The sequence below is a fragment of the Eublepharis macularius genome, chromosome 3 (genome assembly GCF_028583425.1).
Source record: "Eublepharis macularius isolate TG4126 chromosome 3, MPM_Emac_v1.0, whole genome shotgun sequence".
Taxonomy (NCBI): domain Eukaryota; kingdom Metazoa; phylum Chordata; class Lepidosauria; order Squamata; family Eublepharidae; genus Eublepharis; species Eublepharis macularius.
Window position 1 is genome coordinate 129267517 of NC_072792.1, and position 1153433 is coordinate 130420949.

The 1153433-nt window shown below is 42.9% G+C and overlaps 2 protein-coding genes across 4 annotated transcripts; both read right to left on the reverse strand.

Annotated features, from left to right (window-relative positions):
* Positions 1-38476: 38476 nt before the first annotated feature.
* On the reverse strand, positions 38477-56989 carry ARL6 (ADP ribosylation factor like GTPase 6). Of its 2 annotated transcripts, none has more exons than XM_054974030.1 (8): positions 56908-56989; positions 54775-54946; positions 51351-51412; positions 50796-50864; positions 47405-47499; positions 44587-44716; positions 40066-40121; positions 38477-39065 (listed from the first exon to the last, which is right to left on the reverse strand). In XM_054974030.1, the coding sequence occupies exons 2-8, from the start codon at positions 54895-54897 to the stop codon at positions 39040-39042; spliced, it is 561 nt and encodes a 186-aa protein (XP_054830005.1). In that variant the 5' UTR covers positions 54898-54946; positions 56908-56989; the 3' UTR covers positions 38477-39039. The 2 variants fall into 2 exon arrangements, with proteins under 2 accessions (XP_054830005.1, XP_054830006.1); XM_054974031.1 differs by lacking the exon at positions 56908-56989 and adding an exon at positions 56605-56777.
* Positions 56990-77657: 20668 nt separating this feature from the next.
* On the reverse strand, positions 77658-862713 carry EPHA6 (EPH receptor A6). 2 transcript variants are annotated; one of them, XM_054973550.1, is made up of 18 exons: positions 862611-862713; positions 829984-830048; positions 691047-691710; positions 513699-513854; positions 507370-507705; positions 349417-349541; positions 327464-327626; positions 304336-304444; positions 299932-300002; positions 297675-297800; positions 277201-277386; positions 238900-239025; positions 212057-212118; positions 182878-183087; positions 93208-93357; positions 83739-83932; positions 82144-82293; positions 77658-77772 (listed from the first exon to the last, which is right to left on the reverse strand). In XM_054973550.1, exons 1-18 carry the CDS (start codon positions 862711-862713, stop codon positions 77658-77660), a joined length of 3111 nt encoding a protein of 1036 aa, XP_054829525.1. The 2 variants fall into 2 exon arrangements, with proteins under 2 accessions (XP_054829525.1, XP_054829526.1); XM_054973551.1 differs by lacking the exon at positions 238900-239025 and adding an exon at positions 328001-328048.
* Between the last annotated feature and the right edge of the window lie 290720 nt (positions 862714-1153433).

The following is a 1153433-nucleotide window of genomic DNA, read 5'->3' on the forward strand; positions in this document are numbered from 1 at the left end:
CAATACTAATTATATACTTCCTAAACCACCTACCCACCCCCTCCCTAACCCTCACTACCCCTTTGCATAAAAGTAAACCTTGCATCTTGATTGATAATTAAAGTATATAATCTTAATATATTAATATCTATTAGCTATATGTATAGTTCTATTGAATTAGTGTGTTACTTAACACACCAATTTTGGGTACACTACCTAACCCCACCCCCCAAACAGGTAGAGCTATAAAACAGGGGGAGCTATGCTGAGAGGACTGTAACCTCCCTTCCCCCAAACCTTCATTTGTTTTAAGGCAATCAATGGGTATTACAACGAACTATATATATATAAAAATATGCTTAAATTTCTTCCTAAAGTTCATGCAGGCATAAACAAGAACATCAAATATGCCTGATAGAAATCTTGCTTCCTTTCTGTGGTGAAAGCAGGTCAACTGATTTCCTTTTCTGATTGGATTTCTTCATTTCTCTTTCCATAGGAATTTCCAGCTCAATAGAATTTAAAAGATCCATTCCTGTGTCTGTGTCTGTAGCAACATAATGCTTTCCACGATATATCACCAAAAGCTTAGTGTAGTTTAGCCATTTATAGCGAGTATTGGTCTTTCGTAACACTTCAGTTATAGGCTTTAATTCTTTTCTTTTAACAAGAGCTTCTTTTGGGAGATCCACAAATACGTAGACTGGCATGCCTTCATATGGTATTGATCCTTTTAATCTTGCTTCTTCCAATATTTTCCTTCTTATGCTTTGATTTGGTATTTCAATAATAATGTCTCTTGGAGTCATTTTACTTTTAGCTTGTAATACTCTGCCAACTTGGTAAGCATTAGTTATGAGCGAGGCTGTTTCATTTTCCAGCTTAAAATATTTTGCAAGCCACTTTGAAAGGAGCATTGTGAGATCTTCATTATGGGTACTTGATACATCAAGCCCCCTTAGCTTAAGGCAATTTTTCCTGGCTGCAACCTCAAGCGTAAGGATTCTGTCCTGTTGAATTTCAATTGTTTTTTGCATAACAATTACATCCTTCTGAGACTGCAAACTAGAGTCTAAAGCTTTCTTGGCTTTTTGCTTAACAGTTTGCAAGTCAAGCTTTATTTCGGTAAGCTGTTTAGTCATCGGGTTGATTAGATTAGTCATATGCAGAATAATGTCCTGTCTCAGTTTTGCTAGCTGCAGGCTTAAAGCTATGTTGTTTTGATTTACCTTTTCTGTGGCATCGTTAAAAAGATTGTCCGCCATTTTGGATGTTTCTTCCCCGCTGCCGTCTGCTAGCACCGGCTCTTTAACAGTCGAAAAAAACATCTGTAGGTTCCTTGTCACTTTGGAGTTGTTTTTCCTCTTTTTTGTGACGGCTTATGCATATTTTTTTGTCAATCTTGTTTCGTTGTGTGCTATTTAATGAAGGTTTGGGAGTCGGGAGGGACAGCGCTCTCTCAGCACGCATCTGGCCCCAAAAGTACCCTCTCCATGCCCCCCTATCCCTCTTTTTAAATCAGATCTGCAGAGGCAAAGGTATCTCCAAGTTTTTTTACATTGTAAATAGTGCTGATCTTTCTTTCAAATATGAGTTTCTTGCAGACAAGTAATATCTGCATTCACAATTTTAAATTGCCTAAAGGTTTTCCCTTTTTTCTGGTGAATTTAACCCATTAATGTTCATTGAGAAGATTTTTATTGGTTTCCTCTCCATTATATTTTCCCTTTATTAATATCTTCCTTATTCCTTCTGGTCATTCTCATCTGTTTCGGTTCCTGACTTTGGGTTATGATCCTTGGGGGTCCTTCTTCTTCTGATGCTGTTGAGTAGTCCTGTGTCGAAGTTCCTTCATCTTTTTCTGCGCCTTCTTTTCTGGCTCTTTTTCTTAACGTCCGTTTGTTTTGGCCTCTTCCCGTATCTTTCCATAAAATTCTCCATCTTGTGTATAGAATCGATCTTGAATCTTTCCCCTTCATATTGAAAATTAACTCCTTCTGGAATTAGCCATCGGAAAGGAATTAAGTCCTCCTTTAATTGAGTTATTAGTGGTGCATATTCCTTCTGCCTCTGTCTCACTTTCCAGGGAGTCTCTTTCAGGACCCTTATCTCTCTCTCAAATTTTCAGTGGTTTATCCCTCAACATTCTCAGAATACGATCTCTGATTACCCATTGTGTAAATTTAATGTGTACCTCTCTTGGTACCTTATTTTTCTTTGCATATAGTGAGTTAACTCTGTATATTAAATCAATCTATTTGATCATCTCCCCTGGATGATCATCCAAAAATTCTGCTAGAGCTTCAGCAAATTCAGTCCTCAAGTCTTCATCTTTATCCTCTATTACATCCTGGCATCGAATAATAAAGGCCACTTGTTCCATCTCCAGTCCCATTAGTGAATTCTAAGCAATATCCTGTTTAGCGGCCAGTTCTTCTGTTCTCTGACGAGTTTCTTCACCTTTTGCATCTATTGTATGGATTTGGTTTGCCATATCTTGAGCCATACATTTATTTTCTGTCAATTGTACCTGAAAACCATCCATTTCCCCTTTAAGATCTGTTATCTCTGTATTTAGATTTTTCATTTGCTCCACCACCTGGTATAATGTGGTATTTATCCATCCCCGTCTGAAATAAGTCGCTCAACTCATTTTGCATCTCTGCTCCTGTTTCTTGTATGGTCAACATGGTAGATTTAGCTTGAGCTGGTGAGGAGGGATGCAGGGGTGTAGGTCCTAAAGCTTTCCCTTGCTTACTCATTTTTCCTTTGAAGTAAAGAATTAATTATTTTCTCCCTAATTTCCACTGATTAATATTCAATATAAACCCTTAAATCCCTCCTTTACAACTCAATTTATCAGCAATATTTAACAGAAATAATTACCAATTCATAAACTGTCCAGTAGATGACAATATTCCATTCAGTTCAGCTCCAGTACTCTCCTAAAGTGAATTTTTTCCTGCATCACAACTTGTAGTCCAGTAAGGGAAAAGTTAATGTTCAATAAAAGTACTCAAAAGTCCAAAAGAAGACGAGAAAAAAAGGAAAACTTCCCTGATCCTACCAGTCTATTAGTAATTCTGCCTCTTAATAATCCACAAAAAGTGATACATCCATTAAAAAAGTAAATGAAGAAGCTTCACTGTTCCCATGTTTCCAGCCAATAGTTTAAGTATTAGAAGCAAGTTGCTTAAGAGACAAAACAAAAGTCACAGCTTCTAATTCTCTTGCTAAATCTTCTGTTTCCAACCAGATGAATCCATTCATGAAGACAGCCGCAAGAGCAAAACAAACACAGATAAACAATACGTGACTCTAAACAATCCAAAGCCATTCCACAGAAGAGGGAATGTCTTCCCTCTCCTTTTTTAGTCCTTTCTCGAGCAGAAAAGTTAAAAGTCTCTTATCATTCTGGCAATTCTTGGCTTTAAACTCACAGTTCACAAAAGGCTGTAAATTGCATCTCAGACAGCAAGCAGCAGAAAGATAAAAGCTTCACTCCTCCTCCCGGTGTTCCAAGTTTCAACTTCAATGAAGTCTTCTGCCAGACGCTTGGCTATAGGACTTTCCCCTTATCAGATCTGTCAGGTGCTACTGACCAGAACAATCAAGAGGCTTGTCCCCAGCTGTTTGACACCCTCCAGATGTCTATTAGGGGTATATAACCCCCCCTCATGTGGCAGTTTCAGTTCCATCTAGAGAGGAGCCCTAGAGTTTGCTGCTTCACTCTGATGCTGCTGGCCACTTCCCCGTTTTTCTTCATTACCCCACCATCATGTATCATTCTATTGAACTTTCAGTCAAGAGGTGTTCCCCTCCTGAAGAACCCTTAACATCTGTAGTGTGGTCCTAAGCCATCTCTAGACAAAACTGATGTGGCCAATTATTGTCCAGTCTCTAATCTGCCCTTTCTGGGTTGAGAGTGCAGTAGTCGACCAACTCCGGATCTTCTTGGAAAACTATAGCGCTCTAGACCCTTTCCAGTCTGGATTCACACCAGGGCATGGTACAGAGATGGAGCTAGTAGCGTTAGTGGATGATTTCTGTCTAAATATAGACAAAGGCCATGCCTCCTTATTGCTCCTCCTGGATCTGTCTGTAGCCTTTGACACAGTAGACCATGCCATCCTGTTGAGGCGTTTAGAAACAGAAGTGGGCATCAAAGGATGTGCCTTGGACTGGTTTAAATCGTTTTTCATGGAACGGACTCAAAGGGTTGCCATCAGAGACTGGCTATCTCCAGAATGGGAATTATCTTGTGGGGTCCCGCAGGGTGCAATCTTATCTCTCATGTTATTCAACCTCTACATAAAACCTTTAGGAGAACTCATTTGCAGTTTTGGAGTTGGATGTCATCAATATGCAGATGATACCCAACTCTATATCTCGCTATCCAGGTCCCCGCAGGATGCAATAGAAATCTTAGATTGCTGCCTGACAGCCGTAGTAAAAAGGCTGAAAAATAACAAATTAAAATTGAACCCATACAAGACTGAAGTGATGCTTGTTGGAAAGGCAGAGATCTTGAAAAACTCCCCACCTTCGATGGAGTTCATTTGGCCCTTGCAGACTCGGTTAAGAGCCTAGGGGTTATACTGGATCCAGCACTACTACTAGAAAAACAAGTTAAGGCAGCTGCAAAAAACACTTACTACAATCTCACTCTAGCCTGGAAAATGGCTTCTTATCTCGACATGGCCCACTTGGCCTCCTGGATTCATGCTATGGTAACATCAAAACTTGACTATTGTAAGGCATTATACATTGGTCTCCCATTTAAGTTAACTAGGAAGCTCCAATTAGTGCAAAATGCTGTGGCTCAACTATTATCAGGAGCGAGCAGGAGCTTGAACATCACTCCCATCCTACAGTCACTCCACTGGCTACCTATCAGTTACAGTGCTCAGTTCAAGGTTATGGTTATTACATACAAAGCCCTTCATGGCCTTGGTCTAGCATACCTATGGGAACGCCTCTCTCCCTATGTCCCTCCACGGCAGCTTCGCTCATCTGAACAGGGTCTTTGCAGGTGCTAGCCTGTACATGGGTGAAATCAACAGCAACCAGTACACAGGCTTTCTCTGTGGTGGCCCCTAACCTATGGAACGGTATGCCTGAGGAGGTCAGGAGAGCTCCCACCCTCCTGGCTTTCTGCAAACAATGCAAAACTGAATTATTCAAAAAGGCATTTTTTTCTCAGCTAAGAGGGTGGTATTGTAGGAAAGGGATCCCAAATGTTTCACTAACGAGTTAGAAACCATAGATTTCACCATTATGTTGCTTCACATATTATCTGTTGCTTTAAATATCCTACCTGTGCTTTATGTTGTTCAATGTAAGTCCTAGAATTGATTATGTTATGTTTCAGCAATTCCTCAACCCATACTGGATCCTTGCTAATAATATATCTTTGTAAACTTATATTCTTTTGCCCCATGACACTGGGGTAAGAACATTATGGAAATGTTTTTGAAACTGTATTCATTTACCCTATGACATTGTTTATGGAAATGTTCTTGACACTGTATGGAAATGCCTGCCCTTGTTCTTGTCACTAATTGTACTAATCTCACACTATGTAATCCACCTTGAGTCTCAGTGAGAGAGGTGGAATATAAATAACATAAATAAACAAACAAATAAATTTAGGACTGTATTTTTAAACTATTTATTTGCCATCACATAAAAAGAAAGCATGATAAGTAGTTAAAACCAACACAACCATGCTGGTTGTTACCTGGATTGCTGTATTCACACTAAAATCCACATTTAATTATACCACATTTATAAATACAGAACTGTACATAAGACAAACTTCAATTGGTACAAAATATAGTATTCGACTTTTGGTGAGAGCACATTGATTTGGACATATAACACCTAACTGTCAAACCTAGTTCCATATATGTGGATTAGAATTTTAATTAAACTTGTAATTAGTTTTCAAAAGAAATGGGTGGTGCTTGTTTTGTTTTAAAAAAGACAATCTATGCCACTCTGAGACCTTTGACATACACCAGAGGTCCCTAACCTTTTTGAGCCTCTGGGCACCTTTGAAATTCTGACACAGTGGTGGGCACAGCCACAAAATGGCTGCCAAAAGAGGTGGAGCCAACCACAAAATGTCAGGGAGTAATATGCATAGCTCTAATAGTAATTCTTCAACATGCCTTTTAAAATGAAAATATTGTTTAAAAATATTTTCTTGCATATACATAGTTAATCTTCAGTCATGTGGTAAAGATCTGTGTGCTATAGTAGCAGCTGTTGCTGACACTATTTTTTTGACAATTTAAAAAAAACTGCATTATAAAAACTGCAAGGGCCAAACAAATTGCATTTGTCAATGTTCCTCCTGGCCCTGCTCACTTTTTAAAACCACTTGGCAGGTGCTGGGAAAAGTTGGTGGAACCATAATGGATACCCCTGGTTGACACACAAAACAGAATGTGAGAAAGATGGTAGAATGAATTATACCGTTTCAGATTGTAGGTAGGGACAGCCACATTTTAAATTCTCTCCACTAAAATGAAAACAATTAGCACATAAGAGAAAGAGGGGCTAGCCTAGTTATCCGTCCACTTAGAGAAATCTATTAATGTAAGCCAAATGTGAGCAATGTAATCTCTACCCTGTAGTCTGAAATGGAACGGCCTGCTCTGCTCCTTCATTACCTTTTCATTTAGCTGCATGTCTAAAGCAGCAGGACAGAGTGTATGTTGTTAAGGAATAAACTGGTTGTCTTGAGTGATTTTGAGTGTGTGCCAGTCTTGTAGATTGAATGACCTTGAAAGTCCTGTTTACAGGCCATCCACTACTCCTAAATTGACAGCCTAGACCTGCAGTTAAGCACACCTAAGCCTACTGAAAACAATGGACTTCAGTACACATAAGTCTACATAGGACTAACCAGAGTGGTCCTTCATGGTTTATCAGATGTTCATAAATTATGTCCACAGTGTGAATGTATACAAAGTGGATTTTCTCTAAAATATAAAGAAACAGGGTCAGGAAATGAAATTGTTTCATTAGGAATAATATGTACATGCCAACATAGTCTGCATTTAAAGGAGGAAGGTGTGTTTTTCAGAAGCTAGATACCAGGAATACATGAAAAACAAGTTACTATGATAGCCTAAAGCCCTCCCCCCCATCTAGTATAAAATTATCTTCTTTCTTAGAGTCAGGCAATCTAATCATGCTGATCCATGCTACTGTAACCTCTAGGCACACATTGTAAAGCACTGCTCATGGAACTGCCCTTAAAAACAATCCAAAACTGCCATTCTTGCAAAATGCAGCACCAGCTTTTGATTGGAGCTAGCCACGCACACACACATGCGTGCGCGCGCACACAGCGCACACCTATACTGAAATTTCTTAGTTGGCTCCCTGCTTGGTTCTGAGTTCAATTTAAAATGCTGTTTATTACCTGAGGACCACATAACTGAAGGACCATTTCTTCTTTTATCGACCTATGAAACTACTCCTCCCAGGAGCTCTTGTTAGTGGTAACATCATGTAGGCTGCTGATAATGCTGCAGCCTTCAAGCTTTCACCACAGTGGCCTGTCCTCTGGAATGACCTTCCAGAAATGGCTTTCAAGAAAATGTGCAAGGCCTTTGTTGAGGATAACAGACAGCATGATGGGCTTTTCTACAATGTTATTATGACACTTATTTTGATGTTTTGAACTTTGTTGTATGTGTGTGTTTTTATTGGATACAGTTTTATAAGTCCCCTTGAGTCCATCAATGAGAGAAAAGCTACAGTATGTAAATCTTTTAATAAATGTAATCAAAATAGGAGTAGGTTGGAAAGTGCAGTGGATGCTTTTCAGAGCTTCATTATGCTTGAAACTTCTCTGAGTCTCCCTCAATAAAACAATGCCATCCCTGGATTGTTCAATGATGCCAAGTGAATGTATGTAGTAGTGACATGAGCAATAGGTGATTTACAGTAATCAAGGAAGTCAAATGCTTAAAATATTCTTCTTCAGCTCTAACAGCAATACAAACAAACATAACTGCAAACCCATAAAATAATATAGAAGATATTCAGAACGGCCTTCGGTCCAAAGAATGACACATGTGCCCAAGGGAGGTTTTAACTGCTGTTTCATGGACAACAGATCCCATTCCACATGAGAAAGTTTTTTGAAATTAGGGTCTAATAAGGCACTGAGAGTTCCAAGTACAGCACTCCCAAACATTTGGGTTTTTAAACAGCAGGTACATGGGATCCTTTTGATGGCAAATTTTGTGGTCTCTCACCAGCAGTATGTGGTGAGAGAGGTTCCCGTCTTTCCCCTTGCACCATTTGCCCAATCTGAAATGACCCCTTGGAACTACTAGTGGCCCAAGTGGGAGCAAACATATAGTTCCTGATACCTCTCCTGAGGGTAGTTTTATAAGAAATCAAAGGAGGATTTTTTAAAAAATCAACATATCAAGACTTTGGGTACTGCTTAAATAGCTGTAAATTCTGCTCAATATGAGTATTTACCACTTTGGGTATGATCCAGCAACAATTAAGTACTGTCAGTCAGTCAGCAACCTTTTATTGGCATTCAATAAAACAGTTTACATCGAGCAGGGCAGAAACCAAAAAAACAGCAAAATCAGTTGACAGAATTGACTATGTAATCCCTAATCCACATAGCGATTGAGAAATACAATGCAACTGTATGTGCAGTGTGAGGACAATGATCTGATAGTAAGAAAGAAACTAACCCTCTGTCAGATTGACCCTGATGATTGATCAGCAAAGGGCTAGTCAAGGAGTCCCGCACGTGAACATAAAAGTCGCAATAAAATAACAGTTACAGATTTGTGTTGCATCCTTCCACAAGGACATAGTCTATTGGGGTAGGGTGTATTTGTAAATCTCCCAAACAGAATTTCAGAGGGTAAAACATCAAAACATGCGAGCATAAAAGCTCGGCGTAGGCAGGGGAAAGACAGCGATGAGAAATAAGCGGCAGGGCTTTTATACTTAAGGATGATTCCCAACTCCAATGGGGTTTCATTTTAATACTTCATTTTAAGTATTAAATCCCATTGACTCTAATGGGAAAAAGTTACAGAAGTTGTCTCAACCACAGAGGTTTAAAATTGCCTAGATTTGTCTGATTTGGATCTTTTGTTTTCAGCTGCCTCTTTTTGTTTTTTTAAATCCTGGTTTTTTTTCTTAACAGAGAGTCCAAAATGACTTGTAATAACAGTTAAAAGCACAATTCCAACAACACAACAACAACATTCGATTTATATACCTTCCTTCAGGACAACTTAATGCCCACTCAGAACAATTTACAAAGTATGCTTTTATTATCCCCACAACAATTACCCTGTGAGGTGGGTGTGGCTGAAAGAGATCTGGAAGAGCTGTGACTGACCCAAGGTCACCCAGCTGGCTTCAAATGGAAGAGTGGGGAATCAAACCCAGCTCTCCAGATTGGAGTCCTGCCACTTCTAACTACTACACCAAACACCCAAAAGCAAAACAAACTATTCTCACTATAATTTTAAACACCCTCAAACGCCTTCTTAAACAAGTTTTCCACCTATTTTGCACCATAAGGGAGAATGTCTTACTAATAGCCTCCAGGAAAATATTAGGAGCTGGCATAGTAAAAGCCAGAGACTGGGCATAGATCCAGAAGAACAACAAAACACTACTGGCTGTCACCTACAGTTCCCAGCTCAAACCCATCCAATGTATCATCAGTGACCTAACAACCCATCCTGGAAAATGATGCCTTACTCTCACAAGCCCTGGGTGGAAGACCTCTCCTTGCCTACAGACAGCACCCCAACATTAAACGGCTTCTAACTTACAACCATGAATCAGCTAGCAGAGTCACCAACACAGGGACCAGACCCTGCAACAGACCCAGATGCCAGCTCTGCCCTCATATCTACCCAGGAAATACAATTACAGGACCCAATGGCATCAACTACACTATCTCTGGCTCTTACAGCTGCTCATCCTCCAACGTGATATATGCCCTTGTGTGCCAACGTCCATCTGCCCTGTATATTGGACAAACCAGCCAACCTCTGCGCAAAAGAATAAATGGACACAAATCCGACATGAAAAATGGCAACATCCAGAAACCAATGGGAGAACACTTCAATCTATCAGGACATTCCATCAAGGACTTAAAGGTTACTGTAGTTCAACAGAAACCTTTCAAAACCAGAATCCAATGGGAAGCTGCTGAACTGTAATTCATATGTAAATTTGACTCAGTCAGGCTTGGATTGAATAGGGACTATGAATGGTTCTCATTATCAGAAGTAACTGATTTCATTATCAGAAGCAAACTGATCCCATTATCAGAAGCTACTGATTGCATCTACTCCCCCTCCCCTCTCCACCTATATATTTGACCAGTTTCTTTTTATCCTCCATGCATCTGACAAAGAGAACTGTGATTCTTGAAAGCTTATGCTACAGTAAAGTCGGTTAGTCTTAAAGGTGCTACTGGACTCTTTTCTATTTAGAGACTGGGCAGTGGCAGTTCTTACAGATCTGTAGTTAGGGACTGACAGTCCAGGTATGTGGATCACATATTGTGAAGGGCTTTAAAGGAAAATGCACTATATATACTTTCCTGTACTTAAAAGTTCCTGGTGAGGGGCTTAGGAATAATCCTGTATCTTGGTCATATCTCTAAAGGCACATGTGGTTGTATCTCCTTGCTGAGCAAGAACCTGACTAGGAATGTCTGCCCCTGGAGATTAGTGAATCCAGTTGGTTTTCAAAACACTCTATGGACTTTTGAGAACCTTACTGGTGATTCTGTAGAGGCCCTAGTGAGCATATGGAACAATCAGCTCAGAAGTGCAGTTGACAGGGTCATTTGCCTGCATCCTATCCGTACCTCAGCTCCCTAGTTTACTGAGGAAATGGGGAACTGATGAGAGTTAGAATATGACTTAAGTGCTGATGGCAGAAGACATAGAATATGACAGAGTATGCCATGTAGTTAATTTGAAAGTCTGTGGGGTTGTGGTGACAGCAGGCAAAGTTTTCCCCCTCTGCTACCATTGCATGTTTAAAGTTGTGCATTGCTTATTGGCTCCCAGGATGGAATCTGTGGAAGGCAAGATTCTTTGTGGATAGAATCTCTCTGATCTGATCCAACTTGGTTGGAATGCAGATCATTGTTAGCTGTTCCTGTGATACCATATGAGCAGGTTATTAAAGATTCAAAATGATCTTTAAAATAGATGTTAACAGAGTGAAGTTGTGAAGCCCACCGTCTGTAGACCCAATCCATTGCTCCTTTGACTTACAGTCTTGCAGAAGGAAAGTTATGGATCCTCTTATCAAAATTATAAATTGTATAAATTAGACGGGGGAATACTTTCTCAGGCCTTTGAATGGTATAATCAATAGAATGGTGGTACTCATTCTGTGGTTTGCAGAGAGCAACATTTACAATTACCTTCAACCAAAACAGCCGCATTTAGTTCCACTCCTGGTTTGCATCTCAGGGAGGCTTGCAGCTTACCTGTTCCTCTAGTGGCAAGTGTTTCAGGGTGGTAACTAATTTCCAACTCCCAGCCCCACTAAGCAAGGGCCTTGCCTCCTTTCCTGAAACATGGGGCAGGTACCAAATTGAGAGACAGTGCTCAGAAGAACTACAGGTAACATGTCATAGAGAAACGTAGGTCTCAAGCCACTGAGTATTACTGCTTCTGCCCTCTCTCACAAATGAAACAAACACAGGTCAGTTTCAAATCTGCCTTTAGGGAAAGTGAGTGGATGGTGACAAAGCAACTTCAGGTTTCCTTGGGTGAGACAATTGGGAAAGACGCAACATTTGTTGCTCTGGTGGATGATCTCGGTTTTCAGAGGGGTCAAGACAACACCCCTCTACTGATTCTGGTGTATTTAACAGTGGCAATTAAAACAGAATACTTCATCCTATTCAGATATTTGGAATTCGTGTGAATGCACTGGCTCTCCAGTGGCATTTACTTATGAACCATGCCAGGCCTACTCTGTGGGGAGGGAGGGAGGGAGGGAGGGGAAGAGAAAGAGAGAACCAGCAATATAAATTGATCTCTAAAATAAGCAACCACTGTAAAGCCTGCAAATCAATGTGATATGTACAAAGTGTCTAAACCTGTAAGTGTCTAAACTTGTAAGAAAACCTGTAAGTAATCATTTTGGAACAACTAACATTTCTGAATTGTCTCCAAGGGCAGCCCCACAAACAGAGTATTACAATAGACTAGCCTTGAGGGTGCTGTAGCATAAATGAGAAGCAAATTGGCTAAATTTTCAATTTCCACCAATTCCCCCTTCCTGCTGCAGAACCCCCCTCAAGTCATTCCTTTGAGTCCACTATCCCCCAGGAGTAGCATTTCATAGAGATCAGTGAGCTGTAGAGCAGGGGCAGGGGGAGAGTTCCATTTTTCCGTTGGAAAATTTAGTCTGTATCCAACACAATTCCATGCCTGATAATAGTTGAAAAAAAATCCTTGTCATCATAACCAACCCGTTTCTCCAGTAACAGTACTGGATCAAGATACTGCCCCCAGGCTCTTAACCAAGTCAACTCAATCAAAAATAGGTAGTACAATCTCCTCCAGAATATCAGCATTACCATCCAGTATCACCCAAATCTCCCTCAGCCATGTAACTTGCTTTAAGCCATGATCTTGCTTTATGGTACCCTGTAACACCTGCAATTATTTAAATAACCCAATATCTACAACATTTTAGGAAATGTCAGAAACCCAGCTAAGAAACATGTTACAAGCCATTATTGAATCTTATCATAAACAAGTAGACATTAGTACATGCAGTCATATTGCTGCATCCATACTCTGTTCAGTCTACTGCTGCATTACTTAGAAAGGTCATTGTGAAGCAACATGAGCCAATAGTCTTGTTGCTGTCCCAGGAACAAAGTAACAAAGTAATTGGACTCTGAGCTCTCATATGGAAACATTTTGTGCATATACCCAATTTTTTGCTGGACATGGTTTTTCCTTTTACCAATATTGGGTTAAAGAAAACAAAAACCATGAAGCATTGTTGACATAAATGCTACAACCATTGTTCTTTTCAGGTACATGAATCACAGTTCTATTCAAGACTGTAGTAGTATTCAAGGCTGGACTATAGTGTAGTCCATCTAATGCAGCTCATACTGCAAAAAAATGCAAAAAATGCAGGAGCACAACAGTGGTCCAAACAAAATGGGGAGTATTGGTTCCCTATCCATCCCTGACCCCAATCCAGCAAGCTGGATACATTTCAAAAGGCAAAACATTTCCATCACCAGTCAAACTATGTTTCACCATCCCTTACCTAGACTTGGCAGGCTCACCATATTCAGTGACCTCTTCACTTAATCAGCCAGTGTGGTATAGTGGTTAATATCTCAGAGTAGGATCTGGGAGACCCAAGTTTGAATCCTTACTCTTGCTATGGAATCTTATTGGGTGACCTTGGGCCAGTCAGACACTCTCAGCCTAAGCTACCTGTCATGCCTCAAATAGGGTGAGCCACCTTATGCTGCCACCACTCTGGGATTTAGGGTCCCTTGGGAAGGCCCAGAGTACCCTCCCAACCCTTCTGACCTCTGTAGCTTGGCCAATAAACAGGTGTGAGGACCCGGCAGAGTAACAACAAACAAAATAGTTTATTAACAAGGAGGTCAGTTAATCAAACAACAAACAAACAAGCAAACAAACAAGAAGAAAGGTGCATTAGCAACAATAGATGGCTGAAAGCAAAATAAACAAAAGGCCCTAGCGCAACTGAACTCACTGTCTGCCAGGCCTGTCTTCTCACTCTACCTGGATGAGGGCCTCTCCCCCTAGCAAAAACCTCCTCTAGCCGGCTCCCTGCGAGAAAGAACACAGGTGTTTTTCCTCCCAGACTTATATAGCACTAGCACCTTGTGTTCTGATTGGCCAAAAAGGGTGCCAAAATGGCCCAGAAGCTTCTGGGAAGTGTAGGCAGGCCTACTCCCACTGCTAACAGGCTTCTGAGGCCTTGCTAGGCCTTCCTGGCACAGCCAGATCATGACACTACCTCTAGGGTTGCCAGCTCCAAGTTGGGAAATTCCTGGAGATCTGGAAGGTGAAACCTGGAGAAAGTGGGGTTTGGGGAGGGAAAGGACCTTGGCATAGCATAATTCAATAGAGTCCACCCCCAAAAGTAGCCATTTTCTCCAGGTGAACTGATCTCTGTGGCCTGGAGACCAATTGTAATTCCGGGAGATCTCCAGCCACTACCTGGAGGCTGGCAACCCTAACTACCTCACAGGGCTGTGAGGATAAAATGGAGAAGGGAGACTGTTGTAAGCTACTTTGGGTTCCTGCTGGGTAGAAGAGGAGGCATAAGTGAAGTAATGAACACAAGACTTTTATAAACTAGAGACTTATTCATTATACCACCTGGAAACCTAGGCTCCTTGACTTCCGGTTTGGGATTCATGGAGGTCTGAAGCAGCTCCAGTTGCGGAGCTGACCGGACTGCCGTTTTAAGCGGCCGGCGGGGTGAAAATAGCCCGCGGCCGACTGCTCTCAGGCGGAGAGCAGGCAAAGAACGCTCAAGACTAGGGATGTGCGTTTCGGCATTCAGAATGCCGAAAGAATGCCGAAACAAAAGTGTTTCGGCATTCTTCAAGAATCCCGAAACGTTTCGGGGAATGCCGAAACGTTTCGGGATTGCCGAAAGAAAAACCCGAAACGTTTCGGGATTCTTTCGGCATTCTTTCGGCATTCGAGAATCGCCATTTTGATTTTGCTAGCCGTTTGCCTTAGCAAGCGGCTAGCAAAATCCTGCTGGAAGCAAAGGCTTCCTGCAGGCTCTTAGCAGAGGGGAGGGGGGGAGAAGGAGTGAATCACTCACTCCTTCTGTCACCCCCCACCCCTCTTGCAAAGGAGGATAGGGAATCCTGCTTTGCCTTGCAAATGCAAGGTGCAAGCATTGCATTGCACTTTGCATTTGCAAAGCAGCAGAGATTCCCGCCAAAACTAACAGGTAGGGGAGGGGGAGCAGGAGGAGGGTGGCTCTTGGAGTGTGGGTGGGGAAAGGCAGGGGACTGGGGACTTTAGGAGTCACCAATCCCACTGCTGCATTCTCATGCCAGCCAATAGATTTAAATCTTTGGCTGAGGCTGCAGCAGGGGATTTAAATTTGGAGCAAGACTGTCTGGAACACTTCTGTTGCTGCTGCTGCTGAGCTGTGACCGAGAGAGGAGAAGAAGAGAGACTGCACCTGGAGCCTGGAGGACATCTGCCTGGAGGATCAACTGTGCTGGACATCCTGAGAGGACACCTGGTAGGCCTTTTTAAAATTTTTGTAAATTTTTTTGATGCTGGGCAATGTGCTGCTGTGGCCTGCCTCTGCAAAAAGGTGTTGCAGTTTATTCTTGGCATGGCCTGGGGGACAGGTTGGGCAGACAATGTTTGATGGTGGGGGGGGGGGGTTCAGCATTGGTTGTTGTGCTTGCCTTCTTTAAGCTCGATCCACTGTTTTAAGATTAAAACAAGAGTGTGCCAGCTTTGGGCCTACACAGGCCAGAAGCCTTTCTTCTGGCTGGCTCTCACAGTTGTGCTTCACAATCTGGAATGGTGTGGCTTGCTTTTCTGTGTCTGGTCCCCTGCTTGCAAGGATTCCCAACAGGCTCCGTCCTGATCAACTGTGCCAGCCTGTGGGCCACACACAGGTATGGCCTGGGGGACAGGTTGGGCAGACAATGTTTGATGGTGGGGGGGGGGGGTTCAGCATTGGTTGTTGTGCTTGCCTTCTTTAAGCTCGATCCACTGTTTTAAGATTAAAACAAGAGTGTGCCAGCTTTGGGCCTACACAGGCCAGAAGCCTTTCTTCTGGCTGGCTCTCACAGTTGTGCTTCACAATCTGGAATGGTGTGGCTTGCTTTTCTGTGTCTGGTCCCCTGCTTGCAAGGATTCCCAACAGGCTCCGTCCTGATCAACTGTGCCAGCCTGTGGGCCACACACAGGTATGGCCTGGGGGACAGGTTGGGCAGACAATGTTTGATGGTGGGGGGGGGGGGTTCAGCATTGGTTGTTGTGCTTGCCTTCTTTAAGCTCGATCCACTGTTTTAAGATTAAAACAAGAGTGTGCCAGCTTTGGGCCTACACAGGCCAGAAGCCTTTCTTCTGGCTGGCTCTCACAGTTGTGCTTCACAATCTGGAATGGTGTGGCTTGCTTTTCTGTGTCTGGTCCCCTGCTTGCAAGGATTCCCAACAGGCTCCGTCCTGATCAACTGTGCCAGCCTGTGGGCCACACACAGGTATGGCCTGGGGGACAGGTTGGGCAGACAATGTTTGATGGTGGGGGGGGGGGGTTCAGCATTGGTTGTTGTGCTTGCCTTCTTTAAGCTCGATCCACTGTTTTAAGATTAAAACAAGAGTGTGCCAGCTTTGGGCCTACACAGGCCAGAAGCCTTTCTTCTGGCTGGCTCTCACAGTTTTGCTTCACGATCTGGAATGGTGTGGCTTGCCTTTCTGTGTCTGGTCCCCTGCTTGCAAGGATTCCCAACAGGCTCCGTCCTGATCAACTGTGCCAGCCTGTGGGCCACACACAGGTATGCTGCTTTGGCCAAGGTAACCCTTTTTGGTTGCTGGCCTGGCACTCACAGTTGTGCTTCACAATCTGGAATGGTGTGGCTTGCTTTTCTGTGTCTGGTCCCCTGCTTGCAAGGATTCCCAACAGGCTCCGTCCTGATCAACTGTGCCAGCCTGTGGGCCACACACAGGTATGCTGCTTTGGCCAAGGTAACCCTTTTTGGTTGCTGGCCTGGCACTCACAGTTGTGCTTCACAATCTGGAATGGTGTGGCTTGCTTTTCTGTGTCTGGTCCCCTGCTTGCAAGGATTCCCAACAGGCTCCGTCCTGATCAACTGTGCCAGCCTTCGGCCCACACACAGGCCTGCTGCTCCGGCTTTGGTAACCCTTCCCGTTTGCTGGCCTGGCACTCACTGTTTTGCTTCACATTCAGGTTGTTTATCGTTGGTGGACCTCTTCTGGACTGGACTGCACTTGGTGGACATCGGCCTGCAGATCTCTGCGTGGAGGATCAACATTGCTGGACATCTGCACTGGTGGACTGGTAGGGTTGTTGTTAAATTTGGTTTTTGAGCTTATGTCTGCTGCTGTGCCTACCTGCGAGCATATGCTTTGGCTCTGTCTTTATGGCTTGGGCCGGGGGGGGGGGCATTTTCTGGTTGGGCAAGAGGATATTGTTTGGGGGTTAGGGGGGCCAGCATTGATCGCAGTGCCTGCTTTCTTTCATGTTTCATTTTTCAAGTTTGAGTGTGGGGTGGGCATGAACTGCTGTTTCACAGGACTAAAAAATGAGTGTGCCAGCTTCTGGCCTGCACAGGCCAGAAGCTCTGCTGGGTGGATGTGTTTTGTTTTGCTGCTGGTTGGCCCTAGCCTTTAAGGGGGGGGGGCTGACTTGGCTTGTGCAACGGGGCCTTGAATTTTGGGGTTGCGTGTGCGGCGTGTGGTGTTGACTCTGCTAACATTTCCAATTTTCTTGACAGCATCGTGGAGGAGAGGAGGACCAGCTGCAAGACCGCCTGAACATCGCTGGACTGCAGGACTGGTGTTACTGTGAGCGAGTCCGGGTTCACATTTGGGTGGCCTTGGGGGTGGGTTCTTGCTAGCTTGGGAGGGGGGAGGCTCATCTTCAAAACACCACATCCACACCCCACACCGACATACCACAGATACATCGGTCCCGCTAAATAGTGTCTCTTAGGTAGGTAGGCCAGTTGGTAGGTGATCAGTGGATAATTGCCCTCAACATAATTATTAGGGAAACCGAGCCTAGTTTTTTTTAAAAAACTAAATAGGGACTCAGCAGGGAAAGCATTAGTGAGTGAGTGTTAGGTTTGAATTCCATATATATATATATATATATAAAAATTTGTAATAGCTGTCAATAGGCTTCCCATTAGTGCCCCCATAACTAGGGTTCCACCGCCCATCTCTGGCACCCGTGGTGGTGCCAGGCCGGCCCGGGCATACTAGTGTGTGAGTGTTTAAGGCTTTGTCACCTGTTATTGGGGTTTAGGGCCAGCTCAATTCCAGAGGAATTCAGCTGATTGGCAGGCTCAGGTTCCCTGACATAAATAGGGTTGCTTAAAAAGGCACTTGATTGTTCATCTCCAAGTCACAGAGCCACTAGAAGCACAGATTTAGAGCAGGTTAGTTAGGTCTTGAAAACAAAGTTGACCTTTGTTTTCTAAATCTTTTCTGATTAGTTAGGGTTGAATTTGGGAGGGGAAAGTATGTCGGAGAGGAAAGCAGAGAGGGGCCCCGGGGGAAAGGCTAGGGAGAAATCTAGAGGGGAGGAGGGGAGGGGGACTGCTGCGGCAGCCCCTCCATCTGAGCGGAGGAGGCCCTCCCCTGCGCTGCTGCCGTTCACCAGCCTGGCTTCTGGTGACAGGAAGAGGGTTCGCAAGACTCTCTTTCCTGAGGCAGCTGCTGGAGGGCCACCCCCAACCCGGGTGCGTGAGGCAGGGGCTGGCACTGGGCAGGGGCCTGCTGCTGAGGCTCCTCCTCCTCCAGTGGTTGCGAGCCAGCTGCTGGAGGAGGGGCAGCATGTGGTGTCTCCTGGGATGGGCGCGGAGCACATGACTTTCCCTGCGCTCCCGCTCACCCCAGGAACCCAGAGGATGTTGGAGGAACTGCCCGTGAGACCCCCCCTGGGGCGGTCCACCCCAGTTTCCTCTGAGGCCAGCAGCAGGCCTCTCGCGGCTGTGCAGGAGGAGAGGACGCGGGAGGAAGAGGCAGAGACTGTGGTGGAAGAGCCCACATCTCTGCCCCTTCAGCCTCGTCCATCCCCACCTGCCCGGCCGAGAGTGGGACACGGTGTGTCCGGCCAGAGCACCTCACAGGAGGTGCCGCAGGGTGGTCCCGAAAGCGCTTCTCCTGGGAAGCGTGGGATGCCCTTTTCCTCCGAAATCTGGAAGCACTTCCAGGCAACGGAGGATCCCCGAGCAGCCCTGTGCCTGCATTGTAGGCAGCGCGTCAGCCGTGGCAAAGATGTGTGGCATCTCTCCACGTCTGGGATGAGGTACCATATGAAGAGGCACCACCAGGCGGTGCTTCTTCGGGAGGAGGGTTCGAGTGGCGCCGCACGGCCGCCAGCTAGCCAGAAGGAGGCAGGCTCCTCTGGTGCTCTCCCCCCAAGGGTACCTGCAGGAAAGGGACGCCAAGCCTCTCTCCCGGAGATGCTTGGTATGCAGGGCGCTAGTGTGCCCAGAGAGGGGATCCGGAGGGCGAGCAGGCGCATCACGCGCCACATCGTCAACATGATAGCAGTGGATGGGCAACCGTATTCCGTAGTTGAAGACTTCGGCTTCTCAGGGCTGCTCCAAGATTGCTTTCCCTGGTACGCCGTCCCTGCTCGCACGTCGTTGAGCAGATCGGTGGTGCCCTCGTTTTACAGGGCTGCCAGGGATCATGTGAAGGCACAGCTGTCCCGGGTTGCCGGGAGAACTGTGCACTTCACATCGGACATCTGGACCTGCCCAAGTGTGCAGCAAGCGTACCTCTCGCTTACTGCTCACTGGTGGGAACCCGAGTCGGTTCTGGGTGGGGGCCGGGGGGAGGTGCCTAGCACAGCTAGACAGGGAAGGATGCGAGACCGCCAGGCCGGCTACTGCAAGGCCTTGCTTCACGCCGAGGTGCTCGACGTGTCCCACACGGCGGAGAACATCGCTGCCACCTTAAGGAGACAGTTGGACGAGTGGATAGGCCAGGGACCCGCCACCGTGGGATGCATGGTGACGGACGGTGGCAAGAACATGAGGGCAGCGGCGCATCTAGTGAGCCGAGAGAGCGTCTACTGTGCCGCTCACAAGCTTCACCTAGTGGTGAGAGATGCGCTGGGGTTGGGCTCCTCGAAGGAACCCGTGGATACCCGGACCCGTGAACTCCAGTTACTTGTCCAGAAATGTCGGAGGCTCACGGGTCACTTCTCGCGCAGCGTGAAGGCCACGCACGAACTGCGCCAGACACAGGTCAGGACAGGTGTGCCAGAGCACGCTCTGATCACTGACGTCAGCACTCGCTGGAACTCCACCTGCGCCATGCTTGAGCGCTTGGTGGAGCAGCAGGCCGCACTCCACGCGTGGCTCTCCGAGCACCGCGGTGCGAGTCAGGTGGGTGAGTTCAACCGGGAGGATTGGCTCACCATCACCCAGACAGTGGAGGTCCTGAAGCCCTTCAAGGACTTCACTGTGGCGGTCTCGTCAGACACGGCGACCCTCGGTCTGGTCATTCCCCTGGTGCACACGCTCCAGAGGAATCTGGCCACCCTTGCAGACCGGGTCGCGCCCCGTGCTGACCTTGTTCCAGCGGTGCGCGCATTAGTGAGAAGGCTGCAGCAGGGCATAGCTGCCAGGCTAACTCCTCTCACTAAGGAAGAGTCATACATGTTGGCGACCATGTGTGACCCGCGCATAAAGGGCACTTTCGCCGAGCGGGACGGGAACCTCACCCAAGCCAGAGACGGGCTCTGCTCTTGGGTGAGGCGCAGGCAGGCCAAGAGGGGACGCCTGTCGACAGGGGGGACGCAAGAGGGGCCCTGCCGTGCGGGTCCCTCTGACGCCCCCTCTGCGCAGGCCCCCCCCGAGGCCACCACCGGAGTGCCGATGGAGATGGAGATGCTCCGGTGGGCCCTCGTCCCCTCTGGGGTCGTGAGGACCGTGAGAGAGGATCCGGCGGAGGCGATGGTCAGGGACTACCTCGCGGAGCCCTGCGAGTCGCTCTCCACCGATCCGCTCAGCTACTGGGCCAGGAAGGAGTCGGTCTGGCCGGACCTCTCCCTCGAGGCGCAGCGGCTGCTCTCATGCCCTCCGACGAGCGTGGAGAGCGAGCGCGTCTTTTCACATGCGGGCGACATTGTCGGCCCACATCGCACTCGCCTTCTCCCATGGAGAGTCGAGCAGTTGACCTTCCTGAAGGTCAACTCTCGCCTCTTCGATTTCTCAGGACTGGACTTCCAGAGTGACTGAGGTGAGCCCAACTTGTGGCCTGCATCCTCTATGAGTCCAATCCTTTGGAATCGCGCTCTCCCCTGTATAAAACCCTGTATATACAGTTAAAACCGGCCAGTAGAGGGAGGGTGGTTAGGAACCAGTGGCAAAGGGAAAACACCCAGCAATTTGAAAGCCCCCCCCCCAGGGTATTCAAAACATCTCCCATCACTGAGACATACCCTGTGGGACCAAATTTATTATGAGAAATAATGCCCCAGAAACATGGATTGCTACTGGAGGGAGAAACAGGTTAGATAGGGATTGCTTAGGTGTTTTTATCAGATGAACTCCTTGTAAAAAAAAATTGTAGAAGAATTGTTGTACTGTTTTTTGCAAGTTGATGTTCCGTTCATGTAAAAAAAAGGAAAAAAAACCAAAAAAAAATGTTGTGATTATGTTTTTTAAAAGTTGATTGAATGTTCATAAAAAAAAAAAACCCAAAAAAATGTTGTGATTATGTTTTTTAAAAGTTGATGTTCCGTTCATGTAAAAAAAAGGAAAAAAAACCAAAAAAAAATGTTGTGATTATGTTTTTTAAAAGTTGATTGAATGTTCATGTTTAAAAAAAAAAAAATTTGATGTTAATGTTGGGTTTGCATGGTTGGGGGATGCGGGTAGAGTGGTGGATGGGCACCGGCCAATGATGATCTCTCACAGATGTTCCCAGGTAAATTCTGAGGCTGGTGTGGGGGTGGGGGGAGACCTCTGCAGAACTGCTCCAGAAATACCATTGTCCAGTGCCTTGGAAGTGCCCAGTTCAGCTTTGTGTGTCTGAACTGAAAGCACAGCCACAGGAAATGACATAGGTTCTGCTGGACCCTGTTGCAGTGGTTCCCCCCCCATTTAGTCATGTTATGGAGGGAGAGTTGTATTAGGCTGGTAGTTATTATGATCATCTTCTGTTTCCATGCCCTGTTGTGCCCGCTCACTATGTAACCTGCTGTAATGTTCAAAACTTTACTGTTTGTCCATTTCAAAAGAAAAATTGTGTTTAAGATTCTCTGATGTGTAGTTAATTGTGTTGTGTTGTGCTATGAGGGACAATAAGTGTAATATGTTGTGATTTGTTGACCACTTGTAATTTGAAAATGAGAAAATAAAGGTTTTTTAAACTTAATGATTGTGTGTCTGTGTTCCCTTCTTTGATGGGAGGTTGGTTCCCAGCATAGGGAACAATGGGGCAGGCTGGCCAGCCTGTTCCTGGGGTACTGGGTGTGGGGCAGCTGAGGGTGGTTTTGGTTCTGAGACGGGCTGAGTGGAGGATTTGGGTCTGTGTGTGGCAGCTGGGGTGGGGGAACTGGGTTTGTGTGGGGCTGTAAGGAGTGGACTATGGGGGATGAGAGCACTGGTTGTCCCTTGTGCCCAAGTAGGCCCCTGCTACTGTCCTGGTGTGGGCTTCCATGCCTCCATCAGTTGCTGGCCCTCCTTTGCCATCTTTTTCTGAAATTTTCCTAGGGCTGCCAAACTCCTGGTTGGGCTTGAGTTCAGGTTAGAGAGAGTAGTTCCCTACAGAGAAACTGGCTGCTTCCAAGGGCAATCTCTTTAGAGGGCAAATGCGGACCATGGATTCTGGGGGAGATCCCTACTCAGATTTTCCTTTCCACAAGTCCCACCCCCAAATTGCCAGTAACTTCCAAGGCCAGAGTTTGCCACCCCAGAGAGATCCCGTTCCCACCCTCTTAGCCTTGGCATGAAAGTTGTAGCCCCCATGGAACGCTTCCAGGTTCCTGATTCCAAGCCCAATGACACCAATGTAAGACAATCCAGACCTCCATCAAAAATGGATTTTAAGTAGCAGTGGGATTGGGCTGCATTTCAGTCATTCACATATCTGGTTGTGTTCCCAAACATTTAGCTTATGTTTTTTTAAATCAGCGTATGGCACTGAAGGACACTTTTAAATGGTTCTAAAAACATTTTTTTATTATGAAGTATTTAATGTGGCATTGATCAAGGGCAGGCCTTTTGGCCAAATGAGCAGTATCAGTACAGTAAAATTTAGACTAAGCTCATAGGAGGAAAAAGCATTCACACTGTGAAGTGGGAAGAAAGTTTCAATTTACATGTACCATGGACTCCGAAAAAGACATGTAAGTGGGATCCAGACCAAATCAGGCCTGCTTTCTCCCTTGAAGATATCAATTGATGATAGTGCTTATGTCACATCATGAGAAGACAAGGTTCACTAGAAAAGACAATAATGCTAAGAAAAATTGAAGGCAGTAGGGAAAAGAAGAATACCCTAGATGTGGTAGATTGACTGCGGTTTGCAATACATGGACAAGGTTTTTGGGATACTGTGGAGCTCAATATAATTCTAAAGTACACCACAAGTGATTTGAATGCATAAAACATACAGACACATACACATAAAATGTATATACCCCCTCCCCACCAAATTAAAGGTTTATCTTATGCCCCGGTTTTCTCCCCCATGGGAACCTAGAGTGGTTTACACATTGCTGTTCTCCCTTGATTTGTTTCACCCTCATCACAACCAGGCTAACAATAGACAGCTGCTCCATGCCTCACATTGGAGTGACTCCACCGATGGCCTTCTTAGTTGTTGGAGGGGGTGGAGGGGGGGGAGGAAGGAAACAACGCACTCCTGCCCACTCTATCTGGGGCCTAGGTGACCAAATTGCTTGGCCTTGGCAAGGAGCCAGTGGTGGGGCGGCACTGGTTCTGGGGCCCCGTCCAGAACATTTGTCCAGGGCCCCAAAATCACGTAGACTGCCTCTGGAAAACACAACACAATTGTTTACTTAGGCTGAGCCAAGAACATCCATCAAGCCTACAAGGCACAGAATCAGAGTCTGCCAGATTCTAGACCAACTCTCTAGCCATTGCACTACAGTGGATATCTAAAAACTGTTCATACCCCCACCAGCAACTTGAACATTTTTCTCCAAAAGGCACAACTTGGCTGGGTCTCAAAAAGGACTATGATGCATGGGCCTGTCAATGCATACTGGTACTAAGGCTCTGGCCGGGGGGAGGGGGGCATTGTGCCAATGCCACCCTGGCTTTGGAAGGGGACAGTAAAATAGAAGAAATAATCTAGCTTCAGTGCCTCCCCCCCTTCTCTGTCTCTCTCTCTCTCTATAATGTGAGTGAAAACATTACTATACCATCACTGAAGCCTACAGGATACTTAGGGTCTGTTCACACACGCATGATCATTTAATGGCAATGCTCTGGCATGATGATGTTTGTTCTAGGAGGTGATGTGATCATCACACAAGGCTGGGGAGCACGCACAATTCACAGCAGGCAGATTTGGGCCACAAGGGATCCTGCTTTGGCCTGTAGGGCCCAAATCAGCCCACTGCAAAGCACAGGCATACTCTCAGGGCAGCCAGATGACATCAGTGACATCACGGCAGCAGCCCCTGGAGCGTACCTTGAAGGCTCATTCACTGACTTTCCCCCTTCGGGGTGATAGGTGAGAGTGGGGGATCCCCCACCAAGGGGAAACGGATCCCTAATTGTGTCTGAGGTTGTGGAAATCAAATGGGTCATTACCTCCATATTGCTTCTGTCTTTGAGGGACTTACATGCACATTATATTTAACTCCAGATTTCTTGATTGTCAAGGAATGCATGTGGTGGGGGGTAGGGGGGAAGGGTGGGAGAAGGGCGGCATTTGGCATGCAAAATGCCACCCCTGGCAAGACAAGCCTCTCCCAGCTGTCGGTGGTAGAGATGAGAGCAGAGCACCCACTTGGGGAGGCCATGAAATGGCCCCCCCAAGTGGGAGCAGGCTGAGCCTTGGTGGGGGGATGGGAGGAAGGGTGGGAGAAGGGCCCCAGAGGGTTGGGGGGGGGATTTTGTTGCTGTGGTTCCCCCCCATTAAGTCATGTTATGGAGGGAGAGTTGTATTAGGCTGGTAGTTATTATGATCATCTTCTGTTTCCATGCCCTGTTGTGCCCGCTCACTATGTGACCTGTTGTAATGTTCAAAACTTTACTGTTTGTCCATTTCAAAAAAAAAATTGTGTTTAAGATTCTCTGATGTGTAGTTAATTGTGTTGTGTTGTGCTATGAGGGACAATAAGTGTAATATGTTGTGATTTGTTGACCACTTGTAATTTGAAAATGAGAAAATAAAGGTTTTTTAAACTTAATGATTGTGTGTCTGTGTTCCCTTCTTTGATGGGAGGTTGGTTCCCAGCATAGGGAACAATGGGGCAGGCTGGCCAGCCTTCTCTGCGGGTGGTGGGGGGGTCAGGGGGGTGGTTGTCTGTGTGCCAGGGCAGGTGCTCTTTCCCAGGGACGATTTGGCACTGCCACCATTGTGGCACCCCTTGTCTGTGCAGAACTGCCCTGGGAAAGAGAGTTTAGGGGTTCCCAAAAGGGGAGGGCAGGCCAGCCTGTTCCTGGGGTTATGGTGGGTGTGGGGCAGGTGGGGGTGGATTTGGGTCTGTGAGGGGCTACTGGGGGGATTTGGGTCTGTGTGTGGCAGCTGGGGTGGGGGAACTGGGTTTGTGTGGGGCTGTGAGGGGTGGACTTTAGGGGCTGAGAGCACCTACTTGGGGAGGCCATGAAATGGCCCCCCCAAGTGGGAGCAGGCTGAGCCTTGGTGGGGGGTGGGAGGAGGGGTGGGAGAAGGGCCCCAGAGGGTTGGGGGGCATTTTGCATGCAAAATGCCACCCCTGGCAACACAAGCCTCCCCCAGCTGTCAGTGGTAGAGATTAGAGCACCTACTTGGGGAGGCCATGAAATGGCCCCCCCAAGTGGGAGCAGGCTGAGCCTTGGTGGGGGGTGGGAGGAGGGGTGGGAGAAGGGCCCCTGAGGGCTGGGGGGCATTTTGCATGCAAAATGCCACCCCTGGCAAAGGAAGCCTGCCTCTTCATTTTTTCCCCATAGGAAATAATGAAGAGAGATCAGCAGCAGCATGCTAACAATATGCTGCTCCTTTGCTTTCTTATGGGGAGGATGGGGGGACCTGCTTTGGGGGGCCATAACATGGCCCCCCAAAGTCCAATCTGTCTGAAACTTGGGTAGTTGTTAGAGAAGGGTTAGAGGAAGGTCCCCACCAATTTTGGGCTTATTTGGTGGGAAAATGCCTCCTCCAGGCGTCCTGAAAGACGGAGGCATTTTCCCAGCAAAAAAACCCGAAAGAATCCCGAAAGAATGCCGAAATAATGCCGAATCCCGAATCCCGAAAGAGATTCTTGTTTCGGCTTTCGGCTAATGCCGGTAGAGAATCTTGTTTCGGGTAATCCCGAAACAAGAAAGCCGAAAGTTTTTTCCTTGCACACCCCTACTCAAGACCCTAGGGTGAGTTAGATCTCGGACGAGGGGGGGCTCTGCGCAACGGGTCCCCTCTCGATCCTTGAGGTCCCACCCTGCGACGGGTCGGCTACAATCTCTGCGGCAGTTTTGGGGCCAATTCGGCTGGCATAAGACCTACATACCCAAGCTTCGATTGGGGGAAGAAGTGGAGAGGAGAAGTTAAAATCGAAACAGTGATTACAACCCGAGAAAAGTGAAGGAGAAGGTAAAGATCACTATCTTCCGATACGGGACAGATTGATAAAAACAGAGAGGAAAAAAAGTAGATTTTTAAACTGCAACAGATTAATGAAAAGGAGGGGAAGATTCGGCAAGAGTTGTATTTGAAAAGAGACTAAGTTTAAAGAAGTTATTAAAGAAATTGGACTATTGTTTTGAATACTTGCGGTTATGGAGCTGTGAGAAAAAGACACCATTGCGAGATCTGCTGTGGGAAGACGGGAGACAGGAAGTGCGTAACAACAATAGAGTGGCTGGAGAGAAGCGGCCCTTGCTGGAGGGCAGGAAGAAGGGAATCGCCATTTTTGAAAGGGGAAGGGTCGCGGCTTCAGCGGAAAAGGAAGTAGGCCATTTTGGATTACAAAATCATAGAGAGACCATAGAGAAAAGACGCCCGACATTTTGGACTCTTTAAAAATTAATTTATGCAAGAAGACCGGGACATTTGAAATAAAAAAGGTACTAAACTCAACGCCACGGAGTTAAGGAAGAGAGCGGACTCGTGGGAGCGAGCTAAAGCAAGCCCCACGATGTCGAAAAAAGAGTGGCAATCAGCAATAGAAAACCTGGATAAAAAACTTTTAGAGGTGATAAAAGAATTTAAAGACATGAAATTGGAGCTGATCAAAGAGGTTAAACAGACAGTAAAATCGGAGCTGTCAGAAGTAAAATCGGAGCTGTCAGAAGTGAAGAAAGGTATGGAAACAATACAAAATGAATTACAAGGAACGCAGCAGAGAGTTAAAACAGTAGAAGGAGCGATGGAGAACTTAGCAGACACGCAACAAACAGAGATGAGACTGATGAGGGGAAGGATGGCGGTTGCGGAAAGTAAACACATGGAGAAGCAGCTCAGATTTCGCGGTCTGCCGGAGATAGAAGGAAAGACAGCGCAAGAACAGATGACTGAGGTGTTAGCTGAATACCTGGGGAAGGAGGAGGAGGAAGTTGTGGCTATCCTTGATGTGGCATATCGCGTGAATTCGAGAATTGCAACCCAGAGGAAAGTACCAAGAGATGTGATTGTGCAATTTACAACACGAAACATGAAAGAGAAGATTGTGACTAAACAGTTTCAAGATCCATTGGAGATTGATGGCAAGACAATTATCATAATGAAGGAATTACCCAGATCAGTGTTACTAGATCGGAAAAAATATAAAGCGCTAATCCAGATGTTGAAGGACATGAAAATCAGGTACAGATGGGAGCTTCCAGAAGGTTTGTCCTTTGAATTTGGAGGTGCCAAAAAGCGCATTAGATCTGAGCGGGAGATGGAGCGATTTATAAGGGACAATGAAAAAGACTTACCAACAAGATTATGAGTATGGAGTGTAAAGTATTATCTTGGAATGTAAATGGACTAAACTCACCGAATAAGAGGAAAAATATCTTCCACTGGCCATTAAAACAAAAATGTGACATTGTTTGCTTGCAAGAGACTCATATTCGAAAGCAGGATGTAAAATATTTAAAACTGGGAAAATTGGGCAAGGAATTTGTAGCGGCCTCAAGCAAGAAAAAAAGAGGAGTGGTGTTGTATGTAAAAGAGGAGCTACAGCCAAAATTTGTAATGAAAGATGTGGAAGCCAGATTTGTAGCAGTGGAATGTACTTGGAATTTAAAGAGAGTGTTGGTAGTCGGAGTTTATGCACCTAACGGTGCAAAAGAAAGCTTCTTTGAGGATTTGAGGAAGCATTTAGACGATCTTTCATATGACCAGATAATTCTTGCTGGAGACTTCAATGGAGTGACAGACTTGGAACTAGATAAAAAGACAATAACGGCACAAAAGAAAAGAGGATTATTACCAAAGCTCTTTTTTGAGTTGATTCAACAAGAGACTCTCGAAGATGTATGGAGGAGAGAATATCCCAAAAGCAGACAGTTTACTTTTTATTCTGCAAGGCACTCTACATTATCAAGAATTGACATGATCTGGGCCTCAAAAGACTTAGCGTTATGGACTAAGGAGGTAGAAATAATGCCGATGATAGGCTCAGATCACAACCCAATTATGTGGAAATTAGGGAAAAGGAGAAAAAGGAAAGCATGGAGAATAAATGAGGACTTGCTACAAGAAGGCGAGAACATGGAGATATTGAGAAGAGAGACAAAGTTCTTCATACAATACAACGTGAATAAAGAAGTACCAACTGACAAAGTTTGGGATGCTTATAAGGCGGTTATAAGGGGCATACTAATGGACTTAAATGGTAGAGCAAGAAAGAAGAAAGAGGAGAAAAGACAAGAGATTGAGGAGAAAATAAAAGCCAAAGAAATACAGTTAAAAAAGAGACCAGGGAAAAAGAAATTATACCAGGAAATTAAAATACTTCAAGAACAGCTAACAGCAATGAGTAATAAAGAATTGGAGTGGAACCTTAAAAGATTGAATCAGAAAGCATTTGAAGGTGCAAATAAACCTGGGAAGTACCTGGCATGGCAATTGAAGAAGAGAAGGGAAAAGAAAATAATAAATAAAATTTGTGAAGACAATAAAACGTATTTGGAACAGACTACCATCAGTAGAGCCTTTTATAAATTCTACGCTAAGCTGTACAGTAAGAAAGAAGTTAATAAAGAATCAATAGCGTCATATTTGGAGAAAACGAAACTTCCAGAAATCTCGGAAGCTTGGAGAAATAAATTGAACAGTGAAGTAACGGACGAGGAAATAAGTAAGGCAATACAATCTGCAAATCTAGGAAAGGCGCCAGGGCCAGATGGACTTACGGCTAAATTTTATAAGACAATGGCCAATGAACTGGCACCATTCCTAAAAGAGGTGATCAATGGAGTTTTAAGGGATCAAAGGATTCCAGACACCTGGAGTGAAGCGAACATATCATTGATCCCAAAAGAGGGCCAAGACTTGACTAATGTGAAAAATTACAGACCTATATCGTTACTTAATAATGACTATAAAATTTTTGCGAAGATATTGGCGGAGAGACTGAAGGGGTGGCTCTCGGAGGTTATAGAGGAGGAACAAGCAGGTTTTTTGCCAGACAGACAAATAAGAGACAATTTAAGGACAGTGATTAATGCTATTGAATATTATGATAAGCGTTGTGACAAAGAGGTTGGTTTCTTCTTTGTTGACGCTGAAAAGGCGTTTGACAATTTAAACTGGGACTTTATGTTTGCCACTATGGAAAAGCTACAATTGGGAGAAAGATTCATCAGAGCAATTAAGGAAATCTACAGAGACCAGACTGCAGCAATTGTGGTGAATGATGAAGTGACCAAGAAATTGACTATAAGTAAAGGAACAAGACAAGGTTGCCCGTTGTCTCCACTGTTGTTCATTTTAGTATTGGAGATCCTGATGATACAAATACGACAAGATGAAGAAATTCGAGGAATGAAAATAAAGGACTATTCATACAAGGTCAGAGCATTTGCGGATGATATAATGTTAATTGTAGAGGACCCATTGGAGAACATGCCAAAAGTGATAGATAAGATTAAGGAGTTTGGAGATTTGGCAGGTTTCTATATTAATAAAAAGAAGTCAAAGATACTATGCAAAAATATGACTAAGCAGAAACAACAATTGTTAATGGAAATAACGGACTGTGAAGTAACAAGTAAGGTGAAATATTTGGGAATTGAACTGACTGCAAAGAATATAGATTTATTTAAGAATAATTATGAGAAATTATGGACTCAGATAGAGAGAGACCTGATTAAATGGAACAGGTTGAATCTGTCATGGTTGGGTAGGATTGCAGCAGTTAAGATGAATGTGTTACCAAGAGTAATGTTTTTGCTACAGACAATACCAATCATCAGAGACTCTAAACAATTTGAAAAATGGCAGAGGAAAATATCAGATTTTGTATGGGCAGGCAAGAAGCCTCGAGTGAAAATGAAAGTTTTACAAGACGCAAAAGAAAGAGGCGGAATGCAACTGCCCAACCTGAGACTTTACCACGATGCAATCTGCCTAGTGTGGTTGAAAGAGTGGATGACGCTAAAGAACAAGAAATTACTAGCCCTAGAGGGATATAAAAAAATATTTGGATGGCATGCATACCTATGGCATGATAAAGTAAAGGTGAACTCGATGTTCCTGCATCATTATATACGGAGAAGTTTATATACAATCTGGAAGAAGTACAGAATTTATCTACAAGAAGGAACTCCTTTGTGGGTAGTTCCATATGAGGTGATAGATCCGAGAGCTGTTGATAATGAGCAACAATGTTTAACCTACAAAGAAATAACTAGAACTGAAGTATCTAAACTCAGAATGAAGACGCAGGAGGAACTATCACCTTATTATGACTGGTTCCAGTACAGACAGATCAGAGATTTATATAACTCGGACTCTGTAAAGGGAGGTATACGAATAGAGAACTCGGAACTAGAGCAGACCCTTTTTAAAGAGGACAAGAAAAGAATATCTAAGGTATACCAAGTACTGTTGAAATGGTATACTGAGGATGAGACAGTAAAAACACAAATGGTGAAATGGGCTATAAATTTTAATAAAGAAATAACAATGGAGGCATGGGAATACTTGTGGAAGACTACAATGAAGACAACGACATGTATTAGCATTAAAGAGAACATTTACAAAATGATCTATCGTTGGTACATGACACCAAAGAAGATTGCGCTAGGGAATTTGAATACTTCTAATAAATGCTGGAAATGTAGGAAACATGAGGGCTCCCTCTATCATATGTGGTGGTCGTGTGAGGTAGCTAGGCAGTACTGGGGGGAAATAATAAGGGAAATGAGTGAAATTTTACAATTTCAAATTAATAAGAACCCAGAACTCCTGCTACTAAACCTGGGAATGGAGGGAATCCCAGCCCATCATAGGACGTTGATATTTTACATGACAGCAGCAGCCAGACTTTTGTACGCGCAAAAATGGAAAGTACAAGAAGTGCCAACTATTGAAGATTGGATCTACAAATTGCTGTACATGGCAGAAATGGACAAGATGACAAGAAAACTGAGAAATCTGGACTCAGGGCAGTTTAACACAGACTGGGAGAAGCTGAAACAATACTTGGAGAAGAAATGGGAGGTGGGAGGAGAACTGTGGCAGTTTAAGAACTACTGAAGTATAATAAAATGCAGAGGGGGGTGACTTTACCGGGGGGGAGAAGAGACAAACGTGAATCTCTAAGCAGTTAGATTAATAGATTGATATATATATGGATACATACTGATTAATAAACAGAATACCGATAGAAAATAACTAACCACAAGGGCTAATTATAAGGATTGATTAACTAATAATATTTTCTTTTTGGTAAGACTGGTATAATGCACCAAACTGAATATGTTTATTTGAAGATATATATGAGTCAAATTGATTGATTATGTGATGATAGTTATATAGAATTATTATTGAAGGGAAATAGAAATATTAAAGTAATTAAATATAACTAAAATAGAAAGAAGAAGATAGAATGAGTAATATATAGAGCATAAGTCAAATTGTTTGATTTAAATGAATGTATGATTTATATGGTATATGATTTATAGAAATATTTGAAATCGGAATTATGGAAAATGGGATAAATTGTTTATCCAATATGGAAATAATGACTCATAGTTTGGGTATAGAGTATTAAAAATAGTTAAGAACGTATTGCTTAGAATAAATGGGAGATTATATATTTGTTAGATAGAGGAATTTAAAAAGAGTAAGGGAAAAGGGACAGAGGGTTGGAAAACTGTTGGAAGTCAACAAAAAGGGGGGGAAAGGGAGGGGGTTAGAAATGGAAAATGGGAGAATTGATTGTAATGTATAAATAATTGATCCTAACCCAATAAAATTTTTTCTAAAAAAAAAAAAAGGAAACCTAGGCTCCTTCAGTGTCCAGAATTTGGAAGTTTTCGCTGTTCTTTGTGCATATAGATGAGAGACAGCTGAAGTAGATTTAAGAATTAGGGATAGGACAAACTGCAGCCTATTTGAGCTGTCCCCCTTCTGTTCCATAATGTCATCCAGTACTCTGCAAAAGGCAGACAGGGCAAATACAAAGGCAGACATGGGAATATAGTTTTGCATACGTTCCAAAGAAGAGGGTATTTATCATGTGGCAGGTGGCAATGGCCTCTGGACGCAGCTGTTAACACTGAGGGCTGTGGAAATGCATGCAGAAAAAGAAGCAGATGGGACTGAGACCTCAAGTTGCCACATGCAGAAAATATGATGTAATAACTTATGTCCCAAAGTAGCCAGAGTCTTTACAGCAGAACGAGCATAGCGACGTATCTTACCCTTTTTTGGTATCTTTTTTTCCATATTGCAAAGTTTTCACTGGACTCACTTTCCCGAATGACATTGAACTCACATGACAAGCTGTTATTTTTCTGCTGCCATTCAGGCTAGAATGGCTTGCACACATGGGAAGCCCCTGGCTGATTGCTGTTTTAGTGTGAACAGATGGTAGAATTAAATAATTCCGTTTTTTAAAAAAAATTTCATCTCACATGGGACTCTTGAAATGTTTTATTAAGTTCTTTATCCAAAGCTGAATATGAAAACATTTTTTCTCATCTATTCTGCTTTCTTACAAAATGAATTTTGATATTCCCATAACCTAATTTTAAGTAAAATATTTAGAGGTACACCTTAAGAGGAATTTTATCCACAGAATTAATAAAACACAGTTTTTATAAGCTCCAATCTTATATGTGGAAGAAAGTCCTACTGATTTCCGTCACTTCAATCTGGCTAGAGGCAATATATCCACAGAATGAAACTTCCATGAACATATCCCTAGCCAAAGAGGTAGAGTCTGCATGCTTCACTACTAGCCCTGTTTTTAAAGCTAAAACCATATCAATACACTGTTCAAGACAGGGAAATATATTTTGTCCCTCTGCTCTTCCTTGCACATTTGGATCTGGGCAAGAGAGTTTTACTTGTAAATAGATGTGTGTATGTTCAAAAGTGCATGTGAATATTTAAGCAGGCTAATTTTGCTGTATAACAACAAAGCATAGGATCAAATAGTTGGTTGAATTTAAAGGGGAAAGAATAAAATACTTTACGAGACTCATATGAGAGAAACCCTTACTGATTATTTACCTTATTCAACATCAGGAGCTTTTCTTCAGAGAGTTAGACAGAAGAAGAAAAATCTTTAGATTTGGAAGAGCAGCATTGTGCTTTGGGATACAGGATAGGAAAACTGAGGCACCTCACATTACATCCTAATATTGTTACAGGATCCAGAATAAACCAGAAAGAATACTAGCACATTTACACCAGAACTTGAAATTACAAATTTAAATTTGCTGATTTGAGGATGGTAGTTTAGGATGAAACTGAGAATGTATTAGAACATCTGTTATCTTCAAAGACCATTTTCGTGGTATTGAGCCATGACAAATTAAGCCACGAAGCCAATTTAAACTTGTGGGCACAGACATACCTATTACTTTTGTGGTAAAAGTCTCTGTTTATGCTACAACAGGATGAGGCTGGGCAAATAGTTTCATTTTATCTAAGCATGCACACTTAAGCTTGTACCTTGGTTTTTTGATAACTAGCTAAACATGGATAACTTTGTTAAATCATAGAATTATATTTCAACAAACAGAAAGATAAGGAAAATATAAAGGGTTGTACCCATCCTTCTGCATAGCTTTTTGACATTACAGGTCAAAAGGGGCTGCTGGAAAAAGGCAGGGGATGAGCCACTTCCCCCAGCAAAAAGATGGTAAAATTCATCCCAATATTAAATACTTCTAAAATTTTTTGAAAGATATTGCAAATTGAATTATTTCTACGTTTTCTTCAAATCACAACACAACATCTGTCAGTTTTTGAGACAATTACTTTTAAATATCACACAAAATACCAGTAGCAGCCTCAGAGTGCAGTCTCCTGAGGGAGTAAAGCAGTTAAGGACTACATTTCTTGAGATAACCTTAGAATAAATTAAAGTTCATATTCAGGGGAGGTGGAGGTTGGCAACTGGCAGAAAATGTTCAACTTTCAACAGAGCTGGGCATGTGAAATGGACTTAAAATGAAGATTGAACTGATTTTTTATGCTATTTAAAAATAAAATGAAATTTAATTGGCTCATTGTTACTGATGGTACTGTGAGGATCTCCTATACTGGCTGTGAGAAGGAAGATATCACTTTTTAGGTTAGGTAAAGAGATTAATGAACTGTTTTTAAATGGTACTTCAAAGAGGCCTTTAGTACAACCTATTATGAGCGAACTTTTTACAGCAACCATAGCAACGAAGGTATAGAAATAGAATCAGATGAGAATTTCCATTCCTTATTTGAGGTTCATAAGTAATTGCTCACTGGTATTCTGAACCAACATCTGTGATCTGATATTCCTTGTGTTTTTAAAGGCAAATGGCAGCTGTGTGAGGCCCCAATTTGGACTGGGTCTTCAGTGTGCATGGGGAATTTTTTTGATTGGCAAAGCGTGCAGAAATTGAAGGACTAAGCCTTCTTGACTCCTGAGTTGCAGACCAGAATGCAAATTAGGGCTCCAGGTAGCTCTTTATGTTTAAAACAACAACAACACTGGGAAGATCTAATCATGGATCTACCCATGATCTAATTATACCATCAGTGTCTGGAAAAGACAGATAGAAATGACTAAATGACTCTCATTAATAAACCAGTTTTTCCATGCAACTAAGTGGAAAACATGATCATTTTTAACAAGACTAATTGCATAAAGAACAAGAAACAACACACTTGTTAGCACTAAACTAACACCCAGTCTTTTTCTTTTCTGAAAGCAATGCAACTAGGACAGGATCAGGGGGTCAGGAAAGCTCCCACTCTCTTGCCTTTCTGTAAACTATGCAAAACTAAATTTTCCAGGAGACCTTTTTTACACAGGCAATAGAGCTTTGCAGTAAGGAAATGGTTCAAAGAGACGATCTGGTAAAGACACAGGTACTAATTGCTTACCAAAGAGCCAGTTTGGTAAGGGCCAGTTTGGTGTAGTGGTTAAGAGCGCCAGACTCTAATCTGGAGAGCCCGGTTTGATTCCCCACTCTTCCACTTGAAGCCTGCTGGGTGACCTTGGGCTAGTCACAGCTCTCTGGAACTCTCTCAGCTCTATCCACCTCACCGGGTGTTTTGTTGTAGGGATAATAATGGCATACTTTGTAAACCGCTCTGTGGGCATTAAGTTGTCCTGAAGGGTGGTATATAAATCGAATGTTTTATTATTATTATTATTATTATTATTATTATTATTATTATTATTATTTGTTTCAGCATTGTTGTTCTGTATCTGATTTCTGCTTGTTTTCAAATTTCTGCAATCCATACCCTATTGAATTGTTTATTGAATGTCCCAGCAATCGATTGTATATGACTTACACTGTGAGTCTCTCCACATGAGATGCCTCAGTGCATGTTCAAGTGTAGGGGACACCATGTTAGCTAAAAAGCATAGTTTAAAAAGGCAGAGCCAGTGGCGATCACTCCTCAGAGAGTTTGTTAATTTCATCTTCGCCTCCCCACAGGCTCTGTCAATTTCACCTCTCTAGTCTAAAACTGCCTGGGATTGCAACCAGAGGGCAGCAAGGAATGGAAAGGGGCTGGAGCTGCCTTCCAGAGCCAGGGTTGGACCAGGAGAGGTTATAACGGGCTGAAGTTTCCCTTTTGGCATTTCATAACCCCTTCACACAGCTCCAGACCCTGCTGCCAGCTCTATCTTTTAAAACTACCCTTCCCAGCAACCATTGCATCTCCTGACATGTGTTCTTAACGAGTCAGATGTCTTGTGTAGAGAGAGTCTCTGTAATCCTCCTTTCATCTCAGTGAGAAGGGCAGACTACAAAGTAAATAAAATAATCTGTGACCAGGCTTGCAAGCCAATCGTTATTTTCTGCTATTCATCTGTAAAGTCTGGTCCTGATATTACCATTACCTGTAACTTTAAGATAATGCTTAGACAGGATATATATTAATAAAAACCCCACAATTTTTACATTGAATTTTTATTTTTTGTAAACAAGATGTTATATTCCTTATTATATACATTAACAAACAATAAGTCATATCAGACTAATTGTCTCTCTCTTTTAAAGAAAGTTACTACCTTACTGGATCGGGGGAATGCTGAAGACATAGTTTAGCTCAATTTCAGTAAGGCTTTTGATAAGGTTCCACATAATATCCTTGTTGACAAGTTGGTAAAATATGGTTTGAATTCTATTACTGTTAGGTGGAACTGTAACTGGTTGATAGATTACACCCAAAGAGTGCTTGTTAATGGTTCCTCATCCTCTTGAAGAACAGTGACAAGTGGAATGTCTCAGGTATCAGTCCTGGGACCTGTTCCAGTCAACATTTTTATAAATGATTTGGGTGATGGAATAGAGGGAATGCTTATTAAATTTGCAGATGATACTAAATTGGGAGAAGTAACAAATATGGTACAAGACAGTCAGGGTACAGGGTGATCTTGACAGGCTGGAAAACTGGGCTAAAACAAGTACAATGAATTTCAACAGAGATAAATGTAAAATTCTGCATTTAGGTAGGAAAAATCAAATACCTTATTATAGGATAGGGGAGACTTGTCTTGGCAGTACTAGTATGTGTGAAAAGGATCTAGGGGTATTAGTAGACCATACACTGAACATGAGTCAGTAGTATGATGTAGTAGCTAAAAAAGAAAATACAATTTTGGGCTGTATCAATAGAAGTATAATGTCCAGATCACGCAAAGTGATGGTATCCCTCTACTCTGCTTTGGTTAGAATTCACCTAGAATATTGTGTTCAGTTTTGGGCACCACAATTTAAGAAGGATATAGACAAACTAGAATGTGTCCAGAGGAAGGCAATGAAGATGATGAGGGGTCTGGAGACCAAGTCCTATGAGGAAAGGTTGAAGATAGGTTTAGCTTGAAGAGGAGATGACTGAGAGGTGATATGATAACCATCTTCAAGTACCTGAAGGGCTGTCATATAGAGAATGGCGTGGAGTTGTTTTCTGTTGCCTCAGGTCGGACCAGAATCAAGAGGTTGAAATTAAATCAAAAGAATTTTTGGATAAACATTAGGAAGAACTTCTTGACAGAGTGGTCCCTCAGAGGAACAGGTTTCCTTGGGAGGAGGTGGACTCTCCTTCTTTGGAGGTTTTAAAGCAGAGGCTAGATGGCCATCTGACACAGCAATGCTGATTCTGTGAACCTAGGCAGATCATGAGAGGGAGAGCAGGAAGGGTTACATCTGTACTTAGTTCTCATGGCCCCTTCTTACACGCCCAGGGTAATGCTGATTTGGGTAAGGAATCAATTTCCCCCAAGCCAGTTTGGCTGGGGATCCTGATGGTGTTTTGCCATCTTCTGGGCATGGACAAGGGTCGCTGGGTGTGTGTAGTTATGAATTTCCTGCACTGCGCAGTGGGTTGGACTAGATGACCCTGGAGGTACCTTCCAACTCTGATTCACAGGGTTGTTCTGAGGATAAAGCAGGATGGGAGAATGGGGTAGGATATAATATCAGTAATAGAAACTTCATTTACAGAAAACTGGTTTAAAATATGCATTTAGCTGCACAATAGAGCATCAACTGGCCCCAGGGAATTTACTTGCCAGAATGGAAAGCACTGTTGCTGTTAGCATTCAGATAAGTGCTTTTGCAGAAGCCTGGATATGTTTGCAACCAAGTCCCCAGGCCTTAGTGCAATGAAGCCAGCTGTTATATTGCAGTTCTTCAATTTAACCAGAAGTTTTGTTGCATCAATACAAAATACTTACATCATATAGTTGTGCTGTACAGAAGACCATTTGAGCTCTTCTTTTTTTAAGTAGCTTCAGGAAGCACATTAAAAAGACTGCATGCCCATGCAGAACACTAATGTAAGGAGAGGGCCTAAGTGTGGAACACTTGACTGCTGTATTTCCTACATACCATTTTATCTCTCATTTTAACACACGAACAAGCCAGTAAGTCAATCAAACACCATATTTTATTTATCAAAATATTTTTTTAGCTGCTACAGGATGCAATATAATTCACCACATACAAGCAGAATGGTACTCATAAATATCAATTACTTATAAAAACACAATTCACATGTAATTGGTATATCTTAAAAGATACTGTGAACAAATTAATTGGTATAAGCTGGTTTCTGTACAAAACAAAACTTACATTCTGGTAAAGATACATTTCAATACAGACTTCTGAACAGAAGACACTATATAGAGACCTCATAAGAACCAAATTATTGAGGTTCAAAGATGTCTCTTACTGGGTACCAACGCCAAAACACCAGCATGTATGTATACAATGATATGAATGTTCTGTTTAACCATACTAAAATGGTTGGTTAATATCATGAATGTCCATATATAACACATTGTTTAAAAAAAGTTTGGCTTTTGTTAAGCCCAAGAAATAATCAATAAAATGCATTGCTGTAAACAACCTAAAAAAGTCTTTATCTTCAAGGCTTGTCATATACATCCACAAATGTTCTTTTAATGACATTTTCAGAGTTCATCGGCTTTTCATGTCTTCGTTGCTTGAATCTGACCTTGATAAAATAAATAAAACTCACATTAAAATGCTGTTCTTATCATGTTATTTCATCTAAAGACAAATTATTGGTATTATTGAAGCTTCTGAACAATTAAATAGAACCAAGTAGAACCATGGTTGCACACACATATATGGTGTATGTGCATACTGGAATCAAATCTACAGATTTTCTGTAAGCAGTTTTGAACAATTTATTAATTTTTGTTTTCTCTGAGGTGAGTATTCACCCTATATCACAGTAGTGCTGGCTTCTGATCTCTCAAAGTTGAGTCTCTGCTGCCATCTTGTGGTGTCTTTTAGATAAAATACTGAAGAGACACCCAACATTTCAGAATCACAACTATTGTAGATGGCATACATTATTTATAGATTTTTACTACACCCTGCCCCAAGTTTCAAAGTTGATAACAACTGTTGATTATTTGTTTATATTCTATTTCTACAGTGAAACTCATTTACTTAATGATACAAATTCCCCGCATGTGAATTTTAAAATGTTTTTGTTTCCACTGATTAAACAAAAACCATTTGTAATAGTTTTCTGGTGTATCCCTGTCATATTTAATAAAGCTATTGTATTTAATAAAGACTATGACATATTACTTAGCCCTTTTTCCATTAGTAACATATGATACGAAATGAAATAATATAGAAGACCTGAGCAAACTTGCAACGAAGTTTTATATTCTGTAATATCAAACATTATACCACATCTGCAATCTCGAAAAGTGTATTTTAATTAATATATGTCGTTAATAAGTGGCAAACTATCTTTATATTAATTTAAATATAACTATTAAAGTCAGCTACGCTTGTTGTAGCAATAAAATAGAAGGAAAAAGAGTCCAAATGTTGAGTTTGACATGGATACTCACTGTGTAATTTGATCTGATAGCAGAAATAGGTAGAAATAAGGCAAAATGAAATGGTGAAAAAGATTATTTAAAAATATTAAAGAAAAGAGAAGCAGCTAAGTCAAAATGTGCCGAACCTACCCTGAAGCCAGTCTACACCTTCCTGTAATCCTTCTCCTTTAAGAGCATTACTAGCACTAAAAAAAAGTTTAAAAGTACATGAAAACACACTCAGGACATTTTAAACAGCAAATTTCAAGTTTTATATGCAGTAAAGACTATAAATATACATTCAGACTGGAAGCTAGATTATATGAGAGAAGCATGGCTGCCCCCACACAAAACAGCCACCCTGCACACCCCCTTCCTCTTATACCAACAACAAAACATGCAACATTATGTAATCATGCTGAGCTTCTCTTTCCAAATTCTGTTTGTTGTTTTCAAAATCTCAATGATACAAATAACTTTTACAAAGATAGATATCTGACACTCCTCTCCCCAAACATCCATTGCAGTGAGGCAGGGCAGGGAAACTGAAGTGTCTTGGTTCTGATCTTAGAATAATATCCAAAAAGCATTAAGAAATGAGTGAAATGCCCCCACCCCCAAAGGGGGTAAGTGTGAGGAAACTGAACCATAAACAATGGCTGCAGCAGTTGACCGGGACAGCAGAGAAGGGAGAATTTCCCTTCCATTTGTCATCCTGATTTTCTCTTTCTTCTCCTTGGCAATTACTTCTTCCATTCCTCAGTTCACTTTCCTCCATCTGCTGCCTCATCTGCTCACTATCACTTTCCACAAGCCTCTCCTGCCTTTCTTTCCACTTCATTGCTGTTTCCTGCACCTATCAGGGAGTTTTCTGTCATTTCTAAGTTACCACTTTTTTTATTCTGGCTAAATGAGAACATATACTTCCTGAAAGAACAATGAGCATATGACTATGACTTTTTTAAGGGGAGGACAAAAGCCGTTTCTGATCTTGCCACAAGACTGTGAATGTCACTGGATTCAAAATCTTGTACAGTCGTAAGCTAATTTTTCTTACAGTATTAAAAATGGTTCATATATACTGGATAGTAGTTTATCTTTGTATCTAATTCTGAACATGGCTCCAGGCCATGGATCAAAAAATCTGCACAAAGTGGCTATGTATGGATTGGGGGGTGGGGGGTGGAGTTTCCTACACACCTAGGGGAGCCTCCATGTTACAAAAACAAAAAAAAATCCCCTGAAATTTTGAAAAGGAGAGAATTACATAAAAGTTTTAAAATTCTGAAATCTCATTACCACGTAAGATTTTAGCAGTCATTTTAGCTAGATAATCCAAAATGGCTTCTGGAGTTTCATTTGAAAAAACAAGTGTTGCTTACCTGTAACTGTTGTTCATCTAGGTCTTCCGTGCAGGCACACATGGGACTGCGCATGCTCAGGCCTGCCGACTTAGGAGATTTTTAAAGCTCATAACCACTAGGGGGTGCCCTCGCCTCTCAGTGCACCTGCACAGCTGTCTTTCCTGCCAAAAACGGCTTCTAAGAGGTGGGGCACCCCTGACATACCCTTAGTCCTCTTTCGCCGCCGCACTACAAGGTAAGTACCAAGAGCATTAGCAGGGAAGGAGGGAGGGTATGTGTGCCTGCACGGAAGACCTAGATGAACAACAGTTACAGGTAAGCAACATTGTTTTTCTAAACATGCCATGGCGGGAAGTCCAGGCCGGGAGCAGGATGGGAGAAGGTGGCAATGCCTGCCTCCTGCCTTCACCTAGCTGATATTAGTAAAGCAAGTGGCAATGCCCACCCCCTGCCTTCACCCAGCGGGTATTAGGAGTGAGGCAGGTGGCAATGCCCACCCCCACCTTAACACAGCTAGTATTAGGAGCAGAGCAGGTTGCAATGCCCTCTCCCTGCCTTCCCAGCTGGTATCAGCAGCAGACCCGGTGGCAATGCCCACCCCCCCTTTGAACCAGTTGGGATCAGGAGTGGAGCAGCTGGCAATGCCCACCCCCCATACCTTAACCCAGCTGGTATTAGAAGCAGAGCAGATGGCAATGCCCACACCCATCTTAACCCACCTGGTGTTAGGAGCGGAGCAGGTGGCAATGCCTACCTCCACCTTAACTCTGCTGGTATTAGGAGTGGAGTAGGTGGCAATGCCCCCCCCCTTCAGCCAGCTGGGATCAAGAGTGGAGAAGGTGGCAATGCCTGTCCCCTGCCTTAACCCAGCTCATATTGGGAGCGGAGCAGATGGCAATGCCCACCCTCAACTTAACCCAGCTGGTATTAGGAGCGAAGTAGGTGGAATTTCCCCTCCCACCTTAACACAGCTGTTATTAGGAGCAGAGCAGGTGGCAATGCCACCCCTGACCTTAACCCAGTTGGTATTAAAAGCAGAGCATTTGGCAATGCCCACCCACCCCCTTCACCCAGCTGGGATCAGAAGCAGAGCAGGTGGCTTTGCCCACCCACTGTCTTAACCCAGCAGGTATTAGGAAAGGAGTAAGTAGCAATGCCCCCCCCACTTATCCCAGCTGGGATCAGGAGCAGAGCAGGTGACAATACCCACCCCCCTTCACCCAGCTGGAATCAGGAGCAGATCAGATAGCAATGCCCGCCCTCCTTCACCCGACTGGGATCAGGAGTGGAGCAGGTGACAATGCACCCCGCCTTAACCCAGCTGGTATTAGGAGCGGAGTAGGTGACAATGCCCATCCTCCACCTTAACCCAGCTGGTAAGGAGTGGAGCAGGGGGCAATGCCCTCCCCTGCCTTAACCAAGCTGGTATTAGTGGTGGAGAAGGTGGCAATGCCCACCCCCCGCCATCACCCATTTGGGAGCAGGAGTGGAGCAGGTGGCAATGCCCACCTCGCACCTTCACCTGGCTGGGATCAGATGCAGAACGGGAGGCAATGCCCTTCTTCCCTTCACCCAGCCAGGATAAAGAGCAGAGCTGGTGACAATGCCTGCCCTCTTCAACCTACTGGAATTAGTCACTGAGCAGGCAGCAATGCCCACCCTTTCTTCACCCTGTCAGAGTCAGGAGCCAAGCATGTAGCAAAGCCTGCCCCCCTCTTCAACCTGCTGGAATCAGGAGCAGAGTAGGTAGTAAAGCCTGCCGTTTGCCTTCACCGGTCAGGATCAGGCACAGAGCAGGAGGTAATGCCTGTTCCTCCCTCCACCCAGCGGGGAGAAGGTGGCAATGCCCACCCCTTTTCCCCCAGCTGGGATCAGGCTCAGAGCAGGCAGCAATGCCTGCCCCCCTTCACCCAGCCGTAGTCACAGAACAGGAGGCAACCCCCCCCCCCTTTACCCGGCATGTATCAGGCACGGAGCAGGTAGCAAAGCCCACCACCCCTTCACATGGCCAAGATGAGGCAGATCAGGCATGGAGCAGATAACAATGCCCACCCACCCTCCTTCACCAGCTGGAATCGGCGATGGAGGAGGAGCAAATGCCTGCCTGCCTTCCCCTTTCTAGAGCCAGTTGTATTTTCTCCCACAACAGGCTTTGTTGCTAGTTAAAATATAATCTCTTAGGCACTAACTCACTGGATGGGACTTAATTATATAACTGCTTCAGTTTTAGCCCATCTGCAACTTAAGGGATAATAAGTGACCAACTTATACGGTTATTGATTGAGATAAAATATAAAAAATGGTCTTGAAAATGTAATGGTTGTAGTTAATCAAGTGGTTCATGGCTTTTCTACCTTCTTCTTTGGAAATACTGGTAAAAGAAAGATATAGGGGCAATTTTGCCTGATTTTTCCTTCTTAGTATTGTTTCTCGTGCCCCATGACATTTTGTTCACAAGGCAGCTTTAAGGGGTGGGGTGGGGAGTAGCACTCACAAATGCTACTGAGGGAAGACAGGAAACTGTTTTCAAGAGCACACTTGTATTAATAGTTTGTAGGATCAAACTATTTGTTGTGGGAGGGTTTAGTCTTTTCTCTCTGCAAGATATGCATCAAAACATGTTGCTTTTCTGCACAAATTCTTAAAATTAGTAAGCTTTTATTCAGTCCTTTGCCTCAAGGCCTTAAATACCACAAGTGTAAATGTTATACCACTTTTATTTAAAGTGATTAAAAAACCCTCCCTTTAACTGATTTTATCCACAAGATGCTGATAGGTTTTGATGCATTTTGCTATCTTGGTATTTAGGGTATGTAAAAGAGAAAAAAAATGCTGAAGACCTACAGCTCTCAAAATGCAGAAGGATATTATTGTACTAAAGATTTATGGATTGATCCAAACAACAGCAAACTGACTGAAGCTCACAGACTTTAGAGCTTTCCCCCTGCAGGCCCTGAGCCACTGGTAATCCTGCTGCTAGGTATCAGAAGACCCTCATACAGGAGACAAAGTGGGGGTTTCCAGTGAGAGGGAGGGCAAAAATTGTCCTTTTTTATTTTACAGAATGAAAAATGACTATTAAGGAATTGGTTTGCAAAAGTAAGTGAGGCTGACTACAGCTTGCTTTCAGCATCAGTATTTGTAGGTTTTCTACAACAGATTCCCCTCAGTTTAAAAAAGTATGATTACAAATGATCATCAGTTACCTTTCTTTGTGACAAACAGAATAATTAATACTACAATTAGTAATTTCAAACATTTAAGATCTGTGTAAATACAACATAAAGGTATATGTACACAACTTTACCAGATATGCCATGGCTTGTCTTTGATACTCTCTAAGGACAATAACTGACAAACTTTCACAGATGATACAGCATCTCTGAGGTCCATCTTATTTGCAAAGAACAAAACTGGTATTCGCCGATGTTTAATATCTAGGAGGGAAAAAAATCAGGAGTAACTTTTTGTTATCCTTGTCACTTTTTATGTATAACAAATTTTGAGAAGGAAAAGTGATACATACATTGCTCACCTGTCATTGTTATTCTCTGAAGTTAGTATTCTACCAAGATGCACACTTGGGTCATCGAGCCTCGAGTGCATATTTCAGTAGAGCATTCAAAGTAACCCTCATAAACTCATGTATGCATTTAATGCTGTTGTGTAAACTGTTTACAATAAAAGCACTGCCATGCATTGCAAAATACCTTACAAAAGACATTCCAATATGTATAATTCAAAAGTTGGTAAAAAGGTAAAGGTGCAAGCACCCAGTCATTACTGACCCATGGGGGGACGTCGCATCATGACGTTTTCTTGGCAGACTTTTTACGGGGTGGTTTGCTGTTGCCTTCCCCAAAAACTTTACCAAAAGTTGCTAAAACCATTAAAATATTACATTCACATTTTGGACGGGAAAAAGCTATAATCAGTAATAGGAATTTGCAGTTAAGATCTAAGGTAAATACTTTATCCTACATATAAAGGAGTAGAAATGAACAACTATGTTATTAACATTCTGTGCACTCAATAAAATTTCAACACTAGCACTAGTAGCTGTGATACATATGTTGTAATTTCAGCAGAGTTGTGATGGTGATGACAGCAAACAAACTACATCATGGAACGTATATATGACTAGCAATAACAGAATTCAACAGGGGCTATTATGCTGTTCAGGAAATTAGTAACTGTTGAAAGCATATGTAATCTTTTGAAAAATGTTATAAAATCACCACAATCCTTTTAATGTAGTATCTGAAAAATATAAATCTCTTGCTATTTCTGCATGATACAGTTATTTGGAAGTTATTTTTTTAACCCATATCTCCATGCAATCAAATCAAAGTGGAGCTTCAGCTATAAGCATCTTCCTCAGTCCCTTCCATGTTTCTGCCTTTCTCTCTCACCGTGCATAGAAAGGAATGCAAATCAATTAAATTGCATGTTTACTGGCCCTGAACAATAAACTATCTTTTCAAACTGAATTTATGTATGTTGGAAAGACAGGCAATGAGTTGTCTGAGTACAAGGCCTGATTTCAATTTCATCATATGTAAAAGTTCCCATAATTCATGAAGGAAATATGAGCCAACCTTTAAAATATGAATTGAACAATCCTTTCCAGGTTTACTCAGAATCTTGATAGAATCTATTCATTTGTTTTAGGATCTCACTATCAGAACTTTTTTTTGGCCAAATACTACTTACAGAAAATATTACAGCAAGAAGTTAGCATAGTCTATTATTCAAATATATAAAATCTTAAGATCAAGGTACATCATGTGTATCAGAATCTGTAACCCAAGAGCGGATACCTATATAAGAACAATATACTCTCATTATTTAAAAGGCAAATATTTATCAGGATAGCTTAATTTCTGCCTAATTGGTTTTCTTCAGTAATTTTTAAAATAAACAAAAGTTATTAATTTCGAATACTCACACAACAAAAATAAAATGCAATACTAAAGTGATTTCACTTGCTTCTTTTGTCTAAGTATTCCTTCTGAATTTCAGGTAGTAGGCTTACAAGAAGACCAATATAACTTTTATTCTATGTTCCAAGTTACTCTATAAATAGCAGCAGGACAAGCAAACTTTAAATTTCTAAAACTAATGTTTATTTAAATCAAAGATTTCTTAAGTATATTATTTTTTGTCACAGTAAGATGATAAAACACTTTAGTAAAATTTTATTACATGGTCTTTGGCCCAACTTTCTATCTTCAGCACATATTCATCCAACAGCAACAATGAAACAAACCATTTATTATTCTTTACAGATTTTTATAGCTTGTCCAAAAGATAGAATTGTGCTGTTCCACAGAGCAATTAGCATTTCTGCATGAAGTAATTTTCTGACTGAAACACATGTCAACATGTATTCTCTGGTGCTCATTCACAAATCATGAAGTAAGTTGCATTTATTATGGGAATGTTCTCAATTTCCTTGTATGTTCATTTATTGAAACATTTTCATCATGTTTTTAATACAACTGCTCCAAAAGCAGCACCTGATTTTTAAAATTTTTATTTAAATCAACAGTTTGCCAATTCCCCAGTGCTTTGCATTTGAACATGAAGGGGTAGACAAAGGAGAAAAATATGCCTTAACTCAGTAGTCCTCATCAAAATTTGTATGAATTATATCCTTAGGAAGCTAAGCCACACAATAACAGGTTGCAAGTATACTGGACATTGCTATTTTAGTTATTTTATGGTTGACAGTGCCAAAATTGGAGCAACAGCTATTTATCATACTAAGTTTCTGACAGAATGGCAAGTCAAGCAGAAAATAGTCCACAAATTAAAAAGTGTAGTACAGTAATTTGATAGTTTTAGGTTTGTAAAATTCAAAAAATATGCATGCTCAATTAACTCTTTACTTTTAAAAAAAATTGTTCCAGAATTATGGATTAATGTTCGTGGCAATCACTACTATAAATTAATACTAAACAGCAGTACTCCAATAAATAGAAAAGTATTGTGATAAAATAGGGAGATTCTATTTTTTAAAAGTAAACAGGATTGAATATACAAATATAGAATTACTACAAAATAGATGCTTTTACACCAAAGATAAGAAATTGGGTTCCGTGAAAGATAAAGGATCTCCTCACCTGGATGATTGAGAAGGGTGTCAAGTTCTTCTCTGGCCACAACCATTCTGAGTTTATCACTGCTATCAATGACAAAAATAATTGCCTGGCCTTCTCTGTACAATATAGAAAGAAGGAAATTATAGGTTCTCTAAAATGTTGAACAACAAATCATCAGAATCCTACTTCAGTGTTAGTGTACTAGCTAGAGGCATCCAATTCCTTCTAGACTCTAACAAAATAATTGCCTCTCTCCCTGAAACTGGGGTTACTTTCAAAATAGGTGTAGATTTTTAAAAAGATATATACAATCATATTCCTTCTAGTTTATTACAACATATTAGTTTTCATTTTGTAGTTTTGGAGACTGCATACTTCTCCAATATACAATTTAGAAATTTGGGGATTTGTGCTGTAGCCAAACAGGGCTCGTCAGAAGATGTGGCTCACACCCAGACTCTTAAAAAAAAAGTTATATACTCATTTCTTCCATAAGTTCCTTAAGGTACAACTTTTTGGAAATAGTCATGAACTGCGTTATCTACCCTCATCAGAACAGGGTCACATTCCAAATCACAAAGAGTCAGTAGGCTTGATACGTCCTGACCTGTATACCCCAGACAAGTCTGATCTTGTCAAGTCTTGGAAGCTAAGCAGGGTCAGCCTTGGGAGACCTCCAAAGAAGGCCAGAGTTGCAGAGGCAGGCAATGGCAAACCTCCTCTGTTAGTCTCCTGCCTTAAAACTCCCACCAGAGGTCGCCATAAGTCAGCTATGACTTGATAGCACTTTCCACCACCACCAGGCTCATTGTACTTTATCAACTCATCTAACAATACAATCCTAAGCAGAGTTATACCCTTCTATGCTCACTGAAGTTAGCCTTAGAAGGGCTAACTCTGCTTAGGTTTGCCCTGTAACTCTACTATTATCAAAAGCTGTAAAACTTTAAAAAAAAATCAAAGGAAACCTTACTACTACAAGGGAAGCCTTAAAATTACTGTATCCTTAAAGAGAAATGCAGACATTTTCAAATTTCAAAAGATATGGTTAGATTCAACCGCCCCCTCCCTTTAGTCCCCATACCACATCCCTGCTATACATGAGAGTTTCCCAGTTCTCAAAAGTGGTTTAGGGAGCACAAGGTACTGCAGTATAAAAGAGGAGGTAGTAAGGATCTTTTCTGAAAACTGAGCAGTTCCCAGTCCTTTGCAGGAAACCATATTTTCAATTATGAAAGCAGATGCTTAAATTTATTTTGGTAAAATAAAAGGTACAATTGAATGGCACATCACAAGAAAACTCATCATCGCATTTGGATAACTTCAGAAAGTCTGTTTATTTGATCTCAGTTGAGACTATGACAGATTTTATTTTATTTATTTAAACATTTGTATGCTGCTTTTTATCCAAAATAGGGTCCCCAAGGTGGCAAACTTTAAGATGCTAATAAACAACGTAAAATAACATTTTAAAACTATTTAAATTTAAAACCTTTAAAATAGTATTAAAAACAATTCAATAAACACACAACAACAAACACCACAAAGAACAGGAGAAAGGCCAATAACAATTATTGGGAGTATGCCAAACAAAACAAAAAAGTCTTCATCCTCTGGTGGAAGACAGCAATAGTGGGGGACAAATGAGTCTCTGGAGAGGGAATTCCAAAATGTTGGTGCTATGACTGTTTCTCGGGTTGCCACCCATCTAGTTTCACATGGCAGGGGCACCTGACACAGAGCCTACAAAGATGACTGAAGTGAATAGGCAAGTTCATATGAGAGAAGGCAGTCCTTAAGATATGCTGGTCCCAAGCTATATAGGGTTTTAAAGGTCAATGCCAGCACCTTGAATTGTGCCTGGAAGGAAATTGGAAGCCAGTGCAGAGAGAACAACACTGGAGCAATGTGGTCCCTACAACTCACTCCAGTCAGCATCCTGGCCATAGCATTCTGTACCAACTGAAGTTTTCAGACAGACAAGAGCAGCCTTGCATCCAGCACACTGCAGTAGTCTAATCTAGATGTTAGCAGGGCATGTACTACAGTGGCAACATCATTCCTATCCAGGAAGGGCTGAAGCTGGTAAAAGGCACCCCAGCAACCTCTGCCCCGTGTTTATCTAACAAGAGGACTGGTCCTGCAGCACCCCCAAGCTAAGGGTAGCGCAACCCCATCTAGAACAGGAGAAAATGCATTTCTTGAGTTAGGCATTCCCCCCACCAGTAGCACCTCCATCTTGTTTGGATTAAATTTCAGTTTAAGTTTCAGGTGCCCATGCATGCTCTGGTGCACATCAATTACCAACCTTTTTAGAGTGGGTAAATGCTACTTACGTACCATACATGTCACAATATGTTGCAGTATAGTACAACTGATCTGTATATTGTCAAATACTGAGAAATTTAATCATCAGGAACTCTTTGCCAAGTCATTATATAAAGGGATCATCTCAAAAGAAACAATTGCCTAAAGCTGTGACCTGCACGCACAAAAATTTTGCCAGGTCTTCTTTTATATCTTCAACTATTTTGATGTTGGTTTTTATTGTGAGCTTTTTAAAAATTAAGCAATGTTTGTATTAACAAAGCTGAAAAAAATATTTTAGTAACGTATATATGGCTATTTTGCCCTGACCCAGTGCTAAGCAGACCTCTAACGAAGACCAGGGTTGCAGAGGAAGGAAATGGCAAAACACCTCTGTTAGTCTCTATTAGTCAGGGGTCACCATATGTCATCTCTGACTTGATCACACTCTCTTCCATCACCATATTTTAGGACTGACATTTTCATAAAAGAAAACTTACCTTCACAAAATAAACACCAGATAACTCCAATACAATTACTCAAAAGTGTTAAATTTTCAATTCAATCTTAGGCTTTAAGGTTAGTATTCTAATAGCATTATCATCACGTTATTTATTTATTTCACTTATTTATTTACTTCACTTATATCCTGCCTTTATCCCCTGAAGAAGGAAGCTCTGACTCTTAAAAGCTTACACTCTGAAAATCCTGTTGGTCTCTAAAGGTGCCACTGGACTCAAATCCTGCAGTTCTACTGCAGACCAACACAGCTACCCTCCTAATTTATTTCCAGTGGGGAGGACCTAAAGTAGCTTATATCATTCTTCTCTCTTACATTTTATTCTCATAACAACCTTATGAGGGTTAGACTAAGAGTGTGTGACTGGCCCACGGTCACCCAGCAAGTTTCCACGGTTGAGTGGGATTTCGAACCTGAGCCTCCTCGATCCTAGTCCAGCACTCCATCACACTGGCTTTCACATTATTTTGCAATTTGTCTAATCTCCTTAGAATCTTTATACAGTATCATGAAGTACCAGAACAGTTTTGTTTCAAAAAGTGACAGTAGAGCAAACAGAAGAGTTTTTTCTTTAAAGCTACTTACTTGTAGTAGTGTTCCCAGAGATTTCTGTATCTACCTTGACCAGACATATCAAACACAGTAAATGACAAACTATAAAGAGATAATAAAATATAAAATTGGAATTTAAATTAATTCAATGCTGTAATCCCATTAACACATACTTGGGGTTGTTTCTGAATACATGTGCATTAGCTTAAAATGCAAGTTTGTATTTTTTTTTAAAATAGCACACCAGTCAATAAGAAGTTCTGAATCTCTTAAGTATCATACTCAAGCAGAGGTCAAAATAATTAAGGCTACTTAATAAGTAAAGGAAATACAGAAACAATTTTTTAAAGAAATTTTTTTCCTAAAACGTTGACTATGAAGGTTTTATTTACGCAACTCCCATATGTTTTAGAACCCTGCCTAGATTTATTTCCAGCACCAGTAAGTAAAGCAATGAGAAAACATCAAACAGCACAGTATGGTGATATGACATCTTGCGATAATAAAATATTACAACTAATACATCCCTAGAAAAGATTATATGCTTCTCCAAATGCGTAATTGTGTTATGCAAATAAAACAGCTTACCTGGATGTCTTGAATTTCTCAATACTGAATCCTATTGTGGGAACAATATCTTGAGTTTGAGCCTTCAAAGAAAAAACATTTATCTTAAAAAACAGATCTGTGCAAAATTTTATTACCTTGGTGTTTTGTATTCACTTATATTTACTTACTCAGATTACTATCCATACAATGTTATTAAAATAAAATCAAAGCTGGCAGTAGCCAGATGACACCCCTCCTCAAATGTTTACAAAGGGGGGAAATTGTGGTTTTAAATTTACTCTGACAGATTCTTAATCTGCACAATGATAGCTCTGCCATCTTATTTATTTATTTTGATGATCCAAATCAATAACCTATATCCACAAAGACTTGTTTAGTTCATCTGCCATTTTAAAGTCTTATAATAGAACCTTAGTTCTGTGTAAGAGCATGCAGTTTTGCTACTTTGTTATGGGAGAAAATGGACATCATAACTCTATGCTGCAATTCTGATCCAAGAAAATCATATTTCGTCAGACAGTGTCCAAACTGCATATTGTTATTACTAGGAAATCACAATTTTTCCTCCAGAGAGTGCAATCATGGTTAAAGTGACAACGGAGTGTAATGTAGTTATGTGACTGTCACAGGTACTTATAGGACATCACTGGCATCATATTGATGAGCAACTCCATGCCCAGATAATTTTTGATACAGTTTTTTTAAAAGCTATAGTTTATTTTATTTCTTTTGCTGAAGGATGAGTGCTTCCCTCACAGCAACACAAGAGCAAAACATTCACACGACCCTTGTAAAAGAAAATGTCAAGCATCAGCAAGACTGTTGCTTTTCTGAACTATTTTTGTTTTATTCATTTATCTGTCCTTTGAAGGGTACCTTTTTAAAGGATGCAAATTGCCTTTTACAGTAAAGAATATGTCCTTGTTCCCATAACACTGTAACATTAGTGATATCACATTTCTATTGCTCACAAAGTAACATCCTTAAATGTTATTAGAAATTCTATATTGTACTGTTTTTATCAAACAAATCAATACTGCGAATTATTTAAATTCTCAGATTTCTGATGCATCTTCACTTAACAAACAAGAGCACAGATTGTGAATACTAAATTAACAATAATAACATCTTATTTATATAGCATCCTTCAGTACTACTTAACACCCACTCAGACCAGTTTACAAAGTATGTATGTTATTATTATCCCCACAACAATCACCCTGTGAGGTTGGTGGGCTGAGAGAACTTCGGAGAGCTGTGATTGATCCAAGGTCACCCAGCCGGCTCCAAGTGGAGGAGTAGGGAATCAAACCCGGTTCTCCAGTTTAGAGTCCCGCTGCTCTTAACCACTACACTAAACTGGCTCTCATTACATTTTCCACCATCTTTATATCTGCAGCCTATTATTCCTGAAGTTAATCTATGAATCATTAAACACATACTAAGGTCCTTGTTATACTAAAAATCTTGAAAACCTCTTTGAGATATATGCTTGGAAAATTCTAGTGTACAAATTTTCTACATGGAAAGCACTCACACTATACTTTCTGCCCCTTAGATACAGATTATTTCTGTATAGAAACATTGTCATGTGTGCAACAGCTTCTAGATTAAGCTGCTACAAAGAGTTAGTGTAGTGCAATGACTAAGAGATTTGCAGTACAATCATAAAATTTTTTTCCTGGGAGTAAGCAGCGTTGCATACAGCAGAGGAGGTTTCCAAGTAGACCTGCTTCTCTTGGTTGTAAAACAGGAGGTCCCCAACTCAAATATTTGCTCCAATAGAAACTCATCTGACAGCCCAATAGAAACTCATCTGACAGAAGATTCCCCCAAAATGCTCTACTGGGATCATTGAACCTGAATGGACAAACGCCATGGAGGTCTGGAACTGTAATAGGAAGGGAATAGGCAACGACTGAATGAAAAAACCTGGGTGGATCTAACCCTCTATCCTCAGCCCCCTCTCCACATTTGTAACAGGGGAATATTGCTACTGACCTAATTTACAGAACTATATTGAATGCTGTAAATGCGAAGTATAGTGTTCTGAATGTATACTGATATATATTCCCTGTGTTGGTCCCAACAAATAAAGAGAATACATACTACATATTTTGGAAAACTGGTGATGTTGCAACATTTGAAAAACACATAGAATGAAAGTATACCCACTTACTGGACAGGCACAAGTACCTGGTAATTCTTAATGTTTTATTCACCTCTCTCTGGAAGCTGAGTCCAGAAACACTGAACCATTTAATACCCAATGCAACATGTTTTCTAGTGTTTATGGAACAAATCCTTCAATAAATTAATCTCTATTTGGAAATGGGAAATATTATCACCTTCTAGTAAATCTTATGAGCTGATGCAGCATATTTGATGTCCTCAAAAAGTTATTAATAAATACTGTGATCAATAAGTTTCTTAAGCAAGCACCAGCATTTTCATGCTTTCTCTTCCTAAATGTATTTTTACATTCACATGCCAATCTTGAAGTTCTCTCAGATTTCAGAAAAAGTTTATTGTGAGGCATACAGTCCTTTTAATGACTAACAAACAAGATTCTTTCAGTGTGATCCGAAACAGAGTTACGTCTTTCTAAACCCATGGACTTTGGTAGCTTTAGAAGGGCATAATTCTGCTTAAGATGGCACTGTTGGTTATTTTGCCTTCAGGTAGTTTTACACAGATACCTCTCTAGAATTTGTTTTTATAGTTTATTTGTATTTTGATTACTGATACTGATTTTCTTAGAACTTTTCATTATTAACGTAGTGACTATTTTTATAAGCCAAATAGTAATTGGTTTACAAATACTCAGCTATATTTAAAGCCAAAGGAGTAATAGAATATATGATTAAGCTTTTCATTAAAAAGTATATGAATCTATTCTCTTTTTTACAATTTAGCTAAAAAATCAAACTAAAATCTGTTGACAGAAAACTAAAATGAGCAGCAATCATTATGCTGTTTCAAACGACATTGGACATATGAAACTACCTTATACTGAATCAGACCATTGGGCCATCAAAATCAGTACTGTTTAGTTTGACTAGAAGCAGCTCTCCAAGGTTTTAGATCACCTCCTTCCTGAGCTTTAAAAAAAAACAGGAGACAATAAAAATTGAACCTGGGACTTTCTGCATGCCAAGCAGATTGCTCTGCCACTGAACCACAGCCCCTCCTCAAATTAAACCCTTAGATTTCAGTCACCTTTAATTTCTGCTACTTTACTTTATCCTGAGAAAATTATTGGCATACTACCACCACTACCACTTTGCTGCGATTGTCTACGTTCTTCTATACTAATCTGATAAGGAAACTTCTTTTTACTTAATTGCAAGGTTAAATCACATTCAAGAGCTACTTCCCATTAGCATTGGCCTTTCAGGATTAACAATAACTAAGCCATCAGCATGTTAAAAAGGCTACTTACATTAGATGGTTTCAGCTTATTGATGATAGTAGTTTTACCACTGTTGTCCAATCCAAGGCATAAAACATTAACTTCTTTCTTCTTTAGGCCAAGCCAGCCTGCTAGTTTGTCAAATAATCCCATAATTGTGATTGAAAAGCACAGTCAGTTACAGTGTTTCTGAAGAATATGCCTATTTAAAACATGACAGGAAAGGTACTCAGTCATTTCAGACAAAGAAGCCTGAGAAAAGATTGTTTCAAACACTGTCTCAACAGGTTGCTTTACATAAGTATCTAGCAAGTAAGCTGATTATTTGACAAGAGCCTTAATGCTAAAAGCAGATAGGCTAGTTAAAACCCAGTCCAAAGCACAATGTCCTGGGTTCAGTGAGTTTTAGGTAGGCAGCAATGTTGGTCTGCAGTAGAACAGCAGGATTTGAATCCAGTGGCACCTTAAAATAATAGGATCATAGAGTTGGAAGCGGCCTCCAGGGTCAGATAGTCCAACTCCCCACTCCACCCACCCCCAGTGACCCCTGCTCCATGCCCAGAAGATAGTAAAACACCTCCAGGATCCCTAGCCAAACTGGCCAGAAGAAAATTACTTCCTTAGCCCCAAGTGGCAATTGGCATTACCCTGAGCGTGTAAGAAGGGGCCACAAAAATTAAGCCCTGATGTAATCCTTCCTTTCCTCCCTCTCATCATCTGCCTAGTTCATAGAATCACCATTGCTGTCAGATGGCCATCTAGCCTCTGCTTAAAAACCTCCAAAGGAGAGCCCACCACCTCCTGAAGTAGCCTGTGCTGTTCTGTCAAGAAGTTCTTCCTAATATTTAGCTGAAAACTCTTTTGATTTAATTTCAACCCATTGGTTCTGGTCCAACATACTGGAGCAATGGAAGGCTGTCTTCTATATGACAGCCCTTTAAGTACTTGAAGATGGTTATCATAACACCTCTCAGTCATCTCCTCTCCAGGCTAAACATACCAACCTTTCCCCATAGGTCTCTAGACCCCTCATTATCTTCGTTGCCCTCCTCTGGACACATTCCAGCTTGTCTACATCCTTCTTAAATTGTGGTGCTCCAAACTGAACACAATACTTTAGATGAGGTCTAACAGAGCAGAGTAGAACAGTACCATCACTTTGTGTGATCTGGACACTATACTTCTGTTGATACAGCCCAAAATCATATTTGCCTTTTTAGCTATCACATCACACTGCTGACTCATGTTCAGTGTATGATTTACTAAGACCCCAAGATTCTTTTTGCACCTACTACTCCAAGACAAATCTCCCCCATCCTATAATTATGCATTTGATTTGTCCTACCTAAATGCCAAACTTTACTGAGAGTCCATTTGGTGTAGTGGTTAAGAGTGGCAGGACTCTAATCTGGGGAACCGGGTTTGATTCCTCACTCCTCCACTTGAAGCCAGTTGGGTGACCTTGGGTCAGACACAGCTTCTCAGAGCTCTCTCAACCCCATCCACCTCACAGGGTGATTGTTGTGGGGAAAATAATATCATACTTTGTAAGCCACTGAGTGGGTGTTAAGTTGTCCTGAAAGACAGTACATAAATCAAATGCTATATTATATATTTATCCCGGTTGAAATTCATTTTATTTGTTTTAGCCCAGTTTTCCAGCCTGTCACGATGATCCTGTATCCTGTCTTCTACCATATTTGCTACCCCTCCCAATTTAGTACCATCTGTAAATTTAATAAGCATTCCCTCTATTCCTTTATCCAAATCATCTGTAAAAATGTTGACCCTCCCTCCATCTATCAGCATGCCTGAAGGCTGGTCATTTTAGGTCCGCTTGAAGAAAGAGCCAAAAAATACCTCGGTGCGATTTTCATTTAAATCATGCCCCTGCCATCCATGCTTTGCGTGGATCTCAATATGGTTTAAAGCGAGGAGAAGTTGAGCCCGCGCCAAGCCACCTGGGGAGGTGACTTGTTTTTGCCTGAGGAGGGGGTCACGTCAGCTCCAGGCTCACTAGCAGCCACCCCCATCCCGAGAGTGGATGCGGGCCCGCCCCTGAAAAGCCATTCCAATCCCCCGCCCGCCCAGACTTTCGCCTTCCCTTCCTTCCCCGCCGTCCCCTCAAAGGAAAAGAGCGGGACGATCCCGGCTGCTACTCACAAAAGAGCCGAAAAGAGACGGAAGTCCTTGGGCAGGCCTTGAAAGGGCAAGCCGCGTTCGTTCCGAAACGCCTGCGTCGTTGCCTTGGAGACCGAACGGCCGTCAGCGCGGTCGGGTAGGAGGACCAGCTCATTCTTTGGGTGGCGCTTCGGAGTGTTGCTTTGGAGCCGTATGTAAAGGGCGACAGAGACTCCTCGTGTTCTTATCTCTTCGGCTCATAATAAAAATGTCCTTTCCGCAATTTGTTTATTGCCTGTGACCGCAAAGAGGAGTACAAAAAAAGCAACAGCGTTCCCCTGAGAGGTCATTTCCGGCGCCTATAAAAGCTTCCATTTGAGGGGCAAGCAGAGTGGGATCGTATGGGAGTCGAGACGTTCAATAACACAGAGCTATACTAAACGGAGTCCTATTTGGGTTTATTCACTGCAACTGGGGCTTATTCTTCGGAAGGAGTTTCTAGGGTTGCTCTCATAGGCAAGACTGGAGGCGCTTCTTGGTTGTTGTCGTTTTGAAATAACCATGCATAAACTTCCAAACAAGCTCTTTTTATTCTCTGGAGGATCGTGTTTCCTTATTGTTTATACTTAGGCTGTTAATAAAGTGGTAGAAGGTAGGCAGAGGAGCGATTAAAAGCCATAAATTAGCCCAGAAGTATAATTTGTTCTTTATATTTTTAAAGGGTTACATTAAGCCTGATGACATTTCAGAGCTCCCCTCTCTAAAGGGAAAGAAGGAGCAGAAAGGGCATTTCTCCCCAAATGTTTCCTACTGCTCCAACTTTTAGCCTCCTTATATATACTTTCTGTAATAAGAACTAAAATTGCATTTCCTTTCATCTCATAAAATGTGTTTTTAATATTTGCAGCATAATCTTTCCTCACCTTAGCAGCTGATGGGGCACCAAGCTTGATGAGCCTTAAGTGGAAGTTCAGTTGAACTCATCCCAAAAAGTATATTGAAGAGCTGGGAAAACTAGAAAAGGACAAACAAAAACATGGGGCTGAAGGATCTTCCCTGTAAAGCAAGACTAATTCGGTTTTTTTTAAAGTTTGTTGGAAGAAACAGGAGGTGAGATAACAAGTCTACAAAATTACAAAAGTGTAGAGAAAGTGGATAGAAATTGTTACCTTTGCTTCCATAATACTAGAAGTCAGGGCAGTAGGTTCAAGATGAAATGTTACTTCACACACTGGGTAGATGACTTATGGAACTCAGTGCCATAGGATATAGTGATGGCTGTTGGGTTAAATAAATATAAAAGAGGGCTGGGCAAATGTATGGAAAAAATTATCATTGGCTATTATTCATGATATCCAAATGAGGCCTCCATCTTCAGAAGCAGAATGCCTCTGACTGTAAGATGCTGGGCAGCTGTCAACTGTGCGGTCTGCTGATCTTGCTTGTGGACTTCCCTGAAGTGTCTGATTGGCCACTATTGGGAGCAGGATTGGACTAGTTGGGCCATTGGTCTGATCGGGCATGGCCATTCTTAGATGCTAGGTGAAAGCCAATATGTTTTCCTCTGCCCTTTTTTTTACCCCCCCCCAAAACATTCTGTTACCCATGTTGCCTTTAAATAACAATCCTATTTTTATTTTTTTTAATTGATGGTAGAAATGCAAAAGAAAAACTCTTCTAATTGCTATATCTTCATTTGCTGGTTTGTTTTGCTTGTTATGAATCATTTAGAAATATAGAAGCCCTGTCAGAAAAATGTTTTTGGTGTGTTTTTATGGGTAGAAGGCACTGCAATGAAAGAGGTTCTCTAATCCTTGCTGCCTTGAGTTTTTATATTTGTGTGTCTATGTATTTTGCTCGCTTTTGATTTGTATGTGTAGAATTACTGGACATATTCTATTCGGTAGGAAACTAGAAACCTTGCTAGATAACAAATATGTCTATGAAAATCTGTCACCCCCTGCCCATCCCCACCCCCAATCCCTAGAGTGTGAAAGTGTGGCAGACAGGAGAAGATTCCAACCTCTCTCCTCCCTGGTTAGAGCTGACCAGTCACATTCATGAAGAATGGAACTCTGGAGGGGCAATCACTAAAAGAAGAAACAGACAGAGTTTTGGAGGGAACAAGGTTAGGTTTCCTGGTCTAGGTAGGAGGTATCCACTAGGGGTAATTATTTATTTTGACAGGCAGGTGGTTGGCTGCTGTTTTCCATTAACAAGTGCCAAACTGTCGGGTTACTGTGATTACATTACAAGCTGCTGATTGATGTAACAGAGTACTTTGTAAGTATAAAGCACATCCCAGACCCTGCATTGTGTCATCTACCTTGGTGAATTGGAAAGAAGTTGCAATTCACTTTATCACTGAAAGTATCATGTGTTTATTATTTAGTTGTGTTCATCAAGCCTGCTGTGTGGTACCTTCAGGCCTATATCCCCTCGTAATAGACCACATGAATGCAGCATGGCACCCTAAGTCCAGGCGTTATGATTGTAAAGGATTAGACGACTAAACAATCCCAAAGGCCTCAATTATAAAAATAAAAGGAAAAAGATAATTATAACAAGATAAAGGCCTGGATCAGGGGTTGTGACCGAAAGCATCACGCTTTTGTAGCGTTAAAGGAGGGCCATATTTCAATAACACAGCACATGCTTTGTATATAGATGGTCCCAGGTTCCGTCTCAGATAGCTCCATCTTTTAGGAGAAAAAGTATGAAGTAACAAGGTAGGAGGGACTTTTGCCTGTGATCTTGGACAGCTTGTAGCAAATGGACAAAACGGACAGACCAATACCTGAATAGAACGTCCCACTCACACCAAAACAGAACTGTAGTTTCAGTACCAGGCCATCTAGTGTATAATTTTTTAAAACATTAGTTTTGTCTGTTTGTGGCTTTATGATATATACCTAAAATATCGCTCCCAGTATTAGTTTCCAGTGTAAATCTTTGGAACCTTTCTATTACAGCTAAGGATAAACAGTGACAATATTGCAGTTAACAGTTCTATTTTAAGAGATTTGTTAAAAGTACCTTACAAATATTTCCTTGGGGAAATATTTTGATACTATTGTCTATTTTTAATGTGTGTGTTAATATGTATATGTGGAGAGCTGTGTGCATGTAAAGCTGTCTGTGTGATTGCATGTAAATGGAAACACATTCACATGTAGACAGGATATCTGTATATGTTGGTGGTCTGTGCATATGGCTGAGCATATTTATGGATGCATATGTGTGTGATTTCCTTTTCTCTTCATAGCAAAAGTGGTGCACAGTTAGGCTTACTACTTACTAGACTACTGTAATGCACTCTACATAGTTCTCCCCCCAAAGTCAACTTGGAGATTCCCTTGGGCCCAAATCTTGCCCTTCTACTACAGACTAACATGGTTACCCACCTGAAACTGTCAGGAGCTATGTGAAGCATGCATATTACTCCCATTCTATAGTCACTCCATTGACTACCCATCAGTTACTGATCTTAATTCAAGGTTTTGGCTAACATGTACAAAGCTATTCATAGCGGGACTTCCAGTTTGGGATCCATGAAGGTCTAACGCAGCTCTAAGTGCTGAGCTGACTGGACTGCCATTTCAACGGCCGGCGGGGCAAAAAGACCCCCGCGGCCAACTGTTCTCAGGCGGAGAACAGGCATAGAACTCTCAAGTACCTCAGGGCGTGTTGATCTCGGGCGAGGGGGGGTCCTACGCAACGGACTCTCTCCCGACCCTTGAGGTCCCACCCGAAGACAGGGCGGCTAAAATCTCTGCGGCAGTTCTGGAGCCAATGCGGTTGGCATAGGACCTACATGCCCAAGCTTCAACAGGGACAAGAAGAATTGATGGGAATCTGAGATTGAAACAGCGATTACAACCCGCGAAAAGCACTGGAGGAGGTAAAGATCACTATCTCTTGAAACGGGACAGATTACTTAAAGCAATGAAACATTAAAGCAGACTTTTAAACTGCAACAGATTGATTAGAAGGAGGGGAGGATCCGGCAAGAACTATATTAGAAAAAGGACTAAGTTAAACGGAGTTATTAAAGAAATTGGACTATTGTTTTACATACCTGTGGTCACAAGGAGATATCAGGCTGTGAGAAAGCTTTACCATCGCGAGAACTGCTGTGGGAAGTCGGGAAACAGGAAGTACATAATAGTGATAGAGTTGCTGGAGAGGAGCGGCCCTTGCCGGATGACAGGAAGAAGGGAATCACCATTTTTGAAAGGGGAACAGCTGCGGCTTCAGCGGAAGAGGAAGTAAGCCATATCGGATTACAAAAACCATAGAGGAACCATAGAGAAAAGACGCCCGACATTTTGGACTCTTTAAACGACTTTTTTGCAAAAAGACCGGGACATTTAAAACAAAAGAACACTAAGCCAAGCGCCACGGAGTTAAGGAAGCGAGCGGACACGTGGGAGCGAGGTAAAGCAAGCCCCACGATGTCGAAAAAAGAGTGGCAAACGGCTATAGAGAACTTGGATAAAAAACTTTCAGAAGCGATTAAAGAACTTAAGGACATGAAACCTGAGCTGGTGAAAGAGGTTAAAGAGACAGTAAAGAATGAACTGGCAGAAGTGAAGAAGGGAATGGAAACAATACAAAATGACCTGCAGGCGACACAGCAAAGAGTCAATGTAGTGGAAAATGCGGTGGAGAACCTTGCAGACACGCAATGAACAGAGATGAGGGTGATGAGGGGAAGAATGGCGGTTGCGGAGAGCAAGCATATGGAGAAGCAGCTGAGGTTTCGCGGCTTGCCGGAGGTAGAAGGAAAGACGGCCCAAAAACAGATTACTGAGGTGTTAGCTGAATACCTGGGAAAGGAGGAGGAGGAAACTGTGGCTATTCTAGATGTGGTGTATCGAATAAATTCAAGAATTGCGACCCAAAGGAAATTACCAAGAGACGTGATTGTGCAATTTACGACTAGAAATATAAGAGAAATGATTGTGAGTAAACAATTTCAAGAACCATTGGAGGTTGATGGCAAGACGGTTATTATTATGAAGGAGTTACCCAGATCGGTGTTGCTAGACCGGAAAAAATACAAAGCCTTAGTCCAGACTCTGAAGGACATGAAAATAAGGTACAGATGGGAATTACCAGAAGGAGTGTCCTTTGAATTTGGAGGAGTGAAAAAGCGCATCAGATCTGAACTAGAAATGGAAAAGTTTATGAGGGACAATGAAAAGGACTTACCAACAACAAGGTTATGAATATGGAGTGTAAAGTGTTATCTTGGAATGTAAATAGACTTAACTCACCGAATAAGAGAAAAAGTATTTTCCACTGGCTATTAAAACAAAAATGTGATATTGTGTGTTTGCAAGAGACTCATATCAGAAAGCAGGATGTAAAATATCTTAAATTGAACAAATTGGGCAATGACTTTGTAGCGGCCTCAAAAAAGAAAAAAAGGGGAGTGGCATTGTATATAAAAGAGGAGCTACAGCCAAAATTAGTGATGAGAGATGTGGAAGCCAGATTTTTAGCAGTGGAATGTACATGGAATTTAAAGAGAGTGTTGGTGATTGGAATTTATGCACCTAATGGAGCAAAAGAAAGCTTCTTTGAGGATTTAAGGAAGCAATTAGATGAACTTTCTTACGACCAGATAATTCTTGCAGGAGACTTCAATGGAGTTACAAACTTGGAACAGGACAAAAAATCATCAACTGTACAAAAGAAAAGAGGATTACTACCAAAGACTTTTTTTGTATTAATGCAACAGGAAATTTTGGAAGATGTATGGAGAAGACAGAATCCTAAAGGCAGACAATGTACATTTTATTCTGCGAGACGCTCTACGTTATCACGAATTGATATGATCTGGGCCTCAAAAGACTTAGCGCTTTGGACTAAGGACGTAGAAATAATGCCCATGGTAGGCTCTGATCATAATCCAATTATGTGGAAGTTTGGAAAAAGAACCAAAAGGAAAGGATGGAGAATAAATGAGGACTTGTTACAAGAGGGAGAAAATATGGAGATGTTGAGAAGGGAAACTAAGTTCTTCATACAACATAACATTAATAGAGAAGTACCAACTAATAAGGTATGGGATACCTATAAGGCAGTAATTAGAGGTATACTAATGGACTTAAATGGAAGAGCTAGGGAAAAAAAAGAGGAGAAGAGACAGGAGATTATGGAGAAAATAAAAGCCAAAGAAATACAATTAAAGAAAAGGCCAGGGAAAAAGAAAATATACCAGGATATCAAAATCCTACAAGAGCAGTTGACGGCAATGAATAATAAAGAACTGGAATGGAATCTTAAGAGAATGAACCAAAAGTCGTTTGAAGGTGCAAATAAACCTGGGAAATATTTGGCGTGGCAATTGAAGAAGAGAAAGGAGAAGAAGACAATAAATAAAATATGTGAGGACAATAAAGTATATCTGGAACAGACGGCTATTAGCAGAGCCTTTTACAAATTTTATGCTAAACTGTACAACAAAAAAGAAGTGAATAAAGACTCAATAGCGACGTACTTGGGGAAAATGAAGCTCCCAGTAATTTCGGAAAGATGGAGAGATAAACTGAACAGTGAAGTAACGGAGGAAGAGATAAGGAAGGCAATACAGTCAACAAATCTGGGAAAGGCGCCAGGACCTGATGGACTTACAGCCAAATTTTACAAGGTAATGGTCAATGAACTGGTGCCATTCCTAAAAGAAGTCATCAATGGTGTCTTGAGGGATCAAAGGATTCCTGACACTTGGAGTGAAGCTAATATATCATTGATCCCCAAAGAAGGACAAGATTTGACTAATGTTAAAAATTACAGACCTATTTCACTACTTAATAATGACTAAAATCTTTGCGAAGATATTGGCGGAAAGAGTAAAGGGATGGCTTTCCGAAGTTATTGAGGAGGAACAAGCTGGTTTTTTACCAAACAGACAAATTAAAGACAATTTAAGGACAGTTATAAATGCTATTGAATACTATGACAAGCGTTGTGATAAGGAGGTTGGTTTCTTCTTTGTGGACGCTGAAAAAGCATTTGACAATTTGAACTGGGATTTTATGTTTGCCACTATGGAACAGCTACAAATGGGGGAAAGATTCATAAGAGCAGTGAAAGAAATCTACTGAGACCAGAGTGCAGCAATTGTGGTGAATGATGAGGTTACTAAGAAACTGACTATAGGTAAAGGTACAAGACAAGGTTGCCCGTTGTCTCCACTGTTGTTTATTTTGGTTTTGGAAATATTGATGATACAGATTCGAGAAGATAATGCAATCCGTGGAATAAAAATAAAAGACTTCTCCTACAAGGTCAGAGCATTTGTGGACGACATAATGTTAATTGTGGAAGATCCAATTGAGAATATGCCAAAGGTAATAGAGAAAATCAAGGAATTTGGAGATTTGGCAGGATTCTATGTAAATAAAAAGAAGTCCAAGATATTATGCAAAAATATGACCAAACAAAAACAACAGTTATTAACGGAAATAACAGATTGTGAAGTAACAAGTAAGGTGAAATATTTGGGAATTGAACTGACTGCAAAGAATATAGATCTATTCAAGAATAATTATGAGAAACTGTGGACTCAGATAGAGAAAGATTTGATTAAATGGAATAGATTGAATTTGTCATGGTTGGGAAGAATTGCAGTAGTTAAGATGAATGTGCTGCCAAGAGTGATGTTTCTGTTACAAACAATACCAATTATTCGGGACTCTAAGCAGTTTGAAAAATGGCAGAGGAAAATATCGGACTTTGTTTGGGCAGGCAGGAAGCCTCGAGTGAAAATGAAAGTATTACAAGACGCAAAAGAGAGAGGGGGAATGCAACTGCCCAATCTAAGACAATAATACGATGCAATCTGTTTGGTGTGGCTGAAAGACTGGATGACGCTTAAAAACCGCAAACTACTGGCCTTAGAAGGATATAAAAAAATATTTGGATGGCATGCATATCTGTGGTATGACAAAGTAAAAGCAGACTCTATGTTTCTACACCATTACATTCGGAGAAGCCTCTTCACAATTTGGAAGAAGTATAGAGATTACCTACAGGAAGGAATTCCCTCCTGGGTGGTTCCTTATGAAGTAATAGACCCGAGAACTGTCGATAATGAACAACAGTGTTTAACATATAAGGAGATAACACGAATAGAATTTTCCAAACTAAGAATAAAGACGCAAGACGAGCTGTCTCCAAGCTATGATTGGTTTCAATATAGACAGATTAGAGATCTCTATAACTCGGACTGTGTGAAAGGAGGGGTAAGAATGGAGAATTCGGAATTAGAGGAGGTAATTTTACAAGAGGATAAAAAGGAAATCTCTAAGACTTATAAAGTGTTGCTAAAATGGTACACAGAAGATGAGACAGTTAAAGTGCAAATGGTGAAGTGGGCTATAAACTTTAATAAAGAAATAACAATGGAGGCATGGGAATACTTGTGGAAGAATACATTGAAGATTACGACATGCACTAACATTAAAGAGAACGTTTATAAAATGATTTATCGTTGGTATTTGACACCAAAGAAAATTGCGTTAGGGAATTTGAACATGTCTAATAAATGCTGGAAATGTAAAAAGCATGAAGGATCTTTGTACCACATGTGGTGGACTTGTGAGGTAGCTAGGCAGTACTGGGGGGAAATAATAAGAGTGATAAGTGAGATTTTACAATTTCAAGTTAATAAGAACCCAGAACTCCTGCTACTGAACTTGGGAATGGAGGATATTCCGGCACAATACAGGACATTGTTAGTTTACATGACAGCAGCGGCTAGACTGTTGTATGCGCAAAAGTGGAAAGTACAAGAAGTGCCAACTATCGAGGACTGGATTTACAAATTGCTGTACATGGCAGAAATGGACAAAATGACAAGGAAATTGAGAGACCTTGATCCAGGACAGTTCAACATGGATTGGGAAAAGTTGAAGCAATATTTGGTGAAAAAATGGGAGGTGGGAGGAGAACCGTGGCAGTTTGAAAATTACTGAAATACAACAAAAGAAGAGGGAAGTGACTTTACCGAGGGGAGGAGAGTTAAATGAGAAATTCTAAGCAAATATTTTATTTGACTACTATATATAGTACTAAGTAATAGAGGTGTTACTATAAGAATTATAAGGATAGAAATTAACTAATTTTATTTCTGGCAGATAATTGTATAATGGAGAAATTATATAACTAAGATAGAATGAATATAAGATAGAAGGAAGTAAAGAGCAACATATAGAGTATGAGTTAAATTGATTGACTTACAGTGAATGTATACAATGCTTATAGAAGTACTTAAAGTTATGCAGAATAAGGGACAAATTGTTTGCCCTATATTGACGAGACAAGAAATAAGATAGAATATGGAGTACAAAAGTAGATAAATGACTGTTACTATTTAAGAATATATGCCAGGAATGTAACATTTAGTCGATAAGTTAAGTGGGAAAGGGAATAGAGATAGCACTGTGTTATAATAGAAGCTAAGAAGAGAGTGAAAGTATATGTTTAATAGAATAAAATAAGTTTGAAATGAGTAGGGGGAAAAACAGATAAGGGGTTGGAAAACTGTTGGAAGTCAACAAAAGGGGGGGAAAGGGAGGGGGTTAGAACTGGAATATTTAAAGGAAATTGATTGTAATAGATATTATAGAGATTTCTAATCCAATAAAAAATTTTTTTTTAAAAAAACAAAGCTATTCATAGCTTTGGCCTCTCATATCTGTGCCTATGCACCATTATGGCAGCTTCTCTCATCTGAACAGGGCTTCTGCAGGTACCATCCTATAAATGGGCAAACTCAACAGCTGCTAGCACAAGTGTGTTCTCTTTGGTGCCCCCTAAGGAATGTCCTGCCTGAATTGTTCAGGGAAGCTCCCACTATCTTGGTTTTCTGCAAACTATGCAAAACTGAATTATTCAGGAAGGCATTTTTACTCAGGCAATAGGTCTGTACTGTAAGGAAACGATTGCTTTGGTAAAGGGACAGGAACTGTAGTATATACTACTGTGTACTCTTTGTTGATGTAGATACGCTCCTGCTGGGCAATTTCTGCTTCATTTAATTGTCACGTCAAATTACATTTTGTTTCAGCAATGTTTTATCTCTGTATTCCTGTATTTGAATTTTATACTTCTTTTTCAGATTTCTTCAATGAATATCCTATTATGTTGTTTATTGAATGTCCCAGTTGTTGATCATATTGCCTTACACTGTGTAATCTGCCTTGCATATTATTGAGAAAGGCAGACTATAAACTGACTGACTGATTCCTGATCACAGAAAGCTAATGCAAACTGAACTTATTTGCATTCCACCTCTGAAGCCAGTTACTCTGCATGCTAGTTGTCATCATACCAGTGTAGCACAGTTATAAGTAGCCAATAAAATAAACTGGCAGCACAGATTTATTTGTAAGGGGAATCCTACTTGCTTTGTGATGAGAATACTTAGGTTTGCAGCCTAGGTCTCTAGTACAATTATGGTCTCTCTTAATTTTTCTTTAAAGGTGCTAGAGAAAAGTAGCAGTTTTTATCTCTGTCTCTCTCTCTCTCATGAGATAAAAGATGAAAAAGAACTCAGAGAAACCTTGTAACCATTCCAGCCTAGACCCTTCTTGTTTGCCTTGAACAGCAAAAGATAGATAGAGTTAGTGACCTAACTTTTCAAATCCTCTCACCTATGATGGGGTGAGACAGAAAAGATCACAGAGGTCCCTGCAGCTGCTCCCTACAAGAAGACCTTTAGCTCTGTTTTGCCTTGGTGGCACCAATGAGAAAAAAATCTGGCTATTACAAGATATAATGATAATATCTAGGAATTTGCTTTGACATCTATCTAGCCCTGGGATGCTGCAGGGTTATCTTTGTTCTCATTGGCTTGTGGATGTGATAAAATATTTGGTTCCTTTGTGGTCGTTTATGAACTTTTATTACTGTATGCATACCCCGTTCTGCATTTATAGTGGAATGAATCAAAACACTTCGACTCAAAAATAACCACCAGTACTGTACTTTTATTTGCTAATAAATATCTTAGTAAACAGGCTTACTCCATTTGTAAGACCTGATAATGCCTCTTAGGAAATCATAGAAAAATAAAATACAATAATCATCAGTAACTTGTACTTTGTACAAATATCTTATTATGTTGCTCAGCATGTAGCTTTGCCAAACCCCATATTCTTTCTGCGAATAGATGGCATATGAATGCAATTCACCTTAAAACGCCCTAGTTATGAACGCTGAGCATTTTATTACACTACTAACTTATAGGCATGCCAGCACATGAAAATTTACATGGAACATTGTATTATCATAGTAGTAGATTTCAAATAAGGAAAATGTCACCTCTCAAGTAAATGCAGATTATTATTTTACTAATTTAAAGTAGGAAAATTACTATCTCTCCCTTTGGGAATGCAGATCAATATGTTAAACTGCCTTTTAAATAATTATTCGTGTTTCATAATTTAAGAATACAAGATGGAAAAGTGGAAATGGAGCATGAATGGAAATAACAATAGACAACTGTGGCAATCCTAAGAGGAAAACAATCATGTTAGATTTTTTTAAATAAATGGACTAAGCCCTTCTCTTCAACTATGGTAGCTCTTGCTTGCTATTTACACAAACACATAGATATTCATAACCAGTGATTATGAAGTCAAAGAGTACAAACGCTGCGGTCTAGGACACAAGTGGCTTAGATGTGTTTATAAAGGGTAAAGTGAGGTACCCTGATTTTCACATCAGTGGAGGGAGATGATCCACATGCACAAAAATGTGTGCATTGATTGCTTCCTTATTTGAAATGAATTCCAGGAGAGGAGCTCCATGCCTGCATTGCCGCTCCTGTGCCTGGAGGAAGTAGCTTGATCAGAGTTCAACTTTCCTTTGCCTGTTTTGAATGCTGCACTAAAGGGAGTTCATCTTTACAGATAAGGAAGTAATAGAAGAGAAACAAAGGTGGCTTTCAAGATGATACAGACAAAATTGATACTCTCCAAGGCTATCAACGGCTTTCAAGCTTTTAAAAAGTGTATAATGCTGCAGTTTCAGAAGCCAGAAGTTGTATTTGGACACAACTGTTTTAAGTATTGCTTAAAACTGTGTCCTGTATAGAATCATTTGACAAATTCAGTATATTTCATGGCTTATGCTAGCAGAGCAAATGTTAAAAACAATCATATTACAGAAAAGGTATGGATTGTTGACCTCTTTGAATCTTTCTATGTTTTGATTAATGACAGAGGCTAAACCAAAAACAAACACCCCCCTCCCCATACAACTAAAAAGAGAACTATTGCTGTGCTGACATTTGGATCCAGTCTTTTGAGAAAAAACAATCACATTCTCTGTATACATCTTCTAAATACAAAGTTTCAAAAACAGATTCAGGTAAAGTATTGGACTAAACATAAGGTGCTTTGCTAATTCATACCTGTGGTGTCAAGCTATGTTTTAAGAGATGAATATTTTTAAAGTTCACTAGGACACTGGACATTTATTTGGATGATCCTGAGAGCTGTGGAGGGTTTGCTTCTCTCTGTAGGAACTGCAGTTACAAATTCTAATTTTTATTTTTTGGGGGAACGATAGCTGTGATATGCTTCAAAACAAAAAGGATCTGCTATTTATAATAACAGTTGCCTATTTTGACAGTCTGAATGTGAATTTTTGCTTTTATGAAAAAAGCTATACAAAATAACAAAACAGCAAGCTATTACAGCCAATTTTGCTAAATTAATTGAGTTTTAAGATTATAGATCACAGAAATATTGAGTTTAATTCCAGATGGACTACTGATTTACATTTGGAAAATCACTCTCAGCATTATTTCTTCCACCTGTAAAGTAGGGAAATTAAAGATCAGCCTCATAGGCTGTGTTATAGATTAATTATTGTAGTTTATATACTAGAAGAACTTTAAAATGATTAAGAATGCAGTAACTGGTAACAGTACTTTAAACATATTTGGGGCCAAAAGATTCTCCCGTTTAGAGTTAGTTCTATAAGCTACAGAATTTCAGGTTCAGAGATTCCTATTATATATAAATTTTATAAGTATGAATAATTTATTAAAGGTTTGTATTTTTAAAAAAGTTTTAATATTAGCTTATATTCCAGTCCCAGTTATGTTACATGAAAATAAGCTCCATTGAATCTAAGGGCCTTCAGAGTTCAGGTGTGTATAGTCTTGTCGTTTTGAGGCTATCATTTTAATCCACTTAGTTCCAAATAAGGTATTCTTAAATCACTAGAATTTCTATAATATAAGTCAGGGTGTGAATGCAAATACATTTATTTGAGTACATGTGCTAATTAACTTTTGAGTGTCTCTTATAAATTATTTATTTGCTATGTTTATATCTCACTTTTCTGTCCAATGAGGACCAAAAGCAGCTTACATCATTCTCTTTGATGACACAGTGGAAATATTGATAATTTGTCTATTTTGAAAAGAACAGGTAAAGTAGAGCAAAGCTCCAAAATGACTCCACAGATTATGGCTTGGATTCAGCTATGTACGTGGAAATATAAAAAGACAGTGCAGTTCTGCTTGTGTAAGATCTTGTGCAATAAGATCGTTTCTCCCTAGAATTTATGATGCCCAGAAATTGGTGCACAACATCTTGCATAAGCAGAAAAGCAGCTCCTGATGCCTTGCCACCCAATCATTATCTTTTGCTCAGTCCAACCTCCTGTATACCAGTTCCTGAATCCACTTCTGAGACTGAAGGCACCTTCCATTGTCGGTAATTACATATTGAAATAGTGATGACTTTGAAAGCATGAGTGACTTAGCAGCCCTTGCTTGGAACCTGCCCTGTAGCAGTATGATCAGGGAACGTAATGTATGTCATCGCCATACATGAGCTCCTCCCTTTGGACAGGAAATGTAAGCAGAACACCCAAATCATATGTCTTGTTATAAACATAATTAGAGATGGGCACAAACAGAAAAAAAATGAATATGATGTTTGTTGTTCGTTGCCATCCACGAGCAGGGACACATGAACAACCACAAACATGGCCCTGTTCACGAACATGTTCGTGGTTGGCTGTTCATGGGGGCCAGCAGGCTCTCCTCCAGCCATCATCCAAGTCAAGATCCCTACTGCACCACTCCCAGAAACCTGACCTGAGCAGGCACCAGGAAAAGTACCAATAATAAATAATAGCTTGGCCCAGAGCCTGGCAGCAGCCCTGGAACTTGAAGGGGTAGATCCCTATCCCACCACACACAAAGAAAATTCAAGCTCCAATGCACTCTATCAAAATATAGGACCTATAAAGCCCTAAACGGACTGGGACCAGCATACCTGAGGGACCGCCTCTCCCCATATGTACCTCAGAGAGCTCTTAGATTTGCAAGTAAACACCTGCTGGTGGTCCCTGGCCCCAGGGAGGCTCGGCTGGCCTTGATCAGGGCCAGGGCATTTTCTGTCCTGGCCCCAACCTGGTGGAACTTGGGCCTGCCAAGATCTTGTATCTTTTCGGCGGGCCTGTAAGACAGAGATGTTCTGCCAGGCATATGGTTGAGGCCAGCACTGGATCCATCTAATTAGCCTCCCTGCCGGTCTCCTGTCAATGCGGGGGGGAGCATATGGTCCATCTGCCTCCCCGTGCTTGAAGAGTTAGAGGTTCACCAACCCACACCTCCACCCTTCCCTTGTGTATGGTGGGCAGGTAAACGGGGAAGGGTGTCCCATTTGGAATGTAGATATCCATGAGATGTTATTTTATTGGTTTTACTTATTGTATCTTGTTTATGATTGTGACCTGCCCTGAGCCTGCTTGCGGGGAGGGCAGGCTAAAAATCCAATAAATAAATAAATAAAAGCTTGGCCCCAGAGCCTGGCAGCAGCCCTGGAACTTGAAGGGGTAGATCCCTACCGCACCACTCCCAGAAACCTTACCTGAGCAGGCACCAGGAAAGGTACCAATAATAAATAATAGCTTGGCCCAGAGCCTGGCAGCAGCTCTGGAACTTGAAGGGGTAGATCCCTATCCCACCACACACAAAGAAAATTCAAGCGCCAATGCACTCTATCAAAATGCCGACAGCAACTGTCTCTCTCCCTCTCCACTGTCGGTGGACCCCCCCTCTCCCTGCTCTTTGATACCTTGTTGTTACAAATTTGGAGCTCCACACTTGAAAGGAAGACCTGCCGATCAAGCTAAATTGGGCTTAGATTGGGGTTTCCAGGGCAACAGCAGGAGTTCAGACAATCCCCGCCTAAGTTGCCAAGGGAATTGATTGCAGGTGCCAGACTGTCTGGCTTGACGAACAGCAAGACTAACAGCAATGAACGAGACTTGCAATGACCACCTGTTCGTTTAGAATGGGGCCTCATGAACAGCTTGTTCGCGTTTTTGGTTCATATTGCTGTTTGTGCCCATCTCTAAACATAATTCAATGGTAAGTGTTAGGGACACAACAAAAAAAAAGTAAGAGTAGGACATGGTTATGGATTGACGTTTTATTATAAAACTTTCAACACCCTGAGTCTTAATTCAATTAAAAATAACTCCATACATGTATAAAAAGTGGGATGATATGCTAGTTAAAACAAGAGAAACTGAACTTTGAAGGGCTCAGAGTAGATGGTGGGGCGTTTTGAAAATTTAAAGGAAGTACTATTCTTATGAGTCATTTCTGATATTTAAGGAAGCTTCTAAAAATTTCCTGTTACTTGGTAGAATTTATTCAAATGTATGCCTGTGTTACCGGTTTTTTTTGGGAACACAATGCTAACATTAAACACAACATATTTTCCCTCATTTAATAATGTCCATTGTGAAGGAGAAAGGGCTTGTTCCTGTCAGATAGCAATGTACCATACTGTAAATCGAACAGTTGTATTTGTCTGCTTTTTCTGCTGCTGATTTCATAGTTTCTTATATGGGTATTTAACATCTTAGTGTCATTTGAATAAAATACTGAAATGAAATTATAGTATTAAGAATCTATGAAATTTTAATGTAGGTAGTTTCATACATCAGCTTGAATTTAAGGGGAGTCTGTCATATGTCTATTTAGTAACCAGTTAGCATTTTTTTAAACATTTGGGCATCATGTTTCAAGATAACAAGGCATGATGTTAGTATTAATAAAAAATGTAGTTAATGATCTTAATATATAATCTACTCTGAAATCTTAATGAAATATATAAAATATTCCAGACCTTTTCCAAAGTAAGTGTATTGGATCAGCTACAAATCAGTTGTACAAGAATTATTTGGATTAATTGATAGATACACCACTTCTTAGCCCATTCAAGTCAATCCAACAGGAAGTTTAATGTACTGATCATCTTTCTGGATCTGTTTCATTTTCAGAAAACATAGCCATGGAAAATTAAGGATGATGGAAAACCCGGGGAGAAGGAGCAAAAGATAGCTCCATTAAAATGTTCTTTTCTTGTAGGTGAATGTGAAATTCTACTACTCTTGAAAAAAATCGGATGCTGATTTCTTTGAACAGAATGTAATTAATGGATTAGACACTGCTGCTAAAACAGTTATATATGATCTATGATTGCAAATCATAGCCACTTTGTTTTTTTAATTGCTGAGAAGGCCTAAATGGGTGCTTATTATAGGTGGGCATGGACCGGGAAAATATCATGGGCCAACGGTCTGTGGTCTGTGAAGCTTCATGAACCATGGACCACAAACTTTTCATGACCCCGCAAACAGGTTCATGGGTTCGTGGTTCATTGGTCTGTGGTACTGCTTCTGGGGCTTGGAGCAAGGTTTTTTTTTAAAGCGCTCCTGGCACTGCTTGCAAGCAGCACCAGCAGCGCTTTAACCCCCCCTTGCTCCAGCTGACCAGCAGGGACTTCCCCGCCAGTCAGCTGGGTTTTTTTTTTAAAGTTTAAAGCGCTCTCATTTTATAATGCATATTTTTAAGACAGTAAAAGGTATTGACTAGCTAGTCTTCTGAGTCTTTTCTGAACACCTTTGCTTATCAGTTTCATTTAGATCTAAATATGTGCTAAATCTTTAATAGCTTTCAGATGGAGAAATAGTGTACTAGTTTGTGTGGAAGTTGAAAGCATTTTTTACCTATGTTTAAGATGCACATATAATGTTTTGTGGAAATGTACACATCACTGAGGAGTGGGGGGGGGGCATCTTCATTATGCCTTGAAGTTATGGATTTCCCCCACTATAGAATAAACATATACCTCCCCCCACCCATGCATGCTTCTAAAATTTGGAAACTGGAAATTAAGAATATTACTAAGAAAAAGTTATGTAAAACAGAGTGAGAAACCAAAACAAGTCCAAAACTTCATTTAAAGACAGCAGCAAAATTCAGGATATTTTTTAAAAAGATGTTTTACTAAGATAATTATTAAAAGAATTCCCACAATTTCTTTTCTCTCTCTCTTGTTATTATTATAAAAATATAATAAATGTTTATACTGTGATATTTTTTCTACCCTTTTCTATTGAAAATATATATTCCACAGAGTGATAAATCTAGAAACAAAGTTGTCCATATACTGTAACTAGATTGATGTATATGCTACATGCATTTTTTTCAGACACACTAATGGGAAAGCACGTGTACACTTATGAGAAAAGGCATATCCAAACAGTTCTGATAAAAACTTATTTGATATGTAATTTATAGTCTCTTATTATATGCATATCAGTCCCAAATACTTTTACTTGAAAGTAAGGCCCAGTTCACAGAACACCATCAGATATTGCCAGATAGCAGCTGCCATCAGCCAAATTCATAGTCGCTTTTGTATTAAGCTGGTGGAGGTTCTTGTAATGTTTAAAGTAGAATTTGCATATATTAGAGCAGTAGAACATTTATTTATTTCATTTATATAGCACCTTTCTCCCCAATGGGGACCCAAAGCGACTTACATCATTCTCCTATCTTCAATTTTATCCTCACAACAACCCTGTGAGGTAGCTACGGCTGTGAATTATGTGACTGGCCCAAGGTCACCCAGCAGGCTTCCAGGGCAGAGTGGAGATTCAAACTGATTCTCCAAGATCCTAGTCCAACATTTCAACCACTATACCACACCGGTGGTACCACGATGTCCCACCAGTCAAGTACTTACTTGAATGTCAGGTAAGTACCGTTAGCTTGAATGCATATTTTGCAAGGTGTCATTTCAGATATATTTAACTGCAGAGAAGGGGTGCTTTTAAGCAGATGTGGTTGAGTTAATAGGTTACATTTTATAAACCTAAATAACACTAATAATGTTACCAACTTGGGTTAAAAAATCACATTTTTGTCCATGAAGAGATTTCGTGCCTCTGTAATTTATTCTGGCATTTGAACTACTAGTGCTTCGGTAATATGTAGCAACAACCTCCCAAACAAGCAGCCACTTGGTAACCACCTAAAAAGCAGCCCCATTTGGTAAGCCATCCATGTTCCAGTGGTTGCTTTGCATATCCAGTGATGGCACACGTTGCCATAAATCATAAAAAGCACTACTTTAAAAGTGGCTAACGTATGGCTTTTTGTTAGTATGAACTAGTTTTCAGTCCTAGAATTTCAATGGATGGCCAAAAGATTACTGGCAAAGCTATCAAATCGGCATAAGGCAGACATCAAAGCTCTGGAAAAGTGGAAAAGCTAAACCAAAAAAGAAACATTTCTTTTACACATGAGGCCAAACTCTTAGAAATTAGAACTTGTATGGCTGCTTTCCCATATGAGATAGAGAGCAAACCCCCCCACACAGATACTGAAACAAGCATTTGTCATAAGCAATTTTAAACTACATGAAGCAAAGCATGTTTCTTCTGGTCCTGCAGATAAGAGATAATATGCTGAATGGGGGTGTTAGAATGCACAAAATTAACATGGGTGTTGAAATTTATTCCAAACTCTAAAACATTAGGATCCATTAAATGTTTGAGTGAAGTCGAGGTGCTAAAAGAGCATTAAGAAATTAAATGGAAGTGTTGTCTGACACACCCATTTACAATGAAATCATAGCTATATGAGGAAAAATTTTTCACAGATCAGTGTAGCAAGCCAACTGTTACTGTTTACTGAAACTAAACAAGAGCCTTTCAAGACCTTCTTGCTCCGTCTGAAAAAGATGCCTTTTTCAGAATCTCAAGGTAAATTAAACAAGAAATTATTGCATGGTTCCTCTTAAATCACCCGTTTTAGCAATCATCCACATCTACCTTAAAGTGTAAATGAGAAATGCTCAAGAATAGTGTTACTTCACTTCAGCTATTAATGCACTATGCTGTCTGTCCCTACATGTGACATATGTGTAACTGAGCATGGCTTTCAGAGCATGCAGATGTGCTCAGTTCTAGTACACAGTAGCACATATCCCATGCAGAGTTTGGAAGATATAGCCCAATCAATCTATGAAAGTTTTGTAGAAGTACAGATATTTTTAGAGCATTTTCTTTATTATATGGCTATTAAAGATTATAACTGGAAGGACTAACTTATCTAAGATGGCTGAGATAATGAGCACCACCAAACTGACTACTCTGATTTTCGTATATCTGTTTTATTTTCTCTAATGGTCAACATTTTTGTATACTGCTATTTTATCTTTCTTGTAGAACCTAGTACATTGTACTGATCAAGTTATATTAATGTAATTGGCCTGGAATGGATAGTAACATGATTCTATGCAAATAGAGAGTGACGTCATCAGTAAAAATCTCTTCCATTTGTACTGATTGGAAATCCTGATGAACAAAGCAAGGGAAAACCCTACAAAACCGAAAAGATATTGGAATAAAACTGACATTTGGAAAAATGTCTGATGATTTGTTTTCAAATAACAAACAGAATGGCTGGCCTACAGAAACATGCCATAATAAAACTACTACATTCAATGAAGAATTTCCTTGTTCACAAGTAGCAAATGCTTGTGGTTTTGCAGCATAAGTATCAAATGCATAGCTGCATTGTACAGAATAGCTGACAACTATCATGTATATTGCATGTTTCTTAAAACAACTTTCCAGGGATAATTCAGTATACAGTAGAGGCATATAGTGATGTTTAAAACAGAGAAATAAAACGAGCCAATATTATATTAATTTTGCAAGTAATTCTAAACCATAAAAGGTTTTTAAAAAGACTCTTAGATGTCCAAGCAAATAAATCTAAACACATAGTATCACAAAAAATGTGATAACCCATCATTCTCTCTAATCATCCGGTTCAGTCTGTGCACACGAACCAAGTATTCACTATAAATAGTCATCGGTCATTTTGGCCAAGAATTCTAAAACCTTCCATACCAGCAATTCAACTAGTACAAAGTAAATGTAACAATACAACCCAAACATTTGTTATTTAGTTAACAATAAAATAAAGATTTATGTCAAACTCTTTTTCTTGATTGCACGCTTTATATTGGAAGCTAAATGGTCACCAAACATGAAATGACATTTTTTTAAAAAACTCTACCATCAAACTCTACTATATCAAGAAGGTAGCCACTCCAAGCCGAGAAGGCTTTTTTACAGAAGTCAGGAAAAAATTTCCAGAGACTTTACTGTTATATAGAGCTGTACATCCATGCTGAGCTATTCACTAGTGTGCAGCGACAGTCTTGCAGTGAACCAGGATGTTCTTGGTAGCAATTAACTGAGGGAGAAACTGTGGAGTGAGATTAAAAATTCCAAGCTGGAAGTATTAACGTAAACATTATGTGTTTCCTGTATGATTAAGAGGTTGCAGTTCTTGAAGCTGGGAAGAGCAGAAAGAAAGTATGAGAGTGTTTCCCATTTTAGTAATGCTGAGGCACAAAACACAGTCGTTTCTAGAACTTTCATACATGAAATCCTTTTTCTTGTATGTGCATCATGTGTAATCGCAAAGTCTGTAAACTGCTCACTATTCGTCTCTGGTGTCCAATAAGTACAACACCAATTCTTCTAATGTCACTATAAAACAAAAAAGAAGTTTAAGAATTACTCTGGCAGGCAATAGGTACAGTACATCATAAACATAGAAACTAAATTATTCCATGTTTGTTAGCCATATCTTGAAAAGCTAACAAATATTTTGGAAGGTTGTTTAAAATTGTTAAGGAAAGAGGTGCATTACCAACTGTGAAAATGAAAACACCAAGGAAAAAATAAAGAATCCAACTGAACAACCACCTGGTTTGACTAAGCACATTTGACTAAGCACATTTTTGTGGATTGTGCCTGCAGTTTAACGTGGAACAAACGAACAGATGAACGAACAAAGGAACAAACAAACAAACGGTAAAGAAAATGGCTTTTCTGTTCAAACCATCTTAAAATCTTTTATTCAGGAGAAAGGTCTACGTTTACAGAGCTTGCTAGCAGACCAGTACACAATGACAGAGATAAGAGCTCATTAGCAGAGCTTCCATGGCACAACTTTGTACCAATTAACATTCCTGAGCACTAAGCGTTATCTCAAACCTGTGGGAAAGGGGATGACCCAAGTCTGCAGATTGGTTTAGTTTCTGCCCACTCATGTGTTCACAGGGCCGGCGCGTCCATTGAGGCCAGGTAGGCAGTGGCCTCAGGGTGCGAGGTGCTAGAGGGGGCACTGGAGGGGGCGCGGGGGGTGGGAGCACGCACCACGGAGCTGCAGCCTCCTAGCCCTCCCTCCCCGCACCACCGCCGCCAGCATACGCCCCCGGCTGGGTGTAGCAGCGGCGCAGGGCAACCGAGTGGGAGAGCTGGGAGGCCACCCGCATGCCATCCCAGGTGCCCGCTGCAGCAATTGTGTCAGTGCTGCGCATGTGCCCGTGATGACATCACACATGACATCATCACGCAGGCCGGTGCATGTGCATGTGCATGTGTGTGCGCATGCGCATGCAGGTGCCTGGCCTGCTGGCCCGCTGTGACCGCCAAAAACCCTGGCGCCACTGCTGCATGTTCATACTAGCAGGCAACAGTGACAATTCTTGGGGTTCTGATTGGCTAAACATGCCTGGGCTGACTGCAAGAGGCTAGAGGCTAAGAGAGAGAAACTAGTCTCCCTTTGAAAGATGGTTGTTCCCTGGCAACCATCCTTTTGTCTGCTGTAATGGATCTAAAACTTAAGGTCCTGCTTGTCTCTATGAAGGAGAATCTGAGGTAATTTGCACCTAAACCTCAAGAGGCTGTAGCCAGTGTCTTGACCCTGAACCACCAACCAGGTAAAACTTTGCTGAGAAACTCTTCTTGCAAGTTACCCTTGCAAGGTAAACCTTCTGATTAATTCCCTGATAGGCTGGGAGATTTGTCCTTTTACTCCTGTGCTTTGAGATAGACAAAAAGGACTGGTGCCATTTAACCACAGCTAATGTGACAGCAGTCTCTCATTGGCACTTTTGTAAATTCTGTTGAATAAAGATGCAGGAGGCAGGCGTGCATTCACCTTGGTCTAAGGTTAAGGCAAGCAGTGCCCCTGCCATCTTTGACATAAAGAAACAAACAAACAAACAGACAGACAGACAAACAGAACAGAGTAAAGGAATTTTAGAGCAGTCAAGTAATTAAATATGTGCTATATGTGAACTTATGGCTCTCTTTCTCTTCTTCTGTCTCCAAGCAGAATGAGTGGGAAAACAGGGTGAGAAAACATAGTGCTACATTTCTATCCAAGTGCTGGCTCTCCCCATTTTCCAGGCAATAACCAGTCCGGGTGGTATTATTTTTTAAGAAAATCCATCTGTGGCTTTGTGAAGAGATTAGGAAGATAGATATTTACTGTTGATTGTAGATGTTTACCTTTACCATAGAGTTTTGAGGAAATCCTAGAGCATCCTGCAATGCAGTGATGTCACTTCTGGTTACAACCGGATATGATGTCACAGCATTGTGGGATGCCATTTCAGTGATTCTCTGCTGCCCTACGAGTCAGAGAAGAACTATCTAGATTTTCAGCTACAGGAACATTAAAACATGAGCAAATATACGGAGGACCCCATTCAGAGACACAGTCCTAAGAAACCACTGTATATAAAGTATACATTTAATATATCAGTGAAAGTGCAAAGTGCAAGAAAATCCCAATCAATATCATAGTTCTTGATAATTGTTCAAAGCTCACTAACCACAATATAACCAATGCCTAATAACAGTGTTCACAATCAGACAATGTCCCAATTACTGTAAATAAATTGTCGCTGAAGAAACAACGCTGGTGAGTTTCACAGTTCCTTCAACATAACCATTCGATGATCCGTTTTTTTCTTTCCTTTTCTCTGCAGGCAAACTCCCGTCGGCATTTGATGGTGGGAGGACACGCTCTGGGAGAGCTAAAGATGGGAAAACCCTCTCCCGGGCTGTTGGCAATGTGTGCGGCAGCCTTATCACTGCCCATTTTGCATTGCTTTTTCAAGCCTCATCATGACTGCATCATCAATGACAAGATCCTCTTAACAGGCAAAGGTATTCATTCAAAGGTTAATTTCCCAATGTCAGGGAAGGGAAGTGGGGAAAGTGAGGCGTTGAGGCCACAGAGGATTGGTATGAATCCCATCATAAGTCTTTCAGGTGTGAAACAGATTAGTTTGTGGATGATCAGAAAGGTCAGAGGTTCCAGAAGCTTTTGGGACTGAACCATAACAAATTTATATTTTTCAAGAGCCAATCCACGGACAAGCCAAAATTGCTTTTTGAGAGCCTAACTACATGTGACACTATCCTCAAATATGGTTGCAGGAAATTGGAAAAGCCAAGTCCTTATGACAACTCATGTGGATGTATTGATGCAGGTGTAAGCAACACTTTTCCTCCAACAGGAAGAAAAAAAGAAAGCAATGATTCGGGAGGGAGGAAGGAAGGAAGGAAGGAAGGAAGGAAGGAAGGAAGGAAGGAAGGAAGTTGTCAAACATGTCCCCCTCCCTCACAAAAGCATCATATAACGGGGGCAGGGGAAAAGGGAAGAACACTTGGAGAGGGAACAACAGTGGTGGTGTTTTCCATGAATACATCCTGTCTTACTCCACCACTAGAGAATTCCTCACCTCTTATCTTCCCCCTCCCCCTTTCCTCCTGCCATTCAGTGAAATGCTTTTCTGGGAGGAAATAGCCTGCATACTGATGATTTTCATCTCTTTCTTTCCTGTCTCATCTTGTACATAGTTTCAAAGCTGCCTACTTCCTTGTTTTCAAGTGCCAGGATCACGGCCTCCTTTTTTGTCCCTGCCAAAGGAAAATGGCTCTTCCTTCAGTTTGCCATCCACATTAGCCATGGACATGGCTTTTCTGAGTTTCCTGCAACTATATGCAATGACTGTGTCACATGTTCTTAGGCTCCCAGTTCAGCACTCGTGCAGAGTAAAAAGCTTTGGAAGCCTACTCAATTCACTGTGGGCTATTTCATAAGTATAATGTAGCAGTGAACCTGGATTTCAAATCTAGATTTGCTACTGCATGCACACTCAATAGGGAGCTGGAGCCAACTCTGATCCTTTGAAGAATGTACCTATTTTATGTACCAGTTTGTCACATTCACACTTTTCATCTATAGATATTCACTTTAAAAGGTAATGTGTGAAGAGCCCACAATATGATTTACTGCAACTTTTCAAACACAAAGGTCACTTTTGCATATTACAAATGAACAAAGAGATATGCAGAAATTATTCACATTTAAAAAAATTTATTCTAGTGTAATATTAAGTTGTTGATTTTTCTGAGTACGAGAGGTACGAATATCCTGTAGCTTATCTGTCTCACCATAAGATTTCTTTCCGGTATTAAAGTAAAACCATGAAACGACATGCCCAATTCACACATGTATTTCTTCTTTTTGCTTCATTGTAATAGCCACAAGTTTCTAAAGTGAAGCTGCTGCTGCTGCTCAGTTGCTTTAACCAAGACAGGACAACGATGACAAACCATAAATGAGCATTAATGGAAAAAACAGATTCTCACCTCTGTCTGAATTCTGACTCCAGTTTGTGGAATCATAGAGCTGCTTTGCAACTGGATAAGGATCGCCCCGCCCCCCCAAATCAACACGCAGCTCATTTTGTGCAATTTGCTATTACTCCATCCCAATACATTTCAGTGTTATTATAATGAAAACTATGTTTCAAAAACAACAATAAACCTAATTCTGCTTCTATTGCAATCTATGTCTTATTTTGATGGAATGGGGTTAAGGAGCAGCTGCCAGCGGCAGAAGTATAGGGTTTGCTTACAGAACAAAAATGTTTGCCTTATTGGATTTCCATAGGCCTAAGGAAGTGAAGGCTGAAGAAGTGTCTCTTATTTCAAAGGGGAGGGGAGGGATGCCAACAGGTCTTTTTCAATCAGATGATATAAATATTTACTTACTCAATATTCATTCTTGAAACAAGATCCATAGATGTATACCCTGCTGCCATGAAGTTATTTTTGTATTGGCCCATTTTTATTGAGTCCAGCCAATCACTGACTGATACAAAGAAAGGGTATTCAGGGACTTCACCAGGTGAATCTGGCATTCTTCAGGGGGGAAAATGAAAATGTAAAACATGTAAATTTAGAGACATATTTGTGGTGTATAATAAAAAATGAATCAGATAAATCAAGCAATAAAGGTCACATTTATGAACTGCAAGCTCCAGGCCTTAATGGAAGCAGATCTTAACAACATTCCTAAAACAGCCTTCTATGATGCCCCAAAAGATCAGGTGACCCTCATGAAAAAAGTCATGCAACATGGCTGGCTGCAGTAAGGAGGGAGAAATGACAAAATACCCTTTCTGCCAGTGTCCCTTCTGTTAAACCAAACCAACAGTGGAAAACCACACCTAAGGGACACTAATGAACATGTAGAGATGTAATGAATTATAGAAATTTTAAATATTTTTATAAGTATTTTTGTGATAGAAATTTTAAAGTGACTTTGTGCATATAATATTAATAAATACATATAAATACGTAAGTTACTGTCTTATACAAAATACAATTCATTACAAACTTTGCTATGAAATGCAAGGATATACAATGAAACATTTAAAAGGCAACCGGCCAAGTAACAAAGCTCATCATGTCAATACCACAGCTTAGGTGTGGTTTTCCACTGTTGGTTTGGTTGCTAGTTCTAAGGGAGCTTCTGTTTGTTTCTTCGCAGCATCCCTTCTCCTGGCAAAAGGGCTTCTGATGGTGGAATAGGGAGTGAGAGAGTTATTTCTGTCCAATTCATTCTTTTGGTCTCTGTACCACATGCCATTTTGTCCACAAGTGTCCAAAAGTGACAATGGCACTTTGAGAATCACATGGGAAGGAAAAGGACCATTTACATATCACAGAACCAGACACTAGTCATATTTTCAACAAGTATTTGGTTTTTTAAAAAAATAAATCAACCATTATTTCATATATAGAATTATTTTCAGCTTCAGTTTTTTTAAAAATAAAGATCTAACTAGAATAAAATGAAAACTTTCCACTTGTAAATAATTCAGAGATGAGTCTCTCTGGAGTTGTAATCCTTCATACAACTTTGTATATGTAACACCAAAAGAAATAAATAAAATATGAATATGCATGCCTGTGATTGATTGATTGCTATTAGTATCATAGTTCTACTACAGGTTTTTTTAGGATAAAAAGAATGACACAGGATGATACATTTTCTTTGGCTAACAGATGACAAAGAAGAGAAATATTAATTCTGAGTATCCATGGCTGTTTTGCTTCTTCTTTTCTGTAGTTTCTTATTACTTGTATTGTGCAGCTGGATGTCCTCTTCTTTTTTTATTATGAAAGGTATAAAGTGAAAAGGTAACTTCTTGCCAATGTTTTAGCCAAATCTGGTGTTTTTGCTGCTGGAAATCCATGATGGCTATTTCCATAATCACATCAGCACAATATCCACCTGCCATGATAACATTTTGCTATTTGCTGGGATGATGGTTAAAAAAATACATTAAGGTAAGACTTACACAAGTATATCCTCCACAAGAGTATGAAGAGAGCTGGGGTTGCGTATCAGTTTGTCTAGGAAGCTGACAATGTCTGTGAACTTTGGCCGGTGGTTTCTTTCTTTTTGCCAGCAATGAAGCATGAGTTGATGAAGAGAAGCGGGGCAGCCCATGGGAGCCGGAAGCCTGTAACCTTCCTCTATGGACAGTATGACCTATAGAAATTTTTTAAAAAACCCTCAGAATGAGGAAAGATGATGTGGTTCATTTCTGTATGGAAAATAAAGCTAGGAATACAGACTCAATGGCTAATGTCCTGGATTTAGCCCTGAACTGACATGGAACCCATTAAGACTTAGTAACTGGTCTACAACAGGACTTGAGGTCACAGTTTTCCTTGGATAAAACAATTGCCATGTATAAAAATACAGCTGAGTGATGATATGAGAACTGTATAGTGCCCTGAATGCTGCTGCTGACCATACTGTGGAAAACAGAATTATAATACAGATGATTCATAAACAATTATCCTGATCTCAATTGACTGTATTTCTAAATAGGCCTAATTAGTTCTATAACCTAAGCCTGAAACCTTAGAACAATGTGATTTCAATGCAAATCACTCCAGAGCTATTCCAATGATATGTCTGAATCCACCAGTATAACATCAAGCAGAATCCATCAGTCTCCTGCTGCACTGGGATGAATATCAAACAATATATGTGATTGTTATGTCACAATAAGTCACAATTCCCTGTGAAGTCTGTACTTAGGACTAAGTTTAAGTCCTTGTCTTCAAGCTATGTCTAATAATTAAAGAATATTGGATATGGAATTTTTAAAAAATCAAGGAGGTTTTTTTTTAGTGATTAATGTTACGGCTGTCTTATCTTTGCTTCCAAATAAGAAAAATCAGTATTTAGTTCCACCTGTTGGTTATACTCCATTCAATATTCCTTTTGTTTCCTATAATAATGTATCCATGTTCTGTGATGGAGAACACCCTTTTGTTTGCATTTTAATAAATTTACAGTCTATAATGTAAAATTGATCTAAAAATGCTACAGGCTCTTGCATACTTTATCACATTCCAGAAGAGAGTACAGTGCCTCAGGGAAACTGCCCTGCATACGCTGTCTCTTGAAAACCCCAATACATTTCTCCACAGGCTAAGACAGGCTAAATGTTAAAGCAAGTGGTGATAGTTGTGTCATAGGTTTCTTTTCCTGAACTCATCTGTTTTTGACAACACACTTGGAAAGCCAACTTCAAAGGATGCTTGTCCATTGGCTGGTTTGAATTTGTAAACTCCAGCTTTAAATAATCCACAAGGAAAATTATACCCATAAATAGCAATAATTTGAAAAGTAAGCTTTTCCTAAATAGGGATTAACACCCTGTTTCCACTGTATTTCCTATAGAGACCGGTCTTTCATTTAAGAATAAAACACCAATGCTGTGAAAACCTTTTATTTTCCTTTATGAGTTGCCTGTTTTGTTGGTGTCTTCTGTCTCTGTATTTTGCCAGTCAGATCACACTACCCCCCCCCTTTTTTTTGGGTTAAATGTACTAGCTTGGTATAACACCACAGCGCAAAAACATATCTTATGCTGCTGTTGGGAGGTTGAAGGTTGGGAGGAAAACAATATGATGCGTTCAGACTAGGATTAGGGCTGTGCGCTTCGGCGGGGCCCTTTAAACATCATCCCACCCCCACCTACCTTGTTGGTGGCAGCCGCCACCTGAGCCTGTGGGGCATTGGGGAACACCGGAGCTGCCTCCTCCTGCCCTTCCTGCTCCTCAAATGGCCGCGGCGTGCCGGCACCGTAGCGGCCATTTGAGGGGCAGGAAGGGCCGGAGAAGGCAGCTCCAGCCTTCCCCAATGCCCCGGAGGCTCAGGCGGTGGCAGCAGCATGAGGCTGCTGCGACGGCCTGAAGCCTTCAGGCCATTGCAGCCTCGTGCCACTGCCATGGCGGTGGCGGCAGCCCGCAGCATAGCTGACCCTCCCACCAGGTAACGTAAGTGGATGGGGGTGGAGGGGTTCCCCAGGAGGGTGGGGGGTGGAAAGGTTGCCCCAGGGGTGGGGGGTTAGGGGTGGGGGAGTTGCCCCCCTTGCTTCAGTATGCTCTGAATATTTACGGAGCATACTGAAGCGAGTAAAGTACCTTAATTCCGAAGCAGCTTGCCGCTTTGGAATTAAAGTATTTCCAAAATTTTTTCCTGCTTTGGGTAAACCCGAAGTGGGAAACCCGAATCAACCCCCTCCTGCACACCCCTATCTAGGACTGGGGAGACTCTACTTGGCCACCAAGCTCATTGGCAGATCTTGGACCAGTTATTCTCTCTGTTTTACCTGATTTAAAAAGATATTTTGAAAGATGACAAAATTATGTATGCTGCCCTAAATTTCTCAGAGGATGGCTCTTGGGTATGTTCTTCCAGGTTTGTTATCTCTGGGCAAATATCTGCTGTAAAATCTAGAGGAGAGAATTTGTAGTCAAAACTTGCACAACCTTATATAAAAATGGATAATTAAGATTCCTCTGGTGAATGATAGTGACAGTGTTTCTGCAGAATTCCTTCATACTTGTCGTTGAATTATGCATTCTTCACCAAACTACTTTACTTTTACCACTTTTATCTCTTCATCAGCATCGTAGTTTCCACAGAAAGTTCAACAGCCTAGCTAATGTTTATTAATTAAGCAATAAGACATAAAAGGCAATGCAACAGTCACAATTAATGGACATGTATAGTGCCTGCCAAACAAGTGTGCATTAATTGGCACTAGCACAAATTTGAATGAGTACAATAATAAAACAGTTATCTACTTGATTGAGTAACATTTCTTATACTAGAGTAATAAAATGAATATTAAAAAATCAATCAGCATCCTAATGACTAAAAGGTACGCTCCATATTTTCAAGACACAGTGAGTTAAATGTAATATGAAATCCTCGTTCACATGGGCTTGGCCCAAGAAGAATGTAAACAGCTTAGTTATTGAATTATTTGGAAAAAGGCTTTATTTTAAGATTTCATTTCTTGTGAACTGCAATGCTAAATTTTGACATGTTAACCATTTATAATGATGTAATCATAAGAACATAAGAGTAGCCATAATGGTCAAACTAATGATCCACATAATTCATACGTTTGCCATTTACTCTGTCCTTGGCTTCAATTCCATTCTTGAAAAATTTTGAAGCGTGTGTCTGGGGGAAGGGAATGGTCTGAAAATGGCCTCCATAGTGTTGCTCTAGGAATGTCTATATGTCTATGGTGTTTACTATAGAGATATGAGGAAATTCCTGACACCACTTTCCCAGACACTGCCTTCAAAATCTTCTAGCATTTGCTGAGGCAGTGCTGGCAACCTTACTAATCTAGTATTCTGTTTCCAATGGTAGCTAGTCAGGATCTAATTATACCTTACATTTTCCCCAGGTCAGTATTATGAGTTCTGTTCTAGGAATTTAAGCCTAGGCATGTGTGAGCCTGATTCTGATTGGGACTATGGCTCATGAGGAGAGGGGCCTCCAGCCCTTTCCAGACCTGAAATGGCCTCAGGGGACATGTACTGATAGAGTACACCTAATATTCTCTAATGGGTCTGTCATACCTCAGGTGGGGTGAGCCACCTTACGCTGCCACCACTCTGGGATTTAGGATCCCTTGGGAAGGCCCAGAGTACCCTCCCAACCCTTCTGACCTCCGTAGCTTGGCTAATAAACAGGTGTGAGGACCCAGCAGAGTAACAACAAACAAAAGGATTTATTTACAAGGAGGTCAGTTAATATCAAACAAACAAACAAACAAACAAGCAAACAAGGTGCCTTAGCAACAATAGATGGATGAAAGTAAAATAAACAAAAGGCCCTAGCGCGGCTGAACTCACTGTCCCTCTGTCTGCCAGGCCTGTCTTCTCACCCTACCTGGACAAGGGCCTCTCCCCCTAGCAGAAACCTCCTCTGGCCTGCTCCCTGGGAGAAAGAACACAGGCTTTTTTCCTCTCAGACTTATTCAGCACTAGCTTCCTGTGTTCTGATTGGCCAAAAAGGGCGCCAAAATGGCCCAGGAGTTCCTGGGCAGTGTAGGCAGGCCTACTCCCACTGCTAACAGGCTTCTGAGGCCTTGCTAGGCCTTCCCGGTACAGCCAGATCATGACACACACACCCCACCAGACCAAATCATGGGGTCCAGCCATCTGGATCCCCACTGATGCAGTCTGAAACCAGGCATCTGGGCTGTGCTCTGCCAACCTTTAAATCAACATTAATATTTTACAAATCAACACTAACATTTTCCATCAATCAGTGATAATAATGGAACCACATCCAATTACTCATTCTGGCAGGCCCTCCTGGACAAGGCATCTGCAACCCTTGTTCCCAGAACCTGCAATGTGCTTCACCCGGAAGTCAAAGTCTTGCATGGCCAGGCTCCACCACAGGAGTTTTGGATTGGTTAATTTGGCAGTCTGAAGCCACTGTAAGGGAGAGTGATCTGTTTGAAGCAAGAAATATCGGCCCCATAAGGATGTCCTGAACTTCCCCAAGGCATAAACAACAGCATAACACTCTCTCTCAGGGATTCCCTAGCCAGCTTCCCACTCAGTGAGCTTTTTACTCAGGAAAGCAACTGGATGTTGCTCCTGATCCGGCCCCTCCTGCAACAAAATGGCCCCCACCCCACGGTCAGAAGCATCAGTGATGAGGACAAAGGGTTTGTCAAAGTCTGGAACCCTCAAAACTGGTCCTGTCACCAGTGAGTTCTTCAGACTGTCAAAGGCGTGTTGGCATGCCTCTGTCCATTGCAGTTTCTCCGGCTTCTTCTTGCCTAGGAGATCAGTTAGTGGCAAGGCCAGTTTGCTGTAGTGAGGGACAAACTTTTGGTAGTAGCCAAGGAAAGACTGGAACTGAGCCTTGGTCTTGGGAACTGACCAATCCCAGATAGCCTCAACCTTGGCTTGCCCAGGAGAGACGGTACCCACCCCTAAATTGTGTCCCAAATAAGCTACTTGGTTCAAACCTATCTGGCACTTTTTGGCCTTTAAGGTAAATCCAACTTCTGTGATTCTCTCCAGCACCTGGGGAAGATGCTCCAAATGCTGCTCCCAGGTTTGAGAAAACACAGCCAGGTTGTCCAAATAGGCTGCAGCAAACCCTTCCAGCCCTCTCAAAAGTTAATTAGTACTCCCCTGGACGGTTGCTGGGGCATTTCTGAGCCCAAATGGAAGTACATTAAATTCATACAGCCCTTTGTGAGTCACAAAGGCAGACCATTCCTTGGCCTGCTCATCAAGCTCGAGCTGCCAGTAATCTCGAGTGAGGTCCAAGGTGGAGATGTACCTTGCTGGAGCCAACTAGTCAAGCAGGTTGTCAATGCAAGGCATATAGATCAGGGCTTGTTATCTTGTTTAGTTTCTGGTAGTCAACACAAAACTGGATCTCTCCATTCAGTTTACTCACAAGCACCACCAGCAATGCCCAGGCGCTTTTGGAAGGCCTGATGATTCCTGCTGTCAGCATCTCTTCTAGTTCCCTCTCGATGGTTTGCTGCTGGGTTTGGGGAACTCTGCGAGCTCTTTCAGCCACGGGTGGCTCATCTCCTGTGAAGATGGAATGTTTTGCAATCGCAGAGCGACCTGGTCGAGAGAATTGATCTGCAAACTCACCACACAGTCACCTAGCCTCTTCCCGCTGGTCCTTAGACAGTAAGGGAGAATAGGTAAGCTCTTCAACCCCACCATCACTGGCAAGTCCCACACACATGTCCTCAGAACTTCCAAATTCCTCTGTCAGCTCTGGGATAAGATGGCAAGCAATAACTTCCCGAGAATTTGCTTCAAGGAATTTGCATGATAAACCCGGGGAGGAAGGTCTATGTCTGGTGACTGAACTACATATTTCACCTCCCCCATGCAGTCCTTGATCTGGCAAGGTCCCTCCCAGGAAGCTTCCATTTTATTGCTCTTTATAGGCTTCAGCACCATAACTAAGTCACCAGCTTGGTAAACCTGCTCTCTGGCCTTTTTATCATACCAGGTTTTCTGTTTACCTTGGGTTTCTTGCAGCTGATTATGAGCTAGTGTTAAAGCTTCCTTTAGGTAGTTCTGAAGCTTGTCCACAAAGTCCAAAACATTAGTCTCTGGGGAAGGTAGGGAACCCTCCCAGTGGTGTTTCACCAGTTCCAAAAGTCCACGGACTTCCCTTCTATAGACCAGTTCAAACGGGGAGAATCCCAAGCTGGGGTGTGGAACTGCCCAGTAGCAAAAAGAAGGGGGTTGCCAGTCACAGGTAGAGGCTGAAGTGGGGCTTTACCCTTATCCAGGGCCCTCCCCACAGTCTGGCATACCTCGCAGGACTGGACAAACCTAGCCAAACATTCCAACCTTCATAGGTAATTGGTACCTGGGCGACAGGCATCACAATACCTTCTGTTTCATGCAGGAACCTTACCCTCCTTTCTTCTCCCGGGAGGAGGTACTTGGGATTGATAAGAAAGTGATGCACAGTAGTCAGGAGAGAAACAGTATCTCGCCAAGCAGCAACTTCACAGCCATCCGCCATGACCTTCTTCTGGTGGTGCTGGGGGATATACTCTGGATCAAATGCAGGAGAAGTAATCTGAGGCCTCTCTGGGATCATGTGGTGCCTGTCAGTCCTGGCTTTGGGGCACTTATTCTGAAAGTGGCCCAACTGGTTGCACGTAAAACACTGTGGCACCTTCTTCTCCACCGTGGGCGACTTCCCACCAGCACTTGGGAAAACAGGTTGCTGTTGCTGGGACGGCTGTCCTTTTTCCTCTGGCTGCTTTCTGGACCGGGGTGGGGACTTAGGAGACTCCCTCTTGTGCCAGTCCCGATGAATGCTGTACCTCTGCCCTCTGTAGGCTTCAGCCAGTCACTCTGCTCAGTGGCCTGCTTCTTGAAGGGTAGAAGGACTCTTGTCCACAAGTGGGCACCAAATGTGCTCAGGAAGAAGATTCAGGAACTGGTCAATGCACATCAGGGCCTTGACATCAGCCAGTGTCTTGGCTTCTGCAACTTCCACCCACAAGTCATAGGCTTTTCCCAGTCTGTGTATTAACTGTGGGTAGGACTCTTTACCTTCAAGCCTGATCTCTCTGAAGCGCTTTTGGGCCCCTTCCTTGGTGAATCCCACTCTCTATCTCTCACTCTTTGCTTGAACAGCTTGAAATCTGTTCTCTCTTTGCCTTCCATCTGGCCGGACACTGAAGCCAGGATGCCACTCAAGTGTGGTCTCAGCTTTTCCATGTACTGCTCTGGGGGACCTTGTAGTCAACACAGACTTGTTCAAAATTCTGCAGGAAGTCCCGATGTCCTCTCCTTCCTTGTACAAGGGGTACTTCCGACGGTCCTCTTTCACCGGGGCATCTGGAGGAGGCAGACCCTTTGCGAGCTCAGCCATCTCAAGCTCATGCCTCATTCTCTCTGTTTCTAGCTTCACTTTCTCTTTTTCCAGCTCTAAGTGAGCTTGGTTCTCAAGCTTCATTTTCTCTTTCTCACTCTCAAGCTTCATTTTCTCTAGCTCAAGGTCTGCCTGCTTAAGTTGTAGCTGAAGATGCAAGACCTCTTCACTCTGGGAATCCATTGTTCTAGCTGTCTCTTCCTTCTCAGACATGGGCCCAGCAGCCCTTGCTTGGGTCTTGCTTCTAGGAACAGGCGCGTCCTCTGATTTTGTCTTCCCAGTTTGGAGGAGCATGCACTACCTATTCTAGCCTCACTATCCAGTTGACCCAACAGCTAAAACATAAACAAAACCCCCTTTTACCACACCTTTACCAGACCTTTACTTGGCTGTGCAAGCACTTTCAGCAAATGTGGCTTCCTTAAGCCAAAAGCAAAAACAATATTTTTTTTCAAAGCCAAATGTCACTCTGCCTTACCAGGGTCCAAAATTAGTCCATCCCACTGCTACAGCCACCATGTCATGCCTCAGGTGGGGTGAGCCACCTTACGCTGCCACTACTCTGGGATTTAGGGTCCCTTAGGAAGGCCCAGAGTACCCTCCCAACCCTTCTGACCTCCGTAGCTTGGCCAATAAACAGGCGTGAGGACCCAGCACAACAAACAAAAGGATTTATTTACAAGTTAATATCAAACAAACAAACAAGCAAACAAGGTGCCTTAGCAACAATAGATGGATGAAAGTAGAATAAACAAAAGGCCCTAGCGCGGCTGAACTCACTGTCCCTCTGTCTGCCAGGCCTGTCTTCTCACTCTACCTGGATGAGGACCTCTCCCCCTAGCAGAAACCTCCTCTGGCCTGCTCCCTGGGAGAAAGAACATATGTTTTTTTCCTCCCAGACTTATATAGCACTAGCTTCCTGTGTTCTGATTGGCCAAAAAGGGTGCCAAAACAGCCCAGGGGCTCCTGCGCAGTGTAGGCAGGCCTACTCCCACTGCTAACAGGCTTCTGAGACCTTGCTAGGCCTTCCTGGCACAGCCAGATCATGACAGGGTCGAATAGTGCACCCACACATTTAAGGTGAGGAAAATGGCATGGGGTGAATGCTTAAGCCCCCTCTCCCCGCACACTGTTATCTCAATGCAGATTTGGCACATATGTGCCTGGGATTAAGCTCCTAGTATAGAACTCACAGCATATGTTAGATTATATGGACTCAGGGAGGACCCAGAGAAAGTATAAGGTGTAGCTAGATCCTAACTAGCTACTGTTAGAATACTGGAGATACTTGTATAAAAGTGCTCCTATAACAGGCTGTCTAAGAACATGCAATGCATTGTGGGTGTATTATCCCCACTTCCAAGCACTTCCATATTGTTTTTCTAACTAAATGGCAGATCATAAAGCTGTCACCAAACGATGGGTAGTAAGTGTTGAAGACAATGGAACATGAGAGCACTGATCTCATGCGTCATAACAAAAAGATAGTTTCATTAGTGGATCCCCCTTCATGCAATTAATTCCTTATTATATGCAAGTATGTATCTATCAACATAGAGTCATACTGGGTGAAGCAATGGATCTGGTGCAGCATGCACAAATCCTGTCATCCCTCTTTATCTTCAGAGCCATCATGTAAAGTAACTTTCACTCTCATGAACAAGGTATAGGATGATGTTTCCTCCAATGCCTTTTTCTGCTTTATGCCTTCCCAGTTAAATTACCCACTTTTCCATTCTTCTGGAATAAAGAGTACAGAGAATACTTGCACATTATCAGTTCAATTCTATGCATAGAACCATCTTAGACTGGAGTAACTCTTCATAGGATTGCACAGTTTACCTAATGTGGTTGCACAGAATTAAATATGTCCAATAATAACTGCAATGATTATGAATCTGATAACCCAGCTGAAAACGGTACGGCTATTCTAGTGTAAGAAATGCTAAAACAGCTCCCATTAATGTACAGATAATTAAGCAAGGAGAAACATAGAAAGAACAACCATTTTAAAGAACATTTATATAAACAGGTCCTGGGCTGGAAATACTTACATCTTGGTTAGACATCTCCCAATATGGCCTTTCCCCATAGGACATAACTTCCCACATGACAATCCCATAACTCCACGTATCGCTTGCTGAAGAGAACTTCCTGTAGGCTATAGCTTCAGGAGCTGTCCATCTTATGGGGATTTTTCCACCCTGGAAAACATTTGAGAAAATCCTGTTTATTGATCTCATTTTTAATCTAGGATTCTTCTGTTCCATGGGATAGATTTTAAAAATGTGATAAAATAAAATGGAGCATATCCATGGGCAGAAATATCAGCTTTCTCCTGTGATCTCATTTACTAATATGATGACACTGGAAGACTGAGATCATAACTGAGATCCAAAAGCATCTCAGTCATCTGAGGAATAAGTTTTTTACCATTCATATAGTTAATGAGACCACATTTTGTGAAATCTTTAATAACTTTCAAGTCACATCTGAATACTCTTCAAACCCAAACAGTAAGTGTACTAACTAAAGAAACAGAGCACATTGAACGGAGTGGAAATTATTAGCTTTAATAGTTACTGTTTTTAAGCTTTTCTTTTAAATATTTTCCTAAATCCTTTAATAAGTCTATCTTGTCACATAAACAAGCTGTGGTTTTGTACAGATATGTGAAATCACGTTGAAATTGAGGTGCATATAACAGGTTTGTTCAAAACACTGGCACTTTTTTTTGTATGTCTTAGAAAGTTAATATAGAAAAGAGAACATGTAAAAAGATAGCCATTTGGTCACTGTGCATAGCAGTGCCCTTTTCCAGAGATATAAGGAAAGACATACAAGCAGTTTATTGTGCCTGATTGTCTCACGTATGAGAGAGGAGAATGTTCAAGATGGCTTGGTGGTGGGGGGGCAACAAATGGGCAAAGGCCTTCAGTTGTAGATACTGAGCATGCCATGTTGTAAGTGAATGTGCCAGGTGGCATTTTGCAGCAATCTCTCTCAAGTGCAATCTGTTGACTAGTGCCTTGGATAAAATTTTGTGTCAGTATTTATTACAACAAATGTCACACCAACTTCTCCACAAAAATCAAGTGGGCTTTGTAAGGCATAGTTCAGATAGGGGGGGGGGCTGTTAGTGAATAAATATAATGGCAACAATTGAAAAACATTCTCTTCCAGTGGGAGCACTTCCTGTGGGAAGGCTTCTGATATGGTTAATTGATTTTATTTATTATACAACCATGAAATACCTAATATACTTCCTTGACTGGAGTACTACTTTCTATAGTTCTCAAACTTTACTAACACAGGAACCCCCAAGTCTTCTCCTTCTTTATCAAACACTCCTGACACTGGAAGCCCCATTTGGAAGAGTGTGTGGCAAACTACATATACCTAGGGAGACAATTTGCCAGCTCACAGTGGGAGACCTGGTGGTTGGGCCCTCCCTCCTGCCCTTGTTCCCACTGGCTGGCAACCCTAGGCATTTACAGTACTGTGACATAAGACAATCTCTTGTTACCCCTAATTGCTAAAGGAAATTGCATTGTAAATATCCACACAGACAATTCATCTCTGGTATAAGCCATTATATTTAAGGGAATGGGAAATTCTATTACTTAATTACTTCTGTAAAATAAAATTTTCTACAAAAAAATCTTTTACACTTCCTATAGAGCTATGTGAAAGACCTGAGTCTAATATCTGCTCATGAATAATAGAAGGATACATTTTCTTCAGCAGAACTCAAATATTTCCAGTTCTTGATGAAAGTAATAAGAAACTCTAGCTCTGCCAGGCACTTCATTCTGATAATATCGATAGTATGAAAATATTTATTCAACTCTATTGTATACAGAGTGCTCTATCACCACTTTAAAATAAATGTCCGTTAGATCACTATGTAGTGTCTAAAACTATTCAATCAAAATTGAACTCTAAAAGCAAGACTTGCATAAAGAAACTTTATTCCTCATACAAAGCTGTGCTGCATTTTATCTCATTTCTTAAATTTATAATGAGCTCAGGGAAATGCTAATTTTACCTTTCTCTTGCAATGCAGCAGTAATGATGCCATTCACATGCTTATGATATAGCCTGTTTTCATCAGCTGCCTCCAGAATTATTCTAGATTGCAGCTTAGAGACAAGATGTCACAGCATGCTGTCAGAATCCCCTTATCTAGTGAGAGCTGATTTGTTCAGAGCAACATATACTTTCAACAGGACCATCTATTGAGATGGAGCTAAAACACATACATGCTGGTCTGATAGGTTGGATACAGGGCTCACTGTCCTATAGATAAATGACAGCAATAAACCACAGATCATGCAAACTTCTAGAAAGTTCAAGAGGTCAGTTCCCAAAGTACAGTTCTAACATTTGCTGCACTGATGAAAACAATAATGGAAATATTCCTAGGACACAGAAGTTTCTCTATCCCACTGTTGGGTTCTCCCTTTTCAATTCAAGGGAAAAGGAATATTTTGTTTTCTTTCATGTGTCTAGCTCTATAATAGAAGCTAGAATCTGTCCCTAAATTGTACTCATGCTCTACTTTGTTGTATATTCTGAGTGTGTTAGCAGAAGGAAGGTTTGTATCCTGAAATTCATGCTACCCTAGTGTGAATTTGGGCTGAATTGGAAAGTGGGGTCTCATTCATATGGACACATAAATGGATCTATGAACACACATGATTGATGACACCTAGTTAAAATGTTATAATCCACCTGTAATATTAAACTGTAGAGTTTATTTTACCACTTCTGAATTCTACCACTGTATTCTCGCCTTATTTTGCTGCCAGATGTGGCCTTGATTAGCTATTCAAATGAAAATTACGTGTCACCAAAGATGCGTCGGTGAGCTCGCAGGACTACAGAGCTTATAGGGATCAGAGCAGTAGTGACAGGGATAAAGCAAGTATTAATTATGTTCAGATGATGAAACATATATATTTAGACACAGGAAGGAGGTAGAGCACTATGCATATTGACTTAATACACCTTACTTACATTCTACAGTTTCTTCAACTGTAATCCACTATTACAGTGAAGCTATAGTTTTCTCATACTTCCCCCTCATTAAAAGTTTTGGCTTACATTAGTGCATCATGATGAGAATATTACTGAAAAATAAATGTATATTATCAGTAGAGAGCTGGGGTTGGATTCCAATCTGCGAATGAAAGGAAGGCAAGTGATTTTTGCCAATTCCACCTCCCATTGCAGATGTCCAGTTTGAGTCTTTTGCTGTTCTTGAGCTTCCTCAGAATCTGTGTTTCAGGAAATGCTGCAGCAGGAAGAGGTAGGGAAGTTCTAGCCCATTAATGCTAGTGCCTTCAGTTAACAGAAATTATCATTGAGATTCAGCCCAGAGACTTTCAAATTGCCAATTTTGAGAAAGGATTAGCAGCATTTACTGTTTGAATCTCTTTTCAGAGTTGTCATAGAAAAAGTGTGTCTAGGTGTCACAGTAGAAAAGAGCAAGAGTCCAGTAGCACCTATAAGACTAACAAAATTTGTGGTAGAGTATGAGTTTTCGTGAGCTACAGCTCACTTCTTCAGATACAGCTAGAATGTGAGTCCATCTGTCCTTATATCTTGGAGAGTGAATTGATTACAGAAGCCGAATGATAATAGCCGGTGAATGACAAAGGCAGGCGTGATTGAATAGGGTGGGGTATACAGAGGGGTAGTGGATGTGGAGAAATTAACATTGGTAATGAGACAGGAAGCCTATGTCATGATTTAGTCCAGGTGGATGCATTGTCTTGAGCTTTGTTATCAGTTGCAGTTCAGCAGAGGAGCTTACTACAGCTCTGCTTACCTGGGAGAGTCATTCTCCTGGCTCAGTGATAGAAATGTGACCACATTTTAAATCTCTACTCTATTATCATTCTTACGTTATTACTATATTGGATTATGTTCTCTGCTACTGTAAATCATTGTATTCTGCAGAAGTCAGTAAAGACTGGTTTGATTTACGCCATCTGAAGAGCTAGGTAATATACTACCCTTTGCTACAATTCTGCATAGGTCTCACTTTTTTCAGTGCCTCGGGATGCCATAAATACAAACACATATACTAGATCTAGGATCAAGGTGTCTTTTCTCCTAAAAATCAGTCTCCCTGCAGCTTTCTATAGATGTATTATTCTTTGAGTAACACATTATTGGATCATCATGCCCTGACTATACATCAAATTAAATCATCATCTGTGGTGGTGATAACATGATGACAATGACATATTAGTATAATATGTCATCAGCATATCTTGCTCAGGAGACATTTAGTGTATTCTGTAATGTATTAGGTGCTACTTTAATGATGTATTGTGGAAAGTTCTAATCAGAAAATGAAGTTTAAGCAGTCTGCAGCATTACTTCATGCTATCCAGAGATAAGCAGACCTCAGGGATGCATTCATCTTACAATGCTTATGGTTTTCTGTCTGAAGGAATTGTCTTCTAGAATCTGGTAGTTGATGGGGATCATCACCTTTCTGGCAATCAGCAGTGTTAAAAATTCTTGAAGCAAGTTCATCTGGGCATGGCAAATTGCAGCCTAGGGGTTGCTTCCAGTTTAGAAAATAGCCCTTCTTTCCAGTATCCTTGTAACACAAAAGGGCGTGTTTCTGTTGAAACCAATGGTATTTAGGTGTCCAGCTTTGGTTGGCCCAGTGTATTTTATTTATTTGAATGTAGCGTTTATTGCTAGTAAATCCTGCATATTGGTGTTTTGCACAGAATGATAGTTTCATTATTCCTCAAATGTATCTATACAAAAAAGCAGAAAAGAGATGGAAATGCTTCTGCCTAAAACACAGAAAAGTTTTCCTCCTTTTCCTTTTGATTCAAAATGTTCCAAAGTATGTCAATAACTTCTTTCTTTTTGTATGTTAAGTGAACATCAGGTTAGATTACCACAAGTATTCCATTACAGACTCACAGGGAGGAACCTATAATGGATTTTAGTAAGGAATACTGCTCCTAGCATTCAGGCTACATGTAAATAAAATGTGTCCATCTGGCTAAATTATATCCAAATTGGTTTGACTGTTGTCGTGGGGTAAAGGCAATTGTCAATGATGAGATTATATGGACATTTTGCCTAATAGTCCAAGTGCAGTTTCTGTGGGGAAGACCTTCTGTGAGCTATAAAAGAAGCACATGTTTCTCCCTTTCTCCTCATTTCAGTAATCTCTGTTAATGTGTTGCCTACATTAAAAAGAATTGAATTTAAAGAATCTTTGGGATGCCAAGAAGTTGTATGAATATCTGCATGCAATTTCAGGTAGACAAATAGAGAGAAATATAATTTATTGATGTTCCTTACAGAATTCTTGCCTGCTCACACACAGATGGAATGTTAGATGTGGCTGTCAGATAAGAAAACTTGATGATTTGTAGGCTGAGGTCTCAAGTAAATTAAAATGAAATATCGTTGCCTAGTAAAGGCAATTCTATGATGAACAATGCAGTCCGAAGCAGAGTTACCGCAGCCTAAGGCCATTGATTTCAATGGCCTTAGACTAGAGTAACTCTTCTTAAGATTGCACTGCAAGTGTGAAAAGACTGGTTAATGTTGAGTGACATGCATAGCCTCATGTAGTTTCTTCTTCTTCATCTCTTCTAAAGCACTTTTAGGGTAGGATGTGATGGATATAGATTTGGAGGTTTTTTATATACTTATTTTTATATACTAAACCTATGCTTTTTCAGTATTACATGCTTTGCACTTTTTCTATGCTCAAGAGCCAAAGTAGTACTTGTAATGTAACCTGTAAGAATTTGACACTTGAAACAAGAAGACTTGAAACTCTGTAAGAACTGATATACTGCTTTTAGGGCTGCACTTATATTATATGTTATATTATTCTATAGATTCCAATAGAAATCAGTACCAGAGAGCCTTTTGTAGAAAACTGATTTGATGCAGCAAGCTGGTTTTGGCCACCTGTGGTATTATCTTCCTTAAAGCTGAGAAGAAACTCTGGAAAAGGGCACAAATAGGAAAACATCCCTTCCTATCCACAGATTTCAGTTATCAGAAGATACCAAGGCACCAGATTGAGACTCATTGGCGTCCTTGAAAGTATTATGCCAAGAAGAAAGTAGGTAAAAGGTTAGACAGTGTCCTTCCAAAATGAGGGCAGAGGAAAAAAAACTGTGAAGACTGGAATTCCCCCAAATAGAGGGGCCAGCCCAGAATTGCATCTTCAAATCAGAACTGACCCTAGATATGTTACGAGCCAGTAAGATATCAAATATTAGAATATTGTAATATTGTTATGATTATCTGAAAGTATTAATTGCCTGTGTTTCTATTGTAATTTTGATGAGCTCTGGACACAAGGAGACCACCTACTCCAGTGAAAATGGGCTCCTCCATTGTTTAAATTAAACAATCATATATTGCTTCATTCTACAGGACTCCGTGGTGTGTGTGTGTCTCTCTTATTGTGATTGGTGAGAGGGACACCTAAGGCACAAGTTTGTGCATAACAGATGCAAAGAGTGCATTAGGTGGTTCCCCATGTTACCCTCAATGATGGCTTCCAGTCCTGCATCAGATCCAGTGTCCAAAGCTGAATGAACTTTTGGAAGCCACTCTTCAGGCAGCACAGAAGGCTGCTTTTAGAAGGTGGGAAGGCTCAGAAGGTCTACTGCGCATGCAAAACTGGGACACCAGGTTTAAGGTTAAAATTTCCTATGCCCTGTAGTTTAATATTATTGCAGCAAGAACATTAATATTTCCTTTTTACAGTTGGGGAACTGGAGCTGATAATAGTGATTTGTCTATATTTAAGGCTGAGCTGGATTTTGAACTCAGGTTCTCCACACTTAATACCTCTTCTCACTGGACTGTCATATTTGTGACTATGTAGCAATTGAGATTGCTGATTATTTTTATCCCAAAGACAGGTATATCAACTATTTTACATACTATCTTTCATAAATATTTCTAATTGCATGCAATAACTTGTGGAAACTTATTGAATAGAACAATTACTTTTTTCCAATTAAGGCCTTTGGCACTTCAGTGTGATTTATAGATCAGCTAACAATAATTGTCACTTTTTTCTTTTCTGCCTGCCTTTCTTCTAATTCAAATGTTAACATTTCAATATAGACCACCACATTTCTATTTTTTCCTTGTTTCTATTTCAGACTGTACTCTTCCACCATGCCCTTCATATTGTCCGCCCAGGGCAGGCATCCCATTGGTTTCCACTTTCTTTCATGGGAAAGTGGTTGGGACCCCATACAGTTCTATGCTCTGGGCTGGCTCAAACAATGCTAGGATGGAGGTACACAGCTGGAGAGGGACTACAGCAACAAGGAACTATGATGTGAAGGGCTGGCTCCATAGCCAGTGGTTGGAAAGAAGTTGTGATTACAGAGATCTCCCAGAGCCACCACACTTGTGGCAGAGGAGAAACCCATTTATGCGGGAGCCCATTTACTAACTGGGGCCAGCCATCTGGCACAAATTACATCTAAGGATGCTGAGGATTTTAGCAGTTGAACATACCTTATTCAACAGTCACAATCAGACCATGTGCATTAAAATCTTATGTGCTGTGTGCAGATATCCCACCCTTTAGTAGTGTACTGGTTTACTACTGTACAAATCAGCAGATCTGTGAGCCCAGTATTTACATACAATTCAATTAATTCATTCTTTTCACCCCACCAAAAGTGTGTTAGGATGATGAATATATGCCATACTGAGAATACATTTATACGTTTGTGTTGGTGATGACTCTTGTATTCAGAACTCAGGTCCATAGACCTGAACCAAACTGCAGCTATTTTCCCTCTCCCAAATGTCTCTCTGGTGTCAGTTAAGAGACAGCTAAGGAGAGCAGGAAAGAAATTGGAAGGTGGGCGTATGGGGTATTTATCAATAGTCCAAGGTCACAGCTGCCTGTGAGAATTAAGGCCCAGAAACCTTAGCACAGGTTTCAGTTATCAGGACCAGGAAGTCTGCAAGAAACCTAGAGACAAATGGAAGAACAAAGGGGCCTTGCCTTGCTTATCAGTGTGTCAAAAGCAACACTGTGCTTAGTACCTAGTATGACTCCTCCCCAGAAACAGAGGAAGCTCCGAGCCCCCAAGCAACACAAGCCGATCTGAGGGAAGAACAGCAGGAAGGGGAGTATAGGAGTAGGTACACCCCTTTTTTCAGGGACTCCCACCTTCCCTTGGGGCACCAAACTCAAGGTGTCATGGATCTATATCACAACAAACAGGCTGGCCCTAAGTATGTCTCTCTGTGTGTGCACGTGCACCTAAGCACAATTAATTGATTGATTGATTGATTGATTGATTGATTGATTGATTGATTGATTGTCCATCTTTCTCACTGAGACCCAAGGCAGATTACACAGTGCAAGTTAATATGATCAACAGCCAGGGCATGCAATGAACAAATACAATAGACTATGGGTTGCAGGTATTTGAAAACAAGCATAAATCTGAGCACAGAGATGAGAACATTGCTGAAACATGGCATAAGTAATTAAACATGATATCATTAATGGCACGGATCCTACACAATAGGAGCATATAAGCATCAACAGACAGTACCCAGTCGAGTAGGGTTGCCATCTCCAGTTTGGGAAAGTCCTGGAGATTTGGGGGTAGAACCTGGAGAGAGTGGGGTTTGGCGAGGGGCGGGACGTCAGCAGAGTATAATGCCATAGACATAGATGCAGTTAGCCGTGTTAATCTGTAGTAGCAAAATCAAAAAGAGTCCAGTAGCACCTTTAAGACTAACCAACTTTATTGTAGCATATGCTTATTGTACAATAACGTTGGTTAGTCTTAAAGGTGATACTGGACTCTTTTTGATAATGCCATAGAGTCCATCCTCAAAAGCCACTATTTTCTCCAGTGAACTGATTTCTGTGCCCTGGAGATCAGTTGTAATTCCAGGAGATCTTCAGCCACCACCTGGAGGTTGGCAACCCTACAGTAGAGCAGCCTACAGTCCCCATCCCTCTGCCAAGGCATCTCTATGAACCATTTCTTATAGTACAGCCCCATCACATGTGAAAAAGCCTGCCTGTGAATAATTAGGTGTTTTCTACTTGTCTTCTTCTTTGTAGCATAATAACCCTACCTGCATATCTGTGTATGTGATATCTCTCACTTGCTCCGGCTTTGAACAGGGAGTTGGACAGCTCAGGTTTAACCGAATGCTCTTTTTGGACATGACACTTGAATGCTTGGCTCATACATTATGTCATTCATTTGGTGGCAAAGCCTGGTCTCCAAAGCCTGTTAGATATTTAGCTTGGCAGTATGGTCCTACATATTGTAATATATAAATATTGGTGCCAGTCTTTAGGGATTCCAATATTGTCAAGAGACTGAGAAGTAGGGTTGCCAGACCCCCGGCGGGGGTGGGGGATCCGCCGCCCCTGCTCCCCACACCCCGCCCCCACTTACCTAACCAGTGGTGGCACCTTCCATGCAGCCTCTCCTGCGGTGCTCTGCAGCGCCTCAAAACAGGCCTGATCTGCAGCAAAACGGGCCCATTTTTGGCCGCTGCAGAGCACAGGAGCGCCTCAAAAGGGGCCCGATCTGGGCAAAACGGGCTCGTTTCAGCTCTGGAGCGCTCCTGTGCTGTGCAGTGCCTCAAACTGGGCCTGTTTCAACACAGATTGGGCCCCTTTTGAGCCTGGGCGCGCTCCCAGGGGCCGCGTGATGATGTCACTCCCGAAGTGCCATCATTGCACTTGTGGGGATGCGCATGCGCTTTGCACGCGTGCATGCCCCTCTCCCCCAAGGTAAGTGCCAGGCCCCCATTCCCTGCTGGGAGGTAAGGGGCCTGGCAACCCTACTGAGAAGCAATCCTGGCCAACATCCAATTTTAGCTAATCTTAAGTGGAGGTCAATGTAAACAAACATAGCATTGCAAAGCAAAAACAAATGACAACTTTGTAGCCTTGCACTTTTGAAGACCTTTCAAATAATAAATAATTCAGTGCTTTTATCAGGATGTGATATTTTTGAGTACTCACTGAAACAGAAGAAGCATGGCTGTCTCTTAGTATAACAAAAACAGACAGTGGGTTTTCCATCAACAAACTGTGGGTTTAAGGTGCATTTTTAGATTTATAGCATTCAGATCAAATGTACCATGAGAAATCCTTAGTCAGAAAAGCTAGCCTATTTTCAAATTGTTCTAAAAATATGTCTGCAATGGTAACACTGGTATACTGATTATTTTTATCCCACGAAACAGATACATCAACTATTTTTACATTTCATAAATGTTTCTAATTGCATGCAATAACTTGTGGAAACTTATTGAATAGAACAACTACTTTTTTCCCAGTTAAGGCCTTTGGCACTTCAGTGTCATTTATAAATCTTTAAATACGTTTTCATGCTTTCCACATATAGTAACTTATTTCTTGTTAGGATGCACTCTGTAATACTTGCTGTTTTCCATTCAGTTTCTTCTTTATTGCCCAGAACAAGTCTTGCATGTTTTCTGTATATACATACACCCTCAGCTTAGACGCATGGAACTGAATTTTGAATTTAAAAACAAATATCGACTTTGCTTGATGGGACCACTGCACTCCTGTGTTCCCTGATAATTTGGATGCATAATTTGATTCCATTTACTGAAGGGGGAAAAGATGAAGTAAACTTATATTAGGATATCCACGTTATGCTTCTGCTTAAAGCAGAGGTACTCATTTTGCAACTTGTGAAAAATGACATTTGCAGTTACCATCAACCAAAAGAGCTACATGACTACTATATGCCCTAGACACCCCCCCCCCAGCATACAATGTTAATAATATAGGGTATAACTATTAATATTAAATTAATATTAATATTAAATATAGAACTGTAACCTTTTAAATTACCAAGTTACTTTGGACTACTTAGGGTTGTCACTCTATCTTGAACTTTGGGTAGCTGAGTGAGGGGAAAGGCAGGATTATCCCTCTTTGCCTGGAGAAAATGACTGCATTGGCAGATGGACCCTGCTGAGGTCCCTCCCCTCCCCAAAATTTCCAACACACATGGCAGCCATCCAGGCTTTTCTGAAATATTTCCCAAGCATAGCAGGTTTGGGAAAGATTGGGGGAAAACTGTGGAAAACATGGAGGTGCACAAATACATCACAATGAGCGAAGAAGAGTGAGAAAACCTGCTCCAACAGCATTAAACCCTGGGCAAATAGCTGATGCAGAAAAGACCATATAGAGATAAGTTCTCAATTTAAGGGAAGAGAATTTTGTAAATCACTCTTTTACCTTTTCTTTTGCCCAGTAACAGCAAAAGTATTGTTTGCTTGCTGTATATTTTATCTTTTCTGAAATCACTGATATTATTTACAAGAAAAGTTGAATCTTTTTATGAACTAGGTGTTTTTCTGGCAGCAATTCAGCCCCATAACAATCTCATTGGCTCTTCTTATCAAGGTACCTGGAGAAGGAAAAGTCATGTCTGGATTTGAACTCCTTCAATAGACGAAACTCTTAAGAGTAAATTGGAATAGGTTGTTGGGGTGATCATCTGTGATCAGTAAATCAATCAAAGTCGATGATTGAATCAAGGTTTTTGATTAGCAGGACTGAAAACTCTACACTGGCAGTAGTAAAAGGTTCTTAGTCAGGGTTGCCAGCTCCAAGTTGGAAAATTCCTGGAGATCTGGGGAGAGAAACCTGGAGAAAGTGGGGTTTGGGGATGGTGGAATAGGACTCGGATCCAATGACTTGGTACCTGAGCCTTCTGAGTAAGCACTACATTCTTTTGGTAGAAAAGATTTGTGTAGGGAATCAGTTTTCCACATAGACACTTAAGGAAACATCAACTCCAAAGTATAAAGATAACATCCTCTATGCTGCATTCAAATGAACTGCCTACAAAAACATATTCTACCTCTTGCATGAAGAAGGAGAGCACAAGAAATGACCAGGACACAATGTTGTAGATCAATATTAAATGAAAAACAACCAGAAAATTGTTGCCTGCCTGCCTGCCTTCTCTCTCTCTCTCTCTGCTGCCTGCCTTGTTTCTCCTTTCTACAGCTACCCACTACACATTTTTGCCAGCACATGTACTTAAAAATGCCTCCCTCTGATTGTCATGCCATATCTTTTCTCCTTTAAATCTACATCACAGTCTACAAAGCCTTTCCTGGATCAGTACAGATTCACCTGCTTTATGCTCTCTGTGATAGTTAACCTCCTTCAGCTGCCATTCTTCCTGCTCCATCAAATTCTTTCCACTGAGCTTTGTTTTCTAACAATCTTATTTATATTGTAAGCCTACCGGGTAAAAATCTTTTCTGATCTGTTTTATGTTCCCAGCACAGTACTGTTATTATATAAATGTTTCACAACATTATTATTAATAATAGTAGTATAATAATAACACCCACTTAGAAAAAATGCTGGTGAGACACACTGGGGGGGAAAAGTCAAAGATCTGTGTTTGATTTTCAGATGACATTCATAGGCACTGAACACCTCCTGCCCCTCTTAAATGGCTTACAGAAGCTAAACAAGTGAAACAAAATAATGTCAGAGGTAGGAACAGAATGCTTGAAATTCTCTCTCAAGCCAACACTCTCACACAATGAAGAAAGCTTTCCAGTGAATAGTGTATAATCATTATAATCACCATCATAACCACAATCTCTTCAGGTAATTCCTAACTTCATTTCCCCCCTCTAGTCTAGTTTCATTTCATATGAGGAAAGAGCTATAACAGAGCCTGTACTCAAAAGGCAAAGTTCAAAGCTTTGATCAAGGTAATCGTGTCCTAATAATTATTCATTATAGGAACTGATTGTTTAAAAAGGAAGCAGAAAAACTGAAAGAAGTTTCATTAAAAATGCCACCTGGAAATAGCTCTGCTCACATTAAGGTCAAAGTAGATGCAATATATTTTCTCAGATGTTTAAAAAGTAAATATAGCCTTAGGGAGTTGCAAGTTTGAGCAAAGGAGTTGTGGGAGTGGGGGAGGTGTAGAGAAAGAGGATGTTTAACCCTTTCCCTCCACTTCTTTTTCCATTCAAAATTGTTCACCATAGTTTCCTTGCCTTAGGGAAAAAGTATTTGTTAAATCTTTGCTATTTTGGACAAAATCTGATTATATTATCAATCTTTTCTATTCTTTGCCACATAGAAAATAGAATAGGCACCCTAGAGTATTTTAAAGAAAAACAGAAATAATTTTTATGAGTAATAATCTTTCTGGTTAAACAGCTGTAGGAATACTTTCTGAGAAATTCTAGTTTTTAAAATACAAGAAAAATAACTTAGCAACTTCCTTTGACTAACATTTGCTGAAGGCTTTAAAACATGTGGAAGAGCAATTAACATGACTTTAAATGAATAGCATAAGAACTGTTTAAACTCCAAGTCTTTACTCAATAGGGTTGCCAGGTCCCCTCAACCTCCCAGCAGGAGACTAGGGGCCTGGCACTTACCTTATGTGATCCTGTTTGTGCGTGCACACAGCAGGCTTATGGAAGCAACGTCATTGCGCAGGCCATGTGCTGCTCTGGGAGCACTCCCACACTCCGCAGGGGGCTGAATCGGCCCAAATCCAGCCACTGTGGAGCCAGGAAATTACATCACCGCGCAGGCCATGTGTTGCCCTGGGAGCACTCCCACGCTCCACAGGGGACCAAATTGGCCTGTATCTGGCCACTGTGGAGCCAGGAAGTGACATTATCACTCAGGCCACGTGCTGCCCTGGGAGCACTCCCAAGCTCCACAGGGAGCTGAATTGGGCTCAATTCAATGGTTGTTGTGGGTTTTCCGGGCTATATTGCCGTGGTCTTGGCATTGTAGTTCCTGACGTTTCGCCAGCGCCTGTGGCTGGCATCTTCATAGGTGTAGCACCAAAAGACAGAGATCTCTCAGTGTCACACAACAACCCACAACAACCATCGTTCTCCGGCCGTTAAAGCCTTCGACAATACATTGGGCTCAATTCAGCCCAAATCCAGTGTAGCGTTGTGGGAGTGTGCCGTGCTGCCTGAATTTGCGCCCCAGGAGGCACATTCCCCCCTGCTGGTGGGGGACTGGCAACCCCATTACTCAGTCAGCCTCTCTAAATAGAAATTACTGGGATAATTCTGGACACCTTCAGAAATGTGACGCTCACAATAAGAAGAAAAGCAGCATCTTCCTAAGCAGAGTTACACCTTTTTGAGCCCATTGAAGTCAATAGGCTTAGAATGATGTAATTCTGTTTAGAATGCTACTGGAAATAAAGTAAGTAAAGAAGCTTATATTACAAAAGTACCACAAGGCTCTAGATCACTCTCTCAGCATGGCTGTTCTGGACCTTCCTCCCTCATAGAGATGAAGGAGGACAGGGTGGGAAGGGAAAGCTACAGGTGGTACAGATGGTAGGAATGGACAGCTGCCCAGCCTAAAGCTGCCTTCCTGTATATGTAGAGTTTGGGGAGTGGGGTAAGGTGGAGGAAGTCCATATATGGGCCAGCATCCTCCCTACCCATCTTTTCTTTTGGCCATCAGTTTCGGATGACACTAGAAAAAAGGTAACTAAGGGTCTTGTTACATGATAGTTTTCTCCATGGGCATGCACAGGTTTTAATGTGCTCCCTGCAAACACATCAGCTGAAGGGAACTGCTTCTTTTAAAAAAGGAGAGCTCAAAAAAGCTCAGAATGGCACCCCAAGGGAGGGGAGGGTTTCTGTCTTCCCCCAAGCCATTTTCCTGTGTGAAAATAGCACAGAGAGGGGAGTTATTTTGCTGACTTTGCTGCTCCATGGGGAGAATCTACACAGATTCTCTATGTGGAGCTGTAAAAGCAGTGAGCAACTCCCTTTGCACGTTATTTTTCATGCAAGAAAATGTCATTGGGGGAATGGCAGGAATCTTTCCTCCCCCTATGGTGCAGTTCTGAGCTCATTTAAGCTCTCTTTTTTAAAAAAGAAGCAGTTCTCCTCAGCTGAGGTGTATCTCCAGTGACCATGTTAAAACCAGTGCATGCCCATGCAGAAACATATTGTGTAGAAAGACCCTAAAGAAACTAATATTATGAAAGCACCATAAGTTGTCACAGTGCTCTCTCTCCAAAAGCATTCTGGGAATTTTCCACTACTCAAAGAAGAAGAGGAAGGAAAAGATTTTGAAAGCATACTATAAATCTAAGTGGTTTTGATATGCATTTAATAACTCTAACAGCCAAACATGCTGTCTGGCTTTTGTATGTAAGCACTGCACTTAGAAATGTGACTCAAAGCTAAAAACTTCTCTAAACTGAAAAATCTTTAAGCTATGTGCGAGGGTTCTCCAGGGCTGGGGCCATTGGCCATTTGGCCGCTGTGGCGCTGCTGCCTCCCTTGGGTTCTGTGGCCTAGGTCCTCCTGGCCCCTTGAGCTGTCTTGTCAGCTCCTGCTCTGCTGTGAATGTTCCTCCCTAGAGGGCTCCTCCTGATAGCCTCAGAAACAGTGCAAGAGGTGCTGGGGCAGCAGCCTCTAGCAACTCATTCTCCTACGCTTGAGGCCACCCATTTACAGGCAAGGACGGACCTTCACTCTCCTCCCTGGCCAGGAGTGTCTGCCTTCCTTAAATCCCTCCCTCATAATTGAATCCCTGCCCTGCACCCCAGGCGTCTGCCCCAGGGCAAGGCCTAACACCTGGACCATGGGCTGCCATACGGCCCTCTCCCATGACCACCCTTATCACCCAATGGGGCCTGCCTCCTGTCTGTGCCCTTGCTGCTCAAAACTGGCTGTAGATTGGAAGTACTTGTGGCCTTCCCTCTGGAGCTGAAGCTGGGGGAACTGCAGCCATGGCTGGGCGGCGTCAGCCACGCTGGGCTTGGCTGGGGGCAGGTGGTGGCTCAGGCGGTATCTGCCTGGTGCTGTCGGGTGCAGGACCTGGCAGAGCTCCTGGTGGGGCTTTCCCCCAGGGTGCTGGGCCCGGATTCCACAGGGTCCGCCTGCCTTTCCCATAGGCGTCCTCCTTCCATCCTCCTTCGCTGCTTGTCGGGCAGGCTTTCTGGGCCACAAGGATCCCAGCAGGCTCCATTATTGCCCTGGTTATGGGGTGCACCAGGCTCCATGTGGGTGCTACTGAGGCATGGGGGATGGGGTGGCAGTGGATAGTCCAGGCCATGCCGTGGGGGCAGTTCCAGATACTATGTTAAATATCGTGACCACAGAATATACTTGTACTGCACACTCTCTTTTTTACTGATGCGTAAACCATACCACTTGCCCCATAATTATTTTATACTTTTCATCAGCTATTTAGTGAAACTGTAACATCTGCTCTGCTGCTTTCTCCCCATATCTCAAAATTATGCAGATTTTTAGCAAATAAGTATTTTTAATTGCTGTTCCCAGAGATTAACAAAACATCTGATTCAACTTAATTAAACTCCCAATGCTTAAACCATACATTTCAAAACCTTTGTTCTCTTTGAGTATTTTCTGACTCTGGGATATCATTAAATTATACTGCTTAAGTGTTTGCCCCAAAGTAATCCTAGTGGTCCAATCCTGCTAAAACCCTCTATGCACTCATGATATCAAAGTTATGTCAATTTCTGATCTTGATGAGCCCATGACCTTGATAGAATTGCCTGGTATAACTGCCTTTTTATTTTATCTTGCTTTTTCTTCTACATTATCAATTGTTTTCTGAATTCAGCTAATGTACACTTTAAGTCTCTCCCCTGCTGTCTCTTCATTCATAAACCTTTCAAAGTCATGAAAATAAATTTGATTAATTAATTCACCATTTATATGCACTGTATCCAGATAATTTCTAATGTAATCAAACTCATATTCTTCAGGTATATGCTTTGTAGACACTAATTCCTACAGCATTAAAGAGACATTTGTAGCTTTGGATCACGTGTTCTGTAGCATACAGAAGAGAATCTATCTCATTACCTATGTTTGGAGAGGACTCTGATCACAAAATATTTTATTTTTAATCTGAAGACTTTCAGTATTTAAAGTTTCTCTTCACAACAGAGGTAGGAACTGCAAGCATCTGGGTACCTCTGAAATACATTTGCATAATTCCCATTACACAGAAAAAAAATTCAGTTCAATACTTGTTATTCACCTTGAGAATCTTCTCTCTGTGGTCGTTAAAGTATAATCTTATGGATTAATATTTATATAATCCTTCTCTCCAGGGATCACCCTGGACTCCAAGCAGCCCCCCCCCCTTGCCTCATGGAGCAGTGAAGGCAGCATTTCGGGATGCCCCAGTGAGGCCCACTTACTTGCTGATAATCTTACCAAGGACAAGGAGTAAGCCAGGCAGTTACAGAGCACTGGGAAGGAAGAATGGCCAATTCAAGCAAGCCAGAAGTGTCCCCAAGAAGCAGGGACTGGCATGCCAACCAATGAGTTGCCTCAATTTCAGAGCAGCTGCCCCCACACCCCACTGTTCACGGAGCAGCAACAGCCACAGCAGTGGGCAAGGACCCCCAAGAGGGGCCCTCTCACCTGCTGATGACCCTACTGAGGATGAGGAATGAGCCAGGTAGTCGCAGAGCATCAGGGAGAAAGAACAGCTATGGCGAGCAAGCCTGCAATATCCCCTGGCAGCAGGGAATGGCATGCCAGCTGATGATGTCATTGGCTAGTGCCTCACTCATCCTTGCTCTGTTGGGTCCAGCCCAACTCAGCAACAGGCGCTAAGCCTCAGCACTGCCCAGTGACAGCTGGAACATGCCAAGGAAGCTTAGGAAGGGTGGGGAAGTGCCTGGGTGAGCAGGCAATGCCTGGAGGGAGGAGGGGCTGGGGGGCCTAGTCCTAATTGCAGCATGGCTCAATCTAGAGGCAGCACAGGCCTGGGGAGAAGCCTACAAGGGTGGGGCCATGCTCTGGGCCAGGTAATGCTCCACCTCCTCATCCTGGTAGTGGCACATGTCCTAGGGGCAGAGCCAGGGAGGTGGGGCTTTGGATACTCAGGGTGGAGGGTGCAGTATAAAAGGGGTCCTGGGCTTCTGGGAAGAAGGCCATAAGGGGACAAGGGTGGTGGAATGTCACCAGTGCCCTTCCTATTGCAGGCCTGGGGAGCCTGGGTGACAGTAGGGTTGCCAGGCCCCCTCAACCTGGCACTTACCTTGGGGGAGAGGGGGTGTGCATGTGCGAAGTGCACGCGCACGTGACCCCACAGACGTGATGACGTCACTTCAGAAGTGACGTCATCGTGCAGCCCCTGGGAGCACGTCCAGGCTCTGCAGCGCCTCAAAACAGGCCTGATTCGCGCCCAAATGGTCCTGTTTTGCTGTGGATCGGGCCCATTTTCAGGAGCTGCGGAGTGCAGGAGCACTCCTGTGCTCTGCAGCGGCCCCAATCTGGGCCAAAATGGGCCCGATCCTGGTGGCTGCTGCATTCAGGAGTGCGCAGTGCTGCAGGGGAGCCCACAGGGAAGGTGCATGCCCCCCCCCCGCTGGTTAGGTAAGTGGGGGCGGTGGCAGGGGATCTGGGATCCCTAGGTAACAGGGCAACAAAGATGGGAGCCTGCTGTCACCCCCCCCCCCACACACACACTGAGGAGCTATCTCATGCCTTCAATGTTTCTTCTAATGTACTCTAGACTGAATTTAATATTTTTCCTATATAAAAAATCAAATCTTTGGGCGGGTGGGTCAGGGGGAAGAAGAGAGTCCCACAGTTCCCAGGGAACATGTTATAGAGAATGAAGTTCACTAATAAATAGGACACCCCCCACAAGAGTGGAGGTTTTTTTTCCCTGCTATGTAGTCAATGAGTTGGATCAAGAAGGGACACAAGAAACTAGGGTTACCAGTTGCATGGACAAAAAATGTTCTGTCCCTTTAGCGGGGGCTTAATTTGTGGGCATGGGCAGCTGGAGCATTTAATGCATGGAGGTAAATGACAATGCTGGTAATCGCATGGAGGTAAATATTATACCACTAAGCTTCTGTTAGGTAAAGGTAAAGGTAGTCCCCTGTGCAAGCACCAAGTCATTACTGACCCATGGGGGATATCACATCACGACATTTTTAAAGGGTATTTTATCACCAGCTTGTTGGCAACTGTACAAGTGACTGCAGTGGGATAGTAAAGCTATTAAAAAAATGAGCTACAATTAGTCGGACGCCCCAAGTTCAAGTCTCACTGAATGGCCTTGGACAAGCCAATATGTCTTGGGCTGTATAGGATTTGGAGGCAGTAATGAAAAGCCATCTATTTGCTGTCAGACATTATTGGTATGATGGTTGTTTTGGATTTTCCGGGCTGTATAGCCGTGGTCTTGGCATTGTAGTTCCTGACGTTTCGCCAGCAGCTGTGGCTGGCATCTTCAGAAGTGTAGCACCAAAAGACAGAGATCTCTCAGTGTCACAGTGTGGAAAAGATGTTGGCAGGTCATTTATATCTACTCAGGAGGGGTGGGGTTGGGCTGAGTCATTCTGTAAGAGTTTCCCAGGGTGTGGAATGCTAATGGAGGGAGGCTTCACTGTATCCTGAGGAGGTTCTTTTGCATCTGGATTGGTGCTTGATGTGCTAATCTTCTCTGCAGTGCCTTTCATGTTCTTTTATTCTTGTCTGGATGCTACGCTTTGTGGTCCCGATGTAAATTTGTCCACAGCTGCAGACTTGGCCATCCTGAAAAATCAGCAGTGGCTGAACATAGCCTAACTCAAACAGGACACAGTATCCTATTCCAGGACACTAAAATACTTGACAACACTTCCAACTACTTTGTCAGACTGCACAGGGAAGCCATTGAAATTCATAAGCATAAGCACAATTTCAACAGGAAAGAAGAGACTTTAAGAATGAATAGAGCATGGTTTCCAGTCCTGAAAAACACCAGGCTAACAAAACACTCTATACCCGACAATAGCCCTGCAGAGAAGTTTAGCACATCAAGCACCAATCCAGATGCAAAAGAACCTCCTCAGGATACACTGAAGCCTCCCTCCATTAGCATTCCATGCTCTGGGAAACTCTTACAGGATGACTCAGCCCAACCCCACCCTTCCTGAGTAGATATAAATGGCCTGCCAACATCTTTTCCACACTGTGACACTGAAAGATCTCTGTCTTTTGGTGCTACACCTCTGAAGATGCCAGCCACAGCTGCTGGCGAAACGTCAGGAACTACAATGCCAAGACCATGGCTATACAGCCCGGAAAATCCACAACAACCATCGTTCTCTGGCCGTGAAAGCCTTCGACAATATATTATTGGTATCAATTCAAAATATATCTAATCAAAAAATAAGCTGAACATGACCTGTTTGTTAGCTTCAGAAAAGTAATTAATCCAAATGATATTTCCTCTGACTTTTGGGCCAGAACAGACTAGACCAGCTCTTGCTGTTTTCTTGAGGCACCACAAGGTCTGTGGCTTCTTTCAGCTTTCAGTGCCATCTACTCATATTACTTCAGTTTAGCCTGGGACAGTAAGAGTTAGAGGCAGGTTGGTGAGAGACATCTTGCCAGCAGTCCTCTTTCCCTGTCACTACTTGGTGGGTCAGGAGTGAAGGCAAATGGGAGGAGGTTTGCCGTTGCTGGTGACACAGTGACATCACTGCAAAGGGGCAACGTTCTAGCATTTGCCCAAAATTCTGGTTAAACCTCTTTGATCATGTCTGAATTGATGGTACCGTGTTGCCAGCAATATCACAACTTTATCAAAGATGCCCTCCCATACCACGTCTACTGCATGTTGCTAGCCCAAAGCAAAGGGAGAGAGTAAATCAGCAGATATGATCCAAAAAGGTACATCAGCCAATCAGAACATTTACCCCATGTATGCACCAAACAGTATTTGTTTAAATTTATGTTTCTGTGCACAATACTTCTCACAACCACACTGTCTCACTGGCTCACACTAATGTCTCACTGATTCTATATAGGCAGGGCTGCTCTTTGCATGAACTGTCACCTGTTGGGCATGGGCATTTCGGTAGGAATGGGAAAACATCTTACTTGCAGCAGATGGTTGAATGACAGATGGTGGGATGGACAGGATGGGGCACAGGTTTTTTTTAGTTTCAGGTAGGTATCCAAGAAAGCCTAACTCATGCCAGGTATCTTCACAAAAAAAACAAAGTCAGAGATGGATCAGATCTCTCCCTTGTCTATAAACAGCCATTCAGACGTGATTATTCTTGAGATTATCAATTTATGTGTAGAAGTAGGTGATGGCTATATACTTTTTAAAAATGCCACATGCAGGTGGTGCCTCCAGTGCTATATGAAAGTTTAAATTTTCTCCAGGCAAACTATCTGCTTTTAAACTGATAATAGAAAGTAAGTTATAAGGCAGGGGCTGAAAGAAACATGCTGAAAATGAATGAACAGCACAAGATTTATATACTTCTTTCTGTGGGAGAGAACAGAATTTAGCATCTCTTGCCATTTCTGTTTACATTTTAAAAGCTGAACCTGCATCAGGATCAAATGACATTGTTTATGGAAATGTTCTTGACACTGTATGGAAATGCCTGCGCTTGTCCTTGCCATCAATTGTACTAATCTCACACTATGTAATCCACCTTGAGACTCAGTGAGAAAGGCGGAATATAAATTACATACATACATACATACATACATACATACCTAAATTCCCCACAATCTTTGTCTGCACGAAAGTTGCCAAGTCCAGGTTGGGAAATTCCTAGAGATTTGGGGGTGGAGGATGGGGACAGTAAGGTTTGGGGAGGGGAGGGACCTCAGTGAGATATAATGCTATAGAATCCACCCTCCTTTCCTTTTATTCCCTTAAAATCTCATTGATTCATAAATCTTGAGCAGCAGAAAACTTATTCCTTATTTTTTGGATGCAAAGGCTAAAAGGACTGAGACATATTTTGCAATTGCTAAGGTAAATTTAAGAACCTTATCACTAAGCAAAAGAGCCAGGGTTTCTGGAGTATAAAGGGATGATTAGTTAATTAAAGGCTTAATATAGTAATCCCTTATATTTTCAAAGAAACTACATTTGAGCAGGGTATGAAAGGATGTATTGATCCTAATAAGGCTATAAGGACAAATTCTATTAGAATAGGGCCTATTCAAAAAACTTCCCTGTAAAACCGTTATGGGTATAACATTCAGTCTTGGAAACAAGAAAGATCTGTTGTATCATGGAATGGTAAGATAGTACACATACGGGGGTATTGATTTCAGGAAAGAAAGGCTAATAGATTGGGGTGAACAAACTCTGCAAGCTCTCAAAATCAAGCTGCTATAATCTATTTCTAGGACATGGTTTTTAATCAGAGAAAATGCTTTGGATTTGCCCATCTCAAAAATATCATCAATCAAGAATCCCAACTATCACCAGTTTCTCATCCAAGGCTTTCATCCAAGTCGATTTGTGTGTATCCTAATTTACAACGTCCAACAAACCCTCTTCAACACAGAGCAATTTTAATCTCAGTTTAAATGCATATAGCCATGCTCTTGCTTCCAAGGATAGCTGTACAAATTCTGCCAGCAATACAACATTAGAAACACAACAAGGGATATTCAAAATTTTGCTAAAAAATTGTGCTAAGGGTTGGTTGATATTATCACAGATGGCTTTAATTCAAACAGCTGATCCAAAAAGAATAATGGGAGCCACTTTCAGATTAAAAGCTTGCACTGCTCCAGGAGTATACTTGGTCTTTATTGTGGAAAAACCTATTTATAGCATTTGAGCATGGTTTTGCTTTATTAAGTGCTGTTCTAACTTGGGGAGTCCAGGAGAGATCTGCCAAAAACAGAATCCCCAAATAGGAGAAGGTCTTGACTTATTCAATATTGGACCTGTTGATTGACCATTGAGATGGGTTCGATTTCTAAGTCATGGTGGAAACTAAGATCTTAGATTTTGAGTAGTTGATCACCAAGCTTTCTTGAAGGCAATAGTTGGAGAAAGATTGCAGGGCTCTTTGCAGCCCAACCCTAATTTGAGACAGGATCATGGCATCATCCGCATAAAACAGTATAGTACACCAATCTCAGCTAATATTAGTGGATGGCAGCAGTAATCAAAAATTGATGCTGCATCATTTAAATATAAGTTGAACAAAAGAGGCACCAGCAAACATCCCTGACATTCCCCCTTTTCCAAATTAAACGGATTTGTTAAATTCCCCTCATACTCACATCGTACTTGGGCAGTCAAACCGAAATATAATCACTGAATAAGTCCTAGAAGTCTTTTATCTATATTAGTTTGATTGAGTTTGTTCCATGATCTGGGACAATTTATGGAATTGAAGGCCCCCTTTGGGTCAATAAAAGCTGCATATATTCTTGCTCCCTTAAAAGATGAATATTTCTCAGCCAAGTGATAAGAACTAGGCAATGGTCATTTGTTGAAGAACCCCACCTAACTTCTATCTCTTCATGTCCCAATAAGGTTTCTGATTCCATCCAATCCAAAAGCTTCTTCAATACGTATGTAGAATATAACTTTCCTAGATGGTCACTTCCCATAAAGTTGCTAACTTTTAGAAACTCAAAGTGGCAGAGGTAATCAGGTGGGGCCAAGGTATAATCTATTACACTATAATAGATCTATAATAGATCTATAATCTATTCAGTTCCATTGACTTAATTCACCCTCCAAAGTATCAATTTTCTCCAGGGGAACTGTAGTGTGGACATCAGTTGTAATTCCAGGAGATTTCCAGCAGTTGGCAAGCCTAGTTGTGATGGACTGCACTTAATAGCACGTTTCCAAAGTGGAGCAAAATCAGAGAGTTGGGAAAGGTTAATTATTTCCTAGAATACAGAGCTTGATTAATCATGTCCAACTTGTGTCAAAAGGATATTAAACAATTCAATAGAAGGAACGGGCTGAGGTCAAATAAAGTTCCTTTGCATGCCCCAGCAGACATAGAGCGGAGCTAAGGCAGGTTTGGATGGGACTGAGGGAGCGAACAATCAAGAATTAGGCCTTTATTTTCATAAAGTGACAGCATATTCTGGGAACATCATTACTTTCTTTGTAAGATGACTGGCAGAAAGAAGTGTTAGAACTGCCTTCTAAGAACCATTTTCCTTTTCTTATGTGACCTAATTTATGACAGTATGCCAGGGATGGCTGAGTGACTCACCATTAGAGCTGGGGATTAAAAGATACATCCTAGTCTCTAATCAGATTCCAACAACAAATGATGACCTATATATATACTGGTCATGGGTGCAGTCACTTGCTATTTTATAATGAGTACTTTCATTTCTGTGATTCGTCACAGAGAAAGCTTGGAAATAACGCTGATAATCCTGTTATTAAGAATATTATATAAAGAAAAAGGTTACTCAGTTGAGTCCTTCCATGTTTGGAAAACTCATTATTTCCTTAGCATCTTCTAGCATCTTGTAATTGATTCCAAATAAGAATACACCTGTACACCTGTATTGTAGTTATTGTATTTGCATTTATTGGTAGATTTGGTGGGGGGTAATTTTTCTTTTTGTTAACATGCAGGAACTGCCTCTCAGGCTGGGTCAATAACTTAGCATATTTACCTAATAGACTGACTTAAAACTTTGAAACCAATTTTCACAACTGTCAAATAGTTTGGAAATTTCATTAGGACTACCACATGGTCTTTTCAGGCCATGACAGCTATAGCTCTTGCTCATCAGTTTATATGCTGATCTTTAATCCTGCTTCCATGGTCTAAGATGGTAGTTATGATGATTAGTAGAGATGGGCATGAACAGAAAAAAAATGAACATGATGTTCATTGTTCATTGCCATCCACGAACAGGGATTCATGAACAACCACGAACACAGCCCTGTTCACGAACATGTTCATGGTTGGCTGTTCATGGGGACAAGCAGGCTCTCCTCCAGCCATCATCCAAGTCAAGATCCCTACTGCACCACTCACAGAAATCTGACCTGAGCAGGCACCAGAAAAGGTACCAATAATAAATAATAGCTTGGCCCCAGAGCCTGGAAGCAGCCCTGGAACTTGAAGAGGTAGATCCCTACTGCACCACTCCCAGAAACCTTACCTGAGCAGGCAGCAGGAAAGGTACCAATAATAAATAATAGCCTGGCAGCAGCCCTGGAACTTGAAGGGGTAGATCCATATCCCACCACACAAAGAAAATTCAAGCTCCAATGTACTCTCTCTATGAAAATGCTAACAGCAACTGTCTCTCCCTCTCCACTGTCTGCAAAAACCAGAACTGGGAGCCCCCCTCCCCCCTGCTCTTTGGTCTCTTGTAACAAATTTGGAGCGCTACACTTGAAAGGAAGACCTGCCTATCAAGCTAAATTGGGCTTAGATTGGGGTTTCCAGGGCAACAGAAGGAGTTCAGACAGAGTTCAGACAATCCCTGCCTACGTTGCCAAGGGAATTGATTGCAGGTGCTAGACTGTCTGGCTTGACAAACAACAATAAACAACGACCACCTGTTCGTTTAGAATAGGGCCTCGCGAACAGTTTGTTCACAAACAGCAGATTGGGCTGTTCGTGGCTTTTTTTTTGTTCGTATCACTGTTCGTGCCCATCTCTAATGATTAGAGGAGGACAATTGACTTTTGTATTTTTAATAGTTTGATGTCAGAGTAACCTGAGCAGCTGTAGATACACTTCTTCATGATAAGCTTTTTCTGCCAACATTTCCTGGTCTGTACAACTGTTAGGTATAAGAATTCAGGGATCCTTTTCCTCTGGTCCCCTTAGTGGGTTTGTGACTGCCAGCTGGCATGCTGTGAAGTCTGTGTGATTGGACAGCTGTGGTTGTGATAAAAAACAAAATCCAATCAGTAGTCTTTGATTACATGTATGCTGGCAGTTTCACACACTGAAGAAAGGTGTGTGAAAGAAGAAGTCTGAAGAAAGGTGATGCTTCAAACTAGTGCTCAAGGGTAATCATTTTTGTAAACATTATCCAATGTTAGGATGATAGCCCAGTAATGTGTAAAGTGCTGTCAACTCACAGGCAACTTACGGCAACTCCTCATGGGGCTTCCAAGGCAAGAGACAAGCCGAGGTGGTTTGCCATTGCCTGCCTGAGTAGGGAGGGACCCAGGACTTACTTGGTGGTCTCTCATCCAAGTACTAACTAGGGCCAACCTTGCTTATTTTCCAAGAACTGCTGAGATCAATCTACTCTGGGCTATTCAGATTATGGAACAGAATAATTACTGCAACATAAAAAAAGGACACCTCTTGCAGAACTCGTGAGATTAGGCTAGCCAGTAAGCCCTCCCTAAAAGTCCTCTTTTTCTCTGCAACTGAACAGGGTCAAACTAGACATTGCAGTTTTTCATGGGCTGAATCTGGGTTCCCATTCCAACTTGCAGGATGTCAGTCACATACCATACTGTGGAGAACTCATTTTCCCAGTGCATGGAGCCCTATAGTTTGCTGAGATGCTCCTCTCCCATACAGATGGGCTGTATATGTAGCGCCCCCCCCCCCCAACAAATGTTATTATTTCAGGTCAGAAAAATGGAGGAAGGCCAGCTTTAAGCATTTTCTCCAAAAATTAGGCTTAAAAAACATGTTACTTTGTTTGTAAACTCCTTCATTTTAAAAATGGAAATGTCACACTCAGCAACTCAGTAATGGCTATTAAAGTTACCAGCACATTATCCCACGTAAGCAAAGCTTGGATAACATCCTAATATTAGAAACACACTGACTCTAATGAAAGTTTTCTAGAAAACTAAATAAGTAAACAAACGTTGGGCAAGACAAGACAATCAGATGTGGAATATTAAAATAGATTTATTTTTCTATAATGAAGATGCAATTATATTCTTACCATTGGAGATATATAGGAAATTATTCCACTTTTCAAAATACAAACAAAACAGCCAGTTTTCTGTTTAGAGCATGAGAAATATGTTAATTTCCCCCTCTAACAATAGCAGAATGTGCAATCAGCAGGAAAGTAATCTACTTTTTTTTAAAAAAAGGCAAACCTATGTATTAACTTAATGGATTCCAAATATTTATTTCAAGGAGCAAGCTGCAAGCCTTTTAAATACTTTATGAGAAGGATTCTTCCTTGAGCCATTACTTTTGGTAGTACCCATTTAGAAAAGGCTTTAAAAAGCAGCTTTGTATGCATGGCATCCATTACTTTTATTTAATAATTTACAATGAACAGTAGGATAAGATTTCACTCTTTTCCTATTAAGTTGGCTATTTTTATTTTTTTTTGGTAATGGTATTACTTTTCTACTTCTTAGTCACTGCCATGAGCATAATTTATTTTGTTTTCCTACCCTCATTCACTACAGGTGCTCTGAATCTGAACATATCAAAGACTAAGCTTGCCTTAATTAGCAGAGGACAGATGGACACTCTCAGCATTTACTGAATTTAGAATTTATTTTATTTTAAATATTTTTAAGTAGCCTTTCCACCCAGCTTACAGTCCCCGAGGCAGTGAAGAATCAAAAATATTAAAACAAGGAAAACAAGAACTAACACACACATAAAAGGGAAGAAAGGTCGTTTTCAGAAGGTGGGGCACCTAAAGCAGGGCCTAGAGATGACTGTAGTGATTGAGTAGGTTCATATGGAAGAAGGTTGTCCTTAAGGTATGCTAGTACCAAGTTGCATAAGTCTTTAAGGTTCAGTACCAGTACCCTGAATGGCTTGAAAACCAATTGGAAGCCAGCATAGATTTTAAAAATCTATGCTGGGCAGACATGGGCACGAACAGCATTACGAACGGAAAAAAACAACAAACAGGCTGCTTGGCTGCTTGCGAACGGGCTGTTCGGGAGGCGCCATTCCAGCCGAACAGGTGGTTGGCACAAAGCCTCGTTCATTGTGCTTGGCCGCCGTTCGGGAAGCCAGACACTCAGGTACCTTCAATTAATTGCCTCAGCAACGGAGGGGGGGGGGGGAGTGCCTGAACTCTGTTTGCACTCCCTCTGTCTCCCTGGACACCCCAATCAAAGCCCAACTTAGCTTGATGGGCAGGTCTTCCTTTCAAGCGTGGAGCTGCAAATTGGTAACAATTGGTAACGTGGGAGCAGACACCAGGGAGGGAGGGAGGAGGGGGTGTTCTGTGACCATGGGAACTCCAATCTCATCCCTCCCAGTTCTGGTTTCACTTTCAGCAAGCAGTGGAGTGGGAGAGAGCTGTTATAGCCTTTTGGGAGAGAGACAGGGAGAGTGCATTGAAGCTGGGCTTTTTTCTGTGTGTGGTGGGTGGGATAGGGAGCTATGCCCTTTGGTTCCAGGGCTGCTGCCAGGCCTTGGGGCCAAGCTTGGTGGGCACCTTGGCTGAGAGCTCACTATTATTAGTACTAGTGCCTGATCTGGTCAGGTCTCTGGGAGTGCTAGGCTAGGGCTCTAGCCCCAGCCTCTGGTTCCAGGGCTGCTGTCAGACCCTGGGGCCAAGCTCAGTGGGCACCATGGCTGAGGGCTCACCCTGACTATTATTATTATTATCAGTATCAGTGCCTGATCTGCTCAGGCTTCTAGGTGTGCTGGGCTATGGCTCTAGCCTCAGCCTCTGGTTCCAGGGCTGCTGCCAGGCCCTGAGGCCAAGCTCAGTGGGCACCTTGGCTGAGGGCTTACAGTGTTCTCTCCTTTTCTGTCCTCCTTAATTCTCGTTTGGTGGCACAATGAGTCTTCCTGTTGTGTTGGCTGCCAAGGGTGGCTGTGGGGGTGAAGTGCAAATGCACTCCTCCTGGTTTACTTGTGGAAAGCAGTACTTGGTGTGGCTCGGGGGCAGCAGAGAGTACTCCTGCTTCCCCAGATTCACCTGTGGGGGCTGTGGAGGAGGCCAAAGAGGTCTTTCCACTGGGGAGAGAGGATCTCTCTCAACATTTTGCAGAGGGGGTGGATGACGGATCTCTGGAGGAATGGTTTGTGTTTTATGAAACATCCCTCCTGTCCCCATCCCAAACTCTCGGTGGTGTCTCTGCCTGCAGTCCACCCCTCACTCTGTAATCTGTGGCCAGCTCCGCAGCGCAGCCTGTAACCGTTCGTCTGGCAGGAATGTGGCTGATGTCAGCTGCTGCTGCTGTCCCGTTTCTGTCTCTCCCTCTCTGGAACCACTCTGACCGGTCCAAGCAACATCTCTGGTCCCGTCCATCCCCTCCTTTCTGCGAAGGCAGGAAGGTGGTTGGTGTCTGCCGGTGCCGCCCAAACTGTTATGAGTAGTGCCCATACTGCTTGCACAGGTGAGGTGTCTCAGAGCGGTGTGGAACTGCTCTGGCCCCCCTCATCTCGATGCTGCTGGTCCCTCTTTCTACCTCTCCCTCTGTGGAACCACTCCAACCCTTACAAACGACCTCTTCTGTCCTGCCCATCCCCTTCTTTCCACGAAGGCAGGACGGCGGGTCATGTCAGCCGCTGCTTCACGAGGTACTATCCTGTTACTGCTCCCTCCTTGGTCATGAGGGACAGCTTGGCTGCGATCGCGCAGCCGATTGTATCGTATAGGGATACATCCCAACCCACCCTTCCCCTCCCCTCCCTTCTGACCCCCAACAGCACTTATACCCTTTAATTCACATAATATTCCCTGTAATTCTATTATTTCTCATACTCTTCTAAGGTAAAGTTACAGTCAATATAAAATCCAACAGATTACATAATACTCGTTAAAAGTTATCCATGGACCACAGTTGGTCCTTTACATCCCAATTCTTTTCCAAATAATCTTTAATTTTTTTCCAATCCATCAAAAATCGTTTAAGCTTTGTTCTTTTAACTTTCTAGTTAATTTGTCCATTTTCACCACGTGCAGAAGTTCTTGTATCCATTCATCAACTTCTGGTATCTTGTCCTGCTTCCAATATTGCGCATACAACAGTCTTGCAGTTATAATCATATACCATAATAGTGTTCTATCTTTCATATTTACAGTTTCCATGTTAAGACCTAACAAAAACATTTCAGGATTTTTTTGCAAATTACACTTCAAAATTTTTAATATTTCAGCATGAATAGAAGACCAAAATTGTTTTGCCTTGTCACCTTGTCAATGGGACTGACTGGACCCCTTTGAGCCAGGTGGGAATATGTCCCGCGACTCCCATACTTTCTTCAAAGGCAGGAAGGTGGATGATGGCAGCTGCTGCCACTGCCCTATTTCTTCCTCTCCCTCTCTGGGACCACTCCGCCCCCTCCCAACTACCTCTCGCTTGGAAGCTTTCCTGTTCCCAGTCCATAACTCTCCCTCTCAGGTACTGCCATGAGTCCCTTCCCCACCACTTGCCCTGCCCTGTCCCCTCCTTTCCATGATGGCAGGGAGGTGGGTGATGCCTGCAGCCGCTGATTCAGGGTCTTCCATGCCCTGTCGCAGGATCTTCCAGGTGCGGCTTGTCACCATGCCCAGAACCCCTTGGTCCCCCTCTCCCACCCTGACCACTTCATGTTCTCTCTTTCCTCCTCTCCCTCTCAGGTACTACCACGAGTCCCTTCCCCAACACTTGCACCACCCCAACCCCTCCTTTCCATGATGGCAGGGAGGTTGGTGATGCCTGCAGCCGCCAATTCGGGGTCTTCCCATCCCCCTCGCAGGATCTTCCAGGTGCAGCTTGTCACTGCGCCTGGAATGCCTTGGTCCCCCTCTCCCACCATGACCACTCCATGCTCCCTCTTTCCTCCTTTCCCTTTCGGGTACTGCCATGAGTCCCTTCCCCAACACTTGCACTGCCCTGTTCCCTCCTTTCTGTGATGGCAGGGAGGTGGTTGATGCCAGCCACTGCCATTTCGGGGTCTTCTAGGCCCCCTTGCAGGATCTTCCAGGTGTGGCTTGTCACCACACCCTGAACCCCTTGGTCTCCTTCCACCTTACCACTCAGCAGCCGCAGTCCTCACCCACCTTGCTGCGTAAGCGGATAACAGGTCCTCCTTCGACCTGGAGGCCTGGTGTGCAGGCAGATGGGGGTGTTGCCAGTGAGTGGCCAGACCCCCCACCCCCTGAGGGGAGGTGGCCCACTGCCACCTCCCCAAGCGCGCCAGGCCTGGTGGCTGCAGTCCTCACCCACCTTGTTGCATAAACGGATAACCGGTCTGCCTCCGACCCAGAGGCCTACTGGGCAGGCACATGGGGTGTGCTGCCAGTGAGTGGCCATTCCCCTTGCCCCCTGAGGGGAGGCGGCCCGCCACCACCTCCCCGATCCCGCCAGGCCCAGCAGCCGCAATCATCAACCACCTTGCTACGTAAGCGGATAATTTTCCTCCTACCGCAGGCCTGGTGGGTGGGCACATGGGGGTGCCACTGGCCAGTGCCCATACCCCCCATCCCTGAGAGGGGAGGCAGCCCACTTTCAGGACCACCGCAGGGAGTTTGATTGGGAGTTTCCTGGGGGCATCAAATTTGGGAATGTATAACTCCGAGATCCGTACTGCAATCTTGACCAAACTTGGGTGATGGCTGGAGAAGAGCCTGCTGCACATTCCCTGTGAATATGGGCTCTTTAAGTGCTAATGGTGGTGCTCTGGCGCCAATGAACACTGAACACCGAATATGTTCATTAACGTGACATATTCGGTTCCGGTTGGCTGTTTGTGTTCGTCGTCGGGAACGAACACCAAACAGCCTGTTCGGGTTTTTTTTCCCGTTTGTGCCCATGTCTAGTTATAAGATCATAACCTAATCCTTCATTTGATGTTTCCTATCATGCACAGTTATACGCAGTTCACTTTCCTCCAACAAATTAGAAAAATAATCTGCGGAAAAAATGCTGTATTTAAGTGATGTATTCCTACAACCAGTCATAACATTGATCAAATCACATGTGGTAGTATAACTGATCTACAAAATACACTCTTGGGGTTACCACTATTAACCACGGTCATGGCACTGGAGAAGGGAACTCTTCTCTCTGTGAACCAGTTCCTGGAAATATCGATCCCAGCTGCTTTAAAATTCAAAAGTAGAAAAAGACAGGAACAGTACAGGTATTTGTCTTTTCCTACTCCTGGCTCTTACAGCAACCTGGAAAAGCTGTATCAGTGAAGTGGCAACTATTCTGTCCAACTCAAGCCTTAAGGGTGGGAATATAAAAATAGACTTCATTAATATAAGAACTTCCTAGAGGGCTTGAAAGGGCAATTTCCATTGAAGAAATAGCAGTTTGAGTCTGCAATGCAGTTTACCCGCCATTCGTCAGCACTATAGCTGTATTCCTTATTTAGCCTCCTGAATGTTGGTTTTTGCTGTTCGGTTACATGGAGATCTGTAGATGGCTCCCCACATCACATATAATTTAATTCACAGTTGTCTGAAAGTGGTTGCTATTGACAGAATTGTGATTTCCATGTGATTTCTAGACAAATTTAACTAGCGGAAGACATTGGGACAAAACTATGGTTGCTAAGTGACTGACTATGAAAAACAACATCATTTTTTTAAAAAATTGTTTTTTGGCTTTTTGCAACAAGATCAAGTAACAACACTTTAGATGATCAGACAGGGTTTCTGTTGAGCTCAACCCCTGGACCTGCCACAAAGTCATGGAGTCTGTCACTTATTCTATCACTTACCCCATTCAATTATCACAGATGGAAGCTATCATAAATCTGCCCAACTCCTTTTAAAATGCATCTAAACCAACAGCCATCAACACATTTCATTGGAGTGAGTTCTACAAGCCAACTACCCACTTCTAGTTGAGGCAATGACTGAAAGATGAGAAGAGGGCACAATATTTGCAAGGTTTTGATCACATGAATTACCTAAGTTGAGAAAAGTATATGCCTCAAATACTGGTTTCTGCTGCCAGTAGTGTGAGCAGGGATATGTAATCCTGCCCCTCCATTTTCTTTATATTTTCTATTTAAGAAGTATTATTCATTATCTTTTTTTTTTTTACACAAATTGTTATTTGGAAACAAGAAGTTAGATCCAGTGATGCACAAATTGAAAAAAGAAATCTATTTAACATAGTGCTGCTTGTGGAAGGATCTCTTGCAGTGTTTCCCATTCCATCCTAGTTTGCTGATATATACAATATGCACATAATAATAATAACAACATTAGATTTATATACCACCTTTCAGGACAACTTAACACCCACTCAGAGTGGTTTATAAAGTACGTCATTATTATCTCCACAACAAAACACCCTGTGAGGTGGGTGGGGCTGAGAGAGCTCCTAGAAGCTGTGACTGATCCAAGGTCACCCAGCTGGCTTCAAATGGAAGAGTGGGGAATCAATATGGGGGGAGTGGGGAATCAAACCCGGCTCTCCCACACTCTTAACCACTACACCAAACATACAGGAGCTCATGTAGTAATCGTCTCCCTCTTCCATATTGTACCTCAGGGAGTCATTTTGAGAATTAAGAAGCTATTGGGTTCACTTCCTGAAACCCCAAGATTGGTTGCACATCATCTTGCACCAGCAGGAAGTCAAATGGGGATACAATAAATTGGACTTAGGTCAAGCAGCTACTGTGGTCTTTTTCTTGCATTTATACTTGTGTTGAGAGTTCTACCAAAAGTGGAAATTGTGTGCTGGACCCAACCTATTTGTGGTCTGCACAACAGGAAGCCAATGCAGGGTATAATTAATTTGAAAAGTAATTTTTTTTCTTTTCCTCCCCCCACCCCCCAAATACTTACAAATGAAGTGAAACTTTGGTTTACAGAAGAACTTTATGCTGGGTCAGGAGAGGGTTTTTAAAATTCTGAAAATTATCAACATGATTATCTACAGTTCTTTAATTCAACTGAATTAAGTACTTGAATGAAAAAGTGCTCATTTAATGCAATCTGGCAAGAAAGCTATAGGATTACCTGCACTATAACTAAGCAACATTTTCTCTTTTATTTCAGGCTTTCAGCATTAATCGTGTCCCAGAAGAAAGATGCTTAAAGGAGATGGTATGGATCAGATTACTCCAAATACAATAGCCAATCAACTAACCAAATATATGGGGAAGAAATTTACTTCTCCTCCACAAAAAAGAACAAAAGAAGAGTGCTGATTTCAAAATGTGCAAGTTTGTCTTCTATTTTTAAAGCTAAAACACACAATAGCACAATAATGGACAATTAAGCTTGATCGCTGAAATGTATTGTATTTTCTGATCGCTTCTTTTATAAGAATTCTATCTGTATACCAAATCTGCTTAGTAGGAGATAGGTTTTCTATTTTGCAGAGGCTGGGGCGGGCGGGCAGGAGATATTAAGGATGCTGTTTGCTGTTGTTCTCAACAATGGCAACAGAGCCAAATATTATTACATGTTTTAATACAACTCCTCTGTGGCCACAGTGGGGCAGTCAAAGGCTATAAACGGTATCAGTTCCTATATACCTTGTCAATACAAAGATATAAAGTTCCATGGCAAAATATTTAGCATTCAGACAAGCAGATTTCCAGATGGAATGAGTGTAAATGTTGTTTCATTATATACATATCTGTGATAAATGGGTCAGGCTTATCTGAAGAAAATTAATCTTAAAACTACAGACCACAATTCAGTACAATGATAAAAACACTTAGACTGATTTCTATTATGTTTTTATCCTAACCTTCCTCCAAGAAGCTCAAGGATACACCTTTCTCTATGTTATCCTCTCAACATGTCTGTTAGATATATTAAAATGTATGAATGTATGTATTTAAATGTATGTATACATATGTATGTATACCCCAGTTTTCTTCCAATGAGGACCCAAAGTGGCTTGCAATATTCCCCCCTTCTCCATTTTACCCTCAAAACAACTCTGTAAGGTAAGTTACATTAAGAGTGTGTGGCTAGCCCAAGGTGTCAGGCTGTCTGCTGTGATGAACCCAAATACAAACCAAATGAACCGGGCTAAAATTCATCACGGTTCGTGAGAAATGAGCTCCCATGAACTACTGGTTCACGAATCGTGAACCAGCCTGGTTCATGATGAACTTTGGTCATAATTTGGTTTGTGCCCATCTCTAGTATCCATACTTCCAGATGGCATACAAATATGCTTGGACTGTGTTGTTCACAAAAAGGTTGGAGCAAAGCAGGGGGAAAGAGTGTGTCAAAACCAGAGAAAACTTTGATACAGGGTACACTGTCATATGGAAGCTCAAACTGCCCCCCCCCCACCATTCTAGTTTGGAAGCCAGGGCAGGGTAAAGCTTTCTTGTGAAAGCTGGCCCAATGAGCTTCATGGCTTACTGGGATTTTGAATCAGAGTTGCCAATTCTCTGAGAACAGAAATCTGTTCAAGTGAGGAAACTTCCCAGGGGTGGAGCCTGGCCCACAGCCCACCCCTTCCCAACCAGACTTGGGCTTTGTGGTTCAAGGGATGAAGACAGAGCTAGAACTGAGGAATCATAATAGGAAGCATTTAAGGAGGCTTGTTGACTTAATGGCAAGCTACATTGCAGTCAAGAGGTGAGGCTGAGGAAAAGGGCAGGCTGCATTGCAGTGGAAGTATATTGTTGGTGGGGGGACGAGCAGGGAGGAGCAGAGGAGGGGCCTGGCAATGAACCAGTCACCCCTTGTGGTCCTCACCTTCAACATTTTTTTAGAATGGACTGCTAATGTTCTCCTTGGCTCATCCCACATCAGAAATCTGGATGATATCTTGTTTGCTGGACCAGTTGGGGCTCAGTATATATTGACTGCCTTTGGGCTTTTCAGGGGCTAGCTGCAGAGTTGGATGTACCTTTGGCACCTGAGAGGACTGAAAGGTCCCTTAGAGTGGCTGGTGTACTTGGACTATCTCAATCAAATGGCAAGGTCCTAGGGAGAAAGAAATGCATTGTGAGGAAGATCCAGTCCTTGCTGAAGCACTTGAATTTTGCATGCGGAGTGATATCTCTTGAGCTTTCCCCCATACTGGTTGTGGTTGACACCTGGTAGGATCTGTTCCAGAACACCAAGTTTTTGATACAAAAATCAGGCAGTGGTGTGAGTGGTTAACTCGCAGTCCTCATGCTCTTAGTGGGTGATGCACCTGATGTGCAAATTTGTCTTGGTTTGCCTGCATACTAACATTTCCTTCTCAATAGTAAAGAGTTCAGTAGCAACTTTAAGACTAACCAATTTTATTGTAATATAAGCTTTTGAGAGCCACAGCACTCTTTGTCAGATGCATCTGACGAAGAGAGCTGTGGCTCTCGAAAGCTTGTGCTACAATAAAGTTGGTTAGTCTTAAAAGTGCTACTGGACTCTTTACTATTTTGCCACTACAGAGTAACATGGCTAACTCCTCTTGATCTATTTCCTTCTCAAGTCGCTATGTTGCAGGTATGGATAACGAAATTGTGCACACGTTATCTTGCTTTCAGGAGGAAAGATTCAGGGCCTTGATAACTGGTGCAAGAACTTGGCTTGATCCCCTCCCAGAGGAGCTTTAGGCACCTGGGAACACCTCATAAGGCAGGGAGTATTGAGTTTGGTGGTGCCATCCACCAGGTATGCTCAAGAGTATACAGCTGAATTTTGGAATTTTCATGGAAGTCTGGGATGTGTGGTGGCTCACTGGTGTCAGAGGTTGCTGTGTTGTACTACCTGGATCACTGCACCCCTGGGTGGTGCCCTAAGATCATGTCCCTTCACCTAGTGGCCATTTCCTTCTTCTGCAGAACTCTCGGTCTGCCAGATCTGGCCAGCAGCTTTCTAGCCAGGAAGGCTGTGGCAGGCCCGTCCCATATGGCTTCACCCATCATCTTGCCTGTCCTTCAAAGACTCCTGTGTCAGCTACTGAGCTTGTGTGAGTCTTGGTGATGCCACTCTATTCTGGTGGCTTTCACTCTCACATTCTATGGGGGCCACCAGGGTGGGGGAAGTGGTGGCAGCCTCCGCCAAGGATCACTTGGGTGTAGCATTGGGTTTTGATGATGTATCTATTGGAAGGGAAGGTGCTCCATGCTTGGTTTCAACAGTCTCAGGGGACAGGGACCAATGGTGCTCTTGCACAGAGTGGCACAAAAAGTGTCCTGCTGGTCCAGGCATTAGCAGCCTTCCTTTCAGCACAGCCATGTAGCCCAGATCCTATGCTTGTGCATGCTGGTGGATCTTTTCTCACCAGATTTCAGTACATCACTGTTGTGTGGGTTGGGCTGGCTACTGCCAGGCTTTCCCATGGGGAATTTGGGGCCTCGTTCTGTCAGGATTGGAGCCGCCACCATTGCAGCAGAAGCTGGGTCAACCCCAGCCTGCATTCATTCCATCAGGTGCTAAGTTTCTGGGGCACAAAGGGTACACATGTGGCCAGGCAGGGTCTGATGCTTCTGTATTCTAGTGGCAAGTTCTGCAATGGCTCAGGGGGTCAGATGTTCTGGTGAGTGGCAGAGACAGAGGATGACAGTGGTTGCAGACTGGCACTTGGGGGCCACTATATGCCTTCCGAGTGGTCTGTGCCTGGTCACCCAGGGTTTTTTCATACCAGTTGTCCCTTGGTGGGACAGGAAGGAATTTTTCCCTACAGGGTCAGATTGACTGTGGGACAGGTTTTTTTTTCTTTCCTTCCTCTGTGCACTGGGCTGGGATCATCTGGATGCAGGGAGTTGGGGCTCCAACTCTGTTACAGCAATTGATGTGTTGGTGGGAGGCGGGCAGCATGCTTGCCTCTTTTTTATTTTTTATTTTTTTAAACATTGTATTTAAAGAAATGAAAATAAGACAAAAACAGAGTAAAGTAAGTGCATAATATAAAAGTTATGCAAAAGTTAGACAGTAAATTGAAAGTTATACAATCTTATACCACCAATAAGTATATAAACAGTGTAGTTATAAAAATCTTAGGAATAAAACAAGCAGAACATTTAAGTTTCTTTAAACTAAAAAGGTAATTATTAAGTATTTAGCTTCCTTGAACCTAGCTTCATGACAGTTCTTCTTATCTCTTCTTCCCTCTCTCCCTCTAAGCTACTATCTCAATTAGTTTAACCTAAATAATCAAAGAAATCCTTCCATTTTTTCCAGAAGTCAGTTATCAACCTATTTTGTAAGTAGGTAGTCAGTTTGGCCATTGAAACATATTCGTGAACCTTATCTCTCCACTCTGGAAGACTAGGACAAGCATCAGTTTTCCATTTGCCTGCAAATAATACTCTTGCAAATAATACTCTTCCTGCAAATAATACTCTCTTCAGTTCAGTCACCATATAACAGAAGAGATCTCCTTGTTCTTTTCTCAGATTTGTTGGTAAAATATTTAAGAGCATGCTTTTCAGATTTAATTCAAATCTATGTTTGAGGATCTTTTGCATCTCGTCATGTATTTTTATCCAATATTTTCATGCTCCCTTACAAGTCCACCACATATGGTAAAATGTTGCATCCATATTCTGACATTTCCAGCAATGTCCACTGTAACTGTTACTAATCCTTGCAATATCTTTGGGAGTAATGTACCATCTAAAAAACATTTTATACCAGTTTTCTCTCAGTACCTGGCAGCCTGTAAATTTTATGTCTTTAGTCCATAAATTTTCCCATAAATCCATTGGAATAGATTCCACGAAATTTTGCATCCATTTTATCATACAAGTTTTGACTTGTTCCGTCTCTGTGTGGTGTTGCAGTAATATTTTGTAAATTTTCCCCAAGAGATGCGACAAGTCTCCAGATATTACTAGTTCATATTTTGTTTTTTCTCTCAGCCTTCCGCCTTCTTTGATAATTTGATCCTTTAATCTTGATAAGTCAGCCACGGAATATTTTTGCCATGGGCCTGGATTTCTTGCCAAGTTTTTATGTTTCCTTCTTTATCTATCAGTGATTCATAGCTTGGTTGATGAATTTTGTTCCAGACTGCTACATCATAATAGGCATTAATGGGTGATATCAATGGGGAAATTGTTGGGCTCAGTCTATTTCTGCATTGAAACCATATTTTAAGCAGTGCATCTCTTACAATGTGAGTCCCATCTTGTTTGCGAATAGATTTCCATGATTTCTTAATCCATAAATAATTATGGATTAGCATCCTTAGCATCCGCTGTTTCCAATTTAATCAGTCTGTTGCTAGGATTCATAATCCAATCTGTTATCCAAACCAGTGCTGCTGCTTGATGATACAATTTGATATTCAGTACGGCCAGTCCTCCCCTATTTTTATCATCTTGTAATACTTTAAATCTTATCCTTGGCTGCTTCCCTTTCCATATAAAGTCATTTATAGCTTTCTGCCATCTGTTGAGAATCTTTTGTTCAATGTAAATTGGAATAATTTGAAAAAGGAAATTTAATTTAGGTAAAATATTCATTTTGATAGCCTCAATTCTTCCTAACCATGAGATATTTAAATTTTGCCATTTCTGCAAGTCTTCAGTAATTCCCATCCAAACTTTTTGATAATTATCTTTATAGAGGTCCTCATTTTGTGAAGATACATTTATCCCTAAATATCTTATTGGCTTTGTAGTAATGCCACAGTCGGTTATGCTTCCGATCTTTTCAGATTCCCTTTTCATTGTTGAGAGTAACATTATCTTTGTTTTCTTCTTACTCAGTTTATATCCAGAATGCTGCCCGAATCTTGATATTTGCTCTATTACATAAACCAGGGAGGTATGAGGATTTGTCACTGATATAACCACATCATCTGCATAACTTTTTATTTTATACATCTCTTTCTCCTCCTTTATTCCAACAATTCTACTATCTTCTCTGCTTCTCACTGCCAAAACTTCAAGAGCAAGTATAAACAATAGTGGTGAAATTGGACAACCTTGCCGTGTTCCTTTTGTTATTTCAATCTTCATAAACGAACCGTTAACTAAGATTGCAAGCTTGCTGTTTGGTGTAAATACTTTGAATCCAGTTCAAAAACTCAATCCCACAATTCATTTTATGCAATGTCTTCATAAGAAACTTCCAAGAGATGTTGTCAAAGGCTTTCTTTGCATCAACAAACATAAATGCAGTTTTTTCACCTTTTCGTCTTGAATGTTCATTTGCACTAAGGAGCTATCTGATACTATCTTTCATATAAATTTTTGGGATAAAGCCTGTTTGATCTTCATGTATCACCTCAGATATGCATCTTTTCAATCTTTGAGCCGTTATTATTGTAAATATCTTGTAATCCACATTCAACAAAGATGATTGCCTGTATGATTGCGGTGTAAATGGATCATTCCCCTCTTTATGTATCAAAGTTATATTTGCTTCTTGCCACGTTGGAGGTAAGATTTTTAGTTTGTATCTCATTCATCACCTTTTGCAATGGTATAGCCAATATATCCTCAAAAGATTTGTAATAAGCAGCCGTGAATCCATCTGGACCTGGAGCTTTTGCAATCTTCAAAGTTTTAATTGCAGAATTTATCTCTTGTATCATTATTGCTTGATTTAAAACAATTCTATGCTCATTAGTAAATTCTTTAATTGGTGTCTCCAATAAATATTTCTCCATTTCTTCTTCATTTATTGATTCTTCTTTGTAGAGATTTGAGAAAAAAGCTCTAATTTGTTCTTTCATTTTCTGATCTCTTTAAATTAGCTGGTTGCCTTCCCTAATTCCTGGTATCCTTCTCTTCTCTGACTCCTTCTTCAGACAATACGCTAAGTACTTTCCACGCTTGTTTGCAGCATCAAAATGTCTGTGCTTTAAATACTTCAACTTTTTCTGAATTTCTTCTGTCTCCAGTAGATCCAATTTGTTCTTCAGCTGCTTAATTTTGTCCCATATTCTCCTATCCCTTGTTCTTTTATGATCATGTTCCAGTTTTTTCAATTTTAGGGTTAGATTATTTCTTTCTTCAAACTTAATTTTCTTCTTTTTGGATGCTATTGCCATCAATATTCCTCTGAGATAGGCTTTACTTGCTTCCCAAATTGTTATAGGGTTGGCATCATTTGTCGTCTTTATTCTAAAATAATCAGTTAATTCTTGCTTGCATTTTTGCAATACATCCTCATTTGAAAATAAAGTATCGTCCAATTTCCATCTTCTTTCTCTCTCACACACACAACCTTTATTGGCATGTCAGAGCGAAAAAAGGTACATTAAAATTAGTTGATAGCTTCTCTGATACAGATTGCAGATTGAAGAAAACTAGCTACATTAGAGGTTATAGAAAAGTTGTGACCAGATAGTAATCGCTGGACCTTGACAATATCAGAATGGCCGCACCATGAATAAAGAAGTGAGTTTAAAAGTTTGTCTCGCATCTTAGAATAAAATAAACAGTATAATAGAACATGGGAAACAGATTCAATGACACCCAGGCTACAAGGGCATTTTCTGAGTTCATAAGGGGTCCCTTGGCATCTGCTAACGAATATGGCCGAAGGCAGTATGTTGAATCTGGCCAGCATTAGTGCCATTCTTTGATGGGGATCAGTTAGAGAGCAGAAATAGGTGGCTAACTGGCCAGATGACAGAGGCAGTTCCAAGTGAATTGGGGAACAGGTTTTCCTAGCTGCCTCGGTCAGGCTCTGAAACTGAATATCTAAGTGCCTCCGTTTAATTGTCTGAAATGCTGTTGGAGCAGATGCAAGGTAAAGTGATTCTAAAGATATACCCACATACCTAACTTTTTTGTGGATTAGTTCCAACCACTTGAATTCGTGGAAATCTGAGAGCATTAGAAAAGTAAAGGAATTTGAGTCGGAATTAAATAGAAGGTGAAGCCAAAATTTGATTGTTAGAAGCCAGGCCCGAGTTTCCAACAACATCTGTCCAGTTTCAAGACAGATTGCGGTGTATGGGACACAGTTAGGAAGACCCAGAGTTTTCTGTAGGAAATAAGATTGTACCCCCTCTATTGAGTGATTGACTGCACTAATCCATATGGGCACTCCATAAAGGAGTTGAGAGCTCAATTTGGCATTAAAGGCTTTTAAAGCCATGGGAACGTACCTATTGCCTCTCAGATAGAAAAATCGGGTGATAGCAGCTGCACTATTTCTTGCTACATCGATAACACCTTTACAGTGTGTAGCCCATCCCCCCTTGTAGAAAAAGTTAATCCCCAGATATTTAAAGTTTTTTACCTGCTCAATAGGATTTCCTTGAATTGACCATGCAAACTATTTCCAGGCTTTAGCAAAGACTATGATCTATGTTTTCTTATAATTCAAAGTTAGCCTGTTATTATTAAAATAGGTCAGACATTGGTGTAGAAGTCGCTTCAGTCCAATTCGAGAGCATGATAATACCATGGCATCATCCACATATAGGATAATTGGAATCTGGCAGTGGCCAATTTTGGGAAAATGACCGTCAATTTCGGACAGGGTAGGGGCCAGATCGTTTAGAAACAGATTAAACAATGAGGGGGCAAGAATGCAGCGCTGTTTGACCCCTTTGCAAATTGGAATTTTAGGGGTTAATTTCCTAAAAGGTTGAATTTAACCTGACAGCTAATGTCTGTGTAAAGTTTTTTAACTAAAAGAATAGTCGGGGTTCCATGTTCATTCTGGCCAACTTATCCCACAGATCTCTTGGGATTGAGTCAAACGCTGCTTTGAGATCTAGAAAGGCAGTGAAGAGCTTGTTACCAGGTTTCCCACTGTATTTAGCAATTAGATGGGACAATACTATACCGTGCTCCAAGGTAGATTTTCCTCAACGAAACCCTGTTTGTTCTGGGCCTGGAATGTTATGGTCCCACATCCAGCCTTCTAGTTTGGTTAAAAGATATTTAGCATAAAGTTTACCAACTACTGACAGTAGGCTGATTGGCCTATAGTTATCGGGTGAAGATGGATCACCCTTTTTAAAAATGGATACGATGATTGCGTTTGTCCATGACTTTGGCATTATTCCAGTGTTATTTATCATGGAAAACAGAGCTGCCAAGGGGTGAGCCCACCATTCAGGGTTAGATTTCAATAGTTCTGGGGTGACTGCGTCGGGGCTCGGGGCCTTTTATAGTTTGACGTGTGAAATCAAAGTAATGACATCCTCCAGAGACACGGGAGGCCATTCAGGCATCATAGAGGTGTTAGGCTCGATAACATTAGGGAATCTAGCGCCATCAGAGGAAAATGCCTGCCTGGTTAATATGAGAGTCTTTGGAAGTCCCGGAGAGGCTAAAAAAATTGGAAGGGAATCATTTGGATCAAAATTCAGAGCAGCCAGGAGATTGTAATCATTTTTGCCATTTCTGGCGTTAAAATCTTTCTGTCTTATTGCCTGTTTGACATACTATCTCTATTGGATTGTGATCCGCTATGATCCTTGGGTGGATTTCTGCATATTCTACCTGATTCAAAAGACTCTTAGATATCCAACACACACACACACACACACACACACACACACACACACACACACACATTTAAGATTTTTTATTTTTTTTATTAGCTACATTGATTAACAATACAGAGGGAAAGAAAGGGGGAAGGGGAAGGAAAAAAAAACAGCAACATATAACAACACTACACTACACATAATGCTTTCCCTTCATACTGCCATTATTCAAGAATTAAAACTTTGTATGATATAGATGGAGTGGTTGACCTTGCAAAATACAAATTATAATTCAAATTAAGTCTTCCTCCCCCCCTGGGCCTCGGACGCAATTCTCTCTGAGCAACTGCAGCCGCAGTGCTCGTTCCCTCTCCCCCCCTTCAGACTTCGCCTTTTCTTCTTGCTTGGTGTCTTGCTGAAATTCTTGATTTTTGTCCTCAAAATCCCTTAGTTGATCTTCTGATGTTATCTTGTAAGCTTGATCTTTGTAACTGAACCAGATACCTTCCGGAAATAGCCATTTGTACTTTATTCCACGTTCCCTCAGAAGAGCTGCGAGCTTTTTATACTTAAATCTTCTTTTCCGAACTAAAAATGGGACGTCCTTCAGTATCTTGACTTTATTACCCAGAAAGTCCAGATCCGCATTGTATGAGTTGTATAGGATAGTGTCTCGGATCCTTTTAGATGAAAAATCGATGATGATTTCGCGAGGCAGCTGACGCTTCGTTGCATATTTTGAAGAAGCCCAACGGACTTCCAAAATGGCGCTTTTTACCTCTTCTTTAGTTGCCTTCGCGGGTGTCGCCAATAGTTCCGAGGCCAGACCCCATAAATCCTCATTTTCCTCCTCTTTCACATTCTGGAGGCGCAAAATTGTCTGTGTTCGTTCCACTTGTAGCCCGATCAGCTGGTTCTCCACCAGCTTTAACTCTTTATTCGTTGCCCTCACGAGTGACGCATTTTCCCGGGCAGACTTCTCTGCCCCCCCCCGCTGCTTCCTTAATGGTTTTCACTTCGCTCTCAATTAAGCCCACCCTTTGATCTGTTTCATTCAGCTTGTCAACAAAGGGCTTTATGGCTTCGATAACCGACCTCTTCACCAAGTCCTCGAGCGACTCTCCTTTCCCCTGCAGGGCAGCCGAGATTGACTTGCCCAAAGCGGGACTCTGCTTTTTCGCTGCCATTTTAGGGGAGGGGGACCGCCAACCAAATTCTGAAACTCAGCGAGGGGGAAGAACGAGCCTTCTTAGCTTCAGATCCCACCACTCCTTCGCATGCGCTTGTAATAACAGAAGGGATTCGCTTACTTACAGGCTTCTGCCTAGTTCTGCTCTTTGCCGTTTTCCATGGCCCGGCAGCACTCAAGGTGCCACGCACGTCTGCCGGCCTCCATAGGGACAAACGGGCAATTTGCCCCCCGCATCGATTTCAGGGGGCTCTTCCCACCGCGTCCCGGACCCTGCCTCCCTCACTGGGAGTCCTGGGGGCTAATCTTCGCAGATCAGCCACCCGGTCAGGCTGCTCGGGCGCTTCCTCCCGGACCTGCGGAGAGGAGCGTCCGACATGGCCGAGAAAACGAAAACGAATCCAACACATATCTATATTTTGATGTCTGAGAAGAATGTATAATCTCTATCCTTTTTATGCAGCGATCTCCAGGCGTCCTCTATTTCCAAAATTGACATATAATTGAATACACATTTAGGCAGATTTTGTCCGGTCCTTGTAGATCTATCAATTTTACAGTTCAAGACACCATTCATGTCTCCACAAATTAGAGTCTCTCCTTCTTGAAAATCTAAAAATTTCTTGAAAAATCTCTCATAAAATTTCTTCTGGCCAACATTTGGTGCGTATAAAGATACCAAATTCCATGTTTGTCCATGAGACAATCTTATTTTCAAGGCCACGTATCTCCCATCATCATCTTTTAATTCTTGTAAAATTTTGAAGTTTGAATTATTGATATATATGGCCACACCATTTTCCTTCAATTGCAGTGAAGATGAGTAAACCTTATCTAATTTTTTACAATTTAGTAAATACTCTTGATCTTTTTTAATGTTGGTTTCTTGAATGCATATAATATCTGCCTTTAATTTCATCAACTGATAAAACATTCTTGATCTTTTAGTGGGAGAATTCAGTCCATTTACATTAACTGAAATTATCTTTATCTCATTCATTTTTCTTCTTTTTCTTCTGCTTTAGTTTACTTATTGCTCCTTTCTCTTTATCTGAGGAGTTTGTGATATCTGTACCTGATAATTGGTCTGTTTTTCCTAACTGCAGTTCTTGTAATAGTTCCTCGGCTTCCATAACTGATGCTGCTGTTTTCTTGCTTTGACTTAAACATATTTCCAATTCAGTGGGAATTTTCCAGTGGTACCTTGTTTTGTGCTGCTGCAGAAATTTCGTCAGGTTCCCAAATTCTTTACATTTTTAAATTGTCATTGATGGTAGATCTTGAAATATCTGTATCTCTTTCCCTTCTACTTCCAGAGGTTCTCTCCTGTGCTGCTGAAGAATAGTATCCTTTGTTTTCTTATGTGAAAAGGTAACTAATATATCTCTTGGAAGATTATGACGAGTCGCATACTTTGAGTTGATCCTGAAAATTTATTCAATTTCTGGGAACTCTCCTTGGACTTTTACATAATTCTGGATCAACTTTCGAAATTCGTTCTCAAGATTTTGAAGCCCAATTGATTCTGGAATGTCATGAAATCTGAGATTCTTACTCCTGAGTTGAGTTTTGAATGACTCTATTCTTTGTTCTGCTTCTTTTATTGCCACTGCATGCTGTATTTGCAATGTTTCCATATGATCATAAGAGTCCTTCAATTTCTTATGTTGTCCTTTTATCTCTTGAATGCTTTGTTTATTTTCTTCAATTTTTTTATTCCTTGTAATGCAGTTGAAACTGCAGGCTTTAAGTTTTGAATATCCTGTCTAATTCCAGAGAATGATTCCTCAGTCTTTTTAATTTGGTTTGACGGATCTTGTACCTCTTTATGGATCTCTCCTACTACCTCTTTGGTATTTTGGGTCAACTCTGATGTTAGAGGTTTAAATTGCTGTGAGACAGAGTTCAAGTTTGCCTTTTTAAGTGCCTAAAAAGGCACTAAAGGCACTAAAAAGGCAGCATGCTTGCCTCTTGTAACTGTTTTGGGGCATTGGGACAGAGCCACTAGGGTGAGCTGTGCTGGTGGAGCAATTCAGCTTCCTCTTCTCAGTGTCCTCTTAAGAGATCTAAGGGAAGCTGAAGGGTTCACACCTGGGCTGGCCATTGCAGGCTTCACCCTGGGTGGCAGGGACCCCCAGGATCATGCCTGGTTGGATGCTACACTTTCTGCCATTCCTGAGTGTCCAGCAGCCTGGCTGGGGAATTTATTTATTTGTCATTTATAGTTCACCTTTCTCACTGAGACTCAAGGTGGATTACATAGTGTAAGATCAGTACAATCAGCAGCAAAGACAAGGGCAGGCATTTCCATACAATGTCAAGGACATTTCCATAAACAACATCATAGTGTAAATAAATACAAGTTTACAAAGACATAGCATTAACAAGGATTCACTATAGGGTTGAAGAATTGCTGAAACAGAACATAATCAGTTCTAAGACTGACATTAAACAACATGAAGCACAGGTATTATATAGGGGTACATATTTAAAACAACAGATAATATGTAAGGCAATATAGTGGTGGAGTCTATGGTTCCTAACTCATTAGTGAAACATCTGAGAACCCTCCCTACAATACCACCCTCCTATCTGAGTAAAAAAGCCTTTTTGAATAATTCAGTTTTGCATTGTTTGCATACCATTGAGTGGCAGGGGGCTGTTTAATACAGTGGGTCCATTGCCCTATGCTGCAGCAATGCTCCAATGGCTGTAATCAATAAAGTTGTGGCTTATTTCCACCCAAGAATGGTGTGTTGTGTGTTCTTTGCCTAGTCATCAGCCTCAACCAAGCAACAAGCTCACAGAGCACCGTGATTGACTAAGACCACAAAAAATCAAACAGGTAAACCCAGTCTCATATCATAATTGTATACACTGAATATACAAATTACAATTACTCTACAATGGGACTTTCCTTGCAATGAAAATTGAATTTGATGGACATCTCGTTTGATTGTTTCATAAATGTTTTGCTGCTCTAGGCACAGTCACTTTAAATATTAGTAAATTTTTTGTATAACGGTTATTTATTGTCATTCATTACCTTCTGCAATTTGCACTTTACGGTGTTTTTCAGAACTCCTTTCTTGTTGACCCTTGTGCCTGGGAGCACTAATTGGCAGCAACTGTTGTACTGGAGCATTGAATTGCCTTGTATATGATCAGTGTATTATTCAGACCATTGAATTGTAATTTGTATATTCAGTGTATACAATTATGATATGAGACTGGGTTTACTTGTTTGATTTTTTGTGGTCTTAGTTGATCACGGTGCTCTGTGAGCTTGTTGCTTGGTTGTTCTTCTGTGATTCTCTCCTTTGGTGCCTAGTCATCAGCCTCACGCATAGTCTATACAGATGCAAGGTACAAAGCTATTCTATGTGTTTAAAGTGATACCAAGCATGTTTGATTTCACACTGATCTTTTTTTTTGTTTCAGCATCTCTAGCTGTGCACCTTTTGTTTTCCACAAGGCATCATCCTTCATTCTTGTACAAATAATGAACAGCCCAGTTTTTCTGCTAAAAACTATGCTTAGTTTTAAACCTGAACAGTAAAATCTGTCCCAGCATGGCATTGTTGAGATTATCTTTTTCATCTCCTTTGGGATCTCCTTTCATCTTTAAGGACAGATAACTCAAACAGATGAGAGCACAGGTCATTTTGTAGAAAAAGAGCTGGAGGAACTCATTAGCATAACTCATTAGCATATGCCACACCCCTTGACTTCACCAGAAGTGTTCTATTAGCATAATTGATCTGCATATGCCACACCCCCTGACATTGCCTATCCTGGCTGTTTTGGACCCAATCCTGGCCATTCAGGGCCGAAATTGGGCCCAAAATGGCAAAAAGGGGCTGAAAACAGCCAAAAAGGGGCCCAAAATGGGTTAGGATTGGGCCACTGCTGAGCAGGAGAGTGATCCACCACCTGTCGGAGGCCCAATCTGGGCCATTTTGGCCTCAAACCAGGATGAAACAGGCCCAAAATGGCTGAGTCAGGTAGGTGGGGCCACCTGTCATGTGACCTCTTTGGGGAACTGCCGGAACTGCGTTCCTGTGCGTTCCCCCTCGAAATTAGTTTACATATTTACTCTCATACATAACACACAAGCATGCAGCATATTAAGAATTTAGCATTTAGAGAACATTCTGGAAACCAGTTAATCCATTTTACAACTGGAAACATTGAAGCTAAGAATCTCTAGTTCAAAAGATAATCAATAAATTCATATAAGACAATTCAAAACAGAACAGATGTCTCAAGGAACTACTAAATGCATATCCAAGTCACGATCACTAGGGCAAACATGTGAGAGTTTTTTCTCTCTACACTATTGCCCTTAATAACACCAGGAAGAAAAAAAATCACTGTGCTCACAGTGTGTGCACAGCCTAAACGTCTAAAATGGGTGGAAAAAACTGGGTGAATAAAACTGGGTGGTAAACTGGTCATCTATATGTTGTTCTAAGTGGTGAGGAACCTCTTTCCACTTTCCTATTTTTGCGACATTTACCACTTAACATGATTATATAGATGACCCTGCACATATATATGCACTATTATAAGATGAACTCTTTGAATCCGGGATGGTTTTGTGGTCTGCAGTATTCTGTCAAATGGTAAAGAAAATTTTGCCATTAGCATCGTGGTTAATCTATTGGCTTACAAAGGGCTTCTAAACTGCAGGAAATCACAATTTAGTAAGTACATGAGTCCAGATTTAGTAGTATGTGGAACAAGAAAATGGGCTGGATTTTTCACAGGGCAGAGTCTATGTGATGCTTGATTCCAGTAAATTCATGGCAAAATGTTGAATGTCAATTACAGTAGAATCAAGGCTACTTTTAAAAAATCAACCAACCAATGCACTATAGATTATACTATAATGGAAACTCAGTGATATTTAGCATCTATCACAGATTTACTAAATTTTATCAAACAAAAGACCACAGAGGAGCCAAATAATGTAATTCTTAGTCCAAAGAACTATTATCATAGCACATTTTCATTAACAGATCCCTGTGTCCTCTCATATGAAATGTGATATTATTTGTCAAATTTATATATTTTTAAAACATGGCATTTAGACAAAAAGTGACTTGATGATAATTGTAGGCATAAAAGTAATGCACTCTTTCAAGTCCATGGGATGCCTAAAAATTCAGGAAGAGGCTAATAGGCCATTTAATTCTTGTAATTTCATCTCAAGAGTAAACAGCAAAGTACACATTCACAGTTCAGCTAACTTCAGGCAATTCCCAAGAGAAGTAATAGGAAATGTCATTCATATCTTCTTTATAGCTTACAAAAGAATGCATGTGCTGAAAATTCAAGAAAACTTCAAAACATGAACATATAAAAATAAGAATAAAATATTCTATATAAACATATTACAACCCTAACTATCCAGAGTTACTCCAGTCTAAGCCTATTGATTTCAATCAGCTTATATTTTTGTATCTCTGCATAAGATTGCCCTGCAATTGTCTCACTCCAGATCTTTAATTTTTTAGTAAATTAAACAAGCCATTTTTCTTAGTGTTTTATGAAACAGGGCATTGCCATACGTGTTATATCATCTGGGTATATTAACATTCAAGTCAGTTGTGAGATAACGTCCCATAGGTGACAGAATGCTTAATATATTTTAATGTAGAGTAATAAGTAGCAGATTTATAAGTAATAACTGTTTTTGCATGATAATATTAACAACATTTCCATGCATTTCCATGTGCAGGAATTATGTTTTCCTCCTTTTATCTTAAATTGATCCAGTGAGTAAAATTTTGTTCAATTAATTGTCATCAGCAAACACATCACCATCTATCTTCTTGTTAAGTTAGTTGCAATTTTAAAACAATAATTAAACATTTTTCAATTTTAAAACAGTAATTAAACATTTTTCAATTGGGTAGTAGTGACAACATTCAATAAGCTGATCTCTGCAGATATCTTGGCCCTTGGCACAGAATTTGGCAAAGGAAACAGCTAAAATAATAGACTTCTTCCACATTGTTAAAAGTCAGAACCACTCCCAATAATATTAGAAGGCTTATGGTTATGGTTGTGTCACGAACCCCTTCTCTGAATGTGCTTCCAGCACTAAACTTACTGCCCAATCAGGCAGAAAACACGGAAGCCGCTGCCCAAACCGGCAGAAAATATGAAAGCTGCTGTCCAAGCAGGCAAGCCAGATCCTGCCCGGGAGATGGAATGTGCAAACATGGGGAGAAACAGGCGAGGCCAGTTTGACCCCCCCGCCCCTTGTCCCGGAGGCGCACTAAGGATAGCAACTTCCCAGAGTTTCTGAATTAATCAATGCCTCCCACCCTAGTGATCTCACCTTAACCACATTCCTGTTAAATGGTTCAGAGAACTGATAGCTTCACCCATCCACCTCGTGGGTCATCATCAATCATAATTTGATAACTTTAGTTCCACCCAGGAAGACTTAATCAAACCTTCCTAATTCTTTGTTAAACCCTGGAGATGATTTACTGGCTCATTGTCCCACTTTGGGAACACTTTGCCAGCTCTTTGTCTTGCCCAAAAACAACTTCACAATCCTTTGTCCCACCCTGGGACTCACCTTTCAAACCTTTGTTTCTTGGGTAGAAGATGCAATCTTACCCCAAGAAAGGATCCAGGGTATAAAATAGACTGCCCCTCAGCCCCAAATTGTGTGCATGCTTGGATCCAGCATTCCACCTTTGAACTATGTTTGAGTCCTTCTGCCTTGAAGCGCCGGCCACTTAATGTTCCTCTTCTCTTTTGGACGTCTGGATGGTAACTATCCCTTCAATTTTTACTCTCTTTCCTGGTTAGTCTTGAATGTATGTTGCATGTTGTGTGAATGTGTTGTGTGCTACTGATTTTTGTTATTTTTAAGAATAATAATATTTGATTTATATACCACCCTTCAGGACAACTTAACATCCACTCAGAGCGGTTTACAAAGTATGTTATTATTATCCCCACAAGAAACACCCTGTGAGATGGGTGGGGCTGAGAAAGCTCCTAAGAAGCTGTGACTGACCCAAGGTCACTCACCTGGCTTCAAGTGGAGGAGTGGGGAATCCAACCCAGTTCTCCAGATTAGGGTCCCACACTCTTCAATAAAGATTCCCTTTTGTTTGAAATATCTGTCTCCTTATTGGAAGGAGTTATGTAGTTGGGGCAGTCCCCATATACGTAGACTAAAAGATCTCCAAGTTACCCGTCCTCTCGTTAATTTTCCTTGCTGCTAATTCTCCTCAACTCGCAGAGACCCCTTTGGGTAACAACATTATGCCCTGCTATATCAATGCCTTATGACTCAGTTCCATATAAAAATATAGATTCTAGCTTTGCTCAATACACTGTATTAGCAGGTGGAATTGCTTTGCTGCTGTTTTTCCTGTTAGAGGATAAATTTCTTGTATAGCCTGTTTGCTTTCATTTTAATTTAATAGCATGCTTATCCTATTTCTAATTTTCTGATTTCACTATTTTGATCATGTGGATTTAATATGCTGCATACAATTGTTTTTAAATATCCCTAAACCTTATTCTATATTTGGTTGTAATTACTTTTAGAATCTTTTATTTGTAGTAGAGATTAATGTAAAACAACTCTTTTGGAGTTGTAAAAATCAGTCTGATTATTAGTTTATAATAAAAGAGAAAGTTTCTAATTCCTAATTTGGGAGTTAACATGGTCACAAACAAAAACATCACATTTTGCATGCATACGCAAAAGGGGAAAATGCAGTAGGGAAGCAATATAGAAAAAAATAAGTTAGGAATTTACTTGAAAGGGTCAAAGAGATTCCCCAAATAGAAAAACACCCCATTTATTTATTTATTTTTATTTATTTTGAACATTTATATCCTGGCTCATAGTCAGATATTTTTGTGGTAGTTTACAATAAAAATGAAAATCTCAATAACTATCAGTGAAATAAAGCAAACAATATCAACAAAACCAAAAATTAGCAGTATCAGGGGAAAAAAATCTACAAAAGCAGCAAAACGTTTAAAAATTAGAAAACCATTACAATAAATAAAGCACACCCAGATTATACGTATGTGCAATTTCCTGGAAATTCCCCTTGTTTGCCACCAGTGCTTCAGAGGCCTGCAAGGGAAAATGGAAGAAAATGGGCAGGGGGCACTACTACAGTGGCTGGCAACCTGCTGGAAGGATTTGGGAGTGGTAATAAGAGATCAATGTCTCACTGGCATGTGACATCACTTCCATCAAAAAAACAGAAGTGTTGTCACAATGTCAGGACAATGCTCTAGGATTTGCCCAAAGCTCTATGGTTAAACAGTAGAGTTATGGGTGAATCATAGAATATCACCCCTGATGTCATGAGGTTACTTTCAGACTTCAGCATCAATGTGCCTGTCCCTACCTCCCATATCCTCCCTGCAAGTTGCCGGCTGTGGCTGGCAATCCTATCTCTCACTTATGGGCACCTATAATTAACTGCAAGATATATAGTGAAGCACTCAAACCATAAAATCAGTGGGTTACCCAACCAGAATAAAAAAGAGCAAGAGAAAAAAGAAAAAAAGAAAAAAATCTCTCATAGCTCTAGGTAAACAAGTATGTTTTACTTGGAACTGGAAAATCAAAAGGCTTGGCATCAGGCAAATAGTTGGATAAGTTATCCAAATCTGAGGTGCTACAACTAAGAAAGCCCTTCCCCTGATACTGACTCTTCTGAAAATGAAGGAATAGGCTCTCAAAATATTAGTAGCATGGACTAGATCAGCAGATCTATTCACAGAAATAGGCTTCTATGCATTTATCACCTGGATATAAATCCATGAGTTTCACATACAAAAGCAGAGCCATATTGTATGTTTCAACAGATTGTGTATTTGGATAAGCATCTTCTGGTACCCATATTTCAGTGCAACTAGTCTTAAATAATTATACACAACTACAGCTGGACTGGAAAGATCTCTTGGAAGACTAAATTGCTTTCCAACTGCTTTCTGTATGTTTCTATTATTAATATTACATGTGACCTGTGTTATATAAATAAGGAGATTTTACTTACTTCATACAATCATGTTTTATAAAATGTGTCCATGTGGAAAAACTGCATTTTGAATTGTCTCTTTTCATGTGTTCAGTTCACAGCCATTTCAAGCATTGGTTTGAAACACATTCAAGCAAGCCTTTATTGGCATATATAAAAATATTTTTAAATACAGAAATGAGCCCTTACAGAATAAGAGCAGAACCACAAGTGACAAAAGGCACAGATTGGACACTTGTCTGCTTCCCTCAAGTTTTGATGGGAAATGTAGGCATCCTGGTCTTGCAGCTTTGCTCTCTGACTGCTGTCCAATGGACTTTTCAACTGTCACTTGTCCAACATTCCGCCAAGCTGCCTACATTTCCCATCAAAACTTGAGGGAAGCAGACAAGTGTCCAATCTGTGCCTTTTGTCACTTGTGGTTCTGCTCTTGAGATTAAAATTACAGATAGGAACAGGGCAGCAGTACAGCAAAATCCGTATAGAATATTATTTGTCAGGGCGTATAGCCATGCATTGGTTTGAAAGTAGAGGTCCCATTCCCCCAGTCTCCACTTCCCTGCCTCCAGTTCTGCTGCCTGCCTCTGCTCAGAGAAATTTTTTTAAAACCCTGCAGCATCATATGAAGTGTCCCATCACTTCCAGTTACTGGAAGTGACACAGAGCATCTCTAGGAACCCCATAGATCTATCAAAGTCAGTATTGCCTACTCATAGTGGCTTTCCGCTACTGGCAGTGGCTTTCCAAGATCTTGGGTAGAGGTTTTGATGGACCAATAGGTAAAACCATAGAGTTTCTGACAATCCCTAGAGCTATTTATTTATTTATTTATTTACTTTCAATTTCTATTCTGTCCTCCCAGAACTGGCAGGCCCAGGACGGATTACACTCTGCAAAACAACGCACTAAAAATTTACATTTTACAATTTTAAAACAGCCATATAAAACAGTGCAATATAAATATTTAAAAGGTTCACGAAAGCAGCGCAGGAGTAGTCAGTTAATCAATCAGTCCACCACCTCCTCCACCATATTAAAATTTCTTGCATGGTTGGTTATCCTAAAGACTGATACTCTTATACCTTTTGGCATAAAGCTGTCAAGGCAACTTTCAAAGAATTTCACAGGTAGAGCCATGTTAGCCTGTTAAAGCAAAAAACAAAAAACAAAAACAAAAACCAGGACTTGTGTGGCATCTTAAAAACTAATAAAATTTTATTCCAGCATAAGCTTTAATGAAAAAAAAGAAAGAAACAAAGTCTAAACACTAGAAAATTTCTACAGTTTCTGGTCTTCTGTCTCATATTGAAGCTCCAAATGCCTACCTAAATGTTGCTCCTGGATGACATGTGACCTTCTCAAGAACAGCATGAAGAGGAAACTGTAGCTCTACCACGAGGAGGGAATGAGCAAAACTCCTTCCCTTCCTGTCTCTGGAAATGCTTTGTAGGATCTAGCCTGTAAAATTCAAAGCAACTAAAGTATAAAGACTATTATTAGCTTTGTTACACTTGTTAACACTTGTAATGGGTAATGAGTCCTGAGAATTGCTAGGAACATTAATGATAATAGTGAAATAAAACCCTGAATCCTGATTGGCCTTCAAATCCCGAGTACCAACTAGCCTTTGGGGAGGAAGGGTTGTGGCTCAGTAGGTACAGCATCTGCTTGGAATGCTGAAGATCCCAAATTCAGTCTGGGGCATCTTCAATTAAAAGTTTCAGGTACGGAATGTGAAAACCTCTACCTAACACTAGACATGGGCACAAACGGAAAAAAACCCCCGAACAAGCTGTTCGTTGTTCATTGCCATCCAAGAATAATGAAGAATGAACAGTAACGAACATGACCCTGTTCACAAACATGTTCGTTGTTCATTGTTTGTGGCCCTTTAAAGATCCCTTTAAACTATCAGCTGGCAGGAGGGAATTCCCGTCTGCTGCCTGCCAGTTGATAGTTTAAAGGGCCTTTTCCTGCCAAGTGCAAGGGGCAGGGCCCTTTAAACACCCCACAAACTGACCTTCCCAATGTCCAATACCCACCAAATTTGCAGGGGACATAGTCCTCAGTGTCCTCGAAGACCACCCCAAGTTTCAAAGAGATTTCACCCCGGGAAAGGCATGATGCATAGGTCCCCTCCTTTGTTGTCAATTTCTCTTCACAGTGGCAAAAATGGGACTCTCTGATGGAAGCTACTTTGAGGGGTTACAAACTAACCTTCCCAATGTCCAATACCCACCAAAGTTGCAGGGGACATAGTCCTCACTGTCCTCCGAAGATCCCCTAAGTTTCAGGGAGATTGCACCCTGGAAAAGGCATGATCCATGGGTCCCCCCCTTAGCTGTCATTTTCTCTTCACAGTGGCAAAAACGGGACTCTCTGCTGGAAGTACTTTGAAGGGTTAAAGACAGAAGGAAAGCCAGAGGGAGTTCAGACAGAGTTCAGTCCCTGCCTCCTTTGCCAGGGGAATTGATTGAAAGGAGCCAGACTGTCTGGCTTGACGAATGGCTGACGAAGGCAATGAACAAGGCTTGCAATGACCACTTGTTCATTTAGAATGGGGCCTCACGAACGGCTTGTTCATGAACAGACAAATGGGCTGTTCGTGGGTTTTTTCCGTTTGTAATGCTGTTCGTGCCCATGTCTACCTAACACCCAAGAGAGCCACTGGCAGTCTAAGTAGGCAAAATGGACTTTTATGGACCATTAGTCTAATTCAGTATAGGGCAGCTTCATGTGTTCAAAGTGGATAACAGCAATCAAAATCATAAATGACAATTAACATTACATGTGGTATGCTGGAGTCTTAATGTGGAATCTGGGTGTCCCAGGTTCAAATCCCAGGTCTTCCACAAAGATTGTTGGGTGACCTTGGGTCAGTCAATGTCAGCCTGTCCGACCTCAGTGGGTGGTTGTAAGTATAAAATGGAAGACAGGAAAGCCATATACACTACCTTGACATAGTGGATGAAGGGCAGGATAAAGATATATTAAATAAATCATACATCCTTTCATTGTTGAAAGGGTTCTCTGCTAAACTGGATTCAAAATAAGGAAAGACCTCTGTTTAGTTAGGTAAGATTAAGTGGAAGTTGATTACATGTAAGGGAACAGAGTGGTAGCTTAGAGCCGAACTACACTTTACTAATTTCACGCGAATGACATGCGAACCAACTTACACGGGTCTCCCCTGTACACTCGCCAGTCTTGCAGCACCGTGATCAAACTTGTGTTTGCCTTTGCACGGGTTCTCTTGGCGGTCCTCCAAAACAGGCGAACGGTATCCCATCATGCATCTGTATTTGACACATGTCTAATCCATTCCCTTTTACCATTTTCTGTTTCCTCATAAATTGAATCAGTATTAGGAATTGTTCCTCAAGTGGTCACCAGGGGGAGCAACGAAAAATTTTATGTTTGTCATTGTGTTTGCTTATCAATTGCTTTGTAGTCGGCTGTAATTTATATCCAACACTTGCAGTATAACTCAATAATTGATGATTGTTGTGGATTTTCCAGGCTGTATAGCCGTGGTCTTGGCATTGTAGTTCCTGACGTTTAGCCAGCAGCTGTGGCTGGCATCTTCAGAGGTGTAGCACCAAAAGACAGAGATCTCTCAGTGTCACAGTGTGGAGAAGATTTTGGCAGGTAATTTATATCTACTCAGGAAAGTGGGTTTGGGCTGAGTCATCCTGTAAGAGTTTCCCAGGGTGTGGAATGCTAATGGAGGGAGGATTCACAGTATCCTTCACCACAGACCATGCATTCAACTGAAAGCATGCACAGGTGCTTTGGCTAAGGACAAATATACCAATTAAACAGACCAAAGTTAAATGAATAAGTGCTAGCTGGCTGACTAGACATAAAGCATTTCCAGTTCTGTGAATATGTGGTTTAGAATTCATCTTCTTTGTGAATGGATCAAACAAGATGACAGAAAATGTTAATCTACTTCCTAGAATGTAGGAATTTTGATAAACCAAGAAGGGTTCAAGAGCTCATATTCTCTTCATACTGATAAGATTACCTTCCAGCTCATAAAATAGAGATGTCACTGTGTGTGCACCTGTTGTCCTGGCAACATTCAGTATATACTAAAGCAGAGTTTTGATGAAAAAAAAGGCTCTTCTGTTATCTTGAATGTTTCCTTTATCCCTTCCTGACAAACAAATGCCACAGGTAAAATGTTACTAGCTTGTAAATCTTCCTTAGGTTTTTTTAAAAAAATAGATGGCTACAAGCCTTGCCTTCAGTGACATCAGGCACAGAATTATCTCTTAGTTCCACAAAACTCAGTATCAGCCAAATAAACACTTCCTGGTTTCTAAAGAAACAAGAGAAACAGACAGAAATGCAAAGTTCTTTTTATAAGTAATAAATGGAAGTGAAACCTTTCAAGTGGTATAGTAATGTTTCAGAAATAACACAGACACTCTGCCTGGTTAAAAAAAAATCAAACTCCGTAAATACACCTAAGAACCAGTATATAATGTGTCAGTTCTAAACACAAATAGTTTTACGAATTCTGAAAGATGTAATTATCCAGTGGACTCCAAGGCTGACCTGAGGACTTTCCACAGGGAGGCAGGAAAGGCAAGAGCATGCACTCGTCCTCCTTTGGCTGGCACACTCCTTCTTCACCCCTCCCCCAACCTGCCTGGAGGGAGGAAGCAGGTTCCCAGGAGCTGGGGCCCAGTGCAGCTCCGCAATGCTGTGGCTGGCTAGGGAGCTGGGGGGGGGGGGGCGCGCTGGCACCCCTTCATGGCTGTCACCCTAGGTAATTGCCCAGGGCTGCCTAGTGGATAGGCAACCCTTGGTGGAGTAAAATGGTGCGAAAACATTGCATAATTTAAAAAAAATTAAGTCTAATTACTGTGGAAATCTTCACATGACTTGGTCCACAGTGAACAAATCCTTTCATATTTTAACTGAAATTGCTTTCTGAGACTTCATTCAGTAAGATGTAGGGAACACATATATCCTCAGTGCTGTGTTATGTCTTTTTAATGGAACAGATGGTATCATCTGTTGATACAACTTTTTGGCAGGTTATTGATGACTGGAATCATCAGGGTTAAGCAGTTTAATTGTACAATGATAAGACCTACATCACAGGTTGAAGGATTTTTGAAGTGAACATGCATTTAAGAATTGTATGCTTCTCTAGAAAGCAATGCTTTTGAAAATGGGTTCCAATTAGATAGGTGGAGGATAGTTCTATACTGAAACTTCATGTATTTCCTACCCCAGAAAAGTGTTCATAGCTGTTAAGTGATATTGACACTGTAGTTATTTTATTTTATTTTTAGTTCACCTTTCTTGCTGAGACTTAGGGTAGATTGTAGGGTAAAAACTGCAGTCAGAGAGCATAAAACAACCAATGAACAGTGCCTTAGGACTAGTATCACAGAATTAAGGAACAAAGCAAATGACAGACTACCTAAGGCAAGTATACTACAAACAAAATAGAAAGAGGGTTACAAGGTAAGGACAATGCAGAACAGCAGGTGATACCTACAATAATAATTGCAGCAGCCAACTATAATCCTGTTTTTACTTGTTTTATTTTACTTCACTTATACCCCACCTTATATCCCAATGGGGACCCAAAGTAGTGTACATCATTCTCTTCTACTCCATTTTATCCTCACAAGAACCCTGTGAGAGAGGCTGAGAGAGTGTGACTGGCCTAATGTCACCCAGCAAGCTTCCATGGCAGAGCAGGGATTTGAACCTGGGTCTCCCAGATCCTAGTCTGACACTCTAACCACTACACACCACTGGCTCTTCATTATAAAAGTGCATTCCTGGGCTGTTCATTCCACTTTAAAAAAACACCCTCTTGAACATTACAGTTTTGCACATCTTGTGAAGTGAAAGAATTGTAGAAACCTTTCTGACCTTCTCAGGCAGGTCATTCCACACGGTAGGAGCCACCATTGAGAATGCACTGATAATCCGCCCTGAGCCTTCTGGAAATGTGGGGAGGGCGGAATAAAATCGAAAATAAATAAATAAAAAAAAATAAAAATGAGCAGTTGTTGACCTTATACATTTGCAGATAGCACCTTTAGGAGCTTAACTCAATTGAGCAAAGCTGTCACAGAGAAGCATAATGGGAGATGCAGTCCTGGAGGTATGTTAGGTCTAAGGCCATTCAGTTCTTTGTAGAACCAGAACGCTGAACTGAATTTGGTTATTGATTGATAGGTAAACAATGGCATCTCTGCAGAATGGGTGTGACATACGCATCCAGTATGGTGTCCAATAGTAACCAGGCGTTGGTGTTCTGCAATAACTAGAGGTTCTAAATTGTCTTTAACAGCAGACATTTATGCTACTGCTGCCTAGGACCCAGCCAGGCTGGACACTGTGAACAAGCCAGTGCCACAGCAGCCACCAGCATAGGCACCACTGCCTGGTCCAGAGAACTTGCAGGTCTTATCTTCTCTGCCAAAGATTGTAGCCTACTCGGCAGAGGTGCTACCCAGGTGGAAGAGACCAGGGTTTCCAGCAGTGCCTTCCTGCATGAGTTCCAAAGAACTAGGACCTGGGGAGTGTGAGACTGGCTATGAGAAAAACCCGATAACCTGGCCAGAGGCAGATTCTGTGACAGACAGGAAAGCCTAAGCCAGCCCAAAAGGGCCATGTGGAAAGAGGAAGCCTCCACAACTGTGTCAGGCAGAAGGGCGGGGCCAGGAAGGCCAGAATCCAGCTGAGTTAAGGCCTGATACTTGACACCTGGGAATGGCCATATCCTAGTAAGGGCCATTGCCCAGAGGGCTTTGGCAGGGAGAGGCAACAGGCAAACAAGGGGGTAGGGTCTTGGAGAAAGACAGCTACTTTCAAGCAGAGGCAGGTGCATTTGAGAGGATGAGGCTGGAGGGTGTGGTTTAGGAGGGGAAATAAAAGAGGCTTCTGGGAATTGACAAGGAGGAAGGACTGGACTCAGTTTGGGGTGTGGGTGTGCACATGTGTGCAAGAGGCGAGCACTGTTATCTAGGTAGTGACTGATCTGGTCAGGTGGATCTATACTATGGTTAAATCAAGGCTAGATAACTCTAATATATTGTGAGGCTCCACCCTATCCAAGTCAGCAGAGTGGCCCTTAACCACTGAGTGCAAGATCTCAAAGAGAATGGGAGAGAAAGGGGGTTGAGTCACCCTATTCCTTCTCCACTACCTAGATAACGGTGCTCACCTCTTGGACTCATGTGTACACCCACGCCATCCACACCCCAAACTGGTCCACAGTGTCAAACACTGTTGGTTGATCCAGTTATATGTAACAGAGAGGTATGGCCTTTGTCCACATTCAAACAAAGATCATTGACTAAAGTCACGAATGCTGTCTCCATCCCATAGAGCTTTGCCTGAAGCCAGACTGAAAGGGTCTAAAACCAATGAGTCATCCAGGAAGACCTGGAGTTGTTCTGCCACGGCTATTTCTTGTCTTGCCAAAGAAGGGAAAATTAGAGACTGGGCAATAGGTAGCTACATAATTTTTCTCTAGAGAAGGTTTTTAAAGTAGTAGATGAATGACAGCATATGGAAAAGTATTCTGAGTCAGTGAATGATTTCTGATAGTCATCAGGGCCCCATAGATGTGATCCTATTATTTCAGTAACCAGTAAACATTATTTCAGTAAACATTATTTCAGTAACCAGGAAGAAAAGAAGGTTGCCTTAATTGATCCCAAGATCTTTTTGTGGTTATAGAGGTGCCAGTCCCCTGCTGGGGGTGGTGGATCACCTGCTCCTACCCTTCACCTACCACCCCCTGCTTACCTGGCTGGTGAGGGAAAAGGCAGGGGAACACGCTTCCTAGGGCATGTTCCTGGGCAGCACAAAACACTCCCAGGTGGCATAGCACACTCCTGTGCTCTGCAGTGGGCCAATTGGGCCCCAAACAGGCTGAAATGGGCCCGTTTGAAACCTAAATCAGCCTGCTGCAAAGCGTGGGACCACTTCAGGACCCATCACGCCACCCCGGCAGCACCCCCGAGCTCCACAGCAGTCCAATTCCTGCCCCAAATGGGGCTGATTTGGCCCACTGCGGAATACAGGAGCACTGCCAGGAGGGCCCTGGACAGCTCTTGCACTGCACATTGGGCCAATTTAGGCCTCAAATGGGCCTGATTTGGCACCAAAGGGGCCTAAATTGGCCCACTGCGGAGTGCGGGAGTGCTCCTGAGGCCCTGCATGATGACATCATTTCCTAGAAGTGATGTCATTGTGCGGCGGGGAGTGTGCATGCACTTTGCGCGCACACAAAGACATCAACCAAAGTGAGTGCCACATCTCTCGCCTCCCGCCTGGAGGGTGAGAGGACCTGGCAACCCTAGGTAGTAACTGGATTTAAATGATCCCTATCAGACCAGGCAGTGTACCGTATCTTTGTAGTATCTGAGTTGTATCAAAGGGGCCATAGCATTGAAATCGCAGGAGGTCATAGCCCCTCTCTATACTGCCTTGGTCAGGCCGCACCTGGAGTATCGTGTGCAGTTCTCGAGGCCTCACTTCAAAAAGGATGTGGACAAAACCGAGAGGGTGCAGAGGAGAGCGATGAGGATGATCAGGGGTCTGGAGACTGAGCACTACGAGGAAAGGCTGAGGGCCTTGGGAATGTTTAGTTTGGAGAAGAGGAGATTGAGGGGGGACATGATTGCTCTCTTTAAATATTTGAAAGGCTGTCATTTGGAGGAGGGCAAGGAGCTGTTCCAGTTGGCAGCAGAGGATAGGACCTGAAACAATGGGCTTAAATTACATCCACAAAGGTACCGGCTGGATATTAGGAAGAAGTTTTTCATGGTCAGAGTAGTTCAAAAGTGGAATCAGCTGCCTAGGGAGGTGGTGAGCTCCCCTTCACTGACAGTTTTCAAAGAGAGGCTGGATGAATATTTGTCAGAGATGCTTTAGGCTGATCCTGCACTGGGCAGGGGGTTGGACTAGATGGTCTGTATGGCCCCTTCCAACTCTATGATTCTATCTCAGCTATATTACAAACAGCATCCAAATCAGAACATATTTGGTGACTTTATTAGCAATTTCCCCCCCAAAGTATCAAAACTAATTGCATGATCCTGAGAATTTAAACATTCAGACTTTGGATTTGATAGTAGTCAAAATACTTTAAACAACTGAGCTGGATGTGAACTAGCTGGTTCAATTTGGCTACTTGGCCTATATAAGATATATCTGAGTGCGTGTGTATCACCATATGCTATTGTGCACATGGCTCAGGAAGGGCTGAATCACAAAGTACATGTTTTACATACAATTTGAAGAGAAATCCAAGTGTATATATACAGAAAATTTGAATTGGAATGTACATGTTGCCACAGTTAAAGCCTCTACATCAAGGATTGCAGGCTCTATTTTGAGGTTCTTTTTCTCCAAGGGTGGAACACTTATTGACCCTGCTTTAAAACTATTTAAGAGTAAGGTTATTCCCCATCTTTTGTATGGTGCCGAGGTGTGGGGATGGAAAGAGGATATTCTTATTAATCTAGAAACAATTCAAAATCAGTTCCTACGATGAATTCTGGCACTTCCTAAAGGAGCGCCTGCTGCCCTGATGAGAGCAGAAACAGGTCTGCCCTCCTTACGGGCACGGGCGCACCTTGTTGTATTAAAATTCTGGAAAAAAAACAAAGTAGCCAGATCTGATATATTCAGTTATCTGGCATTCAGTCAAATGATATCCAAGGACCTGATACGCCAGTGTTTTCTTCATAACATATTAGACAGATATTCCATCCCCGACGATCTTCTCAGCCCTTCAGCAAGTAACTTATATCTTCGAAACTGGGTCTATAAGGGTGATGCCCTGATAGACGTCATTTCCTTGAACTGCTATTCAGCCTCCTGATTTAAACTTTTTAAGTGTAACCACTCCAGAGCTTCTTACCTAGTCAGTATCACAAATTACAATCTTAGAGCAGCTTTTACATCCCCATGCTTTGAAACAATGCCAACTGCAGTTTTAGACGGTCGCTACAGTAAAACACTTAAAGACCAGCGCTTTTGTCCTTGTGGAATCTCCACAATTGAGGACTTACCTCATTACATTCTTAGTTGCCCGCTGTACACTCAACCCAGGACTAAATTCCTGTCTGAGATGTTGTCTGATCTCTGTACCCACTCAGACATTGAGAAGATTGTAGCCTTACTAGCTGATTCTGATGACAATATTTCCCATAAAATGGCCTTATTTGCCTTGGCTGCAAAAAAAATACAGGCTAATGTGGTTCTTAAGGGACTCAATTAATATTTGTAGGATTTTCACTGTTTTACCCATTTCACTTTTTTACTGCTTTATCTGAAATTGTTAACTGAAAACCGTTCATCAGTTTTATCAGTTTCAATCTATATTGTTCTGACTTTATGTTAAGTTTAATCATTCATGTTCCTGTTTATACTCTCTGTTATTTGTGATTTGTAATAGCCTATGGCTAAATACAATAAATTTACTTTAGTTTACTTACATGTTTTACATGTCGACAGTCTCAAGTTCAATAACTAGCATCTCCTACTGAAGGGTATTAAGTAGCAGGTATTACGAGTGGAAAAGATCTTTCTTTGCCTAAGACCCTGGAAAGCCACTGCCAGTCAGAATAGTCAATGCTGAGCCTGAGGACTATGGCATGTGGGGAGATGACACTTCAGCCTTCCCCACAAGTGATTCAGCCAGGCAGTGACTTTAGCTCATAGTATAGTTTATTGTACAAGAGAAGAACAACTGGCCCCGAGGGGGCCACAATATATACACTCTCAACTCCACCCCATATCCATAACAACCCAATAAGAACGTGGGCTTTAGGATCCTTCATTTGCATGCACTAAACAAAAGGCATCCTGTTTACTTGATTGCAATTGGCTCATGTCCAAGGAATAATGATTGGTTGCTGACATCCCAATTCCATGATAGGATTGGTTACCTTAGGAGCCTAGTTCTCCCCGAAGCTAGCTCAATACATAACACCCCTCCCCCCTAAGCTTGGGGCACCCCACTCCAAACATAGTCCCCCAGAAAGGCCGGTGGCTGGCGCACCCGTTGGGACCTGCGCAACCCCTCTGTGTTCTGGCTCCCCGCGGTCAGTCCCTTGCTATTGGTTGCAGGCTCCCCGGCAGGGGTGGAGGGGGTTGTCTCAGTGGCGCCTGTGGCGCCGGGCACCATTGGTAGCTGGTCGTGGCTTTCCCACGGCCCGTCTGGGAGGCCCCCGGTTGCCGCGCCAGCTACCTCTCTAGTCTCTGTGACACAAGGGGGCAAGTTACCGTCCCATTCCGGCTCTCGCGGTGGCCATCGTTTCCGCAGCTAGTCGATGTGCTGGCGGTAGATATTGCCCTTGGAGTCAGCTACTTCGTAGGAGACGGGTCCGGTAGTCCTGGCGATGGTTGCCGGTATCCAGACTGGCCCGGCCCCGTAGTTCCGGGCATACACTAGGTCGCCCGGCTGGAATGCTCGGAGCGGGTCCGGCGCCTCCGTCTCTCCCTTGGCGTCAGGTGCGAAGTCTGGGTGCAGCCGATCCAGTAGTGTGGTCAACCTCCGCCCCATTAGCAGTTCCGCTGGGCTCCGGCCCTTCGTGGCATGGGGGGTGATGTGTTGACACAGCAAGAGGTCCGCCAGGCGCTGGCTAAAATCCCCCCGGCCGAGCTTGCGCAGTGACTCCTTCGCTGACCTCACCATGCGCTCTGCTTGCCCATTCGTGGAAGGATGAAACGGCGCCGATGTGACGTGCCGGATAGCATTGTTCTCCAGGAATGTTTGAAATTCCCGCGACATGAACTGGGCGGCACTGTCTGACACGATGGTGTCCGGCAGCCCGTGTGTTGCGATTAGGCGCCGTAGGGCGCGGATGACAACTCCTGACGTCATGGCTGATACCGGGACTACCTCCAGCCACTTGGAGTATGAGTCCACAATGACTAGGAAAGTGTGTCCTTGGAAGGGGCCCGCAAAGTCTATGTGGAGCCGCAACCATGGCGTTCGCGTTGTCTCCCAGGCTTGCACCGGAGCTTGTGGCATTTCGGGCCGGGCTTCTTGGCAAGGCTGGCAAGCCTGGACCCATCCTTCCACCTCCCTGTCTATTCCCGGTCACCACACATAGCTGCGGGCCAGCGCCTTCATCTTCACTATCCCTGGGTGCCCCACGTGCAGCGCCTCTAGCACCTGCTGTCGCAGCTTGGGGACGACGACCACCCTGCTCCCCCAGAGTAGACACCCTTTGTGCACTGATAGTTCATGTTGGCGGGAGTGAAATGGTTGGAGCTCAGGTTCAGCTCCCCCCGCTGGCCACCCCCTCCACACCCAGTTGAGGACCCGGGAGATGGTGGGGTCCTTGGCAGAGTGTGCCGCTATGTCCGAAGCCACAAGGGGGGGCTGTGGCAAGTTCTCGATCTGCATGACCTCGTGGGCCGGTGAGGGGTTGTCAGCAGGCTTTGGCAACGGCAGGCGGCTGAGGGCATCAGCATGGCCAATGGCCTTCCCAGGCCTGTAGGACAGCTGGTAGTCATAGGCGGACAGGAACACCAGCACAGCATCCGGGGCGACATTACTTGCGGCGTTTGCCGGTCCGCTGCTAAGAGGCCGAGTAGAGGCTTGTGGTCCGTGGTTATCTCGAACAGCCGCCCGTAGACGTAGTCATGGAACTTCTTGACTCCCGCTACCAGTGCCAGGGCCTCCTTGTCAATCTGCGCGTAGTTCCGCTCAGCTCGTGACAGGGATCTTGAGAAGTAGGCGATCGGAGCCTCTCGGCCGTCTGGCATCTGGTGGCTCAGCACAGCGCCAATCCTGTACGGAGAAGCATCGCTGGCAAGGATGAGCGGCTTGCTTTCGTCGAAATGCGTCAGCACGGCCTTGGATGACAGGAGCTCCTTGACCACTGCGAATGCACGGGCGTGCCTGCGGTCCCACGTCCACTTGGCATTTTTTTCCAGGAGGCGGTGCAAGGGTTCCGCCAGCGACGCCTTGTGCAGTAGGAAGGCATGGTAAAAGTTCAGTAGCCCCAAGAAGGCTTGGAGCTCCTTCTTGGAGCGAGGTGGTGGAGCTTTGGAGATGGCTTGCACCTTGCTATCCGTTGGGTGGATTCCGTCTGCATCGATAAGGAATCCTGGGAACTCTACTCTGGGCACGCCGAACTGGCACTTCTCCTTCTTTACCTTGAGTCCCGTGTCTTGAAGGCGGCGCAGCACTTCCCGGAGCCTGTCGGAGAGATCGGAGGGGGCGGATCCCGCGATCAGGACGTCATCAAAGTACGGAATGACGCCCGGGATTCCCCGCAGCAACCCCTCCATGAGTCCATGGAAGATGCCTGGGGCTACGCTCACCCCAAATTGGAGTCTCTTGACCTTGAATGCTCCGTGGTGGGTCATGATGGTTTGCGCCTCCACGGGAGCTTCATCCACCGGCAGTTGCTGGTATGCTTGTGCCAGGTCGATCTTTGCGAATATGCGTCCCCCGCTAAGGATGCCAGAAGGTGGCTGACCACCGGCACGGGGTACGCGTGTTGTTGCAGCGCTTTGTTGATAGTGCACTTGTAGTCTGCACAGATTCGCACGTCCCCGTTGGCCTTGATGGGCGTGACGATCGGTGTTCCCCAGCAGGCATGCAACACGGGCTCGAGAACTCCCTGTGCGATCAGGCATCCAACTCCTCATCTATGTGCGGCTTGAGGGCGAAGGGAACCCGGCGTGCCTTGAGGCGGACTGGCGCTGCAGCTGGAATCAGGTTGAATGAGATGGGTGGACCCTTGGAGCAGCCGAGGGACCCATCGAACACACCGGGAAATTCTTCGCAGATTGCACGGATGCCTGATTGGCTGATTTGTTGGACCCCGGTGACATGGATGCCCAATGCCTCGAACCAATCAAGCCCTAGCAAACTGGTGAGGCGCCCCTTGACTACAACCACACGGAGGGGGCCCTGGAACTGCTTGTAGCTGACTTCGACTAGGCCAACTCCTGCCACTGGAACCCGTCGTCCCTGGAAGTCCGTCAGGATCAGGTCGCTTGGCTCTAGGCGCTTGCTTCTCCCACCGGTGCACACTCGGTCAAAGAGGTCATTTGAGATGGACTTCCGGTTTGGGATTCATGGAGGTCTAACGCAGCTCCATTTGCGGAGCTGACCGGACTGCCGTTTTAACCGGCCGGAGGGGTGAAATAACCCGCGGCCGACTGCTCTCAGGCGGGGAGCAGGCAAAGAACGCTCAAGACCCTAGGGTGAGCTAGATCTCGGACGAGGGGGGGCTCTACTCAAGGAGTCTCCCCCCCGATCCTTGAGGTCCCACCTTGCGACGGGTCGGCTATAATCTCTGCGGCAGTTTTGGGGCCAATTCGGCTGGCATAAGACCTACATACCCAAGCTTCGATCGGGGAGGGAAGTCGAGAGGAGAATTTAAGATCGAAACAGCGATTACAACCCGAGAAAGTTGAAGAGAAGGTAAAGATCGCTATCTCTTGAAACGGGACAGATTGATAAAAACAGAGAGGAAAGAAAGTAGATTTTTAAACTGCAACAGACTAGTGAAAAGGAGGTGAAGACTCGGCAGGAGTTGTATTTTAAAAGAGACTAAATTTAAAGAAGTTATTGCAAAAATCGGACTATTGTTTTGAATACCTGTGGTTTTGGAGCTGTGGGAAAAAGACATCATCGCGAGACCTGCTGTGGGAAGACGGGAGACAGGAAGTGCGTAACAACAATAGAGTGGCTGGAGGGAAGCGGCCCTTGCCGACGGACAGGAAGTAGGGAATCGCCATTTTTGAAAAGGGAAGGGTCGCGGCTTCAGCGGAAGAGGAAGTAGGCCATCTTGGATTATAATAACATAGAGAAACCATAGAGAAAAGACGCCCGACATTTTGGATACAAAAAAATTAATTTTGGCAAAGATTGGGACATTTGAAAAAAAGGAAAACGTTTAAATATACGCCACGGAGCTAAGGAAGAGAGCAGATTCGTGGGAGCGAGCTAAAGCAAGCCCCACGATGTCGAAAAAAGAGTGGCAATCGGCAATAGAAAATTTGGACAAAAAACTTATAGACATGATGAAAGAACTTAAGGACACGAAATTGGAGCTTATTAAAGAGGTCAAAGAAGTTACACAGACAGTAAAGTCGGAGCTGTCAGAAGTGAAAAAAGGCGTGGAAACGATTAGTAGTGAATTACAAGGAACGCAGCAGAGAGTTAAAACAGTAGAAGACGCGATGGAGAATTTAATAGATACGCAACAAACAGAGATGAGACTGGTGAAGGGGAGGATGTCAGTTGCAGAAACTAAACACATGGAGAAGCAGCTTCGTTTTCGTGGTCTGCCAGAAGTGGAAGGGAAGTCAGCGCAAGAACAGATGACTGAGGTGTTGGCTGATTACCTGGGGAAGGAGGAGGAGGAAATTGCGGCTATCCTAGATGTGGCGTACCGTGTGAACTCGAGAATTGCAACCCAGAGGAAACTACCAAGGGATGTGATTGTGCAGTTTACAACTAGAAACATGAAAGAGAGGATTGTGACAAAACAATTTCAAGATCCATTGGAGATTGATGGCAAGACGATTATCATAATGAAGGAACTGCCCAGATCAGTGTTACTGGACAGGAAAAAATATAGAGTGCTAATTCAGACTTTGAAGGACATGAATATCAGATACAGATGGGAGTTACCGGAAGGAGTGTCCTTTGAGTTTGGAGGGGCAAAAAAACGCATCAGATCTGAGCGGGAGATGGAGAGATTTATCAAGGACAATGAAAAAGACTTACCAACAAAACCATGAATATGGAGTGTAAAGTATTATCTTGGAATGTAAATGGACTAAACTCACCGAATAAGAGGAAAAATATTTTTCATTGGCTATTAAAACAAAAATGTGATATTGTTTGTTTGCAGGAGACCCATATTAGAAAACAGGATGTAAAATATTTAAAATCTGGAAAATTGGGCAAAGAATTTGTAGCGGCCTCTAACAAGAAAAAAAGAGGAGTGGTGTTGTACATAAAAGAGGAGCTGCAGCCAAAATTTGTTATGAGAGATGTGGAAGCTAGATTTGTAGCAGTGGAATGTAATTGGAATTTAAAGAGAGTGTTGGTAGTCGGACTTTATGCACCTAACGGTGCAAAGGAAAGCTTCTTTGAGGATTTAAGGAAGCATTTAGACGATTTTGTATACGACCAGATAATTCTTGCTGGAGATTTCAATGGAGTGACAGATTTGGAACTAGACAAAAAGACTACAACAGCACAAAAGAAAAGAGGACTATTGCCAAAGCTTTTTTTTGAGTTGATTCAACAAGAGACTCTCGAAGACGTATGGAGGAGAGAATATCCTAAAACCAAACAGTTTACTTTTTATTCTGCAAGGCATCTTACATTATCAAGAATTGATATGATCTGGGCCTCAAAGGACTTAGCGTTATGGACTAAGGAGGTAGAAATAATGCCGATGGTAGGCTCAGATCACAATCCAATTATGTGGAAATTTGGAAAAAGGAGAAAAAGGAAAGCCTGGAGAATAAATGAGGACTTGTTACAGGAAAGTGAGAATATGGAAATATTGAGAAGAGAGACAAAGTTTTTTATACAATATAACGTGAATAAAGAAGTACCAACCAGTAAAGTTTGGGACGCGTACAAGGCGGTTGTAAGGGGCATACTAATGGACTTAAATGGCAGAGCAAGGAAAAAGAAAGAGGAGAAAAGACAAGAGATTGAGGAGAAAATAAAGGCCAAAGAAGTACAGTTAAAAAAGAGACCAGGGAAAAAGAAAATACATCAGGAAATCAAAATTCTTCAAGAACAGTTAACAGCAATGAGTAATAAAGAATTGGAGTGGAACCTTAAAAGACTGAATCAAAAAGCTTTTGAGGGTGCTAATAAACCTGGGGAATATTTGGCATGGCAATTGAAGAAGAAAAGGGAAAAGAAAATAATAAATAAAATCTGTGAAGAAAATAAAACGTACCTGGAGCAAACTACCATTAGTAGAGCCTTTTATAAATTTTATGCTAAGCTGTATAACAAAAAAGAAGTAACCAAAGAATCAATAGCATCATATTTGGAGAAAACCAAACTTCCAGAGATCTCGGAAGCTTGGAGAAATAAGTTGAACAGTGAAGTAACTGATGAGGAAATAAGTAAGGCAATACAATCCGCAAATCTAGGAAAGGCGCCAGGGCCAGATGGACTTACGGCTAAATTTTATAAGACAATGGCCAACGAACTGGCACCATTCCTAAAAGAGGTGATGAACGGAGTTTTTAGGGATCAAAGAATTCCAGACACTTGGAGCGAAGCGAATATATCATTGATCCCAAAAGAGGGCCAAGATCTGACTAACGTGAAAAATTACAGGCCTATATCATTACTTAACAATGATTATAAAATTTTTGCGAAGATATTGGCGGAGAGACTGAAGGGGTGGCTCTCGGAAGCCATAGAGGAAGAACAAGCAGGCTTTTTGCCGGACAGACAAATAAGAGACAATTTAAGGACAGTGATTAATGCTATCGAATACTATGACAAGCGTTGCGATAAAGAGGTTGGTTTCTTCTTTGTAGACGCTGAAAAAGCGTTTGACAATTTAAACTGGGATTTTTTGTTTGCCACTATGGAAAAGCTACAATTGGGAGAAAGATTCATCAGAGCAATTAAAGAAATTTATAGAGACCAGACTGCAGCAATTGTAGTGAATGATGAACTGACCAAGAAATTGACGATTAGTAAAGGAACAAGACAAGGTTGCCCGTTATCTCCATTGTTGTTCATTTTAGTATTGGAGATTCTGATGATACAAATACGACAAGATGAGGAAATACGAGGAATAAAAATAAAGGACTATTCATACAAGGTTAGAGCATTTGCAGATGACATAATGTTAATTGTAGAAGATCCATTGGAGAACATGCCAAAAGTGATAGATAAGATCAAGGAGTTTGGTGACTTGGCAGGTTTCTTCATTAACAAAAAGAAGTCAAAGATATTATGCAAAAACATGACTAAGCAGAAACAACAATTGTTAACGGAAATAACGGACTGTGAAGTAACTAGTAAGGTGAAATATTTGGGAGTTGAGCTGACTGCAAAAAATATAGATTTGTTCAAGAATAATTATGAAAAATTATGGACTCAGATAGAGAGAGACTTGATCAAATGGAATAGACTGAATTTGTCATGGTTGGGCAGGATTGCAGCAGTTAAGATGAATGTGTTACCAAGAGTAATGTTTTTGCTACAGACAATACCAATCATCAGAGACTCTAAACAATTTGAAAAATGGCAGAGGAAAATATCAGATTTTGTTTGGGCAGGCAAGAAGCCTCGAGTGAAAGTAAAAGTTCTACAAGATGCAAAGGAAAGAGGCGGAATGCAACTGCCCAACCTGAGACTTTATCATGATGCAATCTGCCTAGTTTGGTTAAAAGAGTGGATGACATTAAAGAATAAGAAACTATTAGCCCTAGAGGGATATAAAAAAATTTTTGGATGGCACGCATACCTATGGCATGACAAAGTAAAGGTCAACTCGATGTTCCTGCATCATTTTGTAAGGAGAAGTTTATATACAATCTGGAAGAAGTACAGAATTTACCTACAAGAAGGAACCCCCTTGTGGGTGGTTCCATACGAGGTGATAGATCCGAGAGCTGTTGATAATGAACAACAATGTTTAACGTACAAAGAAATAACTAAAACTGAAGTATCTAAACTTAGAATAAAGACGCAAGAGGAACTATCACCTAACTATGATTGGTTCCAGTACAGACAGATTAGAGACTTATATAATTCGGACTCTGCAAAAGGGGGCATACGAACAGAGAACTCGGAACTAGAGCAGACCCTTCTTAAAGAAGACAAGAAAAGAATATCCAAGGTATACCAAGTACTGTTGAAATGGTACACTGAGGATGAGGTAGTTAAAACACAGATGGTGAAATGGGCTATAAATTTCAATAAAGAAATAACAATGGAGGCATGGGAATACTTGTGGAAAACTACAATGAAGACAACGACATGTATTAGTATTAAAGAGAACATTTTCAAAATGATCTATCGTTGGTACATGACACCAAAGAAGATTGCGCTAGGGAACTTGAACACTTCTAATAAATGCTGGAAATGTAGGAAGCATGAGGGCTCCCTCTATCACATGTGGTGGTCGTGTGAGGTAGCTAGGCAGTTCTGGGGGGAAATAATAAGAGAAATGAGTGAAATTTTACAGTTTCAAATAAATAAGAACCCAGAACTCCTGCTGCTAAACTTGGGAATGGAGGGAATACCAGCCCATCTTAGGACGTTGATATTTTATATGACTGCAGCAGCTAGACTTTTGTATGCGCAGAAGTGGAAAGTACAAGAAGTGCCAACTATTGAAGATTGGATCTACAAATTGCTGTATATGGCTGAAATGGACAAGATGACAAGAAAACTGAGAGATCTGGACTCAGGGCAGTTTAACACAGACTGGGAGAAGCTGAAACAATATCTGGAGAAGAAGTGGGAGGTGGGAGGAAAACTGTGGCAGTTTGAGAACTACTGAAGTACAATAAAAGTATAAAAGAGAGGGGTGACTTTACCGGGGGAGGAAGAGAAATGTGAATTTATAAGCAGTTAGATTAATTAATTGATTGAGATATATATATAGATATGTAAAGGTTAATTGATAGAATATTGATAGAGAATAATTAACGGTTTAAACATGAGGATTGAGTAATTAACAATATTTTTTTTTTTTACTTGATAAGACTTATATACACCAAACTGAATGTATAGAAGAGTTAAAACGACTGACTATGTGATGAGTTATATAGAAATACTATAAAAAGAAGAAATGATTAATATATAGAGAACAAATCAAATTGTTTGATTTAAATGTGGGAAACTTTTATGGTTTATGATATATAGAAATATTCAAAACTGGATAATGGGATAAATTGTTTATCTAAAGAAGTATAGTTTGGATGTATAATAAGTAAAAGAGTTAAAGAGGTACTGCTTAATATAATGGAGAATATATATTTGTTTTAGACAGAGGAAATTAATAGAAGTAAGGGAAAAGGGACAGAGGGTGGGAAAGCTGTTGGAAGTCAACAAAAGGGGGGGAAAGGGAGGGGGTTAGAAACGAAAAATTAGGGGAAAATTGAATGTAATGTAATGTAAAAATATTAATGTTCTAACCCAATAAAAATTTAAAAAAAAAAAAAAAAAAGAGGTCATTTGAGATGATGGATAGTGCTGACCCGGAGTCCACTTCCATCTCGCATGGCGTTCCCTCGATCTGCACTGTGACGCAGATCTTTGGCTGTACTGTCGCCTTCGTGCTCAGGACAAGAGTCCTGACTGCATGCTCCTCTATGGAATTGCACTCGTTGGACCGGCGCAGCCCCTTGTCTGCTAGCCGCCTCGGGGCGGGGAGCTTCCCTTCCTGGCTGTCCTGCAGGCGCGCGCGATGTGGCCCTTCCTCCTGCATGCTCGGCATTCTGCATCTCTGAATGCGCAGTACCACCTCTCATGGGTCCCCCCACAACTGGCACATGGGGGCCCCCTGTACTGCTGCTGCTCGGAGCGCCGGGATCTGGTGGCTTGCGTCCAGTTGACTTCGTCAACCTCCTCGGTGTCGCTCGTGAGGCCCTCGTGGTGAACGGGTTCTGCTCGTTTGGCCAAGGTCGGGCTGCGCGACTGCCGCACCTCCTTGGTGGACCGCTCGGCCATCTCCGCCGCAAGGGCTTCCTCCAGGGCCTCTTTAAACGTGAGCATCTTCTTTGCAAACAGGCGCCACTGCAGCTTCTCATCCCGCAGACCGCACACCAGTCTGTCTCGCAGAGTGTTCTCGAGGTCTGGGAAGTTGCATTTCCTGGCTGCTTTTCGCAAGGCAGTAACAAAATTGCTAACGGACTCGCCATGTGCTTGGTCTCGCTTGTGGAAGACGTGACGGCTGGCAACTTCCGATGGCTGCGGTGAGAAGTGGTCTCGGAGCTTGTCTTTGATCTCGCTGAACGCCAACACCTGGAGCTGTGCCGGCGCTACCAGCGCCCGGGCGATCTCGAATGTGGTTTTCCCACAGACACTGAAGAACATGGCCCTTTGCAGCTCAGCGTCTTTCAGCTTATTTGCTTCGAGGTAGAATTCGAACCTCGCAATGTAGGACTCCCTGTCCTCAGAGGCTGAGTCAAAAGGCCCAAAGTGGCCCGCGGTAGCCATTGTCCCCTTGCGCTGGTGGAGGGGCGAGCGAGTGCGGACTGGACAAGGTGACAATTCCTTGCCGGGCATGATTTAGCTCTGTGGCGCGGGGCTGCTTACCCGCATGTCGTGATTTCGCTCAGCGCAGGGCTGCCTACCCGCATGTAGTGATTTCGCTCTTGGCACTCCTCTTGCGGGGCTGCATACCCGTGCTGGATCCCACCTTCGTCGCCAGTATTATGTACTGGGGTAGGCCCCGCAAGTGATTCAGCCAGGTAGTGACTTCAGCTCATAGTATAGTTTATTGTACAAGAGAAGAACAACTGGCCCCGAGGGGGCCACAATATATACACTCCCAACTCCACCCCATATCCATAACAACCCAATAAGAACGTGGGCTTTAGGATCCTTCATTTGCATGCACTAAACAAAGGCATCCAGTTTACTTGATTGCAATTGGCTCATGTCCAAGGAATAACGATTGGTTGCTGACATCCCAATTCCATGATAGGATTGGTTACCTTAGGAGCCTAGTTCTCCCCGAAGCTAGCTCAATACATAACAATTTTCCTCATCTGAAATGATCCTGAAGGGTGCTATGTGCCCAAATGAGGAAACACACATATACCCTGAGTGGACCATAATATGAATTGGCTCTGATTCAATTAACCTGTTACTCTTTAAAGTGCTTCAAGACTATTTTCTACTTTTGCTGCAGTAATCTTGCTGGAATTGATAAAACAGAGGAAACAAAGAAATAAACAATTATCCAAATACAGGCTTTGATGCGGATATGCAGTTAAAGTGGTTGCATAGACTAATGGCTGAAATTAACATGTATTGAATATTGGCAAGATGCCCACCAAATGCTTGAAATCTGTATGGAAGAGTGCCTATAAAAATGTGCTCTAGCTGAGTGATGAGTGAAAGCCCCAGCTGTGTCTCACCTGTTATTGCCCACAAACATGCACACTCCATGGTTGTTTTGCAGAATTTTTGTAGCTGTAAAACCACACTGGTAGGCAGAATTGTAATGTATGCAAATAATTTTATGTACATTATGTAAATGGGACACTTGCAGCTTGAGAATTAAATAAAAAACAGATCTATGTCGAATAAAGGAGTTAACAGTTTCATATTGTTTTCTGCATACAATTTGTTAATGCTGCTTGGAGAAGATGTGGCTGACTTTTTTAAAAAAAGTGTGTGGTATCATGTATCAATAGTCTTTCTTAAAAATTGGTGAATGTGTTTCTAAATGGCTATTGACAACCAGAAAAGAATAACAAATTATAATATTCATTTCTCCATGTAAAGGGCACTAACATGAATAATTATTCTTTCCCCCCACCCAGTAATAATCCAATTACTTTATATGAATTTCCTACTACAGTAAGAAACTTCTAAAATTAAAATGCTTTTTGGAAACTGAAATGTTTTACTGCCATGCAAGTATAATGTCACTGGGTATAATCCCCCATCCATTGATAGAGGGTTTCTATCTTTTGAAGACCCACTTTCACAACCCTAACAAAGCTGCATAAAAGACTCTTGTGAAGCCTACCATTCACAGACTTGATACATAGTATCTGATATTCTGGGTCATGGTCACTTGTCAGGCCTGCCCCCGGACTCCTTGCCAGTGCACTAACAGCCCCTGTAACTCCACCCAGCAGAAAATGGCTGGCAGACCCCGTGGGAGTTCCAGACCTGTACTCACCATGGATGGCCAAGGTATGGCAGGGACTCCAGAAGTTTGGCCCAGCAGAGGGGAGGGTGTCAACAACCATGATAGCACCACACCACCCGGAGAATTGGACAGCCAGCAGAAAGAAAGGATAGTCAGCAGTATCAGCAGTTTCAAGGAAAGGGCAGGGCCTGCAGTGGGGAGCCAATATGGAGGCCTAATCCAGCAGACCAATCAGAAGCTGGCAAGAGATCAAAGGGAGGGACTATCATGGAGATGGAGGCTGCTCTTTCCTTCTCTGATAAGCCAGACCAGTGTGAGGACAGAAAGTTAGTGGAGGCTAGAAAAAAGGTGGGGCCAAATCCATATTACAGCATCCAGAGTTGTAAGAGAAGGAGTCCAGGGGAGAGAGCAGAAACATGCTGAGGCCTGGAGATCATAGGGCAGACCCCTCACAATGGTGGATGGACAGGTAGCAGACCGGGACTGGGGGGAGAGTCACAGCTTTATCATATGTAGCACTGTGGATATTAACAGGGTCTACAACTATCTGAACTTTTCTTTTCACTTCAAATTCTAAATCAAATAGAAAATTAAATACGACAACTGAATGAAAAAAATCACTATCATAATTATAAAGATTTCAAACAACAGGATTATGTCATTCATTATTTTTCAAAGATCTCCTTATCTCAGTTTCGTAATTATTTATATTTCTTATGTCAGATACGTAATAGATTATTTTATAATAGCTTTTAAATTCTAAATTGGGTGGCTTGGGTAAATTCAGATGGTGCATGGTGGACATACATTTCTAGGAGTCACTTTGCATGTTTTAATAAGTTCTCTATGTGTCACATTTTATATGGATTTTTTTGTGGGGGTTACATTTTCTGTTATGTTTGAAGAGAGAGCTAGCACAGCTATCCATTGAGATTACTTACTTCTCTGCACAGGCTTCTTTTTCAAACAGAGAAGGAGCACAAGAATAGGAAATGTGGCTCATTTAGGCTTCTCTGAGTCTTGAAACGCCTGGCAGCACTCTATATAAGATGACCTGTAAATGCAGGTTCCAGTGAAAAATGAAAAACATAAAGGTTGTATTTTTATCTCAAAATGTTTATTGCCATACAGAGTTGTCAGCCAGTGGCTGGCTCCTGGCAGGAGACTGAGTGGGCAAGGACAAAGGATGCGCCATTGGGGTGATGGTGTGATGTCACTTCTAGGGCAAATCCAGAAGTGGTCATTGAGGCAATGCAACACTCTAGGATTCACTGGAAAATCACCAAGCTGAAGTTGGTTCCCAGTTCCCAGTTCCTTATTCGCAGTTCCTTATTCCTTATTCATTATTCGCAAAGCCAAAGGAAAATATTGTGGGAAAACTGAAAAGCTATAACTCCAAAATGAAGTTTGCAGGGGCACATATTATACACCTCGATATTCAGAAGACTCAGCACTCTAAGTGGACCTATACTGGGTCATCCTCCAAAACCCAGATTTTGAGTAAATAGCTTCAAAATAGGATGCCCCCAGAATGGAGAAAGTTCCAATGCAGCACAGAACATTGTTATTTTACATGACAGCAGCGGCAAGACTTTTGTATGCGCAGAAATGGAAGACACAAGAAATACCAACTGTAGAAGACTGGATTTACAAATTGCTGTACATGGCAGAAATGGACAAAATGACAAGGAAACTCAAAGATCTTGACCTAGGACAATATATTGTTGATTGGGGGAAACTGAAACAATTTTTGGAAAAAAAGTGGGATGTAAAAGGAGAACTGTGGCAGTTTGAAAATTTTTAAAGAATAGTGTTGCAATGAGAAGAGAGAAGGGATCTTACCATTTAGGGGGAATGTAATCATAATCTAAGCTAATATAATATTTAAGGGGATTTTATATTGAGTATATGGGATAATGAGAAGGGGTAAACAGATATCTCAATGAGGTATATACTATATATGATATATGATATAAAACAATGGGTTAGTGGATCAGACTCTACATTATAACATAATATGTGGTTGTGTTGTGTGGTGTTGTGTGCTATGCTACATTGGTGGCATAGCATACAACATATATATAATATATTATTGTGATATATACTATATTGATAGTGTATTTGATGGAGTATATGCTTAAAAGAAAAGAAATAGAATAAGTTTAAAGTAAGAGATAGGGCGATCCTTGCTATATATTATATTATATTAGTATGTTATAAGATATGTTTAATGATATTTATGATCTCATATTGCCTATCCAAAGCCATACCATACTGCTGTTATTCAAAGAACAATATACACGAATTGCTAGCATCTTTTTCACCTTAATAATTACTTCAACTGGTCCACTTTGTTGGGGAAAAAGGTTAAAAAATAGCTTTTCTTCAGAGGTGCAATGGATCTTGAATCAATAGAGAGTCAGCACACGAGTTTAGCTTTTAAAATCATTTACTTCTAAAGGAAAAAAGGTTAACAGGATTGCCTACAAAATAACAAATGCCTGGAGCTACATTCTCACTACTGGTTACAAACAAAGAGCTGGGATAACTGAATGGAGAATCTTCTTCTTCCTCTGTCTTCTTGACCCTGAAAGAAAATCACCTGACCTGTTGACCAATAACAGTTTACAAACACTCTCAAGTTTCCTGGGCTTGCAGATTATTGGCTTTGAGCCAGGTTCCCCTTCCAGGTCAATCTAAACAATAGCATGGTAGGTAAACACATTAACCCCATAATGACTGAATCTCAGACATCTCAGACATATATATATATATATGTGAGTTGAGACATATATCTCAACACACATATATTCCAACACATTTATGGTACAGGTTTCTCATACTTGTTTTACATATTGGTAAATGTCTCATTCGAGAGTCTTTCTCCATCAGGCTGCTCCCCTTGCCAAAGACTGCTGGCATTGATTGTGTGGGCCTGGTGTGGGATGCCGAGGAGAGTATAGCCATCTGTCTGGTGTACCGATCGCCCAGTGCACCAGCAGATGCTGTGCCTGGCCTGTTAGAGGCGGTGGCTGGCTGGGCCTTGGAGTACCCCAGGCTTCTGGTCTTAGGGGACATCAATGTCCATGCCAATGATGCTACCTCCTCACAGGCCATGGACATGATAGCCTCCATGGCAGCATTAGGACTCTCTCAGTTTGTATCAATGCCCACACATTGAGCAGGACACACACTGGATTTGATCTTTGGGTTTGGGATACAGGTGGATCTGGATGAAGCTATAGCTGTGCCATGGTCAGACCAGCTCATCCTGAGGGCTTGTCTGGGCACCATGACCCCCTCCTGCTTGGGCGACGAGCTGATTTATGCTCGCCCGTGGAGTCAAATGGATCCAATTGAATTGCAGAACGCTCTGCAGGATCCGACGCCCCCTGGTGGCTCATTGGATGAGCTGATAGAGGACTGGAATGCCCGTTTCTCTGAAGCTATTGATGAGATCGCTCCCTGTTGCTCTCTCCGCCCCCGAACTAGAGTCGCTCCTTGGTATACTGATGAGCTACGACAAATCAAATGGGAGCTGAGACGGCTAGAGCGGGTGTGGTGGTGACTCCATGATGAAGTGACAAGAACATCTTATAGGACGTTTGTGAAGGCCTATGAGATGGCACTGAAAGCTGCAAAGAGAGACTACTATGCAGCTTCCACTGCGTCCACTAGTTCTCGCCCAGCACAACTTTCCAGAGTGATTTGGTCTTTAACGTCCCTCACACATGGGACAAATAAAAATGTAAATTTGGTAATAAGCTGTAAGGCTTTTGGAGACTATTTTGCGGATCAGATCTTGTCACTCCGCCGGGATCTGTCCACCACAGTTGATGCAGTATGTGTACTGGAGGCCCCTTGGTTGTCCTCAGGGTTGATATTAGATCAATTCAGGCCACTCTCCCAGGAGGAGGTGAGCAGGGTCCTGCATGCTGTGAAACCTACCACGTGCCCACTGGACCCATGCCCATCATGGCTGGTGAAAAGTGGTGGTGATGGGATTTGGGCACCATTAGCTGACATCATTAATTTTTCTCTGAGTTCTGGTTTTTTTCCAGACTCACTGAAAGAGGCAGTGGTGCGGTCCTTATTAAAGAAACCATCACTGGATCCTGCTGATCCAGCCAATTATCGCCCAGTTTTGAATATTCCGTTCCTGGGTAAGGTAATTGAGAGGGTGGTAGCGGAACAGCTGCAGGTATACCTGGGTGATGCCTCTATCCTGGATCTATTCCAGTCCAGCTTCAGGCCTGGCCATGGTACAGAGACGGCTCTGGTTGCCCTCACAGATGATCTGCAGCGACACCTGGACCAGAGTGGGTCGGCACTGCTGATACTTTTAGATCTTACAGCAGCATTTGACATGGTCAGTCATAATCTTCTGACCCACTGCCTTGCCGATGTAGAGATTCGTGGAACAGCCCTGCAATGGCTGAACTCCTTCCTTCACAATCTAGGACAGAGGGTGGCACTCGGGGAACAGATGTCTGCTTACCATTCTTTGGTATGTGGCATCCCTCAGGGGGCGATTCTTTCCCCGATGCTATTTAACATCTATATGTGCCCCCTTGCCCGGTTAGCCAGCAGCTTTGGGCTAGGTTGTCACCGGTATGCGGATGACACTCAGCTCTATCTGCTGATGGATGGTGTTATGACCTTTACTTTCTCTAGAGGAGATTTTTCTTTTAATCTATCCCTTAACCCTCTGGGTAGTCTGCTGGCACCAGGAATATTTTATTCCAAGATATTTTATTTAAATTTTCCCTTTGGTAACGTTCCTAAGCGTCAGGCTCCTTCGTGGTTCTATGTGGCCCTGAAGATAGGAATGAGATATAGCAATGACAGCTACACTGGGATATAACAAAACAAAAATAAACTTTTATTTAGCCAAGAAGCGTATCGGTTTCATAAACATAGTTCTCGGTTCTTAAAGTTACTTCATTGACTCTCATTCACACAGCTGGCCTCTCTTTCCCTGACTGAGTGTCCTTTCACAAACATGCTCAGTTCAGGTTCCACACAGGTTATATTTCTCTCATAAACACTTCAACATATTCAGGCAGCACACAGCTAGCCTACTTTCTTCTGACTAAAAATTTTCTCTCTACTCTCAGTCTCAAACTGCATTTACTCCGCCCACCCTCTCAGTCCTCAACCAATCATATCACTCACTCATCCATCTCCTTCACCCCCCACTCTTCACCTATCTCATCAAGCATTTAAAGATACATGCACACATTTACTTGGAATCATTACAGATGGCCAGTCCGATCTTGCTTTGGATTCCTTGGTCAAGGGTCTTGAGGCTGTGACGGTATGGTTACATCAGAGTCGCCTGAAATTGAATCCTCTGAAGACAGAGGTTCTGTGTCTGGATCATGGGGCAATCGAGCTGGGAACTGGCTCCCAGCCCTCGATGGGGTACAATTGAAACCTTCACTGATGGTGAGGAGTCTGGGTGTGACCTTGGATGCCACACTTTCAATGGAGGCCCAGGTCACGACTGTTGCCAGGTCTGCCTTTTTTCATCTTCGACAGGGCAGGCAACTGGCGCCCTATCTTTCACCCCAGGACCTGGCCACAGTAATCCATGCAACGGTCACCTCCAGGCTAAACTACTGCAACTCACTCTATCCTGGACTGCCCTTGGGCCTGACCCGGAAGTTACAGCTGATCCAGAATGCAGCGGCACGCGTCCTGACCGGAACGCCCATCCAAGCGCACATTCATCATGTGCTGTGCCAGCTGCACTGGCTTCCAGTGGAGTTCCAGATCCGGTTCAAGGTGTTAACCTTGGTATTTAAAGCCCTTCATGGACTGGGACCTCCATACCTGTGGGACTGCCTCTTCCATTATGTCCCCTGCAGGGTGTTGCCCTCTGCAGACAAGCAACTCCTGGTGGTCCCTGGCCCAAAGGACATCCATCTGGCCTCAACCAGGGCGAGGGCTTTTTCTGCCCTGGCCCTGGCCTGGTGGAATGCTCTCCCCACTGGAGATCTGGGCCCTGTGGGACCTGTTACAGTTTTGCAGGGCTTGTAAAATGGAGATGTTCTGCTGGGCCTTTGGCTGAGTGCCAGCGAGTGTCCTTCTTCCATCTAAGACCACCATTTCTTCCGGAGCTGCCCTCAGCCATCTGCCATGCCTGTATACGGACTCCCAATATTTGTTTAAATAGCCTGCTCCTGGAGTATTTTAATCATTTTTTAAAAAAATATTATTCATTGTATGTTTCTGTGATTTTAATGTATTTTTTAATGTTGTTAGCCACCCTTATCCCATCTGTGGGGAGGGCAGGGTATAAATCAAATAAATAAATAAATAAATGTTACGGTGAGCTTTTGAGCTGCTTGATGTCTGTGGACAGGACCATTTAGGGGGTGCTCAATAGGTTTTCTTAGTTGCATTTTTTCAAGAAAGTAATCTGTATAAAACTATGCCCCTCTTGAGGTCTGTGCCCAAGGCGGCTGCCTAGTTGGTCTAATGGTAGCACTGGCCCTGTCTATAGTTATGGCAAACAGAAATGGGGAAAGGGGACAGCCTTGTCTAGTTCCCCTTGCTATATGGATATCTATCGAATGTACATTGTTAGTCCTAACTGTAGCTTTTGGAGAAAGATAAAGAGCATTAATGGCATTTTAGAATTGGTCACCAAAACCCATTTTTTGAAGTAAAAGTTTTAGATATGGTATTTCCACTTAATCAAATGCCTTCTCTATATCAAAGACCAGAAGTAATGCAGGGGTTTTGTATGCTTCACAGAAATTAATTATAGTTAAAGTGTTACGTGTATTGTCAAAAAGATTCCTTATTGGCATAAAGCCAGTCTGGTCAAGGTGAATGTAGTTGGTTATTTAAATTTAGAAAATCTTTTGGCAAATATGCTTGTAAAGATCTTTTGGTCTTGATTCAGTAAGGGTATTGGTTGAGAAGATTTAGTATTTGTAATATCGTTGTCCTTTTTTGGAGTAACTACTATTTCAGCCTCTGACCAAGATAGAGGGATGCTACCTCCTATCATAACAGAGTTGCATGTGGCATTTAGTGGAGTTGAAAGTAGGTGAATGTATTTTTTTGTAAAAATTTGGCAGGGAATCCATCCCTGTCTGAAGCTTTATTATTTTTTTCAAGGATTTGATAGTGACTGTAACATCTTCTGTTGTGATTGGTTGGTCCAGATATTGTTTATGTTCTTGTGAGTTTTTTTCCAAATAATTTCCTGTGATGATAAATAATTTAAAATATGATTAGTGTCAGGATTGTCTGATGTACAAATGGTTTGGTAGTATTCAGCAAATACATCGGCTAATTTTACAGAATTAGTTTGAATTTTTCCTGGGTGCCTTTAATAGCTTGTATAGAATGTGAGGAGGTTTTTTCCTTTAATTTTCAAGCAAGAAAGTTTATAGATTGGGTGGCCTTTTTTGTGTTCATCTTCTAATTTTCTTATTCTAGATATCATTTCATTTCTAATGTTTTCTTTTTGCTCTTCATGACAGAAGGCAATGGAGATTAATTTCCCTCTAAGTACCACTTCCATAGCATCCTACACGTGGATTTGAGGAATGCCACATAGTTTATTTGTTTCTATTGTTTAATTTCTAAAGAGACTTCAGAAGAAATTTATTTGTTAAATAAAAGTGATTTATTTAGTTTCCAATTTGTTTGATGTCATTTATTCTCAGTGTACATTCTGTCCAAGCATAGTCTGTCCACAACTTGTCACCAATCCTTGATGTAAAGAGTTTGACTAATTAATTTAGGAGATAAGAATATGTCATTTAAATAAGTAATTTAGAAGATAAGAATATGTAACCAATCCTTGTGTATATATTGTGGATAGAAGAGAAGTATGTATAGTCTGTTACCAGTGGGTTTTGAAGATGTCACTAGATCAATAGATAAAGCCTAAGAGCCATTAATTGATCTTAGCAGCTTAGTAACTGTATTGTTAATTTTAACTGCTTTGACACGATAGGCAGTAAAATTTAAAAGGTCATTCAGAGAGGAGTGATACAAATGTTTACTGCTGACACGTTGATTTACCAATGCTGAACTAAAGCAGAATTGAAAGCCAAGAGAATCAAGTGCACTCTGCATGAAGACAGCTCGCCAGGTTGTTTTGATCTGCAAGCAGCTCTCCACACTGAAAGCAGTGAAAGCAGCTTTCTCAGTAATCATGCTTTGCGGTATTATCCAATACAATTTTTAAAGTTTGTATATGTACACTCACACATTATGCAATGCATTTATATTTTGTATCACTTTCATATTTATCAAAATACTTAATTTCACAGGTCAAGGGATGGCGTCATGGAAATATAAATAATAATAATAACTGTGCTTATATACCGCTCTTCTACACATATTAGTGCCTCACCCAGAGCAGTGAACAAGTTAGTGTTATTCTTATCCCCACAATGGAGCTGGGGCTGAGAGGAGTGGCTGACCCAAGGCCACCTACTGAGCTCATGTCAGTAGTGGGATTCAAACCAGTAGACTGCTGATTATGGATTAGAACACATACTTAGTGAAACATATGCATTCTAAATAACGCTGTATGAACTTCACTGTAGTTCTTTTTCTAGTATGGTGTATAACTGGTGCTTCTTTATCTTTGACAGCCAATTAAAAATAGTGAACAGTATCAGATAACTGTTCTGTAATTGTTAGCAGAGACCAAGGATGATCTAGTCATGTAACTTTTCCTGTCATTTTTACTATCCATCTCTCTTATCTTGCAGCTGGGCATAATGGTACTTCTGGGTAGGTAGAATGACACATGATTGGAAATAGTAAAAAAGAATTAAATTATGATTGGTTTGATATTTATCTATGTTATCATATGAAAAGATCTTAGATTTCTGCATAAGATAATATATAAAAATGGTAATCCAAATAGCAGATCAGGGTTTTGGCCAAAAGAAATCTCATGAAGATCTAAGCAGGAAAGTTACCCTTGTAATATGTGCTACGGCAACTTGAATGCATTTCATCGTTAATCTGACTGAGTTAGATTTCATTAAGAAATGTTAGGAAACTTAATTGTTGTGTTCATCTGTTCTATTTTTCTATGTTTTATTTAAATAAACATTTATATTTTGATACCTCAGTTAATGAAAGACTAGCGTTTTTTAATGAAAGAAGCCATTAAACTCTTAGGAGGAGTCTGTCTCCTGGTTGGGAGAGTGCAACAAAAACATCCATCCCGTTTATTTTGTATTGACAAACAGTTTCTCTAAAACAGAGAAACGTGTTTTCAGTTCTCACCTGAAGGTTTCAAGCTGCTCAGGATTTAAGATAAAATCTTCAACCCATCTCTACCGAATATTTAATACTTTTTACTTAATGTTTAAAAGTTATGTTTAATATGTATGCCTAATATGATTATAGAAGCTCTACTGTTTGAATTATCTATACACTTATTTGAGTTGGATTGTTAGTAAAATTACAATTTTATGAAATTTTTACCATTTTATAACATTACAACTTTGTACCACAAAAGTTTTAAGTTATGCATGTAGAAGAGGTTGCCAAAAATAAATTTCCCCACCCCCCTGACGAAGACGAAGACAAAGACCCCCGGCCCGCCGCGCTAAAATTAAAACAAATGGTGTTGTCTCAGACTGAATTAAACTGTACAGAGGTACGCAGCAGGGCTGCCCACTGTCACCAGTACTTTTTGTTATAGCAATGGAACCCCTCGCAGATGCAATTTGAAGAAACAAGTATATTAAAGGCATACAAATTAATCAAGAAACCCATAAGATAAGCTTATTTGCCGACGATTTCTTATTGTATATTACACAACCTATTAGCTCTTTAAAACATCTGGATGTTGAACTATTTAAATTTAAAAAAATATCAGGTTTAGTAGTAAATCAAGTCAAATCTAACATTCTCCCAATCAATTTGACAGAAATGCAAAGAGTGCTAATTGGGCAATACCATAAATATCAATGGGCTCATCCATATTTAACATATCTTGGAGTAAAAATTACAGTAAATCTGAACCTGTTAATACAGTATAACCATATAAGTAAAATTTAAAAAATTAAAAGAGACATAAATACTTGGGAAAAGCAAAACCTTAGTTGGTTTGAACGATACAACCTGATAAAGTCATTTATCTTGCCTAAATTGCTATTTTTGTTTAGATTGCTTCCCATTTATATACCCAGAAGGCTGCTAAAGCAATGGCAATCAATCCTTAATCAATTTCTTTGGCAACGTTAGACTCCAAGGATAGTTTTCAAAACATTAAGAAGAAAAAGAACATGGGGGGGATTTAACTACCCAGACTTGGAAATCTACAATACCACTGCAAGACTAGTTAATCCAATACAAATAATCCAAGACAAAGGACAAACAGACTGGATTAAAACTGTTAACAAACATCCCACAACAGGAAAGTACAATTCAAGACATGATATGGAAAAGAGCAAATCAAAGGTCTGCAGATATTTGTCACAACCCTTTTTTTTAAACAATTCTCGAAACCTGGGACAAGTACAGAATTAAACTAGTACCAACTGTTTCACGCTTTGCTACTATTTTTTCACAAGAGGGACCTCCAAGTTTCTGTTTGATTAACAAATCAGGAAACAGATATCAATTTAATAAGAGACCTAATTTTCACATTGCTTCAAGCAGCGAAAACCTCATTAGCCCTATACTAAAGGAAATCCCTATGATCAACACCCGGTTTAACAAAATTTGGGATCTACTTTTAATGGAAAAAATCACAGAAAAATTTTATCTCCAAATTAACCCCACGGGTATCTCAGACTTCTATACTAAATGGGAACCTTTTTTAGAATTCCTTTCAAAAAATGAGCTTTTGTTAACAAAATTGCCCTATCAAGATATCCTAGATAGGGAAATGTGGGGTTTGTGGTAGTCTTACCCAGATAAAGTTCTATTTAATATTGCTTTTGCTATAATAACAATTTACTTGTTAATTTAATGTAAGTTAATAACTCATAATATGGTTACAACGAACTGTTTTAAATATCTGTCGAAGTTTGTTAATGTTATGTTTTGTGAGTTATTTGTTGTAAACTAATTCAAAATTAATAAAAAATTAAAAAGAAAAAGAAAATGTCTTGGAAAACTAGACTGTCTGATCCATCTTTTGAGGTCAGAATCATTGGTGTGTTCATAGAATATCATCCTTATCTACAGAAAGGAGATTATCGAAAGCCCACATCCATTTGGGGACAATTTGCAATTAAGCTATATGCCACATAGCTCCAAAACTAGAGACTGGATCAGAACCAGCACATGAGCTGTGGTGGAGGACAGTCTCTGGAGTTCAGGGGTGTGTGATTTGGGGTGATCCAAAGATTATTTGGGGTTGCAGGGTGCTTATATTTTCACCACTTCCTTATTCAAAGCCATGTCTAATACAGGGTGCTTGGAGGCAGGCCACATTCGAGGCCTTAGGTCCAGAACCAGAGACTGGATCAACACCAGCACATGTCGTCTTGTAGGGGACAGTCTCTGGAGTTCAGGGGTGTGTGATTTGGAGTGATCCAAAGATTGTTTTGGGTTTCAGAGGGCTTATATTTTCACCACTTCCTTACTCAAAGCCATGTCTAATACTGGGTGCTTGGAGACAGGCCACATTCGAGGCCTTAGGTCCAGAACCAGAGACTGGATCAGCACCAGCACGTCCTCTTGTAGGGGACAGTCTCTGGAGTTCAGGGGTGTGTGATTTGGGGTGATCCAAAGTATTTTTCTGCTGCAGCTGCCGCCCCTTTCTTCTTATTGAAATATTCTGGGGGCATCCTATTTTGAAGCTGTTTACTCAAGATCTGGGTTTTGTAGGATGACCCAGCATAGGTCCACTTACAGTGCTGAGTCTTCTGAATATCGAGGTGTATAATATGTGCCCCTGCAAACTTCATTTTGGAGTTATACCTTTTAAGTTTTCCCACAATATTTTTCTTTTGCTTTGCGAATAAGGAATAAGGAACTGTGAATAAGGAACTGGGAACTGGGAACCAACTTCAGCTTCGTTGGAAAATCGATTTACCATTCAGTTTTTAGGGGATCCTAGAGCACCACATTAATACAATGTTGTCAACTTCTGGGTTCAGTTGCTCTGATTTTCATCTTATTTTATCCCCACTACCTAACTGAGTAGCATCAGGGATTATGGGTTGCTGCCTTATATTTGTAAGAAAACTGACAAAAAAGGAAAACACAACCATACCTTATGCATAAAATACAGTTAAGATTTGGATTTTAAAGTCTCAAATATGACTCTCCCCTGAAGACAAAATTATTTAGGACTGTAGCACTGACTAATTAAACTGCAATTTCAAAAAAAATCTGCTAGGGAGTCTGATGTTCATTAAGAACATCCCACATCTCCAATCCTGATGCAGAGATCTATGTCCACACAGGTTTCCTGGGCCTCAGTTCTCCCAATCATTGTATTGGAGGCAGAAGATTTTCTTTCTCTGTACATGTGCCTCCTCCACTGAAATGAACAGAAAAGCTCTTGCTGGTGAGAAAATTGTGTGCAAGCACTAGAGCAAAGGGGTCCATAAGAAATTCCTAGTTGCATTCCTGAATTTTGCTACATATGAATCAGCATCATTGAAATCAGTTATATTTGTGCATGTATACTACAGGATTACAGAGATACTTCAAAATATATCAGCTATCTAAGGACTTTGTGGAGCAGAACTTCCCCATTTCTTCCTGCTGCAACTCACTGAGCCCTCTGAAATTGTATTCCTGCAGGACCACAGAACCTTAGCAATGGCATATGGGCATATGGGAGTCAGCAGCAGGATATGGGAAATTGGTAGAGTTCATGACCTGCTCTTCTGCAATTGAAAATGCTTTTCATTGGAGGTATTGTGAGGATGGATACATGCCACTCTCATGAACCTTGGCCATTTTCTACACTATAGTTGTAATGAAAAAAAAAGGAAGCTTTATACTCAGCCTGGTTTTGAAATTGTTTTTGTTATAAGCCAAGCTGCAAGGCTGTAGGCAATGCCAATGCATTTCCCTAATATTTTTTTGCCTATGTGTCCAAGATCAATTTTCCTCAGAACTGTGTGCCTTCTTATACAACATGAATAAAAATGTAATTACTTAGGTTATTGGGTAATATTCAAACAAACAGAACCAAAGTGAATTGAAGTAAAGGTTTAAGTTAGCAGACACATGCATGAATAGCATTATGCTCAGGTCATTCCATATTTCCAGATTTAAAATATCTTTGAAATAAAACTATTCATGCCTAAAGAATGGAAATGCAAGAGTTTCACTATTTTGTGATTATACTGACCGTGGAACATGAAGTAATAATATCAAGACAATAGGCTTATTCAAATTTACAAATAAAATGAGGTGACTGGGCAACTGTGACCCAAAATAATGAAAACAGAAAACACTTCTTAGATTAAAAAGTAGTTGCTCTGAATATAACTAATGATAAATAAAGAAGGCATTTGAAACATCCAATTTTGTGATTGGCCAGCCAATCTGAACATTATCCCAGCTGCAGCAAAAGAAAAGAATTATCCCAAATGTATAAAATCTTCATGTTATTTTTTTAAAAAACTTACACTTGTCGTATAAGCTGCTTCAGGGTCATCTTCTAACACACGGGATAATCCAAAATCAGACACCTTACACATGAGGTTACTGTTGACCAAAATATTCCGAGCTGCCAAATCTCGATGTACATAGCCCATGTCTGAGAGATATTTCATGCCAGAAGCAATCCCACGTAGCATGCCTACCAGTTGGATGACTGTAAAATGGCCATCATGTTTCTGCAAGAAAGATAGAGGGTAAGGTTAAAGTATATTTACATTTTTAAGCTTTGCTGGTTCAAATCCATTTTGAAAAGCATGAGGCTCTCTGCCTCATGCTTTTCAGTTCCAGTAGACAGAGGGAGAGGGAGGACCTGTTGCTGGGATTGAAGTGAGAGATAATGGAATTGAGCGTTTGGCTGATGCAGCTTTAAAAGAGACTGAAAAGCCTCTTATTTTCAGCTGTTGGCCTTGCTGGGAAGGTCTTTGAGTGAGGGTGCTTCCCCGCCCAGTCTCAGGCCTTTGCCTGGCTCTGGGCCCTAACTTGACTGAGACCTCCCTTATTTTTTCTTTGCTTGTTTTTGTTTCTTCTTAATTCTTTCTCTGCTTTTTTGAGGATTCACACTCTTGTTGTTTCTTTAGGTTTTATTTTGTGCCCCTCTTCTGCCTAGGCAGGTGTCTGTGTGGTGGTTTGGGGGACCTTCCCCCAAGCCCAGTCTCTCCGGTATGAAGGGGGCCATTGAAGTGCCCCCAGTTCTGACGAACCATGAAACTAATGAATCGTATTGCAAAACAGGAAAATTTCATGGAAGTTCATGTTTCGTGATTCATGGAATGTGATGAAACATGAAACTCTCATTTTGTTTTTCCCCATTTTGTGCCCATCTCTACTCCTCAGACTCCCATCGTTTGCCTGCTCTATCTAAATTGTGGCCCTAAGTTAAGATGCACATTCTGAGGGCATTGGATATAAATATTTCATTATGGTAATAGTGGAGTTCTCCGCTTATGTAAAGCTCTTTCCACCAGTCCAAGAAACCTTTCTCTGGTGGAAGATAATATGTTTTGCTAGTGGCAGGCATCAGTCAAAAGCTGTATTGATAGCAGAGTGAAACTTTTTTATTCAACCTAGCATCATTAATAATATACATTCTTGATATAAATTTGCAAATGAAAAATTTACAAATAGGTAAAAACAAGAGAGAGAGAGAGAGAGAGAGAGAGAGAGAATATGAAATGTTCAGATGGGTTTTTTGTGATACACAGAGCAGCTGTAACAACTTCCCCTTCCTAATTTAAGTTCAGTTGGCAAGCAAGATTAAAGTAGCATACAGTATGAAGGCTCAGGAGCACAGACAGTTTAAATAGCAATTTCAACACAGTAGGCACTTTCCATTTGCTGGAACAAGACAAAACCTCAGGTCTTAATGCTGGCCTTCTAACTACAGTTTCAAACATGCCAACAACAGGCAGTTCAAATTAATTGCTTAGCATGGATGAAAATAGCATTATGTTTTCATTCATCCAGTTAATGGGGCTGCTCTGTGTAATGTTTAAGTAAATTCACTTTTTGTGATTTTTCTCGGTTCTCTCCAGGAATTATGACCAAAATATATCCAGATGTCAGTGGGTTTCCAATTATTTTTTTATGCTAGAAAGCTGGCAAAGAGGTAAAGCTTACATCTTTTTTTAAAAAAGCACACAAAAAAAGCACATTCATTTTACATATTGGCCACTTCCACACGTCCTTAATGGGATGGCCTGGCAACGGAACTCTGGCAGGTTATCTTACTCATTACACACGTCATCATTTCTCATGCATGAGTGGGTCATGATGATCCTGGTTTTTAAGTGTTTTTTTTGTGAGACCTGTTTTGATCCGTGTTTATTTTTGATGCAGGTTTCCATCTTATGAAGACCTTCCAAGAGTAGTCGTATATCTTTATATTGGACTTTTTTCCGGAGGCGAGGAGGGTGTCGATTATCTCTGGTGAACAACCTATCCTCTGAAAGGATTTCCACTCAATCTCCATGTGGTTAGTGACAGTCGTTCTGGGTGCGGGTGCCATATAGGTCCTTGATGTAGTATGTCCAGCTGTTGAGGCTGTTGTAGAGGAGGTTCTCTGGATATCTGTTGTATTGCAGAGAACCAATGTTGTCTTGGCCACCATGGAATTACCAGTATTACTTCCGCTTGTTGTTCCACTATCTTCTGCAGTAGTTTGGGTATAACTGGTAGTGGTGGAAAGGCGTATACCAGACCCTTGGGCCATGTGGAGGTCAGGGCATCTGTACCTTTCGTTCTCAGATGGAAGTACCTTGAGAAGAACCTTGGTACTTGGTGGTTGGTATGTGAGGCAAACAGGTCCAAAGATGGTGTCCCATTCCCCTGGGTGTAGGGATTCTTGGCTCAACCAGTCCACCTGAATATCGATCGTGCCCTGTATATGCTTGGCTTGAATTGGTAGTAGGAGAGTCTCTGTCCTGGTGATGATTTTGTTCATCTCTTGTTGTAAGCGGGGAGATCTGGATCCACTCTGCTTGTTGATGTATGTTTTGGCTGCTATATTGTTCATGAGAATCAATCATGTTTGTGACGTATTTGATTGCTGAAATACAGGAGGGCCAGGTGTATGGCTCTCATTTCCAGGACACTGATAGGCAACAATATTTCTTCCTTAGACTACAGTCTTTGAATTGGGGCTACATTCAGGGCTGCTTCCCATCCCTTCAGGCTGGTGTCTGTAAAGATTTGTTGGAACTGGGGGGATAGGAAGCTCCTGCTCTGTTGTAAGTTGTGGTCGTGTGTCCACCTCTGCAGGCTTTCTTTGACCTTTGAGGGGACCTGCACTGTCATGACTTGCTTTTGAGCAATCTGATACTGCAGTGGTCTCAGTAGCACTTGGAGGGGTTGTAGGAGGAAGCATCTCTAATACATGGCCTCTGTGTTGGCTACTAGCAGGCCCAGCAGCTTGGTCAGTTCTATCACCTGTGACCTTGGACTTCTGAGCCTGTCAGGGTAAGGTTTTTGGTTTTCTCTCATTTCTCTTTGGGTAAATAGATTTTCCCGACATGTGTTCAACTATGGTCCCAGGTGTTCTAGGCTTTACAAAGGCTGAAGGGAGCATTTGGAGAGGTTTATCAGGAAACCATGATTCCTGAGGAACTGGATTGTGAATGCTGTATCCTTGATGGATGATTCCTTTGAGTTGGAACGTATCGAAATGTCATCCAAATATGGGTGGAGATGTATCCCTATCTCTCTGAGTTTGACTACTGGTACTATCAGCAGCTTGGAGAAGACTCTTAAAGCCGTAGATAGCCCAAAGGGCATTGCCCTGAACTGGAGATGTTGATTGTCCACACAGCATCTCAAGAACTTTTGATTGGGGAACTGCTTGTTCAGGGCAGGCATGGCCCACTCAACTTTGAGATGGCATTCAAAGTATTCTGTGAAGGAGAAGACTTTAGTCTTGTCCTCAGATCTAGGGGAAAATTTTCCTGTTCCCTTTAGGGCATGTCTTAGGTTCCTTTGGGTTTTGTTCCTCCTTCCCCTGAGGGGTTTACAAGTCTAGTGCAGATAAGGCCTTTGATATGAGGTACTGATAATTCTCTGCTTGGAAAAGTCTGGAAGACTGTTTTGGGACTGTGATCTCCTCCTCTTCCTCCCCCTCTTCTGAGACAAACTCCCCTTCTTCCATGTCCTCACTGTCTGAGGACTCTCCTCTGCCCATCTAGGGGTTTTCTCAGTGCCCTGTGGCCTTTTTCTGGCCGCCTTCGTGGGCCAGATACTGCCATGTGGTTATTTCTGAGGCAGTATTGAAGGGGGTGGGAGTAGGCGTGGTCTGGGCAAATGGGAGTCTGTCTGGCACAAAGACAGCATTTCCTCCCTCATTATCTGTCTTAAAAGACTCATGAAGTCTGGAGGCATTGCAGCCAGTGGGGCACTTGTTTCCTGGGCGTTGCTGGTGTTCTGCAGTGCTGCTTTCCCTCTGATTCAAGTTTGCTGCTGCTCCTCCTGCTGGGAGATTGGCAAGCATGTCCTTAGGTTTTGGCACGAAATCGGGCATTTTTCCAAAGTCGGACATTGCAGACATTCTCTACTGGGTGGCACTGCTTTTCTCTGGTTGGATGAGGTACACAGCTGAAGCAGGCTCCCACCGAGAGAGATGGGGTCGCTTTGAGGCCTGTGTCTGCTCCAAGGCCAGATCATTGCTGGGAACCCATGCAAGCCCGGGGGGCAAGCAGGTGCTGGATAGGCCAGTTCCTACCATCAGAAGGATGGCTGCTGGAGGACTGCCTGGGCCTTCTTCCTTAAAGCTGCCCTCAGAATTGGAGGGCTCTGCAGAGGCCATGATGAACTTCTTTTGGTTCTTTTCCTTAGAAGGGATTGTGAAATAGAGGGAGAAGGCAGAAGAGGGCTCTGAGAAGGAGCAGGAAAGGATGCTGCTAGAGCAGTGAGTCTTTTTCTGTTGCCTTCCTTAACTGCTGGGGGAATTTGCTGAGGTTACTGTGTGGGAGGACAGTGTTTGGGGCTGTGTGAGTGTATAGAGCCTGCTGTACGGTAGTGCCAGTTGGAGTGTTTCTGTTTGTCTTTTTTGCCTGAGTTGGAGCTGATTGCAGAGGGGGATTGTTACTAATTTGAGAGTGTCTGTTTTGCCTGGGGCTAACTGCTGGCCCCATCCTCTACTGAGTGAGCCTTGATTGAATTAGGCTCCTCCTCACCAGAGGCATGTCACAGCCATCTGGGCTCTGAGAAGGAAAGGGACCTGCAGCTAGAAGAGTACTCTTGGGATATACTTGGAAGGTGATGATGTCAACAGGAGGCCCCTTTCCAGTCACCTGCATCGATTGTGCCATGTTTGTTTTCCTCCTGGAAGAGAAGATGGTCTTCACTTGTCAGAAGTGTAAACTGGTCAGGCTTTTGGAGGAGAAGATTCAAAGCCTGGAGGAGAGGATCACCACCCTTCAGGAAATAAGAAAAGGGAGGATTTTATTGAGAAGAGCTTGGGGGCTCTGCACAAGCATGAAGAAATAAGTCCAAGAGAAGAAGGAAGAGTTGATCTCCCTTCTGAGCCTCCTCTCAGTTCTGCAGTACAAACTGGAAGACGAGGACTAAGGTGATGCTCTGGTCCACTGGAGCTCAAGAATTGTTTTAAGGTGCTTGAGATGGTGATGGAGACTAGAGCGGAAGGAGAACCACAAAGACCTGGAGGAGGGAGTGAAGAGGGCATGGGGCCACATGTAAGTGGAAGAAAACGGAAAGTGGTGGTCATTGGAGACTCTCTGCTCAGGGAAACGGAACGTCATGTGTCCAGGCCAGATCACCTACTCCAAGAGATGTGTTGCTTGCCGGGAGCCAGAATTCGGGATATTACAGACCGACTGCCAAAACTGATCAGACCGACTGATCAGTACATGTTTGTGCTGGTTCATGTGGGAACGAATGACACGGCTGCAAGTACCATTGCAAGAATTAAAGAGGACTATGAAGCTCTTGGAAGGCAGTTGAAGACAGTGGGGGCACAGGTGGTATTCTCTTCTATCCTTCATGTCAAAGGAAGAGGAGTGCGAAGGGAGTAGACCATACTTGAGGTGAATTGTTGGCTGAGGTGGTGGTGCCAGCAGGAGTGCTTTGGGTTCTGGGACCATGGGATAAGTTTTCTTAGAGAAAGCCTTATAGCACATGATGGACTTCACCTCTCAAGATCAGGGAAGAAAATGTTTGGAAAGAACCTGGAGAGCTTCATCAGGAGAGCTTTAAACTGATGCTGCAAGGGGAAGGGGATGATCAACATGGGGATTTCAATGAAGAAGTAATAACAGTGGGGGCCTACCTGGGTAGGACAGATCAAACAAAGGTACAAGGCTACAAGTGCCTATATACCAATGCCCGAAGTCTGGGTAATAAGAAGGACGAGCTTGAGCTTCTCTTGCAAACAGAGGGCTACGATATAGTAGGAATTACTGAGACTTGGTGGGATGATTCCCATGACTGGAATGTGGTAGTGTATGGGTAAGAGTTGTTCAAGAAAAACTGGAAGGGTAGAAGAGGAGGCAGAGTGGCATTGTATGTGAGGAGAGGGCTTGATTGTCAGGAAGTTCTGGAGAATGTGATTGACAGCCCAGTGGAAAGTATATGGGTGGAAATAAGGGGAGGAAGACAAAGTGTATTGTTATTGGAGTCTGCTACAGACCGCCTGACCAGAGAGAGGAAATGGATGCTGCCCTCCTTGAACAGATTCATAGAGTATCCAGGCATCAGAACCTTATAATTATGGGTGACTTCAACTTCCCCAATGTGTGCTGGGAGACAAGCTCAGCAAAGCGAAAAGAATCATGCAACTTCCTGACCTGTCTGGCTGATAACTTCCATTTTCAAATGCTGGAGGAAGCTACAAGGGGCTTGGCCTTACTAGACTTAATATTAACCAACAGGGAAGAATTTATAGATGGGGTGAAGGTGGTGGGGATCTTAGGGGGAAGTTACCATGTCCTCCTTGAATTCCAGTTGCTGTGGGGGGCCAAGGAAGTTCGTAGCCAGACTCGTAGGTTAGATTTTCATGGGGCCAACTTCAATGAACTCAGAGGCTTGATGAGAGTCATTCCATGGGGGAGTGTGCTAGAAAGGAAAGGAGTGAGTGAAGGGTGGGCTATTCTCAAACATTAGCTTTTGCAAGCTCAAACCCTCACTATTCCAGCAAGATGGAAACATGGTAAGGGCTCCAAGAAACCAATGTGGATGAACAGAGCTCCAGAATAAGCTAAGGGAGAAAAAGGAAATGTTCAGGAAATGGAGAGAAGGACAGACTTCCAAAGAGGAATATATGAGGATTACTAGGTACTGCAGATCAGCCATCAGAGAAGCCAAAGCTCAGAATGAGTTGGGTCTGGCCAGGGGGGCTCGCTACAATAAGAAAAACTTCTACATACATGTGAGAAGCAAACACAAGGTAAAAGAGGAAATTGGACCACTGTTGAGAGTGGAAAGAGAAACTCTGATGGAGGACAAAGAAAAAGAAGACAGGCTTAATGACTTTTTTGCTTCTGTTTTCTCCCTGAAGAACTTGAGCCCATCTAGAGACAGTAGTAAACATGCCAGGACACCTGGGAGGCTACTTGACATTGACAGTGAGGATGTGGAGAGGCACTGGCTGCACTGGACTATTACAAATCCCCTGGGCCGGATGGTGTGCACCCAAGAGTGCTCAAAGAACTTTCTAGAGAACTTGCAGAGCCTCTGTCCATCATCTTCAAGGCCTTCTGGAGGACTGGGGATGTGCCACAAGATTAGAGAAGAGCAAATGTTATCCCAATCTTTAAGAAAGGGGAGAAGGATGACCCAGGAAACTACAGGCTGGTCAGTCTGACTTCTGTTGTTGGGAAAATATTAGAGCAGATTTTAAAGGGATTGATCTGTAAGTGTCATAGTAGGACAGTAAGCATCTGAAGGACCACTTAGTGATCCGGGGAAGTCAACATGGTTTTGTTCCCAACAGATCTTGTCAGACTAACCTGGTTTCCTTCTTTGATCAAGTCTCAAGCTTACTGGATCGTGGAAACTCTGTCGATGTGATTTACCTGGATTTCAGTAAAGCTTTTGATAAGGTTCCCCATGACATTCTAATGGGTATGTCAGGTTCTGACTGTGTTCAAACCAAAGAAACTCCATTTTGATCCTGTCCGTATATTAAGTGTTTTCTTTGCAGGTGGCAAGCCTTCCACTGGAAGCTCACAGAGAGAAGAGGAATGTTATGTCTACATATATCTGCCTTTCCGACGCCCTTGGGAAACTTTCGCTTTCTCACCCTCGGGCCGATTGTTTTGAGAACTAAGGGGGAGGATGGGGCCCACAGGGAATTTCTATTCTGTACCTTTGCTTTTGCCTGTCATTCGTAACAATTTCTAAGCTCAGCCCTGATCTTTGGATCTGGGAATGTGGACTTATATTAGTTGTTTATTTTCAGTAAAGCCTTTTGGAATCAATGAACTCTTGTCTCATTGCAAGGGGTAGTCTGGATTGCAACTTTTATTCAAGCCTCAGTCTGACAGGGTAAACTGGAAGACTGCGGACTGGACTATAGGACACTTCAGTGGATAGGGAACTGGTTAGAGGACCGCACCCAAAGAGTGGTGGTCAATGGCGTTTTATCAGATTGGAGGGAGGTGTCCAGTGGGGTGCCACAGGGCTCGGTTTTGGGCCTGGTACTTTTCAATATTTTTATCAATGATCTGGATAAAGGAGTAAATGGGCTACTCATTAAATTTGCTGATGATACCAAATTGGGAGGAGTGGCAAATACCCCAGAAGATAGAGTTAAAATTCAACAAGACCTGAATACTCTGGAGAAGTGGGTGGTTGTGAACAGGATGCAATTCAACATAGATAAGTTCACAGTATTCCATCTGGGCCACAAAAATGTGAAGCACAAATACAGGATGGGGGATACATTTCTGGGTAGTAGTGTATGTGAAAGAGATCTTGGAGTAAGAGTGGACTGTAAACTAAATATGAGCAGTCAGTGTGATGTGGTGGCAAGAAAGGCAAACTCAGTCTTGGGTTGTATCAAAAGGGCCATTGCATGAAATTGCAGTAGGTCATAGTCCCTTTCTATACTACCTTGGTCAGGCCACACCTGGAGTAGTGTGTGCAGTTCTGGAGGCCTCACTTCTAAAAGGATGTGGACAAAATCGAGCGGGTGCAGAAGAGAGCAACGAGAATGATCAGAGGTCAAGAGACTGAGCCCTACAAGGAAAGGCTGAGGGCCTTGGGAATGTTTAGTTTGAAGAAGAGGAGATTGAGGGGGTACATGAGTGCTCTCTTTAAATATTTGAAAGGCTGTCATTTGGAGGAGGGCAAGGAGCTGTTCCAATTGGAAGCAAAGGACAGGAACCACAGCAGCTGGCTTAAATTACATGCAGAAAGGAACCGGCTGGATATTAGGAAAAACTTTTTCAGTCAGAGTAGTTCAAAGGTGGAATCAGCTGCCTAGGGAGGTGGTGAGCTTCCCCTCACTGGCAGTTTTCAAGAAGAAGCTGGATGAATATTTGTCAGAGATGCTTTAGGCTCATCCTGCATTGGGCAGGGGGTTGTACTAGGTTTGTATAGCCCCTTCCAACTCTGTGATTCTGTGAGTAGGTAAGAATTGGAACAGAAAAAATGCTAGAGAAAAAGAGGGTATAGAAAGAAGTATGAAAAAGAAGAAAGCAGCAAAGCAATCTGCTGATGAACTGCTCTCCCTGGAGGCAGGAAAGAACTGAGGAAGGGTGGTCCTACACTCCAAAGGAAAGAGGAAGAATTCAACTTCCTACCTTCCTGATTGGACGGTGGGAAACACCCACAGATATCCTCCACCTTAGAGGGAGAATGGCTTGGAACAATCTCCCCATCTCCATTTTATCTTCACACCAAACTCTGTGAATTATGTTGGGATGAGAATTTGTCTCTGTCCCAAAGTCACTCAGAAAGTTTCCATAGCAGAATTGGGATTTGAACTTGGGTCTCCAAGATACTAGTCTGACTGTTTGGGGTTGTAGCCCCCTCCCTTGCTCTCACTGTGGCTCCTAAGGACTACAAAGACAATGACCACTTAGGGATGTGCGTTTCGGCATTCAGAATGCCGAAAGAATGCCGAAACAAAAGTGTTTCGGCTTCTTTCGGGGAATGCCGAAACGTTTCGGGGAATGCCGAAACGTTTCGGGTAGCCGAAAGAAAAAAGCCGAAACGTTTCGGGATTCTTTCGGCTTTCTTTCGGCTTTTCAATGGGAAAATGCCTCCGTCTTCCCGGACATCTGGGGGAGGCATTTTCCCACCGAATAAGCCCAAAATTGGTGGGGACCTTCCTCTAACCCTTCTCTAACAACCACCCAAGTTTCAGACAGATTGAACTTTGGGGGGCCATGTTATGGCCCCCCAAAGCAGGTCACCCCATCCTCCCATAAGAAAGCGAAGGAGCAGCATATTGTTAGCATGCTGCTACTCATCTTCTTCATTATTTCCTATGGGGAAAAAATGAAGAAGCAGGCTTCCTTTGCCAGGGGTGGCATTTTGCATGCAAAATGCCCCCTCACCCTCAGGGGCCCTTCTCCCACCCCTCCTCCCACCCCCCACCAAGGCTCAGCCTGCTCCCACTTGGGGGGGCCATTTCATGGCCTCCCCAAGTAGGTGCTCTAATCTCTACCACTGACAGCTGGGGGAGGCTTGTGTTGCCAGGGGTGGCATTTTGCATGCAAAATGACCCAAGCCCTCAGGGGCCCTTCTCCCACCCTTCCCCCCACCCCCCACCCAGGCTCAGACTGCTCCCAATTGGGGGGGCCATTTCATGGCCTCCCCAAGTAGGTGCTCTTTTCTCTACCACTGACAGCTGGGGAAGGCTTGTCTTGCCAGGGGTGGCATTTTGCATGCAAAATGCCCCCCAGCCCTCTGGGGCCCTTCTCCCACCCTTCCTCCCACCCCCCAACAAGGCTCAGACTGCTCCCACTTGGGGGGGGCATTTCATGGCCTCCCCAAGTAGGTCCTCTCAGCCCCTAAAGTCCACCCCTTACAGCCCCACACAAACCCAATTCCCCCCCAGCTGCCACACACAGACCCAAATCCCCACATTAGCCCCTCACAGACCCAAATCCACCCCCACCTGCCCCACACCCATAACCCCAGGAACAGGCTGGCAAAGGCCAGCCCTCTCCCTTTGTTCCCTATGCTGGGAACTTCTAAACTCTCTTTCCCTGGGCAATTCTGCACAGCCCAGGGGTGCCACAATGGTGGGCACACTTCTGAGTGCCAGCTGGTCCCTGTGAAAGAGCACCTGAACCACAGACACCCTCCTTCAAATTCCCCCACCACCTACAGAGATGGCTGGCCAGCCAGCCCCATTGTTCCCTATGATGGGAACCAACTGCACAACAAAGAATAAAACAAGAACAACACAAAATAAAGTTTTAAATTTTTTTTCTCCCTTCCAAAGTACAAGTAGGCAAAGCATTATGACACATTACACCAGCAGTCCCCCACACAGAAAAATAAAAACAAAACTCACTTAACATCAGAGAATCACAAAGCATGATTCCTGTCAAAAACACTTTATTTCTTGAACAGCTTTAGGTTACACAGCAGGGGGGAACACCAAAGGGCATGGCAGCACTATCTTACACAAAAATAACACAACTCACTTAACATCAGAGAATCACAAAGCACAATTCCTGTCAAAAACACTTTATTTCTTGAACAGCTTTAGGTTACACAGCAGGGGGGAACACCAAAGGGCATGGCAGCACTATCTTACACAAAAATAACACAACTCACTTAACATCAGAGAATCACAAAAACACAATTCCTGGCAAAAACACTTTATTTCTTGAACAGCTTTAGGTTACACAGTAGGAGGGCACAACAGGGCATGATAGCAATGTACTACAAAAAATAATACAACCTACTTCACCGTTTTTGACAGCAATTGTGTTTGTGTGATTCTCTGATGTGAAGTGAGTTGTGTTATTTTTGTGTAGTACACTGCTTTCCTGCTCTGTGGTGCCTTCCTACTGTGTAACCTAAAGCAGTTACAGAAATAAAGTGCTTTTGACAGCAATTTTTTGGGGTGATTCTTTAATGTGAAGTGAGTTGTGTTATTTTTGTGTAAGATACTGCTTCCATGCCCTTTGGTGTTCCCCCCCCTGCTGTGTAGCCTAAAGCTGTTCAAGAAATAAAGTGTTTTTGACAGGAATTGTGCTTTTGTGATTCTCTGATGTTAAGTGAGTTGTGTTATTTTTGTGTAAGATAGTGCTGCCATGCCCTTTGGTGTTCCCCCCTGCTGTGTAACCTAAAGCTGTTCAAGAAATAAAGTGTTTTTGACAGGAATCGTGTTTTGTGATTCTCTGATGTTAAGTGAGTTTTGTTTTAATTTTTCTGTGTGGGGGACTGCTGGTGTAATGTGTCATAATGCTTTGCCTACTTGTACTTTGGAAGGGAGAAAATAATTTTTTTAAAACTTTATTTTGTGTTGTTCTTGTTTTATTCTTTGTTGTGCAGTTGGTTCCCATCATAGGGAACAATGGGGCTGGCTGGCCAGCCATCTCTGTAGGTGGTGGGGGAATTTGAGGGAGGGTGTCTGTGGTTCAGGTGCTCTTTCACAGGGACCAGCTGGCACTCAGAAGTGTGCCCACCATTGTGGCACCCCTGGGCTGTGCAGAATTGCCCAGGGAAAGAGAGTTTAGAAGTTCCCAGCATAGGGAACAAAGGGAGAGGGCTGGCCTTTGCCAGCCTGTTCCTGGGGTTATGGGTGTGGGGCAGGTGGGGGTGGATTTGGGTCTGTGAGGGGCTAATGTGGGGATTTGGGTCTGTGTGTGGCAGCTGGGGGGGAATTGGGTTTGTGTGGGGCTGTAAGGGGTGGACTTTAGGGGCTGAGAGGACCTACTTGGGGAGGCCATGAAATGCCCCCCCAAGTGGGAGCAGGCTGAGCCTTGGTGGGGGGTGGGAGGAGGGGTGGGAGAAGGGCCCCAGAGGGTTGGGGGGCATTTTGCATGCAAAATGCCACCCCTGGCAACACAAGCCTCCCCCAGCTGTCAGTGGTAGAGATTAGAGTACCTACTTGGGGAGGCCATGAAATGCCCCCCCCCAAGTGGGAGCAGGCTGAGCCTTGGTGGGGGGTGGGAGGAGGGGTGGGAGAAGGGCCCCTGAGGGCTGGGGGGCATTTTGCATGCAAAATGCCACCCCTGGCAAAGGAAGCCTGCCTCTTCATTTTTTCCCCATAGGAAATAATGAAGAAAGATGAACAGCAGCATGCTAACAATATGCTGCTCCTTCGCTTTCTTATGGGAGGATGGGGGGACCTGCTTTGGGGGGCCATAACATGGCCCCCCAAATTTCAATCTGTCTGAAACTTGGGTGGTTGTTAGAGAAGGGTTAGAGGAAGGTCCCCACCAATTTTGGGCTTATTCGGTAGGAAAATGCCTCCTCCAGGCGTCCTGGAAGACGGAGGCATTTTCCCATAGAAAAAAGCCGAAAGAATGCCGAAATAATGCCGAAAGAATCCCGAAAGCCGAAAGCCGAAAGAGATTCTTGTTTCGGCTTTCGGCTTTAACGATAGAGAATCTTCTTTCGGCTTTCTACTTTCGGCTATAGCCGAAAATTTTTGGCTTGCACACCCCTATGACCACTGCATTGGGACCCCCTTCGGGGGGAGGATGGCCGCCCAGCTGGAATGCAATGCCGAGTTTCCTGCCACCGCAGCAGCCAAGCCACATGGCGCCAGTCCCTCCCAGCCTGCTGGTGGTGGGGCAGTGAAGGCAGGAGTGCGAGGAGAAATATTGAAGCCGGTCTTAGCCTGGCAGAAGCAGATGCCACAGCAGTCAATGCCAGCAGTGGCCTTGAGGGAGTGAGGAGCTGTGCCCAACGAACAGGCCTGTAGAGAGATGGGCTGTAATCAGCAGGGATGACCAGAAGAGACTGAATCTCAGAAGCAGCAGCTGTTGGGCCTTGGGCAGGTCTAGAGAATCAGAGGAAGGCCCTTGGGCAGTCTGGATTGGTTTTCACCATCCCCAGAGGGGGACAGAGGAGGGGGTTGGGGTTGACCCACTTTTGGAGGTGGCCTCAAAAGAGGAAGCCAGGAGGAGCCAGGGAAGAAAAGCAAAGGTACTCCTGAGGCAAGCCTGAGAGTGCTGTCTAAGGGTGGGAGAGAGAGACCAGGGTGTTCTTTAACACCCCTCTTCTTTCTGTTCTGAGGCTCTTCTCATTGACACAACACTGGACAAGGCTTCCCTGGATGGAGTCATGGACTCCACCCCTGCCGAGGAGGATAACAGGGTTCTACATACCTGTAACTATTGTTCATTGAGTTCTGTGCAGGCACACATTTGGACTGCACATGCACAGGCCTGCTGCTCAGAGAAGATTCTTATAGCTTCTTAAAAGCTCCATTAGAGGCCGCTTCTCCCAAGTGACATAGATGCCCATTTTCTTACCTAAACAGCGACCCCTCCCCTCAGTTCTCATGAGCTGCCCTGACCCAAATGGATGATTCAGAGAGTTCACAGAGGGGCAGGAGGGAGGGATGTGTGCCTGCACAGAACTCGATAAACAATATTTACAGGTTATGTACAATTCTGTTTTCATCATTCTTCTGTGCAGACCTATATTGGCAGATTACCAAGCTACAAACACAAAGGAAGTGGAGTGAATATCTCAAAAATATTAAAAAACAAACTGTTTGCATTCATTTTCCTACTCTTAAGGCGACTGACTGACACTTTTTTAAAACCTGTCTACTGAAAACTTTGTGTTTGCCATCCCTCCTTGCTGTGGTCTGTTTGTTTCCCTTCACAAAGTGAGGAATGAGGGAGGAAGGGAAGAAGTGCTCTCTGCCATTATTCCCTATGGAGGACTTGGGGCAGATGGAGTGGCTGTTTTTCAACCAAATGATACCAAAATTACAGGGGAATAGTGCTGTCTGTCCACTAAAAACCACCCAAGTTTAAACCGACTTGGACCAAGATGCCCCAGCCATCCTACTTGAAAAGGAAAAAGTGGCCCTGCCTCAAAAAAGGAGAGAAGGAAAGAGGAGTAAGCTAGAACCTCTGCTTTATTGGGCCTTGTTTGTGGTTTGTGCCAGCAAGGAGATATCTTTCCCAAGTCATTTCCTGGGAAATTCAAAGAATCAAAGAAAAACAACCTACTTTCTGCTGCTGCTGCTAAGCATCTGAACATGAAAAACTACACAGATCTTTTTTAGGGGGGCGGGTACTTTTTGTAATGCCTAAGAATCCTGGACTTGTGTAACTGTTCCAGAAAATCATGGTAATGACCCCAAACAGTAATTTTCATATATAGTTTTGGCTCAGGAATTCTGGAATGCATACCCCTAATCAGACACTTCAGAACTCTAACTTCAGCACTCTAATTTCATAATTTGAATATTTTCTGTGGGAAATCACAATACATACACCTACCTTACCAGGCCTCACAAAAGCAAAAAGATTCTTTGACTCTGTGATGTGCTTGCATAAGTATTTTCTATATTGATTAAATCAAGGGATTTGTGATTGAAGCTCCAAACATGTTGTTTGATTTAAAAAGCAACCATGTTTGTGTTGTGCATGTTATATTGAAGCTACAGTGCTAGGAAAGGGAAGGTGTTAATTTCCCCCACTGCTGCCCCAAATTGGAAATATTTTCCTGCAGGTCTGTTTTATACCCAGGTGGAGTAAAAACAGTTACCAGTATCATGGCTATGCTTTTGCCCCACTGGGGCTTAAAACAACTGATGGAAGGTGTAGTTTTCACAGGAGAGATGGCATAAACTCCCTCTTCATTAGCACCATGGTCCCCAGTTCAGCTTCCCCAACTGTTTTTTAGGTCTAAATTACACATTGGGAGTTCCAGCCTTTGAATTTATTTATGTTCTGACCTTGTAACAGTTCATTCTGGGCAATGTTTACATTTTTCATCAATAGACTTGAATTTCTATGCAAACGTAATCTGAATAGACACATATTTTGACATTCCTATATACAGCGGTCCTCTAGCAATTTATCTTGTTCTTTTTATTTTCTGCAAGATAATACAAAATTGACTCTATTGAGCATCTAAGTAATGTCAGTTTTTTTAAAATCTAAGGCTCTCAGGGGTTAATGTAAGACGTACTTTTGATACAATTCCCAGTGGCTGCTAAGGGTGTTTATCAGCCTCGGCAACAATTCATACTGCAGTGAATTTATCCAGAGCACTGTTCCATCAAATTCTAAACAGCCTTTAATAGCTTTGCCAAATAAACTATCCTTGACAGCCAAAGGTATATCTAATGCCTGGCTGATTGCACATTTATGCTGCCCGTCCAATGCACATGAAAGAAATTGTTCTATATTCAACATCTGATGGCTTCTGCAAAAATCTTACTCAAGAAATGCCAGTTACAGAACATTGTATAAAGTACTGTGGGCAACAAATCAAACCTCTCCAGTGGAAGCTTTTCCTTCTGCATCAGAGTTTTGTTCTTAAAGTATTCCAAAGATGTGATCAGTTTACACACACAAACAAACTTTGAGTGAAACATGAGAGTTCCAAACTCTAATTGCAGGGGATCAGAGGTGCATAGCATTCACATTTCTTGAGGTTATATAGTACTTTGGTTATACACAGCCTCTCTCTGTGACAGCACACAGTGAAAGAGGGAGTGGGTTCTTGAAAATGAATTTATTATGATATAAAGGTATGAAATCTTTGAAAATGTCAAAAATTCTTAACTTGCTCAGAGCTCTTTTTGGCACAAAAGTAAGTAGGCTTTGCTTGAGATAATTTAGAAAGGTTAATAAATGGTATGTTTATGAACACATCTTTGCAAACCTTGAAAGGATGCAGGTATAAATTAAGAATTATTTTACATATTTTATATATATATATATATATATATATATATATATATATATATATATATATATATATATATATATATATATATATTATTGATAATGTAATGAAAACATTAGTGGATCGTGCAAGACGGATATGTGAGCCGCACTTTCTCAATGAGGAAATTAATCATCTAAACCACGCACTTCAGGCAAATGGCTACTCCAGAAATGAAATCCAAAGAGCAATCAAACCCAGGATGAATCAAACAACCAAGGAAAAACAGTCTCCTACAGGAAAAGTGTTTTTGCCATATATCAAAGGAATTACTGATCAGATGGGAAAGCTTATGAAAAAGCATAACCTTTAAGCAGTATTCAGACCCACCCGAAAAATACAACAGATGCTACGATCAGCAAAAGACAGTAGAGACCCCCTCACCTCTGCAGGAGTATACCGTATACCCTGCAGCTGTGGACAAGTTTACATCGGGACCACAAAGCGTAGCATCCAGACAAGAATAAAAGAACATGAAAGACACTGCAGACTTGGACAACCTGAAAAATCAGCAGTGGCTGAACATAGCCTAACGCAAACAGGGCACAGTATCTTATTCCAGGACACCAAAATACTGGACAACACTTCCAACTACTTTGTCAGACTGCACAGGGAAGCCATTGAAATTCACAAGCATAAGCAAAATTTCAACAGGAAAGAAGAAACCTTAAGAATGAACAGAGCATGGTTTCCAGTTCTGAAAAACACGAGGCTAACAAAACATTCTATCCCCGACAATAGCCCTGCAGAGAAGATTAGCACATCAAGTACCAATCCATATGCAAAAGAACCTCCTCAGGATACAGTGAAGCCTCCCGCCATTAGCATTCCACACCCTGGGAAACTCTTACAGGATGACTCAGCTCAACCCCACCCCTCCTGAGTAGATACAAATGATCTACATCTTTTCCACACTGTGACACTGAGAGATCTCTGTCTTTTGGTGCTACACCTCTGAAGATGCCAGCCACAGCTGCTGGCAAAACGTCAGGAACTACAATGCCAAGACCACGGCAATACAGCCCGGAAAACCCACAACAACCATCAATATCCAATTCCATAGTTATGCATATTTCTTCTAAAGCCTTATCTATAGAGGTTGAATAACACGGAGGATAAGATTGCATCTTGTGGAGCCTGCAAGATCATTCCCATAATGAAGATAGCTGGTCACCAACAGATACCCTTTGAGTCCGTTCCATAAGGAATTATTTAAACTGCTCCAAGGTACATCCCCTTGATAACTACTTCTGCCCCAAACACCTCAACAGGATGACGTGGTTTACTGTATCAAAGGTTGCAATATATCAGGAGGGAAAACAAAGATGCATGGCCTTTGTCTATATTCTGATGGTGGTCATCAACTAAAACCATCAGAGCCATCTCTGTCCCATAGCCTAGCCTGAAACCAGATTGAAGAGGATTATCTAAGAAGAGTTATCTAAGAAGACCTGGCCTGCTACTGCTGCCTCTATCACTTTTTGTAGGGTTTTTTTTTAATATAGTGAGAGAATGACCACCTGTTTTAGTGGCTGAGGGAAGATGACCTAAGTTAGTGACTAGTTTGTGTGGTTTTTACAAGGTTCATTGCAGAAAATTAAGCCCTTTATTTATGGGGCCTGTCACTATTTGAGAGAGGCCCAGAGCTTCCAAGGAAGCTATGAAATCCTGGGCTGGCACTGACATAGAACACAAAGTGTGGATGTTGAAATCATCTAGAACCACCAGTCTTGGTATCTCCAAGACCATATCTAAGAGCACCTCTGCCAACTCAGAAAGGGTGCTTACTGGGGAACTAGGTGGCCGGTAAGCAAGTAAAATACCTCATTTGTCTTTAGCTCCCAATGTAAGGAACATACAGTCAATACCAGCTATAGTTTGTACTGGGAATCTGTGGAAACTGAAAAACTTATGAAGCATCCTCACCTCTACAATCATGTACAGAGCTATAGTGCAGCCTCACTTTGAATACTGTACAGTTCTGATCACTGCATCACAAAAGAATATTGGAGAACTGGAAAAAGTACAAAAGAGGGCAATCAAGATGATTAAGGGGTTTGAGCACATTTCCTATGGGGCATAGCTGGAGGTTCAGAGACTTTTCAGCCTTGAAAAAAGCTAAGAGGGAACATGATAGATGTTTACAAAATTATGCATGGTGGTGAAAGTGGATGAAAGGAACTTTTTCGCCTTCTTCCACAATACTTGAATGAGGTAGCACCCAATGAAATTGTTGAGAAATAGGTTCAGCACAGACAAAAGGAAATTCACTGCCAGGGGAGGTGGCCACGAGTATAAATAGCTTTCATAGGGTTAGACAGATTCATGGAGGAGAAATCCATCAATGGCTACTAGCCAAGGTGACTGAAGGGATCCTCCCTATCCAAAAGCAGCAAACTTCTGAATATCAGTGCTGAGGCAGCATCAGAGGATAGCCTTGGGCTCTATGCCTTTTTTTGTTTCTCCACAGCAACTGTGTGAAACAGTATGGTGGACTAGATGGACCATTGATCTGATCTAGCAAGTTTTACTTATGTTCTTCTGAGGTTTCCAAATTACAATGGCAACTGAAGGCATAGCTTTGATACTCCTCCCTACACTGTCAGAGTGGCTTGAGAAGCCCTGTGTCCATTTCCAAAAGGAGCAACATAGAGAGTAGAGAGAAGCAACACATGGCCATGGAGTTCTTCCATTGACATAGGAAATAGATATGGGCACGAACCACATTACAAATGCAAAAAACCCACGAATCGCCCGATCATCCGTTCGCAATCCGGCATTTCGTGAGGGTCCATGGCCAACGAACCATTGTTCATAAGAGGCCCGGTTTGTTGTGTTCTTCCGCAGTTCATGAAGCCAGACAATCAGGCACCATCAATCAATTCCCTTGGAAAGGGAGCCGGGGGAATGCCTGAACTCTGCACTCCTGTTGCCCTGGAAATCCGAATCGAAGCCCAGCTTACCTTGATCGGCAGGTCTTGCTTCCAACCATAGAGCTGCAAAGTGGTTACAACTTAAGAAAAGACACCCGGGGGAGGGAGGGTGGTGTTCTGTAGCCATGGGCACTCCAATCTCATCCCTGCAAACCCTGATAGGCAGCTCTGATGGCCAACCACAGACCTCCTGTGTTGCTCTATGGGACCTCAGCTTATAAAAACCACTGGGCTCCCAGGCTGGCTTTCACTTTCAGCGAGCAGTGGAGTGTGACAGAGCTGTTGTTTGCTACTTGCTAGCCTTTGGGGAGAGAGACAGAGAGAGTATAATTTAGCATGGATTTTGAGGATGGGGATCTATCTCCTCTGGTTCCAGGGCTGCTGCCAGGCCCTGGGGCCAAGCTCAGTGGGCACCTCGGCTGAGGGCTCACACAGTATTTTCAGTTCCTGATCTGGTCAGGTCTGTGGGAGTGGTGGGCTAGGGCTCTGCCCCCTCCTCCCTCTGGTTCCAGGGCTGCTGCCAGGCCCTGGGGCCAAGCTCAATGGGCACCTTGGCTGAGGGCTCACACAGTATTATTAGTGCCTGATCGGGTCAGGTCTGTGGGAGTGGTGGGCTAGGACTCTAGTCCCTCCCTCTCTCTGGTTCCAGGGATGCTGCCAGGTCCTGGGGCCAAGCTTGGTGGGCACCTCGGCTGAGGGCTCACACAGTATTATTAGTGCCAGATCTGGTCAGGTCTGGTGGGCTAGGGCTCTGCCCCCTCCCTCCCTCTGGTTCCAGGATTGCTGCCAGGCTCTGGGGCCAAGCTCAGTGGGCACCACGGCTGAGGGCTCACAGTGGCATCTTCTTTTCTGTCCTCCTTAATTCTAGTTTGGTGGCACAATGAGTCTTCCTGTTGTGTTGCCCGCCAAGGGTGGTCGTGGGGTGAAGTGTGATGGCAGTCCTCCTGGTTTACTTGTGGAAAGCAGTAGTGGGTGTGCTCGGGGACAGCAGAGAGTCCTCCTTCTCCCCCAAATTCACCTGTGGGGGCTGTGGAGGAGGCCAAAGAGGTCTTTCCATTGCAGGGAGAGGATCTCTCTCAACATTTTGCGGAGGGGGTGGGTGACAGATCTCTGGAGGAATGGTTTGCGTTTTATGAAACATCCCTCCCGTCCCCATCCCAAACTCTTGGTGGTGTCCCCGCCTGCAGTCCACCCCTCACCCCGTCACCCATGGCCATCTCCACAGTGCAGCCTGTAACCATTCATCCTCCTTTCCCTGGGATAGTTAGCAGTCCACGTTTCAATGCCTCCATATGGAGGCACTTTTTGGCCCTTCCTAATGACCCCCGTGTGGTGCAGTGCCATGACTGTAATGTCCTGGAGCTCAGGGGCAAAAACCCGAAGCACCTGTCTTCGATGGTCCTGACTCGGCACCTGAAGACACACCACCTGAGCCTGTCTCCTTCCTCGCCCAGTGAAACATCCGTTGGGGGGAGAATGGGGGCAACCAGCTCTTCTGAGCGGGGATCAGTGGGAGGGTCACTTTGCCCTGAGGGTGATGCTGGTGGGAGCAGTGCTCCAGCAGGCCATGCTCACAGAGGTTGTCCCCTCGGGGTCTGGGACAGAGCCGCTTAGAACCTCAAGGTTGAGGGCTCAGGAGGCGGACCTTTGTGTCTTGGCAGAGACAATTGCCTGACATGGCTTGCCCATATCCATCATGGAGTGCGTGGGGTTCTACTAAAACATTTTGCCCCTTGGTTCTCCATGCCGTTGCCGTGCACCCTTGTCTGTCGAGTCCTGTGGGTATCTCGAATGTGGGCTGGTATGTTTGGGTCAGGTTTAGCCAGGACCACTCCCACTGCTAACAGGCTTCTGAGACCTTGATAGGCCTTCCTGGCACAGTCAGATCATCATGACACCTCCTTTCTGCAAAGGCAAAAAAGTGGGTGATGCTGGCAGCAGCCTCCTTTGGGCACTTGCACAACAACTCAGGAGCTATTGCACATATAGTTGAGCCACACAGTGCCCCTATCCATTGCAAACGCTGTGCCCTCTGAGAAGGGGGGAATGGGTCCCTCAACTCATGTCCTTCCCACAAAGGCAGGAAGGTGGCCAATGTCAGCTGCTGCTGCTGCTGTCCCATTTCTGTCTCTCCCTCTCTGGAACCACTCTGACCCATCCAAGCAATATCTCCTGTCCTGCCCATCCCCCTCTTTCTGCAAAGGCAGGACAGCGGGTCACAAACAGAACGAACAGAACACGACACATCCATAGATAAAAGGATTGAAAATCAAAAAAGAGAAAGATACAAACATTAGAGAATATATAAGTATAATGAACATACACTAGCATGTATGTACATACATTAGAGAATGTATGTTAACATTTACAGAATGGTATACAGTTATAGAATTGTATGTACAAAACGATAGAGATAGAAATAGAAAGAGAGGGGACATCACCTGCGCTCTGGCCCTCGCTGGGAAATGTGCGCGTGGGAAGGCACATGGGGAGTGCTGCCAGCGAGTGGCCATAACCCCCACCCCCTAAAGGGAAGGTGGCTCGTTGCTGCCTCCCTGTGCCCACCAGGCCTGGTGGCTGCCATCATATACCACATTCCAGCCTGCGCCGGGAATAAATGTGCATGCTCCTCTGAGGCCTGGTGGGCGGGCACATGGGGGGTGCTGCCAGTGAGCAGCCAGACCCCCCGCCCTCTGAGGGGAGGAGGCATGCCGCCACCTCCCCATGCCCGCCAGGCCTGGCGGCTGCCATCATATACCACATTCCAGCCTGCGCCGGGAATAAATGTGCACGTTCCTCTGAGACCTGGCAGGCAGGCACATGGGGGGTGCTGCCAGTGAGTGGCCATACCCCCGCCTCCTAAAGGGGAGGTGGCTCATCGCCGCCTCCCCGTGCCCGCCAGGCCCGGTGGCCGCTGTCATCACCCACCTTCCAGCCTGTGCTTGGAAAAACGCACACCCCCTGAGGCCTGGCGGGCGAGCACATGGGGACTGCTGCCAGCAAGTGGCCAGACCCCCTGCCCCCTGAGGGGAGGTGGCATGCCCCCACCTCCCTGTACCCATCTGGCCTGGTGGCCGTCGTCGTCAACCACCTTCTTGCCTGCACTGGGAATAAACGCGCACTCCCCTGAGGCCTAGCGAGCGGGCACATGGGGGGTGCTGCCAGCAAGTGGCTATACCCCCCGCCCCCTAGAGGGGAGGCAGCCCACCTTCGAGTACACCCCTGGTACACTGGGCCAATGTCAACTGGTGGCTCTAATTGTATCGAGTGGGAGTTTCCTGGGGGCCTCAGATTGGAGAGAATATAACTCCAAGATCCCTATTGCAATCTTGACCAAACTTGGGTGTTGGATAGAGGAGAGCCTGGTAAACACTCCCTGTGAATATGGGCTCTCTAATTCCAACGGGGGCCATTCTGAGCCCCATGAACCACAAACCATGAACAGGTTCATCAGCGGGAAAGTTCATTTCAGTTTGTTAGTTCGGGTTCGGTGGCGGCACCGAACCATGAACCGCGGGTTCATAAATTTTTTTTGGTTCATGCTCATGTCTAATAGGAAGGCCAATTCTAGCAATATAATTTGAGAAGGGGCCTTTGCACAACCTCTTGCTCTTGAAGGAGTTCAGTATCTTCCACAAGTGAAGAAGCTACTGCCCTGTCATGCCATGCCATGCCTATCAACAGCATTGTTTTTGCACAAGAAAACCCAAAGAAGAGCTCAGCTAATGGTCTAAGATGTTTCTTACAGTAAATTTGAATAAGAACTTAGTAATGGCATAACAGAGCATGTAGTAATTAATCTCACAGTCTATCAACGTAGAACAGTGGAACCCCCCCAGGGGATACAGATTAATTTCAGTAGCCTACTCTCATTTAACTTTAGTTCTTTAGATATTCATATATTTGTTACATTTTCAGGATGGCATGCAGCTTTTATTTAATTTGATCCCTACTAGAAACAAATTCTATTTATAAAGAAATAGGAAAGAACAACAGAAGAAATAGGAAAGAACAACAGAACAACAGAAATAGGAAAGAACAGCAGAATCAGTACCCTGATTCTAAAAGTGCACAACAGACTGTTAGACTGGAATTAAATAAAGATTGATGGAACATTGGTAGAACAAATGCAGAGCCGTGTGACAGAAGTGAAAACGGCAAACTCAGTGCTGGGGATTGTTAGGGAAATCTGTTGTGTGTTGTCTTGCTTAAGAAAATGTTATTCGCTATTCCAACATTTAGGGATAGTAAATAAAAGTAAAATAATTGAAGATTCTTTCCAAAATAAAAGCAAGGTTTTTATTTAATCACCTGAAAGCAAAAAAAGTTTTGAATAGTATTCTGTTATTTTGCTGCAAAGGCTGTTTATAATACAAAGGAAAGGATGACATTCCTGCCTGCTGCTCATGAGAACAAGAGAAAAAGTTCAATTTCAGCATTTGCTGCAGCAAAAACATAAAGATGGAGACTATTAAACTTTCCAATGGCAGGTGAGCTCCCTTCCACCGAAAATGAACTCTGACTATGGAACTACATTAGATGGATTTATAGTATGCATTTTATGGCTTCATTTTATGGAACTCTGTTCTTGTTTTCCACCATTATTTAACAGGGGCTTCTATTGCAGCATCTAACCTCTAGGTTAGAAAGATGAGGTTAACGGTAAGGCCCTACTGGGAATGATATAATAGCTGCTTCATCACAGAGCAATATATACTGATATTTCTTCCCCTCAGAAAAAATACTTTTTACTTCCCTTTCTTGGTTTACCTTTAGAAAATTGTTTGGTGATAATATGTGGTGTTTTGCTGTACTGTGTAAAGCTTCATGAACATATGTAGAGTGCATTTCTGCAATAAAATAAGCCCAATCTATGTACATTTCAGGTTAACATGAGTTTTATTTTGAGAACCATCTGCTTTTGTCAAAAGGAAAGCAGCGTTCATTTTGATACGATTTGCAATCTGGCTGATTCTGATACAATTTGTAACAGAGACCGATAGAACTTGAAAAAGCACCTTTAAATATTTTTATTATTATTTAGTACATTTTTATGCTTTCTACGGTTGCTGGTAGGCCTGGTGCGAAATGTTTAACAGAATCATAATGTAGGGAAATAGTAGCTGAAGCTTTTCATGGCACAGAGGTAAATAATATCACCTGGTAAATCTTATATACTAATAGCCAAGTAGCCCTGATACTTAAGTCCGAAGATTGGAGCCATGAACGAACAAGATAGATCTTCCTGAAAAATGCCCCAAGCTTGCAGAAAAAAGCTGAAATCTAAAAAAACAAAACAAAACATTGAGGGGTTAACCCCCCCCCATGATAAAAGTGGTGCCTGTAGCTTTAACCAGATGTCCTCAGTGGCTGTTGCTAGGCAACCATAGCAGTTTAGTCAGTATTCCAGACTTGGTTTCTGTTGGGGCTCTTTCCAGGGCTCTTTTGGCCTTCGACTCACCGGCAATATGACATGACTTGCATGATTCATCCAGGCCTGGCTGTTCCTACTGTTCAAAAGCAATCTCCCCTCTCAAAAAGAAGCTGTGTAGGTTTGAATCACTATTCTTCTGTGGAAGCTCACTAGATGATTTTGAAACAGTCACATACTCTTAGTCTAACTTAACTCTCAGGATTGTTATGAGGATAATATGGAAGCAAGATGTGCCCTGACCTGGATAGTCCAAGTGAGCCTGATATCATCAGATTTCAGAAGTTAAGCAGGGTCGGCCTTGGTTAGTAATTGGATGGAAGACCTCCAATGAAGACCAGGGCTGCAGAGGCAGGCAAGGGCAAACCACCTCTGCTAGTGTCTTGCCATGAAAACCCCACTAGGGATCACCATAAGTCAGCTGTGACTTGAGGGCACTCTCCATCACCAAGGAGAAAGATGTAAGCTGCTTTGAGTCTCCATTGTGGAGAAAGGCAGTATATAAATGAAATAAATTAGTAAATATAGATGAAAATGCGGGGCTGTAAAAGTAGGTTTTAAGTGGGTTTGAAGGAGAGAAGAATGCAGGGAAAGGTGAGCATATGGAGGCTGTCAGGAGAAGGGAAAGAAGAAATAGTGTGGGGAAGGGGATACAGGGAAAAAATTCAGCCAAGCCATTTACTTATAAACAGTTACATGGGAAAGAAGGAAGAAACGGACAGATGAACTGGAAGCAAAATGAAAACTGGAAGAGGCAAAAACCTCAGCCATTGTGAAGTATTACCATAACCAAACTGAGATACATAAGACTTAGAAGCATATAACTCTTGCACTATTAAAGTTACAGCATTGATGTTTCTGTTTGGGAAAGCTTACACCTCAGTATTTATTTTGCTCTTTATCTTTCCTTCAGTATTCTTTCACTATCTATGCACAGCAATCCTTAGGACCACCCCATAACAGTATCATTTCTTCAATATTAAAAGTAATGGGGGGTAAAGTAGCAAAAGCATTACCAATCTCTAATACCAATCTCCAATATCCTTTAAGTAGTAAGAGGCAGAATATTTTTCAGATCTAATGGTATGAGATTACCTCCAAATATACTTTTCTGTAATAAAAGATGATCCATCAATATCTGTGAACATATCACAGAAGTATTTGTCTGACATTTTGAAAAGATGGAACATAATCTTGAAATTACAAAACATATTCTTTACTTTTGGGATTTTTATCTAGAAAAGTGCTTGAAATACATTGTGAAGTCAAACACCTTGTACATGTAAAATTTTATTATCATTTAGAGATCAACTCACAGAGTGTTTTTTTTGGGTGGTCTGACAAAAGCACTTCAAAGTTTAGTTTTCAAGTACTGGCAAGAAATAACTGTTTTGAAAAAGAAGTAAACCGGTTTCTTTTTAAATCTACTATTTTCACTCTCTTGCTTTTTTAATTATTAAGAGTTATTGAAATACCTCAATCCTTTTAGATTTTAAATGTAATGTGAAAACTACATCAAAAGATATTTTAACTGATAAATCACAACTGAGGCAAGAAAATGGTAGTTATATTATTATATAACTGAGTATGAATATTCTCAAAAGCATAATTTTGTTCTGAATACCTGTCATGCCTCAGGTGGGGTGAGCCACCTTACGTTGCCACCACTCTGGGATTTAGGGTCCCTTGGGAAGGCCAAGAGCACCCTCCCAACCCTTCTGACCTCCGTAGCTTGGCCAATAAACAGGTGTGAGGACCCAGCCGAGTAACAACAAACAAAAGGATTTATTTACAAGGAGGTCAGTTAATATCAAACAAACAAACAAGCAAGGTGCATTAGCAACAACAGATGGGTGAAAACAAAATAAACAAAAGGCCCTAGTGCGACTGAACTCACTGTTCCTTTGTCTGCCAGGCCTGTCTTCTCACCCTACCTGGATGAAGGCCTCTCTCCCTAGCACAAACCTCCTCTGGCCTGCTCCCTGGGAGAAAGAACACAGGCTTTTTGCCTCCCAGACTTATATAGCACTAGCCCCCTGTGTTCTGATTGGCCCAAAAGGGCACCAAAATGGCCCAGGGGATCCTGGGAAGTGTAGGCAGGCCTACTCCCACTGCTAACAGGCTTCTGAGGTCTTGCTAGGCCTTCCCGGCACAGCCAGATCATGACAATACCGCTACTCTTTTATGACCCCCACCGTTTTGCTTATAAAGATAGATTTGTTTAGGAACAATTGATAGGAAGAACCAAGATATAACAACAATGATGCTCAGTATTGACTATCTCAATGAGAAAGATGCCCTTTTGTTATAAAAACAGTGAGGAATGTATACCAGAATTGTTCCCTTAGAAAATGCTCAAATAAATAAGCACATGTTCTACAGGAAAGGTTTCTTTTATTAACATAGAAATAAAAGGCAAACATACAGAAAATCACACACAGCATACACCGAGCCAACTAAGAAAACAGTGAGGAAATGAGAAAGCAGTTTCAGGGAGGACTATAGTTACCAGTCTTGAAGAAGAAGGTCCATGGAGGAACAGCAAAATGGCAGGGGCCTGGCACTTACCTTTTGGGAGAAGAGGGTGCACGCGCGCAGAGCATGCGCAGAGCGCCCCCCCCACAGGCGCAATGACGTCACTTCAGGGTGACATCGCGCAGTGGGGCACTGCAGAATGCGCCCGAAATGGGCCGTTCTGCCGCGGATCGGGCCCGGTTTTGAGGCACTGCGGAATGCAGGAGTGTTCCTGCGCTTTGCAGCACCTCAAAACGGGCCCGATTCATGGCAGAACGATCCCGTTTTGGGTGCTGCAGAATGCAGAAGCGCTCCTGCGCTCCGCAGCTGCTGAAAACAGGCCTGATTTGCCGCGGATCGGGCCCGTTTTGAGCGCTGCGGAGCTGTGCTTTGCAGCAGCCCTGATCCAGGCCAAAATGGGCCCGGTCCTGGCGGCTGTGGTGCACAGGAGCGCACCGCTTGGCAGGGGAGCACACAAGGAAGGTGCGCCCCCCCCGCTGCTGAGGTAAGTGTGGGTGGGGTGTGGGGAGCGGGGGCGGGAGATCCCCTGCCCCCACCGGCGGTCTGGGATCCCTAGCTCAGACGTAATTTGAAGGTACATGGATGGATCCCAGGACACACACACTGCAGTTGGTTGAGGGCAGCCCAATTATAGTGCAAAATATACCCTGGGGCAGACTGACATCTTGCCCCAAAGACAATGGCTTGATGGAGGTTTGGACAATAAATTAGGAGAGGCTTAATGGCTCTATGTGAGGTATACAAAAGGTGTGAATGGGGCTCGATGACCCAGCAATAGCTGGATGGGGAGAGCTATCAGGTCCCTGAAAATAGGTGGGTGAGGGAAGGTGCAGAAGGACATTGATGAGATAAAGCATGTGCTTCTGGCACATGAGGAGGCGGTTATGATATTTCATATCCATAAACTTCCCTTTTCCAGAGGGACTCTGACTGCTAACACCTACAACTCCAAACTTCTTCCTATGTCCCAGTCTTGCAAGATACAGGGAGAAGCTGAGGTGGGGTGGGAGTGAGTAGGTTTACAGTGAGAAACTGAGGGTAAGGTCCTGTTCTTATCCTCAAGTCCCTGCAAGGCTGGGATGGCAGCAACACATTTTCTGATCATGCCAAACATGTATGAAGAGCTGAACAGTTTGTTGAATAATCAGCTTCCTGGCTTAGAGACCAGAGCTTAAGGGAAGTTGACAGATTTTTGATCACCCCTAGTTATGAAGCGAAGTGGGATCCACTGGAAATTTAACAGGACAAACTTGTCATACCCACCTCTTATGTGATGCCTCTCTATCAGTTGCAGTTATGCATACAGAAAAGATTGAGGAATTTGTTATTGGAAATGAAGAGGCTATACATCAGATATTAATATCAAAGTCTGTTGCCCTCCAGTAGCTATGCTTTTGGCTTTTATTCACAGTGATTCAACAGCTGACCTTAAATGAATTTCGGTCATTCTCAAGTCACTTCACACTTTTTCCTAATTAAATTTGTTAAATGCATGTAACCATAAATAATTATGAATCAATTATCCAACTTAAGCAATACTTCTCTAAGCCTCCCCGCTGCCACAAGAAAAAAAAATTCAAAGAATGACTAAGTAAAATAAGCAGATTTCATGTGGCAAAGCATTTGCATTTCAATTTGTCATTTTATTCACAATAACAGCATTTCAAATACACTTTGCTAAATATGGAAACTGAACTTGTAGAAAAAATCAATTACATTGTTAAGTTTAAATCTTTTTTTCTGGTTATGCTCTAATGTATCTCTGTACCTAAGAAATGCACCCTGGGGAAAATGCTTCTCTTCAGCTAAAAATCCATGAATAACATTATGCAAAAATTAATTTATGATAAATGATTTAGAATCTTTACTTAGAATGGCTTCTTATTCAAATGTCCTGAGAAAATGACACCTCACCCGTAGAAAGGAGTCAAGGGATCCATTTTCCATGTATTCAACCACAATCATTACTGGTCTGCCTGCAAAGACAGCAAAGGAATATGTTACAATTATGGGTATATTAAGGGTTTGTTGTATCTCCAGCTGTTAGGAAAAGATTATTTGCATTAGTAAAGTATGTTGCTCATTTTACACTCCTCTCCTGCAAAAATGTATCTCATTGTTCTATTATTTTTGAGCTGTATTGCCTTTGATGTTGGCAGATTAAACAAAGGTATTTATTTCATTTTGTTTTTTAATTAAATGGCTTAAATCAGAATCTAATATGTATAGCTATGGTCCCCTACACAGTCATGTGCACTCAAAAGGGTTTCTTAGGGTGTTGGTTCTGCATGCTTGTGCATGTGTGGTTGCATGTTGAATTTGCCCGCACTTTGTGTTCTATAGATGAAAGGTATTTATTCTAGGCTGTCCTTTCTCCCACACAGGTACCACATCTTTTGCCTGTATTCTCATTATAGTCAAGGATCTATGGTCTGTAACCAATAATATTACTGTACTTATTTTGATATGGAAAACCATTTATATGTGACGTAGTCCCCGTTTGGAAATGCTAAAGTAACCATCTACTAGCATCATAAGTTCTGTAGCCTGTAAAAGAACATTTATTCATTTTGGACACAAAGCAGTACCTGTATCCAAGGAACAGCACACAAGGATGTACTCAGCTGCTTCAATACCAATACACTTTGAATTCAATGCAATTGTATGCAAATTTAAGATGAAGCACATATCCTAATTATATACTGGCTATAAACTGATTCAGACTTGAATACTCATCACTTTTTGAATGTAGTATCAAATGATTATTCTCAGCCATCACAGGTTAATCAGCAGACAGAGCTTTCATACCTCCCAAAACCAGTGCAAGCACAAGACAATTTAAACAAATATTTTACATATATGGATGAACTATAGAAAGTTTGTTTAGATAATAGGTCAGGCCAGTGCCTGGTGGAGAGTGGGAGAAAGGGGGAAGTATGTTTTATCTCCTTCCCTACTTGTTGTACTAGGTAGACCTTCAATAGTTGTGAGATTCTTATATTTTATGTCATACAATTTCGTGTATATTGGCTACAAAGGCACAGTTGAAATTTGGTTTTTAATCTAGGATGGAATTACACATAGAGACGACAGATGTGTTTAGAGTTGTCAGGTCTGCCTGGCAACCAGCAGGAGGGCAGGGTGGGGGGCACAGGCATTTACTGGAACTCTGTTTGCATGTGTGCAGTCCTATAGCTGGTATGTTGATGTCACTTCTGGTGCAAACAGAAGTGATATCATTACACAAGGGACAAATCAGCCCCAAACATAGCATTTTCACTATGATTTGGACCAATTGCTCTGCTGTATTGCTGTTGCTTCTGGTTAGACTGGAAGCAACATCATTGAATGAATACGCAGTACTTGCCAGGGGTGTCTGCCAATGGCAAGAGATTTGTGGCAGCTTGCCTCCTCCCACTGATCACCAGTGATCAGTGGGTAGAGACACAAATTGCCAGGAGTTTTCCCATTGCTACTGGGCACCTGGCAAGCCTAGATGTGCTGGAGGCAGATTGTACTTGGTAGGTGGGTGAGAGAAGCATGCTACTTCTATATATGCTTCTGTCTTGCTCCCCAAAATGCACAGGGCTGGTGTTTTCGCCTAACCAGCCCATAATGATAGCATAAAGTGATATACATGTACAAATTGGCCTTGTATGGTATAAAGATTTCTAGCGAGATGTACAGTTATTCTAAGCATTATTTTGCTTGACTATTTAAATCTTCCCAGTTCTTGCTTTGCAACATGATATACATTATACTTATAATTAATATACCATGTTTGTGATAAATATATCTAAGTCATTTTGGTACACTTTGTGTTCAGGAGTAAACCATCACTCCAGCTACCTAGGAGTACTTAGGGTGGCTACGCCTCCGTAGGGCTCAGTTGACTTTGAGAGTTCAGCCTGAGTATACTTGGAAATGCAAGGCTAGAGAGATGGAGACAAAGGGCCTCTTTCTTGTGTCTGTTACAGAGAGTTAGGCCAATACACAGGTATATTAAAGCTAAATTCTCCTATATTCTCCTTCTTTCTAATCTATATTCACTCTATATCTACTGTTGCATATATGTCTCTCAGGTGTCCTGAGAGGCTACACTTTGGGGCAGGTTTGAGTGCATCCTACACCCGCCATTTACACTTACTTGGGAGGGAGTATTTCCAGCACCAATAGCTGGGCCTAAGGCCTTCAGGCAGCAGGGGCCATTTTGTGGGAGGGCTTGGCAGTTTATTCAGTTGGGTGCAGCCATTTTGAGAGTGGCACCCAGTGGCCTGCTTAGCCTCCTGGCAGTGCGGCCATGTTGTGACGACATCTACAGTATGCACACCTCCCAGGGTGGCCATTTTGAGTGTGGGCTTTGTGTGATCTGATTTGCCTCCTGTTTCCTGGCAGTAGTGGCCATTTCGGTGGTGCTTTTACAGCTTATCCTGTGCTGGGGTGGCCATTTTGACTGTGTCACCCTGTATCCTGCTTAGCCTCCTGGCACTGCCAGCCATTTTATAGAGGCCTCTGCAGCCAACACAGTGTTTGGGCTGCCACTCTAAAAGCAGTCATTTTACAGTACATTACATTACTCCACATTTCCATCATGCCACCTAAAAAGCGTAGTAGCCCTGCTGAGGGCAAACAGCCAGTGAATAGGCCTCCTGCAAAGCAGCCCTACCTGCAGACTAGGGATCCCAGACCCCCGGTGGGGGTGGGGGATCCCTCATCCCCGCTCCCCCACCCTGCCCCCACTTACCTAACTGGCAGGGGTGCACACCTTCCCTGAGTGCTCCCCCATGGCGCTGCGTGTTCCCGTGCACAGCAGCCACCAGGATAGGGCTGCAGAGTATTGGGGTGCTCCTGTGCTCCGCAGCACCTGAAAACAGGCCCGATCCATGCTGAAACAGGCCTGTTTTGAGGTGCTGCAGAACGCAGGAGCGCTCCTGTGCTCCGCAGCGCCTCAAAATGGGCCCAATCTGCGGCAGAACAGGCCCGTTTTCAGGTGCTGCAGAGCGCAGGAGCACTCCTTGCACGGCAGCGCCTCAAAATGGGCCCATTTCAGTGAGGATTTGGCCCATTTTTAGCCCCTGCGGAGCCTGGATGTGTTCCCAGGGGCTGCGCGATGATGTCACTCCTGAAGTGACATCATCGTGCCTGTGGGGGTGCGTGCGTGCGCTTTGCGTGCATGCACCCCCTCTCCCCCAGGGTAAGTGCCAGGCCCCTATCTCCTGCCCGGAGGTTGAAGGAGCCTGGCAATCCTATTGAAGACTCATCTTTGAGGATGATGAAGAGGCCAAAGGAATGAAGGAAATACTTGGCTATTAGTGTCTATCAGTCAGGAGGACTGAAGTAGAGTTAGGCCCAGCCCTTGCAGGCCTCCAGCCTATCTAGGCCTCCCCCCCATTGTTTTCATTTTATTTGGAGAGAGTACTTACAACTGCAGTGAAGGCCTGGCTGAGGCCAGGGGGAGCTTGCAGTCATTTAAAGGGTGGATTTCTTCCCAGATTATTGCAACTGGCTTAGCAAGGATCTACAGTCCCAGGGTAGTGGCTGGTTAAACACCTCCCCTTCCCCTGCTCAATTTAGCCTTTGTAGGCTTAAAGAGCTGTTTTTTTGTCACTCACACCACCTAATGGCATACTGTGTTATTGCATCTGCTGAAACCAGCAAAGCTGTCACGCAGGGTACAGAAGTCTAAGACGTGATCTAATTTCCCTACCAAATTAGCACAGTTGACAGTGGATCTGAAACTAGGCTGTTGTAATCTGGTCATGTTGAGGTGACAGTGGACCTGATTGATGGTAGATAGGTCCACTGGCCCCTAGTGCATGGCTGTGGGGGCTCCGGGGGTCAGGCAACAGTCTCCATGCTCCCATATTTAGACATCTGGGTTGTATCATCTTAGGTCTTGTCTTTTGGTTTTGCAGTTTGGCCATTGGGTTATTACTTGACTCAGTCCCAAAGGGACAGTCATAAAGGGAGCAGCATGTTGGGAGTTAACCTTCCTCTTCAGGAAGTGGAGGAGAAGGATGAGATGGACCTGAGTAGGGAGACAAGTAAATGAGACTTAATATGGTTTACCACACCTGAGCCGGGAGACAGCTAGCCAACCTCCTTTATGGAAGCTCTAGAAGCTGGCAGGGCACCAAGCTTTGTCTCCAGGGTGTTTGCGCCTAGAAGTAGAGTTTCCTTGAAGTTTCTGCTGCCTTGGGGCCCAATGGCTTCTGGATTTAATTCAGGGGCACTGGTGGGCTGAGCAGTGGCCTATTGACCAGTCAGAATAGGGGTCTTACTATAGACCATATATGTTTGGAATTTTCCAATCCTCATGGCAATTGGATTGTGGGGGAGGAAACTTAGATAACCCTTCAGCCCACTTCACGTGGATGATTAGGCAGTGATGCCTGTACCTAACCTTTTTTCATCCAAATGGCATAGGCTTTTGAGATGAGTCTTGGAGTCTGGTCCTTGCATTTATGTTTCAAGGCAACACCTGATCTTGCCTGCAGATGGAATGGTGCAGCTTGTTCCTCAGATTTCTTCTGAACTATGCCTGCAGGGCAGGCTGTGGTTGCTTGGCAACCAGGTGACATCACCCCCAGCATGTGGTGAACCTATGATCAAGTGGCTGGCAGTCTCTAGGCTGGGGCACAGGTTGGTCTGTAGGAGTTATGGCTGAGTTTGTAGATCTCTCTCATAATTGTGGGGGAGTGGAAAGTTAAGGGGCTTGCCTCGTGGGGAGTGGAAAGTTAAGGAGCTTGCCTCATATCCATTGGCACCCATCAGGTGGCATAGACACCTTCAGGTTTGCCAGTAAACCTCCTAGTTTGATGTAAGTCTGGGCGATTTCTGGGGTCATACCATTAATGAGAGTTAGATCCTGAGCATTAGCACAGTGATGATCCAAGCCTTTAAGAAAGGGTCTGGTTGACTCTGCTCTTAGCCATGGGGAAGGTGATGGCCAAACTGCTACTTCTGTCTGATGGAACATGGGGTCCCTTGCCTCACTCCTGGTTATTCACCTGGGGGTAATGAGCTGGACTTCCCAAGGGCATGGCCCTTCCATTACAGGCCCCACAGACGTGTATGAATAGGCAAGGTGGCCCAGTGTGCTTGAGGGGAGGAGCAGTCCTCCCTTACACATACTAGTCATTCACCTGGGCAGTAATGACCTCAGCTGCAGGGCATGGCCATTCCAATATAGGCTCACGTAGACTTGCACGCATAGGAAAGGTAGCTTCGTGAGCTGGAGGGGAGGAGCAACCTCCATTTCACGTTTGGGTCATTTACCTGGGTGGTATGACCTCAGCTCACAGGGCATGGCTCTTTCCTTACAGGCTCCTGCAGGCTTGCAGCACCCAAGCAAGAAGTGGCCTGATGGTTTGAGGGGAGGTGCAGTCCTCTGCCTCATGTCCTGGTCATTCACTGCATGGTAATGACTTTGGCTCACAGGACATGTCCCTTTCCTTATAGGCTCACACAGGCTTGCAACACCCAGGCAAGTAGTGGCTTGGGGCTTGAGGAGAGGTGTGGTCCTCTGCCTCATGTTCCAGTTATTCACCTGGGTGGGTCTACAATGCTTCCCCGTCATGGTGGCGGGAAGGATCATTCACCTGGGTGGTGATGACTTTGGTCTACAGTGCTTCTCTGTCATGGTGGCGGGAAAGTTGAGATCCACTAAATGAGGGGCTAGGCATATGGCCAACAGCCTTGGGAGGGCTAGGCATATGGCCAACAGAGCCTTAGAGAAAGCTGTGGGGAGGGGCTGAGCATCTACTTGCCACACCCCTGCATAAAGGCTGCATTTGCTGACCTCTACAGAGGTGATGAGAGGGCATGGCATAAGGCCAATAAGGCCCTTTAAGAGGCTTTGGGAGCAGGAGGGGTATGCAATAATCTGTGGTAACCTATGGCAAGGGCAGCGGTTGGCACTGGGCCAGCTCTGGGGTGCAAGGGCCTAAGCAGAGGCTTGGCCCTAGCTGTGGCAGTTTAGATTTGGGTAGACAGAGTGGGCTGGTGAGCACCCAATGGCACCTCCCCATTGGTGGGGAATAGAGGTCTGTCAGGAATTGGCTGATGGGCTTTATGGCTGCCAGCTAAGAAGGCAGACTGTCTGTGGGACCCCCTGTACAAATCCTTCCTTCATGCTCCACAGCTTGGGGTGCTTGGAGCTTTAAGGGGGGAACCATTCACCTGGCTGAGTGGGCTACAGCCACGTGCATGGATGGCTCGCACCAGGGTCAGGGGTGCCTCTCCCAGACAGGTCGAGGAGGACATCCAGGGTGATCATTTGGCCTGTCCTGTGCCGCTAGTGATGCCCTTGCCATTATTAAGTTTAATGTTGGTCAACAAATGGCCCAGATTTATAGCCAACCCTTGTGTCTGTCTCTTCATTTTGAATTGCGGTGTGGGGGGGATATATCTAAGTCATTTTGGTACACTGTTTGTGTTCAGGAGTAAACCATCACTCCAGCTACCTAGGAGAGAAAGTCCAATTTACATGCTAATCAGGGCGTCCCATCAGATATTATTTAGGTAAAGCTAACAGTACAAAGGAGTATATAATATATGCAGAACTATTGTAATGAATCATCTTGCATGCAAGCCTGGAAAGAATAAACTAGCAAACACATTTTGTGGGAATGCCTATATTAGTTATCTGGAATGAATGTCAGATAAAAGGATAAAAGAATAAAGAAACTGGCTATTTTTAAAGAAACTTGTCTATATTTTGCCTATTATAGCTGTTTTTTTAATATTCCTGTCAACAGATATATAGATACAGCATAATTGGAATTTCACACAGTATTTCTGATATAACTCTGTCATAATCTTACAATATGGCATTACTGTTTTATTATTAGATTCCCAGCAGCTTTTCTTGACTAAATATTCTTCCATTTTGCTTGAGAACAATCCAAAGGTTTTGATTCTTTGTCCAAACAAAAACCAAAGGCTTTTTTGCTGCCTGCTTCTCAATGATCTGGTAATCTATTTATTTATTTCTATCATACCTATCAGCCCTCATAAGGGCCACCAAGGTGGCTAATGAAAAATCCTACTGAGCAGGGTCACTTTTGTTATCCTAGGCAAAGTATAATTTTGGGAACCCTCTCCTCATTAGTTCCTGTAAAGTACAACACGAGTTCAAGGAAAATAACCTACAGTTACTGGGATGGTATTTTATTTTAAATTTCTTGTAATATTAAATTCATAATGGTTATTAATTATTTTAACAGAATTGAAGTGCAATGGCAGAATACATTTTAATGAGTATTACAATTACTCTCCATTCTTATAAACAAAAATGAGTTTTATAGAACCCAAAGACCGACAAATTTACTGTAGCATAAATAATTGTTGAATAAATAACTGCTGAATGTTAGAAGAATATGCCTGCCAGCTGTTTGAAATCTATCCTGAACCACTATTTCCCTCCTGTTGCAGGTACTCAAAGCAAGGCTTTTATTAAGAAATCAAAGCATGTGAAGGTTGGTAAAAGCCCCTTCCTTACCCAAACTCTACCCCATCCCTCAAATCTTCTATAGTGGACTCTCGCTAGCTTCTTCATTCTGAGTGAGCTGGGGACTATGGTTGCCAATAGTAAATGCATCAGATTTGCATTCAACAGTGAAGCTTCTGGGAAGAAAATTCAGACTTGTAGGGAATCAGCAACTTCATTTAAAATATTTTTTCATGTCAGTTTCTCGGCATGCTTCAGTAATAAAGGTGATCAACAATTATAAGGGAAGTGAAAGGTATTTTTGTCACAATAACCCTTAAGCTTTCAAATTAGAGCCTCACAAGTAGAGAAACTGCAAGGACTTATGAGGTCGCTTAATTTCCCCCTGTATCCCATTCCCTGCGCCATTTCTTCTGCCTCTCCACTGGGCAGTCACCATATCTCTCCACCTTTGGCTTTATTTATTATGTATTTACTTCATTTATATGTTAACTTTTTCCCCGAACGGGAACCCGAACTGCTTAACGTTCCCTTCTCCTCCATTTTATTATAACTTGTGAGGTAGATTAGGCTGAGGTAGAGTGACTGCTCCAAGATAACGCAACAAGCTTGCATGGCAGTGGGGATTTGAACCTGAATCTCCAAAATCTTAGTCTAACACTCTAACCACCACACCACACTGGGTTTCAACTTTCCCTCATCCGCACCAGCAGCATCTCCCTAGGAAAGGTCTGGCCAAATGGCAGAATTTGTGCAGTAGCAAGCCACTCAGGTGAGTTATATGGGAGCCACTGCTGGGCATGGCCAAGTTGTGCAAATTGTGTAGAGGCTGCTGCTAGGCCCAGGCACATTGTGGGGTATCAAGTTAGGATTGCTATCTCCACTGCCCCTACTTGTTGCCACCCAGCTCTGCTCATCTGGCTGGTGGGGGGGGGGGAGACATGGGGGAAGGGGGAGAAGCGTGTTTACATGCTCCACAGCTTTAATATACTTGTGTATTGGCCTAACACATGCTTCACTCTGTGGCTTCTCCATCATGCCCATTTTTCAGCATGACAGAGGAGAGTTCAGCTACAGACTGCACTGAAGCTGACCTCAGTAGAAATCACCTCCCAACATAGGATTTCTACTGTGCTTGGCTTCAGCACACAGCAGCTCCTCCTTTTCTGACATGGCAGGGGAGCACGGGAGTGTGTGCACACCTTGCATGCATGAGGAAGGCAAGTGCCCCACTGTCTCCATGCTATTCAGCACCCTCACTTTGGCCCCTGGGGCCCCTGGCAACCCTATATCAAGTTGTAGCCACTGTTGCAACTGGGTGGGTTGTTCAAATTACATGGTAGCAAGTTGTCCAGTGGTTGCTGCTGGTCCTATTCATGATGAGTCCTCCCTTCAGGGCATGAGGGAGGGGAGCAGGAGTGGATTGGGAGGCCAAAATAGCCCCCTATTCCTTCCTCTGCCTTTATTGACACAAGCCAAGGATTGAAGGCTGGCAATATTGTTGTCATTGCTCCACAATGGCTACAGAAATCTCAGAAGCACTCATTTCTTATAGTACAGGTACTCCTATTATTTGGGGGGCATTTTAACCCCCCTTTTAAGATTTTGGGTTTTTTTCTGCATACCTGGAGCTTTTCCTAGTTTATAGAAAAATCAGTCTTATTCATGGCTCCAATCACTTGTATTTAAGTGTTCACAACCACAACAAAAGAGCACGCAGGCTCGAGGAAGTCACAGCAACATGCACTTTATGTAAATCAATTAAGCTAAATCATACAGTCCCAAGTTAGCAGAACCGTAGTGCCCAACCAATGGAATGGTGTGCTATAATTTTATGCAATATAAGTTCTGCTATTGCAGCAATGTACAAGGTATAATGTCCTCGTTTTACAATTCCGGCAGCCAAAAAAAACTGTCCACGGCAAAAATATATCCACAGCGGCGACGAGCTGCACCGGTCTTTTTCTCTTTTTTCGCTCGTTTCAAGCACCTTTCTTCTTCAGGCCGTTAATTCTATAATAGACCATAATGAAATAAGCCGTAAACAAGTTAAACTATAACAACCTAAGCTGCTAATCAAACATGTCAATTTCAAATATATAGCTGAATCATATACTTACATCACCATCTACTAGCCACAAATTTAAACTCCGAACAGACAGCAGTCAATAATACAATGCAACAGGTACTCATGCGTTCACAGTAACAGCTGTTATACTGTCCAACTCAATTACTCAATCAGTGCTTAAAGAGACCTACGCACTTCATACAAGACATCAGTAACTCAGAAACAGTGCCCTTGTTATTACTTTTAAACAAGTGCTACCGTACATTCCATATTTCCCAAATACAATTCATACAATAAATACTCCATTCGATTAATACTTCTTTCAAAAATATTCAATAAATACGCAATTTATATAATAAATACTAAATAGATACTTCATTCAGTTAATAAATATTCAATAAATACATATTCCATAAATAATCAATTGCAACACATCCCTATGACCTAGGAATCCCTGACTTATGGTAAAAATTACAAAAATTACAAAAAGTGGGCCGGCTAAAATTTACAAAAATACCGAGTAATCCAATTCGTTGTTCAGACCTACTGGTGTCAATGTACTGAGTCTGAAAATCCAGCGTGCTTCGGACTGCAATAAGAACCTATTCGCATAGCCCGGGGTGCTGACAACCTCTAAAACCGTAAACTTAAATTCTCTTTCATTCCTATGATGCGTTTTAAAATGATCAGATAGGGGCGCTTCCTGGTTTTGAGTTCTAATTTTTGAAATGTGTTCCTGAATCCTTAACCTGATTGGTCGCGAAGTGCTTCCTACATATAATAAAGTGCAAGTGCATTGAATAAGATAAACCATGTTCTTGGTAGCACACGTTGAAAACTGTTTTGCAAACATCGGGCGACCGGTCTTGGGGTGCATTATACTTTTAAGATCAGTACTGAGTGCACAAACATTACAATGGCCGCAGGGGTAATGACCCTGCGGAAGGTTAGAGGCAACCTCCTGTGTCTTTAAGTCCGAATGAACCAACATGTCTCGGAGGCTTTTTGTGCGTCTGAACCCAATTCTCGGAGGAGAATTGCAACCCGGAATGTCTTGCAAAATGTGCCAATTTCTTTTTACAATGCCTGCTATTCTTCCTGCCAAAGGGGAAAAGTCCATAGCCCAAGTGATCTGGCTATCAGGCGATCGATTACGGACTTTATACTGTAATAGAGTATTGGGTTCAGACGCACAAAAAGCCTCCGAGACATGTTGGTTCATTCGGACTTAAAGACACAGGAGGTTGCCTCTAACCTTCCGCAGGGTCATTACCCCTGCGGCCATTGTAATGTTAGTGCACTCAGTACTGATCTTAAAAGTATAATGCACCCCAAGACCGGTCGCCCGATGTTTGCAAAACCAGGAAGCGCCCCTATCTGATCATTTTAAAACACATCATAGGAATGAAAGAGAATTTAAGTTTACGGTTTTAGAGGTTGTCAGCACCCCGGGCTATGCGAATAGGTTCTTATTGCAGTCCGAAGCATGCTGGATTTTCAGACTCAGTACATTGACACCAGCGGGTCTGAACAACGAATTGGATTACTCGGTATTTTTGTAAATTTTAGCCAGCCCACTTTTTGTAATTTTTGTAATTTTTACCATAAGTCAGGGATTCCTAGGTCATAGGGATGTGTTGCAACTGATTATTTATGGAATATGTATTTATTGAATATTTATTAACTGAATGAAGTATCTATTTAGTATTTATTATATAAATTGCGTATTTATTGAATATTTTTGAAAGAAGTATTAATCGAATGGAGTATTTATTGTATGAATTGTATTTGGGAAATATGGAATGTACGGTAGCACTTGTTTAAAAGTAATAACAAGGGCACTGTTTCTGAGTTACTGATGTCTTGTATGAAGTGCGTAGGTCTCTTTAAGCACTGATTGGGTAATTGAGTTGGACAGTATAACAGCTGTTACTGTGAACGCATGAGTACCTGTTGCATTGTATTATTGACTGCTGTCTGTTCGGAGTTTAAATTTGTGGCTAGTAGATGGTGATGTAAGTATATGATTCAGCTATATATTTGAAATTGACATGTTTGATTAGCAGCTTAGGTTGTTATAGTTTAACTTGTTTACGGCTTATTTCATTATGGTCTATTATAGAATTAACGGCCTGAAGAAGAAAGGTGCTTGAAACGAGCGAAAAAAGAGAAAAAGACCGGTGCAGCTCGTCGCCGCTGTGGATATATTTTTGCCGTGGACAGTTTTTTTTGGCTGCCGGAATTGTAAAACGAGGACATTATACCTTGTACATTGCTGCAATAGCAGAACTTATATTGCATAAAATTATAGCACACCATTCCATTGGTTGGGCACTACGGTTCTGCTAACTTGGGACTGTATGATTTAGCTTAATTGATTTACATAAAGTGCATGTTGCTGTGACTTCCTTGAGCCTGCGTGCTCTTTTGTTGTGGTTGAAGATTATTGGGAAGTCGTTCCCTTTTGTTGGTTGATTTAAGTGTTCACAGACAAGGCCAAGTTGAGAATAGGATATATTGACAGGGCTGGATCTACGGTTGCCAGCGCCCAGGGCAACCGTAGTCAGGTGCTACGCGTGCGCATAGCTCGCACGCAGTCCTGGCACTGTGTGATGACGTCACTCCCGTGACATCATCACGCTGGGGCGCCCCCTGCCCGAACGGCAAGCAGGCTGTCCCGGCGCACCACGGAGCTGGTGGCAGCGCGAGTGGCTTGGAGACTGCCCGTGCTGTTCACCAGCCCCGCAGGACAAGGGGCGGCCGGTTTGCCGCGCGTCCCTTGTCCTGGGGAAAGGCGAACGGCACGGGCGGCCTCCCAGCCACCCGCACTGCCTTTTGCCTTTCCCCAGGACAAGGGGTGGCTGGCTTGCTGCACGCCCCTTGTCCTGGGGAAAGGCGAACAGCGCGGGCGGCCTTCCAGCCACCCGCGCTGCCTTTTGCCTTTCCCCAGGACAAGGGGTGTGCAGCAAGCCGGCCGCCCCTTGTCCTGGGGAAAGGCGAATGGCACGGGGGCCTCCCAGCCATCCGCACTGCCTTTGCCTTTCCCAGGACAAGGGGTAGCCGGCTTGCTGCGCGCCCCTTGTCCTGGGGAAAGGCGAATGGCACGGGTGGCCTCCCAGCCACCCACGCTGCCTTTTGCCTTTCCCCAGGACAAGGGGCGGCTGGCTTGCCACACGCCCCTTGTCCTGGGGAAAGGCGAACAGCGCGGGTGGCCTCCCAGCCACCTGCGCTGCCTTTTGCCTTTCCCACAAGCCGGCTGCCCCTTGTCCTGCAAGAAAGGCAAAAGGCAGTGCGGGTGGCTGGGAGGCCACCCACACCGTTCGCCTTTCCCCAGGCGAGCTCCCAGGGCTGCCAACTGTGCCCGGCACCCCCTCTTTGGTGGCACCGGGGGCAAACTACCCCCCCTGTCCCCCCGTCAATCTGGCCCTGTATATTGATGTATACCACTTGGTAAGCTAGCTTTCTTATTAAACTCTTACCTTCAGTTTCGGTTGTCCTACAGTGCAAAATGAAGAGCAAGAAGTATTTTTGGAGGATAACTTTTCTCAGGATTGTTGGAAAGTAAGCACAGGGATGACCTCAGGCATGGGCTAGACAAGCATTTCCTAATGTGAGGTGGGGAGGAAGCAATTGTCCCCCTGTTTAGCCACCCCAAGTGCTACGTATGTAACTCATGCACTGAACTACTGAACTCATGCACCAGGCTAACAAAATACTCTATACCCGACAATAGCCCTGCAGAGAAGATTAGCATATCAAGCACCAATCCATATGCAAAAGAACCTCCTCAGGATACAGTGAAGCCTCCCTCCATTAGCATTCCACACCCTGGGAAACTCTTACAGGATGACTCAGCCCAACCCTACCTTCCTGAGTAGATATAAATTACCTGCCAACTTCTTTTCCACACTGTGACACTGAAAGATCTCTGTCTTTTGGTGCTACACCTCTGAAGATGCCAGTCACAGCTGCTGGCGAAACGTCAGGAACTACAATGCCAAGACCATGGCTATACAGCCCGGAAAATCCACAACAACCATCGTTCTCTGGCCGTGAAAGCCTTCGACAATACAGTGATCATATTAATTATTGATTCCCTTTCTTACGGCCTGCTTTATGCTACTTGATTGTGTAATTCAGATTAGAGATTGGATATATTGCCAAAATTGCCTTGATACATGCTACGTAAACATGATTTGCCTGATCTGGAGAGTCCAGTCAAGCCAGATCTCGTCAGATCTTGGAAGCTTAAGCAGGGTCAACCCTGGGAGATCTTCAGAGAAGACCAGGGTTACTGTGCAAAGGCAGGCAATGCAAATCACCTATGTTAGTCTTGCCTTGAAAACTCCAACAGGGGGTCACTCTAAGTAGGCTATGACTTGATGGCAGTTTCCACCACCACCACCAAACTTTATTTACATATCATTTTAGCATTTATACAGAGTGAGCATTCTTTTTTGCATGTTGCATTTGCAATTGAGTACCATCCAGCCAAAGTGAAGCATTTTGAATCCAGAGGATTTCAGTGCATGTGTGAAATATGTCCTTTTTTATCTTGTGGAAGTCAACAGAACATCAAATTGACTGGTTCATATCTTTAGCATTTTAAAAACAAGAATGTTAAACTATCAAATGCTATTCAGAATCATGCAATTTTAAAAAGCTCTTTTATTTACCTTTCATATAATATTTATTTTTAATTTTACCTCTAATTTTTACCACAGCCAAGGATTTTGACAGTGTGTACTTTAATTGAATAGCAGAATGATGAATAAAGTTGAGAGTATAGGTCTATATCAATGAGAAAATATTCAGAATGTTGTCTCCTGTCATTATTTTAAAATACTTAAACAAAACCTGTGCTAATGAAAGTTCAAAGAATAAAATTAATGTTTCCAAAAATAATATATTTAACACACAGTGATTTTTGTGCAGTTTTTATTCATAATGAAATGTTCAGTCTTTGCTAAGGCAATGCATGAGTTGGAGCACATTTATTACTTTCCTACACAATAAAAACAAAATGTGAAGGCTAGAACATTATCCAGTTTAAATGAAAGTATTTTGCCATGTAACCCTAAAAAGCGTTGGAAGTAGCCATGTCTGGTGTACAAAGAATGAAGAGATGAAGACCCTGCCATACAGGGGGCAGCAAGGGTCAGTCAGATAGGAAAGTGAGGGGCAGCACCTCTCTTCTCTGTTAGGTGGCATTTCCTTGTCTTGTCTCCTATTGGGCATAACAGGGGCAATATCCTCCTTCTCTCCCCACTCTCAGAGCACACTCTCTCTACTATGTAGCTAGATAGCCAGCAGCTCTCTCTCTCTCTCCTCTTTACTATCTGAAATGTAGTTCCTAAGTAAACTTCTTTTACACCTTTGAACCAGTACCACACAACTATTGCTGTTTATTTGGCACTCTGCCAACAAAAGTGTTATACCTTTCTAAGTCCATTGAAGTCTATTGAAGTCATAGAGCTAAAACTCTGTTTAGGACTGCACTTTAAACAAAAGTCTACATTGGCTTGAGGCTTAAAATGCCTGAAGGATCCAGCTAGATACTTCATATTCAAGGCCTGCAAATGCCTTTCCTGTCCTTGGGCCCCTGCATATTGATGGAGGTAGTATTTGCTTATTTATTTTCCTCCCATCCTATCCTCCCAATGGCTCAAGGCAACTAGCAACAGGACTCTAAAAACAAATAATGTAAGATAAAATGTACACATACAAGTTAAAACTCAGTGCAAATATTGCAATAACTTGCCAACTGCCAATATCTTCAAAAATCCTAGTCAAAGAAAATAACAAAAAATTCAGCTATTTATCATTAGATCTTAACAAAAAGCATTCTACAATAACCAAGTTTTACAATTCTTAGAAACAGCATGCTGGGAGAGGGCCTGACACACAGTCTCAGGTAGACTGTAAATGGACAGCATTTGTATGTACATAACAGATTTCTCTGGGAGATAGCATTGTAACATGGATTGACAGGCAGATCTAAACAGGCATATGGATTTATACCAAGACAAGTGAACCTTCAAGGATGCATGCCCCAGCCTTCAGGTGGTGGCTGGAGATCTCCTGAAATTACACCCAATCTCCAGACAACAGAGATCAATTCCCCTGGAGAAAAGGTGATTTTGGAAGGTGAACTCTACGGCATTATGCTCTGCTGAGGCTCCTCCCCAAATCTAACTGTCTCCAGGCTTCCCCCCACCCCCAAAATCTCCAGGAATCTCTCAACCCAGAGTGTGCAACCCTATTTATAACTGATCATCAGAACCCTGAATTAATTCTGGAAGTGAATTGGTGGTAGCTAGTGACCCACAAGAGTGATGCGGGCCAGTGAAAGAGTCCCTTCATGCATTTTTGGTGAAGTATTGATATCAGACATAATTATGATACCATGTGTTGCCAGGGAGAAACATGTCTGTAGGAATGTGCCAACATTCTAATTTGGTGCCTTTCTTACATACTGCAGAGAAGATGGATGCTGACATAATGAATCTTAGCTAGCTCCAGAGACTCCCAAGTGCTATGTAGCTGTGCCTTCCAGTAGGGAGTGAACACTCACCCAAAGAAGTAGCTCTGAGTTCAGCCTTTCTGCAGACTTATCCCTTTTGATTTCAACCCTTTTCTTGGTCCCTCTGTCTTGCTTTTGAGTTCCTATGAACTGGAGCAGTGGTGTTGCTTCACACATCACTTCTGAATAGAGAAACCAGGTTTCCCATTCACTGACTCTGCTGTATGCTACTGCCCAGTGTAGCAGTGGGAGGAATTGTGCATGAATTGTGGAAGATGCTGTGATGTCACATCCAATTGAGTAACAAGAAATGAAGTCATGCTTTACCGTGATGCTCTACCAATCCTCTGAAACTATATGGTTTACTTGACTGGAGGTGACACTGCATAATGTCTTGCCCGATGCCCGCAAAGCTCTCAGCTCTGGCAACCCAACTTCTGGCCTACAATATTTCAGTCTAGCCAGGTTGAGAGAGATGTAGGACTGATGTCTGACACTCACAAGTTTTCATTTGGCTCACCTCCTCATCCCACTTCCTCTCACACTTATGCTAAAGGAACTGATGGTGTAGGTTTTATACCTGGCTTAAGATAATGTGTTCAGTCTAGGCAATGATTATCTGTATGCAGGGCTTTTTTCTGGAGAAAGAGGTGGTGGAACTCAGTGGGTTGCCAGCATAGGGGGTAACTCTTGGCAGGAGGTGGTGCCCCTGGTACCACGTGTGCGTGCGCAAAGTGCACGCATGCTCCCAGGGCCAATGACATCACTTTGGGTCAGCTGGAACAAGGGGGGAGTTTTAAAAGTTTAAATTGCCCTGGGCAAAAATGGTCACATGGCTGGCGGCCCTGCCCCCTGATCTCCAGACAGAGGGGAGTTTAGATTGCCCTCTGCGCCACTCCAGTGGCACGGAGGGCAATCTAAACTCCCATCTCTCTGGAGATCAGGGGGCGGGGCCACCAGCCATGTGACCATTTTCAAGAGGTTCCGGAACTCCATTCCACCACGTTCCAGCTGAAAAAAAGCCCTGTCTGTATGGCAATGAAAGAATCTGCTGATGAAGGGGTGAAGCTTAACAATATTAACAAACTCATAGTCCCCATAACATTAAGCACACAAAAATAAGACTACTAATATGTCCATGCTAAGAAAAAATATTCCAGATACCTATACACTTTGTGTCCTATATCCTCAAATGAAAGAGGAAACAGGCAAGCCAAGACGGAAGTTCGGTGGAAATCATCTTTTCTCTCTTCTGTTTTTGCTGTGAATATGTACAAACCCCTCCAGCACCTGTCTCATTTGAATCTGGTAGAACTTCAGAACTAAGATTGGCTCCCAGCTGTTTTCTAGTTTAATATTTATCTTTTATTTATTTTTTTTATTTTTATTTTATTTTTATTTCTTATTTATCTTTTATTTATTTTTATTTATCTCCAGAATCTGAGGCAGCTTACAACAAAACAGTACTAATAAGCAAATAAAAATTAAAAACAAGTCAAACCAATAAAACATTAACAGAAGTGAAGGCCCCCCCCCCAAATTCAGGTCAATAAAAACTTGCTTCAGATAGAAAATCACTGTGATCTGAGGCAAGTCATTATTTCTGCAATATGGGCATAAGAATACTAACTTATAGAATTGTTGTAATCAGATAATATATGGTCGGCATAAAAAAAATGGCATTTTTCAGATCTGGATATTGGAAAGGCCATAAATATCAGTATTCCCTTATGTTTGGGTCTTCCCATACTGGTTTCATGTTCAGATCTTTAATTTTGTGGGGTGGGGGGCGGGATTCCAAAATTAACCAGGTCCATTGTTCCCTATGGGGGAATCATTCCAAGGAACCAGAGTGGCTCATGTAAATTACACCAAAAATAATAAATAATAATAACAGTGTGCTTATACACCACTCTTCTAGACAGATAGGTGCTCACTCTGAGTGGTGAACATAGTCAGTGTTATTATCCCCATAATACAGTAAGGGAGCAGTGGAGCAGATTCTGCTTGCCACTAAAGACCCCCCCCCAAAGTTTCAAGTAGTTTGGGTTATGTCTAATTCTATGGGCTCCTGAACAAGGTGCCCCCAGCTACTCTCTATTTTTTCCTGAGGAGAAAAATCTAATAGTTTCTCCAGGGTAGAAGAAGCATTAGCCAAACACAGGAGCAACCACTGCCCCAGCAACATTCCTGCACTCCTCAGTGGGCCGATTTCGGTCTCAAATGGGTCAAAATCAGGCTGGTGTGGAGCACAGGAGCACTCCAGGGCCTGTCATGCTGCCCTGGCAGCGTTCCTGCACACTGCACTGGCCCGATTCAGCCTCAAGCTGGTGGAAATCGAGCTGGTGTGGAGCGCAGCAGCATTCCACAGCCCACCATGACATCCCGGTCTGCTCGGGGCATGCTGAGGGCCAAGTTAGCATGGCGAGCCTCCCCAGTGTTTCGGTGGCTGTGGCAGCACAACCTTCTGGAGACCCCAAGGACACTGCTGCAGTGATGGAGAAGGCCAGTGCGGGAGCATGGCCCTCCCTGCTGGTAGGCCAGGCAGTAGTGCCGGCCCACACTAGGCCTTCCCACTGCCACTGTGGAGCCTCTGAGAGGCACACCAGTCCTCCCCATCCCCTCCTAAGCAAGCCATATTGGCGACAACTCTTTATTTGAGAACCAGTTTGGTGTAGTGGTTAAGAGCACGGGACTCTAATCTGGAGAGTTGGGTTTGATTCCCCACTCCTCTACTTGAAGCCAGCTGGGTGACCTTGGGCTAGTCACAGTTCTCTGGAGCTCTCTCAGCCCCACCCACCTCACAGGGTGTTTTGTTGTGGGGATAATAATGACATACTTTGTAAATCGCTCTGAGTGGGTGTTAAGTCATCTTGAAGGGCGGTATATAATTCTAATGTTGTTGTTGTTGTTATTATCCTTGAAACGACTCTTTATCCTTGTGCAGGCCAGAGTGCACCTGCATGGGGATAAAAAATGAGTTGTCACTAATATGGCTTGCCTTTTCTATAGTAGGACTAGAACTATTGAAGCTCACATCCCTATGGGCTCTCCATACATAAAGGCTGTTTCCACACGGCCAAAGCCTCCGGAAGATCGCATGAAACTCATGGAATGAAGTCAAAAAGAGTCCAGTAGCACCTTTAAGACTAACCAATTTTATTGTAGCATAAGCTTCCGAGAATCAAGTTCTCTTCATCAGATGCCTGATCAAAACTGGGCAGAATGCCTGATCAAAACTGGGCAGAATGCCTGATCAAAACTGGGCAGATACAGAAGAGGAGTTTCCTGTAACTCCCCTCCTCTTCTGTATCTGCCCAGTTTTGATCAGGCATCTGATGAAGAGAACTTGATTCTCGAAAGCTTATGCTACAATAAAATTGGTTAGTCTTAAAGGTGCTACTGGACTCTTTTTGATTTTGCTACTACAGACTAACACGGCTAACTCCTCTGATCTATGGAATGAAGTGTCTTCCTAGCATGACTTCCTGGCACAATCTCATTTAATGGCGCAATTTCTGATGCCATTGCACCATTAAAGGGGATCATGCTGGGAAATCGCGCTAGGAAGATGCTTCATTCCATAAGTTTCACGCAATCTTACAGGTGCATATGAAAATGGCCAAAATATGATAAATAAAAGCTATGAATTCTTATTCTTATTGAGGTGGATGCTAAGCACAACATCCAAAGCAGTACTTGTGTAAGATCTTTCCTGTAACTCCCTTTCCAATGTGCTGTGCCGTTTCAAATCCCATTCCTGCTGATTTTCAGAAATAGCATGGGATGCCTAGTGAGGAAAGAGTCTTCAGGGGAAGGAATGAAAGCTCAAAAAACACTGTATTACTAGCACAAGTGGAAAAGAACCTTAGGACTGAACCCATTGACCCAATGAGCTTTCATTCAGTGCTTGTCTATTATTTGCAATTCAGGGCCAAACCGATCCAACTCATGGGTCCAAATTGTGGCCACTCATGCCATTTTAAAGAAAAAAATAACCATTTAAAAATGCCATGAGAGGCTGACCCTGATTGGGCTTGCATCATAGTGGAAATAGGGGCTCTTGTTCCCCCCTGTGCCTTTTCAAGTGCCCAAACAGCACTGTTGGGGCACTTGAAAAGGCTGAGGGAGGGACAATATTGCTTACTCCTGCTGCGCCATGGGCCTGGTCAGGGCTAGGCTCTCATGGCATTTTTAAAATGGCTAAATTCTTTTTTAGAATGGTGTTGGTAGCCATTGGTTGGACCAGTGGATGCCCTAACATCTAGATTGGCCCTCAAACACAAGCTTACTGTTTTATTGTTAGGGCTATGCTGCTGGAAATGTAAAGCTTTATGGGAGCTGAGCATGAATATTCTTGTAGTGGAGCTGTAGTTCAGTGGTAGAGCATCCTCTTGGCATGCAGACAGTCCCAGGTTCAATCCCCCTCATCTCCTGTTAGAAGGATTAGGTAGTAGGCTTGCCTGAGACCTTGGAGAACTGCTCTCAGTCTTAATAGACTGAACTCAGTGGACAAGTGGCCTGACTCAGTATAAGGCAACTTCATGTGTTCTTGTATATTCTTCCTTGGTCTTAGGGCCAAGCTACACATGACGAATGACACTTGAACGGCAAGTGGATTGAGTGGAGGGCAAGTGAACAGGGAGAAATACACTTGCTGTTCAAGTGTCATTCATCATGTGTAGCTTGGCCCTGAATCTTGCAGATTGTGTGTCTTCTACTATGCAGTGTGTGATTGGCCACTTGTTCTACATTGACCTATATAACTCCTGGTTTCTACCTGCTGTTCTGTGTTTACCTGCTGGGTTTGGCATATCATTTCAAAACTTGCATATGCTTCCTGTCCTGTTACTTCACTCTTCTATGTAGCTTGCCTATTTTCTCTTTTGAATGGTCTGTCTGGGAACTGGTTCCCTATTTATTGAATTACGCATATACTCCCAGACCCTTGCAAGTTAATAATCATGAGCATTGTTGTAGAAACCCAGTAATTATAACAAACAGGGTCTACAGTAAAGCTTTGTTATCTGGCACTCCATTATCCAGAATGCTCAGTTAACCTGCATCACCCTGCAGCCCAGCTCTTTCCACTCAGCCCTGTGCCTTTGGGTGTGCATGTCCTATTTCTGCTTCTCCAGCTGCCCAGCGTGATGCTTCCATCTGTTATAGGGCTTCTGACAACCAGTGCTACAAGCTGATGTCATCCTTGAATGCCTCCTTTCCTCTCAGCCTGCCTTGAACTGTCAGGAGCTAGTTCTGCTGGAAGATTCTCAGACAGCTGGCCTACTTGTCTGCCTGCTATGTAGGAGGGCACTGTTGCTTGGGTGGGGGCTTTTATTGTACTTTAAAGCATACATGACTTGCTCAGTAATTATATCCTTTCAACTATAAATCATCTCATGTTAAATCACAGATCCACATCCAAACAGAAAGTGAAAATAGAGGACTAATGTAACACAGCCATGATATCCAATTTAGCTTTTGCAGAACTATAAGAATATCTATTGAAGTTATCTTCATTCACTGCAGAAACACAGGCAATTGTCTAGTCTATATTTTCAGAGTACTTTCAAGCAGCAACAGGCATTTGACCAATATATTCCATTCTTTCTACTGATGTTTGCTGAATTATACACATTACTCAAGTATGAGAGCTGAACACTTAAAGCAAACATAGGCTTTGAAATGTAATTGACCAAATATTGAGAGAAATAGGAAAATGACTCTTATTGAGTATTGTCTAACCACATATAATGCTGGCACAGCTTCATTTCTGAATGTTCCTGGCTTATTCTTCATTCTCTCTGTAGGCTCACTGTTGTAATAGAGTTTTAGATCTTGTATTTCTTTTTGTTCTCTACTGAATCTTTTTGTTTAATTTTATTCTCTTATGATGTCTATTTATTTGTTTCTCCATAACTGAGAACAGGGTTAAATAACCCACACAACTTCTGACATTTCAAGTTTGGCTCATAAGAATATGTTACAGCATTACAGAAATTCTGTTTTTACAAATGTTACATGTGCATATACAATAATTAAAACAGAAATTTGTAGCTGCATTCATGCCTGGCTTTATTTATGCTAAAGTCAATTATAAATTGGTGACATTATTTTCCTATAAAAGTTTGATTTGTCCCCTCCCCACAACCAATAAAAGTTTGAATTGTTCTTCATTTCATAAAGAAAGCTCTATTTCCCCCTCCATATTTCAGAGAAGCTGGTGACATTCCTCATCCGCTTTGTCTGGCTTTTCCAACTACTGACTTTTAATGTCAGTCAAGACTCCTTCACACCAGAATCCTAAACAGAATTACACCTTTTTAAGTCCACTGAAGTCAATGTTTAGGAATGTACTATGAATCCCCAGGTAGCCTGTTGTTTTGCTTCTGTTTTCTGATACCTACTCTGATGAATGGCCTTAACTGAGAAAACAATTATCAGCTGCAGCTCCTTCTCTGTCTCACAAACCCCATACTTTTACACTGTAAACTACTACTCTTCTCCTTTTGTTCAGTTTTTGGAGCAGCATTTAAGCTTCCCCTCTTACTGTATATCACAATCCGCTTCATTTTATATTCTAAAAAGCATGTGGCAAGGCCTTTGCATTACTGTTTCCTGAAAGCAATTTTTGTGCATTGTTCTATATTGCTGTCAGTCCAAATACATTCTCTTGACAAGACAGAAATGGTACATTAGTTCTCCAAGTAATTTGTTGAGTCATGGAAAACAGAAATATCTGAAATTTTCTTTTTCAAGCAGTTGTAAAATTTTGTGATATATAATTTAAACAAAATTATTGATGTCTATAAATACCATATTTGACAATGCATTTACATAGGTCTGGGACACATTATGTTTGCCATGTGGATACCAAAACTAGCCTCTCTGTTGACCTGAATCTTTGTGGCAGACTTTCCTTTGAATGTACATAGTTATAATACTTGAAATTACTTGTTATATGATACTAGAAATAAAGCCCATTGTGCAAAGAAATACAACAGGCTCTAGAAAGCTGGGGCTGGGGAGCACTGGTGGGGGGGTGGGAAGTGCTGACAAACAGGCGGCAGGGGGTCTGGGAAGGGCTGGCTGGTAGGCAAGGGGGTCTGGGAAGGGCTAGCAGGCAGGCGGGATCTGGGAAGGGCTGGCAGGCAGCTGGGGGAGGGTCTGGGAAGGGCTAGCAGGCAGGAGTGGTCTGGGAAAGGCTGAGAGGCTGGAGGGGTCTGGGAAGGGCTGGCAGGTAGGGGGGCAAGGGGGTCTGGGGAGGGCTGACAGACAGGAGGGGTCTGGGGACAGCTGAAAGGCAGAAGGAATCTGGGGAAGGCTGGCAGGTAGGAGGGCAAGGCAACAGCAAAAGGTGCTATTCGTTGGTACATGACACCAAAGAAGATTGCGCTAGGGAATTTGAACACTTCTAATAAATGCTGGAAATGTAAGAAGCATGAGGGCTCCCTCTATCATATGTGGTGGTCATGTGAGGTAGCCAGGCAGTACTGGGGGGAAATAATAAGAGAAATGAGTGAAATTTTACAGTTTCAAATAAATAAGAACCCAGAACTCCTGCTACTAAACTTGGGAATGGAGGGAATTCCAGCCCATCATAGGACGTTAACATTTTATATGACAGCAGCAGCTAGACTTTTGTATGCGCAAAAATGGAAAGTACGAGAAGTGCCAACTATTGAAGATTGGATCTACAAATTGCTGTACATGGCAGAGATGGACAAGATGACAAGAAAACTGAGAAATCTGGACTCAGGGCAGTTTAACACAGATTGGGAGAAGCTGAAACAATATTTGGAGAAGAAATGGGAGGTGGGAGGAAAACTGTGGCAGTTTGAGAACTACTGAAGTATAATAAAAGTATAATAGAGGGGGGTGACTTTACCGGGAGAGGAAGAGATAAATGTGAATTTATAAGCAGTTAGATTAACAGATTGATATATATATAGATATATATAGGTTAATAGATAGAATATTGATAGAAAATAATTAATGATAAGGTTTAAATATAAGGATTGAGTAACCAACAATATTTTCTTTCTTTGATAAGATTTATATAATGCACCAAACTGAATGTACAGAAGAGTCAAATTGATTGACTATGTGATGAGCTATATAGAATTACCATAAAAAGATAGAATGAGTAATATATAGAGAATAAGTCAAATTGTTTGATTTAAGTGTAAGATTTTTATGGTTTATGATATATAGGTTTATGATATATAGAAATATTTAAAACTGGAAAATGGGATAAATTGTTTAACAAAGACTTACAGTTTGGGTATATAACAAGAAAAGTAGTTAAGGATGTACTGCTTAATATAATGGAGAATGTATATCTGTTTTAGATAGAGGAATTTAATAGAAGTAAGGGAAAAGGGACAAAGGGTGGGAAAGCTGTTGGAAGTCAACAAAAGGGGGGGAAAGGGAGGGGGTTAGAAATGAAAAATTTGGGGAAAATTGGATGTAAATGTAAAAATAACGGATTCTAACCCAATAAAAATTTTTTCAAAAAAAAAAAAAAAAAGCAAAAGGTGCTATAAAATCCTAATATATCTATTTTTGCTGTAAGGATAAAATGGAGCGGAGGGGAGAACAATGTTGTGAGCACTGCAGACCCCCATATCTAAATAAATATCTAAATAAATAAAATAGAGGTGTATACATGCACAGAGCAGCTTAAGGGATTATTTGGGTCATAGCATGAATGTTATAATCACTTGATTGCATGAAAAAGTGTGATGCTGACCTCAGGAGACATTCATATATTGGTAAAATCCATTAAGAGGATATACCTCTCTACTTTAGTGGGTTAAGGATAATATTCAAAGATGTGTAATTAGAATTCTCATTTTAATTCCTGTAGAGAGCTCTGGAAGTAAAAGAATGTAAGAATTGTTTATAAACTGCATGAAGTTGCGGTATATGTTTTATTTGAAATGCCAGGATTATCAATGGATGCAATTGGGGGGGGGGCATCCAGCGTGGTGAAGTTGTTAGACTGTTGGACTAGGATCAAGGAGATGCAGACTGAAATCCCTGCTCTGCCATGAAAGCTTGCTGGATGACCTTGGGCCAGTCACATATACCCAGCCTAACCTACCTCACAGGTTTGTTGTAAGGATAAAAATGGAGAATGGAGCAATGATGTAAGCCACTTTGGGTCCCCATTAGGGGAAAAGTTGAGGTATAAATTAAGTACATAAATAAAGGAGAGGGAGAAAGAAAATAATGCTGCTAACATGTTTGATACCAGACACCCTTGTAGAACTCTTTCAGTGTGATTGGCATTATAAATAAATATAATGACCACAGACCAAAGATCTATAGACGCATTATGTGACAATTTCTACTCACTATTGCAATAACATTCTCCTCAACAGATGACCAGCACTGTCTACAATGAAAGTATTCATCTCCTCCTCAGAATCAAGAAGAAATGGGAGCATCACCATTCAGAAGATAACCCCAAACTAGAGGTCAGTTCTATCTGAACCATCTTTTCCAGGGAGCACGCTGCAGTTTAAGAGCAGGCACCCTTCTAACTTATTGTGCTATACAAAATCAGACTGAAATGTCCATGCATGGATTGCTCCTTGCTGAATTAGCATGCAGGTGTTAGAGTTCATTCCACAGTCCTACAAATTAAACAACTAAAAGTAGTATTTCATCTGGATTTCCCAGGCAATGTGTATTTATTATTAAGAATAAATGATACTGTATTTTGCATTTTTATTATGTAAACATTACCAGTGGGGGAAAAATTAATGATGTTTCAGTTTAAAAATGCATATTAGAGTATTGTAAACTGAGGGTAAACAGATTTGATAAAAACACTTTTAGGCTAATGTTTTTTTGTCTTGCAATTTTTGCAAATTGTACTTGAATTTCAGAATGAATAATTGTTCCCTTATGGTAGTCACCAAGTACTTTCTCCAGCAAGTATTTGTTAATTCAGTCTGCTCTTAATTGTCAATTTATACTGTATAAGAACAATCTATTATGCGAAAGAAGAATAATGGGCACTTAGGTGCATATGGAAACCTGGCTTCTTTTTGTTACAATTTTATTAAAATATTAAAGCAACACTTTTCTTGATGTAAATGTATATATCAAAGGGTTCAACTTCTAACTAAATTTCTCAAGTTTGTTACTCTGGTGTATACTATTTCTGTATCATGAAAAATGCCAGACACCGAGCTTTACATGGCCATTTGGAATACTTTCTGAGAGATAGCAATTTTAGTCTATAGTAGCAAAATAAATGGTATTAAAATAAAACAGGAGTTCTGTATGAACTTTTGTGAGTCACAGCTCACTTCTTCAGATGACTCACAAAAGCTAATTTTGGGATAAAATTTGTTAGTCTTTAAGATGCCACTAGACTTCCATTTGGAATAGCCCAGTATAAATGCACTCATAACCTGTAACAGATATGCTAGTTGGACATGATACCTGAATTAACTGCCCAGTATACCATTTTTGTTCCTTCAAATTCACCATTTTTAAAAAAGAAGTTTCTTTTATTAAACTTTTTTGGGGGGTTTAATTCTTCCTAACAAATTATTTTGACCATCATGAAATTTTTGCCTGATAACAAGAATGAAACAGTAAATTTCTATGGAATAAAAAGGAAACATAAATGCACAGTGGGCCCAAAAGCTAAAGCTTCCTGACAATTGGTGCTTTGAAGAGTCACATGGAATACCTACCGGAGAATATCCTGGGGGGCAAAGATCCTCTCCCTGATAAAGGATGTGGGGCTGGAATGTTATTTAAAAATCCTTCCCTCAGGAATCTTGGGCAAAGAGACTTCACCCCAATGGTTGGGAAGGCTCCTTATAAAAGATAAAAAGTGTCATTAATTAAACAGGAAGTAATTTTAGTTGCTGAAAAGAAGCTGCTGGTTTGAAAGACAGCCAGAATATATTGCTAATTATAAAGTGGTAATCAATTGTGGTCATGTGAGACAGCTGGTAAGCTCATGCAGCCAAATAACAATAAAAAGGTTTACACAGGCTAAACATAGAAATATTATTTCAGGGATTAAGTTTATGATGGCACAATGGCACATACTGAAAGTTACCACTGCAATCAGTACATGCACTAGTGTATTCAGGATAAAGAACAGTTCTGGCATGATTAGTACTGAAGATGCAAGGAATGTATTTGAACCAAATTCTCACTGATGATGTTACATCTTCAATGTTTAGCATTCTCAAGGCTGAAAAAATATTGAATGACTATGTGAGGAAATATCTAAAATCCTGAATGGAAAATTATCAAATATATGTGTAAAGAGTGGAAATAATAGTTCTGTATTAAAATGGTAATTAAGAAATTGTAGTTATGAGGTGATTTTACTTTTGTGGAGAAATTAAAAGTTACAAACTATTCAGGACTGGGCAGCCTGCCTAGTGGTGCAGCTCACGTTCACTGTGGTTTTCATTTATATGGGACAGAATGATTCTAAATACATCACCTTGTCAGTCAGTTAGTTTAACTATCTGTATTGAACTTTAGCTTAGAACAAACAAGATGAGGGCCTGATACAAAAAGGACTAAAGAATAAGAGAGCAGAAGAAGAGAAGAGTTGTCTAAAGGGAGAAACGTGATCTACCAGGAGGAACTGAGAGAAAGATGGAGTCTGAAGAAAGAATAGTCTGAGAGGGTCAGGGGAGGAAGAGAGAGATTCTTTCAGATGCAGCACTTGATGTCCTTATTCCAGCATCCTAATGAGCAGTTCTGATTGAGGGAAATCACTAGCATCATACATGCATGAGTGTATTCAAGATACAGAATAAGCCAAGGAAGTAATGCTCTGTGAGTCCTAGCATTGGATGGAAAATAGAGAAAGGAGAATTGACTATTTGAATTTATTAATGAGAAAAACTAACATAGGGATTGCCAGCAGCCTTATAGTAACACTAAATAAAAGTATCCAAGAATGTATCTGGATAACATATATCTAGATAAATATTCGTATAATCCTTTTAGAACATTCAGGTTTTTTCATAAATATTTTATATTTGTTTCTTGTTATACATTTGTATCGGGTATCTTACTATCTAATGCCTACTAGCAGTACTCTTTAGCAAGATACTAAGTAGGGTTGCCAGTCCCCTGCTGTGGGCAGGGGATCCCCTGCTCCCACCCTCCACCCCCACCCTGCTTACCTGGATGGTGGGGGGAAAGGTGGGGGAACGCATCTCCCGGGATGCACTCCTGGACGGCGCAGCATGCTCCCGTGCTCTGCAGTGACCTGCTTGGGCTTAAATTGGCCCACTATGAAACGCAGGAGCTCTCCAAGGCCCTCCTGGCAGCACTCCCATGCTCTGCAGTGGGCCGACGTAGACTGCGAACAGGCCTAATTTGCCCTGCTGCAGAGTGTGGGAGCACTGCCAGGACAACCCTGAAAGGTTCCTGTGCTTCACAGTGGGCCAATTTAGGCCCCACGCAGGTCTGATTCAGCCACAAATGGGCTGAAATTGGCCTGCTGCAGAGCATGGGAGCACTCCCAAGGGCGGCATGAGACCCTGCCTGAAGACATCATTTCTGGGAAGTGATGTCATCATGCAGCCATGAGTGTGTGCACACTTTGTGCATGTGCAAAGACATCTGCAAAAATGATTGCCAGATCTTTTGCCTTCCGCCCAGAGGGTGAGAAGACTTGGCAACTCTAATACTAAGGTATGAGTAAAAATTTTGCAGATGTTGATCTGTGCTTCTGTAACATTGAGGCTAGTTTGCTGTAACATGCATGCTCTACATGGTGCTCCCCTTGAAGATGACATGGGAACAGTGGCTGATACAAAATGCGGCAGCCTGTTTATCTGTGCTAGTTGGCAGGATCATACCATTCCTATCCTGAGATCCCTTCACTGGCTGCTGATTAGTTTCCTGGTCCAATTCAAGGAGCTAGCAACCCTCAAAATGGCCATTGAGATTTCAAAGTGAAATCTCATGAGATATAAGTGGGCAGTCATCTATCTTAAAGCTACAGATATTCCTTCTATTGTTTTGTGGGGTTTTTACCCTTTTAGATTCTGATTTTTATGCCAATCTGCAGTTTCCCTGCAGTTGTAGAAAAATCCTGCCTGTCATTGGCCCTATTGTGTGGACCTGGTTCATAATTAGATATAACAAGCGAGAGACTTGCAAGGTCTTGCGGGGGACATCTCATTTCTCCCTTCCTACTATTTCCTCTTTCCCTTTCCTGAAAGCTCCCACAGTGCCTCCATTTTCCTGGTTTCCTTCTCCCCTTCCCTCCAGCATCCCTACCTTTATCTGCTCGCTGTCTTCAATTTTCCTTCTTTCCCTCTCCCTGATAGCCTCTCCCTGGGAAAATTCACAGCAGTTCTGGCCTTGGGGCTGGACAAGGCCCAATTGCATAACAAAGAACCTTCAAGGATTTGTGGGGGACACCTCACTTTCCCTACACCCCACTCCTCACACTGGTTCCCCCCTCCCAATAGCCCCTATATCCTCTCTCTTTCCCTGTTTCCTTCTCTTTTTCTAACACATCAGCCAACCTATCTTTTATCTACCCCCCAACATTGTTTATTTCCTTTATACCCTTTCTCTACAATGGGGACTCATAGGAGCTTATATCTTTCTCCTGCATTTTATCTTCAGAATGACTCTGTATAGTAGGTTAGGCTGAGAATGTGTGGCTGGCCCAAGCTGCCATGGCAGCAAGGGGGTTTGAACCTGCATTTTAAAACCATTAAAATACAAACAGAAAATGAGCTGGGTATACCTTTTGTTAATTTATCTACCAAGGCATACTTTGTACAGCTTTAGAAACTACTTTAGTGCTATATGTGCAGAACTTCAATAAATAATAATAAAAAGTAATTTTAGTGAATACGATACATTTAAAAACGTGCTTTATTCTGAAGTGTGCCCCAGGTTGACATGTATACGCAGACCTTCAGTTGTTTGGGAAAAAAATCAATATATGGGTAAATGTATACATATGTCATACGTTTTTCAAAGAAATTATAAAATTCACTTGACATTACTGTATATAATTACTTTAGGAACCACTAGTTTCAAAGGTATACTTTGAGCCAAGATATATTTGAGCTTCTATGGGAGAGAACAGTCACAAACAGAAAGAAATGCTTTGCTGGTAAATAACAATGTGTTTTACTAACTGACTCGCGCACACTTCCATTATTTTGAAAATGAAATGCATGCTTTTTCCTTGGAGACATACAACACCTGACTCTCATTATAATCAGGAAATAAAAAGATTTCTTAGTCTTCATGGAATATAATTTTGTAGTGATTACCAGAAATGCAGAAAAATTCCAGGAACAAAATTCAGATAGAAATAATTCACATATTATACTTTTCTAAATTTTCTTTATAATGTCCCACTATAAAGCAGTCATTGTGGAAATCTGTTTATTTATGCTGTATCTATGAAAAGTCTGCCAAATGTAGAACATTTGCTATTAAGGAGGGTTACTAGAGAAATTATGCCACAGATTTTATAAAGATTTGCAGATTATTATCAATTCCTCAAATTATGAAGAGTGATTATTAGACATGGGCACGAACCACAAAAAAACCAAACCATGCGGTTTGTGGTTCGTGGGTTTCCACAAACCAGGAACCACGAACTCCCATGAACTGGGGTAAATTCCTGAACCAGTTTGTGGTTTGTGGTTCATGGGCTTTAAATGCCTCTTTCCAGCTGCTTAGCAGCAGGGAAAGGGGCATTTAATCATTTAAAGGGCCCTTTCCTGCAGCTTGCAAGCAGCAAGCCCCTTTAAACTATCAGCTGGCAGGTGGGGGGGAATCCCCCCACCACCTGCCAGCTGATAGTTTAAAGCGACCTGCTGCTTGCAAGCAGCAGGGACCTTTAAATGGCCCAAACCCCACAAACCCCAGCCCCAGCCCCAGCCCCAGCCCCCCAGCCCCCAGCCCCAGACTTACTTTGTCTTCTCCATGGCTGCGGCCTTCTCCCCCTCCTCCCATGAGGGGCGGGAAGGCCATTTTCGGCCTCCTCTGCCACTGTGTGGGCCCACAGAGCAGCAGAGGAGGCCGAAAATGGCCTCCCCTCCCCTCCCCTCAAATGGCTGCTGCAGTGGCTGGGGTTTGTGGGATTTGGGCATTTAAAGGACCCTGCTGCTTGCAAGTGGCAAGTCCCTTTAAACTATCACCTGGCAGGGGGTGGGGGGGAATCCCCCCTGCCAGCTGATATTTTAAAGGGACCTGCCGCTTATAAGCGGCAGGAAAAGTTTAAATGGCCATTTAAACTTCCCTTTAAACTTCCCGAGGAAATGGCCATTTAAACTTCCCTTTAATACAAACCAAACAAACCAGTTCATGGACATTAGGGTAGTAGACCAGCTCATGGACATTAGGGTTTTTTTTGGTTCGTGGGTTTTTTTGTTTCGTATTCAGGTTCATGCCCATCTCTAGTGATTATATTCAACAAATATATTGCCAATATTTACTACTTTATAGGCAGTTTCTTCCCTCCCCCCTGAAAATTCCAGTGTACTTTACTAATTTAATGAATTATGAACACAGAAAGGCCTTCATCAAGACATGCCTAGATATTTTACCCCTTGCAGTCTTGGAAGGCCACTACAATGGGATTCCATATAGTAAAAAAGTATGTTCCTGTGATTATAGCTCCATTGAGGATTTGTTTCATGTCACATTCCAGTGTCCGAGATTTGAGGCTGAGCACAGCAGATTTTTGAGTACCGCAATATCTCAATGCCCAGGAAGGTCAGACCACAAGAAATTAGTTTTACTAGGAGGAGGAGAGCATCGCAACAGCAGTTGCACAGAGAGAATTGCGTCCGGGACCTAGAAGGGGGAGGAAAGTTTAATCAGAATTTGAAATGTTTATTTTCTGTATGATTAACCACTCCATCATTATTCTATGGAGCTATTTTTGTATTATGACAGTATGAAGGGAAACATTGAAGTGTAGTGTTTAGTGTTTGTAGTTCATTCCCCCCCCTCTTTCTTTTTCCACCCCCCTTTGTCCCTTCCCTCTCCCCTTTCCTTGTGATAGTCTGGTGTAGTGTTTTGTAGTTATGAAAAATAAAAAAAATTTATATATAAAAAAAAAAAAAGAAATTAGTTTTACTATTGGATGATAGGAACAAATCCAAATGGCAAAGTTTGCCGCCACCATCATAAAGGCTAAAAAGATGATGAGGCATCCTGACCCATGGCTGACCTGTAATTGTTCTACTGTCGGTCATTACTAGCCTTTGGATTGTATAGTGTTTTATTATCAGATATTTATATGTTCATTCTGTATTTTAATACTTTCTGTGAAAATGTCCAGAAATTTTTAGTGTATTTTTAAATTTTATCTTGATGAACATTTAATTTTGAATTTTTGCTATTGCTTTTTACTAATGAAGTAAGTATTGATGATGATTGAACATTCTATCCACTTTACGAAATCTTTACAAGAGTGACCTAACCTTCAACATGTTTTTTTAAAAAATGAATATATTCTAAATATATAGATTATATGGCTTTTATATTTTTAGCCACTGGAAACTGAAGCTATTCTACCTTGTATTGTAACTTTACATAAACTAGTCAGATTTTTAGAATATATCCTTAATAGCTACTCTGAATTGCCTTGATAACTAATCAAAACACAGATAAAAGCTGTCTTTTACTCCACAAGGTTAGATCCAGACTAGATTTTATAATGACAGAATGGAATTTTCCTTTCTCACCTTCATACTGTAGCCCATGCTGATCTCCATAAAATGCTAGTCGTGGGGGAGAGGGAATCCTGAGGAATGACATCATGGACTCTGCAGTGGGAAGGGAAAATCAGTGGAAACTACTAATTTAGTTTTAATCCAACCCATAATCCGGCATATGTATAGGGCATTTTTATTGCCCTTGGCAGCTTGTAAGATTTGTTGTGTATTTACTCACTTTATCTCTGGTGCCTGCCAATGCTGATCACATAACATAATTTTCATTTTAGATTTCAGTTGCAATCAGTTTAATATGATTTATTTTGCCATCTGCATTTCTTGTCTATTTCTATATTATTAGATATTCAGCATTTTTATGATGACCTTTGTTTGAACAAAAATATGACTGATGGCTGATAAAACATATAAATATGACTGGTAGAAATGAAAAAAAGATTATCCAAATAGGATACAGATTTTTTTTTTAAAAAAATCATCTGTTCTCTGTGTAATTCAGAGGAGGCCAGAATACTGACATGAGGATTATTACTTTTCTAAGCAAAATGAAGCTTTGAACAGCAAGCAGCACCTAGCTGTCCTAAAGTTGTACTTCAGTAAATGCTGCTGTGTGAAACTTTGCTGTGGTTATCATGTTTTAACTATGAGCAAAATCAGTCAGGGCTAATATTCACAACTACCACAACAATGATTTCAGGTTGATACTGTTGCACAAGTAGTTGTATGCAGACTAGAGATGGGCACGAACCGAACTATGAACCAAAGTTCGTGAGAAACCAGGCTGGTTCGTGGTTTGCGAACTGGCGGTTCGTCATAGCCCATTTCTGACGAACTGCCATGAACTTTAGGCTGGTTCGTTTGGTTCATTTTTTGGTTTGTCACTGCAGACAGCCTGGTGCCGATCAAACAGTTTCCTAGGCAACAGGGGATGGACTTCCTGCAGACCTTCTGCTGACCTGGAAGTGGCCTTCTGCTGGCCCGGAAGTGACCTTCTGTTGACCCAGAAGTGAAGATTTGCTGACCCGAATGTGACGTTTTCATGAACCAAATGAACTGGTTCACGAACTGGGGCAGGTTCGTGAAAGTTCTTGGTTCGTGGTTCATGAAATGTGATGAACTACGAACCACACAGTTCTTTTTTTCCTGGTTCGTGCCCATGTATAATGCAGACCATTAGTGCAGCCTTAGCTTATCTTGATCAAAGGAGTATGATAAAACCTAGCAGGTTGAGTTCCATTCATACCATATATAACAAAACAGGTTGAAGCTAACATAAATATTGATTGCCACTCAGGATCCAGTCCACAGAATATACCCTTAAATTCTGCACACACACTTTTTCACAGGTTGTTCTTACAAATCACTTTTATGTCCTCATTTTCTGTAAAAATGCCAGTTTATTTCTATTTCCTAGCTCAGCATTGATCCAAAGGTGCATGTACTTTAGAAGTCTGCATAGGTAAAAAAGGTAAAGGTAGTCCCCTGTGCAAGCACTGAGCCATTACTGACCCATGGGGGGATGTCACATCATGATGTTTTCTTGGCAGACTTTTTATGGGGTGCTTTGGTATTGCCCTTCCTAGTCGCCTATACTTTACCCCCAGGAAACAAGGAACTCATTTTACTGACTTAGGAAGGATGGAAGGCTAAGTCAACCTTGAGCTGGCTACCTGAACTTGGCTTCCGCCAGGATTGAACTCGGGTCATGAGCAGAGCTTGAGCTGCAGTACTGCAGCTTACCACTCTGCGCCACGGGGCTCTAAGAAGTCTGCACAGAAAATATGAAAAAGCATGAAAAATCATTATAATGGGGAATTGACACTGACATAAGAAATATTTATATGCTAGTGGTTATGATAGCTGATAGCAATGAAATTCTGGAGTAGCTAATGGAGGCAGAGCTTATCCTTCTTTTCCAAACATTGCCAAACATTGTCTACAGGCACCCTGCTTTTATTTTTGCATGTGCTTTTTCAAATAAACTAATTATGTATAACAGAAACCATGGACTCTGTCCAGGGAAACTGTAACACTAGGAAAGAAAGCAGGACTTACACAAATAATGCTTTTTCAATGGACTTATCAAACAATACTAACTTGGAGCACCCTGAGAATCTAGAGTATATTGAAACATTCTTCTTAAATATTCCAATTTCTGTTCAAAGATTTGTCTTGTCATCAGTTATGTGGCAATCACAGTTCCTTTTGTGGAATTTGCACAACTATGTTTTAGAGTTCAGTGAAGAGGGGCAACATTTACTCGCTTTCTGTGCTCCTTAGGTTGCAGGAAGGCTTCACATCCATGCATAAATAGTAGATCCTAATGCTAATCATTGTTGTATATTGCCTGTGTGACAGTTATAAAATCACAGGATTATAGGCAAAGTGAGACTAAAGCATGACCACGCTTTACAAATTGTGGGGTGAATCCAACCATCCTCCAGGTAGCCTTCCTCCAGCTTACAGAGCCTTCCTGCAACTTCAAGAAGAGCCACTTAATTCAGAGGAAGTCTCCTTAGACTGTAGAAGGCTTCAGATTCGAGCCAAAAGGAAAGGTAGGGAATATAAATATTTAAATGCAGAGAAGTTAGCCGTGTTAGTCTGTGGTAGCAAAATCAAAAAGAGTCCAGTAGCACCTTTAAGACTAACCAATTTTATTTTAGCATAAGCTTTCGAGAATCAAGTTCTCTTCGTCAGATGCTACTGGACTCTTTTTGATAAATATTTAAATAAGTAAAATTTGCTCAGTGCAGTGGTAGGATAGAGATAGATCCACCTGCTGACTAAAAAAGTTGCCAGCAATGAGTGAGAAGTAATCATTGGGTTTCAGTCCAGAGGCAGGGATTGACCAATAAGAGCTACCACAACTGGTAAAACCAACTTGTTAATCTAATCAGAGACTGAGAGGAAGGAAGCAGCACCAAGAGCATGAAGATCTCATGCATTTTTGTTGTCCAGTAAATTACATAGATTTTGTCTTATCATTAAATATAGTTGAGATATGGTAACAGGCCTAAACTCAACAAATGAACTATTTGTTGGGTTTAGGCCTGTATGAACTATTATATGAATGGCTTTCAAGCCTATTGTAGAATCTGAATTTGAATCCATTTTGGATGTATGTTGGTAATTCACCTCGTCACTAAATTTTTTTTGCAGCATGTGTGAGGAGGTCTAGCTATAATTAATTTTTTAATGCAATTTTTTTAGCATCATGCATTAAGAACACTAAAGAGAATGAACCTATCCTCAATATCTGTTTATGTATTATCCTGGGTGCATCTAATGATGCAGCTTAGATAAATCTTGATCTGCCTTGCCAGTCCATAATGAGAAGAGCGGGTAGGAAACAGGCATATTCAATTCTACATAATGCTGTTAAAAAGATTCATGACTTTCATTTAGATACTTTTTGGCAGTGGTATGCATTGTTGATAATGACCTCATTAATGGATTCCTCAGAGAAAATCACCAATATGAATTTCTGGTACAAAAACAATTATTGTACAAGTGCACCTGGCTGCTGCTTCTGTATGGTGGTATATCATGTTTAGTCTATGAAGTATGATCAAGCCAACACATCCTTCATGGTATTGGTGTGAACTTGCTAACTATTGTAATAACAATACTAGACACTTGACAGGTTGCACACTGTTTTTGTATCTTTTTGGTTGGTCCTAATTCTTTGGCTTTTGTTTTTGGATTTTGCTGTGGACAAATTTAACTACTTGCCATCTTCTACTTTGAGAACACCTGAATTCAGCTGATTAAGAGAGAGTTTCATCAACTGGAGTGAAAAGAACCTGGTAAAAGCCTCTGCTTAGGGGTATTCCTTCCAATACAAGGTCATTCTTTTCACTTTGGCTTCCATTACCTCTTTATTTTGTGTGCCAATGAGAGATGGGCACAAACTGGGAAAATTCTGAACCATGCAGTTCGTGGTTTGTCACGTTTCACAAACTATTAACTTTCACAGATTTGCCTTGGTTCGCGAACTAGTTTGTTTGGTACATGAAAATATCACTTCCGGGTCAGCAGAATGTCTGCAGAAAGCCCATGCCCCATTGCCTAGGAAACTGATTGATCGTCGCCAGGCTGTCTGCAGTGACGAACCCAAATATGAACCAAATGAACCGGACTAAAATTCATCATAGTTCGTGAGAAATGAGCTCCCATGAACCGCTGGTTCATGAATTGTAAACCACTGGTTTGCGAACCATGAACTGACCCGGTTCATGAACCACAAATGGGCCTGGTTCGCAAATCACGAACCAACCCAGTTTGTGATGAACTTTGGTTCGTATTTTGGTTCATGCCTGCCTCTAGTACTAACTGAAATTAACCTCTAATATTATTAACACTGTGATTACTTTTTATTTTTATTTTATTTACTTCAGATTTCTATTCCACCCTCCCCGCGAGCGGGCTCAAGGTGGATAACAACATATTAAAAATACAATTAAAAATTCATGTACATTAAAAACAACACATTTAAAACAGGATGGTGGACAGCCTTCACAGGGAGGGTTAAGATTTTCTACACGCCTTTTTTCAGGCCAGCGGAGGCCCAGCCTCAGCCATATGTCTGGCGGAACAACTCTGTCCTGCAGGCCTGGCGAAAACATAGTAGGTCCTCTGGGGATAGCCTTATAAGGTATCTTTGTGTCCCTTCTGGTGTTAGAGAGACATTTGATCAACTACAGGGTTTTGTATGTCCAATAGGATGCTTCCAATTTTTGCTGCTTCTTCCCAGAAAACCAAGGGTGCAAACTGATCCCAGTTCCAATTTAAATTGGCATACCTGCTCAGCAGTTTACAGTGGAATTTTACAAGACAAGGCTTTAACATTATAGCTTAAAACATCTCTCTCCCCCAACTTTTAAACATTAAGCTGCATGAAGAGATCTTGAGAACTAAAAATTTGTGCATTTTTGGTGTTATTTTGATTGGTTCTAATAAAAGGTATTACATTGATTTTGTTGTTTGATTTTGAATTGACTCAAACCGTGTGTGTATTTGTGTAGAGAAACCAGGAATGAGTCTTTCTAGGCAGTTGAAGAAATAGCTATAAATGATGTTGGGGTCAAAGAGTCCACAGGCACAGGGGTGGCCCGTCCATTGAGGCCAGTGAGGTGGCCACCTCAGAGAGCTAAGGTGCTGGAGGGGCGCTGACCCGAGGGCAGGGGCACATGCCATGGAGCTGCCGCTGCCGCTGGCCAGGAGCGCGTGCTGGCGGCTGCAGCATTGGGCAGCTGAGCAGGCAGCCTCCTGTTCAGTTGCTCTGCGGGCCAGGTGCTGCCGGCGGCCAGGGTGGCCGGCAGCGCCTGGCCCACAGAGCAACTGAATGGGAGGGCTGGAAGGCTCCCCATGTGCATGCACACATCTGCACACACATACACACACACAGGCAGCATTAAGCTGCCTCGGGTCCCAGTGATGCTGGAGCCGGCCCTGCACAGGCACATCAACCAGAAAAGATGGGGGGAAATGTTGCAAAATGGGGCAGCTAGAGCTTGGACATTGTCTAACTGCAGAAAGAGCAGTGGTGCAACCTCCATTTAGCCACATCATAGAAGCATTTACCCATGTCAGTTGATGGATCACCTTGAAGAATATTTATGACTTCTATGATATGGAGATTTATAAGGAACAATCAAGCCACTTGTAGGAAGGTACAGGATAAAACATTAATGCCAGGGCTATAATGATCCCCATATTCTCCCCCTGGCCACAACAAGAGCCAAACAAGTGAAGGCCTGGTAGTAGGAAGACTTTTCTCCAGATCCAGTGTACTAGAAAGGAAGACTGAGAAGGCTAACTTCATGAGACTTTTTCTCTTGAATTCAAAATCATATATATTATATTTCTACTGTTTTTCTAGAACACATAGGGACTAGTCTGGCAATCAGAGCAGGGTTGTCAGGTAGTCTCATGTGGGGGCAAATTAAACACAGACTATAACAGAGATAGACAACACTGTCTTTCTAAAAGTTGTAATGTGATGTACTGATGCTAAGTTTCAGGCCCTCATAGATTTCTGCAGCCTACCATCTTTCTGAGCTAAACTGGCATTGCACATTCCATTAGCTGGTTCATATAGGTTTAACATTAATATTAGAATTAAGAGTCTGAGAAGCATAAATTGCTTTGGACAATACAGGTTAACAATCTGCAATCTTGGCTGCACTAGTTAATGTTAATTTAATGTAACTATCAAAATCACAGAATGCTGACAAAAGATTAGATTCACTGGACAATAGAACAGAAGTCATATATTATTTACATCATATTAATTACAAACAGCAAATGGCACAATCCCAAGATTTGTTGGGTGAGCAAAAAGTACTTACTGTGGCTGCATTGTTAGCTGTGCAAGCACCACATTTTGAACTATGACCGTATGCTTGTGTTGCAGTTCTGTTATGCCAGCACTGCAGCCAGATACATTCATGTGGATTTAAATGTTTACGAAGAAGCAGTACGTACATGCTATGCATACTCAAAAATGCTAATGTCAGAAAAAATCTATTCTGATGCTCTATTCTATTGATGCTGAATCTGCAAATATAAGAAAGCATCTGGAGAAATTAATAGATAACTGAAGCTGCAGTTCTAAAAACAAGGCATGTGTGCATTTTGTAAACTTGACGGAAAATATTAAGAAGTTCAAAAATAATAACCACTAGGGGTGTGCAAGCCAAAAATTTTCGGCTAAAGCCGAAAGCAGAAAGCCGAAAGAGGATTCTCTTTCATATAAGCCGAAAGCCGAAACGGCCAGCCGTTTCGGCTTTCGGCTTTCGGCTTACTTTCGGCTTTCGGCTTTCGGCTTTTTCAATGGGAAAATGCCTCCGGTGTCTTCCCGGACGTCTGGGGGAGGCATTTTCCCACCGAATCAGCCCAAAATTGGTGGGAATCTTCCTCTAACCCTTCTCTAACGACCACCCAAGTTTCAGACCGATTGGACTTTGGGGAGCCATGTTATGGCCCCCCAAAGCAGATCCCCCTATCCTCCCATAAGAAAGCGAAGGAGCAGCATATTGTTAGCATGCTGCTGCTCATCTTCTTCATTCTTTCCTATGGGGAAAAATGAAGACGCAGGCTTCCTTTGCCAGGGGTGGCATTTTGCATGCAAAATGCCCCCTCACCCTCAGGGGCCCTCAAAGGGGAACCTCAGGGGAACACCAAAGGGCATGGCAGCACTATCTTACACAAAAATAACACAACTCACTTAACATCAGAGAATCACAAAAACACAATTCCTGGCAAAAACACTTTATTTCTTCTACAGCTTTAGGTTACAAAGTAGGAGGGCACAACAGGGCATGATAGCAATGTACTACAAAAAATAATACAACCCACTTCACCGTTTTTGACAGCAATTGTGTTTGTGTGATTCTCTGATGTGAAGTGAGTTGTGTTATTTTTGTGTAGTACACTGCTTTCCTGTTCTGTGGTGCCTTCCTACTGTGTAACCTAAAGCAGTTACAGAAATAAAGTGCTTTTGACAGCAATTTTTGGGGTGATTCTTTAATGTGAAGTGAGTTGTGTTATTTTTGTGTAAGATACTGCTTCCATGCCCTGGATGTTCAAGAAATAAAGTGTTTTTGACAGGAATTGTGCTTTGTGATTCTCTGATGTTAAGTGAGTTGTGTTATTTTTGTGTAAGATAGTGCTGCCATGCCCTTTGGTGTTCCCCCCTGCTGTGTAACCTAAAGCTGTTCAAGAAATAAAGTGTTTTTGACAGGAATCGTGCTTTGTGATTCTCTGATGTTAAGTGAGTTGTGTTATTTTTCTGTGTGGGGGACTGCTGGTGTAATGTGTCATTATGCTTTGCCTACTTGTACTTTGGAAGGGAGAAAATAATTTTTTAAAAACTTTATTTTGTGTTGTTCTTGTTTTATTCTTTGTTGTGCAGTTGGTTCCCATCATAGGGAACAATGGGGCTGGCTGGCCAGCCATCTCTGTAGGTGGTGGGGGAATTTGAGGGAGGGTGTCTGTGGTTTAGGTGCTCTTTCACAGGGACCAGCTGGCACTCAGAAGTGTGCCCACCATTGTGGCACCCCTGGGCTGTGCAGAATTGCCCAGGGAAAGAGAGTTTAGAAGTTCCCAGCATAGGGAACAAAGGGAGAGGGCTGGCCTTTGCCAGCCTGTTCCTGGGGTTATGGGTGTGGGGCAGGTGGGGGTGGATTTGGGTCTGTGAGGGGCTAATGTGGGGATTTGGGTCTGTGTGTGGCAGCTGGGGGGGAATTGGGTTTGTGTGGGGCTGTAGGGGGTGGACTTTGGGGGCTGAGAGCACCTACTTGGGGAGGCCATGAAATGCCCCCCCCCAAGTGGGAGCAGTCTGAGCCTTGGTGGGGGGTGGGAGGAAGGGTGGGAGAAGGGCCCCAGAGGGCTGGGGGGCATTTTGCATGCAAAATGCCACCCCTGGCAAGACAAGCCTCCCCCAGCTGTCAGTGGTAGAGATGAGAGCACCTACTTGGGGAGGCCATGAAATGGCCCCCCCCAAGTGGGAGCAGTCTGAGCCTTGGTGGGGGGTGGGAGAAGGGCCCCAGAGGGTTGGGGGGCATTTTGCATGCAAAATGCCACCCCTGGCAAGACAAGCCTCCCCCAGCTGTCAGTGGTAGAGAATGAGATTAGAGCACCTACTTGGGGAGGCCATGAAATGCCCCCCCCAAGTGGGAGCAGGCTGAGCCTTGGTGGGGGGTGGGAGGAGGGGTGGGAGAAGGGCCCCTGAGGGTGAGGGGGCATTTTGCATGCAAAATGCCACCCCTGGCAAAGGAAGCCTGCTTCTTCATTTTTCCCCATAGGAAATAATGAAGAAGATGAGCAGCAGCATGCTAACAATATGCTGCTCCTTCGCTTTCTTATGGGAGGATAGGGGGACCTGCTTTGGGGGGCCATAACATGGCTCCCCAAAGTCCAATCGGTCTGAAACTTAGGGGGTTTGTAGAGAGGGGTTAGAGGAAGGTCCCCACCAATTGTGGGCTGATTCGGTGGGAAAATGCCTCCCCCAGACGTCCGGGAAGACGCCGGAGGCATTTTCCCATTGAAAAAGCCTAAAGCCGAAACGTTTCGGCTTTTTTTCTTTCGGCTAGCCGAAACGTTTCGGCTTAGCCCGAAACGTTTCGGCTAACCTGAAAGAAGCCGAAACACTTTTGTTTCGGCTTTCTTTCGGCTTTCAGAAAGCCAAAATGCACATCCCTAATAACCACTATTACTTGCTTACAGACTTCCAAAGTTTATTTATCAGCACCTCCCAGTTGGGATCCCTCACCCCCAGCACCAATTTCCCCCCAAGTGGTGTCAGTCCTCTGTCAGATTCACTGGAAATTCTATGGCTATCACAGAGTTTCTGATGATTCCTAGAGAAGTATGATGTCACCTCCAGGTTTTTGCCTGAAGAGATGTCATGTATTGCTGATGGCTGCCCCTCATGTCCCCCTGGCCTCCCACTGGTTGCCCTATCTCTCTGAGTCATAACCATATTCAGGAAGCTGATGTTATCAATTAACTTTGCTAAAAATTATATTGGAATATCAAAAACACTTTCCCTTTGCCCCTCCTAATAATAAACCAGCTTCACAGACTAGTCCACATAATCAGAGGGGAGCATGTTTAAGAAGAATGCTCTGTGAATTTTCATCACCTAATTATGAAGTTCTTTTGCATCACCAGAGAATTATATAATGACAATTTGGAAGCAGAAGTATCATATGGCCAAAAAGAGAAGAATCTGGCATTCATTCCTCATGAATTGTAATCTGATCAAGAACAAATTGCAATGGCTCCCAGACTGTTTCTAAATTATTCATTTAAACTAGACTTTGTATACTGGACTGAAAGGTTAACTGTAAAATAATGAGAAAATAGTCAAGAAGACTACAAAGAAGACTTTAATAGAGTATAACAGGAAAGTCAAATATCATAGCCTATGGCTTTTCTGTATTGAGGTTTTTTGTTGGTTGTGTCCCCACTGCTTTGGTTTATCCCCTCATTTCCACACACATTTTTGAGGTTTTAGTTTCCAGTTCTTTTGCGACCCTGATTTTTTTTTCTGGAAGAAGATTTTGAGTTGTCTTTTCTCTTGTGCATAATGTTTCTTCTGGTTTTCTTTGTCCCACCCACTCCCACCTACCTCCAAATCTCTTTATGATGATTGGACTGTTGTCATAGTCAAACCACTCCCTCTCCTTCTTCCCTCCTCTGCCCTGAAGATGTGTTTTCATTTTTGATCTTCTTTAAAAAAATCAAATCCAACAGCGCAATAGTGATATAAACATGCAGATTCTCTGAATTCCCACCTTTTATTTTTTAAAAAAGTAAAAATGTGACCAAAGTATGATAGTCTCAGTTTTGTCAATTTAGCTTCCAGGGAGAATTCAGGCTTGATTTGATCTAGTGCCCAGTTATTTGTATTTTTGGCTGTTCATGGTATCCGTAAAACTCTCCTCCAGCACCACGTTCCAAATGAATCACTTTTCTTTCTGTCAGCTTTTTTCACTGTCCAACTTTCACATCCATACATCATAATTGTTTCAATTATCTTGATCTTGGTTCCCAGGGAGACATCTTTATCTTCAAGGATCTTATCTAGCTCTTACAAGTTCCAATCTCCTTCTGATTTCCTCGTTGCAGTCTCCATGTTGACTGATGATTGAGCCAAGGACTAGGAAATCTTGGATAATTTTAATTTCCTCATTGTCAACTTTAAAATTGTGTATCTGAATTGATGTTCAGATGTAATCTTGCTTTGGCACTTTCTCTTTTAACCTTCATCAGTAGTTGTTTCAAGTCTTCACTATTTTCTGCCAGTAACACGTTGTCATCTGCATATCTCAAATTGTTAACTTTCCTTCCACCAATTTTTACTTCAGCTTCTTCTAGATCTAACCCAGCTTTCTTTATGATATGCTCTACATAGAGGTTGAACAGGTAGGGAGATAATATGCATCCTTGTCTGACACCTTTGCCAATTGGAAAGTATTCTGTTTCCCCATATTCTGTCCTAACAGTAGCCTCTTGTCCAGCGCACGTAAAAACAATCAGATGTTGTGGCACCCCCATTTCTTTTAACACTATCCATAGCTTTTCATGATCCACACAATCAAAAGCTTTGCTATAATCTATAAAACACATGCTGATTTTCTTCTGAAATTCCCTGGTGCGTTTCATTAGTCATCGTAAATTTGTGATGTGATCTCTAGTGCCTCTTCCGTTCTTGGATCCAGCTTGAATATCTGGCATTTCTTGTTCCATAAATAGTAAGAGTCTATGCTGTAGAATCTTGGGCATCACTTTGCTTGCATGGGAAATTAATGCAATAGTCTGATAGCTGCTGTACTCTTTGGCATCTCCCTTTTTTGGAATTGGAATGTAGACTGAGCGTTTCCAGTCTGTGGGCCATTGTTTTGTTCTCCATGTTTGTTGACACATTTTTGTTAAGATTTTGATGGAATTCATTTCTGTAGTTTGAAATAGCTCTGTTGGTATTCCATCTACTCCAAGTGCTTTGTTTCTTCCAATTGAGTGCAGCTTTTACTTCACTTTCTAAGATTTCTGGTTCTTCATCAAAGGACTCTTCTTCAAAAATATCTGTCATACTTTCATCTCTTCTGTATAGTTCTTCAGTGTATTATTTCCATTGTTCCTTTATTTTGTCCTGACCAGATACTGTATTTCCGTGTTGATCTTTCAGCATCCCAAGCTGTGGCTTGAATTTCTCTTTGATTTCCCGGATCTTGTGGAACAGATCTTTTGTTCTTCCTTTTTTGTTGTTCTCTTCTATTTCTTTGCACTGGTTATTATAATAGATTTCTTTGTCTCTGCATGTAGAACGCTGAAAAGCTCTGACTCTATTTCTTTTGCTTTTGCTTCCCGTCTGTCTTTAGCAATTTAAAAAGTTTCCTCAGTCATCCATTTAAGCTTCTTCTTTCTTTTGGTTACAGGAATAGTCTTTGCACATTCTTCCTTGATAATATCTCTGGTTTCAGCCCATAGTTATTTTGGTTTGTTATCAATTAAACTTAGTATTGCAAATCTATTCCTTACCTGGACTTTGAATTCTTCAGGAATAACCTTTAGATTGTATTTTGGCACTATGATTCTTTTAGTGTTTCTCTTCAGATATATTCTAATTTTTGATATTAGCAACTTATGATCTGTACCACATTCAGCTCCTGGTCTTGCTTTAGCAAATGGAATGGAACTTCTCCATCTTCTGCTTCCAATTATGTAATCTATTTGGTCCCTATATTGGTTACCTGATGATTTCCACATGTATAATTGTCTTTTTGGTTGCCAGAAGCATGTGTTAGCAATGAACAGGTTATTGGCTTCATAAAATTCTATGAGTCACTCTCCTGCTTTATTTTGTGATCCTAGTCCAAATGTTCCCATATTGTTTGATTCTGCTTTGTCTCCTACTTTTGCATTCCAATCATCTATGATTATCAGCATATCTTGTTTAGGTGTGTGATCAAATTCATCTTGGACACTTGTGTAAAAGTTTTTGAGTTCTTCCTTCTCAGCATCTGTAGTTGGGGCATAATCTTGAATGATAGTTATGTTAATAGGCCTTCCCTGAAGTCTGATTGATATTACAGTCAGACTTTGCATTGTAACTCTTGACTGCTTGTGCTATGTCTCTCCTCAGTATTAGGGCAACACCATTTCTTTTGAGTTTGTTATTTCCGCAGTAAAACACTTTGTGGTTTTCTGACAGAGTCAGTCCACATTAGTTCACTTACATCCAGGATTGCAATATTTAAATGTTCCATTTCTTGTTTTACTATTTCTAGCTTACCTGGCTGCATACTTCTGACATTCCATGTTCCTATTGAGTGTGTTGCACAACTTTGAATGTTCCTTTTGCATCTATTCAATTGGATATGTTTGGCTTTAATTCAGTCCCATAATTAAGAATAGCGCTATTTGTACTTGTCCTTGGCTCTTCCCCAGTAGCCAATTGAGTGCCATCTGACCTGGAGGCCCTTTCAGCACTATATCTTTTTTCATTCTGGATTGTCTCATCATAGGGTTTTCAAGGTAAGAGATTAGCAGAAGTGGTTTACCATTGCCTTCTTCTGTTTCGCAGTACTAACTAGGGTTAGTTGAAGTGACCCTGCCATTGTCTGTGAAAGATCCTCTGCCAGTGTCACCTGATGGAAATATGAAAATATGCATCCTTGAGGTCCAAGACAGCAAACTAACTATCAGCCTTCAAGATGATAGGATGACCATTTTAAAATTTGACACTTTGAGGTATAGATTTAGATCTCTAAGATATAGAATAGGGCGGAGACCATTTTTTTAGGGACTAAGAAAAATCTGGAAAAGAAAACCAAATTTGATGTCAGCACCCTGGATTTCCTGAATGGCCCCCTTTTCCAGGAGGGACTGAATCTCCTCCTCTAATTCACACAGGGAATTATTTGCAGCTGTATCAGGTAGTGTGCACTCAGGTAATTCAATGAACTCTAACTCATAGCCATTTTCCCCTGTGGCTGAGACCCAAGAGTCAGATGTTATTGACTCTTGATGTTATTCAGAGAAGGATGGTGTTAAGTGTCTCTGTACCAACAATTATGGTTAGAGAGGACATGGTCTAGTCAGAACTGCTTAGCAGGATCATGGAGATACTTGTGTTGCTGTGTATGCTGTGAGAGCTTGGGTATGTAAGGAGCCCATCTTCTTGACTGGAACTGAGGCGAGGAGTTGAGAGGGCACTGAGGTGCTGATGGGGTCTGTTTGAACTGTCAATGAGGCCTTCCATACTGTTGTTAGGAATAATGGTGATGCAGGAAGTGTTCTGCTCGACTGGTGTCATGCCTAAGGATTTAGCCATTTGTCTATTCTTTTTCTTTTGAGACAGCGCTTTATCCGTCTTCGAAGAAACAAGAGATGTGCCCTTAAATGGTAGTTCCTCGACTCTGGTTTCCAGGGGAAGAGCCATGGATCTGAACATGGACTGGTGTTGTATCAACACTGCACCTGCCATGCCTCTGACTGAAGTGTGTCTACAGTATGTCTGCCCATGCTCATCAGTTGCTTTGACAGTCTGATGACCTTTGTCTGTAGCAGGTTGACAATAGTCCTTTGTCTTCTGAGAGATCTTCCAAAGGTATAATTGGTAGCCCAAAGGTATAATTGGATTCCCATCTCCAACCCTTTTCCTCGGGTTGTTCTGAGTGCGGAACACCCAAGTCACAGAGTTTGGTCTCGCCCATGGAAAGAGAGCTGTTTGGAGAATTCACGTGAAGTGAAGGGTTCCTAGGTGTGATCAAGACAATCTCCTCAACCTCAGTCTCTGTAGTAGATCAGCTCTGATGAGGTCTAGACTTGGAATGAGATCTTTTCTTTGTTTTCTTTGGCCTCTTGGGTGGTGGTTCTGACGAGTGCCTTGGATCCGAGGGAGGTCTCGGAGAACATGATTTCCTGCCTATTGGATCCAACCTCGATGCTAACCTTGAGAAAGACATGGATCCAACCTCAGATGTGCGCTCCTTCGCAGCAGATTACTTAACTGCAGGTGGATTGGAGCTCAGTGGATGCTGCTTTGTGGCAGGTGCCTTAGCTGCTGGAGTCTCAGAGCCAGATGGCACTTTCTCCCACAGTGTGGCCTTGGAGGTGAATTGCCAGCAAACTGTACAGGCTGCAACATTATGGCCTTCTCTCACACAGAGCAGACAAAGATCATGCTAATCAGTGTGGGTTATCTTAGTGCCGCATCTAGTACACTTCTTCAAAAGTGCCCTCTGAGACATTTTGAAGGACTACACAAAGATCATAAGACGAAGTCAAGCAAGCTGCATCAAAAACTGTCCTAAAAGTAATCAAGCCGAATCACAAACCATAAGAATAGTCAAAGACAGTCTGTAAATATCAAGCCAAACAACAGTAGATAAGATTTAGAAATGACAGAGCTCACAAGCGAAGTTCTTCTCCTCCTGGTGGCTAAGAGAGAACTGAGGGGAAAGCATCACCCTCCAGGGTAGTCACCTGCTTATTTAGGCAGGAAAACAAGTGGGACCATGACTGGGAGAAGTAGTCCATTAATGGAGCTAGAGAAACAGTAGAAACTCCTCTGGTCGGCAGGCCAGATGATGAACAACTCAGTTTTAGAGTTACTGTTGCCTTAGGACCCATGCCCACAGAGCTCAGTTTGCCCCACTGGTGCCGGCCTCCACCTCCTTGCTCTAGATAAGCAGGCTTGGGTGGGGCACTCCAATCTGAAGTATAGTTGGGGAAGAAATTAGGGATGGCTGGTGGATCTGTTTCCCTTTTAGCTTTTCCCCTGCAAAGACAGGAAGTGTGTTCATGCCCCTAAATTTAAAAAGGGTGTGTGTGCAGAGATGCCACCAGTGATGACAGCATCCCCACTTGAAAATCCTGATTATTTAAGGCACATGAGAAAGAAAATAAACTGACTCCAAAACTGTAAAAAGCAGAGGGAGACAGTGATGCAGAAGACCTGTGACCAATCCTATTCCAGAGCTTGTGGATAGACTGCGTAGAAAATCAGGAAGAAGTTGAGCATGTGGAAAAGCCCCTCATTGACTGTAGAAGTAATTGTTAGATGCTTTTAAAGTTACTATTAGCTAATCATTTGTTATTCTTTATTGTGTTTTATGCTAATATTAAACACTTGGTGTTTATGAGGATGTTATCAAGCTTGAGAGTCACAAGAAGTAATGTTTTAAAAACCCTTTAGATCTGTCTTGTATGACATCTCATGTTATACATCTAAAGAAAAATCTTACAAGAAAAATCTCATAAGATCCTTATAGCAAAATTATACATATTCAGAAACATTTATACGCTCTACAAATTACAGAGTGACAAATCTGCACATAGAATGCTTTGTCCTTTGAAAGGCCAGAGTGAGAATATGTCAGCATTCTCCATTTTGCATACATTGCATAATTAAAGATAATTTCATGCAAAATGAACAATAAAGCTCTACCATGTATACAGGAAATAGATCAAGATGGATAGCTGTGTTAGTCTGTCTGTAGCAGTGTATTTGTATATCTGAAGAAGTGAGCTGTGGCTCATGAAAGCTCATACCCTAACAATTTTTGTTAGTCTTATAGGTACTACTGGACTCTTACTCTTTTCTAATGTAAACAGGAATAGTTAGTATTTTACAGCCCAAACAAAACCAAAGAGATCAAGAATAAGTATTTTCTGGTGCTACACTCTGAAATTCTAATACGCGTGTACGGATTCTATACTCAAAAAATCAAGATTTTGAAATATGAAAGAATTTTTATATAACAACCTTTTGTTCACTTTCACTTGGCAATGTCAATAAGACCTTATCTTTCCTCTCTGGCAGGAAAATACTAATAGTCTTGAAAAGTGTAAAAACTCAACAAGCCATTAAATACACAGAATGTAGTTCAGTCTCAAGAGGGACTGATGGATGGTACTGAAGGACTGGTAAAGCATTCTCACTGAAATATGCACAAATTATCGAAGTGCTTAGAGTATTTGAATACACTGCAGTGATTCACTTGCAATTACATTTACCACACTCCTTTTCTCTGCAACAATAGTCAATCACCATTTGACCCGTTCACTTCACTTTGCTATATTTTTAGCAAATGTGCTTTATGGAACTGTGGCAAGTGCCTACTAAAACTGCAGCTTGGAAGGGTCTGGCTACACACATATTTTTAATTGCAAGTAGCTTCTTGAAAGTTTAGATTTTATTAAGATCAGCATTTTCAGGGTATTATTATACAATAGGTTGAATCTAAAGCTGAACAGAGTTTGTTCTAAGCATCATCTTGCTGGAGCAACTAGTCTCAGGACAGTAAGATCAACCTTGATTTTGAAGGATCTGGGATGATTAGTGACCACTAGGGGTGTGCAAGGCCTGCCTGTTTCATTAAACCTGATTCGGGTTTAACTGAATCAGGAAATCGTTTCGGTATTCAGGGAATACCAAAACAGCAAGCTGATTCAGTATTCGCCATTTTATGGCCTCCCAAAGATGCTGCTCTTAGCCCCCCCCCTTTCTCCATTATTTCCTATGTGGGAAATAAGACAGGCTTGTCTGGCTAGGGGTGGCATTTTGCATGCAAAATGCCCCCAAACTTCAGGGGCCCATCTCCCACCTGTCCTCCTACCCTCTACCAAGGCCCAAGCTGATCTCACTTTGTGGGGCATTTTATGGCCTCCCAAAGATGCTGCTCTTAGCCTCCCCTTTCTCCATTATTTCCTATGGGGGAAATAAGAGAGGCTTGTCTGGCTAGGGGTGGCATTTTGAATGCAAAATGCCCCCAACCTTCAGGGGCCCATCTCCTACCTGTCCTCCCACCCTCCACCAAGGCCCAAGCTGATCCCACTTTGGGGTGCCATTTTATGCCCCCCCAAAGGTGGTTCTCCTGCCACACCACTTTGTCTTTCTACTGTGGGGAAGACTTCCACACCGCAGAAACATATGGGATTGGGGCTGCCAGTGGCCACAGCCACAGTCCACCTGCACCCAAACTGCCAAATACCACACACCCCTCCCCAAAACCTAACCTCCCCTGTCCTGTGGCCAGCCACTTTCTATTGATTCCTGTTATGGGAAAATCTCCCACAGCAGGAACCCACGGAATGTGGCATCTATGGCCACAGGCACAGTCCCCCTTTTAAATCCACCCCCCACAGCCCCACACTGACCCAAAGACACCCTCCCCAACTTTCCCACACTGGCCACTACCCCAGGAGCAGGCTGGCCAGCCATCCCCCATTGTTCCCTGTGATGGGAACTTTTAAACTCTCTTTCCTCGGGCAGTTATGCACAGCCCAAGGGTGCCACAATGGTGGGCACACTCCTGAGTGTAAGCTTGTCCCTGTGAAAGAGCATCTGAACCACAGACACCCTCCCCCAAATTCCCCCACGAGGCGCAGACTGAGAGTACTGAAGGGGGCGAAGCTGCCTTACAAGGCATCTGGCTCTGCCCCTCTCACAATGCCTGGATGCCCAGGAAGGAGAGGCTGCCTCTTCTCCTTCCAGAGTGGTGAAGGATGGCACCTGGCCGTAGCAGCCGATGGCTGTGGCCGGGGTTGTGCATTCTGACATCACTATAATGGTCTCATGCTGTCAACAAGCTGTAGGAAAGATGCAGTATCCTAGGGGCTCAAAACTGAATGTCTTCTCTCAAGTAAAAAAAAAGGAATGAGGATATATTGAGGTCAGCCACTGACACAGTTGTAATGAGGAAAGAGATGTACAGTTAAAAGTTAGATACTACACATTGCAAGGTATTAAACTCATGCTCTTCCTTTGCGTTCAACCTATGCTAGCAGGCTTGTACTGACCTCTTGACCTCTTGACATTTTAACATTTAAGGTCACATATGGGTACTTCTTGTTTTGGTTCGACAGTCTTATGTGGCCTATACATAAGTCATATAATATGACAATAATATTCCTTAGAATATGTTGGTAATATTCCTCAGTTTCCATGTCAGGGTAAATGGATTTTGAATCTTGTGCCATCTTTGAACCATGTGCGACCTTAAACGCTAATACAATTTTATTCAGCATAAGCTTCTTCAGATGCAATGAGCGGATCCCCACTGTGCATACATTTTATGTAGAGGTATGAAAAAAACAAACAGTGAGGCCAAATGGACATAAAATGAAGGAAGTGTAATGGAATCATGTAAAATTAAAATCCAATCAAGAAAAAAAACATAGACCATACCTGCAATAGGTGAACAGTTAAGAGGACTGAAATGCAAGAAGCCCAATGTGAAATGCAATTAGGTATGTACTAGCAACCAAGCCCATTTTAATAAAAAAACTGGCTCTAGAAAATGGAGCACCTTCCAGAGGGACAGGCTGCCTCGCCTGGCTTTCCCGCTGTGGCATCGCCCTCTGGAGGCACACCAGGATAAAAGGTGAGTCATCACCAATATGGCTTCCCTTTTAAATAATAAAATATATTATGTATGTATTTAATTATTTATTTGGGAAATTTCTATGCCACTTCTCCAGGGAATCTGCCCAAGACAGATCACAAAATAAACCTCATAAAAACATAAAACAAATTAATAAAACCCAGCATTCTAAAACATAGCCAAATCATAAAACAACACAAAATATTTAGCATCTTAAAATGGCTCTTAAACATTTCTCAAGCTGAAAGCTAGGGTTTCCAACCTCTAGGTGAGGCCCAGCGATCTCCTGGAATTACAACTGATTTCCAGGCTGCAAAGATCAGTTTCCCTGGATAAACTGGCAGCTTTGGAGGATGGATTATATGGCATTATATTCTGCTTAGGTCCCTTCCTTCCACAATCTCCATCCCTCACCCCCCCCCCCCGAACTCAAGTTAGTTCCCAACCTGAAGTTGAAAACCTTCCTAAAAAAACAGAAAGAAACTCATGTAGGCTTCAAGCAAGTCTCAAGGGGAAGGACATTATTCAGGTAAGGTTGCCACCACTGAAAAGTCCTGTCTCTGTTGCCACCTACCTCACTTCTGAAGGTGGGGCTACAGAGATCAGGGTTTATGAGCAGAATCTTAGGGCCAAGCTACACATGACGAATGACACTTGAACGGCAAGTGTATTTCTCCCTGTTCACTTGCCCTCCACTCAATCCACTTGCCGTTCAAGTGTCATTCGTCATGTGTAGCTTGGCCCTTAGTTGACTAGCTGGACATTAGGGGAGGAGGTGATCTCTTTTAAAAAAAAACTCTTACACAAAATATCAACGTATGTCCACTCATAGCAGCTGAAGAAGTTGCTCTACTTAGTCTTATTTAGTCTTCAAGGTATTTTTGTTTGTACAGACTAACATGGTTCTCCTCTGGAATTATAATTTATGAAGATTGTTACTTATTCATTTATAATGAAAGAACACTTTTTCAAGCACAAACCTATGCTCCAACTCAGCTTTACGTTTTGCTACCACCGACTCAAGAACTTTTTCTGTTGTTGCCTCTACTCCCTGGAATGGGATTCCAAACTCTAACTGGAAAGCCCCATCCCACCCAGATTTTTAGTAAGGGCATAGTAAATGAAAGAGAGAGCTGGAATTTAATGTATGTGGAACTGACTTGTTTCATTGAGAGCTCTATATTATGCTGTGGGCTAAAATTTTGCCTTTGATACTTTAGTTTTTCTACTTTTATGCTAATTTGAATTTTAAGAAGTATTTCATTGTACATTGTTGTTAGCACTATGTACTTGGAAGGATTTTTCAATCAATAAATAAACAAAAAAGTTAATTTTCCAAAGAACTTACATAGTTGAATTTGAATAACCTTTTAATTTTGAAAGTACTGAGTACTTTGCAAATGCATTGTAATGAGTTGAAGTCTTTTTTTGAGCAAAAAGAAAGTCAGCTGCACAGAATAGATCGAATGAGGGTTTTCTTGGGCTCATGTAATGCTAGCATCTCATGCAATTTGGAAATTAATCCCTTATCCCCAAGGAGAATTTCTTTATATGCTAGCTGTGTCAATATCTGATCAAGATGCGTGTTCTTGAACATTCATTTTAGAAAGGTTGTTGTTACAGATAGTTTTAAAATTCAGCCAAACAAGATCAGTGTGAAATCCAAAATAGGCACTTAAAGATACACTTCCAAAGTCAGGATGAAAACAATCACTAAAGCAGACTGCCCTTAACAAAACAAAACAAAAAACAAAAAACAGGAGCTGTGGCACAAAATTGTAGGGCACAGACTTGGTGTATATGACACATTCAAGGAGGCCACAATACGCGGACTTCCAGTTTGGGATCCATGGAGGTCTAACGCAGCTCTAAGTGCTGAGTTGACCGGGCAGCCGTTTTAACGGCCGGCGGGGCAAATCAAGCTCGCAGCCAACTGTTCTCAGGCAGAGAACAGGCACAGAATGCTCAAGAACCTCAGGGCGCATTGATCTTGGGTGAGGGGGGTCCTGCACAACGGACTCTCTCCCGTCCCTTGAGGTCCCACCCGAAGACAGGTCGGCTAAAATCTCTGCGGCAGTCCTGGAGCCAATGCGGTTGGCATAAGACCCCCATGCCCAAGCTTCAACAGGGGCAAGAAGAGCTGATGGGATTTTGAGATTGAAACAGCGATTACAACCCGCGAAAAGTGCTGGAGAAGGTAAAGATCACTATCTCTTGAAACGGGACAGATTACTTAAAACAAGGAAGCATTAAAGTAGACTTTTAAACTGCAACATATTGATTATAAGGAGGGGAGAATCCGGCAAGAACTATATCAGAAAAAGGATTAAATTAAAAGGAGTTATAGAAGAAATTGGACTATTGTTTTGCATACCTGTGGTTGCAAGGAGATATCAGGCTGTGAGAAAGCTTTAACATCGCGAGAACTGTTTGTGGGAAGTCGGGAAACAGGAAGTGCGTAACAGTGATAGAGTTGCTGGAGAGGAGCGGCCCTTGCCGGAAGACAGGAAGAAGGGAATCGCCATCTTTGAAAGGGGAAGAGCTGCTGCTTCAGCGGAAGAGGAAGTAAGCCATATTGGATTACAAAAACCATAGAGGAACCATAGAGAAAAGACACCCAACATTTTGGACTCTTTAAACGCTTTTTTTTTTTTTGCAAAAAGCCCGGGACATTTAAAATAAAAGGACACTAAGCCAAGCGCCACGGAGTTAAGGAAGCGAGCGGATTCGTGGGAGCGAGGTAAAGCGAGCCCCACGATGTCGAAAAAAGAGTGGCAATCGGCCATAGAGAACTTGGATAAAAAGCTCTTAGAAGTGATTAAAGAACTCAGGGATATGAAACCTGAGCTGATGAAAGAGGTTAAAGAGGTTAAAGAGACAGTAAAGAATGAGCTGGCAGAAGTGAAGAAGGGAATGGAAACAATACAAAATGACCTGCAGGCGACACAGCAAAGAGTCAATGTAGTGGAAAATGCGGTGGAGAACCTTGCAGACACGCAACGAACAGAGATGAGGGTGATGAGGGGAAGAATGGCAGTTGCGGAGAGCAAGCATATGGAGAAGCAGCTGAGGTTTCGCGGCTTGCCGGAGGTAGAAGGAAAGACGGCCCAAGAACAGATTATCGAGGTGTTAGCTGAATACCTGGGAAAGGAGGAGGAGGAAACTGTGGCTATCCTAGATGTGGTGTATCGAATAAATTCAAGATTTGCGACCCAGAGGAAATTACCAAGAGACGTGATTGTGCAATTTACGACTAGAAATATAAGAGAAATGATTGTGAGTAAACAATTTCAAGAACCATTGGAGGTTGATGGCAAGACGGTTATTATTATGAAGGAGGTACCCAGATCGGTGTTGCTAGATCGGAAAAAATATAAAGCTTTAGTTCAGATTTTGAAGGACATGAAAATAAGGTATAGATGGGAACTACCAGAAGGAATATCCTTTGAATTTGGAGGAGTGAAAAAGCGCATCAGATCTGAATTAGAAATGGAAAAGTTTTTGAGGGACAATGAAAAGGACTTACCAGCAACAAGGTTATGAATATGGAGTGTAAAGTTTTATCTTGGAATGTAAATGGACTTAATTCACCGAATAAGAGAAAAAGTATTTTCCACTGGCTATTAAAACAGAAATGTGATATTGTGTGTTTGCAAGAGACTCATATTAGAAACCAGGATGTAAAATATCTTAAATTGAATAAATTGGGCAATGACTATGTAGCGGCCTCAAAGAAGAAAAAAAGGGGAGTGGTACTGTATATAAAAGAGGAGCTACAGCCAAAATTAGTGATGAGAGATGCGGAAGCCAGATTTATAGCAGTGGAATGTACATGGAATTTAAAGAGAGTGTTGGTGATTGGAATTTATGCACCTAATGGAGCAAAAGAAAGCTTCTTTGAGGACTTGAGGAAGCAATTAGACGAACTTTCTTATGACCAGATAATTCTTGCAGGAGACTTCAATGGAGTTACAAATTTGGAATTGGATAAAAAATCAGCAATTGTACAAAAGAAAAGAGGACTATTACCAAAGACTTTTTTTGCACTAACGCAACAGGAAACCTTGGAAGATGTATGGAGAAGACAGAATCCAAAAGGTAGACAATATACGTTTTTCTCCGCGAGACATTCTACGTTATCATGAATTGATATGATCTGGGCCTCAAAAGACTTAGCGCTTTGGACTAAGGATGTGGAAATAATGCCTATGGTAGGCTCAGATCACAATCCAATTATGTGGAAGTTTGGAAAAAGAACTAAAAGGAAAGGATGGAGAATAAATGAGGACTTGTTACAAGAGGGAGAAAATATGGAGATGTTGAGAAAGGAAATTACGTTCTTCATACAACATAATATGAACAGAGAAGTACCAACCAATAAGGTTTGGGATACCTACAAAGCAGTAATTAGAGGCATACTAATGGACTTAAACGGAAGAGCCAGGAAAAAAAGAGAGGAGAAGAGACAGGAGATTTTGGAGAAAATAAAAGCCAAAGAAATACAACTAAAGAAAAGACCAGGGAAAAAGAAAATATACCAGGATATTAAAATCCTTCAAGAACAGCTGACGGCAATGAATAATAAAGAACTGGAATGGAATCTTAAGAGAATGAACCAAAAGTCGTTTGAAGGTGCAAATAAACCTGAGAAATACCTGGCGTGGCAACTGAAGAAGAGAAAGGAGAAGAAGACAATAAATAAAATATGTGAAGACAATAAAGTATATCTGGAACAGACGGCTATTAGTAGAGCCTTTTACAAATTTTACGCTAAATTGTATAACAAAAAAGAAGTGAACAAAGACTCAATAGCGACATATCTGGGGAAAATGAAGCTCCCAGTAATTTCGGAAGGATGGAGAGACAAACTGAATAGCGAAGTAATGGAGGAAGAGATAAAGAAAGCAATACAGTCAACAAATTTGGGAAAGGCGCCAGGACCTGATGGACTTACAGCTAAATTTTACAAGGTACTGGCCAATGAACTGGTGCCAATCCTAAAAGAAGTGATCAATGGTGTTTTGAAGGATCAAAGGATTCCAGATACTTGGAGTGAAGCCAATATATCATTGATCCCTAAAGAAGGACAGGATTTGACTAATGTTAAAAACTACAGACCTATTTCGTTACTTAATAATGATTATAAAATCTTTGCGAAGATATTGGCGGAAAGAGTAAAGGGATGGCTTTCCGAAGTTATTGAGGAGGAACAAGCAGGTTTTTTACCAAACAGACAAATCAAAGATAATTTAAGGACAGTTATAAATGCTATTGAATACTATGACAAGCGTTGCGACAAGGAGGTTGGTTTCTTCTTTGTGGATGCTGAAAAGGCATTTGACAATTTGAACTGGGACTTTATGTTTGCCACCATGGAACAGCTACAAATGGGGGAAAGATTCATAAGAGCAGTGAAAGAAATTTATAGAGACCAGAGTGCAGCAATTGTGGTGAATGACGAGGTGACTAAGAAATTGACTATAGGTAAAGGTACAAGACAAGGTTGCCCGTTGTCTCCACTGTTGTTTATTTTGGTTTTGGAAATATTGATGATACAGATTCGAGAAGATAATGCAATCCGTGGAATAAAAATAAAAGACTTTTCCTATAAGGTCAGAGCATTTGCGGATGACATAATGTTAATTGTGGAAGATCCAATTGAGAATATGCCAAAGGTAATAGAGAAAATTAAGGAATTTGGAGATTTGGCAGGATTCTATGTAAACAAAAAGAAGTCAAAGATATTATGTAAGAATATGACCAAACAAAAACAACAGTTATTAATGGAAATAACAGACTGTGAAGTAACAAGTAAGGTGAAATATCTGGGAATTGAACTGACTGCAAAGAATATAGATCTATTCAAGAATAACTATGAAAAATTGTGGACTCAGATAGAGCGAGATTTGATTAAATGGAATAGATTGAATTTGTCATGGTTGGGAAGAATTGCAGTAGTTAAGATGAATGTGTTGCCAAGAGTGATGTTTCTGTTACAAACAATACCAATCATCTGGGACTCTAAGCAGTTTGAAAAATGGCAGAGGAAAATTTCGGACTTTGTCTGGGCAGGCAAGAAGCCTCCAGTAAAAATGAAAGTATTACAGGATGCAAAAGAGAGAGGTGGAATGCAACTGCCCAATCTAAGACTCTACTATGAGGCAATCTGTTTGGTGTGGCTGAAAGACTGGATGACGCTGAAAAACTGCAAATTACTGGCCTTAGAGGGATATAAAAAAATATTTGGATGGCATGCATATCTGTGGTATGACAAAGTAAAAGCAGACTCTATGTTTTTACACCATTATATTCGGAGAAGCCTCTTCACAATTTGGAAGAAGTACGGAGATTACCTACAGGAAGGTATTCCCTCCTGGGTGGTTCCTTATGAAGTAATAGATCCGAGAACTGTCGATAATGAACAACAGCGCTTAACGTACAAGGAGATAATACGAATAGAATTTTCTAAATTAAGAATAAAGACGCAAGATGAGCTGTCTCCAAGTTACGATTGGTTTCAATATAGACAGATTAGAGATCTCTACAATTCGGACTGTGCGAAGGGAGGGGTAAGAATGGAGAATTCGGAACTAGAGGAGGTAATTCTACAAGAGGATGAAAAGGAAATTTCTAAGACTTATAAAGTGTTGTTAAAATGGTACACAGAAGATGAGATAGTCAAAGTGCAAATGGTGAAGTGGGCTATAAATTTTAATAAAGAAATAACAATGGAGGCGTGGGAATACTTGTGGAAAAACACATTGAAGATCACGACATGCACCAATATTAAAGAGAATGTCTACAAAATGATTTATCGTTGGTACTTGACACCAAAGAAAATTGCGTTAGGGAATTTGAACATGTCTAATAAATGCTGGAAATGTAAAAAGCATGAAGGATCGTTGTACCACATGTGGTGGACTTGTGAGGTAGCTAGGCAGTACTGGGGGGAAATAATAAGAGTGATAAGTGAGATTTTACAATTTCAAGTTAATAAGAACCCAGAACTCCTGCTACTGAACTTGGGAATGGAGGATATTCCGGCACAACACAGGGCATTGTTATTTTACATGACAGCAGCGGCTAGACTTTTGTATGCGCAAAAGTGGAAAGTACAAGAAGTGCCAACTATCGAGGACTGGATTTACAAATTGCTGTACATGGCGGAAATGGATAAAATGACAAGGAAACTGAGGGACCTTGATCCGGGACAGTTTAATATGGATTGGGAGAAGTTGAAACAATATTTGGTGAAAAAATGGGAGGTGGGAGGAGAACTGTGGCAGTTTGAAAATTACTGAAATACAACAAAAGAAGAGGGAAGTGACTTTACCGGGGGGAGGAAAGTTAAAGGAGAAATTCTAAGCAATTATATTATCTGAGTATTAAATATAGTATTAAGTAATAGAGGTGTTATTATAATAATTATAAAGAATTATAAGGATAGAAATTAATTAGTTTTATTTCTGGCAGATAACTGTTTAACGGAGAAATTATATAATCAAAACAGAATGAATATAAGAAAGGTGGAAAGAAATATATAGTAATATACAGAATATGAGTTAAATTGTTTAACCTGTGCCGAATGTATATTGTGTTCATAGAAGTACTCAGAAATATGCAGTGTATGGGTCAAATTGATTGATCATTGCCGGCAGATAATTGTATAATGGAGAAATTATATAATTAAAATATAATGAACATAAGTTAGGTAGAAGGAAGTAAAGAGTAACATATAGAGTATAGGTTAAATTGATTGACTTATGTTGAATGTATATTATGTTTATAGAAGTACTTAAAGTCATGTAGAATGTGAGACAAATTGTTTGTCCCATATTGATGAGACTAGAATGTGTAAGATAGAGTATAGAATACAAAAAATAGATAAATTATTATTATTATTAAAGGGTATATGCCAGGAATGTAATGTTTAGTTGATAAGTTAAGTGGGAAAGGGAACAGAGATAGCACGGTGTTATAATAGATAAGCTTAGAAGAGAGTGAAAGTATATGTTTATTAGAATAAAATAAGTATGAAATGAGTAGGGGGAAAATGGATAAGGGGTTGGAAAACTGTTGGAAGTCAACAAAAGGGGGGGGGAAGGGAGGGGGTTAGAACTGGAATATTTAAAGGAAATGGATTGTAATGAGCATAATACTGACTGATTTCTAATCCAATAAAAACTTTTCAAAAAAAAAAAGGAGGCCACAATACGCAATGTCATGTTAAAGTTGTATTCCTAAAATTTTATAGATTTATGGCTCAAATAGATGGAAATATTTCAGAAACTATGTTTTCAGCATATTGGGCTGACTGTTGTCATTGAGACAATATGGTTAAAACTGTCTCTGTCTGAGCAGAGTATAAGTGAATGGAAAATTAGAATCTACTTGGTGTTTCTTTCTAAGGAAGAAGGAATGCTGAAGTTTGGGAAAATAATTCTGAAAGATTTCAGGTTAGGATCTTTAGAAGATCACATACACTGCAATTGTATGCTAATTGTAATGCTAATGTTTATTTGTGTTGTATTGTAAACATCTCTTATTTTTGTAGTGTATGGGATCATTTAGTTGTTTTGTTCATCAGTAATTAACAACATGATAGACTCTTAAAGTTATTGCAATCCAGTAATTTGGGATTTTTCAGGTCAATGGATAAAACCATTGCAATGGATCACATTGCCTACTAACTGAAGCGATATATACAGGTTATGGTTACAACTTAATAATGAATGGTTAACAGAGGGGGAAAGTGTGTGTCTAAGCACTACAGAGTTGGTTTTTCACTGTCAGGGAGTGATTAATTAACCACTTATTGTGGTATATGTCTCAGTAAGTTCAGTGTCAGATTCTATCTGTAATTACCCCATAGAGTGTGATACTGTGTTTCAGCTCAGAAACATAGAACAGAATTGAACTTTTTTAGTGTAAACAGTTTTTAAAATGAAACCATACATTTTAAGTTCATCAGTTAGTCAAGAATCATTTGCTTTTTAATTGATTAATCTATTCAATTCAAATAAATTTGATTTAACCAAAATCTCACCAAAATTGCATTTTCAAGATAATGAAGTATGAGAATATGCACTAAACAAAAGCTACCATTCAGATGGAAAGGTATTTGAGCCAGCACATTCAAGAATACTGCTCCATGCTGTATTTTGGTTTCAGACAGTAAGTGAATTTTTAGAGAAATAAGGAAACACAAATAACTATACTATGTCCAGATTAAAACTAAGCTGTAATGTTTAGTTCTTAACACCCATAGTCACTGATCTGAATGTTCTGGGAAATATATAGATTTGGAAAATAAATTCCTGATCAAATTCCTGATCAAATGTTTGATAGCCAGTGATCCTATATTTCTATATCAAGATCTTCTTCTATCAGTATTCTCAAATAATCCAAAATTGAAGTCAAATACAAATTAGCTAATAGAAAATACTCATAAGCTCATCTCCTCAGGTATTTTAAACACAGAAATGCTGCCTAGCAAGACAGGAAATGGCTGCAAGACAGAAAATTACTGACATGTGAGTCACCAGGTGAGACTAACTTTCGCCCCCCCCCCCCCGGAGATGAGCAAAGATCCTACGATAGTAGGGTCTTGCAGGAGTTCCTGAATTAATCACCTCCAAACCCTGCCGTTCTTCTCCTTATCCGGTCTCCCATTCTGGGCTATTCAGGGCTCTCACAGCTGCTCCTATACAGCCATTGATCATCATTGATAACTTAAGTTTCATCCAGGAAAGCTTAATCAAGCCTTTCCCAGTTCTTTGTCCCACCCCGGAGACAGCCATTAAGTTACTGTTTTTGGGAAGAAGATGCACTCCTGTCCCGGGATATGCTCCCCAGTATAATTGGGCTACCCTTCTGCCATAATTGTGTGCATGCCTTTGGATCCAGCATCCATCATCAGACTCTTGTCTGAGATTCTCATTTTCCTGCCACGAAGCGCTGGTTGCTCAATGCTACTCTCTTATGGATGCTCCTTTGCTTCTGGATGGGTAATTATCACTCAGCCCTTCAACTCTCTCCACTTTTTCTCCCTGATTTTCTAGTTAGCTGTGTGTGTGCTGTGTGATTTGTGTACACTTGACCTTTATTATTTTATAAATAAAAACTTTTTGATTGAACATCTGCTTGTTTATTAAAAGAGTTCTATAGAGGACCATCCCCATATACACGGTGGAGATCTCACTTGTTACCCCCACTCACTGCTTTTCCTTGCAAGCTAATTACCCCCAACTTGCAATGAGACCCCCATTTGGGTAACAATGCAATTAAAAATAATAATAATAACCCAAGTTATGACTGGGCTACAAATTTTAAACCTAAACATTTTCTTGATGTATATTTTCAAAAGATATAAAGAAATAGTTCTGCTTTTATTGGACAAATATTTGATGGACAAAAGAAAACAGGAATAAAATTTCACTAGTAATGTAAGTCTTATTGTAGAACCTGTTCCTTTTACACATGTCATGTCAAGTATTGTTATGCTCAGCTCTAATGCAAAAGGCATGGAAGCAAATTTCTCTTAAAAGCCTAAGTATTTGAGAAGCTGCTATGCATTATTTCATCAATGTTATGGAGCCTATTTTGCAAACTAGAATATTAGGATATGAAATTTTTCATAGAAACAACAATCAGGGCTCTAAGTAGAGGCCTGGGGAAAATATAAAATCTGGTTCTCTAGAGTCCTAGAAGCAGAGGCTAGGAGAAAAAGCCTGAGGGTGGAGGGCGGTTCTTTGGGGCTGGACTCTACAGTGATTTTTGCCTTAAGGTTAGCATTGCTTATGCTGATGGGAGCTTACCATTTATAACTTGCAAATGTCTAAACTGAATTTCCCAAGAGACCAATGGTCAGTTCTGCATTTCCTCTCTCTCTAAAGGAGCAAAAGGCTCTATTGAAGTTTACTAGAGTATAGAAAGTTTGAACAAGGTCTTTTGCTGATCAGGTTATGAATCAAGAGAGGAATCCTAAATGAGTCTACTCACAATCCTACTTTGGTCTATTCAATAGGGTTTAGGAAAGGACTGTACAAATGAAACTTTGAGGTATTTATTTGGAACAACTCAAAATAACTAGTATATAAAGTCACCACCACCACTGTCTGAGTGCTAGTATCAGAAAACACTGGTCCCATCAGATTGTAGATGTCCAGTTTTCATGTCAAAAATGTCCTTCAATGATCTCATAGTTGTGCTTTTTTGATATTAGTAAAAAGTATAGGACAAACAGCAGCAAAACTTAAACACTATTTTCTTACAGCAATTTGCACCACTTACGACTTTAGTCAAACACCAATTATTCACACAATATTTATGCAATGAAAGGATTTCTAGTTAACACTAAAGATGGGCACGAACAGCAATACAAACTTTAAAAAGCCACAAACAGCCCAATCAGCTGTTCACAAACAAGCTGTTCACCCCCATTCTAAATGAACAGGTGGTTGTTGCAAGCCTCTTTGTTGCTGTTCATTGCTGTTGGTCAAGCTAGACAATCTGGCACCTGCAATCAATTCCCTTGGCAACCAGAAGCAGGGACTGCCTGGACTCTGTCTGAACTCCTGCTGTTGCCCTGGAAACCCCAATCTAAGCCCAATTTAGCTTGATAGGCAGGTCTTCCTTTCAAGCGTGGAGCTCCACATTTATTACAAGGAAGCAAAGAGCAGGGGGAGGGGGGCTTCCAGCTCTGGTTTTGCAGACAGTGAGGTAGAGACAGTTGCTGTTGGCATTTTGAGAGAGACAGGGAGAGTGCATTGGAGCTTGAATTTTCTTTGTGTGTGGTGGGATAGGGATCTACCTCTTCAAGTTCCAGGGCTGCTGCCAGGCTCTGGGACAAGCTATTATTTATTACTGGTACCTTTCCTGCTGCCTGCTCAGGTAAGGTTTCTGGGAGTGGTGCGGTAGGGATCTTGATGGCTGGAGGAGAGCCTGCTGGCCCCCATGATCAACGAACATGTTTGTGAACAGGTCATGTTCGTCAGTGTTCATTGTTCGTTGTTCGTGGATGGCAACAAACAACGAACACCATGTTCGGGGTTTTTTTCTGTTCGTGCCCATGTCTAGTTAACACTGCTTAGATTTGGTGTAAGGCAGAAACAGACTTCTTGTACATAGTTGCTATCAATTCATAGTGCAGTGTGAAAATCACAGTAGATTTCCATAATTTGTTGTCAGATTCCATACAAGCCAAATTGCTAAGCATACAAATACTACAAAAATATTTGTAGTAAATGTTTAAGTTTTAAAAATTGTAGTAAATGTTTAAGTTTTAAAAATTTAATGTTTGTTAAATACCTTTAGTCTTTGGCTGTGTTTTCTGTATTTCTGATTTTATCATTTTATTTTGTGTTATACTATTGCTCCTTTTATTCAAGAATAAAAATAACTATTTTTTAAAAGCTCGGTCATGCTGCAATCATGTAAGGAACATTTTCTCATGCTGTCAACTGATTAGTTACCAGAAGCTTTAAACAGACTTTTAAATGAATAGTGAACATAAGGAAGCATTGCAAACCAGCATTTCTGAGGAGGTGATGATAGCGAGACTTTTGTTGTGAAACTATGAAGTCTTGCTTTTAAGCTTTGGAATTAAATATAGTAACCTGTCTTTAAGAGATTTAAAAGAATATTAGGTAGCAGACCCCTGCTGGTTCCCACCGATAAGCTATTTAGTCTGGCATTTTGTATTCTACTGTGGTCAACCAGATATTCCTAGAAGAACTGTAAATACAGTAGGGAAGTCCCACGTAGGACAACAACTGGTATTCATTTCCTCTGGCTGTCTATGTAACCATTATGGATAATAATAATTGATTGATTGATCCTCCATGAATTTCTATAATATACAAAGTCATCCCTTCTTATTTTTTGTTTTATGTACCCATGATTATGCAAAATCCTGCTGTCATGTTCAAGACACTTATCTTCAACTATGAATATGATTTTAAAATTTTTTTTGCACCTAAATAAAACAATCACAGATATTTCTTGCATCTCTTAAGCAACCTAGGTAATAGCTGTTTATTTTCTGTTACTGAAGGTATTATGGAGAGTTTCATGAAAGACACTGAACTTTTTTTTGAGTAAGATATTAGGATTGTTCCGTTAAGTAAAGGAAACTAGTTCCAACTCAGAGGTCTAATTTGCTGTGCGTGTATTTCCAAAAGTGTATGCACTTCCCACACATTTGTTACCTATGTACAGTTCAACACTGTGCTTGTATTTTCAATGCAGTAACTAAAACTACATGCAGAATCCTTTTGAACTCATCATACTTATTAAACATATGGAAACTTGTATCCCTGCATGGATTGCTCTAGCTGGATTGTAAAGACAGCAAAGATGCAAGAATTTAATAAACAACAAAGAACTCTAAACAACTTACTTTTTGTAACTACTCCTTCAAGGCGGATGATATTTGGGTGGTCAAACTGTCCCATGATACTAGCTTCTCGTAGGAAATCTCGTCTCTGTCTGTCCACATAACCCCCTTTCAATGTTTTTATGGCAACAGGAATCTCCCTTTTCCCAGGAGTCTTCAGGCGACCGCTGCACACTTCTCCAAATTCACCTTAAGTGAAAAGCAGCAATTGTTAGAGTCACAGAAATTTGTATTGTTTTAGGTTTTTATTACACATGTAATTATTTGTATATAATGCATTAAAACACACAGAGAGACAGAATTACTTCTGGTCTTTGGACTCTCACCAACACATGGATTATGTGCAAAAAGAACAAACAAAATTCTACGCAGTATAAATATATTTATTTAAAATTATATCATAACAACAACATTCAATTTATATACTGCCCTTCTGGACAACTTAACAGCCACTCAGAATGGTTTACACACTATGTTATTATTATCCTCACAACAATCACCCTGTGAGGTGGATGGGGCTGGGAGAGCTCTAGAAGAGCTGTGATTGACCCAAAGTCACCCAGCTGGCTTCAAGTGGAGGAATGGAGAATCAATCCCATTCCCAGGTAATCTTACACTTTCCCCTCACTGAAGGACTCAAGGTGCCTTAGAAAACACAGTCAATAAATAAAATTAAAAACAACATCCAAACAAGTATCATAAATGTTTCAGAAGGTCCATGATGGAGTCAGATGATATTGGGTAACTCTCTTAAAGGTCTACCTAAAAGCTCTATCTTGTAGAATTTCTTGAAGGCCAACAGAGAATAAGACTTTTTAACTTACTCTGAAAAGCCATTTTAGAAGTTACTTTGTACAGAGGAAGCCCACAACTGGACTGAGGCACTTCTCACCCACCTATGTCATGGTACCACAAACAGAAGCTGCTTGGAGGAATACACTCATCATATGGGTTGATACAGGGAGACTGTCCTTCAAACATATGGACTCCAGGCCATGAAAGGCTTTAAAATTAATACCTTAAATTGAACTCATAAAGTAGGGAGCTAATAAAGGTATTCTAAGAGGAGATGTTATTTGTTCAAATCAGCTAACTACAGTAAAAATTTATCTGCCACATTTTGCACCAATTGCAGGTTTGGGGTTCTTTTTAAGGAGAAGTTTACTGTTGACTTCAAACATCCCTTTTAGGGAGGGGTTTTTCTCTAACTGGGTGACCAGTCACATAAAGACCAAAATTTGGGACAACTTCAAGACCAAAGCTGGCAGAACAGGCAGAGAGAGGACAAGACTGGGCATCATTGGTGTTTGATTTCATCATGGTCAATGGGAATAATGGCTGTCTCAAAGAGAAACCATCCTGTCCCTTTACTTAGCCCTCAGATCATTAATCGGGATGTATCAGTAATTCGCTAAGAGTCCTTTAGTACAAAGAATCCAGCCACTGTAGCACTTAGGCCTAAGAAAGGGCTGAAGTCTACGTTAGCATATTTCTACTAAAAGCTCCACAGAGAGCAGTCTAATCTGGACTATGTCATTTATCACAAATCTCAGCTCAGTGAATGGTAACAAAGATGTGAGATCATTGTGTTAGATTGACTATAAATAATATAATAATAACTGTGCTTATGTACTGCTCTTCTAGACAGATTAGTGCCCCACTCAGAGCAGTGAACAAGGTCAGTGTTATCTCCACAGTATAGCTGGAGAACTGGTGCTGAGAGGAGCGGTTTACCCAAGGCAACTTGCTGAGCTCACGGCAGTAGTGGGAAGAATACTGTAAGAAAAAGAAAAAAAGCCTACATCACATTTTCACTACCCAATTGAACTTCTGTAGTCACAATTTGTCAATGTAATTTACATAATTAAAGTTTTGGTTTGCTGTTGTGGGGTGTTAAGGGTAAATTCACCATGGCAAGATGTCATTGGAGTAGATTGGGGTTCATTTCAGTCTATTTTCAGAAGTCTTTGAGAAGGTATTATAAACCTACATAGTATGAGAAGTCATTAGACTGGGAAAAAGAAAGCTGAATCTGCATATGTAATGAAGCAATCACCGAACATTTCACAAAAATCTGAAGTAGGCTGGATGCATTCAGTCTATGCCCTGTGGTGAGATGTGGTTCTTAGCTTTGCTGAATACCAAGAGAGCTACATTCCATGCAATGCAGTTTGTTGCAACAATGACAAAAGTTTTTTAATGGTTCAGGGATTTATCAGTTCCAAAGTAGTAGTACTACATTCTAGCCAAAAAATTAAAAGAGTTGAATAAAATAGCCCTAACTCCCCAGGATCATGTTCTGAAGCTATACGCAACCATTTCCCCCCAAGAAACAAAATATGAAAATAAGAATCTAATAAGAATGAGCTTATGCTTCTGAATCAAAGTCTGAAGAAAATAGGGGGAAAGGCTTAGCGTGCCAAAGTTCTCAGGTTCAATCCCTGGGTAGAAGGTGATGTGAAAGACCTTTGCCCAAGACTCTGGAGATCCAAACTACTAGTCAGGATAGATTATGTTAACCTTGCCAGACCTTATACTAGTCAGACTTAGTATAAGGCAGCTTCATTCGTTCCCACTCCCACAATATTAACAACAGGGTGTTTGCAAGTGCAGGGTTAACTGCAGGTTGATGGTAGGGCTTTCCCTCTCTACAAGTTGTTTGTGAGAGAAGCTACATAATCAGGATGCAAGGGAGGGGCAAAGACCCACTTTCCTCTAGAGGGTACTGGTTTTGCTGGAAAGGGTGGAAGAGTTCCTATGTTCTCTTACCCTTTACAACCATTAACCTAAGGCAGCAAGTCCAAGGTGAAAACTGGACCAGGTTTTGTAGTTTGTAGGTTGCAAAAATAATAAGAATCATGATAGGTTTTAGAAGTAGGACAAGTAGCACAACCCCTGCAATACTATTATATGGGGAAAGTGTATCTTATTTCACCCACAGCCACTGGTGAACAGGACTTCCAACTCCAGGTTGGGAAATTCCTAGGGTTGGGGGGGGGGGACCTGGGAAGGGAAGAGTTTGTGGAAGAGAGGGACCTCAGAAGAGATGACCCTCCAAAGCAGCCGTTTCCTCCAGATCTACATAGACTGGAGAATGGGAGCTCTCCAGGTCCCGTCTGGAGGTTGGTAAACCTATTGTTTACTAAGAATTACTAAGTGTTACTTTTGTTTTGGATCAGTTAAAGAATATCATGTGTAATCCTGACATTTATCTGCATGACTCATCAGCATTCGTTTTTTGTTATGAGATTTCTCTGTTCTTCTGCTTCTTTAATCAGTCCTCACAGTCCAAAGGTTTCACATTTTCAGCAGTATATTTAGCTGATACAGCTACAAAATAGGATTATATTAATTCCTGGGGTCAATAATATCTCTTGTGTTGAATGCTTGTCCTGAAGTGTAATTATTAATTCCCTTTGCTAAAAGTTAGAAATATATATATATGAATAAAAGTTCACAGTAGAAATGTATCTTGTGGCACATACATCCAAAGGGATACAGAAGGAAAATAGTACTTTGTTGAGCCCTTAAGCAAGAGTTCCTTCTTCTGGGATAATCTCTTTGAGTCCTGTAGAGGAAGGCAATAATGATGAATTGCCTGGTGCTATACAGCATGTATTTATTTCAAGAAATAGTGATAGCATAACAGCAGAAATATTTACCACCATTGATCCTTGCCTTATTCTTACATTTTGTCCTCATAATTACTTGTTTTGTTTCTTTTATCTGAGCTTAATGCCTAATCCCTCTCACTCCAGAATCAAGGAGCGTGGATAATTATATTATGGACTGGGGGAAATTATTTGTTTTATTTAAGTGTTGTGGCAAATAAGTCATTCACTTTCTTTATGCTCTATGAATGTGGAGATCTTTTTTTAAAATTAAAATTGGTTTTACAAGCAAACATTATAAAACTTATGTGAAGAAAATGCATTACTTCCATGGTAAAGAATTAACATCCCATGTCAAAAGTGATTATGGATCAGGAGTCTGCAATCTATGTCTCTAGAGCAAACTGTAAACAAAGAAGAGCCCTGGCAAATGCAAAGGATCCCATATTCTGATATACTTTGCAACCATACACTAGACTGATAGAAACTTTGGAGCATTGTTTACTGGAATGCAATATATTTGTACTATTAAGGATTTGTAGATTATTCCTATTCTTTATGATGATGAGGGGTTGTCAATATCAGACAAGGTTAAAAACTTTTGGAAGGCATGGACTTAGGAGTAGAGATGGGCACAAAACAAACCACGGAACAAAATTCCGTACGGAATGGCTGGTTCATTTGCACTGAAACACGCGTTCCATGGGAACGCGTGTTTACGGAACAAACACATTTTCCCAGCCATTCTGTGGCCGGGGTTCAGAGTTTCACAAACTCCGTGCCAGTTTCAGCCCATTGGCTGAACCCAGCACAGGGACTGTGAAACTGACAGCTCCTTTCTCCTGCTGCCCAGGCTGTCTGTTTTACAGACCCATGGCGCTGTTGACATAATGAGCCAAGAAGCATGTGTGCATCTTGCTGTTTAGGTTTGTCTGTCATAACTGATGTAATAGATCTATTTGACAGGTCCTTGGATGATGCAAGAGTGAAGAAACAGCTTAGTCACCTCACCTGATGTGCTGGGATTGGACACTGGGGGGTGCTGTAGATGTATATAAGCCAGCTGTGTCTGGTGTAAGTGTGGAGCTTGTTCCAGTAAATGTGTGGCGAAGCACTTTGACACTGAGAACAAAGTCTTGTATATAAGTCACTGTAAAATAAACAGTACACACACTTCTACTATAAATGTGTGGAAGCCTTATTTATAGCTCAGCTACAGTTCAAACCACGCTGTGCCAACAGGGTTATGGGCCCAGAACCGCGTGGGGAGCATTGAAGGTTCGAGGAACTGTGAGCGGTGAAGTCCTGAGAGGCTTGGAGCTGAAGGCTGTGGACGGTGAAGTCCAGGAGTGACTGTTCTGCGCTGGTGAGGAAAAACAGCAGCTGGCAAGCTGTCCTCGCAGGGAAGCAGTGTGGAGGAGGAGGAGAAGGAAGACGTTCTCCCGGGGCCAGTCCAGATACCAGAGATGGCTCAAATCCAAACAGCCCTGCCGGTGGAGAAACTCACGAATGAGAACTACAAGGTATGGTCCCTCCGTATGCAGCATTATTTGAAGAGAGAAGGTCTGTGGGTCTGTGTTGATAACCCTCCAGACGACCCCACGCCGGCAGAGGAAGCGAGAGATGAAAGAGCACTGGCTGTAATTGTGTTAAGCATAGCCGACAGCCAGCTAAACTATGTAGCTAACGAAAACACAGCTCAGGTGGCTTAGAAGGCACTCAAGGCCGTGCACCTGCATGAGTCAGCAGGAGTCTTGATAGCCTTATCGAGAGCCCTGTACCGAAGGGTTCAGAAGCCTGGAGAACCAGTGCAAGACCACATAGCCACATTGACGCAGAGCTTCAGGGACCTGGAGCTGAGAGGAAAGACATACTCAGAGCCGGACCGGGTGTATATCTTGCTCTCCAGTCTAGCACCTGAGTATGAAATTCTCCTGACAACATTGGAAATGGTGCAAGCAGACGAGTTAACGTGGAGCTATGTCGTAGCTAAACTGCTGGATTATGAAAGGAGACAAAAAGACAAGCTGTTATCTGAGTCTGGGCATGCAGCCAAGTCTGGGCATGCAGCCAAGTCTGGGAACGTAGCCAAGTCTACAGCGTGTTCTGAAGGGACCGGCAGCAAACTACAGAGAGACAACAGGCAAGAAGTTCCGATGTCTCCAGTTTTGCTGGCAACCAGAAAGTGCTGGACCTGCGGAAGCACATCCCATGTTCGTAGAGAGTGCCCACATCGAAGGAACGGAAGGAGGCCGGAGTCCAAAAACAGCCGAGGTGATTCCAGGAGCAGAGAAGCAAGGCTAGTGGTGTCAGCTGGCGCTGGGAGCTCTTGGATCATCGATTTGGGCGCTTCGAGAATAATTTGCCGGGAGGAGTCCATGCTGGAGGACGTCCACGAGTCAACACTGCCTCACGTCAGGCTAGCTGACGGGAGGTGTGCAAAGGTGACTTGCCAGGGCAAATTAACTTTTCCTTCCTTAGGACACACCTTCAGGGATGTATTATGTGTACCCTCGGTAGAAAGCAACCTGTTAAGTGTGTGTGCTCTAACCAGAGTAGGGTTTAACGTATCTTTTTCCCAGAGTGGGTGCACGATCTCTAAAGAGGGAAAGCCTCTGATGCAAGGTGAATTGCGTAATGATGTCTATTCCATTGAGGATGTGAAAGTAAGGGCACAGGCTGTGTCCAACAGGTGTGACCATGAAGGGTGTGTTCATATTTTACACCGCAGGCTTGGTCATATTGGGTATGAAGCACTAAGGAAAACATTGGCTCTGCTACCAGGGGAAAGTGTAAAACCATGTAAGCATTTTCTAGACTGCCAGGTCTGCAAGCAGGTAAAGAGTCATGCTTATCCTGTGGCTAAGTTCAGTAGCCATGTGTCAAATAAGCCCTTGGAGCTGGTCCACATGGATCTGATAGGGCCGTACCCTCAAAGCCATTCAGGGAAACGATATTCTTTAATTATCTGTGATGATAAGAGTCGTTATCTGTGGGCGTATGTACTGACACACAAGTCAGAAACGTTTCAAGCAGTGAAGTACTGGCACAAAAGAGCTGAGCTGCAGCTGGGTGAAAAGCTTCGTGCCATTCAAACAGACATGGGTGGAGAGTTCCAGACAAATGAATTCTCCAAATGGTTGAATAAAAAGGGAATTGTTCATAGACTGGCAAACCCAGGGGTTCCAAGTGAAAATGGCGTGGTAGAACGCAGTGGTGGTAAAATCCAAACAATGATGAAAGCCATGCTGACAGATGCAGACTTGCTGGTATCTTATTGTGCTGAGGCATTGGGAGCAGCCTGTTATGTCAGCAACAGGGTTTGGAGTAGGGCAATAAATGATATTCCCTACAGAGTGTTGTATAAAAAGGACCCAAAGCTTGGGTATCTCAGAGTGTTTGGGGTTAAAGCATGGGTGAATGTGCCTCTGAAACAGAGAAGAAAGGGGTCTGTCAGGGCAATTCAACATGTGTTTGTAGGATATCAAACTGGCATGAAATCCTACAGGTTTGTCACAGCAGACAGAAAGGTTTGCTTTAGCAGATCCGCAAGCTTTAATGAACACAGTAGCTGGGAAAGACTCCATGGTAAGGAGGAGAAATCACGGGTGTTTCTGCCGTTAACAGAGCACAAAGAAGCTCAGAGTGGCAAAAGTCAGCCACAGAGTGTGATACATGAGCAGGAGGTTAAAAGGGAAGAGAAATCTCCTACACAGTCTCAGAGTCCTGGTATGAAACTTCCAAGAGTGTCACAATGCTCCACAAAAGGAGTGCCTCCTGTGAGATATGGCTTTGAGCCAGATCTGCTGCAAGTAAATTTTGTCTGGGTGCCAGAACCGGCTGACTATCAAGAGGTTTTGTGGCTAGATGGGTCTGAAAGAGAGGCTTGGTTCGCTGCTATGCGACAGGAATATGAGTCCCTCATAGATCACAAAGTGTTCTCTCTGTCTGAAATGCCAGAAGGGAAAAGCCCAGTGGGCTGTAAGTGGTTGTATAAAATGAAATATGACCCTAACGGAGGTTTTAAGCGCAAGGCTTGCCTTGTGGCAAAGGGATACTCCCAAATACAGGGGCAGGATTATGATTTAGTGTTTTCACCTACTATGAGGGGGGAAACCTTCAGAGCTGCTCTGTGCAAAGCAAGTGCACAGGGCTTAGCTGTTTATCACTTTGATGTTGAAACTGCCTTTCTGAATGCAAACTTGGAAGAAGAGGTATATATGGAACAGATTCCAGGTTTTGAATCTGAACAAAAAGGTTGTGTATTAAAACTGCACAAGTCCATCTATGGGTTGAAACAGGCAGCACGGTGCTGGAATTTGTGTTTATCAAAAGCACTAGCAAGCCTTGGGTTTAGACAAGCAGAGGCTGATCCATGTTTATACACAAAGAAGAGTGGTAAGAAGCAATGTTACCTAATTTGCTATGTGGATGATCTCTGTTTTCTATGTAAGTCAACCGAGGAATTGGATGAATTCCGACAAGCAATAACTGGTGTGTTTAAAACAAGGTTTTTGGGACCTATATCCAACTACTTAGGTATGCAAATCACCAGAAACAGCTCAGGGTGTTTTGAGCTGAGTCAAAGCAATAAAATAAAACAGTTGCTGAAGCAGCATGGAATGTCAGAGGCAAAAGAAGTGCAAACTCCCATGACTGCTGGGTGTCTTAAGGAGCCAAGGAATACTCCTTTAGAAAATAAAACAAAATACCAATCATTAGTTGGGTCACTGCTACATTTGTCCTGCTGGAGCCGCCCTGATCTAGGTTATGTGGTGCAGTGGCTGTGTAGGCAGTGTGCAGATCCCGGTGACGGGGACTGGCAAGCAGCAAAAAGGGTACTGCATTATTTGAAGGGAACTTCTGAACACAGGCTTGTATTAAACACTACAAAAAGTACTGAAGTGGTAGCCTTTAGCGATGCATCATGGGGTAATGATGAAGGAAGGTCTACTTCTGGGTATCTTATACAAGTTCTGGGAGCACTAGTATGTTGGAAATCACAAAGACAAACATTAGTGGCGACTAGCTCGTGTGAGGCGGAATTTGCTTCATTAAGTGATTGTATTCTGCAACTGAAATGGGTAATAAAGTTATTGGGGGATCTGAATATCCAATGTCCATTGCCAGTGAAAATAAAGTGTGACAGTTCTGCTGCAGAGCAATTGGCACAACACCAAACAATACGTGCCAGAAGTAAACAAACAACACCAAACAACACCAAACAATACGTGCCAGAAGTAAACATATTATAATCCGTTGCCAAAATGTACGTGATGCCATTCACAGAGGTATAGTATGTTTGAGTCATTGTAGGTCAAATGAAAATTGTGCAGATCTGTTGACAAAGGGACAAAACCAGGAAATGTTGGCCAAATGCAATGAAATGCTGGGTATCATGCCTCTTGTCTCAAGGAGGAGTGTTGACATAATGACCCAAGAAGCATGTGTGCATCTTGCTGTTTAGGTCTGTCTGTCATAACTGATGTATGTCATAACTGATGTAATAGATCTATTTGACAGGTCCTTGGATGATGCAAGAGTGAAGAAACAGCTTAGTCACCTCACCTGATGTGCTGGGATTGGACACTGGGGGGGGGTGCTATAGATGTATATAAGCCAGCTGTGTCTGGTGTAAGTGTGGAGCTTGTTCCAGTAAGAGCGTGGCGAAGCACTTTGACACTGAGAACAAAGTCTTGTATATAAGTCACTGTAAAATAAACTGTACATGCACTTTTACTACTATAAGTGTGTGGAAACCTTATTTATAGCTCAGCTACAGTTCAAACCACGCTGTGCCAACAGGCACAGGGTCTGTGAAACGGACAGCCTGGGCAGCAGGAGAAATGGGCTGTCTGTTTCACACACCCTGTGCTGGAACTGGCATGGGGTCTGTGAAATGACAGCTTCTTTCTCCCGCTGCCCAGGCTGTCAGTTTGTCAGTTTCACAGACCCCGTGCTGGAACAGTGCGGGTCTGTAAAACTGACAGCCCTGGCAGCAGAAAAAAGAAGCTGTCATTTCACAGACTCCCCACCGGTTCCAGCGCGGGGTCTGTGAAATGACAGCTTCTTTCTTCTGCTGCCAGGCAGCAGAAGAAAGGGTCTGTCTGTTTCAAACGCCCCACACCGGCTTCAGTAGCCGGTGCAGGGCGATTGAAATGCCACAGAACAACGAACCATGAACTGGGAAAAGGTTGGAAGTTTGTGGTTCGATGTTCCGTGGAATGCTACAAACCACGAATCATGTGGTTCGGGTTTTTTTTGTTCTGTGCCCATCTCTACTCAGGAGTTACATTGACTGTTACCATTTTTTTTGCCTATGTAATTAAATATAAAGAAGTTTAAAGTGTGATAAGTGTTAGGTCATTTAAAAATTGTTTCCTATTGTATTTAGTATGGCATTGCTCAAGGATGGACAAATTAGCAGTATTATTAAAGTAGCCCTGCTGTATCTGGTCCATCTAGTCCTACATCCTATCTTACATAGTAGCCAACCAGTTACAAGGGAGAGCCAACAGCAGGGCACAGCAGGCAAGACTTTCCCCTGCTGTTGCCTCTTACAATTGGTATTCAAATGGTTTTTTGCCTCTGAACATAGAATTTCCCTTTAGTCACCATGGTTAGTAACCCCTGATGGAGTTATTCTACATGAATTCATCCAATCCCTTTTAAAGCCCTTGATGTTTGTGGCCACCATTACATACTCTGGTAGTAAAGTCCACATTTTAATCACTTACTATGTAAATAAATACTTCCTTTTGTTTGTTTTAAATCTGTTGCCCAACAACTTCATTGGGTGCACCCAAGTTCTAGTATTTGGGGAGATGCAGAAGCAGCTCTCTCCCTGTACTTTCTCTGCCCCATGATTATTTTATAAACTTTTATCATATCCCCCCACCTCAATCATATTTTTTCCAGACTGAAACATTCCTTTCTCTTTAGCCTTTCCTCATAGGAAAGGTGCTCCAACCCCTTAATCATCTTGGTTGCCCTCTTCTGTACTTTTTCTAGGTCTTCAATGTCCTTTGAGATATGGTGACTAAAATGGCAATCAGTTTTCCAAATGACGCCACAACATAGATCTCTGGTTTGATAGAAAGAAAGAAAGAAAGAAAGAAAGAAAGAAAGAAAGAAAGAAAGAAAGAAAGAAAGAAAGAAAGAAAGAAAGAAAGATATCTTAAGTTAGAATATATCAGAAGGATAGGTGGGATGGTAGAATAGTATGTGAAGGAAATGGTAGGTCCTTCTAATAAAGGACTCATCAACTCATAGGTATACTGAGAATTTTGTCAGAAACGTGTTTGATAGATGAACTATGTTTGAAGCTGGAAATCAGATGCAAGCTAATCACTAGGTCTGTTCAGTTCCTGCCGAGCATCTACAAATGCCAGCCTAACACCAGCACGAGGAAAGGCTGAGGGCCTTGGGAATGTTTAGTTTGGAGAAGAGGAGGTTGAGGGGGGACATGATTGCTCTCTTTAAATATTTGAAAGGCTGTCATTTGGAGGAGGGCAGGGAGCTGTTCCAGTTGGCAGCAGAGGGTAGGACGTGAAGCAATGGGCTAAAACTACATGCACAAAGGTACCGACTGGATATTAGGAAAAACTTTTTCACCGTCAGAGTAGTTCAAAAGTGGAATCAGCTGCCTAGGGAGGTGGTGAGCTCCCCCTCACTGGCAGTTTTCAAGAAGAGGCTGGATGAATACTTGTCAGAGATGCTTTAGGCTGATCCTGCACTGGGCAAGGGGTTGGACTAGATGGTCTGTATGGCCCCTTCCAACTCTATGATTCTATGATTCTATGAATGCCTACATCAGATTTTTGCACATGTGCAAATATGCTACTGTTTCAAATTGATTGGCAGCTATTCACTAAGGACTGCTTATACAAACATTGAAGGGTATGATTTTATTGGAACAGAGCATTTATTTATGCCTGTTTTACATGATTTGTGAGAGATCTAATTGCATATTTAAACAATTCCCTGCTGAGCAGAGCAGTTACACAGCAACAACAGGGTGTAGTAAATTCAATCAGGCTTCCTTATGATATGTTCTGCATATAAATGGAATGGCTAGGGAGATAGTATGCATCCGTGTCTAACAACTGGAAACCATTCTGTTTCTCCATATTCTGACCTAACAGTAGCCACTTGTCCTGAGTACAGGTTGCACATCAAAACAATCAAATGTTGTAACATACCCGTTTTTAAAAACCATCCATAGCTTCTTGTGACCCACACAGTCAAAAGTTTTGCAGTAATGTATTAAAAAACTGTTTTTCTTCTGAAATTTTCTGGTATGCATAAATTTGCAGTATGATCTCTACTGTCTCTTCCTATTTTGAATCCAGCTTGAACATCTGATATTTCTCTTTCCATATATGGTTAACAGTCTTTGTTGTAAAATTTTGAGCATCACTTTGCATGAAATGGTGCAATAGTTGCTGCAATATTTGATGTATCCTTTTTTTAATTGAATGTTTGCAGTCTGTGGGCCATTGTTTTGATTTCAGTACATTTGGTTGATGTCAGTACATAGTTTTATACTATTCAGTTATGTATTTCTAATCATATATTTTCCTCATCCAAGATAATAATTCAAAAGATAGGTAGGCCAAGTGATCCAGATTCTATTATATAGAATCCAGTGATCCAGATTCTATATATATTGTGCAAAGTAATGCACATTGGAACCAAAAATCCAAAATATAAATACAAGTTGATGGGGTCTGAACTGGCGGAGACTGACCAAGAGAGAGATCTTGGAGTCATGATAGATAACTCACTAAAAACGTCAGCACAGTGTGCGACTGCCATAAAAAAAGCTAATGCTATGCTAGGGGTTATTAGGAAAGGGATTGAAAACAAATCAGCCGGTATCATAATGCCTCTGTATAAATCGATGGTGAGGCCACATTTGGAGTACTGTGTACAGTTCTGGTCGCCACACCTTAAAAAAGATATCATAGCACTGGAAAAAGTACAGAGAAGGGCAACTAAAATGATTAAAGGGTTGGAACACTTTCCCTATGAGGAAAGATTGAGGCGCTTGGGGCTCTTTAGCCTGGAGAAAAGACGACTGAGGGGAGACATGATAGAGGTTTACAAGATAATGCACGGGTTAGAGAAGGTAGAGAAAGATGTGTTTTTCTCCCTTTCTCACAATACAAGAACTCGTGGGCACTCTATGAAATTATTGAGCAGTCGGGTTAGAACAGATAGAAGAAAATACTACTTTACACAAAGGGTGATAAACACATGGAATTCGTTGCCACAGGAGGTGGTGGCAGCTACAAGCATTGCCAGCTTCAAGAGGGGACTGGACAAATATATGGAGCAGAGGTCCATCAGTGGCTATTAGCCACAGGAGATAGATGGTATTCTCTTTGTGGGGAGGTGGTGCTCTGTTGTCTTGGTGCTGGAAGGAAGGCAGTGGGAGGGCTTCTGGTGTCCTGGCCTCACTGACAGTCCTTTAGATGGCACTGGATTTCTAGCCACTGTGTGTGACAGAATGTTGGACTGGATGGGCCACTGGCCTGATCCAACATGGCTTTGCTTATGTTCTTATGTTCTTATGCTTATAACACTTTTGGATAATACATCCAAACAGAGCAGCCAAGAGCCAGCAAGGGCCTCTGGACAAAGATTGCATTTCTCCCACCCATATGACTCTGATCCAACTGAATGTCATAATAAAATGAATCCCTTCACTTGCTGTAACCATGAATAGAATAATACATATTCATTAGGTAAAGACTATTAAAGGAAAAGTCCTAGGGTTATTAAATACCATGATATTTTGCATAACTTACAATTTATGCAGTGCACATTGCAATAGGATATGGTGCAAAATAAAAGCCACTTTCAAATAACAACCAACTAGTACAGATCAACACTGACACTCTATTTTTTGTTTAAAAACTGCAAGTCATGGAAGAAAATAGGAGTGTTGGAGCCAAATGAGTCCATGCACCATTTGGAAAGATTAGATCCTGCCCTCGTGATTTTTGTGTCTGTCTTTGACTAACTTAAGTGAGACTAGCATGTAGCTCTTACAAATCCATCCTGCCCCCAGGTTCAAATGAGTGAGGAAGGCCACAAGTGCATGGACACCAAGTTACATGCAACTCTGGATCAAAGTGGACATAAAGTATGCTGTTAAAACAAAAGCACTGGAAACATGGGTAGTCAAATAAAATTGTATTTGGATTGCCTATTTGGGTCCTTGTCATATTCAAATAGTTGTTATACACAAAGCGTAGATAAAAGTGTGCCAGTTATGGACAGGTACAACCCTGAGTACCAGTGATACATTAGTTTTCTGGAAAAAATGAACATATTCTTGAAAGAAAAGAAGTTTAGTTAAGTTCTTCCTCTGGGCTTCATTCAGTCCTTTTTCATACACAGCTTATCTGAAAAAGTGAGCTGTGACTCACAAAAGCTCATACCCTACCACAATTTTTTTTAGTCTTATAGGTGCTATTGGACTCTTGCTCTTTTCTAAGATTACAAATGCAGATAATGGCAAATCTGTTTCTCTTTTCGTTCTCTTTTCCAACCAATGTTCTCATACCATCTCTTAAGGACAATATTGGCCTGTTTCTCTAAATTAAAACAGGATGAGCTGTCTGAATTTATATATACTTTCCCAGAGGTAAATCCTATTGAATTCAGTGGAATTTACTTCCTAACACGGAAGTAAATTCCATGCTTAAATACGGACAAATTGCTTACTGAAGCTCTAAACCAACACACAAACATATTTAGGAATAAATCTCGTAAAATTAAGAGAAGCAATAGGCTTGAGCCGAGCCACACATACTATGGCATAAGCCCCATTGAACAACAAACGGTCCAGTTTTATTAGTATTTACTTATCATGAAGATAAGTTGTGCTGTTTTCAGTGGGATTTAATTCCAGGACAGCATTCTGTATAATATTGCTGTCTTAGTGAATCTTTTTTATTTCTTAGAAACTGGGGAACAAACTATCCTTAGATCAGTGCCCTTCACCTTCTCCCTCTTTCTGTCTCTTTCTCTCTCTCTTCCTCCCCACCACTCAAAGAAGTGATTAGGGCTACTTTTTTTGCAGGTAGGACAGCTATCTTGTGTTGAATGAAGTGGTCAGGCAAGCAGGGCCGGCACGCCCATTGAGGCAGGTCCAGCCTCCGCCTTGAGCGCTGAGGTGCCGAAGGGGGCACTGGAGGGGGTGCCAGGGGCAGGGGCTGTGGAGCTGGAGGTGGCAGCACTGGCGGCTGAGCGGGCGGGATGGGAAGCCACCCACGCACCACCCTGGCCACCTGGCGAGCCTTGTCCACAGCTGCTGCAGCCTGCCAGCCCTCCCACCCCGTGCTGCTGCCGCTGCTGCCACCACATGCCCCCAGCCAGGTGCAGCAGCCACGGGCCAGGCGCGGCAGACGTCCGGGGCAGTGTTTGGAACAATGGAGTGGGAGGGCTGGGGAAGGACGCATGTGCATCTCCCCAGCCACCCACCGTGCCTGGCTGGGAGTGTGCACCAGTGGGGGCAGCCTCCGCGTGCCATCCCAGCTGCCCACCACACCAATGGGGCTGGCTTGCAGTGGCATGCTGCATGATGATGTCATGTGCAATGACGTCATCATGCAGTCTGGGGCGCATGTGCACACACTCTGTGCACACGCAGGGGTAGCAATAGACCTGACACTGCCCCCAGCCTCAGGCGCCAGAAACCCTGGAGCTGCCCCTGCAGGCAAGCTAGGAGGAACCAGGCAGTACTTGCCTTGCAGGAGCACAAAGAAGAGTTGTACTTGCCACTGCACCTGCTTGTAGTAGTAGTAGTAGTAGTAGTAACATGGGCATATGTGCAGTAACTCCTGCCTTTGCCTGAGCAGCAATGTTGTGCGCTTGTGCAGGGTAGCATATGAGAAGCAAAATTACTGCAGGTTGACAGGCACTCAGTCAAGCATATGCAGATGGCTTCTGGTGGATGTGTATGCTAGCAGCCTAGTTGAAAGCCACAGCCCGCTATGTTTACTGGTGAGGAATCCCACTGAATCTTGCCATCCACTCCTCCCCAAAAGGGTTGCCTTTCCATTCAACTCTAGGCTTTTATTCTCACTTCTGAGCTTCTCCTCAGCAATCTCTCCTGTCTTGCAAATACTGCATTCCCAAACTCTAAGCATTCTGTGCTCCACCTACCCAGCAGCCCCTCTGCTCTGAAAGTCCAGGTTCTAAAGAGCCCTGTGCTCTGACCAGACAGCCAGGGCCAGCACCCCAACCCTCTGTCCTCTTTCAAGCTCTGAAGGAGCCAAGAGAAAAGAAGGGGGAGGGGGGACATCAATGAGAGAAGCATGATTTTCACCACACTTTAAAATAATCCAAGGGGGATTCATACAGTATTCATACAGGTTGTTCATTCATTCAGTCATCTCTAGACAAGATTCTGCCTTTTATTTTGTTGCATATACTACTCTTGCCACCATCACCATATACTTAAAAAGTTCATTGTGTGTACTTTTGCAATATTACTAGGTAAAATATTTAATAACATATTTTTAGGATTCAACAAAAAGCAAAAATGTAATATCTTTTGCATCTCTTCATGTATTTTTATCCAATATCTTCTTGCCTTCAGTTCTTATATGTCCACCACATATGATAGAATGTTGCATCTGTACATTAATATTTCCAGCTCTGTCTGCTATAGTCCTTATTAGTTCTTGCAATGTCTTTAGGAGAGATATACCATCTAAAAACAATTTGTACAGTTTCTGTCTGAACATTTGACAGTCTCTGAATTTAATTCCTTTGGTACATAAGTTTTCCCATTGGTTCATAGAGACATCTGAAATTTTGCATCCATTTTATCATACAATTTTTAACTTGTTCTGTTTCTGTGGCATATTGTAATAGAATTTTGTATACTTTTCCTAATAAATGCTTTGAATCTTCACTAATTAATTGTTCAAATACACTGTTTTCTCTCTTAATCTACTACCTTCTTTGTTGTTCTTTGAGTTTGGACACCATTTGATAATACATCAACCGTGAGACTTTTTTCCTTGAGTTTGAATTTCTTGCCATATTTTTATATTTCCTTGCTTATCCATCATGTATTCATAGTTTATATGATCTGTTTTTATTTCTTGTAATAGCAACATAATAGGCCTCTATTGGTGATGTCAATGATGAAGTTGGCAGACTTATAGTACAATCCTAAGGAGACTTATAGTGAAATCCAAGTCTAAACCTATTGAAAGCCTACTTGGCTTAGACCAGAGTAACTCTCTTTAGGATTGCACTGTTAATCTGTTTCTGCATTGAAACCATATTTTTAATAGTCCATCCCTCAAAATATGAGTACCATCTTGCTTTTGTATAGTTTTTAATGATTTCTTAATCCAAATCCAAATCCAATTTATTACAGCAAAAGCCAGCGATATAAAACAATACGATTACAAGCAATAAATCAATATTATCAATACAGGAAAACCACAGGCATAAAAGGATAAGAGTGAAAATGGAATAACAATAATGAAAATAGAAAAAAATTTATGATGTTTTTTCCACTAAGAGAAGTTTACGTTTTCTGATAGCTAAAGAGCAGAATTTGGCCACAGCATAGGTTACTGAGCTCTGAGAATCTTCTAAAAGAAATTTGCGCAGAACGTCTGGTCTAAATTCCAAATAGGATTGCAAAGGGAGATTTCTTAATCCATAAACAATTATGAATTACTTCCTTAGTGTCTATTGTTTCCAGATTTATATGTCTTCTGTTCAGATTTATAATCCAGTCTGATAGCCAAACTAAAACAGCCACTTGGTGGAAAAGTTTTATGGTTGGTACTGTACTGTTCCAGCAGCAAGCTGACTATATTAATCAATATCTACCAGACTAGAATGTATGCCTATAGTTTTAAGAGAAGTGCATTTTGGGAGTTGTAGTGCCTTACCCTACAGGTTCAGTTCCTGGGGCATTCAAAGCCCGCCAAAACTTGTTAAGGCCATTTCCTCTTTTGTTCATTCACACCTCAGCAGGGAGAGGAGCAAGTCATCTCTCTTTTTTCACCACATTCATTGGGTCTACAAAGCTCCATCAAGTGCCTTTATGCATAAAAGATGCACTCTCTCCTTTCGTTATTTAGAAGAATTGTGAGTAGAGATTCCTTATGTGTATGAAGAAGTTAAATAAAACCATTTAAGTTTGTAACCAGTGTGTGTGCGTTGACACTTGACGACAAAGTGTTGGGATTCCCTCCTTGTGTCGGAATAGGTACCATCAACGTACCTCGTCTTTTTTCATCTTGTAATATTTTAAATCTTACTCTTGGTTTCTTCCCATTCCATACAAAGTCATTTATCATTCTTTAAGATCTTTTCATCTATATAGATTGACAAAATCAGGCCAACAATTCTATTGTCCTGCCTGATTTTCACTGCCAAAATTTCCAGTGCGAAAAAAGCAGATGTAATGATATTGGACATCCCTGTTGAGTTCCTTTTGTTATTTCAATTTCTCCATTAGAGAATGTACTTGCAAACAAGCTAAAAGTGTTAATATGCTGCTTTTTAGCATGCCGTAAAGTAAATGGACAAAATGAAAGAAAGCAATTCTGCATTTGAATACATTTGGTTCTAATTCTGCATTTGAACTAATCACCATCTTCAAACATGCACAGATATCATTCAATACTGGTCTTAATAATCAGTATGTATGTCAAATATTTAAAGAGAGCAATCATGTCCCCCTTCAATCTCCTCTTCTCCAAACTAAACATTCCAAAGGCCCTCAGCCTTTCCTCGTAGGGCTTAGTCTCCAGACCCTGCCATGACCATCCCCGTTGCTCTTATTTATTTATTTATTTATTTATTTTATTCAATTTATACCCCACCCTCCCCACAGATGGGCTCAGGGCAGCTTTCTGCTCTCTTCTGTACCCTCTCAATTTTGTCCACATCCTTTTTGAAGTGAGGCCTCCAGAACTGCACACAGTCCTCCAGGTGCGGCCTGACCAAGGCAGTATAGAGAGGGATTATGATCTCCTGCAATTTCGATGCAATGGCCCTTTTGATACAACCTAAGACTGAGTTTGCCTTTTTTGCCACTGCATCACACTGACTGCTCATATTTAGTTTACAGTCCACTCTTACCCCAAGATCTCTTTCGCATACGTTACTGCACAGAAGTGTATCCCCCATCCTGTATTTGTGTTTCACATTTTTGTGGCCCAGATGTAATACTGTGCATTTATCTATGTTGAATTGCATCCTGTTCATAACTGCCCACTTCTCCAGAATATTCAGGTCTTGTTGAATTTTAACTCTATCTTCTTGGGTGTTGGCCACTCCTCCCAATTTGGTATCATCAGCAAATTTAATGAGTAGTCCATTTACCCCTTCATCCAGATCATTGATAAAAATATTGAAAAGTACCAGGCCCAAAACCAAGCCCTGCGTCACCCCACTGGGTACCTCCCTCCAATCTGATGAAACACCATTGACCACCACTCTTTGGATGCAGTCCTCTAACCAGTTCCCTATCCACCGAACTGTCCTATAGTCCAGTTCTCAGCCTTCCAGTTTACCCATTAGAATGTCATGGGGAACATTATCAAAAGCTTTACTGAAATCCAGGTAAATAACATCATTAGAGTTTCCATGATCCAGTAAGCTTGTCACTCGATCAAAGAAGGAAACCAGGTTGGTCTGACAAGATCTGTTGGGGACAAAACCATGTTGACTTCTTTGGATCACTAAATGGTCCTTCAGATGCTTACAGATTGATCCCTTTAAAATCTGTTCTAATATCTTCCCAGCAACTGAAGTCAGACTGACCGGCCTGTAGTTTCCCGGGCTATCCTTCTTCCCTTTCTTAAAGATTGGGATAAAATTTGCTCTTCTCCAATCTTGTGGCACATCCCCAGTCCTCCAGGAGGCCTTGAAGATGATGGATAGAGGCTCTGCAGGTTCTTTAGAAAGTTCTTTGAGCACTCTTGGCTGCACATCATCTGGCCCAGGGGATTTGTATTCGTCCAGTGCAGCCAGGTGCCTCTGCATAACCTCTCTGTCAATGTCAACTAGCCACCCAGGTGCCCTGTTTTGTCTTCTACCATCCCAAATGGGCTCAAGATTAATAATAACACTTTTCACCCCTCCCCAAACCCCCCAACAACACCGGGATTCCTGAAATCCCAGGTTTATTTGGCCAGTATTCCCTATGGGAAAAATTATCTGGAGGCTATCCATGGGGGGATGGGGGGCATTTTTCAAGAAAACTCCACTAAATTTACAGGGGACCTATTCCTGACTTTCCTTGAAGGAGATCCCAAGTTTTAGGAATATTGGACCCTGGGATCCAATTCTATGGCCCCCTGAAAAAAGTATCCCCAGCCACTCTGCGTTGTTTTCTATGGGGGAAACATAGTCTCACCGGTGTTGTTGTTAAGTATCTCTCATATATGCTTTGAATAGCTGGTTACATTGTTTCTGAACTCAAGGTTAAAATTTGTTTTGTATCAAGCTTATAAATTGTAAATATATTTTCTTGCACTTCTGCACTTTAGATTAAACTAAAATTTCTATATAAGGAACCTAACCATTTTTGTTTCTTCCAAGAGGCTGCATCCTCTTTATCTTTGTGTTTGTAGTGGGAGGAACCCCCTTTTGTCTCTAGGAAATCTTGTTGGTCTTCAGGTTGCTCCTGGACTTGAATCTTGCTGTTCTACTGCAGACCAACACAGCTACTCACCTGAAACGATTATGCAATCTGATTGCATGGTTTTATATCAAGTAATCCACTTTGACTTTCAGCAAGAAAGGCATGCTATAAATAAAGGGAATAAATAACATAAGGTACTGAACAGTACTTGAAAGTGTGATTATTTTTACCTGCCCCAATAACTCTCTCAATACGAATTCGTGAAGGATCTATCTCCTTTGCAAACTCATGGACAGCGAGTGATGGGTCTTCATACGTGTCTGGATCAATATATGTTTTGGTTCCTGGAAATCGCACTGCAGAAGCAGAAGATATTAAAAATGATCTCGTTTACATGTATACACACAATAGAAACATTTAGGGAGCAATCCTAAGCAGGTCTACTAGAAAGCACACTCTATTTCATTCAGTGAGCTTTACTCTTAGGAAAGTGTTCTTAGAATTGCAGCCTTAAAGTATCAAATTATAGTGAGTCAGCCTATGGGAAATTTAACCTTTAATAAACAGTACCACTGTGATTGTAATATATGTTGTAAGATTCAGCTATTCTAAACACAGTTGCTGAAAAGTTAATCCCAAGTAATGTCAATGGTACTATTTCCCAAGAAATCATGATTAAAACTATACCACAGTTATTCTGTAACATAAATATTTGTGGAATAGTAATTTGCAGGGCTAGCTTAAAGGCAAGGGTTACAGCGCAGGAGAACAAATACACAAACAACTTTGTTGGAGAAAAAACAGGCCACAACTTTATTGGTTACAGAATGAAAAGGAGTATTGGCTGTGTAGGGCACGGATCCCAGCATCGGGTGGCCCACCTGCCAGCTGATGACCCACTCATCTCCTCAGCACACCTGCTGAAGGGGGACACCGTGGGATGATGGTTGAAGGATCCACACTGGGCGGAAGCCTCTGTGTGGGTCCCCCATCACCTGGAAGCAGGCATGCCCTGGCAGCCCCTGAGCTGGGCTTGCCACTGCCATGCCTGGTCCAAGATCCCTTATGGGGATCCCCATCTATGGGAAACAGTGCCCATAGGCCCAGTTTCCCCCCAAGGGATTGGTGCCCAACGCCCAAACCTCCAACCCCAAGTTGTGACAGTTAAACCTTAGAAAAAGAGATTTTTCCAAGGAGTCTCATTTAGAACGAAAGGTAGACACTCATATGCTGGCAACTAACAATGTCTGCTAACCCTATACTAATACAGAAATTGATCCTGACTGGAAATAGGACACTACCGATGAACCAGAAAACTGAAAAAAGCAGATGGTGGGTGGGGGTCGCTGCTCCGGAGCCAACTGAAGGCTCGCGTGCCCAGCCCCAGCAATATAGCTAGTGGGAGGACCTGACGGAAAACCTCTTCCCTCAGATACAGCAACGGCTTCCCACTTTGAAACACCCAGCCAGCCACTGATTGGTTGGCTGGGTGCTGTATTTTGTGTGTCTCGATTCAGCCGCGTGAAGTAAGCCGGGGCCGGAAAGGGAAAGGAGATGCTCCTGCTTGTCCCTTCCCTTGTGAGTATTGCAAACACTGGGCCCGGTAAGTCAGGGCCAAGAGCATTTATCAAGGACATAAAATGGCCCAATTACTTCCTCTCTCTTTATATCCATTCATCCATAAATCAACCTATATATCAAAATCTCTTTGCAGACAACAGTAATATTTTTATCAAATAATTGATGTAATTAAGGCTATAATTCTAAGCACATTTACGGGGAAGTAAATTCCACTGAACTCTATGAAACTTACTTCTGAGTAAACATTAATAGAATTGGACTACAAAGAAGTGAAAACACAACACTAAGTTATACTTTTGGCTCCTCATGTTTGTTCTTTATGGGAAAAGAATGACAATATGTAAATGTTAGCATTGAGACAGAAATTGCAAGTCAAATGATAAACATTAATTTTTACCAAACAAGCATGATATAGTTCCCAGAGGCAGAAGTTGGAAAGTTCAGAGAAAATCACATAATGAGGAGCAGGTGGAAATTCATAAACACATCTTCAGTGTTGATGAGATGAATTTATTTTGAAGTTCTAAAAGAAGACCTTTTCTTCAGGCAAGCTCTCTGGAAATAATGCGGGTTTTAAAACTAACAAAAGTTCTTTGATAAACTTTGGAGGCTCTGATATGTGTACCTCTGTGTTAGCAGGAATTGCCTAAATCACTTCAGTAGTGGTAAAATGTTAAGCACAGAGTGGAGATTATGGAGGCTCCCTCAACATTGAGCAGTTAGCCCCTCAGCTCTGTGTTCCCACTGGAAGTGGTTTGAATCAAGGATTTTTAAAAAAATCTTGCACTCTCTAATCACTGAAATCCTGAGGGTCTGCTTGTACATACCAGCAATGAAGCAAACTACATAAAAACAAATGGGCTGTTCTTGTTTTGGATAAGAAACACCACAGATATCTTTGCTTACAATGTCCATTTTGCAAATGAGCTCTTCGTTTTTCTTCAGACTTCATTTTTGCTTTTATATACCACTGGCACCTTGAAGAAAAAAGAACAGTACTTCACCTTTTCAAATGCTGGAGAATTTTATTTATTTTTAATTTTATTTTACTTCATTTATATCCCACATTTCTCCTTAGCAGGTACCCAAAGCAGATTACATCATTCTCCTCTTGTCCATTTCCCCCTCACAACAACCCTGTGAGGTATGTTAGGCTTGGCATGTGTGACTGGACCAAGGTCACCCAGCAAGCTTTCACAGCAGAGCAGGGAATCGCCCAGATCCTAACCAGTACACCACACTAGCTCATTAAAAAAAAATAAAATTCTTATTCTTAGTTTCATTTCAAGATCTAAACTTAAAAAAAATTACATTTAATTAAAACTGGCAACTAAAACAACCACAAAAAATGTAACTACATAGAAAATTAAAACTGGATTCTGTAGACTCCTCTAATTTAATAAAACACATCTATAATAGCACATTAAAGACTACTGAACTTTCCATATAAGCATGAAAAAGCTGATTGCCTGGAGCCTGTCAGTCTAGGACTTTATTCTATGATGTCCAAGAAAGAGAACCCAGGGTGGGGCCAGGCTTCAGTCTGAGATATAGCTGAGAGAAGCTAAATCTGTCCTGTATACATGGGACTCAGGTCACCAGGAGATGATTGGGCCCACTTCAAGTGTTCTCTGAATTTTCTCTACCATAAGGCTCCATCTACACATTACATAATCCTTGTATTTATCAGGAAACAACACAAAGACTTTGTGCTGGGAGTTTTGGAAAGGAAGTTTTGTGCCTCAAAGGTGCATTGGTTCTTTTCTGTTTGCAACAGCAGTGCTCAGGGAATTTAGGCCCCCCCACCCATGGTTTCATATCCTCTAATTCCTCCATGGAGCCACTATTGGCTCAGTTGTGAAACTTACCTGTCGCCATGTAAATGATTTTTACAATAGAGCCAATAGTGGCTCCATAGGGCAATGCTATGCTTGGGGACAAGGCTGTTATGGGGGTGAAACATGCCCATAATCCTGGTAGTTCTGTTACTGAAAGGGACCTCAATGGCTGTTTGTGCCACCTCTACCTGTACCTTCCAGTCGATACAAACTTTACTGAGGTATATTTGTTTGGAACAAACAGCATGTTGGGTCAGGATCCAAAAAACCATGGAATTCATTCTGTGCACATTTTGACTTGTCTTTCTCAAGCAGCAATCCTTCCATGTCTGTTGTCAAGCTACTTTTGAAAACAAGAGAATTTAAAAGCAGTCTGTGATATGCTATGAACCTTGGCAACTCTTTTGTGTGGCAAGATGGCAACCCAAGAAAGGGCCTTTTTGGTTGTGGCATTGAAACCAGAATTCCCTCCCTGGGGAGATTTGCTTGTCTTCCTCTATTCTTGTTTTCTGCCAGGGGGTGAAGCCTTTTTTGTTGGTTTGTTTGATGTTCTCCCAGCTACTGTTATTGGCCCTCTTCCCTTGTTGTGTTGTGATGTGTCTTTGTTATATTGAATTGTTTTACAAAATTGTTTAAATACCTTCTATAAGCTTGTATTTTAAATGCTGTTTTAATGTCTTGATGTTTTACTGTTGGAATGTTTTAATGTTGCTGCCTTGGCAACCCTGTTTGGGTGGAAAGGCTGCATAAAAATGTTTTATGTAAATAGAACTTGACCCAGACTTAGAAGCTTGCAGCCAAAAAATGATGAGTGGTTGAAATCATTATGTGAAATTGAGACCTATTCTCACCAATGTCTCTTTGGATCAGACTAGACAATACTACATCCCTGAGTCCACCATGGGGACATGGCACCATTTTAGATTCTATGTTTTTCTTTAAAGAATGCTGCAGGAGCTTGATCCTCCTGGGAAACACAGTGCAGGCAGATAAAGAGTTCTAGTCATCCCTGCTCTTTTCAAGAGCCCCACGGGTGGCTATTTCAGCTCTTGAAAACACTGATAGAGAAGACACAGTAGCCCCTCATCTCCCACATTGTGGTCCCCAGCAGAATTGGGTCCCCATGACACTTTTAAAAGGAAAAAATAGGATCTAAAATGGCGCCATGCCCTTGTGATGGACTTGGGGATGCAGTATTATATAGTTTGGCCCTTTGTCTCATGGGTTCACTAGGAAAGCCAGAAAAAGTGCTCCAGTGCAATTCAGGAATCCACATCTGACAAAATTCTTCCTTATATGAACATTGTAAAAATTCAGAAACTCTGTTATGAGTCTAGACTTAGCAATGCTATGCTGTCCTGAACCTTTGGCCCTCATGGCCCTATTACTTGTCCAGTCCACTGAAGCCACTGGAACAATTGTCCCTAAATGGTCTTATCTACATATGTATCCCCCCCATTAATTAAAAGAATGAAAACCCACTATTTTTCAAGGCAGTTCACAATAGCAACCCAAAGAATGAATTCATGTATTGTACAAATAAATATTCACATAATAAAACAAATATTAAACCTGTAAGCATTAAAACTTAAACTAGCTATAGTCCAAACTGTGGCTGAGCTTTTACAAAAATAAGAAATTAAAGTTCAGGAAGTTCTTTATGGCACACATGGTTTATGAGACTGGGGGAAGGAGAGAAGGAGAATTAGCTGCTATGAGTCCTTAGTGAAGATGGGAGGCAAAGGAGATTATTGTGGAGGAAATGGATGGGAGTCCTGGTGATGGGTAAACAGGATGATGCCACCATCACCCTAAAATCTTCTGCTGAGGTAATCACTTCAATTGGTCTCATCTGTCCCTAAGAGCGGGACCACAAGTGACGCCTGACACAGGTTGGACACTAGTCAGCTTCCCTCAAGTTTTGATGGGAAATGTAGGAGTCCTGGTCTCGCAGCTTCGCTCTCCGACTGCTGCCCAATGGACTTTTCAACTGTCACTTGTCCAACATTCCGCCAAGCTGCCTACATTTCCCATCAAAACTTGAGGGAAGCTGGCAAGTGTCCAACCTGTGTCAGGCGTCACTTGTGGTCCCGCTCTGAGGGCCAAGCTACACATGACGAATGACACTTGAACGGCAAGTGGATTGAGTGGAGGGCAAGTGAACAGGGAGAAATACACTTGCTGTTCAAGTGTCATTCGTCATGTGTAGCTTGGCCCTAAGTCTCTCCAAGCCACCAAAGTTCTAATTCATTGAGAGCAGCTGGACTGCTACAAACGTTCTGATGCTGAGACTTTTGTTACTCCAGTAGCTGGAGTGTTCATGAACGTTGTATACCATCACAGAAGCTGTTGTTGCTGGACTTCATTCATCTTAGTAAATCCCATAGCATATCATAGAAATCTATGGATTACATTAGATATAAATGTTTAATTCCTTGGAATAATACTAAAACCCCCATCATTGTATTCTTTTGTGAGTGTTCAACATTATATTTTATGATTTTAAGATCTAAAACTTGAGGGAAAATGCTTTCTGTTTGCTGTTAACAGATAATAACTCAGCTATTTTGGCAAGTGCTTATCTGCTCATGACTCTTCAGTATTAATAGAATCATCAGCCGCCTGGTGATTCAACAGTATATCAAATTGCTAATACTAAATAGTGAGCCAGAACACCTCTGTAGGATTCCAGTCCAATCTTGCACTCTGAGATTTAAATCAAATCTTATGATCAATTGACTATTTCTTCTGAAATGTCTTTCCTGACTCCAAAAATAATTTAGAAAAGATACTAGCATACCATAGTGTTTGACCTCAGAAAGTGAATCCATATCTTTGTTATCGTTATGTAATTGAAAAAGTCCATTCAATATGTTAAAAAGTGGAAAATAGTTTACAATGTTCTTAATGTTACCCAATAAATCAAATGAAATAGGGGGAATCCAGGGATATTTCTGTTTTTATCTTATTCCATTATTGAATTCCTTCAGAATATTATTTCCTTACTGCAAACTCTCCTTTTTTGATGGTTAAATTTATTATACCTGTCTGATCTACAGTGGAAAAACCTGGGAATGGGGTGGAGGTAAGGTGAAAAATATTAGAGGAACACCTGGGAAGATGAGTAGAAAGAACTGAAAATGGGGAGAAGAGAAAGTGTAGAAAAGCCTGGGGAAGAGCAAATGCATGGAAAATGGAGAAGAGAGCAAGTGCAGAGAAGGCTGTGGAGAGGGAAGGGGGAAGGCAGAAGTGGGAAAGAAAATGGAGATTGGGGTGGAGAGAAGGAAGGTGGGGCCAGTGTGAGGGCATTGAAGTCCCCTCCTCCATTAATCTTGCAGCTCCCCCTCCTTATATCTCTCTTTTAACATTGTGCTGGATTATAAACTTCCTTGGGTTTAGGAAAATGCAGCATAGACAAAACAAACAAACAAACATGGATTATTTTGTGCAGCACAACATCATTGTTAATTACCTTCCAGTGATGAGGAAGAACAGAGTGAGGATGACTAGAAGAGTGAATCCACCAACAGCAGCAGTGGCGATGACCAGAATCTGCCCCTGTTCTGCTGCTATATCTGAGGCTGAAATAAAAACATACAGAAGTAAATGTGTAAGCAACTGTTTCATAGAGAAGAAACTATATCACTTTACCAACCAAAAATATCAATTATTAGTAATGGACTTTGCTATTATTTGACTGGCATATTGCTTCTGGAGAGAAATAATGGTGGTGTGACATCAAGGGCAAGAGAACATTTCTGGGGTTTTGTTGTTTGTACCTAAGAGAAACGTAGAAATAATTAGCTACACATTTCTTTAACTTCTATTGCATTTTGGCACAGTTTTTTATTTTTGTAACACAATTATGTGAGATTGATTGCACTGAGAGTTTCGATGCGCTTCCTGGCTGAGCAAAGATTTGTACCTGGGTCTTGTGTTTCCAAACGTTCACTAGACTTTGGTGAAGGGAGAGAGAAGCCAAGGCATTAGAAATTATACATTTTTTTCCATTTTAAAAATATCTAAATATATACTAATCAATACATATGCACAGTTTGTGGGAAGAGGTTGATACAACTGAGGAATAGCTAACTTGCACAAGATACTTCAAAATGGGTAGCTGTGTTAGTTTGTCTGTAGCAGTAGAAAAGAGCAAGAGTCCAGCAGCACCTTTAAAATTAACAAAAGTTGTGGTACGATATGAGCTTTCGTGAGTCACAGCTCTCTTCTTCAGATGCAGCCAGAAGGTGAGCCCATCTGTCATATCTTGGAGAGTGGAGTGATTTCAGATGCCGAATGATAATAGCTGGTAAATGACTGCTGAATTGCAGCTGACAATTAAGCTCTAGACAATGCATTCACCTGGATTGAATCGAGACCTAGACTTCCAGCCTTATTACCAATGCTGATTTCTCCACACCCACTACCCCTCTGCATACCCCACCCTATCCTGCTATTGTGATTCACTGGCTATTGTCATTTGGCATCTGAAATCACTCCACTCTTCAAGACGTAAGGACTAGAGATGGGCATGTACAGCAATACGAACAAAAAAAAGCCACGAACAGCCCAATCTGCTGTTCGTGAGCAAGCTGTTCATGAGGCCCCATTCCCCACAAATATGTGTTCATTCCAAGCCCTGTTTGTGGCGTTTGTCAGCCATTCGTAAAGCCAGACAGGCTGGGACCTTCAATCAATTCCCTTGGCAACGTAAGCAGGGACTGTCTGAACTCTGTCTGAACTCCTTCTGTTGCCCTGGAAACCCCAATCTAAGCCCAACTTACCTTGATAGGTAGGTCTCCCTTCCAAGCATGGAGCACACATTTTGTTACATGGGAGCAAAGAGCAGGGGGGAGGGGGGGTCTTCTGTAGCCATGGTGACACCAATCTCATCCCTCCAAACCCTGTTAGGCAGTTCTGACTGCCAACCACAAACCTCCTGTATTTCTGTATGGGACCTCTGGTTATAAAAGGCACTGTGCTCCCAGCTCTGGCTTTCAATTTTAGCAGACAGTGGAGTGGGAGAGAGCTGTTGCTGGCATTTGAGAGTGAGAGTGCATTGGAGCTTGATTTTTTTCTGTGTGTGGTGGGGTGGGGCTCTACTCCCTCAGGTTCCAGTGCTGCTGCCAAGCTCTGGGGCCAAACTATTCTTTATTATTATTACCTTTCCTGCTGCCTACTCAGGTCAGGTTTCTTGATCAAACTTGAATGATGGCTGGAGGAGAGCCTTCTGAACACTCCCTGCGAATATGGGCTCTCTAAGTCCCAAGGGGGCCATTCCGGCCCCAATGAACATCCAACCACAAACATGTTTGTGAACAGGTTATGTTCGTTGATGTTCGTGAATCACTGTTTGTGGATGGCAACAAACAATGAACATTGTGGTTTTTTTTTCCTGTTCGTGCCCATCTCTAATAAGGACAGATGAAGTCATATTCTCGCTGTATCCGAAGAAGTGAGCTGTAACTCATGAAAGCTTATACTTTACCACAAATGTTGTTAGTCTTATAAATGCTACTGGTCTTTTGCTCTTTTCTACTTGCATAAGATACTGTTTTAGTAGTTTAAATAGAGACCCAGTGTTGTATAGTGGTTTGAGTGTTAGACTAGTATTTGGAAGACACAGGTTTGAATCCCAATCTACCAAAGAAGCTTGCTGGGTGACCTTGAGTCAGTCACATACTCTCTGCCTAGTATTCCTCATGGGGCTGTTGTGAAGATTATATGGATGAGACAAGAATCATGTAAGCCATTTTGAGTCTCCACTTAGGATGAAGGCAGGTTATAAATGATGTAAATAAATAGAGTGAAAAATTATTACAAAGCCATAACCGAGCAGGGATTCGAACTTGGGTCTTTCAGATCCTAGCCTGACATGACTCTTCATCACACTCTTATTCATATACAATGAATTCAGCAGGATCAAATTATAATTTTAGAAGTGAAGAATACAGATTGAACTTGGAAAAACTGTAAAAGCTAATAAAAGCAGCAATAATTCATGTCCAATTAGTAACACAAACTATTAGTACTTATCTGGCATTAGTTCTTAGTGTGTGATTACAATAAATGACAACCAAGCATTTCATGTCCATCATAAACTGTTCACAGGGAAGTCAAGCAGGTAGAGTGGCTGTACAATTAGTGAGGTAGTGAAACCTTTTATGTAATACTCAGAACTTAAATTGTAAATCATGAAAGCTGCTGTAGCATTGTGGTCAAGTGGATGGGTTGAAAATCAGCCGTCTGTTGGCCCACTACTGCCATGAGCTCAGTAGGTGACCTTGGGTGAGCTCCTCATTTCAGCCCCAGGTCTCCAGCTGTATTGTGTGTGTGTGTGTAATAATAACACTGACTTTGTTTGCCACTCTGAGTGGGCACTAATCTGTCCAGGAAGACGATATAAAAGCACGTTGTTGTTGTTAAATCAAATATGGAAGCAATGAAGTTCATGCTTAGCATCTGCTCTGGGGTTGCCAGAATCCAGATGGTGGCTGGAATTTCCCAGAATTTTCCAGTTCTCCTGGAGAAAATGGCTGCTTTGGCAGGTGGATTCTATGGCATTAATAACCTCTGAGGCCTTGGACAAAATATGATACATCACTAGTAATTATGCATAAAATAATATTCTCAGGAATGCAATATTGTCCAAATATTCTGCATATCCTGTCCAGATATTAAGCAGAACCACCAACAGCTTCTTCGGACATTTAAAAGTGATAAAAAGAAAAGGAAGTAACAAATAACTGAATGCACTACAGATCAGAAGCTGCAACCCTCTCTAAGTTAAGGTGCACCCACACCTGTTTTTTCCACGTAAACTTGATTTCTAATGCACATACATGTGGCAGTAGAAACTTACAGACCTTCTTGCCTGACAGTATTACATAGGAATATGACTTTTGCCTTGCACAAATCAGTAGGGTTTTTTGGCTTTGGTTCCTATACTGGACAGCAAAATAAGGGGACTGTTAAGCACTTTATACACAATGCTTATTCAGTGGCCTGGAGCCAATGAGGCAGTCTTGCAAAGCAGCAGGGGTGGATGCTTCAAAATCAGACCAGGAGACAGACCAGTCAGAAGTAGAGTTGGGCACAAACAGCAATGCGAACAAAAAAAAGCCACGAACAACCCACTCTGCTGTTTGCGAATAAGCTGTTTGTGAGGCCCCAATCTAAATGAACAACTGGTCATTGCAAGCCTCGTTTGTTGGGTTTGTCAGCCCTTTGTCAAGCCAGACAGTCTGGCACCTTTCAATCAATTCCCCTGGCAACATAGACATGGACTGTCTGAACTCTGTCTGAACTCTTTCTGGCTTTCCTTCTGGCTTATAAGTTGTAACCTCTCAAAGTAGCTTCCAGCAGAAAGTCCAGTTTTTTTCACTGAGAAAAGAAAATGACAGGAAAGGGAGGGACCCATGGATCCCATGGAGATTCTCCCTGCCCATCTTGCATCTGGCAGCAGCAGTCTGGCACCGCTGGCACTCCTGGTGCGAGAGGGACGGGGAGGATCTCCCCGCACATCTTACACTGGGCAGCAGCAGCCCGGCACCTCTGGCTCTCCTGCTGCAAAAGGGATGGAGAGAATCTCCCCATCCCACTCACACCAGGAAGCAGCAGCCCAATACCACTGGCTCTCCCGGTGCAAGAGGGACAGGGAGAATCTCCCCGCCCCACTCATACCTGGCAGCAGCAGCAAGGCGTGCTGGCTCTCACGGTGTGAGAGAGGCAGGGAGAATCTCCCCACCCGTCTCGCACAGGTGTGAAAGGGATGAGGAGATTCTCCCTGCCCCTCTGGCACTGGGTGCAGCAGCCTGGAGGCGCCCACTGTCCCGGTGCGAGAGGGACGGGGAGATTCTCCCCACCCCTCTGGCACCAGGTGCAGCAGCCCGGCGGTGCCACAGCTGTCCCAATGCAAGAGGGATGGGGAGATTTTCCCCGGCCCTCTGGCACTGGGTGCAGCATCCCGGCGGCACTAGGGTGGGGCAGGGGGGCTGAGGGCTGGGGGTTGTGGGGTGTTTAAAGGGCCCTGCCACTTGCAAGTGGCAGGACAGGACCCTTTAAACTATCAGCTGGCAGGTGGCAGGGGAGAATCCTCCTCTGCCACCTGTCATCTGATAGTTTAAAGGGATCTTTAAAGGTCCACGAACAACGAACAACAAATATGTTAGTTAAACAGGTCAGGTTCGTCAATGTTCATTGTTCGTTGTTCATGGATGGCAACGAACAACGAACAGCGTGTTTGTTGTTTTTTTCCAGTTGTGCCCATGTCTAGTCAGAAGCTTTATAGAATCAGTCAGAATCCTACCATTCCCTTCTTTTGCCTACTAGCTTTGTAGCTGCAGTACCCCCCTCTTGCTGTTAGCAGAAATGATGTTAAGCACAGCAGTGGTGGACCAGCTTTGCTTTCTGCTGTAAACTGCCACGGGGAAGCAGAGAAGGAACACCTGACACACTTCATGGTGGTGAAGTGAGGCAAGTTAGATGGCAAGATAGATGCAGCAGTTGGATTAAGGCATGGACAGGGAGCAGGCTCCTCAGCTGCCCTATTTATTTTATTTATACCACATCTCTTTCCCCAAGGGGGACTCAAAGCAGCTCACATCATTCTTCTATCTTCTATTTTTTCTTCACAACAGCCCTGTGAAGTAGGTTAGGCTTAGAAGGTATGACCAGCTCAAGGTCACTCAGAAGTCTTTCAGGGCAGAGTGAGGATTCAAACCTGGGCCTCCCAGATCCCAGTCCTACAATCTAAACACTACACCATGTCAACACCAGAGATTGAGGGTTGAGAGCTGTTAGTCCTGCTCACAAAGGATGCATCAGCTATACTCCCATATAGGGGTGTACATAATGAAAAAATGAAATGAAAATACAAACAGAAATTGCTCGTTCAGCTCATTTTAGGGACGTCTGGAACCATGAAACAAAATCAGGAAATGAGGCTGTAACACTCCAAAAAGGTTGTGTGTTTCATTTCAGTTCTTACCATGCTCAGGCCGCGCAGGCAGGCCAGGCAGTGGGGAGCTGTCCGGCAGCATCTTGTTTTCCTTAATAGAAAGTCTGTCTGCACTCATCAATGATACAACCAATAGGATCCAGAGAGGAGAGACTGAGCCTTTAGCATTAAATCTGTTGATGAGAAGGGGATGCTCGTGGCATGCATGAGTGCATTTTTTCTTCAGTGCTTCCTGGGCAATGGCATTGAACGGCTTGTAGCATCTAATCATAAAACGTTTGCTTTGAGACAGGGAGGGGAGCAGCAGACAGCACGGTGCTGTTGTGCCACTGTCACCATTGTACCTTTTTATACACAATGCAAGGAAAGGTTAGCAACATCTAAGCGGGTATGCACACATGGGTTTGAGGAAGGAGTGGTCTCCTTCATCCTGTGATTCCTTGCCTCATGTTATGCAGATTAGGGTGAAAACTGGAAAGAAAAAGCAATTATTAAAGGACAGCTGCACTGAAAAGGTCCAAGGTATGTGGAGCTGATTCATGCCCATTCAGTGACCTTTCTCCCTGGGCGCCCTGCTCCCGGGGAGCTGCTCTGGAGAAAGCCGCCGTGTCGGTGAAGCTCCAGCCCAGGGAGAAAGTAGCAGCTGCCCACCCCCACTGAGAGCCCTCTTGTCCAGCAGGCTTGTGACTGGAGGAATGATTTGCAAAAGCTGCTGCCGGCTTTCTCTGGCTTTTCAGGCAACAATTCTAACAGAGAGGGAAAAGACACTTGGACTTCAGTTCCCAGGAAAACTTGCGAAAACAATCAAGTGTTCTCCATGTGAAAAAAGTCACTTGTAGCTTGACTCTCAGTGGGTTGATGGTTTAGAGGGAGGACTGTGGTCTATATGATTTTGGTGCTGCTGCATGCAAAAAAAGCTTTCCCAGAGCCTTGTTTCCCTGCTCCTGAAAAGAACAGCATACATCTGTGCATGTGCAGTCAACATGCGTGTAACAGGCCAAATCTCATTAAAACAAACAACCCCCCTCAACATGAATCAGTTCTGATCCAGCACTACTCCAGCCAGAAAACAGTAATGGAAAGGAATAATTTTATAAACCCCCTGAATTGAAACTGAATTTTTCTTGGTCCATACTCATACTCCCAGGAACATTTTGGAAGCATCCCCATTTACAGCCACAGCCTGCAGCTGATGGGTGTGTTCAGTTTAATGGGTTAGAGTTTTGAGGCACTGATCCATCAGTGCTCCAAAAATTGGCTTTTTCATCATTTTAGTAACATTAGGACATCAGGACTATGGCTAGATTTCATTGCATGCTGGATCTCAAAGTAGTATTTTATAGGCTTTTTATAGATTTCCTGTACATTTTCAGCCATGAAAAAACGAGGCATTAGAACTGGGTCTGCTACCATGTTAATCAATCCATATACAACCAGGAGGCACAATTCTTTTGCCTTTTTACAAACTTTGGATGTCACTTGTTTTTACTGTGTGGCCCATAAAAGTGACTTGAACTTATTTTTAAAAGTGCAAGGATTTTTTTTCTTTAACAGGTTCAACATTCAACTCTCTGTGAGTTGCTACCCTATTACCCACTCAGTTTTGTCTGTTAGCAACATACTTTAGTTATTGCAATTTGACATGTAGCAGCCAGCAGACCCTCCAGCAGACTGAAAGATAGGAAAGTGACAAAAAGACAGCTGGACAGATAAAAAAGAGCAGCTATAAGACAGATAGCTACTAACGGCAGGGACCAGAGCGCTAATGGAGAGGAATTAACTGTCAGTGGTTTAGATAGATGCAAAGGGTATTAAAAACAACAGCAACAGAAATGATTTTTTAAAAGTATGTGTCAAAGTCTCCTTTGATACTCTGGGAATATTTTAGATATAGTATTGCAGTAAATAGATGGGCAGTCTCTAATATAATGTGAAGCACAAATAACAAAATCATAAAAATCATTTGCATGGTGAACAAAATGCTAACCTAGTGAACAATGAATGCCCTATAACAATTAACTATGTTCCAAATGTTTCATACAAATATCTTTCATACCCCTACATAGTGGCAGAGCACACTGCAGTTTTGGAGGGAGGAGGAGGAGCAGAGAGTAAAGGAATCTATTGACATAATTCTGCTAAATGAAGAATACCATTTTAAGTATTTAATGAAAACAGACTGGTATCTAGCCAGGTTAGGATTAGACTAATTATTTCCAGTTTAGACTTGAGAACACTATACCAGTCTGGGGACAATTAAAGCTAAGAATCTGAATCTAGCATCGGGCCTTGGAACTTGGAATTCCACAGTTCGTTCTCTGAATTTGTTTCTGTTTATCTTGTACCTGAAAATGTCTTGGAGTAGGACTTTTAACACGGTGACAGGAGCTCACCCTCTCCAAAAGAATGATTGTAGCTAGATGCCATTTATTTTTACGAAAAGGCAGGGATTGTAAATCAGAGTGGGCATGGCTTCACACAGTCTTCTGTTCCAGTATCATTCTATAAATTAAACAACAGGATAACAATTGCTTTTAATAGACTGTGATTATACTGGGTACATGTGCACATAGAGCCCTCTTCAAAAAACAATAACCCCACACTGATCAGCTGTTGGGACAGGGAGAAGGACGCACGGGGAGTTAAACCTAGGCTTCAGATTTGCTCTGAATTATTTTTCCTGCTAGTGGTACACTGAAGAAGCCTCTTTCTAACTATGAGTGGACAATAGCTGAACTGTTTAAGCAAACAAATATTGATTTAAATAAACAAATAGAACAAATGTTCCTGTACAGGAAAGGAAATATAAACCCTTGCCATTGAATGCATATAAACCTTATATTATGTAGTCATCAAAATTTCTTTTCTGGTAGATCCTCCATATTTTCTGCTCAGTGATATGCTTTTCCCTAATTTTTTTGCTGAATGGAGGAGGGGAGAATAATGTAAGCTGCTTTGGGTCCTCTTTGGGGAGAAAGGCAGGGTATAAATGAAGTAAACAAATAAATTTTGTGTCTGACAATTAACAACTCATGCTTCTTGTTCCAAGTGAATGAAATTATGTTATTAAGATTCTCAAAGACAGTTTATTTACTAACATTTTCAATATTTACTAATATTTTCAATAAAATATCGAATAGCTAATAAGTGAAGATTGTATTATATGGGGCTTACTTTCCAACAGATGCATCGGATTGGCAGTTAATCAAAGTTCTCATTACTGAAAAATAGATTATTTACCAATAATTAATGCAGGATTGAAAGAATATAATTTTACCATATTTATATCCCAATATTAAGGTCCCTTGCAATCCCCAATGATATTTTAGTGCCTTACACTTCAAATTTTGGTCCTTCCTGCCTCCAGCCCAATTAATGTTCCATTTACAAAACACACTTTCCTACTGACTCCTTCAGACCCTTATACAAATTAACTAAGGTATCATTCACATGTGATCTGTTGTGCCATAAAATGCTAAGGGTATCACTACAACTCAACTTATATAACTACACTAATTTCACACTTTGATTTATAAGAAAGTGTTAGTCTGCCTTTTGTGATGTGACTGAAGCTTGGATTTTTGGTAGTGAATTCTTTGTGACACTCCATTGTCCTCTTCCAAGAACCGCTCGTATGTTATCTCAAAGACTACATTAATAACAGGAAAAGTGGCAGATAAGAATTGATATGAAAAAGATGAGAGTATGAGCAATAAGAAAAGGATTTCAGTGAGAAAGTATGAAAAGAGTTAGGCTAGCAAAAGAGAAAACTCTGGTCTGTTGAGTTCATGGTACTATATCCATGTAAGCAAATGAGACAGCTGGTGGCTTCTATAATAAAATACCAAACAATGGCAAGTCTGCTTGTTTTCCTTCTTGTCTTTAACTGAATTGCTGGTGTAGACCTCAAGACCTAGTTGGTTTAGCCCAGTAGAAGCACAGTCAGTGAATGGAAGTGTCGCAGGAAAGAGTGGTCCTGGGAGGGCTTTCCTACTATGGACATCCCTACCCAAGGGTTCTTTAGCTCTCACCTCCTGCTCCCTTCAACCATGGAACAGGCAACGGCATTACTGGTTGCCACCACTCTGGCCTGGCAATTCAACTAGAGATGGCCAAGCGCACCCTTCCCTTCCCTTCCCTTCCCTTCCCTTCCCCTTCCTGTAATAATATAATTATATTGTTACAAGAGGAGGGGATCCATAAAGACTTGTAGGGTGGATCTTATTTTCCCCAACCCCCACAATTTCCTCTTTCCCCCTCCTGAAAGTCCCCACAGCCTGTCCTACTTTTCTGCTTTCTTCTCACTACCCAGCCAGCCTACTGTTATCTGCCCCTGTTCATTGTTCCCCCTCCCAGTAGCTTCTCCCCAGGAAATCTCTGGGTGAGTTGCTTAGTGAGAGCCACCAGGCTGAGCCCAGTTGGGTGATGGGGAACCTACAACGACTTGTGGGGGTATTTCATTTCCACCTGTATCCCTTCCCACAATATTTCCTCTTTTCCTCCTCCTGACACTCCCCATATCCTCTCCCCTTTCCCTGCACCCTTTTCTCTCTCCCATCCACCCACCAATCTACCTTTTATTTTACCCCCATCTTCAGCTATATTTATTTTTTAAATTTATACCCTACCTTTCTCCACAATAAGAACCTCGAGCAGCTTACATGCATTTTATCTTCATAACAGCCCTGTGAGGTAAGTTAGGTTGAGAGTTTGTGACTAGCTCAAGGATATCTTGCACAGTCCTATGGCAGTGTGGAGGTTTGGACCTGGCTTGACTCCTAGATCCTAGTCTGAAACTCTAACCACTTTTCATGTGGTGGCTGTTGTTCAATTGTAGTGAGCAGACAGGCTTTGGTGAGTCATGCAAGTTGTGTGATATCTTTACCCAGTGGTTGCTGCTGGGTCTGGCCCCAATGAGTCCTCTGTCAAAAGTCAAAACAGTTCTGGAAAGGACTCTGTTGCCTCTACCTGCCTTTTACTGACAGAAGCCAAGTCTTGAAGCCTGGCAATATTGTAGTTGCCTAGCAACCACGTCAATGGCCACTGCAGAGGGCATTCATTTCCTAAAGATACAGGTGCTGCTTCTATCTTTGGAGGGTTTGAACCCCTTTCCAAATTTCTCAGTTGGTAATTGTTCTGAAGTTGAAGTTTTTCTGAGGTTTATAGAAAAATTTGTATTCTTGTGTTCATGACTTCAGTTTCCAGGTTTAAATATCCACAGATGGGGACATGTTGAAAATTAGGTATATTAGGTGGGATCCAATCAGGTTTCGTATTGTGGAACATGGGAAATTTATCAACAAAGGCCATGTGGGGTACAGGCTGTAATAAAATGGCACTTAGGTGAGAGTTGGCAGAATCCAACCCAATGTTTTTCAAGGGCAGATTTCTGGTTACTGTGTTGTCCAGTTTGTTGGAACTGAATAGTGAATTAGTGAATTAAAGAATCCAGCACCTTCACTGACTTGTGAAGAAGCTGGAGTTGACTCACAACACGTTTTTTCAAGCAAGAACTAATTGAACTCTGAGAAAGTATCTGTTGCTAGTTTTTGTTCACTGTTACATTGTTATAGAAATCTTTGTTGTGTTGTTCTATTTGAGAGGGACTTGAGTGTAACAAATTTCATTTTAAATTAATTTGTCTTGCAAGTTCTGTTCCTGATTTAGCCCACAGGCAGAGGTTACACTAGCAGACGTGGAAAAGGTACAGTCAGAAGGCAAAGGCAGGAGGGCTGTGTGTAGGGATTCTGCAATTTTTCATTAGGTAGAGAATCCCTCTCAATATACTTTTCCTCCAGGAATTGCATAGGAAATGCTTTAGGGGACTGTCAATATGTTTGCGATACCAGCAACCATTATTCCCTCCATCATTTTCTTTATTGCCATACCTAGCAACCAACTCAGCTTCCACTGAACGAGGACAAAATCTGCCATGCTTAACAGAGCTAGAAGATCTATACATGTTTATAGAGGTGAGTAACAAACCAGTACAGCTACTATCAAGAAATTCAACTAAATGGCAGTGGAGGAATTGAGGAAACAGATGAAACAAGCCAAGAACATGAGTACAGCTTGCTGGTTATATCTTACTGGGGCCTAGAGGTCCATGGGTCTCAGCCCAGGGGGCAAATCCTTTACCATGTTATAGGCTATTTCACAAAATTTGTGAGATGCGATTGTGGGTGCATTTGTAGGACTATGTTACAAGTCTGTACTAAAACCAAAGAAATGATGCCTGGGCCTGGAACTGGGATTCCAAACAATGGAAACCAGAAATGAAGAAGGTAAAGAAATGTGGTCCAAAACTGGCTGTGACAGGAAATTTAGGCTCACACTTAGACCTCATTTTTCTGGCCATATTTCCATATAAATGCCCACTTTGGCTAGCATCTTGCTAGGAAGGTATAAGACGTTTTGGGGGGATACTTCCAAACCAGTTGTTCAAGTATGTTATCAATCAGAGGCAATTGAAAAAAATACTTTATCCACTACTACATCTCTGAGTAGTCACATCATATTAAAAAACTACATCCTATTTGATTAATTAACTATTTTTTATTGCTCCTGCAGGGCCAGACAGTCTGCTTTCTGCATCATGCACCACCATTAATAACCATTCCAAAATCTGCGGCTGTTCCTCGTAATGAGGTATCTAATTTCATCTAAATAACTGAAGCAGCACAGATTGCATATCGTCCAGCAAACTGGAGAAAGCATCTCACTAAAGTCACCCACTAAGAGTCAAGGAGTCTTTAGAAAATAGTAAAGCACGCTTTTCTGCAACTTTAGAAAATAGTAAAGCATGCTTTTCCTTTGTGTTTTTTATGACTTCCTCCCACAAGTTAATTGACTGCTGCAGTAGTTCAAGGTATTAATTTTTCCTTGCTGTCTGTGGTGCACCTGCATGGTTTAATGTTTTTTAAATGTTACCATAAGACTTTTAAAACTCTAAACTGAAAAAAACCTCAGTTGACTCTTCTAATTTTGCAGAATTATTATAAAGTAATGTGTTTCAGCTGAGGGAAAGAAAATGATTTTCTAGAAAAGCAAATGAATAAACATGTGTTTATGTTCTTGGTCCACCAAGTGGATTCTGTGTTGAGATTAGTTTACATAATCTTGCCAACATTTGAAGCTTGTGTTGCTAGAGTGAATCATAATCATAGACTTGATAACATGAAAACCCTTCCAAGTATTCAAATCTCACACTGATATTTCATCCATGCTCATGATTTTTCTGTAGGAATCTTCTGTAATCATGTCTGGACATTCGTATTAAACCACAGCAGGCAATGCAAGGCTATGACCAGAAAACCTGAAAATTATAACGTATAGATTACTGAACTGAGGTGAGATATGTTTGAACTGATTTGGATTTGGGTTCCTTTACACAAGTTAAATCTGCTGATTAGCAAAACTTCATGATTACCCCCACATATGCCTCTTCTGCCATGTACATGGAATCACAGAATCCTAGAAATAAAAAGTGGAAGGGGCTTAAAGACTATTCAGTCCAACCCCCTGCCCAATGGAGGATAACCTAAATCATCCCTGATGTATTATTGTCCAACCTCCACTTAAACAGCATCAAGGAGGGAGAATACACCACGTCCCTGGCCCATCAGTTCCACCACTGATCCACCCTTATTGTTAGAAAGATTTTCCTAAAATCCCACCTGTATTTTCCCACCATAATCTAAACCCATTATTATGAGTCCTATCATCTACCATCAACAACTCCCTGTCCTTCTCAAGATGACAACCCTTCAAACAAAGGGTAATCATGGTTGTTGTGGGTTTTCCGGGCTGTATTGCCGTGGTCTTGGCATTGTAGTTCCTGACGTTTCGCCAGCAGCTGTGGCTGGCATCTTCAGAGGTGTAGCACCAAAAGACGGAGATCTCTCAGAGATCTCCGTCTTTTGGTGCTACACCTCTGAAGATGCCAGCCACAGCTGCTGGCGAAACGTCAGGAACTACAATGCCAAGACCACGGCAATACAGCCCGGAAAACCCACAACAACCATCGTTCTCCGGCCGTGAAAGCCTTCGACAATACAAAGAGTAATCATATTTCCCCTCAACTTCCTCTTCTCCAGACTGAACATTTCTAGTTCCCTCAGCCTCTCTTCATACTTGAACCCATAATAAGTCATAAAGAAACGTACATGTAAGCATTTATCTTTGTTTACAGTACACATGAGATTCTCCTAAAAAAAACAACCCAACCTGATTGACAAATTGTGGGAATTTGATGAGATTATTAGGGCCACACTAGAGATTTTTGGGGTCAGACAAAATGGAGAAATGTGAGATCCCTGAGTATGAACGAGTCTGTGGTTCAGTGGTAGATTATCTGTTTTGCATAGGGAAATGTCCCAGGATTAATTCATATCTCCAGTTAAAAGGATCAAGTAATAGGTGATGTGAAGGACATCTGCCTGAAAAGACAATGCCAATTAACAATAGACGATACTGAGACAATACTGTAGACTTTCATATGTTTAATATCAGCTCTTTTTAGTACTTCATATAATGGCTATGGAGAGACTTTAGTTTGGATAGGGGCTGTGGCCCAGGGAAAGAACAATTAATCCTGTCTCCACATCTTTTTTACAAGGGCTATTTGTTCCATGAGAAAAAGGAAGCATACAAACATTTTATGACTGCCTATGATTCCTCCTTCTGTGCAAAGAAAAGAGCAACCGTGGGGGGGGGGGGCTTAACCCTTTCCTCCTCACTTCAGTTCAAATCCAAATTGGGCATACTGCAGTTGCTATTTATAGTTCTTAAAAGCATGGGAAATCCATTTAGAAATTTCCCATTGTTATGCTTTCTTCACTCCTAAGAAGCATCTGGGTAGTTGCTGATGAAAATATCTAGTTAATTTGCAGTCTGAAAAAGAAAGGTGATAGTTTTTGTTCTTGTGACCACTATAAATATTCCTGCAAATTTGCAACCCAATAGGAGCAGTCCTGGGTATCCTACCCAGCAGTGGGAGCGATGAATCCCTGGTGTTAACTTTATCTTCCATGTTTTTAAACCCTAAAGTTATTTTTTTGTTGTTCTACTGTACATTTGTACTAAAACTCTTAATGAATATAATGAAAGCTAAAACTTTCCACTGTCACTGCAGGGTAAAACACATTCAGTTACATCTCTTGGTTATGCTTATGCCTTGCATAAATGCACCATCAGCTCATTGTTCACTAAGGAAACTCACACGCACCTCATATACCCTTTAACTGGCCAGTATTGTTTTTCTGGCTTTACTTTGTAGGTCTATTATTCTCTTATTATATCTTTACTAAAACACAAATGTGTTTTAAGCAAATTTCTCTACTGCACAGTTTGTTTTGTATTGTGCTGGAAAGCAGGCGGGGAGTCTGCCTCAAGCTTCTCTAAGAGTCCGGAGTACAACCAAGCTGACCGGGGAGCAAGCGGGGAGCGTAGTCCAGGGAGCTGAATTCAAAGGTCAGAGCCAAGAGAGTAGTCAGAGCAGAGCTGGGTCGCAGTAGAACCGGGCAGGTCTGTGCGCAGGTGCGTCTGAAATGAGGGGAAGGGCGTCCCGGCATAAGAGCAATCACCTCCAGGGCAGTGCTGCATCCTGCTAAGACTCAAGGTCACTATGCCGCTGTTTGAGTGCCTGAAGCCTTGCACTTCGTCTCCTTTCCTGTGCAGCAAGACGCTGCTGCACCCTACGCTGCCTTTCAGGCTTAGGGGAGCTTGGTGGGGATGTTGCCCTGGCCTCAACTGCTGGTGCAGGTAGGGGAACAGCCTCTGTCTCTGAGTCTGCCCTGGATTCCTCAGCCTGCTCTGGCAAGGGTTCCTGCTGTTCCCCTCCCTGCTGGTCTTCCAAGCGGCTGACTCTGGAGGGGCTTGGCATACTCTCTCCCCTGTCATCCTCCCTGAGGTCTTCATCCTCTGAGGACTCAGAGCCCACAACATGTATCCATTTTGGATAGCTTGTTGTCTGATGAATTTTCTTTATAATGTTAAAGGAATCAACAAACATAAAATAATATTTTTGCAAGGCATTTAAACTGTTTTCAGATATATACTAATAGCAGCAGCCATCTAAACCTTTAACATACTGTATTTATTTTGAATTCTGGACTATTTCGGCTCACCCGGCTGCAGCGTAGCTGCATAAGCCAGGAGCCAGCCTTTACAGCCTCGCCCGGAGGGAGAGACAGGCTCGCTTCCCAGGCATGTGAGGCTTTGGCCAGGGGCGGAGCAAGGAGCCTTTTACAGGCAGCTCCACTTTCCCTGGCTGCAGTTGCTTCGCACGCTTGGCCTGAGCAGAGCACATCTCAAGCTCTCTCAGCCGAGCTCCTCTGAGGCTGGTTTTACTGAAGGCCCTCAGGGCTAGGCAGTAGTAGCTGCCTTGGAGAAGCAGTGATATTCCCCTGCTTGCTATCTTCAAACTTCAAGAGGAGAGCCAGGGCCCAGCGCCAGGCTCACTAGTTTGACAGAAATTTTTTCATATTTACATTTGGGGCCTGTTGTCTATCAGTCAGGAGGGCTAAAGCAGGGTTATACTCAGCCCTTGCAGGCCTCTGGCCTACTTAGGTTCCTCTCCCCCAACACTGTTTTACTTTGTTGGGAGAGAGTACTTCCAGCAGCAGCAGTAATAGGCTTCGCTGTAGGCCACAGGGGTGAGTTGCAGCCATCTGAGGGGTGGATTAATTCATACTTTATTGCTACTGGCCTAGCAGGCTGGATGCTTGTAGCCCCTCTCCCCCCCGTCTAGGCTTTCCCCTCCCCTGCCATTTACACTTACTTAAGAGGGAGTATTTCTAGCAGTAATAGCTCAGCCTCAGCCTTCAGCCAGCAGGGGCCATTTTGCAGGAGGGCATGGCGGTTTATTCAGTTGGGTACAGCCATTTTGAGAGTGCACCCAGTGACTTTAGCCTCCTGGCAGTACAGCCATGTAGTGAAGGCATCTACAATATGGACCGCTCCAAGAGCGGCCATTTTGAGTGTGGCATTTGTGTGGCCTGATTTGCCTCCTACTTACTGGAAGTAGCAGTAATTTTGGTGGGGCTTGTGCTGCTACCTGCAGACTCATCCTTTGAGGACAATAAAGAGGCCAAAGGGATGAAGGAAATATTGGCCTATCTGTTTCTATCAGTCGGGAGGGCTGAAGCAGGGTTAGCCCCAGCCCCTGCAGGCCTCCAGCCTATCTAGGCTGCAGGCCTCCAGCCTGTCTGAGGCCAGGGGTGGGGGCTTGTAGTCATCTGAAGGGTGGCTTGCTTCACAGGTTATTGCTACTGTCTTAGCAAGGATCTACAGTCCCAGGGTCATGGCTGGTTAAACCACCTGTCCCCCCTCCCTTGCTCAATTTTGCAGCATTTGTAGGCTGAAAGGGTTGTTTTTAGTTTTTGTCACTCACATCATCTAATGGCATGCAGTGTTATTGCATCTGCTGAAACCTGCAATGCTGTCACACAGGGCATAGTAGTCTAAGATGTGATCTGATCTTTCTACCAGATTCGCACAATTGATGGCCAGTAGCGGATCTAGCCTAGGCTGCTGTAATCCAGTCATGTTGAGGTGACGTGGGGTGATGACGGCAGCAGCCATACGCCAATGCATCGACTGGGAGAGTTGTGGATGTCGAGCAGGAGTGACCAACGGACAGTGGGCTGGTGGCTATAGCAGTTGAACCAGCAGTATCTCAGGGTAAGTCAGCTCTGCTGCAGCCAGCTTGCAACTGGCCTTGAGGTCACCTAGCTGCCGCGGGGTCTACATTCTTATCTCCCATGCAGTGTTGGCCTTCGGCAGGTCTACCTGCTTTGCCGAGTTTCACCACTGGGTCACTGAGTCACCAACATGCCCAGGTCACACTTGCTCAAGGGGGTTGTACTAGCGGGGATAGCCAGGCCTACCCTTTTTCTGCAGTAGGGTGGCCTTATGGTTACGGCCCTCAGTGGGACCCAATTCCTTATGGTTCCCCCATGTATGGTATGGTTCCATATATAGGGCATTGGCATTTGGGGACACGGTGTTGCCTCTGAGGGATCAATTAACACAGGCAACCCATGACAAGATTATAAAAGGGGAATATGTGGATGTCTTCACCCTTCTCTTAAGGGAGCTGGAGAAGAAGAATAAAGATGATCTGGATGAGAGGGACAAGGAAAAGATTAGGCAGAGACTGAATGACCAGACTTGGTTCCATTGGTTGCCCGGCTTTCTTATTTACACAGGGGTATTGGTGAGGGCGCAGCCCTGGAGGGCTCTCCCCCTCTTCCAGTACATGAACATCATTTACATGGGATACACTGATTTTGAAGGAACGGCTTGGCTGTGGTATGACAAAGAATTTTGCATGCGGGTGGCCTTGAACCCAAGCCTTCCATGAGACCAAATCCCCCAGCAGCTGTGGCTACAGGTGATGGCTCCTGCTAAATCTAATCTAGGTGATAGGTCGGACAGTGGTCACCTGATTTTCTGGGCTTCACAAGTGTGTCTGGTACCCACACTCCTGTGGGGCAGCAGGTTCAATTCCGGCTGCTTTGTTGGGACTTTACGTTCAAGGTGATGTGCAACAGGAAGGCCTGTAAATACAAGCATGAGAGCCTTTCCTGTGCTGGTGCGCACCCTTATGCAGTTTGCCCCAAGGGCAAGCAGGGCAGTAGACGCTCCGGCGGCAGGGGTGGTCAGCAGTCAGCTGGAAAAGGTGCCCAGCCCAGTACAGCTGAAGCTACTTGAGTACTTGCTGTAAGCTTACCCAAGACGCCGCGACACCATGTATTAACTTTTTGGGTTTAAGTTTGGCTTCTGTATCCTCTTTCAGGGACCTAGGACACTTTTCATGGCAGCCAACCTTCGATCGGTAGCTGACATGGAAGAGGTGGTCCAGATTAAAATCCTGAAGGAATGCACTGAGGGTAGGGTTTGGGGGCCTTTTGATGCCCCTCCGGTCCCTTCCTTGAGGGTTTCTCCTTTGGGGGTGGTTCCTAAAGGTGCCTGGTGAATTCTGTCTTATTCACCACTTGTCTTTTCCTTGAGGAAGCTCAGTGAATGACGGCATTCCAGAAGGTCTCTGTTGGCTGAGGAACTGAGGGTTCCTTTACGGCATGAGAAAATGGAAGATCTTTCCATGGTATTAACATTTTTGGGCATTGAATTGGACATGGGGCAGCAAACCTTATGGTTGCCCCTTGAAAAGATGAAGGACTTAGGAACCCGGTTAGAGGACTGTAGGAGTAAGGGTAAAGTCTCCCTTCTGGAACTGCAGCAATTAGTTGGCCATTTAAGTTTTGCCTGTAAGGCGATTGCCCTGGGTAGGGCCTTCCTCAGATGGCTATGTGATGCCAGGGGGACCTTGTGGTTGCCCCATCATTGTTTGAGGATCAGTAGGGGCATGCGGGAAGATCTAGAGGTCTGGCATGCTTGGTCACTTCTGATGCCTCAGGGGCTATGGGATTTGGAGTTTACTTTCAGGGCCACTGGTGTACTGACCAATGGCCTGTGGATTGGATGGCATGGGGATTGTCCAAAGACCTTCCGTTATTGGAAGTTCCCCCCTTATTGGTGGCTGTGTGGCTTTGGGGAACGGAGTTGGCTAACCACTTGGTCCACTTCTGGTGTGGAAACTTAGCAGTGGTGCATGCGGTCAATTCTTTATCATCTAAATCCCCTAGGGTGATGAGGCTGGTGCATGCCTTCACTCTAAAATGCCTCCAATTAAACAATTTATTTAGGGCCGGACACATTCTGGGAGTTAACAATGGTGTGGCAGATGTTTTATCTCACCAATAGATGGAACGATTCTGGCAGCTTGCCCCTTGGGCTGATTGGCAGCCAACATGAATGCCGCAAGAGCTTTTGCAGTTTGATGGCAGAAGTGAACAGGGTGATCCAACTGTCCATAGCCCCCAGCACGCGCAGGGCCTATGACTGTGCGGTGGGGCAGCTTAATGGGTTTGGAAAGGCGGCCGGGATTCAACAGTTATGGCCTATTCCACCTGAACACCTTATGCCCCTTTGTTTGGTAGGGTTCTTTGGTTAGGTCCATTAGGGGACAGGTGGCCGCCTTGGCCTTTGCGAGCAAAGTGCATGGCCTACCAGAAGACATGGGTGATTTTAGGGTCCATAAAATGTTAGAATGATGAGCCCAGGAGGCTGGGGCGCATGGTGATCTTAGGCACCCCCCATCTCCCCATTGGTTTTAAGGGCTTGGGGGCTGCCTGGGGGGAAGTTTGTTCCTCTAAGTACGTGAGGAAGCTTTTTCTGCTGCTTCTTTAACGGCATTCTTTGGTTCAATGAGTTGGTATCCCAATCATGTAGGGTTGCGTCTGGCTGGGCCTTGGCAGCCCAAGATATCAAATTTGTGGGGATTAGGTTTCCATAAGGATTTGACAGTCCAAAACTGATCAGCGGCAGTAGGAAACTACTTTTTCATAAGCCCCTGTGAGGATTGGGAGCCTTGCCCCCCATTAGGGCCCTTAAGGAATATGTGGGGCTTCGTGGGGAAGGCCACAGCGTGTTGTTCCACCATGAAGATCACACCCCATTAATTAAGTATTAGTTTTGGGCTGTTACAGAGAGGGCCCTTAAGAGAATTGGTTTGACTGGGGTCAAATTCGGCACTTAATCCTTTAGGATTGGGGCTGCCTCTATGGCAGCAGCCATGAGGTTTCCTCACTGGGTGATTCAGCATGTGGGCAAGTGGAGGTGGGGTGCATTTAGGACTTACATTCACCCCCTGCCTCCGTTTTAAGTGGTCATACTACTCGCTCTTTCCTTAGGTGCTGTGTCAGGCCAAGGAAAGAAGAGAATCCTGATTTGTGGACACAGCATGGCATTCTGGGTGGCCTACCAAGCCAGGAGAATGCTGCTTGGATCCCAGCTGGGCTTGAGGGCTGTGGCTGGGGTTGCAATTACAGGGAAACAATGCAACTTGCATCCTGATCTTAAAAACACATTCACTTTCTTTTATTACTTTGTAATGTTACATGCACCTTGATGGCTGTATATGCTTAGTAGTAATAATAGTAATAGCAGCAACAACAACATCAAGTCAGTAAAGTATCAAAAAATACCAGCTCAGGCATATGGTGGATTGTGATAATATCATATGATAGTAGTGGTGGTGGTGGTAATGATAATAGTAATAATAATGACCTACATACACATGACAAAAGAAAGCCTTGAAAATATAGTGAATGTTTATAGCAATAATTTACGTTTTGCACGTTGTAACCATCATGGAAGGAGTGGCTTGCCACACAATTTGCTCCATTACAACATAGATTGCATCCATGTTGAGAAGAATGTAAATTCTACATTTTTCCAAGTGGCCTGGAAACTCTCCACATCTCCTCAATAAATGAGCAGACTAGCTGTTCTATAAATTATGGGTGTACATTTGTTTTTATATCTATTTTATATCTATGAAAATATATTGAAATTAGCTGTTTTGGGTCATATCCAAAATGACTCCAAACCCTTACAAAATTCTGGGAGTTTTGAAGTTATCTTCTGGAATTTCAGGAGTGTTTCATGTTTGGGGGAGGCACAGGAGCATGGGCAGGGAGAGAGAGGAAGAGTCTGGCAAACACCTGTTTGGCAGTGCATTTAAATATTAAAGAGCCATTATTTTCTATAGGAAGGCTTGGTGCCTGTTGTTCTCATAGAAAACAATGCTCCTTTAAAATTTAGAGGGATGAAAGATACTAACATATGTTGGTTGAGTAGACCTGGCCTTAGGATGCCAGAGGACAGGTTTACCTCCCTTTCCCCTGGCCCCTTACATTTTAAAAGAGAAAGAATCAAATTGGCTGCAGGCTTACCTTGCTGGCATTGTCCCTCCCTACTGGTGGCACTCTGGAGTAGACATGGGCACGATCGGAATTACGGTCTGCGTTTGCGCCATCGGGACTGGGCTGATCGGTTCCGTCCATGGCTCCCGGTTCAGCGCTCAGGTGGGGCGCTCTATCGGGTCTCGATCGGATCGATTGGTTTACGTTCGGGATTGCAGTCTGCAGACAGTCTTGCGCCAGCCATCTGTTCCCGAGGGAACAGAGCCCCGTGGAAACGGAGCCTGGGGAATGCCGGAGCTGTTTGCCCTCCTTTTGTCGCCCTGGAAACGCGAATGGAAGCCCAGCTTTCCTTGATCAGCAGGGCTTCCTTCCAACCACGGAGCAGCCAGAAAAGCACGCACCCGTCTTGTCCATTTGGGAGAAGAGAGGGGAGGGCGGGGAAAGGGGGTGTTCTTCTGTAGCCATGGGCACTTGAATCTCCTCGAATCTCCTCACCCACCTCCCTTCCTTGGCGGGGAATACGCCCCACTCCACTTTGGCCCGGCGGCTGGGCACATGGGGGGTGCCGCCAGCGAGCGGCCAGACCCCCCGCCCCCGCAGGGGAGGCGGCTCACCGCCGCCTCCCCGGGCCTGCCGGGCCCGGCGGCCGCCGTCACCCACCATTCCTTTAGTACTGGAAACCGCGGGGCGCCCTCCCGTGTTGGCCTTCCCGATTCCCGATTCTGCATCGGAAACAGAACTTGATCGGTGAGGTTCAGGAACCAGGGTTCGGCGGTGCCGCAGAATCATGGTCAGCTAAATCAGGATTATATTTTGGATCGTGCCCATGTCTACTCTGGAGTCACATTTAGGCCTTTTGTCAGGTATAGGCCCTAATGCTGGCATCAAAAATGGCAGAGCTCACCCCAACAGTCAGAGAATGGCAAGCAGGCTTCTGCGATTCTGAGTTTGGCTGCCCAGGAACTCATTTTCTGGCTGTTAGGATGGGCTCTGCTTTTGAGTTGGAGCTTATAACCAAAAGAAGGGCAACATGACCTGGGAGCCATCAGTAGGGATACTGCTGCCCAGGTAAGTCTGGGTCTGGTTTGGTCCTTTTGCTTTTAAAATCTATCTCCAGTTGCTTCCTGAAACTCAGTCTTCCTGACAATCAGCAGTTAGCCAACATCTTTTGTTAATTTAAATTTTAAAGGAACATTATGTTATATGGGAATAGAAATGACCTGTCAAGTTCAGAGGACAAACCTCATAGAAAATTACATAAAATGGGAGGGGGAAACGCACCCAAAAACTTGTTTAATTTTTAGAGTTTTCTTTAAAGAGCTTGATTTTGGGATACTGGAATTCTGCAATGTGAAAAATGTGATCGAATCTATTTACAAAAATGAAACCTATTGATCCAGCACACTTTTGTCCCTGGATTGGCCCAATTAAAGCTTCTGTTTTTGAACAAAATATCCCTCAGACCCTGACTCTGTGTCGTTTGCAATCAGAAATTATGACTTTTGCTGAGACTGCAGTGATACTTTACACACACGCACATGCACATGCGCTCGTGCACACACACACACACACAGTCAGTTTCAGCTTTTGCCAAGGCTGCAGTGATATTTTATTTCTTAATTTAGGTTATTTGTAGTTCGCCTTTCTTACAGTCTATTTCAAAGACATTTCAATGAACTATGTAATGGGTTATATAAATGCAAATGAAATCAAGATTTATTATTAAGCAATGCATATTTACAATGCATTTTAAAAAGTGCAGATTTTGTACTGATAATGTGATGTAAATTTAACTCGTTGATACTCTTAATGTGTAATATTTAGAAGCTACTTCTACCATACACATCATCACCATCTTTCAAGAGACTTACTTTCATCTCCAGTTTCAAATTCAAACTTCTGGGTATAACCACTGTATCCTGTTGCGGTCCTGACTCTGATATGAAATATATACTTGGTTGCTGGTTTGAGGCCTGTGACAATAACACTTGGAGCTTTTGACCTTGTGGAGGAATAGCTGAGCTGCTCATGCTCCTGGAGGACAAAAGAAGAGGCATAAATATAGTCAAATTGCATTATGAAAGGTGTGCAAAAACAGTCTGTATCTCTAAGGAATGTCAAAGTACATTCATTAAAAGGGTGAAAAATATCACCATAATATATGACACAACCTTAGCTTTTAGAATGAATGTTATCTTTCATATGGTGAGAACCATATCTTTGTGAATTGGGTTAGTAATTATAATATATAAATCAACATAATATGAATTTAATAAAAAACTACGGCTAAAGAAAATGGCAGATAAATGGCAGCTATACATTTTGCATAATGATGAAATTAGAGTTTCAGTAAGAATTAATAAAGTATAATGCATAGATGTGGGAGTATTCAAATGCCCGCTACTCACTTCTACCCGCAGGTAGTGCCAAAATGCCGGCGCTATCCGTGGGTAGACCTGTGGGTAAAAGAAAATGAAAATTAACTTCATTTTTTTGTTTACAAACCTGAAACAGAGGAATTCTGTCTCATTGGCTTGGAAATTGATATCCTTTAATATACTCAATGCAGTTGCACAGAATATTTCACATTAATTAAACTGAGAAAAGCTACTCTTTGCCAGATCCAGGCTACACACAGGATCTGAGAGCTCCTTCACACATAAAACTTTTTTGTTTAGTTGTTCACTATCACAGGGGAAAAAGCATATTCCTTAGTATAGTATCATTCCTCAATGTCTGTAAGGTTTTACTTTGTCACGTATATGCGCATTAGAAACCATGTTTACTTGGAAAAATAGATGTGTGTATGACCTTTGTTATCAAGGACCCCCTTCTTAGGTGTATACTATCAGCCCTCGTTCCATCTTGGCTAAATTTGCCTTGGCAGCAATTTTAGAAGCTAGCTTTGCCTTGATTTGGGAAAGTGAGGGCAAGACTCTCCTTAGTCAGGCTATGCTAATGAAAGTCCAAAACCTTGGGCTGGAGACTGATTCGCTGATGGGATATCTGCATACCTAACCATTACCATGGGGGCTTGCAAAGTCAGGCACCCTCCTTGGCCTATATAGGGTTGCCAGGTCCCTATACCCTACTGGCAAGAAGGGGGGACCCAGTACTCACGGAGATGATGATCCTGCAGTGTCAACGCAATGATGTTACTTCCGGAAGTGAAGTCATTGCGCTGGCCATGGGAATACTCCTGCTCGATTGTTTGATAATCAGCCCCTTAGGGGCCAAAATTGACCCCAAGCAAAGTGTGGAAGCACTCCTGCAGATGTTGTTGTGTCTACCGGGACTGCATGTGCAGCGCTTGTACCCAGGATGACTGCCAGTGGTGGGCAAGTGTCAGGTGGCTTGGAACCTCCCAGCTCAGCATGCTGGACTTACCTTTTAATGCTTTTTGTTTTAAAAATTCTCCTAACCCCTTATTTAAAACTTTTTTCCCACACTCCTCCTTGGGGTGCAGAATTCTCACTCGGCTAGAAGCTTGGCTCTCTTTCACTTACTCTTTCTCTCGTGTGACTCTTCATACACACATCCAGGGCTCATTTTGAGGGGAACGCACCGGAACAGAGTTCTGGCAGTTCACCCAAGAGGTCACGTGTCAGGTGGCCCCGCCCACCTGATTTTTGGCCAGTTTGGGCCTGTTTTGGCCCAGATCAGGGCCGAAATGGCTCAGATCAGGTCAGTGCCGGGTGGGGGAACCCTCCCCCAACTGGCACCAACACAGTCCCAGCTGTTTTGTCCCTGATCTGGGCCCAAAAGGGCCCCAAATGGCAATTTCCGGCCATTTGGGGCCCATTTTGGCCTGGATTGGGGCTGAAATGGCCTGTATCAGGGCCTTAATGGCCTGAATTACGTCAGTGCTGGGTGGGGGAACCCTCCCCTGCCTGGCACCAACATGATCCCGGCTGTTTTGGCCCCAATCTGGGCCCAAACCGGCCCCAATTGGTTATTTTTGGCCCATTTCTGCTGGGATTGGGGCCAAAATGGCCGAAATCAGGTTGGTGCCAGGTGGTGAAAACCTCCCCTGCCCAGCAGCAACCTAGTCCAGGCCATTTTGGCCCTGATCCGGGCCCAAACAGACTCCTAATGGCCATTTTTGGCCATTTGGGGCCCATTTTGGCTGGGATCAGGGCCAAAACTGCCAGGATTGGATCGGTGCCTGGTGGGGGACCCCTCCCCTGCTTGGTACTGACCTGATTTGGGCCATTTTTGGCCCGATCCAAGCCAAAACATGGCCAAAATTGCCATTTTGGGCCCATTTTGGCCTGGATTGGGCTGTTTCATCCCGAATTGGGGCTAAAATGGCGCTGATCAGGCCACTGCCAGGTGGGGGAACACTCCTCCACCTGGCAGCAGCTGAATCCAGGCTGTTTTGGGCCCAATCCTGGCCATTTTGGGCCCCTTTCAGCCTATTTGGGCCCAAAATGGCCAGGATTGGGCCCAAAACAGCCAGGACTGATCTTGAAATGGCCAGGATTGGGCCTCTGATGGGTGGTGGATCACTCTGCCACTCAGCAGCGGCCAAATCCTGACCATTTTGGGCCCCTTTTTGGCCATTTTCAGCCCCCTTTTGCTATTTTGGGCCCAATTTCAGCCCTGAATGGCCAGGATTGGGTCCAACACAGGCAGGATAGGTGATGTCAGAGGGTGTGGCATATGCAAATCAATTATGCTAATGACACTTTTGGTGATGTCAAGGGGCATGGCATATGCTAATGAATTATGCTAACGAGTTCCTGCAGCTCTTTTTCTACGAAATGACCCCTGCACACATCCTTCTGAAAACAACAATTTCACTATTCTTATGCTTGAGTACTTTTTCAATTCCTGTACCTCGGTAAATTCTAAACCTTGTTTTGGAAAATATCTGGTTGTTTTGTGGTTACTGGTAGCTTATTGGAGGCACTTTGAGCTTGCCTGCCCATTATCCAAGTACAGATTTCTAAACCACATATTCTGCTCCTCCTAATTTGTAAGTGTGTCAGCCTTCCAAGCTAGCCAGGCTGCAGAAGCTGGAAGAGGTTTTCCCCTGATGTTGAGATTAATTCCTTCAAATTTGTTGTGGTTCTGAGTGACTGTCATTAAACCTAAGTTAGAGAGCTCACACATGTCCTCACATAAAAGGGAGCACATATGTTAACACCGTCACACATGAGTTTCCCCTTGAAAAAGGATGAGAAAACTATAATTATGTAAAGTGGCTCTAAGAGGTACTCCACATCCTCCTTTACTAGCCAGTAGTAAAGGAGCAGGTATCACATACGCTTGGAAACTCTTAGGACAAGCAGTTCTTTTGAAGGAGAAGGTCAAATTAATCAAATTCTCCTGTAGATATTCTTTTATACCCAGTAGACAGTGTTTCTTTTACTGTTATTTTAATTTTTTTATTTGTTTAAGATATTTGTACGCCACCTTTTCACCCAAATAGGCAATGTCATCGTGCAGAGCCTGGAGTGTGCCCCGGGAGGCCTTTCCCCCTGCCTCCCCCCCCCCCAGTAAAGGACAAAAGTAACACTGCACTATGATGAGATGTTATATGAAATGAGAATAAAGCCAATTAAATTAAATTATGTATTGTATTTTGTGAATGAATCCACTAAATATTAATTATTTATAAATACAATAGAGCATTACTGATATTACAACTCTGTTCATAACAAAAAGAATGTTAACTCAATTAAACCAGTGCAGATGTCCATTGAGGAGCACTCATTCATGATCTACATAATTCAATGACAATGATACAAAAATCCCACTGATCGGGGCTATGCTAAATACAATAGCCTCCATCCTCACAGACTGTTCACTAAAGTCCATTATCCAGTAAGCTGAGTCGTGAGTAGGGTTCCTCTGCTTGCCTGCTGCTCTCCATATCTTATCCCTCATCCAAGCAAATCTACTTCAAGGTCCTTCCACTGCTGCCTGCCAGCTTTAAGTCCTGGATTGTGGCCAGAGTGTCTTTTGAGTTTCATATGGTGTGTCTACCTTTTGTAAGGCTCTCAAAGCAAAGCAGTTCACATGCTTAATAACAAAGGAACATGTTCCTAGTTCATTAGTTTACTGTTATCTCTAAACTCATAGTCCTTTCACATTTTCCCACTTCATTGTCTTTTCACAGCTTTCTCAAGGTTACCAGCAGTACGATAACAAAATCTCTTGTCCACGATTCAGATTAGAACAGAATTGTCAAATCTATATAACATATAAGTGGTATCCACAAGGCACCACATGAATCTGTAATATGATAAAACAATGTTAAAAACATGGTGTATTAAGTTATCAGAAGGCATTGTCAGCCTGCAAGCTTGGAGAAAATAAGATTCACTGAAGAGGCTTTATAGAGAAAAAGACAACATAGGAATTGTATTGTGTTAGCTGAGTTGAAGTTTTGGATAGTATATCTTCACCATGAAGCAGTGTCTTATAAATATAGTTGGTCTAACTCTATCGTCATAGGATGCAATATTCCTGAAGTAAAATGATTCATAATAAGGAAAAGATTTTAACACTGAAACATAGTACATCAGCACAGTCTCAACAACATAAAATGTACATAATTGCTATGTGATTAAGTTGTGATATTTAAGGAAAATGAATCACTGGGGGAAAATGTAAATGATCAGTGATAGCCATAATTCAAAATAGGATCAACAGTTTGAAAAACTGTACTGTAGGGTGTCTTCAGGTTGCTATTACTTTTTAATGAAGTCTCCAGCATATTATGCCATTTTGCTGTAGCAATACACTTGTAAACTGAACAAGGAATACATAAAATATTTATGTACATATAAATGGAGTATACAAAAAGGATACAAAGAGAATATTGTTGGATGATATTCCCTAAAAACCAATTAAATTTTGCCTGCTCAACAAGTGTAATGATTGTATGGCATTACTAAAAAGACAGTCAGATTCTGCTAACTTTCACACAAGTCTGAAATAGGAAATTATGTGGCCCAAAATTCAATTTCCCCATGACATGGAGATATCTATCCCCACCTTCAATTTTTTCCCTCCTACCAGCAATACTTTCTAAGCCTAGAAAAGTTTATTCCCTGGGTGGTGGGACCCACATTAACAGACTATCCTGCACAGGAAACTGCAGTGGAGAGGGGGAAGGAGATGAAACTATACCTTTCTTTCTCTTCCATCAGTGCCATTAAGGCCAGTTCTCTATGATGCCCAATTTCCAGTCTCCATGATAAAGGGTTGTAGGTGGAGAAATAACAATCTGCCTCTTTGAGACCCAAAGTTGGAAAAGGCAGACATAAACAGAAACTTCCCAATAAGGCTTTGTTTGGAGGGAAAGGGAGGAATGGCCTTAAGGATCCACAGTATGAATTGCTGCAGAATCTCACAATCCCACTCCAAACAAAAACTCCATTGCTGGTGATGACAGAGAGAGGGGACCATCTTTCTGCATAAGAAGATACAGACAATGGTGACTCATGCTCATTGTCCTTGCAAGAGTTGGCAGTCTGTTATGGGGTATGAGGGGAACAAGTGGAAGACGGAGAAATTGGCTTGCTTGAGCTGTTAATAAATTGTTTGGTTCTTTAGCTCAGGTGGTAAAGGACTACACATGTTTTCCTATGCACCCAAACAAAGATATGGAAAACTCATAAACAGATTGAATGTGAATATGACTTTGATGGAATGGAAGAGAATCCAGGCATAAATCTTACTCTGTCTGTTGATGCAAGCATGAATGGAAGTAAATGACTTGTTTGTTTCTCTTCAGCTATGAGGGTTACTTTTTTCATTGTTACTGAGGGGCGGGAAAGAAGATAAGGAGCAGACTGCTTATTTCCACCCTCCCATCATCAAAAGAGGCACAAGTTTCTCTACAGCATCACACAGTCCAACATTGGAACTTTCAAAGGGTATATCCCATTTCTGAATGTTGTGCTCTCTTGAGAATTTTTCACCTACTGCTGTTATTAAACAGGTGGTAGCAGGGAAATGATGAGCAGGCTGCTTACCTCCTCCCCACCTAAGAGCTCTATAAATAAACTGCCACATAGTATTTCCCATCTAAAGATAAGTCTTTAATTTTATTTACTAGCAACGAAGTCCGTTGTGGGAAAAAAATACAACTGGCTCTAGAAAGGGGAGGGCAGGCAGGCATTTGCTCCTCCTCCATCACCGATTCCAGCTGGTGAAGGAGGGGGGTGGGCATTGTCATCTGCTCCATGTCTGATCTGCCTCATCTTGGTGATGTGAAGGGGTGGTGGGCTTTGCTTCCTGCTCCATGCCTGATACACGCTGGGCAAAGGGGGGGGCATTGCCTCCTGTTCTCTGCCTGACTACGGCTGGGTGAAAGGGGACAGGCACTGCCGCCTGCTCCGAGCCTGATCCCAGCTGGATGAACGGGGGTGAGCATTGCCACCTACTCCCCGCTGGGTAAAGGGAGGAACAGGCATTACCTCCTGCTCGGCGCCTGATCCTGATAGGTGAAGGTGGGTAATGTGCTTTACTATCTACTCTGCTCCTGATCCCAGCTGGGTGAAGGGGGTGCAGGCATTGCCACCAGCTCTGCTCTTGATTCTGGCAGGTTGAAGGGGGGGGGGGCAGGCATTGCTGCATGCTTGGCTCCTGACTAGGGGTGTGCAAGCCAAAAATTTTCGGCTATAGCCGAAAGTAGAAAGCCGAAAGAAGATTCTCTATCGTTAAAGCCGAAAGCCGAAACAAGAATCTCTTTCGGCTTTCGGCTTTCGGGATTCTTTCGGCATTATTTCGGCATTCTTTCGGCTTTTTTCTATGGGAAAATGCCTCCGTCTTCCAGGACGCCTGGAGGAGGCATTTTCCCACCGAATAAGCCCAAAATTGGTGGGGACCTTCCTCTAACCCTTCTCTAACAACCACCCAAGTTTCAGACAGATTGAACTTTGGGGGGCCATGTTATGGCCCCCCAAAGCAGGTCCCCCATCCTCCCATAAGAAAGCGAAGGAGCAGCATATTGTTAGCATGCTGCTGCTCATCTTTCTTCATTATTTCCTATGGGGAAAAAATGAAGAGGCAGGCTTCCTTTGCCAGGGGTGGCATTTTGCATGCAAAATGCCCCCTTACCCTCAGGGGCCCTTCTCCCACCCCTCCTCCCACCCCCCACCAAGGCTCAGCCTGCTCCCACTTGGGGGGGGCATTTCATGGCCTCCCCAAGTAGGTGCTCTAATCTCTACCACTGACAGCTGGGGGAGGCTTGTGTTGCCAGGGGTGGCATTTTGCATGCAAAATGCCCCCCAACCCTCTGGGGCCCTTCTCCCACCCCTCCTCCCACCCCCCACCAAGGCTCAGACTGCTCCCACTTGGGGGGGGGGCATTTCATGGCCTCCCCAAGTAGGTGCTCTGCTCTCATCTCTACCACTGACAGCTGGGGGAGGCTTGTCTTGCCAGGGGTGGCATTTTGCATGCAAAATGCCCCCCAGCCCTCTGGGGCCCTTCTCCCACCCTTCCTCCCACCCCCCACCAAGGCTCAGACTGCTCCCACTTGGGGGGGCATTTCATGGCCTCCCCAAGTAGGTGCTCTAATCTCTACCACTGACAGCTGGGGGAGGCTTGTGTTGCCAGGGGTGGCATTTTGCATGCAAAATGCCCCCTTACCCTCAGGGGCCCTTCTCCCACCCCTCCTCCCACCCCCCACCAAGGCTCAGCCTGCTCCCACTTGGGGGGGGCATTTCATGGCCTCCCCAAGTAGGTGCTCTAATCTCTACCACTGACAGCTGGGGGAGGCTTGTGTTGCCAGGGGTGGCATTTTGCATGCAAAATGCCCCCCAACCCTCTGGGGCCCTTCTCCCACCCCTCCTCCCACCCCCCACCAAGGCTCAGACTGCTCCCACTTGGGGGGGGCATTTCATGGCCTCCCCAAGTAGGTGCTCTGCTCTCATCTCTACCACTGACAGCTGGGGGAGGCTTGTCTTGCCAGGGGTGGCATTTTGCATGCAAAATGCCCCCCAGCCCTCTGGGGCCCTTCTCCCACCCTTCCTCCCACCCCCCACCAAGGCTCAGACTGCTCCCACTTGGGGGGGCATTTCATGGCCTCCCCAAGTAGGTCCTCTCAGCCCCTAAAGTCCACCCCTTACAGCCCCACACAAACCCAATTCCCCCCCAGCTGCCACACACAGACCCAAATCCCCACATTAGCCCCTCACAGACCCAAATCCACCCCCACCTGCCCCACACCCATAACCCCAGGAACAGGCTGGCAAAGGCCAGCCCTCTCCCTTTGTTCCCTATGCTGGGAACTTCTAAACTCTCTTTCCCTGGGCAATTCTGCACAGCCCAGGGGTGCCACAATGGTGGGCACACTTCTGAGTGCCAGCTGGTCCCTGTGAAAGAGCACCTGAACCACAGACACCCTCCCTCAAATTCCCCCACCACCTACAGAGATGGCTGGCCAGCCAGCCCCATTGTTCCCTATGATGGGAACCAACTGCACAACAAAGAATAAAACAAGAACAACACAAAATAAAGTTTTTAAAAAATTATTTTCTCCCTTCCAAAGTACAAGTAGGCAAAGCATTATGACACATTACACCAGCAGTCCCCCACACAGAAAAATTAAAACAAAACTCACTTAACACCAGAGAATCACAAAACACGATTCCTGTCAAAAACACTTTATTTCTTGAACAGCTTTAGGTTACACAGCAGGGGGGAACACCAAAGGGCATGGCAGCACTATCTTACACAAAAATAACACAACTCACTTAACATCAGAGAATCACAAAAGCACAATTCCTGTCAAAAACACTTTATTTCTTGAACAGCTTTAGGCTACACAGCAGGGGGGGGGGGGAACACCAAAGGGCATGGAAGCAGTATCTTACACAAAAATAACACAACTCACTTCACATTAAAGAATCACCCCAAAAAATTGCTGTCAAAAGCACTTTATTTCTGTAACTGCTTTAGGTTACACAGTAGGAAGGCACCACAGAGCAGGAAAGCAGTGTACTACACAAAAATAACACAACTCACTTCACATCAGAGAATCACACAAACACAATTGCTGTCAAAAACGGTGAAGTGGGTTGTATTATTTTTTGTAGTACATTGCTATCATGCCCTGTTGTGCCCTCCTACTGTGTAACCTAAAGCTGTTCAAGAAATAAAGTGTTTTTGCCAGGAATTGTGTTTTTGTGATTCTCTGATGTTAAGTGAGTTGTGTTATTTTTGTGTAAGATAGTGCTGCCATGCCCTTTGGTGTTCCCCCCTGCTGTGGAACCTAAAGCTGTTCAAGAAATAAAGTGTTTTTGACAGGAATCGTGCTTTGTGATTCTCTGATGTTAAGTGAGTTGTGTTATTTTTCTGTGTGGGGGACTGCTGGTGTAATGTGTCATAATGCTTTGCCTACTTGTACTTCGGAAGGGAGAAAAAAAATTAAAACTTTATTTTGTGTTGTTCTTGTTTTATTCTTTGTTGTGCAGTTGGTTCCCATCATAGGGAACAATGGGGCTGGCTGGCCAGCCATCTCTGTAGGTGGTGGGGGAATTTGAGGGAGGGTGTCTGTGGTTCAGGTGCTCTTTCACAGGGACCAGCTGGCACTCAGAAGTGTGCCCACCATTGTGGCACCCCTGGGCTGTGCAGAATTGCCCAGGGAAAGAGAGTTTAGAAGTTCCCAGCATAGGGAACAAAGGGAGAGGGCTGGCCTTTGCCAGCCAGTTCCTGGGGTTATGGGTGTGGGGCAGGTGGGGGTGGATTTGGGTCTGTGAGGGGCTAATGTGGGGATTTGGGTCTGTGTGTGGCAGCTGGGGGGGAATTGGGTTTGTGTGGGGCTGTAAGGGGTGGACTTTAGGGGCTGAGAGGACCTACTTGGGGAGGCCATGAAATGCCCCCCCAAGTGGGAGCAGTCTGAGCCTTGGTGGGGGGTGGGAGGAAGGGTGGGAGAAGGGCCCCAGAAGGCTGGGGGGCATTTTGCATGCAAAATGCCACCCCTGGCAAGACAAGCCTTCCCCAGCTGTCAGTGGTAGAGAAAAGAGCACCTACTTGGGGAGGCCATGAAATGGCCCCCCCAAGTGGGAGCAGTCTGAGCCTGGGTGGGGGGTGGGGGGAAGGGTGGGAGAAGGGCCCCTGAGGGCTTGGGGGCATTTTGCATGCAAAATGCCACCCCTGGCAACACAAGCCTCCCCCAGCTGTCAGTGGTAGAGATTAGAGCACCTACTTGGGGAGGCCATGAAATGGCCCCCCCAAGTGGGAGCAGGCTGAGCCTTGGTGGGGGGTGGGAGGAGGGGTGGGAGAAGGGCCCCTGAGGGTGAGGGGGCATTTTGCATGCAAAATGCCACCCCTGGCAGAGGAAGCCTGCTTCTTCATTTTTTCCCCATAGGAAATAATGAAGAAGATGAGTAGCAGCATGCTAACAATATGCTGCTCCTTCGCTTTCTTATGGGAGGATGGGGGGACCTGCTTTGGGGGGCCATAACATGGCCCCCCAAAGTCCAATCTGTCTGAAACTTGGGTGGTTGTTAGAGAAGGGTTAGAGGAAGGTCCCCACCAATTGTGGGCTTATTCGGTGGGAAAATGCCTCCCCCAGACGTCCTGGAAGACGGAGGCATTTTCCCATTGAAAAGCCGAAAGAAAGCCGAAAGAATCCCGAAACGTTTCGGCTTTTTTCTTTCGGCTACCCGAAACGTTTCGGCATTCCCCGAAACGTTTCTGCATTCCCCGAAAGAAGCCGAAACACGTTTGTTTCAGCATTCTTTCGGCATTCTGAATGCCGAAACGCACATCCCTACTCCTGACTCCAGCAGGGTGAAGACAGGGTGGGCATTGCTACCTGCTCAGTGGCTAATTCTGATAGGTTTCCACCTGCTCTGATCCTTATCCCGGCTGGGTGAAGGGAAGAAGGGCATTGCCTCCTGCTCTGTGCCTGATCCCAGCCATGTGAAGGCATGAGGTGGGCATTGCCATCTGCTCCACTCCTGATCCCAAATGGGTGATGGCGGGGTGGGTGGGTGGGCATTGCCACCTGCTCTACCACTAATACCGGATGGGTTAATGCAGGGGAGGGCATTGCCACCCGCTCCACTCCTAATGCCAGCTGGGTTAAGGTGGAGGATGGGCATTGCCACCTACTCCGCTCCTAATACCAGCTGGGTTAAAGCAGGGGGGGGCATTGTCACCTGCTCCACTCCTGATCCCAGTCGGGTGAAGGAGGGCGGGCATTGCCATCTGATCTGCTCCTGATCTCAGCTGGGTTAAGGTGGGGGTGGGCATTGCCAGTTGCTTTGATCCTAATACCTGCTGGGTTAAGGCAGTGGGTGGGCAAAGCCACCTGCTCTGCTTCTGATCCCAGCTGGGTGAAGGGGGTGGGTGGGCATTGCCAAGTGCTCTGCTCCTAATACCAGCTGGGTTAAGGTAGGGGGAGGGCATTGCCACCAACGCTGCTCATAATACCAGCTGGGTTAATGAGGGCTGTGGGCACCCTTAGAAACAGAACGCGAACTGTCAGAGTGGAAATCCACAGCTAAGGGGAAAAAACGACAGAATATTGCAAATTATATAAAGTGATTGTTAAGCATATATAGTGGCTCAGTGCGTAAATTAACAATATTCAATAAATTACAAGTGTAATATAACAAATTTCATACACATTATTGCACTACAATCTGGCCAACTGTAGAATTAACACTAAATCCAACGTATGTGGAAGCACAGCGGAGATAACAAAGTCAGTTCATTGAAGAACGTGGAACAGAACTCTTTACAGGCGGAACAAGGAGATGATATACTTCCAGGACTGAAGACCCAACAAGAAACCGGTCATTGATAACGCTTGTTTCCAAACTGCATCAGGGGTCAACAGACCTTCTCCCCATGTATCTCCAAATGCTACACTGCCACTTACAGTCTTTCAGGTGGCAGGATGACGCACCCCTATCTTTTTGGCCATGTGCATTGCCATCTGCTCCACTCTAATAAGAGCTGGGTTAAGGCAGGGGGCAGGCATTGCTGCCTGCTCTGCTCCTGATTCCAGCTGGCTGAAGGGGGGGTGGGCATTGCCACCTGCTCTGCTCCTAATGCCAGCTAGGTTAAGGCAGGGGGTGGGCATTGCCACCTACTCTGCTCCTAACACCAGCTGGGTTAAGATGGATGTGGGCATTGCCATCTGCTCTACTCCTATTACCAGCTGGGCTAAGGTGGGGGTGGGTGGGCATTGCCACCTGCTCCACTCCTAATACCAGCTGGGTTAAGGCAGGAGAGTGAGCATTGCCAACTGCTCTGCTCCTAATACCAGCTGGGTTAAGATGGGGGGGCGGGCTTTGCCAACTGCTCCGCTCCTGATCCCAACTGGTTCAAAGGGGGGAGGGCATTGTCACCTGCTCTGCTGCTGAAGATACCAGCTGGGTTACGCCGGGGTTAGGCATTGCCACTTGCTCTGCTTCTAATATCAGCTGGGTTAAGTTGGGTTGTGGGCATTGCCATCTGCTTCACTCCTAATACCAGCTGGGTTAAGGAGGGGAGATGGCATTGCCACCTGCTCCCATCCTGCTCCCGGCCTGGGCCTCTCACCATGGCATGTTTTCTGGAGGGATATGGTGCCTTGCCTAGGCTTCCCTCCATGACAGCACCCTCTGGTGGTAAACCAGGGTATAATGTGAGTTGTCTGAAATACGCTTACTCAATTATATAGTAAGATTTATTTTAAACATTTATTAGCTGCCTTTCTACTTTGCAGGAACTTGAAGCTGCTTACGATATAAATAAAATGATAATTAAAAAAAGAACAGAACATAGTTTTGAAACACAGTTTAGGACTAATAAAACCAAAGTTAATTAAGTCCTTATGGAGGTTAACTGAAAGCAGGGACCTGAAAGCAGGAATTCTAGGATATATACATGGGGACAAAACACCAACAGGACCTGTAGCTTCTAAGAAGCCAGCATCACTTGGCAAAAATAGAAAATGGGTGCAAATGCCTCTTGAAGTGACATTTTGGGAACAGAGATTAATTAAAAAATATTAATATCAATTGTTGTTGTGGGTTTTCCGGGCTGTATTGCCGTGGTCTTGGCATTGTAGTTCCTGACGTTTCGCCTGCAGCTGTGGCTGGCATCTTCAGAGGTGTAGCACCAAAAGACAGAGATCTCTCAGTGTCACAGTCTGACAGAGATCTCTGTCTTTTGGTGCTACACCTCTGAAGATGCCAGCCACAGCTGCAGGCGAAACGTCAGGAACTACAATGCCAAGACCACGGCAATACAGCCCGGAAAACCCACAACAACCATCGTTCTCCGACCGTGAAAGCCTTCGACAATTAATATCAATTGCTGTGCAGTTACAAAGGATTGTCAGGATACATTAGATAATTTCATATAGCCCAGAGAAACAGAAAAGAAAAAAATACAGCAGTTGAGAAACAGAGGAAAATACCATTTAACTTTGGAAAGCAATGTCTGTTGAAACTCTTGTAATTGGCAGTTCCTGCTGTTGTCACTGTCTGATAAAATCAAAGTAATATGAGTGGAGTAATTACAAGGAAGAGTGTAAAAAATGGAACTACATAAATGGAACACTGAAATATCGTGCAGTATGGTACAATGGCAAACTGGTCAAGGGAACAGAGAACATTGATTGGAAGACAAAGACATGAAATTGTCTATTCAGCATTAGAATTAGACTGACACATTTTAAATGATAATGAAATAAATAGCATCCTGAGCATCCACTGACAACCCCCCCTCCCTGAACAAAATTTCAGGGGGCTAATTAGGCTGCACTGGGAGGGAGGAATCTGTGAAATTTGCCACCTCCTTTTAAGGAAACTTAGGGGCACTTAAGTTTTCTAGGTCAGTGTCTACATGAGAAATTATTTAACCTCACAGATAACATAATAGTTAGTGGGTTATCCCAGTCCAAAAATGCCTTTTATAGGTAAGGTAATTTTCCTAATGTAACTTTATGGCTGCCTATCAGGGTTGCTAGGTCTTCTACTACATCAGGAGGAAAAATGAAGAAAAAAGCAGTCACACACACTGATGGTATGATATCAGTTCTGGCGTGTAACATCATGCTTTTGTGTCGACAGTGCCCCTCCCTCCCTCCATTCCCTGGTCTCTCACTCAGTGCCAGTCATCAGCAGGCAATCCAGTTATGAAGTGCTGAGCTCCTTAAGCAAAACCGCTGCAGTATTTTTCAATAGCAAAGGTGATTGAAATGTGTTGGGATGGTCAACAGTTTATCTCCTCACAGCAGGAACTCCTAGCAGTCCACTTGCTCTCAATGACATGGCCAGAGGTGGCCTGGGCCTGCACCTTTTTTGTTGCTGCTCCATTATCATAGAACAGTCTCTCAGAATGAGTGAGGCAGGCACCTACATTGAGAACTTTCCAACAAAGCTGTTGAGACAGAGCAATTTAAAAGAACTTATGGGGCATCTTGAAGGTTATAGAAGGAGTTATTTTGGGTTGCCAACCTCCAGGTGGTAGCTGGAAATCCCATGGAATTTCAAATGCTCTTCAAGAGACAAAGATCAGTTTCCCTGGAGAAAATGGCTGCCTTGGAAGGCAGACTCAATGGCATTATATCCCACTGAGGCTCCTCCCCTCCGCAAACCCCATCTTCTCCAGACTCCACCTCCAAATTCTCCAGGGATTTTCCTACCCAGAGTTGGCAACCCAAAGTTAGAAGAGTTTAACTCTGCTTAGGAGTGCATTATTAATAACGTATTTAAATAATAATTTTAATGTATTTATTTATTGTTGCCTGCCTTGTGTCCTGACTATGTTAGATAAATATAGTAAATAAATAAATAAATAGCTGCTACACTTTTATTTTCCATCATTTAACTTCAATCTGCAAATAATTTTGATTGCTTGAAATAACTTGGAAATACTGGTTATTCATGTTGCCTATAGAAGTTCTAATTTTCAGCCAGTTCCTTAGTAAATCTCCCAACAGTATGAGGGATAACAGTATATGTAAAGAACTTGAAAGGGAGTCAAACTCAGTGAAATATCAATTGAATTGGACTATCAATTGAATCTAGGAAGAAAATAGACAAAAGAACAAAAACAAAGCTGACGTACATGAAAATATAACCTGAAGAATAAGTCTGAAGAGAAGACAGAACAGAACCAAGTAGATTGCAGATGGTGTTTATAGGTGCTTCATTATGTCCCACAGAATGATGATATGTGATGACCATGGCATACAAATTATGTAATATTTGCATATTAGTACTAAAAGGCCATGGAAACAGAGCTTCAGACATCTGACAAAGATACAATAGATCTCACTTACCAAGTTCAATAATATCAAAAGATTTAGCTCACGTCTTACTTAAATCAGCCTTAGATCGACTACAATCTGAGTTTGTTATGGTGGAAAATGTATGCAAGAAAACACTGAAATGGCTCAAATATTGATTGCTACTTTTCCAGCTGCCATACTAATGCCTCACTAATGCCTGTTGTCCTAGATGAAAGCTTCAGAATCAATATGTCAAATGTTATGTGTATATGTTTATAAAACTGGCACAAAATAATACAAGTGATGCCATTAATTCCAATTCCCAGTGTGCCAAAGCCCCAAATTGAACAAAAGGAGATAGAGCAATGCTGAAGATAATGACAATCTCATTCTACACTGGGCTTGAACTACCTCTAATATTGATTTTAGAGCATTTACCTTCATTATCAGTATAATCTCTTAAAGCTTTGAAATTTGGACTATATTTCTTCACTGAATTTCTCCACCTAGCTGTCTGGATGGCCCTTCTATAAACATTTATTTATATGACAATGTCATGCAATTCTAGCTGAGAACCTGAATAAAGACTGGCATTTTCATCAATTACTCCTCTTACCTGTTTGCCAAATGTGAAGTCAGTCAAACCACAACATAACTGCCACTAGTCGATTTGAATGAAGGAAAACGGTGTTTCATCAGCCCAAATATACCATCTTCAGAAACACCAAAAGGAAGGAACGTAAGGGACTTCTCCCCTCCCTTCTTGTTCTTAATTTGTTACGTTAGAAGTGGGGTATTGTGTATCCCCCCTGTGGGCAGATCTTTATAGACATTTAATTATTCATATTTTACCATGGGAGAGGTGTGAGTTTCCTCTAAAAATATATGGAGGATGCAGGAAAAGGAAAAGAAAGGGATATTTACACTTCCTCTCTGCTCAAATCTATTTGATGCCTGACATGACCTCAGGCCTGTCCACCAAGTCTTCCCAAGGTAAATTTTTGAGGGGCGCATAGGGGTGTGCACTTGAAAAAGATTTAGGTAAACCCCAAATTGGAAAACAATTTGGGATAACCCAAATCTCGAAGCGGCAAGCTGGGTGCTTTACGCTTCAAACACCGTGCCGCTTGCTTCACCTGATGGGAGGGGGCATCGGATGAAGCAAGTGGTGTGGCATTTGAAAGTGCCCCTTTTCCTGCCCTGCCACTTCCATCCCCCCAATGGGAGGGAGAGGAGTTCCCTCCTCACCCTCTCATGGGGGAAAAAAGTGGTGGGGTGGGAAGTTTTTCTTGCTGTTTGCATACAGCTAGAAAAGTGCTGCAGGAACGACTGCTGCCACTTTGCCTGAAGCTTCCTGAAGTAATACATATTGGTTCAGAAAGCTTTGCTTTGGGATTCCCGAATCAGCTCAGCAATGCTGGGGACAATTCAGGAATCCTGAATCTTTATGAATCAGAAACCCAAACTGCACATCCCTAGTGACACAGCTCCATGATGTGGACTTTTTGATGTTGCACAGCTCCATGATGTCTGAATCTAGCTTGGGATTAATCCATGGCTGATTATTTCTATTACAAGGTTTTAGGAATGCTGAGTGGGCTCATGCTTCAACTTGCCAAAGTCTGTTGCTTTGTTTAATTTTTCTAGGTTTAAATTTTCCATCACATAAGGACTACCTAGACAATGGTCATTCTACATTGCTGACTGACTACTCTTTTGCAACTAGAAACAGTTCCACAATACTAGATTTCCATTCATACTCCATACGTCTCCACCCATAAACTACAATGAATCCTAAGCTTGTCTACTAGCATTGGTGCAAAAAGACTGAATTCTTCTCATCTGTCTCCACAATCCCCTTCTCCCTTGCAGCTGCCTCCCATCTCCCTCACACAAGATTAATCTGATAAGATTAATCATGTTCCAATGGCATTAGTCCTTGCACTCACCTAACAGAGGCATGAAAACACACAAAGTCATTGCTTTCTGCTGCTGTCTTCTCTCCCTCCCTTGCCCATGGAAGTTAAGCTCCTGATTAATCATTTCCCATTCTCTTTATCCTTGGAGTTTTGCTTTTAAATATTTTCCAACAGTACTATTTTATTGTAAGGCCTTCAACAAAACAAAATCATGAGCTTGTGTTCTCCTCTTCCTGATCTTCTTAACTGAACACTTTCTTGTTTTGCTTTCTTCCCATACACACATGCAAATGCTGCTTTCTGCTAACTTCCTCTCCACATCAGAACAAGTACCAGGCTTGAGACCTCAGGATCAGAACACACTTTGGACTCCATGATCCCTTCTCTACAAAAAAGCTGAGATCTTTAGTTTACTTAAAGACTGCCTTTCAACAAAAAAGTCTCCAAGGAGGTTCACAACATAATAAAATACAATAAAAGTGACTTAAAATATATCACTAAGTTTCCTGATCTCTTTGGAAACCAAGGCTCTTCAATCTACCCTACACCCCGCTTTGGTGGCCCTGATGAGGGTGGGAAAGCAGAGTATACATTTTGTAATTATATAAATAAAAATATTACTCCTTGTTCAGCTCAGATTCTTTCATTAACCAATCATGTCCATATTGATGATCCTAACATTTTCTCTTTCTTTTTAAAAAAAACTTTTGTTGGAATTGCCGTTTCACATTTATACTCTTTAGTTTTAAAAACAAAAAGAACCAATGAGTTCCTGCTCCCCCCTTACTCTCTGAGTAATCTCTGGGCTTTGGGGGAGCAGTCTACATGCAGACCATATTAGATGCCTCAAGCTGTTTTAGTTGTGGAGAGGTAGGTAGGTAGGTAGGTAGGTAAAGGTAGTCCCCTGTGCAAGCACTGAGTCATGATGTTTTCTTGGCAGACTTTTTGTTACAGGGTGGTTTGCCATTGCCTTCCCAAGTCATCGACACTTTACCCCCAGGAAACTGGGTACTCATTTTACCGACCTCAGAAGGATGGAAGGCTGAGTCAACCTTGAGCCGGCTACCTGAACCCAGCTTCTGCCAGGATTGAACTCAGGTTGTGAGCAGAGCTTGGGCTGCAGTACTGCAGCTTACCACTCTGCTCCATGGGGCTCTTTGTGGAACGGTGGTGTATATATTTTCTAAATAAATGAATGCCATTTTAAAATGTCAGTTAAACCAGAAAATGGCAAGGCACTTTCAGAGGGTCACCAGTTTCTCCACTGCTCCAGCTGGGTATATCAGTAGTTCATTGGTATTCCACACTAGACAGACTAGCACAGGAATTCCTTTCAAAGTAAAAAAAAAAATTGCAACAAACCAGTTCTAAAAAGAAATGAAAGGACGATACACAAAATATGGATTGCTCATGCTATCCTCTGAATTTCCTGGAGTAAATACATGATGGCTATAGTGGAGAAAAGAGTTACTCTGGATGTATGTGAGAACATACATTGGGTTGTATTAAGATTGGGAGGTGGGCGTCTCACTCCATCTCAGGCTAGGTTCCTCTGGTAGGCTGTCACCCGCCCCCAACTGAAACAGGCTTGACCCTTCACCAGCTGTTGGGGAGCTGGTTAGTCTATGTCTAGCATGTGGCTGAGCAGAAGGCTGGCAGGTGAAGTGTGACACAGCTTGTCTTAACCAAAGAAATACCATTTTGTACTACAGAAAACTATAAAATATATAGATCATAAGAATATATACAGAAGGAGCAGTGCACAAGGCTACAGCTAATATGAGAAACAGAAGTAAACCAAAAAGTTTAAGATTCTAATGAAAAAAGTGAGATATTTAGTGAAAAAGTGGCTGGATCTAACCCAAGAGCACATCTGTGAGGGAATAGTTTCCAACAATATATGTTTACTAGAGAATAGTTCTATGCATATTCACCTCTAGAGAGCTGCTTCAGCATAGTGGTTAAGTGGTTGGGTGGTGAACCAGCATTCTGCTGGTTTGAATCCCACTACTGCCATGAACTCAGCAGGTGGCCTTAGGCAATCCACTCCTTTCAGCCCCAGCTCCCCAGCTGTATTATGGGAACAATAATGACACTGACTTTGTTCCCTACTCTGAGGGACACTAATCTGTCTAGAAAAGTGATATATAAGCTCAGTTATTATTAACGTACATTGAGGTAAAACAGCAACTTGTGGTTCTAGAACTGTGATGTGTAGATCTATTTTTATATGGTTATGAAATTGAGTATTTTCATCAAAGGGTTGCAATTATAAGTGCAATCTCTTAATTTGATATAAAATGTTCAAACTTCAACCCGCATATGAAGGAAGACATGGCAATTTTATTCTGAAATCCTTTAAACTCAGGCTTGTTATTAAGATCTGTATAATTTATACAAGGTCACTGCAAATACAGGATGTATCAACTGAGTCAAATATCTACTACAACATAAATGTTTTTATGAGCAGCAGGTGTATTCCTGCAAAAGACTATAAAGCTATTAACTGCTCAGTAAGGAAACATAATAATGGGTTGTTAACTCAACCACTCTGACAAGAACAGTGAGAAAGGACACTTTAAAATCATTAGTAAGGCCTGCAGAAAGTATCTGCTATATTTTTCAGTCAAAAAGATACAGTATCAGTTTTCATTGTTCTACAGCCTGTGACTCTTTTCCTTGTGTTTAGATTTAAACTAAGCCAGTTCATACATTACAAAGTCTTCATGCACATGATGACCAGATGTGGTTTGGGAGTTCTCTGTTTGGAATTTAATTCCTAGGCACATATGGGACCAATTTGTATCAGGAGTGCAGCACTTTGGGAAAGGGAGCTTAATTCTTCCTCCCTACACTGTTTTCCAGAATGAAATGGACCTTGGTTTCTCCACTAGTGTTGTCCAATTAAACAGGTTTGCATGTTTTTGAAGTAATACACAATCATGCAAAACTTGTTTACAGGAGGTGATTGTGGGAAGACTACACATACCCTGCGCAAAAGCTCCTCTCTCACAGTCCCTTCAATACCACTGAAAAATCTGCAGTCTTAATTTGAACCAACGGAGAGTGCTGGAAGCAACTGTGGAATGAACGGTTGTGTGACTGTTCACATGACCCTTCACTTCACAGTCGCTACCAGCAAATACACAGAATGTACTCACTTCCAGCCCAAACAGTAAGTATTGGGAGGGGAGGACTGTTCATTGACTGGTTTGTTTGTAAAAAAACTTAACATTTTAACATAATCACATAAAAATAAGTGAATATTGTACATTTGAGCCATTTTTGATCTATTTTTTCAATTTTTTTCAGTGAGGTTATAATCTGAGAATGGTAATTTGTTTATAGGAATTACATCATATTTAAATGGGGATGTGCTCATTTCAGGAAATGCACTAGTATGCAGACTGACCTCCATGAAAGCAAGGCATGGTTTATTTAAATTCAGTGTTCTGTCCTTCTATAAACATACAATATCCTCTCTGGAGCGTTACAGCCCCTGGTTCACAAGGAATCATTTCTCTGTAGCATTAATATAACTGAATACATACAAATTTCCTAATCCAGTTTAGTCCATTTTAAGTGTACCTGATATATTCTTAATAGTCTGCATACATCACTACGTTATGCCAAAGGTCCAGGTACATTTAACAATGTTCATTACCACCAATATGCTTGACAATACCTTTTATTATTGTACCCATGTCACAGAATTTATAGCAATTAATGTTTACATAAATGGTACAGATAAGGGGGGAAAGATACTTTGAAGACGAATTATGACTCGTACACATTCTCTTTTTTCTTGGGCTCTCAGAGACAAACTAGACATGATGCCACGAGTTCTCTGTCACTATTTTAAATTGGCATTTAAAATGCAATGGTCAAACCCTGATTGGGTCCATGGTGTGAAGCTCTTGTTTCTCCCCATGTACCTTTCCAAGTGCCAAAAGAGTCACGGGAGGCCCACACACCCTATGCCTATTTTGGCACTTGAAAAGGTGTGTGGGGTGGAACAAGAGCTCTGCACTGCGGGCCTGATCAGGATTGGGTCCTCATGGCATTTTAAAATTCCATTCAAATCACATTCACTTTGGCACTTAGAAGTCATTTATTTATTTATTTGTTTATTTTAATCTAGATCATTTTTGATATGGTGAAATAGTCATGTGAAGTCCCACCACACATTCTTATCACATCCGATCATTATCTGCATTATGAATTGAACAGTGAAACCACAGTATGAATCTTTGGCAGAAACTTCAACCTATCTCTTCACTATGTGCAAAATCCTGGTTGAAAACATAATTGCCAATAGCTGACATAGGGTTGATGGCTCTGGGTAAGGAAATTCCTGGAGATTTGGGGGATGGACCCTGGGGAGGGTGGGATTGGGGAGGGAAGGGACCTCTGCTGGGTGTACCACAAAGTCCACCTTCTAAGACAGTCATTTTCTGTCAGGGAACTTATCTCTGACACGTAGAGATCAGTTGTAATTCCAGGAGATCTCTAGCCACCACCTGGAGAATGGCAACCCTAAGTTGGCACAACAGTCAAATAAATGTATGCTAATTCATTAAAAGACCAGTTATTCTATGTTGGATAAGCAAAAAAAACCCCACCCCCACCCTACATGATACTTTTAAGTAATCTATAAAAATAAAAATAAACATGTTTCTGGAAGGTCTGATTTCCTTTTTTCAAGACCTACTTTCTCATAGTACTTGATCTCGTAGTCCAGAATGGCTCCATTAGGAAAATCGGGCTCTTGCCATGAGAGGGCAATGCTGTTTTGGGAAGCCCAGTCCTTTCTGACCATACCTATCAAGGATGGTGCTGAAAAGAAAAAGGATTATGGGTTAAAGACAATGCAACATATTTAAAATGCTGTACAGAGTTAAATTTGGTTGATGTCTAAAAAACATGGTCAACTGATCACACAGCAATTTCTAAAGAAACTGTTAAACAGATTTGGTACTGCACATTTCTGAGCCCATCAGAAGAGAGGAAGGCATTGGCTATGCATCCTCCTGCTTCCTGCTCCAACTATGAATTCATTTCCCTGATGAACTTTTTATATTGAACTGCGGAAGCCAATTTTTTTTGATGAAAAGTAGCATAAAAATGAAACAAAACACACATTTTGTGATTAAAATTGGATCCACTCCTGAAAACTTTCTATATGTATTTGTACACTTTCTATGTTTGAAGGTTTCCATAACAAAAGCAAGTTTATTACATTTCCTTTTACTACAAAACTATCTCAGTTAACAATAATAGATACTCTTCATTCTGGAAGCTGGTTGACGTTTGCAGCAACTTCTGTTCCTACATGTTTTACCTATAAAATAGTCTAGAAGATGTGAAAAAGCACCCTGATTCATACAAAGTCAATAAAGACACAAGTGTCTTCATCAAGACAGTCACACACATGTGTTGCACACTTAAACTGCTTACTATATCCCATTGGAGGAAGTAAGGACATGTCTATAAAGGAATACACACTAACTTCCCCCAGTAGAATAAGGAAAACAGGAGCGCTGGGAGTACATAGATAAAATGATTAAAAAGTTAGGTGACCCCCATTTTTTTTTAACCTTCAGAAAGTTGTATTATTTTACCTCGAGGTTTGTTAAGATGGAAATGTTACTTAACAACAATTTGACCTATAATATATTCATTGTGGAAAAAAAATATAATGACAATAATGCCACTTTCACTTGTGTAGTAACTGTTGACTGTTCAAAGCATATATCTCAATAATAAAACAGGATGTTTGTTTATAACTATTTGTGAATTGCGTACCAGGTATGAATTGTATGCCATGCATGTTTCCGTTAATGACAGCCTATTTATTTAAATATAGCAAAATGACCATTTAATACTACTACCAAAGCATAGTCTTCCTTTCCGGCAAATAAGGCAGGGCAAAGGCCTGTCTGGAAAAGTAAAATTTTCAACACTTAGTGTGGTCAAAACTTTACACGCTTGTTTAGAATGTATATATTTTAAGCAATAAAATCACATCAGTCCGTAAGAAAAGAAAAACTTCATGTGTCCTCCAATCTTATTGGTCTGCCCACCGCACACAGACTGAAATACTATAAGTAGACATCATAAGCTTTTAAAGGAGGTTGGTCTAAATTACTAATTATGCCTACGATGTAGAATTTTACTTTACTTTCCCTGTTCATCAGCAACAATGGTCTATCAAAGAATATTGGGACTAGGCCTGGTGATTCCATAGTTGTAGATCCCATGGAAGACAAAACCATGACATACCCTGAGGTCCCTGGGTCCTCTGATGCCCAGGGAACTTATAGTCAGCTGGAGCTGCCAGACCAGAAGCCCAGGAGGCTTGGGAACAGGAGCCAGAACCAAAACTTGGGATTGCTGAGGGACCCATGAAGGAGACTGGCTGATAGCTAAAGACACAGCAGACACCCCCAGTACCCCCAAAGCAGAGCAGGAAGTGTGGGCAGAAGCACAGCTCAGACAGTAGAATGCATGACTAGCTGCCTGAGGCCTCTCTGCTGACCATGAGGTATCTGGAGACCTATATCCACTATAAGGCTTTGCAGGTTTCTGGACACGGTCCAACTGTAAGTGTCTTCAGACTCCAGGCCATAGCTGCAGACATTCATTCTCATAAACTGCCTAAGTTAAGGTTGCCAGGTCCCCTTACCCGCCCAGTGGGAGGGGTCCCAACACTCACCTTGTCTTTGCTGCTTGACTTGCACATTTCACAGTGGGCCAAATTGGGCCCCAAATGACCCAGATTCAGCCGGTTAGGGCCCAAATCATTCTGCTGCAAACCCAGATTACAACTTTTGTGTTGCCCTTATCTATTATTATAACATTTGATGATAATTGGCCATCAGGGCTCCAGTGTTATATACGCCACCTCTACAAAGACAGAACATTAGCTGCCCTGTAAGAGAATAAACGGGTGCAAACTCAACATAAAAATGCAGCATTCAGAAACTAGTCGAAGAACATTTGCTCTCAGGTCCCCTGATGTTGATCCTGTTACCATTAGAAAGGGTTCAAAGGGTTTGCTGAAGTAGAATTTATCAATATATTCAAAATTACTCATTTTAGACCTAATCAGGTCCTCCTGGGTTCCTTGTCAACTGTTTTAAATTAACATATCTAGAAAGAAAATTTTATCAAATTTTTGTTAGTCACTGCTCTTATATTGTGTACTCTGTTCATTTGGTCTCTGCATAGAAATATCACAGATCCATAGTTACCCCTTTGCTGGAGACAGGCCCGTGTCTCACTGTCCCACCCCAGACAGAGCTCAGCCAGCAGAAGAGTGGCATGCAGAGATTGTGGGAATTCCAGCCTCATGTTTACCAAAAAACAAACACCCAAACCTTGAGGATTTAAGAGAGAGTGAAAGATGGTTACACTTGGCTTCCCCAGAGTTAATATGGACCCAAATAGAAAACATGCATGCTGATGTAGTCTTTTCAAGAACAGCATATTTATTGTCAACTAAACTTCATTCATCTAAAGAAGTGGGCTGTACACAACAGTTCATGCCACAAAACCTCATTAGCTTTTAAGGTGCCACAAGACTCTTAGTTGTTTTTTAGTGCAACAGACTAACATGACTACCCCTCTGGAATCTGTTACCTTGCATAGCATCTGCCAACCCATACTTCTACAATTACTTTTCAGAATGCCATCTGGAATTGTCAAAGGCCTTGCCAAAGTCACATTATATATGCTGCATTCCCCTTATCCATCAAACCAATTACCCTGTCAGGGAAGTGAAAGAGAGATGACTAGTAATTTTTCCTACTGTACCTTTCCCAAGTGGTGAGAGTTCAGCAGCCTTTAAAGAAGAAAACAATAGAAACAAAATGTCTACGGGCTTTTTTTTCCATGAATGTACAGGTTGGGCAAGCATTACCAGCATGCAAAGTAAATTCAGACAGTGCTACTATTCAAACAAAATTGTTCTCCCCCATCACCACAGCGTCTTTCTGTACAGGAAATTCAAATCCCCCCCCCAAATCAAACATTTTCATCTCATCCTTCAAATTGCATTTGAAGCAGATTGAGGCTAAGAGGTCTATGGGAGAAACAGGTCATTTACTACATATATATTTCAGTTAGAAGTCTTCTATGAAAGAGCAGTCTTTTAAAAATTATAGCACAATGCATAATTATTTTAGATGCTTCATAAATAAAGGATTATGACGACGACGACGACGATGATTCTGACAGCCCCCATATCCTTCAGGATTAGGCTGTATTATGTGAGCCTTTATGACATAATATGATTTATTCTGAACTGGTCCTTGCTGGTTTCTAATTATTATAGTTATTTTAGATGTTTTCAAACTTCTTGGCATGTATTCCCAAGGAAAGGAATTGAGGGTGTTCCAAGGTGGTCCTTCTATAGTTTGCTAGACTCTACATACAGCAGGATTTGAGTCCAGTGGCACCTTAGAGACCAACAAAATGTCTGGGCATAAGCTTTCAAGAATCAAAGCCTCCTTCTTCAGAGCATTCTTCAGATGGTATTTGAAGAAGGGAGCTCTAACTTTTGAAAGCTTATACCCTGAAAATTGTGTTGGTCCCTAAGGTGCCTTTGGAATCAAATCCTGTTGTTCTTCTCCTGACTAACATGGCTACCTACCTGAAACTAGACACTACACACATATTCACCATCAAGTTGCAACCAACTTATAAAAACCCAGCAAGGGACTTTCAAGGCAAGTGTGAAGCAGAGATGGTTTGCCATTTCCTTCCTCTGTGCAAGTCTTCCTTGTTGGTCCACAATCTAGGTACTGACACTGCTTAGCTTTTGAGATCTGACAAAATCAGGCTATACAATACCATTTCACATTCCTGCTAAACTCTTAACTTGTTCTGAGTATTTTTATAGTGGCTTGGTTCAGGCAGAATTTGAAACTATGAAACTATAATCATGACAGCATGTTTAGCTAACCTGTTTTTTAAAAGTACATAACAAAGAGTAGTAGACATTATATCTGGAATGAGAATGGGAATGGGAAGTAAGTAAATACCATTTAGATCTGGACATCGTATTTTAAATCTACATGCCGTTCCCTACAGCCATTAGGTATGTGGTGACATGTGAGTAGACATGGGCATGAACGGAAAAAACCCCCCGAATACCCTGTTCGACGTTCGGTGCCATCCACAAACAACGAACAACAAACATGGATGAACATGAACTGTTCCTGGACATGTTCGTTGTTCGTGGGGGCCAGAACCCCCCCAACCCCCCACTTAGCCCCCCTCCCCTCAAACCCACTTACCTGGCCCTTTAAAGATCCCTTTAAACTATCCCTTTAAAGATCCCTTTAAACTATCAGCTGGCAGGGGGGGAATTCCACCAAATGTGCAGGGGAAATAGTTGTCACTGTCCTCTAAAGACCCCCCCCCCAGTTTCAGAGAGATTGCACCCCAGAAAAGCATGATCCATGGCTCTCTCCCTTTAGTCCTCACTGTCCTCTGAAGACCCCCCCCCCAGATTCAGAGAGATTCCCGCCCCCCAAGAAAGGCATGATCCATGGCTCTCCCCCTTTAGTCCTCACCATCCTCTGAAGACCCCCCCCCAGATTCAGAGAGATTCTTCCCTGAGAAAGGCATGATCCATGGCTCTCCCCCTTTAGTCCTCACTATCCTCTGAAGACCCCCCAGTTTCAGAGAGATTGCACCCTGAGAAAGGCATGATCCATGGCTCTCCCCCTTTAGTCCTCACTGTCCTCTAAAGACCCCCCCCCCCAGTTTAAGAGAGATTACACCCTGAGAAAGGCATGATCCATGGCTCTCCCCCTTTAGTCCCCACTGTTCCTTGAAGACCCCCCCCCCAAGTTTCAGAGAGATTGCTGTCATTTTCTGTTCACAGTGGCAAAAATGGAACTGCTCATTGGAAGGCAGCTACTTTGAGGAGTTACAAAGTGACCTTCCCAATGTCCAATACCCACCAAATTTGCAGGGGACATAGTCCTCACTCTCCTCTGAAGATCCCCAAGTTTCAGAGAGATTGCACCCCGGAAAGGCATGATCCATGGGTCCTTCCCTTTGTTGTCATTTTCTGTTCACAGTGGCAGAAATGGGACTCTGGTGGAAGCTACTTTGAGGGGTTACAAACTGACCTTCCCAATATCCAATACCCACCAAATTTGCAGGGGACATAGTCCTCACTGTCCTCTGAAGATCTCCCAAGTTTCAGAGAGATTGTACCCTGGGAAAGGCATGATGCATGGGTCCTTCCCTTTGTTGTCATTTTCTCTTCGCAGTGGCAAAAATGGGACTCTCTGCTGGAAGTACTTTGAAGGGTGAAAGCCAGAAGGCAAGCCAGAAGGAGTTCAGACTGAGTTCAGTCTCTCCCTCCGGTTGCCAAGGGGATTGATTGCAGCAGGCGCCAGACTGTCTGGCTTGCCGAAGGGCTGCCGAAGGCAACGAACAAGGCTTTTAACAACCACCTGTTTGTTTAGGATGGGGCCTCACAAACAGCTTGCTTGCGAACAGCAGATTGGGCTATTTGTGGGTTTTTTCTGTTCGTAATGCTGTTCATGCCCATGTCTACATATGAGTAGGTCATAAACATGTTCAGTCAAGTAGCATAGACACTGAAGGAGAGCTGTTATCTATGGTATCTTCATGTTAAAGCTTTAACAAATTTGCAATCACTACAGGATGAGATAGGAATAGAACTAAGTTTCCTGAAGGATGACAAACAACAGTAAGTTGCATGTCCACAACTTGGATTTTTGATTTGCTGTCTGAAATCCTTGAGAACTGGATATGTTCTATCTAGCTGGCAAGTTTAAAAATGGACTTTACTCCCATAGAACATTCTTAACTATTTTCTTCCTTTTAAGATCAGTTTCCTAAACCACTATAGTAAGAGTAAAGACTTTATTTCTAGTCAACACTATGGTTTTAAGTATATCTAGCCTTCCAAAAGCTTTGATAAAAATCAGCAGGGAAACATTGAACAAGTTCTGCTTTTTCTAGTGATTTTCCTTCTTATATGAAGACAATGATGTTCTATTTCTGTTTTCAGATGATCTTGTCTAAAGCACTGATAATGAAAGACTGAAAGGTGCATATATAAAAAAAACCCCTTCACTTAGTGAAATGAACATGCATATTTTGTTTCCTTGGCAGGCACATTTGAACAGTTTAAAATGCAAAGGTAAATTGCTGGCATAAATGAATGTTGCCAAAAAGCGTTAATTACAACATGTGTTGTCCGACTTTGTGCACTCCAGCTTTGCAATTGAGGTTATCAGCAGAAATGTGTACTTTCATTCTGCTAGAAAATGTTATTATTCTTATATGAAATGCCTCAACCTTGATTTCTATAACTGGATTACAATGTCTATAAAGTTTGACAGTAAGTATAACGTTATCTCTTATATAGCAATAAATGGAGTCTAAGGTCATTCACAGTCTTGTGGTAAGGAAAAAATGCTATTTCAGTGCAGTGCAGAAAAACTATTTATTTCTTTTGTTATTTTGAAAAGTCTGTAAGGAAAAGTAATAACATTTCCCTCCTTTAAATACCTCACTGGGTTGAATCCAGTGAAGTATAAATGGAATAAGTTCAGGGATGGGCCTTTTACCTTATGCAGCCCTACCCCAAAATCTGCTTCTGAGAGCTAAGTGATCCACAAGAATGGAATACTCTAAGGGGGCTGCAGTTCAAAATGAAATCAGCAAAAACATCCCCTAATTCATCCTGCATGAGTTCTTCCCACACATGGTAAAAAAGCAAGGGGAAGGGGATTTCTGTTGATTCCCTGTTCTTATTGTAGCCCTTTGAGTGGCCTTCCACTCTGTACTTTAAAATATTCATCCATCAAGAACAGCTGTATGGAGTCACAATGTTACAAGTTAAAGGGACAGAGATGTTCTGTGAATTTGTTTTTTTGGAGTTCACTGGATCTTATCTAACTCATTATGATTTTTGCAAGGGAATTCTAACTTCTGAAATAGTGTTACATATGCATGTCCAGCTCCAATGATAGGATACATGTATATTAGCTTTGATGCCCACATGACATTGGATCATGTGATAATTTTCTCCAACAGAAAGCATTTCTGTTAGTGGAACAGAACGTTCTTGTCTCTCTCCTGCTATAGCACACTGACCTTTCTCAAATGTTCTCCTGGAGAACAAAGAGCCATCAGGATAATTATAAGAGGCTAACTGCTTTAGGAGGGGTAAATCAGCGAATTGTTTCTTAGCTGTCCCAACTGGTGTGTGTGTGTGTGTGTGTGTGTGTGTGTGTGTGTGTGTGAAGGAAGTGGTGGCCATGGGGAATCGGACTGAGGTAAGAAAGATGGTGCTGATGTGGGTGGGTACAGGGCCATTTTAAGGTCCCTTGTAGGCCCTAGGAGCTCTAACTTTTGAAAGCTCCACCCCAAAACATATTAAAATGCACCCACACCACTCATTCAGGGCCAGCGCCACCATTGAGGTGGTGAGGCAGGTGCCGCGGGTGCCGCGGGGCCAGAGGGGGTGCCGGAGGGGATGCTGGGGGTGCAGGCACACACCACGGAGCTGGCATGCCTGGCCTGCAGCTGCTGCTGCAGCCAGCCAGCCCCACGCGCCGCTGCTGCCGCCACTGCCACCACACGCCCCTGGCTGGGTGCAGCAGCCATGGGCCAGGCACGGCAGGCGGCCGGGGCAGCATGCGGAGCACGGACAGCCTCCTCACACTGCTCCAGCCACCCACCGGCCAATGACCCCGGCTTTGCTGCATGATGACATCATCACTTGATGACATCATCATGGAGTCCGGGGGCGCGTGCACAGGAGGGTGGCCGCAGGTGCCAGAAACCCTGGTGCTGGCGGTGCCCTCATTAAATATACTTTTTTGCTGAAAAAAGCTGAATGGATTTTTAATAATTTTCTTCCCCTGTACTACTTTCAATTGAAAGTGATGTTATGTGAGGAATGACATTTGAAGAAGTTATATGAGATTTTCCTAATTTTAATAAGTCACAAAGTTAAAATAACTTCTTACAATTTTTAATTTGTAGTTTTGTTAAAAATAAATTATTCATTGTGTTCTTTTGATTTAAACTTTATTATATTTATATATAGTAAGCTGACTTGCAGTTGGCTAGTTGACATAATGTTACATTTTGTAGACATTTATTTAAATATTTATTAATTTTGATTTTGCAGTTTTCTTTTTGCATTTTGGTGCCAATGATTTTTTCCCCAGGTCTCCAACATTTTTGTAGGCTTGTAGCCCGTAGGCACTATGTCTATAGTGCCTAATGGATAAAACAGCCCTGGCAGGGTATGAAAAAATGCACCCCTTTTGGTCCATCCATGGCATCCAAAGGTGCTTTGACTACCGTCTTTCCAAAAGCTAGTACTGAATCATGGCTGGGAAAGATTGCTGCAAAGGCAAAAACACAGCATGGCAAATACAGGACTATGAGGATGCTTCTGAAAATAGCACTGCTGTAACAAAGCCAAAGTGGACCAAAATACCCATCTGGAAATACTGGTTAAAGGGTGATCTGACAAGATTTGCAGATCACAAAAATGGCAGGGATAGCATCCTTTTAGAGGCCAGTAATAAAATGCAGAATGATTGTGATAGATTGGAAACCTAGGATAAACCTAAGAAAAGAAAATTCAACAGAGAAAACACAAAGTCCTGTATTTAAGTAATTAAAAAAATCAAATGCAAAGGTATGAGGTGTGGTATATGTGACTAATGTGATTTTGGGTTGTATTAATAAAAGCATAGTATTGAAATCATGAGAAGTAATACTGCCTGTCTATTCTGCAATAGTCTGATCTGATGGAATACTGTTTTCAGTTCTGGCACTAAACTTTAAAAAGAGGTAGATAAATTGAACCTGGTTCAAAGTACGGCAATGAAGATTGTCAGGGATCTGGAAAACAAGTCCTACATAGAAACATGGAAGAAACTAGTGATGTATTCCTAAGCAGAGTTAAATCCTTCTAAATACATTCAAGTCATTCTTACTTGCCATGAAATTACTGGGTGCCCAGCCCAGAACCAGATATTCTATCTCAGCCTGACCTTCTACACAAGACTGTTGTGATGATAAAATGCACGAGACCAATGCAAGCATGTTGGAGGAAGGATTGGATAAAAATGTAATACATAATTTTTTTTTTATAAATTATGAATTACAAACAATTAAGATACATCATTGCAAATTAAAGCTTTACAACTGTATTTTCTGTTTATATGAATTAAAATCATCCTGTTTACAGTTATTTATATTTTTCATTTTTTAAAATTCCCTAATGTCTATGTAATTTTAATTACATTCCTATGAACAATCCACAGCTAGATAAAAAAGACATAATTTAAGAATGTTTCATTATCACATCAGCTCTCAAATCACATGCCAGAGATTAACTATCAGAAATGAAAGCACTCCTAAATTCTCAGGATTGCTGAAACATTTGTTTTTAAAAAAAATTATGTTGTATACTCCTTATGATGACTTATTTTTTAATGAGCTCAATGGCATTTGAAGTATCATCAATAGCAAAGAAGCTCCCATTTTACTGTATTAAAAATGGCCCACAAGTCACTGTGTTCATATGAAGAGACTTATTACTAAATAAATCTTGCACTGTGAGCTCAGGCAGCAAGTAAATCACAAAATCTTGATCCACCACTTACATTCTGTAGCACATAAAACAAGGATTACCTAGAAGCAAAGCAAAGATAAATGTAGAGAGATCTTTGCATATTGTGTTCATACCATCTACTACTGCATGCAATAATTTCAGGTGAGTATCCATGTTGGCCTGCACTGGAACGATTTCATGGCCTCCATGATGGTTATGGGCCTGTCCCGGGTAATAACCCGCTCCACACATTTAGCAGGGCACATGCTGTATCTGGTCTGTTATACTGATGGGAAGGGTGATCTGGAGGTGATCTGGTAAAGCTTACTCCATTGTCATGGACAGATCACTACTTGATACAGTTAGGCTCACTGCTCCCTCTTTCCTGTGCAGGGATGGTGGACCCATTACAATATTCTGTTCCAGAAACCTGTTGGATCCTGATAGTTTCCTGTTGGTGCTTGAGGATTGCCTCACCATGACTATTGCTGATTCTGTCAAGGCTCTCTGGAATAGGAAGATGACCTGGGTTGTTGATACAATCACTGCTAAGCACGCTCTCTCACTTGACGGAGCCAAGCAATCTTCCTGGTTTACCAGAGAATTGATGGCAATGAAATGAGAGGGACAACAACTAGAGGTGTGCTGACAGAAAACTCAAAGTGAGGATGATTGAACGCAGCATATTAGAGTCTATTCTATGGCAGTAAAGAAAGGTAAAGGTAGTCCCCTGTGCAAGCACTGAGTCATTACTGACCCATGGGGGGACGTCACATCACAATATTTTCTTGGCAGACTTTTTCTATGGCAGTGATGGTGGCAAAAAAGCAGTATTTCTCCACCATCATTGTATCTGCTTCTACTTGTCCCGCTAAGCTGTTCCATATGGTTCAAGGATGTTTGCATCATAGCCCCATGTGTCTGAAATCTGTGAAAAAACCCACCAGCATTCAGTAAGAAGCCTGTCACTTTAACAGCATGTGGAAACAGCCACTGGGAGAGGTTATCAGGAGGTTTGGGCAGTGGTGTTACGGATATGTAGATAATATACAGCTCTAAATTTCTTTCTCACCTAATTCCAAGGATGTTATTGATGTTCTGAAATGGTGCTTGGAGTCAGTAATGGGCTGGATGAGGGTGAACATGCTGTTAAGAAACTGACTTTGCCCAGTCTTGTTCTTGGTTTTCTAAACCTTTGATTCAGAACTTTGTCCCTGGTTAAGCTTAGAAGTCTGTATATGGAAAAATGCAGTCATCATGACTGCTTTTTTCAGAGGTGGAACTGAAGCAGGCAGGTGCAAAATGACATCATAGCTTCAAAGCCAAGATGGAAGGGGATTTTGCACCTATATTGTATCATTTAGATCAAGGAATCTTGGATGGGAGTACTTGCAATGCTCCTGATTGGTTAATTAGAATCAGGTCAGCTGCAAGAAGCCTGGAATAAAGCTAGGGTCTTCATTCTAGCTCCCCCTCCCCCTTGTTCTGTGTGGTTGCTGGTGGTTACCTGTGCTACATGTTGTTAGGATCTGGTTACCAGGACTATTGCTATTGGAGTTTGGAGCTCTGTCTGAACTTTGTGCTTTTAGCCTGACAAGGTAACAACTGTGTCAGAGGACCTAAGCATGTACTTTAGGATAGTTATTTAGCATTGTTAATTTTCCTTTCTTATCTGCATACCTCTATGTTTGTAATCTTTGCATTCTTTTTAATAAACACTATTGAGTATACGTATGTGATGTTATTTTGAGTTTGAGTGCTTTAATCTGAGTCCAGTACTTTGGCTTATCTGTCATAGCTACCAAAGTAATTGTTTTGTGGATGTTAGTCTGCAAAGTAGTCTGCCTTGCAGGACTGACTTCTTGTTGTTTAACTCCTAGTAGGGCTTGATAGGCACGAATGGAAAAAAAAGAACAAGCTATTCGTTGCCATCCATGAACAACAAACAGTAACGAACATGACCCTGTTCACAAACATGTTCATTGTTCATTGTTTGTGGCCCCTTAAAGATCCCTTTAAACTATCAGCTGGAAGGGGGGATTCCCACCTGCCAGCTGATAGTTTAAAGGGCCCTTTCCTGCCACTTGCAAGGGGCAGGGCCCTTTAAACACCCCACAAATTGACCTTCCCAATATCCAATACCCACCAAATTTGCAGGGGACATAGTCCTCACTGTCCTCCAAAGACCCCCCCAAGTTTCAGAGTGATTGTACCCCAGAAAAGGCATGATCCATGGGTCCCCTCTTTTGCTGTCATTTTCTCTTCACGGGGCAAAAAGGGGACTGCCTGTTGGAAGGCAGCTACTTTGAGGGGTTACAAACTGACCTTCCCAATATCCAATACCCGCCAAATTTGCAGGGGACATAGTCCTCACTGTCCCCCAAAGACCCCTCAAGTTTCAGAGAGATTGCACCCCAGGAAAGGCATGATGCATGGGTCTCCCCCTTTGTTGTCATTTTCTCTTCACAGTGGTAAAAATGGGACTCTCTGCTAGTAGTACTTTGAAGGGTTAAAGCTAGAAGGAGTTCAATCCCTGCGCTGCCAGGGGAATTGATTGAAAGGCCCCAGACTGTCTGGCTTGACAAACGGCTGACGAAGGCAATGAACGAGGCTTGCAACAACCACTTGCTTGTTTAGAATGGAGCCTCATGAACGGCTTGTTCGCGAACAGATGAATGGGCTGTTCATGGGTTTTTTCCATTTGTAATGCTGTTTGTGCCCATGTCTAGTCTCAAGTTGAGATAACTCTTGGCTTGAGAGAGACTGGTAGTGGCAACTGTTACCCTGGGAAATGAGAATTCACTCCCCAGTTTTGAGTACTTTGCTCTTGCCTTTCCATTAAGGCCTACTTATGGATACAATGGGTTTTGACACATGCTAAAACTGAATCCTGACAAGACAGAAGCTCTCTGGGTTAGTAGAAAGGCATACCAGGAACTTAAGATCTCCCTGTCTTGGAAAGGATTGTAGTCTTCCATTGAAATGTCTGGTTTCCAGCTTGGAGGTGCTGCTTGACACAGTAATCACCTTGGAAAACTAGGTGGCTGTGATGGTTCAGTGTTTTTGCCCAGTTTCAGCTGATGCATCAGTTGTGCCTGCTCCTGGCTCAGTCAGATCTAGCCACAGTGATCCATACTTGTGTTACATCTAGACTGGGCTATTGCAATGCAGCCTAATTGGGGCTCCCCTTGAAGAGTATTTGGAAGTTGCAGCTAGTGCAGAATGCTGCAGTAAGACTGCTATCTTCAGATTAGGACCTGACCTGGGAAACCTAGGTTGTATCTCCACTCTGCTGTAGAAGATAACTTAACGACCTTGGGCCAGCTGCATGCTCTCAGTGGAACTTACCTCACAAGGTTGTTATATTATTAAATGGAGAAGAGGAGAATAATATAAGCTGCTTTGGGTCCTCATCGTGGGGAAAGGTGGAGTATAAAGGAAATAATAGCTATAGCTGAAGATAGGAATGCAAATAAAAGGAAGGTTGATTTGTGATTGGGAAGGAGAGAAGGAACCAGTGAAAGGTAAGGATATGGGGGTTCCCCAGAGGAGGGAAAGAGAAATTGTGTGGGAAAGGGAATACAGGGGGAAAATGAGGTGCCCCTATCAGTCCTTGAGAGTTCACCACCACGCAAGAGGGCCCAGCCTGATGGTCTGCACCATGCAGTGGGGCCATAGTTTTCCTGGGTACATGTTGCCAGGGGGAGGGAATGAGGGAACATTGAAGACACGGGAGAGATAGGGGGTTGGTGGGTGGGTGGGATGGAGAGAAAGAAGCAAGAAAGGGGGATAGGATACAGGAGCTTTCAGGAAAGGGAAAGAGGAAATAGTGGGGGGAGGGGAAAATGAGATAACACCAGAAATCCTTGTGGGTACCCCAGTTATCTCTCTCTCTCTCTCTCTCTCTCTCTTTCTCTCTCTCTGTTTCCTGTTCTTTCCCCCTCCTGGCTCTTGTGTCCAGCCCAAGTGCCTCGTACCAACTGTCTGCAAATATCATCCCACACAGTATGCATCTGACAAAGAGAGCTATGATTCTTGAAAGCTTATGCCTCTATAAAATTGGTTAGTCTTAAGGGTGCTACTGGACTTTTTACTATTTTGCAACTACAGACTAACATGGCTAACTCCTCTGGATTTAAAGCCATTTGAAAACCAGCATGATCCATCAGCCTATGGGTTTGGATGTTTTAATTGGTCCACTACTCCTGCACAGTTTTGGTACTTCTGTAAGTCTAAACCCCAGCAAGCAGAAACCTGTCCATGACGAGGGGACCATCTTTAATGGTCATTGCTGAGTTGTAGGAGTTCCTGAAGAAAGGAAGAGTTGTAGGGCTCCCATTGTGAGACAGAAGGAGGGAAGCTGAAACAAGGGGACCATCTTTAATGTCCCCACCTTCAGATCACCTTCTTCCTGCCCAGAGCAGAACATCAGAGCAAGAGTTACAGTGTGTGGGGCCTGCCATTACCTTAGACAGGCTCATGCTTGTCATAGAAGCCGTGAAATCCTGACCTGCTGCTGTCAAGGTAGCCTCAGCATGCAGCCCTTTTGTTGTTAGATGGTGTAATGAAATGGTTACCAAAGGTGAGATGAGTGCTGGTTGCAGTTAATCTGTCTTAAAGAAAAAAAATGTTCCCCATGAGGTTTGATGGGCTGTGGGGCCGGGGGGGGGGGGGGCTGCAGGAGTCTTGGTGCGGGACACCCTTCTTCCTGGGCTACAACTCCCAGCTGCCCCGGGCCAAGAAAGTACAGGAAAAATAAGGGGCAGAGCAGCCTCCACAGAAATACCCAGGCCATCCTGAGGGGAAGGAGAATTGCCTTCTTGGTTGAAGAAGGAGAGGCTCCTGCTGGTGAGTGAAACCCAGGTGCCTAGGCCCTAAATGTGGAGGGCCTGGGAGGCAGCAGAAAGGAAAGAAAGGGGGAACCTTCCCTGAGACCACCACCCCTTAAGGTAGAGTAGGGAACAGTGTGGTAGGGAAAGCAGATGGCGGTTCTCTTCAGTTTAATTTTCTGCCCTATGAGTTCTGAAAAGGGGGGTCTACCCCTATGTGTGGTGCCTTTACCTGCTTTGTATATAGTGCTCTGTATATAGTTATTAAATTACACTTTTTGAATATAAAGAACCTTGTGGTGCTCTGACTACATAACCTCCCCCACTTGGCACAATACAAGAAGGGAGGGAGCCTGGGAGAAACTGATATGGCTAGACCTTGGTGGGTTGCCAATTCTCCAGGGCCCAACCAAAGATTGGGTAATTCATTTCCCAGTAAGGAAATTCAGCCAGAGGGGTCTCACTGCCCCTCAGTCAGGTGGTGTACAAATCAGTGAGTGGTGGCAGTGATGGAGAGTGTGAGCCATGCCCACCAGGGACGGTAGGAGGCGGATAGCCGGGCTAGCAGGCCATTGATGGCGGCTCAGTTGCCCAGACTGAGAGCCAGCGCCTGTTCCACCACAGATGGAGTGGGGGTTTTGAGGAGAATATGTACATGTTAGTAGAGATAAGGATGTTGCGACAAATGTTTTAGAGGGAGAAGGCAAAAGGCCAAGCAATACAAGCAATTGCTATATGGAGCAGAGATGAAAACATGATCTATTCAGAGAATGAGAGAATCTAGTCTGAGTGTATATGGTTACAAGTTTCTATTGATTTTTCAGTGCCACCAGGATCATTTTATTTTTATTGTGATTAATAGTAGGCTGTTGTTGATTTATGGTAGCTGCTAGACAAGGGAAGCCTACTGCTTAAGCCTTAGTTCAGTATTTCTGGATTTGAGATTTATATTCAATATAAAATACAAATTACAAAATTCTGCTGTTAATAATAAATATGCATTTTTACAGAAGCAATGCCAACATTTTCTACAACCGCTGGCATGAAAAAAGCACAGATGCACAAAGAAAGAAAAAAATTGTAGCAAAGTAAAAGTGAAAACAATATAAGTAAAAATGAAAATAAAATCTTTGGGTCGACAGAACTATCTATTGCCTTTGAAGTCAGCATGATAACACATGTATTTTTATATAGTGTTAAGGGGCTGACAATTGCCTGCAGTGAAGGAGACTGCTAGTTCTTCACACAATGCATAGCCAGGTGGCATTCTAGCAGCGTTGACTCAAGCACACTTTCTAAGCTCTAATTATTTTCTGTGAACTACTGTGGCATATCAAGCGAGCCATGCCATCCCTTTTCAACTATATCAGCATGCATTCTTCAATCAACAAATTGCACTTTGGCACAAGCAGAAGGTTTTGAATGGACTTCTGCCACCTCACAGTCCTAGGCTAAATGGTTATGAACATATGCAGAAAGTGTGCTGTTCATTTTAAGGGTCTTTTGATGGCACGGTTAATTGTACTAAAAGTGCAATTGATGGAAAGTGAGATACAGATTGGATAGGCAGTGCAACAGATGTAGGAGGTCATTCAACAAGGACTACTCATTACTTCAAATTACTACCCTCGAGGAGAAGTTCTGGTGCACGCCAGGTTGGAGCTCTTTCAGTGACATCTCATCTTTCAGTTTCATCCCAGAGGCCAATTCATCATCTTGCTGTTAACGTAGTCCAATTAAAACTGGTTGCCTAAATTTACAAGAAATCTATGGCCATTTTAAATAGGATTTAGCTAGCCAAATTGTACTAACACTAGGTGAAATCATATTAATTGAGGAGTTGGTTCCCAAAAAGGTTAAAAAGGATTTTTACATGGATCCAGGTCAACTTTTCTATCTGTAAAAAAAAAAAAAAAGTTTAAATATTTGTTAACATAGGGAATGTTAAGCTTAGGCATTGTCAACCAGAACGAATTTTTTAAAGCTTTCATATCTATTCGTTTTATAATATTTAATTTTTCATAGTTTTTTTAAAAAATAAAAGCTCCCTTATATCCTTTAGACCTTTTGCAGGGTAAAAATCTTATGAAATGTAAAAAGGAGGGGGAAGCCCCAGGAGGCAGTTTAGCAATTGTATAGTGGCTGAAGTTTTTAAAGTACCCTCAATAACTTTAACAATGTTGAAAATCTTACACAAATCAGGACCTGGGGCTTAGAGAGAAATCTAGTGATTTGATCAAGGTCAGACAATTCTGAAAACAATGTGCTTCCAGGATATCCTTCATTTCTGAATTATGGTTCTCAAATCGAGAACATCAGAAATCTGTAAAGGGACGCATGCCCACCACCATGCTTGTTATTCAATTACTGTCATAACGTGTCAGAATAGTAAGATCTGGATTCAATAGCACTATAAAGATCAACTAAGTTTCCAAGGTATGTGACATGTTTATTGGCAAACAGAGCCAAGTGAATTGGGCGTTTCTCTGAGATGAAGTGACAGCTGGTTTCTACAAATCTGATGCAGTATAGAAGCTAATTAGGTACTTCCTATCATAACTACACACAATAACATAAATGATGATCAACTGCATTACTCACAGTTTAACTATGTTCTCATATACCAACAGGCCAATCCAAATCAGTTACAACCTAAAGCAGACTTACAACCTTCAATGGAAAACAGTTGCTGCAATGAAAAATAGTTTCTACTCATCAGGTCTCATAGACAACCTGTTAAAGACTGTAGGGGGCTGAAATCTCCAGCGTTTGTGTTGTTTCAATTGGTAAGTCACTTAGACCTCCAAAGTGGTGGGGGTGGCCAAAAAATGTTATGAATAAACACATAAAACTTAAACTTGCTTGCCTGAGCAGCGCCTCAAAAACATGGAAAGACTGCATGAAGCTACAATAGTACATGTTCTTTCCCCAAGCCAGAGATAGCATTGGGAAACTATTGGGAATGCCATAGATCCCAAAGCGTTAGCCGTGTTAATCCGTAGTTGCATCTGATGAAGAGAGCTGTGGTTCTCGAAAGCTTATGCCTCAATAAAGTTGGTTAGTCTTAAAGGTGCTACTGGACTTTTTACTATTGGGAATGCATCTCCCGTTGTGAGATTCGTATTGTGAATCTCACTATTGTGAATGCATATTTAAGACTGAGTGACATGCCTTTAATAAGGCACAATGCTCTGTTTTGCTTATGTAGCAGACTTGAGGATAATAGAAAGATAATGGGGAAATCATTAAATTTATTGATCAGCTGGAAACCTGTAAAGTACCTTATGGTACCATAAAAATGGGAACTATTCTGAAGGGATTGGTTTTGAGAAAGGTCACCTTTGTATGGAAGATCTATTCATAGATTTCAATGTAAACAAAGAAAAAAATACCAAAGTAATGTATGATGGCTCAGTATGGAAGTTCATTGAGTTTGATACAGGAGGCTGCTCTGTTGCCACTGTTACTTTGTTGTGCATTTGCTACAGCTGCAGTCCCTATAAGAGGATATGCTGTAGAAGAGAAGCAGCAGTGATGATCAGCCATTTGGTCCATAAATCTTTGTTATGAAATGCATGAAGGCTGGTGATGCAGTTAAACAAAGAAACAAGAACAGATTAGCACTAGAATTGGGTGAGCAGTTAATGGTATGTATTCTATACTCCAGTTTCACTAGCTTGCATTGCAATCTACTATGTTGGCTAACCTGTTTGTTTTAAAAGTTGCAGTATGCATCACTGGTTCCAAACAGCTATTTCTGCTTGCTGAATGCAAAGCACAAGCACTAGAATGTTATTCTTCATTTAAAAAAAAAACTTTAAAAAAAATTAATAATGCAGTTAAAGAATGGTATTTTCATGTGGGAAATGGTAAGTGCTCATGATTGAGCAAATATGGGCAAAATTTACTATTCAAGTGCAGTTGGGAGCTGGTAGATATGGGAGCATGGCTTATGAAAGGCTCCTAGCATCAAGCAGTAATGCTCGCTGCTTATCCAACCTCTCTAGTATTCTACCTGCTGCTCCCACCCCCCTGCTACACTAATCCTATGCAATACAAGATCAATTAGGAACAAGGTTGCATGCATTGCTGGGATATTACAGGAAGAGAAAATCGATGTGGCTTGGCTAACAGAGACATGGCTGCAGGAAAATGACAAGGTGTGCCTGTCTCAACTAACTCCCCCTGGCTACGTGGTCCTACACCAACCTCACTATAGTAGCCAAGGAAGAGGGGTTGCTATTATTCTCCATGAGTCCTTCAATTTCCGTAGATCTCCAGTACAAGCTATAGCTGGTATTGACTGCTTGTACCTGTCTCTGCAAATTAAAGATAGATTGGATATCCTTCTTGTGTAAAGACCTCCTAGCTCCCCCATAAGCACCCTTTCTGAGTTGGCAGAGCTGCTTGCAGACATGGTGCTGGAGACACCTAGACTTATTGTTCTGGGGGACTTCAACATCTATGCTGAGTGTTCAAAGTTAGGCCCAGCTCAGGAATTTATAGCTTCTCTGACAACCCTGGGCCTCTCGCAAATTGTGACAAGCCCTACACATGAAAGAGGCCACACCTTAGACTTAATATTATGCACTGAGCCTTTAAGAGGAAACCTTGTTTCAGCATTGGAGGTTCAGCCTGAACCATGGTCTGTTGAAGGCAAAAGTGAATCTAGCCCCAACTCCCCACAAAATTGGGGGTCCAGTTAAAATAATTTGCCCACAAAGGGTCATGGATCCATCTAGATTCCAAAATGCCTTGGGGGATTTTAGAATCCCAGACTCATGCCCAATGGTAGCTGCTATAGGAGTGTGGAACACAAAGCTCCTTGAAGCTATTGACACCATTGCTCCTTTTTTTTTTTTTTTGAAAAATTTTTATTGGGTTAGAATCCATTATTTCCACATTTACATTCAATTTTCCCCAATTTTTTCATCTCTAACCCCCTCCCTTTCCCCCCCCTTTTTGTTGACTTCCAACAGCTTTCCAACCCTTTGTCCCCTTTCCCTTACTTTTATTAGCTTCCTCTATCTAAAACAAATATATATTCTCCATTATTCTAAGCAGTACATCCTTAACTATTTTTAACATTATATGCCCAAACTGTAAGCCTTTGTTTCCATCTTAGATAAACAATTTATCCCAATTTTTCAATTTCAGGTATTTCTATATATCATAAACCATATAGATCATACATTCGTTTATATCAAACAATTTGACTTATTCTCTATATATATTACTCATTCTATCTTTTTATAATAGTTCTATATATCTCTCCTCACGTAGTCAATCAATTTGACCCATCTATATCTTCAGACATTCAGTTTGGTACAAAACTTGTCAGAAAAAAAAGAAAATATTGTTAGTTAATCGCTCCTTATATTTAGTCCTTATAATTAATTATTTTCTCTATGTTCTGTTTGTTAACCTATATATATCTATATATATGTCAATCTATTAATCTGACTGCTTATTAATTCACATTTATCTCTTCTCCCCCCGGTAAAGTCTCCCCCCTCTACTTCAATACTTCAGTAGTTCTCAAACTGCCACAGTTTTCCTCCCACCTCCCATTTCTTCTCCAGGTATTGTTTCAGCTTCTCCCAGTCTGTGTTGAACTGCCCTGAGTCCAGATCTCTCAATTTTCTTGTCATCTTGTCCATTTCAGCCATATACAGCAATTTGTAAGTCCAATCTTCAATAGTTGGCACTTCTTGTACTTTCCATTTTTGCGCATACAAAAGTCTAGCTGCTGCTGTCATATAAAATATCAACGTCCTGTGTTGGGCTGGAATTCCCTCCATTCCCAAGTTCAGTAGCAGGAGTTCTGGGTTCTTATTAATTTGAAATTGTAAAATTTCACTCATTTCTCTTATTATTTCCCCCCAGTACTGCCTGGCTACCTCACACGACCACCACATATGATAGAGGGAGCCCTCATGCTTCTTACATTTCCAGCATTTATTAGAAGTATTCAAATTCCCTAGCGCAATCTTCTTTGGTGTCATGTACCAACGATAGATCATTTTATAAATGTTCTCTTTGATATTAATACATGTCGTTGTCTTCATTGTAGTTTTCCACAAGTATTCCCATGCCTCCATTGTTATTTCTTTATTAAAGTTTATAGCCCATTTCACCATTTGTGTTTTAACTATCTCATCCTCGGTATACCACTTCAACAGTACTTGGTATACCTTGGATATTCTTTTCTTATCTTCTTTAAGAAGGGTCTGCTCTAGTTCCGAATTCTCTATTCGTATACCTCCCTTTACAGAGTCCGAATTATATAAGTCTCTGATCTGTCCATACTGGAACCAATCGTAGTTAGGTGATAGTTCCTCTTGTGTCTTTATTCTAAGTTTGGATGCTTCAGTTTTAGTTATTTCTTTATACGTTAAACATTGTTGTTCATTATCAACAGCTCTCGGGTCTATCACCTCATATGGAACCACCCACAAAGGGGTTCCTTCTTGTAGATAAATTCTGTACTTCTTCCAGATTATGTATAGACTTCTCCGAACAAAGTGATGCAGGAACATCGAGTTGACCTTTACTTTGTCATGCCATAAATATGCGTGCCATCCAAATATTTTTTTATATCCCTCTAGGGCTAATAGTTTCTTGTTCTTTAATGTCATCCATTCTTTCAACCAAACTAGGCAGATTGCATCATGATAAAGTCTCAGATTGGGCAGTTGCATTCCGCCTCTTTCCTTTGCATCTTGTAAAACTTTCACTTTCACTCGAGGCTTCTTGCCTGCCCAAACAAAATCTGATATTTTCCTCTGCCATTTTTCAAATTGTTTGGAGTCTCTGATGATTGGTATTGTCTGTAGCAAAAACATTACTCTTGGTAACACATTCATCTTAACTGCTGCAATCCTGCCCAACCATGACAAATTCAATCTATTCCATTTAATCAAGTCTCTCTCTATCTGAGTCCATAGTTTTTCATAATTGTTTTTGAATAGATCTATGTTCTTTGCAGTTAATTCGACTCCCAAATATTTCACTTTACTTGTTACTTCACAATCCGTTGTTTCCATTAACAATTGTTGTTTCTGCTTAGTCATATTTTTGCATAATATCTTTGACTTCTTTTTGTTAATGAAGAAACCTGCCAAGTCTCCAAACTCCTTGATCTTATCTATCACTCTTGGCATGTTCTCCAATGGGTCCTCTACAATTAACATTATGTCATCCGCAAATGCTCTGACCTTGTATGAATAGTCCTTTATTTTTATTCCACGAATTTCATCATCTTGACGTATTTGTATCATCAGAATCTCCAATACTAAAAAGAACAACAATGGAGATAACGGGCAACCTTGTCTTGTTCCTTTACTTATCGTCAATTTCTTGGTCAATTCATCATTCACCACAATTGCTGCAGTCTGGTCTCTATAAATTTCCTTAATTGCTCTGATGAATCTTTCTCCCAATTGTAGCTTTTCCATAGTGGCAAACATAAAGTCCCAGTTTAAATTGTCAAACGCTTTTTCAGCGTCAACAAAGAAGAAACCAACCTCTTTGTCACAACGCTTGTCATAATATTCAATAGCATTGATCACTGTCCTTAAGTTGTCTCTTATTTGTCTGTCTGGCAAAAAGCCTGCTTGTTCCTCCTCTATGACTTCCGAGAGCCACCCCTTCAATCTCTCCGCCAATATCTTCGCAAAAATTTTATAGTCATTGTTGAGTAGCGATATAGGTCTATAATTTTTCACATTAGTCAGGTCTTGGCCCTCTTTTGGGATCAATGATATATTCGCTTCACTCCAAGTTTCTGGAATCCTTTGATCCCTTAAAACCCCATTCATCACCTCTTTTAGGAATGGTGCCAGTTCATTAGCCATTGTCTTATAGAATTTAGCCGTAAGTCCATCTGGCCCTGGCGCCTTTCCTAGATTTGCAGATTGTATTGCCTTACTTATTTCCTCGTCAGTTACTTCACTATTCAACTTATTTCTCCAAGCTTCCGAGATTTCTGGAAGTTTGGTTTTCTCCAAATATGACGCTATTGATTCTTTGTTTACTTCTTTTTTATTATACAGTTTAGCGTAAAATTTATAAAAGGCTCTACTAATGGTAGCCTGCTCCAAATACGTTTTGTTATCTTCGCAAATTTTATTTATTATCTTCTTTTCCCTTTTCTTCTTCAATTGCCATGCCAGGTACTTCCCAGGTTTATTAGCACCCTCAAACGCTTTTTGATTCAGTCTTTTGAGATTCCACTCCAATTCTTTATTGCTCATTGCTGTTAGCTGTTCTTGAAGTATTTTAATTTCCTGGTATACCTTCTTTTTCCCTGGTCTCTTTTTTAGCTGTATTTCTTTGGCTTTTATTTTCTCCTCAATCTCTTGTCTTTTCTCCTCTTTCTTCTTTCTTGCTCTACCATTTAAGTCCATTAGTATGCCCCTTACAACCGCCTTGTAAGCATCCCAAACTTTATTGGTTGGTACTTCTTTATTCACGTTGTATTGTATAAAAAACTTTGTCTCTCTTCTCAGTATTTCCATATTCTCTCTTTCCTGTAACAAGTCCTCATTTATTCTCCATGCTTTCCTTTTTCTCTTTTTTCCAAATTTCCACATAATTGGGTTGTGATCTGAGCCTACCATAGGCATTATTTCTACCTCCTTAGTCCATAATGCTAAGTCTTTTGAGGCCCAGATCATATCAATTCTTGATAATGTAGAATGCCTTGCAGAATAAAAAGTAAACTGTCTGCTTTTAGGATATTCTCTCCTCCATACATCTTCAAGAGTCTCTTGTTGAATCAACTCAAAAAAAAGCTTTGGTAATAGTCCTCTTTTCTTTTGTGCCGTTGTAGTCTTTTTGTCTAGTTCCAAGTCTGTCACTCCATTGAAGTCTCCAGCAAGAATTATCTGGTCGTATGCAAGATCGTCTAAATGCTTCCTTAAATCCTCAAAGAAGCTTTCTTTTGCACCGTTAGGTGCATAAAGTCCGACTACCAACACTCTCTTTAAATTCCAAATACATTCCACTGCTACAAATCTAGCTTCCACATCTCTCATAACAAATTTTGGCTGTAGCTCCTCTTTTATGTACAACACCACTCCTCTTTTTTTCTTGTTGGAGGCCGCTACATATTCTTTGCCCAATTTTCCAGATTTTAAATATTTTGCATCCTGCTTTCTGATATGGGTCTCTTGCAAACAAACAATGTCACATTTTTGTTTTAGTAGCCAGTGAAAAGTATTTTTCCTCTTATTCGGTGAGTTTAGTCCATTTACATTCCAAGATAATACTTTACACTCCATACTCATGATCTTGTTGGTAAGTCTTTTTCATTGTCCTTAATAAATCGCTCCATCTCTCGCTCAGATCTGATGCGTTTTTTGGCCCCTCCAAACTCAAAGGACACTCCTTCCGGTAACTCCCATCTGTACCTGATTTTCATGTCCTTCAAAATCTGAATTAGCACTTTATATTTTTTCCGGTCCAGTAACACTGATCTGGGCAGTTCCTTCATTATAATAATCGTCTTGCCATCAATCTCCAATGGATCTTGAAACTGTTTTGTCACAATCCTCTCTTTCATATTTCGTGTTGTAAACTGCACAATCACATCTCTTGGTAGTTTCCTCTGGGTTGCTATTCTCGAATTCACACGGTATGCCACATCTAGGATAGCCACAACTTCCTCCTCCTCCTTCCCCAGGTACTCAGCCAACACCTCAGTCATCTGTTCTTGCGCTGACTTTCCTTCCACTTCTGGCAAGCCACGAAAACGTAGCTGCTTCTCCATATGTTTAGTTTCTGCAACTGACATTCTCCCCTTCACCAATCTCATCTCTGTTTGTTGCGTGTCTGCTAAATTCTCCATCGCGTCTTCTACTGTTTTAACTCTCTGCTGCGTTCCTTGTAATTCACTTCGTATTGTTTCCATACCTTTTTTCACTTCTGACAGCTCCGATTTTACTGTCTGTGTAACCTCTTTAACCTCTTTTATCAGCTCCAATTTCGTGTCCTTAAGTTCTTTAATCATATCTAAAAGTTTTTTGTCCAGGTTTTTATCCAGGTTTTCTATTGCCGATTGCCACTCTTTTTTTGACATCGTGGGGCTTGCTTTAGCTCGCTCCCACGAATCCGCTCTCTTCCTTAACTCCGTGGCGTAAAATTTAACGTTTTTCTATTTTAAATGTCCCGGTCTTCTTATAGAAATTAAATTTTAAAGAGTCCAAAATGTCGGGCGTCTTTTCTCTATGGTTTCTCTATGATTTTGTAATCCAAGATGGCCTACTTCCTCTTCCGCTGAAGCCGCGACCCTTCCCCTTTCAAAAATGGCGATTCCCTACTTCCTGCCCTCCAGCAAGGGCCGCTTCTCTCCAGCCACTCTATTGTTATTACGCACTTCCTGTCTCCCGTCTTCCCACAGCAGATCTCGCGATGGTGTCTTTTTCTCACAGCTCCAAAGCCACAGGTATTCAAAACAATAGTCCCATTTCTTTAATAACTTCTTTAAACTTAGTCTCTTTTTAAATTCGATTCCTGCCGAGTCTTCCCCTCCTTTTCACTAGTCTGTTGCAGTTTAAAAATCTACTTTTTTTCCTCTCTGTTTTTATCAATCTGTCCCGTCTCAGAAGATAATGATCTTTACCTTCTCTTCACTTTTCTCGGGTTGTAATCGCTGTTTCGATTTTAAGTTCCCCTCTCAGCTTCTTCCCCCAATCGATGCTTGGGTATGTAGGTCTTATGCCAGCCGAATTGGCCCCAAAACTGCCGCAGAGATTATAGCCGACCCGTCGCAAGGTGGGACCTCAAGGATCGGGGGGAGACTCGTTGTATAGAGCCCCCCCTCGTCCGAGATCTAGCTCACCCTAGGGTCTTGAGCGTTCTTTGCCTGCTCCCCGCCTGAGAGCAGTCGGCCGCGGGCTATTTTCACCCCGCCGGCCGGTTAAAACGGCAGTCCGGTCAGCTCCGCAAGTGGAGCTGCGTTAGACCTCCATGGATCCCAAACAGGAAGTCGACACCATTGCTCCTTATTGACCGCTCCGGCCTTTGGGACAGATGCCAGCCCATGGTTTACCACGGAGCTGGCTGACTTAAAGAGGGTTGGAAGACGTCTAGAAAGGCACTGGTGAAAAACTCACTCAGAAGCAGATAGAACATGCTACAGAACCCATTGGAGGACCTATGAAGCAGAAATGAAAGTGGCAAAGAAACGTTATTTTTTGGCAGCTATTGTGTTGACTAGTTCACAACCATCCCGATTGTTTAAGATAGCCAGAAGCCTCCTAACCCCTAAATCCCAAGAACAGACCATTAGCTGCAAGGCCTTTGTTAAGTTTTTCGCTGATAAAATAGCATGAATACGCTCTGATCTAGATGCTAGCTGCAACGCAAGCAAGATAGAAGAAATGCTAAATGCACCATCCAGCTTACCTTTGGATTGCTTTGAACCAATCATAATGACAGATCTTAACAGGATCTTGATGTCTATGAAAACCACTACTTGTGCGCTCGATCCTTGCCCATCCTGGCTGTTAAAATCAAGTACGGACCACATAAGTGAACCACTGAGGTCTATTGTAAATAAATCGATAACTCAGGGCAGCTTTCCCCAGCAGCTCAAGCAGGCAGTTATCCATCTGCTACTTAAAAAACCATACCTAGACAAAAATGATGTGGCCAATTATCGCCCAGTCTCTAATCTGCCCTTTCTGGGCAAAATGTTTGAAAGAGCAGTAGCTGACCAACTCCAGACCTTCTTGGATAACTCTAATACACTGGACCCTTTCCATTCAGGTTTCAGACTGGAGCATGGGACAGAGACAGCACTAGTAGCATTAGTGGATTATCTCGGTCTAAATATAGACAAAGGCCATGTCTCCTTATTGCTTCTATTGGATCTATCTGCAGCCTTTGACACAGTAGACCATGCCATCCTGTTGAGGCATTTAGAAACAGAAGTGGGCATCAAAGAATGTGCCCTGGACTGGTTTAAATTGTTTCTCTTGGAGCGGACTCAAAGGGTGGCTGTTGGAGATCAACTATCTCCAGAATGGGAATTAGCTTGCAGGGTTCTGCAGGTTGCAATCTTATCTCCCATGTTATTCAACCTCTACATAAAACCTTTAGGAGAACTCATTCACAGCTATGGAGTTCAATGTCATAAATATGCAAATGGCACCCAACTCTATATCTCGCTATCTAGGTCCCTGTAGGATGCAGTGGAAATCTTAGATCGCTGCCTGACAGCCATAGTGAAATGGTTGAAAAACAACAAATTGAAATTGAACCCAGACAAGACTGAAGTGATGCTTGTTGGGAAAGCAGAGATCTTGAAGTACATTGTACTCCCCACTTTTGATGGAGTTTGTCTGACTCTTGTTAAGAGTCTAGGGGGTTATACTGGATCCAGCATTATTACTAGAAAAACAAGTTAAGGCAGCGACAAAAAAATGCTTATTACAACCTCACCCTAGCCTGGAAGATGGCTTCTTATCTTGACACAGCTGACCTGGCCACTTGGATCCATGGTATGGTAACATCAAGGCTTGACTATTGTAATGCTTTATACATTGGCCTCCCATCTAAGTTAACTAGGAGGCTCCAATTAGTGCAAAATGCTGCAGCTTGACTGTTATCAGGAGCGAGCGGGAGCATGAACATCACTCCTATCCTACAGTTGCTCCATTGGCTACCCATCAGTTACCATGCTCAGTTCAAGGTATTAGTTATTACATACAAAGTTCTTCATGGCTTTGGTCCAGCATACCTACAGGACCACCTCCCTCCTTATGTTCCTCAATGGCAGCTTCCTGCCATTGCAGGAAGCTGGACCAGGCTGGACACAGGTGAAGTCAACAGTAGCCCATACACAGGCTTTCTCTGTGGTGGCCCCTATTCTGTGGAATGACCTGCCTGACGAAGTCAGAAAAGTCCCCACTCACCTGGCTTTTTGTAAACAACGCAAAACTGAACTATGCAAAAATGCTTTTTACTCAAATGGGAGGGCTGTATCGTAGGGAAGGGGTCTCAGATGCTTCGCTAATGAGTTAGGGACCATAGGCTTCATCATTATATTGCCTTACATATTATCTGCTGCTTTAAATGTGTACTCCTATGTACCACCAGTGCTCCATGTTGTCTAGTGTTAATCCTAGAATTGATTATGTTCTGCTGCAGTATTTTTTCTACTCTGTATTAGATTCTTGCTAATACTATGTCTTTAAACTTGTATCTATTTACTTCATGGTATAGTTTATGACATGTCCTTGTTACTGTATTGAAATGTACTTGATACTGATTGTACTAAACTCATACTGTGTAATCCATCTTGAGTCTCAGTAAGAAAGGCGGACTATAAATGACATAAATAAAATAAATAAAAATAAAATTAAAAACCAGTGGTGCAAGAAAGAGAATATTTATTGGCTAATAATATATATTTTTTAAAAAATTATATGTTCCAATATTGAAAACAGGAACTTTTAAAATGTGCTCTCTTCTTTTCTTGCACCATTGGCTTTCTGCTCATATTTGTTGGATTATTGTGGAGCCCTTGTTGTATTTTTTAAGTGCTCATAATTGCACAAGGATCATTCCATGTGCAATACTACATCTTGTGCAAAGATTCTTGTATTTATGAAACACCTCTTAGTGGAGATGAACTCCATTGGCATTTCACTGAATACATGCCAATACCACCATTCTAGTTAAAGGGGGTATTGAATAATGGTCCTGATGGAAAAATTATTAGTCCTATCAATTTCAAATCAGATGGCTTTGAAGAGTACAGCACTGATTTGATTAACTGTACATTTGCACTTAAAACATGATACAGGAATACAAGATTTCCTAAATAACAGTGAGTTAAACAGTTTGCAAAGCATACAGAACTGGAATAGTCTGAAAGTTTAACTACCTTTCCTATGTATGGTTACTCTCATCCCTATACTGGTATTCTTGTTTAGTGGCAACAATTGTGTATGAAGAAACTGACATGTAGTCACATTTGGAATTCACAGAATCTAAAAAGGATATTCTGGATTACACATGGAGTGGATAAAGTGGATAAGGAGAAATTTTTCTCTCATTCCCATAATATTAAAACTCGGGAGGACACAATGAAGTTGATATGCAATAGATTCAAGATGGACAAAAGGAAGTTCTTCTTTACGTACCAAGTAATTAAATAGTTGAATTCATTGCAAATGGCCATGGCAGTAGCCTCTAGCACAGATGACTTTAACAGATTAATGGAGAAGTTACCTCAGTGGGGACTAATGATGCTGTCTGAGGAGAAACTTTATATTCAGAGAAGTCAAACTCTAAACACTAGTGCCAGGTCTTCAGGTCTTGGCTTCCAAAGGTCAGATGTAAGTGGGCATGTGTCTACATGTAGCAGTGTCTGGAGTAGAGATGGGCATGAACCACATTATGAACTTCAAAAACCCACAAAATTGGTGATCGCGATCCGGCGGTTCGTGATTGTCCTCGTCCAACGAACCTGCGTTCAGAAGAAGCCTGGTTCGGTGTGTTTGGCCACGGTTCAGGAAGCCAGACAGTCAGGCGCCAACAATCAATTCCCCTGGCAATGGAGCCGGGGGAATGCCTGAACTCTGTCTGTGCTCCTTCTGTCGCCCTGGAAACCCAAATGGAAGCCCAGCTTACCTTGATCGGCAGGTCTTCCTTCCAACCACGGAGCTGCAAAGTGGTTACAAGTTGGGAGAAGACACCCAGGGGAGGGAAGGGCAAGGGGGTGTTCTGTAGCCATGGGGAGTCCAATCTCATCCCTGCAAACCCTGATAGGCAGCTCTGACGGTCAAACACAGACCTCCTGTGTTGCTCAATGGGACACGTGCTCATAAATAGTCGTGGGCTCCCAGGCTGGGTTTCACTTTCAGTGAGTAGTGGAGTGGGACAGAGCTCTTGCTTGCCACTTGCTAGCCTTTGGGGAGAGAGACTGAGAGTATAATTGAGCTTGGATTTTTGTGGGAGTTTCCTGGGGGCCTTGGATTGGAGAGGGTATAACTCCAAGATCCCTTTTGCAACCTTGTCCAAACTTGGAGGATGGATGTAAAAGAGCCTGCAAAACACTCACCAGGAATATGGGCTCTCCAAGTGCAACGGGGGCTGTTCTGTGCCCCACGAACTGTGAACTGTGAACTGGTTCGGCAACGGAAAATGTTCATTGTGGTTCGCGACCTCGGGATCAGCGGCAGCACCGAACCATGAACCGTGGATTTGTTAAAAATTTTTGATTCGTGCCCATGTCTAGTCTGGAGGTAATAAAAGTAGACCTCGGAATCCTTGTAGTGCTCTGATTGTTGGTATAAGACAGTCTGATGTGCAATTGCATTTTAAACAGAAACATTTTTTCCTCAACAATACTTAAATAAAATGTTAAAAGCAGCACAGAAATGTCAGAATCCAATCAGTTGTTCCTGAGGTAAAAACAGAGCAAAAAATTAATTGCTGTTGCAGGTTAAACAGCTATTGTACAGCCATCCAAAAAGTACTGCTGAAATGTTCTCCTGCTGTTTTGTGGTCCTTTTTAGCCCTATCTTATTTCACATGTGTATCAAGTATATAATGGCCCAATACATGTTTAAAGAGCATCGTCTTATTCAAATTGGCCTTTCCCAAATCCACTCCTTCTGCCCTGATGAGCGCTGAAGCGGGCCTCCCATCAATTAGGGTGCTGGTACACCTGCCAATTCTAAAGCATTCTAAATTGTCTATTTCTGATTCCCTAAGCCATCAATCTGTAAATTACCTTTTAGCCAAAGATCTTACATGCTCTGGCTTTCTCTGCTCCATCCGCCAAAGGTATACTATTCCTGACGACCTGTTAGGGTCTTCAGCTGACAACTCCCAGCTCAGGGACTGGATCAACAATTTGGATGCAGCAATTGATTGGGTACCAATATCTAAATTTAGAGCAGCCCCCTGGTATAAATTATTAAAATCTGACCATTCAAGATCCGTGTACCTAGTCAGCATTTCTAACTACCATGTTAGAGCCCCTTTTACTGTCCTGTGCTTTCAGTCTATGCAATCAACCTTCTTAGCTGACCACTACTCTCAGACACATGAGGAAAACTGTGTTTGTATTTGCAGACTATCTGCAGTGGAGAACCTTCATCATTATTTATTATACTGCCCGCTATATAATGCACCCAGAATTAAATTTCTAGCCGTAATTTTATCCACAGCCACATATTCAGAAACTGAGAAAATTATGTTCCTGTTAGCAAACAGTGACAGCCATGTATTCTATAGAGTTTCACAGTTTGTATTCGCAACCAGGAAGATCTGATCCAAAACTTCTCCGAATGGGGTGTCCTTATGACCAATATGATTTTGTACAATTTATTTTGATTTTTCTAACTATGATGCTGGATGTATCTGTTTTTAGATGAAACATGTTTTTCTTATCTTGTCATGACCTATGGCTAATGACAATAAATCTACTACTACTTAAAGCACATTATCTTATTCTTCTGAATCAGGATTTCGGAACAGTGGCAACATAGTTGCATCTAAAAATGTGGAAATAAGGTTCAACTCATGAGTCAGCTGTCTAGGCAGCCTTGAGCAAATCACAATCTCCCAGCTGAATCTATCATTGATAAAATATTACTTCAGTTTGTGGTGCTTTCAAAAGCTTGACCAAAATCTGCAACTGAGCTGTGAAAATAGAAGTTCAGATCCATTGAAGCTCTCATTGACTTCTTACATAATTCACACCCGCTAGCTTGCTCACAATCTCTGCTAAAAATGTGATGTGGGATAAAGGATTATCGTAGAAAGTTGTTTAGTTGATTGAATACATTGAGATGCAGAAAATCTATTTGGGATGTTATTGATAGTTCCAGAATAGAGTCAATTAACTTTTCTGTTTGAAAAAAGGACATATTGGAGAACTCTAAGAAAGAAAAAACAATTTATTGACTCAGTGCTAAGCCAATCCACCTGATGCATCCTGCCTACTGTTTCAAAAAGATAAGTAAATTATTTCAAACATTATTCTAGCCAAACAATGAAAACCAGTCCTTAAACTTGACATTTCCAGCATGATGAATCTTTAAATTAAATCATGTGAAATGTCAAAATGAAGGGCGTCAAAATCAATACCTGCAGACAAAGCTTTGTGAGTTCAGTCATCTTGTGCTACAAGTGACAGCCCCATGTCTTTTTAATGGAAGTAGTTTTTAAATGTACAAAAGGTGCTTCAAAAATCATTTTTGAGATTGAACACAAATTATTGGCAGAAGTTATTTATTTATTAAGCATTATTTTTGAGAAAGCTACAGAACTGTCAGGCTAAAGCTAGTTTCAAAGAGATGTAAAGTTTATTTATAAATAGTTCATAATCAATATATCAAATTCTCAACAGGTCCCATTTGTGAAGAGTTAAATCCAGAGACTGGAGCCATGGACAGACAAGACAAATCTTTCTACAAACCTGAGAAAGGCCCCTGGTTTGCAGAAGGGAGTTGACCCCCCTCCAAACTATAAAAGGAGTTCCTGTAGCTTTAAGAAATACATGCCTTCAGTGGCCGTTGCTAGGCAAACACAACAGAATTGACAGCCTTTAAGCCTTACTTTCTGTCAGGCAGGAAGTGGGTTTTTGGCTTTTGAGGGAAGATTTATCAGGGCCAGGCTTGGCAACATCTATCGGGTGGTTTGATACTATACAATTTGTATGATTCACCCAATAATGGCTGCTTGCTACTGTTCAACAGCAGCTACCCTATAAAAGCCAGTGTAGGATAGTGGTTAGAATTTCAGTCTAGGATGTGGGAGATCTCCTCTGCTGTAGAAGTTCATTGGGTGACTTTGGCCCAGGCCCATACTGTCAGCTTATACTACCTTACAGGGTTGTTGTGAAGATAAAATGGAGGACAGGAGAATGATATAAATTGCTTTGGGTCCCCATTATGGAGAAAGGTGCCAGAGAGGGAGGGAGGGAGGGAGAAAAGCAAACCCCAGCCTGCCTGTGAGAGAGAAGCCAGCCTCCCAGCCCCACCCTTCTCTGTGCCTGAGGTACTTAAGAATGCTGCCTCCAGGAGCCTGAGATGCCAAAGAGGGAGGGAGGGAGGGAGGGAGGGAGAGAGAGAGAGAGAGAGAGAGAGAAAGAAAGAAAGAAAGAAAGAAAGAAAGAAAGAAAGAAAGAAAGAAAGAAAGAAAGAAAGAAAGAAAGAAAAGCAAACAAACACCTTCCTGCCTGTGAGAGAGAAGCCAGCTTCTCAGCCCCACCCTTCTCTGTGCCTGAGGTACTTAAGAACATTGCCCCCAGGAGCCTGAGCTGCCAGAGAGGGAGGAAGGGAGAAAAGCAAACACCTGCCTGCCTGCCTGCCTGTGAGAGAGAAGCCAGCCTCTCAGCCCTACCCTTCACTGTGCCTGAGGTACTTTAAGAACATTGCCTCTAGGAACTTGAGCTGCCAGAGAGGGAAGGAGGGTGAAGAGCAAACACTTGCCTTGTCTGTGAGAGTGAAGCCAGCCTCTCAGCCCTGCTCTTCTCTATGCCTGAGGTACTTTAAGAACGTTGCCTCCAGGAGCCTGAGCTGCCAGAGAGGGAGGAAGGGAGAAGAGCAAACACCTGCCTTGCCTGTGAGAGTGAAGTCTGCCTCTCAGCCCCGCCTTTCTCTGTGCCTGAGATACTTCAACAACATCTTGAAGTGCCTCAGTTGCTTGAATTAATGTTGCACTCACCTGTTGTTGTGGGGAATGGAGAGTAAGTTGGATGATGGTGGACATAGGGAAGAGGGCTGGCATGGGGTCAGAGATCCCAGTCCTCTGGGGACATGGGAGGTATGATGGTGGGAACTGGTCTCAGTTGAGAAGGGCACGGAGATATAGAATGGCTTGGTGCCCTTCTGACCTGTGTCCCATCCTGAGAAACGTTGGTGATGGAGCTAGGAAAAAGAACCTTCCTTCAACACTGATGTTGTGCAATGCCAGGTCCATAAACAATAAGACCACAATGCTGCAAGATCTCTTTGTGGTGAGTGATGTGGACCTGGTATGCGTGACCAAAACCTGAGGGAGGGAGGGTAAAACAGTTGCCCTGGGAGAACTGCCCCCCCCCAGATATTCAGTCCTCCATCAGTCCCAAATAGGAGGTCGGGAGAGTCTTTCTCTTTCAGGCTGCTCCCCGCCCCTGAGATCTCTGGCATTGAATGTGTAGGCCTGGTGTGGGGTGCCGAGGAGAGTTTGGCTATCTGTCTAGTGTACCGACTGCCTAGTGCACCAGCAGATACCCTGTCACACCTGCTAGAGGTGATAGCAGGGTGGAGCCTTGAAGTACTCCAGACTGATGGTGCTGGGGGACTTCAACATCCATGTCAATGATGCCTCCTCTGTGCAGGCTGTGGACCTGGTGTCTTCCATGGCAGCACTAGGACTCTCCCAATTTGTGTCGACCCCAACACATCAAGCAGGCCACATGCTAGATTTGATCTTTGGAATGGGGTTAAATGTAGATCTGGAAGTGCTAGAACCGGTGCCATGGTCAGACCACTTGGTCCTGAAGGCTTGTCTGGGGATACCACTCCCCCTCACAAGGGTGGTGAGCTGATTTATGCTCGCCTGAAGAGACTTATGGACCTGATTGGGTTCCAGAATGCTTTGTGGGATCCAGTGCTCCATGGTGGTTCGTTTAATGAGCTGGTGGAGGACTGGCAGTGCCGGCTCTCTGAAGCCATTGACGAAATTGCCCCCCATTGCCCTCTTTGCCCCCATGCAAGATGGGCTCCCTGGTATACAGAGGAGCTCTGACAGAAGAAGTGGGAGCTAAGACGGCTTGAGCGAGTGTGGCAAAGATCTCAGAACAAAGAGGCAAGATCATCTTATAGGACGTTTATGAAAGCCTATGAGGTGGCAGTGAAGGCTGTAAAGAAAGTTTTATGCAGCCTCCATCTCGTCAGCTAGCTCACGCCCGGCAAAATTGTTTAACGTGGTTCGGTCATTGGTCTCCTTGCCAGAGGGAGGCTGTCAAATTTCGAATTCGGATACTAGCTGTGAGGCTTTTGAGAACTTTTTTGCTGAAAAAATCTTGTCTCTCCGCTGTGACTTGCCAGCCACAGTTGATTCAGTGAATGAGCTAGAAACCCCTTGGCCATCTTCGGGGCTGATATTTGATCAGTTCATCCCACTCTCTGGGGAGGAAATTGACAGGACCCTGTGATCAGTTAAGCCCACCACATGTCCCTTGGACCCAGGCCCATCGTGGCTGGTAAAGGTCAGTGCCGAGGGGCTGCGGTCCTTGCTGGAGGCCATTGTTAACCTATCCTTAGGCTAAGGGGGTTTTCCTGGGCCATTAAAGGAAACTGTGGTGAGGCCTCTTTTAAAGAAACCATCGCTGGACCCCACTGACCTGGTCAATTACCACCCGGTTTCGAACCTCCCGTTTCTGGGAAAGGTGAATGAGCAGGCAGTGGTGGAACAGCTGCAGGGCTTCCTGAAGGATGTCTCAGCCCTAGACCCCTTCCAGTCCGGGTTCCATCCAGGACATGGGACGGAGATGTTGCTGGTTGCCCTCACAGTCGATCTTCGTAGACATCTGGATCGAGGCGGCTCAGCGCTGCTGATATTATTGGATCTGTTGGCAGCATTTGATACAGTCAATTATGATCTTCTTACTCACCACCTCACCAATGTGGGGATATGAGAGACTGTCTTACAGTAGCTTGTCTCTTTTCTCCATGGTCGGGGACAGAGGGTGGTGCTTGGGGAGAAATTGTCATCCCACCACCCTTTGGTGTGCAGGGTCCCACAGGGAGCAATACTCTCCCCATTATTATTTAACAACTATATGCGCACCCTTGCCCAGTTGGTGCAAAGTTTCGGACTTTGGTGTCATCAATACGCAGATGGCACCCAGTTGTATCTGATGATGGACGGCCAGCCCGGCTCAGCCCCAGATGTCCTGGAACATGCTTTTGCAGCCGTGACTGGTTGGTTGAAGCAGAGTTGGCTGAAATGGAACCCGACAAAGACAGAGGTCCTGTACTTGAGCCACGGGGAATTAGGTTTGGGACTCCAGCTCCCTGCCCTCAATGGGGCACCGTTAGTGCCAGTTCCAAGGTTTAAGAGCCTGGGGGTGATCTTGGATGCCTCCCTGAAAATGGAGGCACAGGTCATAGTAGTTGTCAGGTCCTCTTTTTTCTATCTCCGGCAGACTAGGCAACTTGTCCCTTACCTGTCAACCTGTAACTTAACTACAGTGATCCAAGCAATGGTAATCTCTAGGCTAGATTACTGTAACTCGCTCTACGCAGGGATGCCCTTGAGCCTGACCCGGAGATTACAGCTGGTACAAAATGCAGCAGCGCGTGTTATTACGAGAGTGCCAACTAAGGCACATATAACACCGTTCTTACGTGAGCTGCATTGGTTGCCAGTGTAGTACCAGATCATATTCAAGGTTCTGGTATTGGTATTGACCTATAAGGCCCTATGTGGACTGGGACCAGCATATCTACGGGACTGTCTCTCCCCATATATTCCCCAGAGGACACTCCGATCAGTGGACAAACAGCTGTTGGTGGTTCCTGGCCCCAAGGAGGCCCACCTAGCCTTGACTAGAGCCAGGGCCTTTTCGGTCCTGTGCAAAGAAGACAAAAGTGCCTTCAGATGTGCAAAAAAACTTCTGGACAAGGAGTATATGCCTATATCTCCACCACCTATCCCACTCTTAGCTTAGCTTCAACCAGTGATTAGTCGCTCCCTGACAAAGATTGCCACCACTTCTATCATCCAAGTAAAATGCAATCCTGCTGGACAGGAAACACATCACTTCTATATATATTATATATAGGCTGATCCTATTAAAACTAGCTTGGCATCATTATAACTCTATGCACTCTCAGCAAGAATAACTTTAGAATTAAAAATAAAACAGTAGCTCTGTCAGATGTCCCTAAAACATCCCTAACTTTGCTACCATCCACTAGTTATGGCATTACTCACCACCCAATGCACAAAGTGCTGGCATGGTGGTATGACCCCACCCAAGATGATATTGTACTAATATCCTTACATGATGCAGAACCATGCTTCCAGAAAGCATTAACAATGTCACTTTTGCCAGAGCCCTCCATGGCTTATCAGGTACAAGTACAGCAACTGACATTGACAGCTATGAGCTAACCTAGCCTCTTTTCAGACAGTAGCTTAAATCCTATTGCAGTCTTAAATCACCAGCATCAGAAAAGCAAATGTCAAGAGAAGCTTCGGAATAACATTTTGGCTAGGGAGAAAGCCAAGAAAGGAAGAATTAACAATCATACCAGTCAGTCAATTGCATAGCCCAGTTTGCTAGGTAGAGTCCGACACATAGACACGGGCTTTGAGTGTTCCACATACTGAGGGAGGGGGGTGGATGGTAGCATTGAAGAAATACAGGATAAAATGAAAGGAGAGAAAAAAGCCCACAGTAAGTCAAACAAAAATCTGACAAATACCTGGGTAAGTAAAACCTTAAAAAACTTATTTTAGAGTGAAATGGTTCTGGTACAAGGCGGATAGGTGAGGGGAACGTTCTTTACATACCCTGCTCACAAACCATCCAGGTCTTTAAAATTTCTAATTGCTCTGGAAACCAATAAGCAATTAGTGTAGCTTTTTAAACACTGCAGATATGTGTTCTTGATAGTTTGTACCTCTCAGGAGGCTAGTTGCTTCATACTGATCTGATTGAAGCATTCAATAGGTTTCAAAGGCAATCCAGTGTACAGTGCATTAAAAGTTCAATCTATATGTGATCAAAGCATAGGTAGAAAGCAGTGAGATGAACCGATATAACATAGTGCCATATAATAACTTTAGCCAGTAGGAAATAGCAATTAACAATTTATAACAATGAACAATATAACAGAAAGGCAAATAACACGATGGTGTGATGACTTATAGGAGTATTAAGGATTGAAAAAGCTTAGAGGTGGAGTGAAGGTTTTTCTTTTCTATGAATTCCAAAAAGGGAAACCATTTTTCTAAGAAGTTGGTTTCTTTGGAAAGTGTTCAGATTGATACATTTTATCACATAGTTTTTCCAGAATAAAGTGGTCCCAAATTTTAGCAAACCAGTTTTCTGCAGATGGAGGGTTTTTTTTTATTTCCAAAATATAGCAATCCAAAAAGATTATTTCGGGAGAAAAAGGGATTACATAACCTGTTATCTCCTTAACTGTACTTAATGTTTCTTTCCAAAATTTATCAATTGAGTAGCATTTCCACCAACAGTGGGCAAAAGTGCCCACTTCTCCGCAACCTTTCCAGCACAATGGTGACAATTTCGATGAAATTTGTGATATCTTTAGTAGAGTCATGTACCATCTATTAACAATTTTAAAGGTTTGTAACTTAGCGGCTATTATATTTGAATTAAAAGCGCTGGAAGACCAGATCTTTTTCCGAATATCTACTGACTGATCTATGTTACAGTCTTGTGACTAGACATGGGTATGAACAGGAAAAAAACCCGAACATGGTGTTCATTGTTCATTGCCATCCACGAACAACGAACACTGACTAACATGATCCTGTCATGAACATGTTCGTTGTTTGTTGTTCATGGGGGCCAGCAGGCTCTCCTCCAGCCATCAAGATCCCTACTGCACCACTCCCAGAAACCCTACCTGAGCAGGCAGCAGGAAAGGTACCAATAATAAATAACAGCCTGGCCCCAGAGCCTGGAAGCAGCCCTGGAACCTGAAGAGGTAGATCCCTATCCCACCACACACAAAGAAAATTCAAGCTCCAATGCACTCACCCTATCTCTCTAACAGCAGCTGTCTCTCCCTGAAAGCCAGAGCTGGGAGCCCCCCTGGTCTTTTCCTCTTGTAACAAATTTGGAGCTCCAGTCCACACTTGGAAGGAAGACCTGCCTATCAAGCTAAATTGGGCTTAGATTGGGGTTTCCAGGGCAACAGCAGGAGTTCAGACAGAGTTCAGACAATCCCTGCCTGAGTTGCCAAGGGAATTGATTGCAGGTGCCAGACTGTCTGGCTTGACGAATAGCAATGAACAAGGCTTGCAATGACCACCTGTTCGTTTAGAATGGGGCCTCGCAAACAGCTTGTTCTCGAACAGCAGCTGTTTGTGGGTTTTTTTAAAATTCGTATTGCTGTTTGTGCCCATCTCTACTTGTGACCATTTGGTTTGGTACATTAGAGTTTTGGTTGGATTCTTTGGTTGGATACATTAGATTTTTGGTAGGATTCTTTGATGAGTCAGAAAGTGTCCAATATGCCAATTGGAAGTGCCAAATTCTCCCTTTAAGCCAAATAGAAAGGTGCAGTCCCTGATTTTGGACATCTGTGTAAGAATCAGCTTTGTAGAACTTTGGGCTGCAATTATAATCAGGTAAAATTGACTGTAGAAGAAATTGGTCTCAGGGAGACACTCGCTGTACATTATTCTCTTTCAATCTGCAAAACTTATAAAAGATAAGATTGTAAGGTTTATCAGATAATGCTGAAGAACAGCATTAAAAATTCTCTGACTTATTTTCTCTTAAATTTGGTTTATTCTTGATTACTTTTTTTTAGTACTGTATCATCTAGGTATTTTACTAATATACCTAAAAGATTAGGTGTATATTCATAGGTATATTAATAGGTCATGTCTTTCACTGCAAATATGTAAATGTGTTTTGAAGAAAATGATCTTTGAAGCTGGTGTAAGATTTTCAGACCATGTTCTAGCATAAGTAAAGCTAAAGGTGCAAGCACCGAGTCATTACTGACCCATGGGGGGAAGTTGCATCACAACGTTTTCTTGGCAGACTTTTTAAGAAGGGTGGGTTGCCATTGCCTTCTCCAGTCGATCTATACTTTACCCCCAGGAAACTGGGTACTCATTTTACCGACCTTGGAAGGATAGAAAGCTGAGTCAAACTTGAGTCAGCTATCTGAACCTGGCTTCCACTAGGATTGAACTCAGTACTTCCACTTAACATTCTGCGCCACGGGGCTCTTCTAGCATATGAGGCCACAAAGTCCATGTCTTGACAGTTCTATTTCACATCACGTGAAGACTCAACTCATGGAATGTTCCTCTTTAAAAAAAATCCTACATGTTGAAAGCTAGCATGCTAGCAATCCTTTACCCTACATCAAAACTGCAGATTAAATGGACTTCCGGTTTGGGATTCATGGAGGTCTAATGCAGTTCAAAGAGCTGGGCAGTCCATGCCATTGTTTGTGGAGGCTGGAGGGGTGCAAACTGCCCGCAGCCCTGTTCCCAGGTGGGGAACAGGCAAGCATGCTCAAGAACATGAGGGCGCGTTGATCTCGGGTGTGAGGGGGGTTCTACACAACGAGCCCCCTTCCACCCTTGAGGTCCCACCTGAAGAAAGGTTTGCTAGAATCTCTGCAGCGGCTCTGGAGTCAGTTTCTGACATAAGACCTACATGCCCAAGCTTCAGTAAACCAAGAAGGGAATTGGAATTGATCGGATGATTGAAGCAGTGATTACAACCTGATAGAAATGTCTAAGAAGGTAAAGACTGCTATCTCTCAATATGGGACAGATTATAAAAAAGAGTAAAGAGATAAAGACGATTTAAAAACTGCAAGGGACTTGTTACATATAGGAGAGAACTCCGGCAAGTTAAATTTTTTAAGAAGTGACACTATAAAGAGAAATAAACGCGGAAAACTGATTACTGTTTACATACCTGAGGCTAAGAGGAGATAACGAACTGTGAGAAAGTTTTAACATCGCGAGAGCTGCCGTGAAGAAAGGAGGAACAGGAAGTGCGTCAAAATCATAGAGAGACCGTCGAGAAGCGGTTTGTGAAAAGCAGAAGTAGAAAGTCACCATCTTGAAGAAGGACAAAGCTGTGGCTTCAAAGAAAACGGAAGTAGGCCATCTTTGATGAGGGTAAGGGCGGTTACTTCAATATAAAACCATAGAGAAAAGATGCCTGACATTTTGGACCATGCAAGCATTAACTTTTAAAAAATAAGCTGAATTGGGACATTTAAAATTAACAGAAAGGAGCAAATTAGCGCCACGGAGTTGAGGAAAAGAGCGGACTCGTGGGAGCGAAGTAGATCTAGCCCCACGATGTCAAAGGAGTGGCAAACCGCACTGGAGAACTTGGATAAAAAAGTTTCAGAAGGAAATAAAGAGCTTAAAGAAATGATGCAAGAGAACTTCAAAGATTTTAAAGAGGCACTCAAATCAGAGATGGCAGAACTCACAAAGAAAATTGATCAAGTACAGAACGAACTGCAAGCTACACAGCAGAGAGTAAATGTAGTAGAGAATACAGTTAACACCTTAGTAGATGTGCAGAGAACAGAAATGAGAGGAATGAAGGGAAGAATGGCCGTAAATGAATGTAAACAAATGGAAAAACAACTTAGAATTCGCGGAATTCCGGAGATTACAGAAAAAACAGATTTCAAGAACAGATTTCAGAAATTTTGGCAGGTTACCTGGGAAGAGAGGAAGAGGAGATTGCAGCTCTCCTGGACGTGGCATACAGAATTAATTCAAAATTTGCAGCACAGAGGTAGTTACCAAGAGATATGATTGTGCAATTTACGACCAGAAATATAAGAGAGACAATTGTAAGCAAACAATTCCAAGAACCACTAGAAGTCAAAGGGAAGGTGGTGAGAATCATGAAAGAATTGCCCAGATCGGTGTTGGTGGAGCGGAAAAAATACAGAGAGCTGGTCCAAATGTTAAAGGACTTGAAAATTAGATATAGATGGGAAATACCAGAAGGACTGGCATTCGAATTTGGTGGAACAAGGAGGAACATTAGATCTGGCCATGAGATGGACGTTTTTATTAGGGACAATGAAAAGGACTTACCAAAAAGTACAAGAATGTGACTATGGAGTGTAAAATTATATCTTGGAATGTAAATGGACTAAATTCACCTTGTAAACGTAAGGCTATTTTCCATTGGTTTCTAAAACAAAAATATAATATAGTATGCTTGCAAAAGACACATATTAGAAAACAGGATTTAAAGTATTTAAAATTGGCAAAACTGGGAAGTGAATTTGCAGCTGCCTCCAAAAAGAAGAAGAGAGGAGTTGCACTGTACATAAAGGAGGAGCTACAGCCAAAATTAGTTGTAAGCGATGTAGAAGCCAGATATTTAGCGGTGGAAATAATCTGGAACTCAAAAAAGATTTTGGTGATTGGAATCTATGCACCGAATGGCGCAAAGGAAAATTTTTTCAAGGATTTGCAAGGACAATTAGACGAGTTGACTTATGACCAAATAATTTTGGTGGGCAACTTTAACGGAGTTACAAGCTTGGAAGAAGACAAGAAATCTAAAATTGCACCAAAAAAAAGAGGACTCTTGCCAAAGTCATTTTTTGCGATCAAGGAGCAGGAATGTCTGGAAGATGTATGGAGGAGACAAAATCCTAAAAATAGACAATATACTTTTTATTCTGCAAGACATTTCACACTATCAAGAATTGATATGATCTGGGCTTCCAAAGAACTGACGTTGTGGACTAGAGATGTGGAGATTATGCCTAAGGTAAGCTCAGATCATAACCCAATTATGTGGAGATTCGGAAAATATATAAAAAAAAGAGGACGGAGGATAAATGAAGACTTGCTGCAGATAGAAGACAATATGGCATTGCTGCGAAAGGAGACCAAGTTATACGATACAACATAAATAAGGATGTGTCAACTCATAAGGTATGGGACACTTATAAAGCGGTAATTAGAGGAATACTGATGGATCTAAACGGAAGAGATAGAAGGAGAAAAGAAGAAAAAAGAAAGGAAATAATGGAAAAAATTAAAGCCAAAGAGATGCAACTTAAGAAAAGACCAGGGAAGAAGCGAATTTATCAGGATATAAAAATATTGCAGGAGCAATTGACGGCAATGAACAACAAAGAATTGGAGTGGAATTTGAAAAAAATGAACCAAAGAACATTTGAAGGTGCAAATAAACCTGGCAAATACTTAGCTTGGCAATTGAAAAAGAAAAAAGAGAAGAAAACTATAAATAAAATCCGAGAGGAAGACAGAATATTATTGGACCAAACAGCCATCAGTAAAGCCTTCTATACATTTTATGCAAAACTGTACCAGAAAAAAGACGTGAACAGGGTTTCAATATAGGAATACTTGGAGAAAATGAAACTACCAATGATGTCGGAGGAATGGAAAGAAAAATTAAACAGGGAAGTGACAGAGGAAGAAATAAAAGAGGCCATCCAATCAACGAAATTGGAAAAAGCACCGGGACCGGATGGACTAACAGCAAAGTTCTATAAAGTGATGGCTAACGAATTGGCACCTTTTCTGAGAGAGGTAATGAATGAAGCTATGCAAGGCCAAAAAATTCCTGATTCATGGAACAAAGCTAACATATCACTGATTCCGAAAGATGGACTGGACTTGACTAATGTCAAAAATTATAGGCCAATTTTGTTATTGAACAATGACTATAAAATATTTGCAAAAGTTTTGGCAGAAAGAATAAAAGGATGGCTGATGGAATTCAGTGCAGAGGAACAGGCAGGATTTTTACCTAACAGACAAATCAAAGACAATTTAAGGACAGTAATAAACGCTATTGAATATTATGACAAGCATTGTGATAGGGAAGTTGGTTTCTTTTTCGTGGACGCAGAAAAAGCATTTGACAATTTGAACTGGGACTTTATGTTTGCAACTATGGAAAAGCTGCAAATGGGAGAAAGGTTCATACAAGCGGTTAGAGAAATTTACAGAGACCAAAGTGCAGCGATTGTAGTGAATGAGGACTTAACTAAAAAATTGAAAATAAGCAAAGGAACAAGACAGGGTTGCCCTCTGTCTCCATTGTTGTTTATTCTGGTTTTGGAAATATTGGTGGTTCAAATACGGGAGGATGATACAATCCGAGGTATAAAAATAAAGGAATTTTCCTACAAGGTCAGAGCATTTGCGGATGATATAATGTTAATAGTAGAAGATCCAATTGAAAACATGCCAAAGGTAATAGAGAAAATGAAGCAGTTTGGAGATCTAGCTGGATTTTATGTGAATAAAAAGAAGTCAAAAATACTATGCAAGAATATGACCAAACAGAAGCAACAAGAACTAATGGTGATAACGGACTGTGAGGTAACTAACAAAGTAAAATATCTGGGTATTGAACTGACTGCGAAAAATATAGGTTTATTTAAAAACAACTATGAGAAACTGTGGATACAAATAGAGAGAGACTTGATAAAATGGAATAAATTGAATTTATCATGGTTGGGAAGAATAGCAGCAGTAAAGATGAATGTTTTACCACGAGTGATGTTCTTGTTGCAAACAATTCCAATTATTTGAGACTCAAAACAGTTTGATAAATGGCAAAGGAAAATATCAGACTTTGTGTGGGCAGGCAAGAAACCATGCGTGAAAATGAAAGTATTACAGGATGCGAAGGAAAGAGGTGGCTTGCAACTGCCCAATATAAGACTATATTATGAAGCAATATGCCTGGTATGGTTAAAAGATTGGATAACGTTAAAAAATCGTAAATTGCTGGCCTTGGAGGGACATTAAAAAATATTTGGATGGCATGCATACATGTGGTATGATAAAGTAAAAGCGGACTCGATGTTCTTGCACCATTATATTCGGAGAAGCCTCTTCACAGTCTGGAAAAAATATAAGGTTTACATGGAAGATGGAATTCCTTCATGGGTGGTTCCGTACGAAGTAATAGATCCGAGAACTGTCGACAATGAGCATCAACGTCTAACCTACAAGGAGATAACACAAGTACAACATTCAATGCTAAGAATAAAAACAGAAGAAGAGTTGTCTCCTTGTTATGGATGGTTTCAATAGAGACAGATCAAAGATCTTTATAACTCGGACTGCTTAAAAGGAGGTATAAGAATGGAAAATTCTGAACTAGAAGAAGTGATGCTACAAGAAGGCAAGGAAGAAATATCTAAGATTTACAAATTACTTCTGAAATGGCATACGGAGGATGAAACAGTTAAAATCCAGATGGTGAAGTGGGCAATAAACTTTCATAAAGAGATAACAATGGAGGCGTGGGAACACCTGTGGAAAAATACATTGAAGATTTCAGCTTGTACGAATATTAAAGAGAATGCATACAAAATGATCTACAGATGGTACTTAACACCAAAGAAAATTGCGCTAGGGAATACGAACATGTCAGATAAATGCTGGAAATGCAAAAAGCATGAAGGATCATTGTATCATATGTGGTGGACTTGTGAAGTAGCTAAGCAATATTGGGGAGATATAACTGAAGTAATTAATGAGATTTTACAAATTCAAATAAATAAGAACCCAGAATTGTTGCTACTGAACTTGGGGATGGAAGTTGTTCCAATGCAGTATAGAACATTGCTATTTTATATGACTACAGCGGCAAGACTTTTGTATGCGCAGAAGTGAAAAGTACAAGAAATACCAACCATAGAAGACTGGATTTACAAATTGCTGTACATGGCAGAAATGGACAAAATGACAAGGATGCTTAAAGATCTTGACCTAGGACAATATATTGCTGATTGGGGGAAATTGAAACAATATTTAGAGAAAAAATGGGATGTGAAAGGCGAACTGTGGCAGTTTGAGAATTTCTAAAGGGCGGTGTTGTAATTGGAGGAGAGAAGTGACTTTACCATTAAGGGGGAAATTTAATTATAACAATCTAAGCTAATTTTATGATTAAGAAAATTTGATTTAGAATATATAGTTTAACAAAGGAAAAGTAAAACGGACACATTAGAAAATTTATACTATACACTATATATAATATATTATGATGTATGGTGTTAGTATATCACACTGCATACTATATTGGGATGTTATGATATGTTATATTATAATGCATGCTATGCTATATTGTATGGAACAGTATATAACAAATACTATATTGATAGTATATTTGATAGAGAATATGCATAAAAGAACTAGAATATGTTTAGAGTAAGAGATATTATGATCTATGTGCTGCAGATAAATATAGGTTATGTTATATTATAATGCATGCTATGCTATATTGTATGGTATAGTATATAACAAATACTATATTGATAGTATATTTGATAGAGTATATGCATAAAAGAATTAGAATATGCTTAGAGTAAGAGATATTATGATCTATGTGTTGCAGAAAAATATAAGTGAAATAGAATTAAGCAATAAAAGGGGGTAAGGATTGGAAAGCTGTTGGAAGTCAATAGGGAGGGGGGAGGAAAAGAGTGGGGAACAGAACTAATTAGATATGAAGGGAACGTATGTATCAAATTTGAAAATTCAAACTCACCAATAAAATTAAAAAAACCTGCAGATTAAATGACCATTTTATTAAAAGCCAAAATGACTAACTCCTAAACCTGTTTACCCAGAAAGCAATCATAAAATGGTAGCCACACCTCAAAGACGAATAAAATTCATTCCAGTTTATGAAACCTCATACCAGAATGAATGTTGTTAGTCTTTAAGGTACCACTGGACTCTTCTTTAATCACTGATTTCTGACTTATAAGTAAGCAAAGCAGCTGGAAACTAAGAAAATGTGTGAAACTGGCCTGGAATAGAAGATATGGATTACTGTGTATGCAGCATATATATATATATTTCTTCTTTAGGACATGCATCATGCTTAACATTCATATACTTTTTAGGGCTCATTTTATCAGGAAATGGGGGGTCACACTATGAAGAATAGGTGATCTTCACACCAAGAGCTGTCTTCATCTGGGGCATTACTTACAGCTTGCAAAAAAATTATCCAGCTTTCAGAATGAAACTTTTCATCCAGCCACCCACTCTAGCTTGAGCACAATCATAGTGTCAAGCCATCCCGGTCTGTGTCAATTCTCTCATTAATGATTGAGCAAACTAGGGCACTTGCAATATGACAGACTACAGCTTTCCAGAGCCTGCTGGGATTTTTATTCAATGTGGTCAATAAAATTCAGAATGAGGTAACATTTATTATCTTTGAAGAGCTCAGACTTCAATACTTGCTTTACAAATACCTCGGCTTTTGCTGAGGCAATTGATTCACAAACATGAATTTCAATATACCATTAGCAAATAAATAGAGATGTGAATGTGAATTGATTTCCTCAAACAATTGTAATGCAGGAATTAGGCTCCAGGATAAAAAGCAAATAAATAACGAAGGAAGGAAGGAAGGAAACCATGGAAGTTACACAGTGTGGTAACCAGTCATCATTCTAGTCTTTATATTAATATCAGAGTTAAGGTAATTATAACAAAAAAGGAGATGCTTTATATGTACTCATTAAAACCTATGAGAGTCACAAAATTTAGCCCAGGAGGAGGAGGACCGTCTGTTCTTTCAAGCGTATTTCTCACAGGCGCCGTCCAACAGAACATGCAATTTGCAAACACAAATAAAATGCTTTCAGCAGATTCCAGTAGTAGCAAAATGAGAGGATCTCTGTAATAGAGTACAACATGATGTTGTCCCCAAAAATTCTTGTAAAAGGATAATTCTGTTATAGGTCCTCAAATGCTAAGAATGTATTCTTTTAAATGCTTGAACCATTAACCTACCTATACTTACAGGTTGGTCATTTGCAAGTTAGTTTAATATTTTTGGCAATGTCCATCAGTTAGTATGGGCTTATTTCGAGATAACTGTTCCCAAAAATATCACAGGAAGTTCTGCTTACAATTGTTTTGAGTGGTTTCAGTGTAATATCTCATAGCAAATTTGTTCAGGATTGTATTGATTCTTTAGCACAACATTAAAGATTGCCTGCCTAGATGCAGTCACTTATTTTTTGAAAACAAATACCCCAAACCCATGTATTAGATTTGCCTAAGACATTACTGATTACTTTCTCTTCAGTAGCATTGGGTATCAGTTTTAGCAGTGATAATTCTCATTATAAAAACATTAGTAATATTTAGCATTTACATAGCATGGTGAAGTGTTCCAAGCGATCTTTACAACAGCCCTGTAAAGTGGATCATCCCTATATTCTGGAGGCTGATCTAATGTGTTCATGGCAGTGGTGAGTTTCAGAACACAGAACTAGGTTTCTTAGCCACATATATTTATGAGTATCTTGGTGATTCACTTTTCTAAAGTGTTCCTTTCAGCTCAGATAAATATGGACCCAGGAGAGAATCTGACAATGGGTTTTATTGAAAAATGTAAAATTACATTGAATGGACATTTGTGTATTTCTTATATAAACAATGAGTACAATGTGCTAGTAAAGTTCCAATTTTCACTGAGATAATTGGTTTTCTTTGTTGAAAAAAATTATCCCCGAACCATATCTATAAATACATTCACTCAGATTAGAATAAACAGTTGAATAAAACATTGGCTCCCTCCTAAGATTATGCTTACTAAAGGAAATATACCTATAACTGTATATGTAGAAACACTGGTTAGATTGGGCAGGACAAAATTTCCTTGGATTCATGGAAATCCAAGATATAAACACACAACACAAAGAACGGGGGGAGGGTCAATAAAAGTTATTGGCTTGTAAAATTATGTATGGGATATTGACAAAGAACAGAACTTTTTCCCTATTTCTGTAAACCTAGAACTTGCAGGCATGTGATGGAGAAAAGTAGTAGACATAACAAACAAAAGGAAGCAATTAATTATGGAGGATAAATTCATTCGTTATGATAACTAAATGAAACTCTATGTTAGAAACAGTAACTCTCTTAGCACGGGAGGGCAATAAAAGGGCAAGACTTTGGCTTCTGGGTCTTGCTTATAGGCCTTCTGGGGGCATCTGGTTGGCCAGTGTATGAAAAAGGATGCTTATCTAGAAGGATCACTGATCTGAGCACAGCTGCTCTTACATTCTTAATAACAGCTGAACGACTTCATTCCTTGTAAAGCTTTTGTGACATGGCTGGAGACAGGGGAGGGAAAACTGCAGATAATATTTTAAAATTAAGAATTTAATTTTATTTCTATGTGATTAGCCAGAGGCTCCTCATAAAATGGAAACCTGTGTGTTACTGATTGCTCAGTAGTTGTTTTCACACAGAGAATGGCTTTTGGAAGCTTAATGATGTGCTTGCTTCCAAAATAAAGAGCCATTATTGCAGTATTGACTAAAGTCATATCAAAATAAACAGCTGAAACCTGAAGCTTTACTTGGAACTTCTGAGAGTGACTTAAAGCAAACCACCCCGCTCACTATATAGATCTATGTTGCTAAAATGTTTAAGTAATTTAACAAGCGGAGTGGCCTGTGAAAATCACAGGGGGTGATTGCAGGTAGCTGTGCTGGGCTTTTCTCCTCCCTCACAAACACCATTACCTTTCCCCCCATCCTCACAACCAGTATTTCCCAAGTACTGTTCTCCTTCCCTCCCTCCCTTCCCCTTTTGACCCCCACCCTAGCAAGTACCATTCCCTTGCCCCTCAGACACTTTCCCTGTGCTTCCTCCCTCCCAAACATCCTTTCCTTCCCTCCCTCCCTCCAAAAACCCACTCTCCTTTCTCCCGATCCTTACTTTTTGCAGCAGCAGCTAGGGCCAACCTGGGCTGCCATATTGTGGTGCTCCCTAGGAGCAGTTTATGCTGCCGTGGTGAGGCATTTCCCAGGGGGCAGCCTGAGAGTGACTCTGTGATGTGGTGCTCCCGAGGTTTGGCCAGGGTCACCTTAGTGTGGCACTCTCTGGGAGTAGCCTAGGATCCTGCAGTGTGGTGCTCCCTGGGGCTGGCTGGTGTGATCTATCTTGTTTTTGTTTTTTTTAAATCCCTCATGTACTTTCTTGACATGTAAGATTTTTCTGCAAGCCTGGGGTTCCCCACTGGCCCTGATCTGTTGGTGTAAGGATCTGCATGTGATGGTGGTGGGGACTTCCAAATTAGATATATGATAATGTGGTAATAGAAGAATACCACATAATGTGGTGTAGAAGAAGAAGCATCAGCCACTGGACTTACCTAGTGGCCGGTTTGCAGCTGATGGGTGGGGAAGAGGGATGAGGCATGGTGGCTGCCATTGCTGCAGCTTGCCCAGTATTCCCCTGGGCAAGTTGGCAGCCAATCAGTTTGAAATCCCCAGCAGCCAATCGGTTTGAATTCCCCAGCATCCAATCAGTTTGAAATCCCTGGCCAACCAATCAGCAGCAGCTGGGGACATGCTGTGTGGGGGGTGGGGCCTGGCACTGGACCTCAGGGAGGCAGTTCTCCCTCTGGTCTGGCAGATAGGTATTTATTTAGCTGCTGCCCTGCTTCCCCTGCGTTCTGCTCTCAGGCAGCGAAGAGAGCGGAGCTCCAAATGATGATGATGAAGCCGCCGCCGCCGCCGCCAGCCCCCCCCCACCGCTTCTTGAGATTGAGGAGAGGTTGGAGCTGAGCCTCAACCCCACTTGAGATTGAGGAGAGGTTGGAGCTGAGCCTCAACCCCACTTGACTCAGCTGCTTTGCCAGATCACAGCCAGAGAAGGGGCTGAAGAAGTGGCAGAAGAGCGGCATTACAGTGCAGGGTGGAGCTGAGCCTTTCCCCCGCCTGACTGCCTGGCTGTGCCGTGAAGATCGCTGAGGGCGCTGCTGGATTTAGCTGGTGACGGTCAAGGAGCACGTGGTTTTGGAGGCACACAGGCCCAATAAAGTAGTTGGGCGGTTCTGTTGGGGAGGCGGGGTCCAGCAGGCAGCATGGCTCCCACCAGACATTCGGGGCTTGGGGTTGCTGGGGTGGGCACCCAGAGGGGGTGAAAGGCAGCTGGACCTCCCCCTAGTGCTGGGCACACCAGCTCTTTGGCTGCCCCAGTAAGGGGGTCTATGGCCAAGAAGCCAACTCGGCCACTGTGGGCCAGTCCCAGCGCCTCCTCTTCAGTGGACCCTCCTAGGCAAAAGAAAGCTAGTAGTGGGCCAGGCAAGGCCATGGAGGCCAGGGGAGGAAGTAGGCATCAGCAGCGCTTAGCAAGGCCTGGTGGGTTCCCCTCCTCTCCTGTTTCCTCCAAGGGAAGAGTAACAAGCAAGTCAAGCACAAGCCCTTTGCTAGGGATGGAGCATGCAAAAAGAAAGCGGCACTTACTAATGCTGACCCTTCTGCTAGCTCCTTGCAGGACATTAGTCGGGCTCTGGAATTGCTTACAGCCTGGGTTGAACACATGGGGAACTCTGCACTCGGGATGGCCTCGCCTTCCCTTGACCCTGTTGAGGTCTCCCAACGAAAGACAGCAAGAAGGGGCAGGCCAGCTAAGGGACACCGGACCGGACAGTCGCCCAGTTCCTCCTCTGACAGTTCTGGTACCAGGGAATGCAGACATGTTTCCAAGAGGAGGATGATCTCTTGAAAGAAGGCCCATTGGCACAGATGGCATGAGGACTCAAAAAGTGAGGGATCCTCAGGTGAGTTGTCTTCCTTGGATGAGGGGGCCTACTGGGAGGACTACTGGGGCACTGGCAGCCATGGTTCCTGGTCTCCTGGGGTGGGTCCAGCGATGCAGGGGAGGTCAGAGTGGGAAGGGTGACCCTTGGGAGGTTTGGGGGGCCGAGCAGGCCAACGGCACCCCCCCCCCGTTTTGTCCTTCATGGATGATGAGGACCCCCCGGCATTCACCTAACCCGCAAGGTGCAAGAAAGGATTTTGGATGGTATTACATAGACATTTTTTCCCTACTCAAACCTGAGGCAGAGGACGGGAGGTGTGCTCCCTCCTTCAGGCAGAATAGGAAAAAGGGGAAGAAGGAGGTGTGTGAACGTAATTTAAGCAACTGGTTAGAGGGCTTCACGGTCTACATGGGGGTGGTACAGGTGGCCTACTCTGAAAGGGGCTGGCACATCACCAACCATCTTGGGAATGTTCTCCGTGCCCGGGCCTTAGCTGGGGATAATGCAGCCATGGAGTATGATGAGGCTTTCCGTAAGAGGGCTTCTCATAGTCCTAGGGCCAGGTGGGATCTCATCAACCAGAAACTATGGCTCTGGTTGGTGGGGCCACACATGAAAGGGAAAGCCGAGGGCTCACATCCTGGGAAATGGTTTGCCCAGCGAGACAGACCCTGGGGAACATGTTGGAAGTTTAAGCAGGGCAGGTGCCAGTGGCCTAAATGCCGTTTCCAGCACTACTGCGATAATTGTTCAGGCCCTCATTCCCTCATGTCCTGCCCCATGGTTCCCTCTCCCCTTTGCCCTTTCAGGGTGGCTGGCTGTCCAGCAGTGGTTCCCAAAAGGATGGGGGGTCCAGAGCGTCTGCTGCTCAGGGAGCCAGTGGTAGCAAGTAGCTCTACCCAGGACGTGCTGGGCCTCGCCCACACTCCCATTAAGGTCCAAGCTCTCTTGCCTCTCCTATCACAGTACCCTAACAAACAGGACGCCAGCTTCCTCAGGGAATGTTTCACAGTGGGGTTTTGTATTCCGTTCATCAGGCCTCGTGTGGCCACCACCTCTGGCAACCTGAAATCAGCCAGGGAAATGCCAGAGGTTGTGGCAGCAAAAATAGCCAAGGAAGTGGCTGCTGGGCACATCACTGGGCCATTCTCCTCCCCCCCCCTTTGCTCAATCTAAGGGTCTCCCCTCTGGGAGTGATCCCTAAGAAAACCCCAGGTGAATTTAGGCTAATCCACCATTATCCTATCTCCAGGGCTTATCTGTCAATGAATCCATTTCCCCTGAATCATGCTCGGTTAGGTATGCCTCCTTTGATTACGCTGTTTGCCTGGTTCGATCTTGTGAACCTGGGGACCTCATGGCCAAATATGATGTTAAGTCTGCCTTCAGGCTTTTGCCTATCCACCCCCTAGACCACTGTTTGCTGGGCTTCAAATTTCAGGACAATTGGTATGTGGACAAGGCTATGCCCATGGGTTGCTTGGCTGCCTGTGCCGCCTTTGAAAAGTTCAGCACTTTCATCGAGTGGGCCACCAAGGATCACATGGGTTCCCTCCACATTACTTATTATATAGATGACTTTATGATAATGGCTCCCCCTGGGAGCTCTGCTTGTGCAGACCGCCTATGCATTTTCCAGGCCTTGGCTGAGGAACTTGGCGTCCCCCTTGCAAGGGAAAAGACAGAGGGCCCTGCATCCTGCCTTACATATCTGGGTATTGAAATAGATTCCATGGCAGGTCTTTCTCGTCTCCCTAGGGACAAGCTGGGTCACTTGTGGGACCTCGTCAACCTGACCTTACCCCGCAGGAAGTGTACCTTAAAAGAACTTCAGTCAATTATTGGACACCTTAATTTTGCCTGCAGAGTGGTTTCCCCAGGGTGGGCTTTTTGTTCTCATCTGTCCAGGGCCTGCAAGGGGGCATCATCTCCCCACCATCACATTTGGCTCACTAGGGACATCAAAGAGGACCTCCAAGTCTGGCTTGAGTTCTTTTCCAGCTAAAATGGGATCTCATTATGGCAGGAGTCCTTGGACTTGGGCACAGATTTACAGGTCCAATTGGATGCTGCTGGCAGCCTGGGGTTCGGGGTGTATTTTAATGGCAGATGGTGCACCCAGCGATGGCTTGCCTCCTTGGTGGAAGCCGGAATCCTTAAGGATCTCACCTTCCTGGAGCTATTCCCCATACTAGTGTCCATCACAGTGTGGCGGGATCTATTCCAGGATAAGCGGGTTCTCTTTTGGTGCGACAATCAAGCTTCAGTCAGGGTGATTAACAAGCAATCCTCTTGCTCTGAGCAGGTCATGCATCTGGTTCACCGTTTTGTGTTGGTTTGCCTTGCTTCTAACATCACTTTCTCAGCCCGTCATGTAGCAGGTGTGGATAACAGCATCGTGGATGCCTTGTCTCGGTGACAGATGGAGAGGTTCTTCACACTGGTACCAGATGCTCATCGCTCACCAGACCCGTTCCCTGAGGACTTGTGGCAGATTGGCAGGTTGCCATAATGCATGGAATGCTCTGTTCAGTGGCTCCAGCAACCCTGCATGCTTACTCATCAGTGGTAGCTCACTTCATGGCCTGTTTCTCTCATGACTCTCTCCTTTGCTGCACCATTTTGAATTTTGGCAGATGTCCATGGGAATTAAATCCCACAATTTAATAGCAAGCAGCATGATCTGAGTGAGTCATGCAAGGCACATAGGTCATTTTCACAAGTCTTGGCATAGCGCTAAACTCACGGAAAAAGGGTGTCTTCATGGTGTGATTTCTGACATCATCGCACCACGAAAACGGAATCGTGGTGCGATGATGTCAGAAATCACACCATGAAGAGGCCCTCATTCCGTGAGTTTGGCGCTATGCTGAGATGTGTGAAAACGACCATGGTAGCAAGTTGCTCACTGGTTGCTGCTTGGTCTGGTCCTGATGTGGTCTCCCTTAAAGGCCAAAACAGCCCTGTAAATGTCCCTTCCTCCTGCCTTTTACTGAAAGAAACCAAGCCTGGAATGCTGACAACTGTTGTGGTTGCCTAGCATAGCAATGGCCACTAAGGGCATCCATTTCTTAAAGCTACATGTGCTTCTTTTATTATTTTATTTTTTAACCCCTTAATTTTTTTTTTTAAGATTTCAGATTATTTTGTAAACCTGGGGCATTTTTTAGGTTGTAAAAAGATCTGTCTTGTCTCATCACAGCTCCAATCACTGCATTTAAGTATCCTCAGATTTGGTTGGGATGAGAATTAGATATAGACTTTTTATCAGCCTTCTGTTTGTAAATTGTGCCCTTCGTGATTTAGAACATACCTTTTATTTCAACAGGTGAAACTACAGTTGCCAAGTCTGGTTTGGAAAACTACTGGAGATTTGGCGGTGGAGCCTGGAGTGGGTGGAGTTTGGGGAAACAGGGAAGCTCAATGGGACTGAGATGCCAGTTATTTTCTCTGGAAGAACTGATATCTGCAGTCTGGAGATCAGTTGTAATTCTGGGAGAACTTCAAGAATCACCTGGAGGTTGTCAGCCTTAGCTGAAATGACTTTAAATAAGCATACAAGACTGAGCCTCTGACATCCTACATGCTGATATTATGTTTGAAATAGTAGAAAATTAAATTCTATGACTGGAATAATTGTACTTTTTAAGATGAACTTCACATACATAAAGAATACAAAGGAGGGGAGCAAATTAGCAATATCTGAGCCAGATGGATAAGACCTGTGACTGAGCAATTGACAGACTCCTTTTTGTAAGTAACATAAGCCAGGGCTTGTCTGTTAGCTTTTAATCCTGTGTGAGCTATGCTGCCAGAACCAACTGGGTGAATCTAATCATCCTTCACTTCCTCCACTATGGCTCTTTCTCCAATGGAAGGTAGTTGGAGAAACATTCCTTTGAACAGAGGAAGGCTTCAAACTTGAACCAAAAGAAATGATGCAGTACAAATATTTGAATAAATAAATTTCCATCCGTGCATCCATGCATCCATGCATGCATGCATGCATCCATTAGCCACTTTTTTTTATCTTGCAGCACTCAAGGCAGCTTACAATATGAATAAAACAACAACCATAAAACATTTTAAAACCACAATTTAGGGCTGCCAATAAATAGAAAAAATTAAATTAGTCAAATGCTAATAATGCTTAATAAAGCTGTCTTCAACTGCCTCCTACAGATCAACAGTGAGGGGGCCAGGTGCACCTCACTGGGAGGTTGTTCCATAATTTTGGAGCCACCACTGAAAAAGTCCTCTCTCATGCACCCACTAGGGCCGATTCCAGATGGCCAGAAATTGCGGTTTTTCTGCGGAAATAATTGCTCACCAGTCACGCGTTCACTTTCGTCTCCATCCGCTTTGTCTCGCAGCATGCCGTGCCGTCCCGCTTCCGGATGTTCGCACGGCCAACTGAGGTACCCGGGATTGGTTGTTTCCTCCCTGTCACAGTTGACGTCGAGGGCCTTCATTGGTTCGCATTTCGGTTTAAAAAAAAAATTGTTTTTTAACGTGTTTTGCACAAATGCGCAAACGTGCAGGTTTGTGAATATGCAGTGTCGACTTTTGTGTGCTTTTGTGCATTTGTGCAAACGTGCGACTGCGCAAATGGCGCCCGGTTTAAAAAAAAAAAACAAGGAAATATTGTTGCCAGCCGGCCGGCAAAGGAAGGAGGGAAAGGGGAGGGCCTCTCCACAGCGACGAAGCATCCAGAAGTGTGCAAACCCGCAATACCGCGTTCACACCGTCCGCGTATAGAGTGCAACTGAGCGCCATGGACCGCAGGTAAGCCGGGACAGGAAATTGCGGGTTTTTACGAGTGAGGTCGCTGAAAAAGCGAAAGCACTCACTCTATTTGTGCCCATCTGGAATCGGCCAAGATAAGCTTCTATAGTTGATGAGATAATCAAGAGGGCTCTCTCTGTGATCTTTATTCCTGTGCAGGAATGTAAGGGAGAAGATGGCCCTTCAGATATTGGGTCCACCCCAATATCAGCCTGGGATAATTTTTATAACCTGATCACATTTTCGAAGAGTGTCAGTATTGTATCTCTCTGAATCATAGCTTTTGTATATTTTGTAGATAAGCTGCTTTGAGTCTGCCTAGTGAGAGGAAAGCAATTTTTAAATAAATAAATACATAATGGAAACAATCCTATCAACTATATGAAAATCCAACCAAAGTAAAAACAAAGTTGAATGATAAGACCCTTTGCAGCATTGTGTAATGAAAGGCAGCTCTTTGACTGACACCTCAAAAGATTCTAGCTGAGATTCACATCTCCCCTTCTTAATGCTTGAAAATGGCTATTTCAGCAGAACAAGCACAAATGCTGCAGCCAGTCAACTTCCATCTCCTGTTTGTAGCTGATCAATTTGCTTCATTAACTGGATTAATCCATAATCCACAGGATTGCATTAGAAGTAAGACAAACACATTTCCTGAAAGCAACTTTAAGCAAATATGTCTAATATAATTTGTCAGTGTCCATTCTTAATTGTTTCCATGTGGATTCCTAAGTGCCTTGATATTATTAATGTTGATATTTACACAATTTTGGTGTCCTATTGAAATCATCTGTAAAGAATATAAAGGGGATGGAATATCTAAATATTACAGAGTGTGTGTGCATGCTTGTGACAGCATTACATTAAATTATAAGGAGAACAGCATTCTAATTAATCTACAAACAAATTTACAGTACAATCATAAGAATTATTCCAGTCCAGGTCAACTGATCTCAAGGTCTTAGACTGAAATAACTCTGCATAGGATTTTACCATAACAGCATTATCCTATGAGCAGTTCTCTGGAAGTAGGCTCCATTGGATAGACATTATTAGTATTATGAATAGACCTGCTTAGGGGTGTTTGGTTAGAGAACAATTGTAAGACATTGTCGAAGGCTTTCACGCCCGGAGAACGATGGTTGTTGTGGGTTTTCCGGGCTGTATTGCCAGAGATCAGGTGACACTGAGAGATCTCTGTCTTTTGGTGCTACACCTCTGAAGATGCTAGCCACAGCTACTGGCAAAACGTCAGGAACTACAATGCCAAGACCACGGCAATACAGCCCGGAAAACCCACAACAACCAACAATTGTAAGACAGACTACTAAGAAGTCCTATGTAGGGTTATGCCCTGGAAAGTCTTTTTAGAATTGCAAATTTAGATTACCATGAATACTTTATTCCCTTAGCACAATTCAGTGCTATTTTATCTATATTAATCAGAAATACCAATCTGTCCAAATACCAGGATTATTCAATTTAGAAGTATTTTGCAGTCGTGGAACACAGATAGTAGTATTGCAATGTGACCAGAAACAAATATGGATTAGAACTGGAGTAACAGTATAAAACTGGCCCACTAGGGTAGGGCAACATTTCCGTCTTACCCATAAATGTTTGAAATATAAAGATAGAATAATGTATACCAAAAAAATTGTTCAATATTATCCCAATTATGTTTATAAAATATTGCATGGAGCTATGTACTTTGTTTTGTATTTAGATTTGATTATTTATATGCTGCTTTTTTGTTGGATCAAAGGACTCAAAGTGGCTTGTAAACTTTAATGTGCTAAACAATTAAAAATTGCAGTATAATCATGCAAATCAAAATACCTTTAATATATTCATTACTCAAGCCCCTATTATTACAAAGTTCAAACTGGCACCCAGTCTTGTTTTTGCATCACTTTGACCTCCAAGGCTTGTGCCAACATCTGCAAAACAGTTCTAGAAGGATACCTGTGTAGCAAGCAAAACAAAAGACTAGCACAATTTATACCAGCATGAACTTCCATGAGTCAGAGCTCATTTTGTCAGATGTTTATAGGAAAGATATCAAAAGAACTCTGTCTGAGACTTTGGAAAGTCACTTCTAATTAGACCAGATAATACAAGCATTGATTGACCAATGGTGTGAGTCAATATAAGGCAACGGTTGTTGGGGGTTTTCCGGGCTGTATTGCCGTGGTCTTGGCATTGTAGTTCCTGACGTTTCGCCAGCAGCTGTGGCTGGCATCTTCAGAGGTGTAGCACCAAAAGACAGAGATCTCTCAGTGTCACAGTGTGGAAAAGATGTAGGTCATTTGTATCTACTCAGGAGGGGTGGGGTTGAGCTGAGTCATTCTGTAAGAGTTTCCCAGGGTGTGGAATGCTAATGGCGGGAGGCTTCACTGTATCCTGAGGAGGTTCTTTTGCATATGGATTGGTGCTTGATGTGCTAATCTTCTCTGCAGGGCTATTGTCGGGTGTGGAGTGTTTTGTTGGCCTGGTGTTTTTCAGAACTGGAGCCCATGCTCTGTTCATTCTTAAGGTTTCTTCTTTCCTGTTGAAGTTTTGCTTATGTTTGTGAATTTCAATGGCTTCCCTGTGCAGTCTGACAAAGTAGTTGGAAGTGTTGTCCAGTATTTTGGTGTCCTGGAATAAGATACTGTGCCCTGTTTGAGTTAGGCTATGTTCAGCCACTGCTGATTTTTCAGGCTGTCCAAGTCTGCAGTGTCTTTCATGTTCTTTTATTCTTGTCTGGATGCTACGCTTTGTGGTCCCGATGTAAACTTGTCCACAGCTGCAGGGTATACGGTATACTCCTGCAGAGGTGAGGGGGTCTCTGCTGTCTTTTGCTGATCGTAGCATCTGTTGTATTTTTCGGGTGGGTCTGAATACTGCTTGAAGGTTATGCTTTTTCATAAGCTTTCCCATCTGATCAGTAATTCCTTTGATATATGGCAAAAACACTTTTCCTGTAGGTGACTGTTTTTCCTTGGTTGTTTGATTCATCCTGGGTTTGATTGCTCTTCGGATTTCATTTCTGGAGTAGCCATTTGCCTGAAGTGCGTGGTTTAGATGATTAATTTCCTCATTGAGAAAGCGCGGCTCACATATCCGTCTTGCACGATCCACTAATGTTTTCATTATGCCTCTTTTCTGTCAGGGGTGGTGATTGGAGTTTTTGTGTAAGTACCGATCAGTGTGAGTTGGTTTCCTGTAGACCTTGTGACCTAACTGAAAGTTTGCTTTGCGGATGACCAAGGTATCCAGGAATTAGAGTTTTCCCTCACTTTCTTTCTCCATTGTGAATTGTATGTTCAGGTGGATGTTGTTGAGATGATTCAAAAACTCCATCAATTCTTCCTCCCCATGGCTCCAAATGATGAATGTATCATCCACAAACCGGAACCATACACTGGGTTTGTGGGGTGCTGATTCTAGAGCTGTTTTTTCAAAATGTTCCATGTAGAAGTTTGCTATAACTGGGCTGAGTGGGCTCCCCATGGCCACCCCATCCATCTGTTCATAGAATTCGTTGTCCCATTGGAAGTAACTGGTTGTCAGACAATGATGGAATAAGGCTGTTACATCCTCTGGGAAAATCTGATTAATCAGTGCAATAGTGTCTTTTACTGGAACCTTGGTAAACAGGGATACAACATCAAAACTGACAAGTATGTCTTGTGGATTGAGTTTCAGAGAACTGATTGGGTTTCAGAGAACTGATTGGGACAAGGTCGATAATCTCACCTACAGGAAGATGGAACAAGTGTTTACCAACCACACATCCAGACAGAAGCAGAAGTTTAACAAACTACAGGAAAAAAGACAGACAAGCCCAATGCTCGACAATGCACGCATTGTCATCAATCTGACAGACCGTCAACTCTCACCAGAAGAAACCTCCATCTTGGCAAAGGGAGGAAACTTTGCAGTCACCCCCACCAGAATTCCTGTGGAAGACATCATTGCAAATGTAGAAGCTGCCATCCGTCATCTACCTGAAGAGGAAGCTGAGGAAATAAGAGGAGAGACAGCCAGGATTCTACGAAAGGCAAAGCTTCCCACCAGCAATATAACACGCAAGGAGAGAAATGCCATCAAGACCCTCAATGCAGATCCAGACATCATCATTCTACCAGCTGATAAAGGCAATGCTACAGTGATCTTGAAAACGGAGGAATACAAAAAGAAGATTAAGGAACTCCTGGACCCCTCCACCTACAAAAAACTAAAACGAGATCCCACTTGCAAAATCACTAGGCTAACAAATGCGCTGATCAAGAATTCCTCACTACATCCCGACACGCACAGCAAACTATGCAAGACTGAAGCACAGCCACCTAGACTATATGGACTCCCCAAAATACATAAAGATTCAGTCCCACTCCGACCCATTGTGAGTGCCATTGGTTCACCGACATATGAATTAGCTAGACATCTGGCAGATCTCCTGCAGGACCACATCGGGAAAACCTCGTCTTACATCAAAGATTCAGCAGATTTCATCAACAAAATCAGTTCTCTGAAACTCAATCCACAAGACATACTTGTCAGTTTTGATGTTGTATCCCTGTTTACCAAGGTTCCAGTAAAAGACACTATTGCACTGATTAATCAGATTTTCCCAGAGGATGTAACAGCCTTATTCCATCATTGTCTGACAACCAGTTACTTCCAATGGGACAACGAATTCTATGAACAGATGGATGGGGTAGCCATGGGGAGCCCACTCAGCCCAGTTATAGCAAACTTCTACATGGAACATTTTGAAAAAACAGCTCTAGAATCAGCACCCCACAAACCCAGTGTATGGTTCCGGTTTGTGGATGATACATTCATCATTTGGAGCCATGGGGAGGAAGAATTGATGGAGTTTTTGAATCATCTCAACAACATCCACCTGAACATACAATTCACAATGGAGAAAGAAAGTGAGGGAAAACTCTAATTCCTGGATACCTTGGTCATCCGCAAAGCAAACTTTCAGTTAGGTCACAAGGTCTACAGGAAACCAACTCACACTGATCGGTACTTACACAAAAACTCCAATCACCACCCCCGACAGAAAAGAGGCATAATGAAAACATTAGTGGATCGTGCAAGACGGATATGTGAGCCGCGCTTTCTCAATGAGGAAATTAATCATCTAAACCACGCACTTCAGGCAAATGGCTACTCCAGAAATGAAATCCGAAGAGCAATCAAACCCAGGATGAATCAAACAACCAAGGAAAAACAGTCACCTACAGGAAAAGTGTTTTTGCCATATATCAAAGGAATTACTGATCAGATGGGAAAGCTTATGAAAAAGCATAACCTTCAAGCAGTATTCAGACCCACCCGAAAAATACAACAGATGCTACGATCAGCAAAAGACAGCAGAGACCCCCTCACCTCTGCAGGAGTATACCGTATACCCTGCAGCTGTGGACAAGTTTACATCGGGACCACAAAGCGTAGCATCCAGACAAGAATAAAAGAACATGAAAGACACTGCAGACTTGGACAGCCTGAAAAATCAGCAGTGGCTGAACATAGCCTAACTCAAACAGGGCACAGTATCTTATTCCAGGACACCAAAATACTGGACAACACTTCCAACTACTTTGTCAGACTGCACAGGGAAGCCATTGAAATTCACAAGCATAAGCAAAACTTCAACAGGAAAGAAGAAACCTTAAGAATGAACAGAGCATGGGCTCCAGTTCTGAAAAACACCAGGCCAACAAAACACTCCACACCCGACAATAGCCCTGCAGAGAAGATTAGCACATCAAGCACCAATCCATATGCAAAAGAACCTCCTCAGGATACAGTGAAGCCTCCCGCCATTAGCATTCCACACCCTGGGAAACTCTTACAGAATGACTCAGCTCAACCCCACCCCTCCTGAGTAGATACAAATGACCTACATCTTTTCCACACTGTGACACTGAGAGATCTCTGTCTTTTGGTGCTACACCTCTGAAGATGCCAGCCACAGCTGCTGGCGAAACGTCAGGAACTACAATGCCAAGACCACGGCAATACAGCCCGGAAAACCCCCAACAACCATCGTTCTCCGGCCGTGAAAGCCTTCGACAATATAAGGCAACCTTGTGTGTTCATGTGGTTTAAGGCCTTTGTACACACTATGCAATCCTTCTGCAGCAACTCTTCCATTTTTGCCACCCTGCTTTTCTTTTGCTCAAGATCTATTTGTGTATCTCTTAGGTAGGAGCTGACAACTGGGGGTACTTCCAGGGGGGTTCGTAGCTGGTGATGTTGTGACATTGTGTTGATGCATTTTGAGGTAGATATCCATGTTGGTCTGTAGTAAAAGAGTAGGGATATGTGCTTTTGGTATCCGATTTGGGAAAAAACCCCGAATCGGGCCTGATTCAGAAAGATGCGGTATTTCCGAATCTGGTCCCGATTCGGAAATACCAAAGCAAAGCTTTCTGAAACAATTTGGAAAGATTCAGGGCAGCCAGCAGCAGCCCTTTACTGGCTGTTTGCAAATGCAAATGCAAACAGCCAGCAAATATCTGCAGGAAGTTAAAGCTTCCCGCACTTTCTTAGAAGAGGGGAGGGGGGAGAAGGAGTGAGTGACTCACTAATTCCTTCTAACCCCTCCCATCTTGCAAAAAAAGGCAGGAAGCTTTGCTTTGCTGGCTGTTCGCATTGCAATGCAAATAGCCAGCAAAGTCAGAGATTCCTGCCTAATTTACAAGTTGGGAGGGGTGAGGAGTGGTGAATGACTAGACTAGGAGTACAAGAGGGAAGAGGGAGGGGGATCAGGGAAGGGAGGGGGGAGTTAGGAGTGTCCAATCCCACTGCTGCATTCTCCTTCCAGCCAATGTAATCTCTCGAAAGAGATGCAGCAGGGGATTTAAATTAGAGGCTTGCCTTTGGGCCAGCTTCCATTGTGTTCCTGCTGGCCTAGGGAGAGACTTTGAGAGAGTGCCTGATGCTCTCTGTCTCTATGTTGTGGCCTGCCCTGGACTTCTGCAAGGATCTGACTGACTCAGCGCTGGACTTCAGGAGACTGGTAGGAGAGTCAGTCAGTGACTCACTGCCTTTTCTGTTTAGTGGGGAGATGGTGGGACTTTGCTTTTCTAGGTGTGGGGGTGGGGGGAAGGGAAAGGAATTTAATTTGAAGCTTTTTACTTTTAATTACTCTTTATTTTTGTGGGGATGGATTCTTGTGTGTGTGTGTGTGTGTGTGTGTGTGTGTGTGTGTGTGTGTGTGTTTGTGGTGGCCTTTTTTTGCTTTGAGTGGCTGCTGGCTGGGGCATTTGTTTGGAGGGGGAGGCTGGTCTTATTTTAAGGGTTTATAGTTTATTTGGGGATTTTATTTTCAAGTTGTTGTTGGGGGGGGGCTTAAAGATTTAAAGGGTTAGGGGCTTGATTTTTTCCAGTTGTTGGGAGAGGAGTTAAAAGTTAATAGTATTTGGATTAAATGTTAATAGTTAATAATTATTCAAATTAACTAGCTTCCATTTTGTTCCTGGTCTAGAGAGACTAGAGAGACTCCCGCTGCTGTTGGTAGAGGCTCTCTGTCTCCAGTTTGGCTGCAGCCTGCCACTGAGGAGGAGAGGACTTCACCTGGAGGATTCCTGCCTGCCTGCCTGCCTGACCATCGCTAGACTGCAGGACTGGTGAGAGAGTCAGTCAGTGACTCACTGGGTTTTCTACTTGGGATTGAGGTGATGGGTTTTTGCTTGTCTGGGTGGGAGCAAAAAATTTAAAGTTACTGTTGGGGCTTGATTCCAATTGTTGTGGGGGGGAGTTAAAATGTTTAAGTGTTAGTGTTGTTTGTAGTTTTAACTGTGTTTGGTTCTACTTTAGGTTTCCCAGAATAGTTTTACTTTTAAATAGCGTTTTTAGAAGGTAGGCTAGTTGTAGGCATTCATATTCATATAAACAGGCTATCCATTAGTTCTCCCCTAACTAGGGTTTCACTGCCCAGCCATCCTTGGAGCCAGGCCAGGCATTTATTGTGGCAATAGGCTTCAATTTATATTGGGGTTTAGGGCCAGCTTGATCCCTGAAGAGGAATTCAGCTGTTTGGTGTGTAGGTTTAGGTTCCCAAAAATAAATAGGGCCTTTAAAAAGATATTTAACTGGCCATCTCCAGTAGTAAACGAGCCACAAGAAACATAGATTTAGAAACAGGTAGATAGGTTTTGAAACTAAATTGTAAATGGGGGGGGTAATAAAAACTACAACAGGTAGATAGTGTAGGTTCAAGGAGGGTAAAGAATAGCTGATAGAAAAGCTGAAAGGGGCCCCAGGAGAAAGGCCAGAGGTAAGTCTAGAGGGGAGGGGGAGGGGGAGTGCTGTGACTATCTCCCCAGCTGAGCAGAGGAGGCCCTCCCCTGCACTGCTGCCATTCACCAGCCTGGCTTCTGGTGACAGGAAGAGGGTTCACAAGGCCCTCTTTCTGAGGCAGCTGCTGGAGGGCCACCCCCAACCCAGGTGTCTGAGGCAGGGGCTGGCTCTGGGTGGGGTCCTGCTGCTGAGGCTCCCCCTCTTCCAGTGGTTGAGACTCAGCTGCTGGAGGAGGGGGAGCATGTGGTGTCTCCTGGGATGAACGTGGGGCACATGACTTTTCCATCCTTCACGCTCACCCCAGGGGCCTGCAGGATGTTGGAGGAACTGCAGGAGGAACCCCCTGCTGGGCAGTCCTCCCCTGTTTTCTCTGAGGCCATCAGCAGGCCTCTCACAGCTGTGCAGGAGGAGAGGGTGCTGGAGGAAGAGGAAGAGGAAGAGACTGTGGTGGAAGAGACCACATCTCTTCCCCTTCATCCTCATCCATCTCGAACTGCCTAGCTAAGGGTGAGACATGGTGTGTCTGGCCCAAGCACCTCACAGGAAGTGTCTCCAGGGGGGGCATAAGCACCTTCCCTGTGTGGCGTAGGCCCCCCATTACCTCCAATATCTGGAATCACTTCCAGAGAATGGAGGACCCCCGGTTTGCCCAGTGCTGGCATTGCAGGCAATGGATCAGTCATGGCAGGGATGTGAACCATCTCTCCACATCTGGAATGTGGACCCACCTGAAGAGGCAACACCAGGCAGTGATTCTTCGGGGGGAGAGTTCCTCTGGTGCTCTCCTGCCATGGGTTCCTGTAGGGCAGGGATGCCAAGCCGCTCTGATGGAGATGCATGGTACACAGGGTGCTAGTGTGCCCAGAGGGGGGATCCAGAAGGTGAGCCAGTGTGTCATGTGCCACATCGTCACTATGATAGCTGTAGATGATCAGCCGTTCTCCTTAGTTGACCACTTCAACTTCCAAGGGCTGCCCCGTGATGCCTATCTCTGGAACACGATCCCTGCTCGCACAATGGTGAGGAGGACCATGGTGTCCTCGTTTTTCAGGGCTGCCAGGGACCATGTGAAGGCACAATCGTCCTGCGCTGCTGGGAGACCTGTGCATTTCACGTCTGACATCTGGACCTGCTCTAGTGTGCCGCATGCATACCTCTCGCTTACTGCTTACTGGTGGCAACCTGAAGACCTTCAGGGTGAGGTGACGGGAGGGATGGATGGGAGACCGTTGGGCTGGCTACCACAAGGCATTGCTCCATGCCAAGGTTCTCAACGTGTTGCACACAGTGGAGAATATCATGATCACCTTGAGGAAGGAGTTGGACGGTTGGATAGGTGAGGGTACTGTCACCATGGGATGCATGGTGATGGATAGTGGCTAGAACATGAGGGCAGTGGCATCGCAGGTAAGCCACGAGCGCATTTACTGTGCAGCTCACAAACTTCACCTAGTGCTGAAAGCTGCACTTGAGTTGGGCTCCTCCCCAGAACCCCAGGACCCCGCAGCTTGTGACCTCCAGTATCTCCTGCAGATATGTCGGAGGCTCATGGGTCACTTCTTGCACAGTGTGAAGTCCTCTCATGAACTGTGCCAGAAGCAGGCCAGGGCAGGCGTGCTGGAGCATCGTCTGATCTCTGACATAGTCACTCACTGGAACTCCACCTGTGCTATGCTGGAGCGCTTGGTGGAGCAGCAGACCGCCCTCAAGGCATGGCTCTCAGAAAGTGATGCTTGGAGGCAGGAGGGTGAGTTCAGTCAGGAGCATGGGCTTACAATCTCCCAGACAGTGGAGGTCCTGAAGCCCTTCAAGGACTTCACTGTAGCGGTCTCGTCTGACATGGCGACCCTGGGTCTGGTCATTCCTCTGGTGAACACGCTTCAGAATTCATTGGCCTCTTTTGTGGACCCAGACGCACCATGTGCAAACATAGTTCCGGCGGTGCACACACTCGTGAGAAGGCTGCAGCAGGGCATAGCTGCCAGGCTAACGCCTCTCACACAGGAGTCATACATGTTGGCAACCATGTGTGACCCACGCACTAAGGGCACTTTCACCGAGTGGGACAGGAACCTCACCCAAGCCAGAGAAGCCCTCTGTGCATGAGTGAGGCACAGGCAGGCCAAGAGGGGATGCCTGTCATCAGAGGGGACAGGTGAGGGGCCCTGCCCTGTGGGTCCTTCTCATGCCCTTTCTGAGCAGGCTCCCCCTGTGGCCACGGCTGGGATGTCCATGGAGATGCTCCAGCAGCCCATCGGCCCCCTGGGATCATGAGTCATGTGAGACAGGATTCGGCAGAGGTAGTGGTCAGGGACTACCTTGTGGAGCCCTGCGAGTTGGTGTCCACTGATCTTCTGAGCTACTGGGCCAAGAAGGAGGTGGTCTGGCCAGACCTCTCCCTTGAGGTGCAGTGGCTCCTCTCATGCCCTCCATCAAGCGTGGAGAGCGAGCATGTGTTTGTCAGCCCACATCGCTCTTGCCTTGTCCTATGGAAAGTTGAGCAGTTGGTCTTCCTGAAGGTCAACTCTAAGTTCTTCAGTTTCTCAGGACTGGACTTCCAGAGTGAATGAGGTGAGCCCTCCTTGTGGCCTGCATCCTCTGTGAGTCTAGGACCTGGGGAATCGTGCTCTTCCCTACATTAAACTTTTAGAAGTAGAAAGAAATCCAGCAGGAGGAGGGTGGAAGTCAGTGGCAAAGGGAATCCACCCTGAAATTTGCCCCCCCCAACAGGAAAAAAAGTACCTAAAACTATCACAGACCCTGTGGGCACAAATTTATACTGATAATTGATAACAGGCCCCAAAAATGTTGATTGCCACTGGAGGGAGAGACAGGTTAGATAGGGACTGGTTAGGTTAGGGACTCACAGCAAGGAACTCAGAGTAGCAGCCAAACTTAGCTATGCTGCAAGACTGTTGTTTTTAATGTTGTTTAATGTTTTTAATGTTTTAATGTTGTAAAATGTTGTTTTAGTTAAAGTTGAAATGTTCCTGTTGAAACAGTTGAAATGTTCCATGCTGTGTAACTTAAAGCTAAGGAATAAAATGTTTTTGCAAGTGATTGTGTGTGTGTTTTTTGATTCTCTGATGTGAGGATAGTTGTGGTATTACTGTCTAGGAGACTGTTCTGATGTGACACTAGAGTCATGTGCCTTTAATGCTGTAACTGAAAGCCAAAAAATATTTTTTTTGAACTTGATTCAATGTGTGTTTGTGTTTTATTCTCTGGAGTGAAGGTTAGTTCCCATCATAGGGAACAATGGGGAGTGGCTGGCCAGCCTGCTTTGGGGGTGATGGGAAACTTGGGGGTGTGTGTATGTGGTTCAGGTGTGCTTTCCCAGGAATGAGCTTGCACTTAGGAGTGTGCCCTCCACTGTGGCACCCCTGGCCTGTGCATAATTGCCCTGGGAAAGACAGTTTAAAGGGGCGTGGCTGGCCAGCCTGCACTGGGGGTGATGGGGAACTTGGGAGTGCATGTCTTTGGGTCTGTGGGGCTGCTGGGGAGGTAGATTGAAAGGGGATTATGCCTGTGGCCATGGATGTCACATTCCATGGGTTCCTGCTGTGGGAGTCTGGATATTCCCATAACAGGAACCAATGGAGAGTGGCTGGGCAGTGACTGCAGGGATGATTAGTTTTTGCGTGTGTGTGTGTGGGGGGGGGAGTTGGTTCTGAGGGGTGTGTGTAGTGTGTAGTGTAGCCATACAGTGGCTGTGGCTGTTGGCAGCCACAATCCATGTGTTTATGCTATGTGGGCATCTTCCCCACAGTAGAAATAAAATGGTGTGGTGGGAGAACCACCTTTGGGGGGCCATAACATGGCCCTCCAGAGTGTTATCTTCCTGAAACTTGGGAAGGGCATGGTAGGACAGGTAGGAGCAGGTTCCCTGAAAATTGGGTACATTTTGCTTGCAAAATGTCACGTCAAGCCACCTAGAAATGTTGCTTCTTTTTCCCCATAGGGAAAAATGGAGAGTGGAGGAGGATAGGGGCACCTTATTTGGGGGGCCATAACATGCCCCTCCCCAAGTCCAATCATTAGAGGAGAGTTAGGAGAAGGTCTCCACCAAGTTTGGTTTGCTTCATAAAGAAAATGCCCCTCCCCGGCTCCCGGAAACCTGGGAGCATGTTCCCCATTGAAAACAACAGCCGAATCTTTACAAAGCAAACCTGAATCTTTCCGAATCAGGTATTCTGAAGCGGCCTGCCACTTTGGAATTCCCTTTATTCTGAATCTTTTTCCCGATTCGGATAAATCGAATCAGGAAACCTGAATCAACCTGGCCCTGCACACTCCTATAGAAGAGCAAGATTCTGGTCCAGTAGCACCATAAAGACCAACTAGATTTCCAGGGTATGAGCATTTGACAGTCAAAGCTCCTTTCATCAGATGTTGGTGATGCAGTGACATCCCTTTTGGTGGAAGAAAATAACATCACACAAGAGGATGACGCTGTAGCATCCACACAAAACTCTATAGTTTAACCATAGAATTTTGGGCAAATACTAGAGCATTACCCGATGTGATGTCATAATTTCTTGGTCATATTTGAAGTGATATCATGACATTGCCAGCAATGCTGATTGTCCCACCATTTCTCCCAGATTTCCCCCCTGCTGCTGATTAACAGTGGGAAGAGCTGCCAGCGGAGAGAACTTTTCTATTATTAGGGTAACCAAGCAACTGGAACCTGCAGTGGAGAGGTATTTGTGAGAATGACCAAGGGAAAGAAATTGCAGAAAAAAAATGTCAGGCAGGAAAAGGTTTAATTACTTCAGCCTTGGCACTCAAAATATCCCCTACTGAAGCTGCTTTTCTTACAAAATCTGTCAATTAAGATCAAAACTGCTCTATCCAGCTATGTTCTGATATTAGTGGTGATTATTTTTCTTTATTCTACATGGCAAATCTTACAATTCAGCTAGCATCACGATTTGGCAATAGTCCATACTGTACATTGCTGTTTCATGTACCTCATTGTCCACTAAATCCAGCCAAAGTGTGACTATATAAACTGCTATGAACTCACTGAAAAACTCTTAAAATATTGGGTTAGGCCAAGACTAAATTTTTCAATTTAGAATGGAAGTATCTTGCCTCCCCCTCCCACTGCAGCCCACTGAACTCCATGAAATGCTGATTCTGGGGAACAGAGGACCCTGAGGAATGACATGATGGGACCTGCAATTGGAAGGCGGAATTGGTGAATTCAGCTCATTTTCCCCATACGTAAACAAAGAAATATATGTTCCTACAACTGAAATTAATGCCAAATCTCTCATTAATGTTCACAGTTACGGGTTAAAAAGTATGTCTACTTTTCTTTAATGTCAGGGGTCTTTCATATTGGCTCCTTATAAAGGATATATTGCAAGTTCTATGTGTGGCTTACCCACTACTTAACATGAACTTAACCTTGCAAAATGTTGCATAGATCCAAGCCCACAGAACTAAAAATTCCTCAGAAAGTCTCTATAAATCAGGGAACTTATTTTCTTTTTTAAAAGTTGTTCCACAAGCTATCTTTATAGCTTTTCAAAGACCTATATAAAACATACTGTTATAACTTGTATTATACAGGTATAGAGAGATTCTAAATTATTTAATAATAATTTAACTTTTATCTAAATGAGAAGAAATAACAACAACAACAACAACATTTGTTTTATATACCGCCCTTCAGGACAACTTAATGTCCACTCAGAGCGGTTTACAAAGTATGTCATTATTATCCTCACAACAAAACACCCTGTGAGGTGGGTGGGGCTGAGAGAGCTCCAGAGAACCGTGACTAGCCCAAGTTCACCCAGCTGGCATCAAGTGGAGGAGTGGGGAATCAAACCCGGTTCTCCAGATTAGAGTCCCACGCTCTTAACCACTATACCAAACTGGCCCTCTACACCAAACCACGTTATCTCAGGAAAATCTGCTAACTTCAAAGAAATAAAAATAGATTACTATTAAATAAAGAGGTTGAACTTCAATGTTTTTTTTCCTTTCTTGCTTCTTTCTGTATGCTGCACTATTCTTTAACTTTACCTCTCTGATTGTTATTGTTATTAAGAAAAGATACCTCAAAGGTTCAAAATGCCAAATGCTACTCTCAAGACAGCATCTTAATATGCGTCTGTATTGGAATGCAGGAACAGGTGGCTAATAAATTAACCAAAGGTATGCAATCTATTATGGACTGGCACTATTCCAACCACATAGTTCTCATATGACAGCTTGTTTCATGTAAATTTTATTGTATTGAAGGTTTCATTTGTCACCAAGGGATTGGCTTGTTAATGGGAAGAAAATGCAAATGAAATTTTATCCTTTAAGAAGAGTCCACTAAACAAAATCTGATGTACAATATTTTACTTACCATGTTACCTTTTATGATGTAAATTAAGGAAGTTCGATATGGCCAAAATATTTAGTTCAAAATATTTTATTCAAAATACAAAAGTCAAGTGAATTCACTGTGGTATTTGTTAAAGTACCAAGCTTATATCAAATGAATCTTTTATTTTTGTCAGTGCAGACACACATGTTAACTACAAGCTCTTCTCTGTTGTTGTGGGCCTTGGAAGACTTCTACTTTTTACATAGGAACGATTCTGAACATTTCCCAACAAACCATTTTTCCTCTTACAAAATTGTACAAAATAATAATCTGTAGTTTCTTCCATTCCCTACAATCCATGATTAAACCATGTTTTAATATCCTGATTTATAAATAAAATACCAAATCACAGCTTGCTATTTTCTCCTTTTTGGAGGTTATAAAAATGGTAATAAAGAAGATTTCAAAGACTGAGCTGTATAGGGACAGGAAGGAAAAGGAGAGGAATGGGGAAAGTTCCTGGAGACTCAGAATAAAAATGTTATAAATAAATTGTGAATAAATAAGTCAGTGGGCTTAGAGCCAAGTTACAAGTGATGCCTTACACAGGTTGGACACTTGTCAGCTTCCCTCAAGTTTTGATGGGAAATGTAGGCGTCCTGGTTTTACAGCTTGGCTCTCCATTACAGCTGCAAGACCAGGATGCCTACATTTCCCATCAAAACTTGAGGGAAGCTGACAAGTGTCCAACCTGTGTAAGGCGTCACTTGTAGCTTGGCTCTTAGAAGGGTGTAACTCTCTTTAAGATTACACTGTTGTTGACAAATGGCAGCTTAAGTGTGGTGTAAAAGTTAGTGAGCCAGAAAGTTTGTTACTGAAGATACCTGCATTCAAATTCCTGTTTAGCCATGAAGCTCATTCAGTGACCAGTCACAACCACTCAATCACATCTACTTCATGGAATGCTTTGAGGATCAAATGGAGAAGTGTAAAACTATGTATGCTATTCTGAGCTTCGTGGAGGAAGGGCAGGATAAAAATGTGATAGTATGGTTTATTGTTGTGTGTGAAGAAATCTGCAGAACCTGCTAAGTTTTACAAAATTTGCAGAACCTACTAGATTTCTCAAACCTGCTAGGTTTGACAAAATGTTTTCTGTGGTTTAGTGTACCATTTTTATGATAATATGGATCAAGCACTGAAGTACTGATTCTACCACCAGTATAACTCATGGCTAGAGATGCTGTGACTAGACATGGGCACGAACCACAAAGAAACCGAACCATGTGGTTTGTTGTTCATGGGGTTTCCATGAAACAGGAACCACGAACTCCCATGAAGTGGGACAAGTTCCCGAACCAGTTTGTGGTTCGTGGGGTTTAAATGCCCCTTTCCGGCTGCTTAGCAGAAGGGAAAGGGGCATTTGATCATTTAAAGGGCCCTTTCCTGCTGCTTCCAAGTGGCAGGTCCCTTTAAACTATTAGCGGGCAGGGGGGGAATACCCCTCTCGCTGCCTGCCAGCTGATAGTTTAAAGGGACCTGCCACTTGCAAGCCATAGGGCCCTTTAAATGGCCCAAACCCAGCCCCCACTCCACCAGCCCCAGCCACACACTTACCTTGAATCTGCTGCCCAGCCACCCCGCAGGCCCGCGGACTCCTCCCCCTCCTCCTGCGAGGGGCAGAAAGTCTATTTTTGGCCTCTTTCACTGCTGCACAGGCCTGTAGAGCAGTGGAGGAGGCTGAAAAATGGCTGCTGCAGCCATTTGAGGAGCAAATATAGGGTTGGGCTAGATATAGCTTCTTTAGCTTCCAATCTCGCAATTGCTGCTTAACGCAACTGAAGATGTAGTCCTCATAACAGACATAACATCCATGGCTAACCCAATATACTTAAATTTACTCACCATGCCCACTAACCATGCACAAGAATATTGATCCCTTTTCAGATAAGTTAGTAAACTAACAGGCTCGGCTCTAAAATATATTTTGAGCCAGAATTTGAGCCAGAAAGTAGCAATCCATGCCTTTGTCTCAATCAAAGATTGACTCAGGGCCAAGCTACACATGACGAATGACACTTGAACGGCAAGTGGATTGAGTGGAGGGCAAGTGAACAGGGAGAAATACACTTGCCGTTCAAGTGTCATTTGTCATGTGTAGCTTGGCCCTCAGTGCTGAACAGTTTTCACTGGTCTTTTGCAAAACTGTGCAGGCACAAAAACACTGTCAATTCAAACTGATCAGCAGCCATTATCTAAGGACTGCTTAGATAAACATCAAAGAGTAGGATTTTATTGAAATACAGCATTTATTTATGACTGATGCATATGATTTGTGAGTGATCTCATTGACTAGTTAAACAATTGGCTTGCTGAGCATAGCAGTTATGAAGCAACCATGGGTATATATTAGAACTTGTTTCTTTGGGTGATAACATGCATTTGTGGAAAGCCAATTGCACTGTACTGCATGGTTAGGAAGGAATACAGTGAAGGAATATATTGAAGCAACGTGACAATCAGGGCCTTGTTCACAACTGGCAAACAGGACACGAGCCAAATGGGAAAATGTTTTGAAATCCATATTCATGGCTACCTCATGCATTGTGGTAATTGGAACTGAATATATTGTTTGTCAAATATATTGTTTGTCAAATATATTATTTGTCTGTATCCAAACAGTTCCATGAGTATGAAAAAAAAAATGTCAAAGCATGCACAATTATATATTGCTTTGTTAAAGGTGCCTCCCAACTACTATGCCCAATGTATCACAAGTGTTAAATGGCACATTGTTAAAAGCAATAAAATTATAATCATATTTTTATCGGATATTTGCTTTCTAGTTCTGGGTCTCTTATGACAGCATCACTTTTGCCCCCCTGGGAGGAATGAAGAGACAGATGCAGGTGTTGGGTACTAAGGGCCGTTTATTAGGCAACAACATAACATTAACATAATACAGCAAGGGCCTAACTAGTGGTACAGGTCAGACCCTGGTGTCCTTTTTTTAAATATTTTTTTATTTTCATAACTACAAGACACTACACCAGACTATCACAAGGAAAGGGGAGAGGGAAGGGACAAAGGGGGGTGGAGAAAGAAAAGGGGGGGGGAATGAACTACAAACACTAAACACTACACTTCAATGTTTCCCTTCATACTGTCATAATACAAAAATAGCTCCATAGAGTAATGATGGAGTGGTTAATCATACAGAGAATAAACATTTCAAATTCTGATTAAACTTTCCTCCCCCTTCTAGGTCCCGGACGCAATTCTCTCTGTGCAACTGCTGTTGCGATGCTCTCCTCCTCCCCCCCCCTCCGGCTCCTCCTTTTCTTCGTTCTTGGTGCAGCAGAGTTCTGGGTTTTTATTCTCAAAATCCTTTAGTTGATCTTCTGATAATATCTTATAGGCCTGATCTTTATATCTGAACCATATTCCTTCCGGGAATAACCATTTGTACTTTATTCCATGGTCCCTCAGAAGAGCTGCAAACTTTTTATATTTAAAACGCCGTTTCCGGACTAGAAATGGAACGTCCTTCAAAATCTTGACTTTCAAACCCATAAAGTCCAAATCCGCATTGTATGAGTTATATAGGATGGTGTCCCGAATCTTTTTAGATGAAAAGTCAATAATGATCTCACGAGGCAACTGTCGCTTTGTTGCATATTTTGAAGAAGCCCGACGGACCTCCAAAATGGCGCTTTTAACCTCTTCTTTAGTCGTCCTCGCGGGTGTCGCCAGTAGTTCCGAGACCAAATCCCACAGATCCTCATTTTCCTCCTCTTTCACGTTTTGGAGATGCAAAATTGTCTGCGTTCGTTCCACCTGTAGCCCGATCAGCTGGTTCTCCACCAACTTCAGCTCCTTTTTTGTAGCCTTCACAAGTGACGCACTTTCCAGAGCAGACTTTTCTGCCCCCCCCGCTGCTGCCTTAATGGTTTTCACCTCGCTTTCAATTAAGCCCACCCTTTGATCAGTTTCGTTCAGCTTGTCAACAAAGGGTTTTATGGCTTCCACCACCGCCCTGCGCACCAACTCTTCGAGTGACTCCCCCTTCAAAGTAGCCGAGATTGACTTACCGAGAGTGGGACTTTGCTTCTTTGCTGCCATTTTGGGGGGGGGCGCCAACAAAATTCTGGAACTCAACGAAGGGGAAGAGCGAGTCTTCTTCAGATCAACCTCTCCTTCACAAACGCTTGTAAAACAGAAGGGATTCGCTTGTTTACAGGCTTCCGCCTGTTTCTTTTACTTGCCGTTTCTCGTTGCCCGGCGGCACCCGAGGCGCCGCGCACATCTGCCGGCCTCCATGGGGACAAACGGGCAATTCCCCCCCCGCATTGATTTCGGGGAGTTCTTCCCGCCGCGTCCCGGACCCTGGCTCCCTCCCTGGGAGTCCTGGGGGCTAATCCTTGCGGATCAGCCGCCCGGTCAGGGTGCCCGGTCGTTTCCTCCCGGACCAGCCGAGAGGAGCGTCCGGCATGGCTGAGAAAACGAAACCGAATCAGGCCCTGGTGTCCTCATGGACCACCACCCTGACCTGTCGGGGCGAGCCCCTCACTGCCCCGGGTACGAGCCATGCATTTGTATGCCTGGGGCCTGGCTGGCCAGGCATATGGGACCTCCACCAAGCCTAGTAACCCCCCTGCCGTCAAACATGAGGGGCCGTACTTGTACAGGAGGTCCCACGCGGCAGTCTGCCCTCTCCACTGGCAGCCATCAAACATTACCAGTGATCCTGACAGACCCCGATTCCCCCTCAAATGGGGATGTGCCAAGGGTGCTCACCGGCCCGCTGATTTCTCCCAAGCCCTATCCTGCCAAGGAGAACCTATACAGCACCACCATAAGCCAATTACCACAACCTTTGCAAGTAGTGTAAGGTAGGCGAAAAACTCCCTTTCAACAGCCAATTAGAGAGGGAGAAAAAATTCCTACCTGGTCCTGAGAACCAGCAACCAGCATAGCCTACACTACCACTGGGCGGGTAGGTGGGCTGATCTTGCTGCGACTGCTGGAGTGTGCAGGGCGGAGCAGGCTTATATGCCCTTAGCTCCGCCCCATCCAGCGTCCCCGTATGCAGAGAGTGTGCTGCGTTTCTTCCTCCCATGGGGCAGCAAAAATAGCCCCCGGCTTAAAGCAGCTCTGCTGCTAGCCGGGAGGGCCACATTGTGACAGTAACTGCTGGGCTATACAAATCTGGACAAATATGTGCATGCTTATGATTGCACTGTGTCATGTAAATTAGAGTTTCTTCTACCCTTTATCCCTGCAAAATTTTTTTTTCAAACTTTCTGACTAATAGAGCCCAAACTGTCCTGATCAAATTTTTTTACGTGCATTCTCACAGGCAATCTATCCACTTTAGGTCATTTAAATGATGCATCTGAAGAGTGCAGGTACAAAAACTGTTTATGTGCTTTACAAGTAGGAAAGTGTAATGCTTTGCAGGGTATATGCCTTCAACATTGATCAAGAAGGTTCTTGTACATCAGTTGTACAGAGGTGAAAGTGTCCATAAGCTGTAACAAATATGGTTACCAGCCTTGAGATGGGGTCTGGAGTTCTCCAAGAATTACAATTAATCTGCAAACTACAGATATCAGTTTCCCTGGAGGAAATGGCAGCTTTGGAGAGCAGCTGTGAGGGGCAACTTGTGTTTATGAGTTGAATCATGATAAATTCATCTGGTGATGGTAAGGATGTCAAAATTCTCAGTATTGCCAATCAAGGTCTATAATGTTGGGTTTTCTGTTTCCAAATAGGGTGAGAAAGATTCTTAAAACAATGTTCTGTACAATACATATCACAACAGTGGCACTTGGTGGCACTTTCAGTGACACTTGGTGGAACTGTCTTCATAATTTGTTTGCATAGTCTCTCCAATGAATTAAGGATACAATGGATACATCCTCTCAAGCTTCATAAAAGGTGTTTTAATTGGGAAATCAGAATTGTTAGTAGCTTGTCATTTACCTTCAGTTAACTGCTGAGTGTGCACGTTTTGTACTACCAACATGGAAACTTTGCTTTAGAATCCATCTTCATTACCTTTGATGCTTGGCTTTGTTTTAGTCTACGCTTGACAGCTCTCCCCAAAAGCATAACACCAAATGTTAGCAAATACCCAGAATTCAGTTTTCTTGGACAGGGAAAGAAGCAGGGAAGAAAGAAAGATGTAAAGGCAGCAAAAATATTCCATTCTCCTCAAGGATGCATCCATTTTTTTTGTTCTCTTCACTTAGGGCTGCATCAAATCACTTCTGAATATCAAAGCAGGTTTATTGGCACAGAAGACAAAAATGGAGATCAGATAATTCCTGGGGAAAGGAAGACGTTTTGATAAGATTATGGTGCGCCCAACAATTTATTGGATGCATCATGGGTCTCCAAGCAGGCCAAATGTATGTCATCAGCATGATCTATTTCTAATTTTGTGACTAAAGAACTCAGATTGTTCAATCTTTGAATCTAGGACAACAGAGGAGAGTTTACCCGTCTCTAACTGGCATTGAGCGATTCTTTTCCCAACAGTACGCTAATTTCCTAAACTTATCTTTCAGTAATTTTGACTGGACTGAAGCCAAGTAATGTATGTACTTGGTCCTTAGGCTTCTACCCCTCACAATAACAACATATAATAACCAGACTGGTATATTTCTAACAATTACTCTTCTTTTTCTTTCTTCTAGTCCAAAATGAAACATGAAATTTTGGAAATTATTTTGGATTGGAAATATCTGAATGTACATCTCAGGATTATTCTTGCCATTTTGTGGAGTCCTTGGACAGGTCTCCTTCACTATGAGGAGCTGGCATTTCAAAAACAATGTGACCTCTACAATACAAAAACTGACCTCTCACACAGATCAATGGTTTTTTTAAAAGCAAAAAGCCAATTCAATGGAATGTATAAATGCACACATTAGGAAGAGGAGGGAAAATGATACTGTAGAAGTTCTATTTGGGTCTTTACAGACTATCCAAGAGACACTAGGATTTTTTTTTTTTTACATCTTCAGTTTGTACACACTATGTCTAAAACACAAAGTTTCATCAATAGGTTCTTGCTCTAGGGGCTAAGAAGGAATTTAAATAAGTTACCAATATCACAACTTTAGGAATAACTCAGTTCTAAAGCCAAAAGCCAACTGTCACTTACATATTCACTGTTCAGTTGAGCTCATGTGGATTCTCAAAATGAGGCCTGAATGAGTAATTAACGAGGAATTTTACATCCCAGATCAAGTTCAGAGCAGAAGATATTTCTAGGCAAGTGGTCCTCAAGGCCATTTATGACATTAAGATGCCCCCGAGCGCGACATGGGGTTTGAAAGGTAGTGAATGCCTCTCTGGGCATTGAATGCCTTGAATCAGGCAGTCCACTCCTTAAAAAACCTAATCCGGACAGAGTAGAATTGAATAATTATTGTCCAGGCTCAAATGTACTATTCTTGAGCAAGGTGATTAAATGAGTTGTGGCTGGGCAACTTTGGGGACTCCTGAATGTAGGAATCACCTTGTTTGGATCCATTCTAATTTAGTTTCAGGCCTGGAAATAGGAATGAAATGTCATTGGTTGCCCTGGTGGATGACGTGCTGGGAGATGGATAGAGAGAACCTGTTAATTCTCCTGAACCTCTTTTGATATCATCGATCATGGCATCCTTCTGGGCTGCCTTTAAGGGGTTGGGCCTAGAGGCATGTTCTGCAGTGATTCCAGTTCTACTTCAAAGGTAAGTTTCAGAGTGTGGTGCTGGGGAACTGCTGTGCTATCCCTTGGTCTCTGGCCAAGTTTCATGTTGTCCCCCATGCTTTCCAACATCTATGTAAATCTGCTGGGGGAGATCATATGGCAATTAGAACTTGAGTTGCCACCAATGTGCAGGTGACACTCAGCGCCAGCAGATCCAAGGAGGTTGCTGAAACCATGAACAGCTGCCTGGAGTCAGTTTTGGAATTGATAAGGGCTGACAAACTGGAACCTACTCTCAACAAAACAAAGGTGCTAGTGGTGAGGGGAATGTTTAACTTAGGAAATGGGAATATCTCGGGTTCTAAATGAGGTTGCACTTCCCATATAGGAGCAGGCTTGTAGGTAGGAGATGCTGCTGGAAATCTAGAAAATCTAGAAAAAAGATGGCCAAGGGGAGACATGTAGAGGTTGATAAAATTATGCAGAAGGTGGAGAAAGTCATAGAGGGAGCTTTTCTTCCTCTCCCATAATTTGAGGACTCAGTGAAACTAATGGGGGGCGGGGTTCAGAATAGACAATGGAAATACTTCTTTACTCAATGAATTCAACTATGGAGTTCACTGCCAGTGGACGTTGTGATGGCTATGAACATAGACAGCTTTAAACAGAAGTTAGTCAGATTTATGGAGGAGAGGTCCATCAGTGGCTACTAGCCATACCAACTGAAGGGAAACAGCAAACTTGGATATCTGTGCTGGGACATAACAGCAGGGGAGGTCCTTGGCCTCTATGCCCTGTTTGTTTGGCCCTCCAGGGCAACTGGTGGGCAGCTACTATGAAACAATGTGCTGGATGGCTAGACTAGATGGACCACTAGTCTGATCCAGCAGGCTCTTCTTATGTTCTTAAATGGTCCAGTAGCAGAACGTGCCCAGAAGCTGCTGAGCTGGAATTCACATGCAGATTTGTACTATCAGACTTGGACTCAATAGGGACTTCAAAAAGCAAATGTTCCTCCTCCAAATTTATGTATAACATTCAGATCCACTTTCCTTTGCTAATTCATCAGTATCTGGAAGTGGGCCATGCCCAATCTGAATGAATTGTTTATTCTCCATCTGTGCTATGCACTGTAATGTCACATAACTTGCCTTGGGAAATGGAGCTTTCTAACTTCTCTTCTATATAAATCTCTGTGCCAAATGAAAGAAACATGCATCTGATGAAGTGAACTCTGATTTACAAAAGCTTATGCTGCAATAGATTGGTTAATCTTTAAGGTTCCAAGAGACTGTTTGTTATTTTTTGTTTTATGGCTTGCCTCTCTATTTAATATTAATAAAGTATTTTATTTTTTGTGACAACAGTGGGCATTTTCAGTAATTATTTAGTAAGACAATCTGTGATGAACTAATCAGTTGACTCCATATGTTAACATGATCTGGAGCACTGGGTTTTCTTGTGTTAAAAATTCAGAACACTTTCTAATATAACTCTTTGTATGTTCACTAGCTTCATGGCCGATTTCTCATACTGAAACCATTTAACTAAAATATAGCTTTAGACCCTCATGATACATTAAATGCTGGTTTGTTTACACAATCAAAGGTTTAAAGGTTAATATCTTGGGGGTGGAGTATTATGGCTATGTTTCCCACATTCTAGATTTTTCATTTCATTTGCAATACATTAGAGCTCTCTTTAACAGCATGTGACTGACTTTATGACCTTATCAGATACATTAATTTGAGAAACAGTCTCACTCCCCCTTTTTTCCCCTTCTCACTAAGTCGTAACATGAAAACTATATATGCTGAACATGATTACAGGACACTGATTTTGGAATTTTCCACTTCATGAACAAGATTATCTCTGCTTTCTGAATAAAAAATGTGCCATAATGTCTGAAACAGTATAGGATCTACCACATAATATAGTACAGAATAGTGAGGTTAGGCAGAGGCTAGTCTGATGATTGCTGGATTGACTTGCTGGTGTTAAAATGTATACATAGGGTTGAGACTCATAGGGCAGGACGAGGGGATGTCACATTGATTAACAATACTGATATCCATATTAATATACTTATCATATGCACTCTAGTATCATATATATACTCTAGTTTACCACATAATATCTGTGAATGTGTATAATCATAATCATGTGGCTGTGAAGAGAAGGACTAGTCAGTACATAATCTACAAATTTTTTAGCAAACTTGTTCTGTAGACAAAATTCCTTCTTTGACAACTCACAATCTAACTGAGCTAATATGGGATAATTTTGGATTGTCTGTCAAACACTAAATTCATAGATGCCTGTTGGACAGAACCTGACTCATTGCTAAAAAGTAAAGTTGCCAAAGGGAGAAGAGAAACAACTTATTTCTCTTTCTTTCAAGCTGAGTATAGTCAAAAGCAATGCTTTTCACCTTTGCGTTGCAAAAAGAAGAGGAAGAGCTCCTATCTCTTCCTTCCTTTCCAAGCTGCCACAAGCAATGCTTTTGATCTCTGCATTCCAAAAAAGGAAGGCAGAAAGAATTCATTTTACTTCTGTCCCATTCAAGACAGTGGGGAGGGGGAAGAAGCAATGTTTTAAACATCTGCTTTGCAAAAAGAAGAGGAAAAAGAACTGGTTTCTTTCCATTTCTCTCCTGCCCAAGTCAAAAACTTGGGGTGGAAAGAAGAGTAAGGAAATGAGCCCCCCCCCCATTTTTTACATCTCAGCAAGTTTGCAAAGCAGCTAATTTCCCGGATGTGAAATCCCCTCCAATCTTTGCTGATTTCAGAGCAACATTTACCCAGAAGACTATCCCTCATCAGCTGGGAGTTGGCTTCTGATGGCTGAAAGTGGCTGGTTTCTGTGAACACACATGAACAGGCTTTCTGATCACTACAGGTGAATGGGAAGCAAGAACTGGCAACAAGTATTCAAGCATCCTTTGCAACCCTAACCGGAATGAAGAGGCAGACACAGGCTTGGATTAAAGGGCCATTTATTAACATGACCATAACTTAACAAGGCAAGGGCCAACTACATGGTACAGGTCAAGCCCTGGGGTCAACTCCGGACCTCCACCTTGACCTGTCTGGGTGAGCCCCAATGCCCCAGGTGTAGGCCATCCCATGAATGGCTGCAACCCAGCCAACCAGGCAATGGATCCCCTCATCAAGCACCTAATGCCGCAGCTGTATGGCATGAAGGGAGGCCTTGTGTTTGGGGATCCCCGCAGGCTTCTGCCAGTGCTATGGTAGCTGTCAACAAGCATACCGCAATAAATGGCAGACCTTGTTCCCCACCCTTGGGGAAGCGCCACTGGGTGCTCACCATCCCGCACCCTATTCCCAAAATCTCCTGCCAATGCCAGGGCCAAGCCTTGGCTTAGACTCTCATGCCCCACAGGTGGCCTAAAGCCAACCGAAGCCCTTGCCGCAGGTCGTCTATGAATAATTCATTGCCCTCTGGTGACATATGTACACCATCGCCTCTGTAGAGGTGGGCAAATTTGGCCCTAATCTTGTGGTATGGCAAATAAATGCCCAAGCCTTGCCCCAAAGACCTCTTAATGGCATGATTAGCCTTACAGCGGGACCTCTCAATTGCCCTGGAATCTAAGGCTTCCCGCCAAACCCATCTCTGTAGTGTCTCTGACCACATTATAAGCATGCCCGGCCATCGGCTGCCTATAAATCTCAGGTCCTCAGCTACCTGCAATGACAGGGCTTTGCCCCACATAAGCCCAAGGTCATTATCACCCAGGTGAATGACCAAAATGTGTGGGGGAGGACCCTTTCATCCCTGAAACAAGAGGGGCAGCAGGCCGGGCCATTTGAGGCCACGTCGGCCCTGCTACTCCACCGTGGCCACAGCACTCAAACCCAGTTGAGATCCAATCAACGTTCTCCTGGCCTGGTGGGCTGCCCAGAACACCATGCTGTGGCCACAAATCAGGGTCCTCTTCCTCGCATGGCCTGACACGGCACCCGAGGAACGAGCAATTAGTTTGCCATTTAAAATTGAGGCAGGGGGCGGATATAGGACTGAAATGCACTTGACCGCCACCTGCCCACTCTCTGTATTGCCTGCTGAGGGTACCCCATGGCTGCTGCCATAGAGGCTGCCCCAATCCGGAAGGAATGAGTGCCGAATTTGACCCCCGACAAGCCAATTTTCTTAAGTGCCCTCTCTGTCACAGCCCAAAACTGAAACTTAGTTAATGAGGCCTGATCTTCATGGCAGAATAAGACCCCCTGGTCGTCCCCACGAAGCGTGACATACTCCCTGAGGGCCTTAACAGGGCACAGCTCCTGCTCAGCGCAGGGGCCCAAGAGCAAGGTGTTCCCCCGCTGCCGCTGGTCTGTTTTGGACCTTCTAATCCCAATGGAGACTTTGTCCCCGACAAATTTAATGTCCTGGGCAGTCAACGCCCGGCCAGATGCATCCGTACGTGATGAGGCCAACAGCTCACTGATTTGCAGGGCCCCAAAGAATGCCGTTAAGGAAGCAGCATGAAAAAGCTTCCGCTCAAACAATGATGAGCAAACTTCCACCCACACAGTCCCCAACCCCTTCAACACTGATGGGGAGATGGGCTGCCTAGGGTCACTTGGAGTAATCTCATCACCCTGGCCCAACCTTCCAGCATCTTTCGAATCCTGAAAACACCCATGAATTCAGGTAAGCCACGTGCTTTGCTGGCAAAGGCCAAAGCAGCCAGCTGTCCCCTAATAGACTTCGCTGCCAGGCCCTGCCCCCTCTGCACTACACAAAAGTGCATCAGGTGCTCTGGCGGGATGGGCCACAACTGCTGGAGCCCCGCCGATGCCCTAAACTGATAAAGCTGCCCTACCACATGGTCGTAGGCCCGGTGTGTACTGGGGGCAATGGACAGCTGGATCGCTCTATTTACTTCCGCTGTCCAAGCTCCCATAGCTCCTGGGGCATCCTCACTGGCTGCCTGTTGGCCCAGGGGACAAGCTGCCAGACCCTACATGCTTCCCGGTCCCGGGCCACACTTGTCCACGCGCTCAGGAGGAGAGGAGACTAATTGTGTCCTGCTTCCTCTGAGCGCGTCTTCAACTGCCCGGGAAGGAAGGGAGCCTGCCTCCTTTCCTCCGGCAGGGCTGCAAAGAGTGACTCCCTGCTTGAGCTGCAAGCAGCAGCAGGGTGAGTCACATTCTCTCTCTCTCTCTCGTGTGCCTGCACGCCCCTGCACGCCCACACATCTGCTCACACATCTGCCCACACACACCCTGCACATGATAAACATGATAAATGATGTGGGGGACTTCCGGCTTGGGGATCATGGCGGTCTGAAGCAGCTCAGGGAGCTTGGCTGTCCAAGTTGCTGTTTGTCCAGGCTGGTGGGGTGCAAGATAGCCCGCGGCCCCCTGCTTTCAGGTGGAGAGCAGGCTAGAACGCTTGAGACCCCGAGAGTGAGTAGATCTCGGCTGAGGGGGGGGGGGTTCTGAATAAAGGACTCCCACCCAGCCTTGAGGTCTCCCTCTAAGAAGGGGGCCTGAAACCTCTGCAGCAGCTTTGGAGTCATTAAATTGGCATAGGACCTCCGTACCCAAGCTTCAGTAACATAAATGGACTAATTTGAACAGCAGAAACAGTGATTACAACCCAGAAAAAAGCGGAAAAGGTAAAGGTCGATATCTCTTCTATGACGCTAGATTTGGACTGGAAAAATAAAGTAAAAGCAGAAATTGGACTTTGAAATTGAGTAAAGAACTAATTAAGCGCACTCCGGAAAGGAATTTATGTGAAAATAAATTTTTTTAAAGCTGTTAGAGAAGAAAAGAGACTATTGTTTATATACTTGCAGTTTGGAGAGATAACGAACTGTGGGAAAGGAGGAAGCATCGCGAGAAGGTAGCTGTGGGACGGGAGAAGGAACAGGAAGTGCATCAGAAACCATCGAGTGGAGGCGACAGCGGGACCACTGAGGGAAGAAGGAAGTAGAAGAGCGCCATTTTGGAAGAGGGAAAGGGCATGACTTCAGTGTAAAGGGAAGTGCTCCATTTTGAAGAAGGGAAAGGGCAAGACTTCAACTTTAAAACCATAGAGAAAAGACGCCTGACATTTTGGATGACATAAAGTGCCAATTACAGAAAAAACAACTTGACTTTAACAGATTAAGATAGTGGAGATAAAACGTTTAAATCATGGATTTGAGGAAGAGAGCAGACTCATGGGAGCGGACTAAATCAAGCCCCACGATGTCGAAAAAGGACTGGCAATCGGCATTTGTTAATCTGGACAAAAAGATGGTGGAAGGTAATAAAGAGTTAAAAGACACCATGCAAGAGATGCTGAAAGATCTTAAGGAAACAATTAAATCTGAAGTGGCTGAACTGGCAAAGAATATGGAGGATGTATTGTCGAAGGCTTTCACGGCCGGAGAACGATGGTTGTTGGGGGTTTTCCGGGCTGTATTGCCGTGGTCTTGGCATTGTAGTTCCTGACGTTTCGCCAGCAGCTGTGGCTGGCATCTTCAGAGGTGTAGCACCAAAAGACCAAAAGTCTTTTGGTGCTACACCTCTGAAGATGCCAGCCACAGCTGCTGGCGAAACGTCAGAAACTACAATGCCAAGACCACGGCAATACAGCCCGGAAAACCCCCAACAACCAATATGGAGGATGTTAAGAAGGAACTGCAAACGACGCAGCAAAAAGTTAAAGAAGTTGAAGAAAAGACAGAAAAATTAGCTACCTCTCTCAAAGTGGAAACCTCAGTGTTAAGCGACAGAATGGCTGTGATGGAGTGCAAATACATGGATAGGCAACTCAGATTTAGGGGTGTCGTGGAGGAGGAAGGAAAAACTGCCCAAGAACAGATTTTGGAGATTTTAACAGGATTTCTGAATAAAACATTGAAGGAGATTACAAGTAACTTGGATGTGGCATATAAAATTAATTCAAGACACGCAGCTCAAAAAAATTTGCCTAGAGATATGATTGTACAGTTTATTACAAAAAGAATGAAAGAAGAAATTGTTAGCAGACATTTCCAAAATCCACTGATAATCGAGGGGAAAAAGGTGAGAATAATGAAAGAGCTACCCAAGAGAATTTTGATGGAAAGGAAAAAATATAGAGAACTTACCCAGATCCTGAAGGAGCTAAATATAAGATACAGATGAGAGATACCAGAAGATTTGAGTTTTGAATTCAAATCAACTAGAAGAACCATCAGATCACGACATGAGATGGAGATGTTCTTTCTTGACAATGAAAAAGACTTACCTAAGAGACCCAGAATATAATTATGGAGTGTAAAGTAATATCTTGGAATGTAAATGGACTAAATTCACCTTCCAAACGCAAGGCTGTTTTTCATTGACTATTTAAACAACAATGCAGTGTAATTTGTTTACAAGAGACCCATGTTAAAAAACAAGATCTAAAATATTTAAAATATAGGAAATTGGGTAGAGAATTTGTGACTGCAACTAAACAAAAGAAAAGAGGAGTTGTTTTGTATATTAAAGAAGAGCTACAACCTAAAATGATATTTAACGATTTGGAAGGAAGATATGTGGCGGTGGAATTTATTTAGAATTCGCAAAAGATTTTGATAGTGGGAATTCATGCACCAAATGGAGTGAAGGATAATTTTTTTAAAGAATTGATGAATCAACTAAATCAAGTGACATATGCTCAAATAATTTTGGCGGGCGATTTTAATGGAGTGGCAAATTTGCAAGCAGACAAAAGAACAAAGGGAATACAAAAGAAAACGGGACTATTACCAAAATCGTTTTTTGAAATACAAAATCAGGAGAATTTAGAAGATGTTTGGAGAAGAAGTAATCCTAAGACTAAGCAATATACTTTTTATTCTGCGAGATACTCATCTTTATTGAGAATTGATATGATCTGGGCTTCAAAGGACTTAACAATATGGACTAAGGATGTTGAAATAATGCCTAAAGTGAGCTCAGATCACAACCCAATCATGTGGAAATTTGGAAAATGTGTGAAAAAGTATAGATAGAGAATTAATGAAGACTTATTACAACACCAAAGCAACCTAGATATGTTACAGAAAGAAACCAGATTTTTTATACAATACAACTTAGACAAATCAGTGCCGATGCATAAGATATGGGACACTTATAAAGCTGTTATGAGAGGCATCTTAATGGACTTAAATGCAAGAGACAAGAAAAGAAAAGAGGAAAAATGGAAAGAAATTCAGGAAAAAATTAAAGCTAAAGAGATGCAATTAAAGAAAAGACCAGGGAAAAAGAAATTACATCAAGAGATATGGATGTTACAAGAACAAATAAGAGTTATGGAGAATAAGGAATTGGAGTGGGAATTGAAAAAGTTAAAACAAAAGACATTTGAAGGGGCCAACAAACCGGGGAAATATTTAGCTTGGCAATTTAAAAAAAGAAGAGAAAAGAGAATGATAACTAAGATTGTGGAGAATGACAAAATGTTAACGGACCAATCAGCTATATAAGTAGAGCGTTTTACAAGTTTTATGCTAAATTATATCAGAGTAAAAGGGTGGATGTGAACGCTATTGACCAATATTTGGACAAAATTAACTTACCGGTAATACCAGAAAAGTTGAGAGAAAAACTAAATGCAGAAATAACTGAGAATGAGATTTCAGAGGCAATACAATCGACAAAGCTGGGGAAGGCATCAGGACCTGATGGGATAACGGCTAAATTTTATAAGGTAATGGCTAAAAAAAGTGGGGCCTTTCCTGAAAAAAGTGATGGATGGAATATTAAAGGGACAGGACAGGACATACCAGAAATGTGGAATGAGGCAAATAAAACACTGATTCCGAAAGAGGAGCAGGATTTGGCTAATGTGAGGAACTATCGACCTATATCTTTACTCAACAATGACTACAATATTTTTGCTAAAATATTGGCGGAAAGACTGAAAGAGTCGTTGATCGAATTTATACCAGAAGAGCAAGCAGGATTTTTGCCAAACAGACAAATTAAAGACAACTTAAGGACAGTGTTAAATGCAATAGAATACTATGCCAGACATTGTGAAAAAGAAGTTGGTTTCTTTTTTGTGGATGCTGAGAAGGCGTTTGACAATTTAAATTGGGATTTTATGCTTGCCACAATGGAGAAATTACAGACGGGGAAAGGCTTTATTCAAGCAGTAAGAACAATATACAAAGACCAACGTGCAGCAATTGTGATAAATGATGAATTAACTAAGAGATTAGAAATACAGAAAGGTACAAGACAGGGGTGCCCATTGTCTCCATTGTTGTTTATTATGGTTTTGGAAATTTTGTTAATGCAGATACGATAGGATGACAAAATAAAAGGCATGAAGATCAAGGGATTTACATACAAACTAAGAGCTTTTGCAGACGACATATTGGTTATAGTAGAAGATCCGATTCAAAATATGCCTAAATTGTTGTCTAAGATAGAAGAGTTCAGAGATTTAGCAGGATTTTATGTCAATAAAAGAAAATCAAAGATTTTCTGTAAGAACATGACCAAGCAAAAACAACAAGAATTAATGGACATTACCAGCTGTGAGGTAACACATAAAGTGAAATATCTGGGGATAGAATTAACTGCAAAGAATATTGAGTTATTCAAGAACAATTACAAGAAGCTGTGGCAGCAAATAGATAGAGATATGATTAAATGGAATAAGTTAAGTCTGTCATGGTTAGGAAGAATAGCAGTAATTAAAATGAATGTGTTACCAAGAATTATGTTTTTATTGCAAACGATACCAATAATAAGAGACAACAAACAATTTGATAAATGGCAAAGAAAAATATCGGATTTTGTATGGGGTGGGAAGAAACCACGAGTGAAAATGAAAGTGTTATGCGACGCTAAAGAAAGAGGGGGACTACAACTACCAAATATATGATTATATCATGAAGCAATATGTCTTGTCTGGATTAGAGAATGGATGTTATTAAAAAAACCTTAAGCTCTTAACACTTGAAGGTTATAAAAAGCTCTTTGGTTGGCATGCCTATTTGTGGTATGATAAAATTAAAGCTGACTCTATGTTTTTGCATCATTATGTAAGGAGAAGCCTCTTCACTGTTTGGTTAAAATATAAAAAATATTTGGATGAAGGTATTCCGATGTGGGTGGTGCCACTGGAAGCTATTGACCCAAGAATAATTTATAAAAGAGAGGAATGCTTGACCTACAAGGAAGTGCTGAAAGTGGAACAAAATATGATCAAGATTAAAACAAATGAGGAGTTATCCTCCCACTACGGATGGTTTAAGTATAGACAGATTAAAGACTTGTATGACTCAGATTGTCGGAAATTTGGATTTAAAATGAAAAACTCTGAATTGGAGGAATGTATATTGCAAGATGGCAAAAATTGACATCTAAAGTTTATAAGATTTTGTTAAAATGGCACACAGAGGATGAGACTGTTAAAGTACAGATGGTGAAGTGGGCTATAAACTGTAACAGAGATATAACAATGGAGGCATGGGAATACTGGTGGAAAAATACTTTGAAGATATCTACGTGTACCAATCTTAAAGAAAATATCTATAAGATGATGTACAGATGGTATTTAACGCCAAAGAAGATAGCAAATGGGAATAATCAAATGTCAGATAAATGCTGGAAATGTAAGAAACATGAAGGATCATTTTATCACATGTGGTGGACTTGTGAAATGGCAAAGCAGTTCTGGGGGAATATTATAGAAGCTATGTCAGAAATTTTACAAAGGCAAATAAGTAAAAACCGAGAATTGCTATTGCTAAATTTGGATTTAGAAAGGGTTCCCATACAAGACAGAACACTAGTATTTTATATGACAATGGCGGCAAGGATTTTATATGCTCAGCTGTGGAAGACGCAAGAAATACCGTCCATAGAAAATTGGATACAAAAATTGCTGTACATGGCAGAAATGGACAAACTAACGAGGAAGCTAAGAGAACAGAATTCAGAAGAATTTTTTAATGACTGGGGAAAATTGAAACAGTATTTAGAGAAGAAATGGGACGTGAAGGGGGAGTTATGGGGGCTAGATAATTATTAACTGAATAACTAGAGAGGAGATGTTGATCTTTACAAGAAATATAGATAAGTTAGAAATGTAATTTATGGTTTAGAAATGTATTTTAATACGGAAAGCATTTAAAGAAGGTAATTAAGGCTATAAGAATTAATTATAGAAGTTAAATAGAGATATTAGATGTAGAGGTGGACAGCGGGTTGAAAAACTGTTGGAAGTCTAAGATAAGGGGGGGAGAAAGGGGGGAATAAGAAAACAAGGGGATTAATAGAAAATCTGTATTTTTTTCTGTCTTTTATTACTCACCCAATAAATTTTTTAAAAAAAAACACATGATAAATGATGTAAAATGGTATAAAATTAACGTGAGCTGTCAGCGCCAGATATTGTTTCCCATATCCAAATTACACAGGTACAATCAGGTGAGCACAGAAGTCTTTCAGGATGTCGTCAAGAATGTGAAGGTTGATAAGACTGTGGAATATGGATGGTTTAGAGAACCTGAGAATTGACTCCCAAACTTCACCAAATCCAGAGATGTGGCAACCTTAATGAGATGCCTAAATTATGATCAAGCCTTATCTCCCCACTTAGCTTCTAATTTACTTCATAGTGCAGAATGCATGGCAGTTTTTTAATATTAGAGAAAACAATCAAACAAAAATAAAATAGTTTTATACTGAAATGTACATATAAATGAAGTGGGATGTTACATATTATTCAAGAAACCAAGAAGCCTTTTATATTTTTTCCTGTTATTTTAATTTAAAAAAACTATTCTGTTTCCAAACTAAGCCTTTAAAAAGGCTTTCTGTTTTTGGATTAGTCAATTTGTGTTGCTATAAAGATCAATCATTAAGTGTCAACCTTTGTTTAGCTAATGACTGACACTAAAAGGCTACATAATTGTTGTAAATGTCAAGCCTTCATTTTGCCATAATGTGAAATCCCATGAACAGATAGAAGCCCACATAGATAGGGTCTAAATAGCGTTACTGTCTTCCATGATCTTTAAATAGCAGATCTGTTGAGTAATTTCTTTGACACACAGTGATTTTAAATGTTCTGATTTATCATCATAAGGGTTTGTTGACAGAAATTACTTGCCGAAATGGTAGGAAACAGACTTTCACCAGCATTACCGAATGAAAGCAATTTTGAATAACTCCTCTGTTAAATATAGCGCAAAACTACCTCCTTTAAATACCTTCCATTTGAAACATCCAGTTAAAAAATGAGTGTCTGATCAGATGGATTTGTTCTGGTCATCCCGTCTCAAAATGTTGCAGAGCTGAAAAAGGTACAGAAAAGGGCAACTAAAATGACCAAGGGGTTGGATCACTTCCTAAAAGGAAAGACTAAAGTGTTCAGGGCTTATTACTAGTTTATTTAAAAAGACAGGTGTAATATAAATAAAGTATGCAATTTACAGAAACAGTATGTTCGCTGTTAAATTTAACAGGAGTCAAATTCATGGAACATAGGTCCATAAGCAACTATTAGGTATTTTAGTATAATGTCTAGAAGCAGTACTCTCAGAATAATAGTTGCATAGTTGGCAACAATGCAGGAGCCTTCATACCCTGACTGTGGTCTTGCCAGAAGTATCTGGTTGATACAAACCAGGCTAAGGGAGATGGATCTTTGGTGTAAAAAGACTCTTATATTTACTTAAGTTCAACATTTAACTTGTGAGTTTGGAAGGGAGGCCAGAAAAAGGGAAAGTAGAAGAGAAACAAAACACTTCTAAATGACAAGAAAAGGATAAAGGAAATTCTTCAACTTGAAAATTTTGGGGTGGGGGAAGCCCCCACCATGGATTTTCACAAGAATGTAAGAACATGACAAACTATAAGTGGCAGGTGCCTGCTTAGAAGAGTTATACTTCTTCTCACACAGGAGGGAATATATCTTCTGAAATGATGATTACTGCTGTGACATTAGCAAGTATAAACTATGATCAAAGAAAGAATGTCTTTTGGTTCAGAACTAGAGGACGGCACAAACAGGAAAAAAATCTGAACACAATGTTCATAGTTCACTGCCATCTATGAACAGGGATTCATGAACATCAACGGACATGACATGTTCACGAACATGTTCATAGTCGGAGGTTTGTGGGAGCCAGAACAGCCCTCTTGAGACTTAGCTGAACTTGAGCTGGGAAAGGCATGATCCAAGTGTCACCCCCTTTAATGTCACCTTCTCTTCACAGTGGCAAAAACTGGAGTGTCTGCTGGAAGCTACTTTGAGGGGTTACAAACTGACCTTCCCAATGTCCAATACTCACCAAAGTTGCAGGAGACATCATCCTCACTGTCCTCTGAAGACCCCCCAAGTTTCAGAGAGATTTGATGCTGGGAAAGCCGTGATCCATGGGTACTTCCCTTTCCTGTCATTTTCTCTTCACAGTGGCAAAAACTGGACTGTCTGATGGAAGCTACTTTGAGGGGTTACAAGCCAGAAGGAAAGCCAGAAGGAGTTCAGATAGAGTTCATGCAGTCCATGCCTATGTTGCCAGGGGCATTAATTGAAAGGTGCTAGACTGTTTGGCTTTATGAAGGGCTGACGAACACCACGAAGAGGGCTTGGAACGAACACATATTTGCTGGGAATGGGGTGTCACGAACACCTTGCTTGCGAAAAGCTGAAAAGTTTGTGGCTTTTTTTGGTTCATATTGCTGTTCGTGCCCACCTCTATTCAGAACCACTGTTATATTGATATGTAGAAACATGGAGATTTAATTAATTAATTCATCTATTACAATTAAACAATTAACTTTTTAAATCTAGTAAAAGCTATAATGATAAAAGCTTACAAGAGCATCAAGGATCTATGATGGGCAGTGCTACATATGCTTGTTTCATGCAGATACATGTATTTATTGATAATTGCCAAGTATGCAATGAGGGTCCCAGCTTCAGAACATTTATGATTCATCATCAAGGTAAGAGTGAATATAAATCGAAAATAAACACCAGTGTGTTATGTATAAATAAAATAAAATGTATTTATTATGTCTGTTTTAGGTACAAGATCAATGTTTTAGGTACAAGATCAATGAACTTAGACTGGAGTAACCTCTGCTTAGAATTGCATTGATAATGTGTTAGGGTTTCACCACACGAGACAAAATATACTCGAATTACACGGGTAATTCCAAAGTATTTTCTAATTCTAGTGTATTTGAGTGTAATTCAAGTGTAATTCAAGTGTATTTTGTCTCGTGTGCTTTGACCCTTAGTGCAAGAAGTTGAATTAGATTTTTGAACACCCCAAAGATATATGAGGGTATTCATATATATATGTAACAGTTCATTAGTTTGAAGAAATTATTGATAGAAGATGCTGAAGTTAAGTTCTGTCTATTGATTCTGGTCTTAATATGGTGATACCTCTGCCTTCACCTATATTTCCAAATTTAAGGAAAGTGAATCCCTGAAAATATCAGTGTCTTAAGAAGACATCCTAGAAAATATTACATGGCAGTAAATTTACAGTATGTGAACATTGCTACTACCACAATACCACACCAGTAAGACTTTTAACTTAGATTTAGCTGCATGCTGTTAAATGTGGATCATGTAATGAAACATGACTACAAAGGTGAGTGAAACAAAAGTCAGTTTCTTTTCCTGAACTGCATCAAAAGATTTATGACAATGGACACAGAAAATTTAATTTGCTTGGGAGTGAACCATGCCTGTCAAGAAAAAAAATAATGCAGCAGATTTGGAGAAAATTCTGGAGGGAAGGGCATAGTTGATGGTGCAGAAAAATGGAACATATTTTTAGTCAGTGCTCTATTCCATTTTTCAGAGCCAGAGTCCAGTAAACTGGGCTATGAAAAAAAAAGGTAAGGGTGACCACAGAAAAGTAAGACAAAAGAAGAGAAACTTTCAGCTCTAACTTTCAAGTTGAAATTGAAAGTGATTTCACACATGGCATATTTTTCTGGTATTCATTTCCCAGACTTCTCCTTTCTCTTCCAAACGACGTCCAAAGAGGGACAACCAATAAATAAGCAGAATACAATTTCCATAAGAACAACCATTGAGACAAATTAAAAATTAATCTTTACCTAAACATTATCTACTAAAAGCAGCAAACACACTAAAGATTCAATGTACTGTAATGATTACAACATATGACTAGAACCTGGGAACCACAGGTTTGACTCCTTGCTCTGCCAGTGGAAGCTTGCTGGGTGTCCTTGGACCATTCACATACCTCGAAGCTAACCTATCTCAAATGGTTGTCATTGTGATGGAAAAATGAAAGAAGGGAGAATGATGGTGTAAGTAGACATGGGCATGAACAGCATTACGAACAGAAAAAAAACCCACAAACAGCCCAATCTGCTGTTCGCGAAAAAGCTGTTCGTGATGCCCCATCCTAAACGAATAGGTGGTCGTTGCAAGCCTCGTTAATTGCCTTCGGCAGCTGCTCATCAAGCCAGACAGTCAGGCACCTGCAATCAATCCCCTTGGCAACTGGAGGCAGGGACTGAACTTTGTCTGAACTTCTTCTGCCTTTCCTTCTGGCTTTAACCCTTCAAAGTACTTCCAGCAGACAGTCCCGTTTTTGCCACTGTGAAGAGAAAATAACAGCCAATGAGGAGACCCGTGGATCATGGCTTCCTCAGAGTGCAGTCTCTCTGAAACTTGGGGGGGCCTTCAGAGGACAGTGAAAACTATGTCCCCTGCAAATTTGGTGGGTATTGGACATTGGGAAGGTCAGTTGGTAACCCCTCAAAGTACTTCCAGCAGTCACTGCTGTTTTTGCCGGGACAGGGCCCTTTAAACTATCAGCTGGCAGGCGTCATGGGGGAATCCCCCACGAACAATGAACAATGAACATGTCCAGGAACAGTTCATGTTCATCCATGTTCGTTGTTCGTGGATGGCAACGAACGACGAACAGGGTGTTTGGGGTTTTTTTTTTCCGTTCGTGCCCATGTCTAGTTGTAAGTCATTTGGGGTTTTTATTGGAGAGAAAAGTAAATTATAAATATCTAAATAAATAAAATACTGAAATTCAAATATGTTGAAAATGAATAAGGAACCACAGTTTAGTGGAATCTCCTACTAGAATTGTGGAGTAAAAGGCCTATGAATATATACAAATAGACCTTACTATAGTACAATATTGCTAGTGATAACAAAGGAAAAGAATATATTACTGAAAAGACTTTTTTAAAAAAAATTCTTCCTTGTACATTCAATGAATGACAATGCTAGTTATTGGGTAGATGGTGAAATATTTGTTTATTATTTCTTTTTAAGGTTGCTGAGTTGGTTCCTTTAAAATGAGCACTAAGTACAAAGATAATTGAAATTTCACAAAGACAGATTAAGCAGAACTAATTTTGTTGAGCAACATGATGCTTTTCATTATTTAGACCATAGTTGTGTTACCTGCTTCATAACATTCAATGTTAAAATTCAACCCTTTCCAACATATGATAAATTAAAGTGGCATAATGATCAGAATCAGTAGTGTTCCATTAGCTTTGTTCAGATACATGAAATTACACAACACACTGAAAGATTGATCTGGATAAAGTCTTTTAGCTTGAAAGTGTGTCATTACAGTCACAGTAAGGAATTCATTGAAAATCCCTAAAGAAGTTCTGCAATAGCTCCCTTTCTGAATTCAAGTTTAACTAAATATGTCACTTCCTATTCCATAAAATAATATCCATCTGATTAGTATCAAAGGGATTTGGAACTTGCTCATACTCTAAGGTCTCTTTCATACAATGTCTTTAATCTTGCTTTGACTTCTGAAGGCAAACAGACTCAGAGCAGAACCACAAGTGACAAAAGGCACAGATTGGACACTTGTCAGCTTCCCTCAAGTTTTGATGGGAAATGTAGGCAGCTTGGCGGAATGTTGGACAAGTGACAGTTGAAAAGTCCATTGGACAGCAGTCGGAGAGCGAAGCTGCGAGACCAGGATGCCTACATTTCCCATCAAAACTTGAGGGAAGCAGACAAGTGTCCAATCTGTGCCTTTTGTCACTTGTGGTTCTGCTCTTATTTTTAAGCTTTCACAAAGTGCAACAACAATAACAACAAAGAGATAAAAATGGGATTTGCAAAACCTGGATTAAAGCTTCATTAACTGTGGGAGGGCAATTTAAAGGTTGTGAAACCTTTAAAAAAATCTGTTTGCCTTCAGAAGCCAGAAGGGTTAAAGAGTTCACATAAACTGTACATTGGTGATTTGTTAGCTTCATTGTTCCTCAAAAGATCTGGGGAGTATAACCCAGAGAGGGTGAGAACCCTTTGTATTAGCTGAAACTCATAATGGCATCCCCACAATCAAATTGTTCCCAAGGAAAGATGGTTGGAAGAGACAATTCCATCTGCTAGTAGCTCATTTTTCTTGGTGTAATTCTTTATGTGAATTGCTCTCTGTAAGACAGTTTTCCTGACAAAAAACAAACAAATCTTCTTTTTTGGACCTGCTTGAGGTCTGAAGTTGTAATATCACTGCTTTTAAATATAATGCCATTTTAAATACCTTTTTAATGTGGTAGTAATGAAGAAGTCTTATAGTGCTGTGTCAACACCTCCTTCAAGACAGTATCAAATACAGCCATTTTTTATGACGACAAGGCAAAACAAGAAATATTTTCAGTAACCAGAAGAAAAACTTGTGGAGCATATGGACCCACAGAGAAGAAAAGGAACAAAAGGTCATGTAGTTGAACTCTCAGCTGTGAGGCAGGAGCAGTTCTGACCAGCCTCCATAGATCAATCTATGTAATCCAACCAAAATGTGGTTCAAGCTGAAAGAAAGTAAACTGCAAAATTGTTCTTCTAGACAGAACAGCTCAAAATTATCAAGGCCAAAACTACATTAAAAAGATATACAGTATACTTTCCATTTAAATGTGAATGCACCTGTAGTAAATGTCTTCCTTGCAACAGTAGCTACATTCAGACATCTGACTTAACCAAGCTTAAGTATACATAAGCAGAGACCCACAAGGAACTATGGAGGTTATTTCATTTTCCCTTGTACCTTATTTTCCTCTATTTTCTCTTTCTCTTCCCTAGCAGCACCCATAGCTTCTCCCCTTTTTCTGCTTCCTTCTCTTCTTCCCACCCATCAGCTAAGATTGCCATCTCTGAATTGCAAAATTTCTGGATATTTGGAGGTGGTGCCTGGGGAGGGCAGAATTTGAGAAATTGAGGGAACTTGGCGGGGATGTAATGCCCTATAATCAACTCTGACACTGCCATTTCCACCAGGCAAACCAATCTCTGAAGTCTGGGGGTTTCAGGCCTGCCTGAAAGTTGGAAACCCAGTTGTGCGGTGGCCACTACAGCACAGGGTGGTGTGGTGGTTGTGTGGTGGTTACTGGGCTGGGTCCAGTTGCTGCTAGGCCAAGACATGCCCAGTTGTGCAGTAGCTACTGAGCTGAGCCAAGTGTTGTAGATAGTGCATCTGTGATGGTCACTGTTGGGCCTGTCTCCAGTAAATCTTCCTCCAACAAGGGACATAAAAAGGGAGAGAGACAGGACCCTCTCCATGGCTGTTTTGCCCTTCATGTCCTCAACATCCTGTCATGGCTTTACTTTATAGAAGCTAAGCCTTGGAAGGTTCAGAAATATTGTAGTGGTTGCCTAGCAACATCCAAAATAGCCACTGAAAGCTCAGTAGGCATTCTTGTCTTAAAAATGCAGGTTTTGTTTCTCTTTAAGGAAGTTTTAATCCCCTCAATTTTTAATTTTTAGATTGCAGATTTTTCTGCAAAATGATTTCCTTCAGGTTTATAGAGAAATGCCCTCCCATTTGTCCCTAGCTCTAGGTAAATTAATCCACACTCTACAGTCTGGCTTGAAGTTAGATATATGATGTACACAAACCTGGCTTGTTGTGAGGCTGATACATGTACCTCCCTTCTCTTCCTCCTTTCTTCCATAGAGAATTGTGGTTTAAAATTAACATCAGTTAACATCATGCAGCTACACAGATCAATCAGAGCAGATTTCCCCCCACTAAGCAGGTTCTTGAACCAAGGTTAAATCCAGGTTTAGGATCCTGGCTGTGAGAATGGCTGTGAGAATGCTTCTAATGGTGAAACCCATTGTGGCGTGTTAGAGTATATCATATTCTCATGTTGTTATAAGGAATTTTCTTATCAGATGGTTCTTAAAATACTTGTGACTTTCCATACCATACAAATGCATGCCATCCTAGCTGTAAATCATGTCCTTCTAGGGCCAAAAGTCTTTGATTTTCTAAAAGAATCCACTCTCTCATCCAGACTAAGCAACATGCTTTGTGATATGTTTTCAAGTCTGGTAAGGCAAAGCTGGCATTTTCTTTCAAATCTTGGAGTATTTTCAATTTATTTCTTGTTTTTTTCCTTTGCCAAATAAATTTAGATACTGATTTATTCAATTCTTCGAAGAAGGATTTATTAATGCAGATAGGAATGGTTTGATATAGAAATATAATCTGTGCTAGACTAGTATACTCATTTTGATGGTTGCAATCCTTTCCCATCAATGAAAAATGTAAGCCTCTCCATCTCTCTAAATCTTTTCTTGGTCTCTTGAAGCAATTTCCTATAGTTATCTTTCATTAGTGAGCTACATTTTGAGGTTAAGTATACCCATAAGCATTTTACTTTCTTTTCTAACTGAAATCCTGTCAGTCTAATTAATTCCATTGGGGGGGGGGTTGTCATATTTTTAGTTATCACTTTTGTTTTCTGGTAGTTAATCTTCATTCCAGCCACTGAGCCATATTCCTTAAGGTAGTGTATTAATTATGCTATTGAGTCCAAAGGCTCCTCTAAAATAAATAACAGGTCATCGGCAAATGCTTGTAGTTTGTATTTATGACCTTCAACAGATGCTCCTTTAATTGCTGGATCCTTCCTTACAGTTCTCATCAAAATTTCCAGCATCAGAATAAATATTAATGGTGAAAGGAAGCAACCCTGTCTTGTTGCTTTTTCGATCCATATTGCTTCGGTCAAATCATCATTGATAACTATTTTTGCTTTCTGCTTCTTATATATGGCTTCAATAGCTTTTATGAATCCCATTCCAAATTTCATCTCTTTCATCTGCTCAATAAAAAATTGCCATTTAACGTTATCAAAAGCTTTTTCAGCGTTCAAGAACACCATGGCCATCTTCTTCTCAGGATGCGCTTCATAATATTCCAGTAGGTTTAAAGCAATTCTAATATTGTTTCTTAATTGTCTTTTAGGGAGAAATCCTGTCTGGTCTTGATATATTATATCAGGTAATACTTTTTAAAATCTTGTAGCGAGTATGGTAGCAAATATTTTATAATCAAGGTTAAGTAGAGAGATAGGTCGGTAGTTCTTAATTTCCTTCATGTCCATTCCTTCTTTATGAATTGGTGAAATCGTTGCCTACATCCATAATTCGGGCAGGGATGTTTCCTCTAGTTCTATGGTAATCATATTTTTGTAAGGCAAAAGGATAACATCTTCTAGTGCTTTATAATATTCTGCTGGAAATCCATCTGGTCCAGGAGCTTTCCTATTATTTTGTTTCTGTATGGCGTCTACTATTTCCATCAACATGAATGGATCATTCGGCCATTTCCTTTTTTCCTCTGATAGCTTAGGTAACTCTTGTTTTTGTAGGTACCATTTTTGCTTTTCTACTGGTATTTCAACTAGGAGAAAGGCATGTAAATGTGCCTAATAACAAGGCAGGCACATGTACATTTTTACAACCACAGTTAAATAAGATGCATGACTACAACAGGTGTGTAACTGAGCTATGTTCTTGAAATTTCTAACCTATACACTTCTTGACTTTTTTATTTCAAATCAATTATCTGATTTATCTGAAAACTCTTGATTGATAAAATGAATAATATAATTGATTGAAAACCTGATTATTACCTCTAAAGAAAGAAGATTCCATTGGAGGAAAATCAACAGAGAAACTGTAAGGGACTATGAAATCAGAGTTAATCTAAATCAGTGGTTCTCAACCTGGGGCCATATGGCCCCCTAGGGGGTCCCAGGATATTCCAAGGGGGCCCCAGGTAAAAATTGCATAAATGGGGGGGCACGGCATGAGACTAGGGGGTCACAGAGGGAAGTGAGAAGTGACAGAAAAGAAAACAGAAAAGACAGTGTGTGGGGTGCTGTTTCTTCATGCAAGTGTAAACCTGAGCCCACTAGGGGGAGCTAAAGAGCAGGGGTATTCCATATAAGGAAGAAAAAGCACAATTTATTGGCATATAAAATAGCTACCTTTATTCCGGTAGGACGGGGGGGGGGGCACAGGAAGAAAACAAAGTTGGAAGGGGGCCATGGTCGGAAAAAGGTTGAGAAACACTGATCTAAATCATTGTGTGTTGCAATACAGTGCTACCAGGCCAAAAGTTAGAAATAATCCTGTCATCTACTATTAGATACATGGGGCCACCCATATACAAATTGTAGGTATTTACTTACTGTCCCTACTTCGTTAATTTGCAAAGTCATATATATATATATATATATATATATATATATATGACTTTGCAAATTAACAAAAAAGGGAGGGGATGCAACTTGATGATGGATAAAGGGCAGAAAGTTTTGTCAGTCAAAGCAGTGAAACTCACAAACTCTATTTCTCAATTATTCCAAAATTTAGCCATTCTCTGAAGCTCTGTACTGTACAAAATTATTCATCAATAATTCGTTTCTTTAAATACATTGATTCCTTTTTCTTCCCTTAAGGTTCCCAAGGTGGAAAGAATACTTTTCATTGTGGAACATGATCCATTATTTGAATAGAATACATTCCAGTATATAAAAGTAGGGAGGTATTTATCTGCAACAACCTCTTTCTCCTGTTATTCTCACTTGGCTTGTGGTAGGTGGGGTCCAGAAAAGGAAACATCTATCTCAAAGGTAGGCTCACCCAACAATGACTTGCACATAAAACGGATATCAAAAATGAGATACAGGATAGAGTTCATAGGACCTCAGTGATACGCAATTGATTATTCAGTTCATTAACCATATTCCCCTTGGCCAGTAAAATCTCTTCACCAGTTGTTTATCTCTTCACACTGTGACAAAATAATGTTCATGAGGGCCTCATTTTTTTCTAGGCTGGATCCTATCTTCCAAACACTCCCTTAATTCTGGGATGAAATTTTCATGTATTTGTTCATTGCTTTCATTCCCTGTGCTAGATCTTCACAAAGCAAAGAGAGTATTTCCTTATAGAGCACAAATTCTACCCTTCTTTGACCAGAGGATTTCCTATTCAAATAGACTGATTCCAATACTCCATCCTCTGTGTGTACATTTTAATTGGACATCCCACCCAACTCTCACCTGGTTTGTCCGTTGCTGGAATTCAAGAATGTGCACCACTCCCCTTGGGGTTCTTTTGGAACCTCACAGATAGAATGGAAGTTTCATAGCAATTACTGAGGTACTTTTTACTTGGCTGGAAAATTTCCTTAGTCAGTGTGTTTAGTAGATGCTGATGGCTGGGACTTAGCATGTGGCAAAGAAATGCTGATTGATAGGAGGTAGTACCTGACCATACTAAATATTTGGGGTGTGTGTGGCAGGGAGATGAGCATGCAGGCAACCCAGTGGCCGAAGAGAGTCAACAGAAGTAGATCAGGGGAAAAAATGAACAAAGCAAAACTGCACTGGAGCCCAGACTGCCCTTCTCCTTAGGCTCACAGAAGCTGCTTCTACACAGTAGTTTTTCTGCATCCTGTTTTCTAAACTAAGAAATTTTGGGGGAGTAGCCACAAATCATGCTCTGTTCCTTTTGGGGTTTCCTAGGTTTCCCTGATTTTCAATTCACTCTCTCCCAAATCTGCTGTATTCCAATCTTTTGGGAAAGAATAAGTTAGCTTGTCATGCAGTATGCACTTACCCCCCCCCCCCAGCCACACTGGAGAACTTTTTCTACTGTCAGAAGCTCGTGGGTGCTATTTTTCTAATATGTGGGATTTTGATTTAACTGGTAATTGCTATTGCCCTATAGTGCTATACTGATCTATCACCATCAGGCAATATGTTTCCATTTCAAATTTTAGTTCCTCTGGATTCCCAGAGGAATTTCATTTTTTTAAAAATGAAGTCTCCAGCTCTTTTGATGTGGAAATATAAAAGGAAAAGCCTGGGCAGATTTATCCCAATTGCCTGTAAAGGAATAGGGAAGGGAAACTGCAAGATGGCTGAAGAGATGCTAGTTGTACGTTGATTTTGTGCTATTATGCTTTTGTGAAGGGGGGAGGGTGGCTAATCATCACAGTAGCCATAATAACCATACCACGGAGAGGCAATGCAAAGTTGCTGCAGAGCACATGTGGAAAGGAAAAGTGGGGGGGGGGACATGGAGGACAGTGCACAAAAACTCTCCATGTGGAAGCTCCAGTACCAAAACATATACTCCCATATTTGCAGAAGCAATGAAGACAACCCAGGGAAAGACAATGAAGAATCAACTCTGCCAGTAACAATCTTGTAGTGATGAGACCAATAAACAATCTTAAAGATCCTCTGTATTAGTGAAACTGAAATATATCCTTCCCATGACTTATTATGTATGTATGTGTTTGTGTTTTCTCCACAAACAGCAGTCTGACAAGGTTTTATGAAAACATTCCTCCACAGTTTGGATTTTTCAACGTTAAAGGACTTCCAAAGGCAGTAGACATTTATTAATCAAGTTTCTATTTGAGGGAGGAGGGGAAAAGCCATGCACTATCCTTGTTCTAGTTCCACCTAGAGCTTCCCTCTTTCCAGCTTCATACTGCCCTTGACGAAGCAATGAGAAGAAACATGGTAAGCAGCCATGTCTGAATTCAGTTTAGCTGAGAATCTCCTCCACAACAAATATTTGTATCAAATTCAAATTGTCATTTGAATAATTTTTTAAAAACCTGTGAGCTGCTCTGAATTCCCATATTGGCTGAAAAGTGGACAAAAATATAATCAATAAATAAAATGGAAGAGCAGGAACTTCTCATATACTGGAAATCTAGTTGGTCTTTAAGGTGCTACTGGACTTGAATCCCATCAATCCACCCAGTTTTTCCTCAATTACAGTACACACACCACCACCACAACAACCAACCTTGAATATGGTGAGTGTTGGTGGCCAGGTGCACTCTATGGCAAGAAAAGGGGTGGCCATGGAGTAGCAGCTGCGGAGCAGAGGTGACATTAAAAACAACACTGCTTTATATTCACTTTTTTCTTTTTCTATCGTGCCAATAAATTATTACCTTTGCATCCTGTTGTTGCCTGTTGGTTTCATGATTCCTTGTGCTTACTCCCAGAGAAGTGTCTTTAGAATTGCAGCCTATGGTTGAAGTTTGCACATTCCCCCTTCCAAATGTTTCGAAAGCTGATAGGTGGGAAGGAGTCTCCCCTTGCAAGGACCTGATTGGCAAAGAGACAATGCCATAGCCTACGTAGCAATGGAAAAAAAGATGCACTCATACGCATTGCTCACATTCCCCCTTCCTGCCAAAAACGTTAATTAATAACTTAAGGGCTCTCTCCCCTTGGGATCCAACTGGTAGTGAATGCTGTTAGGGAAAACAAGATGCTGCCCTGTGAGGCAAGCCCAGTGCTGCCTGCCTGCTGTTGGTGGTGCTGCTGCAAGGTACTAACTGAAATAAAACACACACACTTTTTAGTGGGAGGGACCCATTACTATTTAGTTTCCTGGATTTGGTTCAGCATTCCATAAGCTACTTTGACAAAATGAATTCTGGTTGTATGTATTTCTGTCTCATTTGTATTGTTACCACAATAAGTATTTTTAACTGCTCCAAAAAATTATCATTGGATGTCTACACTCATTTATGCTAGAAAGTTTTCTATAGTTCTTGAATGACAACATAAGGATAAGCAATTTGACTGGCATAAAACCAACTTCTGATTTGACGCATGCTGTTGGCATCCCCATTGAGGCTTCAAGCAGAAATCTCTAAAAATATTTTTGCAGATCTTCAGGTTGCTCTATCTCTACATGTCTGCAAATCTGTGCCTCATATGCTCATAGTACAGGCACTTTTGCTGCAACAGCAGGAAACTTTCATCCTTGTAAGGTTTTTCCAACTTTGCTGTAGCAAGCTGACAATCTAATTTCCCCTTTTCTGAGAACCTTCTGTCCAGTAATTGAAATTAGGGACCTGCTCAATCACCTGCAGTGCAATTTTAAACAGAGTTACATCCTTCAAAGTCCATTGACTTCAATAGACTTATAAGGGTGTAATTCTGCTTAGGATTGCACTTACTTAGAAGCCATGTGACAAGTGGGTAGTTACTGAAACCCTTAGCATGATTGATCATTAACTGATCTCTTCCGTAAACCATTCCAAAACCCACAGCAACCTTCTCCAACCTAATTTTGCAATTTACAACAAAAATCATGTCCAGAACAGAACATCAAGTGAGGATACCATTCCAAACCATCTGAGTGTAATCTACCACCTGCACAGCCCTATGTATGTATAAACTGTTCATACATAGCCTATAAACTTGAATGGCACCTTTGCAAAATACCTTACATATGTGCAAATGGTGCCTAGTAGAGGAGGGCAAGGACCAGGAAAAACCCACGGACTGTGGGTCCATGATCCGTGGCATTTCACAGACCATGGACCACAAACTTTTTACAGTCCGGCACCGGTTTGCGAACTGACCGGTTTGTTGGTCCAGGATGGCTCCGGGAGCACTTTAATCCCCCTTGCTCCAGCTGACTGGTGGCCTACCAGTCAGCTGGAGCACGGGGGGATTTAAACGTTAAAGCACTCTCAGCACCGCTTGTAAACAGTGCTGGAAGAGCTCTACCCCCTGGTCCCCCCCCCCGGGCCAGCCTGCCAGCTGGAGCAAAGGGGGATTTAAATGTTAAAGTGCTCTTGGCACTGCTTGCCAGCAGCGCTGGGAGTGCTCGAACCCCCCCTTGCTCCAGCTGACTGGCAGCCCACCAGTCAAGTAGAACAAGGGGGGATTTAAATAAAGTGCTCCCAGCTCTGCTTGCCAGTGGGATGGGGAGGTTTTAATGGACCACAGACCAATGAACCAGCAAAAACTCCATGGGGTCCATGGACAATGGGCGTCTTATGACCCACTAGTTTGCAAATGCTGAACTGGCCTGGTCCGTGTTAAATTTTTGTCCCTTTTCCAGTCCATGCCAACCTCCAGTACCTAGATACCAGTAGACTGGATATCTCTGGGGTTTGCTTCCATTTTCCTTCTTCTTCTGCTACACATATGTTGATTGTGATTTACATAAAACAACAGAAAAACAACTGCTCATGTTATATCTGTGAAGTTGAACTGAGAAATAAACTGGTTCTTTGCTTGGTGATAAAACCTGTCAAATACAACAGATTTTAAAATGTGTATGCCTAAAAAGAGAAGCCATTTGTTAAGTATGTAACTATCAGTTACAATGTCTAATTTGGTTACTCCAGTGCCAAGTGTTAACTGAAGTATAATAAATTCAGGAATGGGTTTACCGTGATCCATATTTTCTCCAGTAATGTTGAATTCTGCAATAAAAATAGTAGTAATAAATACATTCGTTTCATTTTAATGGTGCATAAAGTGATAGTAGTGGAACAACTCAATTTTTAGGGACATCACACACACTTATCTTTGGCAGAGGGCTCTCATGTAGGATATCAGCTGCAGGATTTCAGTGCCTATACAAGATTCTATTGTCCTCAGCCCCCCAATCCCCCAATGTTCACCCTGACTCCTACATGTGCACTGGGAGTTCTGTGCTCAGAACACAATTCTCAGGTGACTATGGGATCCCCTTTCAGACCAGAACCACACAGTGTGTAGGAAGGGAGGTTTAGTCCTGCCTCCTGTGCCTTTTTTACAACCTGAAGCAAGCCAAAGGAACTCCTGCTTGCCCTTGGGGATTCTTGAGTGTACATGCCCACCCCACTAGTACACACAAAGGTTCACGTCAGAAAAATGGCTTAAGTACCTTTTCCCACAAGCTATAATCCTGATATCAATCAGGACCCCACACACCTGAAAATTAAGTTCTGAGAATGAAACTCCAGTGCATGTCTGGTATACAGCATCCACAGTGGACATGGGAACACTCATGGACACACAAATGTCGCAGCTCCTAGTATCCACAAGAAGGCAAGAGTGGAGGTCAAGAACAAAACACACTACTGGGAGATGAATCCTTACTTCCAGAGTAACAGGAGCCATCACCAGTCCCTCTTAACTAACCTTCAGCGGAGAGACTGACAAACCATGACTCCAGCCCTACTGGCTGTTAATCAAGCTCAGCCCTGCAAAGTAGGACTCCTGCAGGTTGAGTTCCATAAAAACATTTACTTGGTAGCTGTAGCCAAATAGGCCAAGGTTCTGGATTTAGATTGAAGCCCCAACACCCAAATAACACCACAGAAGGATAATTAATAAAGTTTATGAAGAAGTGTGCAAAAAATTACAAATGTAGAAACTATGCAAATAATAAAACTGAACAACTACTCTAAAATACTGTACAAATATTAGTCTCTGTCAGATCTGTTGCCTTCTCAGACTAGAAGCACAAAAGTCCAAGTAAAGCTCCAAACTCCAAAATCCAGAGACAAGAGTCCTGGACTGACACCAAACCTGGTAGTCAAGGGCAGAACACAGAACAGCATATAAGAGGCAGGTACACCACCAGCAGCAACAACAGTGCTAGACTAGAATGAAGAACCTTGCTTTATACCAGACTGCTTGCATCCAGCAGCGGCGCCAGGGTTTTCGGCGCTTGCAGCTGGCTGGCGGTTTGGGCGCCCCTGAGTGCGCGCACGCACACACGCACCGGCCTGTGTGATGACGTCACGTGTGGTGTCATCATGGGAGCGCGTGCACCACTGGCCTGATCGCTGTGGCAGGCGGCTGGGACGGTGCTTGGGTGGCCTCCCAGCTCTCTCGCTCAGTTGCCCTGTGCTGCTGCAGATGTCTGCCTGCGGCTGCTGTGCCTGGCCGGGGCGTGTGCTGGTGGCGGCGGCGGCGCGGGGCAGGAGGGCTAGGAGGCTGCAGCTCCATGCTGCACGCTCCTGCCCCCCATGCCTCCTCCGGCGTCCCCTCCAGCACCTTGTGCCCTGAGGCCACCGCCTACCTGGCCTCAATGGGCTCGCCGGCCCTGCTTGCATTATGGCCTGATCTTGCTTGACCAGTCAATGGGTGTTGCTAGGACATGTGACCTCTGCAGCTGGAGTGTATTCACAATCAGAGTAATTTATCCTCACTCAGGGTTCCTTATGCTAATGAGATGGAATGAGAGTGCAAAACTCCCTCCCGGTCTCTTGCCTTGAAGCTCTCTGTGACGGACAGGCCCTGTTTGAGTGACAGGTCCTGAATAGAATGTTGAGAGAGAGAGGCAGTAAAGAGCAGCTAAGACCGTTCAGAATAGTTAGTTGGGAGTTTTGGCAGTTAAGGGAGACTCTGAAGAAGACAGTGGAGGGCTAGCAACCAGAGAAGGCAGATGTGTTTAGAGAGTTCTCTGAGGAGGACTAGTTAATGAGGTATCTGGAACGTTTAACCGTTTAAGGCTGTGCAGGAGGAAGATAAAATGTGCTTCAGTAAAGTTAATTTGTTCTGTTAACCAGCTGAGTCCGGTTTGATAATTCCTGCCTATCTTATATGCCCTGAGGGGAACCAGCTCTCAGCCTGTCAGACTAAGTGGCAGAGTTTGAGGAGGTGCTGGTGCAACGAAGTGACATTCTAGTTCCAGTTTGTGTCTGTGAGAGCTGAGGAGGATTCCATTCTGTCCAGAGAGGGAACCCGCTTCCAGCCTGAGTTCTAGCCTCATGAGGAGAGGTCTACAACACACCTACTGAGCTGGAGTGTAAGTGGTCCCTATTTCTATTCCCTGTCAGAAGGGTCCCTCGACCAGTGAATACTTCACAAGTGGTGACAGGAGCTGTGAGATCCCAAGTCAGAACCGTCCTAAGCTAGCAGAATCATTCACAAGGGGTGGCATCGAAGGGTGTCAGCCAGATAAGGCTGGGGGATCTGTCACACTCTCTGATCCCATAAGCTCATCCATCTCATCACTTATCTCTCTGTGAATAATCACCCTGTGAGGTGGTTGGGGCTGAGAGAGCTCCAAGAAACTGTGACTGACCCAAGGTCACCCAGCTGGCTTCAAGCGGAGGAGCCGGGAATCAAACCCACTTCTCCAGATTAGAGTCCTGCGCTCTTAACCACTACACCAAACTGGCTTTCAAGAGAACTGAAACAGACTAAGAGAGGCCAGTTTCTTGACAAGTACCTCTTAATTTCTCTAAATCTTCCCTCTTGCTATGGATAACTATTTGAGGCAGAGCAGAGCACAGTAGTGATAGCTGAACCATTCTGCACCTCTACGGAAAATTCTTCCTATTTTCTGTATAGGCTTCCAGGACATCATTGTTAACTGACAGGCTGCTGACTGCTAAAACCAACTGCCAAACCTCAACAAAAGCCACCATCCAGTGGACTGTTTAAAAGCTTAGGAATGGTCTGAGCGGTAGATGTTACACCACCTCTTTGAAGTCTCATGTGCAATCAGTGCACACACATGCTGTGGCTTTGAAGGCAAGAAGAGTATGTCTAATACTCCAGGACAGTACATAAAATCCATGGAAAGATATGACATCTCTAAAATGTGAAGCAAAGAGAAATTTAATAAAATAAATATGAACCAGAAGCAAAAATATTCAGTATATTTAATTATTATTCACCATATTTATGTCCAGGTCCTAACAGGTCCAGGTCCAGTACTAGTACATTACATAAAATACACATATCACAGTTAGAGAGACAAACCATTGAGAGATAGGGTTGCCAGCCTTCAGAGCATAAAACTTTAAAGCAATGCTACAAAAACCTTCTAGTGGAGAAAAAAACAAAGATCACAAAGAAACTCCTGGACCTGGATGATCCAAGCTTCGAAATCAAATAACTCAACAACCTTTTGACACTTAATCAGGGCTGAGCTTCACACTGAGCCCCCAAGGATAAGCTGCAACATCTCCCCTGCTCTGGGACTCTCACTGCCATACACTCGATTTGTCTTAAACAGACCTACTACATACTTCCTTGGAAATCCAACTATAAAATCTTCCAGCATAGCCACCAGTAATGGTTAATGAAGTTTAAAAAATTAATAAGCCAATTGAAATCTGGCAAGACTCCAGGAAATGATATGATATCTTCAGAGATGATAAAAGGTAACATTGATTGGTGGGTCCAAATGCTTGCTGCACTTTTTACTCACTTTCATCTGTCGGCCCGCGCCCCTTCAGATTGGGGCCTTGCAATTATTGCTCCAATATACGAGAAAGGAGAAAAATCAAACCCGTGTTGTGTATTGCTGGAGCTTGAGACTGAATGAAGGCTCCTGAGGCCTACAAGGCTATTGGGTGTTTTTGCACAGGTAACAGCCAATCATAACTGTTGCCTTATAATCCAATCTCTGTGCTATAAATAGTTACTTTGTATATAGTTCAAGCAAATGAAGGATTCTAACTACTTGCTTTGTATTGGTTGTTGCTTAAAAGGGGTGCAATTTTCTTAAGTATAAATTGGCTCCTGTTGAGCCTGGTTTCAGTCTGTCTGCTTCCAGTCTTCAATAAAGTTGCTGTTATGAGCTGTTAATCACAATACTTAATACCCACCAACTACCAACCAATTAGCATTCTTAGCGTTATTAGTAAATGATAGTCAAGATACTTATGCTGGAAACTCCTTGACTGGTTAGATCAAGAAAGCATACTAATGGACAAGCAAGCAGGCCTCAGAGCTGGCCACTCCACCATAGACCAGCATCTAATTTTGCACCATTTCATGGAGAAGAATAGCTCTAAACCAAATGGAGCACTCTTTGCTGCCTTTAGAAAGCCTGTTATACAAATAAGGGGAAACAATTTCTTTTAACTCACAGCCTAGCCATTTTTTGATCAGACACTCACCATCTTGACCAATTCTAGCATTGAAATAACCAGCAATAAGGATTGGGTAATTAGGAAACCGATTCATCAAATTATCATAGGTTTTTGAAAAGAAGGACCAGTAAGAAGTCAGTGTATGTGGATTTTGAGCTGGAGGGATATAAGCTGATATTACTATAAAAGTAACTATGCTGCCTTTGTGGACTTTAAGGCAACATTTGAAAGCATCTCCAGGAACAGGCTGTGGGCAAAACTTGAGAACTCCTCAATAGACCAAAGAATCTATATACTTATTCGCTCACTGCATGAATGAAACTTCCTAAAAGTAAGTGCAGTCCTCAAGGCCATTTTTCCAATAAGATCCCACTTGATAAAGGAGTTAAGCAGGATTGTATCCTGATCCCTCTACTTTTTAAACTACTATATTAACTCCTTGGCACAACATCTAAGAAATCCAAGCTTCCATTTGCCAAAGCTTGCTGACAAAATGATGCCTGATTTATTATACACAGATGATACTGTCATCTTATCTCATTCACAACTGAGCCTCATGATTAGAGGTGGGCATGAACAGGAAAAAAACCCCAAACACGATGTTAGTTGTTTGTTGTAATCCACGAACAAGGAATCATGAACAACCACGAACATGACTCTGTTCACGAACATGTTCGTGGTTGGCTGTTTGTGGGAGGGAGGGGGGAGACTTGGAAGGGAAGAAAGTTCCCTGCGCCATTTGCAAACGGTGTGGGAAACCTCCTTCCCTTCAAAGTCTCCCTCCTTCCAGCTGGCTAGAGGGAGGGGGGCGGAGAGACTCTGAAGGGAAGAAGGTTCCCCATGCCAATGGTTGTTGTGGGTTTTCCGGGCTGTATTGCCGTGGCCTTGGCATTGTAGTTCCTGACGTTTCGCCAGCAGCTGTGGCTGGTATCTTCAGAGGTGTAGCACCAAAAGACAGAGATCTCTCAGTGTCACAGTGTGGAAAAGATGTTGGCAGGTCATTTATATCTACTCAGGAGGAGTGGGGTTGAGCTGAGTCATCCTGTAAGAGTTTCCCAGGGTGTGGAATGCTAATGGTGGGAGGCTTCACTGTATCCTGAGGAGGTTCTTTTGCATATGGATTGGTGCTTGATGTGCTAATCTTCTCTGCAGGGCTATTGTCTGGTATAGAGTGTTTTGTTAGCCTGGTGTTTTTCAGAACTGGAAACCATGCTCTGTTCATTCTTAAGGTTTCTTCTTTCCTGTTGAAGTTTTGCTTATGCTTGTGAATTTCAATGGCTTCCCTGTGCAGTCTGACAAAGTAGTTGGAAGTGTTGTCCAGTATTTTGGTGTCCTGGAATAAGATACTGTGCCCTGTTTGAGTTAGGCTATGTTCAGCCACTGCTGATGTTTCATGTTGTCCAAGTCCACAGTGTCTTTCATGTTCTTTTATTCTTGTCTGGATGCTACGCTTTGTGGTCCCGATGTAAACTTGTCCACAGCTGCAGGGTATACGTTATACTCCTGCAGAGGTGAGGGGGTCTCTACTGTCTTTTGCTGATCGTAGCATCTGTTGTATTTTTCAGGTGGGTCTGAATACTGCTTGAGGGTTATGCTTTTTCATAAGCTTTCCCATCTGATCAGTAATTCCTTTGATATATGGCAAAAACACTTTTCCTGTAGGAGACTGTTTTTCCTTGGTTGTTTGATTCATCCTGGGTTTGATAGCTCTTCGGATTTCATTTCTGGAGTAGCCATTTGCCTGGAGTGCGTGGTTTAGATGATTAATTTCCTCATTGAGAAAGTGCGGCTCACATATCCGTCTTGCACAATCCACTAATGTTTTCATTATGCCTCTTTTCTGTCGGGGGTGGTGATTGGAGTTTTTGTGTAAGTACCGATCAGTGTGAGTTGGTTTCCTGTATACCTTGTGACCTAACTGAAAGTTTGCTTTGCGGATGACCAAGGTATCCAGAAATGGGAGTTTTCCCTCGATTTCTTTCTCCATTGTGAATTGTATGTTTAGGTGGATGTTGTTGAGATGATTCAAAAACCCCATCAAGCATAAGCAAAACTTCAACAGGAAAGAAGAAACCTTAAGAATGAACAGAGCATGGTTTCCAGTTCTGAAAAACACCAGGCTAACAAAACACACTATACCCGACAATAGCCCTACAGAGAAGATTAGCACATCAAGCACCAATCCATATGCAAAAGAACCTCCTCAGGATACAGGGAAGCCTCCTGCAAAAGAACCTCCTCAGGATACAGGGAAGCCTCCCACCATTAGCACTCCACACCCTGGGAAACTCTTACAGGATGACTCAGCTCAACCCCACCCCTCCTGAGTAGATATAAATGACCTGCCAACATCTTTTCCACACTGTGACACTGAGAGATCTCTGTCTTTTGGTGCTACACCTCTGAAGATGCCAGCCACAGCTGCTGGCGAAACGTCAGGAACTACAATGCCAAGACCATGGCAATACAGCCCGGAAAACCCACAACAACCATCGTTCTCCGGCCGTGAAAGCCTTTGACAATACATCGTTCCCCATGCCATTTGCAAATGCCATGGGGAACCTCCTTCCCTTCAAAGTCTCCCTCCTTTCAGCCAGCCTGAGGGAGGGAAGGGAAACTCTGAAGGGAAGAAGATTCCCCACACTGTCTGCAAACAGTGTGGGGAACCTCCTTCCCTTCAAAGTCTCCCTCCTTCCAGCTGGCTAGAGGGAGGGAGGGGAGACTCTGAAGGGAAGAAGTTTCCCTGCCAAGCAGCTGAGTGGGGGATTTATATGTCCCTCTTCCTGCGCTGTGCAGCAGCAGGGAAAGGGAAATTTAAATCCCGGCTGGGTGCAATCAACCCTTGTCAGGGAAACCCCTGACAAGCAGCTGAGTGGGAATTTAAATGTCCCTCTTCCTGTGCTGCACAGCAGCAGGGAGAAGGAAATTTAAACCACGGCAGGCTGCACTCAGCCATTTGCAGTGGTTTCCCTGACAAGCAGTGGGGGATTTCAATGTCCCTCTTCCTGCGCTGCGCAGCAGCAGGTAGAGAGAAATTTAAATTCCAGCAGGCTGCAATCAACTCTTGTCAGGGTTTTCCCTGACAAGCAGCTGAGTCGGTGTGTGTGTGTGTGGGGGGGGGGGTGAATTGCCCTTGGGCTTAGATTTTGGTTTCCAGGGCAACATGAGTTCAGACAGTTGTTGCTTACTGTTGCCAAGGGAATTGATTGAAATGTGCCAGACTGTCTGGCGTGATGAACGGTTGATGAACACCACAAACAGGGCTTGGAATAAATACATGTTCATCTGGGGAAAGAGGTGGTCTGCAACTGCCCAACATAAGGTTATACCACGAAGCAATATGTCTGGTATGGCTGAAAGACTGGATAATGATAAAAAAACCATAAACTTCTGGCCTTGGAAGGACACAAAAAAATATTCGGATGGCATGCATACATGTGGTATGATAAAGTAAAAGCGGACTCTATGTTTTTGCACCATTACATTCGAAGAAGCCTCTTCACGGTCTGGAAGAAATACAAGGCATATATGGAGGATGGAATTCCTTCATGGGTGGTTCCGTATGAAGTAATAGATCCGAGAACTGTTGATAATGAACAGCAATGTTTAACGTACAAGGAGATTACACAAATACAACATTCAAAGCTGAGAATAAAGACAGAAGAAGAATTGTCTCCTTGTTATGGATGGTTTCAGTACAGACAGATCAGAGATCTCTATAATGCGGACTGCCTGAGAGGAGGTATAAGATTGGAAAAATCGGAGCTGGAGGAAGTGTTATTACAAGAAGGCAAGAAAGAAATATCTAAAATCTATAAACTACTTCTGAAATGGCATACAGAGGATGAAATAGTAAAAGTCCAGATGGTGAAGTGGGCAATAAACTTTCATAAAGAGATAACGATGGAGGCGTGGGAGCATCTATGGAAAAACACATTGAAGATTTCAACTTGTACGAACATTAAAGAGAATGTGTACAAAATGATCTACAGATGGTATCTAACACCAAAGAAAATTGCACTAGGAAACACTAATATGTCGGACAAATGCTGGAAATGCAGAAAGCATGAAGGATCATTATATCATATGTGGTGGACTTGTGAAGTAGCTAAGCAGTACTGGGGAGAAATAATTGAAGCAATTAATGAGATTTTGCAAATCCAAATTAATAAGAACCCAGAACTGTTGCTACTGAACCTTGGAATGGAGACTGTTCCAGTGCAGTATAGAACATTGTTATTTTACATGACTGCAGCGGCAAGACTTTTGTATGCGCAGAAATGGAAGTTACAAGAAATACCAACTGTGGAAGATTGGATTTATAAATTGCTGTACACGGCAGAAATGGACAAAATGACAAGGAACCTTAAAGATCTTGACCTAGGGCAATATATTACTGATTGGGGGAAATTGAAACAATTTTTGGAAAAAAAATGGGATGTAAAAGGAGAACTGTGGCAGTTTGGGAATTTTTAAAGAAAAATAAGGATAAGAGAGAGAGAGGGGATCTTACCATATAGGGGAAATGTAACTATAATCTAAGCTAGTATAAGGGTTAGGGGAATTTTATTCAGAGTATATGAATAAGAGTATAGTTAAATAAATATACTAACGGGGTATACTATATATAATATATTACGTTAGTGGATCAGATTGTATATTATATAATGTGCAATATTGTGTTGTGTGCTGTGCCACATTGGTGGCATGACACACAGTAGGGGTTTTATAATACATATTATATTGACAGTGGTATATTTGATAGAATATATGTTTAAAAGAAATAGAATATGTTCAAACTAAGATTCTTGTTATATATTATACTATATTATACTGGTCTGCGATATTGAGGGGTATAAGATGTATACTATACTATATTGATAGTATAACCGATAGATGTATACTATATTGATAGTATATTTGATATATATGATAGAATATCTGAAAAAAATTAGAATCTGCTTAGAGTAAGGGATACCAATAAGTAATAAGAGGGGTTAAGGGTTGGAAAGCTGTTGGAAGTCGATAGGGAGGGGGGAGGAAAAGGGTGGGGGATAGGGTCAGTTAGATATTAAGGGAATGTATATATTAAATTTGAAAGGTATACTCACCAATATATATATATATATTTTTAAAATACATGTTCATCTGGAATGGGGCCTCATGAACAGCTTACTTGAGAACAGCTGATCGGGCTGTTCGTGGCTTTTTTTTGTTTGTATTGCTGTTCGTGCCCACCTCTACTCATGATAGCACTCCATGCCTTCACCATATACTGTAAAGAGGAGCAGCTTGTGATAAACTATATTTAAAAAGTCCTTATTTTACCAAAAAAACATCAAATTAGACTAGAGACTGGACAAATCACCTTGGATACTCATATGTGGCTAAACGCTTCTACCTATTGCTCAAAACTCATCTTCATTCAGTGAGTTTAGTACCCTTGATCTTTGATGATAGCCACCGTTCAACCTAGCAAAAAGAAATCAAGGGGATTATAGCCTTCCCCCTCAAGTTTTATTGCATCTTGGGTACTAAAAAGCAAAAGCAAACAGATGCTCTGGGATGAGACTTTACAATCAGATAGGGCACAGATACAGAAATATCCAATTATTTTGCAGTATGTCAAATGCTTCCAACCAGCAGATTATATTAGATCCTTTGGAATTCCCAAGTATCAGAGAATTTTTATGCTTGCACGCTTCAATGTTTTAACTTCTGCCCTCCTAGAAAGCAGATATCGTGTTCCACTTCCTCAACAGCTCTGCCCATTTCATACAGGGAAAGTAGAGTCTATTGAACATGTTCTGCTGTGCTGCTTATTCTATAATGCCATCCGATAATATATAGCTCCAATTTTGTCAACTTTACCAGGAGTATCTGAATAGCTTTACGCCTACCTCTTTCTTGCAGACTCTTCCCAGAAGATAACCAATAGAGCTGCTAAATTTTGCCTTTGAGTATGTGGGATACACAAGCAGCTGACTGAACCTCAATAACTTTATTTCTTTGTTGGAGGAAGGTATTATATCTCCATCCTGCCCCCCAATCTGTGTCCACTGCTCTATGCTTGTAACCCTGCATGTGCCTTCTCTATTTTTTATTTTATTTTTACTTCATTTTTATTCTTATTTCCATTATTGCAGACTTTCTGGAGTGGATTGATTGATTGATTGGAAGTGGAGTTCATCTGGAAACACAATGGATCTCCAGACTCCCTAGATAAGTTGGAGCCAGTTTGGTGTAGTGGTTAAGAGCATGGGGCTCTAATCTGGAGAACTGAGTTTGATTCCTCACTCTTCCACTTGAAGCCAGCTGGGTGACCTTGGGTCAGTCACAGCTTCTAGGAACTCTCTCAACCCCATCCTCCTCACAGGGTGTTTGCTATTGTGGGGATAATAATGACATACTTTCTAAACTGCTCTGAGTGGGTGTTAAGTCATCCTGAAGGGTAGTATATAAAGTGAATGTTATTATTATCAATTCCTTTGGATAATTCATTATCATAAAAAGTAGTTGAACCATAAAGGTTAGAGAAGAAGATACAATGATCAGAAAGTACCACCAATGTTGCTACAGAGCCTAGTGAATGTAAAGCAAAATGAATGAGAATACAGCCCTTTTGGCTGGTGGGATGAGCTGCTATGGCTGGGGGCTACCCTTTGCCTCCCCAGAGAAGGAGGAGGCAGCCATGTTTTCCCAGCCATCTGAGAATGCATGTGAGGTTGAGGCTTTTTAAGACCGCTCCACCTCTTGGTGCGTCAGTTGTGCCTCATGCTTTGCCCACCCGCTGTATGGCAGTGCAAGTTTAGCTGGTCGCTGATTTACAGGGCCAGGTAGGAATTTTTCTCCTTTTCCCACAATTGGCAAAGGGGTGAGGAGTTTTTTTGCCTACCTTGCACTGCTTGCATGGGTTGCAGTAATTGGCTTGGGGTGGAGCTGTAATTAATTCACTTATGGCAGGTTAAAAGTTGGGTGAAGTGAGCAGCTGGTGAGCACCGTTGGCATATACTCCTTGCTTTGGGGAATTGGGTCTGTCAGGATCAACTGGCACGCTTTATGGCTGCCAGTTGTGAGGGCAGACTGCCTGTTGGGGAACCCCTGTACAAGCTGGTCCTCCCCCCAGGCTCCATGGCTTGGGGCAGTTGGAGCTTTAAGTGGGGGGAACCACTTTACATGGCCAGCTGGGTCCCAACCATGCACATGGCTTGCACCCGGGGCAGTGGGGCTTGTCCAGACAGGTCAAGGCGAAGGTCCAGGGGTGAACCCAAGGCTTGACTGCTATTTCTAGTTAGGCCCATGCTGTGCTGACAGTTAGTGTTGTTGTTCAATAAAGTGGCCCTTTAGTTCCCAATCCTTGTATCTGCCTCTTTATTCCGAATGGAGAAGCAAACTGCTCAAGGAGTCATGTAACTTACAGCTTCTTTTCATATCACAATTCATTTCACAATCACTTCAAGAGCAATTGTTCATTTTGGCATTTGCTACTACAGGGTAAGTTGTTCGTAATTTTAATATTTCTAGTCTGTAATAATGATGCGCCGATGCACAGGCACGTGCAAACACACACGCATACACACACCCCTTCTCTAAATAACTTTAGCCATATTTGGAGACAGTATAGACGTGTAGTATCAGTAAATATCCAGGGTATTAGTTATAATCCTTTTTATTAGTGATTTCCTTTTTTCCAATATGTCAGACTCTTTTATTTGTTCAAAGGTAAACAGTAGCATTATGATGCCTTCTCCTATCAGTAGCATGGTATTTATTCCAAGGCAACAATTAACATCCAAACTAATGTGTCACATTTAATGTGAAATAAAGCATGCACTGATGGTTAGAGTACTAGACATGACATTTGTCTGATGTTGCCAGTAACAGTCTCAATTTATCAGTTGTCATTTAAAACTCTCATGCCAATTTTAGTTTTTAAGGATTTTAAGCTATGGCAGTTATAGATTTTTTAAAAATCAAAGAGAAAATAAACTAGAGTTAAGAATTCTACAGTTCAGATCAATAAAACACTGTTTTTATAACTGGAAGTGCTATAGTTAAATCCCAGTGGTCCAAAAGAAAGAAAGTAGACTTCTAAACAGTATCTTTCCCTACAGAATAAATTTTTATTACAGCAATAACCCACTTTGGCATGAGCATAGGTAGGACATTAAAGTCTGCCCTGAGTGTATGTTGAAACAAGAAGCCCAAGGCAAACTGATTAATCAAAAGAACCAATTTTTTACTAACAGATTTCTGTGGAAGAACTTATTTCTCTGATTCATATGACTCATATTTTGATTCATATTTAGCATTTGCCTCCCAAAATAGAAACAGATTATATGTGCAAGTCATACTTAACAGAAAACTAAGAAGTCACAAGAAAAGTATGACTTTTTTCTAATGACAACAAAGGAAGATAAATATTAGTTCAATTCCTTGAGTCATCTACTTGCTGGTTGTTGCGGCTGGGCTTAAATAGGTGACATCTGTGTCTTAGGGCTGGTGACTTGAGCAGCTTAGTTTGAGGGTGAAAAACACCTTTCTCAGACTGGGAAGCTAGCCCACAGCTTTAAACATTAAAGGAAAGGAAACTCCACGGGGGTTATAGTCAGTACTATATACAGTACAGCATGTAAACTCTCAAAAATAATTTAATCACTGTTAAACTTTTACAAATAACCAAAGTTACAATGTTCAATGTATATTTACACAGTTTCACTATCACAGTATTCAGAACAACATTCAAAGTATCTAGAATGAACCTGCAAAGTAAATTAACCAGTGTCCCAGTGACGTATCTTCTTGAAAGTCACACAAGAACCAATGTCCTCTTTGTAGTCAGTTGAAATGTGATGACTGCGGGGATAAATTATTCCTCCAAACTTGTTCCAACGCAAGCTACTTGTCCTAAATGGAAAAAAGAAAGAGACACGCCCAATCTGGGGCCGGCTGAAGCTCAGATTTCATCAATGCCTCATCAGGAGCGTCAGTCTCCGTGGTGTTCTATTCTTACAACATGCATTTAAACATCTGTAAACACAAATACCTTTATGTAGCCAAACCTTCTACTCACATTCCATGACTTCAGTATGAAAATAAACTTACTCACTCATGCGTGCACCTCTTAGTGTTCCCAATCGCAGTGAATCTTACACTTCCCACTGGTAACGTATGGCGGCCGTATCTTCTCAGGCGCGCCCAGTGTGAATCCAACCCAATGCTCTTAAAGACCACCCACTTAGCTCATACCCTAAGCTTTAAAGTAACTGCCGCTTCCTGCTGCTAAACAAAAACTAAAGAAAGCAATTTAACACCAGCTCATTGTTTAACCCCTGAGGTTTCACAGTGTGCAAGCGAATGATCCAAAAAGCCTCCCTGCGTAAAAGAGCTACCTGGTCCCTTTGTACTACTTCCAAAACGGCAACCCGAAGAGAGTTGCTCTCAGTACTGTATATAGTACTGACTATAACCCCCGTGGAGTTTCCTTTCCTTTAATTTGCAAATTACGGTGGGGGCAGCCTTTTTTGCATTGTTAATTGTTTTGGCACAGCTTTAAACAGTCAGATGGGACGATTCGGTTTCGTTTTCTCGGCCATGTCGGACGCTCCTCTCCGCAGGTCCGAGAGGAAGCACCCGAGCAGCCTGACCGGGCGGCTGATCTGTGAAGATTAGCCCCCAGGACTCCCAGTGAGGGAGGCAGGGTCCGGGACGCGGCGGGAAGAGCCCCCTGAAATCGATGCGGGGGGTAAATTGCCCGTTTGTCCCTATGGAGGCCGGCAGACGTGCGCGGCACCTCGAGTGCTGCCGGGCCATGGAAAACGGCAAAGAGCAGAACTAGGCATAAGCCTGTAAGTAAGCGAATCCCTTCTGTTATTACAAGCGCACGTGAAGGAGTGGTGGGATCTGAAGCTAAGAAGGCTCGTTCTTCCCCCTCGCTGAGTTTCAGAATTTGGTCGGCGGTCCCCCCCCCTAAAATGGCAGAGAAAAAGCAGAGTCCCACTTTGGGCAAGTCAATCTCGGCTGCCCTGCAGGGGAAAGGAGAGTCACTCGAGGACTTGGTGAAGAGGTCGGTGATCGAAGCCATAAAGCCCTTTGTTGACAAGCTGAATGAAACAGATCAAAGGGTGGGCTTAATTGAGAGCGAAGTGAAAACCATTAAGGAAGCAGCGGGGGGGGGCAGAGAAGGCTGCTCGGGAAAATGCGTCACTCGTGAGGGCAACGAATAAAGAGTTAAAGCTGGTGGAGAACCAGCTGATCGGGCTACAAGTGGAACGAACACAGACAATTTTGCGCCTCCAGAATGTGAAAGAGGAGGAAAATGAGGATTTATGGGGTCTGGCCTCGGAACTATTGGCGACACCCGCGAGGGCAACTAAAGAAGAGGTTAAAAGCGCCATTTTGGAAGTCCGTCGGGCTTCTTCAAAATATGCAACGAAGCGTCAGCTGCCTCGCGAGATCATCATCGATTTTTCATCTAAGAGGATCCGAGACACTATCCTATACAACTCATACAATGCGGATCTGGACTTTCTGGGTAATAAAGTTAAGATACTGAAGGACGTCCCATTTTTAGTTCGGAAAAGAAGATTTAAGTATAAAAAGCTCGCAGCTCTTCTGAGGGAACGTGGAATAAAGTATAAATGGCTATTTCCGGAAGGTATCTGGTTTAGTTACAAAGATCAAGCTTACAAGATAATATCAGAAGATCAAGTAAGGGATTTTGAGGACAAAAATCAAGAATTTCAGCAAGACACCAAGCAAGAAGAAAAGGATTTGAAGTCTGAAGGGGGGGGGGGAGGGAACGAGCACTGCGGTTGCAGTTGCTCAGAGAGAACTGCGTCCGAGGCCCGGGGGGGGGGAGGAAGACTTAATTTGGATTGTAATCTGTATTTTGCAAGGTCAACCACTCCATCAATATCTTACAAAGTTTTAATTTTTTAATAATGGCAGTATGAAGGGAAAGCATTATTTGTAGTGTAGTGTTGTTATATGTTGCTGTTTTTTTTCTTTCCTTTCCCTGCCCCCCTTCTTTCCCTCTGTATTGTTAGTTAATGTAGGTAATAAAAAAACAAAATAAAAAAAACCAGTCAGATGGGACTAGGCTTGCCATTCCCCACTCCTGGGCGGCGCAGTGCGCTCCTGCAGTGGGCCAGTTTCAGGCCAAATGGGGCTCCACAGGGGGCATTTCAGTCCTTTGGCAAGTGCGGGAGCACTCCTGGCTGCCCTTTGAACTGCGTGATGACATCACTTCCCAGAAATGACATCATCACACCAACCGGGAATGCACACATGCTACACGCATAAAGAAGTTGAGGGGTGGGGGCGGGGAGGTAAGAGCCAGCATCCCAATCTCCCGCCAGAAGGGTGAAGGGACCTGGCAACCAGTGTTCCCGCTAATGTGAGCACGTGAGCAATCGCTCACAGATTCTGACTCCTCCGCTCACAGCTTCTCAGATGTAGCTCGCAGATACTAACCCTCAGGTGGCCCCGCCCTCCCAGTCAGCCAGCATCTGCAGGTGGGCCCTATAGGGATGGAGCAGGGATGGAGCTTAATCCCACTTCTCTCCTCCCTTCCTGGCTGTGGCTGGTTTGGCCCCCAGGGTGGTGCCAGAGAGCGCCTCCAGCCACTGCTGGCTCTCTAGCTGGTGAACAGAGCAGAGTGATCGGGTCTGGCCTGACCCATGCAGCCTGAAATCGCTAGGATCCCCTCAGCCCCAGAGAGCTGTGGAGAGGAGGTAGCGCCTCAGTGGCCACCATGGTGAAGGCATCATTTAACTTGGCCTTGGCACAGAAGGAGGCTGAAGAAGTAAGCACTGACTCACAAAAGTTCATCTTGAAATAAATGTGCTGGTCTTTAAGGTGCCATTGCATGTCTGCTTTATTTTGTAGCAACAGACTAATACAACTACCCCTTTGTAATCAGCATGGACATATCCATTTTTATACAGAAGTATACTCTGATTTTTGTGGCCCTTTCACCTAATGGCTTTTATTGTTAAATTGTTTTGATTGTAATCAAAACAATTTGATTGTAATTTTTTTTTAAAGGAGGTGCACTCAAAACTTTAATGAAAGTTGTTGTTTCGGCTCACAGAGTAGATTTTTAGCTCACAACATTGCAAAGCTTAGAGGGAACATTGCTGGCAACCCTAGAGCACATTTTTGTGTTTTGATTCCTAAAGAGCTTACAGTGGCGTTACCACTCTCTGGACATCTACAGACCAGTGATTTCCTTCACTTTCTCACAATTGTGATGCTGCTGGTAGTAATAAGAACTTAGAGCCCAGCATCCTTGACACTGATTTGAGAATTCTGTTTCCTTATATTACCAAAGTGTATTTGTTTTGTAAGAACTTGGATTTTTGGCAAGAGTTCTACTTTGTAAAGCCTTCTTTCTGTTTTATGGCATCCTTCATATTTAATCATATCCTACAGATCCTTTCTATTCTGCGATATACATTTCATCTGAGCCTTAGTTTAGCTTTTAGGGCCAGGGGCCATAATTACTACACAGTGTAAGTTTGGATTTAACACTTCACTCATACTGTTCCTCCAATCATCCTTACATTTCATGCGTTCTTATCTCATGGATTTTTATGGGATCCCTTTTCCATTTATTATCAATCATTTGTTTCTAGAGTTAAGATAAGATTTAGCTTAATGCCCAAATATTTTTGTGCATTAACCTTAAGAAATTTTCAAATAGATTTTCACTCTAATTTTGAGAAGCTGACTCCAATCAAGTTAGACAATTCTTATTGGAAGGTTAGAATCATTAAATGTGCATGATATGCACTTATTATAATACTTTGACAGCGCTCATTACAGCATAATGCCACTCATATCACAGAATTGACATATGTGCAACAAAAAGTCATAATTCAAAATAAGCAGTCCATTCAACATTACTTCTACATAGCAATTTTTAATGGCTTCTATCCATTCGCAAGAAGATATGCTGTAAACATAGCAACATACATGAAAAGATAAGAATAACAAGACTAGTGAACAACTGCTGGACCAGTGGGAAACAAAAGTACTCGATCATATAATTAAGCCTATCATTATGATTCATGAATAAAGATGCACATGGGGCAGAATTAAAGTTCTTGTAATAGTGCTAGATTACTCCAGGGAATGAATTACTACATAACTGGCATGCCTCTCTTTTGCATAAGCACATTTTGCTTTGAGCTTAATGCAGCATAATATAACTTGCAAGTGTTTGATTTTAACATTTAACTAAAGATTCAATTTTACATAGCCATATTTGAAAATAATATCTACCGTATTAAATGTCTAAAAATCCATATGGCTTGTATGGAGTTATCTTTATTTATACAAATATCCACCATACTCTATACCTCTTTGGGTTCTGGGATACCTGGGGGAAAAGTGGGTGTGTCACAGCTGGCTGAGGCTCAAGGAAGCTCTCTATAGACTGCCACCACTCTGGTACAAGTTTCCTCGGAAGGGCCCAGAGCACCCAACTGACCCCTTCTGTTTACTTTTTCCCAGTGGGATTGATTTATTATGTAACTGAATGAGGTGTGAAGATCCAGGCAGAATAATAAAGAACTTTATTTAAAAGGTTTATTAGCAACTGGCATTCAAAACTTTGTAAAGAGAACAGTAAATGGTGAACAAACAAAACTATAACACCCTAATGCATCTGACTGTTCTTAACTGTCTCCTGGTGACTGGCTTTCACTGTGGTGAGGCCTTTTATCCCTTCTCTCAGGCACCATCTCCCTACTTTCTTATTGGTGCAATTTTCCCCTTAAAATCCCCTCTTACCCAATCACTAGGGTTGCCGGGTCCCTCTGTCCTCTCAGCGGGAGGATAGGGATCTGGAACTCACCCTCTTCCGGAAGTCACGTCACCACATCAAGTGCATAGCAACGTCACTTCTGTAAGTGATGTTGTTGCGCCAGCCACGGTTGTGCTCCCACGCTCCGATTTGGCTGGTTTGGGGCCAAATCGGAGCACAGGGATACTCCCGTGGCCAGTGTGAGGGGTGGGAGCGTGTGCACGGTGCACGCTCCTGAGGTGTGTGCCAGTGGCGGGCATTCTCTGGGAGTTTGCCCCCTCCTGCTAATCACTCAGCAATTGGCGGATAAGGGAGTAAATCCCCGGGAATTTGCAAGCCACCAGCAGGTATCTGGCAACCCTACCAATCACAGGGGCTAAAGGGAACCTGAGAAATATAGGCTCTGCAGTCACTTTAGTGCAGGCTTCCCCAAAGCTACTAGGCCAAAGTAGGCCCAGGCTCATAACAGGATGTACGAATATTTTGAACATGTAAATAAGTAAACAAACACAGGGAGCAATCCAGTGCAGGTCCTCTCAGAAAAAAGCTCCAGGTTATTCAGTGAGGTTTACTCATAGGAAAATGTCTTTGGGATTACAGCCAGTCACTAAAATTCAGGCCAATTAAAGAGGTCCATAAAAGAATCAAGTGTGTTTTGAAGGGGAAAGGAGTTCAGCTTGAATACAGCAACCATGCCCTTGGTAGAAATAATGGATGCTAAATACTGACAGAGTACTCGTTTTATGTTTCATAATATATAGAATTCATGTTTAAATAATTTTTTTAAATGCATAAACCTGTACTATCTTTTTAAATTATGATGAATCAATATTGCGATTTTCATTTTTTCTTCCTAGCTCACGTTGAAGGGAGTGGATCTCTTTGCATTTTTTTTCTTGTGTTGGTTTGTTCCACAATCTTAAGGGGAAAAAATCTGTATTTTGATTTATACACAATTTATTTTTATTTTTTTTATTTTCTAATTACTAATTACTAACATCAAAACTACAAACAGAAAAAGGAAAAAGGAAACAAGGGGAGAGGGAAAAAACAACATAAGAACACAGACTACAACTACAAGTATTGAATTCCCTTCATAATACAATTATTTAAAAAACTTTCTAATATGCTATTAGGTTGGTAGATCTTATAAAATACAAACTACAGTCAGGAACAGGTCTTCTCCCCCCCCCCCCCCCGCGTCTCGGTCTCAGTTCTCTTTGAACAGCTACAATAGCTGCGCTCACTCCCTCCTCCCCACTCCCCCCTTCAGATTCTGGATCTTCTTCTTGCTCAAACTCTTGATGATTAAGCACAAAATCCTTCAGCTGTACTTCTCATATTATCTTGTAGGCTTGGTCTTTATATCTAAACCAGATGCCTTCCGGAAATAACCATTTGTATTTTCTATCACGCTTTCTCAGAAGAGCTGCAAACCTTTTGTATTTGAATCTTCTTTTCTGAGCTAAAAATGGAACGTCCTTCAATATCTTAACCTTGTTGCCAAAAAAGTCCAAGTCCACGTTGGTCGAATTGTATAAAATGGTGTCCCGAGTCTTCTTAGATGAAAAATCAATAATAATCTCGCGAGGCAGCTGATGCGTCATTGCATATTTTGAAGATGTCCAACGGACTTCCAGAATATCGCTTTTTAACTCTTCTTTAGTTGCCTTTGCGAATGACGCCAAAAGTTCCGACACCAAGTCCTTTAAATTTTACACAATTTATTGAGTTCCATAAACAGAAGTGAAAACTTCTTAGGTAACACACCACAACAAAATGTTGACTGGATGGCTCAACTCACTTAACCTCTCCTCAAGCACTTCCAGCTCCTGTGGTTTCTTCCTGATATGTTATATAGCTACCATGGCTAATCACTGCTGACAAACCTGTCCTTCGTGAATGTATTTATTGCCTAGTTATCTAAGCTAGAGGCCATTAATCCATTTTGTGGTAAAGAATTTTATAAATTAATTATGCACTGAATGACATCTAGTTTTATTTTTCTGTGTCTCTGTATGTGTAAAAGAAAGAAATCTATGTTCTCAGTTCACGCCATTCACAATTTTTAAAAAAATCTATCATGTCACTTCCACCCTAGCTAATTATCTTGTTTTTTAATTATTATTCATAGGGAAGATACTCTGACCTTTTGAGCAGGGATGCATGTGCAGTGGCCAGAAAGATGGTTGGTTTTAATAATATAACTGCTTGTTGAGGGACAGAAAAAAGCAGCAGTTATTATTAGATCTAACCATTGCCACAAATAGGTCTTTCAAAGACTTTAACCTCCAAGGTTAACCACAAGTACATCTATGGGTACCATATACAGGCTTTTTAAAAATGCATGGCTGTTACTGTTAAGGCCTCATCTTTAGTTGCCTTTTATCTCCTTCTTAACTCTGAAAACAGCCATTCTCTGGCAACCATTTGGGGCCCAGAAAATGTCGCTTGTGTCCAATTCCACAACAAAGGTTATGAGATAGCAGAGCACAATGCAGGACTGGATACTCACACACTTTGATCACATCAGAGCTTAGTGGAAAACAGTGACAGCCTCAGAGGGATCCAGACTCATTCATGCCAGCTGTTCTTTCATAACATTAATCAGAACATCTCAGAGAAGGAGGCATGAAAGGCTGCTTCTGTACACAGACCACCCTCTTCAATAGCTCTCCATCAGAGTTGCTAGCACCTTGCCTAAAAAATAATGCTGTGTTTGTACACTTGTTTGACTGTGTACAGTATCACTACAGCAGTTGGACTGGAGAAGCCACATTTCCTGAATGCCATATTACCTCACAGCTATTAAAGAGATGGGGATTACAATTCTGTAGTGACACTGATTTAGATCAATCATACTCAGTCTTACAATAGTGAGTATTTGTACCATCATGAAGCAAAATAACATGGACTGCGTATAGACAACCTGTTAAGAAGAGAAAGTTCTAAACATGAATAATGTTTTCTGATCAAAATAATGCTGAAATCCTAGACCACTATTAGCTTATGTTTTAGTACAGTATTAACTCACCCTCTTATTGATCTCCAGCTTCAGCAGAAAGTCAGCATTAATTAATGTAAGTGAAACACTCTGATTTTGAAAAATGAGGGAATCGTTGTAAGTAGGCATGAACCAGTCATCTGAATAACTCCATTCTTTTTCCTGAATGACTTGAATTAATAAAAGGAAATGGTTCTTTATTCCCAAACTGTAAAATATGTAATTAGAAACTGGCAACGCAGGTTGTTAGTAGGGGTGTTTGATACAGTATATCTAGTCCAAAAATATATCTGAAAAATACCTTATCATTATTTTTGGGTATATTTGGGAATCCCAATCATATCCAGGATTCTCAGATACTGGTGGTCTCACAACAGCTTATTTTTCTCTTTTTGAAGGTTTCCTGGGCAAAAGGAGGGAGGGGAGAGGGAGAAGGATCTCGCAGGCTAATAGTATTGCATGTTAGGGGAATCTCAACCATCTGTCCAACCACAGCAACCAAGAACTGGTCTTTGGGCTGCAGCTTCAGGACAATATGTTTTTGGGTATATGCTTTTGGTTGCTTTGGTCTGTCTGTGCCTTACTTCTGTTTTGCTGCCTTCTGCCAGGTTGTTCTGCTGGGATTCTCTTGCTCAGCACTGAGTCTGCTGGGAATCTCTGATTTGATGTTGGTTCTGTTCAGCTTTGTTGATTCTTTTGCATTGGGAGGCTTTTGGTCAGTGGTTGCTCTTGTTTGTTTGGCTAAGGCTTCTGTGCTCTAGAGAAAGCAGTGGATATTTTCCCACATAGGAAACAGTGAAGAGTAGCTAGGGGAACCTTGTTTAGGGGCCCATAGAATTGGACCCCTTGACTTACTCTTCTTGAAACTTTGGGCGTCATTAGATGTCAGGCATCTCCCTAGTTGTTAGTGTGCATGTGATCACATTTAGGCGCCATGAATTGTGTAACTCATAATTTATTAATCAAACAATAAATGTATAGTATCAGCAATTGTACTGATAATGCCACATGACCAATTGAACAAGGAAGTGTGATTCAATTGGACCTCAAAAAATGATGGAGTATAAGTAGTCTATTTGTAGCAGCAAATACAATAATCACAATAAAATGGAATGCTAAGGCAGCACCAAATATAGACCAATGGCTTAGTAAGGTGTGGGACCAAATGATTATGGAAAAAATTACAGAAAGAATTCAACAATCCTCAGAAAAAGAAAAGACAACAGAATTTTACAGTAAGTGGAAGCCATTTCTTGACTACATTACAACAAGCAACATACAGTCTACGAACACAATCTACCAGTCATTAATAGAAATATAAGTAATTGAAGAACAACAAAACTTTCATGGATCTATATGAGGAAAACCATTTAAAGAAAAAAAAACTTTAAATGTTAATAGTAAACTTGTAAATAAGTTATTGTTATGTGAATGTAAAAGTAAGACTTGAATTGGACTATGTGCTTGATAACCTTTAATAAAATTTAATTAAAAAAAATGATGGAGTATGCATTACAAATACATGCATATATCATGAACTTTACTCAGTAGTATCAGATGGCTGAGGGAGACACACCTACTAGTACCTATTACATTTTGTGAAGAGTCAAAGAGAAATTCTAAACCCAGCTTTCACTCTTACCCTAACCACTCTATGATTAGTAGGGTTACTCTTCTGCTATTACCTTTCTTTCAATCTTTTGCAATTGAGATTACGAGTGTAAGTAAGTTTGGTATCTTTTACGTACAAAGTTTGGTCTCCTTTATGTAGAAATGATGGATTTTGACATTCCTTCCTTCCAAACTGAAATCAGGGCAAAATATCTAGCTCAAGATTTTTCTTTTACTTAGGATCTATTTCTGTAGTAACATAATAGCATTTGCACACAAAACATAGTTAACCAATCACACAATTAGTGTATTTATTGATGGTTGTTGTGGATTTTCCGGGCTGTATAGCTGTGGTGTTGGCATTGTAGTTCCTGAAGTTTCGCCAGCAGCTGTGACTGGCATCTTCAGAGGTGTAGCACCAAAAGACAGAGATCTCTCAGTGTCACAGTGTGGAGATGTTGGCAGGTAATTTATATCTACTCAGGAAGGTGGGCTTGGGTTGAGTCATCCTGTAAGAGTTTCCCAGGGTGTGGAATGCTAATGGACATACTGGACAACACTTCCAACTATGTCAGATTGCACAGGGAAGCCATTGAAATTCATAAGCATAAGCACAATTTCAACAGGAAAGAAGAGACTTTAAGAATGAATAGAGCATGGTTTCCAGTCCTGAAAAACACCAGGCTAACAAAATACTCTACATCCTACAATAGCCCTGCAGAGAAGATTAGCATATCAAGCACTAATCCATATGCAAAAGAACCTCCTCAGGATACAGTGAAGCCTCCCTCCATTAGCATTCCACACCCTGGGAAACTCTTACAGGATGACTCAGCCCAAACCCACCTTCCTGAGTAATATAAATTACCTGCCAACATCTTCTCCACACTGTGACACTGAGAGATCTCTGTCTTTTGGTGCTACACCTCTGAAGATGCCAGTCACAGCTGCTGGCAAAACTTCAGGAACTACAATTCCAAAACCACAGCTATACAGCCCAGAAAATTCACAACCATCGTTCTCCGGTCGTGAAAGCCTTCGACAATATAGTGTATTTATTAATTACTTCTTTTGACATTTAAAGATAAAACCATTTCCTAATGCAGAATCTGTTTATCTTAAGTCTTTGTATGTTCTTTTGTTTTTCTAAACACCCTGATTGCTTTCTCTTCTTTCAATCAGCATCATAACGTAGTTCTGATATGCAACTTTGTCCTGCTGTTCAAATTTATCCCCTTAACCATGAGTTGACATCTAGTGTAGTCTTTCAATTTCAAAATTTTTGGTTCCCCAAACCTCTAGAATAGTTTCTCTATAATTCCAGCAATTTTTGTATTCAAAACAAAACAAGCAATTAACACTGACAACTGAGAACCCTGGCAATATGTTTAGTGGGGTATATATGGACATTCTTTTATGCAAAAGTGTGCATGTAGTCCATTGCTCTGTGAAAGGATATTTTTATTAGAAGCATGATTTGATGACAATACCTTAAAGTTTTATTTGAGAATGATGATTTTATGAATATAAAAATATTCTCACCTAGAAAACTTTTGTTAAAAAGCGTTCTGGGGAATTATAGCAAGAATGTATCCATAACAGTGTCTCCTGCAGGTACCAGGCTGCAAACAGGTGGAATCAGCAGCAGCCCGTATACGGGCTTTCTCTGTGGTGGCTCCTATCCTGTGGAATGACCTGCCTAAGAAAGTCAGAAGAGCCCCCACTCTCCTGGCTTTCCGTAAACGATGCAAAACTGAACTATTCAAAAAGGCTTTGTACTCAAATAGGAGGGCTACATTGTAGGGATGGGATCTCAGGTGCTTCACTAACAAGTTGGGGATCATAGACTTCATCATCATTTTTGCCTCATGTATTATCTGCTGCTTTAAATATTTACTCCTATGTACAACCAGCGCTCCATGTTGTCTAATGTTAGTCCTAGAATTAATTATGTTTTGCTTCAGTATTTTCTACTATGCCTTGGATCCTTGCTGATGCTATGTCTTTAAACTTTTATATGTTTACCTTATGGTATTGTATGGAAACGTACTTACTTGATACTGATTGTATTAACCTCATACTGTGTAATCCTCCTTGAGTCTCAGGGCCAAGCTACACATGACGAATGACACTTGAACGGCAAGTGGATTGAGTGGAGGGCAAGTGAACAGGGAGAAATACACTTGCCGTTCAAGTGTCATTCGTCATGTGTAGCTTGGCCCTCAATGAGAAAGGTGGACTATAAATGACATAAATAAAAAATAAAGTGCTAGCTCACAGTGTTAGCAGTCAGACTCCTTTCTCAAGCTGCCATAAGTTTTAGGCACTGCCTAGGCGCAGGCAGAGAGGATGCCAGCCAGCCTGGAGACAGGAAAGTTATCGAGCCATGAATCATAGGGGAAATGACTGACCGATGGCCCTTACCCTGGAGAGCAGCAGAGATAACAAGGCTTCCTGTGCCACCTCCTTGCCTAGTCTCATAAATGCAATTACAAACTGCAGAAAGCTGCTTTCTTCTCTCTATGCCCTGTGGGGATTTTCCTTCCTTACGTTGTTAAACAGACCACAATAAGGAAGCATAGCAAATACAGTTTTCAGTGGAAAGGTAAAAGTTTTTTTGTTGTCAGTCAGTCACTGTGAGATTAGAAACATGAAACGAATGCAGATTTTTTTAAAAAATGTTGATGACCATCTAGAGCTCTCCTGCTAGGCTGTAGGAATCAGTAGAGAAAGAAGTGTGGCTGAGCAGAGAGGGATCTTATGATTGACTCCCCTTTAAAAAAAGCCTGGAAGTGCTGTACAAATAACTGAAGGACTGTTAAGGGTTAATACCTCATAGACACAGAGTGCTTTGAGTGACAAGCTACTCCAAAGAATCTGATTGAGTAGCATGGGCTGGTAAGAGGAGGGTCTGTTTTCAGCATTAGCTAAGAAAACTCCAGTGTGAACACTTGGGAAATGGAATCCTAAGGAAGAGCAGTTTAACACCAACAAGAGAACTGGGGGAAAGTTGGCAAGGAATTTTGGGACATAGATGCAGACTCCCATTTGGCCAAAGAAAGAGGATAGATATTCTAAGGAGAAGAAACTTTCCCTACCTAGTCAAACAGGGAGGTAGCTCTACAAAGAGATCCTTAGTTGGGTGTGGTTAGAAACTGCCCTTTGAAGATGTTAAGATTTAGTCAAAAATGAAGGAAAACACTGGTGTTTGAAGAGAAGGGGTGTAGGGTACTACAAAATGGGAACCAGCATTCCTAAACCAAAAAGAGAAAGAGAATCTTAAAAGAAAGTGTTATTAGAATGTTTGGGGAAAGCACAGGAACAAAAGCCTTTAAACATAAGAATTTACGTATCTGTGAAGAGCACAAGAACTAAAGTCTGTGCATGTACTTCAGAGTATTTACTTCAGAGATATCTATGTTGAATTACCACTGAAATTTTCAACCCCTAATTTCACCTGACCATTCCCCTCTAACATAAATAAAATAGTTATTTTTGGATTTTTTAAAAAAGCCTCTGGTGGAATTTCTGCTATTTAAGAACAAGAAGAGGGAAAGAGAAGGAGGTATCTGTTTTGGAGGTCTGTAAAATCAACCCCTGTTGTTTGATCTGCTTGAAATTTAGGAGGTCTTTATATTAGAGCATTATTCTGTACAAATTTGGTGCCAACATTTTGATAAACTGCTGCCCTGCCCAGAACCTTGAATATATTCCCCATTGAAAATAATGGTACGGAAGAAAAACCATACAGATTTGACTCCCAAACCAGTAATATCTTACTCAGAAATAAACAATTATTGTAACCTCCCCCACCCACAGTCCAGAACAGAAATTATAACAAAATTTTTCTTGATGCATACCCCTATAATTTACCATAAGATTCTTGTAATTAGGGATGATCAGAATGGATTTCAGGGGCCTTCCTGTTAAGGTTGGCCCATAATTAGGAGAATGATTCTGAGCTGTTTGTTACAAATTCCAATACATATATATGGTTTCCCTATGATTTTATAGAATATATTCATACTGTGCAAAGAACACAGCACTCAACTATAAACTGAACAGATAGGATTTTTGTTGTTCCAGTATACAATTAATAGCTTTGAAACACCCTCCAACCTAGTTATTTTTACATTTATAAATACCCTGCTTTTCTCTCTAATGGGAACTCAAAGCTGCTTACAACATCATCCCCTTCCTCAATTTTATTCTCATAGCAACCTCCTTGTGAGGTAGGTTATGCAAGAGTATCTGAAAGGTCCAAGATCACTCAGCAAATTTCCATGGCAGAGTGGCAATTCAACATTCAATCACTACACCACTCTGGCTAGGCCATGGAAAGGGAATAAAAATAGTTAAGTGACTCATCTGCCCATGATCTTTCCTCATCTGGTTTCAAGTGTATATTTGGCATGAAAACCACTTTGTTTGTTCTAGTAGGCAGGGGCAATAATTCCTTGTTATTCCTGCTGAACTTTAAACCATGCAATTCGTCTGAGATGTATGAAATATGGTGTTGTATAAGAAGTGTGACATTTAAATGGTTTCAGTTGGTTTTTATCTGACTCTCTGAAGCAAGTGGTTATTGCTATATCTGGAGCAGTGGTGTTCTTTTGTGGAGTTCTTCATGGCTCAGTATGGTCACCTGTGTTAATATTTTTGTTAGATCATTGACTAAGAACTGGAGTGGAGTAGAGACCCAGTTTGGTGTAGTGGTTAAGAGCAGCAGGACTGTAATCTGGAGAACTGGGTTTGATTCCCCATTCTTCCACTTGAAGCCAGTTGGGTGACCCTGAGTCAGTTACAGTTCTTCCAGAGCTCTCTCAGCCCCATCCAGTTCACAGGATGACTGTTGTGAGGATAATAATAACACACTTTAAACCGCTCTGAGTGGGTGTTGAGTTGTCCTGAATGGCGATATATAAATTGAATGTTGTTGTTGTTGTTATGCTGATGACACCCATCTATACATGGACAGTGTTAGGAATATGTGGCTTATGAAGCTTAAACCTTTCAAGATGGTGGTGATCCTGGTAGGGAGAACTGAGATTCTGGAGGCAGTTCAGTTACTCTCTTTGGATGGGTGGCTTTTCATTTGCACACTCTGTTATTAGATTTGGGAATTATATTCTGCTGGAAAAGCAGATAAACCATGTGGCAAAAGTGCTCCTTTTCAACTATATATGACATGGAAATTGCCTCTCTTTTTGGTCACAGTTGGCCTAGTCTTCTCCTCCATGCTATGATAACTTCAATGCTGAACTACTATAATATGCTGTATGAAGAACTGTCTGTGAAGCTACACTTGGTGCAGAATAAGGCAACTAGACCATTGACAGGGATTAAATGTTTTTTACATAGTACCTTCATTTAAAAATTGCTAGTTTGTCTCCCAGTTTGCTTCCATTATCAATTCAAAGTACTGGTGTTAATCCTCAACAGCCCCTTGTGACCTGAGATCCTCTTATCTGCAGACTGCCTCCACCTATATGTGCCGCCAAGGCAAATGATCAGATGAGAGATTATTAGTAGATTCTCTGTTCAGGTCAGTGAAAGCTCTTTCTGCTTTGGCTTGAGCTTTTTTGGTGGCTGCTTGTGTTTTGTGGAACAAGCTTTCTGAGGACATGAGGAAGACCCTAACCTCACAAATATTGCAAAGACTATTTAAAGGGAAATCTTTCTGATATGTAGTTGGTAGTGTATTGGTGGAAATCATCTAATATGATAGGTACTCTCTTTTAAAATCTATATGTCTAGGTTTGAACATGGTCCCAGAGTATAGATTAAAAAATACATACAGAGGCCCATGTACACATATAGATGAATTTTCTAGAAACCTGGACAGCCCACCAGCTCTCACAAACATTTAAATATTTTTTAAAATCACCCAAACTGTTGAACTTAGGGGGGGTGGACATCTCAATGATGCTACATTATAAAATCAGAGCAGCCATTTTCAGTGTTGCCTCGCAACTCCATAAGCACAGCAGTGTCAGGGGAAAGGAGATGGTGGCAAGGAATAGGAAGAAGCCAGTGGTGTGGCAAGAAAGGAGGAAGCAGTAGTGGCAGGAGAAGGAGGAAGTGAAAGAGGCAGCAGTGATGGAAGGGTGAGGGGAGAAAGGTGGTGAAAGGAAGCAGTGGTAACAGGAGGGCAAGGGAGAGAAGAAAAGCCGCATCAAGAAGGAGGAAGCAAGACCAGCTGTGGGGGATGACATTTATCTTCCTGTGACGGAATGAGCTTTTAAATGAAAGGTTTACTAAGCGCAGCACCCAGTGAGTGAAGGGGAAAGGGAGAATGATTGACAGGTTTCTCCATTCTCTTTGTGATTGGCCAGTGAGAAGGTAACAATTGGTGCTGACAGAATTGTTGGAGGAGTTGAAGTTTGGAGTCTGACAAGGAGGGTCAGTCTAGTAATCCTCTGTGTGAGGAAAAAGGAAAAGTTTGCCCTAACTGGGACAGCTTTAGGTTTAAAGAAGACTTTAGTTAAAGTACTTAAATATGAAAGCCAGCACTGATTTACACAGACAAGTTAGAATTGAGGGTGTGTTGTTGGCAGAGGAAGTGGGTAGTGAAAGGAGACTCCCCTTCAGCCAGGTGATCAGGGTTATGTCTTTGGAGAAGAATAATTCCTGCCCAGTGTCTAAAAAGGGGGGGGGGGGTTGGTTCCGTGGAGAACCCTAGGTCTGGTGTAAAGGGAAAAGAGTGCTGTATTGAAGTCAGAACACCAAAGATGTAAAGTGAAATCTATGAAGGAACCTTGGTAAAGTAACCTAAGTCTGAAACTACCAACCTCTTACTTTAAGAGCTGTAACTACCGAAACTAAGCTTTAAGAAGAGTATTGTGCCCAATGCTCGTGAAATATTCTGTTCTACTATCAAAAGTTACCTCAGCTCTTCTTTCTCTGCCTACTTATTTACCAGTCCTTCCTGTTTAATAAACCTGTTGTTTCCTTTTGAACTTTACTCAGCCTCTAGTGCCATTTCATTTAAAGAAGGCGTGGGCTCCTTTTTTTTCCCCTACCAAATATTTAGGTTGAGATATAAGCCAGAAATATGTATGTGTTACAGTGTAGGACAAAAAGTACCTTTAGATTATACCCAGAGACACACTACCAGTGGCTGCCGAGCCTCAGCAAGCAACCTTGACTATTTTGGAGGGAAAATCTGCCTCACAATGGAGGAGTGAGTGGGGCTTACATCATACCTCCTTTGAATGTTCTTCTTGGATCTCTGCTTGTTTGAACTGCATTTCTATGAACTGGAGTTTTAGTGCTAACATAAGCCACTTTGAGTCCTATTGATAGGAATAAAACTGGGATATAAATACTTTAAATAAAAAAGATAAATATGGTAAAATAATTAACTATAGTGATTGCTGTAGGGGCTAAGAGAACAGAAGGTATGGTCAGATTCCACCTCAGACAACCAGAAGATTTAGGCAACCCTTGAAGCTAGCTTAGGTATTTTATTGCCTAATCATAATGATACAGATGTTGTTATCATGCAATGATAAAGTTAAAGTTTGGTGTAGTGGATAAGAGCATGGTACTCTAATCTGGAGAACCAGGTTTGATTCCCCACTCCTCCACTTGAAGCCAGCTGGGTGATCTTGGGTCAGTCACAACTTCTGGGAGCTTTCTCAGCCCCATCCACCTCACAGGGCATTTGATATGGGGATAATAATAACATACTTTGTAAACCACTCTGAGTGGGCATTTTGTTCTGAAGGGCAGTATTTCAATTGAATGTTGTTGTTATAATGCTTAACTCTCAATGGGAAGTTCAGTTCAGCGATCCTTGAATGGGACTTCCTGTATCCAGGGCAAGCAGACATTTATTCTTTCCTTATATTTTCCAAACCTTTCCTAGCCTTAGTAAAATTCTGTCATCTCATAACTTTTTGGGTATTCTACCTGCTTGCACTAAACAAAATAATCAAGGCATACTTCTGCTTGAGGCTATGGGAAGCATTTCAAAATGGAATATTCACTGAGCATTCCCCAAGTGAAGTTAATCTTTTCACATAAACTATCTCTGCTACTATTTCCTAGGAGGCAAGCTTGAGTATTACTTAGGGGTGAAAGCATATTCAAAAAATGTAATCTAGAATTGGAGCTGGAAGACAAGGCTTCTTCATTATAAAACCTGATCAGGAGTAGGTGAGCGTATGTTATTAGAAATATTATTTTGAAACTAACTCAGCCGTAAAACAAACAGATAAAGCCTGCAAAAATAAGAAAACTTCAGGTAATTTTAAATCTGCTTTCAACACAGTCCCAACTTAATGCCATCAGCGTATATAAATGGAAACTGTCATTGGACTGAAAGCCTTGGGCAAATCCATATGGAAAAGACACACACTCATAGAAAGGGGTTACAGAGTATAATGAAGAAACTACATTTTAAGAAGCAAATGAATTGAAGCAACCTGTTACGGGCATAATTGCTTTAAAGACCCCACAGCAAACATCAGCAGAATTGGTTTGTAATTTACCATGTCCTTCACTTTCAACATGCTCCCTAAAGGTTTGTGTGAAAGTCATGACACCTACAAGCACAATTTTTATCCTCAGACTGACTAGCCATGATTAATGTCTTCCTTTACTGCTTTTGACCAAACTAATTCCTCTTGCTGGAAAAGGAAAAGAAGCATTCAGTTTGCTTGTCATGAAGTTGGAACACCAGAGATTGTGTTTTAATTGAAATCCTTTTCAGAAATATTTAGGTAAACTTTGAAAGCAGAAGGCTGCTAATGTGACTGAAGAATTTCAGCAGTCAGTCAATTAAGTATTGTGGCAAAGGTTTCTAATTACAGTATTGAAGTCACAATCTTATCTTGGGAATATCTTGTACTGACTTGAAGCTAGATTATTCAGTAATGACTCGTCTAACTATATCAGTCAGTGATAAAGATTCCAAGTCAATGAAATGAGCCTGATTATTTTAATTTGGTTCTTTGCACTGGTGGGAATATACAGCTCAAGACAGCACATATTTGATGGGAGAAAGCATTCAAGATGCTCAACAGTTTCAAGGGCTTCTTGATGCACTCAAGTTGCCATTGCTGTACAATGCTGTACAAAAGTACGAGGACCTTAAAACCAGAAAAATGTCTTCTCTTCATTTCTATGATACATCAATTATGCATATTGCTTTGGTCCATATGTAATCCTAACATATTAGTTTTTATATCAATGCACAACACACTTTATTCAATACAACATACAACACTTTATGATATTGGATAATATGAAAAAGAGTTGTGTGTGTAACATCTTGCTTATTTTTTAACCCACCTTGTAATGATTTGCTTGTTCATTTTTATTACTTTTTAAACAGTGTACCTTTGGCTTTGGATCTTAAATTCAGCTACTCCTTACATTACCTTCAACTTATACTTCAGGAGGGCCTTTGTCCCAATAAACACTCTTTGTATTTCTACTCGCATAGGGCTTAGGTGTTACCTACTTTACCCAAGCTGTCACTTCAAGAGCACCTTCCATTTGTGTTTGTGTGACCTGTATATTGCTGCCTCTTTGACTCCTACAAAAGGTTTTCACTGCCACCAAAGGCTTTTGATTTAGATCTCCGTGTTGTAACTTGTAATACAGAGAGGCTTGTTATAAATGGTAGTTTGACAGATGGTCAGCACATGTGGGTGGTTGTGAGGTTAAAAAAGGGATCTTTTTTACTAAACAAAAGTAGAATGTATTTATAGGTACATAAGCATGATGGCTGCAGAGTTTTGATAAGCGTATCAGTTTCAGAATAGTTCTTAAACTAGATGATTCCACGGGAAGTTATGATTCACAAACTCAGTCACACCAACTAGTTTTCCACACAGGTTTTCACTAAGAGAAGAGAAGCTCACTGACTCACCAGTGGGCTGTACTGGCACTGAGGACAGGATGCAGTGGAGATGTGGTCAGCCCGCAAGAGGAGGAGCATCTATCCTTCAGTTCAGCTGCATGTCCAGCACAATTCCTTTTGGAGCCCTGGCAGGAGCAACATGTTCAGCTCTGTTGTCCTGATCTGTGGTTGAGGTAAAGGGGGGGGCTCCTGCCAGGGGATTCCCAGGAGGGATAAACAGGCTCCTCTCCAGGGGGCCTGGGGATCCGGTCCTGCCCTCTTCCACCCCGCCCCACAGGAGAGCCAAAAATTAAATAGGAGTGGGGTGAGTGCCCCTCCGGCCTGCACCAGGGGGCTTCTGCCACACCCCCATTGCCCCCAGGAACCTCCGTGGGTGGCCTCTCCCCTTAGCATGGACTGCATGTTCAGGGGTTGAGGGGTGGTGGGGTTGTGGTGGGGGCTGGGCTAGACAGTGGGCTCCTTTGCTGCCGCAGCCTGGCCTGGAGCCAGGAGGGCACCACTGGGGCACAACAAGTAACAAGGCGAAGGGAGGTGACAGAAATCGAACAGGTCAAGGTGGTGGCCAAGGTAGCTCCACCACTGGAGGAAAGAAATGAATGCACACAGGGGGAATGGTGGTCTCTTGCCCTGATGCCAGTTTCTCCGTCGGCCCTGCGACCTTTGCTGCAGTGCTACAACAACCAGGTGGCTGCCTCTATGTTTTCAGAGGAGTTCACCAATGGGTTCAGAATACCTTATGTAGGGCCGCACATACCCATGGATGCAGCCAACCTGAAGTCAGCATGGGACATCCTGCAGGTGGTGGCAGCCAAAATCTGAAAATAACTGAGTGCAGGATGGGTAGCAGGCCCCTTCTACTCTCCTCCCATCTCAAACTTGAGAGTGTCCCCCATCAGCGTAGTCCTGAAGAAGGCGCCCAGCAAATATTGCTTGATCCATCACTTGTCCTACCCGAAAGGGGCCTCCGTGAATGATGCAATCCTGCTGGAGCTCTTTTCTGCACATTATGCCTCATTTGACTACACGGTGAATCTGGTGTGTGCCTGTGGCCGCGTGGTACTCATAACTAAGTGTGACATCCAGTCAGCCTTCTGGCTTCTGCCAGTCTACCCTGAGGATTGATGCCTGCTGGGGTTCAAATTCCAGGGGAAATGGTATGTGGACAAGGCTATGCCTATGGGTTGCATGGTGGCGTGCTTGGCCTTTGATTCGTTTTCGTTTTCTCTGCCATGTCGGACGCTCCTCTTCGCTGGCTCGAGAGGAAGCGGCCGAGCACCCTGTCCGGGCGGCTGATCTGCGAAGATTAGCCCCCAAAACTCCCAGTGAGGGAAGCTGGGTCCGGGACGCTGCGGGAAGAGCCCCCTGGAATCAATGCGGGGGGTTAATTGCCCGTTTGTCCCTACGGAGGCCGGCGGACGTGCGCGGCGCCTCGAGTGCTGCCGGGCCATGAGAAACGGCAAAGAGCAGAACTAGGCGAGAGCCTACAAGTAAGCGAATTCCTTCTGTTATTACAAGCGTACGTGAAGGAGAGGTGAGATCTGAAGCTAAGAAGGCTCACTCTTCCCCTTTGCTGAGTCTCAAAATTTGGTTGGCGCCCCCCCCCCCAAATGGCAACAAAAAAACAAAGTCCTGCCCTTGGCAAGTCAGTTTCGGCTGCCTTAAAGGGAGAATCGCTGGAGGAAATAATACGGAGGGCGGTTGGTGAAGCTATAAAACCCTTTGTTGACAAGCTGAATGAAACAGATCAAAGGGTGGGCTTAATTGAGAGCGAAGTGAAAACCATCAAGGAAGCAGCGGGGGGGGGCAGAGAAGTCTGCTCGGGAAAGTGCGTCACTCGTGAAGGCTACGAACAAAGAGCTTAAACTGGTGGAGAATCAGTTGATCGGGCTACAGGTGGAACGGACACAGACAATTCTGCGCCTCCAGAATGTGAAAGAGGAGGAAAACGAGGACTTACGGGGTCTTGTCTCGGAACTATTGGCGACACCCGCGAGGGCAACTAAAGAAGAAGTTAAAAGCGCCATTTTGGAAGCCCGTCGGGCTACTTCAAAGTATGCAATGAAGCGTCAGTTGCCGCGCGAGATCATCATCGATTTTTCATCTAAGAGGATCCGGGACACTATCCTATACAATTCATACAATGCGGATTTGGACTTCTTGGGCAACAAAATTAAGATATTGAAAGACGTCCCATTTCTAGTCCGGAAAAGACGTTTTAAGTATAAAAAGTTCGCAGCTCTTCTGAGAGAACGTGGAATAAAGTACAAATGGTTATTTCCAGAAGGAATCTGGTTCACCCATAAAGATCAAGCCTTTAAGATATTATCAGAAGATCAACTAAGGGATTTTGAGGACAGGAACCCAGAATTCCAGTGCACCAAGCAAGACGAAAAGGAGAAGTCTGAGGGGGAGGGGGAGGAAACGAGCACTGCGGCTGCAGTTGCGCAGAGAGAACTCCGTCCGGGACCCAGGAGGGGAAGAAAAATTTAACTTGAAATTAAATTGTAATTTGCATTTAGTAAGGTCAACCACTCCATCAATATAATATAAAGCTTTAACTTTTGAATAATGGCAGTATGAAGGGAAAACAGAAATGTAGTGTTTAGTGTTTAGTGTTTGTAGGGTACCTTCCCCTTTTTTCCACCCCTCCCTCCCTCTCTCTTTTTTCTCTCCTCTTTCCTATCCCTTGTGTTATTGTAGTCTTTTGTAGTTACTGTTCTGTAGGGTATGTATGTATGTAGTAGTTGTATGTTAGATATTGAAAATAAAAAATTATATATATATATATATATATAAAAAAGAGACCTTCAGCACCTTCCTAGAATGGGCTGTGAAAGATCAAGTGGGCCCCCCCTTCATTACTCACTACCTGGATGATTTTTCATGGTGGGCCCAGCGGGCAGCACCAACTGTCAGAAGCTTCTCCACCGGTTCCAGAAGGTGGCCACAGAGCTGGGTGTCTCATTAGCCCATGAGAAGACCAAGGGGCCCTCCAACAGGATAGCATACCTGGAGTTTCTAATAGACACTGTGCAGGGTTCCTGCAGCCTACTTCAGGACAAGCTAAGCGCTCTCAGCGAGAAAGTAAATAATGTGCTAGGGTCGAAGAAGAAGACACTTTGAGAAGTCCAATCCCTTTTGAGTAGTCTGAACTTCACCTGCATGGTGGTGGCACCTGGGAGGCCATTTTGCACTTGCCTTGCCAAGGCAACTGCGGGAGTGACGCCCCCCCATCACCACATTCAGATCATAGAGTGGATCTGCAGATATGGCGAACCTTCTTGAAGGCCTACAACAGTATATCTTGTTGGCGCGAGCTGATGGAGATGGAGGCAACTTTCCAAGTGCACTCTGATGCCACAAGGGGTGTGAGTTTCGGGTTGTAATGAGAAGGATGATGGTGTGCACAGAGATGGCTGCAGTGGAATTCTCAGAGATCTTACATTCCTGGAGCTGTTCCCAATTCTGGTCGCTGTGATCCTTTGAACCAGCCGGTTCCATAACAGGAAGGTCCTTTTTTGGTGTGACAACCAGACGGTGGTGCGAGTGGTGAACAGGCACACATCATGCTCAGAACAAGTCATGTGATTGGTATGCAGACTGGTACTCCTGTGCTTTCAGCACAACATCATGTTTGGGGCTCACCACAAAGTTAGGGTGAAGAATTACATAACAGACACCCTTTCTCGCTTTCAGTAAGATAGATTTCAGGACATGGCACCAAACGCTGAACAATACCCAGACCCCTTCGTGGAGGAGCTGTGGGAACTTTGGAGCATTGGACCATTCAGGGAGTTCTGAATTCACTAGTGCCATCCACCAGGCGGGCGTACGGGGCAGCTGTTTCTGCACTCATGGCCTTCCTTTCTGAACTGCTTAGCCAGGCGGAGGGCGAGGTACCAGAGGAGGCATTCCTGGAATACTTGGCATGGATGAACGAGTCCGGGTACGCGCCCAAGATCATCAGGATGCACATGGTGGCCATCTCATTTTTGTACAGGGCGATGGGTCAGGCGGACCCAACAGTAACTTCCTGGCCTGGCAGGCCATGGCAGACTGGGCTCACTGGGACTCTCGCAAGGACTCCTGGTGGCCAATCACAGTGAACATCTTGCTGAGTATCCTGGGGTGCCTCCCCAGAATATGTCGCTCATCCTTTGAAACCATGCCTTTTGCCTAGTGTTCTACAGGGTCTTTTGGGTAGGAGAGCTCGTAGCTGCTTCAGCAGGGGATCCATCAGGCAGGGCATTGGCAGTGGGTGACATCTCGCTCAAGGGTGGCAGCTTACAGGTCAAAGTCTGGCACTCTAAGACAGACCATCAGGGGCAAAGATCAGTGTTATGGCTCCAAGCAGCGGAGAATGGGGCCTCCTGCCCTGGCTGGGCCATCAGGGAGTATCTGGACAGGTGCCCCTTGGCAGCTGGCCAACTCTTGGTCCATGCCAACAGGAGCCTGCTCATGAGGTTACAGGTCACAGCCATTCCGAAATCCACCTTCCATTCTTCAGGTCTTCCGCTGGCGGACTACGGCTCTCAGTCATTCCAAATTGGGGCAGCCACCACAGCAGCTGAGGCCAGGCTGTCTGCAGACCACATTAAGGCAATTGGCAGGTTGGCTTCCAGAGCGTACTTGGGTTACGTTAGAAAAGAATGTACTAACATTGTTTGATCAAGTTGCAAGCACGGCATCCCCCTGGGAGCAATGGCGAGTGGCTGGTGGCAACATCTGGACAAGTGAAGAAATATGAGTAGTGGTTGAGGGGGATGTGGTTGGGCCCCCTGGAGGTCCCAGCAGAGATCCCCAGGGCCAGTTGTGCCAGTTGCCTACTGAGGCCAGGAAGAAATTTTTCTCACAAGGGGCCAGATTGGCTGGGACTCCCTTGGGATTTTTCACCTTCCTCTGGTCATCAAAGTCACGAACTCTGGGGGAGGGGGTGGCTCCAACTTTCTTGGCTACTGCAGTTGGAACACTGGTGGGAGTTGGGCCTTTGGCCTTCCTCCTGTGGTGGGTTTGAGGCATTGGGCCAGATCCCAATAGGGTGAGTGGGGTATTTGGGCAGATCATCCCGACGGAGCAGGAGGCAGTGGCCATCCAGCATTGCTGGCGGTGGAATGCTTGCTGTGGTCTACCAGCATGGGGCTGGCATGATATACATCAGATGGCAGGCGGGCATTCTGATGCCAACAGGGATCCGATGGAATTAACAGGCATGATTCAAGGACTGAGTTCAGCATATCATCCCAAGACTGATGGGCAATCCGAAAGGGTTAATCAAGTCCTGAAGCCATTTTTAAGGTGTTACATTGATTATCAACAAGATAATTGGACTGATTTTCTAGCGTTTGCAGAATATTGTTACAACAATAGCATTCATAGCTCTATGGGAGCATCATCATTCAAGATCACACAGGGCTTTGAAGGCAAACCCTTGCTGTTTGTGAAAGACCCCCGCCCGGGAGTGGGGGGGATCTCAGTACTTGATGGAACTCTATTGTGGAACAGTGGGATATAATAACAAAAACCATGGAAAAAGCCAAACAGGATTACAAAAAACATGCAGACCGTAAACGCCCCCCCCCCCTTGGGATCTGAAACCTGGAGATGAGATTTACGTGTCCACAAAAAATCTCAAGGGAGAACAGCTGAGCAAAAAGTTTGGATGGAAATACATAAGACCCTATAAAATCCTTGAAATAATAAATGGGGTGGCTGAGAAACCAGACCTCCCAACAAATTTAAGACACATCAGTATTCCACTGCAGCTTGTTGAAGAAAGCCCTGGAGGCAAACACCTGGCACCCTAAATCTGGAGTCCCCCACCACCACCGCCATGGTGGATGGACAACCTCATCATGAAGGGGAAGATATGTTGGACTCAAAATGGAGAAGAGGAAAATTATTTTACCTTATAAAATCGAAGTACTTTGACCAGGGTCAAAATGAGTGGGTTCAAGCTAAAAGATGTAAAAGCTAAAAGACTCATCAAAGCTTTTCACTAACGTTATCTGGAGAAACCAAGGGAGGGGTGATCCTATTATAGATGTAGTTTTTTCGGGGGGATAATGTCAGGCAGGCAAGCCAGCCTGCCTGCCATCACTGTGAATGCATATCTACTGGGGGGTGGGCTTTGTTCCTGTAGTGTAGCTTTCTTCCTTCACCATATCTTGGTTACACTTTGCTGAGAGGAGTTATCAGGACAGCTGGGAATGTCTGAGAACCAACCTTGGTAAATTCTGCTTTGCATCTTTTCCAGGACTTTTGCTGACTTCAACTGACTTGTTCGAACTGCGGGGAGGTGGCTGGGGGTATAACCTCTTGGGGAAGACTCTGCTTCAGCATTCCAGGCAATTACTATGTATCAGCGCGCTTCTAGGGAGTTTTATCTAAATAAAGACCTTTAACTCATACAACCATGTTGGATGAAGTGAAGAGTCTGAGAGAATCCCCTAGCCAGGCCTGACACTGAAGAAGTATGCAAATACCATGCTCTTTGTAAGAATTTATATAGCTTGTAATTGCTTGTTTATATTATGAATCGGGAAGCCTTACCATCAAATTCTTATTCTGTTCATAATTATTAGAGAGTATTTCTAGTAGATTTTTCACATCTGAGCGTGTGCAGCTATTGATTAAACCAATTATCTGAGGCAAGCAGTCATACTGCCACATAGTCAAAATATTTGATTACTTTAACCCTTTATTTGGTTTCAGGTATTAGAGGAGAAATTGTCCTTCCTTCCTTCCTTCCTTCCTCCCTCCCTCCCTCCCTTCCTTCCTTCCTTCCTTCCAGCGTACATTAACATTTAAAAAAATCATTGTAATTTACTCTGGATGCTCTGGATTAATACCCAGTCCAGTAATGTAATGTGCCCCAAGGGTATGCTTCTTGGGTTGCCAGGTCTCCTGTGATAGTGGGACATAACCTGTTGGCAACCTGTGTGTCCTACCTCTGCTCCATGAAGCAGTGGGAGAAAAAATTTAAAAATCACTGTCATCCTATGAGATGTGACATGACTTCCAGGGAAAACTCAGTTTACCATAGAGTTTCCAGCAATTCCAAGAGGGATGTAATGCCACTTCTGATTTTTTCTGGAAGCGATGTCACACACAATGATGCTTCCATGTCCCTACCTCCATCTTCTGTCTGATACCTGCCATTAACTGGCAACACTACATGCTTTATCTAAATGTGACCTTTACAAAAATAAATGCACAAATTTCAAAGGCATTCCTTAGCCAATCAGTCAACTTAAAATCTGGCAACACACATACACAAAACATTTAGAGAATTTTGTGATCCCTTCTGAAACTACATATTGTGAGGATAAAATGGAGGAGAGATAAATCATATAAACTGCTTTGGACTTCCATTGTGGAGAATGTAAGGGATATAAATAAATGAAATAGTAATAAGCAAAACTGAAGATAGGAGGGGGCAGGTAAAAGGTTTTTTTTAAAAAAATTATTTTTTAATATCTAACATAAAAAACTACAGAAGACTACAAAAGTATAAAGGGGAGAGGAGAGGGAAAAAAAGGGGAAGAGAGAACTGGGGAAAGGGAAAATCAACATACAAACAACAAACACTACACTACATGTCTTGTATTCCCTTCATACTGCAATTTTTCTTAAAAATTAACTTTCTAATATGCTGTCAGATTGGTAGGTCTTATACAATACAGATTATATTCAGGATCAGAACTTCTTCCCCCCCCCCCCTTGTGTCTCGGTCTTAATTCTCTCTGCGCAGCTGGAGCAGCTGTGCCCGCTCTTTCCTCCCCCCCACTTTCCCCTTCAGACTTCGAACTTTCTTCCTGCTGAAACTCCTGATGGTTGAACAAAAAGTCTGTCAGCTGCGCATCCGATGTAATCTTGTAAGTTTGATCTTTATATCTGAACCAGACGCCTTCTGGAAACAGCCACTTATATTTTATATCACATTTCCTCAAGAAAGCCGCAAGTCCTTTATATTTGAGTCTTCTTTTACGAGCCAAAAATGGAACATCCTTCAATATTTTAACCTTATTGCCCAAATAGTCCAAGTCCACATTATACGAATTGTCTAAGATGGTGTCCCGAATCTTCTTAGATGAAAAGTCAATAATAATCTCGTGAGGCAGCTGCTGCTTCATTGCATACTTTGAAGATGTCCGCCGGACTTCCAAAATATTGTTTTTTATCTCTTCTTTAGTTGCCTTTGCGAATGGCGCCAAAAGTCCAGACACCAAATCTTTTAAATTTTCACTTTGCTCTTCTTTTACATTTTGAAGACGCAATACCGTTTGGGCACGGTCCACTTGTAATCCTATTATTTGATTCTCCAAAAGCTTCACTTCCTTACTTGTTGCTTTCATGAGTACTGCGTTCTCGTGCGCAGACTGCTCTGCTCCGGTCGCTGTTTCTTTAATGGCTTTCACCTCGCTCTCCACTGAATCAACCTTTTGCCCCATTTCATTCAATTTCGCTACAAAGGGCTGCACAGCATCGAAAACTGCTCGTCTCACCAGCTCTTCCAACGTTTCCCCCTTCCCCTGTAACGTCGCCATCACCGATTTACTCATTGCTGGGCTCTGCTTTCTCGTCACCATCTTGGGGGGGGGGGGTGCCAACTAAGTTCCAAAACTTGGTGCAGGGGAAGAAGTCTGCACCTTTTTTGCTTCAATTCCCACCGATCCTTCGCATACGCTTAAAAATCAGAAGGGATTCGCTTACTTACAGGTCTTCACCTTAAATCTGCTTATTGCCGTTCTCCATGGCCCGGCAGCACACGTGGTGCTGCGCAAGTCTGCCAGCCTCCGTTGGAGCAAGCGGGCAATTTACCCCCTACATTACTTCCAGAGGGTTCTTCCCGCAGCGCCCCGGATCCAGGCTCCCTCCCTGGGAGTCCTGGAGGTTAACCCTCGCGGGTCAACCACCCAGTCAGCCTGCTCAGACAGTTCCCCCCGGACCTGCGGAGAGGAACGTCCGACATGGCCGGGAAAACGAAACCGAATCCGGGGCAGGTAAAAGGTTGATTGATGGGTGAGTGAGTGAGGGGGAGGAAAGAAAGCATGGAAAAGAGAGGATATGGCAAGAGGAGGAAAATAGTAAGGAAACAGTGAGTGGAGGGGGCTATGGTGAGAGGAAGAAGTAGGGGGGGAGAAGATACAGGGGAAAGTGAGCTGCCCCCTTAAGCCCCACCAGACAACTGGGCCTGGACAGGCCCTGCAGCTGAAACTGCTCAGAATTTTTCCAGGAACAGGCTGCAGGGTGAGGGAAGGAGGAATGCAGATGATGGCTGGTGGGTGAGGAGGAGAAAAGGAAGTGGGAAAAGAGGAGATGCTATGTGAGGAAATAGTAGGGGAGGGGGAAATGAGATACCCCTTACAGGACTCATACTTGTCCCCTTCGAAAACTTACTCACTTTGCTGGGGGAAGACAGTGTAAGAGACCCTCCTGCCTAGAGATGTGACAGCCTGGGACAAGGCCAAAAAAAACTTGGGGGGAAATATTTTTTTTAAAAAACCTTTTCCCTCCAATTTTTCCAACAGAGAAACTGGAAATTGGGGGAGTACACAAAAATATATCTCTTGTGAAACATTTTCTCTTTTGGAAGAGTGAAAGACTTTTTAAGACATTTTTTTTTCACTCAAAATGAGCAATGTAAATATTTTTATGTAAGATCAGGGCTTTGCCCCCAGGGGTATGCACTAGTACGGAGTACTGTCAGCTCTTTATGGAGTACCAGCACCTCTTAGGCATTTGGGACTTCATCTGAGAGGGGAGAACTGGCATGAGTACTGGTACCTGTTTTGTTTTTTACAAAAGAAGTCATTCTACAGTGTTAGAGAATAATATATGGTCATACTGTAGACTTTCAATAATGTATTTATAGTTTACTGTTTAAATGACTAATGATACAATACACATATTATAATTTGTATGATTATAATATGATACTTAAGAGTTCAATGCTTGTCATATTTTAAAGTTTAACATGATATCCAGATGTGCTGCTAATCCTTTTGTGACTGTAATTATATATTTCATATTTCCCCAAATATTCCTTCTCCTCCCTCCCAAAAATTAGAAAAAAAAATCTGTCCACTTTCCATATCTTCAAAATTTCAGGAAATTTTATCTTACTAGCAAAGTCATCAGGCATAAGATCTTGATCTTCCTTTTTTGGAAATGGAATATGCATGTTTCCTAACCCAATCCCAACACAATGCTTGGATGCATTTGGGACCAAATTGCCCAGGAATCCTAGAATTTTTTTTTTTTTTGCCTTTCTCCAAGCAGGGACCATTGGCAGAGTGGGAGGGGTAGCTGTAAATTTCTCGCATTATGCGAGAGGAAGGTTTGGACTAGATGACCCTTGAGATCCTTTGAGGTCCCTTTCAGCTCTATGATTCTATGAACCTGAGTTTCTCAGCAATGAAAGAAACTGCTAAACATGCTTATTAATTTTGTGGATAGTTGGAAAATGAAGAGTCCAACTGTCAAGGATAGGACTGGCTCCAGCTCTGCCTCTCTTGAGAGACAGTCATTGGGAGCAGGTGGAATGTTGGGCCAATCAGAGTAAGAGTCAGTTGGAGGGAAAAGCAGGTTTTGGAGAGACTGGAGAGAAGGGTTTGAGATGCTGCAAAGGGAGGCAGCAGAAAGATAGCTGGCTGTAAATCTGTTCTGTTACATTGAAATCTTCCCTGTTTAACCCCAGTATGGTTTTTAGTTTAAAAGCTGTTCACCCCTATGCAGGGCTGGATTGAGGGGGGTAGGGGGGTAGTCTGCCCCTGGTGCCACCAAAGAGGGGGTGCTGGGCACAGCTGCCAGCCGCCAGGAGCGTGCTGGCGGAAGCGCGGGCGGCTGAGTGGCCACCCGCACCATTCGCCTGCCCAGGAGGACAGGGAGTGCATGGTAAGCTGGCTGCCCCCTCAGCCAGGCAGGTGAATGACACGGAGAGCTGGGAGGCCGCCCACGCCACTTGCCTGTCCCACTGAGGGGGCAGCCGGCTTGCCACGTGCTCCCTGTCCTGCTGGGCAGGCAAATGGTACGGGTGGCCTCCCAGCTCTCCATGCCATTCACCTGCCCGGCTGAGGGGGCGGCCAGCTTGCCGCACGCTCCCTGTTCTGTGGGGCAAGTGAGTGGCATGGAGGGCTGGGAGGCTGCCCGTGCCATTTGCCTGCCCTGCAGGACAGGGAGTATGCAGCAAGCTGGCTGCCCCCTCAGCCAGGCTGGCGAGTGGCGCAGGCAGCCTCTCAGCCGCCGGTGCTGCCGCTGCCCCGCTGGCGGCACACCGCCCGCATGATGATGTCATGAAGTGACAGCATCACGCAGCGCTGGGAGCGTGCATGTGCTGCATGCACACACAAGGTCAGCTGGAATTGGGTTGTCCTGGGCTCCAAGAACCCAAGATCCGGCCCTGCCCCTATATTCCATCTTGTAAATTAAGTTTATTTTTGTTTTTGTTTAACCATGGCTAGCTTAGAATCATTGGCTGATGGAAAATATCTGACATACACACACTGGTCAGAGTAAATAGGCCTAGTATTTTAAATGGTGGCAGTGTACCTCTGCATTTCCTTTTACCCAATAGCACTAGGCTGTAGCTGGGTGAGGGGAGGTACATAAAGGGAACAGTCTGGTGAAGCCTCTAAAAGAGGGGTGAGGGGACTGTGTGAGGATTTGCGTCAGGGCTCTCTGCCTGCTGTAGTGGAGGCTAGACGGGTGGCGATGGACTCCCAGCCTTTACCTGCCTGGGTGGCAAGGAGGGTGAAAGTCTTGTGTGTGTGAGAGGGAATCTAGCTGCCCCCGCCATATCAACTCTCTTCTGCTCAATGAATCTGTCCAAGAAGAACTGAGAAGAGCCTATATCAGATTGCAATAAGTGAGCGTCTAGTCCGTCTGAAAAAGTTATTTACCATTCTGAGCAAGAGAAAAATTTCAGGTGGGATAGTAATTATCTAACGTACTAAATAAGTATTAAGCTAGTAAAATTTGTTTACAGACTGTACAATTATGATCTATATGGTAATTTTATTATATATCTCCAAATTACTGATGCCTGAAATAATAATTTATTACTCTTCTAAAGTGCACAATTTTAAATTGGGAGAGAGATTGCATTAATAACTGAAATGAGGAGAATTAATTGAACTTATATTACTGTCCCTCCACTACTGTTTTCTATTTTGCTTCCTCTGCTATAGCAGCTATCTTTTATGTTCTACATACATTTATTTTTTCTTTTTTAAAAATTGTTTTTTTTATTTTTACTAGAATTTACTAGTATTTCTAAAATACAAAAAGACCTTATTTCAGCCTCATCTACATTTACTTGTCATCTAATAATCTACCTTGCGATTTTGCAGATTGATAGGAAAAATACTTTTGTACTGTCATTGTTAAAACATTTTAATATTTAGTCCATGATTTTAGAAATTCTAGTGTCCTTGCTATGCAGATTTTTCATCAGCCAGAAAAATCCATTAATTTTCTTCATAAAGATCCTGACATTATCATTAATTTTGATATTGTGCCCCCCCACACACACCCCAGTCGGAAGAAGGAGACTGACACAAGGTTTGGAACTAAGGGCAGCTTTATTTAACACAACATCAACCATTAATTTTGGCAAAGGCCAGCTAGTAGTACAGGTCAAGTCATGGGGTCAACCCTAGATATCCGCTTTGACCTGTTTGGGCGAGCCCCACTGCCCCGGGTGTGGTCCATTCTTGGAATGGCTTCGACCCAGCTGACCAGGCAAATGGTTCCCCCCCTTCAAATTCCTAAAGCCTCAGCTGTATAGCATGAAAGAAGGCCTTGCCCTGGAGTTTCCTGGAGGCAGTCTGTACAGGTAGTGGTAGCTGTGAAGCATACCATCTACTCTTGTCAGACCCCATTTCTCCACCAATGGGGAATTGCCAAGGGAGTGCTCACCAACCTGCTCTCTATTCCTAAACTCTCTCTTGCCCATGGCCTCCTATCCAGCACCACCCAGGCCAATTACCTGGGTGAAAAACCTCCTCTCCTCCTTGGCCAATGTTGGGAAAAGGGGGGAAAATCCTACCTGGCTCTGGAACAGCAGCCAGCTAATCCTGCACTGCAACAGGGTGAGGTGGGTGGACTGATTGCGTGGAGCAACTGCCAGATGGGAGGGCGGAGCTGCCTTTTAAGGCATCTTGGCCCCTGGCTCAATCCCCATATGCCTGGGATGGTGTACTGCCTCCTCCTCTTTTTGAGGAGGCAAATCCCAGCCTCCGGCTCAAACTATGCACGGCTGCCGGGAGGGGGTGACATAAATGTTCAATGATTACTCACTTGTGTATCCATACAATTTCTAAGCCAACAACATTGGGGAGCTATGTTCGTAAATCAAAAAGAGTCCAGTAGCACCTTTAAGACTAACCAATTTTATTGTAGCATAAGCTTTCGAGATTCAAGTTCTCTTCGTCAGATGCATGATACAGAGACTGGTCAAATATAGAAGAGGAGGGAGGAGAAGGGGAGGAGAGAGAAGAGGCAATTAGGGGGGGAGGGGGAGGGTGCAACCAAAACATTCCTTTGCTAGTATATGTAAACATCTCCTTTTGGTGTATGGATCAGTTGGCTTCAAAGGAGTTTGCCCTGTTAGTTTGTAGCAGCCAAACAGCTAGACCATCTGCCCCTATATCTACCCAAGGAATACAATTACAGGACCCAATGGCATCAACTACACTGTCTCTGGCTCTTACAGCTGCTCATCCTCCAATCTGATATATGCCCTCATGTGCCAACAATGTCCTTCTGCTCTGTACATTGGACAAACCAGCCAACCTCTATGCAAAAGAATAAATGGACACAAATCTGACATTAGAAATGGAAACGTCCAGAAACCAGTGGGAGAACACTTCAATCTACCAGGACATTCCATCAAAGACTTAAAGGTCACTGTAATTCAACAGAAACCTTTCAAAAACAAAATCCAACGGGAGGCTGCTGAACTGGAATTCATATGCAAATTTGACTCTGTCAAGCTGGGACTGAATAGGGACTATGAATGGTTATCACATTATCACAGGTAACAGATTTCCTTTACAGAGGCGGGGTCTGGGGGAGCTCAGTGGCACCTGGCGTGGGCTTTCGGGGACCACAGTTCTCTTTGTCAGATGCATCTGGCAAGGAGAGCTGTGCCTATCGAAGGCTCATACTGCATTGGAATTGGATGGTCTAGCTGTTTGGCTGCTACAAACTAACAGGGCAAACTCCTTTGAAGCCAACTGATCCACACACCAAAAGGAGATGTTTACATATACTAGCAAAGGAATGTTTTGGTTGCACCCTCCCCCCCCTCCTAATTGCCTCTTCTCTCTCCTCCCCTTCTTCTCCCTCCTCTTCTATATTTGACCAGTCTCTGTATCATGCATCTGACGAAGAGAACTTGATTCTTGAAAGCTTATGCTACAATAAAATTGGTTAGTCTTAAAGGTGCTACTGGACTCTTTTTCATTTTGCTACCACAGACTAACACGGCTAACTCCTCTGCATCTATGTTCGTAAATGTATTTTATGGAGGCTAGGCATTCAATTTATCATCATGTCCTTTTCTGCAAAACTCTTATGTCAAAATAAACTGAATGAAACTTTGAAAAGTAATCCTTAAATTCTCTGAAGCTTTACTAGTAGCATTTTTAGTAATGTAAAATTTATTGTGGGGGATACAAGGAATGGACACACTCAGCTTTTACTGTCAGACAATCATAGATTACAAAGCATAGTTGGCTTTTCTATGGATAAGCTGCAGTTAAAACAAGCATGGCTATCCACAAAAGTTTGTTATACATTAAGTGTTTATATATTTGTTTGCGGGTGGTTGGGTAGATGAGTGACATGGAACAGAAGAAAGGTAATTAAATAATGAAGGGATACTGGTACTTCAGTTAAAGTAAGGACGTGGTCAAGAACATACATCTGTTACAAATTCAAACAGAAGTTTTCATTGAAATGGTTAATTAACAACAAAACCTTCATTTAAACCTCACTTTTGTCTTCAGTGGAAATTATAGCAGTTTACATTGTTTTCCTCTCTTCTCTTTCTGTTTTCATACCTTCAGTTTTTACACAAATGCAAGACTAGTAATGTGGATTCGACCTAGGTTTTTTCAGAGTTATGCCTCTGGGGTCATTTTATATTCCACTAAATACAGTACCCTGATGTTAGGTTGAGTGTGTGTGACTGGTCTAAGGAACCTAGCAGGCTACTATGTCAGAGTGGGGATTCAAACTTTTGATTCCAGATCCTAGTTTGACACTCCAATCAATACATCACACTGGTTTTAACCAGAATGGTTAATCAGGGGGCCTAGTCAAAAATGAATTGGAACCTTATGAATCTCAAGCCAGTTTGCTGTACATAACCAGATTCAAGGCCACTGTCAAAGCCCTCATGAGACTGATCTGTCTGTTGCTTGTAAGTGTTTTCCAACTGCTAAATAAAACATTAAGAAACAAGGGCCATGAGGGATTGTTTCATAATTAATTAAAAATGATTTGCATATACAGCAGGGGTGGGTTTTACAAATATGCATTGTAAATAATATAATAAATTCTACTAAAATAACCCATTTGATATCTTAGGCAAATAATATATTGATTATATTCACTTGTCTGTATAATTGTCCATTGACTTTAAAATAAGTGGGGACTGATAATAAATCAAATGTTGAATAGATGGGAGTTCAAGATAAAGGCATCTTCCAGACAACTTTAAGGTGCCTGTTTCATTGCCTTGCATGTCTTTTTTAAATTGTTTCTACACAACTTTGTTAACAATCCTTGCTGTCCCAACTGTTCTCTTTCACCCCCTGCTTTCTCAAACTTGTTTTCCCCAGTCTTTCCTCTCCCCAGAAACTTCTTGATATCAGGGTTGGTTTTTTCCCTACCTGTAATGGCTGTGCCATTTCGCCTTGCTCCGGTCATCTCACCATTTTTATAAAATTTATTTATTTATAGTCCGCCTTTCTCACTGAGACTTAAGGTGGATTACACAGTGTGAGATTAGTACAGTCAGTTTCAAGGATATTTCCATAAACAATGCCATAGGGTAAATCAACACATTTTTACAAAGACAAAGCATTAGTAAGAATCCAATAGAGAGTTGAAGAAATGTTGAAACAGAACATAAGCAATTCTAGGGCTGACATTAGACCACATGAAGCACAAGTAGCTCATAGGAGCACAGATTTAAGACAACAGGTAGTATGTAAGGCAACATAGTCGTGAAGTCTATGGTCCTTAACTCATTAGCGAAGCATCTGAGTGCCCCTCCCTACAATACAAAAGCCTTTTTGAATAATTTGGTTTTGCATCATTTGCAGAAAGCTAAGAGAGTGGGGGGCTCTCCTGACCTTCTCAGGTAGGCCATTCCACAGGGTAGGGGACACCACAGAGAAAGCCTGTGTACGAGCTGCTGTTGATTTTGCCCATATGCAGGGTGGCACCTGCAGGAGACCCTGTTCAGATGAGTGAAGCTGCTGTGGAGGAACATAGGGAGAAAGGCAGTCCTGTAGGTATGCTGGGCCAAGGCCATGAAGACCTTTGTAAGTGATAACCAATACCTTGAACTGAGCACGGTAGCTGATAGGTAGCCAATGGAGTGACTGCAGAATGGGGGTGATGTTTATGCTCCTGCTCGCTCCTGATAGCAGTTGTGCCACAGCGTTTTGCACCAACGGATGTCTCCTAGTTAATTTGGATGGGAGACCTATATATAGTGCATTACAATACTGGAGTGGATGGTTAAATTTGTTTTTAAAACTGCATGCCATCAATATACAAGATACCAAATGAACCAGCATGACTAATCAGAACACTGGAAACAAGCAGCCAACTTTCTCATAGCCACAAGGAATACTCCTTTCCAGAGCTCCATGCCTAGGTGTCATTTTCAGGCTCTGGGAGCATTGCATGCTGAGTTCCTTTTCAATGACTGATCTAAAGAGAAAGGCAAGCCAGTATGTGGGGTATCCTGGAGAGAAATTTATGACTAATGATTTACACAGTACTTCTTTTATAAAAAAAAAGCACCGGTGCCAGTAGTCATTATGTTTGCTGCCCTGGGGACCCTGTTTGGGTGGAAAGGCAGCACAGAAATGTTTTAAATAAATAAGAACATCTCCTTAAAAAGCTGACTTGATTTTTTAAAAAGAAGGCATAGTCACCACCAAGAGAAGCACTCAATTCCCAGTGATTTCAGTAGAAGAGACATAGGAGAACAGATAGCCCGACTAGTCCCTTGTAGTGGCTGAGCTGAGACTACAGCCCCAATCTTCAATGGCCAAAAAAGGTGCTGGTATCACATATTAATAACAATTCACGGGTGGTTTGGTGATTCTGAAGCAGCAGTTGCCTCTGTATTAGCCATTACCCACCTCTCCACACACAATTTTTGCATGGTAATAATGAATGGAATATAAACATTCTTTTTTGATAAACGGAGTAAGACAACAACCTCAGCAACAAGCTTCCAAAGCAACATAAGCTTAGTCCTGTGATAAACCATCCTGTGATAAACCATGATCATAGGTATGCTGAATTATTTATCTGCTGTCCCTGATTCATAACGGGAAGGTAGTACAGCACAGCCATTCCAAACTGTTCAAATGTGGGAAAACAGCTAACCAATCAAGCTCACATATGTACACAAGCCATAATTCATTGATTGGCTTTGGAGATGGTAAGTGCATAAGCCAGTGGGGGCCAATTGGGGCATAAAATAGCCCAATTGTTTCATTGAAGAGCACAACAGCACAAGTGCAAACAATTCCAGGAAAAAAACACCATAAACTGAGCAGTCTCTAAACAAAAGAATATACACATAGGGAAGTCTCACATAAAACCCTGCAGTGAACTGAGGTGCCCCAGAGGCAAGGGAAACCCAGCTTTTAGGCTGCAGTCTGGAAGATGCCTGGGTGTGTTGTCCTTGGCAAATCCACGTCCCCTGTCTCTCCATAGTGATTGTACATGGTGTCATGTTTTCAGGTTTCACATTTCCATAGTCATTACTAAGCCTAATAATAAGCACAGCAAGCCTTAAGATAAAATTGTCTATTTATTATAGTATACAATTCAGGAATAGTATGATGACTTGAGATCTTCTCTTGGGAAATGTTTTAAGGATATTTTGAAAAGGAAATTGAAAACACTATGTTTTGGAATCTTGTTTAACCGTACAATCTTAAACAATGTTACACTCTCCTTGGGAGTACTTGAATTCTGCTTAGGATTTCACTGTAAATCCTACTGAAGTCAGTGAACAACAGCTGGTACCCTGATTTACTTATGTTTACTCTGATTTATTTGTGAGCAACTGATCACAAATAACAACTGATAGATAAAGGTAATAAAACACACCTCTATCTGTATTAAGACAGCTTAATAGAATCTGATTGGGAATCACGGAATAAATGGAGGTGCAAATTCAGACGTGCATTAGGGTCTACATGTGCTGAAACATTCTTTTACATGAAGATCTGTCTTGTTGAGCTGCGGCAGTACTGATGCAGACAAAAAATGAAATGACTGATCACAATTATACATGGCTACATATCTAAAAATTACTTAGCATTTTAGATGTGAGGAATATGGATTTGAAGAAAGGGATTTTATATACTTTGCTCAGGAGCCAATGTAGTATTTGTAATGCAACCTGTAAGAATATGACACTTGAAACAAGAAGACCAAAGAAGAATGTACGCTGAAACTCTGTAAGAACTGAGGACTAAACAATATACTGCTTATAGAGATGCACCTATAAAAATATTACACATATGTTATATTATCCTATATTCCATCAATACAATGAGAGCCTTTTGTAGAAACTGATTTATGCAGCAAGCTGGGTCAGCCACCTGTGGCATTATCTCCCTCAAGGCTACAAAAAAAGGGAGAGAGTGCAGAAGTGGGGGAACATTCCTTTCTGCCCATGGACCTCAGTTATCTGAAGGCCCCAAGGCTGCCAAGATGAGACTCCATGGCGCCGTCGAAGGTAACAGTAGCAAAAGGGAAGTGGGCAAAGTGGAGGCAGAAGATGTCCTTCCAAGGGGAACAAGCACAAGGACGAGATAAGGGGCTGCAAAATTTGGAATTCCCCCAAGTAGGTAGCCGACCCAGAATTGCATCTTCCAATCAAACTAACCCTAGACATCTGTGTCAAAGACTATGAGCCAATAAGATAACAAATATTAGAATATTGTCCTAACCCTAACCAATACAAAAATTAAGATGTACCTACACATAAATGGCTGACCTGTACAGGTAGGAGTAAGTGTAACAGAATATTTAGCATATATTTGAGTGACATTACTATTTAGCATATATTTGAGTGACATTACTAATAACATCATTTGGTGAATATATTATCATGTATTCTCATAAGGCTTTATGGTTGCACTTAATACATTATAAATGCAAGAAAATGCATCCTACCTCCACACATCTCTTGTAAAACAAACCCATAGAGCTAAGAAGAAACCAGTGCACCCTGATGGCAAAATTAGATGAGAACACTCTGTCTCTTCAGAATCCCAAAGCAGATTACGTAGTACACCACCTTGTCCTTTTGTTGTGATGAGAGAGTTAAACAAAGTCCAATGCCTATTGGTCTGTCATCAACACAGAGGTGCTTTGAAGGGTGCTTTTTTCATTTTTTCCCTCCAAAATAAGAACATGCACTGGCAGAAATTTTATTCATTCCCCACTGAAGTTAAAAACAACATTATCTCCAAGTACATAGTATTCACAGTTCTAGAAGTTAACGTAAGTAAATCAGAGGGCACCAAAGGGGAAGGAATGACAATGTATTGGCAGAGTTGCCACAGTCAGGCAGAATAGTAATGCCAGGTAAACAGAAAGATGGACCAGATAGACCACTAGTCATATCCAGCATGGCTCCTTTAATGTTTTTGTTTTGTCTAATTGGCTGTTTGTGAAGATAAAGTGCAGGATGAGAGAAAAAAGTTTGGTGCCCTGCTCTCCATGGAAGATGGAAGGGACAGAAATATGCTAAACAAACAAACAAATAAATAATAGAAGTACATTTCCTAAATACATCACGTGTGGATTGATTCTGGATAATGAAGCCAACAGAATTATTATCATTGTCATCAATTGGTTGACAACTACATACTTTGGACAAAATTCACACTGAGCATTACTCTTCCACAAGTATTATGAAAATGAACGTAATAATTCTTGGGGGGTTTTACCATTAGTCAATGTTGTGAGGTTCTGCTTTTTTTGGAAAAAAGCAAAAGAAGTACAAAACCTGAGGTATGCCTAAAGAATAATTAAGAATATATCAATATTATGTTATTTTCAGTGAATGGTATTTTTGCACCGAAATTCCATTATTATTTCTGGAAAACTTTGTGTTATCCTGATAAAGTGATTTTCTTTTTAGTTAGTACCACTGAACTGTCTGAGATAATTCACAAAATGTAGTATTTACATTCTTTGTTATAGAATACAAAGCTACAGATAAGCTATAGATAAGAAACAGCACAAACTTACCATCTTGATCTGTGGTAACTGTGATAGCTGTGAACTGTTTGGGTGAAAAACTTAATTCTGAGACTCCATTCATGGCTTCTATTTCAAAAGTGTAGTTCACATGGGAAACAAAATCAAGCACAGTCACTGAGGAATTAATTAAACCAGTGTGTCTTGGAATGAAGCGGATCCCTCCTCCACAAATTTCACACTGGCTGGTGTCAGATCCACATTTCTTACAAATAACACTGTAAGTGAGGTCTTTTCTCCCTCCAGTGTCACTTGGTGGGCTCCATTCCAACATCAGAGCTGTTTCATTTATGTTAAAAATAACATTCCTTGGAGCAGAAGGGGGTCCTAAGACAAAGGAAAACAGGTTGTTTTTACTACAGCTCGTTTATAATATTTTTTAAAAAACATACAATACTGTTCAGTGATGGAGACATATATACAATTTAGACATTGTTGTGAGATACACAAGGGGAAAATGTATTTCTTTTTTGGAGATAATTCAGAAGTATAGCAAGAGGAAGCCAACTTCTTCATACTACTTCTTTCACTGCTTCCATAGAAAATGCAAAAGGGCTCCTAGTAAGTCAGGACAGGTTCAAAACGGAACTTATCACAAACAAAGAAAGTCAAGCTCAAGGTAAGGAATTTCGATAGATTAAGGAGTTCATTTGGATGACCTGTATACCAGATGAAGCAAGATAATTAATGTTTATAAACAAAAAGCCCTATTTGTAGCACCAAGGACATGAATTTTGATTAAGATCTCTGAAGAGCTATCATGAATAAATTGAGGACTTCAGTGAAATACTATGGGATGCTTTGCTTCTATTTGCCATAGAAGCCATCAAAACCTACATAGCATTTTCACTAATGATGCTGGCAAAGTATGAATGGAAGAATGAGTGGTTGGGAATGCAAACCTGTCTTCCTAATTCAAAAACCGCATTCCATTTCAAACAGGGTCAAACCCTCTTCAAGAGAGTGTGGCTCACACCCATTCCTATTAATCACCATTCCCCCTCCTTCAAAAAACCACAAAACCTTACATTGGCAAGGAATAAAATAGAGAATTAAACACAGCAGTTACAATCCCAGTCTTCCAAAACCATCATTTATTGCTGGGGATGATGGTGGGAAATGTAACTTTCTTGGCCTTCTAATTTAATGTTGAAAGGTAATAAAACTACAAAATGTTTGATAGGGAGAAAAAACAAGTATTGTGCCATTCAGTCCTGTAATGTGTGTTCATCTATTGTTAATTAGCACCATGTTTAATGAAATTGGTGATGAACATTTGAGATTATCTTCCTCACTGGAATGGAGATTATTATTTTAAACCCCCCATACAACTACCTGCAGGTGTATCTTATGCACCAATAGCTAAGTGGCCCTAATGTGAGGATACTTAAATCTGGAGACTGACACCATGGACAAGACAGATCTTATACATCTGAAAAATGCCCCATGTTTGCAGAAAAATCTGAAATCTAAAAAAAATACGTGGAAGTCTCCCACATGTAACATATATTTCCCTTCTTAGAAATCATCCAGGGGCCAAGTTACATAACATAATGCTCATCCATTCCAACACGATCACAGAGATTATTGCTGACTATATCCGTGGTTTTTTAATTAACACTTTGTCTCCAGTCTCAGTATTTGCAAAGCAGATAGATCATACATGCAGTCTCCTCCCCTTCAGTCAGCTTTTTGGCACAGAAGGGCAGGATGCATAGGATTGGCATTCCCCTGGTGGGGGTGGGAGAGCCCTTGCTCCAAGCTTCCTCCCCTTGCTGCCACTCACCTGGCTGGTACAGGGAAAAGGCTCAAGAATGGGTCTCCTGGGGCATGTTCCCAGAAGGGTGTGACAATGTCATACCCGATAGTGATGTTGTTATGCTGTGCTGGGAGCTAATGTGCAAGCTTCGCGTGTTTGAGAAGACATCAAAAAGGTAAGAGTTGGATCTCTCCCTTCTGCTGGGAGGGTAAGGGAACCTGGCAACTCTTTGCAGTTAGCAGCCTGAATTCAGTTCTTCATTTTATCTTCTGAAAAATCAAATTCCAATATTTTAACTTTTTAAAACGGGAATATTGCACATGACCCCAGCTGCTGGATTAGAGAGGGGGAACCTAGAACAGAAATAGTTTTGTACCAGTTTCCCTATCCAACTAGGAATATGCATGCAGAAGCTTGGCTCTGCACACATAGTACTCCTTAGTCTAATCAGAGCAATAATGGGAGAAACCCTAAGCAGCTCTTCTTTGAAGTAAGTACCATTTTATTCAAAGGAGCTGACCTCTTGGAAACTGACTTTAGGATTATTGTCAATGTGTGCAGATAGAATTAGGCTATTTGTCTGGATAAGAAATGCATTGCTGAAATCAACCTTTAGTTTAAAAGCATTACATGGCTTAAAGGAAGACGTTATGGAGGACACAACTTTATGCTACCTTTATTTTCATTTGTATATGTATGATTCTGTACAGATTACATCTGATGAGAACAACTACACAATAATTCTTTTTTTCTGTTGGCATATTTTATGATTGCTAATAATTTTGTGCAAAAAACCATGCACGCAAGATTTGGGACTTTATTTATAACAAAGATATGATTTTTTTATCAATGATATTGCTATGAATAGGAAAATTGCTATCAATTGAGGTAGGAGTGTTTAAAAGTTTATAACTGTCCGCCTGCAGATACTGAAGAAATAGACACCCTTCATACTCAAGGGCTCTTATGCCAATTTGCATGACGATTAAATAGGGTTTTAATTGCCATTAAATTATGCCATCTAAACTGTGATTTCATGCAAATATTAAGCTGTAATGACATGCAGTGAATCATTTACTAAGATTTAGAACTTGGAACAAAGGGAGACAATTAATTCTAATCCTCGGATTCTGCTAAATTAGGTGTCATTGGGATTTTTATGAATGTGGCCTGATTGCTTTGTTATCACTTATAAATTATGCATAGATTATATGTCACATTGAGAAAAAGAAACCTTGCAACCATAACCTCCCCCCCTCCCCAGACATCTGTGTGTAATATACTTGAGGATTTCTTGTGCCATATATTTTATTTAGGAAAGGAAGAGCACTGATGACTGTAAATTATTAATGTATTTCAACTACAGATGGAGAATATTGTAACTATTCCAGTTTTGTGCAATAGGAATCTAATAAGGCAGTCACAAAATACACTGCGGCTAGTGGCCAGGACCAGGAGGATGAAAAGGAGAAGATAGTTAAGGCAAGGAGGTAGGAAGTAGGGAGGGGAAGTGAGCTATCTGCTAGGGAAAAGTAAAGTTGGAGCTGGAGCCAGCAGCTACAGGGAATGGTAAAATTAGATTTCCCTTTCCTTTGAAGTTCTCATGAGCCGCCCCTTTTATACCAGTAAGATATCCTGTAAAGTGGAATATAGTTGTGTAGTACAGGTAGGCAAGTATCATATTCCTTGCATAACTTGCTTTATGGAAAAGCATGCACTGTCAATATGCCAGAGAGATACACTGAACACTCCTCAAAACTTTGGTGTAAGTATGGGATTTCTGATATTTTTCATTGAGCAGCATAGTCTATTCTGTATTGGAAGCTCAAATCTCCTTGACTTCAAAATGGTGTGCTATGTTTGCCTTTTAACAAACAAAAGTCGGAAGGCCAATTGGGCCCCTGATTAGTCAAAAGCAGTAAGTATGGCTGCTTATGGCTGGGTGACAAGATTGGGTCTCCCCAGTAAGGAAGCTATTGGAAGACTAGGAATCCAGTGGTCCACACCAACATTGGAGAAGAGGTTGAATATGTAATTGGGCACTCACTTTAAATCAGCAAACGTATGAAGTCGTGGGATTATTTAAACCTAAGCCATATCTTCTAGCGTCAATGTAACAATTTGTATACTATTCTGAGTCAGAACTAGAGGTGGACACAAATCACACTACAAAGCAAAAAAACTGCACGAACCAGGCCGATTCGTGGTTCATGAAAATGCGGTTTGTGGGACCGTGTTTTCCACAAACGCCACAATTTTTTGACCCAGTTTGTGCGAGTCATCAGCAGTTTGTAAAGCCAAACAGGCTGGCACCGCTGATCGTGTGTGAAACTGTCAGCCCTGTTCTCCTGCTGCTTAGGCAGCAGAAGAACAGGACTGTCAGTTTCACAGACCCCGTGCTGGGTTCAGCCGATGGGCTGAAGCCAGTGCGGGGTGAGTGAAGCTGACAGCCCCTTTTCTCCTGCCACCCAAGTGGCAGCATAACAGGGCTGTCAGTTTCACAGACCCTGTGCTGGGTTCAGCCGATGAGCTGAAGCTGGTGTGGGGTGAGTGAAGCTGACAGCCCCCTTCTCCTGCCCAGGATGGCAGGAGAAAGGGGCTGTCAGTTTCACAGACCCCACGCTGGGTTCAGCCGATGGGCTGAAGCCAGTGCAGGGTGAGTGAAGCTGACAGCCCTGTTCTCCTGCTGCTCGGGCAAAAGGGAACGGGGCTGTCAGTTTCACACAACCTGCGCTGGTTTCAGCCAATGGGCTGAAGCTGGTGTGGGTTGAGTGAAGCTGACAGCCTCGTTCTCCTGCCACCCAGGCAGCAGGAGAACCAGGCTGTCAGTTTCACACAACCCATGCTGGGTTCAGCCCATGAGCTGAAGCCAGTGCAGGGTGAGTGAAACTGACAGGTCCCATTCTCCTGCTCAGGGTGGCAGGAGAATGGGAGCTGTCAGCTCCTCCTTTCCAGCTGGCTCTCTCCCCCTTTCCAGCTGGCTGGAGGAATGGGGGAAGACTTTGAAGGAAGGAACATTCCCTGCCATTTGCAAGTGGTGTGGGGAACTTTCTTCCCTTCAAACTTTGCCCCTTTCCAGCCGGCTGGAGAAAGGGGGGGAGACTTTGAAGGGATGAACGGTCCCCACGCCGCTTGCAGGAGAACAGGGCTGTCAGTTTCACTCACCCCACGCCGGGTTCAGCCGATGGGCTGAAGCCAGTGCGGGGTGGGTGATACTGACAGCCCCATTCTCCTGCCACTCAGGGGACTGGAGAACAGGGCTGTCAGTTTCAAACACCCCATACCGATTCAGAAGCCAGCACCAGGTGTTTGAATTCCACGAACTATGAACCACAAACCGATTCATGAACTGGTAAACATTTGTGGAAGTTCGTGGGTCCCGGTTTGTGGACTAGCAATGAATCACGAATCAGGTGGTTCGGGTTTTTTCGGTTCGTGCCCATGTCTAATCAGAACAGGTATCTGAGTTATAGACTGGTGTAACTCATCCATTATTCCACTATACTAAAAATGTTACTGAAAACATGATTTTACTAGACTGAATGACATCTCCCTATAGGGTGAGATGCCTTCAAGGTATGGGGGTGGGGGACATGGTTCCTAGCCAGGTTTTGATCCAGATTTCCAAGTGACTTCCCATGCTGAGTATTAAAATAGTTGTCTTTGTGTTTATTAACTTTATCTTTTTGGTACTGGTCTTTTTGTTCTGTAACTGCTTGGATGTTGCCCAGACTTTATTGACCCTTGTATTGGGTTCTATAGAAGAAATTTTGGATGACTTTTTAAACAATTGGACTAGTCAGGCAGGACTGCTGTAAGGGATAGTTGATGGGAATTGGAATGGCTTAATTTTGTTTTAATTGGCCATTTATGCCAGATGCCCCATTCTAAAGTCTATGCCTCGTGTTTATATTTGTATCAGTGAAAGGGGTTGAGAATTCTCTGGGGTGTTTTCAAGAGAATTAGTACAGTTAATTTATTTCATGTAAGCATTTGGTATGGATCTATTCATTTTCATAACTTTTATGTTATAACTAAGAAAAACGGAATTAAGATACAAATGCTAAAAGTTTCAAATATACCTGAGTATGACAATATGATTCTTCTTTCCCCCTCTTTGGGATAGTAAAATTTTATGCCAATATGTCAGGATATTTTGGATAGTAATATGCCTGAAGATAGCACAGAAATTTAATATCTATTTTTGTCAGAAATGGTATATTCGTTATCATCTTAATATATGTTTTGTGCAATGTTTATATAAAATGTTTATTGGCCTCCAAATTTGAAATTTGGTCCGTGAATGAACAACTGAGAGGTTATTAATGCTTCATCCAATACTATTTTAAAGGCACTTCAGATTAAGGAATATTTTTTACTTATATAAAGGAGCACAGGGAATATGCGAAAATCTGATTTGCATTCTTGATTAATGAAAACATGCTCTCATGGTTTAGTTTTGTGAGTGGAATATAAAATAGGTGCTATTTTTATCTGCTGAAATAATGAGAGCATGAGCACCAAGGGAAGAATTTCAAACACCAGTATGGATCAAACTTACGGGTACATGCCATAGTTGGTGGATCCTTCTCAGCCCGAAAGTAACCTTTTTCACACTGACATACAGATGTTGCTTCTATGAAAGTCTGACTGTGTGGAGGGCACTTGGAGCATTTTATATTTCCAGCAAATGCTTTATAGAATCCTGACCTGCAAGCTGTAAAAACAAGAAAACAAATAGATATTTAAAATATCTATCTACATGGAAACAAATTGTTCTCAAAATTCCATTTTACTCTCCCAACATTCCATCATGCTCAAATATGGTGAAGGAATGGAATAATAAAAGGGATATACAGACAAGAACTGGCTTGATTTTCAGTGGGTGTGAAAGAAAAAAAAGGACAGGCTCTCCTGTTCCCAATGCCCCTGAGTATAACTGTTTTATTTTTTTGTACGGGATGTATACATTCAGGATGTGACAGAAAGGCTGGAAAGACTAATCAAACCCACAGATTATTATCCCTCCTTGCTCATCAATGTAGGGACAAATGATATTGGCTGGCACAGTCCAGAATGCAGTAAAAGAGACTATGAGCCTTTGGGTAAAAAGCTGAAGGACCTGGAGCACAAGTTGTGATTTCATCACTTCTTCCTATTGATGGCCATGGTATAGGAAGAGAGAGCAAAATACTGGAAATAAATAACTGACTCACAGATGGTGTTTGCAGGAAAGGTTTGGTTTCCTGGATCATGGACTACACTTTAGCGATGAAGTACTTCTGCCAGAAGATGGTTTGCACTTAATGGGGATAGTACAAAATGTGTATCAGGAGGAGACATGCAAATCTGATAAGGAGGGTTTTAAACTAAATCCTGTGGGGGAGGGAGACAAACCCCCCAAAACTAGTATGACGACAATTATTAGTGATAAGACCACTAATAATGAGTGGGGAGAAGCATATGTGCAAGGACCCATTAATGTACAGGTAAGGACAAATATGAAGCACTCTAGGCACATAAACCACAGATTCCGATGTCTCTATGCTAACATGCAGAATATGGGAAACAAACAAAAGGAACTTGAAGTCTTAATACAGGAAAGGAACTATGACCTAATAGGCATTACTGAAACTTGGTAGAATGAGACGCACAATTGGAATATTAGGATCGATGTTTTAAAGGAATAAGGAAGGAAGAGTAGCATTATATGTTAAAGATGTATATACTTGTGAGGAAATACGTGAATCTGAATATGGAAGGTCAATTGAGACCCTCTGGGTAAAAATAAAAGGAGAAAGAAATAATAGTGATATTATGGTGGAGGCCAATAGACCATAAGGCCAGACAGGTGACTTGGATGATACACTCCTATACCAGATTACAACATTTTCAAAGAGATGAGAGATAGTGGTTATGGGAGATTTCAATTGCCCTGAGATCTGTTAGAAGTCAAACTCTTCAAAAAAATGTGAAGTCTAATAAATTCCTGACTTGTCTTGCTGACAACTTCATCTTCCAGAAAGTGGAGAGAGAAACAAGAGGGTCTTCTATCTTGGACTTCATTCTCACAACAGGGAAGATGGTTGATGAAGGAAAAATAATGGGCACCATGGGTAGCAGTGACTATGTAATTTTGGAGTATAAGATCTTGGATAAGGGAAATGCTGAACATAGACATATAGGTTGGATTGTAATTTTTAGCAAGTTCAAAGCTATGTTGAGTAGAATCCCATGGTCAGAAATATTCAAGGAGAAGCAAGTTCAAGATTGGTGAGAGTTTCTTAAAAGTGAGACATTGAAGGCACAATAACAAATGATTCCTATGAGAAGGAAAAATGGGAGGAACCATTTTTCCTAAACGGTTTCCTTAAAAAGTCAGCATGACTCCATAAACAGCTTTCTAAAGATCTAAAAATTAAAAAAAAGACACATTTAAGAAATGGAAGGGGGGCCGTATAATGAACGATGAATATAAACAAATTGCCAATGCTTGTAGAAAGAGCATTAAAAAGGTTAAATATGCTAAACACAACAAAAAAGGGTTCTTTGAGCAAGAAAAAGAATAAGGAAGTAATATGCCTACTACAGGGAGAGGAAAGCAAACAAGTAATAAAGAGAGGGCAGAACTACTCAATTCGTACTTTGCCTCAGTCTTCAAGGGGAACTGTGCTCAACATGGCAAAAAGAGAACACATGATGAAGGAAGGGAATTGCAGCCTAGGATAGACATAGGAGTGGTACGTAAGCACCTAGCTTCTTTAAATGAAATCAAGACCTCAGGGCAAGATGAATTGCATCCTAGGTACTAAGGAACTTGCTGATGTAATTGTGGAGCCTCTGTTTATCATCTCTGAAAAGTCTTGGAGAACAGGTGAGGTGCTAGAGGCAGACAAATGTTGTTCCCCTCTTCTGGGCAGGAGAAAAAAGAAGGATCCAGGTAACTATTGACCCATCAGTTTGATGTCCATACGTGGAAAGGTTTTGGAACAAATCAAATTGACAGTCCTTGAACATTTAGAAAAGACAACTGTGATTACTAAGAGCCAGCAGAGGTGCCTCAAAAACAAGTCGTGTCAGACTAACCCTATCCCCTATTAAGAGAGCTACTAATTTGGTGGATCGGGGGAATGCGGTAGACATAGTTTATCTTGATTTCAGTAAAGCTTTTTATAAGGTTCTACATGATATTCTTATTGACAAGTTGGTAAAATATGGTTTGGATCCTGTTACTCTTACATGGATTTGTAACTGGTTGACAGATTGCACCTAACGAGTACTTGTTAATGGTTCCTCATCCTCTTGGAGAGGAGTGACAAGTGGAGTGCCTCAGGGATCTATCCTGGACCCCGTGCTGTTTAACATCTTTATAAATGACTTGGATGAAGGAATAGAGGGAATGCTCATTAAATTGGCAGATGATACTAAACTAGGAGAGGTTACAAATACAGTAGAAGACAGAATGAAGATCTATGGTGATCTTGATAGGCTTGAAAACTGGGTTAAAAGTAACAAAATGATTTTCAGTAAAAATAAAAGTAAAGTTCTGCATTTAGGTAGGAAAAATCAAAGGCATAATTATAGGATGGGGGAGACCTGTCTTTGCAGTAGTACATGTGAAAAGCATCTAGGGGTCTTAGTAGATTATACACTGCTGACTCATGTCAGAATCTCAATCTTCCCTCCCAGCATCACCACTGTCTTGAAAGGTTTAAGCTTTATAAACCATGTATTTCCAACACTGTCCAGGTGTAGATGGGTGCCATCAGAACAACAACAACAACATTCAATTTATATATCACCCTTCAGGACAACTCAATGACCACTCAGAGTGGTTTACAAAGTGTGTTGTTATTATCCTCATGACAATCATCCTGTGAGGTGGGTGGGGCTGAGAGAGCTCTGAAAGAGCTGAGACTGACCCAAGGTCACCCAGATGACTTCAAGTGGAGGAGTGGGGAATCACACTTGGTTCTCCAGATTAGAGGCCTGCTGCTCTTAACCACTATACTAAACTGTCTCTCAGGATATCAGTCATCTTCTGCCCTTTCTTAAGTTAATCACACCACTACCCAGTCATTGTTCAACAGGCCTTTTTAAAACTTGAAAATCTGTTTCTGATTTCCCTTTCCTCCTGAATCTCATTCCTCACAGCTACTCACAGTCACCTCATTAGGTAAAGATCCCTGTTCCTACTCCCTGTATAAACAAATAAGCTAATTTCCCATACCAGTCTGAATATGAAACTTCATATGTTTGCAGGGTGTGATGTGATCCCCACTCACTCCCCCACTGTGAGGCAGATTTTCCCTCCAAAATGGTTAAGATTGCTTGCAGTAGCTGGGCAACCTCACAAACATTAGGGACAATAATCTTCTTAAAGCTTAGTTTCAATAGTTACAGATCTTAAAAGTGAGAGTTTGATAGTTTCAGACTTAGGTTATTTGAACAAGGCTCCTTCATACATTTCACTTTACAGCTTAAGTTATCTGACTTCAGCACAGTATTATTTGCTTTTTACACCAGACCTAGGGTCTTTTAGACACTGGGCAGGGATTATTCTTCTCCAAAGACATACCCTGATCACTTGGCTGAAGGGAAGTCTCCTTTCATTGCCCACTTTGTCTGCTAGCAACACACTCCCAGTTCTAACTTGTCTGTGTAAATCAGTGCTGGCTTTCACACTTTAGTTCCTTAACTAAAAGTTTTCCAGAAACCAAAAGCTATCCCAGTTTAGACAAACTTCCTTTTTCTTCACATAGAGCATTGTCAGACTCCAAACTTCAACTCCTCCAATAATTCTCTCAGAACCAATTGTTACCTTCTCACTGGCCAATCACAGAGAGGGGATGCCTATTAATCATTCTCTGTTCAGGAAGCATTTTAACGCTTTCTCTTCTACTCTCTGGGTTCTGCACTTGGTAAACTTTTCATTTAAAAGCTCATTCTGTCATACAGGGCAACATATATAATTCTCTTTGGTTCCATTAATCTTCCTAACAATCCTGTGAGGTAGGTTAGGTTAGGACCCTGCATCTTAGGCTATGCTGAGCTGTCTCTGGGGGATTAAACAAGAGAGAAAATCACAACAGAAGATATCCCGATGTATTGTCGAAGGCTTTCACGGCCGGAGAGCGATGGTTGTTGTGGGTCACTCAGTGTCACTGAGAGATCTCTGTCTTTTGGTGCTACACCTCTGAAGATGCCAGCCACAGCTGCTGGCGAAACGTCAGGAACTACAATGCCAAGACCACGGCAATACAGCCCGGAAAACCCACAACAACCAGAAGATATCCCATTATAGCGTAGGAAATTTAGCAAAATCCAATGCTTGCTTACCTGCTGCATTCAGTGGAACATATACTTATGGAGCCCTAAGCTTTAAAAGTACTATTCCTTATAGGCATTCATTAGTTACTTGTATAGGAAGGACTAGGTCTTTCTATAGAGATGTTGTTTGGGCAGTGAACACACTTCTAAAATTATAGTGACCCGTGTGATAACGTCACTTCCAGGAAGTGATGTCATTGCACAAGCCAGGAGCGTGCATGCACTGTACTGCACACGCGTGCAGAAAGGAAAAGGTCAAGGTAGGAGCTGGGCCCCAGATCTCCCACCAGGTGGTCAGGGGACCTGGCAACCCTAGTAACATGATTATATTGCAGGGTCTGGTCAGGCTTTGGGCTAACACTACTTGATGTTTACCACTGCATCTTCTTGATCTATACATTTGAAATCAGAGTTTTATAAAACATTTTTAGCCACCATGATGAAAGTCATGAATATGCAAATACAGTGTGTAATTCCATTTCTGAATCCAACATTTGGTGTTGATTATATATAGCTGATATCCCACCAATTGGTTGTCCTGGAAAAGGAAGGAATCTCTCTACCAAATCTCTACCAAACAACTGATTGCCAGGAGTTATTTTTTTTTCAAAAAGGTAGTGTTCATGCAGCCGCAGCAGTGATTCCTGTGCTGTGTAACTTCAAAGCCCATTAGACTTCTCATACAGAGAAAAATAACCTTGGGAAAGGTGGGCAGGTGGGAGGAGGAAAAATATGTTGTTGTTTCCGGTCAGGGAAATATATCTGTAAATGATTCTGATATCTAGATAGTTACTAAAATGTAACATTTGTAAATATTTCCTTCTTCTTTGTGAACCGTGTATTTCATAAATATCTGTGGCATATGTTCTCTAATATATTTCCCCAGCTTATTAGAATCAAATGTGCAATTGATACCCTGATGGGAAGATATAGCACCAGAAAAGCATTCTGAGGTTTAAGATGATTTCATGCCGCAAAAAACGCCAGTCCAAGTAAATATATCTAATAGGCCAGCTATGCCCTCATAGCAGGCAGATACTGCTGAAGCTTTATGGCTAATTTTACAAACCTACTGAAAACCCATAAGGCCAGGCATAGAGTGAGACCATTGTGGTTACTGGATACATTAAATCAGAGTTTTATAGATATAATATGATAACATGCTGAGAACGTTCAAACAATCACAAGCTTGGAATAATTAAACTGCACAAAATGCTGATTGCCAGATTCCAGATGAAAAGAAATAAGCAAGTTCTTTTTTTAAACAGACCAATGCATATGTAATCAGAATCTGAAATAAGCATCTCAGTGTCCATTAAAATGTGGCAATATGAAACCATCTTTAGTAGCAAAACTTCACACTGAGATGAACCATATGCAGCAAACAAGGATTTTCTCTGAGGTATCACCAGAATTACTACTGAACACTTTAAAACATATTAATGAGTTCCTAAACAGCAGAAAACAATTAATTTAAAAGTACAAGAGTAAAGGCAAATTCAGACTGAAATGAATATCCCAAATGAATGCATTTCCAGAATTGGTTGTAAAGTTAAAGTGAATGACATAGAATTATGTAGGAAAACAAACATTGTTTCAGGCTCCCAGTTCTTGAGCAATAGAAAATTGGATCCAGAATTGTTTTTATCTGGAAGAGAGAATATCAGAGACTCTGCAATAGTCTATTTACCAAAAAAAAAAAAGTAGTTGAGCAAGAATTACAAGAGAAAAGAAGAAGGCCTACTTGTAGACAGAACATGTAGAATATTATGTCTAGTCTCCCAAATGCCCAACAGATGTCTGTCCAGAAGCATTAGTAATTTTGCCAGCCAACTTCTTCCTCCCTTCTCCTATGCCCTACATCTTTTTTAGTCCTCTTTGTAGCACACATCCAGAGCAAAATAAGTTTTAGCCTCATCAACTTCTGAGAGGGGCATAAGACAACAATTCAAATGACCAAGAACACAAATTGTGTATTAATTTAATGTGTAGACTAACTCACGCGAGTTTAAAGAGATGTTTTGCTTTGCAAAAGAGTAACACGATATTTAACTATTTTTATTGATGTGGTACTTACTCAGTGCAATCACATAACTCGATGGGATTGTACCAATTTAAGGTCTGATCTACATTTGCATATATGAATGAATGGGGAAATTCTGAGGTAGTAGAATGAGTGGTTCCATTTAAGAATGGGACCAGCCATATTTTTAATAATCCTCTTGTAAAAATGTTCTCTAAATTAAAAATTAGCATTTCAAGGAGAAAGGGTGTAGCCTTGCCTAACATGCTATGCTAATGATCGATTTTAGGGTTGCCAGATCCCTTGACTCACTTGGTGGGCGATTGGGAGCCTGGCATCTACCTTGCTGTGCCCCTGGTTCCTGGTTCCAGGAAGTGACATCATCATGTGAGGTCAAAAGGCACCTTGGAGCGCTCCTGTGGGCTGGATTGGCTTGCTACGGGCCATGATTTGGCTTGAAATGGGCCTGCTACGGGGCGTGTTTTGGCCTGAATTGGGCCACTGTGGGCATGGGAGCATGCTGCACCACCCGGGGGCATGCCATGCCACCCGGGGGCCACCCCAGGAAGTGTGCCCCCCACCGGCCAAGTAAGTGGGCGTGGGGGGAAGGGTGGGAGCAGGGGATCCCTGCCCCAGGTGGGAGGAATGGCACTCCCTAATCCATTTACAGGGAATTATTAGAATACAAGAACATTGAACAATACATTCACCAATGTGTGATATGTCTCCTTTATTTAAAAGGCACAGGCTGCAATAGTAAGAGCACTTTCTTGGGAGTAAGTCCTATTGAATGACATGGGGTTTATTTTTATTATGATTGCTCCCAAAATCTTATAAATATGAGGGGATTAGGCTTGCTGGTCCCCCAGTGGAGGTGGGAGATTTCCGCACCCAGCCTCCACCCCCTTCCACATCTCACCTGGCTGGAGGGGAGAAAATTGAAGAATGGGCCTTCTGGGGTGTGCTCCTGGTGCAATGCAACAACATCACTCCTGGTGGGAAGGGGGACCTAGCACTCACTTTCTAATGTCCTTGCACAGGGAGGCTCCTGCACTCCTCTGACCTGTGCAATTTATAAGATTTTGGGAGTCATTTGGGCCCCAAACAGGCTGATTCTTTAAGTATCAGCCTGATGCCAAGTGCGGGAGCATTCCCATGGCCTGTGTGATGATGTCACTCCTGAAAGTGATGTCATCTTGAGTGCTGGGTTCCCCTTCCTCTGCCAGGAGGGTAAGGGGACATGGCGACCCTAGAGTGCACCCCCCCCCAAACCTTTTAATTATAATGACAGATCATGATGCTAGTCCTGTAAAGGAGATAGTAATTAGACAGTAATTGCAGCTTTTACATCCAAGAGTAGACCCAGATCAGAAAAAAATTGTGATATAAATAAGATAAGTAACATGTAAGCCACATGTACCACAAATGTTATTTTGTATAATCTTTTACAGTAAATGTATAATTTTCATGACTACAGAAAAGTGTATGAGCATGATGGAAAAGAAAATGATTGGTATCAATGAATGATATGAAACACTTTGATATGAAAACACTTTTTTTGTTAGGAAAAAATTGTAAATCAACATCCCTTCTCTGTAGGGCTTAAAGGTGGCTAACTAACTAATTGTGAGTCATAATCATGTGAACAATCATCTGAAGGATTCAGTAGTGAGTTAGCAAAGGTTGGCAGAGCAGACTTTATCGTAGCATGGAATTAGAAGTTTTAAAAATTGTTATTTTATCTGCCATGCTCTCTGTGAGGATCCTGGAAGTCTCCAGTAGCTAGCTAGTCTGAATGAAAATCTTAGCAAAGACTTAATTCACTACGGCTGTGATGGTGCAAGTTTACATATGTTGAGGCTGGAAAGTCTATTTTCCCCGTGAGCCTCTTTTGAGCTCATCTCATGGCATGCATCATTTTCCATACCTTATTTTATGGAATATCTTAGGTCACTTTCAAACGGGATTTTGCCTTGGTTTGCTGCCAAAGTGTAGCAATGGCTTCCATGGCTGAGTGGGGGATTCCAACCTGGTCATTGCAGGTTCTATTCTGACATTTCAACCACAATGCACACCAGCCCTCAACATCTATGATTTTTAATGTGATAGATGGCATTGCCTATGAAAACCTGAGCTCTCTTTCCAGAACTTGTCTCCTAGCAACAAATTAGCTGAGTGAAGGGGCTGCTTTGCCTCTGAATGCTAAACTGGGACTTTAACAGTGCATTTCTTTAGAGGGCTGACTCCCTCTTTCCATTCTCCTTTTTTAAAATGCTGTCTGAAATCTCCATTTCCACTTCACTTCAGAGAAAAATGAGACAGCAATGGAATAAAAGGGTAAGGTAGCAGTGATGGTTTCCACATCAGGATGGGCTTGTGTGGCCTCTAGAACAGGTATAACTAGTTCACTGAATTCCTACCTTTCATTTAAAAAGAATGTCTCTAGCCTTTCCATTCTGAAGAAATGCCTTTCTTCTTATATCTCCATAACAGAAAGCTGGGAATTCAGATAACCTGTTCCACTTATTGTTAGAAAGGTATGTCATTATAACAATATTATAGTGCTTAATTTTTTAAAAAAATAAAATGCTCTAGAAGCAGGAAAGAAATAGTTGCTTGTAGTGACATTGTGAGGGCAAATGGCTGCCACATGGATAGGAAAAGCCAAATTTCCCCACCCACACAGCAGCCACTGAACCCTTACTGTGATCTTTCCCCAAACCTCATAGGTTTGAAAAAGATTGGAGAAAAGCTGGGGAAACCGAGAATGCACCATGATGCCTTGAGGAAGCAGAAAAAAAATCCTCTTCCTGACAGCACTGAACCTAAGGACAGACCAGTTTCTCTTTTTGCCCTCCATGCATCTGACGAAGAGAACTGTGATTCTCTCTCTCTCTCTTTTTTTTAAATAAAATTTTATTGGTGAGTGGAAACAAAAGAAAATTTTCCAAATTTAACACATATAATCCCATTTCCCCCCCTTACTCTGTCTCCCACCCTTTTCCTCCCCCCTCCCTATTGACTTCCAACAGCTTTCCAACCCTTAACCCTTCTTATTACTTAAATCTATTTCATTTATATTTTCCTACCAACTTTAAATCATAATATCTCTTACTCTAAGCCCATTCTTATTCTTTTACATAAGCTCTATCAAACATACTATCAATATAGTATATCTCATATCAATATAACATAACAATATAGTATAATATATAGCAGGGATCTCTTACTTTAAACTTATTCTATTTCTTTTCTTTTAAGCATATACTCCATCAAATACACTATCAATATAGTATATATTATAGTAATATATTATATATATATTGTATGCTATGCCACCAATGTAGCACAGCACACAACACCATATAGCATAACCACATAATATGTTATAATGTAAAGTCTGATCCACTAACCCGTTATTTTATGTTATATATCATATATAGTATACCTCTCTCATATATTCAATGTAAAATTCCCTTAAATATTATATTAGCTTAGATTATAATTACATTCCCCCTAAATGGTAAGATCCCTTCTCTCTTCTCATTGCAACATTGTTTTTTTTAAAAAAATTTCAAACTGCCACAGTTCTCCTTTTACATCCCACTTTTTTTCCAAAAATTGTTTCAATTTCCCCCAATCAACAATATATTGTCCTAGGTCAAGATCTTTAAGTTTCCTTGTCATTTTGTCCATTTCTGCCATGTACAGCAATTTGTAAATCCAATCTTCTACAGTTGGTATTTCTTGCGTCTTCCATTTCTGCGCATACAAAAGTCTTGCTGCTGCTGTCATATAAAATAACAATGTTCTATGCTGCATTGGAACTGTCTCCATTCCCAAGTTCAGTAGCAACAATTCCGGGTTCTTGTTTACTTGTATCTGTAAAATCTCATTTATTGCTTCAATTATTTCTCCCCAGTACTGTTTAGCTACCTCACATGTCCACCACATATGATAAAATGATCCTTCATGCTTTTTACATTTCCAGCATTTGTCTGACATATTAGTATTTCCTAGCGCAATTTTCTTTGGTGTTAAATACCATCTGTAAATCATTTTGTACACATTCTCTTTAATGTTCGTACAAGTTGAGAACTTCACTGTATTTTTCCATAGGTACTCCCATGCCTCCATTGTTATTTCTTTATGAAAGTTTATTGCCCACTTCACCATCTGGACTTTTACTGTTTCGTCCACCGTGAACCATTTTAAAAATAATTTGTAAATCTTGGATATTTCTTTCTTGCCTTCTTGTAGTATCACTTCCTCTAGCTCCGAATTTTCCAATCTTATTCCTCCTCTCTGGCAGTCCGCATTATAAAGGTCTCTGATCTGTCTGCACTGGAACCATCCATAACAAGGAGACAATTCTTCTTCTGTCTTTATTTTCAGCTTTGAATGTTGTATTTGTGTAATCTCCTTGTAGGTTAGACATTGCTGTTCGTTATCGACAGTTCTCGGATCTATTACTTCATACGGAACCACCCATGAAGGAATTCCATCTTCCATATACAACTTGTATTTCTTCCAGACCGTGAAGAGGCTTCTCCGAATATAGTGATGCAAAAACATAGAGTCTGCTTTTACTTTGTCATACCACATGTATGCATGCCATCCAAATATTCTTTTATGTCCCTCCAGGGCCAGCAACTTACGTTTTTTTAACGTTATCCAGTCTTTCAACCATACAAGACATACTGCCTCATGGTACAGTCTTATGTTGGGCAGTTGCAAGCCACCTCTTTCCTTCGCATCTTGTAAAACCTTCATTTTCACTCGTGGTTTCTTGCCTGCCCACACAAAATCTGAGATTTTCCTTTGCCATTTATCAAATTGTTTGGAGTCTCGGATAATTGGTATAGTTTGCAACAAGAACATCACACGTGGTAAGATGTTCATTTTTACTGCTGCAATTCTTCCCAGCCATGATAAATTCAGTTTGTTCCGTTTTATTAAGTCTCTCTCTATTTGTATCCACAGTTTCTCATAATTGTTTTTGAACAAATCTATATTTTTCACAGTCAACTCAATGCCAAGATATTTTACTTTATTAGTTACCTCGCAGTCTGTTATCTCTGTTAGCTCTTGCTGCTTCTGTTTAGTCATATTCTTACATAAAATCTTTGACTTCTTTTTGTTCACGTAAAATCCAGGCAAATCTCCAAACTCTTTTCAATTGGATCCTCTACTATTAACATTATGTCATCCGCAAAAGCTCTGACCTTGTAAGAAAACTCTTTTATTTTCATACCTCGGATTGTGTCATCTTCTCATATTTGAATCATCAATTTCCAAAATCAAAATAAACAACAATGGAGACAGCGGGCATCCCTGTCTAGTTCCTTTGCTGATTTTCAATTTTTTTGTCAAATCCTCATTCACTATAATTACTGCACTCTGGTCTCTATAAATTTCCTTGACCGCTTGTATGAACTTTTCTCCCATTTGCAGCTTTTCCATGGTAGCAAACATAAAATCCCAGTTCAGATTGTCAAATGCTTTTTCCGCGTCTACGAAGAAAAAACCAACCTCTCGGTCGCTTGCCATAGTATTCAATAGCGTTTATTACTGTCCTCAAATTGTCTTTAATTTGTCTGTTGAGTAAAAATCCTGCCTGTTCTTCAACAATGAATTCCGACATCCATCCTTTCAACCTCTCTGCCAACACCTTTGCAAATATTTTATAGTCATTATTCAACAACGAAATTGGTCTGTAATTTTTAACACTGGTCAAATCCTGGCCTTCCTTCGGTATCAGCGATATATTGGCTTCGTTCCATGAGTCAGGAATCCTTTGATCTTGCATTGCTCCATTCATTGCCTCTTTCAAGAATGGCACCAGGTCATTAGCCATCACTTTATAAAACTTTGCCGTTAGTCCATCTGGTCCTGGCGCCTTTCCTATCTTCCTTGATTGTATAGCTTCTTTTATTTCTTCTTCCGTCACTTCCTTATTTAATTTCTCTTTCCATTTTTCAGGAATTGTCGGAATTTTCATCTTCTCTAGGTATTCCGCTATTAAATCTTTACTCACTTCTTTTTTTTGGTACAATTTTGCATAAAACTTAAAAAAGGCTCTACTAATAGCCGCTTGATCCATAAGCACCTTATCATCTTCTAGAATTTTACTTATGATTTTCTTCTCCTTCCTTTTTTTTAGTTGCCACGCCAAATATTTCCCAGGTTTATTTGCACCTTCAAACGACCTCTGATTCATCCTCTTTAAATTCCACTCTAATTCTTTATTGTCCATTGCTGTCAATTGTTCCTGCAGAATTTTAATATCCTGATATGTCTTCCCCCCCCCCCGGTCTTTTCTTAAGTTGTATCTCTTTGGCTTTTATTTCATCCAAAATTTTATCCAAAATCTCTTTTCCTCCTTTTTCCTCCTAGCTCTTGCATTTAGGTCTATTAGTATGCCTCTTATCACCGCTTTATATGTGTCCCATACTTTATTGGTCGGCACTTCTTTGTTCAGGTTATATTGTATGAAACATTTGGTCTCCGTTCGCAGCAACGCAATATTTTCTTCTATTTGTAACAAGTCCTCATTTATTCTCCATCCTTTTCTTTTATTATTTTTCCCAAATCTCCACATAATTGGGTTATGATCTGAGCCTACCTTTGGCATTATCTCCACCTCTCTAGTCCATAATGTCAGTTCTTTAGAGGCCCAGATCATATCTATTCTTGATAATGTGAAATGTCTTGCAGAGTAAAATGTATATTGTCTATTCTTAGGGTATTGTCTCCTCCACACATCTTCTAAACTTTCTTGTTCCTTAAGCATAAAAAACACCTTTGGTAATAGTCCTCTTTTTTTGTGAGCAGCTTTAGACTGCTTGTCCTCATCCAGGTTTGTAACTCCATTGACGTCCCCCGCCAAGATTATGTGATCATAAGTCAATTCATCTAATTGTTTTTCTAAGTCCTTAAAATTTTTTTCTTTTGCACCGTTAGGTGCATAGATCGCGATCATCAATATTTTCTTAGAATTCCAAATAATTTCCACTGCTAAATATCTGGCTTCTCCATCTTTTAAAACTAGTCTGGGCTGCAATTCTTCTTTTATGTACAATCCAACTCCCCTCTTTTTCTTTTTAGAGGCGGCAACCAATTCTTTTCCCAATTTAACAAATTTCAAATATTTTTCATCCTGCTTTCTAATATGTGTCTCTTGCAGGCAAACTATATTGCATTTTTGTTTTGCTAGCCAGTGGAAAGTAGCTTTGCGTTTACAAGGTGAGTTTAGTCTATTAACATTCCAAGATATAACTTTACATTCCATGATCACTTTCTTATAGTTTTTGGTAAGTCCTTTTCATTTTCCCTAATAAAAGTCTCCATCTCATGGCCAGATCTGATGCTCTTTCTAACTCCACCAAACTCAAATGTCAGTCCTTCTGGTATTTCCCATCTATATCTGATTTTCAGCTCCTTTAAGATCTGAACCAGTTCTCTATACTTCTTCCGCTCGAACAGCACCGATCTTGGCAACTCTTTCATGATTCTCACCACTTTTCCATCGACTTCTAATGGATCTTGAAATTGTTTGCTCACAACTAATTCTCTTGTGCTTCTAGTTGTAAATTGGACAATCATATCCCTTGGTAACTTCCTCTGAGCTGCAAATCTGGAATTGATTCTGTACACCATGTCCAAGAAAGCTGCAATTTCTTCCTCTTCTTTCCCCAGGTATTCTGCCAAAATTTCTGTAATCTGTTCTTGGGCTGATTTTCCCTCTACTTCTGGGACCGAACAAAATCTGAGTTGTTTTTCCATCTATTTACTTTCTGCAATGGCCATTCTGTCTCTCATCCCTCTCATTTCAGTCTTTTGTACGTCTGTTATAGTTTCCACCGTTTCCTCTACTGCGTTGACTCTCTGCTGTGTAGCTTGTAGGTCATTTTGTATTTTATCCATACCTTTTGTCAGTTCTGCCATCTCCAATTTGAGCGTCTCTTTAAAGTCTTTTAATTCTTTCGCCATCTCCAGCATCATATCCTTAAGCTCTTTATTTCCCTCTGAAACTTTTTTGTCCAAATTTTTCATTGTAGTTTGCCACTCTTTCTTTGACATCGTGGGGCTAGCTCTGCTTCGCTCCCACGAGTCTGCCCTTTTCCTTAAATCCGTGACGCTACTTTTTTTACTTTTTTTATTTTTAAAAGTCCAATTACAGTTTATTTTTCTCAAGCGCTGTTTTAAACTGTCCAAAATGTCGAGCGTTTTTTCTCTATGGTTTTGTACTGAAGCACTCGCCCTTACCTTCTTTAAAGATGGCCTACTTCCTTTTTCACTGAAGTCGCCAGTTGCCCTCTTTCAAAATGGCGTCGCCCTACTTCCGGCATTTAAGAAAAGGGCCCTTCTCTTCTGTCTCTTTATGGTTCTGACGCACTTCCTGTTCCTCTCTGTTGCACAGCAGTTCTCGCGATTTTTAAACTTTCTCACAGTCTACTATCTCTTCCCAGCCACAGGTATGTAAACAATAATCCAATTTCCGCGCTAGCTTCTCCTTACAAGTTTACTTTTTCAAATTTTTTCTTGCTGGAATTTCCCCCCTTATATAACTAGTCTGTTGCAGTTCTTAAATCCACTTTTTGCCTCTTATTTCTTTTTAAAATCTGTCCCGTACTGAGAGATAGCGATCTTTACCTCCTTTAGCGTTTTTCTTGGGTTGTAATCGCTGCTTCTGTTATCTGATCGAATCCAGCCCCTTTGCTGTTTTGCTGAAGCTTGGGCATGTAGGTCTTATGCCAAAATTTGACTCCGGAACCACTGCAGAGATCTTGGCAACCTTTCTTCGGGTGGGACCTCAAGGGTGGGTGGGAGTTCGTTGTGTAGAACCCCCCCTCACCCAAGATCAATGCGCCCTCAGGTTCTCAAGCGTTCTTGCCTGTTCTCCACCTGAGAACAGGTGGCTGCGGGCAATTTGCGCCCCTCCAGCCTTCAAAACAGCGGCACGGACAGCTCAGCTCTTAGAGCTGCGTTAGACCTTCATGGATCCCAAACCGGAAGTCCCGAGAACTGTGATTCTCGAAATCTTATGCTACAATAAAATTGGTTAGTCTTAAAGGTGCTACTGGACTCTTTTTGATTTTGCTACTACAGACTAACACGGCTAACTCCTCTGGACCTGTGGAAATAGCCTCTGTGAAAATTCCCTTAGAAGCCATCTCAAGATAAGAGTAAAATTCAAAGACTCTTTGAATCAACAATAAATGTGTATGGATATTTGCCAATAATAAGATTTGCAGTTCAGAGTATCTCATTACACTCAGTAATTTCTGTAATTCTCCCAAATACTCCTCACCCTAAATTCCCATTTTTCTTTGCTTTTTGTATACATGGAATAGATTTGATGTTCTTACAAAATGAATTTATTATTTGCCAGAAATGCTCAAGAAGGGTTATTGGAGAGAACAAAAGCAATTAAACCTGATCATATCAAATTTTTCATAGCTATACTAAGATCTTATGAAAGCTGTATTCATATATAATTGGCCCTGCTGACACTGAATGATTCAATTGTGCCTCACTGCTTGAAAAATGTAACAAGTCATGAGTATTAGCAAAGTGTAGGAAGAAGCAATACAATGTGGGAGAGGACAATCTGGCTAGTGAATCTTTGTCAGTCTAAGTTACTGGACATTTTCATTTTGATTATGCTTTCTCAGTATGAGCTTCATCTTTAAGCAGGTATATATATTGTGATTTTTTTGACAGTGGATAACAGTTTCTGTGTTCATTGAAGCAAATGTGTTCCCGTAACACATTTATCCTATGATGAATGGGTATTATTTTATATAAGTAATCACGTGATCACTGTCACGTAGTCATGTAAGGTGTAATACCAAGCTGAAGAAGGCACATTTTATTCATCAACAGGCCTTACTCCCAGGACAGCATTTTTAGGATTGCAACCTTGGAAATGTGCATCACTTGACAACTTTTCCCTCTCTAGACACCTTGTTAAAATTGCCAAGTTATCCCAACAAGCAGCACTATGTAATCACTGTTAATTCTCATGTTCAAATCAGTGGAAATTAGCACATATTTAGATCTCAGCTGAAACTGGAAACTTTTTAGAAAAGTTTCAGACAGAAAGCTAGTGTTATATAGTGGTTAAGAGTGGCAGTACTCTAATCTGGAGAGCTGGATTTGATTCCCCAGCCTTCCACTTGAAGTCAGCTGGATGACCTTGGTTCAGTCACAGCTTCTCAGAGCTCTCTTAGCCCCACCCATCTCATAGGGTGATTGTTGTGAGGATAATAATAACGCACTTGTAAACTGCTCTGAGTGGGCATTAAGTTGTCCTGAAGGGCGATAGATAAATCAAATGTTGTTGTTATTAATAATAATAGTAATAATAATAAACCTGCATGCCATATATTTATTTTAAAAGAATCTCAGTGCACCCTATCTTTTCTGGGTATTCTAAAATGTATCTTGATCTTGTAAGAAATGTGTTGGAAAGTGTACATTTATTTCTCACTTTTGTCAATATTATCTGCTTCATCGTTGTGTGCTGGAAACAGGATAAAATGATCCTCAGAGGTGCAATTAGATTGCTTAAAAAGAGTCTGGGATACAGTTATCATGAAAGAGGTCACAGAAAATGCCAAACTAGATTCTAGTTTGTTTACTATACAACTTGACTTTTGTGGCCTTTACATTTTACAGAAATAACCTTTCAAAATTTCTCAGGAGTATAGGAAATTATAACTTTTATTATGATACATAGCTTTCCATTTGATAAGATATAATCCAGCAGAAAATACAATCAAATCCCATTGATTTTGATGGACACTAGAGGATCATTTGTAGAGGATACCAGAATCTAGAGCAATTTTGTGTATAATTACCAGGAAGCAAATCCCACTAAATTCAGTTGATACAGGTGTAGGATTGGGTTGCAAATGGGTCTCCCATTTGTCTCATTCTATAAACTCTACAGGTAATCTTATTTTTGGTAACATTGCTCTTCTTTTTCAGAGAAAGATTTTTTAAAAGTTGGAGCTTTTTTAAAAAAAGGAAGTATTTCTTTTTCATGGAAAAATTGATTTAATGGAACTTAAAAATGCTAAATCTAAATTTTAGTGAATATCTATTTATATTTCTGCAGTATGGGCAGCATAACCAAATTCCTCCTGGAGATTCATATTTATTAGTCCTTGAAACTTTTCATGCAACATTTTAGTGATACTTTATTACAAACCTTGTTTCCCTCAATATGAGGAGATATATACCAGTTGTTCAGAAAACAAAATAATCTTACAGAATCATATTCTCTGACATTAACATCTGCAATGAACTTTCAGTGAAAATCCATGGAAAATTAAATTGGGGAGGGTCTATACGCACTTCAGTATTAAAAACAATTGGAGACTTAATAGATGGCAATGGGATGCAGGCTAGGATGAGAAGGACACGGAGATATGGTAGGGCTCGGTGTCCTTCCAACCTTCATCCCATCCTGAGAAATGCTGGATGTGGAGTTAGGAAATTTAACCCCCCTTTGACACTGATGTTGTGCAACACCACATCTATAAATAATAAAGCCAGAATGCTGCATGATTATTTTGCAGCGAATGATATGGATCTGGTGTGCATGACTGAGACCTGGGTAAGGGAGGGTGAAACAGTCACCTTGAAAGAACTGATTCCCTCCGGGTTCTCAGTCCTCCATCAGTCCCGAACGGGAGGCTGTGGGGGGAGGGGTGGCGATTCTTGTCCGAGAGTCATTGTCCTTCAAGCCGCTCCCAGCCCCGAAGATCTCTGGCATTGATTGTGTGGGCCTAGTGTGGGGTGCTGAGCAGAGTTTGGCTATCTGTGTGGTGTACCAACCGCCTAGCACACCAGCAGATACCCTGTCACACCTGCTGGAGGTGGTAGCGGGGTGGGCTTTGAAGTACCCAAGACTGGTGGTGTTGGTAGACTTCAATGTCCACGCTGCTGCTGCTGCCTCTATTTGGGCTGCAGACCTAGTGTCTTCCTTCTGCTGGGCCTGTAAGACAGATGTTTTTATTGTATTTATTGTATGTAGTGTTTTAAATTTTATTGTAATGTTTTATCTGCTTTTTATTTTATTTTATTGTAATGTTTTATCTGCTTTTATTTTTATTTTATTTTTATTTTAAAAAACCTAATATAATAAATAAATAAAATAATAAAATAGATGGGCAGCGCAATCCTAAGGCCCATGGTGGTGGCCGTGAGTCAGTGTAACTGCAGCACCACTCCTTAGCACCCTAAGGACTTTGGCAGGAGAGCTATATCAGCAGCTGAGCCTAGCAAGGTGCGGTGTGGCTGCTGCTGAGAGCACCTGATCTGCTATTCCCCTGACAGCTTTGCCAGCATGTGCCAATGGCTGCACTGCCCCTGTGACAGGTGTGTGAGTGGCAAGCAATGGTGCAGCCAATGTGTGGGCTGAGATCCTCATTGTCTGCCAACACCTCCATTCCCACTCTGCCAGGGAGGAGGTAGATGGAAGCACAGCTGGAGGTGCCTGCTTGTGCCCTGCTTGAAGGTGCAGTCCATGGTGCTGGGAGTCTGAGGCAATTGTCCCACCAGAGGTGAGGACCCACCAGGAGAGCTGCCCTGGGTGGCCCTGGGGTGTGTCGCAGGAGCAGCTGGTGTGTGCAACCCCTCTGGAGGATGGAGATGGGGCCGTGGTCCACTGGGGCGTGAGCCTGGAAAGGTGCAGCCAAGAGAGAATGCTCTGTAGTTGCCCTTGCAATGCTGGCCGAATCCACCAATCGCAAGGCAGCTGGAATATAAAACACCATGAACAGGGAATGAAATAGTCTATGGGCCAGGATGTATTTCTCCTCACCAGCTGCTGAGGCTACTTCCCTACCCTGCAGAGAGTGGATGCACAGGGCAGAACCCCCCTGCAATCGGGCTTGCCGCACCCCAACAGCTGTGCCTGCCTTGACAGGATCCCTGTCCTGTGGTGGAAGTCACGTTGAAGGGCAAACAGGGTGCCCACCCATCCACTTGTCCAATCCCCATCTCTGATGGGGCTGGCAGCTGGAGCACCACTCACGAACTACCCCCATTGCTGCTGCTCCAAGAAACATGCTCGCTTTCCATGAAAAGTAAGACCAGGAAGGCAGCCCCCAAGTCTCAGAGAGCCAGCTTCATAGAGGCGAGCAAGGAAGGGTTCTGAATTGAATGATGGGCATACCCATTGGAAAGCATGGGAGAGGCTGGAAGGCCCATTGGATGGGCCATGAATGCCCATCGACTTACAGCAGCTCCAGTGAAACACATCACTGCATCAGAGAGACGTGAGGAGAAAGCAGGGTTGACTTTGAGAGCCATGCTCCAGTCCTGGGATGATGGCCCCTGGAGTGGAATGGCGGCCTGCAGGTCCAGAGAAATTGCTCTGGGGTGGAGGCTGTCATCCCATCTCCAGTGCAAGATTCCTGAAGTCCATCCCTGTCTCTGCAAACAGTAAAAGGGATAGTGTTCTGGCCTCTCAGGAGAGGGGCCCCAGAGATCCCAGGACATTGTTCTACATATGTCAACCAACATCAACCTTGCTCCTCACATGCAGCAGTCCTCTGCCTGGTGTATCAGACACTAGCAACACCTTTGGACAATGAGAGCCCTATGTGGCACCCCGTGCCAAACACACATGAGCAACACGTCAAGTCCCACCACACTGCCTGCAGTGAATTTGAGGGGGGGAAGAGAGCGGGAAGCTGTGTGGGGCTGAAGCCTCCAAGGTACCACCGGACACACACTCCTTTTGGCAGCAGAGCCACACAGACTCATGGAAGCACCTGGAGACTCTTTGAGGCCAACCCATCTGTCCCAGCGAAGAGCCAGAGACCATTTTTGGGATGTGTGTGAAACGGCAGCCCTATGGGGAAGTGGAGGGGGAGGGGTGCTGTCATGAACAAGCAAGCAGACAGCGAGGGAGTCTTTGTTTGACACAGACATTATTGAACTGCCAAAAGTGAAGACAATGGCCAGCCACATATTGTCAACTCTCCTTGCCCAGGATGGGAGCTGCACCTGTTTGCACTGCAGTCAGGGCCAGGAGAGGCATTCCTCATACTGCTTTCTGAGTATTGGGGTTGAATCATTGGGCCGGCTAGGGAATAGTTCCATTGGCAAGTCTCAGATAGCAGCCAGGAAGGATCATGAGGGACTGGAACAGCCACGTTCTCTGGCCTCCCTGATGAGTTGCTACCGGCCAAAAGGGAAACGGACCCATGTGTGGCAAGGGGCTGGGTCTCGTGCAGGCCACAGTAGGGTCTACCACATCTGGAGAGGGTATCCATGGCTGGGGGGGGGCAGCAACAGCTCTGTCATTGGAGGTGTTGCCAGCAACCAGATACTCCTCTGATGGGTTAGTGCTCCTCATCTGAATTTGGCTGCCCTGCTCCTTTAGGTGCTTGGAGCTCTCACCGTCTGAAGGGAGATGGTCATGGGGCTGTGTGCCCACCAGTTTGGGAAATTATGAGAGCAAACACCCAGTCACAGCCATGCTCCCTTCTCTGCCTGAGGGGGGAGCCCAGATGAGGGAGTCTGAACAAAGCACCGGCATGGGCTCCTAGAATTCCTTCCCCCCAAAACAACTGTGTTGAGCACTGCTTCCTGGGCAGGGTCTCCCCCCCACAGCAGGCCTCAACTGCAGAGGCCAGTGCTGGGGGGGCACCACTGAGTGGGGAGGGGAGACCAGCATGAACAAATTAACAGGGGCAGCTGACCTGTTGGTGTGCCCTCACCATTCCTCGAGCCGGAACATAGGATTCAGTTAACCTGTAAAGCAACTTGGGTGGTAGTTGTTAGTCAAACATTCTGGACTTAGCTCTCCTCCCCTGAGTGAGTGCAAAGTACTATCCAAATTTTGCTAAATTCCCATAGTGCACTCTAGCAGAGATACCACAAACACCCTCTCGTGCCTTGTGCTGTAAGTCCCCAGGGCAGGGGGCTCTCGGGCTTCCCCCCTACTTACCTGGAGTCTTGGGTGACCCAGCCAGAGATTATGTAGGGTGGGCGGGGGGCTGATTGGCTGTGGGGGCTTGGCTGTTGCAGTGGCATGAGTGGATTGTTCCCCACAATAGTTGGCATCCTATGCTCTGCTGGGCCGCTTGGGCGGGGCTGGGTGCAGTGGGGGGGATTGACTTTTCCTGCACAATGGACTTGTATGTGCTACACTGCCATTTTTTGCAGAGTAACTTTCTGCTGCTGCTGGGGGCATGCCCGGGTCTGAAACAGCTTAGGGAGCCAACTAGTGTCCTGCCCCTTCAGCACATCCCTTCAGGAGCCAGCTCTGGGACTTATGCCACAGTTACTCTGGTATCCAGCTGCCATGGCTGGGTGCCAGTGAAGGACCATGGCCGAGCGGTGCCATGCTGCTGCACCTTTGGGGGGAGGGTTTATACCACTGTAAATCTGGGAAAGGCATAGCTCTTAGTTGTCTCCCTGATTGCGTTTTGCTTCCCCCTCTCAGAACTGTGCTGTTAATTACTTATAGACAAACGTTAGCCAGGTACAGTTCTCTCTGTAATTTCTATAGAGCGTATTATAATTTACGCATACTTCTACATTCATTAATAAGATGTGGTTACTGGGTTAGATCCAAACAGCTTTTCTGCTGGAGAAAAAGGAAGAAAGGGTCCTCTTTCACTTTCCCAAAGACTCTCTTCAGGATCATGCGACATAAATAGATAAAAATCATGCAGGACTGGAACTGTAATAAAGAGAATTTCTGCTGAGACTGAGTCACAGACCTGGTGTCTGGGGGGGGGGGGGGTGCTGAGGAGAGGGCAGGTGACAGCACTGCGATGACAAAGGTGAAGGCCGAGGAGGGCAAATGGGCCATGAGTGAGCAGGCAGGAGGCTCCAATGTGTCCAAGCCCACAGGAACTGCTGACGCAGCAGCTGAGCTGGCAGACGCTACCTGAGCCCTCCTCTCCCAAGTTCTGAGGTCCACCCTGAGCCAGCTTGAAGGGGAGGTCAACCTGGAGGAAGCACCCTCTTCTAGTTCTGATGCCTGAGGAGGTGAAGTCCATAAAGTGGTGGCCCGTACAGGAACTGTGGCCTGGCCCCTTCCTCATCTGCCAACCTCGGCAGGCTGGACCCACGGCTTCCCTCGGCTAGCAGCGGCCAAGTTTCAGCTTCCCATGACTAAGACGTCCCCCGCCAGGGAGCTCCTCTGCCCCAGTCACCATGGAAGCTGGTGCCACAACTGCAATTGGGGCAATGGCCATGGATCTGGAATAGTTTGGACAATGGCTGGTAGAACTCCAGGAGCGACTGATGCGGGACATCGTCACCCAACAACACAAAATGCAGGCCTCAATGGTGAGAGACTTGTGCTGGACCAGGGAAACCACCTAGGCAGCTTTTGGGGTGGCCTCAGGCCAGGGGAACTGTAACCAAGGCCCCACCCTTCACATTAACCCAATTGGGACCCAATGATGATGTGGAGGCCTACCTGGAGATATTTGAGCAGATGGCAGAGATGACCCAGTGGCCCAAGGCCCAATAGCCATACAGCATGGGGATCTACCTCATGGGAGGGGGCCAGACTGCCCTCCACGCCTTGCCAAAAACCCAGGCCTCTGACTATGACACCCATAAGGTCACCATCCTAGATTGCTATGAGATTACCAAGCAGACTTTCTGTCAGCGATTTTGGGCCAGGACTTGGTGGAGGAGCAACCAGCCTCAATTGGTGTCAGCAAAGTTGAAGGAAATAGCTACCTGGTGGCTCAGCCCCAAGAATCCGGGGGGCACAGCCCTGGTGGACAAGGTATTGGTGGAACATCTACTTCAAATTGTCCCCCTAGAGGTCCAAGCATGGATGCTGTGCAATAAGGGGCCCTCAAGGACTTAGTGACTCTGTTGGAGAATTTCCTGGTGGCCAAGAGCACTGGCGGTCCCTGGAGCATAGTCTTACTAACCCTGCCCGTGCCCACCATGCCCACAGTGCAGGCCCCTTGAAGGGCCCCACCGTTCGAGGGATGAGTATAGGCTACACCCCGGGCCTGGGCTTTGGCCCCCACCTTCCGCTGGACCCCTCCTGGGCGGAACACCAGTCCCCTGCTGCTGACACCTGGGGGGCAGGGACGAGGAACCCTGCCCCAGAGGCCAGGCCTGGTGGAAGGGGCCCACCAACTGAGTGAGGGCCTTGCTTCTCCTGTGGTCAGCCGGGGCACTTCTGGAGGGAATGCCCCCTGATGGAATGTGACATGGGGTGGGAGTGGCCTTCCCTGCGCATGGCGGCAGGGCAAGTGCCCTAGTGCTTCTCACTTCGGTACAGTTGCAGGGACAAAGCCTGAGGGCTCTCTTGGACTCAATGGTGAAAATTGGAAAATTGGAAAATTGATGACTAGTATGGAGTGGTAGCTGCATGAACCTTTGAATGGTGTGTAATATGTGTTATTGCATGTTTTTCCAGCAACTGTGTTCTTTGAGAAAGAGCTTGGAAATGGATACAATGGTGATCTGGACCTTCCGTTAGAATACTGATGTCACAGAATTATCAATGTACACCTAAAGAATACACGCAAAGGTCTACTTGTAATCTGTGAACTACACAGTTTATTGGAACTAAATCTTGGACTATACCCAATTCCAGTTGGAACATAAGGCGAGCTTGAATGAAAGAATTAGTGTGTACATGGTGCTAGGAAGCATTTGCACTTTAATACCTGTTGCAATATTAATAGAGCACTTGAAGCACTGGACACTTTATGTATTGACTTTGGAGCATATATGACGCCTGCAAAATAATTTTTCCTAGGACTGGTTACATGTGGTATAGCTTTCTGTATCTGCCAGAGGGTAGCCACCCACAGCCTGCCACCGGCCCCACCGGCCCCCCTCCCCATAGTGTGATCCCTGTTTCATTGGATCACCATGGACTTTATAGGGCCCCTACCATGTACTTCCCGAGGGTTTTGTTATGCCTTGGTAGTGATAGACTACGCCACCAGGTTCCCTGAAGTTATACTACTGCACACAATGCAGACCCCAGGGATCATCAAAGCCCTCCTACACCTTTTTTCCATGGTAGGGTTGCTGGCGGATATCCTGACGGTCCACGGCACCCTTTTTCGAGCCTCCTTAATACAATACCCGTGCCGCAATCTTGGCATCCGGCAGATTTTCATGTCCGCCTGCCATCCACAGAAGGATGGCCTCATAGAGCATCTGAATCAGACTGTGAAGGTGGCTCTGTGGAAGTTGCCTCATGACCAGCTCCAACTATGGGACTTATATGTAGACCCCCTCCTCTTTGCACTATGGGAGACTCCTCAGGCCTCCACATAGTTCAGCCCTTTCGAACTGCTATATGGAAGGCAACCCTGAGAGTTACTGGATCTTCTGGAAAACTGATGGGCACCCTGGGAAGAAAAACCCAGCCTCCCAGCCAATGACTACATATGGCAGTTGAGTGAGAGGCTGAAGTAGTCGAGGAAAGAGGCATCTCACCACCTGGCACTGGTCCAAAAGTAGCAAAAGGCCACCTATGATCGAGGAACACTGTCCTGGACCTTCTACATCAGCAATCAGGTCATGGTGCACCGGATGGCCTTTCTCAGAGAAGGGGGGACCCATGGCATGGCCTCTATGAAATCTCACTGTACAAAGTACAGCGCAGACCCTGGGTCTGGGACCGAAATTTTTAATATAATATAGTCCATTATTCAGTGCTAGAATTATTCTAGGTAAAATACTGGATCAGAATTTACCTCTAGTATTATGTGATAAACTACAAATATTGCAGTAGATCCAGGACTGCATTCACACACTGCTCTTCATTTATTGTTGCACTCTAAAGAAAAAATGTACCAAATTAGAAAATTATACCCTAACATGCTCTTAATTGACCCCCCCCCTGGTTCTCCAAACTCCATTACAAACCAACCTGAGGCTTGGTTTCCAATGTATAGGAGTGTGTTACATCAATCTGCAGTAAAGATAAAATGGCACTTTAGCCTAAGAAAGTTCAGCTATATGAAAAGGTAGAAGGGTGATGCAATGTCTCCCATGTGATAAGAAGACCGAAATACCTGCATGTCAATCTGTTCAAAGGCTTGTACAAGTGCCCGATGAAAGAGTGTCAGCTGGCAGTATACCCAGCAACCTGCCATGGACCTCAGATGCCCTGGAGTCTGAGGTGCCTCAGTGGGGCCTGATTTATCATTAGAACAATTCACCCATATAACCACTTTGTGTTCTCCTGCTGGCCCGGATGGATGACCCTAGTCCAGCACACCATTCCCACCGAGCCTGGTCAAATGGCCCAAGCCATATGTTAGCCCATACCCTCCCCCAAATGGGAGGCTGTGAACAAGAAAGCTGAAGAAATACTCAGGCTAGGGGTTATAGAACCCTCCAGGAGCACATGAACGAGCCTGATAGTGCTTGTCCCCAAGCCAGATGGCTCCACGCGATTCTGTGTAGACTACCGGGAGCTGAATTGAGTGGCACAATTAAATGCATACCCTATGCCGAGGGCAGACGTTTTAATGGACCACCTCAGGGCCGTCCACTACGTCAGCCTGACCAAGGGCTACTGGCAGGTCCAGATCAAGCCTGAAGAACGGGAGAAAACCACTTTGCGATGCCCCACGGACTCTTCCACTTCTGCCAAATACCTTTTAGTCTTCATGGGGCCACCATGATGTTTCAACGCTTAGTCGACCACATCCTGGAGGACTGTTGGTTCTTTGCATTGGCATATATAGATGACACCATAGTCTTCCCCAACTGGGATACCCACTTGTGACACCTAGAAGCCGTTCTGACCACCCTCCGATGGGCAGGCCTTCAGGCAAACCCAAAGAAGAGCCAGCAGGGATTTCAAGAGTCAACAAAAAAACAACAAAAAAGGATGGCTCCTCCCGAATTAATCAGCAAGGAATGGCGGGATGCCCCCGCTCAGGATGGAAATAAATAATAGTACAGCAGATAGTCACACCGGTAGAGTTCACAAGATTTAAAGTCATACATAAGCCTAAATTAATACAACAGTATCATAACCACTTATTAAGGCAATGTACAACTTGACACAATAATAATCTTATAAAGACTATTGCAGACAGTCAATTCCAAACAGTGAATCCCAAAACATGAGTCCCACACAGGGGACCCCAGGAGTGTACAGGTAAAGAACAGCAATTACAGTCAATAAGGTGAGTATGTGCTCATGTTTTTCTTTTCATAAATCTTTATCTGGAAAAGGTTGAAGTCCAAAGGGATGCCCAGAACTGGGGCCGGCAGATTTTCGCTCAGCTTTTCGTCACTGAAGACTTCATCAGGGGCATTCAACCTATATTTCTAATAAATACAAAATATACACCAAATGGACTGGTTGTCATCATTTATACATACAGTTTCATAATGTTTACTGACCAAAATAAGGCTTACCCATGCCTGTTCTCTCTAAAGCGCATAAACCTAGTACCACACCCGAGGGCGACGTGGAGTAAATCCAGCATCCCTACTGTGAATTACCCTTTATTGATATACAAATTGTTACCAACAGTTTAAAGACACCGAGTCATACTGACTATTTAGCCCAGGAAACTCTTAAAGGATAATTCATTATTCAGCCCACTAGGTTGCATAGTCTTCAAACAGTATATCCAACGTGCTTCTTGACACTTCTTGTCTGGGCTGCCCCCAGACAAGGTATCTTCCATTGCCGATGCCCAGTGGCCCCACTCGAAGAAACAGATGCAGAGGTTCCTAGGCCTCCTCAGTTACAATGGCAGGTTCATTCTACATTTCTCATTGTGAGAGGCCCCCTTGACGGACTGCCTGAAGAAGGGGGAGTCGAACCAAATGCACTGGACCCTGCCTTGGGATGCAGCATTCCAGGAGCTGCAAATGGCCCTAACAAACAGTACAGCCCTGACAAACCCCGATTTCACCCAACCGTTTATGCTAGCCATTGATGCCTCTGAGACCAGACTTGGGGCTGTATTGACTCAGGAGCACGACGGGATCTCCACCTCTATCCTCTTCCTGAGCTGAAAACTGCAGCCCGCAGAACAGCGCTAAGCCATGGTGGAATGGGAGGCCCTCATGGTCAAGTTGGCCATGGGGGCCTTGCAATATTACCTGTTCAACAATTCCTTTGTCTTGCTAATAGACCACACCCCTTTACAGTGGATTCACTGGATGAAGGATCACACCTCTGGATCTTATGGTGGTATTCCTCCCTTTGCCCCTCTTTATCCACTACTGGGCTGGACCACGTCACCTAGACACCGACTTCATGTTGCGCCTCTTTGAGCCCAACACACCTTCAGTGATGCTGTCGCCAAGGGGAGGGGTGTGTCCAGCAACCCTGTCCCCCTTGGATTTACCTCCATGGCCCAATGTCTGAGGAGCCAAGGAGAGGGCCGGCAGCAGTGCCAAGATGACGAAAGCCAAGGCTGAGGAGGGTGCCAGGGCCATGAGCAAGCAGGCAGGAGGCTCCAATGCATCCAGGCTGACAGGAATTGTCAGCACAGCAGCTGATCCGCCAGATGTCACCTGGGCTGACAGGGAGCCAGACACAGCCAGGAGGACGGTGATGGAGGCCCCAGCAACAAGCAGGCTGGCTGTGGCCCAGGAAGGCTGGGCTGGGCCAAGGCCAATAGCTCCCAACAGGACGTGGGTCATGACAAGCTAGCCCGCAGCTGCATGGCTCGGAGGAAGCCCCGACACGCCCCAGCCCATCCTGGCACTGGCAGAGCTTGCAGAGCAGGAGAGGGACATTCTCTCTGTATCAGGGCTGACAGGACTGTGGGGCCGGGCCAAGCCCAAGTAGCAGCACACCCTGGCCCCGTGCCGGTAGTCCTAGTGGTGCTGGCTGGGCTCAGCCAGCCCCACCCTGCAGGGAAGCCAGGAAGCCTGGGGGAGGCTCTCCTAATGGCCAGCAGAGCCAGCAATCACCCAGGGTGGGGGAAGACACTGCTAGGGGTAGGGCAGAACCAGGAGGGGGTGGGGAGAAGAATCAGGGCAGCCCAATGAAAGTGGGTAAGGCAGGGGGACCATTGAGGAGTAGCTGGGAGGACAGAGGGGAAGGTTGAGAGAGAGAGCGAGAGAGCGAGAGAGAGAGTAAGCAGCCAGCCAGAGCTCTGCAAGTCCAGTGGGGGAAGAGAGAGAAGAGGGTGCTGTAAACCCCCCTCCTCTCCCCAATTCTGAGGTCCACCCTGAACCAGCTTGAAGGGAAGGCCCTACCTGGTGGAAGTGCCCCCTTCTGGTTCCGATGCCTGGGGAGGTGAACCCCACAGGGGAATATACAAGAAAATAGTATAGGAGATGCAGCAATTTCTAAAAAGTGTGTATCCCTAAGAGAATGAAGCTATTCAGTAGCGATAAGCAAATTTCCCTCATTGATTTCTTTTAAAATTAATGCTTTTTATGGCTTGGTCCTCTGCTTTTCACTGAATGGTTTTATATGCAATATATATGGCCTTTATATAAGAATGTATGTTGTTTATATGCAGGTAACATATAGTGCTGATTTACTAATGTCTAATATTAACAAAAATGAAAATATGTTACAGGTAACATATGGTACGAAGAAACAAAAATGGTGTGAAAATAAGGAATCATGGATTTAATTCACACAAGGGAAAAGAGAAATTGAAAATGGAATCTGGTCAAAACTACTAAGACAAGAAATTCAAAATCATCCCTTCCATTCAATACTAAGGTGCCCCAAACAGGAAACCCATAGCAACCTAGAGAATTTCTGAGTTGATGATAGAAACAAAATCAGACCCAGTTCTGAATTCTTGGTGCCAAGTTGCTATGCTGATGACCCATTCCTCTTTCCAATATCATGCTATGATTGAAGACTGATGGATAAGTTTAATGAATTTATTCCATTTTTTATGGCAGCAATCTTCGCTGAGTTCATTTAAATAATTTGCTTTGAGATGAACACATCATTAGTTTTCCAGAAGTCTAATAGATTCTTCAGGTCATATTAAAAAATACCAAATAGAAGCAATTCCTGAATGTGTCTACACATAACAAGCAAGCTCTTGAGTTTTTAAAAAGATCTATGATGATTTATGTTACTTTCACAATATCATTTGCTTGTATAAGATAGACACAAAATGGAGATTTGTGTGTATGTAGGCATTTTAATATAAATCCTGGCTAATAAATAGAAGGAACACCAGTAAAGCATTTAACTTGATAAATTAGTAGCCATATTAGTAACCAGTGCTTGATTAAACTTATAAATTGCTAACATATTATGTGACCCCACTTAGATATATCCATTATTATAATACCATACCCTACAAAGTGGTGAATATTTCATTATGTAGTATAGTAATGAACAAGTATAGTAATGAACAAGATTATAGGAATGTTATTTAATCAAGATTAAAGGATTGAAAATTCTGCATCAAATGGAAGCATAAAATCAGATATTATTTGGGTAGAACTAGTCTTCTCCTGAATCTTAGAAATGAAATTCTAAATATACAGGTAAGGTTGCCCATCTTCAGGTGAGTCCTGGAAAAAGGGTTGTCAGGTTCTCCAAATTGGGGAATGGGGGGGGGGCTTGGGATAAAAGCATTTCGGGAGGATTCGGAGCTGATTTTTTTCCTCCTGGAAGCCTCCATATGCTCACCTTTTTCTACATCCTTCTCTCCTTCAAATCCACTAAACAACCTTCCTTTTATCTGCCCCACATCTTCATCTATATTTCTTACTTCATTTATATATTGCCTTTCTCCACAGTGGGGACCCATAGCAGCTTACATCGTTCTCCTTGCCTCCATGTTATCCTCAAAACAACCCTGAGAGGTAGGTTAGGCAGAATCTGTGTGACTGGATTAAAGTTACTCAGTGAGGTGCCACAGCAGAGTGGTCATTCAAACATGGGTCTGCTGCATCCTATTCTGAAAGCCTAACCACTACATTACACTGACTTTTGAGGGGCGCTGCTGTTGATCTATAGCAAGCAACTGGGTCTGGGTGAGTCATGCAAGTCATGTGGTATGAAATGGCCTGGTGGTTGCTGCTGGGCCTGGTTCCAATGAGTCCTTCCTCCAAGGCCAAACAGACCCAGAAAGGGCCCTGTCCCCTCCTGCACCTTTTCCAGACAGAAACCAAGCCTGGACTATTGGCTACTGGTTGCCTAGCAACAGACGCAGAGGACATCTGGTTAAAGCTACAGGCATTCCTTTTTATCATTTTGGGTTTTTTAACCCTCCCCCCATGTATTTATTTTAGATTTCAGATTTTTGAATATCTTGATGTTCTGTGTGATGTCTGGTGTGCCTTTCAGCAGAATGAAGTGCTTATTCCTACCTATTAACACAGTTAGTAAAAGGTCCAATTCATGGAGGAATGATCTTCTTGTTACAGTTGAAACTATGATAGGATTCGACTTTACAGTTGGCTGAGTCCATTCCACTTTGTCTCTTTTGAAACTTGTATATTCCAAGCATTAAGCCTTACTATTTTCAAGTTCATGTCCCGATAAACTTTCAAGTATGTGCTCATGCAAAGTTACAAGAATTCAGCAACTAACACATTGCGCCTTCATTCATTTGTATTATCTTTGACAAAATATGCATTTTTAAAAATTTCTGAAGATTACATAACTAGCATGACAGCATTTTGAAAGCATTTCACTTCCTCTAGTAATAGGAGTTGTTTAAAATATCCTACAAAGATATAGGTATGGTGAGATGACCCCTTTAATGGTTGTTAACTCAAATACTGTATTGAAAGATACAAGTATCTTTGAAGATAAATATCCTAACTGCCATCGGTCAGAAATGACTTGACGGCACATAATACACACACACATCCTAACTGCCACTGGCCATTACATTCTATCTTTTATCTAAGATAGCAGCAAGGAGAAATGTTTGGGATGTATTATTTCAAATATTTCATTCAAACTATATTAGCATTCTTTTTGAAACACAGGCAACACTGAATACATGTGAAATCGCCTTATATTGAAACAGATTATTAGTCTATCAAAGTCAGTATTGTCTATTCTGACTAAAAACAGCTCTCTAGTGTTTTATATTGACATCTTTCACATTACCTGCAATCTGATCCTTTTAACTGGAGATTCCACTGATTGAACCTGGGACCTTCTGCATGCGAAGCAGATGCTCTACCACTGAGCCACAGCTCTAGCCATACAAGCAGATAAAATTAAAAAAAAAACCATTAAGGTTTGATCTCCCTGTTTTTGCTGAAGGATCATCAGCAAAAATTCAAAACTCATTTTTTAAAAATACTATCTGCATATTGGCTGTAATGGGATTAGATACAAAGTTGCAAAATGGACCTGTATTCCCATATCTATTTACAGTATAATTAGACTGGCTCAGCTCATCAGCAGACTAATTCTGATAAAAAGATTTTTAAAAATTCCAGGATCAAAAGATGAATAAAAAGCTATAGTTTAAATACATTAGCAAAATGAGTATCATGGGTTCTTAGTAGAGATGGGCACGAACAGAAAAAAACCCGAACATGATGTTCGTTGTTCGTTGCCATCCATGAACAGGAACTCATGAACATGTTCACAAACAAGTTTGTGGTTGGCTGTTCGTGGGGGCCAGCAGGCTCTCCTCCAGCCATCATCCAAGTCAAGATCCCTACTGCACCACTCCCAGAAACCTGACCTGAGCAGGCACCAGGAAAGGTACCAATAATAAATAATAGCTAGGCCCCAGAGCCTGGAAGCAGCCCTGGAACTTGAAAAGGTAGATCCCTACCACACCACTCCCAGAAACCTTACCTGAGCAGGCAGCAGGAAAGGTACCAATAATAAATAATAGGTTGGCCCAGAGCCTGGCTCCAGCCCTGGAACTTGAAGGGGTAGATCCCTATCCCACCACACACACAGAAAATTCAAGCTCCAATGCACTCTCTTTATCAAAATGCCAACAGCAACTGTCTCTGGTCTGCAAAGTCAGAGCTGGGAGCCCCCCTCCCTCCTGGTCTTTGCTCCCTTGTTGTAACAAATTTGGAGCTCCACACTTGAAAGGAATACCTGCCTATCAAGCTAAATTGGGCTTAGATTGGGGTTTTCAGGGCAACAGCAGGAGTTCAGACAGAGTTCAGAAATCCCTGCCTAAGTTGCCAAGGGAATTGATTGCAGATGCCAGACTGTCTGGCTTGACTAACAGCACGAATGAGGCTTGCAACGACCACCTGTTCATTTAGAATGGGTCCTCATGAACAGCTTGTTCATGAACAGCAGATTGGGCTGTTCATGGCTTTTTTTTTGTTTGTATTGCTGTTCGTGCTCATCTCTAGTTCTTAGTAATAAATTGAAGCTCAGGTGCACTTTGTAGACATGGAACTTTTCCTCTAAGGGAGAATAGATTATTTTCTTCTCACTAAATGCAGTATATGACACCACTAAGACTTTTTAAACAGTTGTTTGGATTGTGCAGGTATGACGAGGGCCAGCCTATAACTGTTGCCAGTATTTCTGAAGATGCTTACCTAGATTTGAAACCACTTTGGGGACCAATATTTTGCAGGAGATAATTGTATCTCTTCCCATTTCTAAATTCGAAGATTTTCAGAATTTACAGCAAGAACTATAAGTAGAATCAATTACACGGAGATTGCATTCTAATAGCTCCCAGGTCACTTCATACATGACATTTCCATTTTTGAGATATAATCTGTCATTAATGAATAGCTACACTAGCCAATTATTCTACTCAATGTACATTCTCTATATTCATTCAGTCTTGTATACGTTGTTTATCTCAAAAATATCTGGTGTGAAAGCTCTCAAACTGACAGAGCAAATTCAGAAGCAGTTGCCGATATCAACAGACCATATGTCAGTTTCAATAAATAATATATCATTAGGTGCTATTTGTGGCTGCTTTGGTACAACCTTTGGATATATATTAAATAGAACTTTTATTAATTATCCAGTTCAATTCAGTTGCAAGAGATTTTATAGTTAAAGATCTTGATGTATTATAATATGCCCATGACCAATTTTCACAAGTTAAATCCTGAAAAATGTTTACACTGTTGTGCACAGTGCCTTTAAATATTATTCTTCCAGTTTAAAGTTTGTTAGGCAGCAAAAGGCTTCAAAGCTCTAAAAACTAAACAGGAGGTATTATCTCTCTGCTTCTTTATATACTAAACTATTAACGACTGCCTATTTTTGTATAGTTTTATAATGCTGGACCCCCAAAACCACAAGCAACTTTTTCTGCCTTTCCCTCAGCAGCTCCCTGTGACCACAAGTTGTTGCTCAAGTTGGGAGTAGACATGTCATTGTGTGAGGCAAAAAGTGTTCTCGTTTCCTCTTTCTACCAGTAGAGTTTCCTCTGGCAAGGAGAGTCAATTGGTAGAAAGTGATGGTGGTTTTTCTTGAGTTCCTCTCGTCATCACCCTCCCCCTTCTTATGGGGCTTCTCAAAGAAGGCTGCTGAGTGAAGGGAAATGCAGGACAGATCTGTGTTTATAAGCACCTCCCAGTCATAGTTAGTACTAGTAGGATGCAACTTCATTATCTATGTGTCTTGCTTCTTGGTCCCAGACATCTCTTTTGATCAATTTGATCATATAATCACTTTTAAAACTTTAGATTCTCTCTTAGATAAGAGAATGTCCTTGAAACATTTACAAGTTATTTCCAGTGTTGCTATTAAAAGATGTATACCTGTATCTAAGCCATCAGAAGCAATTTTAAATAGGGAGTACCTTATTCCCCTGTAACCTCTCCCCACACTATTTCCTCTTTTCTTCCTTCTGGAAGCTTTATCTTTTCCAGATTTTTTCTCTTCTTCCCACCCATTCACCTACCCACTAATCTACTCTTATTTTCCCCTCCCACTTTTCAACTATTTGTTGTTATTTATTTAATTCATTTATATACTGCTTTTCTCCAAATAGGAAACTCAAAGCAGCTTACATCATTCTCCTCTCCTCCATTTTACCCTCACAAAAACCCTGTGAAGTAGGTTATGCTGGGAATGTGTGACTGGTCCAAATGCACCCAGTGACCTTTCATGGGAATTTGAACCAGGGTGTCCCAAATCCTGCCCTGAAACTCAAACCACTGCACCACACTGACTAGAGCCCTTCCCCTCCCCTTGCCTTTTAAAGACCAAGGCTTGAAGCCTGTGTGTGGCTGCCTAGCAACAGCCACTGAGAACTTAAAGACACGGGCACTTGTTTTACCACTGGGAGGAGGAGCTTTCCATACCAATGTATTTTACAATCAGATTTCAGATTTTTCTGCATCCTTCCCTCAGGCTGCACAGCTTGGGGTGCCTGGCCAGCCAGGTTACAGCCATGCACATGGATGGCTTGCACCTGGGGCAATGGGTAACTTACCCAGACAGGTTGGGGAGGAGGTCCGAGGTGATCCCTTGGTCCTCCTGACCTGTACTGCTAGTGATGCCCTTGCCATTATTAAGTTTAATGTTGGTCAATAAATGGCCTAGATTTATACCCAAGCCTCGGGTCGGTCTCTTCATTCTGAATTGAGGGGGGGGGGGATATTGCTGGACCACTCAGAGCCAGCTCATAGGAGCTGTCTCCTGTGGACAATGGCAGTCCTCTCATTATGCTACCCATTCAGCTGCTTGTGTGGTTTGGTGAGACAAATGGTCCTGCACACTAGACATACAAATGAGAGAAATGGCAAAATAGATTATCTTAGAGTGATTTGCTTTGTATAATTTATTCAAATATTTGAGCAATTTGGGACATTGATGCATGAATGCATGATCAATTGCAGATTGTACTCAGATTCCCCCATACAAATATTCTATTAGACCCTGACAAGACTACAAAATGAATCCAAACCCCCAGAATGATCCATCCAGTACTTGTCAACAAGAGCTCACAGTGTTCCCCTAGCATTCCAATAAAAGAAGAAATAACAAAACAAATAAGCTACAGTGAAATATTTTTTTATCGACAGCCAAAGACGTGAACTGACTTCTTGATGGATGGTTCTGTGCCCATTTGCTAATGCAGTTTGTGCTTTATATTTTGTTACTGATAAACTATGAAATTAGTTCTGCTTCAGTGTGGCATTATATCTGGCAGCAGTTTCACTTGGCTGCTGCCAGATCAGAGACACCAGGCCCTTGAGAGAGCCGTACAACCTGCTGACTGGCAGGCCTAGAAACAACTCAGGAGACAAAAGACTCCCTGAGCAGCAGTTTAATACTAAGCACATTCAGAGTTCCTTTATTTGATTGGGATATATTTTTCACTTGCCATCTTCCATTCCAGTGCCACAGCATTGAGCTTGTAGCACAGACGGGCTCTGCATTGTTGCTCATAATGAGAAAGAACAAAACAAAATCAAAACAACAATCTTTTCAGCCTCTGTGCAGACCTACATTGCAGTTCTGTCTTCTTGATCCCTCCAGTGATAAGAAGCCAATTTATTCTCCCACAGCTGTATATTTTCACCACAAAATCCATCATATCATGTTCTAATTGACAAAAAATGTCTTATGTAAAATTTATTTTTTACTGGAGAAATCATTCTTTGAGCTATAAATGTCCTCTTAAATATCACTAATCAGCATAGATCAGGGCCAGTGCTCCAAACATTTGTGCATATATATAACTTAGACAGCAACAATGGCTCTTAAAAACATTTAAGAGAATGAAGATTTAAAAAAATATATAGATTTAATATATATAATTCAGAAGTTGAGATATCATTATAAAGAGCTGGTTTGTACATTATGAAGTAGCTACAGAGGATGAATACATAAGCAGAGAGTCTTTTAAAATCCTTCCTGCTGTCAAAAATGTTAGATTGAGTTGGATGCAAAATGTAAGCCTATTAAAAGCAGAGTCTTGACAGATATATTGGAAGCATGTCTTGATGGTTCATGTTAGAACTATGGAGGGCTATATTAGAAGATATTGTAAAAGAAGGACTAGAAGAGATTGCAACACAGTAATTGAGATAACTGCTGGATACTGTGTCCTTATTTCGTATGATCTCCTGTTCATAACAAATATTTACTGTACAATGTTATTTCTTGCTTGTTTTTCAATAGCCTTATTTATTCAATGATTGAGGCTGAGCTTCAGAAGAGCCATTTCAATAGTACTTATTAATTAAAATATTTATGCCCTACCTTCCCCACAGTCCATAAATGAAACTACACATGAACTTGCCTTATACTGAATCAAACCATTTTCAGGGTCAGTCCTGTTTACTCAGATGGGCAGCACCTCTTAGGGTCTCAGGGAGAATTCTAGATCACATATTACCTGATCATCTAAAATGGAGATGCCAAGTATTGAACCTGGGATTTTCTGCTTGCCAAGCAAATGCTCTAGTACAGAGCCATGGACCTTTCCCCCAAACTAAGAGGTCCACCTTACAGTTCACAGAAAACTATGGTAATATCCAGCTAGTGTTTTATGTAAACTCTTATCACACTACCACAATTTGTCCCCACCCCTCCATCATGGTGTCTGAGACCCTAACTCTAATGCTGATAAAGCTTTGGGTTTCTTAAGCCACCATTGGGGTATGTGTATGTGTTGAATCTAACAGGGAGCAGAATCTTTCTTAAGATTTTTATGTGCTATACTGTGTGAGTTGCAGAGTTTCTATCTAAAAAATGACAGGTCTCCCTGATCCTCCCCATACTGTTTACTTGCTTCCAGACCCCTGCATTAGTGCTCGACTCCCACTGGATCCAAGGACTGGTAGCTATATTGTTCCATCTCTTTCTGTGTTCCCGCATGTGCTTGATGCTCTCTCTCTCCGTCTCTTTCTCTCCCTTATGCTGGAGTTGATATCTTGCATAGATTCCTTGGTGCTCAGAGAAATCAATAATATTTCTCCTGCTTTGATGTATTGTATGATTTATTTTTAATATAATGTATTCTTGATTGTCATCCTGTTTTGGTTTTCAGTTTTCATTTCATGTTTATGCAGTGCTTTATGTAGTCATGGATCTTTATCACTGTGTTAAAATCCAAGTCACCAACTCCTAAGCAATAAGTGAGGTTCTCAGAGAGAAAAGTAATTTCTTTCCCATGGGCTATTTAGTGTGGATGTGAGGGCTCCAGTAGGAAAGTCGGGTAAACACGCCCCTGACTAGATATGGCATCAGAACAGGGAAGAAGTATTCCACACAAGTTGAGAAAGTACACCACTCCATGAAAACAGCTATCATAAACAAATGTGTTTGCAGCCTTTGGGAATACAAGGAATGTATTTACTACCTACATGAGCATGTTTTTTCCTACTTACTACAGTGTCAGTTACATATTAGAAGAGTAAATGAGGGGTATCAATTTCAGAACAAGTTCTAAGTAAAAATTCTTCAATTGTTCCACGGCTGTAGCTTCTTGAGAATGGAGAGTCTGGCAGAATCAATTTAAGTGGCGGCATGGAATTTGGCAGCTTTCCTTTCCTTCTGTGATTAATCCAGCTGCTGCTGAACCCATTGATCCTTTTACCCATCGATTGGTTAATTTAATGAAATATGAAGCATTAGAAACTGAACAAATTCACACTGCTGACAAGACAAGATTCTGACAGTACAAAGTAAAGCTGAAAAACAAGATCCAGGTCAACAAGAAGTCTGCTTCCTTTAACATTTTGCCTGACCATGTCTTATTGCTGTTGAACACAAAATGCATTCTGAATTTTATTCCTTTATGGCCAATTCATATTAAATGGTCTCAAATCCTAGATGTTACCCTTTCTTCCCATGTGAAGATATCGAACTAAAATTAATGTATTATTATTTACTTTATTTAAAAACATTTTATGCTGCCTGTCCACCCAGTGCAGGAACCACAAGACAATAAACAACCAAAATATCAAGACATTTTAAAATGGGTATATATAACAATAAGGCAATATTGGGGAGATAATTCCATAATTTGGGGGCCATTATTTTTTAAATCAAAATTTGTATCTTGCTTATTTACCCTCATAAGGACCACCAATGTACTGAACAAATTAAAACATACGTAATAAAATCATATTTTAATACCATTAAAACCAACACAAACACATCACTGAAATGATTAAAACATTTAAAACAATTAAAACATTGGGCATGAAAGAGAGATCACTGAACACCAAACCAAAAAAAAGGCATTCAGCCACCACTGGAAGGTTGCAATGGAAGAGGACAAATGGGTAGAGAGTTCCAGAGTTTTGGTGCCATGACTGAGAAGGCTCTCTCCAGGGTTGCCACCCACCTAGTCTCAGAATAAGGGAGGAGGTGGTCCTTCAGGTATGTTGATTCCAAACCATATAGGGCTTTAAAAGTTGACACCAACACCTTAAATTGTGTCCAGAAATAAATTGCGAGCCAGTGTAGATGGACCATAACTGGAGAGATATGGTCCCTACAACCCACTCCAGTCAATACCCAAGTTTCTGAATACTTCTCAAGGACAGCTCCACATAGAGTTCACTGCAGTAATCTAATCTAAATGTAACTAGTGCATGAACCATAGTGGCCAGATCTTTTCTGTACAGGAAAGGTGTAATGTGGTGAAGCAGCACCTTTGGCAAACTCCTGAAGAGTCCTGGATATCCCATTTAAATGTAGGAAAGCAGTAGAACCATGAGGAAGTAGACAGGAAGTTGGCTGAAACTAGTGAGGTCATCAGAAGGCAACTTCCAGGCAGGGCATGCTAAGACACTCAGGAAGTCATGGAACACCAGAAGATTGGAGGTGGGCAAATGTTGTCTCCATCTTCAAGAAGGGGAAAAAAGGAGGATCCAGGTAACTACTAGACCCATCAGCTTGACGTCTATACCTGGAAAAGTTTTAGAACAAATTATCAAACAGTCAGTCCTTGAGCATTTAGAAAGGATGGCTGGGATTACTAAGACCCACCATGGTTTCCAAGAACAAGTCATGTCAGACTAAACTTATCTCTTTTTTTGAGCAAGTTACTGCCTTGCTGGATCAGGGGTATGCTGTAGTCATAATTTATTTTGATTTCAGTAAGCCTTATGATAAGGTTCCATAATATTCTTGTTGACAAATTGGTAAAATGTAGTTTGAATCCTATTACTCTTAGGTGGATCTGTAGCTGGTTGGCAAATCACATCCAAAGAGTGCTCGTCAATGGTTCCTCATCCTCTTGGGGAAGAATGACAAGTGGAGTGCCTCAGGGATCAGTCCTGGGACCTCTTTTGTTTAATATTTTTATAAATGATTTGGATGAAGGAATAGAGGGAATGCTTATTAAATTTGCAGATGATACTAAATTGGGAGGGATAGCAAATATAGTAGAAGACAGAATCAGGATACAGGATGATCTTGACAGGCTGGAAAACTGGGCTAAAACAAATAAAATGAATTTCAACTGAAATAAATGTAAAGTTCTGCATTTAGATAAATAAAAATCAAATGCATAATTATAGGATGGGAGATACTTGTCTTGGCAGCAGTATGTGCAAAAAGGATCTAAGGGTTTTAGTAGATCATACATTGAACATGAGTCAGCAGAGTGATGTGGTAGCTAAAAAGGCAAATGCCATTTTGGGCTATATCAACAGAAGTACAGTGTTCAGATCATGCAAAGTGATGGTATCACTTTACTCTGCTCTGGTTAGATCTCACCTACGTTCAGTTTGGGGCACCACAATTTCAGAAGGATATAGACAAGCTGGAATGTGTCCAGAGGAGGGAAACAAAGATGGTGAGGGTTCTGGAGGCCATGTCCTATGAGATATTATTTAGCCTGGAGAGGAGATGACTGAGAGGTGATATGATAACCATCTTCAAGTACTTGAAGGGCTGACATATAGAGGATGGTGCAGAGTTGTTTTCTATTGCCCCAGAAGGTTGGACCAGAACCAATGGGTTGAAATTAAATCAAATGAATTTTTGGCTAAACATTAGGAAGAACTTGCTGACACAGCAGTCCCTTGGTGAAACAGGCTTCCTTGCGAGGTGGTGGGCTCTTCTTCTTTGGAAGTTTTTAAGCAGAGGCTAGATGGCCGTCTGACAGTGATGCTGATTCTGTGAACCTAGGCAGATCATGAAAGGGAGGGCAGGAAGAGTTACATTAGTGCTTAGTTCTCATGGCCCTTTCTTACATGCCCAGGGTAATGCTGATCACTACTTTGTGATCAGGAAGCAATTTTCTCCAGACCAGTTTGGCCAGGGATCCTGGAGGTTTTTTTCCATCTTCTATGCATGGAGCAGGGGTCACTGAGGGTTTGGGGGGACATAGTTGGAAATTTCCTGCATTATACATGGGTTGGACTAGATGATCCTGGAGGTACCTTCCAACTCTATGAGTCTATGATTAACACTACTTCCCCCCCCTGAAGTACTACAAATACAAGACAAGCCTGTCCCTGACTGTATGCATGGTTTGATGGTTTGATGGTTGTAGTAAACTCCTATTTCTGATGTCTTCCTCACTGCTTTAGCACCCAGGTAAAAAAGAGAGGAAGTAGAAATCTATCGTGATCCTAGGCTGAAAAGGGGCATAGGTAATTCTTTAAACTTGCATGTAAACTTGCATGTTCAGATCATATAAATAAAGGTGTATTGATCTTACACTGCACAGCTTTCTTAAAGAGATGAGTGATCCAAAACACCAACATAAATATATGACATTTCTTTGAAACAAACAAACAACAAAAGAACTTCCAGAGTTTTTTGAAGAGGGTGGCAACCAGTTCCCAGAGGAAAGAATGGCAACGAAAGCTGTAGTTTAGTTTTGTAGTGCAAATGAGCCCTGAATCTTCGAAAGTAAAGAAACACTGCTCTATCAGAAGTCTTTCACATAAGGATTTACAAAGTTTGTGATGATGCCACTTCTTAAAAATACTGGCTATGACAGTAAAGTTAAGCTTTCTTAAGCCTGCTGAAATCAAAAGTTTGTAAGTTCGTGGTCATTGTCAATATGTGGAAAAGGCATCCTCTGACACATATAGAATATATTTTCCTAAAAAGTCTGTGTATCAATTTTGTAGATCTATTTGATTTTTCCTTCCTCAGTATTGCCTTATCTTCCTTTCCCCCCCACTTATCTTTCTTGAAGAGCAGTCGACAGGGGGAAAAAAAACATTTCAGCAGCAGCCTCACTGATGATATGTCTAGTTGTTAAATAACTCATCTCCTTTGGCTGAGCATTTCCGTTTATACAAACTCAGCACTATATTACATCTTGAAACACTATTACAGTTTGTCACTTACCACTCCTAGCAAGACTAAATGAGGCACTTCCAACAAAAATTACATATGGCAATTTTTAAAAAATAAGAGTGATGTCATATTACTTAATTATATATTCTGTGGAAATACCTTGCGATTTGTATCCTCAGTGCATTTTAAAAATTTCCTCCCATAGTCAAACTATTGATTACATTAGAGATCCATAATCAGTCTCCTAACATGTTATTTGACTGTGAAAATGAGCTGCAGCTGTGGAAGGATTGTGATGGGCAAGCAGGGTTAACAGTTTACCTCTGTAACTATAGGAAAGGGGGAGGAGACAGAGAGAAAGAGACAGAGATATGGTTCCACCTTACTGACCCCCCTTTCTTGGCTAGGTCGTGCCAGACAGAAGCAGAGATGTGTTTGTATAGTGGGAGAATCTGATTGCTCTGTCCACCAGTCTGTTAAAGGGCTTACCCTTTATACCTTGTTGACAGAGACGGCCCATGGCCTTCTTCTGCTGCTAAAACTCAGGTACTGGTCGGGGATGGATAGATTATGCAAATAGGGTGAGTGGAACAAAGTATTTCACTGATTTGTCTTCACAGAAAAACGTAAGTCTTTCTTGGCAGAGAATAATCACCACTTAAACAGGATAGGATGGAAGGTTTTTTGGAGGAAAACCACATAGTAAGAATGCAAAACAATTCAAAGAAAACAACCCAAACTCTAATGTAACGCTAACTTTATTGTTTCTAGCCAGTTGCACTCATGTTACACCAGAGAACATCTTATTAACCCATATCTGACACTCTGTGCCTCTTGTGTACCCCAAAAGAAAATGTACACAGAAATTCTTTTGTTGTAGAACTTTTAAAAGGCTGACAAATTCACACCCCTCCTGGAACACTGGGTTTGGCGTTTCAATGGGCAGATGGAATTTACCATTGCCGGAGAAATAGCAAATTTTCAGTGATCAGTTTTTAAAAAGGCATATGGAAATTCTTCATCTCACAGACAGAGAATTTCAGTCTCCATTGCCTAGATATTTGCTTGTGGAACCAAAGAAACTGCCAGAATGAGTTAAATATCTCTAGGGATCTTACTCCATGAAGAGAAATGTATAAAGAGTGGGGGGAAGGGCAAAAAGGGGGAAATTACTTGAGAGGAAAAGAGTGCAGTCTTACTACATGTTTCATGAACAGATTAGCCAGTTTCTTGGCGGTGGGAATAGTAGTACAAGGTATTTGAGTCCTAGTTTTTTGCACGGTTGTTCGCTTTTAAAGTTTTTTGTAGAGATGTACACCCAGACCCCAGGTAGCAGTTTCCATTGCTCAGTGTGGTGCCGGTCCATGAATTCTTTATAATCCTCCTTGGCTTTCTTTAAGGTTTCCTGTACTATTTCCCACTGGGATGTCAACGTAGACCATTACTCCCCTTGATCTCCAGCTTTATGGGATTCCGGGTTGGTTGCAAATGGTAGGGCCGTTCCTTCATATCCTTGTACTATTTTGAAGGGTGAGGCTCCGGTTGAGCTATGGATCGCATTGTTGTATGCGTATTTGGCAAAATGGATAAAGTCTGTCCAATTATCTTGTTGATAATTGATGTAGCAACGTAAGAATTGCTCCAGCACTTGGTTAGTGTGTTCGGTTTGTCCGTCAATTTGAGGATGAAGAACGGAGCTGCAAGGGTTTCTTGCTGCAAGGGTTTAGAGTCAGCTTCAACATATGTCAGTCTATGGAAGACAGGATACGTTGAAGCTGACTCTAAACCCTTGCAGCAAGAAATCCAGGCTCTTGAGTAAATGGGTTTTATTTAGATATTTAGGCTTCGCCATACATATGTCCATTGGATACACAGAAGCAAAATAAAGGCGTCTGGCTGTACACAGGCTCCTTGTTAGGAATGACGCATTGAGTACATGATACACTATAACTACCCCTCTACATGTCCCCTCACCTCTTAGCCCATCCAGCAGAACATAATCAGTAGTGGGACGGATGGAGCTGTCCCAAGGCCGCTGCGGCGAGCCATCCGAGATAAGGGCTCTGCCTTACTGGCATCTAGAAAGCAACAAGGGAACAGGTGCATGAGGCTATTGCAACATACTATCTAAAACTGTGTAACAGTATGGAGGGACTGTGGGCAACATACCTGACATTTCTATAAGTATAACAGGAGGATCATGATAACCTCCTACTATTTTTTCAATTGAAACTTCCCCCTGGGCCATCTGTGTCTGCTTTTTAAATACATTTGGCGATCCAGTCATAGATTTCTGGTGGACCATATAGTTTGGCTCTGAAGACTAATTACTTTCCATTATAGGTTGCAGAGATGAATATTAAGACAAGTGTGGCACTCTGGACAAAATATAGGGGAACATGTTGAGGGAAGAGAAAATGTTTTGCTAAATATCCAGCCTGAAATAAGTTATGAGGAACTTTAAATGTATTAATGGACTTTTCTTTTTTGATTTCTTTGTCACTATGACAAGGAGAATCTATATAGTTTCTATACAGTTCATCTGTTCAACTAGAGAATAGCAAACTTACATTTATGGGAATGTTTGTGGCTGAGAATCTTAACAGAGTGAATCTTAGCAGATAAGAATGAGCAAACATATTAAAGATCTTGGGACCCTTGTCCCAAAATTCTAAAGGCCAATTTACACATTACAAAGACCTCATGGCTGCCACAAGGACTTTGGAAAACATTTATGCTGGGAGTTCCACACTTTCTAGGCACCCATGGGATTGGGACAAATATAAAAGAGGTTTCATCCTCCCTGCCCATGCAAACTCTGGGAACCACTGTTTTCTTCATTGCAAAACTTTTGTGTAATGACATCTACATGGAAAATTGCTCAACAGGCAAATAGCAGTTCCAGAGGGACATTCCTGGTCAGGAAAAGGGCAGGCATGGTAGGGGGGAGGCTGATGCCCTCTTCTCCACATGTACCATAGTCCCAATCCAAATCAGGCACTTGGATAGCCAGTGTTGTATAGTGGTTAAGATTGGCAGGACTCTAACCTAGAGAACTGGATTTGATTCCCCATGCCTCTGCTTGAAGACAGCTAGATGACCTTGGGTCAGTCATAGCTTCTTGGAGCTCTCTCAGCCCCACCCACCGCACAGGGTGATTGTTGTGAGGATAATAATACCACACTTTGTAAACCACTCTGAATGGGCATTAAGTTGCTTTGAAGGGTGGTATATCGAATGTTGTTGTTGTTATTCTTAATATTGGAAAGGATATGATTCTGTAATGGATCAGCCCTGGAAGCTATGCACAAATGTGATTTGGACTGGTGACAGGCATGGAGCAAGATACCCACATGTCATTCTGTAGATCAAAACTGACCTTTCCATCCCATTGCTCAAATGAGCAGATTGGGATTTCTTTAATGGATTAAAAATATTCTGAGGTAAAGCAGGGTCATACCAGTACTGAAAAGTACTAGAATATTGTAACTGACATTATTTATCGTAATTTTGTTCTTGGTAATAACGGGAAACTGACCGTAACAATTTCAACTGGTCAATGCCTAATCCAGGTGGATGCCTAACAAGCAAGTATCCAGCCCCTTCCATGACAGCCCTGTAGGACACACACAAAATTGTCCCAATTTTAGTAGTAAGCAGAAGCCCTCAGCATACCTGAGAGACATTTATGCAATGTAGAATATAGGTAACTTACAGTATAAAATAAGTATGAACCACATTTGATTTCTGTTTCTTGATCTAACTTTCCTGACACTGTTTCTTGAAACCTGAAATGTTAGCACAAATTGCCTGCTTCACTGAAGGGCACATTCCTGAGAAGTAGAAAGAATTCATTCATTGCCCCTAGACTAGCCCTGTAAAGTGTCAAAGACCAGATAAGACCAAGATATCAGTGGTGCAGACCAACCATGTGGGATTTGATTGCCCAAATGTCTCCTCTGCAAGAGATAAATGAGCCATCTCTTGTCACATATGAGTCTGCTTGGAGGTGCAAATGTTGCCAGATCAAAACTCTTGCTGCAAAGAATGCTTGGGAGATTTCCGCCTACAGGAATCTATATCAATGAATGAGACACATTTACAATGGTTGTTTGTATGTTAAAACATAAGAATGGCCTAGCAATTAGACTTGAGTATGAGGCACATCCATGATAACACTGGTTTTATTGTTACAATGGTGCCAAGGGAAGAATTATTTGTTCCTTGATCTGGTAAACAACTGTTTCTAGTGATAATTAAAGGATGGGCAGCCCGTAAAAGAGTGACCAGCCAACAGATGCTTGCCAAGTCATATGTACACTTTACCTGTCAAACCAATTATTCACTGAATGTATAATGTTTGGTTAATGAGCCAAAGGTGATAAAAGTTGATGCACGGGCCTGGAGAGTCCTGAAGAACACTTGGGACTAAGGGGTTTTGAAACTCAATGTATCCATTTTCTTCCTTTTATTCAAATAAAAACTAATTGAACCTGCTCATCAGACTTCCAGAGTGCTTCCTTAAGAACCTGGCCAGGGGAGCACTACTGTCCACAGGACTTGTGGAACAGCCCTATGCATTCACTGTATGTATGGGGAGGGATGTCATTTGAAAGCACAATGGACCAGGCTTCTGCCTCTGCATGATCACTTGGTGATCTGCAGGGTGTTACCATGTGGAGAAAGTGGCTGTGGTTATGTTCCCTCCTGGTGATCAGCTATGCTACTTTCCAAATATCACTGATCATGGGAAGGAGAGTGCATGCAGTCATTTCTCGATGTGGTTGCTCCTACAGATGACCAGGCAGATGAAAATGACAACTAATGTGAGCTGGAAAATCCAGTTTTCCCCCCTCGCCTGTCAACCAAGCTTTACTGCAATCCTTCTCAAAATTTTGCAGTGAAGCAGGTTTGAAAAAGATGAGAGAAAAGCTGAAGATATCTCAGGAGATACAAGAATATACAATGATGGTGTTGGGGAAAGAACCCGATTCCCAACTGCATTGAATCCAAAGAAGATTAGCTGTATTGAAATGGCATAACAGAAGCATGGGGCTCAAACAGTGAAAACACAAAAGGGGGAAGGGAGTCCCATCTTCTCCCTTCCCTGTGAAACCTTTAGAATAATTACACAAAGAGAGAGACAGAAACAGAGAGACAGAGAGACACACACACAGAGATGATCTGATCAAAGACCTGCCAGCATCTCATCTAGTTTGTCAGGACTACAAAATATAGTTCAGCTCCCATGCTAAAAAATGGCCATGTGAATATAATTTTTGAGTGGGAGAAGAAGTGCAATGCTAAGAAACATATGTTTAAAAGAGCATCAAAGAGAGAGTGATTGAACTGGGAATATCTTCAGATGTAGCATATAAATTGTCTACGTAAGTCAAGTTACCAGTATACTAGAGATCTGTGTTATATACAATAAAATAAAACTGTAAACTATCATTCTGAGGAAGTCAACAAATTCTGAAAAAAAGAAGGCCTTCAATAGGCATAAACATTGTTACAAATATTAAATGCCTGCAACATGAATTAAAAAGCTGATAAACAAATCATCAGTCTGCAAAAAGAGTCACTTGAATTCTGCATTCCATTAATGGCAATCAAATAATGAGCATATCTTAAGTTTTCCTGAAAGTTTTCTCTCTAAGCTAAGTTGTTCATCTCATTATCCCCTTCTAAAATTCACTAGGGTAAACCAAAGTACCAGTGACTGTAGGGAATTGGTGGCGCTCCTTTTAGCTTGCATTTTTCTTCCAGATTTAACCTGAACAACATCTGATGCTAGAGATGTGTCCAATCATCTCCTACTATATTACAAAATGTTCAATTACCATACCTTTCAGCTAATTCTCCTTTGGCCATTCCCACAGCAAAATGCAAGCCCACTCACTGTTCCTTGGGCCACCTCAAACACAACAGGTTGGAGATAATGAAATAAGAGCACAAGTCCTGGTGTAGGAATGAATGATACAGTACATTTTCTGTTATTTTAGACTCTGCTTTCTTTTAGGGCCCACCAAATTCTTTTGCCTAAATTCTTCTTTTGATTTTTTTGTTAAATTTTAGTCAGCCAAAAAACACTTGGTTTATTCCTGTTTTACCATTTTAAATATGTTTTATGCCTGAATTACATCTGTCACTTTTCCCACTTGGAATACGGCACTCCCAGCCAGCAGCTTCCACTGATAAGGCCAGGGCCCGCTTTTTGGCTCCCTGGAAGGAGGAGGAGATAGAGCATTTCCATGGAATCTGGGTCTCAGACCGGGGCTGGGTGGGGTGGGGGGCAGCAGAGACAGGAGCCTTATGAGGCAACTCCACCCAGTCGGCTGGCAGTTGCTCTGCATGCTTGGCTTGAGCAGAGCACATCTCAAGCTCTCTCAGCCAAACTCCTCTGAGGCTGTTTTCTGAAGGCCCTCATGGTTATGCAGGGATAGCTGCCTGGAGAAGCTGTGATATTCCCCTGCTTCCTACCGTCAAACTCCAGGAGGAGAGCCAGGGCCCAGCGCCAGGCTCATTGGTTTGGCAGAGACTTTTTCTTACATACATCTGGGACCTGTTGTCTATCAGTCAGGAAAGCTAAAGCAGGATTATATCCAGCCCTTGCAGGCCTCTGGCACTACCTAGGCTCCTCTTCCCTCCCCCCATTTTACTTTATTGGGAGAGAGTACTTCCAGCAGCAGCAGCAATAGGCTTTGCTGTAGGCCACAGGGGTGAGTTGCAGCCATCTGAGGGGTAGATTAATTCATACTTTATTGCTACTGGCCCAGCAGGGTGGATGCTGGTAGCCCCCTCCCCCTGTCTGGGTTTTTCCCTCCCTTGCCATTACACTTACTTGGAAGGGAGTATTACCAGCAGCAATAGCTCGGCCTAAGGCCTTCAGGCAGCAGGGGCCATTTTGTGGGAGGGCTTGGCAGTTTATTCAGTTGGGTATGGCAATTTTGAGAGTGGCACGCGGTGGCCTGCTTAGCCTCCTGGCAGTAGCAGCCATGTTGTGAAGGCATCTGCAATATGCACAGCTCTAGGGATGGCCATTTTGAGTGTGGCATTTGTGTGGCATGATTCACCTCCTGCTTACTGGCAGTACCAGCCATTTTAGTGGGGCTTTTGTAGTGTATCCTGTTCTAGGGTTGCCATTTTGAGAGTGGCACCCACTGGTCTGCTTAACTTCCTGGCAATGGCGGCCATGTTGTGAAGGCATATGCAATATGCACAGCACCAGGGGTGGCCATTTTGAGTGTGGGCTTTGTGTGGCCTGATTTGCCTTCTGCTTACTGGCAGTAGTGGCCATTTTTGTGGGCTTTTTGCAGCTTATCCTGTGCTGGGAGTTACCATTTTGTGTGTGTCTCATGGTGGCCTGCTTAGCCTCCTTGCACTGGCAGCCATTTTATAGAGGCCTCTGTAGCCTGCACAGTGTTTGGCCTGCTGTTTGGGGGGTCCTGCATTCCTATTGGGCTTTAAAGTTCTAAAAGCAGTCATTTTACAGTGCATTACATTACTTTACTGTATGTTTCCATCATGCCACCCAGAAAAGGTAGTAGCCCTGCTGAGGGCAAGCTGCCAGAGAATAGGCCTGCTGCAAAGTGGCCCTGCAGAATCTTCCTTTGAGAATGATGAAGTGGCCAAGGAAAGGAGAGAAATACTGCTAACAGCGTCTCTCAGTCAGGAGGGCTGAAGCAGGGTTAGGCCCAGCCCCTGCAGGCCTCCAGGCTATCTAGGCTCCCTCGCTGTTTTCACTTTATTTGGAGAGAGTACTTACAGCAGTAGCAGTGAAGGCCTGGCTGAGGCTCAGGTGGGGGTGGGCTTGCAATCATTTGAAGGGTGGTTTGCTGCACACATTATTTCTACTGGCTTAGCAAGGATCTACAGTCCCAGGGTCGTGGCTGGTTAAACCCCTCCCCCTTTTCTCTGCTCAATTTCCAGCCTTTGTGGGCCTAATGAGCTGTTTTTTAGGTTTTGTCCCTCAGGCCACCTAATGGCATGCTGTGTTATTGCAGCTGCTGAAATTGGCAAAGCTGTCACGTGGGGCACTGAAGTCTGAGATGTGATCTGATCTTTCTACCAGATTAGCACAATTGATGGCCAGTCACGGATCTGGCCTAGGCTGCTGTAATCTAGTCATGTTGAGGTGACAGTGGACCTGACTGACAAGGTAGGTAAGTCCACTGGCCTCTAGTGCCTGGCTGTGGGGCTCCAAGGGGTCAGGAAATAATCTCTCGACTCCCATGTTTAGACTCCTGGGTTGTATCATCTTGAGTCTTGCCTTTGGTTTTCATAGTTTGGCCACTGGGTTGTTACTTGACTCAGTCCTAAAGGGACAGTCATAAAGGGAGCTGCATGTTGGGGATTAACCTTCCTCTTCAGGAAGTGGAGAAGGATGAGGTGGACCTGAGGAGGGGACAAGTAAATGAGACTTAAGAAAGTTTACTGCACCTGGGCCAGTCGGCTGCTAGCTGGCTTTCTTTATGGGAGCTCCAGCAGCTGGCAGGGCACCAAGCCTTATTTCCAGGGTGTTGGCACCTGGAAGTGGAGGTTTCTTGGAGTTTCTGCAGCCTCAGGGCCCAATGGCTTCTGGATTGGCACCTAGAAGTGGAGTTTCCTTGGAGTTTCCACTGCCTTGGGGCCCAATGGCTTCTGGGTTTAGTGTAGGGACACTGGTGGGCTGAGCAGTGGCCCATTGACCAGTCAGTACAGGAGTTTTAGTGTAAATCGTATATGATTGGAATTTTCCAATCCTCATGGCAGTTGGATTCTGGGGGAAGGAACTAGATAACCCCTCATTCCACTTCATGTGGACAATTAGGCAGTGGTGCCCATACCTAACCCTCCTTCATCCAAGTGACATAGGATTTTGAGGAGGCTTCTGGAGACTGGTCTGGGTGGTTATGGCTCGCACCTGGGGCTTTGGAGCTTGCCCAGATAGGTCAAGGCAGAGGTCCAGGGGTGACCCCGTGGCTTGACCTGTACCACTAGTTGGCCCTTGCTGTATTAATGGTTGATGATATGTTTAATAAAGTGGCCCTTTAGTTCCAAGCCTTGTGTCTGTCTCATTATTCCGACTAGGGTGGCAATAGACTAATGTCTCCTGATGTGTAAATCATGTTAAAGTTTGTAAAGAACAACAAATTATTTAGAGGATTGACATTCTCCAGTTGACTACAAAATGCTTCCCTTTAAAGCAAACATTTACAAATATTTGAATAGCTGTAGCATGGAGCTCTTATCTCCTCACTTACAAGCATTCCATAAACATTGACCGGTCATCAATGTAACAGAAGAACAATTAGTGAAGAGATGTATGTGTTGGAAAAGATGCAAAACCTCTGAATGGGCATCACTACTGATGTCTGTTTTTTTCTGTTGAAGTTTATCTGTGAGCTGAACATGAAGGGCCACACTTTTGCCCTTCAAATTAAACATTAGCCACACTTTCATCCTTCAGTCATTAAAAAAAACCATTGAAACTATCAAAGTTTTGATTGAGCCACCAGAAAGGAAATTCTTTACACATGTCTACTCTGATGGTCTGTACATACTTCAAGGATAGATCTTATAGGATTAGCCCACAAGCTCATATGTTGAGACCCACTGCTATGCCTTGAAGTAGAACAAATTCTTCCCCTTCCAGCAAGCACATTCAAAAGCGTATAGTCACAGGACACAAAGCAGTTCATAATACAACCAGTTATTACAGAGTATCACTGCTGTGCAAAGAGCATAATTTTTTTCACAGAATTTGCCTATTATATACATAGTTGTTCCTCTGAAATGTGAAAGAAATATGTGCTCAACCCTAGGAATATTTCAAGGAAGCTCTTCACACATATGGCCTGACCCAAACCAACAGAGCTTAGTATTAAAATAGTATTAGATTTCAGCAGTTCTTCATAATTCAGTAGAATTACTCTTCTATGGGTGAGAACACTGTGAATAGTTAGTCCCTCAAAGAGCTATGAATATAGTATATGAAGGAAACTGAGGCAGCTAGAAGTAAACTAATGATATGTGACAAAGATTAAGTACAGATTTACTATCCTATTGATGAATGATGCACCCAAATATTATTCTTCTCTTGTCTTTGGAAAAGGTTTTATGTGTGAGGGCACAGGAGATGCTATTTATTGATTTTATTTATTTATGCACCTTGCCTTTCTCACCAATTGGGACCCAAAGAAGTTTACATCATTCTCCATTCCTCCATTATTCATTTTATATTCAGTGAATAAGATATTCAGGTTCCACTCTCTCTGTTCACCAGTTATAAAATATTGTCAAAAGGTAAATCCTCCTAATTCCAAAGCTCTGTTACATCAGTGACAACCCTTTTAACCTCCATTTCACATGCATGCACACACGTACAAGCACACACCCACACACTCATTTAAAAAATGTCCCAAGATCCTCGGGCTGGGGAAAAATCTATTTCCCCCTCTGAGGCTTTGAGGTTGCTGAATGTGTCAAATTCAATATCACAACAGTTGCCAGTAGGGTTTCCACTTTCCACAATGTTTCTCCTTTATTTTGTGCCCCCTGCTGTTGCTTTGACTGCCGTACAGTAGTCACAGCAGGATGCAGAAATGAAAGCAAGACCCACAAACACACACATGGGTTTGGTTTCCCCCAGAACAGCAGGAGGCAAAAATGATAGGACTTACATTGCCACTTATCTTTAGGCAAAGTACTCATACATGAAAATACAAAGTTATGTTTGCCCCTCCTATTAAAAGAAATGGTATCTGATTTAGGAAATTTACCTTTCATATTCTAATAAAACCAAATGTTCTCTAGTTTACAAGCATATATTGCTGAATGCGGTTATCAAAACATGCATACGGCATCCAAAGGGTAAATTTTGCCTATGAAAGTGCTTCCCTAGGCTTTAAGAGATGTTCTCTTTTCACAAATATAATTTATGCAAACTTTTATATGTGAGTACTGCAAGTGTTTTCTTGCTCTTACTGTCTCATAGGAGACTAGGCTCAAAAAGTGATGATGCTGAAAGTCTGTTTTCCTATTTTCTGAGCATCTTTAAGAACTAACAGTGCAATCCTAAGAACACTTTCCTGAGATTACGCTCCCACCCCCCACCGCAGTAGAATGCCCTGATAAATTTTTAATCAGTAAAACAAAATTTGCTCCATGGTATAAAACCATCAAAAAAGACCTATACTAGAGCGCGTTACATGACATCACAGGCTGTATGCTCAGGGTAGCATTTACATCATTATGCTTCCAGTTTATGCTAACTGAGATGCTACTCCGGAGATTCCAACCCCCCCCCCCATCAATCAGTGTATATGTATCTGTGGAACCTCAATTGAAGACTTACCACACTATGTTTTAAACTGTCCCTTATACCAGGAACCAAGGGGAAAATTTCTCGTGAATATTTTATCTGGTCTTCATCTTCTGTCTGATTTTGATAAACTAAATTTCATACTTTCAGACACAGACACTTTTATTTTGAATAGGATGGAACTCTACGCCCTGGCTGCTAGGAAAATAAGGGCAAGTGTGGCAACTAGGAGACTAAACACCTCATACAGATGGTTGTTTTATAAGCTGGTAGAAACCATTTGGTTTTAATGTATTTTATTTTATTTTTTAAAATATTTTTATTAATTTTCCATTTTTAAAATATAACAATAAAAACATAACAAATAGCAAGTAACAATAAAGAATCTTCAGTTACAACTTGTAACATTTAAAGCTTTGATAAAACTCCATACATTGGCATTTTGATAAACTACAACTTACATTATGTTGTTTGGCTTCTTAATGAGTTACCATAAGCCTAACATTTCCAAATTGCAAACTGCTTGTTGAGGAAGTTTTGTGACTAAAAATTCATTTCTAGAGAGAAATTCCAAAAAGGGTTCCCATTTAGTGTAAAATTCTGTTGTTCTCATTGGATTTGTTTGAGAGCATATTTTTTCTGTTATTTTTTCCATCATAAATTGGTCCCAAATTTTGTTATACCAGGTGTCAAGATTTGGTAAACTTTGGGATTTCCAATACGAGGCTATTGTAGATTTTGCTGCTACTAAAAAAGCAGTTATTAAATTTTTCCTGATTTGGGGTATTGACTGGTCTTTCCAGATATCTAAAAAAATTAATTCTGGTTTTAGGGGAATAGTGTATGCTGTAATAAGGGCTATTTGGTGTAATATTTTTTCCCAGAACTCTGTAACATGCTTGCATTCCCACCAACAGTGGGCAAAGGAACCTACTTCACCACACTTTTTCCAACAAAGAGGTGAACTTCTTGAATAAATTTTTGATAGTTTTTGGGGAGTCAGGTACCAATGATTAATAATTTTATAAGTTTGCAGCCTAGTGTTAATAACCTTGGAGTTGGATAAATTTGATGTCCAAATTTGTTCCCAATCTTTTTTTGTTAGAGGTGTTCCACAATCTTGTTGCCATTTTGATTGTGCAGTTGTAAGTTGGATGTCTTCATTATGTATTAGTATATTATAAATTTTAGAGAGTAAATTTTTACGAGTAAACTCTGCTACTTCTAAAAATTGTTCAAAATTTGTTTTTGGTGTATTCATTATTTCTTTTAGTTTGATATCCTTTGCAAAATAGGATAATTGAAAATATGAAAACTAAGGAATAGTTTGATCTATTTTTGTTTCTATTTCTCTCTTTCCTAGTAGTCCTTGTTTGGTGGCAATGTCTGTTAGCCGTATATTTCCTTGTGTGGATAGAGTGTGTTGTGGTGGTAGGGATTGGTGTCATCTTAAAGTGGAGTACCGTGAGATCTCCGGAACAATTTTGCTTTTATATTTATCCCAAATATTAAGGATAGCTGCAAAAATCATGTTTTGTTTACTTGTTTTTTATCTATATTTTTGAGAAGTCCAAATAGTATCTTTTATTGTGTTGTGCTGCTGTAAAGTGTCCAAAATATTGATTCAGTCTTAATGTATTTTATTTTTTACATTTTAGGTAAAATGCATTTTATTGTAATTGTATTTATATGCATGTAATTATATTTGTATTTATGTATTTTTTTGTCTTTATAATGAAAGGTTTTGGATTGTGAAGGCCTATGGCCATATACAATATCTATCTATCTATCTATCTATCTATCTATCTATCTATCTATCTATCTATCTATCTATCTATCTATCTATCTATCTATCTATCTATCTATCTATCTATCTATCTATCTATCTATCTACCTACCTACCTACCTACCTACCTACCTACCTACTTAGTTAGAACCGCTCTCATAATCTTCCACCTAAGCTTAGTTCTCTGTCCTTTATCCAATAGTCTAGCATTTTATATGCACAATGACAGATGCTTCAGTACATGTTGGAAACCTGGTCAATCTTGCTGTATAATGGTCATTTTAAAGACTGTTAGGAAGCCAGTGGCAGTTATCGGAATTCAGCTCTCCCAGGAGGAGCATAGCTGCTCAAACTGGGAGCCATCATTTGCAGCCCCGCCCGGAGGAACGGAGACAGGCTCCCTTCCCGGGCATTGGGGCTTTGCCAGAGGTGGAGCCAAGAGCCTGTACAGGCGGCTCTGCTCCCCCAGCATCAGTTGCTTCGCTCGCTCGGATGAAGCAGGAGAGTTTTCTCTGCGCTTCGTTCCGAGCAGCGAAGGGGCAGCCGCGCCGGCCCTGGCCTCCGCAGCAGCAGCTGCTTCTTGGGAGCATTTGGAGGGCCTTGGGATGGTGGCGGCGTTTGTCGTCAGCGGGGGCAGCATTTTTCGGCGGAGCACCTCCACGGTGGCAGCAGCGTTTGTTGGTGGCGGGGGCTGCATTTAGCAGTGGAGCACTCTGCGGCTCTTGCTGCCACATTCATCATTGGCGGCTGCACCGGATTGGGGAGTTGGCTGTGGGTGCCCCCGTGGATTAAAGCAGGAAGCATTTGGTTGTCGGGCCTTGCCTTGGCTCCTTGCATTGCCCCCTCTCCCCTCCTTCACACAGTGCATTATTGCTGGAGGGTTGGTGGGGCTTGTCTGGTGGCCTTGTGCAGCTGGGGGTGTGTGGTAAACATTCCATGCCCACGCCCAACGTTGATTGGTATCCCATAACTTGATTGGTATCCCATAAGCCCTGCATTTGGGCCTGGGGGCTATTTGGTTATTAACCCTCATTAGGGTGGGGGTAGGGACTGGGACCTGCCTCGTGTAGGCTTGGGGGCCATTTTGTTTTGCCTGGCTCTCCAGCCATTTTGTGCTGGGCCTTTGGTTTGATCAAGGGGCTCTCGGTGCCATCTAGGGGTGGCTTCTGGTCACTGTTCCTGTTGGGGCGATTTCCCATTTTTGCTAGGCATGGTGCTAACTAGCAGGGTGGGTGTTACATTTGGTTAAGTGGTTGGGCTGCAATCCAGTCCGATAAATCAATTGGCATTCACAGCTGCTGTGTCATCCTTTGGTAACTGTTATGCTGCCCAAAAAGGTGGGGGCCCATCTAAGGGGAAGCAGCCTGCTAAAAGGCTAGCACCAAGGAACCCCCATCCGGCTCTGTCTTCCTCAGACGAGGATGAGGGCCCGAGCAGGCGGGAACTTATGGAACATATTGTTGCTCTTGAGAGGGCTAGGAGTGGCTTGGCATCAGCTGTTGCTCCTTTTTGACCACGCAGGGGTGCTAAAAAAGTCTCGAGGGTGGATTTTAACAAAGATTTTGCCTCTCACCTTTCTGCCCTTGAGGGACTATCAGGAGTGTCGGCAAATGATGGAGGCGGCAGCCAGGAACATCTGACTTCAGTTGAAGGTGTGGCTGACAGTGGGCAAGTTGCCTGACGGTAAGGATCCTCTGCCCCAGCAGGGTGCCATTTGGCCCTGGGGCCCCTGGGGGCAGGTAGCTGCCACCGGTGTTTCTGCACCTTCCATTTCAAGTGCTTATCCCACGCATGGTTGGCCTTCTGCGGGCCCGCCAATGTGGCCTAATTATGCCAGTGGCTCCTTGCACCAGCAGCAGGCGCAAGTTTTGCCAACTGCGGGCAGTGCTACCAGTTGGGATGGACAAGACTTTCTACTTCCTGCGGCCAGGTGGCCTTATGGTTATGGCAATCAGACGGGCCTAGCCCCTTATGGATCCCAGGGATATGGCATGGTCCCTTATAGGGCACTGCCCCCAGGAGATACTGCATTGCCACTGGGAGATCACTTGACTCAGGCAACTCAGGAAAAAATTATAAGGGGTGAGTATGTGGACTTCTTTACCCTTCTCTTCAGGGAACTGGAGAAGAAGGATAAAGATGATCTAAACGATAGGGATAAGGAGAAGATCCGTCGCCAGCAGATTGACAGGACCTGGGCTCATTGGTTGCCTGGGTTCCTGGGTTATGCAGGGGTATTGGCTAGGGCGCAGCCATGTAGGGCTCTCTCCCTTTTCCAATACATGGATATTATTTACAGGGGATACACAGACTTTGAGGGGGCGGCTTGGCTCAGGTTTGATGAGGAATTCCGCATGTGTGCTGCCTTGACTCCCAGCCTCCCCTGGGATCAAATTCTAATACAGTTGTGGGTACAGGTCATGGCCCTTGCCAAGTCCAACTTTGGGGATAGGACTGACAGTGGTCATATGATAATTTGACCTTCTCAGAGTTCAGGTTCCTGCACCTCTGCGGGGCAGCAGGTTCAATTATGGCTGCTCTGCTGGGACTTCACGTCCAAGGGGGTTTGTAATAGAAAAGCATGCAAGTATAGGCACGAGTGTCCTGCATGCACTGGAACCCACCCATATTCAGCCTGCCCCAAAGCAAGGTAGGGTGGAAAACGCTTCAGTGGTGGAGACGGCCAACAAGGGGCTGGAACTCTGCATGGTGCACTACATGTCCTTTGACCAGGCAGTCAAGGTTGTGCACTGGTGTGTGGGAGCCAAGATGGCAAAGTGCGATATCAAGTCTGCCTTTTGCCTGCTCCCTGTTCACCCAGAAGACTTTGAGCTCCTCGGGTTTTCATTTGAGGGCAAGTTTTATATGGACAGGGCCCTTCCCATGGGGTGTTCCATATCTTGCTCTGCTTTTGAGTGCTTCAGTTGCTTTTTGGAATGGGAGTTGTGGCATTGCTGTGCCTGCCTGGACACCGTCCATTTTTTAGACGACTTTATGATGTCTGGGCCAGCTGGCACAAAGCAGTGTGCCAGGTTACTGGCAGGGTTCATGGAGCTTTCTGAGGAACTGGGGATTCCTTTAGCTCATGAGAAAACTGAGGGACCATCTGTAGCCCTAACGTTTTTGGGAATTGAACTCGACATGGTTCAACAGACCTTAAGGTAACCCTTAGAGAAAGTGGTAGATCTTAGGGCTCAGTTGGAGGACTGCTTGAGTAGGGACAAGATATCTCTCCTCGAGTTACAGCAATTAGTTGGCTATTTAAACTTTGCCTGTAAGGCGGTGGTGCCTGGGAGGGCTTTCCTCAGGCAGCTGTGCGATGCGATGGAGACCCTATGGTTGCCCCATCATCGTTTATGACTTAATAAAGGTATGCAGAACAATTTACTGGTGTGGAAGGAATTCCTGGACACCTTTAATGGGGTGACTTTTTGGAGGGAGAATCTGTTGTTAGAAGCAGAGCTATCCCCCCAACCTTAAACGACTTCTCACTCACAATCATGAATCGGCCAGCAGAGTCACCAGCACAGGTACCAGGCCCTGCAACAGACCCAGATGCCAGCTCTGCCCTCATATCTACCCAGGAAATACAATTACAGGACCCAATGGCATCAACTACACTGTCTCTGGCTCTTACAGCTGCTCATCCTCCAATGTGATATATGCCCTCATGTGCCAACAATGTTCATCTGCTCTGTACATTGGACAAACCAGCCAACCTCTGCACAAAAGAATAAATGGACACAAATCTGACATTAGAAATGGCAACATCCAGAAACCATTGGGAGAACACTTCAATCTACCAGGACATTCCATCAAGGACTTAAAGATCACTGTAGTTCAACAGAAACCTTTCAAAAACAAAATCCAGCGGGAAGCTGCTGAACTGGAATTCATATGTAAATTTGACTCAGTCAAGCTGGGATTGAATAGAGACTATGAATGGTTATCTCATTATCAGAAGTAACTGACTTCCTTAACAGAAGCAAACTGATCTCCATATCAGAAGCTACTGTTTGCATCTACTCCGCCCTCCCCTCTCCACCTATATATCTGACCAGTTTCTTCTTGCCCTCCATGCATCTGATGAAGAGAACTGTGATTCTCGAAAGCTTATGCTACAATAAAGTTGGTTAGTCTTAAAGGTGCTACTGGACTCTTTTTGATTTTGCTACTACAGACTAACATGGCTAACTCCTCTGCATCTATTTCCCTTGTTAGTGGCTGTGTGGCTTTGGGGACCACAATTGGCTAACCAGGCTGCACACTTGGTGTGACAACTTGGCTATAGTGCATGTGGTCAATACTCTGTCGTCTAGATCCCCCAGGGTAATGAGGCTAGTAAGGGCCTTTACTTTGAAATGTTTACAGTTAAACATTTTATTTAGGGCCAGACACATTCTGGGTGTGGCAATGGTGCCACACAATGATGTGGCAGACGCTTTGTCTCGCTAACAGATGGAACGATTCTGGCAGCTTGCCCCTTGGGCCAACAGACAACCGGGAAGGATGCCCCAGGAGCTTTGGCAGCTTGGATGGCAGAAGCGAATAGAGCAATCCAACTGTCCATTGCCCCCAGCATGCGCAGGGCCTACGACCGTGTGGTAGGGCAGCTCTATCAGTTTAGGGCATCAGCTGGGCTCCTGCAGTCATGGCCCATCCCGCCTGAGCACCTGATGCACTTTTGTGTAGTGCAGCGTGGGAAGGGTCTTTCTGTGAAGTCTATTAGGGGACAGCTGGCCGCTTTAGCCTTTGCAAGCAAAGCGCGTGGCTTACCTGAATTCACAGGTGTTTTCAGGATTCGAAAGATGCTAGAGGGCTGGGCCAGGGAAGTTAGGACACCGAGTGACCCCAGGCAGCCCATCTCCCCATTTGTATTGAAGGGGTTGGGGACCGCTTGGGGGGAAGTGTGCTCCTCGGTTTTTTAAAGGAAGCTCTTTCATGCTGCTTCCTTGACAGCATTCTTTGGGGCCTTGCGGGTCAGTGAGCTGGTGGCCTCATCTCGTAGGGACGCTTCTGGCCGGGCCTTGGCAGCCCAAGACATTAAATTTATTAGGGATAAAGTCTCCCTTGGTATTCGGCGGTCCAAGATGGATCCGCGGCAATGAGGGAGTACTTTGCTTTTGGGCTCATGCATGGAGCAGGAGCTGTGCCCTGTTAAGGCCCTCAGGGAGTACATCACAGTTTGTGGGGAAGACCAGGGTGTCTTATCCCGCCATGAAGATCAGACCCCATTAACTAAGTATCAGTTTTGGGCTCTGACCGTGAGGGCTTTTAAGAGGATCGGTTTGTCGGGGGTCAAATTTGGCACCCGCTCCTTCCGGATTGGGGCGGCCTCTACGGCAGCAGCTATGGGGTACCCTCAGCAGACAATACAGCAAGTGGGCAGGTGATGGTCAGGGGCATTTTGGACCTATATCCGCCCCCTGCCTCATTTTTAAAAGGCCATACTAATTGCTCTTTCCTCAGGTGCCGTGTCGGGCCAAGCGAGGAAGAGGATCCTGATTTGTGGCCACAGCATGGTGTTCTGGGTGGCCTACCAAGCCAGAAGAATGCTGATTGGATCCCAACTGGGTTTGAGTGCTGTGGCCACTGTGGAGTGGCAGGGCTGGCGTGGCCTCAGATGGCCTGGCCTGCTGCCCCTCTTGTTTCAGGGAAGGAAGGGTCCTTCCCCACATGTTGTCATTCACCTTGTTTGTAATGACCTGGGGCTGGTGCAGGGTAAGTCCCTGTCAATGCAAGTAGCTGAAGACCTATGGTGTATAAGCAGCTGATGGCTGGGCGTGCTTATATTTTGGTCAGAGACACTACAAAGGTGGGTTTGGCGGGAAGCCTTAGATCCTAGGGCAATTGAGAGGGCCCGGCAGAAGGCTAACCATGCCACCAAGAAGTCCTTGGGGGATGGCTTCGGCATTTATTTGCCATACCTTAGAATTAGGGCCGAATTTGCCCACCTCTACCGAGGTGACGGTGTACACCTGTCGACAGAGGGCAATGGATTCTTTTTGGATGACTTGCGGCAAGGGCTTCGGCTGACCTTAAGCCACCTGTGGGGCATGAGGGTCTAAGCAGAGGCTTGACCCTTGCGGTGGCAGGAGATTTTTGGGAATAGGGTGCGGGCCAGTGAGCCCCAGTGGCGCTTCCCCATGGGTGGGGAACAGGGTCTGCCATCAGTGTGGTATGCTTTTAGCGGCTACCATAACATGGGCAGATGCCTGCTGGGATCCCCAGGCACAAGGCCTTACCTCATGCTAGATGGCTGGGGCATTAGGTACTTGATGGGGGGATCCATGGCTTGGCTGGCCTGGTTGCAGCCATTCGTGAGATGGCCTACACCCAGGGCTTTGGGGCTCACCCAGGCAGGTCAAGGCGGAGGTCCAGAGTTGATCCCGTGGCTTGACCTGTACCGCTTAATTAACCCTTGCCATGCTTTATGCCTAATGGTCATTTTAATAAACAGCCCTTTAATTCCAAGCCTGTGTCTGTCTCTTCATTCCGGCTGGGGTTGCAATGTCATATTTCACCTCTCCATTCCAGAAAGATGAAAAAAAAATCTGAAAAACTTTAACCATTTCTGATATGCAGTGTCAACTGCCAAATGGCCAAGCTGTTTAGTTTCAAAAGGAATTTCGATCTCTGGCACCTGGAGATGCTGCTACAAAAATTCAAAGATAAACTCTGTGAATATGTAAGTAGTTCTCTTTAAGAGAACTGTACAGACAAATTCTCCTTGAGTATATAACATTTTTTAAGTATAGTATTTGTGATATGGGATCTGGAATGGTATGGTATAGCCCGATCACATCAGATCTCAGCTAAGCAGGGCTGGTACTTGGATGGCCAACCACCAAGGAAGACTCTGGAGAGGAAGGCAATAGCAAACCACCTCTGTATCTCAGTTGCCTTGAAATCCCCTTGCTGGGCTTGCCATAAGTCAGTTGAGACTTGACATACATACGTACATACGTACATACATACATACATACATACATACATACATACATACATACATACATACATACATACATATGTATCTGTGAAGTTCTATTTTGCTTGCAAGTCTGGAATAGAAGGCTCACTCAGGTTTCTGCTCTTAGGTTCAGACAGCAGAAATAGGGCCTTTGGACTTATGGTGATTCCTAGTTGAGGACATTCTGATGCTTGCATACTCCTCCCATGATCCCTGGAGACAGGATATTTGGTCATTCTTTATGCCTAAAGAGAGAGAGTGTACCCCTCTTCACTTCAATGGCTTTCAGAACTTTCTGCAGAAAACCATGAAGTGCATCATTGCTCATTGTAGTAACAGAACTTCTTGAAAAACAATCAACAATAGATGCCCTGTGCACATTCAGTGTTTGCCAATTCTTCTCTTTAGAGTGTGATGGATTAGGACAAAAAGATGGAAGGTACACCTCTTGAGACCTATGAAAGGTGTAGTTAACCTTTAGTATGTATGAACAATCTAGCTGGTTGAACCACCAAATCTTTTTGAAAGATGCAGAAACTTTTTGCTGTAGATAGCACTCCCAGTTCTGAAATGCATCTGGCAGAGGTAATGGCCATGAAGAACAGAATCTTGAGGGTGAGAAATTTAAGGGACACACATCAAAGCAGCTCAAGAGGTGTTTTATAAGCATTTGAAGGACCACATGAAGTCTCCAAGAGGGAAAACATGAACATTTGGAGGGCTGGAAAGCACTGCTCCCATGAGGAACTGTTCAACCATCTGGTGGTGTGTGAGTGCCTCCAACTATAGGCCTGAGGCCAGTGCTGCGACCTGTCTATAGAGCATGCTTACTCTGAGCTGTTGATCAAGTCCATTGTGTAGAAAGGATAGGGTCAGGGAAACGTCAGCATTCTTTTAAGTCTTGTACTTCTTGCAGCATCATCTGATGAAGGCTTTCCTGTGTACTTAGAAATCCTTTCAGTTGATGGATGTCTACTTTCCAGAATAGTTTTTCACTACCTGCACTGAGAATCCTAGATTCAGTAGTTCTTAGTCTCAGAGTGGTCAGGTGCACCTAGGCTGGGTCCAGGTAGCATACTGAGTCCTGGGGCTGGGTGTCTGGAAGGACCAGAAGTGTTCAGGGTGGCTTGGCTGACAGTGAGATCAGGTCCCCAAATCAGGGACTTTGTGGCCGATGTGGAGCGAAGAATGTGAATTATACCCTCACCTGTTTGAATTTATTCAGTGCTCTGGAAATCAGTGGCATCAGAGGAAAAGTATATAGTAGTCCATTTGTCCATCTAGAGAGGAGCGCATCTGTTCTGCTTGTGGACAATTGCAGCAGAAAAGGGAAGTGGGTAATCTTGGTGAAGTGATGGCAGGCAAAGATGTCAGCGTAAGGTCGGCTGAATCATCTCATCACTTAATCAAAGGGCATGAGATCACATTCAGTGCTGGCATTCAGTATATATAATATACCTATGTGTTTAGCCACTGCATAGTTAGAGGGGTTATAAAAAAATTTTAGCCAAAGATTAGTGGAGAATTTTATTTTCTTCAGAAAATCTCAGAATGCTGCTAGTAATACAATAAGCAATAATGTATATGTGACAATGATAATGTACAAATCTCATGAAATGAAAGACTTTATCCTCAGAACATTTACTTTGGTCTTTAGGGAGGTCACTTTTGCCTTCTTGACAATTGCTGGCATCCACTGAAGTGTAAAATGGGCAATTTATGGACTAAGAACGAATTTACTTAAAGTAATCGATACATTTAAAAGTCTCCTCTGAATTGATTTTCAAAGGTTAATTGTATGTTTGTTTTTATTTTGTTGGATTCCAGGACTTTTCCTTTACCTTGTTATGAAGAATTTGTGGTGGAAAAAATTATTTTATGTCTATACACATATATCTGCATATGTACATGTAGAACATACTCTACTAGACATTATTCTCCAGTTGTGATATTAAGTGATTTTGGGAGTTAAAAAATTCTCTTCCTTTAACTTACCATTGTGGAGTGGCTTAGCAACTACAGAGGCTGCTGACATTCCAAGAGTGCTCCAGTGTCATTCTGTACTAGTTTTTTCTTATAGCAGTGGTCTATACATCTGACTCAGCCCTGTTGCTCTACCTAACCTTGTTATCTTAGGCCTGCTTTAAACATATTACATGCAAGGTAAAATCACTTAGCTGTGAGACTTCTCACTTACACAGCAACTTGTTTAAACTGGGCTGCTGCCCATTCAAAGCAGCTTATATGCTTTGTTAGTACACTGGAGGTCTGTAACCCTGGTGGGTGTTGTGTGGCATTTTAATTAAGCACATATAGCTGCTTTGCATGGACAGCTGCCCAGTTTAAATGAAATCTTGTGTAAGAGCAAAGTCCCACAGGTAGGTGCTTTTTCCTTGCCAGCATCACATTTACATCACGCTTTAGTGTAGGCTGTTAGCTCTACAACATGAGTACTATGGCTCTCTCCAGATGTGGGGCTGCTCCTTCAGCTACTGAAACATCTGTGATTCTTGTAAGATGTTATTCTTCATATTAAATAGTTATGAAGAAAGAAAAAGCTTTTATTTAATGTATGAATGAGCTTAGAACATAAAAACATAAGAGTAGCTATGCTGGATCAAACTAATGGTCCATCTTCTCCAACATGATGTTTCCAACAGTGTCCAGTCAGACATCCCCAAAGAGACCCAGCAGACAACAAGCCTCATCTAGACCCTATTTGACAGAGGCATTCTGCCTCTGAACCTTTAGGTCCCATTTGTCTATTGTGACTAATAGCCAATGATAAATCTTTTCCCCATCCATCAGTCCAATTCCCTCTTTTAAATGTATCTAAGCTAGTGGCCATCACCATATCTTGTGGTAGTAACATCCACAAGTCAACTTCCCACTGTATGAAATAACCTTTCCCTTGCTCTGTCTTGAATATATTTACTGTCAGTTTGATCGGGGTGCCCTGAGTTATAATATATTGGGAGAGTTGGGGTGTGTGTGTGATTAGTATCCATTTTCATTACACTATACATAATTTTGTAGACCTCTGTTGTATTATAGCCTTGTGATTCTTTTGGTAGTCCTTTTCTGCACATCATGAGCATGTATGTGGAATTAGAATATGGTTTTTCCTTTGAAATGCAATGATTCATGAAAAAAGGGTCTTCAAGCTTATAATACCACTCTAATTTGCTAAGGACTATTGAACAACATCCAAAGAGCTACTTTAGACATGTCCAGAACCTAGGTTGTAGGGAGTATGAGTGCCCAAACATTTTTTTTTCTTTTTGATTGGCAGAAACTCTGTCCTCCATTCCTTAGCACAACCTTCTAATTAAATTCTCTGTTTAAAAGATCTCATATCATGGTGTGTAAGTGTTTATGTTGTTGGAAGAGAGAGGCTAAAATATTCAAGAAACACAACTACCCCTTGAGCACCCAGAACCTATTATGCCATTCTTTGGATCCAAGCCAATTTTCAAGCAACATAGTTCAAGAGATTACAGGTTGACTATTATTATTATTATTTTGCAAGTCTAGTTTCTCAAGAAAATACATTAATTTAAACCAAGGTGTTATTTAAACACTCTGCTGGGATTTTTTTTCTGCTTAAATTTGCCTACAACTCATATTTCACTTCCTAAGCAAATATCTTTTGGCAAGATCTCAATTTTTTTTCATCTGCTTAAATGGAATGACTTGTCAGGCCAGCCAGCATTCTTTCATACATCAACATTCAGTACTCACTAAGCATCCCGATTAAATCAAGAGAGCAGGCAAGAAAACAACAGATGCCTTACTTTTGAGAATACCATGTTTCTTAAATTCTTTTAAACTAAACCAAACTTTGTTCTTCTATATTATGAAAATCATATATAAAGCACTTAAGTCTTTCTGAATAAGAGTGCCTATATATTTGTACAAAGATACACAGCATTATTCTGAAATATTTATCAGAATATAAACCATGCTTATATATATATATAATATATGTAATGTGTGTGTGTGTGTGTGTGTGTGTGTGGGAGCCCTGTGGCACAGAGTGGTGAGTGGCAGTACTGCAGCCCAAGCTCTGCTCATGACCTGAGTTCAATCCTGGTGAAAGCTGGGTTCAGGTAGCTAGCTGAAGATTGACTCAGCCTTCCATCCTTCTGTGGTCAGTAAAATGAGTACCCAGTTTCCTGGGGGTAAAGTGTAGATGACTGGGGAAGGCAATGGCAAACCACCCCATAAAAAGTTTGCTAAGAAAACGTCATGATACAATATCCCCCCATGGGTCAGTAATGACTCAGTGCTTGCACAGGGGACTACCTTTACTTTTACCTAATATACATATATATATTGGCTATAGATTTATTCTTTTATATATAAATAAATATATATATAAATTTATTTATAAATAAATATATACATCCATAGCCAATTTCTTTGGGTAGCAACCTTTTTTAAACATGTATTTTATTTATTGCTGATATGTCTTTTGTATATTTCTATGTTATCCAATTCAAAGTGGTTACATCAAATTAAAAATAAGAATAAAAATTTAAAATAATCCCTAGACAAAACTGATGTGGCCAATTATCGTCCAGTCTCTAATCTGCCCTTTCTAGGCAAAGTGATTGAGAGGGCAGTAGCTAACCAACTTCAGATCTTCTTAGAAAACTCTAGCACTCTAGACCCTTTCCAGTCTGGATTCAGACCAGGACATTGGACAGAGACAGCACTAGTAGCATTAGTGGATGATCTCTGTCTGAATATAGACAAAGGCCATGCCTCCTTGTTGCTCCTCCTGGATCTGTTGGCAGCCTTTGACACAGTAGACCATGCCATCCTGTTGAAGTGTTTAGAAAAAGAAGTGGGCATCAAAGGATGTGCCCTGGACTGGTTTAAATCATTTCTCATGGAAGAGACTCAAAGGGTTGCCATTGGAGATCAGCTATCTTCAGAATGGGAACTAACTTGTGAGGTTCCACAGGGTGCAATCTTATCTCCCATGTTATTCAACCTCTACGTAAAACCTTTAGGAGAATTCATTCTTAGCTATGGAGCGGGATGTCATCAATATGCAGATGACACCCAACTCTATATCTGTATAGAAATGTCCTTGATGCTGTATGGAAATGTTCCCAATACTGATTGTACTAATCTCATGCTATGTAATCTGCCTTCAGTCTCAGTGAGAAAGGCAGACTATAAATGACATAAATAAATTAAAAAAATTGACCAACATAATGTAAAAATAATTTTAAAATGTGATTAAAACCAATAAGCTGTGAAAGTGGGGTTGCTGGTGTTTTCCACTGTCACTCAGAGTGGTTTTGGGAGAAAAATAAAAATTTTAAAAGGCATTTGGTCAACAGCATGATGTCACATCCAGGAAAACCCTAAAGTGATATCACACTTTTAAAGGGATTAGTTGGTGATTCTTAGAACAGACTGACCTCACTTCCAAGTATTCCAGGGAAGTGACATCAGTCCTCTCTGGGAATAACCAGAAACTCTATGCAGAAACCCATTGCAATGTGATGGGATGAGGAACTCTGTCCTCCTCCTTCCTTTTAAAATACCATAATGGCTGGTGGGAGAGAGAACTGATATTTTGAAACTTGAAAAGGCACAGAGAGAAATAAAAGTGCCTCTTCCTACAGCACTGTGGGTTGACAGCAGTGCCCACTAAAGTCACCCCAAATTTTAAATAAATTAGACCAAAGGGTCCGATTCTACAGGCCCCTGAAAATGCTGCCTCCAGCCATTCTCCATTGTTTCTCCAAGATACAGGAATCCTTAGCCAAACACACAACAACAATCAATGACTAGAAGCCTCCTAATGTAAATAGGACCAACAAAGCCCAACCAAAAAAAAATATTAACCAGAGAATCCTAGAAGAACCAATGTCAAACCAGAGAATCCCAGCAGAACCAAAATGAAGCTAGTGGCACTGTTACAAGTCCAACAAAACTAGTGTCACTGAAAGGTACAAGGCAGAACCTAGGACCAATGAAAGCTCAACAGAACCAACATCGAACCAAAGAATCCCAGCACCCACACTATCAAGGCAGCCAGCCAGCCAGCCAGAACTGGCAATAGTATATGGTAACCAAGCAACACTGAAATAGACACATGCGCAGTAATGCTGCTTCCCTCCTCCCTGGGAAGCCTGCAAAGGAGGGAAAGAAGCTTCTGCAATCTTTAAAATGAGATTTCTGGATACTCCCAAATATATCTGGATTATTTGAGAATGTAGATACCAGTTTATCCAAATACACTTGAATAAGCCACATATATCGAGATATACAGAAATAATACCAAACAGGTATTTTTCAGTTATATATTTGATATTCTTGAACAAAATAATGCACTCCTATTTCACAATTATTTGTACAGAGAAACTTCTAGATTTATTGCAGGTTGTTGGAAGATAGTCATGATATTTACAGCTACAATATTATGTATACTTGTTTAGAATTTCGTCCTATTTAAATTAATGAGGAAGTTGGGATTCAAGGGACTGGAAACCCTAGTCCCCCCCCCCACACACACTTGTAAGCCTTCCCACTGTCCCTGTTCATTTGCTCACACCACCTGCATGTTCTTTCCCCAATTGCACTGGCTGGTGTATGCAGCCAGGAGTGCTGCTGCCATGGTCACCAGCAGCATCACTTCCATAAACCACATGCCTTTCCCCAATTACTGTGGAAGCTGGAAGCATCGGTGGCATACTACTTCAAGCAAACAGATGGAGAAAAGCATGCCGTCAGGTGGATGGGCATCTGTAGCAGTGGGCCCTGCCAGGATCCATGGGCCCTGGTAGCTGCCTCACCTCAGGGCATGTTGATGTCAGCCATGGGTATAACACAGTAGAAGTTTAGTGTGGACTACTTTTAGTAAGAATGTACAACTAGTTAAAAATTTAATGTGGGATATTTTAGTAAGACTGTTCAACTTCACTCTCTATAGATTATAAGCTTTTCCCATTGAAAATGTGCATTAGTTACCAAACACAAAGGGTAGATTTGATTCCTTTTTCTGCAGACAGGTTTCCTCAGTATTCATGGTTCAATTGTAACCTTTTTACCATCGCTGACTGGCTTACTGCTAAGGTTCCAGGCCAGTCCTTTAACTCACTGAGATTTTGGTCATAGTAACAACAATAACAACAATATTTGATCTATATACTGCCCTACAGGACAACTTAACACTCACTCAGAGTGGTTTACAAAGTATGTTATTATCATCTCCACAACAATCACCCTATGAGGTGGCTGGGGCTGAGAGAGCTCCTAGAAGCTGTGATGGACCCAAGGTCACTCAGGTGGCTTCAAGCAGAGGAGTGAGGAATCAAACCTGGTTCTCCAGATTAGAGTCCCGCCATTCTTAACCACTACACCAAACTGGCTCTCTAACAGATTTGATGGGCCCTTAACAGGGTGTTTTATGCATGTGTATTTTATTGTATTGTGTGTGTATTTTAGCTTGGATTTAATCATTTTAATTATGTATTTTTTTGGTTTTAATGACTTAATATGTGTTTTTATTATGCATGTTTTTAATTTGTAGCCACCTCAGTGGCCCTGATCAGGACAGAAAGATGGAGCATAAATTTTATAAATCAGTCAATAAATAATACAATAAATAATATGTTTCATTGAACATAAGCATATTAATCAGGAATGGATGCAAAGTTACAAAATAAAAGTAGTATTTACAGGAACAAGATTTTGATTTGAAGGATGTCAATATTTTTGTGTCCAATTCAGTAAGGCTGCCATCCTATGTGTGCTTGGGAGTAAGCCTGTTGAGCCTACTGAATATGATCAGACTTCTAAGTAAATGGATATATGATCAACCTCCTTATGATACTTCATGGAGACCAACATTTTATGAAAGAATATGGAAGTAGTAAGAGTTTATACCAGTAGGATGGTCTGTGCTGTAGTGCAGTGGTTAAGTGGTTCGGCTGTAAATCAGTACTCTACTGGTTTGAATCCCGCTACTGCCACGAACTCAGTAGGTGGCCTTTTGTAAGCCACTCCTCTCAGCCCCAGTTCCCCAGCTGTATTGTGAGGATAATCATAACCCTAACTTGTTTACCGCTCTTGGCGAGGCACTAATCTGTCTACAAGAGTGGTATATAAGCACTGTTGTTGTTGTTATTAATGGATACTATGGGCAAGAATACTTTAAGTTTTAAGAAGGATTGCGGAGCCTAATGAAAAGTTTAAGGAACATTTGGGTAACTAAAAGCTTTAGGAAGGGGTAGGAAGCAGTTAACTGCAACTTGATTAAATGAAGAGCTGGTACTACTAAACCTCTGTTGCTTGCTGTACCAGGAGCTACCCAGGAGAGCCATTTTCTGTGATTAATTTCTGTGATTTTATATCTCACAGGAATTCAATAGGGAGGACAGGAATTCAGTTTAGGCTGGACTGGCTTTTCATTCTAATGGGGTACCCAAGATCTTCCAATAAAATGGAGATTACAGATGCTGTGTAAGTTGACTTTATGACAGACCCATGGCGCAGAGCAGTAAGCTGCAGTACTGCAGCCCAAACTCTGCTCACGAACTGAGTTTGATCCTGGCAGAAGCTGGGTTTAGGTAGCCGGCTCAAGGTTGACTCAGCCTTCCATCCTTCCGAGGTTGGTTAAATGAGTACTCAGTTTCCTGGGGGTAAAGTGTAGATGACTGGGGAAGGCAATGGTAAACCACCCCATAAAAAGTCTGCCAAGAAAACATCGTGATGCGATATCCCCCCATGGGTCAGTAATGACTCGGTGCTTGCACAGGGGACTACCTTTACCTTTGTACTACAGGGATGCAAAATGATGACAACAACTTGCAAGTAACTGTTTTGCTATATGCAATTATATTTGAGGAAATTATGGAGAAAAAAATAGAACAGAAAACTTACTTCTGTTTTATTCTGAGAAAAAGAAATCACAAAGGAAAATATTTCAAAGGGAAATTTGAAAGTTTTTCTCCCCTACTTGGCAGTTTCATAGAAGATGCAAATGTGTCTTGCATATTGCTTCCAGCTGTCATCTCGGCTTGGCATGAAAATTAAGACCATGATGGTACATACTGCTTGTTATACTAAAAGCTGACAACAAATGCTTAAATGGGAATATGACAAGATTCCTCTTACATTGAAAATTAATAATAAATGCCTGGCACGCATATGGCAGTGTAATTTCTGCCTCATTTTGACTGTCAAACAATCTATTCTTATATACATTTCCTTTAAATATAACCCAAATTTATGGGTCATCAGCCACTGCATTTCTTTAGCAGTGATATAAATCCTTCACATCTTATAGTACAACCTTAAGCTGAGTTACATCCTTCTAAGCCAGGATATATTTTCATTTTCAGAAATAAAGACATATGCTTTAAATATGGTTGAGTGTGTGTGTGTGTGTGTGTGTAGTGCACTTAGTCACAGCCGACTTAGGGCAACCCCTGCTGAGTTTTTCAAGGCAGGAGACTAACAGAGATGGTTTGCTATTGCCTGGCTCTGCATAGCAACTGTGGTCTTTCTTGGAGGTCTCCCATCCAACTACTAACCAAAGCCAAACCCTTCTTAGCTTCCAAGATCTGATGAGATTGGAATAGCCTGGGCTATCTAGGTCAGGAAAAATGGTTATAGTACAATGCTAATAATATGTGACCTGCCAGTCTGCACAGACACTAGTTCACTAACAGCAGCAGCAACAACAACTACTACTACAGTGTTTATATACTGCTCTTTTGACAGATAAGTGTCCCACTCAGAATGGTAAACATAGTCAGTGTTATTATTATTATCCCCACAATACATCTGAAGAGCTGGGGCTGAGAGGAGTGGCTTACCCAAAGCCACCTGCTGAACTCATGGCAGTTGTAGGATTCAAAACAGCAGATTTGCAACCCAACCACTTAACCACAAAGCTAAATTCATTTATCCCCCCATCACTATTCAGATTTTCCCTTTTCCCTACCCTGGTACCTGCAGCCGGGGAAAACTATGGTCTAGTTCTGCAGTGCCATCACCAGAGAAAGCCCATTTGCACAATGGGGAACCTACAAGGATTTGCAATGGCACCTCATTTCCCCCTCTGTCACCATTAGACATGGGCACGGACCAAAAAAAATTAACAAAACAGCAGTTTGCGGTTCGGTGCTGACAATGATCCCGAGATCACGAACTGCAACAAACATTTTCCGTTGCCGAACCGGTTCACAGTTTGAGGTTCGTTGGGCACGGAACGGCCCGTGGCACTTAGAGAGCCCATATTCCTGGGGAGTCTTTTGCAGGCTCTCCTACAGCCATCACCCAAGTTTGGACAAGATTGCAAAAGGGATCTTGGAGTTATACCCTCTCCAATACAAGGCCCCAAGGAAACTCCGATACAATTAGAGCCACTGGTTTATGTTGACAGCGGCCACCAGACCTGGTGGGCACGGGGAGGCGGCAGTGAGCCGCCTCACCTCAGGGGGCGGGGGGTCTGGCCGCTCGCCAGCAGCACCCCCCATATGCCTGCCCGCCAGGCCAAAAAGGAGCTCGCTGGTATTCCCAGCGATGTAGAAAGGTGGGTACTGGCGGCGGCGGCAGGGCCTTCAGGGGGTGGGGGGTCTGGCTGCTTGTGCACGTCAAGGAGAAGCACGCAGGTATTCCTGCCCACCCTGCATGGGTGGGAGATGACATGACATTCGGACGGGGGCTTGATCCCCCAGTAATTGCTGGTCCTCTCCTCGGGGTCCCATTAAGGAAAATTTCGACAGCAGCCAATAGAACCCACCTTCCTGCCTTGCTGGAAAGGATGGGAGAAGGCAGGTCATCATGAGGAGGGGGAGGAGGAAGATCCCTCAGCAACTGCAGGTCCTCACCTTGGGGTCCCACTGAGGAAAATTTCAACAGCAGCCAACAGAGCCCACCTTCCTGCCTTGCTGGAAAGGATGGGAGGGAGAGGACCTGTCATGTGGGGGGTAAGTGGGAAGATCCCCCCCGCAACTGCCAGGCCAAAGAGGAGCATGCTGGTATTCCCAGAGTGGGTGGGAGAGGACATGACATTCGGATGGGGGCCTGATCCCCCAGCCACCGTGGGTCCTCATCTGCGGGTCCCACTGAGGAACAGTGCAGCGGTGGCAGCCAACAGTACCCACCTTCCTGCCTTGATGGAAAGGACGGAAGTTGCCGGACACATTCCCACCCAGCTGAAAGGGGTCCCATCAGTCCCATTGACAGGGGAGCCGCCACGTTGTCAACCGACTGTATCCCTATACAATACAATCAGCTGCGCGATCACAACTGAGCTGTGTAACCAAGGAGGGAGCAGTAACAGGATAGTCCCTCATGAAGCAGGGGCTGACCTGATCCATCATCCTGCCTTTGTGGAAAGTAGGGGATGGGCAGGACAGGTGACATTGTTTGGATGGGTCAGAGTGGTTCAGGTGCCGAGTCAGGGCTGTCGAAGACAGGTGCGTTGGGTTTTTGCCCCTGTACACCAGGACATCACAGGCACGGCACCGCACCACATGGGGGTCATCAGGAAGGGCCTGAAAGTGCCTCCATACAGAGGCGTTGAAACATTGACCACTAACTGTCCTAAAGGAAGGAGGACGAATGGTTACAGGCTGCACTGCGGGGCTGGACACGGCTGGACACAGACGACGGGGTGAGGGGTGGACTGCAGGCGCGGACACCACCGAGAGTTTGGGATGGGGACAGGAGGGATCTTTCATAACACACATACCATTCCTCCAGGGATCTATCGCCCGCCCACCCCTCCTCAAAATGTTGAGAGAGATTCTCTCCCCCCTGTGGAAAGACCTTTGGCCTCCTCCACAGCCCACACAGGTGAATTGGGGGGAGCGGGAGGACTCTCTGTGGCCCCTGAACCACACCCAATACTGCTTTCCACAACTGAACCAGGAGGACTGCCATCGCACTTCACCCCACAACTACCCTTGGCAGCCAACACAACTCATTGTGCCACCAAACTAGAATTAAGGAGGACAGGAAAGGAGATGACTCCGTGTACCCTCCATCGCGGTGCCCACTGAGCTTGGCCACAGGGCCTGGCAGCAGCCCTGGAACCAGAGGTGGAGGCTAGAGCCCTAGCCCAGCACATCAAAATGCCTGACCACCAGATCAGGCCCTGGAAATAATACTGTGAGCCCTCAGCCCAGGTACCCACTGAATTTGGTCCCAGAGCCAGGCAGCAGCCCTAGCACCAGAGGGAGGGAAGGACTAGAGCCCTAGCCCACCACTCCCACAGACCGGACCAGATCAGGCACTAATAATACTGTGTGAGCCCTCAGCTGAGGTGCCCACTGAGCTTGGCACCAGGGCCTGGCAGCAGCCCTGGCACTAGAGGGAGGGAGGGACTAGAGCCCTAGCCCACCACTCCCACAGACCTGATTGTGATAATAATAAGAATCATTTGGTGAGCCCTCAGCCCAGGTGCCCACTGAGTTTGGCCCCAGGGACTGGCAGCAGCCATGGCACCAGAGGAAGGGAGGGACCAGAGACCTAGCCCACCACTCCCACAGACCTGAACAGATCAGAAACTAATGTGAGCCCTCAGCCGAGGTACCCACTGAGCTTGGCCCCAGGGCCTGGCAGCAGCCATGGCACCAGAGGGAGGGAGGGACTAGAGCCCGAGCCCACCACTCCCACAGACCTGAACAGATCAGGCACTAATGAGAGCCCTCATCCGAGGTACCCACTAAGCTTGGCCCCAGGGCCTGGCAGCAGCCCTGGCACCAGAGGAAGGGAGGGACTAGAGCCCTAGCCCACCACTCCCACAGACCTGAACAGATCAGGCACTTATGTGAGCCCTCAGCCGAGGTGCCCACTGAGCTTGGCAACAGGGCTTGGCAGCAGCCCTGGCACCAGAGGGGACTAGAGCCCTAGCCCACCACTCCCACAGACTTGACCCGATCAGGAACTGATCAATAATCAATGTGAGGCCTCAGCTGAGGTGCCCACTGAGATTGTCCCTAGAGCCAGGCAGCAGCCCTGGAACCAGAGGAGATAGATCCCTATCCCCCAAATCTAAGCTGAATTATACTCTGTCTCTCTCCCCAAAGGCTAGCAAGTGGCAAGCAAGAACTCTGTCCCACTCCACTGCTCGCTGAAAGTGAAACCCAGCCTGGGAGCCCACGGCTATTTATAAGCACAGGTCTCATTGAGCAACGCAGGAGGTCTGTGTTTGGCTGTCAGAGCTGCCTATCAGGGTTTGCAGGGATGAGATTGGAGTGCCCGTGGCTACAGGACACCCCCTTCCCCCTCCCTCTCTTGGGTGTCTTCTCCCAACTTGTAACCACTTTGCAGATCCATGGTTGGAAGGAAGACCTGCCGATCAAGGTAAGCTTGACTTCCATTCGGGTTTCCAGGGCGACAGAAGGAGCGCAGACAGAGTTCAGGCATTCCCCCAGCTCCATTGCCAGGGGAATTGATTGCTGGCACCTGGTTCCCAAACCACGGCTGAACGCACTGAACCAGGCCTCTTCCGAATGCTGGTTCGTTTGCCGTGGACAATCACGTGCCTCCGGATTGCGATCGCCATTTTCGTGGGTTTTTGAAGTTCGTAATGTGGTTCATGCCCATCTCTAGTCACCATCCCCGCAATATTTCTTCTTTCACTTTTTTTTTAAACTACCACATCCTTACCTTTCCTTGCTTCCTTCTCTTGTTCCCACCTACCAACACACCTAATTTATCTGCTTAACTTCGACTTATTTGTTGTTTATTTATTTCATTTATACCCCACATTTTCCCACAATGATAAACCAAAGCAGCTTAAATCATTCCCCTCTCTCATTTTATCCTTTCAACAAGTCTGTGAAGATTGTGTGAATGGCCTCAGGTAACCTAGTGAGCATCAGGGTAGAGATTTGAAACTAGATATCCCAGATCTTAGTCTGAATTTCTAATCACTATGACATAGTGGCTTTTATGGAGAGGATACTTTTGAACAGTGGCAAGCAACCAGTCTTGGGTAAGTCATGCAAGTTGCTCACTGGTTGCCACCACGTCTGGCTTGGATGAATCCTCTCTCAAAGGCCAAAACAGTCCTGGAAAGGGCCCTGCCAATTCTGCCTATATTGAGAGAAACCATGCCTTAAAGGCTGGCAAGACACTGTGGTTACCTAGTAATGGGAACTGAAGGCATTCATTTTTTAAAACTACAGGCACTGCTTCTAATATTGTATTTTGTGAGGGCTGGCTGCGTCAGATTTTTCTGTAAATCTGGGATATTTTTTCAGATTCATAGAAAGATCTGTCTTGTCTCTTCATGTCTTCCATCTCTAGATTTAAATATCAATAGATTTGGCCATGCTAAGATTTACATCTATTGAAACGATGTAAACTTGACATACTGCTATTTTAACTTACCTAGGTCTTCAGTAGAGATGGGCACGAATTGAATTATGACCCCAAAAAACACACGAACCAGGTCGGTTCGTGATTTGCGAATCAGTGGTTCATGGAATCTCATTTCCACAAACTTCCACGAACTGGTCTACTGGTTTGTTTGGGTCATAAAGGGGCAGTTTAAATGGCCATTGCCCCAGGGATCCCCCCTCGCTGCCTGCCAGCTGATAGTTGCAAGCGGCAGGGCCCTTTAAACTGCCTAAACCCCAGCACTTGAGAGGAATGAGGTCTATTTGTTGTACAGTGGAGTTTTCAGGGTTTCTGATACAAGGTTTCTGGGCTGAACTGAGATATGAATATTTCTTTCCCTTCTTTAGTAATTTTTACTTACAATACTTTACAGAAGTAGTTTGAAAAAGAAACCAATTTTTCTTCTTGTATGATACCAAATTTATTTTAGGGTGATATTTATTTTTATTTACTTCATATATATCCTTTCTCCTCAATGAGACCCAAAATGGCGTACATAATTCTATTCTCCATTTTATCTTCTACAACAACCCTATGAGGAAGGTTAGGCCCAAGATTACCCAGCAACCTTCCACAGCAACGTGGAAATTTTAACCTGGGTCTCCCAGCAATCTAACCACTGCACAATTCTGGCTGTCACACTGTATGATTAGGAGATGTATTGCATACAATTCAACAGAGAACAAAGAAACTGCTCATAGTTAAAATTTGTTATCTTTATATCCAATATAACCAAGGGAAAATTTCTATAATTGTAACTGACAATATGCTATAAAAAATCTTTAGTGACTAATGAGAAAATAGTATTGCTTACAAGAAGGATTGTGTAAGGGAATCATTTTCTTATAAAAAGAAAGATAACTCTCTGTTAATTAATTTCTCTTCAATATTGCATAACTTTATAATTGTATCCAATGTGCAGCTCAAAGCCAGAATCGTCTAAAAATTTCCCAGAATTACTATAAAATTGGTTATTTTGCAGCACTTTTTGTGTTTGAAATGATTTACAATGCTTATTAATTTACCCTCATAATGGCTCCTCTGAAGTAGTGCTGCCAGGCTCCCAGACCCCCTAGGCAGGAGGTCCAAGGCTTTCAGCTTTCCCCTCATGCGTATGTGCAGAGTGGACGTGCACGCTTCCAGCCCGCACAATGACATCAGTTCCAGGAATTGATGTCATTGCACGGGTCACATGCCTCCCTGGGAGCCTTTTTTTGGCTGTGAAAGACCTGCTGTTGTTATGTATACATCAGAAGGAAATTTCTCCTATTGCCTCTCTTTTCATGCCCACTGAGAGGAACACTAGGATGAGGAGGCAAGATCATAGAGCAGAGGAGAGGATTCCTTTTTCGTACAATGCTAAAAAAGTCATATGATTTCCTGCCACGTGCTTGCAACGTAGTAGATCCCATGCTACTTCTGGGTCCCAGACTGGGAAATACTGAGGACCTACCAATGGATCAACAAAACCTTCAACACAGATGTGTGTACAAAGCTCACTGCTGCATGTTATCTCTTAACTGAAAGCAAAGAAATTTGCTATAAGCCACAAAAATAATTATATCCAGTAAATGTTGTCTCTCAAATACCTTTGAGTAAATGGTAGTTAAAAACTAAATTCCAGGCACATTTCTTCTTAAGTGCCTCTTACTACGCACAATTTGTTGTTTTGACAATGACTTCCAGTACAGGATCTTTCCTTTTCATCATCCACAATTAAACTCAGACTAGACTGGAAGATGCCCTTCTACCTTGACGTGACCAATCTGGCCACCTGGATTTATGCCAGGGTAACATTGAAACTTGACTACTGTAATAGAACTAGGTGATCTAAAGATGGCTGGAAGATGTTTAGAAGGACACTGGCAAAAATGCTGCACTGAATCTGATAGAGTGTGCTATAGAGCCCAATGAAAGATGTGTGAAGCTGTGGTGATAGTGGCAAAGAAGCCCTATTTCTCTACAGCCATTGCATCAGCTAGTTCATTACCATTCCAACTATTTAAATTACCTCAACATCTTCTGACTCTCAGATATGAATCTTTACTGGCTCAAGAACAGTCAATTATCTGGGACATCTCTGCAAAGTTTTTTTTTGTTGATATAATAGTGTGAATATGCTCTGTTGTGGATAGCAACTGTCATATAGCCGAGGTGGAAGAAATGTTTAATACATCATCTGGATTGCTCATGAACAATTTTGACTCAGTTACAGTGAGAGATATTGACAGAATCCTGGCTTGTGCACTGGATCCTTGCCCATCCTGGCTGCTAAAATCTTGTAGAAACCCTTGCTGCCTATCATAAACCAGTCACTAACTCAGGGCACCTTCCCTTGGCGCTCAAAGAGGCATTGATTTGCCCACTACTTAAAAAAACTAACCCTAGACAAAAATGATGAGGCCAATTATCTCCCAGTTTCATATCTGCAGGACCGCCTCTTTCCCTATGATCTGCTGTGATACCTCCGCTCATCTAAACAGGGCCTGCAAATGGCCAAAGTCAACAGCAACCTGATCATGCTCATGTTCTGTAGCGGCCCTCATTTTGTGGAATGGCCTACCTGAGGAGGTCACTCCACTCTCTTGGCTTTCTGCAGACTATGCAAAATTGAATTATTCAAGAGGTCTTTTTTGCTCAGGTAATTAGACTGTACTGTAAGAAATGGCTCAGAGTGATGTTTTGGTAGAGGTACAAGAACTGTAGAATATACTGCTGCATACTGTTGGTGCACAGATGCTTCTACTGGGAGTTGCTGTGTCCTTCAATATATCATGCTAATTTACTTATGTTTTGTTTCTGCTGTGTTTCATTTCTATATTGGACTTATGCTCATTTTCAAATTCCTCTGTAATCTGCATTGAGTCTCAGAGATAAAGGTGGGCTATACATAAAAATAAATAAAATAAAAATAAATTCCATAAGTGACTTGTATTTTTGAATAGCAGCCTCCCTCTTTCCCAAACCCCACCACAAGTCACTTGTAATAATCCATAGAGCTTCCACAGTAATTTGCATTGTTGACAGTTTGCTGTATGAGCACAGGTCCATGGGTACTTCTAAAAGCACAAAGTATTGTGGCCCAGAAGGGTAAGTTTCAGCATCCTTTGCAAAGGGTAACCCTTTACAGGGAGTTTTGTGTATCCTTTCCATACAAAAGGAGGTATGCTGTGTTTTAGCTTTCCTGGTCTATTATTATGGAAAGCACTTGCAAAAATAAATACTGTTCTTTGGTGCTGATTATCTTTCAGGGATTGGTTTTACTGAACTGGTGCAAGCATCCATACATATATGCTGATAGATAAGAAAGCTGTTCTAGATAGCATTCTACCAGTATCCAAATGCAGCAGGAGTTCTTTCTTTCATTAACACAGCTTTAAATAACAAGAAAATATCATTTGCTCTTTTCAAAGACTGAGTAAAGAACCATACAAATCTTAATTGTGAGGTTACACCTTCACTAGACAGTGGCCTTCTGCATGAGTTCCTCATAACAATTTGGATTTTGTTGCCAAATTGATCCTAATGTAATCTAATTTATATTAATCCTGACTGCTCAAAAAATCCCCTTCAAACCTCCATTTCAGATAGTTGACTTAATAGGAGAGATCTGTGAAGACAAACTGTGGCCACCTATTGTTGCCTTTGAATACACAAAGAACCTATTAGAGGAAAACAAAGCTGCCAAGGCAGGTAATATTTTCATTTACTAATAGCTTTGAAATAGCTTTCACGGGGGAGCTAGTTTTTTTTTTTTGTAGTCTGTTTTACTTTTTGTAAAAGGCTATTCCTATAAGAACATGATACCAAAAAAAAGTTACCGCGGCTATATAACAGTTATTCACTCGAAGCCTGACAAAAGCCCCGGCTTGCACCCTCATTAGCATTCTTATGATGTGCAAAGGAATCTGGTAGCACAGCTGGGAGCAGGTGGCATCAGAACAGGCTTAAAATGAGCTGAAAGATTCATTAAGCTACAGACTAAGTAATTGAAAGCCTTAGCATTAGGTTTGGTGGGAACAGGGGGGAAAAAAGATGACTTCAGATGCTGTCATGGGTAGTCCAATCCTCAAAGCGCTGTATTGGTACAAGCCCCACTGGAATATATGTCTTCCAAATAATTACGTTAGGATAAAAACAATATGCACTCCAGAGACTGAACACCCTGAGGAGAATCATTTACACTTTAAAAGTCCAAGAACAAATTAAGTTGTATATAGAGTATGTGAAATTTATTGCGACAGTGTATGCTGCAAGAAAAAACTTGGCTTTAACTATTTAAAGGACATGGATTTTCCACTATTAAGGAATTACACAGGTGGGAAGGAAGGAACATTCCTACTCTTTTGCTTCTAAATGGCCTGCACATTTCTATGAGACATGTGCTTAAATTTCTCCCATTGAAAATAAGAACTTTAAAAATACTCGGCTTTGACTGAGTTTTCCCGTGATGATTTTCCCATACAGGCATAACTGATTAATTAAATCAGTGATTCTCACACCATGGCAATCCAAGGACCTTCATTTTGGTTGAAAAAAGATGTGGACTCCCAACTCTTCCACCTTGTCCCTTGCCAGTATGTACCACATGTTGGAAATCCCCTTTACAAAGTGTGTGTGATAAGTTGCTAATGTGCCATACAAACTTCTGTGCTGCACTGTTTTCCAAACTATACAGCAAGACTTTTATTAGCTATATTTTAAAAGGAAGCATAAGGAAAAAATGTTCTAATTCCCTATGTATGATATATAAGGTCAGGTCTCTGATTCAATAGGGCCATAGTGCAAAAGGCTTTGATCCAAGTTTTAATTAATCTCATCCCTACATTGGAAGGCACTGGAGACAGCAAGAAACTTTCTTGTTGGCTAATAACTTCTAGATAAATGAAAACCTAGATAACCTTTCAGGCTATTAATGGAAATAGAAAAGGATCATACCACACATAACCAGGGATGTATTGGCTGAGGGCCAACATATATTCATGTGTTTAAGAAACTTATAATCACCGTATTGTTATGATAAAAATAGCAAGAATGAACTCTTTATATGTTTTAATAAGATATTCAAATATAGGGTAGGGAAGGCGGCATGGTATAGCCTGACCTTGTCAGATCTTGGAAGCTAAGCAGGGTCAGTACTTGGATGGGAGACCACCAAGATAGACCCTGCAGAGGTAGGCAATGGCAAACCACTTCTGCTCTCACTTGCCTTGAAAGCCCGAGCAGGGGTTGCCATAAGTCAGTTGTGACTTGACGTCACTTTACACACATACACGTTCAAGTATAGCTAACTTTGTATGGTGTTTGAAATTATAAAATAATTAGTTAGCCAAGAATGTGCACCCCTATCAAGTGGGACAGCTAGCTATTGTTAGGAAATGATTTTAAAAATGTGTAACTATGGCAAGATGAAACGATTGGGAGCTTCTTTTTAGAAGGAGTTCCTTACTTGTAACCTGCTTATCTTTAGATAAGATACTTTCATAGGTTCATGTAATTGCTCTCTTTTAAATATCTATGTAGCAGCATGGATGATATAATTTTCTGCAGAGTTAGTCAACGTTAAATAATTATGCTTTAATAAAAGCTAGGGGAGGGAAGGAGGCATGGTATAACCCAATATCATCAGAAGCTAAGCAGGATAGGAGACCACCAAGGAAGGCTCTGCAGAGGAAGGCAATGGCAAACCATCTCTGCTTCTCACTTGCTTTGACATCCCCCTTGCTGTGGCCTCCATAAATCAGGCGTGACTTGAGGGCATTTTGTGTGTGTATGTGCCATCAAGTTGCAATTGACTTATGGCCCATCCAAGTACTGACCTTGCTTAGCTTCCCAGATCTGATGCGATCAGGCTGTACCATGCTTCCTTCTCTCCCAAGGGCATTTAACACACAATAAAGGATAAAATGGAAGCAAAGATTCTCTGATATCACTTGTGTACTATACTTGTAATGACCCAGAAACATTGTTGATGTGTACCTTTTTCCAGGAGTTAGGAAAACTTACTAGATGCCTAGAGCTTCTTAAGGGCACACCTACATCTGAATCAGGCCTGGCCACAGTCATCCAGAACAACTCATTATTGCCTATAGATGCAGAGTGGTCTCTTCCATGCCCTTGATTTTGAGTAATTTTAAATCTTGGATTACTGTTCAAAAGTGATGGTAAACATTTATTTGCTATGCACAGTCGCTTAAGGATCAATGGGCAGCACTCTTAATGACACCATTCCAGGTCCATATGCCTAAGGCACACATAGCAGAAACAGAAATCCCCAGTGTGTTTCTTGGTTATGTTATATTCACTAGTGTGGCACCCAACTCCTGGATGAGGCAAATGAACATTTGCCCATCAAGACAAACCCATATAAAAGTCCATTTGTAGTGGAATGCAGAGTGTGATTCTAAATGTGGTGACTATTTTATATGGCTGACTTGTCATGAGCAATGAGCATGCTAAAGGGCTCAGATTTTACCACTAAGTGTTTATAAGGTCATGTGAATCTGTGGACAAATTTTCTGTGTGGAAAAGAGATCATAAGTATAGTTCCTCCCAGAGGAAGGGGACTATTAACCCCCCCTTTTTTTGGTATACATCAAGTACTAGGGTTGCCATGTCCCTTGTTCCTACCCTCCACCCCCTGTCCCCACTTAAGTGGCCAGTGGGGCAGGTATGGTGCGCTCCCGCGGGCCCAATATGGCCCATTTTCGGCCTGAATTGGGCCCAAAATGGATTGGGCTGCTATGGACCATAGGAGCTCTCCCAAGCTCTGCAGTGGCCCATTCCAGGCCGATTTGGGCCCAATCTGGGTTGATTCAGGCCTGGATTGGGCCGAATTGGGCTGCTGCAGAGCACAGGGGTACTCCCACACTCCGCAGTGGCCCTTTTGCCCCCCTGCCATGGAGCACAGGAGCACTCCTGGGGTGGCCCGGCCTGTACAATGATGTCACATCCTGGAAGTGACATCATCGCATGGGCCCAGGAGCATGCACATGAACAAGTAGGTGCCTGGGCCCCCACTTCCAACTGGGAGGACAGGGGGACCGGGCAACCCTATCAAGTACAATTGTCTGTAGTTTCCTTTGCTCAAGCGCTACCCAAGCCCTCCTGGGCTCTAGGAGTTGTTTTGGGTTGAAAATGTCTTAGAGATTTGGGGATGTAGCCTAAGAATGGCAGAGTTTGGGGAGAGGAGGAAGCTCCTCTCCATCGAGCCCACCCTACAAAGCTGCCATTTCCTCCAAGGGAGCTGATCTCTGCAGTTTTGGGATTAGTTGTAATCCCAGGAGAACTCTTGTCTTTACCTTGAGGTTAGTAGCCCTACTGTGCTACCTTGTTCAGTGCTGTATTCCTGTCTCCTATCTCTACTGCTTCCACTTTCACTCTCCACCTCTTCCTGTTTCCTCCCTGCTCTGTCCTGTTTCCCCTTTTTATTGCTCCTCCCCCTAGTTGCCTCCTTTCACCTGGACTTTATATCCTGTGGCTGCTCTGGCACACAGTCCCATTCTTCCCAGGCTGTTAAGGCCCTCCAGCACATCCACAGCTGTAAACTCTCAGGATGAGCCTGAAACTGTAGCCTGAATGTGGGCAGCTTCCCTGGCCTGATCATATCTTGCTTCCTGTGCACTGCCATGGGAATCAGCTGCCTTTCAGCTCTACTTGCTGACCTGCTGGTTGCCAGGTCAGGTAGTGGCTGAAGGCTTCCCTTGGCATCTCATTCATTTAGTTTCATTTATTGGACTTTTAGCCCTCCCTCCCCATAAGTGGGCTCAAAATGGGTCACAACAGGGTATAAGGACATTTAAAACATAAAAAGACTGGATCATACTAACAAGCATAAAATACAGTGAGAAATATGATAAAATACAATTCCCAAGATGGTGGCCCCTACCAACTGCATGGGGGAATCGCTTAAGAGGAAGGGAGGGAAGGAGGAACAGCCATTCTGGTCGCATTATGACTCCAATGTGGGGGCAAAATCTGTATATAGCCCCCTTCCAACTGGAGACCAGTAGGGAGGCTCACTAAATGGGAACAAGGCCAGCCTTAACCATATGCCTGGCAGAACATCTCTGTCTTACAGGCCCATTGAAAGGATAGAAGATCCTGGCAGGCCCGAGTATCTACAGACAGAGAGTTCCACCAGGTTGGAGCCAGAACCAAAAAGGCCCTGACTGTGGTTGAGGCACATCGAGCCTCCCTGGGGCCAGGGACCACCAGTAGATGTTTATCAGATGATCTAAGCACTCTCTGTGGCACTCTCTTTTCCCGTTGCTGAACCGGTTCGAGGTTCGTGGTTTGTGGGCATCAGAACAGCCCCCGTTGGACTTAGAGAGCCCATATTCCCGGGGAGTGTTTAGCAGGCTCTCCTCCAGCCAGCTTCCAAGTTTGGTCAAGATTGCAATAGGGATCTTGGAGTTATACCCTCTCCAAACTGAGGCTGCCAGGAAACTCCCATTCGATACAATTAGAGCCAACAGTTGACATTGGCCCAGTGTACAAGGGGTTGGCCGTCAGAACTGCCTATCGGGGTTTGCAGGGATGAGATTGCCCATGGCTACAGAACACCCCCTTTCCCCTCCTTCCTCCCAAGTGTCTTCTCCCATTGTAACCAATTTGCAGCTCCATGGTTGGAAGGAAGACCTGCCGATCAAGGTAAGCTGGGCTTTGATTCAGGTTTCCAGGGCACCAGAAGGAGTGCAGACAGAGTTCAGATCCCCAGACCCAACAGCCCATGACTTAAGTACAGGACCTTCATCTTTCAGTTGACTCTGCTTCACCCATCCAGACACTGCCTCTAAAGCACTCACTAGTACTTCTGAGGCTGAGTCAGGCTGGCTGTCCATCAACAAATACAACTGGGAGTCATCTGCATATTTGTGCGGCATCTCTGGCATCTTCTGGGCCCCAGCCCCCAGGTAAGTCTAGTCATTTAGTGCTGCCTCTATGAGACTGCAATAATAAGCTGGAAAAGAGCTATCTAAGAATTCATATTTTGAATTCTTGTGAATTCTTGGCACTGGTGGTTACCAAGACTTTTAACTGCAGCTAAAAAACCATTATCCGTTGTAAGGTCATAATACTACCTTGGAAGAAAGACGTTACAATGGCCTACATGTAATGTTGAGAATACATAAACTTGACTATTCTAATGAAGATGAAATGAAAGTTTGCTTAGATTGGAGTTTTTGTTTCTTGATTACATGAATCTGTTTCAGGGAAAATACTAACCTCAGTGATGATCCACAAGATCACCAAATGATCTAATTGCTCCATAGATGATAATATTTACATATGCTTTCAGCCTAAACTACCTCACAGAGTTGTTGTGGGTGTAATATGAAGAAGAGGAAAATTATGTAAGCCACTTCGAGTTCCCATTGGGAGAAAGGTGAGGAATGAATGAATGAATTAATTAATTAATTAATATTCCAAGGTTCTCCACCTAGACAGCATCTCCTTTTACCTTTTTCTGTGTAGATGAGCCCTGAAATTGTAGCCTTTCCCTATGGAAAGCAGACACAAAATATTCATAAAGCATTAACGGTTTAATTAAAGTAATGTTTCCTGATTACGAATTGAGAATTATTCTGGTGTTTAGAGTTATTCCCCAAATGGTATAGTGGTGCGAAATTACTTTTTGCAGCTTATAATGAAGGCAATATGGCATTCATTCTTGATAGAAAGCAAGATATATGTAATATATTTAATTTTTTTGTTATTTCAGTATGGAATGTTTAAAAACATTGTCACAAATATTTCTTTCTTGGGACTTTTAAAGATAATATTAAAACTGATCAAATGTTATGGTTGGCAAAACATGATGGGTAGTTTCTCAATCTGCTTGCTGGAAATAGATCTCCCAACTGTGATTAACAATGAGAGTGCTTATGCTGAATTAATGAATATACATGTTGACTTTCAGCTTCAATTCACTGGAATAATTACTTCACATTAACATATCAACAAGCCAGCAACCAACAGTCAAAAGTTTCAGGTCACTGACTTAGCACAACAAAGGGTTCTTTTTTGGTGGTTCATTTTAAAAAGTCCCAAGGCACATTTCCTGTCATTGCATTACCTTCTAAATTGCAAGTTTGTAATACCACAATCCTAACCTCTGTCTCAAAACATTTAGTATGGCAACTAACCTTGAAGCTGGTGCCATTCAGTGTAGCTGTCAGTAACAAACTTCCCATTGCAGCAGAGGGATCATAAGAGGGGACTGCTGACCAAAATGACCAGCATTTTGGGATGACAATTGGCAAAAGTGATGTCTCAAATGACTGCAAAACCCCACTGGTTTCTAGGTTTCCTTCCAGGGTTGTAGACACTTGTAGAACTTGAATTAAGGACCTTTGGTATGCTGTACCTTGGAATTCCTAATGACCTGTGTAATTTCTGTGTGCTGGATGTCCGGTTGGGTGTATGGATAGAGGACTTGCGTATGGGTTCTATTCCTCCCTTTTTCTTCTGTTTTGCTGTTAGTTGGCCAGTTGCTGGACAAAAGTTGAATTTAGTATTCTTTAGCACCATTTTCAGATGTCTGTTTGTTTTCAGATATCTGATATCCAAACACTATTGCATTGTTCATATTTGCCTCATACTGTGTAATTTGCCTTGAGTCTCAGTAAGAAAGGCAGACTAAAAATAATGATGATGGTGGTGGTGGTAGTAGTAGTAGTAGTGGTAGTAGTAGTAGTAGAGGTATTCTTGCCAGCATCATTCTTGATGGGATTTGAATGGATGCTCCATAATTTGTGGGTTGCAGTGGGGTGTTATAGAATGCAATTGATATGCCTTTCACTCTTTGGAGTTGGATCTCGTTTGAACATATTTACCCTCTGCTGAGAGTGCATGCCATACTGTCTACTAGTGCTGGTACCATGTTGGCAATGGAGTGTCACCAAGAGTTTTGGTTTTGCTTGTAGTGAACATGACAGGTATAACAACAACAACATTCGATTTATATACCACCCTTCAGGACAACTTAATGCCCACTCAGAGTGGTTTACAAAGTATGTCACTATTATCCCCACAACAAAACACCGTGTGAGGTGGGTGGGGCTGAGAGAGTTCCAGAGAGCCGTGACTGGCCCAAGGTCACCTAACTGGCTTCAAGTGGAGGACTGGGGAATCAAACCCAGTTCTCCAGATTAGAGTCCCATGCTCTTAACCACTACACCAAACTAACTCTCAGGTATGATCCAGCCAAACTGATTGAAAAGGAAGAAATTTAAGCACATGGTTAACATTTTCTTTGAAATAAACATGACTTAAGTAGGTTTCATTTTAAATGAGTCATGGCCAGTATGTATGTTAAAGACTGATATACCACTTTATGTGTGGCAGAAATAGCTTGAACACATTTTCAGTGTTCTGTAAACAACTCAGGATGTAACAAATATGTGTTAAAACAGTTTCACCACACATAAAATGTTACATCAGTTTTTGCTTTTACTTATTAGGAAGTGACTCTACATAGAACTATTAACAAAAAATATCCCAAGACATGCATTTAACATATAAATCTAATTGATATTTACACATATTTGCTGTGATTTTCTGTCTTCATTTGCTTCCCTGCTATATAGCCAGAAGCCATTGCTACACTGTCTTTTTGACTGATGCTTGTTTTCTGCGTTATATTATCCTAACAAGTTGCAGGCCAGCAGATCCAGAAGCTTCAAGTAGAGATGGGCATGATCGGCATTACGATAGAAAAATACTCCCGATAATGGCGTTCGCGCCATCGGGACCCGGATCATCGGTGCTGTCCACGGCAACAGATCCAGCAGTGGGGGGCACTTGTGCGGGGCTTGATCGGGTCGATCGGTATCTGATCGTGATCCAGATACTCTGGCACCAGCAATCTATTCCCCTGGCAACGGAGCAAGGGGAATGCCTGAGCTGTGTTTCCCCTCCTTCTGTCGCCCTGGACACCCGAAAGGAAGCCCAGCTTTCCTTGATCAGCAGGGCTTCCTTCCAACCACGGAACAGCAATGCACTCACCAGTTAGGAGAAGACAGCCAGGGGAGGGAGGGGGAAGGGGGTGTTCTGTAGCCATGGGCACTCCAAACGTTTTTTGCTTTTTAAAAAGACGGGGCTTTGTAGGAGGAATGGCTGTTTTTTTGTCTGTCACTCTCTGTTTTTAACCTGCTTTTAAAACACTGTATTTTGTGGTAAAACCTCATTCACGGCTCTGTGTGTGTGTTTAAAATATGCTTTTGGGAGACTGGCTGCTTGCTTTTAAAATTGGGTGGGGAGGAATGGAGGATTCTGTCCCTGCTTTTTTTAAAAAGCTGGCTGAAACATGTTGACGGGGTGTCTCTCTCTCTCTTTATTTGGAGAGGCAGGGACGGGTTAAAAACTTCCCCCCCCTCTGCTCTAAGTGTGTGTGTGTGTGTGTGATAACGTCCCCTCCATGAGGGGAGGCGGCTCATCGCCAGGTTAAAAACTTTCCCCCCCTCTGCTCTAAGTGTGTGTGTGTGTGTGTGAACGCCCCCTCCCTGAGGGGAGGCGGCTTGTCGCTGGGTTAAAAACTCCCTCCTCTGCTCTAAGTGTGTGTGAACATCCCCTCCCTGAGGGGAGGCGGCTCGTTGTCGGGTTAAAAACTCCCCCCCTCTGCTCTAAGTGTGTGTGTGTGTGCATGTGTGTGTGTGTGTGAACATCCCCTCCCCGTGCCCACCGGGCCTGGCAGTCGCCCCACCACCCACCTTCCCACATAGCTGGGAACAGTGGGGCGCCCCTCCACTTTGGCCTCCCCGATCCTATCCACGGATCGGAAATGGGAGTTGATCAGTGAGGATCGGTGATTTGGGTTTGTCGCCGGCACGGATCCACGATCAGCTTGATCGGTAATTTTTTTTGGATCGTGCCCACCTCTAGCTTCAAGATAAAACTGCATTGAAAAATTGAAAAATTCTACATGTTATCTGGAGAATCAAGATGCGTCTGCTTTTTAGAGGCACAAATCTAGTTTGGTTTTTATTTTTTTTAAAATACAATACCCTGTTTACATAGAAAATGATGTCCCCTCCTTTAGTTATCTTGGTATCACTTTTAATTACAATCTATCATGGAAACCACATATTCAGGCTGCTCTGAAGGCCGCAAACATTTCATCAATGGCAATTAAAAAATTCTTTTACTCCAAAGGAGCAAAACTTATACCAGCAGCCATTAGGATTTTTAATGCTAAGGTTATCCCACAGATACTTTATGGGTGTGGAGTGTGGATTGAAGGTGTATCCGACAACCTTGACACCCCTCTACACACATTTTTGAGGAAGATAGCGGCAGTCCTGAGATGCGTAGCAGGTACTGCACTTAGGGTGGAATTCGCCCAACCCTCAATTGAGAAGAGAGCATGGATTACAGCCTTTAAGTTGTTCTTGAACAAGGACATTTACAAGGACAATTCAGGGAAAGTAGGTTTTGCACATTTGATCTCGCAGGATACCTATAAGAGTAGCCGAACTAATTTAATTAACCAGAAACTAAAAATTCTGGATATTGATATAACATCTTTACAGACAAATGAGGCCCTAAGAGTTATAAAATTAAAACTAAAGGATCTCAATTACAGCAGTACTCTCCAGAGAGCCAGATGTACATGTTCAGGCTTATCCCTGGGACTTTCACCCCCAGAGGCTATTCCATCTTATTGCTATTCTTTAAAGATTCCAGCTCAACGCAGAGCCTTCACATTGGCTAAACTTAACTCCTTCCCCTCTAAAGTGCTTTCTGGTCGTTTCTCTGGACTCCCTTATTCTGAACGAGTTTGTGACTGTGGACAAGGAAAGTTAGAGACCTTGGATCATTTAATAGTTTTTTGCCCTAAGTGGAGTAAGGAAAGAGAGAGATTTATTATTCCTATTATGTTAAAAGAAAAGCTTCCCTTCCTTCCTTGGGCAATCTCAGTGTTATTGTCTGATAACTTTCCTGACAATCAAACCTCTGCCACAGTGGCTTCCTTTGTAGCCACGGTGATAAAGAAACAAGATTTTCATGAGTTTAGATAGTTTAAAGTGATAATGATGAGTTATGTCTATGTGAATTGGGTATGTTCAAGTGTACAGTTCATATTTTGTTGGTATTTGTATGGCTTATGGCTTCAGTCGGAAAAGCAATAAACATATACATAGAAAATGATGAAAGGAAACAGAACAGATTCCAGAATAAAAATATCCATGACAAAAATGTCCTCAAAAGTGTTCTGGAGCTGTGTGATCCTAATCACTGCAAAAACTGAGATCAGTGACATCTTACCTTAAAAAAAAAATCAGGTGTTGAAACCTGAAGTGCACCAGCTTGCCAGTTGAGTCATTTAAACCAGCACAGCTGTTTTCTCACAGCAGCCAAGACTTCAAGGCTTCTGAGAGAAAATAACAGTTCTTTTTAAGAAAAGAAAAACAGACATTTCTGAGGAAGCATAGATCCTTCAATATCTAGATAATATCCATGAAGATGTGATCATCCCCCCCTTCCCTCAGTTTATACAGAACTTATTTAACAGGTACTAACTGATAGTAATAATATTATGGCCATTTACAGTGCCATCCTTATCAGGCTTACACCCTTGAATTCATTGGATTTAGAGTGGAATTCTGTTAGGATGATGGTAAGAAGATGGTAGGAGATCCATTAACAGATCTTCACACCATATATAAAAGGAAAATATTATATATTAATAGCCAAGGGGGCCTTCTCTGAGGAGATTGGAGCTGTGAATGGGCAGGACAAGTCTTCTTACACACCTACATATGTGAAAAATGCGTCAGGTTTTCAGAAAAATCTGTAATCTAAAAAATTACATTGGGGTGAGGGTTAAAATCCCCAAGACGATAAAAGCAGCATCTGTAGCTTTAACCAGATGCCCTCAGTGATTGTTGCTAGTAAACATAACTGTTTAGCCAATATTCCAGGCTGGGTTGCTGTCAGTACATGGCAGGCTGAGGGGTCAGGGCTCTTTTCAGATCTGTTTTGGCCTTGGAAAGAGGACTCATTGGGGCCAGGCCCAGAAGCAACCACCAGGCAACATGACAATAGCTGCTTGCTACTGTTCAACACACACACAAATCCTAGTGTAGTGTAGTGGTTAGAGTTTCAAAGCAGGATCTGGGAGACCCAGGTTCAAATGACTACTCTTCTCTGGAAGCTTGCTGGGTGACTTTGATCCAGTTACACCCACTCAGCCTAACCTACCTCTTAGGGTTGTTGTGAGGATAACATGGAGGCAAGGAGAGTGATGTAAGCTTCTTTGTGTCCTCATTGTGGAGAAAGGCAGAATATAAATGAAGTAAATTAAGAAATATAGGTGTAGATAGGAAACAGATAAAAAGTAAGTTGTTTAGTGGGTCTGAAGAAGAGAAGAATGTAGAGAAAGGTGAGCATATGAAGGCTGCCAGGAGGAGAGAAAGAGGAAATTGTGTGGGGTAGGGGATAGAGAAAAAATTGAAGTCCCCCTGCCCCACACCATGCAACTGGGCCCAGGTCAGCTGGCACCATACAGCTGGGCAATAGAGGAGAAGCTATGAGAAAGGCAAGGAAGGGAAAGAAGATGCGATGGGGGAGAAGAAAATAAGATGCCAAGTCTTTACTGGTCCCTACTAGGGGTGTGCAAGGCCTGCCTGTTTCGGTAAACCTGATTCGGATTTAACTGAATCAGGCAACCGTTTCGGTTTTCGGCCATTGTTTTCAATGAGAAAAACTTCTGGCTTTCTGGGAGTCTGGGGGGGGGCATTTTCTGTCTGAATCACACCACACTTGGTGGAGACCTTCTCCAAACTCTCCTCTAACTCTCCCCCAAGTTTCAGAAAGATTGGACTTTGGGGGGGCATGTTATGCCCCCCCAACAAGGTTCCCCCATCCTCCTACACTCTCCATGGTTCTCTATGGGGAAAAACAAGTCATCTTTCTAGGTGGCTTGGGGTGGCATTTTGCAAGCAAAATGCATACAACTTTCAGGAGACCTGCTGCCACCTGTTTTACCACCCTCCATAAAGTTTCAGGCAGTTTCCACTTTGGGGTCCATTTTATGGCCTCCCAAAGAAGGTGCCCCTATCCACCTCCACTCCACTATTCCCTATGGGGGAAATAAGAAAGGCTTGTCTGGCTAGGGGTGGCATTTTGCATGCAAAATGCCCCCAAACTTCAGAGGACCTCCTCCTACCTGTCCTCCCTCCCTCCACCAAGGCTCAAGCAGATCCCACTTTGGGGGCCATTTTATGGCCTCCCAAAGATGCTGCTCTTAGCCCCCCCCCTTTCTCCATTATTTCCTATGGGGGAAATAAGAGAGGCTTGTCTGGCTAGGGGTGGTATTTTGCATGCAAAATGCCCCCAAACTTCAGGGGCCCATCTCGCACCTGTCCTCCCACCCTCTACCAAGGCCCAAGCTGATCACACTTTGGGGGGGGCATTTTATGCCCCCCCAAAGGTGGTTCTCCTGCCACACCACTTTGTCTTTCTACTGTGGGGAAGACTTCCACACCGTAGAAACACATGGGATTGGGGCTGCCAATGGCCACAGCCACAGTCCACCTGCACCCAAACTGCCAAATACCACACACACACTCCCCAAAACCTAACCTCCCCTGTCCTGTGGCCAGCCACTTTCTATTGATTCCTGTTATGGGAAAATCTCCCACAGCAGGAACCCACGGAATGTGGCATCTATGGCCACAGGCACAGTCCCCCTTTTAAATCCACCCCCCCCACACACACACAGCCCCACACTGACCCAAAGACACCCTCCCCAACATTCCCACACCGGCCACTACCCCAGGAGCAGGCTGGCCAGCCGTCCCCCATTGTTTCCTGTAATGGGAACTTTTAAACTCTCTTTCCCCGGGCAATTATGCACAGCCCAGGGGTGCCACAATGGTGGGCACACTCCTGAGTGCGAGCTTGTCCCTGTGAAAGAGCACGTGAACCACAGACACCCTCCCCCAAATTCCCCCACCACCTACAGAGATGGCTGGCCAGCCAGCCCCATTGTTCCCTATTATGGGAACCAACTGCACAACAAAGAATAAAACACAAACACACACTGAATAAATTTTTTTAAAAATTATTTTCTCACTTACAAGTAGGCAAAGCATTGTGACACATTACACCAGCAGCCCCCCACACAGAAAAATAACACAACTCATTTAACATCAGAGAATCACAAAAACACAATTCCTGTCAAAAACACTTTATTTCTTTAACAGCTGTAGGTTACACAGCAGGGGGGCACACCAAAGGGCATTCCAGCATTTCCCTACACAAAAATAACAACTCACTTCACATTAAAGAATCACAAAACCACAATTTCTGTCAAAAACACTTTATTTCTTGAACAGCTTTAGGTTACACAGCAGGGGGGCACACCAAAGGGTATGCCAGCAGTACCTTACACAAAAATAACACAACTCACTTCACATCAGAGAATCACCCAAAACACAATTGCTGTCAAAACCACTTTATTTCTTTAACTGCTTTAGGTTACACAGTAGGAGGGCACAACAGGGCATAAAAGCAGTCTACTACACAAAAATAACACCTCAGCCAGAGAGCCAGACAAGCCTCTCTTATTTCCCCCATAGGAAATAATGGAGAAAGGGGGGGCTAACAGCAGCATCAGAGAAACATCCAAAACACAATTACTGTCAAAAACAGTGAAGTGAGTTGTGTTATTTTGTGTAGTAGTCTGCTTTCATGCCCTGTTGTGCCCTCCTACTGTGTAACCTAAAGCAGTTAAAGAAATAAAGTGTTTTTGACAGCAATTGTGTCAGTGGAGGGAGGCTTCACTGTATCCTGAGGAGGTTCTTTTGCATATGGATTGGTGCTTGATAGGCTAACCTTCTCTGCAGGGCTATTGTCGGGTATAGAGTATTTTGTTAGCCTGGTGTTTTTCAGGACTGGAAACCATGCTCTATTCATTCTTAAGGTCTCTTCTTTCCTGTTGAAATTGTGCTTATGCTTATGAATTTCAATGGCTTCCCTGTGCAATCTGACGAAGTAGTTGGAAGTGTTGTCCAGTATTTTAGTGTCCTGGAATAGGATACTGTGTCCTGTTTGAGTTAGGCTATGTTCAGCCACTGCTGATTTTTCCGGATGGCCAAGAATGCAGTGTCTTTCATGTTCTTTTATTCTTGTCTGGATGCCACGCTGTGTGGTCCCGATGTAAACTTGTCCACAGCTGCAGGGTATGCGGTGTACTCCTGCAGAGGTGAGGGGGTCTCTACTTTTTTTTTGCTGATCGTAGCATCTGTTGTATTTTTCTGGTGGGTCTGAATACTGCTTGAAGGTTGTGCTTTTTCATAAGCTTTCCCATCTGATCAGTGATTCCTTTGATATATGGCAAAAACACTTTTCCTGTGGGAGACTGTTTTTTCTTGGTTGTTTGATTTATCCTTGGTTTAATTGCGCTTCTGATTTCATTTCTGGAGTAGCCATTTGCTTGAAGTGCGTGGTTTAGATTATTAGTTTCTTCGTTGAGAAAGTGCGGGTGATGATGGAGTTTTTGTGTAAGTACCAATCTGTGTGAGTTGGTTTCCTGTAGACCTTGTGACCAAACTGAAAGTTTGCTTTGCGGATGACCAAGGTATCTAGAAATGGAAGTTTCCCCCCGATTTCTTTCTTCATGATAAATTGTATGTTCAGGTTGATATTGTTGAGGTGGTTTAAAAACTCCATCAATTCTTCCTCACCGTGGCTCCAAAATAGCCTAACTCAAACAGGACACAGTATCCTATTCCAGGACACTAAAATACTGGACAACACTTCCAACTACTTCGTCAGACTGCACAGGGAAGCCATTGAAATTCATAAGCATAAGCACAATTTCAACAGGAAAGAAGAGACCTTAAGAATGAATAGAGCATGGTTTCCAGTCCTGAAAAACACCAGGCTAACAAAATACTCTATACCCGACAATAGCCCTGCAGAGAAGATTAGCATATCAAGCACCAATCCATATGCAAAAGAACCTCCTCAGGATACAGTGAAGCCTCCCTCCATTAGCATTCCACACCCTGGGAAACTCTTACAGGATGACTCAGCCCGACCCTACCTTCCTGAGTAGATATAAATTACCTGCCAACTTCTTTTCCACACTGTGACACTGAGAGATCTCTGTCTTTTGGTGCTACACCTCTGAAGATGCTAGCCACAGCTGCTGGCGAAACATCAGGAACTACAATGCCAAGACCATGGCTATACAGCCTGGAAAATCCACAACAACCATCGTTCTCCGGCCGTGAAAGCCTTTGACAAAATTATCCTATTGATAATTTATATCACATCTTAAAAATTGTTCCAGCATCTGATTAACTTGTTCGGTTTTCTATTGGTAGCTCTTTGCAGAATTTGGCTACAAACTGCACCTCCTGTTGGAAATTACCTTCTCTGGGAAAGAGTGCAGTCTGACCACGTGTTGCATGAACAGCTTTGCTAATTTCTTAGCAGTTGGTGAGTTGGTATTTTCTTGGAAGTTGGTAAGTTGGTATTTTAGAGCAAGGGATGAAGTGTGCCTGTTTTGAAAAAAAGATCTAGTACCATTAAAATCACAGTCTTCCCCTGGGAAGGACGAAGATTGGTAATAAAGTCCATTGATACTGTGGCCCAGGGTCGGGAGGGGGTCTCCAATGGTTGTAACAGTCCGGGGGTTTCCCCCCCTTTTATTCCCATCAAGCACACTTGGCAATTAGAGACGTACCACGAAACATCTCGTCTCATAGCTGATCACCAGAATTATCTCTGTACTAGGTGGAGGGTTTTCAAATGCCCAAAATATCCCACCAACTTTGCATCATGGCAGCTTTTTAGCACTTCTTCTCTCAGGCTGGCTGGAATGTAGAGTTTACCTTGCCAGTACCAACCGCCAATTTCTCCCGGCACCAGTTCCTCCCTGCGCAGGGCATCCCCTTCCTTTTCCACCTCCCCCTTTACTTTCTCCTCCCATTCAGTGAGCTGGGGAGGCGGGGCTGCTCGTTTTGCCTGTTGCCTGGTGACGACTGGCCCTCCCAGCTAAGTGGATGAGAACATAGTGTCCACTACCTCCTCCCTTTGGCTGTCATGTTTGGAGAGGCATGAGAGGGCGTCTGCTAGGAAATTGGATTTGCCCAGGAGATGTTTCAATATGAAATTGACTTTAGAGAAAATCTCTGCCCACCACAGTTGCTTGGCCCCTAATTTTCACGGGGTGCATAACACCTCTAAGTTCTTCTGATCCGTCCGCACCTCAAATGGAATTTTAGCCCCTTCCAACCACTGTCTCCAGGTGCATAACACCAGGTTGACTGTGGCCGCCTTTTTATCCCACACCACCCAGTGGTGCTCTGAGTCCAAAAATTATTTTGACACATAAGTACAGGGGTACAACTTCCCCTTGTTATCCTCCGGCAAAATCACCCCTCCCATTTCCACATTGCTCACATCCACTTGCACAATGAACTTGTGATTCTCGTCAGGGTGTTGCAAGACCGGCTCTGATGTGAATTATTGTTTTAGGTGGTCAAAAGCCTTTTGGCATTCCCCAGACCATCCTAATTTAGTGCTGGGTTTCACCCCTTGTGGTCCCTTCCTCTTGGTTCTTGGTTTTCAGTAAGTCAGTCAGTGGCAAGGAGATTTGTGCAAAGTTCTTTATGAGGGTCGATAAAAAATGGTGAACCCCAGGAATGATTGCAGCTGTCTTCTAGTTCTGGGGGCTTCCCATCCCACTACTGCTTATATTTAATGGGGTCCATTTTTAATCCCTGACCTGAGATTCAGTATCCCAGAAAGTCCAACTCCACTTTGTGGAACTCACATTTAGACAGTTTTACCAGCAGGTGGTGGTCTTGAAGAGTTTTTAATACCTCCTGGACCAATTTCATATTTGATTCATAGTCTTTTGAATAAATTAAAATATCATCAAGATAAACCACCACCCCCTTATACAGGTGCTTGTGTAGGACCTCATTAATTAGAGTCATGAAACTCCCTGGAGCTCCTTGTAATCCGAAAGGCATGACCCGATACTCAATTTGCCTCAAGGCAGTCTTCCATTTGCCCCCTTTCTTTATTCTCACCCGGAAGTATGCATCCCTTAAGTCTAATTTAGAGAAGATTTTCCCTCGGGCTACAACCCCAGCAGATCCCGGATGAGAGGGAGGGGATATGCATTAGACATTGATACTGCATTGATCCCCTGATAGTCTCTGGTGCAGCCAGAGACAATTAACACCCGCACTCGGATGTATGTCCCCTTCCTGCGGTTTACTAAAGTAACTGGCACATAAAATAGTGCCCCTTTTGGTATCACCTTCTCAGGTGTTGGTTCCTTAGTGACCTGCTGGTGGGGCCTCCTCACAGCAGGTCATAATCATTTCCTGCTAGCTGGTTGGGGTCCTCTTCTTCTCACGACAGGTCCCAGCTGGACAGCTCGGTCTCTTCCCCCAACTTTAGGCTGGTTGCAGCCTCGCTCTTCACCTGTACAGGTTTTTAGGTCGTCTTGGAGGGTCCTGCAGGAGGCTTCCGAGCTTTGTGCCCTTTTCCCTAAGCATCTCCCTTCGACCTGGGACAATTGGCGGCAAAGTGCCCCAATCCTCCACACTGTAGACACAGGCCTCATTTCAGGAGGAGAACCCATTCAGTTTCTGGGGAGCAGACCTTAGGAAACATCTTCTCCCTCACACTTATTTCTGAATGAGGTTTGCGGGAGCTCGTTTGGTGCTGCATCCACAGGAGCTTGGCCACCTGGTCTCAGTTTTTGACCTCACAGGCTAGTTGTATCCACCCTAGTAGGGTTCTTGGGTCATCTTGGACCAGTGCCTTCACCACCAAGTCCAGGTTTAGATCTGCTTGGAAAAATTTGATTTTTACTCCTTCAATCTAGTCTCTCATTTGGCTGCATATTGACGGAATTTGGTGGTGTACTTGGGCACCGGGCGGTTGCCTTGTCTCATCCACTTCAGTTTGGTTCTCACCCACTCTTCCTCAAGTGGGTCTTTGAATTGCAGTCTCAAGGCCCTGACAAACACTTCCAGGTTCCATAGTTCAGGGGCATGCGCCTTGTACAGAGTGACATACCACTTCGCTGCAGGGCCTCCCAATTGTGATCCCAGGAAACTCACTTGGCTATGTTTGTTGAGGAAAGTGTGGTCCTATTTGTGGAAGAACTCCATCGTCTGGACCAGGAAGAAGCCCAGTTCTTTGGGGTCCCCCTCAAAACGAGCCTCCAGTTTATGCCATCCCTGGGGTGGAGGAGCGGCTGGCAGGGCAGGTGGGCCTTGGGGTCCAGGGCCAGGCACTGGTGTGCCTCCATCAAGTGGGGGCCCGGCGGGTGGTCTGGGTGGGGGCAGACATCTCATCATCTCCTGGATGCCTCCTAGTATCTGTTCCCTTCCATCTTTGATGTCATCCAACTCTCTCAAAATGGCCTATACTTCCTCTCGTAGGAATTCAGGTCACTTGGGGTTGCTGGGGTCACCCTTATTTGAATCCTTGTCATCACCCTGGTCCATTGTCATCTGGGTCATTAGGGTTTTCCTTGGGGTTGGTCGGCTCCTCTTTGAGGACCTCTTCGGGGTTGGTCATGCTGAGGTTAAACAGTTTTTCCTCCATCTCAATTTCTCATCTCGCTCTCAGCAGGTATCCAACCCGTGGGAAGCCCGTTCATGGGGGGGGGGGATTCGTTAGCCAGTTCAGGTGGATCGCCTCCAGCTTGGGACAGGTTCCGAGTCCTTTCAGCACTTCCCCCCCCAGGGCACTGTGGCTGGCCGGGGCTGTGTGGTGGTCCCTCTGGTGGCTCAAGGGTTCCCTTATCCACTTTGTCTGGCATGATGCAGGTAGCGAAACTCCAGGCTTTAGTGGACTTCTGCCAAAAAGTTCCAGAGGGCTTTAGGGGACTTCTGCCAAAATGTCAGGTCTTGCCAGATAAGTCCCCAAGCACTTCACTCCAGACACTCGTGTGCAAAAGTTAACAATGCTTTATTAAAGATATATCAGTATCAAGGTACTCAGACAGGGTCATTGGCAGAAGTGACACAAGGTGGGTGAGCAGTGTTAATTAGAGGGGAACGTTCCTGCCCCTGGGAATGGGAGAGTGTTAGGGTTTTGGCATGAAGGGTCCTGGCCAGTGGGAGAAGGGAACAGGGGAGGAATGAGTTCACTATAATTCACAGGGAGGACTGGTTCCGGCCAGTGTTCCAAGGCCACGTTCTCAAGCTGGCTGGGAAATCGAAAGTAAAATACCTGCAGCTAACAGCCAAGTAACATTTAAGCATCCTTCACACATTCTCAGAGGATCAAAGTATGATGCATAGAACCAACCATGGCAGATATACTGGGGTGTATCTGACAGGAGGGCTCTGCTCTAGCAAAATCTGGCTTTCCCAAATCAAATCAGGGAATCCCAGATCCGATCCAGGAACCCAGAGCCAGAACTCTGGATAAATCTGGGTAAATCCAGGAAATGTGGCTTTAGCCTCTGGATGGCTCCTTCCTGGGATTCTTCATTTTTTTCCAAGAGGGGAGGAGGGAGGGAGGCAGAGACAGGAGTGAGGGAGGAGTAAGGCAGGGAGGAGGCGTGAATGGCCAATCCATGGAGAAGCTCTCCTTTTCTGCCTGGCTTTTGTAAATGACACTGTTTCAGTTGGGCTAAGTTGCAATCAGGTCCCTTCCTTCAGTTTGGTTTGGGTGGAATTCTGTGTTTTGATATGATTCTCTGGTTTGACTCACTTTGATTCTGGGAGGATTTCATCCATTCCCTTGCTTCATTTTGGTTCTGTTGGGCTTCCTCTTTCATTTTGGAGTATGCCTTTTGCCACTGTCAACCTTGCCCCTGTGTGTTTCTGCCTGACAGCCTGCTTGGAATTTTTCCTCCACAGGAAACAATGGAAAGAGGCTAAGCAACTTGTCTGGGGGCATTTGCATTTGGGAGTTTTTCTCTGAGTTGAGGTTGTATTTGGGAGTGTCCTTTTGGCCATTGGAAGTTTTGCCCCTGTGTATTTCTGCCTGAAAGCTTACTTGGAAATATTTCCCCATAGGAAGCAATGGAGAGTGGCTGGGGGCACCTTGTTCTCTCTGTTTATTCCTTAAACCTGTAATTTTAATTTCAGAAAGCAATAAATCACACTTGGGATATTATTTTAAGTCCTACAGAACTATTTCTGGGTAGCTAAACAGAATATGTATTTCAACTGATGATGTTAATTTAAGTATTTACTTTTAAGTTTCCATATAACCCGCAAACATAGCTTTCAAGCAATGGACTGCATATGAAATAAGGTGCAATGCAATGTGACTTTTAAGAGATATACTTTTAAGAGAGATATACCATGCCCAATCAATTTTAAGCACAGTGATGTGGAATGATAAAATGTTCTAGATAAAAATAGCCATCGACATGCATTATAGAATACAAATGAAAGATCTTGAACAAAAGAAAAGATAGTGGAATGAAAGAAATAACAGGTCTGAAGAGATTTCTGATTTTGAAGCAATAATTGCACTGGCTTACAGATATATAATTAACAAGTTGAAGGCTCACAATGAAGTACTGGGGAGACAGAAATCAATTGTGATATCTTCCACCCATCCCAATACTGCAATATTGTGAGACCACTGAGCTTTGTGTTGAAACAATTATTGTCCTGAACACCTCACCTTGAACTCCAGCAGCCTAGCACTATAACTTGGCTGTGTAGCTGAAGCTATGTTTCAGTGATAGAGGACATGCTTTGTCACAGGTTCAACTCCTAAAATCTCCAGGATGGGAAATACCCTTCTCTGTCTCTGGAGTACCACTGTCTGTTAAAAGAGACAATATTGGACTAGATGGATGTAAGGTCTAACTCAATCTAAAAAAGCATCATATATTTTGTTTATTTTGGGGGAATGTTTGGAGATGATGGTAGAACTGGGGCTGGATATCATTCATTCCTGGATACTAGAAATTGACAAGTAGGGAACCTGGAGCTACTTGCAAAAGGCACCTAAATTTCCCTTCATCCCTCCCCACACTATTTCCTCATTCCCTTCTCATGGCAGCTCCCATATATGCTCTCCTTCCCCTGAATCCTTCTCTCCTTCACACCCACTAAACTTTCCTTTCCTCCTAGTCCTTAGCTTTATTATTTATTTAATTCATTTATACCATGCCTTTCTCCCAAGTGAAGAGTCAAAGCAGCTCATATTGTTCTCCTTCCTATTGTATTCTCATAACAACCCTGTAAAGCTGTACTGCTGAGATGGAATAACTGGGCCCAAATCACCCATTCTTGGCATAGTGGAGATTACAATTTTGGTCTTCCGGATCCTAGACTGATATTCTTACCACTATACCAGTCTGGCTTTTGTGTGGTGGCTGCTATCAAATACCAAGCATTCCCATTCGCTTAGAGTGGTCTTTAGTGGACAGGCAGTATTTGCTCCCCTCACAATTTTAGTGTAATTTGGTTGAAAAACAGCCCCTCCAGCCCCATTTCTCATGTCCTCCATAAGGAATAATGAAAAAGCTGCCAATTTCTTTCCTTACTTTGTTAAACAAATCACAACAATGAAGCAGGACAAATTGAAAGTTTTCAGCAGAAAGGTAAAATTTTTTAGAGTCAGTCAGCCACTGTAGGAAAATGAAATGAATGCAGACCTTTTTTTAAAAAAAAAAAAGAAAGAAAATGTTGGTGCTTATTTGAGTTTCTCCTACTAGGCTGTTATCATTTTAAGGATCTGTGTGGCTGTGAGCGACCAACTACAGAGATCTGTAAAATCACCCCCCCTTTGTTCAATCTGCTTGAAACTTAAATTGTCTTTAGATTAGAGGGAGAACTGTGTTCTGTGCAAATTTGGTGCCATTATCCTTATAAACAGCTGCCCCAGACCCTGAAAGAGATTCTCCATTAAAATAATACCCCCCCCCCCAAACCTACATGGATTTGTCTCCTGGACTGGTGATATCCTATTCGGAAATAAGCAATCTCCCTAGAAGGTTTGAATAGAAATTGTAGTGAATTTTTTTTTGCAGTGGGTGCACACTCCTAATAGCTATAGATGAATCTGTGCCTCTGTTGCTGCCCTTTATACACTATTTCATGTAAATACAAATTTTTTTAAAAAAAATATTACATTATTATACTACAAGAATGGAGGCCACTGTGTGGTAGAGCATCTGCTTTCTATGCAGAAGGTCCCAGGTTCACTTCGCAGTATTTCCAGATAAAAGGATCCAGCAGTGATGTGAACAACCCCGGTACCTTGGAGAACCGCAGCCTGTGAGAGTAGAAAACACTGACCTTGATAGACTAACAGTGCAGTTCTAACAAAACTTTACCCTTCTAAATCCATTGAAGCCACTGAATTTTTTGTCTGCACTACAAGAGTCTGACTTGGTATAAAGAATCTTCAGTATATGACCTGTATTTACTGGGTATTGGATGCAAAATATTTCCCCACAAGTCCCCTTCTATGCCTGGTATTTAAGGAGGAAAGAACCTGATGGGATCTGTATTTGCAGAATTCCCAGCATCATATCTAATTTGACCATCAAGAAATCAACACCCTAAAATGGCAACCCTAGTGCACAAGCATGCACTAAAACTTTAGAGATATCGTTAAAACTCCTTAAAAGGTAAAAGATGGTCAAAATAAAGATAATTATTTATTAAAGGCAAAAGACAGTCAAAATAAGGCTAACTCTTTATTACGTCTGGTACTAGCAAATTTGGGTCATCGGAGTGAATGTTACTGATGCAACAAAATAAGCAATATGTACCCAGTTGTTAAATTAGTTTTTAGCACTTTATTTACCACTGAAGACACCTGTAACTGCATGAGTGATGTGAGGGCATCTTATTTCATTATCATTATTATTACTTATACAATTATGTTGAGTACATGGAAAAATAAGAAGAGAAACAAAGCAAGCAAAGAAATTTGAAGAAGGTAGAAAAAGTAGACCATTTAATATTTCAGATTCTAGATGTGTATCTGCAGTGTAGCAGGCTAATGTGTAAGCACTCAGCCTGTGTGTAAATCTTGCTTATGGTGACAAGGAAAGCAAAATGCATTAGGCTATCTAACCCTGATCCCTGGGGAACATTTGTACACATCAGAAAGCCACTGCACAATTCAATATGATTGCTAGTATTTAGCTTCAGAGAGGCTCAGGGCTGGAAGTGAAAAGTTTTTTTTTCAGGACACAGGTTAGGTGACTCAGCTAAGTTTATGGGCTGACACTGAATATTCTAAATGCCACAGTTGTGCAAATGTCACATCCATGTAGGTAATGCAAAGAGCCAGAAATATTCAGTTGTGACATGATTATATAGAATTAAATGTGTAATGATCACTAGCTTTTACCATAGAAATTTTTTTTGGTTATCTAATGGGAGAACCAAGAAGTCAGCTGAGGACACATAACAGGAAATTCCACCTATTGGATTATCAGACGGCCCACCACTGCCATTACACTGTTTTAGTTGGTCATTTTTCTAAGCTTAGGCACATGTGCATGATAAACACGTTATTGTTGCCTAAGGGCAGTTCTCCAGCTACTTAAATGTCAATTTAGGAATGACTTTGGAAATGCCTGATGGTTGCCAGTGTCCCAGTGGGCAGAGGGGCATGTGTGCTTCCATGAGGGTTCTCCCCACTTCTTCTCCTCCCCTTTCCACTAAAGTTGATTCATCCTTTCCTCATTTACCAGTAGCTTGGGAGTTGGGACACTGGTGGGGCTCTTTATTTTATTTATTTATTTATTTTATCATATTTATATTCCGCCCTCCCCACAAGCAGGCTCAGGGCGGATAAATTTATGCATGAGAGAGGTGTGGATACTCCTAGCCCTCCTCCCTTTTACCTTCCAATTCATCTTAGGAGATTGTAGCATAAAAGTGGAAGAAACAGCCAGATATGCAGGTGAGCCTCTTAACGCAGTCTGAGTTCTTACAAGAAAAAGATCTTTATTCAATGTAACACAGCTTTACACTCTAGAGTGCATGTACATAGGGAAAAGGTATATCACAGCACTAAAGACTATCATAGAACTAAGAAAGAAAAACACTTGAGGCTAGTCTAAACTTTAGATACACAGATGTTACCTTGGCATCCCCTCCTTGGGATGGACTAAAGCCTGTTGGAACTTATGAAGTATAATTAGGTGGGTACCCATGTTGGTCTGCAGTCAAAGAGCACGATCTGGTTCCAACAGCACCTTAAAGACCAACTAAATTTCCAGGGTATGAACTTTCAAGAGTCAAAGCTCCCTTTGTCAGATACATTATGTATTAAATTAGGACAGACAATAGTCTGTTCCTTCCCTGGTTCATGGATCCAGCTTAAGCACCACTGACAGGTTGTCCAGATCCTTTAACCCTTCCTGCTCCAGTTACAAAGGCTTCCATTCACCCAATCCTGAATATGGAGAGTGATGTTTCTTGAGAGTTACTCAGAACTTTTCTCTCTAATCAAGTTGGAGTGTATTGCTCACAGCAAAGCAGTGAGGCATCTATACTTCCTTCCCTAGGGTTGTTCCCATGCCAGCAGACTTAAATCTCAGAAAATGGATGTCTGAAAACCAGTACAGAAGAAGAAGGCAGGGATGCAAGCAACAGGGTTCTTCAGGAGCAGTTTGGTAAGATAGCACAAATACAATCTGTCCCCTCTCCTTCCCTATGAAGTCACCTCTTAAAGAAGGAGGGGGTAACTTTACTATAGCAGGGAACTGTCATGAAGTTGTCTCTGTGCAGATTGCAGCTCTTCAAATGACATCATGCCATTTCTCTGTCAGCGATTTTTTTGATTGATTTCTCTCCCACTGACCAATTCTGGCTTGGGATATTCCTGGAGATTTGGGGATGGAGCCTGGGAAGGGCAGAAGTTGGAGAGGTGAGGGAGCTCAGCAGGAATGTGATTCCATACAGTCTATCTGTCACTTCCTCCAGGGGAACTCATCTGTGTAGTCTGTAAATAAGTTGTAATTCCAGGAGAACTCCAGGCCCCCAGCTTGGGGATGGCAACCCTAAACCACAATGTCTCTCCTTCTACATTCCTTGGCAAAATGCCTGACCAGGAATGCATTGTAAACAGCACCAAAAGTAGGTAGGTAGGTACGTAGAAAGAAAGAAAGAAAGAAAGAAAGAAAGAAAGAAAGAAAGAAAGAAAGAAAGAAAGAAAGAAAGAAAAAGAAAAGGTAGGTTTAGCATTAGTGTTAAAATAATGGGTATGCATACTCTTGATCTGAAAACTATATGTTTAGTAATTAATTTTTTTCTGTTTTAATGCAGTACTGCCACAGGGAATATGGAGTATTCAGTTTTCTTGTTTTTCCTTTGTTTTGATATCTGAAAGGTAAAGTTATTGAAAAGAGTTCTTCTGGTTCATATGATCATAATAAAGAGCAAAACATTTTCAATAACTGGAGTTACAGAGCAACATTCACACTTTGGGACCCCGTCACAATTTCAAGCTGTCTAAATATATCACCAAGGCTATCCCCCATCTTTTGGAAAGCACATTTTCCAGACACAGTTGCTAAAGAACAGTCAAGAAAACAAGTTGAAAAATTCACCATACTCTATAGTCTACCAGACCCACTTCCTAAATTACTCATATTATAGGCTGTGAACTATTCACTGAAGCCTATAATAAATGAACAACAAATATATAAAGAAGCACTTTCTGAAACATTATCAGTCACAGTACAGCTGAACAGAAAGACACAAGATGCAGTTGTTTCTTATACTGTCAATGCCCCAGAAACCTAGACAAGCATAAGAAGATTTCCCCAGAGTAGACAAGAGTAGTGCGTTTGTAGTTACTTCAGAGTGGTGTATTTTCCTCTTTGTATATGTAGTCTTGCCTATTTCTGATCTTTCTGTCAGGCTATTATCCCAACTTAAAAGTTACTGGGCTGATTTATGTGTAACTTCTTGTATGGGTTCTATGGGGCTTAGGAAGCAAACGTTCACAAAAATTTAAGTTAAGAAAAAAGTCTTTTAAAAACATTTTAACAATTAATACAACACAACTTTTCTTTAACTAAATTCCTAAATGCAACCATACATAAACTTTAAACCAACAATGTCTTTGAAAAGGTAATCAATTCAACTTAGTGGAAACAGACAGTCCTTTTTCATTATCCTTCAAATTCGAAGCAACTGTAGCCCAGGCTTCTGTCCTCTTCTTGGGAAATTACAGCCCTGCAGAAATAATATAATCCCAGTAACACCATCCAAATACAATACACAAACACCACTTTAAGTCATATTGTTCACATACAACATTTGATTACCTTATTCAAGGTGATAAGAGCATATTCATTATTATTCAGCTCCCCAGCAACCAGCTTCTTCCTCAGCTGCCTGGCTCTAGCTACTGGCTCCGCCATACTGGGCTAAACCAATTACCTCATAGGGGTTACATATGCATTTAGTGAAACCATGTAGTAATGTTTCCTAGACTATACCGCTTGAGATGCTAGATGGGAGACACATTGTTTGAAAGCTCAATGCATACAACATTGATGTGTCCAGGAGAGAAAATTCAGTCTAGACTTTTTCCTGCCATGGATTGCTTCTACAAAATTGTTTTGCTCTGCCTTTGCTCTCAAACTGGAATTTGTTGCAGGAAGCATCCACACAACATCCTCCTCTCTTAGTCCACTGTCCCCTGCTTCGCTCTACTATTTTCTCCTCCTGCTTTGGCACAGTCTTTCCTGAATGATCACAGTCCAATAGAATGTGCATGCTATGTGAACCACAAAGTGAGGATATTTGAACCTCCCACCCATATTGGTGCCATTTTGCTTTTTGTTATATGTGGCCACCACTTTTCTCCCTCCACTACCAGATGATTATTTGCTGGCTTAAAAAAATATAACACTATAGTGATATAGCAACTACTGATTATATAAAAAAAAACCAGCCAAAAGCTACCAGCATGGGTGTCTGTGTTTGTCTGTGTGGCTGCTGCAAGGCGTTGACTGCAGAAAGTACATCCTGTTCTCCCATGTGGACACTCCATTGCCTCTGAGAATCCCTTTTCCGTTTTCAGCAGCAATAACTGAACAATGGGGAATCACTGCCATATGGAAAGAGCTATGCATACAAAATGCAGCTACCCAGCTGTAGTTGGGAGAGGGATAGTTTAGTTTAGAATTAGCATTTGCTTCTGCTGAATGTAAAAATTGGATCTAGTTTGGCAATAAATAGCAAAATCAACAGGACACTGAAACTGATAGGATCTAAGGCCAATGCACATGCTCTAGAATGGGGCAGGGGATATATGTGGAATTATAAATTGTATCTTAGAATTTCAGAGTGAAGTGTTGCGCAACTAATAATCTATCAGATTAAAAAAAATTCAAATAGTTACATAATTAGTTCAGATGTTTTCTCATTCTTCCACATGAAACAGCCAGTGCTGATCCAATCACACTTGACTTGGGCCATTTCCACATGGATTGCCTTCTTCTGGAAAACAGCATCTTCACGCGCGAAATCGTGCGAGAAGATGCTGTTATCGTGCGAGAAGACACTGTTATCGTGCGAGAAGACAGTGTCTTCTCGTGCGATTTCATGCAATAACAGTGTCTTCCTAGCACGATTTCACGCGCGAAGATGCTGTTTTCCAGAAGAAGGTAAGCCGTGTGGAAACAGCCTTGGTAGGAAACATTCACTTGTTGCGGATGGAAGTTATGAGTGTGGCAATGGAAAAGTGTGTCAATATATTCATCTGAGTTGCTGCCAGGAAGCAGCAGTTCTGTCTACAGAGTTGGCAAGGCAGCTATTACTTCTTTCATGTGTCTGTGTCTGTGAGGACATTCAGCTCAGCTCTTAAGGCACGAAGCAAGTTTCAAACATCTGAGTGGGCCTCAACAAACACAAATATGATTTAAAATATAGGGTTATTGATGTCTCTTTCCAAACACAATGGAAAGGCATATGGATGTTGTCTCTTCTTCCTTGTTAACAGCAGTTATGTAAAACCCTAATCCAGTAACTATTATTACGTGCAATGGGTGTTATGTGCAATCCATAGCAGTTGAAGCTGAAACAATGAACTACTTTAAGAATTTGAGTTAGACATCATTTTTAACTAAGGAAACCATCATTTAAAATGGTCATAGAATGAACATTCCATCTGTATTATCTGCTAAATAGTGCCAGCAGTCCATTTTGAATAAACTATTGTAAATTCCCAATTCATGATTTTTCTGTGACCGAAAGATAACAGTTTTGTGACTAAGACCTCTATTAGGGCAGAAGATATAAGTGGCAATTACATTCATTAAATGTAATTACATTTAAAATGATTATCACTTTAGCTATCAATTAATGTGCATTGCTCAGCAATTAAGGAGACCGGCCAAATTTCAATTTAATTTTTATTACTCAATTTTCCATTGAAAACATTACGTGGTGCTGAATATTTTTCTTTTAGGTATGTTCTTTGCTAAATGATCAACATACTTTTTCTTAATAAGACAGTCATTGCCAATAATACAGATGTCAAAAATACAGTTTGAACTTTCCACAACACAACTCTGTGAAACCAAGTTATTGACTGTGATAATTTGCTTGTGAAAATATAAAATGAAAAATCTGCCTTTTATCTCCACAGTTGATTTCTTCATTATGATTGAGATATATTTTTAAAAGACAAATTGGTCAATTACAATTATTAATAAAGCCACTAAATCAAATTTGATTCAGCATTGATCCTGAGACTCTAAGAGCCAGTTTGGCGTAGTGGTTAAGAGCAAGGGACTCTAATCTGGAGAGCTGGGTTTGATTCCCCACTCCTCCACTTGAAGCCAGCTGGGTGACCTTGGGCGAGTCACAGTTCTCTGGAGCTCTCTCAGCCCCACCCACCCACCTCACAGGGTGATTGTTGTGGGGTAATAATAGCATACTTTGTATGCTATTATTACCACTCTGTAAACCGCTCTGAGTGGGCATTAAGTTGTCCTGAAGGGTGGTATATAAATCGAATGTTATTATTATTTTTTTATTATTAAGTATGTGGGTGAGAATCTTACTATAACTCCCTTTTTATTATAGTTTCTGAGTAATTATTAATAGCTAGTAAAGTTACATGGCATTGCTCCTCTGGCTTTGAACAGAGTTAGAATCACAACAATGATCAAATTGTATGATAAGCTTTTGCTAAAGAAGTAAAAAACTTTCATAAGTAAGTATACTGTAAAAGTAAGAGGACCATGGAGCCAGAGGACCTGTCTACCCATTCACACCCCACGCCTAGGGAGCTGGGAGCGATCCTTAGGGGAGGGGAGTCACCCATTTAATATGGACCTTAACTACTCCTAGACAATGGGCACCCTGTTCACGAGAGAAAAAGGTGAAGCGGAGAGGAGCCCTATTTGGATGCTGCCCCGACGAGACAAGAGCTTCAAGAATCTTACTGGAACCTCTGCTGCCCTCAACTCCAGAAGACAAGTTGAGGGTAGGACTCATTAATGTATTATTGTTCATAACTCCATAGGAACCCTTAGTGGGGTGGCCAGGGGAAGGCAAAAGCCTGGAGGACAACAACCAGGACTGGACCACCTCGCATGGGTTTGAGATGGCTGACCTAACCAAAAGTGGATCAGAACTATGGTGGGAAAATGAATTTGAACACTCTGTCAGTTCCCCACTATGGAGAGACAGTTACCTGCTCTGGGGACTTGAATCCCCTCCTGACATACCCTTAATGAGGGGGGAGACCCTGAGATTGGGTGATGAGAACATGAGGACTGGAGGAGTATTTGTCGAGGGAGCTTGTTCCTTGCTTGAGACTCACCAGAACCGGAGGACAGGACAGACCTCCAAGGAATGGGAAAAGACCCTTTGACCAGTCTCCAAGAACAATTACAGGTGATGAGGTATGACCTGTTAGCCTTAACAGGTCTCACAAGAGGCTGGATAAGGGCTGCCACAGATGCACAGAGGGGGGCCATGAGGGTGTGGGGGCTCCTCACCAAAGCAACCGCGAAGAGCAGCCACTTCCTGAAGTGGTGATGGGATAACAAATTTCTTATGGCCCAGCTCCACCCCAGGAGCTGCTGAGACCACAACTTCCTCTGCACTAAGTGATGGCTAGATCTGTACCAGGAGCTATGGTGCTTGTAACCAGCAGGCTTGGAGCGGGGGAAGGAAGGGTAACAAGGCCTCCTGCAACAGAGCAATTTCTACAGACAACCACAGGATTACAAACTACTCCACTCCAGGGGACGGGGATAAATTGGGTTCCAACGAGGGCAGGAATACAACCAAGTCACCCACACCCAGAGGACCCTACTATACAACTTCCTTATGAAACACTGGGGGGTCAGGCGCTGTACCAGCCAGCCCCCTCTTTCTGCCTCCAACAATCCATTTGCCTAGTAAGGACTATGTAACAAATCAGATACCCCCAGGGCTACAAAGGGATCAAGTGCTACCTCCCCAGGGTCCCAATCCCAAGGCAAGTGACAGCTCCTGGAACCGGGGCTCTTGCCATGGGACCGCCGCAAGGGTGGTGCAACCTGGAAACCAGATTTGAAGGAAACCCAGAGGACTTGGGGTTCTTCATTATACAAGCCATGGAATTTTTCCAGGACTGCAGACACTTGTTCCCAAATGAACATAGCAGGGTGAGATACTTAGGGTCCTGATTAGGGACCCCCGCAGCTGAATGGTACGTAATCCTCTATGAAATGGGAGCACCCAAATTATATAAGTTAGATGCATTTGTGTATGCCTTGAGAGCCCAATTCGAAGATTCTCTTGATGAGGAGAGGGCCAGGACAAAATTAAAGACAATAAGACAGGGGCATGGACCCATCCATGAGTACGCAGCCGAGTTCAGGCTATATGCGGCCAAGGTGCGGGACTACCATGAGGGAATTAAAATTGAATTTTTCCGTAATGGATTAAATGCTGACTTACTTGCCAAGGTGTTGGCGCAAGACAACCCCTTGGATGGATCCAGCTGGCGTGTGAGGTTGAGAACCAAGATCAAGTAGTGAAACTTGTGCAAATGCAGCAACAAACTGGAGCCAGGAAACAGTCCTCTGAACACAGGGGAAGAGGGCTGATGGGGCCCAGACAACCTGCACCCAAAACGGAGAGAGCCATGCATTGGAAACAAGGCTTGTGCATTCAGTGTGGGGGCATTGGACATTTTGCATCCCAATGCTCAGGGAGACAAGAACCTGCCGGGAGGGGCCAGCCAACAAGAAAACCAATGGTCCCAACTATAACCCCAAGCAGGAAAGCCCCACCAAAATGTGGACTACCTGAAGCCAGCTTGGAAGCTACCGAAATGCCTGAGGAGAAGGAGGAGGAGCAGCCTGTGCAGCCACTGGGAAACGAGGAAGACCTGCCATAAAAAGGCCCCACCAGCAGGTCCCCAAGGAAGCATCACCAGGAAAGGTGAGGGAAAAAAGGGCCCTACTGTTTCTACCAGTAACTTTAGTTAACCCTAAAAAGGGAATGCATGTGTGAGTGCAGGCGCTAACTGACTCTGGTTGCATTCAGGACTTAATAGCCCCAGCCCTAGTCACAGGGCTGGGGCTAGATGTAACAGAATTAAATCAACCCATCATATTTGAGCAAATGGATGGATCTAGTATGAAAGACTCCTCTAACTATCAAACCAAACCAGTCCCAATGGGCATGGGAAATCACTGGGAATCTAGAATTTGTATAGTTAGCACAGTGGTTAACTATCCACTGGAGTTAGGGTACTGGTGGCTTTGGGACCATGACCCACACATCAAATGGAAGACAGGAGAGCTATATTTTGATGGGGGTGGGGAATTGCACAGGATATGTGTGGGCTCAAGAATGGGGTCAAAATGCTCCTCCGCCTCTAGAGACTGTGTTGCTAACCAGTGATGAGGTGGACCAAATCCCCCTTGAATATCAAGACTTGAAACAAGTGTTTGATGAAAAAGAAGCTAATGAGCAGACCACACTAAAGCATAAGTTGCTGGTAAAATTGTCCAAATTGTCCAAATGTAAAATTAGCACTCAGTCACAACTTGGAGGTACTGGTTGGAGGGGGCCAGAATGCCATTTGAAGTGTGGACCAATCACAAAAACTTAGAAGCCTTGTGCACCCTCCGCAAATTAGGCGCCAAGCAGTTAAGGTGGGCTGAATTCTTTTCCAAGTTCAACTTTACACTGAAACACCTCCCTGGCAAATCAAACTTCCTAGGTTACGCACTTTGGTGCATGCCTCAACGTGACAGCCAAAGGGAGGTGATTGATACACTGTTTTCACAGTTCCAGTTGGGACGGGCGGTGACTACACGTAGCCAGGCTGCAAAAAAGCAAAGCAGCCAACAGATTGATTGCTCTGAGTGGAGGGAGAGAGTGAAAGAGGAGGTGGAAAAGGAGGGGGAGAATATACCCAAAGCCAATCTGAAAAAAGGGGAAGATGGCAACTGGTACCAAGCAGATAAATTAAACATCCCAGCCAGCCTAGGAGAAGAAGTCTTAAGACAATGTCATGATTTCAAATTAGCTGGGCATTTTGGATATCTAAAAACTTTGCACTTAGTACAACGACAATTTTGGTGGCCAACCATGAGAAAAGACATTTCTCAATATGTATCTTCCTGCCCAGCGTGTATAATGGGAAATCCAGAAGGGGAAAACCCCCTGGACTATTGCAACCACTAGAAACCCCTTCTAGACCATGGGCTGTGATCTCAATGGACTTTATCACTGATCTACCCCCCCTCCAAGGGATGCACTGTAGTCCTAGTGGTAGTGGATTTGTTTTCTAAACAAGCTCATTTTATTCCATTTGCTACCATTCCTACAGCAAAGAAACTGACCAGCCTCTTCATGCAACACATGGTACGGCTTCACTCATTCCCTAATAAGGTAATTTCTGACAGGGGCATACAGTTCTTTGCCAACTTTTGGCGGGAGCTTTTCAAAGTAGCAGGGATTGAACAAGGTCTTAGCTCCATCTATCATCCATAGACGGATGGACAATCAGAACGTACTAATCAAGTATTGGAACAGTTTTTAAGCTGTTATATCAATTATCAACAAGATAATTGGACAGACTTTCTGCCTTTTGCAGAATATGCGTATAATAATGCAATACACAGTTCCACAGGTGCATCCCCTTTTAAAATAGCCCAAGGCTATGAAGGAACAGCAATACCTTTTGCTACAACCCCTGGTGCTTAGCAACTAGGAGACCTGGGGGAATGGTGGACTAACTTAACAGTCCAATGGAAAATCATACAAGAGACTTTAAGCAAAGCCAAAGAAGACTAAAAAGTTTGTTGACAGGAAATGCTCTGAACAATGGAAATTACAACCAGGAGACTTTGCGTATATCTCCACAAAAAACATTAAAGCAGAACAACCTAGTAAAAAGTTGGGATTGAAATTTTTGGGACAATTTCCTTGTCAAAAAAGCGATAAATGAAGTAACTGTAGAAGTAGAACTCCCAAAGAACTTAAAACAAATCCACCCAGTATTCCACTTCAACCTGCTGAAAAAAGCACCCCCCCCCAACAAATGGCATCCAGAACAGGGGCCCCCTTGTCTAATCTTAGTAGATGGACAAGTACATCATGAAGTGGAAGAAATTGTGGATTCTAAAATAAAACACAAACTGTATTACTTGGTGCGCTGAAAATATTTTTCAGAATCAAATACAGAATGGGTGGAAAGTTCACATATGAAAGCCCCAAGACTCATTGCCAAGTTCCACAGACTTTACCCTGACAAAGCTGGACCCTTGTAAAGAGGGAGGGGCCTCTTAAGGCGGGCAGTAATGTCATGTGTGCACACACTCATGCCATTGATGTATTCTCTGATCTGCTGCATTGATCTGATCTGTTGACTGTATTGATCTACTGTATGATTTCATGCCATGCTCACATAGTCATGCCATTTTTGGCCTGCCTGAAAACAAAAGTACCAATGCTGATTTCACAGGGAAAGTAACCAGCCTGTTATCTCTGAAAATATGTGGCGCTGGCCTTGCAGCTGGAACCAGAAATGTAACCGTTTCCCAGGGGAGAGAGAAAGACTTTGATTTCTTTGTAATCTTCTGCTGTTTCTATCCAGACTAAGCTATTGTGTTCTCATGCAACTTCTTAGGTTTTTGTGCCTAATTGCAAACTGCTCCAAAGGAGGGGGAAATAGTACTCCCTATATCAATAGTGCCTTTGCCTGTATAATCATTCCTGCCAACTTTCCCATCTATGGATTTGCCCATGAACTTAATGGATCTCTAAATAAAAATCCTTTTAACCAATGCACTGGAGTGCTTGCTGTGAGTGGCTTGGGGGGTCTATCTGCCATGGACTGCCGTCCCTAGAACTGACAGTTTTCTTCCTTCACCTCCCCCCATCAAAATCTGCTTCTTTCCCCCTTCTATATCCTATAACTGGCTGTTGACCCTCACAGTTCCCATGGTTTGGGTCCAGAAGCTACCACGGTGTCTCTTGTACCTAGTCTTCTTCCTGTTTTTGGATTGCTTCCACTCACCTCTTTGTGGCAGCAAGCATGGTTATCAGTTGCCATTTTGCATTGCTACAGCAAAGGACAACCAAATGTTTCTCCCAAATATATCATTCCTACCGTTGTTGTTTTTTTTGCTGGGGAGGGGGGTTCTACTCTTTCATGCTGTTTTTTTTAACAAAACATTTTTTCTATGTTTTCACAAGCTTTTAGATCCTTATATGAGAGCTTATATGAGAGCTAGTTTGGTGTACTGGTTAAGAGCACAGGACTCTAATCCGGAGAACCAGGTTTGATTCCTCACTTGAAGCCGGCTGGGTGACCTTGGGTCAGTCACAGCTTCTAGGAGCTCTCTCAGCCCCACCCACCTCACAGGGTGTTTTGTTGTGGGGATAATAATAACATACTTTGTGAACTGCTCTGAGTTTACAATACCTGAGATGGTATTGCTGGTGTTGTTAGGTCCAGGGATAGTGCTGACCTAAAAAGTGGCCGAGATTGCTGAAATGGAGTTTATTCACAAATTCAGAACAATTCAACCCCCCCTTAAAAAAAACGGATTCATTTTATGCTAATTTCTGCTCTAATCAAACTGTCTGAAGAAGTAAGTTCTGACTCTTGAAAGCTTACACTCTGAAAATCTTCTTGGTATCTAAAGTGCTATTGGACATTGTTGTTCTGCTGCTCTGTAAGGTACCACTGGACACTGCTGTTCTGCTGCAATCCAAACCAGCTACATACCGAAACAGAACTCCTGCAGTGTAACTTTCTATTCCACATTGCCTTAGCTTGCTTTGTTCTACAATGCTGGATTTTATTGTAAGATAAAGTTAGCATGGCAGTCAACATGACTTGAGAATTTATGGCCATAAAAGGCAATCTACAATTATAAAATATAAAACTAGACAAATAGGAATCTCTGTTATGATCCCTTTTAAACAGCTTAAGCCATCCAAAAAATTTGGAACTAGAATTAACCTATCTAACATGACATAATTACTAAATATCTAGTCTTGAAGTTTAATGCCAACCAGGGAAAATCCCTGAATATCTACTAGAATAGAATAGCACCAAACAATTCTGTTATAACTTGTAGCCCTGTTTTTTTCCTGCATTTCCTGCATTAAAATAAAGCATCGCTTTACAAGCTGGCTGGCTGGAATGTAATCTGTGAGTCTATCAATGACTTTGACTCGAACTAGACATGATTTTAGGAGATCTGTGACTTGATCTTCCATATTAAAAAAAAACTTATTTGGATTAGAGCCACAGCAAGTGGAAAAGAGTGGTGATTAACCATCAGACCCCCGCCCCTCCATTGCCTCATCCTTAATTGCTCAATTCTAGGCTTTCCTGCTTCTCACCATGGTGGGCAGTCTTCAGCATCTGCAGCTCTATACTGCTCTCATGCTGGGAGAAAACATTTGTGTGTGTGTGCACGCGCACGTGTGTGTGTGTGTTTGTGTGCAGCAATGTCACTTCAGTCTCCATCTATGGCACTCTAAGAATTTCCCAAATCTGTATGATCTTTATCATAGAGATTGAAGGAATTTCTAGAACATTGTGTGACACAGTGATGTCACTTCTGGGTCTTCACGTCATGCGATGTTCCCTCCCCTCATTGCCCAGATGCTCCCAGGATTGCCAGGTGCAGGCCTGTCAAGCCTATTCAGTTCCCAGAAATACAAAGGTATCATATGTACTGTATGTTTTTACTTACAGAGAGAATTGCAATTTATGGGGTGGGGAGGGGAAAATAACATGGTGTAAACTTCCTATGTATCACCACTACCCCTGTCTAAATCAGAGCCCTATAGCTCATTTTCTCTCTCTCTCTTTCTCTCTCTCTCTCTCAATATATTTTTATTTGGTGTTTTAAATATAACAATAACAAACAATACGTCAACTAACAAACTTGAAGTTCAACAGTCATTCAATTGTTGTTTTCAACGATATCATGCTGGATTACTTAACAAATAAGAAGGAAAGAGATTGCTGTTTTATTACATAAATAAATCATGGAAGTAATCCTTGGGTTTAACTATCCTGTTAACATAGTCATCTGTCATTAAGAATTCCAATATCAGGTACCATAAAATTCAAAGCAGCAAATTTATTCAAGGATCTATTATCATGTTTGATCTTCTTTGAGGCTTAGACATATATCTTCATTTATGTATGTAGGTATAGGATTTTAAAGGATTCTGTTGAACAACTAATCCCATTAGACTGAAATATGTGGTCGTTATATCACTCTTTTGAAGCCTGACATATAGCTTACAGAAGACTGTCAAATTATAATTACATACTAAAGAGTGGTACCATATCATAATATCTACACTGGACTGATATGATAACAATTTGGAAAACTAAGGCACAACAGGGAAAGATTAGAAGAAATTGATGTGATTAATCTGTCAAAAAGTTAGAGAAATAATGGCAAATATGAAGAATCTGCTCTCATTAGTCAATGAATGAGACATAATGGTTTTAAAATTACTGCGAGAAATGTGTCAGTGATTTCTAAAAAAGATACAGCTAGAAAAACAAAGCAATGAAGAAGAAAAGTTGTCAAAGAATATGAAAGACTTCAAGAGTAAGACTTGAATTGGTTGAAGCAGGATAAACAAATTGGAATAAAATAAGAACTAGACTGAATTTTAAAATACTTGGAAAATGTTTTCTGTTGTAAAATGATAACTATTTTGTTTAAAACTGCACATGGAACAGATCAGTCAAATAAAAAAGTAGAAACAGAACAAAGGATACAAAGAGAACTTCTGATACAGCATTATTTAAATATATACTTTGGATAGGGATATTGAAATACTTAAATAACTTGTCTAATATTGAGAATAAATCAAAATTCCAATCAGGTCTTGGTCCATATTATACATTATATTCAGTAATAGCAAATTTAAGCTCTTACATATTTCTCACACAGAGGTTATGGAAGGATTGTTAAAATCCATCCATCCATGCACGCACGCACGCACACACACACACATGCATGTATATATATATATGTAATATTGAAGTGATTCGATAATTGCTGTAGAAGATTTGTTCTGCATATGTGGGGCAGCCATTGAGCAGCCAAAGCTTGTGGGATTCCAGGAGCCCACCCTCCATTTCCTGCCTGTAAAGTGAGCTTTAGAACTGCCAGTGGGACAATGATAAGTTTGGGCCTTCTATTCCTTTGAAAGTTTAAATGGACTGGGGGGGGGCACGCTGTGGAAGCCATGTCTATGAGACTCTCAGTTTTTTATTGATCAGCTGTTTGGTAGTATCTTGTCTCTGTATATTTTAAAGGAATATTATTTTATATGAGGTAAAAAAAGGGACCAGGGGACATCAAACAGCTATTTGCTGGGCCAGCTTCCTCTTTCTTCCTTCCTGCACCTGGCCATTCCAAATGTTTGTTCTTCCTAGAATTCTGGGAGTGTTCGGGGTCATTGTGGATATTTTTTAGCTGATTCAAAATGGTAAATTTTAGCTATACTTTCAACTGAATGCACATCCTTAGGGCAACCACTGCACAACTCAGATGGGATTTGCCGCTGCACGACTTGTATGACTCAGTTGAGCATGGCAGCACACACTGTACAAAACTGGGGTACTATTGGTCAACAGCTGCTCAAGAATTGAGGAGCCAGTCTGTCCTGAAGGGAATTGCACTGCCTCTGAAGGAGCATGTTCAAAATCTGGGGGTGCTGCTGGATCTTGCCCTACACCTAGAGGCTCAGATCTCTTTTTTTGGCATGCAGAACCTTTTGTTAACTTTGGCTAATATGCCACTTCACCCCTTTCTTGAAAAGAGAGATTCGGCCACAGTATTCTATGTGGCCTTTGAAAATAGTTCATAAATTTGAATTGGTCCAGAACATGGAAACTAGATTTCTGTCCAGGGCCGAATACCAATATCATATCACCCCTATGCTCAAAAACCTTCCTTGGCCATCTATCTGTTTCTGGGCACAATTCTAAGTGTTGGTTATTAACTATAAATCCCTAAATAAATTGGGGACAAGGTAATTGAAGGACTGCTTTCTCCCATATTGTCCAACATGCCGGTTAATATATGAAGCACTGCTCTCTATTCCCTTGTCTGCAGGAGTGAGGTGGGTGGGGATCACGGAGGGCTTTTTCTGGGAAGCTGTGTACAATCAGAATGGGAAACGAGTGACAATACATTGACCAAATGAAATTCATTTCATATGCAGCACAATGAGCTTAGTAAGGATGAAGGACTGAGAGAACAGAGAACAGAGTACTAAACCATGGTATGTAGTATGGATGTTCAGTTCTCCTCTTATATATGAATAACATGAACAGAGATAAAATACAGGGGAATTTTGAGAGTTAAACTGTTGACAACTTAATGTCATGTTAATCTAGTTCAAGTCATACATCATGAGAATTGCTAAATACCTCTCAGCATTCACCAAGCAGCTTATCGAAAGCAAGGTCATATGCAAGCATTAAATCACCGAGACAAGATGCACGAACATGTTAGCTATATGGTACGTCACTTAATATTTATAGCAGCAGCAATGCTCCACTTTTATGACCCAGAATGTTCTATCATTTAGGCTGTTAGTCAAGTGCTTTGACCACATCAATCAAGATACAGTTTTGGTAGAAGACTGTGCTTGCAAGAAGAGATCTTCCCGACTCATAAGATATTTGCTAGTTAGATTAGTAATAAAAATCAATATGACAACAATTATGAAGGAATCATTTCCATTTTGACACAAATAGTTTTCGGGGCATAAATACATTTTGCCTCATGCCCATTATCTTTCCTGCTCATATGATATGCTAGTGTCTTGAAGCACAGACCTGTCTATAACCCTTAGCCAAGGTATAGTGATTTTCTGTCCTGAGAGTATGCAGATTCTTTATCCATTAGAAGAAATGTAAAACAACCCTTATATGTACTAAATGTCGTTCCTTAAAAGAGGACATATCCGATATTATGCATCTACTTATATGCTCTCAATTAATTGCAATTTATATAGGAAAGATTTTTCATTCATTTTAGTGGATCTTTTTTAGATGAAAGTGACTGGTTCTCATAAACGTTCAGGGTAAGGAAACTCTGACTGAAGAATACCAGAAATGTGGAACAAGATTCCCCACTACCACTGCCAAGAAACTGACGTGTCCCATTCAGTTTCTTGGTTCAGTTCAGGCTTTGGGTCTGATAGAGGCTTGTAAAATTATAAAATTGTATAAATTAAATTAATAATAAATAATAAAATCATCACAACTCTGCAGTTTCAGAACTGGGATTGAGCTACGCAGGTGCAATGATGTCATAGCTTCAAGGTCTTGCACCTATGTTGCATCATTCTAGCAGAGGACCTTGGGTGAGAGTACATGTGCTGTCCTTGATTAGCTAATTGGGATCAGGCCAGTTGCTACAGTTTTGTACAAAACAAGGGTCTCTAGCATGCACCCCACCCTGGACTCCTATTGCTTTTGGACTGTATGGTTGATGGAGGATTTCATCTCCCTGTTTTGTACTCTGGACCTGCTGACCTGGAGTGGTGCCAGCCCAGGACTTGTGTCTCTGGATTGGTACTCTGTGTGGACTCTTTTGGTTTAGCCTAGAAGGTAAACTTTGGATGGGAGAACAAAAGTTTGTTTAAGAGTGCTAGGGTAGTTTTGTTATTTTGCTTTCCTCTCTGCACAAATGCGTTGGTATTTTTTGCACTTCTGTTAAGAAACTCTTTGGGGTTATGGACATTAACTGCATGTAGCTAATTGCTTGTTCCCAGTAAAGACAGAATGGGAAGGTGCCTGGAATGGTCATCTTGGAAAATGTGTGTGTGTGTATCGGGGCAGGGGGAGGTAAGCAGGGTATTCATGTAGCTGGAACAGCTTCCAGTGGTTGTGAAGACAAAGTACAACCAAAAGAGCTGCAGATGGTTCTAGCAGAGCAACAGCCTCACACCTCTCTTTCTCACAAGAATATTCATCTGCTCAAGTATGAGCTGCACTGAGCCCACTGTAATGCCAAAGGGAGGGAGGGAGGGAGGGAGGGAGGGAAAGAAAGGAAGGAAGGAAGGAAGGAAGGAAGGAAGGGGGTGGGCTGTCTAACTTCAAACATGCAGTTGTGTGACCAGGATGAAATTCCTACATCCTGTTCTAGACATGGGTTGGAATATAGTTTAAAGGATTAATTCACCAAGGAGGTGGAGCAATTGAAACAGGCATGATCAGGTTGCTAGAACTGTTGAGCAGAAACGACAAAACCGGGACTCCACAATGTTAAGAGCCAAAGTGTGATCTAATTTTCTGTATTATAAAGTGCTAACAGTGCAATAAATACAAACATGAATACAGAATACGTTATACAAAATTTTTAGAAGTGCAATAGTACACAGTCCAAACATTTACACATATATCACAATACGTTTGTTGTCCGGAATAATCAGAAAAAATTTTTAAGGTGCCAATTGCCAATATTTCAAGGGAGCCGGTAGGTAGGGAGTTGTGCACAGTACTTATATATTCACAGTCCATATAATTAGATGTAATTAGACGAACGCCGACGGGGGTTTGCAGGCAAATATCATTAACCCGTTTCGTGAGTAACACGACTCACTTCCTCCTGGGCTTAAAGCGATTCAGACTGGTCATACTGTGGAAAGAAATTAACTGTAAACATCTAACAGAAACTACAATGACATAAAGTAAAGAAGCCAAATAACTCACAGTATGTTGCAAGCACAAGGCATACTCTCCTACCACTCCACATAATCGTAATCCACGGACATGTGACAAGTGAAATGGACCACCAGTTGAAATAGTCAGAAAGAGGAGGGGCCAATCATAAATTGGAAGAAGGTCTTTGCAGAGATTTCAAAAACTTACACCAAACTCATCTTTGGATGGAGAGATTATAGAAAACAAGAGAGGTTAATTTCTGAGTTCAAACCGTGAGGTGACAGCGAGTTTAACTGAAAAATCCATTTGGATTCTAATCGGAGCAGCAATTTAGCCGGGTCCGTAGCAAAGGGGCGATCAAGTTGCTCAATTACAGAAACCCTGAAATCATTGTATGGGTGTTTCTGTAGGTGAAAATGGTTAACAAGGGGAGCCTCCCAGATCTGATTCCTGATCCTAGATTGATGTTCTTGGATCCTCGTTCTTAAGGGGCGAGTCGTGCTCCCTATGTACAATAAGGGGCACTGACATTGAATGACATATATCACATTTTCAGACTTGCAGTTGGAATATCCATGGGAAAAGTGATCAGGTAATATTTGTTGTACTTTAACCATGAGGTTACACACACTGCATGAGCCGCATATGAAGTGGCCCTTCGGCAAAGTGCCGCGGGGTGGATTATTTGAGAACTCTGATCTCATCACTATATCCCCAATTGACCGTGTGCGTCTATAGCCTACTGCTAGTCCTGCTTCACAGCCACGGACATCACTGATAATGTGCCAATGTTGCCTAATAATTGATGTTATTTTGGGGGCCAAAGTGGTGTATTCAAGACCCCATTTAATTCTATTATCCATCCTTCTTGGCCTAGGTGTTAATAAATCGGCCCGATCAGTGGTGTCAGCGCGTTGTATAGCGCGCTCAATAGTATGCCGAGGATATCCCCTCGCTCCAAAATTTTCTTTCAACTCGCGGCCACTGGATTTATAGAAGCAGGGATTGGTAGAATTCCGCTTCAGCCGTAAAAACTGGCCCAGGAGGACGTTATCCCTGAGGCTCCTCGGATGGAAGGACTGATAGTGCAAATAAGAGCACCGGTCCGTCTGCTTCCTGAAGGGGCGTACTGCCAATTTATTGTTTTTTTCACGATAGATCGTAACATCTAGGTAGTGTAGGCTACTGGTGCTACCAGTCCATGTGAATTCAATGTCAGGGTGGAGGGAATTAAACCACCTCCCCAGTTCTTCAGCAACGTCTCGCTTCAGTAGGACAATGATGTCATCTATGTACCGCCTGTACAAAAGAATTAAATCTTTAAAGGGGTTCTTTCCATCATCAAACACCCATTTGCTCTCTAAGGCGGACATAAAAATATTCGCAATGCTAGGCGCAGCCGCACATCCCATGGCCACCCCCTTCAGCTGGAAATAGTACTGCTCATTAAATCTAAAATAATTCTTCTCCAGAATAATATCCAGGATGTTCAAAAGAAAGGGGGTGGAGGGCTGTTGCGCTTCACGTAGTAGAAGGGCGTCCTGCACTACCACTCTCGCCTCCTCATGGGGAATGGAGGTATACAGTGATCTCACATCTAAGGACATAAGATATATGGAAGGCGGAATATCCACGGACTCCAAAAGTGAAATTAAGGTCGTAGTGTCCTTCAAATAGGCTGGCGTATTAGCTACTAGTGGCTGCAAAAAATGGTCCAGGAAGCGTGAAAGGGGTTCCAAAATGGAATTAGAGCCGGAGATGATCGGCCGGCCAGGAGGAGGGTGTCCCGATTTGTGAATTTTCGGGAGTGTATAGAAGACAGGTATTCTTGGACAGGGATTAATAAGCGCGTCCCTGGTCTTCTTATCTATCTCGTTATCTGCTAGTCCCTCATTACTCACGATGTTACTCACGAAACAGGTTAATGATATTTGCCTGCAAACCCCCGTCGGCGTTCGTCTAATTACATCTAATTATATGGACTGTGAATATATAAGTACTGTGCACAACTCCCTACCTACCGGCTCCCTTGAAATATTGGCAATTGGCACCTTAAAAATTTTTTCTGATTATTCCGGACAACAAACGTATTGTGATATATGTGTAAATGTTTGGACTCTGTACTATTGCACTTCTAAAAATTTTGTATAACGTATTCTGTATTCATGTTTGTATTTATTGCACTGTTAGCACTTTATAATACAGAAAATTAGATCACACTTTGGCTCTTAACATTGTGGAGTCCCGGTTTTGTCGTTTTTGCTTTAAGTTGGTACCGGGGCCGCCCTTTGTTTTTTTCCAGAACTGTTGAGCTGGGCAAGGACAAGCAAGATTCAAGCCAATGGAACAGGACATTGGAGAGTTGGTTTCAAGCAGGACATGTTTGAGGGCCACAAGCCAAGCAAGGGAAGGTGCTAAAGACTGAGCTGTCAGTCTTTTGTTTGTTATCTCTGTATGATTTCCTTGTTGGCCTGGGCCACAGAATATATTTAGGGGCTCTCACAAAAGGGAAACTCCGTTATCTATGGAAATAGGTAGAGGGCCTCACCATATCATGTTGGCCTTCTGCTACCAATAGGCACAATTTCATTTATAGCAGTAGGTTTTCATTAAATGGCATATCTGAACTAAACATCAATAAAATAAAAAATATGCATAAAATTCTTGATAAACTATCATTTATATTAATACTGAGTGATTCCACATATGTTGGATAATGCACTTCCAATCCTCTTTATAGATCATTTGGAACAGACTTTTTTGTGTGCGGAACAAAAAATCCACCTCAAATGATTGATAAAGTGCATTGAAAGTGCATTATCCAACGTGTGCGGAATCAGCCTCTGTCTGGCTAGCTGAAGATTATTTGCTCTATTTCCCTGTTTTAACTCTAATCATAATCATCTCTCATTTAATCAAATGAAAAGCAGAAATCAGTGACTGAAATCATAGCACTAGTGAAAGGTTGGATGTTTAACAGTACTTAATCCAGTTACTCTTTCTGGATCTCCATAGTAAACTACTACATCATTTTCCTAGCATGTAACTAGAAACGCTCCCCTTCCACCCCCCCCCCCAAATTCTGAGATGACCACTGAGGGATTTGACATACCCAATTAAAATTAAATTATTTTCTTTCTGTTGACAACTCAGTACTGGCAGAAAGCAATTAGAGTTGATCACAGAGGTCATTTCAAAATTACAGATGAAATAAATGCAGAATGGAAGAGGAGAAACACTTAATGCTTCTTTAGTTCTTGAAAAAAGCAGAATATGAAACAAGTTAATGTTATATAATATTAAATCAGTGTGCTCGTTTCATTCCACAAAATCAAATGATATTTGGCATTTTGTAGTTGACATGCATACACTTTGGTTATTTTCAGAAAAAAATGGTTATGTCACTGTTTCTCAGATCATAGGCATTGGCATCACAACCATCTGTATTAGGAATTTTCAAATCCTAATACTTCTGCATTGTTAAAGATATTGTGCATATATTTTTGTGATGCTAGAGAGTTCTTGCCCACTAGAATGGGGCCCCATTATGGAGACAATCTGTATACAAAAATAGATTTCTGTGCACAGATGGTTCCCTCTTCACATGTAGGAAGCTTCTCCAGTAAGTCAAAATCACCTACACCTACTAGATGTGCTGAATGAGACTCAGAACCCAAACTGATTCCTTACTTATGAGACCCATCCACACTGACAGTCCATCTTCCCCTTTTGATCAGTAGCAAAATCAAAAAGAGTCCAGTAGCACCTTTAAGACTAACCAATTTTATTATAGCATAAGCTTTCGAGAATCAAGTTCTCTTCATCAGATGCCTGATCAAAACTGGGCAGATACTGGGTATCTGCCCAGTTTTGATCAGGCATCTGATGAAGAGAACTTGATTCTCGAAAGCTTATGCTATAATAAAATTGGTTAGTCTTAAAGGTGCTACTGGACTCTTTTTGATTTTGCTACTACAGACTAACACGGCTAACTCCTCTGGATCTTTTGATCAGTAGGACACCTGAAATTTCAGATAGCATAGAACTATGAAATAAGAAATATATCTCCCTGTTGTAAAGACTGTCTATCCACTGAAACTGATTAATGTTCTCTCACTAGATGTTTTAGATATAGAAGCTTCATTTCTAGGAACTATTTGAATTTATTTATTTTTTATCCCCCCTGAGAAGCGCTATTTTAGCCATTGTACAGATGAAGTTGATTCAACTGCTCATATCCTTTTTAACTGCCCCCGCTACAATTTACTTCACAACCAATATATTACCCTGGATTGACCTTCTACAGAATATTTCTGAACAACAAGAACTAAAGATCTTGCTGTCAGGCAAGATAAGAAAATGCACATGTGATCTAGCCACATTTATCCACAGAGTCATAAATTATTTATAAAATACTTGATGTATGGCTTGTGAGCTGTTAAGTTACAGGGAAAGGAATTTATTTTTTATCTCCCCCCTCCCTTCATTCTCTCCAATAGGGATGTTGCAACCTATCCTCGGTAGCTGAAACCCAGCACTCAGGAGGACCCCAAGAACCATATCTCTGTATCTAACTTGCTGCCTGAGTGTTGCTTCCCCTCCCTCCTTCCTCCCTCTTTTTGCTTAAACCTCCAAAAAGCTGGGGAAAAGTTGCTGCAAATGGCTGCCAGTGAGCATGAGACTTCCTTGCCTTTCTTCTGCTGACAGATTTGTTTTGCTGAGTTTCTGTTGGGCTTTTATTAGTTCTTTTTGTGTTTTTGGCTTGGCTTCTCTGCCCTGGAGAAAGCATTGAAGACCCCCCCCCCCAGGGAAACAATGGATCATGACTTGTGGGACCCTGTTCAGAAGCTTGTTGAATTGGACTCCTTCCCCCAATTTTACTGAAACTTGGGCAGCTTGAAAGAATAGCCAGCCCTCACTCCTCTGTGATTCTGGTGTACTTTGCTAAAAAAAAAAAAAAAAAAAGCACCCCCCTCCGGTCCCCAAAAAGATTCCATCAGAGGGAATAATGGACCTGATTATTTCCAAAGATAATCAGAATTAATCAGGAAGCCAAAACTGGTCTCTGAGAATCCCATATTTGATTGGGATTCCTGAATATACCCACAAAATACTGAAAGGTATTTTTCAAGTATATTTTCAGATTGGCTATACCAAATTGTGCATCCCTATTCCCCACTATGTTTGCCAGGTCACTGGGAGGCAGAGGGTCCATGACTCTCACTCCTCTCTACCCCACTTCTGCTGTCATTTCCTAGTAGTGGGAATTAGCTCTGTCTACAGGACCCCAGTATACATAGGAAGAGATTCCTATTTTAATGACCCTGTGGTGTCACTCTGCACCCTAAGATATGCTCAGAGTATAATTCTTAGGGGAAGGGTGTGCAGACATGGGTAGTAATTTGGGTAACACCTCTGCCTCTCCTTATAATTTGCCCATGACTACTGATATTTTACGTCGGCTTGCTTTTCATGTCGCAATGATACAATGGCTTAATTAACATAACTCCTTGTATGATCGTCCATGGATGGGCCATTCTACTATGCCTACTAAGGGAATGCCAAGCCAGATCTTCCAACCATGGTTTAAAGTTGGTTTATTAACCATTGATATTTTAAACTGGTTTTGTGCAATGTATGAATGCAAACTTCCTCACTTAACCTTGGCTTGTTTCCTGCAGTATCCCCTGCTGTAATGCAGGGTGGGATACTAACTGAGTCTTGGCAGAGGATAAAGGATGATGAGCAAAAGTGATAAAACCAGCATTTGTTGTACAAATGAGGATTAGAATTATCATTTGTGAACCAACTCCTGGTTTCACAAATTAAGTATAATTAAAGTAAACTATGGTCTCACATTATGTCTCAACCAATATGCTTTGTTATGAGAGGAGCAACAGGATTAATGAAGGATTCATATGTCACATGAAACTGCAGTGAAGGATAACTGTGTATTCACATTGCACTCAAGGTAATGTTCATGTATGCACTGCAGTCTCAGGTTAAGTTTATCATAGCCTAAGTGATTGACTTAGAGGTTAACACAAGGAAGACTATTCAATAACGCCAGGAAACTGGAGCTTTAGAAGGTCAATAGTGCTATGGAATGGGCTTACCAAAAGGGGGTCCTCCTGAGCTCTTTGAATTTGTTTCTCTGCTAGAAGTGTCAAAACAAGAGAGAATTCTACTGAGAGTACCTCTGTCTCAGTATTGATTTAACTAGCAGCTGAAGGCACTGAGAATTTCTAATTTAACTGGTGGTTTGACAGGAAGAAAAAACAAATAATCCAAACTGTTAGTAGAGAAATTATAGATTGTGTGGCATGAAGAAATCATAAGAACAAAAAAGGATAAGTCAGAATTACTGGCTTTCAGTACTTTAAAAAGTAATCCAAAATTGATGGGATAATAGGGGTGAGGGGATTTAGGTACATTTGTGCTATACAGCTGAAAGGAAAACTGGAGTGATGGGAATGTGGGGTTCAGAAGAAGATTAAAGCTAAGAGAGGAGATACCTGAAAAGTATGCTGCACCAGCACTGTTAGAGGTACAAGCTACAGTTATCCAGCACAAATCCCATGGAGATATATGAGAACATGGCGGATGAAAGAGGGGGTTCATTGAGTGAGGGACTGGTTGGTGACTGAGAATGTATGGGCGGAGCTAAGAAGTGTGTGGGGAGAGAGAGTCCACAGTTAACAGTTGGAGCAGACAGTGGTTTGCAGAGTCTTTGAAAAGCAGTCTTCTGATTAGAATCCTACATAGTGCTGTGAAAAGCATTAAGATTCTAAGAGGAAAGTAGAATACTTATAGAAGACATATTAGAGACTAGAGGGAGTTAAATTCTAATATTGTTGGAGTATTATAAGAGAGTGATAGGAAGAAGCTGACAGAAACCTGAGTTAAAAAGGGAGAGATTAATTGAGCAAAATAAAATAAAGATTGAACAAAGTACATTCTGAAGTACATTTCACCTCCTAGAAGGGGAGGTGAAACTAACAGAACCTTTGGGAGACAAAGGGGAAATAAACAAACCTTATGAGCAATGATCTCCTTGGATCTGTAGAAAGAGGAAATTGACAAAGCCTTCTGATCTCTTTTAAAACTCAGCTTCCCGGCTAACATTGCGACTCCCTTCACGTGCAGTCCTCATGTTATTCATCATTTGTAGCTTGGCTCTTAGACCTTGGGCAAAATACTATAGGAAAGGTTAATTAATCAGGCTAGAATTAAATTCCAGGTGGAAGCATTACATACCCAGAGAGAGAGAGAGAGAGAGAGAGAGAGAGAGAGAGAGAGAGAGAGAGAGAGAGAGAATAACAAGAAAGTTAAAGACACACCCTATCTAACCACACAATTAAAAGATAGTAGCCATGACAGTTGTATTTCTAGGCTCTACGTTATTTGAAATGACAACAATTGTACCTTACAATACAAAATAAGACAAAATTAAAGCAACAAAATTTTTCTTATTAAAACTGCTATTAAAATCGCACAAAGAATTCCCTCTCCCCTTGAAATTCTATGAGTTACAAGAATCTAATATATTTTTGGATTCAATATCATTGTGACAGACTGCACTTAACAACAGGTTTCTGCAGTGCAGCAAAATCACAAAATCAGAGAGCTGGGAGGAGAAGGGTTAAATAGTCCCTAGAATGGAGAGCTTGAGTGATTGGTCGGTGCCAGCTGGGGAAAAAACTATATGATCAACCGAGTGCTGAGGAGTGGAGTTTTTAAAACTTATTATCTTTTTCCATACCTGAGTTTCTGTCAGTTAGAACCAGTCTGAAGGTAGTCAGTGGATTTCTGACAGGATTTGGAGTTAGGGACTCAGGCAATAAAAGTCAGACAAGTTCACCTTCAGAGTGAAGGGAGAAAACTTCTTTGCCTTTACTGTAGCATTACTGTCCTGAATAAGACTTCTGAGAATTCAAAGTCTTAAGTGTTAACATAAGCTGAAATACACTTTAGATAGACTCCAGAGAACTGGGAGTGTATTTTGGGCAAGAGAGTTTGAGTAGTGGGTTGAGACTAGACATGGGCATGAACCAAAAAAATTTAATGAACCAGTGGTTCGTGGTTTGGTGCCACTGATGAACCCGAACTAATGAACCGAAACAAACTGATGAATCAGTTCAAGGTTCATGGTTCGTGGGCATCAGAATGGCCCCCATTGGACTTAGAGAACCCGTATTCCCAGGGAGTGTTTAGCAGGCTCTCCTCCAGCTGGCAACCAAGTTTGGTCAAGTTTGCAATGGGGATCTTCAAGTTATACCCTCTCCAATCTGAGGCCCCCAGGAAACTCCCATTCAATACAATTAGAGCCACCAGTTTATGTTGGACCAGTGTACAAGGGGTTGGCCGTCAGAACTGCCTATCAGGGTTTGCAGGGATGAGATTGGAGTGCCCATGGCTACAGAACACGCCCCTTCCCCCTCCCTCCCCCTGGTGTCTTCTCCCATGTAACCAATTGTAGCCAATTTGCAGCTCCATGGTTGGAAGGAAGACCTGCCGCTCAAGGTAAGCTGGCCTTCAATTCAGGTTTCCAGGGCAACAGAAGGAGTGCAGACAGAGTTCAGGCATTTCCGTTTCCGTTTCCAAGGGAATTGATTGATGGTGCCTGACTGTCTGGCTTCATGAACCATGGGCGAACTCAATGAACCAGGCTTCCAACGAATGCTGGTTGGTTGGCCATGGACCCTCACGAACCGCCAGTTCGCAAACAGATGATCAGGCAGTTCGTGGGGTTTTTTGGTTCGTAATGCGGTTTGTGCCCATATCTAGTTGAGACTCCCTTTCAAGACAAAAAGAAGAGGGGTTATATCTTCTAAGGAGAAAAAAGATTAATTCCTGCCAGTTTTGAAGGAGGTTGGCTCTGAGCAGGACCCTGGATCTGTTGTGAAGGGGAAATGGTTTTAGACTACTCAGGAGATAAATACTCTCTAGCTTCAAGAAAAGAGTGAGTTAAGTGCATAAAGAAAATGTCTAACTTCAGAAAATCTGAACTGCCATAGGAAACTTCCTGAAGAAACATTGTTGCTGTAACTAAATTACTAAGTGAAACACCCCTCATTGTTAAGAACCAAGAATATATGAAAATAAGTTTCAAGGATAGTATTTTGCCTGTTACACAAAGTGTATTCTATAATACCACCAAAATTTTACCTCCGCATTTCTATCCCCTGACTACACTTACTCAATCTCTGCCTGTTAAATAAAGATATTTCTTTTTGAATGTTATACAGTCTCTAGTGCCATTTCCAAGTAAAAAAGGAAGAGGGCTCCTGCTTTACCCCATCAAGTTCCTGGTTTGGGCTAAAAGCTAAAATTATATCTGACTGTTAGGGTGGGACAACCAGACTTTCTAAACCACAAATATTAACAGGCAGCTCAGTCAAAGCAGGGAGACTGAATTTGGGTGGGAATATCTGCTTCACAGTGAGGAGAGTGAAGAGGAGTCCATTATAATTATTTTAACATAATTGTATTTTATAAGTTTCTGAAACTTTCCCCAAAGTATTGTTGTTTACATTCTCAGAGTTATTGCCAAATTCCCTGATTCTTTCCACTTTCATTGACATGTTTCCTTTAAAACTCAGTATATTGATCAAATACCTAATACACTTGAGGGGCATTCTAAATGTCATACAGCATCCCACAAACTTACACTGCTTATCCCATCAAACTGGTCAAATTATATTGGTTTGGATCCAAAGAAGATGTTTTCCCAGCATAATGACACTAACACTAGTGGAATGGCACTTCTGTTGATGACAGAAGGGACTGTTTTTTGCCAGTTCCTCCCTCCCATTACTCCCATGTTGTTCATGAATACCTAGAATCCCAAGTAATAGAAATTGGGGTATTCAGTGGATTCAGTGTGGGGAAGGAGCAGAAAAAGGCCTGTTCTGTTCATATTGCTTCACTTGTAGTAGTTTGGATCCAATCAATTTCATACATTTGAAAATAGCAAGATATATATATTTGGTCTTATTTTGTGTATGTAAAGTGCTGTCAAGAGTGACACAGCCAACATATGGAGAAGACCCCATAGAGCTTTCAAAACAAGAGACAGAGAAGGTTGCCTTTGGTTGTCTCTGCATAGTAACCTTTGACTTCCTGGTGGTCTCTCATCCAAGTAATAACTGTTGACCCTACTTAGCTTCCAAGATCTGATGAGATTGGGCTAGCCTTGGCCTGCAAGTCAGGATGGTCTTACTTGAATCTCTCTCCTACTGTTCTTGTTTATTAATTACATTGATGAAACACCATTTCAAACTTAGAACTTTAAGGGGGAGTTGCCATCATTTGTTTTTCTTTTTTACATAGTTTTTAAGGGCTAAATGTTGCCATGCTGGTGGCTTAGGAAACCTGATTTTGTTTGAAATTATGTTTCTTAACTTCTTGGTGTATTAAAATCCTCCTTACTGGGAAGCAAAAAATTTTTTTCTCCTGTTCTTTTAATATAATACTTGACTTTTTATTTTGAATAGTAAATTTCCCCATATATATGTCTTAGACTTTCTGGGATTTGATTTTGATTTGTGATGAGTTTCTACCCACAGTGTCCACAGTAGTCTAGTTATTGATTTTATCGATAGAAAGGTTTACTGTTAGTATTAAGAGAGTTTCCCTTGGGCTCTATGATGAAGTTTTCTTTCCTTACCCAAGGCATTAATTTTTCATGTTTCCTCTTTATTGTTATATGCAGTAGTGAAGCCCATTTACTGCAGTGGGTAGCAAGTAATCTAGTGTTTTATAAGGATCTATTCCAGTTTCCACTAAAGTCAAAATATGTCTTCAGCTAATAACAATTTCAGCCAGATCTAGTCTTCATAGAGAATATATGTGTTTTCATTTAAATAATTTTAATAAGTAGTCACTTTTAAGTGATTGCTTCTAGGGGTGCATTTTTTAAAACAGACTACATGAAATTGATTTTATCAAACATATGCAGTAGTATACAGTGTTCCAGCTAGGGCTGTCATTCTTCAGGTAGGGGAGGGGGATCCCCCGATCCCAGCCTCCTCCCCCCGCCACCACTTACCTTGCCGGTGGGGGAAAAGGTTCAGGAATGGCCGTTCCAGGGTATACTCTTGGTGCAGCGATGTCACTCCCATTGTGCAGGCCCTGGGAGTGCTCCCAGGCTTCGGGGGTCTGAATTGGCCCAGTGTGAAGCCCAGGAGCAGTCTTTGGCCCTGTGTGATGGTGTCATTCCTGGATGTGAGGTCACTGCGCCATGCCAGGAGCACGTGCATGCTTTGCACCCCAAAAGACATCAAAAAGGTATGAGCCAAGTTGGTTTCGTTTTCTCGGCCATGTCAGACGCTCCTCTCCGCAGGTCCGGGAGGAAGCACCCGAGCACTCTGACCGGGCGGCTGATCTGCGAAGATTAGCCCCCAGGACTCCCAGTGAGGGAGGCAGGGTCCGGGACGCTGCGGGAAGAGCCCCTCGAAATCTATGCGGGGGTAAATTGCCCGTTTGTCCCTATGGAGGCCGGCAGACGTGCGCGGCGCCTCGAGTGCTGCCGGGCCATGGAAAACGGCAAAGAGCAGAACTAGGCGGAAGCCTGTAAGTAAGCAAATCCCTTCTGTTATTACAAGCGCACGTGAAGGAGTGGTGGGATCTGAAGCTAAGAAGGCTAGTTCTTCCCCCTCGCTGAGTCTCAGAATTTGGCTGGTGGTCCCCCCCCCCTAAAATGGCAACGAAAAAACAGAGGCCCGCTCTGGGCAAGTCAATTTCGGCTGCCCTGCAGGGGAAGGGAGAGTTGCTCGAAGAATTGGTGCGGAGGTCGGTTATCGAAGCCATAAAACCCTTTGTTGACAAGCTGAACGAAACAGATCAAAGGGTGGGCTTAATTGAGAGCGAAGTGAAAACCATTAAGGAAGCAGCGGGGGGGGCAGAGAAGTCTGCTCGGGAAAGTGCGTCACTCATGAAGGCTACGAACAAAGAGTTAAAGCTGGTGGAGAACCAGCTGATCGGGCTACAAGTGGAATGAACACAAACAACTTTGCGCCTCCAGAACGTGAAAGAGGAGGAAAATGAGGATTTATGGGGTCTGGTCTCGGAACTATTGGCGGCACCCGCGAAGGCAACTAAAGAAGAGGTTAAAAGCGCCATTTTGGAGGTCCGTAGGGCTTCTTCAAAATATGCAACGAAGCGTCAGCTGCCTTGCGAGATCATCATCGACTTTTCATCTAAAAGGATCCGAGACACTATCCTATACTACTCATACAATGCGGATTTGGACTTTTTGGGTAACAAGGTCAAGATACTGAAAGACGTCCCATTTTTAGTTCGGAAAAGACGTTTTAAGTATAAAAAGCTCGCAGCTCTTCTGAGGGAACGTGGAATAAAGTATAAATGGCTATTTCCTGAAGGTATCTGGTTTAGTTACAAAGATCAAGCTTACAAGATATTATCAGAAGATCAACTAAGGGATTTTGAGGATAAAAATCCGGAATTTCAGCGAGACACCAAGCAAGAAGAAAAGGATTTGAAGTCTGAGGGGGGGGGGGGGAGGAAACGAGCACTGCGGCTGCAGTTGCTCAGAGAGAACTGCGTCCGGGACCCAGGAGGGGGAGGAAAACTTAATTTGAATTTGAATTGTAATCTGCATTTTGTAAGGTCAACCACTCCATCAATATTATACAAAGCTTTAGTTTTTTTTTAATAATGGCAGTATGAAGGGAAAGCATTCTGTGTAGTATAGATGTTATATGTTGTTGTTAGGGTTTTTTTCCCCCTTCCCTTCCCTTGTTCCCCTTCCTTTCCTTTGTATTGTTAGTTAATGTAGTTAATAAAAAGAATAAAAAATGTCAAAAAAAAAAAAAGGTATGAGCCAAGTCTGCTGGCAACCCTAGTTCCAGCCACTATTTGCTTTAGTGGTAGTAGCATGAACATTGCAACTTGAATCAGACATCACACAAAACACGGTTTTATTCAGCTAATTGTGGTTGGTGTGAGCATCCAAACATGAGCCACTCTGCTGTCATTAATTATGTATATCAAACCAGGATGTGAAACCATAATTTGAAGTCAGATTATTGAGGACATAATAATATTGTAGTTTTCCATCCTATAATGTATTTTCAGAGATGGGAGATCAAAAATCTTTTGGAGATGGCATCAAGACTGAAAAAAAGCCCACCAGAAGATCTACCTCACAAACCTGGCTCTTGCCACCTATAGAGGTGACCTACCAAAAGAGGGGGGCAAATCCGGTGGACCAAAGGTCAAAACTACAAAACCCACCAGAATTATAATTTTTAGTTTTAATTTATAAAAGTGCCAAAGTGCAATGCAAAAATGCAATACCAGTGAAATAACTTAATAAATACATAAATAGGTGTTCAAAATACAAAAGGTGCGTCCGTACATTATATACAAAATACAATAAATGCAATCAACAATCAACCGAGTGTCTTCTCATGAAGGTTCACTGGCACCATAACGTGTTTATTTTGGGACTGTGAACCTTCATGAGAAGACACTCGGTTGGCTCTCCACCAAGCAGCGCTTTTCCACCTCGCTGGAACTTTGCACTTTACTCCTATATTTCAGACTGTGAATTGTTGATTGCATTTATTGTATTTTGTATATAATGTATGGATGCACCTTTTGTATTTTGAACACCTATTTATGTATTTATTAAGTTATTTCACTGGTATTGCATTTTTGCATTGCACTTTGGCACTTTTATAAATTAAAACTAAAAATTATAATTCTGGTGGGTTTTGTAGTTTTGACCTATAGAGGTGAGGCAGGTGGCAACCAGAGACAGGTGGGGTTTTTTTGTTGTTGTTGTAGTAGCACCTCATCTCTGGAATGACCTTCCCCTTGAGGCATTATTTTACTTGCCAGTTACATTATTTTACTTGCCAGTCCAAAACATTTTTTGCTTCCCTCAACATTTTATTAAGGGGTTGATTTTTAAAAAAGGAATAATCTTATAGTGTGGTTTTAGTGTGAATTTTTTCAAATTTGTTCTAAGCTATTCTCTGGCTGGTATTTTTAAAGGCTGTGTTTCAATGTATTACTCTTAATGTTTGTGTTTTGCAAGCCACTTTGGGCAGGTTCTCCAGGGAGAGAGGTGGTAAGAAACAGTGCATTTTTCCAAGCAGGCTTAGTGCCACATTAGGAATCTTTTAAGTTGTAAATTGTAAGGAAAGTTATGCTATTTTGCAAAATAGTCAATAAAGTAGACCTGTTTTCAAGAGTATAGCTTCATTTGTGTCAGGAGAAAGGGCTGCAAAGAATAATATATTTATTAGGCTAAAGGTCCTATCTACTGCACAAACTTATACTGATTCATCTATTATTTTGTTTTTGCAGGGAACTCTATGAAATGTTGTTCTGTGGAAGGAGCCATGTAGAACAAACAAAATCCTAAGGACTCTTATCAAATTAGGTTCTTTAGGAAACAATATGACAGGATCCCTCCAGTGCGCAAAGTGCTGGACTGTAGTATAGGCTTCATGTTTCACCTCCCAGTGATTTACTGCGAAATCCTAAGGCCAATTTTACCAGTGCACGTAGAAAGATGATTCTGCTCTAAAACTTCACCAAAGAATATTAATGGTAATACTAATTAAAAAAATTGGCATATATTAACCCAGGATTTACTGTGGATAAAGTGGTTATGTAAACATTGATATAAACTTAATATATGGTAACACAGGAAACAGTAGTCCAATGAATAAAACTGTTTCTTGTTGTGCCTTTCTTGCTACAGAAACAAAAGAATTGGGCTTTATGGCTATATTCACTCTCTTTGCATAATGCATCTTGGTTTTGCTGCCATCTACAGCATAATGTAAGACTGAGTAACATCATTATATTGTTGCATTGCAAAAGCAGTTCTTCTGACCACCTGATCCATGTTTTCCTGGTCTAAAGAAAAAATAATTATGTGCTTTAGGAGCAGTCAAATAACACTGCTCAGACTATGTAGCTCTTCAGCAAACTCCAGACCTGAAGGCCTTGCAAGCTCCCCCTTTTGTCCTTCAGCTTGGTCCAGACCTTTCACCAGCTCGTGGGCAGGAACAATTATTCTGAGACGGCATAAAGACCTTTAAACTCTATAAATTTAATATCAGCTAGTCTTAGCTACTGGGGAGGTGAGGAAAGATAACTCGTTAATCAAGGTCAAATCACATATATGAAGCATATGGTCAAGGTCTTAAGTATGCAGGATACATTTACCCATTTTAGAAAGTTAGAGTTCACTAAGACTATGACTAATCTAATCAAAGCAGGAACATGTTGAAACTGAATCCTACCTCCATGCTGGTTAGGAAGGCTGAGGTCGTAAATGACATTGTGCTTTTCCTTTTTGTTGGGATCCAGTTGACAATAACTCAGGCAAGAGCTGATGGGTTTTACTGGATCCCCCTGACCAATCTAGTGACTCTGACTCAAAGAGCTCAGAAAAAGAGACTGAGGAGCCAAGGCCAGGGAATCAGAAGGACCAGCAGGATCTGGGAGGGCCTGATGCTGCAGAGGGACCTGCTGACCATGCTCCAGCAGTGCCAGAGGCTACCCTGCCAGAACCTGCAAGGGAGATCTTGCCAACAGTCTTTGAGATAGCAAGTAGGCCTTCACTGGGCAAGACATGGTCCTGGTCCCATATGCCTTCTGGACCTGCTTCCATGCCACAAGAGCAGTGTTGGCTGCATGCCCAGGCTGAGGCAGTGCAAAGAAGGTGAAGTGCCAGACTGGCAACATGCACTCTCAGTCTGAATCCAGAACAGGGTTTTGGGAGCAGTATTTCTTTGCAGGCTCCTGAACAAAGCACAGGACAATCTCAGGAGCTTCCACATCTGCCAGCAAGTGTAGCTGAGCTAGATTAATTCCCAGCCTATTTAGGATGAGTCTTGAAAAGACTGCTTTGCTGGATCAACTGGTTCACTAGGTGCAAGCCCTTTAGTTCAACACTGTGCTCCAAGCTCCTGGTCTTCAGCTCCAAGTTCTAGTCAAGTCAACCAAGCCTATCCTTACACCAGAAAAGCCTAGACCTCACCTGCCTGCAGAACGTAGGACAGATCTCCATTATTGTTAATGCAGCCATGGAAAAAATGCATTCTTCCAGCTTCATTTGGCCTGCAAGGTAGCCTCTACTCAGCTGTTCTGACCTTGTGGATCCATGCTATGGTTGCCTTGGGTCTATACTAGACCTTGTGGAAAGACTTGCCTGAGGTCATGAGAGCGTCCAGACTTCTATCACTTTGCAATATGTGCAGAACTGGAATGTTCAGAAGGACATTTTTAATAAAGGGATTAGAACTGTAGTATAATGGAACAGCTCAAGAGGTTGATTTTATAAGGGAATAGGATTGCAGTCTACTGTGGTGTTTATTGTATGTCACCTTGCTTTTACCACATTGTCTTTCTCCACATAGCCTACTTTATGTATTGTGGTATGGCATACCTTAGACAGATTTTGGGTTTTGTTTGTTTGCATGTTTTTTCCATTTCTGTAATCCTAGTCCTATTGCATTGTTTATTGGATATCTTATGCTGTTTGAATTGTTTTTTAAAAAACGTATTTTGTAATCAGCAAGAAAGGTAGGCTATAAATGATGTAAATAGAATAAACTCCCTCTTTCTCAGGGAGGAAAATCGGCTGCCCAGCTATTCCGAGTAACAGATTGATCTTTAACCTTTATTGCCATCTCTGTTTTTTTACTTTCTGGTGCTATCAGGAGACCTGCCCAAGAGTTGGACAGAAGCCTTACCACACCTTCACAGTGTCTGGCTACCGACTGAATGGCTCATACCAATACACAGCTGTTCTTCACTTGCCACATCTAGTGGCTCCTGCCCTCAGCCCTTGGGTTTGCTTGAGATCACATCACCCCAAGCAAGCAAATAAGCAAAAGAAATCAGTTAGTTAGTCAGTCAGGATGACCCCAACCCCTCCTCCTCATCTGGAAATCATCTCATATCCTTATCTTGAAGAAGAGGATCTCTAAGCAAGTGAACAAGCTATGCAGAGAGTGGCTTGTTATCTTACTGAAGAAGCCCAATGGCTGGCTGGAGGGCATCAGAATAAAGTGTTTGGAAAGGGTTAATCAACTGGACAATTATGGAATGCATACTGTAGCATCCATAGTACTTTTATCTTAATTTTGTTTTCCAGTAACTCTGAGTTGTACTGTTTGGAGGCCGCCTGCTTGTTGTTAGAATAAACAGCCTTTCTGCTGAAATAATCACCATTACATTGTTGAAAGTACAAGCTTATGCTACAATAAAATTGGTTAGTCTTAAAGGTGCTACTGGACTCTTTTTGATTTTGCCCTTGTTTTCAGGAAGGGATGCTTAGCAGTCTCAGGTGTAACAGGCAATATAGTTTCAATTTCTGCTATGTTGGCCTGCACAATGTGCACACTATAAATGCCCAACACATGTGTAAACTTAACATCATTTTTAAAATGTAAAAATATTTTTTAAAAAACCCAGATGGGGGAATTTGCACACTTTGGGCATGCTTGTTCCACAACATGTATCCAACTTGTTTTTTTTCTAGCCAGTTGGCCACTGTAGTGGAGGGCTGCATCACAAAAAACAGCTTGACACATGGAACTGCATCTATGAGATGGTGTTTCAAGCAGCCGAGCATGCTGGTATCTGCACACAGGATCCTTGGACTAAATATGGATTGTAGGAAACATCAAAAGGGGAATTAATACTTGAAGCCCCATTAAGCCTTTGTTGTGCTGTCTGCAGCTGCTAGCAAGCCGCTTAATGGGAACTTGGCCAGTGACAGCTGGTCTCCTTCTGGAGCAATTCTGCTGGAGGGCAACCAGGTCAGAGAATATAACACGTCTTTTCCCTGTGAATTCTGATGATTTGTGAATATTGAAGGTTCCGAATTCTTCTTCTTAGTGTGGCTACATCCCAAGTGTATCCATAATGTATCTTTCTCTTGCCTTCTCCTTTTAACTAATAAGCAGCAGAAATTTGCGCAGCTGAATGAATTTCCATGTCAGCATAAATACAGTAGAGATACTGTTGGAACTTGCATGGGTTGAAAATTAGTTTGAAACTTGCTGTTTTGTAACATTTGCGGTTTCACTCAGGTTGGGGACAGTACAGTTAAACCTGGGAAATGTGTTGCTGTTCCTGTTTTATGTAGCAGCAGGAAACAATGTTAGGCATTGAACAATTACAACTGTCTATATAACACTGGACAGGTTTCTATTACTTGAAAGTGATAACTTCTCTAACACAGATTTATATTTTAACACTTCTATCTCTGAGAATATGTTCTGCAGTAAACTCACCAGTGAAAAGATCAGAGGATAGCAAAATACAAGATGATAATAGTTTTCTGAGCAAAATTCAAGTCCAGTAGCACTGTAAAGACCAACAAGATTTTTCAGGACTCAAAGCTCCTGTCATCAGATACAGACAGGAATGGAGATCCCTGAACCCTTATATCCCAGTTATAATGTGGGAAGGGTGTTGCAAAGAAGGGAGTCATCATGATGCAAAAATACAACGGAAAATGGGATGTAAGGTCTCAAGGATCTCCATTCCTCTTTGTATCTAATAAAGGAAGCTTTAATTGAAAGCATATATCCTGGAAATCTTGTTGTTCTTTAGGGTGCTTCTGGATCTTGCTCTTCTGTTTTGACTAACATGGCTACCCACCAGAAACTAACAGTTTTCAATTTCAGTAATTAATATTAGATAGTTCAGCAGCATATAAACCCAATGTTGCAATGCTTCCTTTTAAATAAAACTGTAACTGATTGAGTTTTCAAATTATGCTACAGCACCTGAAATAGATGCAAACTTCATTTTAGATGCAAAATAGCATATTTCCTCCCCTTATAGGAATAGGGTGCCAAATGCAAACAAAGTGTTTGAACATTTTGGAATTCTTGTACTATAAAATCTATGAATCTGGAGGAAATTGAACTACTATTTAGCAAAAGTATCATTGATTTTTTTTCTCCAAATGAAACTATTTCTTTCCTTTCTCCTTTCTTTCCTTTGCAAAAAGGAAAAATTAAGAGATCTGTTTTCAGTTTTTGATAGGAAGATTGTTCCCACTGTTCTCTATGTTACTTAGAATTTTTTTAAGCAGCTTTTTTAAAAAGCTGCTGTGAAGTCTTTATAAAAACAACAACAAAAAGTGCTATAAAATTCAAAAGGGAACAGTATGGACTTGAAGGACAAACATTTCTTCACTAGTATTCTGTTCTTATTTTAGGTCTCAATGGGGACTGAAATCACAGATGGAACCATGAAGTATGTTTACTCATATCAGGCCTTTGATATGCAAATAACTGTTCTGAGAGAATTAGAAATACACTGACCAGTAGACATTCTTTTAGAAGAGAGAAAACCATTGCTACCTAAGAGAGAAGAGAGATAAACATTTCTTAGAACAGACACATGGTGAATAACTGAATACTGCCTGCTGCTACAATGCTTTCCTAAGGGAAATATTGGTTTTCTATGTAACGTATTTTCTATGTTTAAATACAAAGGAAAAAAGGTCATAGATAGCTTGTTGGAAATCCATTTTTCTTGATAATCATCGAAATAAACATCTACAGGTAACACCGTCAAGTAGTAGTTATGTGCATAAACAGACAAAATAGATTTCTCATATTTCTGTATAAGAACATTTTATTTTGGACACAAGTTGGATGATATCCCAAACACTACTGCGGAGAAGGGGGATGAAGGGCCTCAGTGTACCTGGTGAGATTTGTCTGATCCTACCTTGCTTGCACAGCATACCCAACATTTTCATGCCATACTAACAAACACTTTTGAAATCCCCTATTTTAAAGGTGTCCTGACTAGGGGTTTGCAATTCGGTATTCTGATTAGGTTAAAAATACTGAATCAGGGCCGTTTCGGTTTTTTCCAGTATTACCCAAACTTTTTCTGAATACCGAAAAATTTTGGTAATACTGAAACAGAGATTGCCAAAACGATTCTGCCATTGTTTTCAATGAGAAAACCTTCTCCCGGCTTTCCGGGAGTCTGGGGAGGCATTTTCTGTCCAGATCACACCAAACTTGGTGGAGACCTTCTCCTAACTCTCCTCTAACTACCCCCCACGTTTCAGAAAGATTGGACTTTGGGGGGCCATGTTATGCTCCCCCAAACAAGGTGCCCCCATCCTCCTACACTCTGCATGGTTCTCTATGGGGAAAAACAAGTCATTTTTCTAGGTGGCTTGGGGTGGCATTTTGTAAGCAAAATGCAAATAACTTTCAGAGGACTTGCTCCCACCTGTCCTCCCACCCTTCACCAAGTTTCAGGCAGCTTCCACTTCGGGAGGCCATTTTACGGCCTCCCAAAGAAGGTGCCCCTATCCACCTCCACTTCACTATTCCCTATGGGAGAAATAAGAAAGGCTTGTCTGGCTAGGGGTGGCATTTTGCATGCAAAATGCCCCCAACCTTCAGGAGCCCATCTCCTACCTGTCCTCCCACCCTCTACCAAGGCCCAAGCTGATCCCACTTTGGGGGGGCCATTTTATGACCTCCCAAAGATGCTGTTCTTAGCCTCCCCTTTCTCCATTATTTCCTATAGGGGAAATAAGACAGGCTTGTCTGGCTAGGGGTGGCATTTTGCATGCAAAATGCCCCCAACCTTCAGGAGCCCATCTCCTACCTGTCCTCCCACCCTCCACCAAGGCCCAAGCTGATCCCACTTTGGAGGGCACAACAGGGCATGAAAGCAGTCTACTACACAAAATAACACAACTCACATCACCGTTTTTGACAGCAATTGTGTTTGGGTGATTCTCTGATGTGAAGTGAGTTGTGTTATTTTGTGTAGTAGACTGCTTTTATGCCCTGTTGTGCCGTCCTGCTGTGTAACCTAAAGCAGTTAAAGAAATAAAGTGTTTTTGACAGCAATTGTGTTTTGGGTGATTCTTTAATGTGAAGTGAGTTGTGTTATTTTTGTGTAAGATACTGCTGGCATGCCCTTTGGTGTGCCCCCCTGCTGTGTTACCTAACGCTGTTCAAGAAATAAAGTGTTTTTGACAGGAATTGTGTTTTTGTGATCCTCTGATGTTAAGTGAGTTGTGTTATTTTTCTGTGGGGGGGGGGACTGCTGGTGTAATGTGTCACAATGCTTTGCCTACTTGTACTTTGAAAGTGAGAAAATATTTTTTTAAAAAACTTTATTCAGTGTGTTTGTTTTATTCTTTGTTGTGCAGTTGGTTCCCATCATAGGGAACAATGTGGCTGGCTGGCCAGCCATCTCTGTAGGTGGTGGGGGGATTTGGGGGAGGGTGTCTGTGGTTCAAGTGAAAGTGGCTGGCCACAGGACAAGGCAGGTTAGGTTTTGGGGAGGGTGTGTGTGGTATTTGGCAGTTTGGGTGCAGGTGGACTGTGGCTGTGGCCATTGGCAGCCCCAATCCCATATGTTTCTACAGTGTGGAAGTCTTCCCCACAGTAGAAAGACAAAGTGGTGTGGCAGGAGAACCACCTTTGGGGGGCATAAAATGGCCCCCCAAAGTGGGATCAGCTTGGGCCTTGGTGGAGGGTGGGAGGACAGGTAGGAGATGGGCCCCTGAAGGTTGGGGGCATTTTGCATGCAAAATGCCACCCCTAGCCAGACAAGCCTGTCTTATTTCCCCTATAGGAAATAATGGAGAAAGGGGGGGCTAAGAGCAGCATCTTTGGGAGGCCATAAAATGGCCCCCAAAGTGAGATCTGCTTGAGCCTTGGTGGAGGGAGGGAGGACAGGTAGGAGGAGGTCCTCTGAAGTTTGGGGGCATTTTGCATGCAAAATGCCACCCCCAGCCAGACAAGCCTCTCTTATTTCTCCCATAGGGAATAGTGGAGTGGAGGTGGATAGGGGCACCTTCTTTGGGAGGCCGTAAAATAGCCCCCCGAAGTGGAAGCTGCCTGAAACTTGATGGAGGGTGGGAGGACAGGTGGGAGCAAGTCCTCTGAAAGTTGTTTGCATTTTGCTTGCAAAATGCCACCCCAAGCCACCTAGAAAAATGACTTGTTTTCCCCCATAGAGAACCATGCAGAGTGTAGGAGGATGGGGCACCTTATTTAGGGGGGCATAACTTGGCCCCCCAAAGTCCAATCTTTCTGAAATTGGGGGAGTAGTTAGAGGAGACTTAGGAGAAGGTCTCCACCAAGTGTGGTGTGATTCGAACAGAAAATGCCCCCCCAGACTCCCGGAAAGCCAGGAGAAGGTTTTCTCATTGAAAACAATGGCCGAATCAAGCCGAAATGCAAATACCAAATCGGCTTGCAGTTTCGGTATTCCCTGAATACCGAAACCGTTTCCTGATTCAGTTAAAACCGAATCAGGTTTAACGAAACTGGCAGGCCTTGCACACCCCTAGTCCTGACGGGGAAAGGTGCTGCTGTTCAACAAATAACACAGAATCTCTCTACACAAGACATTTTACACAAGGAGGCTCAAGTGAAAGATCTTACACTTGTTCTTTCATTGTGGATACACATGCCTGCTAGGGAGTACACTTGAATATAAGACCACACAGCAAATAAGTCACTTGAGCATTTTGTCTTGTGTATAGAGACATGCAGAACTAGCTGAATCTTGGAACTTTGGTTTACTTGCAGAAGTTTTCACATTGGTATTCAGACTTACAAGTTAAACCTATAAATATGGGGCCTTATTCAAAATCTCCACTTGCAGTGGCGACCTATATGCACACTACTTCAAGAAAGAATGCAACTGTATAGCCAGTTAGAAGAGGATTAGCAAGATCCATCTTGATAAGACAGATTACTGGTTAAGAAAATGGATAAAATTATGCTGTCCCAAGGAGATGATTAAAACTAACCATAGCAGCCACCAGTTATTAGGACATGAACCTAAACCTGTGTAGATCAGCATCCTCAGCCCCAGAAGAAGGGTACACAGTTATTCCATATGTAGGACCTGATTTGTCAAGAGACTCTGTATATATACATTTACCCTCCATATGGACTACATTTGCAGAACTGACCATATTTCTGTAATTTACTATCACCATTCTTGAAGTTTTCAGATATCTTTAGCTAGGCTCCAAAGAGCTACTTTAAATAAGACTAATGAGAATAAACTTTTATTTTATTTTATTTTATTTTTATTTTATTTATTTTCGATTTCTATTCTGCCCTCCCCGACCTGGCAGGCTCAGGGCAGATTACACTCTGCAAAACAACACACTAAAAAACTTACATTTTACAATTTTAAAATAGCCATATAAAACAGTGCAATATAAATATTTTAAAAGAAACAAGAAAGCAGCACAGGAGTAATCAGTTAATCAATCAGTCCACCACCTACTCCGCCATATTAAAATTACTTGCGTGGTTGGTTAAAAAGTTTGATGGTGGATGCCTCTAGTAGGGAAGGCATTCACCTCTATTTGGCCGGTGGGGGCCTAGCTCAGCTTCAACCATACACCTGGTGGGACAGCTCTGTCTTACAGGCCCAGCAGAAAGATAACAGATTCTGCTGGGCACTGGTCTCATTGGACAGAACATTCTACCAGGTTGGAGCCAGGACAGAAAATGCCCTGGCTCTGGTCAAGGCTAACCGGGCCTCTCTGTGGCCAGGGATCACTAACAGTTGTTTGTCACCTGATCTGAGCATCCTCTGGGGCACATATAGGGAGAGGCAGTCCCGCAGATATGCTGGTCCTAGTCCACATAGGGCTTTATAGGCAAGTACCAAAACCTTGAATCTGATTCGGTACTCCACTGGCAGCCAATTCAGCTGGCACAATACTGGAGTTATATGTGCACTGCTAGGCACTCTGGTCATGACATGCACTGCTGCATTTTGAACCAGCTGCAACCGCCGGATCAGACTCAAGGGAAGCCCCACATAGAGTGTGTTACAGTAGTCTAACCTAGAGGTGACCATTGCCTGAATCACTGTCTTTAAGTTGCAGGTCGAAAGATAAGGGGCAAGCTGCCCGGTCTGTCGAAGATGGAAAAAAGAAGACCTGGCAACTGCTGTGACTTGAGCCTCCATCTTCAGGGAGGCATCTAGGATCAGCCCCAGGATCTTGACCCCCGGAACTGGTATGAGCAATGCCTCATTGAGGGTCGGGAGCTGGAGCCCTGAATCAGCGCACCCACAGCTCAAGTATAGGATCTCCATCTTCATGGGGTTTAATTTGAGCCAACTTTGCTTCAACCATCCAGTCATGGCTTCAGAAGCATGCTCTAGGACATCTGGGGCCAAGCCAGGCCAACTGTCCATCAGCAGATATAAATGGGTGTCATCAGCATACTGGTGACACCCAAGTCTGAAACTCCACACCAACTGGGTGAGGGAGTGCATATAGATGTTAAACAGTAATGTGGAGAGTATTGCTCCCTGTGGCACACCACATATCAATGGGGGGTGGGATGACAACTTCTCCCCCAGTGCCACCCTCTGTCCCCAACCATGGAGAAAAGAGACAAGCCGCTGTAGTGCTGTCCCTTGCATCCCCATATCAGCGAGGTTGTGGGTCAAAAGATCATAGTCGACCATATTGAACGCTGCTGAAAGATCTAATAATATCAGCAGCGCCTATCCGCCTAGGACCAGGTGTCTGTGGAGGTTGTCCACGAGGGCGACCACCAGTGTCTCCATCCCATGTCCTGGGCAAAAGCCAGACTAGAAACAATCCAGGGCCAAGGTATCCTTCAGGAATCTCTGCAGCTGTTCCTCTGCCACCTGCTCAACCACCTTACCCAGAAGCACCCTATAAGATGTTCTTTCCTCATTGTCACAAGATCACCGCCACAGATGCTCAAGCCATCTTAGCTCTGGCTTCTTCTGCCGTAGCTCCTCCATCAGAAGTTACTTTAAAGATACTCAACTTGCTCTGTAGCATTTGGGATGTTTGTTTTAATTTTGGAGGAAAAGAAACACAAATCAATGTATCCTTGGTGTAAAAATCTGGTATTGTGGCCATTTGTCTTCAGGGGCCATGACTTGGAGAGATGATATCATCATGTTCATATTATATCAGTGGAGTAGGTAAGGTAACGGTAGGCCTCTGTGCAAGCACCAAGTCATTACTTACCCATGGGGGGACATCACATAATGAAGTTTTCTTGGCAGACTTGTTATGGGGTGGTTTGTCATTGCCTTCCCCAGTCATCTACGCTTTACCCCCAAGAAACTGGGTACTCATTTTACTGACCTTGGAAGGATGGAAGGCTGAGTCAACCTTGAGCCGGCTACCTGAACCCAGTTTCTGCCAGGATCAAACTCTGGTTGTGAGCAGAGCTTAGGCTGCAGTGCTGTAGTTTACCACTCTGTGCCACGGGGCCCCCCTATCAGTGGAGTTCAGTCTGAATTTTTAAAATTCTATTTATTGGTGAAATAAAAATGTCTGTAAGTTACCCTGAATCTCATAAAAAAAGGCAAGACAAATGTAATGAATCCGTGAACTTGTTCCAAAGGTCATTAAGCTATTCACAGCAGATTGGGGCATTAAGGATCCTTATACCTTCTTTCTGAACAAGTATATTTGCCTTGTTTGCAACTGCTTTATTCTGTTGCAGATGTTTAATTTATGTTTTGAAGGTACAAAACTTGGAACTGAATGGGCTTCCTTCCATGAGAAGCCATTTGTGTGTGGTGACTTTACACCCAGATGTGATAGGCATTTTCAGGTGATGTAGCTGATATATTAAAGATTGCCCCACCTAGGTGGAAAGACACATACAAACAGCATGCTACTGATATGATTACCATGCCATAAATATATCATCAAAATGGACCTTAGTCCTCTCACAATAAAATGTAATACTTTGGAATTTTTTGTTTTCTTCTGGTCTTAGAGCATGCACAAGCCAAAATTTCATCTGTTGACACACAAACAGAAAAGAAAAATCAAAGCACTCAAGTATGAGGTAAAACTGTAAACATTTCCAAATGATTCCTGCTGTAAATGTAGGTGATATATCTATAACTTTGCTGGCTTGTCAATAATTCATCACAATTAGATTAGGATAAGTTTTATTTATAAGTTGGATCCCAATAGTAGAAGAAAAGTAAGTGGTCTTCTGGAATGCAGAGTTGAGCAGAACACATTGTTTGCATGCAGAAGAATATTTTTGAAAACATGTGTGTTCAAGTGGCTGGACAGCAAAGCTAAAATGTTAATCTAGAATATAATATTTAACCATACATACATTTCTGAAAATATTTCAGAGACTTCATGTTTGTATATTAGAGCATATGAAAAATTGTAATTTAAAGTTTATAGTGATTTTGCTGTGTCACAAGACTTACAGCAATCATATATAAAGATTTTATTTCAACTCTAGCTTGAGTGATGGGCTTTTTGGAAGCTGTGTACTCCACAAGGTAAGCAGTTACTTTAAAATGTCAGTGCAATACATTTGCATGCAAATGTCAGATGGCTGATAAAACTGATGTTTAAAACAGATCTATAAAGCTTTGCGACAGGGTTCCTTCATACACTGGCCATTTAAACTCAGCACATTTATATGCACAGAGAACTTGGCTACTGCCATTATGTATAAAATCAACAGCTCACTCAAATGGGAAATTATCAAGGTCACATTGTCTGTGGTGATTCTTCCTTAGGGCTGTCCTCCACATAATGCAGACTCAAAGACATGTTTTGATTGTTTTACAATTGATGACAAGAGTCATTGCTGAATCAATCTGTACAAACATTTGATAATCTATTTAATATATATTTGTATGAGTACAATATACCTCACACACCCACTGTCACCCTGAAATGTATCTATTCAGTGGCACTGTACTAATAATTTTTAAAAGCACAGCAATCCTATAAATTGCTATGAATAATTATGTAAGATGCCCTGACCTGGATAACCTAGGCAAGCCTCACCTTGTCAGATCTTAGAAGCTAAACAGGGCCAGCCTTGATTAGTAATTGCATGGGAGACCTCCCGCAAAGACCAGGATTGCAGAGGCAGGAAATGGCAAACCACCTCTTTTAATCTCTTGCCTTGAAAACCCCACCAGAGGTTGCCATTAGTCAATGACTTGAGGGCACTCCACCACCAATTATGTAAGATATGGTGAATAGGTTGTGGTGTCATTTTACAACTGTAGCACAGTGCTAGTGACTATGGCTTAGTGGTACAGCAATTGCTTTGCACCCCTCAGGAATCAAGATCAATTCCTGGCATTTCTAGGTAAATGGATCAGGTATTAAGTGATGTGAAAGACCTTTACCTCTACCTAAGACCCTGGAAAGCCACTGCCTGTCAGAATAAACCAAAGATCCCCAAGCTTCCTGAGCCTATGGGCACATCTGGAATTTTGAGACTATTATACGGGAACCACAACAAAATAGCTAACACGGGGACAGAAACAGTCACAAAATATAAAGAGGTCCTAAGTCAAGCATCATTCTATGATGCCTGATCCTTGCAGACACAAATATGATGTCTCCTAGGGTCTTCTGAAGCACCTCATGCTCTAATAAGGGGGAGGAAAGCCATGAGTAGCTCTTTACTTTGGGGAAGAAGGAAGGGGTGCCAGGAAGCACATTGATGGATGCCATAATACCCACAAGCTTCATATTGGATATCCTTAGAGTAGACATTGCTGACCCTGATAGGCCAAAGACCTGACTCAGTATAAGATAACTTCATGGTTCATGTGTGATCAACCATGCATTGTGCAATGGTGAATATGAATGTTATTGTTCTGCCCAGGGGTCATTTCCTAGAAAAACAACTGCAGGAACTCATTAGTATATCTCATTAGTATATGCTGCACACCACTGACATCACCGGAAGTGTGTCAGAAGGCAACATCTACCCCTCAGGCCCCTTTCCACAAAAATCTCCAGGTTTTTCCTTAAAGCAAAATGAACTCAAAGCAGCTTACCCTCCTCTGGAGAGCCAGCCCTGCTTGCACCCATGCACTAACTCTCTCTCACAAGTAAAGCAGCAGAGCAGAATGAATCCAAGCAGCTTATGTTCCTTTGGAGCCCAGCACCACTTGGCTTGCACTCATTCACTCATTTTCTCTCTTTCTCTCTCCCCCCACCCACCTCTCTCACGAGTCACAAATGAAAGTAAAGCAGCAGAGCAGAATGAATCCAAGCAGCTTACGTTCCTTTGGAGCCCAGCACCACTTAGAGGAAAAGGAATCACGTGGGTGGGGCCAAAACCCACGTTACCTCTTTTCAGATCTACCAGAACACCGTTCCTGTGTGTTCCGCCTCCAAATGAGCCCTGGTTCTGCCAATTGTTACTCGTATTAGACACTGGGAAAGCTGTTAAACAGAGAGGTTATGTTTAACCCAGATATTTTCAATGCCATCACAAATCTAGAAACTTAGAGCAGCCTGCAGAAAATACCACTATTCCTGTGCTCAACATAATCCAGCTAGCTAGTATTCCATCTTCTGAGGCAACTGATATAAATAAAACTGTGAAAAAATTAACTTAACAATGGACAATATTCTACTTTAAGCTGGAGGAAGTTCCTCTAACTTAAATGTCTATTCTGTTTCATGACACCTGCATTGACTACAACACTTGGGGCTCCACAGCAGGGCAAACAGCCTTCTCATGACTGTTTCAGCTCAGGAGAGAATGTTGAAGCCCCTCCTCCTCCTGTGCCCTGTTCTCAAGCTGAATAAGGCCCCAGCACACTTGGAAACGCTAGTTTCCTGATAGTAATGTGTCTGCAAAGAATCCCTGACCCACCTAGTGTCACATAATCATCTTGTTAGGCCCTGAGTGGAATGGTAGGCTGTAACCCTGTATTTTTTACAGAAACAGTGATTTGTAGGAAGAGAAAATTACCTGTAATGAAAATAATGATGTTTCTGGAACTTTTCCTGCTGAATATTGGGGATGCTACTGGGCTGAACATCATTTTAATTAGAATTAACACTTTCATCTAGTCTATGAATAAATTTAAGGGCATCTTTGAAATATTTAACATATGGGAATACAGCCAAGCTGTCACAGCAAAATTAAGACATTTTACATACATAGCTACTATAATATATTAAGTAGATTCCAAATAAGTAAGCATTCATTGTTGGTGTTTGGATAAAACCCTTCTGTGTATTTATGCACACTTTGATCATTATCCTTTTGAAGTCACGCTTCTTTTAATGTGGGACATTTCAAGTGCAGTTTTCAACTATGTTAGATGTTTTACTAGTAGGTAGGAGACTTAATTTGCATAATTTATTCTACAGTTAGAAAGCATATCCTGGTGAAAGCAATCTACAAATGATAACTTTTGAATATCCACCTTTATCTCCTAGGAGCATTACTTGTGGGTTACATAAAAACTAGAGTTTGAAAGATTATCCTTATTAAGTCATCATACTTCAGACAGAATAAGGCGTAAGTTTGGCCCTTGCACTATGATCCAATGTTGCAATAAGTGCATAATGGAGCTTACTTCAAATGTATCTTGGATGCAGTTCTAGTTTTTATTTAACTGTTGAAATAAACAAATGATTGTTGGCTGACCCTATTTGGGATCTTCCACATGTGAAGCAGATGCTCTGCCACTAAGCCACAGTTCCTCCCAAACTGCAGGGAAAATGCAGGGAAATCTGCCATGAGGAAGACCTATTACCACTGCACTGTATTGACAGCAACACCAGCAACAGAGAAAACACACAAGCCTGTCAGTGTCACCATGTGGAAATCACCTGCGAGGTCTGGGGATTGCAAAGGGATGTTTCTTATTCTCATCATCTTTGCAGAATGACCATAAGCACCATGCCCCACTGGTGTATGTGTGCTCCTGCCATCTGGGTTATAGGATGGAGCTGTTATGCTTACTAAAGCATAAAATGAAATTTAAGATGTTCCAAATTGCCATGCATTAAAAAATGGATTGAAATATGAGTCTATTTTTAATGCAATTTCCAATTTAGGTATCTTCAGCTTTGGGAATGGATTGGCCATTAAAGCAATCAGAGAAAATACTGGTGGGCTGATGGCCTGGGGAGCCACTTCCCCCTGCCAGGGCCACTCTGCCCCCAAGCATTTGGGGTGGGTTTCATAGAGACTGTTGAGGGAAGCTGGTGGCCCTAGCAGCTATGGCTAGTCAGCTTCCCTTCACTCTGAAGGGAAGAAGGTTTCCCATGCCATTTGCAAACAGTGTGGGGGACCACCTTCCCTTCAAAGTCTCCCTTCTTCAAGCCAGCTGGAGGGAGGGGGGGGGGAGACTTGGAAGGGAAGAAATTCCCCATGCCATTTGCGAATGGCGTGGGGAACCTCCTTCCCTTCAAAGTCTCCCTCTTTCCAACTGGCTAGAGGGAGGGGAGACTTTGTGAGGAAACCCCTGACAAGTGGCTGAGTCAGGGGTGAAGTGCCCCTCTCCCTGCCGCTATGCAGCAGTAGGGAGAAGGGCATTTCACCCCAACAGGCTGCACTCAGCCGCTTGTCAGGTGTTTCCCTGACAAGCAGCTGAGTCGAGGGTGAAGTACCTCTGGGCTTAGATTGGGGTTTCCAGGGCAACAGGAGTTCAGACAGAGTTCAGAAATTCCATGCCTACTGTTGCCAAGGGAATTGATTGAAAGGCGCCAGACTGTCTGGTTTGACGAACGGCTGATGATCACCACGAACAGGGCTTGGAATGAACACATGTTCATCGGGAATGGGGCCTCACGAACAGCTTGCTTTCTAACAGCTGATCGGGCTGTTTGTGGCTTTTTTTTGTTCGTATTGCTGTTTGTGCCCACCTCTAGTTATGGGGCATGCATGGTGTACCAGTGCTAACTAAACAGGGCAGTATTTTGTGGCAGGCATAGCTGTCTCTTTTTCTCTCTTTCCAAACTGGCAGAAAGAGGAAGGGTTTACACTGGCTAGGGGTGTGCTCTTAAAAAAAGGGCCTTTTCCCTATTCAGTTATCTGGAATACAATCTATATTAGGTATTCCCATTATTTGGCCAAAACAAGCCTCTATAGTATTTGGATCCAGGTTCAATTCAGAATTCTGGATATATTCAGCTCCATTATTCTCTTAGGGGAAATATTTCCAGGGTGTTTGATGAGCTGTTTTTCAAACAAATTATGTCAAAATTGCAGGAGACATAATGCTAACTCTCCACTAAAGGATTACCAAGTTTTGATTGTGTTAGGGTATTCAGTTCTAAGGGTCCCTGAAATGGTTTACCCAGCCACTCTCCATTATATAGAGTGCTTTTTCCAGGTCAAAAACAGAAGTCTAAAGAAGAGCCTTAGCTGACAGAAGCCAAATTTCCCAATGCAAACAGAACCAATAAAGCCCAACAGAATCAATGTCAAACCAGAGAATCCCAGTAGAACCAAAGTGAAGTAAGGGATACTGTTACAAGGCAAACAGAACCAGTGTCACTCGCAGATACCAGGCAGAACCCAGGGTTAATGCAAGCCTAACAGAACCAATATCAAACTAGAGAATCCCAGCACCCAAACTGGTTAGCCAGTCATACCAAGGCAGCCAGCTAGTGCACACACTAGCCACACACATGCACTCGCACGTACACACACACATGCACACACACACACAGTAACACTGCATCCCTCCCCCCTTCTCCTTTCCCCTGGGAAACCTGCAAAGGGGGAGCACAAGATGGTGCTGCTGCAACTTTTAAAATGCAATTCCAGGATATTCCTGAACACATCTGGATATTTCCAGAATGTAAATATTAGTTTATCCAAATATACCCAAATAAGATATATATATATTCAGATATACCGAAATAATATCAAATAAGTATTTTTCAGCTATATTTTTAAACTGAATACACCAAATTACACATCCCTAAAACTGAAAACAGTCATAACTAGAGGTGGGCACGATCCAAAAAATGACCGATCAAGCTGATAGGGGATTGGCGCCAACGATGACCCCAAATCACCAATCCACATCGGTCAACTCCTGTTTCCGATCCGTGGATTGGGGATCGTGGAGGCCAAAGCGAAGGGGCGCTCTGCTGTTCCCAGCTATGTGGGAAGGTGGGTGGTGGTGGTGACCGCCGGGTTCGGTGGGCATGGGGAGGGGATGTACACACACACACACACACACACTAAGAGCAGAGGGGAAAAAAAGTTTTTAACCTGGTGACGAGCTGCCTCCCCTCAGGGAGGGGACGTTCACACACACTTAGAGCAGAGGGGGGAAAATTTTTTTAACCCGGTGACAAGCCTCCTCCCCTCAGGTAGGGGATGTTCACACACACACACACACACACACAGAGAGAGAGAGAGAGAGAGAGAGAGAGCAGGGGGGAAACGTTTTTAACCTGGCGATGAGCTGCCTCCCCTCAGGGAGGGGACACACACACACACACACACACACACACACTTAGAACAGAGGGGGGAAAGTTTTTAACCCGTCCCTGCCTCTCCAAATAGAGAGAGAGAGACACCCCGTCAACATGTTTCAGCCAGCTTTTTTAAAAAAGCAGGGACAGAATCCTCCATTCCTCCCCACCCAATTTTAAAAGCAAGCAGCCAGTCTTCCAAAAGCATATTTTAAACACACACACAGAGATGTGAATGAGGTCTTCCCACAAAATACAGTGTTTTAAAAGCAGGTTAAAAACAGAGAGTGACAGACAGAAAAACAGCCATTCCTTCTACAAAGCCTTGTTTTTTAAAAAAGCAAAAAACGTTTGAAGTGCCCATGGCTACAGAACACCCCCTTCCCCCTCCCTCCCCTGGCTGTCTTCTCCCAACTGGTGAGTGCATTGCTGCTCCTTGGTTGGAAGGAAGCCCTGCTGATCAAGGCAAGCTGGGCTTCCATTCGGGTTTCCAGGGTGACAGAAGGAGGGCAAACTCAGCTCAGGCATTCCCCTGGCTCCGTTGCCAGGGGAATAGATTACTGGCGCCGGAGTGACTGGATCTCCGATCAGATACCGATCGCCCCAATCAAGCCCTGATGAAGCCCCCCCCAAACGCTGGATCGGTCGCCGTGGATGGCACCGATTCGCTGGGTCCCGACCATGCGAACGCCACTTTCGTGAGTATTTTTCTATCGTAATGCAGATCGTGCCCATCTCTAGTCATAACACTCCTGTGTTTTCCTGATTATGAGAAACCAGCTTCTGCCACTGTCTCCCCACTTTCCTCACTGACGACAGTTCATCCCAATTCTTTTCCTTCCCTATTTGCTCTCAAGAAAAAAGAGAGCTGTGAATTTAACTGATTTAGGATGGTGCTGATCATAGCTGCTCAGACCAAGAAGAAGACAGCAGACTGCAGCAAACCATACCAGATATTTCAGTTGTGGGACAAACATGAGTACCACAGATTTCTTGATAGGCTAGCATTTCAATTATCAGAAAAGAAATTCAGGGATTTAAAGAGTACTGGTATAAATTTTCTTACGGGAGGATGTCAAGAAGCATGTGCCTCGATGAATATTGCACTTTTGCCAGCCAGGTCCTGTGTAGCTTACATTTTCTACTTGCTGATATAATTGCAGTCATGGCCCCTCCTTCCTTTGGGAAGGACAGAATTGGAAACTACACTCATTATGTTGAGACAGTTTTGACCTCACATATAATAGATGTCACAAAAGTCTGGCCTGATCATGAATTCCGTATACTCTGTCTCTTTCACAGCCTCAAAGGAGGACCTGTTCATAGCTTTGGTGTCAGTTTTTCCCAGATGGTTACTATACCAGAAGAACCTTATATTGACATTGCAGTTGATATGGAGGCTAATTTTTTCATAAAAGTAATATTCAAGCCACATCTATATTATACACATGAACAGGGGTCTGAATTAAATGCTTCTTAGATAAACAGAATAGTAACAGTTAAAATAAACGTTTCCCCAAATTCCTTTTTTTAACCTAGTACTTAAAATAATTTCTCAATCAAAGTATTTCCATTGAATCTATTATTAGTACCTGATTGGGATTATACAGCTGCAAGAATTAAAATGAAGGTGTTATTACAAATTCAAATATGGATGGTGTTTTGAAATATTTCCTTGTATTACTATGCAACATATTTGAGTGTTTTTGCCAATAGATGGTTAATACATGGAGGGTTATTGAGCAGTCAGGATTACCTATATCCTTGAAGGCAGAAAAGATAAAATGAAGGTAAATGTAACATATAATGTTATATATATATACTAGCTTGATGCCTGTGCTTCGCTACGGTATTTAACTACTTTAAATCCAGTTATAATATTTATGGGTATGTAACATTTTTTGGTTTGTGGGGTTTTTTTTAGTTGGTTTTGTAGTATAATAGCATAGTACCCGAGCTTCACAACAGTGTTTGAATAAAGTGAAGCATGTTGATGCCAAAAACTGATGAAGTGAATTTCAAAATGTAACATTTATTGAAGAGATTTTTAAAAGGAAAAGATTGTCGTGCAAGAACAAAAGTGAAAAATATGTACAACCGGCTTTTTTTCTACTGAAGGACCTTTTAGTAGACCACATTGGTGGTTTTCCTCTCAGGTGCTAAAGTGGCTGGGGGCACCTTAGAATTGAATTCCTGGGTCCAATCTTCTTGAAACTTGTGGGGCGGGGTTAGTGGACAATCAAGATTAGGTTCCCTGAAATTTTGATGGAGTTTGCTTGAGAAAAGCCCCACCACCCCGGGTATGTTCCCCCATAAGGAATCATGGACGAATATAGTTGGTATTCTCAAATAAAACTGAATCTGAATCCTATACTGCTTTATTTGAACCCAAATATCTGTATTATTGAATACATATACTATTACAGATACCCACATCTACATAACACCATATTTCCCTGCTGCACACCATAATTACATGGTTGTCTAGACTATACACTGCCTTTCCCAGCATTTACACTGTTAACTTCCAAGCAGCAGTATGAGAACACAGTTGTCAATTTGTGTGTGTGTGTGTGTGTATGTGCTGTCAAGTCACTTCCCAAGTTTCAAAAAAATTGGACCGAGGGATCCAGTTCTATGGAGCCCTAAATAAGGTGCTCCTACCCAGTCTCCATTGTTTCCTATGGTGGAGAAATTCCAACCTGGCTTTCAGGCATAAACTCATAGGGACAAGGCAGTATTGGCCAAAGGACTGGTTCCAATGCAAGCTGAACCAAGAAACTGGAGAACTGGAGTTTTCTACACCCTCCATAAAAACAGCCTACTATCTTTCTCTTTCTAAAATCAACCCACCTCAGAGAGAGATGGAGTTAAAATCTGAATGGGAGACAACTACCACACAAAGAACATATGCATCAACTGAAAGAGAGCTTGGTCAGATGGTCTGGTCACGTAGTTCACAGCAATCAAGCACAGTTTCAGCAACAGTGTTAAAGAAATTCTGTGCATTCAACTATAAGACATCTGGCTTTATAGCTCAAATCATTTTATAGCAATCAAGGAAAGCTTCAGCAAGAGTAAGTGGCAACAGCAAAGATCCTTTGTGCATGCAAAGCTGTTGGCTGTGGGCATATAGTCTGGTTACTGCTAAACATGCTTATGTAGAATCTTAGTTTTCATTTCAAGCTAAAGCAGAAGCGTTGCTCAGTTCATTGCATCCGAACATTATTAAATACACAAATTCATATCCCAAATCAGGAAAGCATCAGGGGGCAGCATCAACCTTAGCTTCCCTTGGTTGTTGTCCTGTTTGTTGGCAACTGGTTGGCTGCTTTATGAAACAAGATGCTGGACTACATTCCCCACTAGTCTGATCCAGCAGGACTTTTCTTACGTTCTTATCAAAGATCAGGGTTGATGAGTAGGATGGGCATTCTTGGGCAAAGGAAGCTGTTAATCCTCCATTTGTCTCTTGGAGTCACAAACTTGTATCAAGAAATTATTATTAGAGCACATTCTCATAAATAAGGAAAATGTTACAACTGTATTGTGTCAGAAAATATCCCAGGGTGAATACATGCATACATACCCTGCCAGCTTTTCTTTTGGCTAATGAGGGAGAAGAGACAATCTTGTCCAATTCCCCTCTACACAGAAGCATCATCCATTTGACTTTGATACATGTGGGTTCCACTTTCCTAGGCATAGTATTTTTAGAGTCAAAAGGAGCCCCTCCACACTCCTGCACCCATAGAAAAGCTAATAAATCCAACTCACTGTTAATATTATACAGTTGTTAATTTGAGTTTTCTCTCATGAGGCTTGTTTGTCAAGTTCACAATATTTGTTACCATTTATTTGAATGATTTAAAAATTGTTTAAAATGTACCAAGACTGATTTTTAAAGAAATTGCACACAAACTCTAGCACACTAAAAATATCATGATACATTAATTAGCTCTGGAAAACTGCATCACTTAAAATTTCACTTGATTACAGTTTGCATTTCTCAAACTACATATTGCAACCAGGAATCTTTTATTTCTGAACTCATATTTTTCAACCTTGTGCTTTAATAGATGAACATAGACATTGTGGTTTAGATAGGAATTCAGCAGTCAATAACATCCTATTTCAAAGAAAATACAAATGATTATGTATTTGAATGTATGACATACTGGCATTAGTAACATTTTACAAGATGTCTTTAACCATGTACCTAGAGGGGAAATTTTTAAAAACAATTCAAAGTTATTTTTCAGACTTGAAATATTACTTAGGTATCCCTTTGCCTCCCTATACGGATTGAAGAGACAAGACACAAGTCTTGGGTAAAAAACAGGGCCATTTATTGATCAACAGTAACTAGAACTTAACCAAGAACTAATAACAGCAAGGGTATAACTAGAGATACAGGTAGAACAAGGGGTCAACTGGACCTACTCCTCGACCTGAATGGGCGAGCACCCCATGCCCCAGGCGCGAGCCATCCACTACATGGCTGTAACCCAGCCAGCCAGGCGAATGGTTCCCCCCTTAAAAGCGCCATACACCCCAGCCATAAAGCCTGAGGGAAGGCCTTTTTTCGGGGGTTCCAGGGCAGTCTGCCCTCTCAGCTGGCAGCCATAAAGCCCGCCAGCCGATTTGAGACACCCCCATTCCTCACCAATAGGGAGGTGCCACCAGGTGCTCACCGGCCAGCTCTGCCTATCCCAAATAACCTGCCATGTGCTGAACAAACGTGCCCCTACAATACCTAACCGGCAGTACAAGGTAGGTGAAAAACACCCCCCGCCAACGGCCAATCAGGCAAGGGGCGAAAAAATTCCTACCTGGCCCTGAAAACCAGCGACTGGTGATACCTGTACTGCCGCCAAATAGGGTGCGGAGGGAGGGTCGAGCTTGCAAAAGCAACTGCGCAATGGGTGGAGACGAGGCTGGCATATATTTGCCAAGCCACACCCCCACAAAACACCTGAATGCCCGGGAAAGCAGGCTTATCTCCCCCTCTGTGAAGGAGGGCAAATGGCGGCACCCGGGTGAGCATGCTGCGCACACACTTGGAATGCCGTTTTACCTCTCTATATATCTGCATTTTGTTATATTTCTTTGAATGGTTGGTTCATGCAATTTTTAGTACACTCAAATATGTACATATGTACAAATGTGTACATATATGTACAAATGTGTACATATGTACACTCAAATATGTACCAATCCAATCCTAGCCATTTAATCGTGTCCAATCCTTGGCTACTCTGTAGATCGTATCCCTCCAGGCCTTTCTGTCTCTGACTGCTTCTTTCAATTCCTTCATGTTCAGTCCAGTGTCTTTCATGATGGTATCTAGCCAGCGGGTTTTTGGTCTTCCTCTCTTCCTCATTCCACTCACCATTCCTAGCATCATTGATGTTTCTAGTGAGTTGGCCCGCATTACGTGCCCGAAATAGCTGAGCTTCTGCTTTGTAATCTTCCCCTCCAGAGACATGTCAGGTTTTATGCGTTCCAAGACAGCTTGGTTTGTTACTTTTACTGTCCAAGGGATCCTCAGGAGTTGTCTCCAACACCACAGTTCGAATGAGTCAATTTTTCTCCTGTCCATTTTTGTTAAGGTCCATGTCTCACATCCGTAGGTTGTTATAGGAAACACAATGGCTGTGACCAGTCGGCGCTTGGTGCTTATTGTGACATCTTTGCATTTCCAGATTGAATCCATGCTGACCATTGCTGAGCGTCCAAGTGTGATTCGCCGCTTTACTTCAGGTGTCCAGTCACCCCTGTTAGATTTGTGAACCTAGGAAGACAAAGTTGTCAACCACATTGATCTCATCATTGTTTATCTTGATATGGACTCGTTTGTTAGTGTTGGTCATGATCTTTGTTTTTTTGATGTTCAGCTGAAGCCCCATTACTTCACTTGTTGTCTTTAGTTTCATGATCAGAGTCTTCAGATCTTTAGCCTTCTCTGCTTGCAGTGTAATGTCATCTGCATATCGCAGGTTGCTGATTGTTCTGCCACCGACCTTTACCCCAATATGTACATGTAAAACAATAATATATACTCTTTGCAAATGTGTTTTCTAGAAACATATAGCATACAGATACATATGCCAGGAAGCTAGGAGAACTGTGGCTTCCTATTACTTGTGCATGAGATTGAAAATACATGTTTGGCACCATGTAACAATTGCACAAATACATGGGCTGTATTCAAAGGTGCACTTCCACGTATAAGGCATCTTCTGCTCACAAATGGGGATAAAGTTCTGCTTGTGTAAGAATTTGCTCAACCTTTTGCACAAGCAGAAGTATGATAATGGATACAGAACCTGTAGAATTGTGTTAATTTTACACAAGCTCAGTAAGTAGTTGTGGAACAGTCAGTACTTATTTTGGTTTCTAATCACAGCTTCTTAGATTTTGGCTTTCTAAAGTTGAGTATGGATTTCCACCCCCATATAAAATAATACTATACACTGCTTGATTTAGTTTAGTAGTGCATAAAATTTTATGAATATGTTTCACAAATTAATTTCCAAATAAAACAAAATCGTTAGGGTTTAGGAAATTAATGTTATTCTTGGGCATGCGATCTCCAATTTTTGTAAGAGCTCAGTCTAAGAACCTTCCCTGAATGTCAGGATTCAGCAATAATAAAATGCTTCTGTTGTCTACAGAATGAATTGTCTATATACCCCAAAACAGCTATTAAAAATATTCATTCTGTGAAGTACGTATTAAACAAATTTGGATATTACTAAAACATAAAGAAATTTTTTAAAGAAAATGAAGAAATCATGAGATAGCTTTTATCTCATGGAAAGGCCTTTTTCATTAACAATTACAATAAAACATCAACCAACCAAGACACGAAGTATCAAAATAGCTTTAAAAATAACTGTACTTTAATTCTTGGCTTTACCAATTAAAATATGCCTTGACCAATGAAAACAGGTTCCTAAAGACTGCTGCCTGAAACTCCCAACACTCAATCAAATGATTATTCTACTCATGTTCCAAATCAAAGGGGACAACTACAAGAAGGATTTAACTCCCCCCCGCAAAGAAAGTTGTGGAACTTTACTGAGAACTCTCCAGAAACCTATTGATGACAGTGCTATAGAGCTGCCAAGCCCCCAGGTGAGAGTGAGGGATGCCCTTACACCTGTTCCCATTTCCCATTGCTGCTCTGAGTGGCAGCCTCTCAATAGGAGGCTTGGCAGCCCCATATTACTCTTATCAACAGGATTTTTTCATATTCAATTATAATAAAACACTCAGAAAAAATTAAAACCTGCAGGTTCAGAGTCCAGTGGCACCTTAGAGACCAACAAGATTTTCAGAGTGTAAGCTTTCAAGCAGGGTGGATAAAAATCAATGGGTTTTTTTTAAAATCAAAAAAATTGGATTTTTTTTATTTAAATCAGATTTTTTTGATTTAAATCGGATTTTTTTGATTTAAATCGGATTTTTTAAATAAAATGCTTTTTGAGTAAAATATATTACCATCCAAAGGTTATTCCATCATGAAAAAAAGATTAGTTTTTAATTATGTAGAATAAGGCTGTATATGTTTAATTTTTTTGGTAAATAAATTTCATTAATCCATTCACAATGTCATGCTCTTCCAGAGGTTTTTGTAAGATTATTGGGCAGTTTCTCTGCCTACAAGATATTATCACAGATGCTTGGGACCTTTGGGTGACAAGAAGAACAAGGAGACAACAAGATGGCGCACCCAGCTGCATGTGAAACATGCTTAGGCTGGGTGCCACTTTTGCCTCACTGCACGGATGGAGAGACAGCCTTACATTCCTGGGCATCCAGGCTTTGAGAGGTGTGGCCTGGCCCTGTAAAGGGCGGCTCCGCCTCTGTAGGGCTCAGTCAGCTTTGAAAGCTCGGCCTGAGCAGAGCATATATCAAGCTCTCTTGGCCGAGCTCCTCTGAGGCCAGTTTTACTGCAGGCCCTCAGGGCTAGGTGGCTATAGCTACCTTCTTGGGGAAAGCTGTGATAGTCCCCTGCTTGATATCTTCAAACAACAGGAGGAGAGCCAGGGCCCAGTGCCAGGCTCAGTGGTTTGGCAGAGATTATTATTATTATTATTATTATTATTATTATTATTATTATTATTATTATTATTATTATTATTATTATCCTCTTCTTATTTACACTTGGGGACTGTTGGTTATCAGTCAGGAGGGCTAAAGCAGGGTTATATCCAGTCCTTGCAGGCCTCTAGCCTAATTAGGCTCTTCCCCTTATTTTGTTGGGAGGGTGTACTTTCAGCAGAAACAGCAATAGGCTTTTCTGTAGGCCGCAGGAGTGAATTGCAGCCATCTGAGGGGTGGATTACATTACTGCTCCTGGCTTAGCAGGGTGGATGCTGGTAGGCCTCCTTTCTGTCTAGGCTTTTTTCCTCCCCCCCCCCCTGTTTATACTTACTTGGGAGGGAGTATTTCTAGCAGCAATAGCTCGGCTTACGGCCTTCAGGCAGCAGGCGGTGCATTTTGTGAAAAGGCTTGGCAGTTTATTCAGTTGGATGCAGCCATTTCGAGTGTGGCATCAGTGGCCTTCTTTGCCTCCTGGCAGTACAACCTTATTGAGAATGCATCTACAATATGCACAGCTCCAGCAGTGGCAATTTTGAGTGTGGGTTTTATATGGTCTGATTTGCCTCCTGCTTACTGGCAGTGGAGGCCATTTTGGTGAGGCTTTTACAGCTTCTGCTGTGCTGGGGTGACCATTTTGAGTGTGTCATCCTGTGGCCTGCTTAGCCTAGCACTGGCAGCCATTTTATAGAGGCCTCTGCAGTTTACACAGTGTTTGGGCTTCCATTTTGGAGGTATGTGTTACTGCAGTACATTGTGTTACTGTACATTTCCATCATGCCACTATAAATTTAAAAAATAAAAAATAAAAAGGCTAGCAGCCCTGCTAAGGGCAAACGGCCACTGAATATGTATCCTGCAAAGCAGCCCTACCTGCACAGTTAACCTTTGAGGATGATGAAGTGGCCACAGGGAGTAAGGAAATACTGGGCTATCAGTGTCCATCAGTCAGGAGGGCTGAAACATGGTTAGGCTCAGTCCCTGCAGGCCTCTAGTTTATCTACCCCCCTCCTCCCCAACGTTTTCACTCTATTGGAGAAAGTACTTACAGCTACAGCTGTGAAGGCCTGGCTGAGGCTGGGGTAGGGGGTGGCTTGCAGTCATCTGAAAGGCAGATTGCTTCACATATTATTGCTATTGGCTTAGCAAGGGTTTATATGCTCAGGGTGGTAGCTTGTAAACCCCTACCCCTGCTCAATTTTTCAGCCTTAGCACAATTGATGTTGGTAGCAGAACTGGCCTAGGCTGCTGTAACCTAGTCATGTGAGGGTGACAGTGAACCTGACTGGCAGATAGGTAAGTAAACTGGCTCCTAGTGCATGACTGTGGGTGCTCCTGGGGTCAGGCAACAGTCTCCAGGCTCCCATGTTTAGACTCCTGGGTTGTATCCTCTTGGGTATTGCCTTTTTGTTTTATAGTCTGGCGTCTTGAGTTATTTCTTGATTCAGTTATAAAGGGACAGTCATAAAGGGAGCAGCAGTTTGGGGGTTAACCCTCCTCTTCAGGAAGTGGAGGAGAAGGATGAGGTAGACCTGAGGAGGGAGACAGTGAATTAGATTTAAGGTGGTTTACTGTACATGGACCAGGCAGCTGCCTGCCGGCCTCCTTTATGGGAGCTTCAGCAGCTGGCTGGGCTTTGAGCCTTGTCTCCAGGGTGTTGATACCTAGAGGTGGAGTTTCCTTGGAGTTTCTGCTGCCTTGGGGCTTAACAGCTCTGAGTTTAGTTCAGGGGCGCTGGTGGGCTGAGCAGTGGCCCATTGACCAGTCAGAATGGGGGTCTTACTATACTCCGTATATGCTTGGAATTTTCCAATCCTCCTGGCAGTTGGTGTGGGGGAGGGAACTAGATAACCCCTCAGCACACTTCACGTGGACAGTTAGGCAGTGATGCCCATACCTAACCCTTTCATCCAAATCATATAGGATTTTGAGATGGGTTCCGGAGACTGGTCCTGGCATTTATGTTTCAAAGCAACACCCAGTCTCAACTGCAGATGCAACAGGGCAGCTTGTCCCTCAGATTTCCTCTGAGCTAGGCCTTCAGGGATGGCTGTGGTTGTTTGGCAACCAGATGATATAGCCCCCAGCACACGGTGCACCTATGTCTAAGTAGATGGCGGTCTCTAGGCTGGGGCATAGGTTGGTCTGTAGGAGTTATGGCTAGTGGATATATCCCACAGTTATGGGGGGGGGTGAAATTAAGGGGCTCGCCTTGTATCCAGTAGCAGCCATCAGGCAGCTTTTGCGCCTTTAGGTTCACCAGTAAACCTCCCCGTTTGATGTTGGCCTGGGCATTTTCTGGGGCTACATGATGTTAATGGTTGGTGTGAAAGTTAGATTCTTGAGAATTTGCACAGTGATGACCCAAGCCCTTAAGGAAGGGTCTAGTTGACACTGCACTTAGCCACAAGGAACATGATGGCCAGCTGTTATTTCTGTTTGATGGGACATGAGGATCTTTCCCTCACTCCTGGTCATTCACCAGGGGGTAATGAGTTGAAATTTCCAAGGGCACAGCCCTTCTATCACAGGCCCCATAGACATGCATGTATAGGCTGGGTGGCCCAGTGTGCTTGAGGGGAGGAGCTGTCCTCTGCCTCACATATTGTTATTCACATGTGCAGTAGTAACCTGGGCTGTGTGGCATGGCCCTTGCATGCATAGGCTGGGTGGCCTTGTGAGCTGGAGGGTGGAGCAGCCTCCATTTCACGTTCAGTTTGTTCACCTGGGTGGTATGACCTTGGTTCATAGGGTCTGGACCTTTCCTTACATGCTCACACAGACTTGCAGCCTGGGTTTAGGCTCTGTTTGGAAAAAGGTGTGCCTATCAGGATTTGAGTCTGCACTGTTTCATGTAACGTCACTGATGGCCTTCTGCGGAACTCTGAGAGGAGTGAGCTGGTGGCCCAATCCCTCACAGATCTGTCTGTGTGTGCTCTGAGGGCACAGGACCTGAAGTTTGAGACTGATTCAGTGACCCTTCATATTAGGTGGTCCAAGATGGATCAGTGACAGTGGGGGCACAATTGTTCAGGTGGGCCCTTGTGATGAGTCTGAGCAGTGCAACTGCACTGGGCTATCTGGGACCAAAGAGTAGGTCAGTGATAGTAGGCAGTGTATTGGGCATACGTGCACCCCTGCTGACGCTTTAAAGAGTTGTGTCTAATTGTTTCTTTTTCTTTTTAGGTGCTGTGATTCACTGCAGGAGGTGTTGAAGCCTTATATACACAGCATGATTTTCTGGGTGGCTCATCAGGCCAAGAGGATGTCAATCGGGTAGTGACAGGGCCTCTGCGTGCAATCCTCTGCCTCACATTTTGGTCATTCGCCGCGTGGTGTTGACCTTGGCATACAGGTCATGGACTCTTCGTTTCAGGCTCACACAGGCTTGGAGCACCCAGACAAGTAGTGGCCTGATTGTAGAGGGGAGGTGCGGACCTCCACCTCAGATGCTGATCATTCACCGCATGGTGTTGACCTTGTCTCTCAGGGCATGGCCCTTTCCTTACAGGCTCACACGGACTTGCAGCGCCCAGGCAAGTAGTGGCCTGATGGTTTGAGGGGAGGTGCGGACCTCCACCTCACGTCCTGGTCATTCGCCGCGTGGTGCTGACCTAGTCTCACAGGGCATGGTCCTTTCCTTATAAGCTCACACAGGCTTGCAGCGCCCAGGCAAGTAGTGGCCTGATGGTTTGAGGGGAGGTGTGGACTTCTGCCTCACATCCTGGTTATTCACCGCGTGGTGTTGACCTTGTCTCTCAGGGCATGGCCCTTTCCTTACAGGCTCACACAGGCTTGCAGCGCCCAGGCAAGTAGTGGCCTGATGGCTGGTGGGGAGGTGTGGACCTCCGCCTCACATGTTGGTCATTCGCTGCGTGGTGTCGACCTTGTCTCGCAGGGCATGGCCCTTTCCTTACAGGCTCACACAGGCTTGCAGCGCCCAGGCAAGTAGTGGCCTGATGGCTGGAGGGGAGGTGCAGACCTCCGCCTCACATGTTGGTCATTCGCCGCGTGGTGTTGACCTTGTCTCGCAGGGCATGGCCCTTTCCTTACAGGCTCACACAGGCTTGCAGCGCCCAGGCAAGTAGTGGCCTGATGGCTGGAGGGGAGGTGCGTGCCTCCACCTCACATGCTGGTCATTCGCTGCGTGGTGTTGACCTTGTCTCACAGGGCATGGCCCTGTCCTTACAGGCTCACACAGGCTTGCAGCACCCAGGCAAGTAGTGGCCTGATGGTAGAGGGGAGGTGCGTGCCTCCACCTCACATGCTGGTCATTCGCCGCGTGGTGTTGACCTTGTCTTGCAGGGCATGGCCCTTTCCTTACAGGCTCACACAGGCTTGCAGCGCCCAGGCAAGTAGTGGCCTGATGGCTGGATGGGAGGTGCGGACCTCCGCCTCACATGTTGGTCATTCGCCGCGTGGTGTTGACCTTGTCTCGCAGGGCATGGCCCTTTCCTTACAGGCTCACACAGGCTTGCAGCGCCCAGGCAAGTAGTGGCCTGATGGCTGGAGGGGAGGTGCGTGCCTCCACCTCACATGCTGGTCATTCGCCGCGTGGTGTTGACCTTGTCTCACAGGGCATGGCTCTGTCCTTACAGGCTCACACAGGCTTGCAGCACCCAGGCAAGTAGTGGCCTGATGGTAGAGGGGAGGTGCGTGCCTCCACCTCACATGCTGGTCATTCGCCGCGTGGTGTTGACCTTGTCTCGCAGGGCATGGCCCTTTCCTTACAGGCTCACACAGGCTTGCAGCAACCAGGCAAATAGTGGCCTGATGGCTTGAGGGGAGGTGTGCCTCCACCTTACGTTCTGGTTATTACCTGGATGGTAGTGACCTTGGTCTACTGTGCTTCCCCATCATGGTGGCGGGAAGGGTCATTCACCTGGGTGGTGATGACCTTGGTTTGCAATGCTTCTGCGTCAGTGTGGCAGGAAGATTGAGACCCACTAGGTTGGGGCTAGGCATATGGCCGACAGAGCCCAAGAGAAAGCTGTCGGGAGGGACTGAGCATCTATTTGCCACGCCCCTGCATAAAGGCTGAATTTGCTGACCTCCACAGAGGTTATCAGGGGTCATGGCATAAGGCCAAAATGGCCCTTTAAAAGGCTTTGGGAGCAGGAGGGGTATTTATTTGCCCTTTCCTGGCATTAGGGCCGAAGTTGCCAACCTCTACAGAGGTGTCGGTGTTCACCTATTGGTGAAGGGCAACACAATATTCTGTGGTAACTGACGGCAAGGGTGATGGTTGGCACTAGGCTAACTGTGGGGTGCAAGGGCCTAAGCAGAGGCTTGGCCCTAGCTGTGGCAGGTTAGTTTTGGGTAGATAGAGCGGGCCGGTGAGTACCCAGTGGCACCTCCCCATTGATGGGGAATAGGGGTCTGTCAGGGATTGGCTGGCGGGCTGTACGGCTGCCAGCTGAGAGGGCAGACTGCCTGTGGGACCCCCTGTACAAGTCCTTCCCTCAGGCTTCATGGCTGGGGTGTATGGAACTTTAAGGGGGGAACCATTCACCTGGCCGGCCGGGTTACAGCCATTCACATGGATGGCTCGCACCTGGGGCAGGGGGTGCTCGCCCAAGCAGGTCGAGGAGTTGGTCCAATTGACCTCTTGTCTTGACCTGTAGTACTGCTAGTTATACCCTTGCCATTATTAAGTTTAATGTTGGTCAATAAATGGCCCAAATTTATACCTAAGCCTTGTGTCTGTCTCTTCATTCCGAATGGGGGGCAAAAGAATCATGTTATAAGGGACAGCCTGATACAAATTTGGGAATCGGTTAGAAAAAGAATAAGTCCATTGATATCGCCAATATTATCACCAATTGAAGCTTTTTGTGATAAAAATCAGAGAAAAGACAATGACTTAATAACATATAGAGATATGATAAACTCTCAAGGAAAGATAAAATCATGGCAAGAAATCCAAGATGAAGGAATAAAAATACAATGGCTGATATACTTTCAGGTGGTCTCCAGATTAAAAGAAGCTCTTAAAGTTCATAGAGGACAATTAAGAGATCTTACAGAATTTGATAAAATAATTACACAGAAGAAGGAGCACGTTCTGGGTCACATTTATAAACTTTTACTTCAATATGATACAGAAACAGAACAAGTTAAAACCTGCATGATAAAATGGATGCAAAACTTTGGAGAAGAAATAACATTTCAACAGTGGGAGAATCTTTGGACAAAGGGTATAAAGTTCACGGCGAGTCAAACTATAAGGGAAAACTGGTATAAGATGTTTTTCAGATGGTATATCACGCCAAAGGATATTGAGAATATGGACAAGAAATATATAGGGTCATGTTGGAAATGTAAAGAAGCGGATGGCTCTTTTTATCATATGTGGTAGACATGCCAAAAAAGTAAAAAAAATTGGAAATACATACATGCTGAGATGCGAAAAAATTTAAAACTAGGTTTCGCCTTGAAACCCCAGACTATGCTGCTGGGAATAATACCAGAAAATATTGATAAAACATTACATGAATTATTCAGATATTTGTTGACGGCGGCAAGAGTGACATTTGCGAGTAAATGAAAAGAAGATGAATGTCCAACCAAGGAAATCTGGAAAGACAAGATGGTAGAATATGCAGTGATGGCAAAATTGACGAGTTATATAAATAGAAGACGAATAAGTGAATTTGAAGAGAAATGGGGGAATTATTTTGTTTATAAAGAATAGAATAAATGAGATGTTGTAGTTTTATAAATTGGAATAAGATCACATACTGACTTATTGTATATAGACTGTAAGAGGTTACAGTCTGACAAGGGGGGAAATGTATGAATATATAATCAAATATATAATAGCTAAAATAGCTTGTAGATACGGAAACATTGATAAAGTTAGGGATAAGTAGAGAGGATTGCTATATTAATCAGTTACATAAAGAGATAAGATGAAATAGTGTAGTAATAATGGAATGAGTTTTTCCTTTTTGATTATTAATTTTTATTACTAAGTATGGGGAAGGAGGTGGGAGGCGCTAAGTATGCGTAGTACATAGTGATGGGACTTAACAATTGCAATTTTTATTGCTATGTGGATAAATACTGGGAAAGATTTTTTTAAAAAGTTTTTCATGGTTTCCTCAAGAAATTTATTTCTGGACTCTACACAAAGGGCAGAACAAAAGATAATGGGGAAAGTCTTTGGGGACTGAAACTCCACAAATACAGACATTTAATGATCACTGCCTAATACTATGCTCAGTCACCATATTGAGTGTGTGTGTGTGGGCATTTGCTTTTTCTCTGCACAAAAAGAATGGCTAATCAAAGGGTGCGCATCAGCATGTATTTAAATGTGCTCTGTCCCTCCATTTGGTGGCAGTTGCTTTTACCTTAGTGATGGGGGATCACTTATGTGATCACTTTGGGACTGAGGGCCAAGCTACAAGTGATGAATGACACTTGAACAGCAAGTGGATTGAGTGGAGGACAAGTGAACAGGGAGAAATACACTTGCCGTTCAAGTGTCATTCGTCACTTGTAGCTTGGCCCTGAGTTAGCAGTTTATCACTTGAACCCAAATAAACCCATTTGAACCCTCTTTAGCACGCTCGTGTGTGTGTCTTTGTGTGTGTATCTTTGAGTGTGTGTGATGGAAGATCAGCATTTTTTGGCATCTCGATGATGTGCAGAGAAGGAAACACAAGATGCAGAAGCAATATCAATGGGAACTTCAAGCCAAGGTGTGATGGTTTATGATGCTTATGAGGTCCATCAGTGGCTATTAGCCACAGGAGATAGATGGTATTCTCTTTGTGGGGAGGTGGTGCTCTGTTGTCTTGGTGCTGGAAGGAAGGCAGTGGGAGGGCTTCTGGTGTCCTGGCCTCACTGACAGTCCTTTAGATGGCACTGGATTTCTAGCCACTGTGTGTGACAGAATGTTGGACTGGATGGGCCACTGGCCTGATCCAACATGGCTTTGCTTATGTTCTTATGTTCTTATGCTGGAAGCCTTCTGGCATATTAAGGTTGCCACATGCCCACCATGAGTGGAAGATCCCTTACTGGAGCTCTCTGCCCTATACTCATGCTCAGTGGAATGGCAAAGGGACAATCAAACAACACTACATCACTTCCAGATAGGTACTTAGAAATATCACTGCATCATGTGACATTGTAGGAATTTCTGTGCTCTCTATGGTGAGCAATTAATTATCCTAATGGAGTTTGCAATATGGGCTGGAAAAATGGTAGAGAAAGACTACAGTATACAGTCTGCATCAAATACTCGGTGTACTTTAATATTCTCTGGTGATTCATTTTTTATAGATTGGGAGGACAGCTAAGAAATGACAGAAAATTCTAGCATGCATCATTAAATCTGAAGAACTGCCCTGGTAATCGCCCTTGACCAGAATCAAATTTCTTCTCAGCATCACAGATATGTAAGTAAACATTGACATTTACAGAAGCTGGCTACGAAACATCCTCCCCAAAAGTTGATATTAAATTCTACTTCAGCACTGATTGCTAAATCAAGAAGAACCATATTTTACTTGGTATAACATGGGCTACAAGAAATAAGAGTATTTTATTTATTTAAAATTTTTGTATGCCCACCTTTCTCCTGACCAAGCGAGGAACCAAGACAGATAGCAACAATAATACCATGCACAATAAAGCATTTTATAAATGTGTGTTTATAACTACTGGATTGCTCCCATCGACTTGATACAATCATTCTTGATATAGTTAAGAAATATGTTACTATAGCCATAAATATATCTTAACAAGGATTTAACACCAAAATAAAATATTAATTTATTGTATTAGCCGACCATGAAAGAAGCCTTCACCTATTCCAAATAGTCACAAAAATATTTAGAGGAGACTGTCATATGATTCAATAAACTATGCTATGAGTTTTATATGGGTTTCCATATCTTATCATTTCATTAGATTTTGCCAAGAAGAATGTTCTTTGGGTAACTGCAATCATAAGCAGAGTTCTGCCTTTCCAAGTCCATTGAAGTCAATTGCCCTGTTAATGTCAAACAAAACATGCTGGAAAATCTATGACTAAGTTGACAGTGAGGGTTTTTTTTGTGCGCTAAACTGCAGCCACGGGGCTCCTGATTCTGATCACAGACACCAGGCAATTCTTCCCTTTGCACCCTCCTCCCAGTCTTCAGTGTCTCCCTGAGGATAATATTGTTCATTGCGAGAAAGATGCAGCACAAGTAAAACAGTTGAAACTTCCTTTGCGGGAAACCCCCCCCCCCTGATTATTGGTCACCTAGAATGCTGTCTAGAACTAAACTATTATTTTTAGTGGTTTAACACTAAACAAAACAATAATTTTGTTTCTTACAGGTTAAATTAAAATAATGGGTAAGACCCAATATTTTTTATTTGAAACAATTTACATAAAATGGCAAATTATACATTCAGTAGTGCCTCAATATATTTGACCACTATATAATGAAATGTGTTGTAAAGAATGTTAATGAAAGGAGCAAGAATTTAGCATTTTTATTCGTCTGAATTATTTGCTGTATTTGAATCATCCAAGGATAACCACTACATATATTTAGTCATACAGCATACACAATATAATAGCCAGAATTTTTAAAAAATCTTTAATGGTTTTATATTGTATAAATCAATTTTAACGTGTTTTTAAATTGTTGTGATCCACCCCGAGCACCTTGTGGGGAGGGCAGAATAAAAATCCAAAGTAAATAAAATTAAAAAAATTAAAAAATAAATTCATTTATATCCAGTCCTTTTATATGCGGTCCAATGTTTGTCTTTAATAAGTGTGGCATAACTGCACTTCAATCTGAGTGCACCATTTTATTTATTTAACCTTGATTTTAAAAGTTATATGCTGTCCTTCCATTTATATAAATAGCCAATAAACAAATATTTTACAAAGCATACTAATGTAACTTACAGTTTAAATTTACAAAATGTACTTGTTGCTAAATACTTCTACAATACATTGGATGCTATACACAAAATGAAACAACAAATTTTACCCAGATAGTCAGCCATGTCACTCTGCAACCCAAGATCGTTCTTATTATCCTGAATTGGGGCAAAGATTCTGATTGGACGGCATAAGTATGTTGGCCGGCTTGAATCCCCCAATCAGGCCTTCCTGCAGCTGCTTCACTTCCGATGCAGGCAGGCTAGACCATAGTTACTACTACAAATCAGCAAAGTAGTTAGGCTAATAAACTTAGTACACTAAAAGTACAATTAAATGGGTACAATGGAAACTGGGCAGACCTGCCACTTGGTCAAACAAACCCCACGGGGTTTATTTCACTTCTCTAAGAACTGTGCTACTGGACTCTTTTCTATTTTGCTACTACAGACTAACATGGCTAACTCCTCTTGATCTAAGAACTGTAAATACTGTCATTGATATGTGATACAATAAAAGTAAGCAGTATGATGCTTATTTGCCCCCCTAGTCGGAATGAGAGGCAGACACAAAGGTTTGGGTTCAAACGGGCCGCTTTATTAAAATGACAACAGCAAACATCAACTACGGCAGGGGCCTAACTAGTCGTACAGGTCAGGCCCTGGGGTCACTCCATCAAATGGCTGGGACCCGGCCTGGCAAGGTGGCGTGGTTCACCCCTGTAAAGCTCCCCCACCCGGCCGTATGGCAGCGGGGGGAGACTGGCTTGTCCAGGGGTTCCCCACCCAGGGCATCTGACCTCGCAGCTGGGCCATACGGCAGCCAGCCGCTCCTGAAAGACCCCAATTCCCCACCAATGGGGAGGTGCCAAGGGTGCTCACCAGCCCGCCACAGATTTTCCCTGACTAAAATCCTGCTCCCGGGACATCAACTCTGGCCCACTGAGCCAATTAACCCCACTTGTCTCCCAGTGCAAGGTAGGCAAAAAAAACTCCCTTCCCAAAGCCAACCAGGGAAAGAGAGATAAAAAATTCCTACCTGGCCCCATCAAAGGCGACCGGCTAATCCCGCACTGAAATAGGGTGAGGAGGGTGGGCCGAGCACAAGGCAAGACTGAGCTCTGAGGGTGGAGCGGCAAACCACTGCCACGAAGCTCCGCCCCCAGCAGCTAAGCCCCGTATGAAGGGCTGGACTCCCTGCCTCCATCCAGCCAGGGGGGCAAACAGCTGCCACGAGCCTAAGGGTCTTATGCCCCTGGCTGGGATGGCAGGATTCTTACAGTTCTTCTAATATTACCTACAAACCTTATTCAGAACTTCTTCATGTTCCTCTGTTGTCTGAAGTACAGTGTGTGTGTGTGTGTGTGTGTGTGTGTGTGTGTGTGTGTGTGTGTGTGTGTGTGGTCATACAAAAAGGAGATTTTCCATAGTGACACTAGGGTTATGGAACTCTCTATCTTGCCTCCTCATTGCTGGATTTCAGGACAAAGTCAAAATGGTACTTTTTAGCAAGCTGTTTTTTAATAGCTCATGCTTTATTTTGGAATATTGCATGTGTGTGTTTTAATTTGCTAATTGTTTTTGGCTCTTTGAACTTGTGGCTTGTAATTGTTTGTAGTGGTTAGATTATTGGGCTAGGATGTGGGAGACATAGGGATTTTTTAAAATTTATATTCGGTTTATATTCCAGCCTCCCCACATCAGCGGGCTTAGGGCGGATTATAACATATACATTATAAAAAGCTTTAACATTTCAACTTTAAAACCAATAGACAATAATATATAATTTAAAATCTAAATTACAGAGTACAAAAAGCAGCAGCACAGAAACAATTCATATAATCCATCATCCAACAATTCATATAACCCATCATCCATATAATCCATCCAAAAAAATATCACAAAAGGGTCTGGTGGTAGCTATTTTCTGATAGGGAGGGATGATCCCCTCTATTCGATGGGTGGGGGGCCCGGCCCAGCGTCAACCATACACCTGGAAGAACAGCTCTGTCTTACAGGCCCGGTGAAAGGATAGCATGTCCTGCTGGGCCCTGGTCTCATCAGACAGAGGGTTCCACCAGGTTGGAGCCAGGACCAAAAAGACCCTGGCTCTGGTCGATGCTAGGCTGGTCGATGCTAGTGGGGCCAGGGACCACTAATAGCTTTTTTCACTAGAATGAAGAGTCCTCTGGGGCTCATATGGGGAGAGGTGCAGGTACGCTGGTCCCAGTCCATATAGGGCTTTATAGGTTAAAACCAGAACCTTGAACCTGATTCGGTACTCTACTGGTTACCAATGCAGCTGGCACAATACTGATGTTATATATGCATTTCCCGGCACTCTGGTGATGACCCATGCCACCGCATTTTGGACCAGTTGTAACCTCCAGATCAGACTCAAGGGAAGCCCTGCATAGAGTGCATTACAGTAGTCTAACCTAGAGGTGACCATTGCTTGGACCACTGTAGTTAAATCGTGGGTCGACAGATAGGGAGCAAGCTGCCTGGTCTGACAAAGATGGAAAAATGAGGACCTGGCAACCTCAGCCACCTGGGCCATTCCCAGGGAAGCATGCAGGATCACTCCCAGACTCTTCACCCTTGGGGTTGGTGTAAGTACCACCCCATCAAGAGTAGGAAGTTGGGGTCCCAAATCCACATTCCCGTGACTCTACAGGATCTTCGTGGGATTTAACTTCAGCCGACTCTGCTTCAACCATCCAGTCACGGCCTCAGAAGCATGCTCCAGGACATCTGGGGCTGAGCCAGACTGGCTGTCCATCAGCAGGTATAACTGGGTGTCATCTGCATACTGGTGACACCCAAGTCCGAAACTTTGCACCAACTGGGTGAGGGGGCACATATAAATGTTAAACAATAATGGCGAAAGCACTGCCCCCTATGGTACACCACAAACCATTGGGTGGCAGGATGACTGTTGTTCCCCCAGCACCACCCTCTATCCTCGACCATGGAGAAAGGAGACAAGTCACTGTAGTGCTGTCCCTTGTATCCCACGTCGACAAGGCGGTGGGTCAGAAGATTGTGGTCAACCGTATCAAATGCTGCTGAAAGGTCTAATAATATCAGCAGTGCCAATCTGCCTCAATCCAGGTGTCTGCGAAGATTGTCCATGAGGGTGACCAGCATTCCCCTGATGAGGGCAGTGGATCTCTGCTCCCAGCCTTTGCCCCACCACCACTGCTTACCTGGCAGATGTGGGGGGAGGTGCAGGGAAAGGGCCAGGGAGCTCTGGAGCATGGGGGTGGTCTTCACTTCTTTGTTGTGCTGGGCATGATGTAATTCCCAATGTAACAAGGAAGTCCTCTGGAGTGTGTAATGATCTATTCGTAACATAGACTGGAAATTTTGTCTGAAGCATATGATCTTATGGCAGGACTCTAATCTCAAGAACCGAGTTTGATTCCCCTCCTCTTGAAGCCAGCTGGGTGCCCTTGGGTCAGTCACAGCTTCGCAGAGCAGTCTCAGCCCCACCTACCTCACAGAGTGATTGTTGTGAGGATAATAATAGCACACTTCGTAAACTGCTCTGAGTGGGTGTTAAGGTGTCCTGAAGGGCAGTATATAAATCAAATGTTGTTATTGTTATTATTATTATTTTCTACACTTTTCCAGATAGAATTTGCAATCTATGGTGTAGCATCACAATGATTGCTTATCTGTAGTGCTGACAGGCAAGCCAGAAATATTGAGCTGTTCATGGTCACTGTTCAGTATATTAAAAAGTTTGGAGACAGAAGACTGATTTTTAGGACTTTTTAGTCCTGTAGCTTCCCTTTGAATAATTCACACTTGTATGGACACATATGTATTAAGCAGAATTTAAAACATAATAAGAACACTACCAATCCAAGACATTAATTTGAAGTTGTATTGGTGTATGAAAAGGCAATTCACTTCTGAACATAATTTATAAAACCAAAGAAACATTAACGCAGCCTAAAATACGAGAGGTTTAAACAATAATTCCCCAGTTCTGGATCAAAATTAAAATGAAATGAAATAAACATGTTTTAAGGTATTCCTGCTATTTATTATGCCTAGGTAAAGGTAAAGGTGCAAGCACCGAGTCATTACTGCCCATGCCTAGACCTTGCTAATTTAACAGCAGGTCAGAACCTCTTATTGAATGCACACAATTAAAAATATATGAAGAGAGAAAAAAGAATCTACTATGTAGGTTTGGAATTTTAATACAAAATATGCAGAAACTACTTTTTGTATACTGCTAGTAGAGATGTGCATAACAAAATTCCTGAGCTGAAGATATATACAGAAATCACTGTTTCAAATCATTACCCTAATGCTCCAGAAAGGTAACACAAATCCAAGATGCTTGGGAATTTTGAAACTTTGTCATTGAAAATAATTGTGTTTTTTTTAAAAAAAAACTCTGGTGCTTACCAGCCATGCAGCAATAATCACGTTTTTCTTTGATTCTACTGATTTCCTGGACAATGGCATCTCTCCCTTTCACTAAGACCTTTGCAGGGGAGGAGCATACAGCATTCCCAGCCAATCCTAAACTGCTGAGAGCTGTCCTCCTCCCCCCTCCTCTGTGAGGAATTCCTTCTGAAAGTTGAAACCCTGGAGGAACCAGCGGCCGTAGAATTACAATGCTGTTTCTAGAATGCTTTTCTGTCCAGTCACAGTGGGTTATACTAGATGTTACCTTTTTTTTAAAAAAAAGAGTAAGTTTGAGTTTCCTAGACTTGACTCCATATTTCCACAGCCATACAGAAGTTGTGGGGACTGTCTTTAAAAATAAAGGTTAGCCCAATTGAACTGGGAACTGCTGTGATGGATGAGGATAGATTCTTTCCTTCCATTTTCTTTTGGCTCACCCAAGTCAGTACTTCAACCCACACAGGGCAAGTGTTTTCAAGCAACATAATTTTTTGTCAAGAGGCATCATTCATAACATACACTGGTGAACTAATAATAAATAATTCTCTAACTTTTCTGTATAAGTCTGTAAAGATGGCAGTTATTCTGTACTTACACAGTGGATTTTTATATGTAATTTCATCAGCCACTAGTACAAGAAACACTAGTACATGAAAGAAATATACTGCAATGAATTTCTACTTTAGCTGATACATAAGCATCAACCTGTTATCTTTTTTACATGAAATTATTGTTAATCTTTTTGTGCAAATATTCCCATTAATACAACATATATTAGTGTTAAGAATAAGTGTTGTCTTAAGATATTATGTATTCATTCCAAAATCCTTACGCACAAAGCAGTAAATCCGTTCTCTTCTACTGAACTTGGTATATACATTCCACTTAATTACTTGGTATCCATGCAGCAAAATCAATTCCATTGTTCTTCACAACTAGTAATCTAACATACTCAGTGTTGCTCATAAATTTCTTATAGGCCTACAACTTTTCACAAAATGCATGATTTACTCATTGTTGGGTATGGTCCCAGTCTGAATACATCCCAAACAGCCTTCAACCATGAACCAGGGAATGAGAGCAATCGTTAAGGAAAGTTTGGGCATGAAGCTCAATGAAAACTAGACTGAAAATCATGACATTATGTAAAAGCAAAAAGATTACCTTGGAATGCAATAAAAAACAAATCTCTTACCATGGCAGGAACCATCAACTTCTTCATATCCAACACTACAGATGCATCGTCCTAGAGGCACAAGCCAATCCCCATCTGCTCCACAATATAATTTTGGAGTGTCTCGCTCTTCAGCACTCTTCACACAGGAACCTCGTACTTCCACTAAAGAGGAAGAATCAACCCTTGGAATAGTATCAGGAAACATAGCCAAGTTCCGAACAGTGGAAGGGCACTTTTTGTAGTAAACACGGACAGAGACCAAAGCAATGCACGCACCAATGTCTTGAAAAGCAAGAAAAAATCCTTTCCTGTTTATTGGTCCCACCTCACGAACTTCTGTGTTCAGTTTAAGGATGCGGTCACCCAAATCCATCTGAGTAAAACTTTCATCAGCTGCAATAGTATCAATTTTACTGTATTGATTTGGTTTGAATTTAATTCCGTGGGATTCATCTGATTCCAGGTAGTAGAGATTAAATGTTTCTTTGCATGTTCCCAGTACCCATGGAATGCTGTTGCAGTCCCTCAGTGTAAACTTCATTTCCACATAAATTTTCTGGGCTGCATCACGAGAGATCCAATTTGTACGAAGCCAGTTGTTTTGGTTCGGTTCCATAACATTACATACCTGGTAAGTGTGGATGGGGCGATTATATTCATCCATTTCTGTTATGGCATCCCACTAGAAAAAAAATGCATTTCATGAAAAAAAGTCATTCATAAAAATACATATGATGGGGGACAATGTATAATGAAATTATTAGAATAGATTAGGAATTGTTGTCATTGTGGAAGACCAAAGTTTGAAATTTATCAAGTTAACTAATAAAATATCAAGGCCTCAGAGACTCTAATTAGGCTATTGACAATCTAATAATAATGATTGTTATTATTTGAAGGAAGTATAGTATTGAAAGCAGTCTTTCCTCTGGCTACTTCTGAGACAGATTTGATAATGTATATTAATATTCACATCTTTATAAAACAATTATACTAAAACCTGAACATCCATTGATGATCTTTAAAGCATTTTTCTGGAAATTGGAGCCAGTTAGTAGACATCATTATCTTTATAATATGGTTAGTATATATGTTAATAAAATTGTTCTGTACTTATGAGTTGTACCACCTCAGTTTCACACATTAAAGCTTTTGTCTGAAATCTATTTATTTATTTATGATATTTCTATCACACCTGTCTATTGAAAGCACTTATGGTAGCTCACAAAAATCTTAAAAGCAGATACAATTAATAACCTTAAAATAATAACTAGTAGAAGAACAGACACGATCTGTTATAAAACTAGCATTAAGCCAACAATAGAAAACTATGAATGTGGATAAAAACCTACAGCAATAAAATCAAAATCAAAAACATTTTTAAAAAACTGTGAATCAGAACTATGTGAAAATATCACTTTAGCAGTCACCAAACGACCTTCAGAATAACTCCAGCCTCTAAGAGTTCAGAAGTGATTGTCCCCAAAGCTGAAGAAGTTGACGTCTGAAGTATAGGTATGCATAAAGGGCAAGTAACATTGACAAACTCATAAAGGGTAGAGGTGAATGTTCTCGCCCATTTAGGACTTGAACTTTCATTTGGCACCAAAACCAAATAGACAGCTCATGCTGTATATATAATACTGATGATATATAGTCACTGTGGCAGGCCACAGTTAAAACCACTGGAGTGGCATTTTGCACTAATTAAGGTTTCCGGAGCTTCTTCAAAGACAACCCCATCTACAGAGCGTTACAGTAACATGTTCTGACATTACCACACAGGTATGACAGTGGAAACAGTATCCATGGTAAGTAACACTATATAGTTCACATCATCAGGGAGATTATTTTTCACATCTCTATCATGGCAAGCACTTTGATCATGACTTTTCATGATAGAACAAGGTCATTCATGGTCCTTAGGGACAGGGATGATGTTGTCCCCGTCCCTTTTATAATTCATGTAAGGCACAGAACATTGGCCGGGACAGTTCATTGCCCAACCTATGGGGAATGGCAATAGAAGAACCTTAAGGTAAAGGTAGTCCCCTATGCAAGCACTGAGTCATTACTGACCCATGGGGGGATGTCGCATCACGATATTTTCTTGGTAGACTTTTTGCAGGGTGGTTTGTCATTGCCTTCCCCAGTCATCTACACTTACCCCCAGGAAACTGGGTACTCATTTTACTGACCTCGGAAGGATGGAAGGCTGAGTCAACCTTGAGCCGGCTACCCAAACTCGGCTTCTGCCAGGATCGAACTCAGGTCGTGAGCAGAGCTTGGGCTGCAGTACTGCAGCTTACCACTCTGTGCCACGGGGCTCCTGGAAGAACCTTAAATGGACTTTATTCAGACATTTGCTCTATGCAAGCATTTGCCTCAAATTTAAAAAAAAAATTCTCAAAAAGGACACTGTAGGGCTAGAAAAAGAAGAGAGTAACCAAGATGATTAGGCGTTTGGAGCATCTTTGCTATGAGTAAGACTGAGGAGTCTGGGACTTTTCAGTTTAAAAATACTGGCGTGGGGACATGATAGAAGTTTATAAAATTATTCACGGGGTAGCGAGAGTACACAGAGAATATGTTTTCTCCCTCTTCCAAAATACTAGAACAGGAAGGTATCCAATGAAGTTGATGGGCAGCAGATTCAGGACAGATACAGGGAAACATTTCTTTACCCAATGAGTTATTAAAATGTGGAATTTGCTTCTATGGAATGTAGTGATGGACAGACATAGATGGCTTTTAAAGGGGATTAGATAGATTCATGGAGGATAGGCCTATCACTAGTTACTAGGTGACTAAGGGGAACCTCCACTTTTGGAGGCAGTAAACCTTTGAATACTACTGTCAGAAGGCAACATCAGAGGAACACCTCAATTGTATGCCCTGCTGTTGGCCTTCCACAGTATCTGATTGGCCACTGTATGAGACAGGATGCTGGACTAAATGGACAACTGGTCTACAGCAGGGCTTTTCTTACGTTCTTAGGGACATGAGAGTTGCATTTTTCAATATGGTTCATGACTAATGTTGAAATGGAAGGAGCTGCATGATGTTCTGCATTCAAGAGCTCTTTCCCAGAAAAGCTCTATCTTCCTAATCCATATTTTTGAACATTATTTCTGTTGTGGCTCCCTCTCCTTTGCTGCTTGCAGAGGGGTTGCTGGTTAACAGGAGTGGGAAGGAATTTTACCCATTGCTATTATTGTCTAATTGGTCCTGTGGTTTTTGCCTTCCTGATTGTACTGTTAATGAGAGCATAAAATGTCACAACTGGCTACTGATGTTTACATTGGTTGAGGAACATAGTACAATGGATTCCCTGCATGACCCTAAAAGGGGGGGGGGTCTCCTTGGAGGCCTGGGGGCACTGAAGGAGCTTTGGAGCTGACCACACCTCCTGGAGGATGGTGATGAGTAGGAATAGTGGTTTCCACCACCTCAGCTCTAATACCAGCCCTCTTCTCTCAGTTACCCCAACAGGCTGGTTGGGCAAGTTGCTGACAGCGGTTGGGCTGTCAGCTGCACCCATTGTCCTCAGTTTATGTTGCACCAAGTCCTGAGGAACCTGTAATCAATAAAGTTGTGGCATGATGCTCCTCAGCACAGTGTGTGTGGTCCTTCTAACCCCCACCCCTCATGGACTAGTCTCCACTACAGGCATAATTCGTATGAATAATCTTAGTCTTATTTTAAATGGACACACCTTTCACTCAAGTAAATTAATTTAGAACTAAAAAATAAGTAATGGATTATCTTTCTGAAAAATACTTGTAACAAATTTAGAGATATTTCTGATATTCATTAGCTATTGCCAGTAATATACTTGCTTCTTAGCATACATAGCATATATAGAAGTTGTTGGAGTGGTAAACCTGCTGTGGATCTGTAAACTTCCCATTTTAACCAAACACAAATCCTTCCTTACAAAAGTGAGCTCAGGAGACAACCAGTTCTTGTTTCCAGCAGAAACGAGCTATGCAGTGTGCTAATTGGCTGGCAGCTTTCAATTGTTCTTGGCATGCAAGGAGAGTAGGTGGGTGAGAGTGTGTGAGTGTGAAAAAAGCTGTGTTCATGCCTATCATGGGCCAACAGAGATTTGTCATGACATTGGAATGTGGGCAGACTGAGAGAGTGATCCACAAGTAAAACTTGAATTAGAACAACTCCAGGTGTATTAGAATGACTAGACAAGAAGCCATGAAGTCAATCTATAAGCAAACATACTACCTATCAGTCAATAATGGACAAAACCCAATTATGCACATATTCACTGATGATAACAGCTAACCACTCATAACGAAACACAAGTTCCAAATGTGTATACTATTGTACCTAGGAAGAACTACGTATGCAGGTATTCTAATATACATTTGATGTGTGGCATTCTGTCTGTATATTGCTTGATATATCACAAAACTGAATATTTGTTCATAAATACCACCCAAACCACTAGAGTTCTTCTCTGTACTGCCATAAAACATCGTACTATCTATTATTATTTTTTACAGCTTTTCATATTTGCAATAGAAACATTCTGAAGAAAATGGATGACAAGTTGTTTGAATTTATATTTGCATTCTCGCTAGGCAACAAAATTAAGTTTGTGAAATAGCTAGAAATGTAGATGGTTTATATAACTTTGCCCACTTGCTAACAGTCTCAAAATTAGTAGTTCCTTAAATTATATGTTCATGTTTATGGTAATTGTGTGCTTTTTACTATTAGTAGTTTACAGTTATTAAAAGTGCATCTACTTATTTCTATTTCTTCAGTGCTGTCTGAAACATACTATTTATTTCACAAAAGCCAAATCATACTCTTATAACTTGCCTCCCTAATGTATTTAAATATACAAGGAAGCACAAAAATATGTTATTTCGTTCACAAAAATAATGGACAGGTTCAGTCTTAAGGCAGTGAAAAATATGTACTTAGTATAATGATCTGTAGAAAAAAAGGTTGGCTACGTTTATTGATTTTTATTTGATGTATTTTCATTGATTTTTTTGAGATCCAACATAACAATTTCTTATTGTTTTATGGCACATATACATAGAGGACAAATTTGTATGGAAAATTTTTAGTTGTTAAAAAATTAAGTGAAGAGAAAGATAAGCCACATGAATACAGTTACATACTGTTCAATTTAGATTTACTGAGATCATTTCACAAAACTATTAGCAACCAAATGAGGTAATAGAATCTTCTAGGGCTTCTTTAATATAATCAATGGGTTAAGATGGATGAACACAAACCCAAAAGAAAGAAAGAAGATATAAAGGAGGGCAAAACTAAGTTCAAATATTTAAAAGACCATTATAAAGGTCACTGAAAATATATTTGCAATTCTATTCCACTCAGAGCAGCAACAAACAACAGAATTGCAGCACACAACCTCCTTGGACATTCAGTAATAGACTTAAAGGTTGAAGCATTTCAGCAGGAAAGTTTTCAAGAAAGACTCCAACAAAAAATTGCTGAGTTGGAATAAATATGCAGATTTTACATGGCTTTGAGATGTGGGGATGGTTAGTTCACTACAAAAAGGTAATTATCTCTCCTTACAGACTTATATATTTACTGTTCATGGAATTTACTTTGTCAGCTGAGACTGGTCTAAATTGGAGATGGGCACGAACAGCAATACGAACAACCCCCCCCCCCCATAAACAGCCCAATCTGCTGTTTGCAAACAAGCTGTTCGTGAGGTCCCATTCTAAATGAACAGGTGGTCATTGCAAGCCTCATTCATTGCTGTTCGTTTCTGTTTGTCAAGCCAGACAGTCTGGCACCTGCAATCAATTCCCTTGGCAACGTAGGCAGGGATTGTCTGAACTCCTGCTGTTGCCCTGGAAACCCCAATCTAAGCCCAATTTATCTTGATAGGCAGGTCTTCCTTTCAAGCGTGGAGCTCCAAATTTGTTACAAGGGAGCAAAGACCAGGGGGGACGGGGGCTCCCAGCTCTGATTTTGCAGACAGTGGAGAGGGAGAGACAATTGCTGTTGGCATTTTGATAGAGAGAGCGCATTGGAGCTTGAATTTTCTTTGTATGTGGTGTGGTAGGGATCTACCCCTTCAAGTTCCAGGGCTGCTGCCAGGCTCTGGGGCCAAGCTATTATTTATTATTGGTACCTTTCCTGGTGCCTGCTCAGGTCAGGTTTCTGGGAGTGGTGCAGTAGGGATCTTGACTTAGATGATGGCTGGAGGAGAGCCTGCTGTCCCCCACAAACAGCCAACCACGAACATGTTCGTGAACAGGGCCATGTTCGTGGTTGTTCGTGAGTCCCTGGATGGCAACAAATAACAAACATCATGGTCGGGGTTGTTTTTGTTTGTGCCCATCTCTAGTTTATATCCACTTTGAATGGATCATTTACTATTTTGATCAGAACTTGTTTTCATTTTGTTGCCTGTATGTAACACACCTATGTCCTGGAAAACTCAGTTTTCTGATGAAGAGAGCTTTGACTCTTGAAAGCTTATACCCTGACACCTTGGTCTTCAAGGTGCTACTGTACACGAATCTTCCAGGTATCTGATGACTCTTTCTAATCCCCTATTTCCAGCAGAGCATTCAAAAGTGATGCTCTTCACCTATGGTTTGTTTCTGGATAGGTTCCTGCATACAAAAGCAATAAATGAAGTAGTGACCTACAAAACTCCTATGTGAAAGATTTTTGGAGAAACAACGGGAAGTGTTCTTTGATGGATCATTTTGTTGTGGTTATATCAGTGCAGGTAGTTGCTTACTGGTCCATTGATATTCATTCAAGCTCTTTGATTCTAAGTAGGTCATTGTTTATAAATGTCATATGTTACCATTCTAAAAATGCTGCTGTTGACTAAATAAGTGAAACAGCCATTGACTCCATTTAATCAAAACTCTTATAATTTATTTTTTAATACAGCATTTAAAAGAGATACACAGATTTTATTCAAGGATTTAGTTTTGTTTGCTGAAGAATTTCAGTCTTCTTCATAAACAAAGTCGATTCTGAGACCAGCTGTGGAATGGACTGCTACTCTGTTGTCCCATTGGGATGAAATACTCACATAGCATAAAACACCATGACCAGTGTAGTGTGGCCTTGAACAAGACTCTACAATTGTTCAACATCAGGGATTAGACATGAATGAGAGTGGGACAACCTCTGAGTGACCATCCCAGACATATTACAGTCTACATTAGTCAACTATCAGTATGGCATTAGTGCCACTTGACAGATCCCAGGACAATAGAAGAGAACAATGCATGACTGTAAACAATATGAACATGAAACTTTTTTTCTCTCAATTGACAATGCTAGATTGAAATTTCCAGTCGTCCCCCCTTCCCGGATTTACTTCCAAAAAACACATCTTAGATTAGGCTATAAGGCTGCTATGCACAATATGTTGAACCCCAAAGTGCAACGGAATTACTCTTTATTGATTAGGTTTGGGCTAGCCTTACCATTTAATCCTAAAAAGGCTAGTTCCCATCAAATTCAGTAGGACATCCAAGAAATTATAATGAAGGATTCTACTCTTAATGGGGAAAGTGATTAAAAAATATGTGACAGTCATGTAGTTGTACCAAAAGCTTGATTAATTTTTTTTTCTGGGGCTAAAAATTAGAACAGAAAAGCAAGGATAGTCATAATAATTTGGAACTGAACAGCTGAACCACAGTGCATTGTCTGGCTGCAGGGAATTATTTTTAAAGCCCAAAGCCACAAAGTACTTCTTTCTTCTCAAAAAGAAAAATGGTTAAACTATCATCTTCCTAAATATGATAGTTTCCATGAAACCATTTAAATATTCACTTTGAATCAAAACCCTGGTTTGAAGTTCAAAATTAGAGCTTTGAATGTTGCTTCTAGCCATGTAGTTAATAGTATAAATCTCCTTTCATTGGGAGGAAAGTGAGGATTCTGCATTTAAATGATGATTAATTTCATTAAACGGAAGGAGGATTTATCATATTCAGGTACCTTTTGGTGCACTAAGGGCAAGAATTAAGGTCCAAAAGACACATAGAAAAAGAAAACAATCTAATGCTGGAACTAATCTTTTAATGTGTGATAGTATCCTGTCACTGCTACCGCACCCTGGGGGGTGGGGGGAACAGACAAGAGATTTAATTTCAACCACTGAAATTGGTTGCGACAACTGAAACCAATATTTGCAGTGCTCAAACCAAAAACATAGCTCCTATATGAAATTTTCTCAATTGTTAAGTATCTTCTCTTCAACCTAAAACGACATAAGCTATTTCAGACACTTATGGGACACTAATGTTTGAAAGAGTGGGACTTTCAAAATGGGTATTTTACATGTTGTTTTAGATTTTAATATAGTTTAGTTTAGTTTAGTTTATTCGGTGTTTAACCCACCCTCCCCACAAGTGGGCTCAGGATGGGGTACAACAGTCATAAAATACAATTGCATAACAAAATTTACAATAAAATTCAGCAATTAAAATCATATATATACAAAAACCTCCGATGGTTGGCTACACATTCCTGCTCCCAGCATACAAAGAGGAGACAGACAGACAGACAAGCTGGCGGGATCTTGTATCATTCAGTGTATCTAATTCTCAGTATGATAAACTCTGTGGATACCTAAATCCAGAAACTGAAGCCATAACTAGACAATACTTATCTTTCTACAAACCTAAGAAGAGCCCTAGGTTTGCAGAAAGAAAACTGAAATCTTAAAAAAAACCTTTATAAAACAAAATAATAGGAGCAGCACCTATACCTTTAAGGAACAGGTGCCCTTTGCAGCGGCCATTGTGGGGGCTGCTAGGCAACCACAATAATCCTGCCAGTTGAAGCCTTGGTTTCTGTCAGTAAGAAGCAGGGAAAGGAGCAGGGCTGTTTTGGCCTTGGAGGGAGGGTGCCTCATCATGGCCAGGCCTGACAGCAACCACCATACTTGATATCATGACTCACCCAGGCCCAGCTGTTCATTACTATGTAACAGCAGCCACCACACTGTGGTTTAGGCTTGCTATCCCCCTGCTGGAGGTGGTTAAACTCTCAACCCCACCTGAAGCCCCTGCCCCATTCACCTGGCTGGTAAAGGAGAGGCAGCGGGAGGGGGAACATGAACCATCCCACTGAACTGGCTTCAGTGTGTCCAGTGTTTCTTCCCTCGTGCTGAAAAACAATGTCATTTTCCAGCACAAGGGAGGAAATGCTTGGCACAATGAAGCCAGTTCAGCAGGATGGGTGAGTGTGGACCATGTGTACAAAGTGTGCACATGAGCAGTGAGTACCCTGCTGCCCCTTGCTCCCAGCCCCTTGCACTCCCACTTTGGCCTGGCAACTCTAGTGTGGCTATTGGTTAGAATTTCAGGCTAGGCTATGGATACCAAGGTTCAAATCTCCACTCTGCCATGAAACCTTGCTGGGTGAGCCTGAGGCAGTCACACAATCTTTAGCTTCATACGCTTGTATGAAAATATAGTGGAAGAGAATTATGTAAGCTGGGCACACATTGTAGAGAAAGATGGGGTATAAATGAAGTGAGTGGGTGGGAAGGAGAGATGGAAGCAGGGAAACATGAGGGTGTGGGAATTGCCAGGAGGAAGGAAAGCATGTGGGAAGAGGGATACAGGGGAGTGTGAAGTAACCAACACGAGTCCTCTGTGTAACTTGGCTTAACAGCATGTACCTGAGATCAACTGTGTAGCCAGCACTGTGCAACTGGACCCAGCCCAGTGGCTAACACCACATAACTCAAGCATAGAGGCTGCTGGGGTTGGGGGAGAGGGAAAGCCGAAGACAGGGAGAAAGGTAATGATAGGTTGTTTAGTGGGTGGGAAGGAGAGAAGGAAGCAGGAAAAGGGCAGAAACTTTAGAGGTTTTCAGGGAAGCGGAAATGAAAAGGGGTGAGGGGTGAGATGACCCCACAAATCCTTGCGGCTTCCCCATTTGTGATATCTATTTTGCTTTGTTTGTTTCTAGGTTCAATGTAAGATGTTGATTAAAGCCCTTTGTGACCTGGGATCCACATTTTGAAGGACAGCCTCTCCTGATATGAACCTGTAAATTTTGCAGGTTCTAAAATTTATAAAATAAAATCTGTCACTTTCCCAACATATATTTTGAACAAGAGCATCAACATTTTGGTTTTGCTCCTCTTTGATTTTTTTTTTAGTTATGTTATCTAGAATTAGATACTTTGCCAATATGGAATAAAAAGAATCTAAAAGTACAGTCATCATCAAGCATATGAAAATGGAAAACAGTTTGATCCCCAGAGGAACAACTTACTTAAAATGTCTCTGCATGCATTATATCCCAAAGAAGTGTGACTCAGGTTCCAGCTACAAATATCTAAACATTAATTCAGTTCTTGTCCTGCAGTGCACTTTCTTTCCAGAGTAATACAGGGTCTTCAGAGATCATGATTCATCTGTTTTTTGGATTTTATTATGGCTTCTAAATCTTTAATGTCTCCTACAGCACACCACAAACTAACAGAATACTAATACCGCAATGTATGGCTTTGTGCAGGAATTAATGTAGCTCTTGAGTCCCCAACTTTGTTGAGCTTTTGGACACTTTAGAAATTTTGAAAAACAATAGCAACACAGCAAGAAATTGTTGTTATGGGGGCAGGGCCAATCACAAAATGCTGCCATGGTTGTTGCCAATCACAAAAATACTGAGAGGTTTCACAGAAAGTTGGAAGTTCCAAAGCAAGTTTTGGCTGATTGTGTTAGCTGCCGCTTTTGCATAGGTTCCTGAAGACACAACGGTAATATCATCTGGGCTGTTATAAAACACTTCATGCTTTAAGGAGACAGATAAGGCCAAGATAACATCTGTTCTTTGGAGAAGATGTGCACTTTGTTATCAGATTCCAAGGAAAGTGGAGGATTTGGTTCCTGCATCACCACAGGGGGAAATTACCATGCCCAAAGACATTTAAAAATGTCTATCACAGAAGCACGGAGTTGGAAGTGGCCATACAGACCTTCTAGTCCAACCCCCTATACAATGTAGGATGAGCCTAAAGCATCCCTGAAAAATATTCATCCAGCCTTTTCTTGAAAACTGCCAGTGAAGGGGAGCTCACTACCACCTCCCTAGGCAGCTGATTCCACATTTGACCTACTCTGACCGTGAAAAAGTTTTTCCTAATATTCCCCCGGTACCTTTCTGCATGTAATTTCAGCCCATTGCTTCTAGTCCTATCCTCTGCTGCCAACTGGAACAGCTCCTTGCCCTCCTCCATATGACAGCCTTTCAAATATTTAAAGAGAGCAATCGTGTCCCCCCTCAACCTCCCCTTCTCTAAACTAAACATTCCCAAGGCCCTCAGCCTTTCCTCATAGAGCTCAGTCTCCAGACCCCTGATCATCTATGTTGCTCTCTTCTGCACCCGCTCGATTTTGTCCGCATCCTTTTTGAAGTGAGGCCTCCAGAACTACAAACAGTACTCCAGGTGCGGCCTGACCAAGGCAGTATAGAGAGGGACTATGACCTCCTGCAATTTCGATGCAATGGCCCTTTTGATACAACCCAAGACTGAGTTTGCCTTTTTTGCCACCGCATCACACTGACTGCTCATATCTAGTTTACAGTCCACTCTTACCCGCAGATCTCTTTCACATATACTACTGCCCAGAAATGTATCCCCCATCCAGTATTTGTGCTTCACTTTTTTGTGGCCCAGATGTAATACTGTGCACTTATCTATGTTGAATTGCATGCTGTTCACAACTGCCCATCCTGTTCACAACCGTCTTATTGAATTTTAACTCTATCTTCTTGGGTGTTTGTCACTCCTCCCAATTTGGTATTGTAATAATTCCATCAGCACACCATGTCTAAAGGTTTGAAAGTTTTATTGAACAAAAGCCTGGCCTCTGCTGGGTAGAGAACAAACAGCCCACAATCATGAAGGGAAAATGAAACCAAAACTACTACACAGGCTTTTTGGCCTAAAGAGATCAGGGGAAAAATACTAAACAGTTTAATAAGGGAAAACAGTTCAATAAGGGAACATCACCAAATTCACAACTTGCCACAATATAACACCCTTCTTCCTTTAAGACTCAATCTAGAATGTTAATCTATCTGGTTTTCTTCGTAATCTCCCGGACCTCCTGGGGCCAGCCATCTCAGAGTTTGTCTGTGGCAGTTTTTGACCTCTATCACCTTGGAGAGGGGCTGAGCCTCAGTCACTCCTGATGTTTGAGGTTCTTCTGCAACTGCTGGTGATTGTTGATAATCCCCTGTGGTGGAATTGTCCCCTTCCCCTGTTACATCTGAGACCTCCCCACCGCCCCTCAATGTTGGCCCATCCTGTATTGCTACTGCCATCCCCTGGTGTTCCTGATGCTGTGATGACATCCTGCAGATCTGATCCAGGTATCTTTTAATTATCTGTCCTGAAGACAGCTCTACCTGAAAAGATACTGGCCCTGTTTGCCCCCTTATTACTCCTGACCCCCATCATCTCCCACTCCCCAAAAGCCAATACCCAAACATGGTCCCCCAGCTGAAAAGCATGGGGAAAGGTCAAGGGGGCCGTCCATGATGCATAGCCACTTGGCCCTGTGAGCGGAGGGACTGACCAAACATAAGCTCTGCAGGGGAGACCCCAGTTGTGGTGTGGGGAGTTACTCAGTACCGCCAGAGGAATCTGGCAAGATGAGTTTCTAATGGTAGCTGCCCCATGCGTTGTAATCCCAATTTCACTGACTGCACAGCCCGTTCTGCCAATCCATTAGAAGAGGGATGATAGGGGGCAGTGTGGATATGCCGAATGCAATTGCGTTCCATAAACTTCCTGAATGTGGCCCCTGTAAAAGTCGGGGCATTGTCAGTGACCAAGATTTCCTGCAAGCCAAAAGTGGCAAATATTTGTCTCAGCTGTCCCACTATGGCCTCAGCCGTGATGGAAGACATTACTCGTACCTCCAACCATTTAGTATGGGCATCCACCACTACCATCAGCATTTTGCCCCTAATTGGGCCTGCAAAGTCAACATGTAGTCTAGCCCAGGGTTGAGTTGGCCATTCCCAAGGGTGGATCGGTGCAGCTGGGGGTGCTGGATGACTGTCCTGACACTGAGCACAGGATGCCACCAAATGCTCAATGTCCCAATCCAGGCCAGGCCACCAAACCAACCCACAGGCCACTCCTTTCATTCTGGAAATACCAGGGTGTGTGTCATGAAGTTGGTTAAAAACTTGTCCTCTAAGTTTATGGGGAACTACCACCCTGCTCCCCCACATGAGGCATCCAGCATGAAATCCTAGTTCCAATTGTCTTCGAAAAAATGGCTGCATGAACTCCTCCTGGACGTGGGTAGGCCACCCATGCTGCACCCAATCCACAATAGGTGCCAACTGCACATCTCTATGTGTTTCATGGCTGATGTGCTCTGCCATCACAGGCGTGCCACTGAGCAAATCCACAAGCAGGATCATATCTCCTGGGTCTGGTACCAGTGTCGGGAAATCAGGTAAAGGAAGCCTACTGCATGCATCAGCATTAGAATGTTGTCCACCCTGCCGAAATCGAATCTCATACTAGTAGCCCGATAAGGTTAGAGCCCACCGCTGCATCCTGCTGGAGGCCATGGCAGGGATTGGTTTGTGTTCACCCAAAAGTGTGAGTAATGGTTTATGATCTGTAAGGATGGTGAACGCCCGGCCATACAAATAGTGGTGGAACTTTTTGACTCCAAAAACCACTCCTAAAGCCCCTTTGTCGAGCTGAGAATAATTTTTTTCTGCTGGAGACATGGTGCGGGATGCAAATCCAATCAGTCTCTCTGTGCCATCTGGGTATACATGGGACAAAACTGCCCCTATGCCATACTGGGAAGCATCACAAGCCAACACGATGGGTAATCTAGGGTCAAAATGTGTTAGAACTCTGGAGGATTGTAATAAAGTCTTTGACGTTAGAAATGCTATATCTTGAGCCCTTGCCCACTTCCATGGAACATTCTTCTTTAACAACTCATGCAACGGGGCCAATACTGTGGACAAGTTGGGCAAAAATCTATGATAATAGTTTTAAAGGCCCCAAAATGCTTTCAGCTCTGAAACAGATGTTGGTTTGGGGGCCTCTACAATGGCCTGTACCTTATCACTGACTGGGTGGAGGCCTTCTGCATCAATAATATGCCCCAAGTACTGTACAGAGGAGACCATAAAAGAACACTTACTTCTATGTAGTTTAAGTCCCACGTTTCTGAGCCTTTGCAAAACTACATGCAGCGTATCTAAATGGGCTTCCTGATCTACCCCAGAGATCACTATATCATCCAAATAAACCAAAACATTGGGAATCCCCTGTAACACTCCCTCCATGGCCCTTTGAAAAATCCCAGGAGCAGAGGAAATGCTGAAAGGGAGGCGAGTGTACCTAAATAGCCCTCGATGAGTGTTGATCATTAGCAGTTCTTTGGATTCATCATCGAGAAGTAGCTGCTGATAAGCATGACTGAGATCAAACTTGGAAAACACAGTCCCCCCAGCCAAGGATGCAAATAAATCTTCACTGCAAGGTAGTGGATAGGGATTCAGCCTAACAACCTTGTTGACAGTGACTTTATAATCCCCACAAATTCTCACAGATCCATCTGCCTTAACCACTGGCACAATTGGGGTGGCCCAGTGAGAAAACTGGACAGGTTCCAGGATACCTTCCTTCTGTAGACGTTGGAGTTCTATGTCCACCTTACTACGCAAACCATATGGCACAGAGCGGGGCCTGAAAAAAAGAGGCTGTGCATTTGGGTCCACATGAATCTTTGCTGTCCTCCCTGTCAGGGTTCCCAGCTCTGGAGTAAAAATGTCTTTAGCCTGCTCCAACACATACTCCAATGAATGTGACAGAAACAAAACAATATTCTGCCAATCCAGTTTCATTTCCCAAAGCCAATTCTGTCCCATCAAAGTTGGACCTATACCTTGTACCACCCACAAAAACAAATCCTTATGCTGTCCCTTGTACATCACTGGCAGAAGCACCTTGCCAGCCAGTGGAATAGCCTCTCCTGTATATGTTTGGAGCCTCACTCCCATTGTTGTAAAGGTGGTGGAGTGGCTGACGCCCATAAGCTAGCAAAGGCATCCTGCCCAATTATGGAGAATGCTGCCCCAGTGTCCACTTCCATGTCCAGAGTATGACCTGCAATGGTTATTTGGACCCGCATTGGTGGTGAGCGATCAGCCCCCAAGGTATACACAGCATAAATTCCATCATTGTCTTCCTCACCTTCCTCTTGGCATAGTTCCACATGGTTGGCAGTCCTCTGTTGAAAATTCTGTCGCCTTGGTAGGCTATGGGGCTGCAGCTGAGTGGTGCAGCAACGTGCCAAATGCCCTCTGCGATGGCAGTGCCAGCAAATTGTGTCCCGAAACTTACAATGGTCAGGGTTATTTAGGGCACCATAACAAAAAGAGCGCTCTGCAGTGTTTGGTGTAGAAACTTCCTGGTGCTGGCCCCTAGCTGGGAAGTGAAGTCATGATTTTGGCAAAAGTTTGGAGCCGCGTGCAGCCACTCGATGCAGACCGGCTGTATCCTCCTTTCCATCCTTCTGTAACTCCTGGGCTTGGTGGGCTGCCATTTCCATGGCCAAAGCAATGTCCACTGCTGCCTTAAAATCAAGGTCTTTTTTTCTCTAAGAGGCCTAGTTGTATGGTCCGATCACATACTCCTGCCACAAGATGATCATGTAGCATACAATCAAGGGCATCTCCAAACTCATAGAATTCTGCCAGAAGACGCAGTTCTGCTACAAAGTCAGCAATTGTTTCACCAGGATTCTGTTGGTGACTATGGAACCGAAGGGACTGTACCACTGGTGAAGGCTGTGGGCTTACATGCTGCTGTACCAAACTGCATAATTCTTTTAAAGTTTTCTCACCTGGCTTTTGAGAGGCCAGCAACTTCCTCAGCAGGGAATAGGTCTTTTGCCCACAAACAGTCAAAAAGATAGATCGCTGCTGGACTGCATCTTCAATCTTGTTTGCCAGAAAATAGTGTTCTAGCCTCTCCACATACTCAGACCAGTCACTGACTCCATCAAACTCCGGCATCACACCATACGTTGCCATGGTCACTGTAGCTTTATCCGCGTTGCCAGTGTAATAATTCCATCAGAGTACCATGTCTAAAGGTTTGAAAGTTTTATTGAACAAAAGCAGGGCCTTCCCTGGCCTCTGCTGGGTAGAGAACAAACAGCCCACAATCATGAAGGGAAAATGAAACCAAAACTACTACACAGGCTTTTCGGCCTAAAAGGATCAGGGGAAAAATACTTATCAGTTCAATAAGGGAAAAGTTCAATAAGGGAACATCACCAAATTCTCAACTTGCCACGATATAACAGGTATCATCAGCAAATTTAATGAGTAGCTTGTTTACCCCTTCATCCAGATCATTGACAAAAATATTGAAAAGTACTGGGCCCAAAACCAAGCCCTGTGGCACCTCACTGGACACCTCCCTCCAATCTGATGAAACGCCATTGACCATTACTCTTTGGGTCCAGTCCTCTAACCAGTTCCCTGTTCACCGAACTGTCCCATAGTCTAGTCCATTGTCTTCCGGTTTACTCATTAGAATGTCATGGGGAACTTTATCAAAAGCTTTACTGAAATCCAGGTAAATCACGTCAACAGAGTTTCCATGATCCAGTAAGCCTGTCACTCAATCAAAGAAGGAAACCAGGTTGGTCTGACAAGATCTGTTGGGGACAAAACCATGTTGACTTCCCTAGATCACTAAGCAGTTCTTCAGATGCTTACAGATTGATCCCTTTAAAATCTGCTCTAATATCTTCCCAGCAACAGAAGTCAGACTGGCTGGCCTGTAGTTTCCTGGGTAATCCTTCTTCCCTTTCTTAAAGATCGGGATAACATTAGCTCTTCTCCAATCTTGTGGCACATCCCCAGTCCTCCAGGAGGTCTTGAAGATGATGGACAGAGGCTCTGCAAGTTCTCTAGAAAGTTCTTTCAGCACTGTTGGGTGCATGCCATCCAGCCCAGGGGATTTGTATTCATCCAGTGCAGCCAGGTGCCTCTCCACAACCTCTCTGTCAATGTCAACTAGCCACTGAGGTGTCCTGTCATGTCTACTATCATCTCTAGATGGGCTCAAGTTCTTCAGGGAGAAAACAGAGGCAAAAAAGTCATTAAGCCTGTCTGCTTTTTCTCTGTCCTCCATCAGGGTTTCTCCTTCCACTCCCAATAGTGGTCCAATTGCCTCTTTCACCCTGTGTTTGCTTCTCGCATATCTGTAGAAGTTTTTCTTATTGTAGCAAGCCCCCCTGGCCAGACTCAGCTCATACTGAGCTTGGGCTTCTCTGATGTCTGATCTGCAGTACCTAGTAACCCTCATATATTCCTCTTTAGAGGTCTGTCCTTCTTCAATTTCCTGAACATTTCCTTTTTCTCCCTTAGATTATTCTGGAGCTCTCTGTTCATCCACATTGGTTTCTTGGAGCCCTTATCATGTTTCCGTCTTGCTGGAATAGTGAGGGCTTGAGCTTGCAAAAGCTCATGTTTGAGAAGAGCCCACTCTTCACTCGCTCCTTTCCCTTCCAGCACACTCCCCCACAGAATGACTCTCATCAAGCCTCTAAGTTCATTGAAGTTGGCCCTAGAAAATCTAGCCTACGAGTCTGGCTACGAACTTCCTTGGCCCCCCACAGCAACTGGAATTCAATGAGGACATGGTCACTTCCCCTAAGGTCACCACCACCTTCACCCCATCTACCAATTCTTCCCTGTTGGTTAATATTAAGTCTAGTATGGCCAAGCCCCTTGTAGCTTCCTCCACCATTTGAAAAAGGAAGTTATTGGCCAGGCAGGTCAGGAAGTTGTGTGATTCTTGTCGCTTTGCTGAGCACACATCAGGGAAGTTGAAGTCACCCATAATTATATGCATGGCCAAGGATAAGGACACTTGGCAGTGAAACAGCTTTTGATACAGCTACTTTGAATCAGCCCAGCATTTTGGTATACAATCAGTTGGTAGAGAGTGACCTAAAGCTGCATGCCTCCCCCGCTGCTCTATTCAAGACAGTTTTGTTTTATATCCCAAACTAAAAAAGCAATTGATCATTAAGAAGTATATTGTCAGGCACCATGGAGCCCAAATGAGCCAACATAGGAATTACTGATGTAGCTGGTACTATTCCTAAATCTTCATGTTCTGCTGCAGCAGACCAGTAGTCTGCAGTTTTATTTTTTAAAAAATCTCAGTATGATTCATGCAAATATTCATCATAGCAAAATGCAAAATATTTCAGGATTGACTATCAAAGTCCAAAGGCACATTTTGAAGAGGCTAGTAATATGCCTGCCTAGTGTGGAAAAGAAATGAAACATATTGGCTTAAATTTATTTATTTATTTATTTTATCGTATTTATATTCCGCCCTCCTCGCAAGCAGGCTCAGGGCAGATATGCTAGGCTATGTGAGCACAAGAGTGCTCATGGACCAGAGCTTTCCAATTTCCATTTTTTTGCTGTAGCCTGCCATGTGTCCTCTCTCGAAACCCTACTTTTGAGCTGGTGGAGACCCAGGAACAACATGGGAGGTGGAGTGGGAAACCAGCCTTGAGTAGAAAACTCAGTTATGATCGAAGCCTCTCTTAGATTGGATTCCTTGAAGGTTGGCTGTTGATAACTTCAACATGTCTGCTTTAGTGCTTTTGAAATGTGTCCAGATATTGCAGAATGAGCAGCCTTCTTTTGACAATAGGATGAATTAATGGGTATGTTACATACACATACATATACAATTTATGCAGCACTTGCTGTATCCTGAATTTGAGATCCTATAGTTTAGTTTATGCAGGCACGTTCAGTTTATGACAGTGCAGACTATCTACTTCCTGTCTATGGTACACTAACTAAAAAGATGACGTTGGTGTAATATTATGTTGGGTATTATTTCTCAGTTATGTACCACATAGAGTTAAAATAACATTGCAAGTCCAAAAATTCCACTTCGGTTTCCTTGAAATAATGTATAGTATAAATCAGTTTTTCTGGATTGCAAGATTACATCTTAATGGTACTTTGTACATGTTGGGTACAATCCACAAGGTGTTTGAGATGTGTGTGGCTAGGAACTCACTTTCCACAAAGATCCAAAGGAGTTAGCCATATTAATCTGCAGTAGCAAAATAGCAGAGTCCAGTAACACCTTTAAGACTAACCAGCATCATGCATCTGACGCAGAGAGCTGTGGCACTTGAAAGCTTATCTTACTATATAATTGAGTAAGCGTATTTCAGACAACTCACTTTATACCCTGGTGTACCACCAGAGGGCGGTGCCATGGAGGGAAGCCTAGGCAAGGCACCACATCCCTCCAGAAAACATGCCATGGTGGGAAGCTCAGGCTGGGAGCAGGATGGGAGCAGGTGGCAATGCCCACCTCCCACCTTTACCCACTGGTATTAGGAGTCAAGCAGGTGGCAATGCCCACCACCCAACTTAACCCAACTGATATTAGAAGTACAGCAGGTGGCAATACACACCCCCTGCCTTCACCCAGCTGGTATTAGGAGCAGAGCAGGTGGCAGTGCCCACCCCCAACCTTAACCTAGCTGGTATTAGGAGCAGAGCACTTGGCAATGCCCACCCCCCTTCACCCAGCTGGGATTAGAAGCAGAGCAAGTGGCTTTGCCCACACATAGCCTTAACCCAGCAGGTATTAGGAGCAAAGCAAGTGGCAATGCCCACCCCCACCTTAACCCAGCAGGTATTAGGAGCAAAGCAGGTGGCAATGCCCACCCCCACGATAACACCTGGTATTAGGAGTGGAGCAGGTGGCAATGCCTTACCCTCACCTTAACCCAGCGGGTATCTTCAGCAGTGCTGGAGGTGACAATGCCCACCCCCTTTGAACCAGTTGAGACCAGGAGCAGAGCAGTTGGCAATTCCCGCCCCCCACCTTAACTCAGCTGGTATTAGGAGCAGAGCAGTTGGCAATGCCAACCCCCCCCCCCACCTTAACCCAGCTGGTAATAGGAGTGGAGCAGATGGCAATGCCCACATCCATCTTAACCCAGCTGGTGTTATGAGCAGAGTAGGTGGCAATGCCCACCCCCTGCCATAACCCAGCTGGGATAAGGAGCAGAGCAGGTGGCAATGCCTGCCACCTGCCTTAACCCAGCTCTTATTATAGCAGATCAGATGGCAATGCCCACCCTCAACTTAACCCAGCTGATATTAGGAGCGAAGTAGGTGGAATTTCCCCTCCCACCTTAACACAGCTGTTATTAGGAACAGAGCACTTGCCAATGCCCCCCCCCCTTCACCCAGCTGGGATTAGAAGCAGAGTAGGTAGCTTTGCCCACTCACTGTCTTAACCCAGCAGGTATTAGGAGCAAAGCAAGTGGCAATGCCCACCCCCACCTTAAACCAGCTTGGATCAGGAGCAGATCAGATGACAATGCCCACCATCTTTCACCCAACTGGGATCAGGAGTGGACAATGCCCCCCCTGCTTTAACTCAGCAGGTATTAAGAGCAGAGTTGGTTGCGATGCCCATCCTCCACCTTAACTGAGTTGGTATTAGGAGCGGAGCAGGTGGCAATGCCCTCCCCTGCCTTAACTGAGCTGGTATTAGTGGCAGAGCAGGTGGCAATGCCCCCCCCCGCCATCACTCATTTGGGATCAGGAGTGGAGGAGATGGCAATGCCCACCTCGCACCTTCACCTGGCTGGGATCAAGCGCCGAGCTGGAGGCAATGCCCTTCTCCCCTTCACCCAGCTGGGATAAGGAGCAGAGCAGGTGGCAATGCCTGCCCTCTTCAACCTACTGGAATTAGCCACTGAGCAGGCAGCAATGCCCACCCTGTCTTCACGCTGCTGGAGTCAGGAGCCAAACATGCAGCAATGCCTGCCCTCCCTTCAACCTACTGGAATCAGGAGCAGAGCAGGTGGCAATGCCTGCACCCCCTTCACCCAGCTGGGATCAGGAGCAGAAGAGGTAGTAAATCCTACTACCCACCTTCACCTGTCAGGATCAGGTGCCGAGCAGGAGGTAATGCCTGTTCCTCCCTTCACCCAGCGGGGTGTAGGTGCCACTGCGCACCCACCCCCTTCACCCATCTGGGATCAGACTCGGAGCATGCGGCAATGCTTGCTCCCTTTCACCCAGTCGTAGTCACCCAGCCACAGAACAGGAGACAATGAACCTCCCTTTGCCTGGCATGTATCAGGCATGGAGCAGGAAGCAAAGCCCACCACCCCTTCACATGGCCAAGATGAGGCAGATCAGGCATGGAACAGATGACAATGCTCACCCCCCTCCTTCACCAGTTGGAATCCGTGACAGAGGAGGAGCAAATGCCTGCCTGCCTGTCCGTCCTCCCCTTTCTAGAGCCCATTGTATTTTTTTCCCACAACAGGTTTTGTTGCTAGTGCTACAATAAAGTTGGTTAGTCTTAAAGGTGATACTGGACTCTTTGATATTTTTTCACAGTTTCAGCTCAAGTCAGATATCCAATCTGGTCATTATTTTTTATACGAGTCCACCATATTGTCTTGCAGCTATATTGTCATGCAGGTTCTAGCAGCAACTACTGTGTAAAACGTGTTTGCCCAGTTTTGCCTGGTGCATCAGCTGTACTTGTTTCTGGTTCAGTCAGATCTAGCCACCGTGATCCATGCCTTAGTTATATCTCGACTGGATTATTATAATATGCTCTAATTGGGGCTACTCTTGAAGAGTGTTCAGAAGCTGCAGCTAGTAAAGAATGCTGTGGCTAGACTGCTGGTCATGGCCAGATATGGGAAGCAGGAGACCCCAATATTACATCAATTACCCTGGCTACCAGTCAGCTCCCAAGACCAATTTAAGGTATTGGTTCTATCCTTTAAATCTCTGGATGCTTGGTTTTTGTTTCAAAATTTTTATTGGATGGGTTAACAAACATAAACATGATAATCATTATCATTTTCCACCCCATTACATTTCCCCCCATCCTTTCCCCCCTCTTTTATCTAGTGACTCCCAACAGTTTTCCATACCTAACTTAACCTAAAGAATATATACTATAAATTCTTAAAATCTATAATAATAATATATATAATATATATCTATATAACACATACTAATCTAATCTGTTAATTGTATTAACTATCTTAATATAATACTTATCTATATTAAGAGTATAAAAAATATAAGTACATATACTAACTAAAAGAGAAAAAAGAAATATACATATATATGTAATATACTAATCCTTAAATACCTATTATCTATACTATAAATCTATTACTTCTGTTACATCACTAAAATATTGTATATACTACCTATTACCTATACATTCTTATTATTCAACCTTATTACTTCCCATATAAATATGCTATCTTACTCTTAACTTTATAATAGCATACCATAACTCTATACTAATCCCATGAAATATAATAAAATATACCCCCTTTTAACCTTAAGTAAGTTTCTATCTCCCCCTTAACAGCTCTCCAAAGACCACAATTTCCCCTTCATGTCCCACTTTTTCTCCACATATTTCTTGAATTTTTCCCAACTTAATGTATATTCCAATACTTCTTGCTCTTTCAGTTTCCTCGTTAATTTGTCCATTTCTGCCATATTCAGAACTTTCAAAATCCAGTCTTCCATAGATGGTATCTCCTGAGTCTTCCACAACTGTGCGTAACACATTCTGGCCGCAGTAATCATATAAAATACCATAACTCTGTCCGTTTTATCAAAGTCTTCTAAGTTCATGCATAATAACAACAATTCCGGGGTTTTAATTATATTTCTTTGTAAAATATCTGACATTACCCTTATTATATCCCCCCAGAACTGTTTTGCCTTGTCACAAGACCACCACATATGATAAAATGAACCTTCATGTTGTTTACATTTCCAACATTTATCAGACATCTGACTATTACCATTGGCCAACTTCTTCGGTGTTAAATACCATCTATACATCATTTTATAAACATTTTCTCGCACCGTGGTACATGCTGAAATTTTAACTGTATTTTCCCATACCTTTTCCCAAGCTTCCATTGAAATTTCCCTATTGCAGTTTATTGCCCATTTAACCATCTGAACTTTAACAACCTCCTCCTCTGTAAACCATTTCAATAATATCTTGTATATTTTAGAAATCATTTTCTTCCCCCCCTGAAGCAAGCAGTTCTCAATCTCAGAATGTTGTAGCCTAAAACCATTTTTCCTTTGGCCTTCTCATACAAATCTTTTATCTGCATCTACTGAAACCATCCATATTGGAATGGCAATTCATCATTGTCTTTAAGCAAATAATTGTTCTGTTTTATCTCAAGAATTTCTTTATATGTCAATCACTCTTCCCCTGCATATTCTGTTCTTGGATTTACTACTTCCGCAGGAATAATCCACATTGGTATGGTCTCTTCCATATATTTCTTATATTTGATCCATACAGCAAACAAGCTTCTCACATAATGATGTAAAAACATAGAGTCTGCTTTTACTTTGTCGTACCATAGATATGCATGCCATCCAAATAGTTTATTATATCCTTCCAGTGCTAACAACTTCAAATGCCTCAATGTTAACCATTCCTTTATCCAGTCCAAACATACCGCTTCATGGTATAATTTAAAGTTTGGTAGCTGTAAACCTCCTCTCTCTTTTGCATCATACAGTACCTTCATTTTAACTCTGGGTTTCTTTCCAGCCCAAACAAAGTTCAATATCGTTCTCTGCCACTTTTCAAATTGTTTACTATCTTTAACAATAGGTATTGTCTGTAGTAAAAACATCATTCTTGGAAGGACATTCATCTTAATTACTGCAATACGACCTAGCCATGACAAATTCATTTTATTCCATTTAATCATATCTTTATCTATTTGTTGCCATAGCTTGTCATAATTATTCTTATATAGATCAATATTTTTCGCTGTCACTTCCACTCCTAGATATTTAACTTTGTTCACTACTTCACATTCTACCATCTCCATCAATTCCTTTTGTTGTTGTTTAGTCATATTTTTGCACAGTATTTTGGACTTCACCTTATTTATAACAAATCCAGCTAAATCTCCAAAGTCCTTCATTTTCTTCATCAATTTTGGCATGCACTCTATTGGATCCTCCACTATCACCATTATATCATCGGCAAAAGCTCTAACTTTATATACAAATCCTTTTGTCTTCAGTCCTCTTATTAAATTGTCCTCTCTTATTTGCCTAAGTAAAATCTCCAATACCATTACAAACAGAAGTGGGGAAAGCGGACACCCTTGTCTTGTTCCTTTTCTTATTTCCAGCTTTTTTGTTACATCCGAATTTACAATTATATTTGCAGATTGGTTTTTATATATTGCCTTTATTGCTTGTATAAATTTCTCTCCCAACTGCATCTTCTCCATTGTTGCAAACATAAACTCCCAGTTCAAATTGTCAAAAGCTTTCTCCGCATCCATGAAAAAAAACCCAACCTGCTTCCCTGGGTTTTTGTCGTAATACTCAATGGCATTCAGCAATACTCGTAAGTTATTTTTTATTTGCCTTTCCGGTAAAAAACCAGCTTGATCTTCATCTATAAATTCCACTAACCACACCTTAAGTCTTTCCGCTAATATCTTAGCAAATATTTTATAGTCATTATTAGTTAGAGATATTGGTCTGTAATTCTTAACATTATTTAAATCTAATATCTCCTTCGGTATCAATGTAATATTAGCCTCATTCCATGTATCTGGCATCTCTGCCCCCTCCAATATCTCATTCATCACTTTTTGCATCAATTGTTTTAAGTCCTCTACCATCACTTTATAAAATTTTGCAGTAATTCCATCCGGTCCTGGAGCTTTACCAACTATAGTAGCTTATATTGCTTGCACCACTTCCAATGTTGTTATTTCAGCACCAAGCTTCCTTTTCAGCATCTCCGGCACCTTAGGTAACTCCATCATGTCAAAGTAGTCTCTTATCTTTTCATAGTCCACTATCTTTTTCTGGTATAATTTTGCATAATATTTATAGAATGCTCTCTCAATCAGTCCTTGATCATATAAATCCTTCCCCTCTTCTGTAATTTTACTTATTGTTCTTTTTTCTCTCTTTTTCTTCAATTGCCACGCCAAATATCTCCCTGGTTTGTTAGCTCCTTCAAATGATTTTTGCTTCATTTTCTTCAGTTCCCACTCCACTTCCTTATTTTCCATAACCCTGATTTGTTCTTGCAATAACTTTATTTCATACAACAGTTTCTTTTTACCTGGCCTCTTTTTCAATTGCATAATTTTTTCCTGAATCTCTTTTAACTTCATTTTTTTCTTTTTGTCTCTACCATTTAAGTCCATCAACACACCTCTAATTACTGCTTTATACGCATCCCAAACCTTGAGTGTTGACACTCCTTTATCCACATTACATTGAATAAAAAACTTTGTTTCTTTTTTAAGCACCTCCACACACTCTGGGTCTCCCAAAAGGTCCTCATTAATTCTCCATCTCCATTTCTTGTTTCTCATTCCAAATCTCCACATCACAGGATTATGATCTGAGCTAATTTTCGGTAAAATATCAATATCTTTAGTAAATACTGCCAGCTCTTTAGACGCCCAGATCATATCTATTCTAGAAAAGGATTGATTGCTAGTTGAGAAAAAAGTATATTGCTTCGATTTAGGGTTGTATTTTCTCCAAATATCTTCTAAATTTTCTTGTTCCTGAATTTCAAAAAATGACTTTGGTAATTTCCCTATCCTTACTTTACTCGATGATGAGCTTTTATCTAACTGTACATCCACCACTCCATTCATATCTCCAGCTATAAATATATGATCATATGTGCATTGTTCCAATTGCTCTCTTAAGTCTTTAAAAAATAAATCCTTAGAGCCATTCGGTGCATATACTCCAAGTATCAACATTTTTTTAGCATTACATAAAAATTCCACAGCCAGGTATCTTCCATTTTTATCAGAAACTATTAATTTGGGTTGCAATTCTTCCTTAATATATATAACAATTCCCCTCTTCTTTTGTTTTGTTGCCGAAACAAATTGTTTTCCTAACTTCTTGTTAAATAGATATTTAACATCTTGATCTCTAATATGAGTCTCTTGTAGACAAATCATATTACTTCTTTGTTTGGATAGCCAATGTAACACAGCTTTTCGTTTAGAGGGTGAATTGAGTCCATTAACATTCCATGAAATTAATTTGTACTCCATAATTATAATCTACTTGAACTAGGAAAGTCTTTTCCATTCTCCATCAGAAAGACGTCCATTGCATACTTTGACTTAATCACTTGTCTCCCTGATTGGAATTCAAAAGTCACTCCTTCCGGCAACTCCCATCTATATCTAATTTCAGCAGCCTTCAGCTTTTGTATCAAATCTCTATATTTTTTCCGATCTTGGAGCACTTTTCGTGGTCCTTCTTTCATAATTTGAATCCGTGTCCCAGCTATTTCCAGTGGAGTCTCAAAATGCCTTCTAATAATTTCCTCCTTCATTCTCCTCGTGGTCAATTGGACAATAATATCTCTTGGTAAATTCTTTTGTTCTGCATACTTTGAGTTGACTCTATACACGATATCCAAATGTGTCATCATTTCCTCTTCTGTTTGTCCTTGAAATTTTGCCGATATTTCAGCTACTTGTTTCAGAGCAGATCTGCCCATTTTCTCCGGCACTGCCCTCATACGAATTTGCCTATCCATTGCTTTACATTCCATCATCACAATTCTTTCACCCATGCCCATAGTCTCTGTCTTTATAGCCTCTGTTTTTTATTCCCCATCCTGCACCATCTATTGTGTTTCTTGCACTTTTTGTTGGGTATTCTGTAAATCTGTTTTTATTGCCTCCATCTCCTTTTTAACCTCCGTTATTTCTGTCTTAATCACTTCTTTAATTTCCATCATTAAATTTTGCTGCAGTTGCTGTACCATCTCCCGAATCTCTTTATTTCCCTCCGTTATTTTTTTATCCAAATTCTCAATAGCAGCTTGCCAGTCCTTTTCTTTTTGGGGGCTTGCTTTGGGCCCCCACGAATCTGCTCTCTTTCTTAACTCCGTCTTCTTTTTGATTCAAGTCTCTATTCTTATATAGCAAAGTTTTAAACATCTGCCCTCAATTAAAATGGCGGTTAGGGCTTCCCTTACCCTTAAGATGTCGGGCGATGTTTTTCTATGGTGTAAAATGTTGGGCGATCTTTCTCTATGGTAATGATGTCAACACAATAATCTTCCCTTACTTTCAATGGAGAGCACTTTACTTCCTCTTCCTCTTCCCTTACTTTCACTGATAGGTGCTCCACTCCCTCTTCCGATGTTGTTTTCCTTCCGGGTATTCCAGCTCTTCCCGACCTCTCCCTCGACACTCTATCTCCTCTCTGTCTATTGTAGTCTACTGTAGCCACTTCCTGCCTTGCATCCCTTCTTCCACTTCCCACGATCCTCCCTCCGCGTCGCTATCTCCTCAACCGCAGGTATGCAAAACAATATTCTTTCTTTGCTCTTTTTAGCTCTTTCTCACTCTCAAACTTCAAATTAAACAACTCAGTTCTTTGGTATGCCTCTTCCGCTTAGTATCTCAATTTTTCATTTTTATAAAATCGGTCTTTGTTCAGTAAAACAGTCCGTTGGGGGAGATAGTAATCTTTACTTAACACAAACTTCTTGGGTTGTACTCACTGCTTCAAACGTCCAATTCTGTCAAGTTCTGTTCCCGAGGCTTGGGGAACAACAAGCCTATGTCAATTTAATGACTCCAGAAGCTGCTGCAGAGATTTTAGCTGCCCTTCTCCAAGGAGGATCTCAAGGCTTGGGAGGAAAGCCCTTAATTCAGAGCCTCCCACCCACCGAGACCCTTCACTCTCTGGGCTTCAAGTGTTCCAGCCTGATTTCTGACTGAAATCAGGGGGCTGTGGACGATCGATGCACCCCACTAGCCAAAAACAGCACTTCGGATGGTCCAGAGCTCTGGATCACAATGGTCTCACCATTACCCCAAACTGGAAGTCCCCTAAATCTCTGGATGCTTGGGACCAGAGTATCTGAAGAACTGTCTTCTCTCACACTTTCCTGCCTGGGAGTTAAGATCACAGAGAGAGGCCTCTCCTGATTGTACCATAAACCAAAGAAGCTTGGTTGGTGGATACATGGAGGAGGGCTTTTTCTGCGGCATTCCCAAAATTATGGAACAATCTCCCCAGGGAAGTGCACCTTGCCCTCTCTATATGTTCAGGAGGCATCTGAAGACAGTTTTATTTATGATGGCTTTTGTTAAGCCAGTTTTAAAACATAATGCTTGTTTTAAATTTTTATTTTAAATTGTGTTTTGATGTATTTCTGTTTTGTTTCTGTTTTATCGGAGGCTACCTTGAGTTCCTCTGAGGTGGAAAGGCGGCTAATAAATATTTTATATGAATAAATAAGCAAACAAATAAACATCTGCATTCTCTGTTCTGGCCCCCATGTTATGGCCCCACATTATGGAATGGCCTGCCTGAAGAGGCCAGGAAAGTTCTCACTCTCCTGGCTTTCCACAAATGATACAAAACTGGAGGGCTTCTCTACACAGGTAATAGAAAGGTAGTAAATAAAGGTAATAGAGTAAAGGTAATAGAGTAGGTAGTAAAGCCCTCTACCCACCTTCACCTGTCAGGATCAGGCGCCAAGCAAGAGGTAATGCCTGTTCCTCCCTTCACCCAGGGGGGAGTAGGTGGCAATGCCCACCCCGTTTCACCCGGCTGGGATCAGGCTTGGAGCAGGCGCCAATGCCCCCCTTTGCCCTGCATGGAGCAGAAAGCAAAGCCCACCACCCCTTCACATGGCCAAGATGAGGTAGATCAGGCATGGAGCAGATGACAATACCCACCACCCTCCTTCACCAGCTGGAATCGGTGACAGAGGAGGAGCAAATGCCTGCCTGTCCGCCCTCCCCTTTCTAGAGCCCATTGTATTTTTTCCCACAATGGGCTTTGTTGCTAGTAAATACATAAGAGTGATGGTTGCAGAGTACTTAAAATTATATTGGTTTCAGAATAGTTCTTAAGATTGGTGGTTTCAAAAACATTTCTTCTTAAAGATATATTCACAGACTAATTTTCCACACAGATCTTGACTGACAGAGTTAACTCTCACCTCATCCACACAGACATAAATTCATTTACACAGCTTGCCTAACCTAGATAGAATAATAGCTCTTTCAGATATACAGAGACTGACCTGTACACACAGTTTGCCTGACTTAGCCAGACAAACAAGATCTTCAGGGTGTACGCTTTCAAGAATCAGCACTCCCATTAAGAGCTTACACCCTGAAAATCTTGTTAGTCTCTAAGGTGACATTGGACTCAAATCCTGCTGTACTACTGCAGACCAACACAGCTACCCACCTAAAACTATCCAGACAAAAGTACTGACTTCGGAGCTATCTTCCTGTGTAAGAAAGGCCTTCTCTGCTGTAGAAGTCTTCCTGGGAGATTCAATGAGATCTGGGATGCAATATCTCTGTCCAGACCTGGGATGCTGATAGTCCAGACACCTTCAGGCTTCACTCTGCAGGAAGCGTATAGTTTCATGAAGCTGTGACTAAAAAGACCTCAGAAAGGGCCCATGCTTGAAACTGGTCTAGAACTTGGGTTGAAACAGATGGAATGGGAGACTAGGTCTCATGGCTGGGGCAGGACTGTTAATGGCATGAGTTTGCTATTACATGCAAGACAGCAGTTAACTGACTTCAAGACTGTGCAGTGGTAGAGTCCCTATAAAACAAGAGTGGCAAGCTATGGAGTGGAGAAAGCAGAGATGGGGCCCTAGTTTGAAATACAAAGAGGTCTTTTGAGGTGGGTAGTAAGAGCAATAACTGAAGCAAACCATATTTTGAACTAATCAGAGAAAACTATAATGGCAGTACCACAAAGCTCATTTCATCGTCTTTTGCACTACAGCATGGTTCACTAATCATGAAGTTTTAGAGGAATCACTTTGGGAAATATTGCAATCATAAGAATGCCAGCATTAGGCAAAATTTTGCTTCAAGCTAAATAGTCTTCACTGTAATAATGGAAATCAGCATTTCAATGTACAAAAGAATAATTAAGAAAAAAGTTAAGCTACTATACAAAATTGTACTCCCAGAATTTTGCATCTATTAAGCCACATTAAGCAGAAATAGTTTTCTCCCTAGATTTCACTAGTATTTAACGATTACATAAATAGCAGCACAAAGGTCAAAGCCTCTGATTTATTACCCTCTGCTAGTCCTATCTCAGTACTAAGCATTTTTGCAGCCTTCTCAGTTTCAATAAAAATAAATGCAATATTCAGCTTTACAAAAGCTTTAGAAAATAACTATTAGAAACATTAATTGCTTTTCACCTGGCAGACCTGCCTAATACAATACACCTTCATTTGCACTGTCATTAAAGCAAAAGGAGGGGAAATCCAGAAGCCACTTACTCCAGTATGTCAGAATCTTCACTCTAATTTTATAATCTTATGTGCATATGGCAAAATGCTATCTTTGATGGTTCTGTAGCCTTAAGTATCTTCAGTACATCATCCTTCAGGAGATGCCACTGTTGTGAGTAAGTAGTGAGTACCATAGTGAATAAGACAGTACTATTCTTAAGATTAAATTTATGCACATTCTATTCCATCTATTAACATTGCTATCACTTTCTTGGCAGTAAACCCCATTGAATATATCTATAGTAGACATGCTTAGGACTGTTTTCTAAGTTTTCCACTCAGATTAGGGTCTTAGTTGGTGAACACCAAAACATTAAACTATTTCAAAATTAAGACACTTAAGACATTAAGGCAGCATTTAAAATAGAAGATATATAAAATATTTAAACAATTCAATTAAAACATATTAACACACTTAACAACATAACCATAGAGGATGGCCAATACATTTTTAGGAGTATGCCAACAAAGAAGTCTTCACCCAGTGGCAGAAGACTGTCAGACTGTGGCTAAATAATGTCCTTCTCACAGGTTCCCCTTTACACACAAACAAGAGTCCATTGTTTGAACAAGGAAACTTTACTGTAGAAATGGTTCATTATAGTCCACTGTCCTGAGTAGGAGACTCAGGATGGTACAAGATCATTGTTACCAATGAAGCGCAAAGCATGAGGTACAAAGGAACAGTTCCCAGCTGCACCAGCCTCCCCCCATAGTTCTCAAAACAACATCTTTCAGTCTTGGGAAGTTGCTCCCTCTCAAGGCCAATCCTTGGTGGAACGGTGTTAGACAAAACAATCCCATCCGGTGAGAAATCTGCTTGGGAACTGGTGCACCTGTGGGGAAAGCACTTAAACACTAGAAGCATTAGAAAATGGAGTCAGTACAGTTTATATATACACTGGACCTGACATTCTGCCCCCCTTAAAACAAATTCCCCCCTGGTTTATATGGGTAGCGAGTATGAAAAGCTTCAGTTAATTTAGGAGCATGAACATGTACAGAGTTCACCCACTCATCATAACCAGAATCAAAGTCCTTCCACCTAATGAGGTAAAAAAGTTGGTTACGTTTGAATTTAGAGTCCAGAATTTGTTGTACTTCATAGTGTATCTGGTCATCTATTAGAGTTGGAATGGGTGGAGCTTTGACGTGCCATTTGTCATCGGTTGGGGCTCTTTTTAAGAGACTAACATGGAATGTATCATGAACATGGCGCAAATTTTTGGGTAAATTTACGGCAACAGTCACTTTGTTGATTACTTTGCGCACAGGAAAAGGTCCGAGGAACTTCAATGCTAGTTTGCGGCTGGTTTGGGCCAGTTTTAAATTCTTAGTAGAAATGTAGACATGATCTCCAGGATGTAAATCCCAACCGGCCGCACGATGGCGATCTGCGTATTTTTTGTAATCCTGCTTGGCTTTCTCGAGGTGTTGTTTTATAAGAGTCCATTGGTGCGCGGCCTCCCCCCACCACGAGGATACATCCGGCGAAGTAGGGGAATGAAGAGGGGGAGTGTCCAACGGGAAAGGGTTGAAGTGAACTCCATATACAACCTTGAACGGAGCCTCCCCAGTGGAAGCATGTACACTGTTGTTGTATGAGAACTCAGCTAGAGGGAGAAGGTCTACCCAATTATCTTGCTGGAAATTAATGTAGCAGCGAAGGAACTGCTCTAAAATCTGATTAGTTTTTTCGGATTGTCCGTCGGTTTGTGGGTGGTGGCTTGAACTGATTCCTTGTTCAATATTCAACATTTGTAAAAGCTCCCGCCAGAAGTTGGCAACGAACTGTCCGCCGCGATCCGAAATCACCTTGGACGGAAAAGAATGTAATTTTACAATGTGTTTCAAGAATAAATCCGCCAATTTTCGAGCAGTGGGTACAGCCTTACATGGAATAAAATGTGCTTGTTTGGAGAACAGATCTACCACTACTAAAATGCAATTATGTCCTTTTGAATTGGGCAAATCAGTGATAAAGTCCATAGATATTATTTCCCAAGGTCGGTTAGGTGTTTCTAACGGTTGTAGGAGACCCGGAGGTTTCCCTTTCCGAGTTTTGGCGCTGAGGCAAATGGGGCAGGAACCAACATATTGAGAAATGTCCTTGCGCATGCCCGGCCACCAGAATTGCCGTTGTATTAAATGTAACGTTTTTAGGTATCCATAATGACCGGCCGTGGGGGCATCGTGACATCGCTGTAGGACCTCCCGTCGGAGGCTGTCCGGGATATAAAGTTTGGTTCCGGCTAGCCAATCCCCCTGTGGGGATTGAATCAGTTTGGTTTTGGGTGCTTTACCCCCCTCCTTTTCCACTTCAGCTTTAAGTTTCGTTTTCCAGTCTTGGCTGTGCGGGAGGGGTTGGCTTGCTCGGCTGCGGGTAGTTACCACGCCTCCCAATTGCGTAGGTGAGAAGACTGTGTCTATAGTCTCCTCCCTCTTGCTTTTGTGTTGGGGCATGCGCGATAGGGCGTCGGCAAGAAAGTTAGTTTTGCCCGGGAGGTAATTTAAAGTGAAATTGAATTTGGAAAAGAATTCTGCCCATCGTAATTGTTTGGCGTTTAGTCTGCGAGGGCTTCGAAGGGCCTCTAGATTTTTATGATCAGTCCAAACCTCGAAAGGGTGCCTTGCCCCTTCTAGCCAATGCCGCCAGTTAGTGAGGGCCGCTTTGACAGCGAAGGCTTCCTTCTCCCATACATTCCAATTCCTCTCAGCCTCAGAGAACTTCCTTGAAAGGAATGCACAAGGCCGTAGCCTTTCATCCTCCCCCCTCTGCAATAATACCGCTCCAATGGCCGTATCGCTGGCGTCGACCTGCACTACGAAAGGACAGTTTTCGTTGGGGTGGGAGAGGACGGGTTCTGTAACGAACTGCCCTTTTAGGCATTCAAAGGCTGTTTGGCAAGCGGATGTCCATTGTATTCTGGAGGAGGGTTTCTTTGCCTGGTCCCCTTTATCTTTGGTTTTTAACAGTTCTGTTAGGGGGAGCGTGATTTGCGCGAAATTTGCAATAAAGTCTCTGTAAAAGTTGGCAAAACCCAGGAAGGATTGTAGTTCTTTACGGGTGGTGGGAGTTTGCCATTCTTGGATCGCTTGTATTTTAGATGGATCCATCTTCAAACCCTCTGAGGAAATACAGTAACCAAGGTAAGTGAGCTCGGTTTTATGGAATTCACATTTGGATAACTTGATGGGCAGTTTATTTTTCATTAACGTAGCCAGAACTTTTTGGACTAGTTGAATGTGGTCCTCCTTGGTGTCTGAGTAAATTAACACATCATCAAGGTACACCACAACTCCTTTATAGAGGAATTCATGTAAGACTTCATTTATCATGGACATGAAAACGGACGGGGCTCCCGCCAAACCAAACGGCATAACTAAGTACTCAAATTGTCCGAGGGGCGTATTAAACGCTGTCTTCCATTCATCCCCTGCCTTAATACGAACGTGGAAGTAAGCATCTTTCAAATCTAATTTCGTAAAGATCTTACCTTGGGCCACGACGTTGAGGAGGTCTCGGATGAGCGGGATGGGATAGGCGTTGTTGGTTGACACAGCATTAAGTCCTCTAAAATCCGTGCATAGCCGGAGTCCCCCATCTTTTTTCTTCACGAAGAGGACCGGAGCCGCATGGGGACTATTGGCTGGGCGGATGAATCCCCTTTGGAGATTGGTGTCGATGAATTTTCTGAGCTCTTCCCGTTCCCGGGGATTCATAGGGTAGAGTCGGCCTTTGGGCAGTGAGGCCCCGGGTAATATCTCTACTGCGCAGTCGGTTCTCCTGTGCGGGGGCAAGGTATTGGCTTCTTCTTCGGAGAAAGCATTCAAGAAAGGCCAATAATATTTGGGTATTTGTTTTATGTCCTCCCGGGTGAGAAGAGCCTTTTCGGTGTGGGAGGGATCACTGCCCCAATTTTGGTCCCATCGATGGGTTTTACAGTTGGTGTGATTGAAGGTGACGCATCCTTCTGCCCAATTTATGTGGGGGTTGTGATCACAAAGCCACTTGCTGCCTAGAATTAGCGGGTATTTGGCAGTAGAGCTGATGACGAAAGATCTTTTCTCCCAGTGTTGGCCCATGCCTGTGACCACTGGAATCGTTTCTGTGGTAACAGGGTTCATGTTGGTGCCATCCATTTGTTCAAAAATCACCGGGTTTTGCAATTCGCGGACTGGTAGTACCAGTCCGTTGACTAAGGCTGGGGCGATGATGTCTCTCGAACATCCCGAGTCGATGAGAGCTTGTACACGGATGTGCATCTTTCTCTCCGGGTTAAGCAAAGTCACAGGCATGAATAATATGGACCCAGGCGGCCGGTCCCGTGTAGGGACGGGCTTGGGGTGGATCTGTCGTTTGGGCCCTTTTACGACAGATCCATCTCGTTTCCCGACTGAGGGCTTTCTGGGTTCCCCTCTACATTCGGGGAAGCGGGGTCGTATTCCATGATTTCTTCCGCCTCTAACCCCCTGTCTGAGGCAGGTCGCAGGGGAGCGCCGCGACCTCTGCCCGTTCTGGGAGCCGGTGTCGGGCGTTGGAATGGAGGAAATGGGGTAGGGGTTGGACGCCGTAGTTGGAGTGGAGGTCTTTGCACAGGCCGGTAGGGGCATTGTGCTGCAAAGTGACCGGCTTGTCCACATTGCAAACACAACCCCTGCTGCCATCTAGCATCTCTCGCTCCGCGAGTTGCGTATCCAGCACCCCGTCCTCCCTTCTGTAAAGTCAGAGGGCGTCTTTGTCCCGTTTGTTGTTGTTGTTCAACCAAACGGACTTCCAAAATGCGATTTTCGACTTCGCACGCGAGTTGGATCCAGCCCAATAGAGTAGGTGGGTTGTCCTGCATAAGGGCTCTATCTAGAAGTCTCGGGTTCAGCCCTTGTTTGAACAAAATAATTTTGGTGGATTCCTCACACCTAGGGCATTTAGCAGCTAGTTGTAGGAATTTCGTAACATAGTCTCTTGCCGACATGCTGCCTTGTCTAATGGCTTGCAATTCTGTTCGGGCCCTAGTTTCTTCTAAGGGGTCTTCGTATTGTGCTCGAATAGCATCCACCAACCCCTGGAGAGTATTGAGTTCCGGGGCCCCAATATTGTATAGTCCTACATACCAGTCTGCTGCTTTGCCTTGTAAACGAGAACCGAGATGCTCAATTTGGCTGGCCTCGCTACCAAAGAGGTGTCCCCACCGGTTGAAGAATTGTACTACCTGCACTAGGAAGAATCCCAGTTTGGAGGGATCCCCGTCAAAAGTAGCTTCCAGTTTCACCCAGCCCATGGGAAGGTCTTGTCTCGGAGCTGGTGCTGGGTAAAAGTCCATCGGAACCATCAAGGGCCCTTGCGGCACGGGGAGGGGTTGTTGGGGCCATGGTTGTGGTAGCGGTGCTGGCTGTGCTGGCGGCGGTAGCCCCGGCTGGGCTGGTGGCGGCGGCACCGGCTGGGCTGGCGGTGGTAACACCGGCTGGGCTGGCGGCGGTGGCCTTGGTTGGGTTGGAGGCGGCAACCGCGGCCGGGCTGGCGGTGGCAACACCGGAGGCGTCGGCAGTAGCGGTTGAGGTGGAGGTGGCCGTAGAAGTTGGGCCATGATCGGCCGCTGTGGGGCGGGCCGGCGGGGTCGTAGTGGTATAGGCCCCACCGGTTGATTAGGAGGTGGTAATATTGGTTGGTCTGGAGGCAAGCGTATCGGTTGTTGGAGAGGTATTAGTTGCGGTCGTAGCGGGAGGGGCCGCAGCGGCGATGGCCTGATGGGTGCTGGGCCGCGCGGGCTTGCCCCTCCCGGCGTCGTTACTCTGGGAAGCAGAGGCTGTTCCCGCGGCACTGGTAGACCTTCCCTTGGGATTTGCTGTATGGGAATAACTTCTGGCGGTTGGTGTGGCGACCCCTCCCTTGGAGGAGCCGGAGGCTCTTCTGACTGATCCGGTCGGACCGTTATTGGGGAAGCTGGAGGGGGTATCACCGGCGACGTGGTCGGACGGGTTGGCCCTTCTTCACCGTCTCTAGGCACCTCAGCTGGAGTATCTCCGGGAGGTGGATCTCCATCCGGTCTAGGGGGTTCCGTCGGAGCTTCTCCAGGCACCTCAACTGGAGGATCCCCGGGAGGCGGAACTTCTTCCAGTCTAGGGAGTTCCGAGGGAGGTTTTCCCGGTTCCCCAGGACAGGTTTCCTCCTCTCCTTCCAATCTAGGAGGTTCGATAGGGCCCTCGCCCGTGAGGCGGGATCCTTCTTCACCCTCAGCAGGGTAACTTGAGTGCGGCGGCTGCCACGGGACGGTATCCCTCATATGGGGAATAACGCTTTGTAGTGTTGCTATTTGTACGGCCATCTCTTCAGGTGATGGTCTCTCGCCTGCTACCATCACCGAGAGTAGATGTATGGCATGAGCTAGGCTGTCCTCCATGTCGATCAATCTAGCTTCCAGCTGTTGGATTCGACTTGGACCCGGTTGTCCCATTGTAGAACCTCCTGCGGCGGCGGCTACCGGGGAAAACGGCCCCCAGGGTGGAGGGTCTCCCTGATCGTCTTGCGATCTCGCTGCTAGAATTCCTTTGGCTAGGCCCGTCACTGCCGAAATGCCGGAATCTACAGCAAGGGTGCGATTTTGCATCTGCACCCAACTTGATTCAGGAACCTCCTGTGGCTCCTTCCACTGGGCAAGTTCCGAATAATCCCAACTTAGGACGCCGCGGCGGGACGTGTCCCATTCCGTGTGCTCGGTCGTCCTATTCCAAAACAGCCACGGTTGGCTGCTGTCAATTTCAGGGACTGTCTCTAGGCTCCGGCGCCCGTCCATGGATAATTGTCGGTGCACCCCACTGGCCCTGCGCTCCCTCGTTTCTCGGGGTCTGGGTCCCCACTCCGACGGGGTGGGTAACGAGAACAAGGGGAGGGCGGTGGCTGTCGGCCTTTCCCCTCCACTGCCGAGATCGATGAGAGGCGGGGTAGTAGTCAAAGCTCCGTTCCTCGTTGGTACAGGCTCCTGGGGTTGCACTGGTTGTTCGTCGGGAGTCGCATACGGATCAAACAAAGGATCCCTGTCCGGGACTGCCTTGGATTCCGCTGGGCCCGACTCAGGCATGATTGGTAACAAAATGTCAGACTGTGGCTAAATAATGTCCTTCTCACAGGTTCCCCTTTACACACAAACAAGAGTCCATTGTTTGAACAAGGAAACTTTACTGTAGAAATGGTTCATTATAGTCCACTGTCCTGAGTAGGAGACTCAGGATGGTACAAGATCATTGTTACCAATGAAGCGCAAAGCATGAGGTACAAAGGAACAGTTCCCAGCTGCACCAGCCTCCCCCCATAGTTCTCAAAACAACATCTTTCAGTCTTGGGAAGTTGCTCCCTCTCAAGGCCAATCCTTGGTGGAACGGTGTTAGACAAAACAATCCCATCCGGTGAGAAATCTGCTTGGGAACTGGTGCACCTGTGGGGAAAGCACTTAAACACTAGAAGCATTAGAAAATGGAGTCAGTACAGTTTATATATACACTGGACCTGACAGAAGACAATGATAGAGGGAGACAGATGAATCTCCCTAGTAAAGGAGTTCCAAAATTTTGGCTCCACCAAGAAGGCCCTTTCACGCGTTGCCACCTATCTAGCTTCAATTTGGCACACCCGGCTGCAGCAAAGCTGCGTAAGCCGGGAGCCATGTTTTGCTTGCTTGCCCGGGAAAGAGACAGACTCCCTTCCCAGACTTCCGGGCATTCGGCTGGAGGCAGAGCCAATGCCTTCAGAAGGCGGTTCCGCTCTCCCAGCCTTAAGTTGCTGCTTTCTGCTTGGAGAGGAAAGGAGGTTTTACCTTTCCGAGGGAGAATGTGCTTACCGTGGTGGCGGTTTGCAGCTGACGGCAGCAGAGTCGGAGAGGAGTGTTGCGGCAGCGGAGAGCGGTTTTGCAGCTTGCCCAGCCGGCCGGAGCAGAGGAGGTGCGGCGGCGGGGAGCTTCTGCGCAATCGGCGGTGTGGCGGCGCAGCCTTCCAGCGTTGGGGAGAGCGGCGTGCTTGCCGCTTGTGTCTTGCACCCAGCAGTGCTTTCTTTGCGGTGCTGCGGCGTTCGTCGGCAGGAGGGTTTGGGAAGCCCTCCGTTTGTCCGGCAGCACTAGCTGCAGCTTGCCTGCGTGGCTTTTGGGTGGTGGTGGGTGTTTACAGCCCCTCTCCCCCTCCCAATTCGTCTTCAGTAGCCCCAAGGCGGGGTATAGAAGCAGGCTTTGGGGTTTGCGGGTGGCTGTTTATGGCTCCCGCGGGGGTCTGTGGCTTGCTGTGCACCAATTGCTGCGGTGCTTTTACCGGGTCCATGGCGTGGGTGGCTATTTTTCCTGAACTGGGCACCTGGAGGCTTGCTATCCCCCCCCCCCGTAACAGGGCTGATAATCTAGGGGCCTGGTGGTGGGGGAGTTAGCTTGGTAGCCATTTTAGAAGGTGCAGCGTATCCACCATTTTGTGGTTACACAGGCGGCCATTTTGCAGGCCTAGCACGGCCGTGGCTTTGTGCAGAGTGCTGGCTTTGGCTCAATTTATCTTTAATCCAAGTCTCTTAATCATGCCTCCCAAGAAAGGGGGTGGCCCATCTAAGGGCAAACAGCCGGATAAGAAAACAGCCACCAAAAGGCTTCCCCCTCCCACACCATCCTCTTCTGATGAGGAGGAGGGTGGTTCTACTATGAGGGAAATAATGGATCGCTTGGTGGCTTTGGAGCAAGCAAGGGAAGGAACTCAGCCTGAGGTTTCTGGGGCTCATGTTCGTCGGCCTACTAAAAAAGTTGCTTCTTCTTTTGCATAAGGAAATTCTGAAGCGCATTTCTGCATTGGAAGTGGCCTTGCCTGCTGAACGTGGTGAACCCAGTGTCAGCCAGGGAGCAGCGCAATCGGTGGAAGATGTGGCTGCGACCGATGCCGATCAGGAGGCTGTGGTGGATAGCGGTCAGGTTGCGATAGCTGTGGACCTGGGGCTGCAGGAGGGTAAGTCGGCTGTGCCTCAGCAGTCATGCACCTGGCCATGGGGGCCCTGGGGTCAGCCTGCTGCCTCCATGCCTCCCGGCTACACTGCTCTGGCCCTGCCGCACTCGGCTTCGGCTTGGCACCTGGCATCTAATACAACATCTCCACAGTCAGCGTTCACCTGGCCCCCGCCAGCTCCCCCCGGCTGGCAGGGCGGTGCAGGCTCTTCTCAGGGACCGGTGCAACCCCAGGTCCCATCTTCTTCTTCTGGTCTGCTACAGGCAGGCTGGCCTTATGGATATGGTGGTCAGGGGTGTTAGCCCCCTTATGGGCCTCCTCTCCTTATGGCCTCGTGCCTTACAGGGCATTGCCGTTTGGAGATACTGCTTTACCTCTTGGGGACCATTTGACTCAAGCCACCAGGGATAAAATTGTGTGAAGGGAGTATGTTGAGGTCTTTACCCTTCTCTTCAGGGAACTGGAGAAGAAGGAAAAAGACGACTTAGATGAGAGAGATAAGGAAAAGATCAGGCGGCGTAGGGTGGACCGGAACTGGTCAAATTGGTTGCCCGGGTTTTTGATCTACGCGGGAGTATTGGCAAGAGCGCAGCCCTGGCTGGCTGTTTCTCTATTCCAGTACTTAGATATAATTTACAAGGGCTATACGGTTTTTGTTGGGCCCGCCTGGCTCCAGTACGATGAGGAGTTCAGGATGCATGCTGCCATGAAACTGAACCTCCCATGGGACCAGAATCACCAGCAGTTATGGCTGCAGGTTATGTCCCTGGCCAAGCCGAACTTGGGAGATAGGTCGGATAGTGGCCACTTGATTTTCTGTCCCCAAGCGTCATCTGGTTCCCGCACCCCTGCGGGGCAGCAGGTTCAACCCTGGCTGCTCTGCTGGGATTTCACATCCAAGGGGCAGTGCAGCCGAAAGGCTTGCAAGTATCGGCATGAGTGCCTGGCCTGTGCAGGGCCACACTCTTATGCAGCTTGTACCAAGGTCAAGCTGGGCAGTGGGGGCAAACAATATGGGGGCGGAGGCAATCAGCAGAGGTCTGGAAAAGGGCCCCAACCCAGTAAATTTGAGGGTACTTGAGGGTCTGTTGTTCCTTTACCCTCGGCGGCGTGACGCCAATTACTTAGTTTCTGGGTTTAAGTTCGGGTTTCATATTCCTTTTCAGGGGCAGTGTAAGCCTTTCATGGCAGCCAGCCTTCGGTCTGTGGCTGGCAAGGTGGATGTGGTGTGGGCAAAAATTGCGAAAGAGTGTGCTGAGGGCCGTGTCCTTGGCCCATTTGACGCCCCTCCTGTTCCTTGTTTGCAGGTTTCCCCGCTTGGGGTGGAGCCTGAAAAGGCGGCCGGAGAGTTCCGCCTTATCCACCATTTATTTTTTCCCAGGGGCGGTTCCGTTAATGATGCTATTCCTGAGCATCTTTGCTCGGTGCATTATACGTCCTTTGACCAGGTGGTCAAGGTCGTGCGCCATTGTGGAGTCGGTGCTGAATTGTCAAAGTGTGACATTAAGTCAGCCTTTCACCTTCTCCCAGTACACCCCGACGACTTTGAGCTGCTCGGATTTGCCTTTGAGGGCAAGTACTATATGGATTGGGCCCTTCCTATGGGGTGCTCCATCTCTGTGCGGCTTTTGAGAGCTTCTGTTCCTTTTTGGAATGGGAGTTCCGTCGCTGCTCAGCCTGCCCTGACACTTGTCATTATTTAGATGATTTTTTGTTCGTTGGGCCTGTGGGCACTAAGCAGTGCACCAGATTGCTGTCCTGCTTCACTGCCCTTGCGGTTGAGCTGGGGGTCCCACTAGCTCACGAGAAGACGGAGGGTCCTTCTACGGTGTTGACCTTTTTGGGCATTGAGCTGGACACTGTTCAGCAGTCCTTTAGACTCCCTGCGGGTAAGGTTGACGATCTCCGTTGGCGGTTGGATGAATTCAGAGGGCGGAATAGGATTTCCCTGCTTGAATTGCAGCAGCTTGTGGGGCATTTGAATTTTGAATGCAAAGCAATTGCTCCTGGTCGGGCATTCTTGAGGCATCTATTTGACGCAATGGGGGCCCTTAGGTTACCCCATCATCGGCTGTGCTTGAATAGGGGTATGCATGAGGATTTACGGGTTTTGAGGGACTTTCTGAGGTCCTTTAATGGGGTCACGTTCTGGAGGGAGGATCTGTTGCTCGAAGCTGAGCTTCAGGTTACTTCTGATGCATCAGGTGCTCTGGGTTTTGGTGTGTACTTCAGGGGGCATTGGTGTGTGGCCCCCTGGCCAGCTGATTGGACTGAGCAGGGGTTGTCCAGGGACTTGATGTTTTTGGAATTTTTTCCCTTGCTGGTGGCAGTTTGGCTGTGGGGGGAGGAGTTGGCCAACCATACGGTGCACTTTTGGTGCGATAACCAGACGGTGGTACATGTGGTTAACTCTCTGACCTCGAAATCACCCAGGGTTATGAGGCTGGTGAGGGCTTTTACCCTCAAATGTTTACAGCTGAATATCTTACTTAAGGCCAAACATGTTCCAGGAATCAGAAATGGGGTGGCGGACGCTTTGTCTCGCCGACAGATGGAGCAGTTTTGGCTCCTTGCCTCGGAGGCTGATCGTTTTCCAGCGCGGATGCCCACCAAGCTTTGCCGACTTGGGAGGTGGAAGTGAACCGGGCGATCCAGTCGGCCATAGCTCCTAGTACCTGGAGGGCATATGACCGTGCGGTAGGGCAGTTTACTGAGTTCAGGAAATCTGTTGGCCTCCAGGATGTTTGGCCCTTCCCCGCTGAGCACCTAATGCATTTCTGTGTCATTCAACATGGGCGTGGCCTCTCAGTTAAGTCCATTAGGGGCCAGCTGGCGGCTTTGGCGTTCGCCAGCAAGGCTCGCGGCCTGTCGGAGGCCATGGGGGATTTCAGAGTACGGAAAATGTTGGAGGGCTGGTCCAGAGAGGTGGGTGCACCTAGGGACCCGCAGCAGCCTATTTCACCTTCTGTTTTGAAGGGGCTAGGGGCAACTTGGCCTGAGATCTGTTCCTTTCTCTACGAGCAGAGGCTTTTTCATGCTGCGTCTTTGGTGGCCTTTTTTGGGGCATTGCGTGTCAGCGAGCTGGTGGCTCAGTCCCGTAAGGATGTGACTGACAGGGCTTTGTTGGCCAAGGATATTACGTTTGTGGGGGACAAGGTGTCCATTAAGATCCGGCAGTCCAAAACGGACCAGAGCCAGAGGGGAGCTACATTGGTTTTGGGTCCCTGTTCTTACCACGAGCTCTGCCCTGTGCGGGCTCTTAAAGATTATATTGAGCTGCGGGGTGATGCACAGGGGTTTTTGTTTTGCCATAATGACGGGACTCCATTGACCCGTTATCAGTTTTGGGCAGTTACAGAGAGGGCCCTTGGCAGGTTGGCGCTGGGGTGAAATTCAGAAGCCATTCCTTTAGGATTGGGGTGGCCTCTATGGCCTCAGCAATGGGGTACCCCCAGCGGGCTATATAACGTGTGGGCAGATGGCGATCGGGTGCTTATCGATCTTATATCCACCCTTTTCCCCACTGTTGACAGCCCTTGCTAACTGTTCTTTTTTAGGTGCGGTGCTGGGCCCTGTGAAGCACAGGATCGTGATTTGTGGACACAGCATGGTGTTCTGGGCTGCCCACCAAGCCAGATGGAGTCTGATTGGATCCCAGCTGGGGCTCAGTGCTGTGGCCACGGCCGAGTGGCTCGGTCAGCGTGGCCTTCGGTGGCCAGCCTTGTTGCCATTCCTGTTTGGGGGGCAGAAGGTTCCGCCCCCGCATATATTGGTCATACACCTGGGTGGTAATGACCTTGGTTTGGTGCAGGGTAAGGCATTGTCCCTGCAGGTGTCTGTGGACCTTCGTGAAATAAGCCATCGGTGGCCGGGCATGCTTATATTCTGGTCCGAAATTTTACAGCGCCGGGTTTGGCGTGAGGCTGTTGACCCCCGGGCTATAGAAGGGGCTCGCTGCAAGGCAAACAGGGCCATGAAGAAACCTTTGGGGGAAGGCCTGGGGATTTATTTGCCGCACCCTAGGATTAAGGCTGAATTTGCCCGTCTCTACCGGGATGATGGCGTCCATCTATTGCCAGAAGGCAATGAGATTTTCCTGGATGATCTACGGCAAGGACTGAGGTTGGCCTTAAGCCACCTGTGGGGTGTCAGGGCCTAAGCAGAGGCTTGGCCCTGTTGGTGGCAGGAGATTCTCGGGGAATAGGGAGCGGGCTGGTGGGCACCCACTGGCATTTCCCCCATACGTGGGGGAACAGGGTCTGCCATCAGTGTGGTATGCTTGTGACGGCTACCATAGCACAGACAGACGCCTGCAGGGATCCCCAGGAACAAGTCCTTCCCTCATGCTGTACAGCTGGGGCATTAGGAGCTTGATGGGGGGATCCGTTAGCCTGGCTGGCCGGGTTGCAGCCATCCCAAGGATGGCCTATACCTGGGGCTTCGGGGCTCGCCCAGACAGGCCAAGGTGGTGGTCAGGTGTGACCCCGTGGCTTGACCTGTACCGCATAGTTTGCCCTTGCCATAGTTATAGTTGGTATGTTATTGTTATATTAATAAACGGCCATTTATCTCCAAACCTGTGTCTGTCTCTTATTCCGGCTAAGCTAGCAAATGGTGGGGGCATCCAAAGCAGGGACTCCAAAGATAAGTGTCGTGGATGGGTAGGTTCTCCTCTGTTCCCAACAGATGGCTATCTAGCCTCCCCTTGAGGATGTTCTATAAGGCAGAGTCTGCCATACCCCTAGGTCAGAGGTCTTCAACTTTCTAGGTGTGGGAACCACTGAACATGAGACCCACTGAGCTGCAATAACAGAATGTGAAGTTATATGACAGGAACAGAAGACACAGATTATAACTTTACTGGGGTTAAGATCTGAATTTTGAGCAGTGGACCAAGAGAGCTGCAGAAAGGAAACAGAAGCTGAGAAGTGAAAACCATAGTGAGGAATAAATCAAAGTCCATTACTGAGTGACTTTATCTAATTTTATTGCTGTTCCTCTATGCATCTGTCTGTGTGTGCACGTGCATGAAAATGTAGACCTTTCAATCTGCACATGCAAACTGGCATAGTGGAACTCCCAAGAAGTAGAACAAAAATGGCAGCTGGGTCTCAGTAGGATGAAAGCGACTGGCCTAGATAATTGGTTCCATTTTTGAACTGATCTTACTGTTAGGAAGTTTCACTAATGTTCAAATGAAATCTACTATCATATAACATTAGATTGAGTCTTGACCTCTGTAGCAGCAGAGAACAAATCTTTTCCTTCTTTTACAGGAAAACCCTTGAGGTACTTGAAGATTGCTATCATGCCTACACCTCTCATCTCCAGGCTAAACATAACTATTTCTTTCCATCTTTCCTCAATGGATTTGAAGTAGGGGAAATTCCTCTGGCAAGTCTAGAAGTAGAAGCTTTTTGTGAAATGGGCAAAAATTGAACTTTAATAAGATGGGCTCTTGCCCACTATTGCAGCCAGTTATACTATATGACACTTACAGACTAGCGCAGGTTGAAAGACAGGAATTTTCATTATTATTTCAGCTTTACCATGCATAGTCCTTCTGTGCCTTTGTTTCTTTGACTTTAAAATTAGATATATTACTGACAGTGAAAAAGACAAATTTTCCTTATAGTTGATATTATGACAAGATTCTGAAATTGGCGAGTTTGGCAATAGGTGTCCAGGCATCTTACTCTGCTTATTATCCTGGTGGCTCATGGGAAGAGGAAGCTGTTTTCCAGCTCTCACCTGCATTCTCCATCATTAATTGTATGGTATTGCAGCCAGCAGCTCAGCAAAAGTCAGATAACACAATGGACCAACTGTGTTCCATCTGGTCCTATGAAAATGCTGAGTCTGGTTCATCAGTATGGATAACTAACTGATCCCTAGCCCGATTACAGATTTAAATGAACAGAGGAAGAAGTGCTAAGTAGCACTAAAGTAGCCATTTTTAAGAGACTGATTTTCTATTTTAACTTATCTGTAATTTTGTTTTCAAAATTCTATTGCTGTATCAGGTAGAAATGCATGCAATCAGGCCCATAGCTACAGAAGGCATATGGGCCCAATATACCTCTAAGAAAAATGCCACTTACTCATATTGAATCACTAGCTTTTATCTTTTTAAAATGGCCTAACTCTTTTTATTGGGGAGATGAAACAGGAAAAGTGCAAATAGTTTTTGGCTGGATTGCTTTGGAAGGAATAGGAGGGAAATTGCAAAATTGATGTAGCTGAGCTTACTGGCAAAAATAATTCAAATATGCTCTGTTCTGTTATCTTTTTTTCCTGATCCAATTACTTCTTGTTTGTATCTCTCTTATGTAACATTCACAGGACATACATCTGGAGTGAAATTTATACTGATAGCAACTTGAAAGTTGCCTCATAAGTAGTGTGTCCATTTGTAAGGGCAGAAGCAGAAAAAATGAATACTTAGTTTCACTCAAATTGGTATCTTTTAAAATCATTAATTGCAAGCCATCTTGCTATAATTTACCATGAGAAAGAACTGTGAGCTTCTGAGCATGTGAAGAATACCTTTTACTCTTAAGAACAAAAAAGGAGAGAAAAAACACAACCCTGCATGAGAAGGGTCACCAGAGAGGTTAGAATAGAAAAGGTGAATTAAATATTAGATGTAATACAAATCAATAAAAGACTGATATACAATTTAATCAAACAAATTAGAGTAAAAACAGTAACAAAAGTTTGCATTCCATCTTTGGTTTAAATACTCCTGACCTGATCCAAAAGAGATCTATGGGCAAATGAAAAAGCTTTCATCTTGAAGAGTTGCCACACTTCTCTTTAAGTTTCTTTCTGGGAAGATTTGAATGCATTTACTCCATGAGAATTTTATATATCTTTGTGTCCATTCCATGTAGGGTCAGGAACTTTGTGTTAATTAGTTATATTTATGGAATGCCTTGGTTGAAATACTTCCACTGAGGAAGATCCTTGGGCCAAAATGCATCTGGTTCCAGTTCTATACATATGGAGATAAATGTATAATAATACATGTATATTTGGAAATTTGTCTATTTGAATATACAAGAGTAGAGTACTAATATGTTGAACCACACTGTTACTGTTTTTAATCATAATTTTATACTTTAGATGGCTTGATTATATACCTTTCACTCACCAATGAATATCTACTTTCAAGCGCCTGTCTTCAATCTAGGATAAGTCTAAAGTTTCATGAAGGGATTATATGGTGCTAGGCTCTCATGACTAGAGGTGGGCCTGAACAGCAATACGAACAAAAAAACCCACAAACAGCCCAATCTGCTGTTTGCAAACAAGCTGTTTGTGAGGCCCCATTCTAAATGAACAGGTGGTCATTGCAAGCCTTGTTCGTTGCTGTTCGTTGCTGTTCGTCGAGCCAGACAGACTGGCACCTACAATCAATTCCCTTGGCAACTCAGGCAGGGATTGTCTGAACTCTGTCTGAACGCCTGCTATTGCCCTGGAAACCCCAATCTAAGCCCAATTTAGCTTGATAGGCAGGTCTTCCTTTCAAATGTGGAGCTCCAAATTTGTTACAAGGGATCAAAAAGCAGGGTGGAGGAAAGCTCCCAGCTCTGGCTTAGTTTGCAGACAGTGGAGAGGGAGAGAGTTGCTGTTGGCATTATAATAGAGAGAGTGTATTGGAGCTTGAATTTTCTTTGTGTGTGGTGGGATAGGGATCTACCCCTTCAAGTTCCAGAGCTGCTGCTAGGCTCTGGGTCAAGCTATTATTTATTATTGGTACCTTTCCTGCTGCCTGCTCAGGTCAGGTTTCTGGGAGTGGTGCAGTAGGGATCTTGACTTGGATGATGGCTGGAGGAGAGCCTGCTGGCCCCTACGAACAGCCAACCACAAACATGTTTGTGAACAGGGCTGTGTTCATGGTTGTTCGTGAGTCCCTGTTCATGGATGGTAACAAACAACAAACCTCATGTTTGGGGTTTTTTTTCTGTTTGTGCCCATCTCTAATGACCCTTTCTTATATGCCCTAGGTAATGCCAAGCCCCAGTTTGGGGTAAGGAAAGAATTTTCCTCCAGGCCAGAGTGGCCAGGGATTGTTGAGGGTTTTTTTTGCCTTCCTCTTGGCTCACAGCAGGGGTCACTGGGGGAGGTGACAGGTGGAGATAGCTGTGAATTTTTGCATTGTGCAGGGGGTTGGCATAGAGCCAAGCTAGAAGTGATGCCTGACACAAGGAGGACATGTGACAGTTTCCCGAAAGATTTGACAGGAAGTGTAGGCATCCCCATCAGTGAATCTCTCAATTCATGTGCCCTATACTGCTCCATCAATTCCCAGTTTGTTGAGATGGTCTTCAGGGGGCATCTTTGCCAGGAGCTGAGCTGGTGGTAGCAGGGGGTGCAGGGAGCTTGCTTTCTGCCGGCCAAAGGGATCCCAAATGGTTTCCACTGCTCCAAGCCCCCTTACGCAGTTTTGCCACTGGCTGGCAAAGCTGCTGACAGCTGGGACTGTAGGGAGTGCTCCACCGGTGGCAGCAGTGAAGCTTCCTCAGCCACATCGCAGCTCACCCACCCCACATCTGCTCCACCCCCGCCGCAGCCTGCTTGGTCTTTGTGGACTCCAAAGTAGGTGTGGGCCGAGCGAGACACAGGGACGATGCCAGCAGATGGGACTGTAGGGAGCACTCCACTGGAAGTAGTGGCAAAGCTTCCTTAACAGTGCTGCTGATCACCCACCCCACTCCTGCTCTGCCCTGCTGAACCCCTCCCATCCTTTGTGGGCTCCAAAGCAGGTGCGGGGCAAGCAAGGTGCAGGGACAATCAGATGGCAGCAGGCAGCAGCCCACCCAGCCTTTGTGGGCTCTGAAGCAGGCACATGGCAAGAGAGGTGCAGGGATGATGAGGCAGCAGCAGGTAGCAGCCTGCCCTGCTTTTGTGGGCACTGCCTGCCGCTGCCTTATCACCCCTGCACCTCACTTGCTCTGTACCTGCTTCGGAGCCCACAAAGGCTAGGTGGGCTGCAGCAGGGGCAGAGCAGGCATGGGATGCATACACTTCCTGTCAAACCTTTCAGGAAAGTGACATGTGTCCTCCTCGTGTCATGTGTCACTTCTACCTTGGCTCATAGATGAGATTTGGGGTCCCTTCTAGCTCTATGAGTCTATGCTTCTATATCTCCTGAATGTTTGACTGCAGATAAATTAAAACTTCTTTGCAAAAAGCCAGAGGGCTGGGGCAACATAATATCCAGCATAAACTCCAACACATCCCATTTGAGTGGATATAAATAAATTTGAATCAAGAATAATCCCTTCTTGAAATATTAAGACTGTGAATTCTGTACAGAGTGCTTTCCTTTCAAGTAACCACCCATATCTACATTCCTAGAAATGAAGATAATCTCTAGATTGGAAGTAGTGATTTGTAGCCTTTCTCAACACAGTTTTGAATCCTATCCTGCTTTCCCCCTGCAATATCTCTGGACACCAGTATATAGATTTACTAAACAGATCAGCACAAGACTCACAGTTTGATTATAAGACAATCACATTTCCATAGAGAGCTGGTGGTGTGCCATTTTATGGACATATGGTTTCTTCAGCTTCTGTGCATAATTGCTTGGGGTAGCTACTGCACAAGTAAATTAAGGACACTGCAAATGTAGCCAAACATACCATTTTCAATTGATAGTTAAACATACCATGTTCAAAGATGGTAATCAGATGTGAGCCAACCACCCATTCTTTTCAGTTTGTGCCAACTTGCAACAAATGCCTACTGAACCAGTTTGCATTGGGGTTTCCTAAAACTACACATGCATGAAGACTCTGCCAATTCAAACTGATCTGAAGCCATTAGAATAAGGACTACTTATACAAACACCAAAGGTTGAAATTTTATTGAAACATAGCATTAAAACACAGATTACTGATTTATAGGATTTATGAGTGATCTAGTTATCTTTTTACACAATTGCCTACTGAGCAGAGCAGTTATATAATGATGGAGTGGGATTAGAACTCAATCAGGCTGTGTGAGAATGTGCATGCGCATGAATTGCATATTAGTAAGGAGGAATACAATGAAACAACCTGCCAAACCCTCATGAACTGATTAATGAACTAGCAAACTGATCGTCAAAATGTCCAGTTTCTGTTTGCAACCGGTGAACATGGTGTGCGCCAAACCGGTGGATTTTTGTGCATTCTTAGCATAAACTGGAGATGCAAGGAAATAACCTGGCACTAAGAGTTCAAGTATATTTTATATTTAGCCCATCATTAATTTGCATGCTATATGACTGTGACTACAAAGAAGGTATGTGGTATATATCCTGTGGTATTTGGAAGTATTACTATTAATACTGCTGTTATATGACATCACCATGTGCCTGATGACATCATCAGACCCTGCCCAATAAGTCCCAGCATCTGGAGTGATGGAGAACTGGCAACTGTAGCCCATTACCCAGTATACTCATCCCCCCTCACCATAAAATATCTGGCTACAGGCCTCAATGCAAAATATATTTTAATAGCAATATTAGAAGTGATATTATGGACAGAAACTCCAGTGTAAAGCAATTATATATCACTTTCTTTTAATTTGGAAGTGTCTTTCCAACATTATCTTAAGTCAAGGAAACAAAATTAGAGCTAAAGAAATGAAGGTTAAAGTAACAGGTCACCAGTTTTACTAGCTGCTTTGAAAACTATATTGAATATCATTAGATCAATGATTGTGACTTTCACCTGAAACTGCAAAACAACTACAGGAGCTGGAAAATTTTTAGCACTGAAAGCATTGGTTCAAAATCTTGGGTCAGTAATCTTCAACCTATTGCAAATTAAAAGGCACTTCGGGTAATGCCCTTTTTACTATTCAGTGAACACACAACATAATAGTTTGCCATTTCTATGGCCTTCACAATATATAAAGAACTTTACAGTCTCTTGTGAAGTCAAAACCTTTACATTTATACATGAGTAAGTAAGGGTAATGCTATTGAGAATGTGGTTCAGATAGAATTTAAGCCTGCAGGAATTTAAGCCAACATTGTCCTATACTCTTGTTTTATGCTTTAATGAAACTTCTGCTAGAACAACTTAGTAGAATGAAATCTTTGTCATAGATGTGCAGCTAGACATTGAAATGCTATATTAAGTGGAATTACTAACACACAAGTATCCCCCAAAGCAAATGCTAGTCATTTTATTTTGTGTGTGTTTTCACACAGGTTTTGCATGGGCTACTATCCCAGAGGTAGGGCCATAACTATTACTTAAACATGATTAGAAGCTTCTGCTGAAACATCAAACTCACATTTATTGGCCTGCATGGGAAACATTGTATATAAACTTAGCTGAACTCAGCAAAATTTTGTCCTTCTCTTAAACAGAGCGTGAAAATTTTATGAATTAAAGTGTGATGGTCAAGTGAAAGACTCACAACAAGGTAAAATATTTTTAAATGAAATAGTAAATATACGATAGCCTCCTCTATGGTTATATCTACTGCAGTTTCCTATATTTGAATGTCAATATGTGACAAAGACCTTTCTAATCTTAAGGGTTCAATCATAGAACAAAGTACTTCAAGAGAAACATTTTTCATTTCAAGATATTTTTAAAAAAATGTTAGAGAGATTTGTCAGGGGTACTTTAGTGTGGGATATACTTGCTTATGAAGGGTTGAACTAGTCTCTGAACACTGGACCATTAAAATCTGAGTTTCAATGAACTTCCAAATTTTAACACTAGTTCTTACATGGTGCCACATGAGTGGCTGCTTCATTTAGAAGTGTGGAGCCCATGTAGTTTAATTGCTTTTAAAATTTTATTTATACCCTCCCTTTTCTCCTCAATGGGGGCGGGGTCTTCTCTCCTCCATTTTATACTTAAAACAACCCTGTGCGGAGGTTAAGCTGAGACAGTGTGACTGGCCCAAGTTAACACAATGAACTTCCATGGCACAGCAGGAATTTGAACCTGGGTTTCTCAGATCCTAGTGCAACACTCTAACCACTGCACCACACTGGCCTTAATCATGCTGACAGTAACCCTTGGGGAAAAATGCATGGGTGTGATTAATTGTCCAAACTGAATGTGAGAGCCTAATGGCTTACAATATGGAGCACTGTCCACATTGTTCCATTTCATGCAGTCACTTATGTGGATATTGCACATATGTTACCATACTGTATTGTTAGAGCTGACCCAGTTACTCACACTTAAGCTCTATTGGAATTTAAAAGACTGTATACCAGAATGATGGAAGGACTGTGCCTTTGAGTAACCCTTGAGTAAGGAAGGACACGTGCCTTTGAGGAAGGGCATGATTTCTTACTTGTAGACTTTAGTTTAAATAATAAAAGGTAATTCATATTGAAGAAACTATATCTTCACAACCGATTATACCCTGTGAAAAACATTCTGGAAATAATAGCAAACCCTCTTATTTGTGTTCTCTGCTTTACAACAAATTATAATCATAATTATTTCTGTTATAGAATGCATAATCTTCATTAGAATTAATATGAACATAATGTATTTATTTACTACAATCCATTTGGTTCACTGCCTTTATACAGATGTGCTAAATGAAAGTAATAATTTTTACTGAAGACTTTTCCATTGCCATTGTACTATTTTAAGATTTTAAATAAATTTTATGTTAACATTAGGGACATTGGTTGTTGTGGGTTTTCCGGGCTGTATTGCCGTGGTCTTGTCATTGTAGTTCCTGACGTTTCTCCGGCCGTGAAAGCCTTCGACAATACATTAGGGACATTCTTGAGGGATGACATGTAGCCAAATGTGCCTAAGTTGGCATTTTAATAACCAGGATACTTCTGAATTGCTTGAATTGCTAGAATTTCTGTTTTAAAAATCTCTGTGGATAGTCTGCATAATAAAATCATCTATGAGGTAATTTTCACTTCCTTTTACCAAACATCTATCTCTCAGGTTGAAATTGAGAGCTAATGAGATGATCTACGTTGTATGTTATGCCAGAGAGGACACTGATTCTAAGACACTGAACTCTTACTCCCTATGTTGGGGTCATTAAAGGGAATGAACTCTGGTATTCCACGTGGATTTAAAGATCAGTATTTCACGGTAATGTTCACTGTTTTATCATATGAGCAAAGGATTTATTAAGATAATACTAGTCTCTTTATTTTCCCAACCATCTTCAGCATTCATCTCTTACCTGAAAGTTCACTACTTTCAGCTGTTTAGTTTTTAGTCTTAGGTCAGATAGACAAGCTATGTAAAATGCTCTTGGCTCAAAACCTCTATTTGGGATAGATGAAAACTAATTTCTAAGGTGCATTTTGTAAATCTTTCTGTTCTTCTTCCATTTGGTTTACATGCTCCAGATCTTGGTACAGGAACCAGCTTCCCATTTGTTGTGTGTGGTCTAAGCAAGTAAACAGGGTGTTTTCTGCATGTACGCTTACACTGGGTTCTCTGGGTATTTGATTCACCAGGATCAGACCCACTGAGGGCCAAGCTACAAGTGACGAATGACACTTGAATGGCAAGTGGATCAAGTGGAGCGCAAGTGGAGGGCAAGTGAACAGGGAGAAATACACTTGCTGTTCAAGTGTCATTCGTCACCTGTAGCTTGGAACTGAGTCTTTGTAATTCTGCACTTGAGGGAGTTGAACTGAAGTTTATTTTTCCTGCACTAGAAAAATACCCTATTCCTGCTGCAAGGTGTTTTGTCAGTTGATCAGCTGAGGACTGGTCAGTTTTGTCAGTTGATCTGCTAAGTACAGGTCAGTTGATCAGCTGAGGAAACTTTTGAGGTCTTTTTTTTCAATGCACCAGTATTACAGTGTTGCAACATTGTTGTTTAAAAAAAAAGATTTACTTCTTACTGCCAAGGGTAGCATGCACATATAGTACAACACACTTTTTCTTCCATTCTTAAAATTTCTCCTAGCCTTATTGTAGCTGATAGGCTTAGGGAACTTGCAAGAGTTTTTTTTTAATGCACCAACTTTGCAACATTGCAACAATGTAAATTTTTTTTAAAAAAAATTAAAAAGGAAAAATTGGATTGGTTGCTGTTCATCCAATCAGGATGCAGGGAGATATAGGAGCAGAATAAAAGGCAGGGCCAGGGCCAGAAAGCATTCTGCACTTCAAAAAAGCACTGGTTTGACTTTGCTGGGGGAGGAAACCAGGGTATGTACACAGGGAGAAAAACTACAGAAACTCTGGAGAAAAATTGACTCTGCAGCTGATGCAGGCTTTCACCGCAAAACATGTCTGGGAAACAGGTTGGAGACTGAGAGCGGAACTACAAGTGACAAAAGGCACAGGTTGGACACTTGTCAGCTTCCCTCAAGTTTTGATGGGAAATGTAGGCATCCTAGTCTTGCAGCTTGGCTCTCTGACTGCTGTCCAATGGACTTTTCAACTGTCACTTGTCCAACATTCTGCCAAGCTGCCTACATTTCCCATCAAAACTTGAGGGAAGCTGACAAGTGTCCAACCTGTGCCTTTTGTCACTTGTAGTTCCGCTCTGAATTGGGGTATTTTGACTATGCATGCAGAACTCTGGAGAGAAATCAATGCAGTAGGAGACCAGAACCAACAAAAAACCCCAATGTGAAAAAGACCCAGGTCTTTAAACACCTCGGGAATAACATGCAGAGAATGTGCAGAGGAATGAGGGCTATACTCACTTCAATATTGAGTGTGGTGCAACTCCCTAGGTTGCACCACACCCACTACCTGACACTGAAACCAATAATCTTTTGTGTATGGGTTATGCTATGCCATATAATAGAGGACAGAATCCTTCCTACAAAGCATTCTTAGTATGCTCTGTGCACTGGTAACTGGCTACAAATCACTCAGATTTGTGTAATTTCATAGCTGTTATCTAGCACAATAATATGTGAATCTGCTTCACCTTGTTACCCTAACAGGTGGTCTTCTTGTGAGTTGGGAAATTAGCATACAAGGAGAGGCAGCAAGAGGAGAGAAACTAGCAAAATCTTTCATCTGTGTATACGGGGATCATTCCTCTAGAAAGCTCTTTTATAAACAGATGGATGTTCAACAGGAATCATTTTTATTAATGAATTAGGAAGGCAAGCACACAGAAAATGCATACAGAATATACACAGAGCTAACCAGAAAACAAGGTAGAAGTGGGGAAACAATTCAGGAGAAGGGTGATTGTTATCAGTCTTGGAGGAAGGAGCAGTGCTGAGGCATCCTGTGCTTGTAGCAAGGGGTGGAGGGCTCAAACACATAGTCTGAGAGTGTACTTAGAATTTAAAGATAAACACATAACTAGGGGCTGAGAGGCAGCCCTTTTTATAGGGTAAAACCCATTCTTTGGGCCGGATGGCACCCTTTGCCTATCACAATAATTCAAAGGTTGTCTCCGTAAGGCAATAAAACCAGAAAAAGTTTGATCAGGCATATCTAAGAGGACCAAAAGGTCAATTGATAACCTGTGATCGTGTGATAGTTAAAGCCCTGAGATTCCTGAGTGCCTGCAATTAGGGAGGAGGTGAGGGGGAAGATCAGAGGGATCGAGATCAGGAACTCTGGAAAGATCACTACTTTGATCTGCAAATCTGCACATCTCCGGGGTGGGTGGGGGTGGGTGGGGATGCAGGGCTTATAGCTAGCCTTTCCCATGATCCCACAGTCCAGTACTTATCCATCTCCTGGTCAGGAGCTGGCAACTGTATTTCTGCCTTGCCAAGTAGCATCTGTTGTAACACCCAAGGACAGAGGTTTATGATTGAACCCTATTCATATGTTTCTCTATTAGCATGGGGGCCTGGCGTGGCCATTAACACCCTCCCCCTTTTAGATTACTTCCTGATGAGTAATCTTACTCTTTGTTGCAACTAGACTCCGCTGGATTCTAGAATAGGTAGTTACACTCTCTCCCTCACACTTTTTTCATCTTGATGGCCTCTAACTTCCCTTTAACAGAATATGGGGAGGGGGGGGAGATGGAGATAACTTGGTAAGTCAATGGGCTTAAAAGGATGTAACTTTTACGAGTTGAGTGTTAGCCACATATCCCTTATATGAGATGCTGCCTGGATTTGAAGATTTCTTTTGTTTGGGTGTAAAACTCAAGCTCTCAAGGATCAGAAAGAGAGGTGGTGGAAGGAACATTTCTTGTTATATTTGGCCTTTTTTTGGTGTGGAATTTGATTGTAGTTGTAAAGTATGCAGTAGCCTAACACATTATATTATCTAATAGCACATCTACTGAAAGCAAGGATGGTCAACTTTTCTGAGCCTCCAGGCACCTGTGGAATTTTGACACAGAATGGTGGGTGCGGCTAAAAAATTGCTGCCACAAGAGTGGAGCCAACTGCAAAATGTTATGGAAGGAGACCAGCCATGCCTAATTTTAAGAGCAACTCTTCAACATTTCAGGCAGAAACTCTGCTTAACAGTCAACAGAGATCACAGCAGATTCTTCTGCTATGATGACTCCTGCTGTTCAAGCAACTTCTTAAACAACTGCACAGTCAATCAGCTATCCAATGGCCAATCAGAACCTCTGCTGGGAAAAAGCCCCAGCTGGCCTAGCCCACTTTCTAAAATCACTTTATGGGCACCAGGAAAGGTGATGGTCAGTGGCTTGTTGAGGTTCCCTGTCTTAGAGCAATATCTTTGCCTCTGTCAGAGTGTTATGTGTACACTGAGTCCCTTCCTCCCTGTTTGTGTCAAGTCTTGTGCCTCAGCTCACTACTCTAACCCAAGGCAATGCACACAGCTTGCTAGTGTTCAGTCAGACACATAAGCACTCTTCTACCTTCCAGTTGATTAATGGGGCAGTGACAATATCATAAAATGCTCTGTTTTATACCCATACTTAATGATTATCACTAGTCACCATTGGGAAGAACAGGAAGGAAACGGCTAAGTATGATAAACAACATTAATATAATTTCTGCCAACTAGAGATTTACTAAATGTTTATTTAGTCCCAATGGTATGCTAGATGTAAGGAACACAAAAGTTATAAGGTAGAGAGAGGATTTATAATCTACATAATTAAGGTTTTTAAAAGAAATGTTCCTGTGAATATTATTTTTCCAAACAGCACCTAAAATATGTATCCTGGAAGCTGACTCAGCATTATATAGAACAATCACTGCAAAATAACAGTAATTTCTGCATGCTGGGTAATAGTGACCTGTTTTTACTTTTTAAAGTATTTTACATATTTATTGTTTTGACAAGGATTCACTTTTTTCCATTTATATTCTCTTGTAATAAGGCCAATTTTGTCCTAATATCATCTTTGAAACACAGATTATATTTTGGTTTCTTTCTCCTCTGCACCTGAAGATTTTCTACAAATGTCCTATTATATGTTTGATTGAAAGACCCATGTAAAGAGAGACTCTATCATCAAGCTTGTAACTAAACTAATATGCATGGGAGATCTGTAGCATTTGATAACAGTATAACATACAAATGTTAAGTGCTTGAAAATGTTCCATAAAACAGTGGTTCCCAACCATCCAGGGCTGGCCAAGAGATTGAGAAGGTGTCAGGGAGCATAGGGTTGAGGAGATGCAGGAAGATGGTAGATGTCAGCAAAGAAGTGAGTGGCAAGTAGCTCAGTGCAGTACATCTCCCACAGCAGGTAGAGGGCAGTGAGACACTTCAGGGGGCAGGTAAGAGTTTGGGATGCTGAAGGAGCAGTGCCAAGACGAAGCCTATGCTCACACACACCTTTCTCTCCTCTTCTCACTTTTCCATGTGCTCCCACCTATTCTCCAGCCTCCCCCCGCCCCGTCTTCTAGCTACTTCTGTAAAGTTACTACTTGCCAGATTGCTTCCCCCCCCCCCATTATTGTCACAAAGGAGGAGAGAGAGGCAAGAACATGAGAAGCTGGGAAGGAAGAAGAGGAGAGAAAGAGAAGAGTACAAAGGGCAGGAGCCACCATTAGGGATGGCTGGCCTGGGATCCATATTCAGAGGCTTTGTGACCCACTTTTGGGTCCACAGGATGGGAAACACTGCCATCAAATTAAGTGGTGAGCTCTACTCACATAGGAAAAAACCATCCCTGTCTAAACCATTTTAGTTTCTTGATACAATACAAATTCTTAATTTAAGGTATTTTGTAGTCAAATCTTATGAATATTTACTCAGAAGTAAGTTTGACAGAGTTAAATACAATTGGTCTAAGTAGCAAGGATGTTAATGGGAAAATGTTGCAATATTCATGTCACTCCTCTATTGCAAAGTTACATTGGTTCCCAGCAGGGGTCATTTCGTAGAAAAAGAGCTGGAGGAACTCATTAGCATAATTTATTAGCATCACTCATTAGCATATACCACACCCCTTGTCATCACCGGAAGTGTGTCATTAGCATAACTGATTTGCATATGCCACACCTCCTGACATCACCTATCCTGGCTGTTTTGGACCCAATCCTGACCATCCAGGGCCGAAATTGGGCCAAAAATGGCAAAAAGGGGCTGAAAATGGCCGAAAAGAGGCCCAAAATGGTCAGGATAGGGCTGCTGCTGAGCGGGAGAGTGATCCATCACCTGTCAGAGGCCCAATCCGGGCTGTTTCAGCCCCAATCCAGGCTGAAACAGGCCCCAAATGGCCAAGAGTCAGGTGGGCGGGGCTACCTGACATGTGACCTCTTTGGGGAACTGCCGGAACTGCGTTCCCGCGCGTTCCCCCTCGAAATGCGCCCTGGTTCCCAGTATGCTTCCATGTGCAGTTCAAAGAGATCATTTTTACCTGTCAATCAATGAACTGAGTGGGGCCTGGTACCTAAAGAATTCTCTCCATCTGTACATTCCTGTCAACTGTGAATACTCTGGAGCAGCCTCCTCTTGTAACAAGAAACCTGCCTGGTGCCTTTCTTGTTGGTATTCAGATGCCAGACCAAATTCTTTTTTTGTGTGTGTGGTTTATTTCAGGTGGATTTTGATTAGGTTGGTACTTAGTCTCTCTTTTATATAGCTCCTGATCCTGGTTTACCTGTGGCACAAGCATGTGATTTTTGCATGTAAATACTGCTATTTAGATGGTTCTTTTCTCAGTTTTATCATGGACCAGAATTCTGATGCTGCCCTATTTGGTATGGTCATTTGTTTGTTTGTTTGTTTATACTGCACCTTTTCCCCCAGTGAGAACCCAAAGCAGCTTACATCATTCTCCTCTCTTCAGTTTTATCTTCACAACAACCCTGTGAGGTAGGTTAAGCTTAGTGTGTGCCTGGCCCAACTTCACCCAGTGAGCTTCTATGGCAGAGTGTGAATTTGAACCTGGGGTTTCCCAGATCTTAGTCTGGTACTCTAACATCTACACCACACTAGCCATCTGACTTGTACTGGTTCACGCTGACTCTGATGAAGAGGAGGCTGGGGTTCCAGATTCAGAGAAGAGGGAGTAGCCATTCCTTCACAAATCCCTGTAGGAGTTAGAGAGAGCAATCCTGGGGGGGGGGGAGGTGAGGCAAAAGTGCTCAGGAGGTCGACTAGCCCCTATACCAATGTATCTCGCACTTACATTGGCATAAATCTGAGTTATGCCAATGCTGCTCCCAAGCACCACCCCAGTAGGCTGAAGTGCAGGAGGTGGCCCACTGTGGCCAGCTACCAGCTGGCCTTGGATGTAATCCCTGCACTGGCATGGGAGTGGATGAGGGGAGGAATATCCTGAGCCTGGCCCTCTAGGTATAATGGCCCATGTCTAACAAAGAGAGAAGCTCCCAGGGAACAGTACTCAACAGACTTGCCTTGGACAGAGAGGGGGCAGGAATGCTTACAGCCCATAACAGAGCTCTGTGCAAACTTTTTCAACCGGACTTCTCTCCCCCTTTGGGCAGAGGACAGGACACAACTGTGAGGTAGGCTGGCTCTCTGTTAGGGTTGCTAGGTCCTGGTTGGGAAATTCCTGGAGATTTTGGGGGAGGAGCCTGGAAAGAGTGGAGTTTTGGGAGGGGAGGGGCCTCAATGGGGTATAATGCCATAGTGTCCACCCTCCAAAGCAGCCAATCTCTCCAAGGGAATTGATCTCTGTAGCCTGGAGATCGGTTGTAATTCCAGGAGATCTCCAGCCACCACCTGGAGGCTGGCAACCTTACTCTCTGTACACCCCTATTAAGGTAGCCAAGCAACCCTTGGACTTGTCCCCTCGCAGGAGCTCCATGCAGTAGTGGCAGGAAGGAGTGAATCTGATGCAGTCGCAGATTCCTTCCTGACTGGATGGGTGTCATTTGTAAGCCACCATCTGTCATGGGGCCATGGAACCTCCCAAGGTGTGGCAGACCTGGCTGTGGATTGCAAGAGGCTGAACCCCTTGCCATTGCTGCACACATCTCTGTTTTCTTTCAGCAGGCAGTCATCTTAAGAGCATGGCCATCACAGTCCCCACCAGTCCTCTCAGACTACATTTACAGGCACATTCTCCCTCAGGCAGCTGTTCATCCTATGAATTTGCCTCACTTGCTCAGAAGTAAGTGAAGCAGCACATAAGATGGCTCAACCTGCCTCCAAAAGACCCCTGGTAGCAGCATGCACACAAGTGCAAATACAGAACAAAGGCTCCGGGCATCACCTTTACATTTTGAAGTGCAATAAAGTCTACATTATTCCACAACTCTCTCCCTGTCTGTTTGGTTGTGTGTGGATGACACTGGTTCCATGCCTCTCCCTGCCCCAACTCCTCTCCCCATCTATAACTTCCCTGTAGGGCTGCCCCTTCACAAATCCCAGAGGGTGGGCATAAGCAGAGTTACATATTTCTAAGCCTCCAAGGGACTTAGAAGGGCATAACTCTGTTTAGGATAGTACTGAAAGAGGCCCAAGAGACAAGAACATCTCCATATTTGGAAGAAGTAGCTCGGTCATAATGTATGTATTTATGGAGAAAGAAAGGGATCGATCTGCAAGCGACAAGAATCACGCAACTTCCTGACCTGCCTGGCCAATAACTTCCTTTTTCAAATGGTGGAGGAAGCTACAAGGAGATCAGCCATACTAGACTTAATATTAACCAACAGGGAAGAATTGGTAGATGGGGTGAAGGAGGTGGGGACCTTAGGGAGAAGTGACCATGTCCTCCTTGAATTCCAGTTGCTGAGGGAGGCCAAGAAAGTTCGTAGCCAGACTCATAGGTTAAGTTTTCGTAGGGCCAACTTCAATGAACTCAGAGGCTTGATGAGAGTCATTTTGTGGGGGAGTGTGCTGGAAGGGAAAGGAGCGAGTGAAGGGTGGGCTCTTCTCAAACATGAGCTTCTGCAAGCTCAAGCACTCCCTATTCCAGCAAGACGGAAACATGGTAAGGGCTCCAAGAAACTGATGTGGATGAACAGAGAGCTCCAGAATAAGCTAAGGGAGAAAAAGGAAATGTTCAGGAAATGGAAGAAGGACAGACCTCTAAAGAGGAATATATGAGGGTTACTAGGTACTGCAGATCAGACATCAGAGAAGCCAAAGCTCAGTATGAGCTGGGTCTGGACAGGGGGGCTCACTACAATAAGAAAAACTTCTACAGATATGTGAGAAGCGATTGGATCGCTGTTGGGAGTGGAAGAGGAAACTCTGATAGAGGACAGAGAAAAAGCAGACAGGCTTAATGACTTTTTTGCCTGTTTTCTCGCTGAAGAATTCGAGCCCATCTAGAGATGGTAGTAGACACAACAGGACACCTGAGTGGCTAGTTGACATTGACAGCGAGGTTGTGGCGAGGCACCTGGCTGCACTGGATGAATGCAAATCCCCTGGGCCAGATGGTGTGCACCCAAGAGTGCCCAAAGAACTTTCTAGAGAACTTGCAGAGCCTCTGTCCATCATCTTCAAGGCCTCCTGTGGGACTGGGGATATGCCACAAGATTGGAGAAGAGCGAATGTTATCCCAGTCTTTAAGAAAGGGAAGAAGGATGACCTGGGAAACTACAGGCCATTCAGTCTGACTTCTGTTGCTGGGAAGATATTAGAGCAGATTTTAAAAGGATCGGTCTGTAAGCATCTGAAGGACCACTTAGTGATCCAGGGAAATCAACAAGGTTTTGGCTGTTTTCACACTGTCTAAATAGCACGAGACTCACAGAAGGCTGCCGGCTTTCTCGCACGATTTTTGACGCCATCGGTTTACAAAATGCCACAAACAGTGATTTGTGGTGTTTTGTAATCGGATAGTGTTATAAATCGCACGAGGAAGCCGGCAGCCTTCCGTGAGTCTCGTGCTATTTATAGACAGTGTGAAAATGGCCTTTGTCCCCAACAGATTTTGTCAGACCAACCTGGTTTCCTTCTTTGATCGAGTGACGAACTTACTGGATCATGGGAACTCTGTTGATGTGATTTACCTGGAATTCAGTAAAGCTTTTGATAAAGTTCCCCATGACATTCTAATGGGTAAACCAGAATTCCAGTGGCTCTTAAATTATATCTTTTGAAGACAGTGCCACAACTCATATATGGGACAACAGTAGGTCCGGTTCACTCAAGTCTAGCTCCTTTGGAGAAAATCCAATCTAAATCCTTAAGAGCTATATTTGGATTTCCATGTAGCGTCTCAAATGCAATTTTATGTTTGGAAACTGGACTGCTGAGAATAGAGGCCAGGGTAACTCTGGCTTCAATTAACATTTGGCTTAAGCTCAGCCATTGTCCACCAGATATTACTTCCCTAATTCTTAAGGATAGGTACTGTTCTGCCTGGCTTGGGACCATTCATCAGAAATTAACAACGGTGGGCTTCTCATTTGAATCCCTACAGATGATGGCCCCGGACCAGGCAAGGGCCGTGGTCAAATAGCTAATATTGGATGTCGAAAGACAGAGGAATCTTGCTAAGGTCTCCAATTTCCTAGCCCCTCCCGCAAACAAGATATGTGGTTTCTCTGGCCTCCTATTTATCAAGACTGGAAATCCCATTCCATCGTAGGTCTTTCTCATTGGCTCGATGCAATATATTGCCATCTGCAGTACTTGAAGGCCACTACAAGAAGATCCCAATGGCTGAGCGGGTCTGTCCATGCAAGGCAGGGAAAGTAGAAACAACTGAGCATGTTATACTTGCCTTTAAATTCTACCACGAAATATGTATAAAATATATCCAACCTGTACTGAAGAAGTTTTCAAACCTTCCTGATACAGAGCTAACTAATAAGCTCCTGTTAGGTGCCAATCCCCAGATCATGTTGGCTAGTGCTAGATTTTTAGCCATGGCCTGTAGAATTTGCAGGGAATGTACAAAGGAGTAACATCAGGGCCGATTCCAGACGGGCACAAATAGAGCGAGTGCTTTCACTTTTTCAGCGACCTCACTCGTAAAAACCCGCAATTTCCCGTCCCGGCTTACCTGCGGTCCATGGCGCTCAGTTGCGCTCTATAAGTGGACGGTGTGAACATGGTATTGCGGGTTTGCACACTTCTGGACGCTTCGTCTCCACGGAGAGGCCTTCCCCTTTCCCTCCTTCCTTTTCCGGCCGGTTGGCAACAATATTCCCTTATTTTTTTTTTTTAAACCGGGCACCATTTGCGCAGTCGCACGTTTGCGCACATCAAACTGTGCAAATGTGCACAAATGCACAAACGCACAAAAGCACACAAAAGTCAATGCTGCATATTTGCATACTTGCACATTTGCGCATTTGCGCAAAACATGTAAAAAAAATTTAAAAAAAAACCCAAAATGCGAATCAATGAAGGCCCCCGATGTCAACTGTGACAAGGAGGAAACTACCAATCCCGGGTACCTCAGTTGGCCGTGCGAACATCCGGAAGCGGGACGGCACGGCACGCTGCGAGACAAAGCAGATGGAGATGAAAGTGAACGCGTGGCCGGTAAGCGATTATTTCGCAGAAAAACCGCAATTTCTGGCCATCTGGAATCGGCCCTGGTTTTATCCTTAATCCTGAAAGTCCACACTTTTGTATTTATATCGACAAGCTTTTATTATTTTTACAAGTGGTGTATGTTGTGTATGATACTCACTTATGCTTTTACAAATCTGTATTGGTTATTAACTGTAAATAAACCTATTGATTCATTGGGTAAACCGGAAGATTGCATACTGGACTATGGGACAGTTCAGTGGATAGGGAACTGGTTAGAGGACTGCACTCAAAGAGAGGTGGTCAATGGCGTTTCATCAGATTGGAAGGAGGTGTCTAGTGAGGTGCTGCAGGGCTCAGTTTTAGGCCCGGTAATTTTCAATATTTTTATCAATGATCTGGATGAAGGGGTAAATGGGCTACTCATTAAATGTGCTGATGATATCAAATTGGGAGGAGTGGCAAACAGCCAAGAAGATAGAGTTAAAATTCAACAATATCTGAATACTCTGAAAAAGGGGGCAATTATGAATATCTGGGCCACAAAAATGTGAAACACAAATACAGGATGGGGGATACACTTCTGGGCAGTAGTGTATGTGAAAGAGATCTTGGGGTAAGAGTGGACCATAAACTAGATATGAGCAGTCAGTGTGATGCGGTGGCAAAAAAGGCAAACTCAGTCTTGGGTTGTATCAAAAGGGCCATTGCATCGAAATCGCAGGAGGTCATAGTCCCTCTCTATACTGTCTTGGTCAGGCCGCACCTAGAGTACTGTGTGCAGTTCTGGAGGCCTCACTTCAAAAAGGATGTGGACAAAATTGAGAAGGTGCAGAAGAGAGCAATGAGAATGATCAGGGTTCTGGTGACTGAGCCCTATGAGGAAAGGCTGAGAGCTTTGGGAATGTTTAGTTTGGAGAAGGGGAGATTGAGGGGGAACATGATTACTCTCTTTAAATATTTGAAAGGCTGTCATTTGGAGGAAGGCTAGGAGCTGTTCCAGTTGGCAGCAGAAGATAGAACTCAAAGCAACGGGCTTAAATTACATGCAGAAAGGTACCGGCCGGATATTAGGAAAAACTTTTTCACAGTCAAAGTAGTTCAAATGTGGAATCAGCTGCCTAGGGAGGTAGTAGTGAGCTCCCCTTCACTGGCAGTTTTCAAGAAGAGGCTAGATGAATATTTGTCAGGGATGCTTTAGGCTCATCCTGCATTGGGCAGGGGGTTGGACTAGAAGGTCTGTATGGCTCCTTCCAACTCTGTGATTCTGTAATATACTGTAAAAGAAAACCATTCACATGCAAAACTGTTTGCCTTCAGGGCTTCTGAACATTCATTGGTCTTTGAGTGCTCAGGAAAAGGGGTTGTACATCAGCCACTCTGAGCAGTACCTTTCCTAATTTTAAAATTAAACATAGATGTATAATATACGAAGGAAGCAGAGGTGTAATTTTCTGAAACCATGTATAGTTTCTCAAATCCAAACAGGTGGAAGACTTTGGAACACCTGAAGTGACATTAGTGGGTGACAATGCTAATTTTGTTAATTTTGTCTCTTTTTTAATATGCCACCTACCTTGATGAGTTGCTGGCAGTATGTTGTTGTTGTTGTTTTTTGCTTCATTAGCAAGCAAAGACATATCTAGTCTGCCGATGAGCTGGCTGGGCTAGCCCAAGAACATTAATGAGGGAGACAAAACAGAGGGCTTATCAGCATCATCAGCTTTCAGCAGAACTTAAACAGCCCTATATTATCCTTAGGAAAAATTAAAGCCACAAGCAGTGATAATTTAAGAGAGTGCAATCTTAGGTCACCAGAATATCCTGCAGAGTTGTAAGAAAACTACAAGGAGAGTTGGTTTCAGCCATGTGAAAGTACCAGAATATCTTTTATGAAGATGCATTTCACACATTATGCAGGGTGAACCCACATTGGCCACTGACTCACCGTCTTGGATCCCTCATGATTAGATCTATATTTGCAAACTCTATTTGCATTTTTACTTGCATTTTTAATTTCAAACTTAAAATATTTTAGGACTACATCTAAAAATGCTGTGTGTGATATTTTGATATTATAATGTTACCAGTGGGATGTTTGTTTCAGTGGTGAATATTCCATTTGAAAGTGTCCTGAGGAGAGTGCAGGCAAGCTGATGTCACAGAAACACATTGAAAAAGGAGCTTCTTCAGTTGATAAATATTAGCTGCTCTCACAAGACGAGAATGTTTTTAATGAAATATTTGCCATAGAAAACTAGATTAGAGCTAAGCTAATTCCTAAGTAGAAGACCAGGCTGATCTCCTTGTAGGAAAGAGCCCTGCTCTTCAGAAGTGAGGTGTGTGGCAACTAGAGACAAGGCATTTTCTGTGGTGGTACTTTGCCTTTGGAATGTGTGCTAGAGTTGCTAGGTTCCCATACCCTCCCAGTGGGGAGGGGGAGACCTGGCACTTACTTGGTCTCCCCCCCCCCCAATGTGCACACACGCACTCCCGGCACTGATGCAAAGATGCTACTTCTGGGAAGCAACATCATCACACTGGCAGTGGGCATACTCCCACACTTTGTGTGGGGCCAATTCAGCCCACTGGGGGCAAAAATTGGCCCCACTGAAGAGTGGGAGCAGGCCTGCCATCAGGCACCATGATATCATTTCTGGAAGTGACATTTTTGCACCCACCAAGGAGCATGCCCACTGTGTGCTTGCCCAGGAGATTCCTTGCCTCCTGGGCCAATTTCCCATGCCTTTCTTCCAGGCAGGTAAGCAGTGGGGGGGGGCAGATGCTGGGAGCGGGGTATCCCCTGCCCCAACCAGGTGACTGGCAGCCCTAATGTGCTCCCCCTTGAGACTCACCTGATACCTTCTTAACTGTCTTTGAGGCACATCTTTTTTTACCCAGGCTTTTAGTTAGTTTTTTTTTAATTGTCTGCTTCTGGTTTGAGGTCTATTTTAAGGATAGCTTTATGCTGTTTGTGTCAAATGCTTTGTTTTTAATGGCTTGTTGTTTTAGAATGTTACATTATTTTAATTGTGAGCTACTTTAAGCAGGACTCTGAAGGTGTGACATAGAAATATTCTCAATAAATAAACAAAGACATATAATAGACGTGAATGAGAATCAGGTTTTATACCTTCGATCCCACACTGTAGCCTAAAAATAATGACTTTTGCTCACAATACATTCCCACATTGTTAGACAGATTTGTTTCCATCTGATACTGACATTTTAACTCCAACGCAAATATGTAAGGCATTATTTTTTTCCTGTCAAAACCTAAATCATTGTCTTGTTCTCCTGCTGTTCGATTTTCCTTCCTTTTTTATGCAGTGGATTAAGCTCTTAACATACACACAGCTTGTGTACTAAATATTCCCAATATCTTTCACTGTAGCTGGCATTTCTTCCTGCTCTCACTGTCTGCAGTGTTTTATCTCATATACTTTTATGCATTTTCGCAACCTGTCACAGATCTTCTGGATGCTGATGACTTAGAAATCTTTGTGCCACTACATGAATCCACAGAGGGAAAGTTGATATGTTATGACTTGGCCTAATTTGTGCAAGCAGCAGCTCACAAAAATGGCCTAGCCCCATGAGCAACATTATGCAGAGAAGTGTACTCATGGAAGATGTAACAGCAGTTTCCATGAATACAGCATATGGGGGAGGGGTTTGAAGAAATCTCTGCTCTTGAAATTTCTGTCCAGCTTTTTCTGGGTACTTTTGTTCCAGCATTTTCTGCTTACAAGGAAAGACTATAAACACATGATACTGTTTACACAAAGCAGACTGCTTCATAACGTAATCTTATATCTAATTCTGAACCTAGCCATTGTGCAAATTGATATGCCCAAAACAATTCTTTTACAAACCCAAGGTACCCCCAGCACTTTGCAGAAAATGGAGGGGGGGAATTGAGGTGGAATTTAAATTTCCCACTAAGATAGCAACATTGTGCTTGCACAGATAACATGTATTTACCTTGAGTGGGGAGGGGAGGATGAGGAAGGACAACCTGAGTCCATACATGCCCTGATGCAGCTTGGGTACTGGCTCAGTCAGGCACCATGTTCAAAAACACCCTATCCACCACTGCCTCGCCTTTACACACTGGTGGACAGGGAAGTAGAGCAGGAGCCTGGCCTGCTTTAGCCACTGCCTCAAAGAATTTCACAAGCTGGAGTTAGCAACCCTAGCTACTAACTACCTGAAGAACTTGTAACTGTCTAACAGTGGCTACTATTGAGGAGATCCAGGGAAGGGTTTTTGAAGACTAAATCCATCACTTAATGATATATTAACTACTTCCCAGACCCATATGGTCACATCTCCTTAGTTCCTTGGCCAAAGGATATGTTTTTAAAAATGTGATAAACAGATAAGCTAAGACGGATAAAGTTAGAAAACAGGTGGTAGGTTCCATCTCTCCAAACAACTTGTCTACTTTGTCAATCTACAATAACTGGAATTTATCCAAGCAACTGGTACTAAGCTGTACTCTGATGGCATTGTGAGATTGTCCTAGTGAATTTGTGGGATTCAAGTCATATTGAATGAGGTCAGTTTCTTGCAAATAAGCCACAAGTACTCATCTGCACTACCTTCCTGGGATTCTGAGGGAAAAGACCCCTTGCCACTCTGAAGAACCCAGTTGCATGCTTTGTGAAAGCATAATAGTAGTGTGGAAATAACTATATTTTGGAGCTATTAGTATCAGAAAGATGCTCTAACTCATATTTGTCACTCTTAGTCAAACTCTCAAGTGGTTGTATTGCCCTCAATTCTTCAGTAATCCAAGAAACCAAACAAACTCTACTCAGTTGGAAGAGATCTCTGGTAATTGCTGAGTAAACCTCATGGGTCAGAACAAACTATATTGACAGGGAATCTCCTGAAGGTTCTCAGAAATCCACTGTGATTCATCAGCCTCTGGGACAGACTTTTAATTGGTGCCCCCCAAAGATAGTTGCTGAAAGTAAGACACATCAGGTAATGATCATAATTAAGGAGTCCTCACAATTGTCCTCCTCACCGAACATTTGATAAATGCATATGATGACCATATGATATTAAGCCATTTGGTGATAGTGCCATGATGTCAAGCTGGCCAAGAAATCATAAGCTACTACAAAGAGGATGCCTCCTCAGAGATTCCAAAATCCAACAAACTTAGGGCACCCTAAAAAACAAGAAATGTTGCCTCCTATAGTTTGAAAGAATGAAAAGCCTCAGGCATCTCAACATCAGCTCTGAGACTGCCTCCTATAGCTCAGATATGGAGACTGTCAACCAATAGGTGAGTAGTATCCCTACAGAACCTTGGCTCTGTTTCATACACCCACTACCACACAGAGAATGGGAGCTCTGTCTCACAAAGCATCTGGAAAGGGCAACAGAATTGTCATAAGAACTAACTCACCCTTCCAGTCACCAAACAGGATGATGCTTCACTAAGATAACCTGCTAAACAAAGCTGGGAGAGATTTACTACACCCAAGTCTTCTTCAGATGGGACTCAAAACACAAGTCCAGTTGGCTCTTTCTCATGCAGGATCAGATGCTGGTTGACAGATGTTTTTGCCCTGGGCTCATTTAGTATTAGCATATTTTTAAGAGTTGTTGATAAAACTATTACAGTCTCTATGAGTGAGAGAAATTTGTACACCAGGCAATCATGAAATGTCTGACACTTGCCCCATCCCTTATATGGTCTGGTGTATTCCACCACTATATCTTCCCACTCTGCTCCTTGCACAAGAAGTCACACACACAGCAACTCAGGGCCAAGCTACAAGTGACGAATGACACTTGAATGGCAAGTGGATTGAGTGGAGGGCAAGTGAACAGGGAGAAATACACTTGCCGTTCAAGTGTCATTCGTCACTTGTAGCTTGGCCCTAAGTCACAGCATAACTACAAAATACACATACATATTCTCCCCAAAACTGACTATCTCACTGGGATGCATATCTCCAAGCCAGCTCTTGCCTAATCTTTAAAGACATGCCAGTCTTTCTCCCTATACTTACAGCACATAAGCTTTCTACAGATTAAATAAAACCTAACATTCAGTAAGTAAAATGATTTGCTCCAGATTCAACACCAAGATAATGACACTTTTATTAATAAACTACTTTCATTTGTGTGTGTGTGTATGTTGCTGAACAGTCATAGGATTATATTTTATTTATTATCTATTTTATTTATTTATTCAACTTATATTTTCCCCTTTTGCTTAGAAGACTCAAAACTCTTCTACTTTTTCTTAACACTACTTTATATAAAAATCTTCCCCCTTTGCCAGATTCCAAACTTGGGCCTCTAAACGCTGAAGAGAATTTTTAACCAGTGTCCTGGATGACTACTTCCTGACCCTTCAGGGACAGTGTAATCATGCAAAAGTTTTAGACAAGAGTCAGAAATCTGGGCTGAGTAAAAGAGAAATCGTAGAGGAGGAGGATGAAAGAAAGAGGATTCTCTCCATCTATTCAACTCTAAGGTAACATTTAAGAACAAGTAGATAAGATTGTTTTCAGCCTCACGGAAGGGGTGTCTTTCCAGCAGCTACCACTGCACTCTCTTAATATAGTTAGAATTCCTATGAAGTGGTAAACGTGCAGTGCAATCCTAAGAACACTATCCTTGGAGTATGACCCTTTTAAATATATGTAGGATTCTGAGTAAGCCTGCGTAGGGTTGCACTGTTAAATTATTTGTTAATATGTAGTTGTTTACTTAGGATTTAGTCCTACTCAAACATTCACTCCAGTAATTTCTTCTATACAGGGGTTATCTTTCCAGATATAGTTCTAATTTCCAAGGTTGAGAGAGACACACCATTAAACACGGTTGCAGATAGGGTTGTTGTGATATAACCACTAAAGTCAGTAGGGTTGCCAGCTCTGGGTTAGGAAATTCCTGGAGATCTTGGGTTGGAGCCTGGGAAGGGTGGGTTTTAAGGAGGGGAAGGATTTCAGATGGGTATAATGCCATAGTTTCCACCTCCAAAGCAGCCATTTTCTCCATGAGAACTGCTCTCTGTAGCTTGGAGATCTGTTGTAATTCCAGGAGATCTCCAGCCACCACTTGGAGGTTTGCAAACCCCAAAATTCAGTATGGCTCAAGAATGCCACATAGAATGTCTGAAATCTCCAGGTTGAGCCTGGAGTCCTTCCAGAATTACAACTGGTCTCCAGAACTCAGAGATCAGTTCCTCTGGAAAACATTTGGGTTCAGTAGCACCTTAAAGACCAACTAGGTTTCCAGGATATGAGCTTTCTAAAGTAAGAGCTCCCTTGAGGGTGGACTCTATAACATTATTCCCTGTTGGGGTCTTTCTCCTCCCCAAACCCCAACCTTCCTAGGCTCCACCCCCAAGATTGCCAGGAATTTCCCAACCTGCAATTGGAAACCCTATGGTGGAATTTTATTATTTAGATTTTTTTTACCCTGCATTTCTCCCTAGTAGGGACCCAAAGCAGCTTACATTATTCCCACTTCTCCTATAGTTTTATGTTCTTGTACACAGATGATACCTGTGTGTGTGTGTGTTATGTGCTGTCAAGTTGCCTCCCACCTATGGCAACCCTATGAATGAGAGACTTATTTCCACTTGACAATACCTGTGCATGCTCCAAAAAGAGCCATTATTTACTGATAGTGCTCCTCACATGTCCAGCCTTCCACAATTTGAACTGATTGCCTAAGCCTACATTAACTTTCCTTACAGGGGCCATTAATACCGAATGGTATTTTAATTGAGGGAATGTGGCACATGCTACTTCATTTCCTTGCAGCAAAAAAATAGCAGCATTCTGTCTTTACAAGAGCCAAATTCATCCCCACTACCTGCATATATTCACAAGTAGACTTCACATGGTCACACATCGGTGTGATAAGCTATCAAGTAGCTAGTTATTTTTCGTTAATTAAAATTCACTGAGGTGAAAATCATTAGTATGGTATGAAAATGAAAAAAAAACAACCTTTAGTCTATTGGGCATGGGTAATAAAGTTTTGTTTTTAACTCCATGAGAATTATCTATGAAGGTCAACTTGAAGGTTAATTCAGTGTGGGGGGAGGATAAAACCAATTTTTTTTTACCTTCCTTACTTATGGTCTAGTATTGTCTTTCTCACATAGGAGCAAGCTCAGTGCAATACTGAACAGAGTTACTCTAGTTTAAGCTCATAGTCTTAGACTGGAGTAACTCTCTTTAGGAACACACTATTAAGATTATATACACAATATTTTGAAGAGTTCTCTAATAGAAGCCTGCCTCTGAATATGTAAGTTCAAAGTATGCATTAATATAAATGAAGTATGTTTAACTTTAGGAATCTTTTAGACCTCTGAGTAACTTAGATTCTAATGATATGATGGGAGTTGCTGTTAAGAATGACATTGCTGAGACACATCAGTACTTTGAAATGTTCAACCCAGTGAAGGAAAATGTAGTTATAATTTAGCTTTTCCTCTTTTGAAATTGGTCCATGTATTTTAATACAATGATAACGTCTACAGTTTCTCTGTTGCAATAATCAAAACAACCTAATAACATGAAAAAATAAAGTCATATGATAAAAACTTTTTCTGGATTTTACCATTTCAGACTGCGGGACAGGTTGTGGCAGTTTTGGATGCTCCCCCACAAAACAAAACAAAACAAACAAACAAAAATCCTTTGCATAGAAAAAAAATAGCATGCCTGCGAAAAGGCTAGGATGAAATCTCCTTGACATGTTATTATTTATACCAATAACAATTAAGGGGAAAGATCCTCCTCCAAAGGGGGGGGGGGATGTAGGGATTCTTCAATAGTACATTAATAAATATTTTTGTATATTTTAAAAAATATTTCATGTTATGTAAAGTTCAAAGTGCTGAAATGTGCAATGTAATAATCAATGAACCTATAAATATAATCATGTAACCTTATATGAGAAGACTATGTAACAATCCTCCCTGTCATCACATACAATCAATGTTACAATATTACAATAAGTTAACACTACAATGAAATATATAGTCCACAAGTCCAACAGGTGAAAAAGGTGTCCTCAAAGTTAATCTTGCAAAGTATTCTTCAGTATCTTCTTATTAGTAATTTATATTCCTTCTCTTTACAGGTACAGCCACCATGTGTCAACCGGATGTTCTTCAGACTCTTATCACCAACTTGGCTAGCTTTCCAACAGAACACTACCAACACTACCATTTTATATTTAAAAATATATATACAAAAATATTTATTAATGTACTATTGAAGAATCTTTATATTCCCCCCCCCTCCTTCAGAGGAGGGTCCTTCCCCTTATTTGTTACTGGTTTTGTACCGAAGAAGCCCTGTTAGTTATGTTATTATTTATAAGCAACTACTTTTAGGGAGGAGCATTCTAACATGTAGCTTTCTGTCTGCTACAATCTAACAAAAGATTTATTATTTGATTCTGTTGATTGAATAAATGGATATAGTCCATTAAAAGACCAAATAATTTATTTTATTCTAACAAAATAGAAGATATGGTTTTTGTTTTGAAACATCCAAGGAACATAGATTATTAAACAGGTCTGAGCCTAGAGACTGGATAGACCCTAGCTATGGACAACAATGACACTGCAGGTTTCTACCACATCATTAGTGATAACTGGCAATCACTCACCCTGCAAACAATGTGGAACATGCAAAAAGATATTAAGCTTAAGACCCTACATATAATCTATACAAATGGGGAAAAAAATAAATATATAACTCTGAACTTGGCTTTACAGTGTGGATACCCCAAAATGAAGAATCAATGTATGTTCAAATACAGAAATCACAACTCAAGACAACATCTCATAACATTACCAGTGCCACCCTAAGCAGAGTTACTCCAGTCTAAGCCCACTGATCTCTGCTTAGGATGGCACTGTACATTACAAGATCTCAGGGGCAACCCTTCAACAGCAAGGGTTTGGAACAGAAAAATCTAAAATATTATAACTCCCCCCCCACCACTTTGTGCATCTTTGTAGAGCTTGCTAGTGGGTGCCATGTCCTGGGTGGCATGTCTTTCTTCCACCAGGAAGAAGGTCTTTACAATTGTGGCGCCCTCCCTCTGGAATGTACGGTCGGACAGCACTTATGCTGTCCGACCTGTTGACATTTCAGAAACTCTGCAAGGCAGAACTATTCCAGCATACTTTTGCTATCTAATATTCTCTTGTGAAGCAGAACAAATTACTGTGAATTTTTCTACCTGATATTTTATGTTATTTGCAGGGTTTTATAAGATGGGGTTGGGACTAGAGAGGTTTTTAATTTGCATTAGGCTGTTTTTTTGTGATGTTATTGAACATATTATATTTTTGTATTGGTTTTTAACTGTTGTAGCTGTGAACCGCTTTGAGATCTTGATGGAAGTGAAGTGGTATAAAAATTGAATAAATAAATAAACCTACAGCACCAGATAGTAAGCTTTCCCATATTATTTTAATAGTAAGGGTCAAACTATACAGTAGAAAACTTGGCACAGCACTATGGTGAATTTTGCTCTCCTGGTCCTCCATGAAGGGTCATGAAATATATTTCACATTTTGATATTATTCTGTGCCCTTGCTTTGCATTATTGGCAAAAATGGGGAAATGCACAACATGAATATGATGGTGCACCATATACATTTTACTAAATGTTACATGACTTTATATCTGGAACCATTAAGTAGTCCTTTCTAAGCACCAGGTGCTCACAGTAATGATTATTTTAACAGGAATTATATTTATTTTGCAACAAGCAGGCAGCTTCCAAACAGTACAACAACTGAAAGCCAAAACAGATGAGATGCCTGATGTGTGGAGGACATGCGTCAGTTTCTCACAAGGTTCCATGGGAAGTGTAGTGAGAAAGAACCTCTGCCAGAATCCCCCTTCTCCCTGGCAGAGGTTCTTTCTCTTGGCATCTCATCTAGTGCGCTTGGCTCCCTCTCACCACTGCCAGCTCCCCTTGCTCCATTTAAAGCACTCCATAGCCAGAAGGAGCTGAGTGCACTGGTGGTGGCGAGACAGAGCCAATTGCACTGGTGGCAGTCAGGGGGAGCTGGCAGTGGCAATTGGCTCGTTGTCCCTCTCGCTGATGCCAGTGTGCTCAGCTCCCTCTGGCTGCAGCATGCTTTAGGGGAGCAAGAGGAGCTGGCAGCAGTGAGAGGGAGCTGAGCAGACTAGACGAGATGGCTAGAGAAAGAACCTCTGCCAGGAAGAAGAGGGATTCTCTCCCCCTTCTCCTTGGCAGAGGTTCTTTCTCACTACACTTCCTGTGGAACCTTGCAAGAATCTGATGCATGTCCTCCATGCATCAAGGGTCTCATCTGTTTTGGCTCTAAGTGGTTACTGTAAAATGAAACAATTTTTAAAAAGTGTGGATACTAGAATGTGCATCCCATAATTGTCCAGTTACTTAAAACTTTCCAAACACTTTACTATACAAGAGAAGCACTCTGTTGTCATAAATATTCATTGCAGAGGATTCTTCTAAGTTGTACCAACAAGAAAACTTATTGCAATTTTGATGTCTTTTTCTCTGGGGTTATGAAGTAATTGTACAGGCAAGTATGGGAGAGCCAAGAAAGCATAAAAATGAAAGTGGAAGAATGAAGTAAAGTGAACATTGCAGTTCATATCATTGGAAGCCAGACTCTGGGAACAGGAATTCAATAAGGATGGAGATTCAGAATGTTGCCTGGGCCACAGTTTAAACAACTTGCAGGTGAGGACAAGAATTTTAAATCTCAAGTGGTCAATAAGGGTAGTCAGAGGAATTGTGCTTCTAGATTGACAGTACAGTAAAACCATTTGAGGTGTTATGCTCTGGTTAATATTAGAAAGAAACGTATGTTTCAGCAGAAAATCGACTGAGGTTCCTTTTTTAAAAACTCATTGCACGAGTTGTTTCATTTTAGTTGGCATTCAAAATGTGATGTTCAGTAAGGCATGAGGCATTATAGCACTGTTTCACTTTAGAAGGTATATAATAATAGTCAAAACAATATAAAACTTACATTTTTTCACATTCTATTTGGAGCCAGTATACGAGTTTTTGTACTTCTATTGGGTATCTCATAGTATTTAAAATCGTTTATTGGCCTTTCTGTCTTAGTTACTTAAAATTGATCAACTTATCTCATTTTCCAGTTTTCAGTAATATATTAGTCAATTCTAATACAAATGTTCATAAGGGTTGCAATTAAAAGTTAATTTTAAAATTCAGTTCTCAGATACACTGTTGTGAATAATGTTCAGCCTGAATGTAGAAGGATTGGAATGCTTGTTCTTTACAATGTATTAGCTGACAAGATGTACATTCACAACCATGGTATAAAAAGAATATGTTTATACGGTTACAGTTGCAGATAATGAGATCAAAATTATCAATGATCCATATGATTAATTTTATGGAAAGAATTACACATCATCAGGGCTTTTTTTCTGCCCGAATGTGCCAGAATGGAGTTCTAGCACCTCTCCAAAGAGATCAAGTGGTGGTGGCCCTACCCCCCTGATCTCCAGACAAGATCAGTTCTCCTGGACAAAATGGCTGCCAGTTTTACAAGGTATGCAAGCTCCTGTGGGGGGGGGGGGGAAGCACATGTGGTGGGAGGGGGGGAAACAGTGTGCTGACCCATGCCAGGTGTCTCCCCCCTCTGCTCCCTTGGGGAGGTGGGTTGGGACCTCCGCCTCTGGCTGGCCATGGCTCAGCTGAGCAGTACGTGTGCCAGCCCCCCTGCTTCTTCACATGGGCTGTGGCTCACTAGCTCACCTGGCTGGCTGGCCTCCCCTGCTGGAGCAGGGTGAAGCGCTGGCCATGGCTCAGCTGAGCAGCACATCTGCCAGACCCAGCTGCTGCTTCACAGCGGGCCGTGGTGCACTTGCTCACCCGGCCAGCCATCCTCCCCTGCTGGAGCAGGGTGAAGCATTGGTTGTGGCTTAGCTGAGCAGCATGTGCGCCAGCCCCCGCTGCTGCTTTGCAGTGGACTGCGGTGTGCTTGCTTGCCCAGCTTCCCCTTTTGGAGCAGGAAGCTGTAGCTTCCTCTGTTGGAGCAGGAAGAGGTGCCAGGCTGCAGCTCCGCTGAGCAGTGCATGCACTAGCCCCTGCTGCTGCTTTGCAGTGGACTGTGGCATGCTTGCTTGCCCAGCTTCCCCTTTTGGAGCAGGAAGCTGTAGCTTCCTGTTCCAACAGGGTAGCGTGCCATGGCATGCTTGCTCACTCACCCAGACAGCCCAGAGCCCCTGGGGATGGGCGGTATATAAATTGAATAAATAAATAAATAAAATAAAATAAATAAATAATTGAGGTAAGGGGCAGGGAGGCAAGCTGGTATGAATCACAGGGAGTGCTCTGGAGGGCCCACGCACATGCGTGATGATGTCACTTCCCAAAAGTGATATCATCACATGATCCTGGGAGTGTGCATGTGCTTTGCGCATGCATGTGGGTTAGTGGGAGGGGTGCCACCTCCAGCCAGGAGTTACCCAGGAAATTTTTTTTGTTGGAGCAGGATGAGGTGCTGGGCTGCAGCTCAGCTGAGCAGTGCATATGCCAGCCCCCACTGCTGCTTTGCAGTGGACTGTGGCATGCTTGCTTGCCCGGCTTCCCCTGTTGGAGCAGGAAGCCGTAGCTTCCTGCTCCAACAGGGTAGCGGGCCATGGCATGCTTGCTCACTCGCCTAGCTGGTGAGCAAGCAAGAAAAAAAGCCCTGCACATCATAAAGGAAAGCCTTACACTTCATAAAGGAAAGACTGATAAAAAATATGCCATTTCCACACATTAAGCCTCTATTAAAGAGGCAGTACATATTTTCTCTAGGCTGTTGGCAATCCATTGGTTTGGGAAGATTTTCAGCAGGGATCAAACTGTATGGTTAATGTATAAGACAGGCCAAAGTCCTATTGATTTCAGCAGACCAGACTTCCAAGCAAATGTATTTAAAGATTACAATCCAAATAGAGTATCACAAAAACTATTACTTTTGATATTATAACCAAATAAATAAAAATAACTACAAAATGACCTACCACCCTTTGAAAACACTGTGAATATTTCATGCCAGTTGCCAAGTTATATTTAGTGTTGTTTTATTATACCTGATCAATAATTTCCCCATATCTTTGCAATCTTGAACAAAAATATGTTTCCTATTACAAGACTATTTGCATTCTGGTTATTGTATAGTTGCAATAAAACAAGAGATGCAAATTAAAATAAGGCATATAACATTACAGCAGTTTTTAATCAATGAACCTCTGAAAGTATGATTAGTTAGTTCAACATATCTTTCACAACTGTTTATATCAAACAAATGATAATGTATTTAGCTATGAATGCTTTACTACTTAAATTCAGTAAACTTGAAATGGTTGATCCATAAATGACAGATCAAATCTGCCATCTTTAGTTTAAAAATTACTTCAATAATGAAAGCTTCAGTCCAATTGATAAACTAACCTATTGGTAGAAAGATAAAGTGAAATACCCAAGCTTATTAATATTAATTCTCCAAATGCCAACACAGGAGAGGCTATAAAAAATCAGTTCATGGTGAAAAGAACTGCAAAGTTTATCCTCTGTTATTATGGCCTCAGGAATCCTATTTGAGTGGAAAGGTGTCATATAAATATTTTAAATAAAAATAAATAAAATTTTAATCTATGTTGGGCAACTCAAAGGAAAAATAATACATACTCTGTCAGAAAATCACCAAGCTTTAAGACTTGGATCAAGTCTACTTATTATTGTTTTCCCCAAAACCTACACTTACATGTTACGCTGTCCAACTTCTGGACTGAATGGCATGTTTCTCCACCTCCTTGAATATCCATGAGCTGGTGGGAAAATCACATGTGCCACCTTCCTCACATCTTGGCCTCTATGTCTTCTTTATTGACTCTCCCAAGCAACTCGCTTGTCCCTGTGTGAAACTAGATGGTGGACTAGATGTTCTATGGATCTGATCCAGTAAGACATTTCTTATTTTCTTAATGGAGTAGAATAGAGCCTCTGATGCAGTCCATCTGACACAGAATGTAACCTAACCGAAAGGGCAATTAAGGGGCCGGGCCATTAAAATGGTCCAGGAACATGATGAGTCCTGTAGAGGCCACTCAGCTCAGATCCTGCCAAATAGGTACAGATTTGCCTATCACCTTCTCTTCCAGAGCTGGGCTTGGACCTGGAGAGGTTATAATGGGCAGGGGCGGCGGGCCTATTGAGGCCAGGTAGGCGGTGGCCGCAGGCGCGGGGTGCCGGAGGGAGCGCCGGAGGAGGCTCGGCGGGCGGGAGCGCGCGCCACAAAGCACCAGCCTCCTATCCCACCCCGCGCCGCTGCCGCCGCCAGCACAAGCCCCTGGCCAGGCGCAGCCACCGCGGGCAGGCATCTGCGGCGGCACAGGCAACCGAGCGGGAGAGCTCGGAGGCTGCCCGCCGCAGCAATCGGGCCGGCGGCGGCGCATGCGCTCCCGTGATAACGTCACGCGTGACATCATCATGCAGGCTGGTGCGCGCGCGCTCGTGCGCACGTGGGGGCGCCTGGCCGGCCAGCCGCGAGCGAGGTAAACCCTTGCTCCGCCCCTGATAATGGGCTGAAGTTTCCCTTTTGGCATTTCACAGCCCCTTCACACAGCTCCGGTGTATAACAAACCCTTTGCCTGCCACTGGGTCTGTCTTTTTAAACTACACTTCCTGGCTAACATCACATCCCCTGACATGTGTTCTTCACATGTCAGATGTCTCAGCTGAAGGTTTGTTCAGAGTGACTGGTTCTGGTTCCCATTACTCTAAGAGATGAGGATTTTACTCTTGACTTCCACTCTGACTAGGCTTGCCAGTCCTCTGGTGGGAGCAGGGATTCCCCCACCTCCAGCCTCAGTCCCCTGCCACTTCTGATCTGACCAACAGGGGGAAAAGGTGCGGGAATGTGGTGGTGGAAGGTAAAGCATACTCCTGCGTGCTCTGGAGCTCCCCCATGTCATGCCAGGAATTACATCATTCCCAGCACAACATAGGAGTGACAGTTCGCACTGGGGTCCAATTGACCCCAAATACTAAACTGGAGGTCAGTTTTTAAAAATTGCCCCCCAATTTAGTATTTGGGGTCAATTTTCGACTTGACTTGGCTTACTCTTGGGTGCCAGCTGCTCCTCTTGGTAGTAGGCCCTGGAAAACTTGGTAAATCAAACCACTCAGGGAAAATATACAAACAATAGGAAAAATTATTGGCATCATGTCCTCAGCATTTTCCCTGTTGATTGCATAATTTTTCCTTTGTAATATGATTTCTCCTTGCAGGGATAAGATCTCCAGAGAAGTTTAGTTCATCTTAACAGAATCACTTTCCTCTGGCCATGTTTTCAACTAATGTCTCATTTTCTTCATTGTGCTTAATATGTGATCCCCCCCCCCTCCAAACCTAATTCCTTGCCATCTCTCTAGAAACAGAAATTAGAAACTGCCTATCACAGGAGCAGACCAACTTCCAGGGGAGAAGTGGAGATTTTATCAGCAGATCCCAACAGATAGGAAATCCTTCGCATTTCCCATGGAGCTTGAAAGGGAATGTCCTCCTAGGATGGGTATGAGAATACCGTCAGAGTTCCCAGATCCTCCAGCTAGGGTGGGGGATCCCCCACTCCCAGCCCCTGCCCTCCTTACCTGGTCCCCTCTTACCTGGCTGAGGGGAGGAACACTCCCTTACCTAGCTGGGGGAGGGAAGGTGTAGGGAATGGGAATGGGAGCTCCGGAGTACTCTCCAACATGTGACTGAGACTTCATTGTTGCACTGGGAATTACTTCAGTTCTGGCACAATGAAGAATGGAAGGCTCCCACGTGGCGGTATTTTTTGCTTAAAATCAGCTGGTAAGTTGCCCCATGCATGCCCTCTGTTCCAGGGACCCAGCAACCCTAGTATCCAACACTGCACATTTTTGCACTTCTCATCCCACCTTTGCAACCAGCAGTCTTGTCAGGTTCTGCACAATTCACCCCCTGCATACAGCAGCCCTGGGACCCAGAGCAGTCTTACCTTGTCCCAGGAAAGATAACAGGCATGACTCAGGAACAGCCTGACTGGCAGGAAGCCTCCAACAGCTTGATCCTGAACAGGCCCCAGGACAGCAGGAAGTCAGGGGTGGGGTCTGGGCATCCAACAAGGGATTAGGCAGGCAAAGTATCATTATCATTATCATTATCATTATCATTATCATTATCATTATCATTAATTACATTTCTAACCCGCCCTTCCTGCAAGTGGGCTCAGGGAGAGGTACAGCAGTTATAAAAATACAATGCAAATATTAAAAACAATTTATAAACAACAGTTCATCATAAAATCAACAAACAGATAATAACTGTCCCAAGAAGGGGTCAATTCCAGATTCTTGCCCATCAGCATATAGGGGGAGGGAAGCAGATAGATAATGTACTGCAACCCATACGTGGGTCAGCTAAATGAATGGGCACTACATAGCCCTGTGCTGTACCCATAAGTTGGGCAGCCAGCCAGTGGACACTGTATAACCCCACACTTAGTGGGGTAACCCTGCATGAGCTGGAAGAGGAGGGGCCCAGAGGGATAAAAGGTTGACACAGCATTTCCAGCTGATAGGCTGAGGAGAGGGCCATTCAGGGAGGCCAAGGTAGGAATGGAAGATTAGGTGGGGAGAGGACACGGAAACCCTTGTATAAGTGAGTTCCTGTGAGGGCTCATGGTGTTAGAGAGGCTGCCTTCTTCAGTCAGGAGAAGGAACAAGTTGGCTGCTCTGAGACCTGAGGACACCCACTAATGGCAACTAACAGGATGGCCGAGGGTGGTTGGGGATTCTAGTGTGGGAGGAGCCTCACAGTGAGATAGGATTGCCATGTTCCTATTCCCAACAGGGAAACCCCCACTTTGAGCTCCCAACCTACTCTGCTGCTTGTTGGCTGGTGGGAGGAAACTACAACAAAAAATGGCTGCCATGCTGATGGTATGATGTCATTTCTGGGGCAAACTCAACAGTGGTGTCATGCTGCTCTAGTTTTCAGTGGGAAGTCTATGGTTTTCTGACTCTTAGAGCAGCATGATGTCACTTCTTTTCACTTCTGTCACCCATCCATGCCATTATTTTCAGCTGAAGCATTGCTGTGAACCAGAATAATGTGCTGAACCATTGTTCTATGCTGATGTCATATTGCTGATGCCATAACTTGCCTTGTATTTACAGGCCTGCTGTGTCCAGAGTGTCTTATCTCTTGTGCTTTGAAGCTCAGTGTCTCTGACCTTGCAAACCTGCTAGTTCTCAGGGGAAAGAAGAATACTGTGTTTCATTCTTAATCTGATGCATCTCTCTTTTGTTTAGACGAAGTATGTAAACTATTTAGGGAGTTCTCAGAACTTTGTGCCAAAAGTTATGTTTTCTTGTTGGAAGGGGGGATGTGTACGAACCTATAAGAACTATAACTTTTACAGATCTTGTTATTCCTGTCAACCTTTGATCAACCTGTGGACATATCTATGAACCTGATTTGATTCCTTGAATAAAGCCTTTCAACCAAGACCATGGAGTGCTTGCTGTGAGGGTATAGAGATCTATCTGCCGTAGCCTGTCATCCATAGACCTGACACTTCTGGGTTTGCCCTGGAAATGACATCATGCTCTTGGTGTGACAGATGCCTCCCAAAGTCCCCCATGGGAATTTGGTCAAATGGACTTTTCAAGACTTGGACTAAGTTAAGCTTGGGAAAAAACAGTTTGTACTGTGTTGGAATGTTTTGTTTTGGAAACTGTTTGCAATTTCATCTGAAGATGATATTCCCCCCATACTTCGGTTATCCCTAGGTACTTTAAGCAAGTAGAAAGACTTCTTTTGACAGGTTGTGTATATGCGGCCCCTGCTTTCAGTGACTGAGAGCAGGAAACTGGGAAAGCTGACTGGTGAGTTGGAGCTGTTTCTCTCCCCTCACCAGCTCTATCGGATCCAATCACGACAGACCTAACAACATTTGATCCCATTATATTCTTGTTTAGTACTGTTGCATCTTTTAAAAACACCACTAAACAATTGTTCCAGCACACCACCACAAATACTGAAATCAAGTGCCTAACCTCAATCCATAAACTCTTTCAGAGCTAATGCTTTATTTAGAAAAAGGATCAATGAAACTACAGAGGTTCAAATAGACGCTAACAAAGGAACTTTCTCTCAGCATTCCTCTGAAAAGTCCACAATTAAAAGAGGCCTCAGCAATGGACAAAAACATTTATCTTGACTTCAGAAAGTCTGAGATAAAATTTTGCCCGACATGTTGTTCCTTAGGTTAAAAGCTGTGGGGAACCAAGTCAGAATACAAAAAATTGAAAAGGACTAGTTAGAAAAGATAAAAAGGAGTTGCTGAAAGATCTATATCTGTACCTGCATTCAACAAAGGAAAAAATTCTGCAATACTCATACAGTACTATAGAAAAAAGCAAAGATAAGAAAGGACCAAAAACTTGAAAGGATTAAAAAATATATGAAAGCAGAAAGGTTAAAAAAAACCAACACTTTACCTAGTCTGTCAAACAGCTGTTCAGAAATGTTAGAGAAGCACAGAAAACTGCAAAATAAGTAGACTGAGTCAATCTGGCTTCCCTTTTTAAAAAAATTCAAAAGAGAAAATCAGACAACATAGCTCAAACAGAAATTAAAGACAAATTCAGGACTTAAACAGGTATTTTTTTCCTATATGGAATATGTGCAATGGTGTATGTATGCTAAAGACTTAAGAAAGAAAAAAATGTCTGAGACGAGCTACTGGGAGATATTTTTTTCAAGGAAATATGAATCCTTACATACTACTAGTAGAAAACTGCATGAACATATATTTTTTTAAGAAATGGTTGTACTATTTCTTTAAAAAAACATTGACATTTACTTTATAAAATGATTATACCATATTTGAGCACTTTCTAATTCTCTGAAATTTCTTTGAAGACATATAGTATAAGTATAAACCTATTCAAGTCAGTGGGCTTAAAGGTGTGTAGCTCTATTTAGGATTGCACTGTAAACCTATTTTTAATATGGACAAAAATTCATTGTGAAAGTTGTACAGTAATTCATCAGTTTCCAGTAGGACTTTCAGAAATAAAGTTTGTAAGGCATACAGACACCTTAAGGAACCTTAATACACTGTTCAACATTTTACTTAGAGCATATTATCATGTGAAGTAATATTTAGTTTCACCCCTTCCAATGAAACATGTAGAACATGACTTTCATAATCTCATATAGCACCCATAAAGAAGTTTCAAGCATTTTCTCACAGTAATCTTATGCACTCAAACCCCATCTTAAATCTACTTAGTTTTTATATTGTATGGTGCAAAGTAGAGATGGACATTAACTGGGGAAAAAAAGAACTGTGCGGTTTGTGGTTTGTCACATTTCACGAACCACGAACTTTCACGAACCTCTCCAGGTTCATGAACTGGTTCGTTTGGTTCGTGAAAACGTCACATCCAGGTCAGCAAATCGTCACTTCTGGGTCAGCAGTTTGGTGTAGTAGTTAAGAGCGTGGGATTCTAATCTGGAGAACTGGGTTTGACTCCCCACTCTTCCACCTGAAGCCAGATGGGTGGCCTTGGGCTAGTCACTGCTCTCCGGAGCTCTCTCAGCCCCACCCATCTCACAGGGTGTATGTTGTGGTGATAATAATAACATACTTTGTAAACTGCTCTGAGTGGGCATTAAGTTGTCCTGAAGGGCGGTATATAAATCAAATGTTATTATTATTATTATAAGGTCACTTCCAGGCCAGCAGAAGGCCACTTCCAGGTCAGCAGAAGGTCTGCAGGAAGTCCATCCCCTGTTGCCTAGAAAACTGATTGATCAGCGCCAGTGATGAACCAAAAAACGTACCAAATGAACCAGCCTAAAGTTCATAACAGTTTGTCAGAAATAGGCTCTGACAAACCACCGATTCACGAACCATGAACCAGCCCGGTTCGTCATGAACTTTGGTTCATATTTCGGTTTGTGCCCATCTCTAGTGCAGACTCCTTTGCATACTTCTTTGCACAACACTTTGTGTTGTATGGTGCAAAGACTTCTTTGCACCCAATAATTGTAAATAAATTGCACCCAATAATTGTAAATTTAAGCAAATACCTCCTCCGACAACATACATTGTTGGAGGAGGTAAGTACTGCTGAAATCAGTTTGGGGCAGGGAAGGCAGTCTACGTCTGCAACCTTAACCTCTTGGCAGTGCTTCTTTTTGAAAGGAAGAGGGATGCTCTAGTTACATCTAAACTAGTTATTTCTAATTGGAAAGCCCTCTCTCTATGTACTGATGTTTACAACCTCTGAACAGTAACTTACTAGTGATAAAAAATAAATTTTGTATCTCCTGGCCAGCACTTTAATTTAATCTTAATCTGTATGTTCCAGAGTATGAAAATAGATGCAATTAGTTCTGCACAGGCTAGTGATCATTCAAGAACTACCTTGGGCATATTTGTGCTTATGAACATTATATTATTGGTTCAGGAGAAAAGAAGTGCTGGATGAGAAGTTTTGGTTCCAACCTTGTATACTGTTCGTGCTGCCACTTCCTTTATGCAGAGAAACATTCATGAAACCAGGTAGGTTTGGATGACCTTTTCCCCAATCCCTGAAGTGTCATGAGTAGCTGAATTACTATCCGCTGGGCAATAGTGAAGGATGCAGGAAAGTGGACAGCAACATATATTATGAAGGGAGTGCCATTTCAAAATACTTTAGGAAAATTATTCCCCGTTATGTGTTTTATGAGTTCTATTTGCATCTTCCTTAAAACAGGTATTTCTGGCTTTGCTTCAGTTATTTATAGTAGAAGTTGTTTCAAATGAGCCTATTATATGGTGTCACTTGGTTATCAACTCACAAGTTTCTATATTAATTAAATCCTGAGCTTTCCCACCTGGTTGAAGATGGGTCCTTAAATCATAGTTGCCTTTTGCAGAACCACTAGCTTTGCAGGGCTTGTATTAATGAGCATTGAATTCATATCTGTAAAGCATATCTAATGGCAGCTATTATATTTAAATTGCAAGTATTCCTAGTTATCAGAAATAAATCAGGGGCTTGTTAGATCCCTTTCTGGAAGTTTAAATGACCCCCAAAGATTCAAGTTTCTAGATGAATACTGACTGCATAATTTTAATTTTCATCTGTTTATGCACTGTCGTCTAGATAGGTCTCTGGATTTAAGATTCTCCACCTTACTGTGCTTAGTGCTGCAGGCTCATGCAGTCACTCAGCAAGTAGTCTTCTTTGCTTACTAATGCAAATACCACTGATGCTGTTGCAGTGATGGTTTGATTTTAGAATTCATGAGCAATTTTTCTCACTGCAAAAATGGGTGTGATCTTTTCTTGAGACATCTGAAGACAAGCAAGTCTGTTGATGAGCTAACAATACAGTGGTGACATGCTTGTTGGACTGTATAGCTCTTCAAGATGCCAGATTTTTAGGCACTAGTAACTGATTATAACCCTTTCTCTCACTCACTTCTAGAGTCTGGTTTCAGCCCTTAAAATTGTTCTCAAGTAGTCTTCTACTGTATGCAAAGTCTTCTGGCCTTCCATCTGCCCTCACACCCTATAGTGATTTTTAATTCCTTGTATGGGCTTGAAGATAGTCAAGCAAAGTTTCAATGTTCTCTCCTCCCATCTTCCCAGGAATAACCTGCCTGTTGTATTCACTTATTCTCCATCAGAGCACACCGTGACTGACGTTGTTGAATTTCAATCAACTAAATATGAACACATACCTTCCTGGTATTTAAAACAAAAAAGGGAGGGGAGACCGAGACTTGGAATGGTTGTTATTTTGCTTCTGGTTGGCTGTGCTTTACTGAGCTCTAACAAATTGAACTAATGATCGTACCTGCAACCAATCAGAGAGCAGCCATTTTCTCTACCTGCCAACAGCTTGAGCCTAGCAGTGATGTGATCGTCTTCCTCTCCCTCTTGTTGTCAAACAACACAGAGAGGGAAAGATTAATTTCCTAGTGTCTTCTCTCAGAAAATATAATTAGTAATAAAAATGTAATTTTTATTTGCTACTTTGGAATTCTGTTTGGAAGTTTTACTGGGATTGGATGTGACAATGTAGGGTTGCTTGGAAATACAGCACTCTGCATATGCTCACTGCACCTGCTATTCTGTCACATTGTATTTTACCTCACTGCTATGGAATCTTATGGCTTAGAAATGAAACTGGGGTTGACTGGTGAGTGGACCTTACCATCTGCCCTTGAAAGTTCTATTCAACTCTATTCTCCCACTGGGCTGGGCTGTGTATATGAACGATGGGATAGTAGGTTTTATCTAATGCTTAATTTCTATAAAGAGTTGCAGGCCAGCTTAAAACTGCTTGAAAAATTTTGTTCTATTAACCTGAAAAGGGATGAGGGTGGAGAATATATGGATGGATGGATGGATGGATGGATGGATGGATGGATGGATGGATGGATGGATGGATGGATGGATGGATGGATGGATGGATGGATGGATGGATGGATGGATGGGGCTCACTTCCAAATTAAGAGCTGAAGTTTTTAACATAAAAATGCTGTTGAAAAACACAAGTGGAAGGGATAGAAATCATGTTGGAAAGGAAGATTGTGGAAGGAGTCTTGCATAAAGACTTGGAATTGACCAGGCCTTGCCATTATTAGGGATTTATATACCTAGTGGAGTTCCACATCAGAGATGCATATATAGAAACATGGCAAACATGTGACACAGAAAGAAAAGGAAAAACTTATTTTATAGAAGTAGATTAGTATCTGTTGGGTTATACCTATCTAGTACATTATTTTCCTACAAACAGCCCTGCATTGCTGACTGTGTGAATGCAAATATGCTTGCCTTCCATAGCCTCTCACAGGAAAGACACGGAGAAATGTTCTACCTCTAAGCAAGACCAGCAGGAGAATAGAGAGAACAAAGACATAGGGAGAGGAAGAGGGGCTCAGAGAGAAAAAGGAGCTCTCAGCTTACTATCAGACAAGAAGAGGCGAATTCCTTTAGTTAAGGATAGAAAACACACATTCCAGTTTCAGTACAAAAAGAAACATGGTTCCTTCAAGTGTCCAAAGCATGCAGACACCTTTATGCTAACAGTCAACTGTAAGTGGATATCATTATGAAAAGAACTTTAAAATAGGCAAATTCAGGCTTGCTTTGACCTGAACTCAAATTAGCTTGTTTTGAGATAGAATACTCTTTCACATCATTAGAAATAAAGCAGTTGGCTTCTCACTTCTTTAATCAATATTGATTAAATATTATTACATCATTGTGACTTCCAGACAGGCATCTATAAAATGTTCCCTTAAATATATGAAATGGTTTGTGAAGATTAATTAAGAATATGTCCTTCATCACATTCAATATATAGAACAATTCTCTTTTTAAGATGTGCAGTGCAATCCTAAGGGGTACATGGAAAGTAAATAGGAACCGAACTAAGGCTTGTGACGGTGGAACTGGCTCCTACGTGAGCATAAATGCCCTTTCGTCGGCGGTGGCACGAGGCGCAGCACCGCTGGCGGGCTGGCGCTGCTGCAAGCAAGAGGTGACTGGGAGGAGGTGGAGAAGCGGCGTAGAGCCCCGCTCGGCACAGGAGGGGGCAGGGAGGAGGGCAGGCTGGAGTAACTTTGCTCCCTAAGCCCTTCCAGAAGTGGGAACGCCCACAGCAGCACAAAAGAGCTACACCACGAAAGAACAAGGCGTAGCCAATAGGCGCCCATTGAACGGCGAAAATTCAGCCCCCTGTCCAAGTGCCCCACCCCCGTGGCCCAAAGGAGCATAGGATGGGAACTATCATGGGGACCAATCAGCGTGTGCTCCCAGCATGGACAAGCCCTCCTCCCCGCACCCAATCACCCACAAATGCACGCTATAAAACATCCGGCCAGTGCTGCCCGCGCTCTCAGGTAAGTGAGCACATGGCTGGAAGCTCTGCCCATTTGCTGTGTGCCGTGGGCACTTTGAACATGAGGCGGGAGAGAGGGTGCCTACAGTGGCAGGCACTGGGTGCACTTTAGGGACTTTGTGAGAAAAGTGAGAGAACTGTGCACTCGCTGAAGGGACGAAGGGCAAAGTCCAGAATGTCTGGCTAACTAACAACAGCCACTCCTGTTTCCTTGCAGGTGTCCTGACTCTGAAGTTCCAGCTCAGTAAGGAGCGAGGGAGCACTGACAGGTAAGGAGGAGATGATGCAACGGCTAACCCATCTTGCTGATTAGTACTGCTAACTGCCTTATCACCTGAACTCACCTGGCAGGGGAGGGGGCGATGGCGGCAGCCCCTGCTTGCCCCAGAGGCAGTTACTCAGAAAACTACTCTTGACCAGGTGTTTGTAACTACCTGCCCGTTTCCTTCCTTAAAGGTAAAAGCACCCCATGGCAGAGTGCATCCTCACCAGACGGTCTTGCATCAGCTGGCCGCTGCTGCTGCTGCTCTCTACTATGTGCATCTTCTCAGATGTTGGAGTGTGGGCATTGCCTCAGCCATGGACTGAGGCAAAACACACATGTGTGTCTTTCCCTTGCAGGCATGTCCTGAGCATGTCTGCTTCTGCCCCCCTCCCGTAATCCTCTGTGAGTGATATTCGGATCCAGCCCTGGAAGCAATATCTCACAGTGGTCTGCATCTCAGTCTTGCCCCTGGGAGCAAGAAGGAGGGCTGTGCGAAATGCCTTGGCTCCTTTTTCAGCCTAGAAACAATGGCACTTTTTCCAGTTTAATAAAACGAGTTGAAAAACCACAAACTTCTGTGTTTGCATGCCTGACTTTGTCCTTAGTCCCTCCCTCAACACCCTGTCACACATTTCCACTTGCACATCCCCACAAATGTATCAAGCCGACCCCGTTCAGCCTTCCTGCCCCCTTACTCCCCCCAATGTAACGTCAGGCAGAGGGGTGGGAATTGAACTGTGGCCCATGAATGTCTGCAAGGAGGGGAGAGGCACTGAGGACTTTCATTCTCTGATTGGCTGAGCGGCTGGCATCTGATAAGCCAGGAAGACGGGGTGCAGGTGGAAAGCTGCTGCCAGGGGGTGGGGGTTGTGTTTGTGGAAGCAGGGATAGGTTTGGCATGGGGAGGGTCTGTCAGTTTACTCTGGGGGGACATCTCCCAAGTACTGGGACATGGCTATCAAGGTCCGGCCACCGCTCTTGCTTTGTAGAGATGTAGTGATGTGTTCCCATTGTGTGGCAGCAAGTCTGAGCATGCTTTTCATTCCTCTCATTTCCAAATGGCCTCCCAGCCTCCCACGTGGTTCCCAATGGGTTCCCATCACTCATTGTGGGCCCCGCCTTCCCCCCCACCTGCTTCTCCGGAACCTGGGGACTAAGTAGGGTTGCCAGGGTTGCCAAGGGTAGGCCTTCATCGGAAATGGGGGCTGGACGGGTGAGGGGGGTGTTTGATCTGGACCTTCACTGTCACCTCTTCCCCCCTCCCTGGCAGGGACGCCTGCCCTCTGATAGGGGCCTATTGGTGGTGGCGGGGATTGCGGCCCCCCATTGGCTGCACCACTGCTTTCCCCTCACCTGGATGTGAGGGGAGGGGTGTGGCCATTGGCTGGTGTGAGCAGGGTTGTCGGGGGAATGGTGGGCGGGATCTCCCAGGGGCCACTGCATTTCACCTTGCCATGCTTGGGCGCCGGCGGAATTATCTTGCAAAAGTCAATAGGGTATTGTCCAGCGCCACCCCATTTACACTGGTGCACGAGCGATGGCACTGCCTGGGGGGTTAGGATTGCACTGTTAGTTCCTTACTGAACTACACAGCTATTCAGGTTGTGTCAGTCCTGGTGCTCTCATTCAATTACACTCATTCCAAGTATTTCTTCACATAACCAGGCCACCAACCATCTTCCTCATCCTAAGCTTCTCAGTAAGCTGAGGAGGCATAGGATGCCTAGGAATAAGAATGTCAACTACCTAGAAATTCTGATCAACCAGGATGCATGAGTGAATTGTATAGTTCCAGAATTAGAGTATTTGTATTCTTATAAGAAGAATAAAAGTAGATGATAATTTATAGGATACTGTAAGCAGAAGAAACCAGGCCTTGCGCCAGCTCAGATGATATGAAACCTGACTCCTTATTTTAGTGAATTAGAACCTAAATAATCAAATAAAACACATAAGTAAAATATGAATGTCTGGGGATGGCTTCCCCGCTTGCCCCAGCCAGCCTCCCCAGCGCCCCCCTCAGGCCCAGCTCACTTGTTGCTGGAGACGGCCGATGACGGGAAGGATGCTGCCAGGATGAGAGACCCCCGTGAGGCACAGGGAGGAGTCGGAGGTGCCCCAAGAGGCAGCGTGAAGAGGGGGAGTGGCAGGAAGGACGGCATGAGGCTCTCCACCTGCAGAAGCAGCCCCAGGAGGTGCAGAAGCCTGAGCACCCGAGGCCACCCTCCCAACAGCACCACCGACACCGGGCGTGGCTCGGTGGCTGGAGGGAGGGAGGAAGCCAATGCCAACATGCCGGGTGTCCCTGACAGAGCTCAGCGACCCAGCCATAGAACAGAGAGGAAGGAGGGGGAAAGGGGAAAGGGGGAGGCAGGAAAGGTGGGAGCCCATGGCAGCTGGCGCCATAGACAACCCTCAGCTCCAGCCCATGCCTGAAGCAGCACTAGGTGGGGCTGTGCCCCAGCACACCTGGTGCCAGGGATGCCCTGACAAGCAGGAGCCAATGGAGGGGCAAAAGGACAAGACGCATGGCCCTATCCAGCAGGGGGGTGGGAGGGAAGGGCTCGGGGGTGGGATTGGCCTGGGGTGGAGGAGCTTAGGAGAGAGGCCAGGGATAGGAAAGGAGACGGGGAGATAAATAGGGGCAGAAGTCCTCTGGCCGAGGAGGAAAAGGGAGAGCTCTGGTCCTGGCATAAGGGCCAGGCTCTCAGGCAAAATAGGATAAGGGGACAACTCCTATCCTTCTTGCCACATCTGAGGTCAAGAGAGACTGCCTGCAGGGGCCTTCAGGATGGTGGACCCGAGGGGCATGGGTGGGAAGCCATGGCGCACCAGCCAGACCCTGGACCCGCCGAAGGGTGTCGTCACAAAGTGGTGGATACTGTGGGCACCCGCCCTGCTACCGTGAGGCCCCTTCCATGTCTACTGACCACACCAGGGTGGTCCAGCAACAGGCCCCTCTTCCAACCAGCGACTCTCTTACACCGTGACACAGGCAGCCTGCCCTGGAGCCCAATGGTGCAGGATGCCACAATGGACTTGGCAGCTCAGGGCACCGGGGCTATGATGGCCCAGGGCCCCGCCAACCCAGCCATAGATATGTCCCAGTTTGGGCAGTGGTTGGCAGAATAGCAGGGATGCCTACTTAGAGACATAACTACCCAGCAGCACAAGGGCCAGAGCACTCTGGTCTGGGACCTTTGCTGGGCCTTGGCAAGTTCTAGGAACGATGGTAGTGTCATGTTCTGACTATGTTTCTTATATGAGCAAACCAAAGAGACTCCATTTTAATCCTGTCAGTGTTTTAAGTGCTTCTTTTGCAGGTGGCAAGCAGTTCAGTAGAAGATATCTTAGAGAAGAGGAATGTTATGACTACAACCCTTCCAGCCTTGGGAAACTTTCACTTTCTCAGCTCCGAGCCGTTTGTTTTGAGAACTATGGGGGGAGGATGGGGCCTGCAGGGATTTGCTATTCTGTACCTCAGCCTTTGCCTGTCATGCGTAACAATACTAGTGTATCAGCCAAGATCCTAGTATCTTGGATAGTGGACTATAATGGTTGTTTATATTCAGTAAATCTTTTGAAATCAATGGATTCTTGTCTCATTGCAAGAGGTAGTCTGGATTGCAACTTTTAGCAAGCCACTGTCTGACAGGTAGTGGCGGGGGCAGTGGGGGTGGGCCTCAGGGGCCCAAGGCCCCCTTCCAGCTGGTGAAACTTGGACCCAGCATTAAAATCGATGCATACCGGGAAGCCTTTGAGCGAACAGCAGAGGTGGCACAATGGCCCACCAGGCAGTGGGCCTTCATTTTGGCCCCCTACCTGATGGGTGAGGCTCAAGCTGCCCTCAAGGCCTTACCCAAAGAGGATGGAGCGGACTACTGGAAGCTAAAAGAGGCCAACCTAGACTGCTACGAGGTGACACCAGACATGTACCAGCAGAAGTTCAGAGCCATCCTCTACAAGCGGGATGATCGGCTGCATGCCCTAGTGACCAGTGTGCGGGACGCTGCCTATCGCTGGCTGAAGCCTGATATGGCCAGAGAAAAGGCCATAGTAGACCAGGTGATTCTTGAACAACTGCTCAACATACTTCCCATCCGGGCCCAATATTGGGTGGCCTGTAGCAAACCAGCGATGTTGAAAGATGCAATGATGTTGTTGGAGAACTTTGTGGCCACCGAGCCCCGTGACCTGGGAAAGGACAACTTGCTGGGAGCCCCCAACCCTAAAGGCTCAGGCAGAGCATGCCAGGGACCATGGGGCCCCCCGTCAGGCACTTTTAGTTACAACAAGGGGCGGGGCAGTGGAGCTCCTGGAGGGCTGCACTGGCCCAGGCCTCCCAACCCCCTCCCGAAGAAGGCCACCACCAAAGACCCCTGAGACCCCGCTGACTGGTGTCCCTGCTTCAAGTGCGGGCAGTGGGGACACCTCATGCAGGACTGCCCACTCATGGAGTACAACACGAGATGGGAGAAGGTTATGCATTTGACGGGATGCACAGGCAACCTCTGCTAATCCTGGTTGGGCTAGGCGAGCAACACCTGACAGCCTTGATAGACAGTGGCAGCTCCATATCGATGTGGTGAGGGTGCCCCTCCGATACCTGGGGCAGGTCTGTGAAGTCAAGGTGGCCTGGGTGTCCACTCTACCCTACCCTACCCAGTCCTCTTGGGTTGAGATGCCCGTGAATTTCCACAGCAGCTCTGAGCCATAGCCCCTGGGAGGAGGCCCTCCCCACCACCGAGCCGAATGATGGCCTGCCAACGGATGAGGAGGAGCCTGAGATGACCACCCGGACTTGGGGAGTGGACCCAGAATTCTGGGATGCCCAAGAAGCAGACACGACTGGAGACCCGGCATGAGGCTGTCACAGTGAGTGAGGGAGAGATCAAGGATGGGTGGCAGGCCGACCAGTACTCCAGGGTGGTAAGGGAAGCAGGAACCTGGTACTGGCTAACTTGGGTAAGGGGGGGGTGAGAGCCACCAGCTCCTGGTCCCCCAGAGGTTCAGGCCGATGGTGCTGTTCTTCGCCCATCACCATGCCTGGGCAGGGCACCAGGGTTCCAACAACACCCTCGCTCAGGTGTTGAACCGCTTTTTCTGGCCTTCAGTTGCCTGGAACATGAAGGCCTTTTGCCAGTCCTGCCCCCACTGCCAGAGTACTGCGGGCCAGCCACCCGCTCGAGCCCCCCTTGCCCCACTCCTGGTCATAATACTCTGTCTGAGCGGGTGGCCATGGACTTTATCAGGCCATTGCCTCGCACCACCCGGGGTTGTAGATATGTCCTGGTCCTGATGGACTATGCCACCCACTACCCCGAGGCAGTACCCCTCCGGACTATGCAGACGGTCGGGGTCACATGGTCCTTGTTGATATTCTTCACACAAGTGGGCCTCCCGAAGGAGCTACTGTCAGACTGCGGCATGCCATTCATGGCCAATGTCATCAAGCAACTGTGCCGTACCTTAGGCATCCGCCAAATCTTCATAACCATCTACCACCCCCAGACGGATGGGCTGGTAGAGAGGTTTAATCAGACCGTCAAGACCATGTTGCAGAATTTAGCCCATGACAATCCGGCCCAGTGGGATTTGTTCCTCGACCCCCTCCTCTTCTCTGTCAGGGCAACTCCACAGGCCTCCCTCGGATACACCCCCTTTGAACTGGTGTACAGATGATGGCCATGGGGGATCTTAGGTGTGGTGGCGGGTAAGTGGGTCCAGTCCTCCGCCAACCCAGGGCTACCCAACACAGAGTACGTCCGCCAGCTCCAGAAGCGTCTGCAGGTGACCCACAATGCCGCCCACCGGCACTTGCAGGCTGCCCAGGCTGCCCAGAAGGCCTGCTATGACCGGGGAACCCAGCTGAGGCATTTCCAGGAAGGGGATAAGGTCCTGGTGCACGGGCGGGTGCTGGGGCCTGGAGCAGCTGGGGATCCCTGGCAAGGGCCTTACGCGATCACAAAGGCGCTCGGCCCCCTGTCATATGCAGCCCAGTGTGGCCCGTCTGCTCGCCACATCAAATGGCTCCATGTCAACAATATAAAAGAGTGGTGGGAGAGGAAGACCCCCGAGTGTCAACTCGCTGAGGACCCCATGGGACTGTCAGAGGGAAACTTGCCCTGGTGCTCTGAGGCAGGAGATCCCAAGGAACCCATCCTTGATGAAGGCTTATCACCCGGACAGCTGGCCCAGGTTAGGGCCTTGCTCCAAGAAGTCCCTGGTTGTTTCTCACTCCTCCCTGGCTGTACCACACTGATGTCCCATGCTATCCTGACCCCCACGGGCAAAGTGTCCTGGGCCCCTTGGAGGCCCTTACCTGGAAAAGATGGGAAAAAATGGGAGGCGGTGGCGAAGGAGGTCAATGACATGTTACGCTTTGAGGATGATGCTTCAGGCAGTCCTGGCCTAAGGGTGTTTTTGTGTCCAGGGATGGCTCCCCTGCTTGCCCCGACCTGCCTCCCCAATGCCCCCCCAGGCCTGGCTCACCTGCTGCCAGAGACAGCTGACTACGGGAAGGATGACGCCAGGCCAAAAGACCCCCGTGAGGCACAGGGAGGAGTCAGAGGTGCCCCAAGAGGCAGCGTGAAGAGAGGGAGCGGCGGGCAGGACGGCACGAGGCTCACCGCCCGCAGAAGTGGCCCCAGGAGGCGCAGAAGCCCAAGCACCTAAGGCCACCCTCCCAGCAGTACCAGCGACACCAGGCGCAGCTCAGTGGCTGGAGGGAGGGAGGAAGCCGATACCAACATGCCGGGTGTCCCCGATGGACCCTGGCGACCCAGCCATGGAACAGAGAGAGGAAGGAGGGTGAAAGGGGAAAGGGGGAGGCAGGAAAGGCAGGAGCCCATGGCAGCTGTCACCATAGCCAACCCTCAGCTCCAGCCCACGCCTGAAGCAGTGCTGGGTGGGGCTGCATCCCAGCACACCTGGAGCTGGGGAGGCCCTGACGAGGAGGAGCCCTGCCCTCGCCCTGTCAGAGCCAATGGATGGGCAAGGGACGAGACGCATGGCCCTACCCCAGCAGGGGGGTGGGAGAGAAGGGTGTGGCCTGCAGTGGCTAGGGTGGTAGGATTGGCCTGGGGTGGAGGAGTTTGGGGGGGAGGGCAGGGACAGGAAAGGAGATGGGGAGATAAATAGGGGCAGAAGTCCTCCGGCCGAGGAGGAAAAGGGAGAGCTCTGGTCCTGGTGTAAGGGCCAGGCTCTCGCACAAAATAGGATAAGGGGGCAACTCCTATACTTCATACCACATCTGTGGCCAAGAGAGACCACCCACAGGGGCCTTCAGGATGCCGGACCCGAGGGACATGGGCGGGAAGCCACGGCGCACCGGCCAGACCCTGGATCCGCTGATGGTAGTCGTCACAATGAACAATAAACAATAAAACTATAATGTTTAAATGCATAGAAAACACATTAAAACATATTAGCATCTTCATTATACACAAGTGAAGGAGTAACCATTAAGTACAACTCAACCCTATACTTTCTTTCTTAGCTGCCCGGGTGAACTGTGCTACTCTATAAGAGATGTATGGATCCAAATTGGAAAGAAGGTGGGTAAGCTTTTCCACCACAGGAGAGGAATCAATGGTTTTTAATATTTCCCCAAGAAATTTATTTCTGGGCTCTGTATACAAAGGGAAGAACAAAATACAGTATGGAAGGTCTTTGGGGATTGAAGCACCACAACTACAAAAAATGGGCAGCAATCGTTATTTGTGTATAATGACTGTATAGAATAGCTAAGAGCATGGTTTGAAACCACAGAGAAGTTAAAGCTATTCTAAGACTAGAAAAGGTGGTTTGGGTCAAATAAAGAGGTTCTGTCATGGTCCCTCTTGAACAACTTGAACCAAGGAAATAATTTGGAACAGAAAGTTATACTTCTTTCCAATGCAGCACTGATATTAAAGACCCAGCAAGACCCAGACTCGGCAAGGGGACACCCAGAAAGTCATCCACCAGAGACTTAAGAACAGAAGATATTTTTACAGTTAGTTGTGCAAATGGCATCTGAATGCAGCAGTGTATTGCTTTGCCTTAAAAGCAGACTGGTGACCATTTCTGCCCTTCTGTAAGATGGTATCACATATTCAAGACACTTATCCACCAAAGCACTGTTTTTTCAAATGCATAACAAAATAATTTTTGTAAAGTGTTTGACTATTACTGCATTTCTTCAAGCAGATTAATATGCGTCTAAATAAACGATCTGTGTCATATGTATAATTGATTTCATTGTGCCTCTTTTGGACACTCAAATTTCTTTTGGATGTAAGAAATCAAGTCCCCAAAGTTAGCCTTGCATTGCTCAAAGTGAATACAAAGGTGGCCACTTTCTGGTCAACCTTCTTTTCCCGAAAGCAGGGGGAAAATTCCCTGTTTTTTAAGTATGACAAATGCTTCTGACCATTCAGCTGTTCAGGGAAGGAGCTTATCCTCATATGCTCTGAAATGGGGCACCAAAGCAAATAAGGCAGCAAATCCTCAATTTTCATGCCTCTGCGAAATAATGCACCTAATAAAAATATTGTGATATCTACCACCTGACACTACAGAGGACATTAACTGAAATCTGAAGAACATAAAAGATTTCCTCAGAGTACATTTATTCTGAGCAGTGAGATAATTTTCATTACATACCAAATGTAAATACTATAGGGGAGTATCCCATTGGTGGCAAGGGAAGATAGAGCCTTCTGTAAAGGCACATATATCAGTCTATTTTTGAATTTATATTTGGCAGCAGAAATGGTGATAAGATTAGTTTGGAAGAATTTATTGACGGATCCATGCTAATTTCTACTGACCACTGCATTGTTTTCAGTTGTAGGCTGAATGCTTTAAATTTTGTTCTAGACTCTTCTTTGGGATTGAAACATGTGTATACATGCAAGTGGGGTGATTTTTGCCAACTGCCACTTCCTGTTACATGTCTTATACCCCCTACCATTTAGATAGTCCACGACCCTCAGTAATTCCTCAGAGATTTCAGGGCTGCAAAAAGAAAGGAAAGGCATCGCCATTACATTCCACAAGCTCTACTCACAATTTTCATCTCCAATTCAATTATTTGTCAAATTCCCTTAAAATGATTGCAAGAAGTAAACCAATATTTACAGTGCAGAAAAGACAGGACAAAAACTCATGGTGTTGTTATAAGAATTTAGCAAAGAATCAAAACCATGAATTATTTTTAAAAACCTCACTTGGAATGCTTTAACTTTGAGCCTTATTTCTTTGGATGATCAGCTCCTTAATTTCTGAATCTGCACTGAGATCCTGTGTATAGTAAAAAAAATTACTATTGGGATTCTATAGCTTTCTTTCTTTCTTTCTTTCTTTCTTTCTTTCTTTCTTTCTTTCTTTCTTTCTTTCTTTCTTTCTTTCTTTCTTTCTGTCTGTCTGTCTGTCTGTCTGTCTGTCTGTCTGTCTGTCTGTCTGTCTGTCTGTATAGACACAAATAGGGATGTGCGTTTCAGCATTCAGAATGCCGAAAGAATGCCGAAACAAAAGTGTTTCGGCTTCTTTCGGGGAATGCTGAAACGTTTCGGGGAATGCCGAAACGTTTCGGGTAGCCGAAAGAAAAAAGCCGAAACGTTTCGGGATTCTTTCGGCTTTCTTTCGGCTTTTCAATGGGAAAATGCCTCCGTCTTCCCGGACGTCTGGGGGAGGGATTTTCCCACCGAATAAGCCCAAAATTGGTGGGGACCTTCCTCTAACCCTTCTCTAACAACCACCCAAGTTTCAGACAGATTGGACTTTGGGGGGCCATGTTATGGCCCCCCAAAGCAGGTCCCCCCATCCTCCCATAAGAAAGCGAAGGAGCAGCATATTGTTAGCATGCTGCTACTCATCTTCTTCATTATTTCCTATGGGGAAAAAATGAAGAAGCAGGCTTCCTTTGCCAGGGGTGGCATTTTGCATGCAAAATGCCCCCTCACCCTCAGGGGCCCTTCTCCCACCCCTCCTCCCACCCCCCACCAAGGCTCAGCCTGCTCCCACTTGGGGGGGCCATTTCATGGCCTCCCCAAGTAGGTGCTCTAATCTCTACCACTGACAGCTGGGGGAGGCTTGTGTTGCCAGGGGTGGCATTTTGCATGCAAAATGCCCCCCAGCCCTCAGGGGCCCTTCTCCCACCCTTCCCCCCACCCCCCACCCAGGCTCAGACTGCTCCCACTTGGGGGGGCATTTCATGGCCTCCCCAAGTAGGTCCTCTCAGCCCCTAAAGTCCACCCCTTACAGCCCCACACAAACCCAATTCCCCCCCAGCTGCCACACACAGACCCAAATCCCCACATTAGCCCCTCACAGACCCAAATCCACCCCCACCTGCCCCACACCCATAACCCCAGGAACAGGCTGGCAAAGGCCAGCCCTCTCCCTTTGTTCCCTATGCTGGGAACTTCTAAACTCTCTTTCCCTGGGCAATTCTGCACAGCCCAGGGGTGCCACAATGGTGGGCACACTTCTGAGTGCCAGCTGGTCCCTGTGAAAGAGCACCTGAACCACAGACACCCTCCCTCAAATTCCCCCACCACCTACAGAGATGGCTGGCCAGCCAGCCCCATTGTTCCCTATGACGGGAACCAACTGCACAACAAAGAATAAAACAAGAACAACACAAAATAAAGTTTTAAATTTTTTTTTCTCCCTTCCAAAGTACAAGTAGGCAAAGCATTATGACACATTACACCAGCAGTCCCCCACACAGAAAAATAACACAACTCACTTAATATCAGAGAATCACAAAGCATGATTCCTGTCAAAAACACTTTATTTCTTGAGCAGCTTTAGGTTACACAGCAGGGGGGAACACCAAAGGGCATGGCAGCACTATCTTACACAAAAATAACACAACTCACTTAACATCAGAGAATCACAAAGCACAATTCCTGTCAAAAACACTTTATTTCTTGAACAGCTTTAGGTTACACAGCAGGGGGGAACACCAAAGGGCATGGCAGCACTATCTTACACAAAAATAACACAACTCACTTAACATCAGAGAATCACAAAAACACAATTCCTGGCAAAAACACTTTATTTCTTGAACAGCTTTAGGTTACACAGTAGGAGGGCACAACAGGGCATGATAGCAATGTACTACAAAAAATAATACAACCCACTTCACCGTTTTTGACAGCAATTGTGTTTGTGTGATTCTCTGATGTGAAGTGAGTTGTGTTATTTTTGTGTAGTACACTGCTTTCCTGCTCTGTGGTGCCTTCCTACTGTGTAACCTAAAGCAGTTACAGAAATAAAGTGCTTTTGACAGCAATTTTTTGGGGTGATTCTTTAATGTGAAGTGAGTTGTGTTATTTTTGTGTAAGATACTGCTTCCATGCCCTTTGGTGTTCCCCCCCTGCTGTGTAGCCTAAAGCTGTTCAAGAAATAAAGTGTTTTTGACAGGAATTGTGCTTTTGTGATTCTCTGATGTTAAGTGAGTTGTGTTATTTTTGTGTAAGATAGTGCTGCCATGCCCTTTGGTGTTCCCCCCCTGCTGTGTAACCTAAAGCTGTTCAAGAAATAAAGTGTTTTTGACAGGAATCGTGTTTTGTGATTCTCTGATGTTAAGTGAGTTTTGTTTTAATTTTTCTGTGTGGGGGACTGCTGGTGTAATGTGTCATAATGCTTTGCCTACTTGTACTTTGGAAGGGAGAAAATAATTTTTTTAAAACTTTATTTTGTGTTGTTCTTGTTTTATTCTTTGTTGTGCAGTTGGTTCCCATCATAGGGAACAATGGGGCTGGCTGGCCAGCCATCTCTGTAGGTGGTGGGGGAATTTGAGGGAGGGTGTCTGTGGTTCAGGTGCTCTTTCACAGGGACCAGCTGGCACTCAGAAGTGTGCCCACCATTGTGGCACCCCTGGGCTGTGCAGAATTGCCCAGGGAAAGAGAGTTTAGAAGTTCCCAGCATAGGGAACAAAGGGAGAGGGCTGGCCTTTGCCAGCCTGTTCCTGGGGTTATGGGTGTGGGGCAGGTGGGGGTGGATTTGGGTCTGTGAGGGGCTAATGTGGGGATTTGGGTCTGTGTGTGGCAGCTGGGGGGGAATTGGGTTTGTGTGGGGCTGTAAGGGGTGGACTTTAGGGGCTGAGAGGACCTACTTGGGGAGGCCATGAAATGCCCCCCCAAGTGGGAACAGTCTGAGCCTGGGTGGGGGGTGGGAGGAAGGGTGGGAGAAGGGCCCCAGAGGGCTGGGGGGCATTTTGCATGCAAAATGCCACCCCTGGCAACACAAGCCTCCCCCAGCTGTCAGTGGTAGAGATTAGAGCACCTACTTGGAGAGGCCATGAAATGCCCCCCCCCAAGTGGGAGCAGGCTGAGCCTTGGTGGGGGGTGGGAGGAGGGGTGGGAGAAGGGCCCCTGAGGGTAAGGGGGCATTTTGCATGCAAAATGCCACCCCTGGCAAAGGAAGCCTGCCTCTTCATTTTTTCCCCATAGGAAATAATGAAGAAAGATGAGCAGCAGCATGCTAACAATATGCTGCTCCTTCGCTTTCTTATGGGAGGATGGGGGGACCTGCTTTGGGGGGCCATAACATGCCCCCCCCCAAAGTTCAATCTGTCTGAAACTTGGGTGGTTGTTAGAGAAGGGTTAGAGGAAGGTCCCCACCAATTTTGGGCTTATTCGGTGGGAAAATGCCTCCTCCAGGCGTCCTGGAAGACGGAGGCATTTTCCCATAGAAAAAAGCCGAAAGAATGCCGAAAGAATCCCGAAAGAATCCCGAAAGCCGAAAGCCGAAAGAGATTCTTGTTTCGGCTTTCGGCTTTAACGATAGAGAATCTTCTTTCGGCTTTCTACTTTCGGCTATAGCCGAAAATTTTTGGCTTGCACACCCCTAGACACCAATATAAATATAAATTGATGTAATAATGAAGGTGGGATAGACCTGTGTAAAGATTAATTTACTGTGAACTCAGTAGTATCCAGCATAGGATATTTTGATAAAGGCTGGACTTTGGGAAACTAGCTTTCATTTTGTTTCTTAAACAAGGTTTGGCAGAATTTCTAACTGGAAATATATACCTAGGTCTATGGAGTACTGATTTCCCATATTTTAAAATTTAGTTGCTAGACTAATCATACAATCAAGATTCCCTGTATAATTTATAGTCAGAATCAGACAATAGTTTTAGAAAGAAAGGGTTCAGTTCCAGATTATATGCATGAATTATTGAAATATCTCATTTTATCTCAGGCCATTTTATTGTTAATACTCTGGACACCATAAATTTCTATAGCATTATTCTTACAGAAAAGACTTTATTATCTGTATCACATTACTGCACACAGCAACTTGGTGTTACTGATAATTAATATTCCCATTTTAGAGATCAGAAACTGAGGGTGACAGATAGTGACTCATCTACAACCGCTAAGTAATTTCAAGGCTGAGCAGAAACTTGTTCAACCATGACATCTCTGAGGCCTACCAGGTCCAAGTTCAACACTCTATCAATGACCAGAATAGTTTAAGGAAGCTGAACACAGCCTTTCAGCCAGTCTTCTGTTACATGGAAGGACCTGAACATTTCCTCAAATTGCAAAAAAATCCTTTGTTGAAGGATGTCTTGTAGGAGGATGCTATGTCTTTGTCAGTTACCCAATTCCTCATGCTACAAACCATTTACTGAATAATGCACCTAGGGTCATGTTAATGTATCTAGAACAATATAAAATAGCTAGCATACAGCATACACCCTCAGAGATAAACAGAGTCCCCATCATGGTGAGTATACCACTTATATTCAGCTGGATGGCTATCAAGGAGTAAGAATTTGAAGTCCCAGTTCTCTCTACAATTAACTTCCTTATGCAAATGAGGAAACATAAATTATGTGGTACCCTTGTGCTTGTTCCAGAACTGCCATGAGACTGTATCCTGTTATTTCACTTAGCTAAGTATGGGAGCAAAATAATTTCTGTATTTACTATTTAGCTGAGAGGATTGGAAAGATATGATCCAATATTTTTTCTGGATTTCACATTTTTGCAAATCAAGTAGCCACCATAATAATTTATGATAAAGTGGGTACCGTCCAATGCAGATGAATAAATGACAATACATTTTTAATGTTCATTGACCATCATTTTGGCTGCAAACAAGCTGAGGTGTATCAAGTCATGGACTTGCAAATGCTGACTAGCCTTTTTTGTTCACTCAATAAATAGCCTTAACTTGGCAATATTGCAGTGCCACTGGAGACCAGCATCCCTTTAATCTATAAAAAGCAAATTACTCAGAATTGCTCCATCTCTAGCGGACTTCAAAGGAGAATTTTACTGAATCATCTGAAGGTTACATAAGTAGTAATAGGCTAGAAGAAGTGTAGGGGAAGTACTCAGTGGACATGTTGAATCTTTGAGTAACATTATAACAACATAGATCCAGAGAAGTTAGCTGTGTTAGTCTGTAGCAAAATAGTAAAGAGTCAAGTAGCCCTTTTAAGACTAACCAACTTTATTGTAGCATACGCTTTTGAGAGCCACAGCTCTCTTCGTCAGATGCACCTGACAAAGAGAGCTGTGGCTCTCAAAAGTGTATGCTACAATAAAGTTGGTTAGTCTTAAAGGGGCTACTTGACTCTTTACTATTTTGCAATATAACAACAGGGTCAGTGCCTCAGACAGAAAGCATTTCAGGACAGATAACTAGGGGGTTAAGGATTTCTTACTATAGTATGCTTTTAAATTTAAACCAAAATATCTTTTTGACCTCTTTCTTCTTTTATAGGAATGGCATCTAACCTAAAATTAAACAGATCACCAAAGCTTAAACACTCATAATTGAAGACTTTCACCATTTTCACCTCCCAACTGGTCAAGTGATCCTTTTTGAGCATCTAGGGTTTAGAACAACAGCAGGACCTATGCTCTATGGTTAAATTGTTGTAGATTTTCTGGACTCTATGGCTGTGGTCTTGGCATTGTAGTTCCTGACATTAGGAACTGCAATGCCAAGACCACGGCCATACAGCCTGGAAAATCTAAAACAACTAACATTCTCTGGCCGTGAAAGCCTTCGACAATATACCCTATGGTTAAAGATTAAATTTAAATTTATGTGTGGCAGTCAGGAATCTTTGGAGTTGTCTGTGGTCTGGCCAATCTAGTGGCCTGTGTGGGATGTGTAGGAATGGGCTTACCTATCTAGACAGTCAGTACACAAGAAATTGGGGCAGTTTCAACAACCGGCTTCTTTATTCCTCCCAATGGGGGAAGAACACTGTAACTGCTATAACTAACTCATATACTGAACTGAAAACCCTAATAAAGCCCTTCCCATTCATGTCTTGAGAAGGGAAAACCAAAATTAGTTTATAAGTATTTACTTAAAGGTATACACACATATATACATCACAGCCCGTATTCTATTACATTTTGAACATTTAATGGCAATTTCATTATTCTAACACTTCTTCCCTGCATACCCTTACTATGGAATTCCTGTGGGTTTGCTGACCTCCTAGGAACAAAATTGGAGGGATACTTAATGGGCAACATCAAAAGAAATTGTCTCCCTTTCTTAAGTATATGCAAAAGTACTTAAGCTTTCTTAACTGCTTATGTCTTTCTAAAACACTGGTCAAGTTTATACAAATTCCTTTTCCATAATGGAAAGTGCACTCCTATCTGTCGCATGTGTGGTTTAATGAACTATGGAAGAGCCATATTTGCACAATACAGCTGCCTCAAATAGTCCAGTAATGATTGCGCAACTGTAACTCATTCAATCAGAACTTTTATTCCAGAAATCTGATGCTTCATTTTGCAAAATTATCTTTCATTTTGTACCTTAAAACCAAATAGACTTTCTGTGCTTCTGAATTTAAGGACAAACAAAATGTCATTTTTTTTTGTTAGTTATGTCTGGGTTTCACTGACCCAAGAGCATTCACTGCAGTCACATAGGGCCAAGCTACACATGACGAATGACACTTGAACAGCAAGTGGATTGAGTGGAGGGCAAGTGAACAGGGAGAAATACACTTGCTGTTCAAGTGCCATTCGTCATGTGTAGCTTGGCCCATAGCTTTAAAGATCACAGGGAGCACTTTTCAGCTTGGAACTTTAGTGTGAGGGGAGGAGGGGTCCCTGCTTACCTGTATACAATTTTCAGAAACAAAACACTCAGCATGGGCTGAGTAGCACATGCTCAACCCATGCTCAAAATACTCCACATGCATTATGCAAACATGTAAATAACTTGGCTGTTTCTAAAAGTAGCATTAAGGGACAGAAACCCCATACCCCCATGCCACAGGAAAGGGACGCCCCTCTGGTCTTTAAAACAGCATTTCCTGCAGCTGCTGTGTCACTGCGGGGAATGCAAGTTGGATGTGAAGAACTCAGTCTTAGCTCTTCCAAAAACATAATATCCAAAATCTCTGACTTTGACAGGAGGTCACATCATATCTCTTTCTATGTAACTTTTCCTTACCCTGTGAGTCATAGCAAAGGTGTAAAGTAAACTAGCTATTTGTGTTTACAGCAAAACTTGAAGATGCTTTAAGAAAAAAACTTGCAAGCAGCTTTTGTATGAAGTTTCTTGTCAGGAAATGCAAGTCTGCTGATAGTTATTCAGTGCCTCTCACTGAATAACTTTATTCATTACAGCACGCACACGCACAGACACACACAGACACTTTGCAGTATCTGACCCTCAATTAATTCTGTGGTCCATTGTATTATTGTATTATTGTATTATTTAAAGATTTTGCTAGTTTGTAACTTATTTATTTCTGGCTTGTAATTAGGCTTGTCAACCCCCCTGGCAAGTGGCAGGTGGACAGGAACTTACATAATATTGTGGGGCTTACCAGTGACATTATAGACATCTATCTAAACCATGGAGTTTTGCCCAAATACCAGAGCTTCCCCAGTGTTCTCCACTGAATTGCTGATGTCAGTTCCAGGGAGTGACATCAATGTGTTAGAATGTGGCCTGTTTCTTTGCAATTTCCCACCATTTTCCCATGCTGGCCAGATGAGCGGCAGCAGGAAATGCTGGCTGGTGGCAAGAGATCCCCTGCCAGTACCATGAGAATGGTAAGCCTATCCATAATGTGTATTATTTAGCTGTAATATTTTTAAACCACCTTTCCATCTTAGCCAGATACTCAAGACGTACAAAATCCATAATAATACATACATTTAATAAACTATTAAATCAACTATACTTATACAGAAACAGTAAAAATATGTGCCTTCTTCCTAAACCAGAAAAATGTCTTCCAAAAGAGGAACACTTTCACTACTAGTCCTTGGAAGGTTTGGAGGGCTCCAAGCACAAGTGGTGGTGGAGAGTGCTGTCAAGTCATATGGTGACCTCTGCTGGAGTTTTCAAGGCTAGAGGCTAAAGGAAGTGGTTTGCCATTGCCTGCCTCTGCATAGCAACTCTGGTCTTCCTTGGAGGTCTCCTATCCAATTACTAACCAAGACTGACCCTGCTTAGTTTACAAGATCTGATGTAATTGGGCTTTCCTGGGATATTCAGGTCAGCGCAGGGGTGTCTTAAGGAGCCAAGGAATACTCCTTTAGAAAATAAAACAAAATACCAATAATTAGTTGGGTCACTGCTACATTTGTCCTGCTGGAGCCGCCCTGATCTGGGTTATGTGGTGCAGTGGCTGTGTAGGCAGTGTGCAGATCCCTGTGACAGGGACTGGCAAGCAGCAAAAAGGGTGCTGCGTTATTTGAAGGGAACTTCTGAACACAGGCTTGTATTAAACACTACAAAAAGTACTGAAGTGGTAGCCTTTAGTGATGCATCCTGGGGTAATGATGAAGGAAGGTCTACTTCTGGGTATCTTATACAAGTACTGGGAGCACTAGTATGTTGGAATTCACAAAGACAAACATTAGTGGCAACTAGTTTGTATGAGGCAGAATTTGCCTTATTAAGTGATTGTATTCTGCAACTGGAAAGGGTAATAAAGTTATTGGGGGATCTGAATATCCAATGTCCATTGCCAGTGAAAATAAAGTGTGACAGTTCTGCTGCAGAGCAATTGGCACAACACCAAACAATACGTGCCAGAAGTAAACATATTATAATCCGTTACCAAAATGTACGTGATGCCATTCACAGAGGTATAGTATGTTTGAGTCATTGTAGGTCAAATGAAAATTGTGCAGATCTGTTGACAAAGGGATAAAACCAGGAAATGTTGGCTAAATGCAAAGAAATGCTGGGTATCATGCCTCTTGTCTCAAGGAGGAGTGTTGACATAATGAGCCAAGAAGCATGTGTGCATCTTGCTGTTTAGGTCTGTCTGTCGTAACTAGGGATGTGCGTTTCGGCTTTCTGAATGCTGAAAGAAAGCCAAAACAAGAGTGTTTCGGCTTCTTTCGGGTTAGCCGAAACATTTCAGAGAAAGCCGAAACGTTTCGGCTTAGCCGAAAGAAAAAAAGCCGAAACGTTTCGGCTTCTTTCGGCTTTCTTTCGGCTTTTCAATGGGAAAATGCCTCCGTCTTCCCGGACGTCTGGGGGAGGCATTTCCCCACCGAATCAGCCCAAAATTGGTGGACACCTTCCTCTAACCCCTCTCTAACCCCCCCAAGTTTCAGACCGATTGGACTTTGGGGGGCCATGTTATGGCCCCCCAAAGCAGGTCCCCCTATCCTCCCATAAGAAAGCGAAGGAGCAGCATATTGTTAGCATGCTGCTGCTCATCTTCTTCATTATTTCCTATGGGGAAAAAATGAAGAAGCAGGCTTCCTTTGCCAGGGGTGGCATTTTGCATGCAAAATGCCCCCTTACCCTCAGGGGCCCTTCTCTCACCCTTCCTCCCACCCCCCACCAAGACTCAACCTGCTCCCACTTGGGGGGGGGGCATTTCATGGCCTCCCCAAGTAGGTGCTCTGCTCTCATCTCTACCACTGACAGCTGGGGGAGGCTTGTCTTGCCAGGGGTGGCATTTCGCATGCAAAATGCCCCCCAGCCCTCAGGGGCCCTTCTCCCACCCCTCCTCCCACCCCCCACCAAGGCTCAGACTGCTCCCACTTGGGGGGGGGCATTTCATGGCCTCCCCAAGTAGGTGCTCTAATCTCTACCACTGACAGCTGGGGGAGGCTTGTCTTGCCAGGGGTGGCATTTTGCATGCAAAAGGCCCCCCAACCCTCTGGGGCCCTTCTCCCACCCTTCCTCCCACCCCCCACCAAGGCTCAGACTGCTCCCACTTGGGGGGGCCATTTCATGGCCTCCCCAAGTAGGTGCTCTTTTCTCTACCACTGACAGCTGGGGGAGGCTTGTCTTGCCAGGGGTGGCATTTTGCATGCAAAATGCCCCCCCAGCCCTCAGGGGCCCTTCTCCCACCCCTCCTCCCACCCCCCACCAAGGCTCAGACTGCTCCCACTTGGGGGGGCCTTTCATGGCCTCCCCAAGTAGGTCCTCTCAGCCCCTAAAGTCCACCCCTTACAGCCCCACACAAACCCAATTCCCCCCCAGCTGCCACACACAGACCCAAATCCCCACATTAGCCCCTCACAGACCCAAATCCACCCCCACCTGCCCCACACCCATAACCCCAGGAACAGGCTGGCAAAGGCCAGCCCTCTCCCTTTGTTCCCTATGCTGGGAACTTCTAAACTCTCTTTCCCTGGGCAATTCTGCACAGCCCAGGGGTGCCACAATGGTGGGCACACTTCTGAGTGCCAGCTGGTCCCTGTGAAAGAGCACCTGAACCACAGACACCCTCCCTCAAATTCCCCCACCACCTACAGAGATGGCTGGCCAGCCAGCCCCATTGTTCCCTATGATGGGAACCAACTGCACAACAAAGAATAAAACACGAACAACACAAAATAAAGTTTTTTAAAAATTATTTTCTCCCTTTCAAAGTACAAGTAGGCAAAGCATTATGACACATTACACCAGCAGTCCCCCACACAGAAAAATTAACACAACTCACTTAACATCAGAGAATCACAAAACACGATTCCTGTTAAAAGCACTTTATTTCTTGAACAGCTTTAGGATACACAGCAGGGGAGCACACCAAAGGGCATGATAGAAGTGTACTACACAAAATAATACAACCCACTTCACCATTTTTGACAGCAGTTGTGTTTGTGTGATTCCCTGATGTGAAGTGAGTTGTGTTATTTTTATGTAGTACACTGCTTTCATGCCCTGTTGTGCCTTCCTACTGTGTAACCTAAAGCAGTTAAGGAAATAAAGTGCTTTTGACAGCAATATTTTGGGGTGATTCTCTGATGTTAAGTGAGTTGTGTTATTTTTGTGTAAGATACTGCTGCCATGCCCTTTGGTGCGCCCCCCTGCTGTGTATCCTAAAGCTGTTCAAGAAATAAAGTGTTTTTGACAGGAATCGTGTTTTGTGATTCTCTGATGTTAAGTGAGTTGTGTTAATTTTTCTGTGTGGGGTACTGCTGGTGTAATGTGTCATAATGCTTTGCCTACTTGTACTTTAAAAGGGAGAAATAATTTTTAAAAAACTTTATTTTGTGTTGTTCGTGTTTTATTCTTTGTTGTGCAGTTTGTTCCCATCATAGGGAACAATGGGGCTGGCTGGCCAGCCATCTCTGTAGGTGGTGGGGGAATTTGAGGGAGGGTGTCTGTGGTTCAGGTGCTCTTTCACAGGGACCAGCTGGCACTCAGAAGTGTGCCCACCATTGTGGCACCCCTGGGCTGTGCAGAATTGCCCAGGGAAAGAGAGTTTAGAAGTTCCCAGCATAGGGAACAGAGGGCTGGCCTTTGCCAGCCTGTTCCTGGGGTTATGGGTGTGGGGCAGGTGGGGGTGGATTTGGGTCTGTGAGGGGCTAATGTGGGGATTTGGGTCTGTGTGTGGCAGCTGGGGGGGAATTGGGTTTGTGTGGGGCTGTAAGGGGTGGACTTTATGGGCTGAGAGGACCTACTTGGGGAGGCCATGAAATGCCCCCCCCCCCAAGTGGGAGCAGTCTGAGCCTTGGTGGGGGGTGGGAGGAGGGGTGGGAGAAGGGCCCCTGAGGGCTGGGGGGCATTTTGCATGCAAAAAGCCACCCCTGGCAAGACAAGCCTCCCCCAGCTGTCAGTGGTAGAGAAAAGAGCACCTACTTGGGGAGGCCATGAAATGCTCCCCCAAGTGGGAGCAGTCTCAGCCTTGGTGGGGGGTGGGAGGAAGGGTGGGAGAAGGGCCCCAGAGGGTTGGGGGGCATTTTGCATGCAAAATGCCACCCCTGGCAAGACAAGCCTCCCCCAGCTGTCAGTGGTAGAGATGAGAGCAGAGCACCTACTTGGGGAGGCCATGAAATGCCCCCCCCCAAGTGGGAGCAGTCTGAGCCTTGGTGGGGAGTGGGAGGAAGGGTGGGAGAAGGGCCCCTGAGGGTAAGGGGGCATTTTGCATGCAAAATGCCACCCCTGGCAAAGGAAGCCTGCTTCTTCATTTTTTCCCCATAGGAAATAATGAAGAAGATGAGCAGCAGCATGCTAACAATATGCTGCTCCTTCGCTTTCTTATGGGAGGATAGGGGGACCTGCTTTGGGGGGCCATAACATGGCCCCCCAAAGTCCAATCGGTCTGAAACTTAGGGAGTTTTTAGAGAGGGGTTAGAGGAAGGTGTCCACCAATTTTGGGCTGATTCGGTGGGAATATGCCTCCCCCAGACGTCCAGGAAGACGGAGGCATTTTCCCATTGAAAAAGCCGTAAGCCGAAAGAAAGCCGAAACAAAGCCAAAAGCCGAAAGAGATTCGAAAGAGATTCTTCTTTCGGCTTTCGGCTTTAGCCGAAATTTTTTGGCTTGCACACCCCTAGTCATAACTGATGTAATAGATCTATTTGACAGGTCCTTGGATGATGCAAGAGTGAAGAAACAGCTTAGTCACCTCACCTGATGTGCTGGGATTGGACATTGGGGGTGCTATAGATGTATATATGCCAGCTGTGTTTGGTGTAAGTGTGCAGCTTGTTCCAGTAAGTGCTTGGCGAAGCACTTTGACACTGAGAACAAAGTCTTGTATATAAGTCACTGTAAAATAAAATGTACATACACTTTTACTACTATAAGTGTGTGGAAGCCTTATTTATAGCTCAGCTACAGTTCAAACCATGCTGTGCGAACAGTGGCAGCTAAAAAAGCCCTCCTGCAGGTTCTGGCCAATTTGACTTCAGCAACTGTTGGTTCCTAGAGGAGAGCACCATTTGATAATCTTAACAAGGGAGGGAATTTGGACCACAGTCAGTTGTTGTAAGATCTGAAGCTGAGAGGTATAAATGAAAGGATTGTGAGGAGAAGGGTAGGAAGGGTTGCATCAGTGCTTGGTTTTTGTGGCCCTTCTTACATGCCCAGGGTAATGCCAATCACCACCTTGGGGTCAGGTAGCAATTTTCCACAGTCCAGTTTGTCTAGAGATCCTGGAGGTGTTTTGTCATCTTCTGGGCATGGAGCAGGGATCACTGGGGCAGTTTGGGGGTAGTTGTGAAGTTCCTGCATTGTGCAGGGAGTTGGACTAGATGACCCTAGAGGTCCCTTCCAACCCTATGATTCTGTGATTAAAGCCAGTGGGCTCCTGTTCTGAGACCCTGGCATTATTGTCATGGCTGAGAAAAAAAAATCTGCTTGGCAGGGTGAGAGAAACCCACCTCATACCTGGAAAGTAGGAATGGCACTTGTCCTTGACTGGGCCAAGGCAATGTTCTCTGGGATTTCCCTCCGGAGGGTACTTCATCCTTGGTTTATCTGTATTTTAGCTTCAAGAATGCTTTTATGGGTAAATTTGAGTGTAGCAGAGTGTTCTTGGTTGTGGATTTTGAGTGGAGTAGAAGGTTGAGTGAGGCTGTTATTTTAGTGCATTAAGGGGAAAGGATCCTAGCCGAAGAGACATGCCAGAGCTCTTCATTCACTTAACCTGCATCTCATTCTGAGAGAAGTGGCTGCAAGGTTCCTCTTTCCCCTGCTTTGAATGTGATGTTGAAGTCAGTGCACTTGGAAGGGTGTAACAAAGCTTAATATTGTTACATATGAGCCATATGGAGCCATATGAGCCCCAGAAGACTCTCCGTTCAGGCAGGAAACATCTTTTAAGGGTCCCTGGCCCTAGGGAGGCCCGCCTGGTGCCGACCAGGGCCTGGGCCTTTTCAGTCCTGGCCCCGGCCTGGTGGAATGCTCTGTCGTATGAGACTAGGGCCCAGCAAGATTTGCTTGCATTTCGCCGGGCCTGTAAGATGGAGCTATTTCGCCAGGTATGTGGCTGACGCCGGGCGGTACCCCCCCCCCCCCCGTGTTAAACCATTTCGTCCATATGTGAATGCGGATGCTGTGGTCCACACTTAATACTACATGTATTGCTCTGGAAGAACCGCTGTGCGGAACATCAAATCTAAACTATGTGCTGCTTTTTAAATTATTTTAATTATCTATATGTAAATATATGACATTTATATGCTTGTATAGCTATAATTTAATCGATTAGATGCAGTGTTTTAAAGTTTTAATGGTATTTGATACTTGTAATTTTGTTATCCGCCCTGAGCCTGCGAAAGCGGGGAGGGCGGAATAAAAATGAAATAAATTAAATTAATATTGCACTGTTGCTGTCTTAATTTGGATTTATACCAACAGTTCTACCATTTGACTTTCAAATTGAAATCCTTGTTTGTGGTGAGTAGGTAAATGTTTCCTGAAAATAAAATGATAAATATTCTGAAGTTTGCTTTTTTAAAAAATGCAGACATTATTTCCTCCACCTGCTGCTGCTTTGTGCCACTGAGCTATGAGGAAAAAGGAATATAAAATATTTCAATAAACAAATATTTTTCTTGATTAGGGTTTCTTACACTTTTCTTTACACTGTACATTGTACAAATGTTTTCCACTGAATAGAACGTTATGATTCTTCTTTACTGATTTTTTTCCTACTGAGTCAAATCTGAGTTGTCATGACCAGCACAGCAAACTCTTTTGTTCAATTGACTTAGTTTTTCTAATAATCATATATTTAATTAAAGCTTCACCCAGATCAACAACACTTACTATTATATGATCATTGAAGAGAGGTTATTTTAAGGCTATGCTTAGCTTTCCATCTTAATAGCATTTTCTGCACTGGGTTCTGTTTTTCTTCTGTGAATTGTTTCACCTTTTTCATTACTTGTAGTCATCTTGCCTTGTCTTCCATCCAAAGAGCTGCATTATGGCTATGACTGAGTCTCATTAAGACATTAAGTAAAGAATCTATATCTAGCCTGAAGCAAGATGACACAGCACAGTGTTAGTAGGGAGAGGCATTTCATTGTATAAGAGCCAACAAATTTTTCCTTTGCTTTTAATAGTTTCTTTGATGCTGCCACCTGCTGTTAGCTTTTTCTTCATCAGCTGCTCATGATGACCTTTTCATCAGGCATAGTTGGCGTAACTTTAAGTAAAGGTGAGAAAACAGGGCAAAGAGGGAGAATCTGTCTGAGTAAGTAGGCCCTTGCAGAAAAGGTGATTTACAGATTACTGTTTCTTTGTGTAGGGAGTATGCATTTTTATTTATAAAATTATTGTGAGGGTTTGAACATCTTTACAAAAGTAGTGTACCCACTGTTGAGGGACCTAGATGTCCTTTCCACAGTTGTATAGCATGGTTGGAAGGAATCAGACAATAAAGAAGTATTTAATAAAATATATCCATAGCACTCATCCTCTTCTAGTTTATGCCTGGGGTAGGTTATAAATAAAAGAAAACCACATTTTAAATCATTTTGAAAGGGGAAAGGAAGGTGACAATAACAACACACCAAAGTGCAGTTACTTCATAGTCATAGACTCAAATAAATTTGCTTTTTCCTAGTTGTGGTATGAAATGAATATCTTATATTTATAAGATCTAGAGGCAGAAAGGTATGTTGCTATACACCAAGCTGTAGTCTGATATATATACTGGAGTGCCTTAGCTAGCTCCCTAAGCTTCATATTACATACTAAGGTTAAGATATCTGAGGTCAGGAAAGAACAAGAAACAGAGTAAGCAAAGAATACTGTGCCAGTAGTAACCAGTCAGTGGACAGGAAGTGAATTGGTTGTGCTAGTTGAGCACTAAGGGACACAGAACAGCATTGTTAGTATTCAAGAGTGTGGCAAAGAAAAGGAGTAAACGGATCATGGTTGACAAACTATGACTGGCATCCTGAAGAGTATGTAAGCTTTCCAGATTAATAAAACATACTTTCCTTAGGTCTTCTAAACTGCACTCATCTGCATTCAAGGGGATGAAAATGGAATAAGAGGACAAAAACTAGGTGATTGTGAGTACAACAAATGCAGTCTGATCCAGGAGAAAGTGCTGTAGGTAATCCTTTGGCTAGTCAAAATTGAGAGTAACAATGAAGTGGAACCCCATGATGAGAATTTAGCAGCTGCTTAACACTACAAAGGAAACCAGTAGCCAACCGCCATGTCAAAGTCAAATATCTTGCCAAATAACCATTAGCTTATGCTATGCTAGCAGGGTAAACTGTATTGACATCAAAGTTTCTTAATATAGCTGCCAAGTTAAAAAAAAAAAGATGAAAGGCAGAGAGAGAGAAGCCAGTGTTAGCAAGGAATTACCCTTCCAGAATGAAAAGCATGTCCAATAACTGTGGGGGGAGGGGGAGGTCGATACTGTAGTTATGGTGGTGAAAATAAATAAATTCAGCATGCAAAGTAAAAACACAGAAGAATTTTACATGATAAAGGTTTATGGCATTGGAAATATAAATATCATTATACTTATGGTGCAGCATGTACTGCAAAAAGCCATTTCAGTATGAATGCATTGGGATAGTGATATAAAACCATATTTAGGGCTAGGCAGAACTTCCCAGACAAATTTCAGTAGTTATGTGTATTTTATTTTGATGTGCTTGAAGTTCCCTGACGGTTTTGGCTATCCAAAATGTTCTAAACTTGTATGTTCGCTCAAATAGTGCAAAGGCAATTCCATGGGGTTATTTCAGGAAAATGACCAGGGGAGGCATCCCAACCTTCTGCCCTCCTGGCAGGGAAAGAGTTGGGGAAGAACCTCGGCAGCTTATGCTTGCTGAAGATCCTGCTGTCTGCAGCAGCTGAATAACAGTATTGCCGAGTTTGTTCTCCTCTCTGCATACAGTTATATAAGGTCTAAGTGTGGCCAACAGCATGAGTGGAAGGGCTGTTGCCCTTAGTATCTTAGCCTGAGGTTGGATGTAGAGCTCGACAGAGGATCAGCCAGTGGAGAGGCAGGGCCTGCTTTAACCATCAGAAGCCTCCCTTTTCTTGTCTGGTTTATTTTTTTGCCTGTGTGTATTGTTAGCTGCTTTGGGTACTTTCACGGAGATGAGTGGAATATGTTAAATAAATTATATCTTTTCATCAGATAAGCCAAGGACTGAACCAGGGATTTGGGGGGATGCGAAACATGTGCTCTACCGCTAGTTATTTTTTCTGACTGAAATGCTGTTCCTTTAAAAAAAATATATTCCTACTTGTAGGACAAAAAATGTACTTTGAATGTTAATAAATACATATTATCTAGTATCACTACATCAGAAGGACTGCCATTTAAATTCTCATTTAGTGTCCAGTGCAAAACCTGACACCTGCTAGCAAATTGTCTTGACTATAATATATAGTACCTCACTTTCTTTGAACCTTATGTTTGAAAAAGTATTTTGTACAAAAAATGTACCCCAAAATAATGTTTCCTGTATTTTCCTATGCATGTTTAGTTTAAAACTCAGGGAATGAATGTATTAGTCTAATGCAATCTATGAAGAGAGTTCTCAAAAGACAAAATCTTGTGAGAGGCTGGAGACATTGAAGTAACGTCTGTGCTATACTTCTCGTTCTATGCATGTCATAATAAAATATTCAGGATGTGATATAGCTGCAAGTTAGTGCCTCTGCATACAAAACATCTCTGAATTTTCCACTCCTCATTTTAGGTGCTGAAAATTTTATGTCACATTACCAATTTTCCTATTTCTTTACTTTTAGTTTTAAGGGAAAGAGAAAAATAAACAATGCAACCCTAAAGATAGAATGCTGGAACTGGAAATAACAGACCTGGCCCCAGGTTCAAGTTCTACCTCAGGTTTTGTCAACATATCAGATATGAAGTTGCCTTATACTGAATTAAATGACTGGTCAATTTAGGTCATTCTGATGCCTATTATGATCGGCAGTAGCTCACTAGAGTCTCAAGCAGAGAAAGAAATTTCCTAATACTTCTAGCTGAAATCATTTTACCTGGAGATGCCAGGGAATGAACCTGATGTTATAGAAGCAAAGTCTATGCTGTACCACTGATCCACAGCTCCTCTTCTCTAAACCCTCAGTTTCCTAATCTGTAAATTCAATCCAAAGTTGTGAAGGCAAGAGAACCTATTGTACAAGGTTTAAAGTTTGAAAACAACACAAGGACACAATCTTGGAATGTCTGTGAATGAATGATGATGATAGGGAAAGGTCAATGAATCCTGCGTGTCCTTCATCCCCTGCTTCGCTTAATAGCAGAAGACAACCAACACTGATTTATGGCTACTATATTATATCAATATATGGTTCTAAAACATTACTTAAATGGCAGAACATTAGCACAACAATTAATGTGATCCTGTATCACATATTTAGAAAACTCTCATTCTTATAATATTGTAAAACAGCTGCTATTATGTAATAAGCCAGTCCAATAGCCTTACCTTAATCAGGTACAAAGCCTACTGCTCTAATACTAGCCTGCAAAACACTCTCTAAACATGTTGGCAACATTAACCTTCTTAAGAAAAACTATCCCCAGTAATTTCCATGTAGCTGCATGTGAAACTACCACATCCTTAAAGGTACATATCATAATTATAATCATTATCATTATCAACTACTAATTTATATATATAACTTTACCTCAAATATTCCATACATTTTAAATCATACCCTGGACTGGCTTGCTTCCTATGGAAATGTTGAGTTATAAACAAGAGATAAGTCTAAATAATACAGCATATGCTCCTTTTAAATATTAAGATTCCATTCAGTTGCATGGTGTTCCTTATGTTATTATGATTATGGTTAATTTTAGGGAGATAACGTCTGAGGAAAATCTATTAAGAACAACTTCTGAGGAAGATCAATTATGAAATGAGCTTACATCTAGATACTCATCGGCTTGTCTTACAACAACTTATTACAGAAGCTGTTTTACAATATTACAAACATTGAACTTTTCTAAATTTGTGATACAGGATCACCTTAATTTTCTGTCATTTATGTAATAGAGTAATAGCCATAAATCACAATGCTGGTTGTCTTTTAGATTTTTACGCTGTGATCCCAGTTTGTTTTACTTTCCTAATAGCAGGACATTTTCAAGGTTAGATTCTATTTCAAAAGAGTGTTCAGGAAACTTACCGTGCTTTTGCTAGTAGTTCGTTTGCAAATAGATGACATGAGTCAAAGAAAATAGGCAGATGGTCAATGATTTGAAGCACTATCAGTTCTCCAAAGGAAAAAGTGGCTCCTTCTCAACCTGCTTCTTGCTAGCCAACCTCTTTTTTTCTGACTATGCCCAGATCTACAAAAGCACAAGAAAATCTCTGTATAAAAGTGTATATTCCTAATATTGAGGCCCCTTTCGTTTGTTAGAGTCCCACACATTGGAAAATCTGCACGGGTAGAGCACACACTACCCGTGATCATCCTGATCCATGTGGTTGCCACTTTGTCTGAAAAGGGCAACACATATATTGCCATCTTCAGGTTCTGCATGTACTGAGGCTGAAAATACATGCTTTCAGACAAAATAGCAGTGGTGGATACCGGGAGGTTTGTGTGCAGTATTGACTGGAAAGGGATTTCAAAAACCACTTGCTTCTTTCTAATCTATATTTATCTTTATACCTAAACTTTATTTCATGTTGGTTTCATTTTGTTGTTGTTGTCAAGAAGAGGACTGTCTCTTTTGTTGTGGTGGTGGTTGTTACATGACAGCTGCCAAATCATTTCCTTCAGTACTCATATAGTCATGTAGATGTGACCTATATCCTTCTCAATAGGAGCAGTAACTATTCTTCAGTGCTGATGCAGCAAGTACCATCTGCCTACAGCAGCCATCCCCTCACTTTGCAAGACATAATAGGAAGTAAAAGTGCTAAATCAGATCTGAGTTGTAGTGGGGGGAGGGAATATCAATTATCATGAATGCTCATAGCAGGCATACGGAATAGTGGTAAAAGGGACTAATTAGCTATAGTAACTGTAGAAATTCTTGTTTCAGTTGCTATAGGAACTGTGTTAACAACTGTTTCATAGATATCATGGAAAACATTTATGCTGTCCATCTAAATGTATGTAGTTTAATGGTTGAACTAGGAGACCTGAGTGGAAATTACTTAGTCATATAGCTGAGTGACCTTGGGGCAGTCACAGTTTGGGCAGACCATTATCTTGTTGTGAGAATAAAATGGAGAAAGGAGTAGGGAAGATTATGTATGTAATCCTAAACTCCTTTCAAGAAAGAGAGGATAATATACAAATAATTAGCTAATATTGCCTTGTCCTGTATTTCCCATTCCCTTGAGTCTCAGAAATTATATCTGAGTTCAGTGGCACCTCTGAGTAAATTTTCAGTCTTCCAAACTTTATTCTCAATCACTTATTCTCAAGTAATCCCTATTATAGCTCAGCGGTTCATAATCAGTAGTGCAATAGATTGAGGGAGGGAGTTTAACAATTAAAAGACTGTAATCACTGATTTCAGACTTTATTGAAGACATAGATTTTGAAGCAGAATTTGGAGGAAGAGATGGGAGTTACTTAGGAAATAAATGGAAATGAAGAACAGCAAAGTAAATATTGCGAATACAGCAATGATGGAAAGAATCACAGGAGGTATACCAGACAATAGAGGATGGAATTGTTGGATGATAGGGTTGAGAAAGATGTAAATGATGAGAAAGGAAGATATGTAATCAGAGTTAAGAGATGGAAGCAGTACTATGGATGTTTTTAAATACATGTTTTTATTTATTTGCTGGGTTTTGCTGCTGAGGAGGTTCTAAAGCAGCTTAAATGTTGTTTGAATAATAAAAATCTGGACAAAAAGTAAAATCACACTGAAAATGAAGAGAAAAAATTATCAGCAACAGGTTGAAGTCATGCTAGTACATAGAAAGTGATAGGTTAGTTTAACCACTTCAAGAATTTTTAAAAAGCTCTTATATGATTAAATACCATGCAGAATATGCTAACTGTAATAAAATATACGTACAACCAGATGAATTATTTTTGTCCGAGACTAACAGACAAAAATAAAAGCAATACAAGACAGAAGTTCTTAGTGCAACTAGATGGGCAGCTCCAGTAAATGCCGTTAGTTACTGTGGCATGAAATGAGGAGCTGAAGCTAATCCTTTTAGCCATCCCACATGAAAATGAAATCTAAAGCTAATCCTTTTACAGTAGCTATACCACATGAAATGGGGTATTTAAGCAAATCCCCTTAATCATCATGGTAAGAATCAGGGGGCTAAAGTCAATCCCCTTAGCTATCCTACATGAAACAGAGAGGCAAAGCAATCACTTTAGCTATGCCAGAGCTAAAAAGGGAATTCCATCAACCTTTTCAGCTATTATGATTTGAAATGATACTAACTTCTCTCTCAACTTATGAAGGGTCTAATTAGGAGGGGGGGATCATGTTTACTGATGCAATAATATGATATGATTGTCTTCATAAATTATATGTTCAAGATTTTTCTTTTTCATTACTCCTTTTTGACCACATAAACCATACATTAAAAAGAAACACAGGAACCAAAACTCAGTCAAAAAGTTTAGAGATATGGATAAATAAAACCAAATGGGTACTTTTAAAAGTTTTTTTTTTTGGACTAGTCCTTGGCCAGGTATGCAGATATCAGAAATGATGTCACATAAACAACATATATTTATATTTGCTTGGATTCTAGCCATAAGGGCATTAGCATGTAGGCATGATAGAATACCTGGACATGAGCTTTCGGTACCCAATCAGGCATCCAGCCACTTCCAAACTTGTCACCCCTCTGAAAGCTTCTTACTTTTCAGCTGACTGATGGCATTGCCTTTGGAAGACTTATGCAACCCCTGCAAGGGGCTTTAAAGGCAACTGAGAAGTAGAAGTGGTTTGCCAGCACCTTCCTCTGCAGTCTTCCTTGGTGGTTGCCCATCCAAGTACTGACCCTTCTTATCTTCTGAGATTTGGTAAGATTTTGGTGTGCCATGCTGCCTTCCTTCCCTGTGCACATGGAGGATAGATCAATAGAGAAGTCAGATTATCATTTCCTAGATAAAACTAGGATGGACTAATATTTGGTATGCCATATTTGGGACACTAACTTCCGTTAAACATATATCAGTTCTGTATTAATGTAATGCTCAATAAGTATATAGTGACTTTTAAACTTAATGATGATGAAGACGGAATTGTACCCAAAATAATTTATTGTGGAATTCTGCCTCCCTTGGTATCTGACAAATGGAGCTTTGATTCGCGATACCCTGAAAACCTTGTTGGTCTCTAAGGTTCTATTAGACCCAGATCTTGCTGCCTCCCTTCTGTCATTTTGAAAATTTTCAGTGGCGTATTATTTCTGTAATGTGTGCACTTGCCATTAATTACTTCTACAGGAACACTTCACATTACTGCATGATACATAGTACTTTTGTTAAAAAATCCCCTTTTTAATAGTCAAGAATAATAAACTACTTAACCTATGCCTGAGAATGGGGGAAAATCCAGCCCTGTGTGGTCCAAGGTCTTTCCTTGATTCTTCCTAACTCTTAGGATGCTAAGAGTGCAATCATAAGCAGGTCTACTCAAAATCCTACTCAAGTTCATTCAATGGGGATTACTCTCTGGAATAGGGTTTCCAGTACCCGTTATCCTCCCAGTACGTGTGTGTGAGTGAGGGACCTGGCACTTATCTTGCTGAAGTCCTTGTGCATGTGTGCTCCTGGCAGCTATGATGCCATAATTTCCAGAAGTGACATCATCACACCCACCACTGGGTGCAATGGATCATTCAGTGAATTACTTCAATAATCTTTCCCCTTGCATGTCTTTTTTCCAATTGAAATCATGACAAGAAAGATTTTTAAAGTTATAAAAGATAACTTTTATAAACTACTGTAATCCTGATACTGACATCTAAGCATATAAAAATTTTATAATATTTTTAATAATTCATGTTGTAGATATTCTGAAATAAAAGCAGACTCCCTCTACATGTTCCACCATCCAAAAAACTGGGAGAAAAATCATACTGGCAATGAAGATAACAGGTAAAAAGCTTGTGTGTGGACTACTAATAAAGTATTTTATATTGAATTTTGATGTGAAATTTCTCAGAATATTAGTAGCCAAGTACAGTAGTTAGTCTTGTTTACCTTCCATCTCAGAATGGTTAGTTAAATCTTGGGTTCTGGTAGAGAAGGCTAAACACACTGAGCAAATTCATCAGACTAGTGATGAGAAATGTATGGAAATGTTCTCATTGAACTGGTGGCCTTGGCCATTTTCACACTGTCTATAAATCGCGCAAGACTCATGGAAGGCTGCCGGCTTTCTCACACGATTTTTGACGCCACCAGTTAACTTCAACATGAACTGGATATTGATTCATTCAGGACATTTTCAATTGTGTGAATGCTAGTAATTTTGTATTCTTTGTATTGTAGCTGTTTTATATTTCAGCAAATACAATTATTATTTTTAAAATAATATCCCTCTGATATGTGCATTACCATTAGAAGAAGTGAAAAAAACCTTTTTGTTTCCTGTTTTTCCTTCAAACAGCTAATAGTAGTGCAGGTCATGTATTTGTGTATATTGGTGAAAATATGTGAGACTGAATCCCCTATACCTCCAATTCAAAATGCAGTAGATGAGAAAAATGGTGGAAAATTTGATTATTCATTTCTCAGCATTTCATCAAGTTAGAACTAATATACTTTAACTAACTATATATGATTTCATGTATACAAATAGATATTTTAACCTTAATTTATATCAAATTTCTACAGAGCTGCCCATTAGGGGTGGGGCTCCCCTGCTCCCAGCCTCTACCCCCTGCTTCCTACCACCTGGCCAGCAAGGGAGGGGGAGGGCACCTGGGGGGAAGCACACACACAAAATACATGTGCACTTGTGCATCAAGCTGTAAAATGACATCTTCCAGTGAAATGCAGAAGCTACGTACTGCACCGGGAGGCATTTTGCTGAAAATCGCCGTAAATATCAACCTTGAGGATGATTTTTAGCAAATTCCTTCTTCTCTTAGTTTCCATGTCATGCTGGAAAATGACATAATCTGTTGGCACAACAGGTGGGTGGGTGCAGGAGCATGCAGAGTACAATCACACAGGAGATAAGTACCCGCTACACCTCACCCATATCCTGGTTGGGCCTCTAGGGGATCTGGCAACCCTATGCTTCTAAATATATTTGTAGAATATAAAGCTCTGCCAAAACTAGAATTTGATTATTATACACTGCAGATCTCAATGCAGTAGAAACAGTTGAAAGAATTCACTTTCAACATATCCATTTCTGCCAACAGTTAGTAGCTTGAGACTTTTACAAATGTGACTACAATATGTTATTTAGAACGGTTTTTTAAATATTTATGTTGATATGAAAATAACATCTAAATGTCTTTATGAGTTCCTCTTGAGAAGTATATAATTCACAATATATTTGAAGTTTATGCAAGGTAAAGCTACTATTTTATTATCTTTTATTTGCAGCTTATTATCTTGTTAAAATTCATTAAGTTGCTATTTAATATTTATTAACTCTGTTCATTAATTAAGCATTAAAAACCATATTTCTTATTAATTAAGAAGCTTGAGATTGGCTGCATGACACTGAGAAAGAGAACAGATCCGTGACTGAGAAATGGGAGTTTTATTTCTCAGTCAGCCATATATAACCTGTCATATGAAACACATGAAGCTACCATGTACTGAATCTGACCATTGGTCCATCAAGATCAGTACTGCCTACTCAGACTGGTAGAGATTCGTCACGGTCTCAGGTGGAGGTCTTTCACATTACCTACTACTAGCTTTTTTAAACTGGAGATGCCAGGAATTAAACCTGGGACCTTCTCAATGCCAAACAGATGCTCTACCACTGAGCTACAACCCCCTTCTCGAATCATTCCTATTTATACAGTTATTTGATCAGTTGTGTTGTCTTTTTCTCTACCCTTAGATAATAGATTAATAGTATAAACTTTGTTTTTCTGGGTTTTTATTCAAACACAATGTGGCTTCAATTTCATAAATGTTTGGTGTATTTCCATCTTCTCTCTGTGTGTCATGTACTGTCAAGTCGTTTCTGACTTAGATCTTGCAAACTGAAGACCACAGCTTCATTTATTGATATGAGTCATTTCATTTTGTGTCTGCCTCTTTTCGTACTGCCTTCTACTTTTCCTAGTATTATTGTCTTTCCCACTGAGTCTTATCATCTCATGATGTGACCAAAGTATGATAGTCTCAGTTTTGTGATTTTAGCTTCTAGGAAGAATTTGTTTGTTTGTTTGTTTTTGTTTGTTTGTTTGTTTGTTTTCCGCCTAGCTCACTGAGACTCAAGGCAGATTACACAGTGTGAGATTAGTGCAGTCAATATCAGGAACATTTCCATAAACAATGCCATAGGGTAAATAGATACAAGTTCATAAAGATATAGTATTAGTAGGAATTCAATACAACATAGTGGTGAGGTCTATGGTTCCTGGCTCATTAGCAGATCATCTGAGATCCCCTCCCTACAATACAGCCCTCCTATCTGAGTAAAAAGCCTTTTTGAATAATTCAGTTTTGCATCATTTGCAGAAAGCCAGGCAGGCCATTCCACAGGGTGGGGGCACCACAGAAAAAGCCCTTCTACAGGCTGTTGTCATTTCACCAATGTGCAGGGTGGCACTTGCAGGAGACCCCGTTTGGAAGAGTGAAGCTGCCATGAAGGAGCATAAGGAAGGAGGTGGTCCCACAGGTATGATGGACCAAGGCCATGAAGAGCTTTGGAAGTGATAACCAATACCTTGAACTGAGTACAGGAACTAATGGGTAGCCAATGGAGTGACTGCAGGGTGGAAGTGATGTTCATGCTCATGCTCACTCCTGATAACAGTCGGGCTGCAGCATTTTGCACCGATTGGAGCCTCCTAGTTAACTTAGATGGGAGACCTATGTATAGTGCATTACAATAGTCAACTCTTGATGTTACCATAGCATGGATCCAGTAGCCAGATCAGCCAGGCTTGATTCAATCTAGAAACCACTTATTTGTCTTTTGGGCCATCCATGGTATCCGTAAAACTATCCTCCAGCAGTACATTTCAAATGAATCAACTTTCTTCCTGTCAGCTTTCTTCATTGTCCAGCTTTCACATCCATATATATATAATGGAGTATACCATATTGATTTTTCTGAAGTTCTTGATTCCACTCCCTCTGATCTTCCCCCTCAGCTCCTCCCTAATTGCACACACTTAGGAATCTGAGGGCTCTTCCTGTCCCTCCCTTAGCAAGCGATAAATCAGACTTTTGGTATCAATAGATGTGCCTGATCAAACTTCTCTGGTTTTATTGCCTTACAATGCCAGAGACAACCTTTTGAATTGTTGTGATAAGCAAAAGTCTCCATCCTGCCCCCAAAGATGAATTTTTCCTATAGTAAGGGCTGCTTTCAGCCTGTGTGTGTGTTTCCTGCACACATCCTCAGACTTCTTGTCTGAGCCCCTCTCCCTCTCCTTGCTGTGACATGCTGGACACTTCAAAGCTGCTCCTCTCTGAACTCCTCTTGCCTTCAGGATTAATAAATATAGCTTTCTCTCTACACTGCCTTCCCAATTTTGTTACTGTTTTCTAGTTAGATCTCTGTGTGAGTGTGGTGTGTATTCTATGCAAATTGTTATTTTACTACTTCTTTAATAAAAAAAAACACTCCTGTTGAACATCTGCCTGTTTATTAAAGAGTTCCCCAGAGGCAAGCAATCCTGGTATACATTGGTTAAAAGATCCTGTAGTTACCCTCCTCTTGCAACCTCTCCTGGCTAATTCCCCTACTCACAGGGAGACCATTGATTTGGGTAACAATACAGTCAAAAGCTTTGATGTAATTCATAAAATACAGCCTAATTTTCTTCTGAAATTTTCTCATGTGCTTCATTAACCATTTTAAATTTGCAATATGGTCTCTAGTGCCTCTTTTTTTCTGAATCCAGCTTGAATATCTGGCATATGGTGACAGTCTTTGTTGTAGAATCTTAAGTATCACTTAGCTTGTGTAGGAAATGAATGCAATCGTCCAATAGTTGCTAAAATCTTTGACATTCATATCCTTAGAAAGCTATTTATGGAGCCACCATGGCTTCTTGAGGTACCTCCCATTTTTCTTTGTCATTGGAATAGTTTGTGATAGTTTCTCACTTTTAAGAAACTCCCACCAATCTTCAACTCCTTTTCCCTGAGTTTTTCTGACCATGGAATTCTTCCCAGCACAGCTTTGAGCTTGTTAAAATTAGCTTTTCTAAAATCCAACCTCTATGTTGAACTACGTTCAGCTTTTCCCTTACAGAAGATCTTAAATTCCAAAATGACATGGTCACTACTACCCAGGGTACCCACAACTTTCACCTCATTAACCAGTTCTTCTCTGTTGATGAGAATCAAGTCCAAAATAGTAGACCCACTTGTTTCCATCTCTACTTTCTAGAAGATGAAGTTGTCAGCAAGACAAGTCAGGAATTTATTAGACCTTTTATTTTTAGCAGAATTTATTAGAACTTTTATTTTTAGCAAATTTTATTTATTAGACCTTTTATTTTTAGCATATCTCTTCCAGCAGATATGATGGTAATTGAAATCTCCCATGATGTCTATGTTCCATCTCTTTGAAAATTTTGTAATCTGTTCTAGAAGTATATCATCCAAGTCCTCTGCCTGGCCTTGTGGTCTATAGCTGACCCACACCATAATATCACTGTTATTTCTTTCTCTTTTTATTTTTACCCAGAGGCTCTCAGTGGCCTTCCAAGCTTAGATTCAGGTATTTCATTACTATATACATCATTGACACATAGTGCTGCTACTCCACCCTTCCTTATTGGTCTATTTCTTTTAAACAAGTTGTACCCCTCAGACCTAATTGTGTGTCTCATCCCATCAAGTCTCAGTAATGCCTATTAGGTCATAGTTCCCTTTCTGTATTAAGATGTCAAGCTCCTCTTGTTTGTTTGCCATACTTTTCACATTAGTGTAAAGAAACTGGAATCCATGACCCAAAGTGCTTCATGTTTGTCCTTACACCCTGACCATTAGTGCTCCTATCTCCAGTAATTGGTATCATACTAATTTTGGGATTTTGATTCCTTCCCCACAGGATTGAGTTTAAAGACCTTCATCCTTATCAGATTTTCTATGCTCCTGCCAAATACATTTTTTCCTACCCGGTGAGGTGTAATCCATCTCCCTGTAAAAGTGCTTCATCCCAAAAGAATAGTCCAGGAAACCAAATCTTTCCTAACAACACCATCTGCTTAGCCAGTTATTTATTTCCAATATTCTGCTCTCTCTTCCTAAACCATGGCCCCCAAACAGGAAGAAGTGACAAAATCACAACCTGTGTTCCTAGGTCCTTTCCTTTCCAGAGGATGGTGGGGAAACTAATTTTCTTGTAAGGGATACAAGTTTTTGGATTAGCTCTTAACAGATGTTTTAAAAATGTATCCTGCTAAGAAAAATCTCCTTTGAGCAAGATTTATAACAGTATTAGGATTCTACTGTTGATTTTGTTTATTATTGGTTTCATTGCTAATGTTAATATTTGTGAAGCAATTGGATTTAAGAAAGTCAGGATATAAATATTTGCATAAATAAACACGCGCTGTTTCAAAGGTAGATGGGCAGGAAGGATACTTTCTGAAGGTTCTTTGAAAGATGAAAACAAACAAACAAAAAGAAGATATTGGTGGGACTAGAAGTAATAGGAGAATTAGCCAAATTTCACGAAACTGATTTGCATTAACCAGTTGCAGCTATCTACCCAGCTAATGAAACAAACAGAGCTGAAAATATATTTTTCCATTTAATGATGGTAGTTTCTGCTAATGCACAATATAAATGTGTAGTAGCCTATTGATTTATCTGACATTTTAACAAAAAACTAGTGTTTCTTCTTTAAAGTGGGAGATTTTAAATATTCACCCCTTCTATCACCCACATACATGGAAAACATCTGGTTTAGTTCACATTTAAAGAGGATCCATTCAAACAGTAAAAAAACACTATCAGTGGAAGAGAAAAGCAAGGGTCTTTGACAAGAAAGAAGCAAACTTTAAGAGAAAGACTATTATATTACTGTTAAATAGATGTACTTGAATCAGCTGTGTGGATTCTACATGGATTTTACCCCCTCCTGAGTGCTTTATGCTAAGCATTGCAACAGTCATTGGGGAAGAAAGGAGATGACAGCCTCCCAGCATGAAGTCTTAGTTAGAGGTCATCCTTCTGGAAAATTGGCAAGGCACATTGTTCAGCTTACTCAGTGCCCTCGAATACCGAGTGGCCCAGTTTTCAGAATGAAACAGCATCCATTATTACAAACATATTTGTATATCATATCACATTAATATAATAGAAATGTAAAAGGTATGTGGCTGGTAGGTTAAGCAGAAAATTAAGGTAATAGATTTTGATGGAAATGCAATGAAGTTTTACAACTAAATAGCCACTCTTATTGCATACCTTGGAGAAAGTGCAACGCAATCTAGTGGATCTTGTGGTCAGGCAAACACATAAAGGATCAGGCTGATAGTCTATGAATTATATACAAATTGATTACCACTTCAGGAATACTTACTAGATTAATCCTCTGTGATTCTTCCAACTGTACAAGGCTACATATTCATACAGCCTAAGAATATGTCACACTTCTGATTACTGTATGCTTCCTTGCAGAACATTTATCTTAATTCATGATCCAATTAAGTACATAGATTTGCATTAAGATGGTTCCACATAACCAAATCAGATCATTTTCCTCACAGCTTGTTGACTTGCATTCAGCTTGTAAGGGATTCTTGGGAATGGATCAACCTTTTTTTTACATTGTGGTCCATATTGAAAAATATTCACCATGAGCGGCTTTTGATTATGTTAAAAGAAACATAATTGCCATAAAGCTATGCATGCTTTTAGTTGCAGCTTGAACATTTAAGCCAGCAGTCTTTGCTTTTTAAAAGAAAAAAATCTTAGACTACAGGTGTTCAAATCTTTTTTTAGGCTGTGATCCTGAAATCAGTATTAGGACTGCTGTTCCAGATGACAGTCTTCTCATAAAACAATCATTTCTCATAAAACAGCACAAGTTTAAAACAAAAGAAAGTGTGGACTAAAGTATGCCAGAATGGGTATTGTCTAAAGCCTGCAGAAGTTGCAAGCATATATCACAAAAGACAAATGACCATAACTTACAAACTGCTAGTGGGCTGACAGGTATGAGATAAACAATGCAAGAAAAAGGATGCCAGAGAGCCTAACAATATTATCAAATTGGTTTAGGAGGAGACAAATATTCTAGTGTTGAGTGAAAAATATACTGTGAATCATTATAAAATGAAAGCACAAAGCCATACATCAACTACAAGCCAGAGAGAGGCACGAAATCCTCTGAAAATAACGTCAAACAATTGTTGTTTATTATGACAAATTTCAAGCCAAAGGTTCTTTCCTCAAACTTAAAAAAAATAAATAAATAAATCAGCAATTGGAAATTATTCAAACCTCAGAAGAGCTCACCAGGGAATGGAACACATTTCTGAAGTGAAGTAATTACATGTGTGGTTAATTTCATCGGAAGCTTGCTAACTGACAAGGAAGCATTTACAATAGCAGCAATCACTGGGATTACATGTTCTCAGGAGTCCCACTGAAGCCAAACAATCCAGGGTGCTCACACCAGACTCTACAATGCCGATTTGTTCTAATGAGCTATTTTAGGCACAGGTGTGCAAATAAAAAAGGTAAGCACAGCTTACTCAGGAGCTGGAAGATGCACAATAAACTCCCCATTTAACAATGGCACCATGGGGATCCAAGTCTCAGCAATCATTTAAAAATTAATAATGTTTGTTGCCCTTTTACTTGTTGAGATAGCCTTGAAAATGTAAACTGCAAATTGATCCATTGAGATAAGAGCTATCCCTTTTCAAGCTGTGGTGGGAGTAAAGTTAGCATCTCTTTTCCTGGCTCCTGTTTCTTTCACAGCTATGTGATGGGCAACAATTTATCTGGCACAGCTTTCTCCAACATTACAACTCTATTCTGTTTTTTTTTTAAAAAAATCACCTGCTAAATTTATACCTGGGTCAAACATCAGTTAAAACTAGAGTAACTCTGATGAAAAGGGCAACAATCTCTCCTTCTCCCACTGTCTGGTCCATCTGGAATGCTTCCTAATACAGCAAATGATGGAAGGAGCAGACAACACAACTGGAGATGGAACATCCAGAATAAGCAGTGATTGGCTTATCTCCTGTTGTATCAAGAGGTTTAAAGGTATATGTCAGATCCTGACTGCATAATTGCAATGCTAGGTGAGAATCACGTGGATGGGATTTAGGTAATCCAAAAACTATTTTTAGGAATGCTAGATATTACTGTTCTCACTCTAGAAAACAAAACAGGCTTTTCCTTATCTCCAAATCTTATGATTTTGTAGATGAAAATGGATCTTCCTTCTTTTAGACCTAATGGCTCTAAAAAGTCTCCTGAGGGGAGGGGTGTCTGATCTGGCAACATTTACTCTTATTCTACTTACACACTTCATAAGCATATTTCATAAACATGAGCATAAGCACATTTCATAAGTCTTTTAATCTTAACATGATGAATGACAAACATGCTAACTTTTCTAAAACACTGAACCCTGTCTCTGCTGATAAAATTTTGATAATGAAAAAATGAGACGTGATTAAAATGTGAGGGAAAAAACACTGTATCCTGAGGTATTGCATAAAGCACCACAAGTCAGAAAACAAATAATTTGTGCATCTTTCCTATCATATCTGTAGGAAAAATGTTCCTACCATATTCAGAAGTGTTAGAAAGGTGTTAGTGAAGATAGATTCTGAAGAAAGAGTATTATTTGGTTGGGAAAAAAGCCTTTTACATATATGTGCCAAGACCAATGCAAAAAAAAAAAAAAAGTAACAAAATCTTTAAAATAAAATTCCAAGATTTTTTTCTTCTTTCAACCATTTTGAGGTTGAAGTTTCTCCCCACCTCCACTTCCCCCCTTTTTTCCTTTGATGAAAGAGTGTTATTTGACAAAACTCACAGCGCAAGTACACTTTCCTCAAGAAGAGAGGAGCATGTTAATTTTACTACCTACAGAGTTGAATGTTTAAGAGATTTTATTAATTTCTTGAGAAGTGTAGAGTAAAGTAGAATATATGGGAAGCAATCCCAGAAGTAATCCATGTGTTAACACGGGTAGGTCTAACAGTAACAGCTGATTATTTTCACAGAAGTATACAAGGAATGTTGGGATACCAAAAAACCCCAAACAGAATTCACCTTTCCTAGATATTCATACTGATCTACACACTGCTATGTTTCAAGCAGGCTTCCAATGTTCCATTAGCAACACTGGATTTCATCTAGGGGTGCTGAGATATTCACAGTGAACAGCCCATGTTCAACAGCTGAATTCAATCATGAGCTGAGCCTCAGATCTGTTTGTTACACCACCATCCAAGTCAAATGCTTTATAAAACAGTTTTGTAACTGTGTAGTAGCTGTGGTGATAGAGTTTAGTTTCTGTCTCATGCTGGGATTTCATTTTCTTGCTTTGTGGGTGTTTTTGTATCTGTGCTGTGGGTGAAATAAATTTTTCTACAGAGTTATAGTTGTTTGTCTCAGGTAATTAAAGGAACTACCCATCTCATAAGGCTGCAGATACATGAAATAACCTCAAAAACATGGACTTAAATTCCATGTTTTTTCAAAAAGTACTTATTTATAATTGCTGGCTGACTGGTCAATTGTCTGTCTATTTAGTCATACAATTGGCTGCTAAGTGGCATGCAGTGACGGCAACATGTCTGGGGTGAGGGTGAGCTCTTGTTGGACAGTGTGAGAACAGAGACGAGTGAAATACTGTTGATGATGCAGGAAAAGTAACTTGATCATCATGCTGAAACTGCTCCTGAACTACCCCCCCCCCCAAAATAATCACTACACTGTCATGTATGGCAAACTTAATGTGAGCTGAAATGGCAAGTGTTTGAATATCCCACAAATAGGGAATATTATTTGATGAATATTATTGGATTTCAGTGACAATGAACAGTTTGAAAATCCCTGCATTGCTGAAATCAAAGGTGCTGTTACTTGGAAGTAAACTCCACTGAAATTAATAGGACTTGCTTCTTTTCAGTAAAATGGATAATCTCAGGCTATAAGGTCAAAAACATTTCTTTATTTAATTCTTTATTTCTTTATAGTCTCCTTTTTCACTGAGACTCAAGGTAGATTATACATCGTAAATCAATACAATCCATGGATGTGGCATTCAATAAACATTCAATAAAGAATAAATAGCCGCTCCTCTCCTCCACCTTTTTCTTCCCTATGCTGCCTCCTCCTCATCCAACACTAGAGATGGGCACAAGCCAGGAAAATGGCAGTTCGTGGTTCATGAAAAGCGACAAACCACCATGAATTTGCCCAGTTCACAAACCGGTTCATTCAGTTTGTGGCTTGTCGCTTCCAGGGCTAGCAAAGTGGCAGCAGCTGCAGCACTTTCCTAGCTGTTTACACTTGCAAATAGCAAGAAAAGTTTCAAACTTCCCGCCCCACTGTTTTTTCACCTGATGGGAGGGGAAGGAGGGAATCCCCGCCTGGGTAGCTTTCTTAAGCTGACAGGAGGGGACTCCCCTCCTCTCAGCTGAAAAAAGCTGCTTTCAAATGCTGACAGCTTTTTTTCAGCTGAGGGGAGAGGGATGAGGGACTCCCTCCTCCCTGTCACTCCAGCTGAAAAAAGCAACATTCAAACCCCTAAGCTGAAAAAAGTGGGGGCATTTGAAAGCAGCTTTTCTTGCGGCACAAGAAAATTGTTGCTGCTTTTAAATGCCAGTAGCTTTTTTCAGTGGATGGGAAAAAAGCTGAAAAAAGCTGCCTTCAAATGCCCTCATCTTTTTTCAATTGAGAGGAGGGGGTCCCTCCTATCTCCTGAAAAAAGCTGCTTTCAAACACCATTTTTTTCACCTTAGGGGAGCTGAAAAATACCTCCTCTCCCTCCCCTCAGCTGAAAAAAGCAGTGAGTGGTTGAAAGCAGCAATACTTTTCTTTCTGTGCAAGAAAAGTGTTGCTGCTTTCAAACACCCATCACTTTTTTCAGATGTGGGGGCTCCCCCCTCCCATCAGCTGAAAAGCGGCCAGTGTTTGAAAGCAACACTTTTCTTGCCCTTTGCAAATGGCAAGAAAAGTGCTGCTTTTATTTTCAGGAAACCCGAGTGGGTGCACACTGCTACTGACAAACTGAAAAACTAACTTAAAGTTCATTGTGGTTCATCAGAAATGGGCTCTGATGAACCACTCTTTTGCAAACCATGAACTGGTTTGGTTCATGACAAACTTTGGTTTGTATTTCAGTTCATGCCCATCTCTATCCAACACAGTAAAAAAATAAAATTTTAAGCTTCTTGAACACCCATTGCTTACTTTTCCCTTCAGAGAAGGTAAGCAATAATATACACATTTTTGTCAGAAACATGATAAATGTTAAATAGCAGTTCTCAAAATTTCATGTCAGTAAAATTTTTCAGAAACTTCTAGCATTCTGTGGTCTTAAAACCAACCCAGTGCCATTAGTAGTGGTCAGATTTCATCTGCATTCCCTTAATTTACTGGTAGATGATATTTATATAGTCACACTCGTAAGTGTCCATCTCAAGAATTATGACATAACTGGTCCTGAGATGACAATAACCATTTTGTCTCATCAACAAATGGCCCTATTTTGCTCTCATTAGGATGTGACATTAAGTACTGGCATTTATCAAGGCAGTGAATTGTTCAGAACAATTCAGTCATTTTCTTGTACATATTGTGACCGGACTAAGCTACCTCATTTTGACCAGCCTCTATTTTCAATGTTCTAGTAGGCTTGTGTCCATCCCATGGAGGGGATACCAAGGTAACACCTAGGGCTGCCAGCTCTGGGTTGGAAAATTTCTGGAAATTTTGGAGGTAGAGTTGGAGAGGGTGGGGTTTGGGGAAGGGAGGGTCTTCAGCATGGTATAATGCCATAGAGTCCACCCTCCAAAGTGATCTCAGCTGGCTGGAGATCAGTTGTTATTCCTGGAGATCTCCAGCTACCACCTGGAGGCTGGCAACCCTAGTAACACCAGTGACTGGACAACTTAGGCTCCTATGTGTGTTGTTGTTGTTTTTTTAGTCCTGTAATATCCTGGTGTGCTTTGATATACTTTTGCAAAATACTTAGGCTATAGTAACAAGTTTGTGTTTTAGTAAATCTTTCTCTTTAAAAAGCTCAGACTGTGAACTTTTTAAAGAGAAAAAAAGAGATGAAGTGATGCTCACCCGGAGCATTGCTTCATCTCCCCCCTCCGCTCACCCAGCCCCCGCAAAGCAATGCCGGGCTATGCAGCTCTGGGCCATGCGGCATGGTTTCATGCGGGGGCCATGTGAGTGCGGGGCAGGGGGAGATACAGCTACACTCCAGGCACCCTGTCTGCTGAACTATTTGCTCGTTTCCCACCCGAAGCCACGCTAGCAGCTAGCAGCGTCCAGGTGCCCTGTCTGCTGTGTGGGGAGGCGGGGCAGGAGAGAGGCCCTTAAGCCCCCCACAATCCAGCAGAGCCTGGATTGGCCCCAGATGCCTTGGAGCATGTTTGGGAAGCCATGGCTGGATGGCTGTGGCAGAGTCAGCTGAATTTAAGCCCCTCAAAGGCAGAGATCCTATACTTGAGTTGCGGGAACGTGGATTCGGAACTCCAGCTTCCTTTACTCAATGGGGCGGTGCTTACACCAGCCCCAAGAGTTAGGAGCCTGGGGGTGGTTCTGGATGCCTCCTTGAAAATGGAGGCCCAGATCATGGTGGTGGCCAGGTCGTAATTTTTCCATCTTCGACAGACCAGGCAACTCGCCCCCTATCTTTTGACTCATGACTTAACTACAGTGGTCCAGGCAATGGTCACCTCTGGGCTAGACTGCTGTAATGCACTCTATGCAGGGCTTCCCCTGAACCTGATCCAGCAGTTACAACTGGTCCAAAATGCGGCGGTGAGTGTCATCACTGGAGTGCCTTGCACTGCACATATAACACCAGAATTGCGCCAGCTGCATTGGCTACCGGTGGACTACCGGATCAGATTCAAGGTTTTTGTACTAACCTATAAAGCCCTATGCAGACTGGGACTGTCTCTCCCTGTATGAGCCCTGGAGGATGCTTTGATCCAGTGAAGCAGCTGCTACTGGTCCCTGACCCCAGGGAGACCCGTTTAGTCAACTAGAGCCAGGACCTTTTCGGTCCTGGCTCCAACCTGGTGGAATGCTCTGTCTAAAAAGATCAGGGCCCGGCCGGATTTGCTATCTTTCCTCCGGGCCTGTAAAACAGAGCTGTTCTGCCAGGTATATGGTTGATGCTCTGGGCCTCCCTGCTGGCCACCTAGAGATAGCCATGCCCCTACAAAGGGTATCTACCACCTAGCCTTTGCCATATATTTCTGGAGGTGGTTGGGTGGTGGTTGCTGGTGAAATCTGCTGCCATATGTCTTTTAAAATCTGCTGCTGTATCTCTTGTTGTGCGTGTTCTTTTTTTAAATATTTAAGATGATTTATTGGTTTTAAAGGTATTTGTATTTTATATTATTGTATTAATTGGAATCAGCTCTGAGCCTGCTGATGCAGGGAGGGCAGAGTACAAATCGAATAAAATCAGTCAATCAATCAATCCTTGAGGTTAGCAGACACGTGTTGAACTCTAGGAACTCATCACATTTAGTTTGACTCTGTGCCAGTTTGATGTAGTGGTTAAGAGCAGCAGGATTAGAACTGGGTTTAATTTCCCACTCCTCCACTCGGAATAAGCTGGGTGACCTTGGGTCAGTCACAGCCCTTCCAGAGCTCTCTCGACCCCACACACCTCACAGGGTAATTGTTGTAGGGATAATAATAACATACTTTCTAAACCATTCTGAGTGGGAGTTAAGTTGCCCTGAAGGGTGGTATATAATTCAAATAAATTCTTGCCTTCATGTCTGGATGTTCTTCCTTGTATAGGCTAGAAACTGCTGGTTGGGCTGGGTTAGACAGCAGGTAGGAGAAAGAGGGGTGGAAGTGAGAAGCAGCACTCCCCCACCACATATCCATGGAAGCCTATCTGTACCTCAAGCCAAAGGTAAACAAGTAAAAAGTCACACCTTGAATGGCAGCAAGTATAGCAGAAGGGAAGGAGAGCATATGGAGCAAGCCCTCTCACATGGACACATGCCCACCCCTCCCAAGCCCAGTATTATCTAATTAAAAATTAGTCACTTAATCTAAAAAAACAAACTGGACTTCAGTAAATATATCTGTGATAGAAAAGAGTCTAGTAGCACCTTTAAGATGCATCTGATGAAGAGAACTGTGATTCTCAAAAGCTTATGCTACAGTAAAGTTGGTTATTCTTAAAGGCACTACTGGACTCTTTTCTATTTTGCTACTACAGACTAACACAGCTGACTCCTCTGGATCTATATCTGTGATGAAGTTTTTCCTTTGCACATGGACTTCATCTGATTAATAGAAAAAGCACAAGAGGCACATGGGAAGCACTCTGCTATTGTTGTTACAAATATGCCTTGAACAAGGGGTCAGTAAAATTGTTCTTCTGAGATAGCATTTTTCTTTTGCTTCCTAGACATTACATGCTTCAAAATGCTTGACTGTGTTTATGTCCACTTCATGGCAGTTATATCCATCCACACTTGTGGTTAGGCATGCTACTGAAACTCCCTAGTTATTTTAAAAAGAGACTTGAAAACCACTTGAGTTCTTACATCAACCTATGCTCTCTAGGGATAACCCCTGTGGTTTAGTGATTAGGTGGAAATAATCTAGATCACCTTTTTTGCCAGCATTGAACTAAGACTAATCTTTAAAAATTCTTGGCTGGCAGAATTCTGATTTTAAAAGCAATTCTAAAGACTAATATAATAAACAAATGTATTGTTATACTAGTATTCCCCCATATTTTGTTTTGTTGGGGAGGAGGGATTCAGAATTCGAAGATCTGAGGTGTAGGAAACTGCAAAAGAAATGTAAAATGCTATCTCTTTATAGACTGGAAATACTGTTCAAGAATATGAAGGATTGTAAAACCTTGAAAAATGTAATCCATAAACTTGGAAACAGGCTAAGATTAAGAAATGTCATATTGCTTAAAGTCCCCGAAGGCAGACTCAGTAAAAGGGCATTTAAAATAGACTTTATGGTGCTGAGGAAGTATAATATATCTTTCTTCCCAGAAGAAAAATAGTCCAGAAATGAAACAAAAAGTTGCCTCTAACAAGCAATGCTTTCAGTCCGCTATGAGCTCTATCCACCAAGATTTGTGAAAATCTCATTTAAATTATTAGGGGCAGTGTAAGAAGATGGCTTGTTTAGGAGAATTTCTTGGTGATTTATTGTGCCCAACTGTTTGTATCATCACAAACATCCTTCTAAATATTCGGCAATGAAAATGAAATCACATAAATATAAATCATATACTGGCAAAGGGACTGCTTAATTTAAAGAGTTCTCAAGATAAAATAATCTATAAAATGGATTAAGTGCTTAAATATATTGCATCTTAATTAAAAGTTGAACTATACATGTTCCTCCAATGTGCCATTAAGTGGACTAGTCGAGTGCAAAGCATAAACAGGTGGATGTTTGAAGTGTAGCCACTTAAGACCAGATGGCTTCAAGTAGGATAACGGATGTGTGTGCTTTTTCTAAATATATATTATTAATTTACTGATGGTGAATATGTACTTCTCCATTTAATAATAAATAATTACAAACTACAATAAATCAATAAGGCATTAAAAACAATAAGATAAGATCAGCATCAAAAGTAGAATAAAACAATATGAAACATGATCAAATTAATGTTTTTGGTAAAACTGTTTAAAACAGCAGCAAATTAAAAATGGAGCATATCATAGGAAACCATTCTTTAGAGGCCTTCCAGTTTAAGCTGATTTTTTTTTAATACTAGAAAGCCTTTTAAGATTTTTTGCCCACAGTACAGCTAAGTTTTAATGGCTGCTGTGATTTTTGCCCTGGCACCCCCAAATACTATATGAGACAGTAAATGCAAAGACAACCAACTGTGGGTTCAACTAGTTTTGCTTATTTATTTAAATTCATTTAAATGCATGATATATATAAATTCCTGCTGGGGGGAAGGCGATAATAAGCAAATAGTTTCCTATTGTTCTCCCCTAATTGGCTGAGACCCTTTAAGTCTCACCAGTAATGTCCCATGTCCCTTTGCTTTGATGTGGGGCTGGGGCATTAATGTCCCATTTTTTATTATTGTGTATGGATTTCATTGCAAGTGGCCTTGAGTATTTAATTATTAAATTGAAAAGTATGCTATAAGCCATCTCATAAAATAAATGAATAAAGCCCCTATTTTCTTAACTGTACCCATCTTTTTGTTTCACCCTGGTCTTATATGTGCTGACAAGCTCATTCCCGCTCCTGTATTCTCCTTGGTTCATTTGAAGCTGCTTTCAATGTCTTTCAAAGGGGTTCTTTAGTTCAGCAGAGAACTCTTTCTTTGCCACTTTGGTAATTTCACAAACATGGAATTATTTGAAAGGATTTGGAAACATAGCATATTTGCATGCTACAGTCTCCTAGTATGGAAATCTAGGCAACACTCGTATGAGAAGAAGACATACAAAAGTTCATCTCATGCAACTTGTGCTCCTGTCCTGACATTACTTGACCAGTATGAGTAGAAATGTGGCAAAGCTTCCATACCATTAAGGAAATAAGAAGCTAATTGGCATGCTGCTGTTAACCATACAAATATAATCCATAAATCTGGCAATTGTGGAGCTGCTATCAAGTTCAGTGCTTGACCACTGGAGAAGATCATATTGTGCATAGCTCTGGATTAAAGCCATACAAGTTAAAAGTGCAAGGGAGAAAGTCTGTGAGAGAAACACACATGCATATCTGGGTATCTTCCCAAAACAGATTAGGTATATAGAATCCTAGATTCATTTCTGGATTCAGATCATTCACTATCATATTTTGCATCACTTCTAGATGATATTTTCATACACAGGTAGGGTTGCTTGCCAGCCTCCAAGTGGTGGAAATTCTCCAGTTCCCCTGGAGAAAATAGCTGGTTTGGAGGGTGGATTGTATGGCATTATACATTGCTAATAATAATAAGCTGCTTATATACTGTTCTTCTAGACAGATCAGTGCACCACTCAGAGTGGTGAACAAACTCAGTGTTGTTATGCTCTCAATACTTCTGATAAGAGGAGTGGCTTACTCAAAGCCACCTACTGAGCTCATGACAGTAGTAAGAGTGAAACCAGCAGAGTGCTGATTTGCAACCCAACCACTTAACCATTATGCGACAATAGCTCCCCTCCCCAAACTCCACCCTCTCCAGGTTCAATCCCCAAATCCTCCAGGAGTTTCCCAACCCAGATTTGGCAACCCAGTACACAGATATGCCACAGAAACATAAAGCAAATATAGTAAATATTCTTAATTAACTAGTAGCAGCTATCAGAATTGGTGCTTCACAAAATACTTTCCCATGACTCTTGCCATAGCAGCTTTTATTCAGTATTGTACACTTGCATAATATTATGGGATGGGATCCAAATATGGCAAGTGCTACTGGGCTTTCTGCTTGCTATTAAACAGCTTGCATTTGCAGGTCCATAATAATCATAGCCAACAATGGATGCTGTTTTGCAAATGCTTCACTGATGAGAGTTAATGTTTGCAAAACTGAATCTATATAAACCCTACTACCACAATTCTAGATAATGTTTATGTTCTTAATATCAGGTGGTCAAATGTCTTCCAATGTAACCATTCAAATAGCCTTTCTTTTCATTGTAAATCATCAATCAAGTGTAAAATCAGTTTAATTGATAAACATTTTGCTTATTGATAAATCACAATTTTCACAAATTTTCAAGAAAGAAGAACTTCTTACTTTTTGGAGAGACAATGCTGTCTTTTTATTTAAAACTTGAGATATTACCTTTACTAGGAATAGGATGTTATTTTGTATGCAATATGCAATGTTTCATTCACAGAGTTCTTTAAAAAAAACTATTTTTTTCATGAATTGCTTATACTCCTTTTTTGCTGTGCTACAAACAGAGAAGCTGCCATTTATTAACAATATTTTATTTTAATACTGTAGCATGCAGAAAAACCAAAATGTACATAGAAGCTTACCCCATTTAGAGGATAGGTTTTCCATCCTAGCTCTCCAATTGCAGTGGTCGTATCAAGCAACACAACTAGAAATTAAAAGAAAATCATTATTGTCCCTAAAGATGCAAATGTAATTTGCTGAATATCATCTTTCTTATCCCCAGAGATGCAATCCTAAGAAGGTCTCTTCAGAATCAGTTCTAATTTCCAATTACCAGGAAAGTGTTCTTAGTCTTGAATCCAAGATCTCTTATAGTTAACTATATCATTTACATATAAGTAGTACCTAAATTATTATATTTTTATTTTTAACATATCTTATGATTTGACTAATTACTGTAAACGTATTCTTTCCATAGCCATTAAACACATTTAGGGAGCAATCCTAAATGGGTGTACTCAGAAGTAAGTATCATGTTATTCAATGGGGCTTACTCACAGGAAAGCCTCCTTAGGATAGCAGCCATACACACCCTCCTCAGGGTCCAATATTATTCTGAACCCATTTGGCAACCCTAGTGTCAGGCAGGCCTGTGACCTGCCTGCTATACTCAGTGATTTCTGTTGCTGTGGGGGATGGGGGGAAAAGATAGATCTGCCGTTCTCTTGCTAGTTTCTCTGCTGTTGCTGTCCTGCACTCAGCTGTCTTATCTCAGGGCGCCTGGGAACCAGCTGAATGACCTTGGAGCTTTGGTGCCTGCTTTTCTTCCCCCTTTCAGCTTTCCCGTAAGAAACCGCATGCCAAGACTAAGGGACTTCTACTCGGAAAAGGGGGAGGGGAGAGGAGGGTATAACTAGCCCACTGTGCCTTCCCTTGGTATTCCTGACAATTGCTTTGTAGTGTGCTCTAATGGTGGTAATCTCTTAACAAAGACCTTTAACTCATCCAGCCTGGCCTGATGAAGTGGAGTCATCTAGGAGAATCCCCTAGCAGAGCCTGACACCTAGCAAGAATACAATTTTGAACTATATTTTGTTTAGAATTTTTTTGCCACTTCTCCAGAGAATCATCAGTATGATTTTTAAATATCATTTTTATTTTTTTAATTATTTATTTTGCTTTTTGAAGGAAACGTGGAAATGCTTTTAATATCCCTAAAAGAACACCTCCTGCTTGCCTGAACATTGAGGTTTAGATATGAATATCTTCATAAGGTAACCAAATCTATTCAAAATACAGTTAGTCAGGACCTGCAGTAGGACCTTTTCACCAGCTGTCCCAAAATACTAGCACTTACTCTTCCTGAAGATGATGGTGGGGGTCACCTTTACAAACTTCCTAGACGAAGCAAAAGATTGTTCTAGAAAGTCTTTGAGACAAACCAACTGACTATGAGATGGTGCCTAGTAGTTTGACTGTATCTGATGATTTTTTTACACAACAGTCAGTGTGGTTTAGCAGTTACAGTTCCAAGCTAGGATCTAGGAGACCCATGTTTGAATCCCTACTCTGCCATGGAATCTCGTTGGGTGAACTTGGCTGGTCTCTCTCTTGTTCTGAGGATAAAATGTAGGAGAAGAAAGCAAAGTAAGCTGATTTGGGTCCCCACTGGGGAAAAGGCTGGGTATAAATGAAAACAATAAATAAATAAACAGTTCTGAATGTTTTTTATTGCATGTGAAATGGAAGCATATAGATGAATAAATAGTTTTAAATTGTTTGTTAGGATGTAATGCTTATTGTTATAAATTTTGGCTTTATATTGTTATCCACATTGAGGTATCTTAAAGCCAAAAAAACCAGTACAACAAGAATACTAAAACAAGAGACCTAGCATGGTGTAGTGGTTAGAGTTTTGGGTCCGAACTGTGAATAAAGGAGGGATATAAAATAAATAAATAAATCCCTAAGGAGGGGTGCTGACTAGTATCAGTCACTTTGAAAGAACCCTGGGGGAAAGCTGTAAAAGTATTCTGATTCATTGAAACTATTTTTTTAACTCCTTGGTGTCAACTGATAGTTCAACAATTGATTGCCATTAAGGCTTGAAAGTTTATAAAGTATGCTGAACGCTGAAAAAGTTCTCTGGGATGTCATATTTGGCAATTAAAATGGGGTGAAATAAAATTTCCTAACAATGCAGCTTCTCTATTTCATCGTTCACTAAATACCATTTTATAGTCATTTTTTATACATTCCTAGGGACCAAAACAACTCTGAGGGCTTAAAATATTCCTGCTATGCTGAAATCTTTAACAATATTTGCATAGCAATCTTTTCAGGATAATAAGTATAATAGATGTCTGCCCAGAGTTAGTATTTTTAACTATAATTTCTACTGCTGGGAAAATTGTTCTGCTGGAAGAAAACAGTACATTTAGAATGTATTCAGAAGTACTGTTCTCCAAAAGACCTTAATCCATAAACATAACAAAAAAGTATAAAGGGGATTTAAAATTTTACATCAACCTTGCATTAGGAAGAGTCAGCCTTCTTTTTAGCTTCAAAGTGCAGTCCTAAGATACGTATTTTATTTTGTATATTAAGGAAGGGAATTAGAGGTAAAAATAAGGAAGAACAGAAACTTGTTGTGGGGCTCCAAGGATTACAAGAGTTTTTAGAGGAAAAAACCCAGACTGTCTTCTGGTTATCCATATGTGGTTGAGTTCATGCATTATTTGTAGGAGTTTACAATACTGGGCTAGGTATTCTGTACCTAGCTGACCAAACTGGAAGCCATTCTGGTCACAGGCAAGCAGCCAAGAATGAGCCGTTGGAACTTTCTGTCAGAGGATGCAGCAGGAGACGTCTTCACAAGTGGTAGGAAGGGCCTGGTAATTTGGAACCCTTACAGCAGGGAGTTGGATAGGCTGAAGTATGTGCTACTATGAACCAGCAAAAGTTAGAACCCAATTTATATTGGGAATTAATATCCCTGCCCTTTGGCTCAGGGATTTCCACTCCTACTCATGACTGAAGAAAGGAGCTCTGACTCAAAAACATACAGTTCAAAAGTCTTGTTGATCTCTAAGAGCGGAACTACAAGTGACAAAAGGCACAGGTTGGACACTTGTCAGCTTCCCTCAAGTTTTGATGGGAAATGTAGGCATCCTAGTCTTGCAGCTTGGCTCTCTGACTGCTGTCCAATGGACTTGTCAACTGTCACTTGTCCAACAGTCCACCAAGCTGCCTACATTTCACTTATATCAAAAGGTTTGCTTTACCTGTATTTTCCGATGCTGCTCCGGAAGCAGAATTTTCCTGACACAAGTTAGATGTGGAAAGGTCTTTAGTGTTTTCACTTAGACAAAACAAAGGGTTTTCACAAATACAGAACTCTTTTTTTGTGTGTGTTACTTTGGACATTGTAACAGTTTTCCCCCAAACTTAACCAGTTGGATAGTGGCAGCTACTAATTTTTGCTGCAACAGGGCAAAGTTCCCTTGCCCCATGGTGATCAGAGTACACTTGTCTAGGGTGCAAGCCTTGTCTGAAGCACTTCTACAAGGTGTCCCTCTTGAGACATCTGTCAGGTTGCCACATGGTCTTCAGCTGACACCTTCGTAAAGTACTACTGTATTTACACATGGGCCAGAAGGGAGTCAGCAGTGGAAACAGCTGTCCTGCATTCCTTTTCAGCTGATCCAGTCACACCCTCCTCCATTGGTGAGTAGCTCGCTATACTCCCAGTGTGGGGCTGCACAGAAGGACAGTCCCCAAATGGCACCCTCAGTCAACAAACCAATAAGAGCCTCCTGGAGAGCAGGAGAACAGTATTCTGCACCAGAGGTGTTTAGATCCTAGGATCCTGCCCCTGCGGCTGGCCTGCGCAGATGTTACTGAACTCAAATCTTGCTGTTAACTCTAGAGGTTATTTTTGTACAGATCAGTTTGGCTATCTCTGAATGGGGGAAAAGCATATTGGCCAAAGTTTGAAAAAAGGAAGTTGGATTCCACTTGATATAGAGAGCAAGACATCATTCAAAACAATTGCTTTACTGACCAGCAACACCTCCATCTTCTTAGGATTCATTTTCAGTCTGAATTGTCCCTGTTCTCAAAGGATTATTCCACAATTTGGATCAATTCTGCTAACTTCTACACTTGAATTAGCCAACATATCAAAGAGGAATTAGATTGGTGCCAGTTTTTGTCTACCAAAAATTTAACAGCAGTTAATAAATTTTAAATCATTTCTTGTATTGTTTCATCACCCTCCCACAACATCAGTAAAGATTCAAACACTGGTAAATAATTGTATAGGATGGTGTGGTGGTGTTGGACAATGGAAACCCACATTCTAGGTTTGCTAGACAGAGACTGGCAACCAGCAGGAAGATTGGGGATGCGGACATAAGCACTGGTGGAAATGCCATGTCATTTCTAGAGGAAACCTGGACGTAACATAGGGAAACTCTAGCAATTTCTAGAAAGGTGATTCATACAACTCTCCTACATCTCTTCTGGGTTTTTCATGGCAGTGACATAGAGACACTGCTAATGTCATTTTTTGGTTTTATTTTTCTCCCACCACTGCTCAAAGCGAAAATGGGCAAAGACAGCTGCCACAAGGAGACTTCCTGTCACAGTGGAAGGTCTTGTAGCCCTACTACATTCAAATTCCCACTGTACCATAAAACTTATTTGGCGACCTTGGGCCAGGAACTGTCAGTCAGTCTTACGTACTCACATAGGTAAGAGAAGAGAAATGGGGAAGGGAGAGCCTATGCTCCTTGAACAGGGCTGCCAGCCTCCAGGTGGGTCTGAAGATCTCCCTGAATTACAGCTGATCTCCAATTGATGTAACATCAGTTCCCCTGAATAATATGGTTGCTTTGCATTATATCTTGCTGAGGCCCTTCCCCAAACCCCACCACCCCAAGCTCTACCCCCGTATCTCCAGGAATTTCCCAACACAGAGCTGGCAACCTTATCCTTGGATAGTTGACTCAATAATAAACTATTATTAAATACTGTAAAAAGCTAACTTCACTTACATTTCTCTGGTTCTTATTTTGTTTGAATTAATGGCTGCATAGCTAGACCAGGTGATGTTATCAGTTTTATAATAATTAAAAGATCCTTTCTGTCACATTTTGCACTCACTGTTCATTTATAATTTACGATGCTAAGCACAAAGATTTTGACAGAATATGCATTTCACAGGTGCTGGGAAAGCTAGCACTCTGAAGTACTCGAGAGTAACTGTGTGCCTTGAAAATCTAATTCAATATTACATTGATATTAAAAATGGCAATTAACCTTCAACTTCTAATGTGTGCTGCTTTAATAAACAGACAAAAGTGTATTTTAAAAAGAACAGACAATAAGCATGGAGAGAGAAAATACAATGTACCCACCCTTCCCTATCGAAAGGGGACATTCCACTCTCCCATAAAGTAGATCTTAGTTATACATTCAGTGGGTTGGGGAGCTTAACGTTTTGTACAAACTTTAATATTACTAATGAGATTCTGTGCCTCAGCAATCACAGACATTAGCATCATACAGAATGATGAGAAACTTGATGTTTTGTGAGCAAAGATTTGTGACAGATCTGTCCTAGGAAATCCATAGACTTCCAGTTGTCTGTAATGAGTATGTCTGGAGGAAAGACAATGTGGCAGAAGTGTTGCATCACTACTCTTGAAAATGAAGTAATGTCATTCTGAGTGACTTATTTCAAAGTAATTCTCCGAAGGTCCACTTCAGCCTTAAGTAGCTCTTACGTTACCTAGTGAAGGAAGGGGGGTGTCAGTAAGAATCTCTAGAGTGCAGCTTAGAAGCTGGCAAGTCAAAGCCATGTGTGCAAACACACACACACACATAAACACACACACACACACACACACAGAAAGACAATGCATTTTGGTAAACAATTCTCTTCAGAGAAAAATAAACATATAAAACATTTGGCATTGGAAAAGGAAAAAAGGCAATGAAATAAACAGAATGTGGTATTTGTTTTCTCATAAAATACCATTTGACCTTTCAGAAAAATGAGGTCACGGAATTTTCAACTGTCACTCAGGCTGATTCCTCATGATCTAAACACTCTGGATTAGAGTTCAAACTGGTTTGAATTGCAAAATGAGTTTTTCATAGGGAAAAGCTGCATCTGGCATAGAAGCGATCTTTCCCCAGCTTTTCTTCCTGTGCAAATACCCCAATGTTTTCTTTACAGTGGAGTTGTGGTGGGGTTATAGCAGTGCAGAATGGTTACATTGGTGGAAGCCCAGGACCAGCCTTTCTCTTCCCTCTTCATCCCCCTACATCCTGAGTGGTTGAGCTGCAACATTTTGGCATGCCCTTTTCATCTGTTCTCCCCTCCCCCTCTGATCCAGATCATTTACTCTCCATTCCTTACTGCAGTTTGTGTGCAATCGTCTTCCTGCATTCATTGTCTGTGGCCATTTCCCCCTCCCTCTTTTAAAAAAAAACTTTATAAAAATCATTGCACCATTGCAAAATTTCTAAAATAAATGTAATGCACTGCCTACCAATCATTCATTCAGTTCCTTAGAGTAGGAAATCTTGTCTCTTTTTTTCTAGGGATGTTGGGACCTATCATTCATTCCTAGGGATGTTTTATTAACTTTTATTAACTTTTGTATCCACAACAGACTGTTTTCCTGTTTCTTTTGTGTAGAAAAAAGAACTTAAAAATCAAGAGATCAATGTGAGTGCATGTGTGATTCCCCACACTGACCAAACCAACACATTAATGTCATCTATCCACATGACCAGAATTTCTGCACAAAATTTGAATTGTGACCAGTGAAGGGATTAATTCCATTTTGCGCTGCATCTCCTTGCTTGAAGATGTCCATCTCCAGCAAGAATTCTGGTGGCAGGGGGAGTCTCCTGGTGGGAGATGGATATCTTGGATTTCCTGGAGTTATGAGGTGAGGAAAAAGCCCAGGAAGCCTTAGCTGTCTCCCACCAAAACATCAATCTCTTCATGAAGATCGCAGAGCATATGGAGGCAAGGGGGCATTGTAGGACCCATGTGAGATACATGGAGTATAAATCCATGGAGGTCTTCGTGATCATAAGGATGCCCTTTAACAGGCCATCATGACCAGGTATGAAACTTTCATGATGTCCGTCACATGACTAGAAAAGCACAGAGTGGCAACCATACCACCAGCAAAAAGAGAATTATAGTGGGAAACCTCACAATATATTTATGAAGGTTTTCCTCTAGAACTCCTCAGCCAACCTAATCCAGTGGTGGGAAAGACAGTGCCCAATCATGAAGCTGAAGGGGAAGGTAAAGAATATGCATTCACACGATGCATGAACAATTTTTTTAAAAAAAGAAGATTGTCACTGATGATACTTCTGACTAGAGATGGGCATGAACAGAAAAAACCCCGAACATGATGTTCATTGTTCATTGCCATCCACGAACAGGGACTCATGAACAACCACGAACATGGCCCTTTCCAGGAACATGTTTGTGGTTGGCTGTGCATAGGGGCCAGCAGGCTCTCCTCCAGCCATCATCCAAGTTTGGTCAAGAACGCTACTGCACCACTCCCAGAAACCTGACTTGAGCAGGCACCAAGAAAGGGACCAATAATAAATAATAGCTTGGCCCCAGAGCCTAGCAGCATCCCTGGAACCTGAGGGTGGGTAGATCCCTACCACACCACTCCCAGAAACCATACCTGAGGAGGCAGCAGGAAAGGTACCAATGATTAACAAATAGCTTGGCCCCAGAGCCTGGCAGCAGCCCTGGAACATGAAGGGGAAGATCCCTACCGCACCATTCCCTGAAACCCTGCCTTAGCAGGCAGCAGGAAAGGTACCAATAATAAATAACAGCTTGGCTCCGGAGCCTGGCAGCAGCCCTGGAACTTGAAGGGGTAGATCCCTATCCCACCACACACAAAGAAAATTCAAGCTCCAATGCACTCTCCCTGTCTCTATCAAAATGCCAGCAGCAGCTGTCTCTCCCTCTCCACTGTCTGCAAAGACTAGCCAAAGCTGGGAGCCTCCCCCCCCGCCATGGTCTTTGCTGTCTTTTAACAAATTTGGAGCTCCACACTTGGAAGGAAGACCTGCCTATCAAGCTAAATTGGGCTTACATTGGGGGTTCCAGGGCAACAGCAGGAGTTCAGACAGAGTTCAGACAATCCCTGCCTATGTTGCTAAGGAAATTGATTGCAGGTGCCAGACTGTCTGGCTTGATGAACAGCAACAAACAGCAATGAATGAGGCTTGTAATGACCACCTGTTCATTTAGAATGGGGCCTGATGAACAGCTTGTTCTTGAACAGTAGATTGGGCTGTTCGTGGCTTTTTTTGTTCGTATTGCTGTTTGTGCCCATTTCTACTTCTGACGCACAGATCCCCCCATTTATTCTGAAACAGTACAGGGTTTCAACTACAGCACAGAAGGAAAAACCTGACACGTTTGAATAGAACGACATGTGCAGAATGCTGGAAAGCCAAATTGAATTGCATTCTCTTGAACTGAATACAGGGAAACATTGCAGTAAGTTGACTGAAAAATTGGCTTCAGTCATTGTTAGCATTCGAAAATTTGTAGCTTGTTAGCAAAGTACAGTGTGGTTGTGTAGTGGTCTGAGTGTTGAATTAGGATCTGGGAGACCCTGGTTTGAATCCCCACTCTTCCATGTAAGATTGCTGGGTGACTTTAAGCAAGTCACACACTCTCAGTCTAACTACCTCACAGTGTTGTTGTGAGGATAAATAGAGAAGAGGAGGAGAGTGTAAGCTGTTTTTAGGTCCCCATTGGGGAGAAAGGTGGGATATAAATTAAGTTAATGAAGTAAGTAAATAAATAAGGTTAAGGAAACATCAGGCGCACAAAATGGGTTAGCATGCCACTACAAACCTTTCTGTTGTGAGCTGAGTGAATTTGTAGAAGACTCAAAAATTGGCGACTTTGCATTTAGTATGCAGATTTCATAATCTGTAATCATTTTATATACTAATAGCTGTGTGCCCCTGATCTACGGATATTTAATCCAGTGGATCATGGCTGCTTGCCTACAAACTACATGCTTCTGCAATCTTAGGGTTTCCCCTCCACCCAAGGTTTGCAGAAAAATTTTGAGAACCAGAAAAAATATTGGGGGATTAACAAAACCATACTGTCTGCACATGCACAGATAATTGCCTCCTCCTCCAGGAGATGCTGTGGTCAGGAGGGAAGCTGCTCCCTCAGTTAACCTGGGGGGAGGCTGGCTAGGCAGTAAGATCACTGCCACTACCTCTGTTGAGGTGAAGTCTGGGCAGTGTGTGTGGGAGGGGAAAAGTTGCTGCTGTAATTGACTGCCAGGCATTGCCATCCACTTAGTGCGGGAGGTGTGGGGGAAACCACCATTTTCTCAGCAGCAAAACTCCCCTCTGCCACCATGGGGTGGGGTCAAATGCTGCTGCTACCACAGTTGAGTTCCTAAATTTTAAAAATGCAGTGGCATTATATCTTGGGTTGGTCTGGTTTCCATTCCAAGTGAAATCTGAATGTGAATTTGGTGGCTTGTTTGGCCTCTCTCTCTGTGTGTGTGTGTGTGTGTGTGTGTGTGTGAGAAAGAGAATGAGTGAGTGAGAGAGGGGGGAGGGGAGAGAGAGATCCTCTCCTGGTCTAGTGCCTTTGAAGCAGTCCTCCTTACATGAAAAAATTGGTAGTGAAATTGAAATGGTTTTTGCACAGAATAAGAAATGAGAGTAACAGTAAAACCTTAACTTATCTGTATTTCAAGGATAATTTTAATTATACATACTATGAAAGCAACTGGAAATCTGTGATAAATTCCATTACAAATGCATACTGAGCAATAAGAATGGATTATTATTGTGTCTGTTTTTTCCACCTCAAGAACTGTACATGGATAGGTTCCTGTGTGTAGAGGCATAATTTATATATGTATCTGAGATTGCGAATGTAGAATTAAAGAGTCTTTTGCAGTCTTTTCATGGTAAAGATCTACAATGATCCTAGTCTGGACTTGTCGTTCAGCTACGTTCAAATAACTGGACAACAACAGTTTACTATAAATAATGAATATAGAGGTTAACTTGTACTGTCTCATGACTGGAATGGGTAATATTGTTCACAAAACTGTACCCATATTAATCTTAAGTGAACTATTTTAAAAAGTCATTTTGCAGTGCAAAAATTAGACTGATTCAAAGAATGAAGTGCAAATTGCATTAGTCTTATGATGGTATTTATTTGTATATTTGTTAGGATTCCGAAGTAGCAGAATAATATGGCTCTGGAATGGACAACTGATGCCTTGTCCCCTTAATTTTAAATTGTTAATTAGTAATAATGCCTCTGAAATAAAATGAACTGTCATGCTGTAAAGGGATTGTGAAAGAAGAATCAGATTCAAGATCTTCACTTATTTTTCCCGATTCCTCCAAAAGGCAGCACTTAAAGGTTGCACAGCTGAGGCATCAAGTTAAAATCAGCCCAGAATGCTCAATCCTGAACTGAATGAGGGTTTTTTTGCTAGTTGAATCATCACGTGTGCATTAACCTTTCCAAATCATGTTCTATATTTGAACCAAGAATAAAGGTATCAGTGCAGATAAGGAGAACAAATTTTCTGTTGTCAATATATTTTAACATCCTGAATGCATAGTACTAAATGTCAACATGTAATCAAACCTCATCTATTATTGATTCTGTCTTCTTGCCTGCAAATATACATCTGTGTTACTAGTTTCTATAAGCAATTATTTTCCTGAAGGCACACTTTTCCCATAAGGTACAGGACCTATCAGAGTAATAAATAAAAGGGCATAATACATTAATGCATTAGTTAAATAGCACAGAATTTTGATCATATGCCATTATTGCCCACTCTCACTTTTTGCTTGAGGCCTATTAACCAAAAAAAAATAAAAATATGCTCCCCAGCTGATAATTAGATTATGTAGGTACCTAAGTTTTAGACATAATTTACATTAGTGCAAATTCAAGTATGAAAACATCCCAATAAAGGGCATTAAAAAGTGTTTTCTGTGGGCTGGTGATGCATAATGCTTAAATATGGTTCTCCATCTGAATCCCTCCTGTTCTCAGGAAAGTGGTAGTTCCAGTAGCTACAGAGATAAGCTGTATTGCCGTAGAGCCTAACTACATAGGGCAATTATGTGTTCAGATTATGTTTCAAATGTCATGGTGGCTGCATGTAGCACTGGCAGAAGAAAAAGATTGGAAGAGTCCACAAGGATGTGACAACACCAGCCTTAAAATAAGCAAGGCCAATGTTTCTCATAGAGAGTTTTGTGTCAGCACTGGACTCTGTTGATGCTTTAAATCAGGGCAATTGTTTCTAAAATACAAAGGACTAATGTTAAAAGGATTTCAGGGCCCTGGTTTGAATCCCCACTCTGTCATGGAAGCTTGCCAGTAACCTTGGGCTAGTCACACACTCTCAGTATAACCTACTTTACAGGGTTACTGTGAGGATAAAATGGAGTTGAGGAAAATGATGTAATCCACTTTGGATCCCCACTGGGGATAAAAGCAGGATATAAATGACATAAATATGATATATTGATTGAATTAATTATGAACATACATTGTTTAAATCATTTTATTTGTTTGGCATTTTAACCTCATTTTTATAAGCTTGAACTTTGTAGTTCTTGCTGTATTTTAAATATTTAGAATATAGAAAATTCTTGAAACCATTGCTAATGATAAATCTTTCTAATTGATTTCATATCATTACTACCCATTTCTTCTTCTTTGTGTGTTTGTGTTCTCTCCAGTCACCCTAAGATTTCAAGTGTTTAAGATATGTATGTACAAAGATCATTACCAGATATTACAAGGCTGAATGCTCCTATTGAAGTGGAATTATGGCAGGAAGCCAGACTGTACTCTCTTCATAGTATTTTAATAATCCTGAAATACAGTTAATGATGAGTCTACTAGGGGCCTTCTGGTACATGCAGGAATTCTTTTTGACTTTGAAGCATTATATTTCACAGTCATTCAACTGGTCATTTCATTTCTAGAGGGTCAAGATGAAAGACCTTCCATTTGAATTTAACATGGGCATAACTTAGAAAGTGGACTTATATAAACAAGCAACACAATAAGCTATATTCTCTTCTTCATACTGTGAAATCTACTAGTACATTAAATTTCCTGTAACTGCATAAACGGTTACTGCAGCATCTGTTTACTATGTCTTCCAGAGTTAACAAAAAGCTGCTAGGTTTCTAAACTACCGCAGGAAATACTGTCCACATCCAGGACCAATTCAAGGAGTTTTTTTGCCCCATCACCTCCTGGGCTGTACCACCATCGGCTGAGTCCAAGTGAAGCCCCTGTGGCAATGCCATAGACCTAGTCTTGCGTTACCTAAAGAGAAAACCTAGAGAGAAAGTTCCTAGGAGCCCTAGGAGCAAGACTGGTTGGCACAGGACTGTCTTCTTGTTGCTGCCACATGGGTCATATATCACATATAAAGCCTGCAATCTCTTCTTGGAGGATAAGTCAAGGCAGAGATGCTATCAAGGAAGAGATGTGTTAAATGGAGCATGATTTAATTATGATGTAGGACATGTAAAGAAATTGTCCATAGCCAGTCTCTGTATATGCAAGTTTAGTATGCTGCTCTGGGATACGTGTGAAAGAACCATCTCCCAATTTAAAAATGGCACCAGTTTTTGTAACCCTTCATGCATAAGTTTTCTTTTGTTTTCAAATAAAACCTGAATCCTGACCCCACCCCCAAATGAGGAAAAAACCATGCCAAAACATCCATAGCTCTGCTTGGTTCAGATCCAGTAGGTTACTTAATGTTATAATATTTGACAGATGAGACAGGCATATATTATGATTGACAAACATTACAACAGAGTGGGATAAGGTTGAGGATGGAAAAACTGCTAGTTCCAATAAAAATTGATTTACCTATGGTTCTTATGTTATCTGGATACACAAATGAACACATATACACAATATAAGTGAGCCTGATTGAATAAAAGAGAAAAAGCATCATATAGTTATGATCTTAAACACAGTGATACAGCAGTGTAGTGGTTAAGAGTGGCAGGACTCTAATCTGGAGAGTCGGGTTGGATTCCCTACTCCTCCACTTGAAGCCAGCTGGGTGACCTTGGGTCAGTCACAGCTCTTCTAGGGCTGTCTCAACCCCACCCACCTCACAGGGTGATTGTTGTGAGGATAATAATAACATGCTTTGTAAATCACTCTGAATGGGCATTAAGTTGTCCTGAAGGTCAGTATATAAATCAAATGTTATTGTTAAATTAGTGAAGTGTTTCTATGAGCAACCTCCTGTGTGCTGCCAAACAATCAGAAATATTAATCTTTAGGAATAAACTTCCCATGAAGCTAAAAAACATGTATTTTCATGGGTTTTTTGGGTCACATCACATATTGTCACACGGATATTCACATAATGCAATCAATAATGAAATTCTAAGTGTATACTAACAGTGTAATTGATAACTTTCTCCAACTTCATCATCAATATATCTAATTCTCAACATTGCCAAATCTGTGCATACTTTAGTCCAGAGACTGGGGCAGTGAACAGACAGGACAGACCTTTCTACATATCTTAGAAAAAGGCCAGAACCACACAGAATTTTCCCAGGGAGATGCTACCAGTGGGAGACAAGGAACAACACCTGAAGACTAGGGGAGGGGAGGAGGAGGATAAAGGTAGGCTAGCTAGTGAATGGGAAGGGCAGAAGGAAGCAGGAAAAGGGGAGATGCTATGGGGGAAATTGTGTGTGTGTGTGAGAGAGGGGATGAAATGCCATTCCTAAGTCCTTGCAGGTCTCCTGCTTGTACTGTTTTATTAGCTACACTGTGCTAGTTACAGTAATATAGAATACAGGGAAATGCACAAAGGCTGAGTGTTAAGTATGTCTCTTCCTCACCAGAATGTATGGGGGGGGGGCAGATATTTATGCCTCCATGATGTAAGAATGGTGCATGAAGCTCTAAAGGAAAATGACTGGACTGAGAGTCTGGTGCCTTTCAGCCAGTCATGGAGAGTCAGAGTGGCTTTTTAAGTGAATTCTGTCTTCCTATTTACAACATGTTTCACTGCTGAAGCTGCTCATCCCCTATATCAAGCAATGTAGGAGTAGAATGAAGGAAGGGGTTTTGAAAGACAAACACTGATTGGCTGTGCTGCCAGGATGTTGGGGAGTAATTCCCTTGGTGATGGGCATTGGGCAGCATTAGCTGAACTCTGATTGCTGGATGGCATCCTTTGAACATAGTGCTGAAATGGGTCAAAATGGAATGGCTGCTTGCCATCTATACAGAGTAGCTTACAGGGTTTTTTTAAAAATGTCATCTCCTTTTAACAATTTGAAATAGAACTTAACATTTTTCCAGTGACAGACACTGGAAAACACAGTTTATTCCTGGCAAATAGGGAGCAGTTGGAGCATACCTATCTGGAAAACAGCAAACAGTCAAGGGTTATAAATGTCACTCGCACGTTCACTCTGACCAGCAGGCCTCAGCCAAGGCAAATAACTTATTACATGCATCATAGATACGGTTAACTCTGTGTGACTTTTCCTCTTTTGTTCTAGGTACAGACACCATAAAATGGATTGCAACTGCAGGGTTCTTGCTAAATATATCGTTTTATCATGTCCTATATTTTATGTGTGTATGTTTTGCTACAGATAGTGTGGACTGGCCTACCTTTATTTTTTCCCTACAGACAGTCCTCTTTTCTTCCTCCAAATATTTATGTTACATTAATAGTGGCAACAGGAACACGAGGCATTTTCATTAAGAAAAACAAGTATCCTCCCATTGTAACCAAAGTCAGGTGAAGTAGCATTCTGTTTAATGCTCTAGTATGCCATTTAGATATAGCATGAGAAGGCAAAGAGACATATGGCCCTGAAGGGAAATCATTGCAAATGCTGAGGTTGTTTTGTGAGTATTGTTAGTCATGCAAGGAAGAACAAATAGCTATTATCCATTAGTTTGCTCATTTTCAGTCATTACATACTCTACAGTATAGAAATAGCAGCCTTGGGTAATGTTAGTCTTCTTTCTCGATTTTCTACTAGTACTATAAGAAAAACTATATATTGTTATAACCTATACTGTTCCTTCTTCTGATACAACACAGTGGAGGATGCTATGTGTGTTTATGGGTGTGTGGTGTCCTCAAGTCACGGCTGACGTATGGCGACCCCTGCCGGGGTTTTCATGGCAAGAGACTTTAACAGAGGTGGTTTGCCATTGCCTGCCTCTGCAACCCTGGTCTTCATTAGAGGTATCCCATCTAATTACTAACCAAGACCGACCCTGCTTAGCTTCTGAGATCTGATGAGATCAGGCTTACCTGGTCTATCCAGGTCAGAGCAGAGAATGTTATGCATGAAGAGAATGTTCACTGGCTTTGTAGGCAGAGTTGCCACAACAGAAGAGCTGGATTGACAGCTGCTTTGGCAAATTAAGATGATATAGTAGTGAAAAAACAATTGGGAATCCCTAGGCTGTGTTCCTCTGCCACACATCTTATAAAACACCAAAGCAACTTACGCTAACAACTGGCAGACCCAGCAGGTTTCTGGGTCAATAGGAACAAACCCAGCACTCAAACCTTAACCCCAGCATATTATATATCTCCAGTCCTAATCCTTGTAAGGGTCTATGACTACTCATAGCTTTTCATACCTCATTAGAAGTTCTCAATATGTTGCCAGATCCCTTGTATAGCTACAAGGCTGCATCTCAGGTTCATGAATGTTAAAATAGATTTAAGCTGGCTCTACTCCTTCAGTGCAGGGTGGTACAATACTGGAATGAAAGGATCCTATTTGCATGGTTTTGATAGTTGGTATTTTGTATTGGATCCTTTGGATCTCACTGATTAGTATATCTTGTTTTAATTTTCCAAAATAAAATATATAAGATATTAATTTCTCTTCCTGTCTGTAAAAACATAATATGAGAAATAGATATCTGTGGAATACTGGGACGCATATTTTCCTGATTAAAATTCAAACTGGACTTTTAAAAATACATATATGGAAATAAAATATTCATGATCACCATGGCAAAACTCTTAAGCCCTAACTGTAATGATGAATTTATATATCATGCAAATATAATAGAACACATATATGCAAGAGGTTCTTAATTCCTCAATGAATTAATTTTGATAAGTATTTCATGTAATTTACTACAAGTAATTTTACAGTAATAATTTGGTAAGAGTTTTAATTGAGAAGGAAGGGTTTTTTAAAAAAAAATGATTTGGATTTACAATAATTCAGAGGCCCCAGGGGAGGGGAAAAAACTATGGATCATTCCTCTTTCTATCTGTCTCTTAAGAATTTATGTGTATCATAAATTCTTAAGTAAAATTTAATGGAGTATTCTGGACAATTTTCTTTACAACCTTTTTTTCACCTTTAAAATTGATTTCAGCCAGGAGAAAATTTATTAAAATGTCTGCATTTTTACATGAAAAACTCCGTCTATGTTGGTTACACTCTGGGAAGCCTTTTCCCATTTCATACCACTTCTGTTAACCTTTCAATAAAGATATTCCAGCTGTTACTGTTTTTTGGTCCCTTCACCCAGTAAAACCTTTGCTTTCTTCTGTCTTCAGTATGCCTTTTGAGGAGATGGAGATGCCTTCCCTCCCCCCACCAGAAGTGTTACCACCACCATTCTGTTTTAGAATTCTGTTTTATTGAGCAAAGATAAGTTAAGTTATACTGTCATTGCTGCTCTCTTGATACCTTTTTAATTATTTATATGTAAACTGTGATTTTAATATGCTTTTATGAATTTGCAAATCCTTGTTGTGTTGTGATTATGTTTTAACTGTTGTAATCTACCCTGAGCCCATTCATGGGAAGGGCGGAATAGAAATATAATGAAATAAATAAATAATTTAAAAATGTTTGTTAGTGTGATTACATGCACCAGAATCCGTCAGTGGGTCAGAGGAATTGACTAGAAATGTGGTTTACTCTGGTGTACCTCCATGGTAATGCATGTGCAGAAACACGAAATACTAGCATATTCCTTCTTTACATTCTCCCATAACACCCTGTCTGTGTAGTTAATGTTGCTGCAGGTATCACTTAAAGCTATTTTTCAAGTGCAATGTTTTATTAAAAAGTACACATTATGGACAATTCCAGTGAACCTTGCTTTAGAAAAGTCAGTGCCAGGCTGCAGCTGAGTAAATTAATGTAGTATACAAGTGGTGAAGGGGAAAAAAGACATGTATTAACCATTGTTACAAATCCTTGCATCCCTCTACTCCTCTGGAACATATTGGAAGGTGTGAAATTATCGGTAGGAAGAGGTATAAACTCTTAGGGACAAACTAAATGATACACGTGACACACCTCAGGTCTGAGCCCTTGATCTGGCATATAAGTGTGTCTGAATAATGTTCCCAAGTGCTCTGGGGATCAAATTGATTTGAGAGCACAGTGCTGAGGGAAGAGGGGTTTCAGGCTTCCCTTCTGCACCACTTCTGCAAGACAAAATGGCCACGGCCAGCTCTGTTTGCCTTGCTGATTTTATTTATTTGTTTGTTTATGCTATTTGTAGTCCTTCTTTCTCACTTCAACTCAAGGTGGGTTACACAGTGTAATTCAATACAATTGATGGCTGGGACATTCAATTAACTATTATTGTTGTTGTTATTATAACTTTCTCACTGAGATCCAATGTAGATTATGTATTGCAAGTGAATACAATATAATCAATAGCTAGCCTAGGACATTCACAGAACAAAAATACAATATGATCACTAGTTAGGACATTCAACTAAAACAGATTCAATTGAGTATGGTAGCAAGAAATTTGAAAACTAGCATAAAGCTGAATACAGAGATGAAATCTTTCTGCATTAAAATGTAGGTAATTAACATGGCATCTTCAGCAATGTTGAACTACCCAGTAGGAGCATATCTACATCAGCAGATGGTACCCAATAGCCTAGTCTATAGTCTATAGTTCCTGTCCCTTACTAAGGTATCTCTTTGAGCTATTTCTTATGACACAGCCCTATAATCTGGGTAGAAATCCCTCCTGAATAATTCAGTCCTGCATACTTTGTGGAAAGCCAGGAGTGTGGAAGCAATCCTGACTTCCTCAGGCAGGCCATTCCACAAAGTGGGGCTACCAAACTGCATATGTGAGCAGCTGTTGATTTAGTATCTGCAGAAGGTCCTGTTCAGATGAGCAAAGTTGCCAGGGTGGAACAGAGGGAAAGAGGTGGTTACACAGATATGAGAGGCCTAGGCCATGAAGGGCTTTGAATATAATAGTCATGACCCTGAAGCTCAGTAACTGATGGGTAGCCAATGGGATGACTGAAGAATGGGAGTGATATGCATGTTCCAAGGAGCTCCTGAAAATGAATGAGCTGCAGACTTTCACACCAGCTCCAAGTTGTCTTTGAGGGGAGACCTATATAGAGTGAATTACAGTATCCTTGCCTTGATGTTACTGTGGCATGAATACATGTGGCCAGGAATAAGGGGTCATCTTCAAGGCTAGTCTAAATTGGAGGAGGGCCTTTTTGTCACTGCATTTACTTGCTTCTCTAGTAACAGCGCTGGATCCAATATAACCCCTAGGCTTTTCAGCCAGGGTTAGAAGCACAACGCCCTTCAAGATGTTTGCTTTTCCAACCAGCATTACTTCTGTCTTGTCTGGCCTCAATTTCAGTTTCTTTGCTTTCAGCCATTTGACAACAGCTGTCTATCAGGGCTCAATACCTCTACAGCATCACCAGAGGTTTTGGACAGTGAAATATAGAGCTGGATATAACTTGCATATTGATGGCATCCAATTCCATAGTCAAAAATGATTGCTCCTAAAGGCTTTACATAGTGGTTGAATAACATGGGAGACAGGACAGAAAAAATGGGAAACAAGCAGAAATCCAATACAGAGCTGAAACAATGCTGAAACAAAACATATACAATTTGACACGACATATTAAACAATGTGGAGATAACCAGTAGGAACATACTTACAGTACCCAATAGTATAGTCCATAGTCTCTCCCCCTTTATCAAAGCATCTTCCAGAGTTCTTTCAACACCACCCACCTCACAGGGTGATTCTTGTGGGGATAATAATAACATGCTTTGTAAACCACTCTTAGTGGGTGTTAAGTTGTCCTGAAGGGTGGTATATAAATCAAATGTTGTTATATTTTTGAACCATTTCCTTACAGCACAGACCTAAGTAAGTCCTCCTGAATAATTTGGTTTTGCACAGATTGCAGAAAGCCAGGACAGTGGGAGCAGCCAACAGTGATTGCAATAAACAGAGTCCCCCTGTGGAAGGTTCAGCTGAAGATGCTCTTCACACTGTGCTACCCTTCTGTGCCTTGGAGCACTTGAGATCAGTAGTTTCCCAGACTCATGTGTGACTGTAAGATGGTTCAGTGGCCTCCATCCTGACATCACATATATTGTCTTGTTTGGCCCCAGGGTTACCAGCCTCCAGGTAGTAGCTGGAGATCCCCCAGAATGACAACTGGTCTCCAGGCCACAGAGATCAGTTCACCTGGAGAAAATGGATACTTTGGGGGGTGGATTCTATGGAATTAAGCCCTGCCAAGGTCCTTTCCCTCCCCAAACCCTTCTTTCTCCAGGTTTCTCCAGGTTTCACCCCCTAGGTCTCCAGGAATTTCCCAACTTGAAGCTGGCAACCCTATTTGGCCCTCAGACTCTATATATCCAAAACATAATCAAGTAGATATTATTTTGAGACACTTCCTATGTTTTTGCTGTTCTTTGAAAATCTAGAACTCATAGCACTGCCAAAAGGAAACTGGGTCCCAAATTAGCACCCACAGCAAATAAATACTCTTGAAAACATTCTAATTTCCTACCATCAAGACTTCACTGTTTGTGGTCTGAATATAGAGTAAATCTTTAAGAATAAACCTCCTTTGTATGAGTTTCTGCTTTTAACCTATTGCTATAAAATAATGTGTAAGTAGAAAGTCTTTGAAGGTACCTACAAAGCTTTAATTTAAAGCACTTGATTATGTTGTCTCAAAGCTTATCGGGGTGGGTGTGTGGATGTATAAGGTATTCTGTTTCTCTGAAGAGGGCTTCCCCTTCTAATAAAACAAGGTAACAACATGAACAAAAGATGCCTCCTACACACTGCTCAAGTGCCCAACAGAAAGCAAAGAAAGTTTGTGTAAACATGCCCTAATACAGCCACAGGGTTGCTTTACATGTTGTTTAATAAGTTAAAAATGTTATTAATTAGTTAGTTGAATAAAAAATAGGCTAGTAATGTGACAATGTAGTTTTGACTGTGCCACACCATGCCATTATGAAATGCCTTTGCAATGTTTGCTACACATTTCAACTCGAAGCTTATTGGGGCTTCAGATGAAAGGAAAAAATGGGTTACAATGCACTGAAAATGCAGTCCGTGAACTTGAGTCTCTTGGTTCCCTCTGCTTCATGAAAATAATCAAAGAGGCAGGGGGAAACACTTGACCTCTCTTCCTGTGCTCTCATTTGAAATCTAACACTCACTGACAGGGCTGATTTGCCCAAGTCTCCCCACATGGGGTATGAGATTTGCAATGTCTGTATTGTAAGAACTTCTAGAGCACTTTGGGCTGCAATCCTTAACCCAAAGGGAGCCACTGTTGCCTAAAACATCTGCATGGAGGGGGAAACTGGCAGGTGTGGTTTCTCCCATTATAATGCACTGGAATCTCTGTAGGGAGGAAGGCAGATGGAGCAATGTGTCAATATATGCAACAACTGCCAATTTTCTTCCTTCATGCATATGTTACAGGAACATGAGACACCTTGGGCCAGGAGTAGATAACCCGAACAGCAGCTGCTTGCTTCCTAGTCCCTTTACAGTGAGGGCTGAATATTCATTAAAACAAAAAGTGGGATGGATCTAAGATTCTTCCTGCTAGTGAAGAAAACAAAATAATATGATGATACTCTGCAACAAATCAAAGATGTCTTTAGAATCAATATAAATCAGTATGAAAAACTGCATGATCAAATCCTAGCATCTCTTCTATAAATGGCAAAACAAAATTTGACTCCAGAGCACCGTAGAGAGTAGAGACAACTCCAAATTTCCAGATTATAAGTTTTTGTGAGTTGTGAGTTTAGCTCATGAAAGTTTATACCCTGAAAAATGTTGGTCTCTTAGGGTGCTGCTGGACTCAAATTTTGTTCTGCTACTACAGACTAACACAGCTACCTACCTGAATCTATCCCATAAATGGCACTGCCCGTGCAAAAAAAAATTGCTGTCAATTAGTGCACGCAAATCAAGCTTTTTCCTTGAAAATAATAATTGCAGCTCCTTTTACAGGATGGTTATACTTCACAATTTTGGCTTAATGAATCAGCAGGTAATATAGAATTGTCATAAAAGTTTATAGAGAAAATTACTGAATTTGGTTATGACTGAAAATGAACAGTTTCTAAAAGCAAACATTCAAAGATACAGAGAAACAGTTGAAAATAAAATACAAAATAATGTATGACTATGAGTAGACCAATACTCTGCCATTGATATTCTTTGCACGGGCCTCTTGAATTTGGTACAGTACAGCTCTGCATATGAATTTTCAGCCAATGCTTCTGATCTCAAAGAGATACGAAAGAAACCTAACCAATTAAGCCCAGAGGATTCAGGGAAAGGTCCAATTACACAGAACTCCTTGCTTGTATCCCATTGATAGACAGAAAACAGATTGTCGTGCTTGACTCCAGGGTCAAGAGTAATGACAAATCATTTGACTTTTCTCCCTGTAGCAACCAAAATCAAGAATGGAAACAGATGAATAATAGCCACATAGGTTTCACAACCTAATTACAGGGCTATTTGGGTGTCACTGCCATCTCCTTCTGGCTCTTCTAGGCAGTACAGTGTAATAATTGAAATGATAGCTCTTTCACATTTCCCCATTAAATCACACAGCTGTTCCATATGGTGGGTTAAGTGTGACATGGCTTTAGGACTATACATTAGGATTTATTAATAACAGCTATAGAAAAAGATAAAAACTCCAGTTCTGAGATGCTTTCACACAGAAGTGGATTGTACACCCATTGCTGTATATAGGAATCTCCATCCACCAGTTGATTGGTATTGAAAGCAGCACAGCAAACAAGGTGAATGAGCATTCTTTTCCTTCTCCCCCAACAGTTTCCAGCAAGCCTGAAGAAGAGAGAAGCTCTGCCATTGGGGATGGTATATTTAAAATACACTGTTCATATGACTCATATCTGAAGCAATTACATCAAACAGAAAGGTCACATTGTATGTATTTTCAGTTTCAAGGTTCATACAACATTAATTAAAGGAAGTTAAACTTTAACACCATGATTTCCACGCCAAGCATTCAAGAATAAACCAGATTTAAATACATCCATTCTTTGGTCAGGCTCCTTATGACAGACTTTTACATTGTTTCTCATACAGAAATGCATGCACGCACACACACAAACATGCACACAAACACACAGAGCAAGTGAATTCAAACATGACCCTGGTTTCTTTCACAATCATTTCCATCATTACCATGTTTTAACATCAATTACCACCTGGCTTTAAACTGAAATACTATTTGTGTGCACATAAAGTATGGTTTGGTGGAGAGAGCCCTCAAGTCAGAGTTGACTTATGGCAACCCCTGCTGGTGTTTTCATGGCAAGAGGCTAACAGAGGTAGTTTGCCATTGCCTGCCTTGGCAACCCTGGTCTTCGCCGGAGGTCTCCCATCCAATTGCCAACCAAGGCTGACCCTGCTTAGCTTCTGAGTTCTGATGATATTAGGCTCACCTGGTATGGTTTAAGATAGCACAATGTGGCTTGTATATTCCAGAAGGGGCAAGCATCCCCTTGTCCCCACAGATACCCAGACCTGTGTGAATGATGGAAATACACAAGGTAAGGGTATCTGCCTACTCAGACTACTCCTTAATGTATGAAGAACAATATGAATTTATATAGTAATGAAAGGGAAAAGAAAAAAAAATACCTGCCCAAGCCTCTAAGAAGTTTGAGAATTCTGGAAAAGAAATATTGGGGGATTTCAAATTCTCTCCACCTCTCTTCCAGTTTCGTTGATTCACACTATTTTTGATAGTAAAGTGGCTGGCAAAACCTGGCCACTCACAGACAGTGCAGAGGTCTCTACCTCCCCAGGAGGTGCTGCAGGTATCCAGAGGTAAGGAGACTACTAAGGATACTCCACACATGCAGAAAAACATGAATTTGTAAATTAACCAAAAGGAGAACAAAACAGTTGCCATAATGAGGGCTAAAAATGCTCCAAGTGGAATGGAATAGTAAGAATAACTAAGAGTTGGGGTCTCTCTAGAAGTACAGATTTTTAAAGAGTTGGATCCTGGTTCCCCAGACCAAACTTGGGTTCCTCGCAGCCACATAGCAGCTGTGAGGAATGGCTGTTAAAAAATAGAGCTCAAATGGACTCAAAACACAGTTGTAGGTGGAGGAAGGGCTTCTGTCTCCTCCATCAAGCCATTTTCCAAAATAGTGTGTGAGGGCGGGCCTCTTTGTTTTAGCTGCTCTATGTGGAGCATTCTGTGAACATGGAGTAGTAAAAATACTCCCCCTCATGCTATTTTGACATGGGGAAACACCTTGGGGGAGCCTTTCCTCCCTACCCCCACCACCATGGTGACATTCTGAGGCCATTTGGGGCTCTCCTTTATTTTTTAACAGCCATCCCTCATAGCTGCTGTGTGGGTGCGGGGAACCCAAGTTGAGTCTGGGGAACTGAGACCCTACGTATTAAAAAACTGCACATCTAGAGAGACCCTCAGTTAATATAAAAGGGGGAGGGAAAAAGGGCTTGCTGAAGTTCTGAGGTAACAGAATATTGGATGGGGAGGTTTTGAGGGATGAGTTTGGATTTCTCATTTCTTGCTCCTTCTCATGATTCTTAGCAGGCTTTTCTACCTCTACAGAGACCATGGATGCAACCAGGGCTTTTTTTCTGGGAAAAGAGGTGGTGGAACTCAGTGATGGAACTCAGGACTGCACAATGATGTCACTTTGGGTCAGCTGGAACAAGGGGGGAGTTTTTTAAAGTTTAAATTGCCCTTGGAGAAAATGGTAACATGGCTGGTGGTCCCGCCCCCTAATCTCCAGACAGAGGGGAGTTTAGATTGCCCTCTGCACCACTGTGCAGAAGGCAATCTAAACTCCCCTCTGTCTGGAGATCAGGGGGCGGGGCCACCGGCCAAGTGACCATTTACAAGAGGTGCCGGAACTCCATTCCATCGTGTTCCTGCTCAAAAAAAGCCCTGGATGCAACCATTTCTGACATGATCTGATCAATACTATGGTTTCTCAATAACTTCTTTAAAAACAGACTTCTAGCCTTCTTGGCTGTGTGATGCACCTAAAATATGTAAAGTTTGTGTATGCTAGACAATGTTAGAAGGTTTACTTCATAAGGTTTGCAAGTGAATAGTGAGTGAATTGTCTTTGCAGTGCGAATTCCCTCCAGTGAGCTGAGGGGATACAGGGCTGAATGAAGTAGATTCTGGCTTTGAAATAATACTAAGCAATCATAGCAGGACTGGATAACTTTTTTTATTATTCAGCAGAATTTTGAATCCACTGTGTTGTCTTCAAGACTAATCACATTTTTAAAAATGTGTTCATGTTCTTTTCTTCAGTCTGTTGTTCACCTTAACTAAAAACAATCAAATCTATTCTGAAACAAACACAATCCAGATAAACATATACGAATATCTTCTGTATTTATCAGGTTTAATTTGTTTCTTATTTATGATTGCTATTTTTCCCCAATGTAAAAATCGAATCCTATTTCTTTAAATTACAGAGAATTAATGTTTTAAACTTGCAGTTCAATGGGCACCAAGACAAATGAGACGTTTTAATCTCATCCCCTCAATAGTTTAGCTTCCCTACTAATCATAGAGAAGTATGGGAGTGAAAAAGCTGTTTCCAAGAAGAGCTCACACAGCCTTGATTTCAAGTTGATTTTTGATGCAGTTCTTGAGCGCAGAGTACTGTGAGCAATTATCTGTGCTATCCACATATCTTTTCAGTAGTGGAGACCAGACCTTACCTTGGTCACAATTTATTTTTGAAGTTACCACTCAATTAAGATGAATGAAGAAGTTCATTCCTTTGTCAATACTATTGTTTCAGTCAGCCTTTCCTCAGACAGAACAAGGCATCATCCATTGATTTACAAGGGAGAGAGAAAAAAATTGTAGAGCTCAAGAACTAAATTTAACAAATGAAAACTTCAGTGGAACAGTGAAGAGGAAAGAATTGTCACCTCAAGAATCTATGTACACCCCATTAGGGGCATATATCCTCTTTAAAATTACATTTTTGTCAGCTAAAAGGCACATACAACCTCTCTCTGCATGGAAAGAGTATTTTCTTACCTTGCATGTGAGTGTAAAAGTGACAGTGCGACCCAATTTCTTTACTCAGAAGTAAGTCCTAAGTAATTGACTTTATTGACAGGTAAGTATTCTTTAGATTGCAGTTCTAAATGTCATCCTCAGCAGAGTTATGTCTTTCTAACACATTGTCATCAATGGACACTGGGTGGAACTCTGTTTAGGATGGCACTGTTAATATAGTACACATATACAGCAACAACAGTAACAAAAGTAATCATAATGGAGCTCAGTGCTCTGAAATCAACAGGCTTTATCACCCTGCCCACATCCATGCTGAAACCTCTTTCAGATCTGAGACTTTTCTCAGAGTTAAGATCCTTTGGATCTGAGATTTTTCTCGGAATCAGGGTCCTTTGTATCTGAGACCTTCCTCTGATCTGAGACTTACTTTGGACCCAAGACCTTTCCTTCGGATCCAAGATTTTGCTTGGAGTCAAGATTTCAGTGACATGAAGTGCAGGATGTAAATCATTCCCTAGACTGTACCCAATATTATTTTTAATTTCCCCAGAAATAATGTTTGCTTCACATTATTTCTGAATTAAATACTTCTTGTTTGCACAAACTTTGAAACAAGAAGCCGTTGAGATTGGCTACTCAAAGCCATACCAAGTTAAAACTTTCATTACTGCTAACAGAGAAAGAGGCAACTACCTCTTTGCTTATTGTCTTAAAGCAAATTCATTTCTGAAGTTATTGCTATGGTGTGTGAAATGTTTCAGTTTGTTTTTGCTCACTATTTAAACAAACTTGTTCTCCAATATAAAAGCTTGGTTCTCTCTCTCTCTCTCTCTCTCTCTCATACACACACACACACACACACACACTCACACACATACTGAGCTCAATTCAAGTTTTTGCACTCAGTCTCTCTGTCCTGCAAATAGTATCTCTTTACAAAAGCTAAATATGCCTACTTTTAAAATCTTATATTAAATGTTTATTTAATATTTAATAATGTTACCTATTTCAAATTGGTATTCTCAACTAACAGCTAAAACATACAATTGCAGCCCAATGAACATATGCAAAGCAGATGCTCTATCATTAAGCCACAGCCCCACATAATTGTGATGTTCAACTGATATTTCACAAAATGCTGAGAGGGAAGAAATAATATAAAAATGTGAAAATGTTCAATTGATGTCTGCATTGTACAGCTCATTCTGATTAGTAATATTTAGGGATGATATTAAATCCAGCAACTTGGCTGGTTTGGTTTGAATATCCCTGTTTCAATTTACTTTCCCCATGTCTGATTGGAACCCACATTTATTCATGCTATCATCTGTTTACTTGCACCATATATTTTGTCATAAAGTATATATCTTTTCCAACATTGTATATATTATTGCATAAACAAGTAACAAAACAATCAATACCAGCACTGAAGAACAGTTCATGGTGGCAACATATGGAAAGAAAAAGAAAATTAAAAGGTATTACTAATTCCTCCCTGTTATTTTATATTGTACTATCAAATGTGCATGATATTTGACAGAGCAAGCAAGCAAACAGCAGCAGAATAGTTCCTCTCTTTCAGCATGAAGCCTCCAACTCATGTTACATGATTGGCAGAGCATACCTATTCAGAGTTACTGTACTCTAAACCCATCTAAATTGATTGGCTTAGACTGGAGTTGGGAGGGAAGGAAGCATTGTATAGCCCTATCTCATCAGATCTTGGAAGTAGGGTTAGTACTTGAATGGGAGACTTCAAAGGTTAAGTGTGCAGAGGAAGGCACTTGCAAACCACCTCTGCTTTTCACTTGCCTTGAAAGCCCCTTACTGGCATGGCCATGTAAGCTGTGACTTAATGGCACTTTACACAGAGACTGGAGTAATTCTGCATAGGATTGCACTCTGAGAGCAATCCTGAGCAGGTCTACTCAGAAGTAAGCCCCATTTTATTCAATGGGGCTTACTTCTGGAAAAGTGCTGTTGGGATTGCACTGTAAGTAAATTCATTCTGCGCTTCATTTTTTTAAAGATTGAAAAGCAACATGGTTAAAGAGTGGACTTTGTGTTTCAATCATACACACACATTTCAGTGCATGTTTCTATTTCTGCTGGTGATGGTAATCTGCTGTAGTGACTGTGAACACCATATTAGGAGTGCTAGTTAACTTGTGTCAATGAGACTGGAATAAGAGGTGTGGAGTGGTGTATGTACTCTAAACATTTTTAGCCAGTTTGTTTCATGTTGTTCATATAAAGATCCTTGAATCATGTCCTTGAATAATCTGTACTTTGGTATCTTCCTGATGTCACTTTTTAAAATGGAATTCTCTCTCAGCAGGTTTCATTTGAGCTGTAGCAATTACTTCTTTTCCTCCCCAACACATTCCTCTTTTTAATTCTACTGTTTTAACAATACCGCCAATTTTTTCCACAATAAACGAGGTACCCAATTTTAAAAGTTCTTTATTTTCAAAATTCAAATAGTTATTATCAAAAAACCACATATTTACAAATTAATTAAAAAGGTGGAGTCATATGGTGGGTTATAGGCATGAGCTGTGAGCGGGGAAGTCTCTATTTCAAAACTTAGCCTCGTTATAAACTTCCTGGTGGCATTTGCAAATAATTTCTCATACAGAGCTCCATTGTTCCTCAGTAGTATGGAAATAGTAATGCTGACATATATTCCAGGTTAGTGAATGGATTGCTACTCACTACTGTTATAGTACCAGACCATCTTGGTTACTTCCCCCCTAAGCTCCATCTCTCAGTGATGTGATTAAAATCTTTATGTAGTACATCCTATAGAAGAGGCTATTGACATTCAACCTTCCTTGGTTGAGTGGTGCTACAGAGATACTTCCCCATCAGTGTAATTCTATGAGATTTCTTGTATAAATGCAGCAATTTGGGTAAACAACGTTGGGGAAAGGCAACCACACTATTCTACTGTCTCAAGAACTGCCAGTAGGTAAAGTGTGTGAATTGCTTTGAACTGTTATGGAAAAGCCTTTCCTCATATGAGCCTGGCCATTAAGTTTAAACAAGCAAGGCCTTTTCTACAGCAGCACCCACAATTTGCCATTGATTCTCAAAGATGGGAAAGGCCTTCTCCTTCACAAAATCTTTGTGGGGGTTAAAACTTTTTTGGGGGGTAAGATTGGCCATGAGCTGAACAATATAGAGTTTGATGCCTTTAAGTAGTCTGTGGAGATTTACAGTGCAACCCAAAGCAGAGTTACACCCTTCTAAAAGCCAAACTAAACGTGACAGTGAATGCATGGCCACCATATGATCGCTGTGTTTTTAAAATGTTTATAAACATTTTTAAAAATGCAGCGACACCCACAGAGTGGAGTTCTTCCCCCCACTGACCCCAAGCCCGTTAAAATTCTTAAACAGCTGCAGGAGTGTGTGCAGCCCCTCCAACTGTTTGAGCACTTTAAAAGGTATGGAGAGGCGCACTGCACCATGTGCCCAATCAGGATCTGACTTTAAAATGGTGATCATGTGGTGGCCATGCATTCACCATCATGCTTAGTTTAGCTCTGAGGCTTCAAGGGACTTAGAACGGTGTAACTCTGTTTAAGACTGCACTGTTAGTGATTGTACTGTGTTTATATTGCTATTGTGTGACATATACTGACTAAGCAATTACCTTGATTAATGTTTTAAAGCATCCTATATGCTTGAAATGATTATTATTAATGAATAATAATAAAGTAATAACATTCTCTTATAAACCATTTTGCAATGTAGCATATAAGCACTCAATGATAATATGATTGTTATATTTGACCTTCAATTTAGCAGAATTATTTATTTATAAAAATAAATGTAAGAATCAACAAAGAATTTAAGAAAACGGGAAGCTATGAAAATCACAACTGTTTTTCATTCATTTTCCAGCTATGTCTATTTAGTTTGTCCTCAAAATTTCGTCCCATCTTAACATGCATACATTATGAACATTTTTTTTTTTTTTTACAAAATATAGTAGTTGTGTCACCAATTTTCTTTTAAATTCTTTTTGGATGACTTTCCTGTATTTGTTAGTCAATAGCATGATGGATGCTATACTGAGCATAGATGTAATATAGGCTCTTCCTGAAAGGCTAACAACATATTATTATAAAATATTAGGTACAAAGGATATCAAAGTAGAAGCCATTGTAGCAGCCAGGCAGTAGCTCTTTATTCACTTACATTGAATAAAACCAGGCTTAACACTACACATGACCTAATAGTGCAATCCTAAGCAGAATTGCACCTTTCCTAGCAAATTGGTTTGGATTGACATTAGGATGTGACTGCTTATGATGGTATTGTAACTCTATGAAGGATGTCAGAGAACTAAAATCTTGCATGGTAAGTGAAATACAGCCCACTTGCCTCTTGCACATCACAGATTAAGAGCAACTCTGCCAATTCCTCCCAATGGGAGAAAAATGTGCTCCCAAGTAGAAGGAATGGTTAGAGAAATTAAAATATGTGTTTTGTATGATCAAATAGACGGCTTATTTAAAAAGAAAACCTTTTAAAAACTAGAGCCAATTGGTGAATCCAATTTTGATTTACATAGCTGCAGGTGGGTAGCCATGATGGTCTGCAGCAGAAGAGCATGAAATACTTAAAGGAAGTAATTAAACTAGCCAAATATACTTTGCCCGTCTCACTGAATTGTGAGTTAATATATTTTATTTACAGTGTGTATCATTGAATCATTATTGAACTCTTTATTGGATATGCTTTTCAGTGTGTAAAATTTTTAAAAAATCATTTTAAAAAGACCAACTCCAAAAGCCTTTAGAATTTGAAGAATTTTGAAATGAGTTTAAAATCACACCATTTATGGCTTTTCAACAGCAGTCATGCCATACATCTGATGAAGTGAGCTCGGGGTCATAAAAGCTCATGCCTCAATAAATTCATCAGTCTTTAAGGTGCTATAAGACATTTCTATATTGTAGTGCAAGAGTCCTTGGCATGGAAGATGGAGTTACAAAAAAAAATCCAAACCAAATTATTCCATAATATGCCATGCTTCTATGCTACTCCATGACAGAGCACATGCCTTAGATACAGAAGATTTCAGTTTCATTCTCTGTCATTTTCTGTTAAAGGATCCAAGGTAGCAGGTTTTGGAAAGGACCACTTTCTGCCTGAAACCCTGAAGAGCTGGTGCCAGTCAGGGTACACAGTACTGTACTAGAAGGATCAATAGTCTAGCTTGTTATCAGGCAGTTTCATATGCTTACGTATTCATCTCTCCATTCCCGAACAGCTTTGCTTCTCCAATTACAAATCTTAAAAAGAGAAAGCTCACATTCCGCATTTATAACAATAAAGAAAATTGATTTTTTTCCATATTGCACTAAACATTTTTATAGTAATTCCAAATATAGCCAAATAAGAAGGATTTTCCAATAAAACCCTGTTTTGAAGAGTATACCCCCCCTCCCTGCATACACCATCTCATGTAATGGTAGAATTCTGTGCTCACAGAAATCAATAGCAGTTCATCCGTTGACATTCTGTGGCTTTTCCTGTCAGCATGCATGGCCACAGGTCACTAAGTTGTAACAAGATTGGTTGCCATGACATTCCCAACAGACAGAAAAGTGGGGTCTAGAATGGTACAGATAATACCCTTTATGAGACCAATTATGTTGTGAGCACAAGATATCAAGCTTTTGTCTAACTCAGAAATCTCCTGAGAAGATCTGCTTGAAAGTTTTGCCACTGTAATCAGCCAACATAGTGGGCACCATAAAAGTGTTGATCTGAACTATTTTGGACACCCGGAGGTTTGCAGTAGAAGAGACAATATAGTCTGTTGCAGTAGTCTTTTCGGGTCTGGAAACTACCTATAATTTCTGCCTATTGCATGGAATGTACTTTTCAATTTTATCTATGTATGATCATGTCTGCTTCTTTCCCCACTATCTCACTTTCTCTGTTCATGCCTTCTCTCTCCTTCTCTTTACCTTTCTCTCTTTAAAACTCATGGTGGATGAACCATGATATATTTCAGTGTAGATTGACTTGTAACTCAGTTTGGGGTCCAAACCTGACAGTTGAAGTCTATTGAATTAAATTCTGGATTGATCTGTAGGGTTCAAATAGTTGCTCAGCCATTAAGTCATTGGCTAATCTGTGGTAAGTCACTAATGTTCAGCCTCATCTTCCCTTCTGTAAAATGTGAAAACTGATGACCTAGATACAAAGCTGATGTCAGGACAAACAAGACCTTAAAGACATTTTGCACAGTAAAAGAATCACATAAACAACATTAAGATTTGGATACATTAAAAACACTTGTGCAGAGTTCCAGATATTGTATCAAATGAGCATATTGATATTTTGTAACCTTCATTACTGGAAACAAGATAGGATCCAGGGGGTTCCACACACAAATTCACTTTGTGCACACATGGGAGCACACTCCCTGTGCTACTTTTGGACTGCTCCAAAAGGTCTGCTGACATTAGGTGGAGGCTTTGGGGGGTATAAGAAAGTGCAATAGCAAGGAGGACCTTCAAAGCTCCAGAGATAGGTAGAAGTATGAGTGGTATTTGGATTCTGCACAAAGACTTTCAAGGCAGTAATATGAACCAAGTTGGTTGTTAAGTAGGCCATTGAAAGAGGTAGGGGATTTTTGACATGGTGGTGAGAGGAAAATTAAGAGCAAAACCTGGAAGCATCGCCTTCAAAGTACTATTTAGTTCCACCACAGCAACAGATCTGGGCCTCTTTAAAAAATTAATTGCACAACTTACCCTCCCACCAATGAGAAATTTGTAGAAAGCACATAAATGCTTTCAGTCAAGAAGAAACACTGCATGCTCGTGATCTATTTTTCAGGCCACGCGGAAAACAAGATACTCATGGAGCACTGAGTGCTTCTGAAGTTTTACTGTAGTGCCTAATCAGCGGCACAGCTTCAGATCGCCCCTCGGCCGGAGAATAATTGACTCTCCACTGTGGCCCAGACTTGGGAAATCCTGCAATTACCAACTGAATCTGCCTTCCTCTCCACAGCACATTAAAATGCAAAGGCTTTTCTCTCCATCAGTCCCCTAAGTGGGGCAAGTCAATTGATACCAGTAGAAGACCAGGAGAAAGGTTTCCGTGAATCCATCAGGACGATCGTTTTATGGATGAGCCCAGCAGCCGCCCTGAAGCCTCCGAAAGGGGACGGGTTGCCTTCTGTTTGCACAGGCAATAATCCCCCACAGCCCAACCCTTCTCCTTCCCACCCAAGGGCTTCCCTTTACCTTGGTTGCTGGAGACGTGACTGCAGCCTGCCGGGCATGCCGTCAGCAGAGGGAAGAGCAAGCTAAATTTCCAGAGGAAGCCCCTCATTTCACAGCTCTCCATGGCGGGCGCCTGAGCTCCTTGCCTGGGCCCCTGGAAGGGGTGGGGGCTTCACGGTCTCTTCCTCCCCCAGGCTAATGGACGGTACCCGAGGCCCCACGAGGAAGAGGGGCTCCAGGGTACCCGGTGCTCCCAGAGCTGGAGAGATTGCATCCACCGTGGACAGAGGGGTGGCGTCCTGGAAAAAGCTGGCGGGTCTCCTAGCAGCAACCAGGGACGCTCTGGAACCGGGTGGCCAAGAGCACAGGAGGCAAACTTTCCCGGCTCAGGCGCGACGGGTGTGTGAACGTTTATGGAAAAGAGGAGCCTCCCGTCTGGCGGACTGCCTTCTCCCCTTCCGCTTCTTTTCCAGCCCTTCAGCAGCGGCTTAGTGATTCGCTAGCAAAGCCCGCTGCCGCAGCCTCCTGCCCAGCAGCTTCTCCAGAGCCCCTCGCGCGTTTCCTGACCCCACATCTGCCCAGGAGGGACGGCTCCCAGGAAGCTAAATTCCGCCCTTGGTGGGAAGGTCCCCCTCCGGTCGCCTCTCCCGCCGTGGAGTGCCGGTGCTGAAATGCTGGACAGCTCCCTGATCTGTCAAGAAAACTTGCCAAGCGGGCTTTCCCAGGTGCTGCGCAGGACTCGCCTTGGCTGGGACGGGGGCTTCCTGACGCCAGGCACTCCCACAGCAGGCTCAGTGGAACTGGTCTTCCCGGTGCCCACCGACATCTCCCTGCCTTCTCATCGGCTTCTGTGAGGGGCTCGATGACTCTCCTTTCTGGGAGGGCTGTTTTTGGAATGAAAACAGCGCTCAGAAGAAACAAGGCGGATTAATGGTACCTGGCGTCCGAGCCGGCAAGACAGTGGCGGAGGTTTTCCGGGCAGGCAAACATTCCAGGCAGCAGCCACCTATTGCTGCAGAAATCCCTTTCGCTCTCTCCTTCCCTGCCAAAAGAGAAAAAAAAAGGAGGGATGGGAATCACCGTAATATTCCTGGATCTCTAGATGGGGGATGTGGGAAGGGGGGAAAGAGGAGAAGGGGAAGGGGGGGTCGGACTCTTGTCTCAGTTCTTCTGTTGAGAAGAGGCGAGACCGGTATGCATAGATGTGCTGTGCGGGAGGCAGAAGGAAGAGCGCGCCGAGCTTGGAAGCTGTGAGCATCCCGCAGGTCAAATGCAGCCTGTTCAGCACTAGAGGGGGTTAGTTGACAAGACAAAAAAAAAGGAGAAAAAGAAAGCTCTCGACTTTGCTTTTGGAAGGCGGCCGTGGCTAAACTTTAAAATTGCATTAGATTAAGAAGACGCTGGTAATCCTTGGGGCATAGTGGCAATCTGTTATCTTTTGCTGTTCCCTCTCCCCATCCCTGTCCGAGGCAGGCTCGTTCTTTCACTACAGTACGGAGTAATGATTCTCTCTCCCCCCACCGCCCCAAATGTTCGAGGCTAAGGTCATGGAGAAGGTGGGGGCGCCGCCGCTCAAAGAATGTCTGTGCCGCCCTCTCCCATGCTGCCTTCCTCCATTCCCTGTGCCTTGGTCGGAAAAGCTGCACAAGGGTTGCCTCTTGCAGCACAGCCAGGTGGGAGGCAGGGATGCAAAGGGACGCTTCCTGTGCCTCCTCCCCAGGATGCAAGGCGAGCTGCAGAAGCAGCGTCCAAAGTCATCCTGGGGCCCATCCCATGCCTCCCGAACAGGCTGAAAGGCGGCTGGGGATGCTGCGTTTCTGTGACTTGAACTCCGGCTGGCCAGCACTGGGATCAGCGCTGCTCTGTAAGGGTACGAGGTGAGTAGCAGAAACAGTGGGCAAAGGGCATCGAAGTCAAAGGGATCCTGATTGGAGACCCGTGAAAGGACCAGGATCTTGACTCCAGAGGTCTCCTGTGTATCCAGAGACACAATCCATCCAGATAACAGAAATCAATGACACATTCATGTCAAACACATCCAGATTTTGAATGGGGACTTCTTAAACCCTGTTGCTATGGATGGAAAGTTCAAAACAATTGAAAATTTAATTTAATTTTTAGTACTTTACAGCATGTTTTTGCATCAGAAGAAAGGTGAGACAATTTAAATGTATGACCTCAGCCAGTTTGGTGTAGGGGTTGGGGGGGGGACTCTAATCTGGAGCACTGGGTTTGATTTCCCACTCCTCTTCTTGAAGCCAGCTGGGTGACTTTGAGTCAGTCACAGCTCTTCCAGAGTTCTCTCAGCCCCACCCACCTTACAGGGTGATTGCTGCAGGGATAATAGGGATAATAGTAACATACTTTGTAAACTTTGGATGTTAAGTTGTCCTGAACGGCGGAATGTAAATTATTATTATTAAATCCCTAATCAGTGATATGGCAATAATAGCAAAGCATTCTACAGAATTATTGTAAGGATTACTGAAAGAATGTATGGGAAGCTCTTTGAGCATGTCAAGAAAGTGCTACACAATTCTAATGAAATTGGGGGGAAGAGAACTATGAGGTTCAAAAAGGGCAACAGAATGAGACAAAGAGAATACTTTAATGTAGAATGACACAGAATAAAAACTGAATGTGTGTGTTTAGAGTGACTGGAAGTCAAATCATGGGGCCCAGTGGCAAGCACTGGGCATGCTTATAGAGTATCCATTCAACCACTGCTGCAATCTATAGCTTTCAAATGACGTTGAATGAGAATCAAAGGACACAACATAATTGGAGGGTGTGTGTGTGAAAGTACATCCATAAAAATTCTTTTGGTGATAAGCCCAATCCCCCTAACTCACAGGGAGTGCATATGGGCTTCAAGCCACCTGGCCAATCAGTAATGGCCTGGCCAGGTGGTGGAAGGGCCCCGGCCTGCAGACTTGGCAAAGGCAGGCTTCACTCAGGTCCACAAGCAGTGCTTAAAAATGGAACTGGCTGGGCCTGCAGGCACAGTTGCCTACAATCTGTGGCCTTGACAGCAGCACTCCCTGGCAGCAGCAGTGGATTTCTGTGTGGCAGTGAAGTCCCCTCAGTGGCAGTGGCTGCTTCCCAGTGGCAGCTGCAATGGCAGCCGTTGTTTGGTGGTGGCAGCAGCTGCTTCCCATAGCAGTGGCTGCTTTCTGGTGGTGGTGGCGGTGGCTGCTTCCTAGCAGTGGTAGTGACTGCTTTGTGGTGGCGGCTGCTTTTTGGTGGTGGTTGTGGCAGTGGCTGCAGCAGCTGTTTCCCAGTGATGGCAGCTTTCTGGTGGTGGCTTGTTCCTGACAGTGGTGGTGGCTGCTTCTCAGTGGCATTGAGTGCTTTCCAACAGTGGTTGCAGCGGCTTCCCAGTGGAAACTGCAGCACCAGCTGTTTTGTGGCAGTTGCAGTCATGATTGCTTTCCAGCAGCAGTGGAAGCTGCTTCCTGGCAGCAGTGGCTTCCTTTTAGCAGCAGTGGCTGCTTCTTGTCAGTGGTAATGGCTGCTTCCTGGTGACAGATGCAGTGGTTGTTGCTTCCCAGTGGTTGCTTCCTGGCAGTGGTTGCTTCCTAGTGATAGCGGCTGCTGTTTCCTGGCTATGGAGGCTGCTGCTTTCCAGTGGTGGCTGGCGGCAGCTGCTTCCTGGTGGCAGTGGCTGTGGTGGCTGCTTCTCAGGGGCAGCAAGTGTTTCCTGCCAGTGGCGGCTGCTTCCCAGTGGCAGCTGTAGTGGTAGCTGTTTTCTTGCCACTGCTTCCCAGCAACAGCAGTGGCTGTTTCCTGGTGGCAGTGTCTGCTTACTGCCGGTGGCAGCAATGGCAGCTGCTTCTCGGCTGCAGCAAGTGTTTCCCAGCAGTGGTGGCGGCTGCTTTCTGGTGGCAGCACAGTGGCTGTTTCCTGGTGACAGTGGCTGCTTCCCAGTGGCAGCTGCAGAGATGGCTGTGGCTGTTTCTTGGCACTGGCTGCTTCCTGGCACAGGGAGCCAATAGGCTAAGACAACCTGACCAATTAGTATTAGGCTGGCCGGGTGGTGGGAGGCCCCTGGCTGGAAGATCTGGCAGAGGACTTCACTCAGGTCCATGGGCGCCTGGAGCTGGCTGGGCCTGCAAGCATAGTTGCCTGCAATTCACATTCCTCCACCCTCCTTTTGGCATCATCAAGATTTGGCTAAGTTGGAGTTTGACCTCTCTCTTCTTCGCTCTGAAGGTCTGCTTTTCATGTTGCATTGTTTACACTTCCATCACAACTTTGGTAGGGGTGGTTTGGTATGAGGCACAGGTCATTTTGGAAGAAACAGGTCTGCTTAGCTCTGTTTCTCCCAAAATGATCTGTGCCTCATACTCAACCACCCTACCAAAGTTGTGATGGAAGTCTGCCTAGCCCTGTTTCCCCATAGATGGAGATTCCTTATGAGATCCTGGGAATGAGGCACAGAAGGGCATGCACAGCTTGGTGGCTGCTGGGGCATGCTTGCTCCCAGATGACAGGGGAGCCATGCAGCAGCTTGTGTCCATGTGGATTCTCATTGGCTACAACCTGCAATTTCCTCCTCAGCTGGCAGGCTTGAGGGTATGTGGGGTCATCAGCTGGCAGATGGGTCAGCTGATGCTTGGATCCAAGCCCCATGAGGCTCCAGTGCTCTTTAAAGCTGTATTCAATAAAGACGTGGCCTTTTCAGCTCCACCTAATGTCTCTGTGTATTCTGTTACCTTGCCTCTTGCCCTCCACCCCTCAAGCTGGCTCCAGAAATACTGACCTGCCTCAAACTGAATGTTTTCTGCTTTGACTGGCAGCAGCTCTCTGAAATCTCAGATAGAGATCTTTTCTAAGTCCTGATTCTAAAGATCCTTTTAGCCAGAGGTGCCAAGATACTTATGCACACAAAACACGTGTTTAGCTACTGAACTAACACCACTCCTACTATTCATAACCACAGTATATCATTCCATCAACCACAGTGAAAATTTTCAGATTACTAGTGAGCAATCCACAGATGTGATCACATGAATCACTTAAAGAAGACTCAGTACAGTACAGACTCATCTAAAGAAAAACTATAAAAGCTCTTCCCCTGAACGAAACCTTTTAATTTGTTTCTGTATTAGTTCACATGCCATGGCGTGGGCTATAAAAAGTGACTGACTGACTGACTGACTGACTGACTGACTGACTGACTGACTGACTGACTGACTGACTGACTGACTGACTGGCAGTACTTAACAGAGCGACACCCTTCTAAGTTCATGAAAGTCAGTGGTCTTATTAAGATTTAGCTCTGCATAGAACTGCACAGGATACAAGCAGATACAAGATACAGGAAACAATCATGCAGTGCTACATTGGAAAGAGCTAACTGTACAATTTATTGTTTTATTGGTGAACTGCCCTGGATCACACCTGAAAATGTTAAAGTCTGCAGCATCTTCTTAATATTTACTAATATTTCCACCCACCCACTAATAATTACATTTAAACTTTGTGTGTCCTATAATAACCATAATCATCCTGCAAAATCATACACATTTCATAGATATGGAAAAGAAACCACAATAAATACAAAAACTTTTGTCCAAGAAATGCCATTATCATCAAAAGGGGTGCTTTTATTTAGTATTTTTTTGGATAGAAAACTAAAATACAGAGATTTCTATCAAAAATGGAAATCAGGATGGAAAGGACCAGATGTAATTTAGGAGTCACTAGATTTTTACACATACACACACATACACTTGCCAAAATCTGGATAAACTTCCCTAAACAGTTTTCAATACTATTTTAAAAACTATATTTTGCCAAAGCTAAAATGTACACTGAATTTTTTCTCACTTCATTAGGACAGAATCAAAGGAATAGCTTTAATCGTGTCAATGTGCTCCTCACAGTGACATAGAAAACGTTTTCTTACATTCTTTTGATGTTAATTAACTGTCGTCCAAGTGAAGATGAGCTATCAAACTATCCTATTTTCAGTGATTTTTCCTTCTTTTAAAAATGCGTAGAAATACAGACAAAGCAAAATTTGCTGACTAGCAGCACACACTGATGGCATGCTTATAAACCATTTATTAGTCAAGAAAACTATAGAGGAGGCAGCTGTGAAGCACTCTTTGTCTGCAGTCTTCTGTCAGCATCTTGTCTAGATCTGGAGGGAGCAAAATAATTTTTTTGCCAGGGTGTAAAGAGCAGAATTCTTTGTGGTTGTCTTGTTGTAAGCCTTTCTTCAAGGTATAATGTGCAGTGTGATTACTTGAAAGTTTAACACTGCTCCAGGTATTAAAGGACACTGTGATCCCAATCCAATTGCAGTGTCTGTTTAAAAGTAGTGTGTCCCCACTTTCTTTCAAAAATCAACAATAGTATCTTTTACATTTTTACATTCCCTAAATGAATTAGTAGTGGAATGTAATATTTTTAAACATCTATTGACTGTAAAGGATTTAAAAGATTATAAGGAAGTGTTACAAGACATTTTTTTATTTAAATGGGAGTCCTGTGGCACCTTAAAGACTAACACAATTTATTTCAGTACAAGTTTTTTGTGAATTATAGCTGCTTCAGCTGCCTAATGGATATACACTCCATACATCTAAAGAAGTAAACTTTGATTCATAAAAGCTTATGCTGAAACAATTTTTGTTAGTCTTTAGGTGCCACTGGAATCCTGTTAAATTTTTCTACAGGATACTAATACCTCTGGATCTATTCTTTAAGTCACCATTCTACTTTGAGCTCAGTTTGATCCTAAACGTGTTTATATATAACATATATATAACAGTTTGTGTGTATACCACTTTTCTGGACATATTAGTGCCCACCCAGAGCAGTGAACAAAGTCAGTATAATTACCCCTACAATAAAGTTGGAGAGCTGGGACTGAGAGGAGTGGTTTACCCAAGGCCACCTGGTGACTTCTGGTACTAGTAAGATTTGAACCAGCTGACTGTCGCATCACAGCTCAGTTACTTAATCATTACACTAGACGTGCTGTCCTATGCTACACCTGCATGGAAATAAGTTCCCCTGATTTAAATAAGGACCACAGCTTTAGTTTTTGAAAACTGAATATAGTAGTAACTTCTGTAATACACAGCAACAGTTCTCTTAATGTTAGGTTGACTGTTTCTTTGATAGGAGTTAATGCTGCCCCCCTCCCATTCCCACAATCTCAATATCATTTTCAAATTATTTCAGTTCATTTCAAATGGCCCTGTATAGGCTTCTGGAGTCACCCTTCAAAGGCTTCAGTATTTAGTATATAGTCAATGAGATTTGTTATATTCTTTGCAAGTGCTCTCAGAAGTGAAGAAAACTATTTACTTAACTCAGGCCTTAGCCTTTATAAAATATAACAGAAGTCCTCTCAGCAGTATGCTACATGCTCTAATTTTTGTAGTTAGTAAAGTTTCTGTATATTAAATGAAATAATTAAGGGTTCAATAACACTGGTAATTTTTGCATTTTATATCTTATGAAAGCATGAGTAATATGTCACCATGGATAGAAGAAACATTTGACAAAAAGGTCACATCTCTTGTTTGTGGTACGTGGAAGAAATCAAACACATGGCAGTACATCACCAAAGAGAATAACTTTAACAATAAACATAAGATTTTAAAAAATATCTCATCTCCAAAAGCATATACAATATATTCTTAGATAGAAACGGTAGGGGTGAAGCTGAGGTTGCAAAGCTGTATTTTCCGCTGTGGAATCTTGTCTCTTAAAGTTTACTGTGTTAAATCTTAAGATTTTCTTTGGCTAACCTGATATTGGAATGTTATATATGAACTACATAAAAGTAAAACAACTACTGAATGTTCACACTACCTGTGATGCTTGCCACTATTATAAGAACTCTTTTCAAGAGCCTTAGAAGGCTTTGTACCACAGGACAACTCTACCATTAGTGTAAATTTTTCATAGGGTCCTCTCAGTGTATTTACAGGTAAATCCACAATAGTGTTTAGCTTCATTTATAAAATCTAAGATTATTTAGAATCTCACACTTCATATATTTAGTCTGGAATTTAGCTCTCTGCATTGGTAGCTCCATGCTAATATATATCCCTAGGACTGCAGCTCTAACAGTACAACTCTCAGCAGAGTTATACTTTGCTGAAGTCGCTGAGCATCATCAGAAAATATTGCAGTTAAAATAGCCAAAGAAATTCTGTTGTATTCCTGGGTAATTCATTATACAAAAGCTGCAACCTGAACTCATTTACTTGTATTCTTCACCTGCAGCTTTAATAGATGTTCTCTATTTCTCTACAGTATTACTTCAGATTCGGAAAAACTATGTTCTCTTCTTCATCTGCTTTTGAGTACACTGAATGGTTTCAGTTTCTTCAGTTTCCCCTCCAATTACACATTTCTAATTCATGCTTTGATTTCCCTACTCATTTCTTATTTCCCCCCTTAAAAACCATGTTATTAAAACTGAACACATCCAGCAGACTTTCACAGAAGGGTTATTTTGTACTACACTCTAGAGAATTGGGTCAGTAGATTTTATGATGTGCTGCCACTTGCATGACACTTGTACAAGCTGAAGTATGATAACTGTTGTAAAATTTACCTGTTACAGCACAACATGAATAATAATAATAATAATAATCACACAATTTATATATCACCCTTTAGGACAACTTCATGCCACTCTCAGAATGGTTTCCAAAGTGTGTTATTATTATCCTCACAACAATCATCCTGTGAGGTGGGTGGGGCTGAGAGAGTTTTGAGAGAGCTGTGCCTGACCCGAGATCACCCAGCTGGTTTCAAGCAGGGGAGTGGGGAATCAAATCTGGTTCTCCAGATTAGAGTCCTGCCACTCTTAATCACTACACCAAGCTGGCTCTACACCAAACCAAACTGTCTGAGCAAGATCTAGTGAAAAGTTGTGGAAGTTTCCCAATCCATGCACACATTTTCTGTTCCCTTATGGTTCACAGGATCCAACCTATTTTTAATGTGATTGTGAATCATCTCTCTTTTTATTAACAGAAGCTCAAAAGGCATTTCAAGGAATTGCCAAGAGCCTCTCCCTGATTTTTAATTATATTTTCAATTTATTTAAGTATTTGTAACATTTTAAAATATCATAATTCTACTTCAATATCTGTTTCAACATGCCATATGTATGGAGAAGTTGAAGCCCCTGTTCTTGCTAGTTTTGAACCTTGGACAATATGATGGGGGTGTGGATGACATAATTATTGAACCTAATATTTTAAACCAAAAACATTACAGAAGCCAAAGGGAAGAAGAGTTCACATTTGACTTGGATATCTTGTAACCCATAGCTTGTTTTGACTCAGGTAGTTGCAACTTAGGTAGTTGCAGGCATTATTTACTGTTGCATTAAGAAAATGTTTGTATGACAACAAAAGACAGCCATGCTTAAGAGAGGAAGAGGAGCTGCAAACCTCAGTGTACTTTCTATTACCGAAGTATTTTCCATGCTCATAGGAACAAGTTTTCTGCAGATTAAGGCTATATTCCTATGACATTGTGAGTAACGTAGGGTAACTTGTTTCTGATTTAAACATCCATAGGTTTTGGGCTATAGGATATGAATGTACTCTTATTAGCAACCATATTCCTTATCCTGGCTAGCTCATTGAAATCTAAACTTTTACTATGTATCATTTTTGAATTTTATAATAGAACATAATGGGGAAACGTCATGGTTTGGGGACATAATACTTCTGAACCAAGATGTTTGGCAGCTTGTTGTTTGTCTCAATCTAATATGGTAGCCATCTAACGATTTTAATCTTCCTGTTCTCCCCCCCCCCCCCCCACTTTCAGCACAGGTGCCTTGCAGATGAAAATGAGAAAACACTAAGGTTGTAAACTATGGCACTGTACAAATAACAAGAAATGCAAACAACAACCAGACTTATTACCAAGACATATATCTTTGCCCTTATCCAACTAGAGCATAATGAAGAAAGTGCTCCAGGCCCAGCAGCAGACATGTTTATTGTCATCACAGATGAATGTTCTGTTTGAACAATAACTCTGCCTTTTGTTGTGCCTGTATTATCTCACTCTTTGGTGTTATGTGACACGTATGATTCTATGCACTGTGCTGAGATTGTTTGCAATAAAAGGAAGCAATTCTTCCCAAAGGATACTATGCTAATGTGAGGAACAATTGAAATCTCTTCCATAGAATATATATCTGATCTCAGCTGAAAATTGTTTTTGCTATTACTGTACACAAATTCCACCCTCTTGCAATAATGTTCAAAGACCAGTGAGCACAGCACACAAATGAAAGTCAAACTCTCCACCACTGGCCCTGCCCCATAATACCAGCATACTATGGCATGCAAGTAATTAAGGGTAATCTAAGATCTGTATTGTAAACTTTCAAACAGGGAGAACCCCCAATTTCTAAAATAGTAGAAATTATGAACAATTTTGATCATCATGCAAGGTGGATCCAATCATTGTTTAAAAAGCAAATCCATACTACTGTACCTTAGCCATCCAAAATATTCAAGAAAACAAAGTATGCATTGCAGTAAGATATTTCTAGTAGCCCATAGTTCCAACACTCTGGTTCTTACTAGTAAACTCTGCAATTACAGGTAATGGGTTGCTCACACAGATGATTGGCAAGTTTGTTAACAATCCATATAAAAGAGCTGAAATGACCACATCTCGTGGTAATCTTGAGTCTATGAATTTATTGGGGGGGGGACTTCCTCTTATCTGCCATGAACCTAAAACTAATTCATCAGGTGACCTTGAGAATTGTGAATAGGTTAGAAAAGGTTTTATTTCTCTGCAATATTTGTAATATAGATCACCAAATACTGTGCCATCCAAAGCAGAGCTGTAGCCATCTAAAACCATGACAATGCTGCTTAGGATGGCTCATACTCATTTTTTTCCTTGAACTAAAAAACAGCCAAATTATTTAACCTTTCGTGATATGGAAGTGCTCTAATGATCAACATTTAAATCGCTGCCTTATGTTGGATTTAACCTCCTTGCTTCCCAAAAAAAGCAGTTCAACTGTACATGTTAAGGGTTTTCCGGGCTGTATTGCCGTGGTCTTGGCATTGTAGTTCCTGACATTTCGCCAGCAGCTGGGGCTGGCATCTTCAGAGGTGTAGCACCAAAAGACAGAGATCTTTCAGTGTCACTGTGACACTGAGAGATCTCTGTCTTTTGGTGCTACACCCCTGAAAATGCCAGCCACAGCTGCTGGTGAAACGTCAGGAACTACAATGCCAAGACCACGGCAATACAGCCCGGAAAACCCACAACAACCATCGTTCTCCAGCCGTGAAAGCCTTCGACAATACATTGTGCATGTTAAGTTTCTTTTAATTAATGCTCTGTGGGCCAAGCTACAAGTGACGAATGACACTTGAACGGCAAGTGTATTTCTCCCTGTTCACTTGCCCTCCACTCAATCCACTTGCCGTTCAAGTGTCATTCATCACTTGTAGCTTGGCCCAGAGTGTAAATAATGTTTAAAAATTAAGTAAGATCATGCTGGACTGCAAACACACATATTTTTTATAAAGTTGCAGTCCCCTTAACTGGGCTTAAGATTGCTAAGGAACGAGTTGCAGTCATTATTTTCAATTGCTTACATCTTGTATAATTTTATCAATGAAGAGTGTTAGATTTCTGATCAGGGAAATGACTTGGAAGAGGAAAGTTAAATTCATCTTTCAGCTGGACCACAGCAATGACCCAAAACATCAGCCTCCCAGACCATAGGCTGCTTTTGGCAACTCAATTTCATGTCGGGATATCCAAACATCCAGTTTCACATCAATCTTGGTCCTTAGGATCTGGAAAAGAAAGACATACCTCAAAAAGCTTGGAACTTGCATATTGTGGAGCCAGCTTAAAGGCAAGGGTTACAGTGCAGGAGAACAAATATGCAAACAACTTTGTTGGAGAAAAAACAGGCCACAACTTTATTGGTTACAGAAGAAAAGGAGTGTTGGCTGCATAAGGAATGGATCCCAGCATCAGGTAACCCACCTGCCAGCCGATGACTACTCACCCCCCCCAGCCCGTCTGCTGAAGGGGGGGCACTGCAGGATGGCAGTCGAGGGATCCACACTGGGCAGAAGCTTCTGTGTGGGTCCCCTATCACCTGGAAGCAGGCATGCCCTGGCAGCTCCCGAGCTGAGCTTGCCACTGCCACGCCTGGTCCAAGATCCCTTATGGGGATCCCCATCTATGAGAAAGGTGCCCATAGGCCCTGTTTCCCCCCAAGGGATCGGTGCCCAATGCCCAAACCACCAACCCCAAGTTGTGACAGTTAAACCTTAGATAAAGAGACTGTTCCAAGGAGTCTCATTTTGCAATGAAAGGTATACACCAATATGTTTGAAACTAACAATGCCAGCTAACCCTATGCTAATACAAAACCAATCCTGACTTAAATAGAACATTATAACCATTGAAATAAGAAAACTGAACAAGAGCGGAGGGTGGGCAGGAATCGCTGCTCTGGAGCCGACTGAAGGGCTCGCGTACCGGCCCTGGCTAAATAGAAAGTGGGAGGACCTGATGGAAAACATCTTCCCTCAGGTCCAGCAATGGCTTCCACTTTCAAACACCCAGTCAGCCACTGATTGGCTGGCTGGGTGATATACACCACGCGGCTCAGTTTAGAACCACACAAAGCTAAAGCTGGGGCCAGAAATGGGAAGAAGACACTCCTGCTTGTCCCCTCCTTGCGAGCCCCGCAAATGCCAGGCCCCAGTAAGTCAGGGCTGGGGGCTTTTTGTCAGTCACTAGGATTCTACAGTCTATTGAAAGAAGCTCTTTCTCAGTGCCTATTGACTGACAGGAATGGCTGCTGACTACAAAAGTATTAGAAATTATTGTCTCCCAGATTTGGATTTCCTTTCCTTTCTTTGGGAATTGGCTGATGTAAGAGGTAAGAATATAAGAACCATCCTGCTATATTAGACCAAAGGTCAGTCAGGTACAGTATTCAATTTCCAACACTGTACAGTCAGATATTATCAAAAAGCCCAGAAGCAAGATATGAAGGAAACAGCTCTCTCTCCCTTAGCAACTGTTGTTCAGAGTCACACTGCTAATCACAGATAATTTGATGTTTGCAAAACAGGTGTTTGAAAATCAAATATAACAAACACAATATGATGTCTGCAGCATAAAATATAGTGTCTTGGAAAACAAAGAAAAAGATGTAAGATCTGTTTTGGGACCTTCAAAGTGTTATTTGTCATTACGTTATCAGGGATGCTTCTTTGTTTATATGACTTACTACTATTTGCCTCTTATTGCATGTTGAAAGCACGTAGGAAATTTCCACCATAACCAGCTCACTCATGAAAATATGCAAAAATATCATTAACATTAAAGAATCCTTTAAGTCAAATGTAAAGTATATATATATACTAACAAATTCATTAGCAGTTGTCAAACTCTTCCATTTAGACCTCAATACAATTACTTGTTAAAGTACAAAGTGCAAAGGCAATAAATATAGAATATGAGGCCACAAATACGATACATATGAAAAAAGATCATAAAAATCATGCTATATAGGTAACCTTCATAAATAAGTACAAAGTCATAGGTAATTTCTTATTGCATGCTGATATTACCAGCAGGGTCAAACTTAGAGATTGTTTGCAGTCTGTATTGTAATGGCCTCTTTTTTTAATCCCTGTAACATCTGGGAGACATTTTAATCATGTGGAGAAAGATTTAAACTGGGAACTTGCTAAATGCATGGTTGATTCCATTCACTAGCATTTAGCATGGATAATGTATTTGAACAAAGTAGTGGAACTACAAGAAAACCTCTAGAACCCTATTCAGGCTTTAACTTCTCACTTAATGCGATCTTGCTTTGCAACTTGTATCTCAATTATTCTTACAACAGCCCTGTGCAGTAGGTTAAGTGAAAGAGTTATTTGCCCTGGAGTATCATGGTACAGTGCTCTTGCACGGCTGCCATTCATTTCACTGGGGCTTACACAGGAACATCTGGCAGTGGATTATGCATTGAAGCACTAGTTGGATAATTTACCACTTTAAAAGAAATAAATGCACAGTCCTAATGTTAGTATCAAGCAAAATAATGGTGTGTATATCTGTCTCCCAAACAAATTGTGATTATGGAACACATTCTCTGTGTATGAGATCCACAGCATTTTGCAGTATCTATCAGCCTAGCCATGTTTATTCAGAAATAAGATTCATCAAATTACTCTGTAGTTTAGGAGTGCAGCTTCAACCTTGTTTTGTTTTGGTAATACATGAAGGATGAATGACCTGTACAGCCTTTATTTCCTGACATTTATACTGAACAGGACTATTAACTAATATTTTAAATCTCCTGTAGACAGTCAAATGTTCAAAGATTTTACATTTCCAAGTGCTCATCATCCAGAAATACTTAAGACAGTGGCGTCATTCCTAAGCAAAGTTACATCCTTCTAATCCCATTGACTTCACTCTGTTTAGGATTCCACTGACAGTCATTTCAAGTTCTCTGTAGTTAAACTAATTTGAATCAACTACCGTTACCTAAGAAAACAGCATTTGATATTAAATGTGTTTGCTGTTGCTAAATCTGATATTCATGCTTTAATATAATTGCTAATGTAGTTGAAAAAAATCTTGGGGAAAAATGGTGAAGGGAACATATTTTGGAAGTTCTATTAAAGCAGCTTAATGAAACAATTCCTGCATAACTGTGGTAGTCACTGCCAAATAAACAATTTAAATATTATATTCACTTCTGAATGCAGACTTTATATTATAAGGAAACCAGAGCTCCATGCCAGCAATAGAGAATGATGATTATGGGATAGGAGCCAACATAAAAGCATGCATTAAAGTTTCCTGTTTCCTTTGATCCTGATCATTTAAAAAAAATCTTTACTTTGTTAAAGATTGTAACAGTACAGATTTTTTTCATCTTTATGTAGTCACAAAGTATAATAAATTGAGTCTGTTTTCCCCCCCATTTCCCCCAGTCACCCATTTCTTCTTCATGTAGTCAATGGAAGTACTGTTGATTTCTTATACAGGGCTAATAAGGTATACCACTTTCGTTTGTTTTAAACCTTGCCTTTGGACCTTTATTACAGCTCTTCCTATATTACCTTAAACTTTTACTGGAAGAGGGCTCTGGTCATGATGACCAACACTCCTTTTTTCTCCATACAAACAGAACTTCGGTCTTAGAATGAATACTTTTCTTTCAGTTCTCTGACTAAAAACTGCAGTTCACTCTTCCCTCTAGGGTACAGCTACCATCCAATCGCAGCACACTTCATTCACTCACCCAGCCCCTCTCTTCCTTTCCTCAGAGTCCTGCATTTGTTACACAGTAACAAATATTTAAAAACCCACATTAACCACCAGAGTTAAAATACAAATTTACATGAAAAACATTACAAGTGGCAACTGTTATATGATAGCAATCTACAGTTTTCCAAATAGAGGTGGGATCAGACCAGAAAATGGACCAAAATTTAACATGGACTGGGCCGGTTTGGTGTTCGTGAACCAGCAGGTTTTCTATGGACTCCATGGACTTTTCACCGGTCCATTGGTCCATGGTCCATTGAAGCTTTCCCGCCCCACTGGCAAGCGGCACCGGGAGCACATTAACATTTAAATCCCCTCTTACTCCAGCTGACTCATGGGCCCACCAGTCAGCTGGAGAAAGGGGGGTTAGAGCACTCCCAGTGCTGCTTTAACATTTAAATCCCCCTTACTCCAGCTGACTGGAGGGCCGCCAATCAGCTGGAGCAAGGGGGTTAGAATGCTTCCGGTGCCACTGGCAAGTGGCGCCGGGAGAACTTTAACATTTAAATCCCCCTCTGCTCCAGCTGATGGGTTGCCAGTCAGCGGGAGCAAGGGGGGGGGGGGTTAGAATGCTCCTGGCACCACAGGCAAGCAGCATTGTGAGTGTTTTAATATTTAAATCCCCCCTTGCTTATAAAATACAAGAGAATGCCAGAGTGGATATTATCTACTTCAATGGGGCAAACAAACAATATTGACCACCCATAGCCCAGATTCAAAGTGCACTTATGTCAGTGTGATAGTAGCACAATTCAACCTAAGATAAGTGGACTAGTGTTCCAACCCTGGAACTAACTATTCAGTAGCTGGCCTGGCTGGATGTACAGTTGCAACTTCAGCCATTCACCTCCAATTAGTATCAGTCTGATTTATGGGACTGAGAACTGGACAAATAAGGGAAGTATTGTGACGTGCCTTGAAAATGTGTACGTACACACACACACACACCTTCTATTCTAGTATTCTGCCTGCATGGCAGTATAGAATGATAGTCAGCAGTGTCCCTTAAAAGGATTGAATATTGTAGCCTAACCACAGCTAAATCCCAGGAGCAAAGCTGTCCTTTCATTTGCCTTCTGTTAAAAACTTTTGCTTCTGCTGTGCAAATTTTTGATGAACTCATCTTGAAGATTGCGATGATTCATCTTGTACAACTGCTAATAAGACTTCTTAATAGGATGGAAATATTTTTCTTCTTACTTCTCATGCAGAGCAATATTGTCTACAACATTTTAATGTGATCACAAATGTATCTAGAAAACAAACGTTTTAACTATATTTTCAAAGAAAAATTAATCTTGTTAAACTTGTACCAGTTATATTCCATTGTAAACTTAGGCAGTAGCATTCCAACTGCAGAGAGCAACGTTTACTTTTCATGATGTTCATGGAAATAAGAAAGTTTTGAATGGTATCGTTGCTGTATGTCAGCAGCACTCATAGGATTAAACCCAATCATGGCATTTTTACTAACCTTGGTGATACAGAATACTTTTACAAATAAAAAAGAACTTTTTCATTGTTTCATCATTTTACAATCCATTAAGAAAATGCAACAGATGAGGGGGAAAGTGTACTAAACAGATGAGAAGATACTTACATCAAAATGTAACTATTTTGTTTTTAATGATCACGATATTTTGTAATCAAAGTGTTCTATTTAGTTTTTAAATTTGAGGAACCTCGTTGTGCTTGGGTCCACAAAGAACCGTGAAACTGGAAAAGAACAGCATACAATAGGTTTAATAGCTACTGTCAGAAAAGCACAGAAGCGGGCTACTTAACTTCATATAATTTAAGTCCTAGTACTTCAGTGGGATGGTGGTTTTAGATTACCGTATACATACTACCGGGATTCTGCCACATTCAGCAATGGTAGTGGAAGGAGCACTGTCGGTTGTAGTTAGCAATGAGTGGTATGTGCACAGGCATCCATATTACTTTGGGAACTGATTTTTGGCTACCATGCTTTGTTTTCATTTATTAAATTCACCAAATTTATCATTTCTCTGTTATTAGTAGCCTAATTCTGAGGCATGATAAAAAGGCATGTTTTTAAATTAAAAACATCTTACCCTTTACAAGCTATTTTTTGTAACATATATCTTGGAAGATATAAATCTATAATGAATTGAATTCCATTTAATTAATTTCATGCAATTTTCTTATTCCTGTTTTAATATTTCTTCAACCCACAATGGATTTAGAAGAAAATCAAGAAAACAAAATTGATTAAAAAAATACTCATTTATGTAGTCTGCAAATAGTTTAATCATTCTTTCATCAGACATTAATCCAATAGAAAATGTATCCTGTTATCTTTTTGTTGCTTTGAATGATGTATTCCACATATACGGTAGCCATTTTGTGTTAATGAATACCAAAATTACAAAAGAATATTGCTGAAGCTTTGTTGACTACATTTAAACCATAGAACTCTGGTGTGTGAAACTAAGATTTTATGATCATCAGTTGCATGCAAGACACCACTAGAGGGACTTGTACAGCCAAGAGTCTCTTGACAAAGCTCAGGAAGATACTTGCAGAACAGAGATTAACAGACAATGGACAAATTGTTCCTTTATATATGGATGTGAAATTGATATAACAGGTTTTGTAATGCTTCTGTTGTCATTCAACTGTGCACAGTAATTACTTACATTAATGTATTAGGTAAACATTTGCACATTTATTAAGATGTATAATTATTTTGTACTCTTAATATTACAAAAGAACTTTTTCTACAATCTTGGGTACATTGCTTATTTTTATTCATGAAACTCCCTAATAATTAAAATATGAGAAAGAATGAGTGACTTACAAGAATAAATTACAGGAATAATGAATGAATGAATGAATGAATGAATGAATGAATGAATGAATGAATGAATGAATGAATGAATTACACTGCAATCCTAAGAACACTTCCCTGGGAGTAAAGCTTTTTTAATATACCTGAGTAGGATTCTGAGTGCAACTGGTTAGGATTGCACTCTGAATAGATTTATTTGTCAGGTAATCAAAAAGTGAGCACAAAGCACCTTGATCAAAGAATGATGAAGTTGGATATTAAACAAATGGTTAATAACATGTTTTGGAACAAGTATTTGTGGCAGCACGTACATTTGTCTTTGCTGCAATGTAGATAAAGGAAGCAACTTTTATAAACAATATCACTATTTCTGTTAGGGAATCATTCAGTCTTTCATTGAACTGACTAGTGAATCTTCACAACACAGAGATATTTAGTTCTAAGTCTTTATGGGAAACAGGTGATATGTCAAATCCTTACATCACAGATACAAATATATAATTATATATATTATAATGGATTTCTTTATAACATAAGGAGGAATAAAGAAGAGCAAACAGTCTCTCATAAAGGTGTTTAATTCCAAGAAACAACATTCACATCACAAAAAATTGATTAAAAATATTTAAATCTGTGTTAGTGTTGAACTTTGGGCACTGCTGATATTATAACAGAAAAATATTCTGATCAGGGAGCCTGGGAATGGCCACAAGAGAGGGGTGGGGGTGAAAAAGAAGTTTCTTAGAGGAAAGGGTTTACCTATCCTCAATCTGCTGAGCTGGATGGGTGGAATCAAACCTGGTTCTCCAAATTAGAGTCCTGCCACTCTTAACCACTACACCAAACTAGCTCTGGGGGATCTTATTGGTAAATGCTATTCAGGAAAACAAGATGCTGCCCTGTGAGGCAAGCCCAGTGTCTGTCTGATGCTGATGCTGCAAGGTACAAACTGAAACAAAACACAAACTTTTTGGTGGGAGAGACTCATTACAATTTAGTTTCCTGGATTTGGTTCAGTGTTCCAGAAACTGCTTTAACAAAATTAAACAAGTTCTAGGTGTATTTTCAACTCATTTTTTCCATTATGCTCACCCCTAATAAGTACTTTAATAATTATCCTATTTATTCCAACAGCAAGTGAATTGCTTTCATTTGATGGATAAGTTGAGTCTCAATGGTGTCAGGAGAGGGAAAGGAATCTAGAAGGGAAGTTTGCTTGAGGGAGGAAATAAAAAGCTTTTGCAATGTTGTCACATGTTACAGCCCTTATGAGTGACTGTGTTTACACACATGCGCATGTGTAAAGCAAATTTCATTTCCTGGTCACCCTACATGACCTATCAAATTTGAAGGCCTTTCAGTAGCTAAAGACAAGGTAGAGGTCTGGAACAAACTAAAGATCATTGTTTAATTTAGAAAATACACAATTTGTGTTCTTAGGTGGAATTAGATGTTATCTCAGTGAGAAAGGCAGACTATAAATGACATAAATGAATGAATGAATAAAAAATCTCAGCTAATGCCTGTTTCCATCCCTGGGTGTGGGGGCGACAGGGGTTGGGACAGAAAGTAGAATGGAAGCCTAATCCCTCTCATACCTATCAATGTTCCTCTAATAATGTCCTCCATTAGCCATAGCTATTCTTATTCTTATTAAGAGTGTGGGACTCTAATCTGGAGAACCGGGTTTGATTCCTCACTCTTCCACTTGAAGCCAGATGGGTGACCTTGGGCTAGTCACAGCTTCTAGGAGCTCTCTCAGCCCCACGCACCTCACAGAGTGTTTTGTTATGGGGATAATAATGACATACTTTGTAAACTGCTCTGAGTGGGCATTAAGTTGTCCTGAAGGGCACTATATAAATCATACGTTGTTGTTGTTGTTGTTGTTATCTGCAGTTACAGAATATTCTGGGGGAAAAAACAAAACACAAAACTTCCTAGGTACACGAGACAGTGTATGGGGAAAAGAAAAACAGCCCACTTGTTCATTGATTTTTTTCCTGCAAGTGTCTCCAGGCCACCTCACACTAGTACTGTGAGGAAATCTGTTAGTTCTGGGACTCCAAAGTTTCTTTCCTAACAACTAGTTATAGGGCCTGTGGGTCAGTCAAAGAGCATCTGCTTGGATGCAAAAGGCCCCACTTCTATTTAAAAAGGATCAGGTAATAGGTGGTATGAAAGACTTCCAACCTGAGAATGCTGAGAGCTGCTGCCAGCCTAAATAGACAATATTGACTTTAATGAACCAATGGTCTGATTCAGTATAAAGCAGCTTGATGTAATGTTATTTGTAAGAATGTAGAAATGCTGATAAATCCTATTTTCTTAATACCTAAGCAGAGTTACTCCTTTCTAAACTCATTGATTTCAGTGGGCTTAGGCTGGAGTAACTCTGTTTAGGATTGCACTGGTTGTGAAGAGAAGACTTAGGTGCATGCAACAGTTGGACTTCTAAATAAAATGTGCTAAAGTCAAGTAAAAATGACCACTTTTACAAATACTTTTGTAACAAGCAACCAGTTACTTAGCCAATCTGATAAAAATGGCTGAAATTCCTCATAAATCTGGCCACAAAACATTCCAGTTCAGTAATTCCATGAAATATTCCATTACCAAATTGAGTAGCAGAAATTAATAACTGGAAATTAATAACTTTCTAGCTCTGAAAACTACTCCAGTTTCTCAGGCTGGGTATATTAAATTCTTACAAACATCAACTTACTCCTGATCCAGTTGAAGATCTCATCATAACCAAGGCTAACCCTGACTTTCAGTGAAGAAAGTACTTCCTTCTTCCCTTTTAAATCTAAACAACTGGCCCAGAATTTCATTTCATCAGCAGCCAGTAAATCTACCAAACTGTATGGAATTCCTTACGCTGTAATCACTATAAAGAGAACAATTGTTCATGGAATCTCCAACTTCTAGACTGTTGCATGCCTTCTATATTTTCCTCACCTTCACACTTCAGAGATCTCTGCCTATGGCCAGAAATAGAAATAGTTGTTCTCAGAGTAGCTTCTGCTTGTTACAAAAGGCATGAAGAATATTGTTTACTATTGCAGATTCACTGATGATTGTTTCCTAATTGTTTCCAGTATTGACAAATTTAATAACATAGGTGATTGGTTTAATACTATTGACGTCAATATCCAGTTTATGTGGGAAGAGAACATTAATTGTGTACATTTTTTGGATCTCTCTATATATAGGACCAGTGAGAACACCTGGGAAGTGAAACCATATAGGAAACCGATGGACAGTAATTCCTATTTGGAATTCGGTTCATACCACCCCCATCATCTAAAGATTAACATACCATATGAACAGCTGCTCCATCTCAAACAAAATGCCACTGCACATTCAGAATATAAGTGTGAATCTAAAAATATATTACAGTCTTTCTATAATAGGGGATAGAGCCCTATACGATGCCCACAGACATGCGGAGGTGGCACCCCGGGGTGAGTTGTTTAAAGTTAAAAATAGGGCAACCTGCAACCATATTAGGTGGGCGTTAGATTTTACACCTAAGGCTCAACAGGTGAGATGAATTATACATAAATATTGGCCTTTACTGAATGACATCAAGGGGTGTGAATTGCCCCCCTCAGTGGGCTTTAGACGTACAAGGAATTTGAAGGACTTGATTGTCCATTCTGACTTCAAACCAGCAATCGAGGATTCTCATCAGCCGAGGTGTCATTACAAGTGTGGCCATTGCCACCTCTGTTCTTTAGCTATTACGGGAGATGAGATAGTTGTTCCCTCCTATAATAATACCATTAAACTTAAAGTTTTTCACTACTTGTCAATCCCCGGGTGCTATGTATTTAATTGTGTGTAAATGCAACAAATTGTATGTGGGAAGCACATTTAGACCTTTAAAGACACGTTTATTGGAACACATGTCCTGCATGCGACTTAAAGTCATGGAGGCTCCAATGGTGGAACATTTTGTTAATCACAATTAGACATGGGCATGATCTGAATTACAATTTCAACCCCCCCCCCCCAATTTTGGCGTTTGTGCCATCGTGACTCAGCTAATTGGTTCCATCCACGGCAACCGATCCAGCAGTCGGGGGTTTGCTTGTTTGGAACTTGATTGGATATATAGGTTTCTGTTTGGAATTGCAGACACTCTGGTGCCAGTAATTTATTCCCGGGGCAATGGAGCCAGGGGAATGAGCTGTGTTTGCCCTCCTTCTGTTGCCCTCGAAACATGAATGGAAGCCGTACCCTGAAATTTTAGTGAATAGATTTGTAAATAATATGACTTACCCTGACTGTAGGTTGTATGCTATTAATGTGTGGTCTATGACCGTAATAAAGATTGACTGATGAATGGAAGCCCAGCTTTCCTTGATTAGCAGGCTTCCTTCCAACCACGGAGAAGCAACCCAGGGGAGGGAGGGGGAAGGGGGTGTTCGGAAGCCATGGGCACAAAGGCAGCACGGGAGGCTGGGAGGCTACCCGCGCCATTTGTCTTTCCCCAGGACAGGGGGCGCGCAGGCAAGCCAGCTGTCCCTTGTCCTGGGGAAAGGCAAAAGGCAGCGTGGGAGGCTGGGAGGCCACCTGCGCCATTCACCTTACCCCAGGACAAGGGGCACGCGGGCAAGCCAGCCGCCCCTTGTCTTGCGGGGCAGGTGAATGGAACGGGCAGCCGCCGAGCCACTCGCGCTGCCGCCAGCTCCGCAGCGCACCGGAACAGCCGGCTTCCTGCATGGGCGGGGGGGGGGGGACGACCCAGGAGCGCGCGCACATGCCAAGAGCCTGACTACAGTTGCCCTGGTTGCTGGCAACCATAGATCCAGCCCTGGGAATGTCCCCTCCCTGAGGGGAGGCGGCTCGTTGCCAGGTTAAAAACTCCCCCCCTACTCTAAGTGTGTGTTTGTGTGTGAATGTCCCCTCCCTCCCTGAAGGGAGGAGGCTCATCGCCGCCTCCCCCTGCCCGCCAGGCCTGGCGGCCGCTGCCACCAACCACTATTCCTATATCGCTGGAAACAGCGGTGCGCCCTCCCGCTTTGGCCTTCCCGATTCCAGATCGGAAATGGGACTTGATCAGTTAGAATCGGTGGCCTGGGGCTCGGCAGTGGCCCAGATCCACGAACAGCTTAATCGGTATTTTTTTTTTGATCGTGCCCATCTCTAATCACAATCATAAAGAGGACGACTTTAATTTTACAGTCCTTTTTTCAGACCCTAATGTGTTAAAACGGGACTTACAGAAGGTGTTACTTAAATGAGAGGCTCAATGGATTTTTAATTTAAAGAGCCTCATGCCTGTAGGTCTCAACAGCGAATTGGATCTCACCTGTTTCCTGTAAGTTGTTTAGGATACAGGAACTTTGAGATCGAGTTCTTTACAGAAGCCTTTCCTTTACTATTCTTATGACTATAAATCTCTGCTTGGGTATGTTGGTCAGTGTGTAAGGACGCCGTGTGAGACTCATTGTGACTGTTTGAAAAGTGACTGCTATGATTTTGCAATTCTGAGAGCGTGAATTAATTTCCAGTAAGTCTGTATTGGTTATCAGGCTTTTATTTTTATTCTATGTTTATTTTCTGTGTGAATACAGTTGTGATACGCCATTGTTTGCTTTTTTTGTAAGTTTAAGGTGGTTAAATGTCTCCCCTGATGATGTGACAAACACGAAACAGCAGAATTCAGCCGGCACTGTCTGTCGGGCATTGTGGGCTTCTTCGCGGCAGCCTTTGAACACAGCTCCACCTGGAAGGAAAACATAATATCGTTAATATTGATTGACTTTTTCCAATTACATGGAATTTCTGGACTTACCTTCTGGAAGTCTTCCTGTTGGATTTCTTGCATTATGTATATGATGGACAGCTGCATATGATTTGACTGAGTGCACCTGTCTTTGTATTTATATTTGATTCTTGTTACTGATTGACTTGACTGTTTATGAGAGTTGAACTCCATTATATTATTTTTGATACACTTTGTGATTATTTTTTGCCTACTGGTGTGCTTTCACCTTGTATAGCTGTTACAAAAGGCAAGCACACACTGCCTCCATGCAGAATACTATTTTACATCTTCTGAACTCACTCATTTTGAATGTGAAATTACCAGTTCTTAGTTGTTCTTGTTTTCAGAGTCATGATTAGACGTGGGCACAAACAGCATTACGAATACAAAAAAGCCCATGAACAGCCTGCTCAGCTGTTCGCAAACAAGCTGTTCGTGAGGCCCCATTCCAAACAAACAGGTGGTCTTGGGAAGCCTCATTTGTTGCTGTTCATTGCTGTTCATCAATCCAGACAGTCTGGCTCCTGCAATCAATTCCCATGGACACTCAGGCAGGGATTGTCTGAACTCCTGCTGTTGCCCTGGAAACCCAGAATCATGCTCAGCAGCACGGAAAGGGGCATTTAAACCCCTGAATTAGCTACTCATTGGGGGCTTCCACAACAAGCAGCTGAATGCCAGCTGTCCCTTTCCTGGTGCTAGAGGAATGGGGAGAATCTCCCCGCCCCTCTTAGCACTGGGAGAGCCAGTGCTGCATGGCTTCTTCTGCCCGGTGCAAGAGGGACAGGGAGAATCTCCCTGCTCCATTCGCACAGGGCAGGAGTGGCCCCAGGGCACCAGCTCTGCCAGATGCGAGCAGGCCAGGGAGAATCTTCCTGGCCCACTCGCATGAGGAAGATGTGGCCCCTGGGCACCAGCCCTGCCGGGTGCGAGCAGACCAGGGAGAATCTCCCTGGCCTGCTCGCACAGGGCAGAAGTGGCCCCTTGTACTTGCAAGTGGCAGGACAGGGCCCTTTAAACTATCAGCTGGCAGGCAGCACGGGGAAATCCCCCACCTGCCACCTGCTTCCTGATAGTTTAAAGAGATCTTTAAATGGTCAGGTAAGTGGATTAGAGGGGGGGGCTAAGTGGGGTGGGTGGGGTGAAGGTGGAGGGACTGCAGGTCCCACAAACAATGAACAATGAACATGTTCGTGATAGTATCATGTTCATTGATCTTCATTGTTCGTTGTTTGTGGACAACAACGAACAGCGTGTTCTTTTTTCGCGTTCATACCCATGTCTAGTCATGATTCACTATAGATCTTAAAATGGCTAGTTTATTCTGAATCAACAGTCTCAGCATCTGATCATTTCTGAATATCTCTAGTCATATATATTTTTAAAGTAATGTGTTTCAGTGACAGAAGAAATGTCAACGTTAAGTTTTCTTACATTCTTATCTAGGAACAATAGTATGATTTCCTGCAAACCTTTCTGATTTGTTACATTTTGTATGGTTTTAATGGTTGTTAAGATGAGATTTTAATTTGTATGATTTGATTTGCTAACCATCTTGGTGGCCCTGTAGGGGCAGAATGACAGAGACAATTTTTTTTTAACAAACAAGCAAATAAATGAATGAATGAATAAATATATTCCCACACCTTACACACCTCAATGTCTAAGGCCTTTTCTCAATGGCTGAATAGATGCTTTGTATTCTGGTTCTATGTTCAATACCCATTAAGTTTCTTTTGAAGAATACAAGGTCACAGGTCTGGAAAGACTTTGGAACAGAAATGGATTTATGCACAAGTTGAGTAAACTACAGTTAATGCCTCAGATTATCAGCAGCCTCTAAACACAAAAATAAAAGACAAATTGCTAAGAGAGCAATCCTAAACATGTCTATTCAGAATACTGCTCAGGTGTATTCAGTGAGATTTACTCCCCAGAATGGTTCTTAGGATTGTACTGTAAATTACCATTTATTAGTAATGCTATAGGCCCTATAGCATATAGTATAGGGCATTTTACACCTGATATCGCTTAGGGCCTCAGCATGTCTTAACTCTCCCCTGCCTTGGACAGCCACTGCCAACCAGAATAACCATTGACCTAAATGAACCATAAGTTAAATTAGTTTCCTAAATATATGTGTGTTACATAAATATCCATCAAGATTTCCCAAAAACAATTTCAGTAAAAATGAGTTAAATTGAAGAGCAAAGTTTATCACAAAATTATAGCATAGCTTCTGCATAACCTTACTCAGTATTGGATCTGTCATACTATGATACTCTGTTGAAAATTAGTTTTAAAAAATAATTATTTCACTATGCAATTAATGAATATGTATTCTAGCCTTTTGCAAAACACAAGTCCCCCAAATGAAGAACAAGCATTTGATATGTCAACCCATGGCTGTACAAACTAAAGAATTGCTAAAGAATAACATCATGCATAAGCACAGTTTAATAATGGACTTTGATTTGTTAAGTACACTCTGATCAAGTATTCAAAATACACTGCAGTAGTTTATGTTTTCCGCAAAGAGCATGCCTATTTCACCATTTCCAGGTTGTAAATTATTTACGCCAGTTGAACATTAGGCCATCAATTATTTATTTACTTATGAAATTGTAAATTATAATGTACTGACAAATTCTATGCAAGCTAGTGTAAGTAATCAGATATATTGGACATAATTCAGAGAAAGTTATGTATGCCTGGGTCCCATTGCAAAGCTTGTGTATTAAGCATTTCTATTTTCAAAGCCAAACTTTATCTGGATTATGCCCAATGAAACTTGGTAACATAAACACACACAACAAAATAAAAATAGGCTTCTAAAATGATCATAAAACAAGTGAAATGCCTTTCCTATTCCAATACTTATATCCTGTAAAATAAAATAAATTTTGTTGGTTTTGATATATGTCTTATGGTTGACATGATCCATATTTCAGATATAAAGTATTTTTAGATTTTATTATACAATAGTTGTATATTTTATTGATTACATGAATAAAGGGTATGATTAAAACTGAAGCTTAGTGGTTTGGATTCTATGCAATTTTTCTCTTTATATACTTTGCCTTAGATAGTTTTTTATCTGCGTTGTTCTGTAATCCTAGTCCTATTGCATGGTTCATCGGTTGTATTATTCTATCAGATTGCACTGTTTATATCTTGTAATCTGCTTTAAGGCTCAGCAAGAAAGGCAGACTATAAATAAAATAACATGATGCATAAGCTCTTTTAATAATGAACTTTGATTTCAAGTACATTCTGGTTAGAGTATCAGACTAGGATCTGGGAGACTCGGGTTCAAATCCCATTCTGCCAAGAAAACTTGCTGAATGACCCTGGGCCAGTCACACAGCCTCAATCTAATCTTTCCTTTTTCCTTTTTTTTTTTTTGGCATATGCAATGAATCGATGCATCTCTGGAACGCTACATCAATCTATTTCCTGGATTTCTTCTTCTCAACCAGTGCATCAATCTTATGCAGGATTTAAATAATTTTTTTTAAAAGAGTGGAAAGCAAAATGTATAGGAAACAGGGGAGGTGGGAGAAAATGGAAAAAAGGAGGAGGGAGTGGCTGGATAGACAACAGTGACCAATCACAATGTAGTGGGTTGGCAGAGGTTAGAAGGAGGGCAGAAGAGGGTGAAATGCTAAAAGATGGGATAAAGTGTGTGCATGGGGAAACAGTACTGGAAAACAGATTTTAGCAAAAGTCCAAAGTATAAGTGCTCCCAGGAGAGCTGTGGAAAAGCTGTATAGTAGCCAGAGTGACTACTCATGGTGGCAAATTGGGTGCAGATGGTCATGAAAAAATGCTGCTGTATGGGAACTGAACTGGCCCATGCAGAAATTGGCCCTTCAGAATTGACCTTGGTACCTTAGGTAGGGACATGTACTAATTGCAATGTCACCTAGTACTGCTGTAAATAATCCAATGTGAGATAAAAGAATGTTGCTCTTTGGCGGGGAGCAGTTTGGAGGGAGAAATTAACCAAGGCACCTCTTCCTGGGCAACAGATTGATTTGCACCCTCTCACAACTTTGTCCCCATTAACCCTCAGAGTGGACCAGGTTGGTAATTCATTGCCACCCCTCCAATTATGGGGAAGGGGTATTCTTGAGGGAAGCCAGCCCAGGAGCATATTGTTTCCCTTGATTCTATTTTATTGGTAGCACTTTTTTATTTCAAAGAGAGAAATGCCTGTAATAGCAAATGAGTCTGGATGTTGAACCCCTCAACTTTATTTAAAAAACCTGCACATAAAACACACACACTGAAAAGAGAAACAAAAGTAAATGATGCAAAAATATGTTTAAAACTTGCATAGAAAAATACTGTTCAGAAGTGATGGAAAGCTAGTGTAGAACATCAGTGATTAAGATTTGCACTAAAGCCACCACAATCTGATTGGAAGCTCTATATAGATGCACAGAAGCACAGGGCGACTGGTTACCATGCACAGGAAGAGCAATCAGCATGGCAGCTTTTAAGCTAGGATCTTAATTGCATGTTCACACAGTAGAAAGAAACAATGGGACTTGGTCAAAAGTAAAACACCAGGGGAAATTATTTCAAAGTGACACCAGCCAAAGAAAAGCAACATAAATTCTAAAATACAACTAGAATGAAGTAGTCCCTAGTTCATTTACAGCCTTCCATATCTAAATTCGGATCCAAATCTATGATCCCTGCATGAGGCCACAAATTCCATCATCATCAGCTCACTGCTAGTTTCAGGTAGGTAGTAGTGTTAGTCTGCAGTCAAAGAGCAAGATCCTGGTCCAATAGTACCTTAAAGACCAGCTAGGTTTCCAAGGTATGAGCTTTAGAGTTGTTGTTTTTTTTTTGAAAATTTTTTTATTGGGTTAGAATCCATTATTTTTACATTTACATTCAATTTTCCCCAATTTTTCATCTCTAACCCCCTCCCTTTCCCCCCCTTTTGTTGACTTCCAACAGCTTTCCAACCCTTTGTCCCCTTTCCCTTACTTCTATTAGATTCCTCTATCTAAAACAAATATATATTCTCCATTAATCTAAGCAGTACACCCTTAACTATTTTTAACATTGTATACCCAAACTGTAAGTCTTTGTTTCCATCTTAGATAAACAATTTATCCCATTTTTCAATTTCAAATATTTCTATATATCATAAACCATGTAAATCATACATTCATTTAAATCAAACAATTTGACTTATTCTCTATATATTACTCATTCTATCTTTTTGTAATAATTCTGTATAACTCTCATCACGTAGTCAATCAATTTGACTCATCTGTATCTTCAGACAATCAGTTTGGTACATTTTACAAAACTTACCAAAGAAAGAAAATATTATTAGTTAATCAATCCTTATATTTAGTCCTTATAATTAATTATTTTCTATCTATATTCTGTTTGTTAACCTATATATATCTATATATATGTCAATCTATTAGTCTAACTGCTTATTAATTCACATTTATCTCTTCTCCCCCCGGTAAAGTCTCCCCCCTCTACTTCAGTACTTCAGTAGTTCTCAAACTGCCACAGTTTTCCTCCCACCTCCCATTTCTTCTCCAGGTATTGTTTCAGCTTCTCCCAGTCTATGTTGAACTGCCCTGAGTCCAGATCTCTCAGTTTTCTTGTCATCTTATCCATTTCAGCCATATACAGCAATTTGTAAATCCAATCTTCAATAGTTGGCACTTCTTGTACTTTCCATTTTTGCGCATACAAAAGTCTAGCTGCTGCTGTCATATAAAATATCAACGTCCTGTGTTGGGCTGGAATTCCCTCCATTCCCAAGTTCAGTAGCAGGAGTTCTGGGTTCTTATTGATTTGAAATTGTAAAATTTCACTCATTTCTCTTATTATTTCCCCCCAGTACTGCCTGGCTACCTCACACGACCACCACATATGGTAGAGGGAGCCCTCATGCTTCTTACATTTCCAGCATTTATTAGAAGTGTTCAAATTCCCTAGCGCAATCTTCTTTGGTGTCATGTACCAACGATAGATCATTTTGTAAATGTTCTCTTTAATATTAGTACATGTCGTTGTCTTCATTGTAGTTTTCCACAAGTATTCCCATGCCTCCATTGTTATTTCTTTATTAAAATTTATAGCCCATTTCACCATTTGTGTTTTAACTGTCTCATCCTCGGTATACCATTTCAACAGTACTTGGTATACCTTGGATATTCTTTTCTTGTCTTCTTTAAGAAGGGTCTGCTCTAGTTCCGAATTCTCTATTCGTATACCTCCCTTTACAGAGTCCGAGTTATATAAGTCTCTGATCTGTCTATACTGGAACCAGTCGTAATTAGGTGATAGTTCCTCTTGCGTCTTTATTCTAAGTTTGGATGCTTCAGTTTTAGTTATTTCTTTATACGTTAAACATTGTTGTTCATTATCAACAGCTCTCGGGTCTATCACCTCATATGGAACCACCCACAAGGGAGTTCCTTCTTGTAGATAAATTCTGTACTTCTTCCAGATCATGTACAGACTTCTCCGTACAAAATGGTGCAGGAACATCGAGTTGACCTTTACTTTATCATGCGATAGATATGCATGCCATCCAAATATTTTTTTATATCCCTCTAGGGCTAGTAGTTTCTTGTTCTTTAATGTCATCCATTCTTTCAACCAAACTAGGCAGATTGCATCATGATAAAGTCTCAGATTGGGCAGTTGCATTCCGCCTCTTTCCTTTGCATCTTGTAAAACTTTCACTTTCACTCGAGGCTTCTTGCCTGCCCAAACAAAATCTGATATTTTCCTCTGCCATTTTTCAAATTGTTTAGAGTCTCTGATGATTGGTATTGTCTGTAGCAAAAACATTACTCTTGGTAACACATTCATCTTAACTGCTGCAATCCTACCCAACCATGACAAATTCAGTCTGTTCCATTTAATCAAGTCTCTCTCTATCTGAGTCCATAGTTTTTCATAATTGTTTTTGAATAAATCTATGTTCTTTGCAGTTAATTCGACTCCCAAATATTTCACTTTACTTGTTACTTCACAGTCCGTTGTTTCCGTTAATAATTGTTGTTTCTGCTTAGTCATATTTTTACATATCTTTGACTTCTTTTTGTTGATATAAAAACCTGCCAAGTCTCCAAACTCCTTGATCTTATCTATCACTCTTGGCATGTTCTCCAATGGGTCCTCTACAATTAACATTATGTCATCCGCAAATGCTCTGACCTTATATGAATAGTCCTTTATTTTTATTCCACGAATTTCCTCATCTTGTCGTATTTGTATCATCAGAATCTCCAATACTAAAATGAACAACAGTGGAGACAACGGGCAACCTTGTCTTGTTCCTTTACTTATCGTCAGTTTCTTGGTCACTTCATCATTCACCACGATTGCTGCAGTCTGGTCTCTGTAAATTTCCTTAATTGCTCTGATGAATCTTTCTCCCAATTGTAGCTTTTCCATAGTGGCAAACATAAAGTCCCAGTTTAAATTGTCAAACGCTTTTTCAGCATCAACAAAGAAGAAACCAACCTCTTTGTCACAACGCTTGTCATAATATTCAATAGCATTGATCACTGTCCTTAAATTGTCTCTTATTTGTCTGTCTGGCAAAAAGCCTGCTTGTTCCTCCTCTATATCTTCCGAGAACCACCCCTTCAATCTCTCCGCCAATATCTTCGCAAAAATTTTATAGTCATTATTAAGTAGCGATATAGGTCTGTAATTTTTCACGTTGGTCAGGTCTTGGCCCTCTTTTGGGATCAATGATATGTTCGCTTCACTCCAAGTGTCTGGAATCCTTTGATCCCTTAAAACTCCATTCATCACCTCTTTTAGGAATGGTGCCAGTTCATTAGCCATTGTCTTATAAAATTTAGCCGTAAGTCCATCTGGCCCTGGCGCCTTTCCTAGATTTGCAGATTGTATTGCCTTACTTATTTCCTCGTCAGTTACTTCACTGTTCAACTTATTTCTCCAAGCTTCCGAGATTTCTGGAAGTTTGGTTTTCTCCAAATATAACGCTATTGATTCTTTATTTACTTCTTTCTTATTATACAGCTTAGCGTAGAATTTATAAAAGGCTCTACTAATGGTAGTCTGCTCCAAATACGTTTTGTTGTCTTCACAAATTTTATTTATTATTTTCTTTTCCCTTCTCTTCTTCAATTGCCATGCCAGGTACTTCCCAGGTTTATTGGCACCCTCGAACGCTTTTTGATTCAGTCTTAGCTTTAGAGTTGTTGAAGGGAACTTTAACTCTTGAAAACGGATATTTTGGAAATCTAGTTGGTCTTTAAGCCCATTGCTAGTGGGCAAATTCAGGAAATTCACAGTTCATTCAATCTTCTCCATCGCAGTGGCATCTAAGGTGGCCAGGTCTCCCACTATTGTTGGAGATCTCACATCTTGGGCCCTGCTACTCCAGCTGCAACTTGATAAAGCAGTGGGAGCAAATTTGAGGGGGAAATAGTGTCATGCTAAAGTCACAACATCATTTCCGGTACTATGAATTCAACCCAAACTTCCCCAATAAAGTGACATCAGTTCCAGATGCATGCTGAAAGTGATGCTGTGGTGTCAGCAATGAAACTATTTTTCATTCTAGCATCTCCTGCCAATTGCCAGCACATGGTAACCACCAAGTTGAATGATTCTAGGAGATGTACATCTGATCTCTTTGCATTGGGAGTTTTATAGATTTCCCAAACAGCTTGTACATTGGACAAGATTGAGGTGATGATTCCCACTTAAGGCAAGGGAAAATTGTGAGAACGTTTAAAAAAAAAACTGGGATGGTTATGGCAGGACGAGAATGATTAACAACTGTTTCTAAGACAGAAAAACGTATCAGTTAAGTACATGTCGTGTTGGCTGTGAGTCACATGGCAATAAGGCAATAAGGAGAATCTGAGAAAAGAAGTAAGGAAAGAGCATTGGGGGCTTCAGGAAATAAACTAGCAAATGGAAAATATCATAATGAATCAGAGGGCTCTAAGGGGCAACAAGATTGATTACAGAGACCATTAATATTAGTTTGTAAGGGTGTGTCTGTATTAAATTATCATCTTTTGTGACTTGGCTACCCCAAGGGCATGGTTCATCTACATCATATTACATTCTTTATTCTTATCACATTCTTTATTCATATTTTAGATTTATGTATAAAATTCTACAAGATTTGCTATTAATATAGTAGGATTTAGAATAATCTATTGCATTGTATCTGTTTAAAATTCTGGTATCCATGGTACTTCTTCATATTGGCTTGTATACAAGGGATAAAAAAACCCACAAAGCCTACTGTGTTATATATCAAGTTATCCCAACATCTTGTTAGTGTTGTTAGTATAGCTTCTGATGTTACATGTGTATATTTGGAGAAAGTTCTAAAAATAATTTTGCATATACTACATCAATACTTTTTCCTTCTCATAACAACTAAGCCTGGCCTTTGTAGTTCAGTCAGTTTGTTAAGGTTCACAGTTCACAGTTCATTTACAGTTTCACTTATTAGCTCTGTTTACCATTAATCTGAGGGCACTGTTCTTTCCAGAAACTGCAATCCAATGACTGCACACTTATAAATGTATAATATTATAAATTTAGGAGTTGTGCAGGAGAATGAATCACATCAAGTTGGTGATTAAGGTTTATACATTGCATTTTATTTATACTCCTTGTTTAAAATGAATATTCAAGACAGCTTATAACATTTAAATTAATATAGAGAATTTAGAAATAAATAGTAACGAAACTTACAAACACTGATTCAAAGATGGAAATAAAAAAGTTAGCTAATAACTTGTGGAATAAAAAAGTCTTCAGCTGACACTGGAAAGCCTCTAAGAAAGGAACCAAGCACAGTGAATGGGTAAGTAAGTTCCAAAGAGCACAGGTCCCATAGACCTGTGAACCTGTGCTTATGAATAGCAGTGGGCTCCCAGGCTGGGTTTCACTTTCAGCGAGCAGCGGAGTGTGACAGAGTTGTTGCTTGCTACTTGCTAGCCTTTGGGGAGAGAGACAGAGAGAGTTTAATTGAGCTTGGATTTTGGGGATAGGCATCTAGCTCCACTGGTTCCAGGGCTGCTGCCTGACTCTGGGGCCAAGCTCAGTGGGCACCTTGGCTGAGGACTCACATTGATTATTATTGATCACTGCCTGATCTGTTCAGGTCTGTGGGAGTGGTGGGCTAGGGCTCTAGTCCCTCCTTCCCTCTGGCGCCAGGGCTGCTGCCAGGCCCTGGGGCCAAGCTCGGTAGGCACCTTGGCTGAGGGCTCACAGTGTCATCTCATTTCCTCTCCTCAATTATTGTTTGCTGGCACCATGAGGTTTCGAGTGGGGGACAAGAGTGGTCGTGGGGGGAAGTGCAGAGATTGTCCCAGTTGCAATATGAGAAGCAGTGCTGTGCAGGGCTCTGGAGCAGCAGAGACTCCCGCTCCCAAAAAATCACCTCTTGAGGCTGTGGAGGAGGCCGAAGAGCTCTTGCCACCGGCAGAAGAGGAACTCCTGAAAATTTTGGGGGAGAAGGAGGCTGAGGGATCCTTGGAGGAATGGTTGGGGTTCAAGGAAACATCCAGCCCATCCCCATCCCAAACTACCGGTGCTGTCCCTGCCTGCAGTCCACCCATCACTCCGTCTTCCATTGCCAGCTCCATGGCACATCTAGCAGTAACCCTTCATCCTCCCTCCCCTGGAACCATTAGTGGGCCACGGTTCAACCACAATGTTTGGAGGCACTTTTGGGCCCTTCCTACTGACCTCCGCGTGGTGCAGTGCTGTGTGTGTGATGGCCTGGTGCACAAGGGCAATGACCCAAAGCACCTGTCATCAATGGCCCTGACTCGGCACCTGCAGAGGCACCACCCAAACCTGTGGTCTCCATCATTGGCCAGCGAAACATCCGTCAGGGGGAGACTGAGAGCCACCAGCTCGTCTGATCCGGGATCAGTGGGAGAGTCTCCAGAATGCCCCCCGAGTAAGTAGCCTTGCCTCGAGGGTGCTGCTGGTGGGAGCTGAAGGGTCAGGCAGGCCGCCCTGGGGGAAGTTGTTCCATCGGGGTTGGGGGTGGTGCTGCTGAAAAGGGTGAGATCAAGGGCTCAGGAGGCGGGCATTCATATGGTGGCACAAACGATTGCCCTGCAAGGCTTCCCCCTTTTGGTCGTGGAGGGTGTAGGCTTCCAACTGCTGCTCCAGCACTTTGCCTCATGGTTCTCCATGCCGTCATGGCGCACCATTGGGCATTGAGTTATGCCTGCTTTGTTCAAGTCAGTGTGAGACATGGTGCGCAGAGAGCTGATGGCAGCCCAAGGCAGAACAGTGCATGTCACGGCCAACCTGTGGAGTGGGTGCCATCACGGATACCTTGCCATCACCAGAGGACCTCTGCCACCCCAGGCCAAGATCTGGCAGCCATAAAAAGGTGGCCAGCTTGACACCAGGCTACAGGGCGGTTCTTCTTCAGGCCCGGGGGATGGACAAGGTCCACACAGGGAAGAACATTGCCGCCACCGTAAAAGGCAGCTCTGAGTGAGTGGACGTCCGTGGTGGAAGGGTTTGTCCATGGCTTCATGGTGACGGATGCGGGAGCCAACATGTTGGCAGCCCTGAAAGAGGCATCCCTCCTGGGCCTGGTGTGCATGGCGCACAAGCTGCACCTTGTGATGTGGGATGTGCTCGGGCTGGGGAGCAAGCCAAGGGACAGCTGGGATGAGGGAACCTTTTGGACGTGCAATCTGCTGACAGCTGTCGTTGCATGGCTTCCCACTTCTCCCGCAGCATAAACTCTTCCCACGAGCTGTTTCAGAGGCAGGGGGAGGGAGGGGACCCCAAGCACCAACTCTTCCAGGACCTGCCCACCCGCTGGAACTCCACCTATGACATGATATGTCATCTGGTGGAGCAGAAGGGTGCATTGCGAGACATCCTGTCCTCTTCGGATGTGCTGAGGAGGGGAGAGGAGTTGAGCCTCAGCTCCATGGACTGGAAAGTCCTTGCCCAGATGTTCCAGATCCTGAAACCCTTCAAGGATGCCATGGAGCTCTTGTGCTCCTATGAGGCCAGCCTGGGTCTGGTCCTTCCTCTAATCCACATGCTCAACCGGTTTCTGGCCCGGGTGCTCCAGCATGAGCAAGAGCTGCTCCCCAGGGTCCCGGACTTTGTCCGGAGGATCCAGGCCTGCGTTGCTGAATGCTTGCATCCTCTACACCACGAAGGCCATACCAACTGGCCTCCCTCTGTGACTCCCGCATCAAGGGCAGCATTGCCATGCAGGCAGGTCAGATGCAGCACTGGAAAAAGGAGCTCCACACAGTGGTGCTCCATTTCCAGAGACAGAAGGCAGGAGAGAAGGAACCGGGCAGGGGTGAGGGGCAAGCAGTGGAGGAGGGGGAGGGGGAGGGGGAGGAGGAAGAGGTAGGAAGAGAGCCACACCAGGGAAGAGCCGCCCAAATGGCCCCATTCGATCTCTGGGCCTTGTCGGTGGGCAGTGTAGTTCGCCACTGCACAGTGGGCGTGTCCCTCTCAGTGGAGGACTTGGCGGGGACCATGGTGTGCGAGTACATTTCTGAGCCCACCAAGCCCCCCCCATGCCAACCCATTGCGGTATTGGGTGCAGAAATCTGACCGATGGCTGGGCCTGTCCATCATCGTTACCAACATCCTGTCCTGCCCTCCCACCAGTGTGCAGAGCGAGCGGGTGTTCTCCCACCTGGGAGACCTCCTCCATCCCTGCCGCGCACGTCTGCACCCAGACCTGGTGGACATGTTGACCTTCATCAAGGTCAACCTCAACCTACTGGGGCACCCTTCCGTGGACTTGGACCTACCCGGGCTCTGAGCCACCCTGGGGTTGTAGGCCCAGCTCCTCCATAGCAGCCTCAATCCTCCCTCAGTTCTCGGGACTGCTTCCATGGCTGGTGACCCTTTGCCTTCCTCTCCCAGACAAGTTCTCATTCCCTCTTCACACCTCTCCCTCTCTGGATCTGCTCAGATGCCTCCCAACCTCTCCTGTCTTTCCCATCCCATCCTTTCCATGAAGGAAGGAAGGTGTGGTGCTGCCTGCTGACACTGCTTTTGGCCATGAGGAACAGCTCTGCTGCTGTTGCTGATGTTAGAGTGGCACTGCATGGTACCCCCCCTTCCATGGCACCTGGTGTCCCCTCTGAGCAGGGGGGAATGTGTCCCTCCCACCCTTTCCATGAGGGCAAGAAGGTGGGTGCTGTCTGCTGCCACTGCTTTGGACCACAAGGGGCAGTTCAGACGCATTTGCTGAGCTGCCAGGTTTGAGCTGTACGGTGCAACCCTGTCCATGTGCACCTGCTGTCCTCTCTGTGCATGGGGGGAATGGGTCCCATGACTAGTCACATTTCCTTTCCATGAAGGCAGGAAGGTGGTTGAGGTCTACCACTGCTGCTTTTGGGAATGAGGGGCAGCTCAGGAGCTGTGGCTGGTGTTAGTCTGGCACCACATGCCCCCCCTTTCCATGGGCACCTGCGGCCCCTCTGAGCAGGGGGGAATAGGTCCCTCACCCTCACACCCTTTCCATGAAGGCCAGAAGGTGGGTGCTGTCTGATGCTTCAGCTTTTGGCCATGAGGCACAGATCAACTGCAGTTGCACATAAAATTGTATGTCACGGTGGCCCCTGCCAACAGCAGTGGCTGTCCCCTCTGGGCAGGGGTGAATGGGTAATGCCGCCATGACCAGTCACTCATGTACTTTCCATGAAGGCAGGAAGGTGAGTGATGCTGGTGACAGCCTCCATGGTGACATGGGGGGAGCAGACAAGCCTCTGACACAGCAGTTTGCACACTCCTTCAGGGTGGATGTGGGGTCCCTCCATCCCGGTCCTGCTGCGCAATGTAGCCAGGAAGCCTCAGGCTCAGCCCTCCTCTCCCACACAAGTACATGGTCCCTCTTCTCACCTCGCCCTCTCCAGAACACTCAGTCCCCTCCCAATGACCTCTCTGGTCCGGTACTATTCCATCCTTTCTGCAAAGGCAAGAAGATGGGTGCTGTTTGCTGCTGCCACAGAGTTCCTCAGTGGGATCCTGGGAGGAGGCCTCGTGGCAGTTGGGATCTTCCAACTTCACAGACCCTCTTTTGACCTGTTCCTGTCTGGAGCACTCCGACCCCTCCAAACAACATCTCCCCTCTTTCCCATCCTTTCCGCAAAGGCAGGAAGGTGGGTGCTGTTGGCTGCCACCACAGAGTACCTCAGTGGGAGCTTCGGAGGAGGCCTCGCAGCTGTTGGTGGATCTTCCCACTTCCCCTCCAAATGGCATCTCCTGTCCCACCCATCCTTTCTGCCAAGGCAGGAAGGTGAGTGATGTTGGCTGCTGCCGTACTGTTCCTCAATGGGACTCTCTGGTGAGGCCCTGCGGTTGCTGGGTGATCTTGCCACTCCCCCTCCAAATGACATGCAAACACTACAGATAGATTCAGAGTCGGACAGAACAAGATAGACAGATAGATGGAAGAAACAAAATCATTAGAAAAAGATCAACACACAAGCATACACATAGATGAGGATAGAGAAAGGTTTGTAGGAAACAATATAGTTATAGAAAGAGAAAAAAAGATAGCGAGAGGTAAAAAGAAATAGGAAAGGGCATATATACATAGAAAGATATAGATTCAGATAGATAGTGGTGGAAACACATAGAAAGAAACAGAGAGAGAAAGAAAGTGACAAATAGACAGTAAGAGAGAGATACAGAGAAAGAGATAGAAAAGGGTACATACATTTCAACTGTTCTAGATCTAGAAACAGAAGGCGAATACAACATAGAGATATTGAATCAAACAGAACATGTTGCATCCATAGATAAAAGGATTGAAAATCAAAAACAGAGGAGACAAACAATTAAGAATGTATAAGTATAATGAACATACACTAGAATGTGTGTACGTACATTAGAGAATGTATGTTTACAGTTAGAGAATGTTACATAGTTAGAGAATTGTATGTAGAAAATAGAGATAGAAAAAGAAAGAGAGGGGACATCACCCGCCTTCCGGCCTGTGCTGGGAATAAAGGCGTGCTTCTCTGAGGCCTGGCGGGCAGGCACATGGAGGGTGCCACCAGCGCGTGGCCATACCCACTGCCCCCTAGAGGGGAGGTGGCCCGCCTTCGAGTACACCCCTTGTCCACTGGGCCAATGTCAACTGGTGGCTCTAACTGTATCGAGTGGGGGTTTCCTGTGGGCCTCGTATTGGAGAGGATATAACTCCAAAATCCCTCTTGCAATCTTGACCAAACTTGGCTGCTGGCTGGCGGAGAGTCTGCTACACACTCCCAGTGAATATGGGCTCTGTAAGTGCAACGGGGGCCATTCTGGCACCCACGAACTGCGAACCGTTTCAGCAACTGAAAATGCTTGTTGTGGTTCACGACTTCGGGATCGTCGTCGGCACTGAACCATGAACTGCTGATTCGTTAATTTTTTTTTTGGTTCGTGCCCATGTCTAGTAATAACAGTGTGCTTATATATCACTCTTCAAGATAGATTAGTGACCACCCAGAGTGGTGAACAGTGTTGTTATTATCCCCACAATACAGCTGGGTAGCTGGGGCTGAGAGGAGTGGCTTACCAAAGAACACCTGCTTAGCCCATGGCAATAGTGGGATTCGAACCAGCAGAATATTGACTTGCATCCCAGCCAATTAACCACTATGGTGCAGCAGTTCTTTTACAGCAGTGGCTTCATATGGATGTTAAAAAAGCAGAGCAGGCAAGATGGAACCTTGTAAGACCCTGTAAGTAAATAGACAAGGGGACATGGAGAAATCTCCCAATATTGCCTTCTGAAGCCTACTTTCCAGAGTGGATCTAACCAGTCTAGTTCAGCACCAACTAGGCTCATTTCTGCCAGCTGGTTCAGAAGGGTACAATGGTTAATACAATCAAAAGCTGCTGAGAGGCCCAGGAGAATAAAATGGGATGCTCTACTGTTGTCAGAGGTTCAGCATAGATTTCATCCAGAAATTCTAGTAGGTGCATGGCATTGCGACCTTCAAATCCACATTCAAGAAGTGTGGATACTGGCCTACAATTGTTCGATCCAAAGTTGACTTTTTTCAGTAAAGACCTAACAACTGCATCTTTAAGATAAGGTAAAACTTAATCTTTCATCAAAGATGCACAATATAAGGTCCAGAAGGACAGCTCTCCTCTTGCAGATTTAATAAGTCAATAAATGCAAGTTGAAGGGGGAAGAATGAAATCAAACCCTATAGCAATCCTACATGCATGGATATAATAGCTTTAGCGGGCTGTTTTTTTAAGGCTTTGTTATCTCTTAAGCCATGTAAATTAAGGAACACTGGATTTTATTTATAATTTTAGAACTTTTGACTTGTGTAAGAAGCTTTAATATTAATGGTGAAACTACAAACATAAATGCTAACACAGCATTAAAATATTTGTCAAATGTGAAAAACTAATAGTAGTAAACATAAACTTTGTATATGAAGGTATATTGCCCCCCCCCCAGTTGAAATAAAGAGGCAGACACAAGGCTTGGGTAAAAAAGGGCCACTTTTATTAATGGCAACAACATGAAATTCAACCCATGAAACCTGGCAAGGGTCCTAAAGCGGTACAGGTCAAGCCCTGGGGTCACTGCCCTGGACCCCGCCTTGACCTGTCTGGGTGAGACACGCTGCCCTGGGTGCGAGCCATCCAACTGCATGGCTTGGATCCAGCCGGCCTGGCAGATGGTTTCCCCCTTAAAGCTCCACGCACCCCCGCCACAGAGCATGAAGGCAGGACTTTTCCAGGGGCTCCCACCAGGCAGCCTGCCCTCTCAACTGGCCGCTGCAAAGCATGCCAGCCAATCCGGACAGGCCCCCAATATCCCCACCAATGGGGATATGCCAAGGGTGCTCACCATCCCGCTAGCATCCCCCCAGCTAAATCCTGCCAACTCTAAGGCCGAGCCTCTGCTCAGGCCTTCGCGCCCCACAGGTGACTTACAGAGAGTCTCAGCCCTTGCCTCAGGTCATCTAAAAATATGTTGTTGCCAGCCACCGATAGGTGGACCCCATCACCTCTGTAGAGGTCAGCCAAATGGGCCTTAATCCTGGGCTGGGGAAGATAAATACCCAGTCCCTTCCCCAGTGCTACCTGAAGGGCCCTATTAGCCCTACGCCTAGCCCCCTCTATCCCTTTAGGGTTCATAGCTTCACACCACACCCGGCGCTGCAGTATCTCAGACCAAATAGTCAAGACACCAGGCCATTGCTTGCTAATCCATTGCAAGTCAGCCTGTGCCTGCAGAATAAGGCCTTGTCCCTTGACAAGCCCAAGATGATTACCACCCAGGTGAATGACCAATATATCAGGCGGAGGACCGCTCCTCCCCTCGAACAGTAAAGGTAGTAGCCCTGGCCACCCTAGGCCACGTCAGCCTTGCCCATCAATGGTGGCCCACTCACTTATCCCAAGCTGGGACCCGATGGCTGTCCTCTTGGCTTGGTGGGCTGCCCAAAAAACCATGCTGTGTCCACACACAAGGATCTGCAGCCTTCCGTGGTGAAACACAGCACCTAAAGAGAGAACAATTCAGTTGAGTTTCCCAGTGGGCAGAGGACGGATGTAAGACCGGTAAGCCTTGGATTTCCACCTGCCAACCTGCTATATAATCTGACTGGGATAGCCCATGGCTGCAGCTGTCGAAGCCGCCCCAATCCAAAAGGAATGGGTGCCAAATTAACATCCTGCAGCCCCAACTGTGTTAGAGCCCGTCCAGTAACTGTCCAGAACTGGTACTTAGTCAAGGGGGCTCCGTCCTCATGATGGAATAATAACCCCCCGTCATCGCCCCAAAGTGCAATGTATTGTTTCAGAGCAGAGGCCGGGCATAAACCAGTGTCTGCACAAGGCCCTAGCTGAATCACAGACCCCCGCTGTAACTGATCAGTCTTGGAGCGCCTAATTCTTAAGGTGACTTTGTCCCCAACAATCTTTACATCAGAAGCCATTAAGGCCTTCGCAGAGCCATCCCTAATGGAGGTGGCTACCAATTCGCTTATCCTCAGGGCCCCAAAAGAGGCTGTGAGTGCAGCTGCATGAAAGAGAGCCGCCTCATACCCTGAGCAGCACACTGAACCCCAGACTACACTAAGACCACTTAAGATGTCTGGGGACATAGGCTCCCTAATGTCCCGCGATCTGACAGCCTCCCTAGACCAACCCTCTAACATTTTCTTGAGGCGGAAATCCCCCTTGGCCTCTGAAAAGCCATGGGCTTTGCTAGCAAATGCTAATGCGGCTAGCTGTCCCCTGATGGACTTTACAGCCAAGCCCCTCACCTGACTATGCACACAAAATTGCATAAGGTGTGTCACAGGGATCGGCCATACCTGTCGCAGTCCCTGCTCTGTCCTAAACCCCACAAACTGCCTCACCGCACGATCATAAGACCTCTGTGTGCTGGGGGCAATGACTAGCTGGATGGCCCTGGAGGCTTCAACCTTCCAAGCTGCCAGAGCTCCTGTGACATCGGGGCGGGTATCAGGTCGGCCTCTGGGGCAAGCTGATGAAATCGCTCCATCTGCAGGCGAGACAGAGCATCTGCCGCCCCATTATCCAACCCAGGGACATGTTTGGCCAGGAACAGAATATTCAACTTCAAGCATCGAAGGGTAAAAGCTTGGACAAGCCTCGTAACCCTCCACGACTTGGAAGTGAGTGAGTTCACGGACTTCCGGTTTGGGATCCATGGAGGTCTAACACAGCTCTAAAAGCGGAGCTGTCCGGGCTGCTGTTTTGACGGCTGGCAGGGCAAAAAGTGCCCGCAGCCAACTGCTCTCAGGCGGAAAGCAGGCGTAGAACGCTCAAGAACCTCAGGGCGTGTTGATCTCGGGTGAGGGGGGGTCCTGCGCAACAGACTCTCTCCCGTCCCTTGAGGTCCCACCCGAAGACAGGTTTTGCCAAGATCTCTGCAGTAGCTCCGGAGCCAATTCGGTTGGCATAAGACCTACATGCCCAAGCTTCAAACAGGGACAAAGAGAACCGATGTGAATTGAGGATTGGAATAGTGATTACAACCCAAGAAATCGATTAAGAAGGTAAAGATCACTATCTCTTGAAACGGGACAGATTATTCTAAGAAACGAAGTATTAAAGTTAATTTTAAAACTGCGACAGACTGATTATAAGGACGGGAAATTCCGGCAAGAAAAATTATTAAAGCAGGACTAAGTATAACGGAGTTATTAAAGAAATTTGATTATTGTTTTACATACCTGCGGTGACTAAGAGATAGTGGGCTGTGAGAAAGTTGTTAACATCGTGAGAACTGCTACATGTGGAAGAGGAACAGGAAGTACGTCACAACAATAGAGAAGCTGGAGAGAAGCGGCTCTCTCCGCATTACAGGAAGTAGATCAACGCCATTTTGGAAAGGGGAAGGGTCGTGGCTTCAGCGGAAGAGGAAGTAGGCCATCTTGGATTACAAGTAAAGGAAAATAACCATAGAGAAACCATAGAGAAAAGATGCCCGACATTTTGGACTCTTCAATTGGACTTTTAGGGTTTCTTTAAGGAAATTAAGCGAATTTGGGACTTTAAAAGCAAAGTATACAAAGTTAAACGCCACGGAGTTAAGAAAAAGGGCGGACACGTGGGAGCGAGGCAAAGCTAGCCCCACGATGTCGAAAAAGGAGTGGCAAGCGGCAATTGAAAGTCTGGATAAAAAAGTTTCAGAAGGAATTAAAGAGCTTAAAGACATGATACCAGAGATGGCGAAAGAGTTTAAAGAGACACTTAGAAAAGAACTGGCGGAAGTGACGAAAGGTATGGAAAAGATTCAAAACGATTTGCAAGCCACACAGCAAAGAGTTAATGTAGTAGAAAACACGGTTGGTACTTTAGCAGACATGCAACGAACTGAGATGAGGGTGATGAGAGGTAGAATGGCAGTTGCGGAAAGTAAACATATGGAGAAGCAGCTAAGGTTTCGTGGCTTGCCGGAAATTGAAGGAAAGACTGCCCAAGAACAGATCACAGAAGTGCTGGCTGAATACCTGGGGAAGGAAGAGGGGGAAGTTGCAGCTATCCTAGATGTGGTTTATAGAATAAACTCAAGATTTGCGACCCAGAGGAAATTACCAAGAGATATAATTGTGCAGTTTACGACCAGAAATACAAGAGAAATGATTGTGAGTAAACAATTTCAGGATCCATTAGAAGTCGACGGTAAGACTTTTATAATTATGAAGGAATTGCCCAGATCGGTGCTGCTGGATCGGAAAAAATATAAAAATTTAGTCCAGATTCTGAAGGATATGAAAATAAGATACAGATGGGAAATGCCTGAAGGACTATCCTTTGAATTTGGTGGCGCTAAAAAACGCATCAGATCTGAATTGGAGATGGAAAAGTTTATCAGGGACAATGAAAAGGACTTACCAACAGCAAGATCATGAATATGGAGTGTAAAATTTTATCATGGAATGTAAATGGACTTAATTCGCCCAATAAGAGAAAAAATATTTTTCATTGGTTATTAAAACAAAAATGTGACATTGTTTGTTTGCAAGAAACCCATATTAAAAAGCAGGATGTTAAATACTTAAAATTTGCAAAATTGGGAACTGAATTTGTGGCTGCTTCAAAAAAAAAGAAAAACGGTGTGGTGTTGTATATAAAAGAGGAATTGCAGCCAAAATTAGTGGTGAGTGATGTGGAAGCTAGATATTTAGCTGTGGAAATTACGTGGAATTTAAAGAAACTGTTGGTGATTGGAATATATGCACCTAATGGAGCAAAAGAAAGTTTTTTTGAGGATTTGGGAAAACAACTTGATGAACTATCTTATGATCAGATGATTTTAGCTGGAGACTTCAATGGAGTTACTAACTTGGACGAAGATAAAAAATCTGTAACTGCACAAAAGAAAAGAGGACTATTACCAAAGTCTTTTTTTGCAATAAAAGAACAAGAAACCTTAGAAGATGTATGGAGGAGCCATAACCCTAAAGGTAGACAATATACATTTTATTCTGCAAGTCACTCCACTTTGTCACGAATTGATATGATCTGGGCCTCCAAAGATTTAGTGCTTTGGACTAAGGATGTTGAAATAATGCCAATGGTAGGCTCAGATCACAATCCAATCATGTGGAGGTTTGGGAAAAGAGTAAAAAGGAAAGGTTGGAGAATAAATGAAGATATATTGCAAGAAGAGGCAAATATTGAATTGCTGAGAAGAGAGACTAAGTTCTTTATACAGCATAACATGAACAATGAAGTATCAACAAATAAGGTATGGGACACTTATAAGGCGGTGACTAGAGGCATACTAATGGACTTAAATGCTAGAGCTAGGAAGAAAAGAGAGGAGAAGAGTTTGGAGATTATGGAGAAAATAAAAGCCAAAGAGAGTCAATTAAAGAAGAGACCAGGGAAAAAGAAGCTATATCAGGATATTAAAATCCTTCAAGAACAGTTGACGGCAATGAATAATAAAGAAATGGAATGGAATCTTAAGAGACTGAATCAGAAGTCGTTTGAGGGTGCAAATAAACCTGGGAAATATTTGGCATGGCAATTGAAGAAAAGAAAGGAGAAAAGAACCATAAACAAAATTTGTGAGGAGAATAAAACTTATCTGGAGCAGTCAGCCATTAGTAGAGCCTTTTATAAATTTTATGCAAAGTTGTACCAAAAAAAAGAATAAAGATTCAATAGCAAATTATCTGGGAAAGATGAGGCTCCCTGCAATCTCTGAGGGATGGAGAGAAAAATTGAATAGAGAAGTGACGGAGGAAGAAATAAAAGAGGCAATACGGTCGACAAAATTAGGAAAGGCACCAGGCCCGGATGGATTTACAGCTAAATTTTATAAAGTACTGGCAAATGAACTGGCGCCTTTTCTGAAAGAGGTGATCAATGGAGTTATGCAAGATCAAAGGACTCCAGTCACTTGGAGTGAAGCCAATATTTCATTGATTCCTAAAGAGGGACAAGACTTGACCAATGTAAAAAATTATAGTCCAATTTCGTTGCTGAACAATGACTATAAAATCTTTGCGAAGATTTTGGCGGAGAGAATAAAAGGATGGATGCCTGAATTTATTGCAGAGGAGCAAGCTGGATTTTTGCCAGATAGACAGATTAAAGATAACCTAAGGACAGTTATAAATGCTACTGAATATTATGATAAACGTTGTGATAGAGAAGTTGGTTTTTTCTTTGTGGATGCTGAAAAAGCTTTTGATAATTTGAACTGGGACTTTATGTTTGCCACTATGGAGAAGCTGCAAATGGGAGAAAAGTTCATTCGTGCTGTGAAAGAAATCTACAGAGACCAGAGTGCAGCAATTGTGGTGAATGAAGACGTAACTAAGAAATTGACAATAGGCAAAGGTATGAGACAGGGTTGCCCGTTGTCACCATTGTTGTTCATCTTAGTATTGGAAATATTGATGATTCAAATTCGAGAAGACGATGCAATCCGAGGAATAAAAATAAGAGAGCATTCCTACAAGGTCCGAGCGTTTGCAGACGATATAATGTTAATTGTGGACGATCCAATTGAGAATATGCCAAAGGTGATGGAGAAAATTAAGGAATTTGGAGATTTGGCTGGATTTTATGTAAACAAAAAGAAGTCCAAGATACTATGCAAGAATATGACTAAACAGAAGCAGCAGGAACTAGAGGAGATAACAGACTGTGAAGTAACGAATAAGGTAAAATATTTGGGAGTTGAACTGACTGCGAAGAATATAGACCTATTTAAGAATAATTATGAGAAATTGTGGACTCAAATAGAGCAACATCTGATTAAATGGAATAGGCTGAATTTGTCATGGTTGGGAAGAATTGCAGCAGTAAAGATGAATGTATTGCCGAGAGTGATGTTCCTGCTACAAACAATTCCAATCATTCGTGACACTAAACTATTTGAAAAATGGCAAAGGAAATTATTGGACTTTGTGTGGGCAGGCAAGAAACCTAGGGTGAAAATGAAAGTATTACAGGACGCTAAAGAAAGAGGTGGAATGCAGCTGCCCAATCTAAGACTATATCATGAAGCAATTTGCCTGTCGTGGATAAAAGAGTGGATGACGTTGAAGGACTGCAAGCTACTGGCTTTGGAGGGATATAAAAAAACATTCGGATGGCATGCATACCTGTGGTATGATAAAGTTAAAGCTGACTCTATGTGTTTGCACCACTATATTCGGAGAAGCCTTTTTGCTGTTTGGAAGAAATACAAAAATTATATGAAGGACGGAATCCCCTTTTTTTTTTTTTTTTTTAATTGTATATTTTTGTGCATTTCCTTCGAAACATCCTTATTCCCGTACATATATACCCATTGCCCAACCCCTCCCCATAAGTTCATATACAGTTCCTATATCTTCGGCAGAAGTCCCCTGCAAGAATCACTCTTCTATCCATCTTGTTTCTTCACATCCGGATAAGAGGAGTAAGTCTCTGAGTCCTCTCCTTCTTCTATTCCTCCTTGATTCTCCTTCCTCTTCCTCCTCACTTAATTCATCGCCGAAGATATTGTATCCTATAGCCGGGGAGGGTTGAGAGTTTTAGTGTATTTTGGATGACTATTTCCCATTCAAGTTATTCATCTGTATTTCCATACCCTTATCCCTCCCGCCCTCCCTTTAGCTACTCATCCTTTCTAGCCAGGGGCACAAGCTTAGGAGCTTCCACCGAACGTCCCGTTGTTGATCCTCCATGACCCATTTTAAATATAAATGCCATTTTTCCTTAATCTTTCCTATTCTTAATTCCCATGACTCATCCTGATTAATTATGGCTATAATGTCTGATTGAATGTATTCAAATAAATAATCCTGCCAGTTTAGTTCCGTCCACTTAGTTTTGTCTTTCCAACCAAATGCTATTACTGCTTTACCGGCTAGCACCATTGCTTTAAATAAGTCCTGTCCTTCTTTTCTGATATCTTTATGACCTAAAGTACTACCTAACATCAATTCTGGGTCTATCTTTGGTCTTATTGCGAAGAACTTATAAAGTTGCTCTGTTACCTTCTCCCATAAAGCTTTAACTTCTGCACACTCCCACCACATATGGGAGTACCATCCTTTCCCGTTTCTGCAGTGCCAACAGTTTGAACTTAGTCTTGAGAACATATTAGCTAATATAGCCGGGGTTCTATACCACTTCGTGTAGAATTTCAATTCCAGCTCTCTGAATTTATGCACTTTTATCTCCTGTATACCTTTTATAATTCTGTCAACCCTTCTATCCGCTAGACTAATTTCTACGCTCCACTTCCCCTGAAGGAGGGTTCTTGTCCGATCTTTATCAGACATCATCCTTCTATATATCTTGCCTGCTAATCCTCTTTTTGTGTTTATCATCACCTTTAATAACTCCTCCATTGGTTCCCCCGCCGTCAGAGTCCTATTTTCGATTATCTTTTTAAGTCTATTATGTAAACCTATTAGCTTCAACCAATATTGCCTTCCTATTTCATCATGTAATGTTTGTAATGGTTTAAGTGACTGCCCACATAGTATATCTTGCAATCTAGTGTACCCTTTCTGTTTAAGTAATCTCCACCACTTCTCATCTTCCTCCTCCTCATCCAATGCCTCTAATAATACTTGTTTAGATACTCCCTTTAACCATTTCGGTTGCCATTTCCTCCAAATCATTAATGCTGTTTTTCTCGGTCCTGGTTCTAACATACTGTATTTAAACTTTCCTCCTGTAAATACTCCAAATCTTCCAACCCCTTTATTTGCCTCATTCTCGATTCTAACCCATTTTTGTTCACTTCTCTCCCCTATTTCCATTAATGTTTTTATTTGAAATGCTTCATAATAATTTCCCAGTTCTGGGACACCCCATCCCATGTCAGATCTATGAGCATATATGAAATATCTAGAAACCCTACTTTTTTTACTGCCAAAGACCCATTCTTTTATTCTCGCATTCCAACTGTTAATTTTTTGTCTATTGATTTCTAAAGGTATCATTTGAAACAAATATAATAACTTTGGGGTCCAGAACATTTTCACTATATTAATCCTAGCTGTTATGCTTAATGTCTTCTTGCCCCACCTCCTCATTTCTTTCAATATTGTGTTCCACGTCCGATTATAATTCCTCTCTACCATCTTATTAACATTTTTAACTATATCTATCCCTAAATATCTGAATTTCTTGACCCCTAAACCTATTCCTGTCCATTTATGTATCGCTTTCCTTTCTTCCATCCTCACATTAATATACATTATCTCTGATTTTGCCATATTAACTTTTAATCCTGAGTTTAACTCAAAGTCTTCTAATATAATTTTTGTCTCTTTGACTCCTTCTTTCGGATTAGATATAACTATGATCAGGTCATCTGCAAATAAGTTTAATTTAATTTCTTCCTTGCCTATTTGACATCCCTCTATCCTCCCAGAGTTCCTAATGCGTTGAGCTAGTTGTTCTATAGCCATTATGAAGAGGAACGGGGAAAGCGGACATCCTTGCCTAACTCCTCTCTGAATTGAGAATTGTGAGGTATGTTCCCCATTGAGTCTAACTACCGCTGTGCCTTCTCTATATATTTCCTGGAATACTTGTATAATTGATTGACTAATTCCATATTTGGCCATAACTGTCCATAAAAATTGATATGACAGTGTATCAAAAGCTTTATAAACATCTAATTTTAATAAAGCCAGTTTCCTAAATTTACTATGACACAAGACATTGATTAAATTTCTTATTGGGTGTGCAATGTTTCTACCCTCCATAAAACCGTATTGATCCTCTTTTATCACTTTCCGAATAATATTCTTAAGTCTATTTGCCAATATTTTGGCAAAGAGTTTATAATCCTGATTCAGCAGGCTAATCGGTCTATATGAACCCACTTCTTGGGGGTCTCTCTTAGGTTTCAAAATCACCGTTATTTCTGCTTTCCTCCAGGTATCCGGGGCCTTTCCTCCTTTTAGTATATTATTAAATACTTCTTGTAATTCAGGGATCAATACCTCTTTCATTTCCTTATAAAATTCAGCTGAAAAACCATCTAACCCTGGAGATCTACCTGTCTTTAAGCTACCTATCGCCTGCTCAATCTCTTGACACTTTACATCCTCCTCAAGCCTCCTTCGTTCAGTTTCCGTTAACACTGTCCCTATCTCTTCCTCAAATTCCTTCACCTCTTTTTCCTCATATAAACTTTTATAAAATTTCTCAAATGCTCCTTTTATCTCCTCTGGATTCTGTGTCACCTTTTTATTTATCTTAATACTCCTCACCCTTTGTCTCTCCTTTTCCCTTCTCAGGTAATTTGCTAATCTCTTGGCTGAATTAAGTGTATTTCTCTGGTATTCGTTTTTTACCATAACCTGCTTTTTCCATAATGCCATGGAGTCAAGAACATCCAGTTTTTTCCGCAGTTCCCTAATTAATTTATGTCTATTGGGGCAAAATTTCTTTATTTGATCCTCTTGCAACTTACTTAATTCCTGTAGTTTCCCTTTCCTATCGGCATGCCATTTTTTCCTTATCTCCTTTTCTTTCATAATACATTGCCCTCTAATTACCGCCTTAGCCGCATCCCATAGTGTATTTGTCTCCACTGTTCCTCTGTTCTCTTTGAAGTATAGCTTTATTTGATCCGTAATATATCGCTTGTCCTCCTCCCTAGCCATAATCATGTTGTTGTATCTCCATGGTCTTCTAACTTGTTTATGCATTAGTATTATTTCTACACTTACCGGGGCGTGGTCTGAAATCCATATTGGATGGGTGGTTACTCTTTTTACCTCCCAGGTACTCATTCTATTTATAAGTACATAGTCTAAACATGAGGTGGTTTTATGTCTACTTGAAAAATATGTGGGTTTGGGCACTAGGTTAAGAACTTTGTGTACTTCAGTCAGATCCCATTGTTTCCAATTAATTATGTTATCTTTATTAAAATCCTTATTTAAATCTCCTGCCAAAATCACCTCTCCTTCAGAGAAGCTACGCGCTTTTTTTAATACCTTTAATAAAAAGGTTTTCTGTCCCATATTTGGAGCATATATGTTTATCAATGTTGTTAATCTATTTTCAACCAGGCATTTAACCATTATGAACCTCCCTTCAGCATCTCTTATCACTTCTATTACTCTTATATCATTCCTCTTGTGAGCCAGAATTGCCACACCTCTTGATTTTGATGATCCACGTGCCTCTGCCAAGATCCCCCAATTAGGGTCTCTGAATAAAGGTCTTTTATCTTTCTTTGATTTATGTGTTTCCTGGAGCCATGCTATATCTATATTCTGTTGTTTAAGAAATCTAAAAAGTTTATACCTTTTTAAATCCGAACCCAGACCATTGACGTTCAGTGTCAGCACCTGTAGCGTTTTATCCATTTTCAAACTCAGATTTACCTTCCCTTTGTTCCCCTGGCCCGATATTTAGTTTGATATTCCCCTCTGTATACCCAACTTCCCTTCCCTTCCCCCTCCCTCCCCCTCCCCTTCCCTTGTGTAGAGCCATGAGCTGGGGATGAGTACTCATCCCTTCTCTACACATCTGGGGTAAGCGCACCCTCCACTCCCCGAGTTATATTAATAACCATTTTAATACTATTTTAATTTTGTTTGTATACTTCCCTTAATATGTCTCAGTCTCGAGACAGTCTTGGCCTCTTGTCCTGACGGTTAGATGGACCTTCCTCAGAGTCCGGTTGCTGTGGCCGAGGTTGATGCGTTTCATCCATCGGGATTGACTCAGTATTCCTCACATTTACTCCCAAAGTTTCTAATAGGTCCCGTGCCTCTTCAGGGTTCCTCGCACAAAGCCTCCTCCCCTCTTGGTAAATAACCAGGGATGCTGGGTACGCCCAGCTGAATTTAATGTTGCTTTGGTTAAGTTTCTGTGCAAAAGGTTTCATTTGAGTCCTTTGATAAAGCGTTTCTTTGCAAAAATCTTCCTTCACATAAACCCTTCTGCCTTTAAATGTCAGCTCTTTATTTTTCTTGAGTGTTTTGAATATCCTCTGCTGTAACTTCTCCCTCACAAGCTTCATTATCACCGGGCGCGGTTCCCCCCCCATTCTTCTTGTTTGGAGTCTGTGGGCACGTTCAATATCTTCTTCTTCTATTTCCAGCTCCTGTTGTGATAACCATCCCACCAGGGTCCGCTCTAAATCACATGCTTTAACTTCTTCAGAAATACCAAAGAAAATAATGTTCCCCCTCCTATTACGGTCGGATAAGTCTACGTATTGTTTTTTCAATGAATCAATCTCCACTTTCTTCTGTTGCGCAAGAGCCTTGGCTTCCGATGCAATGCCTGCCACCAATTTAACCTCTGAGCCCAAATTTCTCATTTCTGCTGTTAGCTCAGTTAAAGAAGTTTGTATTTTGGTCTGGGAGTCAAGCATTAGTGCTTGAAATTGTGCCAGTTGTTCTGATAAGCCTTTCACAGTAGCCGCCATGTTATCTGTCTCGGCTCGTCCTCCCTTCCCTTTTAAAACTAAACAAGTTCTGTTATCCTCTCACCTATTCTTTTCACCAAGCTTCTTCTTGTTGTGCCAGACGTCTCATAAATCAGTTTCAGCAGTTTCAATCAGCAGTTTACATTCTTTTAAAGCTGTTAACTTGGATGTCCTCGGGAGAGTGGAGACAAGGCGTCCAAACGCTAGCGCGTGCGCATTGCCCTCGATCAAGGACGGAATCCCCTTGTGGGTGGTTCCGTTCGAAGTAATAGACCCAAGAACTGTTGGAAATGAACAACAGTGTTTAACATATAAGGAGATAACATTATTGGAATTCTCTAAATTAAGAATAAAGACGCAAGAGGAACTGTCAAGTTATGGATGGTTTCAATATAGACAGATAAGAGATCTCTATAATTCGGACTGCGTGAAAGGAGGACTGAGAATGGAGAATTCAGAATTAGAAGAGGTGATACTTCAAGAGGGCAAAAAGGAAATTTCAAGGATCTACAAAGTACTTTTAAAATGGTCTACCGAAGATGAGACAGTTAAAGTTCAAATGGTGAAGTGGGCGATAAACTTTCATAAAGAGATAACAATGGAGGCGTGGGAATACCTGTGGAAAACGACTTTGAAGATAACGACTTGCACAAATATTAAAGAGAACGTTTATAAAATGATATATCGCTGGTATTTGACACCAAAGAAAATTGCGTTAGGGAATACTAACATGTCAAATAAATGCTGGAAATGTAAAAAACATGAAGGATCTTTGTATCACATGTGGTGGACCTGTGAGGTAGCTAAGCAATACTGGGGAGGAATAATAGAAGTGATTAATGAGATTTTACAATTTCAAGTTAATAGAAACCCAGAATTGCTGCTACTGAATTTGGGAATGGAAGATATTCCAGCACAACATAGAATATTGATATTTTACATGACAACAGCGGCTAGACTTTTATATGCGCAGAAATGGAAATTGCAAGAAGTACCAACTATTGAAGATTGGATTTATAAATTGCTGAGATGGACAAAATGACAAGGAAGCTCAGAGACCTTGACCCAGGACAGTTTAACATGGATTGGGAGAAACTGAAGCAATATTTGGAGAAAAAATGGGATGTGGAAGGGAAACTGTGGCAGTTCGAAAATTACTGAGATTTTATAAAAGAAGAGAGAAGTGGCTTTACCGGGAAAGGGGGATTTAAATATTAAATTCTAAGCTATTATTAGGGTTAAGATGAAAATTCTGTTTTATTACACACAGTACTAAATAGCAGACGTATTATTATGAATAGATATTATGAATATATATGAGCATGCTAGCTAGGTATTTTTTATTGTAGTTAAGTTCTTAGCATAACAGATATTTTATATAACTAAAATAGATTGAGAATAAGAATAAGAAATGTTTAAAGAAATATATAGACTATAAGTTAAATTGTTTAACTTATATGAGGGAGAGTAAAGAGATTAAGAAAGGGAATAGAAAATGGATAAAACGTTATACTATTAATATAAAGGTTATCAATATATGCTAGCAATGTGTTATTTAGAATATAAGATTTAGTCAAGGAGGGGTTAACGGTAGCTCTGTGTTTTTAAAAAAAAGAATAACAAGCTTAGAAGAGAGTTTAAGTGTATGTTTAATAGATTACATGAGGTATTATGTAAGTAAGTAATAAGATAGATAAAGGGTTGGAAAACTGTTGTAAGTCAAATAAAAGGAGGGAGGAAAGGGAGGGGGTTAGAAGCAGATATTAATAAAGGGGGAATGTTTGTATTTTATGATTATATAATCTAATCCAATAAAATTTTTTATAAAAAAAAAGGAAGTGAGTGAGTTCACCACATGAACCACTGCCAGATTGTCACACCAGAAGTGCACAGTGTGATTGGCAAGGGGCTGTCCCCATAGGAATACCGCAACTAAGATGGGGAAAAATTCAAGGAAGGTAAAGTCCTGACTCAGACACTGTTTCACCCAATCAGCAGGCCACTGCTTGGCACACCAGTGCCCACGGAAAAACACCCCACATCCAAGGGACCCCGAGGCATCAGAGTGTACCTGCAACTCTGCCTCCAGCATGAGGTTATCTCTCCAGAAAGAGACCCCATTAAATGCACGTAAAAATTCCTCCCAAACGAAAAGGTCCTCCATAATCCCAGCATCTATCCTGAGCCTATGATGGGGAAGCCTTAACTTGCACATGCCATCACAGAGCCGCCGCAGGAAAGCCCGGCCAGGAGCCACCACTCTACAAGCAAAGTTTAAGTGGCCTACAAGTGGCTGTAACTCATGCAGCAATACCCTATGCTGCTCTTTAAATGAGGCGAGACGCACCGTGAGGTCGGCTAGCTTTTATAGTGGCAGTCTGGAGGTTTGATGGACAGTGTCCATTTCAATGCCCAGAAACGTGAGGGCCGTGGCAGGGCCCTCAGTTTTCTCATGAGCCAAGGGGACCCCCAGATGTGCAGCCAGATTGGTAAAGCCCTCCAATAGCCTGGCACATTGGCCAGTTCCGGGGGGCCCAACAAAAATGTAATCATCTAAATAGTGGATGGTGTCCCAACAGCAAAGCCATTGACACAGTGCCCACTCCAGGGAAGCGCTGAAGCGTTCAAAGACCGCACAAGAAATGGAGCACCCCATGGGTAATGCTCTGTCCATGTAGAAACGTCCTTCAAAGGAAAAACACAACAGCTCAAAATCCTCAGGATGGACCAGGAGAAGGCGAAAAGCAGACTTAATGTCGCATTTGGCCAACTCAGCTCCCGGCCCACAACGCCTGACCACCTTGACTGCCTGATCAAAGGACGTGTACCTCACAGAACAAAGGTGGTCAGGAATAGCATCATTAACAGATCCTCCCCTGGGGTAAGAAAGGTGGTGAATCAGGCGGAACTCACCTGCCGCCTTTTTCGGCACCACACCCAGGGGGAGACCCGCAAACGTGGGACTGGCGGGGGGCACAAATGGGCCCAGCACCTGGCCCTCAGCACATTCTTTAGCAATTTTTTCCCTCATGATCCCTACCATGCCAGCCACTGACCTATGATTGGCTGCCATGAAAGGGGTCCTGGGACCCTGAAGAGGAATCCTGAAACCAAACTTAAACCCATCAAACAGGAATGCCGCGTCCTCCTGCTTGGGATAAATATCCAAGAAAAACTTAATTTCCTTCAGTTTTATTGGGCTGGGACCCTTTTCCAGCTTGATGCTGGGCATTACCTCCGGCCCCACCGCCACGCTTGTTCCAACCTCCTTTATATCGCCTAGGGCAGTAGTTAAAGGAGTTGGAACCACCACAGGTTGGGCATTCATGCCGGTATTTGCACGGTTTCCACGTGTATGTTCCCTGATTCGCAAACTCCCAGCACAACAGCTGTGCTTGAACCAGCTGACCCACGGGCCCGCAGGTACTGGGAGCATTGGTCAACCGCTGTACTAAATGGCCGCTAACCGAGCGGTCGGTAAGATTAGCCTTAGCCGGGGCCATCACCTGCAGCCACAGCTGCTGCAGGATCTTGTCCCATGGCAAGTCAGGGTTCATTGCCGCTCACATCCTAATCTCTTCGTCATACTGCATCCAAGCAGCACCTACGAAACCAGTGTAGCCCTTGTATATAATATCAAGGTACTGGAAAAGAGTGGCCGCCCTCCATGGCTGAGCCCGAACAATGACACCTGCGTAGATAAGGAACCCCGGTAGCCAATTGGTCCAGGTCTGATCTACCCTGCACCGTTTCATCCGCTCCTTATCCCTATCATCTAAATCCTCTTTGTCTTTCTTCTCTAATTCCCTGTAGAGAAGGGAGAAGACGTTCACAAACTCACCCTGCAAAATCTTGTCCCTAGTACCCTGAGTACGATGGTCACCTAGGGGGAGGGCAGTATCTCCAAACAGAAGCACCCAATAAGGCACCAGGCCATAGGGGGTCATAGTAAAAGTAGAGCCCACTGGGGGGGGCATAGCTGGGCCAAGCAGTGGATGTACCAGGCAGGGACTGGCCCTCAAAACCCTGCCAGCCTGGCATGAACTTCCTTTCAAAACCCTGCCTACCCGTCTGTGTTACCGCTCCTGAGATACCCATTGCACCTGGGACAGGCTGCGCATATTGACCCCCAAACACCTGATTGACCCCACGCTGGTACCGCCCCAAACTCAACCTGACTAAGTGCAGGGCCTTGCCGCATGCCCTGAGATGCCATCGGACTTGAGGACATTTGGGTAGGGTCCAGTATCCGGGGACCCCAGGGCCATCCATCATCCTGTTGTGTAAGTGCAAACTTACCGTCCCACACTGGGTCAACAGCAACAGCTACGGGTTCAGAGTCAGCCATCCAGCCAGGATCAACGCTTGAGGGTTCAATGCCCAATGCTCCGTCCTTGTTTTGGGTCTCTACAGTGTCTGCAGAAACAGAAGGCCCCTCAAGGGCAGAAAGTCGTCTGAGTACCTCTGATTGAATGGCAGCAGCTGACAACCGCCTAACTGGCCGAGTAGGCTTTGTCGTGCCACCCGCCCCCAGACCCCCAGATTGCTCCAGTGCTGCAGTAATGGCACTAGCCCCTACAGCCCGTGTTTGCTCTAGGGCTACAATCCGGCTCAGGATGGCCTGGCGACTAGCACTCTCCTCCTCATCAGAAGATGACACAGTGGGGGGAGGCCTTTTGGGTGGGGGCTTTTTAGCAGGTTGCTTCCCTTTTGAAGGACCAGACCCCTTTTTTGGAGGCATGGTTATATGTGTAATCTCTGTTATTAATTAATAACAAATTGAGGAGAGCTGGGCTGCAGTACTGCGGATCTGCCAGGAGGGACCTACCGAAGAAGATTAAACTAAAAGGTTGCAAGTCTCTGCCTGGCGACAGAGCCAATGAAAGTAAAATGGCTACCAGCTTCTGCCTGATGACAGAGCACTCCCCACCCGAAATGGCTGTCACCAGCTTCAAGCTTTAAACCACCCACCCCCTATGGGGCAAACCAGCCTGTGAAGTCTAGACAATTGGCCCGTATGGCAAAATTTCCCCAGTAACAAGGGGAATTGGGACTGTGGCCAAGAAGCCAAAAGGGGGAGAGGGGTGTAGAGCTGAGTGAACCTTTAAGCTAAGCAGTATATGCCTGCAAACACGATTACAGCCCCAAGGGGTAAACAGTAATAAAGGGGGCGGGTTAACCTAATCCAACGCAGGAAGCCAGTAAAACTTCTGCCCGGCAACGCAGCCACCGAAATTAAAATGGCTGCCAATATTTGCCCAGCAACAGGGGCAATGGCAGTGCACTGACGGGCCCTCAGCCAGTGAAAAGTCCGCTGATCCCCCCAACTAGCGAACCCCCCAACCCAGCAACTGGCACCAGCAACGCATGGAGTGGGCAAAATGCTCCTGGCTCCACCTCCCTGGTGCCTCAGCCTCCCGCAACCCCTCAGCTGATGGCCCGCTGGGGTGAAGGCCGCCCGGCTGGCAGCGCCACAAGCGGCCCGGTGCAAATTGGCGCAGCCATACGCCGCACTGCACGGCCAAACCGCTTGTGCCGCCCCAAGCCGTGCATGAAAACGCAGCCGCACAGGCGCCCGCTCTGCGCGACAGCTGAGCTGCGGAAGACTCGGCTGTACGGATGCCTACATAGCAGTGATAAACCAAGGAGCCGCAGCTGCACTCGGCGCAGCTCCGCTCCGCTCCGCTCATGCACTCGGCCCACGGCCCGTCAGAGGAGGGAAAAAACCCTCCGAGGCCACCGAGCATGAGGAGGCGAGTGCGGAGCAGAGGGCAAGGCTGCGCAAAGCTTGCACCAAGCCCCACCCCCTCCCAAGAGGCCCTCCGAGGCCGGGGAAGCTGCCGCTTATTCTTCCACGGCGGCAAATGCGGCCCCCAGCCTCAAGCCTTTGGCTGCCGGCTGGGTGGGGCCGAATTGTCAAAGGCTTTCATGGCTGGAGAACGATGGTTGTTGTGGATTTCCCGGGCTGTATCGCCGTGGTCTTGGCATTGTAGTTCCTGACATTTTGCCAGCAGCTGTGACTGGCATCTTCAGAGGTGTAGCACCGAAAGACAGAGATCTCTGTCTTTACAGATTCTGAAGTATCTGGTGTTTCAAACCTGGCATCCATGCCCACTCGTTTTCTGTAGCTTAAGTAGCAGAGGGAATTGCAGGTCTGATATCTACTGCTTTACAAGTGGTCAGAAGATGTACTACAGCCTTCAGCATAGCAGGTCAGGTGATTTGAGAAGCCAGGAAAGTCCTATCTGGCTATGCTTGAGTAGACTGCTAACTCTAGATTAGCTCCTGCTGCTTAGTGCAGGTTGTGTGTCTACAATTTGTCTGGAGGCCCTGACACAGGCCATTCAAACTTTTAATTTTTTTTCCTGTTTCATTTAACAGTTCTGAATTTGTAGTTCTACTCTCATCAGTAAATGCTTATTTTATCAAAAGATGTGCTGTAGCTGTATCATAGGTCCATCTGTATGATTATTCTTAAAGTCTCTGTGGTGACTGCTCTCCTAATGAGCCAAGATAAAAATCATTAAAACATAATTGTGTGCAGGTTTTGCGGATAAGTTTCTGCTCTGGGATGAGGCAGTCTTGACAGACTGCAATATTTCTGAGGCAATATACTCCTCCCCACCTGTTTAATGAGCTGTAAATTTTTAATCTGGGAGATTTTGGCATTAGACAGAATGAACACCCAAGAGATTTTGTCATATCTGATATAATGATCATATACAATTGTGATGGACATGGTAACTAGAAAGAAGGAGATACCTCAACATAATATATATGATCATAAAAATACAGTGTTACAGACGATTTCTTAGTGGCTTTGCCTCACTTTTGTCCTACTGTCTTACTTAGTACATTTTCCCTCCTGAGGAATGCCATTGTCAATATGGCCTGTTTGTCTCACCCCCCCCCCCCACCGGTCCAAAACCATGCACACCCAGAACCCTGGACCAATTTAATTGTCATAAATGATGATAAATTATGCTTGCTACTTATTAATGGATCTTCAAATTGCCCTTGCATTACAATTCAAAAAGAGTGAAAAAAAAGACTTTTAACAAATGCTAATAGAAAAGAACTGTAAGATACTTAATGTGATGTGCCCTATGTGTGTGTGCCAAAAATAAATAAAAAGAAGCAAAAGTCAGGCCTTGTTAATCAGGCTTTCCTGTTGAGAAAAAGTGCATGGGAAGAAAGCTTGAAGTAGTTATGTAACACCTGCAATGAAATCCAAGGGTTGGATACAGTACTGGAAGTTCTTCATTTTTATCCTCTTTCAATAGTAGATTCAAAGGGGCTAGTCTGATCCCCATGGATAATTGTCCTTCTGGTGCAGTTCTTTTGTTCACCAGTGTGATACAATGAATGGGTAACCAAGTCCTCAATCATACAAGGCAGCAAATGAGACACTGAAATTGTTTCCAGTCCTAATCCTATCAGAGAAACATTTAGCAATATCCATATCTTATGTGCTTCAGTTTCCCACTCTATAACATTTTCTGAACAAAATTTTAAAGTAACAAAAAGTATTTTATTACATGTGCGTATTTCAGAAACATAATTATTTTTCACTTGTCCCAATTGTCTCAAGCACCCTACCCCCACAGGTAAGAGCATGGGTTTAACTTGTTTATTTAAATGCATTATTTTAATAATTTATTAAAATGTTATAATATTTTAAAGGCATAATGTTCCAAACAGCCTTACTACGGCTGCTGCTATTTGGGCAAATCTACCTTGACGCCAAACTAGACTAGCAATTATGCAGTCTTGTTTATCCTTGCCTGCACAAATGTGCTGAGAAATGCCAGATTTTGCCTCCCTCTCCTAATGCTCCATATGACAGTACTAGGTTTGGGACAATGCACCAAGGTGTTACTTCCCAATCCACACTGTTGTAAGGTGGGCTGTTCAAGAAATGACCCTCCATCACACCTCAAACCTCAGGGTGCTTGCCAATTATCCCTACATATTCTGAGCAACCCAATCTATTCCTGCCAAACCATGGCCTAAACAGTCAACAGACAAGTCACCCCCTAGGGACATCATAAAGTAAATGAAAAATAGTCTCCCTGAAAGACAACTAGGGATCCCCCAGTCCCTTCTTAGCCCCTAAGCGACCAATTATTCTCATGATATCCAATGGAAGGGCAGGTGGGTAGCAGCACAAGGCAAATGACTGTGTGGGAAGAATGGCGCTCACTCAAGTAGTCCTTTCTACCCAGTTGCAATTAGCTGGAATCTCTCTAGCCCTATCAATCTTGTACTGTGCCCATTTGAACCAGAGACATGGCTGTGAATGCCTGTATTAAATAAAAAAACTTAAATGAAACACTTCTTAGTTTAATGCCTAGGAGGATAAATCCATGAAAAATGGCAAGTGTCTAAACTAAGTGATATTTAAATGTAGTTTAAATGTTCTGCAACTGAAAAGGGTCTGAAGATTATACATATTTTTAACAAATCATTGGTTCTTATTCCTTCATCTAACTTCCAAACTGATCCACATATCACTGAATTATGCAGAAATATAATCAGAATTTTTAACAGACAATGTTTTAAATTCTTGAATTCCATGTTTTGTAGATTAACTGTGCAGTCCTAAAAATAGTTGTACCCTAAGTTCATTGATGTTTTCTTAGGACAGCGCTGTTACTTTTTAATAAGTGATATAGTTAATTGATGACATATATAAGAATCTCTGACAATTAATAACTGGACACAATAAACTATGTGATGACTTTGCAGGTGTAGACTAGAGATGGGCATGAACAGCAATACGAACTAAAAAAAAGCCACAAACTGCCCAATCAGCTGTTCGTGAACAAGCTGTTTGTGAAGCCCCATTCTAAATGAACAGGTGGTTGCTGCAAGCCTCATTTGTTGCTGTTCATTGCTGCTCGTCAAGCCAGACAATCTGGCACCTGCAATCAATTCCCTTGGCAACCGGAGGCAGGGACTTCCTGAACTCTGTCTGAACTCCTGCTGTTGCCCTGGAAACCCCAATCTAAGCCCAGTTTTGCTTGATAGGCAGGTCTTCCTTTCAAGTGTGGAGCCCCAAATTTGTTACAAGGAAGCAAAGAGCAGGGGGGAGGAGGGCTCCCAACTCTGGTTTTGCAGACAGTGAGGGAGAGACAGTTGCTATTGGCATTTTGAGAGAGAGACAGGGAGAGTACATTGGAGCTTGAATTTTCTTTGTGTGTGGTGGGATAGGGATCTACCTCTTCAAGTTCCAGGGCTGCTGCTAGGCTCTGGGCCAAGCTATTATTTTTTACTGGTACCTTTCCTGCTGCCTGCTCAGGTAAGGTTTCTGGGAGTGGTGCAGTACGGATCTACCCCTTCAGGTTCCAGAGCTGCTGCCAGGCTCTGGGGCCAAGCTATTATTTATTATTGGTACATTTCCTGCTGCCTGCTCAGGTAGGGTTTCTGGGAGTGGTGTAGTAGGGATCTTGATGGCTGGAGGAGAGCCTGCTGGCCCCCACGAACAACGAACAATGAACATGTTCGTGAACAGGTCATGTTTGTCAATGTTCGTTGTTCGTTGTTCATGGATGGCAACGAACACCGAACACCATGTTTTTTTTTCCTGTTCATGCCCAAGTCTAGTGTAGACTACTAAGATCCTATATCTGCATTCTAGCTTCAGTCTATCACATATTTAGGAAGGGCAGCAGGACAGTCTAAAAATATAACCTGCAAACTGAGCAAAGGCCACAGCATGAACAGCCTATCATCTGGAAACCTTGTTTGCATTAATATTAGCCTCCAAAAAAAGTGCAGCATGATCATGTGAACTGGCATCATTTTTATAGGGTATTCACATGGCTGGCCAAGTTCAAATGGCAACATATGTTTGGGAGACCTCTTTCAGTAGTAGAATGTATGTAGAATGTCCCAGGTTCAATGGCTAGCAATTCCCACTGAAGAATCTTGAATAGCAGGCATTATGAAAGACTTGTATCTGCTTGAGACCTTAGACAACCACTGCCAATCACAGAAAACATCACTAAGCTAGATAGATTAATGGTCTAACTCAGCAGCTTCATATGTATCACATGTTACAGAGGAGGACAAGAATGAACAGGAGCACATATCCTACTTCTGAAATAAGCACAAGGTTCTCTACCTTCACTATACAGGTAAAAGGCTTTGAAATGACCTAAACACATGTAGATAGTTTCAGGTAATAATGCAAGTCATATTAGTCTGCTGTAGAACAGCAAGATCTCCAGGTCCAATAGCACCTTAAAGACCAATTAACTTTCCACACTTTAATAACCAACTAGATTTCAAAGGTATTTCCAAGTTGGTATTTAAGGTGCTATTGGACCCAGAAATTTCGCTCTTCTACTGCAGACTAATATGACTACCCACCTGAAACTATCTATATGTATTTAGGTCATTCTTGATTGACCTGATATTGTAAGACATATAAGGGAAGTGAAAATGCAGTTTTTGGCAAAAGGAAGGTCAGAAACATTTATAATTCCTTTGATGCTTGATCACTTTAATTCCACCTTGGTAGCTTAAACAGTGAAACAAGCTGCACTAGATTCTGACACCTAAACTGTGCACTTCTGCTGTGGTCTATAAATAGCTGAAATGCTTTTCTCATGACTTTTTAATGTTATAGCCAGAGGTGGATCTGAATTTATTTTTAAAAATCAACAGGGAAATAATGAATTCTGCAGCTCAGGAATATTGTTGTGCAATAAAGGTCAGGAAGTAAACAAGGTGGAGTTTTAGATTTTGCTTAAAGATTAGATGTAGTGTAGTTTTTGCAGTGCCATGAGGCAAGGATTAAGGGCTGAGAAATCTAATATCTTCCTTAGCTGGAGTTGTTAAGAACAAACTTGGATACAGCTTACCGAGACTGAACTATCTGAACTAGCCTATGTGATGTAAGCTGAAATATGACTTAGTACTAGATATTTCAACCTATATCACATAGACTAGTTCAGATATTTACCAGGCCACTGAATGCCCCTCCACCACAAAGAATAGCATGTATGATGTGGATGTTCAAGCTGAACACATCATTTAGACCATTCAGAACTACACAAATTGGGCATATGCATTCCCACATAACCACACAAAGATGCTTGTCACCCCAGCAAATATCTTGACTAAGCTTTAATGTAAAAGCCAGTTGGCAGTGCCATTCTTTCTTAGGGGTGAGTTGCTTGAATATCTGGTGGGGGCATTCCTTGTGTGTTTCCTCACCCTTTTTGAAGTGGGAAGAATTTCATGGATTGGATATTGGTACACTTGTTTCTCCAATGTATGAAAATTATTGCATGCCTTGAATATGTCTGAACCGGTTCATAGAATCATAGAATTATACAGCTGGAAGGGACCTTCAGAGTCATCTAGTTCAACCCCCTGTACAATGAAGGAAATTCACAACTACCTCATGAGTCATGATGACCTCATCTGCCATCTATATGCTGGCTTTTAGAAGGAGATGATGCATTCTATATTCAAAGATCACAATAACATAAGAGCAGCCCCGCTGAATCAGACTATTGGTCCATCTAACCTAGCCTCCACACAGTGGCCAACCATTTATGATGCAGGGGCATACAGGCTGAAGCCCTGATGTTGTCTGCGGGCATGGTATTCAGAAGTATACTGTCTCTTCTGTATGTGGAGGTTCCCTTTAGTCGCCATGGCTAATAACCTTTGATAGAGCTATCCTCAATGGCCTTTTAAAGTTGTCTATGCCTGTGGTCATCACTACATACTCTGGCAGTGAATTCCACATTTTAATTGCTCATACAAAGTATTTCCTTTTGTCTGTCCTGAATCTTTTGCTTATCAGGTTAATTGGATGGCCCCAAGTTCTAGTATCTGAAAAGAGAAAGAAAAAGTTTTTTGTTCACTCTTTTTACTCCATGCATAATTTTATAAATCTCTATCATATTGCCCCCTTATTCATCTCTCTTCTAAACAAAAAGTTCCAGACTCTTCAGCCTTTCCTCATAGGAAAGGTGATTCAACATCTTATTCATCTTGGTTGCCTTCTTCAGTATTTTTCAGCTCTCTAATGTCCTGTTAGAGATACAGTAACCAGAAATGCATGCAGTAATACCAGTATTCTAAATGAGGCTGCACCACAGATACATACAAGGGCAGTATAAAACAGTAAATTTTATTTTCAATCCCTTTCATAATAATCCCCAGTATAGACTCTATAGAAAAAGAGTCTTTTTCACTGATACAGTACACTAGGCTGACTTTCATTGAGCTATCCACTATGACCCCAAGTTCTCTTTCTTTCTCAGTCTCAGGTAGAAAATAGAGAACACCTCCTCCTTCTGTTTGCCCACATGCTGAGAGGAACATCTGAATTTCTCCATGTCCTAATCTTCATTACAGTACATGCCCTGTTGCTCAACTTGTGTTCCTTTCCCTAGCTCTCTTGGGTTACTGATTGTTAAATAGTGGGTTCAGACATGAGGTAATTCAACAGCTCTTTATTTAGCAGGAACACAACACACACTGAAAGACTGAACAGAAGCCCTCAATATATATACAGCAGCTCCACCCCCAGAATAACTGATAGCCAATGAGAATACATACTTTAGAATACCATCATTTGCATAAATTATATACAATGTTTGAAGTAGACAGGCCACTGATTGGTCTTTATTATAGAGGACCGATTGGCTGCTGTCTTGAGAAAGTAACCAGTGATATTGCAGGGATTATGGACCAATGAGAATGCAGGCTTTGGGAGCCTTGACTGAACCTCAAGCTCAACACAGTATAGTGCATTACAATCAATACAGTAACTACTTTAGAGGCCTTGCTCGGCCCAGTACACAACACCTCTCCCCCCTTAGTTTGGAACACCATGTTGTTCACAGATAGGCTGGGGAAGGTGAGCCAGAATACATTAGAGGCCCTGAGCCCAATACATCACACCCCTCCCCCCTTAGTGTGGAACTACCTGATGCCAACAGAGTCCTGGAGTGGGACTGGGGAAATATGAGCCTGCCGGAGCCTGCATGGTGCAGTCGCGCCAGAGTTCTTTGGGTCTGACAGCCCTGTGTTCCTTGCCGGCTTTGCTCTGGAGGTGCAGTCTCTTGTGGGAGTTTGCGAGCCACTTGAGGCCGTGGATTGCGGGGAAAAGTCCCGGTTCTGTTTCTGCTCCCATAGTGGCCAAGGCAGTCGAAGCTGATCTGGTTGAGTGCGGAGTGGACCTGATGCTCATTCTGACGGCTTGTCTTCACTGCTGGCATGGAGATGGGTGGCCCTTTGCGGCACCCTGATGAAATGTGTCTGGCAGAGAACTTGCTGTGTGCCGCTTTGCTTATGGATGGGCTGCCTTGTTGGACTCCAGTGATGTGGATGCCCAACGCCTTGAACCAATCAAGTCCCAGCAAACTCGTGCAGTGCCCCTTAACAACAACAATAGGAAGGGGGCCGTGAAAGTCCTTGTAGCTGACCGCGACTCGGCCAGCTCCAACCACTGGAACCCGACGACCCTGGAGATCCGTCAGGCATAGACTGCTGGGCTTGAGCGGCTGGTTCTTGCCCTTGGAGCACAAGCGGTTGTAGGTGTCCCTGGAGACAATTGAGAGTGCTGACCCGGAGTCAACCTCCATGATGCACGGTGTTCCCTCAATACAAACCGTGGTGTAGATCTTGTCTTTTTTGCCTGCTTGTGTGTGCATGATGACGGTTGTGGTGTGGCATTCATTCGGCTGGTGCTCTCTCCCTCCTGGCCTTTGGCAGAGCGGAGTGAGGTGAGGAGACTGCTGCGGAGAGCCTCCCTTCCTGACAGTTATGTAGGCCCGAGCGATGTGGCCCTTCTTTCCGCATGCCCGGCAGTTGGCATCTCGGAACTGGCATCTCCTTCTTTCGTGGTCTCCCCCACAACTAGAACAAGGGGAACCGTAGTATGGCTTCCTCTCAGAGTGCTGGGCTTGCACTGCATGGAATCTGTGCACACCGTCTTCTTCCTCAGAGCCACTGTCAAAATCCCCATAGTGGACTGGCTCCTCATTCAGGGGCAGCTCTGGACTCCGCCAACGTCGCACCTCCCGGGTGGACTGGTCTGCTGCTTCAGCTGCTAGTGCTTCTTTGAATGCTGTTTGGAAGTCGAGGCTCTTCTGCATGAAGAGCTGGCACTGTAGCTTCTCATCACGAAGGCCACACACCAGGCGATCACGTGTCATCTCAAGGTCAGGGAAGTTGCATTGTCTGGCTGCCTGTCGGAGGGCTGTGACAAATGCCGCTATTGATTCACCTTGTGCCTGGTCTCGGCTGTAGAACGCATGTCTGCAGGCTATCTCGGATGGCTGTGGTGAGAAATGCTCCTTGAGTCTGTCTTTTATTGTGTCAAATGCTGTAGCTTGAAGCAGGACTGGCGCCACTAGTGCCCATGCTATATTAAATGTGGAACGCCCACACACGCTGAAGAACTTCGCTGTTGCGAGATTTGTGTCCTCAATCTTGTTCGATTTGTGGTAAAATTCAAACCGGGTGATGTATGATTCCCAGTCCTCGGCTGTTGAGTTGAACGGCTCCAAGTAGCCCTTAGTGGCCATGTCTGCCCTCTGGATGAAGCAAGCATATGCCAGATGGGTGAGGCGACAATTCCTCGCTGGCAAGTGATTTTCTCTGTTTCTCAGGGCTGCCTACCCAAGCTTAATATTTCAGCTCAGGTCTCGGGACTGCATACCCAAGCACCCTGTTAGTGATTTTGCTCTGATATTGGGGCTGCATACCCAATCAGAGATCCCACCTTCGTCGCCAGTGTTAAATAGTGGGTTCAGACAGGAGGTAATTCAACAGCTCTTTATTTAGCAGGAACACAACACACACTGAAAGACTGAACAGAAGCCCTCAATATATATACAGCAGCTCCACCCCCAGAATAACTGATAGCCAATGAGAATACATACTTTAGAATACCATCATTTGCATAAATTATATACAATGTTTGAAGTAGACAGGCCACTGATTGGTCTTTATTATAGAGGACCGATTGGCTGCTGTCTTGAGAAAGTAACCAGTGATATTGCAGGGATTATGGACCAATGAGAATGCAGGCTTTGGGAGCCTTGACTGAACCTCAAGCTCAACACAGTATAGTGCATTACAATCAATACAGTAACTACTTTAGAGGCCTTGCTCGGCCCAGTACACAACACTGATGGAGTCTTGATCTGACACTCTTGATACCATAAATCTTGATACATAAATCTGTGGTTCTACTTCTGTTATGTGACTCTTATCTGGCATGATTGCAATTCAGTGTGTTCTGAGTCTGAAAAGGTTGAGAATCAATTCACATAATGAGAGAGAAAAAGATACATGGTGAACTAATTCCGAAAAATGAATTTCGCACAGATCTCTGATGTGATGCAAATTTCTAGATATAAAACTAGTGTACTAGTGAGCACAGAGGATTAAATTTGTCAATCAAACACAGGCACACACAGAGATAAGTGAGATTTGCTAATTTTTATTTAATTTATATTTCAATTAGTTAAGATCTAAATGCACATCTCTGTTTTCAACCAAATGGTTGTTTGGTTGTCTCCATTGCTACAAGTATGATACAATTATTATATGTGGTGAAGGCACATGTGCACACATGCATATTATGTGAGCCCCATTAACTATCTACTGGTACAGACCACATGTATACGGTGCTCAAGGGTAATTTAAATTATACAAGGACTTGCATTAAACCACTAAACATACTACTATAAACAAAGAAGTGGAAAATAGTGACAAATATTGTACTAATGTAGAAAGATAGATAGAATTTGTATCTTCACAAATTATAAAAGCAGTCTTAATTATCTGAATTACAAAACTTTAGATCAAATTTAAGAATCAAGCAAACTTAGTGCAATTTTCATGCAGTAAGCAGTCATCACTGTTAGCACAGCATCAGATACATTTTAAGCAATAGGTATCATTAATGCATTATATTAATACATTAAAACAAATACACAATTACTAATATGTAATACATACATTAATACATTCTGTGCAAGAGGAAATACCAGTTTTGGTATTCCATGCATACCTTTCAAACTATCTGGACTATTCAAGGTGATCATTAAAATATATTGCCTTTGTAAAAGTAGCTTGAAAAATCAGTGCCAAGACTCAGTAAATGCTGAGAAGCAGCCATTGGCTTTAACAGCAGTCTTAATGATGGGGCAGCCAGTTCCCAGGTGGTAACTGGAGATCTCCTGGTATTACAACTGAGCTCCAGATGACAAGGTCAGTTCCCCAGGAAAAAAAAATCACTGCTTCTGAAAATTGGCTGTATGGCATTATAACACTCATAGAGCATGGTATCCTGCATATTTCATACACATTGTTTCAGGAATTACTACACTGCTTGGATAAATTACATAGAATGTAGGGGAACTAACAGTGCAATCCTAACCAGAGTTACTTCAGTCTAAGACCATTGAAATCAATGGGTTTAGACTGGAGTAACTCTTCTTAGGATTGCACTGTAAAGCTACCAGTGAGTTTTTAAAGGAAAAGATCTAAAATTAATAATTTTTAACATTGTTTGTATTTGAGGGTATTTGTAGTGAGAACACTTACAGTGCTTGGATCAGTGATTTCTGTAAAAAATTGTATGAGGTATTTTTGTACGCTAGTTTGTTATATGAACCACCATTCTTATAATTTATAGGCATATAAAAAATCTCATGAGTTAAAAAAATCTCCAAAGTATATTTCTGGGGTTGTTTTTTGCTCCAGGTGCTTTTTTATTTACAGAAATGCCTGATCTTGAATACTTTCTGATATGTGATACTATGAATGGATGGATGGTGGAACAGTTGATCATTATTACCTTTAAATGATTGTTCTCCCTCAGCTGAGATTATAACTAAATAAGAAACAGAATTTCACTAATGCAGAGAATAGAGGGGTATAATTTATTTTTCTGGTTTAAAATATGAAATAAGTAGCTGAAGACAGAGGAATTACAGGCATCAGGGAGAGAATTTTTAGCAAGTTCTAAAGAGAAAAGAGCACTTCTGTTCCATTTAATAAGGGAGCTCTTAGTGTGATTGTTCTTAACCATTTGCAATTTGAATATATTATGTCTCCATTCACAAAACAATAACTATCTATGTGAGATGGTTTCTAAAAGAGATAATGCAATCTTGAAATATGATGCTGAATTAAAGTATCTTGCTGTAAGAATATATGGGAACTAAATGCAAGTGACACATTAAATTATATTTAACTACTGCAAAAACAACAAGCCTTAAACATGTTGGATGGCCATATTTTTTAAAGCATCTTCAAATGCACTTGGAAATGAAGATAAAATTAACTGAAATTAGAGATAAGGCAAAGTCTGTATGTATGTGCATACATACACATTTTTGGCAACCTTGAATAATGATGCCCTTCATTTTTACATTTTAGGGGGAGTGGGGGGTTATAGCAAAAGCTATAAACAGTTCTCACTATAAATTATAAATTTGCTCTTTGTGATATCTTCACATACTAAACTGAAGATTGGCCACATAGTGTCATCATGACACTGACTCCATGATAGCCATTTTATGGTAGTACCCACTCCTTGTCCTCAAAATTTCAGTAATGCCTACAGACTCAACAAGGCTGTGATTCCTGGGCTAAGATATCATAGGAACAAAACTGTTGCATCCTGATAAATTATACCAAAAGTCCTTTCTACAACTAGTAATAGTTCATTGACATCCATATGAATTGTATGTAGGTGTCAAAGCCTCCTTGTCCTAAAAAGTGGTTTGATATGGGAGTTAAGAGTCAAAACATTCAAGATTGGAGAGTGAATTCTCACTGCCCAGGCTAACAGAGAGCCACCACCATTCTCTCTGACTGATTCTCAGCTTAAGACCGAGATACAAATCTCAAGCCCTACCGGGACTTAAACAATAGTCATCCCTGAAAGGTAAGACGACTGAGTTCCACAAAATAATTTCTTGAGTAGCTGTGGCAAATAGGCCAAAATTCTGGATTCAGACTGAAGCTCTGAAACCCAAATAATACCACAGAAATATAATTAATAAAGTTTATTATGAGAATTGCAGAAAATATAATTATTGAAGTTTGCAAAGAGAAAAAAGGAAAACAATAAAGTTAAATAAACTATCCTAGAAATAGTTAAGGCTCTCAGTCCCAAACAAAATGCTGCCTTGTCAAGCTAGAGAACAAAAGTCCAGGCAGTCCAAAATCCAGAAGCAAGAATTCTGAACTGATTCCTGTGCAGGCAATCAGGCCCAGGGCACAAGAATGGCATATGGCTATGGGCATCCACCAGCAAACCATCCCAAGGAAGCTGTTGCCAAGAGAAAAGATCTAACTAAAATGAAGGCTTATGCTTCTGGCCACAGTATGGCCTAATGCTGCAGAGAGGCAGGGAGAGGGGCATTTCACCCCCAACTCAGCTGCTTGTCAGGGGTTTCCCTGGCAAGCAGCTAAGTGCAGCATGCAGGGGTGAAATGTCCTTCTCCCTGCTGCTGCACAGCGACAAGGAGAGGGCCATTTCATTCCAACTCAGCCGCTTGTCAGGGGTTTCCCTGACAAGCTGCTGAGTGCAGCCTGCAGGGGGAAATGCCCTTTTAATCCATTGGGTGACTGAGGGCCAAGCTACACATGACGAATGACACTTGAATGGCAAGTGTATTTCTCCCTGTTCACTTGCCCTCCACTCAATCCACTTGCCGTTCAAGTGTTATTCGTCATGTGTAGCTTGGCCCTGAGTGGCAGCATGGCAAGTTTAAACTTGCTGTACTGCCACTCATTTACCCAATGGGGAGGAGATGGAGGAACTTCCCCTCCCCTCCTCGTTTAAACTTTGGGTGGGGCTTGGCAGGCCCGCTGGGAACTCCTGGTTGGCCAGCCAAGCCCTACTGTTTAAATGGCCATTTCCCTGCAGCTCAGAGCTGCGGGAAAATGACTCTTTAAAGAACAAGTGAGGTTTGGCTGGCTGGCCAGGAGTTCCCGGAGGGCCAGCCAAGCCCCACCCGAAGGGCCATTTCCCTGCCTGGGAGCGGGGAAAATGTCCATTTAAACAGTGGGGTTTGGCTGGCCAGCTGGGATTTCCTGGCCTGCCAGCCAAGCCCCACCTGCTCTTTAAATGGCCATTTCCCCACTGCAGCAGTGGGGAAATGTCCATTTAAAGAGTGGGTGAGGCTTGGCTGGCCAGCCGGGAACTTCAGCTGCTTGTCGGAGTTCTCCCAACAAGCAGCTGATCTGGGGGTTTAAATGCCCCTTTTCCTGCCACTGCAAAGCAGCAGGGTAAGGGGCATTTAAACCCCACGAACCAGGAACTGGTTTGTGAACTTGCTTCAGTTCATTAAGGTTCCTGGTTCATGAAAAGCTATGAACCACAAACCAAGTGGTTCGTTTTTTCCACGGTTCATGCCCACCTCTAGTTGTTACCCTCTGTGACAAGTCTCTGCAGCTAACATGAATTCACAATTAGGACAACTCTTCCCATTTCCAGAGTTTTTGGTGTTAATGAAATGGAATACAGGTGTGAAACTCCCTTCTCAGTTCTGTTTTTGAAGCTCTCTGATGTGCACCGGTACCTGGTTCCATCACATCATCATCTGTCTGCTAAGTTGCAAAGTCATTCTGACTGCACTTTCCCAGATAAAAGTCTTTCCTTAATTCTACTAGGTCAAGAAACCCGGACCAGGGAACAGGCTCTGGTGGCAAGAAACCTCCTGGACCAGTGCACAGCAGATATGTGCCCAAGAGCATGCTCACTGCTGGGCGCAATGACATCACTTCTGGAAATGATGTTGTTGCACCCACTGGGAGTGTGTACATGCTTTGCATGCAAGAGAGAACATCAGCCAGGTAAGTGACAGGTGCCCCCTCTGGCAGGAGGTTAAGGGGGACCTGGCAACCCTAATAGGCCCACATAATATGAAAAATTGGTAACAAAAAGCCACTTCAGGTTGCAAAGAAGGTTCAGCCAGATTGTTTTATAAAATTCTGCACTGGACCTACATTTAGCCAGGTGAGTATATTAACTGAAAAGACTATATTAAGTAATTTATTCTCTGGAATTATAACAAATTAAGTCATATCAGCTTCCATCCAAAAGATTGTATTATACTGGTAAACCTCTAAGGCAAGGAGGCATTCGTTAACAAAGAGGACTTGAGGGCTGTGTTCTATATTAAATTTACTACATTTTGATATGAGCCCCTTGAGAGAGATCTTTTCTCTCTCTTTCAGGGGGCTCATATATTAACACATCACTTCCCAAGTTCAGTTTATTGAATCCATGTAGAGTGACTAAATATATTGTTCAGGAGAGCAGTGACTGAGCTATAGCTTAAACCTTCTCACTATAGCATTAAGATGATTTAAAGTGCAATTTTTCAATCCTGACACTTAATCCAAGGGTGTAAATTACTCTAGGGACCAATCAGTGATCTTTTTTTTTAATACTGAAGCTAAATATGATGTTGGATTGCTTGCATCCTACAAGCTCTTGCACACTGCTTCTTTTCAAGCCATATATCAGACAGGAAATTTTGAAAGCAGAGAAAGAAAATTATCTCAACAACTTAATAATTTAAGAAGAAATGTAAACCTATGTAAAATGGAAGCTGATCAGTTACTGGGAATATATAACAAATGGAACATCTACCAAGATGGACCAAAATCTTTAAATAAAAAGATTTATAAAATGCATACAGTAAACAATGTAATCAAGTCAAGTCAAGCCAATCCATAGGCCGTCACAATTCACCAAACATTGACTAATAAACAATTAAATCCCTTATCACAGTTTATATAGGTTACTAAAATTAATTAAAACAATACAGTATGCCAAACTATCCCAGGAGTCATGAAACAGCCTCATTCAGTATCACCTTAGATCTTATCTTTTTGGCTGCAAGGGAAAACTGAGAGACTCTATAGGACACATGATTATCAGTGTCAGATAACAAAAACACTATCTTCTCAATTTCAGAGTATGTGTTTGTCACTGATAGGATTCTAGCCAAAAATTTAGCTCTGGGTATACTATATAATGGACAATAAAGTAGGTAGTGGGAAAGGTTCTCCACTGTAGGTAATCCACAAATGCAGGTGTGATGTTCCATAGGGGTGTGAGAATAATGCCCTGCCAAAAGAGCTGCCTGCATCATCTGGAAGAGCAGAGCAGTGAAAGACACTCTGAGGTTGTAATGAGAAATACTAGCTAGGTAGGGAGATCTTGAATGGTTAAATTTGATTAGTTTATACCAAGGAGCTGCCTTAGATTTTGATATTGATAGCCGATCCATCACTGTATCTGACTTATAGATCCACTCCTTAAATGGGAGGTTGTTGGCTGAGACCCCTAACAGGTCATCCAGGATGGTATACCTTTGGCAAATGGTGGATAGAAAGCCAGGGCATGAGGCGTCTTTGGATAGTAAGTAATTTACTGATTGGCAACTTAAGGAGTTGGAACTGGAAAATTTTATCCTTTTCCAGTATTTTAAAACTGCAAGGTGTACCCATGCCCTAAGGGAGGGGAGTCCTTTTTCGGCCCTCATCAGGGAGGCAGGAGCGCCTTTGGGTAAAGCCAAAATCTGTCTCAAGAACTGGTTTTGGATTACCTCAAGGCTGGTTAGAATGTCTTCCTTCCAACCCCACACTTCAGCTCCATAGAGGAGGTAAGGGACTACCTTGCTCTTAAATAATTTCAGTGCTGGATCTATCAGTCAACCCCCCTTTGTAGAAAATAAATGTATGATTGACCCTACAATCCCTGATGCTGAGGATTTAACCAACGCAAGATGTATCTACCAATTCAGAATCTCTTTAAAGGTTACCCCTAGATAGTTAAAGGAGCTGCATTGTTGGATTGGGTTGCCAAGAATGCTCTAGCGGGAGATTTTTGGCTTTCTCCTGAAAACCATTACTTTTGTCTTTGTGTAGTTGACATTGAGAGCTTCTTTGTTACAATAATGGCCTAACTGGTCTAAGAGTCTCCTCAAGCCGATCTTGGTCTGGGAGGTTAGAAGGACCATGTCATCTGTGTAAAGGAGAACTGAAATCTTCTGTTGTCCCAGAGAAGGCGGCATAAATTGGGGACCTGACAGAGTCTCATTGATATCATTGATGTACAGGTTAAATAGTAGAGGGGCCAGCACACAACCCTGTTTCACACCTCTACTAATATGGATTCTGTTGGTTAATGATCCAGAAGTTCCCACCCTGATTTGAGCAAAAGTATCTTTGTGCAGCTCACGGAGCAGAAACAGCAGTCGCTTATCAATGTTAAGTTTGGCAAGCTTGGACCATAAGCGGGACCTATTAATTGAATTGAATACGGCAGCCAAGTCAACAAATGCTACATAAAGTGCCCTTGTTAGCCCATTTATTCCAGAGTAAGCCAGTTGGTATAGTGTTTAACAGTGGTCTATAGTTCCAAGACCTTTCTGAAATCCCGCTTGTGTGGGATGAATTATTTTTTCGGTGGTCACCCAATCTTCCAATTTTGCCAGCAGATATTTGCTATACAGTTTTGCTGCTGTGTCAAGTAGACTTATTGGTCTATAATTTTGCGGGTCAGATTTATCCCCTGTTTTGTGTATAAGTACCACTATGGTCAGCTTCCATCCAGAGGGGACAAGGCCTGGACCATTAATTTGAGTAAACACCCTAGCCAGTATTAGGGCCCACCAGTCTGGGAAGGCTTTATACAGTTCGAGCGGTAACATATCCTCACCTGGAGATTTACCAGTGGGTAATGAGGCAATTAGTCCTTTAATTTCAGCTTTGGAAACTGGTGCCCATTCTGGCAGGGCCAGAGAATCCTGATGTACAACCTGTTGGCAAGTCCAAGTTTCCTCTGGTTGGGGATATTGAGGCCTGAAGACTTTATTAAAGGCCTGAAAACTTTATATTTGTATTCTGTTATCCGCCCTGAGCCTGTGGAAGCGGGGAGGGCGGAATATAAATACAATAAATTAAATTAAATCAAATTAAAGTAAGAAGACCAGACGTGGCATGGAATAAATGAATCAATATGGCAGTAGAGGGAACTTCTTTTGAATGCAACCAAGTCCCAAAATCGCAAGTCATTTCTTCCAGACACTGTGCGATCTAACTCATTCCAGAGACATTTAGCATGTTCTAATTTCTTCTGTTTAATTAGAGCTTTGTACCTAAGCATTGTTAGACTGCTGATCCGAGCCCTATCCCTATTACGCCCAGCCTGTCTCATAGTGTGGTGAAGTTCTTTTCTAAGTGCTCTGCTTAAACAATGTAATCAGTGGAGCTCTGTTGATTTTGGTGGGTTGCCTTTTGCCTTCTAGCTCAAATGACAAATGAGGAGTATATCTTTACAACAGGTTCTGATTTTATAAGCTGCTGGCTACAAGCAGCATGCATCCATGCAAACATTGGATTCATGAAATACCTTGAATTGATTGTAAACAAAATAATATGTGGGCATACTAATTAAGGGGATAGGTGAGCTATCAAGAATGTGAAAATAATTGCAAATGTTTGGTTTCTGTGTCAGTAATGACAACCTGTGATTATATCTAAAGTGAGAAGGAAGAGATGAAAAGAAATCTAGGCAGTTGTCACAGGAGAGGAACACACTAAAACTCTAAATTGATTCTGTGGCCTTTAAGTCAGAAATAACTGACTACCATTACATGTTATATATTCAAATAACTGTTTAAAGGTCAAGAAGCAGGGTTACCAGCCTTCAGGTGGTGCCTGGAGATCTCCTGGAATTACAACTGATCTCCAGCTGACAAGAGATCATTTCCCCCATGAGAAAATGGCTGCTTTTGAGGTTGTACTCTGAGGCCCCTGCCCTCCTAAACCCCATTCTCTCCAGGCTCTACCCACCCCCCCAAAATCAGGAATTTTCCAACTCTCAGCTGGCAACCCTATCAGGAAGTCAAGCTTGTCCTGCAACTCCAGACCCTGCATATAACGTTCATTTTTTCTAATCTGTCCAATCTGTCCAATGACTGTCAAATTGAAAGAAGATTCATATAAGAAAATTGTAAACTATTTTAGAATGCATTATTATATACTTGAACAGGAGCAAGCGGCTAGGCCTGAGTGAGTAACACCAGTTTCTTGATAGCAAATTGCCCAGTGGCTGCTGCCAGGCATGGCCCCAATAAGTTCTCCCTCAAAGGCCAAAACAACTCAAGAAAGGGCCCTACCCCTACCACTGCTTTTATTGGAAGAAGAAGCCAAGCCTGGAATCCTAGCAAATCTGCTGTGGTAGCCTAGCAATGGAAACTGAGAGCATCCATTCCCTAAAATGATAGGCATGCCTTTTATCATTAGAGGGACTTTTAACCATTCTTGTTTACAATTTCAGATTTTTCTGCAAATCTGGGTGATTTTCAAGTTTGTAGAAAGAGATATCCATTCCTGACTCCAGTCTCTGGATTGAAATATCCTCAGATTTGGCCAGGCTGAGATATATTGATTATGATGGTGGTGGTGATGATGATATATTAGTTGACAATTTTTAACAAATGTGTTCAGCATTTTTGTTGAAAACATCTGGTAACAAATTGCTTCTCATGTCATTTCATGTTGTCTGGGACTGAAGCCATGCCCAGGTGACATTTTCTGAAAGCAGAATTGGACTTTCTGCTACTTCCTGCAGGGTGGCAGTTCCATTAGGAAGATTTTACGAGTATTCTAATCCAGTTTTATATGATAGGGTATTTAATGGGATTTGAGGGAGGGTTAGTAGAGTTTTATTATATTAGTTATTGTTTTATTTTAGAATTGCAAGCCACCTTGAACTATAATATTTTAATAAGAAAATAAATGCAGTGCCAAATAGCTGCCTGGGGGCAAACTATAGCTATCAGGGGCAGATATTTTACCACATGCTCTGCTCCTTCCTTTGAGCGATAGAAGCTTGAAGAGAAGTTGGCTCCTGGAAAGAGGGAAGTACCTGGGGACAATGTTGTTTTCAGGGTCAGAGCTTTTACCACATGTGCCCCCCCCTTTCCTTTCCTCTGGATTTGTCCATAGATAGCAGGTACATTTGTTGTATTTGATGGTTTGTTATCAATATTTTCTCATATTGTAAGCTGCTTTGAGTCCACATTCAGTGGAGAAGAGTGAGCTAAAAGTACATAAATAAACAAATAAGATGGGTCAGAACTGGTACCACATAAGTGAGGTGCATATGTGTTATACCTCCCAGCCATCTTCCTGTCAACAATGCTGAGAATATCAACACAAACATGAGTGAGATCCAACCTTACCTTGTGAGATGAGCCACTTAGCAGATTCCTTTGATGCCTTGCTCGAAGTCCAGTTTTGATATTATTCTGAGCAGCTTTGCACTTGCACAGAAAAGTCAGGCAGGCAGGCAGTACCAGAAAAGTCATAAGCAGATTATGCCTTGGTAAATAAGCTACATTTATACATTTACATATTTCAGGTTGCAACAGATATTACACCTGCACAATCAACAGCCAAGTTTTCCAATCAGTGGGAAAAGCAGCACATATTCCCCCAGGTTCATGATCAGATCTGTCAAGTGGCTAGTCATGCTCACAATATTTACTCTCTTTTTGTAGCCACACCTCAGGATAAATCAATTAAATGACATCCAGTGTATATACTGCTTTTTGCACCTGCAGAGTTCATTGCATTTATCATGTTGATGCATGCTCAGAAACTATATAGATTGTAATTCCCATGAGTCGGTGTGAAAATGTTCATGTGTGAATTGCTGCTGATCTTGCCAGCCACATGGAAGTGATGGAACCATAAGGCTCATAGGGAGATACCCTCACTAGAAATTATGTCATTTAACAGTGCAGTTCTATGCAGAGTTACTTCAGTGTAAGCATATTGAAATCAATGGGTTGATTGGAATAACTCAGCATAGAATTGCACTGTAAATAATGTGGCAAACAGCAGATAAGCATGTGTAAGGAAGAAGAACTAGCAGAAAAAAACCTGTAGGTGATTATTACAAGTGCAAAGTTTTTTCCCCAGAAGTGAATGTTTGAACAGTTTAGATGCAGGAAAACACTTTTTCAAAAGTCTGACAGTGATGATTGCAATTTGTGAGCAGATTATGAGTTGAATCAGTAGGTGATCAAGCAACCCTGCTTCCTTTGATCATTTGACAGTGTTAGAATGTTCATTTCTTTATCCACGATACTTCCCAATAACATCACCAGTTGAGTGCTACAGAGCCAGACCAGCAGTTCAGTTCACCAGCAGTTTAGCTCATTCTAAAATCTACAGAAAGCTATAGAAGAAGTAGCTAAAATTTTAATTCCAAATACACTAATTTCACATGGTCAGAATATTTAATTCCTTCAAATCTGAAACAGGTTAGGTTTGGGTTGGAAGTTTTTTTGCAATAAAATGGCTCCTTTTGGCTGCTGGCAAGCCATACAAGCCAAGACTGCACTTTGGCTCCTCGAAAGGAGGAAAGACAGCCCGTTTCCTGGGAATCTGGGGCTTGCCAGGGGGCAGAACCTTTAGCCTGTTTAGGCAGCTCCGCCTTACCCTGGCCTCAGACGCTGAAAAACGCTCAGTGAGGCAGGACGTTTGCCTGCTCCCCTGAGCATTTGTAGTAGTGGTTTCGGCGGTGGTTGGTGGCAAAGGATTCAGAGGTGGCTATCGGCGGCAGATTCAGTGGCATCCAGGAGGAGCATGGTGGCAGCCAGGAGGAGCGTGGTGGTCATGTGCATTGCCACACTGCATTGAGCTGTGGCAGTCCCCTGCATGTCCATCTCAGGTGAGAGCATGGTGTCGGGTCAGGTGGTGGCCACAGAGGCTTTCCTGGCATTTTATGCTGCTTTGGCCCTCTGTGGGCCCGCAGCTGGGGAAGGAGCGTGGCAGGAGCAGGGGCAGCGTCTGTGGAGGAAGCTCTGCATGTGTTGCACTTTCGCAGCTCCAACGGGACAGTGCCCTAGGGGCCGAGGGCAGGAAATTGCTGTGGGGTGCGGTGCAGGCCTGTGCTGGTGCGCCCGCAACTTGGGGCTCCTTGTTGGGGGGTGATTACTTTCCTTACATGGTGTCCGAGGCCCGACACACCGGCCTCGGACTCCCCCCACCCCCACCCCCCCGACGACGCAGAACCCACCTACCGGGCGGGAGAGACCAAGGACGAGGCCCCACCGGTGGAAGAAGGCCCCAGCGGCTGCGCCGTCACTGCGCCGCCGCCCGCCGCCGCACCGGAGGAGAGGAGCCCGAGCGGCCACGACAGCGGGCGCACGCGGAAGCGGCGGCCGGCGCGGTCAGCGCTCTGGCGGCGACGGCCCCGTCCGGGCCGCGGGGAAGGCCGCAGCGAGCGGGGCGAGGCTGCGCCGGGCGGCCGGACGCCGGCGCAGGCGCCCTCGGCTGAGCGGGATGGCGGCCGGGGCCAGCAGGGGGGAGGGAGGAGCAAGCCAGCCTGTGATTGGAGGGCGGCCCGGGGAAGGGCCAGATCGCCCCGTCAGGGGCCTAGCCCGCCGTCCATCACAGGGCAGGAGGGAGGAGGGCAAGAGGCATTGGGGGAGAGCGAGGCAGCCCGGCTAGCAGCCCACCAACGGGGCAGAGGGAGGTGGGCACAATGGGCTGGGATGCAGGTGGCACAGGTGTTGGGATTGATGGTGGGCGGAAGCACTCGGGGGTGAGGGTGGAGCTGGAGAGGGGAAAGTATTTAAGGAGGCTCTGGAGGCAGGCCGAGGAGGAAGGTACGGAAAGAGACATAGCAGGAGCCCGGCATCCTAAGGCGAGCACCCTGCCATTTGTCAGCTGGCTGCCCTGAAGGTTAAGGCGCAGCCGGCCGGGTGGAGCCACGTGCTGACCGGCCCGCCGGTCAGACAAGGGCCGCCCTAGTCTGAGGCCGCCCGTGAAAGAGCCTCCACGCTTCCTTGGGGACCCGCCCAGCCGCTCCAGGCTACCAGCACGGACCCGCCGGGACCGCCCCACCCCGACCCGCCGCCAGGGGGTGTGCCACAGCCTGACATTGTGGTGGAGAATGCAGGCACTGACCCTGCTGTGAGGCGCCCGCGACCCCACCTTCCGACCCCGCCCGGGTGGACGAGGCCTCGCACCTATCTGCGCCCGGCAACCTTCGGCCGGCCCAGGCTTGACTCCGAGGCGGTACCGATGGAGGGCACTCCCATGGACCAAGCAGCTGCCGCAGCAGCGGGCGGGGCCGGGCAGCCCGCGGCCCCGACGGCCCTGGACTTGGGCCAGCTCAGCCAATGGATGGCCGAGCAGCAAGTGCGGCTCCTGCGGGACCTGACGGCACAGCAGCAAGAGTCACAGGCCACGTTGCTCCGTGGACTGGCCCAGACCCTGGGGGCCGGACCCGCCGCTTCGGTCCTCGGCCCCGTGCGGGGGGCCCCCTTTCAGCTGACCAAGCTGGGAGAGGCCGACGAGATAGATGCCTACCTGGAGGCATTCGAGCGCACAGCGGAAGCCGCCCAGTGGCCCCGAGACCAGTGGGCATTCATCATTGGCCCTTATCTGACGGGAGAGGCCCAGGCGGCCCTGAGGGCCCTACCCAAGGAGGAGAGCACTGACTACCGGGTGCTGAAGGCCGCTATTCTCGACCGGTATGAGGTGACACCTGACTCCTACCGTCAGAAGTTCAGGTCCATCACCTACAAAAAGGTCGAGCGGCCCAGAGCCCTGATCAATGCGCTACGGGATGCCGCCTACCGGTGGCTGAAGCCCACCTTGGAGGGCGAGAAGAAGATCGTGGATCAAGTGGTCCTGGAGCAATTGCTCAATATCCTCCCCCCCAAAGCCCGACAGTGGGTAGCCTGCAGCCACCCCGCGAGTCTGAAGGAAGCCACGGCCCTCCTAGAAAACTTCGCCGCGGCGGCAGACCCACGCGAGGCCCCCCGGGACACGGGCCCAGGAACAAGGACCACCGGGTCCTCCCCCCGGCCTCTGGAAAACCCACGCCCGGGGAGGGCCAGGTCCGGAGCCCGGGAGGCGTCGGGGCCGCGACCGGGGGCTTCTCGGGCACCCCCGCTGCTCCCCGGTCGGGAGGGGGCCTGGGGCCGACCCCTGGCCGGGCCCGGACCGGAGGCCGCCCCAAAGAGTTCCCGAGACCCCGAAGACCGGGGCCCGTGCTTTAAGTGCGGCCAGCGGGGCCACTTCATCCACGACTGTCCGCTCATGGAGTGTGATGCCGGCTGGGAAGAAGCCTACCCGGTGACGGCCCGCCCGCCAAGGCCGCCGCCGCTGATAGTGATGGTAGAAGTGGCAGGGCGGCGCCTGTCCGCCTTCTTGGATAGCGGCAGTTCCATTTCAATGATCCGCACACGCCTGCTACCGCCCCACTTACCCATCGTCCGCTCGACGGCCGTGGCCTGCTTCCATGGCCACTCGGAGACCTACCCGGTGGTACAAGTGCCTCTGACCTGCCGCGGCCAGACCTGGGAGGTAGAGCTAGCCCGAGTACCGGCCCTGCCCTACCCTGTTCTCCTGGGCCGCGATGCCCCCAGCTTCCACCACCACCTCCAGGCTGCACGCGGACCCGAGGAAGCCTTGCCCGCGGAGGACCCGAGGGAGGGACCCTCCACGGTGAACGACCCCACAGCAGACCCGAACGCCCAGGATTGGTCGACGGACCCCAGCTTCATCGCTCGCCAAGCGGACGACCCCACTTTAGGTGGGCTCCGAGACGCCGTGGCGGTGAGTGAGGGGGTCGTGATGGATGGCAGGCGGGCTGGGAGAGTACCTCGGGTGATCCAGGAAGGGGGCGTGTGGTTCCGCGTCACGAGGGCCAGGGGTGGCGAAGTCCGACAGCTTCTGGCCCCCCAAGGCTATCGACCACGTATACTCGCCCATGCGCACGACCACAGCTGGGCCGGACACCAGGGACCTGCTAACACCTTGGCCCGGGTGCTGGCCCGATTCTTCTGGCCCTCGGTGTCCCGAGACGTGAAGGACTACTGCCGCACCTGCGAGGTCGGCCAGCAAACAGCGGGTCGGCCGCCCCCGCGGGCTCCCTTGGCACCACTGCCCGTGATCCGCACCCCCTTCGAGAGAGTGGCTATGGACTTCATAGGCCCGTTGCCGCGGACCGCCCGGGGATGCAGGTTCGTCCTCGTCCTGGTGGATTACGCCACCCGGTACCCGGAGGCCATACCCCTGCGGACGATGCAGGCGCCCGGCGTGACGCGCGCCCTGGTACGATTCTTCGCGCAGGTGGGCATCCCCAAGGAGCTGGTCACGGATTGTGGCACCCCGTTTACGGCCTCTGTCACCCGTCAGTTATGCCGCACCATGGGAGTACGGCAGATCTTCACCTCCATATACCACCCGCAGACAGATGGCCTAGTGGAGCGGTTCAACCAAACGCTCAAACAGATGCTACGGCGTCTGGCCCACGACCGCCCAGCCCAATGGGACCTCTTCGTGGACCCCTTGCTGTTCGCGGTCCGCAAATCGCCTCAAGCATCCACCGGCTTCACCCCCTTTGAATTACTATATGGGCGTAACCCTCGGGGGATCCTGGAAGTGATGGAGGGGCGACGGGCCGAGTCGTCAGAACCCCCAGGGAGGCCCGCCCCTGAATATATGAAGGAGCTCCAGGAACGATTAGAAGCAGCCAGGACCCTGGCCGGGCAGAATCTGGAGAAGGCCCGGGCGGCCCAGAAGGCCCGGTACGATCGCGGGACCCGGCTGAGAACCTTCAAGGAAGGGGATCGGGTCCTGGTCAACCGCCGCGTGTTCGGGCCCGGGCACCACGGTGACCCATGGCGGGGTCCCTTCCAGGTCAAGAGGGTATTGGGGTCCCATTCCTATGAGGTCCAGTGTGGCGCCTCCCCCCGTCAGTCCAAACGCCTGCACATCAACGACCTCAAGGAGTGGCAAGAGCGACCCTCCGGCACCTGCCGACTCGCGGACGACCCACTGGACCCGCCAACGGGGGAGCTCCCGTGGACAGACCGCCGGCCGGAGGGAAACACGCCAGGGCTCGACGAGGCGTTGGAACCCCACCAGCGGCAGCAACTCCGGGCGCTGCTGAAGGACTTGCCCGGCTGTTTTTCCACCCGTCCAGGACGCACCCACCTGGCTGAGCACCGGATTCCCACAGACCCCGGCCAAGTGGCCCGGGCAACCTGGAGGCCCCTCCCCCGGAAGCAATGGGAGGCCGTGGCCCGAGAGGTGGAAGAAATGCTACGCCTGGGGGTAATCCAACCCTCACACAGCGAGTGGCGCAGTCCCATTGTGCTGGTCCCGAAGCCGGATGGGTCCGTGAGGTTCTGTGTCGACTACAGGGAGGTAAACAAGGTCGCAAAGTTCGACGCGTACCCCATGCCCCGGGCCGAGGTACTAATCGATCAGCTAGGCGCGGCTCGCTACCTTTCGGCGCTGGACCTAACCAAAGGATACTGGCAGGTTCCCATGGCCCCGGGAGACCGCGAGAAAACGGCTTTCGCCACCCCCCAAGGGCTGTTCGAGTTCAAGGTCATGCCTTTTGGGTTGCACGGGGCCGCCGCCACCTTCCAGCGGCTGGTGGACCGGGCGCTGGCCCAGTGCCAAGGTTTCGCCACCGCCTACATAGACGACATCTTAGTCTACAGCCCTGACTGGCCATCCCACCTCCGCCATCTCCGCCAAGTGTTACGAGCCCTCCGGGACGCAGGGCTGAAGGCCAACCCCACCAAGAGCCGATTGGGTTTCCAGGAGCTGAAATACCTCGGGTTCCTCGTGGGGCGGGGGCAGCTGAGGCCCCTCCCGGACAAGGTGGCGACACTGGAGGCATGCCCCCTGCCAAAATCCAAGAAGCAGCTTAGGGGGTTTCTGGGGCTGGTCGGCTACTACAGTAAATTTATCGCACAGTACGCCAGCCGAGCCAGCCCCCTTACGGACTGCCTGCGCAAAGACCAGCCCAACCAGATCCAGTGGACACCGCCCCGGCGACAAGCCTTCCTCGACCTCAAAGCCGCTCTGTCCGGGTCACCAGTCCTGCGCAACCCCGACTTCGACCGGCCCTTCATTCTTCAGACGGACGCATCCGATAGCGGGCTCGGGGCCGTCCTGTCCCAGGACCACGGCGGACAGGAGCACCCAGTCCTGTTCATCAGCAGGAAGCTCCAACCAGCTGAACGCCGTTACGCGGTCGTGGAAAAAGAGGCCCTCGCTGTCAAGTGGGCTGTCGGGGCGCTGCAATATTACCTCGCTAATAACCCCTTCACCCTCGTGACGGACCACGCCCCCCTTGTCTGGATGTCCCGGCTTAAAGATCACAATGCACGCGTGCTAAGATGGTATCTGGCTCTTCTACCCTTCAGCTTTACGATCCGGCACAGACCAGGGAAACAGCATGTCAACGCCGACTTCCTGTCCCGGATGTTCGCCGGAGAAGCCACGCCCAACGCGGGGGGGTGTGTCCGAGGCCCGACACACCGGCCTTGGACTCCCCCCACCCCCACCCCCCCGACGACGCAGAACCCACCTACCGGGCGGGAGAGACCAAGGACGAGGCCCCACCGGTGGAAGAAGGCCCCAGCGGCTGCGCCGTCGCTGCGCCGCCGCCCGCCGCCGCACCGGAGGAGAGGAGCCCGAGCGGCCACGACAGCGGGCGCACGCGGAAGCGGCGGCCGGCGCGGTCAGCGCTCTGGCGGCGACGGCCCCGTCCGGGCCGCGGGGAAGGCCGCAGCGAGCGGGGCGAGGCTGCGCCAGGCGGCCGGACGCCGGCGCAGGCGCCCTCGGCCGAGCGGGATGGCGGCCGGGGCCAGCAGGGGGGAGGGAGGAGCAAGCCAGCCTGTGATTGGAGGGCGGCCCGGGGAAGGGCCAGATCGCCCCGTCAGGGGCCTAGCCCGGCGTCCATCACAGGGCAGGAGGGAGGAGGGCAAGAGGCATTGGGGGAGAGCGAGGCAGCCCGGCTAGCAGCCCACCAACGGGGCAGAGGGAGGTGGGCACAATGGGCTGGGATGCAGGTGGCACAGGTGTTGGGATTGATGGTGGGCGGAAGCACTCGGGGGTGAGGGTGGAGCTGGAGAGGGGAAAGTATTTAAGGAGGCTCTGGAGGCAGGCCGAGGAGGAAGGTACGGAAAGAGACATAGCAGGAGCCCGGCATCCTAAGGCGAGCACCCTGCCATTTGTCAGCTGGCTGCCCTGAAGGTTAAGGCGCAGCCGGCCGGGTGGAGCCACGTGCTGACCGGCCCGCCGGTCAGACAAGGGCCGCCCTAGTCTGAGGCCGCCCGTGAAAGAGCCTCCACGCTTCCTTGGGGACCCGCCCAGCCGCTCCAGGCTACCAGCACGGACCCGCCGGGACCGCCCCACCCCGACCCGCCGCCAGGGGGCGTGCCACAGCCTGACACATGGGCACCCAGCATTTTGGGGGGAGTTGGGCTTGCCCCCCTTCTTTACTCCATCTTAGGTTCCCTCTCCCCCAGAGGGAAGTTTTGGGGGTATTGAGACTGGTTAGGCATTTTGTGCAGCCCAGCTAAAGGGTATCACCAGTTGTTTAGGCGACAGTGTCAGCCATTTTGGGGCAGTTAGTCAGTGGCCATCTTAGTTCCAGCAGCCATTTTGCAGTCACCCCTTTACTCCCCCCCACACCTTTTTGGAACCAAAGAAGGCAACTGGCCATTCAAGGGGCAAGCAGCCTGCTAAACGGCCACCACCAAAGAGGCCCCCTTCAACACTTTTGTCATCCAAGGAGGAGGAGGAGGCCACTAGCCAGCAGGCCATTTTGCTGTGTTTGGTGGTGTTAGAGAGGGCCAAAGAGGTTTCAGGGCTCACCTCCATTCGAGGGGCCGGAGGTGTTCAGGTAGGCTAGCAGCCAGGGACGCTATTAATAAAGAAAGCTTACTGCACCTTTCTACTTTAGAAGGGACTGTGGTTGGTGAAGGCGGCTGTGCCCAGACATTTTCTCTGCCAGCAGTTGAGGTGCCAGTGGTGGACCTTGAGTACGAGGAACCAGCTGAATCAACGCTGGTGGCGGTAGCGGTGGATCCAGTCAATTCCGGAGGTCAGGAGATTACACCTCAAGCTGGGTACCCCTGGCCATGGGAGTCTTCAGGCCAGGAGGCTGCTTGTGGACCACAAGGGGTGGTGACCGGTCCAGGTGCTCAATACCCAGCAGCTTGGCCTTAAATGGCACACCCTCTTTGGGCTAGTCAGGGCCTGGTGGGTCCTTCCTTACCTCCTTCTTCAGCAGCATCTAATTAATTGTATGTGGGCTAATCTACTGCATGGCCTGGTCTTATGGCGGGCCCTTGGGGGTTTTACCCATACCCCTCATTGGCTTATGGCAACATCCCATTTAATGCTCTGCCTTTCAGGGATACAGCCCTGCCCCTGGGGGATCATTTGACCCAGGCTACTAGGGATAAAATTCTTAAAGGGGAGTAGACGTCTTTCACTTCTCTTCAGGGAGCTGGAGAAGAAGGATCTTGATGACAGGGACAAGGAACGCCTTAAGCATAGGAGAGTGGACAGAACCTGGGATAATTGATTGCTGGGATTCCTGATTTATGCAGGTGTATAGGCTAGGACGCAACCGCATAGGACAGCACCTTTGTTTCAATATTTAGACATTATCTATAAAGGATATACGGGTTTCTCTGGCATTGCTTGGTGCAGTATGATGGGGAGTTCAGGATGAGGGCTGCTCTAAACCCCAATCTTCCTTGGGATTGTATTCGCCAGCAGCTATGGCTGCAGGAGATGTCAGCAGCTAAACCAAATTTAGGGGACAGGTCAGATAGTGGCCACATTGTCCACTGGTACCCACACTCCTGAGAGGCAGCAGGTTCAACCCTGGCTGCTCTGCTGAGAATACACCTACAAGGGCTCATGTATTTGAAAGCCTTGTTGGTTCAGGCACGAGTGCCCGTCTAGTGTGGGACCTCACACATACAATGCTTGTTCCAAGGAAAGGCAGAGCGGTGGCAGCAAAAAAGGTGGAGGAGCTGGTGCCGGGGGTCAACAGGCTGCTGGTAAAGGGACCCAGCCGGTAAGGCTGAGGGTCCTTGAAGGCCTGTTGCAAGCCTATCCAAAAGAGCAGGAGGCCCTGTTTTTGTTGGAGGGTTTCACTTTTGGTTTTAGGATTCCTGTTCAGGGGCCATGTTCCCCCTTTATGTCAGAAAATGTATGTTCTGTGGTAGGCAAAGAAGACATCGTGCGGCAGAAAATTATTAAGGAATGCAGTGAAAGGAGGGTGTTCGGCCCCTTTGACTCTCCCCCCATGCCCAACTTGAGGGTGTTGCACTTGGGGGTTGTTCCCAAGAAGACAGTGGGTGAGTTCTACCTTATCCATCCATCATAACTCCATTAATGATGTCATACCAGAGGACCTTTGCTCCGTTAGGTACACCTCTTTTGACCAGGCAGTCAAGGTGGAGCATAGGTGTGGGGTGGGGGCTGAGTTGGCGAAATGCAACATTAAGTCCGCATTTCACTTGCTCCTGGTTCACCCTGAAGATTTTGAGCTCCTGGGGTTTTCTTTTGAGGGGAAGTTTAATATGGATTGGGCTCTCCCAATGGGCTGCCCCATTTCTTGTGCTGCCTTTGAGTGCTTCAGCTACTTTTTAGAATGGGAACTGCAGCATCGGTCATGTTGTTGTGACTCGGCACATTATTTAAACAATTTTTTGATCATTGGGCCAGTGGGGTCTGGGCAGTGTGCCCGGCTGCTGGACACCTTCATTATGCTAGCAGAGGAGTTGGGTGTACCTTTGGCACAGGAGAAAACAGAGGGGCCTTTCCAGGTCTTGATGTTCCTGGGCATTGAGTTTGATATGGTCCAGCAGTGTTTTAGGCTCCTCTCAGAGAAAGTCCAGGCCCTTAGGACCAGGCTTCAGGAATTAAGAGGCAAGCATAAAATTTCTTTACTAGAGCTTCAGCAACTAGTGGGGTATCTTAATTTTGCCTGCAAGGTGGTGGCCCCTGGTACGGTCTTTCTGCAGCAGCTTTGTGACACTATGTCATTGCTGTGGGCCCCCCACCATCACCTGCAGCTTAGCAAAGGTATGCAGGAAGACTTGGAGGTCTGGTCTGACTTCCTCTCTGAATTCTGTGGGGTTACATTTTGGCATGAGGACTTGTTGCTCGAAGCTGAGCTTCAGGTCACATCCGATGCATCTGGTTCCACTGGCTTCGGAGTGTATTTCTGAAGACACTGGTGTGCAGAACATTAGCCTCAGGATTGGTACTCTTCTGGTTTAGACAAGGATCTCACCTTTTTGGAATTCTTTCCAATCTTGGTGGCTGTTAGCTTATGGGGCAGGGAATTAGCTAATCACTCTGTCCACTTCTGGTGTGACAACCAGGCAGTGGTACAGGTGGTTAGCTCTTTGACATCTAAATCACAGAGGGTTATGAGGCTCGTGAGAGTCTTTACCTTGTTATGCCTCTGGTGGAACATTTTATTTAAAGCCAAACAAGTTCTGGGTGTTAATAATGGTGTGTCAGACACTTTCTTGCCAACAGATGGAGTGATTTTGGTAGCTTGTCCCAGAGGCCAATCCCCAACTGGCATGGATGCCTCAGGAGTTATGGCATCTTGGGAGGCCGAAGCACTCAGGGCCATTCGGCTTGCAGTTGCCCCCAGCACAAGAAGGGCCTATGACAGAGCAGTAGGACAATTTTCTGGGTTCAAGAGGGATGTTGGCCTGCAGCAGGCTTGGCCCATCCCAGTTGAACATTTGATGCACTTTTGTGTTCATCAGAGGGATCACAGCTTAGCAGTTAAATCCATACGAGGTCAATTGGCTGCTTTAGCCTTTGTGAGCAAGGCCTGGGGGTTCCCTGAGGCCACAGGGGACTTCAGGGTCAGGAAGATGTTAGAGGGATGGTATTGTGAGACAGGGATTCAGGCTGACCTTAGGGAGCCAATATCCCCAGCAGTTCTCAAGGGGTTCTTAGCAGCCTGGGGTGGCATTTGTAGTTCCAACTATGAGGCTAAGTTGTTTCATGTGGCTGCATTGACAGCCTTTTTCAGAGCCCTTCACATTAGTGAACTTGTAGCCCAATCTAATGTGGATCGGTCTGGCCATGCCCTTACGGCAGGGAATGTTAAGTTGGAGGGAGACACCGTCTCCCTCTCAATTCGCAGGTCTAAAACAGATCAGATGCAGAGGGGGATGGTGATCAAATTGGGATCTTGTCTGGACCTGGAATTGTGCCCAGTAAGGGCTCTCCGGAAATATCTGTGGCTCTGAGGGGAGGGGCACGGCCCCCTGTTTAGGCATGCTGATGGTCAACCCTTAACTCACTATCCATTTTGGGTGGTGACCCAGAAGGCGCTTGGCAAGTTGGGGTTAAATGGTGTCAAATCCGGCACTCATTCATTCCAGAGAGGAGCTGCCTCAACGGCAACAGCAATGGGTTACCCAGCATGGACCATTCAGCGGGTAAGCAGGTGGCGGCCCACTGCTTATTGGGCCTATATCAGGCCATTGTTGTGGTTTTAAGCATTGACTAATTGGTTTTTCTTTAGATGCTGTGTCTTGCCGCAAGAAGTGAAGAATTTTGATCTGTGGGCACAGCATGGTCTTTTGGGCAGCCCATCAAGGTAGAAGGACACGGATTGGGTCCCTGCTTGGTTTGAGCAAATGGGCAATGGTTGAGTGGCAGGGACACTGGGGCCTTAGGTGACCAGGCCTGTTGCCATTGTTGTTTATAGACAGAAGTGGTCCTCTGCCCCATATTGTGGTCATTCACCTGGGCGGGAATGACCTGGGGTTGGTCCATGGCAGGGCCTTGTCTCTGCAGGCAAAGTGGGACCCCCAGGTGATTGCCCAGCATTGGCCGGGGGTACTCATCATGTGGTCTACCATGATACCATGGCGGGTTTGGCAGGAGGCAGAGGATTGACAGGCTATTGAGAGGGCTTGGATGAAGGCCAACAGGGCCATTTAGAAGGCCCTTGAGGAAGGGTTGGGTATTTATTTACCCCACCTGTGGATCAGGGCCAAATTTGCCAACCTCTACAGAGGGGATGGGATGCACCAGTCAGTAACTGGCAATGAAATCTTTTTAGATGACTTGAGGCAAGGGATCTGGTTGGCTTTAAGCCACTTGTAGGGTGCTAGGGCCTAAGCAGAGGCTTGGCCTTAGTGATGGCTGGATAAAGTTGGGAAATAGGGAGCAGGCTGGTGAGCACCCTAGGCACTTCTCCACTGATGGGGAAGAGGGGTCTGCCAGGAGCAGATGGTACTGCTTGTGATGGTTGCCATGCTGTGTGGGCAGACTGCTTTGGGGAATCCCATGTGCAAGTCCTTACCTCACTGCGGTATGGCTGAGGATTAGGAGCTTGAAAGGGCGGATCCAGTTTGCCTGGCTGGCCGGGTCACAGTCATCCTCAGGGATGACCTACACCCAGGGCTTTGGAGCTCACCCAGACAGGTCAAGGCAGAGGTCCAGGGAGTGACCATGTGTCTTGACTTATACTGCTAGTAGGCGCTTGCCGCAGTGTTAATTGTTAATAGTTTAAAGTTAATTAATAAAGTGGCCCTTAGATCCAAGACTGACTTCTGTCTCTTCATTCTGATTGAGGTGACAAAGTTTCCAGCTTTTTAAAGTGAAGTTATTCCTTCTGTAGGCAAAATGATTTAATCCAATGAATACTGATGCTCGGCAAAGTATAAATTCAGTACATTGAAATGTAAATGAAAGAGAAGAATGGAGTATCTGTGAATAGGATTATTGTATAGAACTACTTCCTTGAGGTTTTACTGAAGCCTACAGACAATCACATTTCATACAGTAATAAAACAAGCTACAGTAGGGAGTCATGTAGTTCCACTAACATTGTTAGAAGTCAATTGTACTTGTACTAATGCTTTGTGTGTGAGAGGGAGTGAGAAATGGGTTATCATTTCTTCCCAGCCAAAAAAAGAAAAAAAGAAAACCCCACTAGAAATGAAAAAAACTGCTTCTAAAAGCTTCCGCTGGAAATCAGTACTTGTTTGAATATCAAAGCTGACTTTAAAAACAGATAATAAGTAAAGAAAAAGTCTATAAAGAATAATATAAGATAGTATCAAATCTTTACTTTCATTTTTAATTAATGTCGGGTGATGGAGGAGACAACACCCAGCTCCCTTCATTCTCAGGCCCCCACAGGGCCGAGCCTGGTATCCACCAGGCCCAATGGGGTGATTAAGGACTTACAACTTAATCAACATTAGAATGCAAGGCATACAGGCAACAATTGTGTGCAAAATAATTTTTAGATATTTGAAGACAAGCTTACATTTAAACCTGCCATTTGTTGTTGTTGGGTTTTTAAAAAACTTGTTCTGTATGTAATTTTTTTGAGAAAATATAATACCAGGGAAATAAAGGAGGTGCTACTAACTACACTTCTTTTCTGTCTTGCTGGGTTATTAGAATTTGTGATAAGCCTTTTGAGATTTTAGTGAGTGATGGGAAGGCAGGCCCCCATTTTCCATTGTCACTCCTGCAGCCTGACGGAGAAAAGTTATGGGGAAAATTCCCATTGAGTGAAGGCATGACATTACTTCTGGGGAAATCCCAGAAGTGATGTCAGTCTACTCCAGGAATTGAAGTTTTTCCATAGAGTTTCTGGCAATTCCTAGAGAGATGCGATGTCACTTCTGGTTCCCTCTGGAAGCAATATCATGATGGTGAACCCTCTCCTGCTGTTTGCCAGCCAATGGCTGGCAGCCCAGGTGGATGGTGGGAATAATTATTATCTTTTACTTTTGAGAAGTTCCAAGCAGCTGCCAAATGCTGTGGACTTACTATACTTCTCCCTTTCTCCACTGAATCATAAACCTGGCAGAAGGACTCTGGAGTTTGGGAATTTCCAGGCTTGCTGAAGGGACTTCTAAAGGAGTCTCTTACCATGTTGTGCCTGCAGAAGAAAGTGCTGGGTTGCTCACTTTACTGCAGTCTTTGGAGTGCTGGAAGGTCTAGAGAGAGGCCAAAATTTGCTCTAGCTTTCTAGAATTATTCCAGATGAAAGTCTTTGAATGATAATTTTGAGCTCTCAGAAAAGCTACTCTTGGTTTATCTAATTTTTCTGTTTGTTTTATCTGTTTGTTAACTTGTTTTTCTTTGGGCAGTGACTGAACAGGGTTTATAAAAGGCTGTGGAGTTTTCTCAATAGTAGCCATTTAATTGGCATGGTTTGCTCCCAGTTCTTTGGGGGCTTTTTTTGGTCTGCTTTTTTTTTAAGAGAGGCGGGATAGGGATACTCCAGTGGATGGCTTGTTTTAATGCCCCTCACAGCTTCCAAACAGAGCAGAACTAAAGATTTCTTTGTTCAAATGAATTCTCCCAAACTACTTTTTATGGGCTTTCTGCTCCGGTCCCTCAAGCAAAGGTAGATACAAAATATAGGCCAGGAAGAGGGTCAGACACCACGGGCACAGATAGAAAGGGGAAGGATGTGTCAGTAGAATTTCCTTGCTTGTCAGCTAGAACAGTGGGAAGTATTTTGGGCCAGCTGAATTCAGTGCTTTCCAAACTGGATTATCTCATCTGTGAACATCTGGTACAATTCTGATTTCTTACTCATCATCAAGTGACTATGAATGTTACAGCTTTACTTGACCTCTGATTCTGTGATGACAGTCCTGAGTCAAAGCTGCAGTTTTGTTGCACCTGAAGTTACTTCTGGGATCACTTTGAAATTCGCAACTTGCATGCTTCCAACTATCCATAATGGAAAGTGAATCCTAACTTTAATTTAACTGAGCATTTTACATGTAATTTATAAAGTGCAGACCACACAGCAGCTAAAACTACTTTATTTTAACCTAGGATTGTTCAATAAAATGCAAATGTTAAGAGATTTGAGTAAGTGCTTACAACTAGACATGGGCACAAAGGGGGGAAAAAACTGAACACACAGTTTGTTGTTTGTTGCTGCTGACGAACACGAACAGATGAACAGTAATGAACATGTGCAGTTAACTAACACGTTTGTTGTTTGTTGTTCGTGGGGGCCAGAACAGTCCCCATTGGACTTAGAGAGCCCATATTCACAGGGAGTGTTCAGCAGGCTCCCCTCCAGCCATCACCCAAGTTTGGTCAAGTTTGCGATATGGAACTCAGAGTTATACATTCCCAAATCCGATGCCCCCAGGAAACTCCCATTCGACATAACAGGAGCCACCAATTGACTTTTGCCCCATGTACACATGGTGGACTCTAGGGAGCAGGGGCTTTGGCCGCTTGCCTGTGGCACCCCTATGTGCCTGCCTGCCAGGCCTCCCACAGGCTTACTTCCGGATGGAAGTAAGGTGGGTGATGTTGGTGGCAGCCAGGCCTGGTGGGCTGGGGGAGGTGGTGGCAGAACACCTCTCCTCTAAGGGGTAGGGGGTCTGGCTGCTCGCTGATGGCACCCCCATGTACCTGCCCACCAGGCCTCCCTGAGGCTACTTTCTACCAATGTATGACGGTGGGAGATGAGTGCTGCTGCCGGGCCTGACGAGCTGGGGGAGGCATTGGTGGGCCACCTCCCCTCTAGGGGGTGGGGGTCTGGCTGCTCACCAGCAGCACCCCCCATGTACCCACCCACCAGGCCTCCCTGAGGATACTTTCCACCAAAGTATGATGGTGGGTGATGAGTGCGTCTGCTGGGCCTGGCGGGCTGGGGGAGGCGTTGGTGGGCCGCCTGCCCTTTAGGAGGCGGGGGGTCTGGCTGCTGACGGCTAACATCACCCACCTTCCTGCTTTCATGGAAAGGACAAAAGGGAGAGGAGATGTCATTTGGAGGGGTTGGAGTGTTCCAGAGAGGGAGAGAATAGAATAGAAGTTGTTACATTTCACACTCTCAGAGCCCAGCCTCCCCCCAGAGTTCACATAGCATAGCAGGAGAGTTCTCTGTGGGAACACTAGTCAAGGTCGACTCGGCTTCCAGAAAAGATAAGACAGTGTCTTCTCCCATGGAGTGCCTAGAGGGAAAAGAAGACTAAACAACTAAAGAATTAAACATGGCGTTAGTCAGGTTGCTTCCTGTCAGGCAATATACAAACAGATCCTGACAAGCAGGAGCCCATAGATAGGGGCCCCATGCTGTATAACCCTATAATCAGTTACAGCAGCAGAGCTGTTCCTTGTGGCCAAAAGCAGCGGCAGCTGACATCGCCCACCTTCCTGCCTTCGCGGAAAGGATGGGGTGGGTAGGACAGGAGAGGCTGGGATGCATCTGAGTGGTTCCGGAGAGGGAGAAGCTGAAAGAGGAAACATCAGGAAACTTATCAGGGAGACAGGGACAAAGAGTTATCGCCAGCCACATCACGGACAAGGATTGGGAAGACCCCTTAGCTGGCAAGCCATGAGCCAAGAAAACCACTGAATCATGGGATAGCGGCGGCAGACGATATCACCCACCTTCCTGCCTTCGCAAACAGGACAAGATGAGCAGGATGGGAGAGGTAGTTGGGAAGGGTTGTTCCGGTTCCATCCACAGGGAGTGAGGATGAAAGATGGACCATCCGGGAACTTGTCAAGGAGAGGACGTGATGGGCAAGACAAGTTGTGGGGAAGGGTCATATTACTGCCATCCAGAGAGGGAGAAGTTGAAAGAGGGAGCATCTGGAAACTTGTCTGGGAGAGGAGGACCACAGGTTATCAGCCATGGAAGCAGCCCTGAGAACAGAGGAGGGCTGGAGCCCGCTGCAGAGGAGTTTGGCCTAGAGAACCACAGTAGACTGGGGGATGCTCAGAGCCCAGGTAGGTCCAGGTCCAAGGAGGGATACCCAAGGAAGTTGAGGTTGACCTACATGAAGGTCAACATGTCCACCAGGTCCAGGTGCAGACATGTGTGGCAGGGACGGAGGAGATCTCCCAGGTGGGAGAATACCCCCTCATTCTGCACCCTGGTGGGATGGCACGACAGGATGGTGGTTGCCATGATGGACAGGTCAGGCCATACAGCAAATTTACTCACCCAATACTCCAAGGGGTTAGAGTGGGGGGGAAAGGTAGGCTTCATGAGGTACTCTCACACCATAGCCCCCACCGAGTCCTCCACTGCAAGCGATGCACCCACTGTGCTGCGGAAACCCCACAGCCCACTGACGAGGCCCAGAGATAAAATGGGGTCGTTTGGGTGGGTCTCCCCTAGCGTAGCTCTCTTCCCAACTCCCCCCACCCCTCCTCCTCCTCGTCCTCCTCCACCACCTGCTCCTTGCCCCTGCCCAGTTCCCTCAGGCCTGCCTTCTCTTTCAGGAAACAGAGCACCGCTGTGCGGAGCTCTTTTTTTCAGTGCTGCATCTAACCTGCCCGCATGGCAATGCTGCCCTTGATCCGGGGGTCACAGAGAGAGGCCATTTGGTATGGCACTTCATGGCGCAGAGGATGCAAGCGCTCGGCCACGCATGCCTGTATCCTCCTCACAAAGTCCCAGACCCTGGGGAGCAGCTATCTCGTGCTCGAGCTCTTTGGCCAGGAACTGGTCAAGCCCGTGGATCAGGAGGATGACCTGACCCAGGCTGGCCTTGTAGGAGCACGAGATCTCAGTGGCCTCCTTAAAGGGTTTTAGCATCCAGGACATCTGGGCAAGGACTCTGCATTCCATGGAGCTGAGGCTGAGCTCCTCTACCCCCTCAGAACGTCCGTGGATGACAGGATGTCCTGCAACGGGCCCTTCTACTCCACCAGACGACATATCTTGTCATAGGTGGAGTTCCAGTGGGTGAACAGGCCCTGGAAGAGTTGGTGCTCAGAGTCCCCTGTTCCCCTGCCTCTGGAACAGCTCATGGGAAGAGTTGATGCTGAGGGTGAAGTGGGAAGCAATGCAGTGGCAGCTGTCCAGCAGATTGTGTGTCCACAATATTCTCTCATCCCAGCTGTCCCTTGGCTTGCTCCCCAGCCCGAGCATGTCCCTCATCACCAGGTGCAGCTTGTGCATCATGCACACCAGGCCCAGGAGGGATGCCTCTTTCAGGGCTGCCAACATGTTGCTTCCCACACCCATCACCATGAAGCCATGGACAAACCTGCCCCTGCCATCCACTCCCTCAGAACCACCTTTACAGTGGTGGCGATGATCTTCTCAATATGGACCTCGTCCATCTCCCAGACCTGGAGAAGAACTACCCTGTAGCCCGGTGTCAAGCATGGCACATTTTTCAGGGGAACAGTTCTTGGCCTGGGGTGCCGTAGGTCCTCTGTTTGCCACCAGTGGGCAGTGATGGCAAGGTTCCCATGATGGCAGCCGCTCCAGAGGTCAGCCGTGAAGTATACAGTACGGCATTTGGCGGCTGACACCTCCCTGAGCACCGTGTCTTGCACAGACTGTTAGAGGGCAGGCCCAATGGTGCTCCGTGACGGCACTGAGAACCATGGGGCAAAGTGCTGAAGCAGCCTTTGGAAGCTCATACCCTCCACTACGGATAGGGGAAATCCTTGCAGGGCAATTGTCTCTGTCACGACATGAATGCCCGCCTCCTGAGCCCTTGACCTCATCCTTTTCAATGGCACTATCACCAACCCCAATGGAACAACCTCCCCAAGGGCGGCCTGTCTGACCATTCCGCTCCCACCTGCAGCACCCTCGGGCCAAGGCTTCTTGCTTGGGGTGGATTCCAGTGACCCTCCCACTGATCTCAGCTCAGAGGAGCTGGTAGCCCTCTGTCTCCCCCCACCGGATGTTTTGCTGGCCAAGGATGGAGACCACAGGCTCGGGTGGTGTGTCTTCAGGTGCCTAGTCAGGACTGTCGATGACAGGTGCTTCGGTTATTGCCTCTGCACACTAGGCCATCACAGACCTGGCACCGCACCATACAGAGGTCATTCGGAAGGGCCTGAAAATGCCACCATACTGAGAGTTTGAACCGTGGCCCACTAACTGTTCCAGAGGAGGGAGGATGAAGGGTTACTGGCTGCGCCGTGAAGCTGGCAATGGAAGACGTAGTGAGCGGTGGACTGCAGGCAGGGACAGCACTGGGAGTTTGGGATGGGGATGGGATGGATGTTTCATCGAACCCCAACCATTCCTCCATGGATCCCTCAGCCTCCTCCTCCTCAAACAGCTTAAAGTGTTCTTCCCCTAGTGGCAAAAGTTCTTCAGCATTTTCCACAGCCCCCAGAGGTGATTTTTGGGGAGCAGGAGTCTCTGCTGCCCCAGAGCCCTGCGAAGTACTGCTTCCCATGGGGCAACCAGGACAATCTTTGCACTTCTCCCCACGACCACCCTTGGCACCCACTCAAAGCCTTATTGTGCCACCAAACAAGAATTAAGGAGGAAAGAAAAGGAGAGGACACTATGAGCCCTCAGCCAAGGTGCCCACTGAGCTTGGCCACAGGGCCTGGCACCAGCTTTGGAACCAGAAGGAGGGGGTAGAGTCCTAGCCCAGCACTCCCAGAGACCTGACCAGATCAGGCACTAATATTAAGGGGGAGCCCTCAGCCAAGGTGCCCACTGAGCTTGGCCACAGCAGCAGCCCTGGAACCAGAGGGAGGGGGTAAAGCCCTAGTCCAGCACTCCCAGAAACCTGACCAGATCAGGCACTAATAATCAGGGTGAGCCCTCAGCCGAGGTGCCCACTGAGCTTGGCCCCAGAGCCTTGCAGCAGCCCTGGAACCAGAGGCTGGGGCTAGAGCCCTATCCCAGCACTCCCAGAGGCCTGATCAGATCAGGCAGTAATAATCAGGGTGAGCCATCAGCCAAGGGGCCCACTGAGCTTGGCCCCAGGGCCTGGCAGCAGCCCTGGAACCAGAGGGTATAGATTCCTATCCCACCCAACACACAGAAAAAATCCCAGCTCCAATGCATTCTCCCAGAAGGCTAGCAACAGCTCTGTCCCACACCACTGCCTGCTGAAACTGAAAGCTAGAACAGGGAGCATAGTGCCCTTTATCAGCAGTGGTATCAGAGGGAAAAGCAGGAGGTCTGTGGTTGGCAGTAAGAACTGCCTAACAGAGTTTGCAGGGATGAGATTGGAGTGCCCATGGTTACAGAACACCATCCCTCCCCCCTTCCTTCCCCCCTGATCTCTGCTGCCATGTAACCAATTGTAACCAATTTGGAGCTCCACACCTGGAATGAAGACCTGCCCATCGAGCTAAGTTGGGCTCACATTGGGGTTTCCAAGGCTACAGAAGGAGTGCAGACAGAGTTCAGGCAGTCCCTGCCTCCATTGCCAAGGGAATTGATTGAAGGTGCCTGGCTGTCTGGCTTCACGAACTGCAGACGAATGCGACGAATGAGGCTTGCGACAACCACTTGTTCGTTTGCAATGGCATCTCACGAACGGCTTGTTCGTGAACAGACGAACGGGCTGTTTATCGCTTTTTTGCATTTGTAATACTGTTCGTGCCCATGTTTACTTAAACCTCATGAAAGTTAATTTTCATGTGATGTACCAGTCCACGTACAATGATACAAATAGAGCAAAATTAATTTTATTGAAGAGCTTCATGTCTTCTTTTGGGTTCTATTTCTATGTACTCTGTTTCCCAGATGTAGATATCCGTGATGAGGCTTAGGGAAAAGAAAGCCTTTATCATTCAGCATTCCCAGAACACATGTATAAAATTAGCCTACATTTGAAGAATTGATGAGTGATTATTTTTGAAAACCCAGTGAAAGGCTTCAAAAGATCATGATATTTAAGAACATGCACTCAGCATTTTTCTTGAGTAGGCTTCCTTTGCTCTTTCTTATGCTAAAGTAATTTAGTGCATTCCCTAAACAAACTATAAGCTAGCTTTTCTCATGTGAATTCTGATAGATAATACTGTATTATCGCATTTAACTAGTTTTGTTGCCCTTTCTATTCCTAACATGCAGTCTGAGGCAGATGTACTTGGTGCAAAATTTCAATGTATTCAATGGAGCTTACTCCTAATTGAGTAGGCATAGAATTGCACTGTAAATATGTCAGAGCAGTTATTTATATAAAACCAATGAGAGAAATGTGTAGACCTTTGGGAATGTAGGCTGTTGGGTGGAACACGAGGGCTGATTATTTTTGAACTGGGAATAAGAGAACAGGGAAAGGCTTTGTGGAGCTCTTATGTTTGTTCTAAATGATTGCTTTATTTTTGAAAGGGCTCAGTTGAAGAAATGTCAGGCAGGAGCTATATTGAATGCAACCTCCATTTTACACTTACTCAAGACGTTGCTACTCAGCTGTTACTTTCAAACAGATAAACTCCTATCTTCTGGCAGAGTCCCTTCCTCTTAGCCTCTCTTGGCTAAAATCACTTCCTATGGAGGAGACTGGCCCTGACATCTTCTTTTAATGTTGGTGGCCTCATTCTCAGGAATTGGAGTGCAGATTCTATAGGACATCAGCTGCAGGACAACCACAGACATTAGCAAAGAACTGCTCTTTTAATGGACTTAACTAAGGACCTACCACTCATCTTTGGTTTGGGAACGACCTTTGGTTTGGAAGTGAAAGGCGTTTGGTTTGAAAGTGAAAGGCGTTTGGGGAGTAGAGAGCACTAAATCCAACAGTACAAACTGTATTTCCCTCTGTTACAATAAATACAGTTTTCTTTAACAAATATGTGAGAGAAGAAAGAGAGGTGCTTTAAGAAAGAAGACCCTAGAACTCCCCTTTGGTTCCAATACCAAAGAATATCTGAATGGTTGTATATGACCCATGAATTTATTACATGTTACAATATCCACAGAAAGAAGGTTAACAATGCCATATCTGGGATACACATCCAGGATTGCTGCCAACAGTCTTTCTTTTTAACCAGAATGTATCTGGTGACCTGTATAGGCAAAATAAAAAGGTGGGGGTGGGGGGGATGTTTTTATTTCCCTTCTGAGAGTCACATTTGGAAATATCCAAGAAATTAATTAGTTAAGCACAGATTATGAAGGCATCTTACTCACTCTATGAATTCTTATCTTTCAGTATTTTACAGGTGCAAATAGGAACACTTTATGCATAAGTACCTTGGTAGAACTGGACTACAGTTGAGGAATGTGGAAAGTGTATCAACATATGGCAGGAGCCTACTCATTATTAAGTTCTTTTAGGCTTATTCTTCAAAGACACAAAGAATACTTGTGCAGAAATAAATCTTTCTGAAATCAATGTGATTTGCTTATGAATTAAACTTAAGCTGTGTCAGACTGAAAAAAGCTCTTCCAAGAGAGTACAGGCTTTGTGTTAAATTCAAGTTTCATTTACCACTAGTTTATTTTAATTTTAAAATATTTTAAATATCCCAAATTATCAAAATACATTGAGGTCTTGGCTAGAATATGGCTTTGTGTTTTTGCTGCAAAAAATGTCTATGTGCTCTTGTTTGTAAGGAGGAGAAGTTAATGACAAGGACAATCTGCACATTACAAAGTCCATGTGGCAGATACATGGCCTGTCAACATGCATGTATGTACCTGAAGTTCTGTAGTGGAACCTCAATCTCCAGACACATGAGGGCCCAATTTGGATTGGTACCACAGTGCTGAAACCTTCCCAACATGATGTTTCCCCTACCTGAAACTGGCCCCAGTAGCTGCTATTTGCCACACTAGGGGAAACTTACATGTAGCCATCAGTATATATATGTTTCCATAACAGGATAAATAGTGACACCTCTCATACATTATTCAAGGTCACTATCTCTTTTATACTAAAATTATTCAGCTAGTATGTGGGCATGGCAAGGTGTTAATAAAGAGTAGGGAACAAGTGAACAGGTGTTTATTTTTCAAGATGATGTCTGTTTCAATTATTCCCCCAGACTCTTTTCAGCAACCTGCCAAATTCAGTCAGACTGGATCTAAACATAAGGAAGGAGAGATAAGGCAGTAAAATGAACTGTCCCATTGCCACCACAGTAGAAGCATATTACACCCAGAAAAAAAACTCTCTGAAAAACAAAAATTAGCACATCAGGGAGAGATATGATACAACTCATTTCCTTCTGTGTCAGTTTTCTAGGCTTATAAAGTAGGTTTCTTCCAGTATTATTTAAGAATGGTTAAAGAAGAATACATTGAAATTTTATACAAAAATGTGGGCACAGTCCCTCAAAGAAACCTGTAATTTCCATATACACAGATAGAGGTGTGGGTATCTATATTTCACGTGAAGAAACTCGCAATAAAATAAAATAAAATTAAATTAAATTAATTTATTGCATTTCTAGCCTGCCCTCCCCCATTGCATAGATGCAATGTTCTATCCTTAGTAGTGTTCATGCAAGAAGGTAAGAAGATATTGGATAAAAATACATGAAGAAATGCAAATGATTCCAAAGTTTTGCTTTGTGCTGAACCCTAAAATATGTTATTAAATATTTTACTAAGTAATATTATAAAAGTACACAGTGTTTTTTTCAAATATATGGTAGCAGCAGCAATAGTAGTATATGCAACAAAATAGAAGGCAGAATCTTGCCCAGATGTGACTGAATTGATGAATAAATTGTATGAATATGCATCAATGACTAAATTAACTTCTTATATGCATAAGAGACCAATCCTAGAATTTCAGAAAAAATGGAAAGCTTTCTTTGATTGTATAGCTGAACATTAAGAAATGTAAGAATAATTAATACTGTAATAGACTAATTATTAAATCAGTAGTTTAAAATCTTGAGTATAAAATGTTGAATTTAATGTATTTTAATATAAGTATGAGGATGGAGGAGAGAAATATCCTGTAGTTTATATTTTTGCTATATATTTTGTTATATATAATTATTCCATGTTCTTTTATGCACTGTATATTGCTGTTCTGTTTCTTAAATAATATATATATAAACCTAAAACAAACAACTAGGGATGTGCGTTTCGGCATTCAGAATGCCGAAAGAATGCCGAAACAAAAGTGTTTCGGCTTCTTTCGGGGAATGCCGAAACGTTTCGGGGAATGCCGAAACGTTTCGGGTAGCCGAAAGAAAAAAGCCGAAACGTTTCGGGATTCTTTCAGCTTTCTTTCTGCTTTTCAATGGGAAAATGCCTCCGTCTTCCCGGACGTCTGGGGGAGGCATTTTCCCACAGAATAAGCCCAAAATTGGTGGGGACCTTCCTTTAACCCTTCTCTAACAACCACCCAAGTTTCAGACAGATTGAACTTTAGGGGGCCATGTTATGGCCCCCCAAAGCAGGTCCCCCATCCTCCCATAAGAAAGCGAAGGAGCAGCATATTGTTAGCATGCTGCTGCTCATCTTTCTTCATTATTTCCTATGGGGAAAAAATGAAGAGGCAGGCTTCCTTTGCCAGGGGTGGCATTTTGCATGCAAAATGCCCCTTTACCCTCAGGGGCCCTTCTCCCACCCCTCCTCCCACCCCCCACCAAGGCTCAGCCTGCTCCCACTTGGGGGGGCCATTTCATGGCCTCCCCAAGTAGGTGCTCTAATCTCTACCACTGACAGCTGGGGGAGGCTTGTGTTGCCAGGGGTGGCATTTTGCATGCAAAATGCCCCCCAACCCTCTGGGGCCCTTCTCCCACCCCTCCTCCCACCCCCCACCAAGGCTCAGCCTGCTCCCACTTGGGGGGCCATTTCATGGCCTCCCCAAGTAGGTGCTCTGCTCTCATCTCTACCACTGACAGCTGGGGGAGGCTTGTCTTGCCAGGGATGGGATTTTGCATGCAAAATGCCCCCCAGCCCTCTGGGGCCCTTCTCCCACCCTTCCTCCCACCCCCCACCAAGGCTCAGACTGCTCCCACTTGGGGGGGCATTTCATGGCCTCCCCAAGTAGGTCCTCTCAGCCCCTAAAGTCCACCCCTTACAGCCCCACACAAACCCAATTCCCCCCCAGCTGCCACACACAGACCCAAATCCCCACATTAGCCCCTCACAGACCCAAATCCACCCCCACCTGCCCCACACCCATAACCCCAGGAACAGGCTGGCAAAGGCCAGCCCTCTCCCTTTGTTCCCTATGCTGGGAACTTCTAAACTCTCTTTCCCTGGGCAATTCTGCACAGCCCAGGGGTGCCACAATGGTGGGCACATTTCTGAGTGCCAGCTGGTCCCTGTGAAAGAGCACCTGAACCACAGACACCCTCCCTCAAATTCCCCCACCACCTACAGAGATGGCTGGCCAGCCAGCCCCATTGTTCCCTATGATGGGAACCAACTGCACAACAAAGAATAAAACAAGAACAACACAAAATAAAGTTTTAAAAAAATTATTTTCTCCCTTCCAAAGTACAAGTAGGCAAAGCATTATGACACATTACACCAGCAGTCCCCCACACAGAAAAATAACACAACTCACTTAATATCAGAGAATCACAAAGCATGATTCCTGTCAAAAACACTTTATTTCTTGAACAGCTTTAGGTTACACAGCAGGGGGGAACACCAAAGGGCATGGCAGCACTATCTTACACAAAAATAACACAACTCACTTAACATCAGAGAATCACAAAGCACAATTCCTGTCAAAAACACTTTATTTCTTGAACAGCTTTAGGTTACACAGCAGGGGGGAACACCAAAGGGCATGGCAGCACTATCTTACACAAAAATAACACAACTCACTTCACATCAGAGAATCACAAAAACACAATTCCTGGCAAAAACACTTTATTTCTTGAACAGCTTTAGGTTACACAGTAGGAGGGCACAACAGGGCATGATAGCAATGTACTACAAAAAATAATACAACCCACTTCACCGTTTTTGACAGCAATTGTGTTTGTGTGATTCTCTGATGTGAAGTGAGTTGTGTTATTTTTGCGTAGTACACTGCTTTCCTGCTCTGTGGTGCCTTCCTACTGTGTAACCTAAAGCAGTTACAGAAATAAAGTGCTTTTGACAGCAATTTTTTGGGGTGATTCTTTAATGTGAAGTGAGTTGTGTTATTTTTGTGTAAGATACTGCTTCCATGCCCTTTGGTGTTCCCCCCCTGCTGTGTAGCCTAAAGCTGTTCAAGAAATAAAGTGTTTTTGACAGGAATTGTGTTTTTGTGATTCTCTGATGTTAAGTGAGTTGTGTTATTTTTGTGTAAGATAGTGCTGCCATGCCCTTTGGTGTTCCCCCCTGCTGTGTAACCTAAAGCTGTTCAAGAAATAAAGTGTTTTTAACAGGAATCATGTTTTGTGATTCTCTGATGTTAAGTGAGTTTTGTTTTAATTTTTCTGTGTGGGGGACTGCTGGTGTAATGTGTCATAATGCTTTGCCTACTTGTACTTTGGAAGGGAGAAAATAATTTTTTTAAAACTTTATTTTGTGTTGTTCTTGTTTTATTCTTTGTTGTGCAGTTGGTTCCCATCATAGGGAACAATGGGGCTGGCTGGCCAGCCATCTCTGTAGGTGGTGGGGGAATTTGAGGGAGGGTGTCTGTGGTTCAGGTGCTCTTTCACAGGGACCAGCTGGCACTCAGAAGTGTGCCCACCATTGTGGCACCCCTGGGCTGTTCAGAATTGCCCAGGGAAAGAGAGTTTAGAAGTTCCCAGCACAGGGAACAAAGGGAGAGGGCTGGCGTTTGCCAGCCTGTTCCTGGGGTTATGGGTGTGGGGCAGGTGGGGGTGGATTTGGGTCTGTGAGGGGCTAATGTGGGGATTTGGGTCTGTGTGTGGCAGCTGGGGGGGAATTGGGTTTGTGTGGGGCTGTAAGGGGTGGACTTTAGGGGCTGAGAGGACCTACTTGGGGAGGCCATGAAATGGCCCCCCCAAGTGGGAGCAGTCTGAGCCTTGGTGGGGGTGGGAGGAAGGGTGGGAGAAGGGCCCCAGAGGGCTGGGGGGCATTTTGCATGCAAAATGCCACCCCTGGGAACACAAGCCTCCCCCAGCTGTCAGTGGTAGAGATGAGAGCAGAGCACACACTTGGGGAGGCCATGAAATGCCCCCCCCCAAGTGGGAGCAGGCTGAGCCTTGGTGGGGGGTGGGAGGAGGGGTGGGAGAAGGGCCCCAGAGGGTTGGGGGGCATTTTGCATGCAAAATGCCACCCCTGGCAACACAAGCCTCCCCCAGCTGTCAGTGGTAGAGATTAGAGCACCTACTTGGGGAGGCCATGAAATGGCCCCCCAAGTGGGAGCAGGCTGAGCCTTGGTGAGGGGTGGGAGGAGGGGTGGGAGAAGGGCCCCTGAGGGTAAGGGGGCATTTTGCATGCAAAATGCCACCCCTGGCAAAGGAAGCCTGCCTCTTCATTTTTTCCCCATAGGAAATAATGAAGAAAGATGAGCAGCAGCATGCTAACAATATGCTGCTCCTTCGCTTTCTTATGGGAGGATGGGGGACCTGCTTTGGGGGGCCATAACATGGCCCCCCAAAGTTCAATCTGTCTGAAACTTGGGTGGTTGTTAGAGAAGGGTTAAAGGAAGGTCCCCACCAATTTTGGGCTTATTCGGTGGGAAAATGCCTCCTCCAGGCGTCCTGGAATACGGAGGCATTTTCCCATAGAAAAAAGCTGAAAGAATGCCGAAATAATGCCGAAAGAATCCCGAAAGCCGAAATCCGAAAGAGATTCTTGTTTCGGCTTTCGGCTTTAACGATAGAGAATCTTCTTTCGGCTTTCTACTTTCGGCTATAGCCGAAAATTTTTGGCTTGCACACCCCTACAAACAACCTTATACAAAGCTAGAAAACCTTCTTAGATCCTAAACTTTAACCTTATTGTATTTCAATCGTGTACAACATAAAGCTCTTAAAGAAAATGCTGAACTTTTCTTGTTTAGGTCCAACTCCAGCTCTTAGAAGGAACAAAGATGGCCTTCCACAGATACATTGAATGAGGATAGCAGAATGTTGTAAATGGTAACCACTTGTTAATTAATTGTTCTTGTTCTTATCTAATGAATATATTGATATACAGATTAAAAATATTTGAGGTATATATTAACATCAGTTAAGGAGATGTTTGAGCACAAGGAAGTAAGTGTGAAGTATGAAAGTAAGGTTAAAAAAGTCCTGAGAGATAACAAATAATGAGTGTTAATAAATAGACTAAAACAAGCAGGAGACTCTCAAGGACTTGTGGGGGCATCTTATTTTCCCTTCCCTCACATGTCCTTCTTCCTTCCCTTCCCTGCCCCCATAGCCTCTCCCCTTTTCTGATTTCCTTCTCTCCTTCCCTCCCACCTTTGCTTGCCCTCTCTTCCCCTTCCCCTGGCAGCCTCTCCCCTCCCTATGGCCCAGGTGCTAGCTGAGACTTGCAGGGGTGGGAGTACTTCACTTTCCCTTGTATTCCCCACCCTCACTTTTTCCTATTTCCTGGCAGCCCACATATGCTGACCTTTCCCTGCTTCCTTCTCTCCTTCAAACCCACTAAACAAAGTACCTTTTCTCTATCCCCCATCTTCACCTATGTATCTTAATTTACTTCCCTCTCTCCCTACCCTTTACTGACAGAAACCAAGCCTGGTTATGGTTGTGCTGTGGATGAATGTAATGGAACAGGATATTTTAAGTGCCTCTATTAACACTATGCAATTTTATAAGTAATATGCAGCTAAAGCAAGGTAGAAGCACTAACAGATGCACAACATTTCTTAGAGCACTGATACTTGAAACTAGGAGTCCTAAAGATGTGCCTGCAAAAAGTTGCAAGAGAAGAGACATGTTTGTTTAAAAATATCAACATGTACTAATATAAAGGAGAATGTATATAAAATGATATATAGATGGTATTTAACGCCTAAGAAATTAGCTTATGGGAATAGTCAAATGTCAGACAAATGTTGGAAATGTAAAATACAAGAAGGTTCGTTTTATCATATGTGGTGGACTTGTGAACAGGCTAAACAATTCTGGGGGAATATTGTTGAGGTTATGTCAGAAATATTGCGGAAAAAAGTGAAGAAAAACCCAGAGTTGTTGTTGCTAAGCATAAGTTTAGAAGAGTTTGCGATCCAAGATAGAACGCTAATGTTTTACATGACGATGGCGGCAAGGATGGTATATGCACAATTATGGAAGACTCAAGAAATACCAACAATAGAAAATTGGATCCAAAAATTGTTGTATATGGCTGAGATGTACAAGCTGACAAAGAAATTGAGAGAACAAGAGTCTGAAGAATTCTTTATTAACTGGGGGAAATTTAAATTGTATTTGTAAAAGAAGTGGGATGTCAAAGGGAAATTATGTATATTGGAGAATTTTTAAAGGGGGGGTAAAGTGATCTTTACGGAGGGAATATATATTTGTGAGTTTAAGATAAGAGAATGGTATTAAGAAATAACATTTTATTTTAAATAATATAACAATATATAGTAGATATAATTAGATAAGGGGTTGGAAAACTGTTGGAAGTCTACAAAGAAAAAGGGGAAGGAGTAGGTGGGGGAAACTAGGATATGGGGGATAACAGATTATGTATGAAATGACTTATGTATTAACTCACCCAATAAAAATTTATCAAAAAAAAAAAAAGAGAGAAGAGACATGTTTACTGTGGAAGTTTGCTACTAGGAGAATGCATTTGCTCTACATACATAGACACATAATGATATCCTTAAAATAAATGGAAATATTCTTTGACTAATAGATGTATTTTACACAATAGATGTAGCTAGGATACTAACTCAAAGAAAAGGGAAGGAGCAGGTGCAAAGAAAGTTGAAAACACCTGTCTCTACATAGCAAACAGGGAGAAAGAGAAGAAGCTCATAGAATTGGCTTAGAGATGCAGAGTAATCCAGGACACTGAATAAAGAGCCCAGATAGTGAAAGTAAGTGACCTTTCGCATACTTAAGAAAGAGGGAAAGTATTTTGCCACACACAGCCTGCAGAAAGCAGTTTTAACTAGACATGTGCATGAACCCAAAAAATTTAATAACTCTGAGGTTCGTGGTTCGGTACCGATGATGGTCCAGAAGTCGCAAACCACAATGGACATTTCCTGTTGCCAAATTGGTTTGTGGTTCGTGGTGCTCAGAACATCCCCCGTTGCACTTAGAGAGCCCACATTCACATGGAGTGTGTAGCAGGCTCTCCTCCAGCCAGCACCCAAGTTTGGTCAAGATTGCAATCTTGGAAGGGATCTTGGAGTTATACCCTCTCCAATCCGAGGCCCCCAGGAAACTCTCACAAAAATCCAAGCTCAATTATACTCTCTCTGTCTCTCCCCAAAGGCTAGCAAGTAGCAAATAGCAGCTCTGTCACACTCCACTGCTAGCTGAAAGTGAAACCCAGCCTGGGAGCCCACAGCTATTTATAAGCTGAGGACTCATTGAGAAATGCAGGAGGTCTGTGTTTGGCCATCAGAGCTGCCAATCAGGGTTTGCAGGGATGAGATTGGAGTGCCCATGGCTACAGAACACCCCCCTCCCCCTCCCTCCCTCGGGTGTCTTCTCCCAACTTGTAACTGCTTTGCAGCTCCATGGTCGCAAGGAACACCTGCTGATCAAGGTAAGCTGGGCTTCCATTTGGGTTTCCAGGGGGACAGAAGGAGCGCAGACAGAGTTCAGGCATTCCCCCGGCTCCATTGCCAGGGGAATTGATTGCTGGCACCTGACTGTCTGGCTTCCCGAACCATGGCCAAACGCACCGAACCAGGCCTCTTCCAAATGCTGGTTTGTTTGCTGTGGACAATCACGAACCGCCGGATCGCAATCGCCAATTTCGTGGGTTTTTGAGGTTCGTAATGCGGTTCAAGCCCATCTCTAGTTTTAACCTACATGATACAAGTAGTCTTGGAAAATATGTTATAAGTGCTAAGTCAGCAAAAGAGGAGAGGAACCCACTTCTAGCCTATAGGAAGAGAAGTGTGGAAGACATTCTTGGAGAAGAGATAAGACACTGGGTCATCTTGACAAGTAAAGAAAGATGGGAAATATTATAATTATGTTAATGGCCAAAATCAGTCTTCCAATCAAGAAGCACTGGGTAGCCGGAAGTGGCAACTGCCAACTGGTCATCGCCAATGGAGATCCTTAGAAGACTTAAGGCAATTAAAAGCCTAATATTTTAATGAATCAAGGGGTATAAAATGTCTTGCACAAGCTTTGTAATCTTGAGAAGCCTTGGGTCAAAAGGGGGGCTTTGGGTCCCCTGTACAGCCGAGGTTCCTCCCATTTAATTAAATGATTTAAGCAACATTCTCTCCCTGGATCCTGTGTGCTATTTTATTTGGACTAACAAGAAAAACACAATTTTGGGCACAACAGTTGCCTAGCAACAGCCACTGAGAGCATCTGGTTAAAGCTATAGGTGCTCCTTGGGTTTTTTAACCTCTAAAGGTTTTTTTTTTAAGATTTCAAATTTTTCTACAAACCTTGGGATTTTTTCAGGTATGTGGAAAGATCTGTCTTATCCATTCATGGCTCCAGTCTCTGGATTTAAGATCAGGGCCTCTTGACTATTAGTATATAAGATTCTTTGAAGTTAATGGGCAAGGTGAGAATAAACAACAAGAGGGGGAAATAAATGTAAAGAAGAATATGTCAATTAATATGATGGCTAAAAAAGGACACCAAATTATGTAATACTTTTTATTTTTTTATTTTTTTAACATCTAAAACAGTAAACTACAAAAAACTACAATAGTACAAGGGGAGGGAAAGAAGGAAAAAAAGAGGGGGGGAAGGGGGGGTGGAAAAAAGGGGAAGGCAACTTACAAACACTAAACACTACACTTTAATGCTTTCCCTTCATACTGCCATAATTAAAAAATAAAGCTTAATAAAGTAATGATGGAATGGTTAATCTTACAAAATACAAATTACAGTTCAAATTAAATCTCCCCCCCCCCACCCTGGGCCTCGGACGCAGTTCTCTCTGAGCAGCTACAGCCGCAGCGCTTGTTGCCTCCCCCCTCCCTTCAGGCTTCGAATCTTCTTCTTTTTGCTTGGTGTCTTGCCCAAATTCTTGATTTTTGTCCACAAAATCCCTTAGCTGATCTTCCGAATTAATCTTGTAAGCTTGATCTTTATAACTAAACCCGATTCCTTCCGGAAATAGCCATTTGTACTTTATGCCACATTCCCTCAAAAGAGCTGCCAACCTTTTATACTTAAATCTTCTCTTCCGAACTAAAAATGGAACGTCCTTCAGTATCTTGACTTTATTTCCCAGAAAGTCCAAGTCCGCATTATATGAGTTATATAGGATATTGTCCCGGACCCTCCTAGATGAAAACTCAATAACAATCTCGCGAGGCAGCTGCCGCTTCATTGCATATTTTGAAGATGCCTGACGGACTCCCAAAATGGCGCTTTATGTAATACTTTTTATTGATGCCAAATCCAAATGACACAAAAAAATTGTGCAAACTTTTGAGTTCTATAGGAACCTTCCTCAATTTAAAAAATGAAGGCAGAGGGAAAAAAAAGATGAAGGGAGAATTTTCTAAGCAGCTTTAGGTCCCCACTGGGGAGAAAGATTGGGTACAACTGAAATAAATAAATATGAACTGATGGCAGAATGAAAGCTTTGCATGCTCTATACTTTGGTAAGGCAGATTATAGATGAGAATGGTGGATGTGTAGAATCAGTAGCATAAGGAAGACAGACAGAAAGCAGCAGGCCAAAGGATGACCAGGAAACAGTGGTTGAGGGTAGTGAAAGAAGAAAGATTACAGAATGTATGTATTGTGGAGGAGAGACATAAAGGATAAGATTACAAATGAAGTTCACACAGACCTTCATAATGAGAAAGAGTGATAGAGGCGGGAGCAGAGACAGGCTCCTGGAATGTTGTAACAGATGGAGTGCAGAGTGCTATGGTGGTATATGTAGTTTATAGAAAAAAGATGATAGTGCATCTGAGATATTTGGTGGACAAAGATAGAGTGTTACATAGAAAAACAAAGTGTGTGGTATGTGGAAGTGACAGCCAAGGGAGGATTAACAGTTATTAAACTAAATAAATTAAGAGCCTAATTTTTTTTTGCAAACAGTTTCACTTCTATGCATATTCTTAATGTCTCAGGTTTCCTCTTAGCCCTTTCCCATCATTTTACACTCCATTACTATAATTATAGTGTAATTATGTCACACGGTCCAAGTGAGACTATAGACTATAATCTCATTTTGCTGAAATACAAATGTGTATTCCAGTTTTCTATGAAATATTTCAGAGCAGGTGGTTACTAGTTGATTATGAGTCTAATGGCTGGACTCTGCTATTTTTCAGCTAATGTGAAATATTTAAATGGTTTACAATCTCCCAGCTTCATTTATTTGATCATGACAACATTCAGTTACTGTTTAAACTACATGCTGGCCATAAGTACCATTAGGGTATATAGCTGCAATGACACCAAAGTAAGTGGGTTGTATCTATATTCAAAACTACTGAAATGATAAGTTATGGTGCTAGATGCATATTAGTTTCTGGTCAGATATATTTTTTAAATGTGTGCTAAAATAGATAACTCTTTGCCCAAGCCAATGTGCCCTGTTCTTATGCATTTCCTAGTAACTTTAGTTAGTCTTGTGCAGGAGAACTTTGTGATGATTATATTCTTTGGGTCTATAACAGATAATCAGTTTTAATTACAATCAAAAGCTTGTGGAACATCACTATAGTGAGAATTGTTAATTCATGTGGAGCTAGTTGAGATACCCATGGAGAGGGGGCAGCATATAAATGACAAAAAAATCTAAATTTTGGCCCTCCTTTTACTCCTGATTAATGAGCTTAGAAGAATGTAACTATGCTTAGAATGGCATAGTCAATTTATCCTGGATTCCCTGCTTCAACTAGATGGAATAGCCACTTGAGACCTTCTCTGGATGCTTCTGCCTCTCTTTCCCCCTCTCTTTAGCACCAAGTGCTGTGGCTTTACAAATGCAAGGTGGCCTAGGAGACCTAATTGTTCAGGGCTCCTCAGTCCATAGGATCCATGCTTCCGTTATTACAAGGGGCCAAACAAAGGTGAATATTCTCATTAATGACATCAAATACGTATAGTCTCTTCATTTTGATACTCATTGGGGCTATTTAAAATAATTTTGAGAAGGAACATGCTCTAAGATTTAATTGTTATCCCTCTTTTATGAAGGATGCAATGCTTATACTTAAATGATGAATATACAAAAAGCTGTAACAGTGGGCACAATCAACAGAATAACCAACACATAGTGGTTAGACATTGCAATCCTAGTAAGAGTTCAAAGCAGGGTGGATAAAAATCAATGATTTTTTTAAAAAAATATAAAAAATTGGATTTTTTAAATTTAAATCGGATTTTTTTAAATAAAATGCTTTTTGAGGAAAATATGTTACCATCCAAAGGTTATTCCATCATGAAATAAAGATTAGTTTTTAATTACGTAGAATAAGGCTGTATATGTTTAATTTTTTTGGTAAATAAATTCCATTAATCCATTCACAATGTCATGCTCTTCCAGAGGTTTTTGTATTGGGCAGTTTCTCTGCCTACAAGATATTATCACAGGTGCTTGGTTTTGCAGTTCTCAAAACTGAATTTGTGTCAGCTCAGCAGAGATCACATGCCTCTTCTTCACAGCAAAAATGTTATAACATGAACAGAGTTGAGAAAAAGACCTTCATAGGTTCTACAAACCTATGAAGACAGAATCAACCCCTCCAGTGCTAAGTTTCAAGAAGTTCAGTGAATAGAAACAATATTTTTCTGATTGTTTGGAGAATAGTTCTGCACAAGAACCTAAGTGTGAGGAGGGAGGGGCAAGCAGGACAAAATGAAAGTGAAACTTTTTGAGCACAATACTGCACAAGTCTTTGGATCTTTTGTGTGTATGACCTGAGGTTTACCACATTCTTTCCTTGGAGGAAAAAACCTATAATGGCAGCAGGCCGTAAAAGAGACCCAGTTTGGGAATACTTTAATGAAGTTCCTTTACCTATCGGTAAGGCAGGCATCTACTTGCATATTAAAGTTATACCAGCAAGAATTAGTCTTTATGTAGAAAACTATGATTTAAATCAAGCCTTAATGACTAGTGATTTAAATCGTGATTTAAATCAGTTTGATTTAAATCAAATCCACCCTGGTTCAAAGACCTCAGTGATTCCAACTTCACATAGGATTGCATTGAGAATATCGGAATAGGGCTGATGAGAGCTAGATTCAAATCCACTGAGCCACAAAATTCAGTGGATGACCTTGGATCATCCTCTCTTAGCCTAAACTGCCTTACAGGAATGTGGAGGATAACACAAACTGTGCCACCTTCAACTTTGCAGAAGAAATCAGGATAGAAATATGATAGAGACATTCTCAGTACTTACTTTTGAATCTAACAACCTTAATTCTCTCCTATTGCTAACTATAGGATTTTTAGTGTGTGTAGCTCTGGCTGGTCTGTATCTAATACTCTTTGATTTGCTTTCTCTGTTCTCTGAATGAATCATGTTTTCCAAGTATACTTTAATCTGTCATTGCCTTCTCTTGGGTTGCGTGTAGCATTTCTGCACTGAAAGGATTGCTCAGCAGGTTGCCTGATTTATTCTCACACCAATAAATCTGGAATACTTAGATTTCTTACTCAGAAGTAAATATCACTGAAACCAATAGGCCTCATTTCCAAATTAATGTGTCTGGTATTGTTTTCAATTGATACATTGAAATAAAGGTGAATATTTGATACTCCTTTTACATTTTGCATTTAATGCTTGAATAGAATTTTAAGAAAAAACAGAAGAAAAGGAATGATGCATTATATGTGTACCTTTTCTTTCCTTTATTACATATGGTGCATTATACACTGACAGTCATAATTTATTATTTAAATGAAACATTTATATTGTAGAGCTGGTTTGGTAAGCATTACACAAATCATTATTGCAATTACACTGGGGAGAAATCTTTAAATATTTGCTTTCTTTGAAGTGTTCCTCGCTTTAAATGTTTTAATGAATTTTTCTTATTACTTTTTTTGTTGTGTTTTTAGAAATTACAAGTGTCCATTATCTACACGGTGGACAAAATATATATCTCAGCTGATAATAGTGTTATTTGCATTGTGCATTGGACAATGAACACAAATGAAATATTTCAAATTTCCAATACTTTCATAACTTTTCCTTAGCAAGAACACTTGATTACTTTTCCAATCTGGTCAAATTATCAGAGGCTACTCACTGATGCATATTTTTTTTTAAAAAACGGGCAGAAATCAGGTAGTTTAATATGGGTAATGTGGTTAAATGAATAATTCTATAAATAGCATGCTTTCATATTTTTCACACTTTCCATCATACTGGATATTGTCAAAAAGGGGCACAGGGAGGGGAAAAACTGTTTCAGGTCACGATCTTGAGGCCTCTGCTCTGTGTTCTGTGTAGAATGCCTGGAAAATGTGAATAATAAAGTGTAACAAACTGAAGTTGGTATTGGGCTGGGGTTTCTCGGGAAGTAGAAGGGGAAATAGCTACATTACACTAAAATATATTTTTAAAACCGAGTTGATCAAATGTCACTTGAATGAGGGTCCCATAGAAGGCTTAGAGTAAGGGACTGTGATAGGCATCATAGTATTTATTTATTTATTATTTACATTATTTTTAGTCTGCCTTTCTCGCTGAGGCTCAAGTGAGAATTACACAGCAGAAGTCTATACAATCAACAGCTGGGACATTCAATAAGCAATACAGTAGGATATAGATTATATAAATTTGAAAACAAGCAGAAATCCAATAGAGAGCTGAAAGAATGACAAAACAAAACATAAGCAATTTTATATTAAACAACAAAAACACAAGATACAAGATATTAATTTTAGACAGTGCACTATGTAAAGTGTCATTGGAAATTAAATTGGGAAATATAATCTAATAGTGTAGAGGTGGCATCTGTCTCTTCCACATAATTTTTCTGCTTTTGAAGAATTCCTTTTTGTATTGTCTGTGGTTGTGCTAACCATATTCATTTCTACATTTCTTTATATGTAACATGTACATGAACTTGAAGGTATACTTCCTTCCATGAACTTGAAGGTATACTTGTGAAGATTTACAGCTGTAAACAGTTGTGAGTTGGCATCTCACAATCTGCAAGTCTCTAGGAGACTAACCTAGCAGATTTTATTAGCAGATTTTACTGAGACTTCATATGTATAAACTCTGTTAAGCAAAACTAGAATGACACAGGTGCTAAAACCATGCACAGAAGACTGGAGAAAACAAGAAAGAGTTAACACTAACATATGGGGTACAACCTCTGGGAGAGACCATTCTGAAATCTGAGTATATGAGTTCAGTTTTGTGCTTCACCAATGATCTTGAAGATGGTTCCACTTTTTCAATTGTGTTGTCCAGACCAATGTAAATTTTATATGCTACATATATTAAGGAGTGTTCCTACATAACCTTTGTACCTTGGACTTCCCTTAATTATTACAGGCTATGGCCCAGGGTGAAGAAGAGGTTTGAAGGATGTAAGTATAAGGAAGACAGGCTAAATAAAATTATCCAGAGGACTTCAAAAATAAGAAAGTAATTTCCAATGGAAGTAGTAAATACATGTACTAAAGGAGATAAAGTTTACTTCACCAGGCATTAACAAAATTTGAATGCTACAAGTCAGTCTTCAGGAGAAGAGAAAAGGTACTTTTCACTTGAAGAATGGAAGACTGACCATTCAAAATCTGAATGATACCTAATGGAATGTCGCCACTAATTGAAAGCATCCTCTGTTGGTAAACTGCTACTTTGTATTTTAATGGACTTGTGACTACTGTTTTGGGTAGCATAAAGTTGGGTTTTCTGTTGCACACCTATGAATAGCTTAGTACTTTGAATAAAACTGAAGTCTTCTGCTGCAAGCTGCTTTGATGTCAACAAATAGAATGAATGGTTCTCAAGGATTCGTAAGTGGGCAGTGTCCAAAGACTCCCTTCCACCAACTAAGAGCCTTCCTCCAGTGTAGGAGTCTTCCTGCAATAAAGAAAGCCACTTTCTGGAAGACAGTTTTTTGATCCACTGTTATTCTCCAAATGTGCAAAATGATCTACCAGCTCCAAAATGATTTTCTGAGTTCTTCAAGTCAAAACTAAAATAGCGTTAGAAAAACATCCACTGTGTTGTGCACAGAATGCTACTCTACATTCTTCCAGAGACTGAATGCATGGCAGTAGTTTGATATGTGTGCAATATAGACATAACACCTGGACACAAAATCTATTTATTCCCCAGTGCTCTCTGGGGGATGATATACAATGAAGAAAAATAACACAGCAGAAGTTTCAATGTGTTTAAGCCTCTGGCTGACACAGTGTAATATAGGAATGAAGGCTAGGGTTGGGGACACTTCATTGATCAAGGAGTAACACTGGCAGCACATTCTTGGTACTCACCCAGAATACATTCCTAAAACACAATCAAGAATGATGAAAGAATCAACAGCTTAAGCTTGTTAGAATTCAAAAGAAACTGAAACTCAGAGCTGGCAAAGGCAATCAGAAATGAGAGACCATTAGTGTAGAAGGACATGTAAGTGTGCCAATTAACTCAACTGTCATCAGGAGCATATTGAAAGTAAAATACTAATCCTTATAACCAGAACTAAGCACACTAAATTGGAAGTAAATATGATACAGAAATGAATGGGGCATATTTTGAAGGAAATATGTTAGGTTATTAAAATGAAAAATCTTTTTGGAAAAAAAGTTTAAAAAGAGAAACTTGAAGAAAGTAAGCTTTTGAAATGTTTCCAATAAGAAGTTCTTGTATATTTTCTCAAGTTTTTTCATTGTTTTATCTCTGGAGGTTTGTGTAACTTGATTCCTATAAGCAAAGCCAGACTGTTTGCAGTCTTAATAACATAGGTCCTCCCTGCTTCATTTTACTGTATATTTCTTCTGAAAGGCAGTAGATTCAGACTGATGTTGTTAACTGAGTTGAATGTCATTTTTAAATATTATGTTGAACATTTAAACTGATGAAAGAGTTCTATGTATGTAACAACAATAATAAAACTTACACCCAGCATTTTAAAAGCTTAATTGGTGCAAATAAAAGCATTTTCTCATTTGTTTGTTGTTTCTCAACTTACTTGCTTTGTGTTCCCCAAAATTACTACTGTTAAGGCATTAAAATAATCTCGTCAGTGTATGGGTCATAGTTGTCCAGCAGCCACAGCCTTGGTAACTCAACTGCAGATCTCTACTGTTTATCTTTTAAAGGCTCATTCCAAAAATGATATAGCCCAAATTCATAATTTTCCACTTTGGGATAGCTGGTTATGTTCAGATGTATTATGAAATGAATGTAATTACCATAGAACTTCTTTTGCTGTTCAGAATGGAAAATGATTCCACATGCACAAGGTCAGTGTTCATGCTGATCAGGCTGCTTTGTGGGGACAACAGCAAAAGTACTTTGTTGCATCATTACTCTAGAAACTCTCGTTGAAATTCTTCACTGATCGCTTGAAACTACATGAGCTTTGCTGGGGTATGCACAGATGTTCTATCTTTAACATTTTCCTTTAATCTTGCTGAAAGCCTTATGGAAATATTGTTGATTTCTATAAAATTACAAATCCAACTAAGTAGCATTATTTGGTAAGAATCTTTCCAAGGGAGAGTGTGCAACTGGATCAAAGTCACCTAGTGAGCTTCTACAGCAGAGTTGTGATTCAGACCTGAGTCTCCCAGATCGTATTCTGAGCTCTTACCGCTACATTCCACTGGCTTTTTTGGGAGGGTGGGGGCTGCTGTTGAATAGTAGCAAGTCCCCAGATGCCACAGTCATGTGGCATTAAGTTAAGTGGTTGTTTCTGGTCCTGGCTCCAATGAATCCTTTCTCTTTAAATTTTTTTTTTTTTATTGGTGAGTACATAGTTAATACATTCACTCCCCATCATACCTAATTTATTTCAACCCCCACCCTTTCCCTCCCCCCTCCTTGTAGACTTCCAACAGCTTTCCAACCCTTAACCTATCTTATTACTTAACTTATTTTCAATTACATTCTTCTAAATCGTATATGTATTATATCTCTTACTCTAAGCATATTCAAATTCTCTTATATATACTATATCAAATCCAAAAGAGTCCAGTAGCACCTTTAAGACTAACTAATTTTATTGTAGCATAAGCTTTCAAGAATGAAGTTCTCTTCATCAGATGCCTGATACAGAGACTGGTCAAATACAGAAGAGCAGGAGAGAGAAGAGGCAATTAGGGGGGGGAGGGGGAGGGAGCAATCAAAACATTCCTTTGCTAGTATATGTAAACATCTCCTTTTAGTGTGTGTATCAGTTGGCTTCAAAGGAGTTTGCCCTGTTAGTTTGTAGAAGCCAAACACCTAGACCATCCAATTCCAATGCAGTATGGGCCTTCGATAACCACAGCTCTCCCTGCCAGATGCATCTGACAAAGAGATCTGTGGTTCCCGAAAGCCCACACCAGGTGCCACTGAGCTCCCCCAGACCCCACCTCTGTAAAGGAAATCTGTTACCTGTGGTAATGTGATAACCATTCATAGTCCCTATTCAGTCCCAGCTTGACAGAGTCAAATTTGCATATGAATTCCAGTTCAGCAACCTCCTGTTGGATTTTGTTTTTGAAAGGTTTCTGTTGAACTACAGTGACCTTTAAGTCTTTGATGGAATGTCCTGGTAGATTGAAGTGTTCTCCCACTGGTTTCTGGACGTTTCCATTTCTAATGTCAGATTTGTGTCCATTTATTCTTTTGCGTAGAGGTTGGCTGGTTTGTCCAATGTACAGAGCAGAAGGACATTGTTGGCACATGAGGGCATATATCAGATTGGAGGATGAGTAGCTGGAAGAGCCAGAGACAGTGTAGTTGATGCCATTGGGTCCTGTAATTGCATTCCCTGGGTAGATATAGGGGCAGAGCTGGCATCTGGGTCTGTTGCAGGGCCTGGTACCTGTGCTGGTGACTCTGCTGGCCGATTCATGGTTGTGAGTGAGAAGTCGTTTAAGGTTGGGGGGCTGTCTGTAGGCAAGGAAAGGTCTTCCACCCAGGGCTTCTGAGAGAGAGGTATCATTTTCCAGGATGGGTTGTAGCTCACTGATGATACGTTGGATGGGTTTGAGCTGGGAGCTATAGGTGACCACCAGTGGTGTTCTGTTGTTAGTTCCTTTAGGTTTGTCCTGGAGTAGGCTGTTTCTGGGTACTAGTCTGGCCCTGTTGATTTGTTTCTTCACTTCATTTGGTGGGTACTGTAGTCCCAAAAATGCTTGTTGTAAATCTCTTAAGTGTGAGTCTCGGTCGAGAGCATTGGAGCAGATACGGTTGTAATGTAAGGCTTGGCTGTAGACAATAGACTGAGTGGTATATTTAGGGTGGTAGTTGGAGGCATGTAGATATGAGTATCGGTCTGTTGGTTTCTGGTATAAGGTGGTATTTATTCGTCCATTATGTAGTTGTACAGTGGTGTCCAGGAAGTGTACCTGTTGTGTAGAGTGGTCCAGGCTTAGGTTGATAGCATGGTGAAAGTTATTGAAGTCTTGATGAAATCTCTCAAGAGCTTCCTTCCCATGGGTCCAAATGATGAAGATGTCATCCAGGAATCTTAAGTATAGTAGTGGTTCCAGTGGATGGGAGCTGAGGAAGCGTTGTTCCAAGTCCGCCATGAATATGTTAGCATATTGTGGTGCCATGCGTGTGCCCATGGCTGTGCCATTAATCTGTAGATATAAGTTGTCACCAAATTCGAAGTAATTGTGAGTGAGTACGAAGTGACAAAGTTCAGTGGCGAGGTGTGCTGTGGTTTTGTCCGGGATAGTATTCCCTATGGCTAGTAGTCCATCTGCATGTGGGATATTGGTGTATAAAGCCTCCACATCCATGGTTGCTAGGATGGTGTCATCAGGTAGGTTGTCAATGGACTGTATTTTCCTGAGGAAGTCAGTGGTGTCCCGTAAATAGCTGGGTGTGCTGGTGGCATAGGGCCTGAGGATAGAGTCCATGTATCCTGAGACTCCTACCGTGATAGTGTCTCTTCCTGAGACAATGGGGCGTCCTGTGTTACCCAGTTAATGGATTTTGGGTAGTAGGTAGAATTTTCCTGGCCGTGGTTCCTGGGGTGTGTCCGTATGGATGCATTCTTGTATGTCCACGGGAAGCGTCTTCAATATTTTATTGAGTTCTCTTTTATATTGCTCCGTAGGATCAGCAGGTAGTATTTTATAGAATGTTGTGTTGGAGAGTTGTCTTTCTGCTTCCTGTATATAATTCTGTTTGTCCATGATGACCACTGCTCCGCCTTTGTCGGCTTCCTTGATTACGATGCCAGAATTGTTTTGGAGGCTGTTTATGGCATCTCTTTCTGCATGGCTGAGGTTCTGCTTTAGGTGTTGTTGTTTGTCAATTATTTCAGCCTGGGTGCGTCGACGGAAGCATTCAATGTAAAAGTAACACAGGACGCCCCATCGTCTCAGGAAGAGACACTATCACGGTAGGAGTCTCAGTGTTTATGTAGTATTGTATCGAACTAGAGGTTGTGCACTGAAAAAAATTGTTTCAGTTTTAGATCTGAGGTTCCAAACCAATTATGTGCAGTTATCAGTATTTTCTGGATGGAGCATTTCCAACTCTTTTATCATGTTTTCCCACCCCATTCTTTTCAATGAGGGCTTCCAGGCTCTTTGGGGCAGCTGTTTTTGCACTTAACAACACCAAAATAACATAGAACACAGTCTTTCTTCTAAACCACTGATCCACCAAGTTTTTCCTCAGTTACATGACACATGAGTTTTGCTCGCCGAGCACAGACTATGACAAGAAACTGGCTGGCTGGCAAATGCATAGTGGCTACAGGGCAGCAGTGACACTAAAAACAATCCTTCTCTATGTTCACTCTTTTTTTTCTATGAAGGCAATAAATTATTATCTTTACATCCAGTTGTTGCCTGTTGGTTTCATGTTTCCTTGTACTTACTCCCAGGGAACTGTCTTTAAAAATTGCAGCCTATGATTGAAATTTTCCAGGGCTTTTATCAAGTTTGATTGATTGGCTTCTATCCAAGTCAGATAAAGTGGATAATCCTATAACCCCACAGGAAATCTTAGATCCTATTAAAAATTTGAAGGCCAATTCAGCTCCCAGAACTGATGGCTTCAGGGCCAAATTTTATAAAGCATTGTCTGCCTGTTTAATAGTCCATTTAACCAATGTATGTAATGAGGTCCTTCAAAATGGGGATGTTCCTCCCTCATGGAGAATAACCTCTATTGTTCCTATTCCAAAGGAAGGTAAAGATGCCTTAGATCCAGCATCATACCGCCCAATAGCATTGTTAAATACAGATGATAAAATCTTTACCTCTGTACTGGTCAATCGTCTAAAGAAAATCGTTGAGAAGTTAATTAAACCAGATCAAACGGGTTTTATACCCAATAGAAATCTAATGGATAATGTCAGGAGGATGATGAATATTATAAATTTTTGTAATACTCAACAATTAGAGGCAGTTGTACTGGCCAAAGCTTTTGATTCTATAGAACAGTCCTATTTTCTTTCCCTTTTTCATCATATGGGATTTGGCCCTAGGTTTTTCTGTACTCTACAAGCTCTTTATTCGTCCACTCAAGCCCAAGTTAAGGCTAACAATCTGAAATCTGATTTATTTAATATAAATAGAGGTACCCGTCAGTGTTGTCCACTTCCCCCCCTCCTTTTTGCACTTGCTGTGGAGCCGCTGTCAGAAGCTTTAAGGCAAAATCCTCAGATCGATGGTATTAAAGTGGGGGACTATGAACATAAGGTTTCACTTTACACTTATGATATTTTAATTTTTACTTCTTTACCAGTTGATTCTTTAGAATCAATCTTGCAAACCCCACACTTGTTTAGTTCGATTTCAGGTTTAATAGTTAACCAATCAAAATCAGAGTTGTTTCCCATTAATCTGACCCCCAGTTCAGTAGCTAGGTTACAAACACGATTTACATTCAAATGGGTTACTAAGAAGATGAGACATATAGGAGTTTATATCCCTGTACGCTTGAATGATGTCATTCGGGTAAATTTCGATGAACTTTTCAAATATGTGCTGATCCTTTTTTCTGAATGGAAAAAACAAAGTTACTCATGCTTTGATAGGATCTCACTGGTAAAATCTCTTATTCTCCCTAAGTTTGTGTTCCTATTCCGATCCCTCCCAGTTAAAATAATTCCAAGAAAATTACAGCTTTGGCAAAGGGCTCTCAATGGATTTATTTGGTCTGGTCGTAAACCAAGAGTTAGGTTTCGGACATTACGTCAGCCCTCAGATTTAGGTGGTCTGAATGTCCCAGACCTGTCTTTATGTCATGCTAACTCTTCTTTGGCTCCATTGATTCAGGCTTTAAAATTGAATCCAATGGAAGCCTGGATCTCTGTAGAAAGTTTCTTTTCTTTACCACTTTCCTTACCAGTAATCATCTGGTCCTCAGCTTAAAACAGAGTTTAGGGAATGGAAAGACACTAGGTTATTGTTGATTATTAATTGGATTAAAAGTGGGCCAATTCTAGATAGATCTATAGTGGAAGAAAGATTCAGAATTAGGATATCTTGGTTTAGATATCTTCAGCAGAAACATCTGTTCACCAAGCTGATCAGGTCAAAGGATTTGCTTCAACCTCTAACTCCTTTTGAGGAAATGATTTGAAGTGGGAATGATGGTAAACAGGGTAGGATTTCAACACTTGACAAATTATTAAGGGTGGCACATAAAGACCCTCTGCCATACCCCCCCCAAATGGTCTGATTCTTTAAAATGGATTTTCTTGGAATATGATTGGCAACAGACATGGAACTCCCCTTCGAATAAATCTAGTTGTTGGAATATTAAACTCCAATTTTACAAGCTGTTGTCCAATTGGTATTTAACACCACATAAACTGAATCAGATGAATAGGTCGTTGAGCCCTCTATGCTGGAGATCTTGTAAGCAGGAAGGCACGACCCTACATATGTGGTGGGAATGACATTTTGTTCAGGAATTTTGGAGAGAAGTTTACAAAGAGATACCCAACATGTTGGGTCTTCCATTGCCATACTCCCCAGAATTTCTCCTATTGGATTTTTGGCCTGACTCTATGCTAGATAGGAATGCCAGAACTCTTCTTTTGATATTGGTTGCCTCTGCTTGTCTGGTTATTGCTAGGAATCGGAAATCCCTCGTAGGCCCATTGCTAAAAAAAGGTATCAGAAACTCTGGGAGCAATATTTGATGGGTAGGATTATGCATAATCCATTTTTGGGAACTTGCATATGATATTCCTCTTATTCAAATATGATGAAATATGGAAACCAGTTTTAGATGTTTTAAATGCCCAAAATGTAATCCCCTCAATGCAACCAAGTTTAAATGCCTGTTTATTTAATTCTTGGGGTTTTAACAATGTGCCAAGAGTTGTTTTGATAATTTCTTTTATGGTTTAATTTTAATTATTTTCTTGTTTGTATTTTATGGTTTTATCATTTGTTATATTAAATCTTAAATTTAAAAAAGTTTGATTGATTGAACAGACCGCTTACGCCCTGCCCTCTCAGCAGCATTTCTCTTCACAGTGAAAGACTGCCCAAGTGCCCTAATAGGGGCAGTAGAGAAAGACTAGGGTTTGACTTCCGGTTTGGGATTCATGGAGGTCTAACGCAGCTCCATTTGCGGAGCTGACCGGACTGCCGTTTTAAGCGGCCGGCGGGGTGAAAATAGCCCGCGGCCGACTGCTCTCAGGCGGAGAGCAGGCAAAGAACGCTCAAGACCCTAGGGTGAGTTAGATCTCGGACGAGGGGGGGCTCTATACAACGGGTCCCCCCCCGATCCTTGAGGTCCCACCTTGTGACGGGTCGGCTACAATCTCTGCGGCAGTTTTGGGGCCAATTCGGCTGGCATAAGACCTACATACCCAAGCTTCGATTGGGGGAAGAAGTGGAAAGGAGAACTTGAAATCGAAACAGCGATTACAACCCGAGGAAAGTGAAGGGAAGGTAAAGATCACTATCTTCCGATACGGGACAGATTGATAAGAACAGAGAGGAAAAAAAGTAGACTTTTAAACTGCAACAGACTAGTGAAAAGGAGGGGAAGTTTCGGCAGGAGTTGTATTTGAAAAGAGACAAAGTTTAAAGAAGTTATTAAAGAAATCGGACTATTGTTTTGAATACCTGTGGCTTTGGAGCTGTGAGAAAAAGACACCATCGCGAGATCTGCTGTGGGAAGACGGGAGACAGGAAGTGCGTAACAACAATAGAGCGGCTGGAGAGAAGCGGCCCTTGCTGGAGGGCAGGAAGAAGGGAATCGCCATCTTTGAGAGGGGAAGGGTCGCGGCCTCAGCGGAAAAGGAAGTAGGCAATATTGGATTATAAAATCATAGAGAGACCATAGAGAAAAGACGCCCGACATTTTGGACCCTTTAAAATCAATTTATGCAAGAAGATCGGGACATTTGAAATAAAAAGGTACTAAATTTAACGCCACGGAGCTAAGGAAGAGAGCGGACTCGTGGGAGCGAGCCAAAGCAAGCCCCACGATGTTGAAGAAAGAGTGGCAATCGGCAATAGAAAACTTGGATAAAAAACTTTTGGAGGTGATTAAAGAATTTAAAGACATGAAATTGGAGCTGATCAAAGAGGTTAAACAGACAGTAAAATCAGAGCTGTCAGAAGTAAAATCGGAGCTGTCAGAAGTGAAGAAAGGTATGGAAATAATACAAACTGAATTACAAGGGACGCAGCAGAGAGTTAAAACAGTAGAAGGAGCGATGGAGAACTTAGCAGATACGCAACAAACAGAGATGAGGCTGATGAGGGGAAGGATGGCGGTTGCGGAAAGTAGACATATGGAGAAGCAGCTGAGATTTCGCGGCCTGCCGGAAATGGAAGGAAAGACAGCGCAAGAGCAGATGACGGAGGTGTTAGCTGAATACCTGGGGAAGGAGGAGGAGGAAGTTGTGGCTATCCTAGATGTGGCATATCGTGTGAACTCGAGAATTGCAACCCAGAGGAAAGTACCAAGAGATGTGATTGTACAATTTACAACAAGAAATATGAAAGAGAAGATTGTGACTAAACAGTTTCAAGATCCATTGGAGATCGATGGCAAGACAATCATTATAATGAAGGAACTACCCAGATCAGTGTTACTAGATCGGAAAAAATATAAAGCGCTAATCCAGATGTTGAAGGACATGAAAATCAGGTACAGATGGGAGCTCCCAGAGGGTTTGTCCTTCGAATTTGGAGGTGCCAAAAAGCGTATCAGATCTGAGCGGGAGATGGAGCGATTTATAAGGGACAATGAAAAAGACTTACCAACAAGATTATGAATATGGAGTGTAAAGTATTATCTTGGAATGTAAATGGACTACATTCACCGAATAAGAGAAAAAATATTTTTCACTGGCTACTAAAACAAAAATGTGATATTGTTTGTTTGCAAGAGACTCATATTCGAAAACAGGATGTAAAATATTTAAAACTGGGAAAATTGGGCAAGGACTTTGTAGCGGCCTCAAGTAAGAAAAAAAGAGGAGTGGTGTTGTATGTAAAAGGGGAGCTACAACCAAAATTCATAATGAAAGATGTGGAAGCCAGATTTGTAGCAGTGGAATGTACTTGGAACCTAAAGAGAGTGTTGGTAGTCGGAATTTACGCACCTAATGGTGCAAAAGAGAGCTTCTTTGAGGATTTGAGGAAGCATTTAGACTATCTTTCATATGATCAGATAATTCTTGCTGGAGACTTCAATGGAGTGACAGACTTGGAACTGGATAAAAAGACTACAATGGCACAAAAGAAAAGAGGACTATTACCAAAGCTCTTTTTTGAGCTGATTCAACAAGAGACTCTTGAAGATGTATGGAGGAGAGAATATCCTAAAAGCAGACAGTTTACTTTTTATTCTGCAAGGCACTCCACATTATCAAGAATTGACATGATCTGGGCCTCAAAAGATTTGGCGTTATGGACTAAAGATGTAGAGATAATGCCGATGGTAGGCTCAGATCATAACCCAATTATGTGGAAACTAGGGAAAAGGAGAAAAAGGAAAGCATGGAGAATAAATGAGGATTTGCTACAGGAAAAAGAGAATATGGAAATACTGAGAAGAGAGACAAAGTTTTTCATACAATACAACGTGAATAAAGAAGTACCAACTGATAAAGTTTGGGATGCTTACAAGGCGGTTATAAGGGGCATACTAATGGACTTAAATGGTAGAGCAAGGAAGAAGAAAGAGGAGAAGAGACAAGAGATTGAGGAGAAAATAAAAGCTAAGGAAATACAGTTAAAAAAGAGACCAGGGAAAAAGAAATTATACCAGGAAATTAAAATATTGCAAGAACAGCTAATAGCAATGAGCAATAAAGAATTGGAGTGGAATCTCAAAAGGCTGAATCAGAAAGCGTTTGAGGGTGCAAATAAACCTGGGAAGTACCTGGCATGGCAACTGAAGAAGAGAAGGGAAAAGAAAACAATAAATAAAATTTGTGAAGATGACAAAACGTATTTGGAACAGACTACCATTAGTAGAGCCTTTTATAAATTCTACGCTAAACTGTACAACAAGAAAGAGGTAAATAAAGACTCAATAGCGTCATATCTGGAGAAAATGACGCTACCAGAAATCTCGGACGCTTGGAGAAATAAACTGAACAGTGAAGTAACGGATGAGGAAATAAGTAAGGCAATACAATCTGCAAATCTAGGAAAGGCGCCAGGGCCAGATGGACTTACAGCTAAATTTTATAAGACTATGGCCAATGAGCTGGCACCATTCCTAAAGGAGGTGATCAATGGAGTTCTAAGGGATCAAAGGATTCCAGACACTTGGTCTGAAGCGAACATATCATTGATCCCAAAAGAGGGCCAAGATTTGACTAATGTGAAAAATTACAGACCTATATCGTTACTCAACAATGACTATAAAATTTTTGCGAAGATACTGGCGGAGAGACTGAAGGGGTGGCTTTCGGAAGTCATAGAGGAGGAGCAAGCAGGCTTTTTGCCAGACAGACAAATAAGAGACAATTTAAGGACAGTGATTGACGCTATTGAATATTATGATAAGCGTTGTGATAAAGAGGTTGGTTTCTTCTTTGTTGACGCTGAAAAGGCATTTGACAATTTAAACTGGGACTTTATGTTTGCCAATATGGAAAAGCTACAATTAGGAGAAAGATTCATCAGAGCAATTAAGGAAATCTACAGAGACCAGACTGCAGCAATTGTGGTGAACGATGAATTGACTAAGAAACTGATTATAAGTAAAGGAACAAGACAAGGTTGCCCATTGTCTCCACTGTTGTTCATTTTAGTATTGGAGATCCTGATGATACAAATACGACAAGACGAGGAAATTCGAGGAATAAAAATAAAGGACTACTCATACAAGGTCAGAGCATTCGCGGATGATATAATGTTAATCGTAGAGGACCCATTGGAGAACATGCCAAAAGTGATAGATAATATCAAGGAATTTGGAGACCTGGCAGGTTTCTATATCAACAAAAAGAAGTCAAAGATACTATGCAAAAATATGACTAAGCAGAAACAACAACTGTTAATGGAAACAATGGACTGTGAAGTAACAAGTAAGGTGAAATATTTGGGAATTTAACTGACTGCAAAGAATATAGATTTATTCAAGAATAATTATGAAAAACTATGGACTCAGATTGAGAGAGACTTGATTAAATGGAATAGGCTCAATCTGTCATGTTTGGGTAGGATTGCAGCAGTCAAAATGAATGTGTTACCAAGAGTGATGTTTTTGCTACAGACAATACCAATCATCAGAGACTCTAAGCAATTTGAAAAATGGCAGAGGAAAATATCTGATTTTGTATGGGCAGGCAAGAAGCCTCGAGTGAAAATGAAAGTTTTACAAGATGCAAAGGAAAGAGGCGGAATGCAACTGCCCAACCTGAGACTTTATCATGATGCAATCTGCCTAGTTTGGCTGAAAGAGTGGATGACATTAAAGAACAAGAAATTATTAGTCCTAGAGGGATACAAAAAATATTTGGATGGCACGCATACCTATGGCATGACAAAGTAAAGGTCAACTCGATGTTCCTGCACCATTTTGTACGGAGAAGTCTATACACAATCTGGAAGAAGTACAGAATTTACTTACAAGAAGGAACTCCTTGGTGGGTGGTTCCATATGAGGTGATAGACCCGAGAGCTGTTGATAATGAACGACAATGTTTAACATACAAAGAAATAACTAAAGTAGAAGCATCCAAACTTAGAATAAAGACGCAAGAGGAACTATCACCTAATTACGATTGGTTCCAGTATAGACAGATTAGAGATCTGTATAACTCGGACTCTGTAAAAGGAGGTATACGAATGGAGAATTCGGAGCTAGAGCAGACCCTTCTTAAAGAGGACAAGAAAAGAATATCCAAGGTATACCAAGTACTGTTGAAATGGTATACTGAGGATGAGACAGTTAAAACACAAATGGTGAAATGGGCTATAAATTTTAATAAAGAAATAACAATGGAGGCATGGGAATACTTGTGGAAGACCACAATGAAGACAACGACATGTACAAATATCAAAGAGAACATCTACAAAATGATCTATCGTTGGTACATGACACCAAAGAAGATTGCGCTAGGGAATTTGAACACTTCTAATAAATGCTGGAAATGTAGGAAGCATGAGGGCTCCCTCTATCATATGTGGTGGTCGTGTGAGGTAGCCAGGCAGTACTGGGGGGTAATAATAAGAGAAATGAGTGAAATTTTACAATTTCAAATTAATAAGAACCCAGAACTCCTGTTACTGAACTTGGGAATGGAGGGAATTCCAGCTCATCATAGGACGCTGATATTTTATATGACGGCAGCAGCTAGACTATTGTACGCGCAAAAATGGAAAGTACAGGAAGTGCCAACTATCGAAGATTGGATTTACAAATTGCTGTACATGGCTGAAATGGACAAGATGACAAGAAAATTGAGAAATCTGGACTCAGGGCAGTTTAACACAGACTGGGAGAAGCTGAAACAATATTTGGAGAAGAAATGGGAGGTGGGAGGAAAACTGTGGCAGTTTGAGAACTACTGAAGTATAATAAAATGTAGAGGGGGGTGACTTTACCGGGGGGAGAAGAGATAAATGTGAATCTATAAGCAGTTAGATTAACAGATTGACATATACACAGATATATATAGGTTAATAAATAGAATATTGATAGAAAATAATTAACTATAAGGATTAAATATAAGGATTGGGTAACCAACAATATTTTCTTTCTTTGATAAGATTTGTATAATGCACCAAACTGAATGTCTGAAGGTAGAAACGAGTCAAATTGATTGACTATGTGATGAGAGTTATATAGAATTACCATAAAAAGACAGAATGAGTAATATATAGAGAATAAGTCAAATTGTTTGATTTAAATGTGTAAGATTTTTATGGTTTATGATATATAGGTTAATGATATATATAAATATTTAAAAATGGAAAATGAGATAAATTGTTTATCTAAGATGGAAACAAAGACTTACAGTTTGGGTATATAATAAGAAAAATAGTTAAGGATGTACTGCTTAGTATAATGGAGAATATATATTTGTTTTAGATAGAGGAATTTAACAGAAGTAAGGGAAAAATGACAAAGGGTTGGAAAACTGTTGGAAGTCAACAAAAGGGGGGGAAAGGGAGGGGGTTAGAAATGAAAAATTTGGGGAAAATTGAATGTAAATGTAAAAATAACGGATTCTAACCCAATAAAATTTTTTCAAAAAAAAAAAAGAGAAAGACTAGGGTTTAAGTAGCACCACAAAACAAATATGCACCCCCAAATAGGTCTACTCAGATGAAAGTCCCATGTTATTCAATACTGCTTACTACCAGAGAAGAGTTTTTCAAATTGCAGCCTATGATTGAAGTCTGCACATTACCCCTTCCAAACATTTCTAAATCTGATAGGAGGGGAGAACCTGATTGGCAGAGAGACAATGGGCAGCAATAGGGGAATAAACAATGCACTCATATGCATTGGCATATTCTCCAATCCTTTTTTTTTAATATAAAGAATTTTATTAAATAAAATAAAATAAAGTAAGTGCATAGTCTAAAAGTTATACAGATTCTAAATTAGACACTAAATTAAAATTTATACAATCTTATATAAGTATATAAACAATAAAGTTATAATAGTTTTGAGAGTAAAACAAGCAATACATTTAAGTTTCTTTAACCTGATAAACAAAATATTATGTTTGTTTTCCCTAAGTCTAAATACATAATATTTCTCCTTCTCTCTCCTTCCCTCTAAGCTTCTATGTCAATTAGTTTAGCTTAAATAGTTGAAGAAATCCTTCCATTTTTTCAGGAATTCAGTTATCGGTCTATTTTGTAAGTAGGTAGTCAATTTGGCCATTGAAGCATATTCGTGTATCTTATCTCTCCACTCTGGGAGACCAGGACAGGCATTATTTTTCAATTTCCTGCAAATAGTACTCTTGCTGCCATCACCATATAACAGAAGAGGTCTCCTTGTTCTTTTCTCACATTAATTGGTAAAATATTTAAGAGCACACTTTTCAGATTTAATTCAAATCTGTGTTGGAGGACCTTTTGAATTTCTTCATGTATTTTTATCCAGTATTTTCGTGACTCCTTACAAGTCCACCACATATGGTAAAATGTTGCATCCATATTCTGACATTTCCAATATTGGCACTGTAACCTTTACTAATCCTCACAATATCTTTTGGAGTAATGTACCATCTAAAGAACATTTTATACCAATTTTCTCTCAATAGCTGGCAGCCTGTAAATTTTATGTCCTTAGTCCATAATTTTCCCCATAAGTCCATCGGAATAGTTTCCCCAAAATTTGGCATCCATTTTATCGTACAAGTTTTTACTTGCTCCATTTCTGTATGTTATTGCAGTAGAATTTTGTAAATCTTCCCCAGAAGATGTGTCAAGACTCCAGATATTAATAGTTCATATTGTGTTTTTGCTCTTAGCCTGCTGCTTTCTTTGAAAGTTTGATCCTTCTGTCTTGATACTATTTGGTGATAAATCAGCCAAGGAATGTTTTTGCCTTGTGCCTGGATTTCTTGCCAGGTTTTTATGTTTCCTTCTTTGTCTATCATTGATTCATAGCTAGGTTGATTAATTGGAGACATCAATGGGGAAATTGGTAGGCTCAATCTATTTCTGCATTGAAACCATGTTTTAAGCAGGCCATCCCTTACACATATTCCTCATTCCTGCCAACAAAGTTAATTAATAACATAAGGGCTCTCCCCCCTTGGGATCTCATTTCATTTTGCACACCCTTAATTGAAATCTATTGATACTCTTTCTGTTCCAAATAAAGACATTTATCTTACATTGCATTTAAAATTTATTTTAAAAAGAAGTACCAGCTGATAGACTAAGATCAAGCATGTGATGCCTATCTTTGTATGACTGCCATGAGTGAATGTGTCATGTCTGTACCCCTACATCCATGTCATTGTTCTATGTGAGGAACCATTGCTAATATTGTAACTTAATTTCATTTTGCAAATGCTCTATCCATCACTTTCATTCCCCCAGCAGTCGAGAACTCAGCTGTCTTATCTCTTTTCTTTGAAGCTCACAGAAGTTACCTTGGTACTGTCTGAAGTGTTACAGTTTACTCTTATGCCTTTTGTCCTGTCTAGGCTGATGTATAAACTCCAGTAGAAATTCCCAGACCCTTTCCCGTGCAAACTTGTGGTCTAAGTGGGAGGGGGGAAATGATTGAGTATTTAGAGCTGTACTTTCTTCAAGTTTCTATTCCTATCAAGGAAATGTGTACTGCTTAGATGCTTTCTTGCCTCTGAGTAATTCTATGGACTCATATATATATGAAAATAGTTGGATTTCTGAATAAAACCATTTAACCAAGAGCTTGGGCTTCTTGTTGCAATGGTACAGGGACCTGTCTACCACATCCTGTCACTCACAGCCTGACAGAATGGATTTAGAAATCCATGCCCCATTGTGCATGAACAGCAGGCTCATCATTGGCCATTTGATGGCCAGTGAAAAATTATACATTCTTTTAAATGCTTTTGGTTGTTTTATATTTTAGATAAATGCTTTTCGTTGTTTTATATTTTAGATGTCTGGTTTTTTCTTATTTGAGTATCCATGAGTCCATTTTCTGTTTTTTCTCTGTTTAGTTGTATTACTATATTTTTATTATTTTCTACATAGCTGACGTTGTATACTTTTCAGGTTGGAGGTAGTGGTCCCTGTTTTGTGTCTCTTTTACTTGTGCATTTAAATGCATTATTTCTGAAAGCCAGGTTCTGCTTTTCTGAAAACGTGGGATGTAATTTCAGTACATAAGTATTCTGTAGCAGCAAATTAACCTTTATCAAAAGTTTACTTTTCTCATAAGAGATAGTTTAAGTTAACTTCCTACTTTCTTTTTTCCAGTCTTGTGGAGCACTGCATGTAAAAGTGATGTAACACTTCAGGAGGGGGAGAAGAGGTGGGTTCCTGCTGATTTTTCCTTCCCGAGGTTTCCTTGATTAGCAAAGAACCCAGAAGTAGAGATTCAATAGGCTTAGTGGGCAACAGCAGGAGTGAGAAGGCAAGGAAGTCCTGCTTTCCCAAGCTTCATGGGTGGTAGTTTGACTGCATTCCAATGTTTTACAGTTACAGCTTGAACAAGAGGTAAGATTTTGATTACAGAATATAGAAATGACCTTTTAGTGCCTTCTTTAGAGCTCCAAATTTCTTTGGCAAATGAAGCAGAAGTATTTTTCCCTGTAAAATATTATTTGTCAATTGATATCTCATATTGTAATTGCACTGGCTTGTAAAATATCAAAAGTATCAAATTACATAATCTGCCAATAGGACTGAACATAGTAATAAGTTGGGGAACTTGTAAGGGCACTGTTGGCAGATTCTGCAACTACCACTGATGCATCAAGTAATGGATATTGATTGTGATACCTTTGTTAAAAGGGAAATTGATTGCTATGTTATGGACTAGTTGTATTTTTAGGAGCTGCATGCAATCAGTTGAATGAGAATCCTTACAAGTATTTTAATTTTTAGGGGACAGCACTATATTTCTAAATATGTCTGCAGCATATACTCCTACAGAGTTTATAGTGCATAGGCAGTCAGATAAGCAGGCACATCACATCTTTTTAAAACTATTGACCTGCTTGTAAATTGCCGTGGGGTATCAAGGCTTCTAATTCTGTGCAAAATCCTCAGAGATCTAGCAGTGTTCTTTTTTACAATCTGATCTCTTTTTGTTTGGAAAAGACTTACCTGTTCCACTGGGCAGTGGCTATTGTGTTAGCACAATCCTACTGATTTCAGTGGAATTAAACCACTGTTAATATAAAGCTTAGCATCATTTTTTTGAGCAGTGATTTTGAACAATTAAATGCAGGCATGGAGCGGAAGGAAACTATATACCCTATTTTCAGTAGTAGCAATAGTAAAGGCTAGCCAAATAAAAATAAGTAGAAATAATAGGAAAGATGCATGTCATTTGCATTCAAGAAAATAAGGCATTGATACTGTAACGCAACCAATGTATGCCTTATTTTTAGGAAACAATCCTCCACACAGTTACATACAAATTACAACCACCCTCTAAATTACAGTCCTATCATATTCAGTATATTTAATGTGCTCATATTTTCATTGATATAAAATTATGAGCTTATTTTATGTATATTTTTCTAATGGGGTAAACATAAAAAGGATGCTGAAACATAAAAAGGATGCCATTATAATACCACAATTTGCTGCCATGCTGATGAAAGCATTAGAAAGCTTCATAGTCCCTCTAAATAATGCAATTGAATCAACCATGCTTATGGTCACCACTGGGTTTGCTACAGACATAAAAAGAAAATGGGAATAATCCTAAGCAGGTCTATTCAGAAGTCAGCCCCATTTTATTTAATGCATATTATTCCAAAGAAGGATTTGTAATAACTACCAATAGAAAAATAATAGATTAAATAGGTAGACCCAGTTCTGCTCCAAATCTTTCTCCCCTGTTGAACCTTCTTGCCAGGGTTAGCTATTGGTTTTTATTGGTCCTTGGACATAAAGTATGTATTGTAATGCCAAGGCTTTGGATTACAAGTATATTGCACTCTGGTGATTCAAAATGGAGCCTGGCAGAGCTTTGTCTCCTGTAATGCTCCTCACATCTGGGAATGGCAGCTTACTTCTGGGGCAATTTCCATTTCCTGCTGGGCAGTTTAAATAGAGGAGGCAGTAGAATATGCTGTTATCTTGCACTCTGCTCCTTCTGTGGTAGACATTTCACCCATTGGTATACAGGATATTTATCCAATGTTTTTAGTTCATCAGGTGCCTGACAATCCCAACCTCCATGCATTAGTTATAATTTTCCTCAGGTTTTACAGTGTAATTTTCTGGATTTTCTGTTTCTTCCCGAGGTTAAATGGGGAAATGAAGCAGGTGATGGTTTGTTTGACTTTTACTCATTGTTTCAGCCACAGGATGTCTCCATTCTTTTCTTTAACAGGTAATTGAGATTTGCTGTGCACTTTAAAGATAAGCTCACACCAGAGACGTAAGCCTCTTGGTGCATGTCAAATGCCAAGAGCACAAGGGCTCTTGTCCCATGGCTTTTAGCTCAGGACACTCAGTTGGGATCCAGCCATCACACTTAATGAGTTGAAGAAGGTTATGCTATTATAGGAGAGGAAGAGCTCCACCAGTAATGTTACTTGAAGACGAAGAACATCTAGCATAGGAACACTACCAGTTGGATAACACTAACAAAACTGTAGCTCTGGAGTGTTGTACAATTTCTCTGGGGTCACAGTAGTATGTTGTGTGTGAGTGTTTATGGCATATCTTTGTGGTTGTGTGGGTAATCTCTACCTGAAGCAGGATATATGGTGAATATACTATTCCAGTGCAGGTGGGAGTTGGTAGATATGGGGTTAGAATTTATCAAAGAAGCAAGAATGCTTGCAGCCTATCTAGTCTCTGTAACATCCTGAAAATTAGTGATGCAGTCCTCCTATTACCCCCAGTACCCCCAGTACCCCAGGGGATTTGTACACATCCAGTGCAGCTAGGTACTGCACTGGATGTGTACAAATCCCCTGGGCCAGATGGGGTGCACCCAAGAGTGCTTAGAGTACTTTCAAAAGAGCTTGTAAACCCTTTGCTGATCATCTTCCAAGCCCTACGAGGAAAGACTGACGGACCTATGGAATGTTCAGTTTGGAGGAGGTTGAGAGGAGACAAGATTTCTCTCTTTAAGTATTTAAAAGGCTGTCACCTTGTGAAAGTGGGCAACAGAGGATGGACTCGAAACAATGGGTTTAAACTACAGGAGGGAAGTTACTGGCTGGAAGTTAGGAAAAACTTCTTCATGTTAAAAGAGTAATTCAGCAGTAGAATCAGCTGCCTAGGATGTGGCTGCCTCCTCATTGGTAGTCTTTAATTTGCAGCCAGACAAATACTTGTTGGGGATACTTTATGCTGTTCTTGCATTGTGCAGAGTGTTGAACTAGATAATCTGTAAGACCCCTTCCAACTCTATGATTCTATGGCCTTGGTTACTCATATGTATGTTCCACCATGGCAACTTTGCTCATCTGAAGAGGGCCTTCTGCAGATAACAACTTGGAAATGGACAAAGTCAACAGCTGCCTATACACATACATTCTCTATGGTGGTCCCCACCTTGTAGAATAGCCTGCAGGGAGAGGCCAGCAAAGCTTTCACTCTTCTGGCTTTCCAAACTATGCAAAACTGACATTCAGGAGGGCTTTTCTACAAAGATAATATGGCTGTGTTGTAAGAAAATGGTTCAGAAATATGCTTTGGTAAAGGGAATAGGGAATGTAGATTATACTACTGGGTGCCATCTGTTGCTGCAAGTATGCTCCTACTGGGTAGTTTCTGTGTGGTTTAATATGTCATTTCCTGTGTTTTGTTTCAGGACTGTTTCAACTCCATATTGGATTTCTGCTTGTTTCCAAGTTTCTGTAATCAATACCATATTGTTTTGTTTATTGAATATTACACTGTGTAATCTGCCTTGAGTCTCAGTTAGAAAGGCAGACTCTAAATAAGGAAAATAAAATAAATAAAATAATGTGTGTAGGACTGGCAGAAATAAAGCCTGATAAGCCATATACCACCTATTGACCAAACCACTTCCCTGAAGGGCCTCTCTTTCTTTTAAGGGTACGTGTAAAAACACAGCTGCTATATGTTAAATCCCAGCATTCATGAGCACAGAGAAGAATCAGATACATAATAAAACCTTCAGCCTATTTGGTGTATGTGCACTGACAATACCAATTTTAGAGACCAAGAAAGGTCTCTAAAATACCATGTAAATGAGGCAGAAGATGATGACTCCAAGATGGAAGCATTCTTGTGTGATGAAAAAAAACCTGCACACCCTTGAATTCCCCTTTCAATCAAGTAATCAGGTAATTCCCTGGAAGTCTTATAATAGCTTACTAGCCGTGATAGATGCTGTCAGCTTCAATTAGTTGAGTTCTGATCCTTTATCCTTAGAGGTCAGTGAGAAAATTGCCAGCCATTGATGTTTATGTTGGCAGCAAGACTCCTGCAGTGAAGCCTAGCTTCTACAAATGATGTCTTCTTACATCTAACACTAACACCTGTCTTTTCTTTTTCTCTCACTGAAAACTATCTTTTACAAAGGACTATCCTTAAAGCTCTATTGGCAACCTATATAGCAAATATTAAAGATTGGGGAAGTATTTTTAACAGCTGTATGACTATCTTATCATTTATGCAATTATCTGTTTGTTCAAGGTTTATAGTACATTTCTTTGATAATGCCATTCTGCACAAACTTTAAATTACAGGTTAAACAAGCAATCATTTTCTTATCCTTAGAGTTACTATTGAATCATTTTCCCCTGTGTGTTTAGACTGGAACAATGTATATGTACAAAAGAAGTGTACATTATGACCACAAATCTCTGATGCTGTGGGGTATCTATGTATAATGATCTAGTGGTAGTTTTGCCAATCCTATTCCACTATTTCTTTCACAGAGCAGAATTCAGGGAGGAAGAGGCTAAGAAACTGATCATTGGAACAAAATATTAAATTGAAACCCAGATTCTGCTGCTTTAATGTAGTCTTAAGCTTCCAGTATGTGAGGAGGATGGGATGTGGGGTGTAGCATAGCTACGATGGTCACCAACATTTTAGGCATCAGCTGACTTCTGACAATTCCTAGACATTTCTATTTTCAATACATTTTTCAATATATAAAAATGCTGAATTTTTAAAATCGTATAGTCTCACTGCCACCAACATATAAAATAGATTAATATAATTTATTTTATTTTATTTATTTATAATCTGCCTTTCTAACTGACACTCAAGGCAGATTACCAAATATAAAAACAATGCAATAAAAAGTATAAGGCTTATAATATCAATGGTATAAGTAGATTTAGTACTTAGAAAACACATAATACACAAAATAGATAGTGCAATAAACTACACTCATATTCCCTCCATTAAAATCATCCTCCTGAACAATTCCATTGTTCTAAATTGTGCAAAGAACTCACTTACTACTTAGATCTACCAAATTCAATCTTAAAATTCTGTTCTTTGCAGCAACACTGTACAATTTGATGGCCACAATAAAATGGCTATTAAGCTATTTCCAAAAATGAACTACAATTTTACCAGAACTTCTACAATGTCAAATTAGAACTCTGAAGTTCAATACTCTCTTATTTGAACAAGTCTTTGATGAATAGAAGGTAAAATATCCAGGATTTATCCTGCAGTTTTGTGGTTGTAAATGGTTGACAGCCCTACCTACAGCTCCAATCCCTGTCAATCTCATCCTTAAAGTTCAGCTAGCATTGTTCTAGCATCTCTCTGTAAATTGCTCATTCCTTCAACAGCTTTTTTCCTCACCTAATTTTCCTTCAGAGCACAGAGCTCTGTCCTATCACATTCATTTGTTCAGTGCCATCTTTAAGGTCTGCTGCCATGAAATGTAGAGGGAGGGGAAATAAAAAGGATCAAAGATAGAGTCTAGGGGATAAGGACAGGCCAATTTCAAATTAAATCTTTGAGCTATCTATTTTATATTTGAAGTATAATATCCTTCAAGGCAGCTATGAATTTAGTATTAATGAATAAAATCACAATAAATATAGGAAAATATTTCTTTTTTCAGTTCTGGACATTTCAAAGGCAGTTACAGTGAATTCTGATGTTTGTTGGCAAATAATAGAAGTGTGTGTGAAACTGGAACATTTCTTGTACAAATCTATGACATACCTGGTAAGTTAGTGGGAAAGAGAAAGGCAAAGTGAACCACAAATATGGGTTTGAATCTCATCAGGGGTTAACGTAATAGTTTCAAAACCCCCAGAACCCTGGGAGGACCCACTGCCCATCTATTTAATGGCGATGATGGAGAACAACAGTCATTGCTACCATTCTCCTGGTGTTGCAACAATACGGCACTTACCCAGCTGCTGCATCGCAGCTTCGCTGGGTGCCGGAATTTGCCCCGCGGAAGGAGAGGGAGGCAGAGCAGTCTCCCGGGCATCCGGGTCCTGTGGCTGGGGGCGGAGACACGTGCCTTACAGGCGTCTCTGCCCTCCAGCCTTCAGTCCCTTCCACGCGATCGGCCGGAACGGACGTGCCTTCTCGTTCCCGGCGATCCGTGGAGGATAGGAGGGCCCAGCTTCACTGTGCGCCCCAGAGCTGCCGCTTTCAAAAAGTGGCGGCGCGGTTCTCCGCTACTGCCTGGAGCGCCGGCGCGGCTCCGCGGCTTTTTTCCAGGCAGCTTCATCTCCGGCGCAGCGGGGCCAAGGGACCTTGTGCCCTGTGACGCGGCTCCGGCCTGTAGGGGCGGCGAGCCTTTCCCGGCGGATTTTGCAGGCTGCGTGCCGCGGGACTGGCGAGTGGCGCTGCCCGGGAGTCGTCGGGGGACCTCGGCGGCAGGGTTTGCTTGGGCCGTAGGCCCTTCTAGGCGGGGGTATTCTTGCCTTGGCGGGCAGGGGGGGTCTGGTTGGGCGAACCCCCCCCCCTTCATTTTACCAGGGGGTAACTCTTCCTCGGCGTCCCCCTCCCTCTGGCTTGCTGGGCTGTGGCCGCCATTTTGTTGCGGCCGCCATTTTGTGGACGGGTGACGCAGTTAAGTAATAGGGACGCCATTTCTGTCGGCCTCAATTGTTGCCCCCCCCACTCCTCCCCCCCCCGGTTTAAGGTGCTACTTATTGGTGGCACGGGCTGATTTGCCTTTCCACCCATTCCTCCACTATTGCTGTTCTGCCTGTGGCTTACAGCTTTGGGCTGTTGGGGGTGGTTAGTTGGTAGGCTTGGCACCAGTTTCATAACAGCGGGCATGACTTCACGGAAAGGCAAAGGCCCAGGCAAGGGCAAGCAGCCTGCCAAGAAACAGCCTCCCAAGAGGGTTTGTCCAGCTGTTTCTTCTTCAGAGGATGAAGGGGAGGAGAATTTCCATTTTGAAGTTTTAAAACGCCTGGAGGCCCTGGAGAAGTTTAGAGGAGGTGCAGTGGGTGCTGTAGAAACCCAGAAGCGTGCCAGACCTGTTCGGGCTGCTTCCAAGGTGGCTTTTAGGACTGAAATTTTAAAACGTATTTCTGCCCTTGAGTCTGCAGTGGGGGCGGATGGAGCTGGACCCAGCCAAGAAGGGGAAGTCGACTCTCCTGCAGCGGTTGCGGTGGCTGAAGCGGAACCAACTGAGCTCGGCGACGGGGAGCAAGTGGCTGTGGCTGTGCAGCCAGCCAGTGTGGAGGGTAAGTCCCCCCTGCCTATGCAGGCATACACATGGCCATGGGGACCCTGGGGTCAGGCCGCTGCCTCCGGGTCTCCAGGGCTTGCTCCAACTACACACTCACTTAGTGCTTCTAATCCGCCCATGGCTGGTTATTCGGGGTGGCCGGTTCAGGCTCCTGGTAACGCCGGTAGTGCAGCTGGCGGGAGTCATCCTCAGTTAGCTTGGGGGGCTGGGGAGGTTCTGCACCCCGGAACCCAAGCAGCTATGGGGCAGTTTACACCTTTTTCTCCTTGGGGGTTTCCACAGTGTGGTGTGTCCCCTTATGGAATGGTGCCCTACCGTGCCTTGCCTTTCGGTGATACAGCACTTCCGTTAGGCGATCATCTTACCCAGGCGACTAGGGATAAGATAGTCAAGGGGGAGTACGTCGATGTCTTCAGCCTTCTCTTCAGGGAACTGGAGAAGAAGGACAAGGAAGACTTGGACGAACGGGATAAGGAAAAAATTAAAAGGAGGAAGGTGGACCGCAACTGGCACAATTGGCTGCCAGGTTTTCTAATTTACGCAGGGGTGCTGGGGAGAGCTCAGCCTTTTCGGGCTGTCTCGCTTTTTCAGTACTTGAACATAATTTATCGGGGGTACACCGACTTCGTTGGTGCTGCTTGGTTGCAGTACGACGAAGAATTTAGGATGCGTGCTGCACTCCACCCTCAGTTGCCATGGGATCAGATTCACCAGCAGCTATGGCTGCAGGTCATGTCCCCGGCAAAGCCAAACTCCGGCGATAGGGCTGATAGTGGCCACCTGATTCATCGCCCTCAGGCGACGCCTTCAACCCGCTCTCAGGCGGGGCAACAGGTTCAACCCCGGTTGCTCTGCTGGGACTTTACGTCCAAGGGAGTGTGTAATCGTAGGGCATGTAAGTATAAACATGAATGCCCATTGTGCTCGGGCTCCCACCCTTACACAGCCTGTCCGAGAGCTAAACCTGGAGGAGGGGGCCGTAGGTCAGGCGGCGGGGGATCCCAGCAGTTTACTGGTAAAGGGCCCCAGCCCGGTAAGGGTGAAAGTGCTTGAGATTCTGTTGAGGAGCTATCCGAAGCGGCAGGATGCCTTGTATTTGCTGAACGGTTTTCAGTTTGGCTTTAGAATACCGTTCCAGGGGGTTAGAGCCCCCTTCATGTCGGACAATTTGCGTTCAGTAGTCGGCATGGAGGAGGTTGTTCGTGCTAAAATTAGGAAAGAATGTGTTGAGGGTCGGGTGCTCGGTCCTTTTACCGTGCCTCCCGTTCCATGCCTTAGGGTTTCTCCTTTGGGGGTGGTCCCCAAAAAGGTCTCTGGTGAATTCCGTTTGATTCACCACTTGTCGTTTCCCAAGGGAGCTTCCGTGAATGATTTTATCCCAGGGGATCTTTGCTCCGTGCGTTACACCTCTTTTGACCAAGCGGTCAAAGTGGTACGCAGGTGTGGGCAGGGAGCTGAGATGGCGAAATGCGACATTAAGTCTGCTTTCCGCCTTCTCCCTGTTCATCCGGATGATTTTGATTTGCTTGGTTTCTGCTTCGAGGGAGGATTTTATATGGATCGTGCCCTGCCTATGGGCTGCTCAATTTCCTGCTCAGCTTTTGAGCGTTTTAGTTCGTTTTTAGAATGGGAATTGCGCCGGCGGCTGCACTGCCGCGACACGGCGCATTACCTTGATGATTTTTTGTTTGTTGGACCGGCGGGCACCGCCCAGTGCGCCAGGTTGCTGGCGGGTTTCCAATCCCTTGCACTGGAACTGGGCGTTCCACTGGCTGAGGAGAAAACGGAGGGCCCTGCCCAGGTACTAACCTTCTTGGGCATTGAGATTGACACTGTCCACCAGACTTTTCGCCTGCCTGAGGACAAGGTGCTTAGACTCAGGGCACGTCTGGATGAGGTTAAGGGAAAAAGGAAGGTTTCCCTGCTGGAGTTGCAGCAGCTTGTAGGTTATTTGAATTTTGCGTGTAGGGCAGTTGCCCCTGGGCGGCCTTTTCTGCGCAGGTTGTGCGATGCGATGGCATCTCTACGCGCGCCTCATCACCGGCTTCGGATTAGCAAGGGTATGCAAGCTGATATCGAGATTTGGCACGAGTTCCTAGGGTCCTTTAATGGGATTACCTTCTGGAGGGATGACCTCCTGATGGGCGATGGCCTTCAGGTTGCCTCTGATGCAGCAGGAACTATAGGCTTCGGTGTGTACTTTCGGGGCCACTGGTGTGCTGACCGTTGGCCACGTGAATGGATGCTTATGGGTTTAGGCAAGGACCTTACGTTCTTGGAATTTTTCCCCATCCTGCTGGCTGTTTTCATTTGGGGCCCAGAACTATCCAACCATGTGGTGCACTTTTGGTGCGATAACATGGCGGTGGTTCAAGTAGTTAATTCCCTTACTTCAAGGTCGGCTAGGGTGATGCAGTTAGTTAGGGCATTTACGTTGAGGTGCCTCCAACTCAATATATTGTTTAGGGCCAGACATGTACCTGGCGTTGACAACTGTTTGGCGGATGCTTTGTCTCGCCAACAGATGGACCGCTTTCGGCAGCTAGCCCCCGGCGCCGACAGGTTGCCCTGCAGAGTGCCCCCAGAAGTATGGCGGCTTGGGAGTCTGAAGTGAACAGGGCTATTCTGATGGCCATTGCTCCCAGTACACAGAAATCGTATGGACGTGTGGTAGGACAGTTGTGGGAATTTCGGAACCGGGTAGGGTTGCTGCAACTCTGGCCTATCCCAGTCGAGCATCTGTTACGGTTCTGTGTTGCTCAACGCGAGCGGGGACTGGCGGCTAGGTCCATCAGGGGTCAACTTGCTGCCTTGGCATTTGTTAGCAAGGCACGGGGGGTTACTGACCTCACTGGTGATTTTCGGTTAAGGAAAATGATTGAGGGCTGGGCTAGGGAGTCGGCTGCTCCACGTGATCAGAGACAGCCTATCTCCCCTGCAATCCTGAGGGGTTTGCGTGCAGTTTGGGGAGTTCTTTGTGTTTCTGAGTTTGAGACACGGCTTTTTCATGCAGCAGCGCTTATTGCATTTTTCGGGGCACTTAGAGTGAGTGAGCTGGTTGCTCGATCTAGGCTGGATAACTCTGGCCGTGCCCTTCAGGCGCAGGATGTGATGTTTCTCGGTGGGAAAGTGAACATAAGGATTAGGCGTTCCAAGACAGATCAGAAGGGACTGGGGCAGGAGCTTGTTTTGGGGCCCTGTACTGAAAAAGGTCTGTGCCCTGTTAAGGCCCTTCGGCGTTATTTGGCCGTGCGGGGCGAGGGCCCGGGATTGCTTTTCCGACACGAGGATCTCGCCCCTTTGACACGGTACCAATTTTGGTCTGTGACCAGTAGAGCCCTACAGCGCTTAGGTTTAGTTGGAGTCCGGTTCGGCACCCATTCCTTTCGAATTGGGGCTGCCTCCACTGCGGCTGCAATGGGGTACCCGTGTGACGCTATTCAGCGGGTGGGCAGATGGCGTTCTTCTGCCTATCGGTCGTATGTGCGGCCGTTATGATGCGTGGATTTTCTACTAATTGATTTCTCTTTAGGTATGGCCAGGCGTCCTGAGCGGAAGCGGATCCTCATTGTGGGACACAGTATGGTGTTTTGGGCGGCCGTTCACGCCAGGAAGTCCCCTATTGGATCGCAGCTTGGGCTGAGCGACAGTGCCGTCGTTGAATGGTGTGGCCGGCGGGGTCTCCGATGGTCGGGGTTATTACCCCTTTTGTTTAGGGGGAGGAAGGGTCTTCCCCCGCATATTGTGCTTATCCACCTGGGCGGAAATGATCTCGGCCTTTTAAAAGGCCGGGCCCTGTCGCTGCAGGTAATGGCCGACTTCAGGGTAATCAAGGCACGTTGGCCTGGTACCTATATATTTTGGTCTGCGATGCTCCCTCGACGGCTGTGGAGGGAGACACTTGAACCTAAGGGCATGGCGCGCGCCTTACGCCGGGCCAATAGGGCCATTCAGAAGGCGTTAGCCGGGGGGTTGGGAATTTTCCTCCCCCATCCTCGGATACGGGCCGCTTCTGCCAACCTTTACAGGTCTGACGGGGTTCACCTGTCTCCGGCAGGTAACGACATCTTTTTAGACGACCTGCGGCTAGGCCTCAGGTTGGCACTAGGCCACCTGTGGGGCGCGGGGGCCTAAGCTGAGGCTTGGCCTTCCGCGTTGGCAGGAGAAGGTGGGGAGTAGGGAGCGGGCCGGTGAGCACCCCCTTGGCAATTCCCCATAGGTGGGGAAAGGGGTCTGTCAGGAAGGAGGGCATGCTTCATGGCTGCCACCACCTGTCTAGACCGCCTCCTGGGAACCCCGGGTGCAAGTCCTTCCCTCATGCTGTATGGCTGAGGCTTAAGGAGCTTGAGGGGGAACCCTTTGCCTGGCCGGCCGGGTCCAGGCCATTCTTTGAATGGCTCAAGCCCGGGGCAGCGGGGCTCGCCCAGGCAGGTCAAGGCGGAGGTACTGGTTGGACCCCGTGGCTTGACCTGTACCGCAAGTTGGCCTTGCCGCAGTTTATTGTTGTTGTTACGTTTAATAAAGCGGCCCTTAGTTCCAAATACTGTGTCTGCCTCTTTCTTCCGACTGTGGGGGGCAATACGGCACTTACCCAGCTGCTGCATCGCAGCTTCGCTGGGTGCCGGAATTTGCCCCGCGGAAGGAGAGGGAGGCAGAGCAGTCTCCCGGGCATCCGGGTCCTGTGGCTGGGGGCGGAGACACGTGCCTTACAGGCGTCTCTGCCCTCCAGCCTTCAGTCCCTTCCACGCGATCGGCCCACCCGCCTCGCCCTGTTGCAGTGCAGGATTAGCCGGCTGCTGTTGAGTCAGGTAGGAATTTTTTCCCATTCCTAGATTGGCCAGATGGGTTTGGGTTTTTCGCCTACCTTGTATTGTAGCAGGACGAGAGGCATTTTACATGGGTGGAGCTGTGTAGGTGTCATGGCAGGAGAAGGTGGGGAGTAGGGAGCGGGCCGGTGAGCACCCCCTTGGCAATTCCCCATAGGTGGGGAAAGGGGTCTGTCAGGAAGGAGGGCATGCTTCATGGCTGCCACCACCTGTCTAGACCGCCTCCTGGGAACCCCGGGTGCAAGTCCTTCCCTCATGCTGTATGGCTGAGGCTTAAGGAGCTTGAGGGGGAACCCTTTGCCTGGCCGGCCGGGTCCAGGCCATTCTTTGAATGGCTCAAGCCCGGGGCAGCGGGGCTCGCCCAGGCAGGTCAAGGCGGAGGTACTGGTTGGACCCCGTGGCTTGACCTGTACCGCAAGTTGGCCTTGCCGCAGTTTATTGTTGTTGTTACGTTTAATAAAGCGGCCCTTAGTTCCAAATACTGTGTCTGCCTCTTTCTTCCGACTGTGGGGGGCAATCTTTGCCACTATTCGCCTTGTTCTGTTTTAGAGGAGCAGTGGTGCATGTGATAGCTAGGTGTGAGGGGCTGGAAGTCACTTTGCAAGGCTCTTTAAAACATGGACCAGGCCTGATTTAGAAGTGACCCTGTCATTGCCCAGTAGCTAAAAGATAGATAATAGGATAGTAATATAAATATATCAACTTTTTACCTAGTAATTTACTGATTTTTTTTTACATTTGTAGTTAGAGGGTAGAACAGTTGTTCAAAGATTCAGTTAATTTGATTTCTCCATTATTTATAGCCAAGGCTTATCTCTAGAAAGGACTAGATTTTAACATTTCGGTTTAAGGTAATTTTTAATATATTATAGATTTTATGAAATGTACATAGTATTTATTCTGGAATATTAGTCAATAGCTATCATATAAATAAACCCAGGTACCCCAAGAAGTCTTTCCCCAAGAATATTGAGAAGATAAGCTATTATGGAAATAAGTATAGAAGTTATATACTCACAGTAAACTCATAACTTCATGGTACAATAATTTTCATTGACCATAAATAGGAAATGTAATTTCATAGTAGAAAGCTATCTTTACTAAGATGGTTATTTACATTCCAAGTACTGTAGTATGTGGATGATTTGTTTCCAGTTTGAAACAAAGCTATGTCCACTAAAAAATACCAGTTGAGAAACCACTTCAGATTTATAGCAACTTAATGTCACATATATGGTATTTGACAGCATGGAAACAAAAACTAACAAGTAATTCACGTACAAAACATTCAAATCTGTAGTAAAGCAGTGACTGAAATACACTCATAGTGAGCTGACACGGCTTTTATGCTCCTAGAAGATGGGAACTACTGAAATGGCCTTCTGTAAGTGGCTTTTCATACTTCTTTTAATTTTCTCCAGAAGGGGTGGACTGGAGAGAAGTGTAAAGGGGCTGCAATGAAAAAAGGGACATGTTGAGAATACCATACATGACCCTTTGAATTCTACCCAAGATATTCAGCAAATCAGTATCAGTTGGGGATTTGTAAGAAATCTGTATGGCACCAAATTACTCAAGATGGTAACAACTCTAATGAAGGATGTAACACTATTTAGTACTGCATTGGAAATATATATCGAGTTGTAATAGATAGTTTATGAAAAACTGTGTTGTGGGAAATGTGAAATTCAACACTGTAGATCTGAAGGGGGAAATGGAGGGAAGGGACTATAATCTATCTACCTCTATTGTTTTCTGCCAGTGGGTGAAGAAGTTTTTGTTGTTTTGCATACCCCCACTAGAGACCCTGGGGCATGGAGCATGCACTATTAATTTTGCATTCTCTGGCTGACTGCTGTCTGCCACATGCTGTTTTTTTTATGGTTGTTATTTGATAATCCTGGGATAGAAATCACAAGTTTCTTCTCCAAGTGTCAGCCATCTACCATCACTTAAAGCTTACCAGTTTACATTCTTATAAATAAGCCATGTTGTGGCACTGCTGGGAAATGAAGAAAAAGTAACCTGAAAGTAATACCAGAGGACCTAATGAAAGGAATATCTGTAGGTCAACAGGATAATCACCATTGTGTGGTTGTGTCATGTAATGATAAAACGGGTAGCATTCAAGCAAGGTTTCCCAGAATGATGAAGCCCTGTTACCCTGATCACTTATCTATCTGGGTTCCATTAATTGAGGCAATCTGTTTTTCATATTTGATAAGTAATGCTATTACACATTCTGATTTTTAAATGACAAGGAAAAATCATTTGTTAATGGTTAAGAGTGATTTTCCAGGTGCCTTCAGCTGTGCAAAGAATGCATTCAATGTTTGTCTTCTTCTGACCAAAGCCTTAACTCTTCTTTATAAGCTTGTCATTGACTAAAGCATATAGTTTCTCCATTACCTCACCCTGCATCTAGATCATAGAACAATCTTGGCATTGTTTTGGAAATTTGTTTGCAATGGGTTTTCTGAGAAGTTCTTCACTGTTGGCCTTGCCTTGCATAACTGTGGCTATTATGGGTGTGCAAAGCTAAACAATGAACCAGGAATACACCCGGAAATTGCAGTTTCATTTCATTAAAGCAGCTTCCAGAACAGTGAACCAAATCCAGGAAACCAAATTATAATGACACCCTTCTACCAAAAAATTTGTGTGTTTCATTTTAGCTATTACTTCGTAGCAGCAGCAGCAAAAGGCAGGCATTGGGCTCACACAGCAGCATCTTGTTTTCCGGAATGATATTCGCCGATTGGATTCCAAGGGGAGAGATCCCTTACATTATTAATTCTGTTGGCAGGATGGGGTAATGTGTCCAAAGTGCATGAGTACATCTTCTTTCCGTGTTGCTATCCAGGCAATGGCATTGTCTCCTTGCCAATTGGGTCCTCGCAAGGGGGTACCCTTCCTTGCCTATCAGCTTTAGAAACATTCAGAAGGGGGAAATGTGTAGACTTGAATTATAGGCTGCAATCTGAAAGACACTTCTCTGGGAATAAGCACTATTGAATAAAATGGGACCTACATCTGAGTAGACCTGTTGGGGAGGGTGCATCTTGGTTTGTTTAGTGGTGCTACCCAGGCCTCCACCCCATCAAGTGATTTGGACAGTTGCTTGCTGTTAGAAAAAGTGCTGTGGGCAGGGGGAGTGATCTGTTCTATCAGTCAAACTTGTTAAAAGCCCTGGAAGACTTCAATCATAAGCTGCAATTCTAAAGACACTTCCCTGGGAATAAGCACTGTTGAATAACATGGGATTTACATCTGAGTAGACTTGTTTAGAATTACTTCCCCCCATCCTGAGAACCATTAGCTTACTGTGCTGTTTCAAAGACAATCTTGGCTCCTCAAAGCAAAAGGAAAACTTGTGGAAAAATCACACATCTTTTTAGGTGATGGCAGTTGGTGGTGCTTCAGATAATCATGCTGCCTGCCTGTCACCTGGAGCCTGGTGACAATTAATGCAAGTGCATCCCCTCATCATGGTAACAAAATTGCAAAGCACAAGGAAACATGGCACCAACAGAAAACAGAAAGATGTAAATATAATAATTTATTGGTATTATGGAGAAGAAAAAAGTGAACATAAAGCAGGATTGTTCTTAGTGCTGGCACTACCCCACAACCACTTAGCCCACCAGCACTTGCCTTCTTTGGGGTCCTTTGGTGTGTGTGTGTGTGAGTGTGTGAGAGTGTGTGTGTGTAGTATAACTGAAGAAAAAGAATCAGGTTACTTGGACAATCATTGTGAGGAGAAGTGCTGCTGGGGGAGTGAAGCGCAAGTGATCTGTTCAATCAATCAAACTTGATAAAAGCCCTGGAAAACTTCAGTCATAGGCTGCAATTTTAAAGACACTTCCCTGGGAGTAAGTACAAGGAAACATGAAACCAACAGGCAACACCAGGATGCAAAGGTAATAATTTATTGCCACTATAGATAAAGAAAAAAGTGAACATTAAGGATTGTTTTTAGTGTTGCTGCTGCCCTGTAACCGCTATCCATTTGCCAGACAGCCAGTTTCTTGCCATAGTCTGTGCCTGGCCGTCAAAACTGATGTGCAGTGTAACTGAGGAAAAACTTAATGTATCAATGGTTTAGAAGGAGGACTTTGTTCTGTACAATTTGGTGCCTGTTAAGTATAAAAACAGCTGTTCCAAAGATCCTGGAAGCTCTCTTTGGAAAGAATGGGGCTGAAACTCATGGTAGCAACAACAACAACAAAACGTGATTAGATCTGAGCTGGTAAGGCCCTATCTGTAAAAAAACCCAATAACAGTATACAGTTCCTTTGGAAACTCCAGAACCAAAACAGAATTTTTTTTAAGTGAACACTCCTAGTGACTTTGCTTTTGTTCAAATAATGTTTCTTGAAAAGTAAAAGGAGAAGTAAAGAAAATAAATAAATAAACCCAAGAGTCTTTATTATACTAAACCAGCCTTCAGGATCAAAGGAACAAATAATAATCACCCAGCTTACGAAAAACAATTGTTCCCAAGCTAAAAGCAACCTACAAAGAGTAAACACAAACAATAAGAAAAAATACCGATAAACCCAATTAAATACTGATAAACCCAATTTTAAAAAGCTAAAATAAAAGAACTCTTGCCAGAGAGTGGCTATCCCCTGCATCTCATTTGCCAAATACATATTGTTTTAAATGACATATTTATTTGTCTATGCCATCTGAGTCACTGAGACTGAAGGCAGATTATGCAGGGTAAGTCAATACAATCTGCGGCTGGGGCATTCAATAAACAATATAATATAGTATGGATTGCAGACATTTGAAAATAGCAGAAATCTGAAACAGAGCTGAAAAAACGTGTTTCAGTCTTGAAGGTCAAAATACATGGATTCTTGCTAGTATTACAGTCTTGTTTGTTTTGCCTGCCTATTACTAGTGTCAAGTATATTTAGGTTAACAGGAATGTTCCAAATTGGAAAGCCAGTTTGGTGTAGTGGTTAAGAGCACGGGACTCTAATCTGGAGAGCCGGGTTTGATTCCCCACTCTTCCACTTGAAGCCAGCTGGGTGACCTTGGACTAGTCACAGCTCTCAGGAGCTCTCTCAGTCCCACCCACTTCACAGGGTTTTGTTGTAGGGATAATGATAGTGTAGGCTGGAGTAGGCATGCCACACAGCCTCCATTAATTGCTCTTTACATTTCTACATTCCTGATCTCCTGGTCAGTTGGCATGCCACATGGGAAGACTCAGGGAGTAGTTTAAATGTGTAACAATAAGTCTCTCACCATTCACAGAGCACAACATTCCCATACACTCTAAGTAACATTCTCCTATGCTCAGAGGCTCATGATGTACCTTTCTTTCCGTTATACTTCCTAGATAAGACAAAAGTCTGAACACAGCATATTTCGCTTAGTTGGCTGAGAATGGAATGTGTAACTTGTAACTGTTGCTATAACCATATTTGGGCATCCAGGACTTCCTGAATACAAGTTAATAAAAACTCTCGCCTCCATCTTTGGAGGGACAGACTTTGCATCCAGATCCTGTCTCGTGTCGTTACTACAGATAGCATACTTTGTAAACTGCTCCTGGGTGGGTATTAAGTTGTACTGAAGGGCGGTATATAAATTGAATGTTGTTGTTGTTGTTGTTATTGGATCAAAATACTTTGTGTTCTCAAACTATTTCCTGGGAACTGTAGTTTCATCCTGTAAGTTCTAATCATGCACCAATACAATGGATGTTGCAGACTACAATCATAAAAAGCAACCTGTAATTTGAACGTAATTGATAATATATTTTCACAATGATCTTGGAACATACACAATCCAAGCAAGCTAGCAAACAGTACATGTCAACAGTGCCTATTTTGATGCCCAACATTTGAGATATCGTTTCTTTTAAATGGCAGCGGGGGGGGGGGAGTAATCTAGTGGGATGATTGATATAAAGAAAATTGGCTTTCTGAGCATGATAAATTCAAATTTTGAAAACTTTTTATTGAGAAAGCATTGAATTATTCCTGATAATTTTATAAGGTTTGCAGCAAATAATGAATAAAATTAATTAGACAGAGAAAAATATTGATAAAAATGCTGAAAATCACTCTGTGAACGTGATAGAAATATAATACATAACAAGTCTAATTTTTCTAATATATAAAATCTGTTAGTAAAACCTTATGATGAGAAATTTCTGTTCCTAATCTAGAGAGGCATGCATTTAATAAATTATATTCTTGCAAAACGTACTAAAGTACTTGTCCAGCTAGAAGTCTTAGCACAACAATGTATATACTAGAGGTGTGCAATTCAGGATTCTGATTTGGAATAAACACCTGAATCAATCTGTAAAGATTCGGGATTTCTGAATTGGCCCCAGCATTGCAGGCACAATTTGGAAATACTGAATCAAAGCTTCCCGAAGCGATTCTGATTGCTTCGGGAAGCTTCAGTCAAGCTTAAGTTAACAGTCAGGGCTTCCCCTGTCCCCAGGAAGCCCCATCTGTCAGCAGAAGTTAGTTTAAAGACCCCCTCGCTTCCCCCAGAGCTTGCTTCAGTTTACAGGTGGGGCCCACAGGATATGTATTTAAAGTGCCCTGAAAGGGCAGTTTTAAATTCAAACCCTGCCGCTGGCTTCAGCTGACCAGCAGTGGAACCCCCTCCTCCACTGGTCAGCTGAAGCAAGTGGAAGGGCTAACATCTATCCCACTGCTTATTTCATCCTATGGGAGGGGAAGAGGAAAACCCCTCATCCCCCTCTCATCTGGTGAAATAAGCAGTGGGGCAGGAAGTTTGTTAGTGTGCTCCAAGTCTTTATGGAGCATATCAAAATGGGTTAATAAGCACTTTCAAAGTGGGTTAATAAGCAATTTCCAACTCTTTTCCCCACTTCGGCAATTCCAAAGCAGGAAACCCAAATCTTTTTTTGTTAACATTAACATTGAATAACGGAATAACATTGAATAATAGAATAACATTGACTTTGTTCACCACTTTGAATGGGGCACTAAGAGTGGTATATAATCACACTTATACTATCATTACTGTTGTTACTGTTATTAAGATGGTTACAAAGGAACTTTACATGCTGAGGAGTTCTTTCTAGAAGGAAAGTATTTCTCCCCTCAATGTTTGTGTTGTTAACTTAGGCTCAGGTTCAACTAAAATCCCAGAGGGGAAAAAGCATAATATCTGGGGAGTGGAGCTGTGAGCCAGTTGTACCTTTGCTCTTGCTACACCAAACCTATAATTGTTTCTGTAACTTATTTTCTGTAAATAAATATTTGGTTGTTCTCTTGCATCTGTGTTGTCTGTCAAGTCAAAATAGCAGTGAGGAAGAGGTTTCTAATCACCTCACTATCAAATATATTATATAGGTCACCAGGGCTTTTTTTTCTGGGAAAAGAAGTGGTGGAACTCAGTGGGTTGCCCTCAGAGAAAATGGTCACATGGCTGGTGGCCCTGCCCTCTGATCTCCAGACAGAGGGGAGTTTAGATTGACCTCCGCGCCACTCAGTGGCGCAGAGGGCAATCTCAACTCCCCTCTGTCTGAAGAACAGGGGGCAGGGCCACCAGCCATGTGACCATTTTCAAGAGGCTCTGGAACTCCGTTCCCCCATGTTCCCCCTGAAAAAAAGCCCTGTAGGTCACACAAATGAATACCTTCAGGAAGCATAAAGCTACACATTACCACCCAGTTAATAAAAGCTTTTGCCCCCCCCCCTTTTTACTGACATTGTGCCAGTTGGAGTTTAAACAGAAGGAGGGGCTAGAGTGTGGGGGGTAATAGGGCAGCATTCAGTCCAGAGAGCCTTTTTCCTCAGAGCCCTCCCCCAGCTCTCCCTCCTTCTCCTTCCCCCATTACATCAGGGATATGCTGCAAATAAAATCAGAGGCAGCACAAGCTGCATAGTCACTATAGCCAACAAAAGTGGTGACAATCTGGAGCTAACCTACGCAAGCCCTTGCAAAAGGCAGAAACAACTGGCAGTTCTTGTAATGCAGCAGGTGACAAATCTAAAGGGTCTCCATCTCTGGGTTGAAGACTACTCCCTTAAAGAAATTTTCAAAACAGTTCAGTCTATAAACCTGTTACCCTAAATGGGCATTTTCTTGTGAGTTGGGGGAATTAGCGTGCAAGGAGAGACGACAAGAGAGGGTAACTATGAGATCCTCTTCCAATTTTCACTAGGTCTCTTACTTCAGAGAACTCTTGAAATGACCAAGTGGGTATTCTAAGAATTATTTTTTTTATTAAAGGGATATCAACAGCAATCATACAAAAATGTACACCGCACACATACAGAGTTTCCTAGGAAAAAAAGAGAGGAGGTTGAATAGAGTTTCAGGGTTCAGGGTTATCGACCGAAGAGAAACAGCTTCAACATCCAGCACTTTGGTGCAAGTAGAGAGAGAGAGGCTCAGAAGTGCATTCTGAGGGTGCGTGGGTATGTCCAGAACACACACTGAATGGGCAAAAGTCCAGTAACAACTTTAAAACTAACCAACTTTATTGAGGCATAAGCTTTTGTGAACCACAGCTCTCTTCGTCAGAGAACTTGGAAAGCTTTGATTAAACCTTCTTGGGCGAAACTAAAGGTATCAATAATGATTGATGATCCACGATGGCTGAATGGGAGCAGCTATCAGATCCCTGATTAGCCTTGAATAGGGAAGGGGACGAGGGAAGATTGGAAGGATGTGTGAATATTAACTCAGGAACATCTTGGGTACTTCTACTGTCTGAATTGTTGCACATCTTCCGGGCATGGAAGGGCAGCTAGTCAGCCTGACACACCTTCTAGTAGTTTTCCATACTCCAGCCGAAGTTGGAAACTGAGTTCTGCCTACTCAGGCCATTTGGTGCTTGAAGCACATGGGGGGAAAGGGACTTATGATATTACATATCCATAAGTTTCCCTTTCCAATATAATGCTAACTATTGTTAGCTGACTGCTAACAATTCCCCATAGAAGGGGGGAAAGCCTTTTCAAATCAGGATGGTATAGTAGTTGTAAATATCTTGGATCTGCAACTTAAATTTAGGATTCTGAGAGTGACAAGCATATAAATAAGTTGATCTATAGCAGCCTGACATGTTCATGTTTAAATAAATGTAATCAGCCTCCTATGGTTTTGGGTCCCCTCCTTTCCTGCTGCCAGGCTTATGGGTGAGTATTAGCTTGGCAGTGGAAAAGTAATAGGAAAAGCTAATTACAATCCCATACTGGCAATAGTGTGTTCTGTGACATTTCTTTGCAAATAGGAACACAGTTGCACTGCTGGACAGACTAGAGCACCAAATGGCAGAGGGCTTTTAATTTGGAACTAGAGCGTTTTCCTGACCTTTGTAGACATTTTCTATGTAATATAATGAAATAATTCATTCTTAGCTAATGGATTATAGTGAACTTTGTTTTGAATGGGTCCTTTATGCTGTGCTATATGCTTATGAACTGTGTTAATACATGCTTATACATGTATATATTTGTTAATACCATGAAAAAAGTACAAGAGCCTGTCTTGCTTGTTGCCATGTTGCCACTTCGTTGCCATTTTTAAATCACATACTGTACAATGCATCTTTTGAAGCCTGGGTGTAACATAATGGAATGAGAATGAGGTAGTAGAAGGCTGAGCTGTCTATCTGATGTACTTGATTTCTGTATGCACATTTTTCCCTTAAAGTTCAAAGAGCTTTTGTAAAATTTATCATTTATCTGCAATCTGAAAAGATACTGCCCATTCTGCCATCTGAGGACTCCATGTACTCATTCTGCTGCATGTGTAAATCTGGTTTAGAATATTTAGAATTAGCTCACAGCCAGGATGATTAATTGTTTCCCAAACGTGTCTTCAAAACATAAACTCACTTTGTTTGCAATGCCTGTTTGTTGTCAAGTTGAGTATCTTTTATAATTGCTGCAGTGATTGGTTGTCAATTCAAAATAAACAGCATTTAGAATAGTTTTGTGTTTGGCAATGGTGACGTTCAATGTAGTGGCTAAATGAATAGCAATTGATGATGTAAGCAAGATTGCTAGGACTGGCTTCACTGGGCAAGGGAAGAACACTAGAGAGAGAGACAATGTTGTTTCCCTCTCCCACTCATCTAAGAGATCAAGGCAACTATGGAAAGCGGCTCACTTGTAAGTTAATGATTTTTTTCCCTGCTGGGTGTAATTAGATGGATGGACAGGAGGCAGTTATGGGGAAAGCAATGTAAGAGCATGCTTGTGCAAAGCAATCATATCTAAACACTCCCATAAACAAGCACCAAGGCAACAGGCAAAGAGGCATGACTAGAATAGAGAGACAACCCAGACCATATTCATTCTCCCACCAGCAGAACTTACATGCTTCTCAGGAAAATAATATTAATGATTAATTTCAGCAATGAACAACAGTGCATATATGGCACATGAGAAACAGCTCCAGGGAAAGTTATGTAAAAACTCACAAAATGTTTGCCAGTTGATTCCCACTGAGTTAGTCAAGCAAAATGGACATGTCTGGAATAGAGAGATAAGTCGTGCACCTCCCCACCCCAACTCCAGCAGGATCAAAAGTCTTATTTTTATTTTATTGATTTGTTCAACATACAACAATGGTGATGGATGCAAGGTGAGGACAGGGAAAACTAGCATAAAAACGTGAATACACAGAGCATTTGTGATCTGATTTCAAATTTCTGAAAGTGTTTAAACTGCTACAATCTCAATAGTGGAACAATTGAGCATCCCCATTTGGCAGATTTTGGCTGCAGTCCTATGGACACTTAATTGGGAGTAAACCCCCATTGAGCTCAGTGGGACTTTCTTCTGAGGAGAGACTCATAGGATTGATCTGTAAAGCCTACCAACTGTTCACTGCATTTTTTTCCATTACTGGTTAAAATCTTCATTGCAAACTTTTAAACAGATTACTGCAGATTTGCCATATGAATGGTAATGGATTTCTCATATCTCTCTCTTCAGAGTCACCATCTGGACTCCTCCAAAGAGCATCAGTTTTAAGCAGATGGCAAACAATATGTCGTGTACCTTGAATTTTGGGCATATTCATGATTATTAAAATAACAGCTCTTCCCTATTAATTTTCTTTAATTTAGATCAATTGGGGAGAATATTGCCCTTTTCTGGATTATACAATCCAGAAGAAATTCCTGTTTTCCAAGTGAAATGTTCTGACTTAGCCACCCCCCCTGTGTTGGATTAATTAAACATTAATTCTGTCCAGTCACCCTTCCATAGTAATCAGTATGTAGATGAATTATCGATGTAATGTATTTATATATGTTTTTAATTCATTATAAATTTCCCTTGGGATCCATTTCAGGATGGTAGAACAATATGTAAACATTTTGACAAACAAACAAATAAATAGTAGGTGCTTCTGCACTCCTCATTCTAATAATAATCTTAGACCTGTTTTTTTATAACTACATTTTGTTATGACCAGTCCAAGAAACAGGCTTGTTTGGCAGCCTGGTTATTAAAGTGGGCTGAGAAATCAGAAAAGCTAGGACATATTCTGGGTTGAAATATCTGCATAACATGAGATGAGAATTAGGAAATGTTAGAACTAGAAATAAAGGCGAGAGCCAATATGTTGGCCTTGAATCACTAGGACCTGAGAACCACCTTCCAAAGTCTGTACATCAACATTAAGATTGACAGATATAAACACTACCTGAACCCCACTCCCTCATCCCTTGACACAAGTTCTGACAGCTGGTATTGCAAAGGCACAGTAACCCTGAAGAGCAGGAGGATTAGACACCTGGGCCCATGTTTTCTGCAGACATAATATATTAAACCAACAGAGCAACAAACAAAAATCAGGGTCTTGACGTTTATTTTCTCACCCCATGAGGTTCCAAGACAGCAATTGGACCCCTCTATTCTATCCAGGTTCCCTGAAGAGTCTACAAAAATGCAACCGTTTTTGAGGGAAGACACTTGATGTAGATCAGGGGATTTGTCAACTACGTTCTGAACCAGAGTCCCAATTGTTGACAATTTAGAGTCCTCAAGGAAACAGTTAGGTATCATCTTATTATTCTCTCATCTATTGGATGGCATAGACAGGGCCGGCGCCAGAGGTTTTAGCGCCTGCGGTGGCGGGCGCGCACGCGCCCCACGGGAGGCGTGATGACATCATCGCAGACATCATCACGCACCGCAGGGGGGCTGGGCTGCGCGCGGACCGCCGAGCGCAGAAGCTGCGGGCTGCTGCTGGTGCAGCGCGTGGAGGCTGCTCCGTGCGCTGCCCCAGCAGCAGCTCATGGCTTCTGCGCCCGGCTGGGGCGGAGGAAAGCGCAGCTGAGCTGGCGTGGCTGGCTACAGCTGCTGCTGCAGCCAGCCAGCCAGCTCCGTGCTGCCGCCGCCGCGCGCCCCAACTGGGCGCAGAAGCCGCGAGCCACGGCTCAAGCGGCGCACAGAGGCTGCGCCCGGCTGAGGTGTGTGGCGGCGGCGGTGGCGGCGGCAGCAAGGGGCTGGCTGGCTGGCTGGCTGCAGCAGTAGCTACAGGCGGCCCTGTCATGCCAGCTTCGCTGCGCGCGCCTCTGCCCCCAACACCCCCTCCAGCGCCCCTCCAGTGCCCGCGTGCCCGAGGCCACCACCTACCTGGCCTCCATGGGCGCGCCGGCCCTGGGCATAGATGATATAGATATATTCCTTGTGCAAGAGAAGCACACTGTCTGCAAGGGATGCCTCCATAGGGTTAGGTAAATCAGAGGAAGGTTGGGCTAGAGTTGGCTTTACCATCCACCACTCTGGGGAGTGGAGTCTGATGTATTATCTCAATGAATACTTATGTAATCATCCTTGAAGCTGTTGATTAATGCACCTGAAGTTGTTTTCAAGACAATCCTATGCAGAGTTACATGCTTAGAACAGCACTGTTAATTATCTTCCATGCAGAGCTCAACAGTAAACTTTCTTTACTTGAAATAATAAAAATAATGGGAAAACACTGAAATAAAGAAAATAATGTCGTTAAAGTGAATTGAGAAACAAAGTATTTGAGTTCGTAAAGAGAACTTCTGAAATATTTGGCTGACATAGGGCTTATTTTAATGACTGACTTATACTTATATTGATAAAATATTACTTTAATTGTAATCTGCCTCAACCAAGACTTTGGAGAGGTGGCAGTCTCATAAACGAACAAACAAATAAACAAACAAACAAACAAATAAACAAATATTTTAACTCTTCTAACAGACTGTATTACTGACAAATATGGAACCGCAAAATGTTGATCTTTCCTCATTTCTTACTCAGCTGTTTGACTCTCTGTGAGCAATCCTAAGCAAGTCTACTTGAAGTACCTTCACTTTTATTCAACTGGGCTTACTCCCAGGAAAGTATTCTTTGGATTACAACTTTCGACACACAACTTTTATTCTTGTGAATTTAGAGTAAAAATGATGTGGACCTTTCCAGCCACAGCTAATATCTTTGAATTTATGTCACAGCAGCTGTTGCTGCACTCTAAAAGAGATCAAGCACTCTACATTTCTCTTACATGCTTGGAGATGAGACTTGAGGCGACAGACACTTTGCATCCTTCACAGGACAATCCAGAGTTTTTACTGAGAGATTTAATCATTTTGTCTGCTCTGAGCAAAATAAATATTGCCTTATTATAATGCCTGCCAACAGAAACAGCCTTTAGAAAGTTTTGTATAAGCATGGCATGAAACATTTTTAAAAGCCAAAACTTCACACAGAAATGAAAAAAGATAGAAATAAGGTTTTATGAATATAGTAAATCTCACTACTAAAAAATTAATACTACAAGACATTTGTGCCTATGTTTTAGTGCCATTAGCCTTTTAACTGCTAGTAATCCTACTGTGAGTCAGCTTTTCATTTTTTGAAATGATAACAACAACAACAGCAGCAACAACAGTGTGCTTATATACTGCCCTTCTGGACTTTCCAGCAACCAGGGCAGACTTGGGAACCCTCCCACACCCAGAACCCAGGATGGCAGCCCCACCATCCAGCCCTGCTACTTAGCACTCACCCGACAAGGAGGAAACAAAGAGAAGACAAGCAGCAAAGGCACCAACATAGAACTGGGCCCAGGTGCTGACAAGCCCTTGTCAGCAGGAGGCAGGCTAGAAGGCAGCTCCTGGGTCCTAGCCACTACCTTCTTCCCAGCCAAGCACCTAGAGCAGCCCAACCTAGCTGGAGGAAGAGGGCACAGGAGGCAGGGACAGCTAGCCCGTGCCACCACAGGCAGCAGATCACGGGTAGCACTGGCAGCCCAGGACCACATCCCAACCCAGTGGCAGGCAGGGGAAGAACCACAGCCCAGCAAACCAACAGGCAGGTTAGAGGGTATAGGAAAGGTCCAGGAGAGGCTGGGAGCAAAACAGGCGCAGGTGTGGCCACCTAGGGCAGCCAGGGCAGCAGCTAGGTTGTTGGTGGTGGGTCTAGGAGGTGGTGCCTGGGAATGATGAGGGGATAAAAGGGAGGTCCACCCACAAGTGTGGGAGGGAGGAGAGTGCAGAGGCTGTAGGGTTGGTCTTGGAGGGGAGAGCAGCTGTCTCAAGTTTGCAGAGGGGTACCTGGGCAATACCCAGGACCCAATCACCCTGATTCTGAGGCCTTCAAGAGGAAGTATTCCAGTAACCAAGAGAGGCCTAGTGGCCCAACGATGATGGAGCAGACCCAAAGGCCAAGAAGCAGAAGTCAGGCAGGTGGCTGGTGAACGGCAGAAAGAGACACTTGCAGGGGTGGGGTATGCCTGAGCCTGACATGGACAGATTAGTACCACACTCATAGTGGTGAGCAAAGTCAGTGTTGGGGAGCTGGGGCTGAGAGGAGCAGCTTCCTTAAGGCCATCTGCTGGGCTCATGACAGTAGTGGAAGTCAAACTAGCAGAGTGTTGACTTGTAGCCCATCCTTTCAGTTCAAAATTGTCCTCTGTATGCTATTCTTCACATGATGGGAAAAGAGATGGTATCCTCATATCTTCTATTTTATTTTGCTACCAGGTGAAAAGAAATATGATGAGAGAGATTCTTGCTCTCAGGCTAATTTGAGTTTAAAAAAAAACTTGTAGAGAAAAGAGAACGCTGAGTAAGTTTGTACCTCTAATTTCCCAGCACTTCACACACACACAGATGTTATGTTACAGAGACAACACATAAACCAACTGAATTTATGAGTTTCATTTATCGTTACGTCCTGTCCCAGATTTCAATTCTTTCTTGGCTGTTATTTAAGGATTTTGAAAGCTGGAGACATTATCTCATTTTAAAATACAATACTATTTTATTGTAAACTATTTTAATCCAGTTTATATCTAACATCTTGTTAGTCACTAAAGTTTCTATAAAGCAGAGCACATTGTTCCTCACTTTTATTGTCTACATTTACAATTCATGGAACATCCAGCATGACACTTCAGATTTATGTACCTATAAACATTTAGAGTTAAGACTAAATTAAGAATTATACATTTGTTTTACAATTTGGAGGGCTAGTATTTCACAGCAACTGTTAGCATCTTGAGAAATAGATACAGGAGATCAGAAACCTCATGTCTGCATATTAATTAAAAAAACCCTGCTTGATCATAAAAATTGGGCTGCTTTCACCTAGATCTGAAAGACTAACTTCAGAATGTTAGTTGGGCACTGCTATAAACAGGGTATCTGTGACCTCATTAAAGGATCTGAATAGAATGAAAAATGTTTGTTCAAACCTTATTGCTGAGCTGCATATAACTAATATTATATTTCTGTAGTAGCTCTGCTTCCCCTATTGCCCTGTTTATAGTTGGTTCTGTTCCCAAGTCTAAATGAAATCACAGAACTTCCCCGTCAAAGGAAGCAGAGTATGATTTTTCTTTCTCTCCTTTTGCTTCCCTTCTTGAAACTGACTCTCCACATCCTTCTAGCCATTCTCAAGTTTTAGCTTCATCCCTATCAGGTCTTGGCCAGTCAGCCTTATAGCCCCCCACCCCTTACCAACCCCTCTCCCACCTGGGTTGGTTCCTCTGGACCAGCCATGAAGGAGAAACACAATTTGGGTACAAAAAATTAATTCAGCATTAGTTTAAAGTAATACAGTTCAACACTAGGATTGTGCAACTTCCACAAGTACTGTATTGTTGCTGTTGAATAGCTCAGTATTGCTGTCTTTGTATTACTATCTTTTTATTTTCCTTTGTTTTTTTGCTCAGGCCTGAAAAGTTACTTTCTGATTAAGCATCTGTCCTCTCTTCCACTCTGCTTCTCTGTGACACTTATTATCCTAAGCTTGGAACTATATCTAGAACAGTCTAAAACAACAGTCTAGAATCCATGTCTGTAGAGGGTGTTCACATGCACATTCCCCTACAGAGGGACTAATTTGCACAACAGGAGCTCTCACATTTTCCCCATATATCCTCCTCCCCACATAATTTCTTTTTTTTCCCCTTATCCCTGCTGGCCCCATAGTCTCTCCCTTTCCCCTGCTCCTCTGTCTTTCTCTCATCAACTAGGTAAAGGTAAAGATAGTCCCCTGTGCAAGCACCAAGTCATTACTGATACTGACCCATGGGGGGATGTTGCAACATTGCCTTCCCCAGTCATCTACACTTTACCCCCGGGAAATTGGGTACTCATTTTATTGACCTTGGAAGGCAGAGTCAACCTTGATCTGGCTACCTGAACCCAGCTTCTGCCAGGATCGAACTCAGGTCATGAGCAGAGCTTGGGTTTCAGTACTGCATCTTACCACTCTGTGCCACAGGGCTCTTCCTATCAACTAAGGGTAGAATTATTTGTCTATCCCCAGTCTTCAGTATTCCCTCTTTCCATCCCTGCAATTGCTTCTCATCTTTTCTTCTTTCTCACACACACTGTAGTGCAAATACAAAAGAATTTAAAGGATGTCCTAGGAATCAGGTGGCTGTTTTTCTGGCCCTCGGAATGTATTCACTAATTGCCTTGAGTTGGTTCAGCTTTCTGCTAATTCAGCAGGATTATCTATTGTTATTCTCAGTCTCCTAAGGGAAGAGAGTATGTGCATCAAGTGTTGCTTGCTAATTATTAGGACTGGAAAACATGACTCAGCAGGCTATGTTACTATAAAAGGCAGAAGAGACCTCAAAGAGCCTCATCATAGGGAAGATTCAAAGGATGGTGTAGAACACAGTCCTGGGACATGTTTGTTCCTTTCAGGAGCCCAAAGGTTTATAATTGTATAATTGTATTATCTTTAGAAAAGAGCAAGAGTCCAATAGCACCTATAAGACTAACAAAATTTATGGTAGGGTATGAGCTTTTATATTTCAGACTTTTCTGTAAACCTGGTGCTGTTCTTGGCCCCACTGTGTGGATTTCTGATCTACCTTTAGGGTGTTACCTAGTTTGTTACAACAACAATATATGGGTCATCAATTGCCCCTGAGCTCTGGGACCTTCCCAGGAGTATTAAAAGAGGCAACGGTGACACCTCTCTTGAAGAAACCATCTCTAGATGCTGCTAGATACTGCCAATTACCGCCCAGTTTCAAGCCTATTTCTGGGTAAGTAGTTGAGAGAGTGGCAGTGAACAGCTTCAGGCATTCTTGGATAACACCTCTAACCTGAATCTATTTCAGTCCAGCTTCTGCCCTGGCCATGGGAGACAGGGCTAGTCACCCTTACAGATGACCTTTGTCAACACCTGGATCATGGTGGGTTGGTGCTGCTATTGTTATTAGTTTTAATGATGGTGTTTGACACAGTCTATCACGATCTGATCCACCACCTCAGCCTACATCGGTGAGGTGGTGGATCAGAAGATCGTGATGGACTGTGTCAAATGCTACACAAATGATTCACACGGCTGCTTTGCAGTGGCTAGTTTTGTTTCGCCAAAGTCAGAGACAGAGTGTTGCACTTGGGGAGCAGATGTCTCTGTGTTACCCTCTGGTATGCAGTGCCCCTCAAGGGACAATTCTCTCCCTAGTGTTGTTCATCATCTATATGTGCCCCCTTGCCCAGGTTGTCTGAAGTTGGAGGCTGGGTTGTCACCAGTATACTGATGACACTCAGCTTCATCTGTTGATGAACGACTTACCAGACATTGTGCCATAGGCCCTGGCTAAGGGTCTGGATGTCATGGCTGCATGATTAAAACACAGTTGGCTGAAATGAAATCATATGAAGACAGAGATCTTATACGTGGGCTGTGGGATGAGGTGGGTGGGGATCAAGCTCCCAAACCTTGTTGGGCTGCAGTTGAAGCTTTCACCAATGGCAAGGAGCTTGGGCGTGATTCTAGATGCCACTAATTCAGTGGAGGCCCATGTCATGGAGGATGCCAAGTCTGCATTTTTTCATCTTCGTCAGGTCAGGCAGCTTGCTCCCTACTCCTATCATGATTTAACTACAGTGATTTATGCAATGATCACCTCCAGGCTGGACAACTGTAACTCACTGTATGCAGGGCTGTCCTTTGGCCTAACCTGGAAATTGCAGCTGGTCCAAAATACAGCAGCACATGCAGCCAGTTTGGTGTAGTGGTTAAGAGCAGCAGGACTCTAATCTGGAGAACCAGATTTGATTCCCCACTTCTCCACTTGAAGCCAGCTGGGTAAGTCACAGCTCTTCCAGAGCCCTCTCAGCCCCACCCACCTCACAGGTTGATTGTTGTGGGGATTATTTATTATTTATTATATTTTTCACCCACCCTCCCTGCAAGCAGGCTCATAATAATAACATACTTTGTAAATCACTCTGAGTGGGTGTTAAGTTGTCCTGAAGGGCGGTATATAAATCAAAAGTTGTTGTTGTTGTTATGAAGACACCATTTCAGGTGCACATACATACATCCAATGCTGTTTTGGCTGCATGGGCTTCCAGTTGAGTTCTTGATCAGGTTCAAGTTTTGGTTCTGACCTTTAAAGCCATTAACAGACTGGGACCAACAAACCTACAGGACCATCTTATCCATTATGTCCCTTGGAGGGCTCTTCACTCTTTACTAAACATCTGCTAGTGGCCCCCAACCCAAAGAACACTGACCTGGCTTCAACCAGGGCCAAGGTTTTTTTGGATATAGCCGCAGCCTGGTGAAATATGTTCCCTGTGGAAATCCAGGCCCTCCAAGACTTACAGTTACACAGGGTCTGTAAAATAGAATGTTCCACTAGGCCTATGGCCAAAGCGGTATGTCCTCCTTGCATTCCCTTGCTCCACCCTTACTGCCTGGGTTTTTTATTGGATATAGCCTTCTAATTCCATTGGTTGGCTTTTATGCAGCTGTCTTACTTAGATGTGTTAGCTGATGCCCTCTATCTGGTTCTATTTATTGGATATTATATTTGGATTGTTGTTTTAATGTGATTTGATTCTGTAATTTATATTATGTTTTATGTAATGTTTGATACTGTTATAACCAACCTTGAGCCTGCTTGTGGGGTGGGTAGGCTATAAATTGAATGATATAAATAAAATATGTTATATCAGCTGCATAAAATGCCAATCCTAAAAAAGTATTTTTGTTGTAGTAACTAGAGATGGGCATGAACAGAAAAAATAATAATAATAATAATAATAACATTCGATTTATATACCGCCCTTCAGGACAACTTAATGCCCACTCAGAGCGGTTTACAAAGTGTTATTATTACCCCACAACAATCACCCTGTGAGGTGGGTGGGGCTAAGAGAGCTCAAGAGAACTGTGACTCGCCCAAGGTCACCCAGCTGGCTTTGTGGAGGAGTGGGGAATCAAACCCGGCTCTCCAGATTAGAGTCCCGTGCTCTTAACCACTACACCAAACTGGCCCTCTCTAAATCTAAATGCCGTAATGCAGGAGTTCAGACAGAGTTCAGACAATCCCTGCCTAAGTTGCCAAGGGAATTGATTGCAGGTGCCAGACTGTCTGGCTTGATGAACAGCAACAAACGAGGCTTGCAATGACCACCTGTTTGTTTAGAATGGGGCCTCATGTACTGCTTGTTCGCAAACAGCTGATTGGGCTGTTCATGGCTTTTTTTGTTTATATTGCTGTTGTGCCCATCTCTAGTAGTAACTGATCCTTGCAAATTTCAGAATTTGTGCTGCAAAAATTCTTAATATCTCGCCTGAGAATACTTGGAAGTGCTGATTACCACTATGGTTATAGTTAACTGTACTTTCTTGTGCCTCGACATTTAGTGAGTTTCAGGTTCTATGCACTGCAGAAACAATAGATGCTCTTGAGCATTTAGTACTTCTATACATTTAGTACCCTTTGTTCTGATCACATCAAAGTTATTGTTGTGTGCTGCATTCTGTACTTCTGTACTGCATTTTAGAACAGTCCTGAAACTTCAACTGTTTCAAAATGAAACAGCCAAGATACTGGGGAGGGGGGTGTCTATTCAGGTCCTATTGAGGTGAGCCAGGACTTGCAAGTGCCTGTTTTTGTACCTCAATAATGAGGAAGTTACTTGGCCAGCCTGGGTCTCCTTCCTTTATACCCTCTTCCTCCACTACCCTACTTCTTTATCTGGGTATTGTTACCATCAGCAAGAGGTCTTGGCTAGGTTGAGGGTTTGAGCACAGGCTCCTCTCTCTCTCTCTTTTTGGTCTCTGAAAGACTATAGCACCTATTTTTGATCTCTCTCTTTCTACTCTTCTGCTCCTGGTAAGTGTAGACTGAAAGGGGCTTAATGTAGTTCCCAGAGATTATATTGTCAGTAATTAAAACAAAAATGAAGTTAAAAAAGTAAATTAAAAGCACACACCATGGTAAATAGAACAGACTGTGCAAGGGTAACATAAACAAGAATAAATATAAATCTTCTATCCCTGGCAAATACATCTTCAAAGGCAGTAATAAGAACCTTGGTTGAAATCATTTAGGCTTCCTTCTCTTGAATGTGTATAAAATGATCCCTTCCAAGCTATAATGTTTTATTCTCTACCTTCCCACCCTGCAACAGACTATGCTTCTCTTCCTGCCTGTCAAAAAGACCATTCTTACCTTAGCTCTGGGTTTTTGGTGTAACTCTGAGAGCCTTGCTACAAGTGACATTTTACACGTGAAGGATAAAGGATCATTTTTGCAAGTCTTTCTGGGAACTGAAGTTCCTCTCCCCTACCCCTTTTCCTTTTGTTCCTTCCCCTCGCTGTCTGAAGAGACAGAGAAAGCCTGTGGCAACAGCAACTTTTGCAAATCGTTCCTCCAGTCACAAGCCTGCTCTCAATGATCTTTGGGGCAGGCAGCTGCAACTTTCTCAGCTTTCTCCGGAGCATTCCTCCCCCCACCCCCACAGCAAGACAATTTGCAAAAGCTGCTGTTGCCGTAGGCTCTCTCTGTCTCTTCAGGCAGCGAGGGGAAGGAACAGAAGGAAAAGGGGTGGGGGAGAGGAACTTCAGTTCCCAGAAAGACTTGTGAAAATGATCCTTTATCCTTCACGTGTAAAATGTCACTTGTAGCAAGGCTCTGAGTCTCTCTACACATAACATCTGACATGGGGACACTGAAGTGGCTTACTTTCTCTCTGCGTGGGGGTCTTATATTTAAGTGTACTCTGTCTCCCTAGCAGTGTATGTGTATCAGCAATAGGAGAACATGTGTATAATCTTTCACTTGATCTTACTTATCTTCCTGTGGCCAGGATCATCTGCATTTTTCTGGCTCTGCAATATATGTAAATTATCTCCACCTGTCTCTCAACTTTTTACCTACTAAACCAAAAAGAGTCCCTTATGGTCTCTGAGCCTGTACAGAGTGCAAACCCAAGAATGTCCTGTGTTGCTGAAAACTTTGGCACTAATCCTGGAGTAGAAGGCATTTCTCCTTGCTTATCACCCCCTTTGCTGAAAGTTCTGAACTGGCTACCATCGGTTTCAAAGAGCTAGTATTTACCTTTAAGGTTTTTAATGGGTACTTGAAAGACTGTCTTCTCCTATACTATCTGGATGGCAACTAGAGACAGGCAGTTTTCTGTGGTGGCACCTTGTCTCTGGATGCACTCCCCCTTGAGGCTACGGTTTTTAGGTGCCGGGCCAAAACATGTCTTTTTCATGAATGTTTTTATTTAGGTGAGAGTTCTCAAAATTCAAGTTGGTTCTTAGGTCCAAAAATCTCCTCAATAAGGACCTAAGAGATTTCTTAGCTATATGGTCTGAGATTACTTAGGTGTATGAAGTCGTTTATAGGAGAAAATCCTGGAACTCCTCATTTGGTATTAATTAATTCCATCATATCTAACATATCATTTATATGTTCTGCATGCAAGAGTGTAAGAAAAAATATTCAACTGTAGTTTGATGCCCATCCTTTGTAATAGATTTATAAATAATGGAGATAGAATCTTTGTTCTTGCTTTTTCTAGGACTAAATGTGGTTTAAAATAGAGAATGATTCTGTCAATTAGTTACACATTCCAGACAGGAAAGGATCTCCCAAACCCCAGGATGCTATCTAATGATTTCATTCTGATTTTGAGCCACAGTTTGACCAGCAGAACTCTTCCCTTTATGAAGGTAGTATGGGATGAGATACAGGATATCCTTATGGTGTTTACCATATGTTTTTGGTGTGTTTTCCCTACATGGATAATGTGGGGGGTAATGTGCACAGTATTTCATTTATTGAAGAACAGGAAGCTTTGTAGGTCACTTTTGCTGAGATACTTGCTTTCCTTTAGCATATGCTAAAGGAAAGCTTTAGCTTTAGCTTCCTTTGTTTCTGGGAAAGCATAATATCTCAACATTATACAATGTTAGAAAGTGCTAGTGTTTGCTAGTCAGAAAGAGGATGTTAGTGTACTAGATATAAGACAGAAATGGAAGGAAATCATATATCTCATTCTGAACCTAGCCACCATATTGGTAGAAAAACCCATGAATGAGGCAATGTTCAAATAGGTGGTGTTGAGGAGTTCCAGACCCCTGGGCCCCAGCCCAGCTGAGGGGAAGAGACACAGGCTGCAAATAGCACACAAGTTACAAAACAGGCAACAGGAGAAAGTCCCACTCTTGCCAAAGTAGGCTGCCAACAGCTCCCCTATCTATCCCTAGGCCAAGAAGTCAGGGAGCAAAGCTCCAGAGCCTGTTAGGGAATTAACCAAAGCAAAGTCTACCTTGCAAGGATGACGTTGCAAGCAGAGTTCACAGCAAAAGTGTATTTTTATGGCAGGTGTTTCCCCACCAACACACATGGTGAGTTCAGCAAAGATTTTATAGCTTTGATGTTTCAGAGTCACAATAACCCACTCAGGATAAAAATACAAATGTTTATTAATCCGAGTGCAAGGTTATCATAAGCACAAGACAAAATGTGAAAATAAAAAAAAAATCTATAGCTGTTAGCTCTACATATCACAGTAATTCCTAAGGAGGCAAAACAAGTTGGTTTCACAAATGTAGCAAGGAAAGTCCGTGGTCAAGGGTCCACAAAAGCAAGCAGCAATCTCAAAGATGGGAACTTCAGTCCCTCTCACAAAACAAAGCCAGAAGCAGAACAAAGGGGCAAGGGCAGTTGTCTTTTGTTGAAACTCACCACAAGCTCAGACTCCATGTTTTTGGTAGTCAATTTATACTAGTTGTGGCCAGAGTAGCCTCAGGCTTGCCAGCCAATCTGGTCACACTTGCCAATATCACCTGAGAATAGGTGTCCAGTGCAAAAGGGAAGTGCATCAAGTCTGCAGCTCTTGGCACATGACCCAAATCCACAGGTGTGAGTTCAATTGCCAATTAACTCATACACACACAAAACAAGTACAGCTATGGAGGTTCAGCTTGGCACCAGCGAGAACAGCTTATCTTATCTCAAGGACAGAAGCAAAAGTAACTTGCTGCTAGCAAGAAATGAAGAGGTGTCTCTAGAAGGGGAGAGAATTTCTTTAGGCAATGAAGCCTCTAGACTAAGGCCGTTTCCTCACAGTCTAAAAATAGCGTGAGACTCACGGAAGGTTGCCAGCTTTCTCATGCAATTTTTAACACTATCTGTTTACAAAACGCTACAAGTCACTATGGTTGTTGTGGATTTTCTGGGATGTATAGCCGTGGTCTTAGCATTGTAGTTCCTGATGTTTCGCCAGCAGCTGTGTCTGGCATCTTCAGAGGTGTAGCACCAAAAGACAGAGATCTCTCAGTGTCACAGTGAGAGAAATTTTATTAAGTTTCTGATATAAAGAGTTTTAAATACTGCTCTTTAGGTGATTTACAGTCCAGAATAGCTGAGTAATGTAATGTGCTAAAATCAATTGATTGTTTACAGAAACACTTGTCGTAGTCCTTCATTTTAAAAAGAAGCTTGGTAAAGCAAGCCAAAAGTGAAAGGAGAAAGGAAGGGAAAGATCTAGCAAAAATCCCAACAATTAGAAATACTGGCTGAGTTCCCAAACTCAGTTCTTATTTATCAGTAACTTGCCAATCAGAGAGGGAATCCCAATTATTTTATATCTCAGTCAGTAAATTTGTCAATGCTGAGCTTATTAGCAGACATCTTCGTAGTTTTCTGCCGTTGAAATAGCTTTTGTCCTGAGCACAGATACAGGATACAAAATAAAACTTCACAGTGTCTTGGAGCAAGGAAGAGGAACAAATCACTTAAAAAAAAAGAAATAAGGTCCTAGCAAGTCCAAGATCTGGAAAAGAAAGATAAAGAAATATTTGCAAGGCGACTTACTCAGCATTCGCTGGCATGAAACTGTTTCTTGCTTCATGTTGTTGCGTTGGAGGAAACGGAAGATCATTAAGCCCCTAATTAAAAGGGCTAAAAAATCCTCTGAAAATTCTCTTGCATGCATAGCTGATACGTCTTCTATCATTAAGAGACGGGCTTGGGATTTATTTTCAGAAACAGCCAGTGTGGGAGCTCACAAGCCTATGTGCTACCGGTCTGTTGCCATATTTGCTCTCAGCAGCAGCTTTCTTTCTGCCTGTAATAAACTGAAAACTTTAACAGATTCGTTTTTAATCTCAGCAAACTGTAAAATGGTCTTCTAACAATAATTAAGCCTTTATATCCTGTCAATGGGCTTCCAACAACCATTGCAGGAAAAAGGATACTGGCCTAAATGAACCTTTAGTCTGTTTTATTAAGTGATGGGCAAAATGTAAAAGAAAAAGGGATGCTCCATCCAGAATCCTCCCCCCCAAAAGGCTGTTGTCTTTACCAGGGGTGTCACAAAACAAAGTACAAAAGCTGGGAAGGGAATTCTCACTTTCCAGTGTAGCACACCACCAGCAGCATAACTAACCCACAGCTCAAGACTCTGAGACAAGCTTCCAGCCCTCTAGGCACTAACCAAACAGAAACCAACCTTGCAAAGTAGGCACCCTGCAGGATGAGTTCAGAAAATGAATTACTTGGGTTGTTTATGGCAATTTGGCCAAGGTATTGGATTCAGATTGAAGCAGTAACACTCAATAACTCCACACAAATATAATTAATAGAATTTATTAAAGGAAATGCAATATGCCAATTATAAGAATATTTTGAAGTATAAAAACAGGAGAAGCATAAAAACAGGAGAAGCTAAAATAGACTTGAAATTTACAAACCTAATCTAGATGTTTCCTTTCAAGCAGATCAGAAAATCCAATAGGGCTTTAAGATGTTAAGTCCAGAAGTTCAAGAGACAAAGACAAAAGGGACACTAGCTATAGGATTCCGTCTGTAACATAGGCCACAAAACAAGGGATTGAGCCTTCAGGGAGAAGTGGACCAAAGAGTACAAAGGACTAGAATAAAATACAAGTTTTAAAAGCCAGATGCCTGCAGCAGGCCTGTACAACTAAGGCAATAAGAAAAGGGCCAAACCTATGACAACAGGCTCTGTAGTTGCCTGTCTTCCCAGGTGGAGGGAAAAAGCCGCTCACTCCACTCCCCAGATGCCATGCTCTATCTAGATGGACTGCCAGAGCCAGCCACTCTGATTTTCCTGTCCTTGAGAAGCTAGCACCTGCAGTGGTACCGAGCCTCTCTTATTTGACTGAAAACTGCCAGTGCCATCACACCCCAGTCGTCAAAAGAAAAACTATCTCCAAAATAAAGGGGTGGGGGCAAAAAAGGACAATAAATCTAACTGCATCTTAGCTAGTCCAAAAACCTGAGCCAAGAACAAGAAATAAACTAAACAAGTGAGTTTCTTGACACAAACTATTCATTTATTTAATTTGCATTATTTAAATCTTCATTTGTTTCAATATTAATTTAAGAGTGTAGTACACAATATGCCTACCATGTGTTGGGTCAAAAGTGTGAGACCAGACATGTGGTCAGATGAACGTTGTATACGTTGAGGGAACTCACCTTAAAAAGTTCTTGTTGGTTGGTGTGTGAAAAAGAGCTTTCAATTTCCCTCCCACCCAATTTTTGCCAGCAAAGAGGGTGGTAGGGTGGCTTTTCTTCTCTTTTCTCGGGCTCCTCATGTCCTTCCTAGGGCTTGTGCAGCCAGAAAATTGAGTTCCCTTCTGCCATTTCTGCTGGCCATTCACCCTTCTAAGTCTACTGAAGTCAATGAGTTTAGAAGGACATCTTTCTGCTTAGGAGCAGGGCCGGTGCCACCGTTGAGGCATTGAGGCGGGGGCTGCGGGCACCACGGGGCCAGAGGGGGAGCCAGAGGGGGTACCGGGGGTGGAGGCGCACCCCGCGCTGCCGCCAGCCACCCCTGCGCCACCGCCACCACATGCCCCCAGGCGGCCGCACCAGCCACGGGCCAGGGATGTCAGGTGGCTGGGGTGGCGTGTGGAGCATGGGCGACCTCCTCACGCCACCCCAGCCACCTGCCAGCCAATGCCGCTGGCATCACTGCATGATGACATCATCACATGATGACATCATCACACAGTTCAGGGGGGCGCGCGTGCAGGGTGGCCTCAGGCGCCAGTAACCCTGGCACCAGGACTGCTTAGGAGTGCATTGTAAGATTACTTACCGGTATTATCTCTCTCAGTGGGTTAAAAAAAAAGGTGGGAGGTGCCTTATCAACCACTTCTTACCAGTATTGACCTCTACTACCTTAGTTCATTCCTATATGGTGGTGCCTTTGAATGAACAAATACTAATTATTTGTTGTTAGGCTCATCCATTTTAATTATAAGAGCACAATTACATTTCAATGAAATGGCAGATTGCTGTGTAGCTTTGTAACAAATGTAAAATGTCATTTAAACATATTCAGATGTGAATATTTTGTGCATCTTTTGTAGGTGATAAAAGGTCCATTTAGAACAAACTACTGGTTGTCTAATTTGGTTTTGTGGATTAGGCCAGTAATAAAAGCAATGGAAACTCAGTGGGATGCTAATGTTTTAACATCACATCATTCTACAGGACGAGGCAAAACGAAACTTCCAATAATGCCATTTTCTCCAAAATATATACTTCTCCATGTATTGTGTTTGGTAGATGCTGTCATCCATTTTCTATAATTTTTTGCAGCCAGAATTGTAAAGAAATGAGGCAGTTTTATCAGAGGTAGTCCCACCTTTGAATTTTCTGCTGAGTAAGGCTTGCCGGACCTCAGATTTGTCAATGATTGATAGCCAGTTATGACTTTAAAAAATGTTAAATTTTTTTCACAAAAGCAAGGGGTATTTTTTTAATGTCCAGTATGTGCTGTTCATCAAATTGACTATTTAGATATATAGAGAAAAGAACAATCAAGATATAAATAAATAAATCAGAATAAATTTCTGTAGAGTAACCACTCAGGGTGGGAGTCTAGGTCACACAATTATTACTTTAGAGCTCAGAGGTTCACAAGTGGAAGCAAATATTTGTAGCCCCTGGCAATATGCATAAGTACAATATTATTACCCAATCATGATCTTACAGTATTTCCAACCAGAATTAAAAGGAAATGTAAGGCTGATAAGGAATAGCTTAGAGGCAATGGACAGCTGCCTCCTTACATGAAAAAGATTCCTTGGGTAGAGATATGGTCCCCTAGCCTCTGGCTCCAGTCTCAATTCAAATTAGGCTCTTTACTGTCCCTCTGCCTCTATCCATGCATTCATAGTTGAGGGATCATCAGAACATACATCTCATTTGATATGTTTTCAGATTATCTGAGAATTCCTGATCCTGTATGAACCTCCCCAGATTAGGTTATCAGGAAAGACACAGACCTGGTAAAGTGCAACAGATAGCTTGAAGCCTACAACTGCTTCTTGCTTAGGAAAACTCACCAGGCTAGTTGTCATCAGGGATTTGGCAAGAGATTCATAAGACATTTGAGATTGCTGACTAACTGCCTTTATTTGTCCTGATTCTCGAAAGTTTTGGTTGTCTAGTTTTTTTTTTAAAACCTGGTTGTTTTTGAAGTATTTTAATTGTATTTAGAGTGACTTTGATGTGAGATGCCCTGACATCCCTTTGAGGGACATATATATATATATATATAATTTAAACTAATTAATTTAATTCCTCTTGTACACAGACAAACAAGTGGAAAGGCCATTAGTCTTGATTGATCTATTTCACTCTCCAGAAAGAAGACTGGCAAAGGGAACTGTGGCACATGCCATTGAATGTGGCAAGAAAAAGTAAGAAGGACTGACAAACATCTGTCATCCTAATTGCATGTTATCTTTTGTAAAGTGATTGACATATATTGGCAGTGCATGTTTATCTCACTGTAAGATTTAGAGATGGGCACGAACAGCAATACAAACTAAAAAAAGCCATGAACAGCCCAATCAGCTGTTCGTGAACAAGCTGTACGTGAGGCCCCATTCTAAACAAACAGGTGGTCGTTGCAAGCCTTGTTTGTTGATGTTCATCAAGCCAGACAATCTAGCACCTGCAATCAATTCCCTTGACAACAAGAGGCAGGGGCTGCCTGAACTCTGTCTGAACTGCTGCTGTTGCCCTTGAAACCGCAATCTAAGCCCAATTTAGCTTGATAGGTAGGTCTTCCTTTCAAGTGTGGCGCTCCAAATTTGTTACAACAAGGGAGCAAAGAGCAGGGGGGAGGGGAGATCCCAGCTCTGGTTTTGCAGACAGTGAGGGAGAGCAGTTGCTGTTGGCATTTTGAGAGAGAGACAGTGAGAGTGCATTGGAGCTTGAATTTTCTTTGTGTGTGGTGAGATAGGGATCTACCTCTTCAAGTCCCAGGGCTGCTGCCAGGCTCTGGGCCAAGCTATTATTTGTTAGTGGTACCTTTCCTGCTGCCTGCTCAGGTAAGGTTTCTGGGAGTGGTGTGGTAGGGATCTACTCCTTCAAGTTCCAGGGCTGCTGCCACGCTCTGGGGCCAAGCTATTATTTATTATTGGTACCTTTCCTGTTGCCTGCTCAGGTCAGGTTATTGGGAGTGGTGCAGAAGGGATCTTGACTTGGATGATGGCTGGAGGAGAGCCTGCTGGCCCCCATGAACAACGAACAATGAACATGTTCATGAACAGGTCATGTTCATCAATGTTTGTCATTCATTGTCCGTGGATGGCAATGAACAACGGACACCATGTTGGTTTGTTTTCTGTTTGTGCCCATGTCTAGTAAGAATACTGCAGTGTTAAACACATTATTACATTATAGGAAAGTAAAGGAGGGCCAGAACTAGGGGTGTGCAAAGGCACACCGTTTCGGGTTTCTCGTTTCGGATACAGCAAAGCCTGAAATGGCTAGCCGTTTCGGGTTTAGCAGTTCGGGTATTGTTTCGGGTTGTTTCGGGTTTTTCAATGGGAAAATGCCTCCGTATTCCCGGACGCCTGGGGGAGGAATTTTCCCACAGAATCAAGCCAAAATTGGTGGGGACCTTCCTTTAACTCCTCTCTAACAACCCCCCAAGTTTCAGACCGATTGGACTTTGGGGGGCATGTTATGGCCCCCCAAACCAGGCCCCCCTATCCTCGCCTAAGAAAGGGAAAAGTGAGCATCTTTTTAGCTTGCTGCTGCTAATCTTCTTCATTATTTCCTATGGGGAAAAATGAAGAGGCAGGCTTGTCTTGCCAGGGGTGGCATTTTGCATGCAAAATGCCCCCCAACCCTCAGGGGCCCTTCTCCCACCTTTCCTCCCACCCCCCACCAAGGCTCAGCCTGCTCCCACTTGGGGGGGGCATTTCATGGCCTCCCCAAGTAGGTGCTCTTTTCTCTACTACTTACAGCTGGGGGAGGCTTGTCTTGCCAGGGGTTGCATTTTGCATTCAAAATGCCCCCCAACCCTCAGGGGCCCTTCTCCCACCTCTACTCCCACCCCCCACCAAGGCTCAGCCAGCTCCCACTTGGGGGGGCATTTCATGGCCTCCCCAAGTAGGAGCTCTCAGCCCCCAAAGTCCACCCCCTACAGCCCGACACAAAGCCAATTCCCCCCAGCTGCCACACACAGACCCAAATCCCCACATTAGCCCCTCACAGACCCAAATCCACCCCCAGCAGCCCCACACCCATAACCCCAGGAACAGGCCCCTCTCCCTTTGTTTCCTATGCTGGGAACTTCTAAACTCTCTTTCCCTGGGCAATTCTGCACAGCCCAGGGGTGCCACAATGGTGGGCACACTTCTGAGTGCCAGCTGTTCCCTGTGAAAGAGCACCTGAACCACAGACACCCTCCCTCAAATTCCCTCACCACCTACAGAGATGGCTGGCCAGCCAGCCCCATTGTTCCCTATGATGGGAACCAACTGCACAACAAAGAATAAAACACGAACAACACAAAATAAAGTTTTTAAAAAATTATTTTCTCCCTTTCAAAGTACAAGTAGGCAAAGCATTATGACACATTACACCAGCAGTCCCCCACACAGAAAAATAACACAACTCTTACTTAACATCAGAGAATCACAAAAGCACAATTCCTGTCAAAAACACTTTATTTCTTTAACTGCTTTAGGTTACACAGTAGGAGGGCACAACAGGGCATGATAGCAGTGTACTAAACAAAATAATACAACCTACTTCACCGTTTTTGACAGCAATTGTGTTTGGGTGATTCTCTGATGTGAAGTGAGTTGTGTTATTTTTGTGTAGTACACTGCTTTCATGCCCTGTTGTGCCTTCCTACTGTGTAACCTAAAGCAGTTAAAGCAAGTGCTTTTGACAGCAATTTTTTTGGGGGGTGATTCTTTAATGTGAAGTGAGTTGTGGTATTTTTGTGTAAGATACTGCTGCCATGCCCTTTGGTGTGCCCCCCTGCTGTGTAACCTAAAGCTATTCAAGAAATAAAGTGTTTTTGACAGGAATTGTGTTTTTGTGATTCTCTGATGTTAAGTGAGTTGTGTTATTTTTGTGAGGTGGGATGCTGGAATGCCCTTTGGTGTGCCCCCCCTGCTGTGTAACCTAAAGCTGTTCAAGAAATAAAGTGTTTTTGACAGGAATTGTGTTTTTGTGATTCTCTGATGTTAAGTGTGTTGTGTTAATTTTTCTGTGTGGGGGAGCAGGCTGTGCCTTGGTGGGGGTGGGAGGAAAGGTGGGAGAAGGGCCCCTCAGGGTTGGGGGGTTGTTAGAGAGGAGTTAGAGGAAGGTCCCCACCAATTTTGGCTTGATTCTGTGGGAAAATGCCTCCCCCAGGCGTCCGGGAAGACGGAGGCATTTTCCCATTGAAAAACCCCAAACAACCCGAAACGTTTCGGAAATCACTGTTTCGGATTACCCGAAACGTTTCAGGTTTTCTGAAATGTTTCGGGAAAACCCGAAACAACCCGAAACAGGTTGTTTCGGGGTTTTTCCGGGTATCATATACCCGATTTGCACACCCCTAGCCAGAACACAGGAAGCTCTCTTATACTGAGCAAAACTGTTGTGCTATCAAGCGCAGTCTGGTTTATTCTGATTGCTAGTGGCTCTCTGTGGGTCATTCCCATCATCTATTACCTGGTACTATTAATTAGAAGTTCTGAAAATTGAGCCTGGACTTGCTGCATGGCAAGCAGACACTGAACCACAGGCCTATCCCCAATGGACATGCCATTTTTAGGAAAAGTGCAATATTTTGATTATTTCAGTCTGGTATTGCATTAGAAAGGAAAGAGCAATCATCATGAATGGGGTAAAAAGAACAATGGCCTAGCTGGCCAAAACCACATGAGTACATGAAGCTACCTCATCGCAAATCAAAGCATTGGTCAATCAAGGAAGCATTGTCTAATCATACTGGCAGCAGCTCTCTAGGGTCTCAGGCTTTCTCATCACCTACAACCTGGTCTTTTTAAATGCAGATGTCAGGGATTGAACCTAGGATCTTCTGTATGCCAATCAGATGCTCTGTCACTGAGCCACAGTCTCTCTCTGAGGAATGCATTGCTGGATACTAGAGATATAGAATGGTAGTTACTGTATACGTGAAGGGAAGAGGAATGTATTCTGTGCAATGTTTCCAAATTAATATACATTTCCTCTTCTTATTATTAAGGAAGGCAAAAATAGCACTTCGGCTGTATGTGAGACAGATGCTCAGCCTCCAGCTACTGTACATCCTGTGGCTCTTGTGATACCAGTTTGATTGAATATGAGCACAGCAGTGCTTTCTCTCTTTGAGACAACCTGACAAATGTTCTTTGTATAAAGGGGCATTTGGTTGCTCTAGTAAACAAAGCTTTCTTCCTTTTCTCCAGATGTTCTGAGAAGCAACAGCATCTCACTGCATCTCACTGTTCCTGAAGAATCTACCATATCTCAGCCCCTCTAGAGAGCCAGTGACGTGCAAGTGCTATTAGACAGCGCTTGTTGCCAGTGCAAAGATGTTGACAGCCATCAAGCTAAATGTCCCTCGCCACACAAAATCTGTATATATATAAATGACTCTCACCATCTCAAGGCTCTATGTCTTATCAGCAGTAGCAAGAAACTACAACAAATGCTTCCATTAGAGACTGGCAATCCAGTAGATACAATGGAGTGACTGAGAGATAAGTTAAGGAGCAAGAAGTTGTGCTTGGTTCAAGCTCACCTGGGCCATAACTTAAAAAGTGAGGCATTACTTTCTCATCCTTTGATCAAAATTTTTGTTACTATTACTACTGGTGGTAGAAAGTTCTGTCAGGTAGCTGATTTATGGCAACCGTTGCTGGGGTTTTCAAGTCAAGAAAATAACAGAGGTGGTTTGTGTCATTGCCTGCCTCTGCATAGTTACCCTGGTCGTCTTTGGTGATCTCGCATCCAATTACTAACTAAGGCTGATCTTGCTTAACTTAAATCTGGCAAGACAGGGCTTGTGTGGACTATCCAGGTCAGAGCTATTATTACAGAGTGTTGTTTTTACAGACATTGAATTGATTATGGAGACATCGTATATTAAGCACTTGAATACGCTATAGCTGCATTCAAACATCTTAATAAACCTGTTTCTTCACTATATGCATTGAAGGTTATGGAGATGCATGAAGGCCAAAATGGAGACTGGTTGTAAAATTGCAACAGGCAGGTTATTGTATTGTCGAAGGCTTTCACGGCCGGAGAACGATGGTTGTTGTGGGTTTTCCGGGCTGTATTGCCGTGGTCTTGGCATTGTAGTTCCTGACGTCAGGAACTACAATGCCAAGACCACGGCAATACAGCCCGGAAAACCCACAACAACCAAGGCAGGTTATTGTTGGATACATGGATTGTATTGTCCTCTACTGAAAGATCTGCACTTCCTCTCTGTTTGTTAACAGGCAACGTGCTGCTCCATGAATTAAAGGCTGTAAATGGCTTTTTGGTTTGCGGTACTTGAAGGACCACCTCCTCTTGTACTGTCAGGATCTTCCCAAATCCTACCCTTTATGCTTCTGCTTACAGAAAAAAGGGTTTTCATTTGCAGCACTTCACCTATGGATTGCCATCTCACTTGAAGCTAGCCTGGTGCCTATTTTACTATCCTTCAGCATTTTTCTTTACACAGTTCTTGCATGGAGGCTGATTTACAGGTATTGCTTTATACTGCTTAATGTTGTTTTCATATATTGTTTTATTCAATCTAGCCCAGAAGATGGCCCCCTACCTCACCACAGATGATCTGACCACCTGGATCCATGATACTCATCTGAACAGGTGCCACCCTGAATTTGGGCAAAAATCAGCAGCTGCATTCTTTGTAGTGGCCTCCACCTTATGGAAAGGCCTGCCTGAAGAGGTCAGAAATGCTCCCTCTCTCCTGGCTTTCTGCAAACTGGGCGAAACTGATTTATTCAGAAGGGCCTTCTTACAGGTAATAGGGTGGTGCTGTAAGGAAATGGTTAAGGAAGTGCTATAAGAAATGGTTCAGAGCGATGTGTTAGTAAATGGTTAAGTATACTAGTGGGTACTCTGTGATATAGTACTATGTGTCAGGTCTGTTGCCCACAATCCCTCCATCTTTCTGAATTGTTGCAATCATCTCCTGTGTGTGTGTCTATTTTTCACATAAGCTGTCCAGCTCCTGGGAAGGCTGCATTCTTATCTGAGATGGCTCACCACAGCAGCCACAGCAGTGACAGTTCCATCCTACTCTCCCAGTTGCTTGGGCACCAAGGGTGGGGGGCATATGTAGAGGGACTGAAACTTTGTAGCAAGCACTCCATACGTCATTCTCAACAAGAGACCTGTGTACAGCCAGATGCTTTTACTTGCCTCTGTGTAACCTATGGACATATATATGCTGAAGCTATGATATCTCATTAAAGAACCTTAACTCAAGAGAGCTTGGATTTCTTGTTGCAAGGGGTGGGAGTCAACTTCAACATATCCTGTTCTCCATAGACTGACACTATGTACTGTCTGTGATTGCAAGTAGGATTCTACAGGATAGTTCCACATTTCTTAATATGCCGTATCTATCTGATAATGCTTTATTTTAGCATTTCCCCTCTGGTTCTATAATCGATTTCTGCTTGTTTTCAGATTTATACTATCTTTACCCTATTGCATTGTATACCGAATATGCCAGTTGTTGATTGTATTGACGTACACTGTAGAATGTGCTGACTCTCAATGAGAAAAAGGCAAACTATAAATAACACAAATAAATAACAAAAGCAAACTATGTTTTTATTATAAAATACAATATGTTTTTAATATTATAATGTTTTTATAATATTGGTGTCCATGCCTATCACAAACAAACAGGTGTTTGTTGTGCTGTATGAATGCCATCTAGAAATAAGTTTCAGGCCAGCATAAGTATTGGTCAGCAGTAGAAGAGCAAGATTCAGGTCTAGTAGCACTTTAAAGACTAACTAGATTTCCAGGGTATGAGCTTTTGAGAGTCAGAGCTCCCTGTCCAACAAAGGGAGATCTGTCTCTTGAAAGTTCATGGCCTGGAAATCTATTTAGTCTTTAAGATGCTGCTGGACCTGAATCTTTCTCCATAAATAAGTTGTTGATAATAATAATAATGTGTAGAAAGCTTGGCTAGAAAACAGTCATAAAAGCCAGAAATAGGGGTTTAAATGTATGGATCAGATTCAAAATTCCCTGATACTTTTTGAAATCCGCATACTCTTGTGTAAGTCTGAGTACCTAGTTTTTTTGGTAAACCAGTTGAATTGTTTTATTTACAATAGACATGGGCATGAACCGGGGAAAAAAGGAACCACATGATTTGTGGTTCGTCACATTCCACGAACCAGAAACCACAAACTTCCACGACCTTTTCCCAGGTCACAAATTGGTTTGTGGTTTGTGGAATTTCAAACATCCAGCGCCGGCTGCTGAAGCGGAGCAGCAAGAAACAGAGCAGCAGGAGAACGGGACTGTCATTATCACACATCCCAAGCCATCTTCAGCCCATCGGCTGAACCTGGTGCAGAGTGTGTGAAGCTGACAGCCCTGTTGGCAGGAGAATGGAGCTGTCAGCTTCACTCACCAGCGCCATCTTCAGCCCATTAGCTGAACCCAGCGAGGGGTCTGTGAAACTGACAGCCCTATTCTCCTGCCACCGGGCAGGAGAATGGGGCTGTCAGCTTCTATCACCCCGTGCTGGGTTCAGGCCATGGGCTACCTCCTCCCCCTCCCATCAGGTGAAATAAGCCACAAGGGCCCTTTACATCTGGCTGAAGGAAGCAGCACAGGGCTGGACCAATGGGGGGCAGGGGGGTAGTCTGCCCCCAGTGCCGGGCTGCAAAAGTCCGGGTGGTTTGCCTTTGCGTGACTTGGCACTGAGACAGATGGGGCATGACGCTATATATTGGGAAATGTCTTTGCTCATGCCTGGCCACCAAAATTGCCGTTGCACTAGATGGAGTGTTTTTAAGTACCCGTAGTGGCCAGCTGTAGGGGCATTGTGACAGCGTTGCAACACTTCTTTTCTTAAACTGCTGGGTACATAAAAGCGGCCCCCCCAAAGCCACTCTCCTTGCTCGGATTGTTGTAACTTTTCCTTGGGTACATTCCCCCCTCCTTTTCCACTTCAGCTTTTAGTTTTTGTCTCCACCCTTGGTCTGGTTGAGAAGGTTGGGTGGCGCGACAGTGCGTTGTAACCACTCCCCCTAACTGCGTAGGTGAAAAGACAGTGTCTATTGTCTCCTCCCACTTGCTCTTATGTTGAGGCATGCACGATAGGGCGTCGGCAAGGAAGTTAGTTTTGCCGGGCAAAAAGTTCAAAGTGAAATTGAATTTAGAAAAGTATTCTGCCCATTGCAATTGTTTGGCATTCAACCTTTGCGGACTGCATAGGGCTTCTAAATTCTTGTGATCCGTCCATACCTCAAACGGATGGCGGGCTCCCTCTAGCCAATGTCTCCAAGTGGAGAGTGCCGCCTTTACAGCAAAAGCTTCCTTTCCCCAAACATTCCAATTTCTTTCAGGTTCAGAAAATTTGCGGGATAGGAAGGCACAGGGTTTAAGCACACCGTCCTCCCGTCGCTGCAAGAGGACGCCTCCAATCACAGTATCGCTGGCGTCTACTTGTACTACAAATGGGCGATTTTCGTCAGGGTGCTGCAGAACTGGTTCGGAAATAAATTGGGTTTTGAGCTGATTGAAGGCTGCTTGGCATTGGGGCATCCATGACAGTTTAGCGTTTGGTTTTTTAGCTTGTTCCCCTTTGTTTTTGGTTTTTAACAGTTCGATTAGGGGAAGTGTTATTTGAGCAAAGTTTGCTATAAATTCTCTATAAAAGTTGGCAAACCCTAGAAAGGATTGTAGTTCTTTGCGAGTAGTGGGCGTTTGCCATTCTTGGACAGCTTGCACTTTGCTCGGGTCCATTTTTAAACCATCTTTGGAGATGCAATATCCCAGATAGGTGAGTTCCTAGGTGAAACTCACATTTGGACAGTTTAATGGGCAATTTGTTACACATTAGAGTGGTTAAGACTTTTTTCACCAGATCTACGTGTTCTTCTTCAGATTCTGAATAAATTAAAACATCATCTAGATACACCACTACTCCTTTGTACAAAAAGTCATGCAATACTTCATTGATCATGGACATGAAAACCGAAGGGGCCCCGGCCAAGCCAAAAGGCATAACTAAGTATTCGTATTGGCCGAGGGGCATATTGAACGCGGTTTTCCATTCATCGCCTTCCCTTATACGAACGTGGAAATAAGCATCTTTTAAATCCAATTTTGTAAAGATCTTACCTTGTGCCACGACGTTGAGTAGATCCCGGATGAGTGGGATGGGGTAGGCGTTGCTGGAGGAGACTGCATTAAGTCCTCTAAAGTCTGTGCAAAGTCTTAATCCCCCATCCTTTTTTTTGACAAATAGCACTGGAGCCGCATGCGGGCTATTTGCGGGTCGGATGAATCCCCTTTGAAGATTAGTATCAATGAATTTGCGGAGCTCCTCCCGCTCATTTGGGCTCATGGGATACAGTCTGCCTTTGGGTAAAGATGCACCCGGTAAAATTTCCACGGTACAGTCCGTCCTCCGGTGGGGAGGTAAGGAGTTGGCTTCTTCTTTGGTGAAGGCTTGGACATAAGCTCTATATTGTTTAGGTATTTGGTTAAGTTCTTCTTGAGTTAACAGGGCTTGTTCAATGAGAGTAGGGTTTTTACCCCAGTTTTGATTCCAACGATGATTTTCATATTTCTCATGGGAAAAGGTGATGCTGCCTACTGTCCAGTCTATATAGGGGTTGTGATCCCACAACCATCTGCTTCCCAATATTAAAGGGTACTTTGCTGTAGTACTAATTACGAATGATCTCGTCTCCCAATGTTGTCCCATACCTGTAATGACAGGTATAGTTTCGGTAGTGACAGGATTCATATTAGTGCCATCCATTTGTTCAAAAATGACTGGAGTTTCCAGTTCTTTCACAGGGAGTACTAATCCATTTACTAAGGCTGGTGCAATAATGTCTCTAGAGCAGCCCGAGTCTATGAGGGCTTGCACACGAATATGTGTTTTTCTTTCTGGGTTAACTAACGTTACTGGTATGAATAGTATGGACCCATGAGGTCTTTCTGGAATTGGAACTGACTGGTTTTTGATCTGCCGCTTGGGTCCTTTTACGACAGATCCATCTCATTTCCCGAGGCAGGACTTTCGGGGTTTTCCTCACCAATTAGAGCTGTTGAATCATAGTCCATAATTTCTTCAAGCTCTAAGCCTTTTTCGGGAGGATTTCTGCGGAAAGTCCCTCTGCCTCTCGACGCTCGGGGAGCGGTTGTCAGGCGGGCTGGTGTGGGCTGAGAGGTGGGGGCTGGACGCCTTGGTAGGAACCGATTTCTTTGCACAGCCCGGAATGGACATTGTGCCGCAAAGTGACCGCTTTGGCCACACTGTAGACACAATCCTTGTTGCCATCTAGCATCTCTCGCTCCTCTAGTTGCATATCCAGCACCCCTGCTCCCTCTCACAAGTACAGATGAGCGCCAGTGCCCAGCGGTTTGTTGCTTCTTGGATACGATTTTCCACTTCACAAGCTAATTGAATCCACCCCAAGAGTGTGGGGGGATTATCTTGCATCAGGGCTCTATCCAGTAGTCTGGGATTCATGCCCTGTTTGAATAGAATTATTTTGGTGGACTCCTCACACCTTGGGCATTTGGCGGCCAGCTGCCGGAATTTTGTAACATAGTCTCTAGCCGACATGCTGCCTTGTCTAATAGATTGTAATTCGGTTCGAGCTCTACTTTCTTCCAACGGGTCTTCGTATTGTGCGCAGACTGCATCTACAAGACCTTGTAATGTGTTTAATTCAGGGGCCCCCAATTCGTAAAGGGCTACATACCATTCTGCTGCTTTTCCTTGTAGGCGAGACCCCAAATGTTTGATCTAGCTGGCTTCATCTCCGAACAAATGTCCCCAACGGTTAAAGAATTGTAAAGCTTGTACTAGGAAAAATCCTAATTTGGACGGGTCTCCATCAAACGTGGCTTCCAGTTTAACCCATCCCATCGGCAATTCCGGGGCTCTGGCGACCGGCGCAGGCTGTGGGTAATATTCTATAGGCACTTGTTGAGGTCCCCCATCTGGGTACTGCGGATAAGGTTGTACTGGTGGAGGTTGTATCGGAGGAGGTTGTATCGGAGGTTGCTGGGGTCTCGGTTGATGTTGTAAGGGAGGAGGGGGTCCTCTCGGTGCTGGCTGAATTGGCGGAGGAGGTCCCCTCGGAACTGGTTGGACTGGCGGAGGGGGTCCTCTAGGCACTGGCTGTAGCAGCGGCGGAGGTCCCCTCGGAATTGGTTGTAGCGGTGGAGGAGGTCCTCTCGGAACAGGCTGTATTGGGGGAGGAGGTCCCCTCGGTCCTGGTTGCAGTAGAGGTCGGGGTATGGTGCCCCGGCCTATCGATCCCATCAGCGGGTATTGCCAAGGAGTGGTGCCCCGTGCAATCGGTGCCATGAGTCTTGGCAGGAACGGCTGTCCTTGCTGTACGGTCGTAGTCGGTGGGGTAGCTGGTGGTCCCTGTGGCAGAATTGGTGCGGGCGTAAGGATCGGAGCTTCCCCCGGTGGGTGTTGCGGGGTACCCCCGGGAGGTGGCGGAGTTCTCCTTGGCTCCTCTCGCGGTGGTCCCCCTCCTCCTGCTACTTCCTCTTCTTCCTCTTCTTCGGTGTCGTTTGGCTGCTTCTCGACTGGCCCTGGTGTGGGGTTCAGTGGCTGTACAGGTTGTTGCGAATCGTCAGCTAACGGAAGTCGCTGATCTGGTACCACGGTTTCTGTCCACGGAATGATTCTTTCTAAAGTTGACAAGCTCTGACTGATACTCTGTACGCCTGAGGCTGTCTCTTGGCTCCCATCTGATTCTCCAACCACCAATACGGATAGCAAATGGACTGCATGGGCCAGACTCTCTTCCATACTAGACAATCTCTCCTCTAGGATCTGTACCCTATTCGAGTCCACCGCTGTGGTCTCGGTTTCAGCATACTTCTGGGGAGGTTTATTAGGGACTTGCATAGTCTCTAAGTATTCTGCATAGATTGCCCCGGGCCAAGATCTTATTTCTCCCATGCCCTGGGCCCCGTTACCTTGCTCTTCATGCGATCTCCCCGCCAGGATTCCTTTCGCTAATCCTGTGACCACCGAAATTCCAGCATCTACTGCTATGGCTCGGCTCTGTAATTGTATCCACGTGTGCTCACTCGAATCTTGTTGCTCCATCCACAGAGCGACTTCTGCATAGTCCCAACTCATCACATTGCGGCGGGACATTTCCCACATTTGGGTACTCTCCGAACCTCTTCGTGGTTGGCCTCACGGTTCCAATAATACCAAGGTTGGCTACTGGAATGTTCTGCAATCACACCCAAATTCCGTCGGCCTTCCATCGGGGGGGTTGCATAAACACAGTACTCGCTCTCTTTTCCCTCGCATCTCTAGGCCTCGATCCCCACTGTGTCGGCGTTGGTAAGGATATCAGTGGGTCAGCTGCTGCTGTGGGCCGGGTATCAGTTCTGCTAGGAGCGAGGGTGTATATTGTAGTAACGGAAGACCCTGTTCCCCTTTGAACGGGTCACTGAGGTTCCAGTCCTTCCAAACCAGGGGAGGCATAGGGATCGAACAAAGGGTCCCTGTCGGGAACGGATTTGGTATCCGGCTGCCCCGGCTTAGGCATTGGAACAGATGTGATTCGTAACAAAATGTCAGATCTGTGGCTAAATAATAGTTGTATCCAGACTACCTTCTGCAATCAGACAAGAGTCCGTTGTTTTCAAAAGATTTACTGAAAAAAGCAACCATTATAGTCCACTGGCCCAGATGCAATATCTCGACTGGTACACGTGTATTGTTACGAATGAGAGGCAAAGAATACAGTACAAAGTATCAAGACTCAGTAGGCCCAGCCTCCCCCCACAGTTCTCAAAACAATCCCTTTGAAGCTGAGAAAGTGAAAGTTTCCCAGGACTGGAAAAGCTGTAGCCAAAACATTCCTCTTCTGAGAGATAGCTGCTAGGGAACATCTTGGCACCTGTGAAGAAAGCACTCAGAACACTAAAAGAATTAAAATGGAGTCTCTTTGGTTATAACATATAGAGAAGCATTCTGAACCTGACAGGGGGGGTAGTCTGCCCCCAGTGCCACCAAAGAGGGGGTGCTGGATGCAGCTGCCAGCCACTGGGAGCATGTGAGCAGCAGCACGGGGGGCTGGGAGGCTGCCCATGCCATTCGTCTGCCCCACCAGACAGGGAGCGGCCGGCTTGCCACACGCACCCTGTCCTGGGGGCAGGCAAAAGGCAGTCTGGGGGCTGGGAGGCCACTCACACCATTCACCTGCCCCGCAGGACAGGGGGCGGCCGGCTTGCTGTGCACACCCTGTCCTGCAGGGCAGGCAAAAGGCAGTGCAGGTGGCTGGGAGGCTGCTTGCACCATTCGCCTGCAGGACAGGTGGCGGCCAGCTTGCTTTCCAGCCACCTGCGCTGCCTCCACCAACCCCGCGGCATGGCGGGGCAGCCGGCGAGCCATGCGGGTGGCATGCTCCTCCCTGAGTGATGATGTCATGGAAGTGATGTCATTACGCAGCACCAGGAGCGTGTGCACACTGCATGCATGCGTGAGGAGCCAGACTTGGATTGCCCTGGGTGCCACCAACCCTAGATCCAGCCTGCATCACATAACTTCTAACTTAAGAGAGTCAGCATAGAGTAGTAGTTAAAGTGTCAGATTAGGATCTAGGAACACCAAGTTCAAAGCCTCACTCTGTCCTAGAAGCTGGCTGGGTTAGGTTGGGATGGTTGTATACTATCAGCCTAACTTATCTCACAGAGCTGCTGTGGAGATAAAATGGAGGAGAGGAGAATTATGTAAGCCAGTTTGGGTTTCCATTGGAGAGGAAGTGGGGCATACATAAATAATAAATAGTCAAGGAAGACAATACATAACTTTTCTCTATTGCATGAGTTCGGTTATACAGCTGAATAATCCTCATTGAAATTATAAGAAATTTCTCATCATTTCTAGCAGGAATCAAGTTTTATTTTTCTCTCTATAGGGGCCACTGGATGTATAAGCAAACCAGGTTACCAGTCTTGCTTCCAGAATTTGTAGTGAATTTAGAGTGGATGGAAATCTTAGCATTTGGTTTTGAAAGTTACCGAGTTTACAATATATGAGTAAGTTCCCTGATGTCTTCAGGGTTTTGAGTGGATCAGCTTTTTCTGGGTAGGTGATCGGTGTGAAAGTCCCTGGTTTTTCTATCGTTCTACTAGTTTACAAACAGTTCAATGGAAATACAATAATATAACAACATGTACCACTGTCAATAAAATAGCAGTCAACAAATAATGGTGGCCTCATTTACATATCAAGATCAGGAGGGTTAAATTGAGTCATGAGAATTATCACCTACTAAGCCATACAAAAGTAGCAGAGAGTAAAGAATTGGATCATAAGCCTTTATCACCCAGTTCAACAGTGCAAAGCAGGATTAGTTTTTTTTCTTGAGTCTATTAGGCTTTGTAAGGCTAGTGTTTCCTTGAAATGGGACTGGGACTGCCAACAATACTATTTTATTGATGACAGAATGGGGTCTTTGTTACTGATACCAAGACTGCCTAGAATTAAACCTACTGACTGGCAAAAGCATTAAAAGGTTGTGGGCCAGCATGTATAGACATCAGCAGAAGCTGATATGAATTCAAATACAGAGAATTCCTTGAACTGGTCTGAAGGGTGGGTTAATAGACATTGATCCAATATTTTCTTACAGAAAAGTTTCTAAAGGATTTAGTTGCTAGTAAAATAGCATGGTGAAAAGAATCAGCTTGAAGCTGAGAAATCCCCAGTTAAATTCAAATATTGCTCTTTTTGTGAGCTCAGGTAAACCATTCTCCTGTCACTAAGCACTGGAAACAGTAAAACTGGCCTACTTTACAGAAGTCCGGTGATTCCTGAGATAACATATGTGAAATGCCCTGAGCACTTAGGCAAGCCCTTTATAAGCATCAAACATTGTTGTGTTGATTGATAATATTGTTTTAACTCTATAAGTTACCAGAGTAATTGCTCACTACCACCAAATTGCATTCCCACCCCGAACTGTGGGATCTGAAATAAAAGATGTCCATTATACTCTAAGGAATTGAAACAATAAGAAAACAGGAATATCCTTTCTGTGTTGTACAAAAACCCTATGGTTTAGAACACAGGATGTATTTTAAGGCACTCTCAAATAAGGAGCATTTGGCAATCATGTGGAGAGAGATGCCATTGTACAGCAAATATGGGGAAACAAACCTCTGTTTATTATTATTAAGAGCTATGAAGCTTGTGGACTGCTTTGATGTTGTTTGGGAATTAATTCCAGAGCTGATCAGAGCCACAGGAAGAAACTCTGTCCCATTGACTCTGTTTCAGTTGAACACAGAAAGGGTGTTAAGAACGATCATAGGCCTTCACCAAACTGAGGGAAACTGTCAGTTTTTTCTTCCAAGTTATAGATGGGATTATTTTTAAACTGCAATAATCTACAGTCAATTGCAACTCCTCATTGTGTTGCCATGAAAGAATGAACGTACAATCAAGGAATGGATTTTTTTCCAGCACAAGAATTGAAGAAATCTACCAAGTACGATGACAACTTAAGTATAACAAAATAAGGAGGGTTGAAAGGACTTTGACAGTTTTCATTAACAGTGTTGTCTGAGGGAAAATGCCTACTTTGCCACTTTTGGCAGCAAGCTAAGACAGCAGTGCAGGAAACATAATTACTCTGGGCCTTTAGCCAAGTAATTCTGTGCTAGCATTATCATGCAAAACACATTAAAGGTTTGACAGAAATTAGAGAATCTCTGTATGCTTCCTTCTAAGTCATGCTCTTCTTGACTTAAAATTTGATCTGATGATCATAGGTTGAAGCCTTTTTTTGAAAAAAAAAAAAGAACTCTAAACTTTTATAATTTAACTATCAAAAATTGCCTTCCAACAACGGACCAAGTTTTACTTTCTCATAAACATAAATGGTTGTGTTTTTTTTTAAAAAAGTTTATATGCTATCTAGCTTTCATGTTTGTAAACTACTTTGTATGTCAATGTCTCGCATAGGGCCTTATCCAGTTAAAGTGTACACTTGAAATGCATTGATATCAATGCAACTCAAATCTATTGTAAAACACATAGATCTTGTTCAGTAGAGCTTAAGCATGACCCCCCACCCCAGATATTGTCCATTGGCTGCAGTTCACATGATTTATTCTTTAGGCTAATTAGGCTTGTAAGGATTACCATCTGATATCCTTTTTATGAATTGGCAGAAAATGAAATGTAATTAATCTATATTATTCTTCCTTTGACATTTGATAAGATCACATGATCATTCAAATTGGTCAATTTACAATAATAAATAGCTAATATGTAATAGATCTGACATCTACAATCTTGACTCCTCTGCAGGGTTATTTCCACCTGAAAGATAAGAGGCAATTTTAATACCTGATTCTAGCAGTTTCCCAAGTTTAGATGAAATGATTATGTCAGTAACAGCACATTCAAAATGGCTAAGTGGAAGCAAAATGGCTGGAGCCAGGAAAGTGGCTATGGCTGTTACTGGGGCCATGGTCAAGCTGATTTTCAGCTGGGACCTGACCAAGGCCAAACAACGCGTACGAGAATTGTACTACGCTTGGTTTCAAGAAATCCCAAACACAGTGCACATATACCAGCTGGACATCACAGTGAAACAGGGCACGATAAGTTATGGGAGTTGTTTGCCACCCCAGTTGGAATGAAGAGACGGACGCCAAGCTTGGATCTAAGGGCCACTTTATTAATTAATTACAACTATCAACCTTTATTAACAAATGCAGCAAGGACCTACTAGCGGTACAGGTCAAGCCACGTGGTCACTCCCTGGACCTCTGCCTTGACCTGTTTGGGCAAGCCCTGAAGCCCCAGGAATGAGCAATCCCTGTGGATGGCTGTGACCTGGACAGCCAGGCAAATTGGATCCCCCCTTTCAAGCTCCTAAGTCTCAGCCATACAGCAGTGAGGTAAGGACTTGCACACGGGGTTCCCCAGGGCAGTCTGCCCACGCAGCATGGCAGCCATCACAAGTAGTACCATCCACTCCTGGCAGACTCCTCTTCCCCCTGAATGGAAAAGTGCCAAGGGTGCTCACCAGCCCGCTCCCTAATCCTCAACTCTATCCTGCCATCACTAGGGCCAAGCCTCTGCTTAGGCCCTGGTGCCCCACAGGTGGCTTAAAGCCAACCGGAGCCCTTGCCGCATATCATCCAAGAAAATTTCATTACCCATTACTGGCAGGTGCACCCCGTCACCTCTATAGAGGTCAGCAAATTTGGCCGTGATCTGTGGGTGGGGTAAATAGATACCCAACCCCTCCCCGAGGGCCTTCTGAATGGCCCTGTTGGCCTTCATCCGAGCCCTCTCAACAGCCTCTCAGTTCACAGCCTCCTGCCATACCCTAGGAGGTATCATGATGGACCACATGATGAGTACCCCAGGCCAATGCTGGCCAATCACCTGCAGATCCCGCTTAGCCTGCAAGGACAAGACCTTGCCTTGTACCAACCCCAGGTCATTCCCACCCTGGTGAATGACCACCACATGAGGCAGAGAGCCACTTCTACCCTGAAACAACAGCGGTAACTGGCCGGGCCACCGAAAGCCCCATTGGCCCTGCCACTCGACTGATACCCATTCATTCAAACCAAGCTGGGACCAAATCGGTGTCCTTCTCGCTTGATGGGCCACCCCATGCTGTGCCCACAGATCAAGACTCTTTGCTTCTCGTGGCAAGACACAGCACCTAAAGAAAAAATTAATTAGTAAGAGCTTAAAAACATGACAGTGGCCTAATATAGGCCCGATAAGCAGTGGACCTCCACCTGCCTACCCTTTGAATAGTACGCTCTGGGTAACCCATGGCTGCTGCCGTTGAAGCAGCGCCAATCCTAAACGAATGAGTGCCAAATTTGACACCACTCAACACCAGTCTGTTAAGAGCCCTTTGAGTCATGGTCCAAAATAGATACCAGGTTAAGGGCTGACCATCATCATGCTGAAACAGGAGACCTTGCTCCTCACCCCTCACTCACAGGTACTTTCTGAGAGCCCACACAGGGCAAAGCTCAGCCTCTGTACAAAACCCCAATCTGATAACCTCCCCTCTCTACCACTGATCAGTTTTGGATTTGCGAATCGTGAGGGAAACACGATTCCTTTCCAGCTTCACATCCTTGGCCATAAGGGCTTGCCCTGACTGATCCGTGTTAGACTGTGCTACAAGCTCACTAATGTGGAGGGCCCCAAAGAAGGTTGTCAAAGCAGCCGTGTGGAACAACCTTGCCTTATAAGCCAAACTACAAATGCCGTCCCAGGCCATGGAAAGCCCTTTAAGCACCACGGGGATATGGGCTCGCTAGTATCGACCCGAGCCCCCACTTCACGCAACCAACCCTCTAACATCTTCTGGACTCGGAAGTCCCCCATGGCCTCAGGGAACCCCCGAGCCTTGCTCACAAAGGCTAAAGCAGCCAGTTGGCCCCTCATGGTCTTGACTGTGAGACTGTGGACCTTCTGATGCACACAAAATTGCATCAAATGTTCTACCTGGATGGGCCAAGACTGCTGCAGGCCAACATCTTTCCTAAACTGTCCTACCGCTCTGTTGTAGACTCTCCTTGTGCTGGGGGCAACTGAAAGCCATATTGCCCTGAACGCTTCGGCTTCCCAAGCTGCCACAACTCCAGGGGCATCCACGCTGGATGGAGATCTGCCTTCAGGGCAAGCTGCCAAAACCGCTCCATCTATAGGCGAGACAAAGCATCCACCACCTCATTATCAACTTCTGGAACGTGATTGGCCTTAAATATAATGTTCCACCGGAGGCAAAGCAGAGTGAAGGCTCTAACCAGCCTCATGACCCTAGGTGATTTAGAGGTCAAAGATTTAACCACCTGAACCATAGCCTGGTTGTCACACCAGAAGTGGACTGATTGGTTAGCCAATTCCTTACTCCACAAACTGACAGGCACCAATATTGGAAAGAATTCCAAAAAGGTGAGATCCCTGACCAAACCAGACTTATGCCACTCCTGGGGCCACTGGTCTGCACACCAATGCCTTCGGAAATATAGTCCAAAGCCAGAAGCAGCTACGTTTTCGTGGCTTGCCAGAAGTGGAAGGAAAGTCAGCGCAAGAACAGATGACTGAGGTGTTGGCTGAATACCTGGGGAAGGAGGAGAAGGAAGTTGTGGCTATCCTAGATGTGGCATACCGTGTGAATTCGAGAATAGCAACCCAGAGGAAACTACCAAGAGATGTGATTGTGCAGTTTACAACACGAAATATGAAAGAGAAGATTGTGACAAAACAGTTTCAAGATCCATTGGAGATTGATGGCAAGACGATCATTATAATGAAAGAACTGCCCAGATCAGTGTTATTGGACCGGAAAAAATATAAAGTGCTAATTCAGATTTTGAAGGACATGAAAATCAGGTACAGATGGGAGTTACCGGAAGGAGTGTCCTTTGAGTTTGGAGGGGCCAAAAAACGCATCAGATCTGAGCGAGAGATGGAGCGATTTATTAAGGACAATGAAAAAGACTTACCAACAAGATCATGAGTATGGAGTGTAAAGTATTATCTTGGAATGTAAATGGACTAAACTCACCGAATAAGAGGAAAAATATTTTTCACTGGCTACTAAAACAAAAATGTGACATTGTTTGTTTGCAAGAGACCCATATTAGAAAACAGGATGTAAAATATTTAAAATCCGGAAAACTGGGCAAAGAATTTGTAGCGGCCTCCAACAAGAAAAAAAGAGGAGTGGTGTTGTACATAAAAGAGGAGCTACAGCCAAAATTTGTTATGAGAGATGTGGAAGCTAGATTTGTAGCAGTGGAATGCATTTGGAATTTAAAGAAAATGTTGGTAGTCGGACTTTATGCACCTAACGGTGCAAAAGAAAGCTTCTTTGAGGATTTAAGGAAGCATTTAGACGATCTTGCATATGACCAGATAATTCTTGCTGGAGACTTCAATGGAGTGACAGACTTGGAACTAGACAAAAAGACTACAACGGCACAAAAGAAAAGAGGACTATTACCAAAGCTTTTTTTCGAGTTGATTCAACAAGAGGCTCTTGAAGATGTATGGAGGAGAGAATATCCTAAAAGCAGACAGTTTACTTTCTATTCTGCAAGGCATTTTACATTATCAAGAATTGATATGATCTGGGCCTCAAAAGACTTAGCATTATGGACTAAGGAGGTAGAAATAATGCCGATGGTAGGCTCAGATCACAACCCAATTATGTGGAAATTTGGAAAAAGGAGAAAAAGGAAAGCATGGAGAATAAATGAGGACTTGTTACAGGAAAGAGAGAATATGGAAATATTGAGAAGAGAGACAAAGTTTTTTATACAATACAACGTGAATAAAGAAGTACTAACCAATAAAGTTTGGGATGCTTACAAGGCGGTTGTAAGGGGCATACTAATGGACTTAAATGGCAGAGCAAGAAAGAAGAAAGAGGAGAAAAGACAAGAGATTGAGGAGAAAATAAAAGCCAAAGAAATACAGCTAAAAAAGAGACCAGGGAAAAAGAAGGTATACCAGGAAATTAAAATACTTCAAGAACAGCTAACAGCAATGAGCAACAAAGAATTGGAGTGAAATCTTAAAAGACTGAATCAAAAAGCGTTTGAGGGTGCTAATAAACCTGGGAAGTACCTGGCATGGCAATTGAAGAAGAAAAGGGAAAAGAAAATAATAAATAAAATTTGTGAAGATAACAAAACGTATTTGGAGCAGACTACCATTAGTAGAGCCTTTTATAAATTCTACGCTAAGCTGTATAATAAAAAAGAAGTAAACAAAGAATCAATAGCGTCATATTTGGAGAAAACCAAACTTCCAGAAATCTCGGAAGCTTGGAGAAATAAGTTGAACAGTGAAGTAACTGACGAGGAAATAAGCAAGGCAATACAATCTGCAAATCTAGGAAAGGCGCCAGGGCCAGATGGACTTACGGCTAAATTCTATAAGACAATGGCTAATGAACTGGCACCATTCCTAAAAGAGGTGATGAATGGGGTTTTAAGGGATCAAAGGATTCCAGACACTTGGAGTGAAGCGAATATATCATTGATCCCAAAAGAGGGCCAAGACCTGACTAACGTGAAAAATTATAGACCTATATCGCTACTCAATAATGACTATAAAATTTTTGCGAAGATATTGGCGGAGAGATTGAAGGGGTGGCTCTCGGAAGTCATAGAGGAGGAACAAGCAGGCTTTTTGCCAGACAGACAAATAAGAGACAATTTAAGGACAGTGATCAATGCTATTGAATATTATGACAAGCGTTGTGACAAAGAGGTTGGTTTCTTCTTTGTAGACGCTGAAAAAGCGTTTGACAATTTAAACTGGGACTTTATGTTTGCCACTATGGAAAAGCTACAATTGGGAGAAAGATTCATCAGAGCAATTAAGGAAATTTACAGAGACCAGACTGCAGCAATCGTGGTGAATGATGAATTGACCAAGAAACTGACGATAAGTAAAGGAACAAGACAAGGTTGTCCGTTATCTCCATTGTTGTTCATTTTAGTATTGGAGATTCTGATGATACAAATACGTCAAGATGAGGAAATTCGTGGAATAAAAATAAAGGACTATTCATATAAGGTCAGAGCATTTGCGGATGACATAATGTTAATTGTAGAGGACCCATTGGAGAACATGCCAAGAGTGATAGATAAGATCAAGGAGTTTGGAGACTTGGCAGGTTTCTTCATTAACAAAAAGAAGTCAAAGATACTATGCAAAAACATGACTAAGCAGAAACAACAATTGTTAATGGAAACAACGGATTGTGAAGTAACAAGTAAAGTGAAATATTTGGGAGTCGAATTAACTGCAAAGAACATAGACCTATTCAAAAACAATTATGAAAAACTATGGACTCAGATAGAGAGAGACTTGATTAAATGGAATAGATTGAATTTGTCATGGTTGGGCAGGATTGCAGCAGTTAAGATGAATGTGTTACCAAGAGTAATGTTTTTGCTACAGACAATACCAATCATCAGAGACTCCAAACAATTTGAAAAATGGCAGAGGAAAATATCAGATTTTGTTTGGGCAGGCAAGAAGCCTCGAGTGAAAGTGAAAGTTTTACAAGATGCAAAGGAAAGAGGCGGAATGCAACTGCCCAATCTGAGACTTTATCATGATGCAATCTGCCTAGTTTGGTTGAAAGAATGGATGACATTAAGGAACAAGAAACTATTAGCCCTAGAGGGATATAAAAAAATATTTGGATGGCACGCATATTTATGGCATGACAAAGTAAAGGTCAACTCGATGTTCCTGCATCACTTTGTTCGGAGAAGTCTATACATAATCTGGAAGAAGTACAGAATTTATCTACAAGAAGGAACTCATTTGTGGGTGGTTCCATATGAGGTGATAGACCCGAGAGCTGTTGATAATGAACAACAATGTTTAACGTACAAAGAAATAACTAAAACTGAAGCATCCAAACTCAGAATAAAGACACAAGAGGAACTATCACCTAACTACGACTGGTTCCAGTATAGACAGATCAGAGACTTATATAATTCGGACTCTGTAAAGGGAGGTATACGAATAGAGAATTCGGAACTAGAGCAGACCCTTCTTAAAGAAGATAAGAAAAGAATATCCAAGGTATACCAAGTACTGTTGAAGTGGTATACCGAGGATGAGATAGTTAAAACACAAATGGTGAAATGGGCTATAAACTTTAATAAAGAAATAACAATGGAGGCATGGGAATACTTGTGGAAAACTACAATGAAGACAACGACATGTACTAATATCAAAGAGAACATCTACAAAATGATCTATCGTTGGTACATGACACCAAAGAAGATTGCGCTAGGGAATTTGAATACTTCTAATAAATGCTGGAAATGTAAGAAGCATGAGGGCTCCCTCTATCATATGTGGTGGTCGTGTGAGGTAGCTAGGCAGTACTGGGGGGAAATAATAAGAGAAATGAGTGAAATTTTACAATTTCAAATTAATAAGAACCCAGAACTCCTGCTACTGAACTTGGGAATGGAGGGAATTCCAGCCCAATACAGGACGTTGATATTTTATATGACAGCAGCAGCTAGACTTTTGTACGCGCAAAAATGGAAAGTACAAGAAGTGCCAACTATTGAAGATTGGATTTACAAATTGCTGTATATGGCTGAAATGGATAAGATGACAAGAAAACTGAGAGATCTGGACTCAGGGCAGTTCAACACAGACTGGGAGAAGCTGAAACAATACCTGGAGAAGAAATGGGAGGTGGGAGGAAAACTGTGGCAGTTTGAGAACTACTGAAGCATTGAAGTAGAGGGGGGAGACTTTACCGGGGGGAGAAGAGATAAATGCGAATTAATAAGCAGTCAGATTAATAGATTGATATATATATAGATATATATAGGTTAACAAACAGAACATAGAGAAAATAATTAACTATAAGGACTAAATATAAGGATTGATTAATTAACAATATTTTCCTTCTTTCTGGTACCAAACTGAATGTCTGAAGATATAGATGGGTCAAATTGATTGACTACGTGAGGAGAGATATATAGAATTATTATAAAAAGATAGGATGAGTAATATATAGAGAATAAGTCAAATTGTTTGATATAAACGAATGTATGATCTATATGGTTTATGATATATAGAAATATTTGAAATTGAAAAATGGGATAAATTGTTTATCTACGATGGAAACAAAGACTTACAGTTTGGGCATACAATGTTAAAAATAGTTAAGGATGTACTGCTTAGAATAGTGGAGAATATATATTTGTTTTAGATAGAGGAAGCTAATAAAAGTAAGGGAAAGGGGACAAAGGGTTGGAAAGCTGTTGGAAGTCAACAAAAAGGGGGGGAAAGGGAGGGGGTTAGAGATGAAAAAATTGGGGAAAATTGAATGTAAATGTGAAAATAATTGATTCTAACCCAATAAAAATTTTTCAAAAAAAAAGGAAATATAGTCCAAAGCCCGTGGAGCCAGACGCATTGGACGTGACCTGAAGCTCAGCTTTGAGCAACAAATCCTCACGCCAGAATGTGACCCCGTTGAGTTCAGTGAGGAAGTCGGACCAAACATCCAGATCTTCCTGCATCCCTCTGCTAAGCCGTAGGCAATGGTGGGGGGCCCGCAGCAATGACATCATGTCACACAAATGCCTCAAAAAGGCATTTTACCTTGCAGGCAAAGTTAAGGTACCCCACCAGCTGCTGGAGATCCAGCAGGGAAAACTTGTGTTTGCCTCTGAACTCCTGGAACTGAGCCCCAAGGTCTTGGACTTTCCCAAGAGGAAGCCTAAAACACTGCTGAACAGTATCCAGCTCAATGCCCAGGAAGGTTAGCAGCTGAGAAGTCCCCTCCATTTTCTTGTGCACGAATGGGACCCCCAGCTCCTCGCTGAGGCTTATAAAGATGTCCAGCAAGCGGCGCATTGCCCTATCCTGCTGGCCCCATGAACAAAAAATCATCTAAATAGTGTGCCATATCACGGCAGTACGAATGGTGCCATAACTCCCATTCAAAAAAGGAGCTGAAGGCCTCAAAGGCAGCACAAGAGATGGAGCATCCCATTGGGAGAGCCCGGTCCATGTAAAACTTACCTTCAGAGGAAAACCCCAGGAGTTCAAAGTCCTCAGGGTGGACAGGGAGCAGGCGAAATGCAGACTTAATGTCACATTTTGCCAACTCGGCTCCCACCCCGCACCTACGCACAACCTTAACCGCCTGGTCAAAGGAAGTGTACCTAACCAAGCATAGCTCATAAGGGATGGCATCATTAACCGAGTTCCCTTTAGTAGGGAACGACAGATGATGAATCAGGAGGAACTCCACCGCTGTCTCCTTGGGGACAACTCCCAAAGGGAACACTCTCAGATTAGGAACAGGCAGGGAGTCAAAGGGACCCAATGCTCTCCCTTCCTTGCAATCCTTCTGAATTTTTTGCCACACGATGTCCCCCTTACCTATAATTGAATGCAAGTTATTGGAAAGATAAGGGGAACGTGGCCCCTGAACTGGAATATGAAAGCCAAAAGTGAAACCGTTCAACAAAAAGCAGGCATGTTTAACATTAGGATAGGCCTGCAGCAAGTGTTCAAACTGCAGGGAGAAGCACTTTCTCCTCAGAAACACTCCTTTCATGAACTCTCTATTAATGTTGTAGGTATGTGAATTTCTTATACTTATTACTGGAAGGGAAGATTGTGTTTATATTAATTGGCTGTTAGTTGTATTTTGATTTTTGTTGGGACTATTTGAAATGAGTGTTACATGTATAAAATTTTCCTTGAGAGACTGGAGGGCCCGAAACTGTAGGGAGAAGCACGCTTTCCTCAGAAACACTCCTTTCATGAACTCTCTATTAATGTTGTAGGCTGCTATGAAGAACAGAAGGCATCCCAACGCAGAGCACAGCTACAAGTTGCTGCATTTCCCGGAACTGGCTAGTAGATGTCAGAATGACAGAGACCTGGGTCTGCTTGAGCAAAACAGGCCTGTTTTGTTACATGATTGTTGCATATGTTCTATTATTGTATTGTTTCAAATAAGATGTTTACTTTCCCAAGTTTGTTCATTGTTATTTTCACCACCACTGTCCCTGTATGGTGTCCTGGTTAGGCGGGACAGCCTCCTAACCTCCCTCCTCTGCTAGTGGGCCCAAGCCCAGAAACAGAAACCCCTGCTCTATCTCCCTCATGCCCTAATTAGATGTTGTGTAGGGCAGGCCCAATCCTTTGATCCTGAGCTTACATTAGATCTACATCTCCCCTCAGAGCCATCTCTCCCTCAACTCTCCAACCACAGCAAGCCAGCAGCTGAAAGGGCCATTTTCTGAAGAATGCCCATGTCACAGACCCCAGAGTCGTTGATATGCTGATTATTAAGGGGGAAATGGAACTCCAGGAAACTATTCATGTATGGAAACAGCAGACACACATCATGAGGTACTTTCACGAGACGGAAACACCACGGCCCAAGGATTTCCTGTCCAAGTTTTATGCAGGTCACGATCCTTAAGTCAAACAGACTTTGTGGACCTGTAACTCTGTATTTTCAGTTGCTTTTGTTGCAAATAAAGCACTGAAAATTTAAGAGCCCTTCAAAAAAAATGGCTAAGTGCATGCTTTCTTGGTACAGGTTCATTCAATGGTACTTACTTTCTGATTAATGTTAATAACTGATTCATTTTGTCAAGAACAAATTTATAGATCTTTTCTGCTGCTGATTGTTCTTTGTTTAGTTGCCTTTTTTCCAGCTAGGTGGGTAAGAAAGCATGTCTACTCAGAAGTTAGTTTCATTTTATTAATTGGTACTTACTTCTAGGAAAGTGTTCTTAGTATCACACTGTTTGGTTGTAATTTTTTTGCATACTTAACTGAAAGTAAATCTACTGAATTCAATGGGGTTACTTCTAAGCAAACACGCACACAGAATCAGTTTGTACAGATATTTATAGTGCTCCTTCTACAATGGCCACCTATTTATGTCAGATACATACTCTAGGAGAACTGATGATGATTCTTAATAGCAATCCTTGGAAGTCAAGGTGATGGCCTATTTTACAAGGGTATAGTGTCTTGATTACTATTGATCTCAGTTTCCCTGAATTAGAGCTAGTTAGAAACTGGAAAATGTTTTTTCATGATAGGCTACATGATTTCCCTCTCAGTTTTCTCCCCATTAGTTTTTCAATTATCCAACCAATGTTACTTTCTCTCTTAAAATGTAAGATAGATAGATTAAAATGAGAGTTATTGGTGAGCCAACAAATACCATCTTTTCTCTCTCTAGTCCTGCAACTTATTCTCCTACCAAAGTCATGTCCATGTGACATCTTCTAAAAAGTCAGAGTCCTATAGGTCACTGCTGATACTTCCAAGGTGAAATCAGTATTACAGATGCTCAAATGTTTCAGCTCAGGATCTCTTCACTAGAATTGGATGTAGATTTTTGTCAAAAAGTTCAGATGTTGTAAACAGTATGGACCTGTTTGATAGGTTACTTTTCATGCATCTAAACATTACAGGGCAATCAGCAGTGTTTCATGCATGTGTCAAGTTTCTCAAATTCATACTTTCACCAGGTTTTCTGGGTATTTGAACAACAAAGATTGGATCTAATTTGGATGTCTGTAATTCCACACCTGAGAGAGTCGAACGAAGGTCGTATCTGTTTAATTTTTTTGCACTTGAAAAATGCCCCATTTCTGCTGCAAGCTTTTTGTTTCATCAATTGATTGGCTGAGGACAGGTCAGTTCCCTCGGTTGACTGGCTGAGGAAACTTGCAAGAATTTTTGTTTTGTTTTTAATGCATCAATGTTGCAACATTGTTTAAAAATTTAAAAAGGGATTTACTTCTTACTGTTGAAGTTAGCATGCACACACAAAATTGCAATGTGGTTTTTAAAAAGTTTTAGAAACTGGATTGGTTGCTGTTCAGCCAATCAGGACACAGATCAGAGTCTTTCTGGGTGCTTAAGTCCATGTTAGTAATATTATTTTACACACTAGCAACAAAGCCCGTTGTGGGGAAAAATACAATGGGCTCTAGAAAGGGGAGGGCGGACAGGCAGGCATTTGCTCCTCTTCCATCATGGATTCCAACTGGTGAAGAAGGGGTGGGTGGGCATTGTCATCTGCTCCATGCCTGATCTGCATCATCTTGGCTATGTGAAGGGGTGGTGAGCTTTGCTTTCTGCTCCATGCCGGGCAAAGGGGGGGCCTTGCCTCCTGTTCTCTGCCTGAATATGGCTAGGTGAAAGGGGACAGACATTGCCGCCTGCTCCGAGCCTGATCCCAGCTGGATGAACGGGGGTGAACATTGCTACCTACTCTCTGCTGGGTAAAGGGAGGAACAGGCATTACCTCCTGCTCAGCACCTGATCCTGATAGGTGAAGGTGGGTAACTGGCTTTACTACCTACTCTGCTCTTGATCCCAGCTGGGTGAAGGGGGTGCAGGCATTGCCACCAGCTCTGCTCTTGATTCCGTCAGGTTGAAGGGGGGCAGGCATTGCTGCTTGCTTGACTCCTGACTCCAGTAGGGTGAAGATAGGGTGGGCATTGCTGCCTGCTCAGTGGCTAATTCCGATAGGTGCAAGAGGGCAGGCATTGCCACCTGCTCTGATACTTATCCTGGCTGGATGAAGGGAAGAAGGGCATTGCCTCCTGCTCTGTGCCTCATCCCAGCCATGAGAGGCATGAGGTGGGCATTGCCATCTGCTCCACTCCTGATCCCAAATGGGTGATGGTAGGGGTGGGCATTGCCATCTGGTCTATCACTAATACCAGATGGGTTAAGGCAGGAGAGGGCATTTTCACCTGCTCCACTCCTAATACCAGCTGGGTTAAGGTGGAGGATGGGCATTCCCACCTACTCTGCTCCTAATACCAGCTGGGTTAAAGCAGGGGGGGGCATTGTCACCTGCTCTACTCCTGATCCCAGTCAGGTGAAGGAGGGCGGGCATTGCCATCTGATCTGCTCCTGATCCCAGCTGGGTTAAGGTGGGGGTAGGCATTGCCACTTGCTTAGCTCCTAATACCTGTTGGGTTATGGCAGTGGGCAGGCAAAGCCACCTGCTCTGCTTCTGATCCCAGCTGGATGGGGGGGGGGCATTGCCAAGTGCTCTGCTCCTAATACCAGCTGGGTTAAGGTGAAGGGTGGACATTGCCATCTGTTCTGCTTCTAATACCAGTTGTGTTAAGGCAGGGGGAGGGCATTGCCACCTACTCTGCTCATAATACCAGTTGGGTTAATGCGGGGGGTGGGCATTCCCACCTGTTCCACTCCTTATACCAGCTGGGTTAAGGTGGGGGTGGGCATTGCCATCTGCTATACTCTAATAAGAGCTGGGTTAAGGCAGGGGGCAGGCATTGCCACCTGCTCTGCTCCTGATTCCAGCTGGCTGAAGGGGGGTGGGCATTGCCACCTGCTCCGCTCTTATTGTCAGCTAGGTTAAGGCAGGGGATGGGCATTGCCACCTACTCCGCTCCTAACAACAGCTGAGTTAAGATGGATGTGGGCATTGCCATCTGCTCCACTCCTATTACCAGCTGGGTTAACGTGGGGGGTGGGCATTGCCACCTGCTCCACTCCTAATACCAGCTGGGTTAAGGTGGGAGAGCGGGCATTGCCAGCTGCTCTGCTGCTAATACTAGCTGGGTTAAGACAGGGGTTCGGGCATTGCCAACTGCTCCGCTCCTGATCCCAACTGGTTCAAAGGGGGGAGGGCATTGCCACCTGCTCCGCTGCTGAAGATACCAGCTGGGTTATGTCAGAGGTTAGGCATTACCACCTGCTCTGCTCCTAATACCAGCTGGCTTAAGGTGGGGAGAGGGCATTGCCACCTACTCCACTCCTAATACCAGGTGTTAAGGTGGGGTGGGCATTGGCATCTGTTCTGCTCCTAATACCAGCTGGATTAAGGTGGGGGGGGCAGGCTTTGCAACTGCTCTTCTCCTGATCCCAACTGGTTCAAAGGGGGGAGGGCATTGTCACCTGCTGTGCTGCTGAAGATACCAGCTGGATTATGTCGGGGGTTAGGCATTGCCACTTGCTCCACTCCTAATATCAGCTAGGTTAAATTGGGTTGTGGGTGTTGCCACCTGCTTCACTTCTAATACCAGCTGGGTTAAGGTGAGGAGATGGCATTGCCACCTGCTCCCATCCTGCTCCCTGCCTGGGCTTCCCACCATGGCATGTTTTCTGGAGGGATATGGTGCCTTGCCTAGGCTTCCCTCCATGATAGTGCCCTCTGGTGGTAAACCAGGGTATAAAGTGAGTTGTCTGAAATACGCTTACTCAATTATATAGTAAGATGTGCATTTTTCATGTTTTGCAGGTAGCCTTCGTATAATTTAATTACCACCATCACCTCATATAACTTAATTATCTGAGCTGGCTATCCATGGTCCTCAGTAGATCATTTTGCCCACTGCTCATATATAAAATACCCCACAAGGCAAGGAAATGAAATGCCACTACTACAGGAACTTCGTGTCTTAAAGCCATTAAAAGCAAGTGGCAGCCATGATGTACGATTGTGGTTCAGACAGTCCAATGTGCTTGTGGCTGTCAAACATGTTATGTTCCTCTCTTGAACATGTCAGCCACAACATTTGCAGAACTCATAATTATATGCATATACCACAATTAAGCTTGTGTGCTTGCAATTTGCCTATCTACCAAGTTCCTGGATGTCTTAAATACTTACAGGGGAAGGAGGAAAACACACACATGCACATACACTCTCTCACACACACTAAACTCCTTTTTTTCCTGAACGTTGCCAGGAGTATTGAGCCACATATCTGTTGTTTTGGGGATTTAGAATGGAGAAGAGAAGGACATGGTGGAAAAGCATGCAATCCACTTTCCAGCCCCAGGAGTGCCCAAATGTCCCAGGTTTCAGGCTTTTATCTATTTGATAGCTTTCTTAGTCTCAGAGTGTCTGTAAATCAGATAGCCTGATTTACAGGCTATCCAACTGAAACACGATGAGTGAAAAGCAGTCAGTGCCTTTAGATCCAGCAATAGACTCGGACCTGCATTGAATTGTTCTGCATATCTATGGGCAAAATCAACAGCTGTCCCTACACACACAGTCAAAGCCATCAGCCAACATCTTCCTAAGCTGTAACATGTACACATTGTCTCTTGCTATCCAACGTGCTGGGGTAACTCTCATCTCAGATCTGTGAAGTAGATCAGAAATCTAATTGATCTTTGCTCATCATTGCCCACACACTTTATTGTGTACCAGCAAGACCCTTCCAGCATCCTGAGAATCCTAGCCATAGGATCAATGAGGCTGACAAGGCATAAGGATGATTCACTGTGCCAAGATCCACCTAAATCAATGAGCCCGGAAGGATGGTCATGCTGCTCAGTAATGTGCCCTAAATCCCTTTTGTTCATCTAATCTGCCCAAAACTTGGCAATTGTGACCTCTTTAATTAGAAACAGTGCCCAAAAGACTCATCTCACTAACCCTAGCCTTTCAACAGTACAAAGGCTCTGTTCATAGCCCAATCTGGCAGTGAAGCCAAAACTTGGTCCCAACCAGGTGGCCAGTTAGTTATGCCATTGCCAAGTTGGGTAAATGAGAGAGCTGTGCCAGACTAAAGGCAGAGAGAGGCTGCAGTTTTTTTTAATCCACTGCTGCATGGCCCCTTGTTGGGCAGGCTATACTCAGCCTTCTGAATCTACCTGAGCTTCATATTCAATTCCTTCTGTGGGCTAGTGGTAACACCTGTTCTTCCACAGTGTGACATCTGTACTTCTGTAGTGTCTGGAAGAATCCTACAGGGTTTATTAATAAGCATGCAGTTCCTAGGATTAGTTGGAAATGTTCATAGTACTTCATCCTAGGTTTCTATATCTTCCCTGAAGTTCAGTAAAAGTACATTCTTATATGTGAAATGATTGCATTCCCATAGTAAATAGCATGATTATTGGTTCCTGAAACATACCTGGCTCAGATTTTCAGTAGAATTACAATCATCTGCAGAGTTTCATCACTTGAAATAAGGTTCAAAGATCTAGCAATGAAGGACAAAATACATACAGCCCAGAAATTAACTCACATGTGACCAGAAGACAAATGTCAGAAGCCTCAAGCAGGTTCTAATCAGACACATCACACTAAATACATACATGAAAGTCATTTCCATCAAGGTCTTATGTCCATCTAAGTTTTCAGAAAGCCAAAACAATCTCTCAGGTGTCAGTTGCGTCTGATATTATTTTGATGGTTTGCAATTTAGAGGCAAATGATGCTTTAAATGTCAGCATTCCAAGCTGTTTCACTGGTCATTAATTCTTAAGTCTCATTAGTTTTTCTAAGGTGCAAAAGGGTTGGGAGGACAATGGATAATGAAGGTTGGGAGAGGGCAGTAGATGAAATATGCACAGGGTGACTGTTTATGGCTTCATTTCCCAGAACCAAACCCCATAATGGGAAATATGGATAAGGTAGACAATCAGAAACAAAGTCTAATGTGGATTCTTGTCCACCAACACTTTGGGATATTCATAGCACCATCTAAGCAGAGTTACACACTTCTAAACTCGTTGATTTTAATGGATGGAGAAGTATTATACTCTGCTTAGGATGGCATTATCAGTCCATTTGCTCAGCTTGCTGTCAATCTGAACAGAAAAAGATTGGGGTGTTTTTCAGGCATTGGCCAATACTAATCTGAACACTATACTGAGTTTGCATGGAAACAACTGAGGTATTTTACCTGTATAACAACCAGAGCTTTGTGTTTTAGTGTTAGGTTACATCTCTCCCCCATTCTGTATGAAGGACATGCTGCTCATTCGTCATAAATCCTTCTGGTCATAGTTGTCAAGAAGAATAAAGTTGATATCAAGCATGGAAGGTCTAAATACCAGCTCAGACACCATAATTTTGCTTTTCATATTTCAGTACAATCCTTATTTATAAACCTAGGTAGTCCACAGAAAGTTGAGATTGTTAAAATATCCAATTCCTTCCCAATGTGATGGGTGTCCTTTGGGTGCCCTTATTCCCCTTTGAAAATGAGGATGCAAGAGCATTTTGGCTTCTGCTAAGGTTGGCTGTCTTGCACAGCTGAGCAAATCAGAAGTTAGCATACATGATATACTTACCAAAATATCGTATTGGGTTGAAATGCTGAAATAATGTGGGGCTAGCAAGGTGCTGCAGTGGGTTCTTTTTTTCAAACTGAAGCTGAAGAGAAAACAGTTTTACCTTTTTCAGACTTTTCTAGTTGGGCATTTAAATAGATCTAATCCTAAGGATTAGTGAGACAATACTTTTTATATTGTTGACAGAAATACAAACATACTCAAACACTAATTAAGAACCAAAAACCAAAAACATTTCTGTTTTGGTTCCATGGTCTGCTGGTGCTGCCACAGAATGGACCTGTTTGTTTTTTCCGTTTTCATGAATTTCAGCCCATTGCGCATGTGTTAGCTACACATATGCAAGTGCACACTCTTATTTTCAAGGGGGGCTGGGGAAATGAGGCTCTGGGGGCAGCTGTTTTCATGCTTAACCAAAAACAGCATCAACCATTAGTTCCTCTCCTAATCTAGACCATTGATCCACTGAGTTTTTCCTCAAGCACAATAACACACACACAAAACAACAGACCCATAGAAGTCAAGTGTTGGTGGGTGGAGCAGCAGCAGAAGGGCATTCCCAAATAGGTGAGCGTTCCACCATTAAGAACAATCTGGCTTTATGCTTCCTTTTTCTCTTTTTCTATAGTGCCACTAACTTATTACCTTTGCATTCTGCTGTTTCCTGTTGGTTTCATGTTTCCTTGTGCTTTGTAGTTATGTTCCCACAATGAGGGCAAATCCAAGTCCTTCCTTTTGATGCTCAGTATTCCTCTGCAAAACAGGGAATTATCACTGCCAATCATCACCATTGACAAGTGCAGGCAGAATGATTGGCTGAATCCCTCCACCCAAACAGACCTATGCTTTTCCTATAAATTTTCCTTTTGCTGTGGGGGCAGGCAGGAGAGTTTTTGAAAGGGAGCAATAGGTATACATTTCCACTTGACTCAGAAAAAGAGAGAGCCCTGGAAGAATATAGAAGCAATCCTAAACAAGCCTACTCAAATATAAGTCCCATTTTATTCAATAGTGTTTACTCCCAGTGAAGTGTCTTTCAAACTGCAGCCTATGATTGATCTCTCCCTTCCAAACATTTCCAAAGCTGACAGGAGGGGAGGGGTCTCCCCTTGCAAGGACCTGGTTAACAGGGATGGATAAAATGTCATCTCCTAGGTAGCTAGATGGTGAACAGGTGGGAAGATCCACTCACACACATTAGTCTCATTCCTCCTTCTAGCTAAAAGAATTAGTTAATAATGTAAGGTCTTTCTCCCCTGGGGATCTTATTGGTGCTGTTCAGGAAAACAAGCTGCTGCCCTGTGAGGTGAACCCAGTGCCTCCCTGCTGCTAGAAGGTACAAACCAAAATGAAACACAAACTTTTGGGTGGGAGGGACTCATTACAATTTAGCTTCCTGGATCTGGTTCAGCTTTCTGGAAGCTGCTTTAACAAGCCTAACCAGCAAGTTCTGTGTGTCTTTTGGGCTTATTTTTCTATTATGCACACCCCTAGTAGTTAGGCAACCAATATGGAACCATGGAATTAATTTTCTGCAAGGTGTAATATGGGGGCTGCAGCTGGAGGGGGGAAATTGCTACTTCCGTTGGCACAGCTCTTGATCCATTAAAAAGTGGAAGAGATAGATTTCACTGTTTCTCTCTTCCAGCAACAGCCTCCCCTATGCCTACAGCATTCTGGGATTCCTTGAGCCTCAGTAGCAGCTGATGTGTGTGTATGTGTGGGTGGGATGGGGGTAGGGGGTGTGGGGTGAGTTGCTCAACAAGCTCCAGTAGAAAAGAAGTGCTCGCAAAAATCTCCCCCATAAATTCTGCTCAGTTGATAGGATTTGAGACAAGTATTTTTTTATGAATACAAAATGTATCTATTAAATAAGAACAGTTATTTTAAGTTTAGAAGCTTTACATAGTTGTAATGAATATATTCCTTAAATAAAGAATAACTTGCATATATTATCCCTGGTCCTATTTAAGCACAGCCCTTTACTGAAGGGTGATTCTTTTCTAGATCCATTGAATGAGATAAAGGTGATAGTGAAACCTGAAATATCTACCAGGATAATCTTGGGTAAGACATAACTGGTTCAAATGAGTTAAATTTGTGTCAGTACTACAAAACTCTTATTCTTTAAATGGAAGCTTAGAAGGTCTGCTTTTTTTAAAAAAAACCTAGTTGGGTATAGACAGGGCTTTTTTTTCTAGGAAAAGAGATGGTGGAACTCAGTGGGTTGCTAGCACAGGGGGCAACTCTTGGTGGGAGGTGGTGCCCCTGGTACCACATGTACGCGCGCAAAGTGTGTGCATGCTCCCAGGACCAATGATGTCACTTTGGGTCAGCAGGAACAAGGGGGGAGTTTTTAAAAATTTAAATCACCCTTGGCAAAAATGGTCACATGGCTGGTGGCCCCGCCCCCTGATCTCCAGACAGAGGGGAGTTTAGATTGCCGTCCGCACCTGGCGTGGAGGGCAATCTAAACTCCCCTCTGCCTGGAGATCAGGGGGCTGGGCCACCAGCCATGTGACCATTTTCAAGAGGTTCTGGAACTCCATTCCACAGTGTTCTAGCTGAAAAAAAACTCTGGGCATAGAGATGTGAAGCCCCCCCAATGGAAAACTTTAGGGGGAGAGGTTTTTTTGTTTCTTTTCTCTGCTTACTTTTAGAAAAGTTTTTTGACTGAAAAATTGATAAATTGTGTGTGGGGGGGCACTGAAAGAAAACTGTTAAATATTCCTCTTTTAAAATGAGAAAAATGCTTCCTAAGACAGGGTTTTTCACAAAGTGTATAACGTAAAAGTCTGAGATTTTTTTTTCAGTTTTCGCAATGAGAAATTTGGGGCAAGGGTGGGAAAGAAACCCTCACATGAAACATTTTTTTATTTTGGGGTGAGAAAACCTTTGTCTTATAAAGTATCCCCTCATTACAAATACACAGCATGAAAAAGTATGAGGACTTCCTCAATATTCCAATAGAAAAATGGAGAAAATGGGAAAAAATGGAAATTAAGGGGAGCAGTGGGGGGGAATCATATTGTAGATATATACATTTTCAAGAATATTTTTTGTTTAAATGTATACAATTTTTGGTAACAATTAATATGACATAATATGTTTAGCAAACATACATTCTCAAAAAGTTCAGTATTTTCAATTATAAATTTTATCAACATTTGGCATACTTTCATTCCTACCACCTATGAGAAGTTATCTGTCCAAATTGTCATGTTCAGAATACTTTCAGGTATGCTAGTGCCAAATAGACTCCATTTTAATCCTTTCAGTATTATGAGTGCTTTCTTCACAGGTGCCAGGATGTTCCCAGGCAGCTATCTCCCAGAGGAGGAATGTTTTGGCTACCGCAGTTCCAGCCTCAAAGGACTTTCGCTTTTCGCAGCTTCAAAGGGATTGTTATGAGAACTATGGGGGGAGGTTGGGCCTGCTGGGATCTGTTACGAGCGCGATTGGTAGAGGCACCACTCCCCGGCCACTCCACACGCCGGGGCCGAGAGGGACCCTAACACCAATTCAGCCAATCCCTGGAGGAACTCCTTTACCTGTTCAGCCTATTTCTCCTCACCCATCCCCGTTACAACCGGCACCTCAAGGACCGATTCCCGCTCCTCTGTTACCAGCGCCCAGATTGCCGGCGCCTCGAGGTACACCGCCAGTCCAGCCAGCACCTTTCCGGCCAGCGCTGCTACAACCCGTACCTAGAGGGCCTCCCCAGCCGACCCCGGGGGGGCCTCCTCCACGACAACCTCAACCTCGCCCTCAGCAACCTCCGTTGCTACCACCGCCAGCACCGAGACAACCTCCGCTACTGCCACCACCCACTCTGCAGCAACCTCCTTTACAACTCGCCCCACTCGACGTTTACCCGATGCCAGCACCTGTTCCCAGGCAAGAACTCCCCATGGGCTGGGTGAAGTTGGAAGCTACCTTTGATGCAGACCCATCCAAATTGGGATTCTTTCTCGTACAAGCGGTGCAATTCTTTAATCGATGGGGACATCTTTTCGGAAGTGAGGCCAGTCAGATCGAACACCTTGGATCAAGACTCCAAGGCAAAGCTGCAGATTGGTATGTAGGACTTTATGATATCGGTGCCCCCGAGTTGAATACTCTTCAAGGGCTAGTGGACGCACTCCGAGCCCAATATGAAGACCCTCTAGAAGAAACTAGAGCCCAGACTGAATTGCAGTCTATTAGGCAAGGCAGCATGTCGGCTAGAGACTATGTTACAAAATTCCGACAACTTGCCGCTAAATGCCCAAGGTGTGAGGAATCGACCAAAATAATTTTGTTCAAACAGGGCTTAAATCCTAGGCTGTTGGACAGAGCCCTTATGCAAGATAACCCTCCCACTCTACTAGGATGGATCCAATTAACTTGTGAAGTAGAAAACCGCATGCTATAAGTCCGATTAGTGGAACAACAACAACATACGGGTCAAAGGCGCTCCTCAGTTCTTGTCAGGGGAGGCAGAGGTGCTGCATATGCTACTCGCGGAGCAAGAGATGCTAGATGGCAACAAGGGTTGTGCCTGCAGTGTGGCCAAAGTGGTCATTTTGCGGCGCAATGTCCGTACCGGCCTGTGCAAAGACCTCCGCTCCAACTAAGATGTCCAGCCCCCGCAGCCTACCCGGCGCCACCGCGCCCAACACCAGCTCCTAGAACATCGAGAGGCAGAGGAGCTCCTGGGAGAAACCTTCCCGAGAGAGGGTTAGAGCTGGAAGAAGTTATGGAATATGATCCAACAGCTCTAACCGGGGAGGAGAATCCAATGAGTCCCACCTCGGGAAATGAGATGGATCTGTCGTAAAAGGACCCAAACGGCAGATCAAACCTCAGTCAGTTCCTATTTCGAACAGACCCCAAGGGTCCATACTCTTCATACCGGTAACCTTAGTGAACCCAGACAGAAAAATGCACATCCGTGTGCAAGCTTTGATAGACTCGGGCTGCTCTAGGGACATTATTGCACCAGCTCTAGTGAATGGATTAGTACTTCCTGTTAAAGAATTGGAAACGCCTGTCATTTTTGAGCAAATGGATGGCACTAACATGAATCCAGTCACTACTGAAACCACTCCGGTCATAACCGGCATGGGACAACATTGGGAAGTAAGATCATTCATTATTAGTGCCACTGGCAAATACCCCTTAATCCTGGGAAGCCGATGGTTGTGCGATCACAACCCCTACATCAACTGGGCAGAGGGAAGCATCACGTTCACCCATGATGCTTGCAAAAATCATCGTTGGGATCAAAATTGGGGTAACAATCCTACCCTCCTACCCTCACTGAGCCTGCTCTCCTCACCCAGGAAGAAATCAACCAAATACCCAAGCAATACAGAGCTTACACCCAAGCCTTCACAGAGGAAGAAGCTAATACTTTACCTCATCATAGGAGGACGGACTGTGACGTGGAAATTTTACCGGGCGCCTCGCTGCCCAAGGGCTGTCTGTATCCCATGAGCCCTAATGAAAGGGAAGAACTCCGCAAGTTCATTGACATCAATCTTCAAAGAGGATTCATTCGACCTGCTAACAGCCCACATGCTGCGCCAGTGCTCTTCGTCAAAAAGAAGGATGGGGGCTTAAGACTGTGCACGGAGTTTCGGGGACTTAACGCCGTCTCTTCCAACAACGCCTATCCCATCCCACTCATCAGAGATCTACTCAACGTCGTGGCTCAAGGTAAGATCTTTACGAAATTGGATTTGAAAGACGCTTACTTCCATGTTCGTATCAGAGCAGGGGATGAATGGAAAACCGCTTTTAACACGCCCCTCGGCCAGTATGAATATTTAGTTATGCCATTTGGCCTGGCCGGGGCCCCCTCGGTTTTCATGTCCATAATCAATGAAGTACTGCATGAATTCTTATACAAAGGCGTTGTGGTGTACCTAGATGATGTTTTAATCTATTCGGAGACTGAAGAGGAACACGTAGAACTTGTAAAAAAGGTCTTGACCACTCTAATGTGTAACAAACTGCCCATCAAGTTATCTAAATGTGAGTTCCACCAAACAGAACTCACTTACTTAGGCTACTGCATCTCCAAAGATGGCTTGAAAATGGACCCGGGCAAAGTACAAGCAGTACAAAATTGGCAAACCCCCGCTACCCGCAAAGAACTACAATCCTTTTTGGGCTTTGCCAACATCTATAGAGAATTCATTGCAAACTTTGCTCAAATTACACTCCCTCTAACCGAACTGTTAAAAACCAAAGACAAGGGGGACCAAGCCAAAAAACCGAGTGCCAAATTGCCTTGGACACCAGAATGCCAAGCAGCATTCAACCACCTCAAAACACAGTTTGTTTCAGAACCCGTTCTGCAACACCCTGATGAAAATCACCCCTTTGTGGTGCAGGTCGACGCCAGCAACACCGCAATTGGAGGCGTACTTTTGCAAAGGGGGGAGGATGAAAAACTCAAGCCCTGTGCCTTCCTTTCCCAAAAGTTTTCTGAAGCAGAAAGGAATTGGAATGTTTGGGGAAAGGAGGCTTTTGCTGTAAAAGCAGCTCTCACTACCTGGAGACATTGGTTAGAAGGAGCCCGTCATCCTTTCGAGGTTTGGATGGACCATAAGAATTTAGAGGCCCTACGCAGCCCCCGAAGACTAAATGCCAAGCAACTGCGGTGGGCGGAGTACTTTTCTAAATTCAATTTCACGTTAAACTTTTTACCGGGCAAGACTAACTTTCTAGCCGATGCACTATCACGCATGCCCCAGCACAAAAGCAAAAGGGAGGAGACAGTAGACACCGTCTTTTCGCCTACGCAATTAGGGGGTGTGGTGACCACATGCAGTCGCACAACCCAATCCCCTCAACCCAATCAGGGGTGGAGACTAAAACTGAAAGCTGAAGTGGAAAAGGAGGGGGGGAACGTGCCCAAAGACAAACTGCAACAATCCGAACAAGGGGAATGGCTTTGGGGAGACCGCTTCTATGTACCCAAAAGTTTAAGAAAAGAAGTTTTACAACGCTGTCACAATGCCCCTACGGCAGGACACTATGGGTATTTAAAAACACTTCATTTAGTACATCAATTTTGGTGGCCTGGCATGTGCAAAGACATTTCCCAATATGTAGCATCCTGCCCCGTTTGCCTCAGTGCCAAATCCCGCAAAGGCAAACCACCAGGATTATTGCAGCCTTTAGAAACACCAAGCAGACCGTGGGAAGTAATATCTATGGACTTTATCACTGATTTACCCCCCTCCAAGGGGCACAACTGTATTTTAGTCATAGTGGATTTATTCTCCAAGCAAGCTTATTTTATACCTTGCACCACTATACCTTCTGCTCGAAAACTAGCTGATATCTTTCTAAAGCACATTGTAAAAATGCATTCTTTTCCGTCAAAGGTGATTTCGGATCGCGGCGGACAATTCGTTGCCAACTTCTGGCGGGAGCTTTTACAAATGCTGGGTATTGAACAAGGTTTAAGTTCAAGTCATCATCCTCAAACCGACGGACAATCAGAAAAAACTAATCAAATATTAGAACAATTCCTCCGCTGTTATATTAATTTCCAGCAAGACAACTGGGTCGATTTGCTCCCCATGGCAGAATTCTCATACAATAACAGTGTGCACGCCTCCACCGGAGAGACTCCTTTCAAAGTAGTTTATGGCTTCCACTTCAAACCCTTTCCGTTTGATGCGCTCCCTCCTCCTACTTCAGCATCCCAAGACGTCACCGAATGGTGGGGGGAAGCGGCTCAACAATGGACTCAAATTAGAAAACACCTCGACAAAGCCAAACAGGATTACAAAAAGTATGCCAACCGCCACCGTGCGGCTGAATGGGATTTACAACCCGGAGACCTTGTCTATCTTTCCACAAAGAATCTAAAAGTAACCCAGAACAGCTGCAAATTGGCTCTGAAATTCCTAGGACCTTTTCCTGTTCGTAAAGTAATCAACAAAGTGACTGTTGCCCTAGATTTACCAAAGAATTTACGCTACGTACATGATACTTTCCATGTCAGCTTGTTGAAGCGAGCTCCTCCAGCAAACCAATGGCACACCCATGCCCCTCCTATTCCGACTCTAATTGATGATCAGACCCATTACGAAGTACAACAAATTTTGGACTCTAAATTAAAACAAAATCAGCTCTTTTACCTCATCAGGTGGAAGGACTTTGACTCTGGGTTTGATGAATGGGTGAACTCTGTGCATGTACATGCTCCTAGGCTAGTCAGGGCATTCCATAGGCGCTATCCACATAAACCTGGGGGGGGAGCATCTTAGAGGGGGCAGAATGTCATGTTCAGAATACTTTCAGGTATGCTAGTGCCAAATAGACTCCATTTTAATCCTTTCAGTATTATGAGTGCTTTCTTCACAGGTGCCAGGATGTTCCCAGGCAGCTATCTCCCAGGGGAGGAATGTTTTGGCTACCGCAGTTCCAGCCTCGAAGGACTTTCGCTTTTCGCAGCTTCAAAGGGATTGTTATGAGAACTATGGGGGGAGGTTGGGCCTGCTGGGATCTGTTACTTTGTGCCTCATGCTTTGCCTGTCATTGGTAACAATTCACATGTACCATCCTGAATATTGTATTCAGGCTCATGGACTATAATGCATTCTTTCTTCAGTAAACTTTTGAAAACAACGGGCTTTTGTCTGATTGCAGAAGGTAGTCTGGAGTAAGGACATTATCTAGCCACAGTTCTGACACAAATACACTTTATTTTGCTTGCTACAGAATTTATTTTCCATCTTCAACATTTATTTCCCCCCGCCTCTCGAATGGCAAAAAAAAATAAGTACTATAGTAGTATAAGGTACAGTAGTTTGTAGAGATGGGCACAAAGAGCAATACGAACAAAAAAAAGCCATGAACATCACAATCTGCTGTTCGCAAACAAGCTGTTTGTGAGGACCCATTCTAAATGAACAGGTGGTCATTGCAAGCCTCATTAGTTGGTGTTCGTCAAGCCAGGCAGTCTGGCACCTGCAATCAATTCCCTTGGCAACTTAGGCAGAGAGTGTCTGAACTCTGTCTGAACTCCTGCTGTTGCCCTGGAAACCCCAATTTAAGACCAATTTAGCTTGATAGGCAGGTCCTCCTTTCAAGTGTGGAACTCCAAATGTGTTACAACAAGGGAGTGAAGACCAGGGGGAGGGAGGCTCCCAGCTCTGACTTTGCAGACAGTGGAGAGACAGTTGCTGCTGGCATTTTGATAGAGAGAGTGCATTGGAGCTTGGATTTTCTTTGTGTGTGGTGGGATAGGGATCTACCCCTTTAAGTTCCAAGGCTGCTGCCAGGCTCTGGGGCCAAGCTATTATTTATTATTGGTACCTTTCCTGGTGCCTGCTCAGGTCAGGTTTCTGGGAGTGGTGCAGTAGAGATCTTGACTTGGATGATGGCTGGAGGAGAGCCTGCTGACCCCCATGAACAGCCAACCACGAACATGTTCATGAACAGGACCATGTTCGTGGCTGTTCATGAGTCCCTGTTCATAGATGGCAATGAACATCATGTTCGGGTTTTTTTTCTGTTTGTGCCCATCTCTAGTAGTTTGCAAGTATATACTTGCAATTTTTAATTTAGAAGACGAATATATGTTTCTTTTAAATTCTAAAAATATACCAAATAGTACAATTCTCAAGTTTTCCCCAAATTTCCTTTTTTCTTTCTTGAAAAAACAGTGGGCCAAATCAGTGTTCCAGGATGGGTGGTATTTCTACTAGCCACACCCTGGCTATGTCACCTACTGAGTTTTGCTGAAAACAGCTAGATATTGGTCTGATCCAGGAGAGCTCTTCTTATGTTCTTACCATAAGTTATAACAACAACAACAACAACATTCAATTTATATACCACCCTTCAGGATGACTTAACACCCACTCAGAGTAATCTACAAAGTATGTTATTATTATCCCCACAACAAACACCCTGTGAAGTGAGTGTGGCTGAGAGCTCCTAGAAGCCATGACTGACCCAAAGTCACCCAGCTGGCTTCAAGCGGAGGAGTGATATGATTGAAACACAGTTCTTGTTAACAGAGTAAGGTCTGGATATGTTTGAGTAGTTAGGGATCATCACCAAAAGACACGTGTGAATCATAAACAGATATTGTATGTTCTCAGATGGCACTGAAAGACTCAGGGTCAGTCATATATCTGTTTTGAGAGATTATGATGTTCCAACTGAGAAACTAGTGGGACAGCAAATGAGATATAGAAATCTAAAGTTTCTGAGAAACAGTAGAAATGATAAGAGAGAAACTTCATATATTTATCATATAAAATCTTTAATGTTGTATTACATGAAATTACCTTCCCAATAAGATATATGTACACAATTAATTAATTCTCTTTTCTTCATATTTATTTTTGTTCACAAGTCATACTTAGTTTAATAGTTACAATATGAACGAAACCTATTACAGTCAACACCATTTTTTGGTGGAAATGAAGATACACAGATTGCTGCCCTTAGAGGTTTTACTGAAGTCAGTGAGACTGGTCTAGAAATAATTGATTAGAACACTACCTTGTGATACATACAAATGTATCACACTGAAAATCTCTTGGTTGTTAGAGGATTAAACTGCTCTCCATTTGTTTCAATGCCTGCATTCCTACTCGTCTTCTTCTATCACTATATGAATGACAGTGGAAATATCCTACTTCTGTTCCAAACAAATTTAGGTACTGGGATTCTTTCAAACTGTCAAAGCCTAACAAAAATGTCTACTGCGACACTGTAACCTGATGACTGCTATTTCCAACTACAGGTTTTGAAACAACAAAAAATTTCCAGGCCAAAAGAAACCTTAAATAAATACAAATGAGTCTATATATTTATTTTTATTAACATACTTCTATTCTACCTTTCCCCATATCTCAAGGAAGCTTACCAACTTAAATTTAAAATACTTAATAACACACCCAGTATTCCCCCCCATTTATTCAACTTACTATTTCAACCTCAAGACCAATAGTTTCTGCCAGTATAGCCAATGTTATGTAGTGGTAGAAATGTTGGACTATATTTAAGACACCCAGTTTTGAATCCCCATTCTGTCATGGAAATTTGCTAAGTCACCTTGAGCCAACAACATTCTCTGGGCCTAACCTAAATAAATAAGTAAATAAATAAATGAATAAATAAATAAAATATTTCATTTGTTACTTTGTTTCCATTATGATGGTTGTAAAAGATGGTCATTTCCCCTATATTTATAAGAAATTTTAATAAATATTAATAAAATTAGTACTTGCATGTATGATAATGATGATTAACTAGAAGTACAAAGCATAGTTCACCAAAAAGGGAAAACTAAGAGGTAATATAATCTAAAAGTGGATTACAACTACACTCAAAAGTTGTTTTCATTGGTAGGCTCCGCTAAATTAGACTCTCAGAAGAGACTGTCTTTGTAAGCAAGATTTTCCTGTTCTGATGAAGAAGTCTCAGATTTCTGGGTCTTAGCACTATTTCCTTAGAAACCAATAAAATGTACTAACCCATGTGTAATGCCCTCATCTTGATTGCCAACTCCACTGGAAACATCATGGAAAATTTTTAAATGAAGATGAAACCCTATCGGTTACATTTCAGATTTGGACTGATGCTATCCATTATCTTCTTCCATGAAAACTTTTGAAACTTGAGCTTTATTGTACAAAAAGGCCTGACATGGGCAGATATTCTATGCCTGACATAAAGGCAGAATAATTGATCTGTGTGCTATGAATATTGACATCCGATGCCAAAGATATGAATATCTCTGAATCATGTCCGTATATTTGAGTTGCAAGAACCCATAATGCATATTGTTGTTGTGATATATAGGTACACACACACACAAAAGTACACATAAATAAACAACAATCTGTATTAGGAGCTCTTGCAACTCAGATATATAGAATATGATTCAGGAATATTCATATGGAATACGTAAGGATTAACTTGATAATTCCAAGTCAGCTTCTTTTTAGTGAATGTCTAAACAGCCCTTTGAACTTAAAAACCAAAAGGGTTTAAAAAAGAAAGAGAAAAGGGGTATAAAAATCACTGTGGGGGTGTAATAAACGGAGATACTTATATTAATGAAATTAATCAAACTGATATTATTTCTCTGTGCATTAGTATAGAATGTGCTCATAGACTGCAGTCATGTATCCAGTCAACATGTATATAAATCCTTTTAATAGCAGAGAAGTTTTCTATGCATATGAAACCGTGGTCAGTCAGGGGATGGGGCAGGAGGGTCATTTGGCATCTCAAATTTAGACATTCAATAAGTTTGATTTTTAAACATTTGGTAAGTTTTATAGAGTCTGCCCTTGCAATAAAGTTGGAAACTCCAGTAAGAGAATAATTCAACAGTTATCATCATGAACTAGGAGATACATACACTCAGCAGTCACTTCATTGGCTACTCATTATTTACTAGGTTCAATTCAAGGTACTGGCTGTCACATACAAAGTCCTTCATTGCCTTGCAGTGAAATCCTAAGTAGAGTTACTCCAGACTAAGCCCACTGATTTCTGCTTGGGATTTCACTGTTGGGCTCTCATATCTGCAGGACTGCCTCTCCTCCTATGCTCCACCATGACAATTTTGCTCATCCGAGCAGGGCCTTCTACAGGCACCACCTTGCAAATGGACAAGATCAATAATTGCCTGAACATTTGCATTCTCTGTAATGGCCCCTACCCTAAGGAATGGCCTTAGGTCAAGGAAGGCTCTCACACTTTTGACTTTCTGCAAACTATCTAAAACAACTGTTTAGGAAAGCATTTTTATAAAGGAAATAGGTCTGCATTAGAACAGAATGATTCAAGAAGACATTTCAGTAGAGGGAAAGGGACTGTAGACTAGACATGGGCACGAACCACATTACAAACTTCAAAAACCCACAAAATTGGCGATCACAATCTGGCAGATCGTGATTGTCCACGGCAAACAAACCAGCGTTTGGAAGAAGCCTGGTTCAGTGTGTTTGGCTACAGTTTGGGAAGCCAGACAGTCAGGCGCCATCAATCAATTCCCCTGGCAACAGAGCCGGGGGAATGCCTGAACTCTGTCTGTGCTTCTTCTGTCACCCTGGAAACCCGAATCAAAGCCCAGCTTACTTTGATCGGCAGGTCTTCCTTCCAACCATGGAGCTGCAAAGTGCTTACAAGTTGGGAGAAGACACCCAGGGGAGGGAGGGAGGAGGGGGTGTTCTGTAGTCATGGGCACTCCAATCTCATCCCTGCAAACCCTGATAGGCAGTCCTGATGGCCAACCCCTTGTACACTGGGCCAGCGTCAACTGGTGGCTCTAACTGTATCAAGTGGGGGTTTCCTGGGGGCCTTGGATTGGAGAGGGTATAACTCCAAGATCCCTATTGCAATCTTGACCAAACTTGACTGCTGGCTGGAGGAGAGTCTGCTACACACTCCCTGTGAATATGGGCTCTCTAAGTGCAACGGGGGCCATTCTGGCACCCACAGACAGCAAACCACGAACCGTTTTGGCAACAGAAAATGCTCGTTGTGGTTCGTGACTTCAGGATTGTCGTCAGCACTGAACCACAAACTGGTGATTCATTAATTTTTTTTGGTTCGTGCCCATGTCTACTGTAGACTATGCTACTAATATTATCTGTTGCTGCATGTTTTTATCATACTGCATTATATTTCTGCTTATGTAAATAATATCTTGCAATGTTTAACATGTCATGTTTAATACTTATGCTGTTTTAGATTTCTGCAGTTCTGGTTCTAATACATTGCTTATTACATGTTCCTTCACCCTATTGATTATACTAACTTACATTATGTTGTTCCTTGAGTCTCAATGAAAATAAATGAAGGTCATACATTTGTTACTGCTCAGTTTTGGCACCATGTGAAACCATACTTCAAGCTAAGTATTGTTAGTATGATTATCTTAATGTGATTGAATCACTATTAGTACTCGGTTAGGAGCCATTAAACCAAATATGAAAACATGGTTTGAAGATGGCTAGTTATTAGCCATCTTTTGTATTAATTACGGTCTTGCAAGATGTGTGAATGCACTAGCTTAATATTGCCTTGCTTTTGGCTCCACCTTCCCTGTTGCAGTGTGAATGTGACAAAACCAACATTTGTCAAGGCAAATCAAGATTTACAGGATCATCAACAAGCAGATTTCTGATTTCACAAACTAAAATAAACAAACATATAAATAAATACATAAATATTTTTGTAATGTCTGAACCCTAGAAGTATTAAAATACAAGAATATTACAGCATACTCTAAAATATTATCTAGTTAAACACCATGTGAGACAGATGTCACTTCAAGTCTGTTTTCTACTTCCACTAACTGATATATTTGTGGAAAATAAAGCTCATTAAAATTCTAGCATGGATTGCCTGAAAATCCTGGATAGCTAATGGGAGTAACATTCGGCTATATAAAGACTGCTTGTAACCTCACTTTTACCATAGCCCTTATAACAAAACTTCTTTGCATTAAAAGTGATTCAATGTGTATTCTTTTATTTTGTAATACATGTATATATAGAAGAATAATTTCTCTCTCAATGTATGATTGATTTTTTTAAAAAGTTGTTTACAGCCATGTTGGTCCAAAAGTAAAAACCAAGAACAGAATTCATGCAAAACTTTTACTAGGATCAGCCCAATGACATGTAATAATTTGCAAACCTTCAAGTTTCTCAGAATTTGAAAGTTTGCACACAGGTATGTGTCCTTGGGTTGATCCTAGTATAAAGATATTAGATGGATTGCATTCTTGGCTTTCTGGATTTTTTAAACTATCACAAATTGACTGTGAAGGGAATTTCATTTGGCTCAGTATTGTATATTCTGATTAGCAGAAATACTTCAAGGTTTCTCACACATGCTAGTTTGATTCTTAAAGAAAACTGCCAAGGATTGAAACTGGGATCTTTTATGAACAAATTATGGGCTGTAATATTGAGCTACAGCTTCAATGTACAATTAAATGTACATTTTATTTCTATTCTGTACTATGTTTTTAATTAATAGTGTTCACACGTAACACTGACAGCAAGAATGAGCTTTGAACCTTCACACGAAGAGGAATTATTCTGAATTATGACCACATATTCCAAGAATTCTGGTCTGTGAAGTAAGAACTGTGCACAATACCCCTGATGCAAACTCATGTGAAGGTCTGAATGGTACTATGAGCTGAACTGATCAGAAACAAGGAAGAGGAATATAGTACTAATAGGTATTAATTCAAGAAATGATGAAATATTGGTTCTTTAATTAGCTTGGATAATTCTGAGCTCTGCTGCCCTTTAAGTCTCAGAAGCTGATGTTTATCCAACAGAAAATGATGTTTTGGAGATAATATCTTGGCAAGATCCCGCAGAATAAAAATTAACAGGTGAGTCAGGTATTTATTCTTAGCTATACTTTGAGCTTTTTTTTTTTAAGGGCTGGCCTTGTTGCTTCAGTTACCCACTCTCTTTGAAGTTGTCTCTTTTGACAGTCTAGCTGCAAGTCTACCCAAACTATTGTGGCTAAGTCACTCCCTACAGATGTACCCTGCTTATGGAATTTTTCAAGCAGTGTTTCTTTATATACTTGGATAACTACAACAAAACCTAACAACTGGAATTAAGGGAAGTTTAATTGTGCTATAAGTGATTGAAGAAAATGATGATGAAATGAATGTTGGAAAATTCTTCAATATTAATGTATAGTACAGCAGGAGTACATCATCCAAATGCTTTTCCTGTTCCATGAACCCCTAACCAGACATACAAAGACATCATGAGTGAAATAGACTTCCCAAGTCCCTAATATCTGGGATTCTGCTATAGCAAATTTCTAGTAGATGCCAGGAAGGGTAGGGAAGAATCCAGGAAAGTCAATGACATCACTACTGCTAGGCTGGAAAGGAGTAAATAATAAGGGGGGGGGAGAGACAGATGAAAAGAAGTTTGCACAGATTATAATCTTAGCCAGAGAAGAGCAGCTGGCATCATAAAAATTAAAAGACAAGCATTATGAGCCATTGTATTTTGTCTTTTGAACCAGGGATTTGGGAACATGATTATGAAAATCAGACTAATATGCTGCTGAAAAATAAGATCAAAGGTTTTCCAAAATGGGCAAGCAAGACATTTACCCCAGGGGTAGAGGTAAAAACTGTTCATGTACTTTGTATTAAGTACTAAGTACTATGTTCAATTTTGGGCACCACAGTTTAAGAAGGATGTTAAGAAGCTGGAACATGTTCAAAGGAGAGGTACAACGATGGTGAGGGGTCATCCTATGAGGAAAGGTTGAAGTAATTGGATATGTTTAGCCTAGAGAGGAGATGATGGAGAGGTGATATGATAGCCATCTTCAAGAATTTGAAGGACTGTTACATAGGCAGAAGTAGTTTTCCATTGCCCCAGAGGGTCAAACCAGAACAACAGGTTAAAATTAAACCAAAAGAGTTTTTTATTTAACATTAAGAACTTTCTGACAGAGCAGTTCCTCAGTGGAACAGGCTTCTTTGGGAGGTGGTAGGCTGTCCTCCTTTGGAGGTTGTTAGGCAGAGGTTAGATGGCCATAGAACTGATTCTATGACTTAGGTAGATAGGACTGTAAGATAGTTTCTACAAAATACTAGACAAACTTGATAAAAAGTTGTCAAACTTCCCCAAAAAACCAACCCATACACAAAACAAACCACGATATAGGAAGTTTATAAACAATCTACTTTACATTATATATTTTACATTAGGATTTGTGGCTTTTATCCATTTTTATTTTTCAAAACCGCATCTTTTGCTTCTAAACAAGTGAAACATATATTTACAAAAACACAAAGTTCAATTCATACTGACTCAACATTCAATCTGTTGTAATCATTGGTCCATGTATTTTCCATGATACTAAAAAATCTTTCCACAGTGGCATTTGACCCAGGAATTGAAACAAAATATTGAACTAGTTTTAACAAATTTGGAGTAGTAAGTGCTTTGCTGAAAAAATACGTGCACTTAATGAGATGTGCCCTCATAGGATGGGAACATCGTGTCCAAAGCACCAACTTCCTCATAAAGAGAATTTGGAGGGACCTCTTTTTCCCCATGGAGGCACCATCCAAATTTAAATTACACACACATACACTCAAGACTTTTGTAAAGTTCTTTAGTTTGGTTAGCAGACCGTATGCTCACTGGATTCCATGGAATCTTCTGAGAGAGAGAGAGAGAGAGAGAGAGAGAGAGAGAGAGAGAGAGAGACTCTGTAATGCCAACTGCTGCATTTTGCCATGGACTTCCTGCAGTCATGTAAGATATAGCTCACCTGCCTATATTAGCACAGGAAAGTATGAGAACCTTAAGCCACTTTGACCTTTTATTTCTTCATTTGCAATTCTATCCATCACAGGTGTTGGATTTTTAATAATCCAGACTAGTTAAGTAAACTGTATTCTGATCTAGGAGGATTCTGCCTATTATCTCACTCCATATTGACAGAGGTCAAAGATATTACTAAGAAAGTATCAGCAAAAAGTGGCCTACGTGTCCTCAAAACTAAGCAGAGCAACACACCAGCAGTATTACCTTTTAGTTCCTATCATGACCAATATGGCATATACTCAAAAAACTTCTCTTTAAGGATTTCATGAAACTTCTTAACTGGCAGGAAAAGGAACTTGACTAAGCCAATGAAGGGCAACAATGAAGGCCTGACACGGTGGAAAAGAGAGAGGGAGGATCACTGGCTGCAAGGGAGGCTTTGCACATTAGACTCACAGGCATTGGAGCAGAGCCTTGAGGAGGACTAGTCTCTCTCTCTCTGTTGCGTCATAGTCCAGCAGGTAGCGCTTGTTTGTCCTCCTCCTCCTCCGCTTCCCCCCTCATTTCCCCTTCCCTCCATTCCCTGCAAATTGATCTACTTTCTGAAATCTCTCTACACTAGAATTGCTGGCATTTGAGCCACTTAGGCAGCTTTTGGGGGCATGTGGATGCTTACTTCATGACTTAAAAACTCAAGTAATTAGAAAATAGTGGACATTTATATGTATGGATTTTCTCCATTTATTTATTGAGAGAGAGCAAATACTAGATGGTCTAGTTCAACACTGGACATGTAGCAACTAGGGGTGTGCAATTCGGGTTTCAGATACCCGAAAAAACCCGGAAAAAACCTGTTTCAGGTTGTTTTGGGTTATCCGAAACGTTTCGGGTATTGTTGTTTCGGGTTACCTGAAACGTTTCGGAAAACCCGAAACGTTTCGGGTTGTTTCGGGTTTTTTTCAGAAACTGAGAATCGCCATTTTGATTTTGCTAGGTGTTTGCCTTTGCAAGCGTCTATCAAAATCCTGCTGGAAGCTAAAGCTTCCTGCAGTCTCTTAGAAGAGGGGAGGGGGGGAGAAGGAGTGAGTGACTCACTCCTTCTTTCACCCCTCACCCCTCTTGCATAGGAGGGAATCCTTTGCTTTGCAAATGCAAGGTGCATTGATAGCATTGCACTTTGCATTTGCAAAGCAATGACAGCATGCAGAGATTCCCGCCGAAATGACCAGGTAGGGGAGGGAGGGAGGGTGACTGTAGGAGTGTGTGGGAGGTCATGCAAGGGAGGGGGGACGTTAGGAGTCACCAATCCCACTGCTGCATCCTTCTGCCAGCCAATAGATTCAAATCTTTGGCTGAGGCTGCAGCAGGGAATTTAAATTTGTGGCAAGACTGGGACAGCTCTGTTGCTCACTGACTGTTGACTGAGAGAGGAGAGAGACCGCACCTGGAGGACATCTGCCTGGAGGAACAACTGTGCTGGACATCCGGAGAGGTGGCCTGGTAGGAATCTTTTTTTAATTTTTGTAAATTTATTGATGCTGGGCCAATGTGCTGCTGTGGCCTGCCTCTGCAAAAAGAGGTTTCAATTTAGTCTTGGCATGGCCTGGGGGGACATTTTCAAGTTGGGCAAGAGGACAATGTTGGGGGGGGGGTTCAATGATGCTTGTTGTGCTTGCTAGATTTAATGTTTCCTTTGTTATGCTTGAGTGTGGGCTTGATCTAATGTTTCCCAGGCCTAAAAAACCAGTGTGCCTGTTTCTGATGGCTTGGCCTGGGGGGACATTTTCATGTTGGGCAAGAGGACAATGTTTGGGGGTGGGGGGTTTCAATGATGCTTGTTGTGTTTGCTAGATTTAATGTTTCCTTTGTTACGCTTGAATGTGGGCTTGATCTAATGTTTCCCAGGCCTAAAAAACGAATGTGTCAGCTTCTGGACTACACAGGCCAGAAGCTCTGCTAGGTGGCTTTGGTGCCTTTCTGCTGGCTGGCCTGGCACTCACAATCACAATTATGCTTCACAAACAGGATTGGTAGCTTGCTTTGCTGTTTCTGGTGCCCTTGAGCTAATGCTTCCCAGGCTCTTAAACAAGTGTGCCAGCTCCTGGACTACACACTGGCCTGCAGCTCTGCTGGGTGGCTCTGGTGTCTTTCTGTTGGCTGGCCTGGCGCTCACAATCACAATTTTGCTTCACAAACAGGATTGGTAGCTTGCTTTGCTGTTTCTGGTGCCCTTGATCTAATGCTTCCCAGGCTCTTAAACAAGTGTGCCAGCTTCTGGACTACACACAGGCCTGCAGCTCTGCTGGGTGGCTCTGGTGTCTTTCTGCTGGCTGGCACTTACAATTATGCTTCACAAACAGGTTGCAGTTGACTGTTGCTGAGAGCCTTCATGAACTTTTTCTGGACTGGACTGCACCTGGCAGACATCGGCCTGGAGACCTCTGAGTGTGGAGGATCAACTTTGCTGTTGGACATACGGAGAGGAGGACTGGTAGGGATTTTTTAAAAATCTCTTTTTGGAAAGTTATTGCTGCTGCTGGGCAAATCTGCTAGCATATGTTTCAGTTTGGTCTTCAAGGCTTGGGCTAGGGGGACATTTTCTGGTTGGGCAAGAGGACAATGTTTGGGGGTGGGAGGGGTTCAATGATGCTTGCTGTGCTTGCTAGATTTAATGTTTCCTTTGTTATGCTTGCATGCCACCTGACTTTTAACTCTGGCACAGCTCCCCCAAAGTGGCTTCATGACTGTCTAGGACCAAAGCAGATCTAGGCCTTGACTTTTAGGGGTTGTGTGTGCAGCGTGTGTGACTCTGTTAACATTCCAACTTTCTTAACAGCATTGCGGAGGAGAGGAGGACCAGCTGCACGACTGCCTGAACTTCACTGGACTGCAGGACTGGTGAGTGAGTCTGTGGGTTTACAGCAGGGTGGGCTTAGGGGTGGGTTTTTGCTAGCTTGGGAGGGGGGAGGTACATTTTCAGAACACCGCATCCAGACCCCACACAGACACACCACAGAAACATTGTTCCCACTAAATAGTGTCTTAGGTAGGTAGGCCAGTTAGTAGGCATTCAGTGGCTAATTGCCCTCAACCTAATCGATCAGGGAACCAAGATTAGTTTTTTTAAAACATTAAATAGGGATTCAGCAGGAAAAGCATTAGTGAGTGAGAGTTAGGTTATATTTGATTTCTACATACAAATTTTGAATAGCTGTTAATAGGTTTCCCATTACTGACCCCCTAACTAGGGTTCCACTGCCCATCTCTGGCACCCGTGGTGGAGCCAGGCCGGCCCAGGCATACTAGTGTTTTTAGTGTATAAGGCTTTCACTTGTTGTTATTGGGGTATAGGGCCAGCTCAATTCCGGAGGAATTCAGCTGTTTGGCAGGCTCAGGTCCCCCAACATAAATACGGTTGTTTAAAAAGAGATTTGAGTGACCATCTCCAAGAGAAGTTACAGAGCCACAAGAAGAGATTTAGAAGCAGGTAGATAGGGCTTGAAAACAAAGTGCACCTTTGTTTTCTCTTGGTTTCTGAGTAGTTAGTGTAGCTTCCATAAGGGGAAAGGATGGCAGAGAGGAAAACAGAGAGGGGCCCCGGGGGAAAGGTTAGGGAGAAAACTAGACAGGAGGAGGGGAGGGAAAGGGGGACTGCTACGACAGCCCCCCATCTGAGCAGAGGAGACCCTCCCCTGCGCTGCTGCCGTTCACCAGCCTGGCTTCTGGTGACAGGAAGAGGGTTCGCAAGGCTCTCTTTCCTGAGGCAGCTGCTAGAGGACCACCCCCAACCTGGGTGCATGAGGCAGGGGCTGGCACTGGGCAGGGGTCTGCTGCTAAGGCTCCTCCTCCTCCAGTGGTTGCGAGCCAGCTGCTGGAGGAGGGGCAGCATGTGGTGTCTCCTGGGATGGACGTGGGGCATGTGACTTTTCCATCCCTCACGATCACCCCAGGAACCCGGAGGATGTTGGAGGAACTGCACGTGAGAACCCCTGTGGGGTGGTCCACCCCAGTTTCCTCTGAGGCCAGCAGCAGGCCTCTTGTGGCTGTGCAGGAGGAGAGGATGCAGGAGGAAGAGGCAGAGACTGTGGTGGAAGAGCCCACATCTCTGCCCCTTCAGCCTCGTCTATCCCCGACTGCCCGGCCAAGAGTGGGACACGGTGTGTCCGGCCAGAGCACCTCACAGGAGGTGCCTCAGGGTGGGCCTGAAAGCGCTTCTCCTGTGAAGCGTGGGCCGTCCTGTTACTCTGAAATCTGGAAGCACTTCCAGACAACGGAGGATCCCCGAGCAGCCCAGTGCCTGCATTGTAGGCAGCGTGTCAGCCGTGGCAGAGATGTGCACCATCTCTCCACGTCTGGGATGAGGACCCACATGGAGAGGCAACACCAGGCGGTGCTTCATTGGGGAGAGAGTTGAAGTGGCACCACATGTCCGCCAGCTAGTCAAAAGGAGGCAGGCTCCTCTGGTGCTGTCCCCCCAAGGGTTCCTGTAGGGAATGGATGCCAAGCCTCTCTCCCGGAGAGGCTTGGTAAGCAGGGCCCTAGTGTGCCGAGAGAGGGGATCCAGAGGGCGAGCCGGCGCCTCACGCGCCACATCGTCAACATGGTAGCGGTGGATGGGAGACCGTTTTCCATAGTAGAAGACTTCGGCTTCTCAGGGCTGCTCCACGATTTCTTTCCCTGGTACACCATCCCTGCTCACACGACATTGAGCAGATGGGTGGTGCCTTCGTTTTACAGGGCTGCCAGGGACCATGTGAAGGCACAGCTGTCCCGGGTTGCCGGGAGAACTGTGCACTTCACATCTGACATCTGGACCTGCCCAAGTGTGCAGCAAGCGTACCTGTCACTTACTGCTCACTGGTGGGAACCTGAGGCGGTTCTGGGTGGGGGCCAGGGGGAGGTGCCTAGAACAGCTAGCCAGGGAAGGATGGGAGACTGCCAGGCCAGCTACTGCAAGGCCTTGCTTCACGCTGAGGTGCTTGACGTGTCCCACACGATGGAGAACATCGCTGCCACCCTGAGGAGACAGTTGGAAGAGTGGGTAGGCCAGGGACCCGCCACCGTGGGATGCATGGTGACGGACGGTGGCAAGAACATGAGGGAAGCAGCGCATCTAGTGAGCCGAGAGTGCATTTACTGTGCGGCTCACAAACTTCACCTAGTGGTGAGAGATGAGCTGGGGTTTGGCTCCTCGAAGGAACCCCTTGATACCCGGACTCGTGAACTCCAGTTACTGATCCAGAAATGTTGGAGGCTCACGAGTCACTTCTCGCGCAGCGTGACAGCCACACACGAACTGCGCCAGTACAGGTCAGGACAGGTGTGCCGGAGCACGCTCTGATCACTGACGTAAGCACTCGCTGGAACTCCACCTGCGCCATGCTTGAGCGCTTGGTGGAGCAGCAGGCCGCATGTCATGAGTCAGCCCCAGCCCCGACTAGCCACCTTACCTAGTGCCTCAGAGTCCTCCTCAGAGTCCTCCTCAGAAGATGAGCAGGAAGGGCCAGCAGGATCTCTTTTAGAGTCGGAAGCCCCTGCAGAAGCTATGGGAGAGGAGGAGCAGTCAGAAACCACTGCTGCTGCTCCATAGGGAATTCAGCAAGAACAGCCTGGAGCTTCTGCAGAGACTGTCAGGGACGAGGAACAGCCAGAAACCTCCACAGAGGCTGTAAGAGACAAAGACTCCCCCAGGGCAAGAGCGAAATCCGAGCCTCTGGGGCCAGCTGAAAGGAGGAAACTTAGAGATAAGGCAGCGCTCCTGGAGAGGTGTAGGAGTGGCCGTCTGCAAGCACAATGCCGAGCTGAGCTGTTCGAGGGAGAGGCAACAGCTGTCCCTCATTAGGACAGCAAGAAAGGAAGACGCTGAGGAAACCAAGCGTGGAAGCAACTCAGCTCGCCTGCTCTACTGCTTGCTTGGACTTTGACCTTGGCCTGCCTACTGACTACTCTTCTGCCTGCTCCTCTCTCTCTGACTGATAGCCTGACCCTGACACCTGGCCTGACTCCTGGACCCTGGTTTGCTGTCTTCTGTAATACTGAACTCCTGCCTGCTGTGTTCAGCCCTGCAGTACCAGTGAGCCTGCTGCCTGCTGTGCCCAGCCCTGTGCGTGACACTTTGCTTCCACCCCTAACTCAGCAGCTACTGGCAGCATGGATGCAGCCACAGCTGCTGCACTTGTAGCTCAGAACCAGACGCTGCAGCAGACGGTAACCCAACTGAGTAACGCTGTGGCTCAGCTTCAGCAACAGCTTCAGCAGCAAGCTGCGGCAGCACCACCACCGGCCATGCACAAGTGCCCGGTGAGCCTGCCAGAAAAGTTCGCTGGCAAAGTGGAGGAGTTTCCTGTCTTCCTAGCCCAGTGCCAGCTGTACATCAGCCCGTGCCCCCAAGACTTTCCTGATGATAAGACCAAGGTGGGCTTCATCCTGAGTCTTTTGAAAGGCTGGGCTGCCAAATGGTCTACCCCTCTGCTCCTGGAACTGTCGCCACTGCTGCAAGACTACACCGGGTTTGTGGAGCGGCTCCAGCAAACCTTCGCCAACCCCGTCAAAGCTGAAAGCGCCAACTGGCGCATCCGACGGCTCCACCAGGGACGGGGGTCCGTGGCCACCTACGTGACAGAATTCCAGCTACTGGCTCAGGACCTTGCGTGGAACGAGGCAGCGCTGCAGGACCAGTTCGTGGAGGGCTTGTCCGATGAGGTTGCAGATGAGCTGGCCTGAACAGAACGCCCCAGTTCCCTTCAAAACCTTGTAGTGCTGTGCCAGCGCATTGACCAGCGCCTGGAAGCCTGGAGACAGGCGTGCAGCCAAGGGGCCCGGTGGGGAGGGGTGCCCCGGCCGGCGCCTGCAGGCCCCTACTCCACCCCCGCCACTCCAAAGGGGGCAGAAGGGGAGGAGCCCATGCAGCTGGGCGGCACCCGACCCTGTCTTACGGCCGCAGAGAAAGCAAGGCAACGCACCCAGGGGCTCTGCTTGTACTGTGGCAGGGCCGGCCACTATGCCAACGCCTGCCCGGAAAAGCACCACCCAGAAGGTGCAGCAAAAGACCGGCCCCGGCTCGTGGTGACCCACACGGACCGGGGAGACGGGTTTACACCAATGGGGCCCTCGACGTCGGAGTGGGACACCTCCTCCTCCACCTAGAAATCCAGTTGCCAGACGGGCGGCGCGTGGAAACCCGCGCCATGGTTGACTCCGGCGCTTCCTTGAATTTCATGGACCGGCAGTTTGCCCACCAGCACCACATCCCGTTGCATGAAAAACCCGTTGCTGCCCTAGTGGAGGCCATCGACGGGCGGCTACTGAAATCCGGTCCAGTGACCCACGAGACTGAGCCGGTGGAGGTAGTTGTGGAAGGCCACCGGGACTGAGTCCAGTTCGATGTAGTCTGCATGCCGCACTTCTCGGTGTTGCTGGGGCTGACCTGGCTCATGGGCAGCAACCCGCTCATCGACTGGAAGTGCCAAGTCGTCCAGTTCCCGACCAGGAAGCCGGATCCCCTCCCGAAGCTGCTTGCCAGTGCAGACGCCAAGGTCCAGGGATCCCTGCTGCCACCCCGCTATGCAGAGTTCGCGGACGTGTTCAAGGAGAAGGGGGCTGATCAACTACCTCCGCACAGACCCTACGATTGTGCCATCAACCTGATTCCTGATAAACCCCTTCCCAACGGACGCCTGTATTCGTTATCGGAGCCAGAACGAGTGGCCCTAAAGGACTTTTTGGCAAAAAATCTAGCGCGGGGGTTTATCCGACCCTCAGCCTCTCCGACGTCTGCACCAGTCCTGTTTGTCAAAAAGAAGGGAGGGGACTTGCATTTATGCAACGATTACCGGGCCCTTAACCAGATTACAGTCAGAGACCGCTACCCTCTACCTCTGATCCCTGACCTCTTAGAGCGGCTCTGAGGAGCAACTCGGTTCACTAAACTAGACCTGCGGGGAGCATATAACCTCATCCGGATACGGTCAGGGGATGAATGGAAGACAGCTTTTGGGACTCGTTACGGCCAGTTCGAGTACCTGGTAATGCCCTTTGGCCTATGTAGCATGCCATTGGTCTTCCAGCGTTTCATCAACGACGTGTTCCAGGACCTCCTCGACCACTATGTCATTGTGTACTTGGATGACATCCTGATTTACTCCCGCAACCCCGACAGGTATGGGGAGCATGTGCGTTCTGTGTTGGAGAGACTTAGACAGCATGGGTTGTATGCCAAGCTCGAGAAATGTGAATTTGACCGGGAAGAAGTTGAGTTCCTGGGACACCGAGTGTCCAACCAAGGAGTACAGATGGATCCCGCTAAGGTCGAGCTGGTACTTTCCTGGCAGGTCCCCTGAAACCGTAAAGAGGTTCAGCGCTTCTTAGGGTTTGCGAACTACTACCGACAGTTCATCCCTGACTTTGCTGCACTAGCTGTCCCCTTGACCCAATTGACACGGCCCCACCTGCCATTCCAATGGACCCAGGAAGCCCAACAGGCCTTTCAAACCCTGAAGACCCTGTTTACAACCGGACCGGTCCTTGTGTACCCAGATCCGAGCCTCCCGTTCATAGTGCAGGCTGACGCCTCTGACACCGCTTTGGGGGCAGTCTTAGCACAAAAATGCTCCTCCCACGAGGTGTCCCAACCATGTGCCTTCTACTCCTGACAGCTCACCCCAGCTGAGCGGAATTACACTATCTGGGAGAGGGAGCTGTTGGCCATCAAGGCTGCCTTTGAGACCTGGTGGCACCACTTGGAGGGAGCTCAGCACCTGGTGGTGGTGTATACAGACCACCATAACCTAGAACATCTGCAAACCACCCAGAACCTAACGCAATGCCAAATCCAATGGGCATTGTTCTTCTCCCGCTTTCAATTTACTATCCAATACATCCCTGGCTCACAGAACAAGTTGGCGGATGCCCTGTCCCGGAAACCCGAATTCAGCCGGCAGGCAGGAGAGAAGCCACCAGCCACAACCATTCTGGACCCTGAGTTCTTTGCAGCCACCAATGCCCCAGATGCCCTGCAGGACTGGATCCAGCAAGCTCAAAGCACAGACCCCTGGACACAATGCATCACCCAGGGACTACAGGACCCTGCGCAGCCAGACCCCCCTGGGCTACCTCCTGCAACAGGGCCTCCTTACATATGAAGGCCGAGTCTATGTTCCCCCAGGTGCGCTACGAGGAGAGGTACTGCAGCTCGCTCATGACACCCTAGTAGCTGCTCACTTTGGGAGATACAAGACCTTGCACCGATTGTCCAGGGATTTCTGGTGGCCCTGTATGCAGGTGGACGTGTTTCGCTACGTACAGTCCTGTGATACATACTGACGGGCCAAGGACCTTCCAGGGAAGCCACTAGGACTGTTACAACCGCTGCCCACACCCGAGGGGCCCTGGGAAACCGTTTCCATGGATTTTGTCATGGACCTGCCACCCTCTAAAGGGCATACATGCATTGCGGTGTTTGTTGACCTGTTCACCAAGCTGGCCCACTTCGTATCTTGCCCATCGCTGCCTACAGCCAAAGATCTGGCATACCAGTATGTCCAAAACGTGTTCCGGCACCATGGGATTCCACGGCACCTGGTTTCAGATCGGGGGATGCAATTTACTTCACGTTTCTGGAAGGCCCTCCAGACACTGCTCGGAACCCAGGTTCACCTGTCCTTGGCCCATCACCCACAGTCCGATGGGCAGACGGAGTGGACCAATGCCACGTTGGAGCAATACCTGCGCTGCTACATGAACTACCAGCAGGATGACTGGGCGGACCTCCTAGCCATGGCCGAGTTTGTGTATAACAATTCAGTGCACGCCTCCACACGCCAGACCCCGTTCCTGGCCACCTACGGACACCACCCACGTTACTTTCCCAGAACAACGCCAAATTCATCGGTACCATCAGCAGATGCCTTTGTCCAGGAGCTGCAGGCCCTATACCTGGTTCTGCGGGAACAGTTGGACCGGGCCAAATGGGCCTACAAAGCAACCGGCGACGGCGGGAAGGGGACCCCTTGAAGGTGGGGGACTCGGTGTGGCTTTCTACTCGGCACATTCAGTCACAGCTGCCCTCCCATAAATTGGACAACCGTTTCATCGGGCCGTACCGGATTACTGCCCAGATCAATCCTTTGGCCTACCAATTGGAGCTCCCGCCAACGCTCCGGATCCACCCCGTGTTCCATCGCTCCCTGCTCACCCCGGTAGCACCTCCACACCCCCTCCGTGAACCTGTACCACCGCCTCCCCCGGTCCTGGTGGACGGACAGGAGGAGTAAGAAGTAGAACGGCTCGTGGACTCTTGCTGGCACCAGGGCCATCTGCAATACCTGGTGGAATGGAAGGGCTATGGACCCGAGGATAGATCATGCGAACCGGCCGAGAACCTCCATACACCCCGCTTCATCCGCCAGTTCCATCGGACCTACCTCAGCATACCCGGACCCTCGGATGGAGGGGGCCTTGGGAGGGGGGATGGTGTCATGAGTCAGCCCCAGCCCCGACTGGCCACCTTACCTAGTGCCTCAGAGTCCTCCTCAGAGTCCTCCTCAGAAGATGAGCAGGAAGGGCCAGCAGGATCTTCTCTAGAGTCGGAAGCCCCTGCAGAAGCTATGGGAGAGGAGGAGCAGTCAGAAACCACTGCTGCTGCTCCAGAGGGAATTCAGCAAGAACAGCCTGGAGCTTCTGCAGAGACTGTCAGGGACAAGGAACAGCCAGAAACCTCCACAGAGGCTGTAAGAGACAAGACTCCCCCAGGGCAAGAGCGAAATCCGAGCCTCTGGGGCCAGCTGAAAGGAGGAAACTTAGAGATAATGCAGCGCTCCTGAAGAGGCGTAGGAGTGGCCGTCTGCAAGCACAACGCCGAGCTGAGCTGTTCGAGGGAGAGGCAACAGCTGTCCCTCATTAGGACAGCAATAAAGGAAGACGCTGAGGAAACCAAGCGTGGAAGCAACTCAGCTCGCCACTCCCTGCTACCTCGACGTTCGTGTACCCTGCTGTATTGCTTGCTTGGACTTTGACCTTGGCCTGCCTACTGACTACTCTTCTGCCTGCCCCTCTCTCTCTGACTGATAGCCTGACCCTGACACCTGGCCTGACTCCTGGACCCTGGTTTGCTGTCTTCTGTAATACTGAACTCCTGCCTGCTGTGTTCAGCCCTGCAGTACCAGTGAGCCTGCTGCCTGCTGTGCCCAGCCCTGTGCACGACACCGCACTCCACGCGTGGCTCTCCGAGAGCCGTGGTGCGAGTCAGGTGGGTGAGTTCAGCCGGGAGGATTGGTTCACCGTCACCCAGACAGTGGAGGTCCTGAAGCCCTTCAAGGACTTCACTGTGGTGGTCTCATCAGACACGGAGACCCTTGGTCTAGTCATTCCCCTGGTGCACACGCTCCAGAGGAATCTAGCGACCCTTGTAGACCGGGTCACGCCTCGTGCTGACCTTGTTCCAGTGGTGCGCGCACTGGTGAGAAGGCTGCAGCATGGCATAGTTGCCAGGCTAACTCCTCTCACGCAGATCGAGTCATACATGTTGGCGACCATGTGTGACCCGCGCATAAAGGGCAATTTCGCTGAGCGGGACAGGAACCTCACCCAAGCCAGCGATGGGCTCTGCTCTTGGGTGAGGTGCAGGCAGGCTGAGAGGGGACACCTGTTGACAGGGGGGATGCGAGGGGGGTCCTGCCATGCAGGTCCCTCTCTCGCCCCCTCTGTGCAGACCCCCCCCCCCGTGGCCACCACCAGAGTGCCGATGGAGATGGAGATGCTCCGGAGGATTTGGCGGAGGCAATGGTCAGGGACTACCTTGCGGAGCCCTGCGAGTCGCTCTCCACCGATCCGCTCAGCTACTGGGCCAAGAAGGAGTCGGTCTGGCTGGACCTCTCCCTCAAGGTGCAGCAGCTGCTCTCATGCCCTCCGACAAGCATGGAGAGCGAGCGCATGTTTTCTCATGCGGGCGACATTGTCAGCCCACATCACACTCACCTTCTCCCATGGATAGTCGAGCAGTTGACTTTCCTGAAAGTCAACTCTCGCCTCTTCGATTTCTCAGGACTGGATTTCCAAAGTGACTGAGGTGAGCCCAACTTGTAGCCTGCATCCTCTGCGAGTCCAATCCTTTGGAATCGCGCTCTCCCCTGCATAAAACCCTGTAGACGCAGTTAAAACTGGCTAGTGGAGGGAGGGTGGTTAGGAACCAGTGGCAAAGGGAATCCACCCATCAATTTGAAAGCCCCCCCCAAGGGAATTTAAAACATCTCCCAGCACTGAGACAGACCCTGTGGGACAAAATTTATTCTGAAAAATAATGCCCCAGAAACATGGCTTGCCAATGGAGGGAGAAATAGGTTAGATAGGGATTGCTTAGGTGGGGATTAGGGAATGGGAAAATGTCAGATCCTGCTGTTTGGAATGTTTAAAATGTTTTTCAGAGTTGAAATCTTTGTTGTAAAAAAAACCCCAAAAAAGTTCAAATGTTTTTTAAGAGTTGACATTTTCTTAAAAAAAAAAACCCAAAAAGTTGTAATAATGTTTTTTCAAAGTTGAAATGCTTATTTATATATATATATAAAGGTTGAAATGTTACTGTTTGGTTTGCTTGGGTGGGTGGGGGATGCGGGAAGAGATGGGGATGGGCGCCAGCCAATGATGATGTCTCGCGGATGTTTCCAGGTAAATGCTGAGGCTGGTGTGGGGGTGGGGGAAACCTCTGCAGCATTGCTCCAGAAATACCACTGTGCAGTGCCTGGGCAGTGCCCAGTCCAGCTTTGTGTGGCTGAACTGAAAGCATAGCCACAAGAAATGACATTGGTTCTGCTGGACCTTGTTGCAGTGGTTTCCCCCCATTAAGTTTGGTTATGGAGGTATGGTTGGGAGATGGGCTCATGCGCATAGAGATAAAGAAATTTTGAAAGAAAAAATGTCTTTGTGTGGTTTTTTGTTGTTATGGCGGAGGTGTTGAGGGGTTAAGCAAATAAGTTTTTTATTTCATGATAGTTGTGTTGTTTTCTGACTAAGACAATGCTGACCTGCCTGTGGGTGTGCCCTGCTACTGTGTAACCTAAATCTGTTCAAGAACGAAAGTGTTTTTGACCCATTTTGCCCTCCCGCTGTGTAACACACATCTTGTACAGATGTTTTGAAGCTTTGGTGATTGTCTGATATTTGAGTTGTGTTATGTATGAGTAGTGTGACTCACTGCAAGCATGCTGTTATCATGCCCTTTTGTGCCCTACTGCTGTGTAAATTTAAGCTGTTCATGAGGTGTTTTTGAAAGGTCTTGTGGTTTTGTTGTATCTCTTATTTGAAGCTAGTAGTTATGTTAATTTTGTCTAGTGGACTTCTTTTTCTATGCCCTGTTGTGCCCTCCTACTATGTAACCTAAATCTGTTCAAAAATTTAGAGTTTGTTAAAAAAAATTTTTTTTTTAAGATTCTTTGATGTGTAGTGAATTGTGTTGTCCTTTTGTGTGGGGGACGGTTGTGTAATTTGCCGTGATGTGTTGTTGACCTATTGTACTTTGAAAGTGAGAAAATAAAGTTTTTTAAACTTGAATCATTGTGTGTGTGTGTGCTTCATTCTTTGATGTGAGGTTGGTTCACAGCATAGGGAACAATGGGGCAGGCTGGCCAGCCTTCTCTGTAGGTGGTGGGGGTGTCAGGGGGTGGTTGTCTGTTCCCAGGGACAAGTTGGCACTCAGAAGTGTGCCCACCATTGTGGCACCCCTGGGCTGTGTGGAATTGCCCTGGGAAAGAGAGTTTAGAAGTTCCCAGCACAGGGAACAAAGGGGGAGGGCTGGCCAGCCAGTTCCTGGGGTTATGGGTGTGGGGCTGCTGGGGGTGGATTTGGGTCAATGAGGGGCTAATGTGGGGATTTGGGTCTGTGTGTGGCTGCTGGGGGGGAATTGGGTTTGTGTGGGGCTGTAGGGGGTGGACTTTGGGGGGTGAGAGCACCTACTTGGGGAGGCTCCCAAGTGGGAGCAGGCTGAGCCTTGGTGGAGGGTGGGAGTAGAGGTGGGAAAAGGGCCCCAGAGGGTTTGGGGGCATTTTGCATGCAAAATGCCACCCCTGGCAAGACAAGTCTCCCCCAGTTAGAATTGGTGGAGAAAAGAGCACCTACTTGGGGAGGCCATGAAATGCCCCCCCAAGTGGGAGCAGGCTGAGCCTTGGTGGGGGGTGGGAGGAAAGGTGGGAGAAGGGCCCCTGAGGGTTGGGGGGCATTTTGCATGCAAAATGCCACCCCTGGCAAGACAAGCCTGCCTCTTCATTTTTTCCCCATAGGAAAGAATGAAGAAGATTAGCAGCAGCAAGCTAAAAAGACGTTCACGTTTCCCTTTTTTAGGCGAGGATAGGGGGACCTGGTTTGGCCCCCTAAAGTCCAATCGGTCTGAAACTTGGGGGGTTGATAGAGAGGAGTTATAAGAAGTTCCCCAGCAAATTTGGCTTGATTCGGTGGGAAAATGCCTCCCCAAGGCATCCGGGAAGACGGAGGCATTTTCCCATTGAAAACAACCCAAAACAACCCGAAATGATACCCAAATCGCTAAACCCGAAATGGCTTGCCATTTCAGATTTAGCGGTTGCCAAAACAGATTCTCGTTTCGGGTATACCCGAAACGAGAATCCCGAAACAGTGTGCCTTTGCACACCCCTAGTAGCAACTCTATAGGCAGATCATGAGTGGGTGGGCAGGAAGAGATGAACCAATGCTCAGCTTTCATGGCTTTTTTATGTGCCCAGGGTAATGTTAATTACCACGTTGGGTCAACAAGGACTTTTCCTCCAGCCAGCCAGATTGGCCAGGGATCCTGAGGTTTTTTGCCTTCCTCTATGCATTGATCAAAGGTCACTGAGGGTGTGTGTGTGTGTTTTGGGAGGGGGGAGGGTAGCTGTGAATTTCCTGAATTGTGCAGGGGGTTAGACTAGATGGCCCTTGGTGTACTTCAAGCTCTGTGTTTTTATGTAGGAATGTTACTGTTTTTATAACCTATGAACAACATTTTGCTAAATTATTTGATAAATATCTTGCTGAGAGAATAAATAGTTACAAATCTACCCTATGAACAAAAATGATATCAAAAAAGCTCCTTTTTCTTTCTGTACCTACTCTGTGATCAGTTTCAGTAATGACAAGGTTAGCCTAGAGCAAACAAGCCGAATGAGTATTTCCTGAACTGATTGTAGGAGATAAAGAATGAATTAAAGAAAAAGTCAATTATTATTGACTTTTTCATTTAAAAAAGAGTAAAAAAGAAAAAGCTTGCTGTTTCTCATAAAACACGAGTTTTTCCTTACACTGCACAATAGAGATTTTTATTTTATAAATACTGAGTTGAATTCTTGCTTTCCTAAGTTCAATGCAGCTGTAATTTCATTTTTGCTATTTGCCATATCCCCTATGACATTAAATATTTTATTGTCACTTCATATACTATTATTTGTAATCTGTGCATAATAAATATTATTGTGATAGCATAAATTCAGGGGGGGAGGGCTGTAGTTTGAAATCTAGCACTACCATCCTAATCAGAGTTATACCCTTTTATGCCCATTGACTTTAATAGTCTTACAGGTGCTCTACATGTTAATTCTTTTATGAATTATCCACAGAGCCAACCCATGCTCTGATCAGACATGCATCAGCTCGGGGATTGGCTTCTATAAAAAACCAGCATGCAAATGGGCTCAGAAAACAGTTTCAGGAGTTGGACTTAATTAAAAATGAATAAATTTGCCAAATGGGTTAAGGAAAGAGAAATTATAAATGCAAGAGAGAAAAAAATCTATAACAATAAAAGGCTCCGCGTACCCATCCATCCATCTGTCAGTCCATCCATCTATTTGTGGCAGGCATAATTCTTCAGAAAATAAACTAGGAGTCTCATAACTGGCCACTAGCTTTAGGATGATGGTGCGAGTTACAGTACTAAAAATGAAGGAAATGGGAATATTACGGCTCACAGTATCAGTAGTAGGGGTGTGCGCTTCGGGTATCCAATTCGGGTTAGAAGCCCAAATTGGGCCTGATTCAGAAATATTTGGAATAACCAGCGGCAGCCATTTGCTGCCTAATGCTACTCAGCTGGGCAGCAAGAAGAAAATGGGTGGGAAATGGGAGGATGGGCAGCAAATTTCTGCAGAAAGCTAAAGCTTCCTTCCCTTTCTTGGAAGAGGGGAGGGGGAGAGGAGTGAGTGACTCACTACCTTCTCCTCACCTCTCCCATCTAGCAAAGGCGGGAATCTATGCTTTGCTGGCTGTTTGCATTGCATTGCTCCTAATTCCCACCTAATTTTCAGGCTGGGAGGGGTGAGTGCTAGACTAGGAATACAAGGAGGAGGAGGGAGGGGGATCAGGGAAGGGAGTGGGGAGTTAGGAGTGTCCAATCCCACTGCTGCTTTCTCCTTCCAGCCAATGGGATCTAGGAGATGCAGCAGGGGATTTAAATTAGAGGCTGGCCTTTGGGCCAGCTTCCATTGTGTTCCTGCTGGCCTAGAGAGAGACTGTGAGAGAGAGCCTGTTTCTCACTGCCTCTGTGTTGGCCTGCCCTGCCTGGCGTGGACTTCTGCTGTGCTTGTGAGGATCATCTGACTGACTCAGCGCTGGACTTCAGGAGACTGGTAGGAGGGATTTTCTCTTTAGGGGTGAGGCGGCAAGAAAGGGAAGGGAATTTAATTTGAAGCTTTTAACTTTTAATTAGTTTATTTTTTGTGGGGGTGGATCCTTGTGTGTGTGTGTGTGTGTGTGTTTGTGGTGGTGGCCTCTTTTTTTTTTTTTGAGTGGTTGCTGGCTGGGGCATTTGTTTTTTCTTTTGGGGTTTATAGTGTAGTTATGGCTTTTATTTTCAAGTGGGCCTAGGCCTTAAAAGCTTAAAAGGGTTAGGGCTTGATTTTTTCCATTTTTGGGGGGAGGTATAGTATTTGGATTACTAACATGCTTCCATTCTGTTCCTGGCCTAAAGAGACTAGAGAGACTCTTGCTGCTGCAGCTGCTTGTAGAGGCTCTCGTCTCGAGTTTGGCTGCAACCTACCACTGAGGAGGAGAGTACTTCACCAGGGGGATTCCTGCCTGCCTGCCTGCCTGCCTGCCTGACTATCGCTGGACTGCAGGACTGGTGAGAGAGTCAGTGACTCACTGGGTTTTCTATGGGGGGCGGGTTTGCTTGTCTGGGTGGGGGAAAGGGAATTTAAAGTTACAGTTGGGGCTTATTGTTGCCAGGGGAGTTAAAGTTTTTAATTGTTGCAGTTAGTGCTGTTAGTTTAGCTGTGTTTGGTTCTACTTTGGGTTTCCCAGAATAGTTTAAATAGTGTTTTTAGAAGGTAGGCTAGTTGTAGGCCACTAGGGCTTCACTGAATATTTGCCCTCTGAACTAAATTGATAGGGAACCAAGGGTAGTTTTCCCAGTAAATAGGCTTCAGTAGGAAAAGAATTAGTTAGAGTTCGGGTCTGTTCAAATTCTCTCTCTCTCTCTCTCTCTCTCCATATAAATAGGCTGCCCATTAGTTTTCCCCTGACTAGGGTTTCACTGCCCAGCCACCCTTCGAGCCAGGCAGGGCACATTAGTTGTAATAGGCTTTCCTTTGTATTGGGGTTTAGGGCCAGCTAGATTCCTGAGGAGGAATTCAGCTGTTTGGTAGGTTTAGGTTCCCAAAAATAAATAGGGTTGTTTAAAAAGATATTTAACTGACCATCTTCAGTAGTGAATAGAGGCACAAGAAACATAGATTTAGAAATAGGTAGATAGGCTTTGAAACCAAATTGTAAATTTTGGTTCTTTTTAAAGACTTAACAACAGGTAGTTAGTGGAGGTTCAAGGAGGGGAAAGAATGGCTGATAGGAAAGCTGAGAGGGGCCCTGGGGGAAAGGCCAGAAGTAAGTCTAGAGGGGTGGAGGGGAGGGGAGGGGTGCGCTGTGGCTATCCCTTCATCTGAACAGAGGAGACTTTTCCCTGTGCTGCTGCCCTTCACCAGCCTGGCTTCTGGTGACAGGAAGAGGGTTCGCAAGGCCCTCTTTCCTGAGGCAGCTGCTGGAGGGCCACCCCAAACACAGGTTTCTGAGGCAGGGGCTGGCACTGGGCAGGGGCCTGCTGCTGAGGCTTCCCCTCCTCCAGCGGTTGAGACCCAGCTGCTGGAGGAGGGGCAGCATGAGCTGTCTACTGGAATGGACATTGGACACATGACTTTTCCTGCATTCCCACTCACCCCAGGGACCTATTGGATGTTGGAGGAACTGCAGGAGGAACCTCCTGCTGGGCGGTCCTCCCCTATTTTCTCTGAGGCCAGTAGCAGGCCTCTCATGGCTGTGCAGGAGGAGAGGGTACTTGAGGAAGAGGAAGAGACTGTGGTGGAAGAGCCCACATCTCAGCCCCTTCATCCTCATCCATCTCCAACTGCCCAGCTGAGAGTGGGACATAGTGTGTCTGGCCCGAGCACCTCACAGAAGGTGTCTGCTGGGGCCATCGTAAGTGCCTCTCCTTTGCAGCATGGGGCCCCCATTACCTCTGATATCTGGAATCACTTCTAGAGAATGGAGGACCCCTGGTTTGCCCAGTGCCAGCATTGCAGGCAACAGATCAGTTGTGGTAGGGATGTGAACCATCTCTCCACGTCGGGAATGCGGAACCACCTGAAGAGGCAACACCAGGCGGTGCTTCTTCGGGGGGAGAGTTCAAGTGGCACCACATGGCTGCCACCTAGCCAGAAGGAGGCAGGCTCCTCTGGTGCTCTCCCTCCATGGGTTCCCGTAGGGCAGGGATGCCAAGCCTCTCTTACAGAGATGCTTGGTGCTCTGGGCCCTAGTGTGCCCGGAGAGGGGATCCAGAAGGCGTGATGTGGCTTCAGTGGGCTGCTCTGTGATGCCGTTCCCTGGTACACTATCCCTGCTCGCACAATGTTGAGCAGGGCCATGCTGCCCTCATTTTACAGGGCTGCCAGGGACCATGTGAAGGAACAGTTGTCCTGCATTGCCAGGAGAACTGTGCACTTCACGTCCGACATCTGGACCTGCCCAAGTGTGCAGCATGCATACCTCACACTTACTGCATACTGGTGGTAACCCAAAGACATTCAGGGTGGGGAGTGAGGTGTCCAGAGTGAGGCAGGGAAGGATGGGAGACCGCCAGGCTGGCTACTGCAAGGCCTTGATCCACACTGAGGTTCTCTACATGTCGCACATGATGGAGAACATTGCAGCCACCTTGAGGAGGGAGTTGGATGGCTGGATAGGTGAGGGCACCATCACCATGGGATGCATGGTGACAGATGGTGGCCAGAACATGAGGGCAGCAGTGCAGCAGGTGAGCCACAAGCGCATTTACTGTGTGGCTTACAAACTTCACCTATTGGAGAAAGCTGCACTTGGGGTGGGCTCCTTCCCAGAACTCCAGGACCCCGTGACTCGTGAATTCCAGTATCTCCTGCAGAAATGTCGGAGGCTCACAAGTCACTTCTCATGCAGTGTGAAATCCACTCATGAACTGCGCCAGAAGCAGGCCAGGGCAGGCATGCTGGAGCATGTCCTGATCTCTGACATAGTCACTTGCTGGAACTCCACCTGTGCCATGCTGGAGTTCTTGGTGGAGCAGCAGGCCACACTTGAGGTGTGGCTCTCAGAGAGCGACACTGTGAGTCAGGTGGGTGAGTTCAGCCAGAAGGATTGGCTCACCATATCCCTGACAGTGGAGGTCCTGAAACCCTTCAAGGACTTCACTGTAGTGGTCTCGTCTGAAACGGTGACCCTGGCTCTGGTCATTCCTCTGGTACACACACTCCAGAGTTCATTGGCCTCCTTTGTGGACCCATACGCACCACGTGCAGACAGTGTTCTAGCAGTGCATGCGCTCATGAGAAGGCTGGAGCAGGGCATAGCTGTCAGGCTAATGCCTCTCATGCAGAAGGAGTCATACATGTTGGCGACCATGTGTGACCCGTGCATTAAGGATACTTTCGCCAAGCAAGATGGGAACTTCACCCAAGCCAGAGATGCCCTCTGTGCATGGGTGAGGTGCAGGCAAGCCAAAAGGGGACACCTGTCATTAGAGGGGATGGGCAGTGGACCCAGCACTGCAGGTCCCTCTTGTGTCTCTTCTGAGCAGCATCCCCCTGCAGTCATTGCCGGGATGTCCATGGAGATGGCGATGCTCCGGCAGGCCCTCGGCCCCTCTGGGATTGTGAGTTGTGTGAGAGAGGATTTGGTGGAGGCAGTGGTCAGGAATTACCTTGTGGAGCCCTGTGAGTTGCTGTCCACTGATCCGCTGAGCTACTGGGCCAAGGAGGCGATCTGGCCAGACCTCTCCCTCGAGGCGCAGTGGCTCCTCTCATGCCCTCCGATGAGTGTGGAGAGCAAGCGTGTCTTTTCCTATGTGGGCGACATTGTCAGCCCACATTGCTCTCTCCTTCTCCCATGGTCTTTCTGAAGCTCAACTCTTGGCTCTTCGATTTCTCAGGAGTGGACTTCAAGAGTGAATGAGGTGAGCCCACCTTGTGGCTTGCATCCTCTGCAAGTCTAGGACCTGGGGAATCGTGCTCTTCCCTACATTAAACTTTTAGAAGTAGAAAAAAGTCCAGCAGAAGGAGGGTGGAATTCAGTGGCAAAGGGAATGCACCCTGCAATTTGTCTCCCTCCCCCAACAGGAAAAAAAAAGACCCAAAACTGTCACAGACCCCGTGGACATAAATTTATTCTGATAATTAATAACATGCCCCAGAAATGTTGATTGCCACTAGAGGGAGAGACAGGTTAGATAGGGACTGGTTAGGTTAGGGACTCTCAGCAAGAAACTCAGAGCTGCCTGCTAAACTTAGCTATGCTGCAGTGCAGAGGGAGAATGTTCTTCAATGTTGTTTTATGTTGTTTACAGTTGTTTTTGTTAAAGTTAAAAAATGTTCATGTTGAAGGGGTGGGGGGAGGAGTGGGGCAGGTAGGGATGGTGTGGGTGGGGGCCACTGCCAGCTGAAGATGAAGGCTACATCCCAACACTAACCAGTTCAGCCTGAAGCTGACAGGGTGTGAGAACCTCTGCAACCGTGCTCCACAAATGCCACTGTGTTGTGCTTGTGGCTAGGTACCATTCTGCTCTGTGGTGTTTCCCCACTGGCTGAACTGAGAGCACAGCTGCAGGAAATGACAATGGTTCTGCTGGACTAAGTTGCAAGAGTTTCCCTCAGTTCTGTTTAGTTTTGGTGGAATGGATGTGTGACACTATGGTTTGGCTTCCTTGGAGTCACTATAGTTGTGTGTGGGGGGGAGGGGCATTGTAAATGTTGTGCTGCTGTTGTTGTACACTGTCTCCCACCCTCAGCCCAGGAACTCCAAGAAATATAGTGTTTTTGCAAGTACTTGTGTGTGTGTGTGTGTTTTATTCTCTGATGTGAGGGTAGTTGTGGTTCTACTGCCCAGGAGACTGTTGTGATATGTTGTGATGTGCCTTCCATGCTGTTTAACTTAAAGCCAAGAAATAAAATCTTTTTTGCAAGTGAGTGTGTGTGTGTTGGTGATTCTCTGATGTGAGGATAGTTGAGGAAATTTGATTATACTGCATGAATGTTTTGGTTTATATTAGTGTTAATGTTGGTTGTTGTGGGTTTTCCGGGCTGTATTGCCGTGGTCTTGGCATTGTAGTTCCTGACGTTTCGCCAGCAGCTGTGGCTGGCATCTTCAGAGGTGTAGCACCAAAAGACATCTGAGAGATCTCTGTCTTTTGGTGCTACACCTCTAAAGATGCCAGCCACAGCTGCTGGCGAAACGTCAGGAACTACAATGCCAAGACCACGGCAATACAGCCCGGAAAACCCACAACAACCATCGTTCTCCGGCCGTGAAAGCCTTTGACAATACAGTGTTAATGTTGTTTAATTGTTAATAACTTCGGTTTCACACATGGCTCACCACATTGCATTGAAGAGGTTTGTAGAACCATTCCTAATTGCAATGGTCTCTAAGGGTGGGACATGTGATGGACTCAGCTTCAGATGCTGAGATTTCCAGTCAGTGAGCTATGATTGACATGTTTCCTCCCCCTCCCCCAATGTGGCTAGCCTGAAATGGCAGTTGGGGATGGAATGTTGGGGAAACTGTCAGTTGGAGTTGGAGAGAAAACAAGAGAGTGAAAGGGAGTTGGAGCCTGGCTTTAGACCAGAAAGTGTCAGCCAGAGAATCCTCTGTGAGAGGAAATAATGTTTGTGAAAACTAGCACTAACTCCTATTTAGACTCAAGAGATCTGGGAATTATAGAGGGCCAAGGAAATGGGTAGAGAGGAGTCTCCCCTTCAGTGCCAGGAACAGGGTTATAGCTCATAACTATAATGCCTGTATATAACTGAATATAACTATAACTGAATGTTTTCCATTGTCATCATCGAGCACATCCATATTACTGCTGCTTGAAGAACTTCAGGAGACTGAATCAACTTCTGCATACTACCTGCATTTTTTTTTTTTTGCAACTGGGCTTGTTGCTGTGCTTTGCCTTTTCAGTTCTGAGTCCCATACAGCTATTTTCACAAATAAACCAGTCAATACAAGTTGTTTGTGGTTACTTCAGCTCTATATGTTGTTGTTCTCAGAATTCAAAGGAAAAACAGCAAAATTTCATGTCCATTTAAACAACCAAATAAAGAGATCACGTTACTCACGCTATACCAGTGGAATATAGGGTTGCCAAGCCCTTGGGATCGCTCCTTCTTCCAAGACTGCCCAGAGGAACTGCTCCAAGGAGGTTCAGTAGCTCTGGCATTGCAGTAAGGACATGCAAGAACCATTGTAATGATCTCTACTAAGTGACTTTATTTCTGTGCTTGAGAATAAATCATATTGTGCACAATTCGCTCATCTAAATAAACATATATATGAATGCATTGTATGTCTCTTCCACCTTTTACCTAAAGTGAAATTCTAATACTTGGATCCATTATTTAGCATTCTTTAAGGCCAACTTTTGTATGATCCTTCAGTCCCAGAATTTGTAACCCTTCACTATCTAAAGATTGCCCTGCACTTAATACATCATGTGATATGCTGAGTGAATTGATTTATTTTTAAAAGAGCTCTAATGAAATCAAGACCAAATTTCTTCTGACAAAGGAGTTTAGAAAAACTCCTTTAAAATTTAACATTTTCACATTAAGGTTGCACAGGTCTCTCCTGTTGTAAAAAAGAAAAGAAAAAAGGTTTATCTGCAAAAGTATATTTATTTTTTCCTCCATGCTTAACATGTTATTGAGCATTTCTAGAATTAAAAATTGTGTTTTGGAAAGAAAACTGAAGGACAATAGTACCCTAAAAGTTGATTATTTTAGAAAGTTATAAGAAAATGATAAAGAGGTATAGAAGATATTTTAAGATATTTTGTTAAGTCTAGTGCTGATACTATGTTGGCAATAATGCCGGAAAGATTATATTCCCCTTTAGGTCATCTACTGATCCGGCGAATAATGCTGTTTGAAGTACCAATCAATATGTGTTTCCACAGGACGCCTTTTGATTTGACATCATTTGATAATGTGTTTTTTTCTATCACCATTTCCTCCACTTATTTTAACATTGTTGTACTTTATGAGGCTTCCCTTCCCTCTTCAATATGGTACTTTTAAAACCTAGATAAATCATTGCCATGCTCTGTCTCCTTGCAATAGGTTGGTTCTCACTTAAATTATTACATCAATTTTAGTTAGAATGGATGAGGTTCTATTGCTGGATACAGCATCCCCAGGAATTCATATATTCATAGAGCTTCTTACAGATATTTACTTACAGATTTTAGCTGGAAGATGGTTCAGACTTTGACATGAATTTCAGAAGCATTTTCCCTATAAATATTAAAGCCAAGCTTTTCCAAACTCCTGAATGTATTTGGATGTCCAAGCCACAGTAGCATTAATAGTAATGGGATGTCTTCAATTTCTTTTAGGCAGTTTATTGATTCTCAACATTATTGCTTGATATTAAAAAAAAACAGCCTGAAGATGATGCGATAAGGTATATTATGATGATGATATATATCTGATTTGCATGGATATTGTAAAGTTTACCAAGTTTATGAATACAAATATAAACAGGACAAAACAGCTCTGTAAATTGTCACACATGGGACTAACAGTAAATCTGTCTAGAAAATGAACACCCAGTTAGTCATGAAGCCTGCAATAGGAGAAAGTCCTGCTTCAGTGTTGTCTATTAAATGAATGTTTGAGGGAAAAAAGAGAATAAAATCTTTATATTCTTCACTCTTGTTAAAAAAAAAATTCCTCGCTGAAGAAATATATAGTTTGCCTGTAATTCAGAAGGGGAGGTCAGTGCCCCACAGAATAATAGTGTATTTCCTGAGCAGAGCAACAGATCCCATTAGGTGCAGATTGTTTATGAACTAGAGCAGGTTGGTGGTTCTTGGCCTGCCAATGGCAAAATGTCAGATCTGTATGACATTGCATTAGTTCCCAATCCTTGGTTCAGAAACAAAACCAAATGATTTTTTTAAAAATAAAAAGCGCCAATTATTTCAGGGGTTTAAAATATGTTTTTCATTTAGTATTTACCAGTTTAGAAAATTTATAACCTGCCTTTCTGTTTTCAATAATATTTGAAACAACTTACATTTGCAAAATGGAAAAAATAGTGACCACCCCCATGCATATCTAAAAGAACATTAAAACATAATAATCTTAAAATAGCAGGATAGACAAAGAGTCAGCAGCAAACTCAAATATCAATAAAACAGGAATAAAGCAGCAAGAAAAAACACCTAGTAAAAATAAAAAAACAATGGAAGATAGTGATAAAGTCGAAGGTAAAAAACTAACTAGATTAAAAACCACTATCAATTCAGTGTTAGGAGAAGGCATGCTGAGAGCCCTCTGAAATTAACACTTCTTGTCTTAACACACCTGTGGAATGCCAGGATTGATGGGGCCTGAAAGGCATCCAGGAACAGCACATTCCACAGACTGGGGGCCATGGTTTAAAAAAGTTTCTTTTCATCTAACTCCCAAACTTAATTTGGATAATGTAGTTATGCAGACCTGATCTCAACGCATAGGCAGGCTAATATGAACATAGAGAGTACAAACAGAAGGAAGAGGACTATGAGGACTTTATCCTCCTAGCACAATGCCTTATCCACAACATTTTTGAGGCTGTATACCTGATGTTGGGATTGAGAGATCGGATCGGGATTCTGTTGGTCTACCCCCCCCCCCCCCCCACTGCCTAACAATCACCCTGCCTGAGCTGACAGAAGAGGTCTCTGGGTGGTGTTGAGGATTCCTAGGCAGGTTATCTTGGGAGACTTAAACATTCATGATGAGACTGTCTTGTCAGGGGTGACTTGGAATTTTATAACCTCCATGATAACCACGGGATTATCTCAGTGTAGTATTACACATTGTACAGGTCATACTCTTAATCTGGTTTTTTTTCCTAGGTGGGAGGAAGGTGCTCTAAGGTGGAGGAAGTGATCATGGTTCATTTGTCATGGACAGATCATTGTTTGGTTTGGTTTACAATTACAGGGATACCAAGACTCTGCAGTGGTAAGGAATCTATTAAAATGATCTGCTTCCATAATCAGAATGGTCTGGAAGGCTTTCTGATGGGTTTAGGGAATTTTTTTATATGGTTGCTGCTGCTGATGCCCTGTTTGACCTCTGGAATAAAGAAATGTCCCAAGTGGTTGACACAAACACATTTGCTCCCAGGAGCCCTCTCTCAAATGTTTGAGCACAGATAGCTCCTTAATTTACTGAGGAGCTGTGGGAGATGAAAAACAAGGAAGAGAGTGACAGTGGAGGAAGACTAAGATTTGATAAAACACAAGAAAAGCTCATTTTAAAGCATACTCCATAGTGGTGATGGCAGCAAAAGAATAACAGTTTTCTCCCTGCCCCCCTTATATCTGCACAGTGTAGGCAGCAGAGTTGTTCCAGGTGACCAGAAGCCTGTTGGGATCTGGTCTACAGAAGGAAATAGAATGCTCAGTGGCCACCTCAACCAGCACCTTGCAGATAAAATCTCTTACATCCATTCCAACTTGGACACTACATTAGCAGTGACAGGGTCAAATAGTGCCAGGATGCTGACTTGTCTGGTTTGGGATATTTTTCAGTTTATTGAGTCAGAGGGTGTAGACAGGATCCTTGGAGATGTGAGACCTCCCACCTGCTTGTATGACCTTTGCCCTTCTTGGCTAATAAAATCTGACAGGAGGGGGCTAGTTAATGCCACCTTGATAGACAGGTGGTTAGTTAGACGTAGACCCTGTCTTGAAACAGGCTGTGGTGATTGCACTTCTAGAAGCCTAGCCTGGACCCAGGTGATATCATTATCTATTGATAAGTCCCAGATGTTTCATTCTTGAGCAAGTGGATTGTGGGCAACCACAAGCTTTTCTGAATCAAACCGATTGTTTAGATCCTTTCCAGTCTGGTGTTAGGCCTAGGACTGGTTGTTGGGACATGAACAAAGGGAGTATGACTCTGTTGCTGGGCCCTCTGCAGCTTCCTCATGGGAACCCAAACCAAGCGTGTCCTTCACCACAATTTCAAGTTTGTGGTCCTTGCAGTAAATGCACTTGAAACCTACTTGCGCTGTGGATGCCCTCTTGTGTGCCACCACCATCAGTGATCATGTATCCCTTGGTGATGTCCTTGCATACCCAGTCCACTAATTCCCTCTCAATGGTTGTCTGCCATGTGCATCTCATCAAAAATCTTAGTGTGGGGCAAAGCCTTATAGTAGCTGGCCTGGCAGTCCCCCATCTGACCCTGCCTGACACTGGTTGTCCCACCCCCACCCTAAAGGCCATTGGGTTGCACCAGTGCATAGTAAATGAGAGGTATGCATGATGCAACTGAGAGCAGGTCCAGATGTCCAATGTGAAATGCACACTTCTCCCAGCAGCATGCAAGCAAGTAAGTAACCCCTTTGGGTACATAATGTTAGCTATATGATTCTTTCGATTGTGACCTTTTTAACCAAATATGATGGTTTCAATATCCAGTTGTGCTGGAAGGAAAGAAATAGAACAGAACTGGAGTCAAAATACCCCAATTGTAACCCATACATACATTTTTAATGTGTAAAGAATCAGAACATTTAATGGTTATTTTTTGCGAGGCTTGTTTTGTTTAAACAAAATCTCTTCTGGGTTCTTTTCTTAAAATCCACACTTTTTAAACTGCACAGAAATCCAAGCTATAATTTTATGAAGAAAAATATTTTCCTGCTGAAAAAAGTATGTTTTCTGATGTGAATATATGCATTGAATAACTTGATTATTTGTTCTACAGTCCTATTTCTTTAGAAACAAAATTGCCAGGGATGGGATTCATATTGTTTGGTGAACACATGCCTGGTTTTAATTCCTTTTTTATTGCAAAGGTGAAGCTGACAGTAATTATTATATCCACCCTTGTTGCAGTCATTCTTCCTGACATCCATATGCCCTACTGGCATTTTTACAGCAATCCAATTTTCTACATTGTTTACGTTTTGTTTTAGAAACACATGTACACATGACATTTTCAAAGGAGCTGACTTAAAAATTACATTAAAAAGTTGTGAATTTGGAGTTTTAATCATGACTCTTCTGCCATTCACAGAGTAGGGGGACAACAATGCATGATTGACAGCCAGGCTTCTAATGACACTTTGGTGAATCAAAGCAGGGCTGGCTCTAAAGAGTCCTAAAATAGAAATGCTTGGATTTGGAAGGATTGGCATGTGAATAAGGAAGAGTGTTGGAAGCCGTATGGTAATCTTCTTTAATTAAAAGATCAGACAGTAAGGGGGCTGTGTTCAGGTCATGGATTCCTCAGTGCAGCTGCATAACCCGCTTACACTGGGTTACAGGAGATTCTTTTCAAAGGAGAAATTGTGAAGCAATAGTATGCTAATAACAGCCAGCCAGATGAATCTACTGAAGGACAAAAACCCTCATTAGTAGTTTCTCCTGGCTGCTGTAAAGTTCCTTGTTGATGACCCATGGACAGAAGATGGCAGGTAACTTAGCATAGCCTTACCCGATGCAAAGAGATTTTGAATCCTGCTAACAAAGCTAAAGTTACGCAATTGATTAAAGCCTCCTTTTAATCTAAATAGATGTTGCATGGCAATTTTTCCAAAAAGTTTGGAAGAGTAGTTTTTGAAACTTAAAGGTTCATTAGCTTCACCAGCCATTTTAAATGTTTAGGAAGAAAAAAGGAATAAGCAGTTTGTATAATTGACCAAGAAAAAGGGCAAATTCTACAAATATAGTTTTATATTAAGTTCTGTTTTGTACAGGTCATTTGCAAGGTTACACCTAAATCAATTGACTTCTATGGGTTTAGATGGATGTAACTCTGTTTAGGGATGCACTGAAATGCCAGTCTCACTTGTGTTGTTAGTGATAACCAGCACAGAAATATCCCTTCATTAAAAAAAAAATCAACACAGAGAAGAACAACATAACTTTGGATCCTGTACTATAATATTTATATCTAATAACAAGACAGAGTTATAGGCACCTGACAAGATGGATTGTTCTCAATACTGTAATCCTTAGCACAGTTACAAAGAAGTTTGTCCCATTTAATTACATGGAATTGACTTCTAAGTATAAATGTTTAAGTTTGCATTACAAATGCCATTAGGAGCTGATGATGAACTTTGGATTGAGAAAAGTTCTAAAAATTAAAAAAGCATGGCTTTTCTTTGGGTTGGGAGAACTGTCTGATATTTGTTTGACTTGCTGCTTTATCTACAACTCCTTGCCAGGACCCAGAAGCAAGCCCCTTTGTCAGATGGAGCCACTGTACTATCGATTGGGAATGTGCAATTCAGGTTTGGAATTAGGAAAAAATACCAAATTTTACCCAATTTGGTAAGATTCGGTATTGCCCAATTCAATCCAGTATTGCTGAATTGATTTGAAAATACTGAACTCAAGTTTACCAGATTTGGTCAGTAAAATCTGGAAAATGTTGGGAGCTGCAGCAGCATGCTGTTTCTTGCTGTTCCTTTGCTAAGCAACAGCAAGAAACAGTGTGAAGTTTGCACCTTTTTTTACCCAATGGGAGGGGGGAAGAGGAGTTTTGAGTGAGTCAAAGACAGAAGGTGGAAAGGGGAGAGTGAATAAAGAAAAGGAAGAGGGAGTGTAAGCCAATCCTTGCATCAGCTCTCTTTCTCTGGGCCAATAGGATTCTTGAGAAGGAGAGTGCCTTTTTAAAAGTGCTGCAAGTAGTTTAATAGAATATGGAGTGGCTGAGGGCACCTTCTTTGGGGGACCATAAAATGGCCCCCAGAAGTCCAATCTTCATGAAACTTCAATGGTCTTGAGAGGACAGGTAGGACTGGGCCTCTCCAAATTCAGTGGATTTTGCATGCAAAATGCCACTTCCAGCTTCCTAGAAAGCCCCCCCCCCCTATTTTTCCCATAGGGAATAATAAAGATTGAAGGTGGCTGGGGGTACTTTCTTCGACAGGTCATAAAATGCCCCCCCCCCAAGTCTAATCTTTATGAAACTTGAGGAGTAGCTAGAGGGCATGGAGGAGTAGGTCCTCTCCAAACTCAGTGGATTTGGCATGCAACATGCAAAATGCCACCTCCAGCCTTCTAGATATTCAGGAAGGGGTAAAAGCCAGAATGGGCCTGAATGGGCATTAAACATATAGTGATACCACAAAAAAAATGGAATGTGTTACACTGGAGAACAATATTAAAGACAATGGAGAACAATATTTTAGAAATGAAAACATGAAAATATAATGCTTTTAATAACCCTTTCCCTGCCACTAAGCTTCCAGAATGGGCACTAAATAAATGCTAGCACCATAAAAAACAGTGGGAAGCATAAAGACACCCAAGAATAATATTTTGGAAATGAAAACATTGAACTGGCATACTTTTATTAACCCTTTCTCTTACAAAATGCTGCTAAAACACCACAGAACAAGATGGAAGGGGCACTAAATAAATGCTAGTATTACAAAACAGTATTAAGGACACCCAAGAACAAGATTTTAGAAATGAAAACACTGACATAGCACACTTTTATTGACCCTTTCCCTGCCAAAATGCTCCCTGAACACCATGGAACAGGCCAGAACAGACACTAAAGAAATGCTAGTACCACAAAAAAGAGTGAGAAGCATTAAAGACCCTCCAGAACAATATTTTTTTAAATGAAAACATGGAAATATCAAGCTTTTATTAACCCTTTCCCTGCCAAAATGCCCCCCGAACATGACAGAAAGGATCAGAATTGGCACTAGTACAACAAAAAACAGTGGGAATCATTAAGGACACCCAAGAACAAGATTTTAGAAATGAAAATACTGAACTGGCACTCTTTTACTAACCCTTTCCCTGCAAAAATGCTCCTGGAACAACAAAACAGGCCAGAATGGGTAATAAAGAAGTGCTAGTACTTGAAGAAGAGGTGAGAAGCATTAAAGACACTGGAGAACAATATTCAGTAAATGGAAACACTGAACTGGCACACTTTTATTAACCCTTTCTCTGTCAAAATGCTTCCAGAAAAACATGGAACAAGTCAGAAAAGGCACTAAAGAAATGATAGAACTACAAAAAACAGAAGAAAGCATTAAATACACAGCAGAAAAAGACTTGAGAAGTGAAAACACTGAACTAGCATGCTTTTATTAACCCTTTCCCAGCCAAAATTCTCCTGGAACAGCACAGAAGTGGTTGGGATGGGCACTAAATAAATGATAGGACCACAAAAACAGTGGGAAGCATTAAAGACACTGCAGAACAAGATTTGAGAAGTGACAACTCTGAACTGGTACATTTTTATTAACTCTTTTCCTGTCAAAATGCTCCCGGAGCACCACAGAACAGGCCAGAATAGACACTAAAGAAATTCTAGTATCACAATAAACAGTGGGAAGCATTACAGTCTGTGCAGAACAATATTTTAGAAATGAAAACATGAAAATATCAAGCTTTTATTAAATATAAAAATATTTAATATATTTAATATTTTATTAACCATCAAGTGAACAGCAGATGGGTCCCACATGGCATGGTGTAGCCATGAAGGGGCCCACGGGGCATGGTGTCACTTTACGGAAAGCTCAGGCTTGATCTGTTCCACCAGAAGCAAAGCCTGAAGTGAAGGGTAACATGACATGGGTTGACATACTACTATAATCTAACTATTGTTCACCCCATGATTGACTAGCTTCATTCTCATGCAACATGCTCCACCCTAAACTGAACTGTCTCCTGCTCTTGCTTTGCTTGAACTAACTGAATTTGTGCTAACTACAGTCCTGGTTTATTCCTGGATTGATCTTAAACTAATTTAGAAAATATAGTCATTTTTCTAGGGATATATGGCTGATAAAAAACAACCATCTGGATCTCAGTTCGGCAAATGAAAAGCAAAAAAAGAACTAAGGGGTAGGGGTGTGCACTTCAGGTTCCCGGTTTGGAAAAAAAACCTGAACTGGGCCCAATTTCCAAATCGGGGCTAGTATGATGGTTGTGATTCAGAAATACTGAATCAAAGCTTCCTGAAGCAATTCGGATTGCTTCGGGAAGCTTTGGGGCCTTTTAAAAGGGTGCCTGCCCTCCCACCACCATGCTACTTACCTGGGGCATCCTTCTGCAGTGGAAGCAGCGGCCTTCCCTGCTGCCTTTCTGGCTACTGCAGAGGCCAAAGTGGTGCTGCGGGTGGCACAGGCACCGGCATTTGCTGCTGCCTTGCTGGCCACCGCAGAGGCTTAAGCAGTGGCGCAGGTGGTGAAGGCACCAACTGCAGCTTTCCCCACTGCCCTGCTGGCCGTGGCAGTGGCAGAGGCATCTGTTCCGGCCTTCCAAAGGTAAGTGGGGTTGAGGGAAGGGGGAAGAGAGGCTCAGGCGGGAGGTGGGAATCTCGCTTCGGTATGCTCTGAATCATTACGAAGCATACCGAAACGATTTCCGATAACCCCAACCCAAAGTGGCTTGCCAAGTGGGAAAACCAAATATTTCCCTGCTGCACACTCCTACTAAGGAGCAGGTAATGCAAGAGGGGCTCCTCTGGAAATACATTTGCACTCAGGAAGCAATTAAAGAACAGGAATATGTCTAGACCCTTGTTGAAACTACCACTGAAGAAGCTGTATGTGGTTCTCCTACTACAATCTAAGAAAGAAGTTTCACAATTTGGAGATATTTCAGTAAAGCACACAGAGGAGAAAGGGGATTTCAAGGAAAGTGAGAGTACTGCCAAGACTGCAAAACTTGGCATTCCATGGAACAAGTGAAAAGTTGTACAGTGCTAACAATGGAAATTTTTTGAAGTTTGTAGAATATTTAGCCCTTTTTGATCCTATCATGAATAAACATTGGAATTAAAGAAGAAACAATGGTTCATTACTTAGGAAAATATATCCAAAATAAACTTATACAGCTTCTAGCACATGCTATAAAGCAGAAAAATTTAGCATGTGTAAACTCAGTCAAAAGCTACTCAGTTATTCTAGACTGAACATCTGATGTCAGTCATATTGAACAAATGACAATAATTGTACATTATGACAATATAATCAAACCATCAGATACTGAGATGTCTGAGCCTGAGTTTATGATAAAGTTTGTTTGTTTGTTTGTTTATTTCACATTTCTACTCCACCCTCCCCACAAGCGGGCTCAGGGTAGATCACAACCCATTAAAATACAATAAAATTCATTTCCATAAAACATTTAAAAACGTCATTAAAATAAAAACATATTTCTAATTATGCAGTCAGCCTTACAAACTAAAGCAGGATGGTGGACAGCCTTCGCAGGGAGGGTTATTTATACATTCCTTGTTGTTTCAGACCTCAGCCATGTGCCTGGCTGAACAGTTCTGTCTTACATGCCCGGCAAAAACATAGTAGGTCTTGCCAAGCCCTGGTCTCAGTAGACAGAGCGTTCCACCAGGTGGGAGCCAGGACCAAGAAGGCCCTGGCTCTGGTCGAGGCTAAGCAGTCCTCCTTGGGGCCAGGGACCGCTGATTGGAGTGTCCTCTGGGGAATATATGAGAAGAGACTGTCCCACAGACACATTTCTTGGGATTTGTTCCACTAAAGGAGACTACAGGTGCCTTTAGGACAGAAACTCTTCTTGGACAGCTTGAGCAAATGGGATTACCACTTGAGGATCTGCATGGTCAAAGTTAAGATAACAGGAGTAACGTGAAAGGCAAAGAAAATGACATACAAAAGAGAGTCCTAGGTGCAAAAAATGTCTTTTACAATCTCTCTGTAGCCTGGAAGATGGCTTTTTACCTCAAAATGGCCGACCTGGCCACCTGGATCCATGCTATGGTAACATCAAGACTTGGCTTTTGTAATGCACTATACATAGGTCTCCCATCCAAATTAACTAGAAGACTCCAATTGGTGCAAAACACTGCAGCACAATTGCTATCAGGAGCAGGAACATGAACATCACCCCCATTCTGCAGTCACTCCATTGACTACCTATCAGCTACCATGCTCAGTTCAAGGTATTGGTTATCACCTACAAAGCTGTTCATGGCCTTGGCACGGCATACCTATGGGACCGCCACCCTCCCTATATTCCTCCACGGCAGCTTCGCTCATCTGAACAGGGTCTTCTGGGGATGCCACCCTACGCATGGGTGAAATCAACAGCAGCCTGGCTTTCTCTGTGGTGCCCCCTACCCTGTGGAATGGCCTGCCTGAGGAGGTCAGGAGAGCCCCCACTCTCCTAGCTTTCTGCAAATGATGCAAAACTGAATTATCCAAAAAGGCTTTTGTATTCTAGGGAGGGGCTTTCAGATGCTTCGCTAATGAGTTGAGGACTATTGACTTCACACTATGTTGCCTTAAGTATATCTGTTGTCTAAAATACATGCTCCTATGAGCTACTTGCGCTTCATGTGGCCTACTGTCAGCCCTAGAATTGCTTGTGTTCTGTTTCAACATTTCTTCAATTCTGTATTGGATTCTTACTAATACTATGTGTTTGTAAAATTGTGTTTATTTACCCTATGGCATTGTTTATGGAAATATCCTTGAAACAGACTTTTCTAATCTCACACTGTGTAATCCACCTTGAGTCTCAGTGAGAAAGATGGCATGTAAATGACATAAATAAATAAATGGCATAAATAATAAATATGGGATAGTTGGTGTGCCAAGCTTGCACCCCCGATATCACCACTTTCTACTTTCATAGGTCAATCATGGTATGAACCAGGGTTGCAGATGCAAGCTTACAGGTTTTGGAGGAAAACTCACTGTACAAGGTTAATAGATTTAACCAAGAACACTAGATAAGTTTTAAAGAAGTCTGTTTTAGAGGTCAAATTAGATTCCTAGATCCATTGGTATCAATACTTTCAAATAAGAAAATTAGTTAATATGTTTGAAGATCATTTGTTGAAACTCTTAACTGACTTTGAAAAATGGTTAAAAGTACCTCCAGCAAGTGACAAAGGAATTATTTCAAGCATCTCCATCTTATTAATGGCCTTCAGTAATAAACCACCATCATATGTGCAACTTGGCACAGAGTCCTTGGTTTTACACTCTCTGAAGTTCAATGGTAACAGATCTGGCAATCTAAATTGACTACTTCCAGATCAATCAATATTAAAACCCAGATGTTAGTGGTACCAAATATTAAATTGTATTGTCAAGCTGCTGAACTTATCAGATTGGATAATAAATACAAACAGAAGAAATATAAAACTGGAGATAACAACAACAACATTCAATTTATATACCACCCTTCAGGATGACTTAACACCCACTCAGAGCAGTTTACAAAGTATGCCATTATTATCCCCACAACAAAACACCCTGTGAGGTGGGTGGGGCTGAGAGAGCTAGAAGCTGTGACTGACCCAAGGTCACCAATCTGGCTTCAAGTGGAGGAGCGAGGAATCAAACCCACTTCTCCTGATTAGAGTCCCGTGCTCTTAACCACTACACCAAACTGGCTCTCTGATACCAAAGAAGGAATTTATAATTACTTATGGATCAAGAACTCATAAATAACTATTCAAAGGCAAGATGACACTCATATTTTGAGGGATGAATTACTAAGAATATGGTTTCAATGGAGAAATAGATGTTTGCCGACTTCACCACTGACATCACCAATTCATGTCTATTATGACTAGAGATGGGCACGATAAAAAAAAGTTAACGATTCAGCTGATCGTGGATCGGCACCGGTGGTGATCCCGATTTAACAATCCACACCAATCATCTCCTGTTCCCGATCCGTGGATCGTAGATGCCAAAGCAGGGTGCGCTGCTATTCCCAGCTATGTGGGAAGGTGGGTGGTGGCGGCAGGCATGGGAAGGTGGTGATGAGCCGCCTCCCCTCAGGGGGCGGGGGGTCTGGCCACTCGCCGGCGGCACCCCCCATGTGCCCGCCCACCAGGACAAACTGGAGTGTGCTGGTATTCCCAGCAAGAAAGGAAAGTGGTGGCGGCGGCCAGGCCCGGCAGGCATGGGGAGATGGCGATGAGCTGCCTCCCCTCGGGGGGGTCTGGCTATTCACCAGCGGCACCCCCATGTGCCCGCCCGCCAGGCCGAAGTGGAGCGCACTGGTATTCCAGGCAAGAAAGGAATGTGGGTGATGACAGCGGCCGCTGGGCCTGGCTGGCATGGAGAGCCGGTGACGAGCCGCCTTCCTTCAGGGGGTGGGGGGTCTGGCCAATTGCCGGCAGCACCCCCCATGTGCCCGCTCGCCAGGCCAAAGTGGAGCGCACCTGTATTCCAGGCGAGAAAGGAATATGGGTAATGATGGCGGCCACCAGGCCTGGCGGGCACAGAGAGACGGCGACGAGCCACCTCCCCTCAGGTAGCGGGGGGGTCTGGCCGCTCGCCAGCAGCACCCCCCCCCCATGTGCCTGCCTGCCAGGCCAAACTGAAGCCCGCTGGTATTCCAGGCAAGAAAGGAATGTGGGTGATGACGGCAGCCGCCGGGCCTGGTGGGCACGGAGACACGGCAACGAGCCACCTGCCCTCAGGGGGTGGGGGGTCTGGCTGCTCAACAGCAGCACCGCCCATGTGCCCGCCTGCCAGTCCAAACTGGAGCATGCTGGTATTCCAGGCAAGAAAGGAACGTGGGTGATGACAGCATCTGCCGGGCCTGGTGGACACGGAGAGACGGCGACAAGCTTCCTCCCCTCAGGGGGCGGTGGGTCTGGCCACTCACCGGTGGCACCCCCCATGTGCCCGCCCACCAGGCCGAACTGGAGCGCATTGGTATTCCCAGCGATACATGAATGGTGGGTGTTGATGGTGGCCACCGGGCCTGGCCAGCATGGGGAGACAGCAATGAGCCACCTCCCCTCAGGTACCATTCAGCGACACAGGAGGTCTGTGGCCATCAGAGCTGATTATCAGGGTTTGCAGCGATGAGACTGGAGTGCCCATGGCTACAGAACACCCCTTCCCCCTCCCTCCCCTGGCTGTCTTCTCCCAACTTGTGACTGCTTTGCTACTCTGTGGTTGGAAGGAAGCCCTGCTGATCAAGAAAAGCTGGGCTTCCATTTGGGTTTCCAGGGCGACAGAAGGAGGGCAAACAGAGCTCAGGCTTTCCCCTGGCTCCGTTGCCAGGGGAATAGATTGCTGGCACCTGAGTGTCTGGATCCCCGATCCGAGCCCGAACACAACGATCCAGGCCTCTCCCGATCATTGGCCATGGACGATCATGATCCGCCAGGTCACGATCGCGCGATCGCCATTATCATGGGGTTTTTTTGATCGTAATGCGGATCATGCCCATCTCTAATTATGACATTATCCGAAATAAATCTGATTATATTAATTATGAATATATGATGGATAAACATGGAAAAATATAAACATGCAAGAAATCCAAACTCAAGGAAAAAAACATTTCATGGATGATGTATTATCAAATAGTGTCAACACTTAATGAACAAGTATCCAAAGAAGGTGGCCAGTTAAGAAAGAAACGGTGTTTGGACACCTAATCAGTAGAGATTCAAAACACCTATTAGGAGAAGTAGATAAAATTTTACTGCAATATGCCACAGAAACAGAACAAATTAAAAATTGTATGATAAATGGATGCAAAACTTTGGAGAAAATATATGTTTGAGCCAGTGGGAAAATTTATGGACGAAAGAAATCAAATTTACAGAAAGTCAAATATTAAGGGAGAATTGGTATAAAATGTTCTTCATATGGTATATCTCTCCTAAAGATATTGCAAAAATTAATAAAGATGACAGTGGAAGGTGCTGGAACTGTCAAAATATGGATGCAATTGATATTACTATCAATAGCAAAATCTATTCTAGCTTTTCATTGGAAAAGTAAATTGCCTCCCTCAGTTGAACTTTGGTAAAATAACAACATAATAATAACATTCAATTTATATAACTGCCCTTCAGGACAACTTGCCCACTCAAAGTGTATTGTCGAAGGCTTTCATGGCCGGAGAATGATGGTTGTTGTGGATTTTCCGGGCTGTATAGCCGTGGTCTTGGCATTGTAGTTCCTGATGTTTCGCCAGCAGCTGTGACTGGCATCTTCAGAGGTGTAGCACCAAAAGATAGAGATCTCTCAGTGTCACAGTGTGGAAAAGATGTTGGCAGGTATCTACTCAGGATGGTGGGGCTGGGCTGAGTCATCCTGTAAGTTTCCCAGGGTGTGGGAAACCCTGGGAAATTCTTACAGGGTGTAAACCACTCAGAGTGGTTTACAAAGTATGTTATTATTATCTCCACAACAAACACTCTGTGAGGTGGGTGGAGCTGAAAGAGCTCCAGAGAACTGTGGCTAGCCCAAGGTCACCCAGCTGGCTTCAAGTGGAGGAGTGGGGAATCAAACCCATTTCTCCAGATTAGAGTCCCGTGTTCTTGACCACTACACCAAACTGGCTCTCCATGTACCTCCTCTTGATGTATCGCCTTTAATGCTAATTCTGCCAACTCACAAGGAAACCCCGTTTAGGATAACAACTAGAGTCTATTTTTAATATTAATTGTAATTTATCTTGTAACATATAACAAAATGGCAGATGGTGGATGAGAGATGGGAAAAGCAGTGTGAATACACTGAACATTTTAACCCCATTTTGAATGTTTTTTTGAACACTGAACATTTTGATCCAATTTTGAATATTTGAAAACTAACATTTTTCAAGGTTCAAGTAACCTGCTCATAAGTTATAAACAGTTTGTGATCCAAGCAAAGAAGGGACTGAGCACCTCCTAGATACATTGACATGTAGGATACACATGATACAGTAAACCCACAGAAAATTAAAGAAAAGAACAATGACAATTTTCTCAGCCCTAATTATAATTTAGATTTTCTCATGTGTGGCTTCTGATATGCATTTGGATTCAGTTCAAGGTACTGCTTCTTCCCTTCATGATCTGGAGTTCATATATTTGAAGGACTGTCTCTCCTCCTAGTATGAACCTGTTCTCCAGTTGCACTCAGCCTATCAAAAATGTCCTGTCTGTTGTCTGAGTGGCACAGTTAGCTGTGCACAAACTTCATTATTTATGGCCCCTGCTATTTTTGAATGTGATACTAAAGTGCCTGTTAGCTCCTCTTTCAGGTTTTTTAAATGGAGAGAAAAATGATTTTATTTCACCAGGCTTTTTCTTGAAGAGATGTTATAGATTCTGTTGTCACGGGCTGGGCCAGCCCAAGCAGAGTGGTTCAAGTCCAAACCTCAACACCAAGTCCAGGGGGAGTTTCAGGAGCCAAAAGCCAAGTCAAAGCAGTGGTCAGAGCACGAGCTAATGCCAGAAGTGAGTCCAGAGTCCAAGAGCAAGGTCAGGCACAGTCCAAGGTCAGTTACCAATAGTGTCAGGTCCAAAAGCAGGCACGGGCAAGGTCCACGGAACACAGAGTGGTTGCAAGCAGTAGACACATTGCTTCCACGCCTGACTGTCACTCCTGACTGGCTTTTATAGCCAGGCATGGTTTTCAGCCAGCTGCTGGGGCTCCATCCTGATACTACTCATCGTTGCTCTCCAGCAGCTGGCGTCGGCTCAGGAGACGAGCACTGCGCCGTCTCTCCTGCAGTTCCAGCCTCAGCCTTTGTCTGCGGCATTCTTTACGTGTGGGCAAACCTGGGGGGGGTGGAAGCCCCTGGCTGGGCTTCCCCTGTGGTGCTGGCAGTCCCCAACTGAGCTTCCCCTGTGGTGCTGGCAGTCCCCAACTGAGCTTCCCCTGTGGAAGTCCCTGGCTGAGCTTCCCCTGTGGTGCTGGGGCTGGAGAGTACTTTTTTTTTTTATAAAAAAATTTATTGGAATTAGAAATATTTTGTCATTTATAACAATCAAATTACTTTAATATTCCAGTTCTAACCCCCTCCCTCCCCCCCCCCCGTTTGTTGATTTCCAACAGTTTTCCAACCCTTTGTCTATTCTTCCCCTACTCATTTCAACTTATTTTGTCAATTAAACATATACTTTCACACTCTTCTAAGCTAGTCTATTATAACACAGTGCTAAGTCAATTTCCCTTCACTTATCAACTAACTAATACATTCCTGGAATGTTATTCAATAGTAATAATACTAGTAATATTCTCAATATCCTGTACTCTAACTTATTCATTCTAATGTCATCAATATGGGACAAACAATTTATCCCTCCCTATAACTTGAGTACTCATAAGTGATGAATACATTTATAAGTCAACCAATTTAACTTATACTCTATATGTTACTCTTTACTTCCTCTTATATCTCTTATCTTTATAACATAAAGTCAATCAATTTGACTCGTGTTCTACACATTTCTAAATATACCTATAAACACAATATACATTCGACATAAGTCAATCAATTTAACCCATGTTCTGCACATTTCTAAATATCACTATAACCAAAAATACCTTCGGCATAAGTCAATCAATTTAACCTATATTCTATATGCTACTTCTCATTCCCCCCCTTCTTGTATTCATGAATTTTAATTCTGTTAATTCTCAATTACACCCCTATCTGCCAGCAACATAATTAATTAATTAATTTCTATTCTTATATATCACATAATAACTATTACTTAATACTGTATAGAATAATCAAATAGAATAATTGCTTAGTAATTCTTCTTTAACTCTCCTCCCCCCGGTATAGTCACTTCTCTCTTCTTTTGTTTTTCTTCAATAATTTTCAAACTGCCACAGTTCTCCTCCCACCTCCCATTTTTTCACCAAATATTGTTTCAGCTTCTCCCAATCTGTGTTAAACTGTCCTGGATCAAGGTCTCTTAGTTTTCTTGTCAGTTTATCCATCTCCGCCATGTACAGCAATTTGTGAATCCAGTCCTCGATAGTTGGCACTTCTTGTACTTTCCACTTTTGCGCATACAAAAGTCTAGCCGCTGCTGTCATGTAAAAAAGCAGTGTCCTATGTTGTGCTGGAATGTCTTCCATTCCCAAGTTCAGTAGCAGGAGTTCTGGGTTCTTATTAACTTGAAACTGTAAAATCTCACTTATTACTCTTATTATTTCCCCCCAGTACTGCCTGACTACCTCACAAGTCCACCACATATGGTACAAAGATCCTTCATGCTTTTTACATTTCCAGCATTTATTAGACGTGTTCACATTCCCTAGCGCAATTTTCTTTGGTGTCAGGTACCAACGATAGATCATTTTATAGACATTCTCTTTAATGTTAGTGCATGTCGTAATCTTCAAAGTATTTTCCCACAAATATTCCCACGCCTCCATTGTTATTTCTTTATTAAAATTTATAGCCCACTTCACCATTTGCACCTTAACTACCTCTTCTTCAGTATACCATTTTAACAACACTTTATAGACCTTTGAAATTTCCTTTTTGTCTTCTTGTAAAATTACTTCCTCCAAGTCCGAGTTCTCCATTCTTATCCCTCCCTTGGCACAATCCGATTTATAAAGGTCTCTGAGCTGTCTATATTGAAACCAGTCATAATTTGGAGACAACTCTTCTTGCGTCTTTATTCTTAATTTAGAAAATTCTATTCGTGTTATCTCCTTATACGTTAAACACTGTTGTTCATTATCGACAGTTCTCGGATCTGTCGCTTCATAAGGAACCACCCAGGAGGGAATTCCTTCTTGTAGGTAATCTCTGTACTTTTTCCATATTGTGAAGAGGCTTCTCCGAATGTAATGGTGTAAAAACATAGAGTCCGCTTTTACTTTATCATACCATAAGTATGCATGCCATCCAAATATTTTTTTGTATCCCTCTAAGGCCAGCAATTTGCGATTTTTAAGCATCATCCAGTCCTTCAGCCAAACCAAGCAGATTGCCTCATAGTAAAGTCTTAGGTTGGGCAGTTGCATTCCGCCTCTCTCTTTCGCGTCCTGTAAAACTTTCATTTTTACTCGAGGCTTTTTGCCTGCCCAAACAAAGTCCGATATCTTTCTCTGCCATTTCTCAAACTGCTTGGAATCCCGGATAACTGGTATTGTCTATAACAAAAACATCACTCTTGGCAGCACATTCATCTTGACTGCTGCAATTCTTCCCAACCATGACAAATTCAATCTATTCCATTTAATCAAGTCTCGCTCTATTTGAGTCCACAATTTCTCATAATTGTTCTTAAATAGATCTATATTCTTTGCAGTCAGTTCAATTCCCAAATATTTCACCTTATTTGTTACTTCACAGTCTGTTATTTCCATAAGTTGCTGTTGTTTTTGTTTAGTCATATTTTACACAGTATCTTTGACTTCTTTTTGTTTACAAAAAAACCTGCCAAATCTCCAAATTCTGTGATTTTTTCTATTACCCTTGGCATGTTTTCAATTGGATCTTCCACAATTAACATTGTATCGTCTGCAAATGCTCTGACCTTATAGGAAAAGTCTTTTATCTTTATTCCACGGATTGCGTTATCTTCTCGGATCTGTATCATCAAAATTTCCAAAACCATTATAAACAACAGTGGAGACAACGGGCAACCTTGTCTTGTACCTTTGCCTATAGTCAATTTCTTAGTCACCTCGTCATTCACCACAATTGCTGCACTCTGGTCTCTGTAGATTTCTTTTACTGCTCTGATAAATCTTACTCCCAACTGTAGCTGTTCCATAGTGGCGAACATAAAATCCCAGTTCAAATTGTCAAATGCTTTTTCAGCGTCCACAAAGAAGAACCCAACCTCCTTATCACAACACCTATCATAATATTCAATAGCATTTATAACTGTCCTTAAATTGTCTCTGATTTGTCTATTTGGTAAAAAACCAGCTTGTTCTTCCCCAATAACTTCGGATAGCCATCCCTTTACTCTTTCCGCTAAGATCTTCGCAAAGATCTTATAGTCATTGTTAAGTAAGGAAATAGGTCTGTAATTTTTGACGTTAGTCAAGTCCTGTCCTTCTTTAGGGATCAATGATATATTAGCTTCACTCCAAGTATCTGGAATTCTTTGGTCTCTCATAACACCATTGATCACTTCTTTTAGGAATGACACCAGTTCATTGACCATTACCTTATAAAATTTAGCTGTGAGTCCATCAGGCCCTGGCGCCTTACCCAGATTTGTTGACTGTATTGCCTTCCTTTTTTTTTTTTAATAATTTTTTTATTTTTCATAACTACAAAACACTACAGACTATCACAAGGAAAGGGGAGAGGGAAGGGACAAAGGGGGGTGGAAAAAGAAAAAGGGGGGGGAATGAACTACAAACACTAAACACTACACTTCAATGTTTCCCTTCATACTGTCATAATACAAAAATAGCTCCATAGAATAATGATGGAGTGGTTAATCATACAGAGAATAAACATTTCAAAATCTGATTAAACTTTCCTCCCCCTTCTAGGTCCCGGACGCAGTTCTCTCTGTGCAACTGCTGTTGCGATGCTCTCCTCCTCCTCCCCCCCCTCTGGCTCCTCCTTTTCTTCGTTCTTGGTGCAGCAGAGTTCTGGGTTTTTATTCTCAAAATCCTTTAGTTGATCTTCTGATAATATCTTATAGGCCTGATCTTTATATCTGAACCATATTCCTTCCGGGAATAACCATTTGTACTTTATTCCATGGTCCCTCAGAAGAGCTGCAAACTTTTTATATTTAAAACGCCGTTTCCGGACTAGAAATGGAACGTCCTTCAAAATCTTGACTTTCAAACCCATAAAGTCCAAATCCGCATTGTATGAGTTATATAGGATGGTGTCCCGAATCTTTTTAGATGAAAAGTCAATAATGATCTCACGAGGCAACTGTCGCTTTGTTGCATATTTTGAAGAAGCCCGACGGACCTCCAAAATGGCGCTTTTAACCTCTTCTTTAGTCGTCCTCGCGGGTGTCGCCAGTAGTTCCGAGACCAAATCCCACAGATCCTCATTTTCCTCCTCTTTCACGTTTTGGAGACGCAAAATTGTCTGCGTTCGTTCCACCTGTAGCCCGATCAGCTGGTTCTCCACCAACTTCAACTCCTTTTTTGTAGCCTTCACAAGTGACGCACTTTCCAGAGCAGACTTTTCTGCCCCCCCCCCGCTGCTGCCTTAATGGTTTTCACCTCGCTTTCAATTAAGCCCACCCTTTGATCAGTTTCGTTCAGCTTGTCAACAAAGGGTTTTATGGCTTCCACCACCGCCCTGCGCACCAACTCTTCGAGCGACTCCCCCTTCAAGGTAGCCGAGATTGACTTACCGAGAGCGGGACTTTGCTTCTTTGCTGCCATTTTGGGGGGGGGGCGCCGACAAAATTCTGGAACTCAACGAAGGGGAAGAGCGAGTCTTCTTCAGATCAACCTCTCCTTCACAAACGCTTGTAGAACAGAAGGGATTCGCTTGTTTACAGGCTTCCGCCTGTTTCTTTTACTTGCCGTTTCTCGTTGCCCGGCGGCACTCGAGGCGCCGCGCACATCTGCCGGCCTCCATAGGGACAAACGGGCAATTCCCCCCCCGCATTGGTTTCGGGGAGTTCTTCCCGCCGCGTCCCGGACCCTGGCTCCCTCCCTGGGAGTCCTGGGGGCTAATCCTTGCAGATCAGCCGCCCGGTCAGGGTGCCCGGTCGTTTCCTCCCGGACCAGCCGAGAGGAGCGTCCGGCATGGCTGAGAAAACGAAACCGAATGGGCGACTGTATTGCCTTCCTTATCTCTTCCTCTGTCACTTCACTATTCAATTTATTTCTCCAGTCTTCCGAGATCACTGGGAGCCTCATTTTCCCCAGAGATGTTGCTATTGAATCTTTATCCACCTCTTTTTTATTATACAATTTAGTGTAAAATTTGTAGAAGGCTCTACTAATAGCAGTCTGTTCCAGATATACTTTATTATCCTCACATATTTTATTTATTGTCTTCTTCTCCTTTCTCTTCTTCAATTGCCATGCCAAATATTTCCCAGGTTTATTTGCTCCTTCAAACGACTTTTGATTCATTCTCTTCAGATTCCATTCCAGTTCTTTATTATTCATTGCTGTCAACTGTTCTTGTAAAATTTTAATGTCTTGGTAAACTTTCTTCTTCCCTGGTCTTTTCTTTAGTAGTATTTCTTTGGCTTTTATTTTCTCTGTAATCTCCTGTCTCTTCTCCTCTTGTTTTTTCCTGGCTCTTCCGTTTAAGTCCATTAGTATGCCTCTAATTACTGCCTTATAGGTATCCCATACCTTGTTGGTTTGTACTTCTCGATTCATGTTGTATTGTATGAAGAACTTAGTTTCCCTTCTCAACATTTCCAAGTTTTCTCCCTCTTGCAACAAGTCCTCATTTATTCTCCATCCTTTCCTCTTAGTTCTTTTCCCAAACTTCCACATAATTGGATTGTGATCTGAGCCTACCATAGGCATTATTTCCACCTCTTTAGTCCATAACACTAAGTCCTTTGAGGCCCAGATCATGTCGATTCGTGATAAAGTAGAGTGTCTTGCGGAGAAAAATGTGAATTGTCTGCCCTTGGGATTCTGTATTCTCCAAACATCTTCCAAAATTTCCTGCTGCACTAATGCAAAAAAAGTTTTTGGTAGTAGTCCTCTTTTCTTTTGTGCAGTTGCTGATTTCTTGTCCTGCTCCAAATTTGTAACTCCATTGAAGTCTCCTGCAAGAATTATCTGGTCGTAAGAAAGTTCATCTAATTGCTTCCTCAAATCCTCGAAGAAGCTTTCTTTTGCTCCATTAGATGCATAGATTCCAATCACCAGCACTTTCTTTAAATTCCATGTACATTCCACCGCTAAAAATCTGGCTTCTGGATCCTTAAACACTAACTTTGGCTGCAGCTCCTCTCTAATATACAAGACCATTCCCCTTTTTTTCTTTTTTGTGGCCGCTGCAAAATGAGTGCCCAGTTTGCTCAGTTTTAGATATTTTACATCCTGTTTTCTAATATGAGTCTCTTGTAAACAAACAATATCACATTTCTGTTTTAATAGCCAGTGAAAAGTACTTTTTCTCTTATTGGGTGAATTAAGTCCATTTACATTCCAAGATATAACCTTACATTCCATATTCATAGCCTTGTTGCTGGTAAGTCCTTTTCATTGTCCCTCATAAACTTTTCCATTTCAAATTCAGATCTGATGCGCTTTTTCACTCCTCCAAACTCAAATGCCAGTCCTTCCGGTAATTCCCATCTATACCTTATTTTCAAGTCCTTCAAAATTTGGACTAAGGCTTTATATTTTTTCCGATCAAGCAACACCGATCAAGTAACTCCTTCATAATAATCACCGTCTTGCCATCAACCTCCAATGGGTCTTGGAATTGCTTGCTCATCGTCCTCATATCTGTCTGTTGCGTGTCTGAGAGATTCTCCATCGCCTTCTCCACCACGTTAACTTTTTGCTGTGTTGCTTCCATTCCCTTTTTCATTTCTGCCAATTCACTTTTAACTGTCTCTTTAACTTCTTTGATCTTTTTCACCAGCTCCTGCTGGACCTTTAACATTTCCGAAAATCTTTTGTCTAAATTTTCCATAGCCGTCTGCCACTCTTTTTTCGACATCGTGGGGCTTGACTTGCCTCGCTCCCACGAATCTGCTCGTTTCCTTAACTCCGTGGCGCTTGGCTAAGTGTCCCTTTAATTTAATTTAATTCAAATGTCCCGGTTTCAAAAGGAAAAAAAAAGCACTTACAAAATCCAAAATGCCGGGCGTCTTTTCTCTATGGTTTTTCTATATTTTTGTAATCCAATATGGCATACTTCCTCTTCTGCTGAAGCCCGTGCCCTTCCCTCTTCAAAGATGGCAATTGCCCTCTTCCTGTCTGCCTTAGGGCCGTCTCTCTCCAGCAGCTCTATCACAATTACGTACTTCCTGTTTCCCGTCTCCTCACAGCAGCTCTCGCAATGGTAGAAGCTTTCTCACAGTCTATTATCTCCTCACAACCACAGGTATGAACAACAATCCTCCAATTTCTCTAATTACTTCTTTTAGCTTAGTCCTTTTACTAATCTGTTTCTTGCCGAGTCTTCCTCTACTTTTAATCAAACTGTTGCAGTTTAAAAGTCCCCTTTAATGCTTCTTTACTTTAAGTAATTCATCCCGTTTCAAGAGATAGTGATCTTTACCTTTTCAAACGTCTTTCTGGGTTGTAATCACTGCTTCAAACTCAGGTTCTCTTTCACCTTCTTTCCTCCTGTTGATGCTTAGGCATGTAGATCTTATGCCAGCCGTCACTGGCCCCAAAACTGCCGCAGAGATATAGGCCGACCTGTCTTAGGGTGGGACCTCAAGGGACGGGGGAGAGTCCGTTGCGCAGAACCCCCCCTCACCCGAGATCAATGCGCCCTGAGGTACTTGAGCGTTCAAAGCCTGTTCTCCGCCTGAGAACAGGGGACCGCGGGCTTGTTTGCCCCCGCTGGTCACTAAAAACGGCAGGGGGCTGGAGAGTACTGATGGCTCTGCTTCAACTGCTGGCTGTAGGCTCTGATTAGCCAGCAGCTGTGGCTCCTGATTACCAGCCTCTGCTGAGTCAGGGCTGGCTACATGGAGCTCCTCTTCTCCTGAGGAGTCCTGGCTGGCTACACAAAGCCCCTCTCCTCCTGAGGAGGAGTCCTCACTCTCACTGAGCCCAGACTGGGACATGACTCCTGTGGTGATAATGTTTTTCTTCTGTATATTGCCAATTTTTAGCGTAACAGTTTGTGGCACATGATCTTTTATTTGAATTTTTGAATATTTATGATGTTAAGAAAGGGCTTGAGGTAATAAGGAAATCTGGGATATAAATGGTTTAAAATAATAATATTATTGGTTGCTCCTGGGAAGGGCAAGGAATTATATATTGTAATGATGTACAGACACAGGATAAATTTAAAAAAACAGTTGGAATGGATGATCCACACAGTACTGTTGTTTTTATCAGCAGTCTCTAGGTAATACCCTTATTATATCATCAAACTGGTCTTGTTGAAGGTTTTTTTCTGTTTGGTGGGTCACATGTCAGTGTTTTAAAATTATATTTATAACAAAATACTTAAAAGTTAGTAAAACAAGCACAGGTACTTTCTTTAAATATCACACTAGCAAAGATGTAATTTTCTCTCTATCTGGACTTCCTGTTTGGTTTGAGCTATAGTGCAATACTCTGAAAAGAAAACAAGTCTTTAGAGATCACAAACATCCAATTTCACAGTACAAGCAGGCATAAATAGAGCTAAATTCCCTTTCGTAATATGCTATTCATCTTTGTGCTTCATTGGGTTCAAAGAAAAGCATTTTTCAGACTTCAAGCAATTACATTTATTTTTTCCCTCCTTCCCTAGAAAGGAAATCATCGCAAAAGTATGGGATTAGAAACCACCATGATACTGGAGGTATCTTCTCTGTATGAACTTTCAATTTAGCAAAGTGTGTAAAACCCTAAAGGCAGTTAAGACTTAATATACTAAAAGCATTTTGTTTTCACAGTATATTTATTTTGTATCATAATTGACCCAGGCTAGTTATTGAATTAAAATGGCCTAACATTTGAGACATGTAGTGATGCCTGTTGCACCCTATCATGGTGGCAATTTACTGGGCAAATTAATTTTCTTAAAAAGGACGTGTGCTTACAAAAAGAATTACAAAGGGAAAAGGAAACTGGCACATGGACATGCTTGAAATTCAGATTAGAAATTGACATACCAATCTAACTAGGTCTTTTGAAATGGAAAGGGAGCTGAATTTACAGTTTCATACATTTCTGATGGCCGAAATGTCCTATTAGGCAGGCAGAGTTTGAAGATTTTTGGATTTCCATGGCAACATAACAAATGCTCTGCAAACTGGGTATCCTTCTGAATCTGCATCTATCCCACACAAATTCTGCATTCCTCAAACTCTTATGCATCCAGCACACATATCATAAGCCTTCTATACCAAATATTGTCATTTGAAAGGCACATTTGATGGACTCGGTCTTGACCTCAAATAGACACCCATGAAGACCTTCTAAACATCTGTTCAGGAGAGTATTCATATAAGCAAGTTAATCTTTTGTGGGACAGAACAGTTTAGATGGGTGCTTTCATATGACAGTGAAGAGTGGGAACTGCACTGTTTTATACTTTCTAATCCCACATTGTGCGTTGCTTGCACTATACTGGCCAGGGCAATTTGCTGTTTACATTTTTGTTTAATTGTTGCATTTCTAGTTCTATTCAATTTGTATTGACATTCAATTTTCTATTCCTAGTTCTATTGCATTGTTTATTTGCATTGCTCATTGTATATCTTACACTATATGATCACATTGTTGTTTACATTGTCATTCAATTTTTTACTCTTAGTCTTTTTGCATTGTTCATTTATGTTCATTTATATCATATGATTAGCCTTGACCTATATATTCCAGGTGAGCCTGTCAGATATCAGAAGCTAAGCAGGGTCAGCCTTGGTTAGTAATTGAATGAGATATCTCCAACAAAGACCAGGGTTGCAGAGGCAGGCAATGGCAAACCACCTCTGTTAGTGTCTTGCCATGCAAACCCCACCAGGGGTCGCCATAAGTCAGCGATGATTTGAGGACACTCTCCCCCACCGCCATATTAGTACATTTACTATATGCTTAAACTATGGGGTACATTCTTAGTTTATATATACAGGTTTGTGTATAAAACTACAAAAAAGGGATACATCTTTTAAAAATAGGAAGCAGTAGCAAGGAAAATATACTTTTCAATAGACTTGCTAAAAAAACCCTGAAGTTAAGAAATCCGAAGTGAATATGGAGGTTCCTTCTTTGATAAAAGCCACAGCATGAATTATGTGGGATCTGTAGACATTTGAAAGAAGTTAAAGGACTGTAGGGTGAGGATGGAGTTTTTATAAGGGTTCTATTGGTATTTACTTGACAAATGGACTTGACTTGTAATGAATCAGAGTCCATCTAGTTGAACTTTATCTGCTGTTACTGGCAATTGTTCTCAGGGGCTCTGCAGAGAAAGGAATTTGCCAATAGTTGTTACCTGAGATCTTAAGCCTACCCTAAATATAAATATTAGATAAAAATAACTGGACTCTATCTTTCAAAAAATAAACCAACCATATCTAAATGGAGAAAGAAAGTTGCATTAAAAGCAAAACAAGCATAGGCCTCATGATACTAGAGAAAAGTATCAATTCCCTTTTCACAATAGTAAGGGAGGGAAATTTTTGCTTACATATCTGGTAACCTTTGCTCTTTACATTGGTGAGTCTCTTTTGAATAGTTTGTTTTTGCTATAATATTCTCCTTGTATTGTTTTAATACTTGGGAATAAAACAGAATATTTCTTCACTGGATGTTCAGTCAGTTGGAAATCCTTGCAATTTTCATTTGTATTTTTCTAGAATACATACTATTGCTTTTAGAATGTGTTTCCCTCTCAAACAATATGTATTTTTGGATGTTACAAACAGAAGGAATTATTTTTCATCTTATTTTAATTTGTTTTAAAAAAATTGTTTATGAGAAATAAAATAACTCAAGTCAGAAGAGGACTATAGACATTTTACTTCTATAAAACACAAATAAATGTTTGCTTCAGAACAAAATTCTCTGTCACTGCACGCCTGTTGCTGGTCATATATATGAATTTCTCACCCCTGCATAGTTTATCTTACAGCATGCTTTGCTTTGTAGAGTAACAATGAGAATTGTTTTTATTTCCATTTGATAATAATGTGGGCAGTTTCCCATGTGTTCTTTAAAAAAGATAACCAAGCTAAGACTAGAGAAATGGAGTGGAATTCTATTAGAGCATTTGGAATTTCAAAAGAAATTTATAGATGGCTTATTGGTAAGAGGAATTTTCTCAGGAATTTTTTGACAGAGTTTTGCCCACAGTGGTCTGCTATTTAGGCACTAGACCAGTCTGTACTCTGACAGCTTAAATCTGGCATTGGCACTGGGCTACCAGACCATCTACTTTTTTAAAAAACAAAACCTATACTAAGCAACTCTGGGTTTAGGTGAGTTCTCAGGGAACATCGGGTGTTACAGCAGGGTTGAGATTTGAGCGGAATTTTGTTTTCTTCTCCTTTTCTCATGTTAACTAATATTTTAAGAACTTTTTATATATTATAGTAATTGTATCAATGTTATCTCCATGCCCCCATGAAACAAAGAGAGTGAAGTTGGCCCCAAAACTCTCTCATTCTGTATCTTATAGACTTCTTATGAGGATTCAATGGAAAAAGGTGAAGACACATCTAAGGCTGCCAGGTCCCCTGCCATGTTATGAGATCCTATCTCACAGCCTCTGCCCCTACCACTGCTCACTTGGCTGGCAAGGGGAGAAAGATGAGCAGAGGCAGGCCATGACAGGCTGCCTGCAGGCTTTGCAGACCTGATAACATCACTTTAAGGTTGCTAGGTCTCCCGGAGGGGGTGGGGGATCCCCTGCTCCCAGCCCCTGTCCCCTTGTGAAGAGTGGGAGCATGCCCACCACCAGATAACAACATTAGATTTATATATCACCCTTCAGGACAACTTAATGCCCACTCAGAGCAGTTTACAAAGTATGTCATTTTAATCCCCACAACAAAACACCCTGTGAAGTTGAGAGAACCCCTAGAAGCTGTGACTACCCAAGGTCACCCAGCTGGCTTCAAGTGGAGGAGCGGGGAATCAAACCTGGTTCTCCAGATTAGAGTCCCATGCTCTTAACCACTACACAAAACTAGCTCTCTGGAAGTGATGTCATGATGCCCTGCCAGGAGCCTGAGAGCATGAAGATCATAAAGATAAGCACCAGGTCTCCCCCTCCTGCCTGGATGCTTACTTTGAAGCCTGGTATCTCAAAAAGACTGGCACTACAAGATGAACAATGTGATGGTATAACAGCTGTGGCCAGGGATGGCTTTCATTTCATGAGGCAGTGAAAGAATGGTGCACTGTTGCCCCAAGCATGGTCTAGGCTGTAGGGAGCAGCCAGAGTATTAGGGCTTGCCTGGAGTTGTGTCTACAGGGATGGTGGTGAGCTTTGGCCTGACATGAAAAGACCATGTTGGAAAAGCTGGGCTAGTCCAAAACTGTTGTTTTTATCAGCAGTCTCTAGGTAATACCCTTATTATATCTGTCCCACAAAGGAAGGAAAGAGACTGAAAGACAATGGGCAATGAAGAAGGAAGAAGACAGCAGTCAGAGCAGTGAGCATGAACAGAAAGGCCTGTTCTTGAAAGGGAAGCAGTAGAAAGGCAGCCTTGATGTGTTGTTAGTTAGCGCTGGAGAGACTCCAACACTTTGCCATGGAACTTTATTAAACTTAAGTTTAAGTTTAACTTAAGTGTATACTCTAGGCTTTCCCTCATGTCTCCTCTGAAAGTCCTTCAAGTCGAGGCTTTTCTTTGATCTCTGAACCAGGAACTTGTCTCACACTCAAGCCTGAGAGTGGAGCCAATGGGACTTGGGTGCTTCTAACAGAAAACCCTTGAACAATAGTTGTTACCAATAAAGAGAGATAAAAAAGAATTTTGACTACAGCCCTGTGTGTGAAAGATTGGAATGTGCCCCTTGCTCACCATAATACATACATAAAGCATGGGGTGACCCCCCCTTTTTTTTGCCTTGCACACATATCTGACCATCCTGGATTAATTACAACACTATCCTAAATTGGGTCATCCTTCTAAGTCTATTGAAATTAGTGGTCTTTGAAAGCCATATCTCTGTCTAGGATTACATTGTTATTGTTCCTGGATGCAACATATGAGAGTATATTATCCACATGTTCCATTTTTGATCAGGAAATGCCCATGTAATATGGACATTTCTCTTTAAACAGCTGATAAATTAAATGTCCTATGGGAAAAGAAGCTGATTATTTTGATGAGGCCAGTGACACTATTTCAGCACCAAACCATTAACATTTAAAATACATTAACTCGCTTCCTAATATATTCTGCCACTGCCTACAATACTCTGAAGGCTCATGAGATGGAAGCTGGGTATTACTGAAACTTTCTGCAGTTCTTTCTTATTTCCTGCTGTGGAAATAATAACAAGAAAGTATTGTTTTTTCCCCCGAATAGAGATATTAAATGTATATTGCCAAGTGTGACAGTGTGCGGAAGCTTATTACAGCCAAGGTCCTTATTTTAAGTACATCTCCTTTTTAAATTACCCATTCACTTGCACAAGTGATCGTGTGTCTGGACACCATTAGCAATGCAATGCATGCTAAAATATTTATGAATATACAGTGGTGCTTCATGGGAGGCTGTTGTTCACAAATGAGAACATGTTGGACAGGGATGCTGAGAACTGTGGCATTAATATGATCACCAGTCATTATTGTGAATTAATAAGCTCTTCATTTACATATAATTTAATAACTGCACTTATATACTGCTCTTCTAGACAGATTAGTGTCTCACCCAGAGCAGTGAACAAGTTACCGTTATTATTATCCCTACAATACAGCTAGAGAGATAGGGCTGAGAGGAGTGGCTTACCCAAGGCCACCTACTGAGCTCATGGCAGTAGAGGGATTTAAACCAGTAGAGTCCTGATCTGCAGCAAAACCACTTAACCACTGTATTACTCTTTACTGGATTCTCTTGATTTTTTTTGCTCAAAATTTAACTTGAGCACAGTGTCTATGCTACTGGTTCATAGTCAGGTCACACTTTGATAAATAAACTACAATTGTGTTGCAGCTTGTGGCTATTTTTGTACCCGGTCAACTAAATCTCTCTGATCAAAGGAACAGAAGTTCCAGGGTCATAGTTTGATCATTAAAGTGACATACTTGGTAAACACTGAATCACCTGCAATTTGTCCCCTTTGCACTGCTGGATACATCACTTAAATGATAGGCAATGGAGACATATTTTTAAAAATACTGATTAGGACATTCAGCTGCTTTTCTTTCAGTTTCCAATGTGGGCATTTAGTGCAAGGAATACTGTGGTAAAACAAGCCCTGGGAGACAACTTTTTATTGTTACAAAATTGGGTGGTGGTGGTTAAAACAATATTAGGGGGGCAAACTTCAATAATAGGGGACAAGCTTCAAATCCCATGAGGGAGTACAAGGACATGCATATATGAATGTATGTATGTAGATTCTGACAGCTGATCAGCCATTAATGAACACTGATTGATGCTGCCATACAGAGAAATATAATTAGTAAGTCTAATCTCAAAATATGAATACTCTCTGTCTCTCTCAACCCACTTTTAACAATGTGCCTTTCAAAAATAGGCAGCAACAGATATAGACATGATTGCTGGGGGGTGGAAAGTGAAGAGATAGCCATGGCAAAACAGTACAGAATTTCACAAGTACAATCATGTTTTCCCTCAGTCAAAGATGTTAGGTCTGCTTGGTTACATGAACATTGTACAGAATGTTCAGTTCCAATTATCACAGCTCACAAGCAGGCCACAAGCTGAAGCAGTGAGGGCCAAGCTACAAGTGACGAATGACGCTTGAACGGCAAGTGTATTTCTCCCTGTTCACTTGCCCTCCAGTCAATCCACTTGCAATTCAAGTGTCATTCGTCACTTGTAGCTTGGCCCTGAGTGATCAAGTATTCTGGTTCTGGAACTATCCAAGACTGCTGTTAATTGTCAGAGGTGCTCAAGTGAAGTATTTCCAAATGGTCACTAAGATTTACATGATCATAGGCAGGGGTCATTTCCTAGAAAAAGAACTGCAGGAACTCATTAGCATAATCATTAGCATATCTCATTAGCATGTGCCACACCCCCTGACATCACCAGAAGTGTGTCAGAAGGCAACATCCAGCCCTCAGGCCCCTTTCCCCAAAAATCTCCAGGTATTTCCTTAAAGCAGAATGAACTCAAAGCAGCTTACCCTCCTCTGGAGAGCCAGCCCTGCTTGCACCCATGCACGTACTCACTCACTCTCACAAGTCACAAATGAAAATAAAGCAGTAGAATGAATTCAAAGTTTACCTTCCTTTGGAGCCCAGCCCCACTCGACTTCCACTCATTCACTCATTCTCTCTCTCCCTCTCTCTCACAAGTCACAAATGAAAATAAAGCAGCAGAGCAGAATGAATTCAAAGCAGCTTACGTTACTTTGGAGCCCAGCCTCACTCGGCTTGCACTCATTCACTCATTTTCTCTCTCTTTCTCTCTCTCCCCCCCTTTCTCTCATGAATCACAAATGAAAATAAAGCAGCAGAGCAGAATGAATTCAAAGCAGCTTACGTTCCTTTGGAGAGCCCTCACCACTTACAGGCCTCAAGGATGGCCCATGCCCATGCCCTGCCCCCCAGTTCCTACCAGGGGAACCAGGAGGTGGTGTTGGCGCTGCTGCAGCTGCCGCTGCCTGCTGCTAAAGACAAGGACAGCCAGGAGGAAAAGGAATCACGTGGATGGGTCCAAAACCCACGTGACTTCTTTTCAGATCTACCGGAATGCTGTTCTGGCACATTCTGCCTCCAAATGAGCCCTGATCATAGGTAACAAGGTGATTTGATGTGACCAGTTCCCAGCCACAATCTAAGCAGACACCCCAGCCATATCTGAGATTCATGTTCAGGCTGTCATTCAGGATGAATCTTTGAATTATGTACTGGGACTCTTGAACACACTAGGCAAATGAGGCATAACAGAGACTATAAAAATTGACTAGGGACTCAGCCTACAGAGCAAAACTGTGTGGAAGGACATTTGTTCCATCTTGCTACAGTGTAAATGTTTCCTTTCAGAGGTCAACGTCCTAGTGAAAATAATTTCATCTCAGTTCAAAGGCATGCTGAGTTCACATGTCATCCATAACTTCTAAGTAATCAAGTTAAAATTTTCAATATTTTAGTTCTTCCAAACTTACTTTGAAGTAAACAGCAATTCACTCATAGTTGTTCTGTGAGCTGCAGGAAATTAATTCAAGCCATTGCATGCATTCTTCACAGAGAACTACTTTTGCACACTTACTTTCAATGTTCACTTTCTTGCCTATGGTGACAATGTTATATTGCCCATCCTTTTTTTTGCAAGGGTGGGGGGACAAATATTCCAATGAGAGGAATTTCTATTCATTAAAATTTGGTTTGTTTAACTGTCTATTTTAAATAGTTTGGTTTCATATGAAGAGTAGCTAATTCTCTCATAAAACTTTTTACAGCATGTCAAGTCTCTCAATGCAGTAAAAATAAAGGTGAGTAAACATGATTTACTGTTAGCTATGATGATAAACATATTCAATTATTCAAGCAAATGTTTTTTCTGAGTTGGATAATGAGAAATTTATGGATTAGTCTTTTCCTCCCTCTCTGATGATTCCTCCCTCCTGAAATTCAGGATTGAGGAAGAAAATGATGAAATGCTGACCTGATTTCTGCCAATAACACTTCAATTTCTTTTTTTAAGATTAAGCTGAAAATATTGCTAAAATCAATGAAATTGCACAAAGGATGAGTTTGTCTGGATGAAAATAATTACCTATAATTCTCAGTTTGGTGATTCTCTCTATCAATATCTGTATATATTTTTGAGACGGGGAAATTAAAGAGATGGGATTCAACGTAAGCTGGATCTAAGGTGAGAACTAGACGTGACGAATTACACTAGTTTATGCAAGTGCTCACTTTCATGTGTAGTGCAACATACCTATGCAGTCTTCTTCCCAAGAGGAACACGTTTGGCAGATATACTCACTCTCATGGGAATTTAGCAATCTTAGTAACTGTTCTGGCACAGAACCATAGAGTCATCTGCCAAGAGCATCTTTTTCTCTTTATCCGCCCATCACACTGTTTTTTCTTGTTCTAAATTCAGCAACAAGCAGGTGCAGCTGTTTAATGTTTTTTAGAGTTCTAGGGATCAACTTCTGAAGATCCAAAGAATAATGCTTCCCTTATGGGTTTACTGTATGGAGAAAATAAAATGTTGCAATTATAGTCCAATAAGATGCTACTGAAGTTGAAGTGTCATTTTTTTAATTGTCCAAGCGTTTTTAAAAATGAAAACATTATCCTGTCATTATTGAGCATACAATAAATTCATCGCCTTTTTGTGACAAATGTATACATTGTCCTTTTTTTTGATTGGGGGGATTCAAGGTACATTGTTGTTTGGGTCTGCTGTATAACATCATGATTTCATCCCCATGGCACCTTTAACATCAACCAAATGATCAATGCTTTGCAGTGATTAACAGTTTGTGGGTCAGATATCCCTTCCTGATATGCATATGAACTTGCTTTGCCCCCCCCTCCAAAAAAGCATATCAGCTTTTAAAGTAATGATGGCAGCGATCTTTGTTGGTAAGGCAAGGGCCACAAATAACAATGGCAGCATTGCCTGCCTAATTCTTTTTCTCAATTTATTTATTAATGCTTTGTTGGATGAGTTGCATAGTGAGATCAATATTCTCCTAATGTGTTGGCAACAATATTCTTTACATGCTTAACACTATTGTATAATTCCTCCTCTTGCAAAACTCCCTCTGTTGTCTTTTGACTGCCGAGAAAACACTTCCTTCCCTACTACCCAAGGAACCATTCAATGTGATCATTCCTCATCATTCAAAGGTATCTTGTGCTTCCAGTAAGAAGCGGAATGGCAGCCCACTCTTGCTTGTTGATATGCTGCTGCATCCACCAACATTAGTTGGCAGATTTGTAGTCAGCAGCCACCCTGGTGAGGATGCAACCCCCCTGCCACATACACATCTCTGTTGTACCACCATCCACCATTTTTGTTCCCAGCCTGGTGCTTTCTCTTGAGCTTAGGATCTCTCCCCACCAACTCCTACATCCCTGATTCTGCTGAATATCCTCACAGCACTGCATGGGGTGCCCCATAGAGCTGTCGAATGTTTATTCCCAGCTTGGTGCTTTCTCTCCTGCCCAAAGTCTTCCCCCACCTATTCACCCCCTCCAATTCCACAGCGTTCTCCCCATGGTTCTGCATTAGGGCACCCTGCTGAGCTGTCAAACTTTTGTTCCCAGCCTGGTGTTTTCTTCGGTGCCCAGGATCTTACTCCATAAGCACTTCACATAGCCAAGCTAAATTTTATCTTCATGTTTCATAATTTTTGCAAAAGTATTTTGCGAGTTTGAAGCTTCTCCCACTTGGACTATTAAACTGAAAATGTAATCCATGAGTTTCTGAGTAAGATTCAGGCAACCTAAACAATATCTCAGTGCTGTTATAATAATCAGAACTGAATTAACAATTAATTGCAGAAAAATTTTGTAACCAGATTCTTTAAATTGAATTGTGGCAGCAGGGAACTAAGATGATTTTGTGAAGCAATCCGATAAAAATCTAAGTGACATATTAGATGATGAATCTTAATGTGCTTAAAGGTTTTACATATGCTTCCATGCTGCCATAATATAAATCTTGGTGTAAAATTAGAAAATGAGAAAAGCTGCATTCTAAAAACACTGAAGGGCAGAGTAGGGTCATAACAATAGTGGCCATAAAGAGGCATATAACCAGGAAAAACTGAGACGTAGAAAGAAGAAAAAAATACTTTTATTGTCACCAAATGAGGCATAGAAAGTAAATCTCCTTTAATTAGGACCTGTATTTTTCTCTTGTGTGGAAAAAAAAAGTTCAATATTACAGAAATAAGCAATCTTTTGCATTGTTGAGCACTGAAAGTTTGTTTGTTTAAAACCAAGCAAAACGTAAACCACTAGCTGTAGGTGTAGTGGTTCTACTAATAAACACAAAGAGGATGATGAACAAATAAATATCAAGTTGCATTCCATTTAAAGTCCCTTTGTGTCCTTGGAAAACTAGGTGTATAGATAGTCTCAAATAAAACTAGATACAATGCAATGATCCATATTCCACTTTTAAAACCCAAACTTATGTTGGGAGAAATTACTCATGCATTTATGAAAGCATCACAACAAAGGCAGCTGGCTGTCAGATCTGTGAAGCATGAACAGGCAAATGACCTGTTTGTTTCAAAGGAAAATAATATGCTACAACACTGGCACACAGGTTTGGAAAGGCACCCAGGGCTTTTTTTCTGGGAAAAGAGGTGGTGGAACACAGTGGTACCATATGTGCGCATGCAAAGTGCTCATGCGCTCCCGGGACAGTGATGATGATGTCACTTCTGGGAAGTGATGCCATCGCAAAGGGCGTGGCCACCCCCCCAGAGTGTGCCCACCATACTAGTCTGCTCACCTTCCTTCCCCATGCTGATTCAGGCCTGATCCTGGCTGTTTTGGGCCTATTTTGGCCATTTTGGGACACTTTTGGCCCAATTTTGGCCTAAAACAGCCAGGATTGGGCCACGGCCGGGTGGCAGAGTATTCTCCTGCATGGCAGCAGCTCAGTCCTGGGTGTTTCAGGCACAATCCACCCTTGGCCCAATTCAGGCCTGAAATGTCCAGGATACGGCTATGCTGGGCAGGGGAGTGTTCCTCCGCCTGGAAGCAGCCTAATCCTGGCTGTTTTGGGACTATCCTGGGTGCTTCTGGCCCATTGCAGCCATTTAGGGCCCCTTTCAGCCATTTGGGCCCAATTTGGGCACAAAATGTCAAAGATTGGGACAATGCCAGGTGGAGGAGTGTTCCACCACCCGGCAGAGGCCCTGTCCTGGCTGTTTAGGGCCCTATCCTGGCTGTTTTGGGCCTAATCCTGGACATTTTGGGCCTCTTTTGGCCATTTTAGACCCAATTTGGGCCCAAAACAGCCAGGATTGGGCTGCTGCTGGGTTGGGGAATGTCCCCCTGCCTGGCAGAGGCCTGATTCTGGCTGTTTTAGCCCTGATCCTGGCCATTTCAAGACCATTTTGGCCATTTTGGGCTCCAAATAGCCAGGATCAGGCTGCTGCCAGGCAGGGAAGTGTTCCCCTGCCTGGCAGAGGCCAGATCCTGCATGTTATGGGCCCAATGTTGGCCATTTCAGGCCCATTTTGGCCATTTTGGGTCCAAAACTGTTATATAGTGGATATGACAGTTCAAATGATTTCCAATAACTCTTTTATTAACAGGAACATCACCACTCAAAGCAAAAACATTAAAACAGCAGTTATAAAACACTCAACTCCCCACCAAAACACGCCCACAATTAAATTCAACCAACAGCAAACTCCCAGTATCCAGAAACCCTATTTGCTAGTTCACTAGTCTGTGCTGGCACTGTGGCAGGGCCAGAACACACTCCCCATAGCATTGTTTGCCTCTGGATGCAGAGTCATCCAGATATGGAATCAGCCACACAGGAGTCCATTTGCACTGGGTGCTGCCATGAGTTCTGGAGTGCTGGCCACAGGGATGTCTCCGTCTGCCACTGCTCTTTCTGGCCATCTTTGTCTTAGCTGATCCAGATGGCAACACAACTCCCAGCCATCAGCTGTGAGCACCCTATAAGACACTAGTCCAGTCACTCTTTGCACTGATGCTAGCAATCAGGTTGGATCATTGCTGTAGTTCTGGGCTTAGACAAAATCTCCCGGTTGGAACGCTCTTCTTTCTCCAGTGGGTAGCTGTAGCTTTTCTGGTGACAGGTCCAGATGCAGTCTGTCGAGTGTGGTAGTGAGCAACTACAATACCAAAAGAATTATGAAAATATGATATATATGCTTATAGTAGTGACAATACAATTGAATAAACGGCATATGTGAAAATAAATCAAAGATATGAGTCATATATACAAGTCATATATACAAAAATTCAATGAGTCAATGGGCCGTGTTGTTGTGCTGCCGGACCGCTCCCATTGAGGCTGTGAATTTGTGTGTCTGTTTGATTTAAGACTTCAACCTTTATTCCTGTGTGTGGCACCTGGTTACCGCCCTGAGGAAGCAATGACCTGTGAAACGGGAATATGAAATATGCAAGCATGAGCCCATTGGCCCTTTTATAGGAGTTTTTGGTGTCTAGCTACTCAGCGTATTGCCCACATATGGACATTGTTTGTACACATGAACTGATTACCAACTATTTCCTTTATGAGTATATACTACATGTTTGTGGTCTGAACCAGCTTACTTTGACTTTACATTGATATTGGTCCTGGCACTTTGTAAATTACTTCCATGTATTGACTGTATTGTGCTTTGCCATTAATTTGTCTGGATATATTTGGCTTTTGGTCTCTAACCTTTGAATTTTTGTATATATGACTCATTGAATTTTTGTATATATGACTTGCATAAATGACTCATATCTTTGATTGATTTTCACATATGCTGTTTATTCAATTGTATTGTCATTACTATAAGCATATATATCATATTTTCATAATTCTTTTGGTATTGTAGTTACTGCCTTCCCCTTCTTTTTGTTTCTGGTCATTGCGGGAAGTGAACACCCCTGTTTGTTCTGTGAGTGTGGTAGTGAGCCTTCTGTGCATCAGGAGTTCTGCTGAGCTGCGCCCTGTGGTGGAGTGGGGCATTACGTGCTGCTGTAGTAAGAACGCAGTCAATTAAGCATGAAAGTCTCCCTGTGTGATCCTGCGGAGACTGTCCTTTGTCATTCTCACCATTCGCTCTGCCTGCCCATCGGTTGAAGGGTGAAACAGAGCAGATGTGATTTTCCAGATGAGGTTTTCAGCCAGGGACCATTGGAACTCTGCCACCGTGAACTGGACCGCATTGTAGGACATGATAGTGTCTGGAAGTCCATGTGTTGTGAAGAAGTGACGGATTGCCCAAATGACAATAGTGGTGGACATGGTGGATAGTGGAATGACCTCCGACCACTTGGAGAAGGAATCCACCACTATCAGGAATGGCCCTGTGAAGTCGATGTGGAGGTGGGACCATGATGCGCGCGCCAACTCCGATGGGTGAACTGGAGCTTTGGCTTGGGCTGGACGTTACTCTTGGCAAGGCTGGCATGTATGGACCCACTCTTCAATTGCTTTGTCCATGCTGGGCCACCAGACATAGCTGCAGATGAGTGCCTTCATGTGCACGATGCCCGGGTGGCCGATATGCAGTGCCTTGATGACTAGCTGCCATAACTTGGGAAGAATAACAACTCAGTTCCCCCACAGCAGGCAGCCTTTATGTATATGTCAGGATCTAATGTGTCTTAAGGGGGGCAGAATGTCAGGGTCTATTCTATTGTGTTTCCTAGCCAGAGTTATGCCATGTTAATCTGTAGTTGTTAGTCTTTCTCTCCCTCCAGGTCCAGACATTATTATGACCGCATTTTCCATGGGAGAAGATGTCTCTTCTTATCTGTCTCTTCAGCACCGACCTTGAGGAGCCAAGCTTTCCCACAGATGAACTCTCAGCAATGTGAACTCTGGGGGGAGGCTGGGAATCTAACTCATTCTCAGCAATGCCTAAAGTTCAGTCAAGACCTCTTCAGGCCTTGAAATATGGACCCCTTTATCGGAGCCTAGTCTTTCAATAAACCTTTTGAAATCAAGAAACTTTCGCTTCTTGCAGAAGGGGGAGACGACCTCTAGTCGTCTCTAGGGATTCCATAGTCTGACAGTATGAAGAGTTCATGTTGCTGGGAGCTGAATGGCTGGAACTCCTTGGCCAAGCGCCCCTCTGACCACCCCCTCCACACCCAGGTGAGAACACGGACCAGGGTACAGTCCTTGGCAGATTGTGTGGCAACATTGGAGGTGCGGATCAGTGGATGAGGCAGCTCTTCAAGCAGCAGGACGTGGTGGACCGGTGCCAGGTCGATCGAACACACCCACAATTAAATTCAACCAATAGCAAACACCTAGTATCCAGAAACCCTATTCACTAGTTCACTAGTCTGTAGGGGAATCCTGATTGGCCAGCTCAACAACCTGGCCAATCGGAATGCAGCTGTATAGAACCTTGCTACTAAAACCTTTTCTTGAAGCTCCCAGTACACTACACAAATGGCCAGAATTGGGCTGCTGCCAGGCGGGAGTGTGTTCTCCCGCCCAGCAGAGGCTGGATCTTGGCTGTTTCAGGCCTGATCCTGGCCATTCTGGGCACAATCCGGGCCCATTTCAGCCATTTTGGGCCTAATTTGGCCAAATTCAGGCCTAAAACAGCCAGAATCGGGTCACTGTCGGGTGGGGTGGGGTGTTCCCCCACCCAGCAGAGGCCTGATCCTAGCTGTTCTGGGCACATTTTCGCCATTTTGGGCCCAAACCAGCCAGGATTGGGCCCAAAACAACCAGGATCTGGCCCAGAACAGTGAGGATCAGGCCACGGCCAGGCAGGGGAGAGCCCCCCCACCCGGAAGCGGCCCATTCTAGGCCAAATTGGGCCACATCTTGGCCATTTTGGGTCCATTTCTGGCCTGAAATGGCGAGGAGCAGGAGGTGCAGTTTTAAGAACTGCTGGAACACTGTTCCAGAGTGTTCTGGTACAAAAAAAGCCGTGAAGGCACCAAAAGAAGATATCCATTTACTAAGAAACATTTTTTAAGGGTAAATATAAAAGCACTAACAAGGCTAGGTTGTGACAGCAGTGCAGGGAGGACTACTTTTAAACAAAACAAGGTAAGCACGCATGAAACCAGAGTGCACCATGGGAAGCTGTTGGATATTTAAAACAAACAAACGTGTATACACTGAGATACAGCTTTGGAAGATGTGTGACTGTGATATCTCATGTACACCCTGAGGAAGGAAATGCACGTGTAGGTTAAAGCGAACATCTGTTCAAGCGTTTGTTGTAATGTCTAGCACTGCTCTAATACAGTGAGACTCAAAAATTTACCTCTGCTACAGACTTGTGCAACTTTGGGAGTGTCTTTCTCAATTTATTTCAGTGCTCATTCTATAAAACAGGAAAACCAAGTTGAGGACCTGTAAAGAATCATAAGTGGGGAATCTCCTCTTCCTCACTGATCCCCATGATATCTGTGTTTTCCCTCCTTCCCTCCTATTCACTGCTTCTCTTTTTTCCTTGTTTCCTTCCTTACCTCCAGCTCCTTTTCCAAACTTTTGCTCATTTTTCGTCCTTCACTCCATCCCTCTGGATTCACTTCCCACCACCATCTTCCTTCTAGTTTTTTGTTCCCTGCCCACTCTTTCTTGGACTTGGCAGCCAATGTCGCTGTTTTAAGATGAGCAAGACATGTTCCCATTGGTGAGTCCTTTACAACAATAAAGCTGCCGCATTCTGAATCAGCTGCAGTTTCTGGATTGTCTTCAAGGACAGCCCAACACTGAGCATATTATAATAATCCAACCATGAACGGGCCATTAGCTAAGTCTAAGATACATTTCGCACTCAGTTTTTATAGCGCGTTTGCACCTGTATTTCATCCCATGTTTGTGTGGATTTCACACTCAGGAAGGAGTCATGGAATGCCAATCCGCAGCATGTCAGCGTTTTCTCCGATTTTTCCTCCTGCGGACATACTGCGAACTTAACTTTCATTCGCTGCAAAACGGCTCCCAGCCCGCAGTATGCAAGTGTGAAAGCGTTTGTTCCTTTTTTGCTTCCCTAACCCCTGATTGGACAGCCTGCCGGTCTAGCCACACCCACCAGCCTCTGCTCTCAAAAATTTTATTACGCCATTTTTTTTTTGGTTTAACGGGGCAGTAACGTTTAAGCGTTTACTTTTTTCCTGTCCTGACCTCTTTTCCCTGGCGCTCCGATTGTGCTCTTTCCGATTTGCAGCCTTCTAGCATGGCCACAAATCCCGTTTTCCCTTTTAATTTTTTTAAATGAAAGCTGAGGGTGATTGCTTGAGAACCGAAAATCGGGTCATTTGACAGGCGGACCAGTGAGAGCTCTAGCAATGCTTGGCGGGAGAGTCGCTCATGTCGTGATCGGGCGCACAAGTTATTTCCGACAAGAAATCTCCCAATGGCCACAAAATCCCTTTTTTTCTCTCCCTTTAAATTGAACAATTCAACGTTTTAACGTTCGTCACCCAAAAAAACAGGACACCCAGAAGAGGGGGTTGTGTGCTGCGAGATATGAAAATTGGATCATGTGACCAAGCCGGACCATTGAGAGCTCGAGCACTGCTGGGCGGGAGAAGCTCATTCCTGGTCTATCTAACGGCACAGATGGCGATGCAGAAAATGGCTGGACGAGGAGTGTCGTGGAGGGAGAGGGAGACACTGGATCTCATCGACTTCTGGGGAGAGGAGAAGGTCCAGGAGTCACTGTCAATGTGCCATAGAAACATAGACGTCTTCGAAAAAATCGCGGAGCAGATGGCGGCAAGAGGGCACAAGCGCACGGCTTTGGAATGTCGGACAAAGACCAAAGCAATGCGCCAAGAATACAAACGAGTGGTGGCACACAACTCCAAATCCGGAAATGCACCCACAACGTGCCCATATTATGCCCAGCTACATCGTATCTTCAGGGGCGATGCCAGCATCAGGCCACAACGGGTGGCAAGAAGCCTCTCCCTTCCGCGCGCCGACACCCCGAGACCAGTTCAATTTGAGGGGTCTGAGGAACTGTTTAGCCACCCGATGGTGACCCTGAATCTGCAATCTGTGGATGTCACAGCAAGCGATCAAGGTAAGTATGTTTCCTGCTGTAGCGGGTCAATAGGCGGAATCCTGAGGAGAGATGTGACCACTAGGCGATATGTTGTGACATCACAGATGGATAATGCCCATTCTTCCAATGAACTTTGCAAGTGGCATGCCCTTGGCAAAGCAATCTATCTGTGGTGGCACTTGTAATGGTGGGTGTGTGAGGAGGGGCCTAGGGTAAGGCGATGTAGTGGGGATGTGGTTTTCAAGTGATCATTTGCTCACCTGCAGATTCACTCCGCGAAAAACAACTCAAGCAGAAGCAACCCTGAAGTCACAGCAATCTACAAATTTGGACATGTACCTGTGACATTCGATGTGTGGGAACCTGTTATCCGGCGACATCATCATGCCACTTGGGAGTTCACATCACTGGACAAAACCAGTTATTCAAAAAACAGTCTTCCATTCATTATCGCATTGCTGATATCCTAACTTCCCAAAATATAATTTCTGCTTCTTATTCTTCCAGGGGCTGCATCTGACCCAGAACAATTGATGGAAGCTTGTGAGGGGGGAGAGGTGGCAGAAGAAGGTGAGATCGAGTGCCATGATCCTATTTGCCAGAGTGGATGGGATGGATAATGCAGAACGACCGGTGGCAGGAGGATTTCTGTTCCTTCTAACTGAAGGTGGTCTTGGAAGGGCATTACTCTGTTTAGGATCATACTGTTGGAGAATCAACTTAATTGATTGAAATTAGATTGGATGATAGATTTTGAAGGCCTCCACAATAGAGAAGACAGTCACCTTAAAAAGAATGTTTCCCAAAGTTATTAGAGAAAGAAAGCCCCACAACCATCTCTCGCTTGATGGTGCACATGGGTGTACCCAAAATTCACAATGGAAGGTTGGGCACCGACAAAGCAAATACCGCAAGTTCTGCATTGTCAAATAACAGCATTATTTTTTATTTTCTTGTTCTTACCTGTGTGCCAATTAAATTGTTCGAGCAATTACAGTTGCCAGTCTCCAGATGGGCTTGGAATCTTCCAAGAATAACAGCTGATCTCCGGACTGCAAAGAGGGTTTCCCTGGGCAAGATGGCATCTTAGGAGGACAGATTCCATAGCATGACATCGCATGCTATGGCTGAGCTTCTGCCATGCACGGGCACTGCACCCAGATCTTAATGAATTTCACAATCCGGAGCTGGCAACCATGCATGTGGGTTTGGGACAAGCAATAATCTCTTTGAAAACATGACAGCCTATATTTTTTGGAAAATAAAATGAGGGAAGAATTGTCTGGTGTGCCAATCCCTCTGTTTTCTTTTTGGAAAAAAAAAATCCCCCGGTTTCAGAAACAAAGAAATATAACTTGGCCCAAAAATGCTTGTTTTATAGCCTGAATAAAACTTGCAGTGCCTTTGAGAACATGTGTGCAAACTCCATGATGTTCCCTCTTCTGAGTGTGGGGGGTGTTCCCGCTAACAACCAATGATGGACCATTGACATGTGAGGTGCCAGAACCCCAAGTCCTTTTTCTCGTTACATTGCTTCCTGGACTGGTGACATTTCCTGGGGCTGTTATGCTCAGAGACGTATTTCCCAAATTCTGTCTCCTAGAGACTCTTTATTTGGAGATGCCAGGGATAGAATCTGGAACCTTTCACATGCACAACAGGAAATTTAAAAATTTCGGCTGAATTGTGGGAGCATCCACACACTGTGAAAATCGCCTCCAAACTAGCCCTTTTAGACCACCTCGCTCTGGTTCGGTCTGCTCTCACTGGCTGCAGCTCTCAACAGATAAACCAGTTTCAACCTCTGGCATCTCTATTCTGAAACACTCTTAAGAAAAATTCTTTCCTTTGAATTCCCACAGATTCAGACTTGACTCAGGTGGATGAATTTCAGGAGGAGCATGAGGACGTCAGTCGTCCAACTGTCGGTGAGTATGATTGTGTGGCTGTGATTCCTTCAACCCTTTCTTGAAACAAATTCTTGTCCTAAAATCACACCCATATTTCGCTCCCTCATTTCAGTCACTGAAAATCAGCCTGCTGAAACCGCACCAAAAACCACGGCACAGATGTCACCTGCATCGAGGCTACAAAGGGCTAGAACCCGAAACAGACGTGTGGCCTTGCTTAGCACCGTGGCAGAAAAGATGTTGTCTCAGGCAGAGAGAGAGGAGAACAACAATGCCAAGGAAAGAAAACAGACATTGACGGAGAGTCGAGAGTGGCGCATGAAATTTCTGGAATCGGAGCAGAGAAGGCATGAGGACACAATGAGGGAGGCACAAGAAGATAGAAAGGCTTTCATTGAGGCGCAGCAGCAGAACTTTGAGGGCATTAACAGAGCGGTCAGTGCCTTGAGCTCCCTAACTGAAATTTTGTTGGGGGGAAACCGGGAGCTGAGTCACCAAGCAGTGCCAGGACCCTCATCTGGAAGAGGAAGTGTGCATAGATCTCCACAGGAGAACCCACCCAGAAAGAGGTGCCGTGTTAGTAAACCCAGCAAGAAATTAGATTTGTGAAAAACCATCGAAATCAGAAATGTTACTCCCTTTTGGGAATGTTGAACGGGTGCAGGGGCCACGGCCACATCCGTTTCCCCATTCCAAATTTTCACTCGACCCCACCCCCACTGAGAGTGCGGAATTTGAGTCAGGATCAACCCATCATACCCCCCGGGACACAAAATGGGAGGAGGGAAGAGGAGGGGCAGGAGGGGGAAAGAACAATTTAATTGAATTGGGTGATCAGAATAGGGAGATTGCTTGTTCCCAGTCACTTAATGTGAAAGTTAACTTCAGCAATAAATCAAGACTTCAGATAGGTTTTGGAGTTTGAGAGAAGATTGGAAATTTTTTGTCCGAAAAATTTTAAACAACCACCATATCTATTGCCTTTTTTTGTTGAAATTTTTTTATTGTTAACAGTTATGGCATGACTAAAGTATTTATTGTTTGAGCCATTTAAACCTTTTTACTGTAAACCATTAAAACATGATCACTGTTCCTTTGATTGCTGGATCATTTTCTCCAGGTCATTCCTCAGCTTGCCGATATCCTCCTTGGTCTCCTGTCTCAAAATCCTCAGCTGCTTCTCAAGGCCGTCAATCCTCCTGTTGGTCTTTTTCACTGGGAAAGGAACATATTCAGCAGAACCACAAGTTAAAAAAGGCACACGTTGGACAATAGTCAGCTTCCCTCAAGTTTCGATGGGAAATGTGGGCGTCCTGGTCTCGCAGCTTCGCTCTCTGACTGCTGTCCAATGGACTATTCAACTGTCACTTGTCCATC

Excerpts from the sequence above, each read along its gene's own strand:
- EPHA6 (XM_054973550.1), bottom strand. The coding sequence starts at position 862,713 with ATGGAGAGCTGTGAAATGAGGGGCTTCCTCTGGAAATTTAGCTTGCTC. Across the intron at positions 212,119-238,899 it reads GCCCCCCAGGATATTCTCCG|GCAGACCAGTAATGATTGTG; the intron begins GTAGGTATTCCA and ends CTGTCTTTGCAG. Across the intron at positions 83,933-93,207 it reads GGGAGATGTCTAACCAAGAT|GTCATACTGTCCATAGAGGA; the intron begins GTAAGTATTTCC and ends AAATTTCTATAG.
- ARL6 (XM_054974030.1), bottom strand. The coding sequence starts at position 54,897 with ATGGGATTATTTGACAAACTAGCAGGCTGGCTTGGCCTAAAGAAGAAA. Across the intron at positions 40,122-44,586 it reads GACAAGCCATGGCATATCTG|TGCTAGTAATGCTCTTAAAG; the intron begins GTAAAGTTGTGT and ends ACTTTTTTTTAG. Across the intron at positions 39,066-40,065 it reads AGGTGTAGACTGGCTTCAGG|GTCAGATTCAAGCAACGAAG; the intron begins GTAGGTTCGGCA and ends TATTTTATCAAG.